General features: G+C 40.7%; 22 protein-coding genes, 5 long non-coding RNA genes and 2 pseudogenes across 70 annotated transcripts; 13 read left to right on the plus strand and 16 right to left on the minus strand.

Moving 5' to 3' along the window:
• Positions 1 to 3607: 3607 nt before the first annotated feature.
• On the minus strand, positions 3608 to 32824 carry TGM5 (transglutaminase 5; the record flags this gene model as incomplete). The annotated part of the gene is given in 17 exon segments (XM_082385915.1): positions 3608 to 4167; positions 4329 to 4462; positions 5684 to 5844; positions 6365 to 6412; positions 6415 to 6726; positions 9187 to 9426; positions 9531 to 9539; positions 9542 to 9633; positions 10281 to 10390; positions 10394 to 10419; positions 19681 to 19858; positions 20768 to 20896; positions 24104 to 24155; positions 24157 to 24220; positions 27134 to 27379; positions 27486 to 27782; positions 32815 to 32824. Coding segments are annotated over 17 exon segments (2262 nt in total). The 3' UTR covers positions 3608 to 4013.
• A 4777-nt stretch (positions 32825 to 37601) lies between these two features.
• On the minus strand, positions 37602 to 51397 carry TGM7 (transglutaminase 7; the record flags this gene model as incomplete). Its single annotated transcript, XM_082385916.1, is given in 16 exon segments — positions 37602 to 37810; positions 38063 to 38196; positions 40040 to 40200; positions 40584 to 40910; positions 41379 to 41621; positions 42064 to 42139; positions 42143 to 42167; positions 43681 to 43694; positions 43696 to 43820; positions 45987 to 46097; positions 46100 to 46373; positions 48780 to 48898; positions 49489 to 49555; positions 49559 to 49773; positions 50169 to 50351; positions 51337 to 51397. Coding segments are annotated over 16 exon segments (2295 nt in total). The 3' UTR covers positions 37602 to 37650.
• A 21053-nt stretch (positions 51398 to 72450) lies between these two features.
• Positions 72451 to 74572, minus strand: LCMT2 (leucine carboxyl methyltransferase 2; the record flags this gene model as incomplete). The annotated part of the gene is made up of 1 exon (XM_082388765.1): positions 72451 to 74572. The coding sequence occupies one exon, from the start codon at positions 74570 to 74572 to the stop codon at positions 72512 to 72514; it is 2061 nt and encodes a 686-aa protein (XP_082244891.1). The 3' UTR covers positions 72451 to 72511.
• Positions 74392 to 98259, plus strand: MAPDA (N6-Methyl-AMP deaminase). Of its 3 annotated transcripts, none has more exons than XM_082388839.1 (11): positions 74392 to 74970; positions 81590 to 81818; positions 82060 to 82190; positions 82684 to 82744; positions 86244 to 86328; positions 88905 to 88986; positions 91140 to 91266; positions 92309 to 92389; positions 94600 to 94738; positions 96813 to 96913; positions 97459 to 98259. In XM_082388839.1, the coding sequence occupies exons 2-11, from the start codon at positions 81759 to 81761 to the stop codon at positions 97651 to 97653; spliced, it is 1062 nt and encodes a 353-aa protein (XP_082244965.1). In that variant the 5' UTR covers positions 74392 to 74970; positions 81590 to 81758; the 3' UTR covers positions 97654 to 98259. The 3 variants fall into 3 exon arrangements, with proteins under 3 accessions (XP_082244965.1, XP_082244967.1, XP_082244966.1); XM_082388840.1 differs by having other exon boundaries at positions 74836 to 74970; positions 96813 to 96933; positions 97459 to 97677; XM_082388841.1 differs by lacking the exon at positions 82060 to 82190.
• A 1643-nt stretch (positions 98260 to 99902) lies between these two features.
• Positions 99903 to 110859, minus strand: ZSCAN29 (zinc finger and SCAN domain containing 29; the record flags this gene model as incomplete). Of its 2 annotated transcripts, none has more annotated exons than XM_082388753.1 (5): positions 99903 to 102975; positions 103983 to 104450; positions 106750 to 107445; positions 109431 to 109635; positions 110353 to 110859. In XM_082388753.1, the coding sequence occupies 5 exons, from the start codon at positions 110431 to 110433 to the stop codon at positions 102107 to 102109; spliced, it is 2319 nt and encodes a 772-aa protein (XP_082244879.1). In that variant the 3' UTR covers positions 99903 to 102106. The 2 variants fall into 2 exon arrangements, with proteins under 2 accessions (XP_082244879.1, XP_082244878.1); XM_082388752.1 differs by having other exon boundaries at positions 110119 to 110433.
• A 920-nt stretch (positions 110860 to 111779) lies between these two features.
• TUBGCP4 (tubulin gamma complex component 4) lies at positions 111780 to 158088 on the plus strand. Its single transcript, XM_082388767.1, has 18 exons — positions 111780 to 111918; positions 120911 to 121039; positions 123948 to 124070; positions 124458 to 124511; positions 124953 to 125009; positions 127817 to 127896; positions 129300 to 129501; positions 131961 to 132126; positions 132365 to 132489; positions 147325 to 147375; positions 147783 to 147888; positions 149639 to 149746; positions 150183 to 150321; positions 153227 to 153404; positions 153963 to 154097; positions 155542 to 155658; positions 156284 to 156423; positions 157034 to 158088. The coding sequence occupies exons 1-18, from the start codon at positions 111841 to 111843 to the stop codon at positions 157044 to 157046; spliced, it is 2001 nt and encodes a 666-aa protein (XP_082244893.1). The 5' UTR covers positions 111780 to 111840; the 3' UTR covers positions 157047 to 158088.
• Positions 158089 to 158807: 719 nt separating this feature from the next.
• TP53BP1 (tumor protein p53 binding protein 1) lies at positions 158808 to 229076 on the minus strand. Of its 11 annotated transcripts, none has more exons than XM_082388683.1 (28): positions 228934 to 229076; positions 228176 to 228360; positions 227806 to 227899; positions 227490 to 227574; positions 219991 to 220121; positions 219200 to 219358; positions 218718 to 218847; positions 217184 to 217350; positions 215731 to 215857; positions 214830 to 214924; positions 212029 to 212234; positions 202739 to 204065; positions 194543 to 194662; positions 193568 to 193771; positions 189969 to 190026; positions 188033 to 188125; positions 182980 to 183460; positions 179232 to 179384; positions 172070 to 172341; positions 171257 to 171406; positions 170531 to 170961; positions 167381 to 167572; positions 166745 to 166960; positions 164924 to 165139; positions 160950 to 161044; positions 160214 to 160413; positions 159559 to 159704; positions 158808 to 159163 (listed from the first exon to the last, which is right to left on the minus strand). In XM_082388683.1, the coding sequence occupies exons 1-28, from the start codon at positions 228938 to 228940 to the stop codon at positions 158976 to 158978; spliced, it is 5928 nt and encodes a 1975-aa protein (XP_082244809.1). In that variant the 5' UTR covers positions 228941 to 229076; the 3' UTR covers positions 158808 to 158975. The 11 variants fall into 11 exon arrangements, with proteins under 11 accessions (XP_082244809.1, XP_082244806.1, XP_082244811.1 ...); XM_082388680.1 differs by having other exon boundaries at positions 215731 to 215860; XM_082388685.1 differs by lacking the exon at positions 194543 to 194662.
• Positions 229077 to 241107: 12031 nt separating this feature from the next.
• LOC309627169 lies at positions 241108 to 256925 on the minus strand. The gene is made up of 4 exons (XR_014243561.1): positions 252632 to 256925; positions 251546 to 251708; positions 250317 to 250430; positions 241108 to 246745 (listed from the first exon to the last, which is right to left on the minus strand). It is a non-coding gene; the product is annotated as an uncharacterized lncRNA (long non-coding RNA).
• MAP1A (microtubule associated protein 1A) lies at positions 250903 to 271207 on the plus strand. 2 transcript variants are annotated; one of them, XM_082388676.1, is made up of 7 exons: positions 250903 to 251170; positions 252129 to 252230; positions 260116 to 260198; positions 260477 to 260617; positions 260843 to 268937; positions 269092 to 269312; positions 269639 to 271207. In XM_082388676.1, exons 1-7 carry the CDS (start codon positions 250933 to 250935, stop codon positions 269792 to 269794), a joined length of 9036 nt encoding a protein of 3011 aa, XP_082244802.1. In that variant the 5' UTR covers positions 250903 to 250932; the 3' UTR covers positions 269795 to 271207. The 2 variants fall into 2 exon arrangements, with proteins under 2 accessions (XP_082244802.1, XP_082244803.1); XM_082388677.1 differs by lacking the exons at positions 250903 to 251170; positions 252129 to 252230 and adding an exon at positions 256974 to 257081.
• Positions 271208 to 271350: 143 nt separating this feature from the next.
• Positions 271351 to 315266, minus strand: PPIP5K1 (diphosphoinositol pentakisphosphate kinase 1). Its single transcript, XM_082388719.1, is given in 34 exon segments — positions 271351 to 273591; positions 273594 to 274433; positions 277071 to 277184; positions 287725 to 287862; positions 289350 to 289532; positions 293034 to 293096; positions 293813 to 293938; positions 296822 to 296912; positions 297514 to 297663; positions 299502 to 299666; positions 299823 to 299939; positions 300552 to 300659; positions 300829 to 300943; positions 301155 to 301282; positions 301603 to 301826; positions 302016 to 302157; positions 304161 to 304343; positions 304716 to 304837; positions 304993 to 305124; positions 305293 to 305375; positions 305461 to 305570; positions 305714 to 305789; positions 305907 to 305993; positions 306216 to 306317; positions 308006 to 308127; positions 308287 to 308448; positions 308906 to 309007; positions 309140 to 309294; positions 309594 to 309679; positions 309905 to 309995; positions 310442 to 310637; positions 311069 to 311243; positions 311523 to 311618; positions 315175 to 315266. Coding segments are annotated over 32 exon segments (4680 nt in total). The 5' UTR covers positions 311216 to 311243; positions 311523 to 311618; positions 315175 to 315266; the 3' UTR covers positions 271351 to 273571.
• Positions 315267 to 318276: 3010 nt separating this feature from the next.
• CKMT1B (creatine kinase, mitochondrial 1B) lies at positions 318277 to 324267 on the plus strand. Of its 4 annotated transcripts, none has more exons than XM_082388830.1 (10): positions 318277 to 318401; positions 319237 to 319546; positions 320185 to 320383; positions 320585 to 320680; positions 321061 to 321282; positions 321428 to 321513; positions 321623 to 321746; positions 323365 to 323499; positions 323703 to 323828; positions 324027 to 324267. In XM_082388830.1, exons 2-10 carry the CDS (start codon positions 319398 to 319400, stop codon positions 324135 to 324137), a joined length of 1248 nt encoding a protein of 415 aa, XP_082244956.1. In that variant the 5' UTR covers positions 318277 to 318401; positions 319237 to 319397; the 3' UTR covers positions 324138 to 324267. The 4 variants fall into 4 exon arrangements, with proteins under 4 accessions (XP_082244956.1, XP_082244959.1, XP_082244958.1 ...); XM_082388832.1 differs by having other exon boundaries at positions 318304 to 318490; positions 319216 to 319546; XM_082388831.1 differs by having other exon boundaries at positions 318304 to 318490.
• Positions 324268 to 324449: 182 nt separating this feature from the next.
• On the minus strand, positions 324450 to 359749 carry STRC (stereocilin). 3 transcript variants are annotated; one of them, XM_082388699.1, is made up of 30 exons: positions 359652 to 359749; positions 341208 to 341361; positions 340115 to 340900; positions 340001 to 340025; positions 337997 to 339251; positions 336965 to 337027; positions 336745 to 336855; positions 336407 to 336573; positions 336052 to 336238; positions 335820 to 335935; positions 335431 to 335563; positions 334876 to 335058; positions 334555 to 334593; positions 334222 to 334389; positions 333992 to 334057; positions 333386 to 333511; positions 333009 to 333067; positions 332057 to 332180; positions 331831 to 331943; positions 329484 to 329619; positions 328875 to 329071; positions 328590 to 328680; positions 328217 to 328373; positions 327439 to 327608; positions 326647 to 326802; positions 325731 to 325873; positions 325391 to 325539; positions 325064 to 325161; positions 324820 to 324967; positions 324450 to 324624 (listed from the first exon to the last, which is right to left on the minus strand). In XM_082388699.1, exons 2-30 carry the CDS (start codon positions 341251 to 341253, stop codon positions 324536 to 324538), a joined length of 5301 nt encoding a protein of 1766 aa, XP_082244825.1. In that variant the 5' UTR covers positions 341254 to 341361; positions 359652 to 359749; the 3' UTR covers positions 324450 to 324535. The 3 variants fall into 3 exon arrangements, with proteins under 3 accessions (XP_082244825.1, XP_082244824.1, XP_082244823.1); XM_082388698.1 differs by having other exon boundaries at positions 333386 to 333514; XM_082388697.1 differs by lacking the exons at positions 341208 to 341361; positions 359652 to 359749 and having other exon boundaries at positions 333386 to 333514; positions 333992 to 334072; positions 334222 to 335058; positions 336407 to 336855; positions 340115 to 340752.
• LOC309627164 lies at positions 334342 to 349011 on the plus strand. 4 transcript variants are annotated; one of them, XR_014243553.1, is made up of 8 exons: positions 334342 to 334473; positions 335744 to 335949; positions 336427 to 336502; positions 336751 to 336849; positions 340751 to 341040; positions 341153 to 341261; positions 342430 to 342512; positions 348877 to 349011. It is a non-coding gene; the product is annotated as an uncharacterized lncRNA (long non-coding RNA). The 4 variants fall into 4 exon arrangements; XR_014243554.1 differs by having other exon boundaries at positions 341216 to 341261; XR_014243555.1 differs by having other exon boundaries at positions 340751 to 341011.
• Positions 341369 to 361178, minus strand: CATSPER2 (cation channel sperm associated 2). Of its 4 annotated transcripts, XM_082388794.1 has the most exons (13): positions 360967 to 361178; positions 360329 to 360475; positions 359652 to 359825; positions 359390 to 359458; positions 355554 to 355726; positions 354865 to 355020; positions 354465 to 354589; positions 353040 to 353218; positions 352727 to 352826; positions 352371 to 352427; positions 349532 to 349743; positions 348998 to 349165; positions 347060 to 347201 (listed from the first exon to the last, which is right to left on the minus strand). In XM_082388794.1, the coding sequence occupies exons 2-13, from the start codon at positions 360471 to 360473 to the stop codon at positions 347170 to 347172; spliced, it is 1590 nt and encodes a 529-aa protein (XP_082244920.1). In that variant the 5' UTR covers positions 360474 to 360475; positions 360967 to 361178; the 3' UTR covers positions 347060 to 347169. The 4 variants fall into 4 exon arrangements, with proteins under 4 accessions (XP_082244922.1, XP_082244920.1, XP_082244921.1 ...); XM_082388796.1 differs by lacking the exons at positions 347060 to 347201; positions 348998 to 349165 and adding an exon at positions 341369 to 341607; XM_082388795.1 differs by lacking the exon at positions 348998 to 349165.
• A 150-nt stretch (positions 361179 to 361328) lies between these two features.
• PDIA3 (protein disulfide isomerase family A member 3) lies at positions 361329 to 382804 on the plus strand. Its single transcript, XM_082388806.1, has 13 exons — positions 361329 to 361631; positions 367414 to 367492; positions 368803 to 368920; positions 373514 to 373621; positions 374801 to 374930; positions 378296 to 378412; positions 378724 to 378849; positions 379441 to 379623; positions 380460 to 380568; positions 381123 to 381251; positions 381814 to 381893; positions 382252 to 382309; positions 382534 to 382804. Exons 1-13 carry the CDS (start codon positions 361465 to 361467, stop codon positions 382645 to 382647), a joined length of 1518 nt encoding a protein of 505 aa, XP_082244932.1. The 5' UTR covers positions 361329 to 361464; the 3' UTR covers positions 382648 to 382804.
• Positions 382805 to 384234: 1430 nt separating this feature from the next.
• On the minus strand, positions 384235 to 387666 carry ELL3 (elongation factor for RNA polymerase II 3). Its single transcript, XM_082388834.1, has 11 exons — positions 387432 to 387666; positions 387153 to 387188; positions 386696 to 386808; positions 386365 to 386566; positions 386196 to 386275; positions 385985 to 386060; positions 385618 to 385801; positions 385492 to 385534; positions 385194 to 385365; positions 384919 to 384963; positions 384235 to 384842 (listed from the first exon to the last, which is right to left on the minus strand). Exons 1-11 carry the CDS (start codon positions 387561 to 387563, stop codon positions 384732 to 384734), a joined length of 1194 nt encoding a protein of 397 aa, XP_082244960.1. The 5' UTR covers positions 387564 to 387666; the 3' UTR covers positions 384235 to 384731.
• Positions 387667 to 395740: 8074 nt separating this feature from the next.
• SERF2 (small EDRK-rich factor 2) lies at positions 395741 to 398072 on the plus strand. 3 transcript variants are annotated; one of them, XM_082388866.1, is made up of 4 exons: positions 395741 to 395895; positions 396494 to 396602; positions 397200 to 397449; positions 397804 to 398072. In XM_082388866.1, the coding sequence occupies exons 1-4, from the start codon at positions 395889 to 395891 to the stop codon at positions 397840 to 397842; spliced, it is 405 nt and encodes a 134-aa protein (XP_082244992.1). In that variant the 5' UTR covers positions 395741 to 395888; the 3' UTR covers positions 397843 to 398072. The 3 variants fall into 3 exon arrangements, with proteins under 3 accessions (XP_082244992.1, XP_082244993.1, XP_082244994.1); XM_082388868.1 differs by having other exon boundaries at positions 395742 to 395895; positions 397223 to 397449; XM_082388867.1 differs by lacking the exon at positions 397804 to 398072 and having other exon boundaries at positions 397200 to 397558.
• A 156-nt stretch (positions 398073 to 398228) lies between these two features.
• SERINC4 (serine incorporator 4) lies at positions 398229 to 403461 on the minus strand. Its single transcript, XM_082385917.1, is given in 14 exon segments — positions 398229 to 398731; positions 398925 to 399035; positions 399037 to 399419; positions 399566 to 399575; positions 399651 to 399773; positions 400177 to 400303; positions 400408 to 400503; positions 400689 to 400788; positions 400793 to 400898; positions 401155 to 401248; positions 401377 to 401456; positions 401924 to 402102; positions 402278 to 402454; positions 402948 to 403461. Coding segments are annotated over 14 exon segments (1938 nt in total). The 5' UTR covers positions 403080 to 403461; the 3' UTR covers positions 398229 to 398511.
• Positions 403462 to 403664: 203 nt separating this feature from the next.
• Positions 403665 to 404937, plus strand: HYPK (huntingtin interacting protein K). The gene is made up of 4 exons (XM_082388869.1): positions 403665 to 403828; positions 404162 to 404217; positions 404577 to 404628; positions 404776 to 404937. The coding sequence occupies exons 1-4, from the start codon at positions 403667 to 403669 to the stop codon at positions 404869 to 404871; spliced, it is 366 nt and encodes a 121-aa protein (XP_082244995.1). The 5' UTR covers positions 403665 to 403666; the 3' UTR covers positions 404872 to 404937.
• A 1655-nt stretch (positions 404938 to 406592) lies between these two features.
• Positions 406593 to 418880, minus strand: MFAP1 (microfibril associated protein 1). The gene is made up of 9 exons (XM_082388823.1): positions 418647 to 418880; positions 414908 to 415127; positions 413635 to 413764; positions 412929 to 413116; positions 412298 to 412406; positions 412035 to 412195; positions 410203 to 410362; positions 407373 to 407462; positions 406593 to 407276 (listed from the first exon to the last, which is right to left on the minus strand). Exons 1-9 carry the CDS (start codon positions 418723 to 418725, stop codon positions 407094 to 407096), a joined length of 1320 nt encoding a protein of 439 aa, XP_082244949.1. The 5' UTR covers positions 418726 to 418880; the 3' UTR covers positions 406593 to 407093.
• Positions 418881 to 418973: 93 nt separating this feature from the next.
• WDR76 (WD repeat domain 76) lies at positions 418974 to 482827 on the plus strand. Of its 7 annotated transcripts, none has more exons than XM_082388781.1 (15): positions 418995 to 419079; positions 420367 to 420433; positions 420510 to 420610; positions 421546 to 421956; positions 436663 to 436755; positions 438051 to 438106; positions 449776 to 449902; positions 451522 to 451623; positions 451724 to 451767; positions 452640 to 452793; positions 460281 to 460439; positions 465361 to 465578; positions 466176 to 466328; positions 467951 to 468004; positions 481274 to 482827. In XM_082388781.1, the coding sequence occupies exons 4-15, from the start codon at positions 421786 to 421788 to the stop codon at positions 481527 to 481529; spliced, it is 1587 nt and encodes a 528-aa protein (XP_082244907.1). In that variant the 5' UTR covers positions 418995 to 419079; positions 420367 to 420433; positions 420510 to 420610; positions 421546 to 421785; the 3' UTR covers positions 481530 to 482827. The 7 variants fall into 7 exon arrangements, with proteins under 7 accessions (XP_082244904.1, XP_082244906.1, XP_082244907.1 ...); XM_082388779.1 differs by having other exon boundaries at positions 419006 to 419094; XM_082388778.1 differs by lacking the exon at positions 420367 to 420433 and having other exon boundaries at positions 418974 to 419094.
• A 108-nt stretch (positions 482828 to 482935) lies between these two features.
• Positions 482936 to 893197, minus strand: FRMD5 (FERM domain containing 5). Of its 5 annotated transcripts, none has more exons than XM_082388787.1 (15): positions 837555 to 837817; positions 534283 to 534387; positions 529223 to 529265; positions 528915 to 528993; positions 520433 to 520530; positions 518128 to 518251; positions 515317 to 515404; positions 504327 to 504415; positions 501241 to 501304; positions 500542 to 500633; positions 497876 to 497950; positions 497246 to 497314; positions 496217 to 496323; positions 489379 to 489722; positions 482936 to 488103 (listed from the first exon to the last, which is right to left on the minus strand). In XM_082388787.1, the coding sequence occupies exons 1-15, from the start codon at positions 837654 to 837656 to the stop codon at positions 488089 to 488091; spliced, it is 1494 nt and encodes a 497-aa protein (XP_082244913.1). In that variant the 5' UTR covers positions 837657 to 837817; the 3' UTR covers positions 482936 to 488088. The 5 variants fall into 5 exon arrangements, with proteins under 5 accessions (XP_082244913.1, XP_082244916.1, XP_082244915.1 ...); XM_082388790.1 differs by having other exon boundaries at positions 482936 to 488500; XM_082388789.1 differs by lacking the exon at positions 482936 to 488103 and adding an exon at positions 501893 to 501979 and having other exon boundaries at positions 488554 to 489722.
• LOC309626890 lies at positions 513473 to 515007 on the minus strand (annotated as a pseudogene). Its single transcript has 2 exons — positions 514896 to 515007; positions 513473 to 513752 (listed from the first exon to the last, which is right to left on the minus strand). The product of its transcript is annotated as an uncharacterized misc_RNA (transcript).
• On the minus strand, positions 579071 to 593381 carry LOC309626715. Its single transcript, XR_014243368.1, has 2 exons — positions 583306 to 593381; positions 579071 to 582998 (listed from the first exon to the last, which is right to left on the minus strand). It is a non-coding gene; the product is annotated as an uncharacterized lncRNA (long non-coding RNA).
• Positions 608736 to 858662, plus strand: LOC309627180. The gene is made up of 2 exons (XR_014243572.1): positions 608736 to 609059; positions 841993 to 858662. It is a non-coding gene; the product is annotated as an uncharacterized lncRNA (long non-coding RNA).
• On the plus strand, positions 893197 to 898872 carry LOC309627150 (MORF4 family-associated protein 1 pseudogene; annotated as a pseudogene). Its single transcript has one exon. The product of its transcript is annotated as an MORF4 family-associated protein 1 pseudogene (transcript).
• A 6463-nt stretch (positions 898873 to 905335) lies between these two features.
• On the plus strand, positions 905336 to 1007365 carry GOLM2 (golgi membrane protein 2). Of its 2 annotated transcripts, XM_082388791.1 has the most exons (10): positions 905336 to 905979; positions 942929 to 942983; positions 949423 to 949525; positions 951226 to 951316; positions 955241 to 955385; positions 955689 to 955769; positions 971971 to 972069; positions 973009 to 973179; positions 998802 to 998969; positions 1005248 to 1007365. In XM_082388791.1, the coding sequence occupies exons 1-10, from the start codon at positions 905653 to 905655 to the stop codon at positions 1005316 to 1005318; spliced, it is 1311 nt and encodes a 436-aa protein (XP_082244917.1). In that variant the 5' UTR covers positions 905336 to 905652; the 3' UTR covers positions 1005319 to 1007365. The 2 variants fall into 2 exon arrangements, with proteins under 2 accessions (XP_082244917.1, XP_082244918.1); XM_082388792.1 differs by lacking the exon at positions 998802 to 998969 and having other exon boundaries at positions 905338 to 905979.
• An 8610-nt stretch (positions 1007366 to 1015975) lies between these two features.
• Positions 1015976 to 1092323, plus strand: CTDSPL2 (CTD small phosphatase like 2). Of its 4 annotated transcripts, XM_082388819.1 has the most exons (13): positions 1015979 to 1016397; positions 1037987 to 1038196; positions 1055286 to 1055424; positions 1056960 to 1057109; positions 1062828 to 1063043; positions 1067231 to 1067309; positions 1067606 to 1067717; positions 1071367 to 1071453; positions 1081692 to 1081754; positions 1081859 to 1081938; positions 1085028 to 1085154; positions 1086635 to 1086730; positions 1087386 to 1092323. In XM_082388819.1, exons 2-13 carry the CDS (start codon positions 1038011 to 1038013, stop codon positions 1087449 to 1087451), a joined length of 1401 nt encoding a protein of 466 aa, XP_082244945.1. In that variant the 5' UTR covers positions 1015979 to 1016397; positions 1037987 to 1038010; the 3' UTR covers positions 1087452 to 1092323. The 4 variants fall into 4 exon arrangements, 3 of the variants coding, with proteins under 3 accessions (XP_082244946.1, XP_082244945.1, XP_082244947.1); XM_082388820.1 differs by lacking the exon at positions 1071367 to 1071453 and having other exon boundaries at positions 1015976 to 1016397; XR_014243532.1 differs by lacking the exon at positions 1085028 to 1085154 and having other exon boundaries at positions 1015981 to 1016397.
• Positions 1064004 to 1067224, minus strand: LOC309627176. The gene is made up of 2 exons (XR_014243568.1): positions 1066024 to 1067224; positions 1064004 to 1065709 (listed from the first exon to the last, which is right to left on the minus strand). It is a non-coding gene; the product is annotated as an uncharacterized lncRNA (long non-coding RNA).
• Positions 1092324 to 1099151: the final 6828 nt, after the last annotated feature.

A 1099151-nucleotide genomic window follows, 5' to 3' on the forward strand; every position in this document is an offset into this window, starting at 1 on the left:
CAGACACTGAAAAGTTGGGTCTTATGGGCAGGTAGAAAGGTAGTACTTGCTGCACATTGGTTGTTTCCCTGCTAGTCAGTGGGCAGATGGTGAGGGAGAAATGCTGGGCAATGGGCCTTGAAGCATCATGCCAGAGACCAAAGAAGGAGCAGGGCCTAGGAAACAAAGTCTAGCTCTCGCTGCTGCCTGCCCTTTCCACACTGCCAGCCTCAGCCTCTCTTGTTATCTACAAGGTTGGGGTGAATGAGAGTTTCTGCCACTTCCTTGAACTTCAGGTTCGTTTCTGGCACTAACAAGGACACCCCTAGGACCAAAGGGCAGACTTCTAGGAACACTGGACAGCATGGTATAGTGGGAATTTGGAGTCTCAATGACTTTGCTGTGTGATCTTAAACAAGTTATCTAATCTCTCTGAAACAGATAAAGTCCTTTGAATGCATGTAATTGAGGGAACTCCTAGAACTGATAGAAAAAGGAGGACCAAGCTCAGAACCAGGAGAACCAGGGTGGAATCCAGGGCAGCTCAGGAGGTCTAGGAAGCAGGAGCTGCTGGATGGTCTCTTTCTAGGGCTCTGTTGCCAGGATGGATCAGCTCCAAGTCTCTGCCTTCTCTGGCTCACTTCCCTCTGCAGCCAAAGTCCTAGGAGAAGCGTCTGGTCCAGTGTAAGTCACATGCCCACCTCTTGGCTAGAGGAAGGCAGGGAGCCTTGGCTGACAGACCCACCAGAGTTACTATGAGGAACAAAGGGATTCCTCCAAAAGAAGCTGTGATGCTGTCACCAAAGCAAAGGCGAGAACAATCAATGAGTGTCCATTACACTTTTGTGCCTCAGGTTTTTCCTCTATAAAATAGGAGTTATAATATCTATCTTGCAAGACTGTTATGAGAATGAGTTAATGTAATGTAGGTCATATGACTGGCAGGTACAGGGGAAGGTGATTGATAGATGATAGTTGATGTTATTAATGTCAATACCTACAGCAAGAAAGTGGTGCTGGGGGGAAAAAAAAAAAAAAGACCCTGGATTTGGAATTAGAAGACCTAGGTTTGAGTCTGGCTCTGTCACTTTCAAGCTTTGAGGTCTTAAGCAAACCACTTAACTTTCTCTGACACTTAGTTTTTCCTTCTACAAAATGGGGATAATAACAATACTGATCTCATAGGTGTTGTGAGGTTGAATGAAACATGTGGAAGCACATATAAGATTCATAATTTCCAGCGTCTACAAGTCTTTACAAGGCTCCTTTGTGCTTGCGGCTAGACTTTTATACAGACATACCTCGTTTTATTGCGCTTTACTTGATTGCACTTTGTAAACATTGTGTTTTTTACAAATTGAAGGTTTGTGGCAACCCTGTGTTATCAGATAATGGTTAGCATTTTTTAGTAATAAAGTATTAATTAAGGACTGTACCTTGTTTCTTTAGACACAATGCTATTGCACACTTAATAGACTACTGTATGGTGTAAACATAACTTTTATATGCACTGGGAAACCCAAAAATTCGTGTGACTTGCTTTATTGTGATATTTGCTTTATTACAGTGGTCTTGAACCAAACCTGCAATATCTCTGAGGTCTGCCGGTGCTGAATTCCACTGGGGTTGGGGGTTAGGAGTTGAGAATGAATGGGGGAGTACCTTGTTTGCCTTGTTTACTGCTCTATCCCCTGCGCCTAGAATATTCTACACATAGGTACTCCATAAATGTTAAATGAATAGATGAAAGACAACCTTGACATTCAAGGAAGGCCATAACTCCAAGGAGTGACTCTGATGGAAATTGCAAGGTCCTATGACAGATGAGGATGGAGAACTATTTGTCCTTTAAGTGCTTCTCAAATCACGTGAAGTCTGCTCAGCTGTGCAAAATAGGATCAGCTTTAAGCATTGACATCACAGGCAATGATTGTGAATCAAGATTTAGAGGAAACAGATGCCTGAAGATGATCATGGTGCAAATTACTTAGACTGCCACCTGAAGCTCTTCACCCACTGGCTCTTGCCACATTTTTTTTCTGCAGCTTGCTCCGTCCTGCTCTGATCTCTAGCCATCTCAGTGACGTGCGGTTCCTGACTGCTTTACTCCACCCCCAACCCTTCAAAGCCGCCGAGTCTATTTGGCTAACTCCTGGCCTTTTAGCTTTCAGCTCAAATGCCACTCCCTCCAGGAAGTCTTCCTTGATCCACAGTCCTAAGACTGGACTAACTGCCCCTCCTCACGCTCCCACAACACCCTGTACTCACCCTCATGGTGATTCTCACCACTCTGTATTGTAACCTCCTGTTTATTTTTCATTCTTGATATGCTTAGACTTGAGCTCCAGGAGGGCAGGTCTTGGTCCTTCTTATGTCCTCGGTGCCTAACTCAGGGCCTGGGCCCCTAGTAGAAACTCAGTGAATATTTGTTGAGGAAAGGAGTAAATGAATATGGTGTTAAAATCAGGATTTGTAGGAATTCCCTGGTTGTCCAGTGGTTAGGACTCTGAGCTTCCACTGCAGGGGGCAGGGGTTCGATCCCTCGTCGGGGAACTAAGATCCCGCATGCTGTGCGGCAGCCAAAAAAAAAAAAATCAGGATTTGTGAAAGAGTCTGGGAGTGCGGTAGCTTAAGTGTTTCAGAGGTCATTGTCTCTGTAAGATGCTCCCCTCCATGATGTTTTCCTTAAACCATTTTTCATAATTGTCAGATGATAATTATAGAAAAAATAATTATAGGCTGCCTCTAGCTCCATGCTGCCAGGATTCTCCTGGTTCTCAGCCCTCTCTTTAACATGGCTATCAACCTACTCGGTAATTCCCACCACACCCTCTCCTCTCTCTCTGATTGACTGCACTTACCCTTTTGTTCATATATAATAGAAGTATTTAACTTTTTAATTTAATGTGTGCATTTAATATATACCCTAAACAGCTGACTCAGTCACTGTAGCCAGTGCCTAGAGGGCAGGTGCATCGTGCCTTTGTCTATGCAGAGCTTCTCGCATTGCTGTGAGAAAGTGGGTGCATCCCAGAGGAGATAATGCTTGCAGTTGCTTTGTGCTCAGTAGGACCATAAACACAAGCTGCAACCAGTAGAAAAGTCTGAGAGTATTTCATTCCCTACCCAAAATCTACCTCACTGCATTATTCAGCTGGCTTTCTCCCTGGAACCCAGCCATCCCAGGGCCATGCTAGACCACAATGCACTGGTGGACTTTCAGCCAAGGGGTTGGAACTGTTAAGACTGAGGGACCTCTTGGATGTGATTTGGGAAGGGATTCAAAGGATGGCCAAGTGAGAGATCTTCCAGACTTTTTTCTAAGTCACAAAGATAGTAGCATGTAGAAACACGTTTTGTTTTCCTAACTCAATCACGACTGATACACCATCTGTAAGCGCCTTCCTTATTTGTTGACGTGTTTATTCTCTGTCTCCCCCACCCCCGCAGGATGTAAGCTCCAGTGGGGCAGGGACTTTGCTTTATTTACCACTTCATCCTGTACACTCAGAACAGTGCCTGGCACATACCAGGCACTCAGTAAATGTTTCTTAAATGAGTGAGTGGGCTCAGGTAGTAAAACAGTAGGAGACTCCCAGAATCCAGGGAACAGGTGGCAGCTGCTGTGGGGGAAGTGATGACTGTATGGGCACAAAGATGAGAATGAGGGCTGAAGTTTATTGGTACTAGGGAAGTAGCCATTGCAATGACAAAGTGACAGTGAGCTGCTCAGCCAGTCTTCTTCTTTTCTGGACATCTGGGGATCAGTAAATCATGGCCAAGTCCAACAATTCTGGACTGCATGGCCAATCTCACAATTCTGAACGGGACACCATGGAATCCCTGGGCCCTTAACAGAGTCCTGGGGAGCTGTGCAAATGGCCCAAGGGACTATCCATTGCCAGCATCTCCTCTGCTGCTCACGTCGGAGCCCAGAGAAGCCTCTGTTTGGGTGGGGAATGGCACAGCTTGCATTTGAACTTGCTCTTTCCCTGAAGCTTAACATCTACATGTCCAGCTCGTTGTCCCAGAATTTATAACCCAAAGTCTACATAGACGTTCCTGTAACCCTTGATGTCTTTAAACCTGTTGCTCCTCAGATTTGCTTGGATCTGCCTTTGGCCACTCTTGAAGGGGACAGTCTCCAGAGTGAGGCTGGCTCTGTGATGGGGTTTGAGGACTCCAATGCTGCAGCAGAGAAAGGAGGATGTCAGAAAACCATAGGATTATGATAACCCCACAGTCCCTTTCCACTCAGCAACCAGGCCTCCCCTTTCCCTGTGTCCAGAAAGGACAGTGCTACCCCCAGGATAAGATGGGAGGGAGGGCGGAGCGCTCCCAGCACTCACAGGGCTCTCTGCTGTCTCCTAAAGAGACCACTTCCTTCCACAGTCAGTGCACAATCTTCAACCTGCTCCGAGAGGGGGTTTGAAAATATCACCTGTATGGAGAGTGGCCGGTTCACAATGGCTGCTCCTAAAGCCTGAACAGCGAGATCCAGAGGGGAGGGAGCAGAGAATTAGTCTCATCCCCCCCCGTTCACCAAGCATGTATGGAGGGCACTGTTCCCTAGATCTGTTCCTGAAGAGCTGGATTTCCGTGGCATGTGTTTTTCCAACTATGGACAACTTAATGGGTTGTCATTAACATTTAAAAAAATGAAATAGAAGAGAATATCAGTGTACATCACACAAGATATTGTTACATGAAACTTTTACTTCACTTATACATGTATGGATGTTTGTGTAAAATACTTCTACTCAACCCAGCATATGGAAAGGTCTGATGAGTTGGGAGTCTCCAGTAATATTTCCTCTGCTCCAAGGATTTCATCCAAGTGTGAAATAAGCAAGAGCTCCCAGAGGATTCTCATGCATAATTTGAGTGGATAGAATATTTTTCGGCAGTTTTTGCTTGTTTCTTCTTTTTGCAATCTGACTCCATCCCTTCCTACCCTCTTAACTGGCTTGATTTCTTTTCACACCAGTGTGTGAGTCAAGAGCAATGGATCATTCGGGACATAGAGAGAAGGAAGTAGCCTTAGGAAACTTGAAGGCACCTTTGGAAACCCTCCCTAAAGCAGACTCCAGTGGCTGGGCTTGCCAGACACACCCCACCAGGGGGCACCCCAGGCTCACTCAGCAGGGTCCAGGAGGCTACTTGGCACTGGGGAGACAGCACTGGCAGGAAGGGCCCTGTGAAGTCTCCCCACCAGAATGTCAGAGAAGGAGGGGTCCTTGGAGGCCATCTGGTCTAATCCCATCATTGACAGTTCAAGAAGCAGAAGCCCAGGGGCTTGTCCAAGGATGCACAGCCAGGAAATGGCAAATCAAACCTAAGCTGACCTTTGTTCGGGCAGTGCTCTTCCCCCTCTCAGGACCCTCCCATTTGAGCCCATGTTTCCTCATGTTGACCCTGGGGAAGGCCAACAGCAAGAGGAGGCACAACAGAGGGGTCTCTCCCCGACCTCTCCATGGCAGCTGCTCAAGGTCCACCCATAAGGCCTCTCATGGTGCAAGAGGATGGAGACCAAGTGCGTTCAGATAAACCTCCCGCTCCCGGTGGGAGGTTCCTGGAGGCCCCAGAAGAGGCAGGGGACAAGAGGGGCTGCTCTCCTGAGCAAGCTCTCAGGGGGCTCCCCCACCGCCCCCGGCCCAAGCCGGTCCCAAGGAGCCCTCAGGCCACGCACAGGGCTCTTGCCTACATTAATCATGATGCTGGGATAGGCTAAGGTGGTGCTCTTGTTCACCATGGTCTTCTCGGGACTGCTCTTCTCTTCACCCAGGGCACTGATGCGGATCAGCTTGTCTGTAGACAGGTACTGGCCGTACTGGGAATAGGGGATTTTGCAGGGATAGGTCTTTGCTAGGTAGAGAACACAGGATGAGGTGAGACTCGCTGGGGAAGTCAGCTGGGCCTGGGTGGATCTGGGGACCCTTCTACAGAGAGGAGGGGGCCAACCTGTACTGATCCTCAGTAAAGTAGGTACTCGGTTTTCAGATGGAGGGGCTGAGAGGTGAAATGGCTTGCCCAGGGTCATTCTGCTGGTAAATGGGTGCACTGAGGCTCTAACCAAGGTCTGGATGACTTCAAAGCTCAGGCTTTCCCCACTAACCCAGGCTATATTCCTTGAATTAGTAAAGGAAGGATTGGAGGAGAAGAAGGAGGAGGATAAAGGAAAGAAACAGAAGGAGGAGAGGAGAAGGGAGGGAGAGGGAAGGAAGGAAGGGAAGGAGGAAGACTCTGTGCTGGAGGGGGCACTAGGAAGCCCAGTGTCACAGGGGTCTGCCCCCAAACGCTTGTTGGCTGGCTTGACCCCACTGGCATTTCCATAAGCTGCTCTGTGTTCACAGACTGTCCCCATGCCCATACCCAGAGCCCATACCTTCTTCAGGAGAGAGTGTGGTGAAGGCTGTGTCCTGCCAGAATGGGGGAGGGGGTTGCCATCATGCAGCAGAGACTGGGCACTCAGGTTCACTTTGAGGTCCTTGAACTGGGGCGGCATGTTGAGGGCCAGCAGGACAAACCTTATGTCCCGGCCCATGTCGGGTGGGTCGAGCAGCTGGAATTTCAGGGAGACCTGGACAACATCACTGGGCCGAAGGGAAGGCGTAGCAAGGCTCCTAGGACTGTCCCTTGGCAGCATGAACCTGGAAGTTTGTGATTCTGTTTGGAGGGAGCCTTGGGACCTTCCAGGCTTCAGCTTCTGAAGAGCCTTCAGAAACACCTGCCTCTCCTGGAGGGAACCTGGGAGGACAGAGCACAGAACCAGCTGCGGGCCAGGCTGACCCAGAGGGTAAACCTTGGCTGAACACCCTCAGCAAAGGCTCCACCAGGGTGTTAAAACCTTCATTTCCAATAACAAAGGCTCCCTACTAGTCATCAAGTCTTTCCAAGAGTCACACTCTGCTGAGCTCTTACACCTTTCATCTTCATATCAACTGTGAGATAGATGTATTACTATCATTATTATCATTCCATATACAGATGAGGAAAATGGGGCTCAGAGAGGTCATGTCACTCGCCCAAGTCACACAACTTGCACAGGGCAGAGTCAAATGGAAACCAAATTTGTCTGACGTGAAAATCTGTGCTCATGACCACTGGACTCTATCCCGCGTTCCCCAAGGGAAAGATGAAGGCTACAATGCAGAGGAATAAACCTCTTAAAGACAACAGGACATGGTGTGATTTTCTGCTCCAGGACCAAATTATTGGTCAGTTGTAGACTAATTCCTGGAAATTGAGAAACTGAGAAGCTACGGTGAAAAAAAAAAAAAAAAAAAACAGGAGGCAATTCAGGCAAACCGAGTTTCCAGAGCACCTAGGCTTCAGTCCTGGGCAGTCGCTGTGGCCAGAATGTGCCCGAACACTCATCCGTGCTTCCCTAATAATCCCAGCAGCTGCCTGCACTGAGCACTTACTGGTCCCCTCAGTGCAGCCCCACAATCTCCCCAGGCTGAGGCCACCCTTCTCCCCTCGCTCTGGGGTCATTCTAAGCCTGGATCCAGGCAGAAGAGGATCTTGCAACATTGGCTTCAGTAAGAGTGAGCCCAGAGAGGTGTGAATCAGACTTAGCTCATCTGTGGGCTACTCGACCTCCAGATTCTGCCAGTCAAGTGGGAGCGGACAGAATGCCATCTGACTGAGCAGGACACTGAGGCCCACTGGAAAATAGCTCCAACCACCCCCCAGCCCCCTGGCCCAAGTTCACAGCAGAACCCTGTGGACCTCTGTAGCACATGCTGTCAGTGTCCCACTCACATCTCCTTGGCACTTGCTGTTTCAGTGCCCACGTGCCCTAATTTCACATTCTAGCACCTGCGGCTCTTTGTCTGTGGCTTTCTCTGCCACCAGAGCTGACTCCGCCCATGCGTGGAGCAGGCCAGGAGTGCTAGGGAAGTTACGCCCCCCAAGGAGCAGCCCTCAACCCCTGACTGAAAGGAGTTGGTGGATAAAGAGCCTAGGCCCCTTGCCTCGTGGGTGGGATAAATCTGCAGTGTTGTTCTACACTTTACACTAAATCTCTGATAGGGTTGCCAGATTTAGCAAATAAAAATGCAGGGCGGTTTCATTTGGATTTCAGATTAACAACAACTAATTTGGGCCATAGTTAGACAACAGCATTCTTAGTCCTGCGTTTTCCCAGGCCACCCCACTGGCGGGGCCCCCAGCAGGACTGAGCCCCAGCCGCCCACAGTGCTAACCGGCCTGACAAGGTGCTCTGCATTGGCTTCCTCCCCTTCCCCGTCTCCCTTGCTCACTCTCCTTCCTTCCAGTAGTTCTTGAATCTCCTCAGTGATAAACCACTTGTCCTCAGGATCCCCCACCAAAACAGCCACAGAGAGAACGGGGGGTGGAGGGGATGATCGCCAGTACCCTTGGATGTGTTCAGTGCTTGTCTCTCAGGCTCAGACTCTGGAGCTCCTCTGTGTTGGCCCCAAAGGCCGACACGGACAAACCACAGACACCCACTTGCTGGTGCTCCCAGGAACCTCAGGTACCCCCGCCCCCGCCCCATGTAGTCATGAATCACTCCTGCTCGGATCCTGCCCCTCACCGTGCTTCTGGCCCTCTTGGACTGCGTATTTTTGCTTGGCTCCCTGGTGGTTGAAACTGGTGGTTTAATCTCAATTTCCAGGAATCAGTCCACAGCTGACTGATGTAGATGCCCCTTGCTCTTGCTGGCTTGGGTCAGAAGACCCTGCCAGGGCTCCCATCTCTCAGAATCATCCTCTGCACAGGGTGGACGTAGGAGTGAACATTTGGCCTTACAGGGGCCTCGGTGCTGGCTGTGGTCTGGCCTGTCCTCCAAACACCCAATGAAACATGAATCAAACAATAAGCTAAATGAAATTAATCAAATTAATAGGAGAGAGTTTGCTCAATCCCCTGCCATCTTCAGTGGGAGGCTGATTTTTCGGTAAGGCAGGGGCAAGGAATTCCTACACTGTTGACGGGATGCCTGTCAATGGCCCTGCAATCAATGTGACCATCTTGGAGGGTGCTCACTGGCCTGTGGGGAGTGGGGTGGTGATGGGCATGAGGAAGTGAGGCAGTGAGGACACCCCAACTGGGACCTTAAAACTCAAGGGCTGAGGAGACAGTGGGCCTGGGTCCTGCCCATCCACACCCCTGAGGGCTGCCCCAGCTGGCAGAGAGGTTCCCTGGGGTAGTGGGGAAGGTGCCCACAGGGCTTGCTCGTACCTTCTCTGTACTCGCAGTTTTCCGTGACGTCATCCCGCTCATCACTCTGGATGCTCTTGGTGCTGATAAAATTGCCAGCAGAATTAGCATCCAGGTGAAGTTTCTGCTCCTTCCCTCCAACGACCAGCCAGGCCATGCAGTCAGCATTTACCATGGAGAAGGTGAAGGCTGGGTCATGGTTCAGATCCACCTCTCCTTCTCTGATGGCTCTGACGGAGGCAGGGCCGCAGCAGTAGAGGCCTAAAGGGGAACAGGGGGGCCTCAGTGGGCTGCGGCTGCAGGGCCGGGTGGGGCGGGTCTGTTTCTGTGGGAGTGGGCTCTGCCTGTCCTCCCAGGAGCCTCACTGTTGCTCATTCCTGAGGTGTGGTGTCCAGCACCTGCCAGCCTCCGTATCCAGGAGGGAGGTCATTCCGGGCCATCCAGCACTCATTGCAGACGTGGAAATTCCTGAGGGAGAAGCCAGAGGAGTGGGTGTCAGATGAAGCTGAGGGAGAGTTAGTGATGCTCAAGTTCTTTCTGGAGCAAGGCAGGGGGCGATGAGTGATGGACGGCTGGATAGAAAGACAGGACACCGCAGGCCTGCACCCCTCCGTGGGTGACAGGTGACCGCTCTTCCTCCTGTGAGCCTCAACTTGCCCGGAAAAGAGCTTTCCTCTGTTTGTAAATAAGAGTGAAGGTTTCCAGAGCCGACGGAAGTTAAAAACCCTTCACTCTCTCTCAAAGAGACCCCTGTAGCCCTTTCCTGTATGTGCTGCTGACTCACAGGAGCAGTCACAGAGGCAGAGGTTTTTTTGTGTACAGAGGTGAGACTTCAGGCCCTCCTGTGGTCAGAGCCACAGGCTGAGTATTAAATGAAGGAGGTGACAAAGGGGAAAACTCCCCCAGGGCAGAGAGCTCTTGTGATGTGACAATTCTAGACTCAGAAAATCATCCTATTTGTGTTCAGCTGCCTCCCAGCCTTCGGGTTGGGGCTAGCAAGCCCTGGGGCTGGTGAAAATGGGGGTGAGGCATGAGAGGGCAGCAGGCTCGTAGGTACCATCCTACCCTGCTTCTTGCTGGTAGGGTTTGCCCTAGAAAGAGAAGGTGTTTCTCACCAGACACTGTCCTCCTTCTTACTCTCCAAAAGCCTGCGTGTGTTGTCATAATACTCATCTATGATCAGGTTTCCGTCTGTGTCGTGGCCAGAGTCAACGTTGGTGATTACTCAGGTGGAGATCCCCAGGCACCTCATCACTGTAGAAAGGACAGAAAAATCTCCTGTGGGCTGTGGATCCCTGGACTTAGTGCCCTAGGCTCAGGGAAATCCCGCATTTGGCAGGCAGGAGCTGTCTGGGGCACTGGCTTGGCGACACTTCCAACTTCCCTCCCCACCTTCCTGAGCTCCTCTCCCTGGGGCTCCACACGAAGGTTAGGCAGCTGGTTGCTCAGACAAACACTGCCAGGGCCAATAGAGGGTCTAGCAAGTGTTGGGTTCCCCTGCCCCAGCCAGCAGGGTGGGAGAGGCGTGCCTCCTTTGGCAAGACTCAGCAGCTTGACTTGCCTCACTTCTCTCCTGGCCATAAATCTCTATCTTCAAACCAAACTGTGGAATTTTTTTCACTCCTGTGGTAAGGAGTAAGACCATCAGATTCTTAGGCAAAGAGTTCTGCTGCTTGGATTCCCCCTTCTCTATGGGTGTACTGTCTTGGAAGCTTATTGAGGAAAGTATTACAGATCCAGCCAGGAAGGGAAGGAAACTGTAACAAAAGCCTAGGAAAGTGAGGGTCTGTACCTAATGGAGAAATTCTTGAAAGGAGGTAGAATGTTGTCTTTATTCCTGAGGAGCCATCCCTTTCCTTTGCCAACCAGCTTCTTTTCTTTGCCCTCTGCCATATTTTTTGTGATTCTGCACTCTTTTAAGAATAGCAATATCCCCCAGCCCATCCCACCACCAATCCCCTGGGGATCCCCATCCCCTCAAGTCCAATGGTGACAGTCCACCTAATTCAACAATAATGATAATGATAACAAGTGTCTGCCAGCCAGGCATGATGCTAAATGTTTCACATGTACTGTGCTCAGGACAGCAGTACACGGAAGCTGCTGTTATCACCCCTGTTTTACAGATGAAGAATCAGAGGCTAAGAAAAGTTTGCTACCTTGACTAAAGCCACACAGCTAGGAAGCGGCAGAGCTACCACTCAAATCCTGGTTTCACTGCTAAGCTTGTCGCCAGTTCTGAGCCCACCTCCCACAGGTGCACACAGCTCAGCATTCTAGTATTTTCCCCTTATTATACAACCCACCCATTTTTCCATGTCATCAAATCTTTTCCAAAAGCAAGATTTCTAGCAGAGGTTAATTTTTTTACAAAGTCAAGAAATTTAACATGGATTTAATAGTATAAAATCCATCTTCGTATTTTCCCAAATGTCTTTTATATCTGTTTTTTGCCCCCCTGTCCAGAATCCAAACAGAGTACATGCATTGCATTTGGTTATATCTTTCCAGTTCCTTTTAAACCAAAAGAATCTCCTTTCATCTAGAACAGTCTTTTAATAATTTAGGTCACTTGATTAGTAGAAGCCCCCGTATTCTGGATTTGCCTGATTGATTCTTCTTGGTTAATTTCAGAGTTAACATTTTTGACAAGAATACTGCATAGGTGATGTTGTGTAAATCCCTCTGAATCACATCAGAAGGCACAGGCTGTCCATTTGTTCTACTAATGGGGGCCTAAGTTTAACTATTTGATTAAGGTCAGATTAATGCCCGATGGAAGTATCCTTTCCCTGTCATTTAACAAGCAATCACTAGCATGAAATATGCTGCTCCCTAACAATCTTTCACCAAGTAATTTTAGCATCCTTGATGATCCTTGCCTGAATTAATTATTACACTGGTGGTACCAAAATGATTATATTCTAACACTATCATTTCTTCTACCTGTATTAGCTGGCATTCTTCTATAAAGAAAAGCATTTCAATCCCCCTCTCCCATTTTTTGGTATTTTTATGGGTTCGTGTATTTTTTTTTTTTTCACTTCAGCAGAGGTTATTTTTAGACATTTGCTTGGTTTCTAATTTTTCCCCTGTTGTAAATAGTACTGTGATGGACATCTCTGTAGATCAATTTCTACTTTTCCCCCGTTGGGACAGATTCCAAGAGGTAAAATGACTGAGTCAAAAAATACAGATATTTCTAAGGGTTCTTCACAAATACTACTGTCATTTTAAAATGTTTATAATTTTTAGTTTAGATACTTATTTATACTAAGCATTTATTTGCTTGTAGGTTTTAGTTTAGGCTCCTTCTTATACTTTGGCACAAAGCCCTTCCAGACTGGGGTGGGGACACATCCCTGGATGCAGCCCAGGAAGGGTATGAGAGAAGCCCAAAGGGGAAGCATGCACTTCCTTGGAATGGCAGGTCTGCACAGGTCTGCAAGGAACGGAGGGCAGGGAGTGAGCAGAGGTGACAGTGAATTGTAGGTGGAGGTGACACAGGACCGCCTCGGAGGGGAGGGTGAAGGTGGGAAAAGCTGCCACTGAAGGAGCATGAGACAGGAGTGAGGCGAGAGCATGCAGGTGACTCAGGAGCATTGCATGGGCACATTTATGTTAAGATTACAGTCAGGAGGGTGGATAACATTTATCGTAATAAGAGCACATGCCAAGGAGGGGTGGGCAGGGAGAGCAAGGAGCAAGCCTCCATTCTTCACCATGATTGATGAATTCATGAAGTGCCAGTGGCGTTGTCAACTCCTGCTAGACATGGCGGGATGGGCATTTTTCCACCTGAGCACAGGTCATTGGTCTCATGGCGCTCTGAGTTCTCTACTAGACATGGTACATGGTGTGTAATGATTTGTTTATGAGTCTGTCTTCCTGAGGGCAAGGATTGTGTGATAGTCAGCTTTATCGTTATACAACCATTAACAATACAAGGCAGGCCTATATTGCAGAAACATAGTGCATCTTTGCACTACGGGTGATGGGTGAATGAATGTCTTGAATCTTTTGTCTATTCTGGTGATTTCTGACTTCAGCACAGCACCGTCACTGTGTGCTGTGCTGTGGTTACCAAGCTTGATTGTCTGTAGAGCATAAGCTTTGAGTGGTAATGGATTTGCACTGATCCATTCTCAGCATTTCCTCATCGTGCCTTGTGAGAGGACTGGGATAGGGGACAACAGCTGTCGCAGTGAGGCAACAGAGGGGCAAGAACTGTTTCTTACCTAGGGAGAAGGCCAAGGCTGTAGCTTCGGTATCACACGAAGGGAGCTGACAGCATTTGGATCTGCACAGTTGTGCACATACATGTTTCACGGGGTTTTGCCCCCTCTGTCCTGCTTTCTCTGTACCCCCGCAGAGAGCTCCTCCTGTCTTGTGGCTTCATCTCTCACTCTTTGCCCACGACTCCTGAATTTGAATCTTGAGCCTATATGGACACCTTGCTGTCGCTAAGCACATCCCCAACCGAGCTTGTCTTTCATTCTTTCCAGGCTTCCTTGCCAGTCGATGACATCATCCTCATAGGTGCCAAGCATGGTGCCAAGCACTGCACAGGCATAATCACCCTTAATCCTCTCCACAGCGCTGTGATTATCCCACCTTTGAAGAGGAAAAACCTGAAGTTTAGAGAGGTTGGGGTCACATGGCAGGAAGAGGAGAGCCAGGGCAGGATTTAAACCCACATTTCTCTGATCTCAAAACCCCTCAAGCTTTTAACTACAAGCCACACCACTGCAACTTCACTAGACGTCCCAGCAACGCCTCATTCTCAACGTGCCTTCCTCTGTGAAGTTTTCACTGACTACTCCATGCCACACTAATCTCCCTTTCCATGCTCTCACTTGATTCCAGTCACCAATGCCACACATTTTATCAATGCATGAAGCTCTCTATGATCTCATATATTTATCTTATCTTGTCAGCCAGATTACAAATCCCCCAAGAGTAGGGCTCAGATCAAATACTTTTCTTGCGTTTCTTCATTCCTAGCACAGTGCTGCCCAGAGTAGGTGCTCATTAAATTCATGTTGAAGTGAGTTTTCTTTAACCTCACTTCTGCAGACTGTCAGTCCTGATGCCTCAGTTTGACATGAGACTCACATGACTCTTTCATGGATAATTCGGTGGGAGCTGAGTCCCTTGTAAAAGAGAAACCCTTATGGGGCATGTGTGTTTGTATGTGTGCACACACATGCATGCACATTCACACAGTTTCACATGGACAAAGGTGGACAAGATCTCAGAGTCAGGAAAAGGACTGCAGAGTTCCTAAGGTATATTACACCACACCACACTCCTGGCATTAATTACTATGTCTCTTCACTCAGCCATTCAGCACTCATTCAAATGAACTTATTTACAAAACAAAAATAGACTCACAGACAGAGAAAACAAACTTATGGTTACCAAAGGGGAATGGGAGGGAGAGGGATAAATTAGGAGTTCGGGATTAACAGATACACACTACTATATATAAAATAGATAACCAACAAGGACCTACTATATAGCACAGGGAACTCTACTCAATATCTTGCAATAATCTATAAGGGAAGAGAATCTGAAAAAGAATATATATATATGTATAACCGAATCACTTTGCTGTATACCTGAAACTAACACAACATTGTAAACCAACTATACTTCAGTTTAAAAAAAGCAATATTGGGACTTCCCTGGTGGCGCAGTGGTTAAGAATCTGCCTGCCAATGCAGGGGACACGGGTTTGAGCCCTGGTCTGGGAAGATCCCACATGCCACGGAGCAACTAAGCCCATGCGCCACAACTACTGAGCCAGCACTCTAGAGCCCACAGGCCACAACTACTGAGCCCACATGCCACAACTACTGAAGCCCGCGTGCCTAGAGCCCATGCTCCGCAACAAGGAAGCCACCGCAATGAGCAGCCCGTGCACTGCAACAAAGAGTAGCCCCGCTCACCACAACTAGAGAAAGCCTGAGTGCAGCAACAAAGACCCAATGCAGCCAAAAAATAAATAAAATAAATAAATAAATTTATATTTTAAAAAAGGCAGCATCAGGCTAATTGTATAATAGCTAACACTCATGTCAATCTCAGCATGTGCCTGACATTTTCCCAAGTGCTTGCCACATGTTAACCCACCACCCTGCGAGGGAACATTCCATACAGTCCTTGATGTCTCATAAATCAGTGGGGAATAACAGTAGATTCATACTTAAGCCAAAGGTTGAGGCAAAATAATGTGCCAGGACCTTGGCTGAGGTTCCTTCTTTGAGAAGGAAGGGCTCAGTAAAAACAATGAGGACTAGAGTTATTGTATTGAAATGAAGATAATGAGACACTTCACAGAGACCAATATACAACTGAGTGAGAAGAAATCTTAGATGACTTCTAACCCAAGGGTGTTCACAATAGTTTTAAGCAGAGGACTCTACATGCGAGCCAGATCATTGGGAATCCAGTATGTAAAAGATGTACATGTGGGGTAGTTTTGGGTGCCCTAAGCACACAGCCTCCTCATCTCCCAGGCTATTTCCCACCACCCTCCTCTGGGGCCCAGGGCCCAGGACCCTGCTTTACAGAGGAGGGGATGATGCCCGTAGGCCTGCTCAGAGTCCCAGCCCTCAAGCCCAAGTCATGGCTGCCCCCACCCCACCCCCTGCAGCTGTGGGCAGGGACAGACCAGGCACATTCCCAGGACGCCTGGCTTTTCTTTTTTAAACAACTTTATTGAGATATAATCCACATGTCACAAAATTTACCCTTTTAATTTTATTTATTTATTTATTTATTTATTTATTTTTGCTGTGTTGGGTCTTCGTTTCTGTGCGAGGGCTTTCTCTAGTTGCGGCAAGCGGGGGCCACTCTTCATCGCGGTGCGCGGGCCTCTCACTATCACGGCCTCTCTTGTTGCGGAGCACAGGCTCCAGTCGCGCACGCTCAGTAGTTGTGGCTCACGGGCCCAGTTGCTCCGTGGCAAGGGGGGTCTTCCCAGACCAGGGCTCGAACCCGTGTCCCCTGCATTAGCAGGCCAATTCTCAACCACTGCGCCACCAGGGAAGCCCAAAATTTACCCATTTAAAGTGTACAATTCAGTGGTGTGCAATATATTCACAGGTTGTGTAACAATCTTCACTGTCTAATCCCAGACCATTTCACCACCTCAGAAAGACGCTCTATTCCCACTAGCAGTCACTTCCCATTCTCCTGTCCCCCCAGCCCTAGGCAACCACGAATCCACTCTCTGTCTGTATAAATTGGCCTATTCTGGGCATTTCACATATATGGAATCATATAGTACCATAGGTGGCTTTTTTTTTTTTAATTAATTAATTAATTTATTTTTGGCTGTGTTGGGTCTTCGTTTCTGTGCGAGGGCTTTCTCTAGTTGCGGCGAGCGGGGGCCACTCTTCATCGCGGTGCGCGGGCCTCTCACTATCGCGGCCTCTCCTGTTGCGGAGCACAAGCTCCAGACACGCAGGCTCAGTAGTTGGGGCTCACGGGCCTAGTTGCTCCGCGGCATGTGGGATCTTCCCAGACCAGGGCTCGAACCCGTGTCCCCTGCATTGGCAGGCGGATTCTCAACCACTGCGCCACCAGGGAAGCCCCATAGGTGGCTTTTTGATGCCTGGTTTTGGGGAGAATTTTCAGGCAGCAGAACATCACTGTCCCTTCTGTTCCCTTGTTACAGAGCAAGGCATCCAGGCTACTTCATAGACCTCAGGGCTGAGGGGTCTGACCTTGTCACAAGGAGTGGACGGCCAGGACAGGAAAAGCCTAATGACTGAGAGAGACCTATGGAGCAGTCAGACATGAGCGCTGGAAGGAGGGTAGGTCAGGGATTTCTCTGAAATTCCCAAAGTAACAGCCAAGTAAATTGATGTCAAGGAAACATCTGTCCAAAAAATTATAATTGTATCTTTGATGCATGGAAAATCTCCTTTTTGTGATTTTTCTTTAGGAAGTTGAAGTCAATATGCTGATGTTATTAAAACAGGTCATACAGGGAGGAAGAGCTGCAGAGGGGAGAATGCACTTCTGAGTCAGACTAGAGTCACGTGGTCACCTTAGGCCTCAGTTTTCTCATCTGTAAAGTGTAATTAATGATATCTACTTTGCAGATGGTTGTGAGCATTGTAAAGTACCCAGCATGTGGCTTAAGCACAGGGGATGCTGGCTAAATGGCAGCTGCTAACATTGTTCATGCAGCAGTATAGTCTAGTGGTTACAGCCAGCCAGACCTCGATGTGAGACTAGCTCTGCCACTCAATTTCCTCATCTGTAAAATGGAGATAATGATAGAACCTACCTCTAAAGCTCATCTGGGGAATCAAACAAGGTGATCCTAGCTAGAACTTACTGAATTCTCACTGTAGCCAGGCATTATTCTAAGCACTCTCCATGTGTGAACTCAGTCAATCCTTTCAATAACCCGACGAGTTAGGTACTATTAATTTCCCCATCATATGTCTGAGGAGACTGAGGTACAAGTTAAATGACTTGCCCAAGGTTACTCAGACAATTAATGGTAGTGCTGGTATTTGAACCCAAACTTCACCATTACTCTCGGCTGTCAAGGTTTTAGCACAATGCCTGGCACCAAGGAAGTCCCCAGTAAGTGTCAGCTATTGTGATTGTTAAAGAATAACAATAATAATAATTTTTAACAACATGCTTTGGCAACTGTATTGGGTTAAGGAGTTTGACTAAATCCTTGACTTTTAGTGGAGGTTTGAGGCTGGGTCTTACCCATCTTTATAACCAAGATTATTAGAAGTACCGTGCCTAGCATAAGGACTCAGTATGTGTTGTTGGATGAATAAATGAGTTTTCCAAACTGATAGACATATTTATTAATGTACAACATTGTGGCCCTGTTGGGGAAGGCTGGTATTCATTGAGCTGCAGGTGGACCGGGCCACGTTTGACCCACTTTGCCCAACCCTTTGCTTCCTAGGTCACTAAAGCACCGTGATTCTCATAAACATTTTAATTGGTCTGCTCTCATAGCAAAATCTCCATTCACTGGCTCCATCTCTCTCACCAACCAGTTCCAGACAACCACACCCGAACCCCTGACCCTCTCCTTCTACACACACGCACCTGGCCCATTAGACTCTCGGCTCTTCCAGGCCCAGGAAGGCTCCCTCTCTATCATATACAAGATTGATCCACTCTCTGCCTTCAGTCTTATGCCTGATCCCTGGATGACTCAAACATCCCAGTTCACCCAAATGTCTGTGACTCTGGGCATCAAAGCTGTCGAATTCCTGGTTTCTTACCCCTGGGCAATCAAGGCATCCAACTCCAGATGGGGCTGTGAGGCTGCGGAGGAGTAGCTCCTCCTCGCCAACCATGTGAAGTCATCCTGTGTGGGTCCTGACAGAAACCTCGTGGTGCCCTTGGACAGGGGGCTGGCACCTGCTTCTTAGCAGCCTGGGGCTCCATAGGCTTCCTGCGAGAGCCTGGAGATGGGTCCAGCGCGCGTGCACGCGCACACACACACGCACACTGCACCAGCCTTTGCATACAGGAAATTTCTACACAAAAGGCCTGAGCCCTCAATAAACACCAAGTTGTGGGCACATCTGGCTTCCCTGGATTAGACTAGAGAGTCTTGTGGGAAAAAGCCATACTTGGCCTCTTTGCCCAGCCAACAAGAATAACTTCCTGACTGTGGCCCAAGTCAGGTACATAGATACGCCTGCCAGAAGGTGGAGAGCCGGCCTAGGCCTGGGGGCAGGGTGAGGACCAGGAGCAAGTCTGGCCCTGAGTGAAGCAGAAAGCCTCCTCTTGCTACCTCCAGTATATAACGCATTTCCAGGTGTTCCCTCCCTCATCAGTCTCCTCCCCTTCCTTCTGCTTGCTCCTCTTGCCACCAGCAAACCAATTTCCAGTTGCCCTCTTTCCCAGTGCCAATTCTTAAGCTTTTCTTCTACTAATGTAGCATTCACTCCCTATCTGAAAAGCTGATCTCTCTTGGTCCCCCTTCCCCTAACTCCCTGGGCTGAACCAGACCTCCAGGCCCTCTGAACATGTGACAATTCTAGATTCAAGGTCATTGTTCTTCGTCTGCCATCTTGCTCTGGCCCCGTGGCCCATACCCCTGTTCAGACACACCTTTCCCTCCCATGTATGCATCTTCATCAAGCCCATTCTCTGTGCTCAGAAAGGACACTAATCAGTTTGTAAGTTTTCTAATTACTTGGCCTCTCACCTCATTCCTGTCTTGGACCTGGACAATTCCCAGCCAGGCTCTTAAGAGGATTCTGTTAGGTTGTCCAAGTTCAGAAGAAGGGAAGGGCGCCGGGTTCTGAGAAGTGTGTGGTTTCCACCTCAGAACCACCCTCTGAAATGAGCTCAGATATGTGAAGCCTGAGGTCACTGATGAGACATTTTGCTTCCTTGCAAATGTCCCTTGGTGGGAACTGTGTGAGATTTCTGGGACAAGAATGGTTCAGAGGGTTGCGACATGAGCCACTGTATTTTTTGTCTTTCCATGGGGCCCTTTCCACTCCCTACCCGTGCACATGACAGCGGCAAAGACCCAGCACTGCCCGTAGCACACTGGCTGGCAGCCTGTGGCATGCCACTGCTTTAGGACGGCCACGCTGCCCGTCCACTCCACGGGGCTGATGCCGTCTGAGTAATTCTCGCTCCAGTCTCCACTGAGCACCCCACGGTCATCGTTGCTGTTGATCTGAAGAGAAGTCATATGTAGAAGCATTAGAAGCCGCCTTTTCCTCAACGAGATGTGAGGTGTGGGTCGCCTTTGCAAGGACCCTGGGCCTGAGATGCAGGAGGCTTTGATCTCATTTTACCTGGGAGCTTCCAGACCTGCTGGGGAAGGGGTGAGGGTGGGAAGCCAGCTATTCTGACTTGTGTACCACTGTTAATTAGCTTATTATTCTGTTTCTACCCACCCTCTTAACCCCTCCATCCCCCATCCCTGCAAAGCCAGAGCTTGGCTCTAAGAGCAGAAATTTAGAAACAACGAGACCATTTCCCAAACCAGAGCTACACTTAGTCTTTCCCAAAAAATGCAATTTGGAATTAATGAAGGTGATGGCCCACACCCACCTCTTTCAGAGCTCAGTTGAGAAAACCTGTTACCCACATTCTTTCATCAGTCTCATCAAAAATGGCTTTGCGGGCTTCCCTGGTGGCGCAGTGGTTGAGAATCTGCCTGCCAATGCAGGGGACACGGGTTTGAGCCCTGGTCTGGGAAGATCCCACGTGCCACAGAGCAGCTGGGCCCGTGAGCCACAATTACTGAGCCTGCGTGTCTGGAGCCTGTGCTCCGCAACAAGAGAGGCCGCGATGGTGAGAGGCCTGCGCACCGCGATGAGGAGTGGTCCCCGCTTGCCGCAGCTGGAGAGGGCCCTCGCACAGAAACGAAGACTCAACACAGTCATAAATAAATAAATAAATAAATAAAAGAACGTGAATTTCTTAAAAAAAAAAAAAAAAATGGCTTTGCTGGAGGGGCTCTGCCTCTCGACTCTTCATTCCCTCACTGCAGGGGCAACCGTGAGTGGGCAGGGCTCCCCTGCACAGTTTCTGCCCCCCTGGACACGCCCTGGGTGGGCAGAACGAGACCCAGCCTCACCATGGCACACACCACCCTGCTGACGTGGACGGGGCTGCCCCGCAGGGCGTAGTCTGTGGCTGGGTCGATCTGGAAGTTCAGGCTCTTGTCTAGCAGCTCCAGGCAGATGTCTATGATATTCTCTTCAAACTGTGAGAGGAGATGCAGAGAGGCAAGGTGTCCAGACTTGGCGCACGTGATATGAAAAGAAATGCATGACCCACCCCGCCCAGCTCTCCAATGGAGTGCGTTTGTGGAATACAAGCCCGTTTGGAAGGAAACTGTGTCTAGCAGCACAGCCATGGACTGCCCTGCCTCTGGGACAGGTACAGGGTCTCAAAGCTCTGGGGTCACAACTCACCCCGTTTGTAGGTCCTGCCTGTTAAATTCCTGTAGTTTTTCCCAATGAGTCTGACTGGCTGAAACATCTGTTTCTCCCTCTTCTCCCCTTTAATCCCACACTCACAGAGCTCCTGGGATGTTCTTGCTAAAGCCACGTTGCCTCATCTTCCACCCACACCTGCTGACCCAGCTCATCACTGGCAGCGAGCGCTGAGGTGATGGCCCCGACTTGCCACGGCACCTGTGATCCAGTGGGGCTTTGGATTGACTAATAGCATGTGAGTTATGGAAAATTTTTACCGAAGGCAGGCTGACTCTGTATCCTTCAGGCTTGTCATGAACGCCACTTCCTCTGAGGCTTGCCGTGAGCCAGAGCCTGGTTTTTCTCCACGGCCCTGGCCACATCTCTTACTCATCAGACTCAGTTACAATACGGTAGCCAAGGTCTGTCCTCCCTGCCTGACTGTATGCGTGTTTCTCTCCAGTTCTTCTCACAACTCTACCCCCAGACCTGGCACAGTGCCCAGCACATAGTCGTGACTCTGTGCATCTTTGTTGAATGAGAGTAAGTGACAGTGTTCCATTTATTCCCATGGAACACTGGGCAATAACCAGGATTCGGAGGCTTCTCTGATCCATCTTCCCCAGGGGACAGTTTGATCGGCTCCCTTTTCTGCTTTAAAATGTTCAATGGCTCCTGTGGCCTACAGGATCAAAGCTGTAACCTCCTCTGCAAGGGGCATAAGACCCTCCCTGATCTGGCCCCCTTCTGCCTCGCCAGCCTCATGTCTCAGTAACCCCCGCCGTCTCACCGTTTTTTGCTCCAGCAACACCAGATTCCTTGTAACCCCTGCAGCAGGCCAGACCCTTTCTCACCTTTGTGTCTTTGCCCATGCTTCCCTCTGACTGGGATATTTTCCCCCTTCCTTCACTTGGCTAACTCAATTCAAGCACCCCCTCTCCCAGGAAGCTTCCCCGGCACCCCCATGCCCAACCAAGTGCTCTTCCTCCAGGCTCCCAGAACACCCTCTGCCTGGCGCTCAATCTTTACACACCCCACTGCGTAATAAGCGACCTGCTTGTGTGACCAAGTCCCCACTTTACTGTGGGCTCAGGGACAGTGTTTCATTCATTTTCATGCTTCTAGCACCCAGTCCCTTGCCTAGCACTGAGCAGGCATTCAATATACGTTTACTGAAGAAGAGAGAGAGAGAGAAAACCCAGGGCTCAGAAGGTATCAACTCCTCACTTCTGTTTCTCACAGATGACAGCCAACTGCTGTCCAGGGGCTCTCCAGGATCCCCATCTGCCCATGCTGAGTGAGGAGTTGGGGATGTCAGTTGGGACCAGTTGAGGCTGCCATGTCTCCTCTTGACTATAGCCACCCCAGGGGCCGAGGCTAGGCCTGATGCTACATGCGCTGGAGTTCTATTTGGGCAAGTCCAGGAGAGGGACCCATATCAAACCGATACAAGCTCTACAAGCCCCACCTCAGGATTTTCCAGCCAACAGCCCTTCTGAGCAGCCAGAGCTGGCCCTCTCCCCTGCTACCCCGAGAGTGTTTTGGTGCTGGGGCTCAGCCTTAAGAACCCTTTCCCTGGCCTGGCACTGGGCTTCCTGGAGCACCTGCTGTCCGCTGAGCTTTCAGTGAGAGGCAGGCTTTCAGTAACGCAGGGGTTGCAGAGCATTGCAATTAATACGATGCTATTTTTACAAATAAAATCGCATGTTTTAGAATATGCATAGAAAACAAAATGTAGAGGAACATACATTTTGCTGGTGACAGTGCTTAGAAAGACCTTCATATTCTAGGCACCTATTTTTGTAATGTTTCTCTATAAAGTTTTTAAAGCAATTATGTATTACTTCTTAAAAATTTTATACCAATTTTATTTTTTTATTGAAGTATAGTTGGTTTACAATGTTATGTTAATTTCAGGTGTACAGCACAGTGATTGTTATATATATATATTCTTTTTCAGATTCTTTTCCCTTATAGGTTATAAATTAGGAGCTTGGGATTAATATATACACACTGCTATATATAAAATAGATAACCAAAAAGGACCTACTATATAGCACAGGGAACTATACTCAATATTTTGTAATAACTATAAGGGAAAGGAATATGTATTACTTTTTAAATTTTTTTGGCTGTGCCCCGTGGCATGTGGGATCTTATTTCCCTGACCAGGGATGGAACCCGTGCCCCCTGCAGTGGAAGCATGGACTCTTAGCCACTGGACCGCCAGGGAAGTCCCTGTATTACTTTTATAATAAAAAAGATACGTAATCAAAGCAAATAACTAGGGACTTCCCTGGCGGTCCAGTGGCTAAGACTCCACGCTCCCAATGCAGGGGACCCGGGTTCAATCCCTGGTCAGGGAACTAGATCCCACATGCTGCAACTAAAGATCCTGTGTGCCACAACTAAGACCCTGCGCAGCCAAATAAATAAATAAACTTTTTTTCAAAAGCAAATAACCGAAGAAGAAATAGTAATAGGGAGGGAGACGTCACCACTGCTCATCAGCTGTGCTTCTGGATGAGATGTTCAGGGGACAAGTTTTCCTCAGTGCGACAGAACTGATCCTAGGGTCTGTCACCTGGGGTTGTGAGGATTAAGTAAGCGTGGCAGCTGGGCCCCCGCTGGAAACACAGTTAACAAACAAAAAACCAGGCGCCATCATGGCCATTGTCACTGTTGTCCCTTCATCCTCACCCTCTTACTTAGTGGAATTCCTGAGTGGGTGCCTTCAGCTGTCCTTCCCCCTTAAATCCTGTTGTCCAAATTAGACGTGATCAGCAAAGAACACCTTCCAACTTTCTATGGCTGCTCCCCTAGCTCCCAGGAATGTGTGGGGTCATGTCTCATACCTTCCTGGTGCCATTTAGTTCCCACTTGTCAGCAGTTCTGGGTGAAGCATGCATGAAGGGCACCCTCCCATCTGCTCCTGCTCCCCTCTCCCTAGGAGCCCAGGGCCTGGATGGGCCATGAACAGGGCTGAGACTCACCTGTCCATAGTTCCAGGGGCAGGGACAGATCCAGTTCTTGTTCCCTTGGTAGGAAGCCGTAATCATTCACGACATACTCCTGCCTCTGGGGTTCACTGTCCAAGTAGACAGTGTCTCCTGGGAATCAAAGTGGGAGAACACAAAGCAGAAAAATCATGCCACCCTTCCTGTTCCATTCCCACCCCCAGAAGGCCCAGGGCCATGGAAACTGAGCTCTGGGGAGGGAACCCGCTGACTCCAAGAGGGGCATGAGTGAGGTGTCTTGGGGAGGCCCAAACCCCTACCCCCCCATCAACACCAGCGACAGTCTCAATAGGAACATGGGGTAGAAGTAAAAATTACCTTTGGTGGAATTTCTTGGTTTACAGAGCACATTTACCTCCTAGCCCCATTTCAAGGTTGAGGAAACAGGCTCAGAGTGATAAGTAACTTGCCCAAACCACACATAAGTAGAGTGAAATTTGAACACAGAGCCCATGTGAGTCCATGTTCCCTTCTCTTTCTGCTACACTCAACTAATCCTGGTTGGAAATGAGAAAGCTGGAACCTAGGGGTTGGCATTGACCTCACCATTCCTTCTGTAGGAATTTATTCTAAGCAAAGTATTTAGAAAGTGCGCAAAGATTTAGATACTTAAGCTGCTCGTCTGAGTGCTGTTTATAACACTGAAAAGTTGGCAACAACCTAAAGGCCCTGTCCTTAGGGACTAGTTAAATAATCATCTCCATCACAGAATTCTGTGCACTTTTAATAGAAGGGTACAAAATTGTATATTTAGACAGAAATCTACGTTTGATATATTAAGCTTGAATAGGTTACATAATGTGTAGGGCACGAATTGACTTTTGTTAAAAACATACGTGTATGAACAGAGGATTCTGAACCCTTTTCTAAAAGATATTAGCAGTATTTTTTTTCTTTTTGCCTATTGGTGTTCTCTAGATTTTCTGGAATGAACACGTCTCTTTTATGATATAAAAAAATTTCTCTTTAAAGTTAAGAATAAACAAACAAAAGGCCGTGGGGGCAGATGTCCTCATTGCAGTGTCCTGGAACTGTCTGGAAGCCCTGCCTGAGCCTCAGGTGATGGTACCCTCCCCCCTTCCTCAGAGGCAGCCTCAGACACAGTCTGAGGGGGGTGGGTCGCTGGTGCAGAAGGACTCCTGGCTGACATGCATTTTATCAGGTTTTGGACCAGTGTGGTGAGAGCTGCAGGTTCATGGTTGAGAGCACGCACATCCCCCTCCATAGTGGGGACCAGCAGTGGCCTGAGACAGGGTGTGTGGGGCTCCCCAGCCAATGCCTTGGCCGTGGTGATGGGGGAGCCACTGATCCTGACTTCAGCCCCTACCAATCCCTAGCCCCTATAGGTTCTCCCTGGGACCTGGGTGGGGCACAAGCCTGAAAAGAGAAGGCCCCACAGGCATCACTCTCCTCCCCACAGCTCAGGGGGGCCCTCAGTACAAGTCTGAAACCCCTAGTCTTGGAGGCCGGGAGATATGCGTGTGTGTGTGTAAGAGAAACACAGAGACTGGGAGAACAGAGAGACAGACAGACAGCTGTCCTCCTTGATTCAGTGGCAGTGCCTCTTCACCGGGCTGATAGGTAAGAGTTCTGAGCTGTTCAGCGACAGGGCAGTGAGAGGTGGTGAGAGATGTGAGGGTTCTGGGTTCTGGCACGACCCAGCAGGCCCCCTGGGGATAAGGTTGGGGGAGAGGGAGAGGGAGGAAGGGAAGCGGGGGCGTCCTTTAAGTCAGAAGTAAGGCTTGGTTGAGTCTGGCCTCTGCCCCCAAAGCCCACCAGACCCACTCCCTACTCTCATCCCTCCCTGCCCTTCTTCCTGCTCTCTCCTCCTGGCTCGCCCTTCCTTCTGCCCACACCGTGTCTGCACGTCTGCAGAGCTACCCCTGCCCCAAGGCAGATTTAGAGGATGGGAATTATCGGACATGTGGTGCTAGGACACTCTCTGTAGCTTTGTCTGTCTAAGACAAACACTAAAAACAGCCAAAATGTCCATAAGTAGGGAACTAATTAGAAACATTTGGTACGTTCAAACAGTGGAGTAATCGTAGCTATTAAAAAGAATGTACTGATAGGAAAATATGTCCAAAGTTGAATGGTTAAATGAAAAAAGCAAGTTAGAGCATGCTTTGTATTAAATAATCCCATCTGTGGTATATATTGTATAATCACACATGCATGCATATATGCATAAATACATATTTGATAAAATATAGAACATTTCTGCAAGGCTACACAAGAAAATGTTAACAGGATTTCCTCTGGAGGATGGAACTTGGAGATTGGGATAAGGTTTTACTTTTCACCTTAAATTGAGCTTTTCTTTCTTTCTTTCTTCCTTCCTTCCTTCCTTTCTTTCCCTTTCTTTCTTTCTTTCTTTCTTTCTTTTTCTTTCTTTCTTTCTTTCTTTCTTTTCTTTCTTTCTCTCCCTCTTTCTTTCTCTCCCTCTTTCTTTCTCTCTTTCTTCCCTCCCTTCCTTCCTTTCTCTTTCTTTCTCTCTTCCTTTCTTTCCTTCCTTCCTCCCCCCCTTTCTTTCTTCTTTCTCTTTCTTTTTCTTTCTTTTTTTCTTTCACTCTCTCTCTTTCCTCCCTCCCTCCCTCCCTTCCTTCCTTCCTTCCTTCTTCCTTCCTTCCTTCCTTCCTTTTACCCTGTACTTCATTCCACAAATTTAAAATGGAATGCACTTATTGGTCTTATAATGAAAAACCTCAAGTTAACTTTAGAATGTATGATGATGGTAGTTGTTAATAGTAGTCAAACTTAATTGTAATAGTTTTCTTTTTAAGTAAAGATGACTTGGTTCATCATTTTAAAGTTCTGAATAAGTAAATAAATACCAAGGCTTCTCTACCCTGCTTGTTGGTGGTTGGGAGTGGATGCTGAGTACGTGGGATTGGGGAGATTTGTGGGTGGCTAGGGAGAAGGGGTCTGGAAATCTTTGAGCCTGGCTGTCTATGGCACTGACAAAGGGGCAGAGATGAGGGAACCCACACGGTCATCCCACCTTACCTGAGCACCAGGGATTGAAGAGTAGGATGAACTCCCCAAGCTGGTAGGCCATGACAGGCCCCTGTAGAGATTTGATGTGAACCTTCAAGATGTACTGACCCACGGCCGCCATGGGAGGGGTGCACAGGCTCACCTCCAGGGAGGTGGCCCCAGTGGTCTCCAGTGAGGCGATCCAGGGGCTAGGGCCACGATGACCTGCCAGGCTGAACACAGCCTGAGTCCCCTTGGCCAGGTCTGGCAGTGGTCCTGAGGAGGGAAGCGGAGATGGGGACCTCTGCGGTGACCTCCCACCCCCCAAAATCCCCCACAACACACACACACACGACCCCTGCGAGCCAGCCGGGGTCCTTACCAGTCTCAGCCAAGAAGATGATGTTGTCCAGGCCTGGCTGGAAGGCCCGGTTCCTGAAGTACAGGGTGATGTTGAAGGCCTGGCCCCGGCGAACAAGGAGGCGGTCAGAGCTGATCTCCTCCGTGTGGTTCTGCACGTTGTTCCAGGAGCTTTGGAGGTCGATGAGGGCCACCTCCAGCCCTGTGACAGGACAGCCAGGGCCAGACAAAAGAGCAAGGTTGTGGAGCCTGGTCCAATCCTGTCCACCACTTGCTAGTTGTGCAAACTCGGGAAAGAAACTTAACCTCTCTGAGCCTCAGTTTCCAAGTAGGTAAAATAGAATCCATGATACCAGCCTTACAGGGTTGGTATGAGGATTAAATGAGGCTCCAGGTGTGCAAGTGCTTCTTTCTTATTTCTTTCCTCCCTTCCTTCCCTGCTTCTCTGACCCTCTATCCCCTTCTCCCGTAAGGAGGTGCATAGTTTTCTGCCTCTGTTTGACTCCTCTTGTAGGTCTGGCCAAGTCTGATTGCTCCCTTCAGTCTAGCATGTCTCCAGATTCACCCCAGCATCCACTTTCTTGGACTTAACAGTTTCACTTGACCCTGCACCAGCCTCTAGATCTGGGAACAAGTCCCTGGGGTAGCTGTCCCAGGTTAACTGTCCCTGGGTTAGCTGCTATGCTTGAAGCAATTTGCTGGCTCTCTGACTACCACTAACGCTATATGTGACCAGTGCCCTGGGAGCTGGGATGCTGAGGACAGTCCCAGAAAGGCCCACTCCCACCCTTCTGCAGCTTCCGCTAAAACACAGACTGACCTCATTGTTCTCCAAGTATGCCTCCCCCAAAGGGCTCCACTTCTGACTTCTCCATGTTTGGCCGTGGTTCTACCACGGTCCCTAGGCACCTGGGTTCACAACCCTTATATCACAGTTGACTTACCCATCTTCTTCTCAGTCTCTATCCACTCTTGTGTCATAAATCCCTTCACTCCTTCCCTTAAAAAGTCTGTGGTATCCATCTGTCCCTTTCCAGGTTAACACAATTCCGACCTCCTCACCTCACTCCAAGTGACTGTAACAGCCTCCATCAGGTCTGCTTCCTACTTCTCCACATCACCCACCCCTTAACACATCACCAGATTATCTTCCCTCAAGATAATTTGATCATCCTTTGCTGATGATCCAATGGATTTGGCCATCCTTTTGCTTTAAAAGTCCACAGCCCAACATGCAAAAGGCACACTCCTTAATCTGACACTCATGACCCTGCAGACCTGGCCTTAACTTATGCTTGCATTCTCACCTCTCACCACTCCCAGCATGGGCCCTCTCCTCCAGCCAATCTACCCCCAAGCAAATGGTAGCCCTGCCTGTTCATGTATTTTGATCCTATAAGAGCCACAACTCAAAATGCTCCTTCACTATAAAGAATTTGTATAACTCAACAATTAAAAAAAAAAAACTCAAATAAAAAATGGGCAACTGATCTGAGTAAGCTTTTCTCCAAAGAAGCTACGCAAAAGGCCAATAAACACAAAAGATGCTCAACATAATTAATCATTAGGGGAATGCAAATGAGATACCACTTCACATCCACTAGGAGAGCTATAATAAGAAAGACAGATAATACGTGTTGGTGGGGATGTGGAGAAATTGGAACCCTCATGCATTGCTGGTGGGATTGTAAAATGGCACTTCCACTTTGAAAAACAGTCCTCAAAATGTTAAACATTGAGTTACTATATGACCTAGTAATTCCTAGGTATATACCCAAGAGATGAAAAATGTATGTTCACACAAAACCTGTTCATGAATGTTGACTGCATTATACATAATAGCCAAAAAGTGTAAACAATCCAAATGTCCATCACCTTCTTAATGGATGAATGAAATGTGGTATAACCACACAATGGAAAATTATTCAGCCATAAAAAAAGGAATGCTGGGACTTCCCTGGTGGTCCAGTGGTTGGGACTCCGCGCTTCCACTGGAGGGGGCACGGGTTGGATCGCTGGTCGGGGAAGTTCCGCATGCTGCACGGTGCGGCCAGAAAGAAAGAAGAAAAAAGTTACAAACACGATTTAAGAAAAAAAAAGGAATGCTGAATATACTATAACATGGATGAAACTTGAAAATGTTATGTTAAATGAAAGAAGCCAGACACAAAAGGCCACATATTGTATGATTCAGTTTATATGAAATATGCAGAATAGGCAAATCCATAGCAACAGAAGTCGATTAGAGCTTGCTAGGGGCTGGGGGTAAGGGAGAATAGGGCATGACTGCTAGTGGGTATGGGTTTTTTTTTTTTGAGGTGATGAAAATGTTTTGGAACTAGTTAGTGGTGATGCTTGCAAAACTTTGTGAATTTACTAAAAAAGAAAAACAAAACACTGAACTGTACACTTTATATGGGTGAGCTTTATGGTATATGAATTATATACCTCAATAAAGCTATTATAAACAAATATGAATCAAATCAACTGTACCAAAATGCCCTAATAAATATTAAACTTTATCCTTTTAACTTCTTTAAGGTCTTTTGATTATTGTTAACATGTACCTTTCTCATAAACTAGTTGTTGTTTTATTATTGTTATTATATAAGAAATATAAACATAATGATTGGTACATTGTAGGTACTCCAATGTTTGCTAGGTTGAATAGAGTTTTCTATTTTTTTATATAATCATCCTGTACTTATTTCATATTTCAGATTCAGCCAATACCTACTGAGGGCCAGTCTACATGTGCTGGGCCCTGTCCTAGGCACTCTAGGACAGTAATCTCATGGAATACTCACCACAACACTGGGGAGATGAAATGTCATGTCATCCACACTTGGAAATGCGAAAACCAAGGTGCAGGTAGGTCAAATGTCTTGCCCAAGGTTAAACCTAGGGTAACTGGCCCAAGTCTGGTGCTCTTTCCATCACCCGGCAGCTGCCACCCACTGCTGGCCTTCACTCGTGTTCAGAAAGGACATCTGACCCACTGCCAGCTGGGAAAGCACTGGGCTTTTTCCTACTAGGAAAAAGAAGCTCACCCTTTTTGGAGACCAACTGACTAGACAGAGATTGCTAACCGGCCCTGATTCAGGTTGGACACGTGACCCAAACTACTCAACAGGTGTGGCAGCATCTGCCTGAGAGCAAACGCTGGGGCCAAATCTCATCCTCTGGATACATCGTGGGTGAAGTTAATCTCTGCACAGGGATTAGTGCTATAGGCAAATATCAGATATTCAAATAGGAGGTACATTTAATATTGGACATATTTATTCTCCTTGATGGGAGTGCAGATGGGGTGAAATGATCAAGGAGGTAGAAGGGAAATTATAGGAAGAACTTTTAAAGTAATTGATCTCAGGGTCTATCCTAGAGAGACACTCCCACAGGAGCACAAAGAGGCATATTTAAGAATGTGCACTGCAACATTGCTTGTGTAACTGAAAAATGGGAACAACCTAAATACCCATCGGTAGAGGACTGGATAAATAAATTACTTACAGCCATACTGTGGAATACTATGCAAAGTGAAAAATATTGAGTTAAATCTATAGGTACTTAGGGGTGTGGATAGAGCTCCAAGTCATACTGTTGAGTGGAAAAAAATCAAGTTGTAGAAAAATATGTACAATATGATGATACCATGGGTATGCCAAAAAAATAAATAAATAAGAAACAACACAAGATAATCCTATGCATTACACTGAGCATATATATATATGAATATAAATGTATAGACAAAAGACTGGTAACAGTGGTTTCTCTGGAAATGAGCCTGGGTTGGGGTGGCAGTCAGGGGGCTGTAGGTTTATCTGTAATTATTGCTTTTTTTTTTACTCCAACTATGTATTCATTATATTTCTTGTATAATTAAAATTCATAAAAATTTAAAAATAAAAATTTAAACACAGGGGGCTTCCCTGGTGGCACAGTGGTTAAGAATCCGCCTGCCAATACAGGGGACACAGGTTCAATCCGTGGTCCGGGAAGATCCGACATGCCGCAGAGCAACTAAGCCCGTGGGCCACAACTACTGAGCCCACGTGCCACAACTACTGAAGCCCAGGCACCTAGAACCTATGCTCCACAACAAGAGAAGCTACTGCAATGAGAAGCCCATGCGCCGCAACTAGAGAAAGCCCACACACAGCAACGAAGACCCAACACAGCCAAAAATAAATAAATAAAATAAATAAATTTATAAAAAATAAATTTAAACACAAAAAATAGTAAATGAAGATGAAGCTGTTACATTTGTAGAGCTTTTAGCTCATTCTTATAAATGGTTTCGACTAACCATTTAGTCTTCATAGCAGCTCTTTCTAGAGAGAGGAAGTTGATACAGAAAGAAGGATGGTAGGACTTCCCTGGTGGTCCAGTGGTTAAGACTCTGCACTTCCACTGCAGGGGGCGAGGGTTCTATCCCTGGTAGGAGAACTAAGATCCCGCATGCCGCATGGCACGGCCAAAGGAAAAAAAAGAAAGAAAGAAAGAAGGATGGTGGTGGGAATGTGAGCCACTGACCCTCTGAAGTGGAGGAAGAAGAGAAGAATAAAGATTCAGAGAATTCTGGAGCTGGAAGACAACTTCAAGATGGTTTGGTCCCTGCCTTATTGGTCAGACATGGGGACTGGAAACTAGAGAATTGACTTGTTCAGTGTCAAAGGGTCAGCTGTGGGACTTCCCTGGTGGCAGAGTGGTTAAGAATCTGCCTGCCAATGCAGGGGACACGGGTTCAACCCCTGGTCCGGGAAGATCCCACACGCCACGGAGCAAGTAAGCCCGTGCGCCTAACTACTGAGCCTGCGCTCTAGAGCCGGCGAGCCACAACTACTGAGCCCACGTGCCACAACTACTGAAGCCTGTGCACCTGGAGCCCATGATCTGCAACAAGAGAAGCCACCACAATGAGAAGCCTGCGCACCACAACAAAGAGTAGCCCCTGCTCAAAGACCCAACACAGCCAAACATAAATAGATTAATTAAATTAAATTTAAAAAGAATAGTACCTTGTAATACTATTAAAAAAAGAAAAGGGTCAGCTGTGGCAGAGAGGGCAGGAGCCCTGACCCCCTAATCCCTGGCCCTGCCCCGTCCCACGGGGCTGTGGAAACAGGCATGTTGGCACTCAGCTGTTTAGCTGGTTTACCTGCCAGCCTCTACCTGGTCTCTTGGTTCTCAAGCTACCAATGATTTCTCCTGTTTTGGGGGTTTCTACTCTTTCCGCCTCCGTTCTTTATTTACTCCTCCCTTCCTCTGAATCCACGCTCCTCTTGACTTCCTACAGTCTCTCTGACTTCCTTGGCCCTGAGCTCAGCAGCCCCATGGGCCTTGCCTACCTTGCGCCATGGTGGCTGCCTTTGGTTCCCGGGCTGCTCCCTGCAGAACAGCTGGATGGCCTGGAGCTTCAGGAAAATGGTCCTGGAGTGTCTGCTTCCCCTTCCACCCCCAAGACTCCAGGAGACACCGAAGGCGGCGTGGCTGCTGCACCGCCACTGCTTACTGCGCAGATCACAACTGGTTTTCTCACTTGCCCTCCGGTTTTTCTTGGCAGCAATGTGCGGCTGAGAGGAAGTGTGGAGGCCAATGAACCATCAGGGCCTTGAGCCATGTGAGCCTTTGGTAGCTCTTGGGCAATGCGGCACTCCCTGGCCGGTGCTGTGCCGTGATGGGGGAGCCAGGTGGGAGAGGTGGGCTGGTGGGGCCTCTAGGAGGAGGGAAGAGGCCCTGTGGCCCTGCAGGGAGGAGTACCAGGGTCCCAGGACTGTAGGTCACATGAGAGAGCTCTCAAGCCTAGAACTTGGCACCTGAGCCCTCTCTTTTATCCTGAAGAGTCACTTTCTGGACATCAAATGAGAACGGAACCCACTCTGGCGCACCCTTGGTATGATTTGTTGGTATTTGGTTTTTGGCAAAGATATTGTCTTGAGTGAGACCTGTCAGGTCCAAGGTAAATTTCAAATAAAAGCAGTAGAAAAAGAAAATGGGAAGATTTATGGAGGAGTTTTGGAAATAGGTGAGAGGGTGGGAATGCCAGTGATGACCTTGATTCTAGTAAGACAAGTACAAGTCTCTGGAGGAAGAAAAACACAGATGGGGGAAGAGAGGCAGAAGGAGCGGGGAAGGGCCCTTCATAGGGAGTGGGTGGCACACGGGAAGCCCCCTGCACCCGCACCGACCCTACCTTTCTCTCCTGTGGGACCCTTCCCCCTGCTTCCCCCGCTTTCTGGGGCCCTAAACATCTCTCCTCAGGAACCTCATTCACCAGCATCCATCCTCCCTCCTGTCTTTTCAAGTCTCCCTGTCCCCAGTCAACTCTCATATGCAATTCATCATCTGACATCTCCACACCCACCTTCAATCCAGAATGGAACTCCTCCCCTCTCCCCTTCCTCCTGCATCTCTGGTTTTGGTGAGCGAAGACAGTGCCTGCCCAGTCAGTTAGGGGGAAATCTGGATGCCCTCTCATCCTTCTCCGTCTTTCTGCCCTCCCTTAGCCCAGCAGTCGCTGAGCCCTGTCCAGTCCTGATTATCTCCTACAACTGGCCCCTCCTCCCCGTACCCTTGGCCCTGCCTTCATTGAAGCCCCCTTGCCTGGACAGCAACTGCTCGCCAGTCTCCCACCCATTCTTCTTCCAAATGAGTCATCAAAGTAAGTTTTCAGAAGTGCCGATTCAACCAGGTTGCTCTCTGCTTAAGAGCCAACAGAGGGTAAAGTCCAAACTTCTCAACATCAGCTTCAAAGCCCTTCAGGAACTTTCCCTTCCTGCCTGAAGCCCAGGGAGGCCAAACCCCTTCAGTTCTCAGATGGAGACCTGCACTCCGGCACCTCAGTTCTCCCGTACATGCATCGTTGGTCTCTCTCTGAAATCTTCTCCCCTCACTTGTCTACTTTCTGCGTCCAAGCTCAAGCATCAGTCTCCCTGACACTCTCTCTACCATAACAGGCTCTTAGGGGCACCCCATTTTACATTTCCTATCAGTCTACTCACATTATAAATACTTACCTATGTCTCCCCCAGTCCCCCTTGAGGCCATGGCCTGTGTCTTACTAACATATTCCCAGGGCTTAATCATGATACTGGCTAAATATTAAAACTACTAGTAGAACTAACTAGTAATAGCTTTTAAAGAACTGTTTTACTTTTTCATGTGCACTATCCCACTTAATCTTCACACCATTATTTAATGTCTTTAATATTGTGCTTCACAACTTACAAAGCTCTTTAAAATATACTTTCTCATTTGATCCTCACAGCAACCCTCTGAGGGGAGGTGGGGTTGGCACTGCTTTATTGTTGCTAGCATTTTGCACCCGAGGGAGCCAGAGCTCTTTGCTTTATATCAGCAGGGACCCCAAAGCCACCAGCCAAAAGGACATGAGGACAACGGTCTCCGTGAACACCATGGGGGATGGGAAGTCCAGCAGTCAGGAGACAAGGGTGCTGGCCTGGTTGTGCCTCTTTGTTGCACAGCCCAAACACTTCTTCTGCCAGTTTATCTGTGGGCACCCCTGCCTGGCCCAGCCAGCCCCAGGGGGTTATTAGGATGAAGATGGAGAGGCAGGGTCGCTCAGGACCTAATCGCAGGGTGCTCTGCGGCAGTGGGCATGAACCCTGGCATCCTGGGCCCTGGGGGATGTCGGAGCTGGAAGAGAGCTTTGAGACTGTCACGCTTGTCCAAATGAGGTGGGAAGATGAAACCAGACAGGCTTCCCATGTGAAAAAAAGAAAAGAGGAAAACACAACAGTGTATTTTTTTAAGCCAATTTTTAGGTGGGGAGAGAGGAAATTATTTGCAAGGTTGACTGGGAAGGCAGAGATGGCTAACATCCCCATTCCCCTTGGAGACCTCTGGGAGGCCCAGGAGGAAGCCAGCCCACTGTTCCCCCTCCAGTGACACAAGTGACACAGCCCGGGAGCTCTGTGCCACCAGACCTCCTGGACAGGAAGGGCAGTGACTAAACAAAGGAGGACTGGCGCTCAGCAGATGGAGCAAGGTTTCAGGTTTCCGCAGGCACCAGCCCAGGTTCCAGGTCTCCTGTGGGAGGGCAGGGCGGGGAGCCACCTGGAACACAGCAGTGACAAGCAGTGATGGAGCCAAAGGCGCTTAATGGGGATGGGCGCAGCTGGTACCCAGGGTGGAGTGCAGGTGTGCAGGCTCCTGCCCTTCTTGCCCAAAGCAGCCTGCCAAAGCAAAATAAATAAAAAGCAGAGAGGAGGAGGAGGAAGAGGGGGAGGGGAAGAGGGTGGCGAGAGAAACCAAGTGAACCTGCAGAGCCACCGAGCAGAGTGGGGGGGGGCAGCAGGTTGAAGGGCCCACTCTGAAAACCTGCAGGAAGATGCTCTCCTCTTCTGTGTTTCTGGATTTTCTAAATCCCGTGATGGAGATAGGTCCATTTGTAATGATAACTTTAGTTTTTATTTCCTTATTGAGATATAATTGACATATAATATTGTATTAGGTTAAGTTTATATTCATCTGGTATGGTGTGATGTGATCACCATCACAGCATCAGTTAACACCTCTATCACGTCACGTGATTATCATTTTTTTGTGGTGAGAATATTTAAGATCTGGTCTCTTGGTAACTTTGAAGTATATAATTCAGTATTGTTAATTATAATCATCATGCTGTGCATTAGGTCTCCAGAACTTATTCATCTTCTAACTGGAAATTTATATCCTTTGACCAACACCTCCCCAGTCCCCTGCCTCCAGCCCCTGGTAACCAACATTTTACTCTCGGTTTCTACAAGTTCAGCTTTTTTAGATTCCACGTATAAGCGGTATCATACAGTATTTGTCTTTCTCTATCTGAATCATCTCTCACTTAGCATAATGCCCTCAAGGTCCATCCATACTGTAGCAAATGGCAGGATTTCCTTCTTTCTCACGGCTGCCTAATATTCCACTGTATACACCACATCTTCTTTATCCATTCGTCTGTTGGCAGACACAGGTTGTTTCCATATCTTGGCTAGTGTCAATAATGCTGCATTGCACACAGAGGTGCAGATATCTCTTCGAGACAGTGGTTTTATTTCCCTTGGATATATGCCCAACAGTTGAATTACTGGATCATATGGTAGTTCTATTTTTAATTTTTTGAGGAGCCTCCATGCTGTTTTCCCCAGTGGCTGCACCAGTTTACATTCCCACTGACAGTGCACACGGTTTCCCTTTCCTCCACACCCTCACCACATAAATACTCGTCATCTCTTGTGTTTTTGATGATAGCCATGTAATGATAACTTTCAAAAACACGATGAAAGGGGGAGAAAGACCAGAAAGATAAGTGTCAGATGTTAGCAGAGATTTCTTCTGGGATGGGGAAGCTATCAGTGATTTTTCTTTTGTTTCTTTTCACTTTTCTGTTCTTTCCAAATTATTTAAGAAGAGCACAAATGATCTAGAGAATCACAGGAAGAAAATACGAAAGAGTGGCTCCCTGTTCTTAAAATAACAAAAACACACACGATGAAGGAAGAGAGGCGGAGGAGCGTCAGATTGGGGAGAGGGAGTGGGTGAGGGAGCAAGAAGGGGAGATGGGGTCAGGGAAAGTGAGGGCCTGTTTTGGGGGGCAGCCCGCTACAAAGTGCTTTCCAGTCATCCTGGGACCACTGCGAGTGGGCCCTGTCCCGACGTCCCCAGGCTCTCAGGCCGGCAGCAGCTTCTGGCCGGTCCCCGCAGCGCCACAGTGTCCTCCCAGCATGTCCGGGCCGCCCTCCCCAGACCTCCCTCCAGCCTCTGCTTGCGGGCTCACTAAGACAATTTAAATGGAGAGACCTGGGATCTAGGATTCCAGAGAGGCTGGTTTAGAGGGGATCACGCTGCACTTATTTTGTGGCTGCGGATCTTGCAGGAGGAGAGAGAAGACAGGAAGAGCAGGGAGGGCCCAGCCACACAGGTGGCAGTCAGGCCAAGAGGACCAGCCAGTAGCAATAAGTAGCTTGTTAGCACAGAAAAAGGAACACTGATGATAGATGAAGCATTTTTATTGTCTCTTCCCGAGATGCACAGTGGTTCTAACAGCACTTCCTTCACCCCCAGGCAGGCGGGGAAGAGGACAGAGAAGGAGCAAAGATAACGCCACACCTTCATGGGCCTGGAGGGGGAGGGGGGCAGGGGAGGGGCTGGACAACTGGGAAGGCCTGAGGAGGTGGGTGTGAGGCTCAAGAAGCCCTTCCTGCAGCAGCGAAGATGTACTTGTAGCCCTTGATCTCCTTGATCTCGTTGCTGCTGATGAGGACTTGCAGCTGGTGGGGTCCGGCTTTGATGGGGTAGAGGTCCAGTTGAATTTGGACGGTGTGTCCGGCCACCAGAATTCCAAGACTGAAAGTCCAAAAGGGCCTGTTAGAGCCTTGAGTAACTGCTTGGGTGGGTGATCTGGTTTCCCCTCTTCGTCGGTAGCACCTCCCACACCCACCCACCCCTCAACACCACTGAGCTCAACCTTCCCCAAGGAGGGTGGGAAGGTGGGGGAAAGGAGGCACCATCCAGGAGACTAAGGACCATCCTATGACCCCACGAGGCACCCCCTTATCTAAGACCAGCATGAGACAGGTGGATAGCCATGGTACTTACTCATTTGTTATCTGCCCATTGATGAGGCCACTGCCCTGCAGAGCCATTGTGCAGTGACTCAGAGCCACCGAGAGGGTATTGGTGAGCGAGATGTGGAATCTCAGGGCCTTGCCCACCTCGGCCCTCTCGGACACCTGTGTGGAGAGAAGACGGGGATATCATGGGCAACTGGCCTCATTTCTGCACTCAATTCAGCAACCTCACTTCCCCATCCCTCTGATGACCACCAGGGACTGCTCACTTAGCACAAAGACACTGCAGGGGCGAGAACATGAGCCCACAGTATTCACAGTTAACACATACACTGGCCTCCCTTAGAAGCTCACAGTACTACTGGAAGCCACCACCAGCTGGGAATTGGCACCAAGTGAAATCTACTTCCCTCCCCGTCATCTAGCTCAGGATGGCAATTAGATTTCCACTTAAGTGCCAGCTCCAATCCGTTAGTTGTGGCTGATAGGAATGGTGTGTTAAAAAGGATTCTGAGGACAATCCGGAGCCAGTGAGAGGGTCGTGATTGATTAGTAGTGTCTGACACAGGCATGGGATAAGGAAGTGGTGTCATGTGTGCCATCCATGTGCCACCGGTGATGTCACTCTGAGGCCCAAGTTGCAGGATATGTTAATGGCAGAGACAGGACCTGACCCAGGTGTCCTAGACCTCAGTCAGGATCTTCCTCCCATGCTGCTCTGTCTTTATATGCATTAGCAGACCCACTCTGAGTTTTTCCAGGTGTATTCAGTGCATCACAAGTGAGGTCTGTGTCATAGGGCAGCATGGCCTTGACTTGTGAGTGGGAGGCAGGGATCCATCCTACTCACTTCTAGAGCCCCAGCGCCTAGCACAGTGCCAGCCAAATGATGGATATTTGGTAAACGAGTGTTGAACTGAAATGACTCGACCACCCAGATCATACTGGGGGCATGTTCTGGCTCAACCAGAGAATCGAGGAAAAGGAAGAACACATCCTGACTTCTCTGGAATTCAAAGAAAAGAAACAAGTCCTTTGTACTCTAGTGAGTGTGCCAAAGTTGAACAAGGTCAAAATAGCTTTGGCATCCAGCATGGCCACACAAATCATCCCGGGGCTCCTAAGCAATGGGGACCAATTAATAGCCTACTTGGCATCTGATGTGTTTGCATTGGATCCTGTGGTAACCAGGGCTTTGTGTAATGGGCAGGGCCCTCACCTCAGCCCCAGGCTTGTGTCTGCTCTTGTGATTCTGCCCACTGTTACCCCCTCCCCCCTCATGGAGGCTGCCTGCCATCACTTGGCCTGACGACCTCACAGCATGCCCAGGTGAAAACTGTCAGGTGGCCAGACGGTTCTCTTTCTGGCGGGGGTGGAGGGTGCTGTTGACAGATCCACCAGGTGCACAGTCAGGTGGGGATTAGGCAGTGGGCAAGGCCTTCAGGTAGGAGGGTAAAGTGGGGAAAGGAGGCTTCAGAGGAAGAAAAACCCTGGATATAGGACATGGAGATCATCCCTGCCCTCCACCATTTACCCTTCCTTCACCTGTGTTCTTTCCTCATGCAATTGCCTTGCCAGACACTCAAGCCTCTGAACGTGAAATGTGAGGCTCACCTTTCATTTGTTTTCTTCTTCCTTGTCACCCCTGTCTTATCAGGTGACAAGGAATTTGGCCTGAGTCTCTCTCAAACCTGTCTTCTCTACTCCATCTCCCAGATACTGCCTTTCTTGTCTCTTTGCCTCTGCAAAGCTACTTCCTTACTTAAAATGCCTTCAACTCCACCTCGTTTCTCTAGAGTGTCTTCCTGCGCATCCTCTGTAAAATGTCACCTCCTCTGGGAAGCCTTCCCTTTGCACAGAGTGCAAGGGACCACACCATACTGCACTTTAGTCACCTGTTTGGTGTCCAAGGCAGGGACTGTGCCTTGTTAGCTGCTGTACCCCCAGCCCCTGAATTGGGTGAGCCAGAGAGCCCCTGGGCCCCATCTCTGTCCAGATGCCTTACCTCAGTAGATAAGTGGGGAGGCCCCAGGGAGATATCTTTTAGGACCAGCATGGACCTCCCTGTCTCCTCCACCTTGGCTATGCCAGACACACAGATCAGCTTTTCATCCATCGGTTTGTTTCTATAATTGTTGTAGGGTAGCAAGAGCAGCCACTGTGTCTCTAAGCACAGACAAAATACATCTTGAGTCCAGGAATGGGTCTCGGAAAGAGAGAGTGAAAATATGTATGTGTGAGAGAGGAAAAAATAGTTTGTGTTTGAGAGAGAATATGAGTGTGAGTCTACGTGTGTGTGTGAAAGTGTGTTTGTGTGTGTGTGTAAGAGAGACAGATAGTGCTTACCCTGCGCCCCCGACCCCCGAGGTCACTGCTGTGTTTCACCTGGTGGGATGGCATCAGAGGTACAGTACCTGACATTCAATCTCCTGCCAACAGCAGCTTCACTGCCCAACGTGTGTGTGTGTGTGCGTGTGGGGGGGGTGCCTTGTTCATGGCCCCAAGCTTCCCTCCCTGTATGTGCCTTTCCAGGCCTGCCTCATACTCACCCTCCCCGAGGTCCAGGGTCAAGTGCACTGTTTGTCTCCAGAGGGGCTCCCAGGTGCCACTGTCGTGCAGCAGGGTCTGCGCACAGAAATGCACTACCAGGCGGATGGGCCCCTGGGGTTGGGCTCTATCTGCCAGACTCCGGGCATGCAGCTTCGGCAGCAGGTCCTGGCCCCACTCAGGCTTCCTGGTCGGGTAAAGCTGCAGCTGTGCCGGCTGATCCTCAAAGCCCCCAGACCCCAGCAGGTCCAGGAAGGGTGCAGAGGCCCTCCAAGGGCCCAGCATTTTCCGGGAGGCCTTCGTGAACACAGATCGCTCCTCAGCGGATCCTGACAGAAAGGAGAGCCAGGAAGGACATCAGTGGGGAGGGGTCAGGAGGACCAATGACCTTCTTGCTGGAAACAAGGCACCCAGCAACTCCCAGGTCCCCTCCCGAAGCCTCAACCACAAGAATAGCTGCCTAAGGAGACAATACAGCATCACGGCTGAGAACAAGGGGATTGGTGTTGCTTGGTGCTGGGCTCAAAGCCTTGCTCTATCACAGTCCCTTCATCTCTTGGCACTCGGTTCAGTCACATATAGCCCAGGGATGTTTCCTTGCCTCAGAGAGTTGCCAAAAATTTGGGTTAAATGAGTTCCTGATTATAAGCACTAGATGGTGTTTTTTGTCATCTTTTGCGGAGGCGGTGGTTAAGTGGTGATGGTTTCAACGTGAGAGCCATCCTCATGTCCCTTGGTAGGCAACACAAAGGAGGTTACAGCTGCCCCCCTCCCTGAAACACTGGGGCCCCAGGCACCTTCTGGGTACTTGTAGGAGCTGGTGATATTCTGGCTCTGGTCTGACCCTACCATCTTGGTGCTGATTTCCTTCCCGATGGAACTGATGTTATGGGCCAGGATTTCCTGGGCCTGGCCATCCTCCAACAGCCAAACGACTTCACCGGCGTTCACCTCAGCATACACAAATGGGGTGTCATAGGGCAGGTGGACCTTCCCTTCCCTGATGGCCTTTATGGAGGCAGGGCCACAGTGGAACAACCCTGTTCAGGGAACAGGAGTTGTGGACCACTAACTTGGCTGCTGACATATGGACCAGGGCCAGCGGGTCCTGGCCATGGCAGGTAGAGGTAGGGAGATGGGATGGGGAGGGGCAGTGGCATTAATGACCCTCATCCACGGGGTGCTCTCCAGTTCCCATTAATTCATCTGATGCTCACAGCCACCTTGGGAAGCAGCAGTCATCACCTTCATCTTCCCTACTTTACAGGTGAGGAAACAACTGAGAGGTCCAGTGACTCATCAGCTCACCCAACTGCCAAAGGCAAAGTTAGACCCCTGACCCGAAGTTGTCTCTGCTACGACTTTGGAAAGCGGATGAAGTGGGAAGGGCATCGTTCCTTTCTGGCCTCCTGCTCACGGGGTCAGTCACCCTGACTGGCATCCCCACTGAGCCCGGACCCTTCCACAATGGTCTGCTCTCACCACTGCTGGTTTGCTGGGGAGTGGGGTCCAGAACCTGCCACCCGTTGTATCCTGGAGGGAGATCTTTCCGGATCATCTAGCACTCGTTCCAGACATGGAAATTCCTGCAGAAAGCAGTAAGGAGTGAAGGACTCAACGTTTTCAGAGGATTTGCCAGGTATCAGACCCTATACTGAGTGCTTTATATCATTGTTTCTTCTTCTTTTTTTTTTTTTTTTACATTTTATTTGGAAGTAATTTCAAGCTTATAATAAAGTTGCAAGAATAGTACAAAGAACATCCATATACCCAGTTCACCTATTGCTAGCATTTTGCCCCGTTTGCTTTATCACTAGCTTTCTTTCAGTGTGGATATGGCGATTTCTTAGAATAGGGATCTTCCCTTGCGTACTCTTGTACAGTTATCAACCTCACACATTTAATATTGATACTATCCTTTTATCTACTTTACTGTCTATGTTTCAATGTTGTCAGCTAATAATGTCCTCTATGGCAGGGGTCCCCAACCCCCGGTACCGGCCCGTGGCCTGTTAGGAACCGGGCCGCTCAGCAGGAGGTGAGCGGCGGCGAGCGGAGGGGAGCTTCATCTGCCACTCCCCATCGCTCGCATTACCGCCTGAACCACCGCCCCGCCCCTTCCGTGGAAAAATTGTCTTCCACAAAACCGGTCCCTGGTGCCAAAAAGGTTGGGGACTGCTGCTCTATGGCATTCTTTTCCACCCAGTTCAGGATCACACATTGCATTTAGTTGACCAATGCCCTTTGTGTCCTCTGATCTGGAAGAGTTCTTCCGGCTTTATTTTATCACATTGACATTTTGAATACAGTACTTATTTATTTATTTATTTGTTTTTATCGGAGTGGCCCTCATTTTGGACTTGCTTGCTGTTTCTTCATGATTAGATTCAGCTTATGTGCTCACAGACAGAATTCTACACAAGTGACATGTCCTTCCTAGATACACTACTGCTCATTGACCCAGAGAAGTTTCAGCCCTCGAGGAGCCCAGAGAGGGAGGGAGCTCCAAGGACAGCAGCTAGTTCTCATACAATTCAAAGGTCTTACCTGGAAACTGGCTGGAAAAGCAAAAACAGGAAATCAGATGTGGGATAGAGCAGAGGAGAAAGGAACCAGAGGAAGCGACTAGAGATCCAAAAATAAAGGGACACACAGAGACACACACAGACGTATATACACATACCTGCAGAGAGGGAGTGGGGCAGGGAGAGGAGAATTCAGCAGAGACCAAAGGAAGTATGCAGAGGCAGCTAGTCCTGGCTTTGCCCTGACAGAGAAACAGAGAAATGTGCAAACAGAAAGGCTCAAAGAAGGAAGAGTAAGATGAAACAGATTTTGAGGTCAGTATTCAGAGGACACACGACCTATTCATTTGGTTGCCAGCTTCAGAATACATTATCCCATAGTCTTCTATCTCTGAAATGAGCTTGATGTGATGATCTGATTAGCCAGAACAGCTTTCTGGCTGGGGGACTTATTCTCTGAGAATCGGCAACAATGTACGGGGCAATATTTCCTCAAGGCCAGAGAGCATCAGGTCAGAATTTTCCTACCCTACCTGGAACGGAGCAGAGACCTGTAGGAGACAGTGCCCCTTACCATACTTTTGTCTCATTTCTGAGTTGGCAGCATCTCTGCATGTTGGTCATAGTAGGTGTCGATGGTCAAGTTTGCATCCACGTTGTGTGCAGAGTGGAAATTGGAAACAACACGGGTTGGAACACCTAAGCATCTCATTACTAAAGAGAAGAAAAGCATGGGAACTAACTGAGTTTATTTCAAGAAGAATCATTGGTTTCATGTGCATACTTTCTCACTTTCAAGCTGGAGGAGAGAAAAAGGCCAAGATTCTTGCAGATCCATACCTGTAACTCCTTTATCCTCAGAGCACCTCACCCAGGCCCAGAACCTTGAGGCCTACCTGCCCTATCCATGGTCTCCATTCCACCAGGAGAAAGAAATCATTTGAGGGTCACTTAACAATTAACAACAACTCAATTTATCATTTAGGGATTTTTCCATTCAGCAGCTTTCCAAACTAAAAAAAGAGAACCTAAACATTTGATAATTCAAAAGAAAAATTTTTTTAATTAGACCTATGCTGTGGCCAGAAGAGAAGCTGTGTGACCTTAGGTAACTGGCTTAACTTCTCTGGCCCTTAGTCTTCTTAAATGAAGAGTTGGACCAGATGATTTTCAGTTCTGAAACTCTGGATCTGTAATTATACTCAAATAAAAGGGTTTGAAGGAAAGAGAGAAATCAAAGCACAGATAGAAGAGCCAGATAGACTTATAGAGATATGTGGAAGACAGCGACGAAGGGAACCTTGCATGTACGAGGCAATGACCGTCTTTGATAAGACAACAGCACCCTCTTGTGGCTTCTCAGGAATCACACAAAGCAGCCACTACATCACCGTCATCCCCACCACCACCACCACACACACTTGACCAGGGCCAGATGAAATTAAGCTGAGAGCCAGGTGTGACCTTTGGAACACAGGTCCCCACCTCTGCAAGCAAGGTGAGGAGTTTAGAGAGAGGTTTATCCCACCCCTGTCCTGCTTAGGAGCAGATGGTGCCCACTGAGGCTGCTGGGAGGATTGCAATGCTTTGAAATGTAAGAGAACTATTAAGATTGACCAACCTTTTTGTTTCGATTCATTGACGATCTCCAAAGGACGCCACCTGTCCACAGTCGCCTATCCACTCCCAGCACAGCTCCTGGGCTTTTCACAAACCCTTAACCCTTGGTGAGAGTTAGACCAGGGCTGCAAGTGGCCAGAGGCAACTTGGCAGGAGCAGCTTTCCCCTCACTCAAAGGTCGTAGACTCTAGGACCTAGCCGTGGTGAGAGGCTCGGAGGTGGAGCAAAGATGCAGACCTAGACCTTCTCCCTCTCTTTGCAGGGTCTAAAGGCCTGAGCCCCCCTCCTTAACACCTGCCTAGTCACGGACATCCCAGCCCAAGGCAGATTTGGCTGTACTAAATACTGGCACTGTGCTGAGCATCTTCCCATGAAAACAAATGAACAAAATGAGGTCACTTGATTTGAACACTCATATTTAAACCTCTCTGCTGTCTGTAGCACCTGTACATAACTGCCAAGCTATGTTGCCCCTCTCAGAAAAGTCTAGAACTTTGTCTTTGGACCCTGTCTCTGTCCTTCCCATTCTGTGCTCCCTCGTTCTCCAACTCAGAGTCAACACATCGGTTCAGTAAACATTTCTTGAGCATCACAATGTAACAGGCAGCACTGTGCAAGGTACTCCTGCCTCTTGGGGGAAGATAGGCAGGCACCGCAGTGCTTTCCATCTTTCCCTCATCTTCACAGATAATCTGATCAATGACTTGGGACTAAATTGTAAATAACTGATAATGCATAAAACATGGATGCTCCTTAAAGGTAGTCAGCAAAGTAGTAAATCTCTCATTGTAACTCTTCAAGAATGTCTCTGAGAAGTGTTTGGGAGCCACCAGCTCTGCCCACAGATGAGATCAGGCTCCCAGATTATCTGCTTGCACCTCAAGCTTCCCTCAACCTGCCCCTGACTCCAGGCTCACCTTGAGCTGAGAAGCCTGAGCAGGTGTCAGAAAGAAGTCAGTTTTGCCTCCACTTTGGGACCACAAGCTCCTCTATCCAGGTGACCATTTTAATAGCCTAACTGCTCCATCAAGGAGACTGAAGAGTGGTTGCAGCAGGTCACCCCTTCCCTGGTTATTGCCGGATTCCTTGAGACTATAGAGTGTGCTGGTTAAGAGCCAAGTGACCACCACTCCTTAGCCATGGGGCTGTGGACAGGCCACAGTTAACTCAGGTGAAGTGGAGATAATCCCAGCCCGACCTCGAAGAGTTATCACGAAGGGTCAATAGGTGATTCTGCATTCCCATCTCCCCCTCACTCACCGGTACACGTAACAGCTGCAAATACCCAGCACTGCCCATACCGCACAGGCTGCCCGCCCCTGGCCGCCCACTGTCGCAGGATGGCCACGCTGCCCGTCCACTGCAGTGGGTGACCCCCTGGGAGTAGTCCTCTCTCCAGCTCCCCTGCAGCACACCGCTGTCGTCATTGCTGTTGGTCTGCAGAGGAGAGACAGGTGGGTTTTCGCGGTGCGGTGGGGGGGGAAGCTCAGGCAGGGCCGGGGAAGCCTCTGGCCTTACCATGGCGCTCACCACCCTGCAGACATACACTACATTGTTCCACTGGGAGTAGTCTTTGGATGGGTTCTCTAAGAAGTACAGGCTCTTGTTCAGAATCTCAAAGCGGATATCTATGATGTCCTCTTCAAACTTCCAGGGGATTTCAAGGAAGAACAAAGAGAAGAGTAAAAACGTCTAGAATTCTGAAGCCAAGTCAGTAACGCCGACGTTTAGGGGTGGGGCTAAATATCAGACAAGTTCCTGCCTTCAAAGAGCTTGTTAGTCAAGTTGGGAATGTGTTAAGATTCAGAATTTTGAAGAAATAACCTGTGTGTTTCTGATGGAAAATGCAAATGGAATTTGGGGAGATGAGAGTCAGGTGAAGGCATCAGAGAAGACTATTGGAGCCGGTGGGCTTGGAAGGACAAGGTAGACAGGAAGAGAGCGGGGTGGAGGCGTTCACCCAAGGTCTTTGGGCTGAAAGGTACCAGAGACAGAGGCTCAGAGATTTTCCTTCTGGAGGACTTGCAAGAGTAGGAAAAGATCGGATGGATACATATAAGGCCAGGCACGTGAGGAGAGGGAGAAGAGCGTGGAGAACCTTCAAAATAGCTAGAGGGCTCAGTGCTGATGGTGTGAGCACAGGAGAAGCCAGTGTACACTCATGACACACGTCTACAACATGTATTTGCTACATGTGTCTTAACCCTTTTGGCTGCCAAATGCCCTGGTATTTTTCTAAGTTTCAAAAAATTACACAAGTTGTTGGAGAACAGGGAACCTGATCTTCCTCAGCAAGGCTCCCTGCTTCCTGCCCCCAACCCACTCTTCCCTCCCGGTGGGTGTGGACAGGGCTGAGAAGGCAGTGGGAGGCGGAGAGAAACTATCCCAGCCACGGCTGGTGGTTGAGAGTAGAAAAGTTGCCCAGAGTCAAAGGTCCCCCGCTGTGTACCCTAACTGGATATTTGGTGTTATTAAAGAATTGCTGTTCATTATTTCAGTTATAATACTGTATTGTGGCTCAGTTTTTCAGAGAGTCATCATCTTTTAGAACTATATTTGGAAGTATTACTCGATTAAATGATATGATAATTTGCTTCCCAAAAATCCAGTGATGATATGCGAGGAATGGGGGAGAATACACCAGGGATTGGCAAAGTTTTTCTGTAAAGGACCAGATGATAAATATTTTAGGCTTTGCAGGCCATAGGGTTTCTGTCTCAACTACTCAATTCTGCCATTGTAGCATGAAAGCAGCCACAGAGGATACCTACATGAATGAGCGTAGCTGTGTTCCAATGAAATGCTATTTATTAGACACCGAAGTTCGAACTTCATATAATTTGCACATCACAAAATACAGTTGGCCCTCTGTGTCCGTGGATTCTACATCCATGGATTCAACCAATAAGATCAAAAATATTAGGGAAAAAAATACCAGAAAATTCCCAAAAGCAAAACGTGAATTTGCTGCACAGTGCCAGCAACTATTTACATAGCATTTACATTGTTTTAGGTGTTATAAGTATCTAGAGATGATTTAAAAGTACATGGGAAGTTGTGCATAGGTTATATGCAAATACTATGCCACTTTATTATTTATTTATTTATTTATTTATTTTGGAGGGGGGTGAAGTTGAAAAGAATAGTTTTATTGCTTTGCCAAGCAAAGGGGGCCACAGAGGGCTAATGCTCTCAAAACTGAGTGTCCCGACCTGGAGGGGGTAGTGAGGAGTTTTATAGTAATGGTTCAAAGAGGAGGGTGTGATCAGCTCATGGACTTTCTTCTGATTGGTTGGTGGTGAGGTAGGTGGGAGTCAGCATCATCAACCTTCTGGTTCCACCCGGTCCTGCGTCCTGCCAGTTGTGGCAGCGTACAGTTAACTTCTCCCACCTGGCAGGGGTTTCAGTATCTGGTTTCAGGACTTAATGAAGCTCAGGTTCTTGATGTCTCATGGCAGAAAGAATTCAGTGAGAGACAAAGTGATAGGTAAGAAGTGCGTTTATTTAGAGAGATACACATTCCATAGACACAGCGTGGGCCATCTCAGAAGGCAAGAGCGGCCTATGCCACTTTATACAAGGGACTTGAGCATGCTTGGATTTTGGTATCTGTGGAGGCGTCCTGAAACCAATCCTCTGCAAATACTAAGGGATGGCTGTGTTATTTTTTTTAAATTCTTTTTTTCAGCAGTTTATAAAGTATGAAAACCATTCTAAACTCTTGGGCCATGCAAAAACAGGCAGTGGGCCACATCTGGCCCACAGGCTATAGTTTGCAAATCCCTGATATAGATGAAACAAAATACACCATAAATTGATCACTATTAAAGGTAAGAGGTTCATGGAGGTTCATTACAGTAGCCTGTCTACTTGCATTATGTTTTAAGTTTTTCATAAAATATTGAAAACTGAGAAGGAAAGACATCTCCCCTTCCCTCCCTGTGCCTCTCACTGGATGGGAAATTGGTCCAGCACTGCACATCCTGACTTCTGTTAGTGGCACTTCATAACCTAATAGAGTTGTTTAAGGCCCACTTCAGGTGACAGTGTTACCTGCCCATAGTTCCAGGGCCAGGGGGTGATGACTCTTTCATGACCATTGTAAACAAAGCCATAGTCCATCATGATATACTCCTGCAGCAGTATTTCACTTGGCAGGTAGACGTCGTCCTCTGAGCAGTTAAGAATAGCAGAGGAGGCAAAGCCCCAAACCAAAAAACAAACAGTAATAAAATTAAAAACATTAATGACAGTATCTTGCTGGATAATCAGATAAGCAATGGGTTGATGGCAATAGAAATCAAGACTGGACCCCTTAAAAGTCTGTATGCTTTTCTAGAGGCCAGTGATATAATCTATACTTTAAAAAAAGATGATCTTTTCTTGGTTATAAAAGCAGCAAGCTTTTCGTAGAGATTTGGAAAATATGGATGACAGAAAGAAGACAATGAAGATCACCCCTTCTTACTACTCAGAGACACCCATCGTTACATTTTAGTGTATTCTGGCTGTGCTCTCTTTCTCGGCACATATATGTAATTAGGTTCATATGTGTTCCATTTCCTGATTGATTTCACTTAACATCACACCATGAACATTTTCATCATGCCATTAAAAATTCTCTGTAAAGATGATTTTTAGTGAGCACATGGTAACACATTGCATAGATGTGCAGCATTTTATCTTCAGGGCCTTCTAAGTAGATCCTCACAGAGTGTTCCCAACGGATCAGTTAGAATTACAACCTGTGAGCAAGTTATACCTGCACTCCAAGGGTTAAAAAACAGGATGAAAGTCCCCAGAGGGTGGGTTGTGCTGTGACCAGGGCCCTAAGAGATCTCCATCTTCAGAGTGTAGGGACCAATGACTGCATTGGCCAGTGTGAAAAGGGAGACAAAGAGCGAGTTGGCATGAATGGTGAAGTCAGAAGCACTCCAGACATTGCCTTGTCGGACCTGGGTGAGCAAGAAGGTGGCTCGGGTTCCCAGCAGCTCTGTGGGCTCTGGTCCTGTGTAAGAGAGAATGACCCCAAAGTGAGGTGCAAAATCTATGTGACACGGTTTCAGGGGAACTGGGAGGACCCTTACCTTCTCCTACCACCTGCTAATCCTTTTACTGCCACTGGGTGTCCTTGGACACGCACTTAAGATCTGTGGGCCTCAGTTTTTTAATCTGTAAAATGGGATCGTAGTAGTACCCACCTGAAAGTCTTGTCACAGGGATTAAATGAGATAATGTGTGTGAATTTTTAGCACAGTGCCTGTTGTGTATTTAAAAGTTGTCTGTTATTATCACAATCTTAGTTTGCTGAGTTGGCCAAATCTTTTCTTAACAGCACCAATAGGGTCCCGGGGGTCCCAGGAGAAGAGAGGGGAAGGCGGTTCAGAAAGGAGAGGCAGGGGCCCTAGAGGTGAACTTTGTCTTGGGGAGGGGTGGGCTTACCTGTCTCAGCCACCAAGGTGATGTAGTCGGTCCCAGAGTGGAAGGGTCGGTTGAAATGCAGCTGGATTGTGAAGGACTCACCGTGGCCCACGATGAGCCGCTGCAGGCCCATCTCCTGCGTGTGATGCTCCTGGTTGTTCCTGGCGCTCTGCAGGTCGACGGACCTGAGCTCCAAGGCTGCCACTGGGACGGGGGGTGGCGGGGGGACAGGTCGCTGCCCAGCTGTGGTTCCCTGGGCTCAGCATCCCCTGACACTTCTTGACATTTCGTGGCACCTGTCTCTGACTTGGGTAAGATTGCTGTCCAGATCTTAGCCCTCTGCCACCTGCCCCCTAGTCTCAGGACTCAGCCTCAGAGAGCATTTCAGCATCGTGATCCCGGTGACCTCTGAACCTGGACCTGGAGCCACAGTGCTCGAGAACTGGGGTCCCAGACAGCACAACGTTTCCAGATAACTGAAACTTAACCTCAAAGTGCCGCCATGTACTCTTAATCACTTTTGTTGACAATCTTTCTAAAAATTACTCTATTATCCTGAATGATAGAAGAAAGAGCATACTCGAATTTTGTATGAATTAAGTCAATGAGCTGACTGGAGGCTGGGGCCTCAGCTACAGGAAAGTGCCTGCTTTAGGATATGGGGGAGGGTGGGCACCTCAGGGTTATTTGCAGCTTATTTCTTGCTTCTCAGCTATGTTGCAGGTGGATGAGGGTACTGGCTGCTTCCTAGGATGTACACTTAGTGTGTAATTTTAAAACTCTCATAGCATAATGGGCAAGGTGCAGGCTCTCACCATCTTGGCTGTGAGACCTTAAGCAAGTCACTTAAGGTCCCTAGACATCAAAAAAATGGTGACAATGGTGTTCCTACCTCCTAGAATGCACGTGGGCATTAAGTGAGGATTCACAAGTAAAGACCTTAGCATAGTGGCAGGTGCAGGGTAAGCACTCAGTCATCAGTAGTTGCTCTTAGTACTGATAATAATGCAGCCTCAGATTGCATTTGCTTTGCTATTTTTGCTGGTGATAAAAATTCATTAGGTCCTTTCCTCCAGTAGTACCTCAGTTTATCTCAGTGGTTCTCAACAGGGGCAATTTTGCCCCCTGGAGGACATTTGGCAAAGTCTGGAGACATTTTTGGTTGTCACAACTGGGGAGAGGCTGTTACAGGTGTCTAGTGGGTAGAGGCTGGGGCTGCTGCCAAACAGCATCCTAGAGGAAAAACTCATGTTTGCTCCAGCCAGTTTTTGTGCCATTTGCATTTTGAACTTTTTTCACATAAGTTCTTTATATTTTCACTAAATTAGTTCACTTTGATAGTTTTAGCCCATCTTTGTTACCTGGCTGGATTTTTTTTTTTTTGAGTCCTAATTCTTTCACCTAAATGCTTTATCTTACTATCTGGGAACTGGCTAAACAGTCTTCCAGGTCTTTGTCCAAGTCATTGGTAATATGGTGGTTCTAAGCATTAAGGCTTAAGTCAGAGGCCAGTGGAGTATTATTGTTGGAGGTTCCTTCCACGTTAACACTGAGCCATTAGGAAATACTCTTTAAGTATAGTTGTTCAACTAGCTGTGATTACATGTAATTCTTTATGTGAGGAAATTGGATTAGGTGTTTTTAAATTTCCTTCACAGTCTAAAATCAAATCCAGCTTTCATTTTGCATCTTTCCCACAAATTTGTCAAACATCTGGCTGAAAACAGAACGTGCATGATGGTCCCTTGACCCTCCCTCCTAGTAACAATCTTTCCTTGAAGCAGATTCAAAGATGAATCACTGGATCAAATAGTACAAAGTTTTTCAACCTCTTAAATGTAACTTAGGCACTTAAATAGTTATATTATTGGAACCAGAAAATTCAGGGCAAGATCTAAGACAGATGCCTGTGAGTTATTAAACAGCATTTTGTAAACACGTCTAATCTATTAGTAGTTTGTGAAAGCAATTTAGAGAAATGTGACCAATACTTTTTTTAAAGAATAGAATAGAAAATATCACAATGCACCCTACATAGGAAAAGCAAGCATAATTTTATGTATTATATAACTGGATCATGATGTAAATTGTGGGTTATAGTCAAAAAGTTTGAAAGCAACTAGCCTAGATCCTGGTGGAAACTGATAACATCTCATTTGTTCCTGAGGGGCCTGCATTTTCATACCAGGACTTACTGAGCCTTCACAGAAGCCTCTCCACCCCATACATAACGACCAATGGCCATTCGACCCTGAAAGATCAGATACCTGAAAGGGGCAGTGAAGAGCACACAGGTGTGTGTATCACCTCCACAGGGGGGAACGGGACTGGGGCAGCCTTTTCCTGGCCGCTGCCCACAGCTCAAAGCATTGTTCCTAAGGGCAGCCCACTCAGTTTCCCCTTTACCCAGGCCAACTATTGGTTTAGGAAGGAAAGGGGAGGAGGAAGAAGGAAGATATCTTCCCCTCCACGCCCAAGGTTTACAATGCATGGAGAAAACTCATTCTCCATTAGGGGACTCAGTTTTTTGTTTTTGTTTTTGTTTTTATTTTACTTAATATAATTATGCATTTGGCTCACTGAAGTGCTTTTCATGTCAGGGAGACAATGACTTCAGAGAACAAAAGGGAGAGCCTTCAAGGGAGCAGGCAAAGAAAGCCAAGAGGATCAGGAAGAGGTTCAGCAAAGCAGGAAATCAAGCAGAATCAATTAGTAACAAAACATGGCAATGCCCACAAGTCCTTACGAGGAGAATAATGTGGCAGGAGGGCAGTGGGGCTGTAGAGGAGGAGAGAGAGAAAAGCCTGTGAGGGCAGCAGGGCCAGGATGAGGAGTGGCTTGACTCCAGGCAGAGATGCTGCTATTTGCTCAGTAGTAATGGGTGTACCTCTCCTTGATGGAAGGATAAAATGTTACACCTTTCTGAGGGCAATTTATCAACATTTCTTACAAAATAAAAGAAAGCCTTCAAACATAAATTCCTTTGATCCACAGATTCCTCCTCTAGGAATTTTTCCTAAGAAAAAATCATAATTTGTCTATAAAAATGTAAACATAAGGATGTTCAGTGCAACCCAAATATCCTACAATGAGTCGGATACATAAACTTTATTCCTCTCATCCTGATGTAATCAACAAAAAGACAAAGGATATTGGGAAATAATTCATGAGATATTAAAAAGCAACACAAAAAGTTTTAAAAACAATACATTACAGATTAACTGTAGGTGGTAAAATTATGGGAAATTTTTCTTTACTTTGAGTTTTTCGGTGTTGGTCAAGCTTTTGCTTTGAATGTGTATTCCTTTTATATTTAAGGGAAAGTGTCCCTTTGATTAAAGGCAGGGGTTTTTTGTTTTCTGTTTTTTTAAAATTTTATTTATTTTTGTTACAGCAGGTTCTTATTAGTCATCAATTTTATACATATTAGTGTATACATGTCAATCCCAATCTCCCAATTCCTCCCACCACCACCACCACCCCCGCTGCTTAACCCCCTTGGTTTCCATACATTTGTTCTCTACATCTGTGTCTCAATTTCTGCCCTGCAAACCGGTTCATCTGTACCATTTTTCTAGGTATCACATATATGCGTTAATATACAATATTTGTTTTTCTCTTTCTGACTTACTTCGCTCTATATGACAGTCTCTAGATCCACCCACGTCTCTACAAATGACCCAATTTCGTTCCTTTTTATGGCTGAGTAATATTCCATTGTATGTATGTGCCACATCTTTATCCATTCGTCTGTCGATGGGCATTTAGGTTGATTCCATGACCTGGCTATTGTAAATAGTGCTGCAATGAACATTGGGGTGCATGTGTCTTTTTGAATTATGGTTTTCTCAGGGTATATGCCCAGTAGTGGGATTGCTGGGTCGTATGGTAGTTCTATTTTTAGTTTTTTAAGGAACCTCCATACTGTTCTCCATAGTGGCTTTATCAATTTACATTCCCACCAACAGTGCAAGAGGGTTCCCTTTTCTCCACACCCTCTCCAGCATTTGTTGTTTGTAGATTTTCTGATGATGCCCATTTTAACTGGTGTGAGGTGATACCTCATTGTAGTTTTGATTTTCATTTCTCTAATAATTAGTGATGTTGAGCAGCTTTTCATGTGCTTCTTGGCCATCTGTATGTCTTCTTTGGAGAAATGTCTATTTAGGTCTTCTGCCCATTTTTGGATTGGGTTGTTTGTTTTTTTAATATTGAGCTGCATGAGCTGTTTATATATTTTGGAGATCAATCCTTTGTCCGTTGATTCGTTTGCAAATATTTTCTCCCATTGTGAGGGTTGTCTTTTCGTTTTGTTTATGGCTTCCTTTGCTATGCAAAAGCTTTGAAGTTTCATTAGGTCCCATTTGTTTATTTTTGTTTTTATTTCCATTACTCTAGGAGGCGGATCAAAAAAGATCTTGCTGTGATTTATGTCAAAGAGTGTTCTTCCTATGTTTTCCTCTAAGAGTTTTATAGTGTCTGGTCTTACATTTAGGTCTCGAATCCATTTTGAGTTTACTTTTGTGTATGGTGTTAGGGAGTGTTCTAATTTCATTCTTTTCCATGTAGCTGTCCAGTTTTCCCAGCACCAATTATTGAAGAGACTGTCATTTCTCCATTGTATATCCTTGCCTCCTTTGTCATAGACTAGTTGACCATAGGTGTGTAGGTTTAACTCTGGGCTTTCTATCTTGTTCCATTGATCTATATTTCTGTTTTTGTACCAGTACCTTATTGTCTTAATTACTGTAGCTTTGTACTTTAGTCTGAAGTCAGGGAGTCTGATTCCTCCAGCTCTGCTTTTTTCCCTCAAGACTGCTTTGGCTGTTCAGGGTCTTTTGTGTCTCCATACAAATTTTAAGATTTTTTGTTCTAGTTCTGTAAAAAATGCCATTGGTAATTTGATAGGGATTACATTGAATCTGTAGATTGCTTTGGGTAGTATACTCATTTTCACAATATTGATTCTTTCAATCCAAGAACATGGTATATCTCTCCATCTGTTGGTATCATCTTTAATTTCTTTCATCAATGTCTTATAGTTTTCTGCATACAGGTCTTTTGTCTCCCTAGGTAGGTTTATTCCTAGGTATTTTATTCTTTTTGTTGCAATGGTAAATGGGAGTGTTTCCTTAATTTCTCTTTCAGATTTTTCATCATTAGTATATAGGAATGCAAGAGATTTCTGTGCATTAATTTTGTATCCTGCAACTTTACCAAATTCATTGATTAAGTTTAGTAGTTTTCTGGTGGCATCTTTAGGATTCTCTATGTATAGTATCATGTCATCTGCAAACAGTGATAGTTTTACTTCTTCTTTTCCAATCTGTGTTCCTTTTATTTCTTTTTCTTTTCTGACTGCCATGGCTAGGACTTCTAAAACTATGTTGAATAATAGTGATGAGAGTGGACATCCTTGTCTTTTTCCTGATCTTAGAGGAAATGCTTTCAGTTTTTCACCATTGAGAATGATGTTTGCTGTGGGTTTGTCGTATATGGCCTTTATTATGTTGAGGTACGTTCCCTCTATGCCCACTTTCTGGAGAGTTTTTATCATAAACGGGTGTTGAATTTTGTCAAAAGCTTTTTCTGCATCTATTGAGATGATCATATGGTTTTTCTTCTTCCATTTATTAATATGGTGTATCACATTGATTGATTTGCGTATACTGAAGAATCCTTGCATCCCTGGGATAAATCCCACTTGATCATGGTATATGATCCTTTTAATGTGTTGTTGGATTCTGTTTGCTAGTATTTTGTTGAGGATTTTTGCATCTATATTCATCAGTGATGTTGGTCTGTAATTTTCTTTTTTTGTAGTATCTTTGTCTGGGTTTGGTATCAGGGTGATGGTGGCCTCATAGAATGAGTTTGGGAGTGTTCCTTCCTCTGCAATTTTCTGGAAGAGTTTGAGAAGGATGGATGTTAGCTCTTCTCTAAATGTTTGATAGAATTCACCTGTGAAGCCATCTGGTCCTGGGCTTTTGTTTGTTGGAAGGTTTTTAATCACAGTTTCAATTTCAGTGCTTGTGATTGGTCTGTTCATATTTTCTATTTCTTCCTGGTTCAGTCTTGGAAGGTTATACCTTTCTAAGAATTTGTCCATTTCTTCCAGGTTGTCCATTTTATTGGCATAGAGTTGCTTGTAGTAGTCTCTTAGGATGCTCTGTATTTCTGCGGTGTCTGTTGTAACTTCTCCTTTTTCATTTCTAATTTTACTGACTTGAGTCCTCTCCCTCTTTTTCTTGATGAGTCTGGCTAATGGTTTATCAATTTTGTTTATCTTCTCAAAGAACCAGCTTTTAGTTTCATTGATCTTACTATTGTTTTCTTTGTTTCTATTTCATTTATTTCTGCTCTAATCTTTATGATTTCTTTCCTTCTACTAACTTTGGGTTTGGTTTGTTCTTCTTTCTCTAGTTCCTTTAGGTGTAAGGTTAGATTTTTTATTTGAGATTTTTCTTGTTTCTTGAGGTAGGCTTGTATAGCTATAAACTTCTCTCTTAGAACTGCTTTTGCTGCATCCCATAGGTTTTGGATCGTCGTGTTTTCATTGTAATCTGTCTCTAGGTATTTTTTGATTTCCTCTTTGATTTCTTCAGTGACCTCTTGGTTATTTAGTAACGTATTGTTTAGCCTCCACGTGTTTGTGTTTTTTACGTTTTTTTCCCTGTAATTGATTTCTAATCTCATAGCGTTGTGGTCAGAAAAGATGCTTGATATGATTTCAGTTTTCTCAAGTTTACTGAGGCTTGATTTGTGACCCAAGATGTGATCTATCCTGGAGAATGTTCCGTGCGCACTTGAGCAGAAAGTGTAATCTGCTGTTTTTGGATGGAATGTCCTATAAATATCAATTAAATCTATCTGGTCTATTGTGTCATTTAAAGCTTGTGTGTCCTTATTAATTTTCTGTTTGGATGATCTGTCCATTGGTGTAAGTGAGGTGTTAAAATCCCCCACTATGATTGTGTTACTGTCGATTTCCTCTTTTATAGCTGTTAGCAGTTGCCTTATGTATTGAGGTGCTCCTATGTTGGGTGCATATATATTTATAATTGTTATATCTTCTTCTTGGATTGATCCCTTGATCATTATGTAGTGTCCTTCCTTGTCTCTTGTAACGTTCTTTATTTTACAGTCTATTTTATCTGATATGAGTATTGCTACTCCAGCTTTCTTTGGTTTCCATTTGCATGGAATATCTTTTTCCATCCCCTCACTTTCAGTCTGTATGTGTCCCTGGGTCTGAAGTGGGTCTCTTGTAGACAGCATATGTATGGGTCTTGTTTTTGTATTCATTCAGCAAGCCTGTGTGTTTTGGTTGGAGCATTTAATCCATTCACGTTAAGGTAATTATCAATATGTATGGTTCTATGACCATTTTCTTAATTGTTATGGGTTTGTTTTTGTAGGTCCTTTTCTTCTCTTGTATTTCCCACTTAGAGAAGTTCCTTTAGCATTTGTTGTAGAGCTGGTTTGGTGGTGCTGAATTCTCTTAGCTTTTGCTTTTCTGTAAATCTTTTGATTTCTCTGTCGAATCTGAATGAGATCCTTGCCGGGTAGAGTAATCTTGGTTGTAGTTTATTCCCTTTCATCAGTTTAAATATATCATGCCACTCCCTTCTGGCATGTAGAGTTTCTGCTGAGAAATCAGCTGTTAACCTTATGGGAGTTCCCTTGTATGTTATTTGTCGTTTTTCCCTTGCTGCTTTCAATAATTTTTCTTTGTCTTTAATTTTTGTCAATTTGATTACTATGTGGCTTGGTGTGTTTCTCTTTGGGTTTATCCTGCCTGGGACTCTCTGTGCTTCCTGGACTTGGGTGGCTATTTCCTTTCCCATGTTAGGGAAGTTTTCGACTATAATCTCTTCAAATATTTTCTCTGGTCCTTTCTCTCTCTCTTCTCCTTCTGGCACCCCTCTAATGCAAATGTTGTTGCGTTTAATGTTGTCCCAGAAGTCTCTTAGGCTGTCTTCATTTCTTTTCATTCTTTTTTCTTTATTCTGTTCCACGGCAGTGAATTCCACCATTCTGTCTTCCAGGTCACTAATCTGTCCTTCTGCCTCAGTTATTCTGCTATTGATTCCGTCTAGTGTATTTTTCATTTCAGTTATTGTATTGTTCATCTCTGTTTCTTTGTTCTTTAATTCTTCTAGGTCTTTGTTAAACATTTCTTGCATCTTCTCGACCTTTGCCTCCATTCTTTTTCCGAGGTCCTGGATCATCTTCACCATCATTATTCTGAATTCTTTTTCTGGAAGGTTGCCTACCTCCACTTCATTTAGTTGTTTTTCTGGGGTTTTGTCTTCTTCCTTCATCTGGTACATAGCCCTCTGCCTTTTCATCTTGTCTATCTTTCTGTGAATGTGTTTTTTGTTCCATAGGCTGCAGGATTGTAGTTCTTCTTGCTTCTGCTGTCTGCCCTCTGGTGGATGAGGCTATCTAAGAGGGTTGTGCAAGTTTCCTGATGGGTGGGACTGGTGGTGGGTAGAGTTGGGTGTTGCTCTGGTGGGCAGAGCCCAGTAAAACTTTAATCTGCTTGTCTGCTGATGGGTGGGGCTGGGTTCCCTCCCTGTTGGTTGTTTGGCCTGAGGCGACCCAACACTGGAGCCTACCTGGCTCTTTGGTGGGGCTAATGGCAGAGCCTGGGAGGGCTCACACCAAGGAGTACTTCCCAGAACTTCTGCTGCCTGTGTCCTTGTCCTCACAGTGACACACAGCCACCCCCCACCTCTGCAGGAGACCCTCCAACACTAGCAGGTAGGTTTGGTTCAGTCTCCCACGGGGTCACTGCTCCTTCCTCTGGGTCCTGATGCACACACTACTTTGTGTGTGCCCTCCAAGAGTGGAGTCTCTGTTTCCCCCAGTCCTGTCAAAGTCCTGCAGTCAAATCCCGCTAGCCTTCAGAGTCTGATTCTCTAGGAATTCCTCCTCCCGTTTCCGGACCCCCGGGTTGGGAAGCCTGACATGGGGCTCAGAACCTTCACTCCAGTGGGTGAACTTATGTGGTATAAGTGTTTTCCAGTTTGTGAGTCACCCACCCAGCAGTTATGGGATTTGATTTTATTGTGATAGCGCCCCTCCTACCATCTCGTTGTGGCTCTCCTTTGCCTTTGGATGTGGGTATCTTTTTTGGTGAGTTCCAGTGTTTTCCTGTCAATGATTGCTCAGTAGTTAGTTGTGATTCCGGTGCTCTCGCAAGAGGGAGTGAGTGCACGTCCTTCTACTCTGCCATCTTGAACCAATCTCGCTAAAGACAGGTTTCTGAGCAGGAGTGGCATGATCAAATCTGTACTTCGGGATTAATCCAGACCAGAGGGAAACAAGACTAGGGTGGGAAGGGCAGTGAGAACTCTGTTGCCATAATCTAGGCAAAAGGCTAATGAGGACCTCGGCAAAAGTGTTGGTAGGAAGAAAGGAGGGACCACCCTGGTGTGCAAGGGACTGGTGGCCATGGGCGCATGGCAGGCTAGTAAATCCCTGGTGAAATACCTTGAGTTCCAAGGTTTACTAAGGCCCCAGCTAATTTGGATGAAGACTGGCGTAGGTTGAAAGAATTCATTGCCCACAACATCCCAGGCAAGAGGGTACTGGTGAAGGACTGGAAAGCTCCGGGCAGAGATGGTGAAGGATACAATATCCTTGGCACAGCCAGCAGAGAGAGTGGGCACTGCCATTGAATGTCAGGTGGACTCAGCTCCTTCCCTTCTCCTACCTTTGTCCCTGCATTTAGTCCAATTCTCCATCAGTGTCTTTTCTTTTTCCACTTTTCATTGTTATTGTCAGTTTGGGACTTTGATAAACACTTCATTATTTTTCATTTCTTCCCTTTTAAGAAATATGAAAGGTTGCATCTGTGTGAGAGCATACGAAGATTCCTATGTGATGAGATTACTGCATTTTTGTGTAAGGATGAAAGTGTCTTACTACCTAAAGTTTCAAGTCCGAATTCCTTAGCCAAGCATTCAAAGCCCTCCACAGTTGGGTCCTAACACATGTATCCAATCTTATCTCCTAGTAGCCCATAAATAAATTCTGCTTCCCTTGTGTTGTGGCCTCCAAATAGATCGTGCCCAGCTCTACCTCTGGATGATCCTGCCCCTTCCCCTATCTCTACGTGTCCCCATTACACCCATTCTTCAAGCAAACTCAGCATCCACCTCCTCCATGAATTCCTTCCCAGGCATTTTAGGATGGGGAGCATCTGTAACAATAGTTTCATATCTAGCTAACATTTACTGAGTGTTATTAAGTGCCAGGCTTTATATGTGTTATGCATTATCCTCTTCTATCCCTACAACTACCCAATAAGATATTACTAATTCCATATTACAGATGAGCAGACACAGCATTAGGGAGGTTAAGTAACTTGCCCAGGGTCACCTATCTAGTAAGTGGCAAAATTGTCATTTAAACTTAAACAGTTTGATTGCAGACCTAGCTCTTAAACTCTGGCCTATGGTGTTGGTCTGGAGGTTTTCACTTTTTTTTTTTTTCTTCAAGTAAGTGACTATTGTGCTTTATTCAAATAAAGCCATAATAAACAGACCTAAGAGGAGCTGCTCTGGTGGAAGAACTGGGGAGGGGGTTCCCTTGGCTACTCTGTAGAGCCCTTGGGGTCTGAAGATCACAATGGAAACCACAGTGCATCTCAACCTCCTCATCCTAGAATGCCAGCAAGTCAGAAAAGAACCAGCTCCAGGACCCACCTAGTCTCTTTTCCTGTTCTGCAACTTCTTAGACTTTGAGCCACTTATTTGTCAGTTAATCATGTACTACTATGTTGTTTCTTTGAAGCATTATTTTCATTTAATGGTGTCTACATGATTAACTATATTGTTGATTGTTTACACCCAGTACTCAGCAATTCAAATAGCTGCTGGCAGGAGAAAAGTGTTACTTGGCTGGCTGTACAAGTTAAATTATTAGGTCTTTTGTAGCAAATGTAAAAAAGGATTAATATAAATTATATATAAAAGTTGCTATAAATATTAAGAAGTCTTGCTATAATCAGAGAAACGCAAACTAAAACAATAATGAGATTCCATCTTTGATCCATTCACAAATGTTTAAAAGAATAACCTATTTTGTGAGGGTATATGGAAATGGACTGTCTCATATATTTCATATACGGTGTGAGTGTAAATTCATACAGACTTTTTAGAGAAAATTGATTGATATTGAAGGACAGCAGATTATGCCATCCCCAAATACACCACTTCAGCATAAAGATTATTTTGAGCTGAAGGCAATCGAGAAGCAGCAGATACAAGAAAAGGTCTCTGCCCTCCCCCATTCGCCTAAAAGCAGGACATAATTTGTAAAGGCGTCCCCCCTCCCTTCTCTACTAGGAAGGACAGGAGTTAATCACCAGAGACAGCTCTAGACCCTCATCAGCCCAGAGATGGCACCAGAGGAATCTATATAACAGAGTATTAACTAGCCCTTATCTTCCATTAGTTCCCTCATATATTTTTTACCTTCTGAGAATTTGCTGCCCTAGAAACTCAAAGTCCTTTTCTTTTGTCTTGTCCCTTCTCTAAAAATTTATTGTTCTCTTGTTAAGATGCTATATAAACCCAAATTCTCAGCACTGCTTTGAGTTACTCATCACAGAGTACTTCCATGTACATAGAAGCATAAACATCTATTTGTTTTTTTCTTGTTAATCTGTCTTTTGCTAGTCTAATTTATAGGTCTCCGGCCAATAAACCTGATTGGTAGAGGGATAGGGAGGGTGGGAGGGAGATGCAAGAGGGAGGGGATATGGGGATATATGTATACATATGGCAGATTCATTTTGTTACACAGCAGAAACTAACACATCTTAAAGCAATTATACTCCAATGAAGATGTTAAAAAAAAAAAACCCTAAACATCACACATCAAATTGAATTCTTGATTACTTCCAGCTTTTTTCATAACAGTACTTACATCAGCTTCTTCATTCTTTTTTTTTTAATTGAAAAATCATTGATTTATAATGTTGTGTTAATTTCTGTTGTATAGCAAAGTGACTCCATTATACATATACATACATTCTTTTTTATATTCTTTTCCATTATGGTTTATCCCAGGATATTTTTTTTAACATCTTTATTGGAGTATAATTGCTTTACAATGGTGTGTTAGTTTCTGCTTTATAACAAAGTGAATCAGTTATACATATACTTATATCCCCATATCTCTTCCCTCTTGCATCTCCCTCCCTCCCACCCTCCCTATCCCACCCCTCTAAGTGGTCAAAAAGCACCGAGCTGATTTCCCTGTGCTATGCGGCTGCTTCCCACTAGCTATCTATTTTACATTTTGTAGTGTATATATATCCATGCCACTCTCTCACTTTGTCCCAGCTTACCCTTCCCCCTCCCCGTATCCTCAAGTCCATTCTCTAGTTTCCCATCTTGCCTCTAGGTTCTTCATGACCTTTTTTTTTTTTTTTTTTTTTAGATTCCATATATGTATGTTAGCATATGGTTTTTTTTTTCTCTTTCTGACTTACTTCACTCTGTATGACAGACCCTAGGTCCATCCATCTCACTACAAATAACTCAATTTCGTTTCTTTTTATGGCTGAGTAATATCCCATTATATACATGTGCCACATCTTCTTTATCCATTCATCTGTTGATGGACACTTAGGTTGCTTCCATGTCCTGGCTATTGTAAATAGAGCTGCAATGAACATTTTGGTACATGACTCTTTTTGACCTATGGTTTTCTCAGGGTATATGCCCAGTAGTGGGATTGCTGGGTCGTATGGTAGTTCTATTTGTAGTTTTTTAAGGAACCTCCATACTGTTCTCCATAGTGGCTTTATCAATTTACATTCACACCAACAGTGCAAGAGGGTTCCCTTTTCTCCACACCCTCTCCAGCATTTATTGTTCGCAGATTTTTTGATGATGGCCATTCTGACCGGTGTGAGGTGATACCTCATTGTAGTTTTGATTTGCATTTCTCTAATGATTAGTGATGTTGAGCATTCTTTCATGTGTTTGTTGGCAATCTGTATATCTTCTTTGGAGAAATGTCTATTTAGGTCTTCTGCCCATTTTTGGATTGGGTTGTTTGTTTTTTTGATATTGAGCTGCATGAGCTGCTTGTAAATCTTGGAGATTAATCCTTTGTCAGTTGCTTCATTTGCAAATACTTTCTCCCATTCTGAGGGTTGTCTTTTGGTCTTGTTTATGGTTTCCTTTGCTGTGCAAAAGCTTAGAAGTTTCATTAGGTCCCATTTGTTTCTTTTTGTTTTTATTTCCATTTCTCTAGGAGGTGGGTCAAAAAGGATCTTGCTGTGATTTATGTCATAAAGTGTTCTGCTTATGTTTTCCTCTACGAGTTTGATAGTGTCTGGCCTTACATTTAGGTCTTTAATCCATTTTGAGTTTACTTTTGTGTATGGTGTTAGGGAGTGTTCTAATTTCATTCTTTTACATTTAGCTGTCCCGTTTTCCCAGCACCACTTATTGAAGAGGCTGTCTTTTCTCCACTGTATATTGTTGTCTCCTTTATCAAAGATAAGGTGACCATATGTGTGTGGGTTTATCTCTGGGCTTTCTATCTTGTTCCATTGATCTATATTTCTGTTTTTGTGCCAGTACCATACTGTTTTGATTACTGTAGCTTTGTAGTATAGTCTGAAGTCAGGGAGCCTGATTCCTCCAGCTCCGTTTTTCTTTCTCAAGATTGCTTTGGCTATTCGGGGTCTTTTGTGTTTCCATCAAATCGTGAAATTTTTTGTTCTAGTTCTGTGAAAAATGCCAGTGGTAGTTTGATAGGGATTGCATTGAGTCTGTAGATTGCCTTGGGTAGTATAGTCATTTTCACAATGCTGATTCTTCCAATCCAAGAACATGGTATATCTCTCCATCTATTTGTATCATCTTTAATTTCTTTCATCAGTGTCATAATTTTCTGCATACAGGTCTTTTGTCTCCTTAGGTAGGTTTATTCCTAGATATTTTATACTTTTTGTTGCAATGGTAAATGGGAGTGTTTTCTTAATTTCACTTTCAGATTTTCATCATTAGTGTATAGGAATGCAAGAGATTTCTGTGCATTAATTTTGTATCCTGCTACTTTACCAAATCCATTGATTAGCTCTAGTAGTTTTCTGGTAGCATCTTTAGGACTCTCTATGTATAGTATCATGTCATCTGCAAACAGTGACAGCTTTACTTCTTCTTTTCCTATTTGGATTCCTTTTATTTCTTTGTCTTCTCTGATTGCTGTGGCTAACACTTCCAAAACTATGTTGAATAATAGTGGTGAGAGTGGGCAACCTTGTCTTGTTCCTGATCTTAGTGGAAGTGGTTTCAGTTTTTCACCATTGAGGACGATGTTGGCTGTGGGTTTGTCATATATGGCCCTTATTATGTTGAGGTAAGTTCCCACTATGCCTACTTTCTGGAGAGTTTTTATCATAAATGGGTGTTGAATTTTGTCGAAGGCTTTCTCTGCATCTATTGAGATGATCATATGGTTTTTCTCCTTCAATTTGTTAATTATCCCAGGATATTGAATATAGTTCCCACATCAGCTTCTTATACATGATTGTCAACCCCACCTGGAATCTAGCTAAGCAACTATATTGGGCCACTAATTTTTAATTAAGTTATAATCATTTGATTAAGTTATGATCAATATTCATTATGGTTTTGCAAATCATGTTCTTTGACTGCTCATATTATTTCTGTTTACTCTATAGATTTTTCCCCTAAAAGACAAAAGCCCAATACAGTCAACCTTTAAATTTTGTTTCCAGAACAAAAAAGCACTTTAACCATAGAATCATTTCTATGTTGATAAAAGACCAACCTCTGTTAAGGTTAATCCATTGGATTTGTCCCACAACAAGACAGCAAGCTCTGAGATCTTTAACTCTAAAATAGATACAGACACATAATCCTCTCCTGGCTCCACACCCTTAATATGTGTCTACTGGGTTCTCCACTTGAAGATCCTACAGTCACTTCAGATTCGATATCTTCAAAATTGAACTTGTTAGCCCCACCCATCCCCTGAATTCATATGATTTCTTACTCATCCTTGTAAATATTATGAAATTTCATTAGCTGTTTGGAACCTGCTATTTGAAGGCCGTGTGACCAAATGGAGAGAACAGAGGTGTCTGAGTTAGAGAACCTGGTTTAAGATACTGCTCCAGGCCTTCTGAGATTTTTTTGACTTTATTTGACCTTAAGCAAGGAAGCATTGACCAGAGCCTCACTCCTATGTAAAATGGGGCTAATAGTAGTGCTCATTTCACAGAGCTGCTTTGAGAATAAAGTAGACAGTGTTTGTGGAAGCCTTAAAGTTCTCTATAAACATTTGTCAGTTTCACTGGTAATAATGATAATATTTATGATCCTTCAGAATGTGAGATTCATGTTGAGTGACAGAACATGTGTCAACATCTGTTGCTAAGATGCTCGAGGAGACATTCATGACCACAGAGAAACTGTCATAGCCAAGTCCAGCCTCAATCTCAGTCTTGTCAGTACTCCTGGCTTGATTATTCTCAGGGAGACTGAAGACACCACATATGACCTTAACTGATTGTATCATACCCCTGCTTCAAACTCACCAATGGCTTGCATTGCTCCAGTGGTTCCCACGTTCTGCCACCATATTTACCCTGACCACATCTCCATCTCTATTGCCCACAGTTCTACCTCTCACTTGCTTTCTGATCTTTTGGTGGTTTGCCCAATTACCAGATTCCCAAATTAAAGTCTTTCCCCAAGCCATGACTTCCCTGATCACGCTTTCTACCATCTCTCCAGACCTCCGTAGAAATGTTACTCCTCACAGAAGCTTTTTCTAACTAGCTGAAGCCCCATATTTACTCTCTTGGAACACTTGGATTCTCCTTCACAGCACTGATCACACTCTAAATAGTCATTTGTATACTTTATCTTCCCCTCTAGGCTTCTCATCTTTCTGTGTGTCATCCGGATGATCACCATACTCTCTCCTTTTCCCTCCCTTCTAGGACCAGAGGACCTTTAGCTCCCTTTCCATCTAGAAGGTGCTTCTCTTATGTCTTATCTCCTTATTTTGTACTCCAGCCTCACGGCCTAGGGTTAAAACCTATGTGACCTAAGGGAACCAAATAGGAATCATCAAGAAGAGAAAATGTGTTGGGAAGCATTCCAAAGGCATCATCACAATTGAACCTGGGAAGCCCCGCTTCTTGCCTCTGTTCATCTATATTCTATCCATCCTTTCCATACGAGGCATTTTTCTCACATTATCCTTGATGCATTCTTTGACTACTCCTTCCCATGCCAGTCAAAACCCATTTTGCCAAGAATTACCTGTGCAGCTGTGTAACATCTCTCAAACTCTTTATCTGATTTCTCAAGGATATTCTGTGAGTCCCTGAACATTACACTGTCTGTTCTAATTGTTTTCCAGTTGTTCCGTGTGCATTCTTTTTTTTATATTGTAAGTTTCTTGGGGAGAAGAGACCACATTTCTCCCGCTTAAGATCTAGCACAGTGTTAAACAGTCATTATATATTGGACTTACTGGTTAAGCACTGGGGACAAACTACTCAGGGGAGGTTATAGACTATCCCTCCCTACCTGTGCCATGTCCTGGACTAACATTTATTGAGCCTTATTGTATGCTCTACACTATGCTAAAATGCTCTATTTACATTGTCTTATAAAATTCTCTCATCAACTTTTGATGTGGTACCATTATTATACCACCCATTTTACAGATGTGGGAACTGAGGTTTACAGAAGTTAAGTACTTTCCCAAGGTCACATGATAGTAAGGAAGAAAGCCAGGATTCAAACCCAGGTCTATCTGACTCCAAATCCCATGAGCTTAAACTACACAGCTGCCATTGGCTTAGTTGTCCAGCATGAATTTTTGTCACAGTTCTATCTGGTTAGTTCTTCAGGATGAGAGAACATTAATTCAGGTTGCCAATGACTACACATTTGCTGTGCTCCTCAGGTTTGTATTTACTTCTCTTCTACCTTGGGTAGTGGTACTTTTGTTCTTCTCCTGTGCATTCTTTTTCTCAGGTCTCCCCAGAGCTGATTTTGTAGACTATAGTTCTCATCTTGTAAAAAAAAAAAATAGCATGAATAATACCATATATCTTAGTTTCATAATCTTAGTAACCTTAGGGACTTGAAGTGATTCTTATCAGATGCAGCAAGAGAACGCACTCACTCATCAAAGAGGAGATTCATCAACTGAGGAACTGTCATGCAGACACCAGCTGAACAAGAGTCATGCACAAGAACTATCAATCACTTGATTCTATCCCCCTGAAGTTAACTTTCTTTGTGGCAGTGAAAATTTTTATTCAGAACTTATAAAAAAGGCATACAGTGTAACCCCAACATGGTTAGAATGTCCTAGAAAATGTTTAAATGTATCAGATCTTGCTTTTTAAATATTTCTATAATGAGCATATACACAATAAATAGCAACAGTTTTTTTTTTTAATCTACAGCCTTTTAAAAAATTAAAGTTGATTTACAATGTTGTGTTAGTTTCTGGTGTAAAGCAAAGTGATTCAGTTATACATATATATATATATATATATTGAATATAGTTCCCTGTGCTACACAGTAGGACCTTGTCGTTTATTTTTTAAATGTAATTTTTATTTTATATTAGACTATAGTTGATTTACAATGTTGTGTTAGTTTCCGGTGTACAGCAAAGTGATTCAGTTATCTATTTGATATATAGTAGTTTGTATCTGCTAATCCTAAACTCCTAATTTATCCCTCCCCTACTTTCCCCTTTGGTAACCATAAATTTGTTTTCTCTGTGAATCTGTTTCTGTTTTGTAAATAAGTTCATTTTATCATTAACAATAAGGGTTTTTCAATGAGCTGTTGGCTAACACATAACAGGGCACAGAAACTTCGATGCTGTGTGCTCTAGTCGAGTTGACACTGGTGTGAGTCTAGGTCGTCAGCTCAAACCCAAAGTGATCACAAGCAAATCTTACCCAAACTGCAAACTCAAAGGAAATTGGGCTAGAGGGTAGGTTGCAGGCTCAAGTCACTATGGAGTGGATCTTCTTTATAGTTAAGATGTGGTTAATATGCTAGTCTTCTTCTAAAATAAGAAAAAAAAAATCCACTGTCTCTGTGGTTACTTATCTCTGTCACTACCCACCAGATGTCTGAGTGGAAGATGGGGGAAGCAGCGGGACTAAGCGAGGGGTTCCCGAAAGCAGATGTTTATAATCACAGCTGTGTTCTAAAGGTTCTGGCTGATTCTCTCTGCACTTCTGACCAAGGGCACAGGTTTGCATGACAGGCTTCCATTTGGGGTGTCATTGTCTTATTTTTCACTAGTGCTACTCTGTTCTTCCCCAGGAAGCCAGTGGCACAGGATATATTACATTAAAAAGGTATGAGAAAGATCTGGTGATGTTAAACCCCAACAATGAGAGATCCTTGTTCAATTCCAATGTTGACAGTGTGCCAGGTGCTGGAAATACAATGGTGAATAAGACACTATCCCTACCCTCAAGGATCTTCAATCTAGTGAGTAGACAGACGAGAAAATAGATTATAACACAATATGGATGATAGTTACAAGATGCTCTGGCAACACAGAAGAGTAACCCATCCCAGCCTGAAAGGGTGGTGGATTCGAACCAGGGAATGCTTTCCAAAGATAAGCCTTGAGTCAAGTAGGAGTTTTATGAACAAAGTTGGGATAGTGAGGTTGAGAGTAAGGTAGGAGAGGCAGTCTTAAGAGTCCCAACAGGGAGAACACGGTAAGTAAAAGAATGGAAGCATGTAACAGTATTCTGTTCTTTGGGTCCCAGGTATACTTCCTATATAAGTGGGATGTCAGTAAGAGGAGGAGGAGTGGCAGGGGATGAAGCTTGTGAGATAGGGAATGTCAGATTCTGGCTTTATGAAAAAGCTGCCAATGAAGAATTACATAGTATGTATAATAAATATTAATAGAGAAGAAAATGAAAATTAGAAAAAAGCAAGACAATGGGGGAGGAAGGGTGGTGGCAAAGCTTTTTTCCTCCTTAAATTGCTGATGTATCCATGAATAAGAAAGATCAGTTTTGCTAACTTTTCCTGAAATAGCAAGTCTAAATATGAATCAGAGGTTGAGGCTCTTTTCATTAGAAAAGCCTAAAAATGTGGACAATAGCTAGGGAATGAGAAAAGCTCTATGTAGTGTAATATCCTAAAAATCATTCTTATTACAATTTATTTCCCAGTCTTAGTCTGCCAATTAGGTGGCAAATGACTTTTCACATAAATATTAGGGCAAGGTCTTTCCTCTCCGTTAAACTTACTTTGAGAGTTACACACCAAGTCATGCCCAGTGAAGCATCAGCACATCCTAGGAAAATCCTGTATTCATGTGCTCGCAAGCACATTTATGCATGTTCCTACTCCCTCAGATTAGCCTTTTGGCAAAGTGAACTTATTTCATTTCCAATGGATATGGGGTAAGCATGGTCCATTGTTGAGCAAAAAGGGATGAAGATCAGCTGGAAACTGCAATCAAGAAGTTGATAACTCTCATAACTACCCCAGAGCTCCATACTAGAATTTTAAAACAAAGATATTCAGAGGTGAAATGGAGAAGCAAAAAACACAGTCCAACTTCAGTTCTTAATCTGGCCCGCATCTCTAACTGCTGTGGATTACTGTTATGAAACTGGGATCCAGTACCTCTGAGTGCTGCTCCAAAGGCACAGAGTTAATGTTGAGGACAAAACTCTAAGTGCTCTAAAGAGTAGAGCTTGAGAAATGAATAACTCCTTCACTGAGTATGATGCATGTGTAGGGTCAGAGGTGGAGGGCATGCTTAATCTGGTAATCACATAGAAATGTGGAACAAGCCCAATTACTCATAATGCGCCATACTGGGCAGCACTCGAGAGAATAGGCTCACTGTGCTAGTAATTTAGGTCTGGCATACATCCACATTCTCCTGACAGCCTCCCACCCCCACCCCCACCCCTCTATATGGCCCCAAAGTAATGAAATAATAATGGTTGATGGTACCATCTAAGAAGTAACATAATGGAAGGGGTACCCTGGGCTTTGGAGTTATTTCTAGGTTAGAATTCTGGTACTAACTACTACATAGCTGAGAACACTCACTTCATTAATGTTCTGCTTTGATCTGCTCCTAAAAGTTGGAGGTAGGCTTGTGGTGAACTTAAAAAATACAGAGAAGCCTTTTCCCCTTCCAGTAATAGTCCTGCCAGTAACCTAGTACCTGGCCCACTGATAGCCTTGCAGATGCCTAGCCATAGTAAGTCCTTTGTTTACCAGGACTCATGACAGTACCTAATAACTCTCCCAGAAAGGGCTCTGCAGTCTCAGGGAAGCTGAAGTTAAACAACAGTTTATTCAGTTTGTCTTCTCCTGGGAACTTTCATCCAACAGAGCCAGCATTGCCCTCTCCATACACTAGGCTTGTGTTTGCTACTTGGTTTTCCATATTGAACACTTTTTACATGCATTTATATGCAAAGTTGTTAATTAAAATATTTAGGGAAAAAAGATTCTCGGTCATACTAAGTCCATCAAGATGTTAACATTGATAGTACTTGTAGAATTTCGGTACTTGTAGAATCTCAAGTTATTATTAAGGTTTCAAGGATTGAAGACTAACAAGAAATACTGAAGTGGTACACTTAAGTACCAACAAAGCCACTACCTCTTGACACACGAATTTCACAAGGTATTCACAATTTAGATGACAAATTAAGGCTCAAGTTTTAAGGATGAATACCTAAGATGTTTCATGGATTTCACAAGGCTCACCAGGAAAGATGGTCCATTTAAAGGGGATAATTGAGGAGAGTTTAATGAAGATACTAATTAAAAGGGGGTGAGCAGGGTTAAGGGAAACCAAGTCAAGCTGGTGAAGTACCTCAGTGGAGTCCAGATGTTTCTGCAATGATGGAAATGTGCTACATCTATATTGTCTAATACTGTAGCCATTAGTCACAGGTGGCTATTGAACACTTAAAATATGGTTAATGCAACTAAGATACAGAATTCTTTGGAGTGATGCAGAGTTAGAGCTATACCTTATAGAAGACGACATGACAGGAGCTGTGGCTTTTAAGAAAAAAAATGCAGCTGTGGGCTTCCCTGGTGGCACAGTGGTTAAGAATCCACCTGCCAAAGCAGGGGACACGGGTTCGAGCCCTGGTCTGAGAAGATCCCACATGCCACGGAGCAACTAAGCCCGTGCACTACAACTACTGAGCCTGCGCTCTAGAGCCCACGTGCCACAACTACTGAAGCCCATGCACCTAGAGCCCGTGCTCCACAACAAGAGAAGCCACCGCAATGAGAAGCCCGCGCACCGCAACAAAGAGTAGCCCTCGCTCACTGCAACTAGAGAAAGCCCGCGCACAGCAACGAAGACCCAACACAGCCAAAAATAAATAAATTTATAAAAAATAAAAGAATGCAGCTGCTGCCAACTTGCAGACTGGTAGGGGAAACACCTGGAATACTCTGACTCACTGTCCAACCATCCCTCTCTGGTACCTCTGACTGATGGAACTCACCAAACACCAGAGAACAAGTAAACTCATTGATGCAATTCATAAAGGTTGGCCTCCTGGGACACAGAACATAGTGAAGGGTGGAGTAGATCTGGAGCAAAACATTTTCATACCGTGTACAAAATGAGCTGAGAAATCAAATGTTTGGTTTATTAGCACTTATAAATCTAAATAAATATGGAACCAGTGGTAAAAAATGGAACAAAACCATGTGTCAATAAAGTTGTACAAATGTGTCTTATTAAAGCTATCACAGAGTTCTCTGCTGCACTAAATGGCACAATGCTTTAATCAAACTGCAACTGGGTTCATTTCAGGTTTCATACATGAAGAATGAGGTCAATACCATGTCCCTTCACCTATATTCAACCTTGTATTCTTACCAAGGATCTGTGTAAAACTTCTTCCAAGGTCCCATCTAAAATCACAAAGCCTGGGAGTGGGAAAATTTTCACTTGACTTAGGCTAAAGGTCATTGTAACTCAATAAATGGATATGGGAGGAAGACCAGTAAACTAGATACAGGGATCCAAAGGCCCCCAATTCCTACTCTAGGACTGTATGACCACTCTCTTCAGATAGGCCTATTTATGTTTTATTTTTGTACCATCTCTTTGAATGTTGGTGTGTGTTTAGACAACTTTTTTCTTTCTGCACTGAACAGCAGTGCTAACAAGAAGAAAACAAAAACAAAAAAAGGAGCGGGAACAGGGGAGTGGTAATATCTATAGCCAGAGTCAAATACTATTTTGGAAAGCTTTATTTTCTACTTTAGTAGGTCCTGAATATATCACAAGTCCAGTCCTTACTGCCTAGCACTTAAGGAAGAAAGGTCTAATGTCACCGTACAGGGGTTGAAGTAGGTACCAAAGGAAAAGCAGTTCCCACCACCTCCAAGGAGCAGGAGCTGTTGCTCTTCAGGAAGGAGGATGCTGGTATGATTGTGTAACATTAACGGCCATGGCACACATGTTGTGTCAATCCGATACTCGAAGCTCAGTCCTGTAGACAAATCAATAACAGTCACTCCAGGAACTGAGGAGGAATGAATCCAGACCCCTCCGACCAACAAAAGCTTCCCATTGACCACATGAGCTGTGTGGGAGTACCTTGGGGTAATGGGAGGCTGGATGGCTATTGATTCCCAGATGAATCCACAAGAGATTGGTTTCAGAAAGTATACAGAGCTCAACGGCTCCTCAGAAGCACCCAGACCTCCAGCAATGAGGGCTCCCCCTTGACAGCTGCAGGCACTGTGGGAATGCCGACCTTCAGGTACTTCTCCCTCCACTGGGATCCTGACCCAAGCCATTGTCCCCACATGTAGGAAATGCCAGTCACTTAGTACGGGTTCTGCCACACTGCGGCCCCCATACACAAACAAATATCTCTGATTCTCATAGGACACTTCTGTTGTTGAATGGCGCCAACGTGACAAAGTGGAATCTTCTTCTGGGCCGACATTTGTGACTGTGACATTTAGGTCCTCAGGGTTATTACCCTCACTCTTGCAAAAAAGAAGTTGGAGAATCCCTAAGGCTGGAGTTACTGGGGACAGTCTCCCTCCTAGAACCAGAACCTGGGTATCTGAAAGTCTTGTCATGGTGTGATAAAGGCGTCCATCCCACTGAGCTCCAGTCCCCCAACTGCATAATTGGTTGCCTTTCCATTCAAAGTCACAGTATCTTGAAAGCAAGTGAAACTTTCTCACTCGGCAATGTCGCCCCTCCTGCTCTCCAAATCCTCCAGCACTGAGAATAAGACCTGGGCTCAAAAGGACCGAGGCGTGGCCATATCTCTTAAGGTCTGGGCCCTGGCTATTACCAGTGACTACACTGGCAGGGAAGACTCCTGAAGGGGAAGCAGGATCTATCCGAGGAAACGTCTCTGAGGGTGGAAACACCAGAGTTTGGGAGAGGGCGTCTCCCTGAGAAGCGGCCAGAATGAAATAGTGGGCGCACTTCAGATGCCACTCCTCAAACTCGTCGAAAGTTTCGAGATTTTCCACGCGCCGGCGTTCTTCTGCGGGAAGAAAGCAGCGATAGAACTCATTCATGTCCATGGCACGGCAGGCGGTCCAGCCGGCCTGAAGGAAGCGCTGCTGCTGGGCTTCCGCGTCGGGAAAGCGGTCCAGGCCATGCAGGGGAGAATTCAGCTGCCGAAAATGTTGCTGCATGAACTCGCCAAAGGCGTCACGCGGCCTCATCTGCTCGTAGACGACGAAAAGGGCATTAGAAAAACGCTGGGCGGCCCAGGCGATGAGGGCCGCAGCCTCATCCGGCTCGAGGTAGGTCAGCACGGCCTCAGCCAGGAGCAGAGTCGGTGCGGCTGCATCAAGGCCCGCGGTGGCCAGGGCGTGGTCCAATCGCTGCAGCTGCCGCAGGTCCAAGCCCAAGATGCGGTAGTCCGAGCTCTCAAAGCACAATGTGTACCCGGGGTCCCCGCTCTGGAAAGGCCCAGTTAACGCGCACAGTTCCGGCGTATCTCGAATCCTCTGCGCTTTGCGCTGTGCCACGTCCGGAAAATCTACCTCCCAGATGGCAGCCCGGGTCAGGCGGCCCGCAGTTTTGAGGCGAAAATACAGCGAGTCCGAGCCAGCGCCGAGCGACAGGATCTGGGCGCGAGGCGCGCCGGGGGCCGCGCACGTCCCCTTCAGGAAGGCGCGCACGCAGTGCCACACGGCGCGTGCGCGGACGTAGTAGCCGCGGTGGATGAGCGGCGCGCGGCGCGCGGTCCCTGGAACTAGCAAGGCGGCGAAGGTGTCGTGCACGTACCCGCGTGCGGCCAGGGAGGTCTTGCTGAGGGCGCTGCTGTCGTTGGTGCTCTGCACTGCCCCGGCCCGACGCTCGCGGCTCCGCGGGCCCATGGTCAGGGAAGTCAGGAGCGACGGTCCGTCCCGGCGGTGAGCTGCCCTTTCGTTTCCCAGTAGCCACCTCGCGGACTCTGTACGAAAAAATCAACTCCCCCGCACCCCGCTCCGTGACGCCTCTTCCTTGGACAGGTGTGCGTCACTTCCGGGAAGAGCGCACCTCGCCAATCAGGATTGAGGAGGCTGCTGCTGGTGCTGACATTCGGCTGTGATTGACATTTCTTTGATTCTCTGGGACTGCGGTTTCGCGGCAAGACTGACGGCTGGGGCTTATTGTGGACACGTGGACTGTGTCAGGGAAGCGCGGGTTATCACTTTTCAACAAGCCTTCCTGTCTGAAGTGAAAATTTAAGCTGTCATAAGTTGACTCAACTGTTGACAAAAATCTTTAAAAGGTGAGTGTGGGGACTGACAACCAGAGCTCCTTGGAGGGCAGGGTCTGCATTGAGTGTCTGGTAGGGGCAAAGCAGGGTTAGAACCACTGACTTTGCTGGGCAAGGAGAAGGGGTCGCTCCTCGGATGCTAACTACGAGTACTTACTAAGAGATCCTGTTTAAATCTGAAAACAAGCCAGTGAGGCCAGGTGCAAAATGAAAAAACCTTTACAGAAGTTGTGACTCACCCAATCAGTGTTTCCCCACAGATGTACACTATTGATTCCCTTGTATTCCCGGCTCTGTACTAAGCTGACAATAAGTAAACCATTCAGCCTCTTGTTTCTCAGCTGAAAAATGACATTCCCCTCCACGTTCAAAGTTCTGTTTTCTAGGACAAAGTTGAATATGTCTGTGGAAGAGGGAATCATGAAAGAGAGGTGATTATTCCCTCTGATACGGTCTGAGTCTTGGAGGTTTAAAATAATCAAGTTTCTAATTTGGGTATTTGGGAGTCGTCACCCGTAGGAAATCTCTTGCAGAGATATTTATGGGATTTGTAACTTATTAATTGGGATTTGGTGACTGAGATGGAGAAGGAAATCAGGATGACTATAAGTATGGTTACCTTGAAGCAGCATAGCATAATGGTGAAGGGCATGAGTTTTGGAGTCCAGCCAATTTGGATTTGGATACTGGAACTGTGTCGTTTAGATCTGGTGTTTAAGAGCTCTTAATGACTTTAGGGAGAGCAATTTCTGTGGAGTAGTAAGGGCAGAATCCATGCTATAATGAATGGGAGATAAGTAAATGGAGGCAGCTCAAGTTTAGCTCAGAAGGAAAGAAGAGACAGGGCAGTAGTTAAAGAGGAATGGGGGATAAAAGAAAGTTTGTTTTTATTTTTATTTTTTTTAAGGTGGAAGCAAGTACTGTACTTACCTGGTGGTTCCCTGAGGGAAATAAGCAACTGGAGAGAGAGAGGTTGATGAACAGAAAAGTGAGAAGATTAGTGGAGTAATGACTTGGAATAGATAGGAAGGAATGGGATCCTGGGCACAAATTAGTCTTGGGGACAGGAGAATGAATCCTCTTTCTCTGATGCATGAGGGAGGAAGGGGTATAGATAAAGATAAATTTAAGTGTGAGGGAAAGCAGAGAGAAATAGAGGGAATTCATGTCTGAAGACTTTCGTTGTCTCTAAAGGTAGTGACTGAGTTGTAAAGTTCAGCCTGAGGCAGCTGGGTCTATGGAACGCTTGAGGAGTTTGGAATTGGAATGAGAGAAGGACTCCCCTGAGCTTGCTGGACTTTGAGATAGTCATTTCTAAAATGAGGGGATTAAGTGCTGCTTTGTGTGGTGTTTCAGGGTTTATCGAGGGTCAAAGAGAAAAAAAAAAGTTGTAGGACTTTGAAAAATTATATACTGTGCTGTAGAAATGAATTTTTATATGACAAGTTAGTAAAATGTACATGATATATTAGAAATAATACTTTTTTGGTAAAGAACAGATCAAGAAAAGTGATTCAAGAAGAAAGAGAGTGGAGCAAAATTTGTGATTTGGGTGCCTTACAGTTGTTTTCCGGTTATTTGTTAAAAATCTATATTTTCTTATGTAAAATGAGACAGTAGTACCTCATGGGTTGTTATGAGAATCAAGTAAAATTACCATCCAAGACATTTAGCAGAATGCCTGGCTCATACTAAGTGCTTAATAAATAGTAACAAGTGTTTTTATTATCCTGGGTTCCCTTTTGGGGCCAGGGGTGGAGGGCGGGGAGGAAAAAAGTTCCTTAGGACAGTGGTCCCCAAACTTTTTGGCACCAGGGACCGGTTTTGTGGAAGACAATTTTTCCACAGGGGTGAGGGGGTGGGATGGTTTCGGGATGATTCAAGCGCATTACATTTATTGTGCACTTTATTTCTATTATTATTACATTGTAATATATAATGAAATAATTATACTCACCATAATGCTGACAGGAGGCGGAGCTCAGGCTGTAATGCGAGCGATGAGGAGCGGCTGTAAATACAGATGAAGCTTCTTCGCTTGCTCACCCACCGCTCACCTCCTGCTGTGTGGTCCGGTTCCTAACAGGCCACGGACCAATACCGGTCCGTGGCCCGGGGGTTGGGGACCCCTGCTCCAGGAGAACAGGAGACCTGGTTCTGGCCCTGCTCTAACTTGATGAAATATTAGTACAGATGTAGAAAGATCTTATCTCAATGTGTTGCTGTTTGGCACATCCCTCCCACCCCACCTGCTTCTCTGATCCATGCCAAAGCCAGCCCAGGCAGATTGAATCTGACAGGGCATGGAATTGTTGATAGCAATAGCTTAGGTAATGATCAGTGGAACAACTTTTAAAAATGTGTAAAAACTGTGCTTGCTTTGGTGGCTTTCAAATTTCCATAGGTTAACATTGTAGCTATTGGGTCAGTAAAGTTACTCATAACTAGTTAAGGGGCAATCTGGAGGGTGGTTCCCCCCACTCCCCACCCCCCACCCCACCCCCCCGCAGGAAACTTTTTTTTTTTTTAACATCTTTATTGGAGTATAATTGCTCTACAATGGTGTGTTAGCTTCCGCTCCATAACAAAGTGAATCAGTCACACATATACATATGCTCCCATATCTCTTCCCTCCTACGTCTCCTTCCCTCCCACCCTCCCCATCCCATCCCCCCAAGGTGGTCACAAAACACCAAGCTGATCTCCCTGTGCTATGCGGCTGCTTCCCACCAGCTATCCATTCCACATTTGGTAGTGTATATATGTCCATGCCACTCTCTCACCCTGTCACATCCCATCCCTCCCCCTCCCCATATCCTGAAGTCCATTCTCTAGTAGGTCTGTGTCTTTATTCCCGTCTTGCCACTAGGTTCTTCATGACCTTTTTTTTTTTTTTCCTTAGATTCCATATATATGTGTTAGCATCCTGTATTTGTTTTTCTCTTTCTGACTTACTTCACTCTGTATGACAGACTCTAACTCTATCCACCTCACTACAAATACCTCCATTTCGTTTCTTTTTATGGCTGAGTAATATTCCATTGTATATATGTGCCACATCTTCTTTATCCATTCATCCGATGATGGACACTTAGATTGCTTCCATGTCCTGGCTATTGTAAATAGAGCTGCAATGAACATTTTGGTACATGACTCTTTTTGAATTATGGTTTTCTCAGGGTATATGCCCAGTAGTGGGATTGCTGGGTCGTATGGTAGTTCTATTTTTAGTTTTTTAAGAAACTGGAGGGTGGTTTGAAATGTGCCACAAAATCAGGTCAGGATCCTAGAGTATGACTGAAAATTTATACGAAAAGTTAGCCATCTGTAACATTTGTTAACAGCCTGCTATGTAAAATGTCTTAAATGCTTTTTCAGGCTGTCATTCTGTTGTCTAAATGTAAAAGTTCTTCCCTCTCGTAATTCATATTCATAAAGCTGTTTTACAAGGTTTCTAAAAAGTTATTTAATTATTTTATGAACAATTCTGTAAAATAATTTGTTAATTATTTTAATTTATTTATTAAAAGTAATAAGTGAATTAATTATCTAAATTTATTACTTAAATTTTAATTTATTAAAATTATTTCAAAAAGTAATCAGGTATTACATGCAAGTTGTAAAACCTTCAAATTGCACAAAACTTTATAAGGTAGGTAAAAATAAAATTCTGTCCCTTGACCTTTGCCACTTCCAACCCACTTTCTAGTGGGAACAGTTTTCTATGTATCCTTTCATACCTATTTTAGGAATAAAGATATATATAAATAAGAGTGTGTGTGTGTATACACACATGCTTTGTTTATAAATGTCATCTTTGTAAACAATGATTTTTGCAACTTACTTTTTGGAAATAACACTATATTATAGAAGTCTTTCCATATAGTCATAGATATTCAGATGGATGGATATACACTTAATTTAACCGGTACCCTACTGATGGACATGTAGTTTGTTTCCAATTTTTTGCTATTATAAATAATGCTACAAGAAGTGTATTTGTATGTATCCTATAAGATACAGGATAAATTCCTAAAAGTATAATTATTGGGTCAAAAAGTATGTGGGTTTGTGTATGTGTGTGTGTGAGTGTTGCCAAAGTACCTTCCAAAAATATCATACCAAGTTCTGCTCCCACCAGAACTTTTACTCTCACCTTCTCCCATATTGGGTATTCTTCTGAGCTTCACATTTTTTTCTGAATAATTTTACAAGTTAAGTCTTCCACATGAACTTTAAAAATCAATTTCTAAGGAATAATTTTGGGAATATTTTGATTAACATTTACTTTATAGGTCAGTTTATGACAAATTGACTTTACTATGTCAAGGTATGTTTTTCTGTGTTAATGACATCTCTTATGTACTTCAGTAGAGATATTAAACATATTGATTAAAGAGTCTATCTTTTTTCATTTTTTACTATTAAGCACTTTGGCATTCTATTGAAATTCTATTGAAATTTATCTCATACTGAGTTAGCCTTTCTGTGGATTTCTATGGCTCTGTCTAGATCTCTACAAACTATTTTCTTAATTGCCCATTTTAATATCTTGGTAACTTATTTAACCCTCTCAGTATCAATTTAGTAATTTTTAATTTGGTAAAAATATTTATTTTGCAAGCTTACAGGGAGGATTATAGATAATATTATTAAAAGTGCTTGCCACTTAACTGGTAGGCTCTGAATGGAAGCTGCTATTCTTATCAACATCATCATCATTAATATCTGAGGACCCTACTTTGAAAATCACTAAATTTCACTTGGAATTTTGCCTTAATTTATAAGCCACCTTCAGAGGTAAAGGGAAATTAGGATTTATTTATCACCTACAAAATGCTGGGCACTGTGCTAGGTGTGAAACTGCACTCCTTCTCGGGTGGGACTCAAACCCACGGGCTGGGGCTCGAACCCACCTGCACCTCAGATTGGGACTTGTACCCATGATCCCTGACTTAGGAGGGAGTCGAACCTGCTGTCTTTTTTTTTTTTTTTTTTTTTTTTGGCTGCGTTGTGTCTTCGTTGCGGTGCGCGGGCTTCTCATTGCGGTGGCTTCTCCTGTTGCGGAGCACGGGCTCTAGGCTTCAGTAGTTGTGGCGCACGGGCTCAGTAGTTCCCGCTGTCTTTTAATTGAAACCGCTCTCCTGGTGTCAGGACTTACTGAAACTCAGGTACTTTTGTCTCGGCGCAGAAAGAATTCATTGAGAGGGAAAGTGGCAGGCAAAGAGTGAGTTTATTTTTTTATTTTTAGGCTGCGCCTGCACAGCATGCGGGATCTTAATTCCCCCACCAGGGATCAAACCTGAGCCCCGTGCAGTGGAAGCGCCGAGTCCTAACCACTGGACTGCCAGGGAATTCCCAAACAGTGAGTTTATTAGCATGGGATGCTTGTAAGAAATGCAAGCGGGCAGGGGAGAAGGCTCTGCCCCAGGACTGAGAGGACTTCATTTTTATAAACAAAAGAAAATTGGGGAGGGGAAGAAGACCACCTTCTTCCTCATTCTTGGGCAGATATCAAGGCTTACATCATTATTTCCTCCTTTGGCCCTGTAGGGTTTAACCAGGACTGTCATGCTGCTATTTAAATCATATGTATATTAGCAAAAAGGTGGTAACATATACTAAAATATGGTAATTAATCTCAGGTTTCAGTATAATGTCCCCTTTCACCTAGTTTGTTTCCCTGTGTTTCTGTCTTGGCTACACACAGAAATGCTACTCTTCAAGAACTGTTAACTCCCTGACTTCATGTAACAAGATTCAGACCCAGTATCTATTGTCTTGTGTTTTAACTATCAGGGTTTGTGGCTTGAGTGTGTCTGACACTTGGATGCACCTGCTCTTCCTTCAAGGTAGATTGTTGCTAGGTTACTGGCTTCTTTTTTTGAGTGGTCATTAGCTTACTCCCAAACTCCCTTGAAATTCCCTTTCTGTCTTTAATCCTTTAGTGGGATTTTTAAAGTAACTGTTTAATTATCCTACTCTATCCCTATCAGGTGCTAGGGAGGTAGTATAAGCCATAGTCCCTGTTCTTAGAAAGTATATATAGTCTGGTGAGGAAGAAAGACAAGTAAATCAGTGATTGAGATACAGTGTGATAAAGTGCTGAGTTAAAGGTAGTCACTGGATTATATGGGAACATAGAAGAGGGGAATTTAAAGTACTTTATTAATCCTCACAGCTACTCTGCATTTTTATCGAATTTTTATCCCATTTTTACAAATAAAGAAACTGAAGCCATGGGGTTAAAAGTGACTAAGGCCGCACAGCTACTTAAGAGCAGAACTGGTAAAAGGATTAATCTAGGTCCATCCGACTCCAATGCCTCTTCCTTTATATATTTTAAATAGTTCAAAAATGTAAACTTTTAGACCCAAAATAGGTCTTACAAATTTCTAGTTTTAGAAGTAGTTTTATAGAAAGTGCTAATAGGTAAAGGAATATACCCTACTAAATTTCAGATTTTAATCCACTGCTTACCAGCTTGAGGGCTTTTCTTATTTCTTGTTCAGGTTGTTGGCTCACTTAAGTTAGCTTTGAAGTAGCTTTTGTCTTTAGAGGAATAAATTAACAAAACCTGTTTCTTTGCTTTTGCATCAACATCTGAAAATGTTCACATTCGTTTAAATAGGTGAAGCTGAGCCCAGAACTATGTATACTGTTTATCTTAACAAAATGGGTGGAAGTGAAGCAATCTGAAGGAAATTCAAGACCACAGAACTTACTGACTGAACCACATTGTATTGTTCATGCCAAGAATAAGTGTTTGGAGAAAGACCTTGCTATTCTGCTAAATCGTGATGGAGGCAGAAGAACAACAGCCATGGAAGACAGCCTTTTACTCAAAATTACCTAAAGTGGTGAGAATTCAACCACGGAATCTGGAGTGTTGCTAATTATAATGACTTCTGTGTTGTTTCTTTTCACAAAAGACAAGTACATTTTATAGGTAGAATTTGCAAACTTTGTACATTTTGAAAGTTATATAGCTACATCTAGTAGGCAGTTTGCCTAGTACAGACTACAAACATCAAGCACCTGGTCTGATGCTATGAATCTAGTGGACTTGAGAAGTTTTTACTGATTGTATTCTTATTTTAGGAACTTCATGCCCACTTGAATGGATCCATTAGTTCCAATACCATAAAGAAATTAATAGCCAAGAAGCCAGGTCTTAAAATCCACTATCAGATGACTATGATTGACAAGGGGAAGAAAAGAACTTTAGAAGAGTGAGTTTGGGGAGATTGTGGACATACTTCTTTTTTTCTCTATTTTGCGATTGTAAATAGTTATGTAAAGATTCAGATTTTTGTAGTTAAAGGAATAGGGTAGCCATCTGGTATGGAAAGTATAACTTAACATATAGCATTTTTTCCCAACTGTCAGACTGTTGACAGTATTTTTAGTGGTTTGTATTGTTTGTGAAGTTACACTATATTGTAATATTCTTTAGACTTGAAAATATAGACTTGTTGGTTTTTGTCCCCAGTTTCCTGCTACCACTTGGGGTAGGGGTTGGGGGGGTGGAGAAGGGAAACTATTATTTCCCACTTAAAAGTAACGTATGATTTTCAGTCATTTGATTATCCCTCCAGATCAATGTAATTTTTGAAAAACCTATTCTCTAGTTCTTTATAAATATATGATTACTATTAGCCTAAAATCAGTTAATTTAGTGAAGTTTTTGATGACTAAAGTACATTAAAACTTTTCATGTTGCAGATGTTTCCAGATGTTTCAGATTATTCATCAGCTTGCTACTAGCCCTGAAGATATTCTAATGGTGAGAAATGAAGTAATTTTTAGACTGGTTTAAAAATTAGTAAGTAATTGATGCCCTTCTTTTGTTGCACGTGACCTTTTGCTGTCATCAAGAATCTGATGAAAAATGTTTTCTGCTTTTTTTATGGTAACTCTTTTAAAAAATAATGTAAGACATTTGCCTAAGAGCTAATATCAAAAGATACGTCCATTATAAAAGATATGAGGAAAGAACGAAGATCAGAATCTTCTATTAGGTAGTGGATAATGTGGAGGAGAAAATCTTGTCCTGTTTTACATATATATATATGAAATATCTGACCACAGACTTTACATGTATTGCTTGGGATACTTTGAACTGCCCCTGGGTGGACATTATAGAGAATGAAGAAGTTCAAGAGGTGCTTACAGATTGAATGATTAATCCCTAGGGAAATTGTGCCTTCCCTCTGGGGATGAAGGGCTAGAGGACTCCACTGTGTTGCCTTAACTGAAGCTCTGTGATACTAGAGTCTGATATGGCAGACTGGCTTCTGTATATTGATCTGACCAGGTTGGCATTTTTAAATATTCTCTTTGTAATTGGAGAGAAGCAGAATCCTATCAGTGTTCTTAACCCTTAGAAAAAATGCAAAGTAAGAAGTGTAACCTGTGTTTCTGGAGAGGTGACTTTTGATTGGTCAAGAAAGAATTTTCCTCCTTGGCTGAGACTGATCCTCATGATAGTTATTAAGTAAATTAATCACCTTTTGGAGGAGGGTTAGCTCGAAAAGTTTAGTTCAACAAAAGTTGACTGAGTGCCCACAATGTTCCAAGCACCCTGCTAAAGACTGGGAGATATAAAGATAGGTCAGCATGGTCCCTGCCCCTCAGGAATCTATAGTCAGGCTGGAGAGACAGATCCATAAGAGGATAAATCCAACATCATGAGGTAAGCTCTGTGTTACAGACATGCACAGGGATTTATAGGAACCCAAGGGAGCATTGTCTAATCAGCCACTCAACAGGTACCATTGAACCCTGCTAGGAATGTCCACCACAGGAGGCTCTGTCTCACTTTCTGTTGTTGAGTGTAACAGAGCAAACCTGATAAAATTTTAGATTCTGAGAGCTCCATGGGTATCATATGCCATGCTCATTGTTTCATTCCTTCCAAAGTTGGTAAAAAGCTTTATTAAAATGAGGCGAGGAATTAAGATTCTGTAGCATTTGACTTAGTGCTACTTAGGCGAACACCTGTAGGTGGTCGAGAGGATGACAGTGAGATGCCCCAGAGAGTGAAATTAATAACATTTACATATAATAAATGAATCATGTGTGGGAGTAAGCCAAGAGATGGTTTACAGATGTGGGACTGAGTGGGGATCACTTAACAGTCAAGTCATGGCGACTGGGTGTAATCTCAAAGAGATAGGATTGAAATGTGACTGAAATAATATTAACTATTGCATGTGCCAGACACTGTGCTCAAGATGACTTTCTGAGGTGGGCATTTTTTTTTTAACATCTTTATTGGAGTATAATTGCTTTACAATGGTGTGTTAGTTTCTGCTTTATAACAAAGTGAATCAGCTATACATATACATATATCCCCATATCTCCTCCCTCTTGCGTCTCCCTCCCACCCTCCCTATCGAGGTGGGCATTTTTATTGTTCCCTTTTTGCAGATGAAAAAAACTGAGGCCTAAAGAGGTTAAGTGTAACTTGTTCAAGGTCACTCACTGCGAGTAAGTGGCAGAATTGACTATTTTGTCCGATTCCAGAGCCCATGTTCTTTCTCATTCAAGATGTGCAGTCTTACCATCCTTGGAGTAAGCAGAAACTTAACTAATTGTGATGGATTCTATCTGAAGAAAGTACTTGAGTAGATGTTCTCAGTCCAGCGCATAGGAGAGGAAAGCCCAAAGAGCCAAGAGTTGCCCTCGGTACCTGTTGCTGCACGGAGCAGAAAGGGCTGAATCTGGCCAACACGGATAGGGACCCTAGGGAAGTGTTCTTGGACCTGAGCTAGAGATGATTCCACAGGCCTTAATGTGGCCTAGAGAAATCTTCCTCCCATTGCTCTCAATCAGTATTTGCCAGTAACCTTCTGTTGTTCTATTTGGTTTCACACGTACCTCACCATCAAGAAAGGGGGTGCCCTGGATAGTAGGTAGGATCGCTTCACACCCTCACTTCCACCCTCGTTGGCAATTCATACATTACAAATAGGCTTCTGCATTAGTCTCCTGTGAGCTGGGGTAAGGTGAGTTGGCCTTTCTGGGTCTGCTTAGTTCTGGAGCAATGATAAGATGTGAGTTCCTCAACCTGCAGAGATGAGGCCGGTGCTCTGGTGGTGGCAGTGGCAGCATCATGGGGTTCCTGAGACAGCAGTGCTGTGGGGTCCAGTGCCTGTGACGATGCTGCAGAGGCTGCAGGGTTCTGCTCAGTGGTGGAGGAAGCAGTGGTGTCTTGCTTGGTCCAGGGGTGTCACGTGATTTTGAATGCTTTTGTGTTGTCCTGAGCTGTGTAATCTCTGAGGCTGATTCTCCAGACCTCCTGGTGAATCCGAGCCACCCGTTATATTCATGTTATAATAAATTCCTTTTTTGGCTTTAGTGTAAAGAAAAAAGATGAGGCCCAGATCTTGGATTGCAATGAATCCACCAAGGCGGGGCCACCCAGTTAGGCACCGTCCGCGCAACCAGCCAGCCTTGTTCCTTGGCCAGGACGTCACACCTGCATGCCCATGTGCACGTGGTCAAAGCAGGTTAAGAATAGGATACCAGCTGTAAGGACTAACTAGGGCTGGTTATCACAGCATTTCTAACTTGGTCCTTTTTTCTTCTAGATTTGGTATATTTTAGGGTTGATGGCAATGAAGGAAAACATGCCTTCAGCCTTTAGATATCATTTATCTTGGTGATGTAGTAATTTTTGGATTGTTGAGTTTTGTGCTAGATTGGATACAGTTTTACTCAAATTTATCACCCATTTTCTTTGCCTAAGAAGAATCTTCCTAAGTACTTCTGGGGGAAATTTAACCCTGCCTGAAGAAATTCTTGAAAAATACAACTTATCCCTAAATAACTTGAATAAGAATCTTAAGCCATGACTTTAAATGGTACATCAGTACTACCTAATCATTTTAGTTGCTTATTTCCATATGTAATGAAATTTCTAATAGTATACACTCATAGGTGGTTTTACTGGTTTTAGTTTTGCCTGTTTTATCAGTCTGCTGTTGATTAGCAAATAGAGAAATGGTTAAAAGGAGAGAAGAGAAACAAAAGGTGTGGGTGACGTGCAGATTTGGATTTCATGTGAGTATGGGGGGGTAAGGGGAGCTATTGGAAATGTGGTAGTTTTGTCACAGCCTCCACTAGGGGGTGTGACAAAGCAGGTCATCCTCACCATGTGGGAGGCTCCCAACACTCCTTGCAAATCAAATTTAATGCATGAAATAAAGCTGTAGCACGTGGCATTTTCATTGGGACGCTTACACTAACATCAATATTGCATACATTGCCTTTATTATCAGGTCACGAAAGATGTCATTAAAGAATTTGCAGACGATGGTGTCAAGTACCTGGAACTAAGGAGCACACCCAGAGAAAATGCTACAGGTAGAATCTAACTACTTCTCAGCAGATGTCTATCTTTTTTCTCATGTGCTTTGATGATGCATGTGTTTGCAAGTTGAGACTATGAAGTATTTACTTTTACACTATTGTAAAAGTAGGGTCAGTGGTCCAAATCTTCTGATGTACATTAATGATGTATGTTATTAATGAGTGAGTTATTCTTAACTTAAAAAAATCAGGTCAGGTATTATCTGTTGAAGGGAAATAAAAAGACCTGCAAACATTTTGTTTGTTCTTATTTTTCTCACTCTGAGAAAAGAACACTTTTTCCTTATAGTTGCATTGTCTTAAATAAATGCTAGTTCGAGTTCCCTGCATCAAGGCACTTGTGAGACAATGAGTGGATGCAGAATCACATTTCATGACAATCACTGAAATGAAGGTTATTGAGTCACTTCTCAGGGGCTGATGGTATCTTAGGCCAGGAGCAAGCTGTGATGTGGCAAAACCTCTCTGGATGGAGGTGAGTGGATCTGGATGTGATCTGGAGAAATTTCCTGGGACCCTCTTTCCATAAAAGCAGCATCAGGAGATATTCTATGGTGCCCTTGGGTCCTCCTTAGCACTTTGTCTGTGACCTAAAGAGGCCCTACCAGATCATCTTGCACCCTGATATGTGTAGCCCAGCATTGTTCAGGGGGTAAAATTTTTGAAACTACATATAGTAAAGTAAGTGCTGAAATGAGACAAGCAGAAGATTCTTTTTTTTTTTTTTAATTTATATTGGAGTGTAGTTGATTTGTGTTAGTTTCTGCTGTACGGCAAAGTGAATCAGTTATACATACATATATATCCACTCTTTTTTAGATTCTTTTCCCATACAGGTTATTACAGAGTACTGAGTAGAGTTCCATGTGCTATACAGTAGGTCCTTATTAGTTATCTGTTTTACGTATAGTGGTGTGTATATGTCAATCCCAATTTCCCGATTTATTCCTCCCCCTGAGCAGAAGAATCTTATCTCACATTTTTAAACTGTAGGATCAGTTCCAAGTTATACTGGTGAGGATAGTGAAAGAGAAGGAAAGAAGAAACCTGCCAATTATTAGGGCTAGTTGACTCTTCAAATGGAGATTCAAAGGGGAATGTCACCTTAAGTATGCAGCAATAGGGGAATAGTTAAATAAAGGTTAGTGGAATATTTGGCAACCATTAAAAATATTTGCAAAGACACTTTAATGACGTGAAGACATGCTCAGAATACAGTGTTAAATGAAGGAACAGGATACATATATACCTAGTAGCGTCTCATCTATTCAAAACTATATATATATACATATATATATATATATATATATATATATATATATATATATGTATATGTATATATATATATGTATATAATGTTTACACATATACACACACTTAGAAAAACAGCCAGTGGTTATCTCTGAGTGGTGGGATTACAGGTTATTTTTATTTTTCTTCTTTATAATTGTCTGTGTTTTTTCTAGAGATTTTCCACTAAATGTAAACATTTTATAACTGGGGTATGAGAGTATTTTAGAGTAGGTTGTTCTGGAGAGTGCTTTTTCAGAGCCCCACAGAAGAGGAGGACTTGAGCACCTGAACTTGAAAGAACATCTCTAGTGCCCTGGATGAGAAACACTGAGTCTGAGCAGGGTTGAGGGAAAAGGAAACCAAGAGAGGATTTTTTCCTGGACAAGCAGGAAAACATTCTGCTAGTAGAGAAAAAATTTTCTGGCTTTTTTTTTTTTTTTAAGGACAGGCCTTAGAAAAGGGCTTTTTTTTTTTTTTCTGGCCACACTACGCACATGGGGATTTAGTTCCCCAACCAGGGATCAAACCCATGCCCCCTGCAGTGGAAGCACGGAGTCCTAACCACTGGATCACCAGGGAATTCCCAGAAAAGGGCTTTTGTTACTCTTGTTTTGTTAAAACAAGCATTTAAACTTTTTATAGCAATTTGTGAGAGTAGTTTTTTTGGTTTTTTTTTTCATTGATTATTTATTTATTTATTTTTGGCTGTGTTGGGTCTTCGTTGCTGTGCGCAGGCTTTCTCTAGTTGCAGTGAGCGGGGGCTACTCTTCATTGCGGTGCGCGGGCTTCTCATTGTGGTGGCTTCTCTTGTTGTGGAGCACGGGTTCTAGGTGCGTGGGCTTCAGTAGTGGTGGCTCACGGGCTCTAGAGCGCAGGCTCAGTAGTTGTGGCACACGGGCTTAGTTGCTCCGCGGCATGTGGGATCTTCCCAGACCAGGGCTCGAACCCATGTCCCCTGCATTGTCAGGTGGATTCTTAACCACTGCGCCACCAGGGAAGTCCCAAGAGTAATTTTATGTCTGTTGAATTTGAGAATAATTTTTAAACAAGCTTGAATTTTACGTCTTTTTTTAAAATTTCGTTTTTCTAGTATTTCATTTTTTTTCAATTTTATTAAAGCATAAATGGTATTTACTAAAATGTACCCATAACTCATCTTTAACCATACCCATATCACACATAAAGTGAAAATGTATTTGTTCATATAGGGATGCTAATGTTGAAGGATGAAGTAGTTGATGATCTCTTTAAAAGTGTTTTATTTGTGTCCTTTCCAGGAATGACGAAAAAGACTTATGTGGAATCTGTACTTGAGGGTATAAAACAGTCCAAACAAGAAAACATAGACATTGATGTTAGGTAAGAAGCATTGTACCTTAGTGGTCACCATTTAAAATACTAGAATGTGAAAAACTTACTCTTTTGAGCCTGAGTATAGTGGATTTTTATAAATCAACCAATAACCGATTTTTATCTTTTAATAAAAAACAGAGTCAAGAACCTTGTTGTTTAAAGTTGAGAATGCAATTCTGAATTTTTTCATATGGCAGTAAAGTTCTGAGTCCTGTTGCTCTTGTGAAGTCTGGCTTCCCCTGGCTCTTCAGCGAAAATCCAGACTTCTTACTATGGCCTGCAAGGTCCCACGTGGCTGCCTTTCTTACTTCAACAGCCTCATCTGGACCACTGGTCACTTATCACGCACTGGCCCGCCCTCTGTTCCTCAAGTAGGCCAAGACTGTCCCACGTCAGCACCTTTGTACTTCCTGTTACTTTTGCCTAGAACACACCTCCACTGTATCCTCGCATGGCTGGCTTCTCATTATTCAGGTCTCAATGTGGCTGTCACTTCCTCAGAGGGGCCTTCCTTGACCACCTTATCTAAAGTGCCTCCCCACATCTTCTAGTCACCCCGTTTATTTCCTTTATGGCACTCTTCTTAACAAGATCAGAAGTCTTCTTGTTTTATTTGTATATACACACTCACCCGCTAGAGTGTAAATTCAGTGAGGCCAGGGCCCTTGTCTTTTGATTCACCACTACCCCACCAGTACTTAGAACAGAGCTGGCACATAATTAGGGCTCAGTAAGTCCTTGAAGGAAGAAAGGAAGAAAGCTAACTGTATAGTTTCTGGCTATAAAATATCTCAAAATTAAGCTTAACTGGACTAATACCCCAATTAAAAAAAAAAAAAAAACAGGCAAAAGACAAGAGAATTCAGAAAAGAAGACATACAAATGGCCAATAAATGTATAGAAAACTATTTAACTTCACTAATCAAATAATTTTAAAAAGAAATATTACAATGCCATTTCATTTCAGGCACCCCCCTCCCCAAAAAGAGTACTAACCAGTGTTTGTGAACTTACACACTGCTGGTGAGCATATGTAATTAATAAAACCTCTCTAAAGAGGTAGTAAGATCTATAAAAATAATTTCCCTCTTGATCTAGTAACTGTTCTAGAAATGTATCTTAAGGAAATAGATTGATAAATGTTAAGATTCTTCACAGTAGTGTTATTTATAACAAAAAGTAGAAAACATCCTACCTAAAATGTCCAACAATCAGAGGACAATTACCTTATGTTATATTCATATGATTTATATTGTTTTCTAACATTATTTAATGGCAGGGGAAATTGTTAAGTGGAAAAAAAAAAGACTGCATTTTATATATAGTTGATCCAAATTTTGTAAATAAATATATGCTGGAGGGATTTCTTTATTTTGTGAATAAATAGGTAAACTAATAAATGCTGGAGGAAAATTACACAATATTAACAGGGGTTCTCTGGGTATTCGATTCCTTGTAGGAATCCAGCTAATGTATGAAGAATGAATTTGTATCAGCTATTGGATACATGTTAGAATTAGAATATTACCAATCTTGTAACCCTTAATGAAATAAGGGATCTAAGCCTCCTGATGAAAGAACCATCACCACCTATGAAATCCTCTTGCCTCAATATTGAATCTGATCTGATTAAGCCTCTAGACTAGATCCAGTTTCCAATTCATAGGAAATACAAGAGACAGGAGAACATGTTATCAACATGGGGATTCAATCAGCAAAATCAGATGTGGGAAGCTTTATAGGAAAAATGATGTGGTTTCTTCAACAAATAAATTCAAGAAAAGAGGCCGGGGGGAGGTGTGAGGTAGAGGGTGGAGGCATGGGGGAAGTGGCTATAGATTAAAAGAGACTTGAGACACATTGACCAACACAACATGTGGACCTTAGTTGGATTCCGAATCAAACTGTAAAAAACAAATACATGAACAAAAAAACAGGAGATAGTTAGAACTTTGAACACTAACTAGATATTTGGTGCTATTTAGGAATTTATGTCTCATTCCTTATGGCAAAGTAAGACGTCAAGTCAGTCAGGCTGTACTTTTCCAGTAAGATGTATTCCACGTAGCCTGCCATACCTCTCTGGCCATACTCAAGCGTAGTCTTTTTCATCTACACAATCAATACTCATTTTCAACTGTGTTTTTCTTGTATCAAAGGTATTTGATATCAGTCGACAGAAGAGGTGGCCCTTCAGTAGCCAAGGAGACTGTTAAACTTGCTGAAGAGTTCTTCCTTTCTACTGAGGATACAGTTCTTGGCCTTGACCTCAGTGGAGACCCTACTGTAAGTTACTTTTCCAAAATACATTTTATTTCTAAAAGGTAGAATCGGTTTGTGGGATGAGGATTAGCTTGGAGCATCCTGCTTTCTCCAGAGGTCCAGCAAACTCTCTGTGTGGATGAAGCCCTATCCTGCCCTGGACGACCAGAACGTCTATAGCAACTGCTCTCAGGCAGGGTTCTGTGAAAGAATTAAGCCCCCTAAAAAAAGGGAAAAAGATTCGCATGACAATATGATTATTTTATTTTGGTTCACAGCTAGTACCATTCTACTAGAGAAGTTAATTTATTAACATGTAATCCATGTCTAATGCTTAATTATGGCTAGGGCTTAATTGTCTCACAGAAGCCCCAGTTGAGAAAGGCTGGTCTAGAGCTTCTTGGTCAGATTCAAGCAGGGTGCCTCAGCTGTGGCACTACTGACATTTGGGGCCAAAGAATTCTTTGTTGTAGGAGGGTGCCCTGTACATTATAAGATTTTTAGCAGCGTCCCTGGCCTCTACCTGATAGATACCAGCACCCTCTTAGTTGTGACAACCAAAAATGTTTGTAGACATTACCAAATGTCCCCTGGAGGGCAGAATCACCCCAGTTGAAAACCACTGAATTAGAGAGTCCTGTGAACCTGGTTCTTATGGCTTTGTCAAAACCTGGGCTGTTCTGGCCTTGTTTCATCTGTCCATTTGATAGAAGCTTTCTTTACTAATCATGCTGGTTGCTGAATCAGGTGAGTTCTCCTTCTTAGCTTTAGATATCTAGATATCCTTCCAAAAGTAAAATTTGGTGACTGTTATATCGAGCTTAGCTGATTGTCATCAGGTTCACTGATACTTAAGATTCTTGAGGGCAAGGACTGTGTCTGTGCCAGCTTTGAATTCTCTAACATGTCTAGCACACTGTAGATACTTTATAAACAAAATGTGCAAATAAGTCCATCTGCCGTTTTTTTTCTGCCATTATTTAATTTCTTTTTTTATTGAGACAGAGTACCCAGTTTTTCAGTTTGCCTATACTTATACATCCTCATTTTAACTTTTGTCTTCAAGGCAGGACAAGCAAAAGACTTCTTGGAACCTCTTTTAGAAGCTAAAAAATCAGGTCTGAAGTTGGCATTGCATCTTTCAGAGGTAAATAATATTGTAAAATTAGGCTGGAGAGGGTAGATTACAATGGAAAATAATTAATGGAAAATAATAATCATTTGTACATGGCTAAAGATAGATCTGGCTTGGGAAAACATTTTTAGAAAGAGAAAGTAGAAATATTTTTGTGTAAATTATAATGATAAAGGCATAACTTGCTTTAGTCCCTCACATTGCTGTTTCTATGTTTTTGTGGTTCCTGGGGTTGGCTGTTGACGTGCACTACGGTTGTGTCCTTAAAACAGCTTAATTGACAGCTTGCTAGAGAAAATGCATGAATTTATATCAGCAGCCTTGTTATCGGCAAGCTGACACTGAGAAAAGCATGAGTTTGTCTCACCTGTCCTTGCAGGGAAGGGACCTGAATGTGTCACATACACTGGCAAGAAAGGAAGTAGCTCATCATCATTTTATAAGGCTCAGCAGAAGATCAAGTGCCCCTGTGGCCCCAGCTCCTTGGCAGCATGAGTACAGTGCAGATAATGCACAGAGAGTAGCTGGAGAACAGTCACTTTCTTAATCAGCACATCCCCGTGAGGCAAGCAAGGGACTCTCCTGGACTTTTCCCCATTTTACAGACGGATTTACTTTCTACCTCAGTACTTCTACCTATTTCTTTTTTTTCTTTTTTTAACATACAAAAAGCTGTACATAATTATACAACTTGATGAATTTGGATTTGTTTCTTTTTTTTTTTTTAATTTATTTATTTGTTTTTATTTTTGGCTGCCTTGGGTCTTTGTTGCTGCGTGCGGGCTTTTCTCTAGTTGTGGTGCACGGGCTTCTCATTGGTGGCTTCTCTTGTTGCAGAGCACGGGCTCTAGGCGCGCAGGCTTCAGTAGTTGTGGCACGTGGGCTCAGTAGTTGTGGCTCACGGGCTCTAGAGCACAGGCTCAGTAGTTGTGGAATACGGGCTTAGTTGCTCTGTGGCATGTGGAATCTTCCCGGACCAGGGCTCGAACCCATGGCCCCTGCATTGGCAGGTGGATTCTTAACCACTGCGCCACCAGGGAAGCCCCTGGATTTGTTTCTTGAATGCAGGAAATAATACTTAGTCTACTTACCTTGCATGATTATTTTGAACATTAAGGTCATGATTTAAAGACTAGGGAAAAAATTGGAGCTTCTTGTCAGTACTGGCTGTTTTTCATGTCTACAAGCAGAGAGTCAGTAATCTAGTGGCAGAACTTAAAATCTAGAATCCTTGTTTCCACACTCTGACCAAAAGATCTTTCACGTGTAGGACACCCTCTAGTTGACCAAACTGATGCCAGATTGAAGTCATTGGTCAAGATAACAGAACAGCCAGCATGAGGCCAGTTACCTCTGGCCTTTGCGCACAGCATCAGAACCTGCTCTTTACCTTCATTTCTGTGGCTTTTCTTGTTTGGTCCATTGGATATAAAACATTTCATTTCAACATGTTATGGTCATTTGTCTTTTAGGCTATCTAGGAGATGAAGAGCACAGCCAGACATTTTCATGGTGGTTGTGGTTTGCACTTAGCTAGCCTTGTCAAGATAGAACGTGAGCGCACTGTATGTGGATGGAGTCTGGGCCCCGGAGTCAGATGGAGCCAGGTTTCACCCTTATCTCCACCATTCATAGCTCTGTGAGCCTGGACAGCTTTTCTTTAAAATGCTTTATATTTTTAACTACAAAAGTTATTGGTATCTGAAGAAAATCCACGTGTAGAGAAATAGTGTAAAGTAGAAGTAAAGAAATAAAAAATGAAAGGTTCCCTTCAGTTCTGCTCCTGAGTTGATCCTATTAACAGTTTTGTTATTTATATATATATTTTCTATCCCTTTTTGTAATATGTATGAAGACATATACACAACACAGAACACACATAGGCATATAGAGTTGTGAGATTTTGTTTTTGAAAATTACTTTTTCTTAGTTTTGATTTCTTCATCTTAATACTTCGTATGATTCTTGTGAGGTTTAAAGGAGAATGTGTGTGAAAAGGCTATTGACTCCATAGTTACTATAATCAAAATGAATCTAGAAGAATATTGGGAAATAAATGGGAAGATAAAAGGCAAAGAAGAGAGCTGGAAGGTCTAAGTGGTTCAGCTTTCCAGAATGTCTGCATTACCTTCCCAGAGGGACAAAATACCTGGCTATAGAAAAAAGTACTTTTAAGAACCACTGAAAGAGGTTATTGATGCCCTCTTTCCCCTTTTTTTGAGATTCCAAACCAAAAAAAAGAAACACAAGTACTCCTGGACCTGCTTCCTGACCGAATCGGGCATGGCACATTTCTCAACTCCTTGGAGGGAGGATCCCTGGATCTGGTGGACTTTGTGAGGCAACACCAGATACCGCTCGGTAAGGCTTAAGGCTCTAGGTCCTCCAGGCAACTCACTGTCCCTTCCTCCCCAGCCCCCAGTTTGCAACCCATATGTAGAGAAGCACTGTTCTAAATATATAAATATCATTTAGAAGTTGTGATGCTTTCTCAGCCTTATTTAAGTAACAGGAAGTTTTAGCTCCCATTAGAGTATAAGCTCCATGAGAGCAGGGCCCTTATCTGTCTTGTTCACTGCCACATTCCCCAGTTCCTGGAACCAGGTATTATATTGAGGGAATAAGGGTCGTCTAGTATTTTGGAATGACTTTAACCAATTTACGTATGTTATGAAAATGTATAACATTTATTTAAAAATTAAGACTTATGCAAGATTCCAAGTATATTTTTATATGTCTGTTAACCATCACACACTTGCTCGTCTGCATATGTATACCTGGAGCTTTTTTTATTTTTAATTAATTTATTTTATTTATTTTTTTTATTTTTCATTGCTAGTGTAGAGAAATACAGTTGATTTTTTTATATTTATCATGTGTTATGTGACATTGCTGAACTTACTTATTCACCATTACTTTGTAGAATAAGAGTGATGAGAGCTGACATCTCTCCTTGTTCCCTATCTTAGGGAAAAGCATTCAATCTGTCGCTATTAAGTGTAATGTTAGCTGTAGGGTTTTAATTTTTATTTATTTTTTTGGCTGCGCTAGGTCTTCGTTGCAACTCGTGGGCTTCTCTAGTTGTGGCGCGTGGGTTTAGTTGCCCTGCGGCATGTGGGATCTTAGTTCCCCAACCAGGGATTCAACTGCGTCCCCTGCATTGGAAGGCAGATTCTTAACCACTGGACCACCAGGGAAGTCCCCCCTGGAGCTATTTTTATTTAACAACAAATACTGATGAAGTGCCTACTCTGTTCCAGTCACTGTTCAAATTGCTGGGAATACAGCAGTAAACAAAACAGACAATGTTTCTTTCTCAAGGACCTTATATTCTAGCATAGGTAAGAGAGACAGTAAGCAAATACACAAGAAAATATCAGTGTTAAGTTCTTTGAAGACAATTAAACAGGCCGGTAGAATAGTGATGAGATAACCACTTTTGATTGGATAGTTGGGGAAGGCCTTTCTGATGAGGGAAAGAAGCAGTTGGCTGAAAACCTCTTTACTGAATGATGAATTCACTGAACTTACAAATTTAACAATTTGCAGTAACACCTGTGTGGGTGTGTTTTTTAACTAACATAGAGTTTTTCATCAATTCACAATGGGTGAGATTTCTTTTCTTTTTACTAAGGAAATGTTTAAACCTCTACAAAAGTAGAGGATCTTGGAAACCACTTGCATAGTGATCTTACTTGGTGTGGTGGCCCAGCTCTGCTCTCAGCAGGGGCAGGTTGGGTATGCCATTGCTGGGACTGAGTGGCCCTATGTTGCAGCCGCCTTACTCAGTGGAGCAGATGCCATCAATCAAGTCAGTGACGTATTTTACTCTGGCTGGGGAGCCGGGCACAGCTTTTCAAGGCAGGAGTTTTATAATCATAGAAGTCGTTCTTAAGATGGACTTGCAGCAGGCAGTGAATGGATGGTTGTCTGAGTAAAGGAGTTTAGAGGTTTTCTTTGAAGCCATAGAAGAAGTCCATTTCTGCTCTTGGCTTTTTATAATACTGTAACCCTTGACAGTGCTACCATTTTCTTACCTTTACTTTAGCTCCCACTGTAAGACCAGGAAGAAGTGCAGCAACCCTTCAAAGATTCCTTCTGCTAACTTATCATGATACTTCCCTGCCTTCTTCATGGTGACTGGCTTATCACACCCCTCTTTCCTCTCCTTCTTTGGTAAAAGAAAGGGAGAAGCACAGGGCTGTGAAGGGGATGTTAATTCCCTGCCATGAGCTGCAGCACATAGTTCCCATACAGCTACACTCATTGGACTACAAATTTTCACATATAAGGAAAGGTCAGTTTTGTAAAATAATGAACTACTAAAAATTAGCATAGTTTGGAAAGATTTCTCATGTATCTACTTGGTGAACAGTGAATGAGTCTACTAATCTGCTTTTAATAAGAGGCTTCTTCCTTTCCCCTCTTCATCTAGAACTCTGTTTGACCTCGAACGTCAAAAGTCAGACAGTTCCATCTTATAACCAGCATCATTTTGGATTCTGGTACAGCATTGTCCATCCTGCCATGATCTGTGTAAGGTGTTTTGTTGTGAGGTATTTTGCTCCTCTTTAGTCCCTGAGTTGCCATAGGTCAGACATTCACTACCTAGCTGGCTGCCTTGTACACCTTGGGGGTGATGCCCAAGTGGAGGAGTGAGAGGAGGTTGGGGCTTGAGAGGCTGCAAAGGGCCAGCGTGACTCTGGGTTTGGCTCTACGGGGAAAGGTCCTGGACAGTACCTGGGGGAACAACAACAATACTGATGCCCAGCACCCAGCCCTTGCGATTCAGCTTTAATTGACCTGGGGTGAGTCCTGGGCACAGATACATTTTAAAAGCTCCCTCGGTGATTTAAACATGCAGCCGTGGTTGAGAGCCACTGCCCTGGCGTTTTATTTTTTGTTTTTAAAAAGGATAAACAAGCCTGTTCAGTCATAGATATGCATGGATACATTTATAGGCCCCTGTTTAAATTCTTAAAAGAAGCATGGTAAATAGGAAAGTACTCTAAACGAAAGCTGTTGTTTTTTAAAAAATCATTTCCTTATTCATTTTGAAACTTTCTTGCTTATGTTGGCAGACCGATGATAAGGGTGTTTTTGCAACACACCTTTCTCAAGAGTACCAGCTGGCAGCTGAAACATTTCACTTGACCCAGTCTCAGGTGTGGGATCTGTCTTATGAATCCATCAGCTACATCTTTGCTTCTGACAGCACCAAGTCTGATCTGAGGAAGAAGTGGAATCATCTGAAGCCAAAAGTGTTCCATTTTTAAGCTGTAATGAGGTGAACTACTTTCCAGTATGTATTACAACCTAGATCTCCCTGCCGTATCCCACTTAGTAAGCTGTCCACTGCTCCCTCCCGTGGAAGCATAGCAGCCAAGTGCCGTGGGCTCCAACACTAGCACCTTACTCATGGCGGATGCCCAATAAGTCTCTCTTAAACTGACTGGCAGGCTCTGAGGTCGTCCATGGCTTACCTCCTTGCCGCTTACAGGAAGGGACTTGAAAGTTGCTGCTCACTGAACTCCCCATTCCAGCAGTGATTCTGACTTAACAGTCCTTCATTAGTGATCATGAAACTTCAAGAAAATCAAAGTAGGTTCTCATCAGGAAAAGTTTTGGAATTACTAGTCTAAATAAGGTAAAGAGAGAAGGAAAAACAGATTGTCGCCAAAACCTTTAAGCCATCTAGCTTGTGATGACAGCTCTGTATTTTGTTGTGCTTACTTTAATCGGACTCCCTTCACTTAAGTATTCCCCAGAACTGTGGGCTCCAGGCTACACTGCGTACCATGGATTTTTGTGAATCCCAGTAGCCAGGGTTAATCTCCTTTGGGTGGGTGACCCTAAGTGACAGATAAAGCTAGCTTCTGAGATCTGCCTTTGCCCTTCTCATGATTAATCCTCCTGGAGTCAAGATACATTTTAGATTTTGAATCGACTAATGGAGAGAGAATTGATCCATTCTTATGTTCATATCTCATCTTCCCTCCCCTACGTGGTTACCATAAAAATAATTCTCTACAGAGTTGACAAGACGGCCTCTATACTCAGATTACAGTAAAAGAGAAATGGCAGTGCTCTCTCTCTCTCCCTCTGTATATATATACGAATGTATGTATATATGTGTGTGTGTGTGTGTGTAAGTTCTGTGGCATTGGCCATAGAGAATAAGCAATAAAGGAAGGGAAGAATGATAGCATGGGGAAAATAAAAAGAAATAATAGCACTAAGGAAACAACTGATGAGAACAGATATGACTGTCCAGCTCCTGCTAATATATTCTTGCTTCCTCTGCTGCACATGCCATCCAGTCTGTCCCTACAAAGGCTGAACGAGTATTAAAAGGGAGGGGTGCATAGATCCTCCTGCTCCCCCGACAGTGGGCTTGGTTTCTCTTTCTTAGAATGTTTGAAGACTATGTATTATTTCTTGCTTCTTCCATCCTCAGGAGTGGCAGATTGGGTGGCAGATAATGGTTTGTGAGCTAGTTTGAGATAAAATTGGGTTTTCCCTGGTAAGAGTTTTGCCTTTGCCCGATTCTTTTTTTTTTTTTTTTTAACATCTTTATTGGAGTATAATTGCTTTACAATGGTGTGTTAGTTTCTGCTGTATAACAGTGAATCAGCTATACATATACATATATCCCCATATCGACTCCCTCTTGCGTCTCCCTCCCACCCTCCCTATCCCACCCCTCTAGGTGGACACAAAGCACCGAGCTGATCTCCCTGTGCTATGCGGCTGCTTCCCACTAGCTTTCTATTTTACGTTTGGTAGTGTATATATGTCCATGCCACTCTCTCATCTCAGCTTACCCTTCCACCTCCCCGTGTCCTCAAGTCCATTCTCTACGTCTGCATCTTTATTCCTGTCCTGCCCCTAGGTTCTTCAGAACCATTTTTTTTTTTTTTTTTAGATTCCATATATCTGTGTTAGCATACGGTATTCGTTTTTCTCTTTCTGACTTACTTCACCCTGTATGACAGTCTCTAGGTCCATCCACCTCATTACAAATAACTCAATTTCGTTTCTTTTTATGGCTGAGTAATATTCCATTGTATATATGTGCCACATCTTCTTTATCCATTCATCTGTCAATGGACACTTAGGTTGCTTCCATGTCCTGGCTATTGTAAATAGAGCTGCGTGAACATTGTGGTACATGACTCTTTGAATTATGGTTTTCTTGCCCTATTCCTTTTGCACATTCTCTTCATCTGGAGGTTGCAGGGCTGCTCCTGGGTCTTTTAAAATTGACTCATTCTCCACGCCCAGTTATGATGGGTCCCAATGGATATGGATACAGATACTAAGGAAAGATTTTTGTTTCTATTTTACCACATTCTAATTTGTTCTTCAGCCTAGAACATAAAGATTCAGACAGGCATACTTGTAGTAACCCCATACAGGCAGCCAGAAAAAGCAGGTAAAGATTTATCTTTTCCTACCAGCAACAACTTAATCATAATTTGCATATATACATTTAAAAAAAAAAAACACCTAGAGAACCACTGGGCATTTTATAGATAGAATTTTTATTAACATGATATCCCTGAGAGGCAGATTAAGGTGTAAACACTGTTCTGCTTTACAGAAAGGGAAATGGAGGCAGGTTGACTTACACATAAGACATCTGGAACCAGAATTTGTATCTGTTGGTACCACACCAGTGCTTTTCCCACAAGACTATACATAGACATACTGAAGACAGTGATCTCTCATTTTTTAAAAAACACTATAGCACACTTCCTAAACTATCTCAGATCCCGAGGCATCGCTTTAGACTCGTGTTTCTTGTATCTTCCTGTCTGCTTAGGCAACATAATTGAGACACCATCTCCCCTTAATTCGTAAGAGTTAGGAATTAGGAAATTCCCTCAGCACCAGAACCCTAATTAATCTTTCATCTACCATAGTAAGCTATGGATTTTAGAAAATTCTACCTCCCCACTTCTCTCTCAGATCTCATTCCCATCCCAACTCATTCAATGTGACTAATGATGCAGCTGCTTATCCCAGGCCTTGGCCATCACTCACGTTCTTCTTTCCTCTGAACTGCCCATTGAAGTATCTTCTTAAGATACTGGTTTCTGACCTTCGTCTCCCATAGGAGCTCGTCCCCTAAGACTGCTCATCCTTCTTCCCCAGCGCCAGTCGGCTGTTTCCTTGTCAGTAAGCACAGCACAGTACCTGATTTACTCTGGAGGATGGAAGCCCATCTCCTGTCTGCCTGGCACTCCATGTTTTAGCTGAGGCAAGTCCCTCTCTGCCTTCTGCACGGCCCGTATCTTGCTACTCCTCCAATTTTGTGCTACTCCAAGCTTTGTCTAACCTTCCTTACAGTCTGTCCTTTGCCCTCTGCTCCCTTGCTCCCCAGTTTTCCCATTTCTCACCCATTCAGCACTCAGTTTTGCAATGAGTTTTGGAAAGTTCATCCCACCTAGTAACCTTCCCTCTGAGCACTTCCTGCTTCATGAAGCCTTCCTGATTAAAGAGAAGAAAATATCTCTCAAATTTTTTTCCAAACTCTAATGCATTAGACCTTAAGGTTTATGCATAGTGTTACTACCTAGCTTTCTAGATTTCTCTAAAACTGTTGCAGCTATACATGTGCACTATTTGTCCATGTCAGTGTCATCTGTTTTAGGTTGTAAGGAAGAGGACAGGGTCTGTTTAACTTGTGCTGTACCCGCTCATCATACTGCTATGAACATGTGGGCAATTAATTCAATACTATTTGATCATAAAGATCAGAATTACACTTGCATTTGAAGAACTGCTTTTAAAAGTAGATGTATACAGTTGAATATGTGTGCATGTGTGTGTGTGTAAGTATTGTCAACTCCACTGACCAAAGATAATCTGTGTTTAGAGTGTGTGGAATACGGACAATTCCCTCTTGGCAGTTCTAACTGCTTTCCCTATCACCGCATCCAACTGGCTTGCTCTTTAGGCTTCTGGACCACAAGGGACACATGAAATTCCGATGAGATGGACCAGAAAAAAAAAATCACACCAGACGCTGTAAATACAGTATTTTTCTATTCCAAAGCTTCTAGGGCTTGGAAGAAACTAAGAAATCCAGGGTTCACACCTCAATATTTATACGAGGTTTACATTGTTTCCCCATATAGCACACCTAGGTTCTTGACAAAATGACTTATAGGTCAGAACCAAATTGGACACTTAAACTCTCCTTCTTTAAGGTAAAGGAAGAGTGTGCATGACAAATATGTCATTCTGAGCACAGGGTTAAGTGAGCAGGAAAAGTCATTCTTTTTTGCATTTCCATTGCTATATAAAGAGCTACACCCATTCAATGAGAATTCTTACTACCTCTCCATGAAATGCTGCTGTGATGGGTTTTTCTAGTTGAAATGCAGTTTATAACAGGATGAGTAAAGAAGGGTGCACGTCAAACTCATAGGATCTATTACTGTGTCCTCTCTATTAAGGGAACAACATAGGCACTGAGAGGGAAAGGTGTTACCGTCAATAAGGGCAAGGAGATGGAATGAAATCTTCCTTTCATTCTTAAGATGCTTTGGGAATTTGACTCTAGATCCAGGAGAAACATAGAAACAAACAGTGGGGTAAATTCTAGAGTACTTCCTAAACTAGCCAGGCACAGATTAGGAGATGGATCTCACTATTGGAGGACTTTTCTAAACAATTTCAATACATGTAATGAGACTGTTTTCTTCATAGATCTTCAGGGGCTTACTTAGGGGCTGGCTGTGAGAGAAGTTTTTCTCGTGTGTGGATCTCTCGGTGCTTATTAAGAGCAGAGCTTTTACTGAAGCACTTGCCACAGTCATGACACCCATAGGGTTTCTCTCCTGTGTGGGTTCTGTGGTGTGCACGTAAGTCAGAACTCTTACTGAAACTCTTTCCACAGTCAGGACACACATGGGGTCTCTCTCCTGTGTGTATCCTTCGATGTGCACTAAAATGAGAACTGTTATTGAAGCTTTTTCCACACTCTTCACACTGATAGGGCTTTTCTCCTGTGTGGGTTCTCTGGTGAATGATAAGGCTTGAGCTCTGGTTGAAGCGTTTTCCACACTCACCACACTGATACGGTTTCTCTCCTGTGTGGATTCTTCTATGGGTGATGAAATTTGAACTGTCACGGAAGCTTTTCCCACAGTCAAGACATTTATAAGGTTTCTCTCCAGTGTGGATTCTCCGGTGTCTAATGAGGCGTGCACTCCGACTGAAGCTTTTCCCACAGTCAGCACATTTATATGGATTTTCTACTTGAGGGGATATCTGATGCATGAGATGGGAGTTTGGACCAAAGCTTTTGCCATATCTGAGATATTTATAGGGTCTCTCCCCCAAGTAAGGTCTCTGATGACTTAGAACTTTACCTAAACTCCTCTCTGGGAATGCTGGTTTTCCTCTTCTCTCCCCTGGGGTCTTCTCCCACTGTCTTCCTGATCTACATTCACTCTCAGTGCCTTTACCTTGATTAAGATGCCGGGGAATTTTCCTCTCAGACCTTGCAAGTAACGTCCTGTGTAGTTGTACTTCCTCAGCAATATCCCGTTTTAGATTCTCTTCATTCTCAAATCCAGCCTCAAAACCTGACATAAGAATAGAATTTTAAAAGTTATCTGTTTTCTCAATTGTTATGTACCAGGGTAAAGCAAGTATCACATTAGATGATTAAATGTAAAAATTAGGGAGCTCTAGATCCCAAATAACTACCATCTGTTAAAATTCCGATGTTTTACTTCTCTAATGGAATCGATGCTCTGTGGAACACACTTAAAGAATGCTGATCTAAAGAACTTTTGGAAAAGAAAACTTACTTATCAAATGCCCAAGCACTGTGTTAGGTGCTTCACTGTGGTACTTCATTTACATCAACCTTATGAGGTAGGTCTTAATATACGAGCGAATTTACAGGGTTAAGTAACTTGCTCTAAGGTACTCAACTAATAAACAACATAGTCCAGATTCACATACATAATATATGTGTGACTCCAAAATCAGAATAATTTTTCTCACAAGGAGGGAAGCCATAATGAAGTTTTGGGGTTCTTTTTCTTATACAGTAGCTGAGATTCAAAGGATCAGTTCCCTCAGAAATCTCAGACTTTTGCATAAGTGTGTCTGAAGAAAGAGGTTATCAGGTTTTCATATATGTGAATAAAGCAAGCATACAGCTGGTTTACAAGCTGAAACTAGAAGAAAAAACAAATGAGAATGAACTTTAAAAATCAACTTCATCCATCTGTGGGTATATGACATGCTACTTGGGAAATGTAGGCTTTCAGATTCCCTGCTAGGTAAACTGCCTAGTAACCTAGCAGGTCACATGCAGATGATGGCTAATTTACAAAGTCTGCAGCCATCTCAGATTGATGCTGTAGTGTGAGGAGGCAAGTCAAGTGAACAGGGGATATAAACTAGCTGCTTTATAACAGACAGGAAACATGGAGAAGAGAGAATGTGGTCACAATAAGAATCCATGAGAGCTGGGTGTAGAGGCCACTTCTGGTTTTCAATCTCATGATTCTTCTCCTAAATCCCACTGCCTTCCCTTTGCTATTTGCTATTTCTACCTTAAGAAGTAAAAGGATCTTACCACTGGGGCTCTGAAATAAGACTGGAGCACGGGTCATAGCCTCTGGGGGTACCTCGGTATCCTCTTCATCATCTTCAGAATCTTCTTCTATGGCCTCATCTGCTTCCTCGGCTTGCTTCTCGGCTTCGGCCTCACTGGTCTCCTGGGTGGGACACAAGGCTGCCTCCTCTTCCCGGCCATCACTGGGCACGGCAGCACCCCGGGCACTCACCAAAGCATCCATCTCTTCAAAGAAGGGACAGGTCTCTGGTGCTTGGCCATTCTTGACCTTCCGATAGCTGGTGTGGAGGCTTTTAAACTTGGTCCGACACTGCTCTGGTGTCCTAAGGAAGCCATATTCCCATAACCGCTCAGCCACTGCTCCATACAACTGGCTGTTGCGGTGGCAGTTCTGGAGGGCTTCATAAAACTGAGTCTCGCTAAGAATTGCAAGGTAGGTCTTTGTCTCTTCATAGCCCCAGTGTACACCTGCCACCAGAAGAGAAATTTCAGCACCACTTAATCCAAGGCTTTATAGTCTCAATTCCTCAGTCCTATCATCTGCATCATGAAAAATCACCTAAGCTCGGGCTCCTAGGTGAAAAAGTAAAAACACCTCATGTTTCCAAAATCAATACAAACTCTCAGAATGTTTTGCTTCTCTATAGCCTATATCAATTTCACAGAGACCTTTATTCCTACATTCTGTTCAAAAGAGGCCTTTCCACCTTATCACTGTAACAATCATTATGTACACTGAGGCAGGTGTACAGAATGCATTTCCCCATTCTTCTGGTAGTTCTGGAATTCTGATCCTAATTAGAAAATAACTGGTATGGGGAAGAAGACCCACAGTCAGTCACTGTCAGCCATGAGCCATCCCTAAATTCTCTGATCAATCTTTTTCTACCAGTTCTACTTCCTTATGAATTAAGTTTCCCATAGAATGAAATGACTCAAAATCCCAAGGAAGAGTCTCTTTCAGAATCACACTGCTGCTTAATCCAATCCCTTTTATGGCCCTTCTTCACTTGCCACAATCTCAAAAAAAGCCAGCCCAGCAATAGCAAAGACCTGAAGGGTACAAGATAAGAACCTGTAGTCATGCACCTTCTTACAAGCAAAGGAGTGGCAGAGCCAGAAAGAGGAAGGAAGCAGAGCAGATAGCATCTCCTGGCCTGAACTCTGCTAATGCTGCAGGCCACCCCAACTTGGGCAGTACTTCTTCAGGATGACTACAGGCTCTGCTCCCTGAAGGTACCCAAGGGAGAGGGAAGGGAGATTCTAAGAGCCTTCCTCCCACTTGAGAGCCAGCTGGAGATTACATTGCTTCCGTTACCCTCCACTCAATGCAAGTGAAGCAGCTAGCACATGTGCCATGTTTGTGATTTACCGAAATTTATTCCAGTGAAAAAAACAGGAAAAAAAATTTTTTTTTTTTTTTAAATTTAGGCCATGCAGCTTGCAGGATCTTAGTTCCCAGACCAGAGATAGAACCCGTGCTCCCTGCAGTGGAAGCTCGGAGTCCCAATCACTGGACCACCAGGGAAATCCCAAAAATTCTTTTAAAAAAGGAAAAGGAGGGGTTTCCCTGGTGGTGCAATGGTTAAGAATCTGCCTGCCAATGCAGGGGACATGGGTTCGAGCCCTGGTCCGGGAAGATCCCACATGCCGTGGAGCAACTAAGCCCATGCGCCACAACTACTGAGCCTGCGTGCCACAACTACTGAAGCCCACGTGCCTAGAGCCTGTGCTCCATAACAAGAGAAGCCACCGCAATGAGAAGCCAGCGCACCACAATGAAGAGTAGCCCCTGCTCGACACAACTAGAGAAAGCCCGCGTGCAGCAACGAAGACCCAATGCAGCCATAAATAAATAAATAAATAAATAAATTTATTTTAAAAAGGAAAACAAAAAATTCAAGACAGAAGAAGACTAGAACAGAACAAAAGTAACAACACATATAATAAAACATGGAAGGGACACATAACTGTTCCCAGTGGAACTGCAACTCTGGAGTAGTCCTGCTGCTGTGCCACATTTTACAGTTGAGGACGCAAACTGTGAAATGGTCAGATAGCTGTGCGAGGTCACCCAGCTGATTAGTGGTCAGGGTTAGAAACGAAGTCTCCTGATTCATACTTCGTGCTCTTCCCATAGCAACATGGTTGTACAAAATTACATCAACAGAAGTAAGTGATATTTTAAAATGGTTCCATATGCAAATAATATTTCAGCAGAGTGTTAAGCAAGGTTTCTTGCTGCAAGACTTCTTAGTCCTGTTAAAATGCCAACGTGTGTTGCAGATCTCACACAGGAAACAAAATGTTTCCCCAACTTTGGGCAGTCCTTCACTATGCTCTTCTAAGTAAAAAGGAACACATAATAACCTTGAGTTTGGAGAAGTAAAGATAAAACACCAGTTCATATAAGATGCTCAACAAATATTAGTTCCCCTTAAAGATAATACAGTACCAAGTTTTTCTCAGCCTTCAGTGATTTTATAATCAGGAAAAAATATTTTAAGAAAGAAATGGAAGGAATGATACTCCTTTTCAGGAGTCTCTTGAATTTTCTGAGTGTATTTCTTTAAAATATCTAAAATTATTCTCTACTTACTATTAGCTCACTGATTTTCCCACAAAAGAGAATGAAATACACAAAGAACTGAGAAGTGCCTCTGTTCTCTAAGTGACAAAGCTGGCAGGTGACATTAAGCTTCCTGACTCCACATCCAGCCTCATAACTCCTCAGTCTAATCCTAAAACCCCAAGAAGAAAAGCTTACCACTTGGGCTTCGGAAAAGGACGGGTGTGGTGGAGTTGTCGGGGTCCTGGGGGGTGGCCTCCTGGCCCACTTCCTCACTGTCAGACTCTTCAGCCATGGCCTCTTCTCCCTCCTTGTGCTGCCAGTCCTGTTGCTCTGGCTCCTCAGTCTCAGCATCACTGCCCACCAGGCCAGAGTGAGAGGCTGCCTCCTCCAGGCCATTACTGGGCAGGGCAATGACCTGGGCACTCATCAGGGCTTCCATCTCTTCAAAGAAGGGGCAGGTCTCAGGTGGGTGGCCACTCTTGACTTTCCGATAGCTCTTCTGGAGACCTTTGAACTTGGTCCTACACTGCTCCAGGGTCCGGAGGAACCCATACTCCCGGAGCCGCTCAGCCACAGCCCCATACACTTGGCTGTTTCGATGACAGTTTCGGAGAGCCTCATAAAACTCAGTTTGACTGAGAATTGCGAGGAGAGTTCTGGTCTCTTCATAGCCCCAGTGCACACCTGCCACCTTCTCATCCTCGAAGCCCCAGTGATCCTGTTCCACCCAGCTTCTTCTCTCTCTCCTGGATGGTAACAGATCAGCATGCATTCGTCTGTCTCCTGTGTGACTGCCTCTTGGGAGTTCCTTCTCCTTGGAGCCCAGATCTGGGATCCACGGCTCTCCTTGCTCCAACTTGGAGACCACACTGGATTTAGGAAATGGAAATCCTGCTTGCAGGGAAGCAAACAAAGGATATCATAGTTTGGACTGATCATAAAAAACATCTCTGAGTTCAGACCTGCCTTTTTTATCCAAGAGGCTTATAAAGAAAAGTATCTAAGAAAATGTTTCCAGAAAGTTCAATGGGTTGAAGAAAGTGGGGAAAAATACATGAAACCTCAAAAAATGAGAAATATTTTATTTTCCAGAGCAGGGTGACAAGAGAGGAAAACGTTCTGTTGTGTGTTCAGAGCAGATAATTCTGTTCCAAGTTGCTCCCTAGCTCTCCTAACCACTTGTAGGCAGGTCCTGCACTGCTGGAAACAGTCACCTCCTGCCTCCTACATAGCTGACCAACGTGGGGGTTAATCCAAGTACAGCTCGTAGCAGGCCCTCTGGATCCATGGTTCCTCCACATCTGCAGACTTACCCAACCACAGTACTGTAGTAATTACTATTGAAAAATATCCATGTATAAGTGGACCCACACAGTTCAAACTCACGTTGTCCAAGGTTCAGCTGTAGTTCTCTACTTGGGACCAGAGAATTAAACTCAGAGTGATTTCAAGGGGGAGACTGTCTTCAACTCTTCCATTTCCTTCACACTGAGTCACGAAGTTCTAAAGCTTTTTCCCTTAGTATATCCTTTATTCCTACTGCCACCATCCAAGTCTAGACCCCTTACCTTCTCACACCTGGGTAACTGCAGCAGTCACTGTCCTACCTAACTCCAGGCTCTGGCTTCCTCAGCTCACATGCTATTTGTATTGCCAAACCTTAACCTGAGTGGTTACCAGGCATGGCCCGTTCAAAGCAGACTCCTCTCTCCAGAACACAGCACACGTTTATTCACCACTCTGTGCCTTTCCTTTAACTCCCTCCCTTCTATCGAAATTTAACCCATCAGTGCCCCCATGAAGCCTTCCCTACAGCCCTCCCTCGTCTCCCACTCTGCCAAACCCCTATTGTACTCACACAATTGAGTAACAAGTCATTGTTTGGCATTGTTTCAGTACAGTTCAGTTCAGCACATATTTATGTTCACTTTTGTGTTCTCAATCATATTATAGGCTTTTTGAGGATAGGCACCTTTTCTCATTGCAGAGTACCCTGCAAGGTGTTGAGCACATGGTAGGTGTTCAAAACTGATTAATTCTGCAAGTCTGTGTGTGCGGTTGAGGGACTGCATCTGGTTGACTAAACAGAGACCACTACCAGACTGGCTGAGAAGGCTAGCGTCTTGGATGATAAGATCAGCATTCAAAACAACCTCAACAAGTTAAAGAAGTGATCAAAGAAAAAAACACACAAAATGGAGTTCTGCAGAGTACAAAGAAGAAAAACAAGTTCCACAAAATCAAGTTTAAGAATAAGAACTAGGCACAAAGACAATGGGGAAAGCTCTAAGAGACAGGGGAGTATCAAGTGAACGACAATCCTTAGTTGAGTTATACGGAAAGAAAGTGTAGTGAAATTCTGAAGTAAAATTCATACTCTGCCTCTACCTACCAGACCCTCACTGGAATAATATATATAATTTAATTCTCCACAATTAACATGCTATTTGGAGAACTTAAAGTTTCCAAGGGAGAGTAACAAAAACTTAGTAGGTCTGAAGAATGGAGCTTCTGGGGAAAAGCAGAAAGAAACAAATATAGTTTAATATGGAGAAAGAAAATGACTAAAAGGAAGATGTGCTTTCAAGTATAGAAAAGAATTTTTATCTAGAAAATACTGACGTAGTGTCATCATTACCAGGAGGAAAGAAACTCCAAGTTCTGGAAAAAGTAGGGAGCCATCCTCTGGCAGACTTTTCAAAAGAGGAAATAGAAGAACTGCAGCAGAGAGCTAAACTATATGCCTTCAGGAGGTCCCCAACAACTGCATACTCTATTTCCACTCATTCCTGAAATCCCTTTCCCACTCACTACTCCCAACCCTACTTCCCAATTTAGAATGGCATCCTATCTTGCCATATAAATCTACTCCTCACCGCTCCTTTGAAAAGGTCTGAGCTTCTCCTTTGGGTTCATCTGCTCCTGTGGTCCCAGGTCTGGGTTTCTTGCCCTCTCTTTCTTGGGTACACCCCTGGGCTGGGGTTCCACTGACTCCTGCCGAACACTTAATAACTCTCGTGATGATTTCAGGGGTGTCATCTTCTCCAAGCGTACTTCCTGCCCCTTCACAGAGACTGTGACCTAGAAACAACCCCCATGAATTGTCACTGCAAGGTCATAATGAGGGGTATTCCCAGAGGAGACTATTTATTACCCCAAAAGAAATCATCCTTTTGGGATATGGCTAGGGTTGGGGCGGGGGGTGGTTAATAGTGAACAAGGGTCTTTCTTAGTCCATTACTGTTAGCTTAGAGCAGCTGGAACTACAAAAGAAAAAGATCAAAATAGTAAACCCGACTCCAGGCTAAAAAATAGCTCCCCTTTCTTCCCTATTAAGTAAAAAACTATGAAACTATGAATAACTCGTTATGATACCTAGCAAAGGTACACCCAGGTAGCATCTCCCGATAAGCTCTATCTGAAAAAGTTACCTGTTAAAGGACCAGAAGTATAAGCATCACCAAGGGAGACTGTGCCCCACTTTAAATCTGACTGTGCCTTAATTTGGCCTTTTATCCTGCCCCTGCCCAGTCACACACTTCTGAATACCCCCTCCCTGCTCACCGAACGTCCAGGTCTTCCAGGCTCTCTTTCTAAATCTTCCACCAGAGCCACTGCCTCCTCTCCACTTTCTGGACATTGCTTTTGTACCCATTTCTGGATCTCCCCAGGTAAGACGGTCAGGAACTGCTCTAGCACCAACAATTCTACAATCTGCTCCTTGGTGCGCACCTCCGGCTTTAGCCACCGACAGCAAAGTTCCCAGAGTTGGCTGAAAGCCTCCCGGGGCCCAGCTACCTCCTGGTAATGAAATCTCCTGAAGCGCTGTCGGAAGGTCTCAGAGTTAGTGCCATTCCCTCTCACGGTGGGTTTGGCCATCGTTCACAGCAGAAAGCAGCTTCCCTCCACTTAAGGGTCTAGGTTCCAGGGCTTACACCCATCTTCTCATGTCCTTGGAGAATCACCTGCAGATGCGTCTCTTTCTGTAAGAAGAGTTTCCTCCTAGGGTAGAGAGAGATGGCACTATCAGAAGGAATACACTCATATGTCTAAAGTCTTGCCAGAGCTGGCCTGACTTTCCAGATGCTCCACGTAGCACCAACTTCAGGACAGCAAGCCAAAACTGAGCATGAAGGTGAGAGACCATTCAAAAGCTGCATTTCTGGGCGCCTTCCAGGGCAGCCCGAGTAAGCAGCAAAGAATAGAAAGTACTGTCTGTTCCTCTTCCACCTCCCCCAAATCTGACCCACTGAGCTCCCCTGACCAGTGTAGCATAGTGTGTTCAAACCATATGGGAGCTCGAGAGGTTCTAAAGGCATGTCACCATCCTGCTGAAGGCAACGAAAAGCCTCTGTCCAGCGGGTCGCAGCTGATCTCCCCCAGTACCTCCGCCGTCCTTCCCCGGGCCCTCTCCGTCCGCCCCGCTCCCTCGGACTCCACCACTACCAATTCCCACCCCAGACAAAAATCAAGTACTGAATACTGGGTCTTTGTTCTCCCTCACAGCAGAAGTAACCGCTCAGTAAATAGCCGGGAACTAGTGACTGGAAACCTCGCGCGTTGACAGAAGTTGGTTTTGGCTCCTGAAGCGAGGGCCGGGTGGGCTTGGGGAGAGTCCCACTGAGTTGGTGGAGAGGGGGAGTCCGAAGGGGCAGTAGTCATGGGTCTCCTGAGGACGAGCTCGGGTGCTGGCCAGGCGCTCCGAGGGCTGCAAGGTTCGCGGGTGCGGGGTTCCGGCCTCTTTGTCTTCTCTCCCTCCGGCCAGGTCACTCTCGAAAGCCGTCGTGAGCCCCTCCAGAGGCCTCCGACCGGGCTAAGCGCCCTGAGAGCACCCTCCGACCCACTCCTGGGATATTCTCCCTCTCGGGTTGTCGCTCAACCCACTCGCATTTCTGACCGCGGGCTAGCCTCACCCGCTCGGGGTAGGGCTCCAGCCCGGGTTCTCCAGCCTCCCAGTCCAGCTCCCAAACCGGAAGTCCGAGCGGCCGACCCGGGGGCTGGAGGCGCATGCGCAAGAGAACCTCCCGCGACTCCTGCGGAGCACCCGCTGGAGCCAACGAGTGGGCCCAGCCGAGCGCGGCTCACTTCCGGGACGCGGCGCGCCGACCCCTTCCCGGCTTCCCGTCAGCTCTCCTCAGCAGTAGTCTCGGCGGGTACAGTCAGGAGGAACTGCCCGTCCCGGGGTCCTGTGCGCGTGTAGAGGAGGGAGCGCTCGCCTCTTTGGTCGCCTGGTGAGGCTCTGGAGGAGGGTGCGACGGATATAGGGACTCGAGGTTCGCCGCGGGAATGATCCACGAACTGCTCTTGGCTCTGAGCGGGTATCCAGGGTCCATTTTCACCTGGAACAAGCGGAGTGGCCTGCAGGTACTGTCCGCCTCAGCGCGGGAACTAGCGAGAGCGGAACGGGTGGAGCAGGCTAGTGCCAAGGGGAGGAGTCTGAGGGACTGAGAAGGCGGGACTTGCACGGGCCGAGGCGTGGGGGGCTTGTCCCTGGGCAGGTAACCGGAGGGCTCAGTAATTGTATGTGCTTTTAAACTGGGTTTTGAAAGCTAGTCCAAATACATAGTGCCTGACACACAATAAGGGTTCAGCCAGTTTTGTTGGATGAAAAAGTGAGAGTGTCTCCCTTATTACTCCTCGCCCGGGAAATTTCTGCACTAGGAGAATTTGGAGGGGGACCTTCATGTAACCAGGAGTGTGTGAGGGGGAAGGGCTATGTGCTATATGCTTTATCTCATTTAATCTTCACAACCACCTATCTCCATTTCAGAGATTAAATCCCGGTGTCAGGGATCACGTAGCGATTAGCAAACTTGGTCTTGAGCCCAGTTTGCTGTTTTGTTTTGTTTTGTTTTGTTGTAGACTTTTTAATGATGGCCGTTGTGACTGGTGTAAGTGGTATCTCACTGTAGTTTTGCTTTGCATTTCTCTAATAAGTAGGGATGTTGAACATCTTTTCACATCTAAAGGGTATTATAAAAATAATTGTGTCCTCTATATATATATAGAGTTTATTGCTGTTATTACCATTGAAAATAATCTGCATTCGTTGTTGGTGGTGGGATTGAAACAAAATACAAATCTGATATATTTTAAGATTTAGGAGTGATTTTAACCAGTTTACTTAGATTTAAAGTTGAGAAAACTGAGGCAAAGTGAAGTTAAGTTACTTGTGAAAGTCAAAGCTAGTAAGTGATGAAGCAGAAATTCAAATCCATGCCTTTGTTATTTTATTTCCTTATATTTTGACTGATGGGTTATTTAGATGTGTACTGTTTAATTTCCAAGTATTTGGAGGGGTTTTTCTAGATATCGTAATGATTTCTAATTTAATTGCATTATAGTCAGAGAACAAGCTCTGTCAGATTTCAAATTTTCAAAATTTTGTTGAGCCTTATTTTTATCCTTGGTAATACTCCTTTTCTTGAGACCTACTTTGTCTGATAGTAACATAGCCAAGCCTGACAGAAAAACAGATTTTTATGTTTACTGTATGTTATGTCATTTTCCTTCCTTTTACTTTCAAACTATGTCTTTTTTTTGTTTGTTTTGTTACTCACATCACTCTGTTATTGATCAAATTAGTCATACAGTCAACTGGGTCATTCCATCATTGGATGACTTGAATAATATTTTTTTTTATACAGCAGGTTGTTATTAGTCATCAATTTTATACACATCAGTGTATACACGTCAATCCCAATCGCCCAATTCATCACACCACCACCCCCCCCCGCCACTTTCCCCCCTTGGTGGCCATACATTTGTTCTCTACATCTGTGTCTCCATTTCTGCCCTGCAAGCCGGTTCATCTGTACCATTTTTCTAGCTTCCACATATATGTGCTAACATACGATATTTGTTTTTCTCTTTCTGACTTACTTCAGTCTGTATGACAGTCTCTAGATCCATCCACATCTCAACAAATGACCCAGTTTTGTTCCTTTTTATGGCTGAGTAATATTCCATTGTATATATGTACCACATCTTCTTTATCCATTCGTCTGTCGATGGGCATTTAGGTTGCTTCCATGACCTGGCTATTGTAAATAGTGCTGCAGTGAACATTCGGGTGCATGTGTCTTTTTGAATTATGGTTTTCTCTGGGCATATGCCCAGTAGTAGGATTGCTGGGTCATATGATAATTCTATTTTTAGTTCTTTAAGGAACCTCCATACTGTTCTCCATAGTGGCTGTATCAATTTACATTCCCACCAACAGTGCAAGAGGGTTCCTTTTTCTCCACACCCTCTCCAGCATTTGTTGTTTGTAGATTTTCTGATGATGCCCATTCTAACTGGTGTGAGGTGATACCTCATTGTAGTTTTGATTTGCATTTCTCTAGTAATTAGTGATGTTGAGCAGTTTTTCATGTGCTTCTTGGCCATCTGTATGTCTTCTTTGGAGAAATGTCTATTTAGGTCTTCTGCCCATTTTTGGATTGGGTTGTTTGTTTCTTTAATATTGAGCTGCATGAGCTGTTTATATATTTTGGAGATTAATCCTTTGTCCGTTGATTCGTTTGCAAATATTTTCTCCCATTCTGACGGTTGTCTTTTCGTCTTGTTTATAGTTTCCTTTGCTGTGCAAAAGCTTTGAAGTTTCATTAGGTCCCATTTGTTTATTTTTGTTTTTATTTCCATTACTCTAGGAGATGGATCAAAAAAGATCTTGCTGTGATTTATGTCAAAGAGTGTTCTTCCTATGTTTTCCTCTAAGAGTTTTATAGTGTCCGGTCTTATATTTAGGTCTCGAATCCATTTTGAGTTTATTTTTGTGTATGGTGTTAGGGAGTGTTCTAATTTCATTCTTTTCCATCTAGCTGTCCAGTTTTCCCAGCACCACTTATTGAAGAGACTGTCTTTTCTCCATTGTATATCCTTGCCTCCTTTGTCATAGATTAGTTGACCATAGGTGCGTGGGTTTATCTCTGGGCTTTCTATCTTGTTCCATTGATCTACGTTTCTGTTTTTGTGCCAGTACCATATTGTCTTGATTACTGTAGCTTTATAGTGTAGTCTGAAGTCAGGGAGTCTGATTCCTCCAGCTCCGTTTTTATCCCTCAAGACTGCTTTGGCTGTTTGGGGTCTTTTGTGTCTCCATACAAATTTTAAGATTTTCTGTTCTGGTTCTGTAAAAAATGCCATTGGTAATTTGATAGGGATTGCATTGAATCTGTAGATTGCTTTGGGTAGTATACTCATTTTCACAATATTGATTCTTCCAATCCAAGAACATGGTATATCTCTCCATCTGTTGGTGTCATCTTTAATTTCTTTCATCAGTGTCTTATAGTTTCCTGCATACAGGTCTTTTGTCTCCCTAGGTAGGTTTATTACTAGGTATTTTATTCTTTTTGTTGCAGTGGTAAATGGGAGTGTTTCCTTAATTTCTCTTTCAGACTTTTCATCATTAGTGTATAGGAATGCAAGAGATTTCTGTGCATTAATTTTGTATCCTGCAACTTTACCAAATTCATTGATTAGCTCTAGTAGTTTTCTGGTGGCACCTTTAAGATTCTCTATGTATAATATAATGTCATCTGCAAACAGGGACAGTTTTACTTCTTCTTTTCCAATTTGTATTCCTTTTATTTCTTTTTCTTCTCTGATTGCTGTGGCTAGGACTTCCATAACTATGTTGAATAATAGTGGTGAGGGTGGACATCCTTGTCTTCTTCCTGATCTTAGAGGAAATGCTTCCAGTTTTTCACCATTGAGAATGATGTTTGCTGTGGGTTTGTCATATATGGCCTTTATTATGTTGAGGTAGGTTCCCTCTATGCCCACTTTCTGGAGAGTTTTTATCATAAATGGATGTTGAATTTTGTCAAAAGCTTTTTCTGCATCTATTGAGATGATTATATGGTTTTTCTCCTTCCATTTATTAATATGATGTATCACATTGATTGATTTGCATATATTGAAGAATCCTTGCATATCTGGGATAAATCCTACTTGATCATGGTGTATGATCCTTTTAATATGTTGTTGGATTCTGTTTGCTAGTATTTTGTTGAGGATTTTTGCATCTATATTCATCAGTGATATTGGTCTGTAATTTTCTTTTTGTGTAGTATCTTTGTCTGGTTTTGGTATCAGGGTGGCCTCATAGAATGAGTTTGGGAGTGTTCCTTCCTCTGCAATTTTTTGGAAGAGTTTGAGAAGGATGGGTGTTAGCTCTTCTCTAAATGTTTGATAGAATTCACCTGTGAAGCCATCTGGTCCTGGACTTTTGTTTGTTGGAAGATTTTTAATCATAGTTTCAATTTCATTACTTGTGATTGGTCTGTTCATATTTTCTATTTCTTCCTGGTTCAGTCTTGGAGCTTATACCTTTCTAAGAATTTGTCCATTTCTTCCAGGTTGTCCATTTTATTGGCATAGAGTTGCTTGTAGTAGTCTCTTAGGATGCTTTGTATTTCTGCGGTGTCTGTTGTAACTTCTCGTTTTTCATTTCTAATTTCATTGATTTGAGTCCTGTCCCTCTTTTTCTTGATCAGTCTGGCTAATGGTTTATCAATTTTGTTTATCTTCTCAAAGAATCAGCTTTTAGTTTTATTGATCTTTGCTATTGTTTTCTTTGTTTCTATTTCATTTATTTCTGCTCTGATCTTTATGATTTCTTTCCTTCTGCTAACTTTGGGTTTTGTTTTTTCTTCTTTCTCTAGTTCCTTTAGGTGTAAGGTTAGATTGTTTATTTGAGATTTTTCTTGTTTCTTGAGGTAGACTTGTATAGCTATAAACTTCCCTCTTAGAACTGCTTTTGCTGCATCCCATAGGTTTTGGATCGTCGTGTTTTCATTGTCATTTGTCTCTAGGTATTTTTTGATTTCCTCTTTGATTTCTTCAGTGATCTCTTGGTTATTTAGTAACGTATTGTTTAGCCTCCATGTGTTTGTGTTTTTTATGTTTTTTTCCCTGTAATTGATTTCTAATCTCATAGTGTTGTGGTCAGAAAAGATGCTTGATATGATTTCAGTTTTCTTAAATTTGCTGAGGTTTGATTTGTGACCCAAGATGTGATCTATCCTGGAGAATGTTCCGTGCGCACTTGAGAAGAAAGTGTAATCTGCTGTTTTTGGATGGAATGTCCTGTACATATCAAATCTATCTGGTCTGTTGTGTCATTTAAAGCTTCTGTTTCCTTTTGAACCCAGTTTTGTCTGGCTCCAGTATCTGAACCACTCTTTTCTACTCCTGCTTCCAGTAGTATTATCTAATCATCTCCATAACTTAGTAACTTAGGTATTGTTGGCCCCAGTTTACAAATGAGCAAACTGAAGTTCAGAGAACTTTGTGGTGGCTAGTCTTGATAAGGCAAGATTTGAATCTAGCTCTGTGGGATCACAAAGTCATGCCTGTTCCTATGAGAATTGGTAGTATAGGCTGTAGAGGAGCAGAAAATTTACATTCTTGGTCTATAAAACTTACAAATCAAACAGATTCCTTTTGTTATTATTTCTTTTCTCCTGTAAAACTAACACAATGCCAGGAATATAGGAGAAAAATATTCAGGAAGTAATTGTGTGTGCTAAGTAAAAAGAGACGAAAGAATATGGGAACAATAGCTGCCTTCCTTTTTTTCTTATAAAAACGTCTCAATCGGATATTTTCCTCCTTAAGTTCTCAGCTTTAAAGTTACCTTCTCAGAAAAACCTTCTCTGACCACCTTTTTAAGTATACTCCTTATGCCATTATTTTCTATCACAGCAACTTGTTTATTTCCCTTATAGGACATCACAATTCATATTATTTATTGTTGTTACTTATGTTTAGTCTTTCTCTCACATAGTTGCCCATGGGGGCTAAGACCACAGTGGTCTTCTTCATAGATGTACCAGGAGCCCCTAGTACAGTTTCTGCCACATAGTACGTATTAAGATATTTGTGAAAGAAAAAATTTGCACCAAAATCAGCAAATATTGCATACTTTCTGCAGAACAGTGTTTTTCACATTTCGATAAAGGGAAAAATTGTCATGAATGCCCAGTGTTGATAAAAATAATTTTATTGTAATACTGAATATGTATACACATTAAGCTAAGTATAAACTCAAGCATATTGCTCTTAAACAACTGTAAAACCAATTATTTTTACAAAGTAAATAAAACTACCAAACTGATAAATTCAAATTGACATTAATCTAATGCAGCTTCTCAGCATTGGCACTACTGACATTTTGGACTGGATAATTCTTTGCTGTGGGGGCCGTTCTGTGCATTGTAGGATGTTTAGCAGCATCCATGACCTCTACTTGCTAGATGCCAGTGGTATCCCCTGAGGTGTGGCAACCAAAAATATCTCCAGACATTACCATGTCCCTTGGGGGCAAAATTGCCCCCACTGAGAACCACTGATCTAATGTAATATATACTGTTGTTTTGCTAAAACTAAATTGTCAACATTGAGTTTAATGGTAGAATGACTTTTCTGCAGATCTGGCTCTCTGTTTTCTATTTTGACTTCAGTAACTCTTATGAAGAGAATGCCTGTTCATATAAGTAGGTTGTACCAAATGGTACCAATAACTTTAAGGTATCGTTTGTTGTTTCAGAGTAACCAGACCTGGAACTTTTCTAAAACTCTGCCAACAAACACTGCTCAAATGCCAATTTTAATAAGAGTATCACTTAATAACTGAGTAGAGCTGTCCTAATAAGAAAAAATTGCTGACATGTATTGAGCACTTGCTATGTGCTTGGCATATGTGATTTACATGTATTAATTTATTTAATCCTCACAATTATCATCTTTATAGGTATGAAAACTGAGGCACAGAGGGGTATTGCTTGCCTAAGATTTCCAGCAAGTAAGAGGCAACTCAGGGATTCAAACCCAGGCAATCTGGCTCCAGAGACCAGGTTCTTAAGGACTATGTCATGCTACCTCTTAAGTTGTTAACTTGAAGATATGGTTAGCATTGTGTCATTAAAATCTACATTAAATGGAGTCCTAATCAAATTATTGTGGAATCAGTAACAGAAAAATTCTTCTTCACCTATTTATTACTACAGTTACTGTCACATAAAGATGGCTTCCACAAAATACAATACAATATGAATGTGAAATATTCTGAGTTCCTTGGGAGTAGTAAATATGTCTGATTTTGTTCACTATTTAATCTTGGAATGTTAGCACAGTGCCTGGGATAAGTACGTGGTCACTAAAAGTTGGTTGACTCTCCAAAGAAGATATACAATGGCCAATAAACAAATGAAAAGATGATCAATATCACTAATCATTAGGGAAATGCAAATCAAAAGCACAATGAGATATCATTTTATACCCTTTAGGATGGTTATTACCAAAAAAACAGAAAATAACAAGTGTTGGTGGGGTTGTAGAGAAATTAGAACCCTTGTGCATTGCTGGTGGAAATGTAAAATGGTGCAGTCCCTGTGGAAAACGATATGGTGACTCCTCCAAAAATTAAACACAGAATTACCAAATGATCCAGCAGTTTTATTCCTGGGTATATACCCAAAAGAAGTGAAAGCAGGGACTCAAATAGATACTTGTACACCCATGTTCATAGCAGCATTATTCACAATAGCCAAAAGGCAGAAGCAACTCAGATGTCCATAGACAAATGAAGTGAATAAACAAAATGCGGCATGTACATACAATGGAATATTATTCAGCCTTAGAAAGGAGAGAAATTCTAACACGTGCTACAACATGGATGAACCTTGAAGACACTATGCTAAGTGAAATAAGCCAGTCACGAAAGGATAAATATTGTAGAGTAATCAAATTCATAGAGACAGAAATTAGAAGGGTACTTGCCAGGGTGTGTGGGGGAAGGAACAATGGGGAGTCATTGTTCAAGAGGTACAGAGTTTTAGTTTGGGAAGATGAAAAAGTTCTGGAGATGGATGGTGGTGATGGTTGCACAACATAGTGAATGCACTTAATGCCACTAAACTGTACACTTGATAATGGCTAAAATGGTAACTTTTATGTATATTTTGCTATGATTTTTTTCTTAGTTGATTGAATGAATACATTCTCCCACTACTATTTTTCTGCTTGAACTGCTGTGAAATCTTTACATACCATATTAGGCTATCATTTGGCCATGATTTAAATTAAAAATACAAATGAAAATATGGACACTAAATTATATGTCCAGTTATAAGGTGCTTTTACAGATTATAATATGCTACATTAATTTTACATTTTTATCAAAATGAAAACAAAATTTAAATTTTCATAGAGAATTTGTAAATCCTAAGAATATGTCTGAGAAACCTCTGGAATCTGCAGAACCACGAGTCAGCAATATTGCTCAAGAGACTTTGTTGCAACCAGATCAAAAACCCCATATATCCTTATAGACCATCCCAGGAAGATTCCATAAGGAATAGGTTATATACTTAGCCATGAAAAAGAATGAAATCTTGCCATTTGCGACAACATGGATGGGCCTGGAGGATATTATGCTTAGTGAAATAAGTCAGACAGAGAAAGACAAATACTTTATGATTTCACTTATATGTGGAATTTAGAAAACAAAACAAACAGACAAACATATCAAGACAGAAACAGATACATAGATACAGAGAACAAATGGTGGTCGCCAGAAGGGAGAGGGATAGGGGGAGGGATGAAATAGGTGAAGGGTATTAAGAGGTACACACTACCAGTTACAAAATAAACAAGTCACGGGCATGTAATGTACAGCACAGGAATATAGTCAGTCTTTTTTTTTTTATAAATTTATTTATTTATTTATTTTGGGCTGCGTCGGGTCATTGCTGCTGCACGTGGTCTCAGTAGTTGTGGCTCGCGGGCTCTAGAGCGCGGTCTCAGTAGTTGTGGCTCGCGGGCTCTAGAGCGCAGGCTCAGTAGTTGTGGCACACGGGCTTAGTTGCTCCGCGGCATGTGGGATCTTCCCGGACCAGGGATAGAACCTGTGTCCCCTGCATTGGCGGGCAGATTCTTAACCACTGCGCCACCAGGGAAGCCCCTAGTCAGTCTTTTATAATAAGTTAGTATGGTGTGTAATCTGTAAAAATACTGAATCACTATGTTGTATACCTGAAACCAATATAATATTTATACTTCAGTTAAAAAAAAAGCAGGTAGTAGTGGCTGCCTCTGCGGAGGTTGACTTATTTTTAATGTATACCATTTTGTACTGTTTAAATTCTTTACCATGAATTACTGCCTATTTCAATAAATAACTAATTAAGTTGGGACTGGGGAACAACGTCTTTGGTAGTGATTTGGAAATACTTTTGTTATCTAGAACTTACCAGTCTTAAATAGCCATCTTGCAAAGGGAGACAATCGTTCTAGTGAGCAGTGAGTAGCGGGCATCAACGTTTTTAGCATTATTCCTCTCCTGCAGGTGTCACAGGACTTCCCATTTCTCCATCCCAGTGAAACCAGTGTCCTGAATCGACTCTGCCGGCTGGGCACAGACTACATTCGTTTCATCGAGTTCACTGAACAGTACACGGGCCATGTGCAGCAGCAGGTAGGTTCCTGTTCTCAGGGAAGGCACACCTCCCCAGGGCTGGAGCTATGTCAAGCTTTCAATGAATCCATTGGTAATTCATGTGATGTAAGTGTCAAGAAGTTATGAATTTCTCATCACTGGAATTATTCAAGTGAAGGCAAGGTGACTGTACCTCAGACAAGGGGAAAATATACATGGGAACCAATTTAGGCAGATGGATGTAAGAGAAAGTATGCTTTGCCCAAGTTTTAAGAGACCTGAATTAAATCAGTTTGAGCTGGACCAGAGTTCCAGTCCCAGAGGTGAAAACACAAAGCATTATTTTAAATTCCTTTGCCACTCTGCTTCTAACTACCGTAGTCACATTGAGGCAGGCAACTAAAATCTTCAGGCTTCCTTTTTCTTATTTGTAAATAAGAGTTAAACTGGAGAAGGTTCTTGGCATGTGGTAAGACTTAATAAATATTATTGATTAATATAAATTAATTGGAAGTCAGTGCTTTATAGTGTAGAGACCAAAGATCTGTTTTCCTGTCCATCACTTATTGGCCATAGACTGCTTAGCAGTAACCTGAGGCTCAGTTTCCTTACCTATAAAATGGGGATAGATAGTACCTATCTAATAGGGTTGTGGGGATTAAACAAGGTAATTCATGCAAAGTGCCTGGCATATGGTAGACACTCAAATTTTTTTTTTTAAGAGAAATTTTAAAGTTCTCTTTTACTTTTAACTCTGCAATTCTGTCAGTGGTAAGTAAGAAGATTGCTGCATTGTGTGACTCTGATTCAATGATGACTATTTCCCAGTGGAAAGAATGATTCTGGTCGAAGAGAAAGGCAAAGACTTCTAGAAAGGAAAAGGAAGGATGGTTTTCTGAAACAATGCAGTCAGTACCACCTGGCCCCTGTTATATAAACTGGTTGTCAGGCCCTTGGTGGTAATCTATAGGACAAAGGAGTCAGAGAATAATGCCTTATATTTTCATCTCTGGGACAGGGATTCTGATTCAAACAGATTTTGTTGCAGAGAAAAGAATTTAAAATCTAATCAATGCCAGGGACTTCCCTGGTGGTGCAGTGGTTAAGAATCCGCCTGCCAAGGCAGGGGACACGGGTTCGAGCCCTGGTCCAGGAAGATCCCACATGCTGCGGAGCCCATGAGCCACAACTACTAAGCCTGTGCTCTAGAGCCCGCGAGCCACAACTACTGAGCCCACGTGCCACAACTACTGAAGCCTACGTGCCTAGAGCCCATGCTCCACAGCAAGAGAAGCCACCGCAATGAGAAGCCCGTGCACTGCAACGAAGAGTAGCCCCCGCTCGCCGCAACTAGAGAAAGCCCGCATACAGCAACGAAGACCCAACGCAGCCAAAAATAAATAAATAAATTTATATTAAAAAAACCCTAATCAATGCCAGTTTGCTATGAAGTCATAATAATGAGAACACAATGATCAAAGTTGGAACCTGTATACATATTAATATAGATGAAAAGGGCTCTTTCAGTGTTTGTATATAATACTTTAAAAAAACCAAACCTGTCCTATATTCGTGTGACTATGTGGATCTTATATGTGAATTCCTACTTTCCCAAATTCTAAAGATATTTGTAGTACCTCTTTTTTTTTTGAAAAGTAAAAGCAGTCTCATTTTTTCTTTCATTTTGTGATAAATGAAGACATTCAGTTCTCTGGAATGACATGACCAAAACAAAATCACCTGGTTGTAAGCCAATCTGGTCTGTTGCCCGTGCTGTTCTTATTATAGCTGGGAACATTTATCTCCAGGAACTACTAGTATCCTTTGCAGCATCCTCTGGCTACAGTGTGCCTTATAACCTCTGAGCCCAAGCTTCCTACCACATTTGTTGCTGAATTCTGCTATGGTATCTACCACCACCAGAGCCTGACCACGCAAATCAGTACATAGCCAGAAAGGCTAGTCATCGTGGCCTCTAGTCAACTATTAACTGCAATTCCCCCGTGTAGAAGAAGAATGCTTTTACAAAAAAACTGCAGCTTTCTTGAAAGACAAACCATATTTGTTAATAGCCTCTTGGTGAGTGTCTTCTAACTCCCCACGTTGGCTATCAGGTTCGTGTTTTTGATGAATTGCCATCTAGGCAGGAGAAGGGTTGTTAGAAGGAGGACTGAGTTCATTTTATTTATTCAGTAAATAGTTACCATCTGTTCAAAGAACTGTGCTAGGAAATGAAATGCAAAGATGAACAAAATATGGGCCCTTGCTTCATGAAGCTCTTGGTCTAGTGAGGGGACAGATAAACAAAAGTTCAGTTCCAGCACTAAACGGGGATGCTATGAAAGCAATAAAGGGGAGCTATTAATTCCCTAGGGAGAGTTAGAAAGGGCTTTGCAGGGAAGAGTTGCTGGAGTTGGGTCCTGCAGGAAGAGTAGGTATTTGTCACAAACATGAGCACATAGTTATAAGCAGACCACACTCATTCACAGGGGTGAGAGATAGAAACAAGGCACATTCAGGGAACTGCTGAGTAATTTGTAAATGAAGATGTGAAGTTGGAAGCAGTTAAAGATAATTTTGGAGAGAGAGTAAGGGCCAGAATACAGAAGTTGTTGTATACCATGTAGAGGAGTTTAGATATTACTCTGGGGCAAGGGGAAACCACCAAAGGGATTTAAGCTAGAAGTTATAAGGTTAGAATTGAGCTGTTGAAAAACCTCTAGTGACAGTATGGAGTAATACCTGGTTGTTTGTAACATCTGAGCCACTTGGAAAATGAAAACATTATCACATTTTAAAAGGTCTCTTCAGTCAGGTTTTCCTCTCATTGAAGCACTGCTTTGATAGGGAATTATTTAAACCAAAAAATGTCATTAATAAGGGATAATGTCTTCCTTGGGTTTCAGGGTCTGAGCTGAAAAGTTGACTTCTCTTTGTTTGATTTCAGGATCACCATCCATCTCAGCAGGGCCAAGGTGGGTCACATGGAATCTACCTAAGGGCCTTCTGCACGGGGCTGGATTCAGTTTTGCAGCCTTATCGCCAAGCACTGCTTGATTTGGAACAAGAGGTGAGAAGAAATACGGGAAGGAACACCTCTGGGACAGCAGATGAGGACATGTTCCTGATTTGAAATGCCCTTTGATACGGTCAGGTGGTTAAGAATGAGCTATTTTCTGCGTGGCTGGAGGTTAAGTGTGCTCTCTGTGATTGCCCAAGCCATGATCAAAGTGGCGAGTGGATCACGGCAAAGGTTCCTGAGTGAGTTTAGAAGAGCCCTAGCTTTGGTTTTGTCATCACCTGAAAATCAACATTAATAATCTTCTATAAATGACCAATTCTCAATACCCTAAAATGAACGCTAAGCCTACTCTCACATTCGCTTCCGGTTTTCATAGATGAAATAGATTCGCGATATTTTATATGGAGCCATAATCAGAGTGTTTTTTTGTTGCAGTTCCTGGCTGACCCCCATCTCTCCATATCACATGTCAATTACTCCTTAGATCAGGTATGATGCCCAGATAACAAAATGCTTTGGAATCTGTTGATATCATTAGAATAATCTAACTTAAAATATTATTTTTGAGAACTTTTTTCCTTCTGGATTCAGAGCCCAGCATTTGATATTCTGTGTGCTTTCCTAGATCAGAACTGTTTGAAAAGTTCCAAATTTAGTGAAAACTTACTGTGTGATGTTAATGCTCTAGATTGGCCTCAGTATTAACAATTATGCTAGCCTCAAACATAGAAACTGCTTCTGTCTGCCATTCTCTTTCTATCTGCAGCCAACCCCTGTAGCAAATTGCCTTAGGATACTGGATCTTGGCTGTTCTGTGGTATTGCCATCTTTATGTTAAGTGGGACTATTTAGAAACAAAGGCATTTCCTGAGTTAATTTTTTTTCCTTGTATTTGATTATATACCATCCTAATTATTCTCTCCTTTGCAGTTCCAGCTCCTTTTCCCCTCTGTGATGGTTGTAGTAGAACAAATTAAAAGTCAAAAGGTGAGAACTTTCCTTTTTCCTTTTGCTCTGGTAAGCACCAAGGAAATACTCATAATTAATTTTCCTTTACATTCTTTTTTGAAGAGCCTAGTTTTCAGTAGTTTTTATTATTTATTTATTCATTCAGTGATAGCTGCTTGAGTATCATGCTAAGTATCAGGAATGCAAAAATAAGTTAGGACCCTGCCCTTAAGCACCTCCTGGTCCAGAAGGTGGGGGAAATGATAATAGATATACCCAAGAATGCTGCTGGGTAAGAGAACAATGCTATGGATACTTGGAGGTGAGAGCTTTTTACACTAAGGATTCAGAACTGTTGGATATGGATCTTGAGGAGAAGCAGAAAGTTAATCCTTAGAAAGAAAGAAGGTAGTAGGTTTATCGTTAGGGTACTGGCAGTTTTCTGAGAATTGTTAAATCATTGGGTGAAACCCAGATGTTTATTATATTAGTTAAATATGCCTATTCTTATCACAAGTTTTTATCATATGCATTGAAAAGTTAGGGTCTCCAGTGTCCAGAGAATGTCTTTTCTGGGTAGAACTAATAATTCTGAGATGCTTTAAGATTTTACATTAGAAGAAGTATCTACTGGTTCATAATTGGATCAAAAAGGACAAATGGATTAAATATGTTTAGTTCATTCATGTTCTTAAGCTGTTATATTTGTGCCTTAGCTTATTAAGAGTGTTCATTTGAATATAACTAGTTAACTAGTCAGTTTGCCAGGTTGCTACTTGATTTTTTTGCTGTATAAGTCTAGAAACTTACCCTCTGCTGCATTCATTCTGTGCTAGCAGAGCCAGCAGGGGAAATGCTGTTTGACCCTGTAAAGCTGATGGCCCTCATCAAATAACATTGAGCTTTTATTGTGCACTTGTTGCATACCAGGCTCTGTGCTAAGTGCTTTACATGCATTATCACAGTCAATCCTCTAAAAAATCAAATAGGTTAAGGAATGTGCTTAGGGTCACACAGATGGTAGTAAATGGTACAACTAGGATATAAACCCAGGGCTGTCTGACTCCAAAGACTATGCTCTTAACCACTCTACTAAACCATCTTCCAAAATTGGAGGGGAACTTCTAGGTAAGTGGGTTTAGTGTAATGGTCTATACATGCCGGCACATCTCAGTTGACTTTGAGCTTCCGTTGGCCACAGGAAGGAGAGCGGAAAATGAGTAGAGGGATTGCAGATGGGTGAACCTTCCTTCCTGCCAAGGAGGTTGTAGGAAGCTGAGTGCTAAGGCTCTAAAAAATGAGGTTGTGGGTGAGAATGGGGGAGTGCAAACAGGCACAGGGGATCCTTTTAGAGTGATGGAAATGTCATAAAACTGGATTACGGTGATGGTTGCACAATGCTGTAAATTTACTAAAAATTGTTGAAAGTACCCTTAAAATAGGTGAATTTATTGTATATAAATTATACCTCAATAAAGCAGTTAAAAAAAAAAAAACAGAGGCAAAAGGACATTGAAAGAGGAAGCAGATTTTTAGAAAAGTGTATACCTTGTGAGTAGTCTGAATTAGGCCTTAATCTGAAGTAAGAGCTTTCTTTACCTCTTTTCTTGGAATTTCAACTCTAAATGATTCTGGTTTTTCCTTAGTGCAGTAGTTCTCAAACTTCATTGTGCATTAGAATCACCTGGAGCAGATTGTTAAAACCAGATCGCTGGGCCCTACCCCAGAGATTCTGATTCAGTAGATCTGGAGTGAGGCCCAAGATTTTGCATTTCTTACAAGTTTCCAGGTGATGCACATGCTGCTGGGGGATGGGGTGGGATGGGGAGGGGCAGGGAGGTGGAGGGTCCATAATTCGAGAACAACTATTGTGATGTTGTGATTTATAATAAGAAATATAGATTTGGTCTTTGTCCCATTTCTGGCACAGAGCTTCTAAAACTCAGAATTTCCTAAGTAATAAGGGCAGTAAAGGTGTCTTGATATTCATAACAAACCCCTTTCTACCACACCTGAGTTTGTTAATGAGGTGATTTTGGGAAAGCACTTAAGTATGGGGCTGGTTGCCAGGGGGAACCACCCATGTGATTGGAGAGTTGGAACTTTCAGTCCCACCATTCCCACCTGACCTCTGGGGAGAGAGGAGGGCAGAGGGCAGAGAGCTGGAAATTGAGTTCAATCACCAATGGCCAGTGATTTCATTAATCCTGCCTGTGTAATGAAGGCTCCATAAAAACCCAAAAGGACGGGGTTTGGAGAGCTTCCAGGTTGGTGAACCAGAGTGCCTCTGTGTGCCACCATGCCGGGCAGAAGCTCCTTTGTTCGGGACCTCGCCCTATGTATCCTTTTCATCTGGGTGTTGATTCGTATCCTTTAGTATCCTTCATAATAAATAGGTAATCTAGTGAATAAGTGGGTTTCCTGAGTTCTGTGAGCTGCTCTAGCAAATTAGTGGAATCCAGGGAGGGGGAACCTCTGATCTATTAATCAGCCAGTTAGAAGCACAGGGAACAACCTGAACTTGTGATTGGCGTCAGAAATGGAGGGCAGTCTTGTGGGACTGAGCCCTTAACCTGTGGAATCTGATGCTATCTCTGGGTGGATCATATCAGAATTGCGTTGGATTGTAGGCCCCCCAAGCTGGTGTCAGAGGATTGCTTGGTAGTGTGGGGAAACCCCCCACACGTTGGAATTGGAGTCAGAATCAGAACTATACAAAAATCTTATGAGAAAGTTTATCCCCATTCTCTGCAGATTGTGCCCTCTTGATTGAGTATAGAATATGAGATTGTGCTACATGAACTATTAAAATGGAATTCAGCTTGACAAGGCTGTATTTTCTACAGATTCATGGTTGTCAAATCCTGGAAACAGTGTACAAACACAGCTGTGGAGGTTTGCCTCCTGTTCGCAGTGCACTAGAAAAGTAAGTCATGGCTTCACTGGGGCTGGGAGGGGGAGCGGGTGGTCAAGTGACTTGATTTTGCACAAGTTTTATTTTCAGGTCATCTCAGGTTTCCTTCTGGGAAAAGTTATGACCAGGATGGAAAAGCCCCATGAGCAAAGGAGCCCATGTAATCCTTACGGTGGCTCAGAAATTGCAAAAAGGGGGTTTTAATAAAGTGTTGAGTATTGAAGCAAGGCTCTAGATGCCTGGATGAGCTTGAGGCAGTCCTTTTTCATTTTTGGATCTCATTATCCTTGGAGAATTTCCACTACATGTGCTGGATTATGCTTAACTATGTCTAAATATATGTATTTTGAGTAGCTTTATAATCTTATAATGCCACTCTTAAGAATTTTATCCTAACAAAATTATTCAAAAGAAGAAAATAACCATATGCACGATCATTATTCACTGCAATGTTGTCTACTGTATTAAGAAATTAGAAAATTACCAGCAGCAGAAGAAAGCTGATTAAAGATATATTCACTTGATAGACTATAATGCAATTAAAATTACAAATACTATAACAACAGGTAAAAATATGTTTTATAATACTATCTGAAAAAAGGATACAAAATTTTATGATTACAACTGTATTAAATGTGGAGTATGATCAAAGACTGCCTGTAGAATGTTCCACAATCTGGATTTTTCTGATTATTTCCTCATGATTAGATTCAGGTTGAACATTTTTGGCAAGAATACTACATAGGTCATATTATTTCCTGTTACAGCATATCAGAAAGCACAAAAAGTAAGTTTGTCCCATTACTGGTGTTAAGTTTCATCACTTGGTTTAGGTGTTTTCCACCAGATCTCTCTGTTTTAGAGGGACGTTTTCCCCTTTGTCATTAATATGTTCTCTGAGATGTGATCCCTTGAGACCATGTGAATATCCCATTCTCCTTTCTGCATTTTGTTTCAGTCTCTGCATTTTGTTGGATAATACTTTTTCAGGTATATCAGCTTCTCACATACTGAATCTGCTTTCCTTATGTGATTCCAACAAAAATAAAAACTAATTTAATACTGTGTTAGCCAAAAAGAGACTCTTGTAAGTCCATTTAATTTTAAAAGGAATCATCCATTTTGAAACTTACTTTACTCAAAAAGAGGGAAAAAAATGTGCTTCTTCTAAAAGACTATCAGAACATTTACTGAACATTTCAGACTTTAGTACACTGGTTAAAAGTTTGGAAATTTACCACTTAGTTCATCTGCAGACATTTAAGTTAAAATAGCACAGTTATTTTTAGCTTAATTGGTCATTTCCCTTCTGCTGACCAAACCCTCAGGCCTCTGTTTATCCTGTAGCAGTTTAAAGCATGGGTTTAGTGTCCTCTTAGTGGACTTGTAAGGCTCTTGCTTTCCTCTCCACTCAGAATCCTGGCCGTGTGTCACGGGGTCATGTACAAGCAGCTCTCAGCCTGGATGCTACATGGACTCCTCTTGGACCAGCACGAAGAGTTCTTTATCAAACAGGGTCCATCTTCTGGTAATGTCAGTGCCCAGCCAGAAGAGGATGAGGAGGATCTGGGCATTGGGGGACTGACAGGAAAACAACTGAGAGAACTCCAGGACTTGGTGAGAGCCCAACCAGAAGCCTAGCCTTCTCCTGCCAGGAGTCGGAAAAGTCTACAGCTAGATGACCTTTAGGTGACTTGTCCCTGCCCCCAGCCCCCAGCTCATCATAGCCTGGGCACCTTCCATAAATTCTTTAAATGTAAACACTTGGCTTTATCTTGGCTTAATACTTAAACTTAATGCCTAACAATGTGAGACTATAAAATAGAAAATATATTTGTGAGATTCCTTTTGTTTCCCCTCTTCCTGGTATACGCATTTAAGAGAATAATAATAGGTCTTGTCTCTTCAGGTAGTCTTGTAGGTACCCAGAGCTTTTACATGCAATTTAGAGTTTTGATTAGACTCCCCAAAGTCCTCTATTGTTCTTATTCATTCATCCATTCATTTATCCTGTTACAACGTTTTATTGAATGCCTGTTATATGCCAGGTACTGTTCCACATGCCACAACTGCATAAACAAATAAAATGTAGTAGTCCCTGTCCTTAAAGAGCTTATAGTTTAGTGGAAGATATATTACAGTGTACTAAGTGCTCTGGAAAGAGTAAGTATGGGTACTCTGGGAACATGGTCTTAGAGTAACTAGAGACGGCTTTTCAGTGGAATGTATGTCTAAATTGCAAAGAATTTGGGAGGAGGACTTCCCTCACGGTCCAGTGGTTAAAACTCCGAGCTTCCAATGCAGGGGGTGCGGGTTTGATCCCTGGTCGGGGAACTAAGATCCCACATGCCGCACGGTCAAAAAGAAAAAAAAAAATTCCAAGCAAAGGGAAGGACTGTGTAAAGTACAGAGGCCATGAAGGACATGGCTCATTTGGGGAAGCATTAGTAATTCAATTGAGAGAGTCAGGTAAATAAAGGCTGAGATGTAGAGTGTAAGGGACAGTAGGGAGGGTGTGGGAAGTGGCAGTCAATGAAGCTTTTGAGATGAGCAGAGGTAAGATCATGAAAGCCCTTGTAAACAATGGGAAGAAATTTAGACTTGAGCCTGAAGAGAGCTGGGAACCGTGAAGAATTTTAGGCAAGAGGTTAACCTACCTCTGTATGTTAGATCAGACCTTATGATAGATCACTCTAGAAACTGTGTGGGGAATCGTTTTTTTAAAAATTAACATTAGCAGCAAGTAGGTCAGTTAGAAGAATGTTGGGGACATTAGCTGAAAAATAATGGTGGCCTACACCAAGGGTGGGAACAGTAAATATGGTGAAGAATAAAGAGGCTTGAGAGATATTAAGGAGCTGGAACAGGTAGGTCGTGGTGATTAATTGGCTATGGGTCCAGAGGGAAGAATCAAGGATGATACCCAAGTCTCTGCCTTTAGTAGTGGGCGACTAGTGACGATAAGGAACATGGATTGCTGGTGTCAGGGGAAAGAAGATGGGTCTAACTTTGGACACATTGAGTTTGAGGTGCTTGTAGGAAATGACCAGTGGGCTGAGCCTAGAGCTCATGAGAGTAATCTAGCTTAAAGTCTTAGGAGTCATCGGCATACAGAAGTTTTTAATTTGGGGTCCATGAGTGGCTTCAGAGGGTCTGTGATGTGTATGGTTATATATTTTTCTGGAAGGTCCTAGCTTTTATAATTGCAGAGTCCTGTGATGCAGAAAGATTAAAAATATCTCTTATGATGATCAGTTCCGCCTTAGAAGAAGACGTGATTGTCTAGGAAGAGTGTTGAGAGCCAGAGGAGAAGAGGGTCTAGGATAGTGCCCTGAGGCACACCAGCACCCAAGCCCAAAACTAAAAGGGTGAATAGCAGAGATCAAAGGAGTATGGAGCCTAAAGTTCCAGTTGGAGCTGGATAAGGGTCAACTCAAAAGCAAGTCAGGGAACAGAAGCGGCCTGAGTGATTGGGTGGTGAGTGGGCTAGATCAGTGGTTCTCAGAGTACCTCAGAATCACCTGGAGAGCTAGTTAAAACACGGACTGCTGGGCCTACCCCCCAGGTTTTCTGTAAATCTGGGGAGGGGCTTGAAAATTTGCATTTTTAACAAGCTCCCAAGTGAGGTCCATGGTGCTGGTCCAGGAGCCAGGCTTTGAGAACCACTTGGCTAAATGAGTCAGGCTTGTGTAAAGAGCTGGGAAGAGCAGGCATATGCACAAGATAATAAATCGTAGACATGTAGATCTGGAAAAAAACAAAGATCAATTATTCCATGGTACAAGTAAGGAGACCGGGTTCCAGACCTACTGCACAAGTTTTTACACAGTAGCCAAGGCAGAGGGCTAAAATCCTAATGTTAATAAAACCACTGCTATTTCCACCGTGCTGTCTTGCTGACTAAAAATGGAATACACTTCTCTAGCACCAGTAATGTAACAATTATGCAACTTCAGATTTAAAGTCCCTGCTTCTAGAAAATGTAAATCACAGGTTGGGAGAGCTGCTGGATGTTTCCTTGCTTTCCCTTTCTCACTTCCTACATCATCTCTGATACGGATTATTTCTTTGACCAGCGCCTGATAGAAGAAGAGAACATGCTGGCACCATCTCTAAAGCAGTTTTCTCTGCGAGTGGAGATTCTGCCATCCTACATTCCAGTGAGGGTTGCTGAAAAAATCCTGTTTGTTGGAGAATCTGTCCAGATGTTCGAGAATCAAAATGTAAACCTGACTAGGAAAGGTAGGAATCTCCTTTCCCAACTGTACCCCATCCTCAAAGGCTTATTTGATGCTGTGTGGCCCCAAAGTCTGCCTGGGCAGAGTGGGTGGTTACTGACCTTTATGTTCTGAGATTTCAGCACAGCTGTGAGTGACATGCTTAACTGAGAAGCAGGTGAAATAGCTGTGGCACTGGGATGAGAAACCCTTGCCTGTGCAGGTTACCTGTCTTCCTTTGACAGTGCCTTCCTGTTTTGCAGGATCCATTTTGAAAAACCAGGAGGACACTTTTGCTGCAGAGCTGCATCGTCTCAAGCAGCAACCCCTCTTCAGCCTGGTGGACTTTGAGCAGGTGGTGGATCGTATACGTAGTACTGTGGCTGAGGTTTGTCTTTCTTAGTATATTTTCTTCGGAAGAAAATAGGTTAGTTCCCCCAAAACTGAGTACTTGACTTTTGTTTCTTCTTAATGTGATTAGAACTTAAGTTGGAGGGAATTGAGAGAGTTGAAGGGCAGGAAGTAGAAAATAAAAGCATTCTCTCTGTTTTTAATAATGAAACTGCCTTGGCCTTTTCCCACCTGACAGCAGTTTGATTGTTAGCTAGTTAGTTAATTAATTAGTTGAGTAAAGGGAGGTCTTGGTTTCATTTCAGACTGTCAGCATTTTGAGTCCATCTGTATAGTTGGCAATGACTTCAGGGAATCAACTGATTCTGACTAAATTTAGTGCCTTACTTATATTTTAGAATGGCTTTATTATGTATTCTTTAATTTATTTATTTATTTTTAATTTATTTATTTATTTATTTATTTTTGGCTGTGTTGGGTCTTCGTTTTTGTGCGAGGGCTTTCTCTAGTTGCGGCAAACGGGGGCCACTCTTCATCGCGGTGCGCAGGCCTTTCACTGTCGCGGCCTCTCTTGTTGCGGAGCACAGGCTCCAGACGCGCAGGCTCAGTAGTTGTGGCTCACGGGCCCAGTTGCTCCGCGGCATGTGGGATCTTCCCAGACCAGGGCTCGAACCCATGTCCCCTGCATTGGCAGGCGGATTCTCAACCACTGTGCCACCAGGGAAGCCCCTGTATTCTTTAATTTATGGATATGATAATCTTAGGAAGGCAGAACAAGTAATATTTTTCCATTCTTATAAATGAAAAAAAATTCTCAGAAAGCTAACTTCTCTGATGTCACATAGTGAGTAACAAAGGTGAGCTCAGAAGCAAGTCTTTGACTCCTAGTTCAGTGTTTTTAAGTGAATTGTGCTTCATCCACCAACTTAAATTGTGACCAGTAATTTTTCAAATGGGCATATATTCTGTGGCTTATAATAAGATTTGATGCACAGGTGTGTGATAATGTGAAATGAGATCTTTTGTTAGTTGTGTTAACTGTGTTAGTGGTTTTCAACTCTGGCTATGCATAGAATGACGTGGGGAAATCTGAAAACATGCACTTGCACCAAATCCTTACCTCCAGAGTTTCTGACTCAGGTCAGGAGGGAGTCAGTACTGTTAGGTACTTGTATTTACACCAGCCAATCAACAAACCTCTGCAGGTGATTTTGAAGCACAGGGGCACTAGGGTCAGTGTCTAGAATTGCTGAGATTAGCGTCAGATATACTCATGTTGGAAGCACAGTAATCTATCATGAATTTGATTTCCTTTTCTGGTCACTATCTCAAAAATTCCAAGGCACTGGAGACAGAGCTGTGATGTAGACATAGAATACTAGATCTTGAGGTGACCTTGAAGTATCACTTGATTTGATTCCTTATGGGAAAGTAAATATCTAAACTACCCAGAATACATATTTCTGTCCATTCAGACTTTCAAGACACTGCCTCTCCATCTATAGCCAAGGCAGCTGTTGTCTAGGGGGCTGGTGCCTTCACTCCCTTTCATCTTATTGACTTGATTTCTCTTCTGTTATCATTTTTGTGGTAACTCTTTGGGAAATATAGTTAATGGAGGAAAGTAAAATTTTATTAAACGAATAACATAGAATTTCAAAATTGTTTCCTTGTGAAATTTTGAAACACATATGTTGCTCAAAATTATATTTCCAGTTTGTAAAAATGATAGACAAAGAACTGAAGCTCAGACTCTTGGAAGCTAATACTTTGACAGCTATAATTGTAACAATAATAACAGCTTAAAGTAATAAAAGAGAGTATACCAGGGAGGAAAAGGGGACAGTGTCTTGCAAATACATATCATACTCACCCCCTTTTGGATCTCTTTCTCTCCTTTTTCATTTTTTAAAAAGGTATACATACCATATGAATCTGTTTATATAAGGTTTAAAAACAAGCAGCGCTAATCTGGTGTTAGATGTCAGGATAGCATTTGCCTTTGGTAGGTGGAAAGGACATGGGTGGGCCTTTCAGGCTGCTGGTTATACAGGTGTGTTCATTTTGTGAGAATTCTTCAAGCTGTAAATTTACAGTTGGTGCACTTTTCTGTATGTATTTTAGTACTTCAACAAAAAGATTTTAAAAATTAATTGCTAGATATGTAATAGGTTTTTTTTTGTTAATTTTATCTTTAGTTGGTTACTACTTATATAGAAAAATTGTGGTATTAATTTTTGTAGGTTAATTTTATACCTGGCAACTTATTGAAGTCTTTTTTTTTTTTTTTTTTTAGTTTTAATGGTTTGTTAATTCTATTGATTTTCCTCGCTAATGGTCATATCATTTGCAATTATTGAAAGTTTTACAATTTTCCTTCCAATTCTTCAACTTTTGCTTCTTTTTTTTCTTACAGTCTTAACTAGGATCTCTAGTACGGCATTCAACCGCTGGGTTGATAGTTGACATAAGCTATGTTAAACAATAGAGGTGATAATGGGCATCCTTGATTTGTTGGCTCTTAAAGATAATGCATATAAAGTTTCTCTATTACTTTAGTGTTTGCTGTAGGCTTTGGCACATGAGTTTATCAAGTTTAAAAAAATTACCTTCTCTTCCTAGTTTGCTGTGAGTCTTTATAATAAATAGATGTTGAATTTTATCACTGCTTATTCTATATCAATTAGGGTGCAGTTTTTTGCTCTGAGTTCTTTTTCTCCTTCAGTCTATTCATAAGGTAAATTCCTGTTTAGATTTTCAGATGTTGAATCTTCCTGAGATAAACCATACTTGAGCGTGATGTTTTATTTTTTAATGTACTGTTGGATTTAGTTAGCCAAAACAGTGTTTGGAATTTTTGCATCTACATTTACTAGTGAAATAGACTATACTTTTCTCTTCCTGTATTATTCTTATGTGGTTGTGGAATAAAGATTATATAAGCCTCATAAAATGAGCTTGGTGTCTATCACTGTTTTCCTGTTTTTTAGAACAGTTAATGTAAGACAAGAATTTTTACTGAAAGTTTGATTGAACTAACCTGAAAAATTATGTAAGTTAGGTTTTTTTAGGAGAGGAAATCTTCACTGATTCAATATATTTAAAACCTATTAATCTATTTAAGACATTTATTTCTTCTTGTAGCACTTTTGGTATTTTATACTTTTCAAGGAACTTACCCATTTCATCTAGATTTATTTGGGACTTCCCTGGTGGTCCAGTGGTTAAGACACCATGCTTCCACTGCAGGGGGCACGGGTTCAATCCCTGGTCAGAGAACTAAGATCCCACATGCCGTGCACTGTGGCCAAAAAATTAAAAAAAAAAAAAAAAAAGACAGCCACTGTAACAGGTGTGAGGTGATATCTCATTGTGGTTTTGATTTGCATTTCCCTGATAGTTGGTGATGTTGAGCATCTTTTCATGTTCCTGTTGGCCATATGGATGTCTTCTTTGGAAAAAAGTCTATTTCATACCTCTGCCCATTTTTCAACAGGATTGTTTGGGGGTTTTGGTTGTTGTTATTGAGTTGAATGAGTTCTTTCTGTGTTTTGGATTTTAACCCCTTATCAAATATATGATTTGCATATATTTTCTCCCATTCTGTAGGTTGTCTTTTCATTTTGTTGATTGTTTCTTTTGCTGTGCAGAAGCTTTTAAGTTTGATGTAGTCCCACTTTGTGTTTTCTTTTTCTTTTGTTGTTTGTGTTTTTGGTGTCACATCCAAAAAAAATCATTGCCAAGACCACTGTTTTCTATTTTTTAATATTATTTATTTGGCTGCGCCAGGTCTTAGTTGCAGCATGCAGGATCTTTTTTTAGTTGCGGCATGCGGGCTCTTAGTTGCAGCATGCCAGATCTAGTTCCCCGACCAGGGATTGAACCCGGGCCCCCTGCATTGGGAGTGTGGAGTCTTAACCACTGGACCACCAGGGAAGTCCCGCCAAGACCAATGTTGAAGAACTTCTTCCTTACATTTTCTTCTAGGAGTTTTTCTGCTATCAGGTCTTATGTTTAAGTCTTTGATCTATTTCAAGTTAATTTTTGTGCATGGTATGACATAGGGGTCCAATTTCATTTTTCTGTATGTGCTTATCCAGTTTTCCCAGCACCATTTGTTGAAAAGAGACTATCCTTTGCCCTTGGGTGTTATTGGCTCCCTTGTCAAATATTAATTGACTATATAAGTGGGGCTTTGATTCTAAGTTTTCTGTTCCATTGTTCTATGTCTTTTCCTGCCAGTTCCATACTGTTTTATTTTTTTATATTGGAGTATATTTGATTTACAATGTTGTGTCAGTTTCAGATATACAGCAGAGTGATTTAGTTATACATATACATACATCTGTTCTTTTTCAGATTCTTCTCCCATATAGGTTATTACAGAGTACTGAGTTAAGTTCCCTGTGCTATACAGTATGTCCTTGTTGATTATCTATTTTATATATAGTATTGTGTATATGTTAATCTCAACCTCCTAATTTATCCCTACCCCCACCTTTCCCCTTTGGTAACCATAAGTTTGTTTTCTAAGTCTGTGAGTCTATTTCTGTTTTATAAGTAAGTTCTTTTGCATCATTTTTTTAAGATGCGACATATAATTGATATCATATGATATTTGTCTTTCTCTGACTTACACCACTTAGTATGATAATCTCTAGGGCCATCAGTGTTGCTGCAAATGGCATTATTTCATTCTCTTTTTATGGCTGAGTAAAATTGCATTGTATATATGGACCACATCTTCTTTAATCATTCATCTGTAGATGGACATTTATGTTGCTTCCATGTCTTGGCTATTGTAAATAATGTTGCTATGAACATTGGGGTGCATGTATCTTTTCAAAGTATGGCTTTCTTCGGATGTATGCCCAGGAGTGGGATTGCTGGATCATATGGAAGCTCTATTTTCAGTTTTTTAAGGAACCTCCAAAGTGTTCTCCAAAGTGGCTGTACCAATTTACATTCCCACCAACAGTGTAGGAGGGTTCCCTTTTCTCCACAACCTCTCTAGCATTTATTGTTTGTAGATTTTTTGATGATGGCCATTCTGACTGGTGTGAGGTGATACCTCATTGTAGTTTTGATTTGCATTTCTCTAATAATTAGCAACGTTGAGCATCTTTTCATGTGCTTTTTGGCCATCTGTATGTCTTCTTTGCAGAAATGTCTATTTAAATCTTCTGCCCATTTTTTGATTGGGTTGTTTGTTTTTTTGATATTCAGCTGCATGAGCTGCTTGTATATTTTGGAGATTAATCCCTTGTCAGTAGCTTCATTTGCGAATATTTTCTCCTATTCTGTGGGTTGTCTTTTCATTTTGTTTATGGTTTCCTTTGCTGTGCAAAAGCTTTTAAGTCTAATTAGCTACCTTTTTTTTTTAATTACTCTAGGAGGGAGTGTCCAAGAAGATATTGCTGTGATTTATGTCAAAGAGTGTTCTGCCTATGTTTTCCTCTAAGAGTTTTATAGTATCTGGTTTTACATTTAGGTCTTTAATGCATTTTGAGTTTATTTTTGTGTATGGTGTTAGAGAATGTTCTAATTTCATTCTTTTTTTTTTTTTTTTTTTTGGCTGGATTGGGTCTTTGTTGCTGCGCTCAAACTTTCTCTAGTTGCAGTCAGTGGGGGCTACTCTTCGTTGTGGTGTGCAGGCTTCTCATTGAGGTGGCTTCTCTTGTTGCGGAGCACAGGCTCTAGGCGTGCGGGCTTCAGTAGTTGTGGCATGTGGGCTCAGTAGTTGTGGCTCGTGGGCTTAATTGCTCTGCGGCATGTGGGAAATTCCGGACCAGGGCTCAAACCTGTGTCCCCTGCATTGACAGGAGGATACTTAACCACTGCACCACCACGGAAGCCCTAACTTCATTCTTTTACATGTAGCTGTCCAGTTTTCCCAGCACCACTTATTGAAGAGACTGTCTTTTCTCCATTGTATATTCTTGCCTCCTTTGTCGTAGACTAGTTGACCATAGGTATGTGGGTTTATCTCTGGGTTTTCTATCCTGTTCCATTGATCTATAAGTCTGTCTTTGTGCCAGTACCATACTGTTTTAATTAATGTAGCTTTATAGTATAGTCTGAAGTCAGGGAGCCTGATTCCTCCAGCTCCATTTTTCTTTCTCAGGATTACTTTGGCTATCGGGGTCTTTTTGTGTCTCCATTCATTGATGAGCTCTAGTAGTTTTCTGGTAGCATCTTTAGGATTTTCTATGTATAGTATCATGTCATCTGCAAACAGTGACAGTTTTACTTCTTCTTTTCCAGTTTGGATTCCTTTTATTTCTTTTTCTTCTCTGATTGCCGTGGCTAGGACTTCTAAAACTATGTTGAGTAAAAGTGGCGAGAGTAGACATCCTTGTCTTGTTCCTGTTCTTAGAAGACATGCTTTCAGCTTTTCACCGTTGAGTATGTTAGCTGTAGGTTTGTCATATATGGCCTTTACTATGTTGAGGTAGGTTCCCTCTTTGCCCACTTTCTAGAGAGTTTTTATCATAAATGGGTGTTGGATTTTGTCAAAAACTTTTTCTGCTTCTGCTGACATGATCATATGGTTTTTATTCTTCAATTTGTTAATGTGGTTTATTCACACTGATTGATTTGCAGATATTGAAAAAATCCTTGCACCCCTGGGATAAATCCCACTTGATCATGGTGTGTGATCCTTTTAGTGTATTGTTGGGTTCGGTTTGCTAGTATTTTTTTTTTTTTTTTTGGCTGTGTTGGGTCTTTGTTGCTGTGCAGAGGCTTTTTCTAGTTGCATTGAGTGGGGGCTACTCTTCATTGCGGTGCACGGGCTTCTTATTGTGGTGGCTTCTCGTTGTGGAGCACGGACTCTAGGCACACAGGCTTCAGTAGTTGTGGCACGTGGACTCAGTAGTTTTGGCTCACGGGCTGTAGAGTGCAAGCTCAGTAGTTGTGGTGCACGGGCTTAGTTGCTCCATGGCATTTGGGATCTTCCCGGACCAGGGCTTGAACCTGTGTCCCCTTCATTGGCAGGTGGATTCTTAACCACTGCGCCACCAGGGAAGTCCCGGTTTGCTAGTATTTTGTTGAGGATTTTTGCATCTATGTTCATCAGTGATATTGGCCTGTAACTTTCTTTTTTTGTGGTATCTTTGTCTGGTTTTGGTATCTTTGTCTCTTTTGGTATCAGGGTGATGGTGGCCTCGTAGAATGAGCTTGGGAGTGTTCCTTCCTCTGCAAGTTTTTGAATTAGTTTGAGAAGGATAGGTGTTAGCTCTTCTCTAAATGTTGGATAGAATTTGCCTGTGAAGCCATCTGGTCCTGCACTTTTGTTTGTTGGAAGTTTTAAAATCATTGTTTCAATTTCATTACTTGTGATTGGCCTGTTCATATTTTCTATTTCCTGGTTCAGTCTTGGAAGCGTCTACCTTTCTAAGAATTTATCCATTTCTTCTAGGTTGTCCATTTTATTGGCATATTGTTGCTTGTCATAGTCTCTTATGATCCTTTGTATTTCTGTGATGTCTGTTGTAACTTCTCCTTTTTCATTTCTAATTTTATTGATTTGAGCCCTCTCCCTTTTTTTTTTGTTTAAAGATTTTTTTAAAATATTTATTTATTTATTTTTGGCTGTGTTGGGTCTTCATTTCTGTGCAAGGGCTTTCTCTAGTTGCGGCAAGCGGGGGCCACTCTTCATTGCGGTGCGTGGGCCTCTCACTATCGCGGCCTCTCTTGTTGCGGAGCACAGGCTCCAGACGTGCAGGCTCAGTAGTTGTGGCTCACGGGCCTAGTTGTTCCGTGGCATGTGGGATCTTCCCAGACCAGGGCTCGAACCCGTGTCCCCTGCATTGGCAGGCGGATTCCCAACCACTGCGCCACCAGGGAAGCCCCAAAGATTTTTTTTTTTTTTGATGTGGACCATTTTTAAAGTCTTTATTGAATTTGTTACAATATTGCTTCTGTTTTATGTTTTGGTTTTTTCGCCACGAGGCATGTGGGATCTTAGCTCCGCAACCAGTGATTGAGCCCACACACCTTGCATTGGGAGGTGAAGTGTTAACCATTGGACCACTAGGGAAGTCCCTCCCTTTTTTTCTTGATGAATCTGGCTAAAGGTTTATCAATTTTGTTTATCTTTTCAAAGAACCAGCTTTTAGTTGCAATGTTTTCTTCATCTCTCTTTCATTTATTTCTTCTCTGATCTTTATGATTTTTTCTGCTAACTTTGTGTTTTGTTTGATCTTCTTTCTCTAGTTGTTTATTTGAGATTTTTCTTGTTTCCTCAGGTAAGAGCGTATTGCTGTAAACTTCCCTCTTAGAACTGCTTTTTCAGTGTCCCTTAGATTTTTTTTTTTTGTCCCTTAGATTTTGAATCATCATGTTTTCATTTTCATTTGTCTCTAGGAATTTTTCAATTTCTCTTTGATTTCTTCAGTGATCCATTGGTTGTTTAATAGTATATTGTTTAGCCTCCACGTGTTTGTGTTTTTTACAGTTTTTTTCTTGTAGTTGATTTCTAATCTCACAGCGTTGTGGTTGGAAAAGATGCTTGATATGATTTCAGTTTTCTTAAATTTATCAAGGGTTGCTTTGTGGCCCAGCATGTGATCTATCCTGGAGAATGTTCTGTGTGCACTTGAGAAGAATGTGTATTCTGCTGCTTTCAGATGGAATGCTCTATAAATATCAATTAAGTCCATCAGGTCTAATGTGTCATTTAAAGCTTGTGTTTCCTTATTAATTTCTGTCTGGATGATCTGCCCATTGATGTAAGTGGGTTGTTAAGTCCCCCACTATTATTGTGTTACTATTGATTTCTCCTTTTATGACTGTTAGCATTTGCCTTATATATTGAAGTGCTCCTATGTTGGGTGCATATATATTTATAATTGATATATCTTCTTCTTGGATTGATACCTTGATCATTATGTAGTGTCCTTCTTTGTCTCTTTATAACAGTCTTTATTTTAAAGTCTATTTTGTCTGATATGAGTATTGCTACTCCAGCTTTCTTTTGATTTTCGTTTGCATGGAATATCTTTTTCCATCCCCTCACTTTCAGTCTATGTGTCCCTAGATCTGAAGTGGGTCTCTTGTAGACAGCCTGTATATAGGTCTTGTTTTTGTATCCATTCAGCAAGTCTGTGTCTTTTGGTTGGAGCATCTAATCCTTTTACATTTAAGGTAATTATTGATATGTATATCCTTATTGCCATTTTGTTAATTGTTTGGGGATTGTTTTTGAAGGTCTTTCTTCTTCCCTTCCTCTTTTGTTCCCTTCTCTTGTGATTTGATGACTATCTTTACTGTTGTGTTTGCATTCCTTTTTCCTTTTTGTGTGTATATCTATTGTAAATTTTTGGTTTGCAGTTACCATGAGGTTTGATATAGCAGTCTATTATATATCCAAGATTGTTTTAAGTTGCTGGTCTCTTAATTTCAAATGCATTTCCAGTATCCTGCATTTGTACTCTCCTCTTCTCACGATTGCTGGCGGTTTTTTAAATAAATTTATTTAATTTATTTATTTTTGGCTGCATTGGGTCTTCGTTGCTGTGCATGGGCTTTCTCTAGTTGTGGTGAGTGGGGGCTACTCTTTGTTGCGGTGCACGGGCTTCTCATTGTAGTGGCTTCTCTTTTTGCGGAGCATGGGCTCTAGGCACGCAGGCTCAGTAGTTGTGGCTCGCGGGCTCTAGATCGCAGGCTCAGTAGTTGTGGCGCACGGGCTTAGTTGTTCCGCGGCATGTGGGATCTTCCTGGGCCAGGGCTCCAACCCGTGTCCCCTGCATTGGCAGGCGGATTCTTAACCACTGCGCCACCAGGGAAGCCCCGCGATTGCTGGTTTATTACCATATTTGTGTATGGATGATTTCTACCTTTACTGAGCTTTACCATTCGTAATTTTCTTTTTCCCAGTTGTGAGCTTTTCTTTTCCACCTAGAGATGTTCATCTAGCATCTGTTGTAAAGTTGGTTGGTGGTGCAAAATTCTCTTAGCGTTTGCTTGTCTGTAAAGCTTTTTATTTCTCTGTTGAATCTGAACGAGAGCCTTGCTGGGTAGAGTATTCTTGGTTTTAGGTTTTTCCCTTTCATCACTTTAAATATATCATGCCACTCTCTTCTGGCCTGCAGAATTTCTGCTGAAAAATAAGCTATAACCTTATGGGGATTCCCTTGTATGTTATTTGTTGCTTTTCCCTTGTTGATTTTAATATTTTCTGTCTTTAATTTTTGTCATTTTTATTAATATGTGTCTTGGTGTGTTCCTCCTTGGGTTTATGCTGTAAGGGACTCTTTGCGCTTCCTGGACTTGGGTGACTGTTTCCTTTCCCATGTTCGGGAAGTTTTCAGCTATTATCTCTTCAAATATTTTCGAGGCCCTACTCTCTCTCTTCTTCTGGGACCCCTATAATGCGAATGATGGTGCATTTAATGTCCCAGAGGTCTCTTAAACGATCCTCATTTGTTTTCATTTTTCTTTATTCAGTTCTGTGGCAGTGATTTCTACCATTTTGTCTTCCAGCTCACTTATCCGTTCTTCTGCCTTATTTATTCTGCTATTGACTCCTTCTAGTGTATTTTTCATTTCAGTTATTGTTCATCTCTGTTTGTTTGTTCTTTAAATTTTCTAGCCCTTTGTTAAACATTTCTTGTATCTTCTTGGTCTGTGCCTCCATTCTTTGTCCAAGATAATGGATCATCTTTACTATCATTACTCCTAATTCTTTTTCAGGTAAATTGCCTATCTCCACTTCACATAGTTGTTCTTCTAGGGTTTTATCTTGTTCCTTCGTCTGGAACATATTCTTCTGCTGCCTCATTATATCTCACTTTCTGTGTTTGCAGCCCCACAGGCTGCAGGATTATAGTTCCTCTTGCTTCTGGTGTCTGGCCCCTGGTGGATGAGGCTGGTCTAAGAGGCTTGTGCAGGCTTCCTGGTGCGAGGGACTTGTGCCTTTCCACTGGTGGGTGGAGCTGGGTCTTGTCCCTCTGGTGGGCAGGGCTGGATCAAGGGGTGGGTTTAGAGGTGGCTGTGGGCTCAGGAAGACTTTACAGCAGCCTGTCTGCTGATGGGTGGGGCTGTGTTCCTGCCCTGTTGGTTGTTTGGCCTGAGGCATGCCTGCACTGTAGCTTTCAGGCTTTTGGGTGGGGTGAGGTGTTGGCATCAAAATGGTGGCCTCCAGGACAGCTCCCGCCAGTGAGTAGTCAGTATCTCTGCCACCAGTGTCCTTGTCCCCACAGTGAGCCACAGCTGCCCTCTGCCTCCCCAGGAGACCCTCAAAGACCAGCAGGTAGGTCTGGCCCAGGCTTCTATGAAGTCACTGCCTTTCCCCTAGGTCCTGGTATACGTGAGACCTTGTGTGCACCCACCAGGAGTGGCGTTTGTTTCTCCCAGTCCTGTGGAGTTCCTGTGATCAAGTCCCATTGGCCTTCAAAGCCAAATGCTCTGGAGGCTCCTCCTCTGATGCCAGACCCTCAGACTGTGGAGCCTGATGTCGGGCTCAGAACTCTCACTCCTGTGGGAGAACTTCTGCAATATAATTGTTTTCCAGTTTGTGGGTCACCCACCCAGTGGGTATGGGATTTGATTGTATCACAGATGCACCTCTCCTACCATCTCATCGTGGCTTTCTCTTTGTCTTTGGAAGTAGAATATCTTTTTGGTAAGTTCCAGTACTTTTTTGTCGATGGTTGTTCAGCAGTTAGTTGTGATTTTGGTGTTTTCGTGAGAGGAGGTGAGCTCAGGCCCTTCTACTCCGCCATCTTGTCCCAAAGTCCCATACTGTTTTAATTACTTTAGCTTTGTAGTATAGTTGAAGTCAGGAAGTGTGTTACCACAAGCTTTGTTATTCTTTCTCAGGATTGCTTTGGCTGTTTGGAGTCTTTTGTGGTTCCACACAAATTTTAGGATTGTCTTTTTCTATTTTTGTGAAGAACGCCTTTGGAATTTTGATAAGAATTTTTATAGGGTTTGTGTTGAATCTATAGATAGCTTTGAATAGTATACACTTTTTAGCAATATAATTCTGATCCATGAAAATGGAATGTCTTTCCATTTGTGCTGTCTTCGATTTCTTTCAACAAAGACTTGTTTTTGTTGTACAGATTTTTCACTTCCTTGGTTAAATTTATTCCTAGGTATTCTTTTACTCGGCATAATTGAGATTAATCCATGTTGCATGTATCGATAGTTTAGTCTTTTTTACTGATGAGTAGTATCCCATTGTTCATACCAACGTGTTTTCCCATCATCTGTTGATAGACATTTGGATTATTCCCCCATTGTAGTTTTAATTTGCATTCCGCTAATGACTAATGATGTTGAAATTTTTTTCATATACTTGTTTGCCATCCATATATCTTCTTTGGTGAAATGTCCAGAACTTTTGTCCATTTTTTCTTGTTTTTGTTTTATTTTCTTACTGTTGAGTTTTGAGAATTGTTTATGTATTCTGAATGTAAGTCCTTTATCAGATATGTGACTTACAGATATTTTCTTCTTGTCTATGATGTGTCTTTTCATTCTCTTAACAGTGTCTTTCAAAGAGTAGAGGTTGTTAATTTTGACTAAGTCCAGTTTTATCAATTTTTTTGTGTGTGTGGCTTATGCTTTTGGTGTTGTGTCTGAGAAACCTTTGTGTAACCCAAAGTCACAAAAATTTTTCTCTTCTGTTTTCTTTTAGAAAACTTATAGGTTTTAGTTTTACATTTAGGGTTATGATCATTTTGAGTTAATTTTTGTGGTGCAAGGTATAGATCGAGTTTTAATTTTTTGCATATGGATATTCAGTTGATCCAGAGTCTTTCTTATGATTCTTTTTTATGATTTATTTTTGTATATTTATATTGCCATTACACTTAACTCTTTAAGCATATTTGTAAAGAGTATTTAAAATTTTTGGTCTGTGTCAAAGGTCAGATTTCCCCAGGAAACAGATTTTGTGACTGAGATTTGGCAAGAAGTGAGGGAAGCAGGATTGAGTAGAGAGGGGAAATAAACTGTGATGTAGTTGCAGCAGAAGACTTGGCCATCTTATGCAGAGCTCTGAAGCTAGAATGGCCCTTCAGAGATGTCCCAAATTGAGGTTAGAGGGCTAGGCCATTGTACCTCTGCAACTATCAGAAATTGGTTTCTCAGGAGGGAACCATGGGCAAGGTAGCTCCCTTTAGCCAAAAGCACCAGTAACAGGCAGTACTTTCAACAGCTGGGGTATGGGAAACCTCAGCCTTACAGGGGATATCTCACTATACTAGCCACTCAGTCAGTTCTAAAACTTCTGCTTCAGGTGGTATGTGTTACCTAGTCTGTTTTATTTCTTTTACTCTTCCCATGTCTAATTATTTTGACCTGTGTGCTTATATTCCCCTGGGGGTGTCAGCTATTTTGTCTAGTATTGTGTATTAGAGAAGGGCCAAAGGCCAGTTCCTAATCTGTATCAGTTCCAGTGAGAGAGGGTAAAGGGGATGAGCACCAGGGTAGAGATTCCAGGAATCCTGAATCAACATTGATCACTTCACCGGGCAAATCCTAGTCAGGATCCTTTGATGCTGGTAACGGCTATGTAGTTGATTTTTTGTATCTCAGTCATCAAGCTTGCCGAATTCTCTTACTAGTTCTAATAATCTATATGTCAGTTCTCTTGGACTTTCTGTGCAGGTAGTGAGTGACATTATCTGTCAATAGTAACAGTTTTGTTTCTTCCTTTTCAGTTTTTTTTTTTTTTCTATATTGGCAAGTCTTTAGTACAATGTTGGATGACTTTAAAGGAATTTCTTCTAATGTTTCACCATCAAATAGGTTGTTTGCTGTGGGGTTCTGGTATATACCCTTTATCAGAATAAAGAAATTTCCTTCTGTTCCTTGTTTGCTTTCTTTCTAAAATCATGAACAGATGTTGAGTTTTATCAGATGCTTTTTCTGCATCCATTGAGGGGATCATGTTTTTTCTTTTTTAATCTTTAACGTAGTGAATTATATTCATATTAAAACTTTTATTGAGATAAAATTCACACAACAAAGTTAAACATTTGAACCATTTAAAAATAGGTACAATTCAGTGGGTTTTAGTATGTTCACGATGTTTTGCAACCATTACCACTATCTAATTCCAGAATATTTCCATCTCATATATATATATTTTTTTTCTTTCTTCCTTTCTTTCTTTCTTTTTGGCTGTGTTGGGTCTTCGTTTCTGTGCTAGGGCTTTCTCTAGTTGCGGCGAGTGGGGGCCACTCTTCATTGCGGTGCGTGGGCCTCTCACTGTTGCGGCCTCTCTTGTTGCGGAGCACAGGCTCCAGACGCTCAGGCTCAGTAGTTGTGGCTCACGGGCCTAGTTGCTCCGTGGCACGTGGGATCTTCCCAGACCAGGGCTCAAACCCGTGTCCCCTGCATTGGCAGGCAGATTCTCAACCACTGCGCCACCAGGGAAGCCCTCATATTTTTTTAACTGTTAAACTTTTATTCCTGGGATTAACCCAGTGTGGTCATGGTATATATTCTTTTTTCCAATACCTTGCTGGGTTTGTACAAAACCATTCTTTATAGGAGTTTTCATTGTAATGAAACTTTGACCCTGTTTTTTTTTTTCCCCCACATCTTTACTGGAGTATAATTGCTTTACAATGTTGTGTTAGTTTCTGCTGTACAACAAAGTGAATCAGCTATATGTATACATATATCCCCATATCCGCCCCCCTTTTGAGCCTCCCTCCCACCCTCCTTATCCCACCCCTCTAGGTCATCACAAAGCACCGAGCTGATCTCCCTGGGCTATGCAGCAGCTTCCCACTAGCTATCTATTTTACATTTGGTAGTGTATATATGTCAGTGCTGCTCTCTCACTTCGTCCCAGCTTCCCCTTCCCGCCCTGTGTCCTCAACTGACCCTGTTTTATTGGTTCTTTTCACAGCATCTCTGGAAGCTGATGGTGGAAGAGTCAGATTTACTGGGTCAGCTGAAGGTAATAGCTTAGCTGTTCTTTTTACTCTTAAAATGATGCTGGTGGACAATGACTTTATTCTCTATCGTCTCCTGAGAGCACTGGTTGCCTGTCCCCAGACTTCGAGTGGCTCCTTATGTCCTCATCCAAGTGGGCAAACTCCATCTAATGCTACAGGTTTATTACAGTACAAAGCTTCGGCTGTTTACTTTCTTCTGGCATTATTGTGTTTTCATTGAATAAATGATATCAAAGACACACCAGTCATCCTGCCATTACTAAGTATGCCCCTTTAAAATGCCAAAAGCCTACGACCTTTTGTAGGTTGGGCTCAAACTGATGAAATTGGAAATTATATGCATAATTCTCTTAGGATAGTGAAAAGCTCTGCTGGATTACTGAATTGTAAATTGAAATTCTTTCTGCAGATCATTAAAGACTTTTACCTTCTGGGACGTGGAGAACTGTTTCAGGCCTTCATTGATACAGCTCAACACATGTTAAAAACACCACCCACTGCAGTAACTGAACATGGTAATTGCCCTGGGGCCCAAGAATTACCAGCTTACTGAAGTTGTAGTGTATTTCTTAGCTGCTGCCAAACCATTTAGGCCTGGTCCACATAAGAGCAGCCTAGTGAGTTACAGAGAGTGTTTCCAAAATGGAAGGCCACTCAAGTAGGCTCACACTGTTGTTACTGGGAGCAGCTTTAGCTCGTGACCCTTCCTGGAAGGGTTGGTACAGGCCTTCAAACCACTATTTCATCTCATCAGATTATAGCCATATATTTCTTAAGAGACATATTGAGATTTTTTTTTTTTTGGCTACGCCATGTGGCATGTGGGATCTTAGTTCCCCGATCAGGAATCAAACCCGTGCCCCCTGCATTAGGAACGTGGAGTCTTAACCACTGGACTGCCAGGGAAGTCCCCATATTGGGACTTATTGCCACTTGTTGTATTAGAACTCTTTAGGCTGTCAGTGATGGAAAACTAACTAAAAGGGGAGTATATTTGCTATTGTATCTGTAACTCCAGTGGGATAGGGATATATCTGGTCCTGAGAACTGAAACTAGGGATTGCTAGGATTCTCTCTCTTACCTTATCTTGTCTGTGCCTCTTGTGTGCTCTTTGATGGCCTTCCAGTCCCATCTGGCCACATGGCCACCAGCAGCTCCCAGGAACATACAGAGTCTACTGGGGGGAGTCAAACCTGGTCTCTCTGGTAGCAAGTTAAGGGATTCCAGGAAAAGGGTTTCGATTAGCCCAACTGGATCATATACCTATCCCTGTATCAAAGAGGTCAGACTAAGATACGCCTACTTCGGGGACTTACCTTGTGGTCCAGTGGTTTAAGACTCTGTGCTTCCACTGCAGGGGGCACGGGTTCGATCCCTGGTTGGGGAACTACGATCCCGCATGCCACAAGGTGCAGCCAAAAAAAAAAAAAAAAAGGAAGATATGCCTACTTCAGTAAAGTGTTCACCTTTGACCAACGGGAAGGATCACCATTCCCATTCAAACTACTTGAGGAGAGTTACGTAAGGATCAGAGTCAAAAAAGAGGGGAGTGGGGCAGGAGGGGAGACAGGGTTGCCGTTTTTCTAGCTCTATAAAACCACAGATGTCCATTGTGCTTACATAGGACTTTCTTGGTTGCAAGAAAACCCAATTCAAATTCACTTAAGCAAAGGAAAAAAGAGAATTTATTGATTCTCAAAACTGAAAAGGTCAGAGGTAAGATGGCTCTGGGCAGTTTTGCTCCAAGGCTTACATGACGCCTTCAGGACTTGGTGTCATTCCATCTTTCACCTCTGCCTTTTCTTCTGAGACAGGCCTGCTCCGTATGGTAGCAAGATGGCCTGCAACCAAGTTCACATCCTACTGAGTCCGTGTTTATCTCGAAAAGAAAAAAGAGCTACCCTCTTTCAGAATCTGAATAGAGCCTCTGGATTGGCCTGGCTTGGGTCATGTTCATATCCCTAAACAAAATAGTGTAACAAGGTAGATCGTTCCTGGGTCACCTGCCTACCCTGAGGGTCAGGTATTGTCCACCCCACTGGAACTACATGGATTGTTCTGGACAGGGGTGATTCTCCAAGGAAAGCCAGGGCGCTGTTATCAGCAAGAGGAGAAGGAATGCATGCTAGTCAGGCAAAAGCAACTACTGTTTACCATATCCTACTATTAGTGATAGGCGGGCTGCAGGAGAGGTGGAAAGCCAGAGGAGTCTGGATCTGTTACATAGCCAAGCCTTCTCTCAGCCCATGTGTTCTTTCTTGCAGATGTGAATGTGGCCTTCCAACAGTCAGCACACAAGGTGCTGCTAGATGATGACAACCTCCTCCCTCTGTTGCACTTAACAATCGAGTATCATGGAAAGGAGCATAAAGGTTTGCTGTGCTTCCCTGAGTCTTTCTGCTCCTACTGGTCATCATCTGTTCTGCTTCCATCCACTTCCACAGAAACCGTGTCTTTTTGGACCTTAGAAATCACCTAGTCCAGTGCCCTACTTTTACACAAAAGAAAAGGGAAGTCAAGAGAGGCTAAGAGATGGCCAGGCCATGGTTTTGGTTTGTTTTTGTCATGCTGCTGGAATGGTCTCTGTTTATTTATAACCACAATTCTTTAAGACTAAAAAAAGAATCTGTAAAAGACCTCCTAAGAGAACCCCTCATGGGAGTGTCCTTGTCTTCTACAAGTCCCCTTTGTATCCCCTTTATGCTTCTGACACTGCAGGTTCGAGTGAGCGCTCCTTTCATGAATGTTCCTCACCTTGTTGAAACTCTAGTTCTAGATGAGCGAAGTCATCTCCTCTGTTCTTAACAGATGCTACTCAGGCAAGAGAAGGGCCTTCTCGGGAAACTTCTCCCCGGGAAGCCCCCGCATCCGGCTGGGCAGCCCTAGGCCTTTCCTATAAAGTGCAGTGGCCACTACACATTCTCTTCACACCTGCTGTCCTGGAAAAGTGAGTATTTCTGAGTTTCTCACAGGTAATTATTACCCATCTTACTTCCACGGGAAGAAATTATCCGGAGTAGAATTGGTTGGGAGCAAGATAGCCAGCCAACTGGTTTTTGTTTGTTTTTTGGCCATGCCACGCAGCTTGCAGGATCTTAGTTCCCTGACCAGAGATTGAACCGGCGTCCCCTGCAGTGGAAGCACCAAGTCCTAACCACTGGACGGCCAGGGAAGTCCCCCTAGCTGGTTTTTAACAGTCTGTAAATCAGAGGCTGCAAACTCAGATGCCTTCGGGGGCCGGACAGATAACATTAATAAGTGAAGCTGCGGTGGATGCTGGGATGAGTGGGCGGGTCAAACCCTTAAAACCATCAGAGCTTTTTTTTAAATTGCAAAATAACGAGCAATTTACAGGCTGCCAGTTTGTGGCCTCTCTTCATCCTCTCCACTCCTGTTCATAACCCTTTACTTTTGGGGGGAAGAGAAGCTTAGGGTATGAGAGACTAGACATAAACTGGAAAGATAAAGCTGGTTCAGGGAGAAGACGCAGAGCCCACAGCCCACCTAAGTAAGCTGCCTGGACTCTGTCCAAGGAGCCTCCGTAGCTCCCAGTCCACTTTCCTTCTCACTTGAGATGCTCTTAACACCCTTGAAGAAATCAAGCTCAGAAGTATTTTCCTAAACATTATATTTTGAAAATTTTCAAATATAAACAAAAGTATGGACTATCACAAACACCCATGGACGCATCATCCGTCTTCAGTAACTAGCAACATCACGCTGTTTGTTTCATCTCCTCTTTTTTTTTGGCCAGAGCCTTGTAAAGCAAATCCCAGACATGTCATTTCACTCCACCACTATGCAATTCAAAAAAGCCATCTTTGGGACTTCCCTGGTGGCGCAGTGGTTGAGAATCCACCTGCCAATGCAGGGGACATGGGTTCGAGCCCTGGTCCGGGAAGATCCCACATGCTGCAGAGCAACTAAGCCCGTGCACCACAACTACTGAGCCTGCACTCTAGAGCCCACGAGCCACAACTACTGAGCCTGAGTGCCACAACTACTGAAGCCCGTGCACCTAGAGCCCAAGCTCTGCAACAAGAGAAGCCACCACAATGAGAAGCCTGCGCACCACAACGAAGAGTAGCCCCCACTCACCACAGCTAGAGAAAGCCCACGCACAGCAACGAAGACCCAACAAGAAAGACCCAATGCAGCCAAAAATAAATAAATATTTTTTTAAAAGGCATCTTTTTAACATAACTACAATGCCATTATCACACCCAGTAAAATTAACAATAATTCCTTATTATCTGATATCCAGTCCACATTGAAATTTCCCCCATTATCTAAAAAATGTCTTATGGTTGGGTTTGTTCAAATCAGAATACAAACAAGGTGTACTAATTTCAGTACATTGTTCCATTAGAAATAATTTTTAAAGGCAGATGGAATCAGGTTATCTTACGCAAGCCGGCCTAAGAATAGGTAAATAAGCCCAGTTCCACCAGGAATCAGCTGCTCTTCCCATGCATCTTCTCGGTACAGGGCTCAGTATCAGGCAGCTACCTAGAGCTCTGTGCAGGGAGCCCTTGATTTTTTTTTTTTAATTGAAGTATAGTTGGTTTACAATGTTGTGTTAGTTTCAGGTGTACTGCAAAGTGATTCATATAGATATATGATTCTTTTTTTTCAGATTCTTTTCCATTATAGGTTATTATATTGAATACAGTTCCCTGTGCTATACAGGAGGACCTTGTTGGTTATCTACTTTATATATAGTCGTGTGTGTCTGTTAATCCCAGACTCCTAACTTATCCCCCCACCACCCCCACAGAGCCCTCAATTTTATCTCCTCTTCTGTGGGCTTCAGGGACAGAGAATCACAGTAACCAAAATCCTTGGTTCCCAACACACTCTTATTTGTCCATGCAGGGCCCTCCTTCATCCTTCGTACACACACACACACACAGACACACACACACACACACACACACACACACACAAATGCCACAGAACCACTTTTAGAACAAAGTCTAGAACACTGACAATAATGTCCATCTACCTGTGTGGTCCTTCCCAGCCCTGCCCCCTTGCCTCCCCCAACCCTAAGTGACCACTATCCTAAATTCCATGTTTTCTATCCTTTTTTTTTTAATTTTAATTTTTAAAATTTATTTATTTTTGTTTGTTTTATATGCATTTTATTTTTGGCTGCACTGGGTCTTCATTGCTGCGCATGGGCTTTCTAGTTGCGGTGAGCAGGGGCTGCTCTTCGTTGTGGTGCACAGGCTTCTCATTGCAGTGGCTTCTCTTGTTGCAGAGCACGGGCTCTAGGCGCACAGGCTTCAGTAGTTGTGGCACACGGGCTCAGTAGTTGTGGCTTGTGGGCTCTAGAGCGCAGGCTCAGTAGCTGTGGCGCACGGGCTTAGTTCCTCCACAGCATGTGGGATCTTCCTGGACCAGGGCTCGAACCCATATCCCCTGCGTTGGCAGGTGGATTCTTAACCACTGCGCCACCAGGGAAGTCCCTTCTGTCCTTTTTACACACAGTTTTATGACATCTATATACATTCCCCCAAAGTATATATATTTTTTCTATTTAGTTGTTTTAAGCATTACAAAAAAAGGTATCAGGCTATATGTAATCTTTTTAAATTTCCCTTTTTTATTCAAAATCATATTGCTAGGAGTCATTTTATGTTGTACAGCTGAAGTTCATTCATTTTAATGGCTGTGCAGTATTCCATCATATAAATAAACCAGTTTATCTGTTCACATCTCTAGCCACACTTATATCCTTCCTGCCTTTTGTGGAGAAATGGGTGGCACAGAGTCCTAGGGTTTGTCACGTGGGTGGGGCTTGAGGGGGGTGAAGTTTTTATCTTGAATAGTCTGGTGTTTCTGTCAAGGTACAATGTTGTTTTCAAGTACTTGCTGAGTGTGCGCCGGGTACAAGCTGAGCTGCAGCACTGCTGGGCCCTACAGATGCAGCGCAAGCACCTCAAGTCCAACCAGACCGACGCAGTCAAGTGGCGCCTAAGAAATCACATGGCCTTCTTGGTGGATAATCTTCAGTACTACCTCCAGGTCTGTGTCGAGGGATGAGTAGAAGGGGAAGGGGTGTGATAAAGAGTCCAGGAGGTTGGCAGGAGTCATTGAAGAGGAATCCTGCATTTGGTGAAAAACTGGAGTTTGAGAAGATTCATGGATTGTATCACTAGGCATGTTTCTTGGGAGGCATTTTCGAGGGTAGTGGAAATAAGTGGATGAAGGAGAACGAGGAGTTGAAGTCCTTATCAGCAATGCAGTATTTAATTATTGTTGACCCTTATTTTATAGTTTGCCGTAACTTCTGGAATCCCATAGGACTGAACCAAGTCAGTCGGCGGAGGGGATGTGGCGTGAGGGGGATGGGGCTGTGGGGGGTGAGATCTGCCAAGACATTGGAGGCCGTCAGGAAGTAGGCAGATGACTTCCTACAAGGCGAGGCAACATAAAGGGGTCTTCGTTCAGCTTTAAAGGGGCTTGGATAGGAGGAAGGTGAGTGGGGGCAAAGAGTTTCTGTTTCATCCTCTGAGGCATCTGATGTTCTTGAGTACTTAGACTATGCAAGGTACTAAAATTATTTGTGCAACTGTCTACCAGGTTGACGTGCTGGAATCTCAGTTCTCACAGCTGCTTCATCAAATCAATTCTACCCGAGACTTTGAAAGCATCCGATTGGCTCATGACCACTTCCTGAGCAATTTGCTGGCCCAGTCCTTTATCTTGTTGAAACCTGTAAGTAGGGCTGGTTGGTTTCCTCAGACTGCTTCTAGCCTGACTGTTCCCTTAGGCACTTGCCAGGATATGGAACTATCATTAAGCAACTTTTCAATCTCTGTCTTTAAACATTTTTAACAACTTACAAAGCAAAACTAAGAGGGAATACTAAAACGGAACTTAAATGTCTTTGAATTTCTGAAATACTATATCATAGGATGTGGTGAGCAGCTACAGATGAAAGAATATATGCTTAACCCTCAGAAGGAAGGATTTAAAGAAATTTTTAAAAACCTTTCTGACACCACAGAAAGACTAATGAAAAGCATGTAGAATTTACTTTCTTAGAAATCTTGTGGATCAGGATCGACCAGTTTGTAAGTTGTTTTCACAGACAACTACAGCAGTGTCTCCCTCTGTGTGTGTGTGTGTACATATGTACGTACGTATGTTGTGTATCTCCCTCAGGGAAGTTATTCTCAGCCTTGGACCCACGTGGGAATCATCTGGGAGCTTTAAAAGAATCTAGGACCCAGGGCACTTAAATTAGAACCCAGGCACCAATCTTTGAAAGCTCACAAGCTGATTCCAGTTCAAGGATGAAAAAGCAGGAAGATGAAAATGACCCCTTGTAGTTTCTAATAGAACAGTTACGCTTTATCTTTGATGGGAGCTACTTGTTATTCCTCAGTTGTGCCACACTCTTTTGTTCTGGTATTTGGGGCTGTTATTTTTAAGGGAGAGTGAGTTCTGTAGACGCCACTCCAAAGGGTTCTGTGAATTGAAAACAACCAAGAACCACTGTCACAGGTAGACTGTCCTTGTACGGTATGAGTGCATCCGTGGGGAAAACAGAATATCAGAGCAGGTGATCGTCATTAAATATTTATTGAGTGCTTACTGTATGCAAGGCACTGGGGATACAAAGAGGTATAAGTCATGGCTCTGCCCTTAAGGAGCTCACAATCTAGTTGGAGAAACAGGACTTACATACATCACAGATCAGTAACAACACAGACGGCCTGAACAAACGCCAAGTAAACAGTACAGGTAAATATAGAAGAGAGGGAAGCAAGGGGTCGCTAAAGGCTGTGGTGGGGAAGGGAGCGTGCCATTGGGAGTAGGACTCAAGCTGGTATTAAGGAGAGTATCCCAGGCACAGGGAACAACACTGAAAGCAAAGCTCAAGGTGGGAGCACACTCGGTGGGTCCCAGAGACAACGACTAGTTTAATGTGGCTCGAGTGGAGGTTTCGTGCAGGGTGACTAAGAATGACAGTGTCTTTGCCTGGAAGGGAAGAGTGTTTTACACGTTGCATTTTGAGGGGCTGGCAGGACTTGCATTGTCTCTCCTGAGGTCAGATGTAGAGAATGGGAATAGGTTGGCTCTTATTTTCCCAAATCTTTAATTTCACAGGTGTATCTTCCTTTTTCTCCTAATGTCAACTGTGTTTCCTGGCTAGGTGTTTCACTGCCTGAATGAAATCTTAGATCTCTGCCACAGCTTTTGCTCGCTGGTCAGTCAGAACCTGGGCCCACTGGATGAACGTGGGGCCGCCCAGCTGAGCATCCTGGTGAAGGTAAGTCAGCCTGGCCACTGGAAGTAAGCAGCCCTGTCCAAAGGACAGGGGTGGTTTTGTAGATGGGAAATCGTGATCTTTTCCTCTGAGTCAGTTAAAACATTTCCCCAATACATACACACAGAAATAATAAGATACAAAGATAAAAAATGCTGGTATCGGTCTTTAAAGCAGATAATTATGTGCTGCCTGAGCGTTCAAATATAATTCAGCCCTGAATAGTTTATTCAGCCCACCAAATATGCACTGGCTTTGTTCTTACTTTCTAACATCCAACCTCCTTACTTCCTTGAACTAACCCTCTATTTCACTGAGATTATAATTATCTGCCTGTAACGAAAACACAGGCTCTCCCCAACCCCAGTACACAACAGAATATATTAATTTGAAGCTGGCTGCTAAATTCCTACTGAGTATGAGAGTACTTTCATAGGAAGTCATGCATTCTGTGGACTCGGTATGAAGAAGTCATTTTAGGAGCTAACAGAAATGGGAATGGGGAAGGCCAGCTGGTACTGTAGAATTTTCAGCAAGACTTTTCCAGGGAATCTCCCCTGCCCCCTCACTCCACATGGATAGCTGGTAAGTCTAAGAGGAATGACAGCTTGAGTCCTTCTCTCTGCAGGGTTTTAGCCGCCAGTCTTCACTCCTATTCAAGATTCTCTCCAGTGTTCGCAATCATCAGATCAACTCGGATTTGGCTCAACTACTGTTACGACTAGATTATAACAAATATTACACCCAGGCTGGTGGCACTCTGGGCAGGTAGGAACAGCCGCCTTTGGGGCACTCAGTGGACTGTGTGTGTGGAGATTTGTAATGAGTTGTAGAATTCCAGAGCTGGAAGGAGACTTTAGCCATCATCTAGTCCAAATACCCTCCTTTTATAAACAAGGAAAGTAAGGCTCAGCAGAGAAAGGGCTGTGTCTGATCATCAGTGAAGATTATTTTGCAGTCAAAGTCATCATCAGAGTAAAGCACCAACACTCCTGGCGCTGAGGCAGGGTGTCAGTCCCTAGCGTGACGCGAACCGGCCGTGCAGCCTTAGTGTACCCCACCCCAGCCTCCCTGCCCCCCAGCTTTTGCCTCTGAAAGGAAGGGACTGCTCCTTCTCACTCCAAACTTTTTAAAAATCTAGTAGTGAGACTCAGTGGTAGATGTCTTCTCTCAGAAGTCTGTCCCATTCAAAAAAGCAATTTATTATTCTGCTTTTTCTCTCTGAAATGTCAAGCAGATTTCTCCTAAGTGATTTTATTAGCAAGAAGAGTTTTAAGATGAGATTGTCTAGATCACAGGTTGCCCTGATTCATATTTCTTTGAAGAAAATCTTGGGAAAGCATGATATTTTGATGCAACTCTTTTTTTTCTTTTGCAGTTTCGGGATGTGAGAATTTCTGGTCCACAAACTAAGTCAGTCAATCCCCTGCGTTGTAACAGAAGATTCAAAACAAACGTCCCATTCTCTGGCCAGACACTGTATGTATGTCTGCAGCTACTGGAAAAGCTCTACCTTTTCTCCTAGAAGCAGTTATTGAACATCCATGGATACAAATCCTCCCCCCTCCTTCCCATGTGGAAGGGGCACCTGCCCCACCTTAGGGGAGTTCTTAACTCATCCACCAAGGAGGACTTGTGGCGTCAGCCCTCCCTCTGCTGACCATGCAGGATCTGTTACATTGAGAACATTCGTCGGATATGTTCATTTACTGAGCACTTATGTGCCTAGGTACTGTTCAAACTGGGAGAGACACAGCAGTAAGCTATACAGATCAGAACGTTAAATGGCTCATGTGAAAAAGGAATTACATTTATTAATAAGTCAAATTCTGGATGTTACCACTGAGCAAGAAAGGCACCAGGTAAGACAGGCTTCCCCACACCCCATAGACCTCCTTTCCTCTTTCAGAAATTAAAACTGAGCGTCTCCTATCCTTAAGGATCTTTAAAACTGTGAATCTGAAGAATTTTACCAGTAACTTCCAATTATTTCAGATTGGTAAGAGGGTAATAATTCTGGCTATTGACAATGTATTCAAAGTATTTTTTAACAAAGAAAAAAGGTCCTAAAGAAAAAAAGTTGTTAGATTTCGAATACTGAAAGATGCAGGTCTAATTATCCCATCTTAGAAGGACCACAGGAGTAATCTGGCCCAACCATCACTGATAACCATCAATCTCATATCAGTGTGAACCAAAATACTCATTGAATTACCCCCTCCAAACTGAAAAAGAATGCAGCATTCTGGCCTCGTGTGTAGCCACTCAATCTGGTCCTCATCTCTACATCTTCCACCACATACTATACACCCTTATGCCCTGTAATTGCCAGCTAAAGATGACCCCTTCCACTGCTTCCTCTGGAGCAGAGGTTAGCAAACTATGGCCAGCCACCTGTTTTTGTAAATAAAGTTTTATTGGGACACAGTCACACTCATTTGCTTACCTATTGTCTACAGTTGCTTTCATGCTGTCGTAGCAAAGATGAGTAGTTGTGGCACACCAAATGGCCCACAAAGCCTAAAATATTTACTATTTGGCAGAAAAAAAAGATATTTAAGCCCACTTCAGAGAATGAGAGGACATCAACAGGGATGATGCCAGGAGTACAGAAGGAACAGCTTCCAGCAACTGTGACAGTAACAGTAATAAAATTTTGGACCTCTGGCTAGAGCTTCTAACAAACATTTCCAAGTGTCATCACTGTTTCTCATGTTTATCCTTGCAGCAAGTCGTCCAGTTTATAATCACCACCCTTTCACAACAATTGGTCCTTTTCCCTTTTGGCTCTGAGAGTACAGTACCCACAGGTCAGCTGTTAGTGAGCTCAACTCTAAAGAGAGATTTTTTTTTTTTCATTGCCAGAAAACTAAAAGAGCTGTGCCCAATCCCACTCAACTTCTGCCACAACTATAAATTTGGGCCTATTGTAACATCAGGTTTTTGAAAGTGCTGAATTTTAGACAGCCCAGGTTAATCTTTTGACAATGATACCACAGAAAACTTTAAAAAAATTCACTCCTTGTTATTTTCCTTGGCTAGCTGTCCTTCTACAATGAACAAGCCCGTTGAAAACTGCAGAGAAGGTACTATGTTTGTCTTGCTATTTGTTGAGATGATTAAGCTCAAAGAAATGGATGAAGAAATCCCAGTTACTACAACCAGAGATTCAACATTTATTTTATCATAAAAGTCCAGCAAATAAAAGTATATACAAGATCCATGCAAGGAATCCGGTTACACACAAGACACATTTAAAACCTGGTTAAAACACAGTCTCCACAACACCAGGGAATAAAACCGGTTAAGACCGAGTATCCTTAGTGAGAAACATAATCGTGTTTATATTTTGGATGCTGCTTGAATCCAATTCTCTGCCCAACAATGAGGCACTGGATCACCCACTCTTGTGACACCACAGGCAGCTGCAATGCTTCAGCACACTTCAGCACCGAGGCTGGGCACGAGGGGTCCGTCACCACCACATCAAATACCCCTAAAGCAATATCTGCAGGAAGCAGGGGAAGGTGAGTGAGGAAAGGAGACTCAATTTAGCCCTCCAGTAAAAAGACAGATGAGCCTTCTCACCAGTATATCCCGCTCTGCCCAAACTAAAGCCCTTCATGTCAAACACAGTGGCACTGATCACAACCAAAAGTGAAAAGTCACAATCACTATATGCTGGCCTTGAGTTTAGCAGGTATACCAGTGGACACCAGGAGAAGCATAAACAGCCCGGTGTGTCACTCATGTTGGCTCACCTCTTGAAGGTGGTACTCTTCTTCTCTTAGAAACACGGGTAAGGTCACCCTATCAGAACTGAGACTTAGACCACAAGGCCTAAGTGCCACGGGTCATGGACATCCTTGGAGCAATAACAACACACACACACTTTCCAGGTACCTTTGTTATGGGCACTTGAATGGTGCTGCTTCACAGAGGCTGCCCCCCCAGTCATGAGGATCTCAGACCAGAGCTCCAGGAAGTTCTGCTGTTGGTCTGATACCAAGAGTACCTTCAGATTCTGGAAAGGGTTTTCACGGGGTTGCCTACGAAGGAGTCAGAGAAACAGCACGACAGATAATAGCCAATGACAGCCTTTCTGCAAAGGGACGCAGGTACAGCTGACTGCTTTCAATAGCCCTGCATTAGGGTATCACCCCCACCCCCCACCCCCGCTTCCCTCTTTCTCTGAATGATGTGTCTTTTCTGGGATCCTGACCTTCTCATCTACCCCTTCTGATTTCCATGTTTTTCCTGAGGCCAAGTATAAGCCAAATCATGCTCCTGAGCCTGTATTTTTAAACATGTTGCTTAAAACAAGCTGAGAATATTGAATCTACATGAAAATCTCACACGTTTTCAAAAGGTCCCTAACCAATATACTCTAGGATAACAAACTAGATGAACTGCTAAAATAATCTCAAACCCACTCAAATTCTGTAATTTATCCTATGATCATTCTAGTTTCTAGAAATATTTACTCTCCTAGATTCTACCCCCCTGGAAGCTTGCTGTCTTCCTGTCTGCCGTTCTAGATGGGCTCTCAGCTACTCACCAATCCAGAATTCTTTGCTCCTCGAGGCTGTACCCAGCTGGCAGCAGATAATTGCGGTAATTCTGGAGCTGGTTGGCATGGCAACTATCATGGACCCAGACATGAGACACACAAGGGATCCCACTGGCAAGGCACAGGAAGTACTTCCGGGTTCGACAATGCTGATCCGCAATTAAGAGACACTGGTAGGCTGTATTACACTGGAAGAAAAGGAACGGCACCCACGGGTCTAGTGACTTCTGGGGAAAGCCCCTGAATAGCAGCCTTAATGAGTCATAGAGAACAGATCTGAACACTTCCATATACTATCCAAAATGTGACTGAGTCTGTCCTTCTGCCCAAAGCCTCTTCTCTCACTAAAAAGCCCAAGTAGCTTCCCTAGATAATCTCCCTGCCTCACCTGCAGCTTTCTAGGGGCCTAAATCCTCAAGGGACAACCAAACCCCAAGTATTTAGCCAACACTGTAATAGGGATTGCTATTAAACACCAATTTTAATCTGCTTTTCTCCCAGCAACAGAACCACAGCTATTAAGTAACCCAAGGTTCTAACTTCTCTTCCTTGTACACAGTAAAAATTCTGTTTCATGCAACAATGTTTTGGCAGTTTCCCAGTTCCTGAAATCTCTAGCGACTGTATCCATTGTCCCCGGCCCCTATCAGCCGCCTTCTCGGTACAGCAAGTGGACTCTTCTCATCACTGCCCCTTTGGGAATCTACACAAAGAAACTCCTCACCTGGGCTTCATTGAAGTCTTCGAGAATATAGCCAGCTCCTGCTCGAAGCTGGGATTCTGTGTATTGCTTGTTGAAAGGAGGAATTTCTAAAAATTCTATTAAAGAGACATAACCACGATAATAGTTACTACCAGCTGGTTTTTTATTTGCTACTTTATGCCTGCTTCTTACTGCCCCCTTTTCTACTCCCCAGCTGTCTCCACAGCATTGTACCCCAAAGACACAGGTGAAGGGCTTCCCCATGGGTCAGAAAGAGATCTGTCTTGAGGCCTATAAAATGCTGCCAAAAGAAGGGAAAGAGCAGGAGGGGTGGAGGAAGATGAGAAATGGAGGCAGGTCCTACATCTGAAAACATCAAAGGTTTCTACACTAAGAATGAGTCATGGGACTGTGCACAGGGATGGACCAGCACCCACTTCCCACAGTGCTGTACTCCAACTTGAGTAACCCTTACCATCAGGAAGTTCCTCCTTATGTCTACCCTAAATCTCTCCTTCTGCAAACTAAGCCTATTTCCTCTAATTCTGCCTTCTGTGGAGATGAAGAATGACTGATTAGCACTTTTTATAATAAAGCCTTCAAATTTGCCCTTCATCAGCATTTTACCCCCTTATACACTAAATCTTTGATAAACCAAAATGCTCAAAGAAAATAGGGTTTCTAAAATTCAACTAATTAAAGTGAACGTTAGCCAGAAAATCCTGATTCAACCTTTTATTGAAAACTATCTACCTTTGATGGTGTTGAAGTACCTCAGGACGCTGAACATCAATGACTGCTCTATAGTCTTGAGGGTGAAGTAGAAGTTATGAGAGATGAGGCTGAAGCTGTAATGACCCTAGGCAATTAGAAATTGCTTCTTTTGACCAATATCTAATTTGAGCTTGTTTTCTCATCAGCTGCTCCTCTCATATATAAATAACACATTAAAAAAAAGATTTTACTTAATTAGGAAGTTGGAGAAATTAAGCTCTAATGAACTTATCACCAATAAAAAACCCAACCAAATGTATAAAAGTGCAGTGCCAGGACCACTCCCTTCCCCCTCATACCGGTAGTAAAACCTGCTGGAGCAGACCCCCAGAGGAGACGGCCCAGCGCCCTGCTCTCTGGTGCCCTCCCTGCTGCTGGAGCTGCTCAGGCAGTGCTGATGCCCCAAACTCAGGCCTCTGTTTAGGTGTGACTGGCCAGCCTCTTCACGTTCATTGCTCTTTTCTTGACTCAGCATCCTCCACATTCTTCTCAAAATGATAGCTCAAACTGGAAACTCTAAATGGTTATAAGAAACTCAGAATACAGCAAGACTATTTCTCAGTTTTGCCATGGCATCCTCGGCCCATATCAATATATCATGCCACAATTTTCAGTACCAGCACTCTACCGCTGAGTCACTGCCAAGGCCCCACACAGCTCTTTATTTGTCTCAAGACTTCTATTTTATGTCTAACTTAATCCAGGACCGTTTCTAGTCCCAACCTGTTTAGATTTTAATCCCCATCTATATTTCCTGCATTTGTGTAATCAAATATTACCCTGTCTAGGCAGTCCCTTTCTCTAATTTTTCTCAGTTAGTTTGGATTGAATTTTCTTTACTTTTGACTTCATGAGTGGCCCTGCCAACCAGAGGCTAAAATGAACAGGTTTTTAATTCCATCATCTAAATCAGGGATGAAGGTACTAAAACCTAACTCTGGAGTCCATCCCTGTGGCTGATGGGTCCCTGATGGTGTGCCACCTAACAAGACTAGGTGCCATATTCTTAACTTGTTACTAAATATGTCTCACAAGATTGATTCAAATATTTTACTGAGCTCCTGATATAAATAAAAGAGATTCCCATTTATCTGCAAGATATACCACATAGTTTCTTAAAAACTGTAATTCTGTGGAGGACCGTTCTAATACAAACGTCTCGGGCTTCTTGAGATAGAGGAACCTTTAAACATTCTCAAATACCAAAAATATCAAAGGATTTTGGTACTGCTGGGGCAATGTCTAAGGATGAAGGAGCAACATAAAGCAGACATATTCACCATAACCATACGTTCCATAAGAAACATGGAGATCCCTCTAAAAAACTGTCCAAATTCCTCCTCATTTAGACAAAACCTACCTCCCCTCACTCATGGTTACAAGAATGGGACTAAAAACATTTGATATATCTGCAAAGGGGAATGGAGGGGATTCTCAGGTTTATTAAATCTCACACAGGCTCACAGATTTTTAAGGAATTTGACAGTCTGCATTTCATACCAAAGCCAGCTTTCTTAGACATGCTGTACGGATCAACAAATAAAACATCTATAGAGCTGCTTTGTGAAGTCCTGGTCTAGGAAAGGGCTAGGAGTGTGTTGAAGAATAAAGACTAGAGTCCATCAATATTGTGAAAGCAAAACCAGACCATGAACACTGTTTTGATACCATGACACACCTCTTCACAGAATCCTCAAGGGACTCCCAATCCCTTATGATCAAACTACATTCTTGGCTAGGAAACTCCTCACACACCTCAATTCCCACTGTACCTATCTGAATTCTGTCTGACAAACTAGGCCTGATCCACACTTAATCTTGAAACCCCCCCCCCACTCTACACCTGCTCCCACACCCTAAAGCCTCAATACTCACAACTGTTTGTGCACCTTCCAGATAGTATAAACCTCAACTGCAACTCCCTGACCACCCTTCCCATGTCCCTGAACAGATCTCCACGTATCTGTAGCTGGTGAGATATAGTTTTGGTTAATTAAGAAAATCAGGGGCTTCCCTGGTGGCACAGTGGTTAAGAGTCCGCATGCCAATGCAGGGGACACGGGTTTGAGCCCTGGTCTGGGAAGATCCCACATGCCGCAGAGCAACTGAGCCCGTGCACCACAACTACAGAGCCTGCACTCTAGAGCCCGCAAGCCACAACTACTGAGCCTGTGTGCTACAACTACTGAAGCCCGTGCGCCTAGAGCCCGTGCTCCGCAACAAGAGAAGCCACCACAATGAGAAGCCCGTGCACCGCAAAGAGCGGCCCCCCTCTCCCCAACTAGAGAAAAGCCCGCGCACAGCAATGAAGACCCAACACGGCCAAAAATAAAATAAATAAATTTAAAAGAAAAAAAAAGAAAATCATCCACATACCTGAAGCGCCAACCATCACAGATCTGCAGTTGGTGCTATTTTATGATAACGATGTTCCCTGATTCGATTCCCTCTTGCAAGACTCAGCATTAGTCAGAACTCTAACTTGTAGAACATCACTCCATTGGGACTGTTAGTCTTTGCAGACACATTTGGGTACTGCACTGCTGTCAGTCACTTATATTACAATGTATATTTGTACCTGCCCAGTTTTCTCTCCTAGATCACACACTCTTTAGACAGTTCAAATAATTTCTACCTCTCCCCATTGCAGTCTACTCAAACCCTAAGTAACAGACAACATAGAAGTGTGTAGGTTTAGTTTAAGGTTGAAACACAAGAGTTGAAAAGGCCTAGGGGCTCTTTCTCTGAAATCACCCTGGGACACTGGGTACCTCACATTCCCAGTCTTACACACAGACCTCAAAAGAATGAACTTCACTCTAGCCCCTAGAACACAAATGGGAAGGATGGCAGGGCATTCAGAAACCTGACTGACGTGGATGATTGATTGTAGTAGGTAAAGTGAATGTTGGGTTCTAAGTCCCAAGTCTACCATTATCGTGGATAAAAAGCAATTATTTGACCTCTCCAAGCTTGTTTCCGCGTCTATAAAATGGGTAACATCTATCTCCCATCTGCCTCACAGGATTGTTTTGAGGAACTGATCACTAAAAGGAATTCTGTGAGAATAGTCTATAAACCAAGAAGCAGGGTTAAATTAATTTTCCCTGACCATGATTCCAGTTGCCACTTGCCCTTCCTCCTCTACAGATGGTTCATAAAGTGAATGGAAAGGAAGGAAGTACACGTGTTAGAGCCCCCAGGGCTTCTTAGGGCCTTACCCTCCTCTTCCTCGCTGCTTCCTGTAGGACCATCTGGCAATTTGGAGCGGCTAGCCAACTTGTCACTTGTTGTGGCCATGGTGAGGAGAAAGGCATAGCCCAGAAACAAGGTCTTGTTGAGGGGCAGAGGCCCTCTCTGCTCTTCCAGGGCAGAGGGTTCACCCATGTTGTCTCCACTCTCACAGGGGCTCACAAACTCTCCTGCCCCCACTGCACCTGGGAAGGACAGAGGCATAGGGTACAGACCATTCCTGGGCACGATGGGATGCGCAGGCAGTGTCCTGATGAACTTTTTTGAGCTATAAACCAAAGACCAATCCTATGGCCAACGACCTAGGAACAAGTTTGCAGTGCAGAAAAGTTCTATGTATTTAAGTTTTACAGTCATGACAATGTATACATTATTTTCATAAGTGAAAATCAACTAGTATTGCTTTTATACAGCCAAACCAAATACTTCTGAGGTCATCTGCAGAAAAGGTGATTCTAATACAAAGATAAAGTAAAAGTGAAAAATGTTTGGAAATCTTCAGCCCACTTTCTCTGCCCAGTGCCCTGATTTCCCCAGGATATGTGATATTTTGAAGCAGCCTTTGAAAAAGTGGGTTCACCAAGAAATGTCCCCAGCAGATACTGCCACCCGATCCCTGACCCTCACCAGAACAGTGCACAGAACTTTGTAATAAAGTGTTTTTACATGTTGATGGAACAATATCAAAACAGCCTGCTTCCACTGCCCCAGTTTCCAACACCGGGGAGTAGGTAAGTGAATCAGCCAGTCCAGAACACCCATGCTCGGAGTGCCCCAATAAATCCTCGAGAAGAAAACAAATACCTGACTTGGAGAAGCTGAATCGTAGGCTCATTAGGAGGCTAAGATGACAGACAGGTCATGCCTCCCTAAAATAAAACCAGCAGCAAGAGAACAGTCTGATGTAGCATGTATAAGCCTGGACTTCAAAGTGAGACTGCCTGAGTCTGAATTCTGGATTACCGTGTCACCTTGGGAAAGTTAGCCAACTTTTCTGTGCCTCAGATTCTTCAACTAGAAAATGAATTCTAGCACCTATACCTCGTAGGGATTATATGAGGTAGGATGTATGACGCACTTAATTCCATGCCTCACATACCCTGAAACACAGCAGAGGCGTTAGATAGATATGCAGATGACACAACTCAAATACACAGGAAACAAAAGCAGCTCTGGTGCCAGGACGATGTAACAACCAATGAACTTCCTCAGTTTGCGAGACTCAGAAAGCGCCCTTGGGGCAGACTCTGAGGACTTTACCTCTGTGTCTCCAGAAGCCACAGTGGCTGGGCCTGGGTCACACTAGAGACCCAGTAAACAATAAATGGATTGAACTCCTCTATTAATATGACTTGAGGGACTAGAAAGGGGTTATTTGGGGGTAGGTAGGGAGAGGCGAGATACAAGCCAAGGTACTGGCTTTCAATAGGACATCGGGGAAAGCCAAAGGGCCCTGAGCACAAGGGAGAGGGGAGCGGGGCTTCCGGAGGAAGATGGTGCCAGGAAAAGGAAGAGGTCTAAGAAAAATTTCACCTATTTTGAATCTGCTCAAAATGCATTACATTTCCTCTCCCTCCTAGAAGCAACACAGGGGTCAGTGGATGTTGCCAGTCAAGACCCGGCTTCCTATCTACCCGACTGGACTCTGCTAGGAGACGGAGGCTTATGCAGGACTCCAGCTGTGTAACCGGGACGGAGGAGCCATTGCGTGTATCGAGCTCCGTCTCTGCAGCAGCTGACCCTGCATTCGCTGTGGTCCGAGGGAGGATGAGGCAAAAGGGAGCACTCACCAGGTTTCACAGTGGCAGATTTCCGGCCTCGCTTGGCAGGGGACCGTTCCTCCTCAGAAGTGGGAAGTTTTCTTTTGCCTGAGGGAACTCCGGTGGAAGCACGAGGGCTTTCTGTGATCTTTCGGGTAGGGGTTGTACTGCTGCTGCTGGAGGCAGTGGGGGTGGCGGGGGAGCTGATGTTACTTCGCCGCTTCCGTTTCCCTTCCACCAAGTTGTCTATGGGAGGATAAGCCGAAGGTGAGTCAACTCCCATGGTCTGAGGCCCTGAACGCCAAGAAGCTGGGCACAGCCTGATTCAGAGACCGCCACACCCTTTCCCCCACCTCCCATGGGGGCAGGAAGCCTCTTTTAAGGCCACCATATTTTCTGTTTCAGTGTCTGCCATGACTAAAATGTGCTGGGTCCCTTATAGAACTGGGGAGGCCAAAAAAAAATCTGAGGACTTACTATTTGGTCCTGGCAAGAAAATAGAGCTATGCAGTGGCTCCAAAAAAACTGGCTCGTTACCATCTCATAAACAACAAAGGAATGCTAAGATTCAGGGAAGCATTACTGACTACTCTAAAAACCACTCCTCCTACCACAAGCAGGCCAGGGTCCAGAGGCAGTTGGTTGTTCAGGAAGCAAAGGTCTTACCTAAGCTGATATCTGCTGCCTTGGTGAGGGGCGTCACTGCCTCATATGGGCCTAGGCCGTACTGCTCTCTCAGTCTGTTTCCTTGCTCCAAGGACAAGATGACAGCCATTCGCTTATACCACTTCCTCTGGCCTTCCTTTTCAATGCTGTAGTACAGCTCTCCAGACTCCTTCCTATGCCCTTTCACCACTCCTGGCAGAAGGAAGCATAGAAGCGGCTCGCTGTTTACGCTGCTCAGCATCCTCTCAGAGCAGGCCTGAGTCAGGGAGTTAGAGCAGCTACAACACAGGACTGCCGTGAGGGCTGAACAGAACCCTGGCTGTCAATCCCAGACACCGCCTCCACCTAGGGTACCTGTAGACACCACCCAGGGACGGGAACGTGAAGTTTCTCAGCAGAAGGAGCCCTTTAGTTATAAAATAAAGCTTCCTAAAGCCAGCCTTTGCGGGTTGTTAGCGGTTCAAATGGTTCTTGAAGTGAAACGGCATGTGGTTTGTTAAACAGTCCCATTACAACTTTACTAAACCTTCCCTTCTTGGTTTCTTTGGAGGCTGGGTGATAATTCTTGAGTTAAGTTGTAGATGAAAGATGACATCATTCAAAGAGAGAGAGCATGTGTCTGTGTAGCAAAATCAAAATAGAGATACAGAGCAGAGAAAGGAAAAAAATAAATCCTGCCTCTCCTCCCTAATCTTCCCTCCTTATTATCTACTTTTCTGCTCTTGTTCTGATTCAGAACCTCAAGATAAGGCCTCTAGATTAGAAGGAACACGATGTGGGGTATAAAAGGAAACTGGGCTGGAATTCAGGAGACCTGAGCCTAGGCCTAATTCTGCTACCACCAAGCTGTGTGATCTTGGGCAAGACCCATTTCCAATCCTATGAAAAAGATACATATATAAATATAAACATAAATGCAACACACATATGATATAAAAACAGGGCACTAATGTGAATACTTTCTCATTCCTATGAACAGAAGGGTTCATTTGTTCTCTCCCATTAGCCTGTGCTTAAATGAAGGGCTAAAAGAAACCCAGAGCATGCACCAAGGGAAAAAAAAAAGATAGAGGAGAAAGCAGGCCTTGGTTCTCTCCCTTACCTATGCCACAGAACTACTCTCTTTCCCCTTGCTTGTTCATCTCCTGGCTTAAATCTCTAAATCAAAAAGACCCCTCAAGAGCACAAAGAAGCCCAAGGCCAACAATACACTTCACACTAATGACGAGCTACTAGAACTAGAAGCAGTCTAGTGTTAACATTAGCAGACAGCCTCAATAAATGGGACACAGAATCCCCTCCCCTGTATGCCATAATTCACTCAGGATAGAGAACTGCCTCTCTCGTAAGAGGGCCTAATGTGCACCTCCAAGAGAGGCTTTACACCAGAAAGAGGAACAAATGCATTTGATACAAACTATGTAAGTCACAGGTCATAAAAGATCTCAATCCATGTGCTACTAACTGATGCTACATGGAGCTAAGTGTTATCCAGAACTAGAAGGTGAAGTGGCCCATATAACAATGAAATAAAGGGGCAAACAGCAACTACTCAGGAGTCCAAATCACGAGAAAGTCTGAAGAGACTTCAACAGAGGCATTTTTGCCCATTATATACCAATCCTTGTTCCAAAAAATCCCCCAGAAAAAGGATGTTTTTAAATGGTAAACTCAATGCAAACATGTATTCCCAAATTACCTCACAGAAAAGAGGCAATATATTCAAAGAATGGGCACATGAAACAGTCATAACAGACAGAAATCTCTCACCATCACCAGTACAGGGAACTGTACTGGTTTAAAAAAAAAAAAAAAAAAAAAAAAGGCACCATTTTTCCAAACCAGAGAGTAAGTGGTGGGTGTGCAGACATACAAACACAGCACTAACAACCTCCTCCTAAGCAAAAATATCTCAATATATTTGCCACACTCACCTACCTAAGGTTCCCATCAAGAAAGGTAGCAAGTTTACAAGTCAGTGGTGAAAGAAAAGAAAATGGAAAGGGAAAAACACTAACTTTACAGTGGAGAAACTTGGCAAACACTACCTTCACCGATGATGAAGGTTAATATCAGCAGAGATGCCCTTTGGATGTCACATACTCCCCTCCCACATACAATGTGTTGAGAAAGGCACTTCACTTCTGCAGCATTCTTTTCCAAAACCCATAACGCCAATCTAATCAAGAGAAAACATGAGACAAACCCAACTGAAGGACATTCAAAAAATACCTGACCAGTACTCCTCAAAACTGTCAAGGTCATGAAAAACAAGAAGAGATTCAGAAATTGTTACAAATCAGAGAACAAAAGACACATGAGGGGGCTTCCCTGGGTGCAGTGGTTAAGAATCCGCCTGCCAATGCAGGGGACACGGGTTCGAGCCCTGGTCCGGGAAGATCTCACATGCCACGGAGCAACAAAGCCTGTGTGCCACAACTACTGAGCCTGCGCTCTAGAGCCCGCGAGCCACAACTACTGAGCCCACGAGTCACAACTACTGAGCCCACGTGCCACAAGTACTGAAGCCCGTGCACCTAGAGCCCATGGTCAACAACAAGAGAAGCCACCGCAATGAGAAGCCTGCGCGCCGCAACTAGAGAAAGCCCACGCACAGCAACGAAGACCCAACGCAGCCAAAAATAAATAAATAAAATAAACAAATTTATTTAAAAAAAAAAAGAAAATAAGAAGACACATGAGGACTAAATGCAATACAGTAATCCTGGATTGGATCCTGGGACAGAAAAAGGACATGGAAAAGCTGGTGAAATCCAGAAAAGTCGGGGATTTAGTTAATAGTGATGAGCCAAGGTAGTTTTCTTAGTTTTGACAAACGTACCATGCTAACATAAAATGTTAACAACAGGGAAAGGGGAAAGCTGTGTGAGGGCTTCATGGGAACTCTATATACTATTAATACTCTGTACTTTGCAACTTTTCTGTATATATAAAATTTTTCCAAAATAAGAAGTTTATTCAAAAATAAACAAGCAATAAAGAAGAACAAAAAAGCCAGGGGTGAGAGGAACCAGTGTTAGGAATGAAATTTGACTTCAGAGAACACAGAAAAGTACTCAGGCTGCAGTGAACGCTGTTGGTATTGGAGGATTGGAGAGGTGTTAAGAGAGGTCTTGCCTCTTTTATTACCTGCACTGAAATACTCATCCTCCGAAAGGGCTGTCACTTCTGTATCCAGTGGGATGGGGTCACACAGCAGAATGTCTTTGCCCAACACATCACACTCATACCCATCATCAAAGAGCAATTTATACTTCCCAGCTCCAACATCTCGCGTGATTTTTCCAGAGTAAAAATAGCCATTGGATGACCACTTGGCTACAACACGGAGCCCTACAAAGCTGTTCCCTGGAGAGGAGGCATCTAAGCCATCAGAAGGGCCAGCAGCAGTCTGGAAAGGAATCTCTGGAGAGTCGCTTCGACGCAAAGCACCAGCACCCATGTCTGCTCGTCTGGTGGAGTCTGGCACGCGGGGCACGGTACGGGTGAAGGATTTATCGTCTGGCGACATGCTGGGTGAAATGTCCTCTATGCCCAAGGGGCCAGGCACAGCTGTTTCCCTAAAGAGAGATAAGAGAAAGGAGAAGGCAGTGAGAATTAGCAGAGAGCAGTACTTACCTACCAATTTTCCCACTCCTTTGTCCATGGGTCTCCAGCCCATTCTTTGCTAACCCATCACAGGCAGAAGCCTGGTGTCTCAGCAGCCTCACTCTGAACCCTGCCCACTCCCCGGTCAGTGTGGGCCCCTCTTCTCCCTCCTGACACCCCACATACTCTCTACTCCCCTCTCTTCTCTCTACTCCCTTTTTTCCTGAACAAGTCATAGACTGAGTGTGTCTCACACTACCCGGGTACCTGGTTCCAGTGGTCCGAGAAGGCGGGCGGCCCCTTCGCCCGCGCCCACGAGGCGTGACGGGAGCCTTCCCTCCCTGTCTGATGCCAAGGCCCGCATCACCATCCTCCTCACACACTGGCGTCCCTGTCTGACTGACCCCTTTTCTAGGACTAGAGAATGAAGACAGGTTAGTCTGATAGCACCTGCTACTGGATCCTTCTTCACAGTCTCCCCTTGGTCCTCAGACTACATGCCAGGCCAACATGTGCTGAGCCTCCAGGGCAGCAGGAAGCTGGTCCACACACCCACCACCCAATAGCTGGGAGCAGGAGTACAGGATAACAAGTAAAGGGCATCCTTCTATATGCAAGTCTATTCCCTCCTGACAAAGCTTCCTACTGCTGCCCTCAAAGACAGCACATCCATTTGTGCCCTGCCTTCTCTTGTACTTCAGGCTCTGGATACCTGTAGAGGAAAACAAAAAGCTAGGGAATGTGTCAAGCTGGGGCCGCTACCCCAAACTTTCTGTACTCCCAACCAAAACACTCACAGGCTGCAGAAAATGGGGGCTGGGGGACAGGAACATGTGCCAGCTTTCCCAAAGTCCCCTCACCTGTTTTCTACAGTTTCTCAGGAAGTCTGCCTCCCAGAGGGCTCCACCCTACCTCCCATGCAAACCCAAAACAGGAGAGGAACGAAAGGGGAGGAAGAGGAGTTGATTTATCCTAGAAGGAGGATGGGGGGACTTCCCATTACTCCCCTTTTCCCGTGATATTAAAACGTCAGCAACCCTGCCCCTGCTGTGGCTCTCTCTCTGGAGACCCTGTCTGCACCTCAGTTTTCCTGGGCCTCCTCGGGAGCTGGGCAAGGCAAAATCTGCGGGTTCTGTCCCACTGGTTTTCCCTTTGAGTGGTCCGGCTCCTCTCCCTGAGCTGCCACTGCTGTGCATGGCTGACAGACTTGTCCCACTTGACGTGCGGTGTAAGCTGGAGGCCTTGGAGGAGAAGGAGCTGATATCCCCCAGGTCACCTGAAGAGCCCCCAGTCTGTGAAGGGGAAACTTCAGTTTCACACTCCTGACACTCTACAACTGGCTCTTCAGTCTCCTGTAAGGAAGAAATGGATACAAGAACTTAAAAAAGCCACAATAACATAATGCTCATGTGATGGTTGGAAAATCCTAAATGGCAAGAAATTTCAATTCAGAAAGGTGGGAATTAGGAGGGTACTTTCTGGAGGAATGGAAATGTTCTATATCTTGCTTTGAGTAGTGATTACATATAACTGTCAAAGTCACTGAACTGAACATTTAAGACCTGTGCATTCTACAGGGAATACATATCTCAATAAAAAATAAAATAAAGGTGGTACTAGATCAGAAGAAAGAAACCTCTATCCTAAGCTAAGTTAAATTATCTTTTTACTGGACAAGTTCACAACCTTTGGCTGCTGAGAACCCAGCAAGGATTCCAACCCAGAGGACACAGGTAACTCCCTGTCTAACAGAAGAAAGGTAAGGAAGTAGGTAGGTTAGAGGAAGAAGTGGTTAGGAGCTCTTCTGGGTACATGATTATAGCAGTGGGTAGCCTTACATGTTTTTTGAAATTAGATATTTTCTATTACCTTTCAATATGCGATCAAGGAAATTAAAAATTATAGGCAAAAATAGCTATATAATGGTATCACTGTTTACCAAAATGAAAACCAAAAAGGCAATAATCAAAATACACGAATTTCGGGCTTCCCTGGTGGTGCAGTGGTTGAGAATCCGCCTGCCAACACGGGGGACACGGGTTCGAGCCCTGGTCTGGGAGGGTCCCACGTGCCGCGGAGCGGCTGGGCCCGTGAGCCACAATTACTGAGCCTGCGTGTCTGGAGCCTGTGCTCCGCAACAAGAGAGGCCGCGATAGTGAGAGGCCCGTGCACCGCGATGAAGAGTGGCCCCCGCGTGCCACAACTAGAAGAAAAAAAAAAAAGCCCTCGCACAGAAACGAAGACCCAACACAGCCAAAAATAAATAAATGGGTTAATTAATTAAAAAAAAAAAAAATACACGAATTTCCGGTATCTATAGAGGACAGGAATATCAAACTGACTTTATCTCACTCACATGCCTACTTTGATGGATTGGTAGTGGTTGCCTGGAGCTCAGTTTTAAGCAGCCACTAAGGCTAATTCCCAGGTTTAGTGAGGAAAGGTTCTAGGACCTATCAGCAATGTCCTCTATGGGCACAGGATTGAGAAATTACAGCACAGGTGCTGCACATTTGCTTTCCTACTCTAGCCTGTTCATGCCTTATCGTGCTAATTATCAGAGAAAATATGGAGAAGTATAAGGCAGACTCTTCCCTCAAAGAGTTTACAATCTCTCTGGGAGACAGTATGCAATGCACACATGTTTAAATAATGCTATAAGATGATAAAATGATTATTTTTGACCACTCCCTTCTTGAAAATCTCTTCTCTAAAATCTATAAAGTCACTTTTTCTTCCTTTCATTCTACCTCTTTAGCTACTTCTATTTGTACTTGTTTTTTGGTTCCTCTTTCTCTGCCTATTCCTTTTAAATTAGTATTTCCCAGGACTCTGTTCTCATTCCTTTCCTCACTCTCCCATGCTTTCTCTGGCCAGTCTTACCTGACTTATTCTGGCCTGTCTACCAACAATACAATGATGACTCAGCTCCAAATTCACGGATGCGAATGCCTACTAAACTCTTCCCCTTGTATGTACTAGGGACACCTGCAATTTAACCCATCCAAAACTCAATCTGTCATCTTCTCGTCATTTCCTTGCCTTCAGTGAGTGAATTCTGGACATCCCCAGTGTATCTCATCCCCTGCTGCTCTCTGTAGCAGGGGCTGGTTTTTCTCAACCAAACCTCAATTCAAGAGTTTGGAGATGAGAGGCCTCCTTGCTCCCCACTGCCATTAACAGATCATTTCTAACTCCCCACTTCTTGCTCCTACCAAATCATTATTTGCCATTCTGTTAAACTCTCTCCTTCCCTCGTTGTTACTCACCAACATTCTACCAATTACTGACTCTCATGCATGAACACCTTATACTCCTGGTTCACAGCCTCCCTTCCACTGTCATTTTCTGAGGCTAACATCCATCAGATGACCCATCCAGCAACAATCTTTCCTGATCTAATTACCACCATTAACCTTTTCCTCTACTCTACCTCAGCCATCTGCTACTACCAGAGTCATTACCAGAAACTGCACCACTTCCAGAAATCTCACCATTCTCCAATCACCATCTCCTATCATCCAACTTGCCTTCTTTAGCTGGATGTGAGTCAGCATCATCTGCCAAGGTCACTTGACTAAAGCAGGTGTTGTGAGCTCAGAACTTAGGTCAACTCCTTCTCTTGGACATGGCAAATGAGCAGGGGCAAGACCAGCCTAGAGGGCTGGGACTCCAGGCTGCGTCTCAGTTGGAGAGTAGGCCCAAAGAACAGTAGCTAACTATACCTGACTTTGCAACTGTTCAAAAGTTGAGCCCTTGCTCTTATAATGACTTGGGCCCAGGCTCCAAGGTGGCCTCTTGTGATCTTCTTAATGTATCTGCTTATTTTTTTCCTGTGTGTCCCTCCTACTAGACTACAGAGGCCACATTAAGACAGAGTAGTAACCATCTTCTTTCCTGGATTTATCCTCAAAATAGCACAGTGCCTGCCACAAAAGAGGTCCTCAGTAAATATTTACTGCATGAAGGATCTTGTCTCTCAAACCACTGTCCTATTTATATTCTCTCAGTAAATGGTACCACCATCTATCTGCCCAGGCAAAAAGCCCAGGCATCATATATGATTCCTCTCTCTCCCACAATCCCCACATTCAGGAATTCACCAAAGTCTATCAATTTCACCTTCTATATATGTATTTTTTTACATCTATTTCCCTCCTCTCAATCCCCACTACCACTGTCCTAATTTGACACTCATTGCCTCTTGTCTGAACTACGCCTCTAACCTCTCCCATTCCAATCAATTGTTACACTGCTGCCAATCGGACCTTTCCAACATGCAAATCTGAGCATGTCATCCCTCTCCCCCAAATTCTTTAAAGGCTTTCCATCACACAAAAGATAAAAATCTAAACTCTCTTCTATGATACACAAAGCCTTATGCTCTGGGCCCCTACCAACCTCAAGAGTATCCTCTCTCACCATTCCCTACCCTACTGTCCTTGTCACATTCTAAATATTCATTAAGCATGCCATGCTGTCTACATATTTACAAACCTTTTCATTCTGCCTGCAGTGTCCTTCTCCCCTGCCCTTCGATCTTATCTGCAGCACTTTGAGCACTACATCTTCTGTGAGGCCTTTTAGTCACCTTCAGGTAAGCTAGCAGGCTCTGGCCCCTCTTTCTAACACATCTTTCCATACCTCTACAACAGCAACCACAAGTTCTGGATTTGTTGCATGTCCAGTGTAAATGAGCTCCTAAGAGAATAGGGACCCTGTCTTTTTATCTTCTTAGTCTCAGTGCCCGCCATAGTGCTAGGAACACAGCAAAAAAGAAGTTGCTGGTAAATAAATGAATAAAATTTTTAAAATACTATAAACAACGGCTATGAGAGATGAGGGAAGGAAAGTTCCCAGAATCCTCTGACGTCAACCTGTCCACCTTCACACCTCTACACATCTTTGGGCTGCCTACCAAACGTACTGTTCCCACATCTGTGCTCTTTACGTTCTGCCTCTGTGCCTTTGCTCACCAAGCCTTCTTTCTATAGAACACCCTTTCCCTGTATCTCACAATATCTAAAACCTTCCGTGTCCAACTCAAGTACTTTCTGGCCCTCACCCAGAAAGCCTTTATCAAAATTCTCTTCAGACACATTTCCTCCTCTTCTGAACTACTACACACACCTTCCATTTGACACACATCCCTTTCACTCTTAAGAGACAGCACAATGCAGTAGTTAGGAATGCAGGCTGTGGAATTAGACTGCCTGGGATGAATTCTAGTTCCTCTGTTTATTAGCTCTGTAGCATTAAGCAAGTGATTTTAACTTGCTATGTCAGTTTCTTGAGTGCAAAATGGGAATAACAATATCTACCTCACAGCTTAGTTGTGAGAATTAAATGAGTTAAATCACGTAAAAGTCCTTAAAATAGTGCCTGGCAGAAATAGAGACACAGATGTAGAGAACAAACATACGGACACCAAGGGAGGAAGGTGGTGGGGTGGTGGGGTGGGATGAATTGGGAGATTGGGATTGACATGTGTACACTAATATGTATAAAATAGATAACTAATAAGAACCTGCTGTATAAAAAATAAATAAAATTCAAAAGAAAAAAAACAGTGCCTGGCATATAGCTAGTGCTCAATAAATGTTAGTTGCTATTACTATTTTATTTAATTATGGCAAGTGTTTCCCAAACTATGTAACATAGGGGTATAATACACATTACTTTAAAAAATGTTCAATGGTCAAATAAATTTGGGAAATGCTGTGTTACACAATAAAATATATTTTTTAAAATATTTATTCATTTACTTTGGCTGCGCCGGTTCTTAGCTGTGGAGTCTCTGTTGCGGTGTGCAGGATCTTTTAGTTGCGGCATGTGGGCTCATAGTTGTGGCACGCACGCAGGATCTAGTTCCCCGATCAGGGATCGAACCTGGAGCCCCTGCATTGGGAGCACAGAGTCTTACCCACTGGACCACCAGGGAAGTCCCAAAATAGATATCTTTACTGGAGGACTTCTTAGAGGCTTTAATGTAATACGCACTGTGAATCTCCATGGTGGGGGAGGGGGCAGTTACAGCACTAGGTGTTTTCTCAAACTTAATATTTATGACCATGGAACTTTGTTTTCCCTCTCAGAGTATCTAGCAGGCCTGCCGTTTCCAAAAATATACTTTAGAAAGCACCATAAAAAATATTAAATAAAGTAATATGTATAACACTTAAAAATAGTACCTGGCACATAGTTCAGTGTAGACTACAACAGTTACAAAAACTTTTTATGAAAGCAAATTTTTTCTATAAAGCTGCTAAGCTCACAATTTTTCCAAACTAGTAGTAACATTGAAAAAAATTTCGTAAACATAAAATTGAAGGTAAATCAACATTTTAAAAGAAATATTTCTGGAATTTAGTGTACAATAAATAAAGAATTGGGAACTCCCTGGCAGTCCACTTGTTAGGACTCCATGCTTTCACTGCCGAGGGCCCAGGTTCAATCCCTAGTCGGAGAACTAAGATCCTGCAAGGTGCACAGCACGGCCAAAAAAAAAAAAAGACAATTTCTCAAACTAATATAAAATGCTTTCTGACATGAGGGCCACAATGGCCCATTAATGAACAATAGCAATAATATGTTCCACTTAAAACTATATACCAGTTTTGGACTTCCCAGGTGGCACAGTGGTTTAGAATCCACCTGCCAATGCAGGGGACATGGGTTCGAGCCCTGGTCCGGGAAGATCCCACATGCCACAGAGCAACTAAGCCTGTGCGCCACAACTACTGAGCCTACGTTCTAGAGCCCGCATGCCACAACAAGAGAAGCCACTGCAATGAGAAGTCCGTGCACCGCAATGAAGAGTAGCCCCGCTCACCACAACTAGAGAAAGCCTGCTGGCCCAACTAGAGAAAAGCCCGCACGTAGCAACAAAGACCCAATGCAGCCAAATAAATAAATAAATAAATAAATTTATATATTAAAAAAATTTCAAAATAAAATAAAATAAAATAATAAATAAAACTATACACCAGTTTAATTCTCCCTGAGCACAACCTCCTATACGGCTAGCTAGCAGAATTAAAGAAAAGTGCTTGACTAAGGAATAGAATAGCTATGCCTCTTATCAATTACTAAAATGGTTCCCAGATATTAACATATATACCAAGAAAAAAGTGCCAGATCTTTAATTCTAGAAAATCTCTCTAACCTCAGCAAGTATTAGATCTAAACAAAGTCAGCATACAACATTGTACACTCTAACAGTCAATAAACACCAATATTATGCTGACACTGGGAATGAGTCCATAATGAATCCTACTAAGAAATAAAGGTTCATCTCCGGGACTTCCCTGGTGGCGCAGTGGTTAAGAATCCGCCTGCCAATGCAGGGGACATGGGTTCGAGCCCTGGTCTGGGAAGACCCCACATGTCGCGGAGCAACTAAGCCTGTGCGTCACAACTACTGAAGCCCACGAGCCCTAGAGCCCATGCACCACAACTACTGAGCCCGAGTGCTGCAACTACTGAAGCCCGTGCGCCTAGAGCCGGTGCTCCATCACAAGAGAAGCCACCGCAATGAGAAGCCCGCGCACCGCAACGAAGAGTAGCCCCCACAGCAACAAAAACCCAACGCAGCCAAAAAAATAAATTAAATAATTAAAAAAAAAAAAAAAGGTACATCTCCTACTAACAGGTTCATAACCACACACGAATGGAGACCAAGACCAATGAGTAAAAAATGGTAACGTGATAAAACAGTGAGAAACAATGAGAAAATACATGCAGCTAAGCAGGGAGTTCTACACTTCATTAGTTTCCATGGATTAAAAATAACACGTTCACAGGGAACTATATTCAACATCCTGGGATAAACCATAATGGAAAAGAATATAAAAAAAGCATGTCTCTATGTGTATAACTGAGTCACTTCGCTGTACAGCAGAGATGGACACAACAGTGTAAATCAACTACAATAAAAAAAAAATTTTTTTTTTAAAACACATAAAATCTTTACACATGAGAGAGATTTATCAATCTGTCCTTTATAGATACAGAATGCATGATGGGACTGGTTAAATAAGTGACCAGAGGTCAAACAGCCAACCTATGGTTGGGAAAGACAGAACTCAGAACTCTAGCCCAGTTGTTATATCTTTCTCATAAAAGGATTAAGGAAAACACAGTGTTAGTAGCTAGTTGTACAGGGAAGAGGGGAGCAGGTAGAGAGCCAGGGTAATTCCTCTATTGAAAAAAATTTGCCACATAGACCCAGAGTGTACATTACCTCAGTTACTTTTCTTTCTACCTCTGTTCCGTCCACATAATACACATCTGTGATGACACGAGTGACAAGTGTGCGAACCTCACGAATTGTTCTCATGTGGCGATGCAAGACATGGCCATGAGGGGGCTGAGGCATATCAAACTCTTCCTCTCCCTGTGATAAAAAATAGAGAGTCTCATTGCAAACTGTCAGAATCACAAGTCAACTGCTTCATGATGAGCACTGTTCAGAGGTTCCATGAATCTAATGTGATGGAATTTTCCAGTTGCTTTGTTTCTATTCACCTATAGGTAACACTAGGGATGGACCAGCTGTCTAGCCAGAGGCTAGGAAAAGTCTGTATCAGTTTCACCTAAAACAACCTATTTCTGTCTAAATTAAAAGCATAACATCTAGCACTTATATCTAGGATATTTAAGTGAAACTTTGACCCCCTAAAAGCACATTGAGATTGTAATCCTCCTGATTTTGTTGCTGACTTGTCAATCAGCATTCAAGTTTACACTTACAACAGCTCTTCAGATAAAAGGAAGGCATTCTTTAGAACTTTATATAAAACAATAACATCTGTTAATCTCAGTGCAGTCTGTTTTTCCTGCATTAGTAAGTGAAAACTATGGTATATTTATACCTGGAACAAGATACACTGATTTCTCCTAGAATTAAATATGAAATATTTGATCTATTCCAAATAAGAGATTGTAACTAAAGAGTTGAGCTAGTGTCCAGAAACAGAGAACATTAGCAAATTAGGATTTCATATCTGGTTGTACCATAATCAGTTATATAGTTTAAATAAGACCCTACATTTTTATGACAACTGTTACCTACATGTTTTCTCATAACACCTAGATCACATTTATCCATATCCAAGCCCCCCACCCCGCTTCTACCCTATGGCTCTGCAACTGTGAGAGGAAATGCACACTTTTTTCTCCCACCTTATTTCCCCTATAGTAGACTGATTTTACTTTCTGCAGTCAGTGTCAAGGTGCCTAAGTCTTTCAAAAGAGTTCTATTTACCACTGCAATAATGAGTCTGTTTTTTTCCTGATAGTGTGAGAGTAATTTACGTAAAGTAATTTCTCTGAATAATTTGCACTCCAACTTCATGTTAGGGGTGAAATATCTACTAAAATTATGTGAATAAATATAAATAAAATAAAATGCATGGAAACTTATTCAACCAATTCCTTAAAATACTTCTATATATACAACTTTGGTCAATGAATGGTCAGGGCATTGGTCTGTCACACGTCAGTCATCAGGGTGCATCAGAACCATGGCAGCCTGGACTTCCTGCCTGCACACGCAGGGGTCTAAAAGGTTTCAGCGCGCTTTATATATCCCTGAAATGCAGCCAAAAAGCCTCCCTGTATTCTTCCATTACAACAGCCAGACAAATGATCACTTCAAGAGAGATACCTAAATAAACATGTCTGATAGAATAAGAAAGGAGAGAAGGGAAAGAGGGCAGATAAAAAGGAAGTTATGCTTACTCTCTTCAAATAGTCTTCTGAAAAGAGGTTTCTGTAAAGATAAATAGCTTGAGGATCTTGTTATAATTAAGGGAAGATAAAATAAAAATAAAACCACACTTTCACTTCATAGAAAACCACTTGGGACCCACTTGTCCAGGCCCACTTGACATATAAATGGAAATTTAAGGTATGTCAAATGTAGGCTGCCTATGTTTTTCTCTGAGTACTGAACTGAGTCCTACCCAGACTGCAAGGGATAAAAAAGCACTGACACTTGGAAAACCTCCATACAGCGTTCCTCATTTTCCAACCATTCTTCAAAAGATGGCACACCAACCCCAATTTCTGTTACTATACCCACCATTTATATTTTTTTATTGTGGTAAAATATACTTAATATAAAATTTACCATTTTAACCATTTTTAAATATACAGTTTGTAGCATTATGTACATTCACATTATTGTAAAAACATCACCATATTCACCTCCAGAACTTTTTTATCTTTCTCAACGGAAACTCTGTACCCAATCAGCATCTGTATTTTTCTAGCACTTTTCTTTCCTTAGCAGGAGCAACTAGCTCTTAAATATGTCATTTCACTCCGTGTGACACAGTAGTAGTATAGCATAAGTGGTGGTTGTGCTGGTAACAGCTGCAGTAGTAGTAGTTAAAACAATAATAATCAATAGGTTGTAGCAGTAGCCAACACATATTGAGCATTTACTGTGTGTCAGACCCAGTGCTAAGAGCTTTGCAAGCTTTATCTCAGAGAACTTTCACAACATCCAGATGACGTCTGACTCTAAAGCCTGAGCTCTGGCTCACTGGCTCCTATCATCATGTTGAGACAAGAACAGAAATTATTTCCCTGTTTGACAGAGGGAGAATATGAGGAAGTAAAGGAAAATACAATCTAGTGGCACCCACATGACTGACGTCTTTAAGATAAAGTTGAACTCTTTTTATAAAGGCAGAGAAACCAAATTACTATGTGGCAGAATCAAACACTTTAAATTAAGGGCGAAAATAAACAGCTGCAAAATAGGGTCTGATGTGCTACAGCCCCTATATCCAAAAGGCTATGCTATTTTGAAACTTCCTGAATTGATAAGGTCTTAGGTCTCAGAGGCTGTGTTACTATAAAAGGCTAATATAAACAGAATTTTTGGAGAGGCATGGATAAACAGAGCAAGACTACACAAGCTGTGATTTAAAAATAGAAAAGCAACATAGCATAATGAAAAGAATACCGATTCTGAAGTCAGATATGCTGAGTTCAAATTCCAGTTCTGCCACCTACTGATGGCAAAATCTTGGGCAAGTTACTTAACCTCTCTTCAGCTTGGTTTCTTTACCTGTGAAATGGGAATAACAATACCAACCTCATGGGTTGTCTTGAGCACAATGCTGATATACTGTAGGTGTTCAATAAATAGGAATTATTTTATTTTTAGAAAACAAACAACTTGGACCATTCGAATGAGAGGCACATCACTAGTGAAGCTTTCCTAGGCAGATCCCAAGTGAAGATGATCTACCAGAGCAACTGAAAAGGCAATTTAACCACTATTACTAATGAAATTTTATGAACTTCCTCTTGTTAGCATGTACATTACTACCACCACTTCTTACCCACTCAATTTTCACTAGTACCTACACTTCCCTACTCTATTCTCAAGAACCTGTTCTTCTTCTAGTCTCACGTTCATCAGCCCCAAACCTTTTCTTCCCAGTATGTCTATTCCTAGCCTCTTTCTGCAGTCCCTGGTCACCTGGGGACTTTCCCTGTTAGTGTTCTTTGTTTACAATACTGTGATACACTATCCTTCATGCTTCTTCTACTGCTTCCTCCTTTACTTTCTACTTTCTCAGTTCCTGGGAACACTGGTTAAATAGACTTGGGGGAGAAGCAATGAGCTCTTATGGTTATAAAGGAGGATGAGAAATGATGGCAGAAGGAAAGATTGAATGTAGGAAAGTATTACAGGACCCAGACTATATTCCTGGCTTTCTCTTCCAGTAAAGACCTACTTGACAAACACTAGCACTATTCCATTTTCCCTGAAAGATTATCTTATTGGCTATAGCTACCCATAATTTTCACTACCCTCTCCCGATCCTGGATGAATTGTTTTTATGCTTTAACCACTGGTCTGTATAAAACTGTTAAGAATTATCATTAAGTAGAAGTACCACAACTTAAATTCTCTGGGAATCCAGAAAGCTGAAAACAGGGCCCCTGAGGTACCCTATATGTTCTCTCACCTGGCTATGGAGTGACTCTGTATCATCCCCAGGAGCGCTGACTGGCTTCTCACCACTCCCCCTCTCAGTCTGAACTGTGGCATCTTGTTTTCCAGAGTGCTGGTCCACTGTACTGGTCCCTTGTTCACACACATTCTTTACAGTCTGAGTTGCTGCTGAAACAGTTTCGGGGACCCACAGGGAATGCTCTATGGTCTGGATTCCTATGTTATTTTGGCTGGGCCTTTCAATCAAGGCTTCACTAGATTTTCCCTGACTGGCATTCTGTCCTTCTTCCTGGCCTTCTGGCATGTCTGTCTCCATCGCTTCCCCTTGAGGACTGGATGGCTCCTGTGTGGCCACCTCCTGGGAGGCAGGAGAAGCAGGGTCTTTGACAGGACTACTGGGCTTCACAGGCTGTTGACTCTGCCTGGTCCTTTCGTCACCTTCTAATTTTCCCTTCTCTTCATCTTGAGTACTTGGAAAATGGAGCAAGTTCCCCCTGAAAATCAAGCACATAAAGAAACCATGTCAAAAAAAAAAGAAACCATATCAAGTAAACAAGTGTATGTGTGAGTGTGTGTGTGTGTGTGTGTGTGTGTGTCAAGGGGGAACCATAATTTGGCACTCTGAGATACGTGGGGAAGGGTGAAAATGAGGTGACCGAGTATATGACCTCACAAGATTTCTCATCATAATTTCACTCCTGTGAAAAAATAACGGTACACAGGACTATTCCACCATGATGGTAAAACAGCCATAAAATTTCTTCTCTCCATTAGCTATGAACTCTGAAAACTGACACAGGAAAATAAGGTAAACAAAAGATGCAAAACCATTACTGAAGTCATAGACAGTGAAGGCAACTTAGGGATCTACTTCAAAACAGATCAACTAGGTCAAGATGTCTCATTTGGCTTTATTAATGGTTCTAATATTCCTTAAATGACTCCTAGCATTCTAGATACTGTTCATTACGCCCCTTGACTAATAATTTTAGGAAAAGAAACCCAATCTGTAAAGGAAAGAGTTGTAGGTGAGATTCTAGCTTTGCTAGCTATATTGACATTATCTACAACTAACCATTTCAGAATGACTTGGTTCCTCACAGTTCAAGATATTTCTTTTCATTAGTCTTCCCATTTGGCTATCAGTGATTTATTCATATATCCCACAAGCATTTGATGCATGTCTCCTACAAACCAGATACCATGAAGCCCTGAGGTGCCTAGGAGCTTTCGTAAATGCTCTCAACAATACACCAGAAAAAATAGGCTGATTAACTCCAGGTGAGCAGGTTACACAGAAACTTGACATTCACATCTTATTCATCTCCATACTTAAAACACTTAACACGGGGTTTAATATAAAGTAAGTGCTTAATAAATTTACTTTCAACAAAAGAATGTTCTCTCAATCAATTAACTGCAAAAACCTACTTTCAGATTAACTAATTGTATAACTGTGTTCATCCTATAGAAAATGCCCATAACTTCTAACTTGTTAGTAAACCGTAAGTTCAATGCATCACCGTACTATAGAAAACAACATACTAATGCATTTTTAGGTTGCGTTAAATATATAACAACCAAAATAAAGACAAAAAGAATCCATTCTGAACTGACCATGGAAAAACATCTGGAATGTTTCAGGTCATCATATTTTACAAAGCATAAACTGAGATATACCCAGAAGATAACATCCAGGACGATAAAGGGTCTAGAAACTATGTCACATGCTGCTGTGTTTGGCCAGAGAAAGATGGAGCCATCTAGACAGAAAAAGCTGTCTCCAACTTGGGAGGAGCTCTCACCCTTAGAAGCTGAACTAACCTGGGTAGACAGAAAAAAGAAGCATGAAGAACTCTTTAGGGCTTGCTCTGCTCTGGATCTTGGAGAAGAAAGAGAAAAGGAGAAGTCTCTGAGGTTTCTATCTTGTGTAGCTCAGTTTACCAAAACAGGAGATCAAAGTGGGATTTAGAAAAGAGTTCTAGCCAAAGAGAGCCTGGTATACATTTGGTTGTTAGAGCTTGTGTCTTCTCTGTCAGGAACCTCAACTGAATGAGGATATATGGTCCAGTGAAGAATAGGTAAGAATAAGATCACCAGAAGACAGATGAATAACACCTATCTGGTTTATAAGTGATCATACATATAAATTACTTAGCACAGTGCTAGATACACAGCAGATGCTCAATTAATATTAGCTGCATAAGACAAAGTATGAACTGAATACCCATGTTTGAATCTTTAAGACATCTAACATATCAACACCTGAGCAATAATGAAAGTGAGCCAAAAGCTAGAAGGGACAAGACTTGATTAACCATTTCAAGAATTCAATTACCATTGTTCCCCACACTTTAAATAAGCCTAGACATTTTACCTCAGAAGCTATTTATTTAGTGTAGAACTTCCAAATAGAGTTTTACTTCTAAAACAAAGCTTTATTTTTGACTTTTTAATTCTTAATTGACAAATATTAGGCTGCTTTTTTCTCCCAAACTGTTAATTGGAACAACTCCAATCTCTCTAAAGACTAAAGGTATCTCATTGCAACATCAGAAATATTCAGCAGATTCCTGTCAAATATCAGAATTTTGGTATCTATCTTTCTTGGGTTAGCATCAGTCAAATAAGTAAATGATGTTCAAATCACAGTCACACACACACAAAAAAAAATCACAGTCACTTCCCTCCAAGAAAGATCTATCATAAAGATGTGGTATATTAATCTCCCAAGAAAAAATAAAGAAGGAATCTTCAGTACCAGAAAAGAGACAGAAGAAATTCAATAATTGTAAGAAGGACCACACGTCTCTTTCTTCATTAGTTCCAGCTACACAATTCTACTCTGGTCACTATATATGTCAGATTTAGAAACTGACGCAAAGAAAGCAAATTTTAGCAGGGAAAGCCTGGGTAAAATTAATCCAAAGTGAAATATGGAAGAAAAAACCTCCATATTTAACAAACTTCTAACCATTCTGTTTTGAGTGTAGGTCTGTCTGTGGAGGAACTGGAATCAAAACCAGCTGGAGGGCTTCCCTGGTGGCACAGTGGTTAAAAATCTGCCTGCCAATGCAGGGGACATGGGTTCAATCCCTGATCCGGGAAGATCCCACATGCTGTGGAGCAACTAAGCCCATGCGCCACAACTACCGAGCCGGCGTTCTAGAGCCCACGAGCCACAAATACTGAAGCCCATACGCCTAGAGCCCGTGCTCTGCAACAAGAGAAGCCACTGCAGTGAGAAGCCCGCGCACCACAACGAAGACCCAACGCAGCCAAAAATAAAAAACAAATAAATAAATAAATAAATAAAAAACAACAGCTGGATTCTCAGGCCCTTGTTCTCAGGCCCTTGTTCTACCTTGAACAAAAATCACCAGCATCCTAGTCTCTCTATTTTAAAACAGTCTCTAGTGGGAAGCAGCCGCATAGCACAGGGAGATCAGCTCGGTGCTTTGTGACCACCTAGAGGGGTGGGATAGGGAGGGTGGGAGGGAGGGAGACGCAAGAGGGAAGAGATTTGGGGACATATGTATATGTATAACTGATTCACTTTGTTATAAAGCAGAAACTAACACACCATTGTAAAGCAATTATACTCCAATAAAGGTGTTTAACAAAAAACAAACAGTCTCTATTTTAAAATAGGAAGGCAATACAATGCGATCAATAAATTTCCTAATTGCTGGGTCAACACCATACCATTTTTGGAATAAAACAAGGTGGCATTTCGCCTAACAAGCTTCCTGATACAACAGAGGATATCATCTGGGCTATCTGATTCCCAAGAATACCAACAAGTTCACATTTAATCATCAGAACGTCCAATGACATGTTTCTCCTAAATATTTCTATCAATAAGGAACACAGAAATTATGTTGCAGGGAATTCCCTGGCAGTCCCGTGGTTAGGACTCTGCACTCTCATTGCCGAGGGCGTGGGTTCAATCCCTAGTTGGGGAACTAAGACCCCGCAAGCCATGGCGCAGCCAAAAAAAAAAAGAAAAAAAGAAATTATGTTGCAAATAACACTATTAGGAATATACCTGTTGACAAAACATTATTATATTCCCTAATTACAAAATCATTGAATTCTAGAGATAAAAGATTCCACTTCATAATGAAAATACAAACTTATTCCATTGCCATTACTTATTTCCCTATACTAAATATAAGAACCACATATTCCAAACAAGATACTTTTCTAATAGAGAAGAAATACTTTGTAATTCAAAAAATTCTTTCCCCCTTCAGAGCTGTTCTAAGAGATGAAGGAGTAAAGAAATTACAGGAAATTTTTAATTCCATCGAGTCTGACAAACTTTAAATTTGAGATGTTGAACATCTGTCTCAGTTTTGCCGTATGGGAAATTAAAGAGAAATAAAAAGTCTGTTAAAAGTAAACATTTTTGGGACTTCCCTGGTGGCGCAGTGGTTGAGAATCTGCCTGCCAACGCAGGGGACACAGGTTCGAGCCCTGGTCTGGGAAGATCCCACATGCCACAGAGCAACTAAGCCTGTGTGCCACAACTACTGAGCCTGTGCTCTACAGTCCACGAGCCACAACTACTGAAGCCCACGGACGTAGAGCCCAGTGCTCCGCAACAAGAGAAGCCACCGCAGTGAGAAGCCTGTGCACAGCAATGAAGAGCAGGCCCCGCTCACCGCAACTAGAGAAAGCCCACGCGCAGCAACGAAGAAGACCTGACGCGGCCAAAAATAAATAAATAAATAAATTTATTTTTTTAAAAAAAAGTAAACATTTTCAAACTAAGTAAAAGGAAACAATCTTAGAAATACAGAATGATATATTTTCATAAGTTTATGAAGACTGAATAATTTTAAATTGATAGAATTGGCAGATAAAGACAAAAATCTATATCTATAAAATATTTAATAAAATTTCTGACATCTTATTTATAAATCCACCTAGAATATGTCACAGTCCCTCAGATAAAAGAGTAAGCTCAAGTTCACAAAACAGTAGCAGTATATTCCAGATTTTGCTACCAACCATTTTGTGAACCAATATAGCCCAAAAGATGCTATGAAAATAATGCTTGCCTGATGGGTACAGAGGGGGAATCCTGACTTCGAGCCTCATCCTCTCGCTGGGCTTCACAGACACAGCTAAACGCAGACATGGTCTTCTGGGGACTAAAAAACAAATTAAAGCAATATACTGTGTTAGTTTTGAAAGGAAAAGTACCTCTGGAAATTATCCTTTTAGGCACAGAGAGAATAAAATCCTTTCTCTGAATCTGAAAAATCTGAACACCGAATATTTGATGACATTAAGGAATCAATGTCAATTTTAAAAGCATGATAGTAGTACTGTGGTTAAGTCCAAAATAAAGACTTCTTATCTTTTAGAGACAGCATTGAAATATTTACAGATAAAATGATATAATGCTAGAATTAGCTTAAAAATAATCCAGTGGAGAGGAGAGTGCTGGAAGTATTTATAAATGAATCAAGACTAGTCATAAGTTGGTAATTTTTTGACACTGGGTGATGAATATATGGTAGTTCATTATACTGTTCTCTTTACTTTTGTATATGCTTGAAACCTTCAATAACGAAATGTGTGAGAGAGAAATAAGATGGCAGCAAGTAATCTGAACAGTGCCCAGTTACAGACAACACTTAAAAAAAGTGGTACTGCTTCACCTAAATGCAGAGGAAGCAGTGATCATTTAAACTATCCTACAGAGCTTACTTTAAATATTTTCTTATGGTGAACCCAATGGTAAAGTAAATAGTCAAAGATTCTTAAAATCTAGATTCTCATATATAAAATTTGCTTCACAGCAATACCAGTGAATCTCATTCCATGATCCACCAATCCAACCCTCTGTCTCAAGTTTTTTCCCTATTTTTCCACCCCTACATTCCACCCAAAGGGTCCAGGAATCTTCAGCAGCACATTCTGTTCTCTCTTAACAAGCACATGTACAGACTAATAACAAGTTGTGTCGGGTACACAATTCTGTTAAACCCAAAGAGATTTCTTCAACACATCACTAAAGAGTCTTCAACTGAATAAGGATTCAAAGGTACTTATCTTTCAGGTTAAATATGCAAAAACCCAGAAAACAATTAATCTCTCTAGACACAGCTTGGCACAAATCAAAGGATTCAGATGGGTCAGAAACTTCCAACTAAGGATCAAATTTAGTCCACAGACAAGCAGGACATTTTATTTTTAAAATTCCTGATTTCTCTTTAAAAATTTAAAGATTTGGCAACAGTAGGTGTGCATGGTAATGATCGGCTGGAAATGAACAAGGGCTACTACCCCCCCCCCTTTTAAATGGGACACACGTTCAGCTGGCCATCATCGTCAACATTTCACGCTCTTGCACCTAGCCTGCTTTACTTACTTATAGTACCTGTCTAGCCTGATTTTAGCCTGTTTATATTTCAACAACCACTGGTAGTATTTTCATACTGGATGACTCACGCCAGAAACCAATGAAACAATTCTATTCTCATGGCCACCAGATGGCAAAGCTTACCACCAGAGCCTCAGGATGGGGTCATACTCATCCTCAAAGCATTACAGCATTCATGACAAAGCAAAAATAACACTTCAAGACTGTAGCTAATTTGGCAGGCAGAAGAGAAAATGGCCTGAGGCTATGGGTGTCAGTGGGAGCAGACCGTAAAAGGAAAAAGGTCTATGGCTATCTCTTGTTAACCCTGTTTCCTCACCAATAGCAAAAACAATCTCAATCTCACCCACAGAAAAAGAAAAAAGGACACTCCCACATGAACAAAAGGGAGAAAGGGAAACACCATTAAATATCTTATTCTAAGTATAGCAAAAGCTTTATCAAAGTATTAATAAGAAAGCCTAGGGTTACATTCAACACATTGCTAAATCCTTTATGCTGAAGTTTCATTTTAAGTTTTTTGCCTCTCTTGATAAATTATCTTCCCCTCATTACCAGTGGCTTTGTATATTAAACTCCTCTAAATAGCAACCAGCTCTGGTTACCTGGCAACAGCCTCAGCAACAGCAGTAGATCCATTTTTTCTTTCACCAGTTGCTGGCTCTGAATAAAAACAAAAGCAAGGAAAGAAAGGAAAGAGAAACAGAACTCAGTATCACACCTTAAAACCTTCTCTTAAAAACCTGCTCAACCCCAATGATACTCTAAAATAATGCTTGGATTTCAGAAGCTTCTGAAGGCCTCCTTTCACTATGACATAAAAAAATAATAATAAAAATGAAAAATAAAAACCTACTTTACTAGTGTTTGCAACAAATAATAAAAAGGAAATGGGTAAGAATAATAAGTGAACATGAAAAGACTTATCATTTAATGATATGTCTTTCTCACTTCTACCGATTTTCTTTCAAACTTCCTACAGAAGACTAATCAGTTTCTCCAGAAATACAATATAATGAATTACTAAGCAGTAACATTTAAAAATGAAAATGAAACTTCTGAATCTCAATTCATCTCTTCTCATACAAGTAAAAAAATCATGCAGTAAAAAAACACAAAATAAACAAAAAAATTTTAATTTCAAAACAAATTTAAAAGAAAAAAACTTCTAAAAGTTTATAAATCTGAAACTAACACGACATTGTAAATCAACTACACTTCAATAAAATTTTTTTAAAAAGGAAAAACTTTAATAAAATCAATTATGTAGAAAAATGTCTCAGTTCATGCACAAATTTTAAATAGTGTATAGTTTTAAAAGAACCCATACATAGAAGGTACTCAAGTTCTTCCCAAAGTGCTTTTGGGATAGATATTTGAAACATAAAACACATTTTCAAGAAAGAATCTGTAGCAAAAATTAAAGGTCATACTGAAAAGAATCCCATAGTCTCAAAGCAAAGTCACTAATGCCAAGGGATTAAAATTTGTTCATTTACAATTCATTCCAGCCTTAGAGAAAATAACAAATATATATATATTTTTTTAAATGTGATGTATATTTTTTTTAATTAATTAATTAATTAATTTATGGCTGTGTTGGGTCTTCGTTTCTGTGCGAGGGCTTTCTCTAGTTGCGGCAAGTGGGGGCCACTCTTCATTGCGGTGCGCGGGCCTCTCACTATCGCGGCCTCTCTTGTTGCGGAACACAGACTCCAGACGTGCAGGCTCAGTAGGTGTGGCTCACGGGCCTAGTTGCTCCGTGGCATGTGGGATCTTCCCAGACCAGGGCTCGAACCCGTGTCCCCTGCATTGGCAGGCAGATTCTCAACCACTGTGCCACCAGGGAAGCCCAACAAATATTTTTAAACATTTCTAAAATAAGTCATAACCCAATATAATCTGAATAGTCCATCAAGGAGGCAGCTGAAGTTTGGTGGTTAGAGCACTTGCTCTGATACAGAAACCTGGCTCAGGCCCTGGCTCTAGCACTTAGCTGTCCAACCTGGGGGTAAACTTCATCTTCTGAGTCAGTTTCCTCATCTATAAAATAGGGATAAAAAAGGACCAACACGGGAATTCCCTGGCAGTCCAGGTGGTTAAGACTCTGCATTGCACTTTCACTGCTGTGGGCCCGGGGTTCAATCCCTGGTCTGGGAACTAAGATCCCACAAGCTGCAAGACCAACCCTCATAGGTTTGTTGTGAGGATAAAATGAGGAAAACTGTGGGTATGGTGGCTGATTATCAGGAAAGGTAAGAAAATTTACCAATATGGTCATCTTTAACATTTAGCTCCATTTAAGGTCTTCCCAATTGTAATTTCAAATCTAAAGATTCAAAGCTACCATGTACTCTCTCTTGATAAGCCCTACTTGATTTCAGAGAAGATGACAATAAGGATGGAAACATGTAATACTTTATTTCTACTGAGGTTCTAATTTTCAAATCAATAAGCACTGAGAAACAGAATAGCACTATAATTCAGAATCAGACTTCTGGTTCTTGGAACTACTTTGGATTCAGGCTACTTTATTTACTAGCTGTGTGACTCTAGGAAACATGCCCAACCTCTCTGTGCCTCAGTTTCCTTAGCTGTAAAATGAGAATAACAATAGGATCTACTTTACAGGTTTGTTACGAGATTTTATGAGCTGCACATGTATGGAATATATGCCTGGCATATAGTAAGAACTCAAAATATATTAGCTAAAATTTCTTTTCTTTGGTCTCAGAGAATGAGAAATCCTTATTCAAGTCCACTCACTCTATCTGTGGTCTTTGAAAGCTCCCCTTCCATCTCTCTCTCAGGGGTCTCATTTTTAACCCATCTCTCTTTTGGAGATTTCCTTTCAATCTATAAACCTGCTCAGGTATCCCTCAGCCTAAAAATGAAAGAAAAAAAACAACAACTCCTTCAGTCCTGTATTTCTCTCTAACTTGCTGTATTTTTTCTTCCTTTCTCACATAAACTTCGCAAAAGTAGAATACATTTGCTGCCTCTTCTCCTCCCCTCCACTCCTCAATTACCTTCAGTATAGCTCCTACCCAAACCACTACACTGAAATAGTTCTTGCTAGAGTCACCAAACGGATCCTAATTGCCAAGTCCAGTGTACATTTTCAGATATATCTTACTAGACCTCACTTCTGCATATGACATTGTTGTCTTCTTTTAACTCTCCTTCCCTTAGGCTTCCATGGCGTTATACTCTCCTAGTCCTCTTCTCGGAATATTCCTTTGCAATCTCCTTTATAAAACTCCTTCCTCTTCTAACGCCATTAAACCACTTTTACAAACTACCTAATGGAAGAATTATAAGCTTTAGAGTCAGATGGATCTGATTCACACTCCAGCTCCACCTCTTAACCAATTACTGTAATCTCAGGTTTAAAACCTCTCTTAGTCTCAGTTTTCTCATCAATAAAATGGAAATAAGGATATCTACTTCAGAGTGCTATCATGAAAACAAAATGTAGATGTAAAGTCATTCTATATTTTTTCCTCTCTCTTGCTTCCATATTTAACTGGTCCCAAGGTCCTCTCTATTCTACTATTCATCTCTCAAATTCACCCCCTCATCTCCATCCCCACTACTAATGACCCCACTTCCTGGTTAAAGACTGCATTTGCCAGGCAGCAGAATAGAAAATGGGCAAGGAAAGGAATGATGAACAAAGGCACAAATTTTTCAAACATTCAGCTGATCCTTTAAAGAAAGCAAATCTGATCATATTACTCCCTTGCCTAAAATTCTTCAGCTGTTCAGCATGATGTAAAAAGTCTTTCACAATCTAGTCCCGACTTTGCAGCCATTCCCTCGTACCTTCTCTGTATTCTAGCCATACCAAACAACTGGCAATTAATGTGGGAAATAGCTAACATAAACCTACAATGTGAATCCACAATCCTAAATTTTCTACCCACTTCTGAACTCCTTCTGATTATGAAAACCAATTAGTTTATATAGACACAAGTTTAATACAGAGATACAAGCAATACCACAGAGGTTACAAAACGGAACATCTGCAGTAACATTAACAGTGACTAGCCGAAAACAAAGAATTAAATTCATGAGAATAAGACTTTACAAATACATTTATAATTATAAAAGTATCATTATTAAAACTAGAAGAAAGATAATTAATACTTCCAGAAGATCTGGAGCTACTAGTTACCCAAGATTAACACAAAATAAAACTTACTTTCCAGACTAAACTGCAAAGACTCTTCACTCGCCTCAGTCTCAGGACTGACCAATTTCATTCTCAGACACAATTGATCACCCATTTCTGGGGCAGCCCCAGAATCTCCTTTTTCATTCCCAAGCATGGGGTCGTTGGTCTCCACCATGCTTTCAGACATGACATCACTGGTTGCTATGGTGCTTTCGGGATAGTTGCTAATACCTGAAAGAAGGGAGGCAGGGGGAAGGAAGGAAGAAAGAACACTAAAATACAAATATGAAAAATAACAATTCAAGGTCATCAATTTGCCTGTTTGGCTCCATAGCTCTGCAGGATTGAAGAGGATTCCTAGGGTAGATCCTGTCACAAGTATCAACAACTACGCACTAGTATTGACACCTGGTCTTAAGAAGAGCAACAGGATTCAGTTCCACTTCTGCATCTGGACAAAGGATGCTGCATGAGCCCTCAGCCAACCCACATCTGCCAGCATCAAGCATAGGTAGCAGGAGACTCCAGACGGCATGACTGTTACCTCCCAGCACTGACTAGAGAAAACAAATAGGTTAATGTAGAAGACTACCAGCTGCTTCAGGGAAGGAGGATCTAAATTTTCTTCCCCTGTCAAGCAGCAGACTGATTAGCCAAGGTCCTGAATAAATAGTACTTCTACACTACCTGCTGTCTCTTCCTCATACAACAGCTCTATATCATTGCTTAGCACTCAGAGTCTATGGCCTTGCAAGTAATAGAATAAAATCTTTATAAATAGTCTTTCTTCCTTCCTTCCATCCTTTCTTTCCTTCCTCTCATCACTGCTCAACATCTCTTGGGAGTAAACTCATGGAATCAGACACCACAACCTTATTCTTCCTAAGACAAAAATCAATCTTATCAGGCAGGCCCAACTCCTCAGATATAAAAGAATCACTGGCATAAAGGATGATATCTCAGAAATTCTGCTTTAAACATCATTACATTTTAATCACTCACCAATAGGAGTACTGTGTCTCTTGGGCTCCAATTTTAGGTGCCCAATAAGAGGTGGAGTTGCACCAGTCAATGGTGGAATAATATCACCTTCTTTAGGCAAAGTAAAATGAAATGGAGTTTCTGGAGAAAACAAAACAAAACAATGATAAACAAAAAGGAAACCAAAACAGAAGTATAAAAAAAGCAAAAGTGAGGAGAACGGCAAGAAATATCTCAATTATTCTTTTCCTTTGCTCCCAAATTCTGCCTCATTCCCAAGCCCCCTCACCAGGCCTCTCAACCAATTTCCTACTATTTTCTCTGTTCTCTGTACAACCATCAACAGGACTGACACAAAGTAGACAACCAGGGGCCAGGCAAACAGAGGAAGCCCAAAAGTTTGGAGGCCTGAGGAACATGGGGTCAAAAGGAACAGAGAAACATCTGAGCCCCAAGACAGTAAGTACATATGGGGATACTCAGTGATACAAAGTTGGATAGTTTCAAATCTAGATGTTTTAATTTTGTGTAATGCTAACCCAAGGAGTTAATTTATAAGCTTTAGCAATCTGTAGGATTCTCTATGTTAAAATCTGATGTTAATACTTAAAATTTACAATCTACTCAAAGAGGTGACAAAGGATTTCATGGGCTAAAGCAGGGGTCCCCAACCACCGGGCTGCTAGGAACCGGGCCGCACAGCAGGAGGTGAGCGGCGGGTGAGCGAGCGAGGCTTCATCTGCCGCTCCCCATCGCCTGCATTACCCCCTGAACCATCCCCCCGCCTTCCGCCCCACCCCCGACCCCATCTGTGGAAAAACTGTCTTCCATGAAACTGGTCCCTGGTGCCAAAAAGGCTGGGGACCGCTGGGCTAAAGGACTTCAAAATACTCATTGGTTCTAACAGAAACCTTTGGGTTTCACAGTTCAGTAGTACTGACCAGCATTTCACTCCAGGCCATAGCGGTAGCGTTCATATCTAAATCTCTGTGCAATGGTACATCTCACATACATGAGCATCCCCACTGTACACATTTTGGTTAGTCATTATTAAATTAAACATTTGTCAAGAGACAAAACTTTACTTTTTAACTAGGTCTCAGTTCCAATTTCTAATCAGAATTAGCAAATTGCCAAAATCACATTTTCTGATTTCCTAATTATCTCTTTTAATAAAACGACTAAGTTTGGGAGAATAAAAGAATTACGCCAGATTGCTGTTCTTAAACCTGACATATGAAAATTTGTACTTACTTTCCTGGAATGGCTCAAAATAACTATAATCTGGCATACCAGTCACTATTCCTTGTGAAAACAGTTTGTCTAATGTGCTTCCCAACATCACCAAGCAATTCTCCAATTCCCAGCAGACACTTAGCGGGTGTCCTACGAAGTTAACTCAATTCTGACACTATCTACCCAGAGGTAGCATCAGATCCCACAAGTTAAAGGCTCAGTCCCGCAAGACTGCCCTCGCTTAAGACATCAGTCGAAGTCCGGGCTGTTACCTGTGCTTCTAATCAACTGGCTCTACACTGCAGGTTCCCATGACACTTTCCTCATATTCCATTAATTAGCTAGAGCTACTTATAGTACTCAGAGAAACATTTACTTACGTTTACCAGTTTATTATAAAGGACACAGGTGAACAGCTAGATGAAGAGGTACATAGGGTGAGGTCCGGAGGGTTCTGATAGCAGGAACTTCTGTCTCCCGTAGAACTGGGATTAGATACCCTTCTGGCTCATTTATCAACCAGGAAACATCAAATTTTGTTGTTCAAGAGTTTTTATAGAGCTTTAATCTCCACCCCTCCCCACGGAGGAGGTGGGTGGGTGGGGCCGAAAGTTCCAACCCTCTAATCACTTTGTCTTTCTGGTGAACAGCCCCATCCCTGAGGCTATGTAGGGAAGATCCCACCCTAAATCACCTCAATAGCATTACTCAGGTGTGACAGAAAGGGCTTAAGCTATTCCTATGGCTTAGGAAATTACAAGGGTTTTAGGAGCTCAGTGCCAGGAACTGGATGAAAACCAAATATATATCTTATTATACCACATTTTTCTTCTTTCATCTCTTCCCATTCCACTTCCACCCTTTATTATCTTTAATATCAAGCACACCTTGATATTTTTTCTTCAAAATCACAAAACAACAACAAAAAACATCTCTTACATTTACATGAAAGAAAATGAATTAGCAACTTGAAGGGATGAAAAGAGAAAATGAACGGACTTTAGAAATAAAGGATGAAAAGTACACATGCGCTGCTAAAGAAACTGTGAAAAGCAGAAGTGGAGAATCTCAACGTCATTATCTAAATGGCAAAGAATTCCACCATAGTTATAGCAAGAAGAAATGGGTTGGTAGGTAAGCATTCATTCTCTGGCAACTCCTTAAAAAGCAAGTCCTTTAAGTTAATAAAGAACTTAAAAAATATACAGAAACTAAAAAAAAAAAAAAAAAAAAAAACACCTCACAAAGCATCATACGTTCTAAAGATATATTTTACAGAATTTTCATTCCTGGAACAACCACCTATTCTGCTCTCTTGACAGGAACCGTCCCTCACATTATGATCGACCATTCAGACTTCTGAAAATCTGTATAAAATCTCTAAGTACATCCTTCTACATGACAAACCATAATACGCAAATGTAATATGCAAGCATTAACTACAGAAGATTATTTATGAAAAGTTATCTTAGCACCAGTGATCTAACACATCACTAAAACCTAATGGAAAATTGGCTCTTATACAGGCAGCAATGCCACTACCCTTATCTGGTCTTCAATGCCTCATTCCTGGATTATTACAACAGCCTATCAATTACCTTGTCTGCCTGAAGTCTCCCCCTTTCCCCAACCCACAATTCTTTCTGTATAGCAACCAAAGCAACCTTCCTGTAAAACATGACTTAGATAGACAACAGTATTTAGATGTAATGAAATTATAAAAATCTTCAATAATATAGAATATTAGGTCATTCAGACAGTTCTTTACCATAACTCAACAGAAACAGAGAAACTATATCATACAGTTTTATAGTAGGAAAAAGCATAGACTTGGGAATCAGGAGACCTAAGTTCTAGTTCCACTTCAATCATTAACTAGCCACATGACTTTTGGAAGAAGAGACTGAACCCAGTACCGCTAACCTCCTTTAAAGCTCTAACATTTCTCATTCTGAAGAGGAAAACACAAATTCATGAATATAAAGCCTAATGAACAGGGGGAATTTTGAGATTAAAAAAAGTACTACTAATAATCACTCCTAAACAAGAAGTATAAACTAGGATTGTTCCAGGAACACTGAAGGGCATGATCACACCCATACCTGGTCCAAAACTTCAAGGTTTTCACTAGAATATAAATTCCTAACTCTTCAGTGAGCATTCAATTAACTAGTAGTAGTCATTCTACTCTTTCTTTAATTATTCATGTTAAAAAGCCTCTATTCAATGTCTTCCAAATTCTTTCCTATTTCTCTGCTTTTGTTCACTCATCTGAAAGACACATTAAACCTAGCCAAATTATTGCCAAATCACCACCAAATCTTGCAAAATAATATTCCGTCCTTTTAAATTTACTGGAATTTTCCACATATTTAATTCTTTCTCTAACATTTAACGCGCCTACATTATTTTTTTTTAATTTTTTTTTAAATTTATTTATTTATTTATTTATTTTTGGCTGTCTTCGTTTCTGTGCGAGGGCCTTCTCTAGTTGTGGCGAGTGGGGGCCACAGTTCATCGCGGTGCGCGGGCCTCTCAGTGTCGCGGCCTCTCTTGTTGCGGAGCACAAGCTCCAGACGGAGCACAAGCTCCAGACACGCAGGCTCAGTAGTTGTGGCTCATGGGCCTAGTTGCTCCGCGGCATGTGGGATCTTCCCAGACCAGGGCTCGAACCCGTGTCCCCTGCATTGGCAGGCAGACTCTCAACCACTGCGCCACCAGGGAAGCCCCGCCTACATTGTTTAAATTACCAAGTCCCTTCTTGCTTTCCCAGATTATCATGGGCCATCCTGTTGTACGCCAACATACCAACCCATGAAGAAAGACATGAATGAACAAAAGGAAACTTAACACCAATTGTCAAACCATCTGAGTGGAGAGTTTGTCCTTATTACCAAGGACTTTTAGTGAATTCATTAGTCCATGTTTAAAACCCTCAATGCCAGGAAGGTCTCTCTTACTTCTAACTTTGTTACAGTCTTAAAGCCCTTTTTTTCTTCTTTTGTTCTCAAGAGAACTGGTCAGTTCTTAGAATTGATTAAAAGCTATCTAATTAAAAATATGAGGGACTTTCCTGAGAGCGCAGTGGTTAGAAATCCGCCTGCCAATGCAGGGGACACGGGTTTGATCCCTGGTCCGGGAAGATCCCACAGGTGAGGAGCAGCTGAGCCCGTGCACCACAACTACTGAGCCTGCGCACCCTAGAGCCCGCGTGTCACAACTACTGAGCCTGAGTGCTGCAACTACTGAAGCCCGCGCGCCTAGAGCCCATGCTCCACAACAAGAGAAGCCACCACAATGAGAAGCCCGCGCACCGCAACGAAGAGTAGCCCCGGCTCGCCACAACTAGAGAAAGCCCACGTGCAGCAACGAAGACCCAACACAGCCAAAAATAAAAAATAAATAAAATAAAGACATTGAACTTGCTACGGTTTTTCACATCATCAAGCCACCACAAATTTATTCTATATTGAATAAGGATGGGCTTTGTGGATGAAGAATGTTACCTGCCAGATCAGTAAACAAAGGATGTTGTGGCCATCAAACCATCAGCCACTACAGCTGCCCAACAACGGCAAGCCCTGAAGGAACTCAGGATGGAGACAAACAGGCTGCCCACCACCAGGCCATCAGCCACTGCAGCTGCCCCAAACAGTGCACCCTGAGGGGATTCAGGATGGCAAAGAACAGGATACTGGCCCTAGATAGTTACAGTGCATATCAAAGGAATGATTTCAATGAGCTCAGACTATTGCATCTTCCTATACTTAGAAAAGAGCTAAATTCATTAACTTCAGATGTCTGGTTTTCTTTAATTAACAATCATCTTTTGCTGTTTCAACTACCTGGTTTTTGTTGCAAAAACTCCTCTATATCCTGGCTCCTCCCTTACCTCTTGGGAGCAGTTCCTCAGAGCTATCTGAGAGGCTGACTCCCAGGCTTAAGTCCTCAGTTTTGTCCCCTGAATAAAACATAATTCTCAACTTCTATTTTTTTAATATATATTTATTTATTTATTTGGCTGCGCTGGGTCTTAGTTGCAGCATGCAGGATCTTTTAGTGGTGGCATGCGAACCCTTAGTTGCAGCATGTGGGATCTAGTTCCCTGACCAGGGATCGAACCCAGGCCCCCTGCATTGGGAGCATGGAGTCTCAGCCACTGGACCACCAGGGAAGTCCCCAGTTCTCAATTTCTAGGTTGTGCATTTTTTTTTTCAGTTGACAGTTTCCAAGTACCATCTTTCTAAATTTGCTTTTCTCAAATTTCAAGAGGAGGTCTCCACAGACAGATGTCTGAAAAGGCCTCCAAACTATTAACAGTGACAAGTTATCTATGAATGGAAGCATTTAGAGTGATTCTCTCCTTTTTTCCCTCCACTCCCTCTCACCCCTTTCCTGTATCATTTGAACATTTTTCATAATTAGTCTCTCTAAACGTTTAGCAACCAAACAAGTATATTTTAAGCATAGAGTAATTTCCTTCTGTTCTAGCAATGCTTTTCTGAATGATTTATTTTACTTTAGACTAATTCTCTAATAGTCCAACTACTGCTTTTAGTTGTTTGCTCAAGAACTAAAATCTTGAAGTAAGCAGAAAATAACTTACTAGTATTCTCAATAATTTAAATATTAGTAAGAAAAGTTTTACTATGGCAGTGTCTATTACAAAAAAGAGTTGGCCTTGCCAATTAATAGTGTAAACAAGAATTCATGGAAAATACTATTAACATAATGGAACTAATGGTAATAAAATCAATGTTTTAGAAGCTTCTTTTATATATAAGTGCTAAGATAATTTAAAAGTACTCCTAAGTAACCGTATTAAAACAATTTACAGGCCCTGATACTTTCTCAGCCTAAGTCAATAACAGCATTTAGATACAATGAAATTATAAAAATATTCAGTAATATAGAATATTAGGTCATTCAGATATAATTTACCGTAACTCATCAGAATCAGAGAAACTGTATCATACAGTTTTATAGGAGGAAAAAGCATAGACTTGGGAATCAGGAGACCTAGGTTCTAGTTCCACTTCAATCATTAACTAGCCACATGATTTTAGGAAGAGACTGAACCCAATACCGGCTAACCTCCTTTTCAGCTCTAACATTTCTCATTCTGAAGAGGAAAAAAAATATTCATGAATATAAAGCCTAATGAACAGGGGCAATTTTGATATTAAAAAAAGTACTACTGGGGCTTCCCTGGTGGCGCAGTGGTTGAGAGTCTGCCTGCTAATGCAGGGCACACGGGTTCGAGCCCTGGTCTGGGAAGATCCCACATGCTGCGGAGCAACTGCGCCCGTGAGCCACAACTACTGAGCCTGCGCGTCTGGAGCCTGTGCTCCACAACAAGAGAGGCCGCGATAGTGAGAGGCCCGCGCACCGCGATGAAGAGTGGCCCCCGCTTGCCACAACTAGAGAAAGCCCTCGCACAGAAACGAAGACCCAACACAGCCAAAAATAAATAAATAAATAATAATTAAAAAAAAAAAAAAAGTACTACTAATAATCACTCCTAAACAAGAAGTATAAACTGGACTGTTCCAGGAACGCCCATACTAATAGCTATGGTGTTACCTAAATACTGTTTCTCATTTCCATATCCTTAGAAGCTTGTTTTCTTAAGTCTGTATTTTGTTTTTACTCTTTCGTTTTTGGAGTTTGCTTTGTTTATTTATTGATTGATATATGGCTGCATTGGGTCTTTGTTGCCATGCACGGGCTTTCTCTAGTTGCGGCGAATGAGGCCTACTCTTTATTGCGGTGTGCGGGCTTCCCATTGCCATGGCTTCTCTCGTTGCAGAGCATGGGCTCTAGGCGCACGGGCTTCAGTAGTTGTGGCTCGCAGGCTCTAGAGCGCAGGCTCAGTAGTTGTGGCACACGGGCTTAGTTGTTCTGCAGCATGTGGGATCTTCCTGGACCAGGGCTCAAACCCGTGTCCCCTGCATTGGCAGGCGGATTCTTAACCACTGCACCACCAGGGAAGTCCCTGTTTTGTTTTTAAATTATACTAACTTTGGACATTCAGAAAGATTGAATTCTTTTCAGCTAATGTCATACATGACATTCTAGAAATATTTCAGAAAGTAATCTATATTCTCATTCTTGACTTTATAAAATAAAGAACACAAGCTAACACCTTTCCCAGTTTAAGGTTTAAGATGTATGTATGTTGAACCAAATTTAGAAAGTTTACTTAATGCCCATAAGGAAGAAACAATCCAGAGTTTTGAATATGATTTAACTGTGTAAGGTAATCAAGAAAGATCCCTGGGCTTCCCTGGTGGCTCAGTGGTTGAGAGTCTGCCTGCCAATGCAGGGCACACGGGTTCGAGCCCTGGTCTGGGAAGATCCCACATGCCACGGAGCAGCTGGGCCCGTGAGCCACAATTGCTGAGCCTGCGCGTCTGGAGCCTGTGCTTCTCAACAGGAGAGGCCCGCGCACCGCGATGAAGAGTGGCCCCAGCTCGCCGCAACTAGAGAAAGCCCTCACACAGAAACGAAGACCCGACACAGCCATAAATAAATAAATAAATAAATAAACCCAAAGTTAAAAAAAAAAAAACAAAACTGGCGAAAAAGTAGATACCTAGCAAACATTAAAAAAAAAAAAAAAAGAAAGATCCCTGTACTACAAAGCCACTGTCAAAATATAAAAATATGGAACAAGGTTGGAACCTAAGTAGAAAATACCAGATTGGTACAATTTCTAAATACTTAGAAACTTCATGTTGATTACTCCTGAGTTATAAAGCTGATAAAAACCTCAACTGATCTCTGATTCTAAAAATAATTACAGCTACAAAAGAAAAATACAACCCCAAATTTTAAATATCCCGACTATTATTGGTTGCTCATAAACATAAATCCAAGTTAATTTTCAGCCCTGATGTAATAAGCATGTGGTTCTCTCCTACCTTCCATTCCAAATTATAACTTGGCTGGAAACACAGAACAATTTGTAATCACACTTACCACTAGAGCTTTCACAGAAGCTTTGTGAGGCATGGGCAGAGGCTTTCTCCAGTTGCTGGGCCCCTACACCTGAGTCCAGCTGCTTTGTATTAGCCATTTTTGAGTCTTCCCTTAATGTGCTAACTGTTGTCTCTTTTGGTTGGGTCTGCTGCATTTCCTGGTCAGGTCCTGGAGCATCATCTGTTCTCACTAAAGTCAAGGGAGGCTGCGAAGAGTCTGCCTCTACAGGTTCTTTTTCTGCAGTCACTGATTTCAGATCTCCTTCATGTTCTGCACTCTTTTCTTCTTGGGTATCTGCTCTATTCTCAGCACACGGTTCTATTTCTGGAGCATCATCCTCCCACAACTGAGAATCTGAGCATTTTTCCACTACCTCTAAAGGTTCAGAAGAAACATCAACTCTGGGAGATGGTTCCTTCACATCTACAATGACAACACTTGAGTCCTCTGAAGTAGCTTCTTCCCATGCTTCCTGATCCTTATGTTCCAATTCTTGGTCAAGTACTGGAAGCTTTTGGGGGGAATCAATATTAATCACACTGGTTTCAACTTCCATAGCTTCCTGGCATTCCTGTTTGGGGACTTCCTTTGGAAGACCCAGCCCCTGGGACTGAGTTTCAGTCAGAGAAAGGTGCAATGCAACACTCTCCATATTTTCTTCTTTGGGCTCCTCTCCTTGACTTTCACAAGGAGTCTCAGGGATTTCTTCCACCTCAGACCCTGAAGACCCCTCCTCTGGATGATGTTCTTTAATTTCTATAGCTTCCTCCTGATCTAACACACTAGAGAGTGCCTCAGATCGAGTAGCTGGAGAGGGAACTGCCTGACTACCTGAATCGCAAGTGAGATCAATACAAACGTCTTCCGCCACAGTCTCTTCTCTGCCTTTGCAACCATCAGCTAAAATACTAATGTCGTCTCTGCTTTCTGTGTTAACCCCCTTTGTTTTATCATCATTCTGATTCAGTTCTACTTGGCCATCTTGTGCTGGATTAATCAGGATACTATCATTTTCAGCAAGAACAAGTTTAGAATTGAGAACTGGAGACATGGGTTCAGTATCCTCAATCTGTGTGTTTTCTCCATCTTCATCAATCCTGTGAGAACTCAAGCTTTCTATCTTTGGGGACTGACTATACTCACTTGTAGAAAGCATCAACTTACAAGAATCCCCTGTCAAAGAAAGCCCAAGATCCTCAGAGGAATTCTTTGGTTCAGTCTCTGAAGTTTTAGAATACTCAACAGTCAAAGATGAACTATGCAAACCTCTATCCTTCTTCTCATCATTTGATCGTTCTTCCAAACTTGGAGATGGAATGAAAATGTCCTAGGGAAGAACAAAAAGACACAAATAATCATTTTGTCATAATCGTATTTCTTTTATATCTAATCCTTCAATTCTAAAATTTCTAAATCAACTACACAAGAATTTTAAAACTCTACGGCCATAATCACCAGTCTTTTCATCAACACAAGTCACTGTTTAATGCTCTTCTTGTGAATCATTGATCTAGAATAAGCACAATCCAAACAAAAACCTAAAGTTATTAACTTAGGTAGGAAGACACTTAAATTTAACTGTACATCACTACTAAAATCATGTCATACACTTTATGATGGGCCCTCAATTATACAGGAATCACGTGAACATATGCCTACACAGTCCACTTCAGTTCTCACAAAGTGGGAATATATACAGGCATAACTCAGAGATACTGCAGGTTCAGTTCCAGACCACAATACAGCACGTCACACAAATTTTTAGGTTTCCCAGTGTACATAAAAGTTATGTTTACATTATAGTCTATTAAGTGTGCAATAGCATTATGTCTTTAAAAGATGTACATACCTTAATTAAAAAATACTTCATTGCTAAAAAAATGCTAAATGTCATCCGATAATGCTGGATTGCCACAAACCTTCTATTTGTAAAAAACAAATTATCTGCAAAGCATAATAAAGCAAAGTGCAATAAAATGAGGTATGCCTGTCCTTATTTCACATCCCACTATTTCAAAATACGCTAGCATTCATAAAGATGTTAAAATTGAAAGTTTACAATAATATTAGTCAACAGATACCACTACATACCAACAACGAAGGCTGAAGGTAGTAAGACTACATCCTGTTGGTGAGGATGTGAAACAACTACAACTGTCATACACTGCTGGTGGCAATGCAAAAGCTAGAGCCACTTTGGAAAACAGTTTGGTACTATCTTCTAAAGCTAAACATACATTAATATTACCATATGACTCAGAAATTGTACTTGTAGGTATTAACCCAAGAGAAATAAAATCATATGTCCACACAAAGATGTAGTATGCAAATGTTCACAGCAGTATTATTCATAATAGCCCAAAACTAGAAGCAACCCAAATGTTCATCAATTGGTGAATAAATAAATTGTGGATATCTATATTACAGAATACTACTCAACAATAAGAAGGATTAAAATATGAAAACTTGCCAGAATATGAATGAATCTCAAAAATATGCTAGGCTAAAGAACTCAAACACAAAACACCATACACTTTTGATTCCAATTATATGAAATTTTTTTTTTAATTTTTGGCTGTGTTGGGTCTTCGTTGGTGCACACGGGCTTTCTCTAGTTGCAGAGAGCGGGGGCTACTCTTCGTTGCGGTGCATGGGCTTCTCATTTCAGTGGCTTCTCTTGTTGCGGAGCACAGGGTCTAGGCACACGGGCTTCAACAGTTGTGGCTCGCGGGCTCTAAAGCGCAGGCTCAGTAGCTGTGGCACACAGACTTAGTTGTTCCGCAGCATGTGGGATCTTCCTGGACCAGGGATCGAACCTGTGTCCCCTGCACTGGCAGGCAGATTCTTATCTACTGTGCCACCAGGGAAGACCTATATGAAATTCTTGAAAAAATAAAACTATAGTGACAGAAGGCAGATGAATGCCTGCCTAGGGTAGAAGAGTGGATGGGGGCGTGGGGAGGAGGGATCAACTGCAAAGGATTATGAAGAAACTTTTTAGGGTGAGGAAACTGTTTTGTACTTTGATGGTGATGGTGGTTATACATTTGTATACAACTACCAAAATTCATCCAACTATACACTTAAAATGGCATTCTTATTTTATGTAAATAATACCTTAAAAAAAAGAAAACCCAAAGCTTAAATATGTTTTTATGTAAGAATTTACATTTAATGTGTTATTTTGCCTAACATAAATGCTATAACACTCTAGACATAGCTGGTAAGGCATTCATTTCCTATTTTTAAGGGAATGAGGAATCAAAATAGGTTGCCAAACATTCTGTATATTCTATAACTTCTGGTATTTCAATGTCTGGTGTTACTGTTTACACTTTCAGATTATAAAAATAGTCATAAATTTCAATCTGCTCATATACTCTGAGGCATGACTGAGTATAAATTGGTTCAACACTTCTAATGGCAATTTGGCAATACACAACAACAACCTTGAAATTTTATATACCCTTTAGCCCAATAATTCCAGTTCCAGGAAATTATTTGATGAAAATACACTGGGATTTAGCTACAGTGCTTGCTGTTCAGTACTAAAATTATTACTTAGAAAAGGAAATAATATAAAATATCTTAAATGTCCACTGATAGGAGATTCATTTAAAAATTATGATACACCTAAATGATGGAATACTTTGTAATTACACAAAATTGTAGACGAATATTAAAGAATATAGAAAAACATTCAGGCTATGCATTAAATAGAAAAGTTTTTAGTTAAAAAAGTATATGAATATATATTTTATTGTGGTCTATACATTTTTATATAATTTTCAAGTTTTAAGTTAATAAATATATACCATTAAAAAGTTATGAAAAATAAAACAAAAAAGTTACAAGCAATTAGTTGAGACAGGATAATTGATGATCTTATTTTCACTTATCTGTATATTATACACACTCTACAAGAAAAATGTATTTATTTTTCTTGTTGTAAAAAATAAGTCATTTTACAAAGGCTTACAGTTAAGACATTGCTAATAAAATTATAAATACCTTTTTAAAAGTCAAACTCATAAAATAACCACTTTAAAGTGAATATTTACAATGTGCAACCACCACCTCTATCTACTCTGAAAACATTTTCATCACTTCAGAGGGAAACCTCACGGACTTCCCTGGTGGCGTGGTTAAGAATCCGCCTGCCGGGCATATACCCTGAGAAAACCATAATTCAAAAAGAGTCATGTACCAAAATGTTCATTGCAGCTCTATTTACAATAGCCAGGACATGGAAGCAACCTAAGTGTCCATCATCGGATGAATAGATAAAGAAGATGTGGCACATATATACAATGGAATATTACTCAGCCATAAAAAGTAATGAAATGGAGGTATTTGTAATGAGGTGGATGGAGTTAGAGTCTGTCATACAGAGTGAAGTAAGTCAGAAAGAGAAAAACAAATACAGTATGCTAACACATATATATGGAATCTAAGGAAAAAAAAAAAAAAAAGGTCATGAAGAACCTAATGGAAAGATGGAGATAAAGACACAGACCTACTAGAGAATGGACTTGAGGATATGGGGAGGGGGAGGGGTAAATTGTGACAGGGTGAGAGAGTGGCATGGAGATATATACACTACCAAATGTAATATAGATAGCTAGCGGGAAGCAGCCGCATAGCACAGGGAGATCAGCTCGGTGCTTTGTGACCACCTAGAGGGGTGGGATAGGGAGGGTGGGAGGGAGGGAGATGCAAGAGGGAAGAGATATGGGAACATATGTATATGTATAACTGATTCACTTTGTTATAAAGCAGAAACTAACACACCATTGTAAAGCAATTATACTCCAATAAAGATGTTTAAAAAAAAAAAAAGAATCCGCCTGCCAATGCAGGGGACACGGGTTCGAGCCCTGGTCCGGGAAGATCCACGTGCTGCGGAGCAGCTAAGCCCGTGCGCCACAACTACTGAGCCTGTGCTCTAGAGCCCGTGAGCCACAACTACTGAGTCCGCGTGCTGCAACTACTGAAGCCCGCGTGCCTAGAGCCCGTGCTCCGCAACAAGAGAAGCCACTGCAATGAGAAGCCCACACACCACAACAAAGTGTAGCCCCCGCTCACCACAACTAGAGAAAGCTCGTGCGCAGCAACGAAGACCCAATGCAACCAAAAATAAAATAAATTAAATAAATTTAAAAAAAAAAAAACAGGAAAGGAAACCTCATATCCATTAAGCAGTTGTCCACATTCTGAATACGTTTTAAGTGTTATCAAAGTAAATACTTATGTGATATCTTTCACAGAATTTTTTCAATATATGTATAATTTCAGTCAGCAAAGTAAAACTTCAGGGGCTAACCAGCCTATCAATAAGCTGTACTTCTTAAGACTGCCTGGATCTAGCCTCCGAGTGTCTGGCCCCTGATAATCCACAGCGTTGAGGCTCCCTGAAGGCCTAGTCAGAATAACGAAGTTAAGTGAAAAAAACCACCTCAGGGCTCTGGATAAAGACTGATGAAGAACTGTCAAGACTTCGCTCAATGAGTCAACCAGTCTAGATTCAACAGACCTAAATCCATAGTATCCAACCAGTCAAAAACTGGTCTCACACACACAGAGTTTAAGAGCCACTCATACAATCATCTATAATCTGACTTGTCATCCCCAAATTAATATGTATATCAAGAATGAGAAAGTGTTAAATATCAAACTATTTTCTACTAATCCTCTCCTCAGCCCTCACATCCTGGTGAAGCGTCAAAGAGGCTATGAAATTAACAAATATATTAGGAAAAAAAAGAAAGAAATACATGGGGCTTCCCTGGTGGCACAGTGGTTAAGAATCCGCCTGCCAATGCAGGAGACACGTGTTCAAGCCCTGGTCTGGGAAAATCTCACATGCCTCAGAGCAACTAAACCCGTGTGCCACAACTACTGAGCCTGCACTCTAGAGCCCACGAGCCACAACTACTGAGCCCACGCGCCCAGAGCCCGTGCTCTGCAACAAGAGAAGCCACCGCAGTGAGAAGCCCACACACCACAACCAAGAGTAGCTCCCGCTTGCCACAACTAGAGAAAGCCCACACGCAGCAACAAAGACCCAACGCAGCCAAAAATTAATAAATAGATATTACAACATCAAAATTAGGTTCATTTGGACTTCCATAACCAATTTACAGAAGAAATAACAGATGTGCAAAGGTGAGTCATTAAGACTAACATGTAAGGAGTTTGATACATAATGAAAAAAGCATGGAACTTCCAAATAAAAACAGTGGATTTAATACACACATTTTTTTTTAACTCTCCTCCAAAATCCCACTAAGCAATGGTAAAGGGATTTTTTTTAAAAATGAATTTTCAAGAAAAAGAGAACAGGGACTTCCCTGGTGGCGCAGTGGTTAAGAATCTGCCTGCCAATGCAGGGGACACGGGTTCGAGCCCTGGTCCAGGAAGATCCCACATGCCGTGCAGCAACTAAGCCCGCGCACCACAACTACTGAGCCTGCGCTCTAGAGCCCACGAGCCACCCTACTGAAGCCCGCGAGCCTAGAGCCCGTGCTCCCCAACAAGAGAAGCCACCGCAATGAGAAGCTTGCGCACCGCAAAGAAGAGTAGCCCCTGCTCACCGCAACTAGAGAAAGCCCGCATGCAGCAATGAAGATCCAACGCAGCCATAAATAAATAAATAAATAAATTTATTAAAAAAAAAAAAAAAAAGAAGAAGAGAACAAAGAACAGATAACCACAATAAAATTTTGGAAGAGTGGTCATCTATCTAGCAGACTAGTGAAAACTTAATTTCTAAGACAGCAGTGGAGAAAGCTAAGAAGTAACCCAAATTACACCTCAGAACTACCATGTCCCAAAAAAGATTCAGCACTTGGCAGTAACCCAAGTAACTCTGGAAGTGGTGATGAGGGTAGTGCTAAAAACAGGAGGAGGACTGGCTGGAAATCTATTTAAGAAGCAGTTTAATCCCCTGATTCGCTCTTCCTGACCCTCCTCTGCCCTGGACAGGGTAAAACAGAGCATCCCTGAACTGGAGGAAAAGAGGCACAGTTATCAGAAAGTACCAGACTGAAAACAGGGAGATAAAATGAAAATTTACATATTGAATGGAACCTGCACCTGCCTCGCAACACCCCCAGTCCTCTTCCATCATAGACTTCTAAAGCAATGGCAGACAGGAGGGAACCTGAACAAGACAAGATAAATCAAGATACTGACATGAGGGGACCCCAAAAATGGCCCTGCAGATCACACTGCAGTAAATTCCAGACACATGAAGCACCAACTACCAATTCAGAACTTCTAATCAGTTTTCTGGGATTTCACTCTTAAAGCAGTCAGACAATCAAGGATTATTATCAGACTCTTGAGGAAAGCCTCTTTAAAAGTCAAACATCAAAACTAACAAAACTAACTAAAATCTATTTGAAGAAATAGTGACTATTGCAGGGAGAAAACTTCTCAAAAACTATTATTAATATCATGAAGGAGATAAGATAGTATACCCATTGAATGACAAAATGCTATTTTTTTTTAAAAAGGGAGAACACTCAAGGAAAAAAAAAAAGAGTATAGAAATGAAAAACCCAAGAGTAGAAATTAATGTCTCAGAGAAAGTTAAAAAATGGTTGAACCTGGCAGTTGCACTCCTAATTATATACAAGAGAAATAAAAATACACGTTTGCGCAAAACTTGTGCACAAATGTACACAGCATTATTTATAATAACCAAGAAGGGGAAACAACCCAAATGTCCATCAACTGATAAACGGATGAATAAAACGTGGTATGTACATACACAGTATTATTCAGAATAAAAAAGAATGAAGTTCTGATACATGTCAAAACGTGGATGAACTGTGGAAACATTACAGTAAAGAAACCAGTCACAAAAGACTACATATTGTATAATTCCACTTATGTGAAATGCCCAGAACAGGCAAATCCGTAGAGACACAAAGTAGATTAGTGATTGACTAGGGCTGGGGGTGGGGGAAATGGGAGTGACTGTTAATAAGCATGGGGTCTTTTGTTGGGGGTAGAGGGGGAGCATGATGAAAATGTTCTAAAATTAGACTCTGGTGAATAACTATACAACTTTGTGAATACACTAAAAGCCACTAGATTATACACTTTAAAAGGGTGAACAACACGATGCATGAATTATATCTCAATAAAGTCAGGGTTTTTTTTAAGTTTTAAAAAAAAATAGTTGAGGAAATCATCCAGAAAGTTAAACAAAAGGAGAGAGAGATGGAAAGTAGGACACAAAATAATAAAATTACAAGACTATTCTAGGAGTATGAATATCCAAACAATAGGTATTCCATTAAGAAAAAAAAAAAAAGAACAAAGGGGAAGAAATTAAATAATTAAATGTCCCTGAACTGAAGGGCTTGAGTTTCTAGATTGAGAGGGCTTACCAACACAATGAAGAAAAACAGACCTATGCCAAGGGTCTGGAAGTTTCAGAACACTGGGGATAAAAAGAAAAATCTACAAGATTCCAGTAAGGAAAAAAAACAGCTCACATATTAAAGATCAAAATCAAACTGGCCACACTTCTCAGCAGCAACACTGGAAGTCTGAAGATGGTAGAGCGATGCTTTCTAAAGTTTAAAGGAAAATTATTTCCAACCTAAAATTCTATACTCCTACAAACTATGAATCATGTATGAGAGTAGAAAGTATGCTACTAAAGAATGTCCTCCATCAAAATGAGGGAGTAAACCAAGCAAGAAGACACAGAGCCCAAGAGGAATCCAACACAAAGACAGGTAAGAACAATCTCCAAAGACAATGAAAGGGAGGTGACAGTTATATACCAGGAATAGATGGTAATAGCACAGATTAGAACTCAGGAGGCTCCAAAAGTGGTTTCTCCAAAATGAAGAAGTTTGAGGCCCCTGAACATCTTGAAAGGAGATTTTGACAACTGGTGGAAAGCCTAGGGTTGATCTAGTGAGAAGTTCATGCGTTAAGGTAGAATAATGATTAATGCCCCCTTTCAATTTCAAAGCAACATTTTTAAGAAGTTAAAGACATAGTACAAATTATACTCCAATAAAGATGTTAAAAAAAAAAAGACATAGTACAAAATTCAAACATAAAAAGTACATCAAGATGTTAGATGACCCTGGAAATGTTCTAAAACTAGATTCTGATAACAGCTGCACAATTCTGTAAATTTACTAAAATATCACTAAACTATACACTTAAAATGGGTGAGTTTTATGGTTTGTAAATTATACCTCAATACAGTTGTTTAAAAAAAAAAGATGTTAGGAGGAAAAAACTTTTTCTATGGTACTCACATGAGAAAACTCAGGCTGGGATGGAACAGGAAGTGACCCAGGAGTGAAGACTGGTGTGCTCTGAGATACCGGTGTTGAGGCTTGTGGTGATATAGTGGGCTCAGGTGGGAGAGGGGGGTTTTCTATCCCTACTCGTTCATCACCTTGGAGTTTCTTCTGAAAAGACTCTCTCCCTTCAGATAACACTGACATATCCATTGGCTCATCTAGTTTAAAACAGGAAAAACAAATTGAGAAATAAGCACTCATCAATACTATTCATGTTCCAATACCACTAATAACAATTATATTCAGATATTTTCATCCCTAAAAAAAAACAGTGACAATTTTCAGAAAAGCTGATAGGTTAATAGAAGATTGAGTCCTAGGAATCTAGCAACACTTTATTCCCCTGGGGGAGGGAAGTTCACAACTCCTAAAATACTCAGATATAGATTAAAATAGGGTTCATCTAGGGATACCCATCCATCCATATGATAGTAAATTAACTTGGTTCCTCTGAGACCCTTTCCTGATTATAGCTCAGTTTTCACATTTGCATAGGAACGCCCAGATTAATGGCACCTAATTTAACCACAGACCTTGAAAGGCAGTGAACTTGTTTACCACTCTAAGTAAATATCTACATATTTATGAACTCATTTTATTTGCATTAACTGCTAAGTGCAGAGAGGTGGATGCCAGGACAAATAGAGAAGAAGGAAAAACAAAAATCTATCAATGACAATCAGCAATGATTTATCAAAGAACAAAGTACAGGACACTAATCCTGAGATAAATTGCTCAGGAGGGAAACATAAACACAAACAAAACACAAAACACTGCTTTTCCTATAGTATCCTACCCACCTGTAGGCTAACAGGATCTTCCTCAGAGCCAGCCTAGCTTGCTAGGTATTTGATTCATCAACCCCTTTTCCCCTATCTTACAACTTGACCCCAAACAGGCTTCTTTTAGACCACTCTCACAAAGTACCTATGCCATTTAGTTTTTGCCTAAAATCCACATTCATGCTACCAGGTAACCGCCCCACCTCCACCTCAATACCTACCCCTGCTGCTTAGCTTGGCCTCAAACGCACACTCCACTGTAATGCTAGGTTCGGGAACTGATGCTATAGGCCTTTTTTACACTACCACAGCTGTGTTAAGTATTTTCATTACACCTTTTGATCTTTATTGCCGTGACAAAGCACTTATTAAGGACTGTTCTAAGCACTACATATAAAAAGGCTTTAGGTTAATATTCTTAGACAACAACAACAAAATACAAAAAGCATACACAGTTGCACAGTTATGCACATATTAAGCAAATGCATTAAATCTAAAATATAATTGACAAAGGAAAATACAATGTTACATGAAAAGAAAAGAACACTGAATCATATACATAACATGATCCCACTTGTGTAAACATACTTCTTTATATTTATGCATAGAAAACACACTGAAAGGAAACACACATATCCAAATACTAATTATATCTGGACTGTGGTATCACAGGTGATTTTTATTTTCTTCTCATTACTTTCCCATATGCTTTCCAAACTTTCTACAGTAAGTACTAATTATGTTTACAGTCAGGGAGAAAGCATTTTTAATATAATTATTTTTATATATCTTCAGTGTTCACACTACAGATAGAAAAAATGGTTCTAAGGATAAGCCAAACTTAACTTGCATTAACAGCATTTTTTGTAGAATGGATTCACTTTTATTTTTCACTGAAGATATCACTAATCATGTTATGCTTAGAATGATATTAGTCCATTTGGATACCTACATTGATTTTAAGAGAAAATAGCCAGACACAAACTTTGTGGCAGAAGAAAGTCTAAGATTAAATTTTGTCATGGGTAAATGAAAACCCATGAGCACAGGCTCTGGAGGCAGCTGCCCAAGTTCAAATCCTGCCTCTATAACTTAGTTATGAAATCTCTCTGTGCCTCCATTTTCTCATCTGTAAAATGGGGATAAAAGTAACACCTACTTCTTAGGACTGTTGTGAGGATTTAAAAAAAAAAAAAACAAAAAAAGAAACAAAGAGAAGAACCTAGAACGAAAGAGAAGCAAAAAGAACAGTGCCTGGCATAAAATAAGTGTTCAATAAATATTAGCTATTGTACCATTATTGATATGTGAAAGAATGAAAAGGAAAAAATCATGGAATTTATTGGAAAAGGCTTTGTAGAAGTAGGAAAAATTTAGAAATATCTTGAATGACTGGATAGGAGACTAGAACAGAGCAAAAGAGGTTTAGATAATGACATAAATTAAGTAAAAAGAAAAACTTTCTTGTGAATAAAGTAACATAAAATCACTAGGTCCTCAAAGGAGGAAGGGAATTAAGTCAAAATTTCTACCACCTGCTCCTAACCACTCTTTGGCTAAAACTGCTTTGATAATAGCAGAAGTAACCTATAAAGAACAAAAGAAACAATTTTTGGTTCCCTCTGACCAGTAACATGTTACCAAGCTGCTGGAGACTATTAGGCCAATGGCAATAAAGGTCTTCATTATACTATTGATAATTCATTTGAGTTCAACTTGAACAATTTTCCCTTAAGGGTCTTTTCAAAAATTAAGTTGTCAATACAGAACTCTCAGAAGAATCAGTGCTAGAAAAGCAAAGAACCGAGGAAAGCACTTAACATTAGGCCACTCCCCTGAAGCTTAGACATGAGTCCTAGCGAATAGCTGAGGTCACAGTGTTCTAACATGTAAAGGAACAGTACACTTCACAAGGCAGAAGTGCTGCCCCTCTTCTAACCTGAGATCAACAGACAGATCAAGAGAGCTCACCTTTTCTCCCTTCTTGCTCTGTGGGACTGCTAGGAACGATAAAGGGGGTAGATCGGAAGGCATCAGGGGAAGGAGCAACAAGGTCTGAGGAATTCCTTTATACAAAGAGAGAGCCACAGGTTATTTTACCACAGCTACAGCTTCGCACTTGCTTTCTACTTCTTAACAGCAAAAATATCTATAACTCATTCAAGTACTTATTAGTGTTTCTCTCAAACAGCTAACCAAGGTTGGTAGAAGAGCCATGAACAAGACTTCAATAACTATTTCTCACACCAGACATATCCAAAATTAGAATTTAAAAAAAAAAAAAAAAAAGATTAAGGGAAAAGCCATATGATTACAAGAGAAAGTAAATGACCAGACACAAGGACATCATGACTGAAAAGCAGGATGAGATAGTGCTAAAAAAATTAATTCATCTGCAGATTTGAGACAAATATTTACTCCATTTTTTGCCTATTATGAGAAAGATCATGCACATTCTTATTAAAAAAAAAAAAAAAAAAAAGCAACCTCTTTGCCCTAACACGGATAAAGAAATCCAACTACTGTCAACTCTAGCATAACCTCTTCTGCACCCCTATGCAATTAAATGGGAAGAACTGCTAGCCAAATGGAGCAGCAGGCAGCTTGTTTTGGACACGTAAGTCTCTAAATAACTGGGCAGTTTCTTTCCTGGTGAAACCTTCAGGCTACAATTTTAAAATCTCCAAATGGGAAAGCAGATCTACCTGCCTTCGATAATTCCACTAAGTTCTTATTCCCCAAAATTCTTAAGCCTAGAGTTTACTTTTCAGTTTCAAAAAGACTTCTGGACTACCAACTTTAGCCCTTTCAACCTTAGCCTAAAACCATCAGGCACATGTTTCCTTGAAAGGGTTATTTTAGGCTTACTTACGTGGAAAGACTCTCCTGAACAAGAGACCTCTGACCAGAGAGCTGCAGGAGGTGCAAAGTGGTGGCAGGTGTGGAAGCCAAAGAACACCCACCTTCCTCCCTTGAAGGAGTAGAGCAACCATCAGACGCTACTGAGAAAAAAAAAAAATTCTAGTTGCATTTACTTCTCATATTGACATTACTGAACTGTCAAAAAAACAAAAGACACTCAGTAGTACAAAAAGCGTAATATTCATATCCACCCATGTTCCAAGAGGGCAGAAACTGTTTTCTAACTGCAGTACAATTAGTGGAATGCCACGCTAACACAAATCTTGAGTGACCACTAAACAACCTCTCCCTAATGAATTATGGGTTTCTTTTATAAAGAATTGACAAAAAGAACTCCTTAGTCCTTTCTGTCATGATCGAAGCCTGGAGAAGAAAAGCCAGGACGCTTAAGCCTCTCCTTGGCTGCTCTTCTTTCTTGTGAAGTTTCTATTATAAGACAGCAAGCGAGCCCTTTATTCCAAGGTCTACCTAAGGTGAAGTAAAGCTTATGCCATGATGCAGATGGGAGAAGTCAAAATGATGTGCATGACACCTGATGATATGAATGCAGCAATTTTCATGATTAGAATCTGGGCTCCTCAAAAGACAGGAAAAATACTAAAGCGTAAGTAAAAGGATATATGAGCAGCCATTACTGATTTATACTATGAAGAGGCTCCTGTTGGTCCCTTCTCCCTAGCAACAAATGGAGTATCAGCTGTATTAACTGCAAGAATAAAGAAATTTCTTAAGTACAATCTTGTGGCTTTAATGAGAGACCAGAAAAGGTTTCTTGGTGATGCTCTGTATGTCCCGCACACATTCACAGCACAGTACAGGAGTATAACCTTCTCTTCCTCCCTACTTACAACCAATACATCATATTTTGCTGATTGTTACTGACGCTTTCTGGCTCTGTGAGGCTGCAGCATGGGGCACTGGTGGGGGTTAATGAAAGGTGAAACAAATACCATTCTAGTCTTCTAAAGGTATTATGTTCCTTCTGCTGGACCATAACTTCCTATTTGTGGCAGAGGAACTAATAAACAGATGAATAAGTAGACTGTTACCCAGGTGAACATGAAAATCTTCATTTAATTATCATGATATTTAAGATTTGAAGACTTATGATAACAGAAATAGCTACTCTGCCCATAACATTAAATCTGCCATATTATTAGCTAGTATTCTTCAATATCTCCATTTCCAAAAGAGAAAGAAAATTATGCTAACACACGTTAAATAGCAATTATTTCCAAAAAGCCCTTCTCATTAATCAGCTAGAAACGTACTTTCCTTCCATACCACAAACAAGTCTGCACACCTATAAAGTGCCTTCTGACTTAAAACAGTAGCCTCAGAACAGAAATAAAAGTTTAGATCTTCAGAAAAGAAGAGCTACGGCAACTAATTACTCTTTGTACCTGTTTTATTGCTCTGGTCAAACAAGTCTTCTTGAGTTGACAAAACCTCAGGCTCTGGTGACTTCTGAATCTGCATCCCACCTTCCAGAAGTTCTTGAACAGATATTTGTTCTTTCGTTTCCACAGCAGCAAGAGAGCCTTTGGGACTAGCAGGCATGTCCTCTGACCTAGGAAATTCATATCGCCAGGAGAAAAAGTTACTATGTTCAAAGGCTTTCATCTTTGAACAAAGAAGCATTTCCTGTTTCGTGTGTTTTCCTTTTTTAATTTCAAAACTTCCAAAAACTATTTATTAAAAGTAAAATAAGCTACACTTTATAATGACGCAAAGCCCTCAGCCCATTTCAAAGAGTGTCTCAGTCTCTCACAAAGCAATACCTCTTTTCCACTCTGCTCACTGCAGTGTTGCACACTGTCCAAGATTTCTGATAAGTGAGTTAGGGATTTCTGTTACATACGTTGTTATCTAGAGGTGGATGAAGGAGTGTGACCCAGACCACAACAATGCCAGAATGAAGAATGACCTCCCACAGAAAGGGCTTGGATGTAAATCATCCTCTGCACCAGCCACACACATTATCTTCTGCTGACCTTTTTGATCTGATCTACTCAACCCGAGCCCCAAACCAAGACTCCTTCACACAAATACTACTTACACATGTAAGACACTCACTGCTGGCTCCTTTCCAGAGACTTAGGAGGTTCACCTACTCTCCCATTCCCCAGAGTAAACAGGATAGCAAAACTACCTAGAGAGTAATTTCCTAAGGAAAAGCGGAAAAAGTCAGCCCCCATTAAGCTGAGTGTTTTGCGTTAGAAAGACAACTTCTCTTGATATTCAACTTTGTTCAGTACCCCATTCCCCACTGTTTCTACTGAAGGAAGAAACAAAAGAATACTAAATGTTTACTCATTCCCTCCTCCAAAATGGAAGCATCCCACTTGTCCTCTGCCATATCTAAACTTGAGGTATTGACCAGAGACAATGCTGTTTTGGATACAACAATCACCATAGGCAGAACAAAGGTATACTGACCAATTCCCAAAAAGTTAAGAGCCTGAAAGACATGGGAAAAGAATACCTCCCTATTTATCTATGCCATAAGCTACCAGATGCAGGATACCTGAGGATCCAACGCAATCTGGATGCTCCTCAAGTATAAAAACAGTAGACTTTCAAATATAATATTCTTGTGACTCTTACAACACCAGAGAAGCTAGAAAGACATCCCACAGAGAGATAGTGCCTCTGCAGACAAAGAACAGAGAGGAGGAGTAGCAACCAAAGATTAAGGGGTCATCCTTACAGTTAGAGCAGCAATAAATTGGGTTTGTAATATGCCTAAAGATAAGGACACAACGAGAATTCATAAACAATAAATGTTTCTACTGGACCATAAATATGCCCAGGGCAAGGGGGAAAAAAAAAAAAATCAAGAATTTCTAAAAATGTTTCCACCTGGCCAAGTGAAATGAGTGTAACCCCATAGATAGCAGAAACCCAAAAATACTTCCTAGAAAGAACTTGGTTTACCTTGCAGGTGGTGAATTTTGCTCTTCTACCACAGGTACATCCTTACTGGGCTGTGCTGCCACAGGGATATCCTTGCTGGGCTGTGCTGCCATGGGGGTACCTTCATTAGACTGTTCTTCATGCTTAATTGCTTAAAGTTTTAGAAGAAGATAGGAAGGAGATATTTAATTTTTCAAAGTACTAGAAGTAGTCCCAAATGCTTTTTAAAAGGCAAAGATTTTAAAGAAAGAAATACAAACTGAAAATATATACAGGCATCATTCCAGAAAGGAAAATAACCAATTACCCACTTATAAAAAACCTTAGTATGCAAGCCATCAACTGACAAGTACTCGCCAGACAACTCTACAACCTTACTATACTAATTTAGATTATATTAACTTAGATAGCTATAAGATATATCAAGGAAAAAACAACTAGCTCTAGCATGGGAGGAAAATACTTATAAACAAACTCTAAATGCCAGAAAACATGTTACGTACCAATATTAGCATCCACATCAGAGAGCCTAGTATAAGCAGAGTTGGTGGTTACTGACTGTAGAGGCCCTTTGTCTGCTTCACGTGGCACAGTTTGTTCCTCAACATCCTGACTCTGGGAGAGTTCTAGAATCCCAAAGCCCAGCTGTGATGAGGCAGGATCTAGGAAGAAAACCACAAGAAATCAGATATCATCCCACAACATTATGCACTATGCAAGGTGCTGCCCTTTAGCAAAAGACGGTCATATTAAGTCCTTCACATCAAAGCCCTGTCCCCCAAATTTTTTTCAAAATAAAATTAAGAATAAAAGCACTAAAAGCAAAAGGGGAAAACGCATAATGAAGCAAAAAACTGTGTACTATAAAACCTTACAAGCACCTAATAAAGGTAGACTATTTCTACTTTCTAAAGAAATACATAAGCCCCTCCACACACACACACACACACACACACACACACACACACACACACACACACACACACGCAGAGAGCACTGTACTTCAGACTGTAATTCACCCCACAAGGCATGCATCCCAAAAATATTTGAAAAACAAATGAATACAAAAGAAGTAGGAGTCAGTATGCAGAAAGGGGGCTAAAAAATGAGCTAAAAATTCCTGAACACCAAAATTAGGTGGATTATCTTAGACTACCAGCAAATTTCCTAATGACTATTCTCAATTTAATGATCAGAAATCTATAACCTGATAAAAGGGAGAAATTTAGACATTTGCATGCTCATGTTAAAGGGGCTAGACCAATCTACTATCCTGAAAAAGGCATACAGCTACCTTCAGCACCAAGGGAGTGTGTGGTATCGTCTGAAATATCTCCTTCCTTTTCCTCTTTCTCCTTCTCTTCCACCTCTTCTTCCTTCTCTTCACCCACAGGAGGAGCAGATTCCACTGACATTCCCAAAACACTATACAGCAAAAAGACACAATCATGTGTTCGCAGATAGGCCGGGATATTTTGCTCAAAGAACTCTTTAAATTTTATTGTGACTCTCCACACACCAACCACGTTTTAAGCAAATTTGAAAAAGTAAAAAACCTCACCCTATTATTGCTTCTTTCTACAAAAAGCACCTAAAAGGTTAACAACTCAAAACACTGTAGTACAGAATTAAGTAATACAAATAAGAGACAGAAGGAAGAAACAAACATACTTGATTTTTATCTTTCTCTGAAAAAATCTGAGCAGGGATAGAAAAATCTTGCACTCAAGAGAATTACTGACAAGTGACAAGAGAAGATGTGCATTAGATGTGCAGAGAAGGGGGTCAAAATACATCTATTTAATAGAACACAGTTCACAAAAGAATTTTAGCAAAAATTCTTAGAATACATAACATAGAACCACAGTGGCTGAAAAAAATTCAGGTAAGAGGTCTGTGTATTAAGAAGAAGACATCACAGGTCAAAAAATGATAAACAAAAGTAAAAGACACATAACAATTAGGAAAAAATATCTGCAATAATATAACAAAAGAATAGTCTCCATAATATACAAGGAACTCGTAAGAAGAAGCTCAAGATATGAATGGACAAACAACAGAAAAGACAACTCACAAAAAAAAGAAATACAAGTATCTTTAAACATGTAAGAAATCAGAGAAACCATTTGTTGCCAATCAAATTAGAAAAAAAAAAACTGTAAATACTGTACTACTATTCAGTGCTGCCCAAACCTGAGGTGAGATTAGCATTATCACATACTGTTTATAAGAGTATAAACTAATAGAACCTTTCTGCAGAACAACTGGGAAATATGTATCAAGAGCTCTAAAAAATGTTCATACCTAGTAATTTCAACTGTAAAAAATAATTTGAAATATGAAAAGATTCTTATACAAACTTACTTTCGAAGTTCACTGTGACTAACAAACAACCTGCTGTAAGCCCAACAGTAGGTAAATGATTAACTAATTTCATAATTCATAAAATGGAATTTATGCAGCCGTTAAAAATGTTCAAAACAGGGGCTTCCCTGGTGGCGCAGTGGTTGAGAATCCGCCTGCCAATGCAGGGGACACGGGTTCGAGCCCTGGTCTGGGAGGATCCCACATGCCACGGAGCGACTGGGCCCGTGAGCCACAACTGCTGAGCCTGCGCGTCTGGAGCCTGTGCTCCGCAACAAGAGAGGCCGCGATAGTGAAAGGCCCGCGCACCGCGATGAAGAGTGGCCCCCGCTTGCCACAACTAGAGAAAGCCCTCGCACAGAAACGAAGACCCAACACACTCAAAAATAAATAAATAAATAAATTCATAAATTAAAAAAAAAAATGTTCAAAACAACCAAGTGCAACATGTAAACCATAAATCTGGATTGGATACTGGATAAAATATATATATATATATAAAATAAAGCCATCTTTGAGACAACTTGGAAAATCTGAATATGCACTTATTACTAGGTTTTACAGAATCAATATTTTCTTAGGTGTGATAAGGGTATTATGATAATATAGGATAATATTTTTCTTAGGGGATGAATGCTAAAGTATTTGAGGGGAACTATGATTTCTGCAACTTTGCTTCAAAACAGTATATTTTATACACACACACAGAAAAAATGCATAGTATATTTTGAAAAAATGCATAGTATCTTTTCATCTCTACTGTGGGTTTAAACTTTTAAAATAAAAAACTTGGGGCAAATGTTATTTAGAGTTTTAATTGCCAGGGGAAATTAATTGCTCATGTTGTTAAGCAAAAAGGTCAAGAAACACAGGAACTTTTACTTCCCATGTGTCAACTATGTATATTAAGTGCACAACAACAACAAAAAAAAACAACAGGGAAAATAAGCCAAAATGTTTACAGCAATTAGCCTCTGGGTGGCAGAATTACAGATGACATTTTTTGCCTCCTTGTAACTTTCTACCCATTTAACATTTCATATAAAGACCATTAAGCATAAGTTTAATAAGCATAAAAGAGAAGAAAACATAAATTTGCAAAGTTGGGGACCATGATCCAAGGAAGAGAAAAAGGACTGAATAAAGACTTTCACAAAAATTAAATAGAACGTTACCTACACAACTGGGAGGACCAGATGCCTGACCTCAGGAAACATAGGGGAAGAAAGTCAAGAGCGTGTATGACAAAAAGTAGAAGAGCAATGAAAGACAGCACAAACCACACACCTTGGATCTTCCTCAGTCTCTTTTGGTGGTTTTCTTCAAGTTCCTAATGCTCGTAGGCACAGTGAGTCCTTGGACCTCTTCTTCACCTTCACTCACCCCCTTAGTGATCTTATCCAGACTCATGGCTTTGAATATCATCCATATGCTTATGACTCTGCAATTTTAAATCTCCAGCTTAGACCTTCCCCCTGAGCTCCAGACATTCACACTGTCAACTGCCTCCAACTGGCAATTGAAAATGCAGCTCAACTTTAACAGGTCTATAATTGACCTTCCCCTGCAGTCTTCTCATCTCAATTAACAGCAACTCCATTCTTCTAGCTCCCAAACGAAAAACATGGAATCACTGTTACCTCCTTCATCTCTCGCATACTTCACATCCAATCTATCTTTGAATCATATTTTCAAAAACCCAGAATCTCACCACTCCTCATCCACTTCTACTCTGGTCTAGCCACTGTCACATTTTGCCTAAATTATTTCAGTAGTCTCCTAGTAGGTCTTCCTGACTCTGCCCTTGGTCTTCCTGACTCTGCCCTTGCTCTCCCTTCAGACTATTCCTTTCTAAATTTAATCTGAAGAGCTTTCTTTTTATTTTAATTTTAATTTTTCCCAGCTTTATCGAGGTATAATGGACAAATAAAAATTGTATACTCTTCAATCTATTCCTGATCCAGCAGCCAGAGTGATCCTGTTTAAATCTAAGTCAGATCATGTCATTCCTCTGCTCAAAACCGTTCAATACTTTCCTAAGAGTAACAGCCAAATTCCTCACAATGATCCATAAGGCTTTATATATTCTGGTTCCCTCTTTACTTCCCTGACCTCTTCTCCCACTCCTCTCAAGCACTCCACGCCAGCCACACTAACCTCCTTGTCATTTCTCAATTATTCCAGGCACATGCTTCTCTCAGGGCCTTTGCATTTGCTGTTCTCTATGCATGGATTACATTTATCCCAAATAATAGCAGAGATCACTTACTTAAGATTTTTAGTCAAATGTCACATCACTAAAGCATCCCCTAAGTCATCCTAACCTAAACTTGCAATTCCTTTGATGCTTCCCATCCCCTTCTCTGCTTTATTTTTCTCCTCAGCCCTATCAGAGTCTAAGATACTATATATTTTTACTTATCTATCAAGTATTGCTATATCCCATACCAGAACGTAAGTTCCATTAAGGTCTAGGGTTTCTTATCTCTTCTGATCACTTTGTATCCCCAAAACTCAACAGTGCTTGGCATATAGGAAATACTCAATAAATATTTAATTAGAATGATTAGGTGAATCAGAAGAGGCTTGAAACTAATCTGATTATAGACAAAAAATAGTACTGATATTAAACTTTTCTCCACTATCCAAAACTGATGGAAAAAGAAAACAAAGGTTTAAATATATTATTTAGAAATACAGAAGTAGCCAATAAAAGAAATAAAACAATTATCATCAAAAATTAGGAGAATGTTGTTGTGAGTTAAAACCTCATCCTTCATTACGGAACTCAAGTGTCTTAATCTGATAAAACAAGAAATGGTAATACAACAGTGTGACTTAGTTTTACAACAGTATTAAGAGCTAGGGAGACAACCTCCCAAAGAACTATAAGCACAAACACTTAAAAAGCGTTACCTCTGTGAAAGGGGACCAATGGTGGGAATGGACTCTTTGCTTTTCATAATAAGTTCTTTTTAAAATAAATTATGTATTTATATTAGTCTTAAAAATATTTAACAGATCTCATCAAAATTAAAAACATGCTCTATGGAAAAAACCTCTTAAGAGGATGAAAAGACAAGCTACAGAGTAGGAGAAAATATTTGCAAACCACATATGCTACAAAGCACTAATATATAGAATATATAAAGAAGTCTCAAAACACAATAAAAAAAAATCCAGTTAGAAAATAGGCAAAAGACATGAACAGACATTTCCTTGAAGATGTACAGATGGCAGAGAAGCACATGAAAAGATGTTCAACATCATTAGCCATTAGGGAAATGCAAATTAAAACCTCAATGAGATATTATCACACACTTATCAGAATGGCTAAAATAAAAAATAGTGACAACACCAAATGCTGGTGAGAATGGAGAGCAATTGGATGTCTCATACACTGCTAGTGGGACTGTAAAATGATACAGCCACTATAGAAAACAGTTCAGCAGTTTCTTAAAAAAACTGAACAGGCAACTACCATATGACCCAGCAATTGCCCACCTGGCCATTTATCCTAGAGATACGAAGACTTACAAAAACCTGTATGCAAATGTTCATAGCAGCTTTATTTACATTAGCCAAAAACTAGAATCAACCCAGATTTCCTTCAATAGGCAAATGGTTAAACAAATCGTGGTACATCCATACCATGGAACACTACTCAGCAATAAGAAGGAACAAACCACTGATACATGCAACAACTCATATGGATCTCCTGGGGCTTATGCTAATTGAAAAAAGCCAATCCCCAAAGATTATATACTGTATGATCCTATTTATATAACATTTTGAATGACAAAACTTTACCAATAGAGGATGGTCTTTTTTTTTTTGGTCCCACTGCACGGCTTCCTGGATCTTAGTTCCCCACCCAGGGATCCAACCCACACCCTCAGCAGTGAAAGCACAGAGTCCTACCCACTGGACCACCAGGGAATTCCCCAGAGGATGGTCTTAATTAGTGGTTGCCAGAGGTTCACATGCAGGAGAGGGAGGTGGGTGTGGTTATAAAAGGACAACACTGGAGCTCCTGTTCAGCATTTTGACCTCAGTGGTGGATAAACCTACACAGGTGATTAAGCTGTATAAAAATTAATACACACACATGAGTACAAGTAAAACTAGGGAAATGTGAATAAGTTCACTGGATTTTATCAATGTTGATATTCTGGTTGTGAAAGTATACTATAGTTTTGCAAAGTGGTACCATTGGGGGAAACTGCGAAAAGTGTACAAAGAATCTCTCTGTACTATTTTTTACAAATGCATGTGAATCTACAATCATCTCAATTTTCTTAAATGTTTAACGGGGAAATAAAAATATCCTCAGCATCATATTTTAGGACACTTCATGTTTAGGACCACAGGCTTACATCACAATAGGACATTAGATAAGAGAGGAAGATCTTTTGGAACTTTATGATATATAAAAGTTCACAAGCAGCCTTTTTCAAAATATTTGCATTAATGAATAAAGACAACATAAAGAGATCAGTACACATGTGTTTTGAAGAGCTTTCATTCTTTTGGAATCAACCCCACATTCTCTGCAGTTTCGTGGCCTTTACACATGCTGCTCCCTGTGTCTGGAAAGCTCCTCCTTCCACACTTCTGTGCCACACACTTCATGCCACACTTCTCCCCAGCCCTTCAACTATGCCTAACAAATTTGTATTTATAGTTTAGATCATCCTTCTCAAAGAGGTTTTCCCTTATCCCCCATGTTAGGTTATATATTCTATTTTTTCCCTCTTTACAATGATCACAGTTCTCACTGAATAGCTATTTATGTAATTATTTAACCTCTGTTTCCCCTATTAAATTGTAAGCTCCATGATGGCAAACATGCTTTAAAACACCTTCCACAGTACCTGCACATTTACTGAATGTAAGCATTCAAGTATTTTTTTTTAAGGAAAGAGAACACCTTGATGCAAAAAGGGAAAAGAAGTAGCATGAGACTTCTCAAACAGTACCATTCATTTATAACAAGGGGTACACACGCATTCTGTCCCCACTGGTTCAAACTCAGATGCCGAGGCACAAAAACACAGATAAGCCTGGCACATGTTCCTAAAGAGGTATCACAAAAACTTAAATGCCTACAAAAAGCAAAGAAAGGTAACATAAATGAGTTAAGTGGCTGGGTTTAAGAACAAAAGCACAAGCCCTAGGATAAATGAAAAAAGAATACCTGGCCTCAGTGTCCAAGTACAACAGTGAGTTACAGGCACTATGACAGACCATAGCACTCATGCCCTACCTAAGCAGAAGCTGGCTGCTCACAGCTCCAGCCAACTGCTGCCAATAATACAACAGTTGCATTACTTCCGGCCTAGTAATCCCAGAAGCTGGAAATCTAAGTTCTATGTGAAATTTCCCTATTTTTAAATTCTATCAACAAATTCAAATATATTTTACAACTATGTGTGGGCCAACTAGAACCCACCTGCGGGCCAAAATAAGTCCACCAATTTGGGGATTGTTCTAAAGCATCCAACTGATGATTTGAGAGAAAAAATTTAAGTGCAAACACAGAGTATTAAACATACACACACATACACACACAAAAAAGCACTTATTTTTGAGATAAAACCCTAGTCTTTCACCTCAAACTAACATCCTCCTCTCTGACTACCTCCCTTTTCTATTCCACCACCCCAAGACTCCTACGTTCTCCTTTGATCTTAGGAGAATTTGGGTGTTGAATAGTAAAAAAGAAAGAGAGGCACTTGAGTCAGAAGGACTCAAAGCCCAGCTCTGTCACTTACTAGCAATGCATTCTAGAGCAAGGTTTTTAACTTCTTTGCCTATCACTTCCCCCCCTAAGTAAGGGAAGTAATGTAATGTGTTCATCGTACAACTGCTTTAAGGATGAAATTAAATGGCAGTATATATCAAACGTCCCATCTAGTGCATAACATAGAGGATAAACTCAATAAATGGACAATGTAAAGATATACAGGAGACAAAGTAAAAACTGAATACTGTTTAGGGTATGAATTAAACATTCTGGGTCTAAAACTGGTGAGGTTCTTTGGTTGGTAGGTAGAAACCATGCTTAACTGTTTTGATAATATACCTAAATATTTTTTGACTATTTTTTCTAGTGATAAGTCATATCCAAGCTAAGAATAAGGAATGCTTGTTTCACATGCGCAAGGTAGATCACAATCTGAATAATGTAGGTGCAAAAAAATGTTACCACCTTCACAAAAGAGATTCCAGCTATCAGTACCAACAGAATGCTAGTTAATTGAAAAAAAAAAAAAAAAAAAGAATGCTAGTTAATACAATTCTGAAATCCCACTCCCTAATTCACAAAAATAAGATTAATCCTTTTATCCTTGGGATGAGACAACAAGTACAGATAAAAAAACTGATCCACTAATACATTTAAATAAATTCCTTCAAACACTAGTATACCTGCTTGTCCTATTTGGCTGAGGTAACTGTTCAATGACCTGACTGATGGAACCACATGTGTCCAAATGAGAAGAATCCATAGACTCTGAAAAAAATAAGTGGATATTAGCAGAAAAGGCATTTACCACCAAACTGTAATACAAATTCAAGAATGCAGACAATACCAATCTAATCAGCTACATTAGAAAACCAACCTTTTGAGTACCTACTATGCACCAGATACTGTGCCAGACTTCCTTACATACATTCACCACAACCACATAATGTTTATATCCACCCGGCTCCAACAAGAGCACCCTTGCAAAAGGGACCTCACCTGCAGCTTTGTTTTCTTTCAGATGTTCATTGAAGCCACTATTACTGTCTCCTTGTTCTTCTCCAGCTGTTTGTTCACTATTGGACACAACATCCTAGAAAATATACATATATAATATACATCCCAGAAAATGTACATACAAAATATACATAATGTATACATACATATGTACATAATATGAAATATACATTTCATAATATACTATATATGAAGTAATCCAAAATGATACATATTTTTGTGAAAATGATTTTATTTTCCAGCCAACTTTATCCAAAAGATAGTGATCTCCTAAGGACTTACTTTACAGCTTGGTCTAGATTAGGGGAAAAAAAAAATCTACTCAATCATTTCCAAGCAACCTATCACTCACCAACACAGGGTTCTCTTTGTGCGTCTGTAGATTAGGAAGGTGTCGAGATAGCATACTGAAGCGAGAACCAGAATCATCGTCTAGAACCTGGCTTTCAGGCTGAGAATCTTCAATGATCAGGCAAGGAGTGTCTTGCTGAGAGAAATCTGACTCCAACTGACTTCCAGTAGGGTCCATCTGCTCCCCTGGAATGGAATAACAAAAGATCAGTTCTGTGTAACCTACTAGCCTTCCTCATGCAGTCTGAGCTTAAATAATGAGGCGGAAGTACAAGACCTGGAAAAGGGGACCAGTGTAGGACTCTTCCAATTAGAACAGTATAATCGCTGCAATCACTTTCCTATCATACCTTCCAAGGCCCGATTTCCTCGTTATTTACAATCAGCCTGCCTATCCTTCTCTCCCCCTTCCATCACCTTCCCGTAGACACCCTTTCCCCTCCTTCCTAACCTCTTCTCTCCCCGCCCCTTTTTCCATCCCCCACAACTCTCCCTACGTCCTTCTGGCGCCTCTACGACCCCCCAAAAGGCTTCTTTGTAATCTCTGCTCGTCTTAACCCCCACAGGCCTTCACGCTTCCTCACGACCACCCAGCCTTCCTAGCTAGGGCTACCCCACCCCCTCCTCAGGGCCCTCCAACCCTTTCCCTGTCACCGCCGCCATGCTTGCCACCCCGCCCCCTCCGGTCTGCCATCCCCTTCAGACCCGAAACCCAAGCCTTCAGAGCCTACTACTCCCCCACTTTTCTCCAAACTGTACCAGGCATCCCGGTGGGAGGTCCCTCGCGCTCCAGCTAAAGATCTCCGCACACTCCCCAGGTCCCTCCAGCTCGATCCCCAGGTCGACACTGTAGCCACCGCCGCCACGGGCCGCGAACTCCCCCTTTCCCGTCGCGTCACGCGGTATCAGCTCGCCCATTCGCTGCTGCTGCCCGCCACTCAAGAAAGCCTGTGGATGATTGGTGGCTGGGCGGAGTGCCCCGCCCCACGTAAGAAAAAGGAACACGGCGGCGTGTTTCCATGGCAGCTTGGAGGTTGCAGGCCGTCCCTCTAATACAGCCGGAGAATGACAGTATCCTTGAACCGAAGGGACCTTGAGAGGGCGTAAAATATATTCCCCTGCCTCCAGGACGGTTGTTTGTACCACTAGTCAGACATAAGAGAAAAGACCAATTTTCTATCGTTCATGCACCATAAGGCCCCTTCTCTCACCCTCTTCCGTGGAAAAGGAGAGAGTTTCCCGGCTTTCTAATAAAAGGGCAAAGAAGATCCAGGATGGCTAGAATTTCAAATCTGGTGAAACTGAAAAGACAGAGGACTCTTTGGGGTTTACCGGGTCAATCAGGATCCCTTTTGTAGGCCTCTACCCGAATTCAAGGGCTTCACGTTACGTCTCTGCCAGTTCTTTAAAAAAAAAAAAATTTTTTTTTCCATTTACATTGTCTGAGGGCCCCGGTAAGCCATATTTTTCCCCATTGCCCTTTCCAGTCTGAAACGTCGTAGTTCAAGCTTCACATTTGCTTATCGTTGACCTATCTTTTGTGGAACTGCAGCCTACAGAGACCATAGACCCAGACATGTTTTGCACCTCCTGTTGAGACAATTGAGCACAGTAACTGTCAAGACTCGGTGGTGAAGAGAACAGCTGCCGCCCCTTTAACTAGATGACCTCAAAGGTCCCTGGAAGCCTTGAGAGTCTATTATCCTAATTATGGTGCCGGGGACTTATAGAGGGTGTGGCAGCTGTGATTTGTATTAATGAAGGAGGCCCCATGAGGAATATGGTTTTGTTTTTCGTTTTTTTTGCGGAGGCTGTTGGTTTTTGTTTTTAAGTGGTGGTTGGATCTGGGATGGAATTCTAGCCAGAGCAGCTGTCAATAGGGAAAGCACCTAGCACACTGCCAGGCATATACATAGTAGGCATTCAATAGGAAGTAGTTTTCTCTCTCTACCCCAGGCTCAGAATGACTTAAGCACAGCCCAACCATGATTCTCCAATTCTGTAAATACCCAATTCAAAACCTGATATAGGCTAAGCTGAAGTGGAGCTTCCTACCAACGAATGTTCTCCCTATCAAAGCATGTCATCTCAGTATATGTTACTTCTGGGAACAAAAGGACAGACTCTTTGAAATGAAACTTTCCTGAAAAATCTAGAATCTATTGTTGCTATAACTAGAATATAATTAGGGTCCCCAGAATGTTTTATGAGTGGAGCAATAAATGTAATGGAGCACACAGAGACACATCCCACTTCTTAATCTTGAAATCATTTACAATTGACTCCTCTCTTCCCCTCCCCCCAATGCTGCAGAACACCAGTGACCAAATAAATTTAATCCTAAAAAACCAGGTAAGGTCAATATTGACTACAGTAGGTAGACAAAGTGAATTCATCTGCTCAATGTGAGAGGACACCAACAATCAGGTCCTGATGTGACAAATCTTGACCTTGATTACCATAAAAATTCCCCAAAGTCACTATATTTTTGCCCTTCTCTGTCCTGCTACTGCATTTCCCATCACCAAGCAAGACATAAATAAGCAGGCTTTCTTGCTCATTTGACAAACAACTGTATGTTTGTCAAAACTTATAAAACTATATACTAAAAAGGGTAAATTAAACCTCAATAAGCATGACTAAAAATAAATAAACAAATGAGCCTGAGCCATTCCCATTACTAAATAAAACAAGAGCTTTAAAAAAAACAAAACAAAACTGTGAAGAAAAACTGTGAATTCCTTGTTAAGCAGGATGATAATGAAATTAATCATTAAATTACCCAAAAAGATCAGAAAATGCAGGCAGGATGGTTACCCACTGAGGCTGTGACTGATTAGAGTTAGGTGAGCCAAAGTCCTTTATTGATTCTTAGACTGCAAAGGACCATCAGCATATCTGCCTATCTACAGGTGCATCTTTACTTAGGCCACCTCCGAGAAATCTAATCTACCTCTAAAGCCCTCCAGACGAGAAAATTCCATCAGAAAATTCCATCAGGCACTATGTTAACTCACTATGAAGTTTAACAGACCTCATTGCCAGAAAATTTTCTTCTAATTATCTAACCTAAATTCTTTTTTTAAAATATCTTATTCATTATCTCATTTTTAAAATTTGTATTACATTAGGATCCTCGTTTTTAAATATTCATTTATTTATTTAGACTGTGCCGGGCCTTAGTTTTGGCACGTGGGCTTCTTAGTTGCAGCATGCATGCGGGATCTAGTTCTCCGACCAGGGATTGAACCCGGGCCCCCTGCATTGAGAGCGGAGTCTTAGCCACTGGACCACCAGGGAAGTCCCACTCATATTGTCTTTAATTGGTAAGTTTAAAACCTGGACAAATTCTCCTAAGGCTGGGATCATCTCATCTGTTCTAATAATTCTACCAATCAAACAATGAACATAAATGCTACCTACTTAGTTTGATAGTCTTTTTCTGAGGTCTCCTCACAGACTTCTCTAAGCAAAAGAACCCCAGATGGTTTAATGCTACCTCACAGACACTATTCACCAACCTTTACATTTGCTTCATGGTTTTCCTCTGGAAACTCACAGTTTTGAAGCTCAGTGGCAGAGAACTTTACTGAGGATGAGTACTAAATTTAACGATAAACTATCACATATCCCTTTTAAACTGCAATATTAAAGTATTACAAACTGACTTATATCTAACATAGAATTATTCTGACCCCTAGGCTGCCTTCTGTTGCACTTGGACTTAAACAATCATGCCCAGTCATATACCAATGATATAATTCATTATTAACATGTATTACATTTTTACTATGTGGCAGGTATTGTGCTCTGGGTTTTTTTGTTGGTTTATTTATTTATTTATTTATTTATTTATTTATTTATTTTTGGCTGCGTTGGGTCTTCGTTGCTGCATGCGGGCTTTCTCTAGTTGCGGCAAGCAGGGGTTATTCTTCGTTGTGGTGCGTGGGCTTCTTATTGTGGTGGCTTCTCTTGTTGCAGAGCACGGGCTCTAGGCGCGCGGGCTTCAGTAGTTGTGGCACGCGGCCTTCAGTAGTTGTAGCTTGCGGGCTCTAGAGTGCAGGCTCAGTAGTTGTGGCTCTCGGGCTTCATTGCTCCGTGGCATGTGGGATCTACCTGGACCAGGACTCGAACCCGTGTCCCCTGCATTGGCAGGTGGACTCTCAACCACTGCACCACCAGGGAAGTCCCTATTGTGCTCTGTTTTACATTCATTTTCTCACCTAAAAGCCTCATATCTCTTTGAGGGTTACAGATGAGGACACTATGGCTTAGAGAGATGACATAATTTGCACGATGTCTCAGAATCTGTGAGAACCCAGTCTGTCTAACTGCAGAGGTTTTATATATCCATGATTGAGGAGGAACAGTGACAAAGAAATGGCAAAACAGTGATACAAAACTTTTTTTGTTTTAGAATGTATTTTTATTTGAATACTAAATATGGGTGTCCCTAGTGTTCTAGAAATTCATAATAATTAAAATAATATGAAGAAAACAGAGGAGAAAAATTAAAAGTTGCCAATTCCACATCCTTATGAAGAAGTTAAGTCAACAAAGAGGTGATGACATGATTAAAATGTGAAAACAAATTGCCTAAGGCAGTCAATAATTGCCTATGATACTATACTAGCTTCTTAACACCTGATATGCTTACTAGCTGGCTGATATGCTTACTAGGTACCTGCAACCCCTGCAGTGGAAGCAATCCTAACTGGTCTATACCTTACCTCTACAGAGCGTCCTCCTATTAATTTTAAGTAAACTCTTTATTTTGAAAAAAATTTCAGAGCAACAGACAATTTACAAAAATAGTATAATAAAAAAAAACCAGTATAATGATCTCTCATAAACCCTTTCACCTAGATTCACATGTTGTTAACATTTTGCCACATGGCTCCTATTCTTTTTTTTATTGTGGTAAAATATACATAACATGAAATTTACCGCTTTAACCATTTTTAAATGTACAGTTTAGCGGCATTAAGTGCATTGACATGCAACCATCACCACCATCCATCTCCAGAACTTTTTTATCCTCCCAAACTAAAACTCTGTACCCATTCAACATTTATTTTCCCATTCCCCTCTCCCTCCAGCCCTTGACAACCACCATTCTACTTTCTGTCTCCATGAATTTGACTACTCTGGGTACCTCATACAAATGGACTCATACAAATTTGTCCTTTTGTGTCTGGCTTATTTCACTTAGCATAACATCCCCAAGGTATATCCATGTTGTAATTTTAATAGCATGTGTTAGAATTTCCTACCTTTTTAAGCCTGAATAATATTCCATTGTAGGTATATATCACATTTTGTTTATCATCCTTGTTCAGTTTAACCCACTTTTCAAACATTTCCAGAGCCCCAACTTTGCCACACCAAAATATAGATGAGGCCCTGGAGGCACATTAGCAGAACCCCACCAAGGCAGCACATTGCCACCCCTTCCAGGTTGCTTAATTTTCCAGCCAACCAGTTAGCTGTAGGCCCTCTTATCAATCTGAGTCTCTCAAACACCCAACACCAAGCACAATTGTGACTGCAGTATTAGCTGCAGTTTTCTCCCTTCCACCTTTCCAAATGTTTAATCCAAAGAGCTCAACTCCACCAGAAGCTGCTTACCTGGAAAGAGAGAGGTAGAAACAGAAGGTTGTGGTATGAGGGGGGAACAAAATGGAATCCTTGTCTATCTGAATACTGATGGGGCCTGCCATTTTACCTTCTCTGGCTCATTCCCTCTCCTTATAGAAGTATTCAAATCTCCACATCCTAGTAACATCTCCCCTCCACTCCACTTCTTTATCAAGCTCCAGGCCTTTCTTTCTTTCGTTGCCCTCCAAATTCTGCTTTCTCCATACCAGTAACTCCATAATCCTTTGCAATCTAGCTTTAACCTCCATAAATCTAGTGCCTAGAACAAAGCAGTTACTCTAAAAATGTTTGTTAATAACTGATTCTGAAAATTTCTTGTCAAGTCATCTTATTAGCTTTGACCTCTATCATGTTTGATAGTGTTGCTGATCCCCTCCTCTTTAAAATTTTCATCCTGTAAACAAGCTAAGTGCCCATGAACAGATGAATGGATGAAAATAAGATGTGATATATATATATATATATATATATGAATACTACTCAACCATTAAAAAAAAGATGAAATCTTGCCATTTGTGACAACATGGATGGACCTTGAGGGTATTATGCTAAGTGAAGTTAAGTCAGATGGAGAGAGACAAATACCATATGATTTCACCCATGTGTGTGTGGAACAAACAAACAAACAAAAAATAAATGAACAAGCCAAACAAAAACAAACACATAGATAAAGAGAACAGAGTAGGGGTTACCAAAGGGGAAGGGGTTGGGTAAAGACAAAGTGGCTAAGGGGGTCAACTGTATGGTGACAGATGGAAACTAAACTTTTGGTGGTGAGCACTCGGTAGGGTACACAGAAGTAGAAGTATAATGTTGTACACATGAAACTTATGTTGTAAACCAGTTACCTCAATAAAAAATAAATTAAAAAACAATATATTTAAAAAATAAAATAGGACTTCCCTGGTGGTGCAGTGGTTGAGAATCTGCCTGCTAATGCAGGGGACACGGGTTCGAGCCCTGGTCTGGGAAGATCCCACATGCCGCGGAGCAACTAGGCCCATGAACCACAACTACTGAGCCTGCTCATCTGGAGCCTGTGCTCCGCAACAAGAGAGGCCGCGATAGTGAAAGGCCCGCGCACCGCGATGAAGAGTGGCCCCCGCTTGCCACAACTAGAGAAAGCCCTCGCACAGAAACGAAGACCCAACACAACCAAAAAAAAAAAAAAAAAATTAATTAAAAAAAAAAGAATAGCTCTTAAAAAAAATAAAATAAAATAAAATAAAATTCTCATCCTATGACTCCAGAGTTCCTGGCTCTTGTCCTCCCTCTCAGTCTTTCTTTCCAATCCCTAACTTCCTGGAGGCCAGTACTACAGAATAAGAATCAAGAGTGTTACCAACATGCTACAACATGGATGAACCTTGAAAACGTGCTAAGTGAAATAAGCCAGATACAAAAGGACACATATTGTATGATTCCATTTATATTCCATTTATATACCTGGAATAGGCAAATCTACAGAGACAGAAAGGATAACAGTGGTTTCCAAAGGCTGGAGGAAGGGAGGAATACAGAGTTATTGTTTAATAAGCACAGAGTTTCAGTTTGGAAAGATGTAAAAGTTCTGGAGAGGGATGGTGGTGATGGTTGCACAACAGTGTGAATGTACTTAATGTCACTGAACTGTACACTTTAAAATGTTTAAAATGGTAAAGTTTATGTTACGTGTATTTTACTATAATAAAAAAGTTTTTCAATGAGACAAAACTAAATTTTAATAAAGATGCATACCTAAATCATAAAAAAATAATAAAGAAATTATATGATGCAATAAAAGTCAGGCCTAGGGACTTCCCTGGTGGTCCAGTGGGTAAGACTCTGCATACCCAATGCAGGGGGCCCGGGTTCGATCCCTGGTTGGGGAACTAGATCCCACATGCATGCCACAAGTAAGAGTTCACGTGCCGCAACTAAGATCCGGCACAGCCAAAATAAATAAATGATTTAAAAAAAAAATAATAATATATATATATATATATATATATATATATATATATATATATATATATATATTTTAAAGTCAGGCCTAATGGTTAATTTTAGAGGGTATAAAGAGGTTGTAATTCTTTAGGAGCCAAGTGGGGTGCTTGGAAATTCTATTTTCTTACTAGAGGCATTACACACGTGTACTACAGTTAAGTCTCCTACATATGAACCTTCAAGTTGCAAGCTTTCAAAGATGCGAATGTGCATCTGGTTCCAGCAAGGAACCAGAAACTGTGCCAACAACGTCATGCATGAGGGAAATTGCAGCTTGCCCTCCGTCTCCTATTGCTGACAATTCTTCAGCTCTGCCATCTTCCACCTCCTCTCCCTCCACTAGTCAGTAACTCTTCTTGCCTGTTCACTTGATGCTGGTCCCTGTTTGGCAGCTGGTGTACCGTACTTTTCAAGGTACTATACTGTAAGATTAAAAATGTTTTCTTTATTTTTTGTTTGTTTGTTTTTTATGTATTATTTGTGTGAAAAGTATTATAAACCTATTACAGGACTTCCCTGGTGGCACAGTGGTTAGGAATCCGCCTGCTAATTCAGGGGACACAGGTTCGAGCCCTGGACCGGGAAGATCCCACATGCTGCAGAGCAACTAAGCCCGTGTGCCACAACTATGGAAGCCCGTGAACCTGGAGCCCGTGCTCCACATCAGAAGAGGCCACCATAATGAGAAGCCTGCGCACCGCAGCAAAAAGGGGCCCCTGCTCCCCGCAACTAGAGAAAGCACGTGCGCAGCAATGAAGACCCAACTCAGCCAAAAATAAATAAATAAATAAATAAATAAATAATTTATTTTTTAAAACCTAAAAAAAAAAAAACCTATTACAGTACAGTACTATATAGCCAATTGTGTTAGTTGGGTACCTAGGATAACCTTGTTGGACTTACGAACAAATTGGACTTAACGAACGCGCTCTCGGAATGGAACTCATTCATCTGTAAGGGACTTACTGTATTTATAATTCATACATTTGTACATTTATCTTTCATTCACTTTCTAATGTGTTACAATAAAGATGATTTAAAATAAATAAATATCATTGATACTAAAACTAGTACTGTGCTGGAAAAGGGGGTATTTACATTGTCTCAAACTATCTCCCTAAAATGTACTGAATTATTACAAACAGAAAGTAGTATATTTGCAGTGAAAAAATCTGGTAACTTAATGAAGTGATCCCAGTTAACATCACTAGTAATGGGACAAAACATCATCACGTGTCACTTGATATGATACACTGAGAAGGAAACAACATCACTTTAATTGTATTCCTGCCAAAAATTCATAATCTGAATCTGATCATGAGGAAACATCAGATAAGCCCAAATTGGTGGAAGCTCTGCAAATAAGTAGCCCATATTCTTCAAAGAGAGATATACAAATAACTATAATACAAGATATAATAAAAGTGCTGTAGGAGTGCAAAGAAGAAATCAGAAGAAAGAATTTTAATCATGTGGTTATACTGAATATTATTGAGCATTTACTGTGTTCTAAGCTCTGTCTAGTCTCACTCCTTTCTGATCTCATCCGGTCTCATTGCTGTAACTACCATTTATATACCAATGACTCCCAACTTTATATCTCTAGCCCTGACCTTTCTCCCAAATCCTGAACTTATATACCTAACAGCCTATTCAATATCTCCATTTGGATGTCCAACTGACATCTAAACTCGACATGTTTAAAACTGAACTCGTTCTATCAAATCTGCTCCACTTGCAGCCTTCCCCATCTCAGTTGATGGCAACTTCATCCCTCCTGCTGTTTATAACAAAAAGCTTGGAGACATTCTTTTTTTTTTTTTTTTATAAAGGAAATACTTTATTTATTTATTTATTTATTTATTTATTTTTAATTTTTGGCTGTGTTGGGTCTTCGTTTCTGTGCGAGGGCTTTCTCTAGTTGCGGCAAGCGGGGCCACTCTTCATCGCAGTGCGCGGGCCTCTCACTATCGCGGCCTCTCCTGTTGCGGAGCACAGGCTCCAGACGCGCAGGCTCAGTAGTTGTGGCTCACGGGCCTAGTTGCTCCGTGGCATGTGGGATCTTCCCAGACCAGGGCTCGAACCCGTGTCCCCTGAATTGGCAGGCAGATTCTCAACCACTGCGCCACCAGGGAAGCCCCCATTCTTTTTTAATAGAAAGGAAAAAATAACCCATGTACTTATCATCCAACTTCAACAATTATCAACAAATGCCCAATCTTTTTTAAAAATTTATTTTATTGAAGTATAGTTGATTTACAATGTGGTGTTAATTTCTACTGTACAGCAAAGTGATTCAGCTATACATATACATACATTCTTTTTCATATTCTTTTTCATTATGATTTAATCACAGAACATTAAATATAGTTCCCTCTGCTATACAGTAGGACCTTGTTGTTTATCTATTCTACATACAATAGTTTGCACCTACTAATCCTAAACTCCCAATCTATCCCTCCCCCTTCCCCTCTTCCCTTTGGCAACCACAAGTCTGTTCTCTATGTCTGTGAGTCTGTTTCTGTTTCGTAGATAAGTTAATTTGTGTCATAGTTTAGATTCCACATATAAGTGATATAATATGGTATTTGTCTTACTCTATCTGACTTACTTCACTTAATATAATAACCTCTAGGTCCATCTATGTTGCTGCAAATGGCATTATTTCATTCTTTTTTATGGCTGAGTAGTATTCCATTGTGTGTGTGTGTGTGTGTGTGTGTGTGTGTGTGTGTGTGTGTGTACCACAATTTCTTTATCCATTCACCTGCCGATGGACAGTTAGGTTGCTTCCATGTCTTGGCTATTGTAAATACTGCAGCAGTGAACATTGGGGTGCATGCATCTTTTCAAATTACAGTTTTGTCTGGATAGATGCCCAAAAGTGGGATTGCAGGACCATATGGCAACTCTATTTTTAGTTTTTTGAGGAACCTCCATACTGTTTTTCATAGTGGCTACACCACTTTACATTCCCACCAACAGTGTAGGAGGGTTCCCTTTTCTCCACACCCTCTCCAGCAATAAATGCCCAATCTTGTTTCAACTATATCCCCACCCACTTCCCCCCAACTGATTATTTCTAAGAAAATCCCAGACATCATATCATTTCGTCCATAAATGCTTGTATGTGTGTTAAATATAGAGAATCTTTTAAACATAATATCATTAACACACCCAAGGAAAATTAACAGTAATTTTTTAATGTTACCAAATATATAGTGTTCAAGTTTCTGCAATTGTCTCATAATTTTTTTTTTTTTACAGTTCCAAACAAAGTTTACACATTGCATTTGGATGATACTTACCTTAGGCCTCTTTTAATCTGTAAGTCTTCCTCTTTTGTATTTCCTGCGATTTATTTATTTGTTGATGAAATCAAATCATTTGTTCTGTAAAATTTCCAACTTTGTGAATTTTTCTGATTGCATCCCTGTTGTGTCATTTAAAGTATTTTCCGGACTTCCCTGGTGGCACAGTGGATAAGAATCTGCCTGCCAGTGCAGGGGACATGGGTTCGATCCCTGGTCTGCGAGGATCCCACATGCCGCGGAGCAACCGAGCCTGCGCGCCACAGCTGCTGAAGCCCGCGTGCCCTAGAACCTATGTTCCGCAACAAGAGAAGCCACCGCAAGGAGAAGCCCCGTGCACCGCAACGAAGAGTAGCCCCCGCTCGCCACAACTGGAGAAAGCCCACGCACAGCAAGGAAGACCCAATGCAGCCAAAAATAAATAAATAAAATAAAATAAAAAAATAAATAAATAAAGTATTTTCTTTTTTATTTTTTATAAATGAACAGATAGGTATACTTGTTCAGATTTATGTTCCTTTTCTTGGCAAGAATAACTGGTATCATAAACTTCCTATTGCATCTCATCAGGAGGCATATAACATCTGGTTTAATGTATTTTTGTTCTGTTACAATTGATTAATAGGTTCAAATATTACCATCTTTTTACTTGACAGCTTAGCAGTCACAGGTAATCGTTATCTAGCTGCATTATTTCATGAGGGGCTGTAAAAAAGTGATATTCTAATTTTAGAACACTATCTTTATTCATTAGCTGGAATTCTTCTATAAATAAGAACTTTCCCTTCATCAAATATTTGATTACCTAAGGAATGGCAGGATAAATGTTTGATTCTTTCCTTTGATTTACTAGTTTTCAAAATAATGAGTTGAGGTTCTCATGTAATAAGATAGTTCTCTAAATAATGAAATTCTCCAGCATACTGGATGACTTATGAGACTTTTGTTTTTAGTATCACTATGAACTATGGGTTTTAACACATTTGGTGTGCTTCAACCCACTGTAATTATTCTTCATTTTGAAATGCATATTGTCCTTTGGGACTTCCCTGGTGGCGCAGTGGCTAAGAATCCACCTGCCAATGCAGGGGACATGTGTTCGATCCCTGATCCAGGAAGATTCCCACATGCCATGGAGCAACTAAGCCTGCGAGCCACAACTACTGAAGCTGGCATGCTCTAGGGCCTGCAGGCCACAACTACTGAGCCCGTGTTGCAACTACTGGAGCCCATGCACCTAGAGCCTGTGCTCCATGCTCCGTGCTCCACAACAAGAGAAGCCACTGCCATGAGAAGCCCACGCACCGCAATGAAGAGTAGCCCCTGCTTGCCGCAGCTAGAGAAAGCCCACGCGCAGCAACGAAGACCCAACGCAGCTAAAAATAAAAAAATAAATAAAATAAAAAATAAAGAGGACCTAAGTACATTTAAAAAAAGAAAAAAGCATATTGTCCCATCTTTGGGCTGTGGAAGTCCTTTCAGATTAGCCCCAGATTTCTCTTGACATGATTCCAGTAGTCTTGGATAGCTTCCTTGCTTTCTGATATAACAAGATGTTCCAGGTTCATCTTGTTTATTTCCTGCCTCAGATCTAGAAACAGATGTTTCTCTAAGAAGTCTTGGTTCATTTAGTAGTAAATGGCATTTAAAGACCACAATTTGGATGGTTGGATGCTTGTTGCTACTGAGTTGGTCATTGTTTGCCTTTTTCTAACTAAATGTAGGATTTCAGGGATTTTATCCAACTTTCTTGATTTTATATTTGTATCTCTTTCTAGTATAATTAACATCTTGGTTCCTGATAACATTAGCACAATTTATTTATTTTCTTTATTCTATTACATATATAAAACAATTTCTGAAAAAACCCAATATTACTAATAAGATGGCTAATGAAAACAGTTTAACATTTTTTGCAGTTCATTTCTTTCCTTTGGGTATAATCCCATAAAAACGTACGATTAAGACATATGCTACAACATGGATGAATCTTGAGGACATTATGCTAAGTGAAATAAGACAGCTACAAAAAGACAAATACTGTGTGATTCCACTTATATAAGGTATTTAGAGCAGTCAAAATCATAGAGAAAGTCGAATGGTGGTTACCAGGAACTAGGGGGTAGGGGGGGAATTGGGAGTTATTGTTTAATGAGTATAGAGTTTCAGTTTTATAAGATAAAAAGAAGTATGGTGTCTATGGCCATACCACCCTGAGTGTGCCTGATCTCATCTGATCTCAGAAGCTAAGCAGGGTTGGGCCTGGTTAGCACTTGGATGGGAGATGACCTGGGAACGCTGAGTGCTGCAGGCTTAAAAAAAGGAGGGGTAGGGTATGCAGACGGATGGTGGTTACGATTCCACAACATTATGAACATATTTAATATCACTAAACTGTACACTTAAAAATGGTTGAAATGGTAAATTTTATGTGTATTTTATTCTATTATTTATTTATTTATTTATTTGGTTGTGCCGAGTCTTAGTTGCGGCAGGCGGGCTCCTTTAGTTGCAGCTCGCGGGCTCCTTAGTTGCAGCTTGAGGGCTCCTTAGTTATGGCTTGCCTGCTCCTTAGTTGCGGCACGTGGGCTCCTTAGTTGTGGCATGCGAACTCTTAGTTGAGGCATGCATGTGGGATCTAGTACCCTGGCCAGGGATCAAAACCAGGTCCCCTGCATTGGGAGCACGGAGTCTTAACCGCTGCACCGTCAGGGAAGTCCCATATGTGTATTTTATCACAATAAAATTTTTTGAAAAAAATATACAGTTAAACTATTATATTTTAAAGTCATTTGAAAAAATTCTACCAATACATAGGTTAATTTATTTCACTTTGATTTTTATTTTTAGTGACTGCTTTCTTCATTTTGATTTTTTAATTGAGGTAAAATTTAAATACAGTGAAATGCACAGTTCTTAGTTGTATAATTTGATGAGTTTTGATAAATATAAACATCTATTAAACTTGTATACCAGTCAAGATATAAAACATTTTCCTCACTCCAGAGAGTTTTTCATGGCAACTATATTCTTATTTCTATCACTATATATTAGTTTTGCTGTTCAACAATTTTGTATAAATGGAATCATGCAGTATGTAGTCTTTTGTATCCATCTTCTTTGTGCATACAACATTTTTGAGATTCATCCATGTTGTTGCATGTATCAGCTCAGTAGTATTCTTTTGTATACATGTTCCACAATTTATCAATTCACCTATTGATGGATATTTGGGTTGTTTTGGACCATTATAAATAAAGCTCCTATGAATATTCATAAATATGTCTTTTTGTGAACATACGTTTTCATTTCTCTTGGGCTGATATACAGGAGTGGAACTGCTGGGTCATAGGATAAGTATTTGTTTAACTTTATAAGAAACTGACAAACGGTTTTCCAAAATGGTTATATAATTTTATACTCCCACTAACAACATATGAGAGTTTCAGGTGCTGCACATCCTCACTAACATTTGGTATTGTTAATGTGAAGTGGTAGTTCATCGTGTTTTTCAGTAAACTTTATACATCATTTATGTACAATAAAATGTGCCTGCTTTAAGTATAAAGTTTGATGAACTCAACAAATGTATATATGTGTGTAACCACTACCATAATCAAGTACAGCACATTTTCATCACCCCAAATTCCCTTGTACCCCTTAGCAATCAATTCCCATCCCCTCCCCAGCCCCAGTAACCACTTATTTGCTTTCTATCACTGTAGATAAGTTTTGCCCATTCTATATAGAATTTCACATAAACTTATTCATGCAGTATGCACTTGTGGTGACCATGAATACACATCACTGAAATCTTCTTTCAGAGAGTATATTTGGTTGATGACCACACCTGCTGCCACTCTGGACCTACTCCCACATTTGCACCAAAGCCACACTCCCATAGGCTAATCCCAGCCAATGCCAGAGAACAACAGGGCTACAAAGGCAGGCCCAATCCTGTGATAAAAAAGATTCTTCCAACAGGTCCTTTGACTTGAAGACTCTTCATCAGCCTGGCCAGACCTTTTTGGGACCTATGCTGTAGGATAAGACTCTTCCTTTCAAATCCTCATTCCTTTCCTCTCCCTTTTCCACAGATGTCAGACCTGTATCTTGGTCTGAAGCTCTCTCTGCCTTCCCTTGATCTCTCTCTGTGGTGGTTTAAAATATATCCGCAAATTCAGTGACACTCCCTTCAAAAGGTAGAGCCAATTTCCTTCCTCTTGAGAGTGGACTAGACTCAGTGACTCGTTTCTAATAAATAAAACAAGGCAGAAGTGATGATGCCTAACTTCCAACGCTATGTCATAAAGAGGCATTATAGCTCCCTCCTTACTTTCTTGGTTCACTTGCTCTGGGAGAAGCCAGTGGTCATGAGGATACTCAAGCAGACCTATGGAGAGTCCTACAAGGTGAGGAGTTGAGGTTTCCTGCCAACAGCCATGTGAATGAGCCATCTTGGAAGCAGATCATACAGCCTCAGTCAAGCCTTCAGATTACCGTAACCCCAACTGACATCATGACGGTAACCTCATGGGAAATCCTAAGTCAAAACCACCCACCTAATTTGCTCCTGGGTTTCAGATCCTTAGAAACTATGTGAGATAATAAATGTTTGTTATTTTAGGCTGCTAAATGTTGGAGTAATTTGTTTCAAAGCAATAGATAACTAATATACTCCCCCAATAAATCTCTTGCACGTCTAATCACGTCTTGGTATCTACTTCTCAGGAGACCAAAAAATATTCTTTTGTGTTTTGTTTCTTTTGTTTCAGCATAATGTTTTTTATTTTTCATCTATGTTGTGTATATTTGTAGTTTCTTTTTATAGCTGAGTAGTATTCTATTGCATGAAGGTAACACAATTTGTTTATCCATTTTCCTACTGATGGATGGGTTGTTTCCAGGTTTTGGCTATTATGAATAAAGTTGCTATGAACAACTATCGCAAATCTCTTTGTGGACATACGTGTGTTGACCTTTCTTGGGTAAATGCCTAGGAATGGAATTTCTAGGTCATAGTGTAGATGTTTAGTTTTATAAGAAACTTCCAAATACTTTTATAAAGCCGTTATAACATTTTACACTACTATTAGCAGTATATTAAGAGTCTTAGTTGTTCCACATCCTTGCTCACATTTGGTGTTATTGGTCTTTTAATTTTTGCCATTTTGTGGGTAAGTGATGTTACACTGTGGTTTTATTTTTTATTATTATTATTAATTTTTTGGTTGTGCCATGCAGCTTGAGGGATCTCAGTTCCCTGATCAGGGATTGAACCCTGGCCATGGAAGTGAAAGCCCAAAGTCCTAACTACTAGGCCACCAGGGGACTCCCCACTGTGATTTTAATTTGCATTTCCTTAGGACTAATAATGTTGAACACTTTTTCATGTATTTATTGGTCATTTGTATATCATCTCTTGTGAAAATCCATTCAAATTGCTTGGCCACTTTATAATTGGGTTGTCTTTTTTTATTGATTTGTAGATTTTTAAAAATATATTCTGTGACAGGTTGTTTATCAGATTGGTCATTTTGATTTAATTTTGTTTTATACTTATGTAAAACATTTACATGATTCCAATGTCAAATTTACAAAATAAGAAAAATTCAAAAAGTCTACCTTCCATCCCTGGCTGCCTTACAATCTGTTTCTTCTTTCCTCCTATAGATAACTTTTGAAAAGTTTTTCATTTATCTTTGGAGTCACTATTTACTCTCTTTCTCTCTCACTCCCCATTTGGGAGGCAGGAAATCAGATTGGTTCTACCTTTAAAATACTGTGTGTCTAGCATCCCACCATCTCCACTGACATTGCTCTGATCTGAGCTACATCATTGCTCACCAAGATTACTGCAAGTCCCCTGGCTGGTTTCCCAGTGTATTATTATTATTTTTAACCATGGCCCCTTAGACCCCCAGGTGTCAAAGTCCGGCGGGCACTTCATCCTCAGGGGTGATCGGAGTCCAGTGCTGGACATCATGAGAGTGGTTTCCCACTTTAATCCTTACAGCCTCTACAGTCTATTCTCAATACAGCAGCCAAAGTGATCCTGTAAAAATCTACATCAAACCATACCATTCCTCTGTTCAAATGCCTGCGTATGCTCCCTAATTCACTCAGAGTAAAAACCAAAGTCCTAACAATGCCTACAAGGCCCTATGTAATCTGGCCTCTATTATCTCCAATCTCATCTCCTATTCCTCTTTCTTTCACTCCTCTGCTCCAGCCACAGTGGGCTCCAGCTATGCCTTGAATATACCAGGCATACCCCTACCTTAGGGACCTTGTACTGGCTATCCTCTCTGCCTACAAGACTCACTACCAGATACCCAAATGGCCAACCCCCTTACTTCCTTCAAGTCTGCTTAAGTCTCATCTTAATAAGGCTCACCCTGACCAGCCCCTTTAAAATTGCAATCTTTCCTGCCCCTTCACCATTCTTCCCCATCACCACACCCTGCTCCAGCATTCTCAATCACCCTTACCATATTTTTTTCTTTTTTGCCACAGCACTAATCACTTTCTGACATACTATATACCTATTTATTATTTATTATTTGTCTCCCCAACTAGAACATAAGCTCCACAAGAGCAGGGATCTTTGTGTTTTATTTGCTGGCACACAGTAAGTGCTCAATAAATATTACTGGATGAATGACTTAAAAAATGAATTCTAGGCATTGTTCTAAGCATATTTAAAAGATTATCCCGCTTAATTCTCAAAATAATCCTTAAGGTGGGGTGCTATTACTAATAATTTGACAGATGAGAAAACTGAAGCACAGAGAGGATGAGAACTTGCCTAAGTTCACACAGTTGGCAAGTGAGGAAGTCAGTTTCAGAGAGGCAGTTATTTGAGTTAGGCCATACTCCTTAAATTCTTTGTGAGATGAGATGGAACCTTATTCCACAAATAAAGTAAATTATAAAGGTAAAGGTAAATAAATCCCTAGATGAGAATTAAGGGTAACAACACACTCAAGGAAAGAGAGGCAGCCTGAACAGAAAGTTCAAGAATGGGGACTTCCCTGGTGGCACAGTGGTTAAGAATCCGCCTGCCAATGCAGGGGACACAGGTTCGAGCCCTGGTCCGGGAAGATCCCACATGCCATGGAGCAACTAAGCTCGTGTGCCACAACTACTGAGCCCGCGTGCCACAACTACTGAAGCTCATGTGCCTAGAGCCCGTGCTCAGCAACAAGAGAAGCCACCACAATGAGAAGCCCGTGCACTGCAACGAAGATTAGCCCCTGCTCGACACAACTAGAGAAAGCTGCGCACAGCAACGAAGACCCAACACAGCGAAAAATAAAAATAAATAAATAAATTTATAAAAAAAGAATGGCTGAGGGAAAGGCAAATGGCTCAGATTGACTGAATGAAGGGGTTAATGCAAAGTACTTACAGGAGGTATCATTAGAAAGGGAAGTTAGGATGTATGATGAAGGATCTTCAAGAAAGAACTGATGAGGACTTCCCTGGTGGTCCAGTGGGTAAGACTCCGCGCTCCCGGTGCAGGGGGCCTGGGTTCAATCCCTGGTCGGGGAATTAGATCCCGCATGCATGCCGCAGCTGAGATCCCACGTGCCACAACTGGAACCCGGTGCAGCCTAAATAAATAAATAAATAAATATTAGATAGAAAGAAAGAACTGATGAGAAGACAAAGTATCTGTGAGTTTGTAATATTGTAAAGGGAACAAAGTTTCTGCAACCCAAGTATACCTTGAAGGAAAGTAACTCTATTATATGAATATCTTGAAAGAAAAAAGATGCAAAGTTTAATTCATACACAGGCATGGCCTCCAAACTAAGTTATACATATAGATTCTCTGTACCACCATCCTCTTAACCATCACATGGAAGTCCTTAGCGATCCCTACAGTAAGAGGCAGCTTTATTCAGACTAAAGGAAAAGGTGTTACCAGAGGCCACAGCCAAACACTAACTTTCATTTCAGATGCTAATGGAATGGAAAAGAGAAAATAGTATCCATAAATATTTCTTTCTCACATTTGGGAATCACTTTCTTAAAAAGAAGAGTGTGGAGAGTGAGGGAGGAAAAAGGAGAAGTTTCTTCATTGTCCTTTGCAATGCTCTGCACAAGGAGGGTAAACCCAGTGCCTTTGCTCTTCCCATTACTGAGGGGACAAATAATAATTAGGAAAATTATGCAACAAATGTTTATTGTGGGCTTCCTCTGTGTGCTAGATAGAGTAATAAATGCAGACTTCTTCCCCATCTCAAACTTTTTAGAGATTATTTTACTCTGTGCCCCATTAGAGGTTATTTCACTCTGTGCCTTTGCAGATAAACCAGCTATTCATGCTAAGAAGTGACCCTATGGTTGCTGGTATGTATTATGATCATAGCATTTTCCCCAAAAGCCAAGGATAAGCTTCTGACACATCAATCCTGTAATCCAACACACCTCTCTCTGTGTAAAGAATGCTTTACAGGCAGAACTGAGTACAGGATGGGAATGTGAGCTGCATACACCTCCTTTTGGATATTTTGGTTGATGAGACCATGCAATCCAGCAGAGCAGGCTGGAATTCTGCCAAACGAGCTCATATCCCCAGAAAAACTAAAGACATTCATTGGGCTAGCAGGGAGGAGCCCGTATTTTTTCTTTATGAATTATCAGAGCTAGCTTAAGTCCTATGGAGACCCTAAGCATTGAAAGGATTATGGTACCTTCCTCTCCCACACATACATAATTCAGAATGAGTGTAATTAATTCCAATAAATTTCTGATTTTCTCATGAGGACAACTTGAATAATTGAAATACCAAAAATGAAATTATTTCCACAAAAAATTTAGAGATGCCCCTCCTACTTTGTTAAGCATGTATATGATTTACCTGTTGGGTATTTATCACTATATATTATGAACTGACGAAAGTCTGGGGGCTGAGAATCCCTTAAGTGGCTTAAACTTAGCCAAGGATACCATTACCTTTCAAACCATTTATGATCCATAATATCTTCTGCCTTGTGCCCACTCCAGTGCATACCCAAGGAAAGAGCCTGTAATACCGTCTTCCTTTTACACCCCCTCTAACTTCCTTTTTCAGTGATGGATCCCTAGAGATCCCTTCCACAATTCAAGGGTCCTTCATCACAAATAGTTTGGAAAGCATTGGTTGTAACTGCTGTATCTACCAATGCTGTATGACAAGAGTGTGGAAGAGAATACAGAATAGGAGAGTTCCCAAAAGATCATACCTAGTCAGTTCAAGGGGTAAACAGAAAAATGAAATACTGCAGTGGGCTCTATAACCACCACACACTACTGCATGTGCCTCACAATCATGTATATCATATGTTCTCAAATGGACGGGTCTTTGAATGCTCCTGCCACAGCAAACTATTCCTAAACACAAAATAGGGCTTCATATACTTCTCAATTCATGTATAAATGTATTTCTTTAAAGATTTTATTCAGCTTTCGATGCATTGTACGTATGTCCATCAGTGTTTTCTGTCTTCAGTTGTAAAATTCTGGAGCATAGATGCTAACACTCCACAGTTTTCTTTTAGTACTATCATAACCCGTATTTGCAGCTCTAATTATTATTATTTTTTTAATTAATTAATTTATTTATTTTTGGCTGCATTGGGTCTTCAGTGCTGCACACAGGCTTTCTCTAGTTGCGGCGAACGGGGGCTACTCTTTGTTGCAATGCGCAGGCTTCTCATTGCCGTGGCTATTCTTGTTGCGGAGCACAGGCTCTAGGCACGCGGGCTTCAGTAGCTGTGGCGCGCGGGCTCAGTAGTTGTGGCTCGCGGGCTCTAGAGCGCAGGCTCAGTAGTTGTGGCGTACGGGCTTAGTTGCTCCGCGGCATGTGGGATCTTCCCGGACCAGGGCTCGAACCCGTGTCCCCTGCATTGGCAGGCGGATTCTTAACCACTGCGCCACCAGGGAAGTCCCCTGCAGCTCTAATTATTTAAAAAGCCAATTCTAGCAGGGTCTGAGATCACAGGCCTGAATTTCTGCCCCTACCATCTGATCAGTGCGTGGTCCTTCCCTATACCATTCATATCTATTGTCTAACCTCTTTGTCAGACTTGATGAAAGCAGAGCCTATGGTTAACTGCTGCTGACCATTATACTGAGGCCCTGTGCTAGTTAAAGGTTTCATCTCTACAGTTGCTATGGTAACTATCCCCTTCCTCTCCCTACAACCTATTCTGGCTCTGTCTCCACGTGGCACTCTTTTCTGATTGCAGAAGAGGAGGCTTGCACATCTCTCTGTGCTCTTTGCCAGATTCAGATCTGCAAATGGTGGGGTGGAGGTGTAGCACAGCATTGTCTCATGCGTCATATAGGGTGAGGCATCCCCACCGTCTTATGTTCTGCCAGTACTATTTCTCCCTCTCTGCTACAAAAAGGATTTTCAGAGCCCTGTCCATTTTTAAAAACTGAGATGTAATCGACATATTATGTTCATTTCAGGGAGGGCCCCAATACCCAAATTGGAGAATGGATTGGATATTTTGCTAAATACATGTTCCATGATAGGAACCAGGACTGCTGTGAGGTACTCAAAATGCAGACACTGTCCAATCCTCCTCAGGGCCTCCAGAGAGGAGGTGGATGAGAACGTGGTTCACATGCAGCCTTGCTGAATCAGGTGCCGTGCTCCTTTCTTCCCTGTACATCCGGAAAGTATAAGGCAAATGGGACCCCAAAAAGTGCTGCTGGAGCCCTAGGGTGAAAGACAGGTTCTGTCTGATACATACACATACAGAATGATTCAGTATCCTGTGTAAAAGAAGACACTGGAGTGCAGAGTAGGTGGTGGAGACACACTGAGGAAAGGGGGAGGGTAGACTTACATCACCACACCATTTTTACAAGGATGTTCCAGTCAGTCATAAAACGGTGCCAGCCTCCTCAGTCCTCTTTCACATCCCCTGGTTTTTCTTTTGTTTTGGTTTTAATTTTGGAAGGGCCAACCTCTTCACTGGTTCAAACATTGCCCCTTCTATTTTGAGAATTCCCTGGGGGAAGTAATACCATTGTCTCCCAAGGTTACCCAACTCACTGTGTCACATTACTTGCAGTTGGGTAGGTCTTTCCTGGGTTTTACTCAAACCCCCCTTGCTGCAGTCTGAGCTCATTGCACTCAGCAGAGATGGCGATGAGCCAACCACTATCTTCGGAATAACAACTCACCAGGGACTCAGGGCCGGAAGGTCATTCTGTCCCTCCAATACTGCACAGCCCTCCAGAGCACACCCAGGGCCTGAGGCAATGAGGATAGGAACACCGAGGACGCAATGTAGGACCCTGGCAGGCAGTGACAGAAGGAAAAAAAAAAAAAAAAAGCTCCAGACAATGATAATACAGACACACCGACAAAGAACGATGCACCCAAACAAACTCAGAGGCAGAGAGGGACAAGATGGCTCCCCTCAGTTCGGGCGAGGCTGCGGAATTGCCAGACAGCACTTATCCGGGAAATATCCTAACTAGAAGCTTCTTCTGGCGCCGAGGCAATAGACTCGCCCCTCCATCCGGCTCTCAGAGCCCCCATCCCTACTCAAGTCGGAGTGGGAGCTCCCTCTGGAAAACGAGTGGGGGCGAAGGGGGACAGCCACGCCCCCGCCCCCCCCAGGCACAGCGAAACCGCAGAGCCGGAGCACGCGGCCCCAGCCCGGCCCCTGCGGCGCCACTGGTCCGCCCCCCGACAGGCAGCAGCCAATGAGCGGCTCCTGCCGCCGGCCTTTAAGAACTGCGCGCACTCTCCCTGCAGCGGATGCTGCCGGCCTAGCACTCCAACGGAGTTTCCATGGAGACCGAGGCTGGGCCCTGGCGGCCTTTCGACGTTGCCATGGAGACAAGTCCCGGGCTAGGGCTCCGAAGCCCCGGCTCTCCGTTGGCTCAGAACCCAGCGGAGCCGCTGTGCGAGGCCGGAGCCGCGGTGGCGGCGGCACGCTGGGACCTGCGGAAACACTCTTTGCTCATCGTGATCGGCGATATCGGTACAGAGAATCAGCTGAGGGCCGTTCGGGCCCACCTTGAGCAAGGTGAGCTTGCTGTTCTGGCTGCGCTCGGGACATCCTCCATCCCGTGCTTCTCTGCCATGTGCATCCTCCATCCCTAGCGTGCACTTTCTGAGATCTGCGCACCCTGTTAATCTGAATCATCAGCCCCTGTCACCTGCATCTTCTGTGTCACGCGTTCATATCCTCCCAAGCTGCCAACATCTCACATCTCCATCCTTCCCGCACACCCCATGGCGTTCCGCAATCTCCCTGAGGCAGGGGGGAGCGTGGGGAAGGGGGGGGGGGCTGGGCAGTGCCTGGGTGGGGGGCCCTCTGGTTACACCCCTCTCTACCGCAGTGTCTTGGGCCAGAGGTCCTGAAAGTCGTCACCACCCCCTGGAGAGTCCATGTCCCTACCTTAGTTTCTTCTTTAGGGCGTCTGAACAGGAACAGGGTGCGTTTTGAACGCCGCAGACAAATCTCAAATATCCCAGTGCCAGCGGCCAACCTGAGAGAGTGACCTTCGTGGCCACAAGCTCCTCAGTCCTCCAGTGCCTGTGGCGCAGTGCTGCGAAGCCACCTGCGGGTGGAAGCATGCCGCGGGGGAGTGGAGGCAAGGAGGGGGCCACACAAGGAGAGTTTAGAATCCTACTTACCTGTATCGGGAAGGCAGTCCCTAGTATCTGGGAATGGGCCCTTGGGTGTCACTTCTATCACAATTGGGCAACTGCGCAAGAAAATTCCTACATACAAACTCATTAATGACCAAATTTAGCCTAAACTCTGCCCTCCTCCCTCTGGCTCAGCAAAGCCCAAGAAAGGCACAGTATGGGAGCTGAACATAGGCACTAGCCACATTTCTTAAAGACATTAGTGAGGCTGATCATGGCAGCCATCCTTATCCCCTCCCTCTCCTTACCCCTTCTGTGAGCTTGGAAATGCTCCCACAAGTCCAATCCCTCTGACCTTATCTAGGTCCCTCTTTGTTTTTCTCTCACAGGGATTCTCTCCTGGAACATTGATTTATCATCCATTGACTTGAACCAACAATTGAGACTCTTCATTACCCGGCACCTAGCTCACTTCTCCTCAGAGGTCAAAGGTTAGGAACCAGTGTCATTTGTCTCAGTCCTTTGGGTGAGGGCTGGTCACAGAAGAGCAGAAGTCCAGTCTCCCTGGCAGAACTGGTCTTGTGGGAAGTTTGAGTCAGGGAGGAGGGAGGGACTCCTGAGCGGAAAGTTGTAAAGCTCTTTAGCTATCCCCACGTACCCAGTACACTTCGCAGACAGATGGTATGATGGTGGAGGAAGCCTGGAGAACATAATTTCTACCTGAGAAGAGGGTGGTTTATGGACAGCCACTGACGTGCAGTAAGGGAATGTGGTACCTCTTGAGTGATCAGTCATCTCCCAAGTTAAAAATCACTTTTTTTGTTTGTTCCCCTTTCTGTATGCCCTGGCCTCCTTGCTTCCCTTTGCAGAGACCCTTGAACCTCCCACTCACCTTCCCAGATCCTTGCTTAGCACTTTCCCTCAGGCTGCACAGCCTATCCTCCAGCTTTCAGGGTTTCTGGCTCCTTTGGCTCAGTCAACAGATGTCCAGAGCAGAGCAGAAACCTTGTACTAAAGGCTGATGAGCACCATGAAATCCAGAGTGGAAGCAGGGTTTCCTGGATTTACTGCTGCAAGAACTAGTCATACTTTGAGGTTTGGCACTGAGATCAAAGTTCACAGGATGCAGCTTCCCATTCTGCTGTGTGGGAGAAATGATCAGGAATTTGAGAAAATAATATTTTAGGAGTTATTATTCCACGACAATATCTGTGGGGAGACTGCAGAAAGTCCTACACCCCATTATAAAAGTGCTGGGCATCTGCTCATGTTATTGGTAAATGTTGACAAACCAATTCATACACCAGTGTCTTTACGGAATATAAATCCACCCAACTCAACAGTCACTGCCATCAAATGACTGAATTCGTATCTTATACAGATAATTCTCAATTATCCAGCATAATAGATAGTCACTTCCCTTCTTTTCCTGCTCCTCCTGCTAACTGCCACATGGTTGGTCACTTCCCTGATCACCTACTCCTCTGCTGCTCCTGGAGAGAGAAGACATGGTTAATATGACTAATGCTCCATTATCTTAGGAATATGTGCAGCATTTTAAAAATGTTAGGCTGGCATCTTCTTGATGTGACTGGCTTCCTATGAAGGTAACCAGTCACTGTTTTGAGACTGCCTTCTGTTTAGTGTTACTCATTTCATGGCTTCCTCCATTAGCTCTAATAATGTTAAAATCAACAGTTTTACCACTTTATTAATCCTAGGAGCTTTGGTGCAAGGCTGGATAAAGGGACGGCAGCTTGAAATTAATGACTGAAGTTTGGGGAGTATCTGCTGATGTTATTAATTCACATTGAATTCTCCAACCTTGTCCTTTTAGACATGGATGTAAGAGTAGGATGCTTTCTGGAATGATGTAAGAATGAACAGAACTTAAACCAAAACACCTAGCCATTCTTCAGATTAAGATTTGGGGATGCTTGGGAAAACACTTACAGGGAGATGCATAGTTACTCTCAGGGACCTCTCAGAAACATGCACTGATATACAAGCACCTACTAGATCTTTTCAAGCAAAGAGTTTTACCATGGTGTCCTCAATGGGCTTAGGGCCATTATACCCAAGATCAGGGCTTACTTTTGAGTTTTCTTAGGTTTGGACATTTTCATGGTGGCCTGTCTATGTCCCTGGAGAATAGTGGAGAATTTCCTGGAAAACCCCACAAGGCCCAAGACAGCCACAGCCCCACCCCTGCTGGCTCCTCTTTCAGCTGTCCCAGCAGACAACAGCCCAGAGCAGCTGCAGACACTTCCCCTCCCTTCAGCCTCCATTAGTGGGGAGGCAGAGGGAACCAGGCTGCTGGGATGGGCTCAATGGAATATGCTAGTACCTTATGATTTAATCCTTTCTGCCCACCCCATAGGCTGGGCCACCATCCCTCTCACCTCTCCTCAAGCCCTGGGCCAAAATGTTGAAAAGGAGGACAAAAATTTATCTTGCTATGATAGGGAGAGCGTAATCATTCCTGCCACTACCCCCTACACACATACACATACACATACACACACACACACACACACACAGAAAAGGAGGGGACCCTTTGATGGAGCGTCAGTGGCCCAGCTCCTTCTAGTGGTCAAATGTGGTAAAGGCTTTCCAAGGTGAATTTGCACCACTTTTGTCTCCAGTGGTGACTTGGAGCCTTCCTTTTTAACACCTGCAAAAATATCTGGAGCTTCTAAGAATTTTAAAACAAACCCAGAAATGATTAGAGCAGTGGGAAACTGAGCTTAAATGACACTCTAATACTACTTCTACTATTGGGCACATATAAGAAAGGGAGAGGGCTTCATAATTTATAATTCATGATGGATATTCTAGGACTAAAAGAACACAGGCTGGAGGACCAGTTTGGAAGCCTTCTGTCTGACTCTGCATCACCACTGATGCACTCACTCAGGAAGTGTTAGTTCCTTTACTTCTGCAAACATGAAGACTATTCTGAATTAATACAACAGCTCATTGGACCCTAGAACTGGGTTTTGCATTGCTGTCAGAAATGGGAAAGGAGGGACATGAAGAGTATTTTAAGTCCCTTCCTGCAGGGCACCTCCCAGGCACCTGGGTTTACCTGGGAGCTAAGTTACTCTAGAGTTGAGATTCTGGTTTAGGATTTCCCTGATCACCTAGGTGACCTCTCATAAGTCTTCCACAAAAGGGAGACAGACTTCCAGTGGTATTTGTGCATTGCAGGTTTAGGATTCTAGGAATGAAGGACTTTTTCATCTTTTATGTCATTCACTCCTCATAGCATTATTGGAGGATGGTACTAATATTACACTCATTTTATAATTCAGGAAGCAAGCTTTCAGAGGGCTTAAGTGGCTTGTTGAAAAGCATGATTAGTAAAAAAATGGTAGAGAGGGGTCTCAAATCCAGGACTTGCGATCTCACTTTGTGTCTGAGCTCAGGCCTCCCTCTCATCTTTGGCGTCTCACCATTTCATTGCAGCAGAGCCGAGGAACACAGCGGGTGGAGGTGTGGTTGTGGTGGGTGGCTGTTCAGAGGGTGAGGGCTGAAGGAAAACTCCACTGGGAGTTGGAACCTTGCCCAGGGTGTGGCCCTTGGGGGTAACAGCTGAGAATAAGGGTGGGCTCTGTGTTGGGCTGAGAAATGTTATTTTGTTCTCAAGCTACATGTCTACTCAAGTTTCCCTTTTTGCACACTCCAGAAAGCTCCAGAAAGCAGGGAGGAGATGGAAGGTTTGAGGTGGGAGGAAATAAGAACTATGAAGTTGCAGAAAGGAGGTGTTTCCCCTTTGTGATGTTCGGAACTCAGCCTGCTTTGTGTTGTATATCTCTGTAGCTGGCCTCCTCTATCCAAGTGGGGCTGTTGCCATGTTGCTGCTTTGCATCCCCGGACCTCAGCAAGGATTCCTCCCCCTCTGGAGTCCCCCTCCCCCCTTGCACTGGTGACTCAGCTCCTCCTCTCCTCTGGTGGCAGTTTAGGGGGGATGGGGATGCTGAGAGCAGAGACTATTTTGGCTTCTCTGACCTTCAAAAGCAGCTCTTGGCAGCCAGGGGCAAGGGTGGGGCTGGTGCTGGGCTAAGAGTGGGTGGATGTCATTGTGAGGAAGGCAATAGCAATCGGCCAGGACTGGGGAGGGTTGATGGAAGGGAAGAGGGCAGGGAAGGACTATGTGGGAACATGAGCATTGCCCTGTTGGAACTAAGTGCTGGAGCTCTCCAGGTCCTCTCTTTGAGTCCTAGAGCATGTGTCACCAAATCTGAGACAGGGGTAGAGACTAAGGGAAACAGGGCCAATATTAGAAGGATTAAGATCCTATAAAATGGAGACATCAAAGAGACATAGCAAAGTGCAGAGACAAGGAGAACAGGGACCCAACACCCTACAAAGTCATTACAAGATCTTTTTAGTCCGAAGAGTACTTTCTGTGACATTTAATAATTGGCCTAGAGTAAGAAAATCTTGTACGCCTGGGGCCCTGGTGATATTCCTTCATCCCTTTAACTATTTCACTGAAAGGCAGAAAGTGCCCTGAATCTTCAGAAAATGCCTCTTCATACCCAATGACCAAGAATCCCAAGCATCAGTGCCTGTGTGGCCGCTGTGCTGTGCTGCATCGGCACAGAACTGTATGCGGTCTTAGGGCCCCTGTGCCCCACCCCCGATGGGCTAGAGATGGACCAAGGACCATGTGTCCACTCCAGAATTTCAAACTACCCTCCAACCTAAAATGAGACTTATTTCTGCACTCCCACCCCATTTCTACAGCTGTGGCTCAGAAGCCAGCAGAGCTCAGCGCAACTCCCTCCCTTCAGTCGTCCCCAGCCTTCTCAAGTAGTCCCCCCTCACTCCTACCCCATGCTTTCAGGCCCCCAGCCTCTTTGTCTCCTGCTCCTCCAGGGATTGACGGTCACTCCCCGAGTCTGAGGGGAGAGGCAGCAGATGGTTCCGGAGAGAAGGGGGAGGGCCCAAGCAGCCCATACCTCCTATGTCCCCCCAGTGTGTAGCACAGGGCTTTGGTCTTTTGGCTGATGCTAAAAGAATATTTCTTAACTAAGCGGGGTTGGGGGAGAAGGGCCCTGTGGGCCATTGGAGACCACCCTGGCTCTGAGCTGCTAGACAACTCCTCAGCTCCCAGCCAAGCAGAAGCACCAGAGCACTGACATTGTGAAGGCAAAGAAACAGTTAAGTCTCCAGTGCCTCGTCATGGACCAGCCCCTCTTCCCCGCCCTGGCGCCGCCCTCACCATCAAGCGCCCCCCCCCCACTCCCACCCCTAGTGCCGCAGACGCTTCCCTGAAGCTGCCGGCTGAGGCCGGAGCCACAGCCTCGATGAGGGTCTCTCTCCCACACCCCAGGGTAAGAACCGAACCGAACCAAAGGGCTTGGCGTGGGGCACGGGGGATGCTGTGATAGGGAGGTGGGATGCGGGTAATGGGAAGGGAGTTGATACTTCATCTGGTATGTCTGGAACTAGCCCAGCGGGGGTGGGCAGGGTGGGGGGAACAGAGAGAGGAGATGAACTGGCTGTGGGGCCAGCCTGGACCCAGAACCAGGCGGAGGCCAATGGGGCCGGGACCGTGACAGGCCACCTCGCGGGCTGAGCTGGGAGCCAGCCGCCTAGGGGCAGCCGCAGAGGGTGGTGTCACTGGCTCTGCCCCGAGGCCTGGGGCTCTGGTGGCGTTTGGGGGCTCTGTCTTTGGTAGGGGCAGAAGAATCTGAGGGAAAGGCTGATGTTATGGGAAGGCACCTGATGGGAGGGTCTCTGGGTGTCAGCTGCTAGATTGCTCAGCTGCTCCTATGCTGGGGGGTGAACGGGACTGTGAGTTTTTGCCAAGTATGGGAAGGTGGGGACACTATGGAAAAGAAGGGAGGAAAGGGTCATTAAGACGTGGCATGCGCCTCCTCACAGACCAACCTATTTGCAGCGTGCTCCCCACACCCATTCCCTGCGACGAGCTTGAAACTTGGGCTGCGAGCCCCCCTTTCTGGCTCGCTCCGGGGATGGAGAGGCCGCTCCGGAGATTGAGAGCACTCCCTCCCCAGCAGCTGCCCCGCATTCCCCGTCCTGTCAACCCCACAGGTTCCCAGTCACGCCCCCCCCCCCACCTCATCTCTGCTTCCCTTCCCAAGATGGGGGCTCTGAACAGAGAAGCCAGTTCCTTCTCCCTCTCTGCGTCCCCCCCTCCCCGCCCCCCGTGTAGAGGCAGCCAAGAAAATGACTTGTCATGCTGTGGGGGGGATGGGGGGGGGCGGAGCTGGAGCCTGAGCTCAGCGCGCACACTCACACTCGCTCACACACTGCGGCAGACTGCAGCTGCCCGGGCGCCCCCCCCCTCCCCGGCCGCCTCCCTGCGGAGACACCTGCCTTCCCGCCCGCTCAGCCTCAGCACCCGCAGCTCACCCCCCAGCCCCATCTCTGGCAAAGGGACGGGCCCCTGCCTCACCAGGTGTCCTCTCCGAAGAAGGAGGAAAAACAAGTCAATTGCCTTCAGTGGGATTGCGGGGTGCGTAGAAGAGAGAAACAGGGCTTTCCCCCAGGCCTGAAAAGGGGGAGCACAAGGTGTAAGCCATGTAGTTGCCAGTCACAACCGGAGAGCACGTGGCTGAGGGGTAGGGTCTTGCGCCAAGGCAAGTACTGGGATCAGAGAAGTCTAGTGGTTATAAGCCAGTCTAGGGGACTGCAGGGAATGGTAGACTGGGGAAGGCGGGTAGTAGATAGAAAGCAAATCCACCCGTACCCCAGATCTTTCTCTTTCTGGCCCTCCTAGCTCAAATGTGTGACCTTGTGTGTTCGTGTTGTGTGTCGCGAGTGGGTGTTGGGGGAGAGGAACTGCCCTTCTAAGCTAAACTGCTTAGAGCCAGCCTAGGGCCGGCCGCTCCCCGAACCATGGTATATCCCTCATCCCTCACCTGCCCAAGCCCTGCCCATGCATGTCTCTGAGGTGGTTCTCATCCTCTGAACTGACCTCAAAGTGTCCCTCAACTCCCAAATTAATAGAAGAGAATGCTTGAACTCCTCATGGGCCCCACCTACCCTGTGCGGGGCTTGGTCTTCTGACACCATCCCTAGTTCATTTCCCCCGCAGCTGCAACTGCAGCCCAGTGCTGCCAGATCTGCCCGATCCTGGCACCATCGCTCTTCCGCTTAACAAAGGCCCTGGCCCCAGGGTCCTCTTGTCTGAGCCCCAGAAAGAGGAGAGAGCGCTGGGTCACAGAAGAGGGTCTGGGGGACAGGTTATGTGTCCTCCCACCAATATCCTCCAGACAGCCCACTCCCCAGACCATCTGTTCAACTCCATGTTTGTAAGGTAACTCCACTGTGTGCTGCAGTTGGTAAGGGCAGGAACGGGATGGCAGCATCCTTCTTCAGGATCTCCTGTCTAACCTGGCACTTTTTTTCTTTGCTGCATTGCTTGGTGTTTCATGTGAGCCTGGATAAGGGAAGTAGAGAGGGGATTTGACGGTGTATTATGTTCCTCCATAGCCTGGGGAACACTCTGAACCTCTCCTGCCTTATCTGTTTCTTGTTTGTGAATCCCAGACTCCCCTCTCCATGACAGAAGGCCCACAGGAGAGGTGCAAGGATGAGAGGAGAAACTGTTTGAAAGGGATGGGCTGTGGGGAGTGAACCAGGTCTTTCTGGAGCCTGGGGACATGAAGGTGAGGTGGGAGGGGGAGCTGTGAAACCTTTGGTGGTGGAAACAGTATGATTGTGTGCATGTTTGTGAGTGCAGGCTCGGCCTCTGAGGAACCAGAGCACAGGACAAGAGGTCCTATTTCTCCTCTGCATTGTAACCAACCCCCAAGGGTTTAGATAGCCGCAGACTTCTCTGAGTCTTTTGGAATGGGACTTCTGGCCTTGGATGGGGGTTTGAAAGGAGGATGAAGAGTCTGTACTCACTGCACAGAAGCGCCCGTCTCATTTCCAGGCACTCTGGCAAGAAAGCCCAGGGCAGAGGCAAGCTAGTGAGGACGGAGCTGAGTGAGGATCATCCTCCGAGAGGCTCTCCCTTCAGCTGAGCCCCCCATCCCCAGGCAGCACCAGGAGCTTAGTGCTCGAGAGGGACAGACAGGGACAAAAGGTTCTTGTCTCCAGGGCAGTCTGAGGCGGGAGTTCCAGGCAGAGGGGGTGGCAGATGAAGGGAGGGAGAAGACAGCCATTGTGGGAGAGGGGAGGAGGAAACCCTGAAAGGGAAGGGCTGCAGGAGCCAGTCCCTAGACCTTACTCAGCAGTAGCCAGAGCGGCAGGATCTCAGGATAAGCAGGCTTCTCTTTCCCCTAAGCCCCGTTTTCTGACAGTGCATTCTTTCCTCTCCTGCCCTACACAATTCCTCTCCATTTTAGTCTATACCCACTTCCTTCGATACAAATTCCTGCATCTCTCCCTCAGGCCAGAGGACCCTCTGCCACCAGAGTGAGATCCTAGAGACCATCGTCCTGGTAAACCCCAGTGCCGACAGCATCAGCTCCGAGGTAAGGCCAGGGCCTGTGCTTTGCCATGAGGGCCTGCCGAAAGTGCCGTAACCCACCCTTGCCAGTGCTACTGCTGTAAGGCCAGGAATTCCCGGACTTGGCTTTGAGCCATCCTCTCTCTGCCATCTAAGCTGCCTCACAATCCCAGCCCCATCCTGGAGGTGCTGTGGGGCTACCAGTGGGGAGCGTGTCCTTGCAGAACTGAGGGGGACCAGGAACATTCTGTGCCCTTCCCTGGGCTTCCTCTCTCTGTGACCAGTCCTCTCCTTCCACTCTAGGTTCACCACCTCCTTAGCAGCCCATCAGCTCACAAACTACTGATCTTGAGTGGGCAAAGTTTAGAGCCTGGGGGAGACCTTATCCTACAGAGTGGCACCTACTCCTATCAAAACTTTGCCCAGGTCCTTCACAACCCAGAGGTAAGTTCTATGTCTGAGTGTCTAGGAGGAATGGAACATGGGGTAGGACTAGAGCTGCGGGGAGGGATCCAAGGAAGGGAAAATCCCACATTCCTTGACCACCAGGGATGCTGGCAGAATGGTAGGAGATCACCTCAGAGAGAGATGGAGATTAGCAGATTCAGTCTGAGTTGGGTTGCGATAACCCCAATGACCTGATCAGCCTTCTATCTCCCTTTCATCTAGATTGCCCAATTGCTCAGCAATAGAGACCCTGGGATCCAGGCTTTCCTCACTGTGTCCTGCTTAGGGGAGGGTGATTGGAGCCACCTGGGACTATCCACTTCCCAAGAGACCCTGCACCTCCGGCTAAACCCTGAGCCCATGCTGCCCACCATGGATGGCGTGGCTGAGTTCTCCGAGTACGTCTCTGAGACCGTGGATGTGCCATCCCCCTTTGACCTGCTGGAGCCCCCCACCTCAGGGGGCTTCCTCAAGCTCTCCAAGCCATGCTGCTACATCTTCCCTGGCGGCCGCGGAGACTCTGCCCTCTTTGCCGTTAATGGTTTCAACATCCTGGTGGATGGCGGCTCTGATCGCAAGTCCTGCTTCTGGAAGCTGGTGCGGCACCTGGACCGCATTGACTCCGTGCTGCTCACACACATCGGGGCAGACAACCTGCCAGGCATCAACGGACTCCTGCAGCGCAAAGTGGCAGAACTGGAGGAGGAGCAGTCCCAGGGCTCTAGCAGCTACAGTGACTGGGTGAAGAACCTCATCTCCCCCGAGCTTGGAGTCGTCTTCTTCAACGTGCCCGATAAGCTGCGGCTGCCTGATGCCTCACGGAAGGCCAAGCGCAGCATTGAGGAGGCCTGCCTCACTCTGCAGCACTTAAACCGCCTAGGCATCCAGGCCGAGCCCCTCTACCGTGTGGTCAGCAACACCATCGAGCCGCTGACCCTCTTCCACAAGATGGGTGTGGGCCGCCTGGACATGTACGTCCTCAACCCTGTCAAAGATAGCAAGGAGATGCAGTTCCTCATGCAAAAGTGGGCGGGCAACAGTAAAGCTAAGACAGGCATTGTGCTGGCTAATGGGAAGGAGGCTGAGATCTCGGTGCCCTACCTGACCTCCATCACTGCTCTGGTGGTCTGGCTACCAGCCAACCCCACTGAGAAGATTGTGCGTGTGCTTTTTCCAGGGAATGCTCCCCAGAACAAGATCTTGGAGGGCCTGGAAAAGCTTCGACACCTGGACTTCCTGCGCTACCCCGTGGCCACGCAGAAGGAGCTGGCCACTGGGGCTGTGCCTGCCAACCTCAAACCCAGCAAAATCAAACAGCGGGCTGATAGCAGGGAGAGCCTCAAGGCCACAACCAAGACAGCCGTGGGCAAGCTGGCCAAACGGGAGGAGGTGGCCGAAGAGGGAGCCAAGGAGGCCCGCTCAGAACTGGCCAAGGAGTTAGCCAAGACAGAGAAGAAGTTAAAGGAGTCATCTGAGAAGCCCCCAGAGAAGCCTGCCAAGCCTGAGAGGGTGAGGACAGAGTCGAGTGAGGCACTGAAGGCAGAGAAGCGAAAGCTGATCAAAGACAAGGTGGGGAAGAAGCACCTGAAAGAAAAGATATCAAAGCTGGAAGAGAAAAAAGACAAAGAGAAGAAAGAGATCAAGAAGGAGAGGAAGGAGCTCAAGAAGGATGAAGGAAGGAAGGAGGAAAAGAAGGATGCCAAGAAGGAGGAGAAGAGGAAAGATACCAAACCTGAGGTCAAAAAGATTTCCAAGCCAGACCTGAAGCCCTTTACCCCTGAGGTACGTAAGACCCTCTACAAAGCCAAGGCCCCCGGCAGAGTCAAGATGGAGAAGAGCCGGGCTGCCCGTGGGGAGAAGGAGCTGTCCTCTGAGCCCCGGACACCCCCAGCCCAAAAGGGGGCTGCACCATTCCCAACAAGGGAGCTGGCCTTGTCTTCACCAGAGGATCTCACACAGGACTTTGAGGAGTTGAAGCGTGAGGAGACGGGGTTGCTGGCTGAACAAAGGGACACAGGACTAGGAGAGAAACCACTCCCCCCAGACACTTCAGAGGAGGGACTCCCAAGCACAGCGGCCCCGGGGGCACCACCCTCTGTCCCAGGGCTGGAACCAGAAGAGCCTGTGATAAAGGAGAAAGAGGCTGTCCCAGACATCCCTGAGGAACAAGGCAGCAAGGACAGAGGCCCAGACTCCGGGGCTGAAACAGAGAAAGAGAGAGCTCCCTGGGAGGAAAAGAAGGCAAAGGAATCAGAGGGGCTCCCCGACAGAACAGAAGCCAGAGAGGAAAGTGAACCTGAGGTAAAGGAGGATGTGATAGAGAAGGCCGAGTTAGAGGAAATGGAGGAGCTGCACCCTTCAGACGAGGAGGAAGAGGAAGAGACAAAGGCTGAGGGTTTTTACCAAAAACATATACAAGAAGCCTTGACGGTAACACCAAGGGGCAGGGAGGCTCTCGGGGGCCAGGAACTAGGACTCCAAGGCAAGGCCCCTGAGAAGGAGACCTCGTCTTTCCTAAGTAGCCTGGCCACCCCTGCAGGAGCCACTGAGCACGTCTCTTACATCCAGGACGAGACAATCCCTGGCTACTCAGAGACCGAGCAGACTATCTCAGATGAGGAGATCCACGATGAGCCGGAGGAGCGCGCAGCTCCACCTAGATTTCCTACAGGTACCTATGACCTCCCTGGGCCTGAAGGGCCTGGCCCCTTTGAGGCTAGCCAGCCTGCAGACAATGCTGTTCCCACCACCTCCAGCAAAGGCTATGGAGCGCCAGAGGCGGAACTCACCTACCCCCCCAACATGGTGGCCGCCCCTCTGGCTGAAGAGGAGCATGTGTCCTCAGCCACCTCAATCACTGAGTGTGACAAGCTTTCTTCCTTTGCCACATCCGTGGCTGAGGACCAGTCCGTGGCTTCACTCACAGCTCCCCAGACAGAGGAGACAGGCAAGAGCTCCCTGCTGCTTGACACGGTCACAAGCATCCCCTCATCCCACACGGAAGCCACTCAAGGCTTGGACTACGTGCCATCTGCTGGTACCATCTCACCCACCTCCTCACTGGAAGAAGACAAAGGTTTCAAATCACCACCCTGTGAGGAGTTCTCTGTGACTGGGGAGTCAGAGAAGAGAGGAGAGATTGTACGGAGAGGCTTGGCTGGAGAGAGAGCCGTGGAAGAGGTAGAGGAAGAGGAGGAGACCGCAAATGTACAGATGTCTGAGAAACTTCACGGTCAGTATGAACCCATGATGTTTGCTGCCCCTGGGCACGCCCCACATCCAGGGGAACCAGCTGTTGGAGAAGCGGAGGAGCGCTGCCTCAGCCCAGATGACAGCACAGTGAAGATGGCCTCTCCCCCACCATCTGGCCCACCCAGTGCCACCCACACGCCCTTTCATCAGTCCCCAGTAGAAGAAAATTCTGAGCCCCAAGACTTTCAGGAAGCAGACTCCTGGGGAGATACTAAGCGTACACCAGGTGTGGGCAAGGAAGATGCTGCAGAAGGGACAGTCAAGCCAGGGCCTGAAGAGGGCACACCAGAGGAGGAAGGAAAGCTGCCTCCTCCCAGGAGCCCCCAGGCCCAGGAAGCACCCATCAGCATTGTTGGAGGACATGCAGGCTGTACCGTCCAACTGCTGCCAGAACAGGACAAAGCAATAGTCTTTGAGACTGTGGAGGTGGGAGAGCCCACAGGGCCGATTCTGGAAACAGAAGCCCTTCCCAGAGATTTGAGAACATCACACCAAGAACCTGGTGAACCTCAGAAAGATGAGGTGCTCCGGTTTCCTGAGCGAGGCCTCTCCCCTGAAGAGGTGGAGTCCCTCTCTGTCCTCAGCGTGGTCTCCCCAGACATTGCCAGCCAAGAAGCCATCCCTAGGTCTCCCTGTGGCCTGACAGAGCAGCACCTACACAAAGACCTTTGGCCACAGGTATCTCCAGAAGACACCCGGTCGCTTTCTCTCTCAGAAGAGAGTCCAAGCAAGGAGACCTCTCTGGATATCTCTTCTAAGCAGCTGTCTCCAGAAAGCCTTGGCACCCTCCAGTTTGGGGAACTAACCCTTGGAAAGGAAGAAAAAGGGCCTCTGATGCAGACTGAGGACACCTCTCACTGCCTAGCCCCTGTGTCTATTCCAGAAGCCCGTGCAGCCACAGTGTCACCTCCCACAGATGGGACCAGTGGATACGCTGCACAGGCAGACGTCACAGATGAGAGCCCTGACGGAAAATTACCTGCCAGCTCCTTCTCTCACTCTACACTGTTGGGAGATGGGAAGCACTCACCTGGAATGATCACAAGCCCTGGTGAACACATTCTGACACCTGAGAGCTCCCTCACCAAGAGCCCTGAGTCCTTGCCAAGCCCTGCCATGGAGGATATTGCCATGGAGTGGGAAGGAAAAGTTCCAGAGTTGAAAGACAGACCCCCAGAGCAGAAGGAGAAGGGACCTGAGTCAAAGGATGAAGTCCTACAGCAGAAGGACAGAAGTCTGGCGCAGAAGGATACAGCCATCTGTCGGAAAGATGAGGTTCTGGAAGAAAAGGACAAGGCTGTGGAACAGCGGGATGAGGCTTTGGAACAAAAAGGCAGAGACTTAGAACATAGGGACACAGCCCTGGAACAAAAGGACAAGGCCCTGGAAGGAAAAGACAAAGACTTAGGACCTAAAGACAGAGACTTAGAACCAAAAGACAAGACCTTGGAACAGGAGGACAAGGTCCCAGGAGAGAAAGATGAAATCTTAGAACAAAAAGTCAGAGACTCTGAACATAAAGACAAGGTTCCAGAGGACAAGGTCCCTGAACTGAAGGGCAAGGCCTTAGAACAGAAAGATGAAGCCCCTGAGCAGGACAAGGCCCCGGAACAGAAGGACAAGGCCTTGGAAAAGAAGGACCAGGCTTTAGAACAAAAATACTTGGCCCTAGAACAGAAGGGTGAAGCTCTGGAACAAAACATTAAGGCTGTTGAACAAAAAGACAAGATTCTGGAAGAGAAGGACAAAACTCAGGAGCAGGAGAGTCCTGTGCAGGAGGATGAAACCATGACACTAAAGGAGAAGATCCTAGAGGAAAAATCTCCAGAAAAAGTCAAGGCTGTGGGACAGAAGGAAGAAACTCTGCTGGAGAAGACCAAAGCTCTGGGGCTGGAAGAGAGCCCAGTGCAGGAGGACAAGGCCCGGGAGCAGGACGAGAAGTGCTGGAAGGAGCAGGACGTGGTCCAGGAGTGGCAAGAAGCATCTCCAGCCAGAGGAGAGCCAGCTGGAGAACAGAAGGAGCCTGCCCGGACATGGGAGGACACATCTCCTGAGCAGGAGGACAGGTACTGGAGGGGCAGGGAGGATGTGGTCCTGGAACAGGACACATACTGGAGGGAGCTGAGCTGTGAGCGGAAGGTCTGGTTCCCTCATGAGCTGGGTGGCCAGGGGGCCCGGCCACGGTTCACAGAAGAGCGAGAGAGCACTTTCCTCGATGAGGGGCCGGATGATGAGCAGGAAGTGCCCCCCTTGGAGCATACACCCAAGAGTCCCTGGGCCTCAGACTTTAAGGGCTTCCAGGAGCCCTCACCACAGAAGGAGCTGGAGGTGGAGCGCTGGCTTGCTGAGTCACCAGTTGGGCTGCCACCAGAGGAAGAGGACAAGCTGACTCGCTCCCCTTTTGAGATCATCTCTCCTCCGGCCTCCCCACCTGAGATGGTTGGACAGAGGGTTCCGCCGGCCACAGGACAAGAGAGCCCTATCCCAGATCCTAAGCCCATGCCACCCATGAGGAATGAGCCCACCACCCCCTCATGGCTGGCTGACATCCCACCATGGGTGCCCAAGGACAGACCCCTGCCCCCTGCACCCCTCTCCCCAGCTCCAGCTCCCCCAACACCTGCCCCACAGCCACTCACTCCTGTGCCCTTCTCTTGGGACACAGCCGAGTATGACAGTGTGGTGGCAGCAGTGCAGGAGGGGGCAGCTGAGTTGGAAGGTGGGCCGTACTCCCCCCTAGGGAAGGACTACCGCAAGGCTGAAGGGGAAAGGGAAGAAGAAGGTGGGGTTGGGGTTCCTGACAGCAGCCCCCGCAGGTCAAAGGTCCCAGAGGCCGGCGAGAGCCATGCCTCTAAGGAGCCCGAGCAGACCGAGCCAGAGCAGAGAGAGCCCACACCCTATCCCGATGAGCGAAGCTTCCAGTACGCAGACATCTATGAGCAGATGATGTTCACTGGGCTGGGCCCTGCATGCCCCACTAGAGAGCCTCCGCTTGGAGCAGCTGGGGATTGGCCCCCACACATCTCAACCAAGGAGGAGGCTGCTGGCCGAAGCACATCTGCAGAGAAGGAGCTTTCGTCTCCTGTCTCACCCCATCGCCTCCAATTCGACACTCCAACCTTCAGCTATGCAGCTCTGGCGGGACCCACTGTACCCCCCAGGCAGGAGCCTGAGCCAGGGCCAAGCGTGGATCCCAGCCTCACCCCACCTGCAATACCCCCCCGTGCTCCTATCCCCCAGAGCAAAGGCCCAAGCCCCCCACTTAATGGTAACATCCTGAGCCGTAGCCCAGATAGGAGAACCCCATCCCCCAAAGAACCAGGCCGTGGTCACTGGGATGACAGCACTAGTGACTTGGAGTTGGAGAAGGGGGCTCGGGAGCAGCCTGAGAAAGAGGCCCAGTCCCCAAGTCCCCCACAACCCATGCCTGCAGGCCCCTCCACCTTGTGGCCTGAAAGTGAGGCACATACTAGCCCTTCCTCGGACTCACACCTGGGTCCTGCCCGACCCAGCCTGGACTTCCCTGCGTCAGCCTTTGGCTTCTCCTCATTGCAGCCAGCTCCTCCACAGCTGCCCTCTCCAGCGGAACCCCGCTCGGCACCCTGTGGGTCCCTTGCCTTCTCTGGTGACCGAGCTTTGGCTCTGGCTCCAGGGCCCCCCACCAGGGCCCGGCATGATGAGTACCTAGAAGTAACCAAGGCCCCCAGCCTGGACTCTTCACTGCCCCAGCTCCCATCACCCAGCTCTCCTGGGGCCCCTCTCTCCAGTCTGCCGCGACCTGCCTCACCAGCCCTATCTGAAGGCTCCTCTTCTGAGGCCACCACACCTGTGATTTCAAGTGTGGCTGAGCGCTTCCCTCCCGGCCTGGAGGCTGCAGAACAAGGGTCTGTAGAGCTGGTCCCAGGAATGGAACCAGCTGCCCACGGCCTCTGGGACCTCACTCCTCTGAGCCCAGCACCTCCAGCTTCACTGGACTTGGCCCCAGCTCTGGCTCCAAGCCTGCCTGGAGACATGGATGAGGGCACCCTGCCCTGCCGCCTGGAGTGCTCAGGGGCGGCCACCAAGAAGCCAAGCCCCTTACAGGGCCCCTCCAGGGATCGTGCCACCAATGGCCCAACGGAAACCAGCCCCAAGCCCCCAGGCCCTGCCCCAGCTGAGGCTGAGAAAGGAAAGGCTGAGGCCTGCCCCACCTGGGAACGTGGGGCCTGGCCTGAGGGAGCCGAGAGGAGCTCCAGGCCTGACACGCTGCTCTCCCCTGAGCAGCCACTGTGCCCTGGAGGGGCCTCTGGAGACCAACCTAGAAGTGTCTCCCCTGAGATGGAGGCTGGGCCCCAGGGATGTGCTGCTGAGCCCCGGCCCCATCGTGGGGAGCTCTCTCCATCCTTCCTGAACCCACCTCTGCCTCGATCCACGGATGACAGTGACCTCTTAACTGAGGAAGCTCGGCTGGTAGGGAGAGGGGGGCGGCGTCGGGTGGGGGCTGCAGGGGCCACAGGGGGCCCCTGCCCCGTGGCAGATGAGACACCCCCGACGTCAGTCAGCGACTCGGGCTCCTCGCAGTCAGATTCTGACGTTCCACCAGAAACTGAGGAGTGTCCATCCATCACAGCTGAGGCAGCCCTCGACTCAGATGAAGATGGGGACTTCCTGCCTGTGGACAAAGCTGGTGGGTTTAGTGGGACTCACCATCCCAGGCCTGGCCATGACCCACCCCCTATCCCCCAGCCAGACCCTCGCCCATCCCCTCCCCGCCCTGATGTGTGCATGGCTGACCCCGAGGGGCTCGGCTCAGAGTCTGGAAGGGTAGAGAGGCTACGGGAGAAGGAGAAGACACAGGGGAGAGTCGGCCGCAGGGCCCCAGGCAGGGCCAAACCAGCATCTCCTGCCCAGCGTCCGGATCTTCGGGGAAAACGCTCACCCACCCCTGGTAAAGGGACTGCAGATCGAGCATCCCGGGTGCCACCCCGACCACGCAGCACTCCAAGCCAGGTCACCCCAGCAGAGGAAAAGGATGGACACAGCCCCATGTCCAAAGGCCTAGTCAATGGACTCAAGGCAGGACCAAGTAAGTATAACATGGAAAGTGGGAGAGATTGTGGTTTGGGGCTGGGTGTGGCTGGTCAAGGGCTCCAGTGGAAGAGGGAGGGTGGGAGGGAAGAAGAAGGTTGCCAAAAGAGTTCTACTTTCCCTCTACAATGAGTCCTGTGTTGTCTCTACAGCAGCCTTGGGTTCCAAGGGCGGCTCTGGCCCCCCTGTATATGTGGATCTTGCCTATATCCCGAATCATTGCAGTGGCAAGACTGCTGACCTTGACTTCTTCCGACGAGTGCGTGCATCCTACTATGTGGTCAGTGGGAATGACCCTGCCAATGGCGAGCCGAGCCGGGCTGTGCTGGACGCCCTGCTGGAGGGCAAGGCCCAGTGGGGGGAGAATCTTCAGGTGAGTGGCAAGAAGCACCAAGGAGGTAGTCTGGTCAAGCTTGACTCAGAGGCAGCAATGGAACACAGTCTCTATTTATAAAAGGACTGAGGGGCACTTCCCTGGCGGTCCAGTGGTTAAGACTCTGCGCTTCCACTGCAGGGGGCGCAGGTTCGATCCCTGGTCGGGGAACTGACATCCTGCATGTCACACAGCGTGGCCAAAAAAATAAATAAAATAAAAGGACTGAGCTCTTTCTACGGGAGTGGGACTACCTCCTGGACCATCAGGTGCCCCATCCCCCGACTTCACATCCTCACCTCAGGCATGTCTTGTCTCCCACCTAGGTAACTCTGATCCCTACTCACGACACGGAGGTGACTCGTGAGTGGTACCAGCAGACTCACGAGCAGCAGCAACAACTGAACGTTCTGGTCCTGGCGAGCAGCAGCACCGTGGTCATGCAGGATGAGTCCTTCCCAGCCTGCAAGATTGAGTTCTGAAAGAACCACTCTCCCTTCCCCAAGGATCTGCTCCCCCAGCCCCCTTAGAGAATGGCTACTGCTGAGTCCTTTGGGGTTGAGGGACATGGGAGTTGAGGGGGGCCAGGGGGACAGGATGTCTCGTGGGAACTTGGGCTGGGCTAAACGGGAGGGGTTGTCCCTCCCCTTCATCCATGCCCGAAAGGAGTCTCAAAACCAAAGGTAACAGGATTAGGATAGGGGGAGGGTGCAAAATTAGGATACAAGGTCATCTGATGCCTGAGAACCCTGGAGTGACACCCTCTCTTAGCACTGCCTAATGCTGGTGTTGGGTGGGGAGTGAGGATGGATCTCAGAGAGCAACCTCCTCCCTCATGGAGGGAGATCATATCCCCAACCCCAAGGACCTCTTTATCTTAATCTATGTATTTAGCATCCCAAGGAAGGATTTCCAATAGTAATTTATGTGACCTGGGGGCAGGATACTGTCAGTGAGGTTGCCAGAGCTGCATCCTTTCCTCCATCTCCCATTCCCTTCCCCACCAGAGTCTGGGTCCCAGCAGGGGTCTGGGGGGTACGCTGCTGCTACACTGTCCCACTGCTTCCCTCCGTATCTGAATGTTTCAATCCAAAACTTGAAGCTCTTTTGACCAACAGATTGGTGAGAGAAGAAAGGAGCTTATCCTCCCGGCCCTTGCTTCATACCATTCACATCCCAGAGCTGTGCCCAGACCAGGCCTACTGGGCAGCACAAAGGAGCAAGGAGAGCCCAGCCCCAATCCCAGACTTCTTCCAAGCTCCCTGACCTTATGAAGTTTTCACCCACCCATTCCAACTCTCCTGATCCCTTCTCATACCTGCTTGGCTTATCTGCATGTGGTCACCTGCTGTGGCCTGGTGTGTAATGGGTTAAAAAGCCACTGCCTGACATCCTAACATGTGACACCCCAGCAATGTGTGACTCCCCCAACATTCCACTATGCCTTCCTGCAGCTGAAATGGGAACGCTGGCTGCTTTTCCAGCCCCAAACTCTTGGACAGAGGATCTGGGAGGTGGAGGCCATGCCAGAGGACTTGGGGAAAATGAGAGGGAGGAAGGAAAGAGGGAGAGAAAGCTGAGCTAGGTCTTAACTCCTACTGAGTGAGATGAAAACAGGCTGAAAATACCACCCCAGGAGAGGACCTCACCCCAAGCAAGCCAATAAGCAGCCCTGCCAGACTACTTCGGGACTGAAATCCAGACGCTCTTCAGGGCTCAGCTTCTCTGCCAAATGACTGTGTGGAAACCAAAACGAGACTGCCTGTGTTCTTCCTAGCTCCCACCCTCTCGTGCTGCTGTGCTCTGCTCCCGCCACCCCCACACGTCCCTGCTACAGTTCCCAGTTGCTGTAACGGAGCCACCTCCAACTCTAACAATAAATCAAGTTCATTACAGACGCTGTAGTGCAGCTTAGGCTTTTTCTGACTCCACACGTTGCTTAGTTGCTGGGCCCTGGCTTCTAACTCTCTGCTTCTACCAGCATGGTCATTTATCTTGATGCTTTTGATGACTGGAAGCAGTTCCAGGACCCAGGGAAGCCAGAGAATATAGGGCGGGTGAAGGGAGAAAATGTTATGGGAAGCCAGCATAATTTCTGAAAATATGTGAGAATGCCCAAGTATGGGTAATAGGAACTGAGGGTGGGGACATACATTTGGTTTGGGGGAGGAAAGAGAGGCAGGGGGCCTCCTGGGAAGGGGAACTGCATACCATGGGGTCAAGAGGTAAGGACCGAATAACCAGCATCAGATACCTTGCATAGGAGAACACCAAAGAGGTAAGGAATTGAGGGGCCCTAAGAGATCCAGAGCCTATTGAGGTTGTAAACAGCTTTCACCTGTGCAGTCAGGATTTCTATGAAGTATTATAAAATGTTGGATTTTCCTCTGCAGTGAAACCCTTTATAGTCCTGGGTATGTCAGGAAAGGCCAAGTTGTGAATGTGAATACATGCGGAGGGGGATATTCCAGCCCTCCTAGTGTTCTAGGCTTTCCCAGTGCAAAGACGTCAAGGGGGTAAAGAAAGCATAACCCGTTTATATCAACTCCTGACACTCACTCCCAAGCATCAGAGTTAAAAGTTAAGAGGGTGATTCCAATGATCTGGTGAGAAGTCACTGTACCCTTTGGTGCTTCACAGAGATAGAACCTCTCTTCCCGGTAACACTACTTATTTAAGAAATTTTGGGATTGTAGGCTGATTGCCATAGGGACCTCCTGGAATGCTTAATCTCCAAATTTTTAAGGTCCATTCCTGCTCAACTACCGTGGCTTTTGACTGGTTCAGATTAATTCAGTCACAGACATGACTGACCTACAGTCATTCATTCTTTTTTTTTTTTTTTAATATTTATTTATTTGGTTGTGCCAGGTCTTAGTTGTGGCTTGCAGACTCCTTAGTTGTGGCACGTGTGCTCCTTAGTTGTGGCCAGCAGCCTCCTTAGTTGTGGCATGCGAACTCTTAGTTGCAGCATGCATGTGGGATCTAGTTCCCTGACCAGGGATTGAACCCCGGCCCCCTGCACTGGGAGCACGGAGTCTTAACCACTGCGCCACCAGGGAAGTCCCCAGTCATTCATTCTTGAATTCACAAGGACATCATCACCACCATAATTATGGTTGACTATTCTCACTATTTTATATTTATTGAGCACTCATAATGTTCCGGCCCCCAACTCCAATGACCACATTACCCCTCCTACTCACCCCCATCCCCATCCCCATCCCCAGATCTTTGGGAAAAGCTTCATAATCACACCTGGCCTTAAAGACACAATGATATGAGGACAAATCCTATGGGGACCCTGGAGTATTTGGTCTTTGGCCAGTCTGTCCCTGGCTCGACTACAGAAATATATATATAATCTTTGCTCATGTCTGTACAATACTGATCTCTGCTGATTGCTTAAAATAGAACCTGATTTTTCTCTACTACAATGTCTCCTAAGCCATACAGTCCCACAACAAAAGGAGGCCCAGCTTTACAGACTGGCCAAGAACCCCCAGAGCATTTTAAGTAGTTACTCAGAAATTTTCACAGCAATCTAATACTTATTTTTCCCTAGAGCTATTGCCCAGAGGAACAGGACTAGGGCAGAGAGGGCACCTGGGGATGATATGGAAACATCCATAAGCCCAACCTAAAAATTTGTGGCCATGATGGATATTTGTTTGGGAAAGGAACTCTTTTTTCCCAGACATTTCAGACAGCCATCCTGAGCCCACCTGAGGATACTAACAAAGACAAGAGTCCCCTGAATGCACATATGGTCTAAGGGTACCTTGAAAAGTTGTGAATATTTTCCGGAAAAGTAGAGACCTTGGAGTCCCCTTTTGCACTTGCTACCCCCAGATGTTGTCTTCAGCAGTTAAGTGGCAGTTCCTTTACCAATCTGGGATTTCCTGGGATGATCAGAGAAAGTTAGGTAATGATAGACCCATTTACCTCTTGAAGGAAATCGTATTCAAGTCTAATGGCTGGGTGAGAAGTCAACAGCTGCTTTAACATGAAGTTGGCTCCTCCCCAAGCCCAGCTCTGGCACAGGTATGCTTCATGCCAAGAGGACTGCTTCCTCAGACACCTCTGGTGAGATCCAAGGCCTTAATGCTGGCAGGTGAGTTAGCCAACAGAAAAATTTGCTAGCTCAAATGTCTGGTATAGTGTGACACCACTAATGAGAAAATGATTAATCATATGTTGCTGGTGGAAGGGGTGAGTTCTGGTCACGGGCTAGAGACTGGCTCTGAGGGTTTGCATTGCTAGATGGATACTGGACTTGAGGAACATCCTCTCCAGACAGCTGGTCAATCAACTCAGGGACCACATAGGACTGCTGCTGGTTCACCTCCTCTGGGACCTCCTGGACATACAGATCACCCTCCCCAGGGAACTCTTGGGATGGTTTATCAACCTCTGGGATGTCCTGAGACAACAAAATGATTGCAGAAGTCTCTTGGGCCAGCCTGCCAATGTCCCCAGAGAATTCCTGGCATGGCTGGCTAAGCTCTTCAGGGATCTCTTGGGCTGGTTTGCCGACTTCCATGAGGATTTCCTGGGCCAGGCCACCAACCCCTACAGGGAACCCATGGACCAGCCTGCCAACCTCCACAGGGACCCCCTGGAGTGGCTGGTTGACCTCCTCAGAGTTCTCCTGGCAAAGCTCGCAAGCTTCCTCAGAGACTTTCTGGTACAGTTGGCTGGCATTCTGGCATGGCTGGCTGATCTGAGGGACCTCCTGGCATGTCTGGTTAACATCATCATGTTTCTCCTTGCATGGTTGGCTGATGTCAGGGACTTCCTGGCATGGTTGGCTGACCTCTTCAGGGATGTCCTGGCATGGTTGGCTGACCTCCTCAGCAACCTTCTGGCATGGCTGGCTGGTTTCCACGGGTGGTTCCTGTGGGGACTGGTTTCGTTCAAAAGGTTCTTGCTCCCTTTCTATGGGGAGCTCTTGTGCTCCATTCCCAATGCTCTCCTGGAGCAGCCCAAGGCCTTGATGTTCTTCAGTCACATGTGAATTTAGGGAGGGGTGATCACTGAAGCCAAAATGGCAGTTACCATCCACTGCAGTAGGGGAGGAAGGACCAGCACTGGACACAGTGCTGGAAGGGCCACTGCTGTCTGCAAAGCAAAGTCAGGAGACCAAGTCAGAAGAGCTGGAAGAGTAGGCTCTATGTATGTAGTTCAAATGCCAGAACAGATGGCCTATATTACTCATGTCTTCGGGAAAGAGGGTCTGAATTCTTCTTAAGTTATGCAGAGACTCCTAAGTTAGCTTAGCCCAGGAACTGTTGCTCTGGCCTAAGGTGTACTACAGGAGTGGCACTAAGGGACATCTAAGACTTCAGGAGAGAGTGCTGAGGCCCACTTCATCCAGTTCTTTCATAAATGTACCCCCATTCCAACTCCAAATTCCCATGGCCCCTCATTCTTACTTTGGAGGCATATGAACACTTCATACCAGGGGTTCATAATTAGGGTTACATACCAAAATTATGGGAAATTTTTAAAAAATACATATTTCCAGGTTTCATCTCCAGAGATTCTAATTCTAGATTTAGGGTAAAGGTGTGGGATGTTGAAACACTCCCAGTTAAATCTGATGTGTATCTTTTGTTAAGAATTATTTCTTTAAAGCACATTTCTGGGGCAGAGGTAACCTTTATTTACTGCCCAAGAGACAAGTAAGCAGGAAAATGTAGAAAAACTTTGTGAATCAGAATAACAGGAAGGAAAATGATTTACTCAAAGATGGAAGACTGCCATGAAATCTCTAAATAGCGGCAGTTCTTTTTTTTTTTTTTTTTAATGGCAGCAGTTCTTAATTAACCTTTCTGGAGGTCACTGACCCCCTTTGAAATTCTAATGAAAGTCATGGACTATCTTCCCAGGAAAATGTACATATGGACATTCCCCCTCATCTTTACATATAATTCCTGGGGTTCATAGACTTTACCCTGAAATCCATCCACAGATCCAGGGTTAAGACCCTCTAAGTCTTGGGACATACAGTGTTACAGGCTTATGGATATTATATACATATAAAATATAAAAACTAATTTCCTAGGTCTTGACAGTAGTAAATGAAGGCCTTAGAGTCTTCAGTTACACTGTGGGACAACTCCTATCCCAACTTCTACCTCTTCATTAATCTCTAGTAGGGGACTAATCTACTTTTCCCTTTGTAAATATCATATTAATTGATGGTACTGTAGCTTTAAAGCACTCTGATATCAATAATGATAAGATTTTGGAAATAGGGGACACCTGAATAGCTTGTCATCAATGAGAACCAGGGAAGCTGGTAAACCTGAGTCTGCAAAGGCTCCAACAGTCATTGAGTTTAAGGAATGCCAGCTATCTCTTTTCTGTAAAGCAGGGGTCCCCAGCCCCCTGTCCGAGGCCTGTTAGGAACCAGGCCGCACAGCAGGTGAGCGGTGGGCTACCGAGCGAAGCTTCATCTGCCTGCCGCTTGCCATCGCTTCCTATCACTCGCGTTACCGCCTGAACCATGCCCCTCCCCACTGGTCCGTGGAAAAATTGTCTTCCACGAAACCAGTCCCTGATACCAAAAAGGTTGGGGACCGCTGCTGTAAAGGATCATATGAGGCATGCTTCAAGCAGAAAAAAAAAAAAGAAAAAAAGAGGAATGTGGTTTGGGGCCAACAAGGCCTATTTAGGGCAGACAGACAGACCCTAAAGAAAATGTTTATCAGTGAGGCTATACATCTGATACTGAGATTTAAAAAAGAAGAAAAAAGGTGTAAGCTGAGTTCACCCAAGGATAGAAGTAGCCTTAATATTCATCTAGTAGTTTGATTCAGACAAATCAAAGAGTTCAGACAGAAACAGAAGTTGAAGAAAGATAAGATTTCTAGGGCACAGAACCTATAAACACTATTGGACAGAGGTAAAAGGACCAATGGCAAGGTGAGTATAGGATAATCTGAAATTCAGGGGAAGAATTCTTGGTGTCAGGAAGGAAAGTTTCTTCTGCATAGAGGGTGCTAGAAGAAGGGAAAAATTCTACAACTGTTTACCCCAGTGCTAAAAATATGAATCTTTGCTTCAGTTCTATCCAAGTAAAATAATGTTTGATTTTAGATAGTCCCTGGAGGTAGGACGAATAAGGAAAGGATTCTTCCATTGCCAGTGTCTCTGGGCCTTATCCCCTGTCTGGTCACCACTGGTATCTCTCCCCCTCTACAATTACCCTAAGAACTCCTTGGGGCTCCACTGTTCACACTGTTACCAAGGATAAATAGTGATAGGCTAGAGATTATAAAGAAGAGATGGGAAAAAGCAGCACCTGAACTTGAACTAACAAATGAGAACAGACAACTTGAGAGAAGGGACAGGTAGAAAGTAGTAGCAGATTCTAGTTTCTTTTTCCCAGCTTTTCTAAGTATCCAGGTTTCCTCCCAAGTCATTTTTACTTGAGAAAGCTGTAGAGACCAAATGGGGACTTGAGGAGAATGCAGCCTTCATCTTTTCTTCCCTAAAGGACCCTCTGGGCCACTATCATTTAGGAGCCCCTCCAAGGAGATAGAGGGGACATGGAGGACAGAGGCGACGGATGAGAGAGAATAAACAGATCCGCCCTTCATCGTGGAAACAGCAAGTGCAACTGCTTCCCTGCCTGGTTACTCCTGGTCCTTCAACCCTCATCTTTGTTTCCCTCCTGCGACGAGTCTCTTATTCACCAATCCCTCCATTCCCTCTTGGCCTTCTCTAGGCAGTTCCAAAACAATTACTTACACCAAGGGGGCTTTTCAGAGCGCTGCCGGAGTTGCAGGGTAGGTGAATGAAGAGTGCGAGGTGGAGAAAACGGGCTATCAGAGGTCTGGTTGCTGTGCATAGAGTCAAAGAGGGCTGGACAGGTGAGGGAGAGAGAGGGAAGAAAAAAAAAAGGCTATGAGGAAGAATTCAAGAACCACAGGTTCTCAAAATAAGTGAAAACCAACTTACACTTCCGCAGGCTGAGAAGTAGCATTTCCTAGGGACCCTTCATACAAACCATTTTTAATATTTTAAACTTTATATTATGAATATTGTCAAACATATTTTTTAAAAAGTAGTTGAGGGACTTCCCTGGTGGCGCAGTGGTTAAGAATCCGCCTGCTGGGACTTCCCTGGTGGTCCAGTAGTTAAGATGCCGTGCTTCCAATGCAGGGGGTGCGGGTTCAAACCCTAGTCAGGGAACTAAGATCCCACATGCTGCGTGGCCAAAAAAAAAGAAAGAATCCACCTGCCAATGCAGGGGACACGGGTTCATCCCTGGTCCGGGAAGATCCCACATGCCGCGGAGCAACTGAGCCCATGTGCCACAACTACTGAACCTGCGCTCTAGAGCCCGTGAGCCACAACTACTGAGCCCAAATGGCACAACTACTGAAGCCCATGCTCCTAGAGCCCGTGCTCCGCAACAAGAGAAGCCACTGCAATGAGGAGCCCGCGCACCGCAAGGAAGAGTAGCGCCCGCTTGCAGCAACTAGAGAAAGCCCGCTCGCAGCAACGAAGACCCAGTGCAGCCAAAAATAAATAAATATATTAAAAAAAAAAAAAAAGTAGTTGAAAGACTAGTACAATCAATACCTATATATTCATCTCCTATATTTAACATGTTAACATTTTGCCATGTTTGTTTCATCTATTTCTTCATGCAGAAGTTCTTTAAATAAATGACGAACATTATGAGACATTTCACCTCTAAATAATTCAGTATTCACTTCTACAATATAAGGAATTTTCCTACATAGCCATACACCATTAATAAACTTAACAAAATCTTAAAATACCCTAATATCATCTTAGTACCCAATCCATATTCAAATTTCCCCCAATTATTCCCAAAAATGTCTTTTATAGTAAGATCCAAACATGAACTATGCATTCCATTTTATTATGTCTCCAAAGTCTCTTTTAACACATTTTTGACTGGAGATGTATTATGGCCACAGGTGTTAGTTTCCGCAAAAATCCCCCAGTCAATAATGTGTTAACCTAGAATCGAGCTCCCCCCTATTCTTTTTTCATACTTTTTTTAAAAATAAATTTATTTATTTGTATTTTATTTATTTATTTTTGGCTGCGTTGGATCTTCGTTGCTGCTTGCAGGCTTTCTCTAGTTGCGGCAAACGGGGGCTACTCTTCGTTGCGGTGTGCGAGCTTCTCATTGTGGTGGCTTCTCTTGTTGTGGAGCATGGGCTCTAGGCATGCAGGCTTCAGTAGTTGTGGCACATGGGCTCAGTAGTTGTGGCTTGCGGGCTCTAGAGCACAGGCTCAGTAGTTGTGGCGCATGGGCTTAGTTGCTCCGTGGTGTGCGGGATCTTCCTGGACTAGGGATCGAACCCGTGTCCCCTACATTGGCAGGTGGATTCTTAACCACTGTGCCACCAGGGAAGTCCCTCATAGTGACTTTTTGAAAAGAACAGGCCAGCTGTCTCACAGAATGTCACATTCCACACTCTGGATTTGTCTGATTGCTTCCTCACAGAAACATTTAACTTGTTTCACTATCCCTTGTATTTCCTATAAACTGACAGATACAAAAGACTTGATTCAATGATTCAGGTGTTTTTTCTTGTTTGTTTTAAATTTTTTATTTTTGGCTGTGTTGGGTCTTTGTTGCTGCACACAGGCTTTCTCTAGTTGCGGCGAGTGGGGGCTAGTCTTCACTGCAGTGCACGTGCTTCTCATTGCAGTGGCTTCTCTTGTTGTGGAGCACGGGCTCTAGGAGCGTGGGCTTCAGTAGTTGTGGCATGCGGGCTCTGTAGTTGTGACTCACGGGCTCTAGAGCTCAGGCTCAGTAGTTGTGGTGCATGGGCTTAGTTCCTCCATGGCATGTGGGATCTTCCCAGACCAGGAATTGAACCTGTGTCTCCTGCATTGGCAGGCAGACTCTTAACCACTGCACCACCAGGGAAGTCCGATTGAGGTGTTCTTCTTTTTCTTTTTTTTTTTTTTTTTAGTGTAAAAACAAATGCTTACATTTTTAATATTTTTTTTTAGGTTTTGATGATTTTTTAAAAATTGAAGTATAGTTGATTTATAATGTTAGTTTCATGTGTACGGCAAAGTGATTCAGTTATGTATATATATATTCTTTTTCAGATTTGTCTCCACTATACATTATTACAAGATATTGAATATAGTTACCTGTGCTATACAGTAGGTCCTTGTTGGCTATCTATTTTATATGTAGTAGTGTGTATATGTTAATCCCAAATTCCTAATTTATCCCTCTCCCCCCTTTCCCCTTTGGTAACCATAAATTTGTTTTCCATGGCTATGAGTCTATTTCTGTTTTATAAATAAGTTCATTTGTATCATATTTTAGATTCAAAATATAAGTGATATCATATGATATTTATCTTTCTCTGACTTACTTCACTTAGTATGATAATCTCTAGGTCCATCCATGTTGCTGCAAATGGCATTATTTATTCTTTTTTATGGCTGAGTAATATTCCATTGTATATATGTACCACATCTTCTTTATCCATTCATCTGTCGATCAACATCTATGTTGGTTCCATGTCTTGGCTACTGTAAATAGTGCTGCTATGAACATTGGGGTGCATGTATCTTTTCAAATTACAGTTTTCTCTGGATATATGACCAGGATTGGGATTGCTGGATCACATGGTAGCTCTAATTTTAGTTTTTTAAGGAACCTCCATACTGTTCTCCATAGTGGCTGCACCAGTTTGCATTCCTACCAACAGTGTAGGAGGGCTCCCTTTTCTCCACACCCTCTCTAGCATTTATCGTTTGTAGATTTTTTGATGATGGCCATTCTGACCGGTTCAATGATTCAGTTTAAATAACTTTGGGACTTCCCTGGTGGTGCAGTAGTTAAGAATCCAATGCAGGGGACACAGGTTCGATCCCTGGTCTGGGAAGATCTCACGCCACGGAGCAACTAAGCCTGTGCGCCACAACTACTGAAGCCTGCACACTCTAGAGCCCGCAAGCCACAACTACTGAGCCCACGCACCTACAGCCTGTACTCCACAACAATAGAAGCCACCGCAATGAGAAGCCTGCGCACCACAGCGAAGAGTAGCCCCCACTTGTTGCAACTAGAGAAAGCCCGTGCGCAGCAATGAAGACCCAACACAGCCAAAATAAATAAATAAATAAATAAATAAATAACTTTGGCAAGAATACTTCAAGAGGTGATCCTGTGTACTTTATATTGCATCATATTGGAGGAACATAATGTCTCATTATCCCACTAAGGCTAAGTTTACAAACAAAGTTAAAGTGGGGCCCATGAGATCTCACCATTGTAAAGTTTTCCCCTTCTGATTAGAGGTGATCCTTTGGCACTGTGGAACCTGATCAACATTTCACCTAATTGTGTTAGTATCCACTGATGAACCTTAATTACTTTATTAGGAGTGTCAAGTGGTGATTTTCTAATTCTATCAATTCTGTATTTATTAGCTGGCATATTTTCTGTAAAGAAGAGCTTTCTCTCTTCAACTTGGGGCATTTGATTACATTAAACTGCAGTTCTTACTGAAAAGGAAGGATAAGTGTTTATTTCCCTTTAATTAGTTTTCAGAAGAAAGAGTTGGTGAAAAGTATTCATCAATAGTGACAGATGATTATTATTTTATTTTTGTTCTCTTTTTTGTAAGATTCATTATGAGCTTGTAGATGTTTACATGTTCAGTGCACTTTAATCAACTACAATAAATTATTCTTTTTAATGTTAAAATATTCCAATTCTGGTCAGTGGGAGCCTCTTCAGGCTCGATTGCTTCCTTGCTTCTGTTACAACATGCCTCAGGATCACCTTGTGCTTTCCTTGCCCTAGATCATGCATCCTCAATAAAACTGGTTCTTGGTGAAAGTGAAAAAACTTAGATATTCCACTGGTTTGTGGTCCATCAAATGGCTACAATACATAAACAGACATAAAGTATATCTGTGGTATTAAAATTTCAGGTGGCGGGGAGTGATTGGAGGAAAAAAGTCTAAAAAGGCTCTGTAGGAGGGGGTGTGATTTTAGTAAAGAAAACAAACAAAAAAAAGGTTAAAAAACATGAGCCTAGACCAGGAATCCAACCATGGAATCCTGGTTGCTTTTAGTGGGGAATGATATGTAGAGACCAAAATCTAGGTGCCAAGGGAGCTCACTGATACTCTTTCTAATAAATGATATTAGAAAAAGCATTAAAAAATGGAATTCATATTGATATTTTCAATTCAAATTTAACATTACAGCACTTTAAAAATCTTCTGAATTTATTATTTGTATCTAATTTATCTTACTTTGAGAATTCTTATTCCTAATAACAGAAACACAATTACTTATTTGCATTACTCTATTATATGTGTGTGTGTGCATATGACATATATGTTTCAAAATAGTATCAATATCACTACTAACAATTAAACCACTGAATGAGGATTAAAATTATGTTATATTTCTTTTTGTTCCACTAAAGGATTTACAGTCAAAGTACAGTATTCCAAAGTTATTTGAAAAATTATTTTCCCTGTGTGATTATGTTACTATTTTGATATAAAGTTAGGGTAATTTCTTTCCATTTTTTTTTTTTTCCAATTTTAGGATTCGCTTCTTTTGATTTAGTCTTATATTTTGAAAAACATTTACAGGTTCACAAGTCAAAGGTTTATAAAAAGGCATATTCAGAGGAAGTTGCTTTTTCTTCATGCCCTTCAGCCCCGTTCCTATTGCTCTCCAGTGGTAAACATTTTTATTAGTTTCTGGTGTTTATTTTTATCATTTCTTTTTGAAAATATGTATATTTTCCCCTTATTTCCCCTCCTTATAGAATAGGTAACATACTATCAACACTATTCTGCACCTTTTTTTTTCCACTTAACAATATATCCTGGAGATTACTTCATATCAAAACACATAGACCTTCCTCATTAGTTTTAACAGATGCATAGTACTCATTTGAGTGGACATACCACTGTTTATTCAACCACTCTTGTACTGAAGAACTTTGGGGTTGTTTCCAAAAATAATAAATAAACAACATAAATTATGTCACAATAACTGTATACAAATGTTGTTTCAACTTTGTGTACAGTAGCTTCAGAATAGATTCCTAAAATTGTATTATTAGATAAGAGAGTAACTGTATCTGTAATTCTCTGAGATATTACAAAATTTACCTTCATAGGGGTTGTACCATTTTGCACTCCCACCAACAGTGTATGGAATTGCCTCTCTCGTTATAGACTTGTCAAGAGAATGTGTTATCAAACTTTTGGATTTTTTACAATCTAATAGGTGAGATACAATATCTCAGTGTCGTTTTATTTATTTATTTTTAAATTTTTAAAAGATTTTATTTATTTATTTATTTTTGGCTGTGTTGGGTCTTCACTGCTGCACGCGGGTTTTCTCCAGTTGCGGCAAGCAGGGGCTACTCTTCGTGGTGGTGTGCGGGCTTCTCGTTGTGTTGACTTCTCTTGTTGCGGAGCACGGGCTTCAGTAGTTGTGGCACGCGGGTTCAGTAGTTGTGGTTCGTGGGGTCTAGAGCACAGGCTCAGTGGTGGCACATGGGCTTAGCTGTTCCGTGGCATGTGGGATCTTCCAGGACCAGAGATCAAACCCGTGTCCCCTGCACTGGCAGGCGGATTCTTAACCACTGCGCCACCAGGGAAGTCCCTCAGTGTGGTTTTAATTTGCATATATCTTATGATCGAGGTTGAGCATCATTTCACATGTGTAACAGCCACCTGTATTTCTTTCTTTGTAAACTATCTTTTTTCAAAAGTCACATTTTTGGTCTTTTCCTTTCTGATATGTAAAAGTTCTCTTTATTTTAGGATGATTAAGCCTATATGTGATATAAATTGCAGAAAAAATTTTTCTTTGCTTATGATGTTGCTATTGGTTTTGCAACATATAAAAAAATGTTTATATGGCTTAGTTTATCAATCTTTTCCTATTGCTTCCCAAATTTGAGTTTGAGTCAGAATTAGGTTCTCCTTACTTTCAGGTGATAAAGGAATTTATCACCATCACCCCTGCTTACTTTTAGTACTTGCATGGTTTATTTTTTTTAATTATTATTATTGAAGGGAAAGCCATATAACATAAAGCTAACCATCTTAAAGTGTATAATACTGTGGCATTTAGCACATCAACAATGTTGTGCAACTGCCACCTTATCTAGTTCCAAAACATTTTCATCACCCCAAAAGAAAACCCCATATCCATTAAGAAGTCACTCCTCATTCTACCCTACCTTCAACCCCTGGAAACCACCAATTTGCTTTCTGTCTCTATTCTAGTTCTTTCATATAAATGGAATCATACAATATGTGACTTTTTCTGTCTGGTTTCTTTCACTTGCCATGTTTTTGAGGTTCATCCATATTGCAACATATATCAGTAGTTCATTCATTTTTATAGTTCAGTAACATTCTATTGTATGTATATACCACATTTTGTTTACCCATTCATGTACATTTCAGTTGTTTCCACCTTTTGACTATTGTGAATAGTGTCACCATAAACTTTTGTGTGTAAATATTTGTTAGAGTACCTGTTGTCATTTCTTTTGAATATATACCTGGGAGTGGAATTGCCGGGTCAGATAGTAACTCTATATTTAGCTTTTTGAGGAATTGTCAAACTGTTTTCCACCGGGGCTGTACCATTTTACATTTCCCCCAGCAACGTACAAAAATTCTAATTTGTTCATGCCATTACCAACACTTTTCTGCTTGCTCTTTCTCTCTCTTTTTAAACTATAGCCATCGTAGTGGGTGTGAAGTGGTACCTCATTGTGGCTTTGATTTGCATATCCCTAATGGTTACTGAGGGTGAGCATTATTTCATGTGCTTCTTGGTTATTTGTATATCTTCTTTGAAGAAGTGTCTAGTTAAGTCCTTTGCTCACTTTTAAGTTGGGTTGTTTGTCTTTTTGTTGTTGAATTGTTATATTATGGACCTTTATCAGATATATGATTTGCAAATATTTTCTCCCTTTCTATAGGCTGTCTTTTCACTTTCTTTCATGTTCTTTGATGCACAAAAAGTTTAAATTTTGGTGAAGTCCAATTTATCTATTTTTTTCCCTTTTGTTGCTTGTGCTTTCGGTCTAAGAATCCATTAGCCAACTCTTAAGGTCATGAAGATTTATCTTATGTCTTGTAAGAGTTGTACAGTTTTAGCTCTTATATTCAGGCCATTGATCCATTTTGAGTTAACTTTTGTACATGGTGTGAGGTGGGGGGGGTCCATCTTCATTCTTTTGCATGTGGGTATCCAGTTGTTCTAGCACCATTTATTGAAGAGACAATTCTTTCCCCATTAAATGGTCTTAGCAACATTGTTGAAAATCAACTGGCCATGGAAGTATGGGTTTAGTTTTGGACTCTTGGTTCTATTCCATTGGTCTATATCTTTATCCTTATGGCAATCCCACACTGTTTGGATTACTGTAGCTTTGTAGTAAGTTTTAAAATCAGAAGATGTGAGTCCTCCAACTTTTTCTTTTTCAAGATTATTTTGACTATTCAGGTCCCCTTGCAATCCCATATAAACTTGAGGGTCAGCTTTTCCATTTCTGCAAAAAAGTGCATTGGAATTCTAATAGGGATTGCATTTAATCCAGAGATTTCTTTGGGGAGTACTGTCATCCTAAAAATGTTATGTCTTCTACATGAACATGGGATGTCTTACCATTTATTTAGGTCTTTTAAAATTTATTTCAGCAATGTTTTACAGTTTTCAGTGTACAAGTCTTTAAACTTCTTGGTTAAATTTGCTCCCAGGTATTTTATTCTTTTGGATGCTATAATAAATGATATTGTTTTCTTAATTTCCTCTTTGGATTGTTCATTGCTGGTGTATAGAAACACAACTGATTTTTGTGAGTTGATCTTGTACCCTGTAACACTGCTGAATTTGTTCATTAGTTCTGGTAGTTCTTTTGAGGTTTCTTTTCCATTTTCTCTATATAGGATTATGTCCTCTGTGAATAGCGACAGTTTTACTTCTTCCTTTCCGATTTAGGTCCTTTTTTTTTTTTTGCCTAACTGTTCTCCCTAAAACTTCCAGTACAATAGCAGTGGTGAAAGTGGGCATCCTTGTCTTGCTCCTGATCTTACGGGGAAAACTTTCAGTCTTTCACCACTGAGTATGATTTGTGCTGTGTTTTTTTTGGTTTTGGTTTTGTTTTTTAATATTTATTTATTTATTTGGCTACGCCGGGTCTTAGTTGCAGCACACAGGCTCTTCGCTGCCTCATGTGGGATCTTTGATGTGGCATGTGGGATCTTTGCTTGCAGCATTTGGGCTCCTTTAGTTGTGGCATGCAGACTCCTCTAGTTGCGGTATGTGGGATCGCTGACCAGGGATCGAAGCCTGGCCCCTTGCATTGTCAGCATGGAGTCTTAACCACTGGACCACCAGGGAAGTCCCTAGGGGTTGTTTATAAACGTCCTTTATAGTGTTGAGGAAGTTCCTTTCTGTTCCTAGCTCAGTGAGTGTTGGGTTTTGCCAAATGCTTTTCCACACCAATTGACATGATTGGTTTTATTCTCTCTTTATTCTATTAATGTAGTGTATTACATTGACATATTTTCTTATGTTGAATTGCCCTTGCATTCCTGAGATAAATCTCACTTGATCATGGTGTATTATAATTCTTTTAATGTGTACTGTTGGATTTGGTTTGCTAATATTTTGTGGAGAATTTTTGCCTCTCTACTCATAGGGGAAATTGGTCTGTAGTTTTCTTTTCTTTTCTTTTAAAATTTATTTATTTATTTATTTATTTATTTATTTATGGCTGTGTTGGGTCTTCATTGCTGCACGGGCTTTCTCTAGCTGCGGCAAGCAGGGGCTACTCTTCGTTGTGGTGCACGGGCTTCTCATTGCAGTGGCTTCTCTTGTTGTGGAGCATGGGCTCTAGGCATGCAGGCTTCAGTAGTTGTGGTGTGCAGGCTTCAGTAGTTGTGGCTCACGACGTTCAGTAGTTGTGGCTCACGGGCTTAGCTGCTCCGCAACTTAGTTGCACGTGGGAATCTTCCCAGACCAGGGCTCGAACCTATGTCCCCTGCATTGGCAGGCAGATTCTTAACCACTGTGCCACCAGGGAAGTCCCCCAACTCCATTTTTTTTTTTTTTTTGAGATGATCACATGGTTTTTATTTTTCAGTTTGTTGATACGGTGTATCACATTGATTGATTTGCATATATTGAAGAATCCTTGCATCCCTGGGATAAATCCCACTTGATCATGGTGTATGATCCTTTTAATGTGTTGTTGGATTCTGTTTGCTAGTATTTTGTTGAGGATTTTTGCATTTATATTCATCAGTGATATTGGTCTGTAATTTTCTTTTGTGTAGTATCTTTTGTCTGGTTTTGGTATCAGGGTGATGGTGGCCTCATAGAATGAGTTTGGGAGTGTTCCTTCCTCTGCAATTTTTTTGGAAGAGTTTGAGAAGGATGGGTGTTAGCTCTTCTCTAAATGTTTGATAAAATTCACCTGTGAAGCCATCTGGTCCTGGACTTTTGTTTGTTGGAAGATTTTTAATCACAGTTTCAATTTCATTACTTGTGATTGGTCTGTTCATATTTTCTATTTCTTCCTGGTTCAGTCTTGGAAGGTTATACCTTTCTAAGAATTTGTCCATTTCTTCCAGGTTGTCCATTTTATTGGCATAGAGTTGCTTACAGTAGTCTCTTAGGATGTTTTGTATTTCTGCGGTGTCTGTTGTAACTTCTCCTTTTTCATTTCTAATTTTATTGATTTGAGTCCTCTCCCTCTTTTTCTTGATGAGTCTGGCTAAGGGTTTATCAGTTTTGTTTATCTTCTCAAAGAACCAGCTTTTAGTTTTATTGATCTTCGCTATTGTTTTCTTTGTTTGTTTCATTTATTTCTGCTCTGATCTTTATGATTTCTTTCCTTCTACTAACTTTCCAACTCCATTTCTTAAAGGCTGTCTTTCCCCTAGTATTTTGAAACGCTAACTTCAACTATTTCTGGATTTTCTACTTTGTTTGCTTGGTCTCTGTTTATTCATGTACCAATACTACACTGTTTTTATTATAGAAGTTTTATAAAATGTTTTAAAATCTGGTAGGGCCAGCATGACTTCATTGCTCTTCTTTTCAAGATTTCCTTGGCTATTCTTGCTTGTTCTTTTTTTTAATGACAACTTCAAAATCAATTTGTCTGACTTTAGAAAAACAGTACTATTCTTACTGAGATCACATTAAATTTATAAGTTAACTTTGGAAGGAGTGATAGTTCTATGCTTTTGAGTTAACCTATGCAATTAAACATTTTTTCAAGTCTACTTTTTCAGAGTGCCTATCTTTTTAATTTATTACTCATGTTCTAGGAAGCATGGGAGTTGGGGCAGAGATAGTGGTACAAGATAAGAGTATTCTCCATACCTGCAGATGCCTGTGCTTGGGCATCAGTGTGGCGCTGGCAGACTCTACTCAAGAATTCACTCACTTGACGCAGGGAAAGGGCATTATGCAGTGTTTCCAGGGGGTAAATGGTAGGTACCATGGAGCACCCTTCAAATCCTGTTAGAAAAGAGATGGGCAAAGTCAGTGTTATTCCTGCTGGATATACCCCAACTGGCCAAGGAAGCATGGAGGGTCCCTGAGAACCATCAGGAGTGTCTGTGGCTTTTGGAGTGTGGGGTATCCAAGATTCTCAGGAGAGGGAACTCTTTAGAGCCCCTACAGGAGTCTATTTCTGTCACCTCCAGATTTCCTAAAAAGTCTTCCTGCTAAGGCCTCTGGGTGAATCAAATCACCTCTTATCCTACCTATGGAAAGCCTGCAATATTCCATGGAAAAATCAACAGAATCCCAATAGGGTAAGCACCTACACTCCTCTTGTACTTTCTGGGGGAAATAAAACAAAAGGTCCAGAGGTAAGGGGTGAAATTGTAGGTCTAAATGAGAGGTAGGGAGGTCATGGAGCCGGGAAAAAACAGCAGATTTCAGGGATCATGTACACGAGAACCAGATTAAGGAGGAGGGTTTGGGATCTGAGGAGGGGTTCATGCAGATTTAGGATATGGGTAGAAAGGCTAGAATATTGGAAGCTGGAGGGCATGCAATACACATGAAGCTCAGCTCAGGAAAACCACATGTATGAACAGGTTGGGGGATGGAAGTTCTTTCTTGGTTATTTTCATCACTTCAAAGCTTCTTTCCTCTGCTCTCACTGAAGACCCCAGACTTGCTAGTATTTCTCTATTCCTTCAGGAAAATGAGGCAAACCCCCTAGAAAAAAGAATAAATACTGATTCTCTGCTCTGAACCCAACAATTCCAATGTAGATCTACATTGTAGGGTGAAGGGTAAACCTAAATGTGTAACTCTAATCCCAGGGCCTGTTGATGAAAAAAAAAAAATGTCCCCATTAGAGGATCAAGAAGCATACATCTCAACCACTTTTTTAGTCCCCAATATTTCCTATGCTTCCTTTATATCTCCTTAAATGGATTAAAGGTAGGCAGGACAGCAATATCTATTCAAGACACAGCCTCCTGTCTGACAATGATTAAAACCTATATAACTCAAAAGGATTATACCTGACCATCTTCTAACCTTCGGCCCTTGTTTTCTTCAAGGATTCAACTGAGACCTCTGTGCCTCAATTTCCCCCTGTACTCTAGTGGCAGGAGGGCAGGAGAGGTACAGTCTCCAGCTTCTCAGAACAGCTAGAAAAACATTTGGATTTGAAGATGGTGGTAGTAGAGGGTCATAGAGATAAGAATAGATTCCAGGGCAAGAGACTACGCCTGTACCGAATAGCACTGGGAATAGGTAACATTAGGAGGCAGTGAGGAAGGAGAACAGGAAGGGGGGGAGCAGCCAACGCTACAGCTACCAGGCAGTCTGGCCCCAATCCCATTCAAGCAACTAAATGCAAGTCACACAACCTTAGAGTAAATAGGAGAAAGGAATAGGTGGGCTCTCCTGCCAAAAGTGCAAGAAGCAAAGCAGTCAGTCCCAGCCAGGGTAGTGGCAGCAGCCAGCTTGGTGGCAGGGGGTACCGTAGAGGCACTCGGGATCATCCTGGCCTGAGCGCAGCCAGTTCCGGAAGAGGCGCAGGTGGTAGGAGCACTGGTGCAGGTGATGCGCCAGCGTGGCATCCAAGGAGACTGGCCGGCCCCCTGTGCAGTCAGAGGAACAACTACGCAGCAACCGGACCACAGGGTGCTGGTCATCCAGCAGCTCTTGGAGGGGTTGGGGGAACCACGACAGGAAGCACAAAGATAAAGAAAGAGAAGAGGGAGAGACAATGAGGGGGGTACTGGATGACATAAGTATTCCTGGGAGGTGGGGCCACTCAGCTCCAAGGTGAGCTAAGAGAGAAGCAGAGATGGTCAGAGCCACGGGACATCTCTTGCAGGGAAGAGTACTGGCATCATGCTAAAAGAAGTCTAAAAGAAGTGAGTCTAGAAGAAGGGGCATGTGAGACCTCATCATACAGCAGGCCCTCCCCTTTCTCGTTGTGCACAATTCAGTCAGTGCTTGCAGACAGCAGTCACATCGTTCTGGATGGGGTGAGCTGGCAGTTCTGTAGCTAGGAACTCCAGTGTCCCCCATCATTCTTGGGCAAACCCTAGTTAGGGCTTGTTTCTTAAACGAATGTATTTATGAGGTTGGGATAGAGATGAAAAGATTTGAAGTCACTCAGAGAAGGGGGTCAAGAGTGGTATAGGTTATCAGGATAAAGTTTTAAGCTAAAAAAGCTCCTAAGGACTCAGGCCGGGCTCCCTGGACCACTCTAAGATAGCCACAGACAAGGCTTGTGTTAGGTAACTGACATGGATTAGCAGGAAACCAGGTGTCCTTTAAAACAGCATGTAAAAAATGGAATCAATATGTGAAAATGCCAATATTGATTAATCATCCTTCATTCCTGTTCAAATACATAGACTTTTTAAAAAACGTTTGCATAAGTCTTGGGGGGACATTGTATCAATTATAGAAGCCAAAAGAGATAATTTTATATTTTCTTCCCACTGCTGGTGAGTTTCACTGCACTTTGTTCAGCTAGATGAGTGGAAAAGCTTTAATCCGAAACTACTTATTATCTTAGCTGGTTGGCAAACTTTGTGGATATATGCGATTCAGCTGCAAACGGTTGAAGGCAGTGAAAGACATGTGGAAGGGGGTTTAAGAGGAACAGTAGGAAAAAGATCTTGGGGAAAAGGTACGGGGTCTTAACTGATAACAGGAATATGGTACAGAGAAAGTAGGATCAAGGTAGCTGAGGATGACTGCTCGGAACTCCCAGACCAGAATGGGCTCCACAGGGTGATCCCATGAGACTATGGTTTCCAGAGACCTTAGTCTGGATGTCAAGAGAGATTTCTGTACCAATGGTCACACAGTTATGTGGGTCCCTAGAAGAGAATGAGCTTGGCAAATCTGGTGGGTACACTCTGACATTCTGGATGAGGGAGAGACACAGTCTCTTTCCCACTATATTAGTTCACCTTGGTAAGTTCAGCGTGCAGTTTACTAATGGGCCATACTTATATACTTGATGTAGTCACAGGATGTGACAGAAGCTTATCAGGAATAGAGGCAGGGATGGGCTGAGGGGTGTTCTCCCATCAAAGCAAGGAAGTAGCACTGCCTTGCCTCCTTTCCAAAGCCAGGTCCAGTTTTTCCAGCTGCTATTTCAAAGCCACACATCATGGCAAAGAGATGGTGGTGATGGACAGTAGGCTGGCACATTGTTGTGACTAATCTGCTGCAAGCAATTGCAGACAGAGCATCCACTCTGTAATTGCTGGGTCAGTCCAGTAACATTTGGCCATGGGGTAGAGCCCTCATATTGTCCTGAGGGCCAAATTAAATCTAGATAATCTTCAGCAAGAGACATAATAGCTCCAAATCTTTTTCTCCTAGATCCCAGATTCCGGCTTCTCAGGCACTTTAGCCTCCAAGCTCAAATACAAGAAGAACAAAGGCCAGCAGAGCCCTGAGGTTGTGTGCAGGGTGCTGGAGGAGATCTTGAATTTACTCTCTTGCACTATAATTGTCCAGGTCTTTCTTCCTCTCCCCCTTTTGGTAGAATTAATTCTTCTTTACTGGTGAGGCTGCTAACCAAGGCTTCAGGGAACTAGAGATATATAGGTTTGAGGATCTGTTTGAGGAATTTGGATCTTTTCTCACAGAGCCTAAGAGTTAGGAGAGTTGTGATTTAGCTCTGATGTCAGGGGCCCAAGTTCCTAGTACCATCTTCTGTACCCTAAGTAATAAGTCTCCTAAGTCCAAATCCCAGGCTGTAGTGTTGGGGTTGGTGCCTGAGGGTCTACTCTGGAGATGACTGTGGCACGAAGGCCAGAAGAGCTTGAAGCTAACTGTGCTGGCACAGTCACACCACTCTGAATGGGAAGCTCCTGTCACAGGCACAAATGGGAGTGCAGGTGGTGGGTAGGGGTATAAACTGAGCAAGTATAAGCTAGTCAACCTAGGGAGATTTCACCAGTGCCTAGTGGAGATGTATGGCCTGACTGGGCTAAAATCTAGCGGCTGCCACTGTCTAAGGAGCAGGTGATCAGCACCTAGATTTTTTTCAGCCAGGAAGCCAGGCTAATTTTACCTCCCTCAGAGTCTTAGCTCTTGAACAGAAGAAAATCGTATCTAACAAAACTGGATTTACCTTGAAGACAAGATACAATGCAGAGATAAACTAAGGATATAAAGGATAAAGCAAGGTGTAAGTCCTGGGTTCCTCTGCCATACCCTACAAAGAGACCACAGCCCTTCAGTCTTGGGTTTACGCAGATCTCTAAACTCTCCCACCTTAGTGTGGGCAGACCCTGTTCTTCAGTATTCTTGAAATATTATTTATTCCTAAGCTCCCCCGGAATCTCCAGTAGACATCTCAACGCTTCACTTCCCCTTCTCGGAGACTGTAGTGCCATAAGTAGGCTGGGGCTGCATGGAAACCACATGTAAACCCTCAAGGCACAATTCTTTTTCCTGTACCTACCACCTCCTACTCCTTTTGTTCTTTCTTGTATCCCAAATCAATCTGGACTCTTGTTTTCTAGGCCCAGACCCTAGGTTAGTAGTGACGTAAAGCAGATGTCAGAAGCACAAGAGCCACACAAAATACACACAATGGTAGGAGACAGGAATATGGAGATGGAAAACAATATACTCAAGACTAATGCCTTTATGGGTAGGCTTGGGAACTGGGAACTGCAGCACTGCTCCAAAAGGGAAGCAAACTAGTCATCCACTCCAACAAAAGAGCTGGTGAAAAAACAGGAAGATCAAAATTACATAAGCTGAGGAGTTGGGGAAACAAATAGAGAGAAGAAATGGGGATGATATAGGTAATACTATGCTCTTTCTAAGAAGGGGAACCATTATCATGTTTGTACAAAGCCTGGCAGTCATGTGATGGGAAAGGAAGAGGTTTAATTCATGTTTTGGTGATGATGCTGAAAAAAGTGACACAATGGTGATGATGGTGACCATGGAAATAAGACCTTGAGTTGCCCCAGGAATCGGGCAGCCAGGCTGCAGCCAAGGCTAAGGTCTGTCACAATAAGTGATATATCCCAAGAGCAACAATTAGTGAGTGGTTCAGAGACAGCAGGGCGTCAACACAGTGGAGGGATAAAGAAAGTCAGTGTCAGAACTCAGAGGTTAAGTGTCTGGAGGTGACATGGTGAGGAGGAATGACGTTGAGTCAGAAGCAAACGTACCGTTAGTCGGATGCTTTGCAAACGACACAGAAAATCGTTTTACGGCCGGGACAAACAAGAGCTCTGGGGAGAAAAGACATCACGGGGATTATACCCACCGCTGTCCCCACCCTCTGCTCTGGAATTTGCTCACAATATACTCTGTTCTTTACAGTTAGTATACGACCTGCTCCCACCCCTGCCCCTGAGATTCCTTACTACCACATTTCAATCTTTTCCTTTGGATAATCTCCTCTCAGGAATCCGTGTGTCATCTCTACCATAATACGGCCCCACAAACAACCCTAATCTCACCACCACATCCTCTTTCTGGTCATTTACAAAGAAATAAAATCTTTGTAGAAACTTTCATCACGTCCCCCAATCTCTTGCCATATCATTTTTCCTGCCTTGGCTGAACAACTTCCCCATCCCTGATTTCCTAGATTTTAATTGAGGCTCCACTACATTCTTCCTGACCGTGGATCATCCTCCTTGGTCGCTACCCCTACAGGCCAGAATCCAGGAAAGAATACAAAGGTGGAGTAAATTGATGTAGCAGGGCTGTATGTGGCTGATTATGAAGGGATAAGCATAAATAAGTAGTATTTGTATGGTGAGAGGTAATGCAAATGGAGGGGTGGATGGGGTCTTGGTTCCTTCTCCCCTCTATAACTGATGCAGAAAACTTGTCATAAGGCTAGTGTCAGCGCCATCTTAAGCATGAATTGTTCTCGAGCTGTGTCCTTGCTGGCGGACAAATGAAGAAAAGAGTTGCCCCCCAAAACCCACCCACATACCATCTCGGTGCTTCAGACTGGCAGGTGGTAGCTTTTTGCCTTGGCTGCGGGCGTAGTCCTGAAGATTCGGGGCGCTGGAGGAGCCGCCCAGCACTGTGGTGCTGAACAGCCCCGTGCACTGTGAGCCTGCAAGGCCGGGAGTGCATTAGTAGCCACGCAAAGCTGCAATTACCACACAGAAGTACGCACAATTTCACATGACAACATCAGGACACACGCACATAACCATTCAGAGCCACCACCACGTGGCCACTTGACATAACCACAAACAGCTTTCACTACTGTCCACAGCCACACTGGGCAAGCAAAGTGAGGATGCTCCTGAAAGTCTACTTGGCAGATACAAGAGGCCACTACAAATACAGGGTTAGTCATATTAGGGGACTCAAAGCTACTGAAAGGGATAAACTGTGCTCTCTAGGTGGCTCTCAGGAATGCTCAAAGAATAGGTAGATTCCTCTAGATCTCCCTAGATTTAATTCAGTGCTCCTTATGCTGGATATAGGGTTTGAAGAACCCAGAAATTGAGTCCCTTATTTGTTTAAAAGGAAAGAAACTTTGACTGAAACTAGAGACTAAGTTTAGAGTACTCAACTCAAATTCGAAGTCCTCATAAGTTCCAATTCCTCCTAAGTTTTTCATCCAACATTCCCTCCCTTCTATTTTCCCTTAGACCTTTCCACCTTTCCCAAGAAAGTATGAGACTCACTGAGTTTTTGAAGCTGGAATGGATTCAAAGATCATCCAGTTCAGCCTTCTTATTTTAGAGATGAAGAAACTGACATTCAAAAGGGATCTCATTTGTTCAAGGTCATACAGTTTGTTAGGAGCTAAGCTGGACTAGAATCCAGGTCTCCGGACTCAGGATCAACCGTGTTCAGTTAGAAAAGAAATAGTAATTTTTTTCATCAAGAAGAAACAGAGCATTGTTTCTGAAGTGAAAATGGACACAAATTGAAAGGCATGTGAAGGGTCAGGTGATTATATGTAGAACATGCCTCCTAACCGCTGAACACCATACTCAGGAGAACCTCGTGAACAGAGAACAGCGAAAAAGATGTTTTTTTTCTACTCTCGAAAGTTTATTGCCTTCTAAGTCCTATGCTCAAAGCCAGATGCCCACACACATAAGTTCAAAGAAAGCAAAGAGAACTCTTGACAGTAAGTGGAGTAAATAAAACTTGAAAAATCCCTGAAGCAAATAAATCAAGCTAGTCACTGTCCCAAGTATCTGATCGACAGTAGGGTTGGGACTCCCATGGTCCCGTCTCCTACTATAGCCCACAAGGAGAGAATGGGCAGGAGGAAACAAGATTAACACTCCAGTTTGTGGGATTTTCTCCTCTACTTCCAAATCCATCTTAGCCAAGACCCTGGGTTTGACTTGGGAACTTAACATTCATAGGGGAAATGGACAGAGTGGAGAGGTCAGTTTCCTTTGAGCCCACAAAGAAGGGATATGGTTTCAGGGGTCCCAGCATTTCAGGGTCACCACATAAATCAAGAAGTTCAGATGGCTGATAATTTCCACCCTGGAATTGAGGACCACTCCTCTACGCAGCAATTTCTCCGACCTTTCATGTTCAAACAAGCTCAAGAATAGAGTTCCAGAGAGAAATAAGGGTTGCTAAATATGTCTGCTTTTTTCAGAGAAGCTGGAACTAGCTGGCTGTATCCCAGGCCACCCCCAAGCTTTGTTCTACATTTACTTCCTCCACGAAATAATTTTCTGGCGTAGTCCCACCAATCCTGCCGTGTCCAGTCTTGGATCATCTCAGGGGGTAGACTTTACCTTACCACCACCATCTGTCAACCAGACTCATGCCTCTGCCTTGTTCTTGACAGCACTCCCCCTTAACTGGGCCAGACACACCTATCCTCTTTCCCACCTACCTGAAACCTATTCTCTACTGGGGTTTCTGGGAAAAGAAGTCCATATCACAGATCTAGACATTTGTCATTTATTTTTCATGCACCAAACCATCTACCTCATTTTAGGAATCTAGAAGGCAAGCTACTCCCATAAAATTAGCCTGGAAAATTACCAAAAACCTTTCTTCCCATTGCTGGTAACCAAATGCTGACCGTTTTGGGGCCAAGAAATTGGGTGCCAAGGAGAAAGGTAACAGAAAAATGAAAGGAGCTAAATAGAGAGAATAATAGGACAAGATAGAAAGAGCCAGGGGACCCAGTCTAGACCCCACACCACTGTCTCTACCTGCCAGTTCTGGTTACTGGCTCACAGGCGCTGTGTTCAAAGATAGTCCCTCCCAAGGACCCCTCCCCACTCCCAAAGAATACAATACCCTCTGAGGCTTGGTCCTTCCTGCAGTCTGTGTTCTTAGGAAAGGTTGAATGATGTTCTCCACCCCTCTCCAGGAATCAAAAAAATCAAGAGACATTCCCTCAAAGTCCTGAGAGAAGCCTCTGCCACTACACCAGTCTCAGATTTGTCCCTCAATTTTCAGGAAGGAAGGAAAAAGAATTACAGGATTAGGAGAGGATGAAGGGGAGGGCATGGAGGTAGCAGGGGCCAGAGCAAGGATGTAATAAACACAGGTCTCAAAGGAAGACATGGCACAAGTTCTCCAAATGAGGAATATGACCGTTACTGGGGGAAGGGAGCATCTCACGAGTGCCTCTATTTATAGCTTTGTCTCTGATAACTCTGAAGAGTCAGAGTCTCCATGGACCCTAAATGTCTGGGCTAGACTGAAGGGACAGATAAGGAGTAAGAGGGGAAGCCCGAAAAATGCCCTTCAGCCAGAGAAATGGGGGTTGTGTAGAAAAACCAAAAGACAGACACCTTCCTGGAATGCAAACAATCATCTGGGATCAAAGTTCACACCTACATGTGGCTTCTCCCAATTCATCCTCCCTAGCCCCGCCCAACAATTCCACTGACTAGATGACCCCAACTCCCATGACTAAGGTTCCCCACAATAAAACTCTAAAGAACAGACAGACACCCCTTCCCAACAACAGATGAGAGATGCTGGAAAACCGTACCTAGGCCGCTCTGCTTCATCTCCGTTGGTGGCCGTGAAGATGAAAAGAGTCGGTAACCACCAGGCCTCGAGGATGAGGTCTCAGAAAGCACCTGGAGAAAAAGGACTCTATGTTAATTACCATTTTGCCACCTCAACTGAGGTCCTGAATCCCTGCCCCTACAAAACCAAGCAGTGTCAGGAAGTTTAAGGATTTTTATGAAGAAGAAGAATGCAAAGTCTAAGAGTATACTTTACAGAGGAAACTGTCCAGGGAATCCTTCTATACTAGAAAGCACTTCTATTTCCAAGATGCCTGTCCCTACAGCCCTCTAATCCCAAATCTGAGAAATCATCATTCAACCATTCTCAGTGCTTAGCAGGGCAGGGTACCTTAATCTTTTATATCCCTCCACAGAACTCAGAAAGCAAATCACAATAGCTCAGCCACAATAAGGAGTCTGGCTACGCTCTCTTCTTTCCAGGACAGCTGTGGCTATGGCAGCCATACTCAGTTTCTTATCTGAACCAGAAGCCCTCCCCTCCACTCCTGGAGACATGAAATGGATTTCTGAAAAGCCCACAAGGGTTCAATCACACAACCCCCACCACACAAACACACACACACACACCCCCCTCAACAGTGTTCTGAGTCCCTAAGTCCCAAAAGGCAAAGACAGAGGCAATAAGGGAAGATGAAGTATGGAGGGACACCTGTGTGCAGGATGCCAGGTGAGTGGTGGACACAGCCCGGGGCTGTAGGCCGATGGCTGGGGAAGGCCGGGGGAGGTCCCCTGACCTCCGGCGGCGCCGTCCCCGCAAGGGGATCAGGTCCAGGTTCCCCGTGCACTGCATGTTCATGACCTGCAATCAGACCGGGTGGAAAGCCGGTCACGGCTCCTTACACCCACAGGTTCCCAAAAGCCCTGGGCCCACTGGGCAGAGGCAGTTGTAAGGCTGGAGAGGATGATTGCCTAGGGCATAGCTGCTCTGAAGGTCACAGATTTTGTATTCTAAACCAGTCCAAAAATATAAGATGACAAGAGGAGAAGAAGGGATGGAAAGAAGGGTCGTAGTTGATAAGAATAAGACTACCAATGCCTGTACTTATAGAACACGGAGAGGAAATATTAATATTAAAAGGTTGTATGACCAAAGAGCAGAGAGAAGATTTTTCTTGCAAAGCTGAGGAGCATATCTTGGGCAACCATCATCCTGGGTAGCCATGGTATAAGCAGCACTAGTAACTGAGAGGAAGAAATCTGATTACAACAGAAAGCTTCCTATAGGCCTGAAAGAAGTCAATTTCATCAAGTCTGAGAGATGATACACTGAGAGCTCTGCTTTGCCTGTCTCTTGACTGCTTAAATCAGAAGAAAAAAGGGGGTCCAACATAATAGTGCCAGAGACTGGCAGATGATGTGAATGGGGAAGACACTGGATGTGGAGGAGCAGTTTATTAATGGAAGATCATATGTCATTCTGTCCATTTGATCTATTCACATGAGTCTGCAGTGTACTAATGTACTATGGATACTAAGTTAACTTACACCTCAAAGAAAAAATGATGCATACCCCACCTAAGGAAACTCTGAGTATTCATGACCTCAAGTCCATCTTAAAATAATCAGGAAGAAAAGGATGAGTCTAGAAGAGAGACTGCAGTTTGTCTTCTCAGCATTCTCCAAAATCTGAACCATAAACCTCTGGCTGAACCTATGTAAGCTAGTTATAGATTCTTCTGAGATATTTCAAAATGGAAAGACCGATTCCTTTAAGACAGAGAGCAGGCACCAAGCCAAGTGAACTCAAGACAGACTCATCTGTCAAAGCAGGACCCAAAACAGTCATGGTCCCTGAGACAGGGATAAATCATGGGGTCAAAAAGAGTGTCACTGGGCCAAAGAGGGAAAGGATCTCTCCAGGAAAAGACCAAAACTTTGGTTTTTACTCCAGGACACAATGTGAGATTTACAACAGTCCTTTCCTCTAGGCTAGAGAAATAGAACCAGGACTAGGAGAACCCAGGCCCAGACTGATAAACCTCATCAGAACAAAGGGGAGACAGATAGACCTCGAGACTTGATTCCCTTTCTGGGATGAGAGTACAGATAACCCTAAAGGGGTTAAATTAAAGTGCCATTTTTAGTAAAGTGATATTTACTACAATCTGAGCTTTAATATTTACCCAAGACAACAAAGAGATGGAGGGAGCCTGGCCTTCAATATCGACTGTATTGTTATCATTGTTACTGTTTACTAAGCATCTATATGGTGAGTATTACTTATATTTTACAGATGAAAAAAATTTAGGCTTGGAGAAGGTACCTGTCCAAGATCACAGAGCGTCTGATTATCAGACTGGGATTTCAGCCCAGAGTACATGCTTTTCTACTATATTTCCTTTTAAAGAACTGCCTTTTCAAATTCATCCAGAGGCCTCCTCCTCAATCTCATCTCTAAAAGTCCTTATCTCTCAGGCACCCCTCACTGGCATCTCTTTAACCTCAGAAGTAGCAACCAGCTTAGAGGAGCTTTCCTGGGAGACCAGCTGTGAAAGAGAGATTAAGTAAAACATATCCATCAGGGGCAGGAAGACTCTGTTTAAGGTCCTAAGAATTCCACTGAGGGGATTCAGAGATTCATGGATATTGTCCTATGAGCACTTCCACCACTTCTTTCTCCCAAGCCCCTCCCATTACCTCCATGGAGCCGGCTTTGCGGTTACGAATGAGGGGTGATCTCTTTGGGAGGCCAGGGCCCTCAGAGGGCTGGGGTGAGGTCTGCAATGCTCGGTCTGGCTCATCTGATGCCTTCCCCGGGCACAGGTCCTCCATGCTGCCTTGGTCTGTTTTCATCTCCTCATTCTACCCAACAACAGGCATAGATAGGAGAGGTGTTAATGGTCTCCAGCCTCCTAATCCAATTCTCCCCAACCCTTTTAACCTCCCTGTACTGTTCCCGAGTTTCCCATCACTTGGTTCCTAAGTCCTCCAGTCCCAAATCCCAGCACTCTGACCCACCTCAGAAGAGGCTGGACGGAATCCACAGCCAGGTGGGGCACTGCCTTCTTCCTCGACACCTTTCACTCCAGGGCTGAAGTGCAGCTCCACATGGAACCGCTCCTCTGATAAGGGATCCTTTAGGGCATCACCAGATGAAAGGGCAGTTGGAGAAGCTGGACATGGTGGTGGAAGACCAGGCAGGGACAACAGAGAGGAACTCAAGAGGACACATCCTCCCAGGGCTGAGGTTTCAGTGTCTTACACCCCTCTACAGTAATAGCTCCCTTTATCTACAGTCTAGTGTTACAGGATCCTCATACTCTCAACCTCCACAGGACTTGCCAACTTCCAGTTCTACAACTGCCCCCCTCCCTATCCATCTCCCACAGGAATTCAGCTTTGCTACAGTGCATACAGCAGCACATTTAAAGATATCTTTGTGGAGCCAGATGAAGAAGGTATATGTGTAACAATGTTTGAGAGAAAAAGACTCATTGTAACATTGTTCAAATCCCATACCCTCCCTAATGCCAGAGCTATGTTCTCTGGTATCTCTCTGGCTCAACACCAACCCAAAACATGCTTTCTGTTCCAGGAGGAACCTCCTGGATGTTCTCTATCATGCTGCACCTAGGTACCACACCTAACTGGATTCTACAGATTCTAAGCATAAAAAAGTTTTTCCCTAAAAGGGGATGGAGAAGAAAGAAGGGGCCCTCTCCTCACCTCCCCCTGTTAGCTCCTCACCCGTGTGTTGTCTTCATAAAGCATGATGACAATCTGGGTCATGTAGTTGAGCTCTGAGATGGCACTAAGATAAGCCAAAGCTCGCTGCCATTGTGCATCCTTGGTCTCCTACCGAACACAAGAAGAGGTAAGCTAATGCCCAAGGACGAGGGAGTCAGGGAATGGGCAGGGAGACGAGGAGAACAGAGGAAGCTTGCGGTAAAAAAGAAGCATGAGGAGGAGAATAAAAGAACGCTGGGAAAAGACATTCATAGGCTGAAGGAAAAAGGATCCTTACATCAAGAAGTCCCCCATAACGAAAGACACTGAGTAGGGAGTGGACATGGCTTTCACTGGTGAAGTAGAGACGTGTTCGAACATGGCGGCCTGGGGAGAGCACTCCTCGGGAGTACCTGAGACAGCAGCTAAGTTACTCACACTGTCAGCCAGTCCTCTTCTCGGCCCTCCACAAACTCCCTCCTCCCGCCTCAAAGACTTCCCTCTCTTTTCCATCCCAGGACCGCTTCCGTTCTCGGTTCCCCAAGCTGTCCCAGCCTGGGCTCCCCCAAGAGCTCCCTGACATGCCCCTCCCTCCATCCAGCGCCCCGCCCAGCCCTCCCTCACAGGGGGTGCAGCTTGTTGACAGACTCATCCTCGTGGGTTCTCTGCAGGTCAAGTAGTATCTTCCGCAGCAGTGCAAGACAGAAGCCCACGGCAATTTCCAGTTTCTCCTCCCGACTGATCCCGTACTCCTAGGGGCCACAGGCCAGGAATAAGCACCTCAATGAATCTTGTTTTCTTCTTGCCTCATTCTCCCAGGTCCAAGATCATGCCTGTCTTCACCTCAGGTCTAGGGCTTCTTCCAAAATCACCACATTCCCCCTCTCCAGGTTTTTCCTCAGTTAGCCTCTTGGGCTTCCTCAGAGCCAGGATTGTAGCTCTAATTGTAACAACTAATTCCTTCTCTAAGTTTCCTTCCCCTGGTTCCCACACCGCCCCTCCTTCCTGCCTTTTCTCTCCTTCCTTCCGCAGTGCCCCTAGCCCCAGGCTCCATCCCTTATGTGAGACACACCTGGGGAATGACCACATCAGCCAGTGCCTTAGAGAGACGGAGCAACTCTGCTGTGCCTTGAAGTCCCAGACTCCCATTGTGCTGCACATCATACTTGACACAGTCATAGATGTCAGGGATCTTACTGATATCATAGCGCCCACTCTTCTGTCGAAAGTCACGCTCCAGCTTGCTCCAACGCTGTAGCATTAGCTCTAGTGTCTCGCTGTGGTAAAGCTGCAGGTCTGGAAGGAAGACAGACAGTCAGACAGAGCCAAAGGCTTCACCTCTAACAAAAGACCCTAGCAAATCTGAAGCAGAACCAGAGAGATGAGGATGACGTGTCTCAGACACTTAGGAGAGGACACAGGATTGTCTGAGGAACCCATCCATACCCAAAATCTTGAAAGGAAGATAGTAGTATTCAAACCCACCTACAGACTTGGGGTCCTGCATCCGTTCCTGGATCTGGTGAGTGAGGTTTTCAATCAGGGCAAATACCTGATCACAGACCTTCACAGGATTCTGGATTATAGCCATGGAGTTGAGTAGGGAAGTGCTTCCAGTGGGAGCCAGCTGTGGAGAATAGAAAGATGAAAAGCAAGACAGGTTCAGTGCCAGTTGCCTAGATTGCTGTGAGCTTATTACAGAGAGACTGCCTGGAAAATAAGCTCTGTCTGTTGGCTCACCCAACAAGCATTCTTAGGCTACTGGGAACACTAGCAGTTCAGATGAGGGGACTGCTCTAGCACACAGTCATCTAAGAATGGGTCATCTTAAAAGTCTTGGAGTCAGAGGAAATAAAATAGATCTAGGTTCTTTTCTTGGGGGTTCTAAAATAAGCACGGAAAATGCTGAGGAATACAGATTAAACCAAAATCCCCACAGAATGTTTTCATGAGTGGGCGATAGACATAACTATCTTACTCCTCTAAACAAGATGCTAGCTTGAATCTAGAGTAGAGGTGCTGTCTCAGAACTAAGTTCCAACTCAAGCATTTAGGATGGTCACAGTCAATGAAGAATGGGGAGGGGGAAAGGAGATTGCAGGTTGAATGTACTCATTCTACCTCGGTCCTCACAAGTTCCATTCTTGCTGGCAAAAGGAAGCAAGGAAAAAGGAAAGATACCTTAGCTTTTTTGGATTTGACATTGAGCAATGGATTGGAAAATAAGGCAGCAAGGTCCTGCCCCTTTATCAAGGCCTGCTCAGAGAAGAACACAGAAAATGCCATTCTCTAGTCAATGTGCTCAGCTACTTGGCTTATTTAAGAATCTATCAAAAATGGTTACACAGCAGTTATGAAATGAGGAGCTGTGAGTAGGAGGATGGTAGAAAATCACGGTCTGGCACATGATCCCCAGTCAATCATGGCATGGATACATAGGAAAAAGGAAAAAGGATGGCTTGGGTAGTGGCATCCACTGTGATTAATACTGTGAGGCAGTATATTGTAGTGGCTAACAGCCTGGGCTCTCTAGTTAAAATTCCTTGGGTTACCTTGGAAAGGCTGCTTAAATTCTTCTGAGCCTAGGCTTCCTCGTCTGTAAAGTGGGGGGGGGGGAAAGTAGTACCGGTCCACAGTTCTTACAGTGGATTAAAGATGGCCATTAATTCTTTGTCACATTCCCCTTCCCTTGAATCTGGGCTGGCCCTGTGACTGCTTAACCAACAAAAAATAACAAGGTTATACTGTGCTAATTCTGGGCCTACACTTTAAAAAAGCTTGAAAGTTTCTGCTATGGGGGAGTCCTAAGCTACTATTTAAGAAATCCGTCTGGGGAATTCCCTGATGGTCCAGTGGTTAGGACTTCATGCTTCCACTGCCGGGGGCATGGATTTGATCCCTGGTCTGCTGGAAAAACCACATGGGAAAAACACATGGAGAGGAGAGGCTCTGAGACTACAGGGACAGGGACATCACGAGGAGGGAGAGAGCCCAGCCATCCTAGCATCCCAGTTGAGCCTCCAGATGGTTCCAGCCCCAACATCTGGACAGCAGCTGGGCAATTTTAGGGAAGACTAGTTGAGCCTAGAGCTGTAAGGTGATAAAATGGTTTTTGTCTTAAGTTACTGAGTTTTGGGGTAGTTTTTTATACAGCAACAGATAAACTGAAACATCCTTTCATTCAAAATCCTTGGGATCAGCTGTGTTTTGGAATTGAGAATTCTTGGGACTTTAAGAAGTTAATACGGTGCATACGCCACATGTTAGATAATACCTCCAGCAGGGCCTAGGACATAACCAAACAACTTTTCTATTTCTGTAGCAAAATGTATAACTATTTACACTAGATGGGATAAATGGGGATTAGAAAGAGTCTTACCATGTCGGGTTTTGCTGTCAAACGAATCTTGGTGGCAAAGTTATAAAAATCTTTTTCATTTCCAAAACTGTGGATGACAGATTGTGGACCCACACTTATCTCAAAGGGTAAGGATTAAATGATACAATACATGGAAGAGCACATAAAACAGTGCCTGGCACATAGTAAGTACCATTACTCATTACTATTATTTAGAATTCTAGGATTTGGGGATTGGGTTGTGTTGGGCACAAAGTCTAGGAGAGCCTGACCTGATCATAATCCTCAGGGCCAAAGGGTGCATCCTGCTGCAAAATGTGGTGCAGCCGAGCCTTCACCCGGTGCTGGCAGCTGCTCAGGGAATCGCCATCACTGTCCAAGAGCCCGTTCATGTTGGCACTCTTCACCATTTGTACCAAAATGGGTGTCAGCTCCCCTTCTAGAGCTAGAAGGCCCTGGAGGGGAAGCACAAAATCTATTAGTTTTCCTTCCAGTCTAGTTCCCCTAGGCCTCGATGGTCCCAGAGATCAAATGAGAGCTGGCTTGGGAGTTGGGGTATAGGTCAAGGGGCCCACCCCACTAATTATTCTCAGTAGTATAGAATGCAGTCAGTACATACAGCTGATTCACTTTGCTGTACAGTAGAAACTAACACAACATTGTAAAGCAACTATACCCCAATTAAAAAAAAAAAAAGAATGCAGTCAGACACAAGCAGAAACTTCTCTGAGTTGGCACACAAACACTCTGAAATTTCCAACTAGTTCTCCAAACTCTGCTTCTCTACCTAATGGAAGCTGGGACTGTGGGAGAACTGTAGTGTGCACCTTAGCAAAGGCTGCAGCAGTCATCTGGACACGGCCCTCATCAGAGGCATAAATCTTGAGATCATGGCGGAAGGTGCTATGGAGGCGAAGCAGCCCACACCCAGGGAAGCCAGCATAGTCACCTGGGGGCAAAGGGGAAGACCAGGAATGGATGGCTATAAATACCCACGAATGCTCATTTCCCCTTTGACTTCCCTATTGTCTCTGTCCCTTGTTTCCCCAACTTATTCTCTAATCATCTTATCTCAGCTCTGCTAGGTATTTACAAAACACTCACCCTGTCCTCCAGGGTACATGCAGCGGAAAGCTCGCCCCAGCTCCTCAGCCTGAACACGGCCAGCAGGGGTCAGTTCTCCACCCCACTTCAGTACCAGCAATAGGGATGGGGCCAGAGCCTCCCCCTGTGGATCTGCGGGAATAAGGGGCAGTGAACAGGTCTAGATCTAAGGAAAATATTGGGGACATCTAAACGTTAGGTCTTCTGAGGAGCCTGGAAAGGTAATTTGGGATAGAGGTCATCTAAGGGTTCAAGAATAAAAGATGTGAGTGGTAATGGGAAGTGGGTATTACATCTTACCTTGCCCCTCATTAGAAGCTTTTACTCCATGAGGGTAGTAAGTTAACTGCACCTTCCGGTTGATGCCTGAGAAGTGACCATACCTGCAGGATAAACTCACAGTTTACTTTCTACCCCAGCACCCAATTCTCACTGCTAGTGGCCCCCCTTTCCTATTCCCTTTCTCACATCTCCAGCACAGATTTCAGCTGCTCCAGTTTCCCAGTCTTCTCCTCAATCTCACCACCTGGTTCTTTTTCCAGTTCAGCCAATAGCAGCCTTGTGATGTCCAGCACCTCCTGGAGGAAAGAACAGGGTATCCGTGCAGGAGGCCAAGTCCTGGCTGGTTAGGCTTTCATCCTGGTCTCTCACTGAGGCCCCCAATCCCATACCCTCTATCTTTCTGTAGCACTGCTCCTCCCAGCCAGATTCATCACCTTACCTGTAGCTGCTCGGGCCGCTTCAGTTTTAATTTCCCTGTCTTGTAGCCACCATGTTTTTCAAATAGACTAAAAAACCTGAAGAAATAAGGAGAAGCTTCAGTATGGGCTGAGACAGACAAGAGCCTCTGGGAGGTACCCCTCCCCATTTCCCTCACAAAAACCTATTTGTCTAGATTAGGATACTCTGCCCACCTTGGGTGTGTCACTTCCATCTTCATCTTCTGCTTGGGGGTACGATCTCCATGACGGATAATTGCAATGACGCAACGAAGTTCCATCCTAAGATAGGGAATGTTGTTAGAGCCTCTCCCCAATCCCACCCCACACCGCCTCCCATTTCATCCTACCCAACAGGTCAAAGAACAGAGGAAAAACTATCTGAGATTAGGAATAAAGGTAGGATCCACTGGTCAGATGGCACAGGGTCAGGAAGTAACCACTGGTCTGACACAGATGCCTTAAGTAGGTTACTCCAGATTTTTAACTTTTACTTTTGCTCACATAGTGCCAGATGTGGTAGGGACAATGGGAATGTCCTCAGCCTCTGTGGGGATGGACCATGGGATCTGGAACTGCGGGGCAAGCTCCCGCATTATGGTGTTCCTAGAAGGAGAAATGCAAAGAAGCCATGTGAAAATGAATGAACCAGAACTACATATATGAATGAAGCTCACAAAAACTAACAAGTAGTTGAAAAATACATTAATATAAAATCTAAAAACATGCAAAAACCACCCCATATATGTAAAAAAAAAATATGAATATATAAATGGGAATGACCAAATAAAGGACTGGTTACCTCTGGGGGGTGGGAGGGAAGGGGATATAATTAGTAAGGGGTATGTAGGGGCTTTAACTATATTTTTTTTTTTTAATTTATTTTATTTTTGGCTGCGTTGGGTCTTCGTTGTCTCACGTGGGCTTTCTCTAGCTGCGGCGAGTGGGGGCTACTCTTCCTTGCAGTACGTGGGTTTTCATTGCAGTGGCTTCTCTTGTTGCAGAGCATGGGCTCTAGGCACTGAGGCTTCAGTAGTTGTGGCTCGTGGGCTCTAGAGCGCAGACTCAGTAGTTGTGGTGCACGGGTTTAGTTGCTCCGTGGCATGTGGAATCTTCCAGACCAGGGATCAAACCCGTGTCCCCTGCATTGGCAGGCGGATTCTTAACCACTGCGCCACCAGGTAAGCCCTATATTCTTTTTTTTTTTTGGCTGCGCTGTATGGCTTGTAGGATCTTAGTTCCCCGACCAAGGATTGAACCTGTGCCCCCTGCAGGGGAAGCTCGGAGTCCCAACAACTGGACCGGCAGGGCATTCCCACCTTTTTCACTTTTAAACCATTTTTACAATATTTAAAATACAGGCATACCTCGGAGATATTGTGAGTTCAGTTCCAGACCACCACAATAAAGTGAATATCGCAATACAGTGAGTCACATGAGTTTTTTAGTTTCGCACTGCATATGAAAGTTATGTTTACAGTATACTGTAGTATATTAAGTGTGCAATAGCATTAGGTCTAAAAAAATGTACATATCTTAATTAAAAAATACTTTATTGCTAAAAAATGCTAACCATAGGGATTCCCTGGTGGCACAGTGGTTAAGAATCTGCCTGCCAATGCAGGGGACATGGGTTCGATCCCTGGCCTGGGAAGATCCCACATGTTGTGGAGCAACTAAGCCCATGCGCCACAACTATTGAGCCTGTGCTCTAGAGCCTGTGAGCCACAACGACTGAGCCTGCGTGCCACAGCTACTGAATCCCGCGCGCCTAGAGACCGTGCTCTGAAGCAAGAGAAGCCACCACAGTGAGAAGCCTGTACACCACAACGAAGAGTAGCCCCTGCTCGCCGCAACTAGAGAAAACCTGCGCACAGCAATGAAGACACCCAAAATATTTTGGGTGTTGACACCCAAAAATAAAAAAATAAATAAATAAATTTACTAAAAAAAAATGCTAACCATCATCTGAGCCTTCAGCAAGTTGTAATCTTTTTGCAATAGTAACATCAAAGATCACTGATCACAGATCACTATGACAAATATGATAGTGAAAAAGTTTGAAATATTGTGAGAATTACCAAAATGTCACACAGAGACACGAAGTAAGCAAATGCTGTTGGAAAAATGGCGCCAACAGACTTGCTCGACACAAGGTTGCCACAAACCTTCAATATGTAAAAAAACGCGGTATCTGCGAAGCTCAATAAAACAAGGCATGCCTATAAAGTAAAAACTTTCCAATTCTCTTCTTTAAGCCCATTCTCCCCAGCTCAGACCACTGTGTCCCTTACCCCAGAATCTTGGCACAGTCATCGTAGTATTTCATCGAATTCTTGACGAAACTGAAGCCATTGACATCACACACAAAGGAATGACCATTGGCACGAAGGAGGTCAAAACCACAGACTGTTTGCTGCAGGGGATAAAAGCAAGATGAGAACAAGAGAGCCACTCTTCCTTCTCAGCACCCCCCTCATTCCACAGCCCCTCTCCTGTATCCCTCCCTCCACCACGCCCCCCACCCCCACCCCGCACACACACCCTCCCCTTCGCCAAGGGGGGCTTCCTCCACCTTAAAAGCTACGCAGACTTTCCTGGCCACCAGCTTTTCCATGGCAGTCAGCATGACTGGATATCGAATTTCTTTCCCCTCACTGTCTCTTTCGACCTTCCCATCCAAAGCTGGAGATTTTCTGGCTTCAGCATGGGCATAGTCTGGTCCCACTGTATACACCTGCAGGTACATATCATCACTGAGTATGCCCACAGCTCACCCTGCATATGAGAAGACAATATGAGCACTATGTCTGTAGACTAGTTTCACAGTAAACAAAAACAAAAGCAAAACAAACAAATCCCCGAGTTTTATGAACAAAGAGACTGACATTTTTCTTACTGAGCTCTAGTATCATTATGAAGGTTTCTCCACAGGACTCCAAAACTATTGCCTAGTCCTTACTAAGGAATAACTTACCAACAGTATTCCATTTTCCATGTCACTCTTGCCCTTGCTCTGATAGTGACAATGTAAATACCTACTTCCCCCACTTCTTACCTTTACCTGCATATGAAAGCCAATCACATTCATACTTTATTTTCTACGACCACTTCCATACACTTCCACTTGCTTCCCAAGCACCCCACCCCACCCAGACATTTATAACCTCTTAAATCCCTGTATCCACCATAACCTTGACATCTGTGCCATCTGTTGGCATAAACTCCTCATAGATGTATGACCCTGTCTTACGGACGCTGCTCTCAGGAGAGTAAACGCTGCTCCGGCTGCCAATCTTCAGGAGAAAAAGGAAGGAAAAAAAAAGTTGCCTCTAACTTGTCCCCAAATCCTCCAGCTTCCCTCCCCACAACCTCATTCTCGCCCTTCTACTTCTCTGCCTCCCCAAATGCCCAGATGTGTCCCATACCTTACGGAAGAGGCGCTGGCTTCCTCCTCCAGCTGAGCTGGGGTAGTAGATGTAAACATTGTGGTCCTCTGCACTCACTGGCTTCTCCACAAAGGGCTTGGGAAAGACGGCACCATTTACCTCCACCTGGTCTTCACCCTCAATCAGGTTGCACTCTGAAAGGTAGGCGTGTGGTCATTCCTAGGGCCTAAGAATACTTCCAACTCCCACTTCTCTGAGTTGTAATCTCCATAACCCTCAAATTGCTATGACCATATCTTAATAATAGATATGGTAATTAATATCTATATAAGAGGTCCAAGGTTCTGTCCAAAGACCCATGGCTCTAGCTCTACCCATAATCCAGTAACCAAAGCCTCACTGAGCCGGGTGGTACATAGGAGACGTCTAGAGGAAGGAGAACTGGGCTAAGTCGTAGAAAGCAGGGCAGGACTGGACAAGGCCAGGTACTCACCCTCAGGCCGGGCAGGGTCACGGTTGAGCACAGCATATCGAGGCAGATCAATACCCTCCTCCTGCAGGATCCGGTACACCTCCCTCCTGTCACCCCCGAATAAATTAGCTGGGAGAGGTGGGGGATGGTGACCAGGGGAGAGGCTAGGGATTTCATTCATTCAGGAATTGGGAGACACCCGTGTACAGAACTCAAGAGGGTATGGTACAAAAATTAAGCATGTTGGTTTGACTCTGCCCCTCCCAGAGTGGGTTCTCTAAACAGGCATAATCTCAGGGCCACCCATCCCACCAGTCAACAGAAAGCTATACCTATCCTGGATGTAATACTGCATAGCCAGGTCATTGATAAGAAAAGGGTTTCGAAGCTTGGAGTAAGCAACAGCTTTGTCCAGAGGAAAGCCTGGGATGGAGAAAGGAAATAGAGAGACCAAAGGAAGAAAGTGAAAGAGACAGTGAGAAAACAGCAAGAGAAATAGATGTATTAAAGCTATTAGTTGCCACCGAGCTCCACTACCCATCCAACCCAGCACTCATCCTCCTGCCCAACTTCCCAAGTCTAGAATATCCATCAGAAAAAAGTAAAACAGAAATTATTTTTAGGGTCCTTCCAAAGACCAATTCTGTCAGAGACCCTAAGAATCTTAGAGCTGTCCTGACGTTCAAATATGGGCTTTAAACTACCCCCAGCAACTCCTCCAAGATGTAGGGAGAACAGACCCCTTTGCACTGTTCCCTAGTGTGTTGGGAAGAGCTGATGGCCTCTTTACTATTTGACAGTAAGAGCCTCATTTCCCAGTCCAGCATTCCCGACACCATTCCTTCCCATTTTCCTTCACAGACACCAACCTTTGGAGTGGAAAGAGATGAGGCAGTGGCAGGATGGCCAGTTTTCCACAGGTTCATTGAGGATCACATCTTCTCCCAGGATGATAACAGTCAGGTAGTCAAATCTGCAGAGTCGCTCTAGGATTTGGGTCATTGGCTTGGACTTGGATTTCTTGGTCATGGCACAGATGCCAACAATGATCTGAGGTTCAGGAGGCTACAGAGAGGAAGTGCTGTCAGATACTTCCCACCTAAACCATCCCTATCAGGGAACACTGTCTCATCTCCTTAGGGCACAGAGTTTCTTGCCAGGACTTTGGACCTATGGGGTTAAAGTTATCCCCTAACTTAGGCCTAGATTGGGGTACCTGCAGGTATTCCTACTGCCACAGTAGGAAATGTGTAGTCGGGCAGAAGAGTAGGAGAACCAATAATAATGAGATAACAAGAGGAGGGCATAAGGGTAGGGGCTTCAAAGAGAGGCAATCTAACCAATCTCCACTGCCCTTCCCCTTAATCAGAATAGGGCCTGTTTATGACAGGGAGTCTATGCATTTGGGAAGAATGGGGAGAGGTGTCTCCATCCTATGGAATCTCACCTATGACAGGGGTCCCAGAACCAAGTTACATCATTTTCCCTGGTCTTACCACTTCATCCTCCTCATCCTCAAGGAGCTCGCTGTCACTCTCTTCTGTCCTCATGCCTATTCCACGGGTGCCCAGCCCCTCATCTCCAGCTCCAAGGAAGAAGTGGGCTGTGGCGCTCTCGCCCTCACTGGCCGGCAATGACCACATCCCCGCCGGAGCACCCACTCATCCCGCTCTGCAGTGGAGGGTATCCCTGTTAGTTCAGAATCCAAGCCCCATGGCAGTGGGTGGGGATGGGGGATGGGGAATGAGAAGATAAGAGGGAACTACAAGGGGACTAGGGGAAACAGGAAACAAAGCTATGGTGAGAAGGATCAACAGGAAAGGAGGCATGTGGACTATGACTTGAGATGACTAAAGATCCCTAAGAGAAAAGCAAGGTCTCCCTTTTCCTCCCTGCTCACCCCACCCCCAACCATGAGACTGGTAAGAGGATCAGTAGATTAACCCTTACAGTGCTGGCATGTCCCTGATTCTGCCAGCAGGAAAAACCGTCAACTCCAGGAGCAAATGGGAAAGGCAGTTCCTCATGGAAGGCTATTGTTGATTCCTACCAGAAGAGAAGGTTAGAGTGACATTTCAACTTTGGATTCATTCCAAAATGTTCCTGGCCCTTCTCCACTTCCCCACAGTAGTGTTGAACTCAGTGATTTAATTCAAGAGCAGAGGAATAAGAGAGTTAATTTGCCTTTGCTCTGAACCCCTATCTTCATTCCTACCAAGGATTAACTCAAAAAAACATTGATTGAGGGCACCCTATGTTCTAAACATTAAATCAGAACATTAAAATGCCCTATGCCCCATCTCTCCTTCACCTGCTTTACCTTAAAAGAGAGATGCTCAGTTCCAGAAAATCTGTTCAAGGAAAGAGGTCTAGTGCTAGGTGGGAAGTTGAGGATACAGGCATCCATACAACAGGCTCCAACCCATTCTCAAACTGAAATTTCAATTTTCTCTCTACCATCTCAGGGTACAGCAGACACAAGGCTGGTCTAGGCCAAGGTCCTTCATACCAGAAGCTATAATGGAAAAAAAAATCCTGCCTAGAGCCATTATCAGTGAGAATATCTTAAGACTTAAAATTGAGTCAGAACAACCTGGCAGTTCCACTTCTGCATACATACACCTGCAGCAGCGGTTCTTAACCAACTGTGATTATACTGTGCAAAGGACATTTGTCAGGAGACACTTTTGGTTGTCACAACTGGGGAGATGCTACTGACATCTAGTAAGTAGAGGCCAAGGATGCTGCTCAACATTCTGAAATGCACAGGATATACCCCCCACAGCAAAGAACTGTCCAGTCCAAAATGTGAGTGGTGCCGAGGTTGAGAAACTCCGCTGTAGAGAAACTCTCCCACATAAGAAGACATTTGCAAGGATGTTCATAACCTTACTGCTGGTAATGGCAAAAACCAAGAACAACTCAGCTGTCACAAGTAGAAGAATGGATAAATATAATGTTGTGTTTACAAAAGGTTGACTAACAGCAATTATTAAAAATGAATCGGGGGGGTAAATTAGGAACTTGGGATTAACATATACACACTACTATATATAAAATCAGTAAACAACAAGGACCAACTGTATAGCACAGGGAAATATACTCAATATCTTGTGTATATATATATATACATATATATATGTGAATCATTTTTCTGTACACCTGAAACTAACACATTGTAAATTAACTATATTTCCATTTTTAAAAAATGAATCAAAGCTATATATAACATGGACAGCTTCCAAATGCAAACTGCAGAAATATACATGCAGGACAATTCCACTTGTACAAATAAAAAATACTACATATGTTTATGGCTGTATACATAATTAGAAGTATAAAAACAGATGGGAAAGAAAGATATCAAATTCATGATAGTGGTTACCTCTGAGGAGAGGGGAAAACAACTGAGAAGGATTCAAATGGAACTTCACAACCTTATCTATAATGTTTATTTCAATTAAGAAAACTCTGAAGCAAATATACAAACAGTTAACATCTGTTAATACTAAATTGTGGGGATACGGGTATCTGTTATTTTTTTCCAAAAATGAAATTGAGTCACATCAGCAATTTTCTACATTCTGCAGAAGTTCTCAGAAATACTGACCAATGGCTCTAATGAAAGCCACAAACTCCTTAAGTAAATGGAGTAATTTAGTCTTATAGGTTTTTAGTCTTCAATATTTACTTTCTGTATTTTTATTTTAAACCCTTCCATTACAAGTGAGTTTGCAGCTTTGATTAGAAAGTTATAGCTAATCTTTATATAGATCTTGACCTTTCTAGTCTTCACCATCTGCTCCGTTGCTCAACCACCGTGAGGGCACAACATTCTCCTTAGGCTTAACATTTTCAGTTGTACACTGCAGGTCTTATACATACACACCCCTCCTGATTATAGCCTGTTTCTTTGAAATCCTTTTTCGTGACCTGACCCAATTTCCATGACTTGTGACATTCCCAAGGTCCCTGTATAGTTTAAGCAAGCAGAATTCTGTTGCACGCTTTATCCTTTCTCTGAAGCAGGAGCTTTCTCTATGTCTAAGATTCCTAACCCTCCACACTTTCTTCCACTAGGTCTTTCCTGGTTTTCTGCTGAATGTACACTGTCACATTCTTGAAATTCTATTATAACTCTATAACAGGAGATGATAATTGAATGGCAAAGGAGAATCTGTTCACAAATATGGAGCTGAAGAGAGATGAAAGGTCTAAATTCATAGTTAACAAAGCATAAATAGAAGCCTGACAGAAATAGCTATGAAATAAGCCAGGATTTATTTAGATGTACCTCTGCGAGAAGCTGGGATTTAATGTGGTGTTCCAAGAGCCATTGCCCTGTTTTCTGTGCTCTTCTCCCCTTCCCCCTCTCCCCTAATACTTTGTTGCAAAAGAAAACTTCATACTCTACAGTAGGCTAAAGGGCAGTCTTACTGGGGCCTGAATCAATGTGGAAGGGAGTCAGGGAGGGGAGGAAGGAGGAGATAGTATAATTGGTAAGGAGAGAGGGAGGGGCAGGTGGGCAATCTTCTCAGGAACATCTATGTTAAATCAGATCTAGAGAAGGGACTGAAGGGAGGGTAAACTGTGTAACTTCTTTATCCCTTAGAATTTAGGGCTGCTTTCCTACTCCTCTAATTTCTTTAACCACCATGCACTTCTGCACTTGATGGAGGGCTCCATCAGTGATGAAAGAGAAAGGTCAGTACAGAGTCAGGTGGGAATACTTCCAACACAGTTAAAACTCCTCAGGCCGCAAACACTATCTCCTTCAACAGTGGACCCCTTCGCTCCTTCTTGATGCAGTTTTTAATGCTTCATACATACCCTTATTCTGCCACTGATGAACTGTGCTGATGCCCTTGTTCTCGGTATCAACTCACTCATACTGCCTTCTTTCCCCAACTTACTAAAAGGACTCTTCATTGACTCCCCTAACTACTGCCCCCTCCTACATCACTAATCAACCGATCCAATCAACAATACAACTAATCCTCTCGCTCACTGACTCCCCAGCCTTAAACAGTCCTTCAAACCCTCAGGTGAGTCACCACACTTGGTAACAAATTTATATGGAACCCTCAATGCTCCCCCGCACAGACTGTCTGAGAGCCACTCCTTCCCGACCTGCCTTCCCTCCAGGCTCACCTTCTCTCTCCTCTCTGCAACAACCCCTTCCTCCAGCCGAGCCTCCGGTCTGACTCCACTCCCACGCCTGCTCACACAGACCTGCCCACCCTGACCCTCTCCCCGGCAGACTCCCCTGTCTCAGCAGGACCCCCTCTTCCTCACGCAGACCTTCACACGCCTACCTCTTCTCTCGCTGACCCCCTCCTCTGCGCTCTCCTCACTCAGCTCCGGGTCACGATTACCACCTCCCATCCCGACTCCTCTAGCCTTTTGCCCGCCCCCGCCTTCCCCGCCTCACTCTCCCTTCGCAGACATTGAGGCCTCTCCGCTGGGTCTCTTTCCAGACCTGCCCCCAGCCGCTCCTAACCAGGGCCCTCGGCACCGAAGGAGCCCACTCTACCCAGTCCACCCCCTCAGATACCGCCCCCAGCCCCCAGCCACTCCCCCACCGCCCCCGGCCCTCACTCACCCGCCTCCCTGCGCTCGCGCACCCGAACCTGCCGGCAGCGACACCTGACAGCGGCCCAATCAAAGCACGACTTCTCTTCGGCGCCACCAATCAGCGGAGGGCGCGCACCGGCAGCAGAGTCAGGCTGCGTTGGCCGGCGCTTCTGCGCGGAGGATGGTGGCCTCTAGTGGTTCTGGGGAGGAAGTGCAACCTGATGTTCTTTTTCTGATTTCTAACTGCGTCGCCACAGTCCAGATGCTTGGTCTAGACAGAATTTCCAGTGAGACGAAGTGGGGGGAAGCGAGATGTAGAGGAAGAGGCAGAGTCTGTGCCATTGCACCTCCATGAGGACAAAACCAAGTCTTCTGTTCGTTTTGTAAAATAAAACTGGATATGATAGACGTAGAGATCCAATAAATGTACGTTGCAAATGTTAACGGACAAGAGGAGTGAAAGGGAGACTAGAGACAAAAACAGAGACAGAAATAAATCAGAAAGTTAAGGGAAGGAAAAGAGACTTACTTATGGAGGAGACAAGACGATGGATGGACTTGGAAGGCTGAACAAGTGGATGCCTATCTCCACACTCTGCTTGCTCTCTTGCCTTTAATAGCTGTGCAGCCTTGGACAAGTCATTGAACTTCCCTCAGCCCCTCTTTTCTCACCTGTGAGAGAGTGGGACTAGAAACCCTAACTCATAGGGTACTGATTATATGAAAGCATTTTGTGTATGTTTGTACTGTTATTATCTTTGCATCCTCACTCAGGTTTCCCTGGTCAAGACTATTCCAAGTTCTGTTACCCAACGCAAGTTCGTGTGCCCAAAGCACAGTGAGGCCAAACAAAGAGAAAGGCCAGGGTTTGGAGCAGAGAAAGGTTTATTGCAGGGTCAAGCAAGGAGAACAGGTGGCTCGTTCTCAAAAACCCCATTAACTCCCTGATGGTTTTGGGGAAAAAGGTTTTATAGGCAAAATTTGGGGTGAGGGCTGCAAGTGTGTGACTTTCTTCTGATTGGTTGGTGGTGAGGTAACAGGGCGGTGCTCCAGAAATCCGTTATTCAGCCTGAAGTTACCATCTTCCATGTGGGGGGGGGGGGTTAGTTCCTGCAGAAGAACTCAAGGATATTGTTATGAATATTCCTCTGGGAGGAACCAGGATCCTGCTTTAATTGCTGCACTATAGTTTTTTGATTGTCCCTTCTGTGTTTCTGTATCCCTTCCCTTCCCTGATTAGCAACTGTTTGAACCTGCCCTTGAAACTCTGGAAAGGTCAAGGAGGCTGAATGAAGCCTATTTCCTACAAACAAGAAACGGGGGACACAGAAGGGATTTGTACCTGGGAGGGACCCACAGCGTCCTGCTCCATTTTGTCCCTAGTGTAAGCAGATAGGTTAGGGGGTCACCAGAGAAAGAGAACCAGGAATGGCTTTCTTGATATAAGAGAACCCATTTTGGCCTAAGCCATTTTGTGATATAAGCCTGGCCACAATGCTTGCCCTTGAACAGGTCTCAGTAATTAATGATCTTAAGAGAGGGAATGCAGAAACAAGGGAGGAGCAGTCAAGAAACAACAGTGCAGTCTTGGGGCAGGGCCCTGATTTCTTAAAGGATATACATAATAATTCATCTTTGAGCCCCATAGGGTCCTGCTTGGTTTCACCCCTTCATGAATATGCATGTATCCTTAGCTGAAAACTTCCCAGATTTTGCTGTTCAGGGAGACGCTGCATTGGGAGAGATCCCTGATGTTCTCCTTACTTGTGGCAAGTAATAATAAATCCTTCTCCTGATCTTTGGCTTGGTTGTATCTATTGGCTTGACACCCACCAAAAGGCGAACCCAGTTTTCAGGTAACACAAACTGCGGAACTCCATCTCTTCTCTGCTTATTGCTGTCTTACCAGGAGAAAAAGGAACTGATGGACCTGGAAGAGAGGTAATTGGCTACTAAGACTACCCACAAATGAGGAAGAAAGGAAAAGGAGCACTAGGGAAGCCTGAGAGGAATGAATGAAATGAGAGTAAAGGGATGGAGTGGGGTCTCATCAGTGAGGCCAGCAGACAATTTGAAGGGAATTTCTTTTTCTCAGATACTCTCCCTTAAGATTAACAACTATCTTGCTGTCTTGTGGGTACACCAAGGTAATGATACTGAGCAGGGCCCTGTGGGACTCCAGGGCACAAAGACTTTCTGTGTCCCCCATGTCTTTGATTACAGGAAATAGTCTTCATTCAGCCTCCATGACCTTTCCCTACTTCCAATGGGCAGGTTCAAGCAGTTGTTAATCAGGGAAGTGAGAGGATGCAAGTCAAGACAAGAGAGAAACAGTCAAGAGAAACAATAGTGCAGCCTTGGGGCAAGGTCCTGGTTCCCCGTCAACGGACACACACAAAGATATCTTTGAGCTGTTTTGCAGATACTGAAACCCCCTCCAGGTGGGTATGCTGCCCACAGGCACGTAGACCCCAGACCAGCTAGAACCTGAAGGTTGATGTTGCTGACTCCTACTTACCTCACCACCAACCCATCAGAAGAATGCAAGCCCAGTCACTGCCTTGATCCTCCTACCCCTGACCACGAGCCCTAACTAGAAGACCACTCCCTGTTCCACAGGGAGGGGGGCACAGTTCTTTAGGTGCTAGCCTGCTGTGTTCCCTCCAAGAATAAAGCTACTATTTCTTTCTCCTCCAAAACTCTGTCTCTGTATCTCATTTCGGCATCAGTATACAGAGAGCCAATATTTTGTCATCAATACCTGAAAGAATGGGCTAATGCCACCATGCCTACCCCATCTTAACTGACCCTCCATATTGAAGCCCACATCTCTATTTCAGCTCCAAGCATTCATTCTCCTTCTGCCAGGACAAAGATCAAGTCATACCCAAGTCACACGTGGAGATATGGCAACAAAGCCCTTTCAAATATGAATATGCACCTTGTGAGCAGAGAGGAGGAGAAGCGACCAGGTGGAAGGCAGAGATTCCTTGGTGACCCTATGCCCTTGGACACCCCTCCTTACAGTCTGGATTAAACGGCATTAGGGAGCCAAGAGAGGAAACACATGTGGTGGTTGGGGACCTGTGCCTGCCTGTTTCCGTCCTACACCTCGTCATCTCACCACACCCTTCACGTCACCTTACACTCCCCTTCAGCTCAGGAACTGGGAGCTACAGAGAGCGGGGAGAAGGGAGAGGAGAAGAAAGCATAATTCCTTGCCCAACTCCAGCCCCACGCCCAGCCAAACAACAGGTAGGCAAGCCTGCCGAGAATACTCGGAGTCCTGTGAGCAGCAAACTGGTCGGAGCCTGGAAAAGACTCTGAGAAGTAAAAGATCAAAGGTGAAGTAGGAGATGGGGAGGAGGGCCGAGGAGGGGGAAAAGTGGGGGATCATGAGAAGTGGAGGAAGGACGGAGCAGGGCTTCAGACTTGGCAGGGCGGGGGTGGGCAACACAGCACAGATGGGGTAAGAGTTCATGTTTCCCTGATTTCTCTCCGGGAATCTTTCCACAACCTTATAAGGAGAGCACAGGTGTGACAGGGAGGAGCTTTGGTCCTCTTCCTGGTTCTAAGGAAAAAGGTGACCTTGAGGCAGCTGGTGTCTTTCTCAGTGTCTGCCTGTGTGCTTTCTCTTTGTCTTCCTCTGGTATCTGTGTTTATTCCACGGTTCCCCGAGGCCGCCTCCCCTGGGAAGATGGAGAGGTTGCTGAGGCAGGCCGAAAAAACGAGAAGAGGTTGGGTAGTGTCACGCTTTCACACCCACAGGGCGACAAAACGGGTTTCCTATTAAACCGAGAGGCTTAGGGGAAGGGTGTTCGGGTCTCGCCTGTCCCCTTGGGTGCTGTCCTCTACTTGGTGCTGAAATCTGGGCGACCTCATCTCAGGTGGGCCCGTTCCCCGGCCTAAGGCTGCGAATCTCCAGTCCTCCTAATCTACCTGGTGGGTGGTGCCTGCCCTCTGCCCCCGCACACCTAGGGCTGTGGCAGGCGGGAAGGCGGGGCCTGCATGAGCCCCACCCCTGGAGACTGCAGCTCTGCCTCCCTCTCCTGCGCCCGACCGCCGCTAGATCATTGCGCCTCTCCTGCAGCCTGGTCGGCACCGGCTTCCACTCCCGCTCCAGCCTCCCTCCATTTCGGCTCCAGCCTCGCACCCACCTCCGGCTCTCAGTCAGCCTGTTTGCATCCTCCCTCCCGGTTCCTGCCCTGAGCCAGCTCCTACTCCGGGATTCCGTAACCAGACCCTCAAGCCATGGCTGGTCCCTTCTCTCGTCTCCTGTCTGCCCGCCCGGGGCTCAGACTCCTGGCTTTGGCTGGAGCTGGGTCTGTAGCCGCTGGGTTTCTGCTCCGCTCGGAACCTGTTCGAGCCGCCGGCGAACGACGGAGGCTGTATCCCCCGAGGTATCAGTGTCTCAGGCGCCCGGGTGAGGGTGGCGGTGGGGTGGGGGTGGGGGACGGGTAGGTGCAGTTGGGGATGGAGATGCGGACCTGGGCAATAGAGAAGGGCTATAGTCACGAAGGCTCTGGAGTACAGGCGCTGGACAGTCTGAAAACCTCAGTGGGGTGGGAATGGAGGCCAAAACCATAAGGTGAAAGCATTCCTGAGGACTTGGAGCCCGCAGTTCCCACCCTCAAGGCCAGCTCTGGCCCTGTGAGTTCTGGCTGCACCTACTCTGCCCAAATTCCTAATTGAGAGACCAGGAACTATCCTTTCCGCTCTCCTCCATCTCCTTTTCCTGCTGTTCTCTCCCGTTTCCTGAATTCCCCTCCTTAGTCTTTCCCCTCCCCCCATCCCTAGTGTTGTGTCCATGGGAGGAAAGAACTGAGCAGATCTGGGAGAATTGAGCCTCCAGCCAGAGGAAGCTAGAACTCTTGGGAAAGAATAGATCCTGAAAGTCCCTGATGAGATTACCAAGTTTTAGCCTCCCTCTAACCTCCCCTCCCCGCAAGGAACAAAGCCAGACATGCTCCCAGCTGAGTGCACTGGGTCTAGGCCCCCTGTGCCCTCCCTCCATGGTTACTGGGTACCCCCTCCCTAGTGCTGAGTACCCAGACCTCCGAAAGCACAACAACTGCATGGCCAGTCACCTGACCCCAGCAGTCTATGCCCGGCTCTGCGACAAGACCACACCCACTGGTTGGACGCTAGATCAATGTATCCAGACTGGCGTGGACAACCCTGGCCACCCCTTCATCAAGACTGTGGGCATGGTAGCTGGTGATGAGGAGACCTATGAGGTAGGGGGCCCCCAGAGTTTCCCCGGTGACCCAATTCATCTCCCCAGTAATCCCAGCTCCTTTCCCCTAAAGACCTCACTTTCCCTTAAGACTGGACCATCCATACTCATGTTTTCTCACCCAGTGAAATCAATCCACAACTAAAGCTTGGGAAGGGATTCCCTCTCCTTAACCACCCTCTTCCTCTGAACTCCCCCTCAGGTATTTGCTGAGCTGTTTGACCCTGTGATCCAAGAGCGACACAATGGATATAACCCCCAGACGATGAAACATACCACTGACCTGGATGCCAGCAAGGTAGGTCGAATATTCCACTTCTGACTTGCATTGCCTTATGTACAACATTCTGTTTCTCCAGTCCCTTCAACCATAATTATACCCTGACTCATAGTCATTATACTGCTGAGCTTTTAGTCTCAGTGTGGGGAAAGAATTGTATGTTCAGGAGCAGCCTCTGTGGAGAGGAGAGGGCGGATGAGAATGGCCACACCCCAAGGTGGGCAGGTTTGGGGGAGGGTTTACAATGCACCTTCAGTTGGAGTGCTTGCCCTATGGGCTTCTCCTTCCAGTGCAGGCAGTGAGGACCCCTCTAGTCCTTAAGGTCTCTCCTTCCGAAAGGCCCTCAGCTCCCATCCACTGTGTTTCTGTGACTTACATTAATTTCTCTGATTCCCCAGATCCGTTCTGGCTACTTTGATGAGAGGTATGTATTGTCCTCAAGAGTCAGAACTGGCCGAAGTATCCGGGGACTCAGCCTGCCTCCAGCCTGCACCCGGGCAGAGCGACGAGAGGTGGAGCGTGTTGTGGTGGAGGCACTGAGTGGCCTGAAGGGTGACCTGGCTGGACGCTACTATCGGCTCAGTGAGATGACAGAGGCTGAGCAGCAGCAGCTAATTGATGTGAGGGGCTTTGAGAGCGAGCTGGGTGGGAGGGGCAGATGGAAAGAAGAGTCAGGGGAGGCTGGGCCGGATGAGGTAGTTGGGCTCTGAGAAGCCCAGGGGCTACTGTGAGGATTCTTACCCCAAGTCCCTTTACTCTCCCCAGGACCACTTCCTGTTTGATAAGCCTGTGTCCCCATTATTGACCGCAGCAGGAATGGCTCGAGACTGGCCAGATGCTCGTGGAATCTGGTATGAGGCTTAGCTTACCCCCTGCCCCTATAAGTGCCCTTTTTTCTTTATCTCCCCCAATTCTTGCCCTGCCTCTTAATCCCTGTCCCTCCCTCTCTCCTACCTTCAGGCACAACAATGAGAAGAGCTTCTTGATCTGGGTGAATGAGGAGGATCATACACGGGTCATCTCCATGGAGAAGGGTGGCAACATGAAGAAAGTGTTTGAAAGATTCTGCCGAGGCCTCAAAGAGGTTGGAGAAGAATGTATAAGGGAACTAGGTGGGAGGACTTGAGGAAAAAATAAATTTAAATAGGTAGATGGACCATATAATTTATCAACCAACCCAGGATACTTTTGATGGTGAAAAGGATCACCACCAATCACTCTAGGACAAGAGGTATAAATCAGAACTGTCCAGGGAAAACCAGGATATGTGGTCACCCTAAGAATAGGAAGAGAGAAAGAATGTCAGGAATCTAAGGAAGTAAATAAAGCAGTTGCCAAATAATGCAAAGAAGGAATAAATGAGATGGTGGCTCAGTGCCTGGGGGTTGTGGTGTGGGATGGTGGGATGTGCAGATAAGGAAAAGGTTTAAGCCTGGATGGATGTAAGGAGTGAGAGATTGGTATGTTCATGATTCTAATGTAACCACCCAGTTGGGAGCCAAGGTAGGCCTTAACTCTGGATTCTGTCATTCTTGCTAAAGTACCATGTCTAGATTTTAAGCTGAGAGTAGGAGGGAAACCAGGGAAGGTGGAGGATGGAATGGCCTAAGTTCCAGAATGCGTTGCTCTGCGTGAGGAGTTGAATTGAATCCTCAATCCTATACGGATTAGGTCTCCATATTCAATTCTAGATTACAAATCCCCATAAACCCAATCCTTATTTTATGTTCTCATGTATACAGTTCTATTTTGAACTTGTAAAGGGAGAGAGCATCTCTTCCGTTTAGATCTTGGCTGGGAAGTTTCTATTATTTTTAGCAAGTAATAGGTAACATATTAAATTATATGCCTTAGTATTCTCATCTGTAAAATTGGGAGAGTAAGACTTCCTACATTTTAAGTTGTGGGGTTTAAGTGAGATAATGCATGTAAAGTGCGTGGCCCGTGGTAAGTGTTCACTGCTGTTACTATTCTAGATGGAAGAATTTCCCCTTGTTCAACATATACAATATCCCCCTATGCCATGGTTCTTTCTGAACTAGGAACAGCGTCCCTCTTACTCAGGTTAGGTAGTGGTCTTCATGTCCATCAACTCTGGCAGATCTCCAGTCTCTTCAACTCTAATAGTCATCTCCATGATTAGGATGCTTAAGTGAAACAAAAACATGGTTCCCACACTCCTCCCCCAGCCTCCACAACTATGAATCCGGCTCTTCTGCTCCATTTTCACCTTTCTCTTGCTTTCTCACATGTGCTCTTTCCACAGTTAACAGGCTCTCTTGCCTCTTCCTGTTGCAAAGCCTACAACCTCATTTTCTGGCTGAAAGAACCTTCCAAGCTCTAGGCTCATTGGCAAAGTAAAGATGTCAATGCATGCAGAACTCATTGAATAATCAATCTTTTCTCAGTTCAGTTTACCACCTCTGTTCATCTCCCTAGTTCATCCTTAATGCATCATTCCCTCAGGTTTCTCTTCTTCCACACAGGATATTTTTGCACAATCTCATCATTATGGGCTCGTAACATCAAATTTATGCATGATAATAATGAGCCATTTCCACCAAAAAAAAAAAAAAAGCAGTGTCATTCTTTCACATCCCAAGTCTTTGTTTCTAGACATGTTTCTAGAGTTCCTGTGGGTCTAGCTAAGGGAAGGCTCGCATATCCCTGACTTTTCACTAACAGAGCCTTTGTGCACTCAGGTGGAGCGGCTGATCCAGGAGCGTGGCTGGGAGTTCATGTGGAATGAGCGTTTGGGATACATCTTGACCTGTCCGTCTAACCTAGGCACTGGACTTCGGGCAGGAGTGCACATCAAACTGCCCCTGCTAAGCAAAGTAAAGGAGTTGTGGAGTTAGAGGGTTGTGAAGGAGGAAGGTGGCTGTGTATGGGTGGGAGGGATTGGGCATTTTGGAAAGGAGCAGACATAGTGTAGCTAAAGAGTCAAGGGAAAGAGCTCTGAGTGGGTTCAGGGCTCTTTCAGGTCAGACCAGTCTCTGCCTCTGTTGACCCTGCCCCCCAATCTCTATCTCCCCTCTAGGATAGCCGCTTCCCAAAGATCCTAGAGAACCTAAGACTCCAAAAACGTGGAACTGGAGGAGTGGACACAGCTGCCACAGGCAGCATCGTTGACATCTCTAATTTGGACCGACTGGGCAAGTCAGAGGTGAGATTCTTAGGGATTCGGGATAGGTCTGTGGGGGTTGAGATGTGACAGGGAGTGAGCCTCAGGAATGTAACAGAATCTGAAATGAAATTCAGGTTGAGTGGGGAGGAAATTGGAAACGAGTTCCCAGAGCAGCCAAATCAGTGTGGAAGGGAGTCAGATTGTGGGAAGCAGAGATCAAGGGTTAGTGTCCTTCAGGTGGAGCTGGTGCAGCTGGTCATCGATGGAGTAAACTATTTGATTGACTGTGAACGGCGTCTGGAGAGAGGCCAGGATATCCGCGTCCCTCCGCCTCTCAACAAGCATTAACTCCCATCCCCAGCAGATGACTCAAGACTCCCAGGACCTCTGCCATTCTAACAGTGGCCCATTCTCCTTACTCTGGATGCCCCCTTTCCCCCCTCACTCCCTCTGTCCTAGTAAAGACTCCTTGCTACGCTCCAGCTGTGTTATTTCTAATGGTGGGATGAGGAGGAACTAGCCTCCAGAAGAAAAAAAAGGCAGTGGGATTATTTATGATGGAAAGAGACTCCAGATATGGCATGCCAGGAACACTGATTCTCAGGTGGGTGGAAAGCATTAGCATTTTACCCATATTCCTCATCAGCTTCCTGAGGATAATTAGATTGCACTTCCATTTGCACTTTATTCATTATTACTTAAAATGTCTTTCCAAACAATCTCTCTCTTTAACTGCAGAGACAGGCTCATAGCAGGTTGCCAAGGAAGTAGATGGTCAATGCCAGGGCCCAGGAGGGTTGTGACCAGTCCTGGAGACCCCAGGCTGTGCTTCGACCTATAATGAGAGAGAGAATGGAAGGAATATCACAGCTCTGCTCCACAGGATCCATTGATACTTGGAAACTATCTGCCTGTAGACCCCTTCACTCCAGGATCTCCCTGAAGGGTTCTGTGAGCCAACCAGTACCAAGTTAGGGTTCAGATTCTGGGTCAGGGGTTGGCGGGTCAAGCTGTGCAGTTGGGAACTCACCCTGCTGTTCTGGGGTCTCCTTCCCCTCATACTGGGCCCATGCAACTGCTCGTCGCTGCTTAGGACTCAGAAAGGCCATTTGCTCAGGAGTGACAGCCACAGCCTGAACACTGGTGAGACTAGATAGCTGGGTGGGGCTGAACACCACCTAGGGGTGGAAGCAGGAATCAGGACATCCACTGTAGCCCTTGTTGGGCCCTGGCTCTCTTGTGGTCACCCCAGATCCCACTCCATCAATACTTACAGCAAATTTCGGAGGAGGGATGACAGAAATGGCCAGAGGGGTGAGGCCCTGGATCTGTCCTCGCAGCAGTGCTGAAAGAGCCAGGTCTGGGATTCCAGCTGTTGAAGCAAGTGGGACGGGCATGCAAACGTTATCTTATACTGGCCTTCTCCAGCTACTCCCAAGGTATCCTACCATAGACCTTCCCCAACACATCTCCAACCTCTTACCTAAATGCCTTCTCAGACTCCCACCTTAAGAATTCCAGAGCAGTCCTCCAACCAGTCCATCCATGGTATGGAAACCAACCCCTGACAACCAGCAGCAGCAGTGGCCCAGTCTCCCTACCTGCTATTGTACCAATTTCGGTGAAGATCTCAGGCCCCCAGTTACTGACTGGGCCAAAACCACCAGGCAGCACAAGGAGCTGGGCCAGAACCTCCAGTTGCTCCTCAGAACACGGGAGATGCAGGTTGCCCAGGAAGAGAGCTGCTTGGCTGTGGAAGAGTGGGAAGGAAGGGAGAAGGATTCAGCCATGGTGATAAGGGTCCGTGGTCATGAGTTGATGGTAGAAATGGCTTCAGGTGAGATCCCTTCCTCCATGGGACCACTCCTGCATGATCCTTCCCTCCCCAGTGAGCCCACCTTTCCCTCAGCACCACCACCCAAACCCTCCTCCACAGGTGACCTAAACTCCCAACTGTTGATATGCTGCAGCTCCTCTGGCCGAAGTCCACAGAGCGTGTAACCCAGTGCAGTCAGGTGGAGGAAGTCCAGGTGGCTCACGTGCCGACCACTCTGCTTCAGGAAACTGGAGACCACAACCCGGAGCTGGGGTGGGGGTGGAGGCCACAGGATAAGGAGAGAAGTCATGGGGAAGTCATGGATGGGCAACTGCTTAGGGAAGGGACAAGTGCTACTGGATTTTTTATTATTAAGACCTGAAGATCCGGGCTTCCCTGGTGGCACAGTGGTTAAGAATCCGCCTGCCAATGCAGGGGACACAGGTTTGAGCCCTGGCCCGGGAAGATCCGACATGCCGCGGAGCAACTAAGCCCGTGCACCACAACTACTGAGCCTGCGCTCTAGAGCCCATGTGCCACAACTACTGAGCCCTCGAGCCAAAACTACTGAAGCCTGCGTGCCTAGAGCCTGTGCTCCGCAACAAGAGAAGCCACCGCAATGAGAAGCCCGCGCACCGCAACGAAGAGTAGCTCCCGCTAGCTGCAACCAGAGAAAGCCTGTGCACAGCAACGAAGACCCAACGCAGCCAAAAATAAATAAATAAAATAAATAAATTTATTTTTTAAAAAAAGACCTGAAGATCCAATGGCCATGGGAAAGGTTGAGGATCCAAAAAAGAGAAGGATGGAAAAAAAGGCGGCCAAAGGGAAAGGAGGAAGAAGGAAGTATTACGTGTCCAGGGCCTCAGAGTGAATAAATCACAGAGTTCCTAAGGCTACTAGTATGGGGTATTAGGAAAAGATAGAAAGAATGGCCAGGCAGGATCACAGGAAAGAAATTCCTTGGGCTTTAGATGCCCTAGAGGCCTGGATCTGTGGGATGGGTGTTTGGAAGGTGGTAGAGAGGAGAGAAGATGTTACCTGGATGGAGCTCCAGCCATCTATCTGCCCCAGGGTGCTCAGCACACCCCAGTCCACCAGGCTCAGCTCCTGTAGTTCCCTCTCTCCTAGACCTATTAAGAGCCGACCCAGCTGCAGGATCTGCTCAGGACGGAATCCCCAGGGGGGACCCCACAACTAGAGAAAGAGAGGAAGAGTGTGAATGGAAAAAGCACTGGATTAAGAGTCAGAATGCTGGGTCTTAGTTTTGCCTCTGACCTTAGTTGTGTAACTCTGGGCAAATCACTTGCCTTCTCTGGGTCTTTTGTTTCTTCAACTGTAAAATGAGAGGACTGGATTAAGGTTCCTCTGACTAAGGTGTTACTGAAAGACTCTAGAGTCTCAGTAGTGAAGAATAGCAGACTCTAGTCCATGAGTTCTAAACTCTTATGTGCACCAGACTCTTGGCGTTTGGGGGCGGGCGGTGACTGTTAAGATGCAGATGCCCAGACCCCGTCCTCAGAGATTCTTCTTCGGTGAGTCTAGCATGAGATCCTCGAATAAGCATTTAAAAAACCTGCTCCCTAGATGATTTTGATACATGCTGAAGTTTGGTAACCACTTCTCTAGTCCCTCTACCCATTTCACTAGCTTCCTTCCCTCAGTATTCATCCCCTCTGACTTCCTACTCAGGCTCCAAACTCTCTAATTCTTTTATCTCCTATGTCCCCCACCCCTCACCCAGCTATCCATTCCCTTGTGTTCCACATCACACCCAACTGGCTTCCTCATGTTACTCCACTTCCAACCCCAACTGGACTCTCCATCACTAACTTGTTTTGCTTTGCCCATCGCTGCCCGTAGTTCCTCAGGCCCAAGTCCTGGGTCTCCTGCAAACAGTGCTAGGCAGTCCTCAAAGTCTAAAAGCTCCATCTCTGCGATCTGGGTTGCAGACCAGGCTGATGGGAATGTTCCCCGTACATCTGCACAATTTGGCACAGGTTCTAAAGGGGGAAGGCAGGGCCAGGGGGTCAGTGTAGTACTAAAGTATGCCCAGAGAGATAGCTATAGATGGAATGACACCCCCAACCTTTGAAGGACAGGGCAATATGGGCAGTATGGCTCAAGGGATTACTACAGTGTGAGATTTATAGGCCTCGATATTAGAACAGGTGACTGGAGAGGACAAGCCCCTCATTGTATAGATGGAAGACTGACAGGGTTGCTCAGGGACTGAATGGCAGATCTAGATTGGAACCCAGGTCCCTAGCCCCACAGTGTCACCTTCCTCCATCCTAAGCGTCTTCCCAGCAGAGAGCTCCACGCCTAATCGAGCCTAGAGCTGAGTCAGCTGTTAACAGGGATAAGAGAGCAGAGAAAGGGGAGTCCTGGGCTAAAAATATAATGAGTTATAAATTCCCAGAGCTATAGAACCCTAGAACTAGAAGAGACCTTGAAGATCATCCCTCACACCTCTGTGCTTTATAGGTTAGAAAACCCCAGCCTAGAGAGAAGTTATACAAATCTGCTCAAAGGGCACAAGTCTGACTGCATTGTTGGATACTCTTTCCTGTACACCATGCTACATGTATGGGCATGTGGGGAGTTCCACCTGGGAGATCCTCTGAGGTGGGCCGCACAACCCCAGCTACCAGGGCTGCTTTCTTGGCAGTGAGCTGTGGCCCTGCACACAGATGTCCAGCTCTGCTCTGCTCCCAGCTCTGCTGCTTTTCTAGGAGCCGCTCCAGGGTCTCTGGGCCCAAGGCCTCCTGGGTGAGAAGGTAGAAGGAAGGTGGGCAGAGCCGGGCAGTTCAGGGCCAGCTGCTACAGCTGTAATTCCAAAGTCCTATCTCTTTTTAGCAGTCTCCCCCTGCTAAATTCGGGCTTCACACCCTTTGCCCTCAACTTCCTTGGTCTTAGCTCCCTGGAACCAGCTCCCCAGTCCCCTCTCTGCTCTTACTCCCTCCCTTGTTCCTTCACCTCACCCTGGGGATCAAGGAAATAGCCTTGGGAGACAGAGTGAATACTAGGCGTCCTGCTTGCTCGACTTCATCCTGGCTCCATAACTCTGGTTTCCTGAGGGACAGAAAGAAGATCAGGGGTTGGGATGCTGAGTGAACTGTGAGGAGAAGGAAGAGGAAAGACACGCTGGGACTGGGGACTCAGGGCTCCAAGGACCTCAAGCATATTGAATGGGCTGCCACTGATGAGGGTGGTTGAGAGGGTAGGTGAAGGATGAGTTAGAATCTGAAGTTCCCGGAGGTCCATACCCAAGAAGAGGCTCCTGCAACAGCAGCCATCCCAGCTCTGTGGCAAATGGCTCTCCTAGGCAGATGTCCTGCAGCTGACTGAGATGGGCCAGCAGGATCTGTAGGGGGATCCGTCGTGTGCTCTCTATCCCCAGGAATCCAACCAAGGGACCCAATGTCTCCAGCACTTCCCTTGACACTGTTGTCTCCTTTGGAGCCTGGAGAGGGGCATCAGGCCTTGGGACAATGCACCGCTGGCTCAGAGGACCAGTCTCTTTGATCAAGACACCAAGACCTTTGACCTTGCCTCCCTCCAGCTCCCAACCCAAGACCCTATGAAGTTCATGGCCGTGGTTCATTTTTCTAAACAATGAGCCCAAATAGGAGCAGGCAGTAAGACTGGGAGGTGGAATCCAAGGAATTTCTTATACTCCAAGGGATATGGACAAGAAACATGAAGCAGACTATCAAAGAATAGAACACAGAGGTAGATCTAGGGGCTAAGGCCTTGTAGACAAAAACCTGTTTGGCAGCAAAAGTTCAGGTCTGGGCTTAGAAGACAGAGAGCATTGTCTGAGTGGTAAGAATGGCCCAGGCTACAGTTCTGAGTCTGATGGTGTGGACTCTTACCAAGTTTTGTAGGGCCCTTTCTGCCAGGGCTGCCCGGTGCGGTGGGGTCAGTGCCAGCAGCTGCTCTGGAGTACCTCGTACCAGCTCCACCACCAACATAATGGATTCACTGGACAGTCTGTCCATCAACCGGACCCTATAGCAGTTTGACAGTGGGGGGACTCAGAATTGAGCCAAGTTGAGAAGGGACCACAGAATGCCACATTGCCCAGACAAGAGGTAACACTAGACCAAACCCTGTGGCCCTGGAAAGGAAGCCCCAGATCCAATTCCCACCACAGTGCTTGCAGGGAGAGAACAAAGGGAGTGACATATTTCCAGTCTTCTTGAGAAGAAGTAACAAACAATCCTACCTCATCTAATGGAATCAAAAGCCTCAAATATTAAGTATCACTAAGTCCCCTCCCCCATTTTATTAAACACTGAGGTTCAAAGAGATCAAATGGTGGGTTCTTACTCTCAGTTCCTGTTTTCCACAGTACCACCCTTCCTCTACTTATTGTGAGAAGGTCCCCTCTCGTTCGTATAGCACTATACAATTGACAAAGTTCTTTTAGGCATTATCTCATTTGATCCTATGGCAAAACCTGGGCATAAGAGAGGTATTTTCTCATCTCTCTTTCACAAATGAGGAACTCGGGTCTTCCAACTCATGGTCCAGGATCTTTCACCTCATCCAGGTCTTTGGGATTCTAAATTATCTCCAAGAACCAATATATTTCAATAGATTTGAAAGATTTAAAAATAAAAAGCCATTTTGCCAAAAAGTCAGAAGTGACACCATGTACTCTTATCTAGGGTTGCCAAGTCTGGAACTGGACCAAGTAGTACAAAAGCCAAAATCTGTGGGAAGGTCTATAAAAATGTAAGGATGGAGTCACCTCCCAGAAAGACCAACGCCAGCTTTTTCCTACTCTGACTTACAGTTCAGTTGGCAATGGGGTGAGCATGGGGGTAAAATGGGAAAAGAAGCCTGTGAGTGAGATACCCATAAACTCCTAGAGTCTCTAGTTTAGGAGCCGCCTTAGGTTCATCTAGTCTTCTCTTTCTTCATGCATACTTGAATCTGCTCTACAACATTCCTGCTATGGGGCCATCCAGACTAGGCTTGAATAGCTCCAGTGGCCAGGAACTCACTACCACAATTTTCCTCATATTGTGTAAAAATCTGATTTTCATTCGCTGGTACTAGTCATGCCCAGTGGGGCCATTCAGAAACATGCCAATCTATTTTCTATTTGATAGCCCCTGGGGTATTTGAAGGTATTTATCACATGCTTCATACATTTTCTCTTTACCTACTCCTCTGAACATATTGAGAACACAGTGCCCTAAGCAGACTACAGTCCTGTGGGGCAGAATTGAATCATTACCTCCCTCATTTTTAAAATTTTTTTTTTTATTTTTGGCCATGCCATGTGGCTTATGGGATCTCAGTTCCCTGACCAGGGATTGAACCCGGGCCACGGCAGTGAAAGTCCGGAATCCTAACCACTAGGCCACCAGGGAACGTCTACCTCCCTCATTTTAAGTATTTTACCTCTATTAATGTGGCCTAGGTTATAATAAGATTGCTTGGGGACTTCCCTGGTGGTCCAGTGGCTAAGACTCCATGCACCCAATACAGGGGGCCCAGGTTCAATCCCCGGTCAGGGAACTAGATCCCACATGCTGCAACTAAGAGTTCGCATGCCACAACTAAAGATCCCGCATGCTGCAACTAAAGATCCCCGCACGCGGCAAATGAAGATCCCATGTGCCGCAACTAGGACCCAACACAGCCAAATAAATAAATATTAAAAAATATATATATATTGCTTGGCAGCTCACATCACAATGTTGCCACTCTCAGATGTCCCATGCTGGGGCCTTGTTTGGGGAGCCAGTCAATACCTAGAGCAAGTTTGCTTTTCGTTTTTTAAAAAATATGTATTTATTTAGGCTGCACCAGGTCTTAGTTGCAGCACGCAGGATCTTTGCTGTGGCATGCGGGATCTTTAGTTGTGGCATGCGGTATCTTTAGTTGCTGCATGCAGACTCAGTTGAGGTATGCGGACTTCTTAGTTGTGGCATGCAAACTCTTACTTGCGGCATGCATGCGGGATCTAGTTCCCCTACCAGGGATCGAACCTGGGCCCCCTGCATTGGGAGCATGCAGTCCTACCCACTGGACCACCAGGAAAGCTCCCCTAGCACAACTTTGAAAAGAATCCTCTGATTTAGGCTGTAACTGATGTCAGGGAACCACCAGACAGAAAAACACCACCTCTAAGGTATTTCCTAAGGGCAGATCTTCTACCCCAGGTTGAGCCTTCTGAGAATCCAGTAACTCCAATTGTAGCCTTACGGTAAGTCCAGGAGTAGCTTGGTGTCCAGCCCACTCAGTTCTGGCCCCAGGGTTGCCAGCTCTGGCTCTGGCATTGTCATCCTCCTCTGTAGCTCTGCCCAGATACAGGTCCTCTGTAGGACAGGGTAGGGAAGCAGGTTCAGGACAGAGCTGAGCATGGAGGCTGGGTTCTATACCCAGGGTCCCCGCCTCCCTGCTCCCACTAATGCCCAAGCACCCCTCTCACCAGGCTCCCTCGAACCCCAGTGGACAGTTGATAGATCATGTGTACCACTTCAAGGAAGTCTGCCATCAAGTTGATCTGCTGCAGAAACTCACAGGACATGCCCCCTGCCAGAGTACCCAGAGCCCTGTAGATGTGTGAGTGGGTAGATGCTCATTCAACACGTGCCACAGCCTGTCTGCTCCTTGATATCAACATTCTCAACACAAGTATACATGTTCATTTACGGTAATTTACAGTTTGAGAAATATCTTTCCATAGATATTCTCATTGGCTTCCCACAACATCATCACTGTTTATCAGAGAAGAAAATAAAGATTTACAGAGGTCAAGTGACATTCCCAGCATCATTCTACTAGAAATGTGGTAAACTGAGACTAGAGCCATGTCTTCAGAAGCCCATGGTTCTTTTACTGTGGGTGGAAGTAAGGTGATACTTACTCCTGTTTATTCCTGCTTGGTCAGTGGCTCTGAAAGATTAATTAGCAAATGTCTACCAGAAGCTCACACTGGGCCCGGCACTGTATTAAGTACCTTTTATGCCTTATCTCATTTAATCTTCACAACTACCTATAGGAAGGTACCATTTTATTTATTTATTTTTAAAATTTTTATTGGAGTATAGTTGATTTACAATGCTGTGTTAGTAGGAAGGTACCATCTTAATTTTTATTCTACAGAAGGAAAAATTGAAGCTTAGAGAGGTTAAATGACTTGCCCAAGATCACAAACAGGTGATGGGGCTAGGACCTGAACCCAATCAGGATAGATACTGTGCTATGGAAGGGCGGGAGGGTCAGGGGAGGAGGAGCCAGAAGAAGACCCACAGGCTGAGGCCATGCATCATTGATCCTCATACCCCAACTCCCCCACGTATCACATGGTGCCTGGCACATGGTAAGCACTCAAAAAATGTTAGTTGAATTAAACTCACAGCTCAACACAAGTTACTCACTGCAGATTCCTGAGGGTCAGGTTGGTGGGCACCTGCATCTTCTTCCAGAGAAACTGTGCCTACAGGAGAAAGAAAGAGGAGCCACTTCCCAGCAGAGATATTGCCCAAGGACCTATGATGCCTTGGACCCAGTGCTGCCTCTCCACCCTGTGGGTCCCACCAGCCTCCTACTCTCCCAAATGCCCACTGCTGAGACAGAGAGAGAGCGAGAGAGAGAGAGAGAGAGAAATGGGGCAATAGGGAGGAGGGAAAAAGAAAGAGCAAAGCAGGTCACATCATAAGGGATGCTAGGGATAATGTGCCGTATGTCTGAGGGATGGGTGAGGGAGGTGGAAAATATTGAGAGAAGGGAGTTCTGGGGTAGTGGGAAGAATTACCTGCTGCTCAGACCAGGGCAGCTCCCGGTAATGCCTTCGGTCAGCCAGAAGAGCAGCAGAGTCCAGCTGTAGCAGCTTTAGTGGGAGCAGAGGCAGCAGGCAGTCTGGCCAGGTGGTGGGGATAGGCTGCTGGTGGGGTGGGTGTAGCAGTGTAGTGATAGGTGAAAGGGTCTGGACTCAGGCCTCAAAGAAGAAGGGGAACCGTGGGGGCAGGAAGGGACCAAAACTAGGAGAAGGGTGGAATGGCATGTGCCACTCTAGCTGGGCACACCCAAGAGCCCTCACATAAAAGGCGGTTGTGGTCAAGTGTCGCTGTTGATTAGGCACCTGATGGACTAAACTCCCTCAGCCTCCCAGAGCCTTGGTCTCTTTATTTAAAAACAGAATGACTGGCCTGGAAGATTTCTCAGACCCTTGTGGCTTTGACATTCTAGGATGTCATGCTGTCCTGCAACTGGCCCTGGGGAGAGCTACGAACGTCTTGGTGGGCACAGAGTTAACTTGGACTCTCGGGGCCACTTCAGGGAGAGAATGTGGGGCAGCACCAGCCATATGAAACAGCCCTGGGACGTGGAGAGGAGCTCAGTCAGGAGAAACCACACGTACCTGACCAGGGATACACACAGCTGCACTGGCACCTGTTGCACCCATGTTTTTAACTCCATCTTTCACCTGCATGAGAATTGGCTGCGTGTATGTGTGTGTGTGTGTGTGTGTGTGTGTGTGTGTGTAAAAGTGGTGAGGTTTGAGGGGCCTTCCCTGGGCACAGGGAAGATGCCCTCCTCCCAACCAGAGCCCTCATCCCTGATTGGCCATTCTCCCTGCTGCTCTCATACCCGGAAGGTCTGCAGCAGTGCTGCGGTCTGGCAGGCTGAGAGGCGTGACAGTTCAGGGGCCAGGCAGGAACAAGCCCCAACCAGAACTCGCCTAGGGATGGCCTGGAATGTCTGGGAGCTGAGGCCTGGAAGCAGAGGGTGCAAGGAGCAGAGTTCCTCCAGGGACAGCTGGGGAGCAAGAGAGACAAGAGGCCTGAAGAAGTCGGGCCAGGTGGTAGGGAAGAGGACAATCACAGTACAGAAAGGCGGCAGGTATGAGGGGAACTGAGAGGGAGCCAGGGAAAGGGGGGGACAGAGAGCTCCGGGGGATGTTGAGAAGTTTCTGCTACTCACGTCACGCCTAGGGAGGAGCCGTCCAAGCAGTAGGACAGCCTGAGGGAGGATGGGACAGGAAACAACAGCTCTCAGGTCCTGGCAGCCAGGTCCCAAGCAGGTCCCTAGGGCCCGCCCTCCAAAACTTCCAGCTCTCTCTCTACCACCCCAGTGACCAGCCTGGCTCTGGGCTCTTCTTCGTCTGAGGAAGGGGGTTGAGGGAGTCCTCCTTGGGACAGAGGAAAAGGAGGCTTCAGGGGTCCGATGGTATCCTTGAATGTAATTCTCTTGACTGAGGTTCCGCGGGTGGCAGATGGAAGCCAGGGAGTGAGATAGGCACACCTGAGCAGGTGTGACACTGGTTCCTTGCAGCGCAGGAAGCATGGCTCTAAGCTGGGGCTCTGACAGCTCCTGCAGGAAGCGGAGGCCCAGCTGAGGGAAGAGAGGGGCCCAAACTCGAAGCTCCCGGGGGCTCAGCACAGTTCCTCCAGATGAGCGCAACACCCCCAGAAGTTCATATGCTACCTGTAACCAAAGAAGGTCTGGGACTGTTGAGAAAAGACAGGTGAACCTTAAGCCTCCTCTCTAATCCCACATCTGGATTTCCCAGGGCCTGGATTATGGCTTGGAACCAGGGATGGGAGAGGAGCAGATTGGGTTCAAGACATCAAAGGATATGTTCGAGATGTCATAGACCAGATGGAGCAGGGTCCCAAAAGGTGGTAACAGATAAGAATGGCCATGGAGTAAGGAAGTAAGGAATGAAGGTAGCCAAGGTGGGGCAAGGGCTGGCACCAACTGTGCTCAAGCTTGGTTGAGATGACTGGGCACGTCCTCCACACAGACCACCTGCCACGGGAAGCCTGGAGTCTTGTAGGCCTGTGCCGAGGGGCTCACCCGTCCTTGTGGGCTGAGGGTCCCATTGGCCGCACATTCCAGCAGCCCCCGTTCTACCGGCCCCATTGGATCGTTCAAGGGTACCAGGCTCTGCAGCTCCTCAGGGCTCAGGAAACAGGCGAGGGGTCCCAGCCTGAAGAGGGCACGAAGCTGGCCTTCACTGAGGCTGGTACTAAGGCAGGGACCATGTGGGTACACGGAACAAGCACTCCGACCGCTAAACTAGGAAATGTGGATGCCACAGACAGGCCTCTCTCCTGGAGCCCTACACCGCCAGGGGCCACTGCCTACTCTCTTGCCCCTTCCTTTCTAGGACCCCAACCCATCATGGCAGCTGTACCTGCCTCTCCCCCACTCTGGCCGTGATCACTGGTCCCACAACCACTCACCTGCGCACCTGCTCCTCTCCATCCTGGACACTCTGGTTCACCAGGCTGCGCAGCACATGTCGGGCGTGTCCTGGCCCAAGACCGGCCGCTGGCCAGCTATCCTCCAGGGCCTGGATCTGAGATGGGGAAGGTCAGCTCGTGTTGGGGTCACTGTGGGACTAGGAGACATGCCACTGACTCCCATCCCACCTATCAGAAAACAGCCTAGTCAAATAAAGGATCGTTCTCATACCTGATGAGGGCTGAGTTGCAGAAAGTTCTCCAGAGGCAGATGGGGGAGCAGGGGCAGCGCTGCCCATAGCAGCTCCTGGGGCCAGGCGGGCACTTCCCCAAACAGCTCAGGGGCCAGCAGTCGCCTTGCCAGAGCCTCCTTCTGTTCAGGCCTCATTCCAGGGCTGTAATTCCGGATGGCAGCCAGGCTGGGGAGAGTAATGGGTCTTAGCCCTTGGCCCTGTTCCCTGGCTCTGTGCAGCTCTGCTGTCATGGACAGGAAGGAGACTCCCCAGTTTTAATCGAAGGGGCTGCTCTAGGTGGGGGTGATTGGCCTGACCCTGACAGGATCAGGAGGAGTGGTACAAGGTCCTTACACACTGTCATTGGCCAACAGGGATGGTGGGAAGCGCATCAGGTCGGAGACAGCCAAGAAGGGGATGAGTGGTGAGAGATCGATGAAGAGTTGGGAGGTGAGGCGCGGGTACCGCTGGAGCAGCAAGGCTGTCAGACGACCCAGGGCCTGCTCCTCAGATGGTGGCACCTGTGGGGGCACAGGAATGAATGCCGGCACTGGGGATGCCCACTCTTCTGGCCATCTCCCCTGCTGAGTTCCTCCTTCTGCTGGAGCGAGCCCACTGCCTACCTGGTTCCAGGTGCTCTTGATTCCTAGATTTCCCCCGCCACCCTCGTTCCCTTCTCCCTCCGTGCCCACCTGCAGCTGGGCCCAGGAACGGTGCATGAGCGTCAGGAAGCCCTGAGCAGCCTCGCTCTCCGCTGAAAGCACCAGCTGCTGGAGATTTTCTGGCGGCATGTGCAGGTATGCCTGGGAGTAGGAGGTCATGGTGGTTATGGCTTCACTGGGCAGAGACCTCAGGCCACAGCTATCACCCAGTCCACCCACATACTGCCCCCCCACCCCCCGCATCTGTTACCTGCACTAGAATCTGCAGGGCCCAAACACTCTTCTCCCTCTGGAGCAGATCCCACAGCACAGGCTGGTGGGGAGACAGACAAGATGCCAAGAGAGCTGTCTCCTCTGTCCCTCCTGCGGCTTCCCCAGGCACTCCAACTCCACTTGCTAGAATGCTTGTCCTTCATCCGAAGCTAGTATGTGTGTCTGCTCAGATGTTACACTCCTTTAGGTCAGGGACCACGTCTGCTATAGCCTTTCCCAGGCCAGGCCCCTAGTTGGCCCAGTAAATACTTGTAGATATGAACCAAATTATTACATTTCATTGGTCCCAGGACTCGAGAAAGTGGGCCCTAACATGGAGTAAGGAATCTTTATATTCCCTACAGAACCTAGCAAAGTGCCTTAAAAATAAGCGGAACTCAATGAATGAACTAAGGTATTCACATATTCCAGCCCCTTCACTCTACAGAGAAGAAACTGAAGCCCAGGAAAACCAAATTAAATTACTCGCCTGAAACCACACTTGTGGCATGGTTGAACCTGAAACCCAACTCTTCTGATTTGCAATCACCCTGAATTTTTCTCATTTCTGTCTTATCTTCCTATATTTTGCCAGTTTCCAATTCTCACTCTCCAGGGACAGAATTAGAGCCGTCTAACTTGATCCCTTTCCTTTCCGGAGCAGAAAGGGGGAAAAATCAAAAAGTCAGGAAGAATAATGAGATAACATTTATTATATATTGTTTTTATATCATATACTAGTGCTAAGGCCACAGCATGTGTTATCTGATGTAATCCTTACAGCCACCCTAAAAAGAGTGGCACCATTATTCTCCCCGTTCGTTTGCAGATGACAAAAATATTGCTCAGAGAGGTTAAAAACTTGTCCAGGGTTGATCACAGAACTAAGATGTAAACCCAAGCCTGTATGACTCCAGAGCTGTGGGCTTAACCGCTGCACTACACTACTGCCTCTCAGTAATATAGTAGAGAATTCCCATGGAGGACCTTCCCTCTGTTCCAGGAGCTTTCACCTTGGCAGATCACTCACGCTGAAGCAGGCCAGCAGCTCCATCTTGCTTAAACCAGAGCTGGAGCTGGCAGTGGGGTCAAAGTCCAGGGGGGTCGGCTGCTCCTCCTGTTCCAGGTACTCCCCGACTGTCCGCAGCACACTGCGCCGGCCCTCGGGGCGGAAGGCATCCCAGAAGGAGCAGTTGTCTGGGAGACTGGAGAGCATCAGGGCCTGACCCAGCATCCCCTGGGCCTCGTTCCCTCCGGCCCCTGGACCCAGGAGGAAGGTCAGCAGGCGCAGGAGATAGTGTAGGCGTGTGGGGTGGGCAGGGGCCGGCACGGAGGACTGACAGCGTGGCAGCTGGGACAGCATGCCAAGCAGGAAGGGGCCTGGGGCCAGGCAAAGTGGGGACGGTCCCAGTGGGGGCAGAGAGGGCAGAAGAGGGCCCAGTAACCCCTCCAGGAAGCAAGTATCATTGCCCCCACGACTTATCCTGCACTGGCCTGCTAGCCAAGGCCAGGAGGGCACCAGGGCCTCGTACATGGTGTCATTGGCACAGACCAACATCAGGAAGCTGCCCCCATCTGGGCAGCGTTCCCCACATGGTCCAATGTGGCAGGGTGGGGAGGCCGTGACATCTGGGGTGGGGCCCTGGCACACATGCTGAACCCAAGCCTGGTTGCTGGGGGGCACAGCCTGCAGACTCGCCTCCCCACACAGCCGCTCAGCCCACAGAGTCTCGTTCTCCAAGAAGCAGCCCCAGAAGATCTCTGGGGTGAGGGGAACAGGGGGCAGGCCTTCAGGGCAGCTGGTGGGGGGTGGGAGCAGGCCCGCACAGAGCCGCTTTACCAAGCGGCGGTTGGGACCCGACAGGGTGGAAAAGGAGAGGTCGCTACAGATTGCCTCCAGGAACTCTTCGGGAAACTGGTCGTGGCAGGCCTGGAGCCAGCCTTGGGCACCTGGTGCCCATGAGACTGCATACCACACAGCTGTCTGGCAGATGGCAGCGGTGCTGGGAGGGGGCTGCGGGGCGACAGGCTTGATGTGCTGGCAGATCACGTGGAGGGAGAAGTTGGAAATGCTATAGGGCGGTGCTGGGCCTGAGGCATTCTCGCAGAGGGCCTCCACAGAGATGGCCCGCCGCTGGCGAGGGCTGATGTTGGCTGAGGGCTGGGAAGTCCTGGGCAGAGGCACAGCTGTGCTCAGGCAGTGGAGGAGCGCGGGGGGTGGAGGTGGCGATCCAGACAGAAAGCCCAACGCCCGCACATCCCAGGAGAGATTGTGCCGGATGCCCCTGGATGCAGAGGGAGGAGCAGGCGAGCATCTGATCAGTTTACATTTCCTCAAGTTGAGACTTCTGGCCCCGGCCCAGAGCCCTGCAGGGAGGTTGGCAAGCACAGGCTTTTCCAAAAGTGAGGTCGCTGGGAGTACTGGTGTTACCGGTTTAAATGTTGGAATGGGGGGAAAGGGGAGAGAGATCTGTCCCGCCAAGGCACAAAAATCACCTAGGAGCAGTTGGAGTCCCTTCTGTCCACCCGGCCCCCTTCTTTCTCCTTTCTGCATCCGCTTTTAGGCAGCTTAAACACAACCCTTGGTTGGCCTCAGATCAGGAATTCTGCCCAGCAACTGAATATGTCCGCCTGTGCTCTGGCACTGTTGTCCAGAAACAGTAAGGGGTGGAGGAAGCCAATCCCGTCCTTTCTTTCCATACCCCATCTTTATTAGTTAACATTTATCAAGCACCATGTGCAAGGCACAGTTCTAAGTGGTTTACACATACAGTATCAACTCATTTAATCCCTTGCAAAAACTCTGAGGTAGTTAAGATTATCCATATTTCCCAAGTGGGGAAACTGAGGCATAGAATGAGGCTATAATCTGCCCAAGGTCACATGGCTAGGAAGAGGTAGAGCTGGGACACCAACCTCGATAGTCACACTCAAAAACCAGTAAACTACACCCCTCCCATCAGTTTCCTCTTCCGCTTTGGAGGCTGATGACGTCCCATGCCCAATCCCTCAGAACTCCTCTCCTGTTACTTACCACAAGAGCAGCTGCTGAAGATTGCCTAGGAGGGAAAGAGTAAGGAAGAGAACTACCCCAGTCTCACCCTTCCTTGCCCTGCCACAGCCCAGCCCCAGACCCGGCAGCACTCACCTCCCTGGCACTGCCCATTGACATCAGGCTCTGGTTGCCCCAGAATGGAAAAGACCTCATCCTGCAGGGAGTCAGTGACTCGGAGCAGCCCCTCCTGGAAGGTAGCATAGAGGGGGGCCCCCACTGTGCGCAGCAGACCTCCCCAAAGAGCCTCCTCAGAGCCCAGCTCCCCCATGGGAGTGAGCAAAGCCAACAGACCCTGCAAAAGGTGGGGGGCTGGCTCCCTCCCATCGAGGCCTGTGGCATTGGCGGGGTCCACGCTGGGCTGCACCTGCACCAGGGCCTGCCAGCGTGTGCCCTCTAACAACAGCAGCAGAGAAGGCAACCAGTCAGCTGCCAGAACGCAGTCAGAGGGCCCATCACGGGTGCATGGGGGCCTGGTAGGGTTAGGGGGTCCCCCGGGAACTAAGGCTCCCAGCAGCACCTCTGCAAGTCCACCCAGCACACCTGCCTGGTGCCCCAGGAAGTCCCGGGGGGTCTGCTCCTGTCCCAGCAGTGCCAGCACATCCCCCAGCAGCCCCAGCATTGGCTCCCAGTCTGGGCTGCCTCTCAGCGTCACTAAGAAATCATGGAGCCGGAGGGCAGGGGGCTGGAGAGGTGGAGGCTCTCCCACCGGTCCCTCCCCCATTCTCCCAGGCTCAAAGGAAGAAGAAACGTTGGCCAGGAATGCAGAGAACCGTGAGCGGCTGAGGGACCCCTGGGGAGCCTGGTCCAGAACAGAGAGCAATGACTTCAGGAGGGAGAGACCAGGGTCCAGGGACTGAGGCCCAGTAGGGACCAGAGTCACTGTAAGAAAAGAAACCAGAGATCACTGAAGGGGAAAAGCCTGGAACCCAAATTCAGCCCTGCCCTGGAGCCCAGTCCCTGCCTGGATATAAAGATGAGGTGAGAAAGATGGTGAGCTGAGTCCCTTTCAACAACCTACAGTAAGTCTTGGCCTGATTTCTTAACCCTCATTTTCTCCCTTAGCTCCAGTCTCCGCCCCTCTTCCTTGCCCCTTTATTTTTTCTCTAACCACTTAATCTCTGCATTCTTAAGTCTCTTTCCAGCAACCATCCCCTTCATCCCCAGCCCATCTCACTGTTCCTCTCACCTGCACAGGACAGCAGCAGCAGCAGGGGCCAGAGGCTCAGAGCCATGTTTCCAGGTAAGCGCTGGTACTAGAGGTGAGTTCTGGTTATTCTCACCTTGTGTGGGATAGCCAGGTGAGGGCAGGGCACTGCAGGTGGCCTGAGTCTCCACTGACACTGTAGTGTGGTCTTTCAGGAAACAATATCCGTAACCTGACAGCAGGTTTGTCACCTGAGCCACTGAATACCTGATCCTTTGGCTTTGGAAAAGGGTGTGCCTCTCAGAGGGACCAATGATAGGGGATCCCAGGGGGCCCTCAGAGGAACCCAAGGATATAACTTCAGTTAGGAGCCAGGATGCAGATAGTAGGCAGACATAGAGATGGAGCAGTTCTGGAGATCAGGAGTGTAATCTGGGAGGGTCTGCAGAAATATAAGAAATATATATAAATAATATTAAACAAACAATAATAGAAATATAAGAAAAAAAGAGGGTCCAAAGGAGCTAAAAAGCAAGTAGAATTTGAGGGAATTGAAGAAGAAAGGGGGCCAGGAGAACGGATCTGGGCGGCCAGGTGTAAACAGAGAAGAGGAATGAAGACAAAGGTCTGGTCCAAGGATGGAGCATTCAGGAAGAGAGGGGCTTTTGATTCAGTACCCAGAGCCACAAAATGTTAAGAGTTAGGCAGGATTTCAGAGATCACATAGACCAAACCTCTCATCTTATGGATAAGAAAATAGACACAGGAGTGACTTGCTCATTCGGCCATTCAAGTGTTTGGGTTTGCCCTCTGGCTCTCTTCCTGTGGCCCAGGAGAAAGCCCTTAGAAAATTCTGAGGTGAGAAAAGAAATAAACCAGATTAAATGACTATGCAAGGGGGCTATTCCACACACACACACACACACACACACACACACACACAGAGAGAGAGAGAAACTGCTCATAGATCAGAGAGATCCATCTCTCTGATCTGGTCAGGGTGAGAAGTCTTTTCTGCTCTCTGTTTATATATCCCCAAGGCCTTTACCTGACACCAGTTCTAAACAGTAATTCAACACAGGCTCCACTCAAACCATATTCTGTCCTTCTTTCCTTAGAACCCTTCTCTATTCTAAAGCCCAAATCCATACGTTCAAATCCATTATTAATGTGCCTCTGTCCTAGAAGGTCCATTTACGATCATAGAATTTTAGAGCTGGAAAGGACTTGAAGAATCCTCTTGTAAAAACTTCTCATTTTATAGATGAGGAAATGGAGGCCCAAAGAAATAGAATACCTTGGCCCACGCAATCGAAGGAGGTGAGGGCAGTGCTGGGATTTTCCAAGGTGAGTCAAAAAGTTAGAACCAGTGAAATGATCTATTGCATCACTTTGCCAATATTTTCTCTTTGCTCATCAAAGGTACATCTAGTCTGAAAAGCAGAGAGGAGAATCAGAGGAAGAATACGGCCTGGGTTCCCAACAGCTTTCTAGCTCCTGGTTCCAGCCCATTCTGCAATCCACTTGAATTTCCACCCTTGATTTTATAACAACCCTCTTATAATAAATTCTCATTTTTGCTAATAGGGTAGCAAAAAATGAGATGGCTGGGTTCAAGTCCTGGCTCCAACATATACTAGCAGTGTGTCCTGGGCCGTTTCTAAACCTCTCTGTGGCACAGTGTTCTTTTCTGTAAAAAGGAGAAATACTAGTATAGAGTTGTCATGAGTATTAGATTTGATAAGGCATTTAAAGTATTTAGCACAGTGCCTGGCATTCATTCAAAAAGAGTAAGCACCCATTATGTGCCAGACACTGGTACAGAATAAACATTCACTAAATGTGACTACTATTATTATTAGACTAGCTCAATATGAATTCTTTTATTTGAAACTAAAGAGTCCTAATTAATACAGAAATTGTCACCAAGAAGTAGTGTCTTGAGTGACAGACCTTTAGAACAAGTATGGAACTAGCTGAATCAAGCAGAGAGGGGAACAATGAGGACACCCTCAACCCAGGAGGGGAAATTCTTGGCACTCCACATGATGATGGAGCAATCAGGTTAAGCAATCCTGTGGCTGCCAAGGATTCAGACTATGTGCCAACTGAGGATGAAGTGCTTAGGGTTTATAGCAAAGATATCAGCCTTATTCAATACAAGCAAGTTACTGCTTATACTATGGTAAGGTTCAACAAAAGCAAGACAAGTTCCAATCCTCAGATGAGCAAATGGAAAGAGAGAAAACCAGAACCAACAAACTGAAATTACGGGGGTCCAGAGCACGATATTAATCATGTGTGTTGCTAAAGTGAAATGGATTAGATTGGTGGGGTGATTGGAATGCTCTGTGATCTGGCAGTTGGAATGGAGATACTTGCAAGGAGCCAAAGGAGTTGAGAAATCTGAAGCATCCTCAATCCCCCAAATCAACCACAGGGCACGTTCTGTCTGATTAGAACAGAGGCCTCGGGCTTCCCTGGTGGCGCAGTGGTTGAGAATCTGCCTGCTAATGCAGGGGACACGGGTTCGAGCCCTGGTCTGGGAAGATCCCACATGCTGCCGGGCACCTGGGCCCGTGAGCCACAACTGCTGAGCCTGCGCGTCTGGAGCCTGTGCTCCGCAACAAGAGAGGCCATGATGGTGAGAGGCCCGCGCACCGCGATGAAGAGTGGCCCCCCGCTCGCCGCAGCTAGAGGAAGCCCTCGCACAGAAACGAGGACCCAACACAGCCAAAAAAATAAATAAATAAACAATAATTAAAGGTGCTAATAATTAAAAAAAAAAAAAAAAGATGATTCAGGAAAAAAAAAAAAAAAAAAGAACAGAGGCCTCCCTTTGTAAAGTGCAATTGTTTTTCTCCCTTTTTGGTTTGCCTTTTGTAACTTAAATATAGAGATATATTGCTCCCTAAGGATCCAAGCAGTCCCCAGATCTCTTGCAGTTAGGTGGGGTCAGGTGATTAGTTTTGGCTAATGGATAGAGAATGACCAAAGAATTTAAGAGCTAGTGAATGATGCTCCAGCAATCTCTTCCCTGTTGACGTAACCTAGAAACCACACATTGAGATGACAGTGTCATAAGGCCAACTAGCCTAAAGCTCCAGATTATCACACAGCATTTAGAGTAAATTCTTATTTGTGAGTTCTGTTGTAGATTCCTCCGCTCACTGAAATTTATTTGTGACCCCAAAATCAATACCTATGGCATTTTCACAATCATTCACAGACATCTGCAGAGTGGTAAAAAATGTGAGTCGCCTGATGTGTACATCCCCAGCTGAGTTCAAACAAGGCAATACTCCTCTACAGCCATACCACCCTGAATGTGCCTGATCTCATCTTGGAAGCTAAGCAGGGTTGGGCCTGGTTAGTACTTGGATGGGAAACAAGGCAATACTCCACCTTCTTCTCATACTGTAAATCAGTGTCCTTTTCATGATCTATTTAGTGCCACAATTTTAGCATTTTTGTGCTTTTTGTTGGTGATTTCGCTGTTTAAAATGGCCCCCAAGCTTAGTGCTGAAGTGCTTTCTAGTGTTCCTAGGCACAGGAAGGCTGTGATGCACCTTACAGAGAAAACGTGTGTTTGATAAACTTTATTCAAGCATGAGTTATAGTGCTGTTGACAGAGGTCAATGCTAATGAATCAACAACATATATTAAATAAGTTGTCCTTAAACAGGAACACCTTACATAAAACACCATACATAAAAAAAGTTATATATCCATCCATTGATATTTGACAATGTGAGTGATAACTGAAGATCAAAGGGGGAAACTATGTTCCAAAATAAAAGCTTAATACAAACCATATGTGAAAAAATTCAATTGTATCACAATATCTAAATCCTAACTTCACTTCCAAAATGCTCCTGAGGAACATTCATACTTACCTGGCATAGAGCCTGAATCTCTTCCTTGACTTGAGAATACTGGTAAAAGTTATAGCAGGGTTTTTAGGTCAGGGCAAGGATAAAAAGGAAGCTGGAGGAGTAATGGATTCATTGCCAGTGGGGCTTGATCCTCAGACCTTAAAATATTTTTATTTAAGCAGAAAAAGTTTGGTTTTGTTTTTGAGCAGATGTTATCACATGGCTCTGGGCTGCTGGAAAGACAATTTGGGGGAAAAAATAGAAGGAGGTAAAAATCACTGTCTTCATGGAAGTTATTTATTATTTGGGGATCTTATGGGGAGCTAGTTAGAACTGGCAGGGATCTCTGTCTTGTTCATTCATTGACATATCCAAACACCTATAACAGTGTCTGGAACATAGGAAAAATTCAAATTTGTTGAATAAATTCCATTCCAATAGAATTGAAACCAGATCATTTTTGTTAAGGAAGGAGTTAAAGAATGAGGCAGCATGCACGGGCCATTCATTTGAGAAGGTTAACTATAGAAAGCAGGAAGGGATCAGTCATCACATAGCTATAAAGCAGTGCTTTTTGAAACTTTAATGTGCATATGTAACACCTGATTCAATAGGCCCTGAGGATGGGACCTGAGATTCTGCGCTTCTAACAAGTCAGGTGAAGCCAATTCTGCTGGTCCTCAGACCACACTTTGAGCAAAGCTACTCAATGATACTACTCGATGAGCATTTACTTTGTGGATAGCACATGTAAGATTTATTAAATACTTCCTTATTCTGTTTTATTATATTTATTGTATTCTGATTGCTGGGTTCAATGGATGCTCCAATCCAGATCTTACTGGACCATTCCTTTCTTGAAATTCTAGGGACATTACTCTAGAATGATTATCCTCCTGTCTCTTCAGTTCTTCCCTCTCAGGCCTTTTTCTGGCTCCTCCTCCTCCTATTCCTTAAGTGTTCCCGTTTCTCAGGTTTCTCTCTCCAATCCTTATTTCTTCTATTTGTACTTAATAGAAATTCTTTGTTATCTCTAATTCTATTTGATTCCTTTGGGGTTTCTAGGTATACAATTGTGTCTAAAAATAGTATTTGTAGTTCTTCTTTCCAAGTATTTATTTCTTACTATAAGATTTTAATATTTAATATTATATAGTGACATTTATTTTTAAAACATTTTTGTTTTGTCCCACATTTTATGGGGAACGACTAAAATGCTTTTCCTTGAAACATAATGTTGGTTATTGGTTTCAAATAATCTTTTCTTACTTTATTTTAAAAATTGAGATCTAATTCACATAAAATTTACCATTTTAAAGAACACAATTCAGTGTTTCATGTATTCCTCATACATGTGTATGTTCACACATGTTAAGCACTCAATTAGTGATAGAATTTTTAATAATAAACATGTCTAAAGACTTGAGTCATCCAACAATGGAACATGATCCCCTCTAGATAATAAGTCACCAGCAGCTAGAAACATTAAAACATTGGATAATCCCCTTTCAGTGACGTTCTATATAAAAGGTGTTTCTACTTTGACAGTAGATTGACTCTAAAAAATCTGTGGGACATACTGATTTGCCCCGCCCCCTACGGAACAGAATCACTGCCCTCAGAAAAGGCAAGGAAATGGAATAAAGGGACGCTCTTTTGGCCCAGAAACAGGTGAAAATGATGTTTGATTGAAGTTAATGGTGCCCAGGAGAAGCAATGTTCTTAGAGTAGCAATGGAAACAACAGTTCTCAATTAGTTACACTCACAGCTCCTGGGGTCTCCTTACCCCCAACCCCCAGGGTCCTGTACCCACCAGTGACGGAGAAGGTGAAATTAGGACTCTAGCAGGAAGTAGACGCTATAGAAAAGGTGGGGGTTATAGTGACAAAGCCAAGGAAAGAGTGAGACTCAGGAGCTGTGGAAAAGGTAGAAAGCCAAGGACCATGGGCCTCACTGGCATCTGAACTTTCACCTGATCTTATATTTTCAGTATCCCCTATGTCTCAGAGACAGACCACTGCACAATTATCAGCAGGATTTATTAGACATTTATACTTTGAATTCTCCATTTCCAACACTTCCCTTCATTAATTTTTGCCAAAGATAGCGAAGTCATCCGCTGTCAGCTTTACTTGTCTTCAAAGTTCATCAGTGCCTGCACTGTAAAGAAACAGACTGTGAGGCTGGAGAGCTAAGACTATTCAGAACATACAAATGTTTGGTGAAGACCCTGTTTTTCTGGGTTCTAGGTTTCCACTCAAATTTTTACTAATCTTTACTCTAAATTAAGCCATATGAGTCTGTCCTCTTTGCCACAGATGAATTAATCAGGATTAAAGAAGCCATCTTGCTACCTTCGCCACCCTTTCACCCTGTTCTCCCCAGAACAAATGGGGAGGCAAGGCTGAGGACATTTGGAAAGAGCAGAATAACAATGCAACATTCTGAAGTAGGCAAAGCCTGTCTGACATCCTGCTCTAAATTCCATGTTCCAATGTTATAAATTCCTCTTATTGCTCTCCTGTGCCCACCACACACACATTCCTCTTCCCCCATTGATATTTTCACTTTGGGTTGACTTCAGCTAGGTATTAGAAGGATAACACTAATCCACATTAAATTGTTAAAAAAAAAATTGCCCCTAACTCTTCTAGTTTTTGTATTTTTAGAGGGAAAATTCATTGATCCAAATTAATCTCTAGGTGGTGAAATCTCAAATGAGAAATTTAGGGAAAATAATTTTGAGCAGGTAGTTCTCAGCTTAAATCAAACTTTACTATTTTTTTTTAGAGAATTTTTTAAAAATTAATTTATTTTATTTATTTTATTTTTGGCTGTGTTGAGTCTTCACTGCTGCGCGAGGGCTTTCTCTAGTTGTGGCGAGCGGGGGCTACTCTTCGTTGTGGTGCGCGGGCTTCTCATTGCGGTGGTTTCTCTTGTTGCAGAGCACGGGCTCTAGGTACGCGGGCTTCAGTAGCTGTGGCACATGGTCTCAGTAGTTGTGGTTCGTGGGCTCTAGAGCACAGGCTCAGTAGTTGTGGCGCACGGGCTTAGTTCCTCTGCGGCATGTGGGATTTTCCTGGAACAGGGCTCGAACCCATGTCCCCTGCATTGGCAGGCGGATTCTTAACCTCTGCATCACCAGGGAAGTCCCAACTTTACTATTTTTTAAAAACATTTATTTATTTGGCTGTGTTGGGTCTTAGCTGCGGCACACAGGATCTTCCTTGCGGCGCATGGGCTTCTCTCTCTAGCTGTGGCACGCGTGCTCAGTAGTTGTGGCTCATGGGCTTGGTTGCCCCATGGCATGTGGAATCTTCGCTCCCCAACCAGGGATCAAACGTGTATCCCCTGCATTGAAAGGCGGTTTCTTGACCACTGGACCACCAGGGAAGTCCCAAACTTTACTATTTTAATCACATATTTTCTCTGCATAGGCTTGACTGTAGAAGGGACTGAAAGGAAGAGGAGTCTGTAATTCATAAACCTCTTGAGGACAGTGGGCACTTGTGGGCTTTCTGCTGACTGTCTAATCCCTATAGCTATTGAACTTGAGCCTGAGGCCCTTACTGTTGAGGTCTGAAAGGTGACCTTCAAAGAGAAGCAACATGTACAAAAGGGGGCAGGCTGCCCAAATAGAGTGAGAGCCCACCTTATCCTAATTTCCAGCAGCTGGAACTGGATACTCTCCTCTTGGGAAATAAGCTCTCAGACCTAACAGGATTTAGGTGTCCCCTACCAGAGAAGCAGGGTTGCCAGGTCCTCACTAGGTTAGAAGAAATCCGGACATATGCCCAGAATGTGACATACCAAACTGTGAATTTGCCTTTTTTAGGTGTGAGGTGGAAATTCAGAGGCTGAGGTGCCAAAACAGCAAACACCCTTCTTCTCCCCAGTTATATATGCTACTCCAATGGACTTAACTCCTGGTCTCCATGGCTGCCCTAAATCCATACCTGCAAACTCTTGCAACCGCTTACGCTCCTCTAGGTTGTACTGAAGCTTTTCTAGCAACTCAAAATATCGGAAGAGTGAATCCCTAGGCCAAACAACACGTTCACCCTGATCCATATCCATTAGCCCAGGCAGATTCTGGTGCACACGAGTCTCCCAGTCCAACTGACCTGGAGGGAGAAATGCTTCTCAAAAACATATCTAGATTCGTGGAAGTTGGATAAAAGCTGATCAACTCTATGGGGGCAGGTGAGGAGAAAGCAGGGATGAAAGAGGATATAGGAAGGAGAGAGAGAAAAGTATGTATCACCAAGACACCACTTTTACAATAAACAAAGAGAGCCACAACCATACTTTTCCAAAGTGCAGCAGAAGCACAGGGGAAATGAAGAAGCGTGAAGAAAGTAAAAAAGGCTGGAAAATCGGACTGGTGGAGAAAATTGGGAAATTTGCATAGTGGGAGAGTTCCTATTAAGACTGGGATGTCTCATGGAGAAGAGGAGTCTGAATTCGACTGGGAGAAACCCTTGGCTTACCAACAGGGTCATAATATCTGGAGTCAGAAGAAGAGGAACAGTAGGAAGATGAATATGAGGAGGAAGAGGAAAATGCAGACTTCTTCATTTTTGACAAGGACTTCTTTGGTTTTGACTTAGATGCTCTTGAACTCTCTTTAGTGGCACTGTGTTTGGACTCTTCTTTAGAAGCTACAGTTAAGTCCAAAGATTCCCCTTGTTGATTGGCATCTCTGTAAGTGAAAGGCAAAATTTTATTGCTTCAAATACATTTACACGATATGGCTAGTTCTTTCATTATTCTAATTCTGGCCCTGGCCTAAAGCTAGGACTTAAGGCAATGAAGGCCAAACTGCTCCCAAAACCTAAGTTTAAGCACATCCAACCTAAATTATCCCATGTCATGTATCCCTATTAGTGCCCCTCACCACATAACGTCTGTGCTCAGTCTTACTCGGGCTTCCACGTTCCACACCCCACCTTATTTTGCAAAGTTTTAGCCCCCCACCCCTTGGCCCTATGCCTATTACACCACAACTATAGCCTCTGCCCCCTCGATTCCATCTCTTAATATTAGAGGGACCTTGGGCTCAGCTCTTTATATCTTCTCCATCTACAGTTGCTCCTTTGGTGATCTCATCTCCTGAGTTCAAATGCCTACTAGATGCAAATTTAAGCCTCTTGTCCAGACCTCACTCCTTAATCCAGACTTGTATATACAACTTTTATTCACTTAGCACCACTTGAATGTCTAAGGACATCTCAAATTCAATCAAAACTGAACTCTCTGCCCACCAAACCTCTTCCACCCACAGCCCTCCTCATCTCAGCTAATCAACCCTTCCAGTTGCTTGGGTCAGAACTTTCATCCTTAATTCTTCTCTCATACTCCACATCCAATCCATCAAGAAAGCCTGTTGAGGGCTTCCCCAGTGGCACAGTGGTTAAGAATCCGCCTGCCAATGCAAGGGACACGGGTTTGAGCCCTGGCCCGGGAAGATCCCACATGCCGCGGAGCAACTAAGTCCATGTGCCACAACTACTGAGCCTGAGCTCTAGAGTCCGCAAGCCACAACTACTGAGCCCACGTGCCACAACTACTGAAGCGTGTGCGCCTAGAGCCTGTGCTCTGCAACAAGAGAAGCCACGACAATGAGAAGCCCACACACTGCAATGAAGAGTAGCCCCGGCTCACCGCAACTAGAGAAAGCCCACACACAGCAATGGAGACCCCACACAGCCAAAAATAAAAAATAAAATAAAATAAATAAAAAAAAAAAAAAAAAAAAAAAGCCTGTTGACTCTACCTTCAAAATATATCTTCTCTCACTAGTACCACTGGTACCACTCTGGTCTGAGCCATTAACGCCTCTTGCCTGTATAGCAGCATAGCCTCCTAACTCATCTCTCTGCTTCTTCGTTTATTCTTCCCTCAGTTTATCATCAACACAGCAACCAGACTAATCCTTCTTAAATGTAAGTCACTGTATGTCACTGCTCCGCTGTTCCCCATTTCACCCGAAATCAAAGCCTAAGTCCTCACAATGGTCCCCACAGCCCTACAGGATCAGGTCCCCATTACCTCTCTGACCTCATCTCCTATCATTCTCCCTCCTACTTTCTCTGCTTCAGTCACAGTAGCTTCCTTGCTATTTCTCAAACACACCAGGCATGCTTCTGTTTTAGGACCTTTGTACTAGCTGTTCCGTCTGCCTATAATACTCTTCCCATAGATATCCACATAGTAATCCCCTGACCTCCTCCAAGTCTTTGCTCAAATGTTACCTTTTCAGAGGCCACCCTGACTACCTTGTTTAAAATTACAACCCATATGCAACCCCCCCTCTTATACTCCAATCCCCCTTAACCTGTTCTACTTTCTACTTTTTTATAATGCTTATCATATTTTTAAATTTATTTTTTATTGAAGTATAGTTGAGTTACAATGTTGTGTTAATTTCTGCTTATAGCAAAGTGATTCAGTTATACACACATATATACATTCTTTTTATATTCAATGCTTATATTTTAATGTGTTAATTTTCTTATTAATATGATTATTGTTTACTGTCTCTTTCCTCCTACTAGTATATAAGCTCCATGAGAACGGCATTATTGTTTATTTTGTTCACTGATATACTCTGAGCAACTAATAAGCATTCAATAATTATTTGTTGATGGATTTCTTATTTCTCCTTCTGCTCCCTTGTCCTGAACCCTGCTGAACACTCAGGGTCTTGAATAACATGTTTCATGGAAGGTACTTTTATTAGTTTCCTGTGGCTGCTGTAGGAAATTACCACAAACTTGGTAGCTTAAAACAACAGAAATTTATTCTCTCACAATTCTGGAAGCCGGAAGTCTGAAATCAATGTGTCAACAGGGCCATACTCCCTTTGGAATCTCAAAGGGAGAAGGTTCCTTGCTTCTTCTTGCTTCTGGCAGTTGCCTTGCATCCACTGGCTTCCTTTGGCTTGTGGTTGTATCACTCCAATCTCTAGCTCTATCTCTATCTCGGCATCTTCTCCTATTCTCTATGTCTATGTCTTCTCTCCTGTCTCTTAAATCCAGTGACCCTTGTCACTGGATTTATTGCCCACCTGGATAATCCAGAATGATCACATCTCAAGATCCTTAATTTAATTGCATCTGCAAAGACCCTTTTTCCAAATAAGGTCATGTTCACAGGTTCCGGGAGTTAGGACATGGACATATCTTTTTGGATATGCCACCATTCAACCCACTACAATAAATAGTTATTGAATGAATGAATTCTCTCTCAAAGCCAATCTTCACCTTTGGTTTTCTACCCTTTCCTCCTTCATGTGTGTCCATCCCACTTCACATATACACTCCTAACCTGGCATCCATTTTGCTAACACCTGACCTCTGTGCCTCGGGGATTAGGTTTTGTCTCCTGCAAAGCAAAAAACACAAAAGAGTGAAGAGAGTTACACTGAAGCAGGAGTGTAGTAAGGAAAAAAGAATTCTGATCATCCAGTGAGGAGAATAAGTTGTAGTAAAGAAGTGAAGAAGAGTGGGGAAGCCCTGACAGTGGATAAAGAATCCGGCAATATTTTAGAGCTGGGGAATTCTAACTCTGAGGCAAATCTGTCACAAAGGGGAAAATGGCATTGCGGCCAAGGAGCAGAAACAGAGAATGAGATCAGGGCACCCTCAAGAACTAAAGTTGGGTTTGAAAATGGGGAAGCAGACCTCTGGATAATCTGCCGCTTGAATATGTCGGCTTTGTGCTGAACCTCCAGGTGTGTCATCTCCTCGTTCAGCTCATTTCTGATATTCTGGAAGTTAGTAACTGCCCCAAAGGGCCATTAGGAGTTGGGAGATGGTGGTGACTAGACCTGGGGAGAGGGCTTGGGTGGGGAGAAACCAAGTGAAATATCCATTCCAGGCCCCGCACTTTCCTGTTACATCGGGTTCTCTCTCTCCGTAATTCACCAATCCTAGCTTTCGCTCTAATTTCTTCCCAAACACCCCTCTCACCAAGTTTCACCTCTTCTATGCTTACCCATCATGGCTACTATGATGTTTCGAAAGATAATGGAACCAAGTAACAACCAGAGGATGACATAGATGCTGCTGAAGGTGCGGCTGACTTCAGGCACCTTCCAGGTATCCTGAAGCAGTGCATACCAGTGATCCATAGTAAAGAGAATGAACACTGTCACTACGGAATTCAGCAGGTCCCTAAAGAAAAAGGAGGTGTGTGTATAGACAGAGAGAGCTAATTCTCTAAGAAACAGTACCATTCTTACTCTCAAAGCAACATAAGAGCATTTTTTTGTAGTTTGCTCTGACTTTAGCTCCTTTTCTACCATACTCAATTTTTTACCTAATCTTTCTTCAGTTTGAGATTGTTTTATTAGGTTTTCCTTTATCATGAATAATCTATGAATAGCTCTCACCATTCCGTCAGTGCCTGGGGCACAGTAGGTATTTAATACATAGGTATTAACTGAATGTTTAAAAATTGAATCACCAACTACACATCACTTTTTTGTAAGTTAATTCTCCACTGTTCTATGGACTTCACCTAACGGAAAGTCACTTACAAATTTAGCAAACATCATGCCTACTTGGTTTGTTGGCATGAACTGACAGTCAAGTAAATGGATGGATATGTGACATAAACATGGGATTCCAAATAATGAATGATAATGAATATATCACAAAAGGTCTCAGGAAGATATCTAAATTTTCCTTCTTATCCCTCCATATACAGATTATTGAAAACATCAGAGCCTGAATAGAATGAATTCTAGGACTTCCCCAAGTCAATACTCTTACAAAACTACCTGTTAGTCTAAGATAGAGACCTGAGAGGTGCTGACAAGATTGGATTCCAATTCACAAATGACATTGTCTCCTCTAAATCCAAATTGACTTTCTACGAGTAATTAGTGTTCTCTAGACAAAAAGCTTATCAGGATTTTACTTTTGAAAGAATTTAAGTGTGTGCATGTGTAATCTCTACATTTAAGAGATTGGGGTAAAACCAGTGACCATGTTTGAGGTCATAGTAACATTTACTGATCACTTATAATGTGTGAAATGCTGTGCTAAATGCCTAAATGAATTACCTCATTTATCCCTACACTCTTATGAAGTAGTACTACTTTTAATCCCATTTTTCAAAAGAGGTAACTGAGACATAGAAACCAGGGCTTAACCACTGGAGTATACTGCTATTTAAAGATGAGGGTAAGTTTGAATTTGCAAAACCCAAAGCAAACCAGGAATACCTGACCTATCCTCAAAATTGGAGCTAATACCACTCACTATTCCTTCGCTTTCTCTTTACCTCTCCTTACTGTGTTCTATTCCCGTTTTTTACAATATACTATACTTTTTTTATTATTGTACTTTGGACTAGCTTCCCAGTCTCATGCCCAAATTCTCTCCCCCAACCCAGGCTTCCCCCAGTCCTGCATACGAGAAGAACATGTGATACTCCAGGTCCTGGCGAGTTGAACGGGTGTAATTCTCGAAGAAGTAGACACCAGCCACGGCAAAAATGTAGAAGAAGATGAGCAGCAACATCAAGAGGAAGGTCATGCTCTAGAGGCCATGACCTTGAGTCAGAGCTGGGCCAGACTAGGCTGATCTCCACCTACAGCCTAGTCAGACCCACCCTGGAAATCCCCCACCAAACCCTCACTTCTAGCCTGAGCCCAGTCATCTCTAGAACACAGCAGCTTGTCCCTAGCCCTTTCTCATCAACAACATTTCACAGGGTCTTTCATTGCCTTCTTTCATCCACCCAGACTGTTTCATGTTAAACCCCCATGTTTATCCACCTTGCCCACTTGATACAGCTGCAGCAGTCAAATCACCTTGAGGGCCCTGACCAGGGCCAAAATAATGACTCGAACTTGACGGAATCGTGCAAAGAGTTTAAGAGACCTTAGCACCCGGCAGATCCTCAGCAACTGGAGCCATACGGAATGGCTTGTTACCCCTACCAGCACCACAACCTCAGGAATCAGGGACTGTAGGAAACACACAGATCATGAGTAAAATATACCCCAAAGCACCCACGCACAGTTGCCCCTTCTTTATCTCTTCATTGTCATAGTTCCTTGGTCATTATCCTTTGAAAAGCATTCTCTTGGGGACTGTTTCCTATTCAGCCTTTCTATAAGAAATTACTTGAACCCTGCACTTCAACTTGCTCAGACATTAAAAGGGGATAAATACAGTGCTTAACTCATTGAGTTGTTGTGGAGCTCAAATTTTTAAAAATGCATGAAAAACAGGATAGTTCCTGACATTTAGTAAGTGGTTAGTAACTGGTAGATGTTATTGCTGGGGTTAATGTTGTGATCAGATTCTTCCTTGCTCCTAATACCAACAACTCCTACCATACCTGACTTCTAGAGAAAAAAAAAATCAAAATAAGGAGGTTAGGTACATTTCTATTTGTTTCTTCCTGTGCTCTAATTATCTTAACTTTTCTTGTCTTTGATTCACATAGGCACATTTCTCAGCCCAGTAAACTAATCTTCAGGATATCTATCCTTACCAATATGGTGACAACAAAGTCAAAGACATTCCAGGCATTCTTCCAGAAGAGGAAAAAGCTGGACAGCCACATAAGAAGGATCTCCAAGATGAAAACAAGCAAGATGAACCAAGCTGCCACCTCCAGAGTCAGCTTCAGTGGCCACAGTTGGGTATTTGAGGATTCGAGCAATTCTGTGAGAATAGAGCAAAGGATGAGTAAAGGGTAAAGAAGCAGGAAGCTGAATGATAGAGAATGATCAGCAACTGTTAAAAACCACAGTTGTGCCCACTGCTATGTCATTTGTCTTTTGAGTTTCTCTTCTTAATGCCGTTGTTGCTTCAGCCTGTGAAATTCAGGGGAGGACAGAATCGAACATGAAAAATAGCTACAACTCATCTCCTGCTGGTACTGGTACGTTTAACAGCTGCAAGTTACTGCCTTCCCACTCTGGGGTCAGAGAGCCACCAAGGGATTGCTCTCTTTTTTTTTTTTATTAAATGATGTTTAATTAATTAATTAATTAATTAATGTTTATTTATTTATTTATGGCTGAGTTAGGTCTTCGTTTCTGTGCGAGGGCTTTCTCTAGTTGCGGCGAGCGGGGGCCACTCTTCATCGCGGTGCGCGGGCCTCTCACTATCGCGGCCTCTCTTGTTGCGGAGCACAAGCTCCAGATGCGCAGGCTCAGTAATTGTGGCTCACGGGCCGAGTTGCTCCGCGGCATGTGGGATCCTCCCAGACCAGGGCTCGAACCCGCGTCCCCTGCACCGGCAGGCAGATTCTCAACCACTGCGCCACCAGGGAAGCCCAGGATTGCTCTCTTAACGACCACCAACCCTGTCTGTTCTGTTACCCTGGTACCAAACTTCATGAAGAAGCAATAGGTCTTGAGAAAAGAACGCAGATGTAGGGCCATGATATGGAAAGTGTTTTATAACAGATCTAGGAACAAGAAGCCAGATTCATGGGGCATATTAGGTTACAATAAGAAATTACTTGGTTCTCTGTTACTTTTAAAGCTTCCCCTTTCTACTCTGCCTAAAATTGATTTTATTCTGCAAAGCAAATTGAATCCTATACTTTCTCTCTAGAACCTAATTATTTGCTAACTTCAATTCCTTAACTCATTTGCCTTCATCTTTCAACCCTCTTCACCTCTTCTATACATTTAATAGATGTATATCATGCTGTAGAAAAAAGCATTGAGATCAAAATAGGTTTAAAAGCTAAATAAAATCTTCTCTTTGAAACAGAACAATCTGAGAGCCTCCAAATGCACTATGACTGATATGCCTGGCAGTTAATAGAGACAAGAGAATACTCAATCACCCTGAACAACACAAATTGCTGTGTAGATTTTGACACTTACAGTTTTAAATTGTTATTGCTTTTAGCAATGTTTTGGCTAATTACATTAACGAAGTAAGGAACACTGATGTTGAAATACAACTTAATGAAGAGCAAAAGAATAATTCTGCAAGTTTATCTCAAGACAATCTTCATCAGATTCTATAAATTGCATTCATCTGATAGAAAATTTTATATGGTGCATCAAGATATCTCTAGAACCTCAAAAATCAGTGTTTAAATTATAATAATGTTGTACTCAGTTTTTTGTTGGAAATAAGGACTATTCACACTCACGATGTGTTATTTTCAGAGAAGGACTTGCAAATGAGCCAAATCTTTTTTCTTTTCTCACTCTCTCACCATTTAGAAACAAAATATGAAAATTATAAAAATAAGCCCATTGATGTTTAAAGTGCAAAGTAGAATTACCAATATCATTGTGGAAGTAGATTTTTTTTCTATTTTTTTATGCCCAAACACATAATTAAATTTCCACCTACACTTTAACATATAACATGTATTTAACATACAATACACAATGTTGTAAACCTAAAACTAATATATGTTATATCTAAACTTTTTAAAAGAAACAGAAAATTTAGAAATATAATACATAGGGAATTCCCTGGCAGTCCAGGGTCCAGTGGTTCGGACTCGGTGCTTTCACTGCCATGGGCCCAGGTTCAATCCCTGGTCAGGCAACTAAGATCTCGCAAGCCACTTGACACAGACAAAAAAAACCCAAAAAACCATAAATTAAATATATTTGATCCCCAAACCGAACTTAATATATAATGTCACTTAAAAATTCATTTGTAGACAAATCATATATTTTCTTTAAAAAAAGCATGATCACTTATAAAATGGCAAAAGTAAAAATTTGCTTACATTTTATGATTATTAAAATTATATAATAAACACTAAAATACAATATTTAGCAACATGTTGGTCTAAATTATCATTTTTACTTCAACTTGCTTCTCCATATCACAGAAAAAATGTGATAAAATAAAATGATTAAAATTACTATGGAGGTTTTCAAGGTTATATATGTTTTTCTGGGAAACAAAATCATAAGACAAAAAAGATTGGGGAGCTTTGATCTAGAGAACTGTTTGTTCCTTATCTATAACAGCATTCTTTATGATCTGGAAAATTGCTTTTTAAAAGTCTAAACAAAGTCTTAATGTTTATCACACGAATTAGTCTATTCAAAGAAATCTGTCACAAATTATTTCCCTTTGCAAAATCCCTCCTGTGTTTCTACCATGAGAATGTACTTAATAAGATACAATTTTCATGAGCTTGCCAGGTGATTCCCACTCAGGCAATCCACCTATCCTCTGGCACAGTGATCATGTTTCATATTCAGCTGTTTTACCAAAAAGAATGGTTAGTGCTATTCTATTTTGATTTGTCTGTTAGATCCAGGGAATCCCATATATTTACTGCTATTTACTTTATTCCAAGGCTGAAATCTATATCCCTAATCCCACAAGGCAAATACTTGCCAATTATCATTATCAAAGCATATAGTATACCGCAGTTGATCAATGACACCAAATACTGTTGTGTATTTAAATGCCTTTGACCTGATTCCATTAAAAGACTAATTTTTTTAAATTTACTTTTAATTTTTATTATTTATTTTTTGGCTGTGTTGGGTCTTCGTTGCTGCGCGGGCTTTCTCTAGTTGCGGCGAGTGGGGGCTACTCTTTGTTGCGGTGCACAGGCTTCTCTTAGGGCTCTAGAGTACAGGCTCAGTCGTCGTGGTGCACAGGCTTAGTTGCTCTGTGGCATGTGGGATCTTCCCGGACCAGGGCTTGAACCCATGTCTCCTGCATTGGCAGGTGGATTCTTAACCACTGCGCCACCAGGGAAGTCCAAAAGACTATTTTTAAAGTGGGAAACTTTCCCAAAATAGTGAGGATGAAACAAGGAAGTGAGTACTTCTACTGTCCTTTCTGAGCAGTTTGTTTGAGATGATAATCAAATGAGGTCATTGATTCTCCACACATTCTTTTGCTTTTAATACATTTCATAAAATTTATGATTGGTTTTAGAGTCATCTACTCTTTAAGTCATTTTTTTGGCTCATCTAATATCTTAGTTGTAACTTTACATACATTGTGAGTTTTCTTATTTGTACTTAATCTTTCTAAACATATTTGTAAAAATGTAAATGTTGGATCACTTGCTGATAGGTACCAATATCTCTATTAGAAAAGATTCATTCAAATTATTAGACTAACACAAGAAATGCAACTGGTCTTCCCATCTCCAATTCCTTGTGAGACTACTACACCCCACCTCTAAGTGTCTAGACTACCTTATCTACTACACTTCAGAGCCCTTCAAATATTTCTAGGTCTTAGCAGTTGCACAAATCCTACTCCAAGAGACTTAATTGTCCCTATCACAATTCAAATAACATTCAAATGTGTAAAATGATCAACTTAAAAGGAACAATGACTCCCACCCTTTCATTCAATGTGAGTTCTCACCTATTTCAACCATCAGTACAATTGTATTCAGAAAGATGAGGAAGATGATAAAGTTTCTGAAGAGAGGACCTGTTTTCTCTTAAGAAAACATAGAGTGGAGTTCTTTCTGGTTTAGGCATGTGACATAATTAGCGCAAGAACAGAGCCGGTGAGAATGAGAAGAAAATGGATATTGGGAAGGGAAAAATAAGTCAATAGGCAGATGATGAGGCAAGAGAGACCGTAAAGCCATGCGATAAAAATGAGTGGCATGAAAGGATACACTCAAGGACCCATCCAGCCCACAAGGAAAGAGGTGGACGCTCGCTGCAGCGCACTCGAAGGGTGCTCATCAGTCTCTGGGCATGTGTAATCCGTTCTACATGACGAGGCTTAATGGAGAAGCGCACAAGCTGGTGTTGATCTCCCAACGTAAGTTTCTTCTGACAGGAAGGATCTACACCAAAAATAAAAAAGGGACAGTGGATAAATATATAAAGAAGTCTTTGGGAGTATCAAGAGCAGGTAGGATTGGGGGCAGGAACACTGGTTATGTAATGGGCCCCCTAGTGCAGGGGCTTACCTTGCTGCTCCTTCACACAGCAACTAATACTATTTTGGAGTAAGAGCTAACCTATTGCTTATGACCAACACTGTCCATGCCCAGAATAAAGGCTGCAGGTTCAACCCTCAAAGTTTTAAGTGTCTTTGGTAGAAACTTCCAAGTCAGCCAGGGCTTATAGTTACCCTAGGCCTAAAAGTGAGTGACACGGGTTCCATCTCCTGGATTCAGAGTTTTATTTATAAAGCCTTTATCAAGTTTGGTGTAACTTCCAAACTAGCAACCAAACCAATCTCCCCTGAATTTTCCACCCTTAAAATTGCCTCTCTGCTTCCTACTGTTTGGAGGGTGTGGATGGGAGTCTAAAATTCATCCTAGTGAAGAAACAGGCTGCTGACCAAGTATCTCTCGAATAGTGTGCCGTGGCACAGCTTGGCTCAAGCCGTGCAGATGCTCAAGGAGAGAGAAAGTATCAATGAGTCGGGAACGAATGGCATCAGCCCGGGGCAGTTGCATGTGTCCTACTGGGTGATAAGTGGCCATGTCTGTTAAGAAAATAAAAGAATCGAGTGTCATTTCATTTTTGGGGTTGCACCAAGCCTTAGAGGTTCTCTTCCCTTCCTCCCAACCTCTTTGCCCTTAAGAAGACAAACACATTGTACCCAGACTCAAGGCTTTTTGAAACAAATGAGACAGGAGTCATTACAGAGAATCTGCATAGTTGACTAAGTGGACAGGCACCTTCACCTGTGTGACAGAATTTCTAGTTAAAAGCAGCAGCCACAAAAAGCAGGAGTCCCGGGGTTGGACAAAGAGGAATTCAGGCACCACCTGGACCTGAGGTATCAGGTAATGTGATGAGGTGGGTCAGTGGGAGGGCTTGGGACTGCCGCCAAAAGAAAAACCAAGTTAAGAGGAACTGGACAAAATGCAACAGCCTGACATTTTGAAAATGTGTCCCGTCCCAAGTGTGTCCACTCCAACGCGCTCCCTCGGGTGCCAGCTCCCTCTCTCAATTCCCACTTCTGGGCCTCACCTTTGCCCAGGCTCTCTCCCGCCCACTCAGCCCTGACTTCACTCCTCCGCCTCCGGCTCTGACGCCCCCTGAGCTCGGCTCTCCCCACGCGGGGCAAGCTCAGGGTCGGCTCCCCGTGCCGCAGCGCCGCACGTCCAGCTCCGCCAGCCCGCCCGATCCCGGGTTCCGGCTCGCCCCGGGCCCACCCCCAGCACCAGTCCCGGGAGCCAGGACCCTCCCGGCCTCGCTCGCCCCGGCGCCCGACGCCTCCGCCCAGCCCCGCTCTCCGGCCACTCGGCGGTTACCAGCTGGTCCCGCCCGCCCGACGCAGGCGCCGCACAGCCAATCGGCGGCTGCCACACTGCGGCCCGAGCCGGGCTGGGGGGTTGGGACCTCCGGCTGCCGGGCTGTCTGGGCCAGACGCGCGAACGCAGGCTGAGGGCTCGTGGTTTCCCCCCGGCCTCCGCAGTCCCCGCCGAACCCTGACCCTCCTGGCTGCCGCCGCCTCACCTCGTCGCCATGCGCCTCCGCCGCCTAGCGCTGTTCCCGGGCCTGGCGCTGCTCCTCGCCGCGGCCCGCCTCGCCGCTGCCTCTGACGTGCTGGAACTCACGGACGACAACTTCGAGAGTCGCATCTCCGACACGGGCTCTGCAGGCCTCATGCTTGTCGAGTTCTTCGCCCCCTGGTGAGGGCATTTAGCCGGGGCGGGAGAGGGAGGGCCGGGTGGGCAGGGGGCGAAGGCGCGGGGACGGTAGGGCCTACGCAGCGCCGGCGCCCTCCATCATTCCCGCGAGCCCGGCTGCGGCCGGCAGGTTTTCCACCCACCGGGGAGCCGAGCTGCCTGGCGGAGAGCGGAGACGTCGGCCTGGGAGCGAGATCTGAGAAGGAGAGCGCGAAGGCCCCTCTCGCGCAGGGCCACATCCTTACCTCCGTGCTCCTGCGGCACTTCCTATCTGCAGAGGGTTTCACCCCCTGCACCCCACCCTTCCTCGATTGGTATCTTTAGAGTTTCTGGGTGAGTCCGTGTTACTGTTTTCCATTCTATAGACGAGGCATCTCAAGGCCTTTTATTGGAAGCCAACGTTTCACCAAGTGCAGAGGCCCTGGGCCCCCAGGATACTTCTTTTCTTCTTGCCCCACGCAGCCGTTGGTTTCTAGCCAAGGTCAGAGTGGCAACAGAATGGTCATAAGTGCTCTCTTAAGGCAGGCAGTTATTTGTCCATCGCCAGGTGAACACTTTCTCCATTAAACTGATCATTTCTCAGCACCAGCAGAATTCCATTAAAAAGAGTAGGTGAACAGAGTAATTCCGTCAGGATCTGTCTAAGTGGTTAGTTTTAATTAGGATTTCTGAAAAATGCCAAAGAAGACCCCAGTGAGAAAGTAATCAGTGTTGGAGAAATACTCCACTTGAGAGTGCTTTAACTGAACTAGGATGTAAATTCCTTAGGATAGAACTAACTGGAAATAAAAAGCTGGGGGTGGGGTGGGAGTGGGGAGAGAGCAAATAGGATTTCTGACCCAGTAAACCTGAGTTGGTTTTTTTTTTTTTTTTTTTTAACTCCCACATCTTTACCATAGCAAACAATGATTATCTTAACGCTAGGGACAGCTCAGTATAACCACGCTAATTACAGTACTTAATTTTTCTCCTGCCACAATGACCCTTAATTAAAAACCATTTGTATTCAAAAGTCTCAGTAAAAGGAAGTTGGTGGATAACTTTCACTTGCTTCTAACTCTGGTCTTCACTCTGCAGGGGCTCAGCTGACTCGAGGGTTACACTAGGAGTCCTATAATGAAGACCACCTGAGCCAGTAGCGTGTGCTTAGAGGCAGCACATTTTGTTTTCAGCTTCTGACAGGTTTTGCATCCAGGGCATTCCCGCGACTAACTGGCAGTACTGATTACACATCATAGGTGGTCTTTACACATCACTAGAAATCACGTTCTCTTAGGAACAACTCTTCCCAATCATGTAACCATGCTGTTAGCTTTGAGGGAGTGTTACTGTAATTAGAATGGCTGTATGGAGTTGTATCAAAACTGGGAGGTGCCTCTGTGACTACAGGGGTCCACAAGAACTGAATTGCTGGAGAATTGTGGGCTATTAGACTATTAGTTTAAAGCAGATTTTTTTCCCCCTGATTGAAAGTGATCTATGCTACTTTAAATTGTTGCATGTGCTTCCCTAAAAACTACATATCCCATCGTGCACTAAACTATCCCTAAAGTTGGGTGGATCACTGCTGTGGTGTCGCCATGTAATTGGTCTGGAAGGTAAAGTCATCCTCCACAATGCCTACAAGAAGGATCAGTTTTCTGAATGAGTAATTTGGAATCAAGGAAGTCTCCTGTTGATGATGTCCTTATTTCTTCCCATTCAACTGTTTTATTTATTAATATCTCAGCTGGAAATGCTCTCTAACTGCTTTGTACTCCTGTTATAAGTTAGATAGGAACAGTTAAAGAATCCTTATTAAGAGTAAAATGGACCCATTTTGAGCAAGTTGTTTTTCTCATTTGTTTTAGGGTATTTTTTCCACTTTCATTTTACAAGTGAAAGTGAAAGATTTCTTTACAGCTGACCCTGTAGACTAATATTTCCATTATGGAGTCAATCATCTATATAGTTTGTAAGAATGGGAGTATCTGAATTTCTCTGGAAGTAAATAGAACTATTTAAATGTTTGTGATAATTTCTGAATATTTATTAGTCAGTCTTAAGTCTTCAGCATCTACCTGTGTTGTAGATTTGTGCCCTACCCTCTAGGACAGTAGTATTAATTGATGATATTTGATAACAGTGTTTCTAGAGTATAGAAAAAGACCACGTAGATAGTATAAAATGGAATATTTAATATTTTTTCTTAAACATACTGATTCCTTTACTTGGAATTCCCTCCTCTCCCCACCCCCAGTTGATCTTTTCAACAAGATTTAGCTCAAAAGTTATTTCTTCCTTCCCTGGACAACTAACTGGTTGCTCCCTCCTCTCTATTGGGACCTAATAATACTATCACCCCTGCCAGACTGATGTTCCTACAGGGAAAGGACTATATCAGTTTTTCTTCTATCAGAGCCTAAAGTAGCATGAGGCACATGACAGGCATGAAGTAATGATTGTTGGGTGAGTATATGTTGGGAGTCATTATTAACTGCTGGGTGCCATCCCTGAAGGTGAATGGGATTATTTGTGTTTTAGTATTATCTAGTAGTAGGTGAAAGAAGTAGTGGTAAAACTTGATGATCACCTTCAAAATCCACCTAAATTCCATTCCTGGTGAATTTAAAAAGGGCAGTCTCCTCCAGTCTTATTGGAACTTGTTAGACAGGTCCTCCCTTTGGACACTTGATGATGTTGTGGATATTAACAATGCTTAAGGCAATGGTTTTCAGTCCCAGCCTTGCCACTTATACACACTCCCCCTACACCTCTGGTTATCTCCTGGATTCCTAGAGGAATCATTCAGTAAGTCCCAGGGTGGGGCCTAGGCACACAAGTGTTTTTTTGGTTTGTTTTGTTTTTTAATTTATTTATTTAATTTTATTTATTTTTGGCTGCGTTGGGTCTTCGTTGCTGCACGCGGGCTTTCTCTAGTTGCTGCAAGCGGGGGCTCCTCTTCATTGCGATGCACGAGCTTCTTACTGTGGTGACCTATCTTGTTGTGGAGCACAGGCTCTAGGCGCGTGGGCTTCAGTAGTTGTGGCATGCAGGCTCAGTAGTTGTGGCTCGTGGGCTCTAGAGCTCAGGCTCAGTAGTTGTGGCGCATGGGCTTAGTTGATCCGTGGCATGTGGGATCCTCCTGGACCAGGGGAACCCGTGTCCCCTGCATTGGCAGGCGGATTCTCAACCACTTGCCACCAGGGAAGTCCCTTTTTTTTTTAAATGCTTAATGGATATTTTTTATATACATCTGTGTTGAGACCCACTGGTCTGGCCTAATTATTCTGTACTATTTTTTTTTTCTCTTCAGGTGTTTAAAGGTAGTTGAGGTGAAACTTCTTAAGTCTGTTGTCTGTCTTCTTAACAATTACTACATACGTATTTAACAGAAATCTCTTAACACATATAACACATTTATTATCTCTTAACAAAAAAAAAAAAAACCCTTCATAGTTCTCTGGTTTTTTTAACCAATATTTTGTAATTCTCAGTGTACAGTTCTTATGCCTCTCTTGATAAATTTATTCCTAATTACTTTTCTTTTTTTTTCTTTTTTTGGCTGCACTGGCTCTTCGTTGTGGCGCGTGGGCTCCAGAGCGCATGGGCTCAGTAGTTGCGGCACGCGGGCTTAGTTGCCCTGCGACATGTGGGATTAGTTCCCCGACCAGGGATCGAACCCACGTCCCCTGCATTGGAAAGCGGATTCTTAACCACTGGACCACCAGGGAAGTCCCCATAGTTCTCTTGAATGCATCATTCTCACTAGTAATTTTAACTTTGCTCTACTATTCCCCTTCTCTAAAATACCCTACCCCATCCTGTCTGAAGCCTTAAATCTTTAAGGCCCAGATCCAATTCTTGTTCTCTTTAATACACATTCATTTTTAACCTTTGCACCCTTATGTTCCCCAAAGCTTAGGTTTATCAGATACGTTGGTTATTTTATTAAATCAGTTGGAATTTGTGTAGTTTTGTTACAACCCACGTACATGAATTTTTAATTTACTATAGAATACAGAGGGTATAATGAATATATTTTATGTCTCACAAAGAGAGAAATGCTACCATTGAAACTATGACACGATTGCAAGACACATCCTAATTTCAGATATGGTAAAATGTGCATCTGTGAAACACAGTATAAGGAATACCATTTATTCACCACCCAGTCTAAAAAATAAAACCAGTACAGTTGAAGTCCCTTGTGTACCCCTTCCCCATCTTACACACTCGCCATCCTGAATTTGGTTTTTATCGTTTGGTTCTTTTATATTTTTAGTAGATATGTATGTGACCCTAAGCAACATCTAATATTATAGTCTTTTTTTATATCACTCTTTCAGTTAAGCTTTCTAATGATTATTTTTGAATAGGACTTCTAAAGACCTTGAAGAATATAAATTCTTAGAATTCTTTGTTTTAAACAAGTTTTGGGGGCAGAATGTTTCCAAGTTACTTATCCATCCATTACTTAACAAAATAAATTTTGAGACTTTTGGCTATGAAATGTCAGCTCAAATTTCTTCTGTGTTTCCTTCCTTCTGTTTTCTAATTCTATATTTGCTGTCTGTGGGGAGGTCACAGAACTACTCACGTTCTCCCAGTGATCCCTCTGCAAGCCATTGGCTTTTGAAGAGATGATACCTAGCTGGTGCTAGTTGTGTACTGATAAGCCCCTACCCACATTGCATGTACAGTGTGCCTGTGGGACTGTTAGGGCTTTCTGGGTAGAGGAACAGGTGTTTATGATGGCCCTCTGGGAAAATATTCTAATTGGCATAATGCTTTATCTTCATCAGTAGTTATAGTCAGGTGAACTGTGTAGCTGTAAAAATCAAGCTTGCTGTCTTAAATATGTCATTCTCACGCTATGTTGAAACTCAGCTGAGAAGGATAAAAGCCTCCATCGAGCTGTTAAAGTATGTCAACTGAGCACCTTTTGGGCCTTATTCGACTAACCCCCCTCAAACTGGGTTTCTGGTCAAAGAGTCATATTCAAGGAATGGAGAAAAAGTACTTGATTGTGACTCTTAAAGAGTTAATATCATACTTGGGACCTTATAAGGTTTCAACCACTATATTTTTAAGAACCACAGTGCTGGTTTTCTAAGGAAAAATACGTACCTTCCTTTAGGAAATGCTACCAGGAATGGGATTATTGCTGTCTTGCCCTTTATTTTATCCTCATTAATTCATCAAAAGGGCTTGAGCCCTTTCCCTCTTTAATGTGACTTATACTTCTGACTACAGTTTTCAGGGCTCAATTGTACTTTTTTAATCTTTTTTTTAAATTGAAGTATAGTTAATATACAATGCTGTGTTAGTTTCAGGTGTACAGCAGAGTGATTCAGTTATATATATATATATATATATATATATATATATATATATATATATATATTCTTTTTCAGATTCTTTTCCAGTATAGGTTATTACAGGATAGTGAATATAGTTCCCTGTGCTAGGTCCTTGTTTATTTTATATATAGTAATGTGTATATGTTAATCCCAGACTCCTAATTTACCCCCCCCCCCCCATCGCCACCCCATTGCACTTTTGAGAACGTAGATGCTGCTCTGGACTGAGCCAGTCCTATAGAGTCGACCTCAGGCTAGAGAAGGTAGCTTTACCTCTGAGAGCTCTGGTTTACCTTATCACTACTGGATGTTGTTCAGGTGATGTTTTTGCTTTTGGAAGCAGCTACTAGTCAAAAGTAGTATTATAATTTGAGATTCTTCCTAGAGAAAATTAACAAACTTATAGGATATATTTGCCTTTTTTCTTTAATATATCTTTATAGGTGCGGACACTGCAAAAAGCTTGCCCCAGAATATGAAGCTGCAGCTACCAGATTAAAAGGAATAGTCCCATTAGCAAAAGTGAGTATAGGTGGATTCTTCATTAAAGGAAATGAGGTATTTTAAATAGTAGTTGGTAAAAATTAACGTTGATTTTCTTTATTCTTACGGTGCTAAGAAGAAGAGGGAACACTAGTTTCTGGGCAAATACACAACTGACTTGTATTAATTATGGTTTCAAAAGATTACAAGTAGTGAAACTAAGGGAAATGCTGGCATAAGAAAGAAGTAAAATATATGGTAAATAAAAATTAAGGGGCAAACATGGAAAGTAAAATTACAATAGTCAAGTTTAGAGGAAAATTATCATTGAGTAAATGAGTTCCCTAAATTACTATATGTTATTCACAGTGATGGGAATAGGAAGATGACAAGAGGACGTTGATAAGTATTAACTAACTGGTCAACTGTAAACTTAGTATTTGCTTTTACAGTCAAACTAATGCTTCCAGAATTTTATGTAGTAAACCCCTAGTTGCTCCGGTCTAAAAGTTCACATCTCGGCCAGCCTCAGATAAATAGTTCATACATATATAGGACTGTTTTTGAAAACTATTTTTAATCCTGATGTTCTGTGGCAGCTTGCCATAGAAAAAAAGAGTTCAGTCATGATTTTGTTCCTGCTTCATGTAGCTATAGTCTGTGTTACTATAGATGCATTACTTTTCTGAACTTTAGTTTATGTTAAGGCATTGGGATCATACCTCAGAATCTTATGAAGATTAATGAGATAATACATGCAAAGTGCTGATGGCATTACCTAGTTTGGAATAAGTGGCTAAATAGATGGAAGTTGTTTTTCTTCTTCCTGATAGGTCTCAATAGATCTGTCATGTTATAGTTTAGCCCAGATTCAGTCTAGCTCAGGGAGCATGTTTAAGTATCAGTACCTTTGCTAATATTCATAGGTGACTTGCCAAATCAAATTATACCCCAGCTCACCTAAGGGGTATATATCAATACATCCCACTGATGATAATCATTATCAAAGTAAGCCACTATTACTAATTTAAGTGATTTATCCTTTGCATATTCTGAGGGGCAGGAAAAAGGTGGAGAACACTGCTTTAGACAATAGAGACTCTAAGGGCAGAATCTAAATAGTCTTTTGTGCATTTTGTATGAGGCCCAGGAAACTAAATTTTAGAGTTCCTTAGGTGGTTCTGATGTAGCTAGCCAAGCACCAGTCTGCCTTTAAAATCTAATGTTCTGTAGGATATGTCAAAAATTGCTTGATATTTTGATTTGACCACTCTTAATATTTTGGGAATATAGGAAGAGCCTGCAGCAGGCTTTTGGATAACAAGTGGTTCATGTATTTTAATCTTTAGGTTGATTGTACTGCCAACACAAACACCTGTAATAAGTATGGAGTGAGTGGATATCCAACCCTGAAGATATTTAGAGATGGTGAAGAAGCAGGTGCTTATGATGGGCCTAGGACTGCCGGTAAGGATCCTGGATTACATTCTGGAAACTGGATCTGTTTAAATACCCTGTTCTTTGTAGTGGGAACATGACATTTTCTATACAAGATACTTAAAGTCTTAAAAATTGCTCACCTAAGAGGTCAGATTGGAAGCTAACAAAAGACTTCTGTAACTGAACAGATTATGTAAGTAATATAGAAAATACTTGAACTTGATTTATAAGGCTTACTAGGCATTTTTTTATTTGACAAATATTCAGTACTTACTCTGTGCCAGATATTCCAGATATACTAGGTGCCCAGAATTTATTGATAAATAAAACAGACAAGGTTCCCACTCTTGTGATGCTTACATTCTGGGAGATGAAGAGAAGAAGGCAACACACAAGTTTAAAAATACATATAGATAACCACCTCACATCCATTAGGATGACTACTATAAAGAAAAAAAGAAAAGAACAAGTGTTGGCAAGGATGTGGAGAAATTGGAACCCTTCTGCACTGTTGTTGTGGACTTACATAAAATGGTGCATGCAGCTGCTATGGAAAACAGAATGGTGGATCCTAAAAAAACAAAGATAGAATTACTATATGATCCACCAATTCCACTTCTGGGTATATAACTAAAAGAATTAAAAGCAGAGTCTGGAAGAGTTATTTGTATACCCATGTTTATAGCTGCATTATTGACAATAGCAAAAAGGTGGAAGCAGCCCAAGTGTCCCATCAGTGGATGAATGAATATACAAAATGTAGTATATTAATAATAATTAATTATATGTAAATTGTATATAATACCATGGAATATTATTCAACCTTAAAGAGGAAGTTCTGATGTGCTACTACATGGGTGAACCTTTGAAGACATGCTAAGTAAGATAAGCCAGTACAAAAAGACAAATACTGTGTCATTCCACTTATATGAGATTCCTAGTCAGTTTCACAGAGACAGAAGTAGAATGTGGTTCCCAAGGGCTGTGGGGGAGTTGCTTAATGAATAGAGTTTCAGTTTTGCAAAATGAAAACTACTGGAGATTGGTTGTACAACAATGTGAATGTACTTAATGCCACAGAATTGTATACTTTAAAATGGTTAAGATGGTAAATTTTATGTTATATATATTTTACCACAATTAAAAAATGTTTAATGTCAATAATATATGTGGATAAGATAAATTCGGTTGGTGATAAGAGCATTAAAGGAGAAAAATAAAACTGATGTGATAGTGATTGGGGTTGGGAGTACCACATTATGAGTGATCAGGGAAGTAACCTTTGAGCTGAGACCTGAATGATAGGAAGGAGCTAACCATGAGAAGATGTGGACCAGAGCTTTCCAGGCAGAGGGAAAACAGGTACAGAAAGACCCTAAGGCATAACTGAGCTTGATATGTTCAAGGGACAGAAAGACCTTGTGGCTGGAATATAATTAGCAAGGATGACAGGTGAAGTTTGGGAGGTAAGTGGGCTGGCCCTGTACATAGGGCCCATAATTAATGAGAAAGTATGTTTTAGACAGTTTTATCTTGAGTCTATCAAATAATTAGGCATATTTTACCTTTTTATTATGAAAAGGTGAGAGGAAAGGGGTTCGTTCAGTTTGGGCATTTTAGGTAATGTGGAATTTTTTTCAGCATGTATGATTGTTACTCGTATACAAAGCTGTACATAAGATGGCCCCTGTCTAACTCTTAAGAATATTAAGACTTAAGACTATTTCACTTTAGGACCTTTGCCCTAGCTGTGTCCACAGCCTGAAATGATCTTCCCCCATGTTTGCATGGCTTGCTCCTTTCTTTCATTCAGATCCTGGCTTAAATTTCACCTCCCAGGGAATTCCCTGGCGGTCCAGTGGTTAGGACTCGGCGCTTCACTGCAGTGGCCCGGGTTCAATCCCTGGTCATGCAACTAAGATCACACAAGCTGCGCAGCACAGCCCCCCCCAAAAAAAAATTCTTCCAGATGCTTTCCCAGGCCACCAAACCTAAGGTAGCCACCCAGTCATACTCTTACCATCCTCTTAATTCTCTGCATAGCACTGGTTACTATCTGATATTTTAAATTGTTTACTTATTTGAAGATTTATTGTATTATTTATTTGGGGATTTATTTGGAGATTTACCTATATTGTAAGCTCCAGGAGATCAGAGACCTTGTTTGGTGTATTTATTACTCTATCCCCAGTACCTAGTTTCTCCACATGTAGTAGATAATAACTCTTCAATGCATAAGTATTTTGGCCCAACTGAGGTCATTTAGCCAACACTCAAAATTTGATATGTCTAAGAACAAAAGGTAAAATCTTCATTTTTTTTTTTTTTCCTGATCTTAAAAGCATTAATGAACACATGTTACCATTCAGATTTTATTAGCTCAGGGTAGACTTAGCAGTTAGAATTATTGATATGTTTTTCTCTGGACTTAGGTCTAAACTATATTGTATGTGAACCCAACCAGACTGCTACTAGGCAAATAATCTCACTTGGGCTGTACATAGATTTCTTAAACTCAAGAATTTCTCAGCATCTGACTAGGTGATCAGATGTTTGGCTACTTAAGATGGATTATTTTATTCATGTATTCTAAGAACTATGCTGTTTGCCTTCCTGCTTCAACTGGTTACTCAGCACTCCCATTACACCTTCCAGAGAATTTTAAATACTCAGGGAGAAAAGTAACACTTTTCATCATAGCCCTGAGGTAAAGTTCTTTATAATAATTTATATTGTGATATAGTAATTACAATACCCTTGCGGGCCAAAAAATTCATATCCGATTTCATTTTACCTATTGACACAACCCCTCCTCTGTGAGGAGTTGAGGAAAACATTTAAGAGGAAAAATCATGAATGGAGAGAGAAGGAAAGAAAAACCTCTAAAAGAAACAAAATAGACTCAATCATGTTGAAACAGTTAAACAGTACTCTGTCTCAGTCAGTCAGCAAATCCTTAGAGTACTCAGAAGAGAAAGGGGTGGGAGAGGTGGAGTATTACAGAGGAGTAGCACTGAGCCCAGAAGAAAACAGAATAATGGTCTGTCAACTAGACTTAAAGGGCAAAAGATTTTTTGTGTTTTTGTGTGTGATTATTATTTTTAAACAGTTTACTTACCTAGCCCATTTCACCTAAATAGGAAAATGTGATTTGGGTGGATCTGGTTCATGGCATAGTTTGACCCTGTATATAGTTAAACCCTGAAACAAGATAGCCAAGGCACTGCATTTTCTGCTTTTAAAATGCAAGGCTACATGTGACTGTGCCACTTAAGAATAAAGGATTTGTTTGTTTAATTCATTTGCAAAGTGGGTATTTCTTGAACTTGATATGTGTTAGGTATTATTCTTAGAGTTAAGTATATATCAGCAAAACAGACAAAAATAAATAAGGATGGAGTATTAGATGGGTGAAGTGTGCTGTAAGAAAGATAAAGCAGGAGATAAGGGAGTGTTGGGGGTTGAATAGGTTTTAGTTTACAAGGAATGGTTAGGGAAGGCTTCCTTGAGAAGATAACTTTTTTTAAAAAATTTGTTTTTATTTATTTATTTATTTTTGGCTGCGTTGGGTCTTTGTTGCTGCGCACGGGCTTTCTCTAGTTGCAACGAGCAGGGGCTACTCTTCGTTGCAGTGTGCAGGCTTCTCATTGCGGTGGCTTCTCTTGTTGCAGAGCATGGGCTCTAGGCGCACGGGCTTCAGTAATTGGCACGTGGGCTCAGTTGTTGTGGCTTGTGGGCTCCAGAGCACAGGGTCAGTAGTTGTGGCTCACGGGCGTAGTTGCTCTGTGGCATGTGGGATCTTCCCGGACCAGGGCTCAAACCTGTGTCCCCTGCATTGGCAGGCTGATTCTTAACCACTGAGCCCCAGGGAGGTCCCGAGAAGATGACATTTTGAATTAAGACCTAAAGGAGGAGGTGAGGAAGGAAGCCAGGTGGATATATGGGGAAAGATTGTTCTAGGCAGAGAACAACATGCACAAAGGTATTACCTGTATTGTTATAAACACTTTAATACATCACTGGCAGGGATATAAATAAGTACAGTCTCTTTGAGGGGGCAGTTAAACAGTTATAAATGCATGTACTCTTTGACCCAGTGAATCCACTTTTAGAAAATTACCCTACAGATACACTCAGTCATGTGTAAAATGACGTTAGTACAAGGTTGTTTACTGCAGAATCATTTACAGCAGCAAGAAATTGGAAACAAATGTTCATCAGTTGTGGCTGGTTAAATAAATTATGGTACATCCATACAGTGAAACACTATGTGGCTATAAAGAAGATTGAGGTAGCTCATTATGTATATTAACATAAATTATCTCTAAGCTGTGTTAAATGACAAAAACAAAATACAGAACAGCATATGTGTGTGCTGCCATTTGAGGAGAAAAGAAAAGAAAAAATGTGGAATTGCTTGTTTGTGAATAATATGTCTGGAAGGATATACAAAAAACTGAAATGTTATCCTGTAGGGAAGAAACTGGGTAACAAGGAAAAGGACAGGAAGAAAACTTCATTGTATATGCTTTTGAACTTATTAAACTTTAAATCGTGAATGATTACCTTTTCAAAAATTATAAATTTGTGTTGCTATAATCTTTCATTTTGTCTTTTAAGATGGAATTGTCAGCCACCTGAAGAAGCAGGCTGGACCAGCTTCAGTTCCTCTCAGGACTGAGGAAGAATTTGAAAAGTTCATTAGTGATAAAGATGCTTCTGTGGTGGGTGAGTAGCAAATTGGATTATGCCACAAAATCATCAGTATGGTTTCAAAAGCCCTCTATGTCTGAGTAAACAATAAAGTTAAAACTGTTTAGGAAACCTTGGGGGCAGCTGAAAAGAGAACTCGCAAAATTAGGTCAGCATTACTATAATGTAGAAAAAATTGGTGTTTTATTTGAGTGGCCTGGTATTCTTTCAGGTGTAAAGATTTAATGTCAGTTAAAGAAGATAGGAATAGCTTCAGTTTTTCCTATCACTTCGTAAACTCCTGAGATTTAACTCAAATAATAGGGTACTTAAAACTGAAAATGGGGTTTTAAGGTGGGAGGATATAAGTAAATGATAAACCTCTGTGTCTGCTATTTTCACAGTTGTAGGGGAATTTACAATTTAAGATCAAATTGCTAGGATTTGTGTATGTTTTTACAGCAATCTTTGCTTTCTTGGGTGTTGCAATATCTCATTATTTTTAAAATAACTTGAGCCAATTAAACACATTCTACATCTTGAGTGTTTTTTGTTTTGTTTTAAATGTAATGTATAATACATTTGACAAAAATAAATTTAAACATACAAGCTTGTGTTCTCTTAATCTCCTAATTACTGTAATAAAACTGACTTTCTGGCAGTAGAGGATGGTTTATCATTTAAGTTTGACTAAAAGTCACTTCTTTTCTGGATATTGATTCTGTATATTTTACAAGGAGTTAACCGTAAGTAGACATTTAATAAACACTTAGGTTTCGGGCACTTTACTAGATTTGAAGTTCTAAAGACAAATAAGACATAGAAAAAAATATGGTGAATTAATTTACAGTTTATTTTGACATACTACCTTATTTAATCCTCTGACACCTGAAATAGTCCCTGAGACTCTAAGGAGTTAGGCAGTTTGCTCAAATTTTTCAACTGTGAAAAACTAGAATTAAGACTTGAACCCTGACAAATTCTCTCCCTTGGCTTCCTCAAAAAAGTTTTTTTTTAAGGGGAGAGAAGGAATTCTTATCCTAAATATTTCATCAAATATCCTCAGTAGTCATGGCAAAGCAGACCCAGTCCTCCTATCTATCTTGCTTTGCTTATCCATAATAAGATAAAGACTTTGAAAAAATAGAATTTTAAAGTTTTGAATATTTCTCAGCATTTACTGTTTCTTCCTTGTGTTTGACATTTTCTATATAGGTTTTTTCAAGGATTTATTCAGTGACACTCACTCTGAGTTTCTGAAAGCAGCCAGCAACTTGAGGGATAACTACCGATTTGCACACACCAATGTTGAATCTCTGGTGAACAAGTATGATGATGATGGAGAGTAAGTAACTGAGTTAATGCCCTTGTAAATGCACACTTTGACCAAGTGGTATTGTGTGAACTGGTGGTTTTTAAGCCTAGTTTTTCCAAGAGCTTTATTGAGCACATACTAGGCAGTAAGCTAAGTTCTGGAAACTGTTGCTGCCTTTGAGGGGCATCTAGTAATGGGGACAGTGAATATATTTAAAAATACAAGTGTAAGTGAGCATTATATGTATTATGGTAGAAATTAGGCAGAGTGTACCAGAAGTACAGAGGAGGGAATGATTTTTTTTTCTTTTGGGGTGGGGAGTAGTATCAAAAAATGTCGTAGAGGAGGTGACTTCTGAGGTATATCTTGAAAGATAAGTTTTTCCAGGCAGGTTATGGTGGGGGATAAAGATTATTGCAGATAGAGCAGCAGGAGAGAGGGCCCCGAGATGTGAAACAACCTAAGCGTGTTAGGACCTGTAGTACTGCTGGAGTATTGTTCGTGGATGAGGTCATAGTGAAAGGTAAGCTTGGAGAGGTAAGCAGAGACCAAATTATAGAAAACCTTAAGTGCCATACAGAAAAATTTAGATTTTATCTTTTAGACATTTGAGAGCCATTGAAAGACTTTGAGCTAGACAGTAATGTGATTAATTTTGTGTTTTCAGAGGAAAAGACGCTGGCACCCATATAGTGGTGGTTTGAAAGGGGAGGGATGGCAAGGCAGTCAAGAGAGTCTAAACTAAGGGTGACATCTGAGAATCTAAATTAAGGCAGTATTAGGGGCAATGAAGAAGAAGGAGTGTGTATAAAAAATGTAGACAATAGGATTTGGCCCCTAGCCAGGTGTGAAAAGGGGCAGATCTACAGTAAGTCTAGGTTTCTAAAGACTTGGATAACTGGGCCAATCATCATCAAGCTATGAAGAAGACGAAGAGAAACAAATTTGGGGGGAATGATGATGAGTTCTATTTTGGCACAGTGAATTTGAGTAGTTTTGAGACATCCAGGTGGTGAAGACCCATTGGACAATTGGATAAATGAGACTAAAATTCAGGAAAAGTTCTGAACTGAGATAAAAGATTTATAGGTCAACCACATGTAAGTGGTTATTGAAACCATGGAGCTAGAGGAGATCACTCAAGGTGAGCACATAGAGTAAAAAGAAAAGCGTGGCAAGGGTTAGTGTTATTTATTTATATTTAACAAAATATGCACTGTTTACTATGTGCTATGTGTACTGTTAACTCTTAATCCTCTTAACAAATTGTTGAGACAGAGCTGTCATTATCTCCATTTTACAGAGGAGAAAGCACAGAAAGAGGTTAAGCTTCACATGCCGTAAGTGGCAGAACTGGGGTTGAACCTTTGCAGCTAGAAGGTCTAGCTGCACAGTTGTTGGGCTTAACCATGAGGCTCCACTGCCTTTTAGATTAAGAGACACCAGGTCTGTAAATGATGTGGAGCCACTTGTGCCTCATTAAGCACACCACATATCAGCCTGTTACCCTTAGATTTGTTCACTGTGTCTGCCTCTCACACTTGCCATTAAAAGTGGCCTATCAGCGGGACTTCCCTGGTGGTCCAGTGGCTAAGACTCTGCCCACCCAATGAAGGGGGCCTGGGTTTGATCCCTGGTCGGGGAACTAGATCCCACATGCTGTAACAAAGATCCCCTGTGCTGCAACTAAGACCCGGGGCAGCCAAGTAAATAAATAAATAAATCTTTTAAAAAAAGAAAAAAGAAAAAAAAACTGGCCTATCAGCCTCTGATCAGAAGTCTTATTTAGAAGACCTTATATGAAGGGTGTCTTAAGTTCTTCATGTGTACCCCAATGCCATAACATCATTAAAGATCACATTTAGAACTGATTTCAATTTTTGACAATAACTGCTCTGAAATTGGTAACTATGCTTTTAAAAAATATCTGAGACATATTCACCTTCTTGGTTGCCCAGCATGTTTATATTAGGTCCCTTTTTGCTATGTAGTTTCCCTGTATACTATGAAAATGCCTGTGTTTTAACTGACATAAAGTTAATGGTTAACATTGGAAGAGTTGAGAGAGGGATATAAGGACTTAAAGGTGCTGACACCTAGCCCAAAACAAGTGATAAAATTGTATACAGGTGTGTATAGTGTGGGGAGGAGGAATGAATGAAAGAGAAGCAAGAGGCAAGATATTGATAGTTAGAATAGTGATATTTTCTGGGAACGCTTGTACTAGATATAAACCTGTGACTCAGAACCAAATTGGGGTTCAGTTGTAGCTGAACAAAAGGTTAGAAAGTAAAGAAGGACGCTTCCCTGGTGGCACAGCGGTTATGAATCTGGCTGCCACTGTAGGGGACACAGGTTCGAGCCCTGGTCCGGGAAGATCCCACATGCCATGGAGCAACTAAGGCCATGCGCCACAACTACTGAGCCCGCGCTCTAGGGCCCGCGAGCCACAACTACTGAGCCCACATGCCTAGAGCCTGAGCCCCGCAACAAGAGAAGCCACCGCAATGAGAAGCCTGCGCATTGCAACAAAGGGTAGCCCCCGCTTGCCACAACTAGAGAAAGCCTGCACGCAGCAACAAAGACCCAATGCAGCCAAAAATAAATAAATAAATTTATTAAAAGAAAAAAAAAAGTAAAGAAGGAATTTCCTTTAAGTGTTCCGGTGGAATGAGGAAAGCTTGGTTTAGGGAGAGAGGCAACGTAGTACCAGCAAGAGAAAACTTTGTAAACTGTGTTTATTCATATAGAGAAATCTAGAACAAAAGAAATTTTAATGAACTCAAGCTAAACATTATCTATAATCATATACCTACCTATAGAATTTTTACAGCTGGGAGGAATCTTAAATATATTTTCTCTAATGAAGTAATTTTCTTACTGTATGGGAGAGTTGAATTTTCAAGGAGACTGGCAGGGCAAGGTACCTTCCAATAAGAGCAAGTTCTGCTTTATTTTATTGTACATATTGGGGCTTTGGGGTAAGTTGGGTTCTGTTTTTTATTGTTTTTAAAGGTTTGGAAATTAATTATCTACTCTAACCCCCTTTTTGTACTGATGTAAAAGCTGAAGCCCAGAAGAATTAAATTGATACCTGGCCCAAGGTCTTTGAAGTTAGTGGTGGAGCAAGAATTAGATAGAACCAAGGTATTCTAACTTTGCAACCCAGATTTATTAGATCATCATACCTAATTATTGCACTTGAAATTAAGGTGGTTAGCTCCTTAGCGTTGATGAGAAGGTCATGTTGCCAAGGCTGTGGTCCCAGAAAAGAGTCCTTATGTGCTTAAATGGTGATAGTAGAAGTGGCAGCAAGCGTAGATGGTCTGAGCTTTAAATAAAAGGTGAGAGACAGTTCTTTTGCTCTCTACCTACTAAGACTTTTTTTTCTAAAGGGGTATCACCTTGTTTCGTCCGTCACATCTGATTAACAAGTTTGAGGACAGGACTGTGGCATATACAGAACAGAAAATGACCAGTGGAAAGATTAAAAAATTTATTCAGGAAAACATGTGAGTACCTCTTTATACTTTTGGGATTTCTTGGCTTCATTTTAGTTTGTTTATCTCAGTTATTAAGCAGAGCCATGTTTTAGATTAAATAGCCTCATTCATGGGATTGTAATGATAGTAGTTGAGTTTATATTAAAGTAGTAATGTTTGGGTTCTAGAACTCCTATTGTGGTCCTGTAAGTTACATTACTCGGTACTTATCCTATATATTGAAAATTTCTTTCCTTTTTAAGTGCTGTTAGTTACTTTATGATAATTCCATAATATAGCTATAAACCAGCCAAATTTGATAATGGATTGTATCATTTCAGTTTTGGTATCTGCCCTCACATGACAGAAGACAATAAAGATTTGATACAGGGCAAGGACTTACTTATAGCCTACTATGATGTGGACTATGAAAAGAATGCTAAAGGTTCCAACTACTGGAGAAACAGGTAATAAGAATAATTTTTCCCCTTTGTAAACAAGTTTACCCAGTGCATAAACAATTCCTTCTAACTATCCTATTACCATGTGTGATGTGAGAACAGATAAGAAAATGGGATTTGAAGCTGTAAGGATAAATAAACTATTTCCAAAATCTGTTGGGCATATCTTCCATAGGTGTTCCTTTGCCTTGTGACACAGCTGATTCCTGACCTCCCAGTAAAAGATGAAAACGTCATCTAAAATGTCCTTTAACACATTGTGCCTTGTTGCCCATTGAGACTTTCAGTGTATTTTATCCTTATAAATTTTCTTTTTGGGTTAGTTATTATGCCTGCAATATTTTATAGTTATATAACATAGCAAGTTTCAGTGGGAATGGACTATTTGCTTGGGTACCACCAGTTTGGCAGTGAAGTTGAGTAAGACCCTGGAGTACACCATAATCCTATGTCAGTGCCCAAGAACACAAGTTCAGACTGTTTCCAGAGGGATGCAGGGACTATGAAATGTTGCTTTCTAGTCTCTTGCTTCTTGGTTTCAGAAGTGCTTTACCACCCTGGTATAATCTTGGCATAAATATCTCTTGTTTCCTATAGAGTGATGATGGTGGCAAAGAAATTCCTGGATGCTGGGAAGAAACTCAACTTTGCTGTAGCTAGCCGCAAAACCTTTAGCCATGAACTTTCTGATTTTGGCTTGGAAAGCACTACTGGAGAGATTCCTGTTGTTGCTATCAGAACTGCAAAAGGAGAGAAGTTTGTCATGCAGGAGGAGTTCTCGTGAGTCACAAGTTAGCGTGGGTTTGGGATTTGATTCTTCAAAGAAACTATTAAAGCCTTTTACCGTACTGAGGATTTATAAAGAAGAACATTGGAATGTGAAGCTAGGTCTTGTAATGAAGACATGACGGTCACTTTTTTCAATTAATTATAGATACTTTAAGGATCACGATTCTTAATAAATTTTGAAAAGTAACAAAAGGATGGCAGCTTGGAATTCTTACATGATTGTTTCCACCCTGCCATTAAAAATAGTAGATAGAGAACATTAGACAGTCTCTTTGAGATTGATGTAATTTCAGACCAACCCAGTCCCCTCCCATCCCTACAGAATGTCTTTTCTTCTTGGAATACCACATTGGCCTAAAGTAAACTCAGGGAATTGGAAAGATTTTAAGACCCCAGACAGTTTTGACCATCACCTTCTGAGACTTCAGTAGATTAAGACAAGAGAAAATCTTCCTGTGAGTGAAATCAGTAAAAAAAAAAAAAAAAAAAAAAGATACCATAAATAGGCATTATTCTCCAGAGCAACAAAATAGGACCTGGTTCTTTTGCAGAATTGAATTTCCAGAAGGACCAATGTTTTCTTCCTTCTCTGACCTTTCTAATCCACAAAGAACACACTAGAAATACAAGAAGGTGGTTGCTTTCTTGTTCAGTCTGTAGTTCTGCATATTGAGAAACAAGGGCTCCCTTTTTTTTTTTTTTTAAACTTCCAGTTACTTCCTAGCCTTGAAATTTAAACTATGTAGAAACTATTCTAAGAAATGGTTTTTAGTTTTCTCAATGGTGGGAGTAAGTTAACAAAACTGATCCTGTTTTTCTAATACCAGGCGCGATGGCAAGGCTCTTGAGAGATTCCTGCAGGATTACTTCGATGGCAACCTGAAGAGATACCTGAAGTCTGAGCCTATCCCAGAGAGCAATGACGGGCCCGTAAAGGTGAGGCGCGCACAACCTCCCCAAGCCTCTACACAGCTGTCTCTCCTCATTTCTTTATTCCCAAAATGCTGGGAAGTGCTAAGTGAAGACCATGTTGGCTACTCAGTTTCTGTTTTTGTTTGTACTCACCTCCCTCATCATAAAATAAGCATTGTCAGAGTTCATAATGCTTAATAGGGGCAGGAGTACAATTTTCTGATGATATTTGTATTAGGGCTAGGTTACTCTTCAGGGCAGAGCAAGCTAACTCCTAATAGAATAGTTTTAAGAATAGTTTTAATATTGTTGTTCGGAGATTATTTTAAGGAAGAGTTGGGTAGCATTTGTTTCCTGTGACTTCCTGAACTTAGTCTGACAGGTGACAGACATGGGAATGAGTTGATTTCTGGGGAATGGTAATATCTTAATAAAGTCTATAAATATGAGTTGAGTTTCAGTAACATATTTTTAGTGGCAACACAACAAATTTGAGAGGGATTGGGTTCAGAAACAAATACAGCTCATGAATGTATTAAACTCGCCTTACCAGCTAGAGAATCTTCTGTGTTTCCCAGGTAGTGGTAGCAGAGAATTTTGATGAAATAGTGAATGATGAAAATAAAGATGTGCTGATTGAATTTTATGCTCCTTGGTGTGGTCACTGTAAGAATCTGGAGCCTAAGTATAAAGAACTGGGAGAGAAGGTAAGTCTGAACCATATTCTGAAGTTAAATTTGAGTTGGGAGGTTTACATACATAGTCAGCATTGGCTATTTAGTTACCCTTATTAGTTCGGAACCTAAGAACTGGTAGATTTTTTTTTCAACTCTCTACTGTTTACTCACTTTCTCCTGACTGCCCTCTGAGCCTGTGCAGTGCCTCAGATACCTGCTTTAACTTTCCACTCCTCAGACTCAATCTAGATTGTGGTTAAAAGTATCCTGGCTTCTGAATTTTGGTAATGGCTTATATGAATTCATTATGTTCCTTCATCTTAAATCACTTGGCTTAGCCCTTATAATATCTTATTTAGGCCAGGTAATTTTGAAGGTGTCTGTATATAGAGTCTTAATGTGTAGGAACCAAGAGAGAAAAGGGAAGTTTATGGAAAGTTTGATACTGTGTGCAAGTATCACTACTCTTCCTATCTCAGCAGCAAAACTTATCCAAGCTTTTAAAGAATGAGATTGTCTTAAGTCCTAAATTGACTGTGTCCCTCAGTCACTGAAAACTTGAAATTTAAAGATCTAACCTTTTTATTAACAGCTCAGAAAAGACCCAAATATTATCATAGCCAAGATGGATGCCACAGCCAATGATGTGCCTTCTCCATATGAAGTCAGAGGGTAAGTAGATTAAAAACTAGTAAAAGTATCTAGGTAACTGATAGGAAAAAATAAGCTTGTAAACTGTTTCTGTATTGTGCATAGTTTGGAGAGTCCTCATATTCCAGTTGAGCACAGAACCACCAATGCCTTCCTGGCTTAAAGTTCTGCAGCGTTGGCCCACATGACTGCCACAGACCTTGTGAGCTTTCATATTTCTGAGTTTTGATAGGATGTAACGTAGCCACCAATGGAAAATAGTATCTGGTCAGATTAGAAATCATGAAGAGAAGTTACTCCTAGAAGCAGTTATTAGGGAAGTGTATGTCAGAGTTATTCTGGAATCTGAAATTTGTCAACTCTTTTCTTCTTTTCCCAGTTTTCCTACCATCTACTTCTCTCCAGCCAACAAGAAGCTGAATCCAAAGAAATATGAAGTAAGTGCATTGTCTCATCTCCCCACAAATACATACACACACACACACATACACACACAGACACATATTCAGTTCTTTGAGTTTATGTAACTGGAAACTCAACTCATGGTCCATATATGTGGTTGCTAATGTGCTTTTAAAAATTCAAGTCTTCCTATTGGGGAAAAAGAAAATCCACAGTTCTTTAAAAGTTTAAATTTTCAGAGTTATCTTTCTGTTTTCAGGGTGGCCGTGAATTAAGTGATTTTATTAGCTATCTAAAGCGAGAGGCTACAAACCCCCCTGTAATTCAAGAAGAAAAACCCAAGAAGAAGAAGAAGGCACAGGAGGATCTCTAAAGCAGCAGCCACAAACACCACTTTGTAAAAGGACTCTTCCACGAGAGATGGGAAAACTATTGGGGAGGACTGGGACCCATATGGGATTATTACCTCTCAGGGTTGAGAGGACAGAATGGATATAATCTGAATCCTGTTAAATTTTCTCTAAACTGTTTCTTAGCTGCACTGTTTATGAGAATACCAGAACCAGTTTATGTTTGTGGTTTTGGGAAAAATTATTTGTGTTGGAAGGAATGTTTGGGGGGGGGGGAATTGAGGTGGGGGTTATTTTCTAATTTTTTTTGTACATTTGGAACAGTGACAATAAATGCGCCCCCTTTATACTGTCTTTTCTCCACGAGGTGGGGAAGCAGAGGTTCTCTAGACCAGCACTGTCCAGTAGAACTTTCTGCCGTGATATAAATGTTCTATAATCTTTATTGCCCAATACCTGTAGCTATTGAGCATTAGAAATGTAGCTAGAAACCATATTTTAAATTTTCATTAAACAGTCACATGTAGGGCTAGTGACTGCCATAATGGTCAATACAGCTGTACTGTACTGGGTCCACAGTTACCACCTGTAATTCCTTTCCAGATTTCATCTCTATCTATCCTCACGTGTTTATTGCACAGGACCCTAGCCTGATGATTAGAACAGGTGAGGGACCTTTCTTGTTGGGCTGTTTCTGGCCTGCCCATGCCCTAAGGATGGATTGCTGTTTATCCTTGCCATGCAGCTGAGCATGTTTATATCTCCCAAGGGCTAGTCTCTGCCCAGAAATGCCCTGTGTGGGTGTGGCATCAGGTTGGGGTTCCATCCAAGTTGTTTCAAGAATTGCTGACACTGCCGGGTACAGCTCTCTCCCCCAAAGCTCAGGGTGTGGTCATTAACTTCCTTCTCCAGCGGAACTGGGAAAGGCAGTATCATTCCTTGTTGTGAGTGAAACATCCACTCCTTATGCAACAGTGAGGAACGAAAAGGATACAACTGGTGTGATCTTTGGTTCAAATGAACTGAACCATTTCCCTCTTCCTTTTTGTGGGTCAATCCAAATCCTATCCACAGTTATAGTTTTCAGTTACTGGATAATTCCAGATAGGAGCCCCAGTTGCAGGTGATCCTCAACCTCCATGTTTGGAAAAGGAGAGCTTTATTCCTACTGTATCCTCTAGTTACCAATTTCAACAGGGGTCCCCAACCCCTGGGCCAGTCCGTGGCCTGTTAGGAACCGGGCCGCACAGCAGGAGGTGAGCGGCGGGTGAGTGAGCGAAGCTTCATCTGCTGCTCCCCATCGCCTGCATTACCGCCTGAACCACCGCCGCCCCCTCGCCCCAGCATGTGGAAAAATTGTCTTCCATGAAACCGGTCCCTGGTGCCGAAAAGGTTGGGGACCACTGAATTACAAGATTTGATAGAGCCTCATAGCAAAATATATATCAGGGTCATCCATAGTGCTTTGAAAAAGTAAAGATGCCTAACCATAATCTTGGAGATTCTAATTCATAAGACCTGGGCTGGGATCTGGGGATCTGATTTTTTAGGGAGCCCCAGAACTGGTTCATATACACAGCCATGGGTAAGAGGATTCAAGGAAAACAAACTTGACACAGAAGCAATCAGTTTTAATTTTTTAGCCATGTTTGTAAAAGAATTCACTTTCAGTACATGGGTAACACCCAAGCCCTTTCCCATTATATCCAGTTGTATTACAAGTTCCTTTAGTTCTGTTACCAAAAGTTTTCATTGTTTCTTAAGGGACGCTACCAAGTAAATTCTGATGTTCTCAAGGTATCTTGTCCTGGAAATGGTATCATTTCTCAGGATTTAAAAATAACTTGGCTGAACTAAAGGTGGAGAAGCCAAGTCTCTGCTACTTTTCCTAGTCTCCTGGGCACAGCTGTGGAGTCTTGGCACTGTGCCCATGCCCTAAAAATTTAAATATGGCAATATGAAAACCAAACCTTAAGAACCTAGAGCAGCTCTCCTACTTCCCACCATGGACTCAGCAATAAGAAGAGCAGACAGTTGTATTCTAGTTAATAGCTGCTTTGTTCCTTCATAGCATACTGGGCAGAGGGTAAAGAGCCCTCTGTCATCTTCAGCTGCCCCTGTTCTTTTCCTCAAACTCCAGGATGAGACCTTTAATGTGGGACAATTTCTGATGCAGGTACTCACAGCGGCGCTTTTCTTCCCTGTAACCTGGGTACCGCTGCAGAGAAAAAGCATCCATGTCAAAAAAAAAGTCAATTCTGCCTTTTTGCTACCATTCCCAGGCCTGGTCTTACCTTCCTGAACTTTTTGTATTCCTGGACTATCTTTTCTTCCAGCATCTGAAACAGAAAATGTTAGCACCAAGTTTAACCTTAAGAAAAAAGCTCCAGTTCTCTTAGGGAGTGAAGGAACTTCCCTTCTCATTCTACCAAATTACACAGACTAATTTTTCCCTCAAAACTGGCTTGCTTGTCACGTTGGTCGTTGAACAAACAGGATTATGGGCAGTTAGCCAGGAGTTTACGGCCAGTAGAGCTCAGGAGCTAGCCTGGGCCCATCCAGCCCTTACCTTGTGTTCTGGAGTTCCTCGCTGAGCGCTCTTCATCTCTGCTCCCAGCTCTCTGAACCTTTGGCTTGCAGCCCCAACACGGGCATGCAGGGTGCGGTATTCAGCATAATCTGTCTCAAAGTCCTGCTTGTAAGCATGGTGCTGTTCTGCGCTGTGGATGGCCCTGTATTGCCTGCCAGGAGCAGAGTATTGTCACCTTCAATATCATTGCCCCCCAAAGCTTCCAGCTCCCAGGAAGTTTACCTTAATATCTCATATGCACAAGGCTTGATAAAATTGGAAATGGCAGGGAACTCACAGGAGGTAATCTGGTACCTCTTCAGGGCTTGGGGATTCAGAGTCTAGGAAGGAAGCAAGACATGAAGGTGATGATACGCTTTTTTTCCCCCACTATGGCAGTTTCACCCTCCTCCCATTAACTCACCTGCTTGAACTGAGGGACTGTGCACCAGCCTGGGGCTAATGTCTTCATCTTTATCTTCTTGCTCCCAATCTTCTCCCTCCTGTAGCTCCTGACTAGGCAGCCCTTGTAGGGGACTTGGAGCTAGAGACAGAGATCTGAGCCTCTTTTCTTTTAGTTTTACAGTAGCTGCAGGTGCTGGACGTTTCTGTTGGAGAAAATATCTCGGTCACATGAACAGTAAGCCAGAAGCCTCCTAGTCTGTCCTTCTCTTAAAAATTACTTCCATATAATGAGCTCTGGGACCATGAAAATGATAAGGTCCCAATTTTTAAATTTTAGCCTCATTGGACACAACTCTCTTTGAAAAACCCTTGCTATTACAACTTACCTTGTCCACGTGTTTCTGGCGAGCAGAGGAAGGCAGTACCTGATCAGGCTCTCTGTTTGGAAGATGGCTCTGGTTCCTAGGATATTTGAAGAGGGAATGGGAGAGAAGAAGCCAAGGGTAGGGCTAGATCCCTTTTTACAGCATTTAGGGTGGAGATTAGAGAAGACAATACCAGGGCTTCCCAGATTAGTCCCACCCTGCCCCCAAGTACCTCACTTCCCACTGCGCCATGTGTTCCCTCAAGGATCCTGGGAGTGACTGTTCTTGGCTGCTTGCCAGTGGATCTGGCACCTGGCAGGGAAAGTGGTAGGGGCACATGGCTCCCTAGGCTTCAGGCTTTGCCCCACCTTATCCCAACTCCCTGCAGTTTCTGGCCTTACCTCTTCTAGTGCCATCTGTGGCTGTGAAATTGTGTCTCCTGCAGAATAGTCTCCCATGTTCTGCCAGCTCTCATGATCTCTGGCATCTTCAGTCAGGTTGTGACCCTGAACTGAAGATGGGGCTGGGATAGAATCCATGGCTGCCCAAATAGTGAGGCGCTCCCTGAGTGGACCCAGGCAGTGGAGGCGGTTAGGCCCAGATCTGGAAAGAGGTGGTTTAAAACAAAAAACAAACAAAAAACAGGAAGGTGGAGAACTTTGAAGCACCTCTGGATATCCCCTTCCCAGACTTTGCACAAACTCTTTCTTACCTGCTACCTATTCCCCTTACCTGCCTAAATGTTGGCACACAAGGTCCAAGCCACCACCAGGGCCGTCCTGTCCACACGGAGACACTATGAAGGAAAAGAGGCAGGACCAGCCAGGACCTGGGAGCCTCAAATACTGTGGGTGAAAGGAGACCGTAAGCTCTATGAAAGTCAGTTCCTCCTACTATCGATGCCACTCCTCCCTGAGCCAGCCTAAGCCTGAAGATGGGTCCCACGGGGCTTATTAGCACACCAGGTGCAGCTGGGCCTGAGTTCCTCAGGAGGCTAAGACGGCACAGTCTCTTCAACCGCAGCCTCTTGGGACCACAACCCAGCAGCCCCTCACCCCATTTGGGGTTCAATTCTCGAAACTTCCTCAGACCTTGACTGCCCTCAGCCTCCCGCCCTGACGGTGCCTTTCTGGAGCCCATGTCTGTTCTCCCTGCACTCCACCTCCACACACCCCAGGCCCGCGCTTACCCCTCGGTTGCCTTGGAAAGCAATCACTGGCCGAACCTGCGGGGAGAGCACAGACTTGAGCTAAGAGCAGGTGAAGCAGCGTCCCGGATCCGGCGTCGGGTGCCCGGGGTGGGGGTGGGGTGGGGGGACCTGCCTCGCAGGCTTCACTTGGAGAGGTGGGGAGGCCGGAGACTGAGGATGCTGCTTCCCATCCCCAGGCCCCTTCGGCAGGGTCGCCGGCTGAGGCCCTACTTCCCGAGGGGTAGGGGATGGAGAGGATGGGGCCCGGGCCGGCCGTACCTGTTGCCGCTGACACTGTTGCAGCGCCCGCAGCGCCGCGTCGTTGAGCCTGAGCAGCAGGAGGCTGGTCCGGGCAGCGGGGGTGAAGCAGAGCCGGAGCTTCCCCCTCAGAAGCTCCTGGGGTCCCTCCATGGCTGCGAGGTTCAGAGCAAATAGGACGGGAGCCACAGACCAGGGCCACTACCACCTCCGCTGTGCAGGGCTAGGCTGGCACACCCGATAGCCCAGGTAGGCCCCGCCCCCCGCCGGGACCCCACCCCCGGCCCCACCCCCAGCCAGCCCCACCTCTGGGATTTCCCGCTCGCGTGGGCGGCGCTTCGCTCTCCCCCAGATGTTAGCACCGACCCCAGCGGTTTCTTCTTGGATTGGCATGCGCTTTTTGGGCTTTCGGAAGGTGCTCTCCCAGTTCCGGGGAGAAAGTCTGCAGCCAGCTTCAGACCTCTCACCAGTCCCCAGTCCTGCCTCAGTTTTTCCACCTAACCTGAACACTTGAGAGTTTCGGTCTCTAAGTGAAGCTGAACCTGCAACCCCTCGAGGGTTCTAGACGCAGAGGGGCGGGAGACAGCAACAGCTACTGGTTGCTGGTCGGGCCCAGCCCATCACGCCAAGAGCCCCAAGGGACCGGAGGCTGGCGGACCCGAAGGGGGATTCCCGACGCCAACACCTGGCCTAGCGCTTTTGCTTTTCCCTGCCCTACGTACTGCGGCGAACCCGAAGCCGGTTTCTAACTATGAATGGAGAGAAAATCAGGCCCCGTTTTTGGCAGCAGTGAAGCTTGGCTGTCGCAAGCAGATGGGCATCGATGGGCAGAGATGGGGGCCGTGGTTGGTGGCAGGAAAGTTGCAGGGCAGTGGAGAGGGAGAACTCAGTCCCAGGTCTCCCTTCCTGGACTATACACGTGAGATTGGTGGACACTGGTGTGAAAGGGAGCAGACTCACTCCCTCAGGAGGACCAAGAGGTGCCATGAAGTTTCCAGACATTCTGGAGGTCCAGATCCTGGTGCAGTGAGAACCCAGGACCAATCTCATGTCGGCCCTTGGTGTCTCCACTTGTCCCTGTTTGGGTATGTCTCCCAAGAGCCCTGGTGTTGTTCTCTTTCCTAGCTAGGATACCTCTGCTAAATCCCTGGACGGGCATAATCCCAGATGACCTTAATGCCCTTCACCCTAAATCAAATTATCTATACATTTGTCAAAACTCATCAAATTGCACACTTAAAATGTATCTATTTTAATGTCTGTAAATTATACCTCAATAAAGTTGATTTTTATTTTTTGGCCACACCCCGCAGCTTCTGAGATCTTAGTTCCCCCACCAGGGATTGAACCCAGGCCACAGCAATGAAAGCACCAAATCCTAACCACTGGACCTCCAGGGAACTCCCTAAATTTGACTTTTTAAAAAAAATTAGTTAATTTTTGGCTGCATTGGGTCTTCTTGCTTCACATGGGCTTTCTCTAGTTGTGGGGAGAGGGGGCTACTCTTCGTTGCTGTGCGTGGGCTTCTCATTGCGGTGGCTTCTCTTGTTGCAGAGCACAGGCTCTAGGCGCACGGGCTTTAGCAGCTGTGGCAGGCAGGCTCAGCAGCTGTGGCTCGTGGGCTCCAGAGCGCAGGCTCAGCAGTTGAGGCACACGGGCCCAGTTGCTCCGCAGCATGTGGGATCCTCCCGGACCAGGGCTCAAACCCTTGTCCCCTGCATTGGCAGGTGGATTCTCAACCACTGCACCACCAGGGAAGCCCCTGTATGTACTTATTATCAATTAATTCTTTTTTTATATCAATTAATTCTAATATGTTCCTCTAGAAGTGGAAATTTCCTCCTCATATATTCAAATATAATCAGTTATATTATCAATTTTATCAGTTATAAAACTTATCAGTTTTATAAATTTCCATTTTTTTCCTTAGATATATACCTCCAGACCCTTTCATTCTCCTGTTCCACTCTGAAATAGTTGCTTCTCTAAGCCTGCTGCAAAGTTATCATCCTGGGGTCTCCCTTCAAACAGCCTGGGGATTTCCTTATCTCCTATATTGGATGCCCTTTTTTCCTGAATTCTACTACTTTTTTCCTTGATTTACCCCCTCATTTTGGTGGAGTACATCTCCAATAGATTCCTGGACAGGGTGCATGGTAGATAAGTCCTTTGAAACTGTGTGTCTTTATTCTATTCTACTTAATTGATAGCTTGACTGGGTAAAAAAATTTGGTTGTTATTTTTCTTCAGATATTTGATGACATCACTCACTGTCTTTTGGATTCCAGTGTTGCTGCTGACAAGTCTGAAGTAATTCTGATTCTTCATCCTTTGTATGTGACCTATTTTGTATCTCAGAAACCTTTAGGATCTTCTCTTTGACTCCAGTGTTCTAGTATGTTGTGGCATCGATCTTTTCTTATTCTTTGTGCTGGGCACTCAGTGGGCCCCCTCTCATTCTTTCCTCTCATTCTGAAACTCATATAACACAGATGTTGGACCTCTTGAACTGATTGCCTAATTTTTAAATTTTTTCCTCTCCATCACTATCTTTTTGCCCAATTTTCTTGACTATTTCTTCAAGTTTTATCTTCCAATGCTTTTATCGTATTTTTAATTTCCAAGAGTTCTTTATTATTCTCTGAATGTTTGTTTTTTATAGCTCCCCTGTTTTTGTTCAATATCCTCTTCATTTCTAAGGGTACTAATTATAGTCCCCCCTCCCACTTTCTTTTGTTTCTGGAATTGTTTCTGATCCTCTAAGACCTTATTTTCTGTTTCTGTTTTGTTTTGGCCTATTTTTATGCTAAAAGTGTTTTCTCCAATGCTTGCTGATCCTCAGCTATCTACTCATCTCTACAAGCAAGGCACTAAAATCTGACTAGAAGCTTAATATGCATGGAGAGGGCTGGTTGCACTTTAAGATAATCTTACTGGATCATTTCATTATGTGATCCCTGTAATTTCTCTAATTATTCAAGCTTTTTCCCATCTCAGGTTCTTGGCATATGCTATTTCTATTGTCTGTGTATTGCTTAAAATGTATTTGGCAGAAGTTACAGAAATCTGACTCAAGGCAGCTTACACAAAAAACAAATACGTATGGTGGTTCTCATAGCAGGAAGCTCAGAGAGAGAACAAATATTACAGTTGATGTATTCAGTGGCCCAAGAGCATCATCAGGGACCAAGTTTCCTCCTGCCACTCACTTTGCTTCAACCTAAGGCGTGTCCTTCAAGGTCATAGAAGCCAAAAGCAGTAAGGGTTATGTGAATCCTTATTCAAGTCAGTGGGAGAGAGTACTGTCTGTCTCCACAATGGAACAAAAGTCCTTCCCTTTGGTCTGATAAGGCCAATTTAGGTCATATGCTAACTCCTAAACCTATAACTGTCACAAGGTGAATATCATGCATGGTTTAGGCAATCCTGAGCCAGTAATGCTAAGAGTGATGAGTTTACTTTGATTGACTTAGCCATTCAGGACCACTCTTGGAATATAGGGAGGGAAAAAATTTCCTAAAACTGTATTGCTCTTCTTTGTTAAAGGAGGGATGTTAGAAATGTTTGGAATTCAACTGCACTGCTGGAGCCTTCTTCTACTTTTCCTACAGGCCTCAGTTTAAAACTCACCACAGGGAATTCCCTGGTGGTCCAGTGGTTAGGACTCCATGCTATCACTGCCAAGGGCCTGGGTTTGATCCCTGGTCGGGGAACTAAGATCCCATGAGCTGCGTTGCGTGGCCAAAAAAAAAAAAAAAGTCACCACAGAAGTGGGTCTCTCCCATTATTCTTTGTCCTTGCAATTTTGTTTTTCTTTTAACACTTAACACAAGTTGTAACTTCATACTGTTTGGTTTGGCTACTTGTGAATTGTAAGTCTCCTCCACTAAAGTGTTAACTTCATGAGGTCAAAACCATGTCAGTTTTGTTCACCACTGTATACCCACTGCCTAGAAGTGTCTGGCACTTAATAGGTGTATGCTTAATATTTGATGAAGAACCCAGAAATCAATAGTATCTTCCTCTCTAACTGAATACCCAAAATATATTTTGAAGCTGCACACTTTTGCCATTTCTGCTGCCACCATTTTGGTCCAAGTGGCTATCTTCTGTTCCCTGATGTAATGGACATCTTTTGTTTGATCTGTCTAGCATCCTCCTTTTCTGGGGAACAAACTCCCTTTCTTTGATAAACCTGTTCCTTCCCCATACTATCCATATGGTTCTGGTGGGGGCTGCTCTCATTATATCCTGCCCCACACCACCTCCTCACCACAAAGGTAGGCACCTAAACCATCAGAGTCCTGTCCTGGGGTTTTAAAAACTAAATTTAAAGGAAGAGACTCAGACCCTCTCTCTTGGACACACTGTGATATGTGAGGGCAGGGACCATTGGTGGCCATTTCCTATCATGTCAAGGGATCTGGATCTGAGAAAATAAAGCAAAGAGATGGGGAGGCATCCCCCTGTCATCGGTTTTAGTCATTCACACCCCAGCCCATGCCCCAGTTTGGTTATGTAAGCCAACAAATTCCCCCTTTTGCCCAAATTGGTCTGAACTGCATTTCAATTATCTGTTACCCAATTAGGCCTAGCATCCTGGATCTCTGTGATAGCCTCCTGACTGGTCTCCCCATTTCCATTTACCTGCTCTAATCCACTTTCCTTCCACGGAGTGATCTCTTCAAAATTTACATCTTGCTGCTGAAGAGCAGGGACTGGGTTAAACCTTCAGCCCCACACTTTATTACCTGTGCTTCCTTGGGAAAGTTATTTAACCTGCCTGTGCCAAAGTTTCTAAATAGGTAGAAAGGGAATAATGACACCTCAAAAGGTCATTGTAAGGCCCAAATAAGAAAAGTAAACTTAATATACTTAATAAGCGCTCAATGTTAGCGAGTAGTGGTATTAGCAGTAGTGACTCAGATCATATCACTACCCTACCTTCTTCCTGACCTAGTTTCATACCATGCTCACTAGGCATTAGTGACTCTCCTACTACCTACCTATCCAGCCTGTTACCTATCCACTAAACTTGTGGCTCCTGATGGGATGGCCTGAGGGAGCAGGACCTTAGGGCCTTCACACACGCTGTTTCCTCTCCTAAAATGTTCTCCCCCGCCTCCTCCCACCCCTTGCCCTGGCTAAATCCTCCTCCTTTTGTCTCAGCTCAGTTATCACTTGCTTCACTTCCGTAATCAAAGTTAGGGTCTACAGATATACTCCCTTCACAGAACCAGCAGTAGTACGATTTCTTACCAGGAGAGGTAGAAAAATTGTTTACAGATAGTCTTTATTCAGATTAAACTGACATCTATTTTGATGGATAGGTGCTTATGCTGTGTGCCCTGTTAACTCTTTTGAATATCATCCTTGTGTAAAATCTGTTCGTTTCTTTCAAAGCAATTATCACAATTGATTTGCATACATATATATATATATATATATATACACACACACACACACACACACACAGAAATACCTATATATGTATTATATATAGAGAGAGAGCTGTTTCTTCTTCTCCACACTATATGTTCCATGAGTATGGCGATATACATGTTCTGTTCATCACTGTATACCTAATGACTAATACAGTAGTTGGTACATTGTTGGTGCATAACACAATGAATATTTGTTGAAAGAATGAGTGATTTCTTTGGCAATTCCTGGAAAAGTTAGACTGGAGGGAGGTGTGGCAACCAGCCTAGGTTCTGTTAGGATTGGAAATAGACTCTTGAGCATGGGGGTAGAGTGGGGTGAGTTAATAAGAGGAAACTGGTTACAGGGTTGTTCCACTCTCTCACCCACCTGAGCAGCTGGAGTTGATAAAGAGGTAGCAGGTGCCAAAAGAGAACTTGCTTCCTCATCCTGCACTATTTCACTCATCCCTGGCTAGCTCAGTTTTCTCCATGGGGCTGGTTCTGTAGTCTCTCTATATGCAAGGGGACCCATTGGAACCTGGGGGCTAGGAAGCCAGATAGTCCAAATTCTTTTTGTGAACTGTGGTCAGTCTGTTGCTATAGGTCTGCAGATGCTGTCCCCACCCTTGAAGTCCAGTTTCCTCATCTTCTCACTTTATATGTGGGGTCCCTAAATCCTGCCTCACCTCCTTCTCTCAGAGCCTTGGGTCCCTAACTCTCAACCTCGTGCTAAGTTAAAGTGGAGGTATTTTCTCTGCCCTCTGGCTGTTGGCCAGTGGCCACAGTTCTTCACCACATGGGCCTCTCCTCCTGACATGGCAGCTGGCTCTCCCTGAGCCAGTGATCCAAGACAGAAAGGAAAGCAGAAGCTGCAATGTCTTTTAGCATCAGAAGTGATATACCATCACTTCTGCCATATTCTATTGGTCACATAGACCAACCCTGATTTAGTGTGGGAGACGATTACACAAGGATGTGAATACCAGAAGGGAGGGATTATTAGGGGCCATTTCAGAGACTGGCTACTACTCAGGAGTTAGAGGAATTTGGAGAAGGAAGAGGAGGTTTTAGGACTTGCCAAAGGGAGATGGAGAGGACATTAACCAAGTGCCTATTATGGGCCAAGTCCTTTATATTAAGTTATCTATATTAATCTTTTCCACAACACTAAGGGGTAGATATTATTCCCATTTTTCATATAAAGGAATTGAAGCATGGAAAAAATGATTGTCCAAAACCAAATCCAGTAAGTGGCAGAGTCAGAATTTGCACATTGTTATGTGTGCCACCAATGTTGATCTATTACATTTGGTATGTACCAAAGGGTGGGATATATGCTACTGGTGATATAAGAAGTAATTTTAATAGTATAGAGACATAGCAGTAAGTAACACTGAAAGTATAAAAATTAAATGCTTTTCAATATTCTGATGACGTCAAGAAAAAGCTTCAGTTTGGAAGACTTATGCCTTATTACCTCTATAACACTTGTTAATTTCTCTCTCTGAGAAAGAGAGGGCAGGCCCCAGGTTCAGTAGCTTTGACAGTGATGTTATTTTGGTAGAATTTAATAATATATTTCCTTTCCATTGTATTTCCTTTTATAGTTACTTTCTCTTTGTGGGCAGGTGATACTGATTTAAAGTTTACTAAAGGAATATGAAGTTTGGGTTATATCCTTCATTTGAAACTGATACAGGGAGTTCCCTCGTGGTTTAGTGGTTAGGATTTGGTGTTTTCACTGCAGAGGCCCAGGTTCAATCCCTGGTGGGAGAACTGAGATCCCCACAAGCCACACAGCACAGCCAAAAAAGAAAAAAAACCAACCCTGGTAAAAAATTTTAAAGTAATAAATAGTAGTAGTTCAAGTGATACCTGGGTATGGCAAAAATTGTGAGGATGGTAGTGAATGAGGTTTATTGTCTTCCCTCAGCTCTATGTTGAGAAAGAAGCCAGTCTCAAGTGCCAGCCTCAGCTTGGTTCTGCTGTGGGCACTAGCTGAAGAGAATCAGAAGTTAAAATTTACAATCAGTCCTTTCCTGTGAGATTTCCTAAGCATTTCTCCTTTATCCCGTGAATTCCTTGGGACTGGTGGGGAGTCTTGTACATAGATTAGTGAAACTGGGAATGAGAGCGATTTTAGTGGGAAATCTAAGCTTCCCGCCCTATTCAATTACGAATTACAAACGAGGTGTGGTTAGTGGAGATGGTGGAGATAGTACAGTACAGTGGGGAAATGTCAGAGGGAGAAATGGACATTGCATGTCGATTTTCCAATCTCTTAGTCCCTGATCCAACTCCATAGTCCGTGATTTTGGGGTCCTCCAATACTTCCAAGCTACATATTTGAAGCTTCTATGGGGTTATGAACAGGACCAAAGTTTTAGGACATATGGGATGTGGATGCGAATTTCTATACTGGAGGAGTTTGGGATGGGGGAACAATGTGGTTAGAAAGGGATTTCTGAAGTTGCGTTTGTACACGATTTTACATAGTATGCAAACTCAAGTGTCTAAACAGGTGGTTGGTTGGGGGGGGATCCTAGGTAACAGGGGCAAGTTTAGTCCCAGAGTCTTGGTAACAGCACCGGCCGGACCATTTCAGCCCCCACGAACCCGCAGCCCTCTGTTCCCCCTACGTTCCCTCTGAGTGAGTCTGTCCGTGTCCCAAACCGTCCCCATATGAGGGCACTCTGCTAGGTCACGTGCCCAAGCCCGCGGGAGCGCCACATCGCCACCCTCACCCCTTCCCCCCACCCCAATCTGCCCACGTGACCTGGCCTACTTTCTCCCCTCCCGACCTAACGACTTGCTCGGAAAGCCCCGCCCCACGCAGCGCGCTCGGCCTGCGAACCTCCGCCCCTTATCCGCCCGACCTCCAGCGTGGCTCGCGGACCCCACGTGTTTCTTCCTGTCCAATGGGAATCGGCTCCCGGGCTCGAAGGGGCGGGGAGGAAAAGACAACTTCGTTACGGTTCGAGAAAGGGGCGGGGCCTGCAACGTCGTACTGAACGAGGGGACGCAACGGAGGCAGGCCGGAGCTGCTGCCGTCGCCATGACCCGTGAGCACTGAGACCCCCCTCCTCTTGCCCTTTTCTCCTTTTCCATCCTAAACACGACTGCCGAACCTCGGCATTGACCTCGTTTTGGCTACCCCAACGAGACCTTTCTCTAGGAGCGCTGTTTAGCGACCCTCACACTTGGAGCCCGGAAATCGACCCTTTGCCCACCGAGACACTTCTTGAGAACCTCCCCACCTCGTCAGGCAAAGGCCCTCCCCGACGCTCTGCGGTGTGGGAAGAAACCCTGCGCTCCTGTGATAGACCCAGAGCCCCCCATTCCAGATCCCTGCCCATCCCCCACAGAGACCCAGACTGTGTACACATAACCGCCACCCCCTGTCTGGGCCCCCATGCTGCCCCGAAATTTGAAGCACGCTTCTAGCGGGCTCCTCAGGACCGTCCTCCGTCCACTCCCCACTTGACCTGCCCCGTGGCAGGTCCCCCCTCCGCCCAATCTGCAGCCTAGGCTCCGAAAAGGGCCGGTGTCGGCGCCCCGGCAATGAAGTGTTGGACCCTACGAGTGTCCGGTGAGGGGAGAGGGTCGCTGGTGTGTGGCCAGAAAGGCCCTCGCGTCTCACCTTTTATCTTCTTTCTCTAGGCGGTAACCAGCGCGAGCTCGCCCGCCAGAAGAATATGAAAAAGCAGAGCGACTCGGTTAAGGGAAAGCGCCGAGATGACGGGCTTTCTGCTGCCGCCCGCAAGCAGAGGTAGCCCCAGGGAGGGGAGGGGAGGGGTGGGGTGAGACCTGGGTCTAGACCAAGGGTTGTACCTGGAAAGAGAGTTAGCTCAGAGCTTACATCTGGACTAGGCGTGAGGGGCAGAGTGCATTGTTTCCTCTAGGGTTTTATTCCTCTCACCCTCTAAATTGTTAGCTCACAGCCTTATAGGAAGGGACTGGGGCGGGTGCTGCCCTCTGTCTGATTTCTGAGTGCCCCCGGGTCTGACCTTAAGGGCAAGGGCAGGGAGCTTCACATTTCAAATGCAGTAGTGGTTATGACAGCCCAGTACTTTTGGCCCTCCTTGCTGTTCATTTGTTCTCCCTTCTCCCAGCCTTCTCACTGGTGTTGCTGGGTGTGGTACTCAGTGCAGAATAGCCTTGGGCCTGTGTGGCCAGACTTCTGACCCCTTGGGCAATAGCCAGATAGAGACTGATTGCCTTTTGAGCCTCAGCTCTCTTCCTCTTGTTCTCCTAGGGTGGGAATACAGCAGCCACATGCTGAATTTTGTCCCATCCACTTCCATCTTATCCTTTGTGCCCTTCATCCCCCTGCATCTTGTCCTTTTTGCCCTCTGGTACCTCCCAGTGCCCCATCATCTCTACCCCCAGGGACTCGGAGATCATGCAGCAGAAGCAGAAAAAGGCAAACGAGAAGAAGGAGGAACCCAAGTAGCTTTGTGGCTTCGTGTCCAACCCTCTTGCCCTTCGCCTGTGTGCCTGGAGCCAGTCCCACCACGCTCGCGTTTTCTCCTGTAGTGCTCACAGGTCCCAGCACCGATGGCATTCCCTTTGCCCTGAGTCTGCAGCGAGTCCCTTTTGTGCTTCCTTCCCCTCAGGTAGCCTCTCTGCCCCTGGGCCACTCCTGGGGGTGAGGGGGTTACCCCTTCCCAGTGTTTTTTATTCCTGTGGGGTCACCCCAAAGTATTAAAAGTAGCTTTGTAATTCCTTGAGCGCCTGGTTTGACTGGGGATTCGGGGGGATGGGGATGGAGGAATGGCTGCCCTTTCCCACCAAGAGGGGAGAGAACTTCAGACTCTGAAAGGATGTGGATATGTAGACTAAGTGAAACATCACAGGAAAAAATTCTTTTTTGTACTGCAACAAACAGGTATTCTGGGTATGTGGTAGAGAAATCCTCTAAGAGCCTTAGGGACTTCTTTTCTGTGATTTTTTTTTTGTCCCCCACTCAGACCCTGAATATCATCCTACGGATGGAGTTGAGGTCCTAAGAAGGAAGGCTGCAAGACCTAAATTTATGCCCCTCTTCCTCATTCTTCCTCAGTTTGTTTGCCTGCTTGGAAGTTGGCCCAGATCCTGCTGCTCACTGACTTCCCATGGTTAGCTGCTCTCAAGTGGTCACATTCTCTTCTGTTCTGTCATTCCTCATGTGAGGGTGGTTTTTGTCGTCCCATTTCCTTTGACCTCAACATCAGGATTAAAACCTAGGGTAGTCTCTGTGCTCCTTTCTTCCTGTGTCCTGGTTTGTTCTAGGGTTCTGGGCTTCTTAAATCCCTGTACCCAGGGCTGAATTCCTTATTTTCCTTTTTATCTCCAAGGGCAGAGCCAAGTAAGTCTTCAGTCCCTGTTGGTCTTTCCCTGCCCCCATCTCCACCATGAGAGCCAGGAAGGAGCTGGTGCCGCACTGTCTGCTGGTTCCTGAGCTACTGACTTGGGAGTCAGGCTCTTGAGCTGGGGTGAATACATAACGGTAGCTCCAGCGAGTCAGATACTCTGCCCAGGGCATTAGGGTGTGTATGGCCACTTTTTTCAAGTCAGACATACTACTGACTTCAGCCTAAAGGGAGGTAACTACCCATTATGTCCTTGCGGTATTTGTTGGGCTGGACAGCTCCTGTGAGTCAAGACTAGGGGTACAACTTGAAGGGAACCCCAGTTTGTTAAAAGTACCTAGACTGGATATTTGTTATCTGGCAATACTGACGCGATGACAGTGTCGCCTGAAGAGGAGGCTGGGGATCTTGGGTTGGGGACCAACAGAATGGTGCCAGTAGTAGCCCCAGATAGAGGAGTACACAGGCCCAGCATGAGGCAACCTTGACCCAGAAGGTAGTCCAGCTACCTGTGGTGAAAGTCTTTTCCAGTTCCGCTCCCTCATAGCTGTGGAACCAAAGTCTCTGATTAGAGAATCTGCAGGGCCATGACTTTTAGATCTGTCCTACCGCCCCACTGAAGAGTATGGCATATGGTAGACCCAGTGTGTGTCCTGAGAACTCGGGACTGGCCTTGAATTGCTCTTTCCCTAAAACAGCTAGGTTTTCAGAAGAGTGTCCCAGGCCCGCCTCCATCCTACCTGAACCAGTTGGTGAGGGTAACCATGACATAGAGTGATGCAAGGAAGAAGACGAAGTGGAAGGCAGAATAGCTATAGGAAAGCTGCTGGACTTGCACTGGAGGGGCTGGAGCTCTCTCGGTTAGCTGGCCTGGCAGCCCCACCTCTTTGCCCTGGAGAGAGGAAAGGACTGCTGGCAGCAGTGCTGCTGAAACACCTCTTCCCTCCTCCCTCATCTTCTTTTGTGAAGGCACTTGAGGGCTCTTTGGCACTCTGCAGAAATCTACACTTATGGATCCTCACTTGACACTCACCTTCCTCTGGCTCCACTGTTTCAGGGCAGCAGAAACAGAGTGAGGGCTTTTGTAAAACAAAAGGCAGCATGTTTTGGAATGACTTTAAAAAGAATGTCTGGGTAACAGTATAGGAAACTCCTCTTCTTTGAAAAGATTGGTGTGGTGTAAAAATGGAGGCACACCTGGGTTCAAATTCTAGCTTCAGTATATAACCAACTGGCTATGGGAACTTTGGTAAGATGTTTAACCTCTGTGCCTCAATTTCTCCATTTGTAAAATGGAGCAAATACCTACCTCACAGGGTTGTTGTGAGGATTAAATTAAATGAGATTATGTATGTAAAGTATCTAGCACAGTACCTAGCACATTGTGGGTACTCAATAAAAGGTAATAGCAGCTAGAATCTGAGCATTCTGGGTAGAGGTTGATAGGATTTGTGTGTGTCTGTGACTATGTGTGAGGGGGGAGGGGTATTGGGGATATTGAGCTCTCCATCCTCACCTGGATCTCACAGCTGTAAACCTTGACAATCCACAAGGGCCCAAATACCTCAGCAAGGTAGGAAGCCTCATTGCTGAGAAGGAAGAGATGGTTCTCAAGCTGGTCCAGTCAAATAGCAGGAGGATTGCCTGAGGGCATTTACTGCTAGCTGGTTGGTCCATATTAGTAACTCTCAGGAGGGTACTGCGCTCCTGGAGCCCTTTTCCACCAAAGATTTAGAAATCTTTTCATGTGAGGGCCCTGAAGTCTTTATACATTTAAAAATTCTCAAGTCATTTCCCCTACCCCCTTCATCTCATACAGATCATCTGACAAGTGCTATTCTTAGAAGTTGTCTTTGTTCATGGGGAGCTTTCCTCTTATCTTGCTCTAAAGTTTAAATAAACCGTGGTCCAAGACAGTCTCCTGACCATCGTTCCCTGTCCTTTTGAGCATCCTCCCTTTTCTCACACCTTTCCCTTGACACCTTTATGCATCAAGCAAAAAGCACACAAGCATACATGATGCCAGCACTCAACACTGCCAGAGAAGTATCTGGTGTTTGGGGTTCCATTTTACTCAGGCCAGGCAGGCACAGAGTGTGATTCTGTCCTTGAAGGATTACTGAGAAGGGGCAACAGAAGAGAAAGGTGGTAAGAACAAAGAGTTAGGTATTTGGCAGGAGCAAAAAAGGTTTTAGCATGGGGAAATCCATGTCCTGTCCTTACCACTCTCTGGAGGACGGCTGGACAGTGCAGAGAATGTCAGGTACATGATAGAGCAGCTGATGACAGAGGCTTGTAGAAGGCCAGAGTGGAGCTGCTCTGGGGAGAATGGGAATCCTTGCTTTAGCCTACAGGGTAGTAATTTCCTTTACTTCTACCCTCACTTGTACTTCTGTCCCCCCACCCTTTGGGGGAAGCAGAGAATTGACTGAGGTAGGGAGGCTAATGAAATTTGCTATACTAAAGGTCCCCAAAATCTGGAATGTTGCAAGGCATGTATCCACTGAGGCGGATGCAGGGAGCGATGGAGAGGAAGGAGAGGAGACCACAGCAACAAAGGTGCAGACTAAGCAGCATCTTGTTGAGCAGGCAGCCATCTGGGTGTGTAGTAGTGGAACAGAAGCACAGCTGCTACACCTGCCATGCTGTAGAATCCTAGGGTGGTCAGCAGCACAGCTAGGAACCAGGGGCAGTCTTGGGCTGCACCTGTTTGCCTAGGGGTGGGAGATAGGCAATGGCTTGGGGCTCCAACTCTTCTTTTTACCCATTATCAGCTATTCCCCCTCTTCCAGAAGACTGGTGAGACTTACCCATCCCACCTGGCCCACAGTCATTTCACATTCCTGAGCTTTTCGATACTGCTTAGTGGGAAGCTCTGGGACCATCAACCTGTCATGTCCTTTGCCCAACCCAACGGGGTCTAGTAATGTCAGACTTCTCAGGAAGCCTTTAGGGTTATGTCCTCCTTACCAGTTCTTGTTCCAGGAATGGGCAAAGGCTGTAATAAGCACCAACTGCAGCAGGATGAATGTGAAGCCTCTACAGATGCCAATGTAATGCCAGGCTGCAAGTGAGGCACCAGTGGGAAAATGTAGCTGATCATATCATTACTCCTGGTCCTCTTCCTGCCCTCTTTTTTTCTTAGAAAATCTTTTAGCTTACTTCTGCTGATCAGGATGAGATGGAAGGTACCTGGGAAGAGATGCTCATCAGGCATGCAGAAGGCAACAGCACAGAGACCTAGCAGGAACAGCAGCTTGAGGAGCCAGAAGGTGGTTAAGAGGGAAAGAGAAAACCAGACTCAGAAGAAAAGGCAAAGGAGAGTGAACAGTGCCAATGGAGGAAGGCAAAGGAGAAAGCAGAACTATAGGAAGGGAGAGAAGAGACAACTAAGTATAGGAAGGGAGGAACCAGTCCCATGTGAGAGGGGCTGGAGATAGGCCCATCACAGCCCATTCCAAATTCTGACTTGCAGATACCTAAATAAAAACATCCGGACAATGTTTTAGAGTTGACAAAAGATTTGTATATAGTAACCCCACTGTTATCTCCATTTCAGAAACTAGAATGTCAAAGAGGATAAGTGGCTTGTGGTCACACAGCAAGTATAGTGGAAGCAGGGACTTTAACCTGTTTTCTGTCTTTTTACAGTGCTATTACTTCATCATGGAATTTCCTTTACTCAGCTTATGTCTACTTCCCTCCTCATCCCCTCCCCACCCAAAGAATACACACACACCTCTTATGCAGCTGTGCTCTCAGGCTGGTGGGGGAGTGGAGGTCGACCAACAGCACAGCCTGCAGCAGGTGGAAGGTGGCAGTTCCTGCACATACTTGGTATACAGCCCCAGAGCTGCTGAGCACTGGGCAGTGAGAGTGGCCAAACAGATGGGCACAAAGCCCTGAGGGCATCTGGATCTGGAGGGAAGGTACATGTGAGAAATGGCTGGGCAAGTCATTATGCATAGAGAAGTACCTTCTTCTTAAGGGTATGTCCGCTCATTTGTCCCTTTCCCCCAACCTGAATCTCTTGTTTATCTCAGGGTTTCTCCTTTTATCCTGTCCTGCTGCACCCCAACCTCCTCCCACTTACCCCACGTGCCTTGCCCCAGACTCTTTCCACTACCATCCTTGACAGCAGGAGGCAGCAGACTGCTGAGGTCCCCACATGGAGGAGGATGTAGAACAGGCGGCTACAAGGAGACTCCGTGAGAGGGGGCCACCTAGGATGGCAGCAGCAGGTACAGGGAGCAGGCCCACAGCAGAACACCTGAGGGTACAGCAGATGCAGGGCAGCAAGGTGGAGATTTGCTGAGGAAAGGCTTACATTAATGTACATGTGAGGTTAACCCAAGAGGCTGAATTCCAAAATTTCCCCCTCCCTTCTCTTCTCTCCTTTCACTCAGGAATTCTCAGACTGTCTGGTTCCAAGCTATTTAGGATTGCCTTCCACTGACATCAAGTAGAGCTTTCATCATAAGAGCTTAACTGCAGGCTTGAGCAGAACTTTCTAAAAGCCTAAGTCACATCTGGCCTCTAATCTTTCCCAGGATCTAAACATCCGGTACCGGGTACATGGGAGGAGAGGTTTAGTGATCAGTAGTCTTAGAGGCAAAGAAGCAGAAGGGCCTCAGAAGTGAAAGGAAGGCCTATCATCTTTATCAGCTCCCATGGGTTTTCCTCCCCAGCTTCAGCCACCATTCCCTTCCACTTTTTCAGATAGTGCTTGCTCCAGGGAGCTCTCTGCCCAAGTACCCTCTCACCTGATAGAAGGGAAGACTCACTATGACACTGCAGACTCCACTGCGTTGCTGTGCCAGGCGGAGGGAGGTGCTGGGGCTTGTGACCGCCTTTGCACCCACCATCCTTATCCCAGGGATTAGGCCCAGGTCCATCAGATGGAAGGCAGATGAGAAAGTAGTACCTTTCTTTTGTCCTCAGCCCATTGGACTCCTGCTGTGCCGGGGCTGGTCACCCAGTTTAAGGCAGAATGGGGAGGGACATCAGGAAAAGAACACCGACCTTCAGGATGTGGTAAATGCAAATGTCCCTGTGAAACTACTTTCTCCCCAGGGTCCTTGGGCCACTCAGCCTGTTCTCCCCAGATTAGGGAGCAGTTTGCATATCTGGCTTGTAGACTAGCATTCTTAATTGGTTTAGGATTAGACGTCATCCGTCTTGATCAGAATTCCTTGGGGTGTGTGGGCTGGACCTAGGTGAAGAGGAGGTAAGGATGGGAAGGCCTGGACTGGTGACGGGTTAGGTCTGGGACACGGCCTGGCAGAAAGCAACACTAGAAGCCCGAAAGGAAGTCTGAGAGGCGTACTGGTTTCCTCGCTGAAGCTTCTAGAACCAGAGCACCAAAGAAGGTGTGGCCCAGGGCCGATCCCGCCTCCTCCTCTCCCGGCGGAAGTTGCGAGGCAGTTACCGGAAGTCTTCCTGAGGCGGGGCCGGGCCTCTGGGGCGGCGCGGTGGGATCGACATGGCGACCGAGGGGGACGTGGAGCTAGAGTTGGAGACTGAGACCAGCGGCCCGGAGCGGCCTCCAGAGAAGCCACGGAAACATGACAGTGGGGCGGCGGACCTGGAGCGAGTCACCGACTATGCGGAAGAGAAGGAGATCCAGAGTTCCAATCTGGAGACGGTGAGGTTGGCCGGGATCCTGTCTGGGAGGGATGAGAGCAGAAGGGGCTTGGAGGCTGAAACTGGAAGCCCAGCTCCATGGGTCTCGATTTCCATGGTGGGAGGAGATAAGAGGGAAACTGAACCGTCATTGGAGCCCGCCGCTTGCGAAAAGGAACTTGATGGAGATTGGGTTTAAAATGGGTCTCAGGTGCACAGAGTTGAATTAAACGTAGGTCCCGGTTCCTGGTACGCTCGTCATCGTGAATACACACCCCACCCGCTTGTTACTGGTATTTTAGATTATTAGGAATTGTGGGTAGCAGAGCAGTAACTAGATCTGTCTTTCCCGTAGGCCATGTCCGTGATTGGGGATAGACGGTCCCGGGAGCAGAAAGCCAAACAGGAGCGGTAAGTCGTTTTACCTACGGGCCCCCCTCTTTCCCCCAGACAAAAAAAGCCATCGTTAGGCCTTTGTACCTTGTACTGTTCTTCAACTCTGTCGCCAATTTCTGCAGATCTAAGATTTACAACTTTACTCTTGGTGGAAGGAAAGGCCTCCTGGCAACACCTGCTGCCTGCTGTAAATATTCCAGGGGATGGGATGGGATGGGATGGGATGTTAGGTGAGAGGGTGGGAGTCGTTTTGTATTTTCAGTCAACAGTGTTTACCAAGAGTCATTTATTTGTAAGGCATAGCTGGAAAAAATCCTTTCTGGGAGTTTATGGTGGAGGTAAAGAATGAGGACTAAGTACATGAATATTTGCAGGGAGAAGGAACTGGCAAAAGTCACTATCAAGAAGGAAGATCTGGAGCTGATAGTGAGTAGTAATGTCTAACTAGTGTATGGGTGGGGGAGATTTCTTTAATTTGGGTTGTTTCCTGAAACAAGTAGAGTCCGAATGTTTTGCTGGCACATTAATGCCCGGGAGGAGACTTAGGTAAAATCATTGATCCTTTTCCTGCAGATGACAGAGATGGAGATCTCGCGAGCAGCAGCAGAACGGAGCTTGAGGGAACACTTGGGGAACGTGGTAGAGGCTCTTATTGCCCTAACCAACTGATTTGTGTTTTCTCAGACCTACGCACTGGATTAACTTACTTCAATAAAGATGTCTTTTTTTTTTCAAGTTGCAGTTTTATCATTTTGGATCAAGTGCAATGTATATCATATTGTATTTTATTGTGGGAAATTTACATGTTGGAGTATAACCCTTAATGAACCTATGTGAAGGATCAGTGTAGAAGAGTACCTCATGTTCAGATGCAGATGCTATGTGGCAGATCAGGCTCATTCATATGACTGGTCCTCAACAGCATTCAAGGTACACTTAAGAGTCTCAGCAAAGTTTACTGTACTCCATGGCATGTGTCTCTAGGGTAGCTTATGAACAGCTGAAAGGCCAGTACCTGCCTAGGAGCCACTGTATATAGTTTTAAGTCACCAATCCAGTTCATAAGCCACTGTGAGTTAGAATTTAGGTACTGAGGTGGGAACATGGTAACTACAATAGAAGTTATCAAAAGTTATGTCTTATATAGAATTAATTTATGAAAGATTTTGATTTAATATTTTCTGAACCACAACACTTACACCTTGGATTCCATTTTCTAACCTGGAGAGAAAGCAATTTTACTTTAAAAGTTGATCAAATTTTTGATCACCAACTCACCCTTGCTGAGCTTGTTTCCTCAACTATAAAATGATACATAGATATGATAGGTTGTTGTAAGAATTCATGAGCAGGTGAATGTAGCTCTCACTCTCATTTTGGCTCTAGGATAATTCTTAGATTGTATCTCCTTCTGGCACATACAAGTGACTTCATATTAATTATTTGCACTCGTATTTTTATTCTAGGACATTTAAGGATTTATGAGTGATTCTTCTAGTGGGGCATTTAAAGATTGTGAAAAGACCTTGCCTGTCTCATTTTTTAAAAAAAGATATTTATTTATTTTTGGCTGAGTTGGGTCTTCGTTGCTGTGCGCGGGCTTTCTCTAGTTGTGGCGAGCAGGGGCTACTCTTGGTTGCAATGCACAGGCTTCTCATTGCAGTGGCTTCTCTTGTGGAGCACGGGCTCTAGGCGCGTGGGCTTCAGTAGTTGCAGCATGTTGGCTCAGTAGCTGTGGCTCGTGGGCTCTAGAGCGCAGGCTCAGTAGTTGTGGTACACAGGCTTAGTTGCTCCGCAGCACGTGGGATCTTCCCGGACCAGGGCTCGAACCCGTGTCCCCTGCATTGGCAGGCGGATTCTTAACCACTGTGCCACCAAGGAAGTCCCCCCCTTCTCATTTTTTAATGCAATTTAGAGATAGTCTTCCCACTGGTTAAATGTCGTTCCTTATAACCCCTGGGACTCCTAATGCTCTGCCACATGCACAGTGGTCATGTGGTAAATATTAAATGGAAAAATTTAACTGCCAGTGACGTCTAGCATGTTGTCGCTACATTGCAACTCAGCACTGTGCCCTCGATATATGAGCTGGGCAAGGAGAAGATACTAGGTATGCTACATGGATTCCTCATTTCATGTGTCCTGTTTTGTTCTATATACAGCTACAGTTTAGACAGCAAGGACAACCACATACACATTTGCTCATGGAATAAATCTAGGTGCCACTTACAATACAGCCTGTCTAGCATCTGTGCTGGTTTCTGAGATCAAAGGGGATGATTAAAATGTGAAACATCATTTGCCTGCAATTCCCTGCTGTCTTTTATTTTAGTTAATAGGTAGATAATTGTCAGCCTGCACATTTTATTTCTGGTATGCTAAAAAACCTCTTGGTGTATGATTCTTTTATTTCTTGACACACACACACATAAATGGATCAAAAAGTAATGTTCATCTAGAAAAATTTACCCCAAAAATGCAGAACAGGTTTCAATGAGCTTAGATTTCCTGTACGGTAGAAGTAATGCATTGTCTGCTTACATGCCCATCCATTTTTCTAACCCAAGCTAAGGGTTGGAAAAAGAAACCTGGAATAGTCCCAAGTGAATATGGGAAGCCAGAGCAGTAATGAAGTTGAAGAGTTCTCAGAAATAGTCCTAAGTGGGGAGCCTCTAATCCTACCTGGACAGTGCTTTTCTGCAGGTTTCTCAGCATGAGTCCAAACCTCACAAAGCACCTTCAAAGACTAGGTTTGCCCAGTGTCACAAGTATGGCAGTAGGCTCAGCAGGCTGGATACAGGGGCCATGTAAATAGTAGTAAAAACAAATCAAGGACCAGATGCTGAGATTTCCTCTTGTGTCCCACAGTTGGAAGAATAAGTAGTTGAACTCTAAGTAGTTTTCCGCTTCTTGGCAGATGGCCGCTCAAATACATCTCGTACCCCAGCTGCCTTTTGTTTAAAGAACTTTGTGTTCTGGGCACTCTCTTGGCCCCATGCTGAGTCAAAGGAGGTGGTGTCTTGATCCACGAGGTGGGTGTATTTGGTACGACCAGAGCGTCCAAAGTTCTTGACCTGTTAGGATAGATGATGAGTTATACCACCAGACATATCATGTCACAGCCCTCAATACGTTACTTTTCTCTTTCATGTCATTAAGGTACCCCATACCTGCATGACTTTGGGAAGAATGGTTTTGTTGAAATGATCCTCCAGGGTAGGTGCGCTGAAATCTCTCTTGTATACTTCTTCATCCTCATCCTGTAGAAAAGAGTCTTATCAGTCTTCTGGTTTTATTTCTCATATATTCAAACTAAATTTTTTTTAGAGGTCATTTTTTAAAACCATTTTACTTTTTTATTATTTTAATTAATTAATTTTTTTGGGCCGTGCTGTGCTGCATGTGGGATCTTAGTTCCCCAACCAGGGATCGAACCCGTGCCCCCTGCAGTGGAAGCGCACAGTCGTAACCACTGGACCACCAGGGAAGTCCCTCAAACTACAGATTTATTAAATTTTACAACAAGGGATAAAAAGAAAGCAGAGGGTATTGAACCTATTGAACCAAGAGCTTACATCTAGTTGAGGAGATGATAATCTTTTTTTCCTTTGTGTTGTCTTTTTCCTTCCTAAGTGTAGACATTTCCTGAAGGTTGGCTATATTCTTCTCTGCACTCAACATGTTCATTCACATGATTTCAACTTCGTACAGGCCTCTCAAATCTCCAATCCTGATTCATCTACTGCCCAATACACATCTTAGCTTGGGTATTCTGGGATTTCAAACTCACATCTAAAGTGAAAACTGTATCCCTAACCTTTCTAAATCAGCCTCTTCCTGACTTAACTTCTGTTAATAGGACTAACATTCTCTCAATTACCTAGATTCTCATTACCTGGGTTATTATAGTTTTTCCCTGCAATCAATCTTACACATTTCATGGGATTAATGTTTCTAGAACACAACTCTCATTATACCTCTGTTCTGCTCAAAAACTTTCAATGGTTCTCTACTTTATTAAATAAGCACAGTTCCTCTGTGTACTAGTCAAGGCCAAATGCTATGTAGCCTTAATCTACTCCTTGCCTTTACAGATGATACTTTTTGCCTCCATTTCTTGTTCCTTTACATGGAATGTCTTCCTACCCCTGAATGTCAGGAAGTCTATACATCTTAATTTTTTTTAAATAAAGATTTATTTATTTATTTGGCTGCACTGGGTCTTAGTTGCAGCAGGTGGGATCTTCCTTGCAGCACGCAGGATCCTTAGTTGCGGCATGCAGGATCTTTTTTTTCTTTTAGTTGCAGCATGCGGGATCTAGTTCCCTGACCAGGGGTCAAACCTGACCCCCCTGCATTGGGAGTGTGGAGCCTTAGCCACTGGACCACCAGGGAAGTTCCAGAAAGTCTATATATCTTAACTGTCACCTCCTTGATGTTACCCTTTTCAATCTTCTACCAAATGTAACACCTCTCTCTTTGGAAGTCCCTTAATACTTTCACTGTTCCTTATGTTACAGTAGATATTTGCCTTAGCTCTATTATTAGATTGTAAGCCTTCTGAGGGCAAGGATTATATAACCTGTAGCTGTGCTAAACAGCAGTACCCTTCATACTATAGAGAATAGTTTCAAATCAACATATAAGTAAGACTATAATGTTATGATACAGATCATAAACATATGTGCTGAAAGAATTAAAATAGTACCATTTTGGTTAAGGAAAGTTTCATGGAAGAGCTGAGTCCTTTAACCAAACATACTTTCAGAGTAATCTTTTCCCTTCAGCTATAGAAAGGCCAATTTAAAGGTAGGACAATTAAACAGGTTTCATGAAACCAACTTTTCTCCTTGTTAGAGTCTGAGAGTCCCTCATTTAATCTCAGAAGCCATTTCAACTTCACTCTCCTTGTCCAAATGAGAAGAGTTGATATTTGAGTATGTGCACCAAAAGACTCTCACATAAACCTTTCCTTATGTATCACAGTCAGCAATGCACTGCTTCCTTAAGGAGCTTGATTATTAAAGCTGCTGAAATGCTTAAGCAATGATATTTTATGACTCTGAAGCAGTATTAAGAAGTAATTCATAATCTCCACTGACTCCTATCTTGAAAACTACATGGGCTGGAAAACTACATAATAAGCAAACATTTCCTGCTGAGCAGATAGACTGAAGGAGGGAGAGGAGTAAGGAATCCTCCAGTGAAGTTTTAAAAATTTTCTACAGTGAAAGGCAGGAATTAGCTGCAGTAGGGATATTTAAGGTTTGCTATACAGCATTTGAAAAAGCTAGTCTAGTTTTTGATAAGAACTTCTTTAACATCAGGAAATAGTTTGACAAACCACGTGCTATTAGAGTAATAAATGTAACCAATTCTCCCGTTCCCTTTCCTGCTATCTCTCTATTAAGGAATTATCACGAGTGTTAACCCAAATAATTTGGAAGAAGTCCTTTTCACTTTATACAGGGTTAATGGACTGATATTTTGACTTTGGTTTTTATATGAAGAACAAAGATGATGGCATTACACATAATGGTTAGATAATTAACAATTTTTTTGGTTAGACTTAATTAGTCACTTTCTGTCAGCTCAGAATGAAGTAAATTAAACTTATGCCACCCAAACATGAGTTAATGTAAAGCTCTTTGCAGAGCCTGGTTTTCTCATAACCAAAATTTCTCACTCAGCTATGGATAATGATATTTAAGTGATTTGGGGAACCCAGTCTAGTATCTATATAGATCACTCTCTATTTCAGTTCCTCAATTCTTCTATTACATCATTTCCTCCTTCCGAGAGCTGGGGCCGGAAGAGAACAGTTGCTGCTACATCTAAAATCCTGTTGCCAATGCTTTCCTCTATTTGGTTTTATATTCTTCAGAGGCAAAAAGCAAATGAGAAAGTTGACCGCTGGCAAGTGGAAATAACATCCCAGGACCAGGGAAATGGGGAGTTATTCCTACTGCCCCATTTTCCCATTCTCTTTTCACTTCTTACCATGAAGAAGGCACCCCGGTGATAATACTTCTGTAAGAACTTATATTTGCCCTTAACAGCTTTGTTGGTAATGACTTTGCCATTTGCCCGAAGCTCAGCTCGCCTCTCTTCCTCAGTCAGGTTTCGCATGCGTTCAATTTCTGCTTTCTCCTTTTCAAGCCTGTCCAGAGAACAAAACTATTTATTAGTATCATTTTAGCTTCAGAAAGACCCAGTTATCTGAATATGACACAGTCCCACCTCCTTTCAACCATCATTCACCTTCATTAATTCTAGTTATTACCTGTTAGGAATCAAGATCGGGAGCTCAATAAATAAGAGGGTGATGGTAGTCTTCATTATGCTCGCATGCTCGCAAGACCAGGTTTTGCAAACTTCTGATAGTTGATTCTAGCCTTTTTGAGGTTTAGACATACTACCACTGCTTGATTTTATAACATTAGTAATTTCCCTTCCCTAAAAAGCCTTCTTAGTTTAAAAAAAAATCAGAATTTAAAATAACTCTGGGGACTTCCCTGGTGGTGCAGTGGTTAAGAATCTGCCTGCCAATGCAGGGGACACGGGTTTGAGCCCTGGTCCGGGAAGATACCACATGCCGCGGAGCAGCTAAGCTCGTGTGCCACAACTACTGAGCCTGCGCTCTAGAGCCCGTGTGCACAACTACTGAAGCCCAGTGCCTAGAGCCCGTGCTCTGCAACAAGAGAAGCCACCGCAATGAGAAGCCCATGCACCGCAACAAAGAGTAGCCCCCGCTCGCCACAAGTAGAGAAAGCCCACGTGCGGCAACGAAAACCCAACACAGCCAAAAATAAATAAATAAATAAATAAATTTATATATTAAAAAAACAAATAACTCTGTAAGAGTTTACTGGTATTTCTTTAGTAATGTGCTTATATGTCACAAACCAAGGATCACCCTCATTAATTAAACTGCGTGACTTTAACCTTTTTTTTGGGGTGGAGAGTCATAGATCCCTTTTCTTCAAAAAATGCAAATAAACACATAATTTTTCATACAATGTTAAAGGGTACATGGACTCCTCAAAGCCCAGGATAAAAACCTTAGAAACTGCAGGCTGAGGACAGAGTCTTCTATTGAGGGATTACAATCTGGGATTACCCTCTCTCATTCCTAGTAATTTTTAGGAATGGGTGATGCAGCTCAGAAATGATTCTGCTCTAACACAGTGACTGTGGTAGATTATTTAAATGCCACAAATTCTTCCCCTCACAGTATGCATGTCCCTTTGCAGAAATGACATGTGAGCTTCAAAAGACCTTGCCAGCTTCCACCTTTGCCCTCTTAGAATGCTGCCCTGAGACCATTATGTAAGGAAACTAGTCTAGCCTACTGAAGAAGAAGTGAGGCATCGTAACTGACAGCGCCAACTACCAGACACATGAGTGAAGCCCAGTCAATCTTCCAGCTGGACGCAACTGCATAAGAGAACCCAGGTGAAATCAGCAGAGGAACTGCATAGCCAACCTCCAAAATTGTGAGAAATAATTGTTTCAAGTCACTTACTTTTGGGTTGGGTTGTTATGCAACAACAGATAACTGATTACAGTGAGTAACTTGTGTGTGTCTACTAGGAAACTACTAAAGGGAGTATCAGCTGGCACTCTATCGTGGAGAAACACGGACAAAATGTGTTTCTTTTCCCTGATTTTATTGTAAAAGCCACATTCCAATGTATGGGGAACCCACCCAGTTGCAGGAACCCTAAAGGAAGCTAGAATGGAACTCACAGTAGGTGTGGAGCCTCAGAGCTACCCTACTAGGAACCTGTCCCACCAGTGGTATTAAACTCTAGGCCCATCCTATTACTCACGCTTCTCGATCTTCTCTGTCCCTCTTGATTCTCTTCAGCTCCCGAACTTTCCACGCCTCATATTCCTCCTCATCATTTTCGTCGTCAGTATTGAGTGCATCCAGTGCAGCCAGGGACCGCTTGTTTTCCTCCAGCTCTTTCTTGGTCTCCTCTTCTACAATCTGGATAAGGAGAACAGTTCAAATGTTAGACTTCCTTACTCTCCTCAGACAGACCTAAACACACAACTCCCTGCACTCAATCCTCACAGCTACCCCCAGTACCTTGAGTGTGTACTTGCGCCTCTCCTCAGCCATGCGTTTGGCCTCCTGCTCCAGCTCCTTCTGTTTCAATGCTTCAGCCTCACGTTCCTGAACTGTTACCCGGTCCTTCCTACAGCACAGAGGTCCTGTTAATTACCCAAAGCCCTTAGAGTGGAGGTCTTTGTTCCCCTAAATTAAGTCCCATCCAAACCAGACAAAGCCCAACAATCTCTGGCTCTATTATTTGCAAAGAGCCAAAAATGGGAGTCATTCCCAGTTTTCAGAGCATCAAAATTCCATTCATCTTTGAGAATTGCCTGAATAGCAAGAAACCTGCTGGACTGTAGGATTTCTAGCCATTAGGAAAGGAATAGGAATTTGCTCTTCAAGCTTGATTTTGTGTTTAAAAGAATATAAGACCTTGGAAGGTATGTTTCCTTTAAGTGGAAAAGGAGATGTGAAAACAAACTCAGTCTCCCTGCTAACAAGATATTCCTCAGCAAATACCTTGCCGAGTTGGGACACTGGGCAGAAGACTTTTACTTGGTGCTTATATTTCAGAAGAGCGTGAGAGAGAAAAGAGGCTTCCATCTTCAGATCTGGAAAGCAGTAATTATTTCCAGGATTCAGGCCTGGTTTGTGAGATACTTACTTCCGAATGAAAACTGGCTTAAGGCGAGGCTCCATCTCATCTTCACTGTCTGTGTACTCTTCATACTCAGACTCTGATTCTGACTCCTCCCCAGAACGTCCCTCATCTTCCACCTCCATGACTTCCAACTCTTCATTTTTTCTCTCCTGCGCTCGTTGACGCATCATGCCGCGGCGCCGTTCTATTTCCTGTCAAGTTGCATGTCCAAGCCAGTCAGCTAATCGGCCTGTGCTCTGAGATGTCTTTTTATTTTAACCTCATCAAGCTCAACAAATTCTGATATGAGTAAATGCAACTTAGTACCATTCTATTTCTTTTTTTTTTTAACATCTTTATTACAGTATAATTGCTTTACAATGGTGTGTTAGTTTCTGCTTTATAACAAAGTGAATCAGTTATACATATACATATGTCCCCATATCTCCTCCCTCTTGCATCTCCCTCCCTCCCACCCTCCCTATCCCACCCCTCTAGGTGGTCAGAAAGCACCGAGCTGACCTCCCTGTGCTATGCGGCTGCTTCCCACTAGCTATCTATTTTATGTTTAGTACCATTCTATTTCAATCCTATCCCCAATAAGCAGGGAACACTGGATCAGACTTCTGCCAAAAGCAGATATCTTGTGCCTTTAAGGCCTCATCAAAGGAGCACAAGCTCTAACTTCTTCTTGTACCCAGAAAGAACTTCCCACTTTCCGAAATTATACCTCATCATCAATCTCTTCCTCTTCTTCTTCACTGCTATCTTCTCGTTCCATGCGCCAAGCATCTCCTTCCACTTCAGAGTCACTTTCTCCAACCACTTCAGGTTCCACTATTTTCCGATGTCGAGCCAATCTGAAAGACAGTGTCCAAGTGTAACACCAACCTCACAAAAACGAAGGGGCATCAACCACATTTCCTTAGTCACAGAGCACCTGGACATTATGTTTGCTTTTATTAGCACTGAAGTCTTGAGATGAGGAAACTGAGGGGCAGATTAAAGAAACTAACTCAAAGTGTTAGAACAAATAGTCAAGTTGGACCCAAAACATTACATGTATGCTGAGGCACCCTGGGGCACTGCAACAAACATAGATGGGTGCACTGGGATATATTTTAAAGCTCAAGGTAGTTCACAATTTCAACAGTATATCACACTATGTTTCCTTTCAATGATATATCTTAGTAAAACTGGGTTTTTGGGCTGCTGTGATAAAAAGCAAGTACTGCATGAAAGTCAATATGCAACAGGAAATGAGTGACAGTGCCAATGTGACTCTAAGGTTTGAGAAGTTGTCAGTGCCCAAGAGACACGCAAACCCCAGTAGTAAGTAACTGTGGTTATGTAAAAATGAAATAAAAATGTTTTTTCTTTTATACATATTATATTTTTCAAGTGGCTAAGTTGCTATGACATAAATATTAAATCATTTGGATCTAACTATTTAATAAAATAAACAGAATTGTTTGGGCCCAGGGCTCTGTGAAAAAACTCCTGAGACAATATGAACTGTGAAAGTTTGGGGCCTCTGGCCTCCTCTGTAAGGTAATGTCTCAGTCAATACACAATACACAAAATCCCTCATTGGGAGGCTCCCTTTCTGACATCAGTCCTTTTTTCCTACTTCATCAGTGTCATTTCTCCTCATTGGCCTTTAGAATAAATGCATGGATAAAATCAAATTTCTCAAATTTTATAAAACATCTTTGTGCTAAAAAGACTCCTCAACAAACCAACCAACGGTCTGTGTTTTCCATCGCCTTAATGAGTTATTATCCTAACCCCACTGTGCCTGTTTGCTCACTTGTAAAAATGGGGATAACAGTACCTACCTCATAAGGTTATTATGTGGATTACAAGAATTAGTAAATGTAATATACCTGGAACAGTGCCTGGCACGTAGTAAGTACTATTCAAGTATTAGCTATTACTGCTGTTGTTCCTATTAATTAACCTGTAGGGGTTCAGGTCCAGGGAAACATAACCCTAGTCATTACCTCTCCTCCACATCTTCACTAATACGGTTCTGCAAACGCCGTAGCCGAGGGTCGCTAGATGAATCCTCCTCCTGTTCCTCAGGCTCTGCTTCTTGTTCTTTGGCTTTCTTAATGAACTGAAATTCTTCATCCTCCTCATCTGAGGACTCCATAGGGGCATAGTCTGGCCTCTTTCCCGACACATAACGTTTTACCTTCACTTTTTCCATCGAAATCTCACCTGGGTGAGAAAGATAACTTATGTTTCAGTAGCCTCTTTCCCAATGTCCTTCAACCCTTGGCCTTTCCAGGTAGAGCCCTGTATTCCTGGCAAACCAGAGTCCAAGCAGGAGAAGAAGAGAGCCATTACCCAACCATCTACTCATCTAATGCTGTTTTCCTACAAAGGCCAAGTCATGCGAAGGCCTTCTTGTGAACACCAACACTAATGATAATGAGGCTTAGCTTGGGTACAATGAAGTGGAGGAAGGTGGGCAGTGAAACAATAGAAGAAGTCCCCCCAAATAGGGAGACTACCTCCAACACAAATTCATGCTATTCCACCTCAACTATGTGCTTAAGCGAATTATTTGTAATAGTGCCCAGCACACAGTAAGGATGACTTAAGTGGGACTATAAACTTAAAATACTGCTCATTCTTTTAGTTCGAGACTTTTCCGTGGCAGCCTTTATAAATTACCATATAACGCAATCTTATAATCTTTATTTCTACCTTCTTTTCTTTTAGCTTATGTGCTATCAAACCTGCAAGAGTAGATTACCTGTGTTTTACAAATACCAACAATTCCAGTGAACAGAAAATCAGTGAAAACTAACCAACAAATTTTACAAGATGAATAACCAAACTGTACAATTCAAGGGAAAATTTTAGGTGGATTTCACTTATGAACATATACAAAAATACTAAATAACGTAATAGCAAATGTATTCAGGCAGTGTAAAAACTAACCAAAAAACCCCTCTAAGTTATAGTGACATAACAGGATTTAGCCCAGGACTACAAGCATGGCTTAACCTTAGAAAATTAACAGGGGAAAAAGTAATATACTATTTAAAGTTTATATATTTATGGGACTTCCCTGGTGGTCCAGTGGTAAAGAATCCACCTTCCAATGCAGGGGACGCGAGTTCGATCCCTGATTGGGGAACTAAGATCCCACACGCCGCAGGGCAACTAAGCCAGCGCGCCACAACTACTGAGCTCGCGTGCCTCAATGAGAGAGCCCACGTGTCGCAACTAAGACCCGACGCAGCCAAAAAAATAAATAAAATAAAAAAAAAAATAAATAAATATTAAAAAAAAGAATGATAAATCACAAAATAAAAATTAAAAAAATAAAGTTTATATATTTAAAGTCACATAATCTAACAATAGATACAGCAAACATTATATTTAATGATAAAACATTAGAAGCATTCCTTTAAAAAACAGTGGGCATCATTAGGTTGTCCCTATCATATCTTCTGACCAACATTATATATATTATGGTTTTAATTAGCGCAATAAGAAAAGAAAAAGAGATAAAAGGTAAGAATTGAAAAGGAAGAAACTGCCACAATTTACAGACTACATGATTACTTATGTAGAAAATACAAGATAACCAACAGATAAGTTAAAAAAAATTCAAGAAGAATGCTGGATAAACGTTAGATAAAAATAAATGTGCCTGTACATCGGCTACCTATAATTAGATAATACAGTTTAAAAATACTATTTACAATAGCAACTAATCTGTAACATACTAAGGAATAAATCAACAAATGACATAGGCCTTTAGGAGGAAAAATATATAATTGTATTTAAAGATATAAAAGATCAAAATAAACGGAGAAATATATCATGTTCAAGGATGAGAAGTTGGCAACTGTGCCCGAGTTGATCGATAAATGTGTGATCTATAATTTTAATGCAATTTCATTAAAAGCTGTTCCCAGGCTGATTTTAAAATCATATGGAAGAACAGGAGGTCAAAAAGAGCCAAGACAATTCTGAAGAACAAGGTGAGGTAAAAGACTTTAACAGATACCTCAGCAAAGAAGATATAAAGATGGCAAATAAGCATGTGAAAAGATGCTCCACACTATATGTCTTCAGGGAAATGCAAATTAAAAAAACAATGAGATACCACAACACACATATTAGGCTGTCCAAAATCCAGAGTTCTGACAATACCAAATGCTGGTGAGAATGTGGAGCAACAGGAACTCTAATTCACTGCTGGTGGGAATGCAAAATGGCACAACCACTTTGGAAGATAGTTTGGTGGTTTCTTACAAAACTAAGCATACTCTTACCATATGATTCAGCAATTGTACTCCTTGGTATTTACCCAAAGGAGTTGAAAACTTATGTCCACACAAAAACCTGCACACGTATATTTACTGCAGCTTTGTTCATAACTGCCAAAACTTGTAAGCAACCAAGATGTCCTTTACCAGGTGAATGGGTAAATAGACCGTGGTACATCCAGATGATGGAATATTACGCAGCAATTAAAAAAAAAAGAGCTATCAAGCCATGAAAAGATACGAAGGAACCTTAAATGCATAGTAAAAATACTGTGTGATACCATAATGATGAATAAATGTCCCTATACATTTGTCCAAATCTACAGAATGTACAACACCAGAGTGAACCTTAATGTAAACTACCGACTTTGGGTGATAATGATGTGTCAATGTAGGTTCACCCTACCCTAGAGAAATTCTTACACAAGTGCACGAAAGAGACATGTTTAAGCACTGTTTGTAACAGGAGAAAAAATAACAAAACAACACTGTCCCTCAGCAGGGAGCAAACTGTGGTTTAATTATATAATGGAACTCATAAGCAGTTAAAATGAATGAATAAGATCTTCATGTATTCAAAGAATACTTCTCAAAAAACATGTTGAGTCTAAAAAAAAAAAAAGGCAGGTTGCACAAGGATAGGCACCGTATATTTAAAAAAAAAAAAGAATTGACAATATTTTTCAAATACTTTACTGAAAAAACTCTTTTCAGTCTGACTTCCCAAACAGGTACAGTTTTCCTTCATCCATCTGCACCCATCCTTTAAAGATCAAGTTAAATACCCCAATCTGAAGAAATTATTCCTTCTCTGCCCTCCCTAAGCACTTCGTTTATATCACCTATGTGACAGGTATTATAGATGCGAAAGACCGTACACCTGCTTAGAATGTGCCTCTTTTTGCATATCTCACATCTAGTAGACTATGAGTTCCTAACACCACTGTCTTACACCATTTTGTATTCAATTTAACAAATACAGGCACTGCGTTGGTTGAAGGAATAAAAAGTTTAATAAGACAGAGTTCCTGCCTCAAGGAGGTTATGAGCTTATGATGTAGTAGAGAAAGATGGACATGTAATTAACAACAGTAAGTTATAAAAGCATCATAAACTGACTATGGATAACAAAAGAGAGATTGTATCCCACACAACGCCTTGCAAACAGCAGGCATTCACTATATTTATTAGTCTAACTTATTGGTGGAGGCCAAGGCAACAGGGTGCTTGCTGTAGGAGAGAGCACACAGGCTCTAGTAACAGGATGAGACGGAAGTGGTTTTTTTTTCCCCTAAGCAACGCGATTGGATGCCCGTTTGATGGGGAAAGTCAAAGAAATAGGGGGCAAGTTCGCAAGGGTCGCTGTGGTTGAGGTGGTGGGCCCGGGATAGGTTTGGAATATGCTGGGGAAAGAGGTAAGATCCGAGTGGAAAGCCGCTCAGCACAGTACCTTTCTCATTGCGAACCGGGACGGCCCCAGCCGTAGACTGAATGGGCGGTTGTTTCATGAGTGAGCTTGGGACCGACATGTTGACGGCAGCGGCAGCGACTCCCAAAACTTGACTGATTCCAAACTGAACAGAACAACGTCAACTAACAGAAAAAAACCTCTTCCCCGAAGGCCACTGTACACTGCTGCGCCACCGATAGAAACACCTCTTACGGCTGAGCTAGAAAAACCGGAAATACGCGACCAGAGGATTGTGGGATTGTGGAGGACGTCTGGGCGTCTACGGCTAGAACGTCGAGTCTGTTACTGCGCATGTTCATAGGCCGCCCTGGCCTCCTCAGTCTCGCAGTATTTGGATGCCCTTTCTGGCGGGAAGTTGCTTCCGCTGGGCTTTGCCGTTGAGACCCTGCGGCGAGGAAAGGCTGAATGAGAGGTTTCGCTCGTTAGGGTTGGTTTGAAGCCGAGGAAAATCGGGTAGTGAGGGATAAGAAACTGAGGAGATAGTGAAGGGCGGTTTGTCCAGATTGTTGAAAGCTCAGAATTAGAGTTTAATCGGAATAGAAATCTTGTTAGTAGCACCTGATTAGCTCAGTTGATGAGGCTGAGCGGGTTGTGGTGAAGTATTTTTTGGTCACGTGAGGGCAAGTGGTGGTAATTTAGGCCAGTGGCGGTAATTTAGGCCAGTGGCAAGGAAAAACCCCCCCCCAGCGGCTTAGAACAGTGCTTGAAATCCGAACACTCTTAGGCTTTCCAGTTCTTTCCGTTTCTGGAGACTGCCTATTAAAACCTATTCCTGGCTAGAATGTTTGTATATAAAAGTCCATAAGTAATTATTAAGCACCGCGCTTAGCTTTCTCTAAGGAGTATGGAATATTATTGAAAGGCTTGTTTCCTCCAGGAACTTGAATTTCATTTAGTAAGTCTTCAAGGGCTTATAGAAGAGTAACTGAAATAATCCCAATTTACTAGTTGGGTTGTGTAAAAAACATAGGCTAATTGGTAGTCAGAACACAGTCACTGTAGAAAGGATTTTATAACTGCTGTGGTGGGGAGAGAAGGGACAGCCTGAGCAAAGTCTTGAAGTCCAGAAATAGCATGGTATATATCAGACACTATGAAAAGTTTGATTTTATCAGTAATTTTTGAGTCGAGGAGTGTGCAAGTTCCTGAAGGGCTTTAAAGGTGCTGTTAATAGGATTAGTTCTCAAATTATTTCACCTGTATCCTAAAATTGGGCCTCAGCTGTCAGAAGAAGTAAAATTGGGCAAGTCTCGATCAAGGAACAGTGGATAACTCAAGTAACCAACCAAGGGAGCAGTTTTGAGCTATAAAGAAAAGGACTGTAAAAGAGTAGATAGAAATTTGTTATAAATTCATCAGCTCCAAAACTATGCTATCCAGAAGGAGTAAATCTGATGGGAAGGCAGTTGTTTCTGCTCGCAGCAACCCAGAAAATAGGAAAAAAAAAAAAAAAAAAAAAAGGTTTAATATAGCAGTGACTATAAGAAATATAGTGCCCTGAAATCTTATTTATGGTGCTTTGTGATACAAAAGTTACTTAAAACTTTCCCCCAGTCTTTGGGCTTTGTAAGGTCATCACTAAATCTTAGTTAAACTGGTGGGTGAAATTTAAACCAACTTAGTTAACTGGTGGGTGAAGTTTAAACCAGCTTAAGTTATCAGCTCTTGAAAAAAAAAATCAAAATGCTTCTCTTCCTAGGAAGAAAATACGGTGGCCATTGGGCATAAATTTCTGGTGGTGGGATTACAAGGAACTAGGGGCTGAGGTAAAGTCTGCATATATATTGATTTCATTTCCTCTCTATTTCACATGGCATTTAAGTGCTCCTGAATCTTTTCCAGGCTCACGTTGCTAGGCAAGGTGGTTTTTCCTTAGGAGAGGCGCAGGTGTTTTTCAAAGTGAGATCCCGGCATCAGCAGCATCAAAATCACCGGGATCCAAGGTAAAAATGTCGATTCGGTCCCTTCGCTTCCCTGAGGAATTTGAGTTTGCGGTGAGGCTGGCAACCTTGCCTCTTTAAGAGACTAATGTAACGCCCCGTGCACCCTCCCCCTCCCACCGGCTGGGATCGGAGCCCTCCTGCGCCGCCCTGCCCTCCCCCCGCCCCGGACCCCTCCCCGCCCCTCCCACCTCCACCCATCCCCGCCTCCCGCCGCAATCTTGGCGGGAAGACGCCAGCTGCTAAGCGGAGGGAGGATGTCTGGGTCGCGCGCGGAGGCCGAGGAGAAGGTGGGCTCCAGACAGCGACTCCAGGTGAATGGGAGAAAAGGCTTGTCCCTTTCGGGTGTGTTCCTGCCTCAGTCTTCGTGAGGGGTGTGCCGGGCATAGGCCGAGGAGGATGGGAGGACTTGCCACCCGGCACCTCCTGACTCCAAAACTTTCCTGCTCCTTGGGGCATCTCTCAGTTTAACGGGTTTTTTGGGGTGTTGCTTTAAAAGATAAGCGGGGATGCCTATCCTGGTTTTCCTCTGGAAAGTAGACCTTCAGCATTGAGGAAGGTGCTTATCAATAACCCCAAAAATAGTGTCAGGCTGGGATCCGGAAGCCTGCATTTGCTTTTGCAGTCGTTATGGTCAGTTTCCCACTCTTGAAACAGTTCCAGTTACTCAGTCTCCTCAGTTACAAATTGTCGTCATTTTTATTATTGGTCTGGCAGACTCATATGGGTAAGAAATGTGTCCAGTATAATAAATAATTCTATTTAGGTTAATGAATTAGGTATCTAGATTTTGGAGGGAAAAAGGTTTCCTTACAGGCCATCAGTTTGGCTTTATGTTGTCATGAAATAGGAATTAGATTTATTTACGCAGATCTGTAAGAAAAGGCTTAAAACCTGGAATTTTAATACTCTCTGTTTTCCTTTATTGACCTGAATAGGTGAATGAATATAAGGAAAACCAAAACATCGCTTGTGTGTCTCTGAGACCGGTACAGACTACAGTTTTAGGAAAAACAGCTAAGGTGTATCTTGTTCCCTTTTCGCTCAGTAACTACAAGCCAGATCAACTTAAGCGCCCCAAATCCCTATTAGATAAGAATTCTAACAATGAAGTGGCATGTAAGAAATGTAAGAAGGCTGAAATAAAGAAAACTTGCAGAAGGATTTTAACCCCAAAGATGGAAGCCACATCTTCCAAGGCAGAATCCACTCTGCAAAAATCATCCTTAGATGTTCATGCTGAAAGTAACAAGTGGCAATACAAGAGCACTTCAGATACAGTGATTCTCAGTGCTGATACAGAAAGCAGCCAGGATGGAGACAGTGATGAAGGTACCACACCAGGCATGGTAAGAATTTAATTACTAGCTTATTCAAATTTTTCATATTTAAAAATATGTTTTTAAGTTCTGATAAGCTAAGGTTATCAAGGGTCTCTTTAGCTCAAACTATTTTATCATCTAATTTATGTTTAACTGAAATTTTATTCTTTAAATGTACAACAGATAACTTCTTTGGGTTAATTTTACTCTTGGTTTCGATTTGTGAAGGAGGGGATTGACTTAATCTTCACTCTGCTTCCCTTTTTCTTCCTCTCAGCTTATTGCATTTATTTTTGAGCTTACTTCTACTTTATGGTGTCATGCTCACCTTTACATATTTATGCACAGTATACCAGAAGAAGTTGAGTTGTGGGACATACAGCATTTGAATGACTCGATGTCAGGGTAGGAAAATCACCATTAATTGATTGCATTCATGTGCTGAATATTTCCTTTAATTATGTAAAGGAGACAAATGATGGAGTAGAGAAGGTACGTGAGAAACACTTACTAATTCTATTTAAAATAATAGTTCCATCAGTTTAAGGAATTAAGCATCTAATTCTTTTGGCTTCTATTGCCTACCGGGAGTGTTGTACTTCATTTAAAGTGACAAATTTTATGCAAGACAAGATAAAACCCTACCACATGATGAAAAGTTGATGGAACTAGAACAGAAAATGATGGTAGGGAAAGGGAGATGGGATAATTGAGGCGGTGTTGTAATGAACTAGGACCTGTGGTGGGACAGGGTGGGCTAAGTCATAAATGCGTTGGACTGGGGGTTGGAAGCCTGGGTTTTAGGCACGGCCGCTTCTAAGAAACCTTGTACCTTTAAGCAGATCACTTCTACGGTGAGGGAATTGGATAAGATTGGTGGTTCTCAAACTTTAGCCTATATCAGAATTACCTGGGAGGCTTGTTAAAACTCCTTTGCAGGGTTCCACCACCAGTTTCTGATTCAGAAGTTTTGAAGTGGGTATAGAATTTGCATGTCTAAAATGGCTTCCTAGAGACAACGGTCCAGGACTGCACTTTGAGAACCAGTGGATTTGATTATCTCTTTGGCCTCTTAGACTGTAAGATTCTGAGTATATGAGGCTAATATAAAACAGATTTTATTTTGATGTAAGGTAAACAGGGTCAGAAATTAGAACATGAGGTAGGACTGGAGATAGTCAGAGTCATAAATGCTCAGCATATATTTTCTTAGGACAAGCTGAAAGAGCTCACATCTTTTATAGAACATTTCATTCTTTTGTTCTCTTCCCTTTCGTTAATTATCTTTTTGGGATAAATTGGTTAAGGCTTTGTGGTACCATGCTTTAGGAAAAGTATTTAGTTCATAAGCTTATTTGTTCTCAGATGAAGGATGGCTTCTGTCACATCAGAGACAAGTGCCTGTAAGTCTAGAATTTTATTCTCCTTTTCTGGGAAGTTTGCTAAATTTCATCTCTCAGTCCTTCTATTAAATATTTTAATGTCATGAAACATTTCTTAACAGTTGTTTTAAAAAAAATTTGAGAAAATTTTACGCTTACAGAAGAGCTGCAAATATAGTAAAGAGAATTCTCCTATATCTTTCACCCGTCTTCATTTTTTGTTAATATCATACATAGCATAGAATGTTTATCGAACTAAGAAATTAACCTTGGTACAGTGCTGTTAACTAACGTACAGAATTTATTAGGATTTCACCAGTTTTCCCACTAATATCCTTTTTCCTCTTCCAGTATTCAGTCCAGGATCATACAGTGGATTTAGTTGTCATGTCTCTGTAGATCTGGAAACAGTTTCTCAATCTTTCATGACCTTGACACTTTTGAATAGTGCTGGGCAGTTATTTTGTATAATTTCCCTCAATTTGGGTTTATCTGCTGTTTTCTCATGATTAGAGTAAGATTTTGCGTTTTGGGGAAGCATACCACAGAAATGAAAGTGCCCTCCTCAGTGCATCATATCAGGGTGTACATGATGTTGGTATTTTACTGGTGATGTTGACCTTGATCATTTAGCTAAGGTGGTGTCTGCCAGGATTCTCTAATGTAAACTTAACTATTTTTCCCTTTGTAATTACTAAATACTTTGAGGAAGATACTTTGAGACTATGTGAATATCTGGTTCCTGTCATCAAGCATATATTTATTTTTTTATTAAGATAGAATTCACATAACATAAAATTTACTAAATTGTGTAATTCAGTGTTTTTTAGTACACATACATAAGGCTGTGCAGCCATCACCACTATCCAATTTCAGAAATTTTCATCACTCCAAAAAGAAACCACATACCTGTTAGCAGTGACTACAAACCCTATTCCTCCCTCCCTCAGCCCTGGAAACCACTAATCTGCTTTCTGTCTATAGATTTGCCTATTCTGGACATTTCATATGAATGGAATTATACAATATATGGCTTTTTTGGTCTGGCTTCACTTAGCATGTTTTCATCATTCATTCATGTAGCATGTATTGGTACTTCATTCCTTTTTATGGCTGAATAATATTCCATTGTATGGATATACCACATTTTGTTTATGCATTCATCAGTTGATGGACATTTGGGTTGCTTTCACTTTTTTGCTCTTAAGAATAATGCTGCCATGAGCATTTACTTGTGAGATTTTGTGTGATGTTTTCCATTCTCTTGGTATATACCTTGGAGTGAAATTGCTGGGTCAAATGGTAACTGTGTTTAACTTTTTGAGGAATTGTCAAATTGTTTGCCAAAGTGACTGCACCATTTTTACATAACCACTATGAAAAATCCAATTTCTCTATAACTTCAACAATACTTGTTATTGTCTTTTTTAAAAATTAAAATTTTTTAATTGAGGTAAAATACACAATATATAATTTACCATCTTTACCATTTTTAAGTGTACAGTTCAGTAGTGTTATGTACATTTACATAGATGTAAAACGAATGTCCAGAACTCTTTTCATCTTGCAGAACTGAAGCTCTATACCCATTAAATAACTCCCCATTCCCCTACCTCCTTTCAGCCCATGAAAACTACCATTCTACTTTCTGTCTCTGTGGGTTTGATTGTTATAAGTACCTCATATAAGTGGAATCATATAGTATTTGTCTTTTTGTGACTTATTTCACTTAACATAATGTCCTTAACTGTTTTGATTATAGCCATACTAGTGGATGCGAAGTGGTATCTCATTGTGGTTTTTAAAGTTAATTAATTAATTAATTAATTTATTTTTGGCCGTGTTGGGTCTTCGTTGCTGCACGCGGGCTTTCTCTAGTTGCGGTGAGTGGGGTCTACTCTTCCTTGTGGTGCATGGGCTTCTCACTGCAGTGGCTTCTCGTTGTGGATCATGGGCTCTAGGCGCGTGGGCTTCAGTAGTCGTGGCACGTGGGCTCTAGGCATGTGGGCTCAGTAGTTGTGGCTCGTGGGCTCTAGAGCGCAGGCTCAGTAGTTGTGGTGCATGGGCTTAGTTGCTCTGTGCCATGTGGGATCTTACTGGACCAGGGCTCAAACCCATGTCCCCTGCATTGGCAGGCGGATGTTAACCACTGCGCCACCAGGGAAGTCTCCCCTCATTGTGGTTTTGATTTGCGTTTTCCTAAAGACTAATGATGTTGAGCGTCTTTACATGTGCATATTTGCACTTTGTACTTTGGAGAACTGTCCTTTCAAGTCCTTTGCCCATTTAGAAAATTGTCTTTTTTTTTTTTTAACAACTTTATTGGAGTATAATTGCTTTATAATGGTGTGTTAGTTTCTGCTTTATAACAAAGTGAATCAGCTATACATAAACATATACCCCCATCTCTCCTCCCTCTTTCATCTCCCTCCCACTCTCCCTATCCCACCCCTCTAGGTGGTCACAAAGCACCGAGCTGCTCTCCCTGTGCTAAGCAGCTGCTTCCCACTAGCTATTTTACATGTGGTAGTATATATAAGTCCATATCACTCTCTCACTGCATCTCAGCTTACCCTTCCCCGTCCCCATGTCCTCAAGTCCATTCTCTACATCTGCATTCTTTATTCCTGTCCTGCCCCTAGGTTCTTCATAACCATTTTTTTTTTTTTTTTTGTTTTTTTTTTTAGTTTCCATATATATGTGTTAGCATACGGTATTTTTCTCTTTCTGGTTTACTTCACTCTGTATGACAGACTCTGGGTCCATCCACCTCACTACAAATAACTCAATTTCGTTTCTTTTTATGGCTGAGTAATATTCCATTGTATATATGTACCACATCTTCTTTATCCATTCATCCGATGATGGACACTTTGGTTGCTTCCATGTCCTGGCTATTGTAAATAGAGCTGCAATGAACATTTTGGTACATGACTCTTTTTGAATTATGGTTTTCTCAGGGTATATGCCCAGTAGTGGGATTGCTGGGTCGTATGGTGGTTCTATTTTTAGTTTTTTAAGGAACCTCCATACTGTTTTCCATAGTGGCTGTATCAATTTACATTCCCACCAACAGTGCAAGAGGGTTCCCTTTTCTCCACACCCTCTCCAGCATTTATTGTTTGTAGATTTTTTGATGATGGACATTCTGACTGGTGTGAGGTGATACCTCATTGTAGTTTTGATTTGCATTTCTCTAATGATTAGTGATGTTGAGCATTCTTTCATGTGTTTGTTGGCAATCTGTATATCTTCTTTGGAGAAATGTCTATTTAGGTCTTCTGCCCAGTTTTGGATTGGGTTGTTTGTTTTCTTGATATTGAGCTGCATGAGCTGCTTCTATATTTTGGAGATTAATCCTTTGTCAGTTGCTTCATTTGCAAATACTTTCTCCCATTCTGAGGGTTGTCTTTTTGTCTTGTTTATGGTTTCCTTTGCTGTGCAAAAGCTTTTACGTTTCATTAGGTCCCATTTGTTTATTTTTGTTTTTATTTCCATTTCTCTAGGAGATGGGTCAAAAAGGATCTCACTGTAATTTATGTCATAGAGTGTTCTGCCTTTGTTTTCCTCTAAGAGTTTGATAGTGTCTGGCCTTACATTTAGGTCTTTAATCCATTTTGAGTTTATTTTTGTGTATGGTGTTAGGGAGTCTTCTAATTTCTTTCTTTTACATGTAGCTATCCAGTTTTCCCTGCACCGCTTATTGAAGAGGCTGTCTTTTCTCCATTGTATATTCTTGCCTCCTTTATCAAAAATAAGGTGACCGTATGTGCGTGGGTTTATCTCTGGGCTTTCTCTCCTGTTCCATTGATCTATATTTCTGTTTTTGTGCCAGTACCATACTGTCTTGATTACTGTAGCTTTGTTGTATAGTCCGAAGTCCGGGAGCCTGATTCCTCCACCTCCATTTTTCTTTCTCAAGATTGCTTTGGCTATTTGGGGTCTTTTGTGTTTCCATACAAATTGTGAAATTTTTTGTTCTAGTTCTGTGAAAAATGCCAGTGGTAGTTTGATAAGGATTGAACTGAATCTGTAGATTGCTTTGGGTAGTATAGTCATTTTCATGATGTTGATTCTTCCAATCCAGGAACATGGTATACCTCTCCATCTGTTTGTATCGTCTTTAATTTCTTTCATCAGTGTCTTATAGTTTTCTGCATACAGGTCTTTTGTCTCCTTAGGCAGGTTTATTCCTAGGTATTTTATTCTTTTTGTTGCAATGGTAAATGGGGGTGTTTCCTTAATTTCACTTTCAGATTTTTCATCATTAGTGTTTAGGAATTCAAGAGATTTCTGTGCATTAATTTTGTATCCTGCTACTTTATCAAATTCATTGATTAGCTCTAGTAGTTTTCTGGTAGCGTCTTTAGGATTCTCTATGTATAGTATCATGTCATCTGCAAACAGTGACAGCTTTACTTCTTCTTTTCCGATTTGGATCCCTTTTATTTCTTTTTCTTCTCTGATTGCTGTGGCTAAAACTTCCAAAACTATGTTGAATAATAGTGGTGAGAGTGGGCAACCTTGTCTTATTCTTGATCTTAGTGGAAATGGTTTCAGTTTTTCACCATTGAGGACAATGTTGGCTGTCGGTTTGTCATATATGGCCTTTATTATGTTGAGGTAAGTTCCCTCTATGCCTACTTTCTGGAGGGTTTTTATCGTAAATGGGTGTTGAATTTTGTTGAAAGCCTTTTCTGCATCTATTGAGATGATCATATGGTTTTTATCCTTCAATTTGTTAATATGGTGTATCACATTGATTGATTTGCGTATATTGAAGAATCCTTGCATTCCTGGGATAAACCCCACTTGATCATGGTGTATGATCCTTTAAATGTGCTGTTGGATTCTGTTTGCTAGTAGTTTGTTGAGGATTTTTGCATCTGTGTTCATCAGTGATATTGGCCTGTAGTTTTCTTTCTTTGTGACATCTTTGTCTGGTTTTGGTATCAGGGTGATGGTGGCCTCGTAGAATGAGTTGGGGAGTGTTCGTCCCTCTGCAATATTTTGGAAGAGTTTGAGAAGGATAGGTGTTAGCTCTTCTCTAAATGTTTGATAGAATTCGCCTGTGAAGCCATCTGGTCCTGGGCTTTTGTTTGTTGGAAGGTTTTAAATCACAGTTTCAATTACAGGGCTTATGATTGGTCTGTTTATATTTTCTGTTTCTTCCTGATTGAGTCTCAGAGGGTTGGGCTTTTCTAAGAATTTGTCCATTTCTTCCACGTTGTCCATTATATTGGCATATAGTTGCTTGTCGTAATCTCTCATGGTCCTTTGTATTTCTGCAGTGTCAGTTGTTGCTTCTCCTTTTTCATTTCTAATTCTATTGATTTGAGTCTTCTCCCTTTTTTTCTTGATGAGTCTGGCTAATGGTTTATCAATTTTGTTTATCTTCTCAAATAACCAGCTTTTAGTTTTATTGATCTTTGCTATTGTTTCCTTCATTTCTTTTTTATTTATTTCTGATCTAATCTTTATGATTTCTTTCCTTCTGCTAACTTAGGGGGTTTTTTTATTCTTCTTTCTTTAATTGATCTAGGTGTAAGGTTAAGTTGTTTATTTGAGATTTTTCTTGTTTCTTGAGGTAGGATTGAATTGCTATAAACTTACCTCTTAGAACTGCTTTTGCTGCATCCCATAGGTTTTGGGTTGTTGTGTTTTCATTGTCATTTGTTTTCTAGGTGTTTTTAAATTTCCTCTTTGATTTCTTCAGTGATCTCTTGGTTATTTAGCAGTGTATTGTGTAGCCTCCATGTGTGTGTATTTTTTACAGATTTTTTCCTGTAATTGATATCTAGTCTCATAGTGTTGTGGTCAGAAAAGATACTTGATACGATTTCAATTTTCTTAAATTTACCAAGGCTTGATTTGTGACCCAAGATATGACCTATCCTGGAGAATGTTCCATGAGCACTTGAGAAGAAAGTGTATTCTGTTGTTTTTGGATGGAATGTCCTATAAATATTAATTAAGTCCATCTTGTTTAATGTATCATTTAAAGCTTGTGTTTCCTTATTTATTTTCATTTTGGATGATCTTTCCATTGGTGAAAGTGGGGTGTTAAAGTCCCCTAGTATGATTGTATTACTGTCGAGTTCCCCTTTTATGGCTGTTAGCATTTGCCTTATGTATTGAGGTGCTCCTATGTTGGGTACAAAAATATTTACAGTTGTTATAGCTTCTTCTTGGATTGATCCCTTGATCAGTATGTAGTGTCCGTCTTTGTCTCTTGTAATAGTCTTTATTTTAAAGTCTATTTTGTCTGATAAGAGAATTGCTACTCTAGCTTTCTTTTGATTTCCATTTGCATGGAGTATCTTTTTCCATCCCCTCACTTTCTGTCTGTATGTGTCCCTAGGTCTGAAGTGGGTTCTTGTAGACAGCATATGTACGGGTCTTGTTTTTGTATCCATTCAGCCAGTCTGCTCCAGGTTGGAGCATTGAATCTTACATTTAAGGTAGTTATCCATATGTATGTTCCTATTACCATTTTCTTAATTGTTTTGGGTTTGTTATTGTAAGTCTTTTCCTTCTCTTGTGTTTCCTGCCAAGAGAAGTTCCTTTAGCATTTGTTGTAGAGCCGGTTTGGTGGTGCTGAATTCTCTTAGGTTTTGCTTGTCTGTAAAGGTTTTCATTTCTCTGTCAAATCTGAATGATATCCTCGCTGGGTAGGGTAATCTTGCTTGTAGGTTTTTCCCTTTCATCAGTTTAAATATGTCCTGCCACTTCCTTCTGGCTTGCAGAGTTTCTGCTGAAAGATCAGCTGTTAACCTTATGGGGATTCCCTTGTATGTTATTTGTTGTTTTTCCCTTGCTGCTTTTAATATTTTTTCTTTGTATTCAATTTTTGTTTGATTAATATGTGTCTTGGCATGTTTCTCCTTGGATTTATCCTGTATGGGACTCTCTGCGCTTCCTGGACTTGATTGATTATTTCCTCTCCCATATTAGGGAAGTTTTCAACTATAATCTCTTCAAATATTTTCTCAGTCCCTTTCTTTTTCTCTTCTTCTTCTGGGACCCCTATAATTCGAATGTTGGTGCGTTTAATGTTGTCCCAGAGGTCTCTGAGATTGTCCTCAATTCTTTTCATTCTTTTTTCTTTATTCTGCTCTGCAGTGGTTATTTCCACCCTTTTATCTTCCAGGTTACTTATCTGTTCTTCTGCCTCAGTTATTCTGCTGTTGATTCCTTCTAGAGAATTTTTGATTTCATTTATTGTGTTTATCATTGTTTGTTTGCTTTTTAGTTCTTCTAGGTCCTTGTTAAACGTTTCTTTTATTTTCTCCATTCTACTTCCAAGACTTTGGATCATATTTACTATCATTACTCTGAATTCTTTTTCAGGTAGACTGCCTATTTCCTCTTCATTTGTTTGGCCTGGTGGGGTTTTACGTTGCTTTCATCTGCTGTGTATTTCTCTGTCTTCCCATTTTGCTTAACTTACTGTGTTTGGGATCTCCTTTTCGCAGGCTGCAGGTTCGTAGTTACCGTTGTTTTTGGTGTCTGCCCCCGGTGGCCAAGGTTGGTTCAGTGGGTTGTGTAGGCTTCCTGGTGGAGGGGACTAGTGCCTGTGTTCTGGTGGATGAGGCTGGATCTTGTCTTTCTGGTGTGCAAGACCACGTCCAGTGGTGTGTTTTGGGGTGTCTGTGACCTTATTATGATTTTAGGCAGCCTCTCTGCTAATGGGTGGGGTTGTGTTCTTGTCTTGTTAGTTGTTTGGCATAGGGTGTCCAGCACCGTAGCTTGCTGGTCGTTGAGTAGAGCTCGGTCTTAGCATTGAGATGGAGATCTCTGGGAGAGCTTTTGCCATTTGATATTACATGGAGCTGGGAGGTCTCTGGTGGACCAATGTCCTGAGCTCGGATCTCCCACCTCAGAGGCATAGGCTTGATACCCAGCTGGAGCACCAAGACCCTGTTAGCCACATGGCTCAGAAGAAAAGTGAGAAAAAAATGAAAGAAAGAAAGAAAAAATAAATAAATGAAATAAATTTCTTAAAATAAAAGGTAAAAAATAATTATTGAAAATAAAAAAATGAAAACGTAATTAAAAAAAAAAAGAAAGAAGAGAGCAACCAAACCAAAAAACAAATCCACAAATGATAGCAAGCGCTAAAAACTATACTTAAAAAAAAAAACAAAAACGGACAGACAGAACACTAGGACAAATGGTAAAAGCCAAGCTATACAGACAAAATCACACAAAGAAGCATACACGTACACACTCACAAAAAGAGAAAAAGGAAAAAAAACTATATATATATATATATATATATATATATATATATATAAAAGGAGGAAGAGAGCAACCAAATTAATAAACAAATCTACTGATGACAATTAACTCTAAATACTAAACTAAGATAAACATAAAACCAGAAAGAAATTAGATGCAGAAAGCAAACCCTAAGTCTACAGTTGCTCCCAAAATCCACTGCCTCAATTTTGGGTTGATTCATTGTCTATTCAGGTATTCCACAGATACAGGGTACATCAAGTTGTGGAGATTTAATCCACTGCTCCTGAGGCTGCTGGGAGAAATTTCCCTTTCTCTTCTTTGTTCGCACAGCTCCTGTGGTCCATCTTTGGATTTGGCCCTGCCTCTGCGTGTAGGTCGCCTGAGGGCGTCTGTTCTTCACTCAGACAGGATGGGGTTAAAGTAGCAGCTGGTTAGGGGGCTCTGGCTCACTCAGGCCGGGGGGAGGGAGGGGTACGGAATGCGCGGTGAGCCTGCGGTGGCAGAAGCCAGCGTGTCATTGCAACAGCATGAGGCATGCTGTGTGTTCTCCCAGGAATTTGTCCCTGCGTCACGGGACCCTGGCAGTGGCGGGCTGCACAGGTTCCTGGGAGGGGAGGTGTGGATAGTGACCTGGGCTTGCACACAGGCTTCTTGGTGGCTGCGGCAGCAGCCTTAGAGTTTCATGCCCGTCTCTGTTGACCACGCTGATAGGCGTGGCTGTGCCCGTCTCTGGAGCTCGTTTAAGCGGTGTTCTGAATCCCCTCTCCTCGCACCCCAAAACAGTGGTCTCTTGCCTCTAGGCAGGTCCAGACTTTTTCCTGGACTCCCTCCCGGCTAGCTGTGGCACACTAGCCCCCTTCAGACTGTGTTCACACAGCCAACCCCAGTCTTCTCCCTGGGATCTGACCTCCGAAGCCGGAGCCTCATCTCCCAGTCCCCACCCACCCCAATGAGTGAGCATAGAAGCCTCTCAGGCTGGTGAGTGCTTGTTGTCACCCATCCTCTGTGCGGAAATCTCTCTGCTTTGCCCTTCCTAGTGTGTGGAAACTTTTCCTCCTTCACAGCTCCCTCCCAGAGGTGCAGGTCCTGTCCCTATTCTTTTGTCTCTGTTTTTCTTTTTTCTGTTGCTGTACCCAGGTACGTGGGGAGTTTCTTGCCTTTTTGGAAGTCTGAGGTCTTCTGGCAAGGTTCAGTAAGTATTCTGTAGGAGTTGTTCCACATGTAGATGTATTTCTGATGTATTTGTGGGGAGGAAGGTGATCTCCATGTCTTACTTCTCTGCCATCTTGAAGGTCTCCTCTAAGTTGTCTTTTTACTGTTGAATTGTAAGAGTCCTTTATATATTCTGGACACTAGGTCCTTATTAGATATATTATTTGCAAATATTTTCTCTCATTCTGGGACTTTCTTTTCACTTTCTTGATAATGTCCTTTGACGTACAGATGTTTTAAATTTAAATTTCATTTAAAAATTTTAATTAGAGTTCAGTTTATTTTTTCTTTTGTTGCTGGTGCTTTGGTGTCATATCTAAGAAACCATTGCCTAATCCAGGGTTATGAAGACTTACACCTATATTTCCTTCTGAGAATGTTATAGCTTTAGCTGTTAAATTTAGGTCTTTGATCTATTTTGAGTTAATTTTTATATATGATATGAGATGGGGTCCAAATTCATACTTTTGCATGTGGATATCTTTTTGTCCTAGAACCGTTTGTTGTCAAGACTCTTCTTTCACGTTGAATGGTCTGGACTTCCTTATTGAAAACAAATTCACCATAGGTATATAGGTTTATTTCTAGACTCAATTTTATTCAGTTGATCTATCTGCCTATCCTTATGCCAGTTCCACACTGTTTTAACTACTGTAGCTTTGTAGTTAAGTTTTGAAATCAGGAAGTTGTGAGTCTTATAACTTGGTTCTTCTTTTTCGAGATTGTTTGGCCATTCTGGGTCCCTTGCATTGCCATATGAATTTTAGCATCAGCTTATCCATTTCTGCAAAAATGACATTTAGAATTTTGACAGAGATTGCACTGAATCTGTAGGTCAATTCGGGGAGTGTTGCCATTTTAACAATATTAAGTTTTTCAATCTATGAACATGAGATGTCTTTCCGTTTACTTAGATATTCTTTAATTTCCTTCAGTATTTTGTAATTTTCTGTGTACAAGCCTTGCATTTCTTTGGTTAAATTTGTGTCAAAGTATATTTTTCTTTTTGATGCTATTATGAATGGTATTGTTTTCTTAATTTCATTTTCTGACTGTTCATTGATAATGTATAGAAATACAACTTATTTTTGTATATTGATCTTGTATCTTACAACTTTGCTGAAGTCACTTATTCTAATTTTTTTGTGTGGATTCTTTAGGATTTTCTACGTATAAGATTATGTCATTGGCAATAAAGATAGTTATATTTCTTCCTTTCCAATCTGGATGTCTTTTATTTCCTTTTTTGTCTAATTGTCCTGGCTAGAACTTCCAGTACAATTTTTAACAGAAGTGGCGAGAGCAGACATATTTATCTTGTTCCGAAGTTTAGGGGAAAAGCTTTCAGTTTTTCACCATTAAGTATGATGTTAGCTGAGAAATGTATATTTTTTAAAAATTTTATTTCAAAGTGATTACAGATTCATAGCAATTTGCAAAAGTAGTACAGAGAGGCCTCCTGTATTCTTCACCCAGTTTTTCCCAATGAGTACATCTTGTTTGTTTTTTGATTGAACTGGGCCCTTGGCAGTGAGAGTGCAGAGTCCTAACCAGTTGGCCACCAGGGAACTCCCTCAATGAGTACATCTTAAATAACTACATTGCAATATCACAACCAGGAAATTCATATTGGTATAAGGTGTGTGTATAGTTCTGTATCATTTTATCACATGTATAAATTCATGTAGCCACCACCACAATCATGATACAGAACTATTCTATCTCTACAAAGATCTCTGTTAGGCTACCCCTTTGTAGTTATGCCCACTGCCCTCCCTCTCACCGTCCTTAACCCCTGGCAACCACTAATTTGTTTTCCTTCTCTACAGTTTTGTCATTTTGAGAATCTTATATATGTCTTCATACAGTTTGTAAATTTTTGGTATTAAGCATATTTTTAATTCAAGTTATTTTCCTCCTTTTGTTTTCTTAAAGATAGCATTTCTTTTCCTGTTTTATAGCTGCAGTAACTTCTCAAGTGCCAAGATAATGGAATTAAAAAGATTTCTATTTCCTATAGTATATTTACTTTGAGAGCCCACTTTGTCTGATATTCTTTGCTCAGTGTTTGATGTTGCAAGTTTTTGAGGGGTGGGTAATGGATGAGAATAGTTTGAATTACACATACCTCAAAAAAATGTCTGATGATTTTTCTTAATTTTCTTAATTTTTCCTGTGGTAAGTAGAATCATTTAAATTTGTTTCTTTGATCTCCAAATGCAGCATTTTGAAATAGATTCTTAGGAAGTTCTTGATGATGATGGTGGTGATGTTTTTCTCTGAGAAGCAATTTTAAAGGCAGTGACAAAATAGCCATACACCTTTGCTACCACTGTTATTTTATGTGTGTGAGAGAAAAATCTTTATTTTGGTCAAATTGATGCATGTACATACGTGTTTACATCATATAATTCCACGTGTGTGTGTATATGTATCTTACATAGAGATAATTCCATATGTACACACATGTATACACAGGAACAAATCAAAACAGCCAACAATTTTCTGTCACATCCCTCTCTATTTGTGGTTGCTGCTCAACAGACAAATTGCACTTTAAGCCATTTTAGCTTTTTTTCCCCACATTATCTATTGACTTACTATGGAATATGAAGTTTACACATGTGTGCTGTCCCCTTCTCCCCCAACCCCATGTTTTCCCTTCCCAGATCCTTATTACATATAGTCCAAGCTTTACCTGAGTTGCAAAATTTCTCTCAATGTAAATCAGAGAATTCTAATGGCTTCATGTGTATATATATATTTTATTCATGAAATATTTTCTGGGGCCCTCCATCTTCCTACTTCTTTCTGGACTGTTTTACTCTTTCTTGGCCTTCTTTTTACTGTTTTCCTTTAAATTTCTTTTATCTTTTATCTGTCCTATGTTGGAACTTCTGTAGCCTGGATCCTGTCTTTCTCTTTCTTGGTTTATTCTCTCATTTTGATGAAGTGCAGCTTATAGTAACTTCCTGAAAACAGGTGTATGAGAGATAGTTTGCATGTCTGAAAAAGTCTTTATGCTTTTTATTTGATTGCTGGCTTAACTGGATTTAGAACTGTAAGTTGAAAATAATTTAATTTTTCCTTATCATTTTTAACACATTCTTTCATTGTTTTCTAGCTTCCTCGATATTGAGAAGTTAGTATCATTCTGATTCTTGGTTCTTTGTGGTCTATTTTTCCCTCTGCAAGCTTTTGGGATCTTCTCTTAACTCACCCGTCTCAGGAACTGAGAAATTTTGTGATGATGTGCCTAGGCTTGAGTCTTTTTTCATTCATTGTGTTGCATACACGCCAGGCCCTTTTAATCTTGTAACTCATTTCTTTGGTTTTGAGAAACTTTCTTGTATTATTTCTCTAATGATTTTCTCTCCTCAATTTTCTCTGCTCCTTTTTTCCCCCTACAACTATTAGTTGGATATTGGACCTCCAAGATTTTCTAGTTCAAAGTTGTCTTTTTTGCCCATGTGTTTCTCTTTCTTTGTTCTCTTTTCTGAATTTCTTTAACCATTTCAATGAATTTAAAAATTTCTGTTATTGAGTTTTTTCTTGTTTTGTTTAATAAAAAGATAACTTTGAGAAATAGTACAATTAACGGCCAGTAGGAAGTAATGTGCTATTAGGTTACACTACCTGACTTCTGACATCAGATCACTTGTTATTTAATTGGGAAGCCATACATATATTCTGTGATTATCCTAAACTCAGGCTCTTTATCTCAATATTCAATGCAGCAAAGATTATGTGCTGTTTGGTAAGATAACATAAAATAATTAGAGTAGGTGCAATTCAAATAAAAATATACATGCAGAGAATGCAACAACTAGTTTTGTGAGGCACTCTTGCTATGGATTATGTAAAGTAACAGAATCTTTTTGGTGTAATTTCATAGGATGATTTTTCAGGATTGTCACCATACGAAAAGAAGAGACTGAAGAACATATCAGAAAATGCAAACTTTTTTGCTTCTCTTCAGTTGTCTGAGGTTTGTGTGGAGTTTCTAATTAAAACTGAGATACTATTCCTCTTGCCAGTAGGTTGATAAAATACTCATAGTATCAGGTTTCATAGTGTCAAATGAGGGAGGGTAAAACTAGGAGCAAGATTTTCACTTAATAGAAAGAGGTTACCATATTTTATTGATTCCAAGACATTTTTTTGAAATTGGCATATTAAAACTATAACTGGCAGCTTCCCCTCACGCCTTTTTTGGTGGTACATAAAATAATGGTGTCTTACGAATAGTTGTCTTGGATTCAAGGAAACAGGGTATGTTCCAAGAGGTTGCTTTAACTAAAGGTTAAAGGTGAAGTGGGAGGGATGGGTTAAGGGATGTGTGGTAGAGGAGAGAGAGGACGGCTTTTTTTTTTTTAAACTTTAAGAATAGATGCAAGGAACTTTCCTGGAGGTCCCATGGTTAAGATTCCGAGCTTCCATTGCAGGGGGTGCAGGTTCAATCCCTGGTCAGGGAACTAAGATCCCTCATGCAGTGTGGCAAGGCCAAAAAAAAAAAAAGAATAGATGGGAATATGCTTTGTACAGGAAACTTTAAGGATAAGTGGCCAGAAGTATGGTAATGTTTTATAATCATTATTACTAAAGGTATAATTTACACTGAAGGTCTTCACACTGGGGTAAAATTTCTATGTGTGAGAGAATAGCTGTTTAGGAGGGTGATGTTTTCCCCCAAAATACATTAAATCCTTGGCTTTATTAAATAACTGTTTGGTTTCTCTGAATACCAGATTCCTAAATATTCAGTGTGTATTTGCATCTTGAGGGGAGGGAGGGCGAGTTAATATAAGGGACTAAATTGTTGAGTCACTAACAGTTGAAAATTCATAAGAAATTTAAACAAAAGTATCTCTGATTTTGATTTTAGTTAACAGAAATTCTGATTTGATTTGTGGAAGTATAACCTGTAACTTTTCTGGAAAACACCAAAGTAGGATTGCCTGTAGTAGAATTTAAACTTTTAAATTTGTAATAGTATATTTGATAAATGTTTAATGTTTAATCATGTAAACTTGTTAGCAACCTGGTCCAAGGTATCAGAATGTCAGTACATTAGATAGTATTATATACTTGTCTTTATTATTGATAGTGTATTTGTCTCATGTCTACTAGAAGAACAGGTATCATATCTCAAGGTTCTTTAGTTCCTATATAGATCTTGGTTTAGTGTGGATACAGTAGCAGATACTTAATATTTTAGAAGGAAAGCTATGTAGTTATAAGATAGTGTTTTTTTTACATGTGTATGTTTTGTGTATTTTGCAGTCAGCTGCAAGGCTCCGTGAAATGATAAAGAAGAGACAGCCTCCTGAATCCAAAAGGTAAAAGATTTGGTTTACATTTCCTGTACCATAATATATTGCTGAGTTGTTTTATAATTTGAAAAACTGGTTCAACATAGTAAAATAAATAGCAGATCAGAAACTCTGTAATTTAATGTAATTTAATCTTAATCCTTTATAGGAACTCTGAGGGAATGCTACCTTTTAATAACTCTAAAGTTCTCATCTTCATTAAAGGACTATACAGGAAATAGAATCTTGAGAGCTGAATTTTGTTTATATTTATTATTGCTGCTAATGGAGAGAAATCTTTATTACCACTAAATTGTTCTTATTTTTGTCTGAGAAACTGTTCTTAAGGATTCTTCTACTTTATTTTTCTGGCTGTCTTTTTGCTTCTCAATTTGTTTTTTCTTTCCCATTCCTAGAATAAAGGAAGGAAATGAGCATTTGTTGCACATCTATGAAATACAGTGCAGTGACCTAAAATTTTTATACTGCATTATCTCATTTATTTCTGGCAAAAATTTTGTGGGATAGAAAACAGGCTCAAAGAGGTAAAGTACTGATAATTTGCTCAAGGTCAAAGTAGTTCTTAAGTGGAAGCTTCAGGATTTGAACTCCAGGATTCTTTAGGTTTCTCTCCTCTTCATTTTAGCAGGGCTTATGTATAAGTGAAGAAACTGAAAATCTTGGCATCAGTAGACCATTTTTTTAGTGCTAGATGCTAATGAAATGTAGCATCATTTAATTGGTATGATTCTCATACAGGTCAGCTAGCTTGAGAAAAGCTAAACCTTTAATTATGACCAGGTATCTGTGAGTGTGAAAAATTATTACAGGAGGAACATCATTAACACTGGAAGATAATAGCACCGGTTCTGTTGTCAATTCGTCATTAGCTTATATTTGCATATTTTTTATTAGCAAAGATTAATGTTTTTTTCCTCACCTAAGTCACAGAATTTCAGCACTTAGTAGTTGTATAAGTATTAGTATCCAGTAGATAGAGCAGAAGTTATATAATATAGAGGAAAGAGCATAGCTTTTGAAATTTGGCAAACATGATTTCAAGTTTCAATTCAGCAACTTATAGCTGTGGTATTAACTTTGGACGATTTATGTAATTTTCTTTCCTTATCTGTAAAGTTGGCATTATGCCAATCTAGAGGGGTTTAAGTTTTAAAAAATTACTAAATATATTATACATACAAAGAAGCACATATGAAGTATTTTTTTATTAATCAATTTATTTTTTTAAAAATTTATTTATTTATTTTTGGCTGTGTTGGGTCTGCGTTGCTGTGCGCCTGGGCTTTTTCTAGTTGCAGCGAGCAGGGGCTACTCTTTGTTGTGGTGCACGGGCTTCTCATTGCAGTGGGTTCTCTTGTTGTGGAGCACTGGCTCTAGGCACACGGGCTTCAGTAGTTGTGGCACGCGGGCTCTAGAGTGCAGGCTCAGTAGTTGTGGCACACGGGCTTAGTTGCTCCGTGGCATGTGGGATCTTCCCGGACCAGGGATCGAACCCGTGTCCCCTGTATTGGCAGGCGGATTCTTAATCACTGTGCCACCACGGAAGTCCCCACATATGAAGTATTTGTATAGTTGAAAAAATAATAGTAATTCAAGCACCCATCCATGTACTTGCCATCCAGGTCAGTAGAAATTTATAGTACCTCTTAAGGCCCTCCCTCCAGATAACAGTCATTATGTGAATTCTTATTTATTTATTTATTTGGCTGCGTGGGGTCTTAGTTGTGGCACACGGGATCTTTCGTTGCGGCGCGTGGGCTTCTCTATAGTTGCGGTGCGTGGACTCTAGAGCATGTGGGCTTAGTTGCCCCGCAGCATGTGGGATCTTAGTTCCCCGACCAAGGATCGAACCCGCATCCCCTGCATTGGAAGGCTGATTCTTAACCACTGGACTGTCAAGGAAGTCCATTATGCTGAATTCTGTGATAATCAATCCTTGTATTTATTTATAGTTTTACCACCTGTGAATGTATATTTAAACAGTATTTTGCTTATTTTGTCCTGTTTTTTATATTGACATACAATGTGCCATTTTTATATTCTGGGATTTTATTTTGCTCATTTTTATATCTTTATGTTTTATTTTATTTTATTTTTTAAAAATTATTTATTTATTTATTTTTGGCTGTGTTGGGTCTTCATTGCTGCACGCGGGCTTTCTCTAGTTGCGGCAAACGGGGGCTACTCTTCATTGTGGTGCACGGGCTTCTCATTGCGGTGGCTTCTCTTGTTGCGGAGCACCGGCTCTAGGCGCATGGGCTTCAGTAGTTGTGGCTCGTGGGCTCTACAGCGCAGGCTCAGTAGTTGTGGTGCATGGGCTTAGTTGCTCAGCGGCATGTGGGATCTTCCTGGACAAGGGATCGAACCCATGTCCCCTGCACTGGCAGGCGGATTCTCAACCACTGCGCCACCAGGGAAGTCCCTATATCTTTATGTTTTAAAATTCATTCATGTTGATGTGTACAGCTTTACTTCATCATGTTTTTTCTTCTGTATGAATGTGCTATGTTGATGGACAGTTGAATTGTTTCTTTTGTCAGTATCACACTTTTGCTTATTATGGCTTTAAGTTTTGACATTGGGTAGTCAGTCCTCTAACTTTGTTCTTCTCCTTAAATATTGTGTTAGTTCTTCTGTGTCTTTTGCCTCCCTGTATAAACTGTAGAATCAGTTTGTCAATATCCGCAAAATAACTTGCTGGGATTTTGATTGGGATTGCTTTGAATCTATAGATTAAGTTGGGAAGAACTGACATCTTGACAACATGTCTTCTTATCAAAGAACATGGATAATCTCTCCATTTATTTAGTTCTTTGATTTCTATCATCAGAGTTTTGTAGTTTTCCTCATATAAATTTTATAAATATTTTCTTAGATTTATGCCTAAGTATTTCATTTTGTTTTGGTTTATAATTTAAATGGATTGTATTTTAAATTTCAAATTTCACTTGTTTCTTGCTGGTATATAGGAAATCAGTTGACTTTTGTATATTAATCCTGTATCCTACAACCTTGCTATAATCACTTATTATTTCCAGGAATATTTTTATCCATTCTTTTTTTTTTTTTTTTTAATAAATTTTATTTATTTATTTATTTATTTGGCTGTGTTGGGTCTTTGTTTCGGTGTGAGGGCTTTCTCTAGTTGTGGCGAGTGGGGGCTACTCTTCGCTGCGGTGTGCGGGCTTCTCATTGCAGTGGCTTCTCTTGTTGTGGAGCACTGGCTCTAGGCACACGGGCTTCAGTAGTTGCGGCACGCGGGCTCTAGAGCGCAGGCTCAGTAGTTGTGGTGCACGGGCTTAGTTGCTCCGTGGCATGTGGGATCTTCCCGGACCAGGGCTTGAACTCGTGTCCCCTGCATTGGCAGGTGGATTCTTAACCACTGCTCCACCAGTGAAGTCCCTCCTGGGCCTTTATTTGCTGGAAGATTTTTAATCACAGTTTCAATTTCAGTGTTTGTGATTCATCTGTTCATATTTTCTATTTCTTCCTGGTTCAGTCTTGGAAGGTTGTGCTTTTCTAAGAATTTGTCCATTTCTTCCAGGTTGTCCATTTTATTGGCATATAGTTGCTTGTAGTAATCTCTCATGATCCTTTGTACTTCTGCAGTGTCAGTTGTTACTTCTCCTTTTTCATTTCTAATTCAGTTGATTTGAGTCTTCTCCCTTTTCTTCTTGATGTGTCTGGCTAATGGTTTATCAATTTTGTTTATCTTCTCAAAGAACCAGCTTTTAGTTTTATTGATCTTTGCTATTGTTTCCTTCATTTCTTTTTCATTTATTTCTGATCTGATCTTTATGATTTCTTTCCTTCTGCTAACTTTGGGGGGTTTTTTGTTCTTCTTTCTCTAATTGCTTTAGGTGTAAGGTTAAGTTGTTTATTTGAGATTTTTGTTGTTTCTTGAGGTGAGATTGAATTGCTATAAACTTCCCTACAGAAGTGCTTTTTTTGTGTCCCATAGGTTTTGGGTCATCGTGTTTTCATTGTCATTTGTTTCTATGTATTCTTTTCTTTCTTCTTTTGATTTCTTCACTCAGACTGGGGGGAGGGAGTGGTACGGAATGCGGGAGAGCCTGCGGTGGCAGAGACTGGCGTGACGTTGCAACAGCGTGAGGCATGCCATGTATTCTCCCATGGAAGTTGTCCCTGTATCACGGGACCCTACAGTGGCGGCTGCACAGGCTCCCAGGAGGGGAGGTATGGATAGTGACCTGTGTTTGCACACAGGCTTCTTGATGGCTGCAGCAGCAGCCTTAGCATTTCATGCCCGTCTCTGGTATCCCTGCTGATAGCTGTGGCTCGCATCTGTCTCTGGAGCTCGTTTAGGTGGTGCTCTGAATCGTCTCTCCTCGCGTACCCTGAAACAATGGTCTCTTGCCTTTTAGGCAGGTCCATACTTTTTCCCGGACTCCCTTCCAGCTAGCTGTGGTGCACTAGCCCCCTTCAGGCTGTGTTCACGCAGCCAACCCCAGTTCTCTCCCTGGGATCTTAACTCTGAAGCCCGAGCCTCAGCTCCCAGCTCCCGCCTGCCCTGGCGTGTGAGCAGACAAGCCTCTCAGGCTGGTGAGTGCTGTCAGCACTGATCCTCTTTGCAGGAATCTCTCTCTGCTTTGCCCTCTCCACCCGTGTTGCTCTGCTCTCCTCCGTGGCTCTGAAGCTTCCCCCCCTGCCCGCCCCCCGCCTCCAATCCCCACCAGTGAAGGGGCTTCCTACTGTGTGGAAACTTTTCCTCCTTCACAGCTCCCTCGCAGAGGTACAGGTCCCGTCCCTATTCTTTTGTCTTTGCTTTTCCTTTTTTCTTTTGCCCTACCAAGGTACGTGGGGAGTTTCTTGCCTTTTGGAAAGTCTGAGGTCTTCTGTCAGTGTTCATTATGTGTTCTATAGGAACTGTTCCACATGTAGATGTAGTTTTGATGTATTTGTGGGGAGGAAGGTGACCTCCACGTCTTACTCCTCCACCATCTTTCCTCATTTCTTTTTATTTTTTATTTTATTCTGCAGCAGTGATTTCCACCATTCTTTCTTCCAGCTCGCTCATTCTTTCTTCTGCCTCAGTTATTCTGTTGGTGCTTCCTTCTAGTGTATTTTTCATTTCAGTTATTGTATTGTCTATTTCTGTTTGTTTGTTGTTTAGTTCCTCTAGGTCTTTGTTAAACATTTTTTGTATCTTCTGAATCTGTACATCCATTCTTTTTCTGAGATCTTGGATAATCTATACTATCATTACTCTGAATTCTTTTTCAGGTAGATTGCCTTTGTCCACTTCATTTAATTGTTCTTCTGGGGTTTTATCATGTTCCTTAGTGTGGGATATGTTTCTCTGCCATCTCATTTTATCTAACTTCCTGTGATTGTGGTGTTCATTCTGCAGGCTGCAGGGTTGTATTTCTTCTTCCTTCTGCTGCCTGCTCCCTGGTGGATGAGGCTGTCTAAGAGGCTTGTGCAGGCTTTCTGGTGGGAGGGACTGGTTACTGCCCACTGGGGTGTGGAGCTGGGTCTTGTCCCTCTGTTGGGCAGGGCTGGGTCATGCTATGTGTTTAGTGGGCAGCTTTGTGCTCAGGAATACTTTAGGTAACCTGTCTGCTGATGGGTGGGGCTGTGTCCCGCCCTGTTGGTTGTTTGGCCATGGGGTCCCAGTAATGGAAGCTTCAGGTTGTTGGGTGGGGCCAGGTCTTGGTGAGAAATTGGTGGCCTCCAGGAAGGCTCACACTGATGAGTACTCCCCAGAACTACTGCCGCCAGTGTCTTTGTCCCTGCAGTGAGCCACAGCCACTCCTGCCTCCACTGGAGACCCTCCATTATTGGCAGGTAGGGCTGGCACAGTCTCTTTTGAGGTCACTGCTTTTTTCCCTGAGTCCTGGTGCGCATGAGACCTTGTGTGTGCCCTCCAAGAGTGGAATTTCTGTTTCCCCAGTCCTGTGGAATTCCTGTGATCAAACTGGCCTTCAAAGCCAGGTTCTCTGGAGACATCTTCTCCTGTTGCCAGAAACCCAGGCTGTAGATGCTGATGTGGGGTTCTCCCTCCTGTGGGAGAACTTCTGTGGTATAATTATTTTCCAGTTTGTGAGTCATCCACCTGGCAGGTATGGGATTTGATTTTATTGCGATTGTGCCCCTTGTACCATCTCCTTGTGGCTTCTTTGTCTTTGGATGTAGGGTATCTTTTCGTAGCTTCCAGCGTGTTTTTGTTGATGGTTGTTCAGCAGTTAGTTGTGATTTTGGTGTTTACGTAAGAAGAGGTGAGCTCACTTCCTTCTACTCTGCCATCTTGTCTTTTCGTCCGGAAACTCCAGTCTTAGTGAGACAGGTGTAATCTGGTCAGCAACAACTCCATAAATCTGGGATTATATCTGAATAAACTGGATGCTTGTTGGTGCTTTTAAGAAAGTGTCCCTGGAAAAGGTGTGAGTAGTAATCAACAGAAGGTTCTCAAGAGCACCACTCACCTTGTGCTGTTTATTACAGTGGATATGACTCAAGAACAGCCAGATGGGATAGATGCATCAGGCAAGGCATGGGGAAAGGGCACGGAGCTTCCATCTCTCTCTGAGAGCATCACTCTTCTAGCATCTCTCTGGTGTTCACTGTCTCAGAAGTTCCTAATTTGCTTTTCCTTTGATGGATAACTTCCCAGGGTACATGATTCTAGGTTGGGTTTTACTTTTCTCTCTCCACTCTAAATATTTTCACTCTCTCCTTGCCTGCATGGTTTCTGAGAAGATAGATTTAATTTCTATCTTTGTTCTCTGTAGGTAAAGTGTTTTTTTCCTTCTGGCTCCTTTCAGGATTTTATCTTTGATTTTTCTGTAGTTTGGAAATGAATTGCCTAGTTGTAGGTTTTCTTTGTTTTCATTTTTGTTTTTGCATTTATCTTGCTTGATGTTCTCTGAGCTTTCTAGATCTGTGGTTTGGTGTCTGACACTAGTTTGGGGGAATTTTCAGTTATTATTTCAAATATTTCTTCTATTACTTTTTTTCTTCTCTTTCTTGTATTCCCATTATTTATATGTTATACTTTTTTAGTTATCTACGTTCTTGGTTATTCTGTTCTGTTTTTTGTCTTTTTCTCCTTGCTTTTCAGTTTTAGAGATTCCTGTTGAGATATCCCCAAGGTCAGAGATTCTTTCTTCAGCCATGTCCAGTCTATTACTGAGCCCATCAAAGGCATTCTTCATTTCTATTATAGTGTTTTTGATCTCTGGCATTTCTTTTTGGTTCTTTCTTAGTATTTACATCCCTCTGTTGACATTGCTTATCTGTTCTTTCATGGTGTGTATTTTATCCATTGGAGCCCTTAGCATGTTAATCACGGTTGTTTTAAATTCTTTTTTTTTTTTAAATTAATTAATTAATTTATTTTTTATTTTTGGTTGTGTTGGGTCTTCGTTTCTGTGCGAGGGCTTTCTCCACTTGCGGCGAGCGGGGGCCCCTCTTCATCGCGGTGCGCGGGCCTCTTACTGTCGCGGCCTCTCCCGTTGCGGAGCACAGGCTCCAGATGCGCAGGCTCAGTAGTTGTGGCTCACGGGCTCAGTCGCTCCGTGGCATGTGGGATCTTCCCAGACCAGGGCTCGAACCCGTGTCCCCTGCATTGGCAGGCAGACTCCCAACCACTGCGCCACCAGGGAAGCCCGTTTTAAATTCTTAGTGTGATAATTTCAACATTTCTGCCATGTCTGGTTTTGAAGCTTGCTCTGTTTCTTTAAATTGTGTTTTTTGCTTTTCAGTGTGTCTTGTAATTTTTTCTTGATAACTGGACATGATGTACCAAGAAAAAGTAACTGTTATAAATAGGTCTTTAGCAATGTGGTGGTGAGATGTTGGGGGAGGGGAGCATTCTGTAGTCTTGTTATTAGTTCTCAGTCTCTGACTGAACCTATGTCTTTGGACTGTGAACTTCACAAGTGTTTTAGTTTTTTTCGTCTCTCCTTTGGTTGGACAAGATGGCAAGAGTGGGCTGCTGTTGGGTATTTCCCTTCCCCAGGTCAGTTAGCCTCTGACAATACCCTAGCAGGTTAGGCTCTGGTTAACTAATTTCTCCTGAGGGCAGGCCTGTTAAGAAGAACAGAGTGCTCTGGCCTATCTCAAAATTCTTCCTTTTCTCCTCCCCCTGCTAGAAGCATGAGGAGATTTTTCTCTGATATTTACTTTGAGGGCCTGGTCAAGCTCCTGGATATAAATCTTACAAAATTGTGGGGGTGAGGCCCCCTTGAGGTTTCTTTTTTTTTAAGATTTTATTTTTAGAGCAGTTTTAGTTTCACAGCAAAATTGAGAGTAAGTTACAGAGATTTCCATCCCCTGCCCGACACATGCATAGCTTCTCCCATTATCAGAATCACTCACCAGAGTGGTACGTTTGTTACCAAGGATGAACCTACCTTGATACATCATAATCACCCCAGATCTGTAGTTTACCTTAGGGTTCACTCTTGGTGTTGTTCATTCTTTGGGTTTGTACAAATGTATAATGACATATATCTATCATTATAATGTACAGAGTATTTCACTGCCCTAAAATCCTCTGCTCTGCTTTTTCATCCCTTATCACCCTCACCCCTTGCAATCACTGATCTTTTTTGTCTCCATAGTTTTGCCTTTTCCTGAATGTCAGTCATGTATTTGGAATCATACAGTATGTAGTCTCATTCAGGTTGGCTGCTTTTTTTAGTAATATGCATTTAAGGTTCCCCCATGTCTTTTCATGGCTTAATAGCTCATTTCTTTTTAAAAAAATATTTTTATTATGGATCTTTTGTTATTTAGATCATTTCAGCAAAAAGATTAAGGCTAAATTACAATGGAACTGCCATTGACTAAGTAATGTGAGAGATCTACTTTTCTCCAACTACCAGTCTTTTTACTTTTTTCAGAGTTCAGTCACCACAGGTCAAATTCTTTTGGAGATAAATGTCAGTTTTAATAATATATGATATCAGACTTTAGTTCTGTTTACAGTGCTATAAATATCGTTGTGACAAAAGATTTAGAGGACTTTGAAATTGGCACATTACTTATAATATTTTAATACTATAAAAGTTAATAATGAATGTTAAATTTACCAAAGACTTCTGGAGGAATCTTTGGTAAATTTAACCAGTATTTAACCAAGTATATAACAAGTATACTTGGTTTTGTTTTATACCTCATTGTTAAGCTAAAGTGGTAAAATTTAAGTTAAAAGGAACTAGTTACAGTCTTTTTAAGGCCATGGGCCAGAGATCATTTCAAATTTTTGGTCTTCATATTAGGTTTCATAGTAGTACAGTTTAAGTGTAGTTGATTTACAATATTATATTATTTTCAGGTGTACAACATGGTGATTTAAAATTTTTATAGATTATACTCCATTTATAGTTACTATAAAATGATGGCTGTATTCCCTGTGCTATAAATATATCCTTGTAGCTTATTTATTTTGTACAAAGTGGTTTGTACCTCTTAACCTCCTACCCCTATCTTGCCCCTCCCCTCTTGCCCTCTCCCACTGGTAACCATTAGTTTGTTCTCTATATCTGTGAGTCTGTTTCTGTTTTGTTATATTCATTCATTTGTTTTATGCTTTAGATTCCACATGTAGGTGATAACATAACAGTATTTGTCTTTTTCTGACTGATTTATTTCACTAAGCATAATAGCCTCCAGTTTCAGTCATGTTGTTGCAAATGGGAAAACTTCACTTTTTTATGGCTATGTAGTATTACATTGTATACATACATATATATATATATATATATATATATATATATATATATATACACACACACCACATCTTCTTTATCCATTCGTCTTCTGTTGATGAACTTTTAGGTTGCATCCATATCTTGTCTATTATAAAAAATGCTGCTATGAACATTGGGGTGCATGTATTTCTTTTTTTTTTTTTTGGCTGCACTGGGTCTTTGTTGCTGCGTGCAGGCTTTCTCTAGTTGCAGTGAGCGAGGGCTACTCTTTGTTGCAGTGTGTGGGCTTCTCATTGCGGTGGCTTCTCTTGTTGTGGAGCATGGGCTCTAGGTACACAGGCTTTGGTAGTTGCAGCACACTAGCTCAGTAGTTGTGGCACGCGGGCCCTAGAGCATGTGGGCTTCAGTAGGTGTGGTGCATGGGCTCAATACTTGCGGTGCACGGGCTCTAGGGTGCATGGGCTTCAGTAGTTGTGTTGCGCAGACTCAGTAGTTGTGGCTCACGAGCTCTAGAGCACAGTGTCAGTTGTTGTGGTGCACCCTGATGATCTAACCTTTTCATTTGTGCCTGTTGGCCATTTCTATGTCTTCTTTGGGTCCTCTGCCCATTGTTTAATCAGATTATTTTGTTTTTGATGTTGAGTTGTATGAGCTGTTTATATATTTTGGATATTAATCCGTTATTGGACATATCATTTGCACAAATCTTCTTCCCTTCAGTCAGTTGCCTTTTCATTTTGTTGATGGTTTCCTTTGTTTTGCAAAAGCTTTTAAGCTTGATTAGGTCCCATTTGTTTATTTTTTGCTTTTGTTGCTCTTGCCTGAGGAGACACATCCAAAAAATATTGCCAAGACCAATGTCAAAGAGTGTAGTACCTGTGTTTTCTTCTAGGAGTTTTATGGTTTCAGGTCTTACATTAAAGCCTTTAATCCATTTTGAGTCTGTTTTTGTATATGGTGTGAGAAAATATTCTAGTTCCATTCTTTTACATGTAGCTGTCTAGTTTTCCCTGGAGTTTTTAACTCTCAGACTTGTGTACACTGAACCTCCAGCAATTGGTCAATTACAGTTCAGGCTTTCCTACCCTGTTGCTGGTTCCCATGATGGTTTCCATTTCTAAGTCTGCTCCAATAAGCCATGACTTCTTGCATTTGCCTTCAGCAGTTTCTACTGTGCCCTCGTTTCTCTTAAGTATCCTAGAAGAGTTGATTTTTCAGTCTGTTCAGCTTTTTACTTGATAAGACAGTGCAGTGACTTTCTAGCTCTTTAAATTTGGAACTGGAAACTGGAAGTTCTGAACTACTTTTTTAAAATAAAAAAATAATGCATAAAAAAGTAGGGTATGTATATGATTTAAAAAGTAAACTATATGGAAGGCCATGCAATGAAACATTTAAGTCTCTTTCCTATCCTGGACCTTAGTTCTCCAGGCCTTTTCCCTAGAGAAAACCACTGTTAATAGTTTCATGTGTATTCTTCCATAGGTAATCTCAGCAATTACAAATGTATGTGTATATATTTTGTAAAAAAGCAAATGGAACCATATTCAACATGTGCTGGACCTTGTTTTTGCTTCTTGTATCTTAGAGTTCATGTCATATCAGCACACAAAAATCTATTTCTTTTTTTATGACTGCATAATATTCTGCTAGATATGTATGTCATAATTTATTTAACACCCCTCACCTCCTCATGATGAACATTTATGATGTTTCCAGGCTTTTAATTAAAATCAGTGTAGGGACTTCACTGGTGGTCCAGTGGGTGAGACTCCATGGTTCCATGGCAGGGGGCACGGGTTTGATCCTGGGTTGGGAAAGTTCCACATGCTGCACAGTGTGGCGAAGAAAAAAAAAAAATCAGTGTAGCCATGTATATACATCTTTGCAATGTGTGAATATATCTGTGAGATAGATTACTAGACGTTGTTTCCTTGATATTAATAAATACATATAACTTTTATGAGTATAACATGATTTTTTCCCCCACTCCTTTAGAAAGAAGCCTAAGAAGAAAGAAAATGGGACTGGATGTAGAAGGTCAATGCGATTACTAAAAGTTGACCCTTCAGGAGTTTCATTACCAGCAACTCCAACCCAGCCAATATTAGTAGCAGATGAAAATGTAAGAAAGAGTGCAAATACAATATATTAACCAATAAAATACTCAAAAATTTGAAGTGTTTGAAAGTAGAGTAAAAAGTCATTAAATTATGTTTAATTTGTACTTCATTAATTTAATACTTGGCTGTTGTATGGTTTAATGAGTAAGATTTCAAACTCGTAAGAGACTGGCTTGGATTCTATATTTCTGCAGACTTACCCTGTGTGGGATTGTGGGTAAATTACTTAGTCTTTCTGAGCCCCAGTTTCCCCATTTTTAAAATGGCAACAATAGCAGAAACCTCTCAAAGAGGTGTTGTGAGGGATAAATGAAATAGCATCTATAAAGTTTCTTACATTATATTAAGGACTTAGTAAGCAATAAATGGTAGTTATTAATATTATTAGTAATAAATAATATATGTCAATAGTGATGGGGTTCTCTTACTGTAGTTTAATTTTATGCTATCAGTGAGTGGAAAGAGTTTTATTTACCAAATTTATTGTCTAAATAAGATTATGAGTATATTTTTTATTCAGGAGCACCTACTGTTTTTAATACTTTGTATCTAAGTGCTTAATTATAAATTGGAAGATTAGCCTGGTGCTTTGAGAGCTAATTGCAAATTAAGTTGCTAGGGGAAGAGTAGCTTTCAAATTTTTTTGAAGCCTCCATCCATCCATGATAAGAAATACATTTACATTGAACCCATTCCACACACACACACACACACACAACTGAAACAAAACTTTTGTGAAATGATACTTATCCTTACTACATGTGATACACTTTTGTATTTCCTAGTCTGTTCTTTTCTCATTCACTAAAACACACTGTTGGTTGTAATGTATTAAAATGATTTCACGACCTATGGGTTACAACCTGTGATTTAAAAAACACTGACATACAGAAAGAGAAAGACAAATATCATATGATATCACTTAATATGTGGAATCTAAAATATGGCACAAATGAACCTATCCACAAAACAGAAACTCACAGAAATTGAGAACAGACTTGTGGTTGCCAAGGGGGGAGGCGGTGGGGGAGGGAAGGACTGGGAGTTTGGGATTAGCAGATGTAAACTATTATATATAGGATGGGTAAACAACAAGGTCCTACTGTATAGCACAGGGAACTATATTCAGTATCCTGTGATAAACCATAATGGAAAAGAATATAAAATAGAATGTCTATATGTGTATAACTGAGTCACTTTGCTGTACAGCAGAGATGGATACAACATTGTAAATCAACTATGCTTCAATTTAAAAAATAAAAAATAAAAAACACTGACATAGAGTAATAACTTTGAGGTATGAAATTGAACTGATCTGAATCAATTCCCAGCAACTTCAGGTATTGGCAGTGGAACTTTGGACAAATTAACTTCTCTAAGTTTCATTCCACTGTCTTTATAATGTGATATCTCATTCACTGGATTATTAAGGGGATTAAATGAGATAATACATGTTATTACTTTACAGTATACTTGGCATTCATTCATTGAGCAACTGTTTTTGAATGCTAACTATGTGTCACCACTGTTGTTGGTATTGAAAGTAAAGTAGTAAGAAATCTTAAGCTTACATTCTAGGGCAGAGCGACAACCAACTTTTTTTTCTTATTTTTTATAACAGCCTTTGTTACCTCCTGGGCCTTTAGAAATGACTTCTGAAAATCGAGATGATAACAGTGAACTATTTAAAGGATTTCTGCAGACTTGGGCAGAAGTGAGCAAGGTATCACTTGGGAGGGTAAGCCCAAGCTTTTAGAATCATCTGTTAAGCAAATTTTAGTACATATATTAACTTAGTGCTTTGGTTTCTCCCATTGTTTCAGACAAGAAGTAAAAACACTGAGAAGGAGTTATCTAGCATTAAAAGGTGAGTTAAAATTCCTTGCCTTTGTTTTATATTTTCTGAGATCTTTATAACTTAAAGACTATATACCATTACAGGAAATTTGAAAATGAGGTGAGAAAAATTATCCATCATATTTCTACCCTAACAACTGTTGTTTTTGTATATTTCCTTTCGTGTATCACCATATGCAATACCACTAGGATATAAGCTTCATGAATGCATGGATTTTGTCTCAGTAACCAGAAAAGTGCATTTCACATAGTATATATTCATTTAGTGTTTAATAAATGAGTGAAATCACATACATTTTTACTTTGTTATGTTCTAATATATGTACAGTTTTGCATTATGCTTTTCTATTAACATTGTGGTTGCATGTTACTAGAGTCTTTAAATTTATTGAATAATTGCATAATATTTGATTCAGCAGGTAGAATTTACTTAACCTCCTCTTACTCCCTTGGTATTTGGAATTGTTTTCTATTTAGTTTTGAGTGTATGTGTGTTTGTTGAAGTTTATATTGTGATAGTGGATTATTTCCTTAGGATAGATTCCAGAAGTGAGATTAATGTGTCAGATATTATGGACATTTTCATGGCTTTTAGGACATGCTAGATTGTTTTCCAAAATCTTTTTAAAAAATTTCGAAAATCTTAAATGAATTTACTTCTGCTGTTAGCAATATATATGAATGTATGTTTAACTGCAGGCTCCTAGCTTTTATAAGTGAAAAATAGTACCCCATTGTTTAATTTGATTTCCTTGGTTGCCAGGAAGTTGAATATTTTCCCACATTTACTAATTGTGATTTTACTTTTTCGAATCATCTTTTACTTGTTTTGACTACTGAGTTTGGTTTTACTTCTAAAATTTAACTTTTTAATCTTCTCAGCTACAAAGCCAATTTAAATGGCATGATCATTAGTGAAGATACTGTTTATAAAGTTACCAAAGGCCCAATATTCTCAGTGGCTCTCCATCCATCAGAAATTAGAACTTTGGTGGCAGCTGGGGCCAGATCTGGACAAGTTGGACTTTGGGATTTGGTAAGTTATTATTAATTGTTTTGAAGATATTAACATTTGAAGCAAATAGTCTGCGAAAGAATAGCCTAGAGCCATGTGTTTCTAGATGTTACTTGAGATTTATAGTTTTGTGCTTTGTGATTCCAAATTTTAGAAACCTAGAGGAATTTAAATTTGCTTTGTAGAACTTTAATATTTTTAGCTTGAATATCTTTAGTCATCTGGGCACAAATTCCTGCCAGGAAAGTTTATTACAGCTTTAAATGTGTATATGAAAAGATCATACAAAGTTCTTAGGCTTCTAATTATGTTTAAAATACAGTTTCCAAGCTGGATCAAAATATCTTCCCAAGGATCTGCTTAGGATGATCCTAGTAATTTTTTTTTTAATTTATTTATTTTTTATTTATTTTTGGCTGCATTGGGTCTTCATTGCTGCACGTGGGCTTTCTTTAGTTGCAGGGAGCGGGGGCTACTCTTCGTTGCGGTGCGCGGGCTTCTCATGGTGGTGGCTTCTCTTGTTGCAGAGCACGGGCTCTAGGCACGCAGGCTCAGTAGTTGTGGCGCACGGGCTTAGTTGCTCCGCAGCATGTGGGATCTTCCTGGACCAGGGCTCGAACCCATGTCCCCCGCATTGGCAGGCGGATTCTTAACCACTGCACCACCAGGGAAGCCCCCTAGTCATTTTTTGATGAATCAGAAACAGATATTGAATTTCATTCATTGTACATATAATAATGCATTGATTGCTTTCAGTGTTTACAAAATTGAAAAAAGCCAAGTTAATGTTCTCTGAATTTATTTTTTAATTGGGGAAGTAGAACAAAGACCTGAAAAATGCCATAAGGACAATTAATGGAGATGGAGAAATCATGGTGACTTGCAGTGGGTTGGGGTTAATAAATAAAATGGATCTTGTAAGTGAGAAGAGAAGAAATGAAAACCAAATTCTCTCTTATTTTGGGAGCATAGGTTCTCCCTTATTTTGATAAGATGTGAGTGGGGGTAGGAGGTGAAAGGATTTGGTAAAGAAAACAGAAGCAGAGAAGTGGGAAGAGGACCAGAAATAGTATAAGGTTGTATAAGCTAAGAGATGAATTTCAAGCATGGGAGTTTGACAGGGCTTTTTTTTTAGATGAGTTAAAAAGAATGGGAACAGAAAAAGGGCCATTAGTTTTGAAAATAGGGTATCAGAAGTGAGTTGAGAGCTTCAACAATAAGGTAAGAAAGGAACACAGACTTTAGGAGATTAAAAAAAGTATGGGGTGGAAGAAGAAATGGAATCAATGGATAGACTATTTGTTGAAGAACTTAGAAAAGGAAAAATAGAGAATTAATATAGTCAAGTGAAGATCTTTTCAGGGTGTGTTGAAGATATGTAGAAAAGTCCCTTTGTCATGTCTTTTCTGGTGACTCTAAAAATCTGTATTATTGGGTCTCTGTAGTCCAATATTTTTATCAACTTTCTAATTTTTCAGGACACCTGGCTATCTCATTAACAGACTGAGCAAGTCTAAAACCATTATCTTGGCTATCCTGTGCTCACTTCGCAACTCCCCTAGTTTTTTTAAAAAAAGTTTAGCTTTATTGAGGTATAATTTATATTTTATAAAATCCACACATTTAAAATGTACAGTTTAATGATTTTTAATAAGTTTATTGAGTTGTGTAAATATCACCATAATTCAGTTTTAGAACATTTTCGTCATTCCTATAAGATTCCTCATGGCTACTTACATTTAATCCCTGTTTCTACCCTTATCCCCAGGCAAATCTCCACAAATTTGCACTTTTTGGACATTTCATATAAATAGAATCATAAAATATGTGGTCTTTTATATTGGCATTTTTCTTTTAGCATAGTTTTTTTAAAAAATTAATTTATTTATTTTGGCTGTGTTGGGTCTTAGTTGAAGCATGTGGGGTCTTTGTTGAGGCATGCGGGATCTTTTGTTGAGGCGTGCAGGATCTTTCATTGCAGCGTGGGCTCTTTGTTGCGGCGCGCAGGCTTCTCTCTAGTTGTGGCATGTGGGTTTTTCTCTAGTTGTGGTGTGCAGGCTCCAGGGCTCGTGGGCTCTGTAGTTGTGGCACATGGACTTAGTTGCCCCGCGGCATGTGGGATCTTAGTTCCCCAACCAGGGATTGAACCCGTGTCCCCTGCATTGGGAGGCGGATTCTTTACCACCGGACCACCAGGGAAGTCCCTCTTTTAGCATAGTTTTAAGGTTTATCTGTCTTATAGCATCTATCAGCACCTCATTCTTTTTTTATTGCTGAATAGTACTCCATTGTTTGATTTTACCACATTTTGTTTATCCATGCATCATTTGATAGACATTTGGGTTGTTTCCACTTTTTGGCTATTCTGAATAATTCTACTATAAACATTTGTGTACACATTTTTGTGTAGGTCTGTGTTTTCATTTCTCTTGGGTAGGTATCTGGGAGTAGAATTGCTAGGTCATATGGTAACTGGTTAACATTTGAGGAACTGCCAAACTGCTTTCCAAAGTGGCTGCATCATTTTCTATTCCTACCAGCAATGTATGAGGGTTCAAATTTTTCTACATGGTCACCAACATTTATTATTATCTGTCTTTTCGATTATAGCCTTTCAAGTGGGTGGTATCTTCTTAATGAAGTTGTATCTCCATGTGGTTTTGATTTGCATTTCTCTAATGACTAATGATGTTGAGAATCTTTTCCTGCCATTTGGATATCTTTGGTGAAATGTCTATTCAAATCTTTTGTCAATTTTTTATTGGGTTGTTTGTCTTCTTGTTGAGTTGTAAGAGTTCTTTGTATATTCTAGATACACATCCTTATCAGATACGTGATTTGCAAATATTTCTTCTTTTCATCTTCTTAATGCTATCTTTTGAAGTGCAAATTTTTGAATTTTGATGATGTCTGATTCATCAGACTTTTAATGGACTGTGTTTTTGGTGTCATATCTAAGAAATCTTTTGTGTAGCCCAAAGTCTTAAAGATTTTCTCCTATTTTTTCTAAAAATTTTATAGTTTTAGCTTTCACATTTAGTTCACTGATCCATCTTGAATTTTTTTTTTTTTTTTTTTATTGATTGATTGATTGCTATGTTGGGTCTTCGTTTCTGTGCTAGGGCTTTCTCTAGTTGCGGCAAGCGGGGGCCACTCTTCATCGCGGTGCGCGGGCCTCTCACTATTGTGACCTCTCTTGTTGCGGAGCACAGGCTCCAGACGCGCAGGCTCAGTAGTTGTGGCTCACGGGCCTAGTTGCTTCGTGGCATGTGGGATCTTCCCAGACCAGGGCTCGAACCTGTGTTCCCTGCATTGGCAGGCAGACTCTCAACCACTGTGCCACCAGGGAAGCCCCAAATTTTTTCTTTTGAATTATTTTTGTATATGCTGTGAGGTAAGAGCCCAAGTTCATCTTTTTGTATGTGTATATCCAGTTGTCCCAGCACTATTTGTTGAAAAGACTTTTACCTCATTGTATTGTCTTGGCAGTCCCTCAGTTTTCCTCTTAACCTTCTGTCAGATTCCTAGTCTCACCTAGAATCAAAAGATGAGCTGTCATTTATTCGGTCACCCCACCCATTCATTCATTCCACACTTATTGAGTATTTTGTGCTAAGTACTCTTCTTTTTTTTTTTAATAAATTTATTTCTATATTTATTTTTTGGCTGTTAGGTCTTTATTTTTTGGCTGTGTTAGGTTAAGCCTGCGCGTGGGCTTTCTCTAGTTGTGGCAAGTGGGGGCTACTATTTGTTGTGGTACGCGGGCTTCTCATTGCGGTGGCTTCTCTTGTTGTGGAGTACAGGCTCTAGGTGTGTAGTCTTCAGTAGTTGTGGCACGTGGGCTCAGTAGTTGTGGCTCACAGGCTCTAGAGCACAGGCTCAGTAGTTGTGGTGCATGAGCTTAGTTGCTCTGCGGCATGTGGGATTTTCCTGGACCAGGGCTCAAACCCGTGTCCCCTGCATTGGCAGGCGGATTCTTAACCACTGCGCCACCAGGGAAGTCCCCTAAGTACTATTCTAATGACTCTCCATCCATATTTGTGAGGAAGGATTTTCTCTGTCCTTATAGAGTTTAGAATTTAGTGGCAAAAGCAGCATGAATGAAATAATTACATGTTTGATAAGTGGAGTGAATTACATACTGTGATTAATGGAGTGGAGGAAAAGTAGTGTTATAAAAACACATAACAGGGGAACTGGCCTGATTTGGAGGATCAGGGAAGGCTTCCCTGAGGAAGTGAGAATTGAATTGAGATTTGAAAGCTAAGTAGGAGTAAACCAAGCAAAGAAAGGGAAAAGAGCATTTCACACAAGAGGAACAGCATGTCAAGGACCTTAGGCAGGAGGATGCCGGCTTGACCCATTTAAGGACCTGAAAGAATGCCTCTGTGGCTAGAGCATAAACAGCAGAGGCATAAATGGAAGGGATGAGTGGAATAAGGGGAAGCTGTAGAGGTGGGTAGAGGTCAGATGTATAGCTTTATACATAAAGCCTCTGTAACAACTTCCTGCAAAACAAACGCTGAATACTATTTTCATTTTTCACCTTTTCTCACAAAAGCAAAAATCTTCTTTGGATTCCCTTCGGTCAGCAAAAATAGGTACTAATATAGGTGTTTTGTAAGAGCGAAGTGGCATAAAGCGAACTTTTGAAAAGTGGGGGATACGTGTATTTATTTTTAAATTAATTAAGATAGAAAATTCAGTTCTTCAGTTACACCAGGCACATTTCAAGTGCTTAATAGCCACACATGACTAGTGGATACCATATTGGACAGTGCATACATATAACATTTTTGTCATCTCAGAAAGTTCTTTTGGACAGTGCTGCTGTGGAGCAAGTTAATATCAACATTAATTTGGTAAAATAAGACTCAAAGCTAAGGTGATAAAACAACAGAATGAAATGAAAAAGGAGACTGTAGAACTAAAGAAACAAATTGAAGATCAGTGAAACTAATAAATTAGACAAAAGCAAGGAACAGAATAGACATTGCTGAAAATGAAATTACAGATATTAAAGGAAATATCTGAGGTAATCTCAAACACAGATGAAAAAAGTTTTATGAGAAAAGCTAATAGAAAAGGAAAGCCAGGACTACCCTGGTGGCGCAGTGGTTAAGAATCCACCTGCCAATGCAGGGGACACGGGTTCAATCCCTGGTCCAGGAAGATCCCACATGCCGTGGAGCAAGGAAGCCCGTGTGCCACAACTACTGAGCCTGCGCTCTAGAGCCCACGAGCCACAACTACTGAAACCTGTGTGCCACAACTACTGAAGCCCATGTGCCTAGAGCCTGTGCTCCGCAACAAGAGAAGCCACTGCAATGAGAAGCCCACGCACCACAACGAAGAGTAGCCCCCACTTGCCATGACTAGAGAAAGCCCGTGTGCAGTAGCAAGACCCAAGGCAGCCAAAAATAAATAAATAAATAAATAAATAAATAAATAAATTCATTAAAAAAAAAGGAAAGGAAAGCCAGTCAAAGATGACCCAACAAATGGAACAGAAAATATATTCAAAGAGAACTTTTCTGAAAAGACAGAATTGGATTGGCAGAGTTGAGTGAGTATGCCATGTTCTAGGAAGATTTGGACTTAAAGGATAAAGAATTCTTTAGGCAGGAAAAACAAATTATATTCAAGGGGAAAAGCCAGGTTTGCCTCAGTTTTCTACAGCAACATTTCATGTAATGTCTACAAAGTTCTGAGAGAAGGAAGTGTGGCCTGGAATACATACCCAGCCCAAAATATTATTCTAATGTAAAGACAGCAGGTAGGTCTTTTCACATCTGAAAAAACTCAAGAAATTGAAGACCTATGAGTTCATCTGGAAAAAACTGCTTGATAGCAAATCTTGGCCAATTGAGAGTAAATCAAAATTAAGGATTCAGGAATGGAGAAGCTTGACAGAAAAATTGATGATGAGTGTTGAATCCATTTAAATACACAACTGGGACTTCCTTGGTCCAGTGGTAAAGAATCTGCCTTCCAATGCAGGGGATGTGGGTTTGATCCCTGGTTGGGGAACTAAGATCCCACATGCTGTGGGGCAACTAAGCCCGCGGGCCTCAACTAGAGAGCCCGTGTGCCGCAAACTACAGAGCCACGTGCTCTGGAGCCCACGCACCACAACTAGAGAGAGAAAACCCGCACGCCACAACTAGAGAGAAACCCGCGTGCCACAATGAAGAGCCTGTGTGCTGCAATGAAAGACCCCGCATGCCGCAATCAAGATCCCATGTGCTGCAACTATGACCTGACGCAGCCAAAAATAAATGAAATAGATAAATAAATATGTAAATACAGAACTAATATTAAACAGCCATATAAATTATGGTTACAGAACTGGATATGAATGTTGTTAACCTGGAAAAAACAAAAATAACAAAATATAGAGATGGAGAAAGGGGAGATTGGAGGAGGGGTGAGAATAATGTTCTCAGTCAATAGAAATTGTCTAAAATTGAGACATACATAGTTAAATAAAAAAGCGTAATGACTAAAACTGCTTTATATTTTATACTTTTTCCTTCTTAGGAGATAGCTCTTGTAAAGAAATCCTCGAAGTTCAAAAATTCCTTCAGCTTGATTTTCTTTTATTATTTTAAAGTATAGTTAAAAAAATTTTTAATATAAATTTATTTATTTATGGCTGCATTGGGTCTTCGTTGGTGCGTGCGGGCTTTCTCTAGTTGTGGCGAGCGGGGGCTACTCTTCATTGCGGTGCGTGGGCTTCTTATTGTGGTGGCTTCACTTGTTGCAGAGCATGGGCTGTAGGCATGCGGGCTTCAGTAGTTGTCGCACACGGGCTCAGTAGTTGTGGTTCGCAGGCTCTAGAGTGCACGCTCAGTAGTTGTGGCACACGGTCTTAGTTGCTCCGTGGCATATGGGATCTTCTCAGACCAGGGCTCAAACCCATGTGCCCTGCATTGGCAGGTAGATTCTTAACCACTGTGCCACCAAGGTAGTCCCTCAAGTACATGCATTTTTCATGGGGCATTTAGGGGATAAAATATTTTTAAAACTATCATTTTGTGCCAGGACCAAACACCTTATGAAAATTGAGCTGAGAATGACATACTCATATAGAAGCACACTTAGCAAGCAAAGTGGGAGTGGTATTGATAGAAGTTTTGGTAGTAAGGAATTATCCTGCATGTGAAATAAAAGTAAATTACACATTTCCTGAGAATTTCATGAACTGAAGTCATTATAAGCAGTAGTTTTTTTCCCTCTGTATTATGAAAAACTAGTTGGCTAGTTGCAAAAAGCTGGAAACTATTAAAATAAATGTGACTTAATTTTGTTGGATTAAAAATTAGGAAAAAGTAACTTAGTGAGAGTATAAAGTTTCTAGTTCTGACTTTCTGAATGGGAAGGTGGGTACAATTATAGACTAAGACTGAATATAATACAAACAAATAGTTTAATGACATAATGACGTAGAAAATATTACTGCTTTTCACCAGTTTTTGTCTCTCTCCCCACCCCCAACTCTATTCCAGACTCACCAACCTAAAGAAGATGGAGTTTATATTTTTCAACCCCATAGTCAACCAGTTAGCTGTCTTTACTTCTCGCCTGCCAATCCAGCTCACCTGCTGTCACTGAGCTATGATGGCACATTACGCTGTGGGGATTTTTCCAGAGCTGTTTTTGAAGAGGTAAATGTTAATGTGTTTATATATGGACCTCAGATGATATTCTGGATTCTTTATGAAATGCCACATGAATGATTATTATACCATCAAACTGGGTGAGACGGTATAGAATAGGGACTTTAGAACTACACTGCCTAAATTCAAATCCCATCTGTTACTATTTGTGTGACCTTGGCAAGTTGCTTACCTCTTTGTGCTTCAATTTCTTTAGTTTTGAAATGGAATGGTAATAGTATCTACCTTATAGGATTGTCATGAGGATTAAATGAGTTAATGTAGATAAAGCATTTACTTAAAACAGAGCCTGGCACATAATAAGTTTTTGCTCTTATTTTTTATTTTTGCAGAAAGCTTTTAAATAAAATAACTTATTCTTCTATTTTAAGGCTTAAAACTTGTCCTCTTTTATTCAGGAAAAAATATTGGAATATTATTATACTTTTGTTCATTATTTCTAGCCTTGGCAGATATGAATTTTGTGGGGATGAGTCTTAGATGTGACAAAAAAGACTAGAGAAATTCATCACATAACAGTTCTATAATACATTGTCCAAAACTTTTGGCCAGTAATGTAACACAGAAACTATAAAATTTGGTCTTTTGTCTTCTAGCTAAGATTTATCGTCTCTTATATGCCATGTATAGCTGATGGTAGAGAGATTAGCTCAGCTGTTTTTATCTGGTGAAGTTAGAATGAAAAACTGCCATTCGATGTCATATAATTGTACTCTGGCAAGAAATGGACACCTAGGCGGTTTCATTCAGAACATCTTAGGCCAGGTTTATTCGTAACCACCTGTTGAGGATAAGATCTTTTCCTGGGCTAGTCTAACCCCCTGCAAGGTAAGATTAAGTTGAAGTTTAAGAATAGTTGAAAGATGTTGGTCTCATACTCGTGACTGTCCATCCTCCCAGAGATAGTCTACCAAGTTAACCAGACTACTTACCCCTTGGAGGTTTTCAAATCGGTTTGATCTCTGGTTGGGTAGGCCATAAGCTTCCAAAGGCCTGAGGAATCCTCACAATATTGGATCCCAGTGATTACATTTTGGTCTACTACTTAAATATCTACTACTTAATGTTACAACAAACATATTTCAAGTGAGCTTTCAGATTTGCTTAACCATATCAGATTTCCTCATTAAGAGAATTCCTACAAATCAAACTCTTTTTTCATATGGATTTTAATCTGTGTGAAATTTAGGATGGTTTAGATGTAGGTTTTCATTCTTTAGCTTATTTCGAATGGGACTTTTAAAGTTTTTAGAGGTCCTCAGTATAAGAGCATTTTATATGTGATAGACAATGAAGAAAACAGGGTATCATCACTGATTATGGCTTATCATCATAAATACTAATCAGTGATCTAACTTTATGCCTTAATTTTTTTATGTAAGCCAGTACTCAAAGTTAATGCATTCTGTCTTTGTAATTATTCTAATACTCTATGTATAGATGATTCATAATTACTTATAAAAGAGTTTTTAACTAATTATTTTAATAGCTATAGTATAATATGTAACTGCTTTTGTTCTTCACTGAACTCCTAAAATGATCTTTCTTACAGTTGGGAAGGCCTTTTCTCTCTTCTTGAGAGCTAATAGTTTTTGGGTTTTCTTTTAAAAATGAGGATGTTTAATTTCATTTAAGTCTGTTTTTAACCATATGAAAAAAAGACTTTTCAAGACTGTTAATGTGTTGCTGGTCAGACTTGATTTCCTAATTACTGACAATTAGAAGAAACACAGTTTCTTTTTTTTACTGGTGTCTTTGCTTTTTTTTTTCTTTTAATTTCTATTTTTACCTTTTTAAAAATAGGTTTTTAAGAGCAACATTGATATTTAAAATCCTTATTGGAAATGGATGGGCTATTAATCATGGATTAAATGAAATAATTTTTGTGAAAAGTCCTCTTTAAACTGTTTAATGGTAGCACTTTGGTTATTAATGCATACCATATAGTTATGTATGCAAGTCACATTCTGTTTTGTATTTGTTTATATTCTTACAGGAAGGTTGGAGTTTGAAATTTGAAGGTACATCTATGTTTTATCAGCCACTTAATAATAACTGATTGTACTTATTTTTTAATACAACTTTGTTGAGATATAATTCACATACCATTCGATTCACCCATTTAAAGTGTAAAATCCAGTGGTTTTTAGTGTATTTATAGGGTTGTGAAACTGTTACCACAATCTAATTTTAGAATACTTATCACCTCCAAAAGAAACCCCTTGCTTATCAAGTACTCCCGATTTCCCCTTTCTCCCTAGAAAACCACTAATCTACTTTCTGTCTCTACAGATTTGCCTGTCCTGGACATTTCATATAAAAGGAATCATACAGTTTATAGTCTTTTGTGACTGGCTTCTATACTTATCGAAATGTTTTCAAGGTTTATGCATGTTGTAGAATGTGTCAGTACTTCATTCTTTTTAATGGCTGAATAGTATTCCCTTGTGTGGCTATACCACATTTTACACATCCATTCATTAGTTGATGAACAGTTGGGTTGTTTCTGTTTTTAACTATTACGAATAATGCCATTATGAACATTCATGCACAGGTTTTGCGTGCTTTCATTTCTCTTGGGTATATACCTAGGAGTGTAATTGCTGGGTCATATGGTAACTCTATGTTTAACATTCTGATGAACTGCCAAGCTGTTTCCCAAACCGGCTTCACCGTTATACATACTCATCAGCAATATGTGAGGGTTCCCATTTCTCCACATCCTTTCCAATGCTTGTTGTTGGTGAGTATAGCCAACCTCATGGGTATGAAGTGGTATCTCATTGTGGTTTTGATTTGCGTTTCCCTAATGATTGGTGATGCTGAGCATGTTCATCTGCTTATTGGCCATTTGTAATTATTTAGAGAAATTTGGATCTTTTGCCTATTTTCTAATTGGGTTATCTGTGTTTTCAGTATTGAGTTGTAAGAGTTATCCACTTATTTATTTTTTTAAAAGTCAGGTTTATTGAGGTATACAGTACATATTGTAAAATTTACCTTTGTTAGGTGTGCAGTTTTATAAGTTTTGGAAAATTGTATATACCTGTTTAACCACCACTGCAATCAAGACATAAAAAATTTCCATCACCCGGAAGAATTACCTCATGACCCTTTGTAGTCAGTCCTCTCCCCCTTCCTGAAGCCCCTGGCAACCACTGATGTGATTACTGTCCCTATAATTTTGCCTGTTCTAGAATGTCAAGTAAATGGAATCAAATGGTGTGTAGCTTTTTGTGTCTGGCTTTATTTACCTAGCATAATGTTTTTAAGATTCATCCATGATATTGCATGTATCAGTAATTTGCTTCTGATACTACTGATTGAACAATTATCTTGTGTTAGGTACTAACCTGAGTGTGCTTTATATATATTATTAAGCCTAATAACACCCTATGAAATAGGTAATGTTCTCCCCATTTAACAGTTGAAAAAACTGAGGCAAAGAGGTTTATTAGCTTGCTGAAGGACATAAATGGCAGAACTAGAATTTGCACTTGAGTCTCTCTGACTCCAAATCCCCTGCACTTAACCATTTTAATATAATGACTGAATACTTCAAGTTTCATTTGTGTGTATTGGGCTTTTTTTGGTATAGGGGTTGGGATACCTTTGGTGTATTAATTTGTTAATCTCAGTTTATAGTAATACTTGTTATTAAAACTAAAAGTCAGTAGCAATTCATGATTCAGTGATAAGAATTGTGGTAATTCTTTCTTACTTGAGTACTGACACGTTCTACAACATTTATTTTTTATTCCTTATATGTGTGAGCCCTGAGCCCAAAGTAATAATATTGTGGATTGTAAGTGATTAAAAAGTTATAACAATAATACATGCTCATGATAAAATATTTACAGTAGGGGACTTCTGTGGTGGTCCAGTGATTAAGAATCCGCCTTCCAATGCAGGGGACGCGGGTTTGATCCCTGGTCGGGCAACTAAGATCCCACACGCCGCAGGGCAACTAAACCTGCACGCCGCAACTAGAGAGAAGCCTGCAACGAAGACCCAGTGCAACCAAAAAAAACCCACAAACTTACAGTAAATAGGGTGTTCAAACTAAATCTGCCCTTCCCCCATTCCCACTCTCCCAAAGTAACCTTTGTATTTTTTGTGTATGCCTCCAGAAAGTACACATATACTTACAAGCATATAGATACAGATTTTTTTCTTTGCGCTAATGGGTTCACACTATATACATACTTTTTTGCAACTTGCTTTTTTCATTTACTAGTATATCTTGGACAGTTAATAGTACAAATCTACCTCATTCTTTTTTAGCATTGCATGGTATTTCAAAGTAGAGATGTACCATCATGATTTAACCAGATCTTTTTTGGTGGACATTTAGGTTGCTTTTTATTGCTGTTATAAGCAGTCTGGCAACAAGGCATCCTTATATATATCTTAGTGAAATTACTGGGTCAAAGGGTATGTATAGGCATTAAATATTTTGATAGATGTGTCCTGATTGCTGTAAAAATTTTGTATCTATTTACACTTCCACCAAGAGTAGGTGAGCATTCAAGCCATATACCTTGAACTTAGTTGGCAAAGTTACTTGGTATATTAAGGTATTTCAACTGCGTAAGATTCAGATTCAGTCCATTTCCTAGTAAGTTTCACAGGGTAGATCTGCATCTGAGGTTTATTGGATTTAAGAGATTTGGGATGTAGCCCTGACATGGGTGGATGGGCTGTTTGATTGCAGTCTCACAGCTGATCAGTGCCTTAGTTTCCATCTAAGGGGATTACCATTTTGCCCTATGCTTCTTGTGGGGATCATGGGAGGATAAATGAGGTTATTTGGGTTAAGTGTTTTGTTACTCTTTTAACAAAGAATTTATGCATTGGCTTTCTTTAAAAGAAGAGTGTTACATAAGTTGATTGTTACTTATATCCTTAGGTATATAGAGATGAAGGAAGTAGCTTTTCCTCCTTTGACTTCTTGGCAGAAGATGCCTCCACTTTAATAGTAGGTCACTGGGATGGAAGTATGTCACTAGTGGATAGGCGGACGCCTGGAACTTCTTGTGAGAAGCTTATCAATTCTTCTTTGAGCAAAATAAGAACTGTACATGTCCACCCAGTGCATAGACAGTATTTTATCACTGCGGGATTAAGGTATGTCCTTCATGAAATTTTATGATTTAGGCCTTTTAATGTTAGGAATAATGTTTTAGTTTGGTGGTCAAAGACTTCTGACTTTTTTTGTGATACCCACAGACCAAATAATTTTCCTTTCTACACTGATTGAGCATTTTTGGTTTTTTTTTTGAACATGATTTTTTTTAAAATGAGAGATTCTTTTGGATTTAATAAATAGCGCAAGTGTTGAAACAAATATACATTTTTGTTTTCCTTGGCCTCATGCGTTTACTTCTAGTCTTTTGAGAAGAACGTACGTAAAAAATATAAAAGTTCCATGTGACCTATAACTTCTTGGTCTGTGTTAACTTTTTTCTTGGATAGATTAGAAAACCAGCTAGAACCTTGCCTCTCTATACCCATCTGGTTACATATATATGCTATAATTTTGAAATTTTTCTTATTTTTTACTCTATACCAGTGTTTTTAAAATTAATATAGAAGATTAGAGGGTTCTGTCTTAACTGTTCTTCAATGTAGTGAGTATTTGAGTGTCTAATTTATGTTCAGTGCTATTGTAGAGTCTTACTATGTGTACTGTGACAACACTGAGATTTATTCCTCCTGTTACAGGGATATTCATATTTATGATGCAAGGTGCCTGAAACCCAGTAGAAGCCAGCCTTTGATTTCTTTGACTGAACACACAAAGAGCATCGCTTCTGCCTATTTTTCACCTCTTACTGGTAACAGAGTAGTAACCACATGTGCTGATTGTAAGCTGAGGTAAATTGGGAAGACAGAAATACGTTGTTAAGGAATCTAGAGTCTGTAGTTACTGTGTTAAACAGTAGCTTTGTTGACTACTGCTCCTTATTAAATCACTAGTGTTATTGTTTCATAGTAATGTCTAGGTTCCCAAAGATCAATGACCTGTACTTAATGGCTTTTCAGCAGTTTTGGGATCTGTACATTTCCTTGAGATTGGCAAGGAAGGTCTGTAGCTACCCTGGAGAGTGATGTCAGTCTTTGCTTTTAGCACTGAAATCTGATGAAATCAGGCTTGTGATATCTTGGAAGGGAGATAATTTTAGCATAGGGAGAAGCTCTTACTTTGGAGATAGTGGGGTCTACCCCACAAGTGAAGTGCTGAATTGAAGTTGCAGAGCCCCAGGCCATGGGCAGGCAGAAAAGGTAGCAAAAATTGGGCTTCTATACAAACTACTGGATAAAATTTTATGGTTTTAGCTTTGATACCTTTCTATAGCTACTTCCTAAAAATGGATTTTAAAATGTAATATAAACCAATTGAACAAAAATAGAAAATAATGCCAATTAAAAAAGATGTGGAGAATGTTAATGCAATCACAAAGGAAATGATTTTGTTCTCTTCTAAAATCCCTGATTTTGCTTAACATTGCAAGCAATTCTCTGTTTATGAGAGTTTTACCTTAAGTGATTTTGGAATTCGTTCATTATTCATTCAACAAGTATCTGTTAAATGTATACTGTGGGCCAGGCTCTAGAAAGGCACCTAATTTCTGTTTAGACCCATCTATTGGGAAGAACATGGTTTATAGTGTGTGACAGGTACCCAGTTAATTTCTAGTAGAGTGTGTGAGCATTACCAGGTAATAACATTAAGAGATTTAGTCACCAGACAGTGGCAGCCCAGTGTCCCCTTTCCACCCATGCAGTTTTCTTTGTCTTAAGGGCTACTTATTTGTCCCATTCCTGTTCATTTGCACTGCAGAGTTTACTCTTGTTACATTAGCCATTAGTGATTTGGCTTTCTAATAATCTAATTAGTTAATAAGCTCTAGTGCCAAGAAATTTCAGTGGAATAGCTAAGCACAAGGAGAAGGGGGAGGTGGTGATGATTCGGTTAGTTTCTGTCTGCCAGGGTACCTAGTGGAGGCTTCTGGATTCCTCCAGTTGCCCCACAAGAACTCCTCCCCTTGGTCACTGGACAGTCTTAGTCTCGTCTGAATCTGTAAGTGACACTATCACGCCCTCAACTGATGAGTCTTCCTTGATACATGCATGCACTTTTAGGTTATTTTTGCATTTTCAGACTACATCCCTTATGTATGACATATATTACTGTGAATCTGAATATAGAGTCTAGATTATCACTTTAGAATGTACATTTAAGTTTGGAGTAATAATGTCTAAATAAGTAATTTCCACACTAAACTATAAGCACTGAATTTTATAATATTCTTTGTAACTTTTGTAAATATATTAGCTGAGGTTTGTTAGAGCCTGATCCTATATATTTTAAGATAACAATCATATTTCATATCATGAACCAGTGAAAAGCTTGTTAAATACACTGATAATATTTCAGAAAATTTTCAAGAAACAATAAAGAGTGTGCTCCTTTATTCTTGCTCTTTATTTTCTAGAATCTTTGACAGCAGCTGTATATCCTCGAAGATTCCTCTTCTCACCACCATCAGGTAGGTTTCCATGTGCCAAATAAAGTAGACCCTGGATTACCATGAGGTCTTTGTTGGAGTGCATACATTGGACATCTGATTGTCAAGGAGATGTAATAGGTCTGGTTTTGTATTTCATTGTTCCAGTGTTCCAGGTTGCTAGTTCCTATCCTATACAGAAGGGTTCTTGCTTCCAGGTTTCCTGTTTCTGTAAAGAGGTTCAATCTCTTTTAGTTAGTAGCTGTTCTCTGCCTTTGGGTGGTTATTTTTGGTTAAGGTGAGTGACTTTATTCCAACCTGAATTACTCATGTTATCCTATTGAGACTTACTTGCTCGTGAGGCTAGCTGAAGCTCTGTTTATTTGCACCTGTTTGTTCTGGGCTTGGAGGGCTTCCCCATCTTCCCGCTTACTTTGTTTGGTTACCCTTTTTGTGCATCTGCTACTTTTAATGTATGTATTTTACATCAAACTTTATGCAATGCCTTCTTCCTAGACATACCTCTTTATTAGTATTTATGAAGTTGGGGACAGGGTGTGCAATGTATGTTGATTGTTGCTTCCTGAGTTTTATAGTCTATAGAGGCTATATTTAAGCATGTTTGTTTTCTTTTTCACAGAATTTCCCTCTTCATTTCCTTTTTCAAACTTTATTAATTCTAGTTTATTGGTTTCTAATGCATATTTTAAAAAAATTATCTAGTGTGATGATTCAGAGGTCAGTAGGGATAGGGTCATTGAGTGGCAGAGGGAAATGTGGTTCTCCATTGTTCATACTTCTTTAGTAAGAAAGGGTTGCTAATGGTGTTACAATATAGAGAATAAAAAGGCAGTGCTTTGTTTTTTGCTTTGGAAAGCAGTAAAGAGCCCCAAATATATTAAAAAAATTTTTTTTACTTTATTTTTAGTTGTGGTTATAAACACATAAATTAACCATCTTAACTATTTATATGTATACAGTGCAATAGTGTTAGGTATATTCACATTGTTGTGCAGCAGACTTCTAGAATTTTTTTATCTTGCAAAACTGAAACTGCCCATTAAACATTAATTCCTCTTTCCGCCTTTTCCCAGACCTTGGCAACCATCTTTCTACTTTCCATTTCTATGATTTTGACTACTATAGATACTTCATATGAGTGAAATCATACAGTATTTGTCATTTTGTGACTGGTTCATTTCGCTTAGCATAATGTCCTCGATGTTCTTCCATATTCTAGCATGTGACAAGATCTCCTCCTGTTTAGTTTAATTTTTTTTTTTAAACATCTTTATTGAAGTATAATTGCTTTACAGTGGTGTGTTAGTTTCTGCTTTATAACAAAGTGAATCAGTTATACATATACATATGTTCCCATATCTCTTCCCTCTTGCATCTCCCTCCCTCCCACCCTCCCTATCCCACCCCTCTAGGTGGTCGCAAAGCACCAAGCTGATCTCCCTGTGCTATGTGGCTGCTTCCCACTAGCTATCTATTTTACGTTTGGTAGTGTATATATGTCCATGACACTCTCTCACCCTGTCACATCTCACCCCTCCCCCTCCCCATATCCTCAAGTCCATTCTTTAGTAGGTCTGTGTCTTTATTCCCATCTTGCCACTAGGTTCTTCATGTCCTTTTTTTTTTTTTTTTTTCCTTAGATTCCATATATATGTGTTAGCATACTGTATTTGTTTTTCTCTTTCTGACTTACTTCACTCTGTATGACAGACTCTAACTCCATCCACCTCATTACAAATACCTCCATTTCATTTCTTTTTATGGCTGAGTAATATTCCATTGTATATATGTGCCACATCTTCTTTATCCATTCATCCGATGATGGACACTTTGGTTGCTTCCAAATCCTGGCTATTGTAAATAGAGCTGCAGTGAACATTTTGGTACATGACTCTTTCTGACCTATGGTTTTCTCAGGGTATATGCCCAGTAGTGGGATTGCTGGGTCGTATGGTAGTTCTATTTGTAGTTTTTTAAGGAACCTCCATACTGTTCTCCATAGTGGCTGTATCAATTTACATTCCCACCAACACTGCAAGAGGGTTCCCTTTTCTCCACACCCTCTCCAGCATTTATTGTTTCTAGATTTTTTGATGATGGCCATTCTGACCGGTGTGAGATGATATCTCATTGTAGTTTTGATTTGCATTTCTCTAATGATTAATGATGTTGAGCATTCTTTCATGTGTCTGTTGGCCATCTGTATATCTTCTTTGGAGAAATGTCTGTTCAGCTCTTCTGCCCATTTTTGGATTGGGTTGTTTTTTTTTTTGTTATTGAGCTGCATGAGCTGCTTGTAAATCTTGGAGATTAATCCTTTGTCAGTTGCTTCATTTGCAAATATTTTCTCCCATTCTGAGGGTTGTCTTTTGGTCTTGTTTATGGTTTCCTTTGCTGTGCAAAAGCTTTTAAGTTTCATTAGGTCCCATTTGTTTATTTGTGTTTTTATTTCCATTTCTCTAGGAGCTGGGTCAAAAAGGATCTTGCTGCAATTTATGTCATAGAGTGTTCTGCCTATGTTTTCCTCTAAGAGTTTGATAGTGTCTGGCTTAACATTTAGGTCTTTAATCCATTTTGAGTTTATTTTTGTGTATGGTGTCAGGGAGTGTTCTACTTTCATACTTTTACATGTACCTGTCCAATTTTCCCAGCACCACTTATTGAAGAGGCTGTCTTTTCTCCACTGTATATGCTTGCCTCCTTTATCAAAGATAAGGTGACCATATGTGCGTGGGTTTATCTCTGGGTTTTCTATCCTGTTCCATTGATCTATATTTCTATTTTTGTGCCAGTACCATACTGTCTTGATTACTGTAGCTTTGTAATATAGTCTGAAGTCAGGGAGCCTGATTCCTCCAGCTCCATTTTTCGTTCTCAAGATTGCTTTGGCTATTTGGGGTCTTTTGTGTCTCCATACAAATTGTGAAATTTTTTGTTCTAGTTCTGTGAAAAATGCCTGTGGTAGTTTGATAGGGATTGCATTGAATCTGTAGATTGCTTTGGGTAGTAGAGGCATTTTCACAATGTTGATTCTTTGAATCCAAGAACATGGTATATCTCTCCATCTATTTGTATCATCTTTAATTTCTTTCATCAGTGTCCTATAATTTTCTGCATACAGGTCTTTTGTCTCCTTAGGTAGGTTTATTCCTAGATATTTTATTCTTTTTGTTGCAATGGTAAACGGGAGTGTTTTCTTAATTTCACTTTCAGATTTTTCATCATTAGTGTATAGGAATGCAAGAGATTTCTGTGCATTAATTTTGTATCCTGCTACTTTACCAAATTCATTGATTAGGTCTAGTAGTTTTCTGGTGGCAGTTTTAGGATTCTCTATGTATAGTATCATGTCATCTGCAAACAGTGACAGCTTTACTTCTTCTTTTCCGATTTGGATTCCTTTTATTTCTTTTTCTTCTCTGATTGCTGTGGCTAACACTTCCAAAACTATGTTGAATAATAGTGGTGAGAGTGGGCAACCTTGTCTTGTTCCTGATCTTAGTGGAAATGGTTTCAGTTTTTCACCATTGAGAACGATGTTGGCTGTCGGTTTGTCATATATGGCCTTTATTATGTTGAGGAAAGTTCCCTCTATGCCTACTTTCTGGAGGGTTTTTATCATAATTGGGTGTTGAATTTTGTTGAAAGCTTTCTTTGCATCTATTGAGATGATCATATGGTTTTTCTCCTTCAATTTGTTAATATGATGTATCACGTTGATTGATTTGCGTATATTGAAGAATCCTTGCATTCCTGGAATAAACCCCACTTGATCATGGTGTATGATCCTTTTAATGTGCTGTTGGATTCTGTTTGCTAGTATTTTGTTGAGGATTTTTGCATCTATGTTCATCAGTGATATTGGCCTGTAGTTTTCTTTCTTTGTGACATCTTTGTCTGGTTTTGGTATCAGGGTGATGGTGGCCTCGTAGAATGAGTTGGGGAGTGTTCCTCCCTCTGCAATATTTTGGAAGAGTTTGAGAAGGATAGGTGTTAGCTCTTCTCTAAATGTTTGATAGAATTCGCCAGGGAAGCCATCTGGTCCTGGGCTTTTGTTTGGTGGAAGATTTTTAATCACAGTTTCAATTTCAGTGCTTGTGATTGGTGTGTTCATATTTTCTAGTTCTTCCTGGTTCCGTCTCGGCAGGTTGTGCATTTCTAAGAATTTGTCCATTTCTTCCAGCTTGTCCATTTTATTGGCATATAGTTGCTTGTAGTAATCTCTCATGATCCTTTGTATTTCTGCAGTGTCAGTTGTTACTTCTCCTTTTTCATTTCTAATTCTGTTGATTTGAGTCTTCTCCCTTTTTCTCTTGATGAGTCTGGCTAATGGTTTATCAATTTCGTTTATCTTCTCGAAGAACCAGCTTTTAGTTTCATTGATTTTTGCTATTGTTTCCTTCATTTCTTTTTCATTTATTTCTGATCTGATCTTTATGATTTCTTTCCTTCTTCTAGCTTTGGGGTTTTTTTGCTCTTCTTTCTCTAATTGCTTTAGGTGCAAGGTTAGGTTGTTTATTCGAGATGTTTCCTGTTTCTTGATGTAGGCTTGTATTGCTATAAACTTCCCTCTTAGAACTGCTTTTGCTGCATCCCATAGGTTTTGGGTCGTCGTGTCTCCATTGTCATTTGTTTCTAGGTATTTTTTGATTTCCCCTTTGATTTCTTCAGTGATCACTTCGTTATTAAGTAGAGTATTGTGTAGCCTCCATGTTTTTGTATTTTTTACAGATCTTTTCCTGTAATTGATATCTAGTCTCATAGCGTTGTGGTCGGAAAAGATACTTGATACGATTTCAATTTTCTTAAATTTACCAAGGCTTGATTTGTGACCCAAGATATGATCTATCCTGGAGAATGTTCCATGAGCACTTGAGAAAAATGTGTATTCTGTTGTTTTTGGGTGGAATGTCCTATAAGTATCAATTAAGTCCATCTTGTTTAATGTATCATTTAAAGCTTGTGTTTCCTTATTTATTTTCATTTTGGATGATCTGTCCATTGGTGAAAGTGGGGTGTTAAAGTCCCCAACTATGATTGTGTTACTGTCGATTTCCCCTTTTATGGCTGTTAGTATTTGCCTTATGTATTGAGGTGCTCCTATGTTGGGTGCATAAATATTTACAAATGTTATACCTTCCTCTTTGATCGATCCCTTGATCATTATATAGTGTCCTTCTTTGTCTCTTGTAATAGTCTTTATTTTAAAGTCTATTTTGTCTGATATGAGAATTGCTACTCCAGCTTTCTTTTGATTTCCATTTGCATGGAATATCTTTTTCCATCCCCTCACTTTCAGTCTGTATGTGTCTCTAGGTCTGAAGTGGGTCTCTTGTAGACAGAATATATATGGGTCTTGTTTTTGTATCCATTCAGCCAGTCTGTGTCTTTTGGTGGGAGCATTTAATCCATTTACATTTAAGGTAATTATTGATATGTATGTTCCTATTCCCATTTTCTTAAATATTTTGGGTTTGTTATTGTAGGTGTTTTCCTTCTCTTGTGTTTCTTGCCTGGAGAAGTTCCTTTAGCATTTGTTGTAAAGCTGGTTTGGTGGTGCTGAATTCTCTTAGGTTTTGCTTGTCTGTAAAGGTTTTAATTTCTCCATCAAATCTGAATGAGATCCTTGCTGGGTAGAGTAACCTTGGTTGTAGGTTTTTCTCCTTCATGACTTTAAGTATATCCTGCCACTCCCTTCTGGCTTGCAGAGTTTCTGCTGAAAGATCAGCTGTTAACCTTATGGGGATTCCCTTGTGTGTTATTTGTTGTTTTTCCCTTGCTGCTTTTAATATGTTTTCTTTATATTTAATTTTTGATGGTTTGATTAATATGTGTCTTGGCGTGTTTCTCCTTGGATTTATCCTGTATGGGACTCTCTGTGCTTCCAGGACTTGATTAACTATTTCCTTTCCCATATTAGGGAAGTTTTCAACTATAATCTCTTCAGATATTTTCTCAGTCCCTTTCTTTTTCTCTTCTTCTTCTGGGATCCCTATAATTCGAATGTTGGTGCGTTTAATGTTGTCCCAGAGGTCTCTTAGATTGTCCTCAATTCTTTTCATTCTTTTTTCTTTATTCTGCTCTGCAGTGGTTATTTCCACTCTTTTATCTTCCAGGTCACTTACCCGTTCTTCTGCCTCAGTTATTCTGCTATTGATCCCGTCTAGAGTATTTTTAATTTCATTTATTGTGTTTTTCATTGTTGCTTGGTTCCTCTTTAGTTCTTCTACATCCTTGTTAAATGTTTCTTGCATTTTGTCTATTCTATTTCCACGATTTTGGATCATCTTTACTATCATTATTCTGAATTCTTTTTCAGGTAGACTGCCTATTTCCTCTTCATTTGTTAGGTCTGGTGTGTTTTGACCCTGCTCCTTCACCTGCTGTGTGTTTTTTTGTCTTCTCATTTTGCTTATCTTACTGTGTTTGGGGTCTCCTTTTCACAGGCTGCAGTTTTGTAGTTCCCGTTGTTTTTGGTATCTGTCCCCAGTGGCTAAGGTTGGTTCAGTGGGTTGTGTAGGCTTCCTGGTGGAGGGGACTAGTGCCTGTGTTCTGGTGGATGAGGTTGGATCTTGTCTTTCTGGTGGGCACGTCCACGTCTGGTGGTGTGTTTTGGGGTGTCTGTGGCCTTATTATGATTTTAGGCAGCCTCTCTGCTAATGGATGGGGCTGTGTTCCTGTCTTGCTAGTTGTTTGGCATAGGGTGTCCAGCACTGTAGCTTGCTGGTCGTTGAGTGAAGCTGGGTCTTGATGTTGAGATGGAGATCTCTGAGACATTTTCGCCATTTGGTATTACATGGAGCTGGGAGGTCTCTTGTGGACCAGTGTCCTGAAGTTGGCTCTCCCACCTCAGAGGCACAGCCCTGATGCCTGGCTGGAGCACCAAGAGCCTTTCATCCACATGGCTCAGAATAAAAGGGAGAAAAAATAGAAAGAAAGGAAGAAAGAGGATAAAATAAAATAAAATAAAGCTATTATAATAAAAAATAAGAAAAAAATTATTAAGAATAAATGTTTTCAGAAAAAAATTTTTTTTTAATTTTTAAAAATAGATTCATTGATTTTTTATAATAAAAAATAAGAAAAGGGCTTCCCTGGTGGCGCAGTGGTTGAGAATCTGCCTGCCAATGCAGGGGACACGGGTTCGAGCCCTGGTCTGGGAAGATCCCACATGCCGCGGAGCAACTCGGCCCGTGAGCCACAACTACTGAGCCTGCGCGTCTGGAGCCTGTGCTCCGCAACAAGAGAGGCCACAAGGGTGAGGGGCCCGCGCACCGCGATGAAGAGTGGCCCCCGCTTGCCACAACTACAGGAAGCCCTAGCACAGAAACGAAGACCCAACGTAGCAATCAATAAATAAATCTTAAAAAAAAAAAAAAAAAAAAAAAAAAAAAAAAAAATAAGAAAAAATTATTAAGAAAAAAAATTTTTTTAATGAAAAATATGAAAAAACTTATTGAAAAAAATTTTTTTTAATTTCTAAAAATAGAAAATAAGGAAAAAATTATTAAGAAAACATTTATTAGGAAGAAAGAATTTTTTTAATTAAAAAAAAAAAACAAAAAAAAAACCGGACAGACCTAATCCTAGGACTAATGGTGAAAGCAAAGCTATACAGACAAAATCTCACCCAGAAGCATACACATATACACTCACAAAAAAAGGAAAAGGGGAAAAATTAATATATCCTGCTCCCAAAGTCCACCTCTTGAATTTGGGATGATTCGTTGTCTGTTCAGGTAGTTAACAGATGCAGGCACATCAAGTTGTTTGTGGAGCTTTAAGCCGCTGCTTCTGAGGCTGCTGGGAGAGGTTTCCCTTTCTCTTCCTTGTTCGTACAGCTCCCGGGGTTCAGCTTTGGATTTGGACCTGCCTCTGCGTGTAGGTCGCCTGAGGGCGTCTGTTCCCCGCCCAGACAGCAGGGGGTTAAAGGAGCAGGTGCTTCGGGGGCTCTGGCTCACTCAGGACGGGGGGAGGGAGGGGTACGGATGTGGGGCGAGCCTGCAGCTGCAGAGGCCAGTGTGACGTTGCAGCAGCCTGAGGCACGCCGTGCGTTCTCCCGGGGAAGTTGTCCCCGGATCACGGGAGCCTGGCCATGGCGGGCTGCACAGGCTCCCGGGAGGGGCGGTGTGGAGAGTGACCTGTGCTCGCACACAGGCTTCTTGGGGGTGGCAGCAGCAGCCTTAGCATCTCCTGCCCGTCTCTGTGGTCCGCGCTGATAACCGCGGCTTGCGCCTGTCTCTGGGGTCTGCGCTGTTAGCCGCGGCTCGCACCCGTCTCTGGAATTCGTTTAGGCGGCGCTCTGAATCCCCTCTCCTTGCGCGCCGCGAAACAAAGAGGCAAGAAAAAGTCTCTTGCCTCTTCGGTGGCTGCAGACTTTTTCTCGGGCTCCCTCCCGGCTAGCTGTGGTGCGCTAACCCCTTCAGGCTGTGTTCACGCCGCCAGCCCCAGTCCTCTCCCTGCGATCCGACCGAAGCCTGAGCCTCGGCTCCCATCCCCCGCCCGCCCCGGCCGGTGAGCAGACAAGCCTCTCGGGCTGGTGGGTGCTGCTCGGCACCGAGCCTCTGTGCGGGAATCTCTCCACTTTGCCCTCCGCACCCCTGTGGCTGCGCTCTCCTCCGTGGCTCCGAAGCTTCCCCCCTCTGCCACCCGCAGTCTCTGCCCACGAAGGGGCTTCCTAGTGTGTGGAAACCTTTCCTCCTTCACAGCTCCCTCCCATTGGTGCAGGTCCCGTCCCTATTCTTTTGTCTATGTTATTTCTTTTTTCTTTTGCCCTACCCAAGTACGTGGGGATTTTCTTGCCTTTTGGGAGATCTGACATCTGCCAGCGTTCAGTGGGTGTTCTGTAGGAGCAGTTCCACGTGTAGATGTATTTCTACAGTATCTGTGGGAAGGAAGGTGATCTCCGTGTCTTACTCTTCTGCCATCTTGCCCCCCATCTCCAGTTTAATTTTTTAAAATTAATTTATTTTTGGCTGCGTTGGGTCTTCGTTGCTGCGCACGGGCTTTCTCTAGTTGAGGCGAGTCGGGGCTACTCTTCATTGTGGTGCGCGGGCTTCTTATTGCAGTGGCTTCTCTTGTTGCAGAGCATGGGCTCTAGGCGCATGGGCTTCAGTAGTTGTGTCACACGGGCTCAGTAGTTGTGGCTTGCGGGCTCTACAGCCCGGGCTCAGTGGTTGTGGCACATGGGCTTAGATGCTCCGCAGCATGTGGGATCTTCCTGGACCAGCGATTGAACCTGTGTCCCCTACATTGGCAGGCGGATTCTAAACCACTGCGCCACCAGGGAAGTCCCTTCCTCTTTTAAAGGCTGCATAATATTCCACTGTATGTATTTGCCACATTTTCTTTTTCCATTCATCTGTTGATGGACATTTTGATTGTTTCTACCTCTTGGCTATTGTGAATAATGCTGCAGTGAACAAATGGGTGTAAAGATATCTCTTTAAGATCCTGCTTTGAATTCTTTTGGATATATACCCAGAAGGGGGACTTTGATGGATCATCTGATAATTCTATTTTTAATTTTTTGAGGAACCTTTGTACTGTTTTTCCATAGCAGCCAAACCATTTTACATTCCAGTAGTGCACCAGGGTTCTAATTTCTCTTTATATGCATCAACACTTACTGTCTGTTCTTTTGTTAGTGATTATCCTAATGAGGTAATATCTCATTGTGGTTTTGATTGCATTTCTCTAATGATTAGTGATGTTAAACATCTTTTCATTTGCTTGTTGGCCATTTGTGTATCTTCGTTGGAGAACTGTCTGTTCAAGTCTTTTGCCCATTTTTGAATTGCATAATTTTTGTTGTTGTTGAGTTATAGGAATTCCTTATGTATTCTGCATATTAACCCCTTATCAAATATATGATTCGTGAATATTTTCTACCATTTTGTGGGTTGCCTTTTCACTCTGTTGATTGTTTCCTTTGATGCACAGAGTTTTTAAGTTTGATGTAGATTTGTGTGTTTTTGCTTTTGTTGCCTGTGCTTTTGGTGTCATATCGAAGAAGTCATTGCTAAATCCAGTGTCCTGAAACTTTCCCCCTATGTTTTCTTCTCTGTTTTATTAATAGTTTCAAGTCTTATGTTTAGGTCTTTAATCCACTTTGAGTTAATTTTTGTATATAATATAAGATTATTGTCCAACTTTATTCTTTTGAATGTGGATATCCAGTTCTCCCAGCACCATTTGTTGAAGAAACTGTCCTTTTCCCATTTTGTGGTCTTGGCACCCATGTTGAATATCACTTGACCATGTACATGTACATTTATGGGATCTATTCTGTTCTACTGGTCTGTAGTGTCTGTCTTTATACCAGTACCACACTGTCATGATTACTGTCGCTTTGTAGTATGTTTTGAAATCAGGAAATATGAGGCCCCCAACTTGGTTCTTTTTTTTTTTATTTTTGGCTGCACTGGGTCTCTGTTGCTGTGCATGGGCTTTTCTCTAGTTGCGGCGAGCAGGGGCTACTCTTCATTGTGGTGTGCGGGCTTCTCATTGCAGTGGCTTCTCTTTGTTGCGAAGCATGGGCTCTAGGTGCGCGGGCTTCAGTAGTTGCGGCATGTGGGCTCAGTAGTTGTGGCTTGCGGGCTCTAGAGCACAGGCTCAGTAGTTGTGGTGCATGGGCTTAGTTGCTCTGCGGCATGTGGGATCTTCCTGGACCAGGGCTCGAACGCATGTCCCCTGCGTTGGCAGGTGGATTCTTAACCACTGCGCCACCAGGGAAGTCCTCTTCTTCTTTTTAAAGATTATTTTGACTGTTTGTAGTTCCTTGAGTTTCATATCAATTTTAGGATTTTTTTTCTCTCTGTAAAACATGCCATTGGGATTTTCATAGGGATTGCATTGATTGAATTCTATAGATCATTTTGGGTAGTATAGACATTTTAACAGTACTAAGTCTTCCAGTCCACAACCACAATGTCTTTCCATTTATTTGTGTCTTCTTTGGTTTGTTTTAGTAATGTTTTGTAGTTTTCAGAATACATATCTTTCACATCTTTGGTTAAATTTATTCCTAAATATTTTATTCTTTTTTATGCTATTGTAAATGGGATTGTTTTCTTAATTTCCTTTCTGGATTGGTCATTCTTAGTGTGTAGAAATGCAACTGATATTTGTGTGTTGATTTTTGTATCCTGTAAATTTGCTGAAATTGTTTAAATAGTTTTTTTGTGTGTTTGTGGAGTCTTTAGTTCTACCCAGTTTTCTAGTCCTACCAAATTTCCAGTACTATGTTGAATAGACATGGCAAGAGTAGGCATCCTTGCCTTTTACCACATCTTACAGGAAAAGCTTTCAGTTTTTCATCATTGAGTATTATGTTAGCTGTGGGCCTTTCATATATGGCCTTTATTATGTTGAGACAGTTTTTGTCTATTCCTAGTTTGTTGAGTGTTTATCATGAAAGGGTATTGAATTCTGTCAAATGATTTTTCTGTACTGGTTGAGAGGATCTTATGATTTTTGTCCTTCATTCTGTTAATGTGCTATATCACATTAACTGAGTTTTATATGTTGAACCATCCTTGCATCCCAGGTATAAATTCAACTTGGTCATGGTGTATAATCCTCTTAATGTGCTGTTGATTTTGGTTTGCTGGTATTTTGTTGTGAATTTTTGCATCAATATTCATCAGGAATATTAGTCAGTAGGCTTTTTTTTTTTTTTTTTTTTCTTGTAGGTTCCTTGTCTGGCTTTGGTATCAGGGTAGTGTTGGCCTCACAGAATGAATTGGGAAATGTTCCCTCCTCTTCAACTTTTTGGAAGAGTTTGAGGAGCACTGGTGTTAATTCTTCTTTAAATGTTAGGTAGAAATCTCCAGTGAAGCCATCTTGTCCTGGGATTTTTTTTGTTGGGAGGTTTTTGGTTATTATTTTAATCCCTTTACTAGTTATAGTTCTATTTAGATTTTCTATTTCTTCATGATTCAGTCTTGGTAAATTGTATGTGTCTGGGAATTTTAAAGTAATTAATTAATTTATTTTTTGGCTGTGTCGGGTCTCAGTTGCAGCACGTGGGATCTTCACTGAGGCATGCGGGATCTTTCGTTGAGGTGTGCAGGCTTCTCTCTAGTTGTGGCATGCAGGCTTCTCTCTAGTTGCGGCATGTGGGTTTTCTTTTCTCTAGTTGTGGCGTGCAGACTCCAGAGTGTGTGGGCTCTGTAGTTGTGGTGCGTGGGCTTAGTTGCCCCACAGCATGTGGGATCTTAGTTCCCCCACCAGGGATCGAACCCGTGTCCCCTGCATTGGAAGGCAGATTCTTTACCACCGGACCATCAGGGAAGTCCTGTGTCTGGGAATTTATTCATGTTTTCTGGATTGTCCGGTTCATTGGTGTATAATTGTCCATAGTATTATAATCCTTTTAATTTCTGTGACATCAGTTATAATGTCCCATTTTCATTTCTTATTTTAGTGATTTGCATTTCCTCTCTTTTTTTTTCTTAATCTAGCTAAGGGCTTGTCAATTTTGTTCAGCTTTTCAAAAAACCAACTCCTAATTTATTTTTTTCTGTTGTTTTTCTATTCTGTAATTCATTTATCTCTGCTCTAATCTTTATTATTTCCTTCCTTCTGCTGTCTTTTGGTTTTGTTTGTTCTTCTTTTTCTAGTTTCTTGAAGTGTAGTTAGATTGTTGATTTTTAGATCTTTCTTCTTTTCTAATGTTTACTGCTATAAATTTCCCTCTTACTATTGCTTTCACAGCATCCCATAGATTTTGGTAGGTTGTGTTTTCATTTTTATTTGTCTGCAGATAGCTTCTAATTTCCCTTGTGATTTCTTCTTTGAGCTCCAGATGTATTTTTAACTTTAAGGTTGTATGGAATATAAAATGATTTCAGGGTTTGGTAATTAGGGGAATACAAATATGGGAAATAGCAGATCCTGTTAAAACAGCAAAAACCTAGATTATATATTTCTTTGTTCTAGGTCTTCTTCTGTTTGCATGTGCTAAAAAAAAGGAGGGGAGTCCATTGAGCTAGTAAATAGTGAACAAAAAAGGTGCCATTTCAATAGACATTTAGTGACCATCCACTGAGCACAAACCACTATACCCAGCACTGGAGATTCAAAAATGCAGAATACATCATCTCTGTCCTGAGTTTCAGTCTTGCATGAAGGATGAGATTAGGTTGTTGGTGACGCAGTAACTTAATGAAAAGAAACTTGGCAGAGAATATCAGCATTTAGGAGCAATGCCATCTTTACCCTCTGCCCATGCTACCTGGAGTTATTTAACACTACTGTCCTTTAAAAAAATCATTTTTTTTTCACTAGGCACAACACCATTACTGGGAGATGGCTGACCAGGTTCCAAGCTGTGTGGGACCCTAAACAAGAAGACTGTATCATAGTCGGCAGCATGGCCCATCCACGGCGAGTGGAAATCTTCCATGAGAGAGGAAAGTGGGTGCACTCTTTTCTTGGTGGAGAATGCCTTGCCTCTGTGTGTTCCATCAACGCTATGCACCCAACTCGGTATATTTTGGCTGGAGGTAACTCCAGTGGGAGGATACATGTTTTTATGAATTAAGAAAGTTGCGGAGTTTTTGGTTTGACAACACCGATTTGTTCAAATTAATCAGTGTCTAAGGAGCCCAGTAATTCACGTGGCTTAGTCTGTTTACTTGGTAATATGTTCTATTTTTAGCAAATACAAAATTGCTTTGTTAATAAGAACTGTGAGCAGAAGGTACTTTTAGTAAGAGAGAAGCCTTGGAGGTTGTTTCTATAGGATGGCGAGGGAATTAAAGGGGAGACTGTGATGCCTTCAGCACTTTTAATCAGGCAGAATGTTGAGAAATTCTAACATAAATTATAAAGCTTTGAGTGATCAGTATTTTGGTTGTTTTTGTGGTTTTGATTCTATAGTGATATATAGATTTGTGGTTTTTTTAATAGTTTGCAGTAAATATTTATTTCTAGACTCATACACTGGAAGGGCTCCTGAAAGGTCATCTAACTCAGTAATTTTGAAACTTTTGAGTTTTTAAACTGAGCACCTTTTTTCCCCCTTGCCTCTAAATTAAATCTTACATGAAATCCCAAGAAATTGCTGAGAAGCTTTGGTTCACTTGGGCAGGGCCCGTGTCTGTGTGTGTTGACCCTTTCCCTCCCGCTCCTCTACATGGCTCCTGAGACACAGCCAAGGAATCCCAGGGCTTGTAGGCACAGGGTTTGGATCTACCTGATTGCTGTAATCCAGTATGAGATTACCTTCAGACCAGTGTTTCCCAGACTGTGGTTTGTAGCTGTTCACGTGAAATCAGTTAAGTGGCCATGAACAGTGTTTACAAAAATGAAAAGGAGAGAAATAGTAAAGAATAGCAAACATAATTAGAGTAAGTATTCTTTTGTGAAACTTAGTTCCATATGCATACATATTTGTAGGTATACATGCATACGTATATTCTGACGTAAAATGTATTTCTTTATTACTGTGGTACTGTGGGTCATGGTTAAAGAAGTAAAAGCTCCTGACTTAGAAAGTCATAGACAGCCTTATCTGTCCCTGTCTTTAAACTCTCCAGAGGAGATTCAATAACCTGGGGAAGTGTTATGAAATACCATTTTTGGAATTTCTTCATAAAAATTTTTTTTTCAGAAGCTATGGCAATTTGAATGTGTCTGTTGTTGGATATTACTAAATCAGTGACTAATATTACTGTGTGACCTTACCTATCCAACTTTTTCCATTGTTCTTCATTGCCAAACTACTACTGAAAGCCTGTTGTAAATAGCTTCAGCAATATGTTTGATTTCTAAGAGGAAATATTATCTTTTCATAATTGTATATCACAGAAATAAAGTGACGTGTATCATTTCCTTGAACATTCTTTTCTTAAATAATTTCCTTCTCTGTAATTAAAGTCTAAATAAGTTTTGAGGCTTAGTTTATTAATAGGTTGTGGGTGTTTAGAAGGAATAGGATTTCTCTGTTTTCTTGGTGATATGTATACAGGAATTGATAAGCAAGGTGGAAATATTAATTTATGAAATGCAAAAAGTAAGGTTATGTGAGGTTGAGGTATATTTAAACTGTCCTGGAAATAGTAAATGAAACCTTTAGGCTCCCTTTCCCTTTTCCACGCCACTTAATTTTACAGGTTCTAGAGTGGCTAGTTCTGTGGGAGTTGTTCTTTTAAGATGTTGAAAACTACTCTCGATCAAATTAGTACTATCATTTAAGCTTTGAATACTTGGTGGTATACTTGGTGCTAATTGCCTGGCTTCTGCACTAAATGTTAGCAAATTCTTGATGTTTCTCACTTTTCTGGTTTCTTTTGCCACTGTAGCTTCATAAGCTGTGCTATTTATATCCTATTCTACTTAACAGAGTTCTGTCTTCTTGAGGCGGTGCAGGAAGGAGAGTAGGAGAGTGAGTGGGGGACTTGTTTCTTGGTGGTAAGCTCTATAAAAGAGCAGTTGTTTAAATCTAGAAAGCACGTAAAGGACAGTTGCCTCCCTTAGGACATCCTTAAACTGTATTCTGTTGTGAAGGGCACTTCTCCCAGAGACTCGCTTAAAGCTGTGTGGCTTCTGTAATTATGTGTGTATTATGATTGCTCTCTCCCTTCCGGATAAACCTTTTTTGTTAGCTGGCCTTTATAACATCTCATAAGCATGTAAGCTCTGAATTCTCCTGTAGTTATTTTCTTTGAGATGCCTGACCTTTTTTAATGTGACGTTAAGGAGGAAGGAGATGATCTCATTTGGGGTGGATGGAGACTTGGTCAGACTAAGAGAGACTGCAAATGATTAGGAACTGATAGAATCTGAATTGCTTAAGACCCATTTTAGTATTCTGTCCTTTGAGTTAACCTTTCCACAGAGAAGACTTTGCAAAGGTAGTTCTCCAGGAAAGCAGAGAGCTTTAGGGCTGTGGATACAAAGGTTTAAATACTTTCAGTCAGTGTACAGTACATGAGAAGAGGAGGAGGGCAGAAACATGTGCCTTCTGTATCAAACTTGAGCGGAAGAAGTATATGCACTCTGTCTTCAGATTCCAAAAACTTAGGCGTCTCGTTTGTTAGGCTGTCCCTTCTGATTTAGTACTTTTGTTTTTCCTTGTTAGTACAGAGTTGATGGCCAGTAATGAGTTTTAGTTTTAAGACAGCATAGACCCATAATTCTGGTTCATGTGGCTGTAAATGTTTGACTTTTCAAATGAAAAGGTGGAATTTTGTGAGGAAGATAATATTTAGCACAGTTACACAGAGCAAGGAGTAAAACATCTTAAGGTATGTTTTTCTAAAATGGAAGCTGTGCAAAAGGAAATGTTTTAAAAATATCTTTTGCGCGTTTTACTCCACTCCATCAGCATGTTGTAGGGGTGTGTAGAGGAAGCCTGTTCATGAGCTAAAACCAGAAGTGTGTTCAGGTGCAGAGGGGCTTGGTTGTGGTTGAGGCACCCTAAGCAGGGGCCTTGAAAGGATGTGTGCATAGCTGAGTCGTCATTAGTTATCCAAAGAAGGGCTATAGGGACTTCCCTGGTGGCACAGTGGTTAAGAATCCGCCTGCCAATGCTGGAGACCCGGGTTCGAGCCCTGGTCAGGGAAGCTCCCACATGCCGCGGAGCAACTAAGCCAGGGTGCCACCACTACTGAGCCTGCGTTCTAGAGCCCATGAGCCACAACTGCTGAGCCCATGTGCCATGACTACTGAAGCCCGTGTGCCTAGAGCCTGTGCTCCACAACAAGAGAAGCCACTGTAATGAGAAGCCTGCGCACCACCAGGCTTAAAATAAATAAATAAATAAGTAAATTTATTTTTTAAAAGGCTGTAGCTCTAAGTCTGTAGGATCATGGGAAACCACTCGCATCCAGTGGTTCTCACGCTTTTTTACTCTTCAGATCATTTTAAGCAGAGACTCCTGTCATTTAAAAAAAAACAACTTCCCCGGGGACAGGGCACTGGATATCATTTTATTTTTTTATTAATTAATTTATTTTTGGCTGCATTGGGTCTTCATTGCTGCACATGGGCTTTCTCTAGTTGCAGTGAGCAGGGGCTACTCTTTGTTGTGGTGCACGGGCTTCTCACTGCAGTGGCTTCTCTTGTTGTGGAGCACTGGCTCTAGGCACACGGGCTTCAGTAGTTGCGGCACGCGGGCTCTAGAGCGCAGGCTCAGTAGTTGTGGCGCACGGGCTTAGTTGCTCTGCGGCATGTGGGATCTTCCCAGACCAGGGCTTGAACCTGTGTCCCCTGCATTGGCAGGTGGATTCTTAACCACTGCGCCACCAGGGAGGTCCCTGGATATCATTTTAAAGGTAATAGGAACCTCTTAAAATTTGGAAGTAAGTGACATAACCTGATCGGTGCTTTAGCAAGATGATCTAGTGGCAGAATGGAGGGTTGGAGGGCAGGTAGAACTGAAAATAGGAAGATTAGATAATAAGCTAGTACAGTGGACCCTAGTCTCACCTTTTATCCTCATGGAATTTAGAAGACCATTACCAGTCCATAGCCACAGAGTGATGGTTACAGAATCAGATGAGATAGTGTTAAAGGAATGTATGTTGTTAAGTTGTAAATATGAGGTTTGTAATTGTAGTGGTGATATCATTCTGTTCCCTTCGTAGGAAGTGTTTGCTGTTCTCTCTCTTACTCCAGGCTTACGAACACTGGTGCAGAAGCTGGACCATCTAGATTCTCCTTTGGGCTCTGAGACTGTGTGTAACCTTGGGAAAATCATTTCTTGGTTTTCCTCATCAGAAAAACGTGGTCCAATTCATCTCCAAAATTATTCCACACTTACAGCTTCTAAGTTCTTAATAGTATTTATTTTTTGGGAAAGAACAAGGATAATAGATGGCTGTAAACAAACAAAATGATTATTTTAAATAATTCCAGTCGCAGACAGCAGTCAGCTGTGTAAATCCCACTGGTATCCTTTTATTATCCTTTTATCTATGTGTTGTTAATTTTAAGGAGGAGAAAGTGAGATCGGCTGTAAGTTAAAAAAAAAAAGAGTCCACTCTTCTATGATATTTAAATATTTATTTACGTTTAAAAATAATTTTCATGGCACCAATGATTTTATGCTAACTACATACTGCATATGTAGAAAAAAGTACATTGCTTTGAAGGAAAATGTAACTTAGAATTTTTGGCACACAAAAGGTTAACAACTATATATTTTTTTAATGAAACTAAGAAATTCACATTTGCAGGTAGTTTACCTTCTACTGCTTAAAGATGCAGTACACTATTCTTTAGTAAGAGTTTTATTTCCTCTGATAGATGAAGCTGTGGAAACCACTGCTTTTTCTACAATGAGATCAAAACTAATTTTGAGAGAAAATAGGAGACATAGTGGAACACAGTAAAATCAGGTTAAAAACTTGAACAATTTTTAATAATGGGGAGATACCAAAAAAGACTAGTCACCAGCAAAGGAAGTTTGTTATTCAAGCACTATTTGAAAAGCAAATTGAAGGAAACTTTTCTATCTGTATTTTGTGGGATAAGCCCTGGAAAAAAATAACCCAAAAGTCTCTGTTCAGAGAGCAAAATCCAGCTGTAGGAAGTGGTATGGACTATTGTACTGTTAGAACTCTAGACACAAGTACGTACCAGGATATGGAATACTGCATCTGTCTTTAATGTGAATATGAAAGGTCAGAGTCGAGGCTATCACTCACTGCGTAGAAACACCATATTCTACAGACTGAGGTAGGAACACTACACTAAAAGGTAATCTGCTATGTTGCATAAGACAGTAGATATCCAGGTTAAAACCAGCCCCCTATTTCCTGACAGCCTTTTCTTCTCTGAGTCTACTTTTTACTCCAATCCTGTGCTAATAAAGCCTTTCCTGTGTAGATGACAAGTGGCAGTGGCTAGTTGGTTCTAAGCGATCCCTGATCTTTACTAGGATCTCCCTCTGTTTTTGTCTTGTCACTTTGAAATTAGATGTTTGTAATTCTGCCCAAATTGTTGCTGGTATGGAAATGATCAGACAGGCCCTCCTCCATGCTTAGATTCTGGCTGCGTTTTAGCATTCCAGCGCTTGATCTTGCTCATCTTGGCATCAGACATCTCTTTGCTGGTTGGTTGTTCGAGCACCCTTTACACAAGCAACCCCAGTGCCTCTACTGGGAAATGATCCCGGATCTTTAACACATGTCAGGAATTGGAGCAGAGCTGACCCTCTTTCTGCTTACACACTGGTAAGGAGCAGTTTTATTGTTTAGATCGGGGTTGGCAAATTATAGCCTGTGGGCTAAATTCAGCTCACTGTCTGTTTTTATAAATAAAAATGTTATTGGAACACAGCTTTGCTCCTTTGTTTATGTATTACCTATGGCTGTTTTGTGCTAAGATGGCAGAGTTGCGTAGTTGCCAAAGAGTATGGCCCACAAAACCTAAATAAAAAAATATTTACTATCTATCTGGCACTTTACAGAAGAAGTTTGCCGACCCCTGGTCTAGATAAAAGGGCAATTAAAATTTCGAAACACAGCACCACCCCCAACCTTAAAAAAGGAAAAACTCCGTTTATTCCATGGCTATTCGATTCTATATGTGGACATGGTTCTGCCGTCTCAGAGGACAGACTAGGGGAAAGCAGATCTACACGTGACTCATTTTCTTCTGCATTTGGGGCTGCCCAGCATCATAGGGTGTCAGTAGCTGCTCCACTGTTAATGTGGGTCCCAGGAATATGTCCACTGACTGTCCTTACATAAGTCCTCAGGCCCCAGATGACTTAGAAATCTCTCCCTGAGATGAAAACAAGATCTTGTGTGTGAGTGGTTGTAAAAGTTGCAGAGCTCGGGCCTCGGACCCCACACTCACCCTCCACATGCTGCGCTTCTGCATGCTTCCACGGCTCCCCTCGGCAAGGATGGCAAGTGCTTTCCTACAACTTTCATTTTCCCAGTGCAGAGGATGACGCTAGGGGGCAGTATTTCTACATCTAAGTCTTGGTCTCTGCCACATTCACCTTCTTTTGTAGGCATCTCTTAGAACTCCTATTTAAAGAGATTCTTTTCCTGGTCCCTTCCCAGGCTGTTTGTTGATCTTGGAATTCTATTTTCTGAAGCTTTTCATTCTCAGGATCAGTTTCTTCCTTGTATCGTTTAAGTGCGTCAGGCTCTATTTTTCTTAATCCATAAAGTAAAAACAAAATATGAATTGATAAGAAAATAACATTTTGTTGTTAAAATATAAATTGAAATAGTCTTTTTTGGGGGGGGAGGGTGTTGTACAAAATAAGTACTGCTCTGTGATCTCAACAGTCTCTCAGGTACCTTAGCTCTGTTAACTTCACTTAGTCCTGCATTTCTGACAGTTCTATCCCTGGCACCACTGAATTCACCTAATGCTTCTGGAGCACTATAAAAGTCTTGAGGTTCTTCAGAAAAAAACGCCACAGAAGTCTAAGTAAGTTCATTATACAAAACTCATGGTGACGCCCACTAGGATCTAGTCTAAGGGGACAGACTTACCCCACCCCTGCTGCTGCTGCTGCTGTAGTGGTGGTCCCTTCAGATGCCCACTCTGCTCAGATTTGAAAGAAATAAAAGGAAAAGAAAATCCAACTCAGACCGTCATAAGAAGCAACTTTCCATTTAATCATTCTACACGGATGTTTACTTTTTTTTAAAAGCTCTGTCTGGGAAGAAAACCTAGACAGTCCCCATTGTCCAGACCCCTGGCCTGCCCTGCTGAGGCTGCAGTGATGAGTCTACTGGAACTGAGTAGGAAAGCTCCTGCAGGATGCAGAAGACAACAGCTCTCTAGTCTCCAACTAGTGTCCCATCTACTAGGTGACACTACTGCGAGAATCAGTAATAATAAAATAAATTATTTTTGATATTTTCAAAATAATACACATCATCTATGAAAAATCAAAATTCAAAACCAAAAATTTTATCCTGCAAATTGGGAGGATGAGAAACAGAGTTGCCGAGCCTTTCTTGAAAGAACCTCTGAAGGAAATAAGTTTTCCCAGTTAGTTTAGACAAGGCATGAGCCTATCCCTTTCTTCTTCTGGGAAACGACCCTCCTAGGCTGTGGACTTTGAGTCATGAGAGGAGGACTTGGTACATGTGCCGATGGTTCCGCGATGGGTCCCATTGCTGGGAATGGGTAGCCGGGCTCCTTGGTCCACCTGGCTAGTTATTGGGAGGATTCCTGCCTTCTCAGGTGTCAGTGAGCAGGCTCACCACTGAGCGGATTTTGCAGGCAAACCATCGCCTGAGGGGACAAAAGTATTGATAGTGGAATTGTTCAAACTCGGGGGTCTGGCGGATATCGCGGAAAAAGGCAATGTCAAGGTCAGACTCAGTAAGGATGATCAGGAGGAGGAGCAAAACAAAGAGGAGTCCCATGGTCACAAGGAGCAAACGGAGGACACTTAAAACAAACTTATTCACCTGTTCCTCCTCTGGCTTGCCGTGCCCCTGACACAGGGCCCTCAGCTCTCCCCCAAGGGCCTCCATCTCTGCAGCAGTTGGGGTGCTGGCCTCAGACTCCTTCTCCTCCTCAATGCTGCAGGTGGCCCCATTGATCTGCCGGGAAAGCAGCATCAGCTCCAGGCTGTGCTCGGCCACAGGGGTGGGCAGCACGCTGTCTGCAGGGCTGTAGGCCTCGTCCGCGATCACGGCGACTCGCTCATTGCTGTCTGCCCGGCTGCTTCTCACGTGAGGCAGGAAAGTGTCCCCGTGGGAGGAAGAACGCACCGGGGTGGAGTGGGCACTGTCCCGTAGGGACTCGAGGCCTGGAAAGGCAAAAGGAAAATGAGCAGGCCTTCTGTGTGCCGGCACCCACTTCACTGTCAGGTGGAAGCAGCACCCATCCTGCTTTATCTGGTCACTAAAATCTTAGGAAGCCGCTTTGCACGCCCCACGTGACCAGCAGCAATGGCCACTGCACTCTGTTTTGATGTATCAAGAATAGGACAAGAGAAGCAGCAGGAACTAGAGTGGCATTGGTTGAAAGTTTCTTTTTGCTTATAGTTTTGGCCATATTGGTTAAAGATTCTGCCTTTCCTGCCTTTGGTGTCCTGGGCCTGGCTTTAGCCCAATTTGAAAGAGAATCGCAGACTATCCCTGACCCAACCAGAGCCGGGGTCATGGTTCAGGGAGCCGAGGGCCTTGAGAGGCAGGAATGTGGAGGAGACTGTGTTTTGCCCAGCTGGGCCTCATCAAATACAGATTCTGGAGCCGAGTGTCCTCCTAACAACCCGGCACGCAGCTCCTTGAGCTCATGAGCTCATCTTTTGGATTTCTGCAGTTGCTGTCAGTCTCCTCAGCCTCCCAGTTCTAGCTGTCCTGACTCTGTGGGAGGTAAAAACCTGATCTGTTCTTCCTAAGTGCTCTCCCTCTCTTTTCGCCTTAGACTGAGCCGGGTCCAGAACAGGCTGACAGCTCCCCTTGCTTTAGCTGCTCCAGAGTACAGAGTGGTCTCTGAGACGATCTTGTTGCATCAGTGGGAAATTCTCTTACATTAGTTAGGAGAAAGGGTCTTCTGCCCCTAAAACTACTCATTATCTCTTTACTTTCTTAGATGGAACATCTCTTTCTTTCCAGGGCTCAAAGCTCTAGTAGGGAAGAACAGGAGCTGGTTACTCCCCTCAACCAAACAGCAGCCACCCAGGCCAGAGGATGTCAGAGCTCAGTCACCAAGTGTGGCCCATGTCATAGTGCTCCCAAGGAAATGGCTTCTTGTTTCAAGTTCAATGTCTGTATTTTCTACTCCTGGCCATATTGGTGGTTCCAGAGTGGCTCTCCCTGCTTTTGTGGTCCACATCAAGAGAAGCTCGTCCCCTTCTGTTGCTCTGAAATCGACCCTGACTGCCCCAGATAGCTGGATACCCAGCTAGTAAAGGTAAGACCTAACCAGGGCCGATTACGGAGTTTTCTGGTTCTGGGCTGGCTTCAAAAGCCCCAAGGTCTCTTTTAAAAGGTGCCAGTAACATTTCAGAAGTAGTGTATCTCATCTTCCTTGGCTTCCTTGGTAGGTAGCCAGTTGCAGCCAGGCCGCCTGCCTGCCCAGCTTGCTGTAGCCCGTCTCGGCATACACACAGTAAAAGATTCTCCATAGGAACGAACCCTGGGTTACGAACGAGTGGCTGGCATGGGCAGGGGAGATGGCAGCCCCCTGCTATCCGCCTCTGCTCCCCACCACCTCACCATTAGTATATTAGCCACAGCTCTCAGCTCCTGCTTTCAGAAGCTGCACTGTCCTGGCTGTATTTCCTTTGTCCCTATGCTATAAAATACTTAAATTTGTATAATGTTTTAAACTTGTTAAAGCACTTCCATTTTATCTTTAAACAACTTCATGAAGTGGTGAGGGCAAGAGGTTACAGTCATGTCGTTGGTTGTTACTGGCAAAGACAAGGGTAGAATCCAAGCCTCTTTCTATTCCATGGTGCTAATGATCATGCAGTTGGATTCCGGGGAGTGGAACAACAGGCCAGGATGAATTAAGTCAACAGCCTGCACCTGCCTTAGACTTAGGTCCCAATTGCCCAAGAAACTGTTGTGAAATAAGGTGAAATTAAGAGCCTGTCCCTTGTTCCGGAGCCTTTGATGTTCCTCTGCTCTCTGTTTTCCCCAGTGTTCCTCCCTTCTTCCCCCATTTGCATGTGTGTAGCATGAGAAACACGTACCTGGGAGTGTGAAATGGGTTTCTGATAAAAGAAACCTTTCCAGGCTCTGATCTTACATGTTGCTGGTTCAGCTCCTTTCCCAAGTACTCCTCTGGCTCCCTGTTCTCTGGAACCTCAGCCCCGTTGCACAGGGCACCTCACACCCTTTCAAGGGCTGTCCCCTCACAAGGACAGCTCTGACTGCCAGATCTTCCAGTGTATGACCAGCATAGCTGCCGGAAGCCACTTAGTGCAATCATAGCCTGGCCTACAATTCAGCCCTAAGCTTACTGGGGAAGGTGAGAGGCAAAGGCTGTGACATCAGAAAGAGCAAATCAGAGGGACACCAGAAGCCACATTATAGTGAGTTGTTGGTGCTCTCAGTAAACAAGATAATGGCTACATATGTATTTCTAAGTAGAGAGCCTGACAAACAAAATTACTCAGTAAATGTTAGTCTTCTGTTCCCCCAACAGACCTCACCTGTAAAGTTAAGGTTATTCCTATGCTAGGTTAGTCCTGTACAGAATTTCAGGTTTCACTAGAAACCACCACTCGCCTCAAACCTGTTACTCTGGGATGGATGGGGTGGGTGCCGCGGGTGGGATCTGGGTGAGTGGCACAGCAAAACAGAGGGTGTCTTTTTACCTTGGAGGTGCTCCAGCTGATCGCCTTGCCCAGAGGTGGCTCCCAATGGGCGGGGGGGCACAGTGGTCAGGAGCCTACCCTGGAGCCGGGGCCCCATCCTCAGGATGCGCACACTCAGGGGCCGAAGGCAGTGATTAGTCAACCGGAGCTGAACTCGGACTCTGGTGTGAATCTTAATCAGACTCTTCCCCATGGTGGCCCAGGAAGGCAGGTACTTCTTCAGTGGAAACCAGCTGATCTCTTCATGGGAACCAGCCAGGCAGGGAAGGTACAGAGGGAAAGGATGGGAAACCAACTGATCTCATGCCATGACAGCCCTTTCGCAGTGCCTCCCATGCTGGAGAGAAAAGGTTGGCTCTGAGAGTCTCAGAGCAGACTGAGCTGCAGGGAAAGAGCAGCTCTGAGAGGCCAGCGTTATCAGGGGACTGGATTCAGTCAGAAGGACTTAGAGCTATAAAAGGTAATGCTTTCCCAGCCAGTAGCTGTTTCCCTGAGGCCCGTATAAGGGCCCCAGACCTCTCAGAGGGTGAGGAACAGAGAGGGCAGGGAATAATCCCAGAGAGTAGGGGAAATCGGGACTGTCCCAGAAAATCCAGGATGTGAAGCTACAAAGAAAATGGCTTTGGGTTGGGTGGCTCTGAAGTGTGAGGCGGTGGCTCTGGGGCTGGAAATGGCCTGCGTCCCCTCCTCCACTGGGATCTGCGCTATTTGTCTGGCTGCCCCATGGGGCACAATGGATGAAAGGAACTGACATACCTGAGCGTCCTCTCTGGGTCAGGCCTGTGCTAATAACATGTGTTATCTTGGCATCCCCGAGAGCAGAGGGCAGGGCCAACCAATGCAGTCTTCTTTTTAAGGGTCTCAGTTCATTGAGATTACATGGTTTCATTCAAACTGTAACATTACGTTAATGTTTTCGCAGTTTTCCCCACTGTTTTTGGAGATAGCAAACAAAGCTTTCCCCTGGAAAAGGCAAATGGTTTCTGTGATATTAACTTATGTGCCGTATGGACTATAGGAAAGACAATCCCTGATGGAGCGTGAACCAATTTCAAATGTCCATAACTTCCTGGGAGTTTTGATGGTTTGTGTCCTTCCTCTGAGGTCCCCATCGCGTCCCTCTCGCCCTTCGCTGCCTGGTTGGGGTGGACAGTGAGGGCCAGCCGTGTTAAGTGCTTTAAAGGCAAAACCCCCTCTTGAGAGATGATGCAGCTGAACTCTCACCTCCTGAAATAATCCATTCTATATTTCCCCAGGCTTGATGATCCCTGCACTGATAGAGCCACTCAACTGCTAAAATCTTGTATTTTTTTTCACATCCAAACCAGATGTCCACCTGCCTCTCCTCACCCTGAATTACATTCTGCCTGTGAGTTTCATTCCTGCCAGGGCAGTTCTGAGCTTCTACCCGCGCCCTTCTGAGTCTAATGGGCCCCGAGGGCCATGACCGGGGATGAAGACTCTGCTTGTCTATAGGCACCACTGGGCATGGGGTGTAAGGAGCACGTTGGCTTGGGGAGTAGCACATGGAGGCCTGCTGTGTTATAATCTGCCAGGTGTGAAGTTCTGAGCCTAAGCTTTTGAGGCCGTGCCCTGGCCCTGGGGTGTGTGTGGGGGTCTCTGCTCTAATAGCTTTCTCAGCGGCCTCTCCCCACTGCACCCTCCCCTGGCGTTTTGTAAGCATGGGTGACAGTTTTGGATGTTGAGGAGCCTACTGCTGCTACAATGGGAGAAGACAGGTTCTGGGAGGAGGCTGAAGGCAGCCAGAGCTGGTTGGGAACTGAGGCAGCCTCACAGCTCGTCTTGGGGGAGCTTGAGGATGGTTCTCCCCACCTATGAGTTGTTTTGCTAACCCTGCTTGGCAGCTACTCCAAATGAGTTATATCCCCACATGGATGGCCTCAGTCTTCCCTCTTCTGGGAATGCTGGTTTTACTGGACATTCTTCCATATGCTGGGGAGCAGCAATGCCTGAGGCTGCTCTCCTATGCGATACCTGCATTAGGGCCAGCTTCCCCCAGGAGGTGGCCATTTCTCTGGGACGACAGCTGTCCCGACTTTCTGCAAGAGCCTTGGGATGAACCTGGTGGCTTCAGCCTCAGGACGTATGGGAACAAGGGCCACAGAGAGGGGAGAAAGTTATGTTTCCTCAAAAGAGGAGAAGACAGTCCACTTTCCTGAGATGCACACCCCAAAATAAGAGAGCTGGGCTCAATTCTCCCGCTCAGCCTAAGATAGGAGGGAAAACCAGGGGGCTGTGTCTGATGGCCAGACCTCAATAATTCCATACCTTGCATAGCGATTATACTTGGGAGTTTCCAAGGCACCCTCCCCTACCACCCCCCTTTCTACAGTGGGGGCAACAGGCTCATAGAGGTTAAGCAACCTGCCCAGAAAATGTGTGGCAGAGCTCCTATTTTGACCTTATCCTTGACTTCCTGACCAGCGCTCTTTGCATTGTGCTTGCTGCCTGCCCAGTAAATGCTTTCATCTCTTTAAAGTACTTGCACGTACATCAGCTTCCTCGAAACCCATGGAGTTTTACAAATGGAGCAACTAAGGTACTCACATAAATAAGGCCTTTGATGGTGGTTGCCCAGCCAGGGTTCTCAACCCCTAGACTGTTTGTAGTTTTACACCATACTCAGGTGATGCAGAGTCATTGACACATTGCAAGATCCTAAACACAAACCAGAGATCCTCCCAGAGGAGCAGCAGAGCAGTGTCCTTCCTAACCTAAGCAATTCTTCATTTTCATTAACAAGCAGCATTCCCACAGAAAGGGCAGAGGACCTTCCCTCCCCAGCTTCCAGGACAGGGACACGTTTGAAGCAGTCCTACTGCTGTGTACTGCTGCTTGAGATCTTCTGAGGTCCTACAAAACGTTGTCTTCAGGGGACTTCCCTGGTGGCGCAGTGGTTAAGAATCCGCCTGCCAATGCAGGGGACATGGGTTCGATCCCTGGTCAGGGAACTAAGATCCCACATGCCGCTAAGTAGCTAAGCCCATGCACCACAACTACTGAGCCCACGCGCCTAGAGCCCGTGCTCCACAAGAGAAGCCACCGCAATGAGAAGTCCACGCACCGCAACGAAGAGTAGCCCCCGCTCGCCACAACTAGAGAAAGCCTGCGCGCAGCAACAAAGACCCAACGCTGCCAAAAATAAATAAATAAAAAATTTAAAAAACCCCAACAAAACAAACAAACAAACAAAATGTTGTCTTTAGGAAGGAAAGCACTCAACTTTATACCTGTATCAAGCCTGTGGGGCAAGCTGGGTCAGTGACAACAGCTGGAGGGCAATCTTCCCAGAGTCTCCTAACAGTATAAACTGCCCAGAGACTGGAGAGGTATCAACCCCAGCTACTGGGTCATCTCGTTCAGGGAAAATACACAGACTTTGTCTCTCTTCCCACCTCCACCTCCTCCAGAGCGAGGGAACGGTAGATAGAGAAGGGGCATATTGGATTTCCTGAGACAATGTTAAAGAATCCAGATAGCAAGAGGACAGATTTCTACAACTGAAGTAGAAGGTGGTGGCAGCTACTGGAATGCTTCAGAACCAAGAGTTTTCATTTCTTGGTTAACTGCCTCAGCCACCCTGATCCTTTAAGCTGTGGAAACTGGTTATCAGATCTGGAACACAAGGGAAAGCCTCTGATGGAAATCAGTTTCAGAACTGCATGGAACCTGGTAGCTTCCACATACAAAGTTCTCTCCCAAAGGTTTAGTCTAATACTCTCAGACCTACAAACCCCTCCTGGACCACAGCTCATCAGGGCTGGATGGGGTTACCCTTCACCTGACACCCAGCTGGTGTTCCCATTGACCGGATGAAACATTCTCCCTACCGTTGGAGAAACTTGCTGCTGTCTCTAGTGCAAATTCACTTCTTTTCAAGGTCCCTGCGAGGAACTGGTCCAGGTGACAACTTGGAGGAACCCCAGGTCATCTCCAGAGCTCATGCTCACCTTCCATGATGGAGATGTGAACAGCTCTTCTCCGGGTCCTGGGGACGCTGCTCAGCCTTGGGCCATGGGTTATGGAGGGACAGCTGCGGCTGGGGACCATCCCTGCTCTGAGGTTAAAGAAAAAAAGAACACTGTTGACTTAGTGCACTGACAGATGTGGTCAGGACTCAGAGTTGAGGACTGGTTACTAGAATTGCCTGAGAATTGCCTGGCTGTGTTAAGTTTTGTTTTGTTTTTAAAAATCTTTAATACCTGCTTTCTGCCTTTAGTCCCTGGATCCCAGTCAGAGACACTACTTCAAACTTGTCAACCTCCTGATATCCCAGACCCACCCGAACCTTTCTTTAGTGTGGCAATGGTGCCACTGGTCCCTGGGCAGGATTGTCAGAGAGTAGAGCCCCAGGGTATGCGGTGCTCCTAAAAATGTGCCTAAGACTGATATGCAACCTCCCCTGACTTCCCACAGAGGCTGCTGGTGGCAGGGGGCTCCGTGTGAAGGCAGGTGGTAATGCTTCCATTCCCAGAGGTCAAGCTGGTTGGCAAACCCCAAACCTCTTGGCCAATCATATTGTCCCTCAGTCTTATCAGGTTTTAGGAGATGGCCTCCTGGACGTGCATGACTTACAGTTATACATAAAGCATGGATCCTGAAACTATTTCAGACCTAGTGTGACTGGCTTCCTGAATGGACTGTTGACAGAGCCAATGAAATCTTGCTGCTTGGGCATGTCCTCCAAGGTCTATGAACCAATTTCAGGACTTGGGATGATGGTAGAGAATGACCCAGGAAGGTGGCTCCTGGGTCTGATGTACTGTCTGCATTAGCCCACCTTCCCTCATTCTCCATCAGGGCTCAGGGAACCAGGGTCATCCTGTTCCCATGCCTTTGGCTGAGATGGGTCTCTTCACCCTGCTGCCCTGTTTGGAAGCCATCATGGCCAGAATCTTCACAGTACTCAAACTGCTGGCTCTTTTAAGATTCTGAGATCTGAGCTGGACCTGATTTGGGGGTAAGCCCCTGGTGCCTACCTGTGTATTTCTGGTGGCTCCCGTTTGATCTTGGCACTGGACTCCATTACTTCCTTTGCAACTCGGCCACTATAAGTAGTATAAGTAAAACAAGCAGCAAGAAATGAGACAGTGTTCCAGGACTGAGCTCCTCTGTAAGATCTCAGATACTTGGGCTGAATTGGGAAGTGGCCTCTTTGGCCTACCCCTTCCCAATGTTTAGGCCACTGAGTAGGGCTTGCTTGCTGGGGTAAAGAGCTCTAAGGCGTCCTGACAGCTCTCTATCTCTGCAGTCTTTGGGATCTTCCATCCTCATTTAGGAATGATTCCTCATTGTCCAGCGTGTTCCAAAAATATTGCAAAAAAAATGAAATCTTTAGATAGAAATGAAAGGAATCACTCTTACAGTTCTTATTTTGCTGCTTTTGTAAGGGCAGGAGAAGACACACATTTTAACCCCTACAGGCAAACAGCTGCAGGGAAGGAAAGAAACAGTCAAAGGGTTAGGAGACAGGAGAATCGGATGGAAACCTCACAGTTCTCTGGAGGTTCCCAGTGTTGTTGTTCTCAGGATAAGGACCACTGGGCCACCCTTCTCCAGAGAAGGGTCTGAAAAAAGGTCCATAACGGTTACTTACTGTCACTATTTACCTGTATCGGAACCGGCTCCCTTTAAAGAATAAATTGCTGCTGGACACTGTGCGGACTTGGCTTGACTTCTCCAGCCTGCAGCAAGGCAAAGTCCAGTGTGAGAGATGGCCTGCAATGCCTTACAGCCTAAGGCTGTGTCCCCAGCTCCTTCCAAAGGCTACTTGAAGAAACCCTTCAGGAAAAGGCCCTTCACAGCCCTGCTTGTCTCTGACTCTCCTTTAGCACCTGAGGGCCGTGTTCACGGTCTCAGTGCTATGGACAGGCATGCTGCAACCCACTTCCACGTTAGGAGAGTGAGGGCTCCCCAAGAGCGCCTCATGGGTTCACCACGGGGACTGAGAGAATAAATGTTAGGGAAAGAGAATGCCACCTGCTGAATCTCAGCCAGGCCACTGGTTAGCAGTGTGACCCTGGGCAAATTTCTTTTCCTCTCTTAGCCTCAGTCTTCTTATCTATAAAATGATGGAGCTGGGACTGCTTGACCTCAGGATTCCCTTCCAGTCCTAGTATTTGAGAATTCGTGTCCATATCTGGGTAACTGTGGGTGGAGAAGAGAGTAGTGCCCTTCCTGTTCCATCTCCTTCTTGGAGAGAACCTAAAGTGTATTCTCACACTAGAGACTCAGAGAAGTCGTGAAATGAAGAAACTAGCTGAACTTTAATAAAAGTTTCCACCATTTGTTTGAACTTGGAACCATTTGCCCTCCCCCCAGAAAGCCCATTAACACCACTTTCAAGGCTGTGAACAGCTGAGGTGGAGACTCTGGAAGTCACCCTTGAGTGACTGCTCTGATCCCTGTACTCCTGTCACTTAGAAAGGGAAGCTTGGGCAGAGCTGCCCAGATTGAATCTCCTAAGACCTGACCCCATCCACAACACGCCCTGGGTGCCTGTAGTGCTAACCCAGCCGGGAACCGAACTGGTCTGAAGCCTTTGTCCTGAGTGGGCAGTGAATATTTAGGGAGTTGTCCCTATAATCCATGAACAGCAGGTGCTGGGGACACCATCCCCACCTGTCTCAGGGCTCCATGAGGCTCTGAGCCTACTTACTCTCCTGTCTGAGCACATTCTTTTTTTTTTTCTGGGTTAAAATATTTAATACGTGCTAGACACGTAAAGTTATTTTTATCTGAGCACGTTCTTGAGTCTGACCGGCTCCCTTCAAAGCACTAGGCCAAAAGCAGGGCAGGGATCTGCCCATGACAGATACTCCGAGTGAGGCCGAAGTGGCTCCTGCTAGCGACTTGGCATAAATGGGGATCTGACCCAGGCTACAGGCTTTTAACACCTAATTAGTAGTCATGGAGAACAGTGAAAAGTGGCCTTGGTTTCCAGCGTGGATGTTGGCAATCTGTTAAGGAAAGACTCAGAAACTGAGTTTGGTCACAGGTTCAGAAGCACAATTCTGTTCCCATGGCTCAGACGGAAAAACAAAGGAGGGCCTCCAGAAATGGTGCTGAAATGTTTTCTTGGCTTTCCTTGGACAGCCAGGGACTGAATAGGAGGGAAATGTGACCACATGAAAGTCTTCCGAGCATCTTCTCCATGAGAAGAAAGAAGCCCACTCAGGTGAGAATTCAGGCTGCCCATTCAATTCACCCCTGATTCTGGTATCAAATGCATAGACTTTATTATACAACTCAGAAAGCCTGCCCAAGAAACAGCCTCTGGGGGCCAGCATCCCACAGCGGTCAGCAGGTAGCAGAGTCTGTTGAGTGGGGAGGAAGATGGTGCCCTCCCAGCCCAGAGCAATTCTGCTCTGGATCCTTCAGGTTACTGGAGGGAGAACTATGGCCTGTCAGGGGAGGAATATACCACACATTCTGTCTTATGTTGTTCTGATTAAGATGCAGCTTATTAAAGCGTAAGTCATGGCATTCTATTTTAAAAACAAGACCAAGGGTTTTAGCGAAATACACTTCATCTGGCATCACCCCAGTTTCTCGATGGGCTATTTCTTTGCTCCCTAATGCTTTTATAACAACTTTTTTAATCAAAGAAAACTGGACACAAAAAGCCTCAATATACTTTACAAAATCATTTGGTAAGCTAAGCTCTCTCCTTTGCCCCAAAGCTGCTATCTCAGTAACAGTCAAGTCCTTGCTTCCTCCAGCTACCCCACCCCCTGCTCCTGAGCACTTGGCCTGTCACTGACAACACCTCTGTCAGTGACACACCAGGAAGGGCTGGTATCAACCCCAGCTCAGCACCAGGCCACCCACTGGGGAGCGGGCCCCAGAGTCTCTCCAAGGCTTAGGGAGCTGCTCTGGGCTGCGCCTGTTCCTTCATGGAGCTATTGTATTCTGGGCTCTGAGTGGCTCCAAGGGGCCAGCTTTATTCAAGTCAGGCACCTATGGGCTTTCTCTGGCCCAAGCCTTCCCCTGAAAAGACCCAGAACTGCTTTGCCACTGGGGGCTGTCCAACGACATTGCAAGGTAGACGCCTTGGGCAACTCTGCTGACGCACATTCCCAGACATCAGCTCTGACCCTCCAGGTGGTACAGACAGCCACCCGGAAAGGGGTCTGAGTTTTATAAGGAAGCCCAGCCTTATCTCATGTCTCCTTTGTCAGAGTTTCTCAAACTGTCCTGCCCATTGTTCCTCTAAAAGTAGCTTCTATGGCTTTGGCCCTGATAAAGGCAGTTCCCATCCCAAGTGTCCACTCACTTGTAGAAGGCTTGGTTCTCTATCCCACATTTCCAGAGGTGCTTGCAGGCTTCTGGAGTTGGAGCAAAATATGTGAGAATAATTTTCTTTTCCTACAAAAAATCCCACATAGAAACAGCTGAGTGTGGATGGCGAAGCGAAGGGTGAAGAGGGCCAGAACACTGAGCCCTGAGCTGTCTGAAGGCTCCCCAGTGCTCTCAGGGAGAGGCTTCAGACGGGGAAGGGGCTGCCTGGCGGGAAGAGAAGCCTGCAGCACCCACAGGACAGAGCTGAGTTCAGTGCAGAAGGGCACACCTGGCAGGTCCAATCAGAGTAAGTCTCTGCTGGCACCACTTGAACCAAGTGAGCCCTCCCCAGAGAAAGTGGCACTCTCAACTGGAATTTTCTTTTCTTTTTTTTTTTTGGTATTTATTATCTTCCTGGAATTTTCATATGGAAGCAAAAGAATCTTACTCTGTACTTCCTGGAGGTATGGAACCTCTGAGGGTCACCAGCATCCCTGAGGAAGTCCCTGTGCTCCAGGACCTACAGCCACCTCTCGTCATCTCATGTCTCCTCACCTCCAGCCTTGACCTTGGTCCCGGCTTGGCATGCAGGGGGCTTAGCTCTGCCTGGATGGACCACTTTGGTTCAGCCCTGGCCATCAGGAGCCACCCCAGTGCCCCAGCCCTCCCTGAAGAGAAGGAAGCCAGCACTCACCTCTTTCTGACTTACGTACAAATAAAAAGTCTTTCCTTCAAATTTCAGCTTGGTCACCTCATTCCTAGAAGCACAAAGAGAGTGCCCATCATCTCACTGTGGGCTGCTTGCTCACAGCTAAGTCTTGTAGATGCACAGCCCACCCCGACTGGAAGGGGCTCCAGGCACAGACACAGTTTTAGCCAAAATTAGAACTGAAACAAGACAGCAGCGCAGGGGCCTTAGAGAACAGTTGTTGAAACAGTTCAATCCACAGTTTTCTGGTCAATCACACTATCATAATAGGGTGATAGGAGGATTTCGGGCTCATCAACAGTGGCTGTAAAAGGGAAACATTTGCATGGGAAGTGAGTCTAGGTAGAGTGGTCCTGGGCCATTTCAGGATTTGGTTCATAACAGGTGCATTATCTGGATGGGACTGTCAAATGTAAGATGCCACAGGTAGCTGATGAGGCCAAAGTTCAAGATACAGCAAATAATGAAAAACAATGCGACCAGGTTCTGAGGGAGTTGAGTCTTTCAGGTGACTGTGCCACTGGATGGAAAATGCAGTTTAATGCAGACAAATGTCAAACGATCTCAGGGATGGGGGCAGGGCAACATACCAAAGAGAGAGAACAGATTACATGGAACAGTCATGCAGCGTACTGACCAGGAAAGGGGCTTAGGGGTTTTTGTAGAAAAATCCTTGAAGCCACCAGCCCAGTGAATGGCTGCAGTAAAAGAGGCAAACAGGATACTGGGGTACATCCACCCGCAGGACAGACACAAATCAGAAGAAGTGACATGGTTACTGTACATGGCACGGCTTAGACCTCACCTCCACATACTGCTCTCAGCCTTGGTTACATTTACAAAATGGAAAAATGACTGGGGTCTTAGGTGGATGTCCCTGAGAGCCAGAGAACTAGGCCTCAGCATTGGTCACTCCTCACTTCCCTTCCACTGGCCTGACACAGCTACCCTCTGGAGCCTGAAGGCCCTCCTACCTCACTGGGGGCAGAGTCTTTATTTTTCTACCCAACTGGGACCCCCCCAAGGAGGTCTGACCATGCATATCTGCCTCCACTTGGCTTCTTCCTCTTTGCGATTTCTAGGGAGATTTCCTCAATATCCTAGAAAGTAGCAGAAAGGTAGTGAGAACAATGTACCCAGTTTACTACTGGACAAAACTCAGGGGACAGAGGAAGGTCACCTGTTCCCTGGAAATCATGGCTGGGTCAGGATGAGAGCTCACAACTTCTGCACCAGTTCTGAGCTAGTACAAGCCACATGGGATTCCTTCCCTCCCAATCAATCAATCTCTCATACAGATACAGAATACAATAAATATCAATTGATTGATAAACAAGCACACAGATCATCCTAGGCCTTCAATAAGCAAGATAGGAAAGTAGGAAATTTTCTATTGGAAGTGTTGATTAAATTTACATCTATTACTTTAAAGTTGAGGCATATGAAGAGACGTCCTGAAGAAATGGGCTGTGAGAGAAGCTATAGAAGGAAAAGGGTCTGGGACAACCCAGTGAGCAGCAGGGCTTCTGGAGGGTAAGGATACTTTAGGGACTACAGGCCCGGGTGTGTCCTACCTGTTTCTAGCTAAAATGCCCCCTACCAGCCACCTCGTAAGACAGCTACCCTGGTTGGAGTGTGGCCAGGATCCAGGCCTTCTAAGGAACATCAGACAACCCAGAGGTCTCCAAATAGCAAGTGCTCCTCACTGGGAGAGCGGTGGCCTGACCCTGTTCATTGTCTTTTTCTGAAAAGTATCTTGTTGGACAGAAGACCCCAAACCCTCACCATCTTCACCGAAGGAGTGCAGTGAGTGGGCCAACTTGAGAAGGGGTAGCAAATGGGCGTGTTGGGGAGCACACCAGTTAGCCCAGTGTGGCAGGCCGCCCTGGGAAGGGGTTTTCTGGGGAATGGGGCCTGGCTGGGCATGTCTGGGGAGCAATTTCACAAGCACTCTGGTTGATCATCATGTCACCAAGCTTCACAAGAGCCACAAGGGTTGGAAAGGGGGTGTCTGTCCACAAGCTAACAGGGGAGCTGAAGAGGATGTCGCAGGAGAGCTGGCCTGCAGCATCCCCCACAGAAAGCTCACCGGGGAGCAGCTCTGTCCTCAGGTTCCCCGCTAGCTCTTCTTGAGAAGGTGGAGGAAACAAGACAGGAGCAGGCTTCCCTGGCTGAGCTCTGCTGGGCCAAGGAAAGACACCTGTCCAAGCCCCTGAGAGGAGCTGGCCAGCTTAGACTTGGCAGTCTAAGGCCCAGGAAGGTTCAGAGATCACAGGGGCTTAGTAAAATATGCAACATGAGGCTGCAAGATGTTTGCATGGGCCAGAAAAAGGGTCTCTAGGAGAGCCAAACGTCCATCAACAAACCAGAGTCTGCTACATCGGCTCACAGAGCCACGCAGCAGAACAGACCCCAACAGATGGGCGGAGAGGAAGCAGTTCCGAGCAGCTGTGGCTGCAGCAGTGGCTCTTGCCTGCTAGAATTGGGAGTGGGAGAGGCAGGGGAGGGAAGAAAGAGCGGGGATGTGACTCTTGGAGGCTGAGGACACCTAAGCCCTGAAGAGGGACAGGAGACAGAGCAGCATCTGTGCTCCTGCAGGCAGTGCCTGCCGTGGGCTTTGGTCCGAGGAGGGTGTTTTGCCAGAGCAACAGGTAACTTATATCTGCCCCAGGGGTCATTGCAAGCCCTCCTTCGTTAGGAGAGTGGGTAAGGAGTAAACATCCCTGCAGATGCTATGGTCCTCAGCGGGGGACCGTCCCAAGGACTCAGTTCTCATGGGAACTTTGCTTCCCTAACATCGGCTCCAGCTCTAGACGTCTCATCCTACCCAGAAACCAACTTTCCATACCCTTTCTCTCTCTGGAGAGGCTGTTGGCTCTCAGGAACACCCCTGTGGAAGCATAGGATCCCTAGAAGAGACCACTACCTTCATCAGTTACCATTACGGATGCAAGGCTTTGGAGAGGGCTCAGAACCAGAACTCGCCCAATCACAGACATAGGACATGGGAACCACAGCCCTCCCCAGTTGGTGAGGTATAAAAAGCCTGTTTTGGAAATGAAGATACTCACCATTTAATGAAGTGGACCCTCTTGTTTCCTTGCAGAACAACAAACCCAAAAGGAGTGAAGGCCAGAAATGCAGCATTTCCTGACACGTCCTGTAACACATAAAGATTTCTCATCAGGGCGATGCAGGCATAGAGGTAAAAGGGTGAGAAACACAGTTGTTCACTGGGGATACAGGGTTAATACTTGGCCGTTGGTCACAGAGGGAAGAGCCTGGCATTTGGAAGTAATAGCCAAGTTACTTACCTTTTCTGGGCCTCGGTGGCCTTAACTGTAAGTTGTAGATTATAATACCAATCGTAGAAAGCTGTTGTGAATATCCAAAGAGAAGAGCAAACCCACACATTGCTGGTGGGATTGTAAAATGGTGCAGTCACTTTGGAAAGCAGTTTGGAAGTTCTTCAAATTGTTAAATGTAGAGTTATCATATGACCCAGCAATTCCACTCCTAGGTATGTACCCAAGAGAATTGAAAACTATGTTCACACAGAAACTTGTGCATGAATGTTCATAGCACGATTATTCATACTGGCAGCAAAGTGGAAACAATCCAAATGTCCATCAGCTGATAAGTGAATAAACAAAATGTGGTATATCCACACAATGGAATATTATTCAGCAGTAAAAAGGAATGAAGTACTGATACCTGTAACAACACAAATGAACCTTGAAAACATTATGCTAAGTGAAAGAAGCCAGTTACAAAATATCACATTGTTGTATGCTTGCATTTATATGAAATATCCAGAACAGGCAAATCCACAGAGACAAAAAGTTGCCAGGGGCTGTGGGGAAGAGGAGATAGGGAGTGACAGCTAATAGGTACAGGGTTTCTTTTTGAAGGTGATGAAAATGTTCTAAAATTAGATAGTGGTGATTGTTTCACAAGTTTCACAATTCTGTTAATGGACTAAAAACCATCGAATTGCACACTTTGAAAAGGATGGATTTTTTTGATGTGCGAATTGTATTTCGAGAAAGCTGTTCTGTGTGAGTGAGAGAGAGAATAGCAGTTATCATTATCATGATGGCCTGACACACTGGGCTCCCTCAGGAAAGTTTAGCTGAAGAAAATATAAGAAGCAACTGGCCAAGTGGAACAGCTATCGCCAGCCCTGTGGTGCCTGAACCAACAAAGAGGCCTCCTGGTCACCTGTCACTATCAGTTGGTAAACACAAGGCTTGAGGTTCTACTGGGCAAAGAGGGGAGAAGGTGCAGAAGCTGTAGGTCCTGGTTCCATCACGTGGGAAATGAGCTCCAGGAGGCCCAGGTCTTTTCTAGGCTGGGATGGGGCACAGAAAGCTGGGTGACGATTACATTCTCTCAGAGGCGCTTCCTTCCTGATAGTGGCCACAGGTGAGAATCTGCTCTGTCAGGGTGTGTGTTCAGGTGGCCAGAAAATTATGCCAGGCTGCTGATTGAATGGGCATGCAGGCCAGTTGTCTGGGCCACAGCTCAGATAGTGCCATGGGGTTGGGGCCAGGTCCCTGGTGTGATGGGTGCAAGTGTGGGCCGTGGCTGTCAGGCTCTCCTAGTCTCTCCCGCCTTCAAGCTTTGCCTCCCTGGCACAGATCTTCAGCCTAATCAGTCCTAAGAACAGTGGGGCCTCTGCAGGGCCTCATGAGCCTTGCCTCAAGGAAAAGTGCAGTTTTGCCTTAAAGCTATCTCTTAGAGTCAGGGTTGCAGGTGTGAGCATCTGGGCCCAGGGAATAAACTAAATATATATTTTGCAAACATTTGAATTAATGCATAGTTGTTATTGTCCTTTCCTCAGGGTCTGTCGTGACCCCAACACTTGGCTGCAAGCACAGTGTCATTCAACCCACGGGCACAGCAAAATGCTGTTTAAAAATAACCTGAATGGAGATACTTTGAAGCCACGGGGCTGGGCTTCCCCCTGCCTGTCATCAGGGCTTGGCGGTGGGTGCTAACAGCTGAGCGCCAGCACTGCACACAAACACTGTCCCTGCCAGGGGGCACCAGCACTAACTGGGCAGGCTGGCCTGCGGGGGGGGCGGTGGGTGAGGGAGGGTTCTGCACGCCGGGTTGGAGGGTGGGCACCGGGAGGCCTTCAGCTCAGCGTGCAGGCAGGACCCGAGGAAGGCCTACAACTGTGGGTTTAGACAGAGACTCGAGGGTGGAGGCCTTACCTTATTTGTACTCAGAGAACAGGCCTGCAGGAGACGTTTATCAGGAGAATGTGTGAGGCAGTGAGGGGGGCCAGAGGGGACCAGTGTGGCTGCCGGGGGGAGAAGCCCACACGTGAGCACAACGAGGGGAGGGCACAGTGGGGCAGAGGGGGGACGGTGTCTTCTGCTGCTCGCTGAAGGACAGGCCCAGGAGGAAGAACAGGCGGAAGGATGGAAAGGAAGGGCAGGGCCTGCAGAGGCTTGTGGTTGGATTGTGGATGGTAGAGGAGGGACGGGAAGCAGCGAAGTGGGCAGGGAAGGCCTCCTTCCAGCTCTCGCACTCCAGGCCCCTGTGGGCAACGGTAGAAGAGCACCTGTGCCAGAACCACGGGCGCCGGGTCAGTCGGCCCAGGTCCTGGCTCTGCACTCACCGCCCGTGTGACCTCAGCCAGGTCCCTTCGTTGCCCTGTGTTTCAGGCTCCTCGCTGTCAAGTCAGGGTTGATGATATCATCTGCCTCTTAGGCTGTGCTCAGTAAGCACCCAATACATGCTAATGGTTGTGTTGTTGTTAATAATATTGTAGCTGCTACTGATTAGCTGAGTTTATTGAACTCAATACAGAATCTCTTTTTAAAAAGCCTAACATTTTACTATTTTTCCTGATGTTGATGGATTTAAATTTTGCTACTTAGGAAAAGAGGGTGTGGGAAGTTGAGGTAGAAAGGGAGAAGTTACTCATTGTTAGGGACCATGGAGAAGGGGGATGTGAGTGATACATTTGGGATCCGGGGGAAAAGAGAAGTGGGCAGGAGGGGAAGGATGTCTGTGGGAGTCATCGCAGTGACAGGCCTGTCTCTGGCCAGAGCAAAGGGAAGGGCAGGTCCTCCCACGAACTGGGTGGTGCTGGCCATCTGCACCGCCCGGACACCACAGGGCCGGCCTCCAAGTGAAGGAGGGTATTGGAGTTAGAGGGGAACAGTCTCTCCTGACCAGACTGGCTGATTTGGAACAGGGAACAAACTGGGAATAAATCCCTATTAGATGCTAATAAGTATTACTTATTATTCCAATAAGTAATAATAGCACCTTGTGCAATCCCAATCCATCCTCCCATTTGAAGAGAGCAATTATCCAAACTGCTTCCAATGCAATAGTTACAGATGAAGCTGCAAGGCCCTGGCACATGGGCATCCACAGTGCGGGCAGCTGGGATGTTTGCTACTCGTCTCTGGCACATGAGGCATGGGATTGGAATTACAGCAAGAAACCTCACATCTGGACCAGCATCAGGACCACCCTGGTGGTCCAGTGGTTGGGATTCCACGCTTGCTTTCACTGCTGAGGGCTCAGGTTCAATCCCTGGCTGGGAACTAGGATCCCCACAGCGCGGCCAAAAAAAAAAAGAGAGCATGGACCAGCATGAAAACACAAACAGGCAGCCACAAGTTTCCCAGTTTCTTTCATCTAACAAGCCATTCTCCTTGTGAGCCTGCCCTTTGGATTTGTATGTGGAAGGACAAGTTATGTGACAAAAAGAGAAGGAAATGAGGACGAGGAGAGAAGTGACACAGATGGCAGTAAGCTGTTCCTTAGCTCTTCCAACTTATCAGGCTGGATTCTATCTTTCCTCCCTGTCCCCTACCCGTCCCAATGCAATCAGCACCCACAGGACTGAGCCATTAATTATCTGGGAGGTGGAATAAAAACTCAGGTCTTGACAACCCCACAGCAGATATCGCCAGGCCCGCTCTACATCAGGTAACAGTCAAAAGACTTTAGTTTGCGTCTATGGTTGTGAGGTGACACATCTATTTTCAGTTTTTCATCCTTGTGGAAGGAGCTTCAGCGTTGGCTTAAGAACCCAACTGTGCTTCTTATTTGCTCTGTAACCTACTTGCTTCTCTGGACCCCAGTTTCCTCATCTGTAAGATGAGGACAAAAATACATACTCCAAGAAATACTATCGATACTTCCGTCCGATTTTAGGGAGATGGCCTAAATGATGTATAGCCAGGACAAGGCCACTGTGTTCGTCTTGGGGAGGGGATGGGGTTGCACAGTCATTCATGTTCATATGGAACCCACCATCAACCCTGACCTGCATCAATACATCATCATCAAATGTTCACCCTAACATGATCACTCTGTCTAGAAAAGGATTTTTGGAAATCATAGTACTGACTGGTTCTTGGAAATAGGGACATCTGGCCATCTTTGCCCAGAGCTACCTCTGGATACAATGAAGTAGGCTTCTGTCTGCTGCTCCCCAGAGGACATCCTGGATATGACTGAGTCAGGACCACAGCATTCTTGGTTGTTATGCCTCTCAAAGTCAGCCATCCCCTCTCCGGAGCACGACTGAAACTAATTCAGTCTGGGTTGATGAAGCCTCTATTATTCTTAAAAAACCTGAGAGAAGAAGATTCCATATGCTCTTCCAGACAGTGGTGCCCATTCCTGAAAGAGCTCATAGCTGGGGACCTTCACATCCAATCAATCATGAAAACCACCCAGTTTCAATACACTTAGACACAGCCACAAGAAACCAGAGAGGAAATGAGGAGGAGGAGGCAGGCACCCTGGAAGAGGCTTGGCATCAACCCATGACAGCTCAGAAATGGAAATCTTGGCAGAAGCTTGCCACTTAAGTGGCTTTAGTTCTTCATTTTGGCAGTAAACCTAACACTCTCCCCGCAGTGTAGCCAGGAGGGGCCCACCTGAGGGCGAGGGCAAGTCATCACTGATCCTTCTTGTTCGGCTTCTCTGAGGTCAAGGGCAACCTGTCAAGATGGGGAGCGGGTTTATTTAGAGAGGAGCTTTGGTAGCTGGATTCTGAAAGTAGTGATCCTATTTTAAGAGCAAGGGAATGACACTATCATTTTATTTGTGTGGTTGATCTAGCCTAGACCCTGCTGAAATCTATTTTCTCCTGGTCTATACAAAACAGACATAAAGCCATTTGGTGAATTTACATTACATTTTTCTATGATGATTTCAGTAGTCTCGAAGGGCTTTTGTCCTCTCTTGATCAGAACTGGCAGTGAGTCCCGCTTTGTTCCTAAATAAATGCCATCTCTCCGGATGGAACACCATGAATGACAACTGAAAGAGCACAGCACTGAGACTCCACAACTCCAAGTTCGAGTCCCAGTACTGTCCTTGCCAGTAACACTGGACATGTTAGTTCCTCAGAGCTCAGTGTTCTCATCTTAAAAAGAAGACAAGAATGTCTTCTTTTTTTTAAAATACATTTATTAATTTTACTTATTTATTTTTGGCTGCGTTGGGTCTTCGTTGCTGCACGTGGGCTTTCTCTAGTGGCGGCAAGGAGGGGCTACTCTTTGTTGCGGCGCGCGGGTTTCTCATTGCGGCGGCTTCTCTTGTTGTGGAGCACGGGCTCTAGGTGCGTGGGCATCAGTAGTTGCAGCATGCGGGCTCAGCAGTTGTGGCTCATGGGCTCTAGAGCGCAGGCTCAGTAGTTGTGGCACACGGGTTTAGCTGCTCCGTGGCATGTGGGATCTTCCCAGACCAGGGCTCAAACCCGTGTCCCCTGCATTGGCAGGCAGATTCTTCTTTTTTTTTTTTTTTAAACATCTTTAGTGGAGTATAATTGCTTTACAATGTTGTTAGTTGCTGCTGTATAACAAAGTGAATCAGCTATATGTGTACATATATCCCCATATCCCCTCCCTGTTGCATCTGCCTCCCACCCTCCCTATCCCACCCCTCTAGGTGGTCACAAAGCACCGAGCTGATCTCCCTGTGCTATGCAGCTGCTACCCACTAGCTATCTATTTTGCATTTGGTAGTGTATATATGTCAATGATGCTCTCTCACTTCGTCCCAGCTTCCCCTTCCCCTTCCCTGTGTCCTCAAGTCCATTCTCTACGTCTGCATCTTTATTCCTGTCCTACCCCTAGGTTCTTCAGAACCATTTTTTTTTTTTTTAGATTCCAGATATATGTGTTAGCATACGGTATTTGTTTTTCTCTTTCTGACTTACTTCACTCTGTATGACAGTCTCTAGGTCTATCCACCTCACTACAAATAAGTCAATTTCGTTTCTTCTTATGGCTGAGTAATATTCCATTGTATATATGTGCCACATCTTCTTTATCCATTCATCTGTCAATGGACACTTAGGTTGCTTCCATGTCCTGGCTATTGTAAACAGAGCTGCAATGAACATTGTGGTACATGCCTCTTTTTGAATTATGTTTTTCTCAGGGTATATGCCCAGTAGTGGGATTGCTGGGTCGTATGGCAGTTCTAGTTTTAGTTTTTTAAGGAACCTCCATACTGTTCTCCATAGTGGCTGTATCAGTTTACATTCCCACCAGCAGTGCGAGAGGGTTCCCTTTTCTCCACAACCTCTCCAGCATTTTTTTTTTTTTAAATCAGTGATTTTTTTAAAAACATTTTTCTGCTTCTTAGCCATTATTGGAACACACTACATTTTTTAAAATTAATTAATTAATTAATTAATTTATTTTTTGACTGTGTTGGGTCTTCATTTCTGTGCGAGGGCTTTCTCTAGTTGCGGCAAGTGGGGGCCACTCTTCATCGTGGTGCGCGGGCCTCTCACTATCGTGGCCTCTCTTGTTGCGGAGCACAGGCTCCAGACGCGCAGGCTCAGTAGTTGTGGCTCACGGGCCTAGTTGCTCCGCGGCATGTGGGATCTTCCCAGACCAGGGCTCGAACCCGTGTCCCCTGCATTAGCAGGCAGATTCTCAACCACTGCGCCACCAGGGAAGCCCCTCTCCAGCATTTATTGTCTGTAGATTTTTTGATGATGACCATTCTGACCGGTGTGAGGTGATACCTCGTTGTAGTTTTGATTTGTATTTCTCTAACGATTAGTGATGTTGAGCATCCTTTCATGTGTTTGTTGGTAATCTGTATATCTTCCTTGGAGAAATGTCTATTTAGGTCTTCTGGCAGGTGGATTCTTAACCACTGCGCCACCAGGGAAGCCCAAGAATGTCTTCTTGGCAGTGTTGTTGTAAACATTAAATGAGATTGGGACTTCCCTGGGGGTCCAGTGGTTAAGACTCCACGCTTCCACTGCAGGGGGCACAGGTTCGATCCCTGGTCGGGGAACTAAGATCCCACATGCCATGTGGTGTGGCCAAAAAAAAAAAAAAAGAAAAAAAGATTAAATGAGATAGTGTAAGTGGCTAGCATGTGGAAGCTCTCAATAAATGGCACCTTCATGATTCATGATAAGGCTGGGCTCATGTGATGGGTCCGACCACTTCAAATCCTTGACAGGGCAGGAGGCCACAGTCTGGGCCTGCAGGAGACCCAGGGCGAACAACCAGTCCCAGGCTCCCTGGAAGGAACAAGATGGTGAGAGGTTGGAGAGGTGTCAGGGCTGGGGAGTGGATACAACACTGGGCTGTCAGTGGTGTGCTCCATCCTCCTCATCCAGCAGCCGTAGGCTTGGTCTGCTAGGGGCTCCTGCCAGGAGTTGGGGGTCAGGGGAAAGGCAGAGAGCTCAGGACAGCTTGTGCAAGTTCAGAGTTTGGGTATTACTGTAAGACAGCTAGCTACTGGAGCCCTCTGACTGTCCCACCCAGAGTGGGTAGGATATCCTCCTCCTAGTCCCAGGGCCAGGCAAGGACACTCTGGGCAGAAAGAAACCATCAGTGTGGACAGAAAGAACAGCAGCTTCTTAATCAGTCCAGGAGAACAGAGCCCAACCGAAGCGTTGTCCTGATCTCATTTAATTATCGAAACGATTCCTCTTCTTCTGTCCTCCCTAGGGCTGTGTGCCCCAGATTCCCAGGGCCCAGTAATTGCCTCTCTGTTAATAGAAATCATCAGTGTTTATTACACCAAGCACTCCAGCTTATTTCGGCTCTCCTTGTAGCAACATTAAGGCGAATGCTTGGTAGCCTATCACCAAAGTGAGTCTACTTAATGACAAGAGTAAAGGCTCCCAAACTGTTCTCCTTTCTCAGGAGGGCCGAGGGAATCCTGAGCCAGAGCCTAATGAGATGAGCCACGGGGTCTGCAGCAGGGCCCTGACGTGGCCCTGGGTGAGCAAGAAGTACGGGGCCCAGGAACAAGGGAGTGGAATCCCAGCAAGATGACTGCTCCCACCTTCTCCCCAGAGGAAGTCTCCTGGGGGCTTCTGCTCCTTAGAGATACACAGCAACAGGAAGTGACCTTAGTTCATATATTCGTGCTCTGCCACTCAGGGCCTTGTACATTGTGGCCTCCTGGAAACTTCATCTTCTTCATCTTCTTGTCTATAAATCAGGAAGAATAATATCCACCTCCCAGTGCTGGCATGAGGATTAAATAAGAAAATAATGTGAAAGGATTCCAGTGGGCCTGCCAGGGAAGGTGTGCCGCAAACCTCTCTTCCTTCCCTCCTTCTAGGAGTGGGTGCCGTGGGCATGAAATGATCTGATATATGGGATTGGGCCTTGTGCAGTGCCTGGTATGAAAGCTGGTTCCTTCCTGTAGCCTCTTCACCTCTGTGTCTGTTGGTGGACATACTCGTCAAAGACAGGCCTGAGCCAGGACCCCCGCAGTCCTAGGGTGCATGTGGATTTGGGCTGGACACCAAGCTGGCTGTCACTGTAGCTTCCAGACCCCCATAGGCAACAGCAGAGAATCCCCACCCTGCTGAACTCAGTTGTCATGCTCAGGTTCACTGTCAGCCGCCCTCTACGTGCCATCAGGTGACAGCCCTGCCCAGGGACCCATCTCTGAAGAGGTGGGCATTCTGTGTGGCCTCAAGGGGACCAGACAGATGTGGGGTTAAATGCAGAGGTGACCTTGACCTGGCATCTTCTGTTGACCATATCTATCTTTAGGCAGCTATGTCTTTTTTTTTTTTCTTCTAACAAAAGGTCTCACGTATTTACTACTAAACCAAAGCACTAGTGCAGAAACATGCAAAGAGAAAAATAATTTTCCCAATAAAACACACCCAGCTGGTCAGACGGTAGTGATGTTCTCAAAGTGATATGGTAAGATGCAAGTGACCTTGGCACAGCATAAGTGTGTGCCACTTCATATGCGAGGCTCCTTACAGACCCAGCTTGGTTCTTCTCCAGTGTCTTCTCTTGGAGTTGTACCTCATTTTATTACCAGTTTTCGTTCGAATCCATTGGGGAATGGGATGATTCGCTTTTGTTTCTTGGCCAGGAATTGCTTGATCCTGAAAGTCTTGTGAGAAGACAAGACTTGTGAGCCTTGTGAGAAGACATGGAGCAAATCCAGCCGCGCATAGGATGGCGGAGAAGAGAAGAAGGCAGCTGTTGTCTTTTCAGGTCCTGAAGTGACTCAGCAGTTCAGGGAGCACAGGTGTGGAGCATCTGCTGAGGACTTTCACATGCATGAGGAAAGCGAGGCTCAGGGAAGTCTCTGAAGGCCCCAGGGAGGAGGAGACCAGTCCAGGAGCCAAGGCCAGCTGACTCCAAAGCTCTCTTCAGTCCTCTGCAGCCCCCTGCTGATAGTATCTGAGGAATTTATGCAAGTTAAACTACATCGGTTGTACAGAAGGCATTATTCAGGAAGCTTTGCTAATTCATTTGTAAACATCCGTATGTCTTTTTTTTTGGTATAAAATGGCATGAATGTGTTTTCTGACAGTGCTGGCCCCCAAAAGCACAGGGGTTAGCTTCAGTAGGCTGTGCTGGTAGATAGGGAACTGTGGAGCTGGGAGGGTGACCAGGTTTCTGAGTGCCAGAATGTTCTCAAAGTTCATATTTGAAGTTTCGGCAGTAAATCCTATGCAACAAAAAAATCACCATCTCCTCACCAAGGGGCCAAGGGAAACGCAACTCTGCCCCTACATCACTGGGTTCCTCGGTTTCTATTCTATTAATTTTTGTTGGAAACTTACGGTGCCCCTCACTTATTAGGAAGAAGAGGTCAGTGTTTGAGAATCAGTGTTACTTGTGGTACTGGGGTCTCTCCAGTAGTGGAAAGAGAGAGGCAAACATTTGGAGAAACGGAGGCAGAGACCAGACGTGTCAGAGCAGCTGGCATGAGGAGATGAAGCGCAGGGACCCGGCCACAGAGAGACAGGAAGAGGCCGCGGGTCTCCACTGCTTTCCACAGTCTCGAGTGGCTGCCCGAGCTTGTCTCTGAACTGCCAGACTCACGTGAGTAATCACAGAGGTTCCTCTCTGGGCAGAGCCTCCCTGGCCGGTTCCTGTCCTGCCCTCACACGCGCATAATGGAATTAAACGTGACTCCACTGCAGTTCCACGCAGTGACTTAGGCTGCTGCAGTCAATAAAAACCCACTCTTGGAAAGAAACTAGATTACGGGTCAGGGAAGGGTGGGCAGTGCGCTGAGCCGCCTCTGATCATTCCCTGTGGGGGGCCTCCCCCATTCCTCCTCTCTTCACTTCCACCAAATTACCCACTGCTGCCAAAGTGGGGCCCCGGTTTCCAATTTGTTATTTAGACGGACTTTGCCTCGGACCCTCTGACATCGATGTGGCACCACAAGACTATGCAGCGTGGAATCCAGAGGAGTTTTCACAGTGAGACATTTTCTCTGGCGTCTGTCACTAAAAAAGCCAATCATCCCAATATTGAAGGGGCGGGTGGCACAGGCACGTGGTCCCTCCCTGCCTGTCACCCTCTAGAGCAGCGGTCCCCAACCTTTTTGGCACCAGGGACCAGTTTTGTGGACGACAATTTTTCCATGGATGGGGGCGGGGGGGAGATGGTTCAGGCCATAATGCGAGTGATGGGGAGCGGCAGATGAAGCTTCGCTCGCTCGCCCGCCCGCCGCTCACCTCCTGCTGTGTGGCCCTAACAGGCCACGGACTGGGGCCCCCTGCCTAGAGGGGGCAAGGTCGGCGCAGTCTCCGGCCATGGGGGCGGGTCTCACCTTACACGGGTGAGGGTCCACTCCGTATGTCTCCAACGTCTGTGCTTTTCTTAAAAAGTTCAGCTCTGATGTTGCTGGTGTTTGGCCACTGGAATAAAGAAAATGAGATGATTTCAGGATTTCCTGCTCCCATAGGTTCCCCTGAGATAAATTCAATTAGGAAGTGCTCAGGGTGTCTCACACTCCGATTTTTCCATAGAGTGTGCTCCCTGCTCCGTCCTAGGACCGACTTCAGAGACTCTTATCTAGGGTCAAAACCTTGGAAGTCTTCAGAGTGAGGCAGGCTACATAATGAGTGACATGGGCTGAGTATAACACAATAGGGAGCGGTGGGGACTAGGGCAAACTGGGAGTGCCACCCCGTCTAATGAGGGCAGCTGCTCCTCAGCTCCAAGACTATAGTCTTGGAATGCAGTCTTGGACTGTAGTCACACCAGCATTGCTAGGTGTGATTTTTAAAGAGAATTCGCAGATACCGATTTTTATGTGGCATTTCAGTTTTAAGTACTATGGGGGCAGAAAAAAAAATACATCTGTAGGCTGGCTGCAGGCCATCTGATCTAGACTGAAACACAAAGAAGGGACCTGTATATCTTGCTGCCTAACCCTCTTCCTTTACCAAATGGGAACACAGGAATGGAGGGTAAAGAGATGCAACAGAAGACAGTGCTGAGCTCCCCAGACTCCACAATAGCTCTGTCTGCCCACAGGGTGATGACTGTGAAAAGGAAACAAGCAGAAAAAAGGAAGTAACCAGCGCTGGCACCAAGCCATCTGAAGAAGGGGCCTTCAGCGTCATTCCCCTCCTGGCTGCCTCTTTAGCAGGGGCGTGGATGAGCTCCACACAGAACCAGTGCAGGATCACCACAGGCTCTCTCAGGGTCCAGTGCCCTGGGAAGCTGACATCCTTCTACAGATGTAGGATTGGCTTCAGTGTGAGGAGGTGTGGGCAGTTTGTCAAGTCAACAACTCTGACGGCTGGTGGGCAGGACTGAAACTGTCTAAGTTCATCACTTGCCTCAAGTAATATGGCAGGGCAGGAAGACAAGCCAGCCTGAGGGAGAAGCAGACCAGATTCCCTCTAGTGTCTTTCTGGAGAGGCAGCAATCAATCAGCACCTCAGCAGCTTCTGTGCTGCCCCGTATGAGATACATCATAAACTATAGTGCAGTCTGGGCCCTCAAGGAACGCATGTTAGAGTTGGAGAAAGGAAACACAGACATATTTTTACATTATGAAGATGAGGCTGAGCCTGTGTAAGTAGTACCCGTGTAAGGAGGCTTTTTGTAGAATGCAGATGTCTGCACCCACCAGCGCACCTGAGACACAGGGAAGGTGTTTGGAAAATGCTGGCGCAGCAGGCAAAGGGCCGGGCACCAGAGGCAGCCTCCTTAGTCCCTGTGTGGAGACTGGAGGGCTCCGTGGGCTGCATTCACCCGCAACCCTCTGGGGCCCTCAAAGTGGGCATCATTTCCTGGGGGATCCCCTGACTTCTATGAGGTTTCTGGAGGACTGTCCCCACTGCTCTGACATCTCCTAAAACCCTCCTGGCAGGGCCTCCCGGCACACCCTTGATCTCTCCTTTGAATGAGCCAGGAGCCCTCACACATGTGTTTATTCTGACCTGTACCACAAGGGGCCACTATTCCCTAAGAGTGATGGGAGGAGCTGGGGCAGCACCTGCACAGGGAGAGGGGTGGGAGGCAGCTAGGATTCCACCTCTGGCAGGTGTCTCCATTCCTCTGGAGGGTGGGAACCAGTCCAACCACACACAGTGGGCAGGAGGTCTGTTTATAAGGCTAAAGAGGCTTTGGGGACATATTGGTTGGTAAAATCTTTGAGTGAAGGTGAAGATTTTTTGTTTCGGGGGGCATCAGGTAGGAACTAGTTTAAGGTTAATGTTATCATTAGAAATATCTTTTTCCCACCCCTTGGACACTGTCCATCCCCAGAAAGGTAGTTACACAAACATCTGAAAAGATTTTTTAAAAAATTGCACTGTATTAATATGATGGCAGGTTTTATTTTACAATGCTGTATTGTATATAAATTTTTTCTTCATAGTTTATCAGTTTGGGGAATCTGTGCTCCAGTGTGCCATACAAAGTAGAGCCTAAACACCCTTTTGTTGCTTTTTAAAAAACCAGCCTTTGCAGAAAACACTATTTCATATGGGTGAGAGGATGCATTGATGCTATTTTATGGGATGCGGCACATTCTGGGTGACCTAGGAGAATCTGAGGACAAGCCTCCTGCTTCCAGCTGCTTCTCCCCTCCTTCCCTCAGTGCAGGGGTGTGGGGTTGAGGGAGCAGTGCTGAAGACACGCCCCCGAACGAGGTGCTCTCAAGGTACCCACACCAGCTATGAATCAGGCCAGCCCTGTGCGGTCCCATCCACTGATGCAGAAGCCACCTGTCACTGTCACAGACCGAGGTCGGAGGCTTGTCCATTTTTCACATCCCCACTTAACCTCTCCCTCTCTTCTCTCTTCTGCTGTTTATGTTTTCCTTTTCCCCAGTTCATGCTTCTTCCCTCTGTCTCTTCATTTATCTTAGTGAAGCAAATACCTTTCAGAGGCCAATCCTTCTCCATTTTCCTTATAATATAGCTTCTCTCTTGCCTTTAAGCCTCAGCCTGCACCACTGTTCTTGGAGAGAGAGCCTTGAGGTTGTACTGTCAGTGGATCACTGGAAATGGTACATGCCAGAGTCAGGAAGGCTGGGTCTGCAGGAGCAGAGGATGCAGTGCTGAGGCCGTGTGCTCAGGCTGTGAGGGAGACAGTGGCCTGGCCTGAACCGAGTGTCACGCACCTGAGTTCTGTTTTGTGAATCTCAGCAATCTTCCTTTCCAGCTTCTCTGAATGTTTAGGGAAAAACTGGAACTTGGAGCTGTAGCCTTCAGGGTGTTTTCCTGAGTCATAATCCCCAATCTCCGCTTGCAAAAGGAAAGTAGAGGAAAACAATTGTGGAGATAAGTAAATCATCACTGGCAAAGCAACAAGAGATTAACACGGAGGGCAAAAGCCAAAGTCGGCGCCAGATTTGCAAAGAACAGTGGATCCTAAGCACGGTTGTGAGTGGGGCAGAGGGCGTGTTCCTCAGGAGCAGGCCCACCTTTGTTTTCCCAGGTGTGCACACTGAGTTGATATCAAGGCCAAGTAGAGATGGTAGAGCTGACCCTGCGTTCTGAGGTCACCACATGTACATTTGCAATAAAAGAGCAGAAGCCTGCACCATGGCCCTCAAGCTCCCAGAAGAGAGCCTGGGAGCAATGCTCTTGGTGGCAGCACAGGAAACTGTGAGCTTGACCAGAAAGACAGAAGCTTTTGGGCCTGAGCCACATCCAAAGTCTAAATCTCGTTTTGAGGATTTTAGCAGGGACACAGCAAAATGATGAATGAGCCATGACCCAAACTCAGAACTCAACTCTCAGTCCAAATCAAATCAAAGCAAGTGAATACATTTGAATAAATATTCACTGAGGGCTGACCAGGTGCCAGGCCCCCTGGAGAGGGCTGCAGATTGGGAAGACTGGCTGTAAGCAGAAAGTACCTCTGAGTTCAGGAGCACCAGGTCCTAAGGCTGACTTCTCAGTTCCCAGCAGGGGCTGGGGCTTTCTCGTCCTGCAGATTCACAGAGAGACTCCATCCCCAAAGCTGCTGAGATCTCAGATCTGGGGTGGCCAGTGGGCCCACGCTACTCCCCACAATGTGTTCCCAGGTCAGAATCCAGCCTTCTCCACATGCAGCATTCCGCAGGGAACACTGTGTGTGTCAGGAGGAAGGATGTTAAGAAGTTCAGCTGCTTTGTGGCTGTCTTTTCTCCTCCCCTAGTGAGAACCACAACCAGTGCAGGTGAGAAGTCTTGAGCGGGGAGTAAATATTAAGAGGAAAATGTGCCCTTTTTTCACAACTGAATATTGTTCTGTGGCACAGGTCTCCTCATCGTGCCTTCCAAACTACTCGGGAATTTCTATCATTTAGCAAGAGACTAAAGGCTTCCCTGGGCTTAAAGTCTGAAGTGATCTTGAGCCATGGAGTCATTTATTATGATTTTACTTAGAAAGCTCCAAATGGGAAACATCAAGGTTGGATATCAATGACTTCTTTAAATTAAAAAAAAAAAAAGAAAATTTCAATATGGTTGTCAGGGTAAAACTAGAGTTTAAAATTTCACTTAGATGGGACCAGGTTTTCCTTTAAAAATGAAAGGAGTATCTTTGGGTACCTTAAAGTTGGCAAGTACCTTCTAGACTTCCGGCTTAGGAGGTTTTTTAAAACAGGAGTCTCAGAAGTCAAAGTTGCAATAGGCTGACTTTTACATTCTTAACGCAGCTGTGATAGTTTTTTTTTTGCTGGAAGAACTTTAGTTTCTTATTGGCAAGCATTTTTTTAGGTTCTGTTCACAAAGTAGCTTCCTGGAGTTCACAGATTTCTGATTATGAATTCAGATTCTTTGATAGAAACGTCATGATTTTAGTGCTATGGTCCAAAATAACCCAGTGACAGCTTCAGGCCAAAGGACTAAGAGAAGTCTACGAACTTAGAAGACTTAGAAGTCACCTGCATTTCAGGAAAGGAGAAAGGATCACATACGAAGAGTACATACCTTTCCCACTGTTTTGCAAAAACCGCCAGTCTGGGTATTGGCTGAGTACAACCCCAACTCTGCCTTCTTTGCATGTTAGAAAATGGGTTTGTTACTTGGAAACATTTTTAACTTAGAGCACTCTGAATGGAAAGGTCTCTGAAACAGATACCAGAATTCCAAGGTGCTTCACATCTCTGAGATTTGAATAAAAAGACAGGAAAAAGCTGATTCGGATTACTCTCCAGAGTCTCGATAACTTTATCAACCAAGGGTGCAAGGAAAGCCACCCCCCCCCCCCCCCCGAACAGAGTCTGAAGGGGCTGCCAGAAAGACTTTAGGTACAAACAATTTAAGGTTGCGTGGTCAGAGCTTCCTGGGTCTAGGGAGTCCAGGCAAAGTCCTTTAACTCGGGCTCTGTTTCAAGTTAGACACTGTTTATATCCAAGAAGTAGTCATCTGTGGTAACTGAAATAATGTAATCAGTACTTAGCATGAAAAGCAAATTTATCCTGTCAAAAGTCATTACCTTGAAGGATATAAGCTGCTAACAAGGCAGCATCTGATGTTTTACAGAGGAGGCGGCCGTGGTACAGATCCCTTTTGATCTGCAGGAAGACTAAATACCTGGAGAGAAAACAGAAAATGAACTATAAAGTATTTCTTTGATTGCTTTAAAGACATAAATATGTAATATAAGCCTATCAAAATCTCTGTCAGGACACTTTTACTACATTAAAACAAAAACCTCAAAACATACCACAGAACAAATAACATTTTTCATTTCCCTGAAGACTCTTTCAGGCATTTTGCCCTGAACTGATTTTGAAGTTCAATTCAAAACAACCTGTCAGTTTCCTTCTGTGGCTCAAAACAGAAATGGCACCTCCTGGTTAAAAGCATCGTCCCCCAGTGCTGGGATTTGGAAGGAGCCGGCCCCGCTCAATTCAGTGCCGAGAAAGAAACCTGTGTCATAAGAGAGGGGCTGATGGGGCCTCTCTCCGCCTTGGACTCTCGTGGACGTTGCCTCTTAAGAAGCAGAGAGGTGGTGAAGGAACTAGCCCTGGGGAGAGTTCTGCCTCAGCTTGCCAAGTCAATCTGTCCATATGTGGAATGGCCCTCATTATGGGCAGAGGTCAACCAGACCTCTCAGAATTTGAATAAGGTGTAAGAAGGGGCACCGGTGAAGGAAATGCAGAAACTTGTGGCTAATATTTCTTCAACCACAGGAAGCTCTCACCTCAGGTGGAAGCAGGCTATCAAGAACAGCTAATAGTAGCTGATGTGTATTGAGCACTTACTATTTCCCAGTCCAGGACTTACACACTTGACATCAGCATCTCATCTAATTTCCGCATACCATTTTGAGATATATATTGTTATTATCTCCCTTTTTTAAGATAAACTGAGGCGTAAGTGATTTTCTCATGGGCACATAACTGGTAAGTGGCAGAACCAGGATTCAAATTCAGGACTGAGGTTGGCTCTTCATCACTGTGTTATTCTACCCTCTTTGCACTCTAACTGCTTTGTAGTTTCACAGGTAATTGGGTGGACTCGGTTGCCATGGAATGGAACTGCTGACGTTCCATCCTGAAAGGTCTTTACAAGGAGTGGGGTCTCTGATGTTCATAACCTCACAAGTGCCCTGAGAAGAGCAGAGGCCAGGGGTATCACACCCTTAAGCGAGTCACCTACCACAGTGGCTCCTTGGCAGGAGGCATTTGTGGTGGTTTAAAAATATGTCCACAGGGAATTCCCTGGCGGTCCAGTGGTTAGGACTCTGCACTTTCACTGCTGAGGTCGTGGGTTCAATCCCCGGCTGGGGAACTAAGATCCCACAAGCCGCGTGGCATGGTTAAAAAAAAAAAAAAAAAAAAAAAAGTCCACAAATTCCTTGATACTCCTCATTTCCAGAGGCAGAGCTTAATTCACTCCATTTGAGTGTGGGTTAGACCCAGTGGCTTGCTTCTAACAAGCAGAATAAAGCAGGAGTGTAGTTAGTGTCTGACATCTGAGACTAGGTCATAGTGTCCCTGCAGCTTCCTCCTTGTCCTCTCCTTCTCTTGGATCACTCACTCTGCTCGAGGACACTTAAGCAGCCCCATAGAAAGGTCCACGTGGTGAGGAACTGAGGTGTTTTGCCAACAGCTAGCAAGGAACTGAAGTTTTCTGCCAACAGCCTCGTGAGTACACCATCTTGGGAGTGAATCCTCCGGTCAAACCTTCAGATGACCACAGGCCCAGCCAACCTCTTGGCTGCAACCCCAGGAGAGACCCTGAGCCAGAAGCACCCAGCTAAGCCGCTCCTGAATTCCTGACCCACAGACACTCAGAGATGAGAAATACTTTTATTTTAACTGAAGTTTTGTGGCATTTTGTTAAACAGCCATAGATAACTACAGCATCCTCACAGGAGTAATGAGAATATGGTAAAATTCCCTTAAATTCCATCAGTTTGAACCAAAAAGAAGTTGGGCACTCCCTGGACAACTAGAGGTGTTTCTATTGCTTCTGTTTTCAGGCTGAAGAATAAAACAGAGGATTCCATGCCCACTTGATCATGTGAAAATGCTCAAAAGAAAGAGGACCAGTGACAGCACAACTTCTGGGGTGAGGAGGGGCACCAGCACGTGACTCTGAGAGCTCGGGGCTTGGTGATTCAAGTCATTAAACAGAAACGAAGGAGCAATCAAACCTTCTTTTCTCCTAAAGCTTTGCTATTCAAAGTGTGGCCCACGTAACAGGGGTATCAGCAGCATCTGGGAGCTTGTTGGAAATGGAGAATTAGGCCCATCTGAGACCTACTGAATCATTTTAACAAGATCCCCAGGTGATCTGTACACAGATTAAAATTTATGAAGCACTGTCCTAAGAAAATTCACAAGCATTCTTCTAACCACATCAGGATGGACTGCCCTCCTCAAACCAAAGGGAAGGTGACTACTGTGGTCCGGAAGTTAATAAGAACTCCCCTTCTTATCCCAACCACTCCCACTCGGCCCCAAGGAAAACTGAAGGAAAAAGACATCGTGCAATAAGTAGTAATTTTTTAAGATGGATCTACCAGATCAAGCTTGTCTTCACCCTGCTTCCCACAATGAAATGCCACAGGTGTGTGGAAGGAAGGGGGCAGCGTTTCTCTGCCTCTTACTGCTTCAACTCCCACCTTCCACCGGCTTTGGCAGGATGTAGCAGCAAGCCTTTGGCCTCTTACTTACAGCTCACTCCCGGGGCCTGAGTTCATGCACCACTCCTCCCACACCTCTCTGCTTGTCTGTGTCCAAAATTCAGGGACTGCACGTACTGGACTGAAGGAGATATTTCAAAGGCTCTGGATAGTGATCCTCAATGTGGTGGTGAGGAGAACACCCTGCCCTGGGTGGGGAGGATGTGAGAGTCTGTGTATGGGTGCTGCTGGGTTTGAAAAGGCTCCTCTAGAGCTTCTGATTTGCCCTCCAAGGGGGGCACGCTCCTCCTCACGGTGAGACCCACGATAGGTGCATGCCAGGTGCCTCAGGTGAGCTGGAAAGGAAACAAGGCTTTCCGCTGCTGGGCGGGGTTCCTTCAGACTTCAGAAGGTAGAACAGCTACAGGGAGGTCAAGGGTAAGGCCGTGGGAACACTGTCAAGCAATGGTGCAGCAACTGGAGGGGGAGGGGATGGAGGGGCAAGTCAACATCCTAAAGAAACACACCACAGTCTGCAGAGGACGAGATGAGCTCATGAAAGAATCAACTGACAGCTTCAAGGGAGACAGTTACACTAGGGGTCCCCCCTCCCTTTTCTCCCACAGCTGCTTCCATCAAGCTTTGTGTTTTGTTCATTTAAGGAGGTAACCAATGACTCAGTGTTGTTGGTCATGAAAATACATCCCACATGACTCATAGCATCCTTAGACCTATTCCCAAGAGGCCCTGGCATGTTCTCCCCTGCGACATAAGGGCCTAAGGAAGACTATCTTGTTGCCTGAGGCATTGTCACCAGGGCCACTGTGTTGCCAGGCAAGGGATCAGCCTGCTAGGCTGATAATGAGCAGCTCATAATGAGCAGGCTGGCTGGGCTACCCAGTCTCAGACCCTCATAGTAGGAGTTACAGAGCCTAACTCTCGCATTTTATAGCTAAGGAAACAGAACCCGCATGGTAATTCAGTGAGCTATGGTTAGGGAGAAAAGGGTCCTAAATGAAGTCAGGGGAACTCTTTGTCATCAGAGGGAAATTCTCACTGGAATGAAAAAGAAATCAGCTTTAGACCAGATTTAAGACAAAAAGCTTGCTCTTTAGGACACTTTTTTGGTTAAACTTTGCCTATCTCCTTCTGGCTTCAAAGAGGCTTTACCTCACCTCCATTTTTGTTTAAATGCCAGGTTGTCGTAAATTGATGGAGGACCATCCAAAGGCAGAATGTGTGAGAGCCTAAAAGACGACCAAGGAGGGCTTCCCTGGTGGCGCAGTGGTTGAGAATCCACCCTCCAGTGCAGGGGACACGGTTCAAGCCCTGGTACGGGAAGATCCCACATGCCGCGGAGCAATTAAGCCGGTGCGCCACAACTACTGAGCCTGCGCTCTGGAACCCGTGCTCCACAACAAGAGAAGCCACCGCAATGAGAAGCCTGCGCGCCACAATGAAGAGTAGCCCCTGCTCGCTGTAAAGCCCGTGCGTGGCAACAGAGACCCCACGCAGCCAAAAAAAAAAAAAAAAAAAGATTCTTCAGGGTTTAAAGAAAAAAAAAGATGACCAAGAAAAACCTATGTATTTCTGGAACGTGTACATCCAAGGAACTGGCTTTGGCATTCTGATTTCTGATATCAGAGGGTGGGGATGAATCCAGAGATATTTCCACAATTAAAGGTTCTGAACTCTGGAAAGCACTGGAAGCTCCTGAAGAGTTTCTTCCAGAAGATCCTTTGGCCCTGTCTTCCCTTCATTAGATTCTTTGCCCCTGGTTTCCTCTATTTTCTGCCATCCCTTTTCCTAACTATGATCATGTTTAGTATGTCTTCCTCCCCCATACTAAACTGCGGGCTCCTTGGAGTTAGAGATTATGTTTTGTCACTTTTAATATTCTTCTAGAGAGCCTATACATCCTGTGCCTATTCACCCTCCCTCCCACCCATCCACCCACTCATTCATCCATCCATCCATCCATCCATCCATTTATCCATCCAACCACCAACCCATCCATCCATTCAGCCATCCATCCATCTGTTCATCCAACCTTCCATCCATCTATCCATCTAGTTCTGAGCACACACATGTGCCAGGCACAGCCACAAGTGCTGGGAATACAGCAGAGAACAAAGCAGAGTTCCTACTCTTATGGAGCTTACATTCCAGTGGACAGAGACACAATATAGCAGTGATTTACTGAGGGCGTGCTGTGTGCCACACACTGTACTGTTTAACACGCACTCTTTCAGCAATTCTATGAGGTGACTACTGTTTTCATCCCTGTCTCATAGATGAGGAAAGGAAGTGACCAGAGATATTGTTGCTTGCCTTGTCACATGTCTAGTGAAAGAACGACCTGGGATTTGAACTCAGATCTTTTTGATTCCTTCTCCCAGGATTGGCACACTAAACCTGCCACCAGAGTCCCCAGTGAGATAAAATAACATTTTATTGGAACACAGCCATGCTCATTCATGTATGTACTGTCTGTGGCTGCTTTCGCATTACAATGGCAGAACAGATTAGTTGCGACAGAGACCATATGGCCCACAAAGCCTAAAATACTTACTATCTGGTCTTTTACAGAAAAAGTTTGCCAACCCATCTTAGCCTAAGCGTGGCTCAAGTGATGTTCACTGATGGAATACATTACCTATAAACTCTATTAACTTTTTTTAAAAAAATAAATGACCTGAAAAGTCTATTAACATTTTTTGAGCACCTGCTCAAACATGTGTCAGGCAGTTTGCTTCCTTGGAAGGTGGGGCCCCATGTGCATTCAGTTTCCTTCTATTACTTGAACCTTCAACGAGTTCGAACACCTGCAGCCCTTGTTAAAAGCTAAATCTGTTGCCTAATCCCCATTTTCTCTGCCTTGTCTCTAGCTCAGACAAGAAAATCTATTTATTTATTTAAAAAATGACAAAAGAGATTAATCAGGACTTGGCAACTAAATTTATCATCTGGGAAGAGTCCAAGAGATAAATTGAAGCACAGTTCTTCTTCATCCCCTCCTCTCAGCCTGGCTTTATGGGAGTAACTGAGACGGCAGCAAAATTTAGGACTGATATTGGCAGGAAAAAACACACTGACAGCTAAATTAGTTTGGCAGGAAGGTGGGGTGGAGAGCTCTAAGCCAGTAATGAATTATGGGTATTGAATGAGGCTGGGGCAGGTACCCACTCTTTTAAGAGCAGCAGGGATGTGAATAAGGAGAAAGATGCAGCGAAGCCCGGGGCCTCCACAGAACGCCTCAGGGAGGGAGAGGCACAAAGACTCCAAATCAGGCCCAGGCACCCTGAGGTCCACACACCTGACAACGCTTGGAAAATGCACTCTAGGTAAGGAAGTCTGGTGAGGCAGAGAGCAAGGGGAAAATAGTCGAGGATGGTGGGCACAGTTGCATGCGGAAGGGGCAGGAGCTCACATGCTTGCCAGTGTCTTTGAAGTTTGCTGACTTGCAGAGATGCCTGGCCATGGTTTTCCCAGTCCTCACAAGTTAGCTGCTTAAGTGTTAGGACTCTAGCTAGGACAGAAAAGGAGTGGGCATTATCACATAAACAAGGGAGAAAAGCCAGAACCAACTGTACTTGTGCCCTATGCAGAGCCCCTGAGGTCCACGGACCATGTAATCGACCTGGCAGTAAACAGTGAGCCTTTGCTCAGTGCCAGGCTCCCTGGGGGTGTATTAAGAAGTACAAGACCCCGAGTAGTGGTTAATCCTCCCAACAAAGCTGGGAGGTACTATTACTATCCTCATAAGGACAGTAATAAGGGATCTGAAGGTCAGAGAAGTTAAATATTTTATGTCCAAGGCCACATAGCCAAGAAGTAACAGAAACAGGATCTGAGCCTCCTGGTCTATGCTGCTTCTTGGGTAGGAGGGTCTGTACATTAGTATCATGTAGTGACATTTGTTTTAGAAAATTGTATAGCTAAGACCTCCTCCTGGGACTTCCCTGGCGGTCCAGTGGTTTAGACTTTGCCTTCTAATGCAGGGGGTGTGGGTTTGATCCCTGGTCAGGGAGCTAAGATCCCACATGCCTCACAGCCAAAAAACCAACACATAAAACAGAAGCAATACTGTAACAAATTTAATAAAGACTTTAAAAATGGTCCACACATCAAAAAAATCTTAAAAAAAAAAAAAGACCTCCTCCTAAGGGCCAAGAGAACTATATATTTTTGTCCTTTAATCAAATCAGAAAGCTGTGTGTCTGTCGTGCTCTCACTGGCAGCCCTCTGAGTTGTTAGACCAAATCCTCTCATCCTCACTGTTGGTCCAGTGAGGTGGAGAAAAGGTGATCCTGATGTGAGGTGGTAGGAAGCTAGGTGCTAGGCTCTCAACAAAGATGTGTTAAATCTGCCCTGACATGTGGACAGGGGCGTGGACTTCTGGGTCTGCCCTGGCACCATCACCTCTTTCGGGAGAGAAAGGCGGGGAGGGAGGGAGGAAAGGAAAGGGGGGAGGGGGAGGGAAGCGGGGAAGGAGGGGCAGGTACAGAACCATGGCAAGCACTCTGGAAGTCATGAGCAGGGCAGGCTAGTGCTTTACCAAAACTCCTCTCCGTTTAAGTTGTTAAACACAGTGGTTCTACCCTCACTCTCCTGCCTAAAGCTACAGGATTGCTCATTAATGTGGATGAGCTTGGTTTTCACAGGCAAAGTAGGGACCACATCCACTTCCACATGGATGAGCAGAGCCTGCAGTTTCCATGTGCCCAGTAAGGAGCACGAGACTTGGTTGTAACTACACACTTCACTGTCCTTAGTGCTTTAAAGTGGGTGGTGGGAGCGCTCAGAGCACCTGGAGGAAACAACCTTCCTGATCCTTTTGATTCCTTCGCAAGATTCCCCTCAGCCTCCACTGGGGCTCATGTGGAGTTCAGGATCTAGAAATAGATCTCGAGGCCTTAGAGGACAAGCAGCCTCTACACTGGCAATGGCCTCGTCCCGATCTTTGCCGTCTCTAAGGCTTTAGGGAGTGGGGGCAGAGCTGGCAGAGCTGTCTCTCCCTCGGCTCTAGGATCCCCTGGCATCATCTCTTCACCTAGGGCTCCACCCTTTACAAGGTAACATCAAGGTTTTGCTAATGTCCAAGTTACATCTTTCTAATATAAAAATTAAGGATCCCAGTTCAGAGAGTTCTAAATCTCTGAGGTCAGACTTTTAGAGTGAATTTGGCTTAGATACACAAAACCCTTGGGGGAGCTTTGAAGCTCCAATTCATTGACCCTCTTGCAGGATGGTGTGGGCACAGAGGTTCTTTCTCATCCCCAAGCGGTGCTGGATGAGACAGGATTCATTCCATGTAGCTGCCTGCCACGGAACACGATCCCCACAGTGAAGGGTTTATCACGGGCCTGATGCATCAGCACACGGGAGGTCACCCACCTGGACTTAAAATCTTCAGTGTTTCCCAGCTTGTTTTTCAGTGTCCTGCTTTGCCATTTCCCAAGTACATTAGGCTGCTGGAGTCTATTTCAAGCCCCCAAATAAGCAGCAACACGGCCGTCTCCAAAAACATCCATGGTGGCCACATCATTGGTAAAAGAAAAAGTGCTTTTGATTAATTCATTACTCCAGACCCCTTTGCAGAGGACCAGTTTAAGATGAAGTATTCTTGAAGGAAAGAAGCTCACTCCGTTGCAATTCTACTGAGGGGATGAGCAAAGAGAACATGTGGAAATGAAATATAGAAGTGAGGCTATATTTAGGAAGAATTCCTTGCCTATCAGAGTTGGGAGCTTCCAAAGTAGAGGATCTAGGAAGCTACAGTCCCTCTTTCCTATCCTCTCCAACAAGTCTCAGAGGCTGAGGCACAGGGGCTCAGCCTTACCTGGTTATTTCTTCTTTCAGGGCAGCAGGGTCTGCAGGGTAAAACTTCACACGGAAACACATGGTGAATGGAGGCTGGGCTGCAGAGAAAAAGAGGTGCCCATCAGGAAGACCCTCCCAGGAAGAGGACTGGGCTCCCCGCCCCACTGGGATGCACAGGTCTCTGAACCATCTGAAGAAAATCTTCACGTGTTTAGGGCCAACTTCCACTTAGAACAGTGGAAAATTCCCAAGACTCACTGCAAGTGGGAGGTTTCCTCCCACCCTCCCCAGGGGTGAGGCTTCCGTCTTTTCACGGACAATACTTACATCTCAACTGCTTCACCACAGACTTTGTAAACTCCAACCAATGCTGAAACAGAGAACACAGAACAAGAAAGCCCTAATGAGAAGCAGTGTCAAATATAACTTGTTTTATTCAATTTAAAAAACCAGACAGATTGTAGCCCAGGGTGAAAGCAGCTCAGAAGCTTGTGATATGTAGGCTTGGAGAGTACAGAGTGATATGATTTTCTGAAATAAGCTCCCCATGGAACCAGCTGTGAAGGGGGGAAGAGATCCAGCTTCAGATGCCATTTCTGGGCTTCCCTGGCAATGTCGCCTTCCAACGTAGGGCGCCAGAGTTCCAAGCCATGTTTCTGGCATGCCAGTAGGCACAAATGAATGCACGTATGTGTGATGGGGACAGAGCCCCACCTGGCTTTAGTAGGGAAATACTCCCTTTAGTGGGTTGTGTTTGTTTGTGTTATGCAGTGGGGACACGATGACACACAGAGGTTATTGGTAGCAGCTCTAGAAAGCACTGGCAGGTGGAATTTCATAAATGGTGAGAAGGCAGGGATGGCTGGTGTATATTTCATCTTTGTTTGAGCAACACATTGCCAACCCTTGTGCTAGGGAATACGTACTCAGGATTCCTTGGCATCCAGGGATGTTTAAAATCTAAGTCTCATAAGATAACTAACCACAACCAATGTGTAGTATCCTGTTTTCCCTGGATTTTCACAGAGGCAGGACATAGTAGCAATGCATTTTTTCCCATGGTACTTATGTTTGGGAAAGGAAGCAACGAGAACGTTCTATATCAGTTTCCCACTTCTACATGGATGCCTTATAAAATGCACTATTGATGTTTGTTGCTTTCATGATAATCAGGAACCTTGATAATTTAAAGAGAGCTAGAATTGCTGATATTTGGGGCTTGATTATCTGGAAGTAGCTTAAAACCACTGCTCTGTGAGGGCAGAAAACTCTGTCTTGTTTACCACTGTATCACTGGTGCCCAGCTCAGTGTTCAATGTGCAGCTGTAGAACAGGAGAAGGAACCAGGTCCACACCTCCCTCTTTTTTGACTACTTCTATTTAGTAAGACGTCTGGCAGAGTCCTCCCTCTGGCAGGAAAGCAGGCAGGGCCACGCAGACACATCCTGGCCTCCCTCGATGCCCAGCTCTCACCTTCTGGGCTGGGCCGTGGGTCACACAGTTAATGGACCCACCAAGAGCCAGTTCTTCCGTCAGCTCCACACGGATAATCTGGGCTGACATCCTGCTCTCTTGCTTCCTCTGATCTGAGTTCCCACGAGGCTGGCAACTCATTATAGCCACACAGTGGGGTTAAGAGGTCCTTCTCACATTACACGGCCCACTGCGGCTTGGCTTCACAGGGAAGCAAAGGCAGGAGATGAAACTGCACGGAAACAACTGGGGTTCCAGACCATGCCTATGAAGGCGGAGGAGGCCTGTCTGTGCGGAGCACACCGGACAGTGAGAAGAACACAGCAAGTGTCAAGTGTCGGGGACTCAGAAAACTGAATGCCCTGAGGCACTGGACCCATAGATCAAAATAAATAAACGAAGATAGATAGAAGCTAAGTGCAATGATAGATCCATTATCAGCAGAAGGCAGAGAGGCTGAATGACAAAAGGCTATTCCCCTTGGCAATAGCTGGAGAGAAGACTTTAGTTTGTACTGCAGTGAGAGCTCCAGAAAGGAGTGAGGCTGGAGGAGACTGGGAGCAGGTGGAAAGAAGGTGGAAAGCTTGTCCAAGGGAGGCTCTGGTAGAGAAATCTTGACAGGATCCCCAAAATACGGTGATGGCCAGAGTTACCTTTTGCAGCTGTCTGCCTATATCTGGGTCCCAGAATCACTAGCAAATTGATAACATTGGGTTGGGGAGGAAGGGTCAGGAGAAGAGTAAAAAGAAGGTTCAGAGAGCAGAGCTTCCTCCTGCATTTGGGTGAAGGAGCCAAGGTGGTACAATCTTCAGACTCTGGGGGCTTGAAGGAGAGGCTGAGAATTGTCTGAGACCAGGGCCTGAGTCAGGAACAGGGGAGGGGGAGTGAGGGCAGCTCCTCCAGGGGGGACCAGAGAAATCCCAGACCCCATGGAGACCCCTGCAGAGCAGGCAATGATGGGATGGATGTGAGCGCTGGGTCCTGCCGCCCTGGTGCTCAGGGGAAGAGGTCTGGGGGTGGGCAGGGAGCTCATCTCCTCCATCTCTTATCGTGATCAGTAGATCTAGGACAATTCTTTACAGCTCTCAAGGACCCTCTCAAGCCTCCCTGCTCTCCTTAAACCCTCAATAAAAGCACAGAATCATGTTACTTTAGAGGCTAGAGGGTGTGAATTCAGCATGGAACCCCCAGAAACCACACAGGCTCTGGCATCAGGCAGGTCTGAGCAGGAGACAGGCTTTGCCACTTGCCTTGGGCAAGTTACGTAAGCTGTCCGAGACCGTCCACTCATCTGGAGAATGGATGGTATAACTGCGGATGCTCATCTCATTCGTGGTAAGGATCGAATAACACATGTGAAGCTCTTAGCTTCGTGCCTGATACACCTCATCACTCAACGTCCATTGGCTGAAAGATCTAGGTTTGTGCCCAGCGTGGAGCCTGGCACATAGGAGTCACTCTGTGAAAGTTTATTTCTCCTTTTCTCCATTTCCTTATTTTTCTCTGTCTCCTTTGGCTTTTAATCTTTGTCATCTCAACATACTCTCTTATCCTCCTCAAGCACGTGCTGATCCAACTAAAAAATAATGAACAGGATACATTTCACCCTTTTTTCTTCATACACCACTGTCTTTGGGAGATGAAGAGACCTTGGGGTAACTGGTCTTCCTTCTTAAGGAGAAACAGCTCTGACTCCCAAAAATAAACAAACTACAACAACAAAATCCCTTTGTAAAAACAGTCTAAGAGTCTACCATTACAGAGTGAACGGACACCTAGAGCATGTGAGGACATGTAGCTTCCTGGTGTCGTGGAACTTCGGGGGGTCTTATACTATCGTCCAGAGCTAAGGATAGTATTTATGCCAAGACAGTGGGGCCTTTATAGGGTGAGGGGCTGACCTCAACACTCCTCAAACACTGGTGATGCTCAAACTTCTGCTGAGCCAGGAGGAATGAAACACGGCAGCAAAGTGGGGCGGGGCTTGTCAAAGGAAACAGATTCAGGCTTTTGTTTCTTTCCTATAGCTCAAGTCTTCAGCATAAAACCCTAAATGTGACCTGGAGACACAGCGGCTCGGAGCATCAAACAACAAAACAACACCTGGGAACTTCTGTGGTGGCGCAGTGGTTAAGAATCCGCCTGCCAATGCAGGGGACGCGGGTTCGATCCCTGGTTCGGGAAGATCCCACGTGCCGCAGAGCAACTAAGCCCGTGCGCCACAACTACTGAGCCTGCACTCTAGAGCCCGCGAGCCACAACTACTGAACCCACGTGCTGCAACTACTAAAGCCCGTGCGTCTAGGGCCCGTGCTCCGCAACAAGAGAAGCCACCGCAATGAGAAGCCCGCGCACTGCAATGAAGAGTAGCCCCAGCTTGCTGCAACTAGAGAAAGCCCGGGAGCAGCAATGAAGACCTGACGCAGCCAAATTAAATAAACAAACAAACAAACAAATAAGTAAATAACAAAAAACACCACCTGACTCCTGCCTGCTGAGGGAGTTACCTGTGGCCCTGGGCAGCTGGGAGGCTGCGCCCTCCGGGGCTCCAAGGTCCCCAGTGGTGACAGACATGAAGCTCATGTTTGGAGCTATGAAAAAAATGAGTGGACCCATGAAAGGGGGGCCCTCTGGGGCTCGTGGTGACAGTGCTTTTGGAGGATGGCAGACGACAGTGGGTGTGGGGAAGGGAGGCAGTGAGGCCTGAATGCTTCTGCATACTTTCCCACTTCGGTGGGGATGCCAGAGAGAACCTACCCACGCCGAGCAAAGGGCTGATGGACGGAAGTTATAGGAAGTGCAGGTGCGGGCCTGAAGGGTAGCTGGGCAAGTGGAGGGCAGGAGCGTGGCACTATAACCCACTGACTCACCCACTCACCATTCCTGCAGCAGATATTTACTGAGCGTCCACTGCACTCTAGGCCCTGTGCTAGTTCCATGGGTTACAGCGATGCATGAGATAAAGTCCATGCCCTCATGGAACTCACATTTTTGCAAGGAACACAGGTAATCAAACAGGCGATACCAGCATGGTGTAATAAGTTCTACTCCGATAGGGGTAGAACAGGGCACATGGGGGCACATCAGAGGGGCCCGTCAGTCAGAGTAGGGGTTAGGGAAGGCTTCCGGGAAGAAGTCAAAGCCTAAGCTGAGACCTTCCATGTGAGAAGGAGTTAGCCAGAAGGACAGTGTGGACAGTAGAGAAGTGAGGAAAGGGGAAGCAATGTTCCAGAGGAGAACTGTACAGGTGAAGGCTCTGAAGAGGAGAAGACTGACGTGTGGAGAGCCACAGTATCCACTGGCGGGGCCACAGCAGGGTGGAGACGGTCGGGGAGATGACGCTGGAGGGGTAGTCAGGGGCCTTGTTCCTGTATCTGTCCGGAATAGCACAGTCCTTGTCAATGCCTTGTGTCTGTAGAGCCGCCCACGTTGTGTAGAGCAGAACAAGACTTGCAGGATTTGCAAGGGCTGAAAAGCCCACGTCAGTTCGGCTCCATCTCTGTCCTGCCCGGATTGGGTTGTTGTGGCACTTAGGTGAGACCCTTCCTAACCAGAACAAGGTGAATCAGCCCATTTACTAGAGGGGGGCAGGAGAGCCTCAGCCTGTGACCTGGGCTCTGAGACCACAACACCTGCCCAGCTGCCCTGACTCTAACTGGGCAGTTTTGGGCAAATCACTTCAGCTCTCGAGGCTGCCATTTCAGCATCTAAAAAACGATGGACCACTCCAGCTGAGCTCTGCTACGGGGTCTTCCAAGTCTCACCATATGATCTGAAGAGATGACACCGAACTGCAGGGTCCGGTTGGTCCCCAACTCCTGAGGCTAAACTCTGAACATGAGTGACAGACAGTTCAGGGCCTCAGGCTTACTGACCACCCCTCTCCTCCACCTGTGCTTTGAATACTGACTTACCCGCTGCTTATCAGGGTCCACAAAGCGGATCCCAAAGTAGTCTTTCTCAAGCAGATTCAGGTGGTGGCAAAGAAGGTCAAACAGGTATTGGCCTTTGGCATCTTTCTGCAAAGAAAGCAAGCTCCATTGAGAAGTGGGCGGGATTCTTCAGTGTAACTTTGTTTTGATGGTCATTAAAAATCGTTTGTAACAGTTGCATGAGGATGTGAAAGGGGCACATGTCCATGACTATGTCCTCCATATTGTGATGGATTCAACATTCTCAGGAATTCTGAGGCTTTCAGCACCTGGAAGGAGCCCAAGAACTCTTCCTTCCACAAAGATGTCAGAGAAGGCAGATAGAGTCAGGTAGGCCCAGTTCCCACCTACAATGCACACAGCTTTCCTCTGGACTGTCGTGTGGCACACACCAAGTCCGGCTGGCTCTGCCTCTAAAGTGCATGATGAATCCTCCTGCTTGTCTCCATCCCCATCACCAACTCCATAGGTGAAGCCACCACCATCCCTCAGCTGGACCACGGCCAGAGCCTACTAGCCAGTCCTCTGCCTCTGTGCTCACCCTTTCTCCACATGGCGGCCAGGGTGACCACAATTTAGACAAACTGTCTTTTTTTAACGAATAAGTAATACAGGCACACAGTAAGATATTCAAACATACAAAAGAATACACTATGAAGAGTCTCCCTTTTACCTCACTCACCCTATGCTGCAGTTCCCCACCCCCAGAAGCAAACCCTCACCAGCTTCTTGGGTATCCTTAATGTGGTTATTTTATACACGGGCAAGCCTATATACATATACGTCTCCTGTTTTAAAAAGACATTAGCAGCATATTTTATACTGTATTCTGCTACTTGGGATTTTTCCCCACGTAGGGTATCTTGTGACTCTTTCTATAGCAGCACATATAGATATGCCTCACAGTTTTTTTACTGCAGCGAGCACACAGTGATCTCTAATTACGTTGCTGCTCCTGCGTAACGCTGTCAGCAAGGGGCTTCTCTTGCTCTCAGAATAAAATCCAAGCTCTGACCGCGGCCTCCAAGGCCCTGCACGACCTGGCTCCTGCCTCCTTTCTGAACTCACCCCAAATCATTCTTCTCACCACTCTCCGGCCACCGTCTCTCTGTTCCTGAGCGTGCCAAGGCTTTTCTGCCTCTGCGTCTTTGTATCCCCTCTGCCTGGGATGCCCTTCCTCTGGTTCTTCATCTCCTTGAGGTCTCAACTCAAATGTCCTTGCTGCAGAGAGGTCTTTCCCTACAGAACAGCCCCCTGTCACTATCTCATTTACTTATCCTGTTTATTTCCTTCATGGCACTGACAACAGGCTGTCATTATCTTGTTGATTTGTTTACTTATTTATCATCTGCTCCCTTTCTACACCATACTTTTCAGGAGGGTAGGAGCCCTCCCCCAGAATTTAGCACAGGGCGTGGCATATGGCAGGTATGTCCTCAGTAATTATTTGTTGAATCAATGGATAGAAGGTGGAGGGGTGGCTGAAAGGTTTTACAAAATGTCAAGAAATTAGGCCACTTCTAAACCCATAACCTTCTCCTCAGGGACCTGCCTGGGTATCTCTGACGAGCTGGGAGAATAACTTGCAGGGAAGTGTCAGAACAGCTGGAGCTCTGCAAGACAGCATCTCTGGGCCTGTCCCCAGTGGTCTCCGCAGCTCAGCTGAGATGCTCACCTCTGGTGGATCTGTGTTTAATTCTGCGTGCAAATCAAGGTGGTCTTATAAGATCCAAACTATCTCACCTATGACAAGGCCCAAGGCCATGGGTAATTACAGAAGGACCTGGCCCTGCTCCAAGAATGGACAGATCTTTAAGACCACCTCAAAAGGTTTACCCCTCACCTCTGTCCCTTCTGCCAGCTCACCCTATACTTTCCAAGGAGAACTAGGGCAGCATATCAGATCTCTCAGCAAGTATCTTAAGAAGCTTATCCTTGCAGGATTGGAAGGATGAGCGAGTGAACAGCTCAACTAAGGAAGGTGGTGCCATGTGGGCACCTCCCCATCTCTTCCGCTGGCCTCGCACTCCCGCCCACAACATAACCTTGAGGCAGTGGGCCCCGTTCTTACACCCTTCGGTCTCCCACCAGAAAGAGCTACTCTCACGACAGAGCCTTGTTATGAATCACGCTGGGACTTCAGGGCAGTGGGCCACAAACCAGGTCTTTCAAAGGACTCCATCAACAACTGTCACTGTGGGCAGGGGCTGTCAACTCTTTCCTTACTGATGCCCCAGAGTGCGGGAAGAGTTTAAAGTCATTTTTAAGGTTCTTCTGGGAACAGAGAAAATATGCTTAACCCTGTCTCAAGCAGCATGTCCTGTACTGTTATCTCTCTCAAAGCAATTGAAATGGAATACTAAGAGACAGTTGCATATTATGAACATTTTTCTCTACAAATTGACCTTTGCACCAAGCTGGCTACTACACTGTGATCAGCTGGGGAGAGTTTTTTTTTTTTTAATTGAAGTATAGTTGATTTACATATTATGTTAGTTTCAGGTGAACAGCATAGTGATTCAGTATTTTTGCAGATTATACTTCATTACAGGTTATTACGAGATAATTGGTATAATTCCCTGAGGTATAGAGTATATCCTTGTTGTTCACCTATTTTATAAATAGTAGCTTGTTAATTCCATACCCCTAACTTGTCCCTCCTGGGGTGAGTTTTAATGGCTGAAGAAGTTCGCTTCCTTACATACAACAGCCATATTAGCAGAAGCCTGGGGCAGCCATGGGGAAATTGTGCCTCTGTGATAGAAATCACATGGACTTTTGATAACAATCATGTCTTCCCGCAGACATAGAGAATGGACTTGAGGACACGGGGAGGGGGAAGGGTAAGTTGGGACGAAGTGAGAGAGTGGCATGGACATATATACACTACCAAACGAAAAATAGAGAGCTAGTGGGAAGCAGCCACATAGCACAGGGAGATCAGCTCGGTGCTTTGTGTCCACCTAGAGGGGTGGGATAGGGAGGGTGGGAGGGAGATGCAAGAGGGAGGGGATATGGGGATATATGTGTACGTATAGCTGATTCACTTTGTTATACAGCAGAAACTAACACAACATTGTAAAGCAATTATACTCCAATAAAGATGTTAAAAAAAAAAAAAAAGAATCATGTCTTCCACAGAAACAACTCATACTCATGGGTTGGCAGCTCAAATACACTTGTAGGGCTCTTAGCTGGTAAGAACATTAAATTCAGCAGATCCAACCTCAGAGTTCCTCCATTTCACAGGAAGAAAAAGGAAGCATGGCTTTTCTCTTCAGGTTGTTGTAAAAAAAAAAAAAGACACATCCCATTGTACATTCCCTTTATTAGTGAAAAAGGATCTTTTTATCATTTCTCAGCATCTGGTGAAACCCCTGCTCCCCACCATGAAGTCAGAGTTCCCTCAGGTTCCCACTTACCCGTGGTGGAGGCATGGTTTTGAGCTACGAGGCTCTCGTGGAGACTAATGAAGACAAGCATCTTCCCTTGCTGTGTCTCCAAGGCTGGAGGGAAGGAAGGGAGGGAGGTAGGAGCAGAGCTCCTCCTTAGAGCGGAATCCCATGAAGTTTAAAACCCCAGAAGAAACACAAAGGCAGGATCTACTGAGAGCCGCCGGGACACCTTTCACACAGAGTTGCAATCGCGCCTCTCTTGGAGCACCCACGCCTGTGGCTGGTGGAGTGGCCCCAGGCAGTCTTTGGGGGGAAAGTCACATTCAGCTGGACCCTCGTGGTGGGTTCCTACAGCAAGCCTCTGGCAGGGCCTAGGGTTTAGGAATTTAAAACTTCCTGGCCTTGCACTTCCAGATGCCAGCCGTGTCCTAGGATTCCCTCTCCGTGGTCTCCCTGCCTTAAGTTGGGGCTTTCTGGAATATTCTCTGGCAGCCGGCTTTCTCTTTTGGTGGGACGGCAGAGTCCAGTGAGTTCTGTCTCCTTTTCCCTTTGCTGGCAGTTGCCCTGGTGCTATGCTAACCCGTGTGTTGTGTGCTCAGTGTTGTGCCGTTGATTATACTGGAGAAACAGGCACTCACGCTGACAGGTGATTACTGTTCAGTCACAAAGTCGGGGCTCCAAGCCTGAGGCCGTTTATCTTCAGGACAAGCGAGCTGAGGCAGAGCACCCAAATCCAGCTAAACCTCGGAGGTTATTCTCTTCACAAGGGCATTAGTGGGTCAAAATAACGTATTAAGCACCCATCTAAAAAATAAATTTACATTATGAACCACAATAGCACCTACACACATTTGAAAATAATAGTGCGTACACATGCATCCTTTTAATTCTCTCTATATGGTGCCCAGAATGATTCATGAGCCCCTTAGAATCATTTTGAAACTCAGAGGTCAGGAGAATTCATATTGGCGCTCCTTCCTGGAGGGCCTGGCTCTAGTTCTCTATGGTTTGTCTGTTCCTTAGGGAAGGCACTGAGGCAGCAAGCAGCAAGCAGTAAGCAGGCTTGGGCCAGTGACTTAAACTCGTCAAGGTTAATTGCATTTTCTGCCTCACAGTCAATACCCTTGGGTAGGAGAACTGCTTTTTTTTAACCCATCACAGGGTCAATCCCAGGGACTCTGGCGTGGTGCATCCAGATAAGAGGAGCTAACATGTAGAAAGCTCCCCACTCGCTGGGCCTTACCTTATTCAATCCAGCTTACCTGTAAGGCAGGTAGATTATAAGTGCAAACTACTTGAGTCATGAAGAGGGCACGAGCCATCACAACTTTCTCAGATCCTGGGCCACATGCAGTTAAAGGGGAGCTGGCCATGGTTTCGCGGCCCTTCAAGAAGGCAGAGGGGAGATGGAGGGTTGCAGGAGGTGGGCACCTGCCCTCCAAAAGCACAAGAGTCTGGGGGTGTGGAAAGGCCATGTTAGGATGGGGAGTGCCTGGAGGAGGAAGCAAGAGCTGAACAAGTTGTCCTCGGGGGCCTGAGAGGGAGGGACAAGGCACCCAGCACCCTAGGGGTGGGATGGCATCCTAGCCTCTATTCTATCTTAACCGTACATTTACACTTCTTGTAGGCCAAAGACTTCCTGGCTTTCCTTATCCGTGTTGTCTAAGGGCATGTGCGTGCAGCCATCTGCCAGGTTCAGGAGCAGATGCTGTGTAAAAGCACTTTAATGTTGGGACTTCCCTGGTGGCGCAGTGGTTAAGAATCCGCCTGCCCATGCAGGGGACACGGGTTCAAGACCCGGTCCGGGAAGATCCCACATGCCGCAGAGCAACTAAGTCCGCGTGCCACAACTACTGAGCTTGCGGTCTAGAGTCGCGAGCCACAACTACTGAGCCCATGTGCCACAACTACTCAAGCCCGCGCACCTAGAGCCCGTGCTCCGCAACAAGAGAAGCCACCACAGTGAGAAGCCTGCGCACTGCAACAAAGAGTAGCCCCCGCTCGCTGCAACTAGAGAAAGCTCGCGTGCAGCTACGAAGACCCAAAGCAGCCAAAAATAAATAATTTAAAAAAAAAAAAAGGCACTTTAATGTCACAGAGGAACAGCCACATTAGCTCATCTTCTCAGGGCCAGGGCATGAGTACGCTGAGCCGAGAAGTGTGAATCAATCACTGGGGTGCGGTCCTGCCCCTGTGTTCACACACTACAAGCGGCCTGGCTTTCTGAGGCACAGGGAGGAGAGGGGCACGAATGCTAACAGCAGGGCCCCAGATTTCTTAACCTCTGCACCTTCCATGCCAATTTACATTTTCTTTGAAGGGACAGAACTCCTGCCGAGCTTCTGGCCCAGGAGCCCACTTTTCTTGCTTAGTCATAAACCAACAAAATCTGCCCAGGAACTGCTGAGGCTGCGGCTAGAAAAGCAGCCAGCTCGCTCTGGGAGAAGATGAGGGAGGGTAATTGCAGGGAGAAATGCAGCTGTACTGTCTCGTATAGCGGGTTGCCCCCAGTGCAGCAGGGCCAGAGCTTAGCCCCGTGCAGGCCCTCGCTCCCTACTCTCAGAGGAGATGGACTCCAGAGCTCGGCAGTTAGGCTGGGAAGGATGGGGCCCATGCAGGTACTTGGTACCTAGACTGTAGCACCAGGAGGCTGCCCTGGAGCCAGGTGGCCATGTGGCTCCTGGGGGAGAGGTCCGGCCCTGAGGAGGGCAGGCAGAGTTCAGAGGGAGAGAGGAACAGTGGTCACCCAGACTCCTGCAGCCACTGGCCCCAGCTAGTCCTTAACAAACGCAGCACCTTCTCGCACCAATAACCAGCCATTCTACATGCAAACTGAGGGAACTGGGTGCGTTTCATGATGCAAATAGATATCTGTAGGTTCAGATGCCAGGCATGGGGCCTCAGGGAGCCCCGTTGGCAGTCCTTGCTTGGGTCAGAGAACTGGCTGAGCTCGGCGCCACATGGTGTGGTAGGCAGAGGACATGCACGTGGGGCAGGCAAAACACATTCTGTCTGGAACGTGGAGGTCACTGTGTGCAAGTCAACGGCATGGGAGGGAGGACTACGTGTTCTGTTAGCACAGATGGTCCAAGCCAGACTCAACAAGGGCAGTTAAGACCCTCTGAGCAGATCCTCAAACCTGCTGTCGTAGAGCTTGTAAGACCGGGGCTAACGAGAGGGCTAGACTTACTGAGATATCAGTGACGATGCTTCAAGAGCCAAGGCGTCCCCATTCCTATGTGGATTCCTTGTACCCGGTGAAGTTACCAGAAGGACAAAAAACCTGAGCTGGGCCTGAAGGAAAGCAAACTCGTGTATCTTTCTCATGGTGAGGCCACTTTTACAGTAAAGTGACCCTTAGAAGCGTCACTGTTTCTTGCTATTGATTGAACAAATTTTGGTTGTATTTTTCCAGCCAGTGCTGAATATCTCAGTGGACTAGTCATATCACAGCTATAGAACTACTGAAAACTCAGCCAGGCTTGTCAGAAAAAAACTCAACACTTTGTATTTGTGTGAAGCTCATATTCTCTCTCTCTTTCTCACACACACACACACACAAACATGCACACACATACACACACACCCTCTCATACAACTATGCCTACAACGTTGCTTCAGATAATTTGTAAAGAAAGCCCAGCATTTTGGGGCAAATAGACAACCCCTTGGAATGTAAACTGGTGCAGCCATTATGGAAAAAGAGTATGGAAGTTCCTCAAAAAACTAAAAATAGAGTTGCCATGTGATCCAGCAATCCCACTCCTGGACATATATCCAGACAAAACTATAATTCAAAAAGATATATGCACCCCTATGTTCATAGCAGCACTATACACAATAGCCAAGACATGGAAACAACCTAAATGTCCATCGACAGATGAATGGATAAAGAAGATGTGGTACATATATACAATGGAATATTACTCAGCCATAGAAAGAATGAAATAAGGCCATTTGCAGCAACATGGACAGACCTAGAGATTATCACACTAAGTGAAGTAAGTCAGAAAGAGAAAGACAAATACCCTATGATATCACTTATATGTGGAATCTAAAATATGACACAAATGAACTTATCTACGAAACAGGAACAGACTCACAGACATAGAGAACAGACTTGTGGTTGCTGGGGGCGGGGGGAGGGGTTGGGGGAAGGATGGACTGGGAGTTTGGGGTTAGCAGATGCAACCTATTATATATAGAATGGATAAAAATGGATAAACAACAAGGTCCTACTGTATAGCACAGGGAACTATATTCAATATCCTGTGATAAATCATAATGGAAAAGAATATGAAAAAGAATGTATATATGTATAACTGAATCTCTATGCTGCACAGCAGAAATTAGCACAACATTGTAGATCAGCTATACTTCAGTAAAATAAATTACTTAAAAAGGAAATACAATAGACATCCCCTTGCACCCAACCCTAAAGACAGTTTGACAACACATTTTGTTGACTTTTTTTTTTTTTTGCAAGGGGCAAATGCACCTGCTATTTGTCAAGCCTGGGAATTTCTGGGGTTAAGGCGAGTGGCCTGGGTGGCCAGGGTCAGGAGCACCATGTCAAGCTCAGCATCCTCACTGGTTCCCATAATCCTGCAGCCTTTCCCCCAGTCTCCTTGCCCCTCAGCAGAAAACTGTTTTATTGGCCAGTACCAACAAATGTGGTGGGTTCTAGGCTGGACACATCCCATAACGAAGAGGCTAGGATTTCTGAGTCCTGGTGCAGTCTCCTTTTCAATTACTCTATCAGGTCACTCACGTTCCCTCGGAGTTGAAGTGGAGGCAAAGAGAGCAGAGAGGGGAAGGGCCCTGGGAAGGTTCACTGAGGATGAGCCCTGGGCTTGGAGTCAAGGCCCTGCTCTGCCACTTCTCAGCTTGTGACCTCAGACCTGTCCCTTAATCCGTCTGAGCTTCCGTTTCCTTAGCTACAAAACAAAGATTAACACTACATCTCTCAAAGGATTATTGTGAGGCTCAAAACAAGAGACATAATATACATAAAAACCCTGTGTATTTTCCCTACCAACCTCCTCTGCCTCCTGTGACCTCTTCTTCCCTTAGGCTGAATGGACTTGAACATAACAGGGCCTCAGCGATGAGGCTGTGCACTCACGGGACAGAAGCCAGTCCTCCCTGGACGAGAATGCTCACGTGGGTCCCGGCTACACGTCCAGCTGTACAGCGTCCCCGAGCTTATGGGGTTGGCCACTGTTTTGGAAATCTGCCCTGCAGGGCTCTCAAGGCACAGATTTGCATCTTCTCCATATCCCAAGGCTATTTTCCCCAGACTAGGTCAGAAGAAAAGTATAAAATATCACATATATGCCATCAACCCAAACCCCCTCAGAGGCCTGGCAGCTGTATTTAATTCCATGGGGACAAAGGCAGAGCTTCTTCTGATACGCTCTTGACATGCTCCTAACACCCGGGAAGGAGTGAGTGAGGTGGAGGATGAGACACGACACAGTTCCAACAGCCACCATACCTTTTAATGCCTTGGCATTAATTAGAATGAAAAGAAAAAAACATTGGAAAAGTGTATTTAAGTTACTCCAGAGCCCCGATCTCTTTCAAAAACCATAATTGGTTCTCTTTGGCATTAAGGCTACAAGAGCGAACTGCAGCTTCAGACCCTTCCCCCTGCAGTCCGCAGGTGACTGCCCATCCTGCTGGCAGGTAAGGGGGGAGGTACGAACAAGCAGAGCTCACAGCTCCTGGACTGGAGTCCCGAGTTCCCCAGAGCTCACTCAGTCACTCACAGCTGCTGGTGTCCCTAGCTAGGACCAGGCGGGTCATTCTCATTGCTTCTCCTGAGAAATACAGCCAGGGCCTCCCTTGAAAAGTCTCTCATCAGAGCAGAGAAGCCTCTGAGGTAGGGTCCAGGGCCTGGCTCTGGGTCTGTGGTCCCACTGATGGTACAAAGCCACACTGATGAATGACCCCCTTCCCACCATTTAAGTGGAGACAACCTCACTGGAACAACAAAACTGGAAGTCCCAGGAGAGGAGTGAGACAGCTGGGGCCAGAAACCAAGCAGGTGGTGGAAAGATGGTTTATTTTACAAATGCTGAGGCCTGGGAAAGCAATAGGGCAAACCCCAGATCTCCCAATAGCAGCTGTCCCAGTGGTGGAGGGGGATGGAGCGGGGAGGTAAGGTAGGAGGCAGTGACTAGCTCTCTTGAAAATAGTTTCCTTAATAAACAAATTCAGAACCGTATCATGCTCTGGACCAGTGGTTCTAACTGGAGCCTGCATTGGAATCACCTGGATAGTTGTTAAAACAGAATGCTGGGCCCCTCTCCCAGAGTATCTGGCTCAGTGGGTATGGGATGGGGCTTTTAACAAGATCAAGGTGATGCCAATGCTGATGGTCTGGGGATCATGGGACTAGATCCACCCTTCCCCAGCACCTGTTGGTCACTAGCAGCTCTCGGGGCAAGGACTACAGGGATAAGGGGGAGAAAAAGTGGATACTTGAGCTTTAGGACAAATACCACTCCAGAATTGTGCTCCTGCTTTGTCAGCACAATTCTCACTTTTTTTTTTTAAGTGCTCAGTTTATTTATTTATTTATTTTAAAGATTTTTTTTTTGATGTGGACCATTTTAAAAGTCTTTATTGAATTTGTTACAATACTGCTTCTGTTTTATGCTTTGGCTTTTTTTGGCCGTGAGGCATGTGGGATATTAGATCCCTGACCAGGGATCGAACCTGCACCTCCTGCATTGGAAGGCGAAGTCTCAACCACTGGACCGCCAGGGAAGTCCCACAACTCTCACTTTTTATTCAGTTTTTCATGTTCTCACGTACCAAGAGTACCAACTTCAGAGCACTAGGCTTGTGGGTTCAATACTACAGAGGAATTCTGCTCCTTCCTGCCAGGTTTTCAAGCTCTACCTTTCATGACAGTGGGCAGCTGCCCAGTTCTGGCTGGAAAGTTCAAGTCCCCAGTCACCATTTACTTTCAATGGCTAAGGAGCACAAAATTCACTGCCCTTTTGCCATGAGCTACATCATCAGAAAATAAAGCTGGCAGGTATCATCAAAGCTAATTCAGAGAAAGAGCTCCCTTCTCCCTTCTCACCCCAGTTTTGCCATCAGTGGCAGGCAGTCTGTTCCAGAACATTTCCTCTCCTGGCCTCTAGGGTCTCTCGTCTAGGAAGCAGGTGGGCTGGGGGCCGCCCCAGACCCCTACCTGCTGCTGCCTCCTTCCTGTATCTGTGCTTTTTAAGGTTCTCAGTCAGACTTCCGTCTTGGTTGTCATGACCAGCCTTCTCCTTTCTCTTTCCTGGGCAAGGACCCAGATGTTCCTCCATCAGTGGGTGGGGAAGTAGACGAGTATGGGATAGGTGCCCTGAGGATGTTCCATGCCAGGGAGGAAAGTCTTCTGTGTTCAGCTTTGAGCAGGGAGTCTGGGGCAGGAGGGACGTGAGGGAGTAAGGAAAGGCAAATTCTGAGCCCAAGAGAACTTGGGCAAGTCATTTCTTTCTCTGAGTCTCAGTTTCCCTCTGTGTAAATGACCTTGTGTCCCTTTATGCCTTTATGTGCCCAGAGCCTCTGATTCTGTTCTTAGCTGACCAGAGTAATCACACTCCGGGTCCATCTTCTCTTAAGTGAGGGTAAAAAAAAAAGTGAAAAAAATAAAAACCGAAAAAGGGTAATCAGGTAGCTTTACAAGGTGGATGTTTATTAAGACACTTACCGCTAGTTTAATTAATTTGAAAAACTCAGTGTCATTGCTCAAAGTAAATGGGAAGAGTAACTAAACAGAATTCATTCAGTTCTGGAAACTGCCTCTAGCAGGCCTCAGACAGTGAAGACCATTATGTGAAACTATTATCCCACTATGAGTCTGGTCATTTTACATTCCGTTGTGAACTACGGAAAAAATCCTCTTAGATTCTCCAGTGCACACCTCCGGCCTCACACGGAGGGAACTGCTGCAGGATCTTCTCAGGTTGGATGCCGAGGTTGTGTCTCCCTCTGTCCTCCCCAGGCCCACTGTTCCCTAGACTACATCCCAGGCGGCAGTGGGGCTCCTGAATTTCTGTATGAAAGGGCCTTAGGGGTGATAGTCTGGGGTTGGGGAGGGGAATGAAGTTTTCTTTGCATGACCCTGAATATAAGATAGAGAACTCTTCAACCGTCTAATAAAGAAGGGATAGAGAATGACAGAGATGGGAAGGGGATGATAAGGTGTCCCTTCCAACCTCATCCCACACTATCCTAAATTTGCCCGGAGGCAGAGCCTCTGAACTTGGGCTGAGGTAAAAGTCAAGGATGTGCTTTGAGGTAAGTGCCCTCCCGGTCCCTGAGCTTAAGTTTCCTGAGGGTTCTTCCAGATATAATACTTCAGTGGCTGAGCAGCAACAGGTGCCTCTTGGCCTATGAATAATTCCTGGGCTTGGAAATGTATCTCCTCACATGCACTGGAGGTGGGATGGGGTGGGGTGACCACCTCCCCAGGACATCAGGTGAAACCACGGTCTAGGCCTTGCAGTATGGCAGAGAGAGCGAACAGAGGTGGCAAGACTTGTGGACGTGTGCCAGAGCTCCTTCAGCAGTTCTTCGGCCTGAAGAGTAGGGGTGAATGCAGGAGAGGCGGGAGCCTTGAGCTCAGCAGCACTCCCGAGGTCTCTGGCACATCCCTGTCACCTCTGTGCCTCCGCACAGCGAGGCCACCAATACTGAGACCAAGAGTCCCCTGAGGGCTGCACGGCAGCGCAGAGAAGTCACCACTGAAAAAAATTTTGCACATCTGCTGCAAACTGAATATTGTGTCATTTGAAGGCCAAAAACTGGATGACAAACCACTGGGAAAAATGCTCAACTCAGTATATATCTATCGAGGGCCTCCCATGGGCAAGGCACTGCCTGAGCATTCTCAGGACTGCAGAGACGTGGGGTTTAGAGACATCTGAAAAAGCGACTTGGGAAAAGCCATCTTCTTTCCTCCAGTCTCCTGGCACTCACTATGTGTACCATGCACCTGTCCTACTGCTGCCTCTCCATGTTCATGTCCCCGTTGCTGTCTGTTACCAGGAGAGGTAGAAGTGTGCTCCCCAGTGTTTGCACTCATGGTGCACAGCCCAGGGCCTTGTACCTGATCCTCAGGACGTGTTTGTTGATTAGCTACTAAATGATATGACCAGGCTATTAGCTGAAGATTAGCAGTAACTCATCTTCCCTGATGAGGTCCTCCTGGGTCTTCAACTCCTAATACCCAGTGAGATCAGTGTAGGAAAGAACAGAGAAGGATCATGTTGGGATAAGACTGCTCCTGGAGATGGAGTCCCTGTCCAAAGCAGAGTCAAACTTAACCCTAGAAATTCTTCCAGGATTGGAGTCCCAAGTATTACCTTTTGTCCGGCCCCCTGATTCTAACTCCACAGGCTGCACCTGAGTGGTACAAGGGGCTCCCAGCCTAAACGCCACCAGGCAACAGAAAGTCGCCTGCAGTACAGCTCGGCTCCAAAATAACTGCTTGGTCACCCACACACACAGTTATGGGAAAGGGAAACACAGCTCTGCTCCCAGGAAGGTCTCTAGCTGGGTCCTTGCCATTGAAAAGGGAATTAAAAGGTCGATACTGGAAAAGACTAATCATTACATATGTGTAATTATATTGATGTGAATCTCAGAGCCAAGTTCCTTTCAGGAAGTTGATATTGGAAAACACTTTCCTGCTCCTGGGATCATGTGGAATAGGATTTAGGATGTTTTTAATTTCTGTAAATTATCAGACACCTTCCCATGGGCAAATTCCACATGTCTCTAGGTATTTCCTCTTTCCCTTACAGTTTTTCTGCTGCTTTGCCTGTCTTTCTAAAATATTTCCCGACACCTGGCCAAGGTGCCCAGGACCTTCTTTGGGCTTCAGATCCACGGGTGATTAATAACATAGGACTGGATACCTGTCTTGTCATTTGTCACAGGTCAGGTTATACAGGAAGTGACTCTGGGATGGAGTTTAGCGTGCAGGATGTTTTGTTTTGTTTTTTTTTAAATTAATTAATTAATTAATTAATTTAGTTTTGGCTGTGTTGGGCCTTCGTTTCTGTGCGAGGGCTTTCTATAGTTGCGGCAAGCGGGGGCCACTCTTCATCGCTGTGCGCAGGCCTCTCACTATCACGGCCTCTCTTGTTGCGGAGCATAGGCTCCAGACACGCAGGCTCAGTAGTTGTGGCTCATGGGCCTAGTTGCTCTGCGGCATGTGGGATCTTCCCAGACCAGGGCCCGAACCCGTGTCCCCTGCATTGGCAGGCGGATTCTCAACCACTGCACCACCAGGGAAGCCCGTGCAGGATGTTTTTAAGGAGTGCTCTTGGAATTGAGACCCATGGAAAGTTATGAAAGAAAGCTGGAGTGGGCAGAGGGAGAAGGTGAGCTGCGGTGCAGGCCTAGTGTCGACTTGGCTGAACCATGGAGAGCTCTGGAGCTAGAATGGTCCTTCCGAGTTATTTCAAGTTGAACCAAAACAGCCAGGCCTTGTATACCCCTGCTTGAGCAGTCACTGGATGTAGACCACTGCCAACAGCACTCCCAGGGGATTGGGTGGGACATGAGAGTCTATCATATCACTCTCAACACAAACCCAAAATCATAACTACCATTTCTTAAGAGAAATGTGCAAAGCATTCCTCAAGCATTCTCTCTGATGCTAACAATTCCATAAGAAAGGTTTCTATTAATCCCATTTTACAAAAGAGGAAACCAAGGCTTAGTGGAGTTAAATGACATATCTAAGACCACACAACTAGTATGTGGGGCTCAAATCCAGGCCTACCTTGCCCCAAAGTTCACACTCCTTCCATTATGCTGAACTCCCATCCTTCGATTTTTCTCGTATGTCCCCTGCGGAAGCAACCTACAGCTCCATACTTCTATGCGGCTTTGGGTTGGATTTATATTCCTCTGACTCTGTGTCTAAATGCATAGCTAAGCCCGTTGCTTGAATTTTTTTCTGACTCTTTAGATCTCTTAGACCTGGGCACTATTGGCCTGCTTCAAGCAGAAAACCACTCCTGCTGGAAAAAGAGATGCCAGGCTTCTCCATGAGGATACGCAAAGGGGAAAAATCCTCAAAACCTAACAGGAAACCAGTAATTTAGTCGACAATATTTGAAGATGATGAATAAGAAATAAGCAGCATTTAAAGCCAGATTTCTTCTTACTTTTCTTTTAGGTTTTTTTTGGATCAGAGCATTTCCAAATCTTTATATCCAGGAGATTAGAGATCAGCTGGTAACCAATCCCAAATCCCCTAGATGGGGGAGCTGAGGCAAGAGCTGGGTGTAACACGAGAGCTCATATGCACTCTTTCTATACCCCCAAAGGCTGTTATCAATTTTTTTTTTTAATTTTTAATTTTGTCTGCGCTGGGTCTTAGTTGCAGCACGCAGGACCTTAGCTGCGGCATGTGGGATCTAGTTCCCTGACCAGGGATCGAACCCGGGCCCCCTGCATTGGGAGCGTGGAGTCTTACCCACTGGACCACCAGGGAAGTCCCTATCTTGTTCTTCCTTTGTACACTCCAGATATCGTTAAACTTTAACATGACATCTATAGGCCAGAGGAAGTCGTCGGCTCATGACAAGAAAAGCTGCTGCCTCAGCAAAACGATGCATCATTGGCAAGTTTACTTGGCCCTGCGGGTCTTTCTCCCCAGGTAGAGTGTCTTATATGTTGTTCTCTGAGGTGCTCTTTTCAATTCATCAAAGGTGCTTACTTAGGAAAGCATGTGACATCAGACTGTATAAGAGACATAGTCAATGGAATAAGCCCTGGAGCAGCCCCTCAGTGTGTTCAAGTCCTCCCTGAACTTCAAGTAAGAAATCTTTTGAGGCCATATTACTGATACCTATTCTCCCTGCCCAGGAGGACTCCAAAGATGAAGAGTGATGGGGTGATCCCCTCAATTTTCCACTAACTAGAGGTGAACCTTATTTTGGGGAGGGGAAGAATTTCTCACAAATTACGGTGGGGAGGTATATGTCATAACAGAGGTATTGTACAAGGTACAGGGATAGTGTGATGGAATGAGATTACCAGAAAGACCTCGCAAAGGGAGGGATTTACAAACTGAGTCTTGAAGGATGTATAGAGCTTGCCAGCCTACGAGTGGGAGAACTGCACAGGGAACAGCATCTCCAGAGCAGGGCATGTTCTAGGAATTTTACCACCTGCCATGGCACAAGGAGGTCTGTTGCAGGAGATCAAGGTGAAATACGGAGAGGCAGACAAGGGCTGGGTGGTGAATGGCCACATATGCCATGCTAAGGGCTTTAGTCTGTCAGTGATGGCAAGGGGTGGAAAGATTTTAAGTGGGAATAAGATGTAAGTAGATTTCATGTTGGTGGAGGAGGATTAGAAGACGGTAAGACTAGAAGCAGGAAAACCAGATGGAAAATCATTGTAACAATCCAAATGAGCTTTGATGGACACACAGACTACAATAATGATGATGAGAATAAAAATGGGATGGATTAAAGAAATATTTAGGTGGCAGAATAAACAGCGTTTCAGTGACCAGTTTGAAGAGGGGTGTGAATGAGTGGAAACAGAGGACAATTTCCACAATTTCAGTTCAGCAAGGAGGCTGGGAGAAGAGGTTGAAAAGCTATCTTTAAATTGAGCATTATCACAATGACTTTGGTGAATGGGTCATTAATTACTTCAGGGCTCCGACTATTGAATTAATTAAGGAAATAATTAAGATTTCCTAGATCAGTCATTACATTGATTTATTTTTAGAGCACACTGTTTTTGGCAAATCTTATCTTAAAAAAATATTTGCTAGAATACATTTCCTTCTTATAGGTACTACGATTGAATTCAATTATCAAGGCATGGAAGTCATGTTTGTATAAATAGAGATTTGTACATTTCTTTAAAGTTAGTTTTAGATGCTCTCCCCTTCCATAGCATTCTGGGCATACCCTCCCTCTCCGTATGTTGTAATGATCTACTGATTTGTCATGGAGGCAGGGTGGGTGGGACAGGGACCTTGTCTTACTTCTTTGATATGCCTAATCCTTGAAACATAGCAGGCACTCAAGGAAATAATCTTGACTGAATAAAAGCTGTAAAAATAAAAGTAGTAAAGTATATCTAACAATCCCATTCCAAGTGCCCTTTCCTTAGACTGGCCAGTAGAATTGAAACTAATTGTGCACAAAAACCTATGTGAATGGTCCTCTTGCCCCAGCAGCTGAGTCTCAGCACTAACTTCAAGTGGTATATTGGTGATCACTTTCACACCAAGGAGAGTCAATTCCAGGCATAGCAAACACAATACATCTCAAGATTTAGCCCATCAGCAGGCGTTCTGGAGGCAATATTTTTTTTAGCTCTAAGATTCTTATTCAAGAGATATATTAAGAGAATGACGGGCACTTATATTTATTGTCAAATTAGCCATGGCACCTGTACAATGTTTTCACTTTAAGGAGGAGCTTCAAGATGGCAGAAGAGTAAGACGTGGAGATCACCTTCCTCCCCACAAATACATCAGAAATACATCTACATGTGGAACAACTCCTACAGAACACCTACAGAACGCTGGCAGAAGACCTCAGACTTCCCAAAAGGCAAGAAACTCCCCACGTACCTGGGTAGGGCAAAAGAAAAAAGAAAAAACAGAGACAAAAGAATAGGGATGGGACCTGCACCTCTGGGAGGGAGCTGTGAAGGAGGAAAGGTTTCCACACACTAGGAAGGCCCTTCGTGGGTGGAGACCACGGGTGGCGGAGGGGGGCAGCTTCGGAGCCATGGAGGAGAGTGCAGCAACAGGGGTGCGGAGGGCAAAGCGGAGAGATTCCTGCACGGAGGATCAGTGCCGACCAGCACTCACCAGCCCGAGAGGCTTGTCTGCTCACCCGCCGGGGCGGGCGGGGGCTGGGAGCTGAGGCTAGGGCTTCGGAGGTCAGATCCCAGGGAGAGGACTGGGGTTGGGGGCGTGAACACAGCCTGAAGGGGGCTAGTGCACCACAGCTAGCTGGGAGGGAGTCTGGGAAAAGGTCTGGAACTGCCAAAGAGGCAAGAGACTTTTTCTTGCCTCTTTGTTTCCTGGTGCGTGAGGAGAGGGGATTAAGAGCGCTGCTTAAAGGAGCTCCAGAGACGGGCGCGAGTCGCGGCTATCAGCACGGACCCCAGAGATGGGCATGAAACGCTAAGGCTGCTGCTGCCACCACCAAGAAGCCTGTGTGCAAGCACAGGTCCCTATCCACACCTCCCGTCCCAGGAGCCTGTGCAGCCCACCACTGCCAGGGTCCCGTGATCCAGAGACAACTTCCCCGGGAGAACGCAAGGCGCGCCTCACACTGGTGCAACGTCACACTGGCCTCTGCCACCGCAGGCTCGCCCCAAATCCGTACCCCTCCCTCCCCCTGGCCTGAGTGAGCCAGAGCCCCCTAATCAGCCGCTGGTTTAACACCGTCCTGTCTGAGCAAAGAACGGACGCCCTCAGGTGACCTACACACAGAGGCGGGTCCAAATCCAAAGCTGAACGCCGGGAGCCGTGTGAACAAAGAAGAGAAAGGGAAATTTCTCCCAGCAGCCTCAGGAGCAGCGGATTAAATCTCCACAATCAACTTGATGTACCCTGCATCTGTGGAATACCTGAATAGACAACAAATCATCCCAAATTGAGGAGGCGGACTTTGGAGCAACGATATATATATTTTTGTCCCTTTTTCTCTTTTTGTGAGTGTGTATGTGTATGCTTCTGTGTGTGACTTTGTCTGTATAGTTCTGCTTTCACCATTTGTCCTAGGGTTCTGTCTGTCCGTTCTTTGTTTTTTTTTTTAAGTATAGTTTTTAGCACTTGTTATCATTGGTGGATTTGTTTTTTGGTTTGGTTACTCTTATTTGTTTATTACTTTTTAAAAATTCTTTTTAAAAACTATTTTTTATTTTAATAACTTTATTTTATTTTATTTTATTTTACCTTCTTCTTTCTTTCTTTCTTTTTTTTCTCCCTTTTACTCTGAGCTGTGTGGATGACAGGCTCTTGGTCCTCCAGCCAGGCGTCAGGGCTGTTCCTCTGAGGTGCAAGAGCCAAGTTCAGGACATTGGTCCACAAGAGACCTCCCAGCTCCACGTAATATCAAAAGGCAAAAATCTCCCAGAGATCTCCATCTCAATGCCAAGACCGAGCTCCACTCAATGACCAGCAAGCTACAGTGCTGGACACCCTATGCCAAACAACTAGCAAGACAAGAACACAACCCCAGCAATTAGCAGAAAGGCGGCCTAAAATCATAATAAGGCCACAGACACCCCAAAACAACCACCAGACGTGGACCTGCTCAGCAGAAAGATAAGATCCAGCCTCATCCACCAGAACACAGGCACTAGTCCCCTCCACCAGGAAGCCTACACAACCCACTGACCCAACCTTAGCCACTGGGGGCAGACACCAAAAACAACTGGAACTACGAACCTGCAGCCTGTGAAAATGAGACCCCAAACACAGTAAGTTAAGCAAAATGAGAAGACAGCGAAATACACAGCAGATGAAGGAGCAAGGTAAAAACCCACCAGACCTAACAAATGAAGAGGAAATAGGCAGTCTACCTGAAAAAGAATTCATAATAATGACAGTAAAGATGACCCAAAATCTTGGAAATAGAATGGAGAAATTACAAGAAACGTTTAACAAGGACCTAGAGGAAATAAAGAGCAAACAAACAGTGATGAACAACACAATAAATGAAATTAAAAATTCTCTAGAATGGATCAATAGCACAATAACTGAGGCAGAAAAACGGATAAGTGACCTGTAACATAAAATAGTGGAAATAACTACTGCAGAGCAGAATAAAGAAAAAAGAATGAAAAGAACGGAAGACAGTCTCAGAGACCTCTGGGACAATATTAAATGCACCAACATTCGAATTATAGGGGTCCGAGAAGAAGAAGAGAGAAAGAAAGGGACTGAGAAAATATTTGAAGAGATTATAGTTGAAAACTTCCCTAATATGGGAAAGGAAATAGTTAATCAAGTCCAGGAAGCACAGAGAGTCCCATACAGGATAAATCCAAGGAGAAACATGCCACAACACATATTAATGAAACTATCAAAAATTAAATACAAAGAAAAATATTAAAAGCAGCAAGGGAAAAACAACAAATAACATACAAGGGAAGCCCCATAAGGTTAACAGCTGATCTTTCAGCAGAACCTCTGCAAGCCAGAAGGGAGTGGCAGGACATATTTAAAGTGATGAAGGGGAAAAACCTACAACCAAGATTACTCTACCCAGCAAGGACCTCATTCAGATTTGACGGAGAAATTAAAACCTTTACAGACAAGCAAAAGCTAAGAGAATTCAGCACCACCAAACCAGCTTTACAACAAATGCTAAAGGAACTTCTCTAGGCAGGAAACACAAGAGAAGGAAAAGACCTACAATAACAAACCCAAAACAATTAAGAAAATGGTAATAGGAACATACATATCAATAATTACCTTAAATGTAAATGGATTAAATGCTCCAACCCAAAGGCATAGACTGGCTGAATGGATACAAAAACAAGACCTGTATATATGCTGTCTACAAGACACCCACTTCAGACCTAGGGACACATACAGACTGAAAGTGAGGGAATGGAAAAAAATATTCCATGCAAATGGAAATCAAAAGAAAGCTGAAGTAGAAATTCTCATATCAGACAAAATAGACTTTAAAACAAAGACTATTACAAGAGACAAAGAAGGACACTACATAATGATCAAGGGATCAATCCAAGAAGAAGATATAACAATTGTAAATATTTATGCACCCAACATAGGAGCACCTCAGTACATAAGGCAAATACTAACAGCCATAAAACGGGAAATTGACAGTAACACAATCATAGTAGGGGACTTTAACACCCCACTTTCACCAATGGACAGATCTTCCAAAATGAAAATAAATAAGGAAACACAAGCTTTAAATAACACATTAAACAAGATGGACTTAATTGATATTTATAGGACATTCCATCCAAAAACAACAGAATACACTTTCTTCTCTAGTGTTCATGGAACATTCTCCAGGATAGGTCATATCTTGGGTCACAAATCAAGCCTTGGTAAATTTAAGAAAATTGAAATTGTATCAAGTATCTTTTCTGACCACAACACTATGAGACTAGATATCAATTACAGGAAAAAAACTGTAAAAAATACAAACACATGGAGGCTAAACAATACACTACTTAATAACCAAGAGATCACTGAAGAAATCAAAGAGGAAATCAACACATACCTAGAAACAAATGACGATGAAAACATGATGACCCAAAACCTATGGGATGCAGCAAAAGCAGTTCTAAAAGGGAAGTTTATAGCAATACAATCCTACCTTAAGAAACACGAAACATCTCAAATAAACAATCTAACCTTACACCTAAAGCAATCAAAGAAAGAAGAACAAAAAACCCCCAAAGTTAGCAGAAGGAAAGAAATCATAAAGATCAGATCAGAAATAAATGAAAAAGAAACGAAGGAAATAGCAAAAATTAATAAAACTAAAAGCTGGTTCTTTGAGAAGATAAACAAAATTGATAAACCATTAGCCAGACTCATCAAGAAAAAAAGGGAGAAGACTCAAATCAATAGAATTAGAAATGAAAAAGGAGAAGTAACAACTGACACTGCAGAAATACAAAGGATCATGAGAGATTACTACAAGCAACTCTATGCCAATAAAATGGACAAGCTGGAAGAAATGGACAAACTCTTAGAAATGCACAACCTGCTGAGACTGAACCAGGAAGAAATAGAAAATATGAACAGACCAATCACAACCACTGAAATTGAAACTGTGATCAAAAATCTTCCAACAAACAAAAGCCCAGGACCAGATGGCTTCACAGGAGAATTCTATCAAACATTTAGAGAAGAGCTAACACCTATCCTTCTCAAACTCTTCCAAAATATAGCAGAGGGAGGAACACTCCCCAACTCATTCTACGAGGTCACCATCACCCTGATACCACCACCAGACAAAGATGTCACAAAGAAAGAAAACTACAGACCAATATCACTGATGAACATAGATGCAAAAATCCTCAACAAAATACTAGCACACAGAATCCAGCAGCACATTAAAAGGATCACACACCATGATCAAGTGGGGTTTATCCCAGGAATGCAAGGATTCTTCAATATACGCAAATAAGTCAACGTGATACACCATATTAACAAACTGAAGGAGAAAAACCATATGTTAATCTCAACAGATGCAGAGAAAGCTCTCGATAAAATTCAACACCCATTTATGATAAACACCTTCCAGAAAGTAGGCATAGAGGGAACGTTCCTCAACATAATGAAGGCCATATATGATAAACCACAGCCAACATCATCCTCACTGGTGAAAAACTGAAACCATTTCCACTAAGATCAGGAACAAGACAAGGTTGCCCACTCTTACTACTATTATTCAACATAGTTTTGGAAGTTTTAGCCACAGCAATGAGAGAAGAAAAAGAAATAAAAGGAATCCAAATCGGAAAAGAAGAAGTAAAGCTGTCACTGTTTGCAGATGACATGATACTATACATAGAGAATCCTAAAGATGCTAACAGAAAACTACTAGACCTAATCAATGAATTTGGTAAAGTAGCAGGATACAAAATTAATGCACAGAAATCTCTTGCATTCCTATGCACTAATGATGAAAAATCTGAAAGTGAAATTAAGAAAACACTCCCATTTACCTTTGCAACAAAAAGAATAAAATACCTAGGAATAAACTTACCTAAGGAGACAAAAGACCTGTATGCAGAAAATTAGAAGACACTGATGAAAGAAATTAAAGATGATACAAACAGATGGAGAGATATACCATGTTCTTGGATTGGAAGAATCAACATTGTGAAAATGACTCTACTACCCAAAGCAATCTACAAATTCAATGCAATCCGTATCAAACTACCAATGGCATTTTTCACAGAACCAGAACAAAAAATTTCACAATTTGTATGGAAACACAAAAGACCACGAATAGCCAAAGCAATCTTGAGAAAACTGGAGCTGGAGGAATCATGCTCCCTGACTTCAGACTATACTACAAAGCTACAGTAATCAAGACAATATGGTACTGGCACTAAAGCAGAAATATAGATCAATGGAACAGGATAGAAAGCCCAGAGATAAACCCACGCACATATGGTCACCTTATCTTTGATAAAGGAGGCAAGAATATATAATGGAGAAAAGACAGCCTCTTCAATAAGTGGTGCTGGGAAAACTGGACAGCTATATGTAAAAGAATGAAATTAGAAGACTCCCTAACACCATACACAAAAATAAACTCAAAATGGATTAAAGACCTAAGTGTAAGGCCAGACACTATCAAACTCTTAGAGGAAAACATAGGCAGAACACTCTATGACATAAATCACAGCAAGATCCTTTTTGACCCATCTCCTAGAGAAATGGAAATAAAAACAAAAATGAACAAATGGGACCTAATGAAACTTCAAAGCTTTTGCACAGCAAAGGAAACCATAAACAAGATGAAAAGACAACCCTCAGAATGGGAGAAAACACTTGCAAATGAAGCAACTGACAAAGGATTAATCTCCAAAATTTACAAGCAGCTCATGCAGCTCAATATCAAAAAAACAACCAACCCCATCCAAAAATGGGCAGAAGACCTAAATAGACATTTCTCCAAAGATATACAGACTGCCAACAAACACATGAAAGAATGCTCAACATCAGTAATCATTAGAGAAATGCAAATCAAAACTACAATGAGATATCATCTCACACCGGTCAGAATGGCCATCATCAAAAAATCTACAAACAATAAATGCTGGAGAGGGTGTGGAGAAAAGGGAACCCTCTTGCACTGTTGGTGGGAATGTAAATTGATACAGCCACTATGGAGAACAGTATGGAGGTTCCTTAAAAAACTACAAATAGAACTACCATACGACCCAGCAATCCCACTACTGGGCATATCCCTGAGAAAACCATAATTCAAAAAGAGGCATGTACCACAATGTTCATTGCAGCTCTATTTACAATATCCAGGACATGGAAGCAACCTAAGTGTCCATCGACAGTTGAATGGATAAAGAAGATGTGGCACATATATACAATGGAATATTATTCAGCTTTAAAAGGAAACGAAATTGAGTTATTTGTAGTGAGGTGGATGGACGTAGAGTCTGTCATACAGAGTGAAGTAAGTCAGAAAGAGAAAAACAAATACTGTATGCTAACACATATATATGGAATCTAAAAAACAATAAAAAAAAATAGTCATGAAGAACCTAGGGGCAAGACGGGAATAAAGATGCAGACCTATTAGAGAATGGACTTGAGGACACGGGGAGGGGGAAGGGTAAGCTGGGACAAAGTGAGAGAGTGGCATGGACATATATACACTACCAAAGGTAAAATAGATAGCTAGTGGGAAGCAGCTGCGTAGCACAGGGAGATCAGCTCGGTGCTTTGTGACCACCTAGAGGGGTGGGATAGGGAGGGTGGGAGGGAGGGAGACGCAAGAAGGAAGAGATATGGGGATATATGTATATGTATAACTGATTCACTTTGTTATAAAGCAGAAACTAACACACCATTGTAAAGCAATTATACTCCAATAAAGATGTCAAAAAAAAAAAAAAGTTTTCACTTTAAGTTGAATCTCAAAAGCTTCATTTGAATTTTCTCTAATCCAGGGATATTGTTAAGAAAAAGCCAGGGTGGCTGGCATAGGGGTGGAGGGAGAAGGAGGAAGAGGATGCTTCATCTTTGGTTCTTCTAAATTGAATTAAATATTTTAAATCAGTCATCTCTGATCTGTCATTAGGGGATTTGTCCCAATGCTTTTTACAAATTACAGCTGCTAGGAATTTACAATTTAAGAATCTGTGAATGTTAAAAATATGGACTTCCAACTAATATCTGAAATGATAGCCTCAAAGACAAGAGTCCTTTACTGTCCCCTCCCTCTTCTAGAGCATACCAGTACAAGGGCTACTGCTGAGATGCAGACATTTCCAAATGTAGCAACACTGAAACTCATTATAAGTTCTAAAAACTTGCTTTTCAGTCTATGGGGCTTTGACAATCTAAATTTAGGTCTCCTTAATGGAATGGCTTTGCTTTAGAGAACAGATTTTGTCAAGGGCTTTATAACACTATTCTCCCCCAGCTTCATAAAACCTTACTCATTTGGAACAATGGAAGGGGGAAGGGGCCAGGAGAAGGCCAGGATTACTTAGTGGTATCTTAATTTTAAACGTTTACAATAAAAATAAATTGCCGTTACTTCCAATGACGACATATATAAAAGTTAAAATACAGATGAGTCATGAGTAATCAGGTAATCATAGCACACAGTACACTTTCCTGAATAATAGTGTTCCATAAGACAGAGAGTACTTTAATACTTAAGGATTAATTAGACCCAGAACTTAAAGTTCTGGATATTTCACAATACTTTTTATTCCCCTCTGTACTGGGTAGCATAGCGTTCCCTGCCGGTCCCCCCGCCCCCGAAAGCTCATGTCTACCTAAGAACCTCAGAATGTGACCTTATTTGGAAATAAGGTCTTTGCAGACGTAATTAGTTAAAATGAAGTCATCCTGGATTAGGGGGAGCCCTAAATCCAGTGGATAGTATCCTTATAAGAAGCCCATGTGGAGACAGACACACAGACAGAAAAGCCATATGAAAATGGATGCAGGGTTATACCAGCAACCACTAGCAGCCAGGAAGAGGCAAGGAAGGAGTCTTCTGAGCTTTCAGAGGGAGCATGGCCCTGCTGACACCTTAATTTCAAACTTCTAGCCTCTAGAACTGTGAGAAAGTAAAGTTCTGTTGTTTTAAGTCACTCCAGTTTGTGACTGTTTGTTATAGCAGCTCTAGGAGACGAATACAACTCTTTCAGGGCAAAGTCCCACTTTGTGTATGGCAGACCTTTGGCACTGAATGTGGCCTTGTGTTATTTAATGTTTTCACATATACAGGTGTGTTATGGTTTCATATGTGTATGGAATTTCAACTAGTATCTGAAATGATAGTCTCAAAGTCAAATTTCAACAATATTTAAATTCCCCCAGCACACAGCCACACACCGAACTAAATGCTCAATAAACCAAGAATTTATTTGCATTGTTTAAAAAAGGAGATGCTACCTAGAGAGGATATAAAGTTTCGATTCTTTTAGGCTTAGCTGGGATCCTTGGAGTCTGTCCCAGGTGTGCATAGTCAAGGGTCAGCCAGGGATTTGGGCAGAATTTATGCACAAAATTTGGGGCTCCCTTATCTGCATCTCTCCTTTCTGGGATTTTCCTCTTCACTTTCCAGCTGCTGTGGTTGACCCAAACTCTGACCTCTGTGGGTTCGATAGAAACTGTGGGTTTCTATGAGTTTTAACTGCCTTACATGACACCAAATGGGACATGCCCTCAAGCTAAAAGCCATAAAAGAATGGGAAGCTTGCCCACTGCTGTCTCCTTCTCCCAAGAGTAGACCCTCCTTCAGTTTCTGCTGCTTTCCAATCATGCTCCAGTGGCTTAAAGTGGTTGTGTTTTATATTTTGTCCAGCATTTATAGTTGTTGTCTGTGGAGAGTGGGTTCAATAGGAAGTACTTGGCCATTAAAGGAAGCAGAAACCTCCTTCACTAAAAATTCTGATGCTATTTTTTTTTTTAAATAAAAATTTTCCTGAACCCAAAGAACTAGAAAAGAGTACTACACAAAAGCCAAAGTCATAGCCACTTGCAAGCAGAGGGGAAGTGATTTAAATTACTACTCAGGAAGTCTCAATTTAATTTCTTAAAAATATGAACTTACACTGGCCTGTAACATTAAACATCAGTAGGAAGGAAGAGGCTGCTGGAACCTGAACCTGTCACACTCCCATTCTGCGCCCACCGCAAGGACACTGATATCAAGAACACCTTCAACATCACGTACGCTCAACCACATGCACCCAACTCCAAACATCCTAAAGCGTAACGCAGCCTTTGTGAACATTTCTTAGGGAGCGGAGCAAGGGGTACACAGCACGACAGAGAGTAAAACTTTCCCCCAAGTGACTTTTAAAACGTCTTCCCCCAAGTCTCACTTCCTCAAGCAGCTACTCAAATCCCTCCTCATGTCTCCCTCTTCCAGTCTCGTCCAGCCCCTTCGCTCTCTTCCCTTCTCTCTCTTTTTTGAGGCAAAGCTCTCGACTGCTTCAAATCTGCAGCTCTCTCCAGTTCTCTGCTCATCACAACAAAGACAGTGTAGTTGAGCTGTTCGACAGCAGGATTCTTTTCCTCATCATGTGGTGGGGTGTGTATATGTGTGTGGGTGTGTAGCACGACTGTAAATATAAATTAATAGGTTTCTCCTGTCATAGTTGCATATTCATATACATGTGGAAATAACTGGAAGGAAAGGGGAGCATTTCAGGACAGCAGAGTCTGAGCTAACCGTGTGCCAGGCACTGTATTTACACACATTATTTCTAATCCTCTCCATCTTTCAGATGAGGAACTTCAGGCTCAGAGCCACTGTTCATTCCCTTTCGCCCAGCACACAGACTCTGGGATGTTGCTAACATATTAATGTAAAATGCAAAAGAAAACATGAGAGATACGTCTGGGAGTTACTGGGGAGAGGAAACGGAGTAGAGGCTGGGTTGTCTTGTGCTCGGGAGGGAAGGTCTGGAGGCTGGGGTGGTGGAGGGAGAAGGTTGTTTAAAGGAAGGGTCCTGTTAAGATGGGGCAGGGGCTCCAGGGGCGGAAGAGGGTCTCGGGCTCATCTTGTTCTCCTCTTTCCCCTCTTTGCCCATATGGTGATCAAACGGCCACCCCTCTGTTCCTCAAACTCTTCCAGCTCATTTTTAAAGATAGAGACCCTCTGAATGGTGACTTGGTTAATCTATGTACTAAAGCTAATTAAAGTAGATACTTTGGAAGTCTCATAGGCAATTTCAGTCTTTAAAACACTGAATGACACCATTTCAAACAGTAAACTACTTATCTTGGTTCACCCATATGCTAAAGAGTACAAGCTTTTAAATTCCTAAACACCTTGTCAATTTGGGGTGAACTGGTCCAAAAGAAAAAAAGGAAGTATCTGTAGAAGTGACTGCTTTTAAAATGATCACTTGAGTAGAATTTAATGAATACTAGTACTTAAGTGACTTCTGTTTTATTGTATGATATCCTTTAAAATCTGAATTTCCTGGCATAAATGTCTTGAATGATTCATTTTTAGCAAGCATTACACAGGGATGGCTGCTGGATATTTATCTTGGATCTGAGGGTATGTGTGAAGAATATTTAGCTAGGAAATATACTATTGGTAGATTACAAAAAGTCATGCATGGCTACAAGAATTTCCATTTATACTGTGTTCTAAACTCCATATATTTAGAAGCTGTCATCTCGATTTCATGCTGATAACTTCGAGTTAGGCAAAAATTGACAGTTAAAACTGCCTTCCCATAGAGTTTAGGTGTTGTTTTATAAGAAGCAATTTACAAAAGAAAATCCATTCAAAATTTAAAATTCTGATTTTAAAATGATGGTTTTTATGATCTCTGGTTTTAAGGAAGTTTCAAGGAATAAGGAAGGCATGAAAAACAAAAACAAGAATGAACAAATGATGAAGGAAGATGGGAGATGGAGTCAAGGGAATTGGTGAGTTGAATCACCGACCGAGCGATTCAGAAAGGCAAAGACGGGAGAAACTGCACATCCAGGGAGAAAGCACAGCTGCACATTATGCCAGATAGACAGTGTAGTCCTGGGAAAGTTTAAGTTTTGATAAATTAAATTTTCCTGTTGATGAGGCAGAGGCAGCTGGGATATTTGAAAATTAAGAGACAACTCAAACCCTAACCACATTTCAAACACCTCTAGCACTTAAAACCTTCTACCCCAGCTGTTAGCAAAAGCTAAAAAGTGGCCAGGCTGATGTTTTTTAAATAGCCATCCTTGTGTTTGTCCTCCTGCAGGTGGATAAATAAGAGAGGCGAGGAGGGAAGGAGAAAGTAAGCCAATGCTGACTGAGTGCTAGCTATGTGTCAGGCCCCGTGTTAAGTGCTCCACTAATGCACTCCTTCATCTTCACGGCAACCTTATGAGACAGGCACTATCATCAAGCCCATTAAACAGACGGGAAAGCTAAAGCATGGGGAAGGTTGATAATGTGATAATTATCACATAGTCAGTCAGTGACTGAGCTGGGCGTTGAAACCAGGCAGTTTAACCATGGAACCCAAATACATAATCACTGCGCCATATGGCATTTTCTAAAATAACCAAAAATTAGTTGACAGGATAAAAGGGACCCAAAGTGTGTGGTACTCAAACACCTGGCTGCTACCTGGGAAATCTGTTAGGACATCGTAGTAGAAGTCCTGAGTCCTCTTGGGTGTTTGTCTCAGACACCCACTATTATTTTTAAGTCAAGGAAGAAAAAAGAAACCTACCTGAAGGTATCCTTTCTTCTAAATTCAAACGTGAATAAGTGAAAGAATTTAAAATGTTTGAATTTTTGACATATTCACTTCATTATACTAAAATTTCTACAAAATGTCAAATACTCCTTGAGGGGAACATTTCAGTAATTTGGTGGTTGAATCATGTAGCAATTATAAGCCTAACTTCTAAAGCAGTTTCCAGAAAGAGAGTGCAATTTTTTTTTCAAAGTACATATAAATACACACACATACCAATACTCTCTCCCTATAAGACATCTTCAAGCCAAGTTTCCATTTCTTTCAGACTCTATTTATATGCAAGCAGTTCTAAGAATTCTCAGAAAAGGACAGGTCCGACACTGTCCCCTCACTAACATCCCTCAGAGCAAGAGTCCTCATCCATTTTTCAGGCATGACCCACTTTAAGGGTTCAGACTCCGTGGTGAGTCACACGCATCTCTTCTAAGGACCTGGATGGGCTGCAAATGAGATGAAATGAAAATGACTAAAATGTTCAGAGTCAGCCACCTTAGTCTCTTTCTTATTTGCCATCTGTCCACAGATCATTAGGTTCAAATCACATTTTTGTGAATAGATATCTAGAATTCGGGCACCTCTTTTTGGGACACTTCTCCCACTTCACAGCCATACAGGCCAAAAGCAGTAGCTATAGGGCTCCAGTGGTCAGTAGGCGAAGCCCACGGGGCAAGAACTCAAGGAGGCCCACAGCTGGGGGCACTGCAGGCCCCCGAGAGAGTTTACCCCCTCCTGCCTGTGTGGATGACTCAGACAGGCCTTGCAAAGCCCCTACAAGGCTTCTGACACCCCCGCAGTAACTGCAAGCTCCTTACTCCCCGCCTTCCCCTCAGTCCCATCTACTGCCATCTACACTCATGGTCCACACGAGGCCCCCTTCACCATGGCCTTTGCATCCCTCTTCTAAATCAGTCTTAAGGCCCTCCTAACTTTCCACTCAGTGCTGTAACTATTCATAAACATATTCTGTTTCTCACTAGACTGTAAGCTCCCTTTAGTAGGGCCCTCATCCAATTCCCCTTTCTGGAACTCATGGAGCCTTGCCCAGTAGATGTTCAACAAATACTGAATTAAACAAATGGTTCTGAAATCCAGTTTCTGAAAACTGAGAAGTCATATGCAGCTCAGTGGAAACCATAGCACTGGATGGGCACCTTTTGAGCCTCAGAATGTTCACTCCTTGTATAACACTGGAGTTGTGGGATTATTCTGCACAAGCTGATGGTGTTTTCTGTAGGTCTGCTTTGTATACTTACCAGTGTCCCAAAGGTGAAGCAGCCTGATTATGCAATGACTGTTTAAACACACATTAATCATGCATTAGGAGTCCTAAATTGAATAGCATGATACATAGGAAAATACCTTGGACACAAGGCGTCCATTACAGACAGAAGTGATCTCTCACATCCTGCCGTGTACATATTTGGAGAGTAAGTGCACTTTAGGGAGCTCTGCTTACTTAAAAGAAAAAAAGGATGAAAGAAGAAAGAATACATCTGCATGCTGCTTGGAGGCCATGGCTTGGCGCGGAGGCACCTGTCAGGGAGCCAGGGGTTCTGGAACTTGTATTGGCCATCGCGACAATGAGCTGCTCAACACAAGGATGCCTCAGTGTCTCTAACTGCTTCCTTCTTCCTCCCTGGCGTGCAGGAGATCTAGGAGGTTGTCTTACACTCTTATAAGCCTGCTGCTCAGTGGCCTCAGCCCTCCCAGCAGAGGTAGCAGCAGTTGGTATAGCGCCGGCAGAAACCCACTCAAATCTCTGGTCTAGAGGCCCTGTGTGCTTGAAGTGTTTCTGCAGGACAGGGAGGCTGGAGGGGTGAAGCTGGAGGGGTGTGACCAGGGAGATCCTACACCTATTCCCATTCTCCTCAAGAAAAAGGAGAGCAGTGGGGATACTGGCTTCACCCTTTAAAGCCAGATATAGTCTGGGGGGGATATTGGCTTCACCCTTTAAAAGATGCATTCACACAGATGAACATCCATGCCTGAACTACACCAGGATGGAAGCTGATGACAGGTCCCTGGGGATGATGGATCTGTGCCCTCTCTCTCAGCTGTCTCAGGAATGCTTGGGGATGAACACACACACATACACTCTTCTCTTGGCAGGGTCACACTGAGAGAGGCATCAACTGTGCTTCTTAACCTCAGTTTTACCTGCAGCTCCTAAATGACGCAGGCAGAGGCCAAGCACTCCCATTCGATGGAGCTGAGTCCCCCGAGTGAGCTCAGCTTGGGACCTGGCATCCTGAGATGATGAAGATATCTTGCACAACAAGGCGCAGCTGGGGCAACCTTACCAGAAACAGCAAACTCCAGATTCTCAAGTGGTTTTCTCCAGCTGCCTTGCCCAGATGTTTTCATAACCGGAGAGGGAAGCTGAGTGCTTAACAGAATGAATGCTCCCCTAACCATCTTTTTGGTACTTTGATTATGAGCAAAGTGACATTGACTTTGAACAAGAGGAATATATACTCTACAATATAATGCTCTTCATATAAACAGAGATTGATTAACCTTGGTTTCTTTCCTTTAAACATGGTATGAGACCAGATAAAATTCAAGTGGGGCAGTCTGGAGACCTACAGAGGAAAAGCACTTAACAATGTAGAGCATTATGATTACACGTACAAGAGTGAATAAGAAAAAAGACTAGAAAGAAATAAGAGCAAATTATAATGTTAGTGTATTAAGATACTGAGGTTGAGAACTTTTCTCATAATTTCTCAATGTTCCATGATGTGATTTTTTTTGTGATGAAAAATATTTAAAGTAAAATAATTTAGACTTCAGGTATTAAATAATTTGTGCTCTGGATAATTAAACATAGATTACTCAATTCTCCACACACCAGATGACATAATGTATGTGAAAGCACCTTATACACAGAAAGGGGTATAAATGTATTGGATATTATTGCCCCTCAGTGCTTTTGAGTATTAGGCTGCCATATCAGAAAACTATTTAGAATGGCTCTTGTTTGTTACGGTGAGTGATATTCAGTAGGGATAATTCACATGCCATCAACCAAAAACATCCTTACACTAAAAAAGGGCTTGCCCACTATCTCTTTAAAAATAAACACTAACCTATGACAAATTCTATCCTGGCCAGGCCTCTCTCCCGTCTTGGGGGGAAGGCTAAACTGTGAATGGGGCGCATTGGTCTAGGCCAAAGTCTGTAAGTACATCTGTCTATTCGTGTGAGTGGTTTGGAGTTGCCATGTGGTCAGACTGCCATACAGTGTCCCATCCAAGCTGGCTGAGTGGCTCTTCCGGGACGAGGGGGGTCACGTAACAATCTGCTCAGCACAGCGAACAGCTTCCTTCCCAAGTGGGAAAATCTGGAGCTGCCCCATACCGACTTTTTATCACGCTCCACATAAGCAAATGCAGCACTAAATATATATTCCAAATACATTATATCAGAGCAACACCAGCATTTGTGCTCAGGCTAATGCTCTATTATATGGATTATAGTCAACTGGAATAAAATGAATATTCTCCACCACAACTCAATTGTTCTTTACACAGTTTTTAATGAGATTCCGCCCAGTGTCACAGCAGTACTTATGTAATTACTCTATATAACTCTGCCAGCAAGGAGGGAATGAAATCTCCTTATCAGGGTATTGCAAACCAACAACACCTCAGCAGACTGTCTCTCTCAGTGCACTGCTGCATTTTGGATAGTCTGGGAGCGCGGCCATCATGCAGAGGCAACGCTTGGGTGACCCAGGCTTCAGCACCGCAGAATAGCTTTCAGGGATGAGGAGTGCACTTTCCTGACATTTCTCAAGAAAATGTTCTATGAAAAGAAAGGGAGCCTGAAACTTCTAAGCTGGGTCCTCTTTAATCAGGATGGTCAAAGGGACACGTGTGCCAGCGTGTACCTCACTCAGAGGCTGCTGAATGCAGTTTTTCTGGAATCTGGGACAATCCATCAGGGAAGGGTAGGGAGCGGGAGAAGTGGATGGAATTGAAAAATAGTTTATTTGCCTCCTTGAGGAAGACTGTAGGTCAGCAGAAAGCAGCATAAAGAAAGTGCTGCTGAGAAGCAGGTTAAATCTGGTCTTGGGAAGTTACCTAAATCAGCAAGATGGGCCTCTGCCTCCTATTGCTGGGGAACCCCAGAAGCCAGGGGCTAGACCCTGAGAAGTTCCACTGAGGCTTTGTCCTGTGGTCTCAGGAATGACTTTGTTCTCTACTTGCAGTTCTGCTTTGGGCCATGAGAGAGAGGACACTGCAGCACAGTCTTGGTTTCTGCTAAAGAATTCTCAGAGCATTCCCAGGGAAGCAAAACTCCACAGAAGCTGCCGAGGTAGAGTGTGGAAGAGGGGACAGGACAGCTGCATTACAAAGTCCCCGCTCCTGCTTTCTGGGCTTCTCTCTGGTAGCATTGCCCCTGCCCCTGTCCAAGCAAGACCCAATTCTTGGTGGTAGAGGCAGGCAGACTTAGGAAGCAAGTGTCGCTCCTATTCCACAACCAAAAGAAGATCAACAATGAGAAGGCTTGGTCAGAGGGTAATAGGAAAACACAAATGGAGAATCTCTACTCCTATGGTCTACACTGCCGATCACTTTGTTCTATACGGTTGATGTCACCGATCAACCATAGACCATGTTGCTCACTAAGCCTTGTAGATCCTTCTTTGCTCCTTACACACCTGACCTTCACACCCACTTCCCTCACATTTCATCTCCAACTTCCCCTGCCAATAACAACGACAGTAACCTCACACCTTAACTACAATTTACACTCCTTGTGTAAAAAGAAAGACTGCTTAGCAAGTTTCCACATTGTACCTTTCATTTGTTACCTGCATGGGTGGTATTATTTGCACTTGGGTGTGTTAATAGTAAGACTCTAGTAGAACACTATGGAGGTTCCTTAAAAAACTAAAAATAGAATTACCATATGACCCAGTAATCCCACTACTGGGCATATACCCAGAGAAAACCGTAATTCAAAAAGACACATGCACCCCAGTGTTCACTGCAGCACTATTTACAATAGCCAGGTCATGGAAGCAACCTAAATGCCCATCGACAGATGAATGGATAAAGAAGATGTGGTACATATATACAATGGAATATTACTCAGCCATAAAAAGGAACAAAATTGAGTCATTTGTTGAGATGTGGATGGATCTAGAGACTGTCATACAGAGTGAAGTAAGTCAGAAAGAGAAAAACAAATATCGTATATTAACGCATGTATGTGGAACCTAGAAAAATGGTACAGATGAACCGGTTTGCAGGGCAGAAGTTGAGACACAGATGTAGAGAACAAACGTATGGACACCAAGGGGGGAAAACTGCAGTGGGGTGGGGATGGTGGTGTGCTGAATTGGGCGATTGGGATTGACATGTATACACTGATGTGTATAAAATTGATGACTGATTAAAAAAAATAGTAAGACTCTAGTAATCGTAATATTCAGCACATATTTAACCCTTCAAAGGGCATTCTCAGCTATTATGTGATTTTTACAGTCTCAGATAAAAATTCACAGAGACTGGCAGGATGGGCATTCTTCCTAATTTATAAATGAAGAAAATGTAATTCGAAGATGTTAAGTGACTTGCCTAAAGTGTATCGCACAATTGAAACCAATTCCCAGGTTTCTTGATCCTCACCCAAGGTCTCGTTCAATGAAAAAGTTCTGTGCTACCTGGTTGGAATGATCATTACAGAAGAAATCTGGCAGAGCTGAGCGGCACGTGATGGGAAGAAAGCTACTCAGCCAAGCCTTGTCAGTGCCCAGATTCAATTAAATATCATCAGGAAGAGGGCTATTCAGTTTGTGCACCTCTCATCCCTTCCTGCTCTCATGCTGTCATGGGGACTGGCACAGAACTGCACAGACTGCGATCCAGGACCTTCTGGTCCAGAGACGCCTCTGTCTGTACGCTTACCTAGGAGATGGAGGCCTGCTGGAGGCTGAAGCCCAAAGCAGATGGGAAAGCTCATCAATGCACTTGGCGTCGCCCCTGGCTCATCCAGGCACTGTGAGAGACAGTGACTCAAAGGTTATTTTACAGACCCCAAATGATTCAGCTGGCCCTATGTGCTTCCCTACCCCAAATACAGGGCCTGAGCAAGAAGGCAAAGTGAGAATTTGGGGGCCAAAGTAAGATGAGTAATATATTAAAGGGTAAGCCAAAGAATGACTCTAAAAGGTGAATGGTGTTGTTTTTTACTCACCCTGATGCCATCCCAAAATATGTAGTAGGTGATAATGTGTGTGGGGAAGGGGAGTCGACTCATCCTGGCTTGCCATATCTGAACAATAACGATGACATTTTACTTTGTGTTTCTGTAGCATCTCTTTTTATTGAGCTTGGCATTGGCCACATCCACCTTCCCTCGGCTTGATGAAATAGCCTTGTCTAGCAGGGGATGAGAGGGTCCCTTTAACAAGACTGTTCCCACCATCCTGCAAGGCCTAACATGAAATTTACCTTTCTTCATGAAGTCTTTTCTGATTCCCTCCAATTATCAATGATATTTCCTTCCTTTAAAGCCTCAAAACATTCACCTCTAAACTCATGTCTTTTTTTACAGACATTTGTGCAGTACGCTCATTCCCCTACAAAGAATAATCATTAGACTACATTTCTTGGGGGTAGAGACTGTGTCTCACTCACTGTTTGCCCACCCCAAGGCCTGGCAGTAATGCCCTGTCCATGGTGAGTGCTCCATGAATACTACTCAAGAGACGTGGATTATTTTCATCTTATCTAGGCTGGAACCTCTCACAGTACCTCCCTGCTATTCTTCCAGGTAGTCTTGACCATACTGAGTGCTCACATCTATGGCAGTAACTAAGCAGAGGCACAGCTTTCCTCTCTCAGGGATGTGCTGTAAGCAAAGCTGGCCAACCTGATCGTGAGTTAGGTTAGGTGATTGCTGAAGTTCCTTCTAGGTCTGAAACAATAATTCTAAAATTTTGGATAAAGGAAAATAGGAGGTTAGTGAATGTGGAGGGGGAATAATAAATACTGAAATAATGAATAAATGAAAAAGGAGTTGGGTATGTTGTAGGCTCAAGGAAAATACAAAATATTCAGGAAAGATATTCTGGGGTGACATAATTTAAGATGCTCCATGAAGAATGGGAAGAACATTTCCCAGAAAAAGTGGGGTTTTCTAGTACAACAGGGTCTGGTTTAGGGAATGTCTTGAAATGAGATCAAATGAATATAAAATAGTGTTGAGTAAATTTGACGGGAATAGTACAGGAAAGGCAATAAGATAGTCTGAAACAAGTGACAATCTGAAAAGACAGTGAACTCAGACACTGTGTGTGTGTGTGTGTGTGTGTGTGTGTGTAGGTAGATGTGATATACTAAGTATAGGCTTTGGAATCAGATTAGTGTGGAATCCCAGCTGCCATGCTCAGTAGCTGTGTGACAGTGCATAAGTTATTTAACTGAAGTTTCAGTTTCTTTATGTTTATCATGAAGATATATATGCATCTTCATATGAAATTAAATGAGATAAATGATATAAAATGCTAGCACAATACCTAGCACTCATTCATTTAACAAATATTGAGTATCTTGTATGTGCTAGATAGTTTGCTAAGCATTTTTTAAAAATTAATTAATTTATTTTTTGGCTGCGTTGGGTCTTTGTTGCTGCATGCAGTCTCTCTCTAGTTGCAGCGAGTGGGGGCTACTGTTCGCTGTGGTGCACGGGCTTCTCATTGTGGTGGCAGAGCATGGGCTGTAGGCGTGTGGGCTTCAGTAGTTGTGGCACGTGGGCTCAGCAGTCGTGGCTCGTGGGCTCAGTAGTTGTGGCTCGCGGGCTCCAGAGCGCAGTTCAGTAGTTGCAGCGTACGGGCTTCGTTGCTCCGTGGCATGTGGGATCTTCCTGGACCAGGGCTCGAACCTGTGTCCCCTGCATTGGCAGGTGGATTCTTAACCACTGTGCCACCAGGGAAGTCCAAGTTTGCTAAGCATTTTACATGATAAATCATCAGAAAATGGAAGCTATAATTGTTATTAGCCAAAGGGACTATGCCTCCCCTTCCTGCATCCCCCACTGCAAATTATGTCCCTTTTGATTCTGGAACTTAGAAGAAAAAATGTCATTTTATTGTATATGTGAGTTCACTTATTGGCCTTTGGTATATTTTGCTTACAAAATAAAACAAACCAAAATTTTGTCCTGAGCTTTAAGTGCACTGTAAATACAAATTAAGTAACAAGAATTTTCTTAAAGTCTCAACTTTTTAACACAGTCTCTCCTTTGTGCACAGAGGCGTAATCAAAAAGCCAAACACACATCCTTCTCTCCTCTTGGAAAGTCATTTCTTGACATGGTACCCAAAGAAGCATCCTGAAAGAGACATGCATGGTTATGTGTCCCCTCTCCGGGGACAGTCTTCTCCCGTGGATGTGAAACAGGCTTTGGCAGCTGCTCAGTATCATTAGACCAAGGGCAAGTCAACTGCTCTCTCAGGCTTAAAATAAAGTTATCATCTCAAACCAAAAATGCTAAGCATTTGACTAAGAAAAGAAAGCCAATGGAGATTCAGTTATCATGAGGGATTTCTTGTTGATCTTACGAGTTTTCTACAGTGAATGCCTGAAAGTCTGATTTGTATTTTTGTATGTATGTACATACATATGTATGTATATAGGATATTATGGAAAAATTGCTGAAGGGTACCTGCTTTGCAAAAGGGCTGTTCTTGTGTGTAGATTAGCAAACCATAAAACTTGAGTGAGGTTTATTTTGCTAAGTATACAACTTCTTAATACATTTCACGAGCAATCAATCTCTGGGAAAAATACATTAGTTTTCAATAAAGGAACACATTATTTTTCTATTCTGTATGTTGCTTGTTTTCTAATGGGCCGTATCTACTCTGGTTATAACCAAGAATAAGGTGGCAACTTCAGAGACTGTTTTCTTGAGGTCTTGGCTGTGTGAGAGAACCAAAATGTTTTCAGAATTGCAGATGGATAACTTGGGATTCATTTGGAGTTCATGTATTTTGGTGGGAAGTTCCCGACAAACAAGGCAAAGATATAAGGATAAGTAACTAGTACATGCAAACAAGGAGTTTTTAGAAAATCACTCACAGCCACACTTATTCAAGCCTTGGGTAAGAAGAAAGGAGGGCATACATTCACTATTTCGCTTAATAATTTGAATATGATCCCATCACACTTAGAGTAGATCCATTTCGAAACTAATGCTTGGTTTTCTCTAATCCCTATTTATTCTTAACTGACACAGTAATCTCTAGCTAGGATAAGGTATTTTCTCTCATAAATTTATAAACTTTTACAAAGGAAATTACTTTGGGGAAATTACTTCAAATGCCAAGTAACTCAAGGGACTTAATCTTGGAATTTATGTTTTCTATTTTTAACGTTTTAATCCAGACACAGTTTTTTCCCCTTAAGTCCCTTCAAGTATTGAAGGGACTAAATCAGCTCTCATACAAAGAGCTCATCAGAAGGGAAATCAGAATTTTCCTTCTCATTTAGTTCTTTTAAATTCAGCTGTTTTGTGAGAAGATGTAAAAAAATAAATAAATAAATGAAATCAAACCAATTAAAATACACATGATGTGAGATGACATATTTTCTGCTCCAAAGTTTTCAACATCTCAGTTACTTAGAAACATCTGTTCCACTAAGAAAAATAGATTGAAGTAATCTCAAAAAGTCATTCAATCTATGATCCCATTCTTGGGTCATATGTCAACTAAAATATCCCTAAATGAAACTGCCTATATTATGGTCTCTGAACCTTAACTTTGCAGCACTCCAAAGCATCAAACAAAATGTATTTTAAACCATTTTCATTTGTTAAAGATGCTATATAGCACTCTTCACGTGTGTGTGTGTCTCCTTCCAAAAAGACTGGGAATTATGAGTCTATGCATTTTAGGAAAGGTATAAACAAGGAGGGGATTACTAATGCTCATTCTTGGCCACTGTTTACATAACTTTATATTTAGGCTTTTTTTCTTTTGTCTCTGCAACATTGATTGTACAGTTATCAATTCATTTCTTTCAACTCTACCCTCTATGAAAACAAGAATTACCATCATCTATCCCTTATTTATTCTTTTACCTGTAATATCAGGAGGCAGTTTAGTCAGCCTTTTTTGAGGGGAGTAAATATCTTCCCCCATTATCGCCTTAAAAAAGTGATTCATTCAATGTTTTGCAATTTGCAAAGTTGCAAAGCATATTCACAGAAATTATCAAAGATTTAAAAATTATTCTTAATCTTTTTTACAGATGTGAAAGCTAAGTGAGGTTATGTGTTGCCTATTAAAGTATTTGTGATAATTTCTAGTTAGGTGCCTAGAAAATGCTGAGCAGAGGCTCACATCCATTTTCTCTACCCCAAATCCTTGATTTTCTCCACTGTTCCTTATTGACATTCCAGAAGGCATTCAGGCATTTGTATTACTTAATTTAGTTCTTCTCTCAGTGCTTTGAAGTCTTGTAGCCCCAAACTGAAGTAACACTCCAGTGATGTACAGTGAAGGCATGATCACTTGATTTTGAATGCCATGTTCTTGCCAAACACCCTTTTAAAACAGTCTCTTCTCACTGATTATTAATTCAACTACCAGTCTGCCTTGATTCCTTATCATTTCCCCCATGTTTCCTTGTGCTAGCAAGCAAGTAAACATCACTGCCTATTTACTTAGTTTACTTCCCTTTCTAAACTCAGAGACCACTTATTGAGTGCTTACTGTGGGCAAGACACTGTGATAATTTCATTTTACTTAATTCTCATGCAACTCCATGAGGTATGTATTATTATCCTATTTTATAGATGAAGAAACTGAGGCTCAGAGAGGTTAACTATGTGTCACCTATTAAGCTGTCTGTGATAATTTCTAGAATACGTCTAAGAGAATTTGAATTTTTTTCAGGTTTTTCTTCATCCCATTTATGATACAATGTATGTTCCTTTTTTCTTACATAAATTAAAGAAGCACTAAATGCCATCCCAAAGAATGACTCACTGGTGCACACACTAGACTCAGACTATCAGACTAATACTCATGTAGCCAGATTCATGTTAACATAGTGGCTGGCACATAGATGCTGAATAATGTGGTACCGAGGGCTGCTCATGCCTTGAGTACCATTGATGGACCTAAGTAAAAAGGTAGGGAAAAGTAATCTTGGAAAGAAAAAAAAAAAGGAAAAGGTGAAAGAAAGAGTAAAAAGAAAGGGGATATGTTTTTGCATGTTTCTGTTGCCTCTGACATGATGCTTTTTAAAAGCAGGGTTCGTTGCTTCACATTCTGTTACCAAGTTCTTATTGGTACCACTATTGCTCGAGTGCCTGTTCTTTCCTGTGTGGTGTCTCTGTGACTAAGAATTTCCAGGATGACAGACCCTGTAGAAACAGAACATCCTAGTGTTGGACTTTGTGCCTCTCTGCCGGCCACTCATGTCAATCCAAATTTCACCTGGCACACCAGCAACACTGCTGTCAACTCCCATCCATTCTATGAACAGAGTAGAAAAGAAGAGTCCTTCCTTACCTTAGTACAAAGCCCAGCCCCCACCATCACAGAAGACTGTGCTTTCTTACAAAGTCAAACAACCTCTAGTGACTAATTACGTAAGAAGTCTCTCTCCTTGGACCTCATAGCTCACTACCTCAATTCCTCTCAAGAGAGCCATCTGTTAGCCAAGGACTCAACACCAAAACATTCTTTGATGAGTCACAATTAATTGACAAGTACAATGTGAGTACTGCCAGAACGATAAATTTAACGCTATTCAAATATTCATCATGGACTAAATAAAGAGCCTTTTAGGTTTTGAAAACAAAATATTTTAAGGTTTAAAAAACTGCTTGGCTTTAAAAATAAACCAAATACAGTCCTGGCAGTTCCAAGGAAATCGACTGATATTGAGGTAGTGTTAGCAAAGCTGCCATTATGTGCCTGAAAATAATCACAATTGACTTATATTAATTGTTGATATGGAAAACTTTGCAAATAAAGCAGTGAGGTGAGCGCGTGGTGAACTGGGAGATGAGTCCCAAGAGTTCTTACTCTGGCTGGGACACCAACTACCTTATGTCTCTTTGGTAATCAGCTGGTCTAGCTGATTACCAAAGTCCCTGCCAGGACTAATACTCCATCATTCTATGGGTGTATGATTTAGATCCACAGACATATGGCTGCCTTTGGATTTCAAGGGGACCTCACTGACAATTATACTGTCTCTGGTGAGATTCCTGGCAATCCTCTGAAATTTTTTCTGGACCTTCTTGCTTGTTAAAAGACCAGCAAATACAATGAGTGGACTTAGTCAATATTTCTTTTCCCTTTTAATGGGTTCTAGTTGGCAAGACCCACTACTTGGTACTAATGAAAGAGCAAGTTATTTACATTCACACACTCACTAAAATTCTTCAATGAGATGATTATTTTTTAAAAAAGAGATCCATATAATGGAAACCAACAGTTCTCCTTCAGTCTGTTTTGCAATCAATAAAAGATAAGTAAAAAACATATCAGTGATAATGAGCAGTAGAAAAACTAATATAATTTAGAATTTGAGTCCCTTTTTATGACTCAAGGCTGAGTAGCAAAAGTTAACAAATTGAAGTCTCATACTGTGTTTGAAAAAGTGTAACCTATATAAAATTGCCCTTTTAAAAGCATTTGTGAATGCAACTTCTGTTATAACCATAGATTAAGCAAGATGACCATTCACTGGTTATAGGTCAACTTTAAACAGATTAGCCACAAGGGCTCCATCTCAGAAATGTCATTCCATACAGTGGGTCAGACTCACAATCAAAAGTCCTTACATATAATAACATGATAATCTTGTGATGTTATTTTCCCTATTCAATTCTTTGATAATTAATGCTTTTATGGCCATTTTTCCTATACTTTTTATTTCTTTTTCAATCATGAAATAATACAGCATTAAATATTGGGAAAAAATGCCCATAATGACAGAATCCTGATATAACAAGGTTTTTCTATTATGGCATATTAGATTTTGGCCTTTTTCACATACTGATTCTTTTTCTTATGCATAAGCAAGCACATGTCCAGAAGCCTGCCCTCAGTGGAGAGAAAATATTACCGAACGGCCAATTCCAGATAATGATAATTCTCTTTTTACCTTGTATTCTGCTAGTTTCATATCCTCAAGTATTGACAACATTGTGCTTTATGACTGAAGTCTGTCTTTATCATTGCTTTGGGTCTTGTCTAGAAGAAGCAACCTTGGATCACTAAATAAATGAAAACACGATGATTTACAGCCCATGGTTCAGACTCAGAGCTGGCAAACCGCACGTAACTGCAGGTAGAAGAATTCAGGAGAACTAAGTATAATTAAGGTTGCTATGAAATAAAGGAGCAAGGAAAAAAAGGGTATGACTGAGCTATGGTTTAGGTTGAGGGGGAGCCTCCAAAGAAGTACTAAGGGACTCACCTGGTACAGAATGGGATGAAAAATGGCCTGGGGACCTAGGACTTTTAAAATTGACCATGAGGGATTCCAGCTATATTTAGCCCATAATCCTTATGGCTAAGGATGCACAAGAGCAAATAGAGAGCACGGAGGCAGGGCTTGGAGAAGCGGGTAGAGGCTTTTCCTGACTCCGTCCTATTATTTGCTGTCTCCTAACCCACAAGAGTTAGATAGAACCATGATCCTTCACTTTGACAACCTGTCAAAACCATATGATGTACACTAAGATAATATGTGTCTTTTACAGATCACTGGCCAGGTACTATACATCTATTGTGCCAAACTGTGCAAAGCAAGTATTATTACTGCGTTTCCATTATATGATTGAGGAAGATAAGGAATCAGAAGGTCAAGTAAATTGCCAGGATTTCACATAGCTAATGTCTCTAGGTTGGGATTTGAATTTAGATCTGTGTAGCACTTAAGACTGAGCTTTTCCCCCATGATGCCACCCTCTAAGGTATCATGCAAAATTAAAAAAAAAAAGAATTGAGGTCACTTTTAAGATCCAAAGAAATACAAATGAGGGTAGTATTAATATGCTAACTATTGGCCTCACCAGGGACTATGATGGAAGCAGAGGGTAATATTTGAAAATGTTAATCAAAGTACCTGCTATCTGCAAAGCACTGGGCCTTGATGCAGAAAGACACAAAAGTGACAGTTCTTGCCTTCTAAGAGTTTGTAATCTAATAGAAAAGGCCACGAAGGAAGTTAAGGAACAACAGGGATAATTAACTATTTAATATAACAATAAAAGTGATATCATGAAGGAATACACAATTCATTGCCAAATCAAATATATTTAAAAGTGAGAAAAAGGAGACATTATATGGTCTGGAAATGTTTAGGAAGACTTCCTGGAGGAAGAAGGATTTAGGCTGATTCTTAGGGATTGATAAACTCTGGGCAGACAGGGAGAAAAAGGGTACTGCATCCTTAGAGGAGAAATGGGGAACAAAGGCACCACAGAGTAAGACTTTGAAAGGGTGTTAAGTAAACTGGATTTAATCCCATGGGCAGTGGGGATCCAGGAATGTTTCTGAGCAAGGAAATCACATGATCCAAGTGGTGTTCTAGGAAGATTTCTCTGGCAGTAGATTGCAGGAAGATTGCAGAGGGCCATAAAGAAGACAGGAAAGTCAGTTAGGAGTTGACTAGAGGAGCAGCTCAGATCTCTGATGGAAGCAGAAGGAAAGAAGAAGATGATACTTCAGTTTTGCTCTGCTGCTATAGATATAGAAAGACGTGAACTTGGTTCTGGCTGGAACTGGTTTAGTTAAGTGTGGGAAAAGTAAAGCACGAACAACTTTGGATAGGTTTATAGTTCAATTAAGAATTATTTAACTTTACAGTTTTGTAGAAATTTACAAGTTACATAGTATTTTCAGAAATATTCATTCATTTATCCTCATGACACCCTGTGAGCTAGATAAGTTTGGCATTGTTTCCATTTTTCAGATGTTGAAACTGAGGTTTGAAGACCTGCAGTACCTAATACAGGGCCACACTGTTAGTACATTTTGGGACTGAGACCTGCATATAATGGACTTCTGATTCCATATTCCATATGTCTGCTATTTACCATGCCAATCTCAAAAAAATTTTTTTTTTCCATTTTGGAGGATCAATATATTTAGTTTTTTTTTTTTAACGGAAAATTTCAAATATACACAAAAGTAGAGAGAACAGTATAATGAACTCCTGTGTGCCTATCACCCAGCTTCATCAATGATAAATTCACAGCTAATCTAGTCTCATCTGTACTCTACCTATCTGTACTCTACCTATCCCTGATTATTAGAAGCAAATCTTCCAAATCACATCATGATTCTTTTACATTTAAGGCTCAGCTGATGTTTTAAAGAAGAACTCAGAATCAGTTGTATTCCTTACAAATGGAATATTTTCTATCTTTAGCTTTAATTGAAAAACTGAGGAGGATGTATGCTGCCTTGCAGAGCACTTCGTTTCTTACCGAGATGTGAGAAAGTGAACAGCAAAGCAACTGACCCCTTTCTCAGAAGAATTTCCTGGGAATTTCATTTTTTCAAGCTACCTCTGGTACATGAAAAATGAAATATATTTCTTTTGTTCTTCTGACTCCCATTCTGTATGTTTCCTTTTTCCAAGCTGGAATGATGACAGTCCGTTTACTGTACCTGAGGCGCTTGTAGCTTTCCTAAAGGTGGTTTTAATAGAATGCTTTGTATCTACGTTATTCTACTGTGTTTGAATGTGTATGGCATATGCAGGGCAATTTTACTGGCTAAAGGAAAACTGTTTTTCTTTCTGTACTCAGAGGGAAAAATATATTCCTATATTTAACAAGCTTTTCCTAAAATTGCAAAAAGATTTCTTTTGCTAAGGGCATGATCATTTCAAAATCATTTATTCTTTTTTTTTTCCAAGATCATTTATTCTTATATTGCTTAGGAAAAAAATTCTATTTAGAATTTTAAAGTTAATAACTGAAAGACACAGAAAAGTCTTTGCTTTCACCCCAAATCCTTTAAGTTGTCTTTTTATTCTGAATTTGTACCTAAAGTAACATTATTTTATGTTACCTGGGGTGAGACAGGACTGTGGGTGAATAAGGACTGATCGATTATATCCAGAGGCCTTAATTCAGATTTAGAGGGAAGGATATACTTTGTTACAGACACCCAAAAAAAGAGGTTTAAATTGCCTTGATTCTTTAATTATTCAGAATTTGATAGCTTTGCAGACTCATTCATTCATTTGATCAGCATTTACTGGGCCCAGGTTCTATGTGAGATTCTGAGGATGCAGATGATGAACAAGACAGATATGGTTCTTTCCCCTAGGTGGTACTTCTCCATATAAATTAGTAGGATTTCTACAAATAAATACTGCAATATTTGATTCCTGAAAATTGTCACATATGCTCAAAAACACTGAAAGGTCTTCTTAAAAGAAAAAAAAAAGAATAAATGATTTTGAAATGATCATGCCCTTAGCAAAAGAAATCTTTTTGCAATTTTAGGAAAAGCTTGTTAAATATAGGAATATATTTTCCCCTCTGAGTACAGAAAGAAAAACAGTTTTCCTTTAGCGAGTAAAATTGCCCTGCATATTCCATACACATTCAAACACAGTAGAATAACGTAGATACAAAGCATTTATTTGCTAAATGCCTTAGCAAATAAATAACTGTAACTAGGATCTGAGAGATTGTATGTGGCCTGTAACCAAATCCATAAAACATTCCAGATAGAACGTATGCCACTGATAAGCCTGCGCCTGTGGGAATAGGAAGGGCCTCTACTAGTTAACTGGATAGTTTCCTGGCTAAGAAAAGATAAATAAGGGACTTCCCTGGTGGCCAGCGGGTAAGACTCCGAGCTCCCAATGCAGGGGCCCAGGGTTCCATCCCTGGTCGGGGAACTAGATCCCACATGCATGCCACAGCTAAGAATTCGCATGCTGCAACTAAGAGTCTGCATGCCACAACTGAAAAAAAGAAAAAAAAGAGATGAATGACACTAACCCTCTAAGATTTTCTGGAGGTAAGAACTATAATGGTTATAAATATGTTTTTGTTGGAGCAATGTAATTTTATTTCTTCTGCTTTCTAATATAAGCACCTCCTCCCTCAGCCGGCGCCTTTCATCATAAAACCTGCCAACTGGCTTTAATTATGGCCAGTTTTTCTGTCCCTTCCCTAGAGTGAGGATCCTTTTTCAGTGGCAGTCTGCAGGAACTTGTGGCAAATCTCTGTCCTGGCAGTGTCTTAGCAATTGGAACACGCCCTTTAGCTGGTGAGGCGCCTGGATCATACACAAGAGTGAAGTCAAAGCAGATTGCTGCACACACACACAGTCACACGAGTGTCCTAGCTGAGACACAAACTGCACCTGACAAAATGCAAATCACAAAAGGGAGGGTAGAAGAAAAAGGGGAAATTGGATTCTATGCTTAATTTTCTACGATTACTCCATTGTAATGTGATTGATGAAATAGATAAAGAGAGGTCTAAAATTAAAACAAGAACCAGGTGGAGATTTAAGATAAACCTCTATTCCCAGAAACATCAGAGACACCCTGGGTTGCTGGCCTGATCCTCGTGGCCTATCTGCTGCCAGCAGTTCCGACAATTTACTCTTGCTAACTGCTTCATGCTTCCATTCTTTGTCTTTGAAATGCTCCTCTTCCAGCATTGCACTGGAGAGAGAATACAGCTTAGGAGTCGAAAGTACTGCATCAGATGTTTGTTTGCAACTTACGCCTTCTCCTGCTTCACATGTATGTATGGAATCTAGGAAAACTCACTCTTCTTGCATATAGCATTTTACCCCAACTGTTTCTGAAGTTCATTTCCAGGATCAATTCCTCAGTCGATGAGGTGTCTTTTTTCCCCCAAAGATTTTAATTGCACTTTGTTCTGGTAGTATGTGGTAGTAATGCAATTGAAGAATTGAGAATGTAGAAGGTGTGAATCCCATTGGTGAGTAATCTGCTGACAGGGTGGGAGGATGAATCAAATTCAAATTCTGTTGTGCTACTAGATACTACTATACTTCAACGATCAACCTAGACATACCAGGGGTAACTCACCGAACTGACCCAACCCATTAGTTCAGTATAATAGACAAGTTTGGGTCATGCGAAGTTAAAAAAAGAAGAGACCGTTTTTCTTCTTATATCATATGTGGAGACATAAGGTGAAATGAAACATTTAAAATGTATATTTTTCAAGGTGAAGGAAAGATTGTTTTAAAGTATTTGTTTTCTGTTTACAAAATACATAAAACTCACCAATTATTCCATCCCTCAGAGAGTAGATCTCTGTTATTATTTTGTTGTCTTTGATTCAAGAAAATTTCTATGCAGCGGAGTGGATATGATATTATATGTACAATTTTATATCCTGCTTTTAAAAATTTACACTTAAATATAAGGATTTTCAGTGGAAAACATTTTAATGGTGCTTCATCTCCAAAGAAAGATACGACAGGCACTGGATATGCCTCGGATGTAGCAGAGCTCACACCTTGTTATTGGGAGAGCTTACTAATAAGCATGGAAGACCACCGAACTCCATCCCTCTCATTCCCTCCTGCACAGCGCAGCAAAGAATGTCATGTGGAGAGAGTTAAGGAGCCCTTCAAATGCATCAATACTTTGAAAAGCATAATTAATTATGCTCCTTTGGGTTAAATGGAATCTGTTTGCTTGGATTTTTTTTTTTTTTTTTTACTTTATTTTCTTGAACGATAAAAGTTGGCAGGGAGTTAGCAGTTACTAATCTGTTCTCTCACCTGATGAGAAAATCTCTCTGTATCTGCTAGACCTGGAGTATCTTTTGGTGAACTATAAAAAGATGCCTCTTCCTCTGGGGGACTGATGCCAGGATGCATGATACAGCTACTGCAGCACTGGCTGGATTTCAGCCTTAGTTGCCCCCTTGGCCAGGTGCCCTGTGTACCAACCAACCTATACAACTATACAGCCCTGATCTCAGGGTGATGGCTTTCCACTCTCCACCTGAGTGACAGAGAGCTCATCAGCTCACATACATACTCCACTGCACCTCTGAATAGTGTTAACTGCGGCAAGTTCTTTTTGACAATGAGAAGAAATGTCTTCCTGTAAGTTCAACCCACTGATCCTAGTTCTGCTTCTGAAGGAAATGAAATATCCTCTACTCAGGCTTCCACAAGATTCCCCTTCAGATACTTGACACTGTACTATACCATGTCTTCCACGTCTTCCCTTCCCCAAGCTAAATACCTAATTCTTACAACTGGATCTTCACATGACTTATTTCTAGATCTTGGTCAATATCCTGTGTTATTCTCTGGTTTGCTAATGTTCTTTAACTCAGAAGATCATACTGAACATGATAGTCCAAGTATATTACAGCTTTATGAGATAGTAAAGCTATTAAATCTTTTTTTAAACATAAATAAATTTATTTATTTATTTATTTATGGCTGCGTTGGGTCTTCGTTGCTGCATGCGGGCTTTCTCCAGTTGCGCTGAGCGGGGGCTACTCTTTCGTTGTGGTGCACGGGCTTCTCATTGCGGTGGCTTCTCTTGTTGCAGAGCAAGGGCTCTAGGCACGCGGGCTTCAGTAGTTGTGGCACATGGGCTCAGTAGTTGTGGCTCACGGGCTCTAGAGTGCAGGCTCAGTAGTTGTGGCGTACCAGCTTAGCTGCTCCGCGGCATGTGGGATCTTCCCAGACCAGGGATCGAACCCGTGTCCCCTGCATTGGCAGGCGGATTCTTAACCACTACGCCACCAGGGAAGTCCCAAAGCTATTAAATCTTGATCTGAAATTATAGTTCCCTTAAAAAAAACCTAAATCTGGGCTTCCCTGGTGGCGCAGTGGTTGAGAATCTGCCTGCCAATGCAGGGGACACGGGTTCGAGCCCTGGTCTGGGAAGATCCCACATGCCGCGGAGCAACTAGGCCCGTGAGCCACAATTACTGAGCCTGTGCGTCTGGAGCCTGTGCTCCGCAACAAGAGAGGCCGCGATAGTGAGAGGCCCACGCACCGCAATGAAGAGTGGCCTCCACTCGCCACAACTAGAGAAAGCCCTCGCACAGAAACGAATACCCAACACAGCTATAAATAAATAAATAAATAAATTAATTAAAAAAAAACCTATATCTGTATTTGGTTTAAGAGAAACTTACATTGTTCAATTTGTGGATATCTAGAACCCCATTTCAAGCATTCCTTTACTAAGCTAGACCTCTACTATCTTCTACTTGTGCAATCAATTGCTAGAACTAAATGTGAGACTTATTATGCTAGTACATTTCTTTTTGTTGATGTTAGCCCACTGTTTCAGTATGTTAGGGTCCTGTTAAAACATATCAAATTAACTTCTTGGGAAGTCACTCCACAGCTAAGCCAGGGAAAGGTCATAGCTATGGTGAATTGACTTTGAACAAGGTACTTCACCAAGTTGGAGAGTCATCTTTTAGGTGAGTTTGATTTACAGCCATTTGAACAACCATTTCTGAAAGGTGTTGCTTAATAGATCAAATAATTCTAGAAGGGAGCTCTATGTCTTAATCCCGTCTTTTTCAGTAGTCCCTTCACTTAGATAACAACAGAAGGCATCAGCCTGATCTGCAAGCACTTTATGGGAGAGACCATAATTCCCAGGACACCTAATACACAACTAGGCACATAATCAATTTTTGATAATTCTTGCCAAGTCTTGAACTTGAACTGTGGAGGAGGCTGGGGCCAACAACAGTCAGTAGCATGATGAAAATGAGACACTCCTCCAATTACTGATGCTCTCTAATAGAATGTATCCCTCCAGCTTCAGAGCCCTGAGCCTTATTCTTATATTTGGGTCTTTTCTTTCTCTGGGTTAAACACTCCCCCTCCTCACCCTTCATTTGTTCATCAGTTTGTTCATTTACTTATCAGACACTTCACTGTTTATTCATTTATTCATCAGATACTTAATGAGTGCCTGACACGTGCCTTATACAGTGCTAGACACAACACTGTACAATACAATGGTGAGCAAGATATATCTGTGGTCTACCGGGAGGAGACAGACAAATAAAGAGGCACTTTCAATGCAGTGTGATAAGTGGAACAGTAAGGGCATATGTTATGGTGCTATGAAAGCACATAAGAGGGTCCCCTAGATGAAATGGGAGATAAGGAGGAAAGCTTTCCCATAGGAAATAAAATCTAAGATGAGTCCTTGAAGATGAGTGGGAGGTGGCCAAATGAAAAGGGTCATGGAAAACATTCTAGGAAGAGAACAGCATGAGCAAGGGTCTGGGAGCACAGAAATCTCTGACTGCCAACTTCTTTCAATATTTCTTCTTGGTCTCCAGTTGTCTAGAAATCACATGTTGCAGGTATTCATTTAATTCCCTAGATCTACTGTTCCTGACCAAGTTTCTATAAGACTGCTTGCTCTTTGTGCCTTAGAATGCCTTTACCTTCCCTTTTCTTTTTCTGAGAAAGCACTGGAGTTAGTTAACTCCTACCTACATTCTTGTATCTGTAAGCCTTTTAGGGGAAGGACCATCCTGTCTTCACCCTGATAGTGTAGATCCTTGACACACTGCTCGGCATACAGTAGGTACTCAACAAATGTTTGAAGTATTGAAAAGCAAAACGTAATTATTTACAAACTGTAATATCATAAAGAATATTCTGTAAGACATAACCGGATCCATGTAGGACTCTGACTTAGAAATCACAGAAAGCCTCTTTTATAACAGAAATCAAACTTTTAAATTAAAATCAATCAACAGGGACTTCCCTGGTGGTCCAGTGGTTAAGACTCTGTGCTTCCACTGCAGAGGGCACGGGTTCAATCCCTAGTTGGGGGAACTAAGATGCCACATGGCGCGGCCAAAAAAATAATAATAAATTAATTAATTAAGAAAAGAAACATGGATCATCAGTAAAATCAATCACCAAATTTTTCTTGAGAAATTGTTATGTGCAGATCCCTTTTGCTGCTCAAAGCAAGTTCACAGAACAATGCCTGAGGCTCTTGTGCTTTCTGACAACCATCTCTCAGAGTTGCTGAGCAATCTGCCAAGGTGCCTGCTGCCTCAAAGGTGAGAACCCCAGGCTACCCAGTTCTGCCCAGTGATGCGGAATTGTCTCTCTCTTTTAATATGCTCAGTTGGAACAGAATTGCAGAATGTCCAGAGCAGTGAACCATGAGGAATGAGCAGATTAGCTGAGCAAAGAGATAAACTAGGCATTGCCCAAGGGATGCTGACAAGTTAAGTGACCTCCTGCTTTGCTTTCAAATCAGAGTTCTCAAAAGTTATCTAAGCTAGAACATCCAGGGCACACGAGAAAGACTGGAACTTCCTACTGGCAGAAAATAGGAGAGGATAAAGTTAATAAGAAATGAAAAGATGTAAAGAGGTATTTACCCCAAAGTCTAAATTACTATATCAGAAGAGCTAAACAACAACAAAAAATTCGAGCTAAACAACAACAAAAAATTCGACTATCAATAAAAACAAAAGATAGATGAAAAACAAGAGACCCTAAGAACACCCAAATAGAGATATTCTTGCTAAATAAAATGTAGGGTCAACATGAAAGCAATTCAGGGAAGAGGAAACCTGAAGGGCCAATAATCACTCAAAAGATGCTTGATCTCAGTGGTGATCAGGGACCTCCACTAAAACCTCAATGAGATAACATTTCACATGCAAGTGATTGGCAATTTTAAAAACTCTAACAATTGGGCTTCCCTGGTGGCGCAGTGGTTGAGAGTCTGCCTGCCGATGCAGGGGACACGGGTTCGAGCCCTGGTCTGGGAAGATCCTACGTGCCACGGAGCAACTAGGCCCGTGAGCCGCAGTTACTGAGCCTGCGCGTCTGGAGCTTGTGCTCTGCAACAAGAGAGGCCACGACAGTGAGAGGCCCGCGCACTGCGATGAAGAGTGGCCCCCACTTGCCGCAACTAGAGAAAGCCCTCGCACAGAAACGAAGACCCAACACAGCCATAAATAAATAAATAAATAAATAAATAAATAAATAAATAAATAAATAAATAAATAAATAAATAAATAAATAAATAAATAAATGGATCATCATGTTTAAAAAAAAAAAAGGTTGTAACTCAGGAACAGTCAGAAGGAAAAAAAAAAAAACCTCTAACAATTACACTGAAAATCACAAAACATTGCTGAGAGAAATTAAAGAAAACCTACACAAATGCAGGGATATACTGTGTTCATGGATTTCAAGACTCAGTAATGCTAAGATATCCATTCTCTCCAAACGGATCTATGGATCCGGTGTAATTGCTGTCAAAATCTCAGCAGGCTTTTTTTTGAAGAATAACAAACCAAGTCTAAAATTCACGTGGCAATACAAAGGACCTAAAATAGGCAAAACCATATTGCAAAAGAAGAACAAATTTGGAGGACTAATACTGCCTAATTTCAAAATGTATTATAAAGCTACAGTAATCAGGACAGAGTGGTATTGACAGAAAGAAAAAAAGATCAACAAAACAGAATAAAGAGCCCAGAAACAGACCCACACTTTTTTCCTAGGTTGCTTGCTCTAGGCTAGCATCCTCTTGATTCATATACTGTTTGTTCATCACACTCTTTGCAGGGAGAAAGCTAAGTGTGACTTGAGCCCTGTGTAGGTGAAAGAAAATGGTCCTCCGGGCATTGGATATGTGATTAGTTTTACTATGTGAAATTTGTGATTGGGTTGTACAGTGCTGTGGGCCTGTAATGATAAGGTTGATGAACAGGTACATTACATTCTCATCAGTGCCCACAATCTTGCCAGTCAGCAAGGAGCATCTTTTCCTCACCAGGAATCAACTGAGAGAATCCTGGGAGCATGGAAGGAATGGTTTTGGTCTTTTTAGCCATGTCTGTGAGCACCCCTGGCCTTTCCTCATCTCTGTGGATTAACATCATAGACAAATACCTCCGTCTTAAGCATTCTTCCATGTCGGCTTCCAGGATACTATTCTGTCTGATGTGTCTCCTGTTTTATATTTTAGGCTCTTTCTCTTTTCCATCCTTTAAATGTTGGTGTTCCCCATAGTTTCTTCTTCAAATCTCTTTCCTTATTCTATGAAGTCTGAGATTTCCCATCCACTTCTATAGCTTCAATTGCCCCTGTGAAGAGATGACTCATCTCCCTCCTCAACTCCAATTTAGTTAATACCACCTCAGCAATGTTTTCCTCATACTACACATTCTTTAAAAAGAAAATTAAAATTTTTTCATTATAAAAGTAAAACACATTTACTGTTAAAGGATTAATAAAGAAAATAAAAAGTGTCCACAATTCCCACACATTTCTTTTTATCTTCCTATATCCTCATACATTCTTTTCCAACTCAAAACATTTTTATCATTTTTTCCTTTCTCCTCCTCTCACTCTTCATTCAACTTGTAAATACAAAAATGATCTAAATTATAGCTAATAAGATCTAGTTATATGCTGGTTTCAATGAACATGAAAGCAACATGACTTGCAGCAACGATAGATAAAAAATTAGTGAGTTATGTATACAGCCCCTGAAAATGTCCAAAAGCCTGCTTCAAAATCACTGTAAAACTTTCCATCCACTTCCATATTAGCAGATGTCCCTGGTGGTGCAGTGGTTAAGAATCCACCTGCCAATACAGGGTACATGGGTTCGAGCCCTGGTCCGGGAAGATCCCACATGCCGCGGAACAACTAAGCCCATGTGCCACAACTACTGAGCCTGTGCTCTAGAGCCCGCAAGCCACAACTACTGAGCCTGCATGCCACAACTACTGAAGCCCGCACACCTAGAGCCCATGCTCCTCAACAAAGACAAGCCACCCCAATGTGAAGCCTGCACACCGCAATGAAGAGTAGCCCCCGCTCGCCGCAACTAGAGAAAGCCCGCATGCAGCAATGAAGACCCAACGCAGCCAAAAATAAATAAATAAAATATAGAAAGATATTTAAAAAAACTTCCATATTAGCCTCTGATAATGTGCTTTTCATTAGGCACCGCATTCAAACTTTTCAATAACTGTATTATTCAATATTGGGTTTCATTTTTACAACCTGTACTGTACTACTTGTATTTCTGCTGTTTTTCATCACAAAACTATAGTTCATCAGTCGTCCCATGAGTTCAAAATTTTGTGGGCTAACCTAAAAATTACATCGCCATTTACAATGTTATGTCTCTGGAGAAATATATTATAGGTTTCTATGAACCAATTTAGAATAAAGTTTTGGAATACAATCTATGTGTAAATTGGAAAAGTTCCTGCACTTTCAAAGGGCTGTGGAAAATGATGCTATTTATTATTAGATCTAATTTCATTTTAAAAGTTTTATGTGGTTCCAACTGAAGTTTTGACTATCCTTTATATCATTAGCCCTATCCAAACTACTCATTTGGTCATATTTATTTCTTCTGGATAATTTATATTGATAATCTCCCTTGAAGATGGGGTATGGGAATGTTTGCAATGATCACATCCTGATTCCTAATTCTATCTTTCATCTACCATTTACTCTTTCTATAAGATTTACGCTTTCTAGAATTCAGAGTCTAAGCAAATTGAGAGCTGGTAGGATGTGACACTATCTCCTTTCCCTTCTTCTGTCTTTTTACCCTCACCTTGCTACACTAACTAATATACAGCTGAGGATGTATTTCCTTGTCCCTTAAGATTTTCTTCTTCAGGGCTGTCCCTTTTCTTTCTCTTCTTTCCCTTTTTGGAGACAGTCAGTCATACCTACTGGGGATGCCCTTTACATGCCCATACAAACAAGGCAAGCAAATTGCTTAGGCTATTCTCCATGAATTTCAAAAGTGAGGGTAACACATTTTAGTCCACAAATGCCTTTACTACAATGGGAAAGGTAAGTGGACTTAAGGTATACCTTCTTTTATACAATAGATTTTCCCTAAAAAATTGTAAGTTAATTAGAAATTAATTGAATACTTTAAAATGCATTAAGAAAAATGGACACGACTAAAATAGTGTCTAGGAATGCACATTTGGGTGATAAAATGATAAAAATGCAAGGAAAAGTGTTTCTATAGCAGAACAGTAGTTACTAATCAGGAAAGGAAAGGGCTATGATTGAGTTGGGGCATACGGATGGGACTATCAAACGGGTGGCAAAGTTCTATTTCATGACCTCCATGGCTGTTTTAGCCAGTTCAGGCTGCTCTAATAAATTACTGGCCTAAACAACAAACATATATTTCTCACAGTTGTGGAGGCTGTGAAATCCAAGATCAGGGTATCAGGTGACAGTCCTCTTACTGGTTTACATATGGTCATCTTCTTGCTGTGTCCTCATATGGCAGAGACAGGTGATTTCTCTGTGTCACTTCTTATAAGGGCCCTAATCCCATTCATGAGGGCCCTAGCCTCATGGTCCAATTACCTCCCAAGGGCCCCAACTCCAAATACCATCATATTGGGGATGGGGGTTTCAACCTATGAATTTGGGAGGAGAAACAAACATTCAGTCCAAAGCAGTGGTGTTCACCTTATAATAATGTATTAAGCCATACATTTGGTTTACATGGTCTTCCATGTCTGTGTTTTATTTGATAATAAAAAGGCTTTAAAAACTACACCAAGAAGTTTGGTTTTTAGATGAAACATGGACCAACTTTAAAAAAAAGCCTTTAAAACAAAAAGTTCTTTAGCCCTCACTATTGAATAAACATAGTTTTTACATGTGAAGTTTGCTTAAAGGAATATGGAACTGTATTGGCAAAGTACTGTTCCCTAAATTGCCAATAAATAAGCCTGTACTTTTGAGGGCAACACATTCTATTTCTGGCACTGTAGAAACTGCTTACACAAAGGGTTCAATTTGCTTCCCATGGCATGTTCATGAAGCTTCTATAATCCTGGGCTTTTCTACGTATATACTGACCCATAATGATTTGGATTCCATTCCTAGGAGAAGGGATAGACACTAAAGTCAAGGGACTGGGACTTAAACTCAGCCTTCCATGGCTTAAAAGAGGCACCCTCCTTCCAGATTCAAAATAGTTTACTCCACATGGATTGGGGCAGGGGGCAGGTGAGGAGATAGCAAATCTGCAAACATCACCACTATTACTGACTAGAAAGGAACCTAGGTGGTGATACACAAAACTGTCAGGTGATTTCTTTCTCTCCAGCCCCAAAAGTCCAAATGGATTGTCATGAGGCATTAGTGCAGATGCTCTGAATATTTTTGTATATTTTCTGTTTCATTAAGAATTTCTGGAGTGATCTCTGCTTACTTTTACCCACTGTTTTTCACAAATGTTAGGTAAGCCTGGAAAGTACCCCAGAATGATAAAATAGTGAGATAAGGCAGAATATTTCTTATTCAACAACAACAACACAGGTGTTGGGCAATGATGTGAAAATTAAGACTTGAAGAACAAAACCAATCTCCAATTGGAGAACAGAGTATTTAGTATTTAGGGTAAGGGAACCAGGAAATAACAGATTATGATTGAATTCCAAGTCCAATGCACTGCCCAGAATCTCCGATGTTCTATTTGAATTCCTCCAGTTGCCACTTTGAAATACTAGTCTATAAATTTAGTTGGTTATAATCATGATTTCCCAAGAAACTTGTTTATTCTTTTTATGTAGTATCATATTGCTTTTAATAAGGTATTTAGGTCCTACAAAGTATGTTTCCCCCCATATCGAAGCTAATTCACTACACTTAGCAGTTAAGTGCTTCTCTGAGTCAATAAAACCCACCTCTGCTTAAGAATAACTAGGATCTCAACTATCTCAGCTCCTGTAACAGAGAGCTCTCTCTTCCACTTGTGCAGAACTCCTTCAGAAAATGGACAATGCTGGCTGGGTGTAAGTGGTCCAATCTTTAGATTATTGTTATTAGAAAAACATATGCGCCCCTCTTTAGGAAGAGTTAGTATTAGTAAAAATAACTCATTATCTCTAACACGATATCCCCTATTAAGTCTTTACCATTTCCCTATTCACTTCCTAATGTCTCTTCTGCCACCACTGAAGTTGTTCTGGCCCCTTAAGATCAGAGCCAAGAAAGCACTCAATTAGAACCTGGCCCTGGCTGTCTCTCAATACTCCCTGGTTTACGGTGTTCTACTTTGACACGCCGTCTAGTCTCTTGATCATTTTCCCCCTTACATGTGAAATGAAGTAATCACTGAAAACATAAACACCCAAACCATATATCAGAAATCAGAGTCTTCTTGATATTAAGACTGGTTTCCAGTTGGAAGCATCCTAGGAGAATGAAGATATATTTTATTTTATTTTTTAAAATTTATTTACTTGTTTGTTTTATTTATTTATGGCTGCATTGGGTCTTTGATGCTGCATGTGGGCTTTCTCTAGTTGCGGCGAGCGGGGGCTCCTCTTTGTTGTGGTGAGCGGGCTTCTCATTGCAGTGGCTTCTCTTGTTGTATAGCATGGGCTCTAGGCAAGCAGGCTTCAGTAGTTGTGGCACGTGTGCTCAGTAGTTGTGGCTTGCAGGCTCTAGAGCACAGGCACAATAGTTGTGGTGCACGGGCTTAGCTGCTCCACGGCATGTAGGATCTTCCTGCACCAAGGATCGAACCTGTGTCCCCTGAATTGGCAGGCAGATTCTTAACCACTGCGCCACCAGGGAAGCCTGATACATGCTATTTTAATGGAGGAAAGGGTTTCAGTAAAGTTAGGGCTGGAGTTGACCCTGGCCAACCATAGTTGTGGATGGTGCTCATTTCATGTATTCATTATATACCATATGTAAGAGGCATTAATTTATTTAGTCATTCAAAAACATTTATTCAGCACCTACCCTGCCAGGTACTACGCTTGTGGCTGCAGATAGAATAATAAGCAAAATGGTATAACCTCCGCTGTCTTTGAATTTACAATAATAATCCACAAGTCTACAAATCCTCAAATCTACTATGTAAGTTTCATAATGGAAAACTACAGGGACAACAGGATAGAAATAATGAGGGAGATCTGCCTTAGTCTGGGGTTTAGGGAAGTCTTTGAGGAAATGCTCTAATATGAAGGAAGTATAGAAGATACCCAAGTGAAAGGGGAATGAGGAGAAGAGCCCTCCAGGTATAAAGAACAGTTTTTCAAAGGCCATGAATCAAAAAGGAATGAGGTACATTCAAGAAAATGGAAGACTATGGTTGACCCCCGAGCGGGGTGGATGTGGGAAAGGAGATAGAGGTTAGCTGGTGCAGAGCCTTGGAGACAATGTTAAGGATCTGAGATATTATCCAAAGAGCAAAAGAAAGCCACTGAAGAGTTTTTAAGCAAAGGAGTGACAGGATCAGACTGTGAGTGATCAGAAAGTAACAAGATTATGAGAAGGAGTCTAGTTAGGAGGTTCTTTCAATGGCTCTGGCAAAAGATGAGAAGTGGATGGATTTGACAGTTCTTTAGGAAGTAAAATAGGTAGGACTTGGTGACAGAAGGACCATGAGGGGTGATGGATAGGTGGAAGTTCCATTTATTAAGATAGGGCTTGCCTAAGAATACTTCTACAGGGGAATAGAGCTTCAAGATGGCGGAAGAGTAAGATGGAAGAGATCACCTTCCTCCCCACAAATACATCAAAAATACATCTAAACAACCCCTACAGAACACCTACTGAATGCTGGCAGAAGAACTCAGACCTCCCAAAAGGCAAGAAACTCCCCACATACTTGGGTAGGGCAAAAGAAAAAAGAAAAAACAAAGACAAAAGAATAGGGATGGGACCTGCACCAGTGGGAGGGAGCTGTGAAGGAGGAAAGGTTTCCACACACGAGGAAGGCCCTTCACGGGCGGAGATCACGGGTGGAGGAAGGGGGAAGCTTCGGAGCCATGGAGGAGAGCGCAGCAACAGGGGTGCGGAGGGCAAAGCGGAGAGATTCCCGCACGGAGGATCGGTGCCGACCAGCACTCACCAGCCCGAGAGGCTTGTCTGCTCACCCGCCAGGGCGGGCGGGGCTGGGAGCTGAGGCTCGGCTTCGGTTGGATCGCAGGGAGAGGACTAGGGCTGGCTGTGTGAACACAGCCTGAAGGGGGCTAGTGCGCCACAGCTAGATGGGAGGGAGTCCGGGAAAAGGTCTGGAGCTGCCGAACAGGCAAGAGACATTTTCTTGCCTCTTTGTTTCCTGGTGCGCGAGGAGAGGGGATTAAGAGCGCCGCTTAAAGGAGCTCCAGAGATGGGCGTGAGCCGCGGCTATCAGCGCAGACCACAGAGACAGGCATAGGACGCTAAGGCTGCTGCCGCCACCAAGAAGCCTGTGTGCAAGCACAGGTCACTATCCACACCGCCCCTCCTGGGAGGCTGTGCAGCCCACCACTGCCAGGGTCCCATGATCCAGGGACAACTTCCCCGGGAGAACACACAGCGTGCCTCAGGCTGACGCAAACGTTACACAGGCCTCTGCCTACGCAGGCTCGCCCCACATCCATACCGCTCCCTCCCCCCGGCCTGAGTGAGCCAGAGCCCCCTAATCAGCTGCTCCTTTAACCCCGTCCTGTCTGAGCGAAGAACAGACGCCCTCAGGCGACCTACGCGCAGAGGCAGGTCCAAATCCAAAGCTGAACCCCGGGAGCTGTGCGAACAAAAAAGAGAAAGGGAAATTTCTCCCAGCAGCCTCAGGAGCAGCGGATTAAATCTCCACAATTAACTTGATGTACCCTGCATCTGTGGAATACCTGAATAGACAACAAATCATCCCAAATTGAGGCGGTGGACTTTGGGAACAACGATATATATATATTTGTCCCTTTTTCTCTTTTTGTGAGTGTGTATGTGTATGCTTCTGTGTGTGATTTTGTCTGTATAGCTTTGCTTTTACCATTTGTCCTCGGGGTCTGTCCGTGTTTTGTTTTTTGTTTTTCTTTAGTATAGTTTTTAGCGCTTGTTATCATTGGTGGATTTGTTTTTTGATTTGGTTGCTCTCTTCTATCTTTTTTTTTATTACCTTAAAAAATTTTTTTATTTTTAATAATTATATTTTATTTTAATACCTTTATTTTTTCTTTCTTTATTTCTCCCTTTTATTCTGAGCCATGTGGATGACAGGGTCTTGGTGCTCTGTTTGGGTGTCAGTCCTGTGCCTCTGAGGTGGGAGAGCTGAGTTCAGGACATTGGTCCACCAGGGACATCCCAGCACCACGTAATATCAAATGGCGAAAATCTCCCAGAGATCTCCACCTCAATGTCAAGACACAGCTCCACTCAATGACTAACAAGCTACAGTGCTGGACACCCTATACCAAACAACTAGGAAGACAAGAACACAACCCCACCCATTAGCAAAGAGGCAGCCTAAAATCATAATAAGGTCACAGACACCCCAAAACAAACCACCAGATGTGGACGTGCCCACTAGAAACACAAGATCCAGCCTCGTCCACCAGAACAAAGGCACTAGTCCCCTCCACCAGGAAGCCTACACAACCCACTGAACCAACCTTAGCCACTGGGGGCAGACACCAAAAACAACGGGAACTACGAACCTGCAGCCTGCGAAAAGGAGATCCCAAACACAGTAAGTTAAGCAAAATGGGAAGACAGAGAAATACACAGCAGATGAAAGCAATGTAAAACCCCACCAGGCCAAACAAATGAAGAGGAAATAGGCAGTCTACCTGAAAAAGAATTCAGAGTAATGATAGTAAATATGATCCAAAATCTTGTAAGTAGAATGGGGAAAATACAACAAACGTTTAACAAGGACCTAGAAGAACTAAAAAGCAAACAAACAATGATAAACACAATAAATGAAATCAAAAATTCTCTAGAAGGAATCAACAGCAGAATAACTGAGGCAGAAGAACGGATAAGTGACCTGGAAGATAAAAGGGTGGAAATAAGCACTGCAGAGCAGAATAAAGAAAAAAGAATGAAAAGAATTGAGGACAGTCTCAGAGACCTCTGGGACAACATTAAACGCACCAACATTCGAATTATAGGGGTCCCAGAAGAAGAAGAGAAAAAGAAAGGGACTGAGAAAATATTTGAAGAGATTATAGTTGAAAACTTCCCTAATATGGGAGAGGAAATAATCAATCAAGTCCAGGAAGCACAGAGAGTCCCATACAACCTAAGTGTCCATCGACAGATGAATGGATAAAGAAGATGTGGGACATATATACAATGGAATATTACTCAGCCATAAAAACAAGTGAAATTGAGTTATTTGTAGTGAGGTGGATGGAGTTAGAGTCTGTCATACAGAGTGAAGTAAGTCAGAAAGAGAAAAACAAATACCATATGCTAACACATATATATGGAATGTAAAAAATAAAAATAAAAAAAAATACTTCTACTGGGACTTCCCTGGTGGTGCAGTGGTTAAGAAACCACCTGCCAATGCAGGGGACACAGGTTCGATCCCTGATATGGGAAGATGCCACCTGCCGCAGAGCCACTAAGCCCGTGAGCCACAGCTACTGAGCCCACGTGCCACAACTACTGAAGCCCGGGCGCCTACAGCCCGTGCTCCACAACAAGAGAAGTCACCACAATGAGAAGCCTGCGCACTGCAACGAAGAGTAGCACCCACTCGCCGCAACTAGAGAAAGCCCGCATGCAGCAACAAAGCCCCAACACAGCCAAAAAAAAAAAATAATACTTCTACAGAGAGGGGGAAAAAGCATATTTTCATTCTAAAGTTTATACAACAAGTCTTAATGAATATCAATCTTCTACATTAATAGTAAGATTGTGTGAGCTCTTAGAATCAACTTGTATTCTGGAGAAGAAAGAGAAAAATATCTCACAGTAGTAGAAAAATTATCTGATAAGGATGTCAGAGAACTTTATAAAATGCCATATAATCTACCTCATGAAAGAAAGCATGGATGGGGGAAAGTGGCAGGGGGGTGGTGGTGTGATGAACTGGGAGATTGGGATTGACATGTATACACTAATATGTATAAAATGGACGACTAATAAGAACCTGCTGTTTAAAAAAATAAATAAATAAAATTCAAAGAAAAAAAGCATGGATTGCAAGAATTTTAAAGTAGTGAAGAAAAGGTTTTACTTATTGCAAAATTAAACACTTTCATGTAGAATGAAGCCAGGACACTACAGCCTTTAATTTTTTTTTATTTTATTTTTTTCTCATGATGGTTTTTCTTTGGAGAAAATGAAAAAGAAGCACTGGAAGACCTTTAAAGGTATCTTACTTCAAAGCTTCACTGGAAAGGCACCACTTCCAGGAAAACCCAGTAATATTATCCCTGGTCCTCACGAAATGTTATGAAGAAAGTCTTTGACAGATACCATTTTGAAACTCTTGAAGTAGTGACCAGCTAAAAATACCAAATTGAGACTGAATTGGTCTCTGCTTAGGCAAGGTCAGGGACTAGAAAGAGATGGAAAACTTCAGGTATCTAAATATAGTGTGCAGACTGCAGGACTACTGAGAACTATACAGGATTCACAGAATGGGGTGAAGACACCTGGTTCTATATACAGACAGGGAACCTGCCGGCAGACTTTACTTTCTGTTCAGAGGACTCAGTTTTCATACTTCACTGGGGGAAAACTGGGACTTCAAGAACCCGACTAGGAAGTTCTTAAAGAACACTTTGACGTTTCACAAATTATACTGAAAAGCTTTAAGAGAAAAAATAGAAAATAAAAAGAAAATTATTACCTAAAATAGACTGCTGGTAGAGTTCCCAAAGAACAAAAGGTAATGTTTCTTTGTTTATCAGGGTGTATGACTTGATGTTAAAAATATTTATTAATTTATGCTAACCTTTACTTGGAAAGATAAAGCTGAGCATTCACTTGCCAATTAAATTTCCCCCGGTTTCTTTTTCAAATCTTCTAGCTTTTTAAGATGATTGTTCCCTTCTCATTATCCTGGGAACGGATGCATCTATACATAATCAAAATAGGTGTTTTCTGTACATTTTGGTCTCAGTCTTCAGGGTGATCCATAACTTAAACAAGTAATGGAAACTTTTCTGCATCTCCTCAGTAGGGCCTGTTAATGTTTTTAAAAGAGTATGCTACTATGAAAGGTCCTCATGGATAATTCTTCATGGTTCCAGTCTGTAGCCCAGATAGGACTGTCTCAATTTCTTAAAAGAACTTTCTGGAAACTTGAGTCATGTAAAAGAATGTGGAAGGTAGGGTCTGCCACCTTAAAAGCTTCAGCCTGCAATACTGACTAAGCTGGAAATGTCAGAATAAATCAGAGATGGAACACACCAGGGATGTGGAGGAGACGACACCGCAGAACCGGTTCTTCCAAGAACCAAGCAATCCCAATGGCAGTCTATACAGGGAACCCACTCTCAGGGAAGCCGGGCGTGCTTTTAGAAGCTGAATGGTGTTTATTCATCAGTTCTGGTGAAGCTAGGAAAAGGCAAAAATGATTTAAAAGGGGGAAAATCACCACCACCAAGGAATACTCAGTGGGTTCAAATCTGTGATTTGAATCAATCCCAGAAACATTACCTTTGAGGTAAATACCCCTGCCTAGAATCAGCTGGCCAATGAAGAACATCCTTCCTAATGTCCTGTTCACATAAAGACTTTCTTCCTTTACCTCCTGACATTTTAAGCAGACTTATGTTAAAGTTCCCTTCATTGCTCTATTATCTGTAGGTTCTTGGTTCTGTCTGCAAGTGGGTTTTGTTTTTCTCTGTGAGCTCATCTCCAGTGAGAGCTGCCTTTTGTGAGACTCCTTCTGGTGCCCTGAGTTGAAAAGTTATCTCAATGGAGAGGCTGTGAGCATGGCTGGGTTTTTTTGTTTTTGGTCTTCAGTCCTTGGACCAGTTTTCACATTAGTTTCCTTGGCTTGCGGCTTGTGCACTTTGCAAGTAGCCTAACTTTGGGCCCCCGGACCAAGTGAGTAGTCCCTTACCAGAAACTGGACAGTTCCTTTCTGGCCCCTGGTTTTAGGCAAGGAGCCCAGGTCCATCTCCTAGCCACTCGCAGGGACCTACTATCTCAATTCCAGCCACACTGAATACTTTCCAAATTCTATCTTCTATTTAGTAGAAAAGTATTGATCTGACTTCTCCAGCTATAACAATGCAGTCCCATCTCCTCTAAAAGTCTGTCACAGCTACCAAAATTCACAATTGCCAAATCACTAGGATTTCATATTAAAAGAAGTCTGAAAATGTTTTTCTGTGCAATATGATGCAGCCATAACCACACTGGCCTAGGAATCAGGAGACCTGAGCTCTAGTCAAGCCCAGCTCCAAACAAGCCGTGTGACTGTAGCCAAGTTTGTTGACCACTTGGGGTCTCAGGGGAGAAAACTAAGAATGTGGAATTGAAACCGAATGCTAATACGTCTTCCAGCTCTAAAATGCCATGATTCAGTGAAATACTACCTTTCATCCTCTGGGGCCTAGTGGGAGGCTGGGATGAGGGCAGCACATGCTTGAGAGAAGGTGGGAAAATTTATAAGGAAGCCCCTGGATTTCAGCTTCTAGGATTATGCAGCTCCTCCTCCTTTAAAATGGGTACTAGACACATTAGCATTTCAAACACCGTTGCCTGTGACAGGGCAGCTCAGAGAGATTAGGAGGCAGACAAATTCTGTTTTTGTTTCTTTCATGCCAGGCTCAGCATGTAAACATTAACTGTTCATACACTCTGTTCAGCGTTCCCCACTCATTTTTCATGAACTCATAAAACATATCAAAGGGATGTATGCTTGACTCCTTAGTTCTTCTCTCAGAATTACAGACAGACTCATTTTCCCCTGTCAACAAACCTGAAGGCTAGAGTCTTAGTTTAGCTGTAAGAATGTCTGATGAAAATAGAGAAAGCTTCACAGAATAGGACATCCTCACCCCACCCTACCTACCTCCTCTCCTGTCAGGCGGTATCTGTAGTTACACAAACAGCCTCTGGAAACAAATGCTGTGCACAACTCAAACAGATATCTAAGCACATCAGAGGCAGCAGCTTGGCACCAGTGGGCAGACACAGAGCAGGCAGAGAGTAAGCACCAGAGCAGGACTGAATTGAGGCTCCCAGAGCTTCTCCAGGGCCCACAGCACCTATTACGTCAAAAATCTTTGCCTCAACCACTGTCCCATCTGCTACAGAGAACCTTAGTTAAGCATCTCTCCTCAAAAGTTAATGCACAGATACATTCATAACCAGAAAAAAAAAAAAGATTGCCATAGCAGAGCTTGAAGATGATAGTGATTCTGACTGTGACCCAACTGATGGAAATTAGGTAGAAACAGTACTAGATTTAGAGTCTGGAAACATGGGTTCTAGTCTGCACTCTGTAACTCTGAGACCATGGCCAAGTCATCTGGCATCTTTGTGTCTTACTTTTCTCATTTATAAAATGAGTAGGTTTGACAAAATTGATCTCTAATGTATTTGTCAGTTCTAAAGTTCTACTAGTCTATGATAAGGTTACTAAGAACTAGGAAAACATAGTTTATATTACAGACCAAACCTAGCTAATTACAGGGGAGCATTCAAATATATAGATTCCCAGGCCCTTCACCAGTCCCTTACAGGGCTTGGGAAGCTGTTTGTAAAGCTCCTTGGAAGAACCCTACGATGAACCATATCTGGGAACCACTGGCCTTAAGCTAACAGAACTGACTGAACTGTATGACCAAAAGGATTACTCTGAATTCGCTGGGTCAACCTGGGAGGTAATAAGGAATTGACATTCTGTGAGGATAATTAGTATTCACATTAATGAGTGGGGAAGTATTTATTTAATTTGCAAACGCTAATAAACTTGGGAGGGGAATCAGTATTCCAAAAAACTTTAGAGACTGAAGGAGTGCTCTCTAGTGGAAACCAAAAGTATAAAATCAAAGAGGAAAGACCTAATGTATCAACAGTACCCCTGGTGAAGAAAGAAATGTCACTAAGATGAAGCTGGCAAGGTTGTATGTCAGAAAAAGACCTAAGTGTTATTAGAGTGGATAACAAACTGACCAGGAACCAGAACATTAGCACCAACCTGGGGGTAGATGTAGGAATTGAATAAGGCCATTCTCATTTTGTGTGGTTCTAAAATGCAAGAATTTCAGTTATAATAGTTTAGCTAAATGACACAAGTCCTCTAAGAACAGGGTTTAAATTTCAGCTGCCACGGGATAGTAGCATAAGGTACAAATTTCACTACTAGCTCTTCAGTTCACAAATCACAACATAGATAACAAATGTGCATCATGATCAGTGACAAATCACATCTCTTCTTTCAAAGTCTGTTGGTGATTAGTCACTGTGGGCCTGTTATTCAAGTTCAAATACAAATAACAAAGTGTCCGGTGGGGTTGTCTCCTTGTCTCCCAGTGATGAACTTGATAATGGGAAAAAACAGAATTGGCCAACAAAGACGAACGTGCAGCAAAGAATAAAAAAGTGATAATGCTGGAATGTATACAGAGTTATAGCAGAAAGAGCTAAGTGTGGGATTGTTGACACTGCTACCATTCGAGAGACTAGATATGCACCAGAGGAACTGAGGGAAGGCAAACTAATCAACATAAATGAGGAAAGTGGTTGTGATGAAAAGTAGAAGATGCCCCAGAGGAAGTGAAGCTGGCAAAAAACTTCACATTAAAGGAACTCTTGGAGCTATTTCATGACATTGATAGCACAAAGGGAAAAATGTTTGAAGCTGATCCAAATTTAGGAAGGAGTCTAACAAATTGCCAAAGCATGGAAAGCATGTGTGCCCAGTATGGTAAGTTACACGACAAGAAGAAGGCAAGCACTATTCGAACTACTCTGGATAAGTTTTTACAAAGAAATAAAACACTTAAATTCTTAATGTTTTAAATTACAGTACACTAATATTAGTTTGACCATGTTTTTAATTTCTCTATACATTTATAACCAACAGGAACAGTGTTTTAAAGGTTTTGACACACATTCATGTATCATAATTTTCCCACTGATTATTAAGACCACACTATACAGTCTCAGCCTGCATGGTCATTTTTTATAGTCTCACACTACTGTGCAAAGCAAAAGCCTCTGGTATTTAAGAATCATGAGGTGATTTTCTCATTATACTAAGTACTCGTCAGATACTCCTACAGTACTGGATCCAGTTGAGATATTACAACCGAAGACGGACATGAAGAACTTGAAGGAGAAGATGAAAGTAATAATAAGTAAGAGACTAAAAAAATAGGCTATAGTAAAATATGTAAGGAAACAGATTTCTGTCACTGAAAAGAAGGTTGAAGTGGTAATTTAACTATGGCGGATCTTCAGGGACTTTTATATAAGGGATACTGGCTAGTCATTATACCTCTCCACTAAAGAATGAACAAATAAAAACCAATTTTAACTGCAATATGACTGATTTGGGTTCAATGAAGAATGAACTTACAGTGAAAAAGGTACTATTATATATCAGAACATGTTCCAAAGGGAGCCGTGTAATTTTCTTTCTGGAAGGCCTAAAACATAGAATCAGTTCTTATCCACCTGGAATGGTTTCAGTTTTGAAGACAGGCAATGGAAGATGGTCTGTATGACCTTTCAAGGTCTCTGCCAGAGCTAAGATGCTATGATTTTTACCACTGTGGGACTTTATCTTACCCTAAGCTGTCAATTACTTCTGAGCACTGTACTTAAATTGTTCTTTGCTTTGTACATTCAGCTCTCTTTGTCCCACATCCTCTCCAGTTAAAGGGCGTTAGATTATGAAGCGGAACTCTGATGGGAAAGCAAAGCTGTAGAACAATCCTGTTTTCCACGAGGCTCTATGATGGGGACTGCAGTAGCTTTGATGTATGCAGCTCCCAGAGCATCAGTGCATCCATACAAATGAGCCCTGAGTGCCTGGGACAGGTCCTTGCTGCTGCCGCCACTGCTGCATTCTCTGCACTCAGACCAGCACTGCTTCAGAGCCCTGGCTTGGGTTTGAAGCATAGATATTCACAAAAACCTATTGCCAAACCAGGCTTATAAACACCCTCCCAGGACAAAACACTCACAGTAAGGACAAAAATGGACCTTTGGAGCTCTCTGACAATTCTTGAACTATAATCCAGACAATTGTTGCCGTAAGAAACACACAATCTCTTCACCTTTAAGTATGATCGGGGCGACCAAGTGAGGGAATACTTGATATTTTTAAACAGGACACTGAGCTGTTCTCCATTCTCCCATCCTCTGATCTCCATTTATGTATTAGCTCTGCTAAACTTGAGATCCACTCCAATATTCTTCAGGGGATGGCTTGATAATGAAATCTCTAATACACTATCATGTCCTAGCCCCCTACAGCCTTCTTCCAATTACTAGATTTCCAGGGAGAAAACATGTGATAGACAAAACCCAAACCCTGACTGCCCATAGCTCCCAACAAGATGAAATATGAGAGAGACAGAAGTTCATTAAACTATGAGTTACTTGAAGACAAGGTGTCTTTGATTAAAAAAAATACTACTGGGAGTAGAATATTTGTTTTCTGTTATAAATTTGGATTTAGAAGTAGAGACTACAAATATTCTCCACAAATGAGTGTCACATCAGAATTGAAACTGTTCTTTCAGCAGGCTTCTAATGGGAGGCTTTTCTCAGTTTTCCTTGCTTTTGTTTTGTTTTAATTTGATGTGTAGTTTCAGACTTGAGAATTGTCCCTGCAGCAGAAACAACCCAATTTTGGTTGGGCATACCTGAGAATGACCAATTGTCTATTTGAAGAGGAAGTTGTGAATTCTTAAAAGAAATAATTATAAAATTATAGTAAGATTAATTACTTAATTTTTCATTTAAATTTAATGTTGACATTAATATACACATGTCACCAAACACTTTTAGAGTTTAAAAGAGAGATGTTTCAGCCCGCTCCCTATCACACAGGTACAAACCTTGCTTCAACTTCTGATATAAGTATCTCTACTTACAAAGAATGGACAATACTGTTCAACCAATGTGTTCTTTCACAAGCTCACAGAAGATTCTACTAGGAGATGGGAGAACAGGACTCTCTGAAAATAACTATTATAAACTAAAATAAAACAGTAACTACTATTATCCAGCCTCTTTTTAGATGAAATTTGATTTTTTTTAAACTAAGAGAACAGAATGCAACAGTTTTAGAAATAAGAGAACTTCTCCTTTCAGAATATTTGTTGTATAGAGTTGCTCTAGATTTTTTAGTGCTGGCCAATAGAACTTAGTGTTAATGGAAATGTTCCACATCTGCACTATCTAAGCCACTTGAAATGTGGTTAATGCAACTGAGAAAGTGAATTTTTTGTCTAATTTAATTTTAATTTAAATACCCACAAGTGGTTAGATGCTAGTACAATGCAGATTTAGAACCCAGGTGCCCAAACCTAGCCCAGAGTGGAATCATCAAGGGAGCATATAAAATACCCATGCTTGCTGAACCCTATCTCCTATTGATTCTGACTTCATAGGTCTGAGTAGGGACCACTATTGTTCTTTTTTTTTTAAAGCTCACCAGGTGATTTTTACAACTTTTTTTTTTTTTACAGCAGTTTTAGATTCACAGCAAAATTAAGAGGAAGATACAGAGATTTCCCAAATACCTCCTGCTCCCCAACAAGCATAGACTCACCCATTATCAACAACCCCCAACAGATTAGTACACTGTTACAATTGATGAACTTACATTGATACATCATAATCACCCAAAATCCATAGTTTACATTAGGGTTAGCTGTTGGCATTATACATTCTATGGGTTTGTACAAATGTATAATGACAATGTGGGACTTCCCTAGTGGTCCAGTGGTTAAGACTCCGCGCTCCCAATGCAGGGGGCCCGGGTTCCATTCCTGGTCAGGGGACTAGATCCCGCATGCCGCAACTAAAGATCCTGCATGCTGCCGCAAAGATCCCCCATGCGGCAACAAAGATCCTGCGTGCCGCAACTAAGACCTAGCGTGGCCAAATAAATATTTTTAAAAATGTATAATGACATGTATCCATCATTATAGTATCATACAGAGTATTTTCACTGCCCTAAAAATCCTCTGTGCTCTGACTTTTCATCCCTCCATCCACCTAACCCCTGGCAACCACTGATCTTTTAACTGTCTTCGTAGTTTTGCCTTTTCCATAATGTCATATAGTTAGAATCATACAGTATGTAGACTCTTCAGATTGGCTTCTTTCACTTAGTAATATGCATTTAAGTTTCCTTCATGTCTTTTCATGCCTTGCTAGCTCATTTCTTTTCAGCACTGAAGAATATTCCATTGTCTGGTTGTACCACAGTTTATTTATCCACTCACTTCATGAAGGCTATCTTGGTTGCTTTTAAGTTTTGGCAATTATGAACAAAGCTGCTACAAATATCTGTGTGCAGGTTTCTGTGTGGACATAAGCTTTCAACTCCTTTGGGTAAAAACCAAGGAGCGCAAATGCTGGATTATGTGGTAAGGGTATGTTTCATTTTATAAGAAACCACCAAATTGTCTTCCAAAGTGGCTGTACCATTTTGCATTCCCACCAGCAATGAATGAGAGTTCCTGTTGCTCCACATCCTTACCAGCATTTGATGTTGTGGTATTTCATTGTTTTTATTTGCATTTCCTTGATGACATACAGTGTGGAGCATCTTTTCCCATGCTTATTTGCCATCTGTATATCTTCTTTGATGAGTTGTCTGTCAAGGTCTCTGGACCATTTTAGCAATAGAGTTGCTGTTTTCTTACTGTTGAGTTTTAAAAGTTCTTTGTATATTTTGGTATTTTATCAAATGTGTTTGATAAGTGTTTTGCAAATATTTTCTCCCAGTCTGTGGCTTATTTTCTCATTCTCTTGACATTGTCTTTCCTAGAGCAAAAGTCTTTCTTTTTAATAAAGTCCAACTTATTTTTTTCTTTCATGGATCATGCCTTTAATGTTGTATCTAAAAAGTCATCACCATTCCCAAGGTTATCTAAGTTTTTTTCTATGTTATCTTCCAGGAGTTTTATAGTTTTTTCATTTTACATTTAGGTCTATGATCCTTTTTGAGTTAATCATTGTGATGGGTGCAAGGTCTGTATCTACACACTTCTTTTTGCATGTGGCTCTCCAGGGTTCCAACCACATTGTTGAAAAGATCTTTGTTCCATTGCCTTGCCTTTGCTCCTTTGTCAAGGATCATTTTATACATTTTTTAAAAATTTATTTATTTATGGCTGTGTTGGGTCTTCGTTTCTGTGCGAGGGCTTTCTCTAGTTGCGGCAAGTGGGGGCCACTCTTCATCGCGGTGTGCGGGCCTCTCATTATTGCGGCCTCTCTTGTTGCGGAGCACAGGCTCCAGACGCGCAGGCTCAGTAATTGTGGCTCACGTGCCCAGTTGCTCCGCGGCATGTGGGATCTTCCCAGACCAGGGCTCGAACCCATGTCCCCTGCATTGGCAGGCAGATTCTCAACCACTGTGCCACCAGGGAAGCCCCAAGGATCATTTGACTACATTTACGTGAGTTTATTTCTATGTTCTCTGTTCTATCCCATTGATCAATTTGTCTATTCTTTCACCAATACCACACTCTCTTGATTATTGTAGCTTTATAGTAAGTCTTGCTGTGCCAGTCTTCCAACTTTGTTAACTTTGTTCTTCTTCAATACTGAGCTGGCTATTCTAGGCCTTTTGCCTCTCCATATAAACTGTAGAATCAGTTTGTCAACATCAACAAAATAACTTGCTGGGATTTTGATTGGGATTGCATTGAATCTATGGATTCAGTTGGAAAGAATGGACATCTTGACAATTTTGCGTCTTCTTAACAATGAATCATGGAATCTCTCTCCATTTATTTAGTTCTCCTTCTATTTTGTTCACCAGAGTTGTATAGTTTACCTCATATAGATCTTGTACATATTTTGTTAGATTTATACCTAAGTATTTCATTTTTGAGATACAAATGTAAATGGGATTGTTATTTTATTTCAAATTCCACTTGTTCATTGTTGATATATAGAACGATTGACTTTTGTATATTAACCTTATATCCTGAAACCTTGGTATATTCACTTACTAGTTCCAGAAATTTTTTCATCAATTTTTTTTCAGATTTTCTACATAGATGATGATACCATTTGTGAACAAAGACAGTTTTATTTCATCCTTTCGAATCCATACATCTTTTATTTCCTTTTCTTGTCCTTGCATTAGCCAGTACTTCTAGTACAATGTTGAGAGCAGTGATGGGTACAAACTTCCAGTTATAAGATGAATAAGTTCTGGGGATGTAGTGTACAGCAATGTGACTAAAGTTAACAAGACTGTACTGTATATTTGAAAGTTGCTAAGAGAATAGATTTTAAAAGTTTTCACAACACACAAAAAAAGGGTCACTATGTGAGGTGATGCACATATTAACTAACCTTACTGTGGCAATCATATTGCAGTATATATACATATCAAATCATTACATTGTACACCTTAAAATTACACAATGTTGTATATCAGTTATATCTCAATAAAGCTGGAAAATTGGTTTTCCTTATGTTCACTGCTCCCACAAAATAAAATACGAAAAAAAAAATTTAAAGGAAAAAGCCTACAAATAATAAATGCTGGAGAGGCTGTGGAGAAAAGAGAACCCTCCTACACTGTTGGTGGGAATGTAAACTGGTGCAGCCATTATGGAGAACAGTATGGAGGTTCCTTAGAAAACGAAAAATAGAGTTAACCATATCATCCAGCAATCCCACTTCTGCACATATATCTGGAGAAAACTATAGTTTGAAAAGATACATGCACCCCAATGTTCATAGCAACACTATTTACAATAGCCAAGACAGAGAAGCAACCTAAATGCCCACTGACAGATGAATGGATAAAGAAGATGTGGTATATATATACAATGAAATATTACTCAGCCATAAAAAAGAATGAAATAATGCCACTTGCAGCAACATAGATGGACCTAGAGATTATCATACTAAGTGAAGTCAGACAGAGAAAGACAAATATATGTATATGTATAAGATTCCACTTACATGTGGAATCTAAAAAAAATGATACAAATGAATTTATTTAAAAAACAGAAATAGACTCATAGACATAGAAAACAAACTTATGGTTACCAAAGGGGATAGCAGGGGCAGGGGGGAAAGATAAATTAGGAGTTTGGGATTAAGATATATACACTACTATATATAAAATAGGTAAACAACAAGGAATTACTGTATAGCAGAGTGAACTATACTCAATATCTTATAATAACCTATAATGGAAAAGAATCTGAAAAGTATATATATATATATATATATATATCTATATATATCTATATATATCTATATATATCTGGATCACTTTGCTGTACACTTGAAACTAACACAACATTGTAAATGAATTATACTTCAATTAAAAGAAAAAAGAAAAAAGAGAAAAGAAAAGGAATAGTGAGAGGGGATATCCTTCCCTTTACCCTAATCTTAGTAGGAAAGTAGAAATCTTAGTTTCTCACCATTAAGCATGACACTAGCTGAAGGTTTTTAGTAGATAGTCTCAATAAGTTGAAAAAGTTCCCCTCTATCCCGAATTTACTGAGAGATTTTATGATAAATGAGTGTTGGATTTTGTCAAGTGCTTTTTTTGGATGTATTTATAGGATCACGTGATTTTTCTTTTTTAGCCTGTTGATCTGAAGGATTAATTGATTTTTGAGTGTTGAAACAGCCTTCCAAACCTGGGATAAATCCCACTTGATCATAACATATAATTCTTGTTGTACATTGTTGGATTCAATTTGCTAATATTTTGTTGAGGGTTTCTACATCTATGTTCAAGAAAGATACTGGTCTGTAGTTTTCTTTTCTTGTAACGTCTTTCTCTGGTTTTGGTATCATGGTAATGCTGGCCCATAGAATGACTTAGGTAGTATTTCCTCTGCTTCTATCCTCTGAAAGAGATTGTAGAAAATTGGTATAATTTCTTCCTTAAATGTTTGGTAGAGCTCATCTGAGCCTGGTGCTTTCTGTTTTGGAAGGTTATTATTCATTTATTTAATTTCTTTAATAGATGTAGGCTATTCAGATTGTCTATTTCTTCTTGTGAGAGTTTAGGCTAATCATGTCTTTCAAGGAATTGGTCCATTTCATCTAGGATATGAAATTTGTGGGCATAGAGTTTTTCACAGTATTCCTTTATTATCCTTTTAATGTCCATAAAAGGATTTGGTTTTGCTGATTTTCTCTATTGACTTCTTGTTTTCAATCTCACTGATTTCCATTCTAATTTTTATTATTTCTTTTCTTCTCTTTACTTTGAACTTAACTTGTTTTTCTTATTCTAGTTTCCTAAGGTGGAAACTTAGACTACTGATTTTAGATCATTCCTCTTATCTAATAAGTACATGCAATGTTAAAAATTTCCCTCTAAGCACTGCTTTCATTATATGCCACAAATTTTGATAAGCTGTGTTTCATTTTTCTTTAGTTCAAAATGTTTTTAAACTTCTCTTGAGATTTCTTCTTTGACCCATGTGTTATTTAGAAGTGTGTCATTTAATTTCCATATGTTATCAGAGATTTATCTTTCTGTTATTGATTTCTAGTTTAATTCCATGGTGTTCTGAGAGCAGACACTGTATGATTTCTGCTCTTTTAAGGTGTGTTTTATGGCCCAGAATGTGGTCTATCTTGTTTTTTTTTTTTTTAGAATTTTTTTTTTTAATATTTTTTTAAATTAATTAATTATTTATTTATTTATTTTTGGCTGTGTTGGGTCTTCGTTTCTGTGCGAGGGCTTTCTCAAGTTGTGGCAAGTGGGGGCCACTCTTCATCGCGGTGCGCGGGCCTCTCACTGTCGTGGCCTCTCTTGTTGAGGAGCACAAGCTCCAGACGCGCGGGCTCAGTAGTTGTGGCTCACGGGCCTAGTTGCTCCGTGGCATGTGGGATCTTCCCAGACCAGGGCTCGAACCCGTGTCCCCTGCATTAGCAGGCAGATTCTCAACCACTGCGCCACCAGGGAAGCCCTGGTCTATCTTGTTGAATGTTCCATGTGAGCTTGAGAATAATGTGTACTCTGTTTTTGATGGGTGAAGTAGTATATAGATATCCATTCTATATAGTTGATTGATGGTGTTGTTGAGTTCAACTATGTCCTTACTGATTTTCTGCCTGTTGGATCTCTCCATTTCTGATAAAAGGGTGCTGAAATTTCTAACCATAATAATGGAGTTTCTCCTTGCACTTCTATTAGTTTTTGCCTTACATAGTTTGGCACTCTGTTGTTAGGTCATACAGATTAATGACTGTCATATCTTTTTGAAAAATTGACTCCTTTATCATTATGTAATGCCCTTCTTTATCCCTGATAACTTTCTTGGAAATCTGCTCTGTGTGCCCTGAAGTTAATATAGCCACTCCTGCTTTCTTTTGATTCGAGTTAGCACGGTATATTTTTCTCCATCCATTTACTTTTAGTCTATATGTGTCTTTATATTTAAAGTGGGTTTGTTGTAGACAACATATATTTGGGTGTTGTTTTATGATCCACTCTGACAATCCCTGTTTTTGAATAGGTGCATTTAGACCACTGATGTTCAAAGTGATTATTGATATAGTTGGATTAGTATCTACCATATTTGTTACTGTTTTTTACTTGCCTTTGTTCTTTGTTCGTATTTTTATTTCCACTCTTTTTCTGACTTTTGCGGTTTTAATTGAACATTTCATATGATTCTATTTTCTCTCCTTTCTTAGGATATCAGTTATACTCGACTTCTACTTTTCTTAGTGGTTACCTTAGAGTTTGCAATATACAGTTTTCCCTTGAACAACATGGGGGTTAAGGGCACTGACCCTCTGCACAGTTGAAAATCCACATATAACATACAGTCAGCTCTCTGTATACACGGTTCCTCCATATCTGCATTTCCTCTGAATCCACACTTTTGCATCTGGGGATTCAACAAACTGTGGATCATGTAGTACTGTAGTATTTACTATTGAAAAAAATCTGCGTATAAGTGGAGTCATGCAGTTCAAATCCATGTTGTTCAAGGGTCAGTTGTAGGACTTCCCTGGTGGCGCAGTGGTTAAGAATCCACCTGCTAATGCAGGGGACACAGGTTCGAGCCCTGGTCCGGGAAGATCCCACATGCTGTGGAGCAACTAAGCCCGTGTGCCACAGCTACTGAGCCTGTGCTCTAGAGCCCGTGCTCCGCAACAAGAGAAACCACCGCAGTGAGAAGCCCGTGCACTGCAATGAAGAGTAGCCCCCACTCGATGCAACTAGAGAAAGCCGCACACAGCTACAAAGACCCAACACAACCAAAAATAAATAAATAAATAAAAGGGTCAATTGTACCACGTGCAGTATCTTAAAAATAATCCTAATTCCTCCCTCTTGTCTTTTATATCATTGCTGTCATTCATTTCACTTATATATATAAGTATACACAATCAAACACTGTGATCTGTTAGATCAATTAAGAAAAGTTTTTATTGTTACCTTCACTTATTCCTTCTTTGATGGTCTTCCTTTCTTTATGTAGATCCAAATTTCTGACCCATATCATTTTCCTTTTCTCTAAAGAACTTTTAACATTTCTCATAATGCAGGTCTACTGGCAACAAATTCCCTTAATTTTTGTTTGTCTGAGAAAGTCTTTATTTCTCCTACACTTTTGAAGGAAATTTCAGAGCATACAGAATTCTAGCTTGGCGGGTTTTTTTTTTTTTTTCCTGTCAACACTTAAATATTTCATTCCACTCCTTGTTCTCATGATTTCTGAGAAGTTTATGTAATTCTTTGTTCCTCTATAGGTAAGGCTATTTTCTCTCTGCCTTCTTTCAGGATTGTTTCTTTACCTTTGATTTTTCTGTAATTTGAAAATCATATGCTTAAGTGTAGTTTTTTTGGCATTTATCCTGCTTGGTGTTCTCTGAGCTTCCTGGGTCTATGTCTTGGTGTCTGACATTAATTTGGGAGAAATTTTCAGTCATTATCAATTCAAATATTTCTTCTATTCCTTTCTTCTCCTTTGGCATTACCATTATATATGTTACAACTTGTGTAGTTGTCCCACAGTCCTTGGATATACAGTTTTTTTTTTCTCAGTCTTTTTTCTCTTTGCTTTTCAGTTTTGGAGGTTTCTATTGAGAAATTCTCAAGCTTATGGCTCCTTAGCCATGTCTAGTCTGCTAATAAACCCTTCAAAGGCATTCTTTATTTCTGTTATAGTGGTTTTTATCTGTAGCATTTCTTTTTGGTTCTTTCTTAGGATTCCTATCTCTCTGCTTTCATTGCCCATCTGTTCTTGCCTGGTGTCCACTTTATCCATTAGAGCCCTTAGCATAATAATCAGGTGTTTTAAATTCCCAGTATGATCATTCCAACATCCCTACTATGTCTCGTTCTGAAGCTTGCCCTATCTCTTAAAACTGTGCTTTTTGTCTTTTAGAATGTCTTGTAATTTTTTCTTGATGGCTGGACATAATGTACTGGGTACAGGGAACTGCTGTAAATAAGCCTTTAATAATGTGATGGTAAGGTGTATGGAGGGGGAAGCATACTAAAGTCCTATGATTAGGTGATTATGTCTCAGTCTTTTTGTGAACTTGTGCCTCTGGACTGTGAACTTCAGAAGTATTTCTTAGTTTTGTCCCCCACTCCCCCGCACCTTTAGGTGGAATAGGATAGCTAGAGTGGGCTAGAGTTGGGTATTTCCTTTCCCTAGGTCAGTTAGGCTCTGAAATTATCTGAGTACGTTAGGCTCTAGTTAACTAGTTTCTCCTAAGGGCCAGCCTTATTACGAAGAAGAGAGTGCTCTGGTGTATTTTAAAATAGTCCCTCTCCTCACCTCCACTCCCACCCCTCAGTCCCCTCTGCAGGAAACATGAGGGAATTTTTCTCTGACATTTATTGTGTGAACCTGGAGGAGCTCCTGGTGGCAAATCTCACAAAATTGTGGGAGACCTTCTCTGTAATGGGTCCCCTGGAGTTTTCAACTCTCTCAGTTGTCCATACTGAGCCTCTAGCAATTTGTCAATTATAGTTCAGGTTTTTCTACCAGGACACTGGTTCCCTTGACAGTTTCTGCTCTGGTAAGCTGCGACTCCCTGTATTCACCTCTCTCTCCAGTCTTGGGAGGCAGTAGTCTGCGCTGTATTCTCTCCTCTCTTTTGGATCCAAGAAGAGTTGTTGAATATTCAGTTTTTTACTTTTAGGACAGGATGGTGACTTCCAGGCTCCTTACATGTAGAACGGGATACTAGAAGTCTCTCCTGGTGATCTTACTGTGTGGCCAGAGTTTGAGGACCATTGTTGTAGAATTTTGCTACTCAAAGTGTTCTGTATCACCTGATAGCTTATTAAAAATGCAGAAGCTCAGGCTCTACCCTGGATCTACTGAAATCAGAAACTGCCATTCAACAAGATCCCCAGATGACTCACTTGCACATCAAAGCTTGAGAATCACTGCTCTTGAACAGTATTTTCAACCTTGGCTACACATTAGAATTATGTACAGAGCTTTTAAAAAAATAATACATACATCAGTATTTTACAGCATCTTTGCTCTATATCTCTAAAACCAGGCATCATTGTTGTCCTGTTCTCTGCCCACTCCTCTCCCCAAACCATACACAAACAGTACTCTTGACATTTCTCAAGAAAACATATTTCTGGTTCTAGGAAAGCAGAATGGATCACACTTAATAGAAATTCCTCATTCTGCAGTAAGGCTGTAAAGGATATACTCCTACCAATGCATTCTCTTGTAGTTCATCACATCCCCTTCAGGGTGCCTACTGGCAACAACCTAGGATGCCAGAACTGCCGATGAAACCTAGTCTTTCTCCACACAAGAAATTGTCTCTTTGCCTATTGTCTTCCTTCCCCCGAGTTTTCTTGATGTAGCTCTATCACCAAAGTGAGCGACTATATTCCTTGGGCTTGTTTTCCAGTGATAAGACTTTATGATAGTGTAGTCTAACAATGATAGGTTTTCTCCCTATAATTTACAGGCTACTTGCCAATGATGACAAGAAAATATCTCCACTCTTTCAGAAAAACCAGGATGGTCATACACAACACAAGCAACAATCATTTCAGCCCAAATGACTTCTATTATTTCTGAACAACAACAACAACAAAAGACACATTTCTCAAGATTCATGAGATTGAGACTTCCCATCTGCCTCCAGTAGGTCTTTAGAATTTTTTCTCCTCTGTTTCGTGTGAGGTATTTTCTCCATCACATTGGAGAGACTTTATTAGACGATGTGATTAATAAAACTACATTTCCTTAACTGGTTCAATGTGGAAACTTAGATACTTTCTACACCAATTCGTCAGAGAAAAGACAGTCACAGCTGCTTACCGATGATATGATCTTTAGCTATGTTTCTTTCTCTACAAAATGGGGATAAGACTCTTTTTTAGTTCTGTTGTCAAGATTAAATGAGATAATGGATATACAAGGGCCTGTAAGTTACAAAGTGCTCTATGAGATTTAGATATGCTTGTTATTGGTTGGTTAGAAAGAATGATGCTTCTTGGAAGATGAGTATAGAAATAATTTCCAGGGCACAGGGTATCAAAGGATAGACAGAGGCCCTCTGATAGCAAATCTTTGGACCAGTGAACAAAGGTTTTATTTCTCATTTCTTGTCAAAGATTAGTGCCAACACTACACATTGCCTTTGACATTAGTTTCAAACAAGCAGGCTGATCAGAGGCAATGCATACGTGATCCAGCATTTGGCGGGGAGGATGTCTGTCATGACTGTTAGGCTCTCTAGTTCACTCACTTCAAGTACAACCCCCCAAATCCCACTGCTGTTCACAATGGCTGACACTAGGGCTTGCACACTAAAGGGGAAACAAGAGGGTGCTCTTTCAGATCTAATTATGAATAGCCAGGGGTTTCTATCCCCGGCAGCACAGCTGCTTTCTATCAGGAAACTGATGAGAGGAGCTTGTGAGATGAGGGCTGATTTTAGCATCTGAAAGTTTGCCTGTGATTTGAATGAAAGACTGTTTGCACTCCGAAGTTCTGCCCTGCTGTGAAATAGGCAGGCCTATTTCTATCCAGCTGCCATCTGCCACGCAAGACGACTTCACTTTCTAGAACACAGATATTCTCTGTGGACAACCTGCTGGCAACTAGGCATCAAAACATCTGGGGAAAAAAATGAGCTGGGGTCATCGAATACTGGAGATAGGAGACACACAGTAATCCCATTCCTCAGCTGTTAACAGTGTTTCTTCTCGCTTCACAACTGGCTTTTAAACAAATCCCAAGTTCTTCATCTTGGACAACTGACTAAAAGTGAAGTAAAGAGCATTATTGAGGGAAATATAAATTAAGTAGTTAACTCTTGCAGGACTCAGTTCTTGATTCTATTCTACCTTAACTTACTCCCTTGGTAATCTTTTTTTTTTTTTTTTTAATTTTATTTATTTATTTATTTATTTTTAATTTATGGCTGTGCTGGCTCTTCGTTTCTGCGCAAGGGCTTTCTCTAGTTGTGGCAAGTGGGGGCCACTCTTCATCGCGGTGCGTGGGCCTCTCGCTATCGCGGCCTCTCCTGTTGCGGAGCACAGGCTCCAGACGCGCAGGCTCAGTAGCTGTGGCTCACGGGCCCAGTTGCTCCGCGGCATGTGGGATCTTCCCAGACCAGGGCTCGAACCCGTGTCCCCTGCATTGGCAGGCAGACTCTCAACCACTGCGCCACCAGGGAAGCCCCTCCCTTGGTAATCTTGTCAATTCTCAAAGCCTTAAACTCCATTTATAATGGAGATCCCCAATTTTTTATCTTCAGCCCAGACTTTTATCTCAAACTCCAGAACATGGTACTGCCTGAGTGACATTTCCATTTAGATGTCTACTAGATATCTCAAACTTCACATGTCCAGCAATGAACTCCTTTTTGGAATTTTTTGTTTTCAAATAATTTCAAATTTATAGAAAATTTGCAAGAATAGTACTAAGAAATCCTGTTATTCCCTTCACCCAGATTCCCTAATTGTTAACATTTCTCCATATTTACTTAAGCATACTTTCTCTGCCCATATATGTATGTATATATATTATTGTTTTTCTGAGCCATTTGAGAGTAAGTTGAAAACATAATGGCTCATTACTCCCCCAATGCTTGTGATGTTTCCTAAGAACAAGAACAGTCTTTAACATAACCACAGTGCAATTATCCAAATCAGGAAGGTAATGCTGACACCATATTTTTATCTAATCTACAGGCCTTGTTCATATTTAGCCAATTGTCCCAATATTTTACTATATGTATTTTTTCCCTCCTTATCCAGGGTTCAATCCAGAATCACAAATTGTATTTAGTTGTCATGTCTCTTTAGTCTTCTTTCATCTGGGACAGTTTCACAGTTTGCCTTCACCTTTCATGATTTACTGAAGATATTTTATAGAATGTTCCTTAATTTTTTGAAGATTTAAAAAAATTGTGGTAAAATACACATAACATAAAGTTTATTATCTTAACCATTTTATTTATTTATTTTAACATCTTTATTGGAGTATAATTACTTTACAATGATGTGTTAGTTTCTGCTTTATAACAAAGTGAATTAGCTATACGTGTACATATATCCCCATATCTCCTCCCTCTTGCGTCTCCCTCCCATCCTCCCTATCCCACCCCTCTAGGTGGTCACAAAGCACTGAGCTGATCTCCCTGTGCTATGCAGCTGCTTCCAAATAGCTATCTATTCTACATTTGGTAGTGTATATATGTCCATGCCACTCTCTCACTTCGTCCCAGCTTACCCTTCCCCCTCCCTGTGTCCTCAAGTCCATTCTCTACGTCTGTGTCTTTATTCCTGTCCTGCCCCTAGGTTCTTCAGAATCTTTTTTTTTTTTTTAGATTCCATATATATGTGTTAGCATACAGTATTTGTTTTTCTCTTTCTGACTTACTTCACTCTGTATGACAGACTCTAGGTCCATCCACCTCACCACAAATAACTCAATTTTGTTTCTTGTAATGGCTGAGTAATATTCCATTGTATATATGTGCCACATCTTCTTTATCCATTCATCTGTCAATGGACACTGAGGTTGCTTCCATGTCTTGGATATTGTAAATAGAACTGCAATGAACACTGTGGTACATGACTCTTTTTGAATTATGGTTTTCTCAGGGTATATGCCCAGTAGTGGGATTGCTGGGTCGTATGGTAGTTCTAGTTTTAGTTTTTTAAGGAACCTCCATACTGTTCTCCATAGTGGCTGTAACAGTTTACATTCCCACCAACAGTGCAAGAGGGTTCCCTTTTCTCCACACCCTCTCCAGCATTTATTGTTTCTAGATTTTTTGATGATGGTCATTCTGACTGGTGTGAGGTGATACCTCATTGTAGTTTTGATCTGCATTTCTCTAATGGTTAGTGATGTTGAGCATCCTTTCATGTGTTTGTTGGCAATCTGTATATCTTCTTCGGAGAAATGTCTATTTAGGTCTTCTGCCCATTTTTGGATTGGGTTGTTTGTATTTTTGATATAGAGCTATCTTAACCATTTCAAAGTACACACTTCAGTAGTGTTATGCATATTCATATAGTTGTGCAACCAATTTCTATAGAACTCTTTTCATCTTGCAAAACAAACTCCAGATCCATTAAACGACTCTTAATTTGGGTTTGTCTGAGGTTTCTTTGTGAGTAGATCAAGGCTGTACGTTTTTAGCAGAAATTCTAAAAAAGCGATGTTATGTCCTTCTCAGTGCACCATATAAGGAGGTCATGATGTTAGTCTGTCCCATTTCTGGTGATATGAATGTTGGTTAGATGATAGCTGCCAGGTTTCTCTACTGTAAATTTACTATTTTCCTTTGCAATAAGTGCTTTGAGGCTATGTAGACATGCTATTCCTCATCAAATTTTTATCCATTAGTTTAGGCCCCATTGATAATTCTTGCATAAACCAATTAGTACCTTCATATTTGTCAAATGGTGATTTTTCTAACTTTACCATTCCTTACTCATTTATCATCTGGCATTATACTATAAAGAAGAGCTTTCTTTCTCTCCCATTAATTCACTTATTTATATATCAGTATGGACTCATGGACCTCATTTTATCCTATGAGTGATAATCTATTACTATCACTATTTATTTTGATGCTAAAATAGTCACAGATTTGGCCAATGGAATCCTTTTGAGTTGGCTCCTGTGTCTTTTTGACATGTCCTTATCATTACTTGAGTACTTTCTTACTTTCTGGCACAGTAAGATGTCCCAGGTTCATCTCATCCTTTCTCTGCCCCAGCCTGGAATGAGCTGTTTCTCCAGGGTACCTGATGTCTTTAGTGGAGAACGATATTTAAAAACCTACATCTAGGTGTTGTGTGCTCACTGTTAGTGGAATGTCATTCCTTTCCGGCCTTTTCAGTGATGGAGTTAAGAAAATATGTTTGAAAGTGTATATTTATATCCATTTCTATACCTATGTATCTATATATTAAAAACCATGAATTCGCAACGATATCTCTAATTGCAATCCTAATGCAACATCACAAGGTTCATTCCGGTCTTCCCTCTTGCCATACTTGTAACTCCCTTTTCTGACAGTGAGAGACCTGGCTCCTATTATTCTCACTTTACTTACGAGCTAAATCCCAGAGGCACCAAAAGTAGTTTAAGAATTCCCAAGTCATATAACCCTGGGAAGTTAAACTCCTGATCTTTCATTCCAAATGGGCTCCACCCATAGCCTTTTCCATCTCAGGTGATGGCAACTCCATCCCTGTAGTTGTTCAGGACAAAACCTTGCATTCATCCCTGACTCTTCCGCTCTCTCTCTCTCTCTTTCTCATACCCTGTATCTAATCTGTCAGGAAACACTGACATTTCTGCTTTCAAAATACATTCAGGGCCTTGGACATGAATCCGGGGTGCAGACACCTATCAAGCCCAGGCAGAGTCCCTGGCGCACTGGGCAGTGCGGGCAGCACAGATGACCTGGCTCTGACCCCGAGGACACCAGGCCACCCTGTGTGCCTCAGGCCACCCTGTGTGCCTCAGGCCACTGCCCTGCCACTCCAGCGGATCCGGGTCCCCATCGCCACACACCACCCAGGTGGTTCCAGGGATTTGGACGTCTGTGTTTTTGAGGGACCATTACTTCTACCTGCCACTCGCTTGTGGGATCTTGGTTCCCAGGCCAGAGGTTGGGCCCGAGCTCCTACGGTGGGAGCTCTAAGTCCGAACCACTGGACTAACAAAGAAACTCAGATCCAAGGGAATATCAATCGGAGTGAGGCCTCCCGGAAGCCCTCATCTCATCATGAAGACCCAGCTCTATCCAACTGCCTGAAAACTCCAGTGCTGGAAGTCTCAGGCTAAACAACCAGTAAGACAGGAATACAGCACCACAATTCAAAAAAAAAAAAAAAAAAAAGGAAAAAGAAATGACAAAAAAATATGTTACAGACGAAGGAGGAAGGTAAAAACCTACAAGACCAAATGAATGAAGATGAAATAGGCAATCTACCTGAAAAACAATGCAGAATAATGATAGTAAAGATGATCCAAAATCTCAGAAACAGAACGGAGAAAATACAAGAAACATTTAACATGGATCTAGAAGAACTAAAGAGCAAACAAACAGTGATGAACAACACAATTACTCAAATTAAAAATACTCTAGAAGGAATCAATAACAGAATAACTGAGGCAGAAGAATGATAAGTGAGCTGGAAGATAAAATGGTGGAAATAACTGCCAGGGAGCACAATAAAGAAAAAAGAATGAAAAGAAATGAGGAAAGTCTCAGAGATCTCTGGGACAACATTAAATGCACCAACATTTGAATTATAGGGGTCCCAGAAGAAGAAGAGAAAAAGAAAGGATCTGAGACAATATTAGAAGAGATTATAGTCGAAAACTTCCCTAACATGGGAAAGGAAATAAACAATCAAGTCCAGGAAGCAGAGAGTACCAGACAGCATAAACCCAAAGAGAAACATGCTGAGACACATATTAATCAAACTAACAAAAATTTAATACAAAGAAAAAATATTAAAAGCAGCAAGGGAAAAGCAACAAATAACATACAAGGGAAAACCATAAGGTTAACAACTAATCTTTCAGTAGAAACTCTGCAAGACAGAAGGAAGTGGCAGGACATATTAAAAGTGATGAAAGGGAAAAACCTACAACCAAGATTATGCTACCCAGCAAGGATCTCATTCAGATTTGATGGAGAAATTAAAAACTTTGCAGATAAGCAAAATTAAAGAGAATTAAGCACCAACAAATGCTAAAGGAACTTCTCTATGCAGGAAACACAAGAGAAAGAAAAGACCTACAAAAACAAACCCAAAACAATTAAGAAAATGGTAATAGGAACATACATATCGATAATTACCTTAAATGTAAATGGATTAAATGCTCCAAGCAAAAGACACAGACTGGCTGACTGGATACAAAAACAAGACCTGTATATATGCCATCTATAAGAGACCCACTTTAGACCTAGGGACACATACAGACTGAAAGTGAGGGGATGGAAAAAAATATTCCATGCAAATGAAAATCAAAAGAAAGCTGGAGTAGCGATTCTCATATCAGACAAAATAGACTTTAAAACATAGACTATTACAAGAGACAAAGAAGGACAGTACATAATGATCAAGGGATTGATCAAAGAAGAAGATATAACAATTGTAAATATTTATGCACCCAACATAGGAGCACCTCATTTCATAAGGCAAATGCTAACAGCCATAAAAGGGGAAATCGACAGTAACACAATCATATTAGGGGATGTTAACACTCCACTTTCATCAATGAACAGATCATCCAAAATGAAAATAAATAAGGAAACACAAGCTTTAAATGATACATTAAACAAGATGGACTTAATTGAGATTTATAGGACATTCCATCCAAAAACAATAGAATACACTTTCTTCTCACGTGCTCATGGAACATTATCCAGGATAGACCATATCCTGGGTCACAAATCAAACCTTGGAAAATTTAAGAAAACTGAAAACATATCAAGTATCTTTTCCAACCACAACACTATGAGACTAGATATCAATTACAGGAGAAAAACCGAAAAAAATACAAACACATGGAGGCTAAACAATATGCTACTCAATAACCAAGAGATCACTGAAGAAATCAAAGAGGAAATCAAAAAATATCTAGAAACAAATGACAATGAAAACATGACGACCCAAAACCTAAGGGATACAGCAAAAGCAGTTCTAAGAGGGAAGTTTATAGCAATACAATCCTACCTTGGGAGACAAGAATAATCTCAAATACACAACCTAACCTAACAAATAAAGCAATTACAGAAAGAAGAACAAAAAACCCCCCAAGTTAGCCGAAGGAAAAAAATCATAAAGATCAGATCAGAAATAAATGAAAAAGAAAAGAAGGAAACTACAGCAAAGATCAATAAAACTAAAAGCTGGTTCTTTGAGAAGATAAAAAAACTAATAAACCACTAGCCAGACTCATCAAGAAAAAAAGGGAGAAGACTCAAATCAACAGAATTAGAAATGAAAAAGGAGAAGTAACAATTGACACTGCAAAAATACAAAGGATCATGAGAGATTACTACAAGCAACTATATGCCAATAAAGTGGACAACCTGGAAGAAATGGACAGATTGTTAGAAAAGCACAACCTCCCGAGACTGAACCAGGAAGAAATAGAAAATATAAACAGACCAATCACAACCACTGAAATAGAAATTATGATCAAAAATCTTCCAAAAAACAAAAGCCCAGGACCAGATGGCTTCACAGGTGAATTCTATCAAACATTTAGAAAACAGCTAACACCCACCCTTCTCAAACTCTTCCAAAATATAGCAGAGGGAGGAACACTCCCAAACTCGTTCTACAAGACCACCATCACCCTGATACCAAAACCAGACAAAGATGTCACAAAAAAAGAAAACCAAAGGCCAATATCACTGATGAACATAGATGCAAAAATCCTCAACAAAATACTAGTAAACAGAATCCAACAGCACATTAAAAGGATCATACACGATGATCAAGTGGGGTTTATCCCAGGAATGCAAGAATTCTTCAATATATACACAAATCAATCAATGTGATACACCACATTAACAAACTGAAGGAGAAAAACCATATGATAATCTCAACAGATGCAGAAAAAGCTTCTGACAAAATTCAACACCCATTTATGGCATAAATTCTCCAGAAGGTAGGCACAGAGGGAACTTACATCAACATAAAAAGCCATATATGACAAACCCAAAGCCAACATCGTTCTCAATGGTGAAAAACTGAAACCATTTCCACTAATTTCAGGAACAAGACAAGGGTGCCCACTCTCATCACTATTATTCAACATACTTTTGAAAGTGTAAGCCAGAGCAATCAGAGAAGGAAAAGGAATCCAAATCAGAAAAGAAGTAAAGCTGTCACTGTTTGCAGATGATATGATACTATACATAGAGAATCCTAAAGATGCCCCCAGAAAACTACTACAGCTAATCAATGAATTTGGTAAAGTAGCAGGATACAAAATTAATGCACAGAAATCTCTTGTACTCCTATACATTAATGATGAAAAATCTGAAAGAGAAATTAAGGAAACACTCCCATTTACCATTGCAACAAAAAGAATAAAATACGTAGGAATAAACCTACCTGAGGAGACAAAAGACCTGTATGCAGAAAACTATAAGACACTGATGAAAGAAATTAAAGATGATATAAACAGATGGAGAGATATACCATGTTCTTGGGTTGGAAGAATCAACATTGTGAAAATGACTATACTACCCAAAGCAATCTACAGATTCAGGGCCATCCCTATCAAACTACCAATGGCATTTTTCACAGAACTAGAACAAAAAATTTCACAATTTGTATGGAAACACAAAAGACCCTGAATAGCCAAAGCAATCTTGAGAAAGAAAAACGGAGGTGGAGGAATCAGACTCCCTGACTTCAGACTATACTACAAAGCTACAGTAATCAAGACAATATGGCACAGAAAACCAGAAAATAAAGATCAATGGAACAGTAGAGAAAGCCCAGAGATAAACCCACGCACCTATGGTCAACTAATCTATGACAAAGGAGGCAAGGATATACAATGGAGAAAAGACAGCCTCTTCAATAAGTGGTGCTGGGATAACTGGACAGCTACATGTAAAAGAATGAAATTAGAACACTTCCTAACACCGTACACAAAAATAAACTCAAAATGGATTAAAGACCTAAATGTAAGGCCAGACACTATAAAACCCTTAGAGGAAAACATAGGCAGAACACTCTATGACATAAATCACAGCAAGATCTTTTTTGACCCACCTCCTACAGAAATGGAAATAAAAACAAAAATAAACAAATGGGACCTAATGAAACTTCAAAGCTTTTGCACAGCAAAGGAAACCATAAACAAGACCAAAAGACAACTCTCAGAATGGGAGAAAACACTTGCAAATGAAGCAACTGACAAAGGATTAATCTCCAAAATATACAAGCAGCTCATGCACCTCAATATCAAAAAACAAACAACCCAATCCAAAAATGGGCAGAAGACCTAAATAGACATTTCTCCAAAGAAGATATACAGATTGCCAACAAACACATGAAAGGATGCTCAACATCACTAATTATTAGAGAAATGCAAATCAAAACTACAATGAGGTATCACCTCACACTGGTCAGAATGTCCATCATCAAAAAATCTACAAACAATAAATGCTGGAGAGGGTGTGGAGAAAAGGGAACCCTCTTGCACTGTTGGTGGGAATGTAAATTGATACAGCCACTATGGAGAACAGTATGGAGGTTCCTTAAAAAACTAAAACTAGAACTACCATACAACCCAGCAATCCCACTACTGGGCATATACCCTGAGAAAACCATAATTCAAAAAGAGTCATGTACCACAGTGTTCATTGCAGCTCTATTTACAATATCCAGGAAATGGAAGCAACCTAAGTGTCCATCGACAGATGAATGGATAAAGAAGATGTGGCACATATATACAATGGAATATTACTCAGCCATAAAAAGAAACGAAATTGAGTTATTTGTAGTGAGGTGGATGGATCTAGAGTCTGTCATACAGAGTGAAGTAAGTCAGAAAGAGAGAAACAAATACCGTATGCTAACACATATGTATGGAATCTAAAAAAAAAAAAAAGATTCTGAAGAACCTAGGGGCAGGACAGTAATAAAGATGCAGACGTGGAGAATGGACTTGAGGACACAGGGAGGGGGAAGGGTAAGCTGGGACGAAGTGAGAGAGTGGCATGGACATATATACACTACCAAATGCAAAATAGAGAGCTAGTGGGAAGCAGCCGCATAGCACAGGGAGATCGACTCGCTGCTTTGTGACCACCTAGAGAGGTGGGATAGGGAGGGTGGGAGGGAAACGCAAGAGGGAGGAGATATGGGGATATATGTATATTTATATCTGATTCACTTTTTTATACAGCAGAAACTAACACACCACTGTAAAGCAATTATGCTCCAATAAAGATTAAAAAAAAAAACCTTCAGAATCTGACCACTTCCCATTACCTCCACTTCTACTAACCATGTTGATCCAAGCCACCACCACTGTCTTGGGCTTGGATTTCTCCCAACTGGTCTCCTTGCCTCTTAATCAGTCTTTTGTCAACACAGGAGCCAGAGTTGTCCTTTTAAAATATGTCACGTATTTTATATATAGTAGTGTGTATTTTTCAATCCCAGTCTCCCAGTTTATCCACAACCACCGCCCACCCCCGCTTCCCTCGCTGGTAACCATGTTTGTTTTCCAGACCTGTGACTATATTTCTGTTTTGTAAATAAATTCATTTGTATAATTTTTTTAGATTCCACATATAAGCGATATCATATGATATCTGTCTTTCTCTGTCTGAATTATTTCACTCAGGTAACTAATAAGGACCTACTGTATAGCACAGGGAACTCATGTCAATACTCTGTAATGACCTATATGGGAAAAGAATCTAAAAGAGAGTGGATATATTTATATGTATAACTGATACACTTTGCTGTACAGGAGAAACTAAAACAACAGTGTAAATCAACTATACTCTAATAAAAATTTTTTTAAAACAGAAATAAAGTGTAAATCACTCCTGCTAAAACCCTGCAATGCCCTCCTGTTTTACTCAGAGTAAAAGCCAAAGTCAATGGCTTAAAATGGCCCTACATGATCTGGCCTCCTACACTTTTCTGACTTCATCTCTAACTTTTGTCTCCATTGCCTTACTCCAGCCATGCTAGACTCCTTGCTATTTGTCAAACACTGCAGCCACACTGTCATTTAAGCCCTTTGCTCTGAATCCTCTGCTAAAAACAATTCCTTCATTTCCCTCAAGTGTTCAATCTCACTTTCTCAGTGAGGCTCACCCTGACTCCTGGGTTTGAGACTACATTCCACCCCCCACAGCAGTGTATCCTCCTCATGCTGTTCTAAGTTTTCTTCTTCTGTAACACTAATCACCTTCTCACATACCATGTAATTTACTCATTTATTATGTTAATTATTTATTGCTTATCCTCCATCCCTGGCTCTCTGCCAGAATTTAAGCTCCATGAAGGCATGAATTCGTGTCTGTTTTGTTCGCTGATGTATTCCAAGTGTCCAGAATGGTGCCTGGCATACAGTGGACACTCAACAAATATTTGGTGATGTTGAATGAATAAATTTTTGAGACCTAGCCTCAAGAATTACTGCATCTCCTATTTTGGCTGTGTAGTTTGATTAAAGATTTCCTATAAACTATAATTTGATCTTTAACCTATAACAGCAGTTTGGGCCAATGACTCTCATATTCATACTTCAGACTAATATTCTCCCAAGGAGGAAGGTGTCCTTGACAGATATTTAATAAGTAACACAACCAAACCAGTGATCCAAGGGACTCCAATAAATGTCAAATAAAAGTTCCAGAGAAAATTGTATGGCTTTTATACAACCTGGGTGAATCTACACGTAAGGCTTCTGCTTTTAATTTCTATAATACTGTGAGGGCCTAGAATTTCATTTGGAGTTAATGTACACATTTGACAAATTTGCTCATTTTAAGAGCACTATTTAAAAACCTTCCAGGGACTTCCCTGGTGGCACAGTGGATAAGACTCTACGCTCCTAATGCAGGGAGTCCGGGTTCAATCGCTGGTTGGGGAACTAGATCCCACGTGCATGCTGCAACTAAGAGTTCGTATGCCACAACTAAGGAGCCAGCAAGCCACAACTAAGGAGCCCGCCTGCCGCAACTAAGACCCGGCACAACCAAACAAATAACATAAATATTTTTAAAAAACCCATAGCTTTTGCCCCAGAGAAACTACCTAAGGTGATAGTGTTTATTGACTTAGTCAACAAGTATTCACAGGGCACCTACTATGTGCCAGGCATCGTACACAGTGCAAATGTGCATGATGCAAACCCTGTCCTTGTGTATCTTGCACTCTTTAAAAACAAACAAACAAAACCTTCCAGTTCTCCTTCTACTGATCAAGATGGAGATTAACATCCTAACATACTGCATTTCCCAGCACCTACCAGGCCAGGTATTTTAAATATCGGGTTCACCAACGGTTTTTGTATTCAGAAGTTTGTGTGAATCTATTTTCAGTGGTGGAAGGAGAAGCTAATACTTTCTTCAAATTCTCAAAGGAATCTCTGACTTAAAAAAGTTAAGAAACATTACATTTGACTATTTAGTGGCACACCTCCATTAACAATCAGTTTCCTGAGGGCAGGAACCATGTCTTTCCCATCATCAAACTTCAGTGCCTAGAAAATAATAAATAAAAAATGTTTGTTGAACCATCAAAAATAAATGAATGAGTAAAGAACAAATGAATGAGTCACTGCTGCCTCAGCTCACACTCTCTCGCCTTCCTCCAGGTTTCTGAGGAGGGGGACCCTAGCAGCACATCAAGAAAATCTGAATGATAATGTTTCAGAAAGTAAGAATCACTCCAAGAAGTTATCACTAGATTTGAGTGAGGGAACCTTCACAGGAGTGGAAAAGAAATCTTAAAGATGGGAGAGACTTTTGTCTTTCTCTAGCTTTTTAAAGTTATGGTGTTCTTTTGAGGCACCGGGTTCCTAGGGACTTTGGGGCATTGTGTACTGCTGGGTACTAAGAGGAGAGGCCCAGAGTACAGGCTGCAAGAACTTGCTCTAGGTCCTCAGTTTAAGGGGAAAAGGTGATAACACCTTTATGTTCCTTTCCAAGTCATTCATCAGGGTAGGAAAGAAGGCAGAAATTCAAATAAGAACCCTGTCCAGGGGTGGAGCTAATGCTGCACTCCAGGAGGGCTCAATGCCAAGGAGTACTTCCCAGAACTTCTGCGGCCGGTGTGCTTTTCCCCGTGGTGAGCCACAGACACACCCCGCCTCTGCAGGAGACCTTCCAACACTAGCAGATATATGCCCAGGAGTCTCAACGGGAAAGCATGTCTCTACTATGCTCTCTGAAGACAGGATTCAGACATCCTTGACAAATTGATAGCAAGGACATTTTTAGAAAAATGGATTTGCTGATCTTTTCTTTAAGGACTTCATTTGGCTCATTTCTGGAAGTGATACAGCTGACAGGGTCTTGGTACTCTGGCAGGTGTCAGGCCTGTGCCTCTGAGGTGGGAGAGCTGAGTTCAGGACATTGGTCCACCAGAGACCTCCCAGCTCCACATAATATTAAACCACGAAAGCTCTCCAAGAGATCTCCATCTCAATGCTAAGACCCAGCTCCACTCAACGACCAGCAAACTACAGTGCTGGCCACCCCTATGGCAAACAACTAGCAAGACAGGAGCACAACCCCACCCATTAGCAGAGAGGTTGCCTAATATCATAATAAGGTCAAAGACACCCCAAAACACACCACTGGACACGGTCCTGGCCACCAGAAAGACAAGATCCAGCCTAATCCACCAGAACACAGGCACTAGTCCCCTCCACCAGGAAGCCTACACAACCCACTGAACCAACCTTAGCCACTGGGGACAGACACCAAAAACAACGGAAACTACGAACCTGCAGCCTGCAAAAAGGAGACCCCAAACACAGTAAGCTAAGCAAAATGAGAAGACAGAGAAACACACAGCAGATGAACGAGCAAGGTAAAAATCCACCAGACCAAACAAATGAAGAGGAAATAGGCAGTCTACCTGAAAAGAATTCAGAGTAATGACAGTAAAGATGACCCAAAATCTTGGAAATAGAATGGAGAAAATAAAAGAAACGTTTAACAAAGACCTAGAAGAACTGAAAAGCAAACAAACAATGATGAACAACACAATAAATGAAATTAAAAATTCTCTAGAAGGAATCAATAGCAGAATAAAACTGAGGCAGAAGAACGGGTAAGTGACCTGGAAGATAAAATAGTGGAAATAACTACTGCAGAGCAGAAAACAGAAAAAAGAATGAAAAGAATTGAGGACAGCCTTAGAGACCTCTGGGACAACATTAAACATACCAACATTCGAATTATAGGGGTCCCAGAAAAAGAAGAGAAAAAGAAAAGGACTGAGAAAATATTTGAAGAGATTACAGTTGAAAACTTCCCTAATATGGGAAAGGAAATAGTTAATCAAGTCCAGGAAGCACAGAGAGTCCCATACAGGATAAATCCAAGGAGAAACATGCCAAGACACATATTAATCAAACTATCAAAAATTAAATACAAAGAACAAATATTAAAAGCAGCAAGGGAAAGACAACAAATAACGTACAAGGGAATCCCCATAAGGTTAACAGCTGATCTTTCAGCAGAAACTCTGCAAGCCAGAAGGGAGTGGAAGGACTTATTTAAAATGATGAAAGAGAAAAACCTACAAACAATATTACTCTACCCAGCAAGGATATTATTCAGATTTGACAGAGAAATTAAAACCTTTACAGACAAGCAAAAGCTAAGAGAATTCAGCACCACCAAACCAGCTTTTACAACAAATGCTAAAGGAACTTCTCTAGGCAGGAAACACAAGAGGAGGAAAAGACCTACAATAACAAACCCAAAACAGTTAAGAAAATGATAATAGGAACATACATATTGATAATTACCTTAAATGTAAATGGATTAAATGCTCCAACCCAAAGACATAGACGGGCTGAATGGATACAAAAACAAGACCCATATATATGCTGTCTACAAGAGACCAACTTCAGACATAGAAACACATACAGACTGAAAGTGAGGGGGTGGAAAAAGATATTCCATGCAAATGGAAATCAAAAGAAAGCTGGAGTAGCAATTCTCATATCAGTCAAAATAGACTTTAAAACAAAGACTATTACAAGAGACAAAGAAGGACACTACATAACGATCAAGGGATCAAACCAAGAAGAAGATATAACAATTGTAAATATTTATGCACCCAACATAGGAGCACCTCAATACATAAGGCAAATGCTAACAGCCATAAAAGGGGAAATCGACAGTAACACAGTCATATTAGGGGACGTTAACACTCCACTTTCACCAATGGACAGATCATCCAAAATGAAAATAAAAAAGGAAACACAAGCTTTAAATGATACATTAAACAAGATGGACTTAATTGATATTTATAGGACATTCCATCCAAAAACAACAGAATACACTTTCTTCTCAAGTGCTCATGGAACATTCTCCAGGATAGATCATATCTTGGGTCACAAATCAAGCCTTGGTAAATTTAAGAAAACTGAAATCATATCAAGTATCTCTTCTGACCACAACGCTATGAGACTAGATATCAATTACAGGAAAAAAATGTGTAAAAAATACAAACACATGGAGGCTAAACAACACACTACTTAATAACCAAGAGGTCACTGAGGAAATCAAAAAATACCTAGAAACAAATGACAATGAAAACACAATGACCCAAAACCTATGGGATGCAGCAAAAGCGGTTTTAAGACAGAAGTTTATAGCTATAGAAGCCTACCTTAGGAAACAAGGAACATCTCAAATAAAAAACCTAACCTAGGGGCTTCCCTGGTGGCGCAGCGGTTGAGAATCTGCCTGCCAAGGCAGGAGACATGGATTCAAGCCCTGGTCTGGGAGGATCCCACATGCCGAGGAGCAGCTGGGCCCGTGAGCCACAACTACTGAGCCTGCGCATCTGGAGCCTGTCCTCCACAGCAAGAGAGGTCGCGACAGTGAGAGGCCTGCACACCCGCGATGAAGAGTGGCCCCCGCTTGCCGCAACTGGAGAAAGCCCTCGCACAGAAACGAAGACCCAACACAGCCATAAATAAATAAATAAGGGTTTAAAAAACAAAAAAAACCCCTAACCTAACACCTATAGCAATTAGAGAAAGAAGAACAAAAAAACCCCAAAGTTAGCAGAAGGAAAGAAATCATAAAGCTCAGATCAGAAATAAATGAAAAAGAAATAAAGAAAACGATAGCAAAGATCCATAAAACTAAAAGCTGGTTCTTTGAGAAGATAAACAAAGTTGATAAACCATTAGCCAGACTTATCAGGAAAAAAAGGGAGAAGACTCAAATCACAGAATTAGAAATGAAAAAGGAGAAGTAACAACTGACATTGCAGAAATACAAAGGATCATGAGAGATTACTACAAGCAACTATATGCCAATAAAATGGACAACCTGGAAGAAACGGACAAATTCTTAGAAATGCACAACCTTCCGAGACTGAACCAGGAAGAAACAGAAAATATGAACACACCAATCACAAGCACTGAAATTGAAACTGTGATTAAAAATCTTCCAACAAACATAAGTCCAGGACCAGATGGCTCCACAGGAGAATTCTATCAAACATTTAGAGAAGAGCTAACACCTATCCTTCTCAAACTCTTCCAAAATATAGCAGAGGGAGGAACACTCCCAAACTCATTCTACGAGGCCACCATCACTCTGATACCAAAACCAGACAAAGATATCACTAAGAAAGAAAACTACAGGCCAATATCACTGGTGAACATAGATGCAAAAATCCTCAACAAAATACCAGCAAACAGAATCCAACAGCACATTAAAAGGATCATACACCATGAACAAGTGGGGTTTATCCCAGGAATGCAAGGATTCTTCAGCATACGCAAATCAAACAACGTGATACACCATATTAACAAATTGAAGGAGAAAAATCATATGATCATCTCAATAGATGCAGAGAAAGCTTTCGACAAAATTCAACACCCATTTATGATAAAAACCCTCCAGAAAGTAGGCATAAAGGGAACTTTCCTCAACATAATAAAGGCCATATATGACAAACCCACACCCAACATCATCCTCAATGGTGAAAAACTGAAACCATTTCCACTAAGATCAGGAACAAGACAAGGTTCCCCACTCTCACCACTATTATTCAACATAGTTCTGGAAGTCTTAGCCACAGCGGTCAAAGAAGAAAAAGAAATAAAAGGAATCCTAATTGGAAAAGAAGAAGTAAAGCTGTCACTGTTTGCAGATGACATGATACTATACATAGAGAATCCTAAAGACGCTACCAGAAAACTACTAGACCTAATCAATGAATTTGGTAAAGTAACAGGATACAAAATTAATGCACAGAAATCTCTTGCATTCCTATACACTAATGATGAAAAATCTGAAAGTGAAATTAAGAAAACACTCCCATTTACCATTGCAGTGAAAAGAATAAAATATCTAGGAACAAACATACCTAAGGAGACAAAAGATCTGTATGCAGAAAATTTTAAGACACTGATGAAAGAAATTAAAGATAATACAAATAGATGGAGAGATATACCATGTTCTTGGATTGGAAGAATCAACACTGTGAAAATGACTATACTGCCCAAAGCAATCTACAGATTCAGTGCAATCCCTATCAAACTACCACTGGCATTTTTCACAGAAATAGAACAAAAATTTTCACAATTTGTATGGAAACACAAAAGACCCCAAAGAGCCAAAGCAATCTTGAGAAAGAAAAACGGAGGTGGAGGAATCAGGCGCCCTGAGTTCACATTATACTACAAAGTGACAGTAATCAAGACAGTATGGTACTGGCACAAAAGCAGAAATACAGATCAATGGAACAGGATAGTAAGGCCAGAGATAAACCCATGCACATATGGTCACCTTATCTTTGATAAAGGAGGCAAGAATATACAGTGGAGAAGACAGCTTCTTCAATAAGTGGTGCTGGGAAAACTGGACAGCTACATGTAAAAGAATGAAATTAGAACACTCCCTAACACCATACACAAAAAAAACCTCAAAATGGATTAAAGATCTAAATGTAAGGCCAGACACCATCAAACTCTTAGAGGAAAACATAGGCAGAACACTCTATGACATAAATCACAGCAAGATCTTTTTTGACCCACCTCCTAGAGAAATGGAAATAAAAACAAAAAGAAACAAATGGGACCTAATGAAACGTAAAAGCTTTTGCACAGCAAAGGAAACCATAAACAAGACCAAAAGACAACCCTCAGAATGGGAGAAGATACTTGCAAATGAAGCAACTGACAAAGGATTAATCTCCAAAATTTACACGCAGCTCATGCAGCTCAATATCAATAAAACAAACAACCCAATCCAAAAATGGGCAGAAGATCTAAATAGACATTTCTCCAAAGAAGATATACAGATTGCCAACAAACACATGAAAGAATGCTCAACATCAGTAATCATTAGAGAAATGCAAATCAAAACTACAATGAGATATCATCTCATACCAGTCAGAATGGCCATCATCAAAAAATCTAGAAACAATAAATCCTGGAGAGGGTTTGGAGAAAAGGGAACCCTCTTGCACTGTTGGTGGGAATGTAAATTGATACAGCTGCTATGGAGAACAGTATGGAGGTTCCTTAAAAAACTAAAACTAGAACTACCATACGACCCAGCAATCCCACTACTGGGCATATACCCTGAGAAAACCATAATTCAAAAAGAGTCATGTACCACAATGTTCACTGCAGCTCTATTTACAGCAGCCAGGACATGGAAGCAACCTAAGTGTCCATCAACAGATGAATGGATAAAGAAGATGTGGCACATATATACAATGGAATATTACTCAGCCATAAAAAGAAACAAAATTGAGTTATTAGTAGTGAGGTGGATGGACCTAGAGTCTGTCATACAGAGTGAAGTAAGTCAGAAAGAGAAAAACAAATACTGTATGCTAACATATATATGGAATCTAAAAAAAGAAAAAAAATATGGTCAGAAGAACCTAGGGTCAAGACGGGAATAAAGATGCAGACCTAGTAGAGAATGGACTTGAGGATATGGGGAGGGGGAAAGGTAAGCTGGGACGTAGTGAGAGAGTGGTATGGACATATTTACACTACCAAACGTAAAATAGCTAGCTAGTGGGAAGAAGCCGCATAGCACAGGGAGATTAGCTCGGTGCTTTGTGACCACCTAGAGGGGTGGGATAGGGAGGGTGGGAGGGAGGGAGATGCAAGAGGGGAGAGATATGGGGACATATTTTTATGTATAACTAATTCAGTTTGTTATAAAGCAGAAACTAACACACAATTGTAAAGCAATTATACTCTAATAAAGATGTTAAAAAAAAAAAAAACTCAAAATGGATTAAAGACCTAAATGTAAGGTCAGACACTATAAAATTCTTAGAGGAAAACATAGGCAGAACACTCTATGACATAAATTACAGCAAGGTCCTTTGTGACCCACCTCCTACAGAAATGGAAATAAAAACAAAAATAAACAAATGGGAACAATGAAACTTAAAAGGTTTTTTTTTTTTTTTTTTTTTAATTATAGCTTTTATGCCAATTCCTCAAATTCTGTTCATCAGAACACTGATGACTAGGACTGCTATTTTTTTTTTAATTAATTAATTCATTTATTTATGGCTGTGTTGGGTCTTCGTTTCTGTGCGAGGGCTTTCTCTAGTTGCGGCAAGCGGGGGCCACTCTTCATCGCGGTGCGCGGGCCTCTCACTATCGTGGCCTCTTTTGTTGCGGAGCACAGGCTCCAGACGCGCAGGCTCAGCAATTGTGGCTCACGGGCCCAGTTGCTCCGCGGCATGTGAGATCCTCCCAGACCAGGGCTCGAACCCGTGTCCCCTGCATTGGCAGGCAGACTCTCAACCACTGCACCACCAGGGAAGCCCCTGAAACTTAAAAGCTTTTGCACAGCAAAGGGAATCATAAACAAGACATAAAGACAACCCTCAGAATGGGAGAAGATATTTGCAAATGAAGCAACTGACAAAGGATTAATCTCCAAAATTTACACGCAGCTCATGCAGCTCAATATCAAAAACACAAACAACCCAATCCAAAAATGGGCAGAAGACCTAAATAGACGTTTCTCCAAAGAAGATATACAGATTGCCAACAAACACATGAAAGGATGGTCAACGTCAGTAATCATTAGAGAAATGCAAATCAAAACCACAATGAGGTATCACTTCACACCAGTCAGAATGGCCATCATTAAAAAATCTACAAACAATAAATGCTGGAGAGGGTGTGGAGAAAAGGGAACCCTCTTGCACTGTTGGCGGGAATGTAAATTGATACAGCCGCTATGGAGAACAGTATGGAGGTTCCTTAAAAAACTAAAAATAGAATTACCATACAAACCAGCAATCCCACTACTGGGCATATACCCTGAGAAAACCGTAATTCAAAAAGAGTCATGTACCACAATGTTCATTGTAGCTCTATTTACAATATCCAGGACATGGAAGCAACCTAAGTGTCAATCGACAGATGAATGGATAAAGAAGATGTGGCACATATATACAATGGAATATTACTCAGCCATAAAAAGAAAAAAATTGAGTTATTTGTAGTGAGGTGGATGGATCTAGAGTCTGTCATACAGAGTGAAATAAGTCAGAAAGAGAAAAACAAATACCGTGTGCTAACACATATATATGGAATCTAAAGGAAGAAAAAATGGTTCTGAAGAACCTAGGGGCAGGACAGGAATAAAGACGCAGATGTAGAGAATGGACTTGAGGGCATGGGGTGGGGGAAGGGTAAGCTGGGACGTAGTGAGAGAGTGGCATGGAGTTATAAATACTACCCAATGTAAAATAGATAGCTAGTGGGAAGCAGCCGCATAGCACAGGGAGATCAACTCGGTACTTTGTGACCACCTAGAGGGGTGGGATAGGGAGGGTGGGAGGGAGATGTAAGAGGGAGGAGATATGGGTATATATGTATATGTATAGCTGATTCACTTTGTTATAAAGTAGAAACATACCATTGTAAAGCAATTATACTCCAATAAAGATGTTTAAAAAAAAACAACAACAAAAAATAAGAACCCTGTCTAGGAATAAACAGGGATTTATGAGGTATCTTTTTGGAACCTGAATATATTAGTCAGGGCACAGAGGCTACTCCTCTAATAGCATACCCTGAACTTCTAAGGGATTTTGAAATATTTATTACACAATTTATGCACCATGTTGGCCAAAAGGATTCATTTCTATTTATAAGAGAACTATTCACTAAGATTGATCAGGCTGTGGTTGAGGACAGATTCAGTCTCTGGAATTGGCTGCATCTGTCCTGCTGAGGGAACTTTCTGCTATGGATGGCTTGGCTATGAATTACTCGAAGTACTCCAGAGGGCAGCAAGTCGCCTCCTGTCCCCACTTTACACTCAGCAATAGACCAAAGTGGCTACAGAACACAGTGAGTTGGCCAGAAATAATCATGACTCAGGTTCTTTAAGGCCACACTGACAGTGATGGCTAACCTCATAGTAGAAGCCGTACAAGAACCTCTCCCCTAAATCAGACCCCACAAACCATGTTTATGACAGAGGCAAGGAAAGAAGCAAAAAAGGGGCAAAGCAAACACGCATACAATGGAGAAATCTTCCATTTACCCTTTATGCTGAGCAAAAGAGCAGTAACTGGGGGCAGGTGTAGTCACGGTCACACTGCATTCTCAGTACTTCTGTGAGTATCTACTAGGCGTTAAAGCACAGTGCTGGGTACAGGGGGGTACTAAGTGAACAAGATGAGAGCCCAAGGTCTCTAGTAGTAGAGATAAACATAAATGCTAATAATTGTAACGCAAGTGAGAGAGATACAGATACATATCTTTAGAAGAGGTAGTGAGAATATTTGCTAGTGGCAGCGGGGTCTGTTGCTTTTGCTTGGTGGATCAAGGAAGGAAGGAAGGAGTGAAGGTTGGGTCCTTGGGTGCCCAGCTAAGGAGGCCTCTTCTCTTTTCTTTCCTCCCTCTCTCCCTCTCTTCATTTCTTTTTTCTTTTATTTATTTATTTTTAATTAATTAATTTATTTCTTTATTTATGGCTGTGTTGGGTCCTCGTTTCTGTGCGAGGGCTTTCTCCAGTTGCAGCAAGTGGGGGCCACTCTTCATCGCGGTGCGCGGGCCTCTCATTATTGCGGCCTCTCTTGTTGCGGAGCACAGGCTCCAGACGCGCAGGCTCAGCAATTGTGGCTCACGGGCCTAGTCGCTCCGCGGCATGTGGGATCTTCCCAGACCAGGGCTCGAACCCATGTGCCCTGCATTGGCAGGCAGACTCTCAACCACTGCGCCACCAGGGAAGCCCCATTTCTTTCTTCTTAATGCTTTATATCCTTGAAAGTTTTGAATAGAGAATTAAAGATGATCAGAACTATTCTCTGGAGAGATTAATCAGGTAGTAATGAAGTTTGTGGGAATGAAAATTAAGAGACAGAGGCAACGGATATTTAGGACATAAAATCAACAGGTCCAGGCCACTGACTGTTGTGGGGATCAGCAAGAAGGATGAGTCAAAGGTGACTTGGAGAATGCTGATGTCATTCAAGAATAGGGTCCCCAGGAGAGAAACAGGAGGCTTGAGAGAAACATACGATGTGTGGTTTTGGACGCACTGAAGTGCTAGTGAAGCTACCTGACAGGCTGTTGGAAATGTGGGGCTAAAGCCCTGGGGAGAGGTCTGGATTGCTGAGACTACAGATGAGAGAGCGTTCTGCATACAAATGGGAGGGGACACCATGAAAATGCATGAGATCTACAAGGGAGGGAGTTTAGGAGGAGGAGAGAAGAGGGTCAAGGACAGAACCTGAGGGAATGCCTGCATATAGGATGAGAAAAAGGGCCAGACAACAAAACGAAAAGAGTAGTCGTCAGAGCAATAATCTGAGACTCAGCAGACTGTCACAGAAAATAAAGGAGGCAAGAGGCTCAAGAAGGAGCGGGAGGTCACAATGGGAAGTGCCACACAGAGATCAGAGGATGGAACTTAAGGAAATGCTGGTGGGGCTTCGAGGTGCAGTTTCACTAGACTTGTGGTGGGATCACAAATCAGGTTTCAAGTTCAAGGGTTAAAGAGGGAGTGACGGTTATCTAGTTTACATATAGTAGTGTGTATATGTTAATCCCAAACTCCTAATTTATGCCCCCCCCAAGTTTCCCCTTTGGTAACCATAAATTTGTTTTCGAAATCTGTGAGTCTGTTTGTTTTGTAAATAAGTTCATTTGTATCATTTTTATAACTAGATTCCACGTATGAGTGGACCTTCTGTATAGCACAGGGAACTCTACACCATATTCTGTAATAACCTATATGGGTAAAGAGTCTGAAAAAGAATGAATGTATGCATATGTATAACTGAATCACTTTGCTGTACATCTGAAACTAACACACATTGTAAGTCAACAATACTCCAATAAAATTTAAATAAAAAAGAGGGAATGTATGAATTGTTCAATTCATATTTGTGAGCGTCCGTCTGTCTTTACTGCTTGCTTCTTCTTTTTCCTCACTGAACTCACCATCTGTCCACACTCCTCACTGCTATGTGCAAGTTTCTAAAGCCTCTTCCTATTAAGGATTCAATAGACACTGACAAATGTTGACAAAACGAATGAATAAGACCCTCTAGGAAACCCCAGGCTCTTAGAAGGTTATTGCTTATCTAGATTTTGTTCCCCAGGCAAAGATATACTGAAGACAAAGAAATGTAGTTGTTTATTTTCATGGGCTGTGAGCCAGACAGGTCTGGGTTTAAATCCTTGTACCCCTACCACTTCCTAGCTGTGTAATTTCAATGGGTGTCAACTGAAAAAAGGATATAATAATAGTTCTTACTTCATAGAGCTGATGTGAGGACTAAGTGGGATAATGTACATGGTGCCTAATATATAATAAGGGCTCAAAAATTGTATCACTCTTTATTATGTCACTGGACATTATCAAGGGTTACTTACTGAAATAAGTATTTATTATTGATAGAGACAATAAGGAACACAAAAGAAGCATTTGAAATTGTTTCTGACCTCACAGGAGTTTACAATCTCATTAGAAGAGTCAAGGCTGACATAGATGAGAAAATAAGGGAACAATACCCGACAGGTGTTAGGTGGTGTGGTAATGTCTATACGTGAAACAGGAAATGAGGACAAGGTGGAGATCACTAGAGATTCAAAACAGAGGTGGGATGAAGATACTTTTTTTTTTTTTTCAAGATAAATAATATTCTAATTTAATATTTGAGAAGTAAAAACATATGCAAAAAACCATGATGAACAAAATACCAACTTTTTTAAAAAAAACATGATTGGACATTCATATAGAAAAAAAATAATTTAGACACAGACCTTATAGCCATCACAAAAATTAACTCAAAATGGATCATAGACTGAAATGTAAAACACAAAACCGTAAAACTCCTAGAAGATAACAGGAGAAAATCTAGATGGGTATGGCAGTGCCTTTTTAGATACAACACCAAATAAATAACTTATGAAATATTTATGAAAGAAATAATTGATAAGCTGGCATTCAATAAAATTAAAAACTTCTGCTCTGCAAGTGCTCTGTGATGACCTAGAAGGGTGGGATGCGGGGGGAGGGAGGTCCAAGAGGGAGGGGATATATGTATACATATAGCTGATTCGCTTCATTGTACAGCAGAAACTAACCCAACATTGTAAAGCAGTTATACTCCAATAAAAAAAAAGACAGTGTCAAGAGAATTAGACAACAAACCACATATTGGGAGGAAATATTTGCAGAAGACATATCTGATAAAGGGCTGTTATTCAAAATATACAACAGTAAGAAAGCAACCAACCTGATTAAAAAATGGACCAAAGACTTTAACAGATATTTCACCAAAGAAGATATACAGATGGCAAATAAGCAGACGAAAGATGCTTCACATCATATTCCATCAGAGAAATGCAAAGTTGAAATAACAATGAGATACCACTACACACCTATTAGAATGGTCAAAATCCAGAATGCTGACAACATCAAATGCTGGTGAGGATGTGGAGCAACAGGAACTCTCATTCATTTCTGGTGGGAATGCAAAATGGAACAGCCACTTGGGAAGATGGTTTGGCAGTTTCTTACAAAACTGAACATAGTCTTACCATGAGATTCAGCAGTGATGCTTCTTGGTATGTATGCAAATAAGCTGCGTACTTATGCCCACACAAAAATTTGCACATGAATATTTATAGCAGCTGTACTCGGGATGAAGATACTTTTGATAGGCTATTGAGAGAGAGACGGAGAGACAGAAAGTAGTCCAGAGGATTGGTGAATGTGTTAATGCAGAAATGCCTATGCAGGTATTGGGGTCACTTATGACTAGCTTCCTGAACATGGAAGATAAGTGATGAGGAGTAACTACATATGAAACTGGTTATGGCAGGATGTAGCCTGTCAAGACTTTTGTACAACAGTTCTCGGTGTTTGGTGGCTATTGTTGAGAAGTCCGTGCAAGTCTATCTGGAGGTGGGCAGAAAGACCTGGTAGGGAGACTGGCCTCACATGGCAGAACCAGATAGGCAGACTGAAGTCTGATGCTCATGCAAGGGTCCAGAGGACTAAATGCTTTTTTGAATACCAGCCAGGATTGGAAGCAAAAGACTCATTCCAGACTGGATTTGCTCCTAATGAACCAATAAATCTGGATCTTGAGCCTTTAGATAACAGGGAGCATCAGGGGAGCTGGGGCAGAAGTGGGACAGGCAGATATCAGTGCCACAAGTACATATATGTGCACCAGTGAATGAATGGTTATGTGTGTGCATACTTCCAAAGTCTTCCTGGGTATTGCAGAGACTCTAAATCTCCCTAAAGATTGCAAAGAGCATCATTCTTTTGACACCTTTAGGTTTTGCAAAGCTACACAATCTAATTACATTTAGTGACAAACCATCTTAGAGCTTAAGTGTATTTAGCCATTTCAAGTCTGTAACAGAAAATAGCATTAAATGATAAAGTTTCCCTACCAAATTAAATACGCCTAACCATTCTATTTATAGATGAAAGAAAAACATAACACAGATATCGCTCTTTCAAATTCAGTGACCAACTTCCAAAACATCTGCACTGAAAAGATATGATGTTGAGAAGCATTGGGGGAAAGAATCACACTATTTGCCACTAGTGTCATTCACTGATCTCAATTAATAGGATGTCCACTTGCTGGGTATATAAATTAATCCAGGTTTAACAGGATAATCTTTTGGGTTTACCTAAAACACTACTGGTTACTGGAAAGGTATCATATTTTTAAAAAGTTCATTCTCAAACGAAAGCACACATTGATTTCTGAAAGTCAATATTTTGCAGTTTGCATTTCCAAGTTTTAAATTTTTCTCAAATACCTGAAGTTAAGACTGTCATTACTGGCAATACCTACATTATGAAAGAGGTATCTTCCCAGAGTTCATCAGTGCTTCTTTTCTCATAGATTCAATGCTATAAATAATGCATTAGGTTCTACGGACCAGCCACGGACTTAATCCAATGGTGGCAATTTGTGTCCCTAGCGCCTCGTATAATACCTGACACATGATGCTCTTTATTTATTTTTAATTAACTAATTAATTAATTAATTTTTGGCTGCGTTGGGTCTTTGTTGCTGCGGGCGGGCTTTCTCTAGTTGCGGTGAGCGGGGGCTACTTTTCGTTGTGGTGCGTGGGCTTCTCATTGCGGTGGCTTCTCTTGTGGAGCACGGGCTCTAGGCGTGCGGGCTCAGTAGTTGTGGCTCGCGGGCTCTCGAGCGCAGGCTCAGTAGTTGTGGCACACGGGCTTAGTTGACCCACTGCATGTGGGATCTTCCCGGACCAGGGCTCGAACCCGTGTCCCCTGCATTGGCAGGCAGATTCTTAACCACTGCGCCACCAGGGAAGTCCTGCACGTGGTGCTCTTTAAAAACTTGCTGAACAAATGATCTAATGAATCAACAAATAAATGAAGTATAGGTCTATGCTGTCCTGAAAGTAAATAACTCATAAAAATGACCTACCATATATAAAAATGTTTCTTTTGGAAAATGTGTTCTGAGTCCCAGCTTAGTCACCATGAACGACCTCTCCTATGGTTTATCCTCTAACTTTGGTGGCCGAATGGGAATTTCTCCCTCAGCTCTGAAAGAAAACTCAAATTAAGTACCAGCTATCCTTGACATTTTCTCACTTCTCACTTTATAGGAAGTCCTATAAAGAAAGGGGGGTGAAAGGAAGGGGATGATGAGAGGAGAGTGATGGGACAGTTTGGGACACATTCAACAGAGACTATCATTAAGGTTGGTCCAGCCTATTTTGTCACTACATGTTCAACATTAGCATGACCGCAGCAGGTGAGGACAGAGATTGGAGTGGGCAGGGGTCAAGGTAGCAAAGAGTCTGCACTTGTGATGGGGGAAAAAAATCTCAGGCAGGGCTAACACTGAGGAAGGGAATCTTCCTGTGGCAGCCCATCTAAGGCCAAAGCACTATAGCATAGTGGTCAAGTGCTAGGCCCCTGGAGCCAGAATTCCTGGGTTCAAACCACAGCTCCCAACTTATTAGCTTTGTGATGTCAGATGAGGTACTTAACCTCTCTGTATCCCAGTAAAATGGGGATAAGGGTCGCTACCTCAAGAGTTGTAGGAGGATTAAATAAATTCACAGTGCCTGTGATGTACAAGGAGTGTTTTAAGTGTTAACTAAACAAACACATTAGGCTCCTAATAAGTTGCTAATTTGCTAATTAGCTAATAAGTTGCTAATATTACATGTTATACATGTTATACATGTAATATTAAATGAATATTAAAAACATATTCAACCTTGATAACTATAGGCCTTCCTAAGGATTAAGGAGCAAGAAGAAAAGAAGGTGGGTATTGTTTACTAAATATCGATAAAAAGCATAGAACTATCTTCAGTTGTACTGGGACCACTGTTTTTACCTCAAAATAAAAAAATTGTGCCAAATCACCACCTAGGAATAGGAATTGTAAAATGGTACTCTGAGGTTCTCATTGAGAACCAAGCAAGTCTTAAGACTTATTTTAGGAGTGTATTTTCTTCTGATGATATGGAAGAATATAAATTCAGCTTTTTTTTTTTTTTTGACAGTGCTGCCCTATGAACGACTATTCAAAATGGGTTCCATTAAACAGTTCATCTCATTTCACTAAGTGAAATAAGGTCATCCTTTTTAATTTCAGAAATGTCTTTGCCCAGCCAAATGACAAACGTCATTTGGACCCTTGGTACATAAATTGCAGTAATTTTTTAGACACAAACTTCAGGGTTGGACTGCCAAGTCCACATGCTTCCTTTCATGGTTTGCCAGCACAGAGAATTACTAGGGGAAACTGTTTGTTAAATGAAAAAGGTTACGTCATATTGAAGGACTGTGTGCTTAGGAACGGTTTCCCTTTGCCCAGTATTTGAAGATCAGAGTAGCTGTCATTTCCTCCTTTACTGCAGGATTATCCTTTTAAGTAAATGAAAGGTTGATTTATATGTGCATTACCCTTATTATCTTGCGAAAGCACAGAGTAAGGTTTAGAATACAGTATTCGGGTCTAGGGAGTGACGAGATGTGGTGAAATTCCCTGTCTACAGAGTCTCTAATAGAAAAGACTTAACACCTTGGTTTCCACCAGTTCACAGGACCCAAAGAAGCATTGCTCTCTTTTGCCTCAAAACCAAGCTGCTTATCAGCTATGCTAGCTGTCCCACCATTCTCTCATCCTCTGCAGAGCAATCTCATCAAACAACATCTGCAAACCCAGAGTGATGACAAAACGTGGCAGATCTGATCAGAGAGGGGAAAACACTAAAAATCACTAAAACTGCTTAGAACACTGAGACCAACAAGTACCAAGCCATGTAACAGGAATTTGCTATGCCACTGAAGTGTTTTCCAAGAAACCATCACAGTCTTTATAACATAGTTAATATTTTTATATGCAAATAATGTATTTCTTCACTATATCCTGAAACAGGTGATAGACATAGCATGGTATTGTGGAAACTGCACAGGCCCTGGAGTGTGATGACTTGGGTTCAAGTGAAGCTCCATTATTTAGAAACAGGGTGGCCTTCGATAAAAAGGGATGATGATAATACCTGCTGTATCGACTTCACAGCATTTTTGAGGGGATCAAATGAGATCATGTATCTCCAAGTACTTTGTAAACAAGGCCTTTCAGATCCAACTCTATTATCATGATTGTATTTGACTGCTTATTTTGTATATTAATCAGTATGGGTCACAGGGTATACTGTAAATCAATCAAGCGCTGATTTTAGCAAGTCACTGATCTAATAGCACGAAGCCTTTGGGAACTTAAACATGGCTCTCAAACCCTGCTGCAGGCTGCAGAACAAGTCTCACTGTCTAGAAAAGGCTAAATGTTCATCCATTTTTGCGTATAAGGAAAGAGCAGTAAGCAAATGGAACCTTGTACATCTATATTAGCATTTAAATCAATATTTTATCTGAGAATATATTAGGCAGCAGGATTATTTAGGTTAATGTTATCTATTTGAAATACTTGTTCAAAGCACAGGCTGCCATCAAAGTATTTAATGTGGTTTAGATGAAGGGATTAGACTTTGAGGCTTAATGGAAATAAACTTCAAAAGGCACTTTTCACAAAAGTTAATATAAATGGAATATATAAATATAAAATATCATTTCTGTCTCAAAGGAACGGTTAAGCTGTAAACACAAATCTGTTCCATGTCTCAGTGGGATTTAGGTTTTTAAAAGGGGGCGGGCAAACTCCTTTAATAAAGTGTGGAGCTACTCTTAATGGCTGTCTTTATAAAGTGATGAGGAACAATTTGATTAAGGTTAGGCATGTGGGTAATTAACCCTCAGCAGGAAAATCTGATTGGGGTCTATGCTTATGGAGCCTTGAAAAGAAAGAATACCACCTTGGGCCATAATTATTAAAAACGTCCTGTCACTAACTTCTCAAACTATGTACTTGTTTAATACCAAGTCCACTGGCACCAGCCCGTGACTGCACCCCGAAGAATTCTAGTCTGGTTTTACGGGGTGAGACAAAGTATATAGGGTGGGAAGAGAGGGCCCTAGCTTCCACAGCCCTAATCCTCTCCTTTTCCATTCTTTTTTTCTCATTTAGTTCAAAAGAGCCTTTTGTCCTATAAATCCCAAGTCAGCACTATCCCTTTGTCCCCCATGTCCCTCCCGACATAGACAATTTATTCCAGGAAATAATTTTTGGTAGAGTAAGACAGACTGTTAAGAGGCAGAGAGATGGCTAATAGTTGCTGTGGATATATATTTCTAATGCCTCTCTGCTTGCCTATTTTTCTTCTCCAACAGGCTGTATTTCACCCAACTTTGTAAATCATAATGTTGACATTCTTATTAGCACAGTGAGTGCACACAGTGATCATCTATTAAATACTTACTAATGATGATCAAACACCACCATCCAAGATGCCCTGGACAAGAAAATCTACGCTACTTTAAAGGCATTAGAAGAAGAGTTTTTATAACCAGAAAGGCTACTCACAATACCTTTGGCATCTCATTAAGAAAAAAAAAATTAAAGTCCTTGGCAGAGTAGCAGATCATACACTCTTTCAGTGCAAGGAAAATATTTCTCTGGTATTTTCTAGACCACCTAGAACTGAACCAGGCAAAAGAAAAGACTGCCAAGTATTTAAAGAAATAAAGTGAATATATGTTTTCTTTGGGCAAAGCAAATGATCTATATAAAAGTCCTTATTTCATTAAAGAGTCCTCTAACCAACATATGAAGAAAATATATATTCAATATGTTATCATATCACATCTTAATAAGACTACTCTACATTTGTTTAGTGTTGCTTGTTTATAAAGCACTTTCATCTTTACTATCACCTTTGCTCTTCCCTCACCCCAGTCTCAAAGGAAGACTGTCCCAGGAAGCAGCTTAGAAACACTGTCCTTAATTTACAGATGAGAAACTGAGACACTGAGAAGTTAAGTGTCTTCTTTTGTTCAACAAGCCAGGTACTTTTCTGGGTTCCCTGTTTACAGTGATGAACAAGACTAAGTTCCTGCTCTTATGGAGCTTTATCAGTGGTATATTTATAAATATTTAACAACCAGCTCTTTGAGTATAGGTTCACCAAGAACTTATGATTTAACATTTTCCTTTACTTTAATAAGACAGAATTGAAATAAAGTCATATGTTGGAACTTCACTCATTTCTCAATAGTCTGAGTGACTTCTTTGCTAAATTAATAGTTTTCAAAGATTAGAAGAATATTTTCTCTATTTTTTGTGCTATCCACAATGTAATAGCAATAGACAATAAATTATTAACATTTTATCCACCATTTTCTTAAATTTAGATCATCAACAAAACAATAAACCAAACGCTGATTTATAGGTTTGATGATTTCAGTGCTATAAATACTCCTACCATTACCATTTTATGCTATCAATATGAAGTCAGTGAACTCAGAGTTGGGAAAAAAAGTACAGTAGTACACCACTGTATAGTATTTCCACAATTCAGATGTAGTAGATGTAAATACACTGAAGAGCATAGATAATCATAAAATGGTAAGTTTTGAGCATTTATATTTTTCTTTTCTTTTTTTTTTACCACCTTTATTGGAGTATAATTGCTTTACAATGGTGTGTCAGTTTCTGCTTTATAACAAAGTGAATCAGCTATACATATACATATATCCGCATATCTCCTCCCTCTTGCATCTCCCTCCCACTTATATTTTTAAAATATAACTTTATAATTTAATTTCTAATAATTTCCATGTTTTTACTAGCTCACAAAATTCAGACTTAAAAATGATTAAAATGAAAAACTTTATATTATATATATATATATATATATATATATATATATATATATATATATATATAGACACAGTTACAAAAGAGACAGCAGGAAATAAAATAAGGAATATCCTGATGCTTGAATAATTTTTGAAAAGCAAAAGCTGACAATGTTACTGAAAATTTAACAGATTTTGTGAGCCAGGACAAGCTGGCTCCAGCATACCAATGAACTTGCCTTCCTTCTAATAGGGAGGGAAAAGAGAGACTGGCTCAGGGTCATACATGAAATGGAAGAGCCAGCCCTGACTCTAGATCCTCTAGCGGTCTAGCACTATTTCTACAGCAGCATACTGTTTTCCATATAAGCAAGTAATTATCAGATTGGTATCAGAAAGTTCCGAGGTATATATGTTTGTTACAGAACGGCTGTACGGGGATCAGAAAAAAATGCCCCAAAGCTTAAACTCTATAAAGATGCTGAATTTGGCAAAAAAGATGCAGCAAGTTCTGGAGAGAATGAAGATGGGAGAGTAGGGCAGGAGGAGCCTGTAGGTCCAATAGCTGTTAGATCTGTAGATATGCAGGAATGTTGCAGTGGGGAGACAGAAGAAGCCCCCTTCTAAATGGGTCCTGATTAAACTTAAAAGCAAAATTTTGTTAAACATCCAAGGAAACCATCAACAAAACAAAAAGACAATCTACAGAATGGGAGAAAATATTTGCAAATGATGGAACTGACAAGGGGCTAGTATCCAAAACATACAAACAGCTCACACAACTCAATATCAAGAAGACAAACAACCCAGATCACTGCAACAGGACAGAAACCCCAGAAAGAAACCCACACACCTATGGTCAATTAATCTACGACAAAGGAGGAAAGAATATACAAGGGAGAAAAGACAGTCTCTTCAATAAGTGATGCTGGGAAAACTGGACAGCTACATGGAAAAGAATGAAATTAGAACATTTTCTAACACCATACACAAAAATAAACTCAAGGGATCAAAGAACTAAATGTAAGGCCGGACACTATAAAACTCTTAGAAACTGGGTCTTAGTGTTGAGATGGAGATCTCTGGGAGAGCTCTCGCTGATTGATATTACGTGGGGCTGGAGAGTCTCTGGTAGTCCAAGGTCCTGGACTCGGCTCTTCCACCTTGGAGGCTCAGGCCTGACGCCTGGCTGGAGCACCAAGACCCTGCCAGCCACATGGCTTGGAAGAATAGAAAGAAAAAGAAAAAAAAAAAAGAACATATAGAACCCCAAACTGAATGGTAAAAGCAAAACTAAACAGACAAAATCACACAAAGAAACAAACACATACACATTCACAAAAAGAGAAAAAAGGGAAAAAATTTTTTTAAAGTAAAGAAAAATAATAGTAAAATAAAAATTAAAAAATAAAATAAAAAAGAAGAGAGAAACCAAACCAATAAACAAACCCACCAATGATAACAAGCACTAAAAACTAAACTAAGATAAATATAAAAACCAGAAACAAATCAGATGCAGAAAGCAAACCCCAAGTCTACAGTTGCTCCCAAAGACCACTGCCTCAATTTTGGGAACATTCATTGTCTATTCAGGTATTCCACAGATGCAGGGTTCATCAAGTTGATTGTGGGGATTTAATCCACTTCTCCTGAGGCTGCATGGAGAAATTTACCTTTCTCTTCTTTGTTCGCACAGCTCTTGGGGTTTAGCTTTGGTTCTGACCCTGCCTCTGCATGTAGGCTGCTCTCAGGCATCTGCTCCCTGCCCAGACAGGAGGGGGTTAAAGCAGCTCCACCCAATGGCCAGCAAGCTCCAGTGCTGGACACCCCATGCCAAACAACTAGCAAGACAGGAACACAACCCCAACCATTAGCAGAGAGGCTGCCTAAAGTCATACTAAGTTAACAGAAACCCCAAAACACATCACTGGATGTGGTCCTGCCCAACAGAAGGACAAGATCCAGCCCCACCCACCAGAACACAGGCACCAGTCCTCTCCACCAGGAAGCCTACACAAGCCAGTGAACCAACCTCACCCACAGGTGGAAGACACCAAAAACAACGGGAACTATGAACCAGAAGACTGTGAAAAGGAGACAGCAAATGCAGTAACTTAAACAAAATGAGAAGACAGAGAAATATGCAGCAGATGAAGGAGCAAGATAAAAACCAACCAGACCAAACAAATGAAGAGGAAATAGGCAGTCTACCTGAAAAAGAATTCTGAATAATGATAGTAAAGATGATCCAAAATCTGGGAGATAGAATGGGAAAAACAAGGAAACATTTAACAAGGACCTAGAAGAACTAAAGAGCAAACAAACAGTGATGAGCAACACAATAAATGAAATTAAAAATTCTCTACAAGGAATCAACAGAATAACTGAGGCAGAAGAATGGATAAGTGACGTGGAAGATAAAATAGTGGAAATAACCACTGCAGAGCAGAATAAAGAAAAAAGAATGAAAAGAATTGAGGATAGTCTCAGAGACCTCCGGGACAACATTAAACGCACCAACATTCAAATTATAGGGGTCCCAGAAGAAGAAGAGAAAAAAAAAGGGACTGAGAAAATACTGGAAGATATTATAGTTGAAAACTTTCGTAACATGGGAAAGGAAATAGTTATGTATTCCAGTCCAGGAAGCGCAGAGAGTCCCATACAGGATAAATCCAAGGAGAAACACTCCAAGACACATATTAATCAAACTATCAAAAATTAAATACAAAGAAAAAATATTAAAAGCAGCAAGGGAAAAGCAACAAATAACATACAAGGGATCCCCATAAGGTAAACAGCTGATCTTTCAGCAGAAACTCTGCAAGCCAAAAGGGAGTCGCAGGACATATTTAAAGTGATGAAAGGGAAAAACCTACAATCAAGATTATGCTACCCAGCAAGGATCTCATTCAGATTCAATGGAAAAATTAAAACCTTTACAGACAAGCAAAAGCTAAGAGAATTCAGCACCACCAAACCAGCTCTACAACAAATGCTAAAGGAACTTCTCTAGGCATGAAACACAAGAGAAAGAAAAGACCCCCCAAAAACCCCCAAAACAATTAAGAAAATGGTAATAGGAACATACATATCAATAATTACCTTAAATGTAAATGGAGCAAATGCTCCAACGGAAAGACACAGACTGGCTGAATGGATACAAAAACAAGAGCTGTATATATACTGTCTATAAGAGACCCACTTCAGACCTAGGGACACATACAGACTGAAAGTAAGGGGGTGGAAAAAGATATTCCATGCAAATGGAAATCAAAAGAAAGCTGGAATAGCAACTCTCATATCAGACAAAACAGACTTTAAAATTACGACTACTACAAGAGACAAAGAAGGACACTAAATAACAATCAAGGGATCAATCCAAGAAGAAGATATAACAATTGTAAATATTTATGCACCCAACATAGGAGCACCTCAATACATAAAGCAAATGCTAACAGCCATAAAGGGGAAATCAACAGTAACACAATAATAGGAGGGGACTTTAACACCCCACTTTTACCAATGGACAGATCATACAAAATGAAAATAAATAAGGAAACACAAGATTCAAATGACACATTAAACAAGATGGACTTAATTGATATTTATAGGACATTCCATCCAAGAACAGCAGATTACACTTTCTTCTCAAGTGCTCATGGAACATTCTCCAGGATAGATCATATCTTGGGTCACAAATCAATCCTCAGTAAATTTAAGAAAACTGAAATCATATCGAGTATCTTTTCCAACCACAATGCTCTGAGACTAGATATCAATTACAGGAAAAAAAACTGTAAAAAATACAAACACATGGAGGCTAAATAACCAAGAGATCACTGAAGAAATCAAAGAGGAAATCAAAAATACCTAGAAAAAAATGACAATGAAAACACAATGTCGCAAAACCTATGAGATGCAGCAAAAGCAGTTCTAAGAGGGAAGTTTATAGCAATACAATCCTATCTCAAAAAACAAGAAACATCTCAAATAAACAACCTAACCTTACATCTAAAGCAATCAAAGAAAGAAGAACAAAAAAACCCCAAAGTTAGCAGAAGGAAAGAAATCATAAAGATCAGATCAGAAATAAATGAAAAAGAAATGAAGGAAATGATAGCAAAGATCAATAAAACTAAAAGCTGGTTCTTTGAGAAGATAAACAAAATTGATAAACCATTAGCCAGACTCATCAAGAAAAAAAGGGAGAAGACTCAAATCAATAGAATTAGAAATGAAAATGGAGAAGTAACAACTGACACTGCAGAAATACAAAGGATCATGAGAGATTACTACAAGGAACTCTATGCCAATAAAATGGACAACCTGGAAGAAATGGACAAAATCTTAGAAAAGCACAATCTTCCGAGACTGAACCAGGAAGAAACAGAAAATATGAACAGACCTATCATAAGCACTGAAATTGAAACTGTGATTAAAAACCTTCCAACAAACAAAAGCCCAGGACCAGATGGCTTCACAGGTGAATTCTATTGAACATTTAGAGAAGAGCTAACACCTATCCTTGTCAAACTCTTCCAAAATACAGCAGAGGGAGGAACACTCCCAAACTCATTCTACGAGGCCACCATCACCCTGATACCAAAACTAGACAAAGATGTCACAAAGAAAGAAAACTACAGGCCAATATCACTGGTGAACATCGATGCAAAAATCCTGAACAAAATACCAGCAAACAGGATCCAACAGCACATTAAAAGGATCATACACCATGATCAAGTAGGGTTTATCCCAGGAATGCAAGGATTCCTCAACATATGCAAATCAATCCATGTGATACACCATATTAACAGAATGAAGGATAAAAACAATATGATAATCTCAATAGATGCAGAAAAAGCTCTCGACAAAATTCAACACCCATTTATGATAAAAACTCTCCAGAAAGTAGGCAGAGAGGGAACCTACCTCAACATAGTAAAGGCCATATATGACAAACCAACAGGCAACATCGTTCTCAATGGTGAAAAACTGAAAGCATTTCCTCTAAGATCAGGAACAAGACAAGGTTGCCCACTCTCACCACTATTATTCAACATACATTTGGAAGTGTTAGCCACGGCAATCAGAGAAGAAAAAGAAATAAAAGGAATCCAAATTAGAAAAGAAGAAGTAAAACTGTCACTGTCTGCTGATGACATGATACTATACATAGAGAATCCTAAAGATGCTACCAGAAAACTACGAGAGCTAATCAATGAATTTGGTAAAGTAGCAGGATACAAAATTAATGCACAGAAATCTCTTGCATTCCTATACACTAATGATGAAAAATCTGAAAGGGAAATTAAGGAAACATTCCCATTTACCATTACAACAAAAAGAATATATATCTAGGAATAAACCTACCTAAGGAGACAAAAGACCTGTATGCAGAAAACTTTAAGACACTGATGAAAGAAATTAAAGATGATACGAACAGATGGAGAGACATACCATGTTCTTGGGTTGGAAGAATCAACATTGTGAAAATGACTATACTACCCAAAGCAATCTACAGATTCAATGCAATCCCTATCAAACTACCAATGGCATTTTTCACAGAACTAGAACAAAAAATTTTACAGTTTGTATGGAAACACAAACGACCCCAAATAGCCAAAGCAATCTTGAGAAAGAAAAATGGAGCTGGAGGAATCAGGTTCCCTGACTTCAGAGTATACTACAAAGCTACAGTAATCAAGACAGTTTGGTACTGGCACAAAAACAGAAATACAAATCAATGAAACAGAAAGCCCAGAGATAAACCCATTTCTATCAATGGGATAGAAAGCCCAGAGATAAAGCCATGCACATATGGTCACCTTATCTTTGATAAAGGAGGCAAGAATATACAATAGAGAAAAGGCAGCCTCTTCAATACATGGTGCTGGGGAAACTGGACAGCTACATGTTAAAGAATGAAATTAGAACAATTCCTAACACCATACACAAAAATAAACTCAAAATGGATTAAAGACCTAAATGTAAGGCCAGACATTATAAAACTCTTAGAGGAAAACATAGGCAGAACACTCTATGACATAAATCACAGCAAGATCCTGTCTGACCCACCTCCTAGAGAAATGGAAACAAAAACAAAAATAAACAAATGGGGCCTAATGAAACTTAAAAGCTTTTTTGCACAGCAAAGGAAACCATAAACAAGACGAAACCATAAACAACACTCAGAATGGGAGAAAATATTTTCAAACGAAGCAACTGACAAAGGATTAATCTCCAAAATATGCAAAACAGCTCATGCAGTTCAATATCAAAAAAACAAACAACCCAATCCAAAACTGAGCAGAAGACCTAAACACACATTTCTCCAAAGAAGATATACAGATTGCCAACAGACACATGAAAGGATGCTCAACATCACTAATCATTAGAGAAATGCAAATCAAAACCACAATGAGGTATCACCTCACACTGGTCAGAATGGCCTTCATCAAAAAATCTACAAACAATAAATACTGGAGAGGGTGTGGAGAAAAGGGAACCCTCTTGCACTGTTGGTGGGAATGTAAATTGATATAGCCACTATGGAGAACAGTATGAAGGTTCCTTAAAAAACTAAAACTAGAACTACCATACGACCCAGCAATCCCACTACTGGGCATATACCCTGAGGAAATCATAATTCAAAAAGAGGCATGTACCACCATGTTCATTGTAGCTCTATTTACAATAGCCAGGACATGGAAGCAACCTCAGTGTCCATTGACAGATGAATGGATAAAGAAGATGTGGCACATGTATACAATGGAATGTACTCAGCCCTAAAAAGAAATGAAATTGAGTTATTTGTAGTGAGGTGGATGGACCTAGAGTCTGTCATACAGAGTGAAGTAAGTCAGAAAGAGAAAAACAAATACGGTTATGCTGACACATATACATGGAACCTAAAAAAAAAAATGGTTCTGAAGAACCTAGGGGCAGGACAGGAATAAAGACGCAGACATAGAGAATGGACTTGAGGAAACAGGGAGGGGGAAGGGTAAGCTGGGACAAAGTGAGAGAGTAGCACTGACATATATACACTACCAAATGTAAAATAGATAGCTAATGGGAAGCAGCCGCATAGCACAGGGAGACCAGCTCGCTGCTTTGTGACCACCTAGAGGGGTGGGATAGGGAAGGTGGGAGGGAGATGCAAGAGAGAGGGGATATGCACGTGCCACAACTACTGAAGCCTCCATGCCTACAGCCCATGCTCCGCAACAAGAGAAGCCACGACAACGAGAAGCCCGCGCACCGCAACGAAGAGTAGCCCCCGCTCACTGCAACTAGAGAAAGCCCGTGCACAGCAACAAAGACCCAACACAGCCCTAAATAAATAAATAAATGAATAAATAAATAAATAAATAAATTAATTAAAAAAAAGAGAGAGGGGATATGGGCATATATGTATACATATAGCTGATTCACTTTGTTATACAGCAGAAACTAACACAACATTGTAATGCAATTATACTCCAACAAAGATGTTAAAATTTTTTTAAATAAAAATAAAACTCTTAGAAAAAAACAGAGGCAGAACACTCTTTGACATAAATTGCAGCAATATCTTTTTGATCCACCTTCTAGAATAATGAAAATAAAATCAAAAATAAACAAATGGCACCTAATTAAACTTAAAAGCTTCTGCACAGCACAGGAAACCATAAACAAAAAGACAACCCTCAGAACGGGAGATAATATTTGCAAACAATGCGACTGACATGGGCTTAATCTCCAAAATACACAAACAACCCATGCAGCTCTATGTCAAAAAAACAAACAACCCAATCGAAAAATGGGCTGAAGATCTAAATAGACATTTCTCTAAAGAAGACATACAGATGGCCAAAAAGCACATGAAAAGATGCTCAACATCACTAATTATCAGAGAAATGCAAACCAAAAGTACAATGAGATATCATCTCACAGGAGTCAGAATGGCCATCACCAAAAAGTCTACAAACAATAAATGCTGGAGAGGGTGTGGAGATAAGGGAGCCCTCCTACACTGTTGGTGGGAATGTAAATTGGTACAACCACTGTGGAGAACAGTATGGAGGTTCCTTAATAAACTAAAAAGAGAACTACCATATGATCCAGCAATCATACTCCTGGGCATATATCTGGAGAAAACCATAATCTGAAAAGATACATGCACCCCAATGTTCACTGGAGCACTATTTACAATAGCCAAGACATGGAAGCAACATAAATGTCCATTAACAGAGGAATGGACAAAGAAGATGTGGTACATATATACAATGGAATATTACTCAGCCATAAAAAAGAATGAAATAATGCCATTGCAGCAACATGGATGGACCTACAGATTATCATACTAAGTGAAGTAAGTCAGACAGAGAAGGACAAATATTATATGGTATCACTCATTTGTGGAATCTAGTTTTTTAAAAAATAATACAAATGAACTTAGTCACAGAACAGAAACAGACTTAACAGATATTGAAAACAAACTTATGGCTACCAAAGGGGAAATGTAAGGAGGAAGGATAAATCAGCAGCTTACTGATAAATCAGTAGTGTGTGAACATTCATACGCTACTATATATGAGATAGATAACCAACAAGGACCTACTGTATAGCAGAGGGAACTCTACTCAATATTCTGTGATAATCTATATGAGAAGAGGACCTAAAAAAGAATGAATATATGTATACGTACAACTGAATCACTTTGCTGTACACCTGAAACTTACACAACATTGTAACTCAACTATACTCCAATTTAAAAAACAGAAAAAAAAAAACCAGCCCAATTAAAAACTGGGCAGAAGACCTGAATAAATATTTTTCCAAAAAAGACATACAGATGGCTAACAGGCACATGAAATGATCCTCAACATCACTAATTATTAGAGAAATGCAAATCAAAACTACAATGAGGAATCACCTCATACCTGTCAGAATGGCCATCATCAAAAAGTCAACAAATAACAAATGTTTGAGAGGATGTGAAGAAAAGGGAACCCTCCTTCACTGTTGGTGGGAATGTAAATTGATGCAGCCATTATGGAAAACAGTATGGACGTTCTTTAAAAAACTAAACATATAACTACCATATGATCCAGCAATTCCACTCCTGGGTATATATCCAGAAAAAATGAAAACACTAATTTGAAAACATATATGCACCCCAACGTTCACAGCAGCACTATATACAATACCCAAGACATGGAAGCAACCCAAGTGCCCCCTCAACAGATGATTGGATGAAGAAGATGTTTTACACACACACACACACACACACACACACAAACACACACACACACACACACACACTGGAATATTACTCAGCCATAAAAAAGAATAAAATTCTGCCATTTGTAGCAATGTGGATGAATCTAGAGAATATTATGCTAAGTGAAATAAGTCAGAGAAAGACAAATACTGTATGATATCACATATGTGGAATCTAAAAAATAATACAAATGAATATATATGCAAAACAGAAACAAACTCACAGATACAGAAAACAAACTTGTGGTTACCAGAGGGGAGAGGAAAGGGGGAGGGACAAATTAGGGGTATGGAACTGACAGATACAAACTACTATATATAATAGAAAAGCAACAGAGGTTTATTGTATAGCACAGGGAATTATACCCATTATCTCTTAATAACCAATAATGGAGTATAATCTGCAAAAATACTGAATCACTATGCTGTACACCTGAAACTAAAACAATATTGTAAATCAACTATACTTCAATTTTTAAAAAAGTCCCCTTCTTTGGGCCTCACCAATTATGTACACTCCTAGGTTGTGATCAAGGGTCTCTGAGAGATGTCCCTGCCTTGTAAATGTACCTACCACCTTGACAACAGATATCCAAGGTCTTCATCTCTCCTAAATTTCCCCAGATCCTCTAGTACCTCCCATCTAGAGGTTGTCTTAGGAATTGCTACAAATGAGGCATTACCAGTGATAGCCTGACAAAGGAGTCCTAAGCTATGATGTTGAGAAAAACATTTTATTCAGAGAAAATGGCATGCACAACGGCTCAGACGCAAGAATAAGAAAGCCAAGGGCTTTGGATAGAAAACAGCTTTGCCAGAACAGGGAGGTTAGCAACAGGCAGACCACTGCAAAGCATCCTGAACCCTGTGATGAGGAACATGTCTCACTGTGAGAAAGATGCTGTTTTAGCACAACCCCTTTTCGTCTATTTTTGTTTTTTCAGAAATAAGTTCCTCCCTCAACATTTGTTTACATCTAGACTTTAAAACTGTAGAGTGAATTTTTAAAGCCCCTTTTAAAGGAAGTTGGACTTATTTATGGTTCTCACGCTGCCAACAAAGCAGAGATCCTTCCAAGGGTCTAAAAATGAAATTATAAGGGGAATTAGCAAATATGAAAGTCTTTGAGAACATTTATAGTATTTGAATTTCATTTTTACTAATATTAAACTAGACTCTTCTGAGAGATCAAGTTATTTCCTGATTGTAAGATATGGAGCATTGATGCTTTCAAGATACGAAGGTAATACTTCGTGGATTTCTGAGAATCAGCATGATCAAGAAAGAAGACATATTTTACCTCCCTGGGCCTCATTTTCCTCATTTACTAGCTGGTCTAACAATTCCTGCATTGCAGGGTTGTTGTGGGAAAAAGAAGAAAAGAGTGTGAGGTACACACAGCACCTAGGAATAAGTAAGCATTCAGTATACCATGACTGCTGTTAACATCGTGCACACAAATGTTTAATTCAATAAACAATCATTAAGTGTTACAATATACAAAACATGGTCTAAAATCTAGGTTTTGTTTCATCTTTTAAGTTATAAGATATTTCAGTCACAGAAAAAATACAGGGAAAAAAACCCCAGATGTCTGGCAGATCATTTAATTCCCTATGATTTCCTTTATGAAAATACCATGGTTTATCCATTCCCCAAATAATACTGGCACTGAACCTGTCTCCTGGGAGAATTTCTCTAGGGTATATATCTAGAAGTGGAATTGCTGGTCACAGGGCATGATAATCTTCCCATCACAAATTGTTCTCCAGATTGGAACATCATTTTCTTTTGCACCCGACATTGTAGGAGCATTCTCATTCACCAACACTAGATGTCAGGTGTTTTAATTTTTGCCAACGCTATGGGTATGAAATGGTATCTCATTGTTTTAACTTATATTTCCCTAATTATTAAATAGGTTGAGTATCATTTCATGTGTTTCTGTCTATTATAGGTTTCTCCTGCAGTAAACTTCCTGTTCATGTCTTCTGCTCCTTTTTTAAATTGGGAAATCGTTCTTTTCCTTATTGATTATATTTTGGCTCTCAATCTTTTCCCAGTTACATGTACTATAAATATCTTCTCAAAGTCTATTCCTTGTCTTTTCAAATTTTGTTTACAGTGGACTATAATCATCTGAAAATGGAAAAGACAGCATTACCTCACATGACAAATAATGTACCTGAAAGCTCCTACTCAAGCATCAGGCACAGATTAGATATTCAGTAAATGTATTTTGCTCCATTCCCTCTCAACTCCCAACCTTAAGAAGTTCATAACTCAGTAACAGAGGAGTGATTAAAAGCATTGGTTCTGGAGTTGAACAGACTTTACTATATTTAGCTCTATGACCTTGGCTCACCTTGCTTAAGCTCTTTTAGCCTCAATTTCCTCATTTGTAGAAATGGGATAATAATACTTAACTCACAGAGTTATTGTGAGGTACAAAGTGTTTAGCCCAGGGGCTGGCAAACAGAAAGGTCTCAAAATATGGTAGCTGCTATCACCATCAACATTATCAGGAGAGATACACAATGTATACAAATAACTGTAACATAGACCCAAATATCATTAACATTCCCTATGAGAAAAATAGTAATTCAATGCTATCAGAATGCAGAGATGAGAGTGATAACATCCAGTTGGGGTCCAGAGGGAGTGAGGGAGGCTTCATGGAGGAATGGAGTGCGAATGGGCCTTGGAGGAAGATAGAAACGAAGGAGAAGGACATTCTAGGAAACAAAGCAGAGGCGTGGAGATTAGATACATCTATCTCCAGTCTGCCAAGGTATAGGGACAATTGAATAAATCAGACTCAGGAAGTGAGCATTCATTTTTCAGGTTATCAGAGTATTCTATGCACTAAAAGGTAACTCATGGATTAATTAGCATTCTGAGTATAAATATGGAATACTGTTGGCTTTGGAGTAAAATTTGGTGCACAGGACTCAGTGGAAGAATTACGCAGAGAAAGGTGCATTAGGAGAATAGGAGATAGAACATCTGACAAGTACAGGTAAAGCAAATAGATGTAGATGCCAAATGAGTGACGGGTAAGGGGCCTGCTGCTCTGAAGAGCCAGGTTTGGTGGTTGCTCACTTACTGACTTTCTGGGGATCAGCAGGTATGATTTTCTTTCTTAAACAAGATGAGTTCTGAAATCTGACCCAGAAAGAAAACACAGCCTTTTCTCATTGCCTCATTGCCTTTGCTTATATAGGCCCAGGCAATCATTGTCAGTCTAATTTTTTCTTTGTTGAATGAAACAAATTTCATTATGTTTTGTCTTCAACAAAATGTGCTCCACTTATTATCTACTTTTATCTACTTAAATTTAAAATAGCATTTGACTGTACTAGAATATACTAAAATATCTATTACTATATTTCTCATGAGCTAGTTTGTTTCTTTCCAAATTCATAGTATGTGATCAACTACTTTAAAAACAATTAGGCCTTATGTTACTGTTTTCTTAACAGTTTATAATTTATGTACTCATGAGAGAACTGACCTACAAACCTGTTATCAGATCCAGCTGTAAACTTTGTCCATCACGACAAAGTATCTGAAGTTGGACTTCAATAACAGTAGGACTGTTATTTTTGTTGTTGAACCCAAGTTCATGTGCCTGATGCATAGTGAGACCAAACAAACAGAAATGTTGGAGTCTGGAGCAGAGGAAGGTTTACTGCAAGGGCCAAGCAAGGAGAATGGGTGGCTCATGTTCAAAAGACTCCGAATTCTTTTGGGGAAGAGTTTTCAAAGGCAAAATTTGGGGTGGGTGCTGCAGGGTGTGTGACTCTCTTCTGATTGGTTGATGGTGAGGTAACAGGGTGATGTCTCCAGAATCTCAACCTTCTGGTTCCAACCTGTCTGGGGTCTACGTGCTTGTGGTCAGCATGCAGTCATCATCCTCCAACTGGGTGGGGGGGTCTTAGTTTCTGCAGAATAACTCAAAGATATGCATCAGATTGTTATCTATAGCTCTTCAGGAGGAACTAGGAGTCCTGTGACTCTGCTGTCCTATTAACTGCTTGAGCGGGCTCTCTGGAACTCAGGGAAGGCCTAGGAGAAAGCCTTTTGAAATTTTTTTCTACAAAGAAGAAAACAGGGAACAAAGAGGGGTTTCTGTACCTAGGAGGGCCCCACGGGGTCCTGCTCAGTTTCACTTTTTTTCTTAGAAAATCCCAGGTTTGAGCATGGCGAAATGCTTTTTCTCGAACAGAAAATAGTGGGCAGTTCTGTATACAAAACCAGAAATGAACCACAGTAACAGGGAAATTCCGATCACTCAAATCCAGCAGAACCCTAGGCATTTCTAAGGTAAAAAGCTACTATGTTTCACTACCTTTTCCAAAATTTATCTGCTCATGGTGACTACTGTGTGTGCACAGATGTAGCTAAAATAATCACTGTGGGACCAACAGTTCTTTCCTCATTGTTTTCCAGTTCTTTTGTTTGCCTCTGGAATAAGTAAACAAACAGCAGGTGTATTCACCACTAAATAAGTCTTACCTGCTTGCAAATCCCTAAAATACAACAGAATGAAAAATGGCAAGAAGAATCCTTGCTGTCCGTTGTAATTTGAACTCAATCACGTGCATAAGGACAGAAGGGATCCTGTGGTTGGTCACAAACTATGGACCACAACTCTGAGATCACAGCCCAGAATTTACCTGCCACTGTATGAGGTTAGCACCCTCTTCTACACATTACGTCTCTGTAACAATACCATAACCTCAAAATGTTACTTTCTATCCTTTAATAACCACTTTCTAATTGTCACCTAGATATGCTGTATGCATAGCATATACCACCATGTATTTATACAATGGTGATTACGTCTTTCTTTTGGAGCAAACAACCCAAAAGCAAAACACACACAAATCAAAAACAAACAAAACCAAAAAATCGCAGTTTGTTTTCCATATGAAGTTCCTCTCTTTATGTATGTAACCTGGCAATATTTTGAAAAGAATTAAGATGCTTTATTCTTTTGCCTTTCTGAATGCATAACCTTCACCCTGTCTAGCTCAAGGCATCCATCTGCTTGGGGAGAGATTACGATTTATTAGAGAAGGAATATAAATAGAAAGAAGGAAGTGACATTTGGCTTTTGATATGCAAAATATTATGGCATATATTAGTCAGCTTTGTTATAGTAACAAATAACCCCAAATCTCAGTGGCTTATAGCAACAAAATTTTATTTCTTACTCACATTAGAGCTTGGCCACATCCAGTGTCAGCTCATCTTGTGATGCAGGCTGACAAAGAAGCCCCTGTTTTGGGCATGCCACCCTCATGGCAGAAGGAATAGAACAAGAGGGCTGGTGGAAACCTGCACTGACTCTCAAAGCTTCTGCTCAGAAGTGGTCTCTATTATATCCTCTCACATGCCATTGACCAATGAAAATCACTTGTCTCAGCCCCACTTCAATGGGGCAAGGATGTGTACTCGTCTCATAGGAGGTGCTACAAGTCACATGGCAACAGGAACAGAGAATGAACAACTGCACACAACGACAGAATCTACAACGTGCCTGAAGACAGCAGCCTGGCAAGCCAAGTTGTCTTGCGAGAGGATTTTCCAAAATTCTTTACCTCTCCCTCTGCTATATCAACAAGTCTACATAAAAGAGAATGTGGAGAAGATATTCCATCCAGCTATTCAGCCACATTAGGTCTATGGAAGGAGGAGGATATAATGTCAGAGAAAGCCCAGTCCTTCCAGACCCTGAGAGACTGGGGGAAGGGCAGCAAAGCAGCTCTCATTTCCTCTGCCTGCAGAGTCTATTAAGAGAGGATGAAACCAAAGGCTGAGTGCCTGCTCTCTCTTCTTGTTTGTTTGAGACTCCAGGACAAGATCAACTCTCCGGTGGCCTCCACCACCACATGGGGCACAGACACAGCGACTCAGTGTTGCAGCAGGGCTGGCAGAGAAGAGCCTGAGGTTCAGGTGTCCTGAGTTCCCATAGGTCATATAAGGCACGGACCCTGAAAGATTACAAGAGGAGAGAGGACGGCAGATGCAGCACAGACTCAGGGATGTGCAACCAGTAGAAGCCAAGGTGAAGCCCAGCCAGCAAGAGTGCTACCGGGTTCTGATCAGGCAGCCTACAGCCGTATTTCAGCCGTAGTGCCAGCAAAGCAAGCAGCACTCAGGTGGATGAGGGACATTGCCCCTGAGACCCAGAGACTGACAGGCCTGTCATTTGTGATACTACCTCAAGGGACTGTTTGAATCACTGCATCAGCTTAAGCTTTAAACGAGATTGGTTATTTAGGTAATCTGTCTTCCCTGCTAATCAGCGGGTAGAAGCTCAGGAGAAAGGACACTGTGATACTGACAAAATTATGAAGCTATATATTCTCTTGGGAAGGCTCAAAGAAATTAGAACCACTTCTATTTTGTTCACCACTACATCCGCAGCCCTAACACAGTGCCTGACGTAAGTATTCAATAAATATTCACTGAATGAAGAAATGAATGAGAGGCCGTGAGAGGAAATTAGTCAACAGGTAATGCTATATCAACCAGGCAGACTGAATTAAGAAGACAATGCCGGGGCTTCCCTGGTGGCTCAGTGGTTAAGAATCCGCCTGCCAATGCAGGGGACACAGATTCGGGCCCTGGTCCGGGAAGATCCCACGTGCCATGGAGCAGCTAAGCCTGTGCACCACAACTACTGAGCCCACGTGCCACAGCTACTGAAGCCTGCGTGCCTAGAGCCCGTGCTCCGCAACAAAAGAAGCCACCGCAATGAGAAGCCCGTGCACCGCAACGAACAGTAGCCCCCAATCACCGCAACTAAAGAAAGCCCACAGGCAGCAACGAAGACCCAATGCAGCCAAAAATTAATTAATTATTTAATTACCAAAAAAAAAAAAAAGAGAAGAAGATAATGCCAGTATCTTCTTGGTATCAAGCCAACACAGTCCCCACTTCATTCCTAAAACAAGCTTATAATCTTTATGACATGGCTCCTACCACCATATTTAACTTACATCTGGTTCCCCATTTCAAAGCCCTTTGGATAACTGCAGTATCCTCTTGCCTCAAGAGAAAAACATGAAGAGCTGTGCAGGATTCAACCTTGCAGTCACAACAGGAAAGCAGTGAGTGTTATGGAACCAGAATGGGTGATGTCTGAACCAATAAATTAACTATGGCATTTAGTGGCAACTTGATTTTACCTGTCCCAAGACAATTTCAGTGTTGGAGCTACGGAGCCTGTCGGCATTACAGTGGCTAGGATTCATAACACAGAACATCACAAGGAATGACAGAGAAAACATGGTAAATAAAATACAAGGTTATACAGGATTGAGGTGGAGGTGTGTGCTGACTGAAACAATGAACTTCCACAATGAACTATGCTTCTCAGCATCCTAGCTGTACACCAGAATCATCTGTGAAGCTTCAAAATAGAACAGATGCCTGGCAGTTCTAAGTAGGGTGGGGCCTGAGCAATACTAATTTTTAAAAGCTCTTCAGGTCATTCTGATGCATAGCCAGAGTGCTCTGCAAGTGAGAACGCCTGAGGACATAATCAGCAAGTACTGAATGATTCAATGAATGAAAAAGCTCCTTGGGATTATAAATTCTTCATGCGTATGGACTATGTCTTATTCATTTTTGTATGCTAGCCTCCAATGTTTCCTGTAATGAATGACTAAATGGATGAATGAGTCATGAATACTCCGCCTTGGGTAGCCTGATCTCTCAGGGAGTTTTGAACATGGGAAACAAATGAAAAAGTTGATAGCTGATGTTTGTTGTATATACTTCCTTAACAAAATTTCTGGCATAATTTTAGACAGACTAAATGAGAATGAACATGTGTGGTCATTACAACACTAATTTTTAAAAAATTAAAAGAAATTAATTTTTGTTGAACTTGGGGGGGTCTAAGGGAGGGGGACAGAGGAAATTGGTGCTATGATAAGATTTGCATAATGAAATCCTACACCCAGGATATGAAAAAGAGCAGAATCACAAAGCCGCCTCATTCTGCCCTCTACTATTTGTTTATTTCTATATTTACTTCTCCTTGAGCAGGAGTATAAGGTACAGCTGAAAATACCTACTGTTACTGATATGATTTATGATAAAATGCAGCACTGCTTTATAGAAATGTTTAATGTGTTAATGACTCCAAAGCCCTGGATGAGTGAAGCAAACACGGATGGGCTCAGTGAAGTTTCTAGCTCCCTGTAAGCTTCACGCTCAAGCTTTGCGGTAACAGAACCTATGCTGGGGAAAAGCGAGCATGTTTCACTTTCTAGTTAAATGCTAAATCACAGGCAACTCCGCCTTGCTAGCAAAGCTCAGCTACACCACAGATCCCAATCCGTTTCCCCAAAAAGAGGAGGTGAAGGAGGAGGCTGAGGAGAGGCTGGAATGGTCTGACTCTGTGGAGAGTCTGAAGGAGGTCCTGCAGTCTCCTGTCACACTGACACTGCAGCTTACATGGAAGGGAGGGGGATGGAAGTGCTGGATGAGGGATACTGAATAAAAGAATGTGAAGTCTGAGGCAGGCAGGAGAGAGAAGAATGGCTTGGAACTAAAGAGGGTCATTTGTAGAGACGTGGGTGGACCTAGAGAGTGTCATACAGAGTGAAGTAAGTCAGAAAGAGAAAAGCAAATATCGTATAATAACGCATATATGTGGAATCTAGAAAAATGGTATAGATGATCTTATTTACAAAGCAGAACAGAGACACAAACGTAGAGAACGAATGTATAGATACCAAGGGGGAAAGGGGTGTGCAGGGAGGAATTGGGAGACTGAGATTGGCACACATACATTATTGATACTATGTATAAGACGGACAACTGATGGGAATGTGCTGTATAGCACAGGGAACTCACCTAGTGCACTGTGGCAACCTAAATGGGAGGGAAGTCCAAAAGGGAGGGGATGTCTGTATGTGTATGGCTGATTCATTTTGTTGTGCAGTGGAGGCTAACACAACATTGTAAAGCAACCATACGCCAATAAAAATTAATTTAAAAAAAATCTAATCTCAGGAAAAAAAATAATACAAAAAATAAAGAGGGAGAAGAAATCTATTCTCTGTTAAAACGATAAGAGCTTTCTTACTAGAAGTTTTCCCAAAAGGGCCAGTGTAAAGAGGGAAGGAAGAAGAAGACCTGAGCATGCAGGAGAGCTGTTAGTTTGACTGAGTGTCCTAATCAGAAGGCCTGGCAGAGTGATTAGACACCCACGTGCTTGGCAGCAGAGCTCTGGGCCCTGCCCGCCTGGTGGGTGCGGCCACACCCACGCGGCTACCTTGCCCTGGATGACAAAAGCAATTATACGAGACAGTGCAAATGAAGGTTGTCTTTGAATTTCTTGAAATAAGCAAGAACATAAAGTCTGTCCAGGGCCTCTCATCTGCAAGAAGGAAAAAAACAAAAACAAAACTGTGGATATTATAGCGATCCCATTATTTCGCAATGAAAATATAAAAACAAAATTAATAATGTTAATGTTCTTTTGTTCTATTTTGTGTACTCCGGTATTTGATGGCTATTTCTATGGTATTCCTCAATCACCATACACCTTCTTCTGCCTTCACTTTTTTTTTTTGGCCGTGGCATGGCATGTGGGATCTCAGTTCCCCCACCAGGGATCGAACTCGTGCCCCCTGTAGTGGAAGCGCAGAGTCTTAACCACTGGACTGTCAGGGAAGTCCCCACCTTAACTTTAAGATTACCTGAATGTTACAAAGACATTAGAGAAACTAAAGACAGGGACAACTTTTGTATTTCTCCAATGATTACTCTGTCCCTGTTCTACAGATTATACGGCCAGAAGCAGGTCACATACTGACCAGGTCCCTTGGAAGCTTTTTAAATATTGCAGCAGGCCAGAAAATAGACTATTAAAGCTTTTCAAACGATGATAAAGGACAAATTCTCTTTTAAGAGGCGTCTCCACAAATATCACAAATGACCGTTTTTCCACAAGCCCCTTTCTTGATATGGCATTAGTGAGCTCTATGCTTAATATTTTCATGTGTTATAATCTGCACTGTGTATATTCAATAGAGGCTTTCATTTATCCCCTTATTTCCTTTTGTTTTGTAAGATTTTTTTCTTCAGGAAACTACATAGGTAAACATTTCTAATATTTAAAAAATGGTTTTAGTTCTGACTTAATTTCAAAAGTGGTGAGGAAAGGCAATAGAATATAATGATTAAAATCACAGGCATTGCAGTCAAACTCCTTGAGTTCAAATTCTGGCTCTTTTACTAACTTGGTGACTTTGGGCAAGTTATTTGATCTAAGCCTAGCTTTCTCTATAAAATAGGGAATATAGTTTGTCCCTAAAGATTTACAAAAATTAAATAAGATCATTCATGTTTGGGGCTTAGCACAGTGTCTGATATCTAATAAGTGTTCAGTAAATGGTGATTATGATTCATTTGTACCTACTTGATCTAGAGCATAAATTTTCCCGTGCAGCACTCACAACATACAGGAAAACACAATAGGTCACAGACACAGCATATCTAAAACTGGTGGTTAGAAAGATTTCAGGAGTTTGCCTGGTCACACAGCGTTCTGGAATTTAGCCAGGCTGCAGAGTTGAAGTTGTTGCTCTTGCTTCCTTGGCAATAGTCTGGGCGTGAAAAAGATCCCAATTTCGATAATGAAAATAAACTTTTCAGGCAGGTATCTAATTGAATCTGGCTTCCTTGAAAAGAACAGTGATATAATTTGCCACAGTAGGATCTTAAGGGTCACCAATCACACAGGGATGACTTCTGTTCATTCAACCCTCCTTTTCCAGCAAGGTAGTTTAGTTTTTCAGGCCTTCTAGTTAGAATGATCTGACTAGTTACTTAAATGCTTTGTTCCCCTGACCTAATAATGTCTGTGTATTTTCCTTGAAGGCCCACTTGGCCTACATTCAAGTTCACAGACTTCTACAGACCGGTAAACTGAGTCACATTCCCCTCATTTACCACCTGCATTAGCACCTGTTTCTGCATCAATTTCACAGTAAGGGATTATAGAGAGAAAGCTGTGTTCCCTTTCTTACTCCTTTGAGAGTTAATGGGCTTACCTGTCTATCTCAGGGAAAATATATCCCCCTTGCTTAGCATTGCTTGGGGAAGGGAGATGTAGGGCTTGCCTACTTCCCTGTCCCTCCACCCGGGCCCCAACCTCCAAACCAAATCCTCAGAGACGTCAGCTATTTCAAATTTAGCTCTTTCTCTAGGCTTTAGGGCAGTCTGAAACTTGGGAGCGGAAAGGGAAGAGATTTAAGAAGCCCTAGTCCAACACTGATGAGTTCTGTTATCAGGCTCAGTCTAGCTCTAACCTAGCAATTGGTTGCTTGTAATTAGGAGTCTACTTTCCCTGTACCCAGGTTAGAGAACTGTATCTCCCCCTTGTTCTCTTATGTATCTATCCCCTCTTTTGGTGATCTCAGACCCGGAAGATGACGCCCTGAAACAATGAATGATGCTTACTCCAAGAGTCCCCATTTCTACTGGCTTCTTGCTGGAATCCTTCTTTTCTCCATTTCCATATTTGCCAAAGACCTTGTCCTACAACTAGGATTGCCAAATTCCTCCCAGCACACCCAGAAAGTTCCAGACTTCAGTCCAAGACCTGGCCTTCCCTGGTGGCACAGTGGTTAGGAATCCACCTGCCAATGCAGGGGACATGGGTTCGAGCCCTGGTCTGGGAGGATCCCACGTGCCCCGGAGCAACTAAGCCCGTGCACCACAACTGCTAAGCCTGCGCTCCAGAGCCCACATGCCACAACTACTGAAGCCCACGCACCTGGAGCCCGTGCTCCACAACGGGAGAGGCTGCCGTCATGAAAAGCCCGCGCACCACAACGAACAGTGGCCCCTGCTCGCTGCAACTGGAGAAAGTGGCCTTCGCGCGCAGCAATGAAGACCCAACACAACCAAATATAAATAAATAAACTAAATAAATTTTTAAAAAATGTTACTCTTCCAACACTGGTCATGTTCTATACAAACTGCCATTATAAAAAAAAAAAATTGCTGCCACAGGTGGCTCTTCCAGAGCTGGCTGAGTTACAAGGTACAGTACCCATACCCAGAGGATACTCTACATAAATCCATAATTTAAATTTTTTGTTGTCTTGCCATGGCATGCTGACAAAAGGTCATAGAGTCTCTTAAGAAATTTATAATCACTAAGCAATGAAATCAACCACTTAGGCTTGGTCTGAGTTCAAATTTTGAACACATACATCTGAAGCATTATCCTAAGTGCTACTCTGATGGTGTAAAGAAGTACCCCTTAATCTTTACATGTGCCTGACTGGCTGTGAGCCAAGCACCCAGCATCCTGGCTGACTGAGACTCTGGCATTTGCTGCAATGTCTTTTGCCAAATTCTTCTGGCGTTTGTTTGAAGGTGTCAAAATGTGTTTTATTTCCTAAAGAATATTTTACTTTCTTATCCAAAGAATGTCTGTTGATTATTATCTGCCTACTAGTGTTGTCAGTATACCACAGACATAACAGAATTTGGAGACACCTTTGGATCTATACCATCAGTGATGTGCAATTATGTGGATGCTTCTCTTGTTAGAGGTTGGTACCTTACTATATTTTCCTTTGAACCAATTGTTCCTTTGCCAATTGAACAATTCTGATCCTATATTGAAAAATCTATCTGCTGTTTATATATCACAAACCTGAGCAGCCCTGTGCTATTCTCAGGCATCTCAGGAAGGTGAGGTCAGTCCAGCACTTTTTATTCATCAGCTGAGAGGCTCTTATTCTGTCCTGGAGCCAACTAAATAGAATGACTCAAAATGTCACATGTGTATTCCTGACAGACCTTCCCCATAGTAAACTCTCTCTAAAGGCACTGCTTGGATGAACTAAGTGAGAAATGTGTGCTGACCTAAGAGAAGCCGCTGGCAAGAGAAACTGCGCCACATGTCACAAAAATCAAAGGAATAGCTCCTAATACATCCTATTACATCCAGTCAGACAGCACTTGTCAAGGGGATAGAACACCAGCAGAAATGCCTTACTCCAAACTCTGCAGTCTCTTTCAGACATAACCACTCTTGAACTAGCGTCAGAGGAGGAGGCATCCTTTCTCCGACCAAGGTTGAATGTGTCCTGAGGGTTTTTTTAATCTCGTTCTTTTTTGTCTCCTTCAGATCTACATTTCATTAATCAGTCGTTAATCAGTCTCATTAATCAGTCTCATCCTCATCACTCACACACTCGCTCAACATTCACCTATCTTTAAACTAAAAAAACAAACAAACAGAAAAACTCTCCTTGTATCCTGGGTCTCTTCTAACTACTCTGTCCCTGTCTTTGAAGACAGTAGAGAGCAGTGGTTAAGAGTTTGGGTCCTTGCAGCCGGACTGCGTGGGCTTAAGTCCTCTTACCCACATGGCTGTGTGACTGTGCTAGTTGCTTAACCTCTCTGTACCACAATTTCCTTACCAATAGAATGGGGATGATCACTGTACTTCATTGTAGTTACTAAGAGGAATAAACAAGATAATACATGCCAAGCACCTGAAGAAAAATCAAATTCTGATTTTTATATATTCTTGTACCCAGTAGTTTGTAGATTCTCTTGGATTTTTCTAATAGAAAATTAAAAAAAAAACCATATCATCTGTAACAACATTACTTCTGTTTCTTTCTAAGCCTTACACTTTTTTGTTTGTTTTGCTTTATTCGTGGGCTTCCAGTACAATAGTGAGTGAAGCAGTGCTGGTCAGCACCCTTATCATCTTCTATTCACTCTTCTATTTTAATGAGGACCCCTGGCCCCAGGATGTCACTAAAAGGCTCTGACAAAGGCCATTAAGGACCTCCTTGTTGTTGAATCCAACAGGCACATCTCAATCATCATGTTCCCTGTTAAGCACCATTCAACATTAATGACTACAGCTTTTTTTTTTTTAAACTCTTGTTTCCTTTACTTCCCACTAACACATGCCCTGTGTTTATCTCCTACCTCTGAACATTCTGTCTCAAGCTCCTTTGATGACTACACTTCCTCTGACCACCCCTTAAACATAACTGTGACACCTAACAGCTCACACTACGACTCAGATGTGGAAAGAAAAATAAAATTCCTTTATTTTGTTTAGAACTACTCTGACTTTCCTTCCAAACCTATATTCACTGGTTAGTGGGAAAAATTAGTTAACTATCCAATTCAGCTTAAAGTACAGTCTTATCCAATAATTTATAAAATCCTATTAGGTGGAATTCAGTCTCTCTTGGATTAGACAGTCAGATGTGTCCAGGAAGGCAATCGTTCTCCTCCAAGATGATTACAAGTGACATTACTGAATAATTAGCAAATTCCACCATTTTTCCTAGATATTTTTCAATTTAACCTTACATTTTTAGATATGGCATTTACGGCAAGGACTCATTCTCCTGTCACGCTGTCTTTTCTAACATGAGAGAAATGGCTAACATGTTATGACAGATTCACTTCCCCCTCTGGTGTATATCTTGTATTCTGACTACGCTTAAATAATTCATACCAAAAGACTACTCAACCCACATCAACCATAGTTAAAACAACTTAAAATGGCAAAAAGAGAATGGGAAAACGGAATAAAAAGTTGACTATGCCTAGGTAAATATTTGTGCATACATGTACATATCTCCCTTAAGCTCAACATGGAAAACCAGACGATTTGTTAAGGAATATCAGTGACACTAAAATTAGTAATAAAGACTATTATTCAACAGAGAGTAATATGGAAGGAGGAGAAATAAAACTGAGATAAGAATGGTCAGAAAGGACATTTAGAAGTATAAGGGCAGAAGGAGAAGAGTAGAAAGGAGAAATATAGTATTTGTCATCCACTCTCTTTGATATGTGAATACAATGTTGTTATATCCTGAATATGAGAACAGCTGGCTTTAACATCAGGTCAAAGCACTATCTCACCCCTAGGAAATACAGTCATTCTTCAGCTCATGATTAGGGCCTGAACAAGGTCTGTTGCCATTTGTCACTCTGTCACAGAGAGTTCCGTGGAATTATCTATTTCTTCTTACCTACAACAGTATCGTCTCTTTGCTGCTACCATCATTCATAGCACTGTGATGTTAACATTAAAATGTACCTCAGAGCTCAGCTTTGCAGTAATCTCCTTGATTATTTTAGAAAAACCCACAACCTCGCCTAATGCCTTGCACAGAATAGACACTCAATAAACAATTCCTGAATGAATGAATGAGGATCTCCTTTCATTGAAGAAGGGAGGGAGGTGTCTCATTCTTCCCTTTACAAATATTCCACAAAAGGAAAAGATTTTGGCATGTTTAACTTAGCTCTGGGGCTTCCCTGGTGGCACAGTGGTTGGGAGTCCACTTGCCATGCGGGGGAAACGGGTTCGAGCCCTGGTCTGGGAGGATACCACATGCTGTGGAGCAACTGGGCCCATGCGGCACAGCTGCTGAGGCCCGCGCGCCTGGAGCCCGTGCTCCGCAACAGGAGAGGCCACTGCAATGAGAGGCCCGGGCACTGCAGCGAGGAGTGGCCCCTGCTCTCTGCAACTAGAGAGAGCCCACGCGCAGTGGCAAAGACCCAACACAGTCAAAAAATAAATAATTAATTTTTTAAAAAAGAGAGAGAAAAGAATCAAAATAAAATAAAATAAAATAAAATTTAGCTCTGAATAGAGACCAAGTAGGAGAGAAGTCAAGGAAAATAAAAAGGGGAAAAAATAATAAATAGCTACAAATGTGCTATTACATTACATTAAGAATGGAAGTAGACAAATCACACAGGCAGAAAAAATAATGTTTGAAGACAAATGATGGAAAATGTATTATGAGCTTTACTGCTACAAGGTCATTTCCATATAGTACACATTTCCATCTATTTCCTTAATTCAACATCTAATTACCAAAGCCAATTCAAGGCAAACAGAAAAGTACAATGGACCACACACAAAAGTACTGACTCAAGAGGCTAATATTAATTTAATTTCCCAATTTTCCTCCCTAGCAGCCTTCCTAGTGTTTGCAAGGTTACTTTGACACAGTTTCTGTTGGCTCTGGAATTGAAATACAGTGTTGGTGTAATTGCTTTTCTAAGAATAGCAATGGTCACTACAATTTTTCTAAGCAGTTCCTAACCTTTCCACATTTTTGGAGTTTGCTAATTCTTGGAAACAACAAAATGTATAAATTTAATACATTTGAAAGCTATATTAAGGTTAGCCAAATTCAATTTCCCTTAATTCTAAAATTCAAGAAGTAGGGCATCCATGCAGTCTGAGAAAAGATTACCCTATAACTTTTCCACACCAATACTGGATGCAACCTTTCTTAAGACATTTAGATAGATCTAGCTGTAGGTGTCTAGCATGCCAGTACTGTCTCTACTGTGAGCACAACAGCTTTATTAAGATAGATGCACTTCACATACTTTACAATTCACCATTTAAAGTATACAATTCAGTGGTGTTTAGTATATTCACAAGGTTGTGCAACCATCACCAGGATCTAATTTTAGGACATTTCTGTCTCCCCTAAAAGAAACCATTAACAGTTAATTCTCATTCCTCCCAACACCTACCAGCCCCTGGTAACCACTAATCTACTTTCAATCTCTATGGATGTGCCTGTCCTGGACATTTCATATAAATGGAATCATACAACACATGACCTTTGGGGGTCTGGCTTCTTTCACTTAGCATGTTTTCAATGTTCATCTGTGTTGTAGCATGTATCGGTACTTTCTTTTTATTGACAAACAATATTCTATTGTAGGGATATACCATATTTTGTTTATCCACTTCTCAGTTGATAGACATTTGGGTTGTTTCCAATTACTGTGTACAAGTTTTTGTGTGGATATATGTTTTCATTTCACTTGGGCATATACCTATGAGTTGTATTGCTGGATCATATGGTAACTCTCTATATATTTAACTTTTTGAGGAACTGTCAGACTGTTTTCCAAAGTGGCTGTCCCATTTTATATTCTCACCAATCATATATGACGGTTCCAGTTTCTCCACACCCTCACAAGGCTTGTATTATCTACTTTTATTATAGCTATCCTAGGGAGTGTGAAGCAGTATCTCATTCTGGTTTTGGTTTGATTTTAATTTCCCTAAGAACTAATGATATTGAGCACTTTTTCATGTGCTTATTGGCCATTTGTATATCTTATTTGGAGAAATGTGTGTTCAAATCCTTTACCCATTTTTTTATTAGGTTGTCTTTTTATTATTGAGTTGTAAGAGTTTTTATATATTCTGGATGCAAGTCCCTTATTAAACAACTTGCAAATATTCTCCTCCATTATGTGGACAGTCTTTTCACTTTCTTGATGGTATCATTTGCACCACAAAAGTTTCTTATTTTAATAAAGTCTAATGTATCTATTTTTTATTTTGTCACTTATGATTTTGGTGTCATATCTATGCTAGTTTTTATTATAGCTGTATCCCTAGAAACCCACTGTTAAAGCACTTTGTATTTCTTGAAGGAAAGGCAGCATGCATTATTGCTATTACCTGTAGATAAAAAACTTGGGTCACTTAAAAAACCAGATTACAATAGTGCAACCAACAGGGTAACCCTCCTAAAAATGGCTGAGATACGCTATCAGCTACCTCTTAATAATCCATAGAAATGAGAGAAAGAACCCACATAACTGAAATCCACAGATGATATGCAATATTTATTTTAGATATAGTTTTAACCTCCTTCACCAGAACCCTGACCAGAGTTGCTAAGAAGTAGATGACTCATTTGATTTTTATTTCTTCTCCCTGAATTTGTACCACTATCTGGTAGAGAGTTCCACAGCCTTAAAGTAGCCCAAAGAAGAAAGGCAAATGAAAGTATAAGCTGCCTGAATAAATCTCAACTTGGACAGTGGACTCCTAAAAAATAGAGCCCCCTTATTGAACAGAGGACTGGCTCTGCTCCTTCATTCCATATCCTAGCCATTGGAAAGTCACTGTAAAAGTCTTTGTAAATAATGTATTCATAAATAATGTATTTGTTGAGATGCAGAAGTGGAAAGTGACAGAATCAAACTAACTAATTTATCAACTAAATAATCAACGAGGCAAAGAAAAAATACGATACACAGAGACTTTAGTCTTATATCACATTGTTAGAAGCAATAGGTAGGACTATAATGTCTTTCCCTCCTCCCATCTCTGCATTTACAAATTCTTCAGTCATCCAACAAATGTTATTTAATACCTACTATGTGCTAAAGGTACACAAATTAATAATACATAAACTCTGCCTTAGTGGAGTCTGCAATTATTTAAGACCAAGTCAGACTACTATTTCCTTCATGAGCCCTCCAATTTGGAGTAACCTTCTCCACTAATCATCTTGGATAGCACTTTATCTACACCTTTATTGGAAAGTTACAACCCGCTACTTTATAGTATATTTGTTTATAAACATGTCATGTCTCCAGCACTAAACTATAAACTCATTGTGGGCGGGATCTGTGTACAAGTCACCTTCTTGATCACCATATCACCCTGTACATGAACACACAATCAATTTTAGTTGAGTGAATGGAGTTTTTAAAATATCAAATTTAGAAACACCAGTAGAAGATTAATATAAAGCATAACCTTCACAAAAAATTACATCCATGAATTGTTAATGCCGAAGCTTATTACTTTAGTCTGGAATACCAGCTATTCTAGTTTCCATATAAATGGTTTTTTCTCAACTTCAGCAGAGTGCCAAAAAGGGGGTGGTTACATTTTTAGAATTTTTCAGCTCAAGTGAAAGAAAAAAACGCTAGAAACAAAAAATTATGGGAAAGTTATACTTGAGGGGTATCTGATGAATAAAGAGTATTTTCCTTTAAGAAAAACTTTCCCCAAATCTACCCCAAATGGGCAATAGATAAACCTACAAAGCAAACAATTAGATCCTAAATTGACTATTTCTTAATTGACCCTGAAATTCAGAGTGTTCTTTAACTTTTCCCTATCTTTCATCTCCTAATTAGTTTATATATTCAGCTACATTTTTAAAAGAACATTTAAATAATTTAAAACATTTTTAGAACAGTTTGAGATACAGAAATTTGCAAAGATAGTACGTTTATCCCATACCCAGTTTCTTCTCCTATTTAAACATTTTACATTAGTATGGCACATTTGTCACAATTAATGAACTAATATTGATATATTATTTTTAACCAAAATCTATACTTTATTCATATTTTCTTAGTTTTAACCTAATGTCCTTTTTCTGTTCCAGAACCCCATCTGAGGAACCATTTTACATTTTGTAGTCATGTCTCCTGAAGCTTCTCTTGGTTGTGACTGTTTTTCAGATTTTCCTTGTTTTTTATGATCTTGCCAGTTTTGAGGAATATTAGTCAGGTATTTTGCAGAATGTCTCTCAATTGGGATTTGTCTAAAGTCTTCCTCATGATCACACTGGGGTTATGGGTTTGGGGGAGGAAAACCACAGAGGTAAAGTGCCATTCTCATCATATCATATCAAGGGTGTGTATTATGAATACTACCTGTCACTGTGGATATTAATCTTTACCACCTGGCAAAGGCAGTGTTTGTCAGGGTTCTACATTGTAAAGTTACTCTTTCCCTCCTCCCTTTTCCATGCTGTATGCTTTGGAAGGAAGTCACTATGTACAGCACACGCTCCACCTCCTTGACAGCAAAGTAGCTACATAAATTACTTGGGTTCTCCTGTATGGGAGATTTGTCTTTTCATCACCATTTATTTTTTACAGATTTTTCTATTTTCTCCCATTTATTAATTTATTCATTTATTTGTATCCATACAGACTCATGTATATTTATTTCATACTTTGGGTTATGATACAACACTACTTTATTTTATTGCTCAAACTGTTGCAGCTTTGACCATTAGGAACTCGTTCAGTTGGCTACTGTGTCCCTTTAACATATCCCACCATATGAGTTTCTTTTGAGCGCTTGCTTACTCTCTGGCACTAAAAGATGCTCTACGCTCATCTTGTATATTTCCTGCCCCAGTCCTGGAATCAGCCATTTCTCCAAGGATCTTGGGTTCCTTTTACTGGAGAAAGGTATTAGCAACCAAAAAACTGTGTGCTAGCTCTACTTGTTGTTACTTGAGTGTCATTGCTTCTACAGCCACTTCTTTTTATACAATATTTCTCTCCATTTCCAGAATCAAAATGTTGTTCAGGCCACCCTGTGATAGAGCCTAGGAAAGGTATTAGAGACCAGTAAGCCTTCTACTCTGATCTCTGGGAAGCCCCACTCTCATGGATCAGTTTCCATCTCAACAAAAGACATTGTTACCATTTCTTACAAAGAGTGAACAATTAGACTCCATTCAATACTTATCTAGTGGTATACTTCTCTGCCTCTTACAGAATCATAGAATGTTAGGACCAGAAAAGGCTTTAGAGGATATCAAATTCATTTGTTCACTCATTCATAAACACACATTGAGGGCCTACTATGTGCTGGGTACAATCCTAGATGATACGGATGTAACAGTACACAAAACCAGACACAGTCCCTGATATCATGAAGCTCATGGTCTTGTGAGAATGATGAATATTAATTTTAAAATATCACAGCAATGCAAGTGTGCTAAGTGCATAAGAAGAGGTAAAAGACAGCATGAGAGAGTACTGCAGGGAGTCTAGATCTGTCGTGGATTAGGATTCAGGGAGCTAAAATCAGGTAGAGTAGCAGGTAACTAGGTAAAAAGGCAGAAGGAAGACCATTCCAAACAAAGGGAAAGCATGTGCAATGGGCAGTGGCTGGAGGGAACATGGTGTATTAAAAAGCTCAGAGAAGAGAGCTCAGGAACCTGGCAAAAGATGAGGATGGAAGGGAAGCAGGGACTAGAACACAAGTCCTTGCCAAATAAAGATTTTGCCTCTATTTTAAGAGGAATGGGAAGTTCCTGAAGTAAAACTCATTGAGGTTTTAAGCAGGGTGGAAGTAGGTAGAGACATCTTGAGATTTGTGTTTTGTAAAGATCATTCTGGATGTTGTGTGGAGAATGGATTATGGGTGGGCAAAAAGCTCCAGTATGAGGTGACCAATCACAAAGCTACTGGAGCAGGATAAAGAGATGATGCTGGAGAGCTTGGATTGGAGTGGTGGCAGTGGCGATGCAGAGAAGTGGGCAGATTTGAGGACTACATAGGAGGCAAAATTGAGGGAAGTCTGACATTTTGGGTATGAGGCAAGAGAAAGAACAGTTTAAGGGCAAGAACTGAGTTTCTGGTTTTGCACAATTGGATGGTGGATGGCGATGTCATTCACTAATAAGGAAAACATTGGAAGAGAACCAAGTTTGACAGGGAGGCCATGAGTTCAGTTTTGGATCTGTTGAATGTGAGGTATTCATGAGACATCCAAATGGAGATGCCAAAAATATCACTGGATTAAAAAAAATCTAGAGCTCAGGGTTAGTGATAAAAATTTGATATAGTTAGGTGATAACTGAAGCCATGAACACAGATAAAATAGCGTAAGAAAGGATACAGCATGGAAGAGAAGTGGCACTGGAGAAGTCAAGTTACCCACAAAATGAGATTAATAATAATTCCTATTTCACAGAGTTGTAGTCAGGATTAAATGTCATCACATATGTGAAAGCAAGTGGCACACTGTAAGCACCAACTATGTTAGTTACTACTATTAAAATTGTGTGTTTTATAAAAAACACTCCAATCGGATATGTGTACGGTTGTTTACCTTCTTGTGTTCAACCACTTAACAGAACATAATGTGTATACCGTTACTCATTATTTGAAAAACACAAAATCTCTAGTAGTTACAGTAACGGACTAACAGCTATTAATGATATGAAGAACAAGATTGGCTTAATGTTATCTCATTTTCCCACTTATTGGCCCATAGGTGGAAAATGAGGCACTGAGAGAAGAAAGAATTAAGGTGCAGGAACAGCCCACATCCTGGCCTCCATCCTATTACCTTCCCTGCAGTTGTGTGCTCTCCAAAGCCATTTGGAACCACAAAAATCTGAAACACTGTAACTTGGAAAAATCTGCCAGATTTTACCAAGACTCTCTTCAAATACACATTAACTAATTAAACACAAGTGACAAAGTAACATCTTCATTACAGAAACTGATTTGAAAGAATGAGGAAACATTTAATACAAAGAATTATTTCTTTAATAGATTATGACCATCAGCTAAATGCTATTTTCACAGGGGTGTCCTCCAGAAAATGAAATTAGCTTCTTTATAGAGAACTGGATTTTTTAAAAAAATTTATTTATTTATTTTTGGCTGCATTGGGTCTTCGTTGCTGCACGCAGGCTTATTCTAGCTCTGGTGAGCGGGGGCTACTCTTAGTTGCAGTGCGCGGGCTTCTTATTGTGGTGGCTTCTCTTATTGTGAAGCATGGGCTCTAGGCGTGTGGGTTTCAGTAGCTGTGGCACGCTGGCTCAGTAGTTGTGGCTTGCGGGCTCTAGAGTGCAGGCTCAGAAGTTGTGGCGCACAGGCTTAGTTGCTCCGCGGCGTGTGGGATCTTCCTGGCCCAGGGCTCAAACCCGTGTCCCCTGAATTGGCAAGCGGATTCTTAACCACTGCACCACCAGGGAAGTCCCCTGGATATATTTTTAAAAATTAGATTCTACCCATATTTTAAACAGATGCAAACTCTTTAGGATACAATTTTAATATGTCAGTTTTCATAATGGTAATCCCAGAATCACAAAGGTGAAACATACACAAGGATCTGCCTCCAAAAATGTTTAGCTGTCTCCTAAGATTTCACAGTTTGTGAATTGTCCCAGGTACCTGGCCATGGGGGTCTGAAATTCAGCCCATGTTCCTCTCATAAGGTCTTGTGACCAGGAGCAGGGTTAGGATAGCTTGGATAAAGAAGGGATGGGGGGTGGATTTTATTTTGTTTGGCCCAGAATTGGCACTGTTGGCACCAATATGTTATAGTAGCACTGCAGAAGGATCATACAAGAGCAACTGTTTGAACTCCAGACAAACACTGGACTCTTTTAAGATCTGATTTGGGTTTATATGTGGTCTTGAAAGGAAGCTTATGACAAAAGCAACCATTAAAATGGTTTTTTTAAACTATTAATACTATCCTCAGCTACGAAGATGGTTTGATTTTCTCGTTGAAGCCCTTCACCTGACACTACACTGTCAGTGTGAAGTCATTACATAAACTCTAAGCTTTAATACCAAATGTATTTGGAAACATTAAAAGTAAATAAAAACTCAGGTACCTTTAATTTTACCAAGTACAAGTAGTAAAAAGAAAAAAAAAAAACACCAAATAGTAAAAATAATTCTGTAGAAGCTTTTCAGGAAAAGAAGTACAGAATATTCTTATAGTAGATGTGGTACTTTGTGGTACAAAGCAGGTATGGAACAACCACCTGACTGAAAACCACAGTTCAAAAACTTGGATCTGAAGCTGTGGTTTGGCCTTAAGTCACTCAACCTCTTTCAGCCTCAGTTTCTTCACTTGTACGAAGTGGATTGAACTAAATTATATCTAGAGCCTCCTCCAGCTCTGACATTCTCTAACTCTACAAATGTCATTGTTACAAATCCCCTTTTCTTTGTGTGATCTTCATTTTCTGTACCACAGTTATCATTTAACCACTGTTTTTGCCCTTCTTGTTCTGGTATTTCTTACCATTTGTCCCCACAATGAAATAACCTCCTCTCTTATTCATTAACTAATATATGATCCTCTCTCATCTTCAAACCTTTTCAAACTCACTAAATTTTTCATTAGCAATTATTCACTGAAAAGCTTAAAGACTTAATCATCTCTTTGTCCACTGTCCAGATTCTGCTGGACAGCTTAGCCTAAACCCAATACTCCAACCCATGTTTGGACAGTCAACAAGCATTCATAATTCTAGGCAGTGGGAGGATTTACAAAAAGTAAAGGACATTCAAATTAGCATAGAATCAAACTAGGAGAGAATAATTCTGAAGTGATATATAAATGAGAGAGAGTAGGGTAAATACAGGGAAAGCAAACTTAAGAGGTCAGAGCAGGAGAAATCTCAATATAGGCTGGAGAAAAATAAGAATTTAACTGGCAGAGGAAATCTCTCCATGTGGGGCAAACGATACAGAAACCTAGGTACTGAGCAATTATAATTATGAAAAGCCTTTCCAGATGTTCTCTTTATTGTAGAGAAGAGAGGTGGTCAAGAGAACAAGTTTCCTAACTCAAGGTTTTCGTTACAGGTTTCTAAATATTCAGTACTCTGAAGAGTCTCAACCACGACAATGTGAAAAAATATTTTGTTAGAACAAAGTCTGTTACTGTCAATCTAAATAAATCCTTCAGATATATTAGCTCATAAATGACTTCAAAAACCTAGGCTAGGAAGGATACTATCTGGCCAAGACATCAAACATAGCTTCTGCACCTCCTCAATTCCCCTCCAGACCATTATTTCATTGTCCCTGAAGCCAACCAAGGACACCGTGGGTGAGGGGGTGATCCCCCATACTGACGGCTAGTTAGCCATATACCCTGAGTTTCCGGATTCTCCTGTTACTTCCAAACTTGGATAAAATCCTACACCAGGGCATGGAATCTGGCTTTCCAAGTGACCACTGGTGAAGCAGGATGACACAGCTCAGAACTATGAATTAACTCACCACAGGGTGACGTATGATAATCGGAAACAGCAGGCAGAAAGGGTCCAGGCAGATACATTTCCTCTCCCTCCCTGCTCCCACGAACTGTTCATCTATCCTATCTGGAGACACCACATGAGGTCAAGTATATGCACCTGCTGAACAACCAGCTTAATCCCTTTGAGGATCATCATGACACAGTCATGGCAATCCAATCACTTTACTTTGTTTCTCATAGCTTCTTGCTTCTCACCTCTTTCCCCTTACTCTCAGTGTTCTGGGATTGTACCTCCAAATAAATCTTCATTTAATTCCTGCCCTCAGGCTCTGGCTTCTAGAGAACCCAGGCTAAAACAGCAATCAGGCCAAAAAGAAGTAAAGGAAAGAAGCTTGGATTACTAATTGAGATACACTGGTTCTAATCTTACTATGACTGGCTCTATTAATTGGCTATTTGACCTTCTGGGATCTGTAACATTCTGAGATCTGTGAAATGGGATAGGAGTTAGAGAAAGAGAGATTAAGCCAAATGACTGCTGGGTTGCTTCCATCTCCAATGCTTCATGATCCTTAGGAATTATACAATCCAAAGCCTCACATAACCCATGAGAAGATGGGTCAGTGTGAAAACCATGGAGTCCTATTATATCCCAATTCATTTGATCACAGCAATAGTTTGGAACAGCCTTATGAAATATAACTTTAACTGAATCTTGTGCAAAATTCTCTTGGCTCTGAAACAGGGCCATTTTCAATACCATCAGCAGCCAATGTTATTTGATGTGTGACAGTATATTTTGCAACTTAACCAAATACCACAAATCCAATAAAAGTAGGCCACAGAAGGAGTTATGAGAGTTATAAGGCCACATCTGTTCTGTAGAAAGTTATAAATATAAGAGTATTTTTAAAAATCAGTAGTATCAAGTGAAAAAGGTCAGTCACAAAAGACCACATATGGTATGATTCCATTTATATGAAATGTCCCGCAAAGGCAAATCTATAGAGATAGAAAGTAGATTCATGATTGCGATAGAAAGTAGATTCATGACTGCCTGGGACCGGAAGTTGGGGAAATGGACACTGCCTGATAATGGGCAGGGGATTTCTTTTGGGGATGATGAAAATATCCTAAAATTAGTTTATGGGGACGGTTGCGCAACTCTGTGAACATACTAAAAAACACTGAATTATATACTTCAAATGTGTGAATTGTATAATATGTGAATTATACCTCAATAAAGCTATTTAAAAAGTAGTGGGCCTATTTTATTGTGGGGAGTGAACTGGCTCAGAGACAAAAAAAAATGTGTGAAGAACAAATGAGCATTTATCGCTAAGGACAGAGAATTGTAAAGAACTTATTTATATCTTTAAAAAGGCTGTAGAAGAGGACTTACGTTGTAACTTTATCTGGTTTCTGTTTGACACTAAATTCCCCTAAGCAGCAAAGAGCCAGACTCTTTGGGGACAGACTATCAGAAGAATTTAGGAATTTGGGCAACTGGCAGAGGAGATTCAGTGTGACCAAGTGCAAAATGACACAAATGGGAGAGGCCTTCAACTAGCATCAGTCACAAACTACAAAAGGGATCTGGGAGAGACAGTGGGTTATTCAATTCAACAGAACATCTTTGGGACAACTATTATATACAAGGTACTGTTTTAAGAGCAGTAGTAAAGAAGGAAATTAAAAAAGGACACCAATATATACCCACTCCCTCCTCTACTTCAAAGAGCCCCTAACGTGGTAAGAGATAACATGCATACTGAGAGGCCTGGTGAACAAATGCTGTGACAGAGTCTGAACAGGTACTAGCAAGGTTAAGGAAGACTTCATGGAAGAGCTGGCCTTTTCTCTGGGCCTCAAACATTTGAGAATATCAATTCAATATGCTGCCGTACCCTGGAAAACTAAACAAATAATGGGATCCATTCAAGAAGAGTAAGAAATATAAACACTAAATTAGTCTACCTTATGTAAACCAGAAATACACTCTAGGATGACTACACTTCACAAGAGGTAGAATAAAACGTCATTTATATAGAGACAAGTCTCGACAAGTCCTTGGCTTCAAATTCAGAAGCACCTTTTTTCTTAAAGTATTTAAAGTTCAGAGTCAGCCCCTGAACACTTGGCTACAAAAACAGCCAAAAGTGTTAAAGAGCTGCAGACTGATCAGATAGCTATTTGTAGGAAAAACCTTCCTCAGATTTGCTGATAATGTCCATGAGCACAAAGGAGAAGAGAAAGGATAGAAAAAGATAAGAAGGGAAGGGGAGAGAGCTGTCAGACAGCAACAGACTGGAAGCAGAAGCAGAGATTACAAACAATGACAGGGTAGGCGGCAAGGCTGCAAGTGGCAGACACTGGCACAGAAGAAAGCGGCAAGGTTGCAAGTGGCAGACACTGGCACAGAAGAAAGCCAGTTACAAAAGAGGCAGAAAAGAAACTCATTCTACAGTCTAAACCAACAACGAGTTACCAGCTCACCAACAGCTCTGGAAGGCAGGGGAGAAACAGAAAGCAAAAGGTGCCTAAGGACACGCACATCCACCCAGAAGCCTGCCAGCCCTGGGGAGAAGGGGCTGTCCACCGTGCAGAGTTACGTAGCTGCAAACTACATCAATCAGCTCCATGTCCCCACGCCATATATATGCACAGCACAAAATACTAACATTCCTAAACATGACCCTGAGTCAAGAAGAGATCAAGTCAAGATAAACATTCTCTGTTTAGGGACTTCCCTGGTGGTCCAGTGGGTAAGACTCCAAGCTTCCACTGCAGGGGGCACAGATTTGATCCCTGGTTGGGGAACTAAGATCCCACATGCCTTGTGGCAAAAAAAAAAAAAAAAAAATTCTCTGTTTAAAAAGGCACCTCTTCAGAAATAGATACACAGATGTAGAGAACAAACGTATGGACACCAAGGGGGGAAAGGGGGAGTGGGATGAATTGGGAGATTGGTATTCACATATATACACTAATATGTACTAAACAGATAATGAGAACTTGCTATATAGCACAGGGAACTCCACTACACTGTACAGTAGAAACTAATACAACACTGTAAAACAACTATACCCCAATAATAATAATAATAATAAAGGCACCTCTTAAAACAATTTCATTCAAAATTAAAGTAAAAAATTGGGAACATAAATCATCAAATCCTCAACTATATGGAAAACTTATTTTTTTAGTCCTCAAATGGCTTATTCCTTAATGACTTGGCACAATAGAAATTTCATTCTATAATGGAATAAGAAGATAGAAATGACAATTCTATAAGGGCGATCTAAAAGAAGACAAGGTCAGAAGCCACTTAATTACATAAAATAAGAAAAAAAATCCCTGTCATACTAACTTATTCTCCAAATCTGAATCTAAGAATACCTGGCTTAAGGGCCTGTGCTCTAGAGAGTAAATGAGACAGGACCCTATGTGAAAATATTTTAAATCCCTTTAAAAATATAAGCTCAATGAAGGAAGGAACTATTTGATGTTTCTCTCTCTATCTTCCATAGCCCTTGGACATAATGTCTCACATGTAATATAACTTTCCAAACTGCTACATTCTTCCCTTCATTTCACAACTGAAGCTCTCACTATGTACTAGCTGCTGCTTTTGATTAGGTCAGAAGAATACAACAGTATCCTCCCACATTTTTCAGCTCTTGACACAAAGATACAACAATTGGGAAATCCTACATCTTTCACCTCTCTACTCCATGTGCTTTACAAATGTGATTTTATCATTATGTTTTCTTTTCTCTCAACTCCCACAACCCAGACATGCCAGCTCCTCTCAATACCATAGTTACTTAACTCTGAATCCCTCCCAGTCAAACTCTAGGGGCAGATTTTTGGGAGAGGTTTCAAGCATTTGGGAGAGATCATCGTATCAGTCTGAGATCAAAGAAGGCAAACTGTAATGCCCACGGATACTCCCAGAGGCTCAGTCCTAAGGAAAAGTTGTGGGGTAATCCCAGGCTTGACCAAGATAAAAAGCAGTAAAGGAGGCAGAGTCAAGATGGCAGTGTGGGAGTATGCGGAGTTAACGTCTGCCCACAACTAGGGCCCCTGCCGGCTGCTGGTGGGGGACTCTGACACCCAAGGAGACAGGAGGAACCCCAAAGTGAACTGGCAGCTTGTGGGATCTTCGTTCCCGAGCCCAGGGTCGGGCCAAAGCTCCTGTGGTGGGAGCTCTGAGTCCAAACCACTGGACTAACAGAGAACCTCAGACCCCAGGGAATATTCTTCGGAGTGAGGTCTCACGGAGTTCCTCATCTCAGCACCATGACTCAACTCTACTGAGTAGCCTACAAACCCCAGTGTTGGAAGCCTCAGGTCAAACAACCAGTAAGACAGAAACACATTCCCACTCATTAAAAAAAGAAAAATGAGATGGCAAAAAAATATGTCACAGATGAAGGAGCAAGATAAAAACTTATAAGACCAAATAAATGAAGAGGAAATCAGCAGTCTACCTGAAAAAGAATTCAGAGTAATGATAGTAAAGATGATCCAGAATCTTGGAAATAGAATGGAGGCATGGATTGAGAAAACACAAGAAATGCTTAACAAAGATTTAGAAGAACTAAAGAACAAGCAGAGATGAACAACACAATAACTGCAATGAAAAATACACTAGAAGGAATCAATAACAGAATAACTGAGGCAGAAAAACCAATAAGTGAGCTGGAAGACAAAATGGTGGAAATAACTGCTGAGGAGCAGATAAAGAAAAAAGAAAAAAAAGAAAAAAGAATGAAAATAATTGAAGACAATCTCAGAGACCTCTGGGACAATACTAAACGCACCAACATTCGAATTATAGGGGTCCCAGAAGAAGAAGAGAAAAAGAAAGGGTCTGAGAAAATATTTGAAGAGATTATAGTTGAAAACTTCCCTAACATGGGAAAGGAAATAGTCACCCAAGTCCAGGAAGCACAGAGAGTCCCATACAGGATAAACCCTAGGAAAAAAACATCAGACACATATTGATCAAACTAACAAAAATTAAATTCAAAGAAAAAATATTACAAGCAGCAAGAGAAAAACAAAAAATAACATACAAAGGAATCTCCATAAGGTTATCAGCTGATTTTTCAGCATAAACTCTGCAGACCAGAAGGGAATGGCAGAATATACTTAAAGTGATGAAAGAGAAAAACCTACAACCAAGACTATTCTCCGCAGCAAGGATCTCATTCAGATTTGATGGAGAAGTCAAAAGCTTTTCAGACAAGCAAAAGCTAAGAGAATTCAGCACCATCAAACCAGCTTTACAACAAATGCTAAAGAAACTTCTCTAAGAGGGAAACACAAGAGAAGAAAAAGTCCCAGAAAAACAAACCCAAAACAATTAAGAAAATGGTAATAGGAACATACATATCAATAATAACCTTGAATATAAATGGATTAAGTGTCCCAACCAAAAGACACAGAGTGGCTGAATGGATACAAAAACAAGACCAGTATATATGCTATCTACAAGAGACTCACTTCAGATCTAGGGACACATACAGACTGAAAGTGAAGGGATGGAAAAAGATATTCCATGCAAATGGAAATCAAAAGAAAGCTGGAATAGCAATACTCATATCAGATAAAATAGACTTTAAAATAAAGACTATTACAAGAGATAAGGAGGGACACTACATAATGATCAAAGGATCAATCCAAGAAGAAGGTATTACACTTATAAATATTTATGCACCCAACATAGGAGCACCTCAATACATAAGGCAAATGCTAACAACCATGAAAGGAGAAATCAACAGTAACACAATAATAGTGGCGGACTTTAACACCCCTCTTTCACCTATAGACAGATCATCCAAAATGAAAATAAATAAGGAAACACAAACTTTAAATGACACAATAGACCAGATAAATCTAATTGATATTTATAGAACATTCCACGCAAAAGTGGCAGAATACACTTTCTTCTCAAGTGCACATGGAACATTCTCCAGGATAGATCACATCTTGGGTCACAAATCAAGCCTCGGAAAATTTAAGAAAATTGAAATTGTATCAAGCATCTTTTCTGAGCACAACGCTATGAGACTGGAAATCAAGTACAGGAAAAAAACTGTAAAAAAACACAAATACATGGAGGTTAAACAGTGCACTACTAAATAACCAAGATATCACTGAAGAAATTAAAAAATACATAGAAACAAATGACAACGAAAACACAATGACCCAAAACCTATGGGACACAGAAAAAGCAGTTCTAAGAGGGAAGTTTATAGAAATACAATCTCACCTCAAGAAACAAGAAAAATCTCAAACAATCTAACCCTACACTTAAAACAACTAGAGAAAGAAGAACAAAGAAAATCCAAAGTCAGTAGAAGGAAAGAAATCATAAAGATCAGAGCAGAAATAAATGAAACAGAAACAAAGAAAACAATAGCAAACATCAATAAAACTAAAAGCTGGTTCTTTGAGAAGATAAAATTGATAAACACTTAGCCAGACTCATCAAGAAAAAAGGGAGAGGATGCAAATCATTAAAATTAGAAATGAAAAAGGAGAAATCACAACTGACACTGCAGAAATACAAAGGATTATGAGACTACTACAAACAACTATACACCAATAAAATGGACAAGCACGAAGAAATGGACAGTTCTTGGAAGGGTACAATTTTCCAAAACTGAACCAAGAAGAATTAGAAAATATAAACAGACTTATCACAAGTAATGAAATTGAAACCATAATTAAAAATCTTCCACAATCAAAAGTCCAGGACCAGAAGGCTTCATAGGTGAATTCTATCAAACATTTAGAGAAGAGCTAACATCCATCCTTCTCAAACTCTTCCAAAAAATTGCAGAGGGAGAAACACTCCCAAATTCATTCTACAAAGCCACCATCACCCTGATACCAAAACCAGAAAAAGATATCATAAAAAAAAAATTATAGACCAATATCACTGATGAACATAGATGCAAAAATCCTCAACAAAATACTAGCAAACAGAATCCAACAGCACATTAAAAGGATCATACACCAAAATCAAGTGGGATTTATCCAAGGGATGCAAGGATTCTTCAATATACACAAACCAATCAATATGATATACCACATTAACAAATTAAGGAATAAAAAACATATGATCATCTCAATAGATGCAGAAAAAGCTTTTGACAAAATTCAACACCGATTTATGATAAAAACTCTCCAGAAATTGGGCAACATTTACCTCAACATAATAAGGGCCATATATGACAAACCCACAGCAAGCATCATACTCAATGACGAAAAACTGAAAGCATATCCACTAAGATCAGGAACAAGACAAGGATGTCCACTCTCATCACTATTATTCAACATGTTTTGGAAGTCCTAGCCATAGCAATCAGAGAAGAAAAAGAAATAAAAGGAATCCAAACTGGAAAAGAAGAAATAAAACTGTCACTGTTTGCCAATGACATGATACTATACATAGAAAATCCTAAAGATGCCACCAGAAAACTACCAGAACTAATCAATGAATTTGGTAAGGTTTCAGGATACAAAATTAATGCACAGAAATCTCTGGCATTCCTATACACCAACAATGAACAATCAGAAAGAGAAATTAAGGAAACACTCCCATTTACCACTGCAACAAAAAGAATGAAATACCTAGGAATAAACCTGCCTAAGGAGGTGAAAGACTTGTACTGAGAAAACTATAAAACACTGATGAAAGAAATCAAAGATGACATAAACAAATGGAGAAATATACCGTGCTCTTGGATTGGAAGAATCAATATTGTGAAAATGACTATACTACGCAAAGCAATCTACAGATTCAATGCAATCCCTATCAAACTACCAATGGCATTCTTCACAGAATTAGAACAAAAAATTTTACAATTTGTATGGAAACACAAAGACCCTGAATAACCAAAGCAATCTTGAGAAAGAAAAACGCAGTTGGAGGAATCAGGCTCCCTGACGTCAAACTATACCACAAAGCTACAGTAATCAGGACACTATGGTACTGACACAAAAACAGAAATATAATCAATGGTACAAGACAGAATGCCCAGAGATAAACCCACGCACATATGGGCACCTAATTTCTGACATAGGAGGCAAGAACATACAATGGAGAAAAGACAGCCTCTTCAATAAGTGGTGCTGGGAAAACTGGACAGCTACATGTAAAAGAATGAAATTAGAACACTCCCTAACACCATACACAAAAATAAATTCCAAATGGATTAAAGACTTAAATGTAAGACCAGACACTATAAAACTCTAAGAGGAAAACGTAGGAAAAACACTCTTTGACATAAACCATAGCAAGATCTTTTTTGACCCACCTCCTAGAGTAATGGAAATAAAAACAGAAATAAACTAATGGGACTTAAATAAACTTCAAAGCTTTTGCACAGCAAAGGAAACCATAACCAAGATGAAAAGACAACCCTCAGAATGGGAGAAAAAATTTGCAAATGAAACAACAAAGGATTAATCTCCAAAATATACAAACAGCTCATGGAGCTCAATATCAAAAAAACAAACAATCCAGTTAAAAAATGGGCAGAAGACCTAAATAGACATTTCACCAAGGAAGACATATAGATGGCCAAGAGGCACATGAAAAGATGCTCAACATCACTAATTATTAGAGAAATGCAAATCAAAACTACAATGAGGTATCACCTCATGCCGGTCAGAATGGCCGTTATCAAAAAATCTAGAAACAGTAAATGCTGGAAAGGGTGTGGTGAAAAGGGAACCCTCCTGCACTGTTGGTAGGAACGTAAACTGATACAACCACTATGTAAAACACTATGGAGGTTCCTTAAGAAACTAAAAATAGAACTACCATATGACACAGCAATCCCACTACTGGGCATATACCTTGAGAAAACCATAATTCAAAAAGAGACATGTATCACAATGTTTATTGCAGCTCTATTTACAATAGCCAGGACATAGAACCAACCTAAATGTCCACTGACACATGAATGGCTAAAGAAGATGTGGCACATATATACAATGGAATATTACTCAGCCATAAAAAGAAATGAAATTGAGTTATTTGTAATGAGGTGGATGGACCTAGAGTCTGTCATACAGAGTGAAGTAAGTCAGAAAGAGAAAAACAAATACCATATGCTAACACATATATATGGAATCTAAAAAAAAGGTTCTGAAGAACCTAGGGGCAGGACAGGAATAAAGACGCAGATGTAGAGAATGGACTTAAGGACACGGGGAGGGGGAAGGGTAAGCTTGGATGAAGTGAGAGAGTGGCATGGACATATATACACTACCAAACGTAAAATAGATAGCTAGTGGGAAGCAGCCGCATAGCACAGAGAGGTCAGCTCGGTGCTTTGTGACTACCTAGAGGGGTGGGATAGGGAGGGTGGGAGGGAGGGAGACGCAAGAGGGAAGAGATATGGGAACATATGTATATGTATAGCTGATTCACTTTGTTATAAAGCAGAAACTAACACACTATTGTAAAGCAATTATACTCCAATAAAGATGTTAAGAAAAAAAGGAAGATGGCCTTAGGAAACTATTTTAGCAGATAATAAAAATAATTTGTCTGTAGTATATAAATTGTATATAAAATGTTTTTCTGAAACACTTAAAAAAACAAAAAACAAACAAACAAAAACAAAAAGAGATGTACCACAATGTTTATTGCAGCACTATTTACAATAGCCAGGATATGGAACCAACCTAAATGTCCATCGACTCATGAATGGATAAAGAAGATCTGGCACATATATACAATGGAATATTACTCAGCCATAAAAAAACCCGAAATTGAGTTATTTGTAGTGAGGTGGATGGACCTAGAGTCTGTCATACAGAGTGAAGTCAGAAAGAGAAAAACAAATACCGTATGCTAACACATATATATGGAATGTAAAAAAAAAAATGGTACTGAGGAACCTAGTTGCAGGGCAGGAATAAAGAGGTAGACATAGAAAATGGACTTGAGGACATGGGGTGGGAGGGCAAAGCTGGGGCAAAGTGAGAGTAGCATCGACATATATGCACTACCGAATGTAAAATAATTGGCTGGTGGGAAGCAGCAGCATAGCACAGGGAGATCAACTCGGTGCTTTGAGAGGACCTAGAGGGTTGGGATAAGGAGGATGGGAGGGAGGCTCGGGAGGGAGGCTCAAGAGGGAGGGTATATGGTGACATGTGTATGCATATGGCTGATTCTCTTTGTTGTGCAACACAAACTAACATAGTATTGTGAAGCAATTATACTCCAATAAAGATCTATTTTTAAAAAAAGCAGTAAAGGGTACCCACGGTCTGCCACTATTAGTCTGACCCTTTGGCTAGAGTATTATCATTATCCACTGTACTTTAAAGTGTTTAAGACTTCGGCTAGGTCATAAATGTGTGATCATTCATCCTGGCCTGTCACCCAGTCCAGGTTACACCTGCCAATCAGGGAATTCCATAGAGTTTGACATTTGAATCATAGTATCTACTTTTCAAAAAGTATTTTTCACTGCAATAAAATAAGCTTGGATGGGCTGGGACAGGTTTAGCAGGCTCTTTGCTTTGAACCTCCAGCCTCTCCCATGGTCTTGTCTAGTGGTGAGATACATTTCCCATATGTTGTTAAATCTGCAAGATGACTAGCAATCATTTTCCACCACCATTTCCTGATACAAATAACTAACGTTGCCCTTTCAAAGACATCATGCAAGGTGCCTGCTGGTAAAATGAAGTATGCAAGAACACAAGTGGCTAGGCACAACTCATTCTTTCCTGTCTTGAGTGTTCACAGGAGAAGTATTTGATGCTGCTGTCCCCTGCCATCTACCTGATAAACCAGTCAATCATGTTGTAACCCATGCCATCCATGTGTTGTGAGATGCACAAAGCTGCCAGGCCTCCAGGGTCAGTGGGAAATATATTAAGTCACAGGTTAGATATATGTGAAGAAAATACAACCTGAGTAGTCCTGCTGTAAAATATTTGAACAGTAGAGCATTCCTGCTACAGTGCTTTTGTCATTTATTTTACTGGTGTAAACAAAGACTGTATTTTATTGCTTGGTGATGCTTTTTTAATTTGTAATAAACCCTTTCAGCATCAATGAGCGTTTAAAATGTGCATACTAAATGAAAAATTAAGTCCCAAGTTCCTTTCTCAAGTAAGTGGATTATGAGCAAGTACCCTACACAAAGTATTTGTTGACATCTTCCATCTACCATAGGAGGGATAGAGATATCACCATCCATACTAAAACTAGAAGATATAATCCTTTTGAAGAAGTATTGGCATTTACATCAAAAGTTAGTAGCTGCACATACAGAGGAGTCGAACAAATAAGTAAATGAGTGGTAGATGGTGGGAGCCAGTTTTCTTACTGTTAGAGAGGAAGCAAAGGAAGAAGGCCAGAATAAGCCATGTAGTACTGGGTTAGAGTTAAAGATGTTATTAGAGTCAAAGACATGAATATAAACTCATGCTCAGCTTAATATATGTATGAAGATAGATGCAGAAATAATTATAGATATGTGCTTTTACATCGGTTTGCATGGAGACATTTCCTGGCCCTGTCTGCTGAGAGAGACTAGAAGCAGTCACGCTCTAGTAGCAGTGAGCACACCCAGATCTTGGTTTCTAAATACCATTCTACAATGAAAGAAACCAGGGTTCCTTGGATAAATGAATGATCCTAAGGCTGGGGAAAAATGCAAGATAAGCCTGGAGCAAACAGTAGTGCCACAAGGTAATGAAGTACTAAAAAATCAAAAGGATGGGAGCATGTCAAAGGAATTTAGAGCCAACCTGAAAGAATGGCTAAAGCTGAAACAGTCTGAGCAATAAAATAAATAGCATAGTTTGGTTTACAACACAAAGTAGAAAATAAATAAGCATGAGTTCATGCTGATATAAATAGATTATTGAGTAAATAAATGAATGGGGGAGAAAAGATAAATCTTCCTTTATAAAAGAACTCCAAATAATTTATGTAGATACTGCCGCTCCCACTGCAGGAGGTACAGCTTAATTCTTCCCTCCTCTCTCTTGAGTGTGAGCTGGACTTAGTGACTTGCTTCCAAAGAAGTATAGCAAATAGTATGGTGGTAGGCTGGGGGTGGGTATGGGTAACTGTACAGTGTAGAAATCGGGCAAACACTGCTTTGGCCAGGTGACAAGGTTTACATCACCAGTGATAAGTCATGCTGATAGCATGTATACCCCTTTATGTTATTTAATGAGAACACTTCATTTCTGGGGGTCTTCCCCCTCCCCAGCTTTACTGAGATATTACTGACATATAACATACGTAAGTTTAGGGTGTACGTTGCAATGATTTATATATATATATACACACACACATATGTATACATATATATATATATAATGAAATGATTACCATAATAAAGTTATGGTAATACATCCATCCCGTCACATAATTACTTGTGTGTGTGTATGTGTGGTGATAACATTTAAGATCCACTCTCTTTAACGACTTTCAACTATATAATACAGTATTGTTAATTAGTCACCATGCTGTTCATTAAGTCCCCAGAACTTATTCATCTTATAGCTGGAAGTATGTATATTTTGACTAACATCTCCCTATTTCCCCCTCACCCAAGCCCCTGGCAACCACCATTCTACTCTCTAAATTTAGCTTTTTCAGATTCCACAGGTAAGTAAAAACATACAGTATCTGTCTTTCTCTGTCTGACTTATTTCACTTAGCGTAATACTCTCCAGGGTACACCCATGTTGTCACAAAAGGCAGGATATTTTTTTTAATGACTGAATACATGTCTGGTATTCTTTCCTAAAACCATAACTCCTGTTGAATCATGAGAAAAATGTCAAACAAATCCAAACTGAGGGATATTTCACAAAATACCTGACCAATACTCCTCAAAACTGTCAAGGTCATAAAAGTCAAGGAAAGGCTGAGCAACCGCCACAGACCAGAAGAAACTGAGGAGACAGGATGCAGTGTGGTAACCTGAATTGGATCCTTGGACAGAAAGAGAAGGTTAGTGGAAAAACAGGTGAAATCCAAACAATGTTTGGTTAAGATAACAGTAATGTAGCAACAGTGGTTTCTTAATTTTGACAAATGTACCATGGAAATATAAGCTGTAAACAACAGGAAAAACTAGGTGAGGGATAAGTGAGAACTCTCTGTACTATCTTTGGAACTTTTCTGTAAATCTAAAATTATTCCAAAATTAAAAGTTTATTTTTAATACAATGTTATATGTAAATTATACCTCAACAAAAGTTAGTAGTGGACTTCCCTGGTGGCACAGTGGTTAAGAATCCGCCTGCCAATGCAGGGGACACGGGTTCGAGCCCTGGTCCAGGAAGATCCCACATGCCGCAGAGCAACTAAGCCCGCGAGCCACAACTACTGAGCCCACGTGTCACAACTACTGAAGCCCGCGTGCCTAGAGCCCATGCTCCGCAACAAGAGAAGCCACTGCAATGAGAAGCTTGAGCTCCGCAACGAACAGTAGCCCCCACTCACCGCAACTAGGGGAAGCCCGCGCACAGCAAAGAAGACCCAATGCAGCCAAAAATAAATAAATAAATTTATAAAATAATAATAATATTGAAGTATATATAGTTCAATGAGTTTTGACTCACTGTGTACAGTCATGTAAAAATCACCACAATTAAGACATAAAGTATTCACATCACTCCAAAAAGTTCTCCTGTATCCTTTGCAGTCAATCCCCTCACCGCTCTCCAGCCCTGGCAACCACCGATGTGTTCTGTGTCCCTATGGTTTTGCCTTTTCTAGAATTTCACATAAATTGGATAGTACAGTATATAATCCTTTGTTTCTGGCTTCTTTCATTTATCATAATGCTTTTGCAATTCATCCATACTGTAGCCTGTATCAGAAGTTTCTGCCTTTGTACTGCTGAGTAGCATTCCATTATATGAATTTACTGCAGTTTACCTGCTGAAAAACATTTGGGCTATTTCCACTTTGGGGCTTTCATGAATAAAGCTGATACGCACATTTACATACAAATCTTTATGTGGACATACGTTAGGAGTGGGACTGCAGGGTCATATTCTTCGTGTATGTTTACCTTTATAAGAAATGGCCAAACTGCTTTCCAAAGAGGGTGTATCATACTGCATTCCTGCCAGTAGTATACAATAACTCTACTTCCTCCAGATTCTCAACAACACTTGATATTATAAACCTTTAATTATAGTCATTCTAGTGGGTGTGTATTGCTATGCCATTGTGGTTTTAATGTGCATTTGCCTGATGACTAACAGTGTTGAGGTTCTTTTCAAGTGGTTATTGACCATTTGTATATTTCCACTGGTGAAGTGTTTAAATCTTCTGCGTATTTTAAAAACTGAGTTTATTGTCTTAATGATTTGTGATATTTATATATTCTGGACTTAAGTCCTTTATGAACCTATTCTATGTTCTTTGCACTTCCATATGATTTTTAGCATCAGTTTGTCAGTTTCTTTTTAAAAAAGCCACCCAGGAGGAGTTTGTATACGACTGTAAAATTTATTAGTATATCTATCTAGGACTAGAGTTTTTGTTTCTTTGTTTTGGTTTCAAGGTTTTTAACTATTAGCTGACTTCCTTTAAAAGATATGGGGCTACTCCAGTTATCTATTTCTTCCTGAGTGAGCTTTGGTTGTGTCTTTCAAGAAATTCGTCATCTCATCTAAGCTGTCAAACTTACTGGCATGAATTTATTCATGTACTTATATATTTTAATATAAAAACAAAAGTGAAAATATTCTCCATTTAATAGAATTTGTTCTGAGTTTATCAAGTACCTCAGCAGCTTAGAGGAAGTATGTTTTTCAATAATATTATGGTTTATATAGAAGAGTCAATAATGTCACATTTATGAGCCATAAAATGTAACTGTGAAGACAACTGAGCAATTTTGTAAAAATACTAAAAACAGTAAGTTCATTTCAAAATATATTCTTCAGAAAAAGACCAGTGACATGCTAATACATACAGACATAGTTAAGAAAATGATTAGAGTATGTGATTATGCCAAGAATAACTGTTCTGATTGTTATTTCTGAAAGTTCAGATTATCAATATACAGTTTTTTTAAAAATTTGTTTTAATGTATATGTGCGTATGTGTTTTAGAAAAAAATATTTCAGGAAAATAGTTTTTGAACAGGCTATTTTACAGTCCACTAATATAATAAAACCATTTTTCAGTCAAGAAATACTTTAAAAATTATGTATTTTAATTATCTTAAGAATCCACTTTCATTCTCAAAAGTGAATTAGGATGATAAATTATATTGTCAACTCAGGCATAACCCACTGCTCATATCAGAATTAGGATGACTTTCTAAGCTTTTCCTATCAGTTTAATGACCTTGAAAGCCTATCTTCAACAATCCTGGAAAAAAAGTAAGAAACAGATATGGTCCTGGGCATAAGATAGAGGAAAGATTTCAAAAAATCAGAGAAAGTATGGACTGTTCAATAAATGGGTGAGATAACAGGCTTTTCATTTGGAAACACACATGCAAAATTATATGTATTACAACTAGATCTCTACCTCACATTCTACACAAAAATAAACACCAAATGGATGGAAGGACTAAATTTGAGGTGTAAAACTTTAAAACTAGTACAAGAAAATCTTTATTCAGCAAAAATTCCTTAATGGGGATAGCCTCATCCACCAGAGGGCAGACAGCAGAAGCAAGAAGAACTACAATCCTGCAGTCTGTGGAACAAAAACCACATTCACAGAAAGATAGACAAGATGAAAAGGCAGAGGGCTATGTACCAGATGAAGGAACAAGATAAAACCCCAGAAAAACAACTAAATGAAGAGGAGATAGGCAACCTTCCAGAAAAAGAATTCAGAATAATGATAGCGAAGATGATCCAGGACCTCGGAAAAAGAATGGAGGCAAAGATGGAGAAGATGCAAGAAATGTTTAACAAAGACCTAGAAGAATTAAAGAACAAACAAACAGAGATAAACAATACAATAACTGAAATGAAAACTACACCAGAAGGAATTAATAGCAGAATAACTGAGGCAGAAGAACAGATAAGTGACCTGGAAGACAGAATGGTAGAATTCACTGCTGCGGAACAGACTAAAGAAAAAAGAATGAAAAGAAATGAAGACAGCCTAAGAGACCTCTGGGACAACATTAAATGCAACAACATTCGTATTATAGGGGTCCCAGAAGGAGAAGAGAGAGAGACAGGACCAGAGAAAATATTTGAAGGGATTATAGTCGAAAACTTCCCTAACATGGGAAAGGAAATAGCCACCCAAGTCCAGGAAGAGCAGAGAGTCCCATACAGATAAACCCAAGGAGAAACACGCTGAGACACACAGTAATCAAACTGGCAAAAATTAAAGACAAAGAAAAATTATTGAAAGCACCAAGGGAAAAATGACAAATAACATACAAGAGAACTCCCATAAGGTTAACAGCTGATTTCTCAGCAGAAACTCTACAAGCCAGAAGGCAGTGGCATGATACACTTAAAGTGATGAAAGGGAAGAACCTACAACCAAGATCACTCTACCCAGCAAGGACCTCATTCAGATTCGATGGAGAAATCAAAAGCTTTACAGACAAGCAAAAGCTAAGAGAATTCAGCATCACCAAACTAGCCCTACAACAAATACTAAAGGAACTTCTCTAAGTGGGAAACACAAGAGAAGAAAAGGACCTACAAAAACAAACCCAAAACAATTAAGAAAATGGTTATAGGAACATACATATCAATAATTACCTTAAACGTGAATGGATTAAATGCTCCAACCAAAAGACACAGGGGCTTGCTGAATGGATACAAAAGCAAGACCATATATATGCTGTCTACAAGAGACCCACTTCAGACCTAGGGACACATACACACTGAAAGTAAGGGTATGGAAAAAGATATTCCATGCAAATTGAAATCAAAAGAAAGCTGGAGTAGCTATACTCATATCAGATAAAATAGACTTTAAAATAAAGAATGTTACAAGAGACAAGGAAGGACACTACATAATGATCAAGGGATCAACCCAAGAAGAAGATATAACAATTATAAATACATATGCACCCAACATAGGAGCACCTCAATACATAAGGCAGCTGCTAACAGCTATAAAAGAGGAAATCGACAGTAACACAATAATAGTGGGGGACTTTAACACCTCACCAATGGACAGATCATCTAAAATGAAAATAAATAAGGAAACAGAAGCTTTAAATGACACAATAGACGAGATAGATTTAATTGATATTTATAGGACATTCCATCCAAAAACAGCAGATTACACTTTCTTCTCAAGTGCGCACGGAAAATTCTCCAGGATAGATCACATCTTGGGTCACAAATCAAGCCTCAGTAAATTTAAGAAAATTGAAATCATATCAAGCATCTTTTCTGACCACAACGCTATGAGATTAGAAATGAATTACAGGGAAAAGAACGTAAAAAACACAAACACATGGAGGTTAAACAATACGTTACTAAATAACCAAGACATCACTGAAGAAATCAAAGAGGAAATCAAAAAATACCTACAGACAATTGACAATGAAAACACGACCATCCAAAACCTATGGGATGCAGCAAAAGCAGTTCCAAGAGGGAAGTTTATAGCTATACAAGCCTACCTCAAGAAACAAGAAATATCTCAAATAAACAATCTAACCTTACACCTAAAGGAACTAGAGAAAGAAGAACAAACAAAACCCAAAGTTAACAGAAGGAAAGAAATCATAAAGATCAGAGCAGAAATAAATGAAATAGAAACAAAGAAAACAGTAGCAAAGATCAATAAAACGAAAAGCTGGTTCTTTGAGAAGATAAATAAAATTGATAAACCATTAGCCAGACTCAGCAAGAAAAAGAGGGAGAGGACTCAAATCAATAAAATTAGAAATGAAAAAGGAGAAGATACAACAGACAGCGCAGAAATACAAAGCATCCTAAGAGACTACTACAAGCAACTTTATGCCAATAAAATGGACAACCTGGAAGAAATGGACAAATTCTTAGAAAGGTATAATCTTCCAAGACTGAACCAGGAAGAAATAGAAAATATGAACAGACCAATCACAAGTAATGAAATTGAAACTGTGATTAAAAATCTTCCAACAAACAAAAGTCCAGGACCAGATGGCTTCACAGGTGAATTCTATCAAACATTTAGAGAAGAGCTAACACCTATCCTTCTCAAACTCTTCCAAAATTTGCAGAGGAAGGAACACTCCAAAACTCATTCTATGAAGCCACCATCACTCTGATACCAAAACCACACAAAGATACCACAAAAAAAGAAAATTACAGACCAATATCACTGATGAATACAGATGCAAAAATCCTCAACTAAATAGTAGCAAACAGAATCCAACAACACATTAAAAGGATCATACACCATGAGCAAGTGGGATCTATCCCAGGAATGCAAGGATTCTTCAATATATGCAAATCAATCAATGTGATACACCATATTAACAAATTGAAGAATAAAAACCATATGATCGTCTCGATAGATGCAGAAAAGGCTTTTGACAAAATTCAACACTCATTTATGATAAAAACTCTCCAGAAAGTGGGCATAGAGGGAACATAATAAAGGCCATATATGAAAAACCCACAGCAAACATCATTCTCAATGGTGAAAAACTGAAAGCATTTCCTCTAAGATCAGGAACAAGACAAGGATGTCCACTCTCACCACTATTATTCAACATAGTTTTGGAAGTCCTAGCCACGGCAATCAGAGAAGAAAAAGAAATAAAAGGAATACAAATTGGAAAAGAAGAAGTAAAACTGTCACTGTTTGCAGATGACATGATACTATACATAGAGAATCCTAAAAATGCCACAGAAAACTACTAGAGCTAATCAATGAATTTGGTAAAGTTGCAGGATACAAAATTAATGCACAGAAATCTCTTGCATTCCTATACACTAATGATGGAAAATCTGAAAGAGAAATTAAGGAAACACTCCCATTTACCATTGCAACAAAAAGAATAAAATACCTAGGAATAAAGCTACCTAGGGAGACAAAAGACCTATATGCAGAAAACTATAAGACACTGATGAAAGAAATTAAAGATGATACCAACAGATGGAGAGATATACCATGTTCTTCGATTGGAAGAATCAATATCGTGAAAATGACTATACTACCCAAAGCAATCTACAGATTCAATGCAATCCCTATGAAATTACCAATGGCATTTTTTACGGAACTAGAACAAATCATCCTAAAATTTGTATGGAGACACAAAAGACCGCGAATAGCCAAAGCAGTCTTGAGGGAAAAAAACGGAGCTGGAGGAATCAGACTCCCTGACTTCAGACTATACTACAAAGCTGCAGTAATCAAGACAATATGGTACTGGCACAAAAAGAGAAACATAGATCAATGGAACAAGATAGAAAGCCCAGAGATAAACCCACGCACCTATGGTCAACTAATGTATGACAAAGGAGGCAAGGATATACAATGGAGAAAAGACAGTCTCTTCAATAAGTGGTGCTGGGAAAACTGGACAGCTACATGTAAAAGAATGAAATTAGAACACTTCCTAACACCATACACAAAAATAAACTCAAAATGGATTTGAGACCTAAATTTAAGACTGGACACTATAAAACTCTTAGAGGAAAGCATAGGAAAAACACTCTTTGACATAAATCACAGCAAGATCTTTTTTGATCCATCTCCTAGAGTAATGGAAATAAAAACAAAAATAAACAAATGGGACCTAATGAAACTTCAAAGCTTTTTCACAGCAAAGGAAACCATGAACAAGACAAAAAGACAACCCTCAGAACGGGAGAAAATATTTGCAAACGAATCAAGGGACAAAGGATTAATCTCCAAAATATATAAACAGCTCATGCAGCTCAATATTAAAGAAATAAACAACCCAATCCAAAAATGGGCAGAAGACCTAAATAGACATTTCTCCAAAGAAGACATACAGATGGCCAAGAAGCACATGAAAAGCTGCTCAACATCACTAATTATTAGATAAGTGAAAATCAAAACTACAATGAGGTATCACCTCACACCAGTTAGAATGGGCATCATCAGAAAATCTACGAACAACAAATGCTGGAGAGGGTGTGGAGAAAAGGGAACCCTCTTGCACTGTTGGTGGGAATGTAAATTGATACAGCCACTATGGAGAACAGTATGGAGGTTCCTTAAAAAACTAAAAATAGAATTACCATATGATCCAGCAATCCCACTGGGCACATACCCAGAGAAAACCATAATTCAAAAAGACACATGCACCCCAATGTTCATTGTAGCACTATTTACAATAGCCAGGTCATGGAAGCAACCTAAATGCCCATCGACAGACGAATGGATAAAGAAGTTGTGGTACATATATACGATAGAATATTACTCAGCCATAAAAGGAATGAAATTGGGTCATTTGTTGAGATGTGGATGGATCTAGAGACTGTCATACAGAGTGAAGTAAGTCAGAAAGAGAAAAACAAATATCGTATATTAAGGCATGTATATGGAACCTAGAAAAATGTTACAGATGAACCGGTTTGCAGGGCAGAAGTTGAGACACAGATGTAGAGAACCAACGTATGGACACCAAGGGGGGAAAGCCGTGGGGGGGTGGGGATGGTGGTATAATGAATTGGGTGATTGGGACTGACATGTGTACACTTATGTGTATAAAATCAATGACTAATAAGAACCTGCTGTATAAAAAAAAAAATAAAATAAAATTCAAAAATTAAAAAAAGAAAGAAAGAAAAAGAGAGAAAGAAAGGAAAGAAGGAAGGAAGGAAGGAAGAAAGAGAAAGAAAGAAAACATGAGTCCATGTTTCTGGGGGTAGGTCCTGGGCATTAGTTGGTTTTTTTTTTTTTTTGCGTGGGGGGAAGAAGAAAAAAAAGAAAAAGAAATGTAAACCAAACCACACATGTAATTCAAAATGTTTCAGCAGCCAAAGTAAAGTAAAAGAAATAGGGAAAATTAATTTTAATAATATATTTTCTTTAACTCAATACATTTCACGATACTATCATTTCAATATGAAATTAATAATCAATGTGTAATAATATAAAAATACAAATGAGATATGTTATTTTCATACTAAAAGTGTGTATTTTATACTTACAACATGTCTCAATTCAGACTAACCTCATTTCAAGCGTTCAATAGCCATTTGTGGTTAGTGGTTATCATACTGGACAACATAGCAATAGAGCTTTGTTACTCAAAGCGTTAGCACTACTTAAAACACAGAATCCCAGACCCAACCCCAGATCTACAGAATCAAAATCTCCATTTTAACAAGATCACATTTAAAAGTTTGAGATTTGTAGCAACATGGATGGACCTAGAGATTGTCATAACTGAGTGAAGTAAGTCATACAGAGAAAGACAAATATCATATGATATCACTTTTATGTGGAATGTAAAAAAATGGTGCAAATGAACTTATTTACAAAACAGAAATAGAGTCACAGATGTAAAAAACAAGCTTATAGCTATCAGGGGGGAAGGGGGGGATAAGTTGGGAGATTGGAATTGACATATACACATTACTATATATAAAATAGATAACTAATAAGGACCTAATGTATAGCACAGGGAGCTCTACTCAATACTCTTTAATGACCTATATGGGAAAAGGATCTAAAAAAGAGTGGATATATGTATGTGTATAACTGATTCACTTTGCTGTACAGCTGAAACTAACACAACAGCGTAAATCAACTATACTCCAATAAAAATTTTTAAATAAAATAAAAGTTTGAGAAACAAGGCCCAAGAGCAGAATTTCTCAAAAGGTGTGATGTGGCAAGATGGTCCTGGTGTGCTTAAATAATGACTCCTTCAGCCCTCAGGATGGCAGTGGGGCTTAGCCAGAGACCCTGCCATTTACCTCTCATCTGTTTACCACAGTCTGCCATGCAAAAATCCTTTTCTGTCTTTGACTTAGACAAAAAGTTTGGGAAGCCCTGCCCTAGAAAACCTCTCACACAGGTACCTAAAGAGACATGTACAGGGATGTCCATTGCAGAACCATCCATAAGAGAAAAAAAAAATATGGGAAGAACCCAAGTATCCACCTGTGGAAGGTGACATAAATTGTGATATATTCATATTACTGGATACAATATATATTCCTCCCTCAGTATCTGTGGGGGATTGATTCCAGGACCACATGGATACCAAAATCTGTGGATGCTCATTTTCCTTATATAAAATGACGTAGTATTTGCATATAATCTACGCACACCCTTTCGTATACTTTAAATCATCTCTAGATTACTTGTAATACCTAATACAATGTAAATGATATACAAATAGTTGTAAATACACTGTACGTGCTATGTCAATGGTTGCTGGCACGAGGCAAATTCAAGGTTTACTTTTTGAAACTTTCTGGAATTCCCCCTCCCTTTTTTTTTTTTTTTTTTTTTGCCATGTTGCATGGCTTGCGGGATCTCAGTTCCCTGACCAGGGACTGAACCCAGGCCACAGCAGTGAAAGTCCAGAATTCTAACCACTAGGCCACCAGGGGACTCCCCTCAAATATTTTTGATCTGCAGTTGGTTAAATGTGCACATATGAAACCCACAGATATGGAGGGCCCACTGTAGTACTAAAAATGTTTGAACTAGATCTGAAGATATTGATATGGCCCGATATTGATGCTAGTTATTGACCTCAGGGAGGGAAATAAAGGAATAGAATTGGGAAGAGAATACAGGTGATTTCAACTATATAATTTTAATTTTTAAAAATTTCTAAAGCAAATATTAAAAAAAGTACATTTCTTCATTTTGGGTGATTGGTGCATGGGAGTATGTTTTATTATCTTTGTACTTTTTTGTATTTAGGAAGTTATTTTTCAAGAAAAACAAACCCAACCCAACCAAAACAGAAATAAAAGCACATATAATTTTAAATAAAACAGAAATATGTAGAATAAAAAGTCCTACTTCATTCCTTCCCTCAATCTCAATCTTTTCCCCAGAGTTAACCGTAGTTGAGAGCTTGTTGTGTATTATTCCAAATAATTTTCTATACATTTACAAATATATCTTCTATATATTAATAGGCTCTTAAGGGGGAGAATACTGAATATATTTCTGGGACTTGCTCTTTTTACACAATATATTGTGGATATCTTTCCTTGTGAAAACATATCTAATTGCTACATCGTATTTCACTGTATGGATACTCATAATGTACTTAAAAGTAGCAGTAGAAAATTGGAAAGCACTCTTACCTGAAGATAAAGCAAAGGTTCCTTAAAAGTCTTTAAAATCATATTTATTTTTTCTCTCATCCAATAAATTTGATATAAAGAAAATCTGAAAGTTACCTCTACCTCTCCCTTTAGAGAGGCATAAGTAGATAAATAACTTAGAATAAATAAAAGTGAAAAAATCCTACTGAAATATCAGAAAGCACACTGTACCATTACTTCCATTTCAAATCCAACTTTTAGAAAAAGAAAAAAAAACTATTTTGGGTCTCCAAATAACAAATATCTTTTAAGCCCCAGAATTTAAAGATCACTGAATAATGAAAATTATGTAATGCCTTCTACCCAGGATGCTCTGGAAATTATTTTTGAATTCCCACACCATTATCATTAATGGATACTAGCTGTGGGCTCACAGTATCCTGGGTACATTACACAATAAAAACATAGACAGGATGTCACTGCACATATGCCATGTGCACAGCTTGGTTCTAACTAGCATCACTGTGGATACATATTTATTGAGGAAAATGGTGCAGTGGTTGGAAGCACAGATCCTGGAGTCAAACTGCCGGGGTTCCAATCTTGGCTCACCCACCTATGTAATCTGTGACCTTGAGCAAACTACTGAAGCATCATTTTCTCCTTTGAAAAGAGAGGAAAGTATCTCACAAACCTGCCGTGAGAATTAAAAGGAATAATAAATATACATTGTTTAGGAAAGTGTCTACCCCTTAGTAAGCACTCAATAGATAAAAGGGATTATCATGGTTAGCATTATTGAATAATGGTAATACTAAAGGAGTTCTGTTAGGACTAGAGGTTACAAAAAAATATGGAATAGTTTCCCGGCTTTCAATAGCTTAAAATTTAGAAATAAATTTGAATATCCCAAAACAGATAAAGAAGGGTATCTATCGTGTTCCTATTCAGACCTACAAATGTAAACAAAATCACTTCTCAATCATCCTACCCAAACAGGTAAATATTTAATCAATTTACCTTATTTGAATACCTAATAGATACTATTAGGTACCTAATACTATGCATATAATAGAGGTGTGAATACAATCTAGTGTATGGGTTGACCTAAAGTTTTTCAATATGAAAATTTGAGGCCGGGTTTATCCGTGAGTACACATTGATTTTGATCATGATATTGATTTCATGACCCAACAATCCATTAAGAGTTGCTTCAAGAGGCAGCTGAGAGACCACCACTACCCACCAACTAGTAGCATATAAATTGACCCACACTTTGTAGGAAGTATTTTTAAACTTTTAAAGGTCAATTTATATGCACTACTTTACAGGTTACAAAGTTCCTGCAATTCGTTACTTCCTTTCTCCATAATTGGGAGATGAACATGACATCCTTCCTAACAATTCTAGGGCCATGATTCTGAACAGATTATTCAACTTGTCACATAAAGTGACTCTACATCATTTTACTCAACTGGTTCTGCTACATATATATATATGTGTGTGTGTGTGTGTGTGTGCATATTTATATATGCACATATATATATGGTTTTTTACCCTTGTGTTTTGAAAATAAAGAATACATCTGTTATGCAATGATCAGTTTTAAAACTGACATTCAGAAAAATGAGGTTTTGAGCTTATATTCTGATTCACTGTAAAGCTAAAGCATAAATTACTTGCTCAGCTTTACCAATCCCTGTCTACCTCATGTTTTCTGCCTTATCTTTTCCAGATTTTTCTCCAAGGATGTGGGGTGCCCTGGTTCTTGTTTTCAATTCAAATTTCATCAATTCAAGAGATGCTTACTCAGTACCTACAGATCTAAAGCCCTGTCTGGTTACTAGAGAAGGTCCAGAGACAGACAAGCTATTAGTCTCTGCCTTCAGAGAGCTTACAATCTATTTTAAAGAGCTATAATACAAGGCAGAATAATAAGGGCCACATAGAAGTTTGCAATGTGGTAGGGATATACAGATTAGAGAGTGCCCTCTGGTGGAAGGGGGAGGAGATGGTGAAAAAAGACCGGGGCCTCTGAGTAAAGACAGAATTTTCATAGGAAAAGAGTAAGGAAAACAGGCATTCTGGGGAGGAGACATTAGGCAGGAAGCTAAGGGGCTGTGTTCAGGGCAGAGTGAGTTGTCCAGATGTGTCAGAGTTGAGAGGATGTTATAAAGACTTTGAATTAAATTAGTCTGGGGAGTCCTGTAGATAACTTGGTATTAAATGAGTCATCAAAAGTTTTTAGGCTGGAGAGTTAGGTGATTAAGAACTTCATTTTGGGAAGATTTATCTGATGGAAAGTGCGTAAGATGAGTCAAAGTGGGAGACTGGGGACTTGGAGACCATTGAGAAGGTTACTGCAATATTTTAGATGAGGTGAAACATCTCCTTCAAGATTAAAAAGTAAAGGGAAAAGTCAAAGAGGTTGTTAGGTTAAAGGAAAAATAAAACTGGGGAACGTTCCCCCCCTCCCTTATTTTTCTTTAAAGGGGAAACAGAGACATGAGATTATAGAAAGGCAGAAAAGAAAGAAGAGTAGAGAAGGAGAGATTAACGATGCCAGGAGGGAGAGAGAGTCCAATCATTGAATCAAAGTCTGAGAGGAGGGGATGAAATAGCCTAAGTGGAGGTGTTCATCTTAACAAAGAAAAGCAAAACTTTGTATTTCAAAGGAGGATGTGACAAGAGGAGGGAGAGTGAAAATACATAGAAACTTATGAAGTTGAGACAAAGGAAGTTGGGGAAATTATGGCAAATAATCGCAGCCTTCTCAGAAAGAAGGAGGCAAGTTCATCTGCGTAAAGTAAAGGAACTAGGGAGACAGGGTACTTGCTGTGAATGGGGGGCACCTGGAAAAGATCAAAGGGGCCATAATAAAGAGTAAAAGAACATAGTTTAAAAATTGCTAAGATACCTAAAAGCAAAAGCAACCAAAGGAGAAATAGTTAAAATGGTCTTATTCCAAATTAACAACCTTTGTGCTTCAAAGGACACCATGAAGAAAGTGAAAATACAGGCCACAGAATGGGAGAAAATATTTGCAAATCCTATATGTGATAAAGGTCTTGCATCCAAAATATATAAAAAAACACTCTTACAACTCAACAATTTAAAAATGGGCAAACGATGTGAATAGACATTTCTCCAAAGAAATACGAATAGCCAATAAGCCTATGTGAAAATACGCAACATCACTAGTCATTAGGGAAATGCAAATCACAATGTGGTATCATCTCACACCCACTAGAATGATCATAATCAAAAACAAATGGCTGTAATAAAAATAACAAGTGTTGGTGAAGGTGTAGCGAATTTGGAACTCTCATACATTGCTGGTGGGAGTGTCAAACGGTGCAGCCATTTTGAGTTTGGCATTTTCTCAAACAGTTAAACATAGGGTTACCATATGACATAGCAGTTTCATTCCTAGGTATATCTCGAAAGAAATGAAATTGTATGCCCACACAAAAACTTGTACACAAATGTCCACAGCAGCATTCTTCATAATAGCTGAAAAGTGGAAATAAATATCTATTAACTGATGAACGGATAAACAAAATGTGGGATGTATCCATACAGTATTATTCAGTCCTGAAAATGAATGAAGTACTGATACCTGCTACAACATGGATGAACCTTAAAAATGAACCTGGAAAACATTATGTTAATTGAGAGAAGCCAGACACAAAGGGCACATACTGTATGATTCAATTTATATTAAATGTCCAGAACATGTAAATCCACAGGGTCAGAGAGTAGATTAGTGGTTTCCAGGGACTGGAGGAAAGGGGGAATGGGAAAATTCAGAGTGACTGCTAATAGAAATAAGGTTTCTTTTTTGCAGTGATGAAAATGTTCTGGAATTACACAGTGTGATAGTTGTACAACTTTGTGAATATACTAGAAATGATTTGTACAATTTAAACAGGTGAATTTTATGACATGTGAATTATGTCTAAAAAAAGATTGTTAGGCAGCTGTAAGTTCAGACAACCTGTATTTTGTTCTACATCTATTCAGAATGGAATCACAACTTTTCCAGGCTATAAGAAGTCACACAAGTCAGACTATGGGAGTTACCCTGAGCAGGGTATTGGCAAGGCAGGTATGACACAGGTAATGAAGAGCACATTGTTGAAATGGATATCTATAAAAGTTCAGGCTCTTTCAAAACCTAACAGTAAAAATGCAAACAATCCAATGAGGACACGGGCAAAAAAAAAAAAGAACAGACATTTCACTGAAGAGAATACACATGTGGCAAATAAGCATCTGAAAGGATGTTCAACATCATTAGCCACCAGGGAAACGTAAATTAAAACCACAATGAGGTATCACTACACATCTCTCAGAATAAAATAAAAAATAATGACAACACCAAATGCTGGTGAGGATGCAAAGAAACTGGGTTATTTATACACTGTTGGTAGGATTGTAAAATGGTACAGCCACTCTAAGAAACAGTTTGGCAGTTTCTTATAAAACTAAACACTAACCTACCATATAACCCAACAATTTCACTCCTGGACATTTATCTCAGAGAAATGAAAACCTTTGCTCACACAAAAACCTTTACACAAATGTTTATAACAGCTTTATTCATAGTAACTGAAAACTGGAAACAACCCAGATGTCCTTTAACAGGTAATGGTTGAACAAACTGCGTTACACCATGGATATTTCTGGGCAATAAAAAGAAAACTATTGTTAACTACGACAACCTAGATGAATCTCTAAGGAATTATGCTGAGTGAAGAGAAACAATCCCAAAAGGTTATATGCGGTATGATTTCATTTATATGAGATTCTTAAAATGACAAAAATTATAAAGATGGAGAATAGATTAGTGGTCGTCAGGGTGAGGGATAGGAGGGTGGACGAGAGGAAGGTGGCAATAAAGGGGCAATAAGAGGGATCCCCGTGGTAATGGAAACGTTCTGTATCTTGACTGTATCCATGTCAATATCCTCCTTGTGATATTGTGCTATAGGTTCGCAAAGTATTATTGGGGAAAATTGCATAACGAGTACACTGGATATCTCTGTATTAATTCTTAAAAGTGCATGTGAATCTACAATTATCTCAAAATAAAAAGTTCAATTAAAAAAAAGTTCAGGGGCTTCCCTGGTGGCACAGTGGTTGAGAATCTGCCTGTCAATGCAGGGGACACGGGTTCGAGCCCTGGTCTGGGAGGATCCCACATGCCGCGGAGCAACTAAGCCCGTGAGCCACAACTACTGAGCCTGCGCGTCTGGAGCCTGTGCTCCTCAACAAGAGAGGCCACGATAGTGAGAGGCCCGCGCACAGCGATGAAGAGTGGCCCCCGCTTGCCGCAACTAGAGAAAGCCCTTGCACAGAAACGAAGACCCAACACAGCCAAAAATAAATAAATAAATAAATAAATTTATTTTTAAAAAAAATAGTTCAGTTTGGGCTGGAGTCAGGTTGATCAAAATCTAACATACAGTTTTCACATTTATAATACAGGGATTAGAATACCTACTAAGGAGAATTTTTAAAAATATATGTAAAGTGAGTAGATTTGGGAACACAAGGTCTCTTACTGATAAATGGTAGTTTAATATAACTTCTACCGTTACGGAAATGGCTCAGGAACTGCAAACGGCTGGCTGTTTCCAGAGGATTTATTATCAAGAACTGTGAATGCACACAGGCTTGCAGGGCACATTTATGACACTAAATCCCATAAGAAACCAGACCCCCGAATGCAAGCTGGGCCCTCTCATTGAGAGTTTCCTTCTGTTCAAAAATGTTGTAAGTCATGAAAGAAAGGATCTAAATAAATCTAATACATATTTATGTGAGTCAGAGAACTGCAGTTAAGGGTCAGCTGCAGCACAGAAATTACCAAAACTGGCTCTGGAGCCCAACTGCCTGGATTTGAATCCCACCTCATCAATTACTAACCATGTGACCATAGGCAAAAACAAGTGGTTCTCTGGGTCTCAGCCCCCTCATGTATCATCAATATTATAAGACTCAACGAGATAATACATATACACTACTTTAGCATAACAATCCATAAGTACTCAATAAATGTTAGCTCTTATTAGCAATTAAAAGGGGCTATAATAATAAACTAGTGTAATCCAACCTTTCCTGCACAGAAGGAATCACCTCAACAACATTCTCAGCCTTTACCTGAACATATCCAGTGATGGGCAGCTCACTGCTTTTCAAGGCAATCTATTCCAATTTTAGGCAGCTGTAATCACTAGGAAGTTGTTGCTTCTATTTTTATTTCAAATCTTTCCTTCAACTTCCAAACATTAGTCTTGGTTCTGCCTTTTCAAGCTATGAAAGACATCTGGGCCCTCTTCCACACAACATGTCACATACTTGGCACCTGCTCTCTCATCATGTAGCACTTTTGGAAACTAGTCTGCTCCTGTCTTGTCCTGTGACTCAGGACACAGCTCTCTGAACCAGTTTCCTCAGGTCAAAAGTAAGAGTTCCAGATTAAATAATCTCTAAGGTTTTTTTCCCCAGAGGCAAGAACTATGATTTTACTTATGCTTTCCCTTAGTTACTCTGCTTCGGTCTCTCGGGAACTTTTCAGTCCCCTCATTACCCTGCCACCATCTGTCCAGTATGCTTCAGTTGGTTGACATCCTTCTTAAAAAGTAACCCCCAGAAGGGAACACAAAACTAAAGTTCTGGCAACAATAGTCAAGTGTACTGTAAAACTCTCTCCTCTCTATTAGATGCAACTTAATATAAGCATTTGGGGCTACTGTCTTACCACTTTGCTTTAGGTGAGCTTATAATTAACTAAAATCTCTGGGGTTTTTGCCATAAAATGCTATCGTCTCCATCTTGTATACACAGAGTTGACTTTTGGAATTTAAGTTCAGGATTTTATATTTACTTGTTTAATGTCATCTCTTTAAGCTTTGTTCCATCATTTCAGGACATAAAGCTTTATTTGAATCTTAATTGTGTCATTCATTATCTTAATGAAGGTACACTAATCATATTCTTAACAATTAGGAAAACATTTTTTAAAAATCTTTTCATATTCCACTACACACACAAGTGCTTATATGCAAAAACTGCTTCCTTACTATTAATGCTGGATTTTCTTTTTAACTTTAAGATATTTCTTAAGAGTTCTTATTGTACAAACAGATAGAAAACATGTTTTGGACCTATCAACCTCATCAGTTCTCTTTGAATAATTCTAAAACCTAACAGTTCTATGTGTGACATAAAACACTCAAAACAAAGAGCAGGGTATGCCTCTTATGTGTTGCGACTGCCTGGTGGAAGAGGAGACCAATTCACACCACCTTGCAAATGTTTGCACCTTCCTGCTACTTGTCTATCACAATAGTGCCTGCATGATTCTCCTTTGTTAATTAAATAAGGGATTTTGAAACATTGCTAGACTACCTTGTCCTTCAGAAGTGAAAAAGGTAAAAATTATTACAGAAACGTTGTCATAGACAATTTAATCAACTTCAGAATTGGTTACTGCTTACCTCCATTATAAAAGCTTCCAGTGACAAGCACTCATTATTTTTGCTTTTGTAGGGCTCCAGAATTTGCCGTGTTATATTCCTTTATGTCATACTAATGTCAAAATGACTGCGTTCAGGTTGGAAGAGGTTCATCCATTAATTGGACTATGATTCTGGATGCTAGATACTGCCTCTTTCAAAGATAAAACTGTCCCAAATTTTTGCCAGCAAAAAAAATAATAATAATAATCTGTGCTTTTTATTATCTATAAATTATACCTCAATAACATTTTAAAACATGAAAATTATAAAGAGTTCATCTTTCAGGTAAATTTTGGTATTTCTCTCCCCATTGTATGAATTCCTCATATTCTCTACATGAATAGGGACTTGTGATTAATAATTTTGACACTCAAACTTAACTGACCATCTATTATCATGTTGACATGTTAATAACAGCAAAAATGCAAAACATCATAGACACTAGAATCTTGACCCACTTCAAATCCTTGACCTTGCTTCGCTGCATAGTTTCACCCCTGGTTTTCTCTGTAGGCTTTACAAAAGTTGATGCCACTGTTCTCAAGAGTCAATCTGTTGTGGCTGCCATTGGCCTGATCTCAAGTTGATGACATGTACCCCTCAAGCAATTCCCTCTCCTGGGGCCATAAGGAGGGTGTTCCCACATCCTTCTTGGACAAAATGGGTCCTCTATGACAGGGGTCTCCAACTCTCGGTACTGGTCTGTGGCCTGTTAGGAACCGGGCCACACAGCAGGAGGTGAGTGGTGGGTGAGCGAGTGAAGTTTCATCTGTATTTACAGCCGCTCCCCATTGCTTGCATTACCGCCTGAGCTCCACCTCCTGTCAGATCAGTGGCAGCTTTAGATTCTCATAGGAGCTCGAGCCCTGCTGTGAACTGCACATGCGAGGGATCTAGGAGCTGAGGCGGTGATGCTAGAGCTGGGCAGTGGCTGCAAATACAGATTATCATTAGCAGAGAGGTTTGACTGAACAGACCATAATAAATCAATTGCTTGCAGACTCATATCAAAACCCTATCAGTGAGTGGCAAGTGACAATTAAGCCGCATCTTACGGCGTAGACTGGACATAAGCAACACACTTCGGGTGTCACTGTCTCCCATCACCCCCAGATCGGACCATCTAGTTGCAGGAAAACAAGCTCAGGGCTCGCACAGATCCTGCATTATGGTGAGTTGTATAATTATTTCATTATATATTACAATGTAATAATAATAGAAATAAAGTGCACAATAAATGTAATGTGCTTGAATCATCCCGAAACCATCCCTCCCCCCTGGTCTGTAGAAAAATTGTCTTTCATGAAACCAGTCCCTGATGCCAAAAAGGTTGGGGACCGCTGCTCTATGACATCTATTCATATGAATTATTTTAACCTGGTAGAATTTTGTGATCCATAACAATAAAACATTAGTATCAACTATGAGCTAGATCACTGAAATATGCAATTGTATTATATGTAACTAGATGTGAGATAATAAAGTGTGTATTAAAATGGGATTCTATCTGTAACCTATTTTAATCAGCACAATCCAAAAAGTATTCATAAAAAAGAGCCAAGTGTAGTGGGAAGCAGCTGCATAGCACAGGGAGATCAGCTCGGTGCTTTGTGACCACCTAGAGGGGTGGGATATGGAGGATGGGAGGGAGACGCAAGAGGGAGGAGATATGGGGATAAATGTATATGTGCAGCTGATTCACTTTGTTATAAAGCAGAAACTAACACAACAATGTAAAGCAATTATACTCCAATAAAGATGTTAAAAAAAAAAAAAAAAGAGCCAGGTGTTTAAGGCCTCATTCTAAATATCCTCTCTAAGCCCTAGCCTATATACCCATCTTAACTAGACTCTTTAAACTAGGAAATGGGAATCAATTAGTCTGGCTTTACCAATAAATCATTTCACCCTAACTCCTTATACTTTAGCAAGTTTATCTATAAAATGAGTAGGTTAGACTAAATCATTAATTTTCAGTCTGCATGCTCAGACTCATAGGAGACTTCCAAAAAGTAATACTGGGCTGGAAGTTACTTTTATTTCAAAAAGCTTATTTGTTACATCATCTAACTAAAATTTCAAATTTCTTTTTTTCTGAGCTGGAATTACAGTCCTAATTAACCATGATTTTCTCACGTTGACCAGAAATCCTGGTTGGCTTTGGTCAATAAAATTAGAAAACAAATAAATTATTACCTAATGCAGAGCAGGAAATCTTTCAAAATTTGGAGGCCATGGGAAACAAAATTAATTTAAAAGATCTTTGGCAAAGAAAAAAGTGCAAATCACAGAGCTAGGCCACTGAATTATTCTTTCAGCTAATATTTACTGTTTATTTACCTGTGCCAGGTTTTCCTCTAGGCCTTAGTATTACAAGGATAACATTGAGAAGCCCACAGCCACAGTCCAATAAAGGGGATGATCTATTCGGTGCCTTCCAATTGCGGTATGGGAAGTCTGTTTATTTGTTAATGGGGAAGTTGGTTGTTGGTGGTGTGGTGTTTTAATTTATGATTTCCCCCTTAACTGTAGTTAGGATATAAGAAATTTTAAACTTCCTCACAAAGGACACAATACCTCCTGCCCACTTTTCATAATGATGTCAGCTTTTATGCCATCACCAGGAATTCCTCGGTGTACATTTCAGAAATTTAGAACTTATATCTCAAACACCAAGGAAATGGACTATTGGGGTCCCTCATGAGGCTGCAGGCTACAAGCTAAAGCAAGGACTGGGGCAGTTCAGGATGACAAAGAGCCAGATTTTCTCTGTCTAGGCCTCAGTGCAAGTGAATCCTGAGGGAAAAGAGTGATTCTTAGGTCCTAAATAGTATAAGATAGAACATGCTTGTTTCTTCCCTCTATATAATAAATCTCTAAAAAACCACACAGGCCTTGGAAGGTTACTAGACGTTGCTGGTTTGGTACAGAGCCATCATACACAGGCCCAGAAAACATCATTTCCCTGGCTTGGAGAGCAACAATTTTAAAGTATAGGATAGAAATGAGGTCTTAGACAAGTAGACCTCAAGCTGCAAATTCTAAGTGGTGTCAGTTTCAGTGGAAAATAAATTGCTTCCAACAGATGCTGTTCAACCCTTGAATAGTTGTAGTTTATTACATATATTAAAGGATATAAGTTTCTTAATCCTCTATTTCCAAATATAGAGTTTAAGCATCATAAATGAACAAGTGTTTCCCCTCTTAATTTAAGTGAGCTCGGACCCAATCTGTTCTTTGAAACTTATAATAAAAAAACATTCAGGGCTTCCCTGGTGGTGCAGTGGTTGAGAATCCGCCTGCCAGTGCAGGGGACATGGGCTCGACCCCTGGTCCAGGAAGATCCTGCATGCCGCAGAGCAGCTAAGCCCGTGCGCCACAACTACGGAGCCTGAGCTCTAGAGCCCACGAGCCACAACTACTGAGCCCATGTGCCACAACTACTGAAGCCCACATGCCTAGAGCCCGTGCTCTGCAACAAGGGAAGCCACCACAATGAGAAGCCCGTGCACCGCAACGAAGAGTAGCCCCCACTTGTCACAACCAGAGAAAAGCCCGCACGCAGCAACAAAGACCCAATGCAGCCAGAAACAATATATAAATAAAATAAAATAATAAAATAAATAAATTTATTTTAAAAAACATTCAATGATAAATACTCAAGTGATGATATGACTATAGAACACTATCCTCTTATTTTAGACAGTACTTTCCTTTTACATAGGTTCTAACATATCAAAGAAAACAAATATGTATGTATCCATGTAAGCATTCAGAGTTGCTTCCCCTGCGTGTCCTCTATTTGACCCATTTCTTCTATGGAAGTTCCATATGGAAAGTATTGGTCCAACTCAAAAACCAACTATCTAAATTCAATTATTCCCTCCCCTGGTGTGAGGGCAGGAATTTGTGAGAACACAAGTCCTGACAGGCAGAGGGAAACACTCAGAAAAATGAAAAGCTCTATGAATACGAATAGAAGTTTCCTGGTCTCTGGGTGTAAAACAATCCCTCTTCCAGTCATCTCTCAGTCTGAAACATCCAGAAAGGGGTATCTGATAGAGGCCCATAGTTGTCACCAGAAATCTTAATTCCAGCCATCACATATATTCAGAAATGCCAGATTCATCTGCTTGGCTGGCATAGATTTGCTCTTGGATATAGACTGCTAGAGGGAAAAATTGTGACGTCTGAAATCACAATGCTCTTGCCCTGATTCTTTCCCCAGAAAACATTTCTTTTGCTCACTGTCCTGGAACATTTCCCCTGGGGAGATCTATAAGCCGAGGATGACAGGTTATAGCATATCCATGTCAATGGTAACTGCACGCAGTTTAGGAGTAAACTGTCATTACCTACCATGGCTTAATGTTCATGTAAATCAAAGAAGCTACCTTTCACTTAACACACACACAAACAATGATTTTTCCTTTTCTTCTCAGGAACTATGGTGTACCACTCTGGGACAGGAGATATTACTAGAGCAGCTGAGGTTTTGTTTGAGAAACATCATTACAAAGAAATGGGAATTTCTTTAAAATATTCTTAAATATAGGAGGAAAATATTCAATTGCACTACAGTAAAAAAATATGAATCAAAACTATAAGAGATTATAAAAAGAAATAACAAAAGACCATTTTGATGTATTAGATTGGCAAAGTTTAGAAAGCCAATACTGTTCTTGGGACAACTTTTATATCGGGCATTTTGGCTATATGTGCCCAAAACTTTATAAAGCTCATAACCTCTGACTCAGTAATTCTACTTAGGGGCATTTACTTTAAAGAAACAATCAGATACATACACAAAGATTTATAAACACAAATGTTCATCTGAAAGATTTTTATAATAGAAAAATCTTTCTATTTTTTATAGGGATAGGGATTTGGCTAAATAAACTGTGGTACATCCATAAGAGAATATTATGCAACTATTTTTTTTTAAAAGGATACATTCTACCATATCCAATAGCATTAAAAAAATCTTTACTAAACAGTTACTATCTGCCAGACTTACACTGTGTACACACACACACACAAATATATATTACATACATAAGGAAAAGACTACAATGCAATACACTAATAATGTTGTCAATGACTATCACTGTCATAGTGTGATATGGTAATTTAAAGTTTCTTCTTGATAGCATTTCCAAAATTTCCAAAAGAAGACATATTCCTTTTATATGTAGAAGAAACAATGAATCATAATAGTAACAAATGCCATATTTGATTACTCACTCCGTGCCAGATTGAACAAATAAACACTTTTCAGTAATAATCTCATTTAATTCTCACTGTAATTTTATGAGACAATTATCCCCATTTTGAAACTACATTAGTGGCAGAGTTGGGACGTGAACACAGGTCTAACTCCAAAGCTTGTGCCCATTAATCACTAAGAGACACCATGTTTCTGAGTTAACTTTCCTGGAACCAAGTTTACCAAGAAGCACTATCACATCCAGTCTCCACTGGAAAGAGAAAACTAGCAAATAAAGAATTTCTGGAATTACTCTGTGCTAAAAGGACAAGGAATCTTTTATGATTCTACTCGCAGCCTAAATTTTGGTAGCCTATTATTTCTATAAGCCCATGATAAGACTGACACTAGCTGTCTAACTTCACCAAGCAACTCAGAGGAGTGGTCCAGGAATCTCTAGAGTACAGAGTCTCTATGCACTTAGTTCTCTAATACTATCACGTGTTATTGATGCTAAATAAATGGTAATTGGTGGCAATGATGATAAAGCAAATTTCAGTGACACAAACCATAGTTCAGTTGGATTTTGCTAAAATTGGAAAATGTCCATGAGGATTTGACCAAGCCTCAAGCAGTGACAGCCCAGTCAGTGTGCACTCAGCAGGTCCTTCAGGCTTCTGATTTGGGGGAAAGAACATGTTTTTACATGGATGAACCATTCTTGGATATCTAAACTACACATATATTAGAGACTATCAAACATATTTTGAAGGAGGCATTCATGTCTTTAAAAAATCTACACACTGATTTTTCATCGAATGTTTAAAAAATACTTCTTAAATACATTCATGTGAAGTATTTAAACATGTGCCTTTTCATTAATATTTTGTTTCTTGTATTCAGATCATAGCTTTATAGAGTGATAAAATGAATCATTTCCCATTATTTTTTTTATTTTTTAATTTTTTTAAAATAAATTTATTTATTTTATTTATTTATTTTTGTCTGTGTTGGGTCTTTGTTGCTGCACACGGGCTTTCTCTAATTGCGGCGAGAGGGGGTTACTCTTTGTTGTGGTGTGTGGGCTTCTCATTGTGGTGGCTTCTCTTGTTGCGGAGCACGGGCTCCAGGCACACGGGCTTCAACAGTTGCAGCACGCGGGCTCAGTAGTTGTGGCTCACGGGCTCTAGAGCACAGGCTCAGTAGTTGTGACGCACGGGCTTAGTTGTTCCGCAGCATGTGGGATCTTCCTGGACCAGGACTCAAACCCATGTCTCCTGCATTGGCAGGTGGATTCTTAACCACTGCGCCACCAGGGAAGCCCCCCATTAATTTTTGCTGTTTTCCACTACTGTTGTAGACAAGCTAGATCAACCATGCATGAGACCATCAACTATTCTGCAATAACTCATTATAACTGAAAAAATTCAAATGGCCAAATTGGAGTTTATAGATAACAACCTGTCTTAAATATATGAATTAGACAGTATCTATTAAGTATCTACACAGTTTTGAACTTACTGGAAACTAATCAGGTAAAATTGATGCGGTTGCTGCCTTTCATGAGCAAATGAAATTCTGCAGTATTTTGGTGACTAACTTTGAATGCTGGCAATACCTCTACAAACTCTAACTGTGGGTGAGAGATATGTGGATGGTCAGGCTTAATCCAAAGGAGGACACCGTGACCTGAATGGAAGAGGAGATACTCAGATCCAGTAGAAAGGGTAGAGGTGCTCCTAACACTCTAGGATTTCCCCAGGAGAGATCTGATTTTACTCTACCTGCTGAAGGGGATGCAAAGAACTTCTTACACATATTACAAAGTAAATGATCAGATAAGTAACTGCAAGACTTAAAAAAAAAAGACCTGCAGCATGCTGAAGTTCAAAGCCAAAAGAAATTTGACAATTCAAATAAATTGATGGGAAAATATTAACATCTCACTTTTTAACCAAAATGATTAAACGGAGTCCAGACTATTCAAAAATGTGATCATCACCAGCAAACTGACTAAGTATTTTTCCTTTGAATAGAGAAGGGAGAAAACTAAGTGACAAGACATACTGAGTAACTTAAGTCAAAAAGTTCCTTTAAATACAGCCTATTATTGGACAGGATAAAATAGATGTGATATTTTTTAAAATTTCATTAAAAACAATTATCAAACGTCTGCTTTGGAAAATAACTATGTAGACTTCATGAAGGTTATGAAGATGAGAGGAACTTATCTAAAAGCTATCATGATTTATTTATTCTTAAACAACAAAAGGTAGCCCTAAAGATTTAGGTAATTTTTCATAGCTTGCATATTACATGCATGTGTTACAGACTGTGGTAAATCCCCCAAGCTTATCCATTTGCAAAGTAAAAAATAAGATTATTGAGAAAACAGGGGTGGGGGGAAGGGAGCAAATCTAAACTCTTCTCTAAGGACAAATGCTAAATATTTTCAAGCTAGATTTTTTTTTTTAAGTCAAAAGGCATGTTAACTTTTTTTTTAATGTGTTTTTTCTCCCTTTTTCTCTAGAAAGGAAATATCTTTTCCAAATCCTATATCCTGTAACCCTTTTCTTCTAAGCATTTAAAGAATACCATGTAGCCCTACATTGGCTTAAATAATCAGACCCTGCCATATTCTGAACTCAGATGAGCTGGAGAGGATTACCTCAAAAGGAAATCTGTATAAAAATGTCCAAGAAGACTTTCTATAAAATATTTCAAAGACCATAAGTAAAAGCATGTCACAGTCCTAAAACATACATGGAATCTCCAGGGACCTGAAATAGCCAAAACAATCTTAAAAGAGAAGGAAAAGTTGAAGGCTCCACATTTCCAAATTTAAAAACTTACTACAAAGCTACAGTAATCAAAACAGTGTGGTACTTGCATAAGGGCAGATATACAGACCAATGGAATAGAGCGCCCAGAAATAAACCCTCCCGTATATGGTAAAACGATTTACGACAAAGGTGCCAAGACCATTCAGTGGGAAAAGGATGATCTTTTCAATAAATGGTGTTGAGATATTTGTGTGTAAAAGAATGGCACTGGACCCTTATACCATATACAAAAATAACTAAAAATGAATCAAAGACTTAAGTATAAGAGCTAAAACTATAAAACTCTTAGAAGAAAACATAGGGAAAAAGTTTCATGACATTGGATTTGGCAATGATTTCTTGGATATGACATCAAAAGTTCAGGCAACAAAAGCAAAAATACATAAATTTGACTTCATCAAAATTAAAAACTTTTGTGCATCAAAAACCACTATCAATAGATTGAAAAGGTAACCTACAAAATGGGAGAAAATATTTGCAAATCATATCTGATAAATGATTAATACCCAGAATGTATAAAGAACTCCTACAACAAAAAATAACACAATTTAAAAATGGGAAAAAGACTTGAATAGACATTTCTCCAAAGAAAATAAACAGATGGCCCATAAGAACATGAAAAGATGCTTAACAACACTAATCACTAGGGAAATGCAAATCAAAACCACGATGAGATATCACTTCAAACCCATTAAAATGGCTATTATTCAAAAATCAGAAAATAAAAAGCGGTGGCAAGAATATCGGAACCCTTTACATTGATCATGGGAATGCAAAATGGGCAGTCACTGTGAAAAACAGTATGGCATTTCCTAAAAAAAATTAAACACAGAATTACCATATGATCCACTAATTCTACTTCTAGGTATATACCCAAAGGAATTAAAACCAGGGACTCAAACAGATATTTGTATGCTCACGTTCACATCAGCATTGTTCAAAATAGCCAAAAGGTGGAAACAAACCAAATGTCCAGAAACAGATGAATGGATAAACAAAATGTGGTATATACATACAAGGGAATATGATTCTGACACAATCTACAACATAGACGACCTTTAAGACATTATCCTCAATGAAATAAGCCAATAACAAAAGGACAAATACTGTATGGTTCTACTCATATGAGGTACTTAGAGGAGTCAAATTCACAGAGACAGAAAACAGAATGGAGAATTATTATTTAATAGAGAGTTTCAGTTTGCGAAGGTGAAAAAGTTCTGAAGATGGATAGTGGTGATGTTAGCACAGTGTGAAGGTACTTAATGAAACTGAGCTGTACACCGAAAAATGATTAAAATGTCATGTATGTTTTACCAAAATTTAAAAAAGAAATTTAAAGCATGTATCTTAGTATGTTCAGACTGCTACAACAAAATACCATTAACTAAACAATACAATACAAATTTATTCCTCACAGTTTTGGAGACTAGGAAGTCCAAGATCAAGGTGCCAGCAGATTTGGTGTCTGGTGAGGGCCTGATTCCAGATTCATAGACTACTGCCTTCTCTCTGCATCCTCACATGGCAGAAGGGGCAAGGGAGCTCCCTGGGGTGTCTTTTATAAAGGCACTAATCCCATTCATGAAGACTCCATTCTCATGACTTAATCACCTCCCAAAGTTCCTACCTCTAAATACCGTCACATTGGGAATTAGGTTTCAACATAAGAATTTAGGGAGGACACAAACATTCAGTCTATAATAGCATGTCTTTGAGATCACAGATAAATAAAATTTTGTAAATCCTTTATTTATAAAATTTTGTATGAATTTCCAAACCCAGTTTTTAAATGAAGAGTTCATACATGCATTCTTTATCTTCCAAAATTTGACAGTACTGTATTTTAGCAGGTTTGTCCTCTTCATAAAGGATTTACATGTATCAATATATGGGATTGTGTATGTATATTTAATAAATATCATTTCCCATAGATTCCTAAAAGTTCTAAATTCTACATTTGCTACCCAAATAAATGAGAGCTTTGAGGAAACAAACCATTTTTGTGTGTTTGTGTGCCTAGGTTTCTAACTCTACCTCTGAAGTAATCAAAAAATGAAAGTTTACATTTCTTTCCCTACTCAAAAGTTGATGGAATCCACAGATGAATGGCTAAGTAAAACGTGGTGTATATATATATATACAACAGAATATTATTCAGTCTTAATAAGGAAGGAAATTCTGACACATGCTATGAACATGGATGAACCTTGAGGACATTATGCTAAGTGAAATAAGCCAGTCACAAAAAGACAAATACTGTATGATTTCACTCATATGAGGTACTTAGAAGAGTCAAATTCACAGAGACAGAAAGTAGAATGGTGGTTGCCAGGGCTTGGGGGAGGAAAATAGAAAGTTATTGTTTAGTGGGTACAGTTTCAGTTTTACAAGATGAAAAGTGGTATGGAGATGGATGGTGGTGATGGTTGTATATTATCATCAATGTATTTAATACTACTACACTGTACACTTAAAATGGTGAAGATGGTAAGTTTTAAGTTGTGTATATTTTACCACAATTTTTTAAATTGGGGGAAAAAGTTGAAGGGAGAAGTCCAACAGGCAGTGGACTTTTCAGATCTGGGGCTCAAGAAAGAAGATAGAACCAGAGACAAATATTTAGGAGTCTTCTGACACTGGAGTATCATTTTGTACCTTTGCTTGTTATGCTGTGTACTTGTCTCATCCACCATAATAGATTATAAGCTCTTAAAGGGCAATGGAATGAATGTCTTACTCAGCTATTTGTCCCATTCAGCATTAGCACATCACCTCTAATAGAAAAGCTGCTCAATAAATATTTTTAAAAACAACTGAATCTGAGCAGTAGACAGAACCTTCAGTCTTTCTCCATCTGGCCTACTTACACCTGAAATATACAGATTTCTTCTAAATCCTGGCTAATCATTTTGGCTCATTTGTAAATGGAAGGTCAGAGGTTTACAGCTGGACCATAAAGTCTATATTTCAGAACCCATTTTACTGCATGAATATCATTCAATAAAAAGTACAAACCAGGAATTTCCCCTTTTTTGGTTCACTCAGCTCCAGACTCTCCTTGTACATCCACCCCTTCTTGAGAATCCTGGCACAGAGTTTCACAGCCAAAAATAAGGCACAAGGTCAAGCAGTGCTCCTTTTGCAGAGAGGATATCCCCTCCCTTCCTTTTGGAAACACTTCAACTAACCTTGTTTTAGTTTGGCTGCTTTGCCTCATTTCAAAAATATTTCATTACACTCCATAGCCCTTCCCTTGATGCCCTAGTTAATTAAGTTTACATAATTTCCTACTGATTAGTTTTGAACAGCTTGTTCTGGATTTTCTCTCCTTTAATTTTCTGCCTTTACTGATTGCTTAAAATCCTCAACTACGAACTTGGGAAAGGATGTATAACCTCGAAATTCACTGTTCTACACATCAAAAGGCAAGTCAGTATTGTGATTCTTTAAGAGATCTGAGATCATCTGTTCCAGGAAACAAAGAGATTGTTAGGTGGAATCCAGCAATAAGCCAGTAATAATAAACACAAAGAAGTCACTAGTTATATTCTTTCACATACAAAAATGAACTATGGTCATTCCTTTACTTATCATGTATTTCACATTTACTAAGATCATTTGAGATTCTTTCTCTTTGCTTAGGAACTCAGAGGATTAATAAAAAAATTATTAGTATTGCTCACACTGATTTATATCCCTTCTCAAATAAAATTCTGAACTGACATTTTGTCCGTCTGTTGGTGCCATAATTGAATGGCATTGAAAAATCCATTAATTTTGGCCATCTTAGTGGCTGATGTGAATTGCAGCACAACCAATGAAAGTTTCCAATAATGAATATGGTCAAAATTAATAGGTCAGCTGTGCCACAATCTGGTCCATCTGGTGCATATATACAGCCTCAGAGGACAATGAGGAAGGAAAGTGAACCCAAAACATCAACACCAATATCCTAAGGTCTTTCATGATCTGCAAAATGGCAGTAGGCTTTGAAATTACTCTAAAACCTGCTTTTCCCATGAATTCTTTCATTTTCTTGGTACTATGGGGACAATAAAACTATTCATTTTCATAAATGGTCATTCTTAAGACTGATCAAAGTTTCATCCAGTTTTCTCTTGCTCATGTTAACTCTATAAAACAAAGTCAAGGGCCCCTTCCTCCATGAGCCCACATCAGAACAGAGGCAAGGAAAGTGACTTTCAAGGTTGCAGCAAATCTCCTTCAAATACGCTCTATCCACCAATCAAGAATAAGTCTGAAATGGCAAAACCAAACAAGTGCATTTTTTAAAAGTACTCTCGGGTGGATCAGCTCGGTGCTTTGTGTCCACCTAGAGGGGTGGGAGAGGGAGGGTGAGAGGGAGACACAAGAGGGAGAGGATATAGCGATATATGTATATGTATAGCTGATTCACTTTGTTATAAAGCAGAAACTAACACACCACTGTAAAGCAATTATACTCCAGTAAAGATGTTAACAAAAAAAAAAGTACTCTCGGGTGACTTTTCTGGTGGTGAAATTCCCTCACTGAACCATGCTGGGTCAGCCAGGATTCTTGCTGTGTAACAATCAGTCCTCCTCCCTGGAGGGATCAGTGCTTTTATCTCTGGTGATTTTGTCCATAAGTGACAGCTAAATGTGCTGACTTTTCAGAAACATGCTTTGCACAAATCTCATTCCAGTGTTCTTTTATTTCTGTTGAAGATTATGTCGTTTCATATGAAAAGCAACACTGTAAGATGGGAGGTTTCTGTAAAAAATTTTTTTAAAAAATCAGTTTCCACATACAGCCTGCAGATTTTTTTTTACCCAGACATAAATAATCACTTCCTGAAAGCATAGCTGAAGGTCATATTATGCAGTGATGAGATGTCTAGCAAAGGAATACACACTTTTCAATTTACAAGCTCACAGATAAGTGTCGGTACTTGGAGGGAAAAATTCATAGGTGTGGGAATGAAAGATAAGATATGGAACACTGGCTAATTGGCTAATTCAAAAGGAGAGCTTCTCCTTGGAACAAGCGTTTGGAACAAGTGTAATCCCCATTATGATAAGCACTTGGCAGGTGTGCTGAAAGGAGGAGAGAGAAAGTTTGGCAATTAAGTTCGTGTTTTCCCCAGTAAATAGTGACTCCAACAAGGGTATCAAAGGAGTGTGATGCAATTATGAAACTAAATTTCACAGGATTTGGTGGCTGAAGATAGTGTGTCAATGACTTACTGAAAATGCTCATAATTCATAACAGGCTTCTCAAACACTTTCTGATCATATGCTTTAAAAGACGGATTAAAATGCCCTTCTTTTACCTTTGGGCCTCAGTGGACATGTATAAGTATCACAGGATATTTCCTGTGATAACAAACAGTGAAAAGAGACCTGGAAATATGCACACTATCCTAATACTCTCTTTAGGATGCTATGGGAAAGATTAGGACATGAAATCCCACAGGGAAGAGCAGAAGGGAATCAAGATGTCCCCAGCACCCTAAACAGCATCCATTTTAAGGAAGAAAATTTATTTGATAAACTCCTCTTAAAATATTCCAAAAAATGATCAAGATTAGATTTCATTTCTCATGCCAGTCTTACAAGGTTACTAATTGTTACAATACTCTCAGGCTATGTGCTTAAATTTGGGGGGGACAGAACTGCTGTTTATCCATAGTCTGGCACATCTACGTGTAACCTGACCACCTCAGTGGTCCTGCACAGGCCTCATAACTGGCTGGCATGCTCCTAGCAGGGCTTCAGCTGAGCCCAAGATTTTTTCCCCATTGTTTTTATTTCATTGTCCTTGAATGCTTTACTGTTATCAATGTTAGAAGTTTTGAATCCTTTGCTGTTGAATGCATTTGTTGTGCGTGTTACACATTCAAGACACTCAGATAAAGGTGAACCTGGAATAAAACAAGATTGGTGGGATCAAACTAGGAAAATAATAGAACATTCAAAAACAATGATAAAGGCAAAGACAGAAAAAACACAAAGACATTGAACACAGTTTAAAGGGCCATACTGTGTCAAATCAATGGTTCATTCAGTTCAATATCTTCTCTCTGACAGTGGCACCAGGGTGAGTTTTGTGGTAAAGCTTGTCATTCACTCTTTGATCTTGTCCTCAAAAGGTTAGAAAGACACCCTGAACATACCTAGCTTTCATTAATAATACATTAAGGATCTTGTCATAATCTAGTCTTGGATTTGTCGGTATTTCTATCCAGTAAGTTATCTGTGTTTTCTTTTAATTGTTGAAATGAATTATTCTCTCATTTATTTTATTATTTTTTAATTAAAAAAATTTTATTTATTTTAAATCAATATGGATTCTAGTCCAGACTCTGCCAGTAATTGAGTATTTGACCATGGGTGTGGTGAATAATCTCTGAATCTGTATCCCCATCTATATAATAAGGGGGCATAGCCAAAGTGATCAATGAGGTCCTTCACTGCTCTAAAATTTTATGATTTGGCTACCAAATTCCAAGAGAATGATAATATACCCATCTTTACCTTATACTTGCCCACCGTTTTCCAGGCTGTAGTTAACTTCCTCTACCTTTGTTTTCTCTAGACATCAAAGAACCAGTTTCTCTTGGTTGAAATGAACCTCAAAAATCATCTAAGACAACCCACAGGATGCTGAATCACCATTACAGAATTCCCTACTAGCAGTCATCTTGCTCCTGTTTGGATACTATTATTGATGGAGAATTACAAGAACTCCCAAGGCGGCCCAATTCATTTGCAATTAACTCCAATTGTCAGAAATTATTCTGATATGAATTCAGATATAAATGTTGGAATAAATCTATCTCCTTGAAACTTCCTGCTTCTTCCCTCTGGGGCAAGATAGCACAGCTCTAAACCTTTTTCCAAATGTTTCACATGATAGATCTTCTAATCTGAAAGAAGCTAACACATTCTTTTTTTTTTATTTTTATAATGACCTTTATTGAGGACTGAATGGTGTTCCTGACCCCCCAGCACTTCAGAATTTTTCTTGTTGTTGTTCTTGTTGTTTTTGGCCACGCCGTGTGGCTTGTGGGATTTTAGTTCCCCGACCAGGGAATGAACCCAGGCCCTCGGCACTGAGAGTGCAGAGTCTTAACCACTGGACCGCCAGGGATTTCCCACAGCTATCATGTTCTTGTAAGTCTTCTCTCTTCTCCAGGCCAATCACTGGAGAATATAGCCTTTATTCCTATATCATAGTGTTGAAGCCTTTCATTGGCTGCTCTTCTCTGAACAAACTCCAGGTTGACAGTACCTGTCTTAATGTATGTCATCCCAGATGGAAACTAACATTTTAGCCATGGGAGAGTTAAGTGCTAAGGACAAAAGGATTTTATCTTCCCTTGTTTCAAACACGTATTTGGACGTTTCTATTAACTAAGATCATATTAACTTATGAGATTTATACTTTTTAATATTTTTAATGCATTGCTATCCAGCTCTATTTCCCCCACCTTATATTTGCAGCCAGATACAGATAGCAGCTGAGAAACTCAAAGAGAAAGACGGCCACTACAGGTGTTAGAAGACATGACTCTTATTAGCTGTGTGACCTTTGGCAAACAAGTTCAATTTCCTGTGCCCCGGTTTTCTCATTTCTAAAATGGAGAGGAGAACAATTTTTTTTAATATCTAAGATATTATAAAGATAAATCAGTAGATGTACTTATTATTTTCTTAAGTTAAAAGACCTATGAAAAACAGTCGGGCAGCTCCTAAAATGGTTAAACAAAGAGGTATCATATGACCCAGCAATTCCATTCCCAAGTATATACACAAGAGAAATGAAAATATATATCCACACACAGAAAAAGAACTTTACACAAATGTTCACAGCAGCATTATTTATATGAGCTAAAAAGTAGAAACAAGGACTTCCTTGGTGGCACAGTGGTTAAGAATCCGCCTGCCAATGAAGGGGACATGGGTTCGATCCCTGGTCCAGGAAGATCCCACCAGCCATGGAGCAACAAAGCCCGTGAGCCACAACTACTGAGTCTGCGCTCTAGAGCCCCCGAGCCACAACTGCTGAGCCCCTGAGCCACAACGACTGAAGCCCACTCACTTAGAGCCCATGCTCCATGACAAGAGAAGCCACCGCAATGAGTAGCCCCCGCTCGCCTCAACTACAGAAAGCCCACACGCAGCACTGAAGACCCAACACAGCCAAAATTTAAAAATTTTTAAAAATAACAAGTAGAAACAACTTAAATAGCCATTAATGGATGAATGGATAAACAAAATGTGGAATATTCATACAGTGGAATATTATTTAGCCTCAAAAATGAACTGATACATGCTGCAACATGGATGACTCTTTCAAACATGCTAAGTAAAAGAAGCCAGACACAAAAAGCCACATTTTGCATGAATTCATTTCTATGAAATGTCCACAATAGGCAAATACAGACAGGAAGTAGATTAGTGGTTTCCAGGCTGAGGGAAGAAGAGACTGGGAAGAGACTAAAAATAGGTACAAGGATTCTTTTGGGGGGGGCGCATAAAAATGTTCTAAAATTGCTTGTGGTGATGGCTGCACAACTCGGTGACTATACTAAAAGACACTGAATGGTACACTTTAAATGCATGAATTGTATGATATCTGTTATACCTCTATAAAGTTTTTTAAAAGAACTATAGAAACGTGAGACATTAATTGTTGTTATGTCCCTAGTGAATAACTGACAGCAACACTAAGAATACTTCCATGAGTTATAAAACTCAGAGGCTGTCACTCACATAAGAATTATAAATATAATTCTGCTAAAAGAGTGTGACTACAGTACACAATCTGGGGAAGTGGCATGTGTAAACCACGTCCCGGGATCAGGATACATAAATGCCTGTGATCTGAGTACGAAGATATTTACCCTTCGAAATCTAATACAGCCACTGGGAAATGTTCCCATATGCACAGACTTCACTTAGCAGCTGGCATTTATGTAGATCATTATTTAACAACTGCTGTCATTAGTTTCTTGTGAATTTGTAAAAGTGAACAAGTCTTCCAAATAAACATTGTAGCCTGGAGAATACACATTAATTCACTAAAAAGATATTATATAACCACTGTGTCCCAGACCCTAGGCATATAAAGATGAATTAACCCCAGTTCTAGTCCCAGAGGAGTCCTGTATGAAGGCAAATGGGAGAGACAGGAGATGAGACTAGAACTATTAAAAGGACTTTTTATTTATGACAATAGGGTGAACCTGAAAAGCTTCCTCCAACATAGCTCAATGAAACTCAGAATAAAATTTAGCAAAATACTTTTAAATATATAGCTAAGTTTTCAAGAAAATAAGGAAACTCCTCAGAGACCAAAATAGAACATTAAGTAAAAAAAGCAGAAGAGTAAAGAAATGATCTGTTGCTGTGGAAACCCTGTGGATGGTGGGTGCGCAGACAATAGTCTTGAAAATATAAGGGTCCACACAGGACAGGAGAAGCCAAATAATAGGGTCTTTAATCAAGCTAAGGAGTCTGGACTTTATCTTGTAGACAAAGAGAGTTGTGACATAAAGTAATATTTATCAATTATACCTCAATAAAGCTGAAAATAGCAGGGAAGCGACATGATCAAATTTGCATTTTAGGAAAATTATTCTGGCAGCAATATGGCTAATGGATCTGAGGAAACCAAACTTGAGGAAGAGAGACAAGTCAGAAGACTACTGATTAATAGCTACCATTCACTGAGTCCTCATGTGACAGCATAAAGAGCTTTATATGTATTACCTCAATTATTATAACTCTATATAGAGATTATTCCACATTTCATCAATAATGAAACTGAGACAGAGAGGATAAATAACTTGCTCAAGTCACACAATCATCAGTTGGTTTGGTAAGATACAATAAGAGTCTGATGGCTTAAGTGAAGTTGAGAAAAGGAGTTTCAGAGGTAGAATTGAGAGGACCTGCTGACCAATTAGCTCTAGGAAAGAAAGGGAGGTGTTTAATTATAATACAAGTAGCAATATCTTTATGGGTTACACAATATCTGTAACATGACTAAAGGGATACTGAAGGTTCATCAATAAACTAAATATAACATTACCATATGACACAGCAATTCCACTCCTAGGTGTATACGCAAATGAACTAAAAAGAGGTGTTCCAACAAATACTTGTGCATGAATGCTCATAGTCACAAGAGCCAAAATGTGGAAAGGATCCAAATGCCTATCAATAGATTAATGGATAAACAAAATGTGGTATATTCATATAATGGCATATTATTTAGCTATAAAAAGGAACGATGTACTAATACATGCTACAATGTGGTTGAGTCTTGAAAACATTATGCAAAGTGAAAGATGCCAGATACCAAAGGTTACATATTGTTTGATTCCATTATATGAAATACCCAGGATGGGTGAATCCATAGAGACAGAAAGCAGACTAGTGGTTGCCTGGGTAGGAGAGAACAGGGAGTGAATGCTTAATGAATACGGAGTGTCCTTCTGGGGGTGATGAAAATGTTCTAGAACTAGATAGTGGTGGTGGTTGCACAACACTGTAAATGTACTTAATGCCACTGAATTGTACATTTGAAAATGATTACAGAGTGTTATGCGCAGCACTTCTTCACACGCCCGCTGACCTGAGGTGCCAGGCGCAGCCGTTTTACACTAGGAACTCTGGTCTGAAGCGCTGGGTCCGAGCCCTATACGTTGCACCCAATGAGCAAGTGAAACTAGATGAAGCAGGAAGGAAAAGGGAAATAAAAGTTTTCTACTGAGCCGTGTGGCTGACAGGGTCTTGCTGCTCCGGCCGGGTGTCAGGCCTGAGCCTCTGAGGTGGGAGAGCCGAGTTCAGGACATTGGACCACCAGAGACCTCCCAGCCCCATGTAATATCAATCAGCGAGAGCTCTCCCAGAGATCTCCATCTCAACGCTAAGACCCAGCTCCATCCAACGGCCAGTAAGCTACAGTGCTGGACACCCTATGCCAAACAACTAGCAAGTCAGAAACACAACCCCACCCATTAGTAGAGAGGCTGCCTAAAATCATACTAAGCTCACAGACACCTCCGAACACACCACCGGACGAGGCCCTGTGCACCAGAAAGACAAGATCCAGTCTCATCCACCAGAACACAGGCACCAGTCCCCTCCACCAGGAAGCCTACACAAGCCACTGAACCAACCTCACCCACTGGGGGCAGAACCAAAAACAAGGGGAACTGCGAACCTGCAGCCTGCGAAAAGGAGACCCCAAACACAGTAAGTTAAAAAAAAAAATGAGGGGCTTCCCTGGTGGCGCAGTAGTTGAGAGTCTGCCTGCCGATGCAGGGGACGCGGGTTCGAGCCCTGGTCTGGGAAGATCCCACATGCCGCGGAGCAACTGGGCCCGTGAGCCACAACTGCTAAGCCTGCGCGTCTGGAGCCTGTGCTCCGCAACAAGAGAGGCTGCGATATTGAGAGGCCCGCGCACCGCGATGAAGAGTGGCCCCCGCTTGCCGCAACTGGAGAAAGCCCTCGCACAGAAGCAAAGACCCAACACAGCCAAAAATAAAATAAATAAATTAATTTTTAAAAAAAAATGAGAAGACAGAGAAATATGCAGCAGATGAAGGAGCAAGGTAAAAACCCACCACACCTAACAAATGAAGAGGAAATAGGCAGTCTACCTGAAAAAGAATTCAGAGTAATGACAGTAAAGATGATCCAAAATCTTGGAAACGCAATGGAGAAAATACAAAAAACCCTTAACAAGGACCTAGAAGAACTAAAGAGCAAACAAACAATGATGAACAACACAATAAATGAAATTAAAAATTCTCTAGAAGGAATCAATAGCAGAATAACTGAGGCAGAAGAAAGGATAAATGACCTGGAAGATAAAATAGTGGAAATAACTACCACAGAGCAGAATAAAGAAAAAAGAATGAAAAGAATTGAGGACAGTCTGAGACCTCTGGGACAACATTAAACACACTAACATTTGAATTATGGAGGTCCCAGAAGAAGAAGAGAAAAAGAAAGGGTCTGAGAAAATATTTGAAGAGATTATAGTTGAAAACTTCCCTAATATGGGAAAAGAAATAGTCAATCAAGTCCAGGAAGCACAGAGAGTCTCATACAGGATAAATCTAAGGAGAAACACGCCAGGACACATATTAATCAAACTATCAAAAACTAAATACAAAGAAAAAATATTAAAAGCAGCAAGGGAAAAGCAACAAATAACATACAAGGGAATCCCCATAAGGTTAACAGCTGGCCTTTCAGCAGAAACTCTGCAAGCCAGAAGGGAGTGGCAGGACATATTTAAAGTGATGAAAGGGAAAAACCTACAACCAAGATTACTCTACCCAGCAAGGACCTCATTCAGATTTGAGAGAGAAATTAAAACCTTTACAGACAAGCAAAAGTTAGAATTCAGCACCACCAAACCAGCTTTACAGCAAATGCTAAAGGAACTTCTCTAGGCAGGAAACACAAGAGAAGGGAAAGACCTACAAAAACAAACCCAAAACAATTAAGAAAAAGGTAATAGGAACATACATATAGATAATTACCTTAAATGTTTTTGGATTAAATGCTCCAACCAAAAGACATAGACTGGTTGAATGGATACAAAAACAAGACCTGTATATATGCTGTCTACAAGAGAACCACTTCAGACCTAGGGACACAGACTGAAAGTGAGGGGATGGAAAAAGATATTCCATGCAAATGGAAATCAAAAGAAAGTTGGAGTAGCAATTCTCATATCAGACAAAATAGACTTTATTGATTTTTTTAACATCTTTAATGGAGTATAATTGCTTTACAATGGTGTGTTAGTTTCTCCTTTATAACAAAGTGAATCAGCTATACATGTACATACATCCCCATACCTCCTCCCTCTTGTGTCTCCCTCCCACCCTCCCTATCCCACCCCTCTAGGTGGTCACAAAGCACCAAGCTGATCTCCCTGTGCCATGCAGCTGCTTCCCACTAGCTATTTTACATTTGGTAGTGTATATATGTCAACGCTATTCTCTCACTTCATCCCAGCTTACCCTTCCCCCTCCCCGTGTCCTCAAGTCCATTCACTACTTAAGTGCAGGTTTTGGGCTACATTGAACTTTGGCTCTGCTATCTACTACTTGTATGACCTTTCAAGTTGCTTTTCCTCAATTTCCCCACCTGAACTTGAATTCTAGTTGACAAAACAGGCAAGAATCTAACAATTTCTTAAACAAATTTATTGAGATACAATTCATATACCACACAATTAATTTTAAAGTATACAATTGAATGGTTTTTAGTGTATTCACAGAGTTGTGCAATTATCACCAAAATCAATTCTAGAATATTTTTCATCACCCCAAAAAGAAACCTTGTGCCCACTAGCAGTCATTCCCCACTTCCCTCTAACCCTCTCCCCAGCAGCCCTAAGCAACTCCTCAGCTACTTTGTCTCTACAGATTTGTCTATTCTGGACATTTCATATAAGTGGAATCATAAATACATGGTAAGAATTCAATCATTTTAAGGCCACTCCAGGATAAGTATAATACTCCCTTACCTAAGTATTTTTTGGTTCAATATTGGGACTTGAAAGAGAGAAATGATGCCCTGATTCTTCTTCCACAAGTCTGATTCTACTTGCACATCCCTGAGTGGCATCAACTATTCCAGATTATCCCTTCTAGCTTGTTATCTTCTTCCTTTCTTCAAAACCTATGTGTCCAGAGAGGTACTGAGGACTAGAGTTAAGGAGGCAAAATGACTCTAACAGCTACCATTTATTCATTCCATATCACATGCCAGGCACTATGACAGGCACTTTACATGCATGATCTTTCATTGTTACAGAAACTCTGGGAAACAAGATCTACTATTATCTTTGTTTTACAAAAGAGAAACCTGAAGTTCAGAAAGGTTAACTAGCTTCCCTGAAGTCACACAGGCAGTACTGTCAGAGGTGGGATTTGAATCCTGTTCGGTCTGACTTCAAGGCCCTAACCCTTTAAACCATTAAGCTCTACCACTCAGTAGAGTAGTGGTTTTCTTCTGAAAATGGCCAATCAAAATGGCTTATTCAAGGAATCCCTTAGTGTAAAAAAGCAAATGGATACTTGATCCATTTGATATTGTAGATAAACTTTCATATTAATTCTATTTTTATATGTATATTTATAATAAAAACTCAGAGATAGAATTCTGGAGAAAATAAAAGCTGGCTGTCTGATATAACAGAAAGAATGTATAAACAAGGAAAAGAAAGGCAGGGCCTCTGGGACTCCAGATCTACCTATATTTCCCACATTTATTTTTGCCCTCAGCTAACCTACTTCACAATTTCAGACATGCTTTGAAATGTTTCTCTGTGGGTCCATTCTTCTATGTAAAATAAGAAAGAAAAAAGCCGACATAAAGCTATTACAATGGTTATAAGTTTGTATGTAATGTGGAACTGACCATTCCTTGTCAATACCAGAGATCCCAGGAGATAAACAGGCATGCCCTTGTTTGTCCTTTAAAAAGTTGATCACTTCCTAACAGGTGGCATTTTATTGGGGTGGCTTTCAGCAGTCAGAGCAAGCAGAAGGAAAATAACTGGGATGTAAGGAATAGCAACACTTTCATTGGAGGATGTCCACAGTGCATGCAGCCAGCTAAGTCAAGACATCAGAAGTGCATATTATAAGTCTACAGAGACGAGAAAGTAGCTGATTAGACCTAAGGGCCTAATGAAATTTTGTCTTCCACCCTTCTTCCTTTCATCTTAAAGAGAGAGCACAGCAAAGACCACCAACACTGTCCCTCAGCCGTGTACGCATGAGTGTGTGTGTGCATGCACACAGGCTCACATGCACACTCACCTCCATCACTTACTTTACTTGAACTAAATTTGTGAGTTAGGGAACTACTCCAGTCTCCACATTAAACTCGGCTATTCTGGAGTTAAAGCCAGAGGCAGACTATGGCAATGCCAGGAATCTGAAAATCTGTGGTATTGGTGAACGTCAGACACACCAGTGGACACTTTTAGATCCCACCTCTGAGCTGCAAGGCCATAAGCAAGTTAACTCCTCTCTTAGAGCTTCAGAAGGCTCACCTGTACAATTACTGAGATGACATAAAAAAAAAAAAATACCTATGAGTACTTCTCACTTTAGATGCCCCGCATGTGTTACCAACTTTAATTATGTGTATCATAGCCAGATTTTGCATTTTGACGTGTAACTATATTTCAGCACATACAATATTTAGCCACAACAGCCAGCTCAGCCCGCTCAAGATACTTTTTTACCAAACACAAAATGCAGTGGAAGCCTTCTCTGAATTACCAGAGAGATGAATAACTGCAATTTTCCCCGAAGATGTGCGTCTTTAAGTCTTATTGTACTCATTTCCAAAGAAAGTGCTATATTTTAATCACTCTCCCTTCCTAGTTTTGAATTTTTAAAAACAGCACTAAGAATCCCTAGCACAACTACTAAATTCTTTCCATTGCTACAGACTGCAAATATGCAAACTGAGAAAATGGACAATTTGACACTATTCTAACACAACCAGCTCTGGAACCTTGCACAAAGAGCACTGTAACTATGGAAACACTTGGTAATGGAGTTACAACATAAATCAAAGAACCTGTTTCATTATTCAAGTACCAAGCAATTGAGATCAATTTACAGCAACGGTAAGCTATTAATAATTGTATTCCATTTAATTTGTCAAACATGATTTTCTCTCTCAATGAGATCTTTAGGAAATCCTTAAGTGTTTTCCTTAAGGAGAAGAAAATGATAAATTAAATCCACTTAAGTGGTGCGGTGTACCTGACTGGTGGTTCTGATCCATTTATGAAGCAAACAGTATGAAATCAGGCTTATTTGGCACTTAGTATATGCTTTGTAATGCTATTTACTTCATATATATACATTTTTTTTTTTTCCTGTTTCCTTAACCAGGGTTATGAATTCCTCAACTGCAAGAAACCGGAACAACTGACTCCTCATCACCACTACCTAGCAGAGGGCTTACGATACAATCCTTAATGAATGCTTTTCTTAGTCATTTACCTCCTCCTTCCTAAACACAAGTGGCTCTGGAAGAAGATAAATCACAGCACATGAATGTGAACAAGACTTTAAGAGGGGGAAAAAAATGGGAATCGGTGACTGAAAGCACCCTACAGCGCTAAGCTCCAGAAAGGTATCTTTAGGAGGTTTACAACCTCTACCTCTATAAAAAGGGTGGCTGTTTCATTAAAGACTCATTTTTCCACAAACTTTGTTGTTGTTGTTGGAGAAAGGAAACCCTAGGCCAGCTCCAACTCTTAATTTCCTTCTGCCCACAGGAAGTGCAGTTTTTGTGTTGTTTTTCTTTAGAACAGTGTGCTGCCTGAGCCCCTCCTCCCCTCTCTCCTGTTCCCCCTCAGTCAACAGGAGAAGGGGAAAATACAAAGAGGGTCCATGTATGAAAGATTTTTAGGATAAAGTTCAGGCCTCCTCCATGCAACATCAACAGAGAGCTACACTGTATGACGACACAAGGACAGGAAAGAAGCAGACCTTGAAGTGTATAGTTTTTAAAAATCGCTTCTGATGGATCTAGGTTTAATGTTCTCAACTTTTAATTTAAAAAGTCAGGTGAATAAAATATTTCATATTTTTCTCTCATAAAACAGTAATATGTAGGTTTTGTGTGGTCCTCAATCTCTTTAGGAATCCAGTCCCTTAATTGAAAGGGTCTCTTCCCTCTGGTGTGTATCTCTGGTCCTTCAGATTCTACCTCCACAGTATCTTACAGGAAGCCTCCATCCTTTCTGTTCTAGCTGAGAGGTCTTCATTAATTCTCATCCAAATTACTTTATTCACCTCCAAACTGCTCCTGCAGTTCCCAGTCTTCCCCTATAACTCCATCTGGTACTGCTAGATTAATGCTGCTAAAATATGGTTCTGATCATTCATGTAGTCACAAATGTTTATTAAGCACACATTCTCTGTATCAGATACAATGCTAGACTCCAAAGATTCAGAGAAAAAGGCACACAGGTTTTTGACCTCACATATTCTAATGATGTAATTCTTCTGTCCAAAATCTGTCAATGGCTCCCCATTGCCCAAAAAAGGAAACCCTTTCTAAGTGACCCTTTCTAGATTACTCTCCTAATGCACCTTTATCCTCCGTTCTAGTGAAATGAGCTTTGCACACCTTGAATTTTGCTACATCTATGCTCCTATTTATTCTGACCTCTGTACCTAGAATCCTCTCGCTCCTGCCACCTCAACCTCCAGCAAGTCAACTTGTATTTCAAGGCCTGTCTCAAGTGAAATCTCCTTCATAAAGTCTTTCATTGACCCTATATCCTAATGTTATCTCCTCCTATATTGTTCTTCTGGAACTTCCATTTTGCTTCATATAGTAATTGTGTATTACTTGTAGCCCTGTCTTGCTCTCTTTTATCAGCACAGAAACTTGTACAAATTAGATAGGAAGTACAGGGCTTAGGGCTCATTTTCAAGGATATGTACATTTTCTAAACTCTTTTTCCTTTCCTCCTTCAGGCCAAAAATACTTTATCTCATCAGGGATAAGGGAAGGGAGGGGCATACAGAAGCAAGGAAAACTAACTGATGAGTCCTTCTCCTGAAAAGAGTTATGTAATATGAAAGTTGAACATGAATAGGGGTCAGTCAGGTGAAGAAGGGCAGGAATGACTAAATCTGTTAGCGTATGCAAAAGCACAGAAGAGAAGCAATACCTTGGTGATAAAACACTGCCACCATGCTGATATCTTAATGGAGCAATATAATCCAGCCCCACTGGGAAAAAAAAAAATCACAGAAATCTTCAACAATATATATGGCAGTAGTTGTGTCTTGGGGTGAGCAGGTCACCTCACAAGGATCTTCCTTTCTCAGGGATCGCATCTCCACATTCCATTCCATATTTCCAGAGATATATGGACTCTGGCAGCCTTGCATGTACCATGAGCTCAGAGATGCACACTGACTCAAGCCAGGCTAATCAGATTTCCTCTCCTGAGACTCTGGAGTAAGAACCATGAGAAAGTCAAGGAAGGTCTCCATGAGGCTGGAACTGTAACAGGGATAATATAGTAACTTGGGTTCTATCAGGTAGTCCTTTTTCTACCAAATGGACAGTGGTGCAGAGAAATTAGGTCTATACATAGATAAGAAAGAAGCAGATGTGCAAATAAAAGCATAGGAAGAAGGAACACAAGAACCCCTTAGGTCTGTGCTGGCTTCCTATTTGTTCCCTAGTTGCAGTATCTGCTCTCTTGTTCTTGGGTCTTCCAACCCCTATATCCTTATAATAAATCCCTCTTTCTGCTAAGGCTAGCTCAAGTTTCTTTCAGACACCTATAGCCAGCTAGTCCTAACTAAGACATAAACATTGTACTGAGCCACAAAATTCCCACTTACCAGTGTGTTGGAAACCCTCCAGTGTTAATCAAGCTCCTACAACTCACAAGTTGTCCACCATCAGTGTACAGAACGCTAAGAGGTTTATTTTCCATTCTATTTCACATTTTATTTTGACTATAGCACAAATTATTTTAGGCTACACATATTTAGAAGTTTTATGTCCATGATGTAAATCTGAAGCCTATGATTCCTGTTTCATTTTACAGCTAGTATTCACTCTGAGTTGCTGATATATGGACATGAATATTCCGAAAGACATTTTGGAACATGAAGGGGCCATGAGTTCAGAGAAGCCAATTTTCCTGTCTTTAATCAGACCAAGTTCATCTAACAAATTTCAAGTGGGCTGATAAACAGTTCTAGGAAAATTCATTGAGGGACACATTGAAATGGCCTCTTTAGAAAGCATCAATGGAATTATCACATCCACAGATTTCATATTACCATGATGCAGTGATTCACTGTTCATCACTCATCGGACCCCTGAGGAGCCAGCCAGAGCAGCCATCTAACAAAATGAATGTAGTCTAGCTGCAGAGTGTTTCCCCAAATTACCCAATCATAAGACTCACCTGGAGCACTGGTAAACACAGATTCCAGGAGCCCATCTCAGACCTACTGAGTCAGAATCTCTGAGAAACAGGCCTAGGACTCTGTAAAATGAGCATCCCCAGAGGACTCAGTTTCCCCAAACAGTTTAGCAAAACTTTAAGAACGACCCCTGAGGTTCATCTTCAAGGAATTCATAGAAAAGACTCTGACAAGTACAGGTTTCTGGTAACTGTACTGCTGAACTGAATGAATAAGCATTTTCAGAACTCTAATGAAAAACTGATGAACTCATAAAAGTGCTAACAAAAGATCAAGATAAAAAAAAATTAATTACATGGGACTGAGTGAACTGATGAGGATGGTTATAATTTTTGTGACTTTCTGTTTGAATTAAAAAAAAAATCCCACAAGGACTCAGAGGCAAAGAATAGACAAATCAATTTTCACTACAAAGTAAAGGAGCTGTTACAGTGGAGGATTACTGGACTGAATGTCAATATTATGACATAGTATGAGTGTGTTTCGTGTTTGGTAATTGCAATCATTGTTGCTTTTGTGTGGTCATCCATTTACAATGCTTGGTGTCAGTCTATTTATCTCTTATAAAAATAAAATACAGTGTGTGTCTGTGAAAAAAAAAAAGAATGACCCCTGAGCTTCACACTCAAGAGGAAGGCCCTGTCAGATGTTGCTGAACCAGGCTTTGACTCCGCTTTGTACTTCATCGTCTCTCTGGCTCATATTTTCTGACCTTCTTTAAACTCTCTGGCTCCTCTCCAAATGCACCCTCCTGCAACAAGGCTCTGGAGTTTTCCCAGAGTTCAGCTACCTTGTTCCTCCTGGCATAGCTGACTGGAAACCCATAATAAAGGACCTGCCCCTTTAGGTTCTCCCCTTCTTGCCCTAGCCCTTCCAACTGTATGCTGCCCTCAGAAGCAGCCCTGACGGGGTATGGCCCGGCCTTGATAGCCCATCTCAACCCAAAGCAGACCCCAGGAAGGCTGACCAACATGCCATCCATAAATGTGAGAGTAAATCATGTCCATGATTCCAATTCAAGGTGATCTATTTGATCACATATGCAGCACTTTTCCTGTATGTACACTTTAAAAATACTGAAGCAGATTCCCCAGCATACTACTGAAGAATTAATTAGTAGTATATTTCTTTGAAATAAATTTTGTAGAAGGGAGTTTTCAAAAGGGCAGTCCTTGACCAGCCCATTTCATAAAACACAAATGTGCTTAAGGTCACTGTGCAAACAGTCAGCACTGTGTTTTCCACATGTCCACTACTCCCTGGGAAACGTCAGAAGCAGGAAAAGAGGCAGTAAGAAGGAGGGATAATAGTGAGTGACCCTTGTCACATCTTGTGATTATGGGGCTCCAGACCACAAAGTGTGGGGTCTGCTTTGGAAAGTACAAAAAAACATGATAGTGAGTCAGCCGCCAAAAAGTAAAGGACGGATGTAAAGAGGAGTTTATTCACAGACTTACTGATAATCGTTAATTAAATCACAGACAGTTTTATGCAAAATTATAATGCTATCATTTTAGTTTATGGAACACAGGATTTTTTTTTCTCTCCACAAAAGCTAGTGAGAGAACAGGAAGTCCAATAAAACCATCATCTTCTCTACAATAAATGGATACTTCTGATGGCAAAATCCACTTTGCCAAGGTTGATGAGTGAGAATACAGTAAACCTAAGGGGAGAAAAGGAACAGGGCCACAAGACTTACTCGAGGTCAGATCTGAACTGCTGGAATGACACGGCTATGAAAGTGTCCAGGTCAGGCAGACGAGAAGCAGAGCACCCAGCAGCCTGACACGTGTACTCACCCTGGAAGAAGTATAAGGTGCTGCAAGTGTCAACTACAAGGAGGCTCTCTGAAGAAAAGCAAGGCAGCCCAGGGGAGGCTCTGCTTTCAACGCTACATATAAAGATAATATACAAGCGTGTGTACAAACAAATACACATATGGGAATGATCTATGTATGTCCTGGAGATTCAGACCAGTAACTTGTCTAATGTGTGCAAATTCCTTCTGTGGACAGAAGGACTGCTACTGTGCGCCCAGCTGAGTACATGGACAAATTATGTTTGCCCAACTTCAGAGAAACCATGCCAAATATTCCTCCCAAACAACTGATTTTAGCTCGTTCTTGTTTTCCTCCAACCACAGCCTAACAAACTGTTTCAGACAGGCATTTGACTTTTCAAATATTTGCATACAACCATGGCAAACTCAGTGAGTCTTTGTGTTCCAGGAGCTGCGGCATGGCCTTTGAATGACATGTATACTGCATCCTGATGTAAAATGTCATGTTCTGAAAGTACAGAAGAAAGGTCCTGCAGCAGTATAGACCTGGCCTGACCCTGTGGTATGTGCATCAGCGGGAGCCAGATGCCTAAAGCAGCCAAAAACAGAAACGTCACGCTACCAAAAGTTCAGAGTAACAAAGAAAACAGACAAAATAAAAAGTCTAAGCTTCAGTGCCAATGTGTGTGACTCTCCCTGGTCACTTGACTCTTCACTGAACAGAAAGCATATTCTCTACAAAACGAGACACCAACAGAAAAACAATCCAGGAGGTAGCTTCTGCCAGAGCCTTGGGTCTCCCTTCACTCACAGAGTTGGATGACTGTGAACCCCAACTGCAAATGTGCTACGTCCTCACCCACGGTCATCTGATATTTCTGATGCCTCATAGAGACCCAGTCACAACTGTGACTTAAAGGGAGACGCTACTCCATACCTTACTGCTTACATTTTTGTACATTCATTTCATGTCTTTAAAAATCACATATTAGAGTAATTAGACATAAGTATCAGGCATAATTAAACAAAGCCACCTTTTCCCAACAAGTCTACAAACCATGCAAAACAAAACTTTATATAAGATATGGGGATATATGTATATGTATAGCTGATTCACTTTGTTATACTGCAGAAACTAACACACTATTGTAAAGCAATTATACTCCAATAAAGATGTTAAAAAATTATCTTTTGAGTTTCTAAATCAACTATTTGCTATTTATAGTAAAGGTGCTTCCTTTGCAGATGAAGACAAGTGGACTGCTTTCCACCTCCTCGATGTATCTATCAAAGTAGAGCGGGACAGTAGTCAGATATCAAAAATATGACGTTATTACAACAAATGCTAAAGGAACATCTCTAGGCAGGAAACACAAGAGAAGGAAAAGACCTACAATAACAAACCCAAAACAATAAAGAAAATGGTAATAGGAACATACATATCAATAATTACCTTAAATGTAAATGGATTAAATGCTCCAACCAAAAGACATAGACTGGCTGAATGGATATAAAAACAAGACCCGTATATATGTGGTCTACAAGAGACCAACTTCAGACATAGAAACACATACAGACTGAAAGTGAGGGGATGGAAAAAGATATTCCATGCAATGGAAATCAAAAGAAAGCTGGAGTAGCGATTCTCATATCAGACAAAATAGACTTTAAAACATAGACTATTACAAGAGACAAAGAAGGACACTACATAATGATCAAGGGATCGATCAAAGAAGAAGATATAACAATTGTAAATATTTATGCACCCAACATAGGAGCACCTCAATACATAAGGCAAATACTAACAGCCATAAAAGGGGAAATCGACAGTAACACAATCACAGTAGGGGACTTTAACACCCCACTTTCATCAATGGACAGATCATCCAAAATGAAAATAAAGAAGGAAACACAAGCTTTAAATGATACATTAAACAAGATGGACTTAATTGATATTTATAGGACATTCCTCCCAAAAACAACAGAATACACATTCTTAGCAAGTGCTCATGGAACATTCTCCAGGATAGATCTTACCTTGGGTCACAAATCAAGCCTTGGTAAATTTAAGAAAATTGAAATCATATCAAGTATCTTTTCTGACCACAACGCTATGAGACTAGACATCAATTACAGGAAAAAATCTGTAAAAAATACAAACACATGGAGGCTAAACAATACACTACTTAATAACCAAGACATCACTGAGAAAATCAAAGGGGAAATCAAAAAATACCTAGAAACAAATGACAATGAAAACACGACGACCCAAAACCTATGGGATGCAGCAAAAGCAGTTCTAAGAGGGCAGTTTACAGCAATACAATCCTACCTTAAAAAACAAGAAACATCTCAAATAAACAACCTAACCTTAAACCTAAAGCAATTAGAGAAAAAAGAACCAAAAAAAAACCCAAAGTTAGCAGAAGGAAAGAAATCGTAAAGATCAGATCAGAAATAAATAAAAAAGAAATGAAGGAAACGACAGCAAAGATCAATAAAACTAAAAGCTAGTTCTTTAAGAAGATAAACAAAATTGATAAACCATTAGCCAGACTCATCAAGAAAAAAAGGGAGAAGACTCATATCAATAGAATTAGAAATGAAAAAGGAGAAGTAACAACTGACACTGCAGAAATACAAAGGATCATGAGAGATTACTACAAGCAACTATATGCCAATAAAATGGACAAGCTGGAAGAAATGGACAAATTCTTAGAAATGCACAACCTGCCGAGACGGAACCAGGAAGAAATAGAAAATATGAACACACCAATCACAAGCACTGAAATTGAAACTGTGATTAAAAATCTTCCAACAAACAAAAGCCCAGGACCAGATGGCTTCACAGACGAATTCTATCAAACATTTAGAGAAGAGCTAACACCTATCCTTCTCAAACTCTTCCAAAATATAGCAGAGGGAGGAACACTCCCAAACTCATTCTACAAGGCCACCATCACCCTGATACCACCACCAGACAAAGATGTCACAAAGAAAGAAAACTACAGGCCAATATCACTGATGAACATAGATGAAAAAATCCTCAACAAAATACTAGCAAACAGAATCCAACAGCACATTAAAAGGATCATACACCATGATCAAGTGGGGTTTATCCCAGGAATGCAAGGGTTCTTCAATATACACAAATCAATCGATGTGATACACCATATTAAGAAACTGAAGGAGAAAAACCATATGATCATCTCAATAGATGCAGAGAAAGCTTTTGACAAAATTCAACACCCATTTATGATAAAAACCCTCTAGAAAGTAGGCATAGAGGGAACTTTCCTCAACATAATAAAGGCCATATATGACAAATCCACAGCCAACATTGTCCTCAATGGTGAAAAACTGAAACCATTTCCACTAAGATCAGGAACAAGACAAGGTTGCCCACTCTCACCACTCTTATTCAACATAGTTTTGGAAGTTTTAGCCACAGCAATCAGAGAAGAAAAAGAAATAAAAGGAATCCAAATCGGAAAAGAAGAAGTAAAGCTGTCACTGTTTGCAGATGACATGATACTATACATAGAGAATCCTAAAGATGCTACCAGAAAACTACTAGACCTAATCAATGAATTTGGTAAAGTAGCAGGATACAAAATTAATGCACAGAAATCTCTTGCATTCCTATACACTAATGATGAAAAATCTGAAAGTGAAATTAAGAAAACACTCCCATTTACCATTGCAACAAAAAGAATAAAATATCTAGGAATAAACCTACCTAAGGAGACAAAAGACCTGTATGCAGAAAATTATAAGACACTGACGAAAGAAATTAAAGATGATACAAATAGATGGAGAGATATACCATGTTCTTGGATTGGAAGAATCAATATTGTGAAAATGACTATACTGCTCAAAGCAATCTACAGATTCAATGCAATCCCTATCATACTACCACTGGCATTTTTCACAGAAATAGAACAAAAAAATCTCACAATTTGTATGGAAACACAAAAGACCCCGAATACCCAAAGCAATCTTGAGAAAGAGAAATGGAGCTGGAGGAATCAGGCGCCCTGACTTCAGACTATACTACAGTGCTACAGTAATCAAGACAGTATGGTATTGGCACAAAAACAGAAATATGGATCAATGGAACAGGATAGAAGGCCCAGAGATAAACCCATGCGTATACGGTCACCTTATCTTTGATAAAGGAGGCAAGAATATACAGTGGAGAAAAGACAGCCTCTTCGATAAGTGGTTCTGGGAAAACTGGACAGCTACATGTAAAAGAATGAAATTAGAACACTCCCTAACACCATACACAAAAATAAACTCAAAATGGATTAAGACCTAAATGTAAGGCCAGACACTACCAAACTCTTAGAGGAAAACATAGGCAGAACACTCTATGACATACATCACAGCAAGATCTTTTTTGACCCACCTCCTACAGAAATGGAAATAAAAACAAAAATAAACAAATGGGACCTAATGAAACGTAAAAGCTTTTGCACAGCAAAGGAAACCATAAACAAGACCAAAAGACAACCCTCAGAATGGGAGAAAATATTTGCAAATGATGCAACTGACAAAGGATCAATCTCCAAAATATACAAGCAGCTCATGCAGCTCAATATCAAAAAATTCAAACAACCCAATCCAATAATGGGCAGAAGACCTAAATAGACATTTCTCCAAAGAAGATATACAGATTGCCAACAAACACATGAAAGAATGCTCAACATCAGTAATCATTAGAGAAATGCAAATCAAAACTACAATGAGGTATCACCTCACACCGGTCAGAATGGCCTTCATCAAAAAATCTACAAACAATAAATGCTGGAGAGGGTGTGGAGAAAAGGGAACCCTCTTGCACTGTTGGTTGGAATGTAAACTGATACAGCCACTACGGAGAACAGTATGGAGGTTCCTTAAAAAACTAAAACTAGAACTACCATACGACCCAGCAATCCCACTACTGGGCATATACCCTGAGAAAACCAAAATTCAAGAAGAGTCATGTACCACAGTGTTCATTGCAGCTCTATTTACAATATCCAGGAAATGGAAGCAACCTAAGTGTCCATCGACAGATGAATGGATAAAGAAGATGTGGCACATATATACAATGGAATATTACTCAGCCATAAAAAGAAATGAAATGGAGGTATTTGTAATGAGGTGGATGGAGTTAGAGTCTGTCATACAGAGTGAAGTAAGTCAGAAAGAGAAAAACAAATACAGTATGCTAACACATATATACGGAATCTAAGGAGAAAAAAAAAAAAAGGCCATGAAGAACCTAGTGGCAAGACGGGAATAAAGACACAGACCTACTAGAGAATGGACTTGAGGATATGGGGAGGGGGTGGGGTGAGATGTGACAGGGTAAGAGAGTGTCATGGACATATATACACTACCAAATGTAAAACAGATAGCTAGTGGGAAGCAGCCGCATAGCACAGGGAGATCAGCTCGGTGCTTTGTGACCACCTAGAGGGGTGGGATGGGGAGGGTGGGAGGGAGGGAGATGCAAGAGGGAAGAGAAATGGGAACATATTGTATATGTATAACTGATTCACTTTGTTATAAAGCAGAAACTAACACACCATTGTAAGGCAATTATACTTCAATAAAGATGTTTTAAAAAAAAAAAAAAAAAAAAAGAGTCATGTACCACAATGTTCATTGCAGCATTATTTACAATATCCAGGACATGGACGCAACCTAAGTGTCCATCAACAGATGAAATGGATAAAGAAGATGTGGCACATATATACAATGGAATATTACTCAGCCATAAAAAGAAACGAAATTGAGGTATTTGTAGTGAGGTGGATGGACCTAGAGTCTGTCATACAGAGTGAAGTAAGTCAGAAAGAGAAAAGCAAATTATCGTATGCTAACACATATATATGGAATCTAAAAAAACAAAAAACAAAAAACAGTCATGAAGAACCTAGGGGCAAGACGGGAATAAAGACACAGACCTACTAGAGAATGGACTTGAGGATACAAGGAGGGGGAAGGGTAAGCTGGGACAAAGTGAGAGAGTGGCATGGATATATATACACTACCAAACATAAAATAGATAGCTAGTGGGAAGCAGCCACATAGCACAGGGAGATCAGCTAGGTGCTTTGTGACCACCTAGAGGGGTGGGATAGGGAGGGTTGGAGGGAGGGAGACGCAAGCGGGAAGAGATATGGAGACATATGTATATGTATAACTGATTCATTTTGTTATAAAACAGAAACTAACACACTATTGTAAAGCAATTATACTCTAATAAAGATGTTAAAAAAGTATATATGGCGTTATCCTTCGGGTCCCCAAGTTACGGTAAATACCATCAGAAACTGTTTATGTTGGGTGTTACATGGCTTCTGTATGGAAGCCAATCACCCCCACATATAAACACCTCCCTCATATCAATATGTTGTAGTTCTAGTAAGTTCTGGCAAGTCAAAGATATTTTAATGATCAAAAGAGTTTGGAAAATAGTGTGTTCATTACCAGTAAAATAAATAATAGCCATAATTCCCTATGTCAGTGTTTCTCAAACTTTAACATACATTAATATACAGATTCTGATTCAGTAGGTCTGGGAAGGGGCTTGAGATTACAGAGTATAACAAGTTCCCACGTGATGCTGGTGCTGCTGATGTATGGACCACATTTTGAGTACAAACCAAGGCCTTCTACCATACCCCCTCTTGGGAGACCAACGTAATTTCTCTGACCCACATGAATTTCAATCATGTGGGGGGGAAAATAAGACACTGTTAAAACAAAGTGCAGTCCTCAGTTCTAGAGAATGGAATAAAGAAGCAAAGTTGGGACTTTTGGCCCCTATTTTGACTCATACCGTCATTCGATTCTCCTTTCCTCAAAATTGGCTCGATAGCCTAACTCCCTTAGGAGAGATGGAGATTATTTGTCACCAAGGCTCACCAGTACCCAAGATACAAAAGCATTATCTTTTGTTGTCTACTTGCAACTACTACAAAGAGGCCAGCCCTGGGATGGTTTCAGGCTTGCCATGGAAGCAGCCATAAGACTACCTCTAGGGTTAAAAACCCCACCTAAACAACCCCAAATTCTCTATAAAGAATCACAGAGTTCTACAACATTTAAAAAGATAACCTTGGGGCTTCCCTGGTGGCACAGTGGTTGAGAATCTGCCTGCCAATGCAGGGGACACGGGTTCGATCCCTGGTCTGGGAAGATCCCACATGCCGCGGAGCAACTAGGCCTGTGAGCCACAATTACTGAGACTGCGCGTCTGGAGCCTGTGCTCCGCGACAAGAGAGGCCGCGATAGTGAGGGGCCCGCGCATCGCGATGAAGAGTGGCCCCCGCTTGCCGCAACTGGAGAAAGCCCTCGCACAGGAACTAAGACCCAACACAGCCATAAATAAATAAATAAAATTAAAAAAAAAAAAAGATAACCGTGTGTGAGTTTAACCAAACTATTGTGATTAAGCAATTTTTGCTGGTTTTGCCTCTTGGTGGTTTAATTTAGAGTATTTAACACTGAAACACCACTCCTCCCCCGCCGCAAACTCTGAGTCTAGCCACAGTAGGAACACAACATTAGCGTATATCCAAAAGTCTCATTTTAAAAGATGGAGGACTGAGGGGAAAAGTTTAAATTTTATTCACTAGAGCTGAAATCCAGTTACGCCAACTATATCTGATGCCTCCTTAATTACTATTTTGCATCCCAAACATCCACATTGTCACCTAGCAGCAAATGCAATCCAGAGTATCAAAAATAATTAGGGTACATCACAGCACTCACAGATGCATGAAAGTCACTAATAATGAAGCACATACCCTATGGATACAATATACTTCCTCCTAGTACAACATTAAAAAATACAAGCTGTTCTATTCACAACAGCCAGGACATGGAAGCAACCTAAGTGCCCACTGACAGATGAATGGATAAAGAAGATGTGGCACATATATACAATGGAATATTACTCAGCCATAAAAAGAAACGAAATTGAGTTATTTGTAGTGAGGTGGATGGACCTAGAGTCTGTCATACAGAGTGAAGTCAGAAAGAGAAAAACAAATACCGTATGCTAGCACATATATATGGAATCAAAAAAAAAAAAAAAAGGTTCTGAAGAACCTAGGGGCAGGACAGGAATAAAGATGCAGACGTAGAGAATGGACTTGAGGACACAGGGAGGGGGAAGGGTAAGCTGGGACGAAGTGAGAGAGTGGCATGGACTTATATATACTACCCAATGTAAAATAGATAGCTAGTGGGAAGCAGCCGCATAGCACAGGGAGATCAGCTTGGTGCTTTGTGACCACCTAGAGCGGTGGGATAGGGAGGATGGGAGGGAGACGCAAGAGGGAGGAGATATGGAGATGTGTGTATATGTACAGCTGATTCACTTTGTTATACAGCAGAAACTAACACACCATTGTAAAGCAATTATTCTCCAATGAAGATGTTAAAAAATAAAATAAAATAAAAATAATAAAAATACAAGCTGTTGACAAGTTGCTCCTCTGAACTAAAAACCACTCCTACATTATTCATCTTAGTGACCTCACACCACACCCAAGGTCTCTTGTAACAAAAGAAAGTGTCAATGAGACACCATGTGAGGAGCTGGTATCTCCTAAGGCAGATGTGAACCACAGGCAGTTTGACTTCTGAGGTTGAGAGTCTACCTCCCAAAGAATTTGCTGAAGGGACAGAACCCTGATATTTCTGGATTCTTTCTACTTGTTAGACTCAAGGGTCTAGACCAGAGAACTAGTTCCTGCAGCTATAAATAAACTAGTCCTTCAGACCTTGCAATGCCAAGCTGGAGAAGCCAGCTTTGCGACCAAGCAGCTATACATATAAATCCATGGGGCTTTCCCCCAGGAAGGGGAGCACAGAGAAAGCTTGTAGATAGCGGGCAGTGTAGGAAATCAAACCAAATCAAGTCAGAATGTTAGAGGATATACATGTTTTTGCCCAAATATAGGCATAGTGGAGTATCTTAAACGATGTGAAACAACACTAACACCATAACCTCATTAACTAACCTACTTACTATATATTTCTTGTTGCTAATTCTCTTGGGTGCTTCTGGATTCCAGGCCTTTTACAGATGATTCTGAAACTCCTGTGAAGGTAGAAACAGACTGATAGAACTGGTATGCCTGCTTCCTTTAGATCTTCACTATAAAGAATGGCAATGAATGTACTTGTTCCCAGGGTGAGGATGAACAAATATAAGGTGGTGAGTACTGTGTTGTTTCAGAAATAGATATATTCCAGGTTCTAGGCAACTTATACCATATTTTGCAAATTACTATTAGTTCCTCCTTATTCTCTAGGGATGCAGCCTATAACTAAAGGAAAAGGGATTGTGGCATTGCTTGCTCTGAGAATGATGAATGGAACAACTGCATCAGAATCATTTGGATGCTTTTTTTAAAAATGCAGATTCCTGGGAGCCACTTCAAGAGAGTATGAATCACAGGTTTGGAGCGGGTCCAGAATTCTATTTTAAACCATTACCCTTAGTGATTCTGAGCTCTCTAAAGTCTAGAGAACCCTGGCTTAAGGTACTTCAGGGCTGAAAAGCTTTACGATACTGACTTATTGAAAAGCCTTGTTAATCGATCTTTATAGTGATTGCCACATCACACTCGATGGAAGAAGCAGTCCACTTGGCACCATTATCCATTCTTTGCAGGTACCTTTAACCTGTTGGACACACCCACTACCCTGGACCACAAGGTCTAGATTTAAACCAGATGCAGTTGGTCATGCACCCACATGTAGAGCCTTAAGAAAATACTCTAGTTAGGGGATGAGAGAAATACATAGTTCATTGCAAGAGACAAAGATGGATCAGCTGAAAAGTAAGAAGTAAGCCTCGATGCTTCAGTGTGAGAAAATGTTATTGAATCCAATAGGCATCAGTTGAGTTCCAGTCAAAGGAAGAGAGAGTTCTGAGAAGGAGGGAGTGTTCTGGATGTTATCACTAATGTCAAGTAGAATGCAGATTGGGGATTTTGGCATGAAGGAGGTCCTCAATTTATAAGAATGTTATTTCTGGTAAACAGATCTAGCAAATCAATAGAAATAAAAGCTAAATTGAAAGAGCCATGGAGAAATCAGGGTAAGAAAATGAAGACTACTCTTTGATAGGAAAAGGAAAGGAAGAAATTTACCTAGCTTGAAATGAAATGTAGTTTTTATTTATTTGCTTGTTTGTTTGAAGATAAGAGACTTTCCAGAAACTCCCAAGCAAACTTTCATTCTGTCTTGAGGACAAAAAAGAATTTAAAGGTACTTTGTAAGAGTTGAAAAGCTTTTCCAGTCCACAGCCTACCCACCCCACTAATCAAATGGATGGTTAGAGTTGGACTTAAGGGCTCACTGACTCACTTGGGGATCACTTAGACAAGCAACTGGACAGAGAACCTGGCTGGGCTCCCAGCTGTCCACTGTGTGTGCCTGAAAGAGTGAACAAGTCAGAAAGCTCATCAATCACAATCTTTTGGTCCAAGGCTGGGAGACCTAAAAGGAATGAAGGGAAATGGACAAAAGGAGATGACGACTTTGGAACAAATGCTGTGCCTACCCTCATACCCTGGGACACTGGGAGAGGGACAGAGAGAATCCTAGCAGTTATGGTTGGGAGGCTTTCCTTCTGTTGTCCAAGAAAGAGAGACCTTGCTAGGACAAGAAGACACATATGGTCACTCAGAAAGAAAAACCTCTCTGTGGCTGATATATTGCATTCATTGTCCGCATGTCATTTGCCCAAACGTCAGTACAGCCTTAGGAAAAGAGCCAGCTCGGGTATCCACTGCTGCAACAGTGCTAGTCTCTGAGACCTTGTCAGATCAATATAGACCTGTCAGAGTCCAAAGTTTCTCCAGAAAGAGAGAAAATAGGAATTAAATAGTAATAAAATGACCACAAGATATAGGGGTTTTTTACCTTCCAAGGGGAAAAGCATCCTTCTGCTCAAATTATGAAGCAGTTTTATGGAATAATTTTGATTAGACATATTCTGTACTTTATAGTCTGTGGCTTTTTACCTCCCCTTACAACATGCATTTTCAAACTTTTCCGTCTTCAAGTTATCGCTCTAACTGTTGAGATAGAGATAGATGAATAGACAGATCAAACAGCTTTATTTAGATATAACTCAGACTAATTCACTCATTTAAAATATATATAATTCAATGGGTTTAACTATATACACAGGGTTGTGCAACCTTTGCCACCATCAGTTTTAGAACATTTTCGTCATCCCAAGAATAAGCCCCACACCCATCAGCAGTCATACCCATTTCCCAGCTCCACTCTCCCTCAGCCCCAGACAACCATTAATCTACTTCCTGTCTCCATGGATTTGCCTATACTGGACATTTCATACAAATGGAATCATACAGTATGTAGTCTTTTGTGACTGGTTTCTCTCATTTAGCATGATGCTTTCAAGGCTCATCCATGTTGCAACGTATATTTCTTTATATTGCCAAATAGTACTCCATTGTATGGATATGCCACATTTTATTTACCCAGTTTCTCAGTTGATGGACATTCGGGTTGTTTCTACTTTTTGGCTATTATGAATAATGTTGCTAAAACATTCATATCAATACCACTATCACTACCATATACAGTAGGCAAGAGCCTATCACTCAAATTATTTCAAAGGTCTGAAAAGCAAAATGTCTTAAAAAACAAATGTGCTAGTTGTAAGAAACTGTTAGAGTTAGATTTAAATGGCTGCAAAAAGAAAAAAAAGATGCAGATTTGCTAACATGTTTTGTCGTTTATTACTGAGTTGAGGAATTTAAGATTGGTTCATCTTTCCACTATTTACGCGTCGCCTGTCATTCTGCTTTCCTGGCTATCCTACTTAGCTCTAGCAGTTCTCAATTTAGCCTTTCAAAAAATGGAAATACTTTTTACATTCATTAACTTTAACAAGAAAATATATTATCATTACTGCCCATTAGAACTAAATGGATGGTGAATATTTACCACACAATTCCTTCCTATTAAGCTTATTACTGTGTTTTTTAAAGTTATGGTTAAATTTGTTACACAGAAAAATAAAGTTAAGTGCTTGCCAAAGAAAGACAGTAAACTTGCAAAAATGTTTTTCAATTTGGAGTAAAACAAGTAGGTACTAAAGCTTATTTTTCTGCCTATTGTTTCAAGGTATCACAGAGCCTATGAGAAACCAATATTTACAAGCAAACATCAAAAGACATTAGCCCTTGATTTTAAAGCAAAAACATAAATCCATATATGGACAACACAAAGCAGAGAATGCACTGGAAGGTTAGTAGCATAAAAGTAAGCAGAAAGACAAACTCACAATATGGAACAAGCTTATTTCATACACATTCACTGCACAAACCGTTGAATTTCCACATATAACCAAGTAGGGGCTGTGACCCAATTTACACATATACCTCATAACCTGCATTTGAAGCTCCCAAGGGGTTATTTTCACAGAAGCCTATTAAGATCCCATTTGCTAAATGTCTATCAACAAATGTTAATAAAAGGGCTTTATTATTAGAATATAAGCCAGAGACTTATTATCCGAGTTGTATCTATAAAACTCTATGCATCTCAACATAAGGATCTTCCTTTATTGAGATATAACTCACACAACTATAAATTTCACCCCTTCAAATTGCACACTTCAGTAGTTTTTAGCACATTCACAGAGCTAGTTTTCATTTTTGAGAACAGTTTTGTAACCAGCTGTTCACCTCTCAGAACTTTACCCTTTCTCCTTTTCTTTTATGCGAGAGGTGCTATAGCATACCGGTGAAGAGTACTGATTCTGGAGCAAGACTGCCTGGACTTAAATTTATCATTTCACCCTCTAGATGGCTATGTATCCTTAACCTCTTTGAGCTTTCATTTTCTCATATGTAAAATGAGGATGACTGTAAAGTGTTGATATATGTGAAATATTCAGAAGTTAACCTGACACTCAATAATTAGCTAATATTGTTTTAATAAACCAAACTCTTCAAGTATAGAAAGAAGCATTAAAACTGAATATGTGCTTAAAAAATTAAAAAGGTCCTTCCCTTCTAAAGATGGAATCCAAACTCCTAACAGGCCAAAAATGGCTAAGATCTCTCTAGCCTCTAGCTGCCACCTCTAGCCTCGGCTCCACTCCTCCCTGAGACCCACCCGACACACAATAACACAGACTGGCTGTGTTTGCCTGCACACACTGCCCTCTTCTTTGTTTCCATTCCTTGGCTCCTGCTGCTTCCTGAGAATGCCTATCACAGTCCTCCACCTAGCTAACTCATTCTGATTTTTAAAATCAGTGGTTTAGTGGTCAACTCCTCTGGGAAGGCTTAACAGATATGATTCCAGCTTCTCACTGATCCCTTCTACAACCATCACTATAATTATGATTAGTTAAGTGTCCTTCCCTCTGGATTCCCATGATATGTGATTATCTCTGCACTTACTGCCTCCAACTATACTTATTCTTTGAGGAGTCTGTCTTTTCCACTAAACTGTGGGGTGTTTTTTTTTTTTTCCAGCTTCACTGAAGTATAACTGATATATAAAATTGTAAGATATTTAAAGTGTACATAGGGTTGGTTTGATATCCATATACATTATGAAAGGATGCCCCCACCTAATTAACATATCCACCACCTAACTTTTTGAGTGTGTATGAGAGAGAAAATGTAAGTACTACTCTCTTAGCAAATTTAATTATACAATACAGTGTTATCAACTATAGTCACCATGTTTTGCATTAGATCTTCAGACCTTATTCATCTTTTTTAATTAATTTATTTATTATTTATTTTTGGCTGCGTTGGGTCTTTGTTGCTGCGCGCAGGCTTTCTCTAGTTGCGGTGAGCAGGGGCTACTCTTTGTTGCAGCGTGCAGGCTTCTCATTGTAGTGGCTTCTCATGTTGCGGAGCATGGGTTCTAGGCACACGGGCTTCAGTAGTTGTGGCTTGCAAGCTCAGCAGCTGTGGCTCGCGGGCTCCAGAGAGCAGGCTCAGTAGTTGTGGCGTGCGGGCTTAGTTGCTCCGTGGCATGTGGGATCTTCCCGGACCAGGGCTTGAACCCGTGTCCCCTGCATTGACAGGCGGATTCTTAACCACTGCCCCACCAGGGAAGTCCCTCATCTTATACATGAAAGTTTGTACCCTTTTACCAACCTCTCCCTTTTTAAACTGTGAGATGTTTGAGGGAAAGTTCTGCCACTTATTTCAAGGGACTAGAACTCTGCCTGAAAATACAAAGGTGCTTAATCAATGTTTGCTGATAGGATAGGATACATCAGCCATTCTCAAACTTTTTGGTCTGAGGATGCCTTTACACCGCTAAAAATAATTAAGGATTTTAAAAGCTTTTGTTTATATGGGATATCAATAAATATCTACCATATTAGAAATTAAAACTGATAAACTTGTAATAAAACATGTATTAATTCAAGAAAGTTAGAAAGGTAAATAACTCTTAGCATTATTATGAAAATAGCTGTGACTCCAAGGACTCTCTGAAAGGGTCTCAGGGACCCCCAAGGGCCCCAGACCACAATATATGGTATAATGGAGTTTTCATTTGTTTCTTAAATTATAAAATGTATTTTCATTCATAAAATAGTTAAAGTATTTGGGAAGGGTGATGGGCAAATGAAAAGATCTAAGACGGGAAGGGAGATACAACCTTGCCATAGCTAGAGAAAACTGCTGGAGACAGGAAGGTAAAGAAAAGGAAGAGTGGTAATAAAGTACATCAGCACCAGTCTTAGGAGAAATAATAAAGAAGCTACAAGTAACTGCACAAACAAAACCAAAAACAAGAATGACACTGAAGGCCAAAAGTTGAACAAAATCTTAAATAGAAATTGATCTTTTAGGTATGAGGTGCACCATTTTGACAATTCTATCCCACCGCATTCCCACCTTTTTTGACATTCTCAATCCTCATGTGCTCTTTTTTTACAGGACTCTCCTCTGTGGAACTCTACTCTCTCTTGCCTTATAATCATTGGCTGAAAAAAGCTGCTCAAATGTTATGTGACTAGAGAAGAAAAAAAAAAGTGACAGCTCTGATGAAGCTGCATGATTGGAATCCAACTGATAAAAATTTTAACATTCTATTAGATCATAAAAAATAAGATTTTAAAAATAGGAATGCTGAAGTTATTTTTACATGCTGAAAATACATTAAAAGTTAGTGTCCTTAAAATATGCTGCATGAAGGCCAGGATTGGAAAGTAATTCGGACTTGGTTATAGTGCTAGGGTGGTAGATGATTTAAATTATTTCATTAATGTTGTGATATTATCCTTTCTACAGCCACAAAAGCCATGGAAATATGACAGTTAATTTTCAACTTACATTTGGCTTTGGTCTTTTCTACAAACTTTTCAGGGATATATAACTGGTTTGAATTTTGTTAAGTAGTCATATGTGCTGGGTCAAAAACTCAACGTCAAGACCAGGCGTAGGCAAACTACAGGCCAAAGTCAAATTCAGCCTGCAGACCCTTTTTGTATAGTCCTCAGGCTAAGAATAGTTTTTACACTTTAAAAAGTATGTAAAAACAAAACCAAACCATCAAACAAACCAAAAAACTAAGAGTAATATGCAAAAGAAAGTGTATGTGGCCTGCAAAGCCAAAAATATTTTCTATCCCTTCCAAAAGGTGTTTGCCAATGCATTCATCATAGTGTTGGGTCCATAACATATACTAAATAAATGTTAGCTACTGTTATTAATTTTGATATTATTATTCTTATATGTGATTATCCTTAATGATTATGCTCCTTGAATAATTTTAATTTCTAAACTCTGAGGACATGGCTTGAACCTTGTCTAATCACATTAACTATGAAGTATTGCTGTCACTATTTTTTTTCATTCTTTTCATCCTGATTATTCTTGAAAAATCTTGATTTCCTTTTTTCTTATACTGTGGTAAAATATACATAACAAAGAAGTTATCTTTTTTCCCCTTTTCTAACTTGTATTTAATGTGGTAAGAACATTCAACATGAAATCTACCCTCTTAAATTTTTTTTTTAACTACCCTCTTAAATTTTTAAGTGTACAATATTGTTGACCACCGGTACAATGTTGTTCAAAAGATCTCTAAAACGTATTCATCTTGCTTAATGCAACTGTATGTCCGTTGATTAGTAACTCCCCAAGCCTCCTTTCTCTCAGTCACTGGCAACCACCATTCCATTCTTTGTTTCTATGAATTTTACTATTTTAAATATCTCATATAAGTGTAATCTTGCAGTATTTGTCTTTCTGTCACTGGCTTATCTCACTCAGCATAATGTCCTCAAGATTCATCCATGTTGTTGTATATTGCAGAATTTCCTCATTTTTAAAGTCTGAATAATAATTCATTGTACGTATATAACACATTTTCTTTATCCATTCATCTGTTGATGGATATTTAGATTGTATCACAGCTATTGGAAATAGTGCTGTAATGAACATAGGAGTGTTAACATTTCTTTGAAATCCTGATTTCAATTCTTCTGAATAAATACCCGGAAGTGGGACTGTTAAATAATACAGTAGTTCTATTTTTAATTTTTCAAAGAACCTCCATATTGTTTTCCATACTGACTGCACCATTTTGCATTCCCACCAACAGTGCACAAGGGTTCCAATTTTTTTCACAGTCTCACCAGCACTTGTTGTCTTTTGTTTTTTTTTATAATAGCCATCCTGACAGGTGTGAAGTGATATATTATGGTTTTGATTTGCATTTCTCTGATAATTAGTGATGGTGTACATTTTTTCATGTATCTGTTAGCCATTTGTATGTCTTCTTTGGAGCAATGTCTATTTAAGTCCTTAACTAATTTTTTTTTAAATAAATTTTATTTATTTATTTATTTTTGGCTGCACTGGGTCTTTGTTGATGCACACAGGCTTTCTCTAGTTGCGGCAAGCGGGGGCTGCTCTTCATTGCGGTGGTTTCTCTCGTTGCAGAGCATGGGCTCTAGGCTTGCAGGCTTCAGTGCAGGCACATGGGCTTAGTTGCTCCGCGGCACGTGGGATCTTCCCAGACCAGGGCTCGAACCCGTGTCCCCTGCATTGGCAAGCGGATTCTTAACCATTGCGCCACCAGGGAAGCCCCTTAACTAATTTTTAATTGGGTTATTAGGTGGGGTTTTGTTTGTTTGTTTTGCTATTGAGTTGTAGTAGTTTCTTACATATTTTGGAGATTAAACTCTTATCAGATATATGGTTTGCAAATATTTTCTGCCATTCCATAGGTTTCCTTTTCAATATGTTGATTGTTTCGTTTGCCATGCAGAAGCTTTTTTTTTTAAGTTTGATACAGTTTCACTTGTCTATTTTTGCTTTTGCTGCCTGTGCTCTTGGTGTCACATCCATGAAATCATTGCCAAGACCAATGTCATAAAACTTTTCCCCTATGTTTTTTTCTAGGAGTTTTACAGTTTCAGATCTTATGTTTAAGACTTTAAACCATTTTGTGTTGTATTTGCATAAGGGTGTTGAATTTCGTTAAATGCTTTTTCTGCATCTATTGAGATGTATTCTGTTAATGTACTGCATCACATTGATTTTTGTATGTTGAACCATCCTGGCATCCCAGGGATAAATCCCACTTGTTCATGCTGTATGATCCTTTTAATGTACTGTTAGATTTAGTTTGCTGGTATTTTGTTGAGGATTTTCCTCCTATATTCATCAGGGATATTGGCCTGTAGTTTTTTCTTATGGTGTCTTTGTCTGGCTATGGTATCAGGGTAATACTGGCCTCATAAAATGCGTTTGGAAATATTCTCTCCTCTTCAATTTTTTGGAAAAGTTTGAAAAGGCTTGGCATTAATTCTTCTTTAATTTGGTAGAATTCACCAGTGAAGGCATCTGATCCTAGGCTTTTCTTTGTTGGGAGGTTTTTGATTCCTGATCCAATCTCCATACTAGTTATAGGCTTGTTCAGACTTTCTATGTCTTCATGATTTAGTCTTTTTTTTAATTTTTTTATTTTATTTTATTTTTTTTTTTTTTTTTCATGATTTAGTCTTGATAGGTTGCATGTTTCTAGGAATTTATCCAATTATTCTAGGTTATCTGGGGTTTTTGGCATATAGTTTTTCATAGTAATCTCTTATTATTCTTTTTATTTCTGTGGCATCAATTGTACTGTCTCCTCTTTCATTTCTGATTTTATTAATTTACCCTTCTCCTTTTTCTTAGCTAGCTAAGTGTTTGTTAATTTGTTTTAAAAAAAAAAAAAAAAACTCTTGGTTTCACTGATTGTTTTCTATTGTTTTTCTGTTTTCTATTTCATTTATTTCTGCTCTAATCTGTATAATTTTCTTCCTTCTGCTAACTTTGAGTTTAGTCTGTTCTAAAGACTAAGGAGTCTAAGGAGTTTTCTAGCTCCATAATAAGGTGTAAAGTTGCATTGTTTGAGATCTTTCTTCTTTTTTAATGTAGGCATGTATCACAATAAATTTCCCTCTTAGTACTGCTTTTGCTGCAACCAATAAGTTTTGGTATGTTGCGTTTTGTTTTCATTTGTATTGGGATATTTTCTAATTTCCTTTTTAAATTTTTTCTTCACCCTTTGGTTGTTGAAGAGTATGTTGTTTAATTTCCACATATTTGTGAATTTTCCAGTTTTCCTTCTGCTATTGATTTCCAGTTTCATTCCATTTGATCAGAATAAATACTCGGTATGATTTCAGTCTTCTTAAGTTTTTTAAGACTTGATTTATAACCTAACATGTGATCTATCCTGGAGAAAGTTCTGTGCACACTTGATAAGAATGTGTATTCTGCTGCTGCTGGATGGAATGCTCTGTATATGACTTTAGTTCCATTTGGTCTAAAGTATAATCCAAGTCCAACGTTTCCTTATTGATTTTCTGTCTGGATATTCTGTCCATTATTGAAAGTGGAGTACTGAATCTTCCACTATTTTTGTATTGTTGTCTATTTCTCCCTTCAGTTCTGACAATGTTTGCTTTATATATTTAGGTGCTCTGATGTTATTAGGTGCATAAACAATTGTTCTATCTTCCTAGATGACTGACCCTTTACCATTATTTAATATCCTTCTTTGTTTCTTGTGTCAGTTTTTCACTTAAAGTCTATTCTGAATTGACAGACTTTTTTTTTCTTTCAGCACTTCAAAGATGTTATTCATTGTCTTCTGGCTTGCCAGGTTTCTGACTAGAAGTCTGCTCTAATTAATATCTCTGTTTCTGTATATAATGTGCCTTTTCTCTTTGGCTGCCTTCAAGATTTTCACTTCATCTTTGGTTTTCAGAAATTTGAATATGATATGGCTAGGTAGGATATGTGTATTGTGTTTGGCATTTATCCTACTTGGGATTTCTGAGCTTTTTGGATCTGTGGTTTAACGTCCTCCATTTCACCAGTTGTGGAAAACTCTCAATCATGTGCCTTCCAATATTTCTTCTGCCCATTCTTTCTGTCTTTTTTTTCTGGGATTCCAATTATATGGTACATTAGAATGTTAGACCATGTGATATTGCCCCTGAGCTCCTGGATGCTCTGTTCTGTTTTGGAGTGTTTTTTTTCCATTCTTTTTTCTCTTGGTGTTTTTGGTTTGGGTAATTTCTATTGATTATCTTCATGGTCACTGATTCTTTCCTCAGCTGTGGCAAGTCTAATGATGAGCTCATGAAAAGCATTCTTCATTATTATTACTGTGTTTTTTATGTTTACCATTGCCATTTGATTCTTTCTTGAAGTTTCCATCTCTCTGCTGAAACCCCCTGCTTGTTCATGTATGTTGTCCATATTTTCCACTAGATCCTTTAACATACTAATCGTAGTTGTTTTAAATTCCCTCTATAAGTATTCCAACATCTTGCTCATCTCTAAGTCTTGTTCTGTTTATTGCTTTGTCTCTTGACAGTGGGCTGCTTTTTTCTTGCTTTTTTGTGTGTTTCATAATATTTTTTATTGAATACATCATGTAGGAGACCTTTAATGGTCTGAGCCCCAGATGGTTTCCCCTTATTCCCCCACAGGTAGAGGGTACTTTATTTCTTTTTTCCCCAGCCACAGTAGGTTTATACATGTCCCCTGGGGTGCAACAGGGTTTGCTGTTTTTCTCCAAACAAATGAAGGCTTTTTTTTTCTTAGAGAAGGGTATGGGTAGAGCTTTGTATCTTTTCCACTGCAGCAACTACTCCCCTCCCCAGTCCTGCAGAACTGAGGGAGGATTTCCCTGGTCTCCCACCCCTGTTCCAAAACTTTCCAAAGAATATACAGCAGAAGACCTTGGATATGAACTATAAGTAGGTACAAATACCTTTTGTGTTTGCAACTCTTAGGTGTTCTATACTCTCATCCTAGCCCACACTCCACCTTTAATAATTTGTTAAAATTTATTGCTGAGTTCTTATTCACTTATGTGGTGGTCCCATCTTCCTCCCATGCTCTGCCACAGGTAAGACAGTGGTTGCATCCTGTCTCTCCTTGGAGGTACCTATATATTCCTAGCTTTTAGGCTAGTTGATTGCCTTGCAACCTCAGCTCTCTGATAGGTTCAAGAAAAGTTATGTTTTTTTATATTATCTTTTTCTTGTTGGTGGTATAAGAGTAACGCTCTATCCAGTTTTCTACATACTAGGCATAAGTCTGTCCCATCCTGACTATTCTAGAATACTACAGTTATGAATAGCTCATAGACATTTCATAATTACCTTCATTCTTCTAATCTATTTTATAGATATGCCTGATGTCATCATGTACCAAGAACAAATCTGCACCATAGAGTACACATCCTATTGCAATAATAAGCAGGTATTTATCCATTATGATGCCCCAAGCTATTTTTAAGATGCTACCATTGTTACCCAGACAAAACAAATTCTTTCCTGTTAGCTATGTTTTGCAGAATTTCATATATTTTACAACTATAGTACAGACAGTCCTCAATTTACTTCCATTCAGCAAAGTAAATCACTCATACAACCCTCTGGCAAAGACATCCCATTATTACTTTCAATTCAGCAAAAGCACAGAGCACTCCTTCTTTTCCATTATAATCCATCTAGCCTCAATTTTTCTCATTGCTCTTTATATCTCTATCCCTGAAACTCTCAAGGAATAAGCATTTTCTAATCCCTTTAATGAATCCATGCTGTAGTACTTCCTGGCCCTATGATCTTCCTCAGATTATTGAATCTCTCCAAACTTTACTTTCCTCATTTGCAAAATGAAGATAACAATGTGAGAAATTAAATGAGAAAATATATTATCTTTGAAAGTGCTTGGCTATTATTATTATGCTTTTCTATCATTAATAGCTGATTATATATTAGAGTTATAGCCAATTGTATAGAGACTCAGGTATCTCTCCTCTAGTCAAGAATATAACCCCTATAATAATGTTACTTTAAAAGGAAAACCAAATTAAAATTAAAAATCATTTCCACTTAGAATGCCTTTTCCAGGAATGCAACCCACTGAAAATATAAGGTCTTGCTATGCACTACAAAATATCTTTTCTTTCTTATTTTAACTCTCATGTGTGTATATATATATATATATATATATATATATATATATATATATATGTAGCATATATATGTGTATGTATGTGCATGTGTTTCTATATATATGAGCCTGATGATTGGCAACTGACTGCCCCTGCTCATCTGGCCTTCCATCTGCAATAGGGACAGGGCCAGGCACAGTGCTTAGCTCATTTTTTCTTGGACAGACTCCATTACCCAGTCACATATTTCACTGACTCTACAAGAACCAAGCAAATGATCTGATGGTTTTGGTAATTAAAAAACTTCCAGCCAGCATGCATTTTCAGAAACTGCCAAAGGTATTGCAGAGTGATAAATTGCTCCTGCAAGGGCCTGATCAATTTATTTCTCTTGATCTTCAGGTTTTATCCTGTCAATAAACAAAATCCCTAAGAATATTTTGATGCAGCTGCTAGCAGTATCCTTGAGATTCTGACTGTGTATGCATCCTTTCATGATAGTTACCCTAAGGCTAAAAAAGACGCATAGGAAGAAGACCTCTAGATCTAAAAATATAAAGAATTTTTAATGTCCATAGGACACTTCTTATTTATGAAGACATGTCTGTTTGTCTTGGTAGCATTTGGAAATGCATTTGGTACCATTTGCAGATCATGTGAAGGTTTTTTCCCTTAGAATAACTTGCATGTTGAAAAGTTCCATAGGTTTGAAAGTAGTCTCAAATTTTTACTAAAGCTAAATACAAATCTAGTAATCACTTCAGACTTCATGGAAAACAATTTTTCATCCCTACCAAGGTTTCAACCACCAAGATTAGAATGATGATTTTGCTGCAATAGAGATTAGCTGAGTTCTAATTATGATTTATATATGCTCTGAATATAAACTAATTCAGCTAAAATGTACGGATACATTTGAAAGATTTCAAAAACATACCATTCAATAGAGACATATGGTTTCTTTAAGCTTCTTTGTAAATCTCAAGGTCACTAGGCCTACAGGAGCTAGATTCCAACTTTCTTTCAACTCTAAAGCATTTAGAGTTGTTCTTAATCACATATTCTGAACATTTTGAAAAAGTAGGACAATAAGCATCTTGTTTCTAATCTCTACAAAAGAAATGGATGCACTTCATCCCCCCCGGCTCCATTCTCATTCATTTGGGGTGTAATAACAAGGTAGGAAATATATTCACCAATTTGGAAACTCATATGCCAGAAAAATGATTTGTTGAATACTTCTCCCTCCCTCTTCATATGAAAATGCCAGAGGTCCCTGGAGACAGAAATAGATCTCATTTTTATATTTAACAGTTTTGCTGTAATGACTATCTTAAGTGTACGGGAATTAGAATGAACTTATAATAAAATTAGTTTCATACAAAAATCTATTATATGCTTTTAGAAATAATTTTAAGAGAATAAAAGCCTAAAGGGAATATAGGAATTCCTTATATTAGGCATTTTGTCCATTATTTTAAATTTCATAACTCAATCTTCTCAGTATCTTGAAAAAATATTGAAAAAAAACTTAATGAGCAAAGAATCCCCTATCTACCATCCCACCCTCTCTGATTTTTCCCTCCTGTCTTATCTCTAAATCATCTTTTAAAATAAAAATGCTTCAGGGACAAGTTAAGCTTTACTAGCGAGTATCTTTGTGTCTAGCCAGATGAGAAGAGGGGCTTTCTAGGAATGGTTCTGTAAGAAAATCTCTCTTCAGCTTTTGCCCTGCAGCTGCCCCGACAGGACCAAAGGGTACCAAATTTGCAGGACTCTCGCAAACAGGCTGCAACTACCTCCCTGAGAAACCCTCTTGTAGAGTTCTCCACCACTTATATCCAGACAACCCTGCTGTCACAGCAGGAGCACAAAAGACCTTCAAATGAACAATCTGCACCTTAGGATCATGCCTCCTTCTAGTTTCTGAACCACTGAGGTCACTGTCGGGTTCTACTTGATCTCCTGGACTCCAGACTACTGCTTACTTTGGAAACAGGGACTTGAAGTCAGAAAATCATGGTTTAATTCTCAACTCCATTACATAACTATCTTTTTGACCTTAAGCAAGTCACTTACATGCTCTGATCATCAGTTTCTTCATTTTCAAAAATAGGGATCATGATACTCTGTCTCAGAGGACTGACAAAGGGGCTGAAAGGGATAAAATAATACATGTGAACTTTATTTGGGGAACTGTGAAGTATTAAACAAATGCTGTTTTAAAGATTACCCAAAGCTTGGAAGATAAAACTGAACATGAATCTACAAAGGGTAAACATAATGGATGGCATTAGTTCTCTGTGAAAGTCATCGATCATAAAAAGGCCATTTGGGTTCCTCTACCCCAAGTCCAATAAGATGATTTGGTATCTCAGCAAAAATGATTTATTTAAAATAAAGTTGTAACCTAATGTTATTGAAATTTATATGAAGCAAGAATGTGTTAAAAGAAGATAACAGTATAAGTGGATTTTTTAGAAAGGTGAGGAAGGTGTTACAAAGAAGAATTTGGTGCTATTTACCCTGTTGTGTCCAAGGGAAATGGATACTGACTCAGCAGGCATTGTGATTTTGAGAGACAGATGTTCTGTATTATAAAGCAATTTTAACATATCAGTCTCCACTGAAGTATAATGAAACGTACTTTCAAGACTACCTGGGGACTCACAGACTTCAAAAACAAACTTATGGTTACCAAAGGGGAAAGGCGGTGGGGAGGGATAAATTAGGAGTTTGGGATTAACGCATACTATATATACATATATAAATGAGGGAACTCTATTCAATACTCTGTAATAACCTATATGGGAAAAGAATTTTAAAAAGAGTGTGTATATATATATATATATATATATATATATATATATATATATATATAACTGAATCACTTTGCTGTACACCTGAAACTAACATGACATTGTAAATCAACTATACCCCAATATAAAATAAAAATCAAATTTAAAAAAGAAGACTACTTGAAGCCCTTTATTCTGATTCTATGTTCATCAAGCCATCTTTTAATTACTAATTGGATCAACAAAAGTAAAAACCAGAACTAAACTGATGTGATCCCCACCAGGACAGTGTGGGCGGGAAGCCAGCCTTAGCGATCTTTATCGAGGAGGTACCTGCATATTTATCAAGAACCATGTAACTGTTCTCATTCTTCTGAATCTATACTTCTGCATCTACGGTATAATGCCAATGTGGAAAAATATGTTTACAAAGTTGAAAATCACAGAATTATATACACTTTAAAAAAAAAAGGAAACTGATCATTATAATAGTATACTTACTCTATAGATATTTCATAATAATTTAAAACAATGGTTATAAAGACTACACAGAGCAGGGGTCACAAACTCATATGCCCACAGGATCAGGAGAGAAAGAATAAAGATAGAAGCAGACTGGTTTAAGAGACAACAGGGAATGATGACGACTATGGTGAACTCCTAGCCAACAAGGGCAGCCACTACTCAGCTCCAGTCATTTACTGCCATGGGGGAAGGTGGACCCAGTGCTGCCAAATCTTCTGATTTTTCAAAAGCATCTGGAAGTCAGGATCTCTTTGTGAAATATTTTGACATTCACACATTGGCAATTAATTCAATCTAAAACAACAACAACACCACCGAGTGAGCCAATACCATGAGAGTCAAACAAAACATGAGTATAGCCTGGATTTGGCCTGGAGTCTGCCAGTTTGAACTCTGCTCTGCAACTCTGAAAAATGCTTGTGTTATAATGTTTAAAAACAAAAAATACTGGGACATAAGTCAAATTATACAAATGCAATGCACTCTAACCATATCAGAGATCTATCAAAACTGTCCACGAGTCACATGTACTATAAAGCAGTAAGAAAGTTTGTTATAAATGTCAACTTTTATCTCCACGAAAATAGTAGTCATTTGTATTACTCACACATTTATGCACTTTATTCTTTTAAATCTGGGATTGACTTACAAAATCAACTTAACATATTCTATACATTTTAATATGCTTGAGCTGGAAATGTGTTTCTTTCTAGCAAAGAAAACCATAAATAATGTTCAGATTTTTAATAATGTTTTGAGTCAATCACACATAGAAGGGTGACGTTAAGCAAAACCACAGAAATATATGTAAAATAATAAAAACTAAGACTGGATCGAGATGATAGACTTTACACACATCTAAACACCTTTCTATCCTAAATCCAGTGAGATGAAAGAAAATACTTTAAAGGAATAAATTCAGAATTTCAGTGAAAGCAAGGACGAGTGCTAAGCAGATCATAAATTTTGAGAATTTCTCAAAGGTTAGGAAGCAGGTGGATTCAGATCAGAGAAACAAGATCAGAGGAAAACTGAGTTCTAAACACTTGTAGGAAAAAACTGCTGTGAAGAAGGTAGGTGTAGTTTCAGGGGCCCTCAAATTTAGAGTCAACTGAATGAGAAGCAGATGGAGGTTCTGAGGCGATCATCAGGATGAAAAGGTACACCAGGTACAGTAAGACAGGGTCATTCCTTCTCCAGATTATGCTAATAAGATGACTGATCAAAGCAGCTAATATGAGCATAGGAGTCTAAGCTATCCCTTGTTGACAATTCAGGCCCTCTCCCATCACCCCTATCTGATGGCTAGCCTTCTCCAATATGACAGCGTCTTATAATATGTGCTAACCAGAGGAAGTGGCAGGCATAAGGAAGAGAAGGAAAGATGATTTATTTGGGGATATGGAAGAATGTTTCAGGATATATAGATATATACAGAGATACAGATATAGATATAGATTTTTTTTTTGCTTAACAACTGGCAGAGCCTCCACCCTGACTATGAGGCTATAACAGCCAGAGGATCTGAATGTGCCAGTTAGACGTGATGCTGCCAGCATAAAAGACTTCCATTAAACAGCTAAAGGGTTAAAGAAGGAATCTGTTGCTTGCAACTGAATAAGGTTGAGAGAGAGGGAGAACAGGTCAGCACTATCTCCTTTATGCTCCCCCCTCCCCTGCTGCTGGTTACTGCTCTCTTCTTTTCTGTCTGCATCCTTGCTCCCTTGGACCCAGAAAATAGAATTCCGGGATCCTCAAAGCAACCTTATATGACCACAACAAGATTTATTAAAGTGTGAATGTACTCCTCCTCGGAGAAGGAGGAGAAAACTAAAATGCATTTTGTCTCCACACATTCAACTTGCCTCTAACCCCTTTCACAGCCCTCTAAGGAAAGTTCTATTTTGTACTGCTCAGTTTCCCAGGACTTACTGTGGTTCAGAATCCAGAGAATGGACAGAGAAGGGCAGAACTAGAGAGGGAAGAAGGAAGAATTCCTGTTTATTCTGTCAGTTTCTGGATTCACCTTTGTTGCAGACAATGTAATGTAGAGAATGTAATATAATGGGCAAGGAATGGAGAAAAATAATTAAAGAAGCCAGAAAGACTAAGTTTGCCGATCTAATAAAGAGTTGGAGAGAGTAGCTGAGAACAAAAAAATCAGGTTGAGGTGCTAGAAATAGCTCAGTCTTTTAGTGAGGGAGGGGTGTCTGAGCACCACTAAGGTAAATAATCTAGAGAAAAGAATAAAGGGGATTGCAAGAAACATAACTAGATTTTTATTTCAAATTCTTTGAGAGAAGCAAGTCAAGACTGAGATCCTTTTTAAATTCCTCCTGGTTGCTGGATTGTGCTTCTCTGTATGCAACTCTGTAGAGCTGATCCAGCAGGGCCTTAGTATTTCATGAAGGTGAGGGACTTGGGGTGGCCAGGAGAGGTGGAAGGAAACAGGGTGTAGGTATAGTCAGGGGTTCTAGCAGCTACGTGTACTTCTTCCCTTGTCTAAGATACTTATGTTCCAAACATTAAAAGGCATTTCTAAATATAGCAGCAGCTTTCAATCACTAATATGTCTTCTACCCTCTCTCTAAAACGTACACACAGCCTTAACAGTCTGCTTTGAGGAATTAGAGGAAGGAATAAATAAAAATTAGTCAACCTGGATTCCATTTCATTTTTTGTCACTGTTCTTTGCAGAAACAAATATCTCAAAGATTAACGAAGTTTGCTAGGGGTAGTGATTGAGGCGGGTTCATATATTCTAGTAATTCTCCACTTGTGATTTAGAGTAAAACTATGAGGAAGAAACTAAAGAAGCAATTATGAAAACTCTGGTACCTAAACTTCTTTAATAGGTCCCAGGTAACTCCATATTAGTACATAACTCCAGGGCAGCATCTACTCTAAGCCAAATTTCAAAGCAGACCAAGTTAATTTATAGAGAGCATAAGGTGTTTTTCTTCCTACACACATTTGCCTTGCACAAGGTCAAAGACATCTTTAAAAGAATGTTCAGCCTAGTAAATGGAAAATATACTTTAGGGCAGAGGGAGATGTCTTTCTGGTGCTCCTAAAAATCCAAAACATGTTGATGGTCTCCTCCTCTGACCACTACAAGGCCAACCTTGCTTAATACTCTTTATTATTTTATCATAGGAACCCCATTTACCATTTCTGCAATATCTTAGATCCATATTCAATCACTTTTGCCCCTCCCCATACTCACTTTTCCAACAACCTATCTTTTCTTCCTTTCCTACCCTTATATTTTTCACTTCACTGAATTCTTACCTCAATTTATCAGATTATTTACTTCTCTCATTCAAAATCCAATTCAAACCCAAGCCCCAAGCAGATAATCTTCATAAACTAGGCAGTCACAAACTCAGATTCAATCAGATCCCCAACGTGATTCACAAAGGTGTTAGAGAAGTTTGTATAGAGCCTGTCCTCTAGGAATAGTTTTAAATTATTATCATTGATTTATTATCATTTATTAGATTTATATGGCACTTTTCCTCCAAATTGGCTCACCAACCTTCCCAAGATCCAAGAAAAGGAAGTAAACAGTATTTTTCTCCCTAGCTGACAACTAGGGATAAAAAAATAGTATGAATGGGCTCAAGGTTCCTCATGAAATCGTCACAATGTTAAAAACTGAAGGCCACTGACTTCAGACTCAGAGTGACTACCCGCCATAACCTAACTGGTTCTATTTCAGGATGCCTTTTTCTTTCTTCTTTCTTTCTCTTTTCAGTTTTAACAGTATTGAAAAATGCAGATTGCTCCAGAATTTAAACTTGATCTTAAGCAATTTGATGCAAGCATAAGGTTTCTCTGGCCTTTTGGAATGGAATATCTCTGAGAGGGATAATACTTTAAACTCTCATTTTTACCTTCTATGAAAGGAATAAATTTAAGTTCCTTTCATGAGAACAGGTTTTGATAATGGATGAGAGAGAGGGCAATTTTTATGCATTAGCAGTGATGCCATCTCCAGGGAAGGATATGAGAAGAAAGGCCCTTGACAGAAACGCCAGCATCACAGAGACTAACTTCATCTATTTCATACTGAATTTAAGAAAAAAATTTTTTAAAAAAGAGTAAGGCACTGTGAGAGGAGTAAGGCACTGTGAGAGGACAAAGGCACCTAACCCAGTTCTAGTTCTACTAGAATGTAAAGCTCCATGAGGGCAGAGATTCCTCTCTGTTTTGGGGGGTTTTTTATAAGTTTTTGTTTTGTTTTGTTTTGTTTTTTGGCTGTGTTGGGTCTCCGTTGCTGTGCATGGGCTTTCTCTAGTTGCGGCGAATGGGGGCTACTCTTCGTTGCAGTGCGTGGGCTTCTCATTGCAGTGGCTTCTCTCGTTGAGGAGCACAGGCTCTAGGCGCGCGGGCTTCAGTAGTTGTGGCTTGCGGGCTCTAAAGCGCAGGCTCAGTAGTTGTGGCACACTGGCTTAGTCGCTCTGTGGCATGTGGGATGTTCCGGGGCCAGGGCTCAAACCTGTGTCCCCTGCATTGGCAGTCGGACTCTTAACCACTGCACCACCAGGGAAGTCCCCTCCTCTCTGTTTTATTTATTACTATCTCTGGCATTTAGAACAGTACTTTACACATAGCAGGTAGTAAAAAGTATTTATTGAATGAATGAGTGAGCCTCTCAAAGGATGTGACTAAGTAAAGAAGAGGGAACATATCTCAAGGGAACAGAATGTGCAAACACAAAGTAGGAACGGTCAAGAGATGCAGAGATAATTCAATATGGCCGGAGCATAGAACACCTGTCAGGGAAGGTCAGGACATAATGTGGACAGGTGCAGAGGACTCAGATCATAAAGGGACCTATAGATCATGCTAAGGAGTCTGGTCTTTATTCTGACAATAATGAAACCATTAAAGGATTCCAAGAAAAAGAATGGCATAAGCATACTGAGTTTTAGAAAGATCTCTCTGTAATCATTGCACAGGTTACCAAAAGACAACCCTCAGAATGGGAGAAAATATTTGCAAATGAAGCAACTGACAAAGGATTAATCTCCAAGATTTACAAGCAGCTCATGCAGCTCAATAACAAAAAAACAAACATCCCAATCCAAAAATGGGCAAAAGATCTAAATAGACATTTCTCCAAAGAAGATATACAGATTGCCAACAGACACATGAAAGAATGCTCAACATCATTAATCATTAGAGAAATGCAAATCAAAACTACAATGAGATATCATCTCACACCGGTCAGAATGGCCATCATCAAAAAATCTAGAAACAATAAATGCTGGAGAGGGTGTGGAGAAAAGGGAACCCTCTTGCACTGTTGGTGGGATTGTAAATTGATACAGCCACTATGGAGAACAGTATGGAGGTTCCTTAAAAAACTAAAAATAGAACTACCATATGACCCAGCAATCCCACTACTGGGCATATACCCTGAGAAAACCATAATTCAAAAAGAGTCATGTACCACAATGTTCATTGCAGCTCTATTTACAGTAGTCAGGACACGGAAGCAGCCTAAGTGTCCATCAACAGATGAATGGATAAAGAAGATGTGGCACATATATACAATGGAATATTACTCGCCATAAAAAGAAATGAAATGGAGGTATTTGTAGTGAGGTGGATGGAGTTAGAGTCTGTCATACAGAGTGAAGTAAGTCAGAAAGAGAAAAACAAATACAGTATGCTAACACATATATATGGAATCTAAGGGGAAAAAAAAAAAAAAGGCCATGAAGAACCTAGTGGCAAGACGGGAATAAAGACACAGACCTACTAGAGAATGGACTTGAGGATATGGGGAGGGGGAGGGGTGAGATGTGACAGGGTGAGAGAGTGTCATGGACATATATACACTACCAAATGTAAAATAGATAGCTAGTGGGAAGCAGTCGCATAGCCCAGGGAGATCAGCTCGGTGCTTTGTGACCACCTAGAGGGGTGGGATAGGGATGGTGGGAGGGAGGGAGATGCAAGAGGGAAGAGATATGGGAACATATGTATATGTATAACTGATTCACTTTGTTATAAAGCAGAAACTAACACACCATTGTAAAGCAATTATACTTCAATAAAGATGTTTAAAAAAAAATCATTGCACAGGTTAATTAGGAAAGAACTGTCTAGAGGCAAGGAGCCCAGGTAAGAGGCCACTGTAGTTTGGGCAAGAATAATGAAGACCTGAAATAAGATAGTGGCAGAGGAGGTGGGGTGGGAGGGCCAGATTTAAGAGAGATTTCGAAGATGAAACTGACAAAATGTGGTAACAGATTGATGGCATAAGTGAGACAGAAGAAGGATTATAGCATAAGTAATAGATTTGGCTTAGGTAACTAGATGGACAATAAAGACACTGCCTCAAAATAGGGATTATGTCAGAGCAGAGGATTTTGGAGGTATGATGATGAGTTCAATTCGGACGTGCTGAGTTTGAGTGTACATGTCTTACGCTTGGGAACACAGCCTGAACTCAATCAACATATAGGTTCGGTAGTAATCAGTGTCTTAAGTGGTAGTGGAAACTGAGGCCAAGGGTAAGATTACCCAGAAAGAAAGTATAGAGTGAGAAACAGAAATTCAAGTATAGACCTCTGTGAATCCCCAGCATGTAGGAAGGAAAAAGAACTTGCAAAAAACTCAGAGAAGTGGAAAAGAGTGAACAGAAAAAGAGAAAGAAATATTTAGATTGATTTAAAGGAAAGCGTCACAGAAGAAATGGTTAGCTGTGTCAAATGTTGCAAAAAGGCCAATTAGGATAAGGGCTAAAAAGCATCTCCAGCATCGAGTAGTTAGAAGATCACTAGCGACATTAACTACAGCATTTCAGTAGGGTGGGAGCAAAAGCCAGATTCTGGTGAGTGTGAAGTGAATAAATGCCAAAGAAGTAAAAACAGCAAGAGAAGGTGGTATCTTTCAAGGTGGTTGGCTATGGAAGAAAGAGAGTAACAAACAACTATCAGAGGGAGAAAAGGACTTTCACAAAGTGAGAAAGACCACTAAAAAAGTACTGCTGCACTAGTGTTGAACTATTGACCTGGTTTCAATCTTTAAGCCAATGATCATTGGTCTAAATGTAGTAAAATTAAGACTGGGAGTCTCTAATAGGTAGACAAGAGTCCGATCACCAAACCTCTACTAAGACTTATTTCTTGACTTCTATTCCCTCCCCTCTTCGCCTTCTGTCAGACCCTTTCTTGGTAAATTCTATAACTTGCTGTACCTTTCCTGGGTATTTCCAGGCTTCATGGGAGAACATTTTAAAAAAAGATTCCTTATATGATGGTTAAAATAGTCTAGTCAATACCATACTTCTCACTATAAGATATAAAATAAATTTATTCAAATTGCATTCCTAAATTACAGTGACATGTAACTATTAATAGACGATGTAATGAAAAATAAAAATTCATTAACAAAAGGTAAAAAACCTTGAAATAGACATTATTTTAACAAAATTTAAGACATTTATTTAAGGAAAGAGACTTAATGGTAGAATAAAAGAAGACATTAATTAATAAAAAGCTATACTTCAAGCTGATAAGACTAAGTATTGTAAAGATAAAACTCCTAAAGTAAAAATAAGTTTAATTTAATACCAGTTAAAATATTTTTGTATTTTCATTGATTATCAGCCTGATGAAACATGGAAAATAAGATGGCAAGAATTATTTATGGAAAAAAAGAATTATTTATGGATACAATAAAATGAACATTAATCAAAATTGTATGACACAGACTTGAGAATAAGTGACCCACGGAATGGGACAGATTTATTTGGTATTGTTTATTTAATACATAGCAAGTGAGAAATCAGGAGCAACCCAACATTTGGGGGAAGGACTCACCACTTAAGAAATGTTGAAATAACTGAATATTAGTACAGAAAATTTATTTGGGTCCATACCTTGTCTAGTATACCTGTATATGTGTATGACTGAATATTTTAAAAACTAATAAACCAGAAAATTAACCTTTTGTGGTGATTAAGAAGATATCTCACAGCAAAAAAAATAAAAACATCAGTTTACTAAACTGTAATAAAGAAAAACAAAAAGGAATACAAATTGAGAAAATGTGATAAACATTTGTTGTCCAAAAATGTAAAAGAAGTATACAATTATATAAGGACAACATCTAAAAATCACTCACAAGTGGTCAAAGGAAAAAATTTTGAAAAAGAAAATACAAATGAGAAAGTAATCATGTGGGAAAACACACCATTAGAAATTAAAGAAATACTAATTAAAATTGGTTTTAAGTACTACTGCTTAACTAACAAAATAGAAATTATAAAATCTGATGTTGAATGAACTATACTTTGACTTAGTGACATTATTAGTCAATTCAATCTTTCTGAAAAATAATCAGTAATGTGTAATCAGTGAGAACTATAAAATTGTTCATATTTTTTGATTCAGTAATTCCAGCTGGCAATATAAGGAATGTAAAGAAATATTCAGTACCCTAAAAAAAGAAAGAAGGGAGGAAGAAAAGAGGGAAGGAAGGAAGAAGGGAAGAAGAAAGAAAAACACAGTTGGCTCTCCAGATCCACAGATGTGGAACCCACAGAAACAGAGGGTCGACTGTACTATGCCATTTAATACAAGGTAGTTGAGCATCCACAGATTGTGGTGTCACGGGGATCTTGGAACCAATCCCCTGTGGATACTAAGGGATGATTGTAATCTATATAGAGATGTTCTTAGATGTGCTATTTAGAATAGTGAAAAACTAGAAATCACACAAGTACCCCTCAGTAGTAGAATGGTTATAAAAACTACAATATATCAGTAAGACGGACATTGACATAGAAATTAAAAATACATCTGGTGACAAAGGACAGCAATTAATTTGGAAAAATCTAAATAAATTTTTGTTTTTACTGTATTCTTTTTTTCTGTGCAGTTTCTTACACTCATGAAAGGGTGCTTTCTAGTTTGTCAATGAAAATGTCTCATGAGTCAGAATCGAAAGCTTACTGAAATTAAGAAACAATAACTAAGGCTTCCCTGGTGGCACAGTGGTTAGGAATCCGCCTGCCAATGCAGGAGACACAGGTTGGAGCCCTGGTCCAGGAAGATCCCACATGCCGCGGAGCAACTGAGCCTGTGCACCACAACTACTGAGCCTGTGCTCCAGAGCCCTCAAGCCACAACTACTGAGCCCACATGCCACAACTACTGAAGCCCATGTGCCTACAGCCTGTGCTCCACAACAGACGCCTGCGCACCACAACTAGAGAAAGCCCACATGCAGCAACGAAGACCCAACGCAGCCAAAAATAAATAAATAAATTTATAAAAAAAAAAAAGAAAGAGTAACTATTTCATCCTTGTCTATGGGTCTTTCATTCTGTTATAGAACAGGAAATGGATCTGACATGACTGATTTTCACAGAGTCATTTTGATTACTGCCCTAGTACCTTGTGCTCTTGTAAGTGATACCAAGGTAGATGATAGATGATTTGTTCAGTTTCTCTCTAAATGCTGAGGTTAAGCTGATATTTTTTAATTAATTATTTATTTATTTATTTATTTTTGGCTGCGTTGGGTCTTCGTTGCTGTGCGCGGGCTTGCTCTACTTGCGGCGAGCGGGGGCTACTCTTCGTTGCGGTGCGCAGGCTTCTCATTGCGGTGGCTTCTCTTGTTGCAGAGCACAGGCTCTAGGTGCGTGGGCTTCAGTAGTTGCGGCTCACGGGCTCTAGAGTGCAGACTTAGTAGTTGTGGTGCACAACTGTGGATCACTGAATAAAGCACCGGCACCAATCTTGCCATAGTAGTCCTCTTTTTGCTGTCATTTTGAGTTGACTCACTGCTACAGTGCCACCACTGACTATGGGGTAAGCACAACATTAACAGTGAACAGTTAAGCCTAGGACATCTTGGCCTTTCCTGAGTGTATCTAAAAGCAATAAGAAGCTTTTTAAAATGTAAGTGGTCTTATCAGTAAGTTCCATAAATTACCTTTCACTTGAAGAAATTCCCACAGAGTTGCAATCAGATGCTATCAAAAAACCAATATAAGTCAGGTCAGCTACTTCAATGATTTTGTGGGACAAATGTACCATAAGTACACCAAAGTATCATTAAAAGTTCACCTCTCTGAACCTTCTCCCAAGTGATAATCAGTACGAGGATCATTTTGTCCTTCTATCTAATATATATGTTACCATATTAAAATGACACAATCCAGCTAGGTCAGTTTAAAAAAAAAAAAATCTCAAGAAATATGGCTCCAACTGACAGCTTTGAAATCCAGGCTGAGTGTTAGAGATACTAGCATTCCCCTATGATGGGTTTTACTTTCTACAAATTTTGATTTAACCTTCTTCTTAAACCTCATGATAAAAAACTAAAATGTATAAATTGATACAATAAATCTTTAAAATAATCTAAGTTTGTATGTGATCTGTATTAGAGCATGCTATCTGAGACTAAATGCTACAGTTCTAGAGACTATGATATATTCAAGTAAGTGTCATACAGCTCCTAATAAAATGTGGGAGTCTAAAAAAACACAGATTCTTTTCCCTCTGCACTGGTGAGATCCCTTCACAAACTTCTGCAGGAACATTACATTATCCTGTTGACTAGGAACCAACTCCTTAATCTGAGTTTCACACTCCTGTCACTGCACTTCAAGGACCCTCAGCTCTTCTTATTCTCCTATAGACTCTTTCCTCATTAGAATGTTTCTAATCCTCTTTCTCTTTGCCAGCCCATCATTCTATCCTGTCTCTTGGCAGTCTCACACACTGTGTCCCTCTTACTCTCAGCCAACCAATCCTTCAACCTGCCATTACTTAAATCGTTGTGGAAATCAGTCTTCTTTACAAAAATGTTCCTAAGTAACAAGAAGTGAAGGGAACATCCAGCCACTGGATTGTTAAACTAATAAAATTCCCTCATACCAATCACTGGGGACTATTGCATTCACACATTATAAGCACTTCAAGTATCTGTTTGATGTTTGATCCTAGTGAGTGTTCATTCTGTGATTGTTCACTTTAAGTCACAAACAACCAGAAAGGAGCACTCTCTCTATATAGCACAAAACAGAACATGTTTCACACAGAGTCATTTAATAAATGCTTTTTTATTATGGAAGTCATAAGAGAGAAATATCCAAATCTCAATCTGGATTGGTCAGTGATCATTCCAGAAACGGAAAAGCACTGACTAACCACTATCACCCCCCATTTCCATGACTACTAAACAATCCCAACTTCGTTGTGTTGGCTCTTTTTTCCCTAATGATACCCGTTAATAAAAATAACCCACCAGATGTTACTGTTATTCTAAGAGAACAAGCTTTTAGTACTATGAAGGAGGCAGCTGGAGGAATCTGGCTTTTCCCACTCTGCCTCCATTTTTACTTATACTTCCATGTTTGATTAATTTCTTCAGCAGCTGTACCAAGGAACAGAAAAGGTAAAAATTTCACCCCCAGCATACAGATGGGATCATGGCAGTCATATTTTAATGATTCTCCTGAGAAAAAAAGGGTACTCATAAAAAAATGTCCAAGATGGGCAACTATTTTTATGTCTGTATTATTTAGTACTAAAGAGTTAAGAAATTAAGTTTCACAAAGAAGTATCAGTGAAAAAGGAACAGGATTATGAAGTTGATTAAGATATAGAAGCAGAATGTTAGTCGAGATCTAACACTCTTACAGAAACAAAAGTCAACAATATTGGGCATAAAGTATTTCTACATTATAAGATCTCAAACAAGTTTTACTTTGAAAAAGATAACACAACTGAGACCACAGGCTAACCCTAATCCAAATAGCCCTTAAGGATCAAAGTCAATTATACTGGAAAAATGTTCAAGATGCTCTTATTTTTCCCCAATCTAAAATGAACAAAGAGATACCTACTTACATGCCATTTTTTTTTTTTTTCACACACACACACACTGTATTTTATTTTTACAAGAGATAAATCGACTGACACCAAGCATTGTACATGGATTACATGCCATTTTTAAAAGTCAATTCAAGAAACTCCATCTAGTAAAAAGGAATTTTGCCTCTAAAGTCAAAACCCCAATTTTTGTGCACTTTAATTACCATTTCATACACTTGGAATCTGACCATTCTGATTTACCATAAGTCAGACTTTGCAAGTGCAAGAAGCACTGTCCCAAAAATGTAATAAGCAAAGGAATCACATACATTATCCCCAGGGCTATGGAACTATAGCAACAACTTTGTGCTGTGAACGAAGAATCCAGTGAGGAGTGACAGCAATTCCTGTAATTGTGTCTTTACCCTGCCATCCATACCTCAAAGGCATTTTTTAATTTAAAATAAACAAAAAGTGAAAGTAATCCTTAGAGATTCCCTGCAGTCCCCAGATGACAATATAACTCAATTTCCGCTTCAATATCCCATTAGCTCCAAACAAGAAGAGACAGCTTAAAGTCATTTCCAAGGACATCAAGAGATTCTGCAGGATAAGCTTTAAGAATAAAGCTCCTCACAACAGTCCACACCACAAAAATAGACTTAAGTAGAGCCAAGAACAGAAGGAAGAACCTTTTCCTGTCCGATTTTCACAGCACTGTTCTTCCTCCAGCAGGAAGGTCAGTCTAGAAGCTTTGACTTGCAGTATTTCCCCAGGTTAGTGACTAGGACCCTTCTCGTGGTTGACTTCTGGCAAGGAACAAATGAGCCACAGGTGACGCAAATGACTCAGGTAACTTTTATAATAGGTGTCCCTTAAGGAACCCCAGCTTGGGGAGCTCAACCAAGGATCCTCAATGTCAATATCCACAATGTCAGCTAAGATATCCCTTACTTGATGCTCTCTCCTACACAAATCCCTCCCTTCCCCTTGAAAGATGATGGGATGGCTTGAGCCTTGCTTGGTGATTAGTAAAATCACCCCTCCTGCAGCCAATGGCACTACCTCCAAGCTTGAGCCTTGCTTGGTGATTAGTAAGATCACCCCTCCCGCAGCCAATGGCACTACCTCCAAGTGGGCTACACTACTACCAGAACTATCGTCTCCCCTGTAAATCCATCATGCCCCAGCAGGTTTGTACCACCTGTCATCATTACCATATCTGTGCCCCCGTGCAAAGTGAGACCCGTGAGAGAATGGCATCCCCGTCAATCCCTGGAGGCAACAGGACTTGCCCACTGGACCTCAACGGCTCTGCTTCATCTTCGTAGCCTTCTTTCCCACACGGGCAATGCAGATTAGATCCCTCCCTCAGGACCCTGATTACATTCTTGTCTACCTCTTTTTCCAGGGATTATACTTCAGTCTTACTACTCCAAGGTAGTTCCAAGTGAGACTTATATACCACCCACAAAGGGAAAGCTCTTCTCGGGTGACTCTGGGAAACTAAAAAGAAAAGGGGTAAGTCTGGTGCAGTCCAGGCAAAGTGAACCTTGTTCAAAATTCCAGCAAATGACTCTAGAAGAAATCTTTCCATAATATATATGTATTATCTGTTAGAGTTGTGAAGCCTATTTGGGAATTTGTAAGATTAGCATTTCAGAAGGTACCTATTTCTTCCAAACTGTGAGTAGCTAACACAAGTTATAGGATAGAAACTGGTTTATAATTGTATGGATCCACTGAGGATAAACTAAAAGGGAGAGAACGACTACTGGGCATATATACCCTGAGAAAACCATAATTCAAAAAGAGTCATGTACCACAATGTTCACTGCACGTCTATTTACAATAGCCAGGACATGGAAGCAACCTAAGTGTCCCTCGACAGATGAATGCATAAAGAAGATGTGGCACATATATACAATGGAATATTACTCAGCCATAAACGGAAACAAAATTGAGTTATTTGTAGTGAGGTGGATGGACCTAGAGTCTGTCATACAGAGTGAAGTAAGTCAGAAAGAGAAAAACAAATACCGTATGCTAACACATATATATGGAATTAAAAAAAAAAAAGGTTCTGAAGAACCTAAGGGCAGGACAGGAATAAAGACGCAGACATAGAGAATGGATTTGAGGACACGGGGAGGGGGAAGGGTAAACTGGGACAAAGTGCGAGAGTGGCATGGACTTATATATACTACCAAATGTAAAATAGATAGCTAGTGGGAAGCAGCCGCATAGCACAGGGAGATCAGCTTGGTGCTTTGTGACCACCTAGAGTGGTGGGATAGGGAGGGTGGGAGGGAGAGGCAAGAGGGAGGAGATATGGGGATATATGTATTTGTATAGCTGATGCACTTTGTTATAAAGCAGAAACTAACACACCATTGTAAAGCAATTATACTCCAATAAGGATGTTAAAAAATAAATAAATAAAATAAAAGGGAGAGAACATAGCATCTCTTGTGTAGCTTTTCATTATTAGAACTTCGAAGCACAGGGTACACAGATATACAGATTTACTTACAACCTTGACTCAGGCAAGCAGGAAACCAGTTGGCATAAACTTGTTGGTGTTAACATTGAAAAGAAATTCTTATTTCTATGCTACAAATTTCACAGTAATGTCACTACCAGAAAGTAAGTAAGTAAATAAATAAATAAATAGGGCTTTGTTTCTTTGGCACAGATGACCTCTACTGACCAAAGGATGAACGCAAGCCAGGTTTTAGCCTTAAAGTTAACCAAACTTTCTGTCTATCCAAAAAGCTATCTAGTCTAATGTTTCTAACCTCACTTCTTGTTGCTCTTTGCCTTGCTCCCTCATTCTATAGTCACAGGAGGCTTCTTGCTGTTTCTCACTTAGGCACCCTGCCAACTCAGGACCTTTGCATTTGTTGTTGCTTCAGGCTGCAGGGCCTCTCCCCCATAGCCCAGACCCTCATCTCAGTCAAGTCTCTGCTCAAATGCCATCTCAGAAAGGCCTTCAGTGATTATCTAAAGAGTATTTCTATCCTCTTACCCTGCTTTATTTTTCTTTAAAGTATTATCACTACTGAATATTATATTCTATATTTATTTGTTTGTTGTCTATCTACTCCACTAGAACAAAAGTACTATGAGGGCAAAGATTTTATCTGCTTTGTTCACCGTTACATGCTCAGTGCCTGGATCAAAACCCGGGACACAGTAGGTGCTCGATGAATGAAGTGCTCCCTTACCAAATATATGGAATTTATTACTTGCGTTTGTTTAATTTCTTTCTAATCAAGGTTTTTCTATCCTTGCCAAGTGCAGTTTCAATCTGGATAAAGAAAGAGACAAACAGGAACTGAGAGCTTCTTTTTTCTCTGCCTCATACAGTGGTCCTTTCCTTCCCTTATTCACCCTAATTTCTATGCATCTAAGAAGAGCTACTGGAACTCCAAAACAGCGATAATTGTGGCTAAATGAGCCTGAGTCCCCAAGTCTGTATAAATGACATCTCGGAATATCGAAAAAAATGTAGATATGTTGTTCGCACAACTACCCTCAATAATTTTTTACAATTGACAAAAAAGAGTGCCAGAAGCCTAGAGATAAATGTTTTCCTAGTTTTCACAAATGGAGGAGAGGAAAGGCAGATTGCAGAAACTAGGAGTCAAAACAAGCCTACTCTGAACAAAACAAGCCCTCTAGAATGCATCATTTCTTTCCAATTTTTTTCATATTTCTTTCCAGTCCTTAGTCCTATGCATAAATAATTTTTCAAAGTTGTAATTATAATGTAGACATGTTTTTAAGGCCTAAATGTTTTAGATTTCACTGTATTATAAACATTTCTCTGTGTGTGAGTCTGGCATAATTTTTTAAATAACTGCAAATGAAAGGGAACAATGAGACATGTTTGTAGATGAGGCATAACATTTTAAAGATACTTCTGTCTATTTCCTGGACTGGAGTCACAATATTATTAAAATGTAAACCTGATACAGGTTAAGTTTTGGTAACCACAAAGTCATGCCAGGAAAATTATGAAATAGAAGATTTCCTATCAAATGCAAATAACATTTTAATAAAAACAGAATGTCAGAAATCCCAGAACCCTTTCACAAAGATGGCTAGAGTGAATATTTATTTTTATTCTATAAATCCTAGAGAAGAGTTTTATTTCTCTAGGTATATAACTAGCAGTCTGGCTATGATAAAATATAAAAGTAGAAAGAAAACAGGGGGAGTAAGATTTAGTTATTTCTATATGGTGTTTTCTAACTTTTTGGTCATATTAATTCATCATAGTCTTCAGAGAGCATAACCTTTCATTACCTTCCAGTGGTAGAAAAACGTGTTACATCTTCTAAGTTTCTTTAGGCCAATCAGACTGTATTGGAATCTTGAATACATACTGTCTTCTTTCTCCTTAGGGGTAACAAATACCATTTTATTTCAGTTTCATAATATTATGGTTCAGACAACTATACAAATCAAAAGAGTTTTACATGTTGAGGACCTAAAAGAAAGTGCTTGAAATCGAAAAACAATATTAGAGACAGAGAGTCTGAATAAGACAGTTGTGTAAGTTCACACTTTGAGGCCACTCTGCTCCCTACTCACCCCCCTCCCCGACCCCCGCATTACTGCACTACTCATATAACAGCAATACACAAAAAATAAAAAGTAAAAAATTTAAAATCCTAGCTGCTGTATTAGTTAGGGTTCAGTTGCAGGTATGAAAATCTTCTAGTATTTTAAGCAGAATCAGATTTAATACTTAGATGCTAACACAATAATTGGGAGGGTTGGAAGAATAGCCTCTATACTAAACCTTAAGGAACAAGTCTCAGAATCCACACAGAACTGGCCTGCCAAGGGAACTGCCACCTCTGCCACCATCAGAAAGTTAAGGAAGCAGGGTGCTCCTGTGCCGAGTGCTGGCCCAGATTACACCTCCTTAGCCACAGTCCAGGAATTAGGCGGCCACCAATGTGATTGTTGGCTCTAAGAACACAATGCCTTAGCTTCAGTTAGAGATCAGGAAGTTGCTGCCAGAAATGCTGGCTCTAACAAACTAAGGGCTGCAACTTGGGGACCAAAAATAGCCACAAAATTTAAGCCACTGGATCTGCTCCAGCAAAAGTGATGCCACGTGTACTATACCCTATCCCTATACTATATACTACACTTAACTCAGCTCTGAATTCAAGTGTCATAGAAGTGAATATGATTAGTGCAACCTGAATCACATCAGGAACCCTAGATGTAAGGAAACCTATGTGGTAATTTTTACTTTTCAGTCTCTGTGGTAAAGGAAGGCATACTAGAAGGAGATTCAAACAGATACTCAGTTATTCCACCTACCATAAATGCCAAAGCCATACCCAAGGAGATGACAGTAAATCATATTAATTCTATTGTAATACATTAGTTAAAACAAATATTTCCAGGGACTACAAATGGAACAGAAACATAAAGCAGTGAGTGAGGCCTAATGAGCTCCAGGTCTGGAATCAAGCAAAGAGGGCCAGGAATTCAGCTTATGTAGGTTAATGAGAATTAAAAGTGCCTCACTTAAGGCATGGAACTGGAGCCAGGCTCATTGCTTAAAATCAGGGAGTGGGCAGAACTCCAGAAATGAGACTGAAAAAATCAGTTTATGTGAAACTGTACACCAAAAGAGGCAGGATCCAAGCCAGCCACTTGCTAGCTCAATGGCTGGATGTGCATTATCATGACTATTATGAAGATCAGGAATCCTGAGTTACCTAGTGGAATGAGATGGAGGCAACCACAAAACTGTTAGGCAAGACTGGGTAAGGTGAGATAGGTAATAATTCTCACTCAAGTTAAGCTCTCAAACCAAAATTCCAAAATACATGAAGAAAACTGACACCACAATTACCAAAAAAATCAACTACTGAGAAATCAATTCACTCAAGACAAAATGAAAATAATAGAACAATCTGAAATGACCTTAAAATAAATGTGTTTAGGATCCTCAAAGAGATAAAGGAAAAACAGCCATAAAACACAGACATTCAAAGTGCAGTCTCAGTACTAATCGGGATAAATACAAATAAATCCCCACCGAGACATATAATTGTGAAACTGCAGAACATCAAGGTGCCATAAAAAATATTACCTACCCAAAAAATAACAATTAGACTGACAGCAGATACTTTATCAACAATAATAGATGCCTTGAAGGTAATGGAATTAGATTGTTCAATATGTTCAAAGTGTTAAGAGAAAAGAACTGTCAAGCCAGAATTCAATGCCCAGTTAAGCTTCATATGAATGAGGACAAAATAAAGACATTTTAAGACCTACAAAGACTCTGAGTTTTCCACTAACAGATTCTCAGTAAGGAATTGATATATTTTAGGATGAACTTCTGAAAGAAGAGCTCAAAAAAGGAATCAAGATATACTGATGCTCCCACAAACTGATAAAATGTATTACCAGGACTTCCCTAGTGGTCCACTGGTAAAGAATCTGCCTTCCAATGCAGGGGACACGGGTTTGATCCCTGGTCGGGGAACTAAGATCCCACATGCCACGGGGCAACTAAGCCCGCGCGCCACAACTACTGAGCTCGCGTGCCTCAACAAGAGAGCCTGTGTGCCGCAAATTACAGAGCCCATGCGCTCTGGAGCCCGCGTGCCACAACTAGAGAGAGAAAATTCACATGCCACAACTAGAGAGAAGCCCGCGCACAGCAACAAAAGATACCGCATGCTGCAACTAAGACACGACGCAGACAAAAATAAAGAAAGAGAAGAAAATGTATTATCAAATGTACCTAATTATAGACTATAAATAAAATAACTAATTTTTCATGATTAAAAGAAAAGTGGTAACATGAATGAACCTTTGAAAACATTATGCTAAGTGGAAAGAAGCCAGTAACAAACAAAACCACATATTATATAATTCCATCTATATGAAATATTCAGAATAGGCAAATCTAAAGAGAAAGTAAGTTAGTGGTTGCCTGGACTGGGAGGAGGAGAGGGAATGGGGAGTAGGCCAGACACTGTTTAAGGGTACAGAATTTCTTTTAAGGGGGACAGAAATGTTATAAAATTAGATTGTGGAGATGGTTGCATAACCCTATGAGCAAACTGAAAAACACTGAATTGTGCATTTAAATGTATGAATTGTAAGGTATGCAAATTATATCTTAATAAAGCAGTTTTTACAAGTGGAGCTAGAAAAGAAGAAGGGGATGTTCAAGTATACCAAGATCCTTTTAAACTCTGATATAAAATTCTATAGTTGTGTGAATATTAAAAACTTAGGAACTACCATTATAAGAACAGGCTGTGGCTTCTAAAATCAGTGGAGGAACCAAAACAAAATGATACTGACAATTTTATCAATCTAAATTACAAGAGTAATATAAAAGAAAATAAAGAGAAAGTAAAAATGGCAAAAACGAGTTCAATTCTCTCTGTCTCTCTACACACACACACACACACAAACACACACACACTCATCTATTAAAAGACAGTCTATCAGACTAGTTAACAAATCCAATTAATGACACATCTAAAGCAAAATGATCCAGAAAATTTGAAAACAGATGGTGAAAAAATTTATCAGGTAAATATTAAACAAAGGAAAGCTGGCAAAGCAATATTAACAGACAAAATAGAACTTAAGATATAAAACAAAAATAAGAACAAAAAAGACATTATATAATGATAAAAGAACACTCTACAAAAAAGATATAATGAACTTATACAATTAATAATATAGGCTCTCAAATGTATAGGAAACAAAAACATATGCAATTAACAAAGAGAAAGTAACAAAACTACAATTGTAGTGAGAGATTTTAACATTCTGCTATCAGAAACTGACAAATCAAGCAGACAAAAATTCCCTAAGGATATAGCAAATTTAACACAACACTAAGTTTGATGTTATACATACACACTCACACACACACACACACAAAACCCAATACCAAACAGAAAAAGAATAAACACTGGTTTTAAGCACACATAAGACATTTATAATATTGACTACATATTAGGTCTCAAAGGTAGCATCAACTAATTTCTAAGAATAAATCCCATACTAATCACATTCCTCAAGCACAATACAGACAATCAGAAATCAACAATAAAAAGTAAATAGAGAACAAACAATCATATGTTTAGAAATTTTTAAATGTACTCAAAAATAACTCATAGGGATGAAATCAAAATAGAAATTATGAAATACTATAACCGAACAATAATGAAAGCAATATATATCAAACATTGTAAAAATGCAACTAAAGTGGTAAAGAGGGATAGTCAAGAATAGAATGATGATATCCACCATCACCACTTCTAGTCAACATTGTTTTGGAGGTCCCAGACAGTATAATGAAGTAAGAAAAAAATAAAGATAAAAGAATTTAAAAGGAAATATCAAAACTGTCATTATTTGCATGTTATCATTACTCTCATAAAGAATCCAAGGGAATCTACAATCAGAATTAATAAAGGGAATTCAGCAAGGTTGCTGGATATAAGATCAACTTATAAAAATTGATAGTGTTCTTAAGTACCAGTAGTAACCAATTCAAAATGTCATTTAAAAAAAGAAATCAAGTATAAGCAACAAACACTATAAGGTAACTGGAAATAAATTCAACAAATTATATGTAAGAATCTGCTAGAGAAAAGTATAAAACTGTATTAAAAATTCAAAGAGGAGTTAAAGATAGAAATATATCATGTTCATAAACAGGAATACTTGATGGAATAATTATATCAATTTTCCTCAAATTACTCCATTTTAAAAAATCAACACAATTCCAGTAAAAATTCAATAAGGAATTTTAATAGAACTCACCAAGCTCATTCTAAAATTCACATAGAAGGGACTTTCCTGGTGGCGCAGTGGATAAGGCTCCGTGCTCTCAACGCAGGGGGCCTGGGTTCAATCCTGGTCAGGGAACTAGATCCCAAGTGCATGTCACAACTAAGAGTTCGCATGCCACAAATAAGGAGCCCACAAGCCGCAACTAAGGAACCCTCCTGCCGCAACTAAGAAGCCCACCTGCCACAACTAAGACCCAGCGCAACCAAATGAATAAATAAATAAATAAATATTTAAAATTCACAAAGAATAATAAAAAGCCAAGAATAGCCAAGATAATTTTGAAGAAAATGGTAAAATAATTAAAATCATGAGCTACTGGCCCAAGGATAGACAAACAAACCAATGGAAAGACAGTCAAGTGCACATACAGAAACTGGATATTGGACACTGGTGACACTCCAAACTGAGGGGGGAAATAGACTATTCAATAAAAGTTGGTGGGATACTTGGCTATGTACATGGCAAATTAGATACCCACCATACAGCCAAGTAAAATTGATGGGAGAAGAAAAAAAAAAAAAAACAACCCTAAATGTGAAAGCAAAACTGTAGAAGTTTCCAAAGGAATTATAACACTGTGGTTCCTTTGACTTTCTTTCTTGATTCAGTTTCTAGGCTCTAAATAATCCTAATTGTTCTCCTCAAGGGCACTCTGTACTCAAACTGAATTCTTGTAATTTGGAAGGTGTAGAGTGGGAGCATCACTTTCCCAGTCCTGTTATCAGACTTCTGGTAACACAGTCTACCTAAGCCCACATTAGCTTTACTTGGTCACTACAATATAGGACTGATGAACACTGTACGCACCATCTATTAAACCTCTAAGTCATTTTCATGCCTGCTACACTTAAGCAAGTCTCTCATATCCTGGGCTCATTTGTATAGGGTTTTTTTGTTTCCTCCATGTGCAGGGCCTTATTCTTAAATCTATTTAATGCTATCATTAAATTAAGCCAGTTGTCTTTATCCCTGGGGACCGTTTCCATATCTTCCTACATCATCAGATATATTCATCATCCCTTCCCACACTATGTCATTCACAAAATCAATAAGCATGCCTTTAATAGAAGGCTTCATCTGAAGAACTGATAAAAATGTTGATCAAGAAGTTCTATCTAAACAGAGAACTCTAGAGGTATGATAACAGAAAATTTCTTCCACTGATTCATTAATACTTATCTACCTAATTATGTTAGCAGTTAGTCCATATTTTTCCATCTGGCCTTCAAAAATATTATGACATGTGGGTAAATGTCCTGCTGAGTTTTAGCTAAACTTTGCTTTTTGCATTTCCATGATCAGTCAGTCTACTAAACCTTTCCAAGAAGAAGTGAGATGAGTCCGACATAACTTGGTTTTGGTGAATCCATGGTAGCATCAAATAACTTGTGCTTCTTCTCTTAGATGCTCACAACAATTTATTAAGAATTGTAGGGCTTCCCTGGTGGCGCAGTGGTTGAGAATCTGCCTGCCAATGCAGGGGACACGGGTTCGAGCCCTGGTCTGGGAAGATTCCACATGCCGCGGAGCAACTGGGCCCGTGAGCCACAACTACTGAGCCTGCGCGTCTGGAGCCTGTGCTCCGCAACAAGAGAAGCCGCGATAGTGAGAGGCCCGCGCACCACGATGAAGAGTGGCCCCCGCTCGCCGCAACTAGAGAAAGCCCTCGCACAGAAACGAAGACCCAACACAGCTAAAAATAATAAATAAATGAATTAATTAATTTTTTAAAAAAAGAATTTTATAAGTATATTTATTAGAAATTAGCATAAATTACAAAAGACCAAATTATGAGGACTCCACACAGTTGTAACATAATTACTATAACCTCTATGGGGGACTTACAATTATGAAAATATGTATATACATCTCCACACTGTGTAGGCCAGAAATTTTCTTTAAAATCTATCATTCTCGTAATGATAACTCTAAACTGGTAACTCTAAGAAATGGAGCCCTTCAGGAAAGGAAAAGAGTATGGGGAAGGTGATAAATATAAAAGGTTAACTGAATTAATAAGAATTACCTTGATTATTTACATTAGGAGAAGGTGTACTGGAATACAACTGGACAAATTCTGTACTTCTTCCTAAGTGGAGGGTAAACAATGTGTTCCAAATCCAGAAAGAGCTATAAAACTCAGCTCCAAGATAACAGGAGGTGCCCTGCCTGACCACAAAGAAAGTATCATGCACAGTACACCCCAAACACTGAAACTGGAGATTAGAAAATACTCTGCCATCCTCACATGGCCAACTTTGAAACACTTCTCATTTGATCTTCATGTTGAATTCACACATGAGCACTTACAAGATTTACTTCCATCTAGCTTTCTTAGTGTCTCACAAATACAGACTGTTCACTCTGGGACTGAGAAATCAGCTGTCTCTAAAGATACTGTGTATACAGAGAGGGACACACAGCCCAAAATTTTCACTAACCATATAGAACCATGAGCTAGAATAAACATTTTGTTACTTAAAGCACCTTTCCAAGGGTTCCATTAATAAGCAAGATATTATTAGAGAATTATTAACTGTAAAAACTATTTCTGGAGACCAAAGAAACATGATATTTCCCAACAAACTACATGAGAGGGGTCTGGTGCAATACTGGATAATAGACAGTATTATCTTTGTCTGAAGCTCTTTTTCTTGATTGTAAATGAGAAATGGAAACACAGAACTCCTAAACCTAAACACTATAGCCAGCTACTATGTGTGACTATGAAAGTCTCCCAGAGCCTATTAGTATCTAATACAGTAGGTGTTCATAATTTTGTATTTTGTCTGCTTCTGTGCAGTGATTTCCTTTACACCAGGAGCCTTGCAAAGAAGACTGAATCACTTAGATGTTAGGATTACCATTCAATACCTATTTCCTTGGAGATATCAGTAGAATCTGAGAGCTGAAGGATAATCTAGAAGCCACCTAATGCAACCACCTAAACTTTAAACATTAAAGAGGAAAAAATAGACCCAAAGAGTTCAAGAGCCCGAAGTCTCATGATTACTTCATAGTGAAACTGGAACCAGAACCAGGCCATGAGGCTCCACTATCACAGTTTTCTAAGGTCTCACTCTTCTAAGTAGGACTCATTCTTTTTCATCCTCCTCAAGCTTCACTGGCCATCATCAGACACTGCAATGACATTTCACAAAAGCCTTACAACTCTAGGAAGGTGTAGAACACACTGGGCCCTATGGTCATAGTATTTGGGAACTGGAAAAGTCCTTAGATTGTCCCTTCACATCTCTGCCTCTTACACACGCACAAACAGAGGTTAGGGGTTGGCACAAGCTCCCAATGTGGAGCACAAAGTCAGAATTAAGAACTGACTGTACTGATTCCCAGGCCAGTGTTCTTCACACGTCATTGCAGGGCTTCTCTTCTCTTTGTTTCCTTTAAAAAAAAAAAAAAAAGGCAAAACAAAACCCAAAAAACCCAAAAAACATAGCTTCTGCTTAAGAACAGAAGCTTTGTAAGTTGAGGATATCTATAGAGTAGATGTTTTTATAATTTTTTTTTTTTTTTTTAGGTAAAACCCTTCTGGAAAAGGAACTTGTAAATAAACAAGGCCCACTCAGCCTCTGATTCTATCAGCCTTTGGGCTGACTGCTCACTGCCTCTTATCCAACTAGACATGGGCAGGGCTGAGACACAGGAGACAGAAAGGCCTGGCAATGAATCAGTGAGCAAAGGAAGGAATGCACTTAGGAGTCTCCACTGCTTCACTCATGGGACTTCATGTGATGCAAAGTTTTAAGCTATCAAGTGTCTTGGGCCCAGAGGACTTGGTGATTCAGGCACCCTAAAGGATCCTAGATGATAACAACTTCTCTTCACAGGTACAACCTGAGCTAAATGGTTTCTGTGGACTAGATTGAAAACATAACCACCATTTAGCACAAATCTATTTCAAACACATCTTCCCATACGCAACTGACTTTTTTTTCTTTTTTTGGCTGCGTTGGGTCTTCGTTGCTGTGCACGAGCTTTCTCTAGCTGCGGTGAGCGGGGGCTACTCTTCGCTGTGGTGCGCGGGCTTCTCATCGCAGTGGTTTCTCTTGTTGCGGAGCACGGACTCTAGGCGTGCAGGCTTCAGTAGTTGTGGCACGTGGGCTCAGTAGTCGTGGCTCGCGGGCTCTAGAGAGCAGGCTCAATAGTTGTGGTGCCTTGGGCTTAGTTGCTCCGCGGCATGTGGGATCTTCCCAGACCAGGGCTTGAACCCGTGTGCCTTGCATTGGCAGGGGGATTCTCAACCACTGCGCCACCAGGGAAGTCCCCAGCAACTGACATTTGAATGCTTGCATAATTCATAAATATTCCACTGTTATATTTAAGACATTCCATTCATTTTCTCCAAACAAAATCCTTTTACAAGGGGGAACTTGCAACAGAGTGAGTCAAGTTCATATGACATCCAAGCTTTCCAAACTGTGAGAAGACTGAGGAAGCCCATGCTTGTTCCCTTACTGTGGCAGGCTGCAAAGAAAGCTGATCTTTTTTGGAAAGCAAGAGAGGAGAAGAGTTCTGGTTGAAACCTAAAGAGAGTCACACCATCACAGACTGATGAATTTATCCCGATAAGTTGTTCTGGAGGCAGAAAACTCTTACTCTTTTCAGTTTATTAAGATTTACAATAAAAAATGTCTGGAGTAGACTCCCACGAAGATATATAAACTACAGCAGTTTACTTCTCTGTTTGTGCTGCTTCACTACTGATACTGGTTCACAGACCTACCCATAAAGGCCTCCTGCAAACATCTGTCCTGTGGTCCTAATGCTCCAGGCCATCAGAGAGCTGGCAGATGGCAAAGCTGTACAGAACTGAGTGCAACAACTGCTCACCATAGGCTAAAGTGGGAATGGGAAATGATCATCCGTTATGACACCATCACCTTCTGTGCCCATTAACACTTAACTCTGTAAAATCCAGCATCTCTTTAAAATCGCTGTTTCAATTAGTATATTACTTTTCACTATTGTATTTGCTAGAACAAGAGTTTCATAAACGTGGTGTTCTTATATCACTAAAACTACCAGGGCTTAATTGCTGCTAAGAGTTTAGAATAAGGTTTGGCAGGAAAGGTAAGTGGAAACATAGATGAAACATACACTATAAAACACAAAATTTGGGAGTGAAATCCATTTCAGTGTAAAACTTATCTGAACAGGACTCCAGTTTTAAGAAACCCAACCCTAAAAGTCACCACTGAGAGTCTGGGATTCGTCAGCATGTTACTCACAGTTACAGCTCTGATCACACACTAGGTCCAATTATTTTTTTTTTTTTAAACTTTTTATGTATGTATGTATGTATGTATGTATGTATGTATTTATTTATTTATGGCTGTGTTGGGTCTTCGTTTCTGTGCGAGGGCTTTCTCTAGTTGCGGAAAGCGGGGGCCACTCTTCATCGCGGTGCGCGGGCCTTTTACTATCGCGGCCTCTCTTATTGCGGAGCACAGGCTCCAGACGCGCAGGCTCAGTAATTGTGGCTCACGGGCCCAGTTGCTCCGCGGGATGTGGGATCTTCCCAGACCAGGGCTACGAACCCGTGTCCCCTGCATTGGCAGGCAGATTCTCAACCACTGCGCCACCAGAGAAGCCCCTCCAATTATGTTTAATAAGCCGCAGGGACACATGGTTACCAAGGATAATTCTGCCAAACTGAATGAGAAAGTTCAATATTTAACACATGGAATTTAGTGAACACATTTGGCCACTAAGAAAATATAATTGGCCCCTTGTCTTTCATTTTAATCATCTTTATTAGAAAAAAACTACATCATACTAAAGAAGTTTACCAAACGGAAACGGCAACTTAAAATTTAATGCTCTATTACCATGTAAAGAATTAATACATTATGATTTTGCACAATGAGAATGGAACTGAACTTTCACTGTGATGTGAACTTAACTTGAAATAACTTTGTCTTTTAACATGACTTAGAAAACAGGTGTTAAGAACAGACCAACCAACACAGTACACAAGTTTTTAGTTTTCCCTAATCACCATGTTACTTCTTTATCTGCTTATGTGTTTGGTTACTTAGGGAACCAAAGCTTTTTCTTTGAGATTAATTTGGATTTTAATCATACTCAATAGTGTAAAGCAGTATTTATGATTTATAATCAGAGCAGATTTATAAGATGCTTCTGAGTGAAAATTGCTTGGTATATACCGCTAACTAAGTTTTAGTGAACTGTTTTCATTGCAAAACAGGCAACACTTTACAGATAAAGCCTTTATTGCAACCACTATATAATGTCTTTTCTATCTGACATTGACATTCTGATAATTCATACTCTGATGCATTACAGAAAGGCCCTGTATGAAGCAAATTCTATAAATTTATGACAACTTTGAAAGATGAAAAGCGCTAAATACCTCACAGAAAAATTCTAGAAATCACACAGCTCTTTCCTAATTGTTTTAAAAGGCTGTTTCTTAGATCTTCTGGACTCTATAAAATCCTTATTTACTCTCTATCCCATTCCAAGAGAAGATAATAACACACAGTATTGACTACGGTTCCTTCAACAATGAAATCCAAACTAAAATATCTTCTGTGAAATGAGAATCCAGTACTTGGTACTTATTACTCTCTGATTCCTGGCTCACACCCTTGTTGTCCTCACATCCCATCATACTGAAGAGCACGACCACTTAGAAATCTTTCTCAAGCTGTGCTCCTTGGAACAATGGTATTCCACAAAAATGTGTGTTCAACATAATAGATGTTAGCAATGTTTATTTTTAAATTTATTTTAAATATATATCTAGGCAAAATGGTAAATACCTTTACACAGTTATTGTCGTACACAAATCTTTAAGAAATAATGCACAACCCAAGAGAAATAAAAACATATGCTAGCACACAAAAACTTACACACAAACGTTCATGGCAGCATTACTCATAATTATGCCAAAAGGTAGAAACAACCAAAATGCCCATCTTCTGATGAAAGTGTAAATAAAATGTGGCATATCCATACAACAGAATATTATTCAGGAATAAAACTGAATGAAGTACTGGATACATGCTGAAATATGGATGAACCTTGAAATCATTATGTTAAGTGAAAGAAGCCAGTCACAAAGGACTTCATATTGTATGATTCCATTTAGATGAAATGTCCAGAATAGGCAAATCTATAGAGACAGAAAGTAGATTAGTGGTTGCCACGGGCCCAGTGGGTCAGGGAGGAGAGTCCTGAGAGGAAGGGTTGGGTGGTGACAGCTAAGGAGAGCAATTATTTTTCGCACAATGAAAACATTCTAAAATTGATGTGGTGATGGATATACAACTCTGTGAATACACTAAAAGCTACTGAATTGTACACTTTAAATGTGTGAATAGTGCAGTATGTGAATTATGCCTCAGTAAAGCCATATGTAAAAAGAAAAATAGGTATTTGAACAGATTCTTCACTAAAAAGACATCCATAAACATATGAAAAGATGCCCAATTTTATTAGGTATCAGAGAAATATAAAATTAACACGAACATGAGACACCACCACAGACCTACCAGAACAACTAAAATAAAAGATGGATAATAACATGTGTTGGTGAGAATGTAGTGTAGCAGACATACACCACTGAAAAGAACTTAAGTTGTAAAGCCACATAGGAAAGCTTTGGTAGGATCTATTAAAGTTGAATATAAATATACTGTATGACCTAGCAATTCTACTCCTAAATATATATACCATGTATACACACCAAAAAACATGTATAAGAATATTCATAACAGGATTATTTATAATAGCTCTAAACCGAGAATATCCCAAAAGTCCATTAAAAACTATGGTATATTTATATGCTTCAATACAACACAGTAATTAAGATAAACTACTGATATATACAACATAGATAAATTGGACTAATATTACATTGAGGATAAAAACAGATACAAAAGAACACATAATAAAATAATTTAAAATGGGCAAAAGTGACGTGTTATTAGAAATTATGATAGTGATTACCTTTTGGTAGAAAAAAAAAGGCAGTAATGGGGGAGAAGGATGAGTCATGAGGAAGGCTTCTCAGGGTATTGGTGATATTTTATTTCTTGATCTGGGTGCTAGTTACATGGATATGTTTACTTTGTGATAACTCATCTAGTTATATATTTATTATTTGTATTTTCCTATATAAATATATGTGTATTAAAAATACTGTACTTTGATTTAAAAGTTTATTTTTAAAAAGTGAGGGAAAAGGGCTTCCCTGGTGGCGCAGTGGTTGAGAATCTGCCTGCCAATGCAGGGGACACAGGTTCGAGCCCTGGTCTGGGAAGATACCACATGCCACGGAGCAACTGGGCCCGTGAGCCACAACTACTGAGCCTGCGCGTCTGGAGCCTGTGCTCTGCAACAAGAGAGGCCGCGATAGTGAGAAGCCCGCGCACCGCGATGAAGAGTGGCCCCCGCTTGCCGCAACTAGAGAAAGCCCTCGCACAGAAACAAAGACCCAACACAGCCATAAATAAATAAAGCCAGAAAACATCTTTAAAAAAAAAAAAAAAGTGAGGGAAAAAAAGAAATGGTACACAACAGCAAAATACCTGGCAATGCCAAGAAAGTTTGACCTGTCATTTACCCAGAGTATTTTCCAACAAACAGTTACACAGAACATGTATTGCCAATTAAATAAATGCTGGTCTATGTTGTGAATCCTGGCATTTTGTTTCAGCATATATTTGTGATATTTTATTTATTACATTGAATATTTATACCACTCTTAGTTATTCCCCATAGACCTATGGCTAATTCATAATCCTTACATGATGACACAAGCAAGCAAAAGGCCAGACCCCTTCAATGTGAAAATAATAATCATAGCACTTGGTTTCTAAAAAATTGGAAGGTGAGCTGTCCAACATGAAACAATTTATGATTTTCAGAGCTGCATACTTCAAGAGCAGTAGATGACTGTAAACCTGCAGTTCATGTTCTCCCCTTTGTTATAAAAATCTTTTATGAAATGGGCTTATGCTGTAAGAAAACACTCTCGGGACTTCCCTGGTGGTCCAGTGGTAAAGAATCCGCCTTCCAATGCAGGGGACGCGGGTTCAATCCCTGGTCGGGGAACTAAGATCCCACATGCCACGGGACAACTAAGCCTGTGCGCCACAACTACTGAAGCCACACGCCTCAACGAGAGAGCCCACGTGCCACAAACTACAGAGCCCACGCTCCCTGGAGCCCGCGCGCCACAACTAGAGAGAAAAACACCCACAACTAGAGAGAAGCCCGCGTGCCTCAATGAAGACCCCGCGTGCTGCAACTAAGATTCCCACAAAAAATAAAAGAAAATAAATTTTAAAAAAAGAAAACACTCCCAACAAAATTAATGAATAGGTTTGATGTTACATCTGCTATGAGGATCAGACTGAGCAACATGGTTCCTAAGAGTAAGCAGTGGATATGTATAAAATACAAAAATACTGTTTTCATTTTTAATGTGGTTTTTAGGTTGTATTTCAAAACCAAAAAAAAAACTATAAAATATTTTTATCTTGCAATTTTTAAATTCTTTTTGTTCTTAATTAAATTTTTTGCTTGTGGATTAACACTATATATTTATAACAAAGAAAACAGCAAAAGATTCAAATTCTGATCATTTCTTGCAATAACTAACTCCTCTGTAAAATAGTTTTGCTATATGTCAATCCATGCATTAATTATACATCTCATATATTTCATTTTTACATTTTAAAATGTTCCATGGTCAACATGTTTGGGAAACTCTGACCTAGAATTATCTTCTCAATTTTAAAATATCCCTAAACCTGCATCCATAACATTCTATGGTCTCAAAAGGTTACATTTTTAAAATTCACTAACTTAATCCCTCCCCCACTTTTTTACAGTGACCATTGTCTAGATGCAGTAAGGAGTATAATGAAATATGCAGAAAGTTCTCCAAAGGAAAGGAGAAAAAAAGAGTTGATAGTAATGATAAACAGTATAGTATCATAAAGTCAGAACCACTGACGCAAAGATGAAAACCTTAAGTGTACTGAAAAAGACCATGTTTTGTCTCAATGGACAAAAGCCAGTCAACTAAATGCCCAATTGCAAAAACAAAACAAAACAAAAAGTACATGTACAAATAATTTTGTAAACTGTAAATACGGGTCATCAAAGATTGTTCTTTAAAAAGTAAGCACAAAGTTCAGGATTTTGTAGTAGCTTTGGCACTCAAACTTTCCTTTGAGGTTCACACATTTGACTTTTATATGTGTTTCCAGTAATACATAATGTATGAAAGTTGAAGAATACCTATATGCCCCAGGTAGGCTCTTGCTTCTGAAGCTAAGTCACATCCTTCCCCTGCTATTTGGAAATACGAAAATGGGATTTTGTTTGGCACTGTGATAAACACTGGGAAAACATCTTTTAAACTGACACTTCTAGATATGCAAGAAGCTAGTAACAGTAGTTGGCACTGAGAAAGCAAGGTGGGAGACTAGAGGTCAGGGATGGGACAGAGATCAACTTTTCATTCTATTCTCAAATTTTAAAACGTCATTATGATTACATCTTCTACATCATGTTAAACATACACAATAATTTTTGCACACATTAATTATTTTTATGTTGAGCTGAATTCAAATGCCTTCAGATACGTTTCATTCCTAAGGCTCTGCATGAAGCCTCCTTTCTTCAGAAGTCCCCATCCTCAACCTCTATTTATAAAGCACAGTTCATGTCAACAAACACTTAAAGTATCCAAAGCACTCCCCACGGGCCAAATGTTCAAGAATAATCCATCAGCATCAGTGTAAGACATATTCTATATTTGTGATCTATGAGGTTCCCTCACATTAAGGACTAAATCTTCAGAATTACTCCTCTTTAAATAACTGTGGATCATTTGAGTATATCAAAGTCCTAATAGATGTTTAAATTATTAGTACCACTATAGTACCCTGCAGGCAGTAGTGCCTACATGCTTTCTTTCTTGAAAAGCATTTCGTCTAAATTATACACACTTTTAGATAAATAAATCAACAAAATTACAACATCAGCTTTGTTCAGAAAATATAGAACATCCTTAAACTAAATGCTTTTGCTAAGCAAGCTAGAAGAAAGGATCCATGTTGAACACACTTCTTCTGAGTTGTTACTTACTTTTAAAATGACATATTTGGGGAGCAAAAGACATTCAGTTACATCAATGTACAATGTGGCCCTAAATTACTAGTGGGTGAATTAGGCTAAATTCTTAGACGCAGGCATTTTACAACGACAATCAGGTTGTTTTATCGGTATTTAAGTTAGACAGCTAAAAAAGAAAAAAGAAAAAAAAAAGAATCTAAGTAACAATAACTTAAAAAGTCCTAAAGAGGTAAATCACACTACCAAGCCACTACTTTTTCAATGTGCTGAAACAGAAATTTCTAAATGTATTGCGTGAAAAACAACTACTGCAAAGTCATTTATATCATAAATTGTAAATCCAAAATACCACTAGTTCGACAATATGCAAATGTACCATATAATTTCACTTTAAATTACTCTCACTTCCTTTTTCCACTGGACTCCAAACAGGAAAGAAAATGAAAGAGTACAATTCAAGAGTTGAAAGAAAGAGAAAACGCAGGAACCTCAATCAGATCTGCATGACTCATGTTGTGTCAATTGCAAATTTCTGATTTCAAGCCTTTAAAAAAGAGAAACTTCAAGGACCCTGCAAAGTATGTTCAAGTCAGATGCTTGATTAGACAATTGAATCACTTCACTGGACTTCATTTTTTTTTCTTGATTCAGATCTCTTTTCTTGCTGCCACAAATATGTTTGTTCAGTGTAAATGGAGTGATGAAGATTGACCTTTCTAGCTGAGCAGCTGGCTGAACAGGATTTTAAATGGTATGCTTAGCATTTTACTCCACTCAATTTAAGGCAAAAGGAAGTGAAATAAAAGTGCATGAATGATAGATCCACATATCTAAGTTTTATTCTAGGAATTTTGGAGCCTCTGTCCCACTCCTTCTGACAAAGTATCTCACATCAGGGTGAGGTATAACCAGAAGTGAAACGTTGAACTACTACCATGAGAAGTTAGGGATGCCGAAATAGAATTAGTAGCTGCTCTGTCTTTTAAGAATTGTCCCTATCTATTTTCCTGTTCTCAGAAAAAAAAAATTGGACAGAAGGAAAAAAAGAAATTGCTGTGCCCTTAAACCCTGCCTAGTACCTTGACTCATTCCAATGTCTTTTCTCTGATTTTCCATCCAATAGCACCAAAATAAGACATCCATTTCCTTCTTTTATACCTCATAACCTGACAAAAAGCAGTCTTGGAAACTCACTATTCTGGATATTGAAGACCACACATATTATACTTTCAGCATTTTGTAATATTTTTACTCTCCCTAATTCTCATCCCCCCTTACCCAGTTACTGTATACTCCTAACTCAACCCATCACTCACCCATTAAAATCGTAAGTATAGGAGACTATGTGTAACTGCCTGAGAAATTACATACTCAAAGCAGCCCTCAGAAACAAATTTCCATGAATATCTAATGGAAAGGAGAAAGAGCCTATATTTATGAAATTTCTTTTAGACCTGCTACCTGATTTTCATTCAATGCTAGCATGTGAGCAAGTGCTAATTTGCCTAGCTGATAGGAAGCTGAGTCCAATCATTTATTCACAGCAGGCACAATGCTAGAAGCTAAGGATGCAGAGATAAAAGACTCTTTATTCTAAGTCAGACTTTTCATTCAAAGACCTCAAAGTCTAGTGGAAAAGAGCCTCATAAGCCAACAATCATAATATCATAGATGTGTCATGATAGGTGTATGTCCAGAGTGGCATGGGAAGACAAAAAAGCATACACTAAACTCAAGTCTAAAGAATTGTGGAAAGTTTCTCAGACAAGGTGGCATTAGATTCAAGTCTGGAGAGATCCTTAGGAGGAACAGGGGTGGGAGTGGGGGGACAGTGCATTCTATTTAGAGGAAGCAGCATGTAAAAGACACAGCAGTTCAGGGAATTCTCTGGCAGTGCCATGGTTAGGACTTCACGTTTCCACTGCAGGGGGCACGGGTTCCATCCCTGGTCGGGGAACTAAGATCCCGCGTGCCATGCAGTGAGGCAAAAAAGACACAGCAGTTCTGTTTGGGACGATGAAAAAGTTCTGGAAATAAACAGTGGTGACGGTTACACAATATTGTGAATGTACTTAATGCCACTGAATTGTACATTTTAAAATGGTAAATTTTATGTTATATATATTTTATTACAATTTTTTAAAAAGACACAGATGTCTGAGAGAGTAGAAACACCAAATAAGGTATCTATAGAGAGACTGAGTGGCAGGGAAAAGGATGGAGCTGTATCAAGGCTAGACCATAAAGGGCTATGTGTTCCATGCTAATGGAGTGTGGAAGCTAACTCAGAAGAGGAGAAAGACTTGGAAGCTTCATGAATGATTAGGAGGCTATTAATATAATCCAGATGAGAAATGAAGGTCTGAACTCTGGAGAGGCAGTGGAGACAAAAAGAATTAACAGATTTCCAAGACTGAAAGACAAAAGAATAAAGAAAACTTGGAGGCTAAACGTGAGGGATCAGGAGGAGTCTGGAATGCCTCAGGTTTCTGGCTGGAACAAGGAGGCAGATGATGATGCCATTCACCCAGAGAGTGAAAGCAGGTGGACTGGGGAGCTCGGTAGCTTCTGCTGTGATCTTCCAAGTTTGAACCCTTGTGAATAAAGGATGAAGACCAGCAGTTAGAGGAATTGCAGGATTTCTTAAGTGGGTCTGTGGACTTTTGCAACAAAGCCCAGCTCTGTGGAGGAAGCCACTTTTCCCCACCTCTGAAAAGAACAAGCACTTCTCTGGCACACCAGAATTAAGGGATTTGATAGACTCATGCTGAATAGAGGCAGCTTTTCTGTCAAGGCCCTGAGGTTCCCAGCAGTACCTTCAGTGAGGCTCATCAAGGGTAGCATCTATCAACAAGGGTGAGCCAAAGACAAATAATATGGCACATTTAGGACTCTCAGAAATAACTGGGAGGTATTACAGGATAGACCAGAATCTGACAGGTTGGTAAGAAGGAAAGGGCAAGATGGGTTATTATCATTTGGAGAACATAAAAAGGACCTATTTTATTCTTCCAGGCTACTGAGGCCTGGAGCTTACCAGTTAATACACATTTTAGAAAAGTGATACCATGTTATTCACTAACCCACTTGTAGACCACTCTTGGACATTTAGCAACATGGTGAGCATCTATGTCATAACATTCTTCCATAACTTCATACTTAAGGCTAAACAGTATCTGAGAATATACCATGATTTATTCAATCAGTCCCCTGTTGTTGGACATTTAGGTTTGAATGGAGCTTTTCAAACTATTAAATATTAAATCCATCATCACCAATTAAGCACATTTTCATGACAACTAGGAATATCTAAGCATTTTGTTTGAAGACTCCTTGTCCCTAAAAATCTCTTCAGATTTTTGTTTAAAAAAATAACTTGTAAAAAAAACCCCTATATAACCAGCTAAAAGAATACAAAGCAATTTACTAGCCCTGATTTTATAAGAAGAAAGTAAATTGCTCACTTGTGGAGGGGGTGTTAATTTTATCAAGCCACTAGCGTACCATATTGCACAATGGAAGAGGCAGGTAATTCGCTAAAGGACACTCTGGTGGCACAAAAGAATAAATACATCTCCAGTAAGTAAACCATGTGCTCTTTGTCAGCAGGACCAAATGTATTGTTTTTTATCTCCTTTACCATCCCATGGATGCTTATTGGTCCCTTCCTGAGTTGGCAACACACATAGGCAAAGACGCCTCTACCTGTGCCCATGCTGTTCCTTCTACCTGTAATGTCCCACGGCTCCCCCAATTTCTTTTTCTTTTTTTTTAAATTTATTTATTTATTTTTGGCTGCGTTGGGTCTTCGTTACTGCACCTGTGTTTTCTCTAGTTGCGGCGAGTGGGGGCTACTCTTCGTTGTGGTGCGCGGCCTTCTCATTGCGGTGGCTTCTCTCGTTGCAGAGCACAGGCTCTAGGCCCACGGGCTTCAGTAGTTGTGGCACGCAGGCTCAGTAGTTGTGGCTCGTGGGCTCTAGAGCACAGGCTCCGTAGTTGTGGTGCACGGGCTTAGTTGCTCCACGGCATGTGAGATCTTCCCGGACCAGGGCTTGAACCCGTGTCCCCTGCGTTGGCAGGCAGATTCTTAACCACTGTGCCACCAGGGAAGCCCTCCTCCAATTTCTGTGCCCAAACAGATCCTACTTATTATTCGAGACAGTTCAACTGTTACCTCTAGAAAGCCTACCCTGACCACTCTAATCCTGAGCCAAGTGTCCCAAAGTATCCTGTCTATACCTCTGAATACTTAGCACAGTTTATTATGGTGATTTGATAGTCACCCACCTAATCATAAGCCTGTTTAGGCTAAGACCTTGGCTTTCACTGTAACACCCTCAGGGTCTAGCACACTGCTTCATTTAATGATTGCCGAAAAAAATGTTATGACTTAAAGAGCACCACAAAGTCTCACCTGCATATCAATACTCTTACCCACCAGTAATGCTTTCTATTGAGAGTAATTGAGCAACACGCCTAACTACAAAGGTTATGTACAGTTTTCTAATAAAATAAAACACAACAATAATTTGACAATGCATAATCATTGTTGTGATGCATGGTAATTAAGCAAACAATAAGTAATTGTATAAATTACTACCACTGGTAATTTCCAGGAAGGCACTGGGATGGCATACGGTGATCAACTTCTTTCTCCATCAGAGATGGGACTGATCTTAACTACTTCTGCTTCTATTTAAATGTCCCAAACTCCAAAACTGCCCTCTACTCCACCATACCTTCCCCTCCTTCTACACACTCTCCACTACAATGATTATTTTCTCTGGAAATGGGATTCAGCTGAGAGACTTCTTTCTCTGATTTTGTAATGAACTGTTTGTCACCTTTACGAGCCTCATGTTCTGCCATTCCTTCCTGGGATTTTTAGGTAGAGGCACTTTCTTAAAGGGTTATAAGAACCTCAGACTCCTCTTTTCCTTCCCTACTTGAAGTGTCTTTTTTTAGTAAATAGGTGCAATAGGTTGAGAGGTATGAATGAAGAAAACCTGTCCTGCCTCAAAATCTCTCCCTTAGATTACAAAGAATTTCCATAATTTACACCTTCATTTAAGTTAACAAATAAACACATACACACACACCTCTTGCCACCAAAAGCAAACAAACTAAGCAAAACAGGTTTATTGGTCACTTAGGTGGTTGAAAGAAGCTGACAATTAATCATACTGGGGGAGAGTTTCGAGGGAAAGTGAGGAAGAGGAGGAGCAGTGGAACTCTTGTAACGAGGCGGCAAGAGAGCTCTGGCGATGAGAGAACAAGGGATGACAACAGAAAGAGGAAAGAAACTGTGTGGAGCCCAAAGATTAACTTCGAATTTCAGTCTACAGCTGCCCAAGCATCCCTCCTTTCTTTCCCTCTTTTCTAAAAGCCAACTTCCAGGAATTCCCTGGTGGTCCCGTGGTTAGGACTCTGCACTTCCACTGCAGGGGCACAGGTTCGATCCCCGGTTGGAGAGCTAAGATCCCACATGCCGCATGGCACGGCCAAAAAAAAAAAAAACCAGAAAGAAAATGGGGACAATACCATCTGCTCTCAGACCAAGAGAAGTTAGGTGATTGCCCAGGAATACATTAACATTACCTCATCAGTCTAAGAGATGCACTTAAAATACAAGTCCAGGGCTTCCCTGGTGGCGCAGTGGTTGAGAATCTGCCTGCCAATGCAGGGGACACGGGTTCGAGCCCTGGTCTGGGAAGATCCCACATGCCACGGAGCAACTGGGCCCGTGAGCCACAATTACTGAGCCTGCGCGTCTGGAGCCTGTGCTCCGCAACAAGAGAGGCCGCGATGGTGAGAGGCCCGCGCACCGCGATGAAGAGTGGTCCCCACTTGCCGCAACTAGAGAAAGCCCTCGCACAGAAACGAAGACTCAACACAGTCATAAATAAATAAATAAATAAATAAAAGAACGTGAATTTCTTTAAAAAAAAAAAAAATACAAGTCCAAAGTTCAATCATGATTGAAATATTTCAGATTGAAAGTAAATTCTGGTACACAAATGTTCATAGCAGAACATAACAGCCAAAAAGTGGAAACGATCCAGTGTCCGCCAAATGATGAGTAGATGAACAAAATGTAGTATATCCATACAATGGAATATTATTCAGCAATAAAAAGGAATGAAGTACAACAATGTGAATGTACCTAATGCCACAGAACTGTACACTTAAAAATTGTTAAGATGATAAAATTTGTATTTTGTATGTTTTACCACAATTTTTTTTAAAAAGAAATGAAGTACTGATACATGCTACAAGCAGGTGAACTTTGGAAACATTTTGCTAGTAAAAGAAGTCATTCACAAAAGGCCATATACTACATGATTCCATTTGTATGAAATTTCCCAAACAGGCAAACTCATAGAGATGGAAAGTAGATAAGTGGTTGCCAGGAGCTGGTGATAGGAGGGAATGGGGAGTGACTGCTAATAGGTAAAGGGTTTCTTTTGGGGGTGGTGAAAATAAAAATATAAAGTGGAAATAGACACACAACTTTGTGAATATTCTAAAAACCAGTGAACTGTACTCTGTAAAAGGGTGAGTTGTATGGTAACTAAATTATGTCTTTTATATTTCACTTTTTAAAAGGCAAATGCTAGTAAACAAAGTGTGCTGATATATATCTGGGACATTTAAGAACATTTAGAAAGTCAGGATTAAGGTAAGACCTCAGAAAGTGCATAAATGATCTACTTGTATATGGGAAAACAGCAATAAGTTACAAAGCACAAACACGACCACCATCATGAAACTAACAACAAACACATTGTTCAGAAAAAAAGATTGCCAAGATGCTAACTAAATCCACATGAAGTGAAACGTCCAAGTGTTCATTCTTAACCAGATCTGAAAGAGAAGAAAGTGAATGTCTCATGAATAACAACTTTTGCAGGGTCTCACGTTAGGGTCAAAAACTGCTGTCTCCCTCTCCTCTCCACTGTGCTAAGATTTTTAACAAGGCCTCCTCTCCTGTTGCATGGGGTGAGTGTGCAGCTGATTAGAGGCCCTGAAGGTTGCCTAGTCAAGTGCCTCCACTTCATGTCATAAGAGCCAAATTAAATGTCGACAGACATCATTATCCATTTTTAACCCCACATTCTCTATCTCTGCCTTCCTTCTAGCAAGAAGTCTTTCAAACCTGCATGCTCCATTTTATGCTGCTCCTTAACCTCTGCACCGTCTCTTAGGAAAGCAAGACAAGAGGCTTCTCTATCTCCTGCTCCTCACTATCCTCTCCACCTTTCACTTCTACAGCCTCACTTCCCTCCAAACAATGTCTACCCACCCCCACCATGTTTTCTTTGGTTTCCCCAAACATCCTTCCTTACTAGTGCATGTATGCGGTGGTCATCTTAGCAGATTGCGAGAAGACAAGTCCAAGCTTTTTCTCATTTCATCTTCTGATATAATAGTCTACTAATACACCTCCAAATGATGATCTAGCCTGAGATTCCAGCACTTGATCACGGTACACTCTCTTTGTGTACTGATTATTTTTGTATTTTTAAGCACATTTTTTTGGTTATAGAAAAATATACTTTTTCTAACTTTTATGGATTTGTTTAACAACATTTACTGACTATTCACCATGTCTGAAGCACATATTATTGGTCATTCTTTGCAGATTCAGAATTATTCTTTAAACTAAAATCAGCCTACATTATCGAAAAAGCAAGAAATAAGTGCTGGTGAGGATGTGGAGAAAAGGGAATGTCCCTTCATGCACTGTTGGTGGGAATGTAAACTGAAGTAGCCACTATGGAAAACAATATGGAGACTCCACAAAAAATTAAGAATAGAACTACCATATGACCCAGTTATTCCACTTCTGGATATTTATCTGAAGAATACAAAAAATATTCAAAAATATGCACCCCTATGTTCATGGCAGCATTATTTACAATAGCCAAGATATGGAAACAACCATATGAATGGATAAATTTATCCATTTATGATGGATAAATAAGATGTGGTATATATCAATGGAATATTACTCAGCCATAAAAAGGAACGAAACTGAGTTATTTGTAGTGAGGTAGATGGACCTAGAGACTGTCATACAGAGTGAAGTAAGTCAGAAAGAGAAAAACAAATACCGTATGCTAACACATATATATGGAATCTAAAAAAAAAAAATGGTCATAAAGAACCTAGGGGCAAGATGGGAATAAAGATGCAGACTTACTAGAGAATGGACTTGAGGGCATGGGGAGGGGGAAGGGTAAGCTGAGATGAAGTGAGAGAGTGGCATGGACATATATACACTACCAAACGTAAAATAGATAGCTAGTGGGAAGCAGCCACATAGCACAGGTAGATCAGCTCAGTGCTTTGTGACCACCTAGAGGGGTGGGATAGGGAGGGTGGGAGGGAGGGAGATGCGAGAGGGAAGAGGTATGGGGACATATGTATATGTATAACTGATTCACTTTGTTATAAAGCAGAAACTAACACACCATTGTAAAGCAATTATACTCCAATAAAGATGTTAAAAAAAATTTTTTTAAAAGATGTGGTATATATACACAATAGAATACTACTCAGCCATAAAAAAGATAAAATCTTGCCACTTGTGACAATATGAATAAAGCTTGAGGGTATTATGCTGAGAGAAGTCAAATGGAAAAAGACAAATATCATGTGATTTCACTTGTACATGGAATATAAAAAACAAACAAATAAATGAAAATAAGTGAACAAACAAAAACAAACACATAGATACAGAGAACAGAGTAGTGGTTACCAGAGGGGAAGGGAGGTGAGGGGGTGAGAGAAATGGGTAAAGGGGATCAACAGTATGGTGACAGATGGAAACTCAACTTTTGGTGGTAGGCACGCTGTAGTGTTGAAATATAATGTTGCAAACCAATGTTGCCTCAATAAATAAAATTTTAAAAGAAAAAAAGCAGCCTTAATAATGGAGAAAGCTATGCATGTGTATGGGAAATCCCTCTACCTTCCCCTCAATTTTGCTATAAATCTAAAACTGCTCTGAAAAAAAGAAAAGTCTTTCAAAAAATAGCCTAAAGATCAGAGATCATATATGAAACTGGACTGTGACAATCATAAACAGCATCATACAATAATAAAAATACAATAATAAAATAAAAATTAACAGAATGCTAGCCTATTCACTAGCAGGATAAGGGCTACAGAAAGTAAAGTTTAAAATTTAGTTCATATTTTGATGGATGCATAGATATAATGGATTTGTCTGCCCAGCATAACTGCCTTCTAACTTTGTGAGTCTTGGTGGGAGATACTGCAGAAACTGAAAACATCAGACACTCACTTTCCTGGCCTTCCTTGCAGCTGGAATACAGCATATGACTTTGGCTTGGCCAACCAGACACTTCTACCCTGGACCTTGACTCTGAAGCTGTGACAGTGAAGAAGGAGAGACCAAGGAGAATACATGCTGGTGACAGACACAGGCAGCTAAGACAGTTGCAGCACCAATATCAAGTGTACAGGGGCAGAAGTGGCAGGAATGTGACACTGGTACCTAGTTTCCAATATCCTTGGTGACAGTGGGGCAAGTTGTGGCATCAGAGACAGAGACAGCAGTGTCTTCTCCAGACAGGCTCTACAGTGTTATTCTTGGTTCTGGGTGCTCTCTAGCCTCCCTTGCTGTTGTCCATTTTCCAAACCTGCTTTATATCCTCCCTATAAGTTTTCTGAGCTGTCTAATGTCTTTTCAATAAATTTCTCTTCTGTTAAAATCAGCCAAAGTCAGTTATGTTGCTTGCAAGTAAGAACTTTGATACAATGGGCTAATGCCTGGCAGGCAGCAGATATTAATCTAATACCCGTAAATTAATATTTGTTGAGGACCCTCTCAGTATACCTTACTCTTTTTTGGTCAGATTTAGTGGAGTACAATTTACAAAAAGTAAAATTCACCTTTTTTAAGTAATGTGTTTTGACAAATGTTACAATCATATAACCACTACCACAATGAACATACAGAATGTTTCCACCATCTAGAAAAGTTGCCTTGTACGTTTTTAGTCAATTCCTTTTCCCAGGCCCCAGCCCCTGGTAATCACTGATGTGATTTCTGTCCCTATATTTTTGCTTTCCCCAGAATGTTGTATCATAGAATTATATAGTCCATAACCCTTTCGTGTCTGGCTTCTATTACTTAGCAAAATGCATTTGAAATTCATCATGTTGTTACATAAATCAATGGTTTGTTCCTTTCTATTGCTGAGTACTATTCCATTTTATGGCTGTTCCACAGTTTGTTTATCCATTCACCAGTGATGGATATTTGAGCTCTCTCCTACAGCAACCTTTTTTAAAACATAGAAATTTATCAAAATAGTTATACTCTACCTTCTGGAAGCTTAAGTGGTGGGAATCTTTGGACAAAACTGAGGAAATACGGTATTTTCTCTAGCATAAAACATTCTATTTTTAAAACTGATATATGCTCAAATGTATATATTTTTCTTCAAATATCTCCTTTTGGCGCATTTATGAAAATAAAGACAGCATCCCTCCCAATTTCCAAGAAAATTTTAAGAAAAATTCTTCAGGGGAAAAAATTCAAGAAATATATATATGTACATTTTTGTTTCTCCTTTGCCTAGCAGTATCATTATAGCAGGATGCAATAAAAAGCAGAATGCTACTTCAGTAACACCTTCTCTCTTAAATTAACTAGGTTCCTAACTCGACAGCAATTCCAAGGCTGTTTTCATCTTGTGGTAATTCATCCTATAGGAGAAAAATCATTCTCGTAACCTATTTTCATGACTCTCAAGTTTATGAACATATGGCCTAAGGCTGTTACAATCCATTTGACCTCTAAGCATTAAAACAGATACAGTTAATATACGTTTCAATATGTAGAAGACATACTGGCTCAGAAAAAAAACCTTAACACTTCTATGTGAAACACAGAATTCTAACACTAATTCTGCTGATACACGGTTTGGGCATAAAGGCTGACCTCTCCACTTCTACTTCCCTCTGGTCATACTAAAAATAAGCATCCTTGTCAAGTCTTGTCAAGATTCTAATATGTCTTAGAAGGCTTTTTGAGATTTTCAAAATTATAGATTTGCTTAACCCTATTATTTTGTGGTCATTTTGCAAGCATATTTCCCAAGTACATGGATTCCAGTCAAAGACATTGATCATAATTAAATGTAATTTAAGGTTAAAAATAATAAAATTAAAATCCCCAGGCAATCAGGGTACATATTTATACCCATACTAAGGAAAGTCAGTTTATTTCACTTAAAATAACTAGTATTGGTGAAATAATACTATTCTGGATAAATTATGGAGATATTATCCAATATGTACAAAATCAGGGAAAGCTAGATACTGCAGCATACAATAAATGGCAGAAGTGAGATCTTGAACTTGGTTATATCACACTTACTGTTTGAGGCAGGAAATCTTCCTGACATGTTACAATTCTACTGTAAAATGTAACATGTATTTGCTATATTTTGTTTTATATTTGTTATATGTGACTTATCAAAGGCCACCTTGACCTTTAACAAAACAAAGTAAACTAAGGAATTGAAATCCACTCTCTACCCCACAAGCTAACCATTTTTTATATAGTCTCAAACCTAATATTCAAGTTCCCCCTCATTTTCTTTACTTCTTAAAGAAAGGACTTGGGGAATTCAAAGGAGTAGAGAATAACAGGGTTTCATAATAGTAGCAACTGCAGCAATGCTAGTGATATAAATCTTCAGCTGGATGGGAATAATTTCAACCTTCCAGCAACCTGGGGTACCCAACTCCAGCATGGCTCTGGAAATGAATGAAAATACCTTCAAGAACTACCAAATTTGAGCAGAAATGAACGGATGAGATCTTATTTGCACCTACAGTTATAAACACAGCTAAGCTTTCTTGTCTTTACATCTTAAAATTTCACCACATTGCTATCTGCCCATCAAAATGAAATGGAACACTTGCTTCTTTCTAAAGTTAGAAGACAGTTTAAGCAAAGTAGAAAGTGAGTTGAAGATGAAAGGTAGATTGGGGTAGCTAATAATATAAAAACAAATTCTGAATGATGTCCAAAAGTTAAAGGACGCTGACAAAAGCAGAGATGGTTTTATCAAAGATGATGGAGGAATTTACAAGTTTAACTTTTGATTCAATGATTAATTTTGTAGATAATAGTCATACTACACTTCCCTAAGAAAGAGAAGAATAACTTAAAATATTTATTTAAAATATTTTAAGAAATAAATTCTAAGGGTGCTCCCAACCCAGAGTTCTCAGAACATTTAGGAACAAAGATGTTCATTAAAGCCACTACCAGTAAAGACAATAATAGTGATAATCTATGAGGTATTTTCAATATTTCAAAGAACCCAGTGAAAATTCTATATTGACTCAAGATTTCTTTGTATTTGGCTATTCATAATGATCAGAAATTCTAGTTGGCATGTATATATGTCCTTCATTAATTAAAATGGGAAAATTTAATTATTAGTAAATATAGTTTAGTGGTTAAAAGTCTTTGAAAAGCAATCCATAGGAGGACAAATAATAATGGAGTTCTGTTTATCTGTCCTGATAGGGTACAACTTCTAAATCAAATAACCATCATAAAACTGAAGGGGAAAAAAGTCATATTTTTAATGTTTTAAATCCCTTCTGAACCTCCAAGCAGAGTGACCTGATAGTCAAAGATTTCAAAAAGGTTTAAATCATATCTGATACAGTTTAAGAGAAGCTCATGGAGTTAATATTACTTCCCTGAGTCTTCCTGGAAGACAAGGATATAAGATATAAAATTTAAATCCTCCATAATCACAACACCCAGAGATAAGAACCATCAAAATTTTGATGAATAACCTTCTGTAATAGGCTGAATAATTGCCCCCAAAGATACCATTTCTAATCCCTGAAAATGTTACTTTATTTGGAATAGGTCTTTATGAGATTGATTAAGTGAAATTAAATTCAGGAGATCATTCTGAATTATCCAAGTGGGCCCTAAATGCAATCACAAGTGTCTTTATACAACAGAGGCAGAGGGAGGTTACACACAGAAGAGAAGGCAGCGTAACTGAGACTGTAGTGATGCAGCCACAAGCTAAGGAATGCCTGTAGCCTCAAGAAGGTGGCAGAGACAAGGAACAGATTCTCCCCTAGAGCCTCTGGAGGGAGATACAGCCTTGCCAACACCTTGATTTCAGCCCAGTGATACTAATTTTGGACCTCTGGCCTCCAGAACTATGAGAGAATAAATGCTTGTTGTTTTAAACCACCAAGTTTGTGGTAACAACAGCAGTCACAGGAAATTAGTATATCTTTTGATATTTTTCTATGACATTTTCTATAGTTCAGATTATAATACACATTTAAATTTTTATAAAATCATCTTTCAAATTATCAGATCCTTGTATACATGATTAACTCTATTATTCTATCTTCTGACATACCATAATTTACTTAACCATTCTTCTATTCTATATATAAGTTTAATTTTTTCACTCTTATAAATAATGTTCTAATGAACACCTTAGTATAAATATTATTTCCCTGTATTTTTAATCATTTCCTTGGGAGAGTGTCCTAGGAATAAACTTGCCAATCTTTTCAAAAAAGACTGTACCAATTTAAACTTTTACTCAGTGTATTCTTACCATAATTGAGAATTATTTTTTAATTTTTGCTAACTTAAATCATAATACCTGGCATCTCATTTTAATTTATAGTTTTTTGCTTATGAATGAGGGTGAAGTAAACATTTTTCACATGTTTATTAGCCAACTGTAATTCTCAACTGTATTGCCCACTTTGTGGCATTTTCCCCATTGAGCTATTGGGTTATTTTTTAGTGTTTATATATGGAGTTTTTATTATTATTACTAAGGATATTAATCTTTCACCATATTAGCTACAAAGTTTTCTCCTGAATTTTTGCTTACCTTTTAGCTTCTGTTTTTGATGTTTCTGACATGAAGAAATTTTTAATTTTCATGTGATATATCTTTTGATCTCTTTCTTTTTGATTTCTTCCATTATCTTTATGCTTAGAAAGCTCTCCCCATGCAAAGATTAAACAAATATTTCTAATTTCTTCTAGTGATTCCTATTACTGCTAATTTAGAAATTAAAGTTTTTCCAAAGTGAGAAATTGCCTTCTGAGTTTGCTTTTATCTAAACTCACATGATATTTCTGAACGTCAATGAATCATTCCAACTGAAGCAAAGACCAAAGGTTTAATATCTTTCGGCATTTTTCAATCCAACTAACTCCTTAATTTGTCATTTTTTCCTAATAAATCTGTCTTTACCAATTGGACTTTTCAATATAATAATAAGTAGACAAACGGGCCAACAGGTTTCACTGCCAAGCAACTGGTATGGACTGCCTAGGTGCACTGGATTAAGAAAAATGCTCAGCAGAGAAGAGTATCTGCATTACTGACAATGGTCCAAGACGGAGAGTACAGCAACAATGCTCTCTTCCCCAGACGCCTGGATCCTGGTGGCCCTGACTTTCTTCTTCATTCTTCATCCTCTGTACTTTGCCTAGTGCCTAGCATATAAGAGATATTTATTGAGTATTTTATGGGTGACTGAATGATATCCATTCCAAGTCCCCTCTCTCTGAGGCATTCTAAGCACTTTAATGAGGCATAGTACTAATAAAATTTAACTTCAAATTTGTAGTAAAGTCACTGAAAGTCCATGTTCAACAAAGCAGAACACTGATCCTATTTATCCTCTGTTCTAAGAAATCTGATGCTAATATCAATTAACAGTTCAATCTTCTAATCAAGTAAAGTGACTAGAAACTCTATTGCCAATCAATAATAGATAAGCAACCCTTCATTAAAAAGGGGGAATAATTTACTTAACTACTAGGACAACTGTTAGAATAAATTAAATTGTTTGCACCGAGAAAGCACACCTCTTGCAGCAAGAGAATGAATGCACTAAACAGAATGGACCATGACATAGTTTATACAGCTGTTTAAACATAAGTCTCATGCTGTCTGAGTGATTTCTCAGTTAAGAGGAACTTAATGTTATAATGCAATTAATATCTTTTTTTTTTAATCTCTAAAACTTTGAAGTCCACTGTGTATGAGGATCCTTCTGAGTTTAAAGTTCTTTCACACATAGAAGATCACTCATTTGATCAAGTTCTCACAAGGACTAGTGGGAAAAATCACATGTATATAGACTTGCTCCCTGCCAAATTAAAAGGAATTTCAGAATTCTTGTGTTTGATTTTTGTATGTTAGAGCCAGTTTTATTTTTGGTGGCAAACACAATGGAAACTATAATAGTAATGACAAGAACAGTTAATTTGGTGTAAAACCTTTTTTTTTTAAACAGCTCCACTATCTGAAAGTGAGCATAAACTGTATCTTTACTGCCCAATCAGGATCCAGGAATCAATTTAAATGTATATGGGAGTTAAGAGTTCAAATTGTAGGCGTAATTATATTTAGAGGCTGGGACAATGCAAAGAATTGGAATTGACTGATTTCCCCAAGATAGTTCATGTTTGATAGTCCAGATTTTACATTTACTCCACCTCTACCCACCCTTTTTCTGATTCTCTCCTAGGTGCTGATCTTAATGCCCTAGTTCCTCTTCTGCCAAGCCGACTAAATAAGTGCTACTCCATCATACACTCACCTGCTGCTACAGGCCTCCTTTACTTCAAAGGTTTCTCCTCTCCCTGTTGTTCCTTGATCGATACCATTTCAGGATCTCCTAGGCTGCTCCTCCCTATCACTTACTACTTCAAATTGCTCTATTTGATCTCTCCTGTGCTCACATGTAATCACTGGCCAGAGAACTCACGTGGAAAATGCATGAGCCCTGGATGAGGCAGCTTTCATTTTATTCAATAGAAATTGACAAGTATAAAACATATGTACCTAATAAACCACTTACTTCTGTGTTACACTTGAATTTACTCTCTTCATCTCCAATTACTCCAGCCTTCCTGAAAGGCTTTAATCATCTCTTATACTCACCTTGCATGTACTCCTTCAGGACACTCTACATCCTTTGTCTTCCATCAAGAAAATATAAAATGGTCCCCTAGATTCTCCTCCATTCCTCCAGACCCTACAGGAAGATTACCTTTAACCAAATGATTCCTTTGGAACTAGAATCTCAAAAAAATATTTTGAGTAGAAAAGATCTCTTTTTTAAAAAATCCCTGAGACCTAAGATCATCATGTAGAAGGGGGAGTTGAGAGAAATGAAGTTCCTAAGAAAATAGAGTTGAAAGGAGGGAACGGGACTGGCAGAGAGCTGCTGAGAACAGTTATCCTGAAAATATTCAAGCACACATCTCCTCCAAGTAAATGTAGGTGTAATATGAAGCCACTCCAGGACCTGCTGTGTCAGATTTTATAGGGGTTTACTTGACAGCAGCAGATTTCTGGAGACCCTTGCTTGAGACAACTCATCAAAATATGTGAGTTCCAATATAACACAATGACAAAATGAGGAATTTTTTTAGCCAAAAATATGGTAACTATTTGTATATAATTTCTGATAATACCAAATTTAGACTATCTGAATATACTTTTTAAAAATATGGTTACTATAGCTATTTCCCTATTTATATATAGTACTAATACTCCTTTCATGTTATAGAAAAATAATACTGTCATTACTGAAACACATGCAGAGGTAGAATATAACATTCAGTCTTTTGCCTATTGCCTTGTATATAGCAGCTACATGCCCTTTTATGCCTGGAGAGAATACAGGATTAGTGTATAAATTTTTCCTTCTGATTTTTAAATATTACTTTTGGAGGTTTTCTTCTCAAATTCAGATTTCCCAAAACTTACTTTTCCCACCATTTTTTAAAACTACCTAATTGTTCTCAGCTGTCTTTTTAAACATGGAAATAAATCTCCATTTTCCCAAGATTTTTCCCTTTCAGTAGAGTTGAGAGTCCTTACATTTACCATTAGTCTCTTTTTGGTCCCAAAAGCATTTCGAGGCCCAGGACCTCTTGCAAACAAAGCAGGCTGTGTCTTTGACCCCTGTCAGCAACTTCTGATGGAGCTTATGCCCTTAGATAAACCACTGGCTTTTGTCTGCTATTCCAGAAAGAGTTATCTTACCTAGCTGGTTATACAACACCTTTACCATGAAAACTAGGTTATGTATTACTTTATATATGATTTTTCATTTAACAACAGGATTTGCTATAGATTTTCATGAATAGTTCATTTAAAAACGCTTCCATTTACAATCAATTTTTTTAGAAAGTCATCTATTCTGTGACTCAAGATACACCTATATTACTCTAGCTGATAATACTTTAATTGATATATCTTATTTATGTTGCTATGTTTAAAACATACACACACAAGTATTAAAATCTACAGTACTCACAGCTTGGTCAGGAGATACATGCCTACAATCAGAAATTTTTAAGATCCCACAAAGTTGCCCTACAGCCCTAAGCAGAAGAACCTGCTCTTCTTAAAATACGTTAATGCACATTTTTTGTGTAAAACATCTAAATACAAAATACACTGCTATCACAAAATTGTGACACTTTTAGAATGCGATTTAACGTATACATTAGTGAAAAATATGAAAGCTGCATTATAATTCCCACCATAATTAAGTCTGATAAGTGATATTTTAGAGAAATTCTACTTGCAGCCAAATTACTGATCAAGCTGTTCAAACTGCCCGATTTTGCTGGTTATGAATTTCTCTGATCTACTTAGCATTCAACACTGTAAGCTTTTGGTTATAATCGCAAGGCTGTATTTAGGGACCCAGCATTTCTGTTTTTGTTTTTAATATACTATGGAGCATACAATAATGCACACTGAAAATGCTGGCCCTGTAGTATTTTTAGAAATTAGATTTCTCTGGGCCAAGATATGATTTTCCCCTACATATGAATGATTAAAGCATATGCCAACCTTTGAATTCTCAATGAGGAATTCAACTGGCACGGCCACCTTCATCTACTCCATCCAGGCTCTCTTTTCGCAACCCTCAGGAAAGACTGCCATGAACAAAATGACCCTAGAGGGGCTTCCCTGGTGGCGCAGTGGTTGAGAATCTGCCTGCTCATGCAGGGGACACGGGTCCTGGTCTGGGAAGATCCCACATGCCGCGGAGCAACTGGGCCCATGAGCCACAACGGCTGAGCCTGCGTGTCTGGAGCCTGTGCTCCACAACAAGAGAGGCCGCGATAGTGAGAGGCCCGCGCACCGCGATGAAGAGCGGCCCCCGCTTGCCACAACTAGAGAAAGCCCTCGCACAGAAAAGAAGACCCAACACGTCCAAAAATAAATAAATAAATAAATTTTCTTTAAAAATGACCCTAGAACATCATCACTGAAAAGAATATTCCTTAAATGACTATCTGTTGCCTTTTAACACAGTATCCCTATATATCATTTTTCTTTTTACTGAAATATAGTTGATTTACAATGTTGTGTTAGTTTCAGGTATACAGCAAAGTGATTCAGTTTCATGTCCATCTATACTTTCTCAAACTTTTTTCCATTATAACTTTTTACAAGATATTGAATATAGTTCCCTGTACTATAAAGTAGATCCTTGTTGTTTATCTATTTTAAATATAGTAGTGTGTATCTGTTAATCGCAAACTTGTAACCTATATATCCTTTTTATTTAAGTACACAAATGGTGTTTTCTAAAATACAAAGTATAACGTAACCCAGTAGTAACTCTAAATAAATCATGAACACACCAGTATTTCTATTCCTTTGCTTTAATTCAGAATTAAATTCAGTGACTTTTTAAAAACTAGCCTCTAATTTTAAAAAATGAAATGTGTTGTTACTTTAAAAATATTACTCCAAATGATGAAGGCAAGCTTAACAAAAATCATAAATAAATCTCCTAACAATGAAACAGTATTTCATGCCAGATATGACTGTTCTCCAAGATATTCATTTGTATCAGTAATATTTAAAATATACAACTTTTTAAAAATTAACTCGAATAAAAAGAAATAAGACAGACAGTGGCCACTCAAAATGACTTTGAAAACCCTCTGGTAAAATTTTGTTCTTCTCTTAACCAGGAAGAAAAAGAAACAACACTACGATTGACAACTTCATCAGCTTCAGATATCAGAAACAGAAAATACTTCCATTTCACCAACACAGAAGAAAGTTGTTTCCAGTGTCTACGGTTTCTGAAGACTGACAAAGACCCTTAACTCCATCTAAGACACAGGAGTCAGATCAGCAAATGAAATCTCTTCTTGTCAGTATTGGGGGAGTTGAGACATATGATTCCACCATTCATGTCCACAAAGTAAATCTTTATAAGGTATCATGAATTCTACTACAAACCAACAAATGGGCATGACCAAGGTAAAAGTATATTTGGTGTCAAACACACCTAAAGGAAGCGGAGAGCCCAGAGAAAAGGCAGTAGTACAAGAAACTCTACAACCATGAGGAAGGGAAATTCAATACCAAATAAGAAAACCTACATGCAGCTTATAGCTTTAATACTTCAGCCAGGCTTCTTAAGCTAAATATTTGTACAAAATTTTAAAAAACAACTCATCTTTTCCTTAAGAAAAAACTAACACAGTCATCTTTTCTAATAGACAGCAGTGAGAAAGGGTCACCTATCTGAAAGAAAAAGACTAAGGACAGAGCAGAACTTCCCCCAGAAACTAGAGACATGTGACAGAGGCAAAAAGAATGCAAGTTATAAACAAATGGGGCCTAATTAAACTTAAAAGCTTTTGCACAGCAAAGGAAACCATAAACAAAATGAAAAGACAACCTATGGAATGGGAGAAAGTATTTGCGAACGATGTGACCAACACGGGATCAATTTCCAAAACGTACAAACAGCTCATACACCGCAATATCAAAACAAAAAACAAAATAACCAACAACAACCCAATCCAAAAATGGGCAGAAGACCTAAATAGACATTTCTCCAAAGAAGACATACAAATGGCCAACCGGCACATGAAAAGATATTCAACATCACTGACTATTAGAGAAATGCAAATCAAAACTACAGTGAGGTAACCCCTCACACCAATCAGAATGACCATCATTAAAAAGTCTACAAATAATAAATGCTGGAGAGGGTGTGGAGAAGAGGGAACCCGCTTACACTGTTGGTGGGAATGTAAATTGGTGCAGAAACTATGGAAAACATTATGGAGGTTCCTTTAAAAACTAAAAATAGAGCTACCATATGATCCAGCAATCCTACTCCTGGGCATATATCTGGAAAAGACGAAAACTCTGATTCGAAAAGATACACGCACCCATATGTTCATAACAGCACTCTTTACAATAGCCAAGACATGGAAGCAACCTAAATGTCCATGGACAGATGAATGGATAAAGATGTGGTACATATATACAATGGAATATTACTCAGTCATAAAAAAGAATGAAATAATGCAGCAACATGGATGGACCTAGAGATTATCATACTAAGTGAAGTAAGTTAGAGAAAGACAAATATCATATGTTATCACTTATATGTGGAACCTTTAAAAATGACACAAATGAACTTATTTACAAAATAGAAATAGATTCACAGGCACAGAAAACAAACTTATGGTTACCAAAGGGGAAGGGGGGTGGCGGGATAAGTTAGGAGTTTGAGATTAACAGATACATACTACTATATATAAAATAGGTAAACAACAAGGACCTCCTGTATAGCACAGGGAACTATATTCGATATCTTATAATAACCTGTAAGTGAAAGAATCTGAAAAAGAATAGATATATATGAAACTGAATCACTTGGCTGTACATCTGAAACACATTATGAAACAACTATACTTCAATTAAAAAAAAAGAATGCAAGTAAATTGTGGCCAAATATCAGGAAGAAAAACCACTTTAAAAACCTTGTCTATCACAATTCTAAAAATTATTATTTATAATAATACTACAGTTGAGCAATACTTTAAAATTTACAAAGTACCTTATATGTTTTTATTTTTTTCTCTCCTCATATGACTCTGGGAAGTAGCCTGGGCAGATATCACTGTCATCCTTTCTAATTGAATTTTTTTTAAAAATGAAAAAGTCACAGAAGTGACTCATTCAAGGTCACAGAGGTAGTATGAAGCAGAACTAAGATTTGACTTTAAGTTTCCTGAATCCAAATATGATGCACCTTTCCCAATACCATTATTAAATAAAACTTCTACTCAAATCCACCAAAGGCATTCTAATAAAATTCTGCTCAATCTAACCATGCACTGCTTACTCATCAGTCCTGCAGTCAATCTCAGAACTGTCAATAGAGAATTGCTTTCACACTCTAGTAATTTCTAGAAAAACCTCAATAAAGGAAGGATTTCAGAACTGAATGCTTCTTATAAAATATAACTTATTCTAACCATTATGATTGCGCCTAATGAATTCAATTTTACCCTTTCAACATTGATGAGCCATTGCAGGTGTTTGTCAAAACTGATAACAAAATATAATGTCTGTTTCCCCAAGGCAAATCCCTGCTTGTTCCCTCACCTATTTCCATAATGTATTGTCATTTATAACCTCTGACAGTTGTGCCACATTTTCTACACCACTTAGAAACCAAGCACATAATTTTAAAAGGTTTTGTACTAGAAATTGGTTTCCTAAAGAAAAAAAAGAAAAGAAACACTTCCTTAGTCAGTCAGCTAACTCATGAAAGATGACTTAGTTTCTATGTACTATTTTTCAGCATAAAAGAAACTTGTTTTTTTAAAATATTTATGATTTTAACAAATCTTGATGATGCTTTTTATCATAATTCTTCCTTGGGCCAACAAATACTAGAATTTTAGTTATGACAAGATAATATAATGTAGAATAAAGATCACTGGAGGGCTTCCCTGGTGGTGCAGTGGTTGAGAGTCTGCCTGCCAATGCAGGGGACACGGGTTCGAGCCCTGGTCTGGGAAGATCCCACATGCCACGGAGCAACTGGGCCCGTGAGCCACAATTACCGAGCCTGCGCGTCTGGAGCCTGTGCTCTGCAACAAGAGAGGCCGCGATGGTGAGAGGCCCGCGCACCGCACCGCGATGAAGAGTGGCCCCCGCTTGCCACAACCAGAGAAAGCCCTTGCACAGAAATGAAGACTCAACACAGCCAAAAATAAATAAATAAATAAATAAATTTATTTAAAAAAAAAAAAAGATCACTGGACTAGGGTCTGGGCAAGATGGCGGAAGAGTAAGACGCGGAGATCACCTTCCTTCCCACAGATACATTAGAAATACATCTACACGTGGAACTGCTCCTACAGAACACCCACTGAATGCTGGCAGAAGACGTCAGACCTCCCAAAAGGAGAGGGGATTCAGAGCGCCGCCTAAACGAGCTCCAGAGACGGGCGCGAGCCGTGGCTATCAGCGCGGACCCCAGAGACAGGCATGAGACGCTAAGGCTGCTGCTGCCGCCAGCAAGAAGCCTGTGTGCGAGCAGAGGTCACTATCCACACCGTCCCTCCCGGGAGCCTGTGCAGCCCGTCACTGCCAGGCTCCCGTGATCCAGGGACAACTTCCCCGGGAGAACGCACGGCGCGCCTCAGGCTGCTGCAACTTCCCACTGGCCTCTGCGGCCGCAGGCTCACCCCGCATCCGTACCCTTCCCTCCCCCCCACCTGAGTGAGCCAGAGCCCCCGGAAGCAGCTGCTCCTTTAACCCCGTCCTGTGTGAGCGAAGAACAGACGCCTTCAGGCGACCTACACGCACATGCGGGTCCAAATCCAAAGCTGAACCCTGGGAGCTGTACGAACAAAGAAGAGAAAGGGAAATTTCTCCCAGCAGCCTCAGAAGCAGCGGATTAAAGCTCCACAAACAACTTGATGTACCTGCATCTGCTGAATACCTGAATAGACAACGAATCATCCCAAATTCAGGAGGTGGACATTGGGAGCAGGATATATTAATTTTTCCCCTTTTCCTCTTTTTGTAAGTGTATATGTGTATGCTTCTGGGTGAGATTTGGTCTGTATAGCTTTGCTTTCACCATTTGTCCTAGGGTTCGGTCCGTCTGTTTTCTTTTTTTCTTTTTACTTAAAAATTTTTTTTTCTTAACAAATTTTTTCTTAATTTTTTCTTATTTTTTATTTTAAAAAATTTTTTTCTTAATAAATTTTTTTCTTAATAATTATTTTTCTTATTTTGTATTATAATAGCTTTTATTTTATTTTATTTTATTTTATCCTCTTTCTTTCTTTCTCTTTTTTCTCCCTTTTATTCTGAGCCGTGTAGATGAAAGGCTCTTGGTGCTCCAGCCAGGCATCAGGGCTGTGCCTCTGAGGTGGGAGAGCCAACTTCAGGACACTGGTCCACAAGAGACCTCCCAGCTCCACGTAATACCAAATGGCGAAAATCTCTTAGAGATCTCCATCTCAACATCAAGACCCAGCTTCACTCAATGACCAGCAAGCTACAGTGCTGGACACCCTATGCCAAACAACTAGCAAGACAGGAACACAGCCCCATCCATTAGCAGAGAGGCTGCCTAAAATCATAATAAGGCCACAGACACCCCAAAACACACCACCAGATATGGACATGCCCACCAGAAAGACAAGATCCAGCCTCATCCACCAGAACACAGGCACTACTCCCCTCCACCAGGAAGCCTACACAACCCACTGAACCAACCTTAGCCACTGGGGACAGATACCAAAAACAATGGGAACTATGAACCTGCCACCTGTGAAAAGGAGACCCCAAACACAGTAAGATAAGCAAAATGAGAAGACAGAAAAACACACAGCAGATGAAGGAGCAGGGTCAAAACACACCAGACCTAACAAATGAAGAGGAAATAGGCAGTCTACCCAAAAAAGAATTCAGAATAATGATAGTAGAGATGATCCAAAATCTTGAAAACAGAATAGACAAAATGCAAGAAACATTTAAAAAGGATGTAGAAGAACTAAAGAGGAACCAAGCAACGATGAAAAACACAATAAATGAAATTAAAAATGCTCTAGATGGGATCAAAAGCAGAATAACTGAGGCAGAAGAATGGGTAAGTGACCTGGAAGATAAAATAGTGGAAATAACTACTGCAGAGCAGAATAAACAAAAAAAACTGAAGAGAACTGAGGATAGTCTCAGAGACCTCTGGGACAACATTAAACGCACCATGATTCGAATTATAGGGGTCCCAGAAGAAGAAGAGAAAAAGAAAGGGACTGAGAAAATATTTGAAGAGACTATAGTTGAAAACTTCCCTAATATGGGAAAGGAAATAGTTAATCAAGTTCAGGAAGCACAGAGAGTCCCATACAGGATAAATCCAAGGAGAAACACGCCAAGACACATATTTATCAAACTATCAAAAATTAAATACAAAGAAAACATATTAAAAGCAGCAAGGGAAAAACAACAAATAACACACAAGGGAATCCCCATAAGATTAACAGCTGATCTTTCAGCAGAAACTCTGCAAGCCAGAAGAGAGTGGCAGGATATACTTAAAGTGATGAAGGAGAAGAACCTACAACCAAGATTACTCTACCCAGCAAGGATCTCATTCAGATTTGATGGAGAAATTAAAACCTTTACAGACAAGCAAAAGCTGAGAGAGTTCAGCACCACCAAACCAGCTTTACAACAAATGCTAAAGGAACTTCTCTAGGCAAGAAACACAAGAGAAGGAAAACACCTACAATAACAAACCCAAAACATTTAAGAAAATGGCAAAAGGAACATACATATCGATAATTACCTTAAATGTAAATGGATTAAATGCTCCCACCAAAAGACACAGATTGGCTGAATGGATACAAAAACAAGACCCGTATATATCCTGTCTACAAGAGACCCACTTCAGACCTAGGGACACATACACACTGAAAGTGAGGGGATGGAAAAAGATATTCCATGCAAATGGAAATCAAAAGAAAACTGGAGTAGCAATTCTCATATCAGACAAAATAGACTTTAAAATAAAGACTATTACAAGAGACAAAGAAGGACACTATATAATGATCAAGGGATCGATCCAAGAAGATATAACAATTGTAAATATGTATGCACCCAACATAGGAGCACCTCAATACATAAGGCAAATACTAACAGCCATAAAAGGGGAAATCGACAGTAACACAATCACAGTAGGGGACTTTAACACCCCACTTTCACCAATGGACAGATCATCCAAAATGAAAATAAAGAAGGAAACACAAGCTTTAAATGATACATTAAGATGCACTTAATTGATATTTATAGGACATTCCACGCAAAAACAACAGAATACACATTTTTCTCAAGTGCTCATGGAACATTCTCCAGGATAGATCATATCTTGGGTCACAAATCTAGCCTTGGTAAATTTAAGAAAACTGAAATTGTATCAAGTATCTTTTCCAACCACAACGCAATCAGACTAGATGTCAATTACAGGAAAAGATCTGTAAAAAATACAAACACATGGAGGCTAAACAATACACTACTTAATAACTAAGTGATCACTGAAGAAGTCAAAGAGGAAATCAAAAAATACCTAGAAACAAATGACAATGGAGACACGACGACCCAAAACCTATGGGATGCAGCAAAAGCAGTTCTAAGAGGGAAGTTTATAGCAATACAATCCTACCTTAAGAAACAAGAAACATCTCAAATAAACAACTTAACCTTACACCTAAAGCAATTAGAGAAAGAAGAACAAAAAACCCCCCAAAGTTAGCAGAAGGAAAGAAATCATAAAGATCAGATCAGAAATAAATGAAAAAGAAATGAAGGAAACGATAGCAAAGATCAATAAAACTAAAAGCTGGTTCTTTGAGAAGATAAACAAAATTGATAAACCATTAGCCAGACTCATCAAGAAAAAAAGGGAGAAGACTCAAATCAATAGAATTAGAAATGAAAAAGGAGAAGTAACAACTGACACTGCAGAAATACAAACGATCATGAGAGATTACTACAAGCAACTCTATGCCAATAAAATGGACAACCTGGAAGAAATGGACAAATTCTTAGAAATGCACAACCTGCCGAGACTGAATCAGGAAGAAATAGAAGATATGAACAGACCAATCACAAGCACTGAAATTGAAACTGTGATTAAAAATCTTCCAACAAACAAAAGCCCAGGACCAGATGGCTTCACAGACGAATTCTATCAAACATTTAGAGAAGAGCTAACACCTATCCTTCTCAAACTCTTCCAAAATATAGCAGAGGGAGGAACACTCCCCAACTCATTCTATGAGGCTACCATCACCCTGATACCATGGACTTGAGGATATGGGGAGGGTGAAGGGTAAGCTGCGACAAAGTGAGAGAGTGGCATGGACATATATACACTACCAAACGTAAAATAGATAGCTAGTGGGAAGTAGCCACATAGCACAGGGAGATCAGCTAGGTGGTTTGTGACCACCTAGAGGGGTGGGATAGGTGGTTTGTGACCACCTAGAGGGGTGGGATAGGGAGGGTGGGAGGGAGGGAGAGGCAAGAGAGAAGAGATATGGAAACATATGTATATGTATAACTGATTCACTGTTATAAAGCAGAAACGAACACACCATTGTAAAGCAATTATACTCCAATAAAGAGGTCAAAAAAAAAAGAAAAAAGGCACAAGGGAAACGTATGGGTTGGTGGAAATATTCTACACATGTTGGTTATACAACTTGTATATATTTGTCAAAATTCAAAGAACTGTACACCTATGAAAGAGTGAGTTTTTACTCTATGTAAATCAAGTACTGACTTTTTTTTTTTTTAATTTATTTTTGGCTGTGTTGGGTCTTCGTTTCTGTGCGAGTGCTTTCTCCAGTTGCGGCAAGCGGGGGCCACTCTTCATCACGGTGCGCGGGCCTCTCACTATCGCGGCCTCTCTTGTTGCGGAGCACAGGCTCCAGACGCGCAGGCTCAGTAGTTGTGGCTCACGGGCCTAGTTGCTCCGCAGCATGTGGGATCCTCCCAGACCAGGGCTCGAACCCATGTCCCCTGCATTGGCAGGCAGATGCTCAACCACGGTGCCACCAGGGAAGCCCAAGTACTGGCTTTTAAAAAAGGCAAGTTTACATTATAGAAAATGCAGAAAACACTATTTGGAAACTTGAGAGCAAAAAAATAGTGGAAACTTTTAAAATACATTCCATAGCATATGTAGAGCATGCTCCTATTGATGTCATCAAGATAATACTGTCTATGATAGAGTGATATATGAGGGCCCCCTTAAAATTTGATATCAAGGTTTAAAAAAAGGCCTCCCTCTGAAAGACAGACAAAATTAAAGAAAGTTCTCTGGACAAGTCCACTAACTTAGGGGGGAAAATGGCATTTCAAGTAGAGTCCTGAGAAACACCTAAGCCTAATCAAAGTAAACAGAGTATCCTCTAGACTGGATATAACTTTAAAAAAAAAGAAAAAGAAAATTTGAAGATGTATTATTAACATATGTACATGTTAATGCATAATCTGCATGAAGTGTGGGAGGGCTAAAGAGAAGACTTTATCAGCATTTAGTAAGTACTTCTCAAGGGAGATAGAAAAACTGATTCTGGTAGATACATCATTACTAGAACTCTAGTATGGAGAAGAGATAGTTTATAAGGCTTTTACACAACCTAGAAGAATATCCCTCAAAACCATTTGATTTTCCTTGCCTTCCAAAAAAGCTTTTAATTCGGTTTTCCAAAGTCTCTGATGCTAAAAGAAGTGCCTACAATGACAGAAACTAGTATTCAGTACCCTACTATATAATTAACAAACAGATTCTTGATTACAAAAAAAAAAAAAATTCTTATGACTTTGATTAGCATGAGTCAATCCCCCGGAATCTAATGTGTTGAATGAGTAGATAAAACTATATTTTGTGTTCTGCAAAACCTAGGGCCAGATCATAGACTGAAGCAGTCACCAACCTCTTTTTTTGACATCTCTTTCTTTAAAAGGAATATTTGCATTTATAAAGAATATCCTTCACAGAGGGAACACAAAGAAAAACACTACTGAGCCATGGACAAATGTCTGTGCTAAAAGAGACTTGAGGGCTTCCCTGGTGGCGCAGTGGTTAAGAATCTGCCTGCTAATGCAGGGGACACGGGTTCGAGCCCTAGTCTGGGAAGATCCCACATGCCGCAGAGCAACTCGGCCCGTGAGCCACAACTACTGAGCCTGAGCGTCTGGAGCCTGTGCTCCGCAACAAGAGAGGCCGCGATAGTGAGAGGCCCGCGCACCGTGATGAAGAGTGGCCCCCACTTGCCGCAACTGGAGAAAGCCCTCGCACAGAAAACGAAGACCCAACACAGCCAAAAATAAATAAATAAAATTTAAAAAAATAATAATACAAAGTTCTGATTTAAAAAAAAAAAAAAAGAGACTTGAGGGGTCTTCTATTTGAGCCTCCTCATTATACAGATGAGAGGCTAAGTTGCATCTTAAAGCTTAAGTTACCTGCTCAAGGCCTCAAAGTTAACCAGTCAGAGTCAGGCATTTAACACAGGTCCCCTGACTCCCCAACATCAGTGTTTTCCCCACTGGACTATACTGCCTGCTTCTTCACAGAGCAGTGTGTAAGAACAACTCTGAGGTCAGAGACCTATGTTCAAATCCCAGCTCCCACACTGACTAGCTGTGTAACATTGGGGGAGCTATTTAATATCTCTAAGCCTTATTGTACTCATCTGTAACTAGGGGCAATAATATTTTCTATTAAAGAGGTAGGATTAAATGAAAGAATGCATATAAAGTGCTTATCACAGAGCCCAGAAACACAGTTAAGTACTCAATAAATTTTTAAATGGATCAATTAACACATATTACAATTAAGATACATAACACGGTCATTACATAACTCTCTAACACATAAGAATGGCACCATGTTATGATATGCATAATTTGTCAGTACATTCATTTTAATTGTAATTAATTATGTCAGGGAAACATTATAAGGAGAGGAACAGAAAATCATAGAAAAAAAGGAGGCAAAAAAGACTACTGAGATATTTCTAAACCCTTAATTTATCTTATTAGAATATAATTGAACTTACTGTATTTTCAAATATCATATGTCAAAATGTATCTATCTACTTATAAATAATCCTACATAATTTTGTAAAGTAACTGGATCCTAATCAAGTAAGAAAACTTTCTATAGTCATTCTAAACCATAAATCCTAACTAAATAATAAACATATTTGCTCAGGAAAACTAATTTAATCACTCTTTAAAACTTTTTATTATAATAAGAGAAAAATTGTAAAGATAGTTTAAAGATGTCGCATGTGTCCTTCGCCCAGCTTCCCCCAGTGGTGACTTATATAACTACAGTACATTGTCAAAACCAAGAAATTGACGTGTGAATTGAGATAAAATTCACAACATAAGATTACCATTTTAAAGTGTACAATTCAGAGGTTTTTAGTATATTCCTAGAGTTGTGCAACCATCACCACTATATCACCACCTTTTGAAGTCACCATAACGTATCTCTAAAGACCAGAAAATCTGATCTGTTCTTTTTTTTTTAATATATTTATTTGTTTATTTTATTTTTGGCTGCATTGGGTCTTCATTGCTGCATGCAGGCTTTCTCTAGTTGCGGCGAGTGGGGGCTACTCTTCTTTGTGGTGCACGGGCTTCTCGTTGTGGTGGCTTCTCTTGTTGAGAAGCACAGGCTCTAGGCCCGCAGGTTTCAGCAGTTACAGCACGCGGGCTCAGCAGTTGTGGCTCGCGGGCTCCAGAGCACAGGCTAAGTAGTTGCAGCGCACGAGCTCAGTTTCTCTCTGCCACAGGTGGGATCTTCCCGGACCAGGGCTCACCCCCGCGTTCCCTGCATTGGCAGGATTCTTAACCACTGCACCACCAGGGAAATCCCTGTTCATTTTTAAAAATCTATTTAGTTCAAGTCAGAGGTAACCTTACATTTGCATTGTTAATAATCCCCTTTATCAGAGATACCATTTTCATTCATGCACATCTATTATCAACATTTGCTGGGCCCCAACATGAGACCTTACCTACTAACTGTACAAAGATATAATCTGTGCCCTTCCAACAGTTCACAGTCTAGTGAGAGGAAGACATGTGAGTGCACATTTACATTTCAATGTGGTAAGTGCTACAGTAAGGTCCCCCAAGGCACTGCCCAGCAACACTGGGGAGTGAGTCTACCCTGGAATAAGGAGGTAATGAGAGGCTGATGATTCATGCAGCAGGAGAAAATGCATATGGAGGATGATAGGAGACAAGGCTGGAAGGGAGGCAGCAGAGATGATGGAAGACCTCCTATGCCAAGCTGAAAGGCTGTAAGCCAGTAGGCAATGGGAAAAGCTTGAAGGATTTTAAAAAGAAAATGATCAGAGTTGCATTTTGGAAGCATGAGAATGGTCGGAATTGGTTCACCACTCCGCAGGAGGGTAAAACTTAGACCTTTAGGACCCCATATCTGGCAAGCACAAATGGAGAGCCAGGGAAGGCAATGTAGGAGCTCTGATTCCTGCCATCACTGAGGCTAGAGTCCAAAGAGGAATACTGAACTCATCCAGATCCCTGTCTTACCTCAGAAACACCTGAGCTCTTGTGGCCTCTTGGAAGTTCCCATCTCATCCCACCTAACAGAAGAAGCCTGAGGGAGTGAGGAGTGAATTCAGCTTGGTGTGCTATCGATAAGACCATGCCGGTCATTAAAATGTTGAAATCTCTATCAGTTGGCAAATAGCCTCTGCCCTGAGAGGCTTCTCCCTTCTTCCCTGGGACCAACCCCAACCCCACCTCCCATGATTCAGCACTAAATATTTAGTGTCTGGCGCGGCAGAGGGCGCTAGACCCAACTTCAGTGCTCTCTGGCAGAGTCTTGGTCAGTGAGGTAGGTATTCACCATGACTCATTGATTGTTGAATATTTTAAACATCACCCCCACATGGGGGCCAAGCCCAGAGGCCTCATTTAAACCATTAAGCCTCTTCTATCACATTCAGCTGCAACAACAAATAATATCGGGTTGGCCAAAAAGTTCGTTTGGGTTTTTCCGTAAGATGTTACAGAAAAAACCCGAACGAACTTTTTGGCCAACCCACAGCTCTTCAATATTCTTTCATTATCCCCAACTTTCTTCTCCAGATTCTCCCTCCAAATTCTGACCAGGTGTTTCTGCTTAAGGCTCATCTTGTTCTATCCCTACTGTTTCTCTGGTTTTAATCTTTTGTTTCTTCCTTTAGTCAACTATTTTAACTCTCCATCCAGTTTCACTGACTTTAGCTGTCCAGGGTAAAGACTTTCCTCGTCATGGGCAGCCCTACCATGTCCGTCCAGTCCCTAAGAACCAGACCTGAGGTCACAGTAGACATAGAGTCTCATTAGGTCTATTAATCCATTAAGTATAAAAAACTGCAAAAACGTTAATAGAAAACTCTAAACATATAATACTCAGCCCAGCCTCAAGATACCATTTTATACAATACAGACTTTCATTTGTTTGTATTGTCTCAAATTCCAATTAACTAAAATATACAACACTTTTGTGTTAAATAATGAAATTAAAGGATATGGATCACATTATGCCTCAGTGTATATATACATACACTATGATTGTATTTTTTTTAACACCTCCCCCCACCAACAGAAGGTGTGGCCACCACACAAAGAATTTGACCATAAGCAAAGGTATAACTTGGCAGTGATGCCAGTTAGAAGTGGTGATAAGAGACTGTATTAAATCAATGGCCCAAAGTATAAATCAGCATAAAACAGAGGACATAGTAAGAGATGGACAGAAGAGGTATCATGTCAGAAAAGATGGTAGGAAATAAAACTGTGGAAACCAAGAAGAGAAAGTAAAGTTTTTCTACTTCTTTTGTCATTTTCTTTTGACCAAAAGCTAAAGGTATCTTATATGAGATACATTATTAGTAGGAATAGTCCATAATATTTTATAATGGCACACTAAAAGATCTAATTTGCAGCAAGACAATATAATAGCATTCTATCTGTCTCCTTAGAATAATCAGACTGTCTAGTATACCCAAAATCAAAAATTGGAATACAGGTAATATGTGTTCTCCTTTACCATAAAAATTATTAGAAGACAATTCCTAGATGTGCTTTCTGTACTATGGGTATTCATTTAAACAAGCTTGTCTAAATTATCCAAGGTGTATTTAAAAATAAGCAAAGAAAGTGTTGATTAGCTATTCTGCTTATAAAATCTGACATTACAATAGTTAGCTCAGTAACTTATGTCCTACAGCTATACCAAGCAAACTCTCATTCACTTTTGTTTTTAACCTACTTCACATGTACCAGAACCTGAAACTGGACATAGATTGAAGAAGCTGCACTGTAGTACTGGAACTACCTTCTGTTTTGATCAGATTTTTATCTCTCAACAGCCAAATTTCCTGAGCGGCCTCCCAAAGAGCTGATGGGATATTCTGTTGTACAGATGAGTGCATACTGTGAAATTGTAGGTTCAACATGTCTTATAACATCCCACGCATCATTGCCAGTCCATAGGTCCTCCAGACCTACAAACCTCCAATTCCGTAATAACTCCAGGGGCTTTTAGATTTTTCTAGAGGCAAAAATCTGAAAGAGGGCAGGCTGGATGATTTCTCCAGCCTCAATTATCCCCTAGAAGTACTTGAGATCCTTAGGTGAATTGATTAATTCTGCTTCCTTGTGTTGTGATCAATGTTCTTACCTGCTTGGCTCATGTTTGACAAAACAAGAATCTTAGTAGCACCTCCTCACTAGAGTATCTGGAATCCTCTGGGACTCCTGAAGCCAACTCTTCCACTTAGGTGTCCTCAGAATTAGGCTAGGATCCAGACTAGAGGCCCTTGAGTTAAATCAAGCTATAGAGAAATAAGGCTGTGCACCTGCCTAGAGGCAAAGGATAATTTGCCTGATTATGCAGTGCCTGGATGGAGTACCAGACTGAGAAGATTCCTAATGATTTGGCTCTTTCCTACCACAAATTCAATGAAAGTGGCCAGACATTTGAGTGTGCCCTAGGGCATGCTGTTTTGAGGTACCACTATTTCTTTCAGGCCTTGGGCCTGTGGGCCTTTGCTAATTTAACTGGCTCCCATAATACCATTTCACAGCAAGCCTCCTTAAACTCGCCAACAAAATGGAGTGCTTGTATTGTCAGTCATTCCCCTATTCATCAGTCTTTAGACTATCCTTCCTTATTCTCCTCTTCCAGAGCAAAATAACCTATTAGCATTGGCATTCTGCCGAACATTGATTGCCCAAATGCCAAACAGTGCTTTCTTGGAGGTTCCCATCCCCAAAGCTCCAGCCTGGCACTGTGTTGAGTGCTAAAAGTGCACCCTGTGTAGGGCTGGGAACTTTGGAGCCAGCAGGCAGCGGCTCACAGGAGAATCCAGGGAAGCACTCCTCTGTCCTCCAGAAAAGCTATTTTGGGTGGCCACTTAGGTTTGGGAATAGAGACGCTGAAAAGTGCCTTTTAGGGCTCCATGGGTTACATTTCCTAACTGTTAATGCACAATCTACGCTACACTGTATCAGTCAAAGGATTTTCAAACAACAGCTGAATGTTGGAATTTCATACCCTCTTTTTTTGTCAGATAACTAAACTGATGCCAGACATGACGTCTCTTGAAAATAAAATTCATACTTAGTTGCTGCAGTCACAGAATTAAGATTGATATCCCAATCTACTTTTTCTTTATATGATGCCATTGCTTTGTGAAGAATCTTAATTTGTGTTACACAGTTTTGGAATTAGATTTAATTCATTGCCGGCTTTATGCATTTATTTTTAGTTTAGACTGATTCCTCTGAGCACGTCAAGAATGATTGAAATTTGCTGACAGTAATTTTTCCTAGGCAAGTAGATTTCTGTCGTTTGACTCAACTGTACCAGAGTAAGTCAAATCAACATAGTAAAGGAAAGACTAAGTATACTTGGCTTTACATTTTTAGCTTTTCTACCTAGAAGTAACCTGCTGTTACCTTAGTCTGGAATGCCCTTTACCCATCCGCACAGCCCATTTTCTGCTTTTGGCAATCTTTCATGACCTAGTTCAAATCTCACCTCCTTTGAGAAATATTTAATTTCAAGTCCCCCACATGTGCACTGCCACAGCATATCACCTTGTCCTAGCCCTGAATTCTGTGATGTTTTATAGTTTGCTATTTACATGTTTATAATCCCTCTCTAGGTTGTAAGTCCTTGGACGACAGGGAGTTTTACTCCTCCTATTCCCCTGTGCTTTAAGTTGTGAAGATTTCTTTGAAAAACAGTATACAAATATGAAATAATCATATTGTTTGTAGGTCAGGAAAGACAAAAAATAAAACTAACCAATAAATATAAGAGCATCAAATTGGAATTATGAACCATCTTTAGAATCCTGCCCACTTGAAGACAGATATGCATATCTGCAAATAACTTTTTACCTTTTAAGGGTATAGAATCAGTTAAGGCCATTCAGAAATAAATCAAAAGTTAGAAATATGAGATTCACTCTTGGCTTCTCATTCTCCCTCATTTTTTATATCCAGTCAATCAACAATACTCATCAATGTTATCTACTAAATATCTGTGTGACCAAGTAGTAGCTATTCTCAAACCTCAGCAAGCGTAAGACTCAGCTGAAAGACTTAAACTGATGAGTTCCAGGCCCCAACTTTCCGATTTGCTAGGTCTGCAGTGGGGACAAGAATCTGCATTTCTAACGAGGACCCAGGTGAAACTAATGCTGCTCATCCAGGAACCACACTTTTAAACCACGGAGAAGGTTTAACCCACCCACTCTATTCTCCTAGCTTTTAACAAGGGTCACAATTTCTACAAAAGGAAGAAAAACCCCGAGTTGTGACACAGTAAGATGGCTCAAATAAGGCATAAGAATAGCTAGGTTTGGTCCTGATCCTGAATGGCTTCCCCTGGTGGGCAGTGGTTGCCTAACTTGAAATGATCTTTAACATACAAGAACAAGTCCCAAAGCATTTCTGGAGTGGTCCAGAGTGCCTCTAAATACAGACCAACAGATGAGGTCATGGTAATGCAGGGAGTCAGAAGTAGGGGAGGGGGATGAAAGCTATAATCACTGTCAAAGGGGTGTTTTCTGTAGACAAGTGAATGGAGCTATTGTACACAAACTCAGTGGTTGCCAAGCATGTGGCCCAATTATTTTGCCTGTATGAGCATGGCACGGAAGGATCTCCTTAGAGGACTTGATTCACACAAGTTGATGTTTACTCTGACAGTAGCAAGCGAAAGCCTAGAGAATTTGAACCTAAGATTCCTTACAAGTTCCTACCTTCCAAATCTAGGATATGATGCAATTAAGCTGGAAAGACCACAGAGTAAAACACCATCCTTAGAAACAGTACAGTAATTATAATTGGTGAAAGACCAATACAGGGGCCTATCTTGTTCAAAATATTGACAACAGTAATGAGCGTCACGTGATGGCCTTGGGAGGCAAGAGGTCCGTAATTTAAATCTGGGGATTATCCTCCCAGAGAAACTGCTCTCCCTAGTCTATCTTTGGCTCTACTATATGTAAAATGTTTGTAAAAGCTTCAAAAGTTATATTGGCCACCAGGGCCTAAGGTCTTAAAGGAACAGAAGGCCTGCTTCAATGGCTAGGATGGACGTAAGACAAGGTGTTTTGCTGTCTTAGGGGAAATACCACTCACTGTACAGCATAGGATGAAGATGCTTCAGTACTCTCCAAATTTCTCAGCTGCATAAGAAAACCATTCAGGTGGTTGGCTTGAGCCCCAAGGATTAAGGCCATAAAACAGAGGGGCAACAACTGCCACTGGGCCTCCTGGAGAGCAGCACCCTCCTCCCTGAGCACCATGTAGGTGAGATACAGAAGCTATAAGCTTGTTGCCAATCCTCCATGATGTTCACATCTCTTGTACAAGCTCTGGCTAGGCACAGCTGAGGAACAGTGACCCACAGGAGGCTGCTCCAAGAAACAGGATCTGCAGAGTCCAACAGAAGGTTACAGATGAAGCTATCAGAGAGAAGATGAATTCAACTTAAAATAGACATATGGCTTCCCTGGTGGCACAGTGGTTAAGAATCCACCTGCCATGATTTGTGACCACTAGAAGGGTGGGATAGGTAGGGTGGGAGAGAGACGCAAGAGGGAGGGGATATGGGGATATATGTATATGTATAGCTGATTCACTTTGTTATACAGCAGAAACTAACACACCATTGTAAAGCAATTATACTCCACTAAAGATGTTAAAAAAAAAGAAAGAAATAATCCACCTGCCAATGCAGGGGACACGGGTTCAATCCCTGGCCCGGGAAGATCCCACATGCCGTGGAGCAACTAAGCCCGTGTGCCACAACTACTGAGCCTGTGCTCTAGAGCCCGCGAGCCACAACTACTGAGCCCGTGTGCCACAACTACTGAAGCCCCCGTGCGCCACAATTTCTGAGCCTGCACTCTAGAGCCCGCGAGCCACAACTACTGAAGCCCGTGCACCTAGAGCCCGTGAGCCACAACTAGAGAAGCCACCACAATAAGATGCCTGTGCACCACAACGAAGAGTAGCCCCCGCTCTCCGCAGCTAGAGAAAGCCCAAGCACAGCAATGAAGACCCGACACAGCCAAAAATAAAAACAAATAAATAAATTTATTTTTAAAAATAATAAAATAAAATAGACATAATTAGAAGCAGATTGGGAAGCATGGTTCACTTCCTGTCCAGACAACAGGTTAGAAAATGAGGCTGTGAGTAGGCTGCTTTATGTAGTACTGACTTGGAGGAAAGGAGTGCAGGAGGGTTCTGTGGCTGTGGTGAACCGTATGCTCAATACCCTAATTCTGCCAGACCTCTAACGCTCCATGAAGCACTGTACTACACATGATTCATTTGCTGTAAGCCTTCTAAACCTGCAGAGATGGTGGAAGTGAGGGCACCTGAAAGGCTTGAAATCCTACCAGACGAACGAAAAAAAGCATAGGAGCTGTGGGCTGAAGCTCCACTAATTCAACAAAGGATAACTGCAAAAAGTTAGCAGGCTTCGTAAAATACCACATTTACATACTGTACTTCTCACCAGAGAGAGGGGCTGCACAGCAAAATGGTTTGAAATGGGATGGGATGAAACTACAAAAAGGGTTATACAATTGTTACAAAATGTTTATTGTTTTCAGGCAGAAGAAATTTTAAAGTGTTGTAGTTAACACAGCAATCATGTAGCACAAACAAATCAGAAAAAATATTTACTGAACTATGTAAGGCACTGAACTAGGTGCTGTAATTCTTAGGGTTTAAGATTTATAGCTTCCTCTTACTCTCTCTTTTATAAATTCTAAAGTATAATCTATCAGAAAATAAAGTTCCTAAAATAATCCAAAATATTTTAATATAGTAATTATTATATCATTGGTAAATTGCCTCTAAAGCTAATGCCTTGCTACTTATTTTGGATTACACATTTTAAGAATTATACATAAAACACTACAAGCATATGAAAAATGACTGTTTTTTGCCTTCAGGTTGTCTGATTTTATTTTGGCAAACATTTCCTTTTTTAAATATGATATTAATATCACAGACATGATACACGAGTCTCTGGACAATGTATAAACAGAGGACTCAAAATCACATGCTCTGTACACTATGTTGAATTGCCTCATCTAGCATATTCATTCCAAGCATTTAACAGAATGCAAATTCATACAAATACCCTTGAGTAAAATCTGCTGTAGTGATTGCGTCTAGGTTTCTCTTGGATGTCACTGACACTTCTTAAACAGGACTTCTTCAAAAAGAAAAAGAATGAAAGCATAAATACACATCTAGAATTTACCTTCTGTACTGAAAAGACTGATTTGCATTAGTTTTATACAATAAATATTTTAATATACAAATTAAGAAACAGAATACTAGTGCTTTTAGGATCCTAGAAGGCTAATTTTGGAACTTAGTTTTAAGAATTAGATTCTAACTGACTTGCTATTGTAACAGAGATCCTGAGACAGCATAATTACTTTTTAAAATAAAGTTTTTAAAAACCAATATTCATGAAAATACAACAGCCTTGTGTTTTTCTCTGTGAATAAAATTATCCTAATTCGCTAAGAACATCCTTTTTGCATTAATGAAACCAAGAATTCCACTTACCAAGAAGCAGAAGTTCTTAGAAAAGACAAATCACGGTCCAAGCAATAAATGCCTCTCTAAAGCCAAAGACTTGGTAGAATAGAAGGAAAGCAAACCTGAACTCTTGATTTTAAAGAAGAGTTCTAATAAAGATTTCAGTTATGCCAGTCTTGGATTTCACAATTTTACTGAAATTAATCAGAAATCATTTTACGGGGACTTACAGCTTAAGTTCAATTATTTTTCTAAAAAAGTAAAACATTTCTCAATTCTATTTCTGAACTGATAGAATAAGGCACAATGTAAGTACAGTATATTAGAGTATTTAAATGTTCCTTATTATTTGTAGTGATATCACCAAATAACTTTCTCTTTACTGCGAAATAAGTATTAAATTTCCATTTTATAGACGAGGAAATTAAGATACAGACAGGTGAAGTAACTTAAGGAGTCAGAATGGATAGAGGGAACGAAGGTGGGATTTAGAGACAAGAGGGCTGGGATTTAAATACAGTACAGCCACCTACTAGCTTTGAGCAAGTTCCTTCATCTGGGACTATCTTTCATCTGTAAAATGAGGATAATACCACCTACCTCTCAACGGCTGATGTAAGGTATAAGCAAAGCACCTAGCACAAAGCCTAGTACATAGTTAGCCATTCGACAAATACAGGCTCTCCCACCAATCCACAATCCCATTTTCTTTAGCTGGTACAATGGGTATAAAATCAATCCATAACACTGATGTGAGGTAAATGAGATAATAATACAGGTGAAGTGCCTGGCAGGTGCAAGGATCAATACATTTGTTCTCTCCCTCAATATTCTCTCCCTTACTCCATGTCCCACAGTTACTAAATGGCTGAGCCACAATCAAATCCACATCTTGGTTCCACTTTAGAACTGCCTCTGCACACACATTTCATTTATGGTTGTACCTTATTTAACTGCAAAAACTAATCTAACCTAGCTGCTTAATCAGTTGTTATTTTAATGTGTTCCCAGTAAAATCAAATTCATTTCTAGGGTAGCTTTACTTTTCAGCAATAACCAAAAAAAAGTGATTAATATTCTGACCTGGCAATATATATTTTTCAATACATATTTCTACTGGCATTTCTGCAATATATTCTTAATATTTTATAAGCTGTTATAACCTGAAAGATAGTTAAAAATCTATTCTTTAGATATTACATGCCTAAGCACCTAAATGACTCCATTCGGAGAGTTCAAAGATAGTAGGTAGCCTTTTCATTTTTCCTATTTTCTCCCAAATAAAATAACAAAGTAAGGTAGTAAATGTGATAAGTAAATAAATATGTGCTTAAATGAAACAGATGTGTGAAAAATATGGACCAGATCTGCATTTATGAGGCAATGACCTTCAAAACTGGCAGGGAGCTGTTAACAATGTTCTTCACAGGGGAGCAATTATACTACAACCCTCCTATGTATACTTTCATTTCTCATGGTCTACAACTACATTTGCATATCAGAAAGAATAAAAGAACAGTCTGGTAACTGTGGCAACCTTCATTGAGAAGATATAAGGCATTTTCATTACCTTAATAATCACATCCTAAATGCCAGATCAGTATAACTGCTGCAATATGAAAGCCTAGACCAACACTTTGACAGAATTTCCTACAACTGAAATTTACCAAATGTAGCTATTATGACTCTAACCCAGTGATACATTTCTGATTCTGTAATACCCTAAGTGGTCTCTGATGATCTCAAGAAGCACTGAAATTTTTCTAAAATAAATACCTTATTTAAAGAAAAATATGCCATACAACACTTTTAGGAAAAGGAGGTCAAATTATCACCAGTTTTTTTAATATACAGTACTGCAATTCCTAAATGTTGTAAATAGTGCTTTAACCCAATAAGTAGCTCACATACTGATTTAAAAGACCCTGTGCCCAGTGTCCGACAAATAAGCGCATATGTGCTCGCTCTCCCTCTCTCTCTCTCTCTCCCCCCCCCAACACACACACACACACACAATAGAAATATACAAGAGGGAAAAGTTGCTAAGAAAAGCTCAATCTCTAATGCTCAAAAAAAGGTGTATGCACAAAATATTAATTTCACATAAAATATTGTCTTACATTCCACATTTCCTCACATGGGTAAAAACAAAAGCAATTCACAATAGTAGTGCCAAAGAATGACAATATTACATATACTTTAGAATTCCTGTGTTTTTTAACTTTCATGCAAGAATTACAATGCACAATCATTAACATATCTCGATAGTGAACACTTACTACAGTATGGTCATATTACACCAAGCTTAATTTTTTTAAGTGGCCTAAATTTTTATAACATATTAAATTGTAATAATGTAAAATAAGACCAGCAGGAAAATACATACAACCATAGTAGCATATAGCAAGCATAAATCCAATAAGTCCTGCTCAACTTAAAAATATTTTTCTCAACAGTAATAAAAACCACCCACAAGTATAATACCAATAAGCCAACTGGGTTTTCCACTATCTGGGAAAAATAACTAGTTGCCTTGCTGTGATACCTTAAAACCACAAGGTTATCACTAAATGGAGAGGTGACATGAATTGTTTCATTTGTACTTTATATCTTGGCAAAAGTTAATGATCTGTCCCAAAAATTTTATTTCACCATATACCCCAAAAGTATTTTTAGGACTCATGAAGTCTAAATCTCACACTGCCCTTGATATGCTATTGTGTAAATGCTTTAAATTTTAAAACAAAAGAATAAAGACTTTAAAAGCTCTGCACAATGTCTTCAAATGGTAAGGATGTCTACCCGATCCATGTTTTCTCCGAGCCCCCCACCAAAAAACAAAAAAAACTGTACATGACACATAAAGATACAATAGAAACAAAAAGCAGCATGACACCCATTCAGTAAGGAAATAATACACAACATCTCTATATCATATTCAACTACAAAAATCCTTTCACTTGATGGCTAGCATCTTTATGACTGCTTAATCTGTATTTAAGTGGCCTGAAAAAGAGATTCTGTTCTCTTTCTCTACCCTCATAGATCTTTGGCAGCAGTCAGCACTCATGCCCAGAGCTGGTTTTGGAGGTGGGAGAATAAGGAAAGTGGAGAGAAGGCTGACCTGAGCACGGAGTCAGCAGAGAGCAGCTGCTCTCATATACTATCCAGCGTCTTTCTCACCTACCGCTATTTTCCACTATCGGGCATTGTCAGCGAAAAAAATTAATGGGGGAGGTGGGCGGGGAAAGAGACAAAGAGAGTAGGACCCCGGCCGACAGTTTTTGTCTGCCACATCTGAGGTGAGAAGCCCTCTCGGGTTTCTTGCTGCAAAGGCAAGGAATCAGGTGAGACCCTCCGGGTCCAGCTCAATTTGCTTCTCCAGAAAGCAGTTTTCGGCAGTGAGCGCAGGATCCTCCTGGCTGGTGAACTAAACACCGGAGCATTGTTAATGTTTTCTATCTCTTACTTTATAAAGGAGGAAGAGGGCTGTGACTGCATTCCTGGGAAAGACTACTACTCCTGACGTGCCACACAGCGAGAGGTTGTAAAAATCCCTTCAAAAATACCAGGTTCTGAAGAAATGCTGTGCAGCCTTATCGTATTGTTGGCGTTTTTTTGTAAGTCGCCGATTCTCACCAACGCCAACCCTCAAATCGCTGGGACTTGTTGCTAAATCTTTACCTCACGCCCCCCAGAACTGCCCAACTGAATAAGATTTGGGGAGCGAAAGGGCAGAGGGGGGCCTAAGTCTTTAAAGCCCGGAGGGCTGGTCTCCCTTCAATAGGCCACTCTGCATGGGCTACGCGTTCAATTCTACCTTCTGAGAGCTCTGACTCACAAATGCTGGGCGGGGGGAGCAAATTATGACATACACCATTATCCTTCCAGCCAAAGAGATGTAAGAAAAGCCGCCAGCCGTCCTTGCCGGGCCGGAGAGTCAAAGCCTGCGCCCCCCGACGGGGCGGCCGGGGAAAGAGCCTCCCTCCCGACGCCCGAGGAAGGTGCTCCCCACACCGGCGGGTTCGAGGAGCCAGGGAAGAGCGTCCTCACCTCGCGAGAGGGCAGGGGACGAGGTGGGGGTCCAGGACGCGAGGACTCGCCTCTCAGCAGCGGCGAGCTCCGAGTGCCCAGCCCCGGACTGGGGCTCAGGCAGAGGCGCCCTGCACCGGGGCCGTCCGCCGCAGCCAGGGGTGGACAAAGCGCTGGGGTCTGGAGCGACGCGCGGGCGCGGGCCAAGTTGGCCAGACTCGGGGGACGAGGGGGTCCCGCGGGCGGGGCGGCGCGGCACTGACCTGGATGGTGCAGGTGTACTCGCTGTCGTCCAGCAGCCGCACGGTGCAGCTGTACTCGCGCTCCAGGCTCCTGCTGCTGCCGCTCATCAACCTGCTCAGCATCTTCCCGCCCGCCCGCCGCCGGGAGAGACGCGGCGGCGCTGCGGACCCCGGACCAGGCGCCCCTCAGCCGGGCAGCTCCGCACCGGCCCCAAGCACCTGCACCATCACCCCAGCGCGGACGCCACCACTGCCTCCTGCTGACCCAGCTCCTCCTGCTTCTCCTCCTCCTTCTCCGCCACCGCCTCCCCACAGCCCAGAACAAGCACCCGGCTCTCTTTCCTCCGCGCCCTACTGCCCGTGTCCTGCTCGTGGGGCGGGGCCTCGGCCGGAGGGGCCCAATGGAGGTCAGCGCGGCGGAACCGAGTGGCAGACTGTAGAGCCAATAGAAATAGGGCACTGAGATGATGGACAAGCTGGGGAAGCAATCACGGGAAAGCAGTCGGACCGAGCCAAGCCGGACCAGCCCTCTGGCGTCCCAAACGAGGGGCTCCTTTTCTCCCTGCGGTTCCTGTAGCTGCTACTTCCCCGCCCCCGCGCCAGGTGTGGGCACCCGGCTCGATCAATGTCAGCTGTTTGGAATACATTTGGCCTCTGCTTCAGGGGCCAAGTCCCACACTCTGCAACGCCTCGGTTCTCGCCTCTCGGGAGCCGGAGCGGTGAGAGCTCACAATCCCTGCACCTGCAGAATGCAAGCACCTTCGGCTCTGGACCAGGCGGCCACCCCAACCTGCGCTGTATCCCAAGGCAGCCCGACGGTCTCCTCTGCTCCACCCCTCTTATTTTGGAGAACATCTGTTTTACAGGAGCTACTTAAGGAAAACTTAAGGGTTTAACCCCTAGAAAACCCTCCACTCAAACACCCTTTGCCTCCTTCCTTTTATTTTCAGAAGACAAAAGGAAGAGACTGAGACGTGCTCCTTCAGCCGGTATAATACAGAGGAAACGATCAATCCTTTCCTTACACCTTTAGAACTAGAATTATCGTGTCTTCATACTTCCTCAACAAAACGCCAGAGTATGTAAGGAGGTATACATCACAAAGAAAAAAAAATTGTCTCCTGCCTTCTCTGACCTCATATCTAAAGACTTCATGTTCTTTATAAAAATTTCACTAAGAGACAGTATTCTCCCTCAAAAAATTTTGATGGAAGGAAATGTTACAAAAGGATCAAATCATCAAAGAACGTTAATGCTGTAATAAATATATTCATTGAAAATAATGAAATACACATAATTTCCTGTTATTTTCATTTACACTGTTGTTTGTAGGTATAACATAACAAAAATAAAACCCAATGTTATCCGAGAAAAAAAGCCCGACCATTAAAGTATGCTCCTTCCCTAGTGTCTTTGGACTCCAGAATTTATCCTTTTTTTTTTGCATGTGACCCACCCTGTCCCCCTTTGTATCTTGGATTGCTTATCACCTCAGTAACCTGGATTGCTCTCCTCATTAGTTACGTTCTCCCTTATGGCATTCAGGAGCCGTAAGAGGAGTTTCTTCTTCTCAGTGCAATCCTGGATGAGTTAGTTTAGAAACTAGAAGCAGTGAGCCAAGTATTCTAGCCATAAAACCAGATGTGAGCTCCTCTATTTCGTAGCTCCAGCAGGTAGCCTGGTGCCTGCAACATAATACTCAATAAATGCTTTTTAAATGAAGTAAATGGAATTGATAGATATTGTACAGCATCTAAACCCCAAGAGAAGAAACTAAGAGAATTTCAGGAAGGTCTTAGAGACAAGTACAATTATTAATGTGTCAAAGTGATATTCTACAGAGTTCAGCTTTGTTGTGTAGTTGGGAGAAGATGATGAAAGATTTCAGACAGGCAGAACTTTTGTTGAAGGAAAAGTTGCTATTTGATGTAAAATCTAAGAGAGCAAGAAAATATATCCAAAAAGCTAGAGGAAAGCCAGTAATGTGATGATAGGGAGGCCTCTTTAACAAGTTATGCAAATAATCAGCTGTCAGAATAAAAAGACAAAGCACCATGAATCCAGAAAAGCTCTACAGAACTGAATGCAGCCTTTTTTCAAAGTATGACCATAAATACAATCAACAGGGATAAGATTGTGGCTGCTATGCCAATGCATCAAGTAACATTCCTGCTCAGCCTAAGAAAATCATGTCAGCTTAGGTGTTCTCCTCATTGAAAGACCAGTCAGATACTCATCCATGCTTATGCATAATATCCAGAAAAAACTTAAAACTCTCCCTTACTCTCTGAAACAGAACACTTTGTAAAGAAAACAGAGGATGGACAAATAATGGAAGAAAAGCAAGAATCCATCAGTTTCTGGTTTCTTGTATGCCTCTACAGTAAGACTTGAGAACAGAGGCCTAAGGGGAACTAAAAAGAAAGGGTTCATATAAAATCAAATGGAGGAATACTTTGTTTACCTTTGGTTTTCTCAAGTCTAATGAACAGGAGGCCCAAGATGGAAAGGATTTGTTCAATAAAAGGCCTCATATGCCCTTGAGAATCAGAGTGTCATAGCATTCAAGTTTTTGACTATAAAGGAGGTCATATTTAAAATAAAATCCCCCCCCAAAAAAAAACCCAACTACAATACTTCTGAGTTCCCATCTTCCAAGTTATCAGGATGTCAGCCAGCCCCCTTTAGAGTTTCCCTCCCTTCTCTACTATGGAGGAGTCCCCAGGAGAGGTGCTGTCACCCACATATTCCTGAAATAACTGAACTATCCCTGCCTCTGCTTCAGATGCCCCATACCCTGATGTTCTGGGACACTGAACTCTCTCCAGCCAATGCAATCTTCAGCATTGCCTTGGAATTTGGCAGGAAGGGGCAGTGCCCTCTCTTCCCCAGGACATCACAAACATAAGAATGACATGGCTACTCTCAAAGCCCTTATGGACTAGATCAGGCCTGCCTTACTGTTGAGTTTCCAGCCTGGGTCCATATGTCTGGGTCCATACATCTCTTCTCTCAATCAAGAGTTCCCCTAACCATGTCTTGAGCATCCAGGCCCAACCACTGTAAAGCTCAGAGAAGAAAACAACTCTCCTCACCCAGTTAAAGGTCCACTTTCAAAGTCCCATTTTCTGTCCCAGGTGCAGCTTCTCCCTAGGATGACTGACCATGGGAATATCTACTCCTTCAGAGGAAACCCCACCCTCCATCCCCAGGGGTGTGATCTTGATCTCTGACCCAACTGGGCTATCACCTTAGAACATAACAGTCCAACAGCAGCACATTTCTCACAAAGATTGAGTTATTCAGTCTTTACATGTAGGTCCTCAGTCTTTACAGGTAGAACCTCACCAAAGCCAGTTCAGTACCTTTGCATAATTGTTTCTCCAGGAAACAGTAAGGATCATGCCTGTCTTTGCTTTCCTATATCCTTTAGATCTCAGCATCTGTTCTCCTAAGGGCATGGGCTCAAACAAGGATATCCACATCTCTACAGAAACAACAATATATTGACACATACATGGTCTAAATCAACAGAGAGAAAAGAAACAGTTCTGTTCTCTTCTGCATCAATGTCTGGGGAAGCCATGCTCCTGCTCTACACACAAAGATTTACATATCCAAATGGAGCACTGCTTCTCAGCCTAAAGCATCTACATTCAGGTTAATGGTTACTTTATAGTTTTCCAAGGGTAACACATGTATACTTGCTTTAATTTGAGGAACTAAACAATTCACAGAGTTTTCCCAGAGCAGTCTACCTCTGAAGACTTCTCTTTTATCACGACAGAAAACCACAGTTTAAGAGACAGATTTTCTACCTTCTACCAACCCTTAGGATTTTCAGTTTAGCCCTCATTACTTAAAAGAATTATTTTTATATGGAAATATAAGAAATGCATGTGGCTTTTAAATTCCAAACTACAAACATTTATCTAACATTTACTATGTGTCAGGCACATACTCCGTGACAGTTTTCTAGAATACATAAGACACAGCCCAAAGAATATGGGAAAAGGAAATGTACAAACCAAAAAGTTCACAGTCTAGGAGAGTGTGTTCAATATATGTACAATTAGGTATAATATGATACATGGAGCATGAGCAAATTACTGCGGAAGAACAACAAATGGTACAATTATTTACGCATGGGAGACAGCAAAGCCTAACAGAGAAAGCAATGGAGTTGGGTCCTAAGGAATGGAGTAGTGTCATGATGGTTGCAGACAGGAGGAGAAGAGAAGGATATGGGATGAGAAGTGACACTTTAAGTAGAGGAAACAGCATGAGCAAAGATATAGAAGCACAAATGTGTATAGCATGTTCCCAAAATTGCAAGTACCCCTGGATGGATAACATGCGAGGTGAATTGGCTGGAAAGAGATGGACTGAGGCCAGATCATATAGGACCTTCAATGCCATGCTTAGGAATTTGGATTCTGTTTTTCAGACAGTAGGGGAGCATGGGAGGTTTTTAAGGAGAGAAGTGACAGGATCAGATCTTTGTTTGGAAATGATCATTCCTATAGCTGTATGAATGATTAAATTAGAGCAAACGGAGATTATTTACTGGGGGGAAAATGCATTCTGAAAACAATAGAATGTCTTTAATGAGGCATCAGAAGCGTTTATAATAGGTCTCTCAGATGTGGGTGACAGGCTTTATCATATTCTCCAATTATAGTTCATTTTCCTTATATTTCCAGCCAGCCATTGTTCTAGCAACAAAATGTATATGAAACAAAGCAAATTAATTCATTTATTCAAAAAAATTTACTAGTGATCTACAATATGCAAGTCCCTATGCCAGGTACTGAGAGAATTCAAAGATGAATAAAACATATTCTCCATCCTCATAGAATTTACAGTCCCATGCAGTCTGCAAAATTACTTCAGCAACATTTATTAAGTATTCAGTTTATGTAGATTAATATTCAATGCACATTGGTTTAAAAAAAAAGATATAAAGGGGAATGGCAGCAAAGATATGAGAAATAGCCCAAAAATATGGGCAAAGAAAATATATAAACAAGAAGAAATCAGAATAGCCCATATTTCTTGATTAATAGTGTCAATTGACTACTTGCTCAGAAAATGAAATAATTAACATTATTATACTTCCTCCCACCCTCTGTACTCCAACATCCAATTTTTGTGGCTTATATTATTTCTATTTTGTCAGGGTTTAACAACTTTTGGCAACCATATTTACTCTAGTTGTTTAGTCTCACTTCTGTATTCAAATGGATTCAGTGCTTACCACCAATCCTTTTATCCTAGCATCATCATTCTGGGTTTTTTATTTTTATTCACATCCTGATAGCTGGGATTTCTTTGCTAAGTAGTTTGTTCAAGAATGCTTAATGGCCACATTCCCTGAGTTCTTTTTTTGTCTGCCTGTTGCCTTGAACAAATACTTGAACAGAAATACTACTTGTGGCTCACATTTTGTTCACGTTCCTTCTCTCAGAATTTTGTAGCCATGGCTCCTATGTCTTTTTCTTTCCTGACATTTGCTATGGAGAAGTCTGAGTTGAGTCAAAATTTTTCCACTATAGGTGATTTTCTTTTCTTCTAAGATGGCTGAAGGCTCTATATAGTTAACCCTGAAGTTCAAGAACTTAATCAGGATATACCTCTATGTTAATTGTTCTAAATCAATTTTCCCTGGTGTAAGGTGGTGGGTTTTTTGGTACAATAGCTCTTATTATTTTTTAATTTGTTGAGTTTTCTCCCTCTGGGACACCAATTAGTCCAATATTGGATTATATTTGACTGTATCTTTCATTTCTTTTAAATTCTTAAATCTCTATGCCTTTTCCCTCTTTATTCATTGTGATTGTCCCAAATCTTTCCTCCGTGCTATTAACCTGATATTCAGCCAATTTTATTTTGTTCCTTGCTGTTGAAATTTATTTATATGATCTGCAATGATATTATTTTGGTTCTCAATCATTCTATTGTTTAACATCTCATCTTGGACCTCTTATTGTATTGAATATTATTTATTACTGAGTCTATGGAACAAAATAGTCTTAAGGAATATGCTTCTTTTCTCTGGGTTATAACAAAGAGTCTGTCCTTGACCAAACTTTAGTCTGGCCCCTATGGATCCCCTTCCTAACCAGGCCTCGACTTTTGGACTTTTTTCCATCTTTTGGACTTTTTTCCATCTTTTGGACTTTTGTCTGTCTTTGTATACCTAATTTTAGCAAGAATCCTGTTAAGTCGGTTTAGCCAGAATCCCCCAAACTCAATATCCAATCATCCTCAACATCTTACCAAATTTCTCATAACCTATCATCCCCCAGATAATGTCTGATCACCTTGGCCTGCCTTCAGCAAGAATATTGTTAGGTTGGTTTAGCTGGAATCCCCCCTTATGCCTGATGCCTCCTCTTAGTAATTTCTCATTCGCTGACCCCCAACTCTACCCCCCAATCCCCATCCTGCTCCTTAGCTATAAATTCCCACTTTTCCTTGCTGTATTCAGAATTGAGCCCAGTTCTATACTGAGGACTCTTTTCCTTTATTACAATAGTTTTTCTGAATTAAATCTGTTTTTAAACACTTTAACTACCATCCAGCTCTGGTTTTTTTCTTTAACAGCCGTTTTCATCTAAACTAGATTCTTCACCTCTCTTTCAAAAATCATGTTTCTTTCTACCATGTTTGAATAGTAGTCATGTCCTTATATTTCATCCAGTTCATGCTCAGCATGGACAGACTCTTCAGACTTTCAATTTGCTCTGATATGTGCCTGTTTTTCTTCCCCCAGTTTGGAGTTGTTTTCTAGTCAATTTGCTCTAGCATGAAGATGCAGGATAAGGGGAAGAAAAGAGGGAAGTTGGTGCTGAGTGTTGCCCTTATTTTTCTGCTCTCTTGTGAGAGTCAGTAAATGGCTAAACCCAGCCCAATCTAACCAGCCAGGGGTATATTACACTCTTGTGTAATTTGTATCAGTCCTTGTGCTCAGCCCGGTGAGCTGGAAAGTGGAAAGAGGAAGTGGAAAGCTCTGGAGGCCCTTATTGTCACTGCTGAGGCACCATGGTGGTTTATGGTGGCTTCCATTCTAAAACAGTTTTCTTAGATTCCCCCATTTCTCCACCTTCCCCAAGGTTGCTTATCTACACCCTAAGAATTCTTCTTCACACATTAGTGAAGGCATGAGGGAGAACCTCAGAATGTTGTCAAATCCCCCACCCTCGGGTGGAAGGATAAATTGGGAGATTGGGATTGACATATACACACTACTATATATAAAATAGATAACTAATAAGAACTAACTGTATAGCACAGGGAACTCTATTCAGTACTCTGTAATGACCTATATGGGAAAAGAATCTAAAAAAGAGTGGGTATATGTATATGTATAACTGATTCACTTTGCTGTACAGCAGAAACTAATACAACATTGTAAATCAACTATACTCTAATAAAAAAAATAATTAAAAAATCCGGGCTTCCCTGGTGGCGCAGTGGTCGGGAATCCGCCTGCCAATGCAGGGGACACGGGTTCGAGCCCTGGTCCGGGAAGATCCCACATGCCGTGGAGCAACTGGGCCCGTGCGCCACAACTACTGAGCCTGCGCTCTAGAGCCCGCGAGCCACAACTACTGAGCCCCCGTGCCCCAACTGCTGAAGCCCGCGTGCCTAGAGCCCATGCTCCGCAACAAGAGAAGCCACCACAGTGAGAAGCCCGCGCACCGCAACAAAGAGTAGCCCCCCTCGCCACAACTAGAGAAAGCCCGCGCACAGTAATGAAGACCCAACGCAGCCAAAAATAAATAAATAATAAAATAATAAAATTTAAAAAAAAAAAAATCCCCCACCCTTTTTTCCTCTCATTCTGCTTCTGAGGAATAGGGGAAAGGTGAGTAACCACACCTGACTGAACCAGAATACTGTTTCTCTTATTGGTCACCTTTAAAATTTTTTTCATTTATGTGTAAGGTTTCATTCTTTACCTTGTTTTAGCTGCTGGTGAATTTTGGACTTTGTAAATGCATTTTTTGTTGTTATTGTTAATTAGGTTGACAGATAGAAAATCTGTGACCCTGCCTAATTCTTCTGTCCTTACTCAGAAATTTGTCATCCAAGCTCAACTAGTTTTGGAGTAGTTACTAATCAAAGATGTTTTCATAAAGAGGTTCAAATACCAGAGAAAGGAAGAATAAACATTCCACAGTGCACATGCTAATTGTTCAGTAAATGTCTGCAGAATAAATTTAAAAGTTTCCCTGAACATAGTTCAGTTAATTAAAACTGCAAATCATTATGATATCTTAACATTTCAATTTTTCCATTATAGTAATAAGGGAGCACTTACTATATGCCAGAAGCTCTGCTGGGTACTTTACTTGTATTATCTAATTGAATCCTCACAACACTATGGTGAGGTTGTGCTATTGATATCGTCCCCATTCTATAAATGAAGAATTTTCATTGTAGTGAGACTAAACAATTTGTCAAAAGAGTACAGCTATGAAGAAGCAAAACCTGGACTCATACCCAGGTCTTTGGTGCCAAAGACTGTGCTTTTAACAATTACATTATACAACCTTCTTTTTTAGGAATTTAGTGGAAAGAGCGTTGAACTTGGAGTCAAAAGTCCAGAATGAATACAAGCCCTAGATCTAGCATTATATGCTGTGTAATCCTGACAAGTCATTTGAATTCTGTTTCTCATTTATAAAATGGGGATGATAATGTCTTCCCTGGTTGTTCTCAGAGTCATAAGACTTTTGCTTAAAAATAGCAGGTTGAACACATGCATTTACCTCTACTTTTGCTCCAAATTTGTTAAAACAACAGTAAGGGATTTTTAAAAAACATAAACCTACATGACCAATGTGAATGAAGAGGAACCACAGTAATAATATCTTGGGAGCCAGAAAGCATATGGGTGAGTAATAATTGAGCAGACCCAAGAAAGTTGAATCCATATCCAGCAAAGGAGAAAGCTGAGAAGCAATCTTATTTGCATGTAGAACCCACAAAATATTTAGAAATTGATGCAACAGGTGCTTTAGGAAGTGGAGACAGAACTGAAAACAGGAAAATTGTTTGAAAGTCCATTTAACAAATAGTTCCCTTCCCTGACTCTAAGCAGCCAAGAGACTTCTTTTGTCTATTTATTGGAAGATAATTCTCTGGAGAGAGCAAAATAGAGTTGCTGAACTGGGGGTGGCGTCACCAGAAATTTAAGGAGTTTAAGTAATTCCTCTAACATAAAATGTAGAGACCAAAACGAAAAGGAAACAGGCAACTTGAAGGATGAAAAGACTAAGCAGGAAAAAGAAAATGTTCAAAAAGCAAATTATTAGTAAATATCCTAATAGAGATAGGAGAAGATAAGGCATTACTGAAATAAGTACCTAAATGCCATTTAGGAAAAAAACACATTCAGATAATTACAAAGAACCTTTATAAATATAAAATAAAATAGGAGACATGAAAAATAAACATGAATAGAAATAAGGAAAAAAAGATGGAGGGCAGGAAATTATCAAAGGCATAATTCAAGAAAACTTTCTAAACTGAAGGACATGAATTTCCAAATTTACAGGGTCTACCAACTATCCAGCACAATGTATGGAAACAAATCCACACCATGACACACCACTGTGAAACTTCAGAACTTTAGGAACAAAAATAAACTTTCAGAAGGGAAAAAAGTTATACACAAGCATTAGGATTACATTGGACTTCTCAACAGCAACACTGGAATCAAGAAGTAAATTCTGAGGAAAAATAACTTAAATCTAGGATTCTATATCTAAATTAGCCGTCAATTGGGTAAAAAGACATTTTAGAAATACACGATCTCAACAAATTTAACTCTTATGCACCCTTCCTCAGGAAGCTACTGGAGGATGGTTCTGCAAAAATGTTGGAGCAAACCAAGAAATAGGAACACATAATAGATTGTGTTATGTGTTCAAAAAATTCCCTGCCCTTCTCTATCAGGGTTATAATTTTACTTCCCATCCCAGTGACATCAGACTTGGCTATTGCTTTGCTTTGAACAATTAAAAGTAAGTGGAAATGATGGATATCATTGCTCTTTTCTCTCCCAAAAGATTGGTGTGGGCCAGATCAGGACTGTTCCTGGGTCCTGAGAAGAAGCCAACATGGAGCAGAGCTGCAGCCAACCTACAGAGGATATCTAATGAAAGTGAGAAATAAATCTTCTCTGTTGTTAGCCACTGAAATTTTGGAATCATTATTGAAGAAGAAAAAAAAAAAAGAAAGAAGATAAAAGAAAGAAAAAAGTATCAAAAACTGATTAAGATGTAGGATTCTGGAAATGAGATCTAACACAAGAAAGAGACGTGTAATTCTCAGAATAGTGGTCAAGTTTGATCCCAGAATGACAGCTGTGACGCGAGTCTACTCGAAGAATCAAATTTGAAATGGATGGGACTTCCCTGGTGGCGCAGTGGTTAAGAATCCGCCTGCTAATGCAGGGAACACGGGTTCGAGCCCTGGTCTGGGAAGATCCCACATGCCGTGGAGCAACTAAGCCCATGTGCCACAACTACTGAGCCTGTGCTCTAGAGCCCACGAGCCACAGCTACTGAAGCCCATGCACCTAGAGCCTGTGCTCTGCAACAAGAGAAAGCCTGTGCACGACAATGAAGACCCAATGCAGCCAAAAACAAATAAATAAATTTATTTTTTTAAAAATCAAAATGGAGAAAATCAGAAGGCTCTCAGATGTTTCAAAGAAGGTGAAATTTATAGACTACCTAATGTGTCTGACTATATTGAAAAGAAATACACCTTTGGGGGAGAATTTGGTTATGAGGTAGTAATAATTATAATAAAACAAAGTAAGTGAAAAATAAAAACAAAGCATGTATAACTCCATGAAAAACAAACAAGAAAAGTAATCATAGTATGTAGGCATTTACATAGTCATAATAACATAAATATTGATTTAACTTAACCAACATAATGATATAACTATATTGAAAGAATGGATAGGAAAGTGTGTAGGTGTGTGATTGGGGTAGGCTGGGGTTGAGGTAGTTGAAAGATATCTTTCATAAAACACCTAATTTTTAAAAAATCAACAAGTAGAAATATAAGCATATTATTTAGAAATACTGAGACAAATGCCAAAAGAAACAGCAGAAATAGCTGACAGCTATTGCCTCTGGGGGAGGCGACTGAGAAAATTGGGGCCTAGGAAATTGCTGTTTTCTTTAATAGGCCTTATAGAATGTTTTGACTGCAAAACATTGCAACACGGGGCATCTTGAGGCTTAAGAACTCAAAAGATGCAAGAAGAAAATTAATATAATAAACCAAAGTAGTACACATTTACACACACCAAAAAAAGGATGAAGGAAGGGAGGGAGGGAAGGAAACATTTGTAAACTATAAAGCACTGGGAACATTTACTATGACTGGAAACAAGTTAGAAGTCTGAGTAGCGTGGAAGTAGGAGAATGTAATGGGTAACAGCATGTCTCTAGTTTCAGACAGCCCATGGTTCAAATTCTAGCTCTGCTCCATACTAGCTCTGTGACCTTGGGACTATTGCTAGGCCTCAGTTTCCTCATTTGTAAAACAGGGATAATAGACCCTCTCTTATAGAGTTGCTGTGAGAATGAAATGAAGAAAACACTGGGAAAGTTTTAGCTAACATTAATCTCTTTTGTTCCCTCATCTTCCCTGTGGATTAATAGCCATTAAATGGATGACTAAAGGGCAATCGGTAGAAGGGGACATCTGAAGCAAAAAACTGAGGTGATATACAAACTGGAGAACCAGCCTTTGAATAATTGAAAACAGTGTATTGTAGTCGCTTCAGCAGCAGTAATTGGTAAGCCAGCTGCCATAGGGTTACAGCTGTTTCTTGCCTTTCTCTGTCCCTTTCCCTTTCCTTTTCCTCCTTCATTCCTAACCATTGTCATCATCATTATCTTGTAATGCACACTGAGCATCTCATTCATTCAGAAATGTAAATTGAATACCAAATGCTCTTCTTTTAATCTCTGATTTCCATGTGCTTGGTTTCTACCTACATAATTTAGGCAACAGGTTATGTTTGTAGTTATGAAAAGGAATTCTTTTCTGCAACAAGAAGTAGTTATGATCAATGATAGTTAGGGAGGCTTATTAACTCAAGAGCAACCACAAGGATATTTCCGCAGCACCCAACTCTCATAGAAGATCACTTTCCTTTGCAACTAGTGCAATTCTGATTCCAAAAGCCATTGTGCTTCCCTAATCTGGTAATCAAAAAATATGAATTTTCAGAGTAGATTTTTATGTCATGCTAAATAAGCCTAGTTCTTCCTTGCATGCTAGGAAGCAGGTATTTTAAGGACATAAGAGAAAGGGAGAGAGAGAGAGAGAGAGAGGGAAACTTCCAGTCTCTTAGAGTTTATTGCCAGGAGAAGCCTAGTAATTCTGTAGGGAACATAGTTCTTTTTATTTTTTTCTCCTACCCGTCACTCAGAGATGTTGCCCAGACTGATGTAAGGCATTCTTAAAGACCACCATTCCTTAAATGAGAAAATATCCAGAAGATCAATGGTGCTTTCTGTGACTAAAAGTTTAGAAGATAAAAGAAACTACCTAAAGGACTCCCTCACTCCTTCATAAACATCCTGGTGTTCTTTTCTCCCTCCCCCTTCCAGCCTTTTTTATCCTTATCCATACGGGTAGACCCATTGGACACGAAGGTTCTACCCAAACCACCCCTAGGACCATCCTAACCAATCTTTATCCCAACATCCAGTGTAATTTGCCATTGCTGCTATGGTTCCAGTCACACGCTCCAATTCTGACACAGAGTTCTGTCCGATGGGTGAGATCTGGCCCCTACTTCTGGTATCTCAATCCTCTTATGGCTCCTTTAATTAGCTCCCTCATCTTGATACACCGAAAAATCACAGTCCCTCTGAGAAAGGGTTTAATGTATTCTTAATAGTCCCTCCCATTCCAGATGCTGCTATCTGCAAACAGCCCTGATTCAAACAGCAGGCTGCTAGTGGGAAGCAGCTGCATAGCACAGGGAGATCAGCTCAGTGCTTTGTGTCCACCTAGAGGGGTGGGATAGGGAGGGTGGGAGGGAGATGCAAGAGGGAGGAGATATGGGGATATATGTATATGTATAGCTGATTCATTTTGTTACACAGCAGAAACTAACACACCACTGTAAAGCAATTATACTCCAATAAAGATGTTAAAAAAAAAAAAAGACAAACAGCAGGCTGTCTGTCTAGATCTCTGAATAGTCCCTCTCCTGTATTACCTAGCACTGTGATATCCAACTCAGAAAAACTCTCTAACATCGAGTTATTTCTCCTTATTATCAACCGCTTCCCCAAGATACCCTCACTTCCTTATTTCCACGCCCTTCTGATGTGTATCAGTGAGGCAAGGATTTCCTCCCAGAATCTGCAGTTGGGTCCACCTTGTACCTATCTTGACCCAGTGTACCTTGTCTACTTACCATTAACCAGAACATGCTGGCCCTGTCTGAAGATAAGACAGTCATCCAGCCAACCTACTGGGAAGAATGTGTTTCTCATAAGGAAGTAGGAAGCCTGATCTTTGAGATCAAGGCAGCTTATACATGCATGACTCTATACCCCTCCTTACCCACACTGGTCTGCCTGTAAAAAGGCAAACATATGTCTATTTCCCTACTTTTGAGTCACTAACTGGGTTTGAAAGGATATTGCACTAATCGGAATAATTAGTTCCACTGGCTGAAATTTTAGGAAAATATAAGATTTTGCATTTGGGGTTACAATAATGACTAATAACACTTACTGTATGCTAGGCACTGTATTAAGTGCTTCATATAAACTAACTCACTTAATCCTCACAGCTACTCAATGAAGTAGGCACTGTTTTATCCCCACTTCACAAATGAGAAAATTAAAGCACATAGAGGTTGAATAACTTACCAAAGGTCACATAGCTAGTAGAATTGGGTGTTGAACCCAAGCAATCCTCAAGGACCATTAAGCTATACTGTCCCTAGGAAACTAAGACAGGTTAGGTAAGGGCTCTAATTTAGATCTTCCTTCAAAATGGACTTTGTAATCCTTAAAATAAAGTCCAAAATGATTTCTCTCTGTGAATCAAGCAACTCCTAGCACATTTGGCTTCATCTTCATAATTCATTTGCTAATGTAAACAGGAAAGTAGCCAATTACTACTAAAGTGTGTTTTGTATTTATTAAACAATACTATAAAATTCTGATGAAAACCCCTATTGTAATTCAGACTTGAGGTTTTTTGTTGGTGTTCAGAAACTGGTCCAGCTGTTTCTCCAGCTGCCTGGTAATTCCACAGGAAGAAAATCAGTGAATTGGTTCAAATTCTAAATTTTGAAAAGGACAGTGCATTTCCTTTTGTCTTCATAAGACACCTACATTTAAATTACAATGCAAAAGAACCAGGCACTGTGTGAGCAAATTTGCATAATTGGTGTCAGGGGTCTAAAGCAGAAGCAAAAGGGGGCTACAAATTAATGGAACTGATAGAGCTGATTATTCTATCCATCTTAGCATCTTTTCAAACCCTTTATAATGGAGACATTAAATTGCTATGCATATCTCCTTTAAATCTAGCTATATTATTAAGAGCTTAATTAGGTTAAAGAAGGAAAAATGCAACCATAAGGTTTTGCATGTTTGGATCTTTGCCTTTTTGTTTAGAACATGTATGGTAAAACATGTGCCCATTGTTCCAAAGATTTCATGGCATTCAGCATTTCTTTCTGACCCATTTGCTCACAAAGCCTGCCACATCCGTTATACTAAACAGCCAGTTCATCCATCAGAAGACTAATGTGGATAATTCAAGCAAAATTTTAAGAAGCTGAACGTCTGCAGTAAATGTGGCCTATATCTTTCATAGATTTTAGCTGTTCTTTGTGGAGAAGAAGTCGTAATCAGGAATAATTGCTTGCAAGGAACAGAAACCCACTCAAACTAACTCAAGCACAGGGGGTGATGCTTATTAAAAGGATACAGGAGTATCTAGTGGAACCAAAGCCAGTGGCACAGCCAGGTCTTGACATGGAACTTCACATGCCAAGGGACTTGACATGGAACTTGAAAGTCAGGAACTAAAGGTATTCTTTTCATCTCTTCTAAGTTCAGTAATATCTTTTTTCTTTGAAGATTGGCTTTCTCTGCTTCAGCATCCCCTTGGTAGAAAATGGCAGTCTAGCCCCAGCTCTTTATCACCTACTAGCTCCATTGCCCAAGAAAAACTAGCTAGAGATTGCATCCCAATTCCAAATATCCAGGAGAGAGAATGTAATTAGGCCAACCTCAGGTCACGTGTCTACTCCTTGTCCAATCAGCTATGGCTAGGGGAGCAGCATCATATGACACCGAGCGGCTCTCCCCCCTTTAGTAAGTGGAGCCGGTAGGCATTTTGAAAGGGACTCATTACAACGCATTGTTGCCATTCTTCAGAATTAGATGATGATGAACTACAGATCAGTTAGCATTTAAACCTTCTTGGATCCACATTTTATCCATCTCTGCATCTCAAATCCATCCTTGTCTCTACAGGTAACCTTAAACACTTGATTTTCTCTTTTCTGCCTGTGCCAAAATCATCAACAAAGTGTTGACAAGCTAGTTGTGAGCATTTGTCAACTTGTACAACTGATGCTGACTCTCTCTTTCTCATGAAGAATTTCCTAGAAATTTTATTTTCCAGCTTCAAGAAATTTCACAAGAAATGCCTGCATATATCTCCACCCTTGCCCTTAAACTAGGTACTCAGTGACCAAAAATAACATCAAGAAAGACAACCTACACCTTTTAGTTAGAACCTCCAAATAAATGAGAACAATGTAAACACCATCTCCTGTGAAGATGTGTGAAAGGAAAATATAAAGTCATATACTTGCTAATCAACACATTATAATTTTGACTTCCTGGCTGGAAATGGAGTCACTTCATTAAAATACAGCCACATCAAAAAAAAAAAGAAAGAAAGAAAGAAAAAAAATACAGCCATATCATTGTCAATTCCAAGTGACATTTCAGGAAAGAATAAGTGATGATACATCTAATGACCAAATTCAGCCATGATAACCCTTCGTCACTGTCATTTAGCCACCAAGACCCCTTTCTAAGAAGGAGAAAGTGCTTTATCTTCTTAATTTTTAAAAAAGTTAATTTAAGTTTTAATTTTCACAATCTATGCAAAAGTGTCCCCCTGGCATCTAGAGTTTCCCTAGTTATAGAGGATAAAGAAGATTCCATGCTGAATAGCTTTTAACTCAGTAAGAATTTCAAACTTTAGGAGCTGAAGATAGAGATGATTTCCAAATTGCATCTGTGCAGAAAATGCTGACTATGGGTACTAGGCCAGGAATAACTACAGCCATATTTTTTCCCTTCTTATGTTTTCCAAATGAGTCATAAAGGACCCTCTGCATTCAAATAGTGCATCATGAAATGGGAAAGATAAAATACAGAAATTGGACATTGCTGTCTCCTCTTGATGAATCCAGCTTTTTGTTACCTGGTGTGAGGCCAGAATAGCCCTTCTAAAATAGAAGTGAGTTGTACTCCATGCCAGCCATTTCCAGTGCACTGTGCTATTTCTTTGCTATTTGTGTGGCACCTCTCCCAGGGGAAGCAATGCTGCATTGTCTTCAAGAATGTCTGGTCCAGTGGTTCTTAACCCTGTTTGCAAATTAGAATTACCTGGGAGCTTTAAAAAAAATACCAATGTGTGGATTCTACCAATTAAATTAGAATCTCTGAGAACCACACGTGGGTATCAGTGTTTTTAAAAAGCTCTCCAGGGACTTCCCTGGTGGCACAGTGGTTAAGAATCCACCTGCCGATGCAGGGGACATGGGTTCGATCTCTGGTCCAGGAAGATCCCACATGCCATGGAGCACCTAAGCCCATGCACCACAACTACTGAGCCTGCACTCTAGAGCCCACAAGCCACAGTTCCTGAAGCCCACGTGCTCTAGGACCCGTGTGCCGCAGCTACTGAGCCCGCGTGCTGCAACTACTGAAGCCCACATGCCTAGAGCCCGTGCTCTGCAGCAAGAGAAGCCACTGCAATGAGAAGCCTGCACACCACAATGAAGAGTAGTCTCTACTCGCCGCAACTAGAGAAAGCCCGTGCGCAGCAGCAAAGACCCCGTGCAGCCAAAAATAAACAAAATAATAATAATAAAATGTAATAAATGAAAAGCTCTCCAGGAGCTTCAAACGTGCCACCAGAGTTGAGAACCTCTGGATTACACTTTATAAAGACAGGCTGACCATTACTTTTTGCCTTAAAGACCAATGTTTCTCAACCATTATTTCATTATTGCCTCCTAATGAGTCTTTTTAGACATTTTTTTCCCTAGGTCTCCCACATCCCCAGCCCCATGAAAATTTAATACCACAGATATATTGTATACTTGTTACTGCATGTATATCTGTGCTTTATACACAAGAAGAGTAAGGCTCTTTTGCCCTCGAAGAACCAATTTTTGCCCCCTTGGGGGCAGTAGTGTTCCCACTGAGAATGTATGTAATAGACTGAACAAATCAATGAAGTTGGATGGGTCAGTTGTGCTGCAGTGACAAACAACCCAAAATCTCAGTGACTTAAAACAAAAAAAGTACACACCTTGCTTGCAACAACATGTGCATTAGAAACCAGGAAAGGAGCCCAGCTCTACATCATGATCTTTACTCCAGCACCCAGGCTGCTGGAGCAAATTCTATCTGGAATATTACCAGTAATCATGGCAGAGGAAAGAGGGAACATTTAAAAAAAAGCATGCTCTGGCTCTTAAAACTTATGCCATGATTGCAGATTAGTCTATGCTCATTTAAAGAAAAGATGGACACTATTTTAAAGTGATCTTTAATATATATATATATATATATTTTTTTTTTTTTTTGGTTGCGTTGGGTCTGTTGCTGCGCACGGGCTTTCTCTAGTTGTGGCAAGTGGAGCCTACTCTTCGTTGCGGTGCGCAGGCTTCTCATTGCGGTGGCTTCTCTTGTTGTGGAGCAAGGGCTCTAGGCGCGTGGGCTTCAGTAGTTGTGGCACATGGGCTCAGTAGTTGTGGCTCGCGGGCTCCAGAGCACAGGCTCAGTAGTTGTGGCACACGGGCTTAGTTGCTCCACGGCATGTGGGATCTTCCCAGGCCAGGGCTCGAACCCGTGTCCCCTACATTGGCAGGCAGATTCTTAGCCACTGTGCCACTGGGGAAGTTCCTAATGTATTTTTATATAAACAAATTTGAAATACAGTTTACTTTGGTTGTTTTTATATATCAAGTCCCATAAGTCTTGTATTTGTTTCTCATAAGTGTAACCCTGGACCATGACTTAATGTTATCTTTGTTTTGTCTTTTGGGTGGCCTAACCTACATTAACATGAAGGCTGAACATTTTTAGACTTTTTTTCCAAAAAGCATAGTAATGATTACTTTATTAATAAAGGAAGTCCTGTATTTGAAAAAAAAACACAACAAACTTATGCCAGAGGAACCCCCAAAGCCTCCACTGACATTTCAATGGCTAGAGTAAGTCACATGGTGACACCTGAGCTCATCAGACTGTAATCCTCCCACAAGAAGGGGAACCAGATATTGATGAGCAATATACCAAGCAGGAAATCCTCTCAGACAATAAGAAAGGGTTACATACGCTCTTATTGATCACTAAGAGCATCTTTCCTGGTTACCATGCACCTGGTTTCAGGGCAAGGAAGGGCATGGCATGGCACTGGCAATGCTATTCCCTTCTTGGTTTTTACATCTATCTTTTACTTGAATTAAGGTGAAATTAAAAGAGCTCAGTGGTCATTTTTTAAAATATTTTTTCATGGTTCTACTAACTCCGTAGCAACGATCATGGCATTCTGCTTGCGTTATTGTCGAGAATCCTTTTAGTGGATACTCCTAATTGTCTTTTGGAGCACATCAGGTTTTCCTCACTGACTTTTGATCAGGTTTCATATTTCCAGTTTGAGGTTTGGGAGGGAGTACTCATTAACTACATCATATACCCTGTGCAAAACTTATTGTAGCTTCAAACCCAGAAAATGCAGGTCAACATCTCACTTCTTTTGTTTATCAATCAAATTTCTGCCAGGACTATATAAGATTTCCAAGCCTCATGAAGGAAATGGTCAGAATTACAAACCATGATGACTGGACACATTGCCAAGTGCCCTAATCTAGAATTAAGTTTGGATACAGTGAAACAAACAAACAAACAAAACCAAAACAAAACAAAAAAGAATATAACTTCATAATTAAAATCAGGCATATCATTTAGATATAGCTAGGGGGCCCTGAAAGGAATAATGCCTGTGGAAAGTAAGGATTTTAACTTGAATTGACATTATGACGAGGAATATTTAACATGATGTCTGTCTTGTTTCTTGTTGCGATTAGGCACGCCAACTGCCATTGGTTACCAAAAGACCTTTTGAACTACAAGTTGGTCTAAGAGTTTGGACGGTTTTAGAGAGTCCTTTGATTAGGAAAGGACTCGGTCCTTGCTCTATGTTCTGTGTTGGAGAATAAACCCTTTACTCCAAAGGATCCCAAATAGATCACTATAGATCTGAAGTTATTAGAGCTTTATCTTGCAAATTCCATCATGTGCTTCCCACATATCTCTTTCTCTTTGGTTTGTCTGGATTCACCTTGGGGACAGAGCTTCCCTCCCATAACCCGTTCTCTCTCATAGTCTGTTCCTTGCCCCAGGCCCCATCCCTGCCTCAACAATCTCAAGGCTTTGAGGACATTAGAAAGAGTTTTTCTGGGAATTCCCTGGTGGTCCAGTGGTTAAGACTCCACACTCCCAATACAGGGAGTTGGGGTTCGATCCCTGGTCAAGCAACTAGATCCCGCATGTCACAAGTAAAAAGATCCCACATACTGCAGCAAAGACCCGGCGAAGCCAAATAAAGAAAAACTTTTTTAAAAAAATAAAAAGAGTTTTTCTTCCTAAGATCTAATCATTTTATGACTTTCTTCAGTTCTGTCCCCTGCTAGGTCATGGAGAAGCCTATTCCTGAACGTCACAAAGAAGGGTCATTGTCTTAGGATCCCAAAGATGTCACCAGTAATAAACTTTTTATTCTAGTAGATACATTTTACCACATAGAAAGTCTAAAAATCATTCTCCTTACATCATATGTCTCTAGAAGTTAATGACAAAAACCAGAGCATCTGTGATTTTTATCACCTGTTCCTGGCTGGGAATCTACCAGGTTTGGGAAACCCAAACATGATCCCCTCAGCACTTTTTACAAGGACACTTTCAAAAGATCCAGGCTTTTTTCTAGTAGCCCACAGACTCCTGGAGCTGTAGGGATACCATAGAAGCCCTTGACTGGGTCCTACAGCCTCAGACCAGTTTGTTGTAAAGGGAAAATTTTGTGCATGACAGAGTTGGATGCACATTTTCACAAAACTGGACCCCAGCCCTTCTAGTACCTCCACAGAGAGAGGCAACTGGTAGGTTTCCAGACAGCACCTGTGCTTCCACTTGTTTCCTCAGTCCCTGATCTATTCCTAATGTTTCTCTACACAGTTACAGCTCTGTCCGGTGCAGTTCTTTGCTCACATCTGCATTTCACTGTGAATCAGGAATCTGGCTTTGATGTGGCATTTTAGTACCAGGGCCTGATTCTGTCTCTGGGAGGATTTGAGTCTTCATAGCCCACCCTGGACAATTAGGAAAGTATCAGGCCTTCAGGGAGATTGTTGAAGAGTAAGCAATACTGCCGCCTTGTGGAAGGTAATGGTTATACTCTTCGTGGAGAAATTATTTTTTAAAAAGTAACTTTGAAAGTGAGATTTGAAGTGGGTTTGGAGATTTGCTTTTCATTTTATATCTTTGTGCATTGTTTGAATTTTTGTCATTTGCATAATTTATCTTATTTTAAAGTAAGTTTAGTCCATTAGTAAATAAATTAAATTTCTAAAAGTAAAAAGCATTTAGGATATTTTAAAATATCCTGTTGTTTGCCATGTAAAGTTTTTCCTGGCTCTATAACTAACTGTGTAACCTTAATCATTTGAGTATGTTTCATCATTAGTAAAATGTGGGATTTGGATTTGATGACACTTAAATTATAATTGTTCTCTATTATCTTTCAGTTAAATTTTTTCCCAGTCTTCATTTTACCAGATATAGCAATTAATATGTATGAAACTCACATAACAGAAAAATGGAAATTTTTTAGTATTGAAAGCTAAATCAAGGCAGTCATTCTAACCTGGTGGTTCTCAAACCTAGCTGCATATTAGAATCCTTCTGGGAAACTTTAAAAATTCCAATACCTGGGGGTTTCCCTGGTGGTGCAGTGGTTAAGAATCCGCCTGCCAATGCAGGGGACACGGGTTCGAGCCCTGGTCTGGGAGGATCCCATATGCCTCGGAGCGACTAAGCCCGTGAGCCACAATTGCTGAGCCTGCGCATCTGGAGCCTGTGCTCCGCAACAAGAGAGGCCGTGATAGTGAGAGGCCCGCGCACCGCACCGCGGTGAAGAGTGGCCCCCGCTCGCCGCAACTAGGGGGAGCCCTCGCGCAGAAACGGAGACCCAGCACAGCCTAAATAAATAAATTAATTAATTAATTAAAAAAAAAAAAAATCCAATACCTGGACCACACTCCAGACCAATTATATTAGAATGTCTGAGAGTAGGGTCTTGGCAACAGGCATCTTTTAAAAAGCTTCTCAAATGATTCCAATGTGCAACTAAGTTTGAGAACTACTGCTAGTTAAATTGTTACCTGACCTAAAAAAATCTCCTTTACAGAGTTTAAAATTCCACTACCAAGACACAAGTAAGATTAATGACTGTCCTCTTTTCAAAATTAAATATACTCATAAAGACTAAATTAACCAAATGCTTTGATTCAAATTAGCTTAGTAAGAGTACTTTCTTCCTAACACTTAGCTAAAGTCAGCCCCATGAAGAGGTTGAGAGTTTAAATAAGGTTAGGGGAAAAGATAACTCATTTTGGAATATATCATGAAATACCTTGGGAGCGGTTAGGTATGAAAAGGCTGCAGAAGGAAGCAATGAGCAACCGGAAATCATCATGAGGACACCAGGAATATGGAAGAGGATGAACCAGGGAGTAGCAGAGGAATGAAAAGGAGCAGACAAGTGAACCAAAGACTAATTGCAACTATTTAAAAATTTGTCTAGGGCAAAGGGTACAAACTTACAGTTGTAAGATGAATAAGTTCTGGGGAATCTAATGTACAGCATGGTGATTATAGTTAATAATGCTATATTATATACCTGAAAGTTGCTAAGAGAGTAGATCTTAAATGTTCTCACCAGAAAAAAGAAATGGTAATTATGTGATGTGAGGATACCTTTGGCTAAAGCTAAGGTGATAATCATTTTGCAATATATACATGTATCAATCAACACATGTACACCTTAAACTCACGCACAATATTATATATCAATTATATTTCAATAAAGCCAGAAAATTTTTGTCTAAAAATTTCCATTAATCCAATCTGTAATGTAATCATTCCTAATAATATCAAATCTTTCAGGTTGAGTAGAAGAGACTACCTATGCAGAGCATCTTAGTATGATTTCTATATATTATTTCATTAATCAAATATTTTATGTACTTTTAAAATATAACATTTAAAATTTTTAATCCTTTCAATTTCATGAAGTACATATTATTATCCCCATTTTACAGATAAGAACACTGGGTTTGAAGGAGGGATTAACTTTTTTTGTTTTGTCACAATGAAAAGAAACTTAATCAAAAGGTAATTATATTGAAATGCTAGAGAGGGTGTGGAGAAAAGGGAACCCTCTTGTATTGTTGGTGGGAATATAAATCAATACAGCCACTATGGAGAACGGTATAGAGGTTCCTCAAAAAGCTAAAAATGGAATTATCATATGACCCAGCAATCCCACTACTGGGCATATAACCTGAGAAAACCATAATTCAAAAAGACACATGCACCCCAGTGTTCACTGCAGCACTATATACAATAGCCAGGTCATGGAAGCAACCTAAATGTCCACCGACAGGTGAACAGATAAAGAAGATGTGGTACATATATACGATGGAATATTACTCAGCCATGAAATGGAACGAAACTGGGTCATTTGTAGAGACGTGGATGGACCTAGGGGCTGTCATACAGAGTGAAGTAAGTCAGAAAGAGAAAAACAAATATCATATATTAACGCATATATGTGGAATCTAGAAAAATTGTGCAGATGAACCGGTTTGCAAGGCAGAAATGGAGACACAGATGTAGAGAACAAATGCATGGACACCAAGTGGGGAACAGGGGGGTGGGTGGAGTTGAGAGATTGGGATTGACATATATACACTAATATGTGTAACATAGATAACTAATGAGAACCTGCTGCATAGCACAGGGAACTCCACTTCGCTGTACAGTAGAAACTAACACAACATTGTAAAACAACTATACCACAATAAAAAAAATTATATTGTAATATTTGGTATCTGAAAGCATATAGATATAGGTATAGGTATATCTCCCAGCTGCCCTGAATAATTATGCCTTACATAACTGGCTATTGTCCTCTGATATCTGCTCATCTGATCTTTTCTTTTTAAAAAATATTTAAAATATTTTCCAATATGTTATAATTATGTTCATTTCAAGGTAAAAATGTAACAAAAAAGAATTATCCTTTACTTTTCTTCTTGACTCACACCTATGCATACCCATACACGCTTCCCTTTTTGGTGATAAATGGTTATCTTGAAATTTTAAAAAAAATTACTAAGCATAAAAAATCTCTGACACAAGATAATCAAATATCACACCTGACTGATCTTCTAACTTCACAAAAGATTAAAAGCATAAGCTGTTGTTTTTATGCAGTAAGCTAAGGGAGAGATTTTATTTGCATATTTTGAAACATTAGCAACCAAAATAAGAGCCAGCTAATGAGAAAGTATGAGCTTCCTTCCTCGAAGCTGAAAGGAATGTCATTTCCACCAATACTTAACAAGTGACCTTTGCAGGGAAGTTTCCCTTAAAATATGGCTGGCAGTAGTTTAAGCTACAGCATCTTCTTCCTGATACAGAATCTCCAGGAGTCACCTCAGAAGGAATGGTTTGCTCTGGGCTGATCGGACCTGGGGCTCACAGACCTGAGGAGGTCATCCGGAGAAGAATGCCCAACTGTTTGAAATGCCTTCCTGACACTGTCTTGTGGTTTATATGTGATGTGTCAATTAATTTACTTCAGTTCAAGAAACATTTCTTAACTATACTGGAAACAAGCACTTGTATTCAATATTGTAGGACATAAAAAGATCTAATAATCTAAGTCACCATTGTCTCTTGCCTGGATTATTACAAAAAACAAACAAATAAAACCAGCCCCAACCTCTCCCTTCCCCCCAAAAAAACAAAACAAAAACAAAAAACTGCCCTTCTGGGGCTTCCCTGGTAGCGCAGTGGTTAAGAATCCGCCTGCCAATGCAGGGGACACGGGTTCGAGCCCTGGTCCAGGAAGATCCCACATGCCCCGGAGCTACTAAGCCCGGGCGCCACAACTACTGAGCTTGCGCTCTAGAGCCCACGAGCCACAACTACTGAGTCCGTGTGTCACAACTACTGAAGCTCGCGAGCCTAGAGCCCATGCTCCACAACAAGAGAGGCCACCGCAATAAGAAGCCCGCGCACTGCAACGAAGAGTAGCCCCCGCTCACCGCAACTAGAGAAAGCCGTGCACAGCAACAAAGACCCAATGCAGCCAAAAATAAATAATTACTAAATAAATTAAATTTAAAAAAAAACTGGCCTTCCCCCATCTACTCATGTGTCTCCAATCTATTCTTCATATTGCAGCCAAGTGTGCTTTTTTTTTTTATTGGACTATAATTGCTTTACAATGTTGTGTTAGATTCTGCCGCATAGCGAAGTGAATCAGCCATATGCATACACATGTCCCCTCCCTTTTGGACTTCCCTCCCCCAATCCATCCCACCCAACTAGGCAATCACAGAGCACCAAGCTGAGCTCGCTGTGCTATATAGCAGGTTCCCACTAGCTATTTTACACATGGTAGTGTATTTATGTCAAATCTAATCTCCCAATTCATCCCACCTTCCCCTTCCCTCCCTGTGTCCACACGTCCGTTCCCTACATCTGCCTTTCTATTCCTGTCCTGCAAGTAGGTTCATCTGTCCCATTTTTCTAGATTCCACATATATGTGTTAATATACGATATTTGTTTTTCTCTTTCTGACTTACTTCACTCTGTATGACAGACTCTAGGTCCATCCACATCTCTACAAATGACCCAATTATTTTTATGGCTGAGTAATATTCCATTATATATATGTACCACATCTTCTTTACCCATTCATCTGTCAATGGACATTTAGGTTGTTTCCATGTCCTGGCTATTGTAAATAGTGCTGCAGTGAACACTGGGGTGCATGTGTCTTTTTGAATTATGGTTTTCTCAGGGTATATGCCCAGTAGTGGGATTGCTGGTTCATATGGTAGTTCTATTTTTCGTTTTTTAAGGAACCTCCATACTGTTCTCCACAGTGGCTGTATCAATTTACATTCCCACTAACAGTACAAGAGGGTTCCCTTTTCTCCACACCCTCTCCAGCATTTATTGTTTGTAGATTTTCTGATGATGACCATTCTGACCGGTGTGAGGTGATACTTCATTGCAGTTTTGATTTACATTTCTCTGATAATTAGTGCTGTTGAGCATCTTTTCATGTGCTTCTTGGCCATCTGTATGTCTTCTTTGCTGAAACGTTTATTTAGATCTTCTGCCCATTTTTTGATTAGGTTGTTCGGTTTTTTGATATTGAGCTGCGTGAGCTGTTTGTATATTTTGAAGATTAATCCTTTGTCTGTTGCTTCATTTGCAAATATTTTCTCCCATTCTGTGGGTTGTCTTTTCATCTTGTTTATGGTTTCCTTTGCTGTGCAAAAGCTTTTAAGTTTAATTAGGTCCCATTCACTTATTTTTGTTTTTATTTTCATTACTCTAGGAGGTGGGTCATGAAAGATCTTGCTGTGATTTATGTCAAAGAGTTTTTTCCTATGTTTTCCTCTAAGAGTTTTACAGTATCCGGCCTTACATTTAGGTCTTTGCAGATGACATGATACTATACATAGAAAATCCTAAAGATGTCACCAGAAAACTACTAGAACTAATCAATGAATTTGGTAAGGTTACAGGATACAAAATTAATGAACAGAAATCTCTTGCATTCCTACACACTAACAACAAAAGATCAGAAAGAGAAATTAAGGAAACAATCCCATTTACCATCCCAACAAAAAGAATAAAATACCTAGGAGTAAACCTACTTAAGGAGGCAAAAGACCTATACTCAGAAATCTATAAAACACTGATGAAGGAAATCAAAGATGACACAAACAGATGGAGAGATATACTATGCTCCTGGATTGGAAGAATCAATATTTTGAAAATGACTATACTACCCAAAGCAATCTATAGGTTTAATGCAATCCTTATCAAATTACCAATGGTATTTTTCACAGAATTAGAACAAAAAAATTATACAATTTTCATGGAAACACAGAAGACCCTGAATAGCCAAAGCAATCTTGAGAAAGAAAAACAGAGCTGGAGGAATCAGGCTCCCTGACTTCAGACTATACTACAAAGCTACAGTAATCAAGACAGTATGGTACTAGCACAAAAACAGAAATGGTACAAGATAGAAAGCCCAGAGATAAACCCACACACCTATGGTCACCTAATCTGTGACAAAGGAGGAAAGAATATACAATGGAAACAAGACAGTCTCTTCAATAAGTGGTGCTGGGAAAACTGGACAGCTACATATAAAAGAATGAAATTAGAACACTACCTAACACCATACACAGAAATAAACTCAAAATGGATTAAAGGCCAAGTGCACTTTTAACAACATAATTCTGACCTCATTCCCCTTATTAAAAACTCCAATTATTTCCTACGCCCCCCAGGATAAAATAATAAATCATTAGGACTGCATGATGAAGCCCCTGCCTACTTCAATCAGCCTCATGACATGCCACACTCCCCCTCATTCATTAAATCTCCATAACCCTGACTTTTTTCAGTACTTAGAACACATCGTTATTTCTGAAATCTTAGATACTGTTCCCGTCTACTTTTTCAATTCCCTTCTCACTTTCACCTAGCTATTTCCTACTCTCCATTAGAATTCACTTTAAACATTACTTCTTCCAGGAAGCATTCCCTAATTCCCCAGACTAAGTTATGTCCCCTTATTGTATGCTCCTGTTAAAACCTGCATTTCTCCATCATTATACTGAACACACTTATAATTATTGGTTAACGTCTGACTTTTCTTTTTCTTTCTTTCTTTTTTTTTTAATTTTTGGCTGTGTTGGGTCTTTGTTGCAGCGAGAAGAGGCTACTCCTTGTTGCGGTGCACAGGCTTCTCATTGCAGTGGCTTCTCTTGTTGTGAAGCATGGGCTCTAGGTGCACAGGTTTCAGTAGTTGCAGCATGCAGGCTCAGTAGTTGCAGCACACAGGCCCTAGAGCGTGCAGGCTTCAGTAGTCATGGTGCACAGGCTCAGTAGTTGTGGCGCATGGGCTTAGTTGCTCCACAGCATGTAGGATCTTCCCAGACCAGGGATCAAACCCATGTCCCCTGCATTGGCAGGAAGATTCTCAACGACTGTGCCACCAGGGAGGTCCCAATGTCTGACTTTTCTGATTGACCAGAAGTTTCACTAGTGCATTTAAGACAGTGGCTACCTCCATTCATTATTGAATGAATAAAATTAATTAAAAATTTGTTCACTGCCCTCAGAAGAACCACAGTCTAGTTGAGCAAACATACACACACACACACACACACACACACACCACTTTTAATTTTAATACAAGATAAACTAAGTGTAGGAGGGACACGACATGCAATGAGAGTGATAGGAAAATAAGGAAGGGAGACATTAACTCTTAGTAAGAGGATGTAAAATAGCACTACTTGAGCTGAGCCATGATGGATGGGAAGAACTCCAACAGGAAGAATGGTGGGAAAGGATTCCACAAGGAAGGAGGAGCCAAGGTATGCAGAGAAGAGACTACAGGTAGATTTGGGCAAAGGCAAGTACTCCACTGTGACTGAGGTATGGCATGTTTGGAAGGGGGCGGTGCAAGACAAAGCTGGAAAGGTAGGCTGGCTTTATCAAAATGAATATCAGACTGAGGTATTTGTGTGTTATTCTGCAGGCAGGAGGATCAGATCTGGCTTTAGAGGATATTCTCCATCGTATAGAATTAAATAAAAGAGAAGGAGAAAAGAGGAAGAGAGATCACTTAGGGACTGTTTAGAGATCTAGTTCCAGTAGATAGCAGTCTCTCCACACTCTCAATATGTCTGTAAGCATTTTAAACACACAAGCAATAAAGAAACCTCTGTCCTGCTGCACATAAGCATTTCCAAGGGAATGCAGGTTATCCTATGGATACTATAGATGATAATTCCAGGAGAAGAAAGGATCTATTCAGCTAAATTTATGCTGAGAGGTGCAAGTTCCAAAGTTCGAGTGGTTTTCTCAGGTTTTTATTTTTTTCAGCTTTATTGAGGTATAATTGACAAAATTGTAAGATTTAAAGTTTACATTGTGATGATTTGATATATGTGTATATATTGTGAAAGAATTCCCCCCAAAGAGTTAACTGACACATCCATCACCTCACGTTTGTCTTTTCTTTTTTTCTTTTTCTTTTTCTCTTTTGTGTGTGTGTGTGTGTGTGTGTGTGTGAGAACGTCTAAGTTGTACGCTTTTAGAAAATTTCAATTGTACAATAGTGTTATCAACTATAGTCACTATGCTATACGTTAGCTCCTCAGGCCTTATTCATCTTATAACTGAAAGTTTGTACCCTTTTACCAACCTCTCCCTGTTTCCCCCACCCCAAAGACCCTGGCAACAACTTTTCTACTCTCACTTTCTATGAGTTTGACTTCTTTTTGGATTCTTCATATAAGTGATACCATGCAGGATTTGAAACAGATTTTTATCAGGGCTGAATAACATTATCTCCAGTAAGAGTGCTGCTCTTTCATTTAAAGAACAAAATGCCTCAATTATGTAAAGAAAAGAAGGTGATCTGGCTTTTTAAAATTATTATTTATTTATTTATTTATGGCTGCATCGGGTCTTCATTGCTGCACGTGGGCTTTCTCTAGTTGAGGCGAGTGGGGGCTACTCTTCCTTACGGTGCACGGGCTTCTCACTGTGGTGGCTTCTCTTGTTACGTAACACAGGCTCTAGGCGCGCAGGCTTCAGTAGTTGTGGCACGTGGGCTCAGTTGTTGTGGTGCGTGGGCTTAGTTGCTCCACAGCATGTGGGATCTTCCAGGGCCAGAGCTCAAACCCGTGTCCCCTGCATTGGCAGGTGGATTCTTAACCACTGCGCCACCAGGGAAGTCCCGCTGATCTGGCTTTTGAGTACAAAAATAATAGTAGAAAGTTGAATAATTAAAAACTCTTCCCCTATTTCAGGAAAATGAATTTTCATACACAGCTGGTATAACCACAATCTACCTAAAAAACCAATCTGACAATTAGATTCCTACAAGCAAAAGATGGTTGATAATATTTCTATTTTCTATGGCACAGTGCCTTATGCATGAATTCGTAACACAAGCTTCTCACAACTTTGAAATTTCTTACATCTTTTCTAAAGAATTTGACTTTTTTTTCTTACTTTCAGGTGCTTTGTTTGGCGTATGATGGGCATTCCTTTTGCATGCATCTCAGTAACAGAATGTACGCAGTTTCATATATTTGTGGGTATCTTTCTTTCCTAGGTCCTATATAAAGTATTTGCAAGAAACTATGGAATTGTAATTCCTCCAAGGATGAATATTGCTCCATTTATATAAAATGTATGTTTCACTGCTGTTTCTGTGCATTTCTGCAGACTTAATAAGCTTTTATTTCAGTTCTGAATCACAATGTAATTATGATTAATTTTAAATGGCAGTTAAACTTAATATATGTATTTCAAGTAATACCTATAATTAAAACATCAGTAATATGAATGGTATGACGAAGGTCATGGCCGCATGCACAGGCATTGACAACTATGTTAAGGCTGCCGTTTGGCTGAGAACAATTTTATGACACTACCCTGATTTCAGAGATACATCCTGATTTCAGAGATGCTAATATGTGGGTAAAGGAAATACATCACAGAGTCAATGAAATACGGTAAGTCCTGCCTCCACAACTAGATTATAAGTCTTTGAAAGTTGGAACCTGCATCCAAGTAGGATGTTCTCTGTAAATAACCTCACCTTGATTCAAACTGACCTAATAAGAAAGTATATTGGCTCACAAAACTGGAAAGCCAGAGTGATGTGGGAGAAGCTTTCAGGGTTGGTTAACCCAGTGGAAAAATTATGTGATCAAGAACTCAAGTTCTGGGCTTCCCTGATGGCGCAGTTGTTAAGAATCCGCCTGCCAATGCAGGGGACACAAGTTCGAGTCCTGGTCTGGGAAGATCCCACGTGCCGCAAGCAACTAAGCCCGTACGCCACAGCTACTGAGCCTGCTCTCTAGAGCCCGCGAGCCACAACTACTGAGCCCACGTGCCACAGCTACTGAAGCCCGTGTGCCTAGAGCCCGTGCTCCGCAACAAGAGAAGCCACCGCAATGAGAAGCCCGCCCACCGCAACAAAGAGTAGCCCCTGCTCAAACCCATGAGAAAGCCCGCACACAGCAACAAAGACCCAACGCAGCCAAAAATAAATTAAAATAAATAAATTTATTTTTTTAAAAAACTCAAGTTTTTTCCATCTCTCTGCTTGTCTTCCTTAATATCAGCTTCATTCTGAGGCTATCCTTTCCTCTTCCTCAGTGGTCTTAAGATAGTTGTCAATAGCTATCGAGCCTACATCCTACCTCTTAACATCCAGCCAGAACAATAAATGTCTTTTTCCAGAAGCTTCCAACAAACATCTATGACTTGTTAGAATTGGTTCACATACCTCTTTTTAAGCCAGTTACCTGAAAAGGGGAGGGATTATCCAGATCAGTTTAAATTAATCAAGTATCCAATATAGAATTGGATTTGTTTCTCCTGAGGCATATGGAAGGGTGAACTCTTGGTCAAAATCAGAGTTCTGTTAGTAAGGAAAAACAGAATAATAATTTCTGCCTACTCCAGAAATCCTCCTGAATACTTTTTCAACTCCACTAGTCCCTAGCACATGACACACTAATGGTAATTTCATTAAGACCAAGGACTGTGCCTTACTTATCTTTTCTACTATCTTTAATTTCCTGCACATAGTTGATGCTTAATAAATATATTATTATGGTGTATAATAGTGGTTGTGTTCTTTGCCAAAAGAATCTCGAAATGACCTATAGTTTTCTTTCTTTATTCAGAGGTGAGGCCCTGTAACAATAGAAAAAAAACAAAAATTTTGCTTGAAAAAAGCAGCCCAGTAAAATTCTTGATATTCTGAAGAATTTCATGGACATAGCAGCTTATCCATGAAAGCAAAGTTGAAGGTGTGTAATAGATGAATAGTGAAACTTTTTTTTTTTTAAGAAACAAGATATATTAAACAAAGCTGTTTATCAAGAACTTTAGAAAAGATTCAGGGACAAGAGAAGGTAACCTTATGTCCATATCAAAAGATTGCTTTTTGTGGAACTCTACTCCAAGGAAGACAGAAAGGGTAGCGAGTCTAGCTTTTTATTTTCTTCTTATTCTGATTCTCTTCCAATATGAATCATTTCTTGTTCTAAACTATTCTGATTTCCTTTCCTTTGATCCCCAAGGTCTGAAGACTAAAAAATAGACAAGATCTGTTTGGCTAGCTAATCCTTTTCTCCTAAGTAGTCAGAGCTTCATGCCTTAGAGACTTTTTTTCTCCTATTCTTCCCACTGTAAATGTCTCAAGGGCACCAGAACGTGAGCTCCACAAAGGCAGGGACTTTGTCTTGTTCCTGTATCCACAGTTCCTACTACTGTCTGGCCCAAAGAAGGTGTTCACTAATTTTTTTTAAAATGCAATAAATGAATGAGAAGAATGTCATTAAGAAGAAGAAATGATGTTACTATATAGTGAATTGTGGAATATTAATACTGTATTGTATTTTCCACCTAGAAAATTCTTTTAGAGTTTTAATGAGACGTGCTTGGAAAATGTACAATTTAAAATTTCATGGTAATTATTTCCCTATAGAAAATTGATATCTTCAAGGCACAGATCTGGAAAAAACTCAAATCTTGATTTTCAACAAAGTAGAAATGTATAACTCAGTTTTACATGTGGTTTATAAAAAGATCTTAGAATTAAATTAACAAAATGTCTTGCACAGAGAAGGCATTTCAGTGATTAATTTCATTGTCATAAATTGTCAAGAGTTCAAAAGACAAGTAGATGATTTGTGAAAAGACACTGCCATGCTGAACTGGAGAGTTTTCCTATTCAAATGCCTTTGGTTACTTTTCCACCACATACAGATAATGCCCCAAAATCCCTAGAAGGATTACTATGTGTGTGGCACGTGGCACTTAGATAACAGCTAGCAAATAGAGGGCGAAAGTGTTGGAAGAGGACACATCCCTTTCGTTATTCAATAAAATTGAATTATAATTTTAGGAAAAAGGCTGGATACTTAATATTCCCAAAGTGATTTCTGGACTCTGGGAATGGCAGTCTATCAGATGCTCTATACGCATAATCTCATACACCCTCCTACACCCACAGGAGGAAAACATCTACTTCTGTGCTGCTTATTATGTATGCTTGAAGGAAGCTTTTGAAAGAGGGTGACCAACTCCTTTCAGTTTGCCAGGACTTTCCCAATTATACAAGTCATATGTCCTAGGAAATCCCCCAGTCTCAGGAAAACTAGGACAGTTGATCATCCTACTTCGAAAACTCCTTTTAAAAAATAATAGAAAAGGGCTTCCCTGGTGGCGCAGTGGTTGAGAATCCGCCTGCTAATGCAGGGGACACGGGTTCGGGCCCTGGTCTGGGAAGATCCCACATGCCACGGAGCAGCTGGGCCCGTGAGCCACAACTGCTGAGCCTGCGCGTCTGGAGCCTGTGCCCCGCGACGGGAGGGGCCGCGATAGTGAAAGGCCCGCGCACCGCGATGAAGAGCGGTCCCCGCACCGCGATGAAGAGTGGCCCCCACTTGCCTCAACTAGAGAAAGCCCTCGCATGAACCGAAGACCCAACACAGCCAAAAATAAAATAAAATAAATAAATAAAGTAGCTATAAAAAAGAAAAGTGCTTTAAAAAAAAAATAAATAAATAATAGAAAAAAAAAAAGGTCATGAAGAACCTAGGGGTAAGACGGGAATAAAGACACAGACCTACTAGAGAATGGACTTGAGGATATGGGGAGGGGGAAGGGTAAGCTGTGACAAAGTGAGAGAGTGGCATGGACATATATACACTACCAAACGTAAAATAGATAGCTAGTGGGAAGCAGCCGCATAGCACAGGTAGATCAGCTCAGTGCTTTGTGACCACCTAGAGGGGTGGGATAGGGAGGGTGGGAGGGAGGGAGACGCAAGAGGGAAGAGATATGGGAACATATGTATATGTATAACTGATTCACTTTGTTATAAAGCAGAAACTAACACACCATTGTAAAGCAATTATACTCCAATAAAGATGTTAAAAAAAACAAAAAAACAAAAAAAACAAGTCACTGATGGGGCCAACTTTTACAAACATGGACTTGTATTCCTACTTGGTCAGCATCAATTTGTAACTCAGAAAGTCTTTGTTAAATATTGAAATTAAAATGGCTTTCCTGTGGGGTTAAAAAAAAAAATAATAATAATAATAGAAAACTTACTTGGACCTACCCAGGTTTCCTAATGCACTTCTTTTCTCCTTCCTGTCTTTTCCCAATTGCTCTATTACAATTCTAAAATGTTTCTCTCTCGTACCTCTACTGACTTGTTTCCCTTCCACTTGTAGTGGACTTACAAGCCAAGGTTTGGTTTATAGCTTAATATTGATTATATCTGTTAACTTCTAAGTAGGTAAATGACCTCCATGAATTTTATCAGAGTTTTCAGAAAAGGTGATGTAGGTACATTGAAAGGACTTCTTTTTTTAGCCCTAGCCTTTGTAATGAGGGATCCTAGAATAAAAATGAAAACTAACAAAATTGTGTTTACAGATTTGAAAATAGAAGTGTATGACAGTCTTTGATGGCATAAGGATACCTCTTTTTTGGGATTCTCCCTCAGTTTTTTAAAAAAGTGATTCAATTTTAAATTTTCTTCTAGTCTAGTGTATCCCAAGCTGGGGCATGCTGGAGATAATTTTAAATGATATGCAGTGATGACATCATAACTAACTTGGGCAATGAGAAAATTATTTTCCTTTCACTTTTCTTTTAGTAACATTGATTTTGGCATGAACAAAAATTTCATTTTAACATCAATATGTCTTTTTTTAATATTTATTTATTTATTTTGGCTGCGCTGGGTCTTAGTTGCAGTACGTGGGATCTTTAGTTGTGGCATGCGAACTCTTAGTTGTGGCACGCATGTGGGATCTAGTTTCCTGACCAGGGATCAAACCCAGGCCCCCTGCACTGGGAATGCAGAGTCTTAGCCGCTGGACCACCAGGGAAGTCCCATCAATATGTGTTAACACCTCTCTAAGATCTACTAATCTTCCTTTGTAACAAAGAGTGAGTCAAGTCTTGGGCTCAGAGACCAAAAGTGTCTAGCTGGAATTTGATGAAAAGGTTTTGTTTTTGTTACATTTATCTTCATGGTTACATTCTACTTATGAAAATAGAAACCGTTTTTTTATTTTCAGGAGTGATATAGAGACATTCTTCTTTTAAGGTAAATGTACGTAAATAAAAATAATCAATTTAAAGGAAAAATAGTTGGTGAAAACCATGAAGGTGAGATAAGGATTACTTAAGCACAGCAAACCTTGTCCAGGTAATTTCCACATACTCAAGGAGAGATAGAGGATAGCCTGAAAGAGGATAGCATCTAAAGCTCCCCCTTTCCCTACACAAATACAGGCACTATTTCCCTAAAGCATAACTGAATAAAACAGTGTAGCACACTATGTCAAGACACAGAACCTCAGATTTCTGCCAGGATTTAAAAGGAAAACACTTCATAATCTCTGTTTTTCTTTCTCATAGCAGAATGCCCTTCTTAGCATTCAACAAAAACCACAACTAGCACTGTGGTTGGACTTAACAGATTCCTTTAAATTCTAAGGTCTTGGCATGTCCAGAACCTGGATGCATTATGTGGGAGAGCAGCCATGAGCTCTTCATGGTATTAGTGTTGGAAGGATTGAAATGAACATCCTTGAGTTTACTTGTTGATCTGGCATTTAGAAACAGAAACTTTAAATGGTGTTTGGTTTCTGTAATTTCTCATTCCCTTTTACGAAACATTTTTTAGGTATCACATTCATACAAAAGAGGATAAATCTGTGAGAGAGCTTTCATCAATGGCAAACTTTGTTTTTATTAAAATAAATGATACCATGACATTTTACCTTCTAGTCAATATTAGAGACAATATAATTTGACATTTGATTAAATTATTTGGAAACATCACAGATCTTATCTTGGATTAAGATCTGAGAAAGCTGTGTTTCCCAAAATACCAACTTCATCAGATTAGCTTCTACAATATTAATCATCAAGTGTTTTTGAGCTTCTACTATATACTCAGCTCATGTAGACACAGAAGAACACACAAAGACTTATAACTCATGTATTCTTCTCTTAACAGATGTATGATACAAATAGGCAGACCCTGCTAACTAACACACATAAAATAATTATATAGTAATAAATTGGAGTAAATACTTATATGGTAAATAGGATAATAAAGATTTTATATGGAAGTTATGTAAGTTTACAAGGGAGTTATATGAAGAAGACAGAAATAAATGAAGGTTACGACAGTCCAAGAAAGTTTTGTGATGGGATCCTGTTTTCTTTTTAAAAGATGGATAAATTTTGAAGTAAAAATTAAAAAAGATAAAGGTGTTTAATGATTGAGATGTTGATTAAAGCAGGATTTGGCATGATATCAGGAGGGGGTGTGAAGGAAAATATGTAGAACTAGTGCTATCAGCTTGGGATGGAGCATGGAGTTTGTGAGGGGTATTGGTGAGAGAAAATACTGGTATAAGTAGAGTGAGACCAAACTGCGGAAGACCTTGAAAACTAGCCTCAGAGGATAAGCTGATTCCACAAACAGTAGAGAAACCATCTTCATAGGGTTGTTGTGAGAATTAAATGAGGTAATATTTGTGCATAGAAATGGTATTTTAGGAATATTTGTATAGCAGTAACAGGTAAACTATATTAAAATCAAAGAAGAAAATTAGAGAGCCAGATAGAAAGCTATTTCAATATTCTGGACAGAGTCAGTGAGGGTCTGGACTAGGGTGGTATCATTAGAGATAAAGAAAAGAGGCAAATCTAAAACATATAAAATTAAAATCTAGTAATTTTTATTCAATCATCATTCAACATTTATTGAGCAAGTACTATGTGTTAGGCACTGAGCCAGGCACATGCAGAATTAATGGAACTCAGGAAGATTCTGTACATAAGAAATTCATGAGCGGTGTCAAAGATTTCTGAACTAGGAGATTAGAAATAAAGGTGGTTCTTGGTAACTCACTGGCAGTCCAGTGGTTAGGACTCGGCCCTTCCACTGCCGGCAGCCCAGTTTCAATCGAAGTGGTTCTTAAGAGAGTCAGGGGAACTGCGATGGGGAGTGGATAATCAGCTCCAATTTGGCATTTGAAATTTGATGAGAATACGGATTGTCCATCACAGTTTATTTACCAAACACTGGGCTAGATGCTAAAGCTACAGGAGGTGTAAGACAAGGTCCCTATCTTCAAAGAGCTTACACTTAAACCAGGAAGAGAAGACAAATTAACAAAATGGTAAATGACAATATACAGTGAAATAAGCTAACTGTCAAATAAGTGGGACAGATAACAAATGTTACAAACATTCAGAAGCGGGAGGTAAGCACTGTGGGTGGAGCACTGAGGCTGCTTTGTGGAAGATGTAGTATTTGTGCTAAATGCAGAAGATCTGGTGGTAACAACAATGGAATAACTACTATTTCTTAATTGTTTACTTTGTTTATATCATCTTATTCACATATACTACCTCATTTAATCCTCACAGCAATCCTATGATATAGATACAGATGAGGAGATGGCTTGGAGAGTTGAAGTATGTTACAGGAGGTCATATGGTTGGTAAGAAGTAGACTAACCCATGTTTGACTCAAATGACCGTACTCTTAGCCACTTCTCTACAAGGAGAAGAAAGAAGCTGTAGAATTGAAAGTAAGAAATAGATTCAAGGGGCATGCAAGTGGAGACGTACTAAGAGCAGATTAAAAACTTGATCTAGAACATAATAATAATGATAGTTAATACTTATATAGTAGTTACTATGTAACAGGCACTATTCTATGCATATCACAGGAGCCTACTTAATCCTCCAATCCAATGAAGTTAAGTTCTATTATTATCCCCATTTTACAGATAGGGAAATTAGGTGACACTGCTAGTAAGTGGCAGAGCCAGGATTTGAACTCAGACATTCTGACACCAGAATCCATGCTTTTAACCTGCATACTATCATGCCTTTTGAATTAAGCACAGGTTAAAGTTAAGTCTTAGAATTTGGGAGGGGAAGATATAGAAGACTAGGAGGGCATAAAAATGAGCAAGAGAATGAATATAAAGCCAGGCCAAGAACACTGCTTTAGGGGCACACACAAGTGGGGACAAAAGGGGGAAGGCATGCTGACAAAGGAAATAGAGTGATGAACCATCAAATCTGGAAACTTCCCCGGTGGTCCAGTGGTTAAGACTCTGAGCTGCCAATGCAGGGGGCATGGGTTTAATCCCTGGTCAGGGAACTAAGATCCTGTATGCTGCACAGCGCGGTCAAAAAAAAAAAGGAGAGAGAGAGAATATGAACTAAATAAAACTGACAGAAAAAAATAACACTGGTTTTCTTATAGAAAGCACTCTTAGGGATGGAAGTCAAAGTCCAGGAAGTTACTAAGAGAATGGGAGAGGAGGAGGAAGGGACAGTGACTATGGACCACACATTTTAGGAGATTGACAGTGAAAGGAGAGAGAGAAAGGGCCTGAGCTAATAGTGCTGGCAAGGTCACTTCTCTTTGCTGCCCTTAGGGACTTGGCCATAGACAGTTACTCCACTCCTCCCAACCGTAAGTTGGAAGAGGATGTCCACAGAAGTTCCTCCTTTAATAAGTCAAATGGAAATTATGCATTAGTAAATGGACAAACAGGATCTCATTGTGAGTTCTTGTGATCCCTTTCAGGGCAAGTCTGTTCTGTACTACTCGTTCTAGCCCTTCTTTATAGTCTCTTTTGAGTTGTAGCTTAGATATTGCTACTAGTAGGCTGTTTCATGCCTCTGAGCTTTTCCACTTTGTTGTCTGTTTATATTCTGCAAGGTTCGACTCAAATGCCACAGTCTTTTTGTGGCTTTCTCTGACTCCAGTCTGAGTGAGACTATATCCCCACAGAACCCCGTTCCCACCCTGTCATAGCACCTGCTTCATTCCCCTACAACTGTTAGCAATTTTATTGGTCTCCACGCATAGATGACAATCTCTTGTGGAAAGAGAATAAGGTTTTCATTGCTGGCTTCGCAATGCCAAACACAAGCCTGACATAAAGTAGGCACTTGTAAGTGTTCATTGAACAAAGGTGTAAATAAAGGAAAGTAGGATTAGAAAGCATCAGGTAGCACTTCATTTGTCCATTCAGTCCATCAGTCATCCCGTAAGGACAAGCTCAGGACTGGGCTTCCAATAGTCACTTGACTTTATTTATTAATTTTTAATTTAATTTAATTTTTTACTGAAGTATAGTTGATTTACAATATTATATTAGTTCCAAGTATACAACATAGTGATTCAATATTTTTATAGATAATACTTCATTTAAAGTTTTTATAAAATATTGGCTATGTTCCCTGTGCTGTACAATATATCCTGGTAGCTTATTTATCTTATTTACTACTATTTTATACAAAGTACTTTGTACCTCTTAATCCCTTACCCATATCTTGCCCCCTCTCCCTTTCCCCCACTCATAACCACTAATTTGTTCTCTGTATCTGTAAGTCTCTTTCTGTTTTGTTATATTCATTCGTTTGTTTTATTTTTTAGATTCCACATGCATTTGACTTTTTTAAATTAATTTTTATTGAAGTATAGTTGCTTTACAATGCTGTGCTAGTTTCTGCTGTACAGCAAAGAGAATCAGCCATACATATACATATATCCCCTCTTTTTCGGATTTCCTTCCCATTTAGGTCCCACAGAGAATTGAGTAGAGTTCCCTGTGCTACACAGTAGGTTCTCATTAGTTATCTGTTTTATACTTAGTAGTGTATATTTGTCAGTCCCAACCTCGCAGTTCATCCCACCCCCCAGATTCCACATGCATTTGACTTTAATGTGGCATATCACACCAAGTTCCTCACCCATAAGATAAAGTCTGCTTATAATAATAAAATTTTTTAAAAAAAAGATAAAGTCTGCTTAGTCTCCAGAAGCTGAAAAATAGGGATTTTTAAACCTTGTAACCCCATTTCACCGTATCCTTAAACAGAAGTGGAAGTGGGAATAAGCATTCTTATTCCTTTTCACAGACAAGGAAACTAAGGCAGAAAGCAGAAGAATAATTGCAAGAAGCTCATCTCTTTTATACTTAGGTTCTCAGGGTCTCTCAAGAATTAAATGGTTGCTCAGTCTGTGCCAAGTTTCTAGATGAGATTGGCCTGTGACTCTTTCTATTCTCCATCGGTCACCTACAGATACTCATCACCCCATGACAGGCTCCCACTCTCACAACCTAATAGTTTGCCCTGGACAAATATGTCCCTATGCCAAATACATAGTTACTTGCAAAAGCATTACCCAAACACTATCACAAATCTTCCTATTAGCCAGGGCTCTTCCCCAAATGGGCCCATTCTAGTCTTGCAGATCAGAATCTGAACCACCAAAGGCTAGCCCCCGGTCTTGCAGAAGCTTGTAACAAAGGGTAGAGGGTGTGGGAATCATGAGGTACGAACAAGTTGATTAGTTGGTATTTATTTGATCCATTTTCTTTAATCCACGTGAAATGAGCTTAACAAATTGTTTACCTGGTGTCTGTCCCCTGAGGCCTGAGCATTCAAATACACTAAACAGATGATTCACCATAAAACTCCAGTTCTGTCCATTTGTAAACCCCCAGCAAAGTCAAGGTTTTCAGGTTAAGGGGGCTGTGCTCTTTGCTGATTTGTAAGTTTTAAGGCAGTTGGGTGTCTGGCTCCACTTAGTGCTGAAATGTCATAGTGCAGCCTGGTTCCGTTTTTCCACAGCCATAAAAATCAAGGAAGGGGTGAACTATCGACCGCTTTTCTGTTTTAGGCAGATATGTAGCAATCATGTTCAATTTGAGAAGTTTGAAGTTCAAATCCTTCAGTGTTTGTGCTGAAAATAATAAAAAAATGCAGGCAAGAAATATGAGGCCAGAGTTGGAGTCAAGAGGAGACCCTCTGGCTACTACGTGGTAAACCAGTTTGGGTTCTTGGTCTGTGTTCTTTGCTTTCTAGATAATGCCGCAGATCCTTTCAAAATCACTGTCCTCATGCCATTCCTAAGACTTCATGGGAGAGGAAATAGGGCGCAAAGTGAGGCTAGAATCAGAAGCTGGAGGTTTTCAATAGCATCACTGTATTAGCCCCAATTTTTAGTTTACCACATACAAAAGATTAGACGGTATATTACTGGGTTATTTTAGATTTACTAAACCATCCGGGGGCACTGTGTGCTTCTAATAAACATGTTTAAAGGATTAATAATGTTCTATGTTGAATTTCTTTCAAACGTTGCACCATAGAACACTTATTTGATCTTCAGTGTCATTCTCTGTCCATCAAGAATTTGGTCAAGTCAGGGGCTTCCCTGGTGGCACAGTGGTTAAGAATCCGCCTGCCAGTGCAGGGGACGCAGGTTCGAGCCCTGGTCCGGGAAGATCCCACATGCCGCGAAACAACTAAGCCCGTGCGCCACAACTACTGAGCCCGTGCCCTAGAGCCCATGCTCCGCAACAAGGGAAGCCACTGCAATGAGAAAACCGCGCACCGCAACAAAGAGGAGCCCCCGCTCGCCGCAACTAGAGAAAGCCCGCGCACAGCAATGAAGACCCAATGCAGTCTTTATTTATTTATTTAAAAATTAATTAATTAATTTAAAAAAATCTCACTGACTGATGAACAGGTGGGTGATAGCTCTGAGCAAACAACCAGACTCCACAACTTGAATTGCTTCCGTATGATGTTTTATATTGGTTAAGAAAACATATTGCATGGCTTTGGAAAAAAAATAATTTGATCCTGACATAGTTTTATTTTAATAAGGACAAAGGCTTCATTTTATGTCTGAAAGACAGAGGGGTCATGCTTATTACTAGTATAATCCTCGGGTTTTCCGAATGAATAGAGTTATAGAAATGAGATTGCATCTGAGTAAATACATTAATCTGGTTCCAGGCACATTTTTTTTTTTTTTGGCTAGTACAATTTCAATTGTTCATTATTCTCACTTGAATGGACCTCTCTGTGTAATCATAAAAACATTTTCTTAACAACCAGTACCAAATAATTAAAAGGATAGGATACAGTGCCCTTGTGCTATGATACAGAGATAACTCTATAACCTTTATATAAAACTTTATAAATAACAAGGTACTTTTTTATCTTAAGACCCAACTCATCTAGATACTTATTTATTTATTTAGGCTGCACCAGAATCTTCGTTGTGGCATGTGGGATCTAGTTCCCCGACCAGGGATCGAACCGGGGTCCGCTGCATTGGGAGCGCAGAGTCTCACCCACTGGACCACCAGGGAAGTCCTGACACTTAACTCATCTAATCTTTATGACTCTGCACAGTAAATATTAGTACTATCATCACCATTTTATAGATGAGTAAACTGAGACTTAGAGAGGTTGGGCAACTTGCCCATGACCGTAAATAAAGGAAGGAATAGGAAAGCAAGCCCTGTCCACATAGATCTCACCCTCTTTCCCTTCTCAGTGTATTTTCCACACCTTGACCTTTCAGTGTAATTTGGGATATTCATAATGTTTGAATGATAAGAGTACAGAAAGAAAAAAAGTTAAAATGTCAACTAAGGAAGAAATTAATAAGTACTTAACAAAAAGATAGCCACCTAAATGACAGTGTCTATTAGGTTTACATAAAAATTGCATACACAGTGCCAGAAAGTAAGGAAGGGCTCCCCCACAAAAAAGGAAAAAAGATAGGAGCATGTCAAAAGGACACAGAAGTGACCTGAAAGAGCTTCCAGTGGCCAGAGCTGGAAGAATTTGATCAAACAAAATAAATAATAATAGCATTATATTATAACCTGAAGAAGAGAATAAATATCCATGAGTCCACACTGATATAAATAAATGATTAAATAAGTAAATAAACAAATAAATGGGGGAGAAGGAACAATTCTTCCTCACAGAAGAATTCCAATTAATGATGTAGAAAAAATGAGGCAAATAGAAAGTCACCATTAGAACACCACAGTAGCAATTGCTACAGGCAAGATCAATCAAATGTTAAAATCATTGAGTGAAACAGTAAAATCCAAATAAAGTATGGAGTTCAGTCAATAGTAATGTATCAATGTTGGCTCAATAGCTGTGACAAATGTATATGTAAGATGTTAACAATAGGGGGAAATGGGTATATGGGAACCCTATGTACTATCTTTGCAATCTTCCTGTAAATTTAAAACTACTCTTAAATATTTGTGGAATATTACAAAGACAAAATTCCAATTCTCAATTACAATGAGAAAAAAATAGTAACATTGCAGTGGAGAAACCTGGCAGACAGCACCTTAACCGAATGATCAAGGTTAATATCACCAGTAATTAGACATGTCAATATCATGTACCCCCTGATAAAGGATGTGCTGAGGACATTGTCTCTGTGAAATTTTTCTCAAAAATTTATAACCTCAATCTAATAATGAGAAAACATCAGAAAAACCTAAATTGAGGGACAGTTTACAAATTTCTTGATCTGTAATACTTAAAAGTGTCAAGGTCATGAAAGACAAGGAAGGACTAAAGAACTATCAGACATTAGAGGAGACTAAAAGAGACATGACAGCTAAATGCAATGTAGGAGCCTAGGTCAGATCCTGGAACAGAAAAAGGGTATTAGTGAAAAACTGCTGATATCCAGATTAAGTCTATGTTTAGTTAATAGTATGTACCAATGTTAATTTCCCAGTTTTGATAAATGTACCATGGCTACATGCTAACATTAGAGGAACCTAGGAAAAGGGTATATAGGAATTCTTATATAGGTGTATAGGAAGGGTGTAAGGAATATAGATTTGTGCTATCTTTGCAACTCTTCTGTAAGCCTAAAATTATTTTGTATTTAATTTAAAAAGTAAAAGCTGTATGTAAATAATACACAAATTAGTTCTCTTCTGCTTCCTATGGCTGAAGGAAAGTCCTATTAAGTTTTAATACTCTGTGTGGTATAACTTAACAAACACAATCACTACGTATGAAATCTTCCCTTCAGAAAGACAAATACTATTATATCATAAGCTCCTTGAGAACAGGGACCATATTTTATTCATCCTGCATCCTTGATGCCTGGCACATAGTAAGTACTTAATAAATGCCTACTGAACTGAACTATGCTATATAGATGCATGTATAGATGTATATTACATATACACATACACACACAGATACATATGCATATATCAAGGTAAGGGGGAAGCAAAAGATTACAATCGTAAAGACATGTGTTCCTGAAACTGAAGAGCCAAATTCAAAAATAAAACATCCCATGAATTAATTGAGCATGTTGTATAAGCTCAGATGCTATAAACACATCCGTCTTTTCCTCTCTGATAAGCTTTTGGGCTATTTGACAGAACACGTTTACCTTTGCCACCTGGCGACAGGATGGCAATAATAGCAGTGGCTGACAGCCTCTCCACTTTTCTCCTATGAGACACCTCCCACAAAATGTTCAGAGTTCCCTGCATAACCATAAAAGAGAGTCTCTTGACGGTTTCTGTCAGCTGACAGCAGCATGGCATGACTGAAAAGGGAAATCATGCAGTGGGAAATAACAGGCTGCCTTTTTGCACACCCACTTTGTCTCCCACCCAGCATGAATAAGAGAATAGGGACTAAAAGAGGGAAACGAGTACAAGACTGAACATTTTACCCAAATTTTCAGTGATAGATAGAAAGGGCAGATGGTAGCTGGATCAGATAAGAGTTGTTTTTATCTTGTTTTTTCTAGATCCTTTTCTTTGTATGTGTCTGAATACATACGTGTGTGAGAAAGAGAAAGAGAGAGAGATACAGAGAAAGGGGGGAGACTGGGATTCATTTCTGAATGTGTGTAAGAGGCCATATGCAGCCACAGTTACACACAGACACTTAGAGGTGTAGATAGAATTGGAGACAAAACTGCCTGCCTGCCAATTTTTCTAAATAAATATGTTCACAGATTTCATAGCATTAATGAACTGAAAAATAACCACATATTGAAGCTGGATGCAGCTGTCTACACTAAGTTTGAGAATATTTTAAGTGAATATTAAACTAATAATAGAGACTTCCCTGGCGGTCCAGTGGTTAAGACTCCGCGCTTCCACTGCAGGGGGCGAGGGTTCCATCCCTGGTGGGGGAACTGAGATCCTGCGTACCACGCAGTGCAGCCAGAAAAATAGAAATAAAATAAAAAGGAAGTCTTCATTTAAAATAAACAAATAAATAAATAAACTAATAATAGAAATTAGAGAGGCCAAGTTCTCAAAGATGCTTGAGTAAGCAGCCAGTTAACATAATAGAGGAGGAGTACATAGTTTGGATATCAGATGTTAGATTCATGGGTATTCATCATAACTTTATAATTTCAATGTATGATATATATGTCTTGTGAGTCAAAATGTATGTCCTGGGAGTATGCTAAAAAGATAATATGAAGGCTTCCCTGGTGGTGCAGTGGTTGAGGGTCTGCCTGCTAATGCAGGAGACACGGGTTCGAGCCCTGGTCTGGGAGGATCCCACATGCCGCAGAGCAACTAGGCCCGTGGGCCACAACTACTGAGCCTGCGCGTCTGGAGCCTGTGCTCCGCAACAAGAGAGGCCACGACAGTGAAAGGCCCGCGCACCGCGATGAAGAGTGGCCCCCACTTGCCACAACTAGAGAAAGCCCTCGCACAGAAATGAAGACCCAACACAGCCATAAATGAATAAATTTAAAAATAAAAAATAAAGAAATAAAGGCAGAAAAAAAAATTTTTTAAAAAGATAATATGAAAAAAATTTTAATTGGTTTATAAGCAACTACAAATGTTTAAATTTAAAAAGTCGACGTGCAAGCTACAGTTATGATACATGAATAATGATGCTCAGAGTTGACTGATATGATGTCTGAAGCATTGTTGTGACAGCTTTGACACATTCCTGAGCTGGGCTGAGAAATATTTATCCTGATGTCAACAAACCTGTGCAGCGTTGAATTTTAATAGTAATTTTAGTAATAAAGATGTTTTTTTTACTGTGGACTACAAATAACAGATGGTTGATCAAGACAGACAAAATCTAGCCCAAACCCTCTAATGGCCCAACTAAGAGAGAGTGGCAGGGATAAACTCCAGCTCAGGTCAGACTCCACAGCCCATGTTTGTTCCACTATATCATATCCTTTCAAAGTGCTAGTGCCAGTAAAGCTCTAACTAAACATCATCCCAGAGAAACTTAGCTGAAAGTCAGCCTTATGAGAGAAATGAAAGCACCACTTGACACACTGATTCTAAAAGTTATATAGAACGGCAAAAGTAGCAAAAACAGCCAAGGCCCTTGTGAAGAACCAGAAAAGAGAATTTAATCTCCTGGATATAAAGACACAGTATAAAACTTGAGGAATTAAGACAGTGTGGTGTTGGTGCGAGGATAGACAAATAGAAGAAAATATAGAGCTCATGCATTGATCAACATTGGATTTTAACAAAGGTGCTACTGCAGAGCAGTGCAGAAAGAACAGTCTTTTCAATAAATGATGCTTGAATCTTGGGGAGAAAAAAAGAAACTTAACCTTTAACTCATACCATACATAAAAATTAATTCAAGGTGGATTGTAGATCTAAATTTAAAAGTCAAAAAATGTTTCTAGAGAATAATACAGCACATTTTCATGATTTTGGTGTAAGGAAACACCAAAAACAAGACACATAAATTTAAAAGTTGATAAATTTGACTCAAATTAAAATTAAGAACTTCTGTTCATCAAAAGAAGTTTGATTTTCGTGATTTTGGTGTAAGGAAACACCAAAAACAAGACACATAAATTTAAAAGTTGATAAATTTGACTCAAATTAAAATTAAGAACTTCTGTTCATCAAAAGACATTATTAAGAGAATGAAAAAACAATCAGCAAAAAGAAAAAGAACTTTACAATGTATATAACTGACAGAGGGCTTATATCCAGAGTACATAAAGGACTACTAGAAATCAATAAGAAAATGGTAAACAATCCAGTTGAAAAGTATGCAGGAGATTTGAGCAGGCATTTCACAAAAGAGGATATCAAATAGCCAATAAACATATTAAATTTGCCCAACCTCATTAGTAATCAGGGAAATGCAAATTAAAACTGCAATTGGATAATACTACATATTCACTAGAATAGCTAAACTTAAATAGACTGACCGTAACAACTGTTGGCAAGGAGGTGAAGCTCTAAGAACTCTCATACTCTGTTAGCAGAAGTGATACAACCACAATTTGACTTTACTAAAGTTAAGGACATATCCCATGACCCAGCAATTCAACACTCTGATACCCAATAGAAATGTGTGCACATATATACCAAAGAGACATGTACATAAATGTTCATGCAAGTATTATTTGTAACCTCTCCAAACTGGAAACAACCCAAATATGACATCAGCAGTGGAATGGATAAAAATGTAATGTGATATATTTGTACAATGGAATGATGTACAGCAAATGAAAACAAACAGACTATACCTACGTTAAGGATAAATCTCACAAACATAAGGATGAGTAAAAGAAACTAGATACCAAAGAATACATAATGTGTTATTCCATTTGTAGAAAGTTTGAAAAAAACAGGCAAGACTGAACAACAGTGTTTTAGAGCACATGCTTAGAGAAGTCAAGAAAATGGTTACCTTTGGGAGAACAAAGGAGATAGTAATTGAGAGAGAGTTGCTGGTGATGTTCTTTTTCTTGAGCTGGGCAGTGGTTACATGGGTGTTTATTTTGGGATAATTTGCTGAGCTATTCATTTTTGTATTGTGCACTTTGCTAAATGAGAGTTCTATTTCACAACAAAAAAGGTTTTAAAAAAAAGCAGGATCTTTTTAATCCCCATTATATTCCACAGAGGGGAGAAAAGTATTGACCACTTATATGTTAGGTTTGGTGCTCCTTTTCTGAAGCCAAGGGAAGAATGGCATACAAAGATGCATGTCATGATTCCTGCCCTTAAGAAGCTTATAATCTTATAAGGATGAGAGATACATAAAGTATTACAAGGTAGGATTAAATGAGCAGCAAATATAGATACCATTCTGCTATTTGCATTAGTTGGGTTCCTACTAAATGTTATATTATCTAAAAAGTGCATTATAAAAGTGATTGTCTCCACTCCTGGGTATGTAACTGAAAAACACTAAGTTGAAAAGATACATGTACCCCAGTGTTCATAGCAGCATTATTTACAATTGCCAAGATAGGGAAGCAATCTAAGTGTCCATCAACAGATGAATGGACAAAGAAGATATGGTATATATACGTATGTATATACACACACACACACACAATGGAATACAACTCAGCCATAGAAAAGAATGAAATTTTGCCATTTGCAGCAACATGGATGGACTTGGAGGGTATTATGCTAAGTGAAATAAGTCAGACAGAGAAAGACAAATACTGTATGATACCACTTCTATGTGGTATCTAAAAAATACAACAAACTAGTGAATATAACAAAAAAGAAGCAGACTCACAGATATAGCGGACAAACTAGTGGTTACCAGTGGGGAGAGGGAAGGGAGAAGGGGCTATATAGGGGTAGGGGATTAAGAGGTACAAACTATTATGTATAAAATAAGCTACAAGGATGTATTGTACCATATGGGGAATATAGCCAATATTTTATAATAACTATAAATGGAGTAAAACCTTTAAAAATTATGAATCACTATATTGTACACCTGTAACTTATATAATACTGTACATCAACTATATTTCAATAAAAAATTTTAAGTGATTGTCTCAATGGGAAGAATTGAGATATAACAAAGAAAAATAATAAAGTTATTTTTCTTCAGTATTTTCAGCAATGGAGATGTTTTTGTTATTGTGGCCTAAAAATAACAGACTGGTTGATCAAAACAGACAAAAACAAGCCTGAACCTTTCTCATGGCCCTTTAACTTCACACACTGAAGCTTTTCCATTTCTGTTATCATCTTTGGCCCTGAAATTTTCCAAGCACTTATGTTCCAGAAAGATAATTTTTAAAATCTTATTAACATTTACTCTAATGATATGAAATCCAGCAGCTCTAATGACATTGCATATCTTTTCAAAGAATTTATTACCCTTGACTTTTGCATAAGTCATGGCCTTTATTTTCCTAGCTCTACACAATATTATCATTAACCAGGACTTCTTATACACACTGTTATCACCTTTATTACCCATTGTAATGAAAGATATGAGACACAAGTGAAATAAGATGCAAAATAAATTCCAGCCCAGTTCACAAAATGAGCCGCCAGCCATTCATTCAGCCTTACGTTTCTATAGCAACAAGCAGCGGCAGTTCCATAGCACCAGCATGTTATAGAACCTGCAGCCAGTCTAGGCACTGCAATTCACGTTCTCTATGTATTTAATTACATCCAGTTTGCAATATGAAAACCAACTGTAGGTGAAATGCCTGTGTATGTAAGTTGCTATGGAAATATGCAGAGGGAAATGTTTAATTCGTTCTTGGAGGGAAATTGAAGTTCAGGGAAGGTTTCACATTTGATCTGTGTTTTAAGTAAAGAGAAGGTGTCCGCAGGTGTTGAAGAGGGGGAGGCACCTCCAGGTCAGGATGCAGTGAGAACAAAGCCAGGAAACACTGCTGCGAAAGCCCAGAGAACAGAAATTAAACTGCATGGTTGAAATAGGGTTTTTTGAAAGTGAGTCTTCAAAATCTTTTAAAACACTGCAAATGTATATCCATCTCACTGTGTAGAACTAGTATATCTTATTTCCTCAGAACAGAAGCTGTTGCTCCTCAGTCACTTCTCAATGACATATTTAGATGATTTCACTCCAGTTAATCTGCATTCATTTTCTTCCCATTAGACACTTTCCCCCTTTATAAAAATGACTATAATTCACAAAAGGCACTGGCAGTCTCTGATAAAATTATATCTCTATGGACAGGCTTTAGAGTGATTTGGCAACATGAATACTGAACTCTAAGCAGGATATCTCGGTCCTGATCCTCCAAGGAGCATGTCCTTCAAGGAGCTCCGTGATCCTGCTTAAGTCACTGAACCTGTTTTGACCTCAACTTTATTTACCTGTAAAACAAGATGATCTCCAAGATCCCTTCTATTATAATAGTCCTTTCAGATGGTGAACCATAAGCTAATCAGCAGCCTAATGTCCTAATCTGATGCTAGGAGATCTGCCTCAGATACCTGGCACAAAACAGATATTAAAATATTTGCTTCCTAAGAAATGGGCTTTCAGATAGAGTTCCTCAGACAACGCTAAGGCAAGGGAAAGAACCTCAGTCTAGGTACGTGACAAACTATACTATAATGCTCATCTGTCATTAAAGTTTAGTTCAATTAGATTCAGAAATCTCTATACTTGACCAATGCTATGCTTTTTTAAAAAATTGTAGTAAAATATGCATAACATGAAGTTCACCTTTTAAACCATTTTTAAGTGAACAATTCAGTGGCATGATATACATTATCAATGTTGAATAACCTTCACAGCTATTTATTAACGCTATGCTTTTGTGTTTTGCTTTCTCCCCCAGAATTTCCTTAGAAAATATTATTTTAATTACATTTTCTCTTTCTCTCAGCCGAATTAAAAGGTAAAGGACATTTCACGCCTCTATCACAGTGGTTCTCAAATTGGGGGACATCTTCCCCCCCTCAGGGGATATTTGGCAATGTCTGGAGACATTTTTGGTTGTCACAACTGAGGAGATGCTATTGACATCTAGCAGGTACAGGCTAGGGATACTGCTAAACATCCCACAGTGCACAGGACAGCCCCACACACAGACTTAACTATCCCAAAATGTCATTAGGGTCACTTTTAAGAATCCTTGCTCTTTCAGAATCAATATGGGACTCAATGTCTCTCACTCTCAGCAATGGAGACGCGTGGTAGCAGCAAGATTGGGAAAGTTTTGAAACCTAACGGAAAACAGCAAGGCTTGGGCAGATAAAGTGTAGAAACCAAATAAGGATGAGCTGTGAACATTTCCGTGTGGTGATGTCCTCACTGTTCTGCTCTCTGATTCTGTGGTAATGGTCATTTAATAACCCTTCCTGTAGTACAAGGTTTATCAGTGGTTTATCAGTATAATATTTAAAAGGTCAGTCCAAAAGGCAAGAGGTCTAAACTGAGAAAGGCAGTGTTTAATGACTTCTTCCTTTGGGATGAGTTCTTTCTAAGAGGCAATCTCTCCTTGAAATCTGGCTTCTATTGCACCTTGATTACTCCCATCTCATCTCATCCTTAATTTACTGGAAATATGTCTGGCTCTGATTTTGACTTGTTTGAGATCTTTTTTCAAAGAAGACTACTAGCTTGGTTAAACCCAGCTGAGCTCACTACCAGAAAAAGTAAGTAGTAGTTCCTTTTATAACCTCATTGCATTCTAATATGTTTTCATGAATTGGAAATAAAGGGATAGAATTGCAGCTTGTCTGGCAATTGCAGATAACCCTAGAAGACTGTCACATCAGTGATCATCATCCTTCACGTGTGCCGAAGAACAACAACAATGAAAAAGATGAGAACAATTGGCTTATTAGAAAAATTTAGCAGTGTTGTAAATGAAACATAATTAGAAAGGTAAATTTGCTATAGTAAAGAATATGCGGGGGCTTCCCTGGTGGCACAGTGGTTGAGAATCTGCCTGCCAATGCAGGGGACACAGGTTCGAGCCCTAGTCTGGGAAGATTCCACATGCCGCGGAGCAACTAGGCCCGTGAGCCACAACTACTGAGCCTGCGCGTCTGGAGCCTGTGCTCTGAAACAAGAGAGGCCGCGATAGTGAGAGGCCCGCACACCGCGATGAAGAGTGGCCCCCGCTTGCCACAACTAGAGGAAGCCCACGCACAGAAACGAAGACCCAAACACAGCCAAAAATTTAAAAAATAAAAAAATTTTTAAAAATAAAAAAAATAAAAAAAAAGAATATGCATTATAATCAGCTTTCAATAGTATTATATGACCTGCTTTTAGAATTTATATCCCTGTTCTCTTTTAGAAAAGATATGATTTAAAGTAATCTAACCTCTGGAGTTTATAGCTCTACTTTGGCCACTGTGTACACTGTCAGTTCAGTTCATCCACATTTCCTTTAAGAGTGATCTGTTAGATCAGTTTTTAAATTTCAGGACTTTGACTACTCATTTAAAGAGCATAAATCATTTTGACCCTAGGTAGGTATACATTAGAAATTAACTGAACTGTCCTAGGACACAAATATAGGGAAATGGCCAGGTTGTTAGGTTCTGTATTTGATGTTTTATGAAGACTCAAATGATTGTTGTTGGGAAAAGATCACAGCTTTTGACCCAAAGAGAAGTGATTAGCTCATGGAATGATGTTAAAAACAGAGGTAACTAGAGCAGCATTTCCTAAGGTATGCTCCATGGGACATTAATTCCAAGGAAGTTGGCGATTGATATGGCAAAAAAAAGAGGAGGATTTTTAAACCAAGACCCAAATTAATTAGTAGGTTCAGTAAGTGAAAATGTCAGTTCTCGAAGAGGCAGGCATCAGTTAAAATGATTTTTAAACATAGCTCCCTGATTTTTTTTTTTTACTCAAGAGAGCATTAAGTAATAACTGGATATTACCCACACTGGTTTTTTTAGCCACCTGCTCCTGGTGATCTTTCTCCTGGAAAGCAGAGCTAGAGATTGACCCCACGTTTTCCTTAAGACATGACCTGGTTACTGCAGCCTCCCGGGTGACCTGCCTTCTTCTCTTTTAATCAAGATTGACAGTGAAGACATCCAACCACTACTTCTTCCTTCTCATTTGGAGCACTAAAAGATAGGTTTCCTCTCTTCTCTACTAGAAATATTATAAAGTGGTAAGCATGCAAACATTTTTGTAACATTATAGTTCATCTGATATATTCTTTCCTTCCCTTTGATATAATTTATATACATTATTTTGTGGAAGAAGAACAACCTAAGCCTAAGCTAATACAATATTTTCCCAGTGACAGCTTAGCTCATCAAATGACAGTTTATGATGTCTAAATACTCACAGGCATATGGCTACAGTCTCATCTTGTTATTCAACACATGCAAAGTTAATAGGTTTCCTTGTACATGAATGTTTATAGCAGCATTATTTGTAAATAATAAATAAAAAATAATGAAGTACTGATGCAGGCTACAAACATGTATGAACCTCAAACCTTATGTTAAGAAGACAGCTAAGAAAGAAGACAGCTAGGACTTCCCAGGTGGCACAGTGGTTAAGAATCCGCCTGCCAATGCAGGGGACACAGGTTTGAGCCCTGGTCTGGGAAGATCCCACATGTCGCGGACAAACTAAGCCCATGCACCACAACTACTGAGTCTGCGCTCTAGAGTCCGCAAGCCACAACTACTGAGCCCACACATCGCAACTACCGAAGCCCGCGTGCCTAGAGCCCATGTTCTGCAACAAGAGAAGCCACCGCAATGAGAAGCCCACACACCACAACAGTGTGTAGCCCCCACTCGCTGCAACTAGATAAAGCCCACATGCAGCAACGAAGACCCAACACAGCCAAAAAAATAAAAAAAAAGAAGACAGCTAAGTGAACCTTAGGCTAAGTGAAAGAAGACAGTCACAAAGGACCACATACTGTATGAGTCCATCTATATGAAATGCCCAGAAAAGGCAAACCTGTAGAAAAAGAAAATAACCCTAGACCTTGTGGGGCAGGAGGATGGGGAGTGACATCTTATGCGTTTCTTTTGAGATAATGAAAATGATCTGAAATTAGTGGTGATGGTTGCAAAACTCTGAAAATACACCAAAATCACTGAATTATACATTTTAAATGGGTGAACTTTATGGTAAGTAAATTGTATCTCAATGAAACTGTTTAAAAAGTTAATAGGTTTCTTTACTATAAAACTTCTCAGGACTTTAATATCTTGATGTAATTTGTGAATCTTCAAGAGGAAGGTTGAGAATGAAGCGCTTACCAAAATGATTTGCCCCATGGACCCATGCTCCCCAACCCCAACTACTTTTTGAGCATTCCCATGGAATTGGTGTTTCTATGTATCCATTAAGAAAACTCTAATCTAGGACATATAAACAATCTTTAAAGAAGTTCTAAGCAAGAGGTAAATACTTGTTAATCCTTGGATAACGATTTGAAGGAATAATTCAATGGATTTAGGTGAGATGGGTCAGGTCTTGCTACTTTAGCCAAAGTTATATGTAAATAATACTATAGCTAAGACTTATATTCTACTCTTGATCTTACCCCAAGGGCAGAGAAGCAATAAAACATTTATTCTAACAAGCAGTGTTTCAAGTTAGTAAATTCTTAGACTTAATTTGCTCCCATTCAAAAATTACCCCTCAGTGGAAGAGGAAAAGGAAGAAAGGCAGTGGAGAGAGGTCTCCTGCTGCAAGCATGATGGAGAACCGGCCATCAGTCTTGCTCGTATAGGTCCTGCTTGGGGAATAAAAGGCAGATGTGAGGAGCACCAGGAATAATGAAACTTTCCAGGTGCTACCTACTATTCCCCTCCTGGACTAAGGGAGCTTTTTGTCTTGTTAACTAAGCTAGCTGACTAAACCAGAAACCTTGTTTCCTTTTCCTGTGGAATTCATTTCTCAAAGCCTCAGTCAGCCATCCCTAATATTTCCTAGAAGTGAAGAACAGCCTGGACAGATGTTTCCTCCAAAACAACCTCCCAGAGAGTGAAAAAAAAAGAAGAAGAAGAAGAAATAAGGGGGCACAGGGATGACCACACTTTATGAGTTCATTATCAGAAGAAAATTTTAGTACTTTTTCTTATGTATCTCTTACACACTGGCAGGAAGAGGTGAAAGGTATGACATGGTATTCAGTCAAGAAAATTGATTTCATTATGATAGAGGATAAAGCCAGAGGAGTGAAAGTGAGATTCACAGCTTAAAACTGAAGACAACTACATCCCCATACAGCTCTTGCATAGATTTGAGAAAATAGAAAGATCTGAGGTTGTCAGGTGGAGATCTTCAAGGAGGTAGTGAAGCGATGTGCAGTTTTTCTCTATAGCTGAAAAAATTTCTGCAGCTATAAAAATGGCTATAAGTTAATTTACAAAGAAACTTCTGACCATTTCTCCAGGGTTCCCTATTTCAGTGAATGGCCCAGGAGTGATCCAGTTGCCGAAATTAAAAACTGTTTCCCTGACTCTATCATTTCTCACCTGAATTATTGCAACAGTCTCCTAACTGGCCCTCTATATACCGTCTATATACTTGAGGCACAATCACACTTGGCTGGAAAAGTCCTTCTAAATCATAAATCTGATTGCATCATTCTCTCTTAAAACTTTTTCATGGCTTCTTATTACTCTTAGGTAAAAATCCAGATGCCTTAATATGAACTTCTCCATAATCTGGCCCTCACTTATCTCTTCATCTTCATCTCTTGACACTTCTTTTTCTAGTCTCTACACCAGGGGATCCAAAGTGGAGTGAGTGTACAAGACCATCCTTTGGGTGTGGGATGAAAATATTTGAACTTCTACAGATTGAGAAGCAGGAACAGAAGCTGAAGAAATGGCATACATTAAGAGTCTGGAGTGAGCCAAGCCATAACTACGTGCCAGTGGAAGTTTAGAGGAAGCAAACACTCTGAGGAAGAAGGGACTATTAGGGAATTATGGGGAAAAGAAAGATAGAGGCACCAGAAAGAGAAGGTGGTTCCTAGAGCTCTATTCCTGATAGATGAACTTCTGGTTCTACTTCCAATCTATATACATCCTTATAATACACCCTCCTTTTCCTTGAGAAAAGGTTCTTATTTATATTTTTAAAATGTCTTGGAAGAGTGGTATTTGTTCCATGCAACCATAAGAATCTACCTAAAAAACCTGGTGTCCATCTATAGGGATTGGTTAAAGAAAATAAAATATATCTTTCTATGCATTTACCAAAAGTGAATATGTAGGTCCTCTGCTTCTTTGCGCCCGACTTGCATCCTGCGGTTCCGGAACGGCGGGGGAAGATGCGGTCCTTGGACATCGCGGAGCTGGCAGAGCCGGAGGAGGTGGAGGTGATGGAGCCCGAGGAGGACTTTGAGCAGTTCCTGCTCCCAGTCATCAACGAGATGCGCGAGGACATTGCGGCGCTCACCTGCGAGCATGGGAGAGCCTACCTGCAGAACGGGAGCAAGCTGTGGGAGATGGACAGTATGCTCGTCCAGATCAAGACGCAGGTGGAGGCCTCAGAGGAGAGCGCGCTCAACCATCTGCAGAATGTGGACAATGGAGTCGAGGGCAGAGGGACCAAATGGTGCAAGAAGGCGGAGGAGAAGGCCAAGGAGATCGCGAAGATAGCAGAGATGCTGCTGGAGCTGCTCTGGGGGATAGAGAAGAGTGAGTCATCCTGAAGAAGGGTCAGCGGTTTACAGCCAATGGATTCTGGTCAACTGATGGAGATTGGCTGACACCCTGGAGAAGCTGAAACCAGAGAGCCTTTTGTTTTCTCTTTTTTTCTCTGTCTACGCTCTGTCCTCACTTACACCACGTTTCTATGGTCTGTGGTTAATGACCTCAATGTGAGTTTTGACTGTTTTCTTTGGGGAGGTAACTTTTATTTGGAAAATGCTCTCACAAGACTTAGGGCCTAGATTGTAAGCTCTTGCAGCAGTCACATTTGTTCCTGGGCTTTCGTTATTCCTAAGTTTTTGAGGTGCTTTGCTCTTCTTGTGTGACCTGATAGCTCCCTGGAACTTTGAGTCTGTGTGTAACAGATAAGACTCAGAGGTGGAGTTCTCCAGCTCTGAAGGTGCTGAAGGAGCTGCATTATTTCTAGAAGACGACTCCATGAAGCGATTGCTAAAGAAGCTGAAGAAGGGATTAGACTTCAACTGGGAATGTGAATGGGGCTGATCTGGCTAGGACTGATGAATCAGAAGAAGGGCTGCAGGATGGTATTGTATTTGGGGACTTTAATTTCTCTGTGAGAACAAAGGAGGAGAGATGTATTTTGTTCAAATTTTAAGTTTTATGCGGCACACTGATGTAACCTGTCTGGTCATATTGTTTGGACAACCTAACTTAGCTTTATGTGACATGGAACCTAGAATAGGAGACAAGATAGATCTTGGTATTCTGTGTAATCGATGTAATACCCTGATGCATTTCAGGGGATTCGGACATAAAATGAAAGAGATATTTGCAAAGGCCCTTGAGGGTCTGGGGAAGAAAAGCAAGGGCTGTCTGTTTTGGACCCTAAACTGAACAGGGACGAGGTATCTTCAAGATTCATAAATTGTCTAGCTGTAAGTTCATTTCAGTAGCAGACCTGAGAAGTATTTGAGGTCAAAACTCTACCGTGTGTTTAAAAAAAAATTTACCATGTTAATAAAAGTATTCATTTGCTTAAAAAGACAAGACCTAAAAAAAAAAAAAGTGAATATGTAGTGCTAATTTGATTAACATGGAAAGTTGCTTCCAAGGTATTTTTAAGTGAAAAAGCAGGTCACAAAAATTTTGTTTAATATTTTGTGTGTGTATGTATGTAGACAGAAAAAAATCAGGAAAGATCTATACTAAAATGTTAGTAGTGGTTATATTTGGATGGGTGGAATTGTGGGCAATTTTCACTTTTTGTTTTTCCTTTCTGATTATCTGATTTGTTGTTGTTTTGAGCATGCATTAGTTTCAGAAACATGAAGGTAAACTATTAAATTTTTTTCATTTCTATGAAGAGAAAATATTAAATTATTTCCATTCTTTAAAAAAAACAAGAAAAATTTAGACTTTTAGGATTCTCCTTATATGTGGTAGAGTGACTAAGGATGAGCCAACTACATCCAGAGGGAATAAATCTTTTTCATTCATTCGTTAAACATAATATATGTGAGACACAGCACTAGATGATGGAAAGATAAATGGGACAAAATTCTCATCTTTAAGGATCTCACAGTCTAACAAGATGATAAATATGTAAACTAATAGCTGTAATACAGGTATAATAAGTGTAATATCATGTAAGTTAGGTGTAGCAGGACGCAAGGAAGAAATCGTTGGGGAAGAGACATTCAAACAGGATCACAAAAGGCTTAGAGAATGAGAAGGGAGTGCTTTCAAGGGAAGAGAATGAGAAGGGTGTGCGTTCAAGGCACGAAGGCATGAAATAGCACAGGGTACACAGGGCGTCATCTAATCACATATCATTTGACATAAGTTACTTGGCTATGGAAATGAACAGATATTCTTTAAAATATCAATGATTTTTAATATAGATTTTAAATAACCCTAATAATGCCCAGATGTCAAAAGAAAGAACATTGTGTACACTGATATAATGTTAATAAGAAAGTGTTCACAGACATATTTCAAAACATATTAGTATTTCAAAGTTACTATACTACTCTGCTGAAAAATGTGTTTTTTTGCAAACACTGGCTTCTGTTCTGTCTTGGGATGTCATGTGCTACCTCTCCAAGATACTGACAAATCAAAATAGTACCTGGACAGGAAGAGCGAAGTGAGTTCAATCCATCATCATGTTTACTTGATATAGATCAGGGGACTGCACTGCTGAAAACAACACAAACAACATGCTGAAACTAACATATTCAGTGAAAAATTATGTAGGTTAAAAAAAAAGCTTTTAGCTTCTACTTAAAGCTCAGACAATGGATAAACAAGGATCCCTTAAAGGGCACTATATGACACATGACTAGCTCTCCTCACAGCTGTGTCTTCTGCCTGAACATCAGTGCAAGAGGATTTATTGTGGTACCATACTAGCATCAGCAGCAAGTACACTGTTTCAGGGAACCAAAATTAACAAATAAAGGTTTGGAAAATTACAGGATGATCACTTGAAATTAGCCCCACATAAAGTTCCACTACATTAAATGGGGCCATATTTAATTGGGTCATTACAGAACAATGTCTAGCAGAGAAAGCCACCAAGAGCTAGACGATTAGATGAAATGCAGTACAAACAAACAAACAAAAAAAATAGGGCAGAAACCTTGGGTTTTCTGCCAAGTCCAGAAAAAAATACATTGCAGCAGGCTGTGCAGAGGCATGACCGTCTTTTCATTGGTTACCGAGAATCTAAGTCTGGTTTTTAAAACTTACAAAGGAAATAGAAGTGAAATGTTAAGGAACAAGACCCACTATATTTTGGAAAGGTATGTGAGAAGTAGTGATTGATTAGTAAAAATATTTACTGAATTCCTACTATGTGTCTACTATCTACTGTGCTACCTGCTAAGAAGAGAGAAAATAAAAGTGACACAATGTGTGCATTTTGGAGTTCATAGCTAACTGGCCAGGCAAGATACACCAATGTGAAAGAGTAGAGTAACAATGTAAGGTTAAATGATTATTGCCAAAGTGATGCAGTTTGTGGACAATTAGTGCATAATTCAGAAGAGAAAGACATGAGCTGAGCTGGAACTTGAAGATCTCAGAGCGAGAGAGAGAGAAGATTTATACTAGATCTTGAAGAAAGCTTGGATTCTAAACCGAGGTTGGTCTTTAACCATTAGAATGATTTTGAGCAAGTCACACTATTTCTCTGGATTTTCATCTTCACTTATAAACTGGAAGTTTTAAACCAGGCAGTCTCTAAAATCTCTTCCTATTCTAAAATTCCATAATTCCAGAACATTTTTTTAAAAGGTGAAATGGTTAAGAGAGTATTCAGAAAGTGTTTTAGACAAATCCAAAGAAACTGGGAAGAAAGAAGTGAGCAGTCATTGGAGAAGGGGAAGAAAGCCTAATGATGTGAGGTCAAAACAAAATCACAGCCTACTCCATACTATCAGTTAATATGGTCCTTCAGAAAAACACCTACTAAAAGTCTAGTAGGAGGCACATATGTCACAGAAAAATAAACTGCTATGGTAGAAATCTAAAGAACATCGTGGAGGCACAATAAGATAGTGGTCATTTCTACTTGGGAGCAGCAAGGCATGGGAGGTGTCAAAAGGAGGTGTTTTAAAGGAGGTAGACTGAGTAGTTTCCTTGTTGCGTATTGGTAAAGGAAGAAGAGACTGAAAGATTCAGGAGGACATTTCTGTCTCTGCTGTATGCTCTGCAACTCCTCCTACCTGCAACAATATCTGGTACACAGCAGGCACTCAAATAATATTTAATTAATTAATTAGTCAATTTTAATTAATGCACACTTTATGATATAAAGCCTTGAACAAAGTAGGATTCCAATAACATAGGGACACAATAGTGAAGTTTTAAATATTTCATTTAATTCCAGGCTCTTGGATTAGGAAGAATTAATATTGTTAAAATAGCCATACTGGGACTTCCCTGGTGGTGCAGTGATTAAGAATCCGCTTGCCAATGCAGGGGACACAGGTTCGGGCTCTGGTCCGGGAAGACCCCACATGACGTGGAGCAACTAAGCCCATGCACCACAACTACTGAGGCTGCACTCTACAGCCCGCAAGCCACAACTACTGAGCCCACATGCCGCAACTACTGAAGCCCATGTGCCTAGAGCCTGTGCTCTGCAGCAAGAGAAGCCACTGCAATGAGAAGCATGCACACTGCAACGAAGAAGCCCCCACTCTCCACAACTAGAGAAAGCCCGTGTGCAGCAGTGAAGACCCAATGCAGCCAAAAAAAAAAAAAAAAGCCATACTACCCAAAGCAACCTACAGATTTAATGCAATCCCTATTAAAATACCCATGACATTTTTCACAGAACTGGAACAAACAATCCTAAAATTTATATGGAACTACAAAAGGCCCAGAATTGCCAAAGCAATCCTAAGGAAAAAGAAAGCTGGAGGGATAACCCGTCTAGACTTTAGACTATACTACAAAGCTGCAGTAATCAAAACAGTGTGGTATTGGCACAAAAAACAGATATATGGATCAATGGAACAGAATAGAAGGCCTAGAAATAGACCTATGCACCTATGGTCAATTAATCTATGACAAAGGAGGCAAGAATATACAATGGAGAAAAGACCATCTCTTCAACAAGTGGTGTTGGAAAAGCTGGATAGCTGAATGTAAATCAATTAAATTAGAACACTTCTTCAGACCATATACAAAAATAAACTCAAAATGGTTTAAAGACCAAAATATAAGACATGACACCATAAAACTCCTAGAAGAGAACATAGGCAAAACATTCTCTGATGCAAATCATAGAAATATTTTCTTAGATCAGTCTCCCAGAGCAAATAAATAAATAAATAAATAAATAAAAGCAAAAATAACAAATGGGGCCTATTCAAAATTTAAAGCTTTTGTACAGCAAAGGAAACCATCAACAAAATGAAAAGACAACCTACAGTATTGGAAAAAATATTTGCAAATGATGCAACCGACAAGAGGTTAATATCCAAAATATACAAACGGCTCATACAACTCAATATTGAAAAAACAAACAACCCAATCAAAAAATAGGCAGAAGATCTAAATAGACACTTTTCCAAAGAAGACATACAGATGGCCAACAGGCACATGAAAAGATGCTCAACTTTGCTAATTATTAGAGAAATACAAATCAAAACCACAATGAGGTATGACCTCACACCAGTCAAAATGGCTATCCTCAAAAAGTCTACAAATAATAAGTGCTGGAGAGGGTGTGGGGAAAGAGAACACTTGTATACTGTTGGTGGGAATGTAAGTTGGTGCAGCCACTATGGAAAATAGTATGAAGTTCCTTAAAAAACTAAAAATAGAGCTACTGTATGATCCAGCAATCCCACCCCTGGATATATATCTGGAAAAAATAAAAACTCTAATTTGAAAAGAAAAGCACACCCCAATGTTCACAGCAGCACTATTTACAATAGCCAAGACATGGAATCAAACCAAGTGCCCATCAACAGATGATTGGCTTAAGAAGATGTGGTATATATGTGTATGTATACAATGGAATATTACTCAGCCATAAAAAATGACATATTGCCATGTGCAGCAACATGGATGGACCTAGGGAATATTATACTTAGTGAAGTCGGACAGAGAAAGACAAACACTATATGATATCATTTATATGTGGAATCTAAAAAATAATACAAATGAATCTATATATAAAATAAAGACTTATAGAAAGCAAATTTATGGTTACCAAAGTGGAGAGGAAAGGAGGGACAAATTAGAAGCATGGGATTAATAGATACAAACTACTATACACGAAATAAATAAGCAATAAGGATTTACTGTATAACACAGGGAATTACATTCAATATCTTGTAATAACCTATAATGTAATATAATCTGAAATACATATATTGATATAATTGAATCACTTTGCTGTGTACCTTAAACCAACACAATACTGTAAATCAACTATACTTCAATTAAAAAAAACAAGCATTGCTCACTTCATAATAAACTTTTCAATTAAGTATTTTCTCAATCAACAATTATAGCAATAATATAATTGTGATCACATGGGTATCTGAGATATTTGTAACATTGTTATTAATAATGAAGAAATTAATGAATAAATGGTAGTGAAAAAAGAAAGTTAGGGAAGCTTTCCAATATGGAATAGTCAAACAAAGCATCAGAGACATAAGATAGCCTGAAAAACAGGATATCCTTAGAGCTAGGGCATGAGATATAGGGAAAAAAATAAGGCTGGAAAGGCTGATAGATGCTGGGTTGCAGTCCTACCAAAACCATGGCCCTTTAGTCCCGAAATTACCAATATTTTGACTCTAAGAACTTCTTTTTTAATGTCAGAAACTGTACAGATACTCATGTGACAGTAATTATACTTTCAGTGTCCACTGATTAAGAAAATATATAATGGAAAAGGTTATGAAGTCACTAGTAATTTAAAGTAAGTTTTTATTTTATTCATCACAATAGCATCTCAGAATTTTTTTTAAAAAAGTAGTGAGATTTTATAGAAATTAGTTATTCAATATATAGACAAAGGTTAGTGAACATATAGATTCATTCATGCCCCCACCACAAACTGAGAACCACTGTTATAGTAACAGCAGCAGTAGTAGCCACATTTATTGAACACTTGCTAAGTGCCTGTTCTAAGCACTGCACATGTATTAACTCATTTAATTCACACAACAACCATATGAGATAAGCATTATGATTACCCCCCTTTGTGACAGAGTTTGTTTTTGCTTCCTTATACTTTTTCTTCCCTTTTCCTTCACTAAAAGACCTTAATTTTCAAATGAGGACATTGCTGCTGTAAGATATATTTCCTTGCCTCCTTGGTCTCAGGGTGGTGACTGTGTGACTAGCTTCAGAGCAATGAGAAGTGGAAATGTACATTTGGAGAAGTCTTCTTAGTAGTTGGAGAAGGGCATACCCTTTCTCCTTCCTGCTTCCTGGACCAAGAATGTCATGTCTGGAAGTGAAGATGAGGTCCATACTGTAGGGATGACAGAGCAGTGAGCTGGAAAGAGCCTGCCATACCAGTCCCGGATGGCCTGCTTCTCAATTTATTTTATGTGAGAAAGGAGAAAACCCTATCTTGTTTGTTATTTTTTCCCCTTATATGGAGCCAAACTTTATCCTAACTAACTAACTAACCTAATAGGCCATTTTGGAAATAAGAACACTGAGGTTCTGAGTTTAAGTAGCTGGCTTGATGTTACAAACTTATTAAGAGGCAAAGAGAGACTTTTAATTCACACATTCTTACTCCAGAGCCCACATTACCCCTTACAGCATACTGCCTCTTGCTATACAACTGTAGGAAATAGGTTTGATGTAGAGAAGTAACTTAACAACTGTGTTTTCTCTTGACTAGTACTGGCTGCCATGGGAAGGGGGCATTCTCTTCACAAGGTAACCCTTTTCAGCTGAGGTAATTCTGAAGGTGGCTGATAGCTGAGGGCTATCTGTTGACAGCACTCCCGGCAGCTGGGGGAAAAAGTCCTTCATTCCTGAAATGGGATCTGAGTGGCACATCATCGCATCCATCTCCATGCACGACATCATACCCCTTCCTGTGACTGTGACTTTTCCCCCTAGCCATCCAAAACCTGGTTGATCTGGGGGTATAAAGGTCTGGACCCCTCCAACACAGGACAGCTCTGAAGGGACATCCCAGCTTCAGAGCTCTTCAGGGAGTTGGCTGAGGCTTTCACTGAGACTTTATAGCAGCCCAACTTCTCCCTCTGCCCATCCTGTTTTCCTCCCTTCCCTTCCCTTCTCTTCTATGGGTGGTGATCCCAGGAACACTCCCTTAAAAAAACCTTCCTAACTTCCATCTCAGAGTTTGTTTCCTGGGGAACCCAACTTGTGACACTATGTCTTTATTCAGTCACTGACTGTTCTTAATTGGAAGGGAGGTAATACATGCCAAGAAAAAGAAAACTGTGGGAATTCCCTGGTGGTCCATTGGTTAGGACTCAGTGCTTTCACTGCTGGGGCCCCGGGTTCAATCCCTGTGGGATTGGGTTCCCTGTGGGAACTAAGATCCCACAAGCCACGACATTATTTGTTTAGTTCTACCCAACACTCTTTCTGTTTCTTGGTATCAGACTGCCCACTGGCAATAGAGGAGTGTCCTATGTTGGGCCAATCATAATCCCCCAACTCCCTGGGCACAGTGATAGGTACAAGTGGTGTGCACATGATCAGGCTTGGACAACCAGAATCTTTCCTTGGTCATTTTTGTACTGACAGCTAGAAAACTGAACTCCTTTGCTTCTCAGATCATGGAACTGGCAGGATGTGTCCCTATGGATGCTGGGGCCACATTTCCCGTCTACAAGGAAAAGGGCCATCTGACGTAGGAGAGAATAAAGCCAAGAAGAGGGCGGAAACAGAAAGACCTCAGTTCCTGGTGCTCTTCCAATAGTACTGTAAATTACCCTAGTATCTATCTATCTATGCACCCACCCACCCCACCCCCACACACACACATATATAATTTTACTTATTTATTGCTTAAACCAGTTTAGGTTGGTTTTTTTTTTCATTTACAATGGAAAAACTTGCCTACGCATCTCTGTATTTTCTATTTCTACAAGCTGCTACCTTCTCTAACCTAGTCCTACTCAATGTCCTAAATATTGAAGAGTAAGCTATAAAATAACTACTCCTCTGCTCAAATCCAGGAAGTCAAATTTTTTATGAGTCAACATATATTGAAGACAATATATGCCAAACAGTATTTTGAGCTCAAGAAAATGAGCTCCACATAAAAGCAAAATTCCTATGATTTAACCTCACTTACCACTGGGTAATAGATTCTTACGCTTCAATTAAATCTTTTTTTTTTTTTTAGAAAGGGTTTTTTTTTTTTTTTTTTTTTGGCTGCGTTGGGTCTTCGTTGCCGCTCACTGGCTTTCTCTAGTTGCGGTGAGCGGGAGCTACTCTTTGTTGTGCTGCGCAAGCTTCTCATTGCAGTGGCTTCTCTTGCTGCAGAGCACGGGCTCTAGGCACAGGGGCTTCAATAGTTGTGGCACGCGGGCTCAGTAGTTGTGGCTCACAGGCTCTACAGCGCAGGCTCAGTAGTTGTGGTGCACAGCCTTAGTTGCTCCACGGCATGTGGGATCTTCCCGGACAGGGGCTCGAACCCATGTCCTCTACATTGTTAGGTGGATTCTTAACCACTGTGCCACCAGGGACGTCCTCTTTTAAATCTTAAAACATTATTTGTGATTATACTGCCTTTCCAATTATATGAATATATTTATATCCATACTTGATATCATAAAAGATATCCTCCCAAATAGGAACTTTTATAACTAATTTTTAAAACTTTAGAACAGTTTTAGAAATACAGAAAACCTGTAAAAATACTACAGAGTTCCTATATACCCTACATCTAGTCTCCCTCATTACTAACATCCTAGCTTAGTGTGGTACCTTTGTGACAATCAATCAGTAATAAAAACATTATTATTAATTAAAGTCCAAGTTTATTCAAATTTCCTTAGTTTTTACCTAATGTCTTTTTTCCGTTCTAGGATCCTATCTAGGATACCACATTATTCTTTTGGCTGTGAAAAATTTTCAGACTTTCCTTGTTTTTGAGGACCTTCATAGTGTGTAGGATTACTGTTCAGGCATTTTGTAGAATGTCCCTCAATTGGGATTTGTCTGATGTTTTCCTCATGATTAGATAGGGTTATGAGTTTTGGGGAGGAAAACCACAGAGTGCTACTTCCATCACACCCTATCAAAGGTACATGCTAACAACATGACTTACCACTGTTGTTGTTAACCTCGATCATCTGATTTAAGGAATTGACTTTTACCTCAATTAGTTTAAAGCCTAATCCAGAACCATCCATAGGAGAGCACTTATACAGTGTCTTCATGATATCTGGATTGGGTTTCTTAGTAGAGGGAAGAACTCGAAGAGGTAACCATCAAAACAGATAAAAAAATTTTCTCCGCAGGGGAAGAGTGGAAAGAGGATTGTTTTTCAAGCTTCAGCCCTGCCACTTACTAGATGTATAACTTTGGGCAAGTTACTTCCACATCTGTAAAATGGAATAATGGTACCAAATAGTTCTTTTAAGCATCTGATGAAACAAGTGTATGTGAATGTGTTTTGTACAATAATATTATACTTCTACATGCTAGAATCCCACATAAAAATGAAAACACTTTTGGAAAGATCATCTGAAACATCTTAAGCAGTTTAACGTCACTTTATAGTTTCAACTGCTGGCTAAGCAAAGCAAAGTCAATATGAAATTGAGGAAAGGATAGGTGGATCCATTATAGACGAGGAATTCCCATTTTTGCCTTGCTCCCTTTTGCCAAGGTCTGCTTGTCCTTTGAGACTGGAGGGGATTTCTTAGATCTTATGAAGCCAGAGCAAAGGGCTCAAGTTTGATGTGGACTAAATATTAATAATTTTGGTGGTTTTTTTCTGTTATTTGTGAGAGAGAAATCATCACTCTTTCAGGATGCAATAATTCTTCCAGGCTACTCTAGGACTACTAGGCAAGAAACTTTATTTTTGAAATGGACAGGAAACATAGAATAATTATTCAAAGATAACAAGTCTTCTTACTTCAAAATCATACCACTCTGATTTGAATGAAAATACCAAAGTTTTTGCGTTTCGTTGGTTTATGTTCATTCTTGAATCTGAGGTCTGAAAAATAAAGCAACTCCATCTTCTCCTTAGGATAGAGCCAAATAACTTTTAAAACTTCTATGCGAAAGATGTTAAAAAAAAAACTTTTATGCGAGGACAAATGAAATATGCAGAAAACACAAAAGAGGTGAAGGCTTTTTCTGCATCACTGTAATTAATGCCGAACATATAGCAACAGTTAGCCTAGTATAATGCAAAGAGCAATGATGTTAGAGACCAATGACCCGAATTCAAGCCTAATTCTGTCTCAAACAAGATATGGGACTTTGAGAAAGTTTCTGGTACATCTTTGTGTCTTGGATTCCTCATCTGTAAAACTGTGTTGCTGAGAGGATAATATGAGACTAAATATGCAAAAACAATTTGTAAGGGATCTACTATATCTAACCCAGACCGTGCTTGCTGTCAGTAACAGCATAAGTTATCATTCATTGTGGGCAGCTTCTGGACTTTCTACTTGGAAGCCCAGTTCAAGGCAAAAGCAGCAGTTAGTTTAGGAACAGGGGCTCATACATTCTGAAGTTCTTTCCATTAGTGAAAGCAGTAACCTTGGAAACCAGGCTGGCACCACCTCTTTCAGTCATAAAGCTTAGTTTCTCTTGCTTTCCTCCGTAATGTTTGGGGCACCGCAATTTCACGGTCGTTTTCTTTCTGGTTATTGTTTTCTCTCCACATCGTTAGCACAAGCAAGAAAACCTACTGAAGCAAATACAAAATCTTTCTAGTCGCCCCTTCTGCCCGCAGCTCACCTAAGTTTTCCTTACATAGCGGTCGCAACCTCAGATGTCCTCAAAAACAAAAACTCTCACGAGGGCCATGGCATGGTAGGCACTCCCTAGACCGTGGGTCAAGGGGCTTGAGCAGGTAAAAGCCGAAGGGGCTCCGGTTCAGGTATACAAGAGCTAACCCAGACCGCCAAAATCACAACACTCTTCCGTACAGAGATAACCCTCGCGAGATAAGACTGCGAAGAGCGAGAGAAGCCCACTTTCTCGCGAGAAGAGGGGGTGTTGGCGGAAACTAGGAAATGACCCCCTTGGCGACCCAGACCCAGCCAATGGGCGGGGCCAGAGTTAAATCCACCCCCTTCCGCCTCTTTTCCCCGCCCCCTAACCCTGAAGTATTGGACCTGGGGTTCGGGCAGCTGGGTTCTCCTGGTTCCGCCCAGCTGCTGCGGGGTCTAGTTCAGCGCCTGCGGAACGCGCTGTGGCAGGATTTGAGGGGGGGGGCGGGGAGGGGCCTGCGGCTTGCGGCCCCGCCCCCTTCTCCGGCTCGCGGGCGGGCGAATCGGCCCGCCTCCGGCTTCAGCCGGCCCTGGGGCTGCGTCCCCCAGGCAATTCAGCCACCTCGGCCTGAGCGTCTGCCCGCAGCGTCGGCGCCGAGGCACCGGGGTACAGCCTGGTTCGGCCCCATGGTGGGTTTCGGGGCGAACAGGCGGGCCGGCCGCCTGCCCTCCTTCGTGTTGGTGGTCCTGCTGGTGGTGATCGCGGTCCTCGCCTTCAACTACTGGAGCATCTCCTCCCGCCACGTCCTGCTTCAGGAGGAGGTGGCCGAGCTGCAGGGCCAGGTCCAGCGCACCGAGGTGGCTCGCGGGCGCCTGGAGAAGCGCAATTCGGACCTCCTGCTCTTGGTGGACTCGCACAAGAAACAGATTGACCAGAAAGAGGCCGATTACGGCCGGCTCAGCAGCCGGCTGCAGGCCAGGGAGGGCCTGGGGAAAAGATGCGAGGATGACAAGGTAAGGACGAGCCCTCTCCCCTCAACCCCCATAGCTTTTTTCAGCTCCGCGGTGGGGATGTTCGCCCAGCCGTGGCTGCCTTATGCCTTCCAGAATTGCAGCCTCGGAGGCTCCCCTTACCGCTAACAACCCTATTTCTGTCGGACTTTAACCGGTTTAATCACTGCCACATTTTCCAGTCCCTGCCAGATGAAACTGGCTGTTAAGTTTTGGTTCTCAAGAGTGGCCTGTGTGTGGATGCCGCCTCTTCTCCAAGCTCAGCTGCTGAGCTGGCAGTAGTAATCATCTGGCCTATGTGGTCGGCCGCCTTACGTTTACACATACACAAATCTGGAGGCTGCCGGATTTGGTGCGTTAACCTTATCCTTTATTCCGTGCACACTGATTATTATTAATTTATTTATTTAAAGAATGGGGCCTCCTCTAACTCCTCTACTTATGGTGGTCACCATATGTTTTTTAAAGCAGTCTGAGTTTTCTTACATCTCTATAGGGCTATGTATTAAGCAAAGAGTCGGATATTACTGCCTTTTTTGTGATGAAAATGTTATGATAGATGGGCTCTGGAGCCATATATGAGCCACTTGTGACTTGGACATAGATAATCCAAAATTATGTACTCAGTTTGAATGGTCAGTGAAATAGTCGAAAAGGTAGAGCCTAGAAATAAGTTCTAAGCAACAGAATCTCATGTCATTGTCCTCACTGATCTTGAAAGGAAATAAAAATGAAATTTTGTATGCTTAACTATTAGGGTTGGTGTTGGAAAGCCATACTAAGTTTAAATTTTAAAAGTTTAAAGCTAGACTGTAACTAGACCCGCCGCTGAATAGTCTTTGTTCTCACCAGCATATTGGGAACTATGTTATTAACTTATGACCTATGCAACTTCTGTTGATTTACCACAGTAAATTTCTGGGTGGGATAAGTAGATGCCTTTCTTTCTGGACCCTCTTTTGGTAGTCTTCACACTTTTTTTGTGTGTGTTCCTATTACAAGTTTTTATTTTGTATATTAAAATTATTTGTAATAAGTCATTATAAATTAAAATCTCCTGAGCTCCCAACTTCCTTATTGTCACCAACCTCTACCTTGTTTCTTATTTCATGAAGATTGAAGCCCTTAGGTAAGTGCTTTTCTGTAACCTACACCTTCACCATAACATAGACAGCTTCTGAGAGGAGCAAGAGTTCAGCAAACTTACAAACATACTACATACTGAACTCTATAGACTGAAAAATTCTCTTGGGTGGAATAGGCAAAAATCTATGAAATTTTGTAGTATTAAAACAAGGTCTTCAGTCTTGGAATGGTTAGGCATACTATTCAAATTCTCTCCAATCTGGAAAGAAAGATAAGTCTTTTTTAGTAATTTATACTCAGGATTCCATTTCTTCCATCTACTGGACTGTAATTATCAGTTTCTTTCAGTAGATTTTCACTTTTACCTTCAACTATATGTAGGTGTTCGCTGTTCTAAAATTTTTTTATTCTTCCATATACTCCCTTCTCCCAATCAACCAATGTCTTTTTAAATTTCACTGCTGAACTCCGGTTATGGGTGGTCTATAAATGTTTCATCTATTTCTTTTTTCATCCCCATCCTAATTTTTTTAATTCTGTATGCCATCCTTCTTTCCTCCTCTTTTCTGAAGCTATTCTCTTGAAGGTCACAGGTGTCAGTTTTCCTGGTCAAATCCAAAAACACATTTTTATTCTCATTCTATTTAATTTCTCAGTAATTGATTGTCTCTAGCTTTTTGGAAACTATCTCCTTTCTCGCTTCTGTATTATTGAACTCTCCAGATTTGCTTCCTGCCTTCTTCACTATATTCTTGGCTGGATTTTTTTTTTCCCCCTCCAACAGCCTAACAGTAATGGACTTTATTCTTGGGCCTTTGCTTTCCCCTTACAGCAGTATTTCTCAAGGTGGTGTTAAACAGAATGCTGTCCTAGAAATTGTTTGTAGATGGTCAGGAGAAAAGAGGAAAACCTTCTTTTTGGAGGGAAATATTAAATAGTATAAGCAGTATATCCTCCTCTTGGAATTCATAATGCCTGCTAGCATATAAATGCTCTGAGAAATGTATTAGTAAAGAAGCCTATTTAATTTTGTTTAACTTAGTCTCTATCAGTTAATTTGATCACCGACTACTGTTTTCTTGGCCTACTTGTTACCATGGTACAGAAGAATGTAGCAAAGCACACTAGTTTGAGAAATGTTGCCCCAGGTATCTTAACTATTGTTTGGCTAATATTCTATGCAGCTGGCTCACAAATCTATACCTCTTCTTTGCATGTCAATTTTATATTTTGAACTAGCTATAGCATCTTTGTTGGATAGCTTGTGAGTGTATGTTCCTGGGGTTAATGAGGAGGCTTTGAGTTGCTAATAGAAAGGGTTGTCTTGGTCTAGATGAACTATAGATGAAATTTGTCTTTCAGAGGTGTTTCCTTTATTCCTGCTACTCCCTCAATAGCTGAGAGGAGGGACTTATTTTCTATAAATGATCTAAAATCCCTTTGGGTGGTGATAGTGTTGAAGTAAAATTGACAATTAAAAGTGTCTTCCATTTTAAAATAGACTTGTTTTAATGTTTAATCATATTAATGTAGTCTCTTTAAAGTAAAGGCTCTCTCTGCCTTTCAGGGTTTTTACCTATAGTACACACTGGTGCTGGCCCCCTCAATAATCATTTATACCCCCTTTGTTTGGTATATATTCTTCTCTGTGACTCAGGGCTAAGTTCTGATTGGTTTAAACTGATTATGGTAATTTCATTATTCCCAGTGATTAGTTTAGGAAGGGGCTGGCTAGTGAGTTGTGAAGGGAAGTTTCCTTGCTCCTTAAAAGAGTCATACTTGCACCTCTGTGGTTATCTGACCCCAAATCAAAAATCTCCAGTCTAATCATAAGAAAGCATCAGACAAACTCATATTCAGGGACATTCAGGGACAAAGTACCTGAGCAGTACTCTTTAAAATGAAGAGATGGTCTCTTCTGCCAGATACTGTTGCTTCTGCACATGATACCTGAAATTGAGGCAACCGGAGTGCTGGGAGAGTTAGCTAAGGAATGGCTGAGGCACTGAAGATGGCAGAGTGGAGTGTTACAATAGAATATTGGCACTCGTTATGTGAGATAAAAAAATTTCCGTATTGTTTAAGTCAGTCAAGTTGAGAGTTCCTTAGTTGCAGCCTAAGTAAGGTATCCTGACTGTTAATATTCTCATTGTCACCGTAGTATCTGAGATGGAGGTTAAATCTTATATGTCCCCAGGGCAATGAGGGCAGTGACCTCAAATCTGCACGTGGTTTTGGGGTTCCTCAAGGGTCTTTATCTTAAGTATCAACAGTGGTGTTTGGACGCCTGACTAGGTACTTGCTTCACAGTTTTTTGGAGACCAGCATCTTATGGCGGCATCACCTCCCTATATACCCTTCCCCACTCCACTCCATAGATGTTCCACACCAAAAATCCCTTTGCCCTGATGAGCTAGCTGCCTTAGGTATGATGTGTTTTGAGGGGGTGTTGGCAAGGCAGTCCTTGCTCCGGCTACCTTTTTTTTTTTTTAACTGTTATTTTAGACCATTTTAGATCTATGGAATTATTGCAAAGATAGTACAAACAGTTTCCTCATACCCCACACCTAATTTCCCCTGTTATTAACATCTTACATTAATATGGTACATTTGTCATAATTAATGAATCCCTATTGATACATTACTAATAACTGAAGTCCATACTTCATTTTGATTTTCTCAGTTTTTCTCTAATGCCCTTTTCCTGTTCCAAGATCCCATCCAGGGTTCCACAGTACATTTAGTTGTCATGTCTCTTTAGTCTTCTTTTAGTTGCGACAGTTTTTTCAGACTTTGTTTTTTATGATATTGAAAGTTTTGAGGATCACTGGTCAGGTGTTTTGTAGAATGTCCCTCAGGTGGGATTTGTTTGATGCTTTTCTCAGGATTAGACTCAGGTAATGGTTTTGGGGAGGACGACCACAGAGATAAAGTGCCATACTCATCGTATCAAGGGAACATCTCCCAAAATGACTTATCACTAGATGTTAACCTTGATCACCTGGCTTGAGGTAGTGTTTATCAGGTTTCTCCACTGTAAAGTTACTCTCTTTTTCTCCTTTTCCATGCCGTACTCTTTGGAAGGAAGTTACTATGTGCAGCCAACACTTAATGAATTGGGAGTTAGGTTCTATCTCCTTAAGGGCAGAGTATCTATATAAATTACTTGGAATTCTTCTGCATACAAATTACTTGGACCTTTATCTCCTCTCCCTTATTTATTCAGTCATTTATTTATATCAGTATGGATTCATGGATATTTACTTTATACTTTAGGTTATAATCCAATGCTACTTTATTTTGTTGCTCAAATCGTTCCAACTTTGGCCATTGGGAGCTCTTTCATTTGCCTCCTGTATCCCTCTGACATAATACCCCATCATTGTGATAAACCCCTACTTTCTGGCACTACAAGATGCTTCTGGCTTATCTTGTATACTTCCTGCCCCAGTCCTAGACTCCTTCTCCATGGAGCCCTAGTTCCTTTTATTGGAAAATGGTATTAGACACCAAAGTCTAGGTGCTAGATGTACTCATTGCAACTGTCAGGCTATCTTTGGGAATCTAGGAATCCCTGCTCCACAAGAATCGGAAAGGTGACATTGGACATCTTCTAATTTATTATTCTATCCTGCCATTTTCAATCTGTTATCTGGGCTGTTAGAACACAGAAATTCTTTAAGGGAGCTTGAAATTGTTCATGGAAGTGAGAAACAAGCTCCACTTCCTTGGGATTCCCCCCACATTTGCCTTATTTTTTTGCCTTCCTCCCTAAGGAGTTTCAGCCTAGAGGGGTGTATTATTGGTTACGGCTGCCGTACAAAATACCACGGACTGGTTGGCTAAAAACAACAGAAATTTATGTTCTGATGTAACATAAACTCTGATGGAGTCTAGAAGTCCAAGGTTGAAGTACCAGCAGGTTGGTTTCTTCTGGAGCCTCTCTCCTTGGCTTACAGATGGCCACCTTCTTGCTGCTTTTTCATCTCATGGTTGTCCTTCTGTGCTCCTGCATCCCTGGGGTCTCTTCCTCTTCTTATAAGGACACCAGTCGTATTGGATTAGGGTCCCACCCTAATGGCCTCATTTTAACTTAATTACCTCTTTAAAGACCTTATTTCCAAATAGGTTTCATTCTGAGGTACTGGGCGTTGAGACTTCAGTATATGGGTTTTGGAGGAATACAGTTCAGCCCATAACAAGGGGGAATCTGTGACACACACACTGCTTTTTCTTTCTTCTTTCTGTGAGAAAGACCCTTTCTTCTTTTTCCTAGGTGTTGGTTATTTCTCTTATCCTAACTTGAATTCTTCCTGCCTGTATCTTGTACCAAAGTTATGTGATCCAGGTGGGCCAAGTCAAGCTCTTGATAAATAAAAGAAGCTGTTAGAATGTAGAAAAATACCTTCCCAAAACTGTTGTTTTATTACAGATGAAAATAAAAAGTCAGTTTTTAGGTTTGAAGCTGAACAGTAAATGACCTCTTTTTCCCTTTAACAACCATAATCCTCCTTGATGGCAGTAATATATTGTACCTTTGCTTGAATAGGGGAAAGGTCATGTGCCAGAAAGGAGGGTGGGTAACATATTACTCTTTTTTTTCCAAAAAAATCATTGTTGCGTTTGTGTGTGTACACAACACTCATACACATACCAAGTAAGTATATGTAAAAACCCTGGCACAGAGTAGATGTTCATTACCATGGTCTCAAATCCTGGCCTGCCATTTGCTATGTGTAGAACCCCGGGCAAATCACTTAACTTCTCTGTGCCTTGGTTCCGCATCTGTAAAATAAGGACAGTAATACTTAGCTCTCTCACTCTTGTGAAGTTTAAGTGAATAAATTCATTTAAATGCTTAGAACAATGCCTACCACATAGTAAAAAAAAGAAATGTTTAATAAGTGTTATGTTAGCTATTATTATTCCACAACCTCTTCCTTATTCCTGTCCTGCCTTCTTTCCAGGATGGGATTCTGTCCGGGTTCCTGCTTAAGATCCGTCCCAGCTCTAGCCAACCTGCCTCACCCTTTGCTCCTGGTTGTCTGACTCCACCCCTGCCACCTTTCCTGGTCCACTTCTAATTAGGCTTAGTTAACTCCTCTCATACTTGTCTCAGCTGACTCCCTGAAGCCTGCCTATCCCTCTGTAATTTGAAGATCAGCCTTGTACAGTTCTTTAATATGCTGCACATGAAAATTCCTGCCTTTGCCTCTGCCTCCCCCCTCATAATCTGGCCAAATTCTAGCTGTTGTTTAATTGCTACCTCAAATTATTCATAAGCCATACAAAACTCATACCTCCTCTCCAAACTATATATCCCTTTCCTACCTTCTTGGTCCTTATAAAGCTCATGCAACTGTTATTAAGATGGAGGTTAGAAATTTTGGTGTCATCTTTGATTCCTTCAGCATCTCATATTCAGTGAAGGTGCAGAGGAGTTACTTGATCAAATTGAGTTTAAAAAAACATCACTCTGGTTGCAGAACAGAGAATTGATTGGAAAGGAAGCAGGAGCTTCCTAACTAGCCTCCTTGCCCTGGACTCTATTTCTTTCAGTTAGTTCTCCCCCTTAAGCAAACCTGATCTTCCTCAAACCTTACTTTCAGAGTAGTTGTTATCACTCACTGTGTCAAATCAGAATTCTGCTGTCTAACCTTTAAGGTCTTCCTTGGAGTGCCTCCATCTACCTTCGTCTCCCACTGTCTCCTGACCCAAACTGTGTTCCAGACGTGTTGCTTTGCTTACCTTTGTCCCCCCACCTGCTTTTCTGTGTCATGTTAATTTCTGTTTCTGTACCTTTGTTCCTGTTAATGACTCTTACCTCTTGCCTCTTTTCTGTTTCTCTGTTATACTAATCTTTTGGTACTTCGACCATGAATCCCTCTGGGACTTCTGACCTGGAGTATGCTTTTTTTTCTTTGTACACAAGTAACATTTATTGTTTGAGCCACACTAATTCATTTTGTTTTTCATTTTTGACTAATAGTTTCTTAGGTGTTGACTTTGTCTTCTCAACAAAATTTTAAGTTGCTTGAGGAAGGACCATATTTAAAAATTTTTCCAATGAGTTCTTGATAGTCCTTAGAGCTGATACAAAGTGTTATGGGTCACTGGATTAGAGTGGACCCTAATCCAATTTCTTGTGTCCTTATAAGAAGAGGAAATTTGGATACATAAAGAAATACAGGGAAGAAGCCCATGTGGAGATGGAGGCCTTGATTGTAGTGATGCATTTATAAGTCAAGGAATGCCAAGGATTGTCAGCAACTACTAGAAGCTAAGAAAGAGGCAAGGAAGGATCCTCCTTTAGGGCCTTCAAATAGAAAGCATGGCCCTACAGACAACTTAATTTTGGACTTTTAGCCTCCAGAATTGTGAGAGAAAATTTTTGGTTGTTTTAGTCACTGGGTTTGTGGTACGTTGTTATAATGGCTCTAGAACAGTGGTCCCCAACCTTTTTGGCACCAGGGACCACATTCGTGGAAGACAGTTTTTCCACAGATGGGCGGGGGGCGGGGTATGGTTCAGGTGGTAATGTGAGCGATGCGGAGCAGGAGATGAAGCTTCGCTTGCTCGCCTGCTGCTCACCTGCTGTGTGGCCTGGTTCCTAACAGGCCGTGGACCAGTAATGGTCCGTGCCCCAGGGGTTGGGGACCCCTGCTGTAGAAAACTAATATAAGATTCAATAAAAACTCTGGCAGACTTTTAAAAGTTATTTTATTTTTTTGTAGAAACTGACAAGCTGTTTCTAAAATGTATATGGAAATGCAAATAACCTAGAATAGCCAAAACAATTTTAAAAAGAACAAAGTAGGAGGACTTATACTCCCTGATTTCACGACTTATTATAAAGATATAGTAATCAAGACAGTGTGGAATTATTGAAAAAAAATAGGCATATAAATCACTGGAACGGAATAGAGTGCAGAAATAGACCCACAGATATATGGTCAATTGATTTTTGGCAAAAGTGCCAAGACAATTTAATGGGGAAACATTTCAATGAAAGATGTTAAAGCAACTGGATATCTTTACGGTGGTGGTGTGGGTGGTGGTGTTGTATACTGCTGTGCTGCTTCACAACATATACAAAATTAACTTGAAATGAATCATGGACCTAAACGTAAAAGGTGAAACTATAAATCTTATAGAAGACAACACAGGAGAATATTTGTGACTTTGGATAGGCATGGATTTTGAGGGCGCAAAAAGCATGAACCATAAAGAAAAAAACAGATAAATTTGATTATCAAAATTAAAAACTTTCCTCCTCAAAAGGCACTATTTAAAAAAAGAAAGAAAGAAAAAGCAAGTCATGGGTTGGAAGAAATATTCACAATACATTTATCTGATAGAAGAATTGTATCAAGGCAGTCTCCTGTACCAGGACCCAGCCCACCCACCAACAGGGCAACACCAACTCCAAGACCCCCAAGGTCCTACAACCAGAGACCCGGGAACTCCGCTCAGCCCACTAGCAAGTCAGCACTAGCCCCCGGGACCCCCTGGGCCCCAAACCCACCCACCAGCAGGCTGATACCACCTTGGACCCCTTAGCCAGCTACCCCAGGATCCAGCCCCACTCACCAGTGGGCCAACACCAGCTTTGGGACACCCTGGACCCTGCAGCCAGCTGTGTCAGGAATTGGCCCCACCCACCAGTGGGCCAACACTAGTCCTAGGACCCCAGGGCCCTCAGCTAGTAGCCTGTGATCCAGCCTCACCAACCAGTGGCCAGCAGCCTCCACACAAGGCACAGCCTGGTAGCCAACAGGGCTGGGGGCCAGCTACACCTACCAGACTGCCTGCAGTAGACAGACCACCACAACAGAAGGGCCCATGTAGCCCACATAGGGGGCACCCCTAGAGCATATAGCTCTGGTGACCAGAGGGGAGTGTGCTGCTGGGACGCATAGGACATCTACAAAAGTCCACTTTTCCGAGGTTGGGAAATGAAACCAACCTACCAGATACTTAGAAATAAAAACAGTAAATTAGGCAAAATGAGGCAACAGAGGAATATCTTCCAAATGAAGGAACAAGATAAAACCCCAGAAGAGATAAGTGAAAAAAAAGAGATAAGTGAAGTGGAGATAGGCAATCTACCCAACAGAGTTCAAGGTAATGATTGTAAAGATGTTCAAAGAACTTGGGAGAAGATTGGATGAGCAGATATTTGAAGTTTTTAACAAGACTTAGAAAATATAAAGAAGAACCAAACACAGATGAAGAATACAATAACTGAAATGAAAAATACACTGGAAGGAATGAACAGTAGATTAGATGATACAGAGGTATGGATCAGTGAGCTGGAAGACAGAGTAGTGAAAATTACTGAAGCCGAACAGAAAAAAGAAAAAAAAAGAAATGAGGACAGTTTAAGAGACCTCTGAGACAACATCAAGCATACTAACATTCACGTTGTGTGGGTCCCAGAAGGAGGAGAGAGAGAGAAGGGGACAGAAAACATAATTGAAGACATTATAGCTGAAAATTTCCCTAACCTGGGAAAGGAAACAGACATCCAGGTCCAGTAAGCACAGAGAGTCCCAAACAGGGTCAACCCAATGAGGACCACACCAAAACACATTGTAATTAAAGTGGCAAAAATTAAAGATAAAGAAAGAATATTAAAAGCAGCAAGGGACACACCAGTCAGAATGGCCATCATCAAAAAATCTACAAACAATAAATGCTGGAGAGGGTGTGGAGAAAAGGGAACCCTCTTGCACTGTGGGTGGGAATGTAAACTGATAAAGCCACTATGGAGATCAGTATGGAGGTTCCTTAAAAAACTAAAAATAGAATTACCATATGATCCAGCAATCCCACTACTGGGCATATACCCAGAGAAAACCATAATTCAAAAAGACACATGCACCCCAATGTTCATTGCAGCACTGTTTACAATAGCCAGGTAATGGAAGCAACCTAAATGCACATCTACAGACGAATGGATAAAGAAGTTGTGGTACATATATACAATGGAATATTACTCAGCCATAAAAAGGAACGAAATTGGGTCATTTGTAGAGACGTGGATGCATCTAGAGACTGTCATACAGAGTGAAGTAAGTCAGAAAGAGAAAAACAAATATCGTATATTAACACATATATGTGGAACCTAGAAAATGGTACAGATGAACCGGTTTGCAGGGCAGAAATTGAGACACAGATGTAGAGAAAAAACGTATGGACACCAAGGGGGGAAAGCGGCGGGGGTGGGGGGGTGATGAATTGGGAGATTGGGATTGACATGTATACACTGATGTGTATAAAATGGATGACTAATAAGAACCTGCTATATAAAAAAATAAATTAAATTAAATTTAAAAAAAATAATAATGCTTATGCAGTGAAACCTCAATTAAAAACTCTGAACAGTGAAGTTCGGGGAGGTTCCTCATTGATGAGTATACTGATGTGCTGGAGGGCACCCTGACTCCACAGGGATGGATGCTCTTGCACCCTCCTCTCCCCCATCCTGTTGCCCTAAGTACCTCTTCATCTGGCTATTCATTTGGATCCTCTATAATAAAAGGGCAATCACAAGTGTACTGCTTTTCTTGAGTTCTGTGAGGTATTCTAAAAAATTTCTGAACCTGAGGAGGTCATGCAAATCCCCCAATTTATAGACGGCCAGGCAGAAGTGTGGGTTTCTTGGAGATACCTGAAAATTGTGGCTGGGGTCTGATATGGGAAGGGGTAATCCTGTGGGACTGTGTCCTTAACTTGTGGGGACTGTGTTAACTCTGGGTAGTTGGGTAGTTAGTGTCAGAACTGAATCAACCCAGTCAGCATCAGAGAATTGGTGTTGAAATGTAATCACACATTCCAGCCTTCCCCACCCACCCATGTCACCAAGGATACAGTACACCTCACAACTGACCTGAGTTCAGTTCTGTCCAACAAAGCTTTCTTGAACACCCAGACATACCAGGAGCTGGGAGGCATGCTGAAAATAAAAAGATTAATCAGCCACAGTTCCTGCCCTTAAGGAGCTCATGGCCTAGCGTGAGAGAAGACAACATGTAATTTCAATATAAGTAAAGTCATAGGGTATGGGTAGAAGAGTGCAATGTATGGGGCTATAGAGATACATCTCTAAAAAGCACAGCTATCAATTTAAAAATGGGCCAAGGAGCTTAACAGACACCTTACTAAAAAAGATACACAGATGACAAATAAGCATATGAAAAGATGCTCCATATCACATGTCATCAGGAAACGCAAATTAAAACAACAATGAGATACCACTACCTACCTATTAGAATGGCCAAAATCTGGAACACTGATAACACCAAATGCTGGTGAGGACATGGAGCAACAGGAACTCTCATTCATTGCTGCTAGAAATCCAAAATGGTACAGATACTTTGGAAGACAGTTTGGAGGTTTCTTATATTTGTACCATCGTACCATCCCAGCAATCGTGTTCCTTGCTATTTACCAAGAGGAGTTGAAAACTTATGCCCAGACAAAAACCTGCACACATACGTTTATATCATTTCACTCATAATTGCCACAACTTGGAAGCAAACAAGATGTCCTTAAGTAGGTAAATGGATAAATAAACTGTGGTACATTTAGACAATGGAAGAATATTAATCAATTAAAAAGAAATGAAACTTAAATGCACATTACTAAGTGAAAGAAGCCAATCTGTAAAGGATGCATACTATATGATTCCACCATATGATATTCTAAAAAAGGCAAGACTACAGAGAGAATAAAAAGATCAGTGGTTCAATATTCATTGCAGCACTATTTACAATAGCCAGGGCATGGAAGCAACCTAAATGTCCATCGACAGATGAATGGATAAAGAAGATGTGGCACATATATACAGTGGAATATTACTCAGACATAAAAAGAAACAAAATTGAGTTATTTGTAGTGAGGTGGATGGACCTAGAGTCTGTCATACGGAGTGAAATAAGTCAGAAAGAGAAAAACAAATACCGTATGCTAACGCACATATATGGGATCTAAAAAAAAATGGTTCTGATGAACCTAGGGGCAGGGCAGGAATGAAGACGCAGACATAGAGAATGGACTTGAGGACACGGGGTGGGGGGAAGGATAAGATGGGACGAAGTGAGAGAGTAGCAGTGACATATATACACTGCTAAATGTAAAATAGATAGCTAGTGGGAAGCAGCTGCATAGCACAGGGAGATCAGCTCGATGCTTTGTGACCACCTAAAGGGGTAGGGTAGGGAGGGTGGGAGGGAGATGCAAGAGGGAGGAGATATGGGGATATATGTATATGTATAGCTGATTCACTTTGTTGTACAGCAGAAACTAACACACCATTGTAAAGCAATTATACTCCAATAAAGATGTTAAAAAAAAAGAATAAAAAAAAAAAGAGGGCGGGGATATGGGGATATATGTTTACGTATAGCTGATTCACTTTGTTGTACAGCAGAAACTGACACAACATTGTAAAGCAATTATACTCCAATAAAGATGCTAAAAAAAAAAAAGGTCATGAAGAACCTAGGGGCAGGACGAGAATAAAGACGCAGACCTACTAGAGGATGGACTTGAGGACACGGGGAGAGGGAAGGGTAAGCTGGGACAAAGTGAGAGAGTGGCATGGACATACACTACCAAATGTAAAACCGATAGCTAGTGGGAGGCAGCCACATAGCACAGGGAGATCACCTCGGTGCTTTGTGACCACCTAGAGGGGTGGGATAGGAAGGGTGGGAGGGATGGAGATGCAAGAGGGAAGAGATATGGGGATATATGTATATGTATAACTGATTCACTTTGTTATAAAGCAGAAACTATCACACCGTTGTAAAGCAATTATACTCCAGTAAAGATGTTAAAAAATAAAATAAAAGCAACAGGGGAAAAGCAACAAGTTATATACAAGGGAACTCCCATAAGAGCTGACTTTTCAGCAGAAACTCTGCAGGCCAGAAGGCAGTGGCACGATGTATTTAAAGTGATGAAAGGGAAAGACGTACAACCAAGAATACTCTCTCTGGCAAGGCTTTCATTCAGATTTGATGAAGAGATCAGAAGTTTTACAGACAAGAAGAAACCTTGAAGAGTTCAGTACCACCAAACTAGCTTTACAGAAAAGTGTTAAAGGGACTTTTCTAAGTGAAAAAAGACCACCACTAGAAACCTGAAAATTACAAAAGAAGAAGTCTTTTTATAAAGGCAAATATACCATAATGGTAGTAAATCAGTCATGTATGAAGCTAGTAGGAAGGTTAAAAGACAAAAGTAGAGGGCTTCCCTGGTGGCGCAGTGGTTGAGGGTCTGCCTGCCAATGCGGGGGACACGTGTTCGAGCCCTGGTCTGGGAGGATCCCGCGTGCCGCGGAACAGCTGGGCCCGTGGGCCACAATTGCTGAGCCTGCGCGTCTGGAGCCTGTGCTCTGCAACAGGAGGGGCCGCGATAGTGAGAGGCCCGCGCACTGCGATGAGGAGTGGCCCCCGCTTGCCGCAACTGGGGAGGGCCCTTGCACAGAAACGGGGACCCAACACAGCCATAAATAAATATATAAATAAATTAAAAAAAAAAAAGACAAAAGTAGTAAAATCATACATATATGTAATAAGCAGTTTAAGGGATACACAAAAGAAAGAGATGTACAATATGATGTCAAAACCAGTGAATGTTGGGGGCAGGGAGTAAAAATGCTGGGTTGTTAAAATGTGTTTGAACTTAAGAGATCAGTAACTTAAAATAATCATATCTATACATAGATATAGATTGCTATGTACAGTGAGAAGAATATAGTAAATAACTATGTGTTATCTTTGTATGGTGACATATTCTAAGTAGCCTTATTGTGGTGATCATTTTGAAATGTATAGAAATGCCACATCACTATGTTGTGCAACAGGAGCTAACATAGTGTTGTAGGTCATTTATACTTCAAAAACAAGCAAACAAACTCATAGTAAAAGAGATCAGATTTGTGGTTACCAGAGGGAGGGGGTGGGGAGAGGGGAAATTGGATGAAGGTGGTCAAAAGATCAAAATTAACTTCCAGGTATAATATAAATATGTACTAGGGATGTAATGTATAACATGATAAATATCAGTAACACTGCTCTATGTTATATATATGAACATTGTTAAGAGAGTAAATACTAAGTTCTCATCACAAAAAAAATTTTTTTTCTATTTCTTTCATTTTATATCTATATGAGATGATGGATACTCACTAACTTATTGTGATAATCACTTCATGATGTATGTAAGTCAAATCATGCTGTATACCTTAAACTTATACAGTGCTGTATGTCAATTATATCTCACTAAAACTGGAAGAAAAAAATTGTACCAGAGTATATAAAAAGCCTTTACAACTCAATAATAAGACAACCCAATTTTTTAAAATGAGAAGAAATTTGAACAGACGTTTCATCAAAGATTTATGAATAGCAAATAAGCACATGAAAAGATGCTCAATAAAATTAGTCATCAAGAAAATGCAAATTAAAGCTGCAATGAGACACCACTACATACCCATTAAAATGACTAATACAAAAAGACTGACAATACCAAGTGTTAGTGTGGACGTAGAGTAGCTACAACTCTCATGTACTGCTGGTGGGAGTATAAAATGGTGCAACCACTTTAGCAAACTACTTAGCAGTTTCTTATAAAGTTAAATATAACTTTAAAGTTAAGTATTTATGTTATAAATATGACCCAGCCATTTCACTCCTAGGTATTTGCCGAAGAGAAATGAAAACATGACCACACAAAGACTTATACACAAATACCCATAGTCGCTATATTCACAAAAACCAAAAACTGGAAAAACCCAAATGTTCATCAGCAGGTGAATGGATAAACAAATTGTGATAAATTCATACAGCAGAATATTACTCAACAATAAAAAGGAATGAATTATTGATACACTCAGCAACATAGATGAATCTCAAAACATTATGCTGGGTGAAAGAAGACCAATGTAAAAGAGTACGTACTTGTGATTCCATTTATATAATTGTGTAGAAAAAGCAAACTAATCCATAATAGTAGAAAATAGAACAGTTGTTGCTTTAGGCCAGAGGTGGAGGGAGGGAAGACAAAGGGGCAAGAGGAAACTTTGAGGGGGTGGTAAAAATGTGCTATATCTTGATTGTAGTGGTGGTTACACAGATGTATAAAGTTATCAAAAGCCATCAAACTGCATACTTTAAATAAATGCAGTCTATTGTATGTAAATTATACAATAACTAAGTTGTTAAAAAATAAAAATTAACACATGCAGTAGAACTGTGGGCAAGCCAATCAATGGCTTCCTATTGCCCTTAACATAGCTCACAAATATTTTCACAGTATGACTTCAGCCTTGAAGTCCAGTATCAAATATTATTATTCTTTTAGCTCCCTCCACACCACATACTGAATTTTCAGATCCTCAAACTTTCCATGCTTTTCCCTATTCTGTGCTTTGAAACATAGTGCCCTACACTCAGAACCCTCTTCTCATCTCTCCCAAGCTCCTTATTCCTTCAAACCTCTCACTAATTCTTTACCTCACTAAAGCCTAATCATTTTTAGGACTCAACTAAAACTCTCTTTCTCAGAAATGTCTTCCCCAACCCCTTAAGCGATGTTAGGACCTCCCCTCATATTCCCTGCTGGATTGTAAACTCCATAGGTATACTGTATCTGTCTCATTCACTTGGTCACTGCTGTATCCACAGCATGTAGCATAGGAACTGACCCCAAATAGAGGCTCAAACATATCTGATGAATAAAGAAATGAAATTGGGGTTAAAAATGGAAGCACAGGGTATATAAACATTGAGTGGGAGAGGGATCAGATGAGAGGAAATGGGTGTTATTGAAGCTAAGGAGAAAAGTTTCAAGAAGGAGGGACCGGAGAGATCAACTGTACAAAGTGCTAAAGATAGTGAAGTTTAAGAGTGGAAAATGTTAGTGGATTAGGCCTTTGTTAATCATCAAATGAGAAGAATTTTTGTCCCAAGTTGACTTAAATTAGATATGTAGGTTTGAAATTGTAAAGAGAAAATAAATTATTTCATATTAAATAGAAAAGTCTTCCTAGAGATAAGTTTTGAAGTCATCCTTAGGGGAAGGACATAGTTTGGCAGAGAGGAAGAGTGGGACATGGAAGGCAACTGATCAAAATCTCTGAGGAAACATTGTTCAAAGGGAGCTACCTGGCCAGGAAAAAATAAAGCAAGAAAGTTAGATAAAGTTTTAAGAATCAGAAAGAGAAAATTGAAGCACTGTGAGAAACTAAAATTACTGCATGCCTTGCCTGTGCCAAGATGGACAAAAACTTTAGTCAAAGGGAGCGTTAATTCTCTTCCAAGTAAGAAGCCAAAATGTGGAAACCTTAGGTCTTCATTCACAAAAAACAGTTTTTGCTTTATGAAGTCACAGTTAAACAAATACTCCCTGTTGCTTCAGAGGACATATACTACATTGCCACATTATAGAATATGAATTGTTTCTTTCCTCTATGCAGTGGGTGGAAGGAATCTCCTTGAATGTTCTTTTAGGTTTTCTCTGCATAACTGAATCCTAGCCAACATTTTTCAAGAATGAGTTAGTTTTATGATCTACATGAAACCTCCTGGGATTACTCTGACCCTTATCATGGGAACAAGAAAAGGCAGAGAAATATGGAAATAAGAAAGGAAGCCAAAAAAAAGAAAAGCGGGGACATGTTTCTAAGAACTTTGTAGTACAGAGTACATTATGTTATCAATATATTTTTGTCAGTTAATATATTAGGGTTTTAATACAAGACCAGGGAATTCCCTGGCAGTCCAGTGGTTAGGGCAACATGCTTCCACTGAAGGGGGCACGGGTTCCACCCCTGGTTGGGGAACTAAGATCCTGCAAGCTGCGTGGTGTGGCCAAAAAAAAAAAAAAAAAAGACCAATTTCTTCAAGATTAACTATACCAATGCACCCAGGAAATAAAGGAACTAACATTATTAAATGTCAAAATCTGTACTAGAGGGCTTCCCTGGTGGCGCAGTGGTTAAGAATCCGCCTGCCAATGCAGGGGACATGGGTTCGAGCCCTGGTCTGGGGAGATCCCACATGCTGTGGAGCAACTAAGCCTGTGCGCCACAACTACTGAAGCCCGCGTGCCTAGAGCCCGTGCTCTGCAACAAGAAAAGCCACCACAATGAGAAGCCCGCGCACCGCAATGAAGAGTAGCCCCCGCTCTCCGCAACTAGAGAAAGCCTGTGCACAGCAACAAAGACCCAATGCAACCAAAAATAAATTTATTTAAAAAAAAAACAATCTGTACTGGACAGGCTTTTATGTATTTCCATTAATCCTTCTCATTTTATGGTTGAAGAAACAGGCAGGTGAGAGAATGGCAGAATTCTAAACTCAAAGGTCTGTTTGATTCCCAAAGTCCTTTCCAATAAACTATATTGCCACACATTATGTATCTATATCTGTATTGTTTTAAAATATATAAAATTATATATTATTATATAAGAGTAATTATCTTGCCAACAAATCAGATAACTTTTGAGTATTCACTATGTGTATTAGTTGCCTAGGGCTGCGGTAACAAAGCACCACAAACTGGATGGCTTAAAATAATAGAAATTTATTATCTCACAGTTTTGGAGAGTAGAAGTCCAAAATTAAGGTGTTGGCAGGGCTGTGCTGTCACTGGAGCCTCTAGGAGAAGATTCTTCTAGCTTCTGATAACTGCAAGCGTTCTTTGGCTTATGGCAGCATAACTTCAGTCTCTGTTTCCATCTTCCATGGCTGTCTTCCCAACACGTCTGTGTGTCTTTGTCTCTACACATGGTGTTCTCTTCCCTAATTCTGTTTTCTTTTCTAATAAGGATACTGGTCATGGTGGATTAAGGCCTACCCTAATCCAGTGTGACTTCATTTTAACTTGATTACATCTGCAGTGACGCTATTTCTAAGTAAGGTCACATTCACAGGTATTGGGGGGGGGTTAGGACTCAAACATATCTTTTGGGGGATACAACTCAACCCATAATAAGTCTATAAATCAATTTGGAGTGAACTGAATCTTAACCATATTGAATCTTCCAATCCATGAACGTGGTATATCTATGTTTACATCTTCTTTAAATTCTTGCAGCAACATTTTATAATTTTCAGTGTTCTAGACTCACATATTTTATTATGTTTATCCCCAAGTATTTCATGTATTTGATGCTATCAAAAATGGAATTGTGTCTTTTATTCCATTTTCCACTTCTTCTTTGCAGGTGTATAGAAGTGCTATTAATTTTTATATATTGGTCATTTCCTTGCACTAGAACTTATTAGTTCTAGCACTAATGGAATCTAAGGATTCTACAAAAAGCCATTAGAACTCATTAGTAGTAGGTTTTTGGTAGATACTTTAAAATTATTTCTGGACAGGATCATGTCATCTGCAAATAAAGACAGTTTTTTCCCCCTTTCCAGTTGGATGCTTTTTATTTTATTTTTCCTTGCCTTATTGTACTGGCTAGGACCTCCAGTACAATGTTAAATAGAAGTAGGATTGGATATCCTTGCAGAGAGAGCATTTAACAAAATTTAACACTCATTCATGATAAAAACTCTCAGCAGAATAGGAATAGAAGGAAACTTCCTCATATTCATCAGGGATGTCTATCAAAACCCCACAGCTAACATTATATTTAATGGCAAAAGACTAAATGCTTTCTCCTAAGATCAGAAACACTGAAGGATTTTAAGTAGAGAATTACTTGAGCAAATTGAGCTTAAAACTCTACTCTGGCTGCAGAATAGAGAATTGACTAGAAGGGAGAAAAAGTAGATGTAGGGAAAATAAATAAAAGATTTTTATTAAAGAATTTTTTTTAGTAGTACAGATGAGAGATAATGGAGTCTTCAGGTAAGCACAGTATAATTTCTTAACTTGGGCAATACCAGCCTCAGGAGGCATTTTTGTTAGTACTGACTGGGGAGTGTTAATGGCATTTAGGTGTGGAGCCAGCAGCATGTGGAATCTTCCTGGACCAGGGCTTGAACCTGTGTCCCCTGCATTGGCAGGCGGATTCTTAACCACTGCGCAACCAGGGAAGCCCCTGCACTGGCTCTTAAAGCATGCGTAAATATGTGCTGGGGCTATCATGGATATTATCCACATATCTGATTACACTACTTTTCTGGAAGACATAATCAAAATATTCTGATGTAAAGGCACTCATTATCAACTCATTATCTTTCTGGCATACATAGAATGTATCCTTTTTTTGAAACATATGATAGTACATCTAGATTAGTATTTTGTTCATTTAGAAACTCAAAAGTATTCTCCTGGTTCAATTTAGCATTTATATGAAGAGAAGAAGACCTAATGGGTGCATAATGAAAAAATTGAGTAGTCTTATATACTGCATATCATCAGGGACTTGTTGCATAAACTGGAAACTAACTTAAAATAAATTCACAAAGGGTAAAATGAAAATAAGTCCTTTTCCTGATATAGTGCTTTGTGATTTTTCAAAGCACATTATATGCATAAGTCATTTATATGGGAAAGTTGAGTATTTACCATGTGCTAGGTGCTAGGGATAGAAAAATAAGATTCAATACTAGTCCTCAATAGTGGATATGTAAATCAGCTATACTTCAATTTAAAAAAAAAGAATATTAAAAAAAATTACTAGTCCTCAAGGAACTTTATCTAATGGGGGAGATACACATAGAGAAATAATTCGTAATGCATGATTAAATGCCACAGTAGAACTGTTTACAAAGGGATTTGAAAGTATTAAGGAACAATTGATTAACTGCTTCAGGAAGTCAGGAAAGAAAGGATTCACTGAAGATGAATCCTAATGGATGAAGAGTAGTTCACCGAACTTAGAAAGGGGTAAGGACAGAAGGAACATAAATGAAGCCAGGAAAGCTTGAAAGTATGTTGTACCTTCACAGGTCAAGCAGTTCAATAGGAGAGTGGAATGCAAGGTACATGTTGGTGAGAAGGAAGGGAATTTGTGGCTGCAGATAAAGCTGTTCAGGGCCAGACTCTTTATTATTAATTTTTTTATTGTGGTAAAATTTATGTAACATAAAATTTACTGTTTTAACCATTTTTAAGTTTACAGTTTAGTGGCATTCACAACATTGTATAATCATCACCACTATCTATTTCCAGAACTTTTTCACCATCCCAAGGAGAAACTCTGTACCCATTAAGCAATAACTGCCCCCCTCTCCCAGCCCCTGGTAACCTCTATTTTACTTTTTGTCTCTATGAATTTGTCTATTCTGGATACTTCATATAAATGGAATCATACCACATTTGTCCTTTGTGTATGGCTTATTGCACTTAGCATAATGTTTTCAAGGTTTATCTATGTTGTAGCATGTATCAGAGCTTCATTCCTCTTTACGATTGAATAACATTCCATTGTATGTATATACCACATTCTGTTTTCCATCCTTCTGTTGATAGACACTTGAGTTGTTTCCACCTTTTAGCTATTGTGAATAATACTTCTTTGAACACTGGTGTATAAGTCTGTCTGAATCTCTGTTTTCTGTTCTTTTGGGTATGTACCTAGGAGTGAAACGCTGGGTCATATGGTAATTCTATGTTTAACTTTTTGAGAAAGCACCAAACTGTTTTCCACAGTGGCTGCACCATTTTACACTCCCACCAGCAATGCACAGGGGTTCCAGTTTCTCCATAGCCTTGTCAACACATGTTATCTTCCCTTTTTTTTTTAAATAATAGCCCATCCTGGTGGTATCCCATTGGTGGTTTTGATTTGCATTTCTCTAATGACTAATGATGTTTAATATTTTTTCATGTGTTTCTTGGCCATTTTTATCTTCTTTGGAGAAATCTCTATTCAAGTCCTTTGCTCATTTTTGATGTGTTTTCTGTTGAGTTGTAAGAGTTCTTTATGTAGTCTTGATATTAAATCCTTGTCAGATATATGATTTGCAAATATTTTCTCCTTTCTGTGGGTTGTCTTTTCACTCTGTTGATAGTGTCCTTTGATGTACAAAAGTTTTAAATTTTGATAAAGTATAGTTTTATTTTTTTCTTTTGTTGCCTGTGCTTTTTGTGTCATATTTAAAAAACCATTACCAAATCGAAGGTCATGAAGATTTTCCCCTATGTTTTCTTCTAAGAGTTTTATAGTTTTAGCTCTTGAATTTAGGTTTTTGATCCATTTGAGTTAATCTTCCTGTATTGTGCAAGGTAAGGGTCCAACTTCATTCTTTTGCATGTGGTTATCTAGTTGTCTCAGCAGCATTTGTTGAAGAGACTCTTCTTTCCCATTAAATGGTCTTAGCATTGAAAAATCAGTTGACCAAATGACATAAATACACTACCATGTGTGAAATAGCTAGCTAGTGGGAACCTGCTGTACAGCACAGGGAGCTCAGCTTGGTGCTCTGTGATGATATAGATGGGTGGGATGGGGGGGAGGGATGTCCAAGAGGGAGGGGATATATGTATACATATAGCTGATTCACTTCATTGTACAGCAGAAACTAACACAACATAGTAAAGCAATTATACTCCAATAAAAAAAATAAGTATCTTGCACCATAAAAAAGAAAATCTGTTGACCATATATGTGGGGGTTTATTTCTGGGCTGTCTACAGTCAGACTCTTAGAATCTTTATATGCCATACTAAGGAGTTTAATTTCACCCTCTTGGCGATGCAGAACAATATAATCAAATTTGTATTTTGAAAATATAATTATGGGCGTAGTATGGAGAATAATTGTAGAGAAAAGAAATTGAAGTCAAGATCAGTTAGGAAATATGTTACTGCAGAATTTTAGGCAAGAACTATGGGCCTAAATTTAAAACAATGGCAGCAAGAATAGAGAATAATAGATCTGAAAGGCTGGTTAATTTGATATTTACAGTGAAATCATAAGGTAGATAGGGCTTGCAGTTCCCATTTTATAGATAAAACTAAAGCTTTTAAAAGTGATTTTCCTCTGGTCTCATACCTAATGTTGGAATTAAAACCTAGGTCTTCTGATTTCTAATCCAGTATTTTTTCCACTGTACCATGGTTACTTTCTCGGAGAATAATAAACAGTGGAGGACAAGAGATCATTTTTGCGACTGGTCATATTTAGCATTTTTAATGAATGATTTAGAAAAAGTTCACAGTGTACAGATGGTACTATTGAAGGGGATAAACCACAGAAGGATCATTAACTATGCATAAACCACAGAAAGATCATTAACTATGCATTGGGGGAAAAAATTGAAGCTTCAGTGGAAGCATTTAGGAGAAAATAATCCACAGTGTACTTACTTATAGGATAATTAGCTCTGAGCTATCAAAAAAGGAAGTGGGGATAAAGTAATATATTGGGAAATTCTGTGAAATTTCCATATACTACTTTAGACAAAAAGGCTAAATTTTGGGGACTGCCATGCTAGGTCCTGGGAACAGTAAAGAAGACATTCTACTCTTTTACGTAATAATAGCTAACATTTATGAAGAACTTACTACGTGCGAGGGGAGGAGGAGATATTGTAAACATTTGTTTGTCTCCGATGAGGCAGATAATATTCTCATTTTACAGATGAGGAAACTGAAGCGCAGAGAAGTTAAGCAGTACGTCTAAGGTAATAGAGCCAATAAGTCATGGATTCAGAATTCAGACTCAGGCAGTTTAACCTTAGAGCTTGTTCTTTTAAGCAATATGCTATTGAGCCTCTGTATAATCACAGTCTTTCCTTACCTGCAAAACTTTGTTCAGTATTCATTACATGATTTAAGTTTTAAGAAAGATCCAGAGAAGAGCAACTAAAATCAAGGGATGAAAGAGAGTTCCAACTAAAAAGACCTGGGAAAAAACTTGAAAGACTATATGACTAAAGAATATAGATATAAACTTTCATACAAAATTCTGCAAGGTAGTTTAGTACTTATACATATTCTGCTTATAAATAACCCATTCTTATAGCTTATGCTGCTGCCCTAATGCCGTACAGTATCTCTTACTTTAACTGAAGGAAAGGAGGAAACTATATTACAGCTTAGTGAGAAGTTTCTTAACAGGTTTTGCTTCTTTAAATGGTGCCCCTCCCCCAAACAAAACACATTTTACTCCTCAAATATTGTTCTGGTACCTGCAATGCCTCCAATTAGAGATTTATTTGACGGCAGGATATGATGTCTGTAAAAGAATTTTTTTAATTGTGATTTAAAAACCCCACATAGGGGCTTCCCTGGTGGCGCAGTGATGAAGAGTCTGCCTGCCAATGCGGGGGACACGGGTTCGAGCCCTGGTCTGGGAGGATCCTGCGTGCCGCGGAGCAGCTGGGCCCGTGGGCCACAATTGCTGAGCCTGCGCGTCTGGAGCCTGTGCTCCGCAACAGGAGAGGCCGCGATGGTGAGAGGCCCGCGCACCGCGATGAGGAGTGGCCCCCACTTGCCACAAATAGAGAAAGCCCTCGCACAGAAACGAAGACTCAACACAGCCATAAATAAATTAATTAATTAATTTAAAAAAAAACCCACATAATATAAAATTTACCATCTTAATCATTTTTAAGTGCACAGTAATGTTAGCTGTATGCATATTGTTGTGCAACAGATCCCTAGAATTTTTTCATCTTGCAGAACTGAAATGCTATACCCAATGAACAAAACTCCCCTTTTCCCCTTGTCCCAGCCCCCTGGCTGAAAATGAATTTCTTTTTTTTTTAAAGGAACTCCTTTATTATTTATTTATTTATTTATTTATTTTTGGCTGTGTTGGGTCTTCGTTTCTGTGCGAGGGCTTTCTCCAGTTGCGGCACGCGGGGGCTACTCTTCATCGCGGTGCGCGGGCCTCTCCCTATCGCGGCCTCTCTTGTTGTGGAGCACAGGCTCCAGACGCGCAGGCTCAGTAGTTGTGGCTCACGGGCCTAGTTGCTCCGCGGCATGTGGGATCTTCCCAGACCAGGGCTCGAACCCGTGTCCCCTGCATTGGCAGGCAGATTCTCAACCACTGCGCCACCAGGGAAGCCCCTTTTTTTAAAAAATAAATTTATTTATTTTATTTATTTAATTTTGGTTGTGTTGGGTCTTTGTTGCAGCACGTGGCTTCTCTTGTTATGGAACACGGGCTCTAGAGCGCAGGCTCAGTAGTTGTGGCGCATGGGCTTAGTTGCTCCGCGGCATGTGGGATCTTCCTGGACCAGGGCTCCAACCCATGTCTCCAGCATTGGCAGGGGGACTCTTAACCACTGTGCCACGAGGGAAGTCCCCTGAATTTCTTTTTTATTTGAGAAAAAATTTTAATATGAAAACTCTTGGATGGCAAGTATAGTTTTGGACTTAACCTGTCCAAAGCCAAACCCCTGATCTTTCCCGTACCCCAGATCTTCTACTCACAGCCATCCCCAACGAAGTTGATGGCAACTCCTTCCTTTATCAGGCCAGAAACTTTGGAGTTTTTCTTGACTCCTTCTTTTTCAACCCCACTTCCAACTTACCAGCAAATTCTGTTGGCCCAGGTTACAACACATATATCCAGAATCCAAACACTTCTCCCTACCCCCATTACTACCACCCCAGTCTGAATTACCATTATCTCTTGCCTAGAGTATTGGTGATGGCTTATCTGGCCTCCTTCTCTCCTTGCTTCCACTTCAATGCATTTTCAACACAGTATCATGTTAAAATGTCAATTAGATCATGCTCCTTATCTGCCCAAGATGCTTCCGGTGGCTTCCATCTCAATTGCAGAAAAAGCTCAAGTCTTTACAGTGGTCCACAGGCCCCATACCATCTGCTTTGCTCACAGTCCTCTGACCTTGTCTCTTACTACCCTTCTTGTTGCTCACAACATTCACACCACACTGGCCCTTTTGTTGTTCTGTGAAATAGAAATCATTCTCCTGTGATAGGACTTTGTACCCTCTGCCTAGGACACTCTTTCTCCAGAGAACTACATGGTAATTCTCACTCTTGCAAGTCTTTGTTCAAATAACACCATTTTGTTGAGGCCTTCCCCACTCTTCTCCATCTTTAATGTATTTCTTCCACAGCAGTTATCAGTTTCTAATGTGTTGTGCAACTTCTTTGTTTATTGTAGCCACCCCCATCAACAAGAGCAGGAATTTTTTTCTATTTTTGATTTGCTGTATCCCCAGTGCTTAGAACAGTGACTTACGCAAAATAGATACTCAATAAATATATACTGAATAATCAACATAGGAAGAAATTAAATGTGCCCTCAAGACCTAAACCAGGATTTGGCAACAGTAGTGGGTAGTCTTGGCAGGAGGTAGCTGGACATGACTAAATTAGAGGGGACCTGGAAGTGGAAGGTATGAATAGGGCCTAATAGCATAAAAAATTGGGAGCTTGTTGGAAGGATGGGGGACAGTGAATGTAATGACATTTTTATCTGTAAAAACTAACATCATGCTACTGTAGAATCAATTTAAGTTTTGGTTTTGATTTTAAAGGAGGCAATGTAATTTGTAGTAGTAAAAAGGAAAGGGAAGGACACTCCATTTGCTAATGATAAATGGGCATAGGAAAGAGGAATTTAATTATTAGAGATGGTTAAAACTAACTTGACTATGTCAAAGTGACCATTTCTGATAACTGGCTAGAGAAAGTGGTGCCCACCTTATGGAAGGCATTAAATCCTCAGTAGAAGAATTTTATAGTCTATGCTAGGGTCAGTAGTATTCTATTGTTAGATCTTGACTAGAAGAAAGATGATGGAAAACAAAGTTTTTCCAAAGATGTTTCTCACTATGGTTAGGAAATAAATAAAAGTGGGAAAAGACAAGTGATAGATTAGATATCTTCATTTATTTATTCAGTAATAATGTTGAGTGCCTGCAGTATTCCAGGGGATACAGGGGTGACCAAACAAGTAAGTTCTCTGCTCTTATGGAGCTTATATTCTAGTGCAGCTAGCTGAGAATACTCCATGTAGGTGGTTGCCATGAACACAGAATAAGTTAAGGGTCAGATCTGAGAGAAACTGCAGAAGAATTGGCAGGACTTGGTGATAGCTTTTATTTATTTTATCTATTTATTTATTTTGGCCATGCTGCACAGGCTTGTGGGATCTTAGTTCCCTGACCCGGGCCCACGGCAGTGAAAGTGCTGAGTCTTAACCACTGGACCGCCAGGGAATTCCCCCGACTTGGTGATAGCTTGTGCAGCATATGAAGGCATGTAGTTGTAGGCACTAATGGACTGGTGAATAGGATGAGAAGAGGTAAGAGGCAGGAGAACCAAAAGGATGATGATGCCACTGAAAGTAATGGGAAAGTTGAGAAAGGGTGCTAATTTGTGGAGAAACTCTTTTGATTTTTTTACATTTCAAGTTTCAGGGATTAGTGGATGTGCAAATGGAAATGTCTTATGGGCTGGATATGGCAGGTGGGGAGGAGACTCTTGCTCTCTTACTTTCCAGGTCTGCCTTGCTTTCCCTTCCAAATCTGCCTTGATTTCCCTACCTATCTCTCATTCTCTCCTTCCCTTTCATAGTCCTCCATCTGCATCCTCTTATGTGGCTTAAAATTGATCACTCATTCATCATGCCCTTTGTGGGTCTACTGGAGGCATTGCTCTGTGTCTGTCCTTTTACGACCCTAGAGGACTGAGCAGCCGCCATCTGAAACATTGGTGGCTTTGGTAGAATGAGAGAGTAGTGAACTGTGCTCCCTATAATTGCTTATGCCTGGAAGCGATTCCTGTCATTTTGCTCACATTTCATTGCCCCTCCGTTAACCCAATTTCGGAAGAATGGGGAGGAGCAATCCTACAAAGTGCCTGGGATGAGAGCTAGAAACATTTGCCAACATTAATGACTACCAAAGGCCTTGATTATTAATTCATTGTAACATGAACCTGACATAAGATTTCAAATCCTTGAAACTGAAAGTTTGTGAACCTCAAACATGCATATTCTTGGGAGAATATATTAAAAAAAAAAAGGATTAGAACTGCCGAACAAACTATACTTGTTTTTCAACTTCACCTAGACTGCTGATCCTTTTCTTCTTCCTTTCCAGTATCCCTGTTCATTCTTTACTTTCCTCTCTATACAGCTAAGATTCAATGGTCTATTGTTTTCGTTTCTTGCCATTATTCTTTTACATGACTATTTCAAGTGCAGCTGGAGAAGTTCATATAACCAGACTGGTACTTACAGAAATTTATGATCAGCTACCCCAACTGGGTTTTCAACAGCACCTTACAAATGACATATGTCTAGTCAACACACTCATTCCAACAACTTTGAAACTTCTACCCTCCTCAGACCCTGCCTCCCTTTAAACTCCTCTTCTCCTTGAGCTCAACAGATGATCTTGTTTCCCGCTTGACCAAGAATTGAACAGGAACTACTACACTACCAAATCTGCAGGCATACCTACATCTCCACCCATATGTCTTTCCTCCTTGTTAGAATAAAGAAGGGTTCATCCTTTCTCCAGGACCAGCCTCTCCACCTGTTCTCAGGGTCCAATCTCCTCTACCTTTTCAAAGACCTCGTCCTGTTATTAATCCAGTCTCCCTCTTATATTCAATCCCTTTACCTATACTTGCTCCTCAGCACTTAAAATATACTTGAGTCTTTCTTCCCCTTCCCAATCACATTTCTTGAACAGAGAATTGTCTTTGTTCACATTTGCATTTTTCTCTCCCTATTCCTAGTTTCTCAGCATCTTTTTACCTAGCACTGTGCTCCTGGCTTCCATCATGCTAGACTCTCCCGTTTTTCTTCTCTCAGTTCTTAGTCTCCCTTACTGGCTTCTCTCCTATTCATCATTAAGTGTTATAGTTCATAGTTTTCTATTTGAGATCCTCTTCTCATTCTACTCTCTTCCTAAGTAATCATAATCACTCAGAAAACTTCACTTATGCTGATGACTCCAAAATGTGTATCCTTTATCCAGACCTCTCTCCTGTTTCTTGTATATTGCTGTATTTCTAGGCCTTCTACACTTTCACTTAGTAGGTGTTCGATTAATGCTTTCCTTATGACAGGCTGACAGAATGAATGAATAAACAAACTTTAGTGATTTTTTGTGACTCTTCTTAACAGACCAAAACCAAATACTTCGTATCTTCAGGCCTAGCACATAGTGCATATTCAGTAAATGTATTATAAATGACTTACCAAAAAAAAAAAAAAAAGAGTGAATAAAAAACCTTTGTAGTGATTCATTGTAGCCAACCAAGACCAAAGACCTTGCTTATCTTATTCTCTTTAAAAATGTAACTGGGTATAGCTTAAACTAAAACTTGCTTCAAGAGAGACTAATTCTTTGACAGATCAACTAAAAGTTGCAAGTGTGTTTGGAATGTTGACTGAATTATATATGTGCAATGTATGAGGAATAAGAAAAAAAGGTTATAGACACCTACTAACTACTGATCTAGTATATGCATGATGGTCATGAGCACAGACTTTGGTCTGGGACTACTTGGGAGAGTATCCAGAATCTACCATAGGCATATGATATAGAGCATGGTTTCCTCATCTGTGAAATGGAGAGTCCATCTCAGAGGTGGTTGTGGGGACTAAATGCAATAATATTTGATTAGCACTTAGCACAAGGCCTGGCACAGAATAAGCATTTAATACTTAGTTATTAATGATACTCCATTTTTTTTTAATATTAATTAATTTATTTATTTAGGCTGTGTTGGGTCTTCGTTTCTGTGCGAGGGCTTTCTCTAGTTGCGGCAAGTGGGGGCCACTCTTCATCACGGTGCGCGGGCCTCTCACTATCGCGGCCTCTCTTGTTGCGGAGCACAGGCTCCAGACGCGCAGGCTCAGTAGTTGTGGCTCACGGGCCTAATTGCTCCGCGGCATGTGGGATCTTCCCAAACCAGGGCTCGAACCCGTGTCCCCTGCATTGGCAGGCAGATTCTCAACCACTGCGCCACCAGGGAAGCCCAATGATACTCCATTTTGATCCAGCTGGTATAGATGCCAGCCAGAGACATACTATAGATGAGTAATTGCTAAACATGGCTGCTTATCAGAATCACTTTAGCTTTTTAGAAAAAAAGATTCCTGGACTCATCCCCAGACTGCTGAATTGGACTGGAGTGGGGTTGGGGAGGCAAGGATATATATTTATTAAAGCTCCCCAGGTGATTCTGAGCATCAGCCAGGTTTGGCAATTATGTTACAGAAAATAGAATTGTTTCCAGAGATCATCTGAGTATGAGATATAATCAGGAAAAATGTTTCTAGTGTGGAGAAAAAGGAGCCAGAAATGACATCTCTAAAAAGCCAATTGTATATAATCTTTGGGATCAGTGGTCATAGTTGTGCTGATTGCCTGAGAACAGGTCATAATGAAAGTGAAGCGTGCACAGCTGAGCCATTTTCAAGGTCCCAGAATGAAAAGAAAAGCAGAGCAAGTGAGCTGGTAACAGCTGCCAAACTTAATTCACAGTAGCCGTGTGGGATGGGGAAAGCATTAAGAGAGCTTCAGAAAGAGGGGGTAGAAATATAAAGATTAAGTTTTAGGTATTAGAGGAACAAAGATTAGAGGAAAATAGATGAAGTAGCTGAGGGTGAGCTCTAAGAAGTGCTATAGGAAAATATCAGGAGAGGATAATTCTTACTGAAAAAAAGAGATAAAGAACACATGCCTCAGAAGAAGAAGGAAAAAAGAGGTTGCAGGAAGGATCATAAACACATTTGGAGAGATTAACATGGAAAAGGCCAAAAGAAGCATGGATAATCGGCCTATTATAGATGGACTCCAAATCCCGGAGAAACAAGTATTACAGAAGGAGAGAGGGAAAGTAAAGCCTAACTACAGCAGTGAAGTTGATAACAAAGGGAAATAAATGAGGGAGTTCAGAAGTATTGAAGGATAATTAGAATTATACAAATAAGGATAAAGTACAGCTTCAGGTAGGAGAGCATGTAGTACAAAGAATATGGAACACAAAAGTCTAAGGAGCCATTCAGCAAACACTTATTGAGTGTTTATTGCGGTCAGGCTGTATGCCAGACACTGGACACAGGGATGAACGAGAGACAGTTTCTGTTCCCATGGAATTCTCATTTCTGATAAACCTTGGGTGTAGAAAAGAGACAAAGTGACATTCTGGTTGGAAATAGGGCTGCATGTGATAAAAGAATGTTTTGTTTTTGAAAGGACTGAATATGAGCTTTCCCCAGTAGACTCTGAAGCCAGGCAAGGCATTTTGAGCATTGCGGGGGTTTGGAGGATATATTCGAATCTGGGTTGGAGTCTGTCTGACCATAGATGTAAATTAGGCAGAGAGATGGGGCTGTGTTTGTGAATGTATGTGTGTGTGTGTGTCTGTCTAAACACATCTATCTCTCACCCCAAAGAAATTTAAAAAGAAAATGATTATTTGGTGTCTTTCTTGCATATTATAAATAAGGATATTATGGGAAAAGTCTGAAAGTAACCAAGAAAGGACCTAAGAAGCCAATGAGAATCCATTTATAAAATAAGGATTAAATAATACTTCTTAGGGTTTATATACTGTTACTTGTCTGTAATATACTTAGAAAGAAAAGAAAGTATAGTCGTCCCTCGGTACCGAAGGGATTGGTTCCAGGAGCCCCTGTGCAGAGATGTATGCTCAAGTTCCTTATATAAAATGGTGGGTGCAGAGGACCACCTGTATTTTGTAGCATTGCCAGTTCAACAGAGCATATATGTGGTAAAGTGAAATACCTTTTTTCCAATCATGCAGTAGTGAGAACTCAAATTAATTTCTCAACAGCTCGGAAGTTTTGATAGAGTAATTTAGAACATAAGCAAATTCCTGGTAGAACACAAGGAAATTAAAACTATGAGGAGGAATGATCAGCTTCCTTTTGAAGGCGAGGAGGTGGTGGAAGTATTAAAAGAAATGAAGGATCTCAGAGGGTTGAACCCAAAGAAGTTAAAGAACTAAAGAGACCTATCTATATGCAGAAATGATTAATGAAAAGCACAAAAGTAAAGAAAAACAGGTTGAAGACATTGAAGGAAGCATTAAAAATCAGAAACCAAGTGGAAGAAGTCTTTAAACAGATCCAAGATGGTAGAAAACATAAGATTAAAGCCAAAATTAAGTCACTGCTTTACATTCTTAGATTTTGCAAAAATACAAGGGAGTGCCATGGTAGGTAAAAACACATTCAGATTGCCTTAAAAGGATAAGATTGAAAGAGGAATTCTTTGTCAAACTGTTTTAGGAGCTAGATAAGAATTTTGGGGATTGGGTTGTATATGTGGAGAGAAGAGATATCAGATGCCTGTAATATTGTGGTGTCAAAAAGATGAACAGATAATTTAGTAGTAGACATCTGATTCTAAAACTGAGCAACATAATAAAATTATTGTAGAAGCAAGAAAACTTCTGGGTTTAATGATCTACCAGAGATCTATGAGCAAATCTGTGATGCCTCTGTTCAAAGGCATATGGAAGGTGAGATAACCAGCGCAATGAAACTAGTGTTAATAGGAAGTGAGAGAAATTGGGAACTGGTACCTGCTGATAATACTGAACACCGAATATAAGATTTTTGTGTGAAGAAAGACTGACAGGAATAATAGAGAACATGAGATGCCAAGGAAACAATATGCCATAAAGTGGGTCTGAGAAGCTAACTGGAAAATCCTTGCATGGCAAAAGAATGAGGTGGGAAATAAATTCATTCTATTTGGATTAAGAAAGGCTTTTATTTAGACAAGCTGTGATTTTCTCTTCAATACCATGTAAAATATATTGTTCCAGAGCAGCTTTTGAAATGTGAGGACTTTATATATGAGCCATTGGGATCAGCGTCTCCATTCTCAATTAAAAAGATTGAGGAGAAAATTAAAGTGATAAGAATAAAGTAGTACTACTCATAATATCCTTTACTATTTTTGTAGTCTGTAGATTGAACTCCCCCTCCTCCATTAAAAAAATTTTTTAAGAGTATAAGGATAGGGGGCTTCCCTGGTGGCACAGTGGTTGAGAGTCTGCCTGCTAATGCAGAGGACGCAGGTTCGAGCCCTGGTCTGGGAGGATCCCACATGCCGCGGAGCGGCTGGGCCCGTGAGCCACAAATACTGAGCCTGTGCGTCTGGAGCCTGTGCTCCGCAACGGGAGAGGCCAAAATAGTGAGAGGCCCGCGCACCGCGATGAAGAGTGGCCCCCGCTTGCCGCAACTAGAGAAAGCCCTCGCACAGAAACGAAGACCCAGCACAGTCAAAAATAAATAAAAAATAAAAAAATAAAAAAAAAAAAAGAGTATAAGGATATAGGGGACTTCCCTGGTGGTCCGGTGGCTAAGACGCCATGCTCCCAATGCAGGGGGCCCAGGTTCAATCCCTGGTTAGGGAACTAGATCCCACACGCGTGCCGCAACTAACAGTTCGCATGCCAAGACTAAAGATCTCGCATGCCGCAACTAAGACCCAGCACAGCCAAAATTAATTAATTAATTAATAATTTAAAAAAAGAATAGCATCTCTAGCTTTTTCAAAAGTAAATTTAAAATAGAGTACAGGAAGCTGGAAGAGCATCATAAAAATGGATAAAAAACAAAGTAATGCAAACTTGTTGAAAACAAAAATAAAGGATGGCTATGTTCTTTGGAGGGGCAAAAAATGCAAAAAGAAATTGGATCATGAAAATACAATAATCCCCCCTTATCCACGGCGGATGCATACCAAGACCCCCAGTTTATACCTGAAACCATGAATAGCACTAAACCCTATATATACTCTGTTTTTTACATACATATATACATACCTATGATAAAGTTTAATTTCTAAATAAGGCACAGTAAGAGATTAACAACAATAATAAAATAGAACAATTATAACAATATACTATAATCAAAGTTACATGAATGTGGTCTCTCTCTCTCTCAAAATATAATATCTTGTACTTTACTCACCCTTCTTTTGAGGATGTGAGATGATAAAATGCCTACATGGTGAGATGAAATGAGATGAATGACGTAGCATTAAACTACTATTGACTTTTTTGGTGATAGGTTAGAAGGAGGATCACTTACTTTGGGTGATCTTGGATCATCGAGCCATGGCACTGTGAGTGGTTGGATGTTAGGAGCAGGTGATGTTGATGGTTAGGGATCCCAGGCAGGACGGAGCATGTCACCCCAGATTTCATCACGTTACTTGTAACAGCACGCAATTTAAAACTTATGAATTGTTTATTTCTGGAATTTTCAGACTGCTGGTAACTGAAACCACAGAAAGCAAAACCACGGATTGGGGTGGGTGGGGGACTACTGTAAAAGAAACAGGAAAGAAAATAGACATAGGCTAATTAGAAGTTATTAGAGAGCAGTTCTTAGTAGTCAGCAGATCACATAGCTGTTGGTATCAGTTTTTCCTGCTGCCTCTTGCAGCTTTTCGTCAGTGATCTCACTCCCATGGCTTTAATCGCCATCCGTATGCGAATAACTCTCAAATCATCTATGCCCAAGCTCTAAACCCATATGTCCAACTTCCTACTAAAGATATCTTGGGTGTGTCACAAGTGCCTCAAATTCAGTAGGTCCAAGTCTGAAAAAGAATCATGTCCCCACTTCTCCCTCCCATCCCAAGTCTGTTTCTCCTGTGTTTCCCTATCGTGGAGTATTGCAGTCTTACCTTAGTCCCCTTACTCTAGAAATTTAAACATCATCCTTAATGTTTCTTCTTTTACTCCTCTATCTAATCAATCAGTTAGACTATTCATTGTTCCCTTTTAATATCTCTCACATGTATTTATCTCTCTGTTCTCGTTCTGTTAGTTTGGACCAGGGATCGGCAAACTTTTTCTTTAAAGGGCCAGATAGTAAATACTTTAGGCTTTGCAGTCCATATGATCTTTTCTGCAATCACTGCAGCTCCAAAGCAGCCATAGACAATATAGAAATAAATGGGTGGGGCTATTTCCCATAAAACTTTATAGACACTGAAATTTGAATTTCATATAATTCATGAAATATTCTTTTGGCTTTTCTCTCCAACCATTTAAAAATGTAAAAACCATCCTTTGTTTGCCATCCATACAAAAGCAGGCAGCAGGCCAGATTTGGCTCACAGGCCATAATTTGCCCACCCCTGGCTTAAAGGAACATTTTCTCTCACTTGAAAAACAACAGTAGTCCCCCATTCTCCTACTATCTTACCTGGTCTCTCTAGTCTTGTCTCTCTGGTCCACTCATCATACTGAAGCCAGATTGACTTTTTAAAATGCAAATTGGGTTTCATTACGTTGTTTGAAGTCCTTTAAAATTTGACCATAGCCAGTGGAATGTATCCCCATTCCTTGGCAAGGCGCTTCGTAATGTGGACCTTGCTTATCTTTCTAGACATACTTCTTGTCATTTCCCCCTAACTCTCTGTTCCAGCTTAAAACTGCTTAGAACTGCTTGCAGTTTCTGTGATGTGCAGTGTTTTTCACTTCTAAGTTTTGACACATGTTTCCTTACCCTCTCCCTACTTCCACCTGGCTAAGCACTCTTCTTCCTGCTGGACTTATTTCAGTTATCATCATCTCCAGAAACCTCCTCTCATTCCCCCAAGGCTGGATTTAAATGCTTTTACTAAGTTCTGCCATCTGTAGAATCCAATAATAGCACTTATTTTACTATAATTGCCTGTTTACCTGACTGTGTCTTCTAAATAGTAAACTTGAGTGCCTAGTGTTTATCCATTATTTTATCCCCAGTTTCCTATATGGTGCCCCATAGTACCCTCAGCATTTTTATTTTTATTTTTTGCATTAAAATATTGATATAATTTATAAAATATTGATATAATTGATATAATTAAAATATTGATATAATTCAAAGACCATGAAATTTGCCCTTTTTAAGTGTGCAATTTAGCGGTTTTTAGTATACTCACAAAGTTGTGCAGCCATCTCCCTATTTAATTCCAGAACATTTTTATCACCCCAAAAAGAAACACCACGCCCATTAGGAGGTCACCCTTCATTCCTCCTCCCTTCAGCCCCTGGCAGCCACTAATTACTTTTTGTCTCTATAGATTTGCCTAGTCTGGACATTTCATGTCAGTGGAAGGGCCCTCCAGTCTTTTTTTTCCCAACCTTCTTCATTATTATAGTTTTCCCTGTATCATGTGCTTTAGCCAAACAGTGCTTTGGTGGGGTCTTCATATATGTCTCATGCTTTCTTATATCTTTTCTTATGCCACCTCCTCTATCTGAAATGCTTTTTTCTACTTATTTAGAGTTTTACCTAGCCTTCAATGCCTAATTCGGATAAGACCCCTTCCAAGAAACTTTCCTGATCATATTAGGTAGGAATCATCTCTGAAATCCTACAGTAATTATACTAGTTTAGGTGCTACCTTGCCTACTGATTCTTTGAGACTGCTCTCATGTTTTCTGATTGTTTTATACTTTCCCATCCAGTACCTTGGCACAATAAGTTCTTAGAACGTAGCTGAAAATGTCATGGACACTCTGGAAAATAGCATGACAGTTTCTTTAAAAACTAAACATAGACTTACCATACAACCCAGCAGTCTCACTCCTGGGCATTTACTCCAGAGAAATAAAAACTAATATTCATGTAAAAATCTGTACACAATTTTTCATAGCAGCTGTATTTGTGATAGCCAAAAACTAGAAACCACCAAAATGTTCTAAAGTAGTTGAATGCTTAAACAAACTATTGTACATTCATATCAGAATACTACTCAGCAATAAAAAGGAATGAACTATTGATGTATACAACTATGCATTATGCTGATTGAAAAACATCTCAGAAGGTCACATACTATATGATTCCATTTATATAACATTCTTGAAATGACAAAATTACAGAGTGGAGAACAAATTAGTGGTTACCAGGGATCAGGTATAGTGGGGAAGGAGGATAGGTTTGACTATAAAGGATAGCATGAGGGAGATATTTGTGATGATGGAATAGTTCTGTATCTTGATTTTGATGGTGTTTACATGAATCTATACATATGATAAAATGGCATAGAACTATATACATACACATTGTACCAATGTCAGTTTCCTGATTTTGATGTCATATAGTTGTATAAGATGTACCCATTGGGGGAAATTGTGTGAAGGGTATATGGGATTCATCTGTGTTATCTTTGCAATTTCCTATGAACCTATAATTATTTCAAGATGAAAAGTTAAAGTTTTTTTCTTTAGAGATTGAAGTGGTATTTAGCATAATCATTTTGCCACTCATGGTGCTGCTTTTGATCAGTATGAATCAGTCTGCATCTTTCAAAATAATGTTACTCTTGAGGTTGACAAGAGAACCTATTTGTAGTGATATTTTAGTTGCATTTTACAATTAGGTGAAACCTGTTTAAGCAAGAACAGAGACACAGTAGTTCTTTGATATCCTGGCTATCCAAGGCCTTGTCTTACTTTTTAAATTAAGTGGTAAGCCTTAAATTGAGTCATATTTTGGTACACGTTTAAGTTCCTGGTGCTCTTGTATACTGGCTCCTAGAGGACAGTGACTACAGCAATGGGTCCTGTGTAGTATCTGTCATCCTGTGGGAGCTTGATAAACAATAATTATTTTTGACTTGGCATTAATTGATTCAGACAATTCTTTTCTTAATATAGAGTTGAAAATCTTCTGGTAAGATTTCGAAAAAACATACTATTAAGCAATATTCAACTCAAACTTAAAAACTTTTGAAAATTGTTATACTATATATTAAGTAAAATGAATATTCTTGTGCAAATTTAAAATGAGTATTACAAAATCAGAACTTATTTCTAATTCTTTTTGGAAAGTGGTGTGGTATGCATAACTTAAGGATTTTTCTTTTGTACTTATGATCAAGCGCAAAGTGAATATGAGGGAAAAAATGTAAATATGAGCAAAACTACATATTCTTTAGTAAAATGAAAATGATTTTTTTTTCAGGTTAAACTGCAGAACAACATATCATATCAGATGGCAGACATACATCATTTAAAGGGTAAGAAACTTAATTACAGATTAAATATAAAGGTCACTAAATGTCTAAAATCCTGAAGAATTAAGAAGTCCTCAAGTTAAACAGCTAAATGAGATAGAATTTTTGAACAAAGCTCCTCTGATGGCAAAACATTTATCCTTTTGTCTTAAGATATAATGAAAAATTTTTAATATTGCTTTATATATAATAAGTGCAAGTTAATATTTGAGGTCTGCATTTTAATCTTGTGCTGTAGACAGAGTTCATGCAATGACATGTTAGAAGAATCCTCAAAGAAAATTGAGGTGTAGCTTTGGAGACTGTCAGATTTCTAGGGAAAAGGTTAGGGATGATTCCTCTGTACTGTGTCCAATCTGCTAAAATAATCCATTCAGATCTAGGGATGCTTTGGACAGATCCTCCAAACTTAACGTTTCAGATACCCCGGGATCAAAGAAACCTGCAACAAAAACTGGGAAGAAACCTGGAGACAGATTTGATAGATAGGTAGGTAGGTAGGTAGATAGAAAGAAAGTAAGAAGACAGATTTTTTTTCAATTAGATGAAGTGATAGGAGATGACTAAAGCTCTTATGAAAAATAATAGGTAAAGAGAACAAGCTCTATCGTCTGCTTACATTACTGCACACTATCACTGGCCTTTGGAGTTTGGGGTCTGAGGACTATCCCGCTTCTCCCTCATACCCTTTGATTACAACACTATATATTTTAAACTTTGCATGCAGTGACTCTAAGTTTATATATGTGGGTAATACTTGCTCTCTAATTTCATAAATATATCTTTATAACCATTTTAAACCTATTTAGATAGAATTAGGTAATATATACATATATTTTTAAAATTTATTTTTATTTATCTATCTATCTATTTATTTATTTATTTATTGGCTGCGTTGGGTCTTCGTTGCTGCACGCGGGCTTTCTCTAGTTGCCATGAGCGGGGGCTACTCTTCATTGCAGTGTGTGGGCTTCTCATTGCGGTGGCTTCTCTTGTTGTGGAGCACGGGCTCTAGGCACGCGGACTTCAGTAGTTGCAGCACACGGGCTCAGTAGTTACAGCATGCGGGCCCTAGAGTTCACGGGCTTCAGTAGTTGGGGTGTACAGGATCAGTAGTTGTGGCTTGCGGACTCTAGAGTGCAGGCTCAGTAGTTGTGGCGCACGGGCTTAGTTGCTCCGCGGCATGTGGGATCTTCCCGGACCAGGGATCAAACCTGGGCCCCCTGCATTGGCAGGCAGGTTCTTATCCACTGCACCGCCAGGGAAATCCCAGGTAATATATTTTTAACATCCTCTTGAAGAAGCCAACCTAAGTTGACTTCGTAATTTATGTAAGTTTTGCTTCTCACCTAGCAAATCCATTAGGAAGTATCATTTGTGTGTTATAACCCAAACATAGGAATTATTAATTTTTTACTATCTATGATTTAGAACAGCTTTGATTTTCTGTTAAAAATTTACTTTTGGGCTTCCCTGGTGGCACAGTGGTTAAGAATCCGCCTGCCAATGCAGGGGACATGGGTTCGACCCCTGGTCCGGGAAGATCCCACATGCCGCGGAGCAATTAAGCCCGTGCGCCACAACTACTGAGCCTGAGCTCTAGAACCTGCGAGCCACAACTGCTGAAGCCCGCACACTTAGAGCCCGTGCTCCACAACAAGAGAAGCCACCGCAATGAGAGGCCTGCGCACCACAATGAAGAGTAGCCCCCACTGCAACTAGAGAAAGCCTGCGTGCAGCAACAAAGACCCAACTCAGCCAATAAATTAATTAATTATTTAATTAAAAATTTAAAAATCCTTTAAAAAAAATTTACTTTCTGGTTGGCCACATTTATTGTTGTTGCATTTGTGTCCATATTCTACTCTTTTTGACTCACTGGAGTGCACAGTATGACACAGAAGATGGCACACTGTCAGTGCTGCTTCCAGCTTGCAATTTTTACAAATGATTTTGCTTGTCATTAAAGTATATTTCTTATTAAATAGTAATAGATCAGTTGAATAAGAAGTCCTATGGCTTTTGCTAGTACATGTCAGAGAAAATGACAGCCTACGTTACTGAGTAAAAAATCTTTATTTTGCTGTATGTGTTGAAGTAGATCTTGCGATGTTTTGAAATTTTGATGATAATCTTTAGCAGAGAAAAAAGCTTTGATTTGAACTCATACCGTGCAACTTTTGGTTTTAGTGCAGTTACTGAAGCTTGGATGCTTGAGATTGAATTTCATTAATGTGACTTTTGCACCCTGGGAACTATTTCTACTGAAACAAACTTCTTGACAAGTTGACAGTAAAATCCGTATCTGACTATTTTCATTGACATTAATGTCGGATATAATGGAATTAATACACATCAAGATCCTAAAAAAAATCTTTTAATATTTTCTTGGAAATAAAAGGATTAGGGTTGGTTTTTAATGCCTGAGAAAGTAAATTAACATTCTAGTATACACTGATTTATTTTGAATAGCTTACCTTATTTTTATTCCTATTACTGAAAGAAAATTTGCAATAAAAAATTTCCAGAAGTAAATATATATTTTTTGGCTTTAAAAGGTCATCCTAGAAGTTAAATTGAGAGATTATGGCCATATCTTTCTATAGCATACCCTGATACTACTGTCAGAGCTAGACTACCCTGCACAATCGACCTTGGACCTGATCTCATATTAAGTTACTCTGGGGACTTTCCTGGTGGTGCAGTGGTTAAGAGTCCCCCTGCCAATTTAGGGGACACAGGTTTGATCCTTGGTCCGGGAAGATCCCACATGCCGCGGAGCAACTAAGCCCATGCACCACAACTACTGAGCCTGCGCTCTAGAGCCCGCGAGCCACGACTACTGAGCCCACGTGCCACAACTACTGAAGCCTGCAAGCCTAGAGCCCGTGCTCCGCAGCAGGAGAAGCTACCACAATGAGAAGCCTGTGCACTGAAACGAAGAGTAGCCCCCCTTGCGGCAACTAGAGAAAGCCCGCGTGCAGCAACGAAGACCCAACGCAGCCAAAAATTAAAAAAAAAAAAAAAAAAAAAGTTGGGCTTCCCTGGTGGCGCAGTGGTTGAGAATCTGTCTGCCAATGCAGAGGACACGGGTTCGAGCCCTGGTCTGGGAAGATCCCACATACCGTGGAGCAACTAGGCCCGTGAGCCACAATTACTGAGCCCGCGCATCTGGAGCCTGTGCTCCACAACAAGAGAGGCCGCGATAGTGAGAGGCCCGCGCACCGCGATGAAGAGTGGCCCCTGCTTGCCGCAACTAGAGAAAGCCCTCGCACAGAAACGAAGACCCAACACAGCCATAAATAAATAAATAAATAAATAAATAAATGAATGAATGAATGAATGAATGAATGTAAGTAAGTTACTCTGAGCATCCTGCTGTGGTGACCTAGAGCAGCCACACTAGACACAGAGTATCTCTGGGTTCAAAATGAAGAAAACACATGGCAATCAGTTGAAAGTAAAATTGTGATATAGGAAAATTTTGTCTTTAGTTTTGCTTTCTGATCTATTTACTCCCCTCCCCCCCGTTTTTTTGGCCATGCCACGCGGCTTGCGGGATCTCAATTTCCCAACCAGGGATTGAATCCTGGCCACTGCAGTGAAAGCACTGAATCCTAAACACTATACTACCAGAGAACTCTACTTTTCCCCTTTCAAGTCTTTATTTTGGCCCACTCAAAGCACCAATCTGCTGCATGCTTTATAATCCTTTCCCTGTATTCAAATAGGTTAGAATCTGATATTTTACATGGACTGGAACTCACTCGTACTGATGTTTTATTTTTCTGTCAATTGAATTTTAAGCCTTTTATCTCCATTTAAATGTGAAAACTTTATTTCCTGATAAAGGTATTTCAAATATTGTTAGTGAGAAACTTTGTGGGGAGGCAGAGAAGCCATCCCAAATCTTAAAATCATACTAAGCCTCAGGTTCATTCTGAAGGTAAACTTAGCTGCTTCAGTTAGTTTAATGTGTAGGAAAAAGAAGCCTGAATGAGTCCTGGCCACCAGTTGAGGTCCATTCCCTAATAGCTACTAGGTAGTGCTGATTTGATTTTTCTTTTTTTTTTTTTAACTGTAGTAACTTTCAGTTCTAAAATATTTCCTTCTTGAGTACAGCTTCAGGGAACTGGCTAACACTGTCTGTAAACTACAAGGCTTTTTGTCACTGCCTCCTGCTGGGATCTCATTGTTTCTGTAGACTCAACATCCATAGCTGAGGCCAGAGTTCTGCTACCTCTAGCCCTCTATTTCTTAGTAGATGGGACCAGGGATCAGATAGCAAGCTGAATGTGTTATTCAGGGATACCTGACCTCAGATTTGTTACTTTTATCTAGGGTGGGAGTAATGTGAAAAACTACAGAAATCAACCGTGTTTGTATATTGGAGAATTAATAGAGTAAGAAGAGAAATTTAAAATGTGACTTGACTAAACTCATAGACACAGAGTAGAATGGTGGTTACCAGGGGCTGGGAGGTGTGTGGGGAAAATGAGATGTTGGTCAAAGGGTACAAACTGTTATAAGATGAATAAGTTTTGGTGATCTATATACAGCATGGTGATTATAGTTAACAAGACTGTATTATATACTTGAAAGTTGCTAAGACAGTAGATCTTAAATGTTCTCACCACAAAAAAAGTGGTAATTATGTGAGATGGTGGACATGTTGGCTAATGCTATGATGGTAATCATTTCACAATACGTGAGTGAATCAAATCAACATGTTGTACACCTTGAACTTACACAATGTTATATCTCAATTAAAATAAAAATAATAGAGCTTCCCTGGTGGTGCAGTGGTTAAGAATCCACCTGCCAATGCAGGGGACACGGGTTCAATCCCTGGTCTGGGAAGATCCCACATGCTGCAGAGCAACTAAGCCCATGCACCACAACTACTGAGCGTGTGCTCTAGGGCCCGTGTGCCACAACTACTGAGCCCACATGCCACAAGTACTGAAGCCCGTGTGCCTAGAGCCTGTGCTCCGCAACAAGAGATGCCACCGCAGTGAGAAGCCCGTGCACCGCAACAAAGAGTAGCTCCCACGCGCCGCAACTAGAGAAAGACCGCGCGCAGCAAGGAAGACCCAGCACAGCCATAAATAAATAAATAAATAAATAAATAAATAAATAAAATTTAAAAAATAAATTTAAAAAATAATAATAAAAATGTGGCTTGAATAGGCAAGCATATTTGTTACCTATAAGCATTTTATATAAATCATTTACTTTTCATATTTGGTTATTAATACTATACAATAACTATTGTTATGCGTATTGTTAAACTTTATATACTTCAGCAAACGTTCATGTGACTTTAACATTTTTACTTTTTGTCATCACCATAGTTATGATTCCCCAATAAAATTTAGAAAGTAGAGGAAAAAATATGCTCAGAATCCCACCACTAAGTGTAATCACTGGTAGCATTTTGATATATTTTTATTCTCATCTGTTTTTTTTACATGGATATATTTTATATTATAAATATATGCTTATATCTGCTTTTTAAAAACTTACATCACAAGCATTTTTTGAGTGCCTTTAAAGTAACAAGGTTAATTCTGTAAGCCCTCTATGAAAAGTAGATGTTATGTTATAGTTATAATATTGTACATTATGGTTAGATATTATACTTTAGTCTTAATAAGTAGTTATTGCTTATACAGAATAGACCTCTGTTCCCATTTATAAAAATTAAAACTTTCCTAACTATTACTTTTGCTTAACTGCTAAGGCTGTTGGCTAATTTTTTAATCCTCTATCCAAGAAACTGACATTTCTCTTCTCTGGCTGAATTTCTTTTATTTGTAGGGTTAGATGAAGAGGGAGTGACTAGAAAATGTGGGGCCACTGATTATGGATTAAAGGTTCCCAAAGCGGATCTGGTCCAGCTTTTAATTTACTATCCAGTTTGAAATTTCATGTTATTCATTACAGCTAAAACTTTTAGCTCTAGTCTGGAGGTTATAAGCTTTGAAAATGGAATTTTGGTATATGTGGACCTAAACCTCAGTAGCAGAACTAGAGATGAGATCTAAAATGATTGGTACTTAATTTGGGAATCAAGTATGATTTAGAATGAATTGAATTCTGTACCTATAGCCAATACATCTAAAAAATATGATTTTTTCCCTACTTTTATAAAGCAGTAAGGTTTAGAGAGATAGGTAGTTCTTTTTGTACTATTTCCACAACTTAGCATACTGTCTACCTAATGTGAAAAGAGGTGTAATTTTTTAATATTTCTGATTTATGTGAAAGCCATTGAGGCTATCTTGTTTTATTGCCCATGCATGTGTATGAAAGGCAGTTAAATGTGGTACTTATTATATAAATTTAACTTCCTGTGTATAATTTTTGAAAATCCCATACCTTCTCAATGGGAAGCAATAAAGTAAACTTCATTCCTTTGATTTTTACCTTCTGTGGATAGAGCAACTCGCTGAGCTTCGTCAGGAGTTTCTTCGACAGGAAGACCAGCTCCAGGACTATAGGAAGAACAATACTTACCTTGTGAAGAGGTTAGAATATGAGAGGTAAGATGCTACATGCAACAAATATTTATGAATCTTGAATATTTGTCCAACTTTCAATTCATTTCTTCCTTTCTGGCTTCTGTTTTTCTTCTCTTCTTTCATTTCACGAGGTCTTTTAAATTCCTTTTCTGTTATCTTTCTATGCCTCTTTGAAATCACTCTCTTTTATTTTGATATGTTGAACAACATGAAAATATCTGTTGAATCTACCCATGTAGTAGAGTTCATTGTGAGACAGAAAATCTTTCAAGGTCTGAGTTTTATTGAATTAGATGTGGCAAAGACTGAAAGAAGATTCTGTGGTTCTTTTTGAGGGTCAATCCAGAAGATAAAGCTGGCACTGGAAGATGTCCCCAGAATAGCTGAGGGACTAAGCACCAGCTGCTTCTCCTGTTCTGCACTTCAGTCCCCTTGCTTACACCTCTGCACTGTTGGTGATGCGGTTGGGAAACCTCTTAGGGGCCTTTCTAGAATTACTCTTTAAAAGGGTTTATTGTGTATTAAATCAGTTTTACAGTTAAAGGTATTTTTGGGTCTACATACCAAAAATTAGAAAGATTCACTGTATCTTAAACTGTTTATTCATTTCTGAGTTCTTACTCTTGTAGGTTATCAATATGCATCTACTTACATATATGTATTTTAATCTAATAGTATTCAATAATTTTACATATATCTTTAGGATTAAATAAATATTATTCCAGCATGTTAGTGTACCAAAGCTTGTTTAATCTCTCCCAACTGCTGGACCATTGTAGGAGTTTTCCTTTTCTCACTGTTATGACTATCAACTATAAAAATCTTTGTGCAAAAAGCATTTTCTCCCTCTTACATTATTTCACTGGTTATATTCTCAAATATAGAACTTCTGAGGTGGAATGTTTTATTGATTTTGTTGCTCTTATCACATATATGAAAGATTGCTTTGTAAAATGACTATACTAATTTATAATGTAAATGTTTCCCTGGAGCCCCACCAACACTGGCTTTTATAATTCTAACTTAATTTTGCTAGTATAGTAATAAGATAGTACTATATATACATATAAGAAGTTTAATTTGCATTTTAAATGGTGGAAGATAACATTTTTCTGTGTATGTATTCTTTGTTTCTTTTTGCATGAATGATCTGTTTGTTTTTGACTGCTTGTCCAGTGGAAATTCACAATCTTTATGTGTTTTGTTCCTTCACATTTTCTCTTGCTGGTTGCATTCTCTCTTCTTTATTAGTTTCTTCCATTCTTGCTCTTCTTATGGTTTAGGCTTTTATTATTGTGTTGAAAGTACTAACTATTTGATGAATCATCTGCTGCCACTCCTTATCAACTCTTATAATTCTAGCTTTTCTTATCTATTACTATATTATTGGTCTTACAGTTTTCTCTTTTAAAGTGTTTTTCTCTTCTGTGATTGAAGTTGACTTTGACAGTTGTTTCTTTATAAATACAACTTATAAAAATAAATTTTCATCTTTCTAATTTCTGTTTTTTAATTAGTTTTATCAATATTTTTATCCTCTATTAAAGATTCAAATATTGTAAGAATTTTGACTGAGCTATTTTTATGTCTGCTCTTTGTCCCTCCCTACCCACTCCCCTGCTAACTGAATGCTTTATCCTTATAAATGTATGTTTTCAACTTCTAGACATCTTTGAGAATCAATCCAAAATAATAGTCTAAAAGGATGACTTGTAATTTAGTTTTCAGTGTGGACAACAGATCAAGGAATTAAGAGCACAGCATGAAGAAAATATTAAAAAGTTAGCAGACCAGTTTTTGCAGGAACAAAAGGTAAATTTTAAAAATACTTAAAATATGTTCTTGTTATAAATCTTAAAATTTAGAAGTTAAAATTTGTATTTTTGTTATAAAACATTATATTTTTAAGTATTTTAGCCTGCCTAATTTTAAAAGTGACTTGCAGTGGCTTTACTGCTGAGTAAATTAGACATTTACAAAAGTATAACCTCAACTCTTAAAACTAATTTTGAGCTAAATATCTTTTACCTGACTTTTAAAAATAATTTTTGCTATTTATTTCTCAGGTTGTAAAGTGGATGATCATTTTACTGGAAAATCAATTATTTCCTATTTTATGCTTTTGAGAAATAGAAAAAAATTGAGAAAAATTTTCCATAATTATCAGTCTTTGTTATTCTGAATTCCTTTCTTAAAACACAGAAATGAAACACTAGCCACTACTTTGATTCATATTTTGGGGGTGGCAAATTCTTTTAGTTCATCCAATTCCAGTTGATATATATTATGAAAGTCCTGCTAGAAATGGAGGGAATTTGTCTGAAGTTTACTAGTCATTAGGACATTCATTTTTTATACACTATAATCTAATATCTGACTAGCTGTGGTTTGTATAAAATCTTGTGATTTATTAGAGTTAAGAGAGATTGATTAGTGAAAAATATTTTTCTTGGTCTTCGGCAGCATCTCATCTAAAGGACTAGAAGTTAAGGAAACCAGGTTTTCATTCTTCGCTCTTTCACTATTTTGCAGCGTGATGTTGAGGGCATCATTGTTTGAATCTGTAAAGTGGAATGGCTGCTGCCTGTCTGCAGTCTTCCTTGAAGAGACGTGGGGGTAGATTGCTGGAAGATGGCAGGCCTGAGTGAGCTACCTTGGTGGCATTGAGGGCAGTCAGAAGGTATTATTGAAACACTGGATGGTTAGAGGAGCATAGTAGAACACGGAAGGAAGGGGACAAGAGGCTTGCTGTTGCAATTGTGTTATTACAAGCCCAGTATATAAATAATGGGATGAATTTGCTCTCTTCTCTTCTCCCAAGAAGCACGTATATAAGCTTTTTCCTTTTTCCTGCCTAGTGTAGTTCTCCCTTTCTGCTCTTCTGTATTAGGCTATTTTTATATTATCAATTAACTAATATCTACTCCAGTTCTTCTTTGCACTTATCCTGCCCTAAATGGAGCAAGGTGGGAAGGAATGGAGATGCTTAAGAGAATTTCTCCTTTCTAGGGTGACATACCAGCTGCCTAATTCTACTCCTCATCCTCATTCTCTGTTCTTCAACTACTATGACTAGTTGATTCTGTGAAATTTCAGTTGTTTTTCATAGGAATAAATCCATTGTAAGCTATATGAAACAAGCATAAGTTGTATTGAGGGTTTTTTTTTGTTTTTTTTTTTAACTAAGTACATTCCTGTCTTGGAAATTACTCTGGGGAAGGGGTCAGCAAACTAAATCCAACCTCCTGCCTGTTTTTAACTGCCCATCAGCAAAAAACGGTCATTACATTTAAAAATGGTTAAAAACTCAAAAGAATATTTTATGATATGGGAGAGTTGTAAGAAATTCAAGTCTTAGTGTCTACAAATACAATTTTATTAGTACACAGCCACACTCATTTGTTTATTGCTTTCATGCTACAAAGGTAAATTGTTATAAACCAGAGGAGACTAAGAAGACCTGAGTACTTAAATGCAATGTAGTAAAAAATTAAATAAATGCAATGTAGTAAAAAATTAAATAAAGTAAAAAAATAAAATAAATGCAGTGTAGTATCCTGGATTGGATCCTGGAACAGAAAAAGGTCTTAATGGAAAAAGTGGTGAAATCTAAGTAAGTCTGGAGTTTAGTTAATGTACTAATGTTGGTTTCTTAGTTTTGCAAATGTACTGTGCTAATGTGATGTTAACATTAAGGGAAATTGAGAAATGGGTAATTACTTTTCTATAAATCTAAATTATTTCAGAGTAAGAAGTTTATTTAAAAAACAATTAGGGGGACTTCCCTGGTGTTGCAGTGGTTAAGAATCCGCCTGTCAGTGCAGGGGACATGGGTTAGAGCCCTGGTTTGGGAAGGTCCCATATGCCGCGGACCAACTAAGCCCGTGTGCCACAGCTACTGAGCCTGCACTCTAGAGCCAGCGAGCCACAACTACTGAAGCCCGCACATCTAGAGCCCACACTCTGCAACAAGAGAAGCCACTGCAATGAGAAGCCCGCACACCGCAACAAAGAGTAGCCCCCACTCTCCGCAACTAGAGAAAAGCCCTCGCGCAGCGATGAAGACCCAACACAGCCAAAAATGAAATAAACAAATAAATTTATTAAAAAACAAAAAAACAATTAGATGGTCCCTTTACCAAATCAACAATACTGTGTTTAGAAAGCCATCTTATTTTGTTAATAGTATTTAATATCGTCCATTCACATAAAGGTATTGCCGTTAATCATCAAAGGGACAACATCTTTATTAACTGTTTTAAATGGAAAAGTATTTTTGACCAGTAGTTTGTTGACTTTTAAGTTTTGTTTATTATTGTTTGTTTTATCCACATCAAAAAGCAGTGGAATATTATGGAAGTAGCCTTATGATGTAGCATTATAGCAAAAATGCACAGAGATGCAGGATGGCTGCTCAGGTTGTACCTCGTCGATTTTCTCACCTTTGGCCTTCATACTGACATGTTCAGAAATTTCAGTTTATCGTTTCACTCATCAGCAATTAAGCTCTCAGAATTGGCTATCGCTTACCAAGTTCCCAGAAACTGTGGGAATGAGAAAGACTGTGGTTTGAATCCCTTTTCCACACTTCTCTAGCTTTGTAATCTTGAACAAGCTGCTTAAACTTCTTTAAGCCTCAGTTTTATTTTGTTTATCCCAAAACTGTTCGTTTGTCTCCACTAAAGGATAGACTTGAAAACAATTTGTAAACTATGAAACATGTTGCAAATGTTTGTTGTTGATTTTATCTGCCAGGTACACTGGAATACCTACACCTGATTGTCAAAGCACCCTTTCTTCTTTATTGTGACAAATTCTTACAATTTGGCTCCTATTTTTCTAGATTTTCTGTAGATTTTTTAGTAGATTTTTTTTAAAGTAGATTTTTTATAATGTTACCAATGATTGCATTGCATAGTGCTTTAGAGTTGACAGAACATTTAATGTTAATATTATTATGCATTAAATATTAATATGGCAACCCAAGCATGTGTACTTGACTCCTTGCCTCTCCCAGTTTTCCACTGAGGCAACTCAACCAATATAAAAGAGAAAACTGGCCCCCCACAGAATTGAGTCAGACCTAATCATAAACCTGAAGATTCAAGTTTCCAAGGAGGAGATATGGTTAGTTGAAGCAGGTTACAGGGAGCACTGACTTGTGCATTGTTCTGCCATTCCTTGCTATGCTTGAGTGGCCAGTGCACCTGGGAAGAAGTTTGCCTGTTTTCCACCCTTGCTGTTTCTACTTGGGGAAAAGCCTGACAATGTCAGTAGCCATCTATCACACTTGAGGGGGCACCTGTGTGCCAACCTCCTGCTCTCTGCTATCCTGCTCGATTACAACATATGCCTATACAGAACCCACTCTGCCCACAGCACCCAGGACTGTGCCAAACTGTAGGCCTCCACAGCAACCCACAGTGCTCAGCAAGACTGTCTTCTCACAGAATCACCAAAGAGAATTATCAGCATAGCCAAAGAGAATTATATCTGCCTAAAATTTTAGGCCATTTATGATAGAGACTTTTAAAAAATATTACTTATTCTCTGACTTCATATCAGGTATAAAAACTGAACAGAAAATAATATATCCCACATCTCTAAGTGTTTAGAATTTAGACCCATGGTATGTATTTCAAAAAAATGAACTGTTTCAGAATATTAATAGTTGTGTCAATAGTTTCACATTTTGAACTGAAAAATACTTACTGTTACCAAATCTTAATCTAACAGCAAGAGGCCCACAAGTTTGAATCAAAAGATGGAAATGAATTGGATATAAACCATCATGCAATGCCTAAAAACGTTCCAAAAGTTGCTGAGAATGCTGCAGGCAAGCATGAAGAACCCTCGAGCAATCATATTCCACATGGGAAAGGTATTACTATTATTTTGTGTTAATAGGATATTGACTTTTCTCATTTTGAAGTGGACATTTTCAGTCATAAAGAATATTGTTTGATTACTTCCATTATGATTAGGTGTCTGTTTCAAATTTGGATCCTTTAATAGAGAAGAAAAAACAGTAAGCTTATAGAGTTACAACTATGTCCAAAGCAAGATATAAAGATATTCATTTGATATAGCCTATTGCTCTACAAACTGATTGTTACATTCCTTCAAAATATTTTCAATTTATGTAATGAAAAATATAAAATTATATTTTTTGTTACTTGGGCAGAACAAATCAAACGAGGTGGTGATGCAGGAATGCCTGGAATAGAAGAGAATGACCTTGCAAAAGCTGAAGATCTTCCCATTGGTAAGTAAAAGTTATTAGAATATTTAACTGAAGTGATCATGTTATTTTTCATGTGACTCTATTGTTGTTGTTTTTTTAAAATAAATTTATTTATTTATTTATTTATTTATTTATTTTGGGCTGCGTTGGGTCTTCGTTGCCGTGCGTGGGCTTTCTCTAGTTGTGGCAAGTTGGGGCTACTCTTCATTGCAGTGCATGGACTTCTTATTGCAGTGGCTTCTCTTGTTGCAGAGCACGGGCTCTAGGCACGCAGGCTTCAGTAGTTGTGGCATATGGGCTCAGTAGTTGTGGCTCGCGGGCTCTAGAGCGCAGGCTCGGTAGTTGTGGTGCACGGGCTTAGTTGCTCCACGGCATGTGGGATCTTCCCAGACAGGGGCTCGAACCCGTGTCCTCTGCACTGGCAGGCAGATTCTTAACCACTGCACCACCAGGGAAGCCCATCATGTGACTATTGTTTTTTTGAGTAACACCTGAGAAAAGTCACAGATATCTGGATGATTGATATTTCCAGTTAACTAACTCCCCATTAGTTGCCAAGATATAATTGTTTTGGATATATTTTTATGAAAAATTTTGCTAAAATGTATAAAGTACTTGTTTTTGCCTTAACAGTCAAGCATAAAGAAAAAAAGTGTCAAACACATTTGAACTTTTTCTTGATGACTCAGTTATTTCTCATGACAGTTATGCTATGTTACAGCTATTTATGTTTACTAAAAGTATGTGTGGCTTATTTCTTTCAGGCTCAATGTTCCTAGATTGCTGTGTTGTTGATGTGCTTTAATATGGCATAGTAATACCCTTATATAGGTTTTTACGACTTGGCGTTTCTTTTCAGTTAATCACCCTACACTTTAAATAGCTTATTCACTTTTTTCCCTTGTTTTATGGCTACTTCTGTTCAGTGTATATCTTTCTCTCCATTAATGTGTCTGCTTCTTACCCATTTCCACTTGGTCTGTATCACTGCTGCTATCCTAATCACATTCAGTTTTTTTCTATTTTTCTTGGCTATCATAGGTACCCGTCCCTGCTGACTGCAATATATTATGGTGGAAAGTAGAAAGAAACAGCACATCTTTGGTCCTTCTTAGCTGTTTTTATTCCTTTTCAATCTCTGTGATCACTTCTGTGGTTATAGCTCATTGTATGTGGCTGAAATTGCTGAGTGTCTGAGGTCCAAATGCATGAAGTATTAGTCCTTTCATTTGTATAGTTTTTTTATCTTCTCAAATTCTTTCGTATCTATTATAATCTTTTGAGTTTCCAATTCACAGTATATTCCCTTGAAATAAAGGTCGGGACAAGAGCAAGAACATGAGTTTAAAAATAAAGAGTAAGGATGAGCATGATTTGTTTATAAGGCAATGAAATTATCCAGTGATTCTTAAAAGTGTAGTCCTTGGACTAGCAGTATCAGCATTACCCAGGAGTTTGTTAGAAACACGAATTCTTAGGTCCCATTCCAGACCTGCTGCATAAGAAATTCTTGAGATATAGCCCAGCAGTTCGTGTTTTAACAAGCTCTCCAGGTGATTTTGATCTTTGCTAAATAAAGTTTTAGAACCACTGGCTTAGATGTAAATTTAAAGAAATGTTGAAAGCAAGGACCATGTATTCTGAATTTTTGCAGTACTTACTCTAGTCCTAGGCTCACCGAGTTTTAGATTGATTTTTCTCTTTATGTTGTGCTTACTTTTTCTAACTGAATGAAAGATTCTTTAAATTCTGTAGTGCTTCACAATTTTCAAAAGTTTCACACACATGATTTCATATAATCCCATAATAACCCCTTTTTTTCCCCCTACCCTTATATCGCTCCTCCCCTCTCCCCTCTCCCCACGGGTAACCACTTGTTTGTTCTCTATATCTGTGAGTCTGCTTCTTTTTTGTTTTATTCATTAGTTTGTTGTATATTTTAGATTCCACATGTAAGTGATATCATATAGTATTTGTCTTTCTCTGTCTGACTTATTTCATTTAGCATAATTCCCTCCAAGTCCATACACGTTGATACAAATGGCAAAAGTTCACTCTTTTTTATGACTGAGTAGTATTCTATTCTATCTCTGTACTTATATTGCCTATACCACATCTTCTTTATCCATTCATCTGTTGATGGACACTTAGGTTGCTTCTATATCTTGGTAATTGTAAATAATGCTGCTAGGAACATTGAGGTACGTGTATCTTTTCAAATTAGTGGCATTTTTTTTTTGGATACTTACACTGGAGTGGAATTGTTGGATCATATGGTAGTTCTGTTTTTAGTTTTTGAGAAACCTCCATACTGTTTTCCACAGTGGCTGCACCAATTTACATTCCCACCAACAGTGTACAAGTGGATTAATTTTTTTTTATCTTTGATTTTCTGTAATTTGAAAATGATATACTGTGAAGCAGTTTTTTTGTTTATTTTTTGTTTGTTTGTTTTGGCATTTATCCTGCTTGGTGTTCCCTGAGCTTCCTTGATCTGTAGTTTGGGGTTTGACATTAATTTGGGGAAATTCTCAGTCATTATGATTTCAAATATTTCTTCTGTTCTTTTCTCTCTTCTCCTTCTGGTATTCTCATTATGCACATGTTACACCTTTTGTACTTGTCTTAGGTATTTGGTTCTATTTTTTTCCAGTCTTTGTCCTCTTTGCTTTTCAGTTTTTGAGGATACTATTGATATATCCTTTAGCTCAGAGCTTCTTTCCTCGGCCTTCTCCAGTCTACTAATAAACCCATCAAAGGCACTCTTCATTTCTGTTACAGTGTTTTTGATCTCTAGTATTTCTTTTTGATTCTTTCTAGGATTTCTGTCTCTGTACTTATATTGCCTATCTATTCTTGCATGCTGTCTGCTTTATCCATTAGAGTTCTTAGCATATTAATTACAGTTTTAAATTCCTGGTCTGTTAATTGCAACATTTCTGCTGTGTGTGGTTCTGAAGCTTACTCTCTCTTTTCAAATTGCATTTTTCGCCTTTCAGTGTGCCTTGTAATTTTTCCTTGATACCTTAACATGATATACCAGGGAAAAGAAACTGTTGTAAATAGGTCTTTAGTAATGTGGTGGTGAGGTGTGGGGGAGGGAAAGCATTCTGTAGTCTTATGTTAGGTCTCAGGCTTTTAGCGAGCCTGTGTCTCTGGACTCTGAACTTCACAAGTGTTTCTCAGTTTTTTTCCGACCCCCTTAGGTGAGACAGGGTGGCTAGAGTGGGCTGGAGTTGGGTATTTCCCTTCCCCAGGTCACTTAGACTCTGATAATGCCCTAGCAGGTTAGGCGCTGTTTAACTAGTTTCTGCGGAGGGCAGACAGAGAACTGAGGGCTTTGGTGTATTTCAAAAATGGTTCCTTTTGCCCTCCCCCTGCCCGAGGGAATGTTTCTCCGGTATTTACTATGGGAACCTAGTTGAGCTCCTGGAGATAAATTTCACAGCTTTGTGGGAGCCCCCTCTGTGACTGAGTCCCCCTAGAGTTTTAACTATGAGTTGCCCATACTGAGCCTCTGGCAATTAATTAGTTACAGTTCAGGTTTTGGTACCCTGGCACTGCCTTCTATGGCAGTTTCTGTTCATTAGTCTCTCCTGTAAGCCAAGACTCCCATATTTGCCTGTCTCTCTAATCATGGTGGTAGTAGTTTGACCTGTGTCCTACTCTTTCTTATGGGCCCAAGAAGAGTTGTTGATTTTTCAGACTGTTTAGCTTTTTTCTTGTTGTTAGGATAGAGTGGCAACTTCTGAGCTCCTTATATGCAGAACCAGAAACCAGAAGTCCTCTGGATTAATTTTTGAACCTCTTTGAACTGTTGGTGCTTTGCTTTGAAAATCATTGTTCATAACAGTTATCCTTAATTATTTAGAGAAGTGTTTTGAGTATAAAAATTATTTTGATATAGTCACTGGTGAAAAGAAACTTTGAGCTGTAGAGTCTAGTTAGACGCAAACACAAAGGAAAGCCATGTTGTATCTTCGTACCTTGAGCTCCCAGTGTGGTCATGCCTTGCACATGGCAAGGTCCCAGTAAATGTGTATGGTCGAATTACCAGAATATCTTTAGCAGTGGGGCAATGGTCTCTAGAGTCAAACTGGTGGATTCAAACCATTGGCTCTGTCTTTTAACAGGCATGGGATCATTTATTTGCCCTTATCCTTATCAGTGAAATAGGATAACAGTTTCAACCTCATAGGGTGGATGTGAGGTTTAAACGTAAAGCACCAAGAACAGTGCCTGTCATATAGCCCGTGCTATATAAATCTTAGCTGCCGTTGTTATTACCATGATTATTTTATATTATTAGAAACATATTTTTATCTCCTTGTCACTCCTTTTACTGAGTATTGTCTTTTCTCCCTGAAGTAATCTGTGTCATAATTCTTAATGCCAGTACAAGTTCTGGTGCGTATGTGGGGTCCCTAATGACTCTATAGAGGCAATAATCCCACAGAGGAAGTAGAGGGAAGAACACATCCTTGTATTTTTTTTTCCATCCTTGTAATTTAAAAACAGACCCTTATGTGTTAATAGCAGTTTTGTTTACGATAGCCAAGACTGTACTAGAAACTATAGCAGAGCAGTGCCGAACTATCTTAAAATACAGCTCTGAAACAGTCAAGGGGTGTATAGCATGCGCCTATGGTTAGCATGATGCTTCAGCTTCTCAGCTTCCAAAGCCATAGAGCTAAACCTTAATGGGTTTTGTTTGTTTTTAATGTTGATTTGGAGCTAGCCACAAGATTTTACAGGAGTCTTGTAGTTTAACGCATTACCTTCTTGACCTGGATATTTTAGGCACCTGTGATGTTAGGCAGTTACATATTTATATAACTAGTTTTTAAACTTTTTTAGATTTAGAAACATTACAAACTTACAGAAAAAGATAGAAAATAACATAATGAATAGTCAAGTATCCACTGCCCTTTAAAAAAAAACACACAAAAATAATGTAACATTTTGCCACGTTAGTTTCAGATATTTCTGTTATTGATGTTATTGTTAAAGAAATAAAACATTACTGATAAACTGAAGCCTCCCTGTGTACCCCCCAGATCTCAATCCTGTCTCTTCTTCCCCAGAGGTAACTACTGTGCTGAGATTGGTGTGTATCAATTTCCATACATGTTTTTCGACTTTTACTGCACTTGTAAACATCTGTAAAACTGTAAAGTATTGTTTTGTTTGCTTTCTTAAACTTTAAATAAATGATGTCTTATTATGTATTAATGTATTATGCTTTTGAGACTTACCTGCGTTATACCTGTGGCTTTTTAACAGTTATAATTATTTCACTGTATAAATATACCATAATTTATCTATTCATATATAATAAACAATTAGGCCACTTCCAGGTGTTTTTTGTTGTTGTTATTTCAAACAAATACTACAGTGGACATTCTCATATATATCTTCTTGAGCACCTGAGAGTCTCTGGATACTTCTAGTATTTGATTAGTACATTGAGATTAAAAGGTGAGCTTGTTGCTGACTAGAGGACAGGCCTAGAGATCTAGCTGTCCCAAGTCCTACCCAGTCACTGAGGGTTGAGGAGACCAATAGCTCAACACACTGGTAATCTGTAAACAATTCCCAGCGCAGTGGTTGCAAAGCTATGCACAAGGATATGAACTTAAAAGTAGAATTCTTGCATTATAGAGTACCTTCAGCTTTACTATACTTGTATCAGTTTACACTTTTGCTAGTAATATATGACAGTTTTTGTTTATCCACATCCTCAACTAATATTTGGGTTTGCTATACTTTAAACTTTTTGCCAATCTGAAATGGTACCTTAAATTTGCCTTGGTATGAGTGACGTTAAACATCTCTTCATATGTTTATTGGCCATTTTTGTTGCCTTCTTCTGTGATTTGCCTGGTAATCATTTTTGCCCATTTTTCTATTGGATTGTTGGTATTTTCCTTATTGATTTTTAAGAGTTCCTTAACAGTATGTAATGCAAATACCTTTTCCATATCATGCATATCAACAGAGAGGAAAATCTGATTTCTTACTTGGAAACTTCTTTCTAGTTTTAAGATCTAGTCAATCTCAGTAAAAATTGCCTCTAATGATTTACTCTGGGGAAAACTTCATAAAGATTTTTATGTACCTAAGCAGTCAGAAGTTCTTTTATAATTAATAATTAATAAAGAAAAACTTTTTGGTTTTCTAAAAGTTTGGTTTTCTTTCTAGGTAGAGCTACTCTATTTATAAGATACTTAATTTTCTAGAACAGAAGATTTCTACCTTGGCCATATATTGGAATCACTGGGAAGTTAAAAAAAAAAAAAACCCGATGCCTGAGTCCCACTCCAGAGATTTTTATATATTTGATCTGAGTTGCGGCTAGGGCTCTGAATGTTTGAATGCTTCTTAAGTGATTGTATTATGTAGCCAACCTAGAAAACCACTGCTCTCAGAGGATTCTCTAGATCTGCACTGCCTAATATCAATACATTAGCCGCTGGTCACATGTAGCTATTTAAATTCATTAAACTTAAATAAAACTAAAATTTCAGTTCCTTGGTCAAACTAGCCATACTTCAAGGGCTTAATAGTCACCGTGGCTACTGGCTGTTGTATTGGGCAGCACAGATATAGAATGTTTCCATCATTGCAGAAAGTCCTATTGGATAGTGCTGCTTTAATTGAAACTGGTAATAGAGTTTGTTTCTGGGGAAGAAGACTGAGGATAGAGATGAAAAGGGGACTTTTCATTATATAACCTTTTGAATGTTGGTTTCAAAATTTTATAAGGTAATTTTATTAAATACCTATTCAAAAATAAATATTTTTTAAAAAATTAAAGAGAGATCATTACAGTGATATTTGAGAGGAGAAAAAAGAAGATTATGTTTTAAAGAAGCAGTGTAGTTAATCTTTTTTGGGGGGGCAAAGATTCTTTAAAGTTTAGAGCTTTTAGAGGAAAAATTATCTAAATTTATAAAAATAAACATTAAAATATTTTAACAAATTAAATCACTGTAAATAGACTTTTAGGCATCTTGTAAAACAGAAATTGGCAAACTACAGCTTGGTTGCCTGTTTTAATAAATAGTTTTACTGAAACATTACCATGCTCATTTGTTATGTATTGTCAATGACTGCTTTTGTGCCAGAACAGCAGAGTTGAGTATGGACTACAAGCTTAAAATATTCACTATCTAGCCCTTTAAGAAAAAGTTTTCAAAGATCCCTGTTATAGGAGAAACAAATCAGGTAAAATTGGGCATTTTTTATTGTTGTTGTAGGGGAGAAATACTAGCACAATATCAAATTGTACATATTCCTGGAAACTGCTACTAAAGGTACATAATTACATAAACTTCTAATGATACATTTGGTTTATAATTGAAAGACATTTCTTTCACTGTCATATTTTATGGGGCCACAATTTATATTGGCCACAATTAAGAAAAAAGGAATCAAAATAGTCTTGAACCAGCAAGTATCATCCAGGGAGAATAGGATAGAATAGGACTCAGTGAGTTTGAGGGTTTAATTGGTGCCTGTTTCTCTCACTTTCTAAAAACTATACTTCTAAAATATTGTGTTTTAGTGGTTATTCTAGGGATTACTATATGCATCCTATATGTATCATGGTATACTTAGAAATAGTATTGTACTACTTCATGTAAAATGTTAGAACCTTACAGAGATATAATTCCATTTACTTTGCCTCATTCTTTGTGTGGTTGTTATCATATATGATATTTCTATATGTTAAAAATCCCAGTGTTTTCATTATTACTTTGGTTTAAAAAACCTGTAAGGGCTTCCCTGGTGGTGCAGTGGTTAAGAATCTGCCTGCCAATGCAGGGGACATGGGTTCGAGCCCTGGTCCGGGAAGATCCCACACGCCGCGGAGCAACTAAGCCCGTGCACAACAACTACTGAGCCTGTGCTCTAGAGCCCGCGAGCCACAACTACTGAAACCCGCATGCCTAGAGCCCTTGCTCTGCAACAAGAGAAGCCACCGCAATGAGAAACCCGCGCACCGCAACAAAGAGTAGCCCCCACTCGCCGCAACTAGAGAAAAGCCCGCGCGCAGCAACAAAGACCTAAGGCAGCCAAAATTATAAATAAGTAAGTTTAAAAAAAAAAAAACCTTTTAAGAAAATGGGAGAAGAAAATATTATGGTCTCTTATATTTACCACATACATACTTTCTTTATATGCTTAGTAACTTTATCGTGACTGTATGAATGGATTTTGTTGTCTTTTAAAGGGTGCTGAGTTTTGTTCTTGCAGACAGTTAAATTACTGGTGGATCTTCTTGATTCTGTTAGGCTTGGTTTTATGCTTTTTTTGGGCAGGTCAATGTTGATTTTGTTCTTAGTCTGAGGACATGGCCCTTAACTCTAAGGTGTGATCCCTACTTTTAAAGTAGAGTTTTAGCATTTCATTTGAATGCCCAAGATGCTCAGTGAAGATTCTGTACTGTGGGCCAGAGATCCAGTTGTCTCCAAGTGCTACATGACCTCTGTTTTTTTTTGTTCAGCTCTCAGCCCTGCAGCAGGTGCTGTGTGTTAGGCCCCACAGAGTCTCATCCTATGTATACACAGCCCAGGTCTTGGCCAGAGACCCAAGGGGAATATCCATGCAGATTTCTGTCCCCCATTTCACACAGCTCCTTTTTCTATAGTATTCTGTCCTACAAATTCCAGCCACCTCAGCAGCCCAGTCTGCTTCCTCTGCTCACTGAGACTGTTCATCTCATGTATATCGCTTCTTTCAAGAATTGGTCTTGTACTCTGGTTGTCCAATGCTTTATCTATTTTGTCCATATTAAAAATTGTTTAGGATGTGAGAGAGGGTAAGTCCAGTACTGGTTATTATGTCATGGCTAGCACTGGAAGTCCATGTTATTCTTTTTAAATTATATAAATGGATTTTTAAGTATGAAGGAATTTCAGTTCACAGACCAGGTCTTAGGAGCCATATGAGAACATCATTTTAATAGTCTCTATAGACATGTACCTATATTTCTTAGAGGGCTGAGATGGCTCCACTGGTCAATATTTGAGCAGCTACAAGCATGTTACATCTGTTTATGTATGCAGAACAAAATAACATAAGAATGTTACATCATTGTTTTGTATTGAGTGTTCATGCTTCTGAATGATTACTATTTTAATGGGTAATTACTGATCAGAGTTTCGTGAACTTCCAAAAACATTACTATAAGTAAACATTCATCAGGATTCCTAAGTGTGAGCAAACTGTGTAATCAGGAGGCTCAATAAATTGGTTAGGGCTGGTAGTTTTACATTTAAATGTTTTTGTTTCCTCAACCTGAATCTTGGATTCTTTTTTCATTTTGGTGATAAATGCTTAACTTTGACAACTGTAAATACTTAGTATATGTTGAACACCTACTATTTTCTAGGCATCTATCATAATCTATTAGCAAATATTCTCACTTATTCCCCACATTGATCATGCGGGGCAGATGGCATTATCCCTGTTTTTCAGATGAAGACTGAGGCTTCAAGAAATTAGGCACTAAAGTCTTAACAGTTAATAAATTACAGAGCCATGATTTGAGCCCTGGTCTAACTCTAAAGCCCATGGTTTTTATTCTGTCTTTTATTCTCTTAGCTGTGCAACAGAACCACCTTTGGAGCTTTTAATAACTACAGATACCTAGGTACCATCCCAATATTCAGTATGTCCGGGGTGGTATCTGTAAAACTGAAGTGTTGCCAGATTTGAGCACCACTGTTTACTAGTGCCATATTCCTTCTCCATCGTCACAGGCACTGGATTGTGAAGCCCTGTAAGGCAGAAAACTAGGAATGTGAACATTTTAAAGATTGTAGCTGTCACTGAAATAAGAAAATGAGCGTGAAAGGCAAGGATACTTCTTTTTTGGTTCTCAGGGTAAGGGCTGCAGCTGAGGGCTAATAGAGAAGTTGAGGAGGATTAACCCTAAACTTCCTATTACCTTTTGTAAGCGTATCAGCCAGGTTCTCCAGAAATGACTACTTTGAATTTTTAAGTCAAGTGAGAGGTATGTCTCATCTCTACTGTCATGAGTTTCAGTTCCTCATCTGTGAAAGGGGATATCGATCTCAAATAGATTTGAGAGTGACATGAGATTATTGCCTGGTTCATACTAAGTATTCAGAAAGTGGGAGCTACTATTATTATAATTAGTACTATTACTGCTTCCTTTGGAATTACCAGTTTAGTACCAGCCCTCAGCCCCCTAACTACCTATCCTAACATTTTTTATTGTTCATTGTCTCTAATATGGCCCCTTCTCTCCTCTCTGACATCATTTCTATGCTTTCCCCTCACTGCTTTCTTTGCATTCCCTCAGATATGCTGTGCATGTTCCTGTCTCAAGGCCTTTGTACCTACTGGCCTCTGCCTGAATAGTCTTCCTCCACGTTTCATTCATACCTCTGCTCAAATATGTCTTCTTCAGAAATGCCTCCCCTGACCAACCAACTAAAATAGAATGTCCCACTACTCTCTATCACACATCCCTATTTTACTTTATGCATAACATTTTCACTCTGACATTTATATTATATTCTGTACATACTTTTTTTTAAAGTAGCATTTAATTAATTAATTAATTTATTGAAGTGTGGTTGATTTACAATATTATATTAGTTTCAAGTGTAAAGTAGCATTTTAATACAATAGAAATAAATCAAGGGCTGATTAGATCTGGTGAATATAGTTAAAAATGTATTGCCTTTAACATGAAAAGATGCTCAACATCACCAGTCATTAGAGAAATGCAAATCAAAACCACAATGAGGTATCACCCCACACCGGTCAGAACGGCCATCATCAAAAAGTCTACAAACAACAAACGCTGGAGAAGGTGTGGAGAAAAGGGGACCCTCCTATGCTGTTGGTGGGAATGTAAATTGGTACAGCCACTATGGAGAACAGTATGGAGGTTCCCCCAAAAACCAAAACTAGAGCTACCATACAATCCAGCAATCCCACTCCTGGGCACACACCCAGAGAAAAACATGGTTCAAAAGGATACATGCACCCCAGTGTTCACTGCAGCACCGTTCACAACAGCCAAGACATGGAAGCAACCCAAATGTCCACTGACAGACGAATGGACAAAGAAGATGCAGTACATACCAATGGAATATTATTCAGCCATTAAAAAGAAAGAAATAATACCATTTGCAGTAACATGGATGGACCCAGAGACTATCATACTAAGTGAAGCAACTCAGGCATGGAGAGACAAATATCATATATCGCTTATATGTGGAATCTGCTAGTGTTGGAGGGTCTCCTGCAGAGGTGGGGGGCTGCCGTGGCTCACCGTGAGGACAAGGAAACCGGCAGTAGAAGTTCCGTGAAGCACACCCCAGCGTGAACCCTCCCAGAGTCCTCAACCAGCCCCACCAAAGAGCCCAGGCAGGCTCCAGTGTTGGGTCACCCCATATACATACTTTTTTTTTTTTTTTAAACATCTTTATTGAAGTATAATTGCTTTACAATGGTGTGTTAGTTTCTGCTTTATAACAAAGTGAATCAGTTATACATATACATATGTTCCCATATCTCTTCCCTCTTGCATCTCCCTCCCTCCCACCCTCCCCATCCCACCCCTCTAGGTGGTCACAAAGCACCGAGCTGATCTCCCTGTGCTATGCGGCTGCTTTTTAATTTACTTGTTGTTATATAACTTGGTCTGTTTTGTCCACCGCTGAATCTCCAGCTTTTTAGAACAGTGCTTAGCATATAGTACGTGCTTAATAAGTATTGCTGAAAGATTGAATTTCCAAATTTGATAGCTCTCCTTTATAAAAAAGACAAAACCCAATATCATAGTGGTAGGATAAAAGCTATGTGCTCTAGTGTATCCGGTATTTTGTCTTTATGTTAAATAGGTTTTACCATTTTATGTTTGGTAATTTTCCTTAATAATGGCTTTATCAATGATATATATTTTAACAGCCTAGTTATTAATGATATTATCTGATAGCAGCATGCTATTCTCTGTTGACTTGTATGTTTTCCCCTGGCTCTCAGTGGTCGTCAATGGAGAGGACCTGAGTAAAATATATCACAAATCATAACTTTAATATCATACATAATTGTTTGCATTCTTTTCAGTGTCTAATTCTTTCCCAGACTTCAGTTGTCTTTGAGCTCACATTTATTTAGTTTCTCTTAATTTGTTTAAGAAGTACACATAGTCATTGACCTAGTGTTTAGTACTTCCCTGAGAATTCACTCTATCGTGTAGTTACAAAAATGCTCACCATAAAATTATTTATAATGATAAATTGAAAACCATATAAATGTTATAGGTAAGCTTATTAGTTCATTAAATGTGTTCTATCCATAAATGTGATATGTAGTCATTAAAAAAGATAGTGTTGAGCTGTTTTTATTAACATATACATATATCTATGATTTTTTTTTTTTTTTTTTGGCCGCGCCATGTGGCTTGTGGGACCTTAGTTCCCCAACCAGGGATTGAACCTGGGCCCTCAGCAATGAAAGTGCAGAGTCCTAACTACTGGGCTGCCAGGGAATTCCCAATATACCTATGATTTTTTTTAATGAGAAAAGCAGGTTACAAGGAAGCACATACAATATAATCTCATTTTTGTGGAGGAAAAGTTAGATACTTGTATATGTATAGAAAAAAAGTCTGAAGAATCCTATCCAAAATTGGAGAGCAAGATTAGCAGTCTTAGTTTGTGTCCAAGTCCAGTAGTAATTTTCCGGATCTTCATTTGTTTTGGTACCACTAACTGTAACTATTAATTCTGGCCCCTGGAAAAGCCTCTGTCTTGTCCTGGATATAAATAAATCACCTCTCCCCTTAGTTCAACAAAAAAAAAGGCTGGAGTTTTTTTTAAAGGAACTTTTCTAGGAAAATAAACAAAAAGTCACAATGAAAGCGTAGAAACCAAAGTGTTTACAGAACACACATTACTTTTTCCTAAGTAGTAAAAGTCTATCCACCAGCTAGCTTAGCTGATGCAGTTTATGGCACTCTAAAGTCCTTGTGGCAATTCTTTACCCAGATCTTTCTGGCCAAACCTAGTAAGTTGGAAGTTTTGATTCAGTACTACCATTTAGGAATGTTGTAGAAGAAAATGGGATGGCATAGAAAAATGTATATAAAATATTAAATAAAAAATCAGATTATAAAATAGTATATATGATGGTATCCTAATTTTGTGTAAGGTATATGGTGTAATGTACAGAAAAAAACAAACAAAACAGATAATCTTGAAATGGTAGCAGTGGTTATCTTTAAGTGGTGGAATTACAGCTCATTTTAAATTTCTTTCTGCTTCTCTATTTTTCTAAATTTTTACAGAAATGTAGTAATTCACGTCAAACTTATAAGGCTTCATATTACCACAGTCACGTCCTCAGGTTCCTCCTTGGTGGATTCAACCAGCCTCAGATTGTATACTATATTTGCACTCCGTGGTTGTTTGAATCCTCAGATGCAGAACCATGGATAAGGAGGACTGACTAAGGGACTTGAGCATGGGGGTAGGGTGGGGTGTCCTGGAACCAGTCCCCCATGGATGTCAAGGCTTGACTGTATAGTTTCTACTACAGACACGCCGTGTTTTATTGTGCTTAGCTTTACAGTACTTCACAGATCGTGTTTTTTACAAATTGAAGGTTTGTGGCAATCCTGTGTCAAGCAAATCTATCAGTGCCGTTTTCCCAACAACATTTGCTCTTTTCATTGTCTCTGTGTCACATTTCGGTAATTCTGGCAATATTTCAAACCTTCCACCAGCAAAAAGATTACGACTTGCTAAAGGCTCAGGTAATGTTTAGTATTTTTTAACAGTGAAGTATTTTTAAATTAAGGTGTATACATTGTTTTTTTAGACGTAATGCTACTGTACACTTAATAGACTACTGTATAGTGTAAACGTAATTTTTATATGCACTGGGAAACCAAAAAAATGCATGCAACTCGCTTTATCGTGATATTCACTTTATTGCAGTGGTCTAGAACTGAACCTGCAATATCAAAGGTATGCCTGTATATCAGTTCTAAACTCCTCTGGATGTTTTATAAAGGCTCTTTCTTTTTTTCTTTTTGGCTGCACCACATGGCATGTGGGATCTTAGTTGCCCAACCAGGGATCGAACCCGTATATAAAGGCTCTTTTTAATCCAGCTTTTTCTACCTATCTAAATCTTCATAGTTTTGCCTCTGAATAGTCACCTTGTTCTTGGGCAGGAGGCATTATTAAATAAAGCTAAGAACATGTATGATCACTTCTTTTTTTTTTTTTAATTATAAAGACAGCTTTCCATCTTTTTTTAAATTTATTTTTTATTTATTTTTTAATTTTTATTTTATGGCTGTGTTGGGTCTTCGTTTCTGTGCGAGGGCTTTCTCTAGTTGTGGCAAGCGGGGGCCACTCTTCATCGCGGTGCGCGGGCCTCTCACTATCGCGGCCTCTCTTGTTGTGGAGCACAGGCTCCAGACGCGCAGGCTCAGCAATTGTGGCTCACGGGCCTAGTCGCTCCGCGGCATGTGGGATCTTCCCAGACCAGGGCTCGAACCCGTGTCCCCTGCATTGGCAGGCAGATTCTCAACCACTGTGCCACCAGGGAAGCCCTGATCACTTCTTGTTTAGTATTGAAAGTACCCTCTCTTGTCTTTTGGTTTATATAGTGCTGGAGCCAGCTAGGGTCCAACAGTGATCCACAAATTTGTACATTGTGACTGACTTCTCTTTCCAGTATATCTACCAGATGCTTAGTTGTCCTCAGAGTCTGTTAGCAAATCAAAATGGTGTTAAACCTGGGAAAGTACTGCTCTTTAAAGATGTTAGCTGATTGTTGTTATTTAGCTGTCTATTATGTGCAGTGGTGGGTGTTGGGCATTGCAGCTGGCAATACGAACAAGGAAATGGGGGAACACAGTAAGATATAGAAAACCTCAACTTTCTGTAAATTTGAATGGGTTGCTTTCTTACAGTGAATTTTAAAGTTCTTGGGTCCTTAAGTTTAGAAATCTATATAATAATAAATGAAATACAGTCACCGAAATAAACTTTGAGGATTATAAAAATAACCCAAGTATACTAGTTAGGACCGACGAGGCTGTTATGTATTAACAAATAATCCCCAAATTGCAATTGCTTAAAGCAATAAAGTTTCATTTATTGTTCACATTACAGACTGATGCAGGTTGCATGTTTCTCTTTGCAGCTCTCTCTAAGCAGTGTCCTCTTCCATTATTTGATGCCACCATCTTCATATGTAGCCTCCTAATTTGTGACAGAAGGGAAGAGAGATTGTAGGTGATTTGCACAGAAGATTTTATTGGCATAGTTGGAAGTGGCTCATTCAGTTTCACTTACATTCTTATGGTTAGAACCCAGTTTCGTGGCACATAAAAGTAAGGAAGGCTGATCTTCCTCTGTGCCTAGGAAAAATATAATGAAATGGGGTCACAAAGCATCGTGTCTGCCACACCAAAGTTTTAGAAGAATAAAATGTGCCACTAACCATATCTTATAGATGGGCTCTCTGTTTTTTTTCTCTTTATCTGTTTGCCTTCTCTCTAGTTTCCTTCTTGCTCTCTGCCTTTCTGTCACATTAAGCTGCCCAAGGTTGCAGTGGAGTGAGTGAAAAATGATCTCTTTCCCTATTGCCTTTATTTCTTAAGGGAGAAGAAAGTCCCAACTCTAAGTAAGTACATCTTGCTAGTAAAGCTTTTTGTACAAAACTTTAAACTTCCCTCTTCAAAAATAAAATCTGAACTTGTTGAATCAATCATATTTAGTTTTTATTTAAAATCTGAGCAACTTAGAGTAGCATATTCTCATAGCTTTGCCTAATCTATAAATGTCAATTTTTATTTATACTATCCATATAAAAAGGTCTCACTGTATCTGAAGAGATTCATTTCTTTATTCATTCATCAAATTTTAGTTGAGCTCCTGTTATATGCCAGGCACTATTCTAGGTATTGGGGATATAGTGATGAACAAGACAGAATTCCTATCTTGTATTCTGGTCAGATTTATTGATCATCAAGATCTGTGATGGATGGTGCAATGTATCAATTAGTAACCATAAATTAATTAGTTAACATACCAACTATAAGGATTACAAAATTAGAGTAAGCATCATAGGATTAGTGCAATGTAAACAGATTCATGGTGGTTGGTATTTAGAAACCATAATATCACAGGGAATAATATGGATCTGTTTTTTCTTTTAGCTTTAAAGAAACCCCCTGTTTCCTTTTCTCAATATGAAAGTCATCAGGTAATCTCCCATCTTCCAACTGGACAACCTCTCTCCCCAAATATGGTTCCAGGTATGAAGTCTTATTCTTAAAATTCCATTTGAAAATCAATTTTCTGGTCATGTATTGTTACATAGTGAATAAAACATGTCATTTAGCAGCACAGTGAAGTATCATTCATTATTCTAGTTAACTTTGTATATTATCAAATGACTGATAAAAGCTCAGGGAGAAATCATTACAAAATGAACTTTGTCTAATGGACTGTTAAGAGTGGAAGAATTATTTGTTCTGCCACTCTGGACTACGTTCCCTTTCATCACTACCAGTATATATGTATTTACCTTCTCCAAAATGTGTTCAAGTTTATCTCACAGAGGTCTTCTATAAAATGAGATCCGCCTGTATTAAACTCCCTACTCTGTACTTATCTGTGTGTTTTCTACTGAATACCTACTCAATTTTACAGAAATGTTCCCCTAAAATGAGAATTGATGTGATTAAAATTAATTGTAATAAAGATCTAAATCGAGGCTTTGATGAGTTAAAAAGGGAGGTGGGGGAAAGAAAAGTTATATCCAGGAGACACTAATAAAGAATCAAGAGTTAACAGTTGTGTCGCTGTGTAGATGAAAATGACTTCAAGACTAGAAATTCTGAAAGCCTTATTGGATTTTGGAGATTTCAGACAGCAATATAGAATTTGGAGGGAAGAAAAGTTACAGGTATCACTGCCATTTTAATCTTCGGGTTTCTACTATTGATATATATTCCATTGATGAATAGGTTTATAATCAATACTAAAGATACCCACCTGGGAATGATCAGTAAACTTCACACAACTAAAATCACATTGGTTATGAGATTTGATTAAAGAAATAAAATAAAGCTTTAAAAAAAAGCTACCTGACTACCCAGTATCAGATAACAGTGTGTCTTACCTTTTCTCAAGTAGGTCTTATGAAATTCTTCTGCAAAATATGACCTTAATTTGATGTTTTTATGCCATAGATTCTCATGTAAACCACAATGGAAACCCCAGAACTTCAAAACAGAACCCTTCCAATCCTCTTCAACATTTAATTCCAGGCCCTAACTTGGAGAGTGAACCCAGAATTCAAGCAGATATTCTAAAGCAGGCTACCAAGGATCGAGCCGGTGATCTCCATAAATTGAAGCAAAGTAAGAATCAGTTGATGAGTGTTATGCTGAAAAGATTTCTTTAAATATATTTATTTACAAGTCTCAATTAAGGTCTTCATTATTATAATCTCTAACTAATGGATGTATAGTGAAGTTATATACATATAAAGAGAAAGTATGACAGTTGTAAAATTTAAAAGAAAAGTAGGTTTTAAATGGATAGAGATATTTTAAAGAACACTTTCAAAAACTTCTCTTGTTCTCCAGTGTTAAAAAATAAATTTCAGGTGAGTTGATTTTAAAAAATGCTATTAGTTCTTATGAATGTAAAATTTTTCTGAGAAGTGAGAGAAGATATATTTTGTTAGGCTAACATATGAAAACTTTGATTAGAAAGGAGGGAAGATAAAGAGTTTTGAAAAATGAGTTCTGGAAGAAATAAAGACTGCCATGGTAGAAAGTTCAATGCTGTTTCCTTTTCCATTCCCTCCAATTGCAATTTGCTTCATTTAGGTGTTAGAAGTGAAAGAAGTTGAACAAATTCATAGTACTGTGTAATAATGTTTGACTGCTTAATTGTTTCAGAGGTATTGATTATGATAAATGGACAATACCTGTTAATCTGCATAATTTTCTAATTGGTAGATTTTCAAGATGTATAAGAAAAAATTCTGGTAGTAGACAGAATTGGGGACAGGACAGCGGCTCTTAGACCAGCTCTCTTAAACTGTACTTTTCACTGCTTCTGCTTTTTAAGGCTTCTTCCCTTCAACTTCTGAATAGACAGAATGTCTGAAAGCTCCAGTTTGCTTTTGTTTACTTTTAATGATGGCTTCTATGGCAACAACTCTTCAGAGCAGTGTTTAGGCCTTTACTTGTACACAGGTTGTTTGTACTGTGATAACTGCACAGTGTTACATTTTTAATTGGTCTTATGACAGTTATTCATATTTCTGCATCTATATGAATGTATAGTTTGTGTACATTTAATTGACTTTCCTTCATTGACATTTTAAAGCATATCCATGTATCTTGACTGAAGTATTATATAAAAAATGTTTTTATTTACAAAAATATGGTTAACATTTTAAATACAGTGAAAAAATATTTCCTCCAAATCTTGTTGGGGAATTGGCTTCAAAACTTTTATCTCAACAAAAAGAGGTTTATAGTAAGGTCAGAATCTTACTAAGATAAAATATCTTAATTTGATCACAAGATTTTCTTCTACGTATAGTTTATTCTATAAAAATTGTTACTGTTGTCTTACCTCTCTTTTTTTTAACCAGTCTTTGGGTAAAGAATGTGATTGGAAAATGATCACCAGGAAATTATTACTTTACACAATTTTTTGTTTTTTTTGGCTGTGCCGTGTGGCATGTAGGTTCCTAGTTCCCCAACCAGGGATCAAACCCGTGCCCCCTGCAGTGGGAGCATGGAGTCCTAACCACTGGACCACCAGGGAATTTCCTACAATTTATTTTTAAAAGAGCCTATTGAGTTTTAAAATCTTACTCCGAATTCTTTTCAATGTATATATAGAGTTGAAATCAATGTGAGCACTATTTTGTGATTTACTTTGGCATTATTTCTTACATGCATTTTAACCTATCAAATAGTTATGTAGTTGTCATTTAAAAATATACATATATACATATACACACACGTAGACATATGCATATATTCCATTGTGTTTAGGCAATAATAGTAGTTCATTTAGCTCTACTCTTTGATTATTTAAATTATTTCGTATTTTCTTATGTTAGATGTCATGATTATGAATATCTTTTTTTCAAATTATTTCCTGCTTCTCCTACTTTGGGTATTCCTTTAAAAGTGTAGTCCCCTAACTGAATTTATTAGGTCAGAGTACTTGACTAACTTTATAGCTCCTGTTACATGATGTCAGATTGTTCTCTAGGACAGTTTCACAATGTCACTAGAGATGTTTACATTTATTTATTTCCCTAAGGCCTGGCCACATTTGCTTTTTAACTCTTTTGTAAGGCATTTAGAATATAATGATTCCTTAAGGGTGTTTTAATAGGCATTTACTTTCTGGTGGCCTGTCCATTTTTATGTGAGGAATTATACTATAATTATATCTTGGTATATAATCTGTGCATCAGTTTTGACCACTGAGCCTGATAACTTTGGAGATTGATCCTATACCTTTCTGTCAAATCTTTATCAATAATTCAGATGCTAACCTTTGATAAATTAACTTTACTACAGTTTCCTCTTCTGCCTTTTGTGATATGAGACTTTATTATATCATGCAAATGATTTTTTTAGAAATTAATAAGTTTAAAATTGTGGTAAAATACATATAAAATTCACCAAAGTGCACAATTCAGCAGTATTTAGTACATTTATGATGTTGTGCAATCATTACAACTGTCTAGTTCCAGAAAGTATTCATCACTACAAAAGAAAACCCTGTACCCATTAAGCAGTCACTCCCCATTTTCTCCTACCCACAGTCCTTGGCAATGACTAACCTATTTTCTGACTCTATGGATTCACCTGGAATCCTGGATATTTCATGTAAATGGAATCATACAATATGTAGCCTTTTGTGTCTGGCTTCTTTTTCTTAGCGTACTGTTTTCAGAGTTCAGCCATGTTGTCGCAGGTATCAGTACTTTATTCCTCTTTTGGCTGGATAATATTCAGTTGTATGAATACATTTTGTTTATCCATTCATCTGTAGATGGACATTTGGATTGTTTCCACTTTTTGGCTATTGTGAATAGTGCTGCGATGAACATTCATTTACAAGCTTTTGTTGAACACTTGTTTTCAATTCTTTAAGTGTGTACCTAGATGTAGAATTGCTGGGTTATATGGTAATTCTATGTTTAGCTTTATAGGAAAGTGCCAAACTATTTTCCACAGCAGCTGCACCATTTTACGGTTCCATCAGCAATGCACGAGAGTTCCAGTTTCTCGACATCCCTGTCAACACTATCAGTATTTTCCACTGTTGCTGTTGTTTTTACTGTTGCCATCCTAGCGCGTGTGAAGTGGTATCTCATTGTGATTTTCATTTGCATTTCCCTAATGACTAATGACATTGAGCATCTTTTCATGTACTTGTTGGCCATTTGTATATCTTCTTTAGAGAAATGTATATTCAAGTCCTTTGCCCATTTTAAAATTGGGTTGTTTGTCTTTGCTGTTGAGTTTTAAGCATTATTTATGTATTCTGAATACTAGACCCTCATCAGGTGTATGATATGCAAATATTTTTACCCATTCTATCATTTGTTTTTTCACTCTCTGATAGTGTCCCATGATGCACAAAGTTTTCAATTTTGATGAAGTCCAATTTATCTATTTTTCTTTTGTTGTTCATGCTTTTGGTGTCATATCTAAGAAACCTTTGCCAAATCAAAAAGGTCATGTTTTCTTCTAAGAACCTCATAGTTTTTGCTCTTTTTTTAACTTGAGGTGTAATTGATTAAAATATTATATTAGTTTCAGGTGTACAACATGATGATTCAGTGTTTGTATACATTGCAAAATGGTCACAACAATAATAGTTTTAGCTCTTATATGTAAGTTTTTGATCTATTTTAAGTTAATATTTATATACAGTATGAGGTAAGGATCCAACTGTATTCTTCTGTGCATCAGTATTCAGTTGTCCTACCACTATTTGTTGAAGACACCTTCTTTCTCCATTGAACAGTCTTGGTATCCTTGTTGAAAATCAGTTGACCACACATGTGTGGGTTTATTCTGGATTCTTAATTCTGTTCCATTGAGACCAGATGCCAGGAGCACACTGTTTTGATTACTGTCACTTTGTAGTAAGTTTTGAAATTGGGAAGTGTGAGTCTTCCAACTTTGCCCTTCTTTATAAGATTATTTTGACTGTTTGGCGTCTCTTACAATTCCACGTGAATTTTAGGATCTGCTTGTCTATTTCTACTAAAGAGACAGTTGGGATTTTAATAGGAATTACATTAAATCTTTAGATTGCTTTGGGGAGTATTATCATTTGAACAATATTAGGTCTTCCAATCCATGAAGATGGGATGTCTTTCCATTTATTTAGGGTATCTTTAATTTTCTTCAGCAGTTTTTGTAGTTTTCAGTGTACAAGTCTTTCGCCTCCTTGGTTAAATTTATTCCTAAACATTTAATTATTTTTTATGTTATTGTAAATCAAATTGTTCTCTTAATTTCCTTTTCAGATTGTTCATTGCTAGTGCATAGAAATATGACTGATTTATTTGTTTCCTTGGCTTTTGGTTTTAAAAATTTTAATGCAAATGTCTAAGAATATGCTAATATTTGGGTTCATCTTAGAATGGTATTTTATTTTCACTCTTTTAGAAATAATAGTGTTTTTAAATATACTGTAAAAATATACCTATGTCATATACATTAGCATATACATAAACATATGTGTATATATATATATAAAAAGTCAATATTTTGAATATGATTCAAAAATTGTATGAGTATTTTACATCAACTACATTTTTTTTTCTTTTTACCTTTTGACGTCCCTTCACCCATTTCTCCCATGTCCCCACCCCCAACCTCTGCCAACCACCAATCTGTTCTCTGTATCTATGAGCTTGATTTTTTTTTTTTTTTTTCTTTTTGGCTGCATTGGGTCTTTGTTGCTGTGGGCTTTCTCTAATTGTGGCAAGCGGGGGCTACTCTTCGTTGCAGCATGCGGGCTTCTCATTGCAGTGGCTTCTCTTGTTGCGGACCACGGGCTCTAGACACACGAGCTTCAGTAGTTGCAGCACATGGGCTCAGTAGTTGCAGCACGTGGGCCCTAGAGCACGCAGGACTCAGTAGTTGCGGCACACGGGCTCGCGGGCTGGGCTTTAGGGCATGCAGGCTTCAGTAGTTGTGGCTTGCGGGCTCTAGAGCACAAGCTCAGTAGTTGTAGCTCACGGGCTTAGTTGCTTCATGGCATATGGGATCTTCCCGGACCAGGGATCAAACCTATGTCCCCTGCATTGGCAGGCGGATTCTTAACCACTGTGCCACCAGGGAAGTCCCTATGAACTTGATTTTTATTTGTTTGTTTTACTTTTTCTTAGATTCTACATATAAAAGAGATCATATGGTACTTACTTATTTCACTTGGCATAATACCATCAAGGTTCAACCATGTTGTTGCAAATAGCAAGATTTCATTCCTTTTTGTTGCTAAATAATATTTCATTGCATATATATACCACACTTTCTTTGTCCATTCATCCACCAATGGACACTTAGGTTGTTGCCATATCTTGGCTATTGTAAATAATGCTGCAGTGAACATGGGGGTACCTGTTTCAAGTTAGTGTTTTCATTTTCTTCAGATAAATACCCAAAATGGAATTTCTGGATCATATGGTAATTATATTTTTAATTTTTTGAGGAACCTTCATACTGTTTTCTGTAGTGGTTGCACCAATTTACATTACAAAGAGCATAAGGGTTCCCTTTCCTCCACATTTCTCCAATTATGACTGATTTTTGTTTGTTGATCTTGTATCCTGCAACTTAGCTGAATTTAACACAATAGGTTTTTATTTGTGTATATTCCAGCATATCCATCTTGACTCTTATGACAACTTTCATTTCTTTTATTGAAAATCATCTGTCCTTTTTCTGGCCGTAAACATACTACTCAATTTTCATTTATTTTTTTTTACCATGAATGGATTATTTGACCTCTTTGGAATATTCAGTGATCCAAATTTAGTTTTCTCTATCTTGATAACCACTTGTCCCAGGATTATTATTTATTTTCCCTTTGTGATATTTACTTCTGGTTTATCTTGTACACACATAAACTCACATTAAATTATTTCACTATTTTTATCTCTCTCTAGAATTTCCATTTTTTTCCATTTCTTGTCTTTATCCGTAGCATATGGTACGATTCTGATACCAATTCCAATGTGTGTGGGTTTTTCCCACACCACTAAGCAATTCTCTAACACCAGCTGGGTATCTACAGTTTAACTCAATTCTGACACTATCTACCTGGAGATAGCCTCAGATCTCACAGGTTAAGGGCTCAGTCCTCCCCCACTTCAGATGCCGATTACAAGTCCAGATTGTTGCCTATATTTCTGACTGACTGGATGAAGATCTAAGGTACCAACAGCCCCTTCCTTGGGTGCAGTTAATTTGCTGGAGCAGCTTGCAGAACTCGGAGAAACATTTTACTTACTAGATTACCAGCTTATAAAAAATATAACTCAGGAGGAGCCATATGGAAGAGTTGCATAGGACAGCACAGAGCTTCCATGCCTGTTCCAAGCATGCTAATCTCCCCAAATCTCCATGGGTTTTTATGGAGGCTTCATTACATAGGCAATACACATTCATTACATTGCTTTATAATAATCTGAACCTACCTTAAAATTTTTAAAAAACTAAATTTTTCTCTGTTCTTCCAGAAGTGTCAGTTTATCAAGTTCTATGACTAGCCTCAAATGTAGTTTTAATTACAATTTCATCCTTTTTTTTAATCCTTACTGTTTTCTTCTTTGGTTTTATCCTCCTCAAAATCATATTTGCCTAAAAGTTTCTATATAGTAGAAGAATTATTTAAAATAAACATTTGGGAATTCCCTGGCAGTCCAGCAGTTAAGACTCCGTGCTTCCACTGCAGGGGTTGCGGGTTCCATCCCTGGTCGGGGCACTAAGATTCTGCATGCTGCGCAGAGTGACTAAAAAGGAAAAATAAAATAGAATAGAATAGAAAACAAATATTTAAGGTATATACAAGGAACTGTTACCAGAAGGGGGACCCCTTCCAGGGCCCTAGAGTGGGCTCTTGTCTAACACTTGGAAATGAATTGTCCGTGGAGACGCATTTACTGACAAAGCAAAAGACTTTATTGGAAAGGAGCACTCGAGCAGAGAGCAGCAAGGTAAGGGAACCCAGGATAATTGCTCTGCCACGTGGCTTGCAGTCTCAGGTTTTATGGTAATAAGGTTAGCTTTCTGGGTTGTCTCTGGCCAGTCATCTTGCCTGTGCCCATATTTGGTCCTATTCAAGGCCCTTCCTGATGGCGTGTGCATCTCTCAGTCAAGATGGTTTCCAGCAGGAGGGTTTCTGGAAGGTTGGCAGGACATATTATGGACTGGTGTCTCCTCCTTTCTTTGGGAACCAAATTCTCCCGGTTGGTTTGTGGTGGCAGCACTGTGTTCATTATCAGGACCTCCTGTTGTGAGACTACTCATGCAGGTGGTTATTATGATGTCTGGCCAAGGTGGGTGGTTTTGGTCAATGGTTTCCTAACAGAACCATTAGAGATAATCTAATGCCCTGTTACTCACTACTCTGGACTAGCAGCATCCACATCACCTGTGATTGTTAAGAAGATTTCAGACCCTACCCTAGACCTTATTTATATTTACATTAAAGTTTGAGACTCCACTATTATGTGATTTCTTCATTTTACAGACAAGAAAATTTAGATCCAGAGTGTTTAATTTACTTGAGGCAAATAGTGGAACAACCGGGACTGTTACCTAGGTCCCTTATCTTCAGGTTCACTGCTTTTTCACTGTATCACACTACCTCCTCTATACTTTTAAAGTTTTGGAAAAATTCTTTAATAGTTCCTTTTCTTGTTCTATTTCTGGCAAACTCCTAATCGTACTTTAAAGCTGTGCTCTGCTGGCATCTATTTGATAAAGCCCTTCTCATATCCCTACTGTTTTGACCAAATCAATCATTCCCTTCTCAATGTATAGTTGACCCTTGAACAACATAGATTTGAACTGCATGGGTCCACTTATATGTGGATTTTTTTCACTAGTAAATACTACAGTACTACGCAGTCTGCAGTTGATTGAATATGAGGATGTGGTTGCTGCATGTATGGAGGTGCAACTTTAAATTATATGTAGATCTTTGACTGTGTGGAGGGTCAGTACCCCTAACCCCCATGTTGTTCAAGGGTCAACTGTACTTCAATCCATTGAACATATTATCATTAGTGTATATACCACATCATTTTGTAATTAACTGTTGAAGGGGAGGAAAAAATTTTCCATGACCTTTTTAGGATCCCTGGCTGGGTCTGAAAATTAAACTAAGAAAGATTAACAGGAAAAAAAACCTACAAATTTATTTAACATGACACAGGTCCCTTCATAAGGAAAAGGAGACCCAAATAAATGGTTAAACCTGAATTTTTATTTTTAAAAAAATTTAAACAGTAAGTATATATGGGAAATAAGTACTGTAGTAGTACAGAAAATTTATCTAATCATTTTACATTATAAAAATGATTTATGCAGAAGTGGTTTAGTTTAGAGAAATTGGCATTATTATTACTGACATCATTTGGATATAACTGAGAAAAAATATAAGATGAATAAAAAGTTTTTGGAACATGATATCCAAGAAAGTTTTTAATCTTCGTTTTGTTTTCAGTCAGTGTCAAGGTGACTCTCTCCAGGTCATTGTGCAATAAGCTATTGGTACAAACCAAAACATGATTATGAAAATACTGTATGAGTTTACCCACCCTTTTACTGAGAATTTCCTCTCTATTGTCTCCTCCCCTTAGTGAAATAATTTCAAATTCCCTAATTTCAACATATTCCATAATAATATGTCTAACTATAAAATTATATATTTACATAATATGTATATGTAAAATACATATATATACACACAACACTTAATACTCATGCAAATATTAGAGAAAAGTAAGAGATTCTTTAAGATACATTTTTAAAGGCAGGAAGAAAGAGGCAGAGGGAGAGATATCCATTCAGTTTAAACAGAGAAAGGCAGAAGACAGATCACATATTTCATTGAATCTGAAAGTCATTAATTTTAAGTTCAACACTTTTTTTAAATTTTTGGCCATGCCGTACGGCTTGCAGGATCTTAGTTCCCTGACCAGGGATCAAACCCGTGTCCTCTGCAAAGGAAGAGTGGAGTCTTAGCCACTGGACTGCCAGGGAAATCCCAACACGTTTTTGTTTTTTTTTTTACCACCAAGAAAGGAAAAAAGTTGCTGCCAGTTACACTATGACACATCACTGATTTGAAGATGTATCCTGATGTTAGCAGTATTAAATGTGAAAAAGTCCATCTTAGAATCAATGAAATGTATATGTAGTATTTTTTGTCTTTTTTCTCTTTTGAGTGATATCTTCTTTCTTAAAAATCCATTTTCAAGATTAATATTTTAGATTAACATTAGGGTAAGTTTTACCTCCAAGTAACTGAAATGGTAAATGAGAATGTCAGTATGCTGCAAAAGTTTCCTTTTTTAATGAATTATCTCTGAAGTCTAAAACGTGTTTAGTGACCCGTTCATAAAGAAAAGGTTTCCTTTGCCAATAAACAAGTTATAGGTTTGATACAAATGAGTGATCATTATTCATGTCTGGAACTTCATGGGCTCAGCCCTCCTAGTTAATAATTAATGCAGAATTGGGAACATATTTGCCTACTTTTTGTTTCTTCTAGATTAGTGTTCGAAGTGCAAATCTATATTATTAGGCTAATTTCCCCTTCCAATTTATTATTTTTTTAAATTAATTTTTATTGGAGTGTAGTTGCTTTACAATGTCGTGTTAGTTTCTACCATACAGCAAAATGAATCAGCTATACGTATACATATATGTCCTCTTTTTTGGATTTCCTTCCCATTTAGTTCACCACAGAGCACTGAGTAGAGTTCCCTGTGCTATACGGTAGGTTCTCATTAGTTATCTACTTTATACATAGTATCAATAGTGTATATAAGTCAATCCCAATCTCCCAATTCCTCCTACCTCTCCCTTCCCCCTTGGTATCCATACATTTGTTCTCTACATCTGTGTCTATTTCTGCTTTGCAAATAAGGTCGTCTATACCATTTTTCTAGATTCCACATATATGCGTTAATATACGATATTTGTTTTTCTCTTTCTGACTTACTTCACTCTGTATGACAGTCTCTAGGTCCATCCATGTCTCTACAAATGACCCATTTTCATTCCTTTTTATGGCTGAATAATATTCCATTTCCCCCTCCACTTGCGAACCCTTCAACAAATTTGTTATTCAGTCTTCAAAAGAAATGTATTTGTCTTGCCCAAATTAATGGGAGTCTTAGACAGCTGAATATTCCTTTCAAATTCTTAGTTTGTTTGTTTTTTTATTAGCTGTTACATAATTAAATAGTGCAATCTGGTATCTCACTATGGTACAGATTTTAGGACCAACTATTCCTTTTCCAATCAATGCTAAATACTTAGCATTGAATGTTTTTATAATAGGCTTGATGAAGAGTGGAAAGATATGATAGGACAAAGGATATGAAGTAAGTGTAGTAAACTGGGAGAAATTTAGCAAGGCTCATTTGTTCAGGTTCTTCTTGATGTCCTTCTGTCTTGGATATAAGGATATTCCTTTACTCCAGGTATAGGGAGGGTACCACTCACATGAGGGTTTTATGACCTGCTTCAGGGGAAGGTCAGAAAGTTCTTTCTGCACATGCCATTTCTCAAATTCCTTCAGCTTGAAATATTTAATATTTCAAGGTACTATATTTTCAGGTTGCAAGTCGTGAAACCTGTCATTCCCCTGTCTGAAACTTCCATATGAAGTTTCACAATCCAGAAACTGAGTTGTTAGCTTGCTCCATAACCCATTGAACTAGTCTCAGTCCTGGGTATTTCAAGGGAAACATAAGAAAAACAAAGGTTAATGGTTGGTACAAACTGTAAACTCGGTTTTTTAGTCCAGAAGACAGTCAATCAAGAAGATTTTCTAGATGTTGGACTTGAAGCATCTTCAGATGCTTCATATTGCATTGGCAATATGACAGCTTTTCCTTGAATATCTGGTGATGTCATCAGGTGATCTGTTGAACTTTCTAAGTGGCCTAAATGGCAACAGGCACAAAGGTTGTCCATACATGAACTGTTGTGGTGATTTCTCTGAAGTTTATATCAAACTGTCCATCTTCAGCTTGCAAGGCTTTGGGAAAAGGACAATTTTAAGTTTTAATGATTCAAAGTTAGAAGGGGTGAGAAAAATTGGAAACTTTAATTTGGAGAGTTGCAGCCAGATATTGAAGGAAACTAAAAGGATTCAGCATCTAGTCTAGTTTGCAGGTAGGTAACAAGATCTTAAAGACAATAAATAGGACTAGTATTTAATAGCCACAAGGGTTTACTGTCATTTTCTATTGAAGCATCATTTTTCTCTCTATAGTCACCCCATTTCTATCAAAGATAATCAAAGACTATTTTTCAAAATAAGTCTAGTCTCATTAAACTTGGCCTGATTATTTATGTGAGTGCAAGAATAGTGATTGACCACATAGGTCTTTTGAGTTTTCTTTGCTGGAACTTTTCATAAGGATTCTCAGATTGGATCTTTAAAAGCCTCTGGAGGCGAGGAAGCCAAGCCAGAGACTCGCCTTCAGACTTCGCCTGCAGTACCTAGAGACAATTCCTATCTTCTTGAGGTTCACAAGATATCCTGAAGTTCCTGGGCCTGCCAGGAAGTGACCTTCCTTATTCATCTGTAAGGCTGGGAACTTTGTATACCAGGTATAAGCTGGTTTTTTTCGAGGGAGGATGGGGGCACTTTATAAGTATTGACACTTTAATCTCAGCCCTAGTTCCATGAAGCTGTCTGGTCATATCTGATTTTATGCATCATTCTCAAATATGACATTCTAGTCAGAGCCTTGGTAATATAGCCAAAGTTTCCAACTGTGTTCTATTACAAGGAGAGCAGATTCTTACTGAACTTAAAATAACTATATTGCCATGAAAACAAGCTTTCTGACTAAGAGTTCCTGCATTCTGGAGGGATTAGGTAGGGAGAAAAAGTAGTTGTTTTATCTTTAGTCACAAAAGTATACTTTTGTGAATAAAAATAAATAACACCAAATTGCTGTGTTATAGATAGTTTAAGAGATAAGAGGAAAAGGTTTCCTTAAATCTGGAAAACAAAAGATTAAAGTACCTCAATGTTGGGTAGTGTGTCCTGAATCCTATAACTGTTTGTATACATGTCCTCTCTGTTAGAGTGGTAACTCACAAGGGCAGGAACTGTGTCTTCTTCTTTTTTATTTTCCCAGCCTTGCATGTACATAGTAAACATTTGTTAAACTTACTGCATTACTTTTGGAATTTTATATTTCTGTAGTTAGTCACACAATCAAAATGATTACTTGGTCATAAATTATATAATACATGAGAAGTTCCCTACTTTTAATTTCTTTATTCTAAAATTCTTAGTCCTGAAACTTTTATAGTCTGTCTCTTTTTTTAAATTGTAGTTTATGGATTGTTTAAATTTTTTTTATTTTCAAAAAACCCAACTACTAATTTTGCCACTTTTTAATTTTCAATCTGCCTTTTATTTTATTCTTTGCTATTTGTAACTTGTCACTTTATTCCCCTTTTAAGTTTTTGGACAGATACTTAATTCTTCACACTTAATTCTTTCTTACTAATATATTAACTTATAAACAAATTTTATCAAACGCCTGTTAGGCAAAACACTATGCATTTGTAAACACAATTTTTCCTCTGTTGTTTCGTTGTGTGTATTAAGTTTTTATATACTAAATTTCCATTTCTATTGTCTTTTAAAAATTTTTGCCATTTTATTCTGACTTTATTCTTCATGAATAAGCATTAAGGGCATTTTTTTTTCTCTATAGTTTTAATTGTTTTTGTTTGTTTGTTTGGCCATGCTGTGTGGCTTGCAGAATCTTAGTGCCCTAACCAGGGATTGAACCTGGGCCCTCAGCAGTGAAAGCATGGAGTTCTAACCACTGGACTGCCAGGGAATTCCCTCTATAGTTTTAATTGTTAACTTCACTTTTCCATCTGCATTCAAAATAGGTAAAAGAGAACGTTTAGAATAGCAGATGAGGGATAAGTGTATTTGTTCATTAGGGAGATTAAGGCTTATAGGAATGGCCAGGCTTTAGTGGAACTTGAAGAAAGTGATCTTGTGTTAGGCTAGATCTATATGTTCTGTTTCCAAAACTTTGTTAAATAGCAAAAATAATTCTTTGCAGAGATTGAAAACTGATGACACTTCACCATATCCAGCTAGCATATTAGTTTTGTTCAGTCCACACAGTGATTTTTAAAAATCTGAAATAGTTGCCAGTATTTAAAAGTCAAGAGATTTCATGTAAAATTCGAAGCCTCTAATTCTCTTAAACCAGATTGTTTGATATAATCACTGGAACTGATTATGACTATTCTGTTTAGAATGAGACTTGCCTTGTCCCATTTCTCATAATCCCACTTTGACGTATTACATCCAATTATCTTGCTTGTCTGATACTTGGAGGCATTTGAGTTTGTGGCCCCTTTCTATAACATGAGAATATAGAATAGAAACCTTGTAGTTGATCCAGGGCAGGGGCTTAGCTGTTAGGAATCCATGGCCGTATAGAAAGGTACATGAGGTTAGACTGGGCTTGAGAGGGAAGTATTACCTGAAAGTTAGCGAGCAAGGGGCATTAGACTGAGAAGTAATATTGAAAAATGGTAAATGAGGAGATGGTAGTCTTGAGAAAAAAGGTACTGCATTGAAAATGCCAGAGACAGAACACTGTTATCATGATGAGGCCTTATTGATAAATGGAAAGTACGAAGTAGGAGTAGGAAGAAAGTGTCTGAGTATGTGAAGAAATATCTTTTTCTGTCCCGACTCCTTTTACATCATGGAGACAGTTACAATCTCAGTCCATATCGTCATCTAATTTTACTTCATCTAGAGACCAAAGGTATATAGAGAGACCAATAAGTACAAATAATAGAAGTATAACTAGGTAATGAATATAAAAGTATTTGATTCTGTAGGTACTAAATGATATTCTGTTAGAACAAGTTGAAAATTTTGTTGAAACTGACTACTGGACATGGGGGAAAAAATCTTAGATTTTATACAATGACCACAACAATTTTTTTGACAGTTTTAAATTTAGTATATTTTATAACTTAATATATCATACTTATATTGATACATTTTTTGTAAATTTAATTTTGTCTTGCCACATCATGCAAAAATGGCTAGGTAATTTGTTGGCACGTTTTGCCATTATTTAGAAAATATATTTGGGTTGGTTTAATTTAAAATGTAGAATGTAGTCTATATGGTGACACAAAATATAGTTTAGGGGATACTTCAGAGTATCCTGGAGGCACACTTCAAAGAAATATTCAGACATCCTCCAAAGTAGTTGAAACGGAGAATTCATGGAAGACCCACCTGTTTGCCAATTAGGAGGGCTGTACTCTATATATTTAGATGCCTTGAATTGAGAAAACAGTTCATTTCAAATGTCAGCCCTGTACTGAAAGTCACAAGGACTTTCAAAACAGTAGATGGTGATTGTTGATCAATATGGGCTTTTCTGTATGCCTGCTCCAGGGTGAGTAGCAGCAGAAATTCATTTATTTAACTTGGTTAATGATTCCCCTGAACAACGTGGTGAGACAAGCTAGTGTATCAGAGAGTACATGATTTTATGTATGGATTTTTTTTAAAGTATTTTTCAACCTCTGATCTAGATGGCTTAGTGAGTTTATCACCTTTGAGATATCCACTCTGCTCACACAGATAACAATAGATAAAATGTAAAAAGAGAGAACTAAAAGGATATTGATAATCTCAAAAACATGTTAAAAATTACTGTGGTCAAGAAATGAAACAAAAATACACGATGATGAAAGGAAATGAATGATTAGACCTATTAGGTTCCAGGTCTGGAAATAAGGCTTCAAGGAATTTGACTCTTAAGAGCAAAAGAATATAATGGGAGCCAGGCTTATTGCTTAATGCCAGGATTTAAATAAGGCCCCATCTTCCTTGGCAGAGGAAGCAGAAAATAAATGTTGCTGACTGCCATCAAGAACTACAGTGTTTAGCAACCTGAAGGCTTATGGAGCCAGAAACCTGCAGATGCAGCCTTATGACCACACTGCATGGTCATACCACATCACTATTAGTTCTGTAATGAATCTGTGCTATCCCAAATAGCATCATGATATAGAAACTCTGAAATGTGATTTAAAAATCTTATCCTAGACTGGGGAACTGGGACATCTCTAAAATGAATACATAATAAAATAAAACAATTTTATTTTAAATAAAATAAAATAAAATGAATAGATAATATAGGTGAACACAGAGAGGGTAGAAGAGAAAAAACACAAATACCCCGCCTCCCATACACACATCCACACTGAAAATTAATCAGCAAACCAAAACCCCCAAATATATGAAAAATGTTAATGCTAAGAGAGCCAACATATCAACAATTGAAACATGAAAATTATTTTTGTGTTTAAGGGTCCTCAAAGAGAGATGAAGAAATAACTTATTCAAAAAAAGAAGAGATTAAGAAACAGGCAGAAATAAAACAAAAACAGCTAGCTATAAAAACCAGTTATACATTTTAGAAATGAAAAGTATAATCATTGAAATAAAAAATCAGCTTATGAGATAGACCATGAACATAGTTGACTGACTGATTAGGAATCTTGTACTGAGATATTCAACAAGAATGTAGCACAGAGTAGCAAAGACATAGATAGATATAGAGATAAGTATATATCATATGTATATGTGACAGAGATGTTAAGAGAGACAGAAGATATATGTGTGTCTAATAGGAGTTTTGAATAGAGTAAATGGTAGATAATCAATACTTGAAAAGAAATTTGAAAACTTTAAAGCGCTCAGAATTTTCTGAGGTTGAAGAAAGACATGAATTGTTAGATCAGATATGCCTGGGATAAATGAAGAAAGTCTTTGCTTTTAGGCATTGTAGGAAAACCTCAGAGTATCTAAAAATAACGGGAAAAATCTTAAATGATACCAGAAAATATAGATTATTTCCAGGGAATGACAATTATATTGACAGCAGATTTTTCATCAGCAAATTAAATGCCAGACAATAACAGAATAGTATATTCATTGTGATGAGTAGAAGATAACTACCAACATAGAATATTATACCAGCTAATGAGGACAGCAAGGACAAAATGAAGACGTACTCAGTGGGTAGAGGCGGAATAGGAGATAATATTGAAAGAAAGGAAGAAGAAAATTCAAAGAAAGGCATCTAAACAGTAAAATCAAAGAAATAAGATCAAATACTACAAAAGCCATGATAAATATAAACAGATTAAAGTTACCTGTTATAAGAGATGATAAAAGGATATGCAAATCAAATCCAGCTATATATAGTGTTTACCACTAAATCTTAAACACAAACACGTAGAAAACATGAAAATAAAAAGACTATAAAAGAGGCTTCTCACTTCTGGGTATATACCCAAAAGAATTGAAAACAGGGACTTGAACAGGTATTTGTACATTCATATTCATAACAACATTATTCACAATAGCCAAAAGGTGGAAGCAACCCAAGTATTTCAACAAATGAATGGATAAACAAAATATGGCATATATGTACAATGGAATATTATTCAGCTTTAAAAAGGAATGAAATTCTGACACATGCTACAACATAGATGAACCTTCAAAACGTTATGATAGGGCTTCCCTGGTGGCGCAGTGGTTGAGAATCTGCCTGCCAATGCAGGGGACACGGGTTCGAGCACTGGTCTGGGAAGATCCCACATGCCGCGGAGCAACTAGGCCCGTGAGCCACAACTACTGAGCCTGCGCGTCTGGAGCCTGTGCTCCGCAACAAGAGAGGCCACGATAGTGAGAGGCCCGCGCACCGCGATGAAGAGTGGCCCCCGCTCACCACAACTAGAGAAAGCCCTCGCACAGAAACGAAGACCCAACACAGCCAAAAATAAATAAATAAATTAATTAATTAATTAAAATATTTAAAAAAAAACGTTATGATAAGTGAAATAAGCCAGTCACAAAAGGCAAATACTGTTGTGATTCCACTTATATGAGGTACCTAGAGTAGTAAAATTTCATAGAAACAGAATGGTGGTTGCCAGGGTCTGGGTGGAGAAGGGGGTATTGTTTAATGCATACAAAGTTTCAGTTTGGGAAGATGAAAAAAGTTCTGAACATAGATGGTGGTGATGGTTATAGTAAACACTGTCAATGTATTTAATGACCACAACACTGTCAATGTATTTAATGCCACTGAACTATACACTTAAAAATGGTTAAGATGGTAAATCTTATGTAATGTATATTTTGCTATAATGTAAGAAAAAAAGATATTCCTTGGAGAAATAATAATCAAAAGAAAGCTGATGTAAAGTATTAGCAAATAACAATAGATTTTAAGGAAAAAAGAAAAAGGATACTCCATAGTAACAAGAGGAACAATCTCCTAAAAAGAGGGAATCCTCATCTAAATACATAGCCGGGAAATAGGAAGACAAAAAGCTGATGCAATTTCAAGGAGTAATTGATGACTACATAATTAATGGGAAACGTTTTAATATACTTCTTTCAAAACTTATAAATCACCAAGACTATAGAAATTTTGAAGCAAAAACTATTGTTTATTCAAATATATATAAATGTATACAGATCCCATTGCTTAATGAAGAGAAAAACATTTTTCAAGTACTCATGGAATAATTATAGAGGTTGCCTAGATACTAGGTCATAGGGAGTCTTAATAAATGTCACACAATTTATATCATGAATATTATTTTAAAACTCCTGTATTATAAACTATAAAGAGTCAATCCTCAACTCTATTTTGGGGGGATTTGTAATGGGCATTTCAAATTTTACAGAACTGAATGATACAATAATATAAGTACCACACATATCAAAATGTGAGGAATACATCTGAAATAGTATTTACAGCTAAATTTATGGCCTCAAAAGCATTAAGGAAAAAAAACTAAAAATTAAATGAGTTGAATTCAACCCCAAAACAGTAGTAGTAATAGTAGTAGTGGTGGTAGTAAGTGTACTTCTACTGGTATAATGATGGTGGTACTAAGTTCCCTGACCAAGGATCGAACCTGTGCCCCCTGCAGTGGAAGCGCAGAGTCTTAACCACTGGGCCACCAAGGAAGTCCCGCAAGGAAGTTTCATAACACTTTCAAGACTACTTAGCTAGTAAGTAGCTAAGTTGGGGTTAGAAACTAAGCAAATCTAGCTCAGAGAAAGAGGGAGCAAAAAAATCACAAAGGAAACCTAAAGAATGTAGAAGGGAGGAAAAAATAAAAGACAAGAGCAGTTATAAATGAAATGGAAAATGAAGACTAATTAGGAGCAAAAAGGAAAACCACAAAAAACTTAAGATAAACGTACCCCTACTAATATTAATGAAGAAAAATAGAAGAGATAAAATAAATAATATTCTAAAAACTTTGACAATGAATTTGAAAACTTAGATCAAATGAATAGTTTCCTGGAAAATTAATTACAAAAATTAGCTCAAGAAGGTTTGAAAATTTTAGTAAACCGGTAACTATTAAATAAGTTGAATAGGTAATCAAAAGTCTCACCACATCCCAAAAGAGATGCTGTTTTAAATAATAAGAAAGTTTAGCTAGATTACTAAATTCAGGATCACTGTATAAAATTGATAATTAAATCAACAAAACCAAGAACTGCTTCTTTGAAAAGACTAGTGAAAATAAGACCCCTAGCACAGATCAAGACAGAAAGAGATGGCACAAATTAACAATATGAGGAATGAAAAAGAGAGCATCAATATAGAGCCTACAAATAACAATATTAGAAGATATTTAGTGAAGTAATATGAATTAGTGTTTGAAACACTAATTGAAAATGAAACATTTGAAAATTTAGAAGAAATGGACAATATCCTAGAAGAACACCTGTATACAAAACTAGCTCAAGAAGGTCAGGAAAATCTGAATAGTCCCATGTCTATTTAAAATATTGAATCTGTAATTTAAAACTTTCCCTTAATGAAATTTTCATGCCCATATGGTTTCACTGGTGAATTCTTACAAACATTTAAGGAAGAAATGCAACCAGTCTAACATGAACTCTTTCAGAGAGTTGAAAAGGTGGACACACTTCCCAACTCATTTTATGAAGCTAGCCATAAATTGGATAGCAAAACTAAGGATGCTATGAAAAAAGAAAATTATACGACAGTCCCTCTTATTGACATAGATATAAAAAATCTTTAAAAAATGTTAGTAAATCAAGTCCAAAGATAGATAAAAATTATATACATAATGCCCATGTTGGATTTATTCTCAGAATGCAAGGTTATTTAATATTTGAAAAGCAGTCTATATAATTTACCACATTCACCACATATGAGAAAAATCAAATAATCATCTCAATACATGCAAAGAAAGCATTCGAGGAAATTCAACATATATTCCTTAAAAACAACAAACTCTAAGCAAAGTAGGATTAGAAGGTAATTTTCTTAATCTGATAAAGAGTATCTGCCAAGATCCTATCACAAACATCATACTTAATGGTGAACTATCAAAAACTTTCCCCTGAAATCCAGAAGAAGACTAGGATAACCATTATTATCACTTTTATTTAGCTTTTCACTGTAGGTCCTAGTCAATGAAATAAAGTACAAGAAAAGAAAATAAACAGTGTAGAGATTAGAAAGGAAGAAATAAAACTGATATTAAGATGATTTCTTATATAGAAAATTCAAAAGCAATTTACAAACTATTAAATAAATATATTTAGCAAAGTTATTAGATATAGGATTAATATAAAAATTAATTGCATTTATATATGTCAGCAGTAAACATATAAAATGAAATTTTTAAAAAGAAACTTTTTTTTAGCTTTTTGCAGGTGACTTTTTTTATTTGACGTATAGTTGATTTACAGTGTTGTGTTACTTTCAGGTATACAGCAAAGTGATTCAGCTATACATATATATGTCTTGCTAAGAATAGCCAAGACAATCTATAAGGAGAACAAAACTTATTGATGTCCACTACCAGATATCAAGACTTATTATAAAAACTGTTATTGATAAAGTAATTCAGACAGTGTGGTATTTGCACAAGAATGGACAAATGGACCAATGGAACAGAACAGAGAATACGGGAACTGACTACATATATATGATCACTTGATTTATGACAGAGTTGATACTGCAGTGCAATGGGGGGAAGGATAGTCTTTTCAATAAATAGTACTGGGTCAGTTGGATAGCCAAGTGGAAAAATAATAACCTTGGCCCCCCTATCTCACATAATACACAGAATTAAATTCAAGATAGATTGCAGATTTAAAATTTTAAGCTAATAAAACTTCTGGAGGAAAACAGGAGAATATATTCATGATGTGGAGTAGGCAAAGATTTCTAAAACCAGGTAAGCCCCCAAAAAAGCTAACCATAAATGAAAAAGATGATAAATTGGGCTTTATTAAAATTAAGAATTTTGTTAATCAAAAGATTGATCATAAGAGTGAGAAGATGTACATACCATGCAATTTGGCACCTAATATGTTACCTACAAACGTTTTTATATATAAGGAGGCATGTACAAGAATATTTATTGTTTATTACATTGAAAATTGAAAACAAATACTCATCAGTATGATAATATCAAGGTGTATGTACCAGACATACAGTGGAATCACATACAGTGGAATCACATAGGAGTTAAAATAAATGAATAAAGCTACATTTATCAACATGGATAAATCTCAAAAGCATAATGTGGAGGGAATAAAGCAAGTTGCAGAACAGATATATTAAGATGCTTTGTTGGGAGTCCCCCAGGACCACCCTGAGGCTTGATGATTCAATAGAAGAGTTCACAGGACCCAGAGGAGTTATAATACTCACAGTTATAGTTTAGTACAGCAGAAGGACAGAGATTAAAATTGGTAAATGGAAAGGCTCATGGAGCGAGGTCCAGGGAAAAGCAGATGTAAGCTTCCAGGTGTCTCCTTCCAGTCTCCAGCAAAGAAGTGTGACAAAACACATGTGAAGTGTTGCCAACCAGGGAAGCTCATGTGATCCTTGGTGTCCAGGGTTTTTATTGGGGGTCATTCATGTAGCATCCTCATGTAGTCATGTAGTGCCCACGTGACTGAGGTCAACTATTCAGACTCTAGACCTGCCTGCCTCCACCTAGCAAAAACAAATATTCACCATGAATCACTTCATTAGGATAAATTTGTCCAATCAAACTGGTAAGCATGGCTCAAGGGCTCAGAAGTTATCTCCCACAGTCAAGCCAAGGACCAGTCCTGAAGACAAGCCTTTCTTTGCAATGTACAATGACCTTATGAAGTAGATATAGGAAGCCTTTTAAAATCTCTGACTTTAAAGGTCTTCCATAATTATTCCCAATTCAAACTTCATCTTTCAAACTTCATCTTTCTGCTTTCTAATACAAATCCAGTCAAATTAATCTCTTTACTGTCTCCTGAATACTCCATCTTCGTTCTTATTTGAATGCTCCTTTCCTTCTCTCTGTCATGGTCCAATATATTTGCCTCTCTTTTGTGAGGCAAACATGATAACCACTACACTATAGAAACCTGATTGCCTCTTTTTTGAAACCTTCCTTTCTAGCTCTAACCCACACTGATTTCTCCCTTGTATAATTTTTTGCAAATATGATGCCTAATAATTAGATAATTTAGCAGTCTGTTATATTGATCAGCATCATGCATTTTATTTATATAGCCATATTCATTCACTGTCTACTGTGAAGTTTGATATCCCCAACTTGACTGGCAATTTTATGTAGTTGGCTCTGTTTTTTGTCTCTTGTTGTCTATTGTACTGTATGAATTACTATTGTGGTCATCCATTCTTGTTAGTGATTTTCTTATTATCTCTGTAGGTCACTGTAATTGTAGTATGGAAATTTTATGACTGAATTCAGGCTAGTCAGAACACCAAACACCTTTAAAAAAAAGAAGAAACTTTGTAAATTGTTTGTTGGAATATTATAATAGGTACAGGTCAACCATTTCTTTGATTAATATACCATGTCTTATAATATTAGTTAAATTAACTATATTTTGCAATAACTTTTTTAGACTAATTTTTTGGTCTTCTATATTTCATAATTCTCATAAAAAATGAAAATATTTTCTTGGAGGAAATAGTGTATCTTGAGAAACTCACTAGTAACTACCATATTAAAATGTTTATATATTTAAAACAGCAATTTCACATTGCATAAAGATGATTTAACTGCTCCAGGTATTTTGTCCATAATATTGCATATTAAAAAAAGAAAATATAGATTTCTATAAATCTCCCTTTTTTCTTTTTACATTGACATCAGTTATTCTATCATAAGAGAAACAGATAATAATGACACCAAAATGTTTTGTTTTGTATTACTATCATTAGGAGACAGGGTCTTTCTCACAAATAGCTTACCTATTCTTCTCTTGTTACTCTTTTTCCTTCTTAACTCTTGTACATCCATTTCTTTTCTCTAACTCTGTTTTATCAACTTTTCCATTTATTTATTGTACATAGCCAACTCTATTCTAGAATAGATTTAAGATGACTTTATGCTCTTTTTTATTATCCCCATTTACTTCAGTCTCCTGTTGTAAACTGCCCCCCTGCCAAAAAAAAGCCTATGTGAGTATGATTTGTTCTTTAACTATTTTCCTGATTGACTATTTTTTTTATTGCAGTATAGCTGATTTACAATATTACATTATTTTCAGGTGTACAACATGGTTATTCAAAATTTTTATAGATTATGCTCCATTTAACATTATTATAAAATGTTGGCTCTATTCCCGCTGTTGGACAATATATCCTTATAGCTTATTTATTCTATATATAGTACTTTGTACTTCTTAATCCCCTACCCCTATCTTGCACTTCCCCCCTTTTCTCTCCCCACTGGTAACCACTAGTTTGTTTGTTTGGGTTTTTTTAATTAATTTATTTATTTTTGGCTGCGTTGGGTCTTCGTTGTTGCTAGTTTGTTCTTTGTATCTGCAAGTCTGTTTCTGTTTTGTTATATTCATTAGTTTGTTTTATTTTTTAGATTCCATGTATAAGTGATAACATACAGTATGTATCTTTCTCTGTCTGACTTATTTCACTAAGCATAATACCCTCTCTGTCCATCCATGTTGTTGCAAATGGCAAAATTTTCATTCTTTTTTATGGTTAAGTAGTATTCCATTGTATATATATACCACATCTTCTTTATCCATTCATCTATTGATGGACACTTAGATTGCTTCCATATCTTGGCTATTGTAAATAATACTGCTATGAACATTGGGGGGTACATGTATCTTTTTGAATTAGTATTTGCATTTTCTTCAGATATATACCCAAGACTGAAATTGCTGGATTATATGGTAGTTTTTTGTTTTTCTTTTAGGCCACACTGTGCCAAATGTGGGATCTTAGTTCCCCAACCAGGGATCAAACCTGTGCCCCCTGCATTGGGAGTGCAGAATCTTAACCACTGGACTGCCAGGGAAGTCCCTATTTTTAGGGGGGTTTTTTGTTTTGTTTTGTTTTTTAAAGTTATTTTAGGCTGCCTTGGGTCTTTGTTGCTGCGCGCGGGCTTTCTTTAGTTGCGGTGAGCGAGGGGTACTCTTCGTTGCGGTGTGCAGGCTTCTCATTGCAGTGGCGTCTCTTGTTGCAGAGCACGGGCTCTAGGTGCACAGGCTTCAGTAGTTGTGGCACATGGGCTCAGTAGTTGTGGCTCGTGGGCTCTAGAGCGCAGGCTCAGTAGTTGTGGTACACGGGCTTAGTTGCTCCACGGCATGTGGGATCTTCCAGGACCAGGGCTTGAACCCATGTCCCCTGCATTGGCAGGCAGATTCTTAACCACTGTGCCACCAGGGAAGCCCTATTTTTAGTTTTTAGGTTTTTTAATTTATTTATTTATTTATTTTATTTTATTTATTTTCGCTGTGTTGGGTCTTCGTTGGCTGCGCACAGGCTTTCTCTAGTTGTGGTGAGTGGGGGCTAGTCCTCATTGTGGTGCACAGGCTTCTCATTGTGGCTTCTCTTGTTACGGAGCACGGGCTCTAGGCGCGCAGGCTTCAGTAGTTGCAGCATGCTGGCTCAGTAGTTGTGGCTCGTGGGCTCTAGAGTGCAGGCTCAGTAGTTGTGGCACACGGGCTTAGTTGCTCCACGGCATGTGGGATCTTCCCGGACCAGGGCTCAAACCCGTGTCCCCTGCATTGGCATGTGGATTCTTAACCACTGTGCCATCAGGGAAGCCCTATTTTTAGTTTTTTTAGGGAACTTCCATGCTGTTTTCCACAGTGGCTGCACCAATTTACATTCCCACCAACAGTGCACAACAATTCCCTTTTCTCCACACCCTTTCCAGCATTTATTATTTATAGACTTTTTGATGATAGCCATTCTGATCGGTGTGAGGTAATACCTCATTGTGGTTTTGATTTACATTTCTCTAATAATTAGCATTGTTGAGCATCTTTTCATGTGCCTGTTGGCCATCTGTATGTCTTCTTTGGAAAAATGTTTATTCAGCCCATTTTTTAATCAGGTTGTTTGTGTTTTTGATATTGAGTTGTATAAGCTGTGTATATATTTTGATATTTCCTGAATGACTCTTTACACAGCAATTAGAAATATATTGGCCTGATGATGTGGTGAGCCATCTGTAGAATTGACCAATACCTCCATAATTCTTTCTCTTTGTACTTAACTTTTCTTTCCAAGCAGAGGAAGTTTGTCTCATTGCAATGTGAATTTTAAAAATATAATTCTAAAAATTTTAAACCTATCATAGAAAGTGTTTATAATTTCTAAAAAAGTCTTAAATTCTTACATCATCAGTAAGTTAATGTTATTCATATTTTAGGGATTTACTAAAATTTACATTAAAATTTACTTTTTTGCCACTTCAGTGTCAAAGTAGTTTAACTTGTGTTGTGAGTCACACCTTAGTTTGCCTAGCATTTTTATTTTCAATGTCCATTTGTTGAATATTGTTGAATAGCTTTCTACAGTAGGTGTTATGTCTGTTGCTCTTCTTGATTTCTAATTGCTATGAATGTGTATAATATAACACCCTCATGTCGGTCAACTTTCTTAAGCTTCCTCTGTCATTGACTTTTAGAAATATGGTTCAGGAAATGAGAAAGAATAAATCAGAATTACTTGGGATGTTTTTCAAAACACATACCACTAGGGATTCTGATAGTTTACTCTCTTTGCCATCCCTCCTTGGTAATCCATGACTATAGTGAATCACTGTTAGTGAAGAAACTTAAAGTAGCCCTCCAGTATGTTAGTTTGTCTTATTTTCCAAAAGGAAACTAGCCTACACGGTACTCATTTATGCTGATAAGAAAAGTTATCAAAATTATTCGTGGAAAGTGATATTTCACAAAGCAGTAAATGGCTACAGATTTCAAATATGTATTGTATCTAGTAATAAAATTATTTATTCTTCTCCTAAAGTGTTAAATTAGACAAATACTTCTATCAGAGAAGTTGTTGGTTATTAGGAAAACAATTCTGAAAATTGTGCCCTTTTCTTTAAGAAAACATTCAAACCTTAAGCAGCAAGTACTGGAATTAACACAAAAGAGAAATTCTTAAATAAAATTATTTTCTGTCTTCATTCTTATTTCCTTTTATCTTGGATAACCTTCAGAAAGTGTATCTTTTTTTTATAACCAGTATCCTGAAAATTGCCAGGTTTCACGTGTCTACTTTCTGGTCTACCTCCAGTATAGGTCCCTTCTTTTCTTCTCTCTTCACTCTTGAATTAATCCTCTACCTACTTCACAGGCCGATTCTTTGATGAGAATGAATCCCCTGTTGATCCGCAGCATGGCTCTAAACTGGCGGATTATAATGGGGATGATGGTAACGTAGGTGAGTATGAGGCAGACAAGCAGGCTGAGCTGGCTTACAATGAGGAAGAAGATGGTGATGGTGGAGAGGAAGACGTCCAAGGTGAGCGTGGGCCTGGCCTCCATGCTGTGACCGTGAAACCCACCTCTAAGTTTTTTGGTTGAATTTGTGTAGAATTTTCCCCACTTAATAGCAGTACAGTCTTAATACAGAGAGGTTCTGTGCAGTTTTTCAATTTTATTTTGAAAACAATTTTATGATAGTGGTATTTGTAGACCTTTAAACAAATCATTTTAATTTTTTTCATTTTTATTTATTATGTGATATGTATTAGTGTTTATAGTTACAATTTGAAATTCAGACTCTTCAGAAATTTTAGAATTAAATTGTTTAAAATGGCTCTAGACTTTACCTAAGGCAAATACTCCCAGAAAAAAATCGTTTCCAATTTCTCATCTGAAAGCATTTCATCATTCTAAGTACAGATATTAACCAGACAGCCACAAAGGGAATGGTCTTGTCCACACTGAAGATAAGATTATTTCACTAATGATTCAGCATAGGAAGGCTGTTTTTGAAATTTGTTCTGAGAGGCTTAAAATTTATACTAAACAATCAGTTTGTGAAGATTTGTCTGTTTTGTGTTTAATACACAGATTCAACATATTTTCCTTGTTAACTGTGTTCCTTCTGAACTTTTAACTTAGTGAAAGTTCAGAATCTACTTGTGTGCATGCACCCCTACCCACGCATGCATATCAGAGTATGTTGCTTTATTGCAAGTTCTTAGGCCTGTTTTCTGCCTGCTTATATCATTTAGTAGCATTTATGGAGCTTTTTCTCTTTTCTATAAAAATTGATTATGAACTTAATGTGTGAAGTATTCAATTTTATAATACGTTGCATGAAATATTTTTCAATGTAACCTGTCTTGATTTCTTCCTTAACTCTTTTTAAAGTAATTAAATTTTATTTAGGTTCCTGACAAGAATTGTTTCTGTAAAACTCAGAAGAAAATATAGTTGTCCTAGAATACTACATAGTTAATAGAAAAAGGAAAACTAGAGACTCTGACTTCCACCTAGGCATTATTTTGTTAGCACATTCTAGTTTTGGAAGAATGGTTATTGGATTAGAAAGAGATTAATAAATGCTAGGAGTTATATATGGATATGTTAATGAGAAATTCTCAAACACTTTTTGGTATCAATGAAAAAATTGTACTCATCCGTTTTTCTACAATCTCATCCATTTTTCATAAATCTTACCATTTCTTTCTCATTGCTTTTGTAATTTGTTTGGATTATATTTATTTGCAATTATTTATAACAGTTTTAAGGCTTTTTCATGCATGCATATCGTATCACCAATTAGATTGTAAGCTCTTGGAGGGCAGGAATTTTCATTTATTTTGCCTTCTATTTTGTTTGTACCCTTTCCTGCCTTCATATTCAGCCCCCACCCCCGCAGTAGTCCTTAGCATACCTAGGGCCCTCGATAAATACTGTTAACTGATCATTTTATGCCTTTCTCATTGAGTTTTTATTCTTGTGACTAGGTTAATAACCCATTAACTTCTGGTCTTATAATCTTGCTTGGTTTACACTTTAAACATTCTCTGTTTTTCTTTCATAGAAGCTTCTATCATCTCATTGGATAATTTTGAGGTTTTTATTAGAACAATTAATTTCAGTGATATTGAAAATTATTTCTTATATTTTGGCTATCTTAATGTTGATGACTTTTATCACAAAATTCTCATTTGATATTTTTATGATTTTTATCCATAATAGATACATTTATCTTCAGTGCCTTCTCTCTTTCCTATGCTCTTCTCCCTCTCCCACCCCTAGTTCTCATTGCCACTTTCTACTTTAGGTCCCCAGTACCCTCATGCAACCCCTCCTTTTCCTTTCACAAGAGAATAAATCCATTGATTCTAAGGAATATAAGGAAATGACCTAAGATGATATTCTCAATGATGTAGGGAGGGGATGGTTACATTTTGGGGGTTTCCTCATTTGCAAGTGAATCTTACTTGAGCTGCAGGTTGCCATTTAACATTTTTTTATCCCATTTTGAGGTTCACTAGATGATAGCAGCAGAAGGATAGTGCAGCTACCAAGGGACTCCTTTATCATAGGGAACAGAAAGATGTAAGAACATCTGCTCCAGCAAATACAGAGAGAGAAGTTTGGGTGAACTGACTAAAAAGGAATACTGGAGACTTGAATATTTTTTTTTTTTTTTTGGAGACTTGGATATTTAATACCAAATAATTTTAAACATGTTTTCAGAGATTCTTTAGGTATAGTATTAACTGTCTAAAAAGTGGGGAGGGAGAATTATGGTTCTTCCCTAGTTTATCAACAATATGTATTCCAAATGTTTATTATTAAGTTAGAATATTTAAAAGCATTTCTTCATAGCGTCAGTGTAAAAATACTGGTTGGGTTCCTAGGTCAGTTTGCACTTGCAGCCAAAGCAGGCAATAGAGTGGAAAAAACCATTAGCCTTAGAATAAGGAGACCAGCTGTGTATTGCTTTTCTAGTCACTTATACTCTCTGGGCCACCATTTCTTCATCTGTAATGTAAGGGTGTTGAACTAGAATACATAGATGGTCCTTCTTAGTTCTAAAATTTTGTGGTCACATTCGTAGTGGATTCACTGTAACACAAGTATTAGGGACAAATGTGTTTCATATTTCAGCACGCCTAAAATAACATCTTCCCCCAAACCCTAGAAAGAAAAGTGGAAACTTTATGCTCCCATTGAAACTCTGCAGCCAGAGATTTCAAAAATTGAAGCATGCACTTCAGAAGCACTTTAATGTTTCTACCAGTAGGGGCTCTGCTCTGCTCTCCCTGGTATTAGAAGCAGTTGTGTTTTTTTGTTTTGTTTTTTCTCAAGCTGTTGGGTCCCTAGTATTAGGCATTCCAACTGCAGGACTGAGGTTCTAGCTTCAGCTAAAGACACTGACTTTGGTCTCCGAAATTCTGGATTATGAAATGGAGGCTTTGACAGTATCTCTGCCAATAGGGAGCTAAAGAATTCCAGCTTTATCTCTGATGCCTGTTTGTGCATATTGATCATTTGGGTCAGTACTGCCTGCAGAGTGTTTTCTGTAGAATTAAGTGAAGCCTGTTTTTCCTGTGTTTACAATCCTGGTTTATTTTGATTTTTAATTCCTGGTTTCCTGAAGCATCCTAAAAGAAATATTATTTTATTTACATTGGTGTAAACATTTTTTCCCTGACTTCTGCTGGTGATCCAATGAAAAGGTTAACTAAAAGATTAACTCTGGAAACACTACACATCTGATAGATATATCTTTTAATTCATTCTTTATTATAAAAAGGATATGGATGTTTACAAATTCCCTTTACCCTTATCTTTAATCCCATAGAAGTTCCAAGTTTGTTTAATAGAATATGAAATGCACATTACTAAGTACACCTATGGAAGGAAGTTTAGCATAGTGCCTAAGTGCCTGGATTCTGGAGCCAGACTGCCTAGATTTTAATCCTAGCTCCACCACTTACTAGCTCTGTGACTTTGTGAATTACCTATACCTCTATGCCTTGAAATCCTCATCTGTAAAATAGGGATAAATATAGTTACCTAACTCAATAATTGTTATGTGGATTATATGATTTAAATATTTATTCAGCACTTAGAACAGGATCTTTCACACTGTAAGCACTGTGTTAAGTGTTGAATGAAATAATTTTTTAAAAAATAAAAGGAAGTATAGAGTTTTTTCCCTGGGTTGCCTGCTTTAGAGGACAGTTGCACTTTGGCCTGTGGATTAATTTGTGCATTTTAATGGAGGCTCACTGCCTTATTTCCCCAAGGCATTCTTGCTTGGTAGAGCTTGCTTTATGGAGGTGGTCCTTTCTTGACTTAAGAGGGAATTTAGAAATTATAAATATCTTTATATTTAATAGTCACTTTATGTTGATGAGTTATTTACAGATTTTGCTTCTTTGTAAAATGAAATAAAATATTAGTCCATATAGTTATATTTAGTCACTGTTATTGTATATCAGATTTGGTTAGGTAATTTTGTCATAGATAAATGCAAAGAGGTTGTTGGTAGAAACTTGAATTCTGTTTAGAATAGCTACACTGAAAGTGGACTCTAGTTAATGTAAATGATAGCTCAATGTAAGAAAAAGGCAATCAGAAGTCCAATGAAATTATGAAAAAGCAATGTGAAGGCACCATATTAAAACTTTGCTAAAGAGCATAAATTAATAAAACCAACAAACTCCTCCTTATATTTATAGAGGACTTTGGAAGTAAAGACTGCCTTCCTATGCATTAATTTACTTTGAAGTTGGAAAAATAGTTGTTACCCTAGTCTACCGAGAAGGTAATTAGAAGTCTAAAGAGATTCAGGAACTAGATCATGTTTGTTAAGTGCCTGAGCCAGGACTAGGGTTCTGTTTTTCTGTTCCTAGACCTTTGCTGTTATCTTATTTTCTCTTTACAATTATTTATTTAAAAATCTCAAAAAGTAACATCATTTTTTCCTTTGAATAACTTTCCTGTTAAATTTCTAGAAATTCTCCTTTATATAGTAGCTTTTCCCACTGCTCCATGGTGATTGTCTTCATTTAATTACTAAAGTCCTAAAAGATGTGTTTATAACCATATGGTGAGGTCCCATAACATGGGTCCTAAGGAGAGCTTTCTGGAGAGGTGCCAGTGGTTATTTTCCTTTTTAAAACCAAGATAATTTTTTAAAGTATGAAGAGTTCTTTGATAAGAGAATGATTAGTATATTTTCGAAATACAAATGTGATTATGGATGTAATTTCAGCCTTTGCACCTAACAGATTTGGGGTTATCATTGCTATTGAATTACAGTGTTAAAAATATGAGATCAATTTGCTAGAATATGAAGAATGATTGCGTGCAATTCTAAAAGAGAATTTCTATAAATTTAACAGGAAAGTTATTGAAAGGTGAGAGAAAGTTGGTTTGTTTGGCATTTCTAATAACTAAATATAAAGAAGAAATAAGAACACGTCATTATGGAAAGTTAATACATAGTACATACACTACATGGTACATACAAATACACGTACAGAGTACATACACCACATGGCATCTTTCTTGAACAAAATGTTACCATAGAATATACTAGAGAAGCTGAGAGTGGAAAACCTATCAAACCTAAAAGAATAGATTGGAGATAGCTATAGTATACATATGAATTTGGAATCCAACCCCTCTTTAAAATATATACCCAGACAGTTATGATAGTAATACTTCAATCTATCAAAAACTAACCTATTGGGTAATTGTAACTGTGAACCAGAAAGTAACAAAAGTTATTTTTAAGGCTGTGGAGGAGCCAAAAGATGTCATTAAAAACCATGTACTAAAAAGGGAGCCTCTTAAGCTCTAATTAAAATACTAATTTTAATACTCTGAGCAGTCTTATTTCAAAACTTGAAGTAGAAATAAGTATAAAATTAGAAAGGAAGAGAAGAATTGTTGTTGGTAGTTAAGCTGAGAGTAGTGAAGTGACAGGTGATAGCCAAGAAGGACCCAGAAAAACCTGTCAATAGCCAAATAAGTCGAACTCTGAAGCACTATATGGAGTCGTTTAGCATAGCTACTCAAAGTGACTTTGAGGATGTTAGTGTCTAATAATATTGTGTGATAGTTTTTTTCTTTTCGATAAAGAAAAGGTTCTTTTTTAACATACTCCATTTAGGAAGTTGCTGGTAAGCTATTTGCAGAATAGCAAAGAAATTCACTAAAACGCTAAATTTGGGGATCATGAGTAACTTTTATTTTTCTTTTATTTTCTAATTTTTACTTGATGACTATGGATTAATTTTACTATTAGAAAAATGTTTGGTTTTTAAAGGCATGAAAATGTATAAAGAACGATTTCTACCAAAGCTTTAATTTAAAGGACTAACTTTCATCTATATAGAAATAATATATTTACATAAAAGGATCAATTCCTCAGTGCTTGTGGAATTCTAAAGCTTTGCTAACTATCTAGCCCTACTTGTTTCTTTCATCCTCTTTCTTTTCTTTTCCCTTCTTCCTTTCTTTCTTCTTTCCTTTCTCTCTCTCCCCCCCCCCACTTTTCTTCTTTTCTTCCTTCCCTTCTTTCTTTTTTCTCTATCATCAAAAGATTTGTTAAAATTAAGTGATTTTCCAAAACAGTTACAGACTTTTCACTCATTTGCCAAGGAACTAAGAAACAGAAGAGCATTTACAGAAGGTGTAAGATAACGAGTAGAGAACTACATTAAGGCTGAAGGAAAAAAAAAAGAGAGAGAGATTATTTGATTGGATTTCTGTAAATGATTTAAAAATAATATTCTTGATACCTGATTATTTTCCTTACAGATGATGAAGAACAAGAACTTCAAATGGATCCTGCAGACTATGGAAAGCAACGTTTCAATGATGCCCTTTAAGCCGTAAAGGAAAACTTCAGAAAACCTAAAGTGCTGTAAAATGGAATCATTTCTACTTTGTCGATTTTGACTTTTGTTGTAAAGATCAGTTGTATCAGTTGTAAAGATACATTGAGATAGATTTAAGGAAAATTTTAAATGAAAGAATGTACCCATGTACATATGTGGACTTTTCATATTGTATTATTAAAGCAGAGACTTTGGGGTTATGTTACAGTTGAGCCAAAAGCAAAGTAAGCAAAACTGTAATCTTTGCATTTAAAGCAAACTAATGTATATTTTACATTTTATTGAGCCTAATTCTTTCCACAAATAGACAAACAGGAAAAATGATTGTACAGTTTATATGTTGCACATAGCATAACCACAATGAGAACAATTATTCAACTGGAAAACGTTTTATACACTAATATATGCTTGTTAGCCCAACAGGTGTTCTGTTCTATCCACCCCTCATCTCATGCTGTTCAAGGAATCATACCTAGAATAGTTGCATGAAAGAGAGGGGAACCTGGAAGCCAAACACTGGGCAGCAATGTGCGAAATCACTTCCCTACTCTTTTTATTTCACATGAGTAATGATGTGTTTTGGCAGATAAGCTTTCAGCTGAGGCCTGATGGAAGCTGAGATAACCTGCAAAGGCATAACAATATTTATGAGTTATACCTTACTTAGTTCATGAAATTGTGAAATGCATGATTGATGATGTATTTTCAATTTTTATTTTTTCAGGTAATACCAGTACTGTTTAACCGTTACTGGCTAAAATTTTTATATTTTCAGAGTTAAAGTTGGTGAAGATATTAATGATTTAAATGCCAGATTCTGAAAGAGGCTAAATCAACCTTGAAATGAATTTGCAATCAGTATTTCAAAGCGTCTCTGGTAGTTTTAGTGATCTTATTTGACTAGACTTTTTCAGAAGTATTAAATAAGCAATTTTAACAGATTTTTATTAATGCACAGATAAGTAGAAGTACAGTGAGATCTACAGCCATTTTATTAAGATAGCTTAAAAGTTTGTAATAAAGATGAAGAACCTTTGTATTTACTTAATATGTTAGTTAAGAACCCATAAACCTCATATTTGCTAGACTTACAAAATTATTTTAAATGCATTTGTCTTTTTTGACACTCTTCAGTAGAACGTGTAAGCTAGCTAATCCTTGTTTTCTGATTGAAAGAACTTTTAAATCTTATCCCCCTCCCCCCAAATAAAAGGTTTTGATCATGAGAAATTTAAGCTTGTTAACTCTGTGTTTCAGAAGGGCTACTGTTAATTGCACATGAACATGAGATGCTTTTTTTCCCCCCTGTACTCAGGTTCTAGTCAAAATTCAAACTTACAGAGATTAAAAAAAAAAAAAAAGAAGGTTGTTCACTTATTGGAGGTGCAAAAATTCTTAGACTTCAGTTTAAAATTATTTAGCAACCCAGAAAAGATGTAGTGATTTACTAAAATTGTTTTTTCTGCCACATCAGAGTTAGTAATTCATGGTTTTGCTGTGAGTAGAGTCAGGCCTATAATGAATAGGTATGATAGTTCACAGAATTTTTTTAAGTGGAGTTAAAGGGAATTGATGTACACCTTTTGGAAGTTAGGGTGGGAAGATGAATCTAAAACAAATTCCTAGTAATACTTTATATTTAATACTGTAAAATCTTTACAAATAAAAACCATGAAATTTCCTGCCTTAGTTCCTTTGTCATAAAAACAATCACTTGGTTATATGGTAGCTATTACTTACACAGCAAAATTTCTTCAATTAGCAGTCTAGACATTTTATAAACTGAGAAATCTTGGATCAATTGATAATATTTTTGACTGTATTAACATTTTAGTGCTATAAAATACTATGTGAATCTCTTAAAATTCTGACATTCTACAGTCTGTATTAGACATGCTGGTTTTATAACGTTTTACTTCTGCCTTAAGATTTACGTTTTTTAAATGTATTTTTGCCCTGAATTAAGTGTTAATTTGATGGAAACTCTGCTTTTAAAACCATCACTTACTGGGTTCTAATAAATTAAAAATTAAACTTGTTTTACTATTTTGCTGATTCTGATACATATACACACATCACACTCATGTGATGCAAATAGTTAGATTTTAACACTAAAATTTGAGTAAATTTAGAATTCATTTTAAGCTAAGCTAAACTAGAATGGCAGAAATTTTTACACTAGCACTGTTTACTGTAATGCTAGTTTATTCAACCAATTTTTAGTGCTTCCTATGTGCCCAGCGTTGTTCTAGGTAGTAAGAATACTGTAGTAAATAAGGTAGACGAGGTTTCTGTTCTCATGGAGCTTACATTCAAGTGGGAGCAGTCAGACAATATACAGGTAAATACATGAATCAGATAATTTTAAATAGTGATAAGTGCTATTATAAATAAAGTTCCAAGGTTCCAAGGTCTATAAAGTTCCAAATAATCAGGTTTTCACATAACTGAAACATTGCAGTTGTGAGGCTAGGGTATCATGAGCAAGGAGAAGAGAAATGAGGCTAAAGAGGTATGGAAGGGGTAAGATTAGGGAGAACCTCATAAGTTTAGGTTATTTGTTACTGACCCATAAAGAGAATATGCAGAATATAAAATATACATGGGAAGATGGTTCCAGGGAAAATGTAAGTATGACTTCAAAGTCATTTCTCAAACATATCCCTTTATTTAAAAAAATAAGATTGTGTGACTTTTTGACTTCTCATTTGTATCATCCTGTAACAACAAAATTTGCTAGAATATGAGGGCAGAGAATGTTAAAAAAAAAAAAAAAGAAAAACATGAGGGAGGTAGTCACTTCCCATAATGGCTGACCTTGGAAACTTCCGTTCTTTCACATGTCTTACCGTATGGTTTTAATAAGACAAACAGTGTGACACGAATACATTTCCAAAGTTTAGGTTACTGAGTCTTAACATCACATGTGGGCCATCAACATTCAGTTCTAATTGGACTACATCTAGTTCCTTTTAAAAGATTCTCCTTGCTAAGGGTTCCAAATGAAAATTAAACCAACTATCCCAAAAAAAAGGGGGGGAATTTAATGGTCCATGTAAGCAAACTGCATATAGGGCAGGTGTCTCCTGGACTTAAGGACAATTGAAACAAGGACTTGAATGCTGCCAACTTGTTTCACCAACTCCCATTTCTGCTTCCCTCTACTTGTTCTTCATTCTCTCAGACCAGCTCCCCTGCTCAAAGCTCTAACCAAGATTTCTAGCAGGTCATGTTTTCCTAGTTTTACCACCTGAGGGGGGCTGCTCCTCTTTCCTTAGTTCCACTTCAGAAAATCTGAGGGAAGGGAGACTTCTGCTTCTGGCTATGATTTAGTAACTTACCTAGCCCTCCTGGATTAGGAGCAACTATAAAACTGGACAAGATATATTAAGCAACTGTTTTCAGGTAGCACAAAACTGAAATTTCTGAGATAAGGGAAACTTAAGCAGTTGATCCCCACAATCACCCTGCTTCCTCTGGTGTAAAGAGGCTGGAGTGCTAAGCCAGGAAGATAGAGATCACAGTGGGGAGCAGCTGAAATATTGGAAATTACGGGATGGGGCATCAAGAGAAGGAAGCAATTCAGAGAGGTGGCCCCAGAAATCCATATAGGGGTCCCCATAAGTCCATGGCTGAGGACAGGCTGTATATAACCATAGCAAAACCACCTGATGCGTACCGAATAGCAGTTGCGACAAACTTGAGAATGAAACAGATACCAGAGGTCAAGCAGTGTTGGCATAAAAACAGTGCTAAGGGACATTGGGTGTCTGGGCCTGCCAAGATGGAAATCTCCTTAACAACTGTAGCATCCAGTTGAAACACTAGAAAGGTTGCACCTTAGGAGTAAAGACCATGCCCTAGAGTAAGACCTACTGTAGACTGCCCTAACATGCTCCAACACCATTGACATGAGAGACAGAGTATGGAGATTTGAGTCCTGCCAAGTTAGAACTTACGAAACTCCTTGGGCTTTCCACAGATATGAACTAACAAAGCATGAAACCAAGCCTACACAAAAAAAAAAAAACAAAAAAAAAACCAAGCCTACACTAATTTAAGGTGACCACTCAGTAACTGAAGTACCTGCTAAAACAAGAATCATCACTTTTCAGAAGAAGATAACACAATTCAGAATTTCTACAAGATATACACAATATCTGGTATTCAATGGGAAACTACTAGAAGTACAAAGACACAAGAAATTGTGATCCATATTTAGAAAAATTGAGATAGCCTTGGTATTAAAACTATGTTCAAAGATTAAATTAAAATATGAGTGAACAGATAATCTCAGCACAGAAACAAAAGTTACAAAAAATGTAATGGGAATTCTATTGTGTGTGTGTGTGTTTATCTTTTTTTTTTTTTTTTTTTGGCCGCTTGGCTTACAGGAGTTCCCCGACCTTAATGGGGATTCTAGAACTGCAAAGTACTATAACTGAAATGAAAAATTCATTGGATGGGTTTAATAGCAGATTGGAGATGGCAATAGAATGAACTTAAAGAAATACAAATGTAGTTGTTCTGTAAGTGTTTGGAAATGGAGGGCTGAAATGCTGAGAGACCCCGAAATGTGGATTTGGGATTCACTCTTCAAATATTAAGTACTCAAGATGCTGTCCACTCCATTCCCTAACACATAAGCCTAAAGAGTCCATCATGAAAGAACATGGATCATGTTTTCAATTATTTATTAAGTACAGAACTGTTCTGAGTACTTGGGGATACAGCACTGACAAAGTCACTGCCTTCATGGAGCTTATATGCCAGAGGGAGAGATAGATAATTATTTTCTATACTCATAGTGATACATGCTATGAGAAAAATAGATCTGAATAAATAGTGATGGAAGAGTGCTATTTTAGATAGGATAATCAGGGAGGGCCTTTCTGAAGAGGTGGTGTGAGAACAAGCCATTTGAATAACCTGTGCAAAACTACTTAATAGAAATAATGCAAGTCACCTATGTAATTTAAAATTTTCTAGTAGCCACCTTTAAAAAGCAGGTGAAATTCTGATATTTAACCAAAAATATTACCATTTCAACATGTAATCAATAGAAAATACTACTGAGATATTTTACATTCTTTCTTTTGTACTAAATCTGAAATCTAGTGTATATTTTGTACTTACAGTACATCTCATTTTGGACACTAAATTGCCACTGAAAATATTTGGTATTTAGAATTCATTAAACTTATAGTTGAATAAGTATATTTACATACTCAGGTTCCAAGCATACTTAAAATAGACTTTACTTTTTAGGGCAGTTTTAGCTTGACAGCAAAATGGAATAGAAAGCAAAGTCACCACATACCCTATTCCTGCGTGCGCGCACACACGCACACATGCACACACAGCTTTCCCCACCAAACATCCTGCACCAGTGTAAAATTGTTACAATTCATAAACCAACACTGACACATCATTATCAGCCAAAGTCCTTAGTTTATGTTAGGATTAACACTTGAACATTCTATGGATTTGGACAAATGTATAATGACATGTATCCATCATTATAGTATCATCATCGTTTCACTGCCCTAAAAATCCCTTATGTTCCACTTATTCCTCCTCCCTTACCCCTAAACCCCTGGAAACCACTTATCTTTTTACTGTCTCCAAAGTTTTGAGTTTTCCATAAAGTCATATAATTGGAGTCATACAGTATATATAATTGGAGTCATACAGTATATAGCCTTTTCAGATTGGCTTCTTTCACTTAGTAATATGCATTTAAGATTCGTCCATGTCCTTTCATGGCTTGATAGCTCATTTCTTTTTAGCTGAATAATATTCCATAGTATGGATGTACCACCGTTTTTTTACCCAGTCACCTACTGAAGGACATCTTGGTTGCTCCAAGTTTTGGCGATTATGAATAAAGCTACTGTAAACATTTGTGTGCAGGTTTTGTGTGGACCTAAGTTTTCAGCTCCTTGTAGTAAAAAACACATAAAATTTACTGTTGCACATTTACATTTAAAATGTACAATTCAGTGGCATTAAGTAAATTCACTGTGTTGTGCAGCCATCACCACTATCTAGTTCCAGAACTTGTTCATCACCCTAAATGTAAACACTGTTAAGCAGTCACTCAAGTATTAATTTTGAAATTTAATTAAAATTAAGTAAAATTAAAAATTAACTTCCTCCGCCACCCTAGCCACATTTCAAGTGCTCAGTAGCCACATGTGGTTAGTGGCTATTGAATAGCACAGGTCTGGGGGAAGAGAATTAGAGGCAGAGGAAACAACAGATACAAAGCCCTTTATGCAAGAATACACTTTTTCAAAGAACAGTTAGTTGGCTAATATGACTGGAGTACAAAGAGCAAGAAGTAGCGAATGTGGTCAGTGAGGTAGCCAAGAGTCAGCTAATGGTTTTGCATGTCATAGTAAAGACGTTAGATTTTATTTTAAGGGTGATGGAAAATTTATAAAGACTTTTAAAATGATCACTCTGACTACTGTGTTGGAAAGATTGAAGGAGGTTAAAGAATGAAGCAGGAAGACTTTAAAGACTGTTACAGGTGAGCGATGTTACAGTATTCCAGGTGAGCGGTGATGGTTCTTGAACTAGGGAGGTAGCTGAGGTGATGAAAAGTGTTTAGATTCAGGATATATTTCAAAGGTTTAGGTTATTGCATTTACAATGGATTGGATGTTAGACATAAGAAAGAAAAACTGTATTCTGTAAATTGGAGAATACTGAGAGAGAAACAGGTTTGAGAGAAAATTAAATTTAGTTTTGACCATGTTATGTTTTAGATGGTCATTGCCATCAAGTGATTGCAAAATTGGAGCTAGATGACAGCTCTGATGTTTTAATATTTATTATAAATATTACTTTCTTAGTGAGTTGCTATAAGAGTGATAAAAAAACATATAGGGCTTCCCTGGTGGAGCAGTGGTTGAGAATCTGCCTGCCAATGCAGGGGACACGGGTTCGAGCCCTGGTCTGGGAAGATCCCACATGCCGCGGAGCGACTAGGCCCGTGAGCCACAATTGCTGAGCCTGCGCATCTGGAGCCTGTGCTCTGCAATAAGAGAGGCCGCGATAGTGAGAGGCCCGCGCACCGCGATGAAGAGTGGCCCCTGCTTGCCGCAACTAGAGAAACCCCCGCACAGAAACGAACACCCAACACAGCCATAAATAAATAAATAAATAAATAAATAAAATAAAAACAAAAACAAAAAAACAAAAAAAACATATAACTCGTAGAGATAGAATTAATTAGAATGGATTCTGAAGTGCACATGCCTTATATATCAGGTAAAAGGTAAATATATATTCCATATATTCTGGAATAAGGGATCTACTGAAAGACTGTTGAAGATTCAAGATACTTGTATTACATTGCTTAGTGATTAAATAATAAATAGGATTATTTTTAATGTTTTCATATAGCATAGTTTTGAACAGTTTAAACAGATACACACCCAAAGAAGACATACAGATGGCCAAGAGGCACGTGAAAAGCTGCTCAACATCACTAATTATTAGAGAAATGCAAATCAAAACTACAATGAGGTATCATCTCACACCAGTTAGAATGGGCATCATCAGAAAATCTACAAACAACAAGTGCTGGAGAGGGTGTGGAACCCTCTTGCACTGTTAGTGGGAATGTAAATTGATACAGCCACTATGGAGAACAGTATGGAGGTCCCTTAAAAAGCTAAAAATAGAATTACCATATGACACAGCAATCGCACTACTGGGCAAATACCCAGAGAAAACCATAATTCAAAAAGACACATGCACCCCAATGTTCATTGCAGCACTGTTTACAATAGCCAGGTCATGGAAGCAACCTAAATGCCCATCGACAGACGAATGGATAAAGAAGTTGTGGTACATATATACAATGGAATATTACTCAGCCATAAAAAGGAACAAAATTGGGTCATTTGTAGAGACATGGATGGACCTAGAGACTGTCATACAGAGTGAAGTAAGTCAGAAAGAGAAAAACAAATATCGTATATTAACACATATATGTGGAATCTAGAAAAATGGTACAGATGAACTGGTTTGCAAGGGAGAAATAGAGACACAGATGTAGAGAACAAACGTATGGACACCAAGGGGGGAAAGTGGGGGGTGGGGTGGGATGAATTGAGAGATTGGGATTGACATGTATACACTGATGTGTATAAAATGGATGACTAACAAGAACCTGCTGTATAAAAAAATAAATTAAATTAAATTTTAAAAAAAACAGGGGCTTTCCTGGTGGCACAGTGGTTGGGAATCCGCCTGCCAATGCAGGGGACACAGGTTCGAGCCCTGGTCCGGGAAGAACCCACATGCCGTGGAGCAACTAAGCCCATGCACCACAACTACTGAGCCTGTGCTCTAGAGCCCACGAGCCACAACTACTGAAGCCCGTGTGCCTAGAGCCTGTGCTCCGCAACAAGAGAAGCCACTGCAACGAGAAGCCCGCGCACCGCAACAAAGAGTAGCCCCCGCTCGCCACAACTAGAGAAAAGCCCACACGCAGCAACGAAGACCCAACGCAGCCAAAAATAAATAAATAAATTTATTAAAAAAAAACAAAAAACAGATACATGCCACTAGTTTTTTGCATTATTTTTTTTCCTATGGTTAATGCTTTGCATCTAAATATACTTCACACTTTTTTTAAAGTCCATATTTTTAAACCTTTATTTTATTCTAAAATCTCGGACAGGGTTGTTATTGAAGCTTAATGACATTAACAACTACCATTTAAGGGGAAAGGAAAACACCATAAATAATCTCATTTGATCTTTAGATGCTGCAGAAAAAAAGGCTAGCAGAAAGTGACCGCTGGATGTAAACGGTGTTAAAATGTTAAATAAATTGCAAAAGCATTTAGGCTTACTACCAGTAACCTTTCTAAACTTAACATCTAACAATAGTAACACTGTCATAGGACACAGTAGGACGTGATGTAATGAGCAGGAGGAGGACTTAAATCCTGATTGTATTTCTTACTAGCTGACTGCACTTGTCTTTGGATAAGGTATCCGTTTTTCCCTTTAAAAAAAATTTTCAGTGTCTTCAACTAAAGAATGGGGGGACTAATATCACCTACCTATCTCTCAGAGTTGTTGGAAGAATCAAAATGCATATAAATGCGCTTTGTAAATAGCATATTTTACTTAAGTTTTAGGAATGAAGGCTTGAAACAATTACTACTTGAATTTTTTCTTCAGAAATATTTCCAATTTCAACCTGATTTAATAATTATTTTAGTAATCAATTGGGGTAATTGTTTACTTTATATTCTATTGCTTTCCATAATACATACTGGATAATTAGTAATTATCTGTTGATTTTCAATTAGTTTTACAGTAACCTATTATTTTGTGGACTGTTGCCAGTTCTGCATGCTGTATACCACGGGCTCTCAATAAATGTCACATTCAGAGCATTCTTGTAGCAGGAAGATTTAGGATCCAAATGAATTCTGAGCTCTGACAGACAGGATCTCTAGAATATAAGGCTTTCAGAAGACAACCCACCTGCTCCACACTTTGAAACAGCAACAACCGGATTCACAAGGTTCTCTGCCTACCTCTCAGCCTCATCTCTCTCCACTGTCTTCCCCTCAACTTCTCCATCCCCGATGCACAGAACAACTTCCCCAAATGCTCAACGCAATCTCATATTTGGACTTTTCCATCTCTTGTTTCCTTTACCTAGACACTCTTCTTTTGTAACATCAACTCTTCCTGTCTCACTTAGATGTCATCTCATTAAAGCCTTTCCAGACCTCCTGTGCTCTTACAAAGGCCTGTCAAGAACTCCTTTTTGTAGTCATCTTATCACACGGTATTTAAATCCTGTTTACTTGTCTGTCTTCTTCAATAAACTGTGAACTCTGGGAAGGCAGTGTCTGTGTCTGCCTTGTTCACTGTTATATCCCTTGCATGTAGTATGGTCCTAACCCATTATGGTTTTACAATAAATATTTCTTGATTGAATAACGAGAGTGGTCCGGAGTTTTAGTAGACAGATAATGCTCTTCCAATCACTACGCTTGGTTTTCTGCCATTCAGCTAGGACTGGACGCTCCGGATTGATACATTTTCACCTCGTGAGGCTGGCAGCCCTTCGACCAGGCCTGCAGGTAGGAACCCATTTATCTGAATGATCTGACTTAGCAGCACCACCGCCGACACGCGTAGCGTGGGTCTCTATGACCCACGAGCAACTGCTATGCCCTCTAGGTAGCGAGGTGGAAAGAGGATCTTCAGGGGCCACCAGGATCCCAGGAAAGACGAAAGATTCGTCTTAACCTGGCCTCTGGCAGCACTGTCTACACACTACCTCCTCCTGCGCGCCAAGCCGTTAGTACCACCCGGTCCCACTCGGCTCCACCCACCTGGCGAGGCCGGGTTAGTAAACCCTAGCCGCCAGGTTGCGCTAGGCGTTTCTAAGCCCCGCCCCCGGGGCGAGGGCGCCCTCCCCCTCCCAGCTCTGCCTAAGCAGTTCCGTTAGCAGCGGGAGGAAAAACCGTCCTTCGGGTCCCCGCCTCTTCACTCCCAACGCTTTACTCCCTACTCCCCTTGCGACCACTACACACAGCTACGGAGGCCCCTAAAGTACAAACATCCCCCAGGGACTGGCATAGCCTGATAGATTTTGTCCTTGTTACTCCATCCCGTCCCAGGGCCCCGCGTTCTGCTTTTGTCAGGAATTCGAGCTCCTGAGTTTCTTCCGGCGGCAGGAACTCTAACTCTTTTCACGGAAGTAAAGTTGTTTTTTTGGCTTTTTTTGCGGGGTTGGGGGGAGGTGGCTTTTTTTTTTGGCCGCTGGGGCTGCCCGCATTCCTTCCCTCCCACCTCGCGGAATTGTGGCGGGAGGGGGAGGAGAAAGTCAAAGCGCCTGCGCGGAGAGGCCGCTTTCCATCCGGGTCCCCGTCCGTGCGGTGCAGCAGGTCGGTAGGCGGGAAATGGCGACTGGCTGAAGGAGCTGGTTCTGTTGCTGCTGCGGGCTAAGCGGGAAAGACACCACGCGTTGCGCAGTCGGGACCATCGCCGGAGCCTGAGGACACTTCTCTGTCGTCACAGTTAGGTAATCCCACTCGTCCAGACGCTGCCGCTGCTCCCAGTCTTAGTCCTCCTCTTCCAGGGCCGTCTGCCGGGATCTCCTCCCCTTCTTAACCGGGTTCTCCAGCGGCTGCGGCGCCTTGGTAGGCACGCACTGTTGGCGCCTCGTACGTCCGCTGTGTGGAGCCGCTCTTCTCTGGACTTTCCCCTGGGAACAGAAAGGGAGCTCACTTCCCGCCAGCTTCGGCTCTCAGGCTGCGGCCTGTGTTGTGATTTCTGGGGTTAGATTTCACTTTGCTACCCACCCCCATCCCGATCTCACGTCCGTAGTCCCAAAACCTGTGGTCCCTCCCGGTAATTGGGTTAGATCAGCTTTTCTAACCTTGACCCGTCTGACGTTTTCGGTATTTCATTCTTTCTAGTAGGGTGCTTTTGCGGGGGGAGGGCGTTGCTCTATCTCAGTTTTTATAAATACCTTTTGAGGATCTGGAAGAAGAGATTTCACTACGTTCTATTTGTCTACTGTTAAAATGTTGAGTTGACATTGTTAACTTTTTCAAATTAAGAGTGGTGGTAAAGAACAGCCCATGTGGAAGGCCTCTGGTTTCTGTAGTGGTCAGTTAAGGGTGAATCTTACTGTACTTCGTATTCTACACTTTCTTTGGGTATAAAATGCCTGTATAGATGCTTATTTTTGTATTCTTGACTAGAATTCCATGGTAAATAATTGTATAAGTAGATCGTCTGTATTTACTTCTCACTTTAGTGGTGGCTGGAGGTGTGAAGGATGTTAAGCACTTTAGAGTACCTTAGGGAAAGCTACAGAGATACTGCTCGTAAACTGCACTAAGATCCTGAAATGAAATGTACTTAGTAGATGTTCCTCCAAGGCAGGGATTTACCTTTCCAGTGCTAATAAGACAATACCAGGATTACTGCCTAGCATAGGTATACAATTAGTGACTTAAAAGATAGATTTATCTTTGTAATTTTCAGGTTGTAGATTTCTTTATATACTGTCTCCCCATTCTTTGCCAAGTTTTAAGTTTTCGTTTGTTGTCCAGCTGTTATTCTTATAAAAGCAAGGAAATGGCTAGTTAAAGCTACTTTTATTCCTCCTTCTTGTTCTTTTCCACATTGCAGACCAGTTGTCCATAAAGAGAAGTAATAGGGAGACTGTTGGTGTTTTTCAGAATTTGTTTTTCGATCTTGTTGAATTTGGGGCCTTTGTAGTTGTTTTTTTTTAAACTAGTCAAATTAAGTTTTGAAAATGTGGTTCACATTACACATCATTTGATGTTTGTAACTCAAAGGCTTTCAGCTCTCTAGGTTCAGTTTAAAAGACTTCACTATTGTTTGCATATTAGGATTAAATTTCATTAATAAACAGGAACACACAAACATTATTACAATTGTCATTTAGTAGATTCCCCCCCAAGGTCATAAAGAAAGTCAAGGCAAAATGTAGCTCTTAGGTGAAGCAGTCTTTTAGGATTGAGTTGAACTTCATACTTATCTTCAAAACCAAAAGAACAGGGGGTGGGAAGTGGAGGTGAGGGCGTACTGGATACTTGCTGAGTCAACTTGTTTAAAAAATAGGGCCAGATATGTGACTTAAAAGGATGTAAAATAAATTATTGGTCTAGTGTAGGTTTTATCTGTACTTAAATGATCTTTTTGGGTAGTTTATGAAGCATTAATGTTTTAAATAAAATTTGTTTTACGGATAGCTGAGTGAGCACTGTATGTAGACATTGTCTTCAAGAACTCTTCCAAATTGTTTTAATTCTTCATTCATTTGATTCTTTTAATATTCTTCCCAGTAAACGTTGAAAGGCTGTGAAAGCTCTAAGTGGTATAGTCCTTAACCTTTGTGGACTTGTAGCTGTACAGAAGTTTTAAATAGGATTGCATAGAAAAGCCAAATAGAATTGGTGGGTTTTACAATATTCTACGTAGTGTCTCTTGGACATTTCATTTGAGCTAGTAAGGTTATTCTTTTCTCACTGTTAAGAAATTAAGAATTAGGGGTGTTTTATCTTTCCGAAATTCATCTAGCTGATCCGATGTTTGAGATTTCTGGTCAAGAGGATTCTTCACAAGATTATTATATAGCAGAATCCATCCAATTCTGAGTTTTAAAAAACCTTGGCTCTGTTGTTCAGAAAGGATGTTCTAGACTCTAGACTTGTAACTATAGAATTAATTGCAGATTGAATAAAATGGTATAAATTTATCTCATTCATAGGAGATTTTTGGATTAATGCGATAAAGAAAAAGTGGTTTGTCTGAATAAACAATATCTAACTAAATTTGTAATTTACTGAGTTGTTGTGAAAGCATAAAGTACAAAAGACACTTTAAGTCATAAATATCAAATGTACTAAGAAGACCTCATATATGATATGCTCTAAGATTCTTCTGGGTAGGTTACCTGACCATTTTAACTGGATTGGCTACAGGGGTCATTTGCTCTACTATGAAGGTGAGAAGATTTAACAGAGATGGGACTTAAGATAAAACCATACAACTTTTAGTTTCCACTTTACATTTGCCATGAGACATACATCTAAGCCAGACATATATTCACTACTGGTTTATGACTACATTAATTTTTAATTTGAATTGTATTAAATTATAATTGGATCTACATTACAAATAGGTGGACTAGGTGGTTGACTGTGTGGTATAATCTGAGAATTGCCAATGCCAAACTTTGTGTCTCTCCTTTTTTTTTTTTTTTTTAAATTTTATTTATTTATTTATGGCTGTGTTGGGTCTTCGTTTCTGTGCGAGGGCTTTCTCTAGTTGCGGCAAGTGGGGGCCACTCTTCATCGCGGTGCGCGGGCCTCTCACTATCTCAGCCTCTCTTGTTGCGGAGCACAGGCTCCAGACGCGCAGGCTCAGTAGTTGTGGCTCACGGGCCTAGTTGCTCCGCGGCATGTGGGATCTTCCCACACCAGGGCTCGAACCCGTGTCCCCTGCATTGGCAGGCAGATTCTCAACCACTGCGCCACCAGGGAAGCCCCTGTGTCTCTCCTTTGTGTTATGGAATTCTTTCTAAAATGTTTTGTTTAAAATTACAAATTCTCTGGAAGAAAAACTTTAAACTGTTGCCTTTTATTGGCAATATTAGCACAGATTAGTTTATCAAATAAATTTGCTGATACCACAAACAGGTGAGGGTTCAGAGGCAGTGAAACACAGAAGTAAGCTTCTTTGCATTGGCTGTGATCAGGAGAGGTGTGGCATGTAGGAACATTGTCTGAGGGAGAAAGGCATGGTGAGAGTAGAGTTATAGTGAGAAGCTTGGGCCTCTTGGGGTCCTTTGGGAATCTTGTGAATCTGACTGACAGTAATGAGGAGTGAGACTAAGTGTGGTCCCAAAAAGAATTGTAGGACCTTAAGGACAAACGTGGTTTATAGCTTTGGCCTGCCCTTTTGTTTATTTACCTCATCTGCAGGTCCCCATTTAGTATGGTATTTTTAGAAAAGAGTGGAGGAAAACACTAAATGCCATTGAAAAAAAAAAGTGTTGTAAAATATTTACATAAAAAGTCTCTTAACTTTAATATAAGGTCACAGTAGGCCAGTTAACTATATTAGGGACCCCAGGTTTTATGGTAATCATAGGCTCTCCTGTATTCATTTAGAGAAATTATAGAAAAGGAAGTTTATCTAGATTAAACATGAATCATCAACTGTGCTTTGACTTGAGGTTCTAGCAGTCAGGTTTCCATAATAGCTATAATAATTTTAGGACAAGGAAATGTGTTTATTACTTTGATTAAAGAAACATAAAATTGTACTAATAGAAGGCACTTGAATACTTCAGAAATAATTGGGATTATACTTAGTAATAGTGGCTTATATATAGTTTAGGAAGAATGTTTTCTTTCTTTGGACTAAATACTTCTATATGGAGAAATTGGAAACTAAAAAGGCAGAGTCATTGCTAAAAATAAATAAGAAAGGGATATTAAGAATCTGTTAGCATCATGACATGATATTTTAAGTTTCTTAGGTTGACCAGTTAAAGTAATGTTTAAGTAGGAATTCAAAATATATTTTATTAAAAGAAGAGTATATTATTTGTTAAAGAAAAATATACAGAACCAATAAGTATCTTTTCAGTTGAGAACAACTATGATTATTTGTTTCAGTAATAATTGCTTTCTTCCTCATATTCCCCAAATATATATGATTATTCTATTGAGTTGAAATTGATTACCTTCTCACTGACTTTACAAGTACCTGCTTTAGTGTATTTTGTTAAATAAGATAATTATACAGTACAATCCTTTAATTTTCTGATGTACTGATAAAAATTATTTGAAAAATACAATCACATTTCAAACAATCATGCATTTTTCCCTCATTGGTAATATACCATTTTACTTTATTTTATTTTACCTTTTTAGTAGTAGCAAACAAGAGGGCACTTCTGTTAGAGAATTATGATCTTACCTCATCTTTGACTAGTAATTTAGATAAAAATTCTTCTTAAAACTCTTAAAACTTTTTGTCTTTGATTTATCTTAATCATAATGATCAGTTTTTCTTTGGTAGGTGGTATTAATAAGAATAGTAGGAAATTATTTCAGGTACTCAAAGATTTTTAATTAATAACTGTTTTTCCTTTTTGCCAACATCTCATTGATTCTTTTCTTATTATCAAGTTAATGTGTTCTGAGAGTTTCATATTTCTACTGGCCTGAGAGTAAGTTGAATATAAAATTAATTTTCTTTAAATAGAAGCTTTTATTGAAGGAGTAGTTATATCTCTCCCCTTGCCCAATTTTGGTGAGAACTACTTAAATAAAAAGCATTCTTAGGAAAATTCTGCCAAAATTAACTTCACTTTTTTATTCTTCAAATTTTCTTTAATGTATCCAATAAGTACATTGTAACTTGCATGTATACAGGTTACTCCTGTAAATTTTAAAAATTGCATATATTGGAATATATATATTCCATAGAAAGGATAGTAATATGATGAAAAGTGACACACTGGAGTGACAGGTTTCCCATGTGCTTTTTTTTTTTAAATCTCATTAATAGCTTTTTAATATGATTTTTTAAATTTTATTTATTATTTCTTTTTGGTTGCATTGAGTCTTTGTTGCATTGCGCGGGCTTTCTCTAGTTGTGGCGAGCGGCGGCTACTCTTCACTGTGGTGCGTGGGCTTCTCATCGCGGTGGCTTCTCTTGCTGTGGAGCACGGGCTCTAGGCTCACGGGCTTCAGTAGTTGTGGCTCTCGGGCTCTGGAGCGCAGGCTCAGTAGTTGCGGCGCACAGGCTGAGTTGCTCCGCGGCGTGTGGGATCTTGCCGGACCAGGGCTCGAACCCGTGTCTCCTGCATTGGCAGGTGGATTCTTAACCACTGCGCCACCAGGGAAGCCCTCCCATGTGCTTTTGACAAGTTTCTAATGAATATTATAATACTCAGTTCTTATGAATTCATAACTATATTTTTTCTAAAATAGCACATTTTGTTATAAAGTTTTATTGGTATGAATTTCTTTCATGCTGTGTAATAGAATGCTTCTTTTTACAAGATGTGTAAATTATACTTACTGCAGTTAGTTGAAATTAGAACAATCTCCAAATTACTGTTGCCTTAAAGCTTAGGTGAGAGAAATACAAGTCTGTCCTCAGCAGAAGTACATACTGTCTCATTCGGTACATAACAAATATTGATTTTGCCCTAATGGTATTTCTTCTGAGTACATGCAAAGTTTTAAGTTGGAGTCCTAATAATAGTATTTTAAAACATGTGTGTGAGTGGCTGTATTTTCAGTGATCAACAAACTGAATAATGCCATCTTTAAAAAATCATTTCATATTTTCATTGAGCATTTAGTCATCAATAATCTAACAACCCAGAGAAAATTAATTGATCATGGTTTTAGAAAAAACTTTTTTTTTTTTTTGGTTGTTGGTCATTGAAGAAAACTTTAAGAGGAAAAAGAGCCATAATTTTATCAACCCAACACAGCAGCTGTTTTTTTTTTTCCCAATATTTTTGATTATGTTTATATTTAGTAGTTTTTGAAGAATTCCATTATCTAGTTTAAAAAAGGAGAGAAAGTTATGTATCACATAATAATAACCTAAAAAGACCACTTTATCACACACTTTGTTGGGCAGGGTTCAGGGAAAAGAATCTCCCTGTCTTGGAGTTGATGCTTTATATAATCCTCCTCTACTTAATCCTCCTGCCCTAGTTGACTTTTGACTTTTATTAGGTGATAAGTGGGAGGGACCAAGAAATCTCTTCTTTCTGTAAAGTCATTTAATGAAGGGCTTGGGAAGGCAGTAAAGGAAGGAGAGTAAAAGTGGACAGTTGTAGTATCTGAACCTGTTGATTTCAGATTATTCAACTGGAAATATAGATAGTGAAAACAGGTACTGATACTTTTGTCGTTTGGTGTCAACTAAGGCAGTGATTTTTAGCTTTTTCTTTCATGAGTGTAAATTGAGTAGTGATACCATTTGTAATAGAGTATAAATTAACAAACTCAGAAATTTAGAGCTAGAGCAGACTAAAAGGGTCGTCTAGTCTTTGTTTCCTTAATGATGAACCATCTGAAGACTTTTTAACATGTAGTAAGTGTTGGTCTTAATTAGGGTGCTTCTAGATAAGTTGTATGTGATAGAAGGATGAAAACAGCTCAGATTAATTAATGACTCATCTCCTGTTTTGACAGCTCTTTTTTTAGGTAAAATTTACATGTAGTAAAATGCATAGATCTGATGTCCAATAACTTCTTTTGCTGTTGAGGAAATGAAATGCTAGAATGATTGCATGACTTAATTAGTGTCTAATCAGTGACTTACAGCTAACTAGTGATAGATTCAGGACTGATACCTCCCAGTCCAGGGGCTCTTCCTCTAGTAACTCCCTCAGGAGCCTACTCCAGAACTGTGCATGCATATTTTCTTTATATAGGCAATTTATAAATTATATATACCTAAATTTTATGGGGAAACCCAGACTTTGTTGCCTTTAAAGTTTGATTTGTGATCTTTTTACAATTTTCTTATTCATATTTTTTTGCCCACTTTTGTTTCCCTTTTCTCTCTTTTATTCAGCAAAAATTTGTTTGAAAGAATGCACATTAGATTAGTCCTAGATAATTTGTTAAGAATCTTTCATATACAGTGTGCTGTTTTGTTGTTTTGATAGAAATTTGTGTACTCAAGACCTCAAAAGCGAATTATCAGCTGAGTTTATGCTTGTATCATTATTATAATCTTGTTAACACAAGGCAATTTGCAGCCATAATTGTTGGCATCAAATATTGCTTGGGGTCAGGGATTTTGTGAAAAGGAAGGAAATCTTATGAGGAAGGAATATTTTTAGTTTTATTTGTAGGCCTCTTTTTGTGAGCAAGAATTGATTACTGCAGTGAGGATTTTGTGTTTCAGTGACATATTTTTTTTCCCTGTTCTCTTGTCTCTTTGAGGGAAATGAGAAAAATTATATTTCAGTTCAACAAAGGTTGAGCTTTCATGTGTACCGGGTTGTTGGAGTTACAGATACCATCTCTGCCTTCAACACTCTTACAGTTTAGTGCAGTTAAAGATATATAAATAGATTATTTCAGTACGATTTGTTAAGAGCTAAGGAGAGATAATCACCAGTTTACACAGGCATGGGCATGTGGGGGTGGTTACTTACTGGGGTGCATGATACTTGGGCTGAGCTTTAAATGATGAGGATAAGAATTAGTTGAAAGGAAGGAATGTTTGAGGTAAAGAGAAAAGCAGAAGCATGATACAGCACAGTGTGGGCAAGAAACTTATTACTGGAGTGCAAAGAGTGAGGCAGCAAATAGTGAAAAAAGACTTGGAGAGGTAGATCTTGGAGGGTTTTATATATATTGCTAGAGTTTAGTCTTTATTTTGAAGGGAGTTCGTGGGAACAGGCAGATTTGTAGAGTGCAGAGGATGGATTTAAAGGGGGCAGACTGAGAAATATTTTAGAGGTAGAATCATGAGGATTTGGTGATTGACTGTAGGGGACAAAGGAGAGGAAGAATGACTAGGTGTTTAGGATGGTTTCTGGCTTGATTGATTAGGCAGATTACTTGTGATTAAGAATATAGTAGGGGGGGCTTCCCTGGTGGCACAGTGGTTAAGAATCCGCCTGCCAATGCAGGGGACAAGGGTTCGAGCCCTGGTCCGGGAAAATCCCACATGCCGCTGAGCAACTAAGCCCGTGTGCCACAACTGCTGAGCCTGCACTCTAGAGCCCACAAGCCTCAACTACTGAGCCTGCGTGCCACAACTGCTGAAGCCCACACACCTAGAGCCTGTGCTCCACAATGAGAGAAGCCCCCGCAGAGAAGCCCGCGCACCGCAACGAAGAGTAGCCCCCCGCTCGCTGCAGCTAGAGAAAGCCCGCGCGCAGCAACGAAGACCCAATGCAGCCAAAAAAAAAAAAAGCTGAGCTCATTTTATTAAAAAAAAAAAAAAAAAAAAAAAGAGTAGGGAGACTACCCTGGTGGTCCAGTGGTTAAGACTCCACAATTCCAATGCAGGAGGCTCGGGTTCCATCCCTGCTTAAGGAACTAAAATCCGACATGCTGTGCGGTGCGGCCAAAAAAAAAAAAAAGAATACAGCAGGAAATATACAAAAGGAAGAGCAGGTTTGGGAATAGGGGTGGGATAGGAAAGGTGAATTCAGCCTTGGGTAAGTTGAATTTGAGGTGCAGAGTGAAAGTGTTGAGAAAGCTGTTGGATGAGAGTCTGAAATTTATAGATGATACAGAAGCTAGAAGAATTAATGTTGCAATTTGGAAGAGGCCCCCACCCCCAATCTTTTTAGCTGGGCTGCAGATACATAGAAAGCAAACTTAATTGCTTGGTTTTAGATTGCTGAACAATCAGCTTTTTCTATTCCTGAGATGAGATCTGGTTCAAATGTTGAAAAAGTGGAAATATTTTACCTTATATACTCTCCCCCCAATGTCATGGGTTCTTAAGCTTAAAATGTTGTTGCACCCATTGCTATGTTTGTTTTGTGATGTAATCTACTTAAATTGTATCTATTTCATTCATTAGTAGTAGATTTATTTCCCTGATGTACTCATTTCCCAATCTTTACTTGTATTATTCTATTTTTACTGGTAATGGAAAAGAATTTATCTAGTAATGGAGTGCTAAAGAACCTAGAGGATGGTTAATTTCTAACATAAATAGTAGAGTTACCAAGATGAGGCTGTATGTGTATGTGTAAAACTCTTCCTTTTATATTTTATGTTTAGGTAATAAAATTAGACTATTGCAGATATTATGTAGGCAATTTCTGATCAGTACTTGGCCCAATTGATATGTATTGTTTTTGGTTTTGGTCGGGTAATGCTGGCCTCATAAAATAAGTTGGGAAGTGTTCCCTTCTGTTTTCTGGAAGAGTTTGTTGTTTGTTTTGTTTTTTATTAAGGTATTTGGTAGGATTCTCCAGTGAAGTTATCTGGGTGTGGAATTCTCTATGTTGGAGACTTTTCCTGCGATTTAAATGTTTTTAAATATGGGGCTGATCAGGTTATCTTTTTTTGGTTATAAATTTATTTATTTATTTATTTATTTTTGGCTGCATTGGGTCTTCGTTGCTGCACGTAGCCTTTCTCTAGTTGTGGCGAGGGGGGCTGTACATGGGCTTCTCATTGCAGTGGCTTCTCATTGTGGGCTCTAGGCACATGGGATTCAGTACTTGTGGCACGTGGGCTCAGTACTTGTGGCACGTGGGCTCAGTACTTGTGGCTCACGGGCTCTAGGGCTCAGGCTCAGTAGTTGTGGCTCACGGGCTTAGTTGCTCCACAGCATGTGGGATCTTCCCGGACCAGGGATTGAACCCATGTCCCCTGCATTGGCAGGCGGCCACCAGGTAAGTCCCTTTACAGGTTATTTTTGTTGGATATAAAATCCTTGGTTTACATGTTCTTTTTTTTGGGCGGGGGAGGGGGCTGCATTGGGTCTTAGTTGCTGCATGTGGGCTTTCTCTAGTTGCAGCGAGTGGGGGTTACTCTTCGTTGTGATGTGCAGGCTTCTCATTGTGGTGGCTTCTCGTTGCGGAGCATGGGCTCTAGGCGCGCGGGCTCAGTAGTTGTGGCTCGCAGGCTCTAGAGCGCAGGCTCAGTAGTTGCGGCGCACGGGCTTAGTTGCTCTGCAGCATGTGGGATCTTCCCGGACCAGGGATTGAACCCATGTCCCCTGCATTGGCAGGCGGCCACCAGGTAAGTCCCTTTACAGGTTATTTTTGTTGGATATAAAATCCTTGGTTTACATGTTCTTTTTTTTGGGTGGGGGAGGGGGCTGCATTGGGTCTTAGTTGCTGCATGTGGACTTTCTCTAGTTGCAGCGAGTGGGGGTTACTCTTCGTTGTGATGTGCAGGCTTCTCATTGTGGTGGCTTCTCGTTGCGGAGCATGGGCTCTAGGCGCGCGGGCTCAGTAGTTGTGGCTCGCAGGCTCTAGAGCGCAGGCTCAGTAGTTGCGGCGCACGGGCTTAGTTGCTCTGCAGCATGTGGGATCTTCCTGGACCAGGGCTTGAACCCGTGTCCCCTGCATTGGCAGGTGGATTCTTAACCACTGCGCCACCAGGGAAGGCCGGTTTACATGTTCTTTCCTTGATTATTTTATTTTAAATGTTACTCCATTTTTTTCTGGCATAAAGCGCTGCTATTGAAAAATTTAGAATAGTCTCATATTCTGTCCATTATAAAGTCACTTAGTGCATGCCTAAATCAGGGGTCTGCAAACTACTGCCCATGGGCTGACTGCCTGTGCTTGTAAACCCTTTTTTTGTTTTTCGTTTTTGTTTTTGTACACAGCTATGTCTATTCATTTACATATTGTCTTTGGCTGCTTATGCTATGCAGTGCCATAGACAATATGGAAACCAGTGAGCATGGCTGTGGACACTGGACATTGATATTTGAATTTCATATAACTTTCACCCTATGGTTTGTAAGCCTAAAATATTTACTCTCTGATTCTGTAAGAAAAAGTTTGCCTATGTCTGTCTTACCTGTATGTCCAAAGAATTTTTCCCCCATTTCTTAAAATTCAGTAATTTAAAGTTCTAGTAGCTCATACTAGACTGTCTTGGTATTTGTCTTTCTGGGTTGCTATTCTCATGTCTGTGTCTTTCAATACGTGGTTTCAAACTTCTGTTTCTGGAAAGTTTTTTTGTTATACTTTTGAGTGTCTGATCTTTGACTCTCTTCAATATTTGATCAGTTTTTCTTGAATCTGCATTTTCTTTTCTTTTTTTTGAAACTCTCTAGGAGTTAAGCCAGCATTTTTATTTATTTATTTTTGGATGTTTTAGGTCTTCGTTGCTGTGTGAGGGCTTTCTCTAGTTGCGGCAAGCGGGGCCACTCTTCATTGCGGTGCACGGGCCTTTCACCGTCGCGGCCTCTCTTGTTGCGGGGCACAGGCTCCAGACGTGCAGGCTCAGTAGTTGTGGCTCACGGGCCCAGTTGCTCCGCGGCATATGGGATCCTCCCAGACCAGGACGCGAACCCACATCCCCTGCATTGGCAGGCACCCACTGTGCCATCAGGGAAGCCCCTGCATTTTTTTTAATGTTTAGAAATATTTCTTCTTTTTTCTATCTGTTGTGTTCATTTACTTCTTTGTTCTTTTTTCTTTAGTCTTCATTTTTGAAATAATTTTTTTTTTACTTTTTAAATTTTTTCTGACTTCTGTCACTTCCTCCCCACCCCCCTGAATTCCAGTTAAATTTGTTCTTATATTAGTGGTTTTAACCTTTCCTTGGAAGTGGTTTATAGTTGTGATCTGTTTTTATGGGGTTACTTTTTGTAATTTTATTGTTTGTAGGAAATTAGGGATTTTATTCTGCTTCTCTTTTTTTTTCTTCTTCTTATGATAGCTATTTGGGCTCTGGTCTGATTTCTGTTACTTTTTAATGTGAAATTTGTTTTCCTAAACTTTTAGAAGGAACTTTGGTTAAAGATAGGTTTTGGCTTAAGTGGAAGTTTCTGTTGTTTTCTTACAGTGTTTGAAAATATGGAGGACTGCTTTCTGGAGATTGCTTAGCTTATGTTCCTCTTTCCCTCTTTTTCTAGTATTCTCTTTGCTTTTCTCATTTGATCCTGTCCTACTCTGTTTTGACTTTATTCGGCAGTTTCCTCGTATTGAACCCTGTCATTAGCTCTCATAGTCAGGATTTTTGTTGTTCTTATTTTTTAATGGAAAATATCAAACATATGCACAAAGTAAACAATGAATCTCCATATAACCATCACTCAGTTTTAGTAGTTATTAACATTTTGTCTGTCTTCTTTGATCTATACCTCCACCCACTCCTACCTGGTTGGTTGTTATTCATAAGAACTTTTTACAGGTGTTTATTTAGGTAAATTTTATATACTTTGAAATACATAGATCTTAGCTGTAAGTTTTGACAAATCTACACCCGTATCACAATATAGGACATTTCCTTTCCTCAAGGCAACTTTTATTCTAATTTTTTTTTCTCCTTAGATTATTTTTGCCTCTGCCTTATTAATGGCATCACCAAATGCATACTCTTTTGTGTCTGCCATTGCTTAGTGTCTGTGAGATTCTTTCATGTTGTTGATGATATTAGTAATTGTTGCTTTCTGTTTCTGATTATTATTCCACTGTAAAAAACAAAACAAAACCCACAATATTCATCTTTCTGTTGCTGAGCATTTTCATTGTTCCCAGTTTGGGGCTATTGTAAATAAAGCTGCCAGGAACATTTTGGTAAAAGTACCTTGTGGACATGTTTATATTTCTCTTGTTTAAAAACTTAGAAGTGAAATTATTGGATCAGAGGGCTATGTGTTATTTATTAGAAATTGCTCAACTTTTATCAAAATTACATTCCCATCAGCAAAATATGAGAGTCCTCATTGTTCCACATCCTTGCTACCATTTATTGTTGTCAGTCTTTTTACAGTACTTCTTGCGATTCAAGTAGGTGCGGATTAGTATGCTATTATGTTTCTAACTTACACTTCTGATGATAAATAATATTGAGTATCATTTCATATGCTTGTGGCAAGTTATCTAGCTGTTATGAAGTATCTTCTCAAATCTTTTGCTCATTTTTTTCTGTTGGTTTGTCTTCGTTATGTTTTAGGATTTCTTTGTATTCTGCATACAAGTGCTTTACAAGATACATGTTTTATGAATATTGCATCAGTTTGTTGCTTGCCTTTTGATTTTTTTTTACTGGTGTCTTGGTGAACAGAAAATTTTTAATTTTTATGAGGCCTAGTTTATTCAGTTTTTCCTTTTATGGTTTTTGCTTTTATAGTTATTTGTATAAGAGCATGTCATCTACAAGGAGATAGTTTTATTTTTCCTTTCTGACATGGGTTTCTTTTTCTTGCTTAATTGACTAGAACCTCCAGTAAAATGTTGAATAGAAGTAGTGAGAGTAGACATCCTTGTCTTATTTTTGATCGTAGGAGGATGGCATTTAGCTTTTCACTATGAAGTATGATGTTAGCTCTGGGGCTTTTGTAGATGCCTTTTATTGGGTAAGAATTCCCTTCTACTCCTGGTTTGTTGAGTATTTTTATTGTAAAAGGATGTTGGGTTTGGTCAGATACTTTTTCTGTATCAACTGAGATGATTGTGTGGAGTTTTTCCTTTATTCTTTTAATATGGTGTATTAGATTGATTAGTTTTCATATTAAACCACCCTTGTATTTCTGAGAGAAATACCACTTGGTCATGGTGTGTAATCCTTCTATTAAGCCGCTGGATTTCGTTTGCTAGTATTTCATTGAGGATATTCCTGTCTATGTTCCTAAGGGATATTGATATGTAGTTTTCTTGTAGTGTCTTTGTTTGACTTTGGTATCAGGGTAATGCTGGCCTCATACTTTGAGTTGGGAGGTGTTCCTCAATTTTTTGGAAGAATTTGAGAAAGATTGGTGTTACTTCTTCTTTAAACTTATGTAAAATTTACCAGTGAAGCCACCTGGTCCTGGACTTTTCTTTGTGGCAAGTATTTTTTATTATTAATTAAATCTCTTTACTTGTTATGAGTCTTTTTCTGTTTTTTTCTTGAGTCATTTTAGTTGTGTCTTCTTAAAAATGTGTCCATTGAATCTAGGTTATCTAACTTGTTGGTGTACAGTTTTTCGTAGTATTTTCTCATAATTCATTTTATTTCTGTGAAGTTGGTATTAATGTCACTTCTTTCATTGATGATTTTAGTAGGTTTAGTCTTCTCTTTTTTTCTTGTCTAGTTCTAAAGATTTGTGAATTTTGTTGCTCTTTTCAAAGAACCAAGTTTAGACTTCATTGTTTTTTAAAAAATTATCTGTTTGATTTATTTCTGTTCTATTTCTTTATTATTTTCTTTCTTCTGCTTGCTTTAGATTTAGTTTGCTTTTCTCTTTCTAGTTTTTTAAGCTAGAAGGCTTTTTTATTGATTTGAGGTCTTTTTAAAAATATTAGCATTCACGCTATAAGTTGTCTTCTGAGCACTGCTTTTAGGGGCATGCTGTGAGTTTTGGTGTGTTGTGTTTTTGTTTTCATTCATTGTGAAGTATTTTCTAATTCCCCTTGTGATTTCTTCTTTGACACAGTGGTTATTTAGGAGTTTGTTGTTTAATTTTTGCACATTTGTTAATTTCTCAACCTTCCTTCCTTGTGATTTCTAATTTAATTCCAGTGTGGTTGGAGATCATATACTTGTATGATTTCAGTTATTTTATTTATTTATTTTATAAATTTATTTATTTTATTTATTTTATTTTTGGCTGTGTTGGGTCTTCATTGCTGTGTGCAGGCTTTCCCTAGTTGCAGTGACTGGGGGCTACTCTTCGTTGTGGTGTGCGGGCTTCTCATCGTGGTGGCTTCTCTTGTTGCAGAGCATGGGCTCTAGGCATGTGGTCTTCAGTAGTTGTAGCATGCGGGCTCTAGAGTGCAGGCTCAGTAGTTGTGGCACATGGGCTTAGTTGCTCTGCAGCATGTGGGATCTTCCCGGACCAGGGCTTGAATCTATGTCCCCTGCATTGGCAGGCTGATTCTTAACCACTGTGCCACCAGGGAGGCCCGATTTCAGTTCTTTTAAAGGTGAGGCTTGTTTTGTGTCTTAACATGTAGTCTTTCATGGAGAATATTCCATTTGTAAGTTGAGAAGAATGTGTATTCTGTTGTTGGATGGAGTGTTCTATGTATATGACTCTTAGGTCTCGAGAATTATTCAGGTCTTCTGTTTCATTATTGATCTTTTGTCTAGTTATTCTATCCATTTTTGAAAGTGGAGTATTAAAGCCTCCAACTCTTGTTGAATTGCTTGTTTTTCACTTAGATTGACAATTTTAATTTTATATATTTGGGGACTCTGTTGTTAGGTACGTGTATGTTTATAATTTCCTTCTAAGTGCTGCTTATTACATCCCAGAAATTTTGATGTGCTCTCTTTTTGTTAATTTTCATTTCAAAATATTTTGTATTTCCCTTGTGAATTCTTTTTTAACTCATGATTTATTTATAAATTTTAAAAATTTCAAGTATATGGTACTATTTAAGATTTCTTTTGTTTTTGATTTGTAATTGTGGTCAAAGAACATACTTTGTAAGATTTTAGTCTTGATGGTCAGTTTCGAAAGTTCATGAGGGCTTGCCTGCTCCAGCTTTTTTAGATCTATTAAGTATACCTTTTATAACTCATTATTGGAATGGACTAAAACCCTCTACATTCCAGCCTCCTTCTTTAAATGCTCCTGTCTTTCTTTCCAGTGACTGGTTATTTTTAAGTTCAAAGGACCTTTCTCCTAAGCTTTGCTAAAATCTTCTTCACTCTCTCCATGAAGTGTGGTCTAGCATTTTATATATACACTATGATGTGTATCTATACTTAACCTGTTAGACTTTTTGATTCTCATGGGAAGAGTTATCATTTTTGTCCTTTTATTACCATACTGGTAGCAGGTGACCAATAAATATTTAAATTTTAATGAGCTGAACTCCTTGGACTGAACTAGCTGTATGTGTTTAGTCTTTTAAGACCTACTTTATATGAAGATATTATTTCATAAAATTTTTAAATTTCCATTATTCTGGGTTTAAGATAGGTTCACCCATAGGTATTTTTGAAAATATTTTTTAAAAATGTTTACAGATTTTTACAGAAATTGAGTACAAATAACTTTCTTTTTGAAAAATTCCCCCATGCATTTGCTTTATGGGAATTTTCCTTTTCTAAGGAGTGCTGTGCTGAAGTACAAAGGAATTAAGACAAAATTTATACACTGTAAATAGAGTTATTTAAGTAAATAATACATGCCTCGAGTAAATCCCTTTAGAAGTTAACATTGACTCTTTAGGAGAAAAGGCAGTATTTGTTTTATTTGGGGATGACAACTTAAAACTGAGCACTATTTGGTGATGAAAAACAAATGGTTGTTTGGAAAGATATTTTAGGACTCCTCTGGTGAAGGCTTTGAGGTTGGGACTTTTTTGTTGGAGTAGATTTTGTGTGTGTGTGTGTGTGTGTGTAGTTTCTATATGTTAAAAAACGGAGGGGTCCTAACTTTCTGTGACTGTTGTGTTGCATTACTAAAGACACGACTTTTTGTCTGTTTTTTGTTTTTGGCTCTGTTGGGTCTTCATTGCTGCACACGGGCTTTCTCTAGTTGCGGCGAGCAGGGGCTACTCTTCGTTGAGGTGCGCAGGCTTCCCATGGTGGCTTCTCTTGTTGCGGAGCACGGGCTCTAGGCGTGCGGGCTCTAGAGTGCAGGCTCAGTAGTTGTGGTGCACGGGCTTAGTTGCTCCATGGCATGTGAGATCTTCCTGGACCAGGGCTCGAACCCGTGTCCCCTGCATTGGCAGGCAGATTCTTAACCACTGTGCCACCAGGGAAGCCCAAGACACGACTCCTTAAGTTTCCTAATTTGTCTGTGAAGACCCTGCTCTTTGCCAAGAATTTCTTCACCTTTAGGAGTTTAGAGTGCTGAACTGGTTAGACTTTTTTGCTAATGCATTCACTGCTGTGAGTAGTTTTACTCTTCTCTGCACCTTATAGCTTTTCTAATTCCTTTTTCATTTTGAGCATCAAGATGGTGAGATGAATAAGGTATTCACTATACAGGTGAAAAAATAGTTAAGTGGCTATAGCTTAGCTATGATTGAAGTAGGATTAGACCTAATTAACATCTCTTAATTATTAGTGTAGTAGTTTTTGTATTCTATTTCACAGATTATAATTCAGGGAATGTTCTCAACTACTTCTAAGTCTTGGGACAATTTTTGCCAGCCATTAATTTTCTCATCAGTGAAATGAGAGAGTTCAAATCGATGGCCTCATATTTTCTTTCTGATGTGAATTTGGTATTTAAAGGATCATTACAAACAAATGGCCAACAGGCACAGGAAAAGATGCTCAACATCATTAGCCATTAGGAAATGCAAATCAAAGCCACAATGAGATACCACTTCACCCCCACTAAAATGGCTATAATAAAAAAATAAACAAGTAACAAGTGTTGGTGAGGATATGGAAAAAGTGAAAACCTTGTACATTGCTGGTGGGAATATAAAATGGTGCTGCTGCTGTGGAAAACAGCAGTTCCTCAGTATGTTAAACATAAAATCACCACATGAACCAGCAATTCCACTCCTGGTTACATACCCAAGAGAACTCAAAACAGGTGGTCAAAAAGAAACTTGTACATGAATGTTCGCTCCAGCACTATTCACACTTAACCAAAAGGTAGAAACAACACAAATGTCCATCAGTAGATGAATGGATAAACAAAATGTAGTCTTACCCATTCAATGGAACATTACTCAGCCATAAATGGGAATAATGTACTGATACATGCTACAACATGGATGAACCTTGAAAACATTATTCTAAGTGAAAGAAACAGTCATACAGGACCATATATTGTGTGATTCCACTTATATGAAGTGTCCAGAATAGGGAAATCCATAGAGACAGAAAAGAGATTAGTGGTTGCTTAGGGCTAAGGGCAGGGGAGAATGGGGAGTGACTGCCAATAGGTATGGGGTCTCCTCTGGGGGTGATTGAAAATGTTCTGAAAGTAGATAATGGTGATGGTTGGACAACACCGCAAATGTAATAAATGTCACTGAATTGAACACTTTAAAAAAAAAAAAATCATTACATATGGTAACAACAAATACCACAAAATGATCCAGTCATTCTTGTTATATTGATACATGTATACTTGTTGAAATTTAGAATTGTGCTCATGGAATTAATTCATTCATTGACTAAGGGTTTTTTCCACTACATTGTAAGCTCCAGAGGGTAAAAACCTTCTCTATCTTGTTTTACTAGGCACTTACCTAGCCCAGTGCCTAGAATGTGGTAAGTGCCGAGTAAATACTTGTTGAATGAATGAATGAGTGATTAAATGAATGATAATGTCAGCATGGGTGGAGGCAGCATAGTGCTCTGGAAGGAACATGCACGCTCTGTTAGATGATAGGATATAATATTTCAGAAGTTGTGGGAAGGTTATTTGGGAGAATGTAATAAAATTCAAAGTACTACACGTTTCAATTAAAAGGTTAGTTTCTTGGGAATTCCCTGGTGGCCCAATGGTTAGGACTCCACGATCTCACTGCCGAGGGCCGGGTTCAACCCCTGGTCGGGGAACTAAGATCCCGCAAGTCATGTGTGGTATGGCCAAAATAAATAAATAAAATGTCAATTTCTTATTTCAATCCCTTATAGACCTGGACTTTTTTTTTTTTCACTCATTGTTTAATCTATTGTACATTGAATGATTATACATTCTTTTCTTTTTTAACATCTTTATTGGAGTATAATTGCTTTACAATGGTATGTTAGTTTCTGCTTTATAACAAAGTGAATCAGTTTTACATATACATATGTTCCCATATCTCTTCCCTCTTGCATCTCCCTCCCTCCCACCCTCCCTATCCCACCCCTCTAGGTGGTCACACAGTACAGAGCTGATCTCCCTGTGCTATGCGGTTGCTTCCCACTAGCTAGCTATTTTACGTTTGGTAGTGTATATATGTCCATGCCAGTCTCTCACTTTGTCACATCTTACCCTTTCCCCTCCCCATATCCTCAAGTCCATTCTCTAGTAGGTCTGTGTCTTTGTTCCCATCTTGCCACTAGGTTCTTCATGACCTTTTTTTTCTTTTTTTTTTTCCCTTAAATTCCATATATATGTGTTAGCATACTGTATTTGTTTTTCTCTTTCTGACTTACTTCACTCTGTATGACAGACTCTAGCTCCATCCACCTCACTACAAATAACTCAATTTCATTTCTCCTTATGGCTGAGTAATATTCCATTGTATATATGTGCCACATCTTTATCCATTCATCTGATGATGGACACTTAGGTTGCTTCCATGTCCTGGCTATTGTAAATAGAGCTGCAATTTCCATCCCCTCACTTTCAGTCTGTATGTGTCCCTAGGTCTGAAGTGGGTCTCTTGTAGACAGCATATATACGGGTCTTGTTTTTGTATCCATTCAGCCAGTCTGTGTCTTTTGGTGGGAGCATTTAATCCCTTTACATTTAAGGTAATTATCGATATGTATGTTCCTATTCCCATTTTCTTAAATGTTTTGGGTTTGTTATTGTAGGTGTTTTCCTTCTCTTGTGTTTCTTGCCTAGAGAAGTTCCTTTAGCATTTGTTGTAAAGCTGGTTTGGTGGTGCTGAACTCTCTCAGCGTTTGCTTGTCTGTAAAGGTTTTAATTTCTCCATCAAATCTGAATGAGATCCTTGCTGGGTAGAGTAATCTTGGTTGTAGGTTTTTCTCCTTCATCGCTTTAAATATGTCCTGCAACTCCCTTCTGGCTTGTAGAGTTTCTGCTGAAAGATCAGCTGTTAACCTTATGGGGATTCCCTTGTGTGTTATTTGTTGTTTTTCCCTTGCTGCTTTTAATATGTTTTCTTTATATTCAATTTTTGATTGTTTGATTAATATGTGTCTTGGCGTGTTTCTCCTTGGATTTATCCTGTATGGGACTCTTTGTGCTTCCAGGACTTGATTAACTATTTCCTTTCCCATATTAGGGAAGTTTTCAACTATAATCTCTTCAAATATTTTCTCAGTCCCTTTCTTTTTCTCTTCTTCTTCTGGGACCCCTATAATTCGAATGTTGGTGCGTTTAATGTTGTCGCAGAGGTCTCTGAGACTGTCCTCAGTTCTTTTCATTCTTTTTTCTTTATTCTGCTCTGCAGTAGTTATTTCCACTATTTTGTCTTCCAGGTCACTTACCCGTTCTTCTGCCTCAGTTATTCTGCTATTGATCCCATCTAGAGTATTTTTAATTTCATTTATTGTGTTGTTCATCATTGCTTGGTTCCTCTTTAGTTCTTCTATGTCCTTTTTAAATGTTTCTTGCATTTTGTCTATTCTATTTCCAAGATTTTGGATCATCTTTACTATCATTATTCTGAATTCTTTTTCAGGTAGACTGCTTATTTCCTCTTCATTTGTTAGGTCTGGTGTGTTTTTACCTTGCTCCTTCATCTGCTGTGTGTTTTTCTGTCTTCTCATTTTGCTTATCTTACTGTGTTTGGGGTCTCCTTTTCGCAGGCTGCAGGTTCATAGTTCCCGTTGTTTTTGGTGTCTGTCCCCAGTGGCTAAGGTTAGTTCAGTGGGTTGTGTAGGCTTCCTGGTGGAGGAGACTAGTGCCTGTGTTCTGGTGGATGAGGCTGGATCTTGTCTTTCTGGTGGGCAGGTCCACGTCTGGTGGTGTGTTTTGGGGTGTCTGTGGCCTTATGATTTTAGGCAGCCTCTCTGCTAATGGATGGGGCTGTGTTCCTGTCTTGCTAGTTGTTTGGCATAGGGTGTCCAGCACTGTAGCTTGCTGGTCGTTGAGTGAAGCTCGGTCTTGGTGTTGAGATGGAGATCTCTGGGAGATTTTCGCCATTTGGTATTACGTGGAGCTGAGAGGTCTCTTGTGGACCAGTGTCCTGAAGTTGGCTCTCCCACCTCAGAGGCACAGCCCTGATGCCTGGCTGGAGCACCAAGAGCCTTTCATCCACACGGCTCAGAATTAAAGGGAGAAAACATAGAAAGAAAGAAAGAGGATAAAATAAAATAAAATAAAGTAAGATAAAATAAAATAAAGTTATTAAAATAAAAAATAATTATTAAGAAAAAAAATTTTTTTAAGTAAAAAAAAAAAACAAAAAAAACCCAGACAGACAGAACCCTAGGACAAATGGTGAAAGCAAAGCTATACAGACAAAATCTCACCCAGAAGCATACACGTACACACTCACAAAAAGAGGAAATGGGGTAAAAATAATATATCTTGCTCCCAAAGTCCACCTCCTCAATTTGGGATGATTCATTGTCTATTCAGGTATTCCACAGATGCAGGTACATCAAGTTGTTTGTGGAGCTTTAATCCGCTGCTTCTGAGGCTGCTGGGAGAAATTTCCCTTTCTCTTCTTTGTTTGCACAACTCCTGGGGTTCAGCTTTGGATTTGGACCTGCCTCTGCGTGTAGGTTGCCTGAGGGCGTCTCTGGACTTCTTTTTAATCAAGATATTTTTATTATATAAGCTGGGCACATATGGGTATGCTAGGTTTAATTTTAATAACCTGTATTATTTTTCTCTTATAGTTTTACATGTGGCACCCATAAAAGATGAGGCTGAGAACACGGAAAGCTTCTCAGCAATCAAATCAAATCCAAACACAACGCACTGCCAGAGCAAAGAGGAAATATTCAGAGGTTGATGATAGCCTACCTTCAGGAGGAGAAAAACCACCGAAGAATGAAACTGGCTTGTTGTCTTCAATTAAAAAATTCATTAAAGGAAGCACACCCAAAGTAATGGCTTTACCTTTTAATTATATCATTAAAAATGAAGTTTAGGTTGTTTTCTTTAAGCATGTAAAGTTGAGAAATCTAATATTGCTAGAGCCCTATTTAAGGGAATGTGTCTACATTTTGGTGTTAAGAGTATTGACATGTAAAATATTTAATGGTCGGTCAAGAAAACATTATTTATTCTACTTAACTGATCCACTTAGCCTTCTGTTTTCTCAACTTAGAATTATGGGAAGTAAAAGAAATGTTTTCTTATTCATTTACTTGAATTATTTCTTTTACTTCCATTTTGTTTTCATTTCAAAGATAAGTTAAAGTTTCTTGTTAATATTAATACATTGTCTAGGGAGATGATTTATCTATCTGAATTCCAACATTTGTACAATGAAAATGTATTATTTATTGAAGAGAAAACAAAAGTTATTAAAGAAAGAATGGGGAATTCCCTGGCAGTCCAGTGGTTAGGACTTGGCACTTTCACTGCCATGGGCCCGGGTTCAATCCCTGGTTGGGGTACTAAGATCCCGCAAGCCATGTGGCGCAGCCAAAATAAAAAAAAGAAAGAAAGAATGGACACTGACCAGGAGTCATATGCTCCAGATTCATACTTCATACTCTGGACCAACTTGAATGATCTGAGGAAAGTCATTTGCCCCTCTTAGCCTTAGGAAGACAGTAAAATGGGACTAATACTAACTGCTTTGTCTGCCTCAGAGTTGTTTTCAGATTAGATGGCAAACAGGTGGAGAAACATTTTGAGAAATTTTAATGCATTAATGATAATGTTATTATCATTCATTGTATGTAGATTTTGTTATCACTATTGCCTACTCTTATGTTCTTTCTTGGGATTAGTATATATATGATAAATTTCTTATTATAATGTAAGTTTGTCACTTTGATAAGTAGAGAAATAAATCAATGTGACGGTTTATTCATAGTGATAGATTTTTGTCATCATAGAACTAACAGAGCCTAGTTACTGTGAACCGTTGGCCAAGATTTAGAGTTATTCTGTGTTAGAATTTTCCTTTTTGTTTTGGTGGTTTTATTTTGTTTTGTTTTTCTAATAATATAAGTAAAATTTCTTTTGTTAATTTTAAATGTAATTTTTAAAAGTTTCTTTGAGTTAATTTACATGAGCCTAGAAGTATTCTAGTATTATTTTATAACAACGATAAAATTCCTTCCAGAAACATGAATTCCTGAATCTTTAAATTCTGTATGGGTTATCATTAGCCCCTGTTGATGAAAACATCACTGTATGTCAGTTCATTCTCTGAACACTTCTAAATGTTGTAAAGTTCTTCCTCATCTTGAAGAAAATATACCTACCCTTTACTTTTTCATAGGTTCTTTTTCTTCATGTGCAAGTACAAACCCTCAGTCACTGTCCTGGCTAAATATTTCTAGTTTTCATTATATGACATATATGATATAGATCACCATCTTGGTCACCCTTTTCTGTTGTTCATGAAAGGTAACAACCAGAAGCGAACATGGGTTTTTCCTATGTCTTCTGACTTCTGTTCATATTTATTTCCGTTGATTCGGACATTCTTCTACTAATGTGGCATTATATTATATTGTATCGTATATCATGTCATGCTTTCTTTTTTCTCCTTTAGTAGTTTTAGATCTTCTTTGTTGGTCAGCAAATTTTTGCCCATGTCAATTAAAACACTCAGGGTTTTTCTATAGTAATTGTTGTCAATTATTTAACAATATGCACTACTGTCTTTCCAATAAGTGACAATGCTGGGATTTAACCCAGGTACTATTTGACTCTGATATCTGTGCTGTTTTTCCTATACCATTCTGTCTCAAAGTAGGTAGATAATATCTTTATAGCATCACCTGTCTTATGTAAGGATTGAAAATTTTCTTGATGAAAGTAAATAAGAATTGAGTCTTTCTATGCTGCTGATTTTGTCATTTATTTATATTCTATCATCAGCTCAAAGCTTGGAGCTTATTCTTCTAGGACATTTTTTTTTTCCCTAGTATTTTTTGCATGTATCATCATCCTCTGTCTTCATTCTTTCTGACTGGATGACAGACTGCTTCTCTTATTTCTACAAGTGTCCTTTTAAAATCTAAGTTAGTTAGATAACTCCCTATGCAGCCACTGGTTTCTTTGGTACCTTTCCTTTCTCTTCTTTTGGACTTTTAAAGTTATGTGGTTAGAATTGAACTTTATAGACAAGTCTTCTTGCTTTCTCTTTTGAGTTGTCTTTCTTCTAAGGTGTCTGACATTGCTCTCATGCCTGTCTTATGAGTCTGGCTTTTTGAAACTTGGTCTCTGCATATGGGCCAACTTTTTTGCTCTTCTTTACTATATGATTTCCAGTTTGAATGGCTGCTGATATTCTTGCCAGTTTACTATCACTGACCCATTTTTATTTTCCTAATAAGTTTTATCTGTATTCTAGTCCTAACTTGGCATAAATTAGCCATGAGAGTATTTAGATAATTTAAACATATGTTGTTCATCTAAGAGGTGTGTATTAGTTTACTAGGGTACGTAGTAGTCTGCCATAACAAAATACCACAGATTGGGTAGCTTAAACAACAGAAATTTATTTTCTCACAGTTCTGGCAGTTTGAAATCTAAGATGAGGTGTTGCCAGGTTGGTTTTTTCTGAGGCTTCGCTCCTTGACTTCAGATGGTCACCTTCTTGCCGTGTTGTCATATGGTTGCCACTTGGTGTATGTGTTGTCTGTTTTGTAATCTCCTCTCCTTTTAAGGACACTAGTCATATTTAGATTAGGGCCCATCCTAATGATCCCACTTTAATTACTTCTTTAAAGGCCCTATCTCCAAGTATGACTACATTCTCAGGCTTTTGGGGTTACAGCTCCAACATAGGAATTTTAGGGGACACAACTCAGACTGTAACAGAATGAATGAAATCTCTCATCTCTTTCAGATCTAGATTTTATGATTCAAGGATCTACCACTTCTCTCATTTCAGAATTATGTAATTGTCAGTAAGAGTACTCAGGAAGTGTTCATACTCAGTCTTTCTGCTTTTAGCATGGTGAGATTCCTAATATATATTTGAAGTGAAAGAAGACCTCACAACTAAAATGTATTTGCTTTATACCAGTGATCTCTCTATTCCTTTCTAAATAGGTGGTTTCTAGAGTTTTCCCATAACAAAATGGTCTTTTTCTCTGTTACCTAAATACTGTTACACTGTCATAGTTAGGGTTCATCAGTTTCCTGTTACATTAAATCAGTGTTTTTAGATCTCTTAACTATGATCCACAGAAGGAAATAACATCTTATATACTACATTCATACATATGAAACAAAACTCACCCTTAACATACTTGATGTGTTCTGATTTTTCTTTTCTATTCTGTTGTTTCTTATTCTCCTTTTAAAGGTGATTTTCATGTTTTAAATTGATTTTATGATCCACTGATGGGTTGTGCTCCTTAGCGTGAAAAACATGATTAGATGAAAACTTTGTTCTCTTTAACCTTTGTATTACTAAGCTTCATAGTTATATTTGGGAATTTTCTTCCTTCCAAAGTTAAATCTCATTTGTTTGTGTAAAAGAACGTCTTTCTAGATGAGTTCTTTAACAACTAGATTAATTTACCGTTTATTTTTATTTTTAATTAACTTATTTATTTTTGGCCACGCTGGGTCTTCGTTGCTGCACAAGGACTTTCTCTAGTTGCAGCGAGCGGAGGCTACTCTTCATTGTGATGCGCAGGCTTCTTATTGCGGTGGCTTCTCTTGTTGCAGAGCACGGGCTCTAGGTGTGTGGGCTTCAGTAGTTGTGGCTCGTGGGCTCTAGAGCGCAGGCTCAGGAGTTGCGGTGCACGGGTTTAGTTGCTCCACAGCACGTGGGTTCTTCCCGGACCAGGGCTCCAACCCGTGTCCCCTGCACTGGCAGATGGATTCTTAACCACTGCACCACCAGGGAAGTCCTACCATTTATTATGGAATGAAAAAAATTAGCTCAGGCTGACTGGTTGAATTTAATGCAGGGAAAGATAATTGGTTTTAAGATTCATTCATATTCATATTCTCTCCCTTCTTTCCTTCCCTCCCCTCCATCCCTTTGCCTACACACACACACACACACACACACACACACACACCCCTATGCATATATTCATCTATTTCCTTCCTTGATCTGCTGAACTGTGTGCACCTATCACCCAGATCTTAGTTTCTAAATACCATCTTCCACAAAAAGAACCAGGGTTCCTTGAAGAAATGTCTCATTCTAAGGCTTTGGTAGTAACAGATTGTAACCTCTAGAATGAAATAACCCATGAGACATAATAACTACATAGATGAATGAATGAATGAGAGGAAAGGAAAAGTTCTTCCTCCTTTCTCTTCCTCCCTGTGGCTATCTAGTCAACATTTGTTAGAGACTTTCCTTATCACATTAGATTAATTGGTATCTTGCTTGAAACTCAGAGGCTATTTATGTTTGGATCTATTTCTGAAATGTATTCTGTTCCATTGATCTGTATATCTATTTTTATACTTATATGATACTGTCTTTATTACTGCAGCTTTTATAGTGAGTCTTGAAACGAGATAGTATGTCTTCCAACTTTGTTCTAAGTTTGCTTTACTACTTTAAATCCTTTATACTTACATGTAAATTTTATTTTATTATTATTTTTTTAATTAATTTATTTATTTTTGGCTGTGTTGGGTCTTCATTGCTGCTCAAGAGCTTTCTCTAGTTGGCTGCGGGCGGGGGCTACTCTTCGTTGCAGCGCGCAGGCTTCTCACTGAGGTGGCTTCTCTTGTTGCAGAGCATGGGCTCTAGGCATGTGGGCTTCAGTAGTTGTGGCTCACGGGCTCTAGAGCGCAGGCTTAGTAGTTGTGGCGCACAGGCCTAGCTGCTCCGCGGCATGTGGGATCCTCCCAGACCAGGGCTCGAACCTGTGTCTCCTGCATTGGCAGGTGGATTCCCAACCACTGCACCACCAGGGAAGTCCCCTTGCATGTAAATTTTAGAATTAGCTTGTCTATTTCTCCAGAAAAGCCTACTGGCATTATAATAGAGATTGTATCACATATGTAGATCATTTAGTGAGACTGGACATCTTAACAATATTGAGTCTGCCACTTCATGATCGTGATATATCTCTATGTTAATATAGGTGTTCTTAATTTTTTCCTGCCAATGTCAAGGTCTTACACACCTTTCATTAGTTTTATTCTTAGATATTTGATGTTTTACAATGCTGTTTTAAATGATGTAATACCTGAAAGTTTTTACTTTCTGTTTGTTGCTAATATATATAAATATAATTTATTTTTCTATATTGACCAGGTACTATGTGAAATTGCTAGATTCACTTAATCATTCTATTCTTTAAGATTTCATAGGGTTTTATACATACATAATCATATACCGGATAACTATAATTTTCTTGTTCTCTTCTGATTTCTAGGCCTTTTATTTCTTTTTCTTCATTTATTGCATTGGTTAGGACCTCTAGTACATTGTTCAGAAGTGGTGAGAGCAAACACTTGTTACTGATCTTAGGGGAAGAGAGTTTGTTTACATTAGGTATGATGTTAGCTAAATGTTTTCCATAGTTATCTTTTATCAGTTTGAGGAAGTTCCCTTCTGTTCCTAGTTTGCTATAAGATTTTATTATGTTGTTGAGTTTTATCAAAGACTTTTCTGTATCTATTGAGATATTCTTCAGATTTTCCTCTTTTAATGTGGAGTAGAACATAAATTTTTTTGAATGCAAAACCAAACTTGTATGGCTGGATTTGATTTGCTGCTGGGTTTTTTGTTTTTAAGGATTTTTACATCTGTGTTCATGAGGGTTTTGGTCTGTAGTTTTGATTTGTAATACTTTAAGATTTTGGGATCAGGATTATTCTGGTATCATAAAACAAGTCAAGAACTGTTCCTCTGCTGCTTTTTTTTTCTAAAAGAGCTTGTGTTGACTAAGTATTATCTCATCCTTAAATTATGAGTAGAATGCACTGGTGAATTCTGGAGAGGGATTTCTGGAATGTGACTGGGATTTCTTTATGGAATAGTTTTTATTATAAATTTGATTTCTTTAATATATATGGGGTTGTTTAGCTTTTCTATTTCTTCAGTTTTGGTCATGTGTTTTCCAAGGAATTTGTCTATTTATCAAAGTTGTCAAATTATTAGGTGTAAAGTCTTTGCAGTATTTCTGCATTAACCTAATAATGTCTGCAGCATCTGTAATGATATGTTCCTCTTTTCACTCCTGATGTGAATAATTTATGATTTATCTTTGTTTTGATCCATCTTGCTCCTAGAGCTTTATCAGTTTCATTACTTTTTCAAAGAACCAACATCTGTCTTTGTTCATTTTCTCTTTTCTTTCCAGTGTCTGTTTAATTGATTTCTACTTTTTATTTTTAATATTTTCTTCTACTTTCTATCTGGTTTACTTCTACTTTTCTAACTCATAGAAGTGGGAGCTTAAAATAGGAATTAGTAAACTTCTCCTGTGAATATTTCAGATAAGTGATATTTAAGGCTTTGCAGACTATATTGTCTGTAATTGCAGTTACTACTCAACTCTTCCATTGTAGACAATACATAAATGAATGAGCATGACTTTGTATACTGATATTTGATTTTCATCATAATTTTCATGAGTCATAAAATATTATCGTTCTTTTCATGCCCCCCCCCCCAACCATTTAAAAATATAAAAACTACTCTTGGTTTGCTGGCCATACAAAAGCAATGTGCTGGACTTGGCGTTTGGAATGTAGTTTGCCAGCCCCTTGCTTAGGTCATTAATACTACAGTTTAATTTTTTTCTAATTCAAGTATTTAAAGCTATGATTTTCAAAGTACCACTTTCCCACACATTCTGATTTTATATATATGTGTGTGTGTGTGTTGTGTGTGTGTGTGGTGTGTGTGTGTGTGTGTGTGTGTATATATATATATATATATGTTTTTTTTTTTTTTTTTTTTTTTTGGGCCGTGTCATGCAGTGGATCTTAGTTCCCCGACCAGGGTTCAAACCCGAGCCCCCTGCATTGGGAACACGGAATCCTAACCACTGGACCGCCAGGGAAGTCCTCTGACTATATTTTTATTAACCTTATTTGTGATTTATTCTTTGACCCATAGATTATGTAGAAATGTGTTATTTAATTTCCAGATCAGATATTTGGGCATTTCTTAGATATCTTCTAATTGTTTATTTCTAATCTAATATTATTGTTATCCAAGAATATACTCTGTATGATTTCATTTCTTTGGTGTCTTGATATTTTGTAGCATATAGACTATTTTGGTGAATGTCTTATGTATTTGAAAAAATATGCATATTCTGGAATTGGTTAGTGCAGTTCTATAAATATCAGGTCAAGTTAGTTGATAATATTCCAGTTTTCTGTGTCTTATTTTAAATCTCCAACTCTTAATTGTGAATTTGTCTACCTTGTCTTTCAGTTCTGTCAGTTTTGCTACATGTGTTTCAAAGCTCTGTTGTTAGGTGCATACACATTTATGATTGTTGGGTGTAAATTGTTCTTGTTACCACTGTGAAATGTCCCTCATTATCTCTAGTAATATTATTTGCCTTGAGGTTTACTTGGCCTAATATTAATAAAGCCACACAGTTTTCTTGCTTACCATTTGCATGATACACCTTTTTCCACCCTGTGTATTTATATTTAAATTGGCATGGTTAGTCTATTTACATTTAATGTAGTTATTAATATGGTTGAGTTTAAAGTCTCCCATCTTGATATTTATTCTGTATTTATCCCATTTGTTATTTGTTACTCTGTTCTTGTCCTGCCTTCTTTTTGATGAACTAGTTATCTTTTAGAATTCCACTTTTCTCCTCTGTTGACTTTTTAAAAATTAACTTTATGGGGTATAATGAAACACAATAAGACACTGATTTAAAGTATATGTTTTCATGAATTTTAACAGAATTATACACCCATTACCAAAAAGTACCCTTGGAGTTTTTGCAGACAGTCTCACAGCATCACCCTAAACAACCATTGATCTGCTTTCTATCATTATAGATTGTATAAATCTTTTCTAGAGTGACCTATGAATATAACATGTCTTGCTTCCTTCACTCAACATAAAGTTTTTGGATTCATCTATGTTACTGCACGTATCCGTAATTTATCCCCTCCCTCTTCTGTACCCCAAGTAGTATTCTATTGTATGAATATACCACATGTCATAATTTGTTATCCACTTGGATTATTTCTGGTTTTTGGCTATCATGAATGAAGTTGCTATGACTATTTCTGTCTTGAATCCATGTGTGGGCATATATTTAGGTTAAACGTGGGTAAATAACTAAGATTGGCATCACTGGATTGTATGATATATGTGTGTTTTTTTATGGTAGCTTTATTGAGATACAATTCACATACCATAAAACTCACCCATTTAAGGTACAAATTCAGTTGCTTTTAGTATATGCACAAAGTTACGCAGACATTACCACAGTCAATGTTAGACCACTTTTATCATTCCCCAAAGAAACTCTGGGCCCTTTGGCTATCACTTGTCAGCTCCACCTTCCAGCTCAAATTTTTTTCCCATTTGTTGGGGGTGACTTTTAATATTTTCTCTTGTGATTTCATTAGTAGTCCCTCTTGAGCAAGTGGTTCTTAAACTTTTTGAACTTTGGATCCTTTACCTTCTTATAAATGATTGGAAACCCTAAAGAACATTTGTTTATGTGGGTTATATCTGTCAATATATCTCATTAGATGTTAAAACTGAGGAATTTTGAAAATATCAAAATTATAATTTTAAACCCATTACATGTTGATACAAATAATATTTTAACTTTTCTAAAGACAAAAAGGAAATTAGTGGGAAACATGACATTACAGTTTTTTTTTTGTTTGTTTGTTTGTTTTTTTTTTATGGCTGTGTTGGGTCTTCGTTTCTGTGCGAGGGCTTTCTCTAGTTGCGGAAAGCGGGGGCCACTCTTCATCGCGGTGCGCGGGCCTCTCGTTATCGCGGCCTCTCTTGCGGAGCACAGGCTCCAGACGCGCAGGCTCAGTAATTGTGGCTCACGGGCCCAGCTGCTCCGTGACATGTGGGATCTTCCCAGACCAGGGCTCGAACCCGTGTCCCCTGCATTGGCAGGCAGATTCTCAACCACTGAGCCACCAGGGAAGCCCGACATTACAGTTTTATAAACCTCTTTAATCGAAACTTCATAGAAGGTAGTTTGTTGTCATTGAAGCATATAAAGAAAATCATACATGTATTTAGAAAAGGGAAGAGTATTTTAATATTCTTTGTAGATAATTGCAGATATTATACCAAAACTTGACAAACTGTGTAGTATCTTAAGTTCTTGTTCCAAGATTGAATTTGAGAGCGCTACAATGATCTTTTCATTGGTCTGTCTTACGCTTGGAATGAATCTTTTACCTATATATGATTTTGTAACATCATGCACTGGTTATTTGGAAAATATTGGTTCACTGAATTATGTAGATCTTCCACATATGTGCCCACATTGACATAGTTCATTATTTAATATTTAAAAATCACATTTCTGAACAACCCCACTGATCTCAACAGAACAATCTTTAAGTATTGGAAAGCTGTCAGTCTCATGGTGCTTTGTCCAAGTTTTCTAAAATCTCAGTTTTTGCTTGAATGCTCAAATTTTATTGTTGGCAGCAAAAAGTATCAGTTTTTCTTGAAGTGACAGACTTGCTTTGTTCACTTTTCAGAAAATAATCTACTTCAATAAAGATAGTTTTCCAGTAGAAAAAGTGGTAATTCAGCTTACAGCTCAGTCATGCAAATGCTTTTTCTCGACAGTTGTGGAAACACAGTTTGCAGCAGAAACGCTTTGTGTGTACTTCCCATCTTGTCATATAGAATTTAACACATATTTAAGGGTTGAGATTTAATTAATTTTACAGCTTCATCAAGGACCTTCCTAAGTAGAGCTGGCTTTTTTTCCCCCATGCAAGTGCATGGCAGTGAAAAATAAAATAACTATTGGGTGTCAGTGCCTTGATTTGTGCTAAGGTGGCAGTAGTTATGAACCATTTTTTTTGTACAGTCATCGCATATTTTGGCACAAGTTATTCTAGGATAAATTGAGATGTAAAAAAATAATTCACCACTTGTGTTTGTTACTATGCATTCACAGTAAAGAAGATTTTTGATGATTAGTTGATACTAGTATCAGACAAGTACAGTCAAAACAGAAAGTCCAACCACATTAGTAAGGCTAAAGTACAATTCAACATACCAGATTTTAACTCATTTTCTGTATTTACAGTTGTCTTTAATTCAGTGATTTACTTTATCATTAGAAAGCGGAAGTGCCTGTTTCTTTTATTGACTTTTTTTTTTTAAACATACACACACTCATCTGGAAGGTAAGACCTTCCAGATTCATAATTTATATATTTATTTATTTATGGCTGTGTTGGGTCTTTGTTGCTGCGCGCGGGTTCTCTCTAGTTGTGGCGAGTGGGGGCTACTCTTTGTTGCAGCACAGGGTCTTCTCATTGCGGTGGCTTCTCTTGTTACGGAGCACGGGCTCTAGGCACGTGGGCTTCAGTAGTTGTGGCATGTGGGCTCAGTAGTTGTGGCTCATGGGCTCTAGAGCACAGGCTCAGTAGTTATGGCGCACAGGCTTAGTTGTTCCGCAGCACGTGGGATCTTCCCGGACCAGGTCTTGAACCTGTGTCCCCTGCATTGGCAGGCGGATTCTTAATCACTGCACCACCAGGGAAGTCCCTCTTTTATCAACTTTTATTGAGCAGGCTTCAGCACAAACTACTGTGCAAGAGTTTATAAGTCTCTCATAAGTTATGTACACTTCTTTGACCAATGCAATATGATAACTTTTTAAGATATCTCATTGGGTTTTGTAATTTAAGTTTGAAAAGCTATAACTTTTTGGCTTTTAAAGATCTCATCATGTGTACATTTAAAATATTGAGTTTCTTTTTTTAAAACGGAATGATTGTTCTCAAATGCACCTGAATTGGCACCATAATTCTATTTGAATATGTTCTATTGCATAAGACAACTTAATTTTACAGCCAAAGGGACATTAGTTTTATCATATTTTCATTTGTGATTTACAGTTTCGTTCAGTTTCCTTGGAGTACATTCCCCCCTTTCATGAGTTAGAGAATTCTATGTCGGTTTCTTTTCATCACTTGCAGTAATGGATTGAATTCACAAGTCGCCCAGCTCCCTTTTTCAATCCAACAATCCATTTTTAGTTATAAATATAAATTTTCTTTTATTTAAAAAGAGTTACTAAATTCTAAAATAACTGTTTTAGGTGAAATTTTTTTTTTTAAAACGTGAAAGCCTTTTTTTAAAAATTTAGTTAATTAATTTATGGCTGTGTTGTGTCTTCGTTTCTGTGCGAGGGCTTTCTCCAGTTGTGGCAAGCGGGGGCCACTCTTCATTGCGGTGCGTGGGTCTCTCACTATCGCGGCCTCTCTTATTGCGGAGCACAGGCTCCAGACGCGCAGGCTCAGTAATTGTGATTCACGGGCCCAGTTGCTCCGCGGCATTTGGGATCTTCCCAGACCAGGGCTCGAACCCGTGTCCCCTGCATCGGCAGGCAGATTCTCAACCACTGCGCCACCAGGGAAGCCCTTAGGTGAAATTTTAAAAACCAAATTTAATAATATTGCAGAGCAAAACAAGAGTACTCTTACTATGTTTCCGTATATACATAGAGAGAAAAAAAAATAAAACTTTGAGATTTCAGAATAATTTATTGGATCATAATGAGACTACAGAGATTATAGCAGGTATTAGTGTTGCAGACAGTAAAGGCACAGTAGAAATATTGAACACAAAGATCTTTTGTATTTACTCATAGATTTGCCTTAGTGGTATTCATTCCATATTGCAGATTTAGGATCCCATCTGGTATTATTTATTTTATGCCTAAAGAACTTCATTTGTTATTTCTTGTGGAGATCAGCTGGAAATGAATTCTGTCAGCTTTTCTGTCTCAGAATGTTTTTAAAGTGAACAGTTTAAAAAATTTATATATTGACTATCTCTTGCCAATTTTTCTTACAGTTTATATATTCTGAGCCTGTAGCCATTACCTACTACCTTTTAATCTTCATTTATCTTACACAGGTTCTACATGTGTTCTTTATGTTTAATGCTTATCCTCAGTCCTCTAGTTATGGTCTGTAGTCATTTTTGTTTTCGAAAGCTCATTTTCTGGTAGATGCCACACGAAGCACTCATGGGCACTATTATCTGAGTTCTGTGCTTAAAAATCAGTTTTACTGAATATGAAATCCTTGTCTCACAGTTTCTCTTCTTGATTTTTTAAAATGTTATTCCATTTTCTTCCAGCATAAAAAGCATTGCTTTCAAAGTTTGATGGTACTTTAATTTTCCCTGTGTAGATAAATGGATTTTGCCTTGTTCTCCAAAGGATTTTTTTTCTTTAAATTCTGTTAAGTTTAGGATCTTGGTAGTTGTTTTTCTGGGTTGATAGTTTTAGTTAAACAGTATACTCTGGGAATTTCCTGGTGGTCCAGTGGTTAGGACTCCAAACTTTCACTGCCGAGGGCCCGGGTTCAGTTTCTTGTTGGGGAACTAAGATTGCACAAGCTGCGCAGTGGTTGCAGCCAAAAAAAAAAAAAAACTAGTGTACTCTTTCAGTATGTAATTTCATATATTTTATTTGAGGAAAACTTTCTGATATGCTCTTGTTTTGGCTTCCGTCTCAGGGCCTACTGTTTTCTGTCTGTTGGATCTTCTTTGTCCATATTCAGTGCTTGTCACATTTTGATGTCTTAAAATCCAGCCCCTCTCCCCCATTTTACCTTCTCTTTCTCTTAAAGGCATAATCTATTCTATTTACTCACTTTTATGTCTGTTCTAGTTTAGTCTTTATTTCGAAATATTTTTCTCTTATTTCTAATTATTTTGTTCTGTTACTGAGTTTTTTCTAACTCTGATGTATGTGTCATATCACTTTCTTAACTTTTTTTGTCTTTTTTGAAATAAAGGTATAATTTTTGTCTGTTCTCTTGTGCTTTTTTTTTTTTTTTTTTTTTTTTGGCCATGCTGCGCGGCATGTGGGACCTTAGTTCCCTGATCGAATCCACACCCCCTGCAGTGGAAGCACAGAGTCTTAACCACTGGACCACCAGGAGAGTCCCTCTTATTTCATCTGCTGTCATTAAATTGGCCTGCCATGCTTTCAGTTGAATATCTACCTGTTAGCTATTTGGGGCTTCTCCTGTTCTCAGATGTGTCACATGCCATTTTGCTTTCGTTTGCACTGGTACAGATGTTTTGGCTGTTGGTTTGTTCTCATCTGCTTGCAGTTTGGGGGAGAAACCTTGTTTCCTGCTTTTGTTGTAAATTGGCTTTTGGGGTTTTGTTGTCTCTTTAGTTCTCTGTGTTTTTCCTTTGGGATTCAGAGATTTAAGAACACCACCTTCCCAAGATTTTCCCTTTAAAAGCCTATCTTAGAGACAACTTTTAAAAATACAAACTCCAGACAAGACATTGTAGGGTTATTATATTTTTAAAAATAACCTGTACAGTAATGTAGAAATCTTGTTTTTCCTAGTTCCTCTTCTAAAAATCATATTATATCCAAAAATGTCCCCAAATTATATACTTGAATGTTTAAGGAAGAGTAGGATTTGGTGACACGTTTCACAATTGGAGCATCATCAGACATTTGAATGCATTATTCTGAAGGATAGAATTTTACTGTCAATGACTGCAGACCTTTAATCCTGATCTTAACAGCTTCCTCTTTCTCTTTAGAGACATAAGCTCAAGTATTTGAATATATTCTCAATTGACCACAGTATAACCTTTTCTGTTATATGTGGTACCTCCATATTATCAGTTAGCTTATATACTATTGGTAAATAGGGAAGTAGTTTCAGTATAACATGGGTGGGTTTTGGTTTATACATGATTTTTTCTAAACTGGACAAGGGGATCCTGAATAATGGGGGTAGAATTTTATACTGCACACAGAGTTTTTAATTAAAAGTGGTAAGCTGTGTCAGGGGTTCCGTCTCAGAGAGGTACACCCTGGTCTAGCAGGGACTCTTCTTTTCATATGGCAGTTTGCATTTCCTTTTGTGTCCATTTTAGCAGTCTTCCTGGCTTAAAGCTCCACTTCTCAGCTCCCATAAACCCTTGTTTCTACTTCTTTGTTTTTAATACCTTTTATTAAGCTCTGAGGAAGCATTTCAGCTGCTCTTAGCTGCTTAACTGGGGTGTGCAAGTTATTTCTGGAGGTCCCAATCATTGGTTTTCTTAGTGCTGTGGTTACAGAGTTACAGGGGCATTGGCTGATCTGCCCCAATGTACCCCTCTCTACCCTTCTGGACCCATTTTTTTCCCCATAAGCCTTGTTATTTTTAGGGTTGCAGAGTGCAAAGTTTCCAGGAATGTATGTATGTATTTACATTATACCAGATGTACTAAGAGACTTCAAGAAAATGCTGGAGCTTAGTGTAGTGAGGCTTTACAGCATTGTTTCTGTTCTTGAAGGACTTTAGAAAAAGAGCCCCTATAATTCTCCTGTAATAAAGATCCAGTGTTTGGGATTTGAGGCTTCCTATTCATCATTTTTAAATGCAGGGGAATAATAAACAGTAAAAATTTGAGGAATTATGTTGTGGATCACTGAGGGTTTATTTTGTGCTAATGAGATTGTTTTGATGAACCTACCTAAAATTAGAGAAACTGGTGAGTAAAAGTAAAATTCTGTATTGGATGATACTTACAGTATTATCTTTTTTCTATTTTGATCCTGGTAGGGAATTGTAATTTTGGCCATTTACAATACCAAGGTTTGTTTCAGAAATAATAATATTCAACTTACAGAAAATGCATAGTAGTATACTGTATTATTCTTTGTTGTGGAAAAATCTAATCCTTATCAAAAGATTTCAGGTACTTTCACTAAAACAGCAAGGAATTATAGGCCAGTATTACAGTAATGGAAGAAGATTGCTCATGTGATGGATGAAAAAATTGTACTCTAGAAAAATTGTACAGATGAGGAAGATGGATGTATAAATGGAGAAAAATCAGGTTATTGCGTGGAGTATAACATTTTAGTTAAGTCCTGATAAACCCATTGTAAGTTGAAAATGTTGTAAGCTGAAAATGCACTTAAGACACTTAACCTACTGGATGGACATCACAGCTTAGCCCAACCTACCTTAAACATGCTCAGAACACTTATATTAGCTTACAGTTGGGCAAAATCACAAGTGTTGAATATCTTATGTAATTGATTGAATACTGAAAGCGAAAAACAATAGTTGCATGGATACAGAATGGTTATAAGTGTGTCAGTTATTTACCCTCATGATCAAGTGGCTGACTTTGAGCTGTGGCTCACTGTGGCTCACTGCTGCCGCTGCCCAGCATCACAAGAGAGTGTAGTACCTGCAAATGGCTAGCCCGAGAAAAGACCAGAATTCAAAATTCTAAGTACAGTTTCTACTGAATACGTATTGCTTTCACATCACTGTAAAGTCAAAAAATCTTTAAGTCAAACTATCATAAGTCTATATTGTAAAAATAGTGTAAACTGGTCATGTGGATTTGCCCCATATAAGGAAATGAATAGAGAGCTTTGTTAAGGAGTAGACTCCTTAGTGTTGATTTGGACATTTTGAGAATTGACGTTAGGTGTGTGGCAGTGGCAGGCCCTATTAATTTTGTGTCATTTTTGGTACTATGTGATAATGCCAGCAAATTCCAGTGGGGTTTGCTCAAGGAAATGACCCCTGTTCTTTTGAGTAATTCTAAAAGTAAGGAAAATTGCTGGAAACTTAGACCACATTGTGAGATTCAGTATTTCAGTAGCATGAAAATTTAATGGACCCTGAGGAAAGAATCTGAATTGTGAGGATGCTGTAATTATATTTGTGTATTGTAATAACGTTAATAAATACTCTTACGACTCTGTCAGATTTTTTTCTGTGTTTTCTTCTACTGTTAGGTATTAATTCTGTTTGTTTCTCCTAGATATGAAAAAAGAGGAGAAAGCATATTACAACATATTTTATCTTTTTAAAAATCTGAGCATAGTTGACATACAACATTATATTAGTTTCAGGTATATAGCATGATTCAATTTGTTTTTTGGTTGCGCCACACGGTATGTGGAATCTTAGCTCCCCGACCGGGGATCGAACCTGCGCCCCTGCAGTGGAAATGCAGAGTCTTAACCACTGGACCGCCGGGGAAGTCTGATTCAGTATTTTTATATATTGCAAAATGGTTACCACAATAAGTCAAGTTAAAATCTGTCAGCATACGTAGTTACAGAATTTTTTCTCTGATAACTTTTAAGATTTACTCTCACAGCAATTTTCATATATGCAATACAGTATTATTAACTATAGTCACCATGCTGTACGTTATATCACTGCAACTTAGTTATTTTATAACCTTTTGTACCTTTTGACGCCTATCACCCATTTCACTCATCCCCACCTCCCTGCCTCTGGCAACCACCAGTCTGTTCTCTGTATCTGTGAACTTTGTGTTTTTTGTTTGTTTTTGTTTTTTAATTCCACATGTAAGTGAGATCATATGGTATTTGTCTTTCTCTGTCTGACTTTTTTCACTTAGTGTAATGCCCTTTAGGTTCATCCATGTTGTTGCAAGTGGCAAGAGTTGATTCTTTTTTATGGCTGAATAATATTCCATTGTTTATGTATGTATGTATACGTGTGTGTTATATGTGTATATATATATTCACTGCATTATTTACAGTAGCCAAGATATGGAAACAACCATATCTAACTGTCCATCAATTGATAATGGATAAAATTGGCTATTGTAAATAATGCAGTGAACATGGGGGTGCATGTCATATTTTATCATTTTAAAAGTGTAACCTGTAGGGAATTCCCTGGCAGTTCAGTGGTTAGGACTCGGTGCTTTCACTGCCATGGGCCCGGGTTCAGTCCCTGGTCGGGGAACTAAGATCTCACAAGCTGCGTGGTGTGGCAAAAAAAAAAAAAAAGGGTAACCTGTAAAGCAGAATGACTCTGTTCAATGCATGTTTTTCCCTCTTATATCTTAAGGAAGAGAGAGAAAATCCTTCAAAACGGAGTAGAATTGAACGTGATATAGATAATAATTTGATCACATCAACACCAAGAGCAGGAGAAAAGCCTAACAAACAAATATCTCGAGTAAGACGGAAAAGTCAAGTAAATGGAGGTTTGTTAATGTTTACGTATTGCTTTATTAGGTGTAAGTAGAGTTCTCACTTGACATGTTTGTGTTCTGTTTTTAAAAATCTACTTTGAGCAATTTCTGCCTTATTTTTGTAATCTCCTTTGTATTAAATATTAGTGGCATGAAGTAAATAAAAATGTACCTTCCTAATGTAAATCTACTTTGATGAATTAAAGTGACAATTAAAGGCAGAGCAACTAGCTTTATACTGTTTAGCATGAAAATGTATATGAAACTCATTTCTTAAAGCAGTAATAATTGTGACTTAATTTATTTGAAACATGTACAAAGAATTTGTTTCTGGATTATGGAATTTCAGAGCTATAGGGGGGGCTTGGAGCTCTCAGGTCCACAGTTCTCAACTAGGGGTGTTTCTGTCCCCTAGTGGACGCTTTTCAGTGTCTGGAGACCTTTTTGGTTTGTCACAACCTGTGGAGGGATTGCTACTTGCATTTGGCAGGTGAAGGTCAGGGGCACTGCTAAACATCCTACAATGCACAGGACATCCTCCCATAACAAAGAATTATCCAGCCCAAAAGGCAATAGTGTTGCTGTTTATAAATCCTGTTCTAGATCAGTACCTTATTGTATTGCTGACAAGCACCTCAAAGTCAAAAAGGAGAAAAAAAAGATGGACAAGCAGAGAAACCTATACAGAATAGCACTTTAGAGCATGGAGTGCTACCTTTTAACCAATACTATTTTAAACACAGCAGTGATAATAATTCCCTGCCTCTTTCCTCTTAATGCAGTGATGTATCTCCATTGTTAGAATTGACCATAAGGGAGAAAAGGGATAAACAAGTTAAAAGAGCTCTAACAAAGAAGGAAAGAAATGTGCTGAAGTTGTGGAGGGTCAAGGATGATTTATTAAGACATTTGTATTTTATATTTTCCCAAAACCCATTAAATTTTTTTTATTTATAAGAAACTTAAAAAAAAAAACTGGTTATTCTTCCTAACTACTCTGAAATGGTGCCTCAATATCCATAAGTAGTTTTTGACACTGCTGTATATATAGTCTTCTGCTTCAGTAGAACTAGTTGCCTCTATTTATTTAGCTGTTACTCATTAGAAATAGATTGGGAGGTAAGTTTTGTGAAGTAGGCAGCATCCCAAAATGTAAATAAACAAAGACAAAATCTTGCATTTGTGTTTTTCATATTGTAACTTGCTTGCTTTACTTACAAAGAGTTTATTTCATTTTCTGTTACACTGTGTTGATTTGAAGACTTTCAGTCTGTGTAATTCCAGATATAAATCTACTTTGTAAAAACTCAGTAAATTTTAGCATTTATAAACCATTATAAATAAATTTGTTATAAAGATCATTTGATTTACAAGTGATTTACCTCAGGATTTCTTAACATTAATGTTCATCAGTTTTCCTTATGTATTCCTTATGTATTCCTTATGTATTCTGAGGGAAAAAGTTATTTTTATAATGAATGGTTTAGAACACATTTATGAAAGTCATGTTTTCTAGATTGCAACTATTTTTGTTGTTTCTTTCTTAGAAGCTGGTAGTTACGAAATGACAAATCAACATGTAAAACAAAATGGAAAATTAGAAGATAATCCTTCCTCTGGCAGTCCTCCAAGGACTACATTGTTGGGGACCATATTTTCTCCTGTCTTCAACTTTTTTTCACCAGCAAATAAAAATGGTAAATATAAGTCATTAACCATAATTTGGGTTTAAAAGAGTAATTGTTTTCCTGCCTTTTTAAAAGATCTGTTTGATTTTTTTGGCATATTTTTGTTAGCATCTTATGTTTGTTTTCAGCCTCATTAAAAATACACAGCCCTTTTTTTTTTTTAAAGAATATATTTTCTTTCTTTTAAATTTATTTACTTTATTTATTTATGGCTGCAACGTGTCTTAGTTGCGGCACACGGGATCTTTCGTTGCGGTGTGTGGGCTCCTCATTGCGGCACATGGGCTTCTCTCCAGTTGTGGCATGTGGGCTCTGTAGTTGTAGCACACGGGCTTAGTTGCCTCACAGCAGGTGGGGTCTTAGTTCCCCGACCAGAGATTGAACCCAAGTCCCCTGCACTGGAAGGTGGATTCTTAACCACTGGACCACCAGGGAAGTCCCAAAAATACACAGCTTCTAAAAGGCTTTTTTTTTTTTTTTTAAGTGACTGCAATAAATGTAGGTTATGTTTAATTAACTATCTGAAAAGCTAGATGATAAACTTTGGGCTGGAGGGAAAGTATTATTTTTTCTGTGTTGGGATGATTTCTGCATCTTTAGAGTGTGTACAGGAGAGAATTGAGAAGCATTTTCAATATTCTAGATCAGTAAAGTAGAATTTATTGAATATTTTGAGTGAGTTGAAACCAGATTTTTTTTTTTTGTAATACAATTTATTTTTATTATCATTTGCTTGTTTTTTTCCCCCTGTAGGGAATCTTCAGTTTAGACAAATAGTAAAACTACCCTAATTCACATGAATTGAAGGTTCCCGTTGTATGCCTTTGCAAAAAAATAAAAAATGGCCTCTTTCTCAACATATTTTTTTAAAATTAGCTGGTGTCCTATTTTTTCTGATAATTAATGTCTAATTTCATACATGATAATTTAGTCTGTAGATTATTTGAGGGTAAGAGGTCATGTCTTTATTTTTGCATCTGCCATGTTGTTTAATACAGTATTGGGCACATGGGAAATAGCCATTAAATACCTGTTGCCTGATTTCTGGATGATAAAGCAATTTTTAAAAGGCAGAATGGTGCACTGTAAAATCAAGATGATGTAGGGGCAGAAATAATGTATATTAGCACATTAAAGGACTGTGAAGTCCTAGAATAGAAACAAAAAACTACCTTTAACTTTGTTTAACCCAGTATTCCCTAGACATATCTGACCAAGTACTCGTCTATGGAACATCTGTTAACATCTTAACATCTTTTAGAACTAGTGCCTCCATCTTTTAGAACTAGTGCCTCCTCTTTGGAAATGCTGGTGTAGTGGGAAAAGAACAGGCTTTGGAGTTAGATAAACTTGTTTTAAATTTGTTCCCAGCTGCCACTGTTTACTTATGTTACGCTGGACCAGTTCTTTAAACTCTTGAGCCTCTTAATCCATGAGAAAGGGTAATTATACGTAAACGTGAGGAGTGAAGATTCCAGTTCACTCAACAAATATTGAGCATCTACTATGTTCCAGCCATTGTGATAAGTATAATAAATTTTTATAGGTGCCTTGAGAGAGGTATGGAACAGTAGAGCATTCAGAGAATGGAATGGTCCTGTATTCTGGGTGGTGGCTCACAAAAGGCTTCATAGAAAAGCTGAATCTTGAAAGATGGTAAAGGGCATTCCACGTAGAAGGAGCAGTGTAAGCAAAGGTACAGTGTATTTCAGAAACAAATTAGTTTGTCACAGATGGAGCGTCAGATTTGAGGAGTGCACAGGAAGGGATAAGATAGGAGAATTATAAAGAAGTCAGATTATAGAGCCAATTTTGTAGGTTTTTTGAACTTTATCCTTAGTCATGGGGGGATGATCGAAAGGTTTTAAACTGTGAGTAATATGAACAGATTTGTGTTTGATTTTTTTTTTAAGTTTACAGATTTTTTTTTTTAATTTATTTATTTATTTTTGGCTGTGTTGGGTCTTCGTTGCTGCACGCGGGCTTTCTCTAGTTGTGGCGAGCGGGGGCTACTCTTTGTTGCAGTGCGCGGGCTTCTCATTGCGGTGGCTTCTCTTGTTGCGGAGCCTGGGCTCTAGGCGCACGGGCTTCAGTAGTTGTGGCTCACAGGCTCAGTAGTTGTGGCTCACGGGCTTCAGAGTGCAGGCTCAGTATTTGTGGTGCACAGGCTTAGTTGCTCCGCGGCATGTGGGAGCTTCCCAGACCAGGGCTCGAACCTGTGTCTCCTGCATTGGCAGGTGGATTCTTAACCACTGCGCCACCAGGGAAGCCCAGATTTGTGTTTTCTGAAGATCTATTTGGCAGTAGCATGTAGCCTAAATTCTAAAGAGGCTGGATGCAGGGAGAACATTAGTAGACTTGTAGACCATGTGAGACTTCATACAACCTTCCTTGTGGTATTAGAGAAGAAAAGAAGGATCAAAGATATAGAATGGACAAATTTTGGGAACAGATTGGAGGTGAAAGAAGAGAGAGAATAAGATGTACACATTAGATTTTCAAGAGAGAAAAGTAAGTTCCTGGGAGATAGATAATTGAATTTAATTTGGGCCATGCTGAGCCTGAGATGCCTTGAAACAACCAAATAAAAATGTCTACTAACAATTTGTCATTCAGGTATGGGGCTTAGAAATCTGGATAAGCAGTAGAGCATGGTATTATCAGCTTATAAATATTAATTGAAACCAGTGGAGTAAATGGTCCATTTGGTTCATCAAACTAAGACCAGAATCTTGTGGGAAGACATTTAAGGACTGGACAAAGTTAAAGAAGCCAACAAAGGAGAAATGGAGGAAACCAGGAGAAATTGAGTCATAGAAGCCAAAGGAAGAGACTATCAAAACCCAGGGTCAAACAATTGTAAAGATAGAAGGAAAGGAAATGAGCATTGAAAAGGTATCATTAAACCTGGTAATTAACTGGTCATTGGTTTCGTTTGCCAGAAGAGTTTCAGAGGAGTGATTGGAGTTGGCAGCCTAATCCATGGGTTAAAAGAGTGAAATGGAGAGTAAGAAAGGGATTAGCACATATAGATTACTGTTATGAGGAACTTGAATATGAAAAAAACTAGAGAGCTCACGAAACCTCAAGGGGTGTTTTGTATTTGTGAGAAGCAAGCATGTTTTTAAGCCTCAGGGGAGGGTCTAATAGGTTGAACATAAGGGAAAAAGAAAAACTAATGAAGAAAGTTTCTAGGATCTACTGATAGGGATGGGATCAAGAGAACAGGTAGAAGGATTAGAATTGAAACAAGGAGAATAGACATTTTTCTCTGATGCTGGAGGAAAGAACGTTTGGGCAGCAGTAGTTCATGTTTGATAGAATTTTTTCTTTGAAGGAGGACATGGTATCATTTTGCTGAGATGGTCCTGGTGGCAGGGATTGAAGAGAATGAAGGTTTAGAATGTTTGCTATTGGGTATAAGTAAAAGAAGCTGAATGACTCACACACAGAAATACTGAGCAGCATGTTACAGGCATAGCTAAGATTAGAGGATTTTATTTGGAGTACAACCAGTCTTTATAATTGTATTGTTTTCTTTATTACCTGGGTCTAGTGCCTGAGAAGCCTGTTAGTTAGATTGATTCAAGAGGGATTTCTATGATGAATGACAGTGGAAAGACAAGGAAGCGAGGACAGTGAGGCTGCTGGCTTGAGAGTGGTTTAAATAATACACCATGAAGTCTGACTAGATGAGGAGGGTGGAGAAGAAGCCATTGAGGGATGTGTTTGGATAAAAGAGATTGGCTTTTATCAAACGTGAAGATCACATGTAATAGAAATAATTAGATAGATAGATAGCTAATTAGAAGATTAGGAGGTGTGGTAGGAGATTAATTATTTGAATTTTAGGTTTCAGAGGTGAACAGTTTCTCTGTGATAGTGTCCAGGTTGTAGCCATGGTAATAACTACTAAAGAGCATTACAAATGTAGATGGAGCTAAAGAGGGCAAGACCTTTGAGGGTTAGTTATTGGATGAGTCATTGACATCACCTGTAATAACTATATAGGCATTTAATAGAGCAGTAAACTGGTAGCTAGGTGTTAAATTCCTCTGAGATTGAGAGAGGATGCTGGCAATAGATGGTAGGTGACAGCAGAGGGCATAAGTGAAGAATTGTATAGCCAGGTGACAGCAATCTCAAAGGAGCAAACATTTTTACACATTAGTGGAAAACCAATGATCTGGTGGCGGCAATGGAGGTAAATGAATTCTGATTGAGTAACAAGTATGGGAGAATAAACAGCTTTGAGGGAAGGGTATCAGGAAAAGAGATGTCTTTTGGAAAGAGGTTAAATGTAAGGCAATGAGGGAGAAAGAATATTCTGTGAGGAAGTTGAGAGTTGTTGTAGGTTGATTTTGTTGTTGACAATGACATTCGGAGGATTTCATAAAGAAATGGAGACTTGGGGTCAGTCCATAGTGGAAGAAAAATTGGGCAGCGGGTTCATCTAGGGGATGGTTGAATATAATGAGGAAACTAGCTTCTGTCTTTGTTATTGAGACGGAATCTTGTTGAGAAATTGTTCTTGTGTCTTTGAATAAAAAGGTTCTCATGGTTAGGGGAACAGTTAGCTCATTTTTAGAGAACTATCTCTGGTTTAAAAATTACAACTGCACAAAATGGCTAGGATGCTTAGTACTAGAAAGATCAGGAGCTGTTTGAGGATAATGGAAAATTGTGTGTGTGTGTGTTTGTGTATTGCTCAGCACATAGTAAGCACTTAATAAATGATATTTGCTTTAATGAAGAGAAGTTCTGTGGTCAACAATACTGTATGACAGTTGACCCAACAACAACATGGGTTTGAACTGCACAGGTCCACTTATACAAGGATTTTTTTCAATAAATACTATAGTATACAGTCTGTGGTTGGTTGAATCTGAGGATGTGGAACTGTGGATATGGAGGGCTGATTGTAAAGTTATTCTCAGATTTCTGACTGCATGGGGGTCAGTGCCCCTAACCCCTGTGTTGTTCAAGGGTCAACTGTATATACTTCAGAGTTCCTAAGAGACTGGATCTTAAATGTTCTCACCACAAAAAAGAAATAATTATGTGGCAGGATAGAGGTGTTAGCTAACGCTTAGTTGGTAATCATATTGCAGTATATAAAGTATTAAATCAATACGTATACCTGGAACTTACACAATGTTAATTATATCTCAATAAAAAATTTTTAAAGTTCTAAATTGACTTGTTTGACTATAAATGGGTGTTTCTAAGCTATTTGAACACTCTTAAGAAAAACTTTGTTCACAAATATTACTCTAGCTTATAATAGTCTTTATTCCTTATTTTTGAAATGTCTAGTAAAGACTCACTAAATAATGGTTATCCTCAGCTTTGTTTCTGTTCCATTTAGTTTTTCTAAATATTTATGAATTTTTATTGAATATATTTGACATATAAACATTGTATAAATTTAAAGTGTACAACATGTTGATTTGATAATTTATATATTGTAATATGATCATCATCGTAGTGATAATTAGCATGTGCTCTCTATCATGTTATATAATTATTCTTTCTTTCTAGTGGTTGGAGTAATTAAGTACTAGCCTCTTAGGTTTGATGATTATAATACAATGTTGTCTGTATTCACTATACTGTGCATTAGATCTCTAGGGCTTATTTATTACTTGTTTTAAGTTTGTTCCCATCTTTCCCCACCCACTATGAGCTTTTAAGTGACGATTAATGTACAGTTAATCATGATTTCAGGAACATCAGGATCCGATTCCCCAGGACAGGCTGTGGAAGCTGAAGAGATAGTAAAACAGCTTGATATGGAACAGGTGGATGAGATCACTACCAGTACTACTACATCAACTAATGGAGCAGCTTACTCAAATCAAGCAGTTCAAGTGAGGTCATCAATAAATAATGGTTTAGAAGAAGCAGAAGAAACAGTTAATCGTGATATCCCACCCCTTACAGGTAAAAAAGATTCCTTTTTTTCTTATACATTTTCATGAATAGTTTGTAAAAATACTACTGTATTTTTTCTTAAATAGGCAGATTAAATGCGTAAGTTTTTCTTCCTTGAAGTTAATAAAATTAAAACTGGAAATAAAACTTTTCCCCCCAAATCCAGTCATTTTGAAATTGAATTTTTTTAAGGTTATTTTGACTGCATATTAGTCACTTTACAGTTTAATTATGTGTACCAATCTTACCACTTAGAGAAATTTAACACAGCTAACAAAATAATATGCTTACATTTATGAACATACTTATTATAATTGCATGAGTCTTAGATCCTTAAGGTCTGAAGTCCCTCCATAGAGGTAGTCTCATACCTTCCGATTTGTTTCATATACAGATGATATTCCCAAAGAAGCTTCTGTTCTTGGGTCTCTCCTATACACAAACTTTGCAGCCTAATCCTGGATGCTTTTAAAGGCCTAACATAATTGTTAGGTCCCTGAGCCAGTTGTTATGGAAATGTAGAAACATGTGAGGTCAGCATTTGTTACCTCTGAGGGTTGTGGTAGATAGACATATAAGGCTAAAAGATGAAATTGTATTGCATTATGATTAAAAGCAGAAATAAAACTGAGGATGGACATCTTTTCCCAGAAGGAGAAGATCTTAGACTTTTATTTTAGATTTGTTTGTTTTTCCTTGTGGTGCCAGATATTTGAGAGAGCCGAGTACATATATATTGGTTGAGAAATAAGTTTGGCATAAGGAAGCAAAATGATGATCTCTCTGATAGAAAGGGGAAACTTGAAAAAAAATCATTGAAACAGCATGATACATTTAAAGAAAAAATGCATACAATTATGAAACTTCTATACAGTGCAACCCTATATCAGTATGAAGAGAAAAGCAGCATAATAGAGTTAAGGTTTATTTTATTTTATTTATTTTTTAAATTTTATTTATTTTTGGCTGGGCTGCATTGGGTCTTCGTTGCTGTGCGCGGGCTTTCTCTAGTTGCAGTGAGTGGGGGCTACTCTTCGTTGCGGTGCGCGGGCTTCTCATTGCGGTGGCTTCTCTTGTTGCGGAGCACGGGCCCTAGAGCGTGCAGGCTTCAGTAGTTGCGGTGTGTGGGCTCAGTAGTTGCAGTGCGTGGGCTCTAGGGCATGTGGGCTTCAGCAGTTGTGTCACGTGGGCTCAGTAGTTGTGGCGCATGGGCTTAGTTACTCCAAGGCATGTGGGATCTTCCCGGACCAGGTCTCGAACCCATGTCCCCTGCATTGGCAGGCAGATTCTTAACCACTGCGCCACCAGGGAAGTCCAAGTTTTATTTTAAATTTGTCAAATAAGGAATTCCCTGGCCATCCAGTGGTTAGGACTCTGTGCTCTCACTGCTGAGGGCCCGGGTTCAGTCCCTGGTCGGGGAACTGTCGGGTTGGCCAGAAAGTTTGTTTGGGTTTTTCTGTAAGATCTTAAGGGAAAAACCCAAAAAAACTTTTTGGCCAACCCAATAAAATCCCACAAGCCATGTGGTGTGGCACTCAATCAATCAATAACAAATAAAATGTTAGTATTGATAATGTTAAATTATAATGTTATAATTTAAGAATAATACTGAACCTAACGAGCAAATCTAATGCTGATTACTTTGCCTGGTGTTACAGGCTAGTGAATGATAAGGTATAGACTGAAGCCAGGGCTTTTGACTTCTTTGATGTTTTTTCTGTTTTTGTGCTTCTATATAAACCTTTGTACTCATTTTTTCTGACAACTGTGCCTACCGGGAAGGGATTTCTATAACTTTAGTTTCTAGAGGGGAAAAGTAAGATTTACTCCATTTGTCTCATTCATTCGTTTTTCTAACATTTAATTGAACACCTACTTTTGTGATGGGCACTATTTATAAAGATGACTAAGATGTGCTCATTGACCCTGAAGAGTATATGATCTAATTGATGAGCCAAGTATACACAAAAATTACTGTACATTGTGGTGAGTGCTGTTACAAATAAATGAGCAAAATACTGAGGTGGCACATGGCAGTTACTCTGGGAGGATCATGAAAGGAAGAAGTAAAAGTTTTGCTGATCTTAAAATATGAGTATGAGTGACAAAAGTGGTACTTTTCCCCAACTTCAAGAACGTAGCCAAAGAGAACAAGAAGGAAGGAGGCTGGCTCTACCATTTACTTAGCTGTGTGACTTTAGATAACTTATTTAAGCTCTCTGAGACAGTTTTCTTAGCTTTAAAATGGTAATAATAATTTAGAGCTTTGAAGACTAAATGAGATGAAATATGAAAAATGCTTAGCATGGAGGTGCTCGAATACTAATTACTTCCTGTCCCCCTTTCTCTGAGATTAATAGGAATTTGAAACAGTAAAGTGGTAGGAAGATATATTTTTCCATTTGTCCCCTTGTGCTAACGAACTGTTACTGGCATAAAGTTGTTAGAAATGAACAAAAATTCTGCTTTACATCTGTTGTCATTTATTGAACGTACACACTGTATTGGCTCTGTCTCAGAAGGTATTAATACATGGTAATAGCAAAAAACATACGTTTTTATCCTGAAAGACTACTATCCACCAGTATTCCATTCCTATAGACGGATTACAGCAATTTTTATTGAGGTCCACTGTCTTAGTCCTTTCAGGCTACTATAAAAAACTACCATTTGGGCTTCCCTGGTGGCGCAGTGGTTGAGAATCTGCCTGCCAATGCAGGGGACACGGGTTCGAGCCCTGGTCTGGGAGGATCCCACATGCCGCGGAGCGGCTAGGCCCGTGAGCCACAATTACTGAGCCTGCGCGTCTGAAGCCTGTGCTCCACAACAAGAGAGGCCGCGATGGTGAGAGGTCCGTGCACCGTGATGAAGAGTGGCCCCCACTTGCCGCAACTAGAGAAAGCCCTCGCACAGAAACGAAGACCCAACACAGCCTAAATAAATAAATTAATTAATATTAAAAAAAAAAAAAAAAAAACTACCATTAGACTAGGTGACATATAAACAATAGAAATTTATTTCTCATAGTTCAGGAGTCTAGGAAATCTGAGATCAGAGCCCCAGCAGATTCAGTGTCTGGTGAAGATCTGCTCTCTGGTTCATAGATAGCTGTCTTCTTAGTGTGTCCTCATATGCCAGAAGCTATGCAAGCTCTTTGGGGATCTTTTTTTAAGAGCATTAATCTCATTCATGAGGGCTCCACCCTTATGACCTAGTGACCTCATGACCTCCCAAAGACTCCATCTCCAGACACCATCACATTGGGGATTAGGTTTCAATATATGAATTTTGGGGCAACACAAACATTCAGTCTCTAGCATCCACCTTAAACTTTCATCTCCAAGACATTACCTGTTTAGCTTATAAGTTATCTTTGTCTCATTGAATTTAAGTTGTAAATATTGTCTTAGAAAATTCCCAGCATACTTTCTGAAGCTTTATCAATTGATCAAATTTTAATTCAAACTTAGAATGGACTATGTGTCATGGAATATAGAATTGTTTCTTGATTATTTTTAAGTTGCTTGTAAATGAGAAGTAAAATAATGGGTCTTCTAAAGCACTGATTTCTATACACAGCATAATTTCTTAACCTTTAAGATCATAGACAACCTTGAGATTCCTGTAAAAATGTACCTAAAACATTTTTTCATAAGTCTTTAGGGGTTTGTAGACCTCTTAAAGCCTGTTCATGGATCTTAGGTTTAAAACTACCTTCGGGATCTGTTGTCAGCACACATATATTGACTGCCTGTATGTACTGTGCACTTTGTGAAGTATTACTGCTATGAGCACCATGAAATTTTTATGTTTATACATACAAACATCATCCAGTTAGAAATGGAAATTTTGTGGAGTGTTTTTTCCTAATAATACACTCCACAGTGTAAGTAGTAAATAGTAGGAAATAGTGTAAGTAGTAAATTTTCTCTTAGCTGTTAGGGATTTAAATTTTGCTAGCCATGATATAGCTTGCCGCTTTGTCTGTAATGGTAAATTTTTCCTTTGGATCCAGAGTTAGATCTATGTGTTTATAAATTTACTTTTAAATACTGTTTACAAATTATTTCTGTCTTATCTTTAACCTAAAATACACAGGGCTTCAGGAAGATCTTAATAAAAGCAGTAAAAATGTATACTTCATGGAAGCATTAAGTGAGTAAAAGCAACATTTTGTTTTTCACTTTGTTAAATAGCACCAGTAACTCCAGATAGTGGTTATTCATCAGCCCACGCAGAGGCCACCTATGAAGAAGACTGGGAAGTATTTGACCCGTGAGTTTTTTTTTTTCCCCTTTCTCTCTTTGAATGGAATGAAAGTACATGTGTAGAGGGGTGGCTGAATGGTATATTGCAAAGAGCATTTGACCTGTAGGTATTAATACTTTGCTGAGTTACTGAAATACTAATTTGTATATTTTCAGTTTTACTTATGTGTTTTATAAGTTTGGTTTACTAGGTTAAATATGCATTATTTAATTAAAAACTTAAAGATGGGCTGAATTTAGTAATATGTTTTATATTTACAAAAAAGTAGAAATGTTGAAATTTTCTTAAAATTTGATTTATAGCTATTATTTCATCAAACATGTTCCACCACTGACAGAAGAACAACTAAATAGGAAACCTGCCCTTCCATTGAAGACAAGAAGCACACCAGAATTCTCCCTAGTTTTAGACTTGGTAAGTATATTATCTGTAGAGTTAGGGAAAATAAAGGCATTAAATTCTTTTTTAAAAATACTAGCCCAAAATACCTAAAAGAATACAAGTGAATGAATAGCCTTACACATACATTTACGATAAAAACATGTCTTAGGTGTTCTGAAATGTTTTTATTTTAAGCACAGTCTAATGCCAGGGCCTCCCCAATTTGTTGGTTTCCAGTACCCTTTGAAAATAAATTAGGCTTTCTTTTTCTTTTTCTTCCCCCCCAACTCCCGCTATTTCACTATTTTTCTATTTAAATTAATTATTGCCCCCATACTCCTATACCCTTTGTTTTGTTTTTTAATCTCCCAATAAATTCTAATTTCATGGCTAGATTTCAACCTTTTTTGGGGGTGGGGGGCTCACAGTCATGTTCCCCTGAAGGACCTAGGTCTTAATGAGTTAACCTCATGCAAGACTATACTCCTTTTCTTGTTCCTTTTTGGGGAGAGGGGCAATCTATGTAATACTTAATACTAAGTATTAGTATTATCTAATACTAATATCTTTATTAATAGACTCTCAAAAGCATGACTTCTTAATGCTGACTAATAAAACCTTTAATATGCTCTCTTGGTGTGAATTTTAAAATTTATATTTTTTTAGGGTTCCGGAAGAGCTTTGAAAACTGAATATCTCTTATCTTTTCCTAACCAAATTTAATATATGGTCACCATTATCTACCATCTGCCGGCAATTTCTTGATATTAGCAAAAATATGTATCTATTATATAATACTGGAAAACATTTTACTATTTAAAAGCCTTTGTTACTATTAACCTATAATTGGAGATGTGGTTTAGTTCTTTTTAAAAAATTTTATCTTGAGGAAAAGCATATTTTTTAAATCTTAACTAGCATGTATAGTTGTTTTGAGAGTTCAGCACCTTAGCCTTTGCCTAGCCAAAGAGATATAAGATAGGTATCCAGAAGGCCTAAGTATTTAAGGTGTTTATTAGAGGATAAGTAGGAAAAAAAGAAAAATTTTGAAACTGATTATGAGTAGTTTAGATACGATGTACAGAAACTGAAAAAGATTTTGCTAGATTTTTATGTTAGCAGTTGATGTCATGATAGCAAGTTTGGCCATACAATTTTTAATCCATAAATAGAGAGGGAAAGATAATAGATAAAAGATAAAGATAATAAATAGAGAGGGAAAGATAAGAATTGGTGAGCATAAATGAGTAATTTTACAGAATTGGGTAAAGAAGAATGATCAAAATTTAGATAGGCTGTAGATGAAGAAAGTAGAATTAGTTATGATTCAATTATAAGAAAGAGAATACCTTTTTTAAAGATACTAAGGGAATACCTTGAATTGTGTACTCTGTTCTGCTATTAAAAGAAAATGTGGGTGGACCTAGAGTCTATCATACAGAGTGAAGTAAGTCAGAAAGAAAAACAAATACCATATGCTACCACATATATATGGAATCGAAAAAAAAATGGTTCTGATGAACATAGTGGCAGGACAGGTATAAAGACGCAGACGTAGAGAATGGACTTGAGGACATGGTGGGGTGGGGAAGCTGGGACGAAGTGAGCTTTGACATATATACACTACCAAATGTAAAACAGATAGCTAGTGGGAAGCAGCCGCATAGCACAGGGAGATCAGCTCAGTGCTTTGTGACCACCTAGAAGGGTGGGATAGGGAGGGTGGGAGGGAGGCTCAAGAGGGAGGGGATATGGGGATATATGTATACATATAGCTGATTCACTTTGTTATACCGCAGACACTAACACAACATTGTAAAGCAATTATACTCCAGTAAGATGTTAAAAAAAAAAAAGAAAAGAAAGTGAGGCATATCTAGAGTATTTTTTGCTCTTTGCCTCCCCAGAGTTTAACTTTAGGTTAAAAGAAACACTCTAGCTAATAAGATGTGGAATCACAAGGTATGAGCATTTGTGTTTCATTTTAATTCATCTTAAACACATTGAAAAATTTGGGGGATAGTTACTAGCAGCTTTATTTTTTTTAAGTGTTGTCACTTTCTACAAATGGAAGCCTTTTTTTTTTTATCCTTCAGGATTTGAGAAATATACATATTTGCACATACCTTACATTGAATGATCCTTACCTTCTTTTCCTCATGAGAAAACAGGGCTTGGTAATCAAAGATGAGAAAGAAGTCTTGATTGACTGCTAATTTAGTTAAACAATGTTTATGTCTATGAAACATATTCAACAGATACTGAAATATCCATTTTCTAAAATAAAATTCTTTATAAAAGGTTTAAGAATAAAGAGCTATATATAAATAGAAGATATATATTTTTAATAGTTAGATACTAAACTTCCATTGGCAAACTGTAAAAAAAAAAATTAAGAAAGTATATATGTGGTTTACTTAACAGAAAGTTGGCAACTGCAGGACTCAGAACAGTGGTTGCCAAACTTGCGTATGCATCCTAATCACCTAAAAGGCTTATTGAAACATAGATTGCTGAGCTCCTCTCTACTCCTTGCTGAGTTTGAATGATCAAAAATGGAGCTGGAGGTTTTGCATTTCTAACTAGTAGTTACAGTGGAGGATTACTGGACTGAATGTCAATACTATGACATAGTATGAGTGTGTTTCATGTTTGGTAATTGCAATCATTGTTGCTTTTGTTGTGGTCATCCATGTACAATGCTGGGTGTCAGTCGACTTATCTCTTGTAAAAATAAAATACAGTGTGTGTGTGTGAAAAAAAAAAAAAAAAAAAAAAAAAAAAAAAAAAAAGAACAGTAAGGAATGCTGAGCAAAGGTAGAGGAATTACCCTTAGATAGAAGGAAGAAATCTCTTCCTTAGATAGAAGGAAGAGTGAAAGAAGGAAGGAACCCATGGAAATAGTGAGGAATGGAATGGAAAACAGAAGAAAGTTAAGGCAGTTCATTTTTGCTGTCTTCTACTTTCTTGTGAAATAGGAGTTATCATCTGCTCCCCTGTATTCATCAGTAGCACCAATTAGCAAAATATATCATTATCATCCAGCTCAAGAAAAGACCAAATGATAGCTTTAGAATGGGGCTGGTCACCAGGAAGACCAAGCCATGATTAGAAGTTTGGAACTTTCAGAGGTGAAAGGGGCCAGAGGAGTTAATAATTGATAATGCGTCAGTGAGGAAGCCTCCACAAAAATCCCCGAACTATGGGGTTTGGAGAAATTCTGTGGTGAACACATCCATGTCCTGGGATCATGGAACACCCCAACTCACAGAGACAGAAGCTCCTCTACTCAGAACGCTTCCAGATCTTGCCCAATGTCCTTTCCATCTGGCTATCTATCTGTATCCTTTATCATATCCTTTACTATATAATAAACCGATAAGTATAAAAAAAAAAAAAAAAAAAAAAAAAAAAAATGGAGCTGGAGGTTTTGCATTTCTAACTAGTAGTTCCCAGATGATGCTGATGCTGCTTGCTGTTCTAGCAGCCACACGTGAGAACCAGTGACTTAGAAAATTCTATCCCAGATTGCTATGCCACACACAATAATGTATTTTAAATATAAAATTCCATGTATCAATGGGTGCTTTAATAAGTGTTTTTGGTGATCATGAATACATAAAATAATCAATTGAAATGTCTTAATATCTTGGTTCATTCAATGTGTCCTTTTTATTTTAAGGATGAAACACTAGTACATTGTAGTTTAAATGAGCTAGAAGATGCAGCACTTACTTTTCCAGTCCTTTTCCAAGATGTCATTTATCAGGTAATTAAAATTTTTTAACTTGAGTTTTGGCCTGTTAGATATTTTGAACCAAGAAATCTTTTGTAAATTTTTTTTTTTTTGGTGAAATTTAATGTGTTTATTCCTAATGGATTTCATCTGTATTTTAATGATTTCGTAACACAAAGTAGCATCATGCTAAATAAATAACTACATAAAACAACATTAATGTTACCAAAAAAATGTGAACTTTTTTTACCCATTGCTCTCTGCTAGTTTCATAACCTGTTTGCCAGCAGGTGGAGGCAGGAACACTGACATCTTAGGTCCCCGAGAACTTGCCAGGTTAACACTTGGCGTTGTTGTTGTTTTTCCAAAACCCAATTAATAGGAAGAAACCTTATTCCTTGTTGGTCATTTTTATTGCCTTTTGTAGTAATACGGTGTGTAGGTTGCAGTGTAGTAGATCTACTTTATTTTAATCACAGAATTCCAGGACACTCTTCTAGTTACTGCTTTACTTAAAAAATTAGAGTATAAGTATTTCTCCCTCCTCTGTGTCGATGGACAGGTAACAGTGCAAAATACAAATACCATTTACATTTCACTGCAAATTACGTGTGTTGACCATAGGTTTTACTTTATGTTTCAGATTTTCCTATCATAAAATTTGAATTAATATATGTGAATACACTTCAAAAACTACGAAGTGCCTTTCTGTCATGGAGGTTGTTACTGAACTAGCATTACCTTCTTATATACCGGTTGTTGAAGGATTGGGAAAGGGTCAAAAACTTTGTTGTTTGTCAGGTGGAAGCCAACCCAAGGATTAACTAAATAAAGTCACAGAACATTTACCATGTGAACAATGGAAAGGTGTTTATGGTTGTTTATGTGCTCTTAATAGGCAGTTAGAATATGTGTATAGTTTTCTTGGCACATGATAGTTATTATAGCTCGGGAATCATAAAATTTTAGAGTTAAATAGTTTGTGGTTCAGGATCTACTTTACCTACCTTATCTTGCAATCAGTCATAAGAGGATTTATTTAAGCAGTTATTCTGAGTTCTGGTTTAACCTAGAAAGGTACTGTAGGTATGGTAATATCTGGATACTATCAATATATTTATTTCCCTTTTATGTAAACTGATTTTAGTTCTGATATAGATCAGAGGATGAGCAAAATATACATAAAAATGAGGGATTTTAGGTTTTCGAATTCCTTTTTAACTGTATATTACTTGTTTAAGGTAAATCTTTTTCTTAAGACATTTTCTGCCAAATAGGTTGTTCTTGTTTAGTGTAATTCAAGGACAGGAGTCTTGTGGCAAATATAAATAGCATGGCAATATGTTCTCTCTTTTTAGCTTGATAACCTTGTTTTTAATGTTCAAAGTTGCCCTTAAAAACAATGGCTTTCAGGCTTTTGAATTTGGAAAAGAAAACTGTTACTGAAAACTATAAATAATTATTTTGATGTGATTTCTTAAGCTTCCAGATTTGAAATTTATTTCTGATAGATGGTTTTGGTCTGTTTACATAATTTTTAGTAGTGAAATAAGAAACTTGGAGAGTAGATGAGTTTGATTTCCCTTTCATGAGTATTTCTTTTCAGTGTGACCATAAAAATTGAATTTTTTTCTTATTGCTTCCACCATTTCTTCTTCAGTTCTCTTCTTTATAAAATTCTTACGGTTTTATGTGGATCCAGACAGTTGTCTTATTTTGAATAAAGGCTCCTAGCAGTGCATATGACTAATATAAAAAAAAAACTTCATATGTACTGCATCTACCTCTGAGGAATTCAAAGAACTCTTTTTCTTATATATCTGAGTTACACTTTCTGAAACAGGAAAATTAGAGTTAACCTAAATCAGGAGCAATGAGTAGGAAGTTTGAATCTTAAAAATTATAGAGATGATTGTATTTTTAAATGATTTAGTTACTACATCATGTACAGAGTTTAGTTCCCTTTCAGTTAAGTTTTGAGGATGTCCATAGTTAATATTGGATTTCTAGTTTTGGCATAGCCATTCTGTCTGCTTTTTAAAAAATAACTTTGAAGAAATCTTGGGTTAGGGTTCCCCCAGTTTTCAGACCAGCAAGCTCCCTTTAAACAGGGAATGATGTCTTTTAAACTTTCAGTGGTGTTGTCTCCATCTACTGGCAAAGAAGAAATATACACAAGGGTCTGGGATGATCTAAGAGATTTTGGAGAAACCACATTATTAGGTAAGATGTAACTTACATGTTTAACCACTACAGTATAATGTGGCCCACTTAAAGGTAGAAACCTGTAAAATACTGTATATACTCTTAAAAAAATAATTTGTTGAGATGAAATTCACAACATAAAATTAACCACTTTTAAGGGAACAGTTTCATGACATTTATATACTCTTGAATATGTCAATTCCATAACATTTATGTATATACTCTTAAAAATAAAATGGTAATGTTAAGATAGGATCAAATTCTTCATCTGAATCAAAGCCAGATAAAGTTTCCTCTTGGGACTTTTGTTACTTTTGCTTTTTGTTTATGGTAAGTTTGTTATAGTAGAACCATATCTAATGTTAATTCTATTTGTTATTCTCTTTCTTTCAAAACAATTTAAAATATAAATTGTCTTATGTATGTTTTAATAATGGTCTGTATCAGGGGTTGGCAAACTTTTTCCTTTAAAGGGCCAGTTGTTAATATTTTAGGTTTTGCAGCCTGTGTTACAACTACTTTCTCTGCCATTATAGCATGAAAGTAGTCCTAAACAATACATAATGAATAAGCATGACTGCATCCCATTAAAACTTTATTTACAGAAATAAGTGATGATCTGGATTTGGCCCAAAGGCCATAGTTTGCTGACCCTTGGTCTAATAATTATGAGAGTATATGCAGTAAATTTACATATTCAAATTCTAAGTGGAAGTAAGTAATCAAATGTTCATCAAAATTCTTGTTAATATATAGAGAGATTTAAAATTAGATCCACTGTAACCTGGTTATGGGCTTTCTTAGGTTTTTTCAGATGAAAGTTTGAGGGAAATTTAAGGTGGTCACTACTCACGTTTAAAGATTGCCTTACTTCATGATATACACTCTTCTTTTGATTGATAAGTAGGACTCAACTTAGTTAATGCAAGACTTAGAATATATGAGGAGGTAGATTATTCAAGCCTCAATTAGTACCTTGAGTGTATTTGAATTTCCATTTCTCTAGGAGATAAACCTAAAAGATCCAACTCAAATTAAAATTTTGATATATGTTACCACTGACACTATACGGATAGACAGATCATAGTTTGTGTATATGGAGAAAAAGTCATTTGAAAGAAGAACTGAGTTTTTAAAGTGAGGGTGTGGCATTCACAAAGGCAAAGTATATGGATTTTTGTTTGAATGGGTCTTTTCCTCTCCCTTAATTGGTAGTTTTTCCATGAATTGTTTTACAGTTAGATATTGGGAAACGTATTTATTCATAGAATGGTACAAATGCATTTGATATCTGGAAAAACAAGTGCGTGATCAGTTCCAATGCACATGTTTTAATTTTTATATTTAGCTTATATTGACACATTGTCAGGAAATCCATCTCGTGGTGTTACTCAGTTAAGAGGTCTCCACTGTATTTAGTTTCTGTTCCTGCAGATCCACCAATTCAAGACTCTAGGTCATCTCACTCCCTCTTCCATCCAGAAGATGACTTCTATCCACAAGCAGGACTGAATCAAAAGACAGATTTTTCACTTAGCTCTTGAGCTGAACCACCTCCTCAATGACCTTCCTCTGTCTCCATCAAGAACTGGAGCTCAGTTTTTTGAAGATGTAATAGAGCTACTCAGCCCAAACGTGGCTAATTGAAGACAAAAAGAAGATGCCTCATATGTTTCACTACAGTGCAACCAAACGTAACTGTGTTGTCCAACTCCTCATTCTGTAAAGTATGGCAGGGGCATCTGATTTTTGACTCTGTTCACCAATAAGACTTTAGCCAGTCAGTGGCTTTCTGAAGATCAGTAAAATCAACAAACTTTGGGTCAGCTGTCCAGAAATCAGATTGTGGTAAGCACTCAAGGAGAGATAGGATCCTGTAGGGAGCTACTTGCTAAAGGATGCTTTGTTTTAATAGTAGAGGTTGCTTTTATGGGAAAAGTTGGGGGGAGAGGTGGGTGGGAAACCCCATGTTTAGCAAAGCTCAGCCTCTTCCTCATTATTAAAGTTTGTTTTCTTGGGAAACTTACAACCTAGGATAATTTTCATAAGGATCTCAAATATTTTATACCACAGAAAAATAGAAGTAGAGGGTCAGTGGCATCTATCTCTTTTCCACAGTCTAGGAAGAAAAGTCAGCATTATTTTTGCTTCACGAAGAAAAAAGCAATCGTTTAAATGAAGAGTTTTGTTAGTAAACACCTAATCAAGTTTTTCCTCCCCTCAAGCTCTGACTTAAATTGATACTAAACAAGAGGCATTTTGTTTTGACATTCATAAAGCATAATTTTATTGTACAAAAGTAGTATGTATTTTGTTCCTTAAAACATCTGGGGTCATGGACGCAGTATTGAGGATAAAAGTAATATTTTATATCTGGTAGGGAAGAATATTTTGATAACTAATTGTAAGTCAATATTTAAAATAATTTTAAAGTAATTTTTCCATCCTTATTAATAAGTATAGCTAATCATTGGCACTAATTTTTTCATCATGGTTTGTATTCTTTATAAATGTATCTTAAAATTAGAAGAAGTTCATTTAAAAATACAGAAAATTCTTTTTCAGTAACTAAAAATATTCTGCAAATATAGGAGATGTGACAGTTGATTACTAAGCATATTAAATTGGAGGCTTCAAAATTTAGAATTTGTTTTTAAAGGCAACATTTTGTGGGGGTTTTTTTTTTTGCTTTTAAAATGAGTAAACTTGATTTTAAGATAAACACATTAATATTTTATATATATACACAAATATGTGTACATAGATATTTAAATTCAAAAATTATATATGTATATTGTATATATATTATATATGTATGTAAATGGCCATGACTTGAAAAGTATGCTTCATTGCTAATTTTTAATATACCTTCTGTATGAATACATTAAGCACTTTATCCCATTTGGACTCCATAAGAAAATATCTTTTCAAATTTATTTCTATTTAATACAGTGTAAGGTTTTGCAGAAGGTTTTAGTTTGGGGGTTTTGTTTGTTTTTATTTTTATTGGCTCTGATGTTTTAGTATTTACCTATTCATCCTCAGATTGATCCACCTACAAATACTATCCCCAGCAGCCTCTTATTGGAACTGTGTGAAGCAAAAGGTGACTTGTAAAATCACCCAATGGGTTATGAAGTTGAGGCCTCCACAAGGCCTATCTGAGCAACCCTCTTTCTATGGAGAAGGTTTGGGTTTTGTCTCTATGATCTGGTATTGATGCTAAGACAGTGTTAACTAAGTTAAATAGTTAAGTAATCAATTGACTTACTTTACGTCTTCTAAAAGTATAGATATGGCTTTCTCTTTGAGTTGAGGTTGCCCAGTTCTGCCCCCATAAAATCTTACTCATTCCAGCTATTCTCCTTATGGCTGATTACTTTTAAATAATAAAGTGGATAGTAATAATAGCTATTAGGAGTCTCAGTGTGCTGGCACTGTTCTAGGTGCTTTATATGTATTAACTTATTTAATAAACAACTCTATATAGGTACTGTTATTATACCCATTTTATAGACAAAGAAACTGAAGTGTACAGAAGGGTTAAAAAAAAATGGTGGAGCCCCTTTTATACCTGTGGTATCTGCTAATACCTGTAGCATCTCTTCTTCACATTGTTCAGTGTTGTTAGTTTTCTACTGTTTTAAATTCTTACTGCTGATTAAATAGATAGCATCCACCAATCATCTTTTTATTTAAAGGTGCCATACCCTTAAGTAGGTGAATACCACCAAATTTATCTTTTTTTTTCCTTCCTGCAACAGTGTAGCAATAAGTTCAAAGGATTTCATGGAAAAACTATTAAAGATACTTCTTTTTGAATATGTTAGGGACACATTATCTGTGCTTAAAACTATTTAGAAATATTTTTCCTAAAAAAATCCACATGTAAGAAATTTTTTTTTTCAATTTTGCCCACAAATTGAAATTGCTTATCTTTTGGATGTTTTCTCCCCCCACCCCCTTTTTTTGGTCATGCTCATAAAGTTATCTAGATAACTTAGATAATGGTTTGGTAAACTAATAGTCAGGAATTAGTGTATATAACTTGACATTGCATACTTAGACATGAACTTGAATTTAGGCAGACTGTCAGAAAATATTTATAATTAATTTATAACTGGCTTGCTATTTTAATGACTATTTTTATTAAATCTAGTTCCATTAACCATTTATTGCCTGTTAGGATCATCTTACATGCACAGTTATAGGACATTCTCTTGTACTAAAGAAAGTACAGGCTGACTGTCAGATATTGTTCAAATCAAGTAGTGTTAGTGTACTGTTAATGTAATGTTATTTTTCTATAATATATTTATCATTTTTCTATATAAAATTTAAGTTTTGGTAAAATCAGCCCACAATGTATTATACAAGATTAGTTCCATTATCACTACTATTTTGCAGACATTATTCAAGTAGATTTTGTTTTAAAAGTTTACATCATGAACATATAATGAAGTAAGTGAGGGAGATTAAGAGGTACAAACTTCCAGTTACAAAATAGAGTCATGAGCATGAAATGTACAAAAATTTTACGTAATAAACATTTCATAACATGAACATCTTTGGGTAGTAGGCAGTCTTATTTAAGACATGTTTTGGGTATGGTATTCTTGTATAACAATTGTTCATTATTATAGTATTATGCATTATTTTAAAACATTGACTTTTTCAAAATATATTTGGTTTAGTGATAGATTAAAACTATTTGTTGTGTAGATAGAATAATTGCTGTATATTTGGAGGAATATATGTATACCAGCCTGAAATGAAACTTATGGCCTAGGCTTACATTTGAGAGACTACATCATTTTGAAGAATTGCAGGTTTGAAGAAGGATGGTTTCTGAAGTACTAAGTAGTGGAAGAATGTAGAAAATAGGAAGTAAGCAGCTTGGGACAGGAATCTTTGTTACGAGAAGGTTAGGAGAAGAAAAATGGAGTTAAGAGCATCTGTGGAATAGATTTCGAAGCATTTGGAGGCATGTCTATGTGTGTATCTGTATGTTTGTGTATCTCTGACCTAATACAATAAGTGATCGTAGTCTCACTGTATTATACATACCTTAAAATTGTTCTTACTTATTTCCTACTAGACAGTGCTTAGTGCTTCTTAACTTCTATATATTTCTGCTTTAATATATCCATCCAAATGAGTTAGACCCTGTTGGCCTTATGTCTCTATTTCTTTTTTTTTATTATAAATTTTTTATTTTATTTATTTATTTTGGCTGTGTTGTGTCTTTGTTGCTGCGCGCGGGCTTTCTCTAGTTGCAGCGAGTAGGGGCTACTCTTTGTTGCAGTGCATGGGCTTCTCATTGTGGTGGCTTCTCTTGTTGCGGAGCACGGGCTCTAGGCACGCGGGCTTCAGTAGCTGTGGCACGCGGGCTCAGTAGTTGTGGCATACGGGCCCTAGAGCACAAGCTCAGTAGTTGTGGTGCACGGGCTTAGTTGCTCCGCAGCATGTGGGATCTTCTCAGACCAGGTCTTGAACCCGTGTCCCCTGCATTGGGAGGCGGATTAACCACTGCGTCACCAGGAAAGCCCTATGTCTCTATTTCTATTTTTCTTTCTGAGATTTTGCCTTTTCAGCACATGGCAGAACCTCCTGTGGTCCCAACCACATCCCGGCTTGCTGTTACTTTGTACCTTTCTACATTCCTTTTTTTTCCCCGCTAACCATCTCAGTTTCTGCCTGTGTCTTTTAATCCTGAAACACCTTCCTGTGTTTCAAATGGTGAATCTGTTCTGAGAATAGGAACATTTACAGTCAACAGTTATTCTATTCTCATGGTAAGGAAACACTCTAGCATTATATTCCCCTATCTCAGTGCCACCTTTCATCCCCAGTGAACAGGTACATTATGAAAGTAATATCAAATTTTAAGATGTGTTTTATATTTAAGTATAGTCAAAGTAGTAGAATGCATAATGAAGTTATAGTTTTGACATAATCTGGAAGTCACTGTGTAAGAAGTTGGAAAATGTCACCTTTGTACAGTGCTCCACTTATTATGCTTAGATAATACTGTTTAAATAGAAGTATTCCTTTACAGTGGAAGTATTTTAGTGTTCAAAGGAGACAAATCCCAAATTGTAGAGGCCCTGCTTATTTTACTTTACAATATGGAGCAAGTGATAGCAGGGATATTGAAAGCAAATGAAAACATTTATACATATGCAAAAATGAAGTATTTTTGGTTATTAAATGCATTTAACTGATAAGCCTTCTTAGCAATAAACAGAAGGTTCTGATGGTTCATAGTTTATCATCCTCCATGAGATAAGGTAATTGAAAAAAAGTATTGACCGAATTGTGGGTTTTTGTCAGTTAAGGTAGTCATACATCTAAATCTATCAGTTACTTGGATTACCAAACATATAAGGTGTGTTGAAAACTAAACCAAACTATACCAAATATTTCATGATGTAAATGTTAAAATTAATTAGAAGCGCAACTCTAGTTAAAAATTTTGTACCTCATCCTAAATGATAGGGATTGGATACCAAGGATTTCGTCATATAATTATTTGCTAGGGGTGGGGGTGTGTGGCTTACTTGGTTTTTGATTAGTCAAGATACTGAGGTAAACTGCCTAATAGGCTTAAAAATGAGTAAACCTTTGTTATTCTAGCCTGTAGGCAGGGATAGAGTGATATATTAGCATATTAATGTTTGAAATTTGTCTTCCACAAGTGATCAGTTCTTAAGGAAATTCAGTAGTTGTCCCTGTGTAGTATGTAGTCTTGCCTCTCTTTCTCTTTTTGTTTATATTGCTTAACTTCAGGCAATTATATTTAATTTACTTAACAGATTTTTATCATGTACTTACTATATATTTGGCATTGTCTTATGCCCTTTGGGCTTTAGAACTTACAAAGACTGGTAGTACATAGTCCCTACCTCCTAAAATCCTTTGCCTGATTTCCCTGTTCTAGTTCTACATTCCTAGAATTAGATTTTTATCATAAGGGCATTTTTGTTTAGATGTGTATTGACAACAAAATTAAATTCCATGAAGCCTAAATTTTGAATTTGTTGCCACCACAGCTTTTTTAAAAAAATCTGAATCAAGTGAATCTGGTGCATAGGCATTCTATAAGTATTTGTTGTTCATGTTTTTTGATGTTAATAATCACCTTTGAGTAGAGTACAAACTTTTCTTTTTATAAATTTTTGTCACAAAATAAATACAATTTAAAGGAGTCAAATTCTTTTGTAAATCAGTTTTAGTGGTTGCTCATGGCTTATATTTCTGTGCTTTTTGAATATTGAGTATATTACAAGAGCTACATTAAATGTAGGCAAAAAGACAGACAGAAATAAGAAAATAATGTATTTAAGTCAGTTCTTTGGGTACTGTAGTCTTTCCTGATATTATCAGTTGATTTTGATAACTGGTGCGTTTGACTGTTATATTTTCAATCTCAAGTAGCCCAGTAGTGCTAATTTAGATACCACATCTGAATCAGTAAGTATAGAACAAGATTGATTTCTGAAAAATTTCAGTTATTTAAACCCACCAATCCAGACATCTCTTTCTTGAACATTATTTACCTTAATAGAAATTTAAAATAAAGGTACTCTTAGCAGGTGATTGTTAAGAAGAAATTCTGAGTAATTATTGAGGAAGGTCATTGAGACAGGTCAGCTAGAGGTGGATATACAGCCTGCCTAATAATTGGATGGATGCTACCTGGCTGGAAGATGGAGCTGATTGGTGGATCAAAATCTCAGAGGGAAACCTGCCATTTTTAGTTTAAATGTTTATTAAAACTATATTCTATATACTATATCCATGAAGTACTATTATATTATATGCTGCTATTTAACTATTAAAAAGTGAAATGATCACCAACGATTATTATTACCCTACCAAAAGATTGTTTTAAGTAACTTTTGGTATATGTGAAATATATTTGGTTGAGTGGTACTTAGTAAACTTTTGTATTACTTTAACATATGAACTTTTAAATTATATCCAAAGTTAGAACATATCTTATAAATAAGTTGTTTTCTGTTTTATATGTTTGTTTGCTGAAGCCTATCTTTGCATTTTTTCAGGTTTATGTGAGATTAAGACCATTCTTCAGGGAATTCCTGGAACGAATGTCTCAGATGTATGAGGTAAATATACTTAAGCTAATTATATAAGTATTTTTATTTTATTCAATGTAGTACCCATATTTAGATCATGTATAATGATTACTTCTTTTCCCCTGAATTTGTAGATCATTCTTTTTACTGCTTCTAAGAAGGTGTATGCAGACAAGTTACTGAACATACTAGACCCTAAAAAGCAACTGGTCAGGTAAATTTAATTAAGAAATAGTGGAAATGTCTGTCACACTGATCTATGAAATTACGATGATTCTACTTAATTTTGATAGCCATTTTCAGTTGGCTGCATATATAGAGATTTGTGTGTTAAATGGGGAAAATAAGTGAATTTTTTTTTAAGCCCCAAAAGTCTTTAAGAGTTCCTAATTATTTAACTCCAGACAGACGTTCTTTAAAGGATACAAAGATCAAATGTATTTATTCACTTGTACATCTGTATCCTCACTTCTTTTGGGATTGGGGGGAGATTGGGGGTATGTGGAATTTTTCACTGTGTGCATGATGTTTTCACTTCCTTCTGTCTCTGAGATAATGCATGTGTTGTCATCTTTTTAATGGCTTAGAGAAATAAAAGTTAATTTTAACAAAAAGGATCAAATTAAACTCTTTTGCTTTTTTCAAGAGCAAATTTATCTTCCATGGAAAGAAAATGTTACATGAAATCTAATTGGAAATTGCAGTTGGTTTAGTCACTCGGGTTATCCTGATCTGGACTCAGTTCCTTGTGTGTGTCCTGAGCCAGCAGATGCAGTGTGTTCCTGGTTAGGTGGGAGTGCCTTGGGTAACTTAAAACAATTTGAAAATTAGTTTCATTATTTCTGTCAACTGAAGTGAGATAGCAAGACTCAGCAATCTTGCTGCATCCTCTAAGGTATAGGAGTTAATGTTTGAGTTTTGATCAAGAGCTGAGAGAGATGCCACAAAAGGCTCCTAAAAGCTTTAATAGCTGGGTATTCATTGTCTTGAATACTTTCTCCCATATTGTCTTAGTGGAAAATCCTAAACTTAATTTCTACTGTTAATAGTACCTGTATTATTGAGTGGTTTCAGCTATGGTGAAAGGCTTTTCCTAATGTCCACATTTAGGAGATTTTCCCCTTGTAAATAGAATGTGATTTTTTTTTTTAATCTAAAGGATCAAAATGTGTCCTGTAGTCAGTTTCCATTTTATCTTCCATATAAGCAAGCTTCAGACACACAAATGAAAATGGTATTTTCTTTTCATAAAAGTATATTATAATTGATGCTCATTTTACCTAACTTGAATAAAAGCATACAAGTGATTTTGCTCTGATGACTTCATTCATTCTGAAGATTTCTATTCAGCACCTCCAATGTTCCAGGGAACAGTGGTGAGCAACACAAGCCCTTCCCTCTTGGAGCTTTCATTTTTACTAGGGGACAAATCATAGTCACACAATTATGTTACAAATTAAAACCCCTCTTTTAAACTAGTTTTATAAAATCTACATATTTGGGAGTTTAAACTTGTTTTATCTAGTTGTATTTTGAAAAAGTTAAAACAGGAAAAACTTTTTGAACAGTATATTGAATGCGTTAGAGTGCTTTAGGGAATCATCTATGTTGGTGACAAGGTAGACTCAGAAATTCCTATGATCTCTGAATCCCATGAGTCCAAATGCAAATTTGATGACTAGCAAAAGTAGTTTCTTTCTAAAACTGCAAATACATGCTATTGACCCTCAGATTCCTGAATAACTGGAAGGGGTTTAGTATAATTTAATTAAAATAATCGTTAGTATCCATATATATATATTCAGCTGTCTCCTGTGTCTGGTGAATTTGCTGCTATTGGAGAAGAGTTATCAATAGTGATTTGCAGGTATGTGCTGTACCTGCCTCTCCAATTTCCTCATATCTAAATGTTTATACAAATAAAATATGGAATCTTATTTAGGTCCAACCAGGACTTAAATTCTTTTGTCTAGTCTTATTTTTTTCAAAGTAGGACTGTCTTTAAACCTTTCAGAGGTAGATGATCTTTTAACTCATGAACATTTAATTAAAAGCATTCTTTGTAATAAGGGAAAAAGAACTGTTTATACTACATTTTGTCTGGTTTTAAAATTCTTCCGCTTTTCCATCACCATCGGCCCTGATTAAAATATCAGTTTTGTTGTTGTTAGAGCTATGACAGATTTTGTTGGTAGAAAATGCCCCTTTCTTGAAATTGGATAATTCAAAATATAGGTATGTGTAAGCCCTAGCTCCTGAAAAATTGTATAGTGGGATTAAGACACAAGGAAGCCAAACTACCAAATTAATTAATGTATGCAAGTGGAGTATTTCAAGGTCATCTGTATCAGTTATTAGTAATATTCAGAAACTAATATTCTGAGTGCTAAATGGAGATTAATTATTACAAGTATATAAATATTATTATAAAACCTTAATAGCTTTTTAAAATGATATAGCATTTTTCAGTTTCATTGGTGAAAGATCAGTTTACATTTGTAATACTTAAATCTGAATTCATCTTTTCATTCAATCCTTGTTTTTTCAAATGATCTCTCACCTCCCACACACACACACCCCCACACAAACACACGCAATTAAAATAAAGATGGGTGTTTGGGAAAAGTTGAAATGATGGAATGTTTTGGCCTCTGCACCTTTCCTCAAAAACTATAAGAGAAACTAGAAACATTTTTTTTAAATGCCAACACGGAAACATTCCTTCTTATATTTTCTATTCTGGCATGTGCAGGGATAGGGAGGCTGTGTGGTCTTCTGGTTAGAGCAAAGGACTGGGAGCCAGGAGGATCCTGGGTTCCAATGCGGGGCTAACCACTGACTTACTGTGTGACCTTGGGCAAGTCACTTGACCTCCTTGTGCCTCAGTCAACCATCTGGAAAATTGGTTAAAAAGCAGGACCTCGATGACAACCAGATGCTGCATCTGAACTGAGCTTTCCTGGGTAAATAAATTACAAAACCAATTTACAGAGTTTTTAATCCCTCTTTATCATTTAATATAACATTTTGGGATAAAACAAAGTTCTTTAAGGCATGGTAATATTTGGTTGTAAGGTTTCAATAATTGCTAAGAATTTTTATAATAAAACTGTAGCCCAAAGCTTAGGCCCACACTTGTATTTGAATTTCCTTTGTGAGAGAAAATGATAAGGCTTAACTTGTAAAGCCTATGGTATGTGTATTGTATATATGTTTCAGTATATGTTGTGCTTTTTACATATATATATATATATATATATATTTTTTTTTTTTTAGTTAATTTGTTTTTACTTTTATGTTTAGGCACCGGCTTTTCCGCGAACATTGTGTTTGTGTACAAGGAAACTATATAAAGGACTTAAATATCCTTGGAAGAGATCTTTCAAAAACTATAATAATTGACAACTCACCACAAGCCTTTGCATATCAGGTAGGAAGAGGGCTGCTAAACAAACTCAGACAAATGCTGCCAAAAGATATGATGGGACAACAGAATTTTCACTGGTGGAATTTCCCTGTTTAGTGTCATCTTTTAGAATTAGGAATTCCAAATTAGTATATTCCTTGTGGAAATTTTTCTTTTAAATGAAGTACAACATACATAAAAATCTGAGTAGTAAATCTGAAGTAGTAAATCCCTAAGAAGGGACTATAAGATATATATCATTTAATAGCATTCTTATCTATTGTTAAATCAGTAATTTAATTGTAAACATGTTTCAGAATTATGAATAGCTTAACCATGTTCTTCTGGTCTGTTTGATTTGGCATTTCAAAATATTTTCTTAGACTATTTTGTCAATATGTTTGTACCCTTTGTCAATGATTCTTAGAAATATAAATTCAACTAGAGGGAATTCCCTGGCAGTCCAGTGGTTAGGACTCAGCACCTACACCTGCTGAGGGCCTAGGTTCCATCCCTGGTGAGGGAACTAGGATCCCGTAGGCCACACAGCACGGCATATGATAGATAGACAGATAGATAGATAGATAGATAGCAGACAGACAAGAGATGAGCCATCCTTGCAAGATATATTTTACATTATGAGTATGTTCATGTGATATGGCTGAGATTTTCTTCAGAATAAATCAGTGCAGAATTGGAATGGTGGAAAGTGGGTTGGGTGTAGATGAAACAAGATTTGCCCTTAACTTTTCTGTTTCAAAAATGTCCATAATAAAATTTCAAAAAGAATACAAGGGGAAAAATTGCATATGGTATTGAAGTATGTTCAGTTTAGGTCACTACTTTTATTCACTTGCGTTTTGAAATAATGTTTTTAAGAATTGGTTCGTAAATAAAATAATTTCAGTTATCCTCCATCTCAAACACAGTGTTCTGCGTAAATGTTAAAAGATATTTTATCCTAGAGAATATTTACTATAAAACAAATATGGTTTGTATTTTTGTTTTTAGACCAACGAAATACCATTGAGTCAATCTGTTATGTTCCTACTATGTTTCAGGTTATCTTGGTAGTTGCTGGGAATAAAATAATGGGACACAGTCCCTGTGTAAGAGTATATGCTTTCTAATAGTGTTCTCTGTTGAGATTGGCAAAATTCCTTTATTCAGAATGCCTAGCATTGACTAATAATATTTCTTGAATGAATAATGTTTTTAGTTATGTTAATGCAAAACTTGTTTTAATGAATATTTCTCATTAAGTTTTATATACACTAAGAATAAATTACTCTAAAAACCAATTATGTTTCAGTTCATTCCTTAACATCTGTCTCTTGCACTATTAAGTTGTCAAAGAATATGACCGGCATAAACTCTGATTGCATTCCTTTTTCAAAAGAACTTACTGATTAATGTTTACTAAAATCTGTTACTTCTTTTTTAAGCTTTTCCAAAGTAGGCAAAATGTAAATGAAAAGAGTTAATTACTTATTTTTCACTTTAGCTATCTAATGGAATCCCTATAGAAAGCTGGTTTATGGATAAAAATGACAATGAACTTCTAAAATTGATTCCGTTTCTGGAGAAGCTAGTAGAACTGGTAAGTATATCTTATCATTTATCTTTTTGTTAGGTTTTTGTTGCTTTAACTCTTTTGAAATAAATCTTTTCAGTTGCTTTATGTGTACTAACTTTAAGTCAACATGGTGGGACATTAGGGCAGAGATTGAAAAAAGATTACAAGCATTTTTGAAACTTCTGAATTATATTAAAATTATGTTTATCAGTATTTTAAAATTTATATATCAAATGTTTTATTTTACCAGACTTCCTCTTGCTAACCAGTTGTCACTAACTAGTTGTGTTAAATTGATTTTGTAGTTCAGGTCTAGAATTAATGCTTATGGTACTGAAACTTTATTCTGGGAATTTTTTCCTCTATGTCCATGTATTAATTTTAAAACTACTATATAAAGTAGAATTCATTGGCTTAATGCTTTACCTATCTTTTGGTTTGACCTCTTATTGCATAATTGTTCTTACAAAATGAATACATTAATGACAGGCTTTTTTTTTTTAATCTAAATTTAACTGCTTCTATGTATATCTTTTTATTTGGCAAACAAAATAATGTAAATTATAAAATATTGATAAATGGTGGTATAGTTTCTTTGCAAAGTAAGAATGTTCATAATGTTATGAGGATCATGTCTTTGAAATTACGTGGCTTTTAAAATGTCTATTTCTCCACACAGAATGAAGATGTTCGACCTCACATCAGAGACCGATTTCGCTTGCATGATTTGCTGCCCCCAGATTAAGTACAAAGACTTGTCAAATCACTGAAGGGGGAGAGAATGCAGGACCCTTTTGGACTAAGACAAAAACATTGCCATTACTGTTGAAATTTTGCATTTTTGTACCCCGTCTTGCTTTTCTTATCTTGGTGCCCAATAATAATCAAGGGTTACAGAAAGAGACTTTATCTCAGATTGAATACATACAGTAGGTAGGCTAAAACAGAAGAGTCTTTAGAACTAGTGCAACTTCCAGTGAAATTTTTTTATGTACAGGACATCTGCAGTTTATAAAGAATTCTGTTTCTGCCACCAGCAGTTTGACCTGTAGTCACACAGGATTTTATGATAATAACAGAGATGAAAATGGACTTTTATTTTCTCTCTGTTTGGTGCTCTAAGTGGGTTTGTAGCCACTTTTCTGTTACTTTAAAATTCTCATTTCAACAGGAATGGCCAGTAAAAGTTGTTTTATTTTTCCTGTTAAGGTTTATAACCTTTTTACATTTTTGACCTGTATTAGATTAGAATTTCATTATGCATTCCTTTTAGTTGAGGCGCTTCATAGTTTTCTGGAAATAGTCAATTTTTAGTTTTTTATTATACATTTGAATGGCCGTTTTCCTGCTTTGTCTGCCTGCATATTGTATATTTGTTTAAAAATATTCTCTACTTTTAGTCCATGTAAGTTTCATTTAGAACATGCATTTATATTTTGTTTCTGTAATATTCTACTGTAGGTGAAATCTTTTCAAAAATCAAGAGACTGGGTAGATAAGAATATATGAATGACTAATATTCAAAAGATTTAAACCATTGTGATGGCATGTGTTCCCAAGTGGTAATATCTTGCAGTGGCACACAGATTTGATGGATAAAAGGTATACCTCAGACTTCACTGTGCTCACCAATCTTTGAGGAGAATGAGTTTGGTCACCTGTTGGGCTTGATTTGGTTACTGATGCCTTTGGTTTTCTCCAGGAATGAAGTATTCAGCACAGTGATTCAGTATTTTTAGTTACTTTGCATGGGCTGGTAGTACCTCTGTTATGCTCTCAGTTACAATCAATTAAAACTCTGTGTAACAGTCTTGGTACCTTACAGTAGCTATGCATAATCCTGTGGCACAGTAAACTCCCAAGCCACCAATGCAGTTAATATGTTCTCATAGTGGTTTTCTATGCTATATGAAAATAGTCTTCAAGCCTTGGTTCTCTAATGCAGCTACCACAAGAGGTTGATATTTTTATAGTGGCGTGTAATCTCTTTTTCGGGAGGCTTTTTATGGAAGGTAGAATTTGTAAAAGTTAGTATGCTTTGCCTCTCAACTGCATTATCATGCCACAGGCTCAGACTGTTTTTGTGTAAAGGATGTCAAAGAACGGCACTTTTTCTAAAGAGAAGTTTGATATTTTGTATGCTTGTTAAGAAAGTACAGTATTGGAAATTAAAGGTGGACAACTGATAATTGAGGAGTATGTCACTTAATTTTTTATGTATATTTACCTGTTTACTTGTACAACTTATTGTACAAATTACATGCAGCTTCATTTTCAAATGAATCCTTAAAATAAGGAAATCTTTTTAGGAAAACATTTAATTTTTGTATTTTTGATTTTAAAGGCATGAGTTATGTCAGTTTTCAGTGTATTAATGAAGATTTTAACTTTTCATCAGGTTGAGTGTTTTCTTACTATATTATCTGTTGTGTATGTAGTTAGCATATTGTGTCACTGAACTGTTTAAAAATCTAGCATGTAGAGCAAGCCTGTTTTGTGGAAAATCCTTATTCATTAAAAAAATAATCATGGCAGATTTTCTGCAAAAAAAAAAAAAAAGCAAAAGCATTTGCAATTCAGAATACTGGGGGTTTTTTTTGTTTGTTTGTTTGTTTTTAATTTAAAGAAAGGTATTTTGCTTGCAGGAAAAAAATACTACAGATTCATTTTAATGAGAATCTTTGAAATGTATTTATCTTTAGGGCATCTGGGCATCTTTATGCTGTTTGTCTTCTGTCTTTCTTGAAATAAAATGTACATATGTTACCTTTACATATGCTCTTGCTCAAAATTGTGAACCTGGTTACATTTCTCCTTGCTCCCTTTTTATGTTCAAACAGCAAAACCCAAAACCTATACAGGATCTAAACTTTCAGCTTGCATTATAATTGCTGAAAGCTCTTCTGATTAAGTAAATACAGTCTCAACGGGCTTTCCCACAACTAAAAGGGAAATGTATGCACCTATATATACCACTGTGCCTATAGGCACTTTAAAAACAACTTTTAATCATCTTTTATTGGTAAAGCTGTTTTTGATCCCCTGCTAGGAGAGCTCCTTTAAGTTGACTGACAAATGAATCAAGCCTAACAAGATTCTGTAAAGAAATAAACTAAGGGAGAATTTTATATGGCCTGAGAAAATTTCTTGAGATCAGTTCAATCTATTTTTCTTCATTACTTGATTTGAGTCATTTTAAATTTGTTATTAATACAAAATTTAAAATAAGTTATAGAGACAGTTATCCAGCTTCCTCCACTTTAAAATGTGTTATCTTATTACCCCTTCTTTCCTTTATCTGTTGGTAGATATTACCTTAAACATTTCCATTAATTAAATGGAGGTGTTTATGAATTGAGATGTGCCCAGCCCCTTCAGTTCACACAGAAAACATGAACTCTTAAAAACTGACTGTAGTAAATGCAGGAGAGATGGATACCTGATAAGACACAGCAAAAGTGACCTATATACACATTACGACTCTGAAGTACATATTATAATTGTGATATTTCCAGTGGTAAATGTCTGACTTTTAAAGACATTCTTTTAAATATTTGTATTATTGTTAGGATGTTTTAATCAGTTGTGTTTTTTAATTCCATGTAATATATGTAGCCCTAACCAGATTTATAGCACCATATTTCTCCTTGGGTCTTAAAAGAGAGTTGACAACAATTTAAAAGCATAAATTGTTTTATATTAGCTAGTATGTATATTTATTTACCCGATGGCTTTATCTTGTTTCCCAAAATTTTGGGGGGATTTGTTGAAAGCATTGTAACTTCCATAGATGGCTATTTTCTTGTAACTGTCAGTGAAAATGGATGTGTACGTTGTGTTTTTATATTACTTTGGTTTTCCTGGTTTGTTTGTTTTTTGGGTTTTGGGGGGAGATGGTTAAACATAGAATCATTTTTTTAAAAAAAGTTATCTTGGGTCAATGACTTTTTCAACTAGATATTACTTTCATTCAACCATCTAAAGAAGTTTGTTTTTCACTGTTTTGTTCAGTCAACTTGCTGAAAAACAGAGACTTCATCTCATCAATGAAGAAAGCGTTTCATTATTCCTACAAATCTTTGCAGCGAGCACAGACTTCTTCATAAGGACCAGATCTTTTCCACGTCTTGTGTCAATCACATAAAGCTGAAATGTAAAGGACACTGAAGCCTTCATTTAATTGTCCTAACATGATGGTGTTATATACTACATCATTAGCTAGTTAAGGTTTTCTGACCTGACTTCTCTTTGTCTTCCTAGGTATTTATTTGTTATCTCTTTTAATCTTGTGTATCTAAATTAACTTAGTGTTAATAGTCACCCACCAAATAACTATGCCAAGTAACTAGGAAAGAATGTTTATTTTATTTCCCCTTATAGGGGAAGAGTGGACTGGGAACAAAAATGTATGGGCCAAAAGGCCTTAGGTTGTCATTCATTCACTTTCTTATTCCTCTCATGAGCTGTTTTTGAGTATAGTATTTTTTCAGTGCTTATGTGCTTGAATATGTCATTACTTTTCATGTCATCCCCTGAGTTAAAAGCCTGCTAGGAACCTGTATAAAATACATTTTAAAATTTCAGAATAAGAACCACAGAACTCAGTATCTTATATTTAAATGCTACTTAAATTATTATTGGAATCCAAGTCTCACTCACTAGGATACATTTTTATAAAATGTTTCTCTGTATCTTGAATTGAAATTACTTGCCCGGAGGCAAGAGTTCCGGGGTTGTGTGTTTTGCGAAATTTTTAAAAGGGGAGATGAGAGCAACAAGTTTATACTTACTTTATGGTTTTTATATTAGTTATTAGTATTTTAAAATATATCACTGGTTCCCAAACCTGACTCTTCATTAGAATTACTCTGTGGAGCTTTAGAAATACAGATTCTTGAGGCCTGACCTCTGCCAAATTGTCTCACTGGGTCTAGAGTGGGGCCTGAGAGTTCTGTATTTTTTAAAAGCTCTCAAGTGATTCTCATAGATTCGGGAAATCACTGCTTTACTTAATGTGACAGTGGTTTGAGAGTTGAGAGTAGGCAACAAAATTAAGTTTACCAGACATCTCTTTGTGGTAGAGTTTTCTTTTTTCTTTTTTTAACTGGGACCAGATTTCACAGAACTTATTCAAGATGCATGGAGGAATAATAAAGAAGATTGAGGTTACTGCTTATTATCATTCATGTCTTTCATACTTTTTAAGAGTTTGCATTTTCTAGCACTTGGAATAGTTGATCATATACACAGCTGAAGGACATATCCCTGAATGAGACCATTATATATATTAACTGTAAAATATTTCACTATTTTTTTATTTTATAAATCTTTGTAGAAATAAGCAATGAAATACTACTTTCATCTTTTGAAATGGGATTTTTCAAGGCAGTGTCCTTTTGGCATTAAGGTAGGGGGGAGTTAATATTCTCTCTACCTTTTTCCACATGAATCAATATAAAGTCATGGACATTTAAAATATTCAATTTAATTTCTACATATTTACTATGCAGTATAGCCGTGAACAAGTAATGTAGATTTAGTTTTCTCATCTTCAAATGCCCTGATCACCCTACCTCACAGGGTTGTTGTGGGGATAAATAAAACTTTTATGGAAGCACTTTTCTCTGGTGATATTTTTCAGCCATTAGAAACAATATAATATCTAACAACTTATATTTGTATAGTGCTTTGTTTACAAGTACACAATTTTTTCACATTGCTTTCTCTTTTGATGACCTATAAGGAACGTAGAGCAGGTTACAGATACGGAAAAAACAGATAAGGAAACAAGCTCAGAGAGGGCTGTGGCCCAAGACCTCACAGCTGTTCTAGGAGACTTGAATTCAAGTATCATTACGACAGGCTATTTCCCAAGGCGTTGGCATTTTTGTATAATCATGTTTGTACATAAATACAAAGCTTTCCCTAGTTTATAAAATGAATGTAGCCAACAAAATGTTCTTATAAAAGAATATATTAACTCAGTGCAAAAGCTTGTGGTACAAACTAGGCCCTAGAGTTTAACAATCCAATTTTTAAACTAGAAGGAAATTCCATCTTCTAAGTGTACATCTTTATTTTACAGATGTAAAATGTGTCTAGAAAAGTGACTTCCCAAGATCACAAAGCTGGGATTAGAATCCAGCTCTCTTAATTACCATTACTCAAAGTAATGACTTTAGGAGGAATAACATTCTTAATTTCTGGAACTACCAGAAGTGCAGAAGTTGCATAAAACCTGAATAATGAAGTGGTTAGCTTTAAAAAGTAGAGATAAAATGGCAAGAAAAGAACAAGATTATGGTGAGCTAAAATGAAATTATACTTGATGTAATGGGCTAAATAACTTGAACCAGTATAACAACAAAATAGCAAGCTGGTCCCACCCCAATCTCTGTGATGAGACTTAAATACAGTATTGTTAACTATAGTCACCATACTATACGTTAGATCCTTGGAACATTAGATCCTCAAACCACTAGAAGTCTGTACCCTTTGACCAACATCTCTTCATTTTCCTCACCCGCCCCCCCCCCCCCCCCCCCCAGTTCCTGGCTGGGATGACACTTGATAACTATTTTCCCTAAGCTTCAAAGGAGTGTAATGCACACAGACTGGTTTGAGTGTCGCTGCAGTAGGCCTTTAGAAATAAATGATTGGACCTGGGAATAGCTGACTTAGGAGTATGGTTAATAAAAAGGAAAATAAAGTTCAGAGTCAAAAGACCTGAATTCAAGAACTTAAGAACTCATCCACTTAACTAGACAAAGGAGTTCTCTCTGATCCTTAATTTGTTCATCTGTAAAATGGGTGGTGAAACATGTACACAGATAACTACCAGAACTGAAACGTTAAAGCAGCTAATTTTCTTGAGGGTGTGTGAGATATATACAGGGTGTTGGGAGATGTCTGAAGCTAGAGGGGGCAGAAATGAGCAGTAGAATCAGGTTATTGTAATACCACAGATGTCAGGGAGACTTTTTAAGAAAGACATGAGCAGCAAGCAGTCTGGAAAGAAAGACTAGAGAAGTGGTAATGGAGAGGTCACCTATGATTGTTAAGAACAGCGGTCCCCAACCTTTTTGGCACCAGAGACCAGTTTTGTGGAAGACAATTTTAACACGGCCTGGTGGGGCGGGGGGGGGGGTGGTTTCGGGATGATTCAAGCGCATTACATTTACTGTGCACTTTATTTCTATTATTATTACATTGTAATAGATAATGAAATAGTTACACAACTCACCATAATGCTGACAGGAGGCGGAGCTCAGGCGGTAATGTGAGCGACGACGGGAAGTAGCTGTAAATACAGATGAAGCTTCGCTTTCCCACCCACTGCTCACCTCTTGCTGTGTGGCTCGGTTCCTAACAGGCCACCGACCGGTACCCGTCCGCGGCCCGGGGGCTGGGGACCCCTGGTTAAGAACATTTTGGATGAAAATAATGCTAACTGTGAAGGAAGAAATGAAGGATGAGGAAATTAAAGAGTGAGTATTAAATGGCTTGAGAAGTAAGTAGTTGGGGTAGCAGGCTCATGTAAATGACTTGCCGAGTTAGAAGTCTCTTAGTAATCAGTGAACCAAATGAACTAGAGCTTTTAGTGGCTCCCATGTACTGAGCTTTAATGTTATAGTTGATGTATGACAATTGTTGAAGGTAGCTGTAGGTAGCCTTCCTGATGACAGTAAAAGTCGTTTAAAAACACTGCTTTAACTATGCTAGGCTCTGTGGATGGCAGAAGAAAGCAAACCTGACACTGCTCTCAAGCTAACAGGCTAGCAGTGGAGACTGACATTTGCTGCGAAAAGGAACATGAACGAAAAGACTGGCTTTGAGGGCTAATAACAATCTAATCTGAAGTCAGGCTTGGATTGGCTGAAGAAGTATTAAGTTGAGATCTGTAGAACATTTATTGAAAGAATATTAAGCCAGGCTTGGTTGGGGGAGGGGGTAAAGTTAAGCAAGGGGGCAAATAATCAGATTTGTTTTAAAAAGATCACTTTGACTGCTGAATAGGGAATAGATTGAGTGAGTGGGAGAGCAGTTTGAAGAAATATAGACGTTGATCTAATTCATTCCACGCAAAGAATTTCCTTTCTCCACGATAATATAGTTAATGTATTGGGTGCTAGCATCGTAATGGACAATCTGAGTCGGAGATTGGTAAAGTTCTAGGGAAAGTATGGCTTGCCCAGCTTAATGATAGAAATGGGAAGGTACTCTAGGATTTTATGGCACCATATAAAAGTTAAGTACGGAGAAATGTATAGGAGTTGAAAGGAGACAGATGCTGTCATTTCACGTCTTGGGTAGGCTCTTTAGGGGAGAAGGGTTAAAATTGAAAAAGTCGTTAGTTGTTTCTACATCAAATCATGTAAATCAAATCAGTGATTTTGGTATTTTATAAATTAGTGTGTTTTGGGGGTTTTTTGGCCAAGCAGGGCAGCATGTGAGATCTTAGTTCCCCAACCAGGGATGGAACCCACGGCCCCTGCACTGGAAGTGTGGAATCTTAACCACTGGACCGCCAGGGAAGTCACTATAAATGAGTTTTAATCTGGTGCTATTAAAACCGCCTCCTCAGCCTTGCCTTATTTCATCTTTATGAGATTTTGAGTCTGGTGCTTAAGGCACTTCACTTAAAAATAAGCCATAAGCAGTCCTGCTGCTTTTCTGCTGGCATTTACTCTCCTATGGCTTTAATGATGAAGCTTCTTGAAGGCAGAGGTTTTAATGTTAATTTGTTCAACAAACACTGATCAGTTACTCTGCTCATCTGTAAGATGGGAATAGTGTTATGTGTGATTATAGGGTTTCCCTAGAGATTAGTGTGTGGATCACAGATTAGTTTTAAGGAATAATCGAAGTCTCCAGCACAGAGTTCTTGACAATTGTCTCCCGGCTTCTTTATTTCAAAAAGCAGCATGCACAATTCTGTGAATATATTCTATTCTCAATTTCTGCTTCAAAAATTTATCAATGGGGGTTTCCCTGGTGGCGCAGTGGTTGAGAATCTGCCTGCCAATGCAGGGGACACGGGTTCGAGCCCTGGTCTGGGAAGATCCCACATGCCGCGGAGCAACTAGGCCCGTGAGCCACAGTTACTGAGCCTGCGCGTCTGGAGCCTGTGCTCCGCAACAAGAGAGGCCGCGATAGTGAGAGGCCCGCGCACCGCGATGAAGAGTGGCCCCCACTTACCGCAATTAGAGAAGGCCCTCGCACAGAAATGAAGACCCAACACAGCCATAAATAAATAAATAAATAAAATTAAAAAAAAAAAAAAAATTTATCAATGAAGCATACATATAGCCCATGTATTTTTTCCATAGCACCTCCCACTCTCACACCCTATTTTCAATTGCATGTGGTTTAATACCTTGAAGTTAATACCCCAGAACCTAGAACAGTACTTGGTACAGGGTAGGCCGTCAATAATTATTTGTTGAATACATGACATAATGAATGAGCTCATATTTCAAAGTCTGGACTTCAATTTATAAGTCCAGAAAATTGATTCTGAATGTGCAACTCAGAATTGATGAAATTCAGAGGAATTGGTTCACACTAATTAAACTCACAAAACATTAATTTTTAGGCCAAATATCAATTCCATTCATTTACCTCCTTATGAAACTAAATCAGAATCAGATGCCAGCTTGGTAAGGGTAGAACCAGAGAGAAGGTTAACTGAAAGAGAATCGTAATGGCTAATATCAAGTCAACAGGATGCCCTCATCTTCATCTCTACTAGGTATCTGCCAGAAGTCTGCAGGTCAGCTTAGCCTTTTCTCTGGGGACTGTCAAAATCTTGTTCTTTGGCCTCACCTCCCTTATATTTCACCTTCTTTCTGTTAACATTTTTTGTTTGTTTGAAGATACATTGTCTTAGAACATCTTCAGGCAAGTAAATACATATGACTGTATTACCACTTCAGAAATACACAGTCTTGCTTTCCTGAGTCTTCACCTTGGGATATTTGATTGAGTCTGGCACCTTCTTAGCCAATTATTTACTATTTCCTAGTTCAGGTCATTGCTATAATGCTGTGGGCTTACTAGTAATATATTAAAAAAGCAGCTTTCTTTGGGGTGCAGCTGTATTAATTTTCTTTTGAGACTACCTTTCATGAGGAGAAACAATGGCCTGATGGGCGAGTTTTTCTTTGAGAAAAAACCCAGTTTTGCCTAGAAATTTATTCATGCAGTCATTCAACAGTTATTAAGTGCCCACTATGTGCCAAACAGACTTAAGTATAGCAGAGCTTAGCCTCTCAAGATTTCTTATCTGCAGATAAGACTACTAAAATGTATTTGTTAAAAATTTTAGCTGAGGCCAATAATGGAATTTACTGGAAAGATACTGGGGTACCTCATGGCATTTAAGGAAGAGCTGGACAACTGGACCTCAAGGGAAGGCAAGAGGAAGTAAGGTGGCTTGGGAAATCATCACTTCATCAGGAGGTCTTTCCTTCAGGCTGCTGTCATCTGCCACCAACTCCCAGGCCCTGAGAGTCTTGAGTTCCAAATTCTAAAGTCCTAGGAAAAAGAATCTTTACATTATCACTGTATAACAATTCACCTCAAGACTTAAGAGGCTTAAGATATCTCTCACAGATTTGTGGGCTGACTGGGCTCAACTGGACAGCTCTTGCTTGGGGTCTTCTGTGGTTGCAATCAAATGGTAGTTGTGGATTGCAAATTCCCTGGTGGTCCAGTGGTTAGGACTCCAAGCTTCTACTGCAGGGGGCCCGGGTTCGATCCCTGGACGGGGAACTAGGATACCACAAGCTGCATGGCAAAAAAAAAAAAAAAAAAGGTAGCTGTGGATGGAATCATCTGACGGTTCAACTAGACTGGATGTCCAAGATGACTTCTTTGCTCCCGTGTCTGGCATCTCTGCTGGGATAATCTGGAACAGCCAGGGGCTGGCTGAATACTTCTCTCTCCCTAAACAGGCTCTCCCTAAGGTTATCTTGAAACAGCATGGCAATCTTAGGGTAGTAAGACTTCTTAAATGGCAGCTGGCTTCTACCAGAGTGAGCATTCCAAAAGGCACAGGTGGAAGCTGCAAGGCTTGTTATAGCCTAGCCTTGGGTGTCACTTCTGTCCTATTCTACTGGTTAAATATGAATCATATGGCTACCCCAGACTCAAAAATTACATAAGGGCTTGGATACTATTCATTAAAGGGCCATCTTTGGAGACTAGCTACCAGATAATTTGATGGTTCCACTGTGTTATTTATATCCCACCTAGGGGCAGATTCAGATTTTACACAGTTTGAAGCAAATACAATTTGGAGGGCTTTCTTGAAGAATGGAAGGGGCCTATGCAATGAGGGGCCCTGAAGCTACAGCTTCATTAGATTCACAGTTAAACTGCTTCTGACCCCCCTTCCCAAATCAGCTATGGTAAGGGAGTAGAATGGCTTGGGGAGCCCACCTACTCTTGTATACTAGGACGATTTCCAGAAAAGGAGAAATCATTGTGAGCTTTCCCCACTCCTCACCATAAGTGTCCAGTGTTCAGTTCAATATAATCTGATCATCTGAATGATTAGAACTCAGGTCTCCTGACTTACAACAGTGAATTTTCAAATATACTATATTCCATAGTATTTTAAAATTTGTATTTAAAAAATGTAGTAGAAGTGGAAGGATACAAAAATTTTTTTTAACTTACTATCCTTTATATACCTTTTTCCCCTGGCTACTTTTAAATCTTGATGTCCTTCAAGGTTTCTTATTCTACCCTATCTTCAGATGGCCTCTACTTCAGGTGATTCCATCCAACCTCCATCATCAGATAACTCCTAATCCTCTATCTGTGGCTCAGACCTCTCTAGTTCCAAATGTATACTAGACATTTCTATTTGGATGCCTCAGAGGAATGTCAAGATCTGTGTGGCCAAAACTTAACCTATCCTCATTCCTTATTATGATGAGAAACACCATTCAGGCATCTTCAGAAACATTTATGGAGCATTTACTACATGCTAGGCACTGGGAATACAGTAGCAAAGAACACAGACAAGATACCTGTGCTCCAAACAGATATTAAATAAGGAAACAAGGTCATTAGAAATTGTGATAAATGCTATGACAAAACCAGAGTGACAAGATGAGTAACTGGGCGAGGCCCCTTGCTGGAGGGAGATCAGGGAAGAACTTTCTACAAAGATAACATCTGAATTTTGGAGGAAGAAAAGCCAACCATGTAAAGGTGTGGAAAGAGCACTGTAGACAGAAAGAATAGCAAGCACAAAGTCCAAAAATAGGAAAAGGCTTAGTAGCCTCAGAGGGCCAGTAACAATGATGTTAATGAGAGGGAATGGCATCATAAGGGGGTTGATGGGAGGTAGGAGTCAGATTACGCAGAGCCTTGTAGGCCCATAAGGAGTTGAATTTAAATCCAAAACAAACAAACAAACAAACACACAAACACC

The sequence above is a fragment of the Balaenoptera borealis genome, assembly GCF_965194805.1.
Source record: "Balaenoptera borealis genome assembly, chromosome: 3".
Lineage (NCBI taxonomy): Eukaryota > Metazoa > Chordata > Mammalia > Artiodactyla > Balaenopteridae > Balaenoptera > Balaenoptera borealis.

Coding starts and splice junctions, on each gene's coding strand:
- MAPDA (XM_082388839.1), top strand. CDS start 81,759: ATGGAGGCAGAAGAACAACAGCCATGGAAGACAGCCTTTTACTCAAAA. Junction 81,819..82,059: donor ACTCAAAATTACCTAAAGTG/GTGAGAATTCAA, acceptor TTCTTATTTTAG/GAACTTCATGCCCACTTGAA. Junction 88,987..91,139: donor AACATAGACATTGATGTTAG/GTAAGAAGCATT, acceptor CTTGTATCAAAG/GTATTTGATATCAGTCGACA.
- TUBGCP4 (XM_082388767.1), top strand. CDS start 111,841: ATGATCCACGAACTGCTCTTGGCTCTGAGCGGGTATCCAGGGTCCATT. Junction 147,889..149,638: donor CACTGCAGTAACTGAACATG/GTAATTGCCCTG, acceptor TCTTTCTTGCAG/ATGTGAATGTGGCCTTCCAA. Junction 154,098..155,541: donor CCTTTATCTTGTTGAAACCT/GTAAGTAGGGCT, acceptor TTTCCTGGCTAG/GTGTTTCACTGCCTGAATGA.
- TP53BP1 (XM_082388680.1), bottom strand. Junction 227,900..228,175: donor ACAAAGAGAACCCTGTGTTG/GTGAGTGATAGG, acceptor TATATTTTCTAG/GATGTTGTGTCCAATAGTGA. Junction 194,663..202,738: donor CTTCTGTGAAAGCTCTAGTG/GTAAGTGTGATT, acceptor TGTTTTCTCCAG/AAACTCCATTTCATTTTACT.
- MAP1A (XM_082388676.1), top strand. CDS start 250,933: ATGGAGACCGAGGCTGGGCCCTGGCGGCCTTTCGACGTTGCCATGGAG. Junction 260,199..260,476: donor CCGACAGCATCAGCTCCGAG/GTAAGGCCAGGG, acceptor CTTCCACTCTAG/GTTCACCACCTCCTTAGCAG. Junction 260,618..260,842: donor AGGTCCTTCACAACCCAGAG/GTAAGTTCTATG, acceptor CCTTTCATCTAG/ATTGCCCAATTGCTCAGCAA.
- CKMT1B (XM_082388830.1), top strand. CDS start 319,398: ATGGCTGGTCCCTTCTCTCGTCTCCTGTCTGCCCGCCCGGGGCTCAGA. Junction 321,747..323,364: donor TCTGCCGAGGCCTCAAAGAG/GTTGGAGAAGAA, acceptor TTGTGCACTCAG/GTGGAGCGGCTGATCCAGGA. Junction 323,829..324,026: donor ACCGACTGGGCAAGTCAGAG/GTGAGATTCTTA, acceptor AGTGTCCTTCAG/GTGGAGCTGGTGCAGCTGGT.
- STRC (XM_082388697.1), bottom strand. CDS start 340,742: ATGGGGGAGGGACCGGTGGGAGAGCCTCCACCTCTCCAGCCCCCTGCC. Junction 335,564..335,819: donor GGAGAGGAGCAGGTGCGCAG/GTGAGTGGTTGT, acceptor TGCCCTCTTCAG/GCTGGGACCCCTCGCCTGTT. Junction 325,162..325,390: donor CGAAATTGGTACAATAGCAG/GTAGGGAGACTG, acceptor TTGCTTCAACAG/CTGGAATCCCAGACCTGGCT.
- CATSPER2 (XM_082388793.1), bottom strand. CDS start 360,473: ATGGCCACTTATCACCCAGTAGGACACATGCAACTGCCCCGGGCTGAT. Junction 354,590..354,864: donor CCCTGGTCAGGGCCCTCAAG/GTGATTTGACTG, acceptor CATGGCCTCTAG/AGCATGACCTTCCTCTTGAT. Junction 353,219..354,464: donor GAGTATCACATGTTCTTCTC/GTATGCAGGACT, acceptor CTTTTTCTTTAG/GGACCTGCTGAATTCCGTAG.
- PDIA3 (XM_082388806.1), top strand. CDS start 361,465: ATGCGCCTCCGCCGCCTAGCGCTGTTCCCGGGCCTGGCGCTGCTCCTC. Junction 378,413..378,723: donor AAATTTATTCAGGAAAACAT/GTGAGTACCTCT, acceptor GTATCATTTCAG/TTTTGGTATCTGCCCTCACA. Junction 382,310..382,533: donor TGAATCCAAAGAAATATGAA/GTAAGTGCATTG, acceptor TTCTGTTTTCAG/GGTGGCCGTGAATTAAGTGA.
- ELL3 (XM_082388834.1), bottom strand. CDS start 387,563: ATGGAGGGACCCCAGGAGCTTCTGAGGGGGAAGCTCCGGCTCTGCTTC. Junction 386,061..386,195: donor ATGGCGCAGTGGGAAGTGAG/GTACTTGGGGGC, acceptor CAAATATCCTAG/GAACCAGAGCCATCTTCCAA. Junction 385,366..385,491: donor GAGGTACCAGATTACCTCCT/GTGAGTTCCCTG, acceptor TGCTCCTGGCAG/GCAATACAGGGCCATCCACA.
- SERF2 (XM_082388866.1), top strand. Junction 396,603..397,199: donor GCTGCCGCCCGCAAGCAGAG/GTAGCCCCAGGG, acceptor GGTACCTCCCAG/TGCCCCATCATCTCTACCCC. Junction 397,450..397,803: donor TTGTGCTTCCTTCCCCTCAG/GTAGCCTCTCTG, acceptor TCCCCCACTCAG/ACCCTGAATATCATCCTACG.
- HYPK (XM_082388869.1), top strand. CDS start 403,667: ATGGCGACCGAGGGGGACGTGGAGCTAGAGTTGGAGACTGAGACCAGC. Junction 404,218..404,576: donor CAGAAAGCCAAACAGGAGCG/GTAAGTCGTTTT, acceptor GAATATTTGCAG/GGAGAAGGAACTGGCAAAAG. Junction 404,629..404,775: donor AGGAAGATCTGGAGCTGATA/GTGAGTAGTAAT, acceptor CTTTTCCTGCAG/ATGACAGAGATGGAGATCTC.
- MFAP1 (XM_082388823.1), bottom strand. CDS start 418,725: ATGTCGGTCCCAAGCTCACTCATGAAACAACCGCCCATTCAGTCTACG. Junction 413,765..414,907: donor AGTGAAGATGTGGAGGAGAG/GTAATGACTAGG, acceptor ACTGTCTTTCAG/ATTGGCTCGACATCGGAAAA. Junction 407,277..407,372: donor TTCTTCCCAAAGTCATGCAG/GTATGGGGTACC, acceptor CTATCCTAACAG/GTCAAGAACTTTGGACGCTC.
- WDR76 (XM_082388775.1), top strand. CDS start 420,865: ATGTCTGGGTCGCGCGCGGAGGCCGAGGAGAAGGTGGGCTCCAGACAG. Junction 420,922..421,545: donor GCTCCAGACAGCGACTCCAG/GTGAATGGGAGA, acceptor TGACCTGAATAG/GTGAATGAATATAAGGAAAA. Junction 421,957..436,662: donor AAGGTACCACACCAGGCATG/GTAAGAATTTAA, acceptor GTAATTTCATAG/GATGATTTTTCAGGATTGTC.
- FRMD5 (XM_082388789.1), bottom strand. CDS start 837,656: ATGCTGAGCAGGTTGATGAGCGGCAGCAGCAGGAGCCTGGAGCGCGAG. Junction 501,305..501,892: donor ACCCCTAAGCCCCTTTCCTG/GTCAGTACGCTG, acceptor TTGTGCTTCTAG/GAATGAGGTGACCAAGCTGA. Junction 497,315..497,875: donor GGGAGCCGGTTCCGATACAG/GTAAATAGTGAC, acceptor TACTACTTATAG/TGGCCGAGTTGCAAAGGAAG.
- GOLM2 (XM_082388791.1), top strand. CDS start 905,653: ATGGTGGGTTTCGGGGCGAACAGGCGGGCCGGCCGCCTGCCCTCCTTC. Junction 949,526..951,225: donor AAGAGGTTAGAATATGAGAG/GTAAGATGCTAC, acceptor CTTGTAATTTAG/TTTTCAGTGTGGACAACAGA. Junction 955,770..971,970: donor AGCTGAAGATCTTCCCATTG/GTAAGTAAAAGT, acceptor TTTTTCTTTTAG/CTTTAAAGAAACCCCCTGTT.
- CTDSPL2 (XM_082388819.1), top strand. CDS start 1,038,011: ATGAGGCTGAGAACACGGAAAGCTTCTCAGCAATCAAATCAAATCCAA. Junction 1,071,454..1,081,691: donor TCCAAGATGTCATTTATCAG/GTAATTAAAATT, acceptor GCATTTTTTCAG/GTTTATGTGAGATTAAGACC. Junction 1,081,939..1,085,027: donor CCTAAAAAGCAACTGGTCAG/GTAAATTTAATT, acceptor TTTTATGTTTAG/GCACCGGCTTTTCCGCGAAC.